The 1,153,433-nt window shown below is 37.6% G+C and overlaps 9 protein-coding genes, 1 non-coding gene and 2 pseudogenes across 23 annotated transcripts; 7 read left to right on the top strand and 5 right to left on the bottom strand.

Moving 5' to 3' along the window:
• Positions 1-155,367: 155,367 nt before the first annotated feature.
• Positions 155,368-191,208, top strand: COL1A2 (collagen type I alpha 2 chain). Its single transcript, XM_068550643.1, has 52 exons — positions 155,368-155,590; positions 158,118-158,128; positions 158,729-158,743; positions 159,390-159,425; positions 160,601-160,693; positions 162,012-162,065; positions 164,847-164,891; positions 164,980-165,033; positions 165,125-165,178; positions 165,495-165,548; positions 165,969-166,022; positions 166,556-166,609; positions 168,200-168,244; positions 168,539-168,592; positions 168,692-168,736; positions 169,110-169,163; positions 169,701-169,799; positions 169,925-169,969; positions 170,077-170,175; positions 170,601-170,654; positions 170,814-170,921; positions 171,291-171,344; positions 171,446-171,544; positions 172,465-172,518; positions 172,972-173,070; positions 173,452-173,505; positions 173,999-174,052; positions 174,225-174,278; positions 174,548-174,601; positions 175,584-175,628; positions 176,787-176,885; positions 178,081-178,188; positions 178,875-178,928; positions 179,874-179,927; positions 180,643-180,696; positions 180,795-180,848; positions 180,945-181,052; positions 181,429-181,482; positions 182,355-182,408; positions 183,403-183,564; positions 184,304-184,411; positions 185,083-185,190; positions 185,542-185,595; positions 185,684-185,791; positions 185,937-185,990; positions 186,367-186,474; positions 186,942-186,995; positions 187,117-187,224; positions 187,553-187,811; positions 188,229-188,413; positions 189,153-189,395; positions 190,223-191,208. Exons 1-52 carry the CDS (start codon positions 155,521-155,523, stop codon positions 190,367-190,369), a joined length of 4,101 nt encoding a protein of 1,366 aa, XP_068406744.1. The 5' UTR covers positions 155,368-155,520; the 3' UTR covers positions 190,370-191,208.
• Positions 191,209-236,222: 45,014 nt separating this feature from the next.
• Positions 236,223-236,584, bottom strand: LOC137768682 (large ribosomal subunit protein mL51 pseudogene; annotated as a pseudogene).
• Positions 236,585-275,330: 38,746 nt separating this feature from the next.
• On the top strand, positions 275,331-343,355 carry CASD1 (CAS1 domain containing 1). Of its 7 annotated transcripts, none has more exons than XM_068550636.1 (18): positions 275,331-275,620; positions 282,717-282,813; positions 283,369-283,489; positions 299,451-299,495; positions 300,522-300,584; positions 304,762-304,806; positions 305,244-305,367; positions 306,589-306,803; positions 308,422-308,844; positions 309,877-309,966; positions 315,630-315,749; positions 316,761-316,917; positions 318,295-318,374; positions 320,696-320,797; positions 323,490-323,630; positions 324,151-324,228; positions 326,116-326,208; positions 341,934-343,355. In XM_068550636.1, the coding sequence occupies exons 1-18, from the start codon at positions 275,488-275,490 to the stop codon at positions 342,198-342,200; spliced, it is 2,394 nt and encodes a 797-aa protein (XP_068406737.1). In that variant the 5' UTR covers positions 275,331-275,487; the 3' UTR covers positions 342,201-343,355. The 7 variants fall into 7 exon arrangements, with proteins under 7 accessions (XP_068406737.1, XP_068406743.1, XP_068406738.1 ...); XM_068550637.1 differs by lacking the exons at positions 275,331-275,620; positions 282,717-282,813 and adding exons at positions 286,482-286,766; positions 300,325-300,417 and having other exon boundaries at positions 283,426-283,489; XM_068550640.1 differs by lacking the exons at positions 275,331-275,620; positions 282,717-282,813 and adding an exon at positions 286,482-286,766 and having other exon boundaries at positions 283,426-283,489.
• Positions 343,356-385,084: 41,729 nt separating this feature from the next.
• SGCE (sarcoglycan epsilon) lies at positions 385,085-452,680 on the bottom strand. Of its 3 annotated transcripts, XM_068549983.1 has the most exons (12): positions 452,518-452,680; positions 435,910-436,017; positions 426,447-426,569; positions 424,653-424,810; positions 418,221-418,293; positions 413,676-413,874; positions 402,617-402,779; positions 400,012-400,223; positions 399,040-399,066; positions 398,112-398,300; positions 388,114-388,157; positions 385,085-385,305 (listed from the first exon to the last, which is right to left on the bottom strand). In XM_068549983.1, exons 1-12 carry the CDS (start codon positions 452,624-452,626, stop codon positions 385,289-385,291), a joined length of 1,422 nt encoding a protein of 473 aa, XP_068406084.1. In that variant the 5' UTR covers positions 452,627-452,680; the 3' UTR covers positions 385,085-385,288. The 3 variants fall into 3 exon arrangements, with proteins under 3 accessions (XP_068406084.1, XP_068406086.1, XP_068406085.1); XM_068549985.1 differs by lacking the exon at positions 435,910-436,017 and having other exon boundaries at positions 426,447-426,515; XM_068549984.1 differs by lacking the exon at positions 435,910-436,017 and having other exon boundaries at positions 385,087-385,305.
• A 230-nt stretch (positions 452,681-452,910) lies between these two features.
• PEG10 (paternally expressed 10) lies at positions 452,911-465,681 on the top strand. Its single transcript, XM_068550635.1, is given in 3 exon segments — positions 452,911-453,139; positions 459,398-460,572; positions 460,575-465,681. Coding segments are annotated over 3 exon segments (2,355 nt in total). The 5' UTR covers positions 452,911-453,134; the 3' UTR covers positions 461,750-465,681.
• A 29,618-nt stretch (positions 465,682-495,299) lies between these two features.
• LOC137768983 (U6 spliceosomal RNA) lies at positions 495,300-495,406 on the top strand. The gene has a single exon (XR_011074901.1). It is a non-coding gene; the product is annotated as a U6 spliceosomal RNA (small nuclear RNA).
• Positions 495,407-598,133: 102,727 nt separating this feature from the next.
• On the top strand, positions 598,134-885,085 carry PPP1R9A (protein phosphatase 1 regulatory subunit 9A). Of its 5 annotated transcripts, XM_068550628.1 has the most exons (19): positions 598,134-599,528; positions 747,997-748,129; positions 754,569-754,689; positions 773,330-773,434; positions 788,337-788,472; positions 793,440-793,505; positions 811,606-811,761; positions 825,906-825,959; positions 828,632-828,861; positions 830,362-830,458; positions 831,163-831,334; positions 851,515-851,672; positions 852,184-852,481; positions 861,958-862,045; positions 862,145-862,228; positions 878,958-879,270; positions 881,110-881,229; positions 883,316-883,498; positions 884,876-885,085. In XM_068550628.1, exons 1-19 carry the CDS (start codon positions 598,134-598,136, stop codon positions 885,083-885,085), a joined length of 4,119 nt encoding a protein of 1,372 aa, XP_068406729.1. The 5 variants fall into 5 exon arrangements, with proteins under 5 accessions (XP_068406729.1, XP_068406730.1, XP_068406731.1 ...); XM_068550629.1 differs by lacking the exon at positions 793,440-793,505 and having other exon boundaries at positions 852,238-852,481; positions 878,958-879,156; XM_068550630.1 differs by lacking the exons at positions 793,440-793,505; positions 883,316-883,498 and having other exon boundaries at positions 878,958-879,156.
• A 6,203-nt stretch (positions 885,086-891,288) lies between these two features.
• LOC137768903 (serum paraoxonase/arylesterase 1-like) lies at positions 891,289-920,592 on the bottom strand. Its single transcript, XM_068550633.1, is given in 12 exon segments — positions 891,289-892,432; positions 895,086-895,216; positions 896,666-896,728; positions 898,941-899,022; positions 900,243-900,270; positions 900,273-900,442; positions 903,229-903,355; positions 906,411-906,525; positions 906,528-906,599; positions 907,843-907,904; positions 909,630-909,699; positions 920,429-920,592. Coding segments are annotated over 12 exon segments (1,149 nt in total). The 5' UTR covers positions 920,501-920,592; the 3' UTR covers positions 891,289-892,275.
• A 17,510-nt stretch (positions 920,593-938,102) lies between these two features.
• Positions 938,103-969,275, bottom strand: PON3 (paraoxonase 3). Its single transcript, XM_068550627.1, has 9 exons — positions 969,152-969,275; positions 968,427-968,497; positions 955,834-955,889; positions 952,025-952,190; positions 947,231-947,357; positions 942,194-942,394; positions 941,124-941,205; positions 940,751-940,879; positions 938,103-938,317 (listed from the first exon to the last, which is right to left on the bottom strand). Exons 1-9 carry the CDS (start codon positions 969,223-969,225, stop codon positions 938,159-938,161), a joined length of 1,065 nt encoding a protein of 354 aa, XP_068406728.1. The 5' UTR covers positions 969,226-969,275; the 3' UTR covers positions 938,103-938,158.
• Positions 969,276-981,443: 12,168 nt separating this feature from the next.
• Positions 981,444-1,007,044, bottom strand: PON2 (paraoxonase 2). Of its 2 annotated transcripts, none has more exons than XM_068550624.1 (9): positions 1,006,907-1,007,044; positions 998,807-998,877; positions 992,085-992,140; positions 988,460-988,625; positions 987,797-987,923; positions 986,146-986,346; positions 983,487-983,568; positions 982,637-982,765; positions 981,444-982,063 (listed from the first exon to the last, which is right to left on the bottom strand). In XM_068550624.1, exons 1-9 carry the CDS (start codon positions 1,006,978-1,006,980, stop codon positions 981,905-981,907), a joined length of 1,065 nt encoding a protein of 354 aa, XP_068406725.1. In that variant the 5' UTR covers positions 1,006,981-1,007,044; the 3' UTR covers positions 981,444-981,904. The 2 variants fall into 2 exon arrangements, with proteins under 2 accessions (XP_068406725.1, XP_068406727.1); XM_068550626.1 differs by having other exon boundaries at positions 987,797-987,887.
• Positions 1,007,045-1,007,070: 26 nt separating this feature from the next.
• On the top strand, positions 1,007,071-1,124,117 carry ASB4 (ankyrin repeat and SOCS box containing 4). Its single transcript, XM_068550623.1, has 9 exons — positions 1,007,071-1,007,345; positions 1,011,416-1,011,560; positions 1,012,242-1,012,381; positions 1,043,872-1,043,915; positions 1,045,172-1,045,314; positions 1,072,818-1,073,117; positions 1,106,611-1,107,101; positions 1,122,640-1,122,753; positions 1,123,707-1,124,117. The coding sequence occupies exons 3-9, from the start codon at positions 1,012,331-1,012,333 to the stop codon at positions 1,123,893-1,123,895; spliced, it is 1,332 nt and encodes a 443-aa protein (XP_068406724.1). The 5' UTR covers positions 1,007,071-1,007,345; positions 1,011,416-1,011,560; positions 1,012,242-1,012,330; the 3' UTR covers positions 1,123,896-1,124,117.
• Positions 1,110,114-1,114,136, top strand: LOC137768708 (leucine-rich repeat-containing protein 27 pseudogene; annotated as a pseudogene).
• Positions 1,124,118-1,153,433: the final 29,316 nt, after the last annotated feature.

Raw genomic sequence — 1,153,433 nt, 5'->3', positions numbered from 1 at the left:
TAATGACCCACACTGTCCCGAAATATTTTCAGTACATAATCTTATTAAGGCTTTAAAACAATTTTGTTGATGATTCTGCTGCATAATCACCATATCAGATGAGAAAGTTGAGTCTCAAGTGAGTAATTACTCTAAGAACACAGAATGCCAAGAATAAACATTTATCAAGGCTGGTACTTTGGAGATAAAATAGAATTTATGCGTCGTAGGACTCTGACCCAAAGAATCTTTCAATGTAATGTGATATTCTTATTAAATCAATATTTTGTTCAGATGAGAAAACTTTATTCCAATTAATAATTAATAATATCCTTTTTGATCTTTTTTTTTTCATTTTTATACTTGAAACCTTTAAAAATTATTTAAAAGTTTTCTAACTTACTATTTAAATGCCTCAAAAGTTACAAAATTTGACCAAATGCATCAATAGGCACTAGGATTTAGTGACAGTTTACCTTTTAAAATTATTTTTTGCTATAACTTCATGGAGACTGAGATAACAAAAATGCTGACATTTTTTTCCTCCGAATAAGCCAGTGCTCCAGAGTAAATGATTTTGAAGCCAAAGAGAGATTGCAATTTCTATATGGAGCCTTAACCATAACTTCTCTGGGGAATTTTCCAAGTCTGCAAAATAATACTTCAAAATAAATACTTGCAAATCCATAGCACTATTCATGTGAGCCTAAGCATCATTAAGCCTTAGATGACATATTCCATCTTGCAGACAAGTGATACAGAAACACAGAAGCATTAAGTGACTTTGGCAATGCCACAGAAGGTCAACCAAAGCTTACTCACTAGCAGTATATCTCAGAAGTATCTAAAAGGAGAATCGGTTTCAGGGGATTCTCAGGCTTAACAGACTGAAATATCTTAGGAGGGTGGTTCGCAACATCACCTGGGAACTTTGATAGAAATGCAAATTCTCTGAACCTAATCTCAGACCTACTAAATCAGAAACTCAGGGTAGAGCCAAGCAATCTGTGTTTTCACAAGACCTTCAGGTTATTCTAGTACCTCCTAAAGTTTGAGAGCTACTACTTTAGACAAAAGTACAGACAAAAGACATGATCTTCCTCTTCCCACCTCCCCTAGACCAGTGGCAAGCTGCAAAATCTTTTAGAAAGGAGATGAGAAGCAGAGATCACAGATTGCAAGGTCCAATGATGACCCCAATATGATTCTCTATAGAGATTCTTTGAAGGACTGATCCTCAACCTTGATGTCAGGTTAGACTAGCCTGCCATTATTTGTGAAGTAAGACATGTGTTACTAATATAAAATAATGAATTTTATAAATTATTAATTTTATGTAAATAGAATTGAGTTTAAAGATATCCTTACAATAATGTCCTACTCAACTATGCATATTCTAATCTATTTCCCTAAATTCAAGAGAAATATGTGGACTTACAGCTAGAGTGCTACCAACTTGTCCAACTTGTCTTAACTATGCTACAGCAGATAGTGAGAAACCATTAATAAATCATGCGCTAATGTTTTGGAGACTCGAGATTTGTTAGAGTACCGTACTTCTCAAAAACTCTGTATACATTGATAGAATCATTTTCTATAATACAATTACATATGTTAACCTAAACCTACCTCCCTACCCCCCACACAATTTTCTAATTTGAAGTAATCTGAGTGACCAGTACAAAGCAATAAGGGATACAGAAGGAAACAAGCAAGTCATGATCTGGAAGAAACCAAGTAACATTCTATTTAGCATGGGGGAATAGGGAGCATAGACAGAGGAGAGGAAGGCCATGTCTTGTATACTTTTGCCTATAGCAATAGCTCTCAAACTTTAGGGTGCACAAGCATGACCTGAAGAGCTTGTTTTCCTTTCCTCTATCCCAGACACACAGACTGCCCCAGAAAAAGCATGTGACATAACAAGTTTAACTGCATTTCAGAAATTGGACAGTATCATGTTAGGTGGTCCAACCTTATAGGCAAGTATGGCCAAGGAAGAGAGTTGACAATGACAAAGACTCTGGGAGAGTAAGTCAGAGATCAGGAGTGCAGGAGACCACACAGGAGCGTAGAATCACCAGGGCAACATTACGGAGGATTGAAGGGTGGTTTAAGCTTAACTGTGCAAGAAAATTTGGGGTAACCAGGTCAGAGATTAAGTGCCAAAATAATAAAAATCTAAGATGTCAATGTAAGTACCAGAAAATTAGTCCAAACCAAGATATGGGAAATAAGATTCTAATGCAGTTATTGTAGAAGAGCAGAGAGATCAGCAGAGAACCCAACTGAATACGATGAAGAAGACAGTATTTTATATAGAGGAAAGGAAAGAAAAGATGGTGACCACAAATGAAAATAATTAATTTTTTTCTATACTCTCTCATCTGATGTTCTACTTCTCCTCATTCCCAACTACAAAGATGTTTCCTGCCACGCTTAACTTTTCCCATATTGTGCATTTGCTGCATGTAGACTACACAGCCAAAAGCTAAGGCCAGCCTCCTGACTCCCAAAGTTTGCATAGTAAAGCAATAACATCCAAATGTAACAGAGAGAGATCTGCTTTGGGCTGTGACTGAGCAACTGGTTACGGTCTTACCCTCCCACCATACACAACTATAAAACTTTTCACGCATCAGATTAGTCAGTGAATGAGGGGAGTTCCATGTTAGCTTGGGCTTTTCGTCTTGGGGCAATTTCCTGGCCTCAGCACAGAAGACTGAAGCTCAACTGGAGAGCAGTGGTCTTGCTGAGCTGAGGAGACAGAAATAGGAGCTCGGGGCTGCTGAGTTGGCTTGAATTTGCCTGACAAGATATAAGAGAAGAGGAAGATTCACAGACAGCAAAAACAGCAAAAGTCTGCATGGGGTTTCTGCTTAGGTTGCCCGCTGACGAATGGGATGTCATGCACAGTGAGAACTACCAAGAGGCCAACCGGAAAATGACTGCAATCAGACTGAAAGCTGAGCGGAGATTTTGGAGGTCATGCAGTTCCAGGAGATGTTGGAGTTCTGGCCCAGCAAGAGTAAATAAATCTCACTGAGCACCTCAGCCTTTCACTTGGGACCTTGGAAAGGCCATACCTTAATGAAGTAGTCATATCCTAGGACACCAAAGACAGAATAGAAATAGATCTACCCTCACACAGCATTAAAAAACCAAGCATGAGTGTATGAAGAAGATATATCAGTAATATGACTATCTACCGCAACAAAATTAAACAACTTCTAAAGGAAAACACCATAATACAGATTCCCTACAGTGTCCAGCATACACTAAAAATTACCAGTCATGTGAAGAAGCAGAAAACCTGACCCATAATCAAGAGGAAAAGGCAGTCAATAGAAAGAGACCTCAAGATGATCTGGATGTTATAAGTAGTAGACAAAGACTTTAAAAGAGCTATTATAAATATGTTTAAGGACTTAAAGGAAAGATTAATGTAATGAGAATGCAGATAGAGAATCTCAGGGGGAAAATGGAAAAGCGGGAAATTCTGGAGTTGAAATGCACGTTATATGAAATAAAAAACTTACTGGGTATGCTCGATAGCCAAATGGACACAGCAATAAAAAGGGTCAATGACCATGAAGATAGGATCAATAAAAATTATCTAAACTGTAGAACACAGGAAGAAAAAGATTAAAAGAATTAAGAGATCATCTGTGACCTGTGGAACATATGAAGTATCTTAATAGTCTTGATACTTGATATTTGATAGTCTCCGAAGGAAAGGATAGAAAGAATGATATAGAAAAAAAATTTCCCAAGTTTGGGAAATATGTTTGTTTCAGGAAGCAATCATGCAAAAATTTTCTCAAGTTGGAAAAATGTATCAGCTTCGGGAAGCTCAGTAATCTCCAAACAGTATAAATACAAAGAAAATCATTCCTAAGCATATCATAGTCAAACTGTTGAAAAACTAAGTGAATTTAACAGAGAGATAAAGAATGAAAAGGAAGAGTATCCTAGAAAAAGCAAATGTGAGATTGACCGGTACTGAACTGAAAGGATGCTTGCAATATTTAGTACATGCATCAGAATTCTAGGAACTGTCAATGAGCTGAATACACATTTTATATCCTTGCTTAGGGAAAATTTACAAAATTCTCAGTGGTGAATTGGTTTACAGGCTGAGGTCCCCATTATTGCTTCTTGTCTTTAGGCAATTGGATACCAATTTTTACACCCTTGAAACTGGGGTCTATATATCTCAGCCTGAAGAGCAAGTAATGCTCTACAGCAATATTCTCAAATCACATCACACAAGATTAATAACTCTAATCTCTATCACCATGCCATGATATATCCAGGAACTCTCTAGGACAGAAACTCTTCTTTAAAGTGTCATCCTTAGAGTTTCCCTCCTTGCTACTGGAGGTATACATCAGATAAGATCCCTTGGGCTTGAAGGGTATCCCCAAACAATACAAAAATAGGAAGCCAGAAATTTGATGTGGTGTTAATAGGAAACCCACTATAACTATTAGTGATGGAACATATCTTTGCCAGTCTGGTCTTAAGGTGTGGGATGATCCTCCTATAGTTAATGATGTTTACATTGATGCAGATTCTTACCAGGACACAGGAGTTATTCAAGGTGTTATCTCATTCATTCAGGGGTATCTCACTTCACGGAGCTGGGCTCCAATGTTTCTGCCTTGTAATTTGCCTTCACAAATTAAGGCCACCTTAACACCATACAAAGCCTTATTGTAACCTGAGGAAAATGTGTGCCTTTACACACACTTATCAATATATCTTTCCATATTTTGAACCAAGTGGAAATAAATAAATAAATAAATAAATAAATAAATAAATAAATAATGAAATGTCTGCAATCAAAGCACACGATGACAAAAAAAAAAAAAAAACCCTGCACTCCCCACTCCCTTCACACACTATTGTAAACCCTCAGCTTCGGGCTACTTGGAAGTGACAGTTCTCTTTGCATAATAGTAACAGACCACAAAGCAAACGAACAAAAACAACCTACCTTCAGTTAAAATTTTGATACTTTTTTCATCATGGATTTTCTGCATTTATTTTTGTCAACCAAACACTGAGCACTGAATCAATCTCAAAAGGGCAGAAGACAGTGCACAGTTTACCAGTCCCAGAGGAGGACTCCAAACACTTTAGCCCATGGCATCTTGGTACTGGGGTTGCCAAGGGAAACACACAACAGTTAAGCACTGGACGGAACAATGCTTTACTCACACAGAGAAGAGACAGAGCAAGATCCACTCCAATAGTGGGCATCGGTCCTTCATGGCTGGCAGCCCTTCCAGGGCAAATGGCCAGTGTATATCCCTCTCATACCACTGTAGAAAACCCCAACCCCTCTGCCATGGAGTCTGACATACTGAAAGCTGGAGGATTCCTGATAGCCATTGACATACATGCTTAAGCAGAGAAAAGGAGCATACATTGAATCTGAAACAGGGAAAGATATTCCCACACAAGGCAATAACCCCAGCAAAGGCTGTATGGGCTCTTTCTTTATCTTTTGGTAAGCAAGTGTTCAAGACCTGAGGCCCATTCTTATGCATCCGAATGAGGGTCAAAAGACTGCAGGCATGAAACTGCCTTCCTCAACCATTTTGATTTTTTTTTTAATTGCTTTAAAATATTATTTATTTTGATTACTGAGTTTTGGCATCCACCTAGATTTTGCACTTGAAGAGAATACCCATTCTGGAGATTATTGTTTTAGAGACTAAGAGCTTCCATCCCAGCCTAACAGCCCACTGCAGCCCATGATTCTATTGGTAGATGGAATAATGGCCCCTAAAGATGTCCACACCCTAATCCCCAGGACCTATGAATATGTTACTTTATGTGCAAAGAGGACTTTGCTGATTAAGATCAAAGACCTCAAGATGGGGAGAGTATATTGGATTATCCAGGTGGGCCCAATCGAATCACACAAGTCCTCCAAAGCAGAGAGCTCTTTCTAGCTACAGAGAGCTCTTTCTAGCTGCAGAGAACCAGAGACGGCAGCGTGACAAGGACTCAATTTGCCATTACAGGCTTTGAAGATGGAGGAAGGGGACCATGGGCCAAGGAATGTAGGAGGCCTTGAGAATCTGTAAAAGGCATATAAATCTCCACAAAGTAATATAGCCCTCCACCATGATAGTAGCCCAATAAGAGCCACGTGGGACTTCTGACTCACAAAATTGTAAGATAATGAATTTGTTGTTTTTAAACCATTAAGTTTGTGGTAATTTATCATAGCAAAATAGAAAAGTAATGCAACCCTTCTCTCTCTGCTAATTGCACATCTCTGCACTGGGACTCGGGACCACCTGGATTCACTCCATAACAGGTTTCCGTAACTCAAAATCCCCAATCCCTAAAAGAAATTGATGTCTTGGTACATTTTAATCCCCAAAATATTTCTCTTCCAAATTTTCCATGACCCTCCTCCAGAAACTTTCTAATTCCTCAAATCAATAGCTTCTCTCCAAGGAAAACAATAGTACAAAATTATTCAAGTTCTAGAGATCCTGCTATATAGTATATCCTGTTTGAGAAATGCTTAAGATTTCTTGAAATGGAATAATTTGTCCCCCCCCCAATTGCATTCTTTAAATTAACTACCTACATGGTTTTATGAAATATTAACTGAACTGTGGTGCTATAGAACGCTTTCAGTAGTTAAGGAATGAGGGTCATTGGGCATAGGATTCAGGTGTGGCTCTGTCCAGGTCACATTAATTCCCTGGGATAAGGTTTGTCTTTATGACTGACTCCTCATGTGAACACCCTGGTCCTTTCTTTTGGAATTAAAATATAACCTTTCTTACAGACCCAGTTCAAACCCTAACACTTTATCTCTCAGGCCAAGATCAACTTAGAGACCAATTTAGAAACAGTGGACTGGATATAGAATAGAAATGGGAGAGCAGACGAAGGAATTAAGAGGGGTTGGCCCAGCAGGAGATTGAGTTGAGGGCAGGAGGCAGGTGATAGCATTAACCACTTAGAATATCACTTGTACAATTCAGCCCCTCACAGGGCCTAAAACATCTAGATAAAAAATGGGCTCAATAAAAGTCTAGCCACTCATATAAGCAGTGTTTTAACTTAAGGCAAAAAGAAACTTTTAAAGCCCCAAAAATGATAAATTGCAATCTCTAATATTAAGCTTATTCATGAGTAGTTCGATTCACTCAATTTTTACTAAGCTTTAAAATATGAAATGCATCCACAAAATCAATTTCCCATCTGTATTTTTAGGTGAGAAATGGAAAGAATAGAAATAGTTTTAACTGGAGGTCCTTTGTTTTAAAAAACGTTTAATAAACTTGGCTATAGAACAGAATCTGCAAATTATAAGGGACTATTCTACATAATAGAAAATTGTGTAATCTTGGCCCAATGCAAGACATTAGCAGACTGGTTCAAATTTGCCATCTGCACCTCCTAGTTTTAGAAGTGATTCTCAAACGTATACTTTCACATCCACATGCAAATAAATGTGAAGTGTCATCAACAGCTTTTCTGTTGTAATCTAAAGTATTCTTTCTTTAGCTTAAGAATAGAGCCTGAAGATTTACCAAAATAATGAAAATTAAATACCATGTCAATATCCCAGGGTTCTCTTCCACTCAAGTGACAATCTTTTTATTTCAATTCAATACCTGGAAGCCAAAAGAATATTATTATGGAAACCCCAGGAATGTTGTATTGAAAAAAAAGAAAAAGAAGAAGAAGCAGAAGGAGAAGGCGGCTCTCAGGTTAAAAACAAATTGGTGGAGTTAGATTCTTCTTCACATTTCCGGGAAAGGGAGGCCAGGAACAGGGATCCCTTTGGAATTTTTAGAGAACATAGTTTCCTCCCACTGCTGGCTACAGAGAGCACTTGTGATTCCCAAGGCAATTCAGCACTGCCAAGAAAAATCTTGGTTTCCCCCCACAAACAAATGAGCCTCCACTGACAACTCAATAGCAAGCGTGTACTTTTGTATTTCCTGGGAGAAAACAATGGTTCAGGTGGAATTAAATATCAGAAAAAAAAGGCTGTAAGTCTTCATTGTTCCTAAATTATCTAACAACTGAGCTTCCTTTCCAACATAGTTAACAGGAAAACTATTTTAATAAGGTATGAGATGAAAATTTTAAAAGCTTGGCAACATCTTAAAAAAAGTCTTAGTGTGGAATCTAAAAACTAATACAAATGAATCTATATACAAACCAGAAATAGCCTCACAGACATAGAAAACAAATTTATGGTTACCTAAGGGAAAAGGGAGGAGGAAGGGATAAATTAGGAGTGTGTGATTAACGGATACAAACTACTATACACAAAAGAGATAAGCGACAAGGATTTACTATATAACACAGGGAACAATATTCAATATTTTGTAATAACGTAAGATGAAGTATAATTTGAAAATAGATGAAAAATAATTTGAAAATATCTATCCATCTATATATATATATAAAATCTCTCTCTCTTTATATATATAAACGGAATCACTCTGCTGTACACCTAATCTAACACAATACTGTAAATCAACTATATTTCAATTAAAAATTTTAAAAAAGATAGTCTTAGAAAACACATATTCCTACCAACAGGCATTTTTCACACTTGATGTAATATTATTCCCCCATGTTTATTTGAAAAAACTATGGGGCAAAGGAGCATTTGATTTTTTCTTTTGATGAAGTAATAATATCAATATAACCCTACAGTTATATTTTATGTGCATATGTTGCATATAAAATGTTCATGTATATTTTATTGATTTTTTTCTTTTTTAAAAAAATTTTATTTCATTCTGTTTCTGTTCAATACTTTCTACTAACAAGACACCTGGATCTAGGGCTCCATGAATTGGGCAGCAGCTATGCACCCTCATATATTTGCACGTATATGCGGCAAAATTCCCCACCTTTAAAGTCACAGCAGTGTGCATTTTCCAACCTAGGAACCATTTCCCAGAACTTAAAAAAAGTGGCTTTTTTTCTTATATTAGAAAAGTGTTCTAATATGTCTTCAGAATTTTTGAAAACTTACAATTTTCTTTTTTTTAAAAAAATTTATTTATTTATTTATTTTAATTTTGGATGCATTGGGTCTTCATTGCTGCACATGGGCTTTCTCTAGTTGCCCCAAATGGGGCTACTCTCCATTGCGGTGCGTGGGCTTCTCATTGCAGTGGCTTCTCTTGTTGCGGAGCGGGGCTCTAGGCGTGCAGGCTTCAGTAGTTGTGGCACATGGGCTCAGTAGTTGTGGCTCGTGGGCTCTAGAGCGCAGGTTCAGTAGTTGTGGCCCACGGGCTTAGTTGCTCCGCGGCATGTGGGATCTTCCGGGACCAGGGCTCGAACCCGTGTCCCCTGCACTGGCAGGTGGATTCTTAAACATTGCGCCACCAGGGAAGCCCCAAAAACTTACAATTTTCGTATATCGATGGCCGAATCATATATGGAGACTCCATTAATCCTTTCTCTGGTTTAAGAGAGATTCCTATTCAGAAGACTGGTACTAAGAGAGCTAGTCTTCAACTTCAAAAGCTCTACACTTTGGAGATTCAGATAGGATGGTATATATACATATATACATACATTCATTATTTTTTCTGAAATGTATGGTTGTGTATTTATACAAACAGTTACATCTCTCTGGTGTTAGGTAATGTCAAGCAAAAATTCCACTGGATAAAGTTAAACAGGCCAGGAAGACTGTATTCAAGTTATTGCAATGGGGGAGAGAGATTGAACTCAGTTCTTGCAGAAAGAAAAGTTAGGAGCGTTTTTAAAAGCTGGGGTGAGCTAGTGGAAAATACGAGAGTACGGTAGTAGAAGTTTGATCAAGGTTATGTATGGAGAACACTGAGTTATTCCTGAGTTTACAACTGTTTTTCTCTGTGATTAGCCATCTGGATCTGCTGGTCGGTGCTGCCCGAGTTAGGCTCCTCCCCTCCCACAGAGACAGGGAGACTGGGTATTATCTCTTTATGCTTACATGCCGAAGACATGGTTCCCTGATCCTTAAGAAAGATATTTCTTGGAGAAATGTTCATACCATTTCATCGGTGGGAGAAGGTTTATATCATTCCAAAGAGGCAGAGAAAGAATTTACAAGTTTTCTGAAGTAAATGTTTTAAGAAAAGGGAGGTCAGGAGCATAGAGTCAGGAAGACTCTAAGTCAAGCAAGGGGCAAGAGTGAGGCCATCTTGGTCAGTAACAAGAGAAGGGAAAATCTAACACTGAAAAAGTTGCTTTCGAACAGTATTTTAAAAGAAGAAAGGCCGCATCAGAAGGAAGGGGAAGTGGTCCAAGGCTGAGGTGGAGCTCTGCCAAAGGCAAGCCGACAAGTGTCATCTCAGGACTGGTAAACAGAGCCTCAGGGGCCGGAGCGAAAAGCCTGAGCTGGGCTGAGGGTACCCATTAGTTACAGGAAACCAGAGGGTGAAGTGCCTTGACACCTGTGATTAAGAGTGCTAATTTGGCTTGAGAGGTAATTGGGCACTGGCACAGGACTCTGAGAGGGAGAGTAATGCAATCAGAGAGAAGGCCGAATAAGAGGATTGTGACAGCTGTGAGGGATTTGAGGGTGCAGAGGCTGACACGGGAGGACCAATAAGGAGGTCATTATCACGCAGCCCGGACTGCTCCATCTCCCCACTCGCTCTCACTCTGTCCCTTTTCCTTCTGTGAAGCACTTTTCCTGTCTCTCTCCTTAATTATCTTTTCACACTCCAGTCCCTATGACCACCTTTTTAAAAATCCAACTGCCCTTCTTGTTTCTTTGCGATCCCTGCACAAGGCATACTTCAGCCATGAGATTTAAGATGTAATTAAATTATCAGATCCTTCAGGCGGAAGACGCAAAGCAATAATTATGATAGTTTCCTAAGTTTGCCTGATCATAAAACTCAGCCTGGGATGGTTTTTTAATACAATATGTTTAATATATTTGAGGGCTTCTTAAAATACATATTCCTCAGCCCCACTCCAAACCCACCGAAACAGTGTTATCCAGGGGAGGGGTATAGCAATGTGTTTTTCAAAGAGCGTGCCCTAAATGACAGTTATGTTCTGGCAGTTTGGGAAATATGTTAAGGAATAGCCTGTAGCTGGTAATGTCATGAGAGAGGCTTCATAGAAGAAGTGAGTTTTTAAAGAATGCGTTTTAAAACTCTTTTCCTCTCTGTTTTGGTCCCTGATGGCAACAGTACGTTAGGCTAATGGTGGATACCTAATAAATGGGGTTACCTGGAAAACTGGTAAAACCCACTGGAAGTACGTTTCTGCCAAACATTGGCCTTAGGGAATGAGGGTAATAAGAGAAGAGGAATCTGCAGATGTGTGAGGAAGACTCTACAGGCAAAGCCACCGGATTGGGGGTGAGCCGGAAGCTGAACTCTCATGAATGAGGCCCTGAACACACTGCCACCGAAGTACCATATTTAAGCTGAACTTCTGTGTCTCTTTAGCCCTATCCCAGCATAGAAAAACAGTAGTAGATAAACATCTGGACAAAGAAATGAATATGCCACCATACTGATGCTGCCAGGTCTATACAGTTGTGCACCAAATGAATCAACACTGAAAATGCTCCTTTAAAACTCTGAACAAATATGAAACAACATTTTATTCTTGAAGGAATAAAATTTAGCCTGCAGGATTATTTGAATCAGCCCCGTTTTCCCCACCAGGAAGAGCCATGAGACTATCTATCTGGGGCCTTCATGAAAACAAGTGGAAGGAATCTGAAGGGAAAACTGAAAGAAGCACTTGGAGTCACGTGTAAAACAAAGGGAGGCTCTAGTGTCATTTGCACTTTTCCATTAACCAGCTGACCACCCACCCAGCTTCCCCTGGCCTACGGTGTACCACTGGTAGCTGAGCAGAGAGCTGGACAGAAGAGGGCATCCCTTTGGGATTTGGGATTTGAAGTTTGGACAAGAGTAGAACAAGATGATAACCCTCACCAACATCTATCACTTTCTGGCAAGCCCTGGCAGGCCCCAGTGCTCATCTGATTGTTCATAGATCCTATTTGTCAAGACTACCATTCTGCCTCTCCAGCTGATCCAGATGTCCTGCTGAAATTGAGTGATTTTCTCTTTTCAAAGTGCTGTCTTCTTTTGGTCAGGACCCTTACCAAATTTTCAAACAGAAACAAAATAATAAGCCGTCTCTGCGGAGCCTTCCGTGTCAAAAGATCTTATACTCTAAGCACGTGGGGGAATTATGTGTGCAAGGTTCATGTACAGAGTGACATGCACTATGCTAACAACAGCCCCATCCTGTCCTCTGATGGAGAGCCCTCGGGATATTTAATTTGATTTTCAAATGCAATGGAAAAATGGAAGGGTTTTTATTCCCCTTGCACTTTCTTCTTTCAATGAAACTATTGGTCTGAAAAGACAAAAAAGAAAACCGATAGGTAGAAAACACAAACAGTACAGAAGAAATGAAATGACAGAGAAGGCAGGGTATTGAAGCTCTAGTACTGCAATCTAATATAGACACATTCTGGAAAAGATTTTTTCCAGCTTTATTGAAATTACTTGGCATATAACACTGTGTAAGTTTAAGGCGTATGTGTTGATTTGATACACTTACATATTGCAAAATGATGGCCACAGTAGCGCCAGTTAGCACCTCCATCACTTCAAGTACTTACACTTTCTGTTTTGTGGTGAGAACATTTAAGATCTACTCTCTTAGCAACTGTCAAGTATATAGCATAATAGAGGACTGTTAACTATAATCACCATGGTATACATTAGATTCCCTGAAGTTATTCATCTTTTTTGCTATCAGCTTTATTAAGTTATAATTGGCATATAAAATTGTGATATATTTTAAGTGTACATCATGGTGATTTGATAGACATACACATTTGTGAAAAAAATTCCCCACATTTAGTTAATTAATACATCCATCACCTCACATATTGATCTCAGTTTTTCCTTTTTCCTTTTCTTTTCCTGGTGAGAATATTTAAGTTCTTGTCTCTTAGCAAATTTCAATTATATAATACAGTGTTATCAACTATAGTCACCATGTTTTATATTAAATCCCCACAGATCTCATTCGTTTTATAGCTGAAAGTGTGTACTATTTTACCAACCTCTCCTATTTTCTCCATCCCCTAACCCCTGGTAATCACCATTCTAGTCCCCGTTTCTATGAGTTTGCCTTTTTTTGGTTTTTTTTAGACACCACACATTAGTGATACCAGGCAGTATTTGCCTTTCTCTCTCTGGCTTATTTCACTTAGTATAAGGCCCTCAAGGTACATCCATGTTGGCATAAATAGCAGGATTTCCTTTTTTTAAGGCTGAATAATATTCCAATGTATATGCATTGTACTATGCCTGTCCCCTTATTACTGTGATTAATAAATATTAAGTTAAATTTATTTTAAGCTATTAAATAAATGATTAAAGCAAATATAACATTAAAGCAAATTAATATTTGCCTTATTAAAGCAAATGTAAGGTTTGGTTTGATATTTATGAATAAGCCACTATATAGTTTGATTTTAAAACTTACTTATGAAAAAAGTCATAAGCAAATTTAAATCGCAAATGACAAACATGGAGGAATATTCACAAAAATTAAAATGAATATATCATTATTATAGAAAGAGCTGATACAAATCACTAAGAAATGTTATTAACATTGAAATATAGGCATAGGCAGATCATACTCAGAAGAAAACTACCTATGAATGAGTTCAATGGCCTATTCAATTTTATAATAATTTGCAAATTAAAAAATACAATTATTTAATGAGAATATTGAAGACTGGTGAAGGTGCGGTGACATAGGCAATCTATTTCACATCTAGTAAAAGTATAGATGGGTCTAACTTTTGTGAAAAATTGTTTGGTAATATGCCTGGAGGTTTAGAGCTGTCGATTCACTAGTTAAACAACTAGAATGTTATCATAGGCAATAAGTGATGTGAAATAATACATTTATGATCCTAATTGTATATTTTAAAATATATTTACCCACAAGGTCTGCTACTTTGGGAGTATTTACTTCACAGTCCCCCAATTTTTTCATACTACAATAGCATATGATTTCTCCCCAAATTCAGTTTTTACAGTGCCTAGAACCTATTACTCTGGTGTCTGCATAATGTAGGGTTTTTTTGTTTTAGACCCATTCTATTACAGAGTCAAGTCACTGCCAGATTCCCTAATCCATTTTTAACTGGTCTAAAATTTTCTCATACTTTTCGCTCTCCTTTCATGTCCCTGGCACTAGATGCTGGTTTTTCTTTCAGGATGATTTTTACCAACAAACAGATTTTTCTTACTTTATAAGAGTAAGAGATTTGGAAAGAAAAAAATTCCTTCATAAGAAGCAAATGTTAGGGCTTCCCTGGTGGCGCAATGGTTGAGAATCTGCCTGCTAATGCAGGGGACACAGGTTCGAGCCCTGGTCTGGGAAGATCCCACATGCCACGGAGCAACTAGGCCCGTGAGCCACAACTACTGAGCCTGCGCGTCTGGAGCCTGTGCTCTGCAACAGGAGAGGCCGCGATAGTGAGAGGCCCGCGCACCGCGATGAAAAGTGGCCCCCGCTTGCCGCAACTAGAGAAAGCCCTCGCACAGAAACAAAGACCCAACACAGCCATAAATAAATAAATAAATAAAAAACTTGCTTTTCAGTGTAGTTTAAAAAAAAAAAAAAAGAAGAAGCAAATGTTATTCTAGAAAAGTTCTAGAAAAAGTTGGATATTAAATCTCAGATGCAGAGGGGGTACTAAAGTATATTTACCCAAAGGGGCTGGAAGGAGGAAATTACGCTGTGGTTATCCAGGTCGAAGGAGACCAAAGATTTCATTAGTTATTTATTTATATATACTTCTTTATGTTCCACAATTAACATGTTTTATTTATAATTATAATATTTTGTATAATTATGTTGATATATGTGATTTGTATATTATAATATAATTATGTTATAATTATAAACAAATAATGCTTATAAACAAATTATAAATTTGTTTCTGACTGTAAGAGGCAGTATTGCTGTATGGGTATAGGCACTAGTTCTGGAGCCCTGCTGCCTGTTCATATCCTGGATCCATTATGACTATTTGAGTAATCTTACGTAAGTTATTTATCCTCTCTGTGCTTCAGTTTCCTCACCTGTAAAATGGGGATAATCACAGTACCCCACATCATCAGGTTCTTGTGATGATTAAATGCACAAAGTATGTGAAAGGCACAGATCAGTGACAGCCAAATAGTAAGTGCTGTATTAAAGCTCAACCTTGATTATTTTATTCTAAATAAATGTGTTCTAGAATGTTCTGAAAACTAAATGACCTAAAATTTAAAAATTAGAACCAAGTTTGGAAAACAGATAGAGGTTCCCAAGTACTGGTTAAAAAGTACAGTAATACCACTGCTAATTAGTTATCATTTACTTGTTTTTTACTTTGTGCTAGAGACTATCCTAATCATTTTACATATATTTACTCATTTAATTATCACAGAAAAAGTTGTGAGTTATGGTATTATTATCACCATTTTATGGACAAGAAAACTGAAAAAACACAGGTTTAGAAATTTACCTAAGGTCATAGAAGAAGGACGTGAGACACCAGAATTCAAACCCAAGTCTTCCCGACCCCAAGACTAGAGTTCTTAATCATTATGGGGCAATTAATTTTTCTGGCAAGTTACAGCAAATTAGTGATAGCTATAACTGAAACTTATAATATTCTTTAAAATTTTGTCTGACTATTATTAATTAGTTGATATTAATGATATTGATATTAATGCTTGTTATTTATTTAAAGAGTAAGAGTCATTTATTATAAATAATAATTGAATCTTAGCCATGCCTATTAAAAATCTAATTGTTTGTACAATACAGTATAACCGTATCACCATTATTTCTGTGGTGGCTTTTACCAAAAGACAGTGCTAGGGGAAAATAAACATCGCCTGATTACTTACTCTCATAAGCTCAAACCTATACAGTCATGAGAAGATATAAAAATTCCAATGACATGGTTACTGGCATGAGCACTAGTTTGTTTTGTTATGGCTGTTCCTTATATACTAATGCACCATTTAAAAATAATAATAAAGTTGGCACAGTACCTTGAATATTCAAATAGTTGACCCCAGTGGAGTGAATGTCTACTGAGGGACCTTCTTAGAAGTATTATAATATGGAATATTTGAGGCCCTGCTTCTTATTCTGGGAGTGGGTATCAAGGTCCACTCCTCATTCCCAAATATGTGTGGATGCGTGGGGCTGCAAAATGAAAGAGCAGAGAAGGAAAAGTCCCAGGTACTGCTCTAGACAGTTAACGAGCCATCAAGGCAGAGATGCTCATCTTAGGACATCAGCAGCACCTCTCAAGACTATGCCGTGTATTCTAATGAAGACATTCTTGGAAAACTCTTCATTACTAACAAAAGAACTAGCAAAGGATTGACAAAGTCTTAAAATTATCTTGTCCCTAATATAAATTGTAAGCTCTTCATTAAATGCATCAGAATACGGTCTAATGAGGAGTTTGCAGCTTAGGGTGGCTGTTCTGCCACTCTCTGTGTTGAGACCATTCCAGGGAGAGTAGATTCTATGATTAAAGTGATTAAGGTAATCAGCCAGGCTGATTCAGACACTCAATCCAGCTGCTGCCAGGGGACCTGCTGGTAATCACCAGAAGAGTGCACTTTGGAGGAGAATTTCTCTCTACAAGTACCCTTGTGTTTGTTCAAGTCGAAACTAAGCTGGAGAATGAACTGTGCTTGAAAGTTTTCTGGCTGCACAAACTACAACTTGCAGTACACTGTGTCCCTGACCACTGGGCCCTGCTCATATACTAAGCAGTACACGCTTTTGGCGTCTGTATCCCTTTCGAATAAACTGCTTTGCACACAGTGAGCCCTGGATAAATTGTTGTGACTGAAAAAAACTCCAACTTGAATTAATCAAGGTCACTTAAATTTTATGTTTGTATCATTAAGGCCACCATCTTGGTGATGTGCCTTGATGACAGCTACCAACCTTGAGAATTTTTTTTTCGTACCAAGTACTGCGCTCTTTACTAGCCGTATTGACAAAGTCCCTACCGCACAAAAGTTTTAGTCCCAATACCCTTCTCTTCTTCTATCGATGCTATCTAGGTATTCCTACTTGTGGAGACCCTATAGCTTCCACTTTTTAATTTTAAAGCTGGAAGAAACCTGAGAGATAATTTAGTGCAACCACCTTACAATATAGGTCTGCTTTTTCCAATGTGGCAGCCATTAGCCACATGTGGCATGAGGGGAAGGAGCCAGAAAGGCCATGTCTGGGCACATCAGGCACTTGCTGGGGAAAGGAGAGAGTACAACTTTCCAGTTTGGGGAAAATCAATAGCCTCATGAAATCATCCCTCACAGTTATTTACAGAGTTTTGAGTTTTGATGTGTGTAGTGAATTTCCGATGTGAACAAATTTCCAAAACTCTCAAAACTGTAATCTTCCTCACTACTTTCACTGGCTACAGTACAAATTTTATTCGAGAAGACTTGAGTGAAAAGGTAAGAGCTGTCACAATAAAAGATTGTTTAATCTCCTAAGTAAATTTTCTAATTTACTGATCCTTGAGCTAATCCGATAATACCTTCCAATCTTGCCAAGTCACATTTTAGGGAGCTACAGGTGTTGGTGGCGCTACTCCAGTGATCTATCAAGCAACCCCAAGTGTTCATTACATGGTCAACAAGGCGACAGGAGAGGCTATAATGCACACATTTGATTTTACTTCCCAAATCTAATGTCCCTGGGGAATATTTAGTACTTTGAGCTAGACTTGAGAAGTCCTAAAGACCTAGGATCAGACTGACAGTGTATATGTAGAGGGTAGAAGAGGGCAGCATCTTCACAGCAAGCATGAGCAAAAGCAGCTGAAGGGAGGTGTCTTCCTTGAGGAGCTGACAAATGCCATCAGCAAGACGTCCTCCCAGAAGAAGTTGGCACAGCTGTTGTGAGCACATGAGAGGTTGCCTGGGAGTTCCAGAAATACTTGGATGGATTTCTGGAGGGTATGAAGCAAGGTCTGAAGTACCATGGTTTTGAAGATGGAGGTAACAGGCCAGCAAAATCTGGTTATAAATGCTAATGCAACCTTGTCATCACAGAAGCACACATTCTGGAGTAGCTTGAATTGCACTTGGCAAACATGTCCCACCTTAATCTCACACACACCCTGTATTATCCCCGTCAGCTAACACTGCCACTTCACAATGGAAGGTCCTGAGGTTCAGCGGAAGTGTGTTTCTTAACTTGGTTCAGGATCCATTTCCCCCAACATTCCCAGATCCTAGATTTCTTTTGAGGAATCACCTTCGCCCGTTCCTTGTGGGCAGACTTTACAGAACAGTAGATCTAAGTGCCTGCCCTCCCACTATGGAAACCCGGGACTCCTCCTGCCAAAATTTCCTCCCATCGCCACACCAACATCCTGTGCTGCTGAGGAATGGGCATGTGACCCACGCTTGGCCAATAGCACTTCCTCTTCTAGAATCTTGAATCTTGAGTTTGAATTGCTCAAGGATGGAAGAAACGGAGTCCATCTTCCCAGCTGCAGGGCCTGGGATAGACTCTTGAGCAGTCCCAATCACTTAGACCTTGCAAAACTGCCTTACACCTTTGCAATGAATTCCATTTTTCACTTATGTAAAAGTTTCTGTTATTTGTAACTATTATGGGTTCAATTATGTCCCTCCAAAATTCATGTGTTGAAATCCTAATCCCCAAGACCTCAGGATGTGCCCTTATTTGGAACTACAGTCATTGCAGACGTCTTTAGGTAAGATGAGGCCAGACTGGAGTAGAATAAGCCTCTAATCCAATATGACTGGTATCGTTACAGAGAAATTTGGACACACACATACAGAGAACACCATGTGAAGATGAAGACAGAGATCAGGGTGATGCTTCTACAGGCCAAAGAACATCAAAGATTGCCTGCAAAGCACTGGAATTTAGACAAGAGGCATGGAACAGATTTTTCCTCACAGCCCCAGAAGGAACCAAATCTGCTGACACCTTGATCTCAGACTTCCGACCTCCAGAACTGAGAGACAGTAAATTTCTGTGGCTTAAGCCATTCAGTTTGTGTTACTTTGTTACAACAGGTTTAGCAAACTAATGCAATAACCAAAAAACCCAACCTGACTTTTTAAAAAAAGGATGAATATTCCTGGGGAGTTTAAGTTATTGGTTAGGAAAGACTTGAGCAGCCTGAGGAGAGGAGTTACTATACTGGGAAATCTATATAGAAAGTTAATAGGCTGGCCCCTAAATATAGATAAAATGCCTATGTGTTCCCTGAATTCACAGGAAAAAAAAATTGATGAGACCAAGCAGATTATTTTGCAGTTAGCAGATAAAGGCTGGAGATAAACAATAACACAATTTGAGCATTTTGAGTCTGAGAAAATGTGTATGATGCACAATTCTCAGGATAAGTTTCTCTGTTATAAGCACTAAGTTTTTTGCTTCTGCTTGGTGTCTAAAAATGATGGATTATATTCACTATTCTCCAGTTGATTCCTTGATATAATGTTAGCATCTGCTCTGAGTCAGAAGTTAATACGGCATGGGCAGAAAGCCCGGTTTTGATCTGATTACGGTAACTAACTTTACCTTTTTAGTGCCCAAGGATTAAATGGTCCCTAATTAACTCTTATTCTTTCATCAAATAGCTATTGACTATGTACTTGGGGACAGGATAGGATGGTGGATAAGACAGGAAGGTTTTCAACCCCACAGGGAGCAGTAAATCATACAGGAATTAATAGTCAAGTGTATTGTGGGGAAGAAGCATTTCACCTGCTAAGTGCCAGTCAAGTGAGAATTAGCAGTCCAAAGCACGGTACAATGTTCGGGGGGAAAAGTGTTCCTGGCAGAGTAGAAGGTACTATGAAAACCTAGAAATGAAAGGGAGAACTTTGGCAAGGTAGAGACACTGAGAGAAGTTCATCATGGACCAGAGATGAGGCTGGAGAGACCAGGAACGCTAAATGAAGGAGTCTGAATTATCCTAATGGGGAACCATCAAAGAGTTTTAATTTGGGAAGTGACATGATTAGATGTCACTTCCTTAAGATGCCTTCCTTAAGATTATTCTAGTAGCTGTCTGGAGTCTAGATGTACAGAAACCAATTAGAAATCTGCTGGCATGGTGAGAGAGAGAGAGAGATTGAACTAGATATGATAAGGGCCATGGAAAAGGAGAGAGCATTAAGTATGGGAGAGGAAAATGCCATGCCCCCTGACTGGGGAGGTTGCATTTCATACCAGTCTGGCAAACACTACCATTCTTGCTTGTTGCCATGGGTTCCATGAGGCCACCTGGTAGCTCCAACATGACCCACTGCTGAAGATCAGTGAACCCCCAGATAGATTTCCCTAAGCAGCGACCATTTCCCATGAGATTTGCATGGGAACTCTGTGACTTCTGGCAGATGCCCAACAGACTGGCCATAATCCAGTACCTCTCACCCCTGGTGGCACAGCAGATCTGGCAAGCCTATAGCCCCCATCTCATCTGCTTTTTTCCAAACAACACTTAGAACCAGGAAATGTTGGATTGTGGACAGCTAGGACGAGTGTCTCAGCCCCAGCCCTCCCCTTACGTAGAAGTTCTGTCAACTCTCTACTGAATTGCCTTTTTCTTCTTTCCAACAGTTACAAGGGGAAGGCAGCAAGTCTGCTGGCTAAGCAAATATCCAACTGGGAAACAAAATTTAAGTGGGGTGCAGCCATCTTCAGGAACACTGAGTTTCCCAAAGGGGAACTCTTTCTCTCTCTCTAGAAGTCCTCTTCTATTGACTGGGGGTTGCTTGTATTTGTAAGGCTTATTTTCTGCAGAAAGTTGTTTAGTCCCAGAAACTGTTGGTTCCCTGAGTTCAGAATTCTAGGTATCTAGTGCCTTTTCTAACACAGACTTGGGACTAGCTACAACTCAGAGCACAAGTTAAAGTCCTGCTCAACTTCTTACCATAGTAACTCAAACGTTTGATTCTAAAATTCTTTGGGGCACCTAAATATGGGAACATAAAATTTTAGTAGGACGTTTTTTAAATGGCAGGATGGGTTAGCTGTCTACATTCTTAAAGCATTTGATTGAGCTATACATTCTTAAGCAATGAAATGCCTAATACTTTCAGGTACACAACCTACTCACTTGGTAGGGAGTTACTATTGTAACTATTGCTTACACTTTGCCAATATATGTAGCTTCCTTGGTGAGACTGACAAAGAAGCAGCATAACTAATTGAAAGAATGGCATTTAGGTATGATAAGGAAGAAAAAAATTGACGAGTGGACGTCTAAGCCCCAAATCACCAATCTCATTTTTTTTTTTTTTTATTAAGAGTTGATTAATAGACCAGGTCAGCCTGTCAGGAAATAAAATGTAAAGTGATCTTTGAATCCACTGAACTTTAAATTCCAAAACTTTCCACCAGTCGAAGGTGGTATTGCACTCAAGCGGACACTGAGTTCTCGATATAATTAAGGCTGGTGCTTCTGGCTGTCTTTCTGAGGTCACCATCCTTACGTGGCTGATTAGATTCCACTCCTGAGAACACATACTAAACACATTTCCAATGACAGCAATTGCTCTAAACTCCTTAAAGCCTTCAAAATAGAGAATGTTTCATTTAGAGCTCTTAGTTAAAATAATTAGCAATTAAGACTTCAGGAAATTACATTTAAATCACTCCTGTAGAATCCTTGAAAACTTCTAAACCAATTCAGAAGTTCCTATATGATAAAAGAGTAGATTGCTCATTGTGAAAGTTTTTGAACCACCTTTTCCTCTACCTTTTTAATTGAAATCTAATGTAGCCTTAATGTAACTCTAACAGAGCACTTGGCTCAGTTCCAGGATCGCTGAACCGGTGAAAGGGCACCCTTGCTGGGGCATTTTCTTTGGCAATTTAACCAATGGCTCCTCTTCAACTTCATCCTAAGATAGGAATATCACCCCGTCACAGACCCAAAGATTTCAAAACACCCTTCCTGATTACAAAAAAAGTCTAAACTCCTTCTGCCTCCAAGAAGCAGTTCCTCATTAACTGGAATTTGAGACATGATTCTGGGGGCTGCCCTCATGAACTGGGGCAATGCTTGTCTTTGGTTCTGCCCTATCCTCCTCTCTCCACCCTTCCCCCTCCCCAAGTCAGGATCCACTGTTCCCAAGCCCACAGTGCCTTACGCATCCTTCGAAATGGCAAGGATCTCCTCCTAGCTCACCTTTTGATCAAAACTTACCAGCCCTATGTCCCAGAATCTATCAGGGAGCCAACAATTTGACATGCTTATCTTAAAAGGCAGTTCTATGAAGGCATTAATGAACAACAATGGCATAACTTCCTCAGAAAAATATTTGTTTTCGAATTTCAGCCTTCAGTACCTTCATCCGAAATAGTGGCACTCTGGCAAAGACAGAGAAAGAGGTATTGTGAGACAAAGGAGCCTCCTCAATTCATATATTCCAGTCAGCACTTAGTTTTATGATTGATTTCACTCACATATTTCATAAAATTACGAAACCAAGAGCTGGAAAGGATTTACAGATAAGTCCACACTTCCACTTTAATGATAACCAACACCCCACCACCAAAAAAAAAAAAACCACAAAAGCAGCACAGAAAAGTTAAGAAAACCATCCCACTGTTACTGAACAGAGAGAGAAGCCAGGACTCCTGGCTCCAGTTCTGACACTTGTTCCCTTATCTCGCAGACTTTCTGTTAATGAGCTTTCCAGAAAATATGCGTGCGCTACTAATTCTTTTTATCTGTCATTCACAATTGGGCAAGGTGAGATGGGGTTGGAGAGAACGTCTATAGCATCTCCAAAAGGCACGTTAAGATTAAAAAAGCATAATTAATATTAGAATATACTTCCAAATTGGGAAAATGAAAATGCTATTGCTTCGATAACAAAAACTACAGGTAATAAATTGTAACAAAATACTGGCAGGGAACAATTTCATCCTGTGCATATCAATGATTCTCAAAGACTAGAGGCATATCAAAACCTCTACAGGAAGAATAAGGCTCTTAGCTTTATCTGAAATATATAAAATATTTTGACTATCTTTTTAAAATTTTGGTTCTGATTATGAAATATTTCAAAAAAAATAGAAAAATATAGAAAAAGTATACTCATCACATATTCACTCCCCATATTGAAAACATTAATTGTTTGATCATATTTGCTCAATATGCCTCTTTGTTGTTTAAATTTTTTAAATACATAAAACATACAGGCACAGACAAACTCCATCAGCAATGTGCCTTCCTGCCCCTCTCTTTGAGCGACAAGCACCCTAATAAGTATGCAAATATCTTTGCCTTTTAATTTATTCTATTTTACCACATATATATATATGAATAAATAATGCATGTTATTGTTTGATGTATTTTTAAAGTTTATATAAAGGATACTACTATTGCATTTATCCTTTTACAGCTTTCTTTTTTCATTAAACATGCTACTCATGAGATCTTTTTCATACTGATGAATGAGATCTAGTTAATTCATTTTAACTGCTGTACAACATTTATTGTGTAAATAAACCCAGCTTATCTCTCCAGTGTTCTACTAAGGTACAGTTATATTGTTTTCATTTTTGCAAACAGTGCTGCAATGAAATTTTAGTGTATGACCCCTTGTGCACACGTGTAAAAGTTTTTCTAAGCAACATAACTGGAAATGGAATTTCAGAATTCAAGGATACATGCATTTCCATGAATACTAATAATGAAATACTGTTTTCCAAAGTGTTTGTGCCAATTTATCCTCCTGCTAGCATTACATGAATCCTGTTTCCCCACAGCCATACCAACATTTGGTGATATCAGATGTGTCTTTCTTATCTCTTGGGGATGAAATAATATCTCATATTGTTTTAACTTGTATTCCCTATGTATCACTGAAGTTGAGTATATTTTCATATAGGTATGAAATACCTCGTTTCCCCTTATGTGAACTGCTTTTTCATATCCTTTTTCCATTTTCTAATGTGTCATTTTCTTTTTCTTATTGATTTATAGGAGTCTTTACGTATTCTGAATACCATTCCTTTGTCACTTATATAGACAGAAAATATCTTTTCTCAGTGTGGGTTGCTTTTTTGCTCTGTTCATGGTGTATTTTATCATGCACAGGTTTTTAATTTAATGAAGCAAATTTATCACTATTTTGTTTTGCTATTTTTATTTGTTGTTTAAGAAATATCTCTTACCTGACATCATAAAATATTATTCTATATTATTTTTTGAGTTTTAAAGGTTTGCTTTTTATGCTTAGATTTTAGTCCATCTGCAGTTTATTTTTGTATATGGTATTAAGTAGGAGTCTAACATCCTTTTCTCTAAGGATAGTCCATTGTCACAGCACCATATCTGACGAGCCCAGCTTTCCCCCATGGGTTTTTAAGGTCACTCTATGCTACAGATCTACAATAGAGATGGGTCTGTTTCTAGGACTCTAGTCTCTTCCATTGATCTATTTGTCTCGCCCCATGTCAATAACACTGCTTCATTTAATATGATTATATAGTAAATTTTACTCCTGGTGGGATCTCTTCTTTTTATTCTCCTTCTCTTTCTACACCTTATTCTCCATCTCTTCCTATAAAATTATTTTAGGCTACTCTTGGGGATTTTACTTTTATATGACATTTAGGGTCATCTTATAAAGTTCTGTGAAGTTAAATTTACTTTATAAATCAATTAAGAGAAATGTTATCCTCCTAATATTAAGCCTTCTTGTCCATCCATATGTCTTCTATGTATTTAACTCTTCTTTTGGGTCTTTCCATAGAATTTTGTAATCGTCTTCATAAAAATATTGCACTTCTTTCGTTAGACTCAATTTTAGGTATATTTACTACATTTTATGGAAGGTATGAAAGGACACTACTGATTTTATACATTGATCTTGCATCCACGAATCTAGATGAACTGTCATTGGCACTAGTGGTTTGTAGATTTTCTTATATTTTTCCATGTAGACAATCATATCATTAGCAATAATAACTACTTTTCTTTTTCTCCCTGATTTTTTCACATTAAAAATTGTTTAATTATTTAAATTGTCCTACCACACTGGCTAAAATCTCCAGTACAACATTAAAATGAAGTGGTGATAGTAAGCCTCATTTACAAGGGGCTTAAATGGTGTTTCTAATGTTTCCCCATTAAGAATGATATTTGCTGTAAATTTTTGGTTGATATTCTATATCAGATTAAGGAAATTTCCTCCTATTCTAATTTTGGTATGAATGTATGAATTGCATTGTTTTTTTACCCTGAATAGGTACTTAATTTTATCAAATAATTTTTCTGAATCTGTTGGGATAATTACATTTTTCAGCTTCAATTTGTTTATATGATTTGTTTAATTTAAACCATGTTGGTATTTTTCATACGAACCCCACTTGGTCATGTTATATATTTTAGTACATTTTTGGATTTTTTATTAATAGTTTATTGATGATTTTGCATCATTTTCAGAAATTAAATTAGCCAGCAGTTTCCTTTGTGGTACTATAGTTCTGACAAGTTTGGGTTTCAAACGTTTACAGTCCTTATGGAATGAATGGTAGAGCATTTCCTTTTTTCTACTCTCTGAAAGAGTTTGTACAAAAAAGTAATTATATCTTTCTTAAATGTGTAGGACTTGCCTGTAAAACTCTCTGTGTCTGATAAACTTTATCTGGATTTTCTTTTTTTTAACTACTGATCCAATTTCTTTATTAATTATAAAACACTACATCTTTTGTGCAGTCATTTTGGTAAATTTGGAATTTTTTTAGAATTTTATTCTTTTGACTAAAGCTTTCAAATTTATTACCATATAGTTCCCAAATACACATGCACACACACACACATACACACACACACACACACACAGACTCAATCTGCAATTTTTTTTTATTCCTAATATGATTTAACTATGCCTACCCTCTTGGTTTCTTTATTAGTTTTACTCAAAATCTTACTATTTTGTCTTTTCAAAGAACCAATGTTTGGTTTTGTTGACACTCATTATTGCGTTGTTTTTTTTTTTCTGTTTCATTAATTTCATTATTTCACTAAATTTCACTCATATTCTTTGGACAGATTGCATATAAATGTCTAGATTTGGGGTTTCCAAAACAAAGTAAGAATTGTAAAATCAAATCTAAACTCCAGGGAGGCAAAGGCAAGGGCTCCTGACTTCCAGGGGACACGTCTTCATTTCTGCTCAGCTTCTACATGTCCTTGTTATCTCCCCATGCTGCCTGGGTGGGGTTTTTTTAAGGTCACCTTTTCATTTAGACTGAAAACACTTCAAAGGGCTTGTCTCTAGGTGACAGTTTCCATTTTATCTTCCTTTCCTTGCCTGGACCCAAGGCCCCCTCTCCTGACTCCACCTAAGTGTTAAATCCAAAGCATCTGGATTCCCAGGGACCCATATGCTCATCCCCAAGGCAAAATGAGCCTTCCTCAGTTGCCATTCAGGTTTCCAGTCTTTCTTCAGTTATTGCACATGGGGAGAATTCCATTTCTTCCTTGGGAGCTCAGATATCCAATAATTTTGTCATTTTGTTGTTATTCTTACACATTTTCCTGTCTTCTAGGTGTTTGTAGCAAGAGGGTGTCTCTGTTATCCTAGCTGACCATATTGTTGGAATGGCAAGTTTTCAATATAGATTTTAAGACACATAGATTCAATATTTAGATAATTCATGCTTCTGTTAGATGATATTAATAAATTGCTACCATTTATAGCAATGCAACATAGGCGCAAGGTGCTTCATATATATTGTCATATTTAGTTTTTACAACAACTATTTTACAGATGAAGAAGCTGAGGATTGGGGTTTTTAAATAATTTTGCCCAAGATCTCACATTTATTCAACAGCAGAGCCAGGATGCAACTCACATCTGTCTGACCCCAAAACAGATGTGGCTGATTCCCAAGCCCTTGGGGTTTTTTTGGTTGTTGTTGTTTGTTTGTTTTGGTGTCTCTGTGTTGTGTTTTTTGTTTGTTTGGTCGATTGGGGGTTTTTTGGCTCTTCTGCTGTTCAACATCATCCTTTCCTTATACAAACCTACTAGTTCCAGAGATTTCAGTAAAAACCTGAAAGGCAACTGTTTGCAAGGCAGAAACAGAGACACAGACATAGAGAACAAACGTCTGGACATCGGGGGGTGGGGTGGGATGAATTGGGAGATTGGGATTGACATATATACACTACTATGTATAAAATAGATAACTAATGAGAACCTGCTGTATAGCACAGGGAACTCAGTGCTCTGTGGTGACCTAAATGGGAAGGAAATCCAAAAAAGAGGGGAGATATATATATATATATATATAGATATAGATATAGATATATATATATAGATATATAGATATATAGATATATATATCTGATTCACTTTGCTGTAAAACAGACACTAACACAACACTGTAAAGCAACTATACCCCAATTTAAAAAAAAAAAATGAATCTATATAAAACAGACAAAACTCGAAAAAAAAAAAAGAAAAACTTTCCGTGGACTTTCACCTTAAAGTGCCTCTAGACTCTCTACTTACCCACTGAAAATTAATAACTATGTTTTGAATAAAGATTTATAATCATAAATGTTACAACTTAAGGAGAGAATTAAGAAAGGAGAAACGGATTTCCACAACATCCACTGGATCATTTTTGGAGGTGAATTCCAAGCATGTGAATGTACTGCAAACCTTCCCTGAGGACTGAGTGCAAAGCAGTGGCTGGTACTTCTAAGCTTCTCACAGTTCGGCACAGTGGCTCCTAATACTGGCAGAGCCCCTGTGTCACCAGGATCTGCAGAGCGTGGCAAGCCAGATGAAAGAGGAAGTTTGCAATTAATTAAAAATAAATGAAAACAAAAATCTTCCCCCAGTGGTTTGCTTCTCATCTTGGTTGTAATCCACAGTCAACATGTGGAGGCCACGTGGGGCATTTACCAAATGGAAAAGGTATAAGACTGTATCAAAGAGACCACAGACTGTGGCTCTGGACCACACTAATAATTCTTTTAAATCCTCTCATTCCACCTGATCAGGAGACACAGCAGCATTTTAAATCTGACTGACCCATATAAATCACCTTTCTACTCATCCGGCTGTGAAATTAACAGTGGAGGAAGACAGGTCTTGTCAAGCTTGCTGTGCTGAGCTGCTGAAGGGTTCAGAATAAATGGGGGCGGGGACAGGAGACATGGGAGGAAATGAGGAGCCTGAGCTGTGATGTGCACAGCAGCCTCTGGTACAGGTGCCTGCTGTTGTGGATCCAGTACCAGCACCAGAAGGGGGTTTACCAAGAAGGCACAAGTGGTCTGGCATCATCTGTTCCACTGAAGTGCTGAGGGCAGTGAGACTAGGGGCCCATAGCAAAGGCGGCTGGAACAGACGTCACACCCTCCCACAGGTTAAACCATTGGAATTCAAAAAATAAACCCAGAGGTACTTTCCATTCTTAGTGGCACCTAAACTCACTAGTGTCCTGGAATAGGGTATTTAAACTTTCTTGATCTTGTTTTCCTAAATTTTTAAGTAATACTCTTACTAGATGTTAAGAAGAAAAGAAAAAGAAGCTAATTCACAGTGAAGTTACATCAATAAAACACTAAATCGTGCTATAATTTTGTGTTGTTTGAAGACGTGGTTTAGAAGAGGTAGAACCAACCTCTTACCCCTAAACTCCCATAATTTCTTCCACAAACTCACCAATCTCCGCCATGACACTGTCGATGAGACACTGTCTTTCCTCTATCCTCATATTATATCTGGATAGCTAGGCTGACTTTAAGAAGAACTGGGGTTTATATTTTGTTCTACAGCAGACAAAGACCAGTCTTATCATCAAATTCTTATATACTAGAAAATTAAAGAGAGTGAAAAATCACCTTGCCAGCTCTCCACCACGTGCCTGTGCACACATGTGCACAGATGAAAACAGAAATCTAGATGAATGTAAATGTAGCAGCACCTATGAGGCTTTGGGCTGCACTCTGTGTGATTTGCCCTGATGCCAGCATAGAAGGGCCTAGGCGAGAATAGCTATGATTGCATTGCATGCCAGTAGACCAGAGAAGCACAAGCAAGACTATTAGTTAGCAATTGCTGTCAACCATTTTATTAATATCATGGGTATGAAGGATTATGCTGATGGCCTTACATTTATTATCCCCAGGTTTTCCTCAAAAGATGTGGGACAGGATTTATTATCCCTTTTTCAGAGATGAGACACTGGCTCAGAGATGTCATGTAATATCAAAGATCACAATTTATAAGACAGAAATTGGAATTTGAAGCAAAGTCTGATGCTAAAATGTCACAAAGACTTTCAACTCCACTCTATAGTCCGTTGAAACTCAGAAAGAAGAGATAAGACTAACACTGAAATCATCATCATCATCATCATCATCATCATCATCATCATCATCATCATCATCATCGAGCATTATAGTTCCTCCCCTCTTCTCTTCTCAAAGCTCCTACTTCTGAAAGAGAAAACAAAAACAAGAACATCCTAAAATGTCTTGTTTGGTTCAGGCTATTAAAACTGAAAAACCTTGGAGATCATTACCCACACTCTTCTTTCACACAGGGGAAACCTGAGGCTCAAAGAGCTACTTGCAAATGGTCTCAGTCTTTAATGGCAGAGTTAGGACTAGAAATAGGCAACATAAACTCCCAGACCAGTGCTCTTAAGTTCATACCAAAAAAAAAAGCGAAAGCATTTTCAAGATCAGGAAATTGCTTTCCTCATCTTTCACCTTTCTCAATAGTCCCCAATCCAGAAAGTCCTAGAAAAAAATTGGAGAATGGCAAAATTTTCTTTCTTTGCATACCCAAATCATGAATTTACAACTGGTGCTCTGCTCCAATATGCAGGAGAAAATAAATCAAGGCTGTTACGTGAAAAAAATGTTGTCACTTTTCTTTAAAGAGAGAAGGCTGTATTTCAACATCAACATATGTTTTTTTCATCCTTAGCACTCTAACAAGGAAAGTTTTGAATGAGGTCAGTGGTGTTAATTCTACTTCAATTTTAACTTCCCAAGTGAGTTAGTCTATAGTGTTTCTATTTTGGTAATTTGAGTTTTAGTAGTTAAGTTGTATTCATATTCTGTACTCCATGAAATTAGACACCAGAGAGAATACATTTGAGACATGAAGAAGTCTCCAAAGAAGAAATTCATAACCTTCAAGCTAGAGGAAATTTGATTTACAGGAAAGTTAAACAACAAAAAACAAAAAACCCAAGCAAAATAAATAGGAATGACTGTAGCAACTCTTCCTATGCGCTGCATATGAATAAATAGGCAAACATTCACGTTAGGAATTTAATCCTTCTTTGAAAATATAATTGAAATTGATCCACCTGTATTTGAGTTTCTAACTAAAGTTAAGAAAAATGAGTTTTTGAAAGTAATTTTCTGGGCCATTTTCTCTCAGTTCTAAATCCATCCTTCTTTACTCTGTTTTGGGAAACTGGGGCTGGAAGTCTGCAAAATATATTTCTCCTTTGCCAGTTGGCTTCTTGTTAGGTTCTGCAGATAGGAGGTGCTGTTGGGGCCAGCCTCTGGTTTCCTTAGGTACTCCCAGAACCAGGGTCATCACCTTCTGCCCATGGATAAGACCACTAGGCAGGCAGCTCCCCAAACTCAAGTGCTGAGCCTCCTCCAAGCTGCCGAGGTGCCAGCACCCGCGTGCACCATCCTCTTCCCAGTTGTCTGATTACTAGCATCACAAGGCTTCTTCCTGAACGAATGAGGTGTAGCAGCAGCCTTCAGAAGTCTGAGGGCCAGCTGCACAAAGCTCCTCTTGAGGCTCCTGAGAAATCAGAGCAGTCCAGACAGCACCCCCTCCCCAATCTCAGCTCTGTGTGACCCCCTCCGCCAAACAACAGACTTTCTTGTGTGTCCCCAGCCCTAGAGTGAGAACTGTATCCTGTAGTCATTACCTCTGTGTATTTGCTTTTTGCTTTTTTCAATCCCCCAACTCATATTCAACCAATTCCCTATATTAAATTATCTTGTGAAATACCATAGAGTGTTTTCGGTTTTCTTGACTGTACCCTGACATGGAAGTAACAGTAAGAGAATTCATGAAGAAACAGGTGAGTTGGTGGCCCAAAGGAGTTGGACTGAGGAACACTCAAGCAGAAAGCTCATGACTATTATTTTGAATCTGATGAGAAAACGAGGGAAGGAATCTATCATTTACTTTAAATGCAACCAAATGTTTTTGGTTTTCAAAGGGCTGCCATGTGGTGGAGAACTTATAGTACTACAAGGTACCAAGAAGGTAGAACAAAGAAGCCCGAACATGGCAGCATGGCAAAATAGAACTTCATTTTCTATGAGAAAGAACTTTCTAACAGTCATCCAAATCCTTGGCTGGGATGGTCAGTGGATAAGAATATTGTAGAGAAGATTCAATTTAAGATTCTCAAAACCCTAAGATTCAATGCTTCTAGAAATGGTTGGAAATAAATAGAAAGGTAAAGGAGGGCTGTGTTTTAGGGCATCCTGTATGCTAGGTTTAATCTTACAGTCCGGAAGCAAGCAGAGACCAATCTGATTGCCTGTAGGGTCATATTGATTACCCAGAAATTGATCTTTAAAGTGCCTGGAAAAAAGGTGCAAGTGATAATTGACTAATGTAGTGGCCTCCTGTCAGATATACCAAAGGCAATGTGAAAAGTGAGGTGTTATTTTTAAGAATTAAATAATGCACCAATTGTTTTCTCCTCAGCCACTCCATCATAGTTGAGTTCCATCCGGGGGGGGGGGGGGGGTAAACTAGCTAATGTGCAAGATAAAAAACTCTGGAAACTCGAAGCACAACTCATTTTTAAAAAATTCTTCTGATATTCTAATCTAACACTGCTCTGAGGACTCCTTGCTCAATACTGCATTTAGGTAAACTTGCAGTCAAGAACAGCCAAGGATGACCAAGGGAGACTTAATCTCTGATCAAGTTTATTATAGAAGAGAGAAGTGAAAATGAAAACACAGAGCCCTTAGAATCAGCAGGGTTTCTGTATGCTGCCCTTTTTTTCCTCTCATTCCAATATAAGTTTTCTTCCCCAATCCATGTATTTGCACTATATTCCAGTGTTCTGAACCTGAATTTTCAAGTTCTATGGTACAAGTTTGGTTGCCCTTTTCCTCTTAGAAAAGAAGATTCTTAGAAAAATAAAGGAGAAGAAAAGAAGCTTCTCAGCGTATTCAAGCCATAAGAAATTCCCAAGTAAAAATAACTGTCTGCAGCAAAAATAATTAGTGATAAAAGGCCCAATAACATGTATGTTTAGCATTTTAAAGGCCATCTGGATTTCAAATGTTTGTCTCTCAGTAAGCTTTCTGAATGTAGGTAATCAACACGGAAGGAAAAAAAATACATCTCACCTTTTCATTTCCTCTTTCTCTCACTCCCTTAAAGTCCTCTCTAAATCCTGTAATTCCCTAAAAGCAGTTCAGAGTATACGCCCATGATGGGACTTTCATTTGATTTTGAGAAACATTTCTGCTTCCTAAAAAACTCTTGGGAAGTATCAGTTTCCACAGTCAGAAACGGTTGGAAGAAAAGGGAATCAAAAGCAACACAAAAGAACTAAAATTTAACTCAAACTCCAGAGCCTAAGGATAAAGCTCTATGATATTTTATCCATATTCTCCATCTAATAAATATTTACAAATGCAAATATAACAAGACCCATCCCAAGAAATAGCATTATAATGCTACATCTGAACAGCTGTTTCTTAACATACTGTGTGTTACTAAGAGGTCTCACAGCTTGTTTGCATCCTTTAGAAAACAGATTCTTCTACATCTCTGTAACTACGATTACATGTGATGGCTCTTTAAAGTTTAGTTTAGTTTTGTTTTAACAGATATTAACACCATGGGCTGCAGGTTTGACTTTCGCTTAAGCTTGCTCAGAGAGCACCGAATTCTGGTTTTGGAGACCTGGAGTCAGGAAGTCAGGTCTGCATGCCTAAACAGGAGCATAACTAAATGCAAAATGAGGTAATTTAATCGGTACCTCCACACAGTTGTTAAGAATATGGGTGGCTAGTTACATCTCTTCATTTAAACAAAAATGGAATCTGTGTGATTACCCTGTGAATTCAAACACAACATAAAATTGACCCTCTAGAGGGCAATGATTGCTTTCTCTAAAAGTTCTTGCTGGGGCTTCCCTGGTGGCGCAGTGGTTGAGAGTCTGCCTGCCAATGCAGGGGACACGGGTTCGAGCCCTGGTCTGGGGGGACCCCACATGCCGCGGAGCGTCTGGGCCCGTGAGCCACAACTACTGAGCCGGCGCGTCTGGAGCCACAATTACTGAGCTTGCGCGTCTGGAGCCTGTGCTCCGCGGCGGGAGGGGCCGCAATAGTGAGAGGCCCGCGCACCGCGGTGAAGAGTGGCCCCCGCTTGCCACAACTGGGGAAAGCCCTCGCACGGAGACGAGGACCCAGCACAGCCATAAATAAATAAATAAAAGTTCTTGCTAACACCTTAGGCCACCATGGCCACTCTGGAGACCATGTCCGTGAATCTAGAGCTGATAACACACAAGGATGCAAAAGCAATCATTGGAGTTCTTAATTTCACAGGGATGTGGCAAAAATAATTATGTAGATAAGGTTATTATCACTAATGAATTGAAATCAACAAAATTACTCTATCCTCATAATGATGCTGAACTAAGTTTCAGAAAGATTAAGTAATCTTCCAAATATTCCACATCTCGCAAGTGGCAAGGTTGACATGGACTCAAATTTGACTCCCAACGTGAGGTTCTTTCTAGGATTCTACCACATATAAAGACAATGGTACAGCATCCTTCGCTTTGATTCTGCAGAATAGAATTAACTTTTTTATCTTCACCTTTCTCTCATTCTTTAAGACTCAGCTCAAGTCCTACCTCCCACAATAAACCTTCTTAATTATACTCCGTCAGTATTCTTTCCATCCTCTGAAATCTATAACATATGTTACTTACCTGAGGTGGCAGTTATCTTGTCACAGGCATACTGTCACCTCCCTAACCAGGTATAACATTTCTTTATAGCTTCTAAAATACCTAGTGTAGTGATAAAGACAGTAAAAACTCAAAAACACTTGCTGATTGGATAATCGATTAGTTTAAGGTTTTTATCCAAAACTATTTTAAATATTCCCTCCAACCTTCAGTCCTTTTTTTAGTGGGGGGAGTATCTGGATTATTTTACCACTTTGGCATTCCAATTTACCAGTTAGTTGCCCAAGATTCTACCTTGGTTTGCACATGTAGACTTAGCCCAGGGATGATATTCAAAATATTTAAAACCATTCTGCTTGAGTACTGACCAAGCAGAATGGCGCAGGGTACCTGAGGCCACCTATTGTGTCAGGCATAGGCCCAGGGAGGTAAGGGGATGGCCAGAATGGCAGGAAGATACTAACAGGGTTAGGGGGCTTAGGGCAAGGTCTCTCTACCAACAGGAAGTGGAAACTTCAATAGTTTTCAATAGTTTAACAACTGGTATGGCCAGAGTGGCCCAAATTATTCATTACCCACCTCGGCCTGGCCCCAGCATCTTCAAAAGGAGCAACTGCCAAAAGGGAAAGTAAGCAGCAGTCAGGCAAGGTCTAAAGAGAATTGAGTCCTTGCATTTTTACGTGGAGGTTTTTAAAAAAAAAACAAATAGAAGAATTCCCCATCTCTTCTCCCAGGCTTCTGTAGCAGGAAGTTACATATACTTCAGAATTAATCGAACAAGAAACAAGCAGGACTTCATGTTTCTAAACTATAGCTTGAAGTAATTTATTTTAGGATTACCTAATGGCACTTAGTTTTTGAATATTAATATTTGTTATTTCTTATGCTTTCACTGACCCTGCAAACATTATTATGAATAATTATTATCTATATATACTTCACCTTGTTCCAAGAAAAATATTTAAGGAAATTTTTAAAAGATACAATGCATCAAGATAAAACATATTTGTTATAAGTGGGATGAATTAAATAAAGTAAAAGTAAAGGAACAAAAGAAAAAATTAGGAGTGATGTTTGTATTCAAAGTACTTGCTATAGAGTCTGATACATTTGCAAAAAGTGAGCTATGAATTTGGCTCTAATCTTTCTAGTAGATACAATGCAGAGGGAAACGTCAGTTATAAAACACACAGAATCCACTGAGATAAAAACAAACCAATTGCTCAGAGAAAGACACTGCTATCAATAATGAAGTTATCTGCTTGAAATGGAATTATTTTACACAGCTGTTTTCTTTAATTGAAAACTTGATGTAAAAAGCTAATAAACAAACAAAAACTTAACTTTCACAGGTTTTTATTTAAACTGAACTTTGTTTATTCAAGCCTCTCTTCTCCCAACAAAGTTCCAAGAATGATCCAAACTTTGAAAGGTAAATAAGCCAGTCTTACAATTTTGAATATTGGACTAAGTAGTTCTGAGCAAGACAATCATATTAGAAGTGTTTGTTTCCCCTAAACTGTCAAAACCTAAATGAAATAGACACAGATTTATATAACATGTTTTTGGCCCTCGGATCTCCTAAAAGATAACCATAGTCAAAATGTCAGGGACAAGCTCAGACCTTGTAAACATGCTACAGTATTGCCAACCTCAGACCCAGCATCCCATTCTGAGCAATTACTAGTAGGCCTGTTTAATTTGAAATTCAATTTATGTAGCTCTTAATTCTAAGCAACCCCAGTATGAGAGACAGGCTTTTATAGTATACATTTGGGATATGTCCCTTTGTGTTTCTGGAGAAGAGACGTGTTTTAGAACTTTTTATGATATATTGATGTAATTGGCTTTAGTGATTCAGAAGCAGCATTCATTTCTGAGGCATTTATGTAAAATACATATTAATAAGCAAAGACTCATTCTCTCTCCCCCCATATCCCAAGAGGTTTCTCAGAGGAAATTGGAAGGTGTGATTTCTTTCAGTCATTCCATCACTCTCTCTTTTCTTGTCTGATATATACTAAATCAGGTAACCACAAAAAGCAAGGATTGGGGCAGGGTTGGAAAAGACATGGGCTTATGCATCACCATGATCACAACCTTCTTGAGAACTCAGTGCCCAGGAACTAAAAGTCCAGTGACTGGCACTGCAGTGCCTGGGAGGCATGCAATTAATATTGCGTGGGCCAAAAGTTTCGTTCAGTTTTTTCCATAAGATGGCTCTAGTAGCACTTAATTGTCTTTAACTTCATTCAAAACAATTTTGTTAGATTGTATGTGACAGCTGTCATATCAGTGTGCATTTAAAAAAAGACATCAAAATTGATGAATTTTTGTGTAGCCATTTTAATATTGAAGACAGCAGAAAAAAAGCAACATGTTCTGCATATTATGCTTTATTATTTCAAGAAAGGTAAAAATGCAACTGAAACGCACAAAAAGATTTGTGCAGTGTATGGAGAAGGCGCTGTGACTGATCGAACATGTCAAAAGTGGTTTGCGAAGTTTCGTGCTGCAGACTTCTCGCTGGACGATGCTTTGCAGTAGGGTAGACCAGTTGAAGTTGATAGCGGTCAAATCAAAACAATAATCGAGAGCAATCAATGTTATACCACGCGGTAGATAGCTGACATACTCAAAATATCCAAATCAAGCGTTGAAAATCACTTGCCCCAGCTTGGTTATATGAATCACTTTGATGTTTGGGTTCCACATAAGTTACGCAAAAAAACCCTTCTTGACCATATTTCCACATGCAATTTCTCTACTGAAATGTAACGAAAACGTTCCTTTTTTAAAACAAATTGTGACAGGCGATTAAAAGTGGATACTCTACAACAATGTGGAACAGAAGAGATTGTGGGGCAAGCGAAATGAACCACCACCATCCTCAGCAAAGGCCGGTCTTCATCCAAAGAAGGTGATGTTGTGTGTATGGTGGGATTGGAAGGGAGTCCTCTATGATGAGCTCCTTCCCAAAAACTAAACGATTAATTCCAATGAGTACTGTTCCAAATTAGACCAACCGGAAGCGGCACTTGAGAAAAAGCATCCAGAATTAGTCAACAGAAAAACGTATAATCTTCCATCAGGATAACGCAAGACCATATGTTTCTTTGATGACCAGGCAAAAACTGTCACAGCTTGGCTGGGAAGTTCTGATTTATCTGCCGTATTAACCAAATATTGCACCTTCGGATTTCCATTTATTTCGGTCTTTACAAAACTCTCTTAATGGAAAAAATTTCAGTTCCCTGCAAGACTGTAAAAGACACCTGAAACAGTTCTTTGCTCAAAAAGATAAAAAGTTTTGGGAAGATGGAATTATGAAGTTGCCTGGAAAATGGCAGAAGGTAGTGGAAAAAAAGGGTGAATATGTTGTTCAGTAAAGTTCTTGGTGAAAATGAAAAATGTGTCTTTTATTTTTACTTAAAAAACTGAAGGCACTTTTTGGCCCACCCAATATGACACAAGGGTGGTGAGGGTAAGAGTGCAAGAGCAAGAGTGCATGTCACATTGATGATTTTGCTGTTGACCTCTATGGCTTGGTCGATTTTTATGGTAACTTTCACAACACATGATAAGGCTGAATGAGGTATATTTGCAACTTTTTCTAAAATTCATAATGTATGATTAGTAATAATTTGCTTATTTTAATTGTTCTGAGTCTATAGAGGACTCGAGGAAATATAAAAAATTAGTTGGTTTAATGAACTCAGTTTTCAACTTATCTCAGTCACTAATCTTATTTCCCTTAATAAGGGCATGAACAAAACTCCCCTGGCTCATTAATCCTGAAATCAGAAGTCGACTCCAAAGGGAAAATTACTTAGCATACTTAAAGTGTTGAACACTTTTACAGCCCTTTCTCATACAAAATCTTATTTAAATCTATCTTGTGAGAAAGGATTTTTTTAGCTTGAGTTTTTCCCTTAGCACAGGTGTCCTCAATGGGCATATAATAGACCATTAATAAATAATTAACGGAAGGAAGGAAGGAAGGGAGGGAGGGAGGGAGGAAGGGAGGGTGGGAGGGAAAAATGGAGAAAAAGGTTCATTTTGTATATGAGAAAATTCAGGAGTTAGTGATTTGTCCAGGTATATTGGAGGTGGAATTGAAACCCTAAATCTTCAAATCCATCATTCTTCATTACTAAAAACAGCTTTTGCTCTGCCTAGAAAATCAAATAAGATATTGCAATTTATAGAAAATCACAATATCATATCTCCAAATATTTGTTCACTGCTAACATTTGATTCCAATTCTTCACCAGTCTCTCATTATTTTTATTAATATTCCACTCACTGTAATAATATCTTAAATCTAGCTGCAAACATACTCTCAAATTAGACCAGCATAGCCAAATGTTACTAGCAGCTGTAAGGCATGACTTCGGTATTTAACTTTTTATGTTAATTCTTAATTTGGTTCCAAGGCTTTGGGCAGAAATTTCTCATTTGCAGCTCATACCAGAGGGACATGCTTCCTTACTTTTTTATTGTTGCCAATTTCTCCATGTCACTCATTATAACTCCTAAGCAAATAACTGAATTTTTCATTTAAACCTTTCAGAGACATCGTAGTAAAAATAAAAATACATAAAGAGGCAAGACAAACATGGAGGATAATATGGTTTCCTCAGGCTTAAACAGAACAATAAATGTATGATCATATTATTTGTTTCATACCATTGTTGACTGCACAGTCCCACTGCTGTGGACTGAATTATATCCCCTCAAAATTCATATGTTGGAGCTCTAATCCCAATGTGATAGTATTTGGAGGTGAAGCCTTTGGGAGGCAATTAGGGTTAGATGAGGTCATGAGGACAGGGCCCTAATGATGGAATTAGTGGCTTTATATGAAGAGGAAGAGAGAGATTGCACTCTCCCTACCATATGAAGACACTGCAAGAAGGCTGCCGTCTGTAAGTCAGGAATAGAGCTCTCAACCGGAACCAAACTGGCCCGGACCTTGATCCTGGACTTTCCAGCCTCCAGAACTGTGAGAAAACAAATTTCTCATGTTCGAGCAAGCCACACAGTCTATGGTATTTTGTTATAGTAGCCCAAGGAGATTAACACACACATCAACAATTTTACTTTAAAATCTGAATTGTATTTAATCTGTAATTAATAAGATGATTACGATGGTATTAGGGCTTCTAACATTTAGCAAATGTTTCCTGGTAATTTTCATTATTAATCTTTACCAACATCACAAGTGACATGTCAATATTCTCACCTCCTTTTAATGAAGAACCTTGATGCAGGCAGGGCTACTAAAATAGCATGATAGTTTGCCCGATCAGCCATTGAGCCAACCACAGAAACCAGACTTCAACTTGGGGGGTCAAAGCTTGTTTCTTTAGGCCTACTCAAACTCAACTTTGAGTCACATGTTTCTGGAAAGGGCATTCAATGCTAAGGAATCAGTGGTATAAATTAAATTGCTCCCCCTCCTTGACCTTGTATGTTCTTCTACCAAAGTTCTTATAACATAATACCATAGTTCTACATATCAAACTCTCTCTCCTGGGCCCGGATCATGTCTTATTTGCTGTTGTTTTTCTTCTTAGCAGCTGGCATGGAGCCTGGCGCAAAATAAACTTTCATAGTTGTTTGGTGAGTGAATAAAAAATTGAATGAGAAAGCTGAACTAACATACGAAAATACCATGATAAAGTGATTAAGAGTGTGGGCTTTGGAGTCGGGCAACATAGATTTGAATCCCAGTTACGTAATGTCCTAGAGGGGTAACTGCAACCTCACTAAAATTCCTTTCCTCATCTGTAAAATGGGACTAGTAACAGTATCTCACTCAAGTGAGGATTAAACAAGGTAATACATATAAAGGACTTAATGCAGTATCTGGCATGATCTCTCACGAGCTGTCCCACCTCTGTAAATACCCTATGTTGTTTCAGGACACTTTTTATCTCTCTTAGTGCTAGTTCCTAATGGGAAAAAAAAGGGGGGATCGTGAGGTTTAGCTTAGAGGGTTGTGAAGAAAATTCAGTCAGAAAAGATAGTGAGTTTGAAAATGTAATAAAAATGCTAGGCTTGATTATTATTATTTCACTGTCCAGAAAAGTAATCTCTCTGGAAAGCAGTTGTGATAAAGTAGAACAAGCATCAAACTAGGATTTCAGAACCAGGTTCTAATGCTGGTTCTACCCTCATAAACCGAGACAAGGCACTTAACTTCCCTGGGCCTCAATTATCCTCTTTCTATAAAATAAGGTGGCCTATATAATTTCTCAAATCCATTCTACCTCTAAAATTGTATAAACCTAAATCACTATCATTTAAAGGTCTGAATTTTTACGACTTGCCTGCTAATACAGCTATGAAACATCACCATGATGAGTAGTCAACAGATATTCTAGAGACGGGCAAACTGAAATGCTGTCTGACCAGTCCCCAGTCCAGCCAAGGTCACTGGTAGAGGGGAAGATTCAAAAAAGAGATGCTTACGCCCAGTTCAGGAAAATGCTTTTTCCACTGAGTTTCAACTGATTCTATATCTAAAACTCTCTTAGTTAAACAAGTTGTAGTACCTGTGTAGGATTATGATACCCATTAAAGTGAATTTTTAATAAGGTAAAAAGATATTGATGAAAAATTAAGTTACAAAATGAACATTATATATTCAGTATGTACACACACACACACGTCATTAGAAATATTGACAGTCTCTGAGGATAAGAAGACATGAAGAATCATCTGGGGGATATGATAAAGAATTGAAAGTATATTAAAAGTCCTGAGGATCAGGCCAAAGGGTTGAGTTAAGTGTCTCTGTACAAGTGCATGATTCCCCAATACTTCAGATTTTGTGTCTTGTTTGGAATCTATAAATGTGGATGCTATTGCTTGCTCACCAGTTTTTTCAGAAAATTAAATGAGAAAAAGTATATTAAAGCCTCCAGCCCAGTGCCTGTCCGCACAAGGTGTTGGAGAAATGTTAGTTCTCTTCCACTCCCTGTGCGAGGCTCTGCTTAGTAAGGGCAAGAAAAATGTAATCCTGTATTTTTTCTCCGTAATTTAATCCCATTTCTCAAAATGGGATTCTTAAAGAATACTTCCTAAATAAATGCATTTCTCCCTTGATTTTACAGTGAGTGTCCGCCTGCTTTTTTAGGTTGAGAAACAATAGGTTTTCACTTCATTGCTGTATTTCTTCATTTTGATTTAACTCTAAATACTTACTGTCTGGACATATTTTGATAGAAAGGTTGTATTAGGTGCAAAAGAAAAGCACTAGTTTTTGCTGTGCCTACAACAGAGTCGCATAATATATAGATTTTATAACCCACTCTTTCATCAATGTCTCTTTATGACATTAAGCATTTTTCTGAGTCTACTGATATTCACTCTTTATTGCTGAAATTTCTTCATTTCCGACACTTTCCGCTGCCCATACACACACATATTCCTTAGTCCTTCCATGCTTTTTTTTTCTAACTAATCACTTATTAACAAAAAAGAAGGGGATGTTCCAGAGATAGAGTAAATTAGAGATGCACAAACTGAAATTGACTTAATGAGTTACAATATACTGTTGTACATAAAAAATATGAGAAGTCTTTTGTTAATTTCACTGACTTAATTATTTTATTTAACTAAGGTATTATGCTCCTGTTTCTCTCCTAGGAAACTACTATTCCTTCTCTCAAGGTACAGCCAATCGTTTCTGATGACCTCACAACTACACTATCCATTTTATTTTCCAGCGTTAGCTTATGTGGGTATAATAATAATAAAATGCCTGAAACAGCTAAATCGGATGCAACTGCAATTTGTGTATTCCCTAAAATATTAAGATTTGGACTTCTCTAATATCCAGCTCTCCTAAATACTATGTATCAAACCACACCCAACAATTTAGCTTAAAAGAGATAATCACCCCCGCTATCTTAGTTCGGGGAAGTACAGAGGAATGTGGGGAGGAGGACCAAGGATTTGAGAGAGCTGTTTACTACCCTGAAATCCTGCCAGTTCCCTTCAATACCTACAGGTCTGGGATATTATGCTAAGCCCTACTCTCAGTTAAAGAAATACAAATTAAGATAATTATAAGGCAGTAGTTCTGAAGCTTTAGAGTGCTTAAGAATTGCCTGGAAAGCTTGTTCAACATGGGGATTTTCAGATCCTGTCTCAAGAGATGCTTTGAGGAGATCTGCAAGAAAGCTAGGTTTCTGAAATTTTTAACAAGCATCCCAAGTGATTCTGATGCAGAAGTTTCATGTCCCACTCTTTGAGAAAAATTGCTTGGTAGTCCAAAAACATGCCTGATAAGTTAGCAAAATAAGCAAATATTATAAAATCCAAAATTGGCGGGACTGTGAACAAGGACATTACTAATTGCACTATGGATTTGCTACAGTTTAGAGAACAAGGCACAGCAGAAGCTATTAAAACAAACAGAGTCTGTATCTTTCTTTTAGGGGAATTATAACCCAAGGAAATATCCCAGAATATTTATTTTAAAGTTAATATCCAAAGACAGTCAATGAAGTACTATTTATAATACAAAAATATTAAACAAAAATTATCAACACTAATGCAGTTTATGTATTTAATACGTGTTTATTTAGCACTTACTATGAAAGATAAAGTACTAAGCCCTCTACAAATATTACCATTTAATCTCAGTTTAAGAAAACATTATTATGGCTAAGCAAATAAGATTTATTAACATGAACATATATTATGTGGATTTTAAAATCACACGTGTGGGTCATAATGATTCACAGAGATATGTAAACTAATATAAGGTGAAAATGGCAGAATACAAAATAGTAATAACCTAATTACAACTTTTTAATAAGGACATAGGGATTATCAAAGATTATCAAAGGGATTAGTGATATAAGAGAAGAGCAGTTTACGAGTATCAGGTATTTTTTCTATTAAATTATTTGCTTTATAATTTTTTTAAACACACAATTCTTGATATTCACAAGCTAAGACAAATGCTGAAAATTTACTGTATGTCAACAATATGAAGATTGGAGAATGGAAATTGTAAAAACAACCAATACCTACAAATGAATGGTGGTATTACAGATAGAATAATGAGTTTTTTATATGGTCTGATTAAGATCTGAAGTTCTAAGTTAATTCTAAAAGATTTTTTGAAACTTAGAAATGTTTTTCAAAAGGTTTAGAGTAAACTTTAAAAGTCAAATAAGCACTGGATTTTACCACTTCCCCCTAGTTTTTTTCATCAGCATTGGCGAGCAAATGCTGGTCAAGTTTTTCTTGCCATCATCAAGTCCACCTGGATTCCATCTCCTAGACTCCCTTCTTTCAGTAATAAATCATGATTTCAGTTATTCCCATATATACTGTCAAAGAAAAGCTACAAAGGCAGCTGCAAAGATAACCCCTATAATGGCTCAGATCCAAAATGACAGTTTATGTGTAGCTCAATCTTTCACTGAGATATTTTTAAGTCCTTTTACACTGGTACATTGCCAGAGAGGCGTTGATATTCTTGATAATTTGTTTTAGCCATATATAAATATATATATATGTGTGTATATATATATATTATACATATCACACACACACACACACACACACACAAACACAAACACGCATGAATTTGCACTGATATCAAAATCCGTAGGAAGTTATTTCAAGTTTATTGACATTGAGCCACTTGGAGGAAAACTGGCAGATTCATTCCAAAATAATTAATTTTTGCTGAACACACTCAGAGGTCTGTTTTCCCAAAGCAGCCCCGTGAGCCATGTGCTGAGCTGGAAAGGGCATACTTCATTGGACACCATCACTGCTTTCCCATCTGGCAACAGGTGGCCATTAATATGAAACATTAAACTAACACTGAAATGAAATCCTTGCATAATCAGTGATTTTGGAGAGGGCATAAGTGTTTGAAAGTCTGAAAACTGCTCATTTCTCTGAACAACCAAGCTTTCACTCCCAACTCTTCAAAAAGAGAAAATGAGCCACTGCAATCAGCTGTAAGGAAGTGGTTACTTTTTGCATTTGCAGAAATTAAATCACCTGGAAAAGTGAAGCGTAGAACCAGAATCCTTCTGGTTAAACACAGAGTGAGCACAGTGATAGCCTACCACAACCATGACGGCACGGTGGGTCATGGTACTCCAGGGGGCCCATTTTAGCAATCATTGTTCTGAAGAAACCTTTTGGACCCTAAATGGACTCTTAGGCTTCTAAGTGTGGTGGCAGGAAAATCAGGCAGAGAGTAGCTCATACCCTTGACTCACCGTGAGGGAGAAGCTTTGATAATCTGTGGCTTCAGCCCTTACACACATCAGTTCACGTATCTGGGACGCTCAGCCAGCCATGATCCAAACTCAAAATGGGTGGGAGCACATATCAAAACCAAGGGTTATTCTGAAGAACCTAGAGCCATGCCTTTGTTGAATTCTGGAATTATGTCTTTGCTTTTATCAACGATTGCTATCCAAAATACAAAGAACTCTTATAACTCAACAGTAAGAAAACAAACAACCTACTTTAAAAACGGGCCAAAGACCCGAACAGAAACCTCACCAAATAAGATATACAGATGGCAAATAAACATATAAAAAGATGTCCCACATCATATATCGTCAGGTAAATGCAAATTTAAACAACAAGATACTACTAAATAGCTATTAGAATGGTCAAAATCCAGAACACTGACAACACCAAATGCTGGCGAGGATGTGGAACAACAGGAACTCATTCATTGCTGGTGGGAATGCAAAATGTCATAGCCACTTTGGAAGACAGTTTGGCAGTTTCTTAGAAAACTAAACATACTCTTATCATAAGATCCAGCAATTTCACTCCTTGGTATTTATCCAAGGGAAATGAAAACTGATGTCCACACAAAAACCTACACATAGATATTTATAACAGCTTTATTCATAATTGCCAAAACTTGGAAGCAATCAAGGTGTACTTCAGTAGGTGAATGGATAAACTGTGGTATATTCAGACAACGAAATATTATTTAGCCCTAAAAAGAAATGAGTTATCACGCCATGAAAAGACATAGAGGGAACTTAAGTGCATATTATTAAGTGAAAAAAGCCAATCTAAAAGACTACATACTATGTGATCCCAACTATATGACATTCTGGAAAAGGCAAAACTATGGAGACAATAAAAAGATGAGTGGTTGCCAGGGTTTACAGAGTGGGGAAGGATGAATAGGCTGAGGACAGAGGGGCTTTAGAGCAGTGAACGTACTCTGTATGATATCATAATGGTAGAAACATGACATTATACATTTGTCCAAACCTATAGAATGTACAGCACCAAGAGTGATCCATAATGTAAACTATGGGCTTTGGGTGATTATAATGTATCAATGTAGGTTCATCAATTGTAGCAAATGTATTACTCTGGTGGGGGTGTTTATAATGGGGGAGGCCATGCATGCAGGGGAGCAAGGGGTATATGGGAAATCTCTGAAACTTCCTCTCAGTTTTGCTGTGAACCTAAAAGTGCTCTATAAAATAAAGTTATAGTAAAAGAAATATTCCAAGCAAGGCAGACTCATTGGACTACGTGTCAATCCTCTACATGTAATGTTCATTTGGATAGCTAATGCAAATGCGTCTAAGAAGTCTCAGTGCCTCAGAGGTACATCCTATAAAGAACATGAGTTCAGAAACAGAAGACCTAGATTTTTGACATTCCTAAATGGTCAGTTGTGTGCATGCGCACGTGTGGTTGAGCACGCACCCGTATGCCATGCTCACGCCACTGCAGCATATCACAAACCTGGATATTCTTTGAGTTTATAGGACAGTATATTCAGTGAACCCTAATGTGAAAAATATTCTGCCCTAACCCTTAGAGAATGTGTTGTGAAAAGTTAGGTTTGTTAAAATTGTGTTCTTCTGTTTCAACGCGTCCCTTTGATGCAAATTAGCCTGACTATGCGCTGCAGCCTGTTGTCTCTTCTCACCAGGATGCCTACTGCTTATTTCTATTCTGTTTGTCTCAAGTTTGAAGTCTGCCAAGATCACAAGCTGCTAGAAAAAGCTTTCTCTTTTTAATTTTCTTCTTTCCCAACTAAATCCTTAATTGTCAAAAATATTAAAATGGATATAATCTCTCACTGGAGCATTTGTGAAAATTACAGAGTCCTCGGTGACTTCCGGTGTGACTGGGACCAGTTGCTAATACTAACTCAGATGACAATGCATTTCAAACAACTAATCTAGTGAGGCTTTCTAAAAATATTAATAATAAAGTCCAAGTGATTTAATTTCTCTAGATGAGTATAACGCAAACTCACTGGCTCTGTGTGTCATCGGGCTCTGGTTGCTAGGAAATCCATGAATAGAACTTAATATGCATTCAGCAACAGGCTGCAGACGCAATTTATCTCCATGGATGCTCCCTCAATTGCCTTTGAAATGACATTAAGATAACTTTGAAGCATTCGAGACAAGCCAGATTCGGTGAACACAAAGGAAACAAGCCATTTTTGGACAACCATCTGGACTTCCGGCATAGCCCTGTGAAGTTCACACTCCTCGGGCTGTGCATATCTAAATCGATATTCTATGTAGGTAGGATCTGTGAGTCAGGAAACTAAGGCCATATTTTGAGGAGCAGATAAGGGGCAAAGAATGATGCAGAAGTGTGAGCTTTGGAGGCAGATGCATCTAAAATCAAATCCCAGGTCAGTGACTTACTAGCTCAGGTATATAAATTTTTCTGAGCTTCAGTTTCCTCTCCTAAGGTGTAACAATACTCACCTTACAGAATGATTGTAAGCATTAGACGTATGTACCTAAAGCCCGTGACATACAACAGCAGTGAAACTAATGATATTACACAAAATATGAACATAAATATTAGCAAAAATAGGAGTAGTGGAAATAGCAGTAGTAGGATTAGTAGAATCACAGCAGCAGAAGTAGAAGGTAGTTATTGTTATCAATACCACCACCACTATGATAACTGCTGCTAGTACTAGTACTACTATTACTACTACTACTACTACTATGGAAATAACTATGTAAAAAGAGAAGAATCCGTTAGCTTTAAAACTCTGCACCATCATTGTGACCTAAAAGCAAACTAAAATGATATGTACTTCTGGCAGACTAGTGTGTAAAGAGCCCCAAAACTGTCGGTTTCAGCAAATTACACTACATTTTTTATTATTATCACTATTGCCTGTGGAACAAAGGATGTGGATGAGGGTGCCACCCCTTGGTAGGACAATTAGTTGGTGGCAGTACTTTGATTTTTTTGTTGCCCAAGGCCCCTAATTAACGTTATGAAGAATTCCTCGTTTTTTACATCTTAGTCCTCATGACAGAGATGAGAAAGACTTAAAAAAATTGGTCCAGGGCTTCCCTGGTGGCGCAGTGGTTGAGAATCTGCCTGCCAATGCAGGGGACACGGGTTCGAGCCCTGGTCTGGGAAGATCCCACATGCTGCGGAGCAACTGGGCCCGTGAGCCACAACTACTGAGCCCGCGCGTCTGGAGCCTGTGCTCCGCAACAAGAGAGGCCGCGACGGTGAGAGGCCCGCGCACCGCGATGAAGAGTGGTCCCCGCTCGCCACAACTGGAGAAAGCCCTCACACAGAAACGAAGACCCAACACAGCCCTAAATAAATAAATAAATAAATAAATAAATAAATAAATTTATTAAAAAAAAAAAAAATTGGTCCAGAAAACATTTTAAAGAACTTGACTGTTAATCTATTCGAAGGGACTGTGCGAGATCAAATCACAGTAACCTTCCATATAATGAGTATCGTCTACAGCAGCCAATAGGAAGAAAAGTTAAACAGTTCTTATGATTTAGAAGAGAAGACTCCTCCACTATTTTCCCAGTGTGACTGGAAACTCCATGCATCCATTTCTTTGCTCATTCCTAGGAAAGTTCTAGTTCTGTCTCCTTTCTAGGTTCTCAACCAACATAAGATTCTCCAAACCCTAAATAAAGACTCATCTGATTCTAAATCACGGAAACAAATGCCTCTTTTCTTAAAGGATCCCAGCAAATGATGCTGCATCAGGATTGTCTTACATATGTGATTAGAAGGATTGTCCCCAATTCTTCCGCTTCTCTGCCTGGAAATTCCTTCTTACCACTGTACTTGGCAAAGTAGCAGCATTAACTATTTTGGCCATGCAGTGCTCCACCAAAGAGGAATCCTTCTCAAGGAGAGAGAGATTAGGAAGTTCACAGGGATGACTCTAGAAGAACTTGTGAGGCATCTAGAGCTTGCCTCCTTTCTTTCCATTTTCAGGCCTTTGCCAAGAGCTTCTTGCCAGCAAGCTGTGCTTTTCCGGGGACAAAGTGTCCAAGGTCACTTGAGGACAGAGATTCCCACCTGGAGGTAAGGAAAGGCGGAACTAGAGGGTATCAAGAGGCAGTCCGTCAGCCCGTCAGTTACAACGGGGATTGTTCTGATTATCATGACATTTCTGCAATTTCTGGTTATTCTACACAAAAATCATTTAACAGTCATCTCAGTATTGAAGGCACGAAACTTTCTGCTATCTCGGTCAAAACTTTCCCTACGTGGATATCCGTTGATGGGGATGATTGAGGTCACAGGTCAGCTGAGTCTGTGCTCAGACCCACGGAACAGGAGCACAGTCTCCAAGCCCTGGCTCAGGTTGGTTTCTAATGCTACCCCTGAAAATGAGGATTTTTGAAAAATATCCCATCTTTCTTTTAGTAAGTGTGAAAAGTTAGGGAGTTTCGTTTGCCTGTTTGTATTTTCTACTCTCTGAAGAGAGGAGGGCATGAAGCATATCAAGGAAGTAGGAAGGGTATCCAAGAAGATCTGACTTACTCAGTGTGTATAGTTCAAGGGTGGCAACCTCTTGCATACGGGTTAAATGCATTTGGAAGTACTCACACATTACATGGATCCAGGAAATTAAAAAATCACAAGTGACATCTAGACAGCTGGTTTTTAAAAAGCAGTTTGGCTTGAAGTTGTTCAATTTGAGCAGGAAATTACAGAGCAGTGGAGCAAAAGGGCTGAGAGGGGACTGGGCCTGGCCCTGGGTCTGGCCTCCGCTGGCAGGGTAGCTGTCTGGTGGGCATGGAGCCTTGCTAACCTTCAATTCCTCATCTGAGAAATGAGAAAATCAAACCTGCCCTCACAACCTTCTGAAAGAGTTGATGTCTGTTAGAGACAAGAAAACTCACTCTCAGAAAGTCCCAAGAACGGCCAAGTTCACAAAGCTGGTCAGAAAAGAGCCAAAATTCAAAACTCAGGCCAGCTCGCTCCAAGGATGACATGCAACCTGTGCTCTGTGGTCACCTGCCAGGTGAGGAGGGAAGTAAGCGGCAAATAAGCAGGGATCCAGAACCTTCCACTCTTAATTTCAGCAAGAGCAGCTCTACAAAGATCATTTGTATATATTGAGTTTCCATACACAGTTTTGTTCAAGAAATTATTCCCTAGCTAAAAGAATACATTGAAAACCTCTCCTGTACCATGCTGCCTTCCAACACAGGACTTCAGTTTCTCGAGCAGTGCTTTTCCAATAGGGTTTTCAGTGATGATGGAAATATTCCGTATCTGCCTTGTTCAATACAGTAACCAGTAGCCATCTGTGTCTACTGAGCACTTGTATTGTGGGTAGTGTTACCAGCAAATGAATTCTTAATTGTATGAAGTTTTAATTAATTTAAATTTAAATACTGTAGCCACATGTGGCTCCTGGCTACCATATGAGACAGTGCAGTAATCTACAGCAATAGCTGAGGAGGGAAGGCCCTAGAGTTAACCAATATTGAGCTAAAATTTCTTTTTAAGGTTAAACACCTTTCTTCAGAGTCATGAGAAACTGAAGTGCTTTCCCTTCAAAAAATGAAGTAAGCAGATAGTGTGGCTTCCATTACTGTTTGTTGTTGTTTTCTCCCCAGAGCTGATTAAATGGCTGCCCTCATCTCTGTAACAGGCAGGTGAGAGTTAAAGGGAGGGTACCTGTGTTCTCTGCATAGCAGCTTGCCTACACTGAGGCAGAAGCTCTATGTGTCTCTGTAAGTTATTATATATCCAACTTGCCATTTACAAAACAGGTGATTGTCTAATGTAGCAATATTTTTTCTGTCAATAGGATAATTGAAAGACTAATCTCAATTTGCTTGCTGTTGAACTGTTTTAAAGCAGACCCCCTTCCCCCTTCTCCTGGGCTGTGTTCCTCTCCTACCTCCCCTGGTGAAAGCCCAGGCACCTAGGTTTTATTCTCTGCTGATCAAACGACCCTACCCCAAAGGGAGAAGGGCCTGAGTCAGGGGGGCAGGCCAGGGAGAAGTCCCCACTTCAAGTCACTGCTCACAGAAGTGAGAAAGTCTTCAAGTCAAATGTCTGTCTCTAATGGATTATTGTTACAGCTAACTTCTTCAGTGACTGAATAAACACAAAATCAGATTTCTTTTTTTCACCTGATTCCAAAGAAACCAGTGCATTCATAGCTCAATTCTCTCCCCAAAGGTGTACCCTTCCCCACCCCCCTCCATATCTCAGTGAATCAAGAATCGGGCCACCTGACAGCAGAGGCTGGAGCAATCATTTCTCATATTGTCATCTGATGAATGCCTGAACAATGCTTCGTTTAAACACAATCTGAGTCCCGCAGTTTCAAAATGCCAGTACCTTTCCCCCAACCAATTCCACACTGAGTCTGCATTAATTCATTCAGACACACTGGAGTTAGACATTAAAATTAAAATAGTCTGAACCAGATTATTCCTCTCCATTGAAATGAAGAGGGGTCAATGGACCAAAGCTGGAAGATATAATGTAGCACCCAGACAGAAATAAGACTTGTTAACGTAGGAGTCTTTAAGGAGACTGCTTACCCAGTTTTACCCACCAGAATCTTGACTGCAATCATTATGCAGGGCCCACCAAACTCCTCTGTGGCAGGCATTCTCATGGGGTCGTCAGGGTACACTAATGACAAGACAAGTCTCTGCTCTCACAGAGCTAAGATTTAATAAAAAATCAAATAAGTACGAGAATTCACAATTTTGTGAACATTACGAACTATGAAGGCAACAAACAGGATGATGTTGAGAGGGGATGCAGCTCCTTTCAACTGCATGGTCCTGGGAGGGATTTCTGAGAAGGTGATGTTGACATTGACACCTGAAGCAGGAGCAAGTCATGGAGCTGGCTTGGTGATGAGGGTCCAAATGGAGCCTCAGAAAGCAAGAGGCCAAGTCAGAGAAGAGACTGCCATGATAGAGGAGATGTGACCACTGAGGACGAGCACCCAGAGTGGGTGACCAGTGGCAGGAGATGAACTTTGGCGGCAGCAGGAACCACATTCTCCAGGGTGCTGAGGGTCACGGGGAGGAGTGAGATTTGCTCGCAGGTGCCCTGAAGCAGGCGGTACCAGGCTTACAAGCAGGAGGGCAGTCATAACTGCAGGACTTCATGAAAATGACAATGAGGATTTTTGAGAATGACCCAGCCAGAACTCTGTAGGAGGTCAGGTTCTCTCTGTGAGGCAGGAGGAAACTCTTAGCACAAGGTTAAGGAAAGAGTTCTGGGCCCAATTGTCTTTTGCTTCTGTCAGTCCCACTTTTCAGACTTCCTACACCAGCCACGCCAGCCCCCTGCAGAACCTGGTCCTTTGCACCTGCTCATTGTACAGTCCTGAAGTTCTGAGCCTCATCAAGTCCCTTGCTTTTCCCTCTACCTGGAATGAGCTTCTCCATATACCCACATGCTCCACACTTCCTGGCTTTCTCAAGGTCTCTGCTCAAATTTCACACTACCAGAGGGGATTTCTCTGACCACCCAATCCAAGAAAACACCCCTTGTCCTTCTCTCTCTCTCTCTCTCTCTCTCTCTCTCTCAATCCCCCTTACTCTGCTTTATGCATCTTTATTTTTCTTCATAGCAATAATCACTACATGGCATGATATATATTTATCTGTTTATTGTGTGTCTCCTGCAGATACAGTATAAATTTCTAGAGGGGAAACCTGTGTCATTCACTTGTTCCTCCTCCGTGTTTACATTAGTGTCTGGCAGTAGTAGGTAACTGATAGATATGTGCTAAATGAAGTACTGCAGTCATACTTGTCCTTTTATACCTGAGAGCCCAGAATTTGGTGTAGGCAAACCTGCCACCAGTCAGCATCTTCTGCAGAGGGAGGAGGGGGTGACGCCCGTTCCAGCGGGAAAATCACCTCTTGCTCAGACACTAACTCAAAACGGATGCCCCCAGCGCATACCCACAGATGCCCCAGGCAACCCTCAACTTTCCCCACTGAGCAGCAGCTCAGGAGCCATACTGTTTAAATTCTTCATGTCAGTATCTTCTATGGGTCTACCTTGAAAGACATTTTTCCTTGAGGAGAGGAAAAGATTAATATATGGATCAGCAAGAAGATGTGTAGGTCTATTCAAAACCAAGAAGAAGGCATACGAACCAACCTCTTGTCCATTATACTGTGATTTTTCTCCATGGCAGACACCATAATTGTTCACCAGGGCACCCCCAGCACCAAGGAACCTAGTAGGTTCTCACTATGTTTTGTTGAGTAACAAACACTGTAGTTGAGGAGACATGATTCACACACATAGAAATCAACTGGAGAGCAAGCTCAGCACAATAGGACTTGAAAGCCAGGGAGTCCCTGCTTTTCCTAAGCCCTCCAAGCATGAGTCACCCTCAGAGAAATGAGTTCTCCAATGTACAAGGCTTGCCTCCTCCAGGAAGCCCTCCCTGACTGATCTAGTCCAAGCTAGCAGCTTCATAGCTGCTGCCACACCTTCTATCACTTAGCAGTTTTCCAACACTTGAAAACAAGGACTGCTTGCCTCAAAGGCTAATATCTCTGAGATTCAAATGTCAAATATTCATATACATGCCAGCCCAGTGCCCAAAACCATGTGGGGAATGTAAGTAGTAGAGAGTGTATTTTCTAGGGGTGTGCTGGTTAATTAACAAGCAATCTTTTTTCCATTATCATTTCCCTAAACCGTAAGCAACTTAACTGTGTTTTTCCTCTTATTTGCATATCTGCTTACAATGTCATCGTGTTTTACATATATATGTTCAGTTTGTTTACACCAAATGAAGCTATTTTTCTGCAATTACTGGAATACTGTTAACATCCAGAGCCTAGAGTTTCCCATCTGGTTGCAAATCCCACAACAAAGAGCCTTTTGGAAGCTTGGTTAAATCCTTAAAAGAGATGTATTTCACAACTCAACTTTTATCTGATGTCAACAGAAACATATTTTTGCAGAATGTGGCTTGGATGCAAGTATGTTGAATTCCTAGTTTAAAATGCAGAAAGACGGAAGGGGTTGCAGGTAAACTTAAAAATTTAAATTAAAAAAATATTTAGAGAGTAGTCTAATTAGTAAAAGCCTCTGGGAGGCCTTGAGCCATGACTCCCCTGGCCCAGGCTACAAAGAGAAGAGCTTCCAATTAATTAATGTGGCCAACATTTTTCAAACCCCTTCTCTGGGGAAGACACCCTGCTGGCAGTTTGGTGGGGAGAGTTCGACTGGAAAAGATAGGTAAAAATCAATAGAAGAATACAAGCAAGATGAATTCTTTCTTTTTTCCTAGTTCGCTATTTCACTTTCTGTGCTCCCCTCAAATCTCTAAGCCTCTTCTCTGCCTCTCAATCTCAACTGAATTGGCTTCTCATTTCACTCAGGGGGCGGGGGGGAGGAGGGGAAAAGCAGTGAGAATTGAATTTCCACAAGCACCACTGTCACCACCATCTTGACCACCACATCTAACAAGGTGCCAGCATCTGGGCCCATCTACTCTGACTTTGCTCCCGTTGCAATGGATAAATGGTCAGTGCTCCTAAGGCCAAGTCCTCTCTCACCTGTTAAAGGACACAGCTGCTGCAGCTGTTCTCTCTCTCACATGTGTCATCAAGTTTTCTGTCTCTACTGGATCAGTGCATCATCATGCAAAAAAGTGTAGGACCCCCCACTCACATCCCCTCTAGCCACTTCCTGAGTTCTCTGCCTTGCTTTACACTACAGCTCTAGAATCAATTGTCTGTATTTGCTGCCTCCACTCTACTCTTCTCATTCAACTCACTCATGGGGTCAGGCTTTTGACCCCATTAAATCCACCAGTAATGGAGTCCCCAGTGAGCAGATCACTGCTGACCCAAAAGCAAATTCCTAGTTAGCGACATTGACGCAATTAGGCATTACCTTCCTCCCTGAAATGCCTTCTTCACTTACCACTGGCTCTTAGGTCTCCTTCCGTCTTACCGGTTGCTTCTGTGGGTCTCTTGTGCTAGTTTTTCCTCCTCTTTCCAGAATTCAAGTCTCCCTGGGGTTCAGTTTTGAGACCCCTTCTTTTTTCTGTTCTCATTCAATCTAATGACTTTAAAGTGCCTTCTAGACACTGGTGATTCCCAAATATATACATTTTCCTCTGTATATTACACTTGTATGTCCATCTACCCACTTCATGTCTCCATGTGTATATCCAATAGCATTTCACACTCAAGAAGTCCAAAATTGGACATGTGATTTTACCCTCAAACTTGCTCCTCTCACTGTCTTTGTCAAGGAAATGGCAAATCAATTATTCTAGTTTCTCAGTCCAAAGTATAATAATATAAAGTCCTTGGGGGGCAGGGTCTTTGTACAGTTTGTCTCCCTCATCTATAACAGTGTCTGGCGCATAGTAGATAACTGACAAATACATGCTAAATGAGGTACTACGATGGAGGTCTAAGTAAAGGACATAGGAAAGGGCCACTAATCCTAAACTTAAGGCAAGAGGAGAGGGAGCAGTCAGGAAATGCTTCATGTAAAAAAAAATTCTAATTCGGTCTGGAAGGATTAGCAAGAATTTGACAGGAAAATAAAGAGAAACATTCCTGGCAGAGAGAACAGCATGAGCCAACACAAAAAGATGTGAAAATGTGTGTTATGTTTAGAGAACCAGAACCATGTCACTGAGGAATAGGGTAAATGACAAAGCCCACTGGGAGATAATTCTGGCAGAGTACTTTAAGCCTGGATCTTGGAGAGTCTTGTTAAGAAACGCGGAATTTATTTTATAGGCTAAAGAAAGCCATAAAGATTTTTAAGCAGAGGAATAATACCTTATAGTACAGTGTTGGAGACATAGTAGATGATTAATAAATGTGTCTAGGGAAACAAAATCAGGAGCATTTTGTTTGGTTGTTGGTATGTGAGTAATAGACTGGGGACGTCAAGGGGAGAGAATGAAAGTATGGGAATCTAAGGCAATAGTTACAGCAGAAGATGGAGACGCATGCACTAAACTGTGATGATAAGAATGGCCAGGAGAGGGCAGCTATAGGAGAGGCTGTGGAAACAGAACTGTTGCCGGTCCCTTAAGGGTGAAGGAGGTTAAATAGAGGCACAAAAGGTTACTAGTCTCCAGACTTCTTCCCTGACTCCCCAAAATCTTTTAGAACAACAGGACGAAGTGCATCTCAAAGTCCTGGCACTCTCAGATGCTGAGAGCCAGATGAAGGACAGACCACCTATAGGCAAGGACTGGCTCCAGGCACTGGGGTTGAAGTCTGTTCCCAAGGTTTATAGTCATTTCCTCTGCTCAGTGATCCAATGGGGAAGTCAAGTAGCCGTTTCTCCACCATTCTGGCATTACTTTTCGGTGGGATTCCACCGCAGAGGACTAAGCCAAAGTTAGGATAAGTGGCATGCCAAAGATTGGAGGTGAGAGAAAATTTCACTATTACTAAATTTTGCCAGTAATCAGCGTGGCTTCCAAGAAAGAAAAGAAAATTCTTTCTCTGTTTCCCCCCTGCATCATATGGCTCAATTCCACCCTGAGCCCCCAATTCTTGCTTGTTCTATTAGTTTCATGTTAAGCTGTATTATGGTTTAAAGAGATTTGGAGGCAGAAACTAATTGGAAAACTCAATGTCATTCATAAAGCTATTACTATTAGGAAGAACGTGTTGAGTTTCTAACTACAAATTTATAAGTAAACTTTTGGTACTTCGTCCATTAACACAGGAAATAGGATTTCATGTTCTGTTCTTTGTGATTCGTATTTCCACTTCTCCATCAATTATTCAGTATTACACAGCTTCTAAGAGGGCACAAAGTTAATAATAACAATTATATTAATGATAGAGTGAGTTACTAAAATTTAGTTTAATAGCCACTATATTTGTGATGATAATTACAGTTATGACTATGATTATAGCAGCCATTGTAATCATAATAAGCTCAAAGATGGTTTAATGCTAATTACTCCATCATAAAGAAATTAGAATATAGAACTGTTAAGTGGATATGCTTATGATTGTAATGCAAAAGAATATATGTGGTTATGAGTTACTAGATGTTAGCCTTCTCTATGAAACTAGAGCAAAGAAAATTTTGGTAAAACCAGAATTGGTTCAGATCTGCTTTAGGCCTCCTGAGAAAAAAATGGGTATCATTCTTGAAACTAAATGCCTTACATTGAAACTAATTTGAGATTTAGGGAATGTACTGATAAGATATTGGGACCTTATTTAATTTCAAGTGGGCTAGAGATAGAAAGCAACACCATGGACTACAGCCTTTGAAGCACACTAATGAAAGAAACTGCCCAACCATCAAGATCCTATGAAAATATCTAGAAATGGGGCATTTCTATTGAAAAGACTCCTGGAGCTCTCTCCTCTTTTCATGTCTCTTCATACAGTATAGGACCACTCTGGGGACTGACAATTGTAGAGATGGATGGGTGAGATTTTGCAATTCATAAATCTTATAAAAATTGGCATCCTTGCCCATTGATTATCTGTCCTTAATTCTATCTAACCTTACTTTTTCTCCTGTCCCAGAAAGATGCCACTTTTAAAAATTTCAAGAATAGCATGAGAAAGCCATTAATTTGGAGTGAGTGAGTTTACCTTTAGGCATCCAAGGTAGAGGAAGACAAACTGAGCCAACATGATCCTTATTAGATAGAAGAAAATGTCAAGTACCATGCTTTTAAAATAAATACAAGATACACTCATTTTCACACATATTTGCTACAGATGGAAATTTCATTTAATGATGGAAATTTCATTTAATTGTGGACCCTGGCCAAGGGCTTGTAAATACCAAGAAGACATCATTACATGAGATAGCTTCACTAATAAAGCAGTCAAATAGAGACCCCAAGAACACCACCAAAGCTGGTTTCTGATGAAATATTTGATGATCACAATGATATCAAGTTGTTCCATTTGAACCAATATACATTGTTATGGAATCATAATAAAAATTTGCATAATGAGAATTTTCAAGGGAGTTGAGAATAATTCTTAACAATTCAGAAAGTCCTGATGGAGAAGGGAAGGAAGGGATGATTTATTTATGATTTTCAAGGGTATGAACTTAAATAAGCTTCAGTTACGTCATGGGTGATGAGCATAAGAAATCTTGAATTGACTCCCAATCTGTAGTGAATACACCAGCCAAGAATTTTCCAAAGTTTTGTTGGCTATCCAAACTCAGAAGGCTTCTCAAGCCTCAGAGGCCCTCTCACCAGTAGAGGATGCTATTCTTCCATGCATCGTAAGCCCCCACCAACCCCAACTCCATCCAGAAAATAGTCCATACAGGGAAAGGATTCCTACCGGGCCATTTTGTGTGTGTGTGGTTTTGCACTTCAAACAAAAGAAAGAAATCTTTCATTCAGCCAAAGTTAAATATTTTGGTGGTGATTTCTAAATCTATCATTTTTCAAGGAAGTGAATATATTGGGGTGGAGTGGGAATGAACTACATGCTGCTGCCTAAAACACAAATATCAGATATCAGACACTGTTTTCTCTTCTGTGAATTTCTAGCTCCTATTAGTGAACCTGAAAACAATGCCTTTCAATGAAAGGAGAGTGCTTCTTGAATTGATCAGAATTTCCCTCCTGTGAATAAAGGAAAGTAAACAAAATAAAGGCTGCGGCTGGAGAACAAATGAAAAAAAGATAGTCATTCAAATTAATAATAATACATATATTTTTAAAGCTGAAGGGGGAAAATCTGTCTCCAGGGGAAATTTTTTTAAAAAATGGAGATGGGATTGGCCAGGAGGGAAGGAGAGAGAAAACATAAAGCTCAAGAAAATGAGTATTACAAAAAGGAAAATCGGAAAAGGACACATTCCTCTGGGTAAAAAAAAAAAAAAAAAAAAAGCTTATAAAAATACAAGCAGGATAAAATTAGACAGGGACCCTTTCTCTCCCAGTAAGTAGCCTTTCATTCATTTGACGAGCATTTCTTGAGTGTCTCACCTTTGCAGAGAACACTAGAAATGCAGGTACAAAGCTGAATGGCACCCAGGTCCTATTTCTGGGCATCGTAGAATCTAAGAGCAGAGATAAACCATATAGAAATTGTAGTGTAAAGAAGAAAGTAATAAATGTTGTGAGAGAAATAGGTAGGAAGTATTATTATGACAAGTAGAGGGGGAGTTGTCCTTGTATTGATGGATGAGTCAAAGAAGACCTCATAAAAGGAACATGTTTTCAGTTTGACCATTAAAGAATGAGTAGGATTTCGATAAGAGGATTTGGACATTCCTTATAGAAAGAAGAAATGACATGATTAAAGGTTCAGTGATGGGAAAATAATTTGTTTTTAACCTGTGAGTGTTTGAGGAGAGAAGTAGTAGGATGCAAGACTGGTGAGAGGCTCTTAGAAACCAAATCATGAGGGCCTTGGAAAGTCAGGCTAACAAGTGTAGACTTTTTTCTTCATGTAAAAGGTTCTTAATCTGGGTTTGTGCATAATTTTCAAGGGGCCCATAAACCCCTTATATGTTTTTGTGATTGAACATTTTCTCCTGGGAAGAGATCCATCAGTTTTCATCAGATTCTCAAGTGAGTTCATAACTCAAAACAGTTTAGAACATAGGGAAGACACCTCTGATAAAGTACCTGTCCAGCTCACAAAGATTCCTCTATTTTTTGGGTATTGACCTTGACAGACAAGGATGTGGCCTCTAGCAGCCAGAGCTGTACTGTCTGACCACGTCACAATAGTCACAGTTGAACGAGGCTCGGGAAACAACTGACTCGGAGCTGGCCCAACCAGATCCCCAGGGTATGCAGATGTGACCTGGAAAACCCTGAGACTGGAGGTGTGGGAATTAGAATTCTAGAGAAAGTATTCATGAATTAATTATTTTCAGGTATTTCTCACTACTTTGATTTCTGCCCTTTATAGTGCTAGATTGTCAAATATTTCTTGAATTCTGTGAGACAATCCAGTATCCTTTTAATATCTTTTTTGTGTGTGTGTTGGGGGGTGCGGTTTGCTGGGAGGGGAACTGGTTTCCTTCACTTGTAACCAAAAGAACTTTAATTAATACAGAAACTGTATTTCAAACACTGAAATGAAGCAGTCAGAAAGTACTGAAATGTTTGCACAGAAGCATGACATTATCTAAAAATTATTTCAGAAACGTCAGAGTTATCTTTAAATTTTTTCTCTACCCCCAATCCTCAACATCAAATCAACGCTAACTTTTACCCATTTTGCTTGCACACAATGTCTAGTATCCATTCCCACTGTAGCTCTCCTGGTTCAGGTCCTAGTCATTTTTCTCCTAGACCATTGAAATGAGCTTTTAAGTGGTCCCACTAACTCCAGGCTCCAATACATTCCCCACACTGCTGGCAAGTGTCTTTTGCAACTCATAAAATCATATGCATCAAAATCAACTCAAAAATCTTAGCCCACCCACTTCTAGTGAAAAAGTCTAAACTCTTCAGTCCACTATTCAAAGCTCTTCAGAATCTGGCCACAACCCACCTTTTCAACATTACCAACCACAGGTAATAACTCTCACAGTCATCAGATTCCATTTCGGATCAGATTATGGGCTCCAGATCTCTACACATACTGTCCCCTATGTTTGAAATGACATTTTTCTTCTTTCTACTCTGGTCATTCAACGTAAGTGTCACCTACGTTGTCCTTCCCTGCTCCATCCAGTTGAAATTATTCTCTCCATCTTCTGTATTCTTGTAGCAGGGGATTCTATTACAGTTCAAGTTAATACAGCTACTTGCTCACCTCTGCCTCCTCTCCTATCCTATAAGCTGCTCCAGAGCCTGTCTTATTTATCTTTATATTTAGGACCTAAAGCAACGCCTTCCAGAAGTGGGTATTAGATAAATATTTAATGGACATGCAGAAGGAGTTGGGAGATGTAAGAATTAATGAAGGTAATAAAGAAGACATCTGTGGAGAAGTATAGCAAGGACCTGGTATGGAGCATGGCTAATCTCAAAACAGTTCCAGAAGGTGGGATTAGCCAACGGTGTCCAAGTCTGGAGAGCAGTGAAGGAAAGGATCAAGGGTAGGCGAGGCTCCTGAATTCAAGGACGGGAGACCACTGTTATGATCTATTCATAATGTGGAGAAGACTGGCTGGAGAAGCTAGAATGCCAGTGTGTGAGGAGGTGGGAAGAAAGCAGAAGAAAGAGAAGCAGTTTACTTCTTTGGGAAGTAGGAAAATAAAATGAGAGGGACAAGTCCAGGCCAGTGAGGCAAGGAGGAAAATGAGAAGGGTCCTAGAGAAGAAGGCAGAAGTTGGAGGAGTTGGCGTTGTCAAGAGACAGAAGAGCCTCCTCTTTGAAACAGAAAATAAGTCTGGATACAACAATTACTTTGGAAGAAAAATGAGATATCTTAAATCTAAGAAAGGGATAAATAGAAAGGACTGCAGTCCTCAGTGTTACCAGTTTTCACTCAGCAATACAGAGTATTTATTTCCGTTGCCTCTATCAAGAACTCTCCCCTGCAAGCAAAGTTCATCCAATATAGAGTCAAGACAAAGGCAGAATAACTATAATTTTGTAAATGGGAGACATTAAGGACATAAAGACAGCAAAGATCACTTGAATTGTATCCGTATCACGTCAAGGGCACCCTTATAATCACATTTAGTTACACATGGATGGGCTGTGGAAACAGCTGGGTGGACCTTAATTTAATTTAACTAATTGATTTATTGGTTTCATTAATTGCTGTCAAAGGATACAAATACTGTCCCCAAGGGCCACAGTTTAGTTGGTCATCACTACAGCTTCTAGAAAAGTAATTGGATTTCTTAGTTTAGCCCTCGAGGTGAGCTATCAAAGGGCTAGCAGAATTTAACAATATAGTGTCATGGAAAATAAAGACAGAGAACAACCTATTGATGTAAACAGTGCCTCCTTCCTTCTCATTTTCCTCTGACAAGGTCTTTTTCCATTAGTCTTTTTTAATTCCTTTTTAGCAGAGTAAATTACTTTCATTTCTTCCCAAGCACTCTCTCTACTATCCTTTTCTTTGGATTTCATCTTCATTTTTAACCTTGGCTTTTCTCTAATTATCTTAGATGCCATCAAATCTTCTTCATACATAAATGGAATATGAATCAATAAATAATTGATAAAACTGTTAACTCAGAATCTTAAACTGGCTGTTTGGTTTCCCCTGTTAAATTGCAGTCTCTGGACATAATGCTAAAGCCCAGAACCTTGAATTAGAGATATTTCTCTTTCCTTTTTTTGAGTAAAATTAAAATATTTACCCAATTACTTTTAATAAAAATATAAAGTTTTGAGAAGAAAATAAAAATAATTCAGAATCTCAGATTTATTACCTTTTGATCTTTTTCCTATGTATGCCTGAATCTCAAGGAAAAAGAGCTATAAGTAAAACCTTCAAATGCTGCTTTACTCTGTAACACACCAAGGCGTAAGTAGCACTTTTAATCATGAAACAAAATCAGGGAGAAAAATGTTCTCTTCCCTTCTTCCATCTTCCCTGCCTCCTTCCCTCCCTTCCTTCCCTATGCAGATTTGGCATCTCTAGGATGCTAAAGAACCTGTGTTAGGGCCCAGTAAAAATTAGCAGTGCCAGACACGGTAGCTAACATCCCTGGGAAAGCATAAGCATCACTAGGTGGGGAACTATAATGCTGGGCAAAGCAGAGGGAGGTGATGTACAAACGTGTAGCAACAGTTCAAGAGAAGCTGCTTATATCTGCACACATAGGCGAAATCCCCTGGAGATACTTTTCAAAACATTTGGTAGAAGGATGGGCACTTTGAAGCTGCTTGAGTCCAACCTCAGTCATGTAAATCAAATGAACCAATGAAATTTGAGTCATGGCCATTGCTATGACCTCATTCATCTGCCAAGGCCGGTAAAGCCCAGGGAAATTCAGGTATTAAGATATTTTTAGACTTCAAGGACATAATAAATTTGTGCCCCATTTCACAATATGTCTTCTCCACTCTCCATACGCCTTCTATAATTAATGGATATGCCCCATTGCAAAATGCAGATTTCCTTTTAAATATTTAAATTTTGATTCCCAAATTAATTTAGGATTCCATTTCTTCTGAGAGCATGGATAAAAGTTATCTTACGCTGGCAGGATGAATGCAACCATGTGTATTGTGATTAATGCAGGAATAAGAAGGCTGAAGCACAGGGATAATTTCAATATACCAATGTCAGCTCACAGTCTAGAGGAAAGGTTTTGCAAGAGAAACTCTCTGATGTCCAAAGGACTGCTAGAAATAAACATGGCTAGTTTAAATCTACAGTTCTCAACTCTCCTATTTAGTTTGTGGTTCAACACTGCCTCTCATGGCATTTTATACTTGAGTAATTTTGTTATATATGTAAACTCTGGTGTCTTTGTATTAACCCATATTGTTGTTATGTTATTAAGGAGCTATTGAAATACTAGAGTTCAGTCCTTACAAAATAATAATAATATGATTTTAACTGCCTGTAAAATAGTTTGCTTACTACAGTGACATTCATACTGAATTACAACACAATTGTGCCTTCTATAATTTAAGACCCTTGATATGCTTTTAGCTTTTATGATTATGATTTGTTTTTAACTGTACATGTAAAACATAAATATAGTAATATTTGATGTAATGAATCAAATGATCTCAACGTGCTAAACTATAGCCCAAGAGAGTCAGAAGCCTTTGAAAACTACCTCAATGTTTTCCAGCCAATGAACTTCCTTATCAGCATCACTGCTAATATCATCTTGTCATCCGGGAGGCCTTCTGACAGAAGAACTTGTTAGGCAGCGTTGGGTGGAAATATCACAGCAGTAGGGTCTCAAGTGGCTGTGCAGTTACCTAGACTCTCTCTGGGCAATCAGCCCTTTGGATAATAATTCTGAAAATTGATTCATGGGCTCTTCCAACTAGAAAGTCTCTTAGAGATCATCTAACGTAGCTAGACTCCCTCAATTGGTGTCTGCTTCTAGCCACATGATGGATCTTGTTCTACTCTCATTATTTCTCTAGTTTTGCTTGTACAGTACCTCTTCCTGCTCAGAATTCAGAGCTATAGCAGGAGTCTGAATACTTATCTCTATAATGCTTCCCAATTCTACTTCATGCCCATTAACTGAAAGCTGGCATTCCTACAGTGTAGCTCTTTTTATCTAATGTGAAGAATGGGAGCCACCAGAAGAGAAACTGGATGAAGCCAGAGGCAGTTGGCACAAGAAACTAAGGCTGCACAGCTCCAAGGACTAGCTGCCCACCTCGCTGGAGCTTTCCCCAGCAACTGCTAGTGAGCTGGGGATTAGTCAAAGACGACAAACCGACAAGCCGTGAATTGTCTCTGATGTGAAGACTCTAAATCCTGCTCATTCTTCAAAACCCAGTTTAAATATCTCATCCTCCTTATGAACTAATATTAATAATTAATATCATTTCCCCCGAGTCCCAAGCACTTTGTATACAGCTGTACTGTAGTTGTTTAAGAGTCTATCTTCCAGTGAGATAATGCAGTTTGTTGAAGAAAGTGACTCTATCTTATCACTTTCGTATCTTCAGTGCCTGGAATAGAATAGCTGTTTAATAAATGTCTGAATGTAGAAGAAAATGTCAAAGAAAAACATGAAGGAGATAGCATACTCTTTTTACTGAACATCAGGGAGCACTGGAAAAAGAATGTAAAAATATATGAAATCTCTTCTCCTCTTTGTATGACCAGAAGAAGCCTACAAATATAGTCAGACAATCCTGAACAGTGTAGTAAAATCACTTCTGAAAATGAGGCATATTTACATTGCCTCTGCACCTCTGATAACTCTGGCCAGTGTTATTTAAATTGTTTGTTATTTGTTCAGATAATTCTCAATGCCACACATGCTTCAATAATGTTAACCAATTGCACACTTGAAATACATAGATGGATTGTAGAAAAGTGCCAACATTTTCTTTTGTAAATACATAGCACATAGCATTGTCATTGAAAGTCATTTTATTAATGTCATCTGAAAAAGAGATTGACTTCAGGAGCTATTGTCTGTGGTATTTTGCTGCTGTTTTTCTCTGTTCAGTGTTCTGTACTGTAGTCTTCACAAAAGAACGCTAGAGGGATCAGCTTCATAGTTTTCAGAGGCCTTTGTGTTAACAAGCCAAGTACAATTATGGCTCTTCCCAGAAGAAGGGAAGAATAACGTTGGCAATAGGGTGTTACCACCCAGAATCACACAGAAAAGCTGCAAATGTAACCAGAATGGCTTTCTCAGCCTTTATAAACCCAGAAACCTACGTGGCACTTTCTACAGCCAGAGGCAGCACTTTGGGAAATTACCTTTAGAAAACTGGGTAGAGGTCTATCGGAGCTTTGAAAAGAGCCTGCAACCCAGGGAGGGATTGAAGGAATAAATAAGCAGACATGTTGTTTAATAAGGCTGCCAATTTTTTTTTTTTTTTTCACTTCCAAGGGACAAAATCAAGTAAATGTCAAATTTTTCCCAGCTGGCAAGCACATTCAGATTTCAGACTAAAATCCTCCAAAAGGAGTAGGGCTGATAATGAGAAAGTAAGAAAAACATGAATTGTTTCTTTTCAAAATAGAATAAAGAAACAATTCAGTCATCTTTAGTCTGGACCATTTTTATTTTCACTTTGTCTAAACCGTGGTCATGAATAAACACATAAATGGATGAAACAGTATATTTTTGGCGTTTATGGACACAAACGAGGAGAACTAATCAAGCTGGTGATCCAAGTCTGTCAGAAAAATTATAGGAAAAAAAAAACCACAACCCTTGTCTGTAGGGTCACACGGTAGCTTTAATGTGTCAATTTCAGAAAGACCTTGTCAGCTCCTAAACTGGTTTGGTTAGTGAATTATCTCATTTGCTGATCCTCTCATCCCCCTGGTCTCTGTGGTTTGTCTTAATTAAAATAAAAACCATACTGCTTTAATAATTTGATGGCATCATGGCTCTTCTCAAAACTTTGCAGTAGCTCTTAATTGCACTGAAACCTGGAATCCGATATAAAATCGATACTGGGGCTCTAAGTCCATGTCTCAAATGTTCTCGTGTCTCCGACCCAAGTGCTGGCCTCCCAGCTCTATGCAGCCAGGGATGTCACTCCAGGCAGTCAATCTGCTTGACTCCAATAATAGCCTGACATGATTCCCCTTTTCTTGATTGTACCTTTCTCTCCTCCAATAAATAAACACTCAGAGTGCAGCTGCAACGGCCTACTTTGTTGGTCACGCCGGGTTGTCGTTGAAAGGATTTGATGTGCAATGTATCTTGTCTTGTTTCTTCTGAAATCATAAACTGCTTTTTGACTCCTCAATAAGTCCACAGCACTAACACAGCACCCGGGGCTCCATAAAAGTGGTCGATTCTTTCATTGGAAGAGCTCTGAAGGGAAGCTCAAATCTTTGTCTTTATAAGCCAAGAGTTATAATGTAGATTCAAAACTTTCTGGAAAAGCAATGTGATTCCCTTCAGCCATGCCCCTTCATCCCTCACTGTTGATTTGGTCCCTCCCTGTAAAAAATGGGAAAAGAATCCTGGCTTTCCTGTATGATAGAACTTTCCAACAATGCCCTTCCATAAAAGGGATGGGTCTTGTTTCAGAGCCAAGGGATCTGTCTCCAACAGCTTGGGCTGGGTGGTGGTGGTGCGTTTTGTTTTTTTTTTTTATACTTTTAGACAACGTGGAAGTGTCTGGAATGGTGCCTTCAGCCTCAGCCATCTTAGGAATTACTCAGTGTTTCAGGGCCCTGAGCCAGTAACTGCCTCCCAACCACTGCCCAACCACTTCTGCCACGTTAGCTCTGACAGGGATGTGGGTGAGCTGTGGATTCTGGAAGGCCCGAGTGCTGGGGTCTCCCAGGCTGAGAAACACTCTACAGGATCTACATCAATTCTCAAAGGCAAAAAGCACCCACCCTCTTGCCCTACTCCACCCCCGATAGCGAGTGATTTGTTCAGACCTCATTCCCATCCAAAGGTCCCCAAAGTCTAAGGCACCAAGACCCTGAGAAGCAGGCCCACCCACCCAAGCATGCTGGCCCAGAGCTGCACTCATCCAGATGGAGTTCCTTTTCCTAATCTGTCAACTGAAAGGGGAGACTTTGGGAAGGATGCCTTTTACAAGTTTCCTCCAGTGGTGCATATACCTTATCGTAATAACTCCACCTAGAAAAGCCACTTCTCCTTAATTCCCTCCAAGAAGCCCTATAAAGTGGCAAGTGACCTGGCCTTTAAGTGTGAAGTGGGCCTTCACACACTGAAAGGATTAACTTGTTTTTCTGGGGGGCTGGGGGTAGGTAGCACGCTGGTCCCCAGCTACGGTATCTGCATCACCTCCTCTGCAGCTATCAAGTTGGTGGATGCTCCTTAACATCACAGGATCCCCAACCTAGAGCTGGCAAACTTGAACCAGATACACACCAGTGAGTTTGAATTTTTAATGAAATTAAGCACGAATAGAAAGGTGAGGCTTGTTGGGCCATGTGGGTTCTGCCAGAAAGATGGATCTCTTTGGTTCCAGGCAATCTGGCTAGGTATCTTGCTCCAACCAGCTTTACTGACCCATGTAAAGAGCTACTCCCTAACCAGCAGGTCATAATGTGTTCTTAAACACACACACACACACTCGTTCTACACACTGTGAAGGGTGGGTTTGAATCTCGCTTGCCTCTAACACTTATACCCTGGACATCTTATTTTCCATGAATATCAGTAAGTTCATCTATAAAATGGGGTAGAACTGATATCAAGCCCACTGCCCCTGCCTCATGGTTTATCCCCACTTTCCCAATATTTTAACATGGGTTTTCCACAGTCTCCCTTGGTAATCTAGTCTAATGTCAAATCACTGTTCTGGTCGTGATGTAATCTTCCTATGGGCAGGGACCTCATCTGTTGTGTTGCTCTGTATTTTTAATACCTAAAAAAGTGCTAGGTACAACAAACATTGATTGAATTAATGAATGTCAGGAAAACCTACTGTCTTCAGTTTCACCTCTGCTACAAACAAGCTATAAGTAACCTCAAGCAAGTCATCTGAGCTGTCTTGGCTACCATTTCTTTATCTATAAAACAAAGTGCTTGCAGTACAAAGATTTTGGTTCTCTAAGACACTCTTTCTCAGTTAGGAGATTATTTTGACCTCCAGTTCTTTTCTCTGCTGAACTTTTATCATTTCAGGCACGTCTCACATCAAAAAGACATCTCATCGTGTTATAGACTTCCAAGCCAGACTATTTGGGTTTGTATCCCAGCCCTCCCTCTAACTAGCTCTGGAATTTGGGGCAAGCTCTTCCCCCTTACTGAGCCTGTTTCCTTATCTATAAAATGGAAATAATAATAATACTACCTCAAAGAGCTGTTAGGATGAGGGACTAAATTCATGTAAAGAATCACAAAAGTGTATGATAAACAGTGAGCACGCAATAAAAGTTCACTATAATTACATGACCATCTTTCGAATATTCCCATATTTTGAATTTAGATAACTAATAGTGGCTGGCATTTGGGACTTTCCAACAGCATTCCAGGTTTTATTTCAAACTTCTCTCTTTTTGATCAATGGTAGTCTAAATTCTACCTACTGAGTATCAAGAATAAGGATAATAAAAAAATCCTGGATGCAATATCCATCTTATTTATCAGGAATATGACTCATAGCATCTTCTAAAAATCACAGTGAATGTGTGCTTATGCTGATCCAAAGCCACACAATGCAGGACTTCAATCGGGGTCAGCCCATCTTGACCTCCACATCTTTACTCTCATGAGGAAGATCTTCATTTCCTTACATTTAAGATCGGTTTTATTATTTTCTTCATTAAAATATTAGGAGTGAAGGGAGACGCAAGAGGGAGGGGATATGGGGATATATGTACACGTATAGCTGATTCACTTTGTTATACAGCAGAAACTAACACAACATTGTAAAGCAATTATTCTCCAGTAAAGATGTTTTTTTAAAAAATTGACAAAATTACATTGTTTGTTCTTAAAGTTTTTATTGTTACTATTATTAATCTTGCTCCAGCCATAGAACCGGAACATAATTTTCCCTTTGGTGGAACTTGGTCATTTTGCTACTTTGAGCAGAGTTTGTGAAGACTGAAGTTGAAAGAGCTGTGAACTACGGATAACCCATATATTCCTTAATGGTTGTTACATTATTATTTTTCTCACAATTATCCGGAAAAAAAAAACCCCACAGATTTATTTGGAAAGACTCAGAACAATGAAATAAATACAGTACTGATTTCAAATGCAAATGTCATGTCATTTCTAAATGAGTCAACCTTCAAAAGACAATGATAAATCAACCAGATAATTTCTGCGTGTCAAAGAGTTTTAAAGGTGATAGCTAGTAAATTGAAGTACACATCATAGTTTCTCAAATAAAAATGTTAAATATAAGTTACTTCGTCATACATATCTAAAACCTGTCAAGTTCAGGGGAAAATAATCTGTCCCACCCCCACCCATTAACTGAACAGATCACAGACATAACTGGCATCTTTCCACCTCCCAGGAAGTGGCCTCAAGGTAGAGTGGCAGCTTCATGGTTCCAGCTGCGTGGGAGTGTTGCTGAGTCCTAGCCCCTCCAGCACCAATCATGGCAGGGCGGCAGCCCTTGGATTGCCAAATCCAAGTGGCAATGTCCAGGATGCAGTCAGAATGCCAGATTCAAAAGGCATTTCTGGATCTGTCAAGGCTCTAGGCTGTTGGGTTCTAGCATATTGGTCATCTCAGCCAGAAAGGACAAGGAATGATTTATGAATATATTCACACACCCCACAGAAATGCACTTGGAGTTGGATTCTCTAGAACACTGAACTTCCTGCACTCAAGCAGGCAGGGTCTTGGACTTTAAGGTGTGGGTGTTCAAGTTAATGACAATACCTATTTTCACCAGCTCATGAAGCCTGAGCCCCCCCAGGTTACATGTGTCTTACATATTTTGCAGAGAGATTGATGCTACCTGTTGTTAATTTATGAAGTGAGTGGGCTGAGAATCAACGAGGCGGAAAAATCGTGTGATGTGCAAATGATTTTTCCTCCCCCTATGGATCAGAATCTTATTCGTACAATAAATATTCTTATTCTCCATGTGGATGATGCAGGTGATCTCAATTTCACAAGGGCATATAAAATTCAGTCTGCCTTTATCCATTCCCAAGTGAACGGGATCTTGAGTCAACTATTGCCTTTTCACTGGAATTTATGTTTAGCAACAATGCAGCTGGAAATTAGAGAGCAGCAGCCCAATTACTTGTTAGCACCCATCTCCTGTCTTAAGCCGAATCCATGTGCTGTGCCTTTAATGCAGGGGGGCTAGCTGGCAACTTAGGGCTGAACTCTGCCCTCCCTGGGCAGTGAGTCAGACTCTGCAGGCTCAGACAAACGGAATCTCCCCCCTGAGAGTCCACAGCCTTCCACAGAGAAAAGACATCAGAGTGCCTGAGGGGAACGTCCCCCCTGCCAACTGACCTCCCAGCACAGAGGCCACAAGCATTCTTCACTGAGAGGACCAAGACATCCTAAAAGCCTCCGAAAATGTAAAAATGTAATTCACGATGCAAGCAAAACTTTTCCCTGCCTCCATCACCTAGGACCACATAGGAAAATACAGACGTGGACTAATGCCAGGTTCAGGCAGAGGGGGACCGCAGCCAACTCTTTTTTTAGTCTTTCCACAGTACTTACACCACACACACACACACACACACACACACACACACACACACACACACACATATCCATACTATAAATTATTGTCTAGGGTTTGGTGAAAACAAAGTTTCAACACATGCGAGAGAGGAGAAATTATGCGAGAGACTACAACTCTCACCCCAAAATGTGTGTGTGTGTGACTGTGTGTATCTGTGTGTAAGAGAGACTGTTACATCTAAAAGCTGTAACTTTTAACAACTTCTTAGATTGTTTTTTTTTGTAGCAGCATAACTTTCTTTAATCTTACTAACCTAACAGCAGACTTACCCACTAATCAAACACATTAGATAATATATGAAAAGAGAGAGAGAGGAAGGAAGGGAGGGAGGGAGGGAAGAAGGGGAGGGGAAGAAAAGGGAAGGGAAGAAGGAGAAGGGAGGAGGAGGGAGGGAGAAAGGAAGGGGGAAGAGAAACAGGGACTAGGCGGGAGAGGGGAGAGAGGGATGCGGAGAGTGAGGTGATAAACTGAAAGAACAATCAAAACAAAGTCCCTTCTCCCTTCCTCCCACACTGCTAGATTTGTAAGCAACTTCCAACCCTGCTTACATTCCCAAGGGCAAGCTTTAAAGAAATGCTCAAGAGGCCCATAAAACTCAGTGCTTGGACACACTGGAAACTTTCTGAGATAATGGTCTGGATGGCAGCTCTTAAACTGAGCCTTCTAGGAGGTCCGTGACCCGGAATGCCGCTCTTAAAAAGAATTCTGTAGCACAGAGGAGCTGATCCCTCTGCCTCCTAAACCTCCAGGATAGGTAGTGGGGTAAGTTAGGCGACTTTCTCCCAAGGCCTCGAGCTCAGGCATTTCCGTGGAATTCCTCTCCCCACCCCTGCACTGGCTGGGGAGAACATCACATACTTTTGTTTATCAATGTTTCTGTCCTGTTTGTTCAAATGTGGGCAATAGTATCAGCAAGAAACCAAAAGGAATAGCTCCTTTAAATACAAAGAAACAGTTGATGTGAATACAGATCAAGTGAAACAGGACTTTACTTTGCATCCCAAATTGAGAAAATGGGATAGATTTTTTTTACATAAAGTCTTCCTAAAAGCAGAAATTAAAGTTTACTTCAGCTTTGCTTCATAACAGTTTAGTGGAGTACTAGCTTGTAATCTAGTGTTTATAGTTACTTGGTTCACGTTCTGTAATGGTATTTTGATTTAAGTTTGAAACACTAAGATGGAAGTTAAAGATTGGCTAATAATTCATTCTTAATCAAAGGATGCAATTCAAGAAGTTGTAACTATCAGCTTTTTAGATTTTTTGTAACAGTGTAACCTTCTTTAGTTAATCTTATTAATCTAGCAATACATTTATTCACTGATTAAACATATTAGATAATAATGTGAAAAAATTCAGAAACTATTGCAATGTACTATTGATTTTATTTCCCTCCTGAAGAGATTTCCATGGGTTTCCTTTCTCCAACCAATTCTTTGCCCTTGAATTCAAAGCCTGATGTTCTGATTACAACCCTTTTTTTTTCTTTCTTTCTTTTCTTTTTTTTTTGTTCTCCTACTAATGTCCTTATGAATTTGGAGGCAGCTGAATCCATCTATTTATCTCTCCATAGCGTCCCTCATGTTATTTCCCTTTTCTGGAATGACTCCCCCCACTCCACCCTGCCCATTTTAATCCTACTCATCCTCCAAAGTCTAACAAATACTGCCATCTATTTAAATTCTTCCAACTGGGTTTTCAGGTATATATGGTTCATGAATGCCCTCCTTTGTGGCTGCCTATATTTCTTATGCCCCTCAGTACATGACATTTCCTGTGTTCTATTCATTATCATATCCACCCCCCACATACACACCTAGCATAACCCTCCTCTGTGTTTTAAAAACAAAACAAAATAAACAAATGAACAAAAAACCCTTAATTCCTTAATCCTCCCCTCTTGTAAATGAGCAAAACAGAAAACACCAGAGCAACAATTAAAAAATTTTTTTTCCATTATCTGCTCACATCAGCAGATGTAGTTTCCTTTAGTGTATCCAGGTATCATCTGTACGTAATACAAACAAAGCGAAAAGCTAGGTCTCAACTACACAGAGCTGCCAAGCAAAACGAGCAACTTGAATAATCATATCAAGCCAGATTCCCAGAAATTCTCCTCACCCTGGGTCTCCATATCACCACCACGTCGTGCAACTGTGGAGTTGTGCCTCAGAAAATTGAATTGACCAAATGTGTCCATTTGTCTGATTTGGTTTGCTTAATCAATACAAAACAGGTTTACTGCAAGGACCAAAAATGCTCTTGTCCATTCCTCTAGAAATCCTAGATCTTAATCTGCTTTCATAGAATCAGCTACTGGAGGTCTTCTTTATTTTCCAGAGTCTTCCATTTAACTTATGAAGCGCTCCACCAAGTTGCCTAAAGGTAGATATTAATTTACTCACAAGAACTGAACTGTTTTCCCCTTAATTAAACACTGCCTTCTCAACCCCATTATATGCTTTTCAAAAGAAAAAGACAAAACAATACACATATATATACATATATATATATATATATATATATATTTGCTGAAAGGGTTGAGGACTTTTATGAAGCATTTCAACAGATTTGTCAGAAAGCAATATGCAGTACAGCTGCTCTCTACCCCGAAAGCTGGCCTCTCAGATTTCTTCCAGAGCCTTTCTTCCAACCTCTCTCCCGCCTGCCTTCAGGCATACTTTCCGTCTCTGTTATTGCTCTTTCTTGCTTTCTCTCTGCCTGCACCCTTTCTCTCCCAGCCCCTCACTGGTGTGTCCCAGAGATAGAAGGCAGGGGTGTGAGTGGAGAGCACAGTCATTTCGGTGCACGCCCATATCCTTAATGAACATGACAAGAATTCACTAATCACTCAAGTGCAACCAAAGCAATAAACACAGAAGAGATATAGAAACACATTTTCCAAACAACTCAAAATGACGCACAAATTATCCTGCCCTTTACAAGGTTAAAAAAAAAAAAGTACACTGCTCAGGGAAAATAATATATACCTCAGAAACTCCTATCAGATATAAATCAATGCATTTCAGAAGTCTAGATTTTCCTGCATAAAATTCAGAACTTGGAGTTCGATTTCCATATTCCTAACCAAACAGACACCAAGTCCAAGAGAATTTTACTTAAACTAAGAGCATTTCACGGATTAAGATATTCTTCTTCATCAGCATTAACTGTTTTATGTGTTTCTCAGCAGTAAATTAAGAAAATAAGTCAGGGACTTCCCTGGTGATCCAGCGGTTAGGACTTGGAGCTTTCACAGCGATGGGCCCGGGTTAGATCCCTGGTCGTGGAACTGAGATCCCACAAGCCACATGGCATGGCCAAAATAAATAAATAAATAAATAAAATAAAAACGTTAAAGAAAGAAAATAAATCAAACACAATCCTTGACCCTTCAAAAATAAAATTCAAATGCTTGAACTACAAGTATAAGTGATGCGTTTGGTCCAAGGTAGAAAGGTAGGGGGTCAGAATGAAGTGACAGAGGTCTCCCCTGAGAGTTTATAGGTTTTACTGGTCCTCACAAGTGTCAAGGGTATCACAGAGTTGTACCCAAATCTAAATAACAGTCAGGTGACGAGTATGGTGTCTTCCACATAAAATGTAATCTATTTATCTATCTATCCTCCATGCTTTTACATATTTATTCAACTCAATATTTTTGCAGTGCTTATAATATTCTAGGCACTGTTTGGGTTTTGCAGACATGACAAAGAACAAAACAAAGTCTCTGCCCTCCTGAACGTTACCTTCCAGACAGACAAGGGAGAAATAAACAGATAGATAAATGGTATAGCAGATGGTGATAAATGTTAAGACAGTGGGAGCAGTTGCTGCTTTACATAGGTTAGTTTAAAAAGCCCTAACAGAGAAAATGACATTTGAGCAGAGACCTGAAGGGAGTGAATGAGTAAGTCATGTGGATAACTGTGGGAAGACTACCAGGCAGAAGGAACAGCAAGTGCAAAGGCCCTGAGGTAGGAGCATGGCTAGTACATTTCAGGAACAGCAAGAGGCTGGAGGCTGGAGCAGAGTGAGAGGAAGAGAAGTCTGAGGTAAGAAAGGTCAAAGGGAAGAGAGTACACATCCTGCAGAGCTCTATCAGCAAAAAACAAAAAAAAGGACTTTGGAATTTATTCTGGATGAGATGGGAAGAGTTTGGATGACTTTGAGCAATGGAGGGACATGATCTTAAATATATAAAAGGAGCATCTGCCTGCTATGTGTAGAAGAGACTACAATAGTGGTGGCAAATAGCAGTAATAAGTAACGATGTACCTAGAAAATAGAGCTGCCAGGATTCAATTGGTGCAGTGGATGGAAAAGGGTAGGGGCAGTGAAAGAAAGAAAAGAAAATTCCAAGCTTCTTAGCCTGAGCAACTGGAGAGATAGATTTGCCATCTACTATAATGTAGGATACACTGGAGCCAGGAAAGGGGTTCCTTCCCTCTTTCCCCCTCCTTCCCCCCTCCTTCCTCCCACCTTCCACACTACTTTCTCCCTCTTTCCTCCTTCCTCCCCTCCTCCCTCCTTCCCTCCTCCCTCCCTCCTTCCTTCCTCCCTCCTTCCTTCCTCCCTCCCTCCATCTTTCCTTCCTCCTTCCTCCCTCCTCTCTCCCTCCCTCCCTCCCTCCTTCTTTCCTCCTCCATCCTCCCTCCTTCCCTCCTTCCTTCCTCCCTCCTCCTTCCTTCCTCCTTCCCTCCTTCCTCCCTCCCTCCTCCTTCCTCCCTCCCTCCTCTCTCCCTCCCTCCCTCCTTCTTTCCTCCTCCATCCTCCCTCCTTCCCTCCTTCCTTCCTCCCTCCTCCTTCCTTCCTCCTTCCCTCCTTCCTCCCTCCCTCCTCCTTCCTTTCTCCTTCCCTCCTTCCTCCCTGCCTCCCTCCCTTCCTTCCTTCTCTCCTTTCTTTCTTTTCTTATTTTTTAAATGACAGAAATTGCAGCATGGTTGTATTCTGATGGAAATGATCCAACAGATAAAGAAAGAAATGATGATGCTAGAGAATAAGGAAACAGTTATAGAGTGATGTCCTTGAGGAGGGGAGAAGAGATGAGAGTGGCTTTGGTTAAGAAGCATGGCAAGTTAGTCCATGTAACAGGAGTGAAGACAGAGCTGCAGGTGGGTTAGGAGAGGTGGTGGTGGGAGGATAAACAAATTTTCTTCCATTTGGTTCTATTTTCTCAGGTCTTCAGTGAAGAGTGGGGGTAGGGCATGTTTCCCATTATCCTTCCTACTTTGGCCCTGACCAAGCTGCCACCTCTATACCACCACCCAAACCCGCCACTGTGCCCTCTGGAATTGCTTATCCATAGCCAGCAGGCCCTCCCCCTGCCAGTTATTCAATGTTTTCTCTCAGCCCACACCTCCCCATCTACACTTGGATCGACATTGCTGGGGCTGGGAGAGTGCAAACATATTTTTGCAGGCCCCCTGCCGGCTGGCTTCCTTCTGCCAATAGAAGATAGTGGAGAACAAAGGTGGGAGGGAGGGAGCAGCTTCTTGCTTCTGGCTCTGATGGTGTGATAGCTGTTGGCAATTGTGATGCGGCAATAGGAATCAGGGGCTGCAGCCCAGTTTCTCCAGTAGCAGAGCAGAAAAGCCTGGTTTACGGTCATTAGCAGCTTCTGAGCTCTGGGAATCTGTTCCCGCCTTTAGACTCCTTCAACCATCTCGCCTCTCTCCTTTTGTTCCTCCAGTCCTGCCGAGAGCTTTGTAACCAACTCCATGAATTAAATTCCCACAGTACGAAAGACATGGAGTAGTTCCATTTCCTTGACAATGGGTCCCTGTCTGATACACAGTCAATACTTCAGCCCCCTTTTCAAGGGTTTCCTCCATCTTCCTGCTTTATTTAAAATGTATCTGTGCCTCAATGACACTGTTTCTCTGCAACACACTCATAGATCACTGTTTATTATCTCATGTCCCAGCTATTCTAGAGCCAGGAGGTAGTGGGGCCAGGTAAGGAGAAGGCCGTGTCTCCCCATTGCTGCATTCAGACAATTATTCTCCTGTCTGTCTTCTCAAATCCTTCTCAGTAGGACCAATTCCATTTGACTTTACTAATATTTAACAATCCCATTTTTACCCAAGCCACCACCCTGTTATTCCCTTTCTTTAATCAAAGGTTTTGGCATCCAACCCCACACTTGGTCTTTATCCAAGCCCTGTTGAAAGCCTGAATGATCTCAGCGTCTACATGGATGACCAACTGACCCATTCAACATACTGAGCTTTCAGCATCTTGGCCTCATCCAGGTTCTTCTCCATTCCATTCAGTCCCTCTTTCATGTCATCACCTCTATTTTACCTGTTTCATAACCAAAATCATTAAGTCCCATATTAACTTTTTACTCTCAAACTCTCCTATATTTGACATACTTGATTGGGTACCCCCTGGTCTTTATTCAACGTCATCAGCACTGCCAGTGTATCGATCCCTCTATTTTCTGCTATTCAATCAACACTTTCTTTCCTTTCCTCATTTCCCGCCTGAGATAACTTCATTTCATGACTCATTGTTTCAGCAGCACTCTTGTCAACATCTTAACTCTCTTGCTATACTATCTTTTCATCATATAAGTCCAGCAAAACCCCAATATGAGTTGTCCAACTCTTTCTCCATGTCTGTACCTGAGTATCTAAATATAGCTAGGAAAAAAATCATATAACATGGCAGATTGTTCACTTTCTTTACAACTTCAAAAGCCCGATCTCAAACAGGCTGAACCTAACCAGCTCTAACTATCTTAATATTTACCTCTGGTCTACACTCTCCCACTTTCTCTAATAACTTTTTCAAAAACAATTTTTTAAATTCTCCTTAGGTCTTTAACCCAACCTTCAGCCCCTTTGCTCTCAGCACATGGTGATCTCATGTCAATTCATGGAGAAAAAAGATGCCATAATAGGTAGGGTCTCTCCTCAACTTCTTGATAACCAATGCACAAACCCATCTACACCTGTCCATCATTCTTACTTCCTTCCTGTTACAATATAAAGGAGCCATCCCACAAACTTGTTTAGGCAAGTCTCTCCACTTTTGCTTTAATTCTCTCTCTGCACAAATTCTCAGAAACCTACCACTCCATATTAAAGCTCCCCCCTGCTTTTTATCTGGAGTCTTCCCAATAACTTCTCTTTTCTTTTTTTTTAAATTGAAGTAAAATTCACGTAACATAAAATTAACTATTTTAAACTGTACAATTGAGTCACATTTAGCACATTCACAATGTTGGACAGCCATTACCTCTACCTGGTTCCAAATATTTCATCACCCCAAAAGGAAACCCCTTATCCATTAAGCAATCATTCCTCATTTTCCTTTCCTACAGCCCCTGGAAACCACTAATCTGTTTTATATCTCTATGAATTTTTCTATTCTACATATGCCATATATATGAAATTATACAATATGTGACCTTTTGTGTCTGGTTTCTTTCACTTAGCATAATATTTTCAAAGTCCACTTACATTGTAGTAAATATCAATACTTAATTCCTTTTTATGGCTGAATAAAATTCTTTGTTCGGATATGGCACATTTTATTTACCCATTCATCAACTGATGGACATTTGGTTTGTTTCCACATTTTGGCAACTGTAAACAGTGCTTCTATGAACACTTGTGTACAAGTTTTTGTTTGAACACCTGTTTTCAATTTTTTTGCATGTATACCTAGGAATGGAATTACTGGGTCATGTGGTAATTCAATGTTCAACTTTTTGAAGACTGGCAGACCATTTTCCACAGCGGCTTCTCATCAACTTTTTAAAATGCTCACGTCTATCCAATTAAAAAAAAAAACTGAATCCCATGTCCTTCAGCTACTGATCTTTCTCTCACCTCCTCTCAGAGAACTTCTTGGAAAAAGTTGTTTAAAGGCTCATACTTCTTTCCCCAGTTATAAAATGTTGGCCTCCTCTAGACCCAGTCCTATGCCTTTTTCTTTCCTTTTTTCTATAGTTTTCCCCATTGATTCTGGCACCCTGCCAGTCTGTTCTCCTAACTACAGCCAGTGTGGCCTTTTCAAATGCAAATCTGATCATGCCACCCTTTTTCAAACAATTAAGAGATTTCTATTGCTCTTAGATAAGACAAAAATCCCTAACCCACCTGAGCCTGCATGGCCTCACTCCACTTACCCTCTGGCTATTCCTGTCACCAGGTGCTCTGTCACACTAGGAACACAGCCATATGCCTTCTTGTCTACCATAGGCCTTTGTTCTCACCATGTTCTCCTCCTGGATTATACTTTCTCGATCCCCATATCTTCACTTGTTAATTTCTATTCTTCACATCTCTGTTCATTTCTACAGAGCCATCCTTGACCTCCATGATTTGGTAAAATCCTATCATTTCTTACAGCACTCTTGACTTAGTTCATGCTGCTGTAACAAAAATACTGTCGACTGGTGCCTTAAACAACAAACATTATTTCTCACAGTTCTGGAAGCTGGGAAGTCCAAGATCAAGGCACTGGCAGAGTGGTGAGATCCTGCTTCCTGGCTTGTATCAGCCACCTTCTCCCTATTTTCCTCACGTGGCTGAGAGCAGAGACGAAGCAAGCCCCCACTTATGAGGGCTCCAAACCCATGACCAAATTACCTCCCAAAGCTCCACCTCCAGATACTATCACATTGGAAGTTAGGCTTCAACATATATATTTTGAGGGGACACAAATATCCAGTCCATAACGACTGTTACTAGGCTGGACTGCCACCCTCCAAAATTCATATGTTGATATCTTTTAACCCCCCAATAACTTAGAATGTGACCGTATTTGGATATAGGGCCTTTAAAGAGGAAGTTAAAGTAAAATGAGATCATTTGAGTGGGCCTTAATTCAATATGACTGGTGTCCTTATAAGAAGAGGAGATCAGGCCACAGACAACACACCAGCTGAGGGGCAGCACTGTGAGTACCCAGTGAGAAGCCTGCCATCTCCAAGCAAAGGAGAGAGGCCTCAGAAGAAGCCACATCTGCTGGCACATTGACCTGGGACTTCTACCCTCCAGAACTGTGAGAAAATTAATTTCTGTTCTTAAACCACCCATCTGTGGTATTTTGTCATGGCAGCCCTGGCAAACTAATACAATCACCCAGGTTCTTTCTATTTTGACCCTCAAGGTCACCTCATTGTCCAAGATGGCAGCTGGAAGAAAGAAGAAAGGCAAAAAGATTTTTTTTTTAATGACTGTTCCCAAAGAAATCATTTTCCTGTAAGCAGCTCTCCTAGAAGTCACACACAACACTGCCACTTCGCTGGCCAGATGTTGGTCTCATGGCCACCCCTAGATGCAAAAAGGCTGGGAAACATAATTTATAATATCTGGCCTGCTGCTGCCCTGAATAAAATCAAGATCCCGTTACTAAGAAAGAATGAGAGACTGGAAACTGTATGGCAGCTGGCAATCTCTGCTACAATGGGTAAGTGTCATATAACCCTAGAGAATTTAGGCATAAATATATAAATGATGAAGTAAAGTAAACCCACAGTATTAATTTGGGAGTTACATATGTGTATACTTGTTATTTGTATATTTTTAACGCATAAGAGAATTTGGCATATTGGAGTATCCAATGGGTTAGTTCTGTGATTCCCATTTAAATTGTATAATTAGATAATTTATTAATCGTTTTGTTTTAATTTCAAAGGCATAAGAGAATTTTAGCATCAAGGCATTTAAAAAGAACCTAAATTTCATCATTTCTGAAAGTTTATTAATTGGATTTCTTAAGATTTACTTAAGTACTTAGAAAGATTTTACTTGTTAATCAGATAATTTAGGATTTTTTTTAAAAATCAAGTATTTTAAATTTATAAATTTAGTTTAAAATGTTTATACAATTTTAATTAAGTGGGTTTAAAAATCCCCTTGAAAGTGGTTGTTGAAATATGCTACATTTTTAGTAGGATAATAAGATTTCTAAGTTGAATGTAAAAGATTGAGGAAAAATTAATTTGGATTTGTAATATGTCAAATATTAATATAAAAATCCAAAAGAATCACAAATAGTCTTTTCTGTGCATAGAAGCTGCCCTCAAGGACACTAGAAAACTTCATATTGACAGACACATGCTTACAAAAAACTTAATGACTTCCAAGTATTGGGGGCTTTTTTCTCTAAATAATGTGAGTTCATTGGAATTCTTGAAGCAAAAGAATGTCATGATCACGTTTGGGTTTCATGAGATAATTTGGATGACGGTGAAATGTCCCTTCCTACTTTTCTGCCCAGTGAATTCTACTCAATTCTTCAAGCACCAACTCCAGGGTCACTTCCTCCATGAAATCCAAACAGATACACAACCACAGGCAGCACTGTTTCTTCCCCTACGCTGTTGTATTTATTCATCCTGTACTATGAGCATTTCATTTTATTGAAGTTATTTGTGTCTGTCTCCCCTAGTAAACCATGAGGCAATACTTTCTTATTCATTTTTAGATTTTTTTGTGCCTAACATGGAGCCAGATACACTGCAGTCATACGATATGTATTTCAATTGGATAGAATGCAATTGAAATGCGAAGTTTAGGACCTGATTCTGAATTCAATACAAACCCACCAAAGTATAGCGGTGATCTCTCCTTTCCTCCCACTTTCAAATTTTTACTGCAATTATAATTAAATAAATAGCAAGTCATAATGATTAATTATTTGTGTCGAAGATACATCTAGCACCACAGAAAAAGAACTGGCTCTTCCAGCATTTCCTATCAACAGGTTTTGGGCCGTGTACTCACTTGCAAATGATTACACATTCACAGGAAAGAAATGTGTTTTGGTTGGGAAAAGTCCCAGCAGGCCCATTGGGTGGGCATTTGATTCCTTGATAAAAAGCCAAGTCCTGCTGTCTGGAAAAGAGGAAATTAGAAAAGGGGCAAAGGACCATTTGCTTCAGGGCCTGAAATAACACCAATTTCAGCAAGAACCATGAGCAGCAAGATAGCTGAATTAAACAGCGGAGAAAAACTGCTGTCTAAGGCTTCTTTAGCTAGAAAGGAGCTTAGAAAACAACTTCAAAATAATTTCCCAGCTCACAACAATATTTTGACCAAGAATATATTGAGAGGAGATTTAGCAAGATGTTTTAGAAGACTTTAACATAGTAAAAGATATAATCTTTTTAGATCCAGGAAAGATAAACAAATATCAATCCAACAACAAAAACCCTTTAACGTACCTTTTGATCCTGAGATTATATTTTGTGTATGTGAGTTATTTCCTTTGTGTATATGAGTATGTGTCTCTTCTCTCCCTTTCTCTCTCTCCCCGTCCCCCTTTTTCTGTCTCTCTCTCTCTCTCCCTCTCTGCCTCTCCTTCTTTCTCTCTCTGTCTATCTCTGTCTCTGTCTCTCTCTCTGTAATTATACTGTAAAAATCAAACCAGCAGGAACTGCTTCTTAACATTTAGTCATTATCTACCCTGGCTGTTGTAAATTTTTTTCTTATCTTATTATGGAGAAATTTTTCTCTCTATTGCCTATACTTCTCTCCAGCACATTAATTATCTTTCCAATGACAGGCCCCTAATCCGTTTTTTTTCCTGTGAAATCTGTAGCACTTAATGAAGATTATTCTCACTTTGTAAAGGCTTTAGAAGGGACTTTTCAGGTCCTGTCTAAATGAGGGCCTCTTAAGTCATATGATGAGCTGAGATTGGAGGCCTGTTCTCTCAGATTTGATTAGCAGGTCCCGATGGCTTGCTACTACTTTTCTCAGCTCTGTGATTTTAGCAAGAAAAAAAGCAAAAAGGAAAACAAGAGTAGCTATCTGGATAATAGCAGGAACAAGTCAGAGAGGGGAACATTCACCTGCCATACGCACTATAACTGAATACAGTCATTAGCTACAGATGCCCCGTAATTTGGAATGGGGGCCTTTCTGCCTCTTATCTGAGGTAGTCTCAGAGTTGAGACCAGTATGTATAAATAAGAGCCTATTCATATTCCACTGGGGCTTAGAATTAGGGATCCTAGCATGTGGTTTTCCCTTCCTGTATCTTCATGACCTCTCTGCCTTTTAAACAATCAGGACTTCCTGATTATGGTCTGCTCAGGTCTGCTTTCACTATTCTCCCTCAAGAAGAAAAAATATATAATGCATTAAGTCCCAATTCTGAGAAAACAGGGTCCAGATCTAAAAAGCAGATGTCATTGTGATTGTCACTAAGAGCTCTGATGACATGCTTCCCATCTTCTCTCACTCTTGGGGGGAAAGCCATATTCCAGCCTTATGCTGTCAAAAACACACACACCTTACCAGGTGCTAATTATATTTGGAGTTTCCAATATTCAAATATTCCCCCAAATTAGTTATAAACACACACCCAGGGGTTTTAAATCAGAGCTATACATCTGGCAACCTATGGACCACCTGCCGCTGGAATGGTAAAATCAAAGTCTGGGAACAAGATATCACGATTCTGAAATAAATCTAAAGAATAGAGAATAGGAAATGATGGCTTCTTTTCAGTAATGATAATTAAACTGGCTTCTCCTATCCCTTGGAATCCGATGAGACAGGAATAATAATAACAAAAACATCAGACATTACATGAAATTTCTAAAAATCTTATATGTTCTGGTATAATGTTATAAGTAATAATCCTAGTTATTACTTTAAAATGTATATCTCAGAAATAACTAATTTTCTTGTCAACTGCATTATTATGAACTTTCATCAAATCTTTAACCGTGGTCATTTTTAAGTCTTTTGTCATTTACAGACAGTTCTGGGTGTACTCTGATGATTTTGCAAATATGTTCCTATAAAAGGGTTTCATCTTCAAGAAATTCATGGAAAAGACTCTGACAAGTACAGGTTTCTGGTAACTGACTGTACTGCTGAACTGAATGAATAAGCATTTTCAGAACTCTAATGAAAAACTGATGAACTCATAAAAGTGCTAACAAAAGATCAAGATGAAAAAAAAAAAAATTAATTACATGGGACTGAGTGAACTGATGAGGATGAGTATAATTTTTGTGACTTTCTGTCTGAATTTAAAAAAAAAAAAAATCCCACAAGGACTCAGAGGCAAAGAATATACAAATCAATTTTCACTGCAAAGTAAAGGAGCTGTTACAGTGGAGGATTACTGGACTGAATGTCAATATTATGACATAGTATGAGTGTGTTTCATGTTTGGTAATTGCAATCATTGTTGCTTTTGTTGTGGTCATCCATGTACAATGCTTGGTGTCAGTCTATTTATCCCTTGTAAAAATAAAATACAGTGTGTGTGTGTGAAAAAAAAAATAATAATAATAATAACAAAAACAACAATAACTAACATTCTAACATTTACCAAATGTACTAAGGTGCTTCTTTCACTAATTCTTTGAATCATCATAACAAACCTATGAGGAACATATTTTTTATTATGGTTTCCATGTTAAATGTATGTGGGAAATAAGTTGTAAATTTGTGTTAACTTGCCCAAAGTCATAGGTTTTGGAAATACAAAAATTGAGTTTCTAGGCTAGGGTTTTATGTTAGAGCTTATACTCTTAATCACTACTTCTTCTCCATTAGGGTCCTGTCATCCTGGGGCCCTAAGTTTACCAGAGCCCCCAGGTAGAGCTTTGCCCACATGCCTAATTCCAAGTCATATAGGAACCCAGGCCCACACCACTGGTGGAATCCCACCAGCCAACCAGCATGAAAAACAGTACAACTGGATTGCAAAATTTTTGTGATGTTGATAAGCATGACCCTAAAAACAAACATAGGAATACTATCTCCCATAAAAAGTCCTTCCATAACCTGATGCCTAAGGTAATCAAAATCCTAGAATGTAGCCTGAAACCTTTTACCTTCCCGCCTTCACAATACTGTTCCTCAGCCTAGAAAATTCTCTTTTTTTTCCCTCACTCCCTGCTCCACCCCAACCTCGATTGGAAACTCTTATTTTTTGCTTCCAACTCAACTTAAAACTTACTTCCTCTAACAAGCCTTCTCCAACCCCCTAGTCCAGGTGAGAAATACCCATTAAGGGTTTCTGTCATCCCTATACTTTGCTTATCATAATATTCATCATCATTTATCATATTTCGTTGTATTGCCCTTCTTCCTTACTAGGTTATAAATTCCCTGAAAGTTGTAGAATCACATTTGCCTCATTGCCTAATACATAGTTGGCCCTATATACAAAATTGTTGAATTAATGAGTAAGTGAATGAATGAAGAAGCAACACATCTTTTGACAATACCAAGTATTAAATTCTGAAATACCTCTTATAGAGAAAAGATAGAAATGTTCTTCATCTGAAAACCCTAAAAAGCATGATCCACGGTTATTTATCTAAGATTAGTTAACTGTCCTTTCTAGGTCCCTTCTAGTTTTATAAATCTTTTTATTTTTTTTAACAAAACTGCCAACGCAATCTTTAGATTAATAACAGCAGTGTTGTCATTATTTCACCACTTGAGTAGATGAGTGCCTGCCTGACACAGAGGTGAGTAAGAAGACTGGCCTCCATCTAATCAAGTGCTCAACAGCACTCGTCTCGAGGTGTGATGGCAACCCTTCCACTTCTCAGCATTATTGCCATTTGATGAAAGAGGCAATAAAGACATTTTCTTTAAGTAGAAGTCTTTAGTCTGTGTAATTTTACCCTCACCGCTGATTAATTTATTAATCTTACCTCCTTTGCTCCAGGGTATACAGATTGAAAAAAAAAAAAGTTGAAGACCCATATTAGCTGTGTGAATTCCCACACAAGTATTTTAATATGTTCATTGAACAAAGACAAGTAATTTATGACGTGCTATTTTTAACAATTACCTCTGCCAATACAACTGATTAATCTGCAATTTGTTTCAGAAATTGGACTGACCAGTTTAATGGATAATTTTTAACATAAAATATTCAACAAACCTTTCTACATTGGTTAGGGGCCATTGAGTATGGAAAGTTATATTATTAATTTCCTGCATCACCCCAATGTAAAACTTGACAGTTTACCGTTGAGTTTGTAAACTAGAATATTCAACAAAATCTAAAAATGAGGGGGAAAAGATCATCATTCGTTAACATAAAATACTCCTTGTAAATTCCCATATTCCCTGAAGGAGCCACCTGAACCCATTTAATCGATGTTAGTTGAGAAAACTGAGGCACTGAGAAGTCTAAGTCATAATAAATTTTAGTAATCTGACAAGAATTTTAATGTTTGTTCTTGACTATCTTGATACAGTGATACTAATTTGGAAGAGAAAACATAAAGGACCTAGAAAGTAAACTGAATTATGAAGTTTTTTAGATACATAGATCTAAGGAAAGGCATTGGACCATGAGGTCTTTGAAAACAAACTATTGTCTTCTGCCCCATACTTCCAGCCCAAAGTCTGAGGTATATTTAGTGCTTTATACAAGTCAAATAAGTGAATGAATAAATACTGGTAATATGTCCATTTCTCTTTCATAGCTGTTTAAAATTCTTAACAGGGTTTATGAGGCTCCTCAAGACCTGTTCTTCACTTATATCTCCAGAGTCCTCTCTCAACAGCCCTCCCTTGCTGACTACCCTCAGACAGAACTTCTTGCACTTTTTCAAATGTGTTTTGCATTCTTTTGCAAACTTGAAAACTTCAAACATGAGGTTCCCTCTACCTGCACTAGCTTAAATGACACTTCCTCTGGGAAGTCCTCCCTGGAGGTTCAGCTTTCTTGTCTATGCATTCCCAACACCTGCATTTCCCAGTCTCAGCACCTATCCCACCACTTTGGCTTTGCCCTCCTACCTCTGGGTCTCCAGTAGACTTTCCTTGAGGGCAGAGACTGTGTCTGTTTAATATTAGATCTCTTTATGTGCAAATGAGAATAAAAGCTACTGAAACTCATCTAAGTTAAAAAGGGATTTAATAGCTATATATTCAGGCATTCCAGATCCTTGTTTGAAGGTATCAAATCTCTCTCTTCTCCATCTGTTTCTCATCTGTGCTTTGCTCTATATGCCAGTCTTCTATCTCTGTCTCCCTTCATCTTCCATGTTCTATCTCTATTATCCCTTCATCTCTCTTTCATTTTTGTTTCTCTCTATGATAGTCTTCTTCTTTCTCACTGCAGGGAACTTCCTCCATGTGTCTGAGAGAAGGTTGTGCGTGGTTTGGCTATAAACAGCTCCAGGTTATATCATCCCCATTTAATGATCATGAAAAAAAGGGTCTCTCTCTCCTGGCATTCAAGTATAAAATCTGAGGGTGAAGTCCTGGATTCGGACCAATGCTCTGGGATTGGACTAATGCTTGGACCAATCACTGTAGCCAAGGGAAAGAACAACTAAAATCAGTCCCACAGCATATTCCCAGCCTTACATCCTGGGCCAGTGGGGTCATGTGACAGGCAGCCCTACCAGAATTGGAACTGGGGAGGGACAGTTTCCTCAAATGAAAAGAGGTAGTGTTACGAAGAGAGAGGAGGAAGTAATGTTGTGTGAACAAAACAATACAATTCTACCCACACTTGATTAACATTGTATTCCCCGACCCTATCATTAAATCTGGCATATGACTGTTGAGTAACAAATAGGTAGTGAATAAATGAATAAATTAACTTAGGAAAGGATTTGGAAAACAATATACTTGATGTATTAATATCTGGAGTAGTGTAACTCATAAGTGAGGATGAAAAGAAACACACGATATTTCTTGCTACAACAAGAAAAAGAGAGCAGCAAATTGCGATGACTAGAAAGCAAATACTATGCTTGGTAAAAGATTTGCAAAAGCAGTATACCTAAAGTCACATCACAGAAATGTTTGGTGGAAGGTTAATATATTTTGGTGATTCCTCAGTCCTGCCTGGAACCCATTCCTAGACCCAGGTAAGCCTGATTAGCAGTTGTGCCTACAAAACTCTTCGCCTTTAAGCTCAGGTCTTTTTACTGGGCCACTAAGTATTCTAAGCAGTGGGTATATATACATCTCAATTTTTATGGTCCTCTATCTCAGAACTGAGGCATTCTTGTGACTTCAATGCCTTGGGCCTAGATACCTACCTTTTGTCTCATCTGAGCTTCTGTACACCTGTACCCTGACCCCAATCATCCTAGCCTTGCCTGTGTCTTCTTTCATATTTGAATCTAAGTGGTAGTATCCCTCTTCGGTTTCCTACAAATTCCTTTGATCATTGGACTTTGGATAAGTTCATGTTTACTAGATTTCCTTTCATTGTCTGTTCCATTCCTAGCTGGATTGAAATGGTAGACCTAGAAATCTGAACTGACTCACCTCACTGTACTCTATTCAGCTGGGTCCTTTCCCCTAAAGTGATTTTCTCATCCTGGATCCTTTTTACATGCTCATTGCTCACAGATGAATAGCTCCTGGACATAAACCTTGTTTTGACCTGTAAGTAGGATGGGCCCTTTCCATTATGATCTATTTTCTGGCTACTCACTCCAATTGAGATAAATAATAATTTTCCAGAAAACTTTGTTTTCTGAGATTCTAGAATTAGTAAATAGAGATACATTAAAAAATGACTTCCATTATGTAATCTAACATTAGAAATGTACCACGCAAAAAGAGTAGAATATTTAGCATCATTTAACACACCTATTAGCTTTCCTAGTAGGATGACACATTGTGCTATTTGACTCTGAAAGATCCTTATAAAAAATTGTAGTTGAGTCAAATGCTTCCTTGCTCCAGCAAAGAAATGCCTAAATGATTTACTACCCAGTGTTTTATCAAATATTAATTTCTTGAGTCTCATGAGGATACAGCACTAGCTTTCAATTATATCCTTAATATAATTTCCAGAATATGCTCATTTCAAGATATATTTAAATGTCTGTCTGGCTTTTTGTGTTTATACCATTAAACATACCATCCCTAGGGGTATCTTTCTAAAATCACATAAACTTAATAGTTCCATAACCTGAATGTTGATCGAGTTCTATATTTCTCTGGTCTACATATATGTGACAGAAAAACCAAAAAGTAACCACTAACTTAGTCATTTGGAGTGGGGAACTGCTTCTCCCTTACCTGTCAAAGTAATGATAATTTCAGTCACATGTCAATTTGAATTTCCAAGAGGAAGAATAAACCACCTCATTTTTCAGACATCTGAGAACTAGTGGGCAAAGTATGTCTCATACATTCATTCGATTTTATATTCTCTATCATGACAATTGGTATTCATCCATTAAACAAATATTGGATGCCCAATATACATCAGGACAATACTAAACACTGCTTATAATATTTAAATAGTAGATTTGAGCCCTTAAAGTCAATATTGTATCTCACCACTAAAAAAGAAATGCCAAGAGAAATTTTCTTCCCCCATTGTTTGGTGACAGAGCTATAACTCCTTACCTTTAGTTTTAAGAAACTCAATTCATATTATCTTTATCATGACTCAGATTCACACCTTAAGTCTCACACATGAAAAAGCCGAGACATACAGATTTTTAAAAATTAATCCATTAAAAATTAGGCGTTGGAGAGCCAAAATAAAATTTCAGATCAATTTGTCAGCATTCTCAACATTTACTATTCCTAACTCCTTAACAAGGCATTTTACATTTGATTGAAGAACCCTCAGTTAATTTTATGTAAAATACTCATGGATGACTGAGGAATATAGTAGAGGAATAAACTTCATCTTGTCTCCTTGGAACTATTGAAATGAAATGCAGTCATTTGGGACATTACCCTCCTCTGATACAGCCAGTAAGAGGTCCCCCAGATGTAGGTACAGAGCTTTTCCAAGGATTACTCTCTGGATTCACCAGGGGTGGATATCACACAGAACCTGACCTCTTTTGCTTTCTCTCCTTTTGGTTCAACTGCTGTACATCTGTTAATTTTGGGGTTTGATTCAGGTAAAAAGGTTTAGTAGGGAGAGGCTAAAAGTAAGAACTATAATAAGAATTGAGATTATCTATGAATATAAGTTTCACTTTTGATGTGACCACAAATAATAAAGAAGATATTTTAAAGGTTAATAATTAAAGGCAACTCCACCCCCTTTCTCTTTGGCAAACAGGGAAAGCAGGCACTAAGATGGTGCAGTCTGCAATACTGTGGTTCTAAGGAATGACTGCTAACGTGGTCTCCTCCCTCTTGGAACGAAACCTATATCATTTGGAAAACCTTTATTCACTACGCAGAACCTGAGAGACACACAATATTCCAGCTGGTTTCAGAGACTAATGTTACCAACAGCCACGTCACCTTCTCTCCCTTTCTCTTTCCCTTGTTCCTTTTATTTTTTTTCTTTCTTCCCTTGCTTAACTCCTTCCTGGATTCCTTCCTTCACTTCTTCCGTCCTTTATTCATTCCTTTCTTCCTTCCAAATGAGTGAGTTTCCAATTTTCCCTGTTATTCTTCATTTCCATAGCTTGTGCTTGGAAAACTTTTTTTTTTTTACATGATGGCAAACAAATCTTACTGGAGACATTCAAGGGTTGGGCTTTTTTTTCTCCCCTATAAATTTGCCTTGGTGCAGTTAAAATGAATGTTACTAAATCCTTTTAAAAGGGCTGTTTCCACTGCTCTAGAGCGTTTGCCCTTTGCAGCAAGAACCAGGGGACATGAGGTAGAGGCAGCATGCAGCCGCCGGGGAAAGGGAACTACCAAGAACAAGGCAGCTTGCTCTGGCCAACCAAGATCTAATACCTAGTTTCTGGGTGGGACCCCATCCTTGACTGGAGGAGGAGAATGAGAATATAACAAGGAATGATTGATCAGAAATGAGAAGAAACTCCATAAATTCAAGACTATGTGTTTGTGTGTATTGAAGGGAAATTACTTTTAAAAGGAGAAAGGAATTTAAATTAAATTAAATTCTGGTTACAAGGAAAACATACAAAATCCCAGGAATTTATAACTAAAAGTGTTTCTCAGACTCTACAACTACTCATGAGCTTTTAATCTTCTTAAAAACCTCTCTAGTAATAAAAACATTATAAGTGTTGAGTTTCTATAGTACAGCTTATACTGGTCTGCCTGCCTGAAAACACCAAGAGTAGTGACATATGATTTCAATTAGGTTCACAGTTCCACAAAATATCTTCTCTACGAAATAGAAAAAGAGCTAGAAGTTACCAGTGTTGCTAAAGACCTCTTGGCTTATCCTTGGGCATTTTAGTACATTGTTCCTGATAGATTTTCAGTAACAAGACAATGACATTCCAAAGCCTCAACAAAGCCTAACTTGGAACAGTATATAACTGATAGATGAAGGAAGGAAGGAAACAAGCAATGCCATTAGTCACATAACTCAATAGGAAATCAGAGGTTGAATGGTTGAGTTCTGGAGAATCTTTGCTTCCATCTTCTAGGCTCTGCTCTGTGAAGAATGGTTATCTCAATCTTATTTGTTTTTTATTCTCAAAGGAACTTTGTGAGAATTTGTTGGGTAGTACCTCAAAAATATTTTGAAAGCCATACGAATGTAAATTTCAAAGCACCATGCCCTCAAGTACCAAAATTGCATCAGTTGTAGCTCTTATACCTCTCAGCTACAATTCTTCTCTTCTTTGTCTCTAGTTCCATGGGGGGTGGGGGGGGGGGGAAGCAGAAAATATCTTTTTTGTACAATCCTTCTGGTTAGTCACATAATCATACCCCAGAAGCTATAAGTATTCACACACCTAGAAGATACTGCTTACAAAAATCATTTGCCTTAATTCCATACAGAAATAGTCTTTACTGATGAAGGTTATAGTTTAATAACTATGTTTAAGTAGTGTTCACAAAGAAAAAATGACTCATTAACTTGATAATTTAAATTGGTTATTATTCACTAGTATCCTTTGTAAAGGAAAACATAAAACTGATCTTTCTCAGAGTTGAAAGCATTGAGCACATTAGACCAGAAAGGAACCTTCCCTCCAAACACACTGTGAATATTTACATTCAAATATTCATATACCTACAATCTTCTGATCATTATGGTCAGACATAACAAAACTCAATAACAAGAAGTTTTCAGACACTCGGAGACAAAAAAGCTGTTGTGTTTATGCATTCTACTTTGGTTTTTTTGCATAATTATCTAACACTGAAAATAAATGTACAGGTATGTACCCTGGAGCCACACTCACTCTAATCTAAACTCTGAAGCCTCTGTAGGATGGCTAGGCACATGAAGAGAACTAGAAAAAGAAATCCCTACAATTACATTCAACGGGAATGGCACCACACTACACAAAGCCAAAGGAGTTATATCTCCAGTCACCAACTTGCCTATGAATATTTTATACAACTAGATGATGAGTCGTGACTAAGGGGAAAAGTGTGTGATTTCCTCCCATAAAGGGAGAATTCTAAACCTGGAAGAGAACTTGGAGATCATCTAGCACAATAGCCTCATTCTACAGATGAGAAAACCAAGGCCCAGAGAATTCAATTTCCTTTTTCAAGGCCTCCCGATGATTTAGTGAGCCAAAGTGAACTGGGACCAGCAAAAACAAAAGGGATTTTAATAAGACTTATTTCGGAAGTGTAACAGTTACCTTACAAAGCATCCCATGTCACATTTTAATATTTTAATAGCTTAATATTTCCTGTAGGAGCTGAGCTTCCAGGAAAATGGAGTCTGTATCTTTCACTGATGATAGATTTTCAAGCCCAAGTATAACTAGTTTATCAGTGTCAAATTGGTCATAGAATTTTAAAAATTTTAGAGCCCAAAGAGCTTTATGGGACATTTTGCCTAAACCCCTAAATTTATAGTGGGAAGCTGAGACCTAAAGAGAATAAACCCATTGTCCAGAACATGAAGAGAACCCGTGGATATGAATGCAAGATGTGCTCTTTCCACTCTAGAAGTGCAGGATGGTCATTTTCAAAAGGCATTAGGGAAGACCTCGTTAAGAAGATGCCATTTGAAGAAAGACTTGAAGGAGGAGAGGAAATGAGCCATGTGGGTATCTGGGAAAGAATTTTTCAGGCAGAGGCCTTTTCCAGGAACAGCAAAGAGGCCAGTGTGGCTGACGCTTTGTGAACAAGATAGAGGGTAGTTGGAGACAAGTTCAGGGAGGTTATGAAAGGGCAGATCTTGTAGAGCTTCAGCAGCCATTTTAAGAACCTTCGCATTTACTCTGATTGAAATGGAGAGCTCCTTGAGTTTTTTAGCAGAGGAGTGGTGTATCTTTATTTTTAAAGGATCGGTCTGGCTGCTGTGTTCAGAACAGACTGCAGGGGGGCCAAGATTAAAGCAGAGAGACTACTCAAAGGCTCTTCCCATAAATCCAGGCAAGAAATGTTAGAGGCCCAGACCCGAGTGGTAAAATGAGGTGGTAAGAAATGGTCAGATTCCGTGTGCATTCTGAAACCTGACGAATTGAGTGTGAGGGAAAGGGAAAGAGCAAGGATAACTCCCAAGTTTCTGGCCTGAGCAACTGGAATGATGATGTTGTCATTAACTAAGATGAAAAAGACTGTGAGGGGAACAGGGGTGGGGGTGGGATAGATCAGGAGTTCCAACTGAGACATGTGAAGTTGGAGATGTCTATTATACGTAACGTGGATTTGTCAAGTGCACTGTGGATGTACAAGTCTGGAGTACAGGAGAACATCCAGGCCTGACATGAAATTTGGGAGTTGTCAGAATATATTTGGCACAGGTGGTACTTGAAACCCTTTTCTTAAGCTAAACAAATACAAAAACGACATGTAATACATGAATTGCCCTTGAGTGTACTTCATTATCCACTTTAAAAAGCTAACAAAAATGCAATGAAAGAATGAATCAAACCTTATGAAATTTCAGGCTCCCTTTGCAATTGTGTTTCTGTGCTGATCCTAAATATCAGGAAACATTGATTTACTAGATGAAAACATAATCAGTCAACAAGATACCATAGGGCTGCCTTCTTATGATTTAACTAATTTCCTTGCACATATACATTAGATTGATTTTATTATTATAATTATTGTATCAAAGATGACCTCATCCTGAGTTCCTACATAAAATGATGCTTTAGCTTGACATCTAATTACAGTTTTCTTCACTTTTCATGATCTGAGGAAATTGAGACCTAGCCTGATCTACTCTAACATCTTGCCTTTTCACTAAGAGAGCAATTCAGAAAATACACAAAAGATGGGTTTCATGAGTATGTACCACCCATTAGCAAACAATATGAGGATCAATTAATTAATCATTAAATTTTCCCTATTAAGTATTTTGGCTTATATCTCTATGGTAAAGTCACTAATGAAAGTCACATATGCTGAAGTTTCATTTCCCTTGAGAGAGTACATATTAAAGTGTTTAAATTAGCCTTATTTAAATATATATAAATCACTCTCATCTAGAATATTTTAAATAAAACTTCCCACCTAGATTTAGGGAGCTTCTCTTTTAAAAAAAAATTAGATGAGTCTAATTAATATCTATTCCCAGGAGGAAAATCTCCCTACCGGTTTTATTTTAAACTGAGAAAATAATGAATAATTAGAATGGTGTTGAAGAAGATACTTAACATGCGACGAATCTTTGTGAAAAAATGGAGGTACGTGAGTTCCACTGCTAGTCTTTTAAGAGTAAATTTTTGTGCTGAGACAAGATTGATAGACTTGTCTGCTTTCTCTGCAGATTCTTGCCTCCCCCAGAAAAAAAACGTACTTAGGATGTATTTAAAGGAGATGAGAGATCAGAAAACAATACTAAAGGAAACTCAAGTAGAGGCAGCTGTTGGATTTATTTTGTTTTGGCAGTGCAGAAAGGTAACTGAAAACAGAAAGGCATATGGAAGGGGAAAAAATACAAAATTTACAAAAGGCATAAGCCATCCAAATACCCAAAATACACACTAAAAAATCAAAACACTTTACACACAGACCATCATCAGTGAATAAACAATCTGTACATGACATGTGTTCCCCTTTTCTACTCTTATTGTGAGAGTCTCAACTGTCATGCATCAGTCATTCAGTCAACAAATATTTATAAGCATTTCCTCTATCCCTGCACTCTGCTAGGCACTGAGGATACAGCAAGGAATGATCTCATGGAGTTTCCATTCTAGCAGGAAAGATACATATTAGAGCAGGCAATAGAAAGAGGGTGAGTATTTCTAAAGGGAAACCTCAGTCTCCCCTTCTCTCCACCACTCTCTTACTACCATCACCTGTCACAAGCGATTCTCTCACTGCTGTCTTCCATTCCCCCTCTGTCCAGTAATTTCCACCTGATCATCCAAAGGAGTTCAGAATGCTACTGCCCAGGCAGGGGAAGTAAGCTCTTCATCTCCTGCATTGTAATTGGCATAAAATACTTATACAGATATTTCAATTCATCTCATATACACCTAGTCCCTTCTATGTACAAGTCACAGTAAGGCCCAGAAAAAATAAACCATGTTCTCTGCTCTTATGAAGTTGACCCTCCTAAGCATAGACAGATATGAACATGAGTAATTCTAACGCAAGTCACCATATGATAAAGCATCCAAAGTCATGTATAAATGACGTTGTTTGGAGGGGTCTAGGTTAAGGAGGGGAACACTCCATTCAAATCAAGAAGGACTACCCAAATAAAGAACGATATCTGAGGTGCACCGTAAACAGTGCTTAGGATTTCAATAGACAGAGAAGATAAAGGACAGTCCAATCTAAAGAAAAAAAGATAGCAAAATCACAGAAATGGAAGAATAGGGTGAGATGAAGGGACAGCAACTGTCTGGAAGGGCTGGGCATGGAAAGAACACTTGGCTTAGTCTGTGTTTGTGTTTGTTCCCTTGTGTATTTGTGGGGGAGTACTTGTTGTATATTTCTTGCATTTTGATGCCCCCATTACATTCTCAAAAGTATGAAAATGGGACTTCCCTGGTAGCACAGTGGTTAAGAATCTGCCCGCCAATGCAGGGGACATGGGTTCGAGCGCTGGCCAGGGAAGATCCCACATGCTGCGGAGCAACTAAGCCCGTGCACCACAACTGCTGAGCCTGCACTCTAGAGCCCGCAAGCTGCAACAACTGAGCCTGCGTGCCACAACTACTGAAGCCTGCACGCCTAGAGCCCATGCTCCGCAACTACTGAAGCCCATGCGCCTAGAGCCCGTGCTCCGCAACAAGAGAAGCCACCGCAATGAGAAGCCTGTGCACCGCAACAAAGAGTAGCCCCCGCTCGCCACAACTAGAGAAAGCCTGCGCACAGCAACAAAGACCCAACACAGCCAAAAAAAAAAAAAGTATGAAAGTGACAAAGTACTGACCTTGGACTCAGGAAACCTCGAATCCAATTCCAGTGACTGTGTGACCGTGGGTAAGTCAAGTTATCTTTCTGATGTCAGGTTTCCTCTTCTGTGAAATGGAGAAGATAACCATATCTGAAAAAAAAAGTCCAGGGCTGCAATAGATAATATACCTTTGAAAACATCCCACACTATAAAGACCGTGAAAATGCTTAAGATCTTTCCTAATAGGTGCTCATAAAGGGTTTTGTTGTTTCATAAGTCAGTACAACCAGCCACAAGTCTTTATTTAATTTTAAGTTATCTGTTTCACTTGACAGTTTCACCGGAGATCACTCTGTCACAGCAAAATTGAACCCACCATTACTCTTCTAAAATATTTTTTCTTCACAAAGTAATGATACAGATATCAACATCATCTGTAATACTTAACTGTATTTAATTTTGGGTTTGAGATTTCTGTTAGGGAGAGATGGTATATCACTTTTATTAAAAAAAAATCACAGCATCTAACATGGTTGTTATCACTTTCTGCACGAATATTACAGTTTATGAAAGTTCAGCATAGCACTATAAATTCTTAAAATTAAGGAAGAGAAAAAGAAAGTGCAGAGGGGATAAAGGAATAGTTAAGAGGTGATGCTATTTCATTTCCTCTCCATGTCTGGAAGACATCTTGGGGAAAATACACATGAAGTTCAGGAACTGAGATAAGAAGCTTTATTGTTTTAAACTCATATGTAAATCTAGATTTAATAAAGACTCTCTTCCTTAAATCTCCAATTAAAAAGTTTGAGTTTTTTCCCTAGAGTGGCATTTTGGTATATGAAACTTAGAAACTCACAACTGCTTAAGAAAGTGTTCCATATTAGATTGTCTCTGTGAATTTCTATCATTATGAAATGCAAAACAGTTTTCTTTTGAAACTCATATTCAAATATCATTTCAATTTCATATAATTCTAATGCTTCCTTGTGTCCACTGTGGCAAGCAGATATTACTAAAATGAATTTTAGTAATATTTCTTTTTTGAGTAGTCCATTGAAAGAGGAGGCCTACATCTCAATGAAATAAATGGTATTTAGTATGTATCATGCTTTAAAAAAACTGTACAAATACCATTTGGTACAAGCAAATAAAAGAGTCACCTCCAAAACTGACGTGGCTACTCATATATGATATAAGGACAACCCTTGTCACTGGCCTTGCAGTGACATCTAATGTGATGGATAAAAAAAAAATCTAGGTAGAGTCTACTGTGTTTGCACATTAGGTAGAAGACAGCAGGACTTCCTGGAAAGAGCAGTGGTTTGGAAGCTGGAGAACATGAGCGAGTCATTGAACTTCTCAGGACCTTGTTTCCTCCTTGACAAAAACGAGAGGCTAGCCCTAGACAGACTTTCTAAAAGCAAAACAAGCAAGTGAACAAACAAACAAACAAAAAAAAACCCGCATGATTCCAATCATCATTTATTTTCCAGTTACACACAGGAACTCCATAGCAAATTGTCTCAGAAAATGACCAGAAACAAAATCAGAAAAAAGTCACACTGTTAAGAACTACAAGTCCTAATATCCTCATATCCTCATCTTTTCTCTCCTTTGCTCCCACCCTAGCGGGGGAGGTGGGGTGGAATGGAAGAGAATTGTTGGAGCAGACTACGAGAGAATGCTGAAAAATCCTGGGAAAGAAATAAAGCTATTTAGTTTGTCATGTTTGGTTCCAAATGGATCTCTGGTAGTCATCCTTTAATGCGTCTCACTTGGCAGCCGCTGAGTCAGATGGGAACCTGTCTCTCTCTTAGATCAGACACAGCTCCTAAATTGTCTCCACAGTGAGTTCTTCCACCTCCATAACTCTCGGAGCACTTAACATATACTGACATGTTATTGCAGGCTATTTTTAAAGTATAAAACTTTCTTCTTAGATAGAACAAAGCACACTGCATACTGTTTGCATTTGGGATCCTTCTGAAACCACAGTCCATAGAGCGAGGCTTTCCATACAGTTGTCTTTAATAAATATTTGCTTGTGAATTAATAAATTAATGTGGTAGGGAGATTCTGTAACAGCTCCCAATAATCCCCACCTCCTAATATTCATGCCCTGGTGTTACCCTTTCCCCTTGATTGTGGGCCAGACTTAGTGATTCTAATGAATAGAGTACAGGAAAAGTGACGGGATATCACCTGCCAAGATTAGGTTACAGAAAGAATGTGACTTCCATCTTGCTTGCCACCTCTCACTCTTTCTCGGAGTGCTTGATCTAGGGCCATATTGTGGTCATATTGTGAACGGCCCTGTAGAGAAACCCATATGGCAGGGAACTGATATCTCCAGCCAGCAGCCATCATGACCATGCCAATAACCATGTGAGTGAGCTTGGAAATTGATTATCCCCAAGTCAAGCCTTGGAATGACTTAAGAGCCCCAGCCAACACCTCGATTGTAGCATTGCGAGAATTTGTGGCTCACAGAAACTATGAGACTATAAATGTTTGTTGTTTTAAGCCTCTAAGTTTTGGGGGCAAGTTGTTACACAGCAATAGATAACTAATGCAACTAGCAAAGCAATGAAAATCTCCAAAGAAAACATTCAGGAGTGAAACATTCAGGGATGTCTAAGCTTCTTATATTGATTTGCTTTGAAACCATATTAGGAAAAAAATCCCATCGCCAATATTCCTCACCACCCCTCCATACACACATACACACATGAACCTTCAGGTAAAATGAACCAAGAACCTGTTTCTATACTTGTTATAATTTTGTGTTGGTCTATAACCAATTGCATGCCATTAGAAAGAGCAATCTTAAAAGTAAGAATCAAATCGAGAATGGGGAGGTTTATGTATAATCTTGACTATGAAATAATTAAAGATATGGTTCATCCACAAGCACAGTCCATTGTAACCCAGGTGAAGAGGCTAAATGGCTGCTGCTTCCTCTGTCCTCAAAACCAGTCAACGATTGAGTGCTTCTGCCTGGAACTCTCCCCTTGGTGCTGGGTAGAGGAGGCAGATGGGGATAATGTGAACAGTATCCTACTCCAACTCAACAATTCAGTCTTAACATATAGAAATATGAAGCTTTATACCAATTCCTCTACTTTGAGTTAAGCCTGCATGTCCAGAGAGAGGAAAACATTAGGGCTGGTAGCTGTAAGCTCATGGAAAAAGAAGAGCATATTTGGAAGGCACCATGAACACTCAAAACCTTTAAATATATTCTGGGAAAAGGGGGAAAAAAAGAGCATCTGGGTTTCTCATTAAGGCTAACATACTCAGAAGACTGGCGATTTTCTGCCAAGTTCTGTTGCCATATGCCAAAGGGTTTTGTTTTTTTTTGTTTGTTTTGTATTTTAAAGCTTTCTCCGCTCACTGCCTTATACCTCACCCATCTGGGGCACTTTCCGGTGCATATGTGCAATACTGTGGAAACACTAAGTCCAGGTTTCACCACCTTGAGAAAAAAACAGCTATACCCCAAAGCATAGCAACCATGACTTCCTGCTTTCCTAAACAAGCAAGAAGTTCTTCTTTCTCCAGGGTTCTACTAACCTTTGTATGTATAACATCCTAGAAGTAAAAGTTGGTTGCCCTTGGTGCTGGCTCCTGGAAATGCGCCCCAGAAGCTGTATGTGCTAGAAGCTAGAGGAGCTGAAGATTAGCACGTCAGGACTGGGCTCTTAGGCAGAGACCCACTGATCATGGCTCAAAGAGCAGAGAAGACATTCATTCTTGGATGCTCAGTTAAAAATGAGTAGAAATGTCATCTAAGAGGCACCCCCCAAAAGGTCACAGTCCTACAGGGATACCTCTTTTACTCTCACCATGTATCTTGATTCTTCTTTTTCCTCACACCCCTTATCCAATCCTGTTGGTCCCACTTTTAGAGTTTATCCTAAATCCAGCCACTTTTCACCATCTCCACAGCTACCAACATGAGTGGCTCTCTTTTCTGGACTACTGCAAGCTTCCTACCCCTGCCACCCTCAATTACAGTGCCAGCGATTGTCTAGAAACATGAATCTCAAAACCTGCCAATGGTTTCCATATCTGCACAGTATTTCAGGATCCGTTGTCTTCACCAGAATGACCTCCCACTACCTTCCCCCTTGTTCTCTCAGCCCTCAGGCTCTCACGATGCTCCTCAATATGGCAAACTAGCTCCCTCCCCCTGTCTCATGCCGCTTTTTCTGTGGAGTGCGCTCTTACCCACATGGCCAAGTGGTTCACACTCTCACTCCATTTCATGTTCTGCTCAATGTCCCTCCCTCAGAAAGGTGTTCCCTGAACATCCTGTCTCAGACAAGCCCCCACAATACTCACACTCTTAATCACACCCCAATTCCTCATTTTTACCTGAAATGATACTGTATATGCATTTATTTCTAGGAAATGAGCTTCATGTTGGCAAACATTTTCCCTGCCTTTTTACTTTTATATCCTAAACACTTAGAGACGTACCCAGCATATAGTAGATCCTCAATTAATATTCTTGACTAAATAAAGGATTGAACAGCTATCCAGGTGAGCTGAATGACCCGGTGGTCCCACAGGGACACATTTCTGATGAGGCATTTGCCCCTGCTGCCCCTGGTGTCTCAGTTGTTACCACCATTAACCTGGAGGCTTACTGATAAAAACTGAAAAATCCCCAGGTGGACCACACCCACTCCTGTACCCAAACCCCATGGCCTGCTCACTGCCCTCACCAGAGGGGCGGGGCTCTGTCTGTTAGACCCAGCCATGGCATTCACCTAAGTGTGAAGGTAATAGAGTGTCCCTTTGATTTTATGCCCAGTTAAGGGCACTTCATGCCAAGACTGGCTTGGATGCTTGTGACACAGCTCTTCAGTTTTACTCACATTACCACTTTTCTTGGATCTAAGGCTGCTACCAAGAGAGTGAGGTCAGGATGGATTCTGGTAGCAACTACCAGGAAGAAACCTGAAGGAGGTTTTTCAACACTTGACCCTCAGCAAAGAAGACACTCAACATGCACCCTTCTCCCCCAAACTTTGTTCATTCGATCCTCAAAAAAAAACTCGATCCTCTAAAGAAGATGTTGTATGTATATACAATGGAATATTAATCATCAGCCATCAAAAAGAATGAAATAATGCCATTTACAGCAACATGGATACAACTAGAGTTTACCATACAAAGTGAAGTAAGTCAGAAAGAGAAAGACAAATATCATATAATATCACTTATACGTGGAATCTAAACTATGGCACAAATGAACCTATCTATGAAACAAAAACAAACTCACAGATATAGAGAACAGATTTGTGGTTGCCAAGAGGGAGAGGGAATCAGGAGGGAAGGGTTGGGAGTTTGGGATTAGCAGAGGCAAACTATTATATGTAGGATGGATAAACAACAAGGCCTTACTGTATAGCACAGGGAACTATATTCAACATCCTGTGACAAACCATATTGGAAAAGAATATGAAAAAGAATATATAAATATAAATATATATATCAATATATATATATATATATATATATATATATATATATATATATATATATAACTTTGCTGTACAAAAGAAATTAACACATTTTAAATCAACTATACTTCAATAAGATTTTTTTAAAAACTCAATCCTCAAAGCAGATTTGGAGTGCTGATCAAAGCAGATTTGAAGTGCTCCTCCTGTAAGTCACACCTGATTTTTATATCAATTTGTAAAATCAAACAGACATGACCCTGTTGAGCAGCTTCCTAACTCCATATATCAATGGATATATTAAAGTAAGGTGATATACACGTAGATAGCCCCAAGCCCAAGGCTTGAACGAACCAAATGTTCTATTACCCATGGGAAAAATAGGGTACTTCTCCAAAGTATGACATTAGCAAATGCTCCAGATTGAGCATCTACTTTATAATAGGTCCTCTGCTAAACACAGGGGGATATAAAGATAAATAAATATCACCTCTGCCCTTCAGGAGTTGATCTTCTAGTAGGAGAGAGAGATACAGTGATATGAGTGATAAACCCAAGTTTATGCTAGATAAAAATTGTATCACTGGGCAAGACCAGGAAACACTTTACAGAGAAGATGATGGTTAAGCTGAGTCTCAGAGTGAGTAGGAGGCTGCCAGGTCATTTCAAGCAGAGGGAACAGCATCAGCAATGGCCTAACAGAGACTGACTGTTAAAGAAATTTACCTCTCCAGCCTCATCTTCCAACACAGCTCCCTGGGCCACTTCTGCTCTAGCCACAATGATCTACTTTTTGTTCTGTGAATAGGAATAATCTGCTCTTTCTCACCTTTGCAAATGATGCTCTCTCTGCCTAAAGCAGTTTCTCCTTGCCCTCAACTCCCAAACCTTGAATCTGAATAACACCTTCTCAGCCTTTAGGTCTTAACTTGGATATAACAGACTTCTATGACCTCCCTAAGTCTGAGTTAGATGTCACTCCCATGTTCCCTGACTGCATGCCATAACTTCCCTACTGTAAAGCTTAACATACTCTAGAGTAACCTCCTGCAGACTTTTCTATATTCCCTGTAGATTGCACGTTCCAAGAGGACAAGACCATCTCTCTCCTGATCACCATTGTATCCCCAGCATCTAGCAGAGTGTCTGCCACATAGCTGGCAATGCATGCAGAATGAATCAATTGTTCAAAATTTCCAAGCAGAGGATGGGGTTGGGGAAAGGTAGGTTATAAGATTGAATTTATAGATTAAGAATTAAAGCCTGAATGACCATGGGTGCCCTGCTGCGTATATATGTTATCCACTGTTCAACAGGAAGTCACAGAAGAGTTATAAACAAGAGGAGAACAGCAAGGTAGCAATAAGAGGGCCTGAAATAGTGGCAGGGGGCTGGAGACAAGAAGACCAACTGCAAGAGATGCTGCCTTTAAAAAGTCATATCTCTAGGACCTGATGATTTATTACATGTTTAGGTAAGGGAGTAGGAGAGCAAGGATGACTAACAAAATTGGTGAGATGGAAGATCTATGGGGAATATCTTTATTTTTCTCTTACATGAGAGAGATGAGTAATATAAACAGTAGGATGGCCCTGGGTATTCAAGACTAAAAATGTGTCTGTTGTTCATTACTATGTGCCTTGATATTGGCAGCTCTAGAAGCTACGGAGACATCTGTACACCCATGGGTGGAGAATGCAAAACTTCAAAAGACTACTTTATAATTGAAATAGGAGAGCAATAGATAGGATGCCTTTTTAAAATAACACAGAATAAATCATCTTTAAGCTCTTTAAGAAATGCATAGTAAGTGGAGGTTGAATCACTAAATCTTGACTTAGGAAAATGACAAATTATCAGCCTAGTTTTTATATTACTCTTTGCCTTCAGATTATGAACAATTTTACCAAAGATGAAAAAAAACAGGCAAACAACGTCTCTCAGGAGATGTTTATCCAAGTGGAAATGCTGAGGAAACAACATTATAATAGAGATAGGGGAAAGACACGCTTGATAAGTGAGAGAAAACTTCAGTGTCAAGAGAGGAAATGGTTTTCAGAAAACATTTTGAAGACATGAAAGAGGACACCAGGCAATAACAAAATGCTTTCATATGGGTGCGAGATGGAGTTTCTGAAGGAACCAGAAAATCAAGAGGGCTTGAGTACAGAGAGAGAATAACTTTTAAGAAAGATGAGAAAAATAGGAGGGAGAAATGGAAGCAGGCTTGTGGTTGGAGAAAACAATTATAAAGTAGCCCCCCAAATCTCACCCTGAGCTGGAAAGAACAAGGAGATTGCAAACAGGCTTAGAACACCATCAGAATTCCTTAATTTGGTAATCTAAGCCTTGGTTTTCTCATCTATAAAAAGGAGATACCAATAAGATTTGTATTAGTCATCTCAGGCTGCCATAAAAAAATACCATAGACTGGGTGGCTTAAACAACAGAAACTGATTTTTTCACAGTTCCAGAGGCTCGATGTCCAAGATCCCAAGGTCTGGCAGAGGTTGTTTCTGGTGAGGGCTCCCTTCCTGGTTTGCAGACTGCACCTCTTCACGAGGTAGACAGAGAGAGAGTTGTGATGTCTCTTCTTCTAAAGGCACTAATCCTATCATACCAGGGCTCTACGCTTATGACCCTATTTAACCTTAATTACTTCTGTAAAGGTCCCATCTCCGAATCCAGTCACATAGGGGCTTAGGGCTTCAACATATGAACTTTAGGGGGACACATTTTGGACCACAGTAAGGTTGTTATAAGAAATGTGTGAAATGATGCAAAATACATTGTGTCTGGCACATAGTAAGTGCTAAATAAATGCTGGTTGATTTTAGCCATAAAATCATCATAGTTAAAGGCATCAGCTCTAAAGTAACCTATGCTTTTTCTTTTATATTTTCTAAGGAGCGGAAAAGACACCTGTTTCCTACTGCTCCTGAAAATTGACCAGCTGCCTAGCATACTAACAAGTCCTCAGGCCTGTTTTAGAAACATCACCCAATGTAGAAGTAGACACAAAAGAAGTAGAGATATGGTGAGACGGTGGAGGAGGAGGAGGAGAAGGTGGGGAAGGAGGAAAGGACGAGGAAGGACTGAGATCCAGCAGATTCGATCTTCATCCCACACACTACAGTGTGCAGCTAAGTTACCTGATGAAAGAAGGGACATTAGAACTACCACCACCAGGGGTGTTCACTGCAAATTTCTACTGAGGAGGAGATAAAAATGCCACTTTTAAGACACTTAAGCGCTAGTCTTATGTCATTCCATTCAGAGAGACCATGGTCAATAGATCAGGCTAACATCTCAGGTGGGCACAAACTTAACTGGAAGGTTGTTTTCACTTATAACAACCTTTTACTCAAAGGGAAATGTATAGAACAGGATAAAAGGCTAAGACCAGCTATGAATTTAAAGGGTCCATGGAAGTATAAGAAACACTTTTAAAAGGGCTATGAATTTTCCATTCCCTATTGTAGATTTTTAAGTAAAAATACAGCTAGAAAGCCACTATATTGAAAATCCAGGAAAATGTAATCTGTTTGAGTCACTTAAATTATCACAAACCCACCCTGATATATTCTAAAACTACCTTCTGAAAGGGGTAAGATGTTCTAGGTTGAAATAATGCCCCGCTTGGCTCTACTATAAATAGAATGGCCATCATTTTTTAGTGCCTAGAATGGCAGGCACTTTACAAATACTGTCTCATTCATTTATTCCTAAAAACCCTGTTAAGGTTGCTATTATTTTTACCATTTTACAAATAAGTAAACCAAAGAGCTTGCTCAAGGTTATACAACTAATAAATGAAGGTTAGAATTCAAACCATATCTGACTCCAGATACATCTTCTCTCCTTTACACCAGACTCATCATCCTTAGGGTGTTGGAACGTGTGAGCATGACTAGAAAAATGGGCCAGGCTGGTTTAAAAGAAAAAGTTAGCATTGATTCTTAAATCTACGTATTTATTTTTCAGTATCATTCTTAAGAGTATTTACTTACTCAAATTTGTCAAAATCACCTGAAAAATGCCTCAGGACTGAAAACTTGCTCTACCATTCTAGTCACTTGATCATATAATGGGCTTTTTAGTTTCGATGCTAGAGCGGAAGGTCTGGGTTGCAGTTCAGTGTTGCTACTTCATAAGTATGTGATTTCGGGCAAATTGCTCATCTCCTCTTAGGATGCATTCTCGAGGGAGCATTATCAGCTATGTCACAGGGAAATTTTAAGAATTACATAAAGTGAAGTCTGAAAAGCATAGTCAACTGCCACATCAGTGTTTATATTTTAAAAGCTGATGAAAACATTGCCAACATCTCTATTTCTGAATAAGGGCAAACAGGAGAGACTGCAAGGATTTTTACAAAGAACCCTAATGCCTGAGATTTAGGACTCATTACCATGTAAACTCCAGACACAATCAAAGTTGTTTTCAAACTTCATTGTTCCAATCTAGTTTGTCTCTTTTCTCCCCCAGTTATTCTGATGGGTTTTCACAAACCATGCAGACTTCAAAAACTCACTCTCTAATAATATACCCTGGATAATTGTTAGCTTCATGAAATGCAATTGCCTATACTTTAAGTTATAACTAAAGGCATTACTTAAACCCTCAAGTGGCCTTTGGAAATCTGAAAATGGAAGTTGAATTCATAAATACTAGGGAAGAATAGGAAATCCCAGAACCCTAAAGCAACTGACTCAAATGCATGTGAACTCAACTGAAAGAGAAGCCACCTCTTGCTTTGGTTATCACCACAAGACTTATACGGACATTAACACCAGTGCTACAATTACTAAATGAGAAAACTGGACTCTTTAAAGTTCAGTACATTTACTGATGGAAAAACATTGTCATTCAGTTGAACAAAGGAAATGCAGTTTTAAAAAGATCCGTTGAGTAAGGGGCAATTCTAATCACGAAGAAAGTCCAAATGTGCCTCTGTGGCATCTGATTGAATGAGAATGGTAAGGTTTGTAAATCAGGCGTTCTATGATGTGGTCAACCTAGGACCATGTACCTCTTTTCTCATGATATTATTCACTGTTGTCAGAGAATGACCTGATGAGCCATATAGAAAGACCTGTAGGTTATTGCCATCATTGACAGCTTGAGCATTCTATTTTTTAAAGAAATCAATTATTTGTCCACATTTTAATAACCTTGTCAGAAGAATTTTATTTTACTCACTATTCCAAAATGAAGTTAAGGTCATCTCACCCTAAATTCCTGGTCCAAGTTCTATCTTTTTTTTCCATTACTGCTTAAGCCTTAATTCTCTAATATCTACATATACCACAATAAACTAAATTCCACCCTTCCTACCTACCCAGACCATTAAAAGTAAAATATATGTCTCTAAATATAGAACTAAACTCCCCTCTCAATAGTGAACAATTGCTTTGATTCTCCTGTTAAGCTCTAGCTAATACACATTATTTTTTTACTCTTATGGCCCAAGTGTTGTCACTAAGATGAATAAGCCATGAACACTTCCCTCAGAGAAAGGTTTTTCACAGAAAAGTAAAACTTACATGACACCTCTATTATAAAATGTAGATGGCGTACAGTTCATACGGATCTCATCTTTCTTTCAAGACCTAGAGTCCGATTTTCTCTTAGATTATCTCTTGCTATATCACTCCACTAACATTATTGTCTGGACCACTTTTTTTTCCTAATTAGAATCAGATTAATAGAGCAGAAAATGGCCTGACGTCATTGAATCCAACCTCCCACTTTACAGATGAAGAAAATGAGGTCTACTACAATAACACGTGTGATTGAGGAAACAAAACCATTCCCGTTAACCATGTAGAAATGTATGATAAAATGGAACAAAAGAAGAAATTGTTCAATACATAGCCTGCCTCAAGAGAAAGAAAGAGGGATCCCCAGAGCCAATAAGAGAATGGAAATCCATTCTAGTAGGAACAGTAAGTGCCAAGTAACACTGCCATAGTTAGAGGTTTTGGACCTTACAACTGGTCAGATCTCTAGTGCCTCAGTTTCTCAGGCAGTGTGGACCGACGTGATAAATGTTTGTAGTGGCCATTGAGGTACATGCCGTAGATCTCCTTCTAGAGAACTATGCAGGCCACTTAGTTGACTGAGAGCCCCAGCTGTGTCCCTTGGGATTCATATTTTCCCTGGCTGCCCCCAGTCCCCCAGGCCTGAGTATAGCATGGGGTACGAGAGCCATCATGTTCCTACCTGACACTGGGCTCCTCCAACCAGCAACCTTTAGTTGAGGAGTCTCCACTAGGTTGGTCTATGTTTTCTGAGAACTGTGCTGTGGCTGAGATGCTTCCAATCCAACCCTCCCTTTGCTCTCTTCTTTCACAGGTGTCAAACCTAAAGGCTCTCCCAACCTTATCCTACTCCTTCCCCCTTTATCTTTCACAAGCACTTTCCAAAATATATCTCTTGCACATCTAATCCCATCTTGCTATCTGCTTCTCCAAGGACCTGAACCGACACAGAGTCTAAGCACATTTTTAATGTGGTATGATACATCAATTGGGAACTTGGGAAGCTCTGCATTAGAGAAACTTTCAGACATGTGCATAAGGAGACATTATGCAATGATGTTCATTACCGCATGGTTTAAAGAGTAGAAAATTGGAAACAACCTAAATGTCTAAACATAGGGAAAGGGATATTTGGGGGTATATTTATTTAATGGTACAGCATATAAAGAGAATAAATAGAGCTACTGGTATCAACATGGAAGAATCCTACCAATATGATGTTAAGTGAACAGAAGTTGCGAAAATAGACACAAACACTATGGCACAATTTATTTAAATCTAAAAATACATAAACAGTATTATGTAGTTTTTGAAAATTACAATAATTTGGGTAGCAAGAACACATATCAAGTTGATAATCTCTGGCATAAAAAGGAGAGAAAATAGGATAGGGTAGATTTCAATTCTTTCTGTAATATTTTATTCCTTTTCTTCAAGGATAGCAACTGTTAAATTTTATTGGTGAATACGTAGGTGTTTGTTATAATACTCCCTGTACATTTCTCTCTCTATATATATATATTTCTGAAATATTTCAGATTTGTCAAATGAAATAAAAATTTGTTGAAAGAAAAGAAACTGAGGCTCAAAGAAAGTAAGTGACATGACTAAGTTTACATATTTAGTTAATGACTGGCTCCCAGTCCTCTTGGCACCTGGACTGGCTCTCTGGCCACCACATGCTGCCTCTACTGTTATGTGTCCATCTAATGAGGAAGACTATGGTCAATGTGTCTTTCGTATCCTTCACAATACTTGGTACTATCCTGGGTGTAAGAAAGTACTTAAAATCTACTAGATCAAACTGAAAAATAAGCATTAAACCTCTAATGCAAAATAATTTTATCCCTGGAATTATACTCCAAGAGAAGAAATCTCATGCTACATTTCTGATTGCTAAGTGTTCAGAAATGTGTAGGTCATGCACTCAGCAGGTCTGGTGGGCCTAAGTGCTAGCCCAGATTTTGTCCAGAGGCACCAAAAAAATTGGAAGGGAGTTCTTTGTCTAAAAAATCAGACATTAAACTAAAAATCTGAAGGCACTTAAAGTCTACCCATAACATATAGGTGATTTTGGAGAGCTTACAGTCCTCCTCTGAAGATTTACATTTACAAGAGCCCTACCACCCGCTGTACTCAGGAACTCCTTTGTTCAGAAACTGGGAAATTCAAGGGCTCCACTCTCTGCCTTTCAATGATGAGGCAGACTCCTTCTTCCCTGAACAGAAAGCGGCGGATTTACTGACCCTGGATCCTGTGGTCCTACAGAATGCAGCTGAAGATATATAGTGTCCATTCTCAAGAGCTCTCCAATCTACAACACATGTAAGGCCAACAGCAGCCCAAACAAAACATACTCGGCTATTTTAAACCTAAAAATAAATGGGCTAATAACCACACACAGAAAAGAACAATTAGGTTGTACATTTATTAGAATCCTTTTTTGTACTCCTATTGTGAAAGGTAATTTTTTTTAATGTTAGTACAACCTAATGCCTTTATACTAATTTTGATTACATGAAAATTTGAGGTGAGTATGTCCTTGAGGGTAAGCTTTGTCTGTTTCATCAGTATATTTTTAAAAGCTGGCCAAGTGCTTGGCACATTATTAATGTTTGTTGACTGAATGAAAGGATGAATAAATGAATATAAGTGAAATTAAGACATATTTCTTACTGACAGACACTAATGACTAAAAAAGGGTTCCAACAAATGAGCAGTTGACAATTAAAGTGTAAATAGGAACCTAATGAATGTTCTAATTGATCTTCCCTGCTTTAAAATGTAGCCAGGATTTTTTTAACCTTGAGATACAATGCTCAGCAAATTAGTAGACTGTCCTTGTGCAAAAATCTCTTTCATCAATCTAATAGTTTGTCTACCCAACTATAGGCTTTAAGACCTCTGCCAAATTAGCGTTTTGTTTTGTTACTCTTAATAAGAATTACCTCTTAGTAATAGATTCATATACAGACGTTTAGTTTAGCACTTTGGACTTCTGTGACAATAGTGAGAATATGTTAATTTTTTTTTTTAAGTCTTCAAAGTTACTAAACCTGAGAGGGTAAAGAAAACTTTCATTCTTTCTGGATAATTCTGCCACCAGGAAAACAATATACCTCTAGTGTCTGAATAAGGTTTTAACAACATGTTTTTAAAAATTGATTCTTTCTCTTTTGTTTTACAGAAGCCTCAAGATAATGGGTGCTAAACATTCTTAAACCCATTGAGAAGTTTGATACCATCTATACAAGGCTTGCTAAAAGGTGGTAAAAAAATTATTTTCTGGGGCTTCCCTGGTGGCGCAGTGGTTGAGAGTCTGCCTGCCAATGCAGGGGACACGGGTTCGAGCCCTGGTCTGGGAGGATCCCACATGCCGTGGAGCAACTAGGCCCGTGAGCCACAATTACTGAGCCTGTGCGTCTGGAGCCTGTGCTCCCCAACAAGAGAGGCCGCGACAGTGAAAGGCCCGCGCACCGCGATGAAGAGTGGTCCCCACTTGCCGCAACTAGAGAAAGCCCTCGCACAGAAACGAAGACCTAACACAGCCATAAATAAAAATAAATAAATAAATGAATAAATAATTTTTAAAAAAATTTATTTTCTTTTTTTTTATTAAATTTTAACCCTGACTGCAGGAATTGGAATTTTAAAATAAGATTTTGTATAAGAGCTGTTGGTGAGTATTGAATCCCACTCAGTCCCCAGGCAGGAAGGGTTAGGGATGCTTTCCCTCAGCTCAAACCCCAGGAATGTGGCTTCACTGGAACCACTTAAAGAGCTGAAGCTTCTGCCCCAGCTACTGACAGAGGACAATGGAATATGGAAAAACTCTATTCTGATGGAAGACAAAGAAAGACTGCCGGGCTTCCCTGGTGGCACAGTGGTTGAGAATCTGTCTGCCAATGCAGGGGACACGGGTTCGAGCCTTGGTCTGGGAAGATCCCACGTGCCGCGGAGCAGCTGGGCCCGTGAGCCACAACTACTGAGCCTGCGCGTCTGGAGCCGGTGCTCCGCAACAAGAGAGGCTGCCATAGTGAGGGGCCCGCGCACCGCGATGAAGAGTGGCCCCCACTTGCCACAACTAGAGAAAGCCCTCGCACAGAAACGAAGACCCAACACAGCCATAAATAAATAAATAAACAAATATTTTAAAAGAAAAGAAAGACTGCCACCAAGAAAGATAGCAAAAGAGTTTCTTGGTGCAACGTATGTGTGAGAGTTTACTGTGAATGCAAGAGCAAAGAGCTAGGCTTGGGGTTCTCTAAATACTGCCCAAGATGACCACCTCAAGGAACACAGTAACCTTAACAAAGGAGTGTGCCACTAGAGTCCCATGGACCGAGGGAGAGCATCACATAAGCATGCAGCCACAATGATGAATTTCCTAGTATATCAAAAGAACTGCAGGTTAGATACCCCAGTGATTTGGGGTTGGAGGGTGGGCAGTTTTCAAATAATGCACTAAAGTTTGCCAAGAAAAAGTGTCAGCTTTTTAAAAAAGAAAACAACCTGCCATGTGCAGAGAACACAGACATCAGCTCATTTCAGCCCTGATCAAATAATGCCTTTTCTTTCCTCTGACCTCCTCCCTCTCCCTCAGCCCCCTCCTCCACCAAAGGGGTCAGAAACTGCAGTTAGCAAGCTGAAGGAGGAGAGGGCACAGAAGCAGGAAGTAGAGAATCAGAAACAGAGCTCACCAGGTCTGCCTTCCCCACTTCAGGCCTTCTTTCGGACAGACCTAAGCTGGAAGAGATGAGCTGCCTCAACTTCAAATAATAATCAAGGTTATTACTACGTGGAAGTGGGGATTTTAATGACCAACATAAAACCTCTTGGGTGGCTAGAAGAGCACAAAAGGTTTCCCTTCCTGGAATTCATGCAGGGCCAGAAAAGAATCTGTCCCACTGAACAGGTTGGAACAGGAAGTGGGGAAAAGATTAAAGCTGTCTTATGATTCTCTAGAAGACTTGCTCGTTCACTATAGCAAGATTATTTGCCACATCAGAATTCCAATAAGTTCTGTCTTCTGGTCTTCATGATAGGTATTCCAAGAAACAATGAGGAAAAGAGCACACAATTTTTTGATATCGACATGGTTCAGTGGGAAGAAGAGTTAGGGACAAGTCATGAAAGATTCCTCAGTTTCTCTAGCCAAGTCCCTCACCAACTCAGACTCAGGCAGGCAAACAATAGTGTGAATTCACTTTGCTGCCCAGAGTTCAGTATCAGCTGAGGCTGAGTTTGCTTTCTCCCTCCTTTAACCCCTTCCCCCCCATGATTTCTCCTAATGGCCCAAACTGAACAGTTTCTTTTTTGACTGTGTAATGGTAATCTGCTTTCCCAGAGAGATCTGGACCTGGACCCTCTGTCCCACATGCCCTGACACTAGCCAGGGTCACTTTCCCAATAGACAAATCTCCTAGGCTCTGCCTGCCTGACAGCACATTCTATCCACCATCTGTGTTTCCTCTTCCCTGCCCCACTGACCAGATTCCACCTCTTTATAGCAACACCCGCCCACAATCCCACCACACCCATGGGGAAGAGCCTGCAGCCATGAAGACTTTCTCAGCTCTGACTTCAGCCTCTACCCACCAGCCTTTGCTCCTAAGATCCCAGTATGCCTTGCATCTGAACCCATAGAAAGTTGGAGCAAAAAAAGAACTTGGAATGACTCATTTGCAACTATTTGTCATTAAAAGTGGCACAACCCTTAAAGAAGAAAGGTGGGAGGTAAAAATTGGGACCTCTGTTATCACATAAGACTAGGAAAGTAGCCACAAAGTGTTCATAATGTTCCTCAGTGGTTATCATTTCAAATCAGACTCAGACCAGGAAGATGCAAGGATAATCATGAAATATGAGGCGCATTGCTGCCGAGCACCTGTTAGTTCCAAATATGTTCATTTATTCATTTGCAGTAACAGCCTCTGAAATCAGTGAAGTGGTCTCTAGGAAGCAGAGGAATAAAATAATTTTTCAACTCTCATAGTCAGAGGGCTAATTCAAGTTTCAAAAGCAACACTAACTTGCTTAAAGTACCATAAAAAGGGAGAGAGTGGAAATTCCAACCTGCTTGAATCACTGTCCGCTGCAAGTTCCCTTAATGATTTCCAGCTGCCTCCATTTAAGTTGTTGCTTCCACAGAACTTTCATACAAACTTGGAACATTTTAAAGTAAAAAAAAAAAAAAAAAAACCCTTACTTTTCCCTCAACTGCATTCTAACCAAAAGCAGATTTCTCTTGGATTATATAAGAATATGATGAGCTGGAAGGGAGCAGGGGAGGGGAAAGGAGTAAGGCGTCGGCCTCTGCTTTTTTGCAGTCTCCACAAACCATTCCACAGGAGGCACAAAGGAAAATGTGGAAACCCAGGGAGAAGCCCACACCCTTGTGGAAAGTCAAAAAATGCTTTTACTTCAACATACCACTGCATTCCTAAGTGAAGAAAAACTATGCAGAATTAAGGCACCATGAAATAATTACCTCCAAAGTCGTATAAGTTAAAATTTTAAGTGTGTGTGTGTGTGTGTGTGTGGTGTGTGTGTGTGGTGTGAGTGTGTGATGTGTGTGTGGTGTGTGTGTGTGATGTGTGTGTGGTGTGTGTGTGATGTGTGTGTGTGTGGTGTGTGTGTGTGATGTGTGTGGTGTGTGTGTGTGATGTGTGTGTGCTGTGTGTGTGATGTGTGTGTGGTATGTGTGTGTGGTGTGTGTGTGCGATGTGTGTGTGTGATGTGTGTGATGTATGTGTGATGTGTGTGTGATGTGTGTGTGTGATTTGTGTGTGTGATCCGTGTGTGTGCGTGTGGGGGGGGGTTTGTGTGATGTGTGTGATGTGTGTGTGTACGTGAGTGTGGTGTGTGTGTGTGATTTGTGTGTGTGATCCGTGTGTGTGCGTGTGTGGGGGGGGTTTGTGTGATGTGTATGATGTGTGTGTGTACGTGAGTGTGATGTGTGTGTGTGTGTGTGTGTGTGTGGTGAGTAAATGGAAGTATTTACAGACAAAATTGTACTGGCCAAATAGCCTGTAACCCCAAATAATTCATTCTTTGCATGTGGGAGGGAGTGGAGAACAATGGAAACGTGGATACACAATATAATAAAAGGTTAGATATTAACTATTGAATAAGGTATTTTGTTACAAATCATGAGCTTGAGGTTTCATGCCCCTTTAAGGTCGTAGTTTTCTTTCCAACATGGTCGTATGCCCTTAAAAAGTAAAGAGCAACCATTTCTTAGTAATCTTTGTCTTCCACCACAGCCCCTAGCACTAGCATCTCAATGAAAACATGTTAAAGTAGACAAAGGAAAATTTTCAGAGACTGCTGTTAGTTAAGCAATAGGATATGTGGATGGAGAAAATACAGATGGCTTGAGAATAGATGAAATAATAGATTCTTTCATTCTTATGATTCCATGAATCTATAATTTTTTCACATATCATTAAGTTTTCCATGTAGATATGGTCCTACACTGTAGGGCAGAAAGGAAACTTAATAGGTCCTCAAATTTTCCTCTAAAAACTATCCCAGACTACTGAAAATCTACTTTCCTTTAAAAAAAAGAGTTCTATAAATTAACCTGTTAATATTTTTTTCTGTAAGGAAAAACTCTATCTACCCCAAATCCTTTATTTTGCACATTGAATCAAGAAACTTACATCTTTGATGGTGGGGGGAGGGATTCTTAACAATATTAACAAATTCATAATAATGTTCTATTTAAAATCCAAAACAGGTACAAAGGATGTACAAGAAAGAATAGCTAAGTCAGTCTTTGAGTCACTTCTCATCCTCATCTTCATTCATTTTGACAATTATTTTTGAGTACTTAGGGTGAAGCAGATGTTGAAAATCCCATAGATGTTCCTCATAAATCTCATTTCTATCATTTAGGAGCAACTGGAGACTCTAGAATTTCTACCTATAAGGGCCCTGGGGGTAATAATCTGGTTGGCTGGCAAGGATGTCAACTTCTGAAGCTGCAGTGAATATTGAGGGCACTGTTTTACTTGCATTGCATCTTTATTTGAGGGCTTGAAGGGTTAAATTCCCCCCTCCTCAAGCCACTTGGTACTGTCCCTGTTGAGGATCTCGTTTTAATAAATTTTTGAAATTTTATTCTGAATCTTTCCAAGCTCTCCATATTATTCTCAAGTTCTAGTGCCAAAAATTGTACAGAAGACTCTAATGTGGGTAAGCACATTAGATGAAGACAAATTCATCAGTTTATAATTGCTGGGTTTTGCTTATTTGTAAGCCTCAGTAATTACACTTTTCAAACAAATTCACTGTTCTTTTGATTCCTTATGACTAGATAATTTTAGCTGACTATCACTGCAAACAATCATTTATTTTCAAAAAAGTGTTCTGCATATGAAAGCTGTCAATAATATAGAATGTGAGTATATTATATCTGTACTGATCCTTTCTTTTGCCTACTCTTTCTATACATACCTACCCCTTCCGTTTCTTCTCTTATTTTTCTTTCTGTTAAATATATTAATACATAAAATACTATTAATAAATATTCCTGTGCCACATTTTTTTCTTTCATGGTCTATGTGTTTTACCTTCTTTACTAGATGTGAGTTTCTTAATTATAAAGACATTGCCTAGTTCATCTTTGCATCTCACTGGCCAGCATCTGGCACATAGAAAATATTAAGAATGGTTTGTTGAGTGAATGAATGAAAATACCAAAACCTGAACCCTGGAAGAAAGATATAAAATAAATCTTTAAAACTTTAATAAATGGATTCAAAACGTGTTTCAGATAAACTATTAGCAAGTCCTCAAGTGTAACACTTCTAGGAGGCCCACTAGGGAGGGTCAACATAACCCCATAAGGGCATAAACACAGCTCTTGTTCTCTCCAGGATATGATTAGTTTTGATTTATTGCACACATCCACCTGCAAGGCTTCTCAAGCACACAGAGTCATAATCTCCAAAGTCACCTGGTGACAAGTGAGCCCCTCAGCTCCATTGCTCACCTGGATCAACAGCTCTCATTTATCTGTCAGGCAGCTCGGAACTGCTCGCAGCCTCAAGGCCCACAAACTTAGGCTTTGTCAAATCAAATGGGTAGTAATTTACAATTTAAGTATCTTTTACAGAATAGTGAGTTATTTCTCTTCTTCATCTTTTTTCCTCACAAAATAAAACCTTGGAATTATGGACCACAAATAGATATATAGTTAGTGCTTTTCTCTTTGAGAAGATAGGTGCCTTATCCTGTCATTGGTCACAAGGAAGATGAGGCAGGGAACTTAAAGGATCCAAGTAAACATATCAACACTTCCCCCAGAAGGGTTCAAAGTGCATGGGTTGGTTGCATATGGCAAGCCACAGAATGTACCAGAAGAAAGGAGGGAAATCAGGTAAAACTCAGTTTTGAAACTGAGATAGAAATGTACAATAGGAATGAAAGACAGAATGTCCACAAGGAAAGCTATGCTCCCTAAGGAGTTAAATCCTGAATCCTGAGATAGTGAATTCTAATCAGGCTTTAAATCAGATCAAGTTACCTCATGTACATATAACTTACCTCTTCTGTGAAGTTTGTTCTTACTTCCAACTAAAATAATGCACGGACAATAAATACTTGACCACGTGCAAAGAATACCACAAATGAAGAGCAGACCCAAAAAATATGATTCCCCAACGGAAAAAGGAAACTATCCTTGTAGTTATCCTACATTATAAACACCACTTAACACAGGATCCCTGAGTAAAGTATGCCTTGCAATTAATAGTCTCATCCATATACAAAGTCTGGCCCCTTTCATCTTTTCTTAGCAGTCTCTGCAAAGAGAAGGGAGCATTTCAAAAATTTATTTACCCACTGATAGAACACTGAATTAGGAATTAAAATTCATGTTCGAATCCTGGTTCACTCTCGTAGCACTGTGTGATTTTTTAGTAAATTACTTAAGATCTCTTGAATTTTTTTTAATGATAAAATGGGGAGGTTAATGACACTTGCCCTAATAACCTCCCATATGGTTGAGATAATCAAATGAGATGTTATATTTAAATGTGCTTTGCGAGCTCTAAACTGTCATGCAAATATAAGATATTAATTGAATACATTTGATAACATAAATGGCTTTCATAGAAATTTTTCTACCATTCTATAAGACAGAAAACTGCTGTGAATCTTTCCTATAACAAAAGAGCATAAAAATAAATAGCTCTAATGATACTTAAACAGCTTTGCCCTATCTACAAACCATCTGTCCCTACTAAAAACAGCTACTAAAATTACAGAGGTAAGCAAATTCTTCCAGGTAGTTCCTTTCTCTTGTTTCACTGAGCTTTGGGGAAATATTTTTTAAGTTCTAGTCTATTCCTCCTAACGGGTTTCTGATGTACATATGAAGGATAACTCTCCAGACGCTCACTCTTTCCAGAAAGTATTTACTTAGAGAAAATTAGAATTTAATTTATACTGGATGATCAATACAGACCTTTATGCATGCAATACATCTAATACACTGCAGCCAGATTAATTTCCCTAGTCAGTGATTAATTGCCTTCTCTGTCCCAGGCACTGGAGAAGGTGTCTGGAATACAGCGGAGAGCACAGTGGGCAGGGTCTCTGCCCTTCTAAATGTCAAATCCGTAGTTTTGTTTCAGAGCTCATCTTTCTCCACCTCCGTGACATTTGATTTTGCCGTCAATTCACCTTCTTGAAACTTTCTTCTCTCTCAACTTTGAAGACATTATTTTTCCTTAATGTAGCAGATACCACTGGCCAAATGCCCCAACCTGAATTTCCAACCTCTTCTCCTTCATCACCCTCCATCTAGGGCTAGAGATGTGATGCAGTTCTGATTAATTAGATGTAAGATGAAGTCTATGCCGATGTTCCTGCAGTACATAGGAAGCACTCCTTCCTCTTACTGATTCCTTCTGCTAAAATGTAGATTACTAAATAGAGTTATAGTCACCAACATGCAACCATGGGGAAAAGTCATGGCAGTTACAGTCTAGGAGTTAATTACACTCGGCTAAGTCAAATTCACTGTCAGTCACAGCTTACATCTCCTCAAAGAGACCTCCCCAAACCTCCCAATCTAAATTAGCACCTCCTACTAGATATTTTCAGAGCACTTTGTGATCTTCCTTAATATAACCTATATATTTTTAGTTCTATATTTCACCGTGTTAGTATTTATTTTACATCTTTCTCCTCCACTGGAAAGCAAAGGAATAATTAAGTCTTTCTATAGCCATTCCACATTCAGTGCCTCACAGATTATCTTGCACATGTTATGTGCTTAGCAAATACGTATTGAAATTTGATGACTTCTCTAGACTTATGTTTCAAATTACCTTCTGGGTATCTCTACTTGAATATTTTGCAGCGCTTTCAAAACAAAGACCCAAAGTAGATTTTATTTTTACTGAATTTCTATTCCCAGTTAATGGCATCACCTGAGACCAAAGCCAGAAACCTCCAAATCCTCCTTACCTTTGACTCCTCCACTCCCCCTTGCAACCAGCTTGTATCTAAGCCCTCCCAGTTTTGTCAATTTAATATTTCTTCACCCTCCTCTTCATCCCCTTGGTACTGTGCATCCTTCCTTACTTCAAGCCCTCATTATACCTGCATTACTACAGTATTACTATTGCGGTAGGCTGCTCATCCATCTTCCTGTGTATTTGAATTCCATTCTTATTAATGATCTTCAACTAAGTATCATGCCCATTTTACAGATCAGAAAGACTAAGGCTCCAAGAGTTCAAGAAACTTACCTCAGGTCACCCAACTAGTAAGTAGCCGAGCTGGAATTTATACTGGTCTATATCCCTAAATCAGGAGACTTGGGAGAGATCTTCTAGACCTCAGCATGACCAAAAGCCCCAATCTAGGCAACCTGAATTATAAGACTATGTTTATACATGGATGACCCCCAGAAGTCTGTGCATTTCTTGGGAACGGAGGAAAGATTTTCATTTCGTCCCTCTCCATCATCCATCACCGCCCCTTCCCCAGGACACTGCATAGTATTTGCTCCATTGTAGATTAGATTATCAAAGGATGTTTGAGACAGAAAGGAGAAAAAAAAAGGAAAGAGAAATAAGGAAGGATTCTTCCAAGGGAGAGAGAGGGAGAGGGGTCCAAAGCAATAAGACATAAGCGAGAAAGAGAAAGGAACAGGAAACATAACTGACTTAATTTAGATTCTTGTTCAGAAGTTATGTTTTTTCAAAGAATGTTAGTTTGAATTTTGGCTGATGTTTTACTTAGTTCAGCACAGGGAAAATTCCAACTTGGCCTTTTCCCTCAGGAACATTTATGAAGAGTTAAGAGTTAAATGATGATGTGAAGTAAAGAAAGTCAATTCACATATACCCTTCCTCAAAGTAAAAGTTAGCAGCTAAGTGCCACCAAGTAAATCACCTCTCCTCTAAAAGCTCTACCCTCTCCCCTTCAAAACAATTATAGTCTAAAAAGCCAGATTGATTTGTCACATTTTTATGTTTTTACCATTTTGTGCTTTAAAAGTAATTTGGGACTGTATTTAGGGCTGCAATTTCTCCTCTATAGCAACTAAATACCTTAAACCTTTCAGTCTGATAATTAACCTACCAAACTATTTCACCCAAATAATCTTCTGGAAATTTAACAATGTACCCCCCAAATCTTTTGTAGGCTGGTTTTGCCTCAGCACCACTAACTCATTCAGTATCATGTTTCTCATAGGCGGCAGCTGAAATGAAATATGCATACTATGTAATTGGAAAAAGATTCTGTCTCATTTGCCTCAGCTGTTCTTCCTTGCTGGAAATGCAGAGGGAAAGAAGGCAGTAAGAAAACCTTCCTGCTGACAGTTTAGAAGAAAAGCCGTCATCACAGGGCCACATCAGCAGGGGTGGGCCTGAGTTCTCTGCAGGCTTCTCACAAGGCCCTTAGACCCCAAGACACTCATCATGGCCCCTTGACACTAAATGAGAAAAGTTTCAATAAAACAATATGGTGTGCAATTACAAAACACATCTTAAGTGCCCCCTACTCATTGGGTCTGTTCCATTTCCAAAATGCTCTTGTTCTGCTTTTCAAAAAAAAAAAAAGAAAAAAAAATTACCTCTAGCCAAAGTGCCACATGTGCAGAGAAATAACACATTCTGTTTTTATTTTTTTATGTGTTTCCATAATCCTGGTAATAAAACATATTAAAATGAGAATCTCCCTCATTAGACTGGGGTTTATATGGGAGACAATTTAAAATTTTATAAATTTGCTATCACTTATAGTTTCAGTTCTCTATTATTTAGAATTTAATTGTTCAATTCATGAAATAGTTATAGCTAGCGCTTATTATACTTTCCACGTGCCAGGCACTGTTCTAAGTAACTCATGTATATTAATTGTGTCCTCAAAAGATCCTATGAGGTAGGTGCTATTATTATCACTCCTATCTTTACAGATAACTGAAGCACAGCGAGGTTAAAAAACTTGCCCACATCACCAGCTAGTAAGTGGTGCCAACACCATAGTGCCTCTTACTTAGATAGGCTATCATTTATGTGTCCACTACTTCTTTTTTTCCTCCTTTCTGTGTTCCCTTTGGGGCCATTTTATTCATGTGTCCTTTTAGCAAATACTTACCATTAGAGAATGTCATCAGTATATGGAGGAGATACGAGGCACACCCCCAAAGTCACGAGAGAGGGAAATAAAGTGGGCTCAGAGAATCCTTCAGAAATGTGGCAGAAGCAGTCAGTGCTCCCTGAATATCCATGGGTTCCTTACTTTTCCAGCTTTCCTTGAAGTTGGAGGGAGCCATGTGACTAGCTCTGGCCAATGAGCAGAAGTAAAGTGAAGTGAGAAAGTGTACAGGAAGACAGAGCATTCAACTATGTCAAATGCCACTGGTAGGTCAAATATGGTGGGAACTGAGAATTGATTGCGATATTTAGCCATGTGGAGGCTATTATTGAGCATGATAAAAATAGTTTCTCTATAGAAAGTCATTAGCAGCATTATTGAGCCAACAATATAGAGTACAAGAAACTACTTCACCAGTGGATACAGAAGACGGGTATACAGAAGTTAATCAATAATTGGTATTGAGTTATAGAACCTAGATCCTTCTCCTCAAACGTATGTGGTTCTCTTACCTAAGCCACTCAGAATCCTCTTTTGCTTTCCTTGTTCTATTACACATCCCCACATTCACACACATATATCAAGTTGTCGTAAATTGAATTATTGGTCCAAAGTCTTTTGCTCTCCTATAGTAGTGCTATCCACCTGTAGTTTTGCCATGGTCTTATGGTAAATAGAGTATACTTCTAAGCCCCTTAACTTTGGACTTGATCATATAATTTGCTTTGGCCAGTGGGACAGAACAAAGACAACCTCAGCCTAAAAATCAAAATTTGCAAAAAACAAAACAAAAATGAAAATGAGCAAACCAAGCCAAACAAAAACACATAGATACAGAGAACAAATTAGTGGTTACCAGAGGGGAAGGGGAATGAGGGGAGGGCAAAATGGGTAAAGGGGGTTAATTGTATGGTGACAGATGAAAACTAAACTTTTGGTGGTGAGCGTGCTGTAGTGTATAAAGTGGAAATATAATGTTGTACACATGAAACTTATATAATGTTATAAACAATGATACTTCAATTTCTAAATTAAATAAATAAAATTTGAAGACAGAAAAAGAAATTGAAATTTACCTGAGCAATTGGACTTGCCCTCTTGCAGGTCTACATAGCCCTGAGATGGTCCACACACCCAGGATATTCCACTGGTCCCATATAGACACCCCAAACTAACCTGCAACCTGGAATCCAGTCCAGCCGACATCAGCCAAACTTCAGGTGACCTGCAAAGGCATGAGTGAGAAATAAATGAATTTTTTGCTAGAAGCTGGCAAACTCTGCAGTGCTTGTTATACAGCATTACTGTGAATATAGCTGACTGAAACAAAATTAAAGTTATAAATCTCTCAAATGTCCTGAAAAAAATAAGGCACAAAGTTTTGCCTGGACTGTTCTCTAATTATAAGCCTCAGATTGACTCCTAAGTGCCTAAAGCCACTCCACCCAATACCCACACCACACAGTAAAATTGTTTCGTTCTCCTCTTAAAAAATCAAAGACTTTAAGAACTATAAGGGGCCTGAGTCGTCACATCCAACCACTTCTTTTTTTACATCTGAGAATACCCAGGAGGTGAAATGACATGTCAAATGTCACACTACTAATCAGACAGAATAGCTATTAGAACCCAGATTCTTGATGGTTATTTCAGTACTATTTCCACTGTGTCACACCACCTGTCTGAATTCCAAACTGAGAACACTCAGGTTCAAGCTATATTCAGAAACAAGAAATCTAGGACTCAATACTATAAACACTCATCCTCTTGTCACCCACAGTATCCTCTTTCCTTTTTTATAAACTCCTTTCTGTCAGTGTCTGAACCACTCCAACACACACACACACACACACACACACACACACAAAGAGTTGAATTCGGTCTTTAGACTTGGTTTTGAATATGATTCTATATCCTCTGAAAATCTTGGTTCTATCAACAATTAACATACATGTTTCAAATTTTTCACTGGACGATAGTAAAAAAAAAAAGTGGTGTGCCTAGTAGAATTATAAAATTATTGGACTAACAACTCGTTTTACAGGCAAGGAAATTGAGCCCTAAAAAAAGTAAGATGATTTGCCCAAAGCCATACAACTGGATGGCAGAAAAGAAGAGACTGGATCTCAGGATTCTTGACTCCTCTGTAGCATACCTCCCAATCCCTACCATTTGTAACAGTGTACATATATCTGTGCCTTTATGGCTATTAACTTCATTACTTCAGGAGAAACTAATTTTGGATTACTTTTTCAATATAGCAGTTCTTTTTTTTCTAGAATGGAGATAGAGGTTTTTGTTTTAGAATGTAATCCAAGTATTCTTGAGGGATTTCAAAAGTTACTACGACTTTTACTCTTCCTAAAAGACCATCAATCTCTCAAGAGGATAGTGACTTGCCTTTGCACTGCTGTGCTTTGAAACAAAAGGATAATTTGTATATTTAAAAGGCACCTTTCATCTTCTCATCTGCAGAGCTCAGCACTTACAAAACAACTAATTAATTGTTTCTTCACCTTTCGTCTCCTTAGAAAAGAGGAGAAATTCAAACACTCAAAAACTAAGTCATTTGCACAAGGTTGGACAAGATGTCACTAATTTAGCACATTGCTTCTAAAAAGCTCTGGTACGAACTTTTGCATATTAGTATTACTAATAATAACTCCTACAAAACTAGCATTCATTGAAGTTATACTGTGTTCTAGATACCATGATATAACTTTCATATGCATTACCTTATTTATTCCAAGATTATTGTATCTTAGTATGTAATATTATTATCCTCATTTTACAGCTGAGGAAGATGAATCTTAGAGGTGTTAAACAACTTCTCCACGGGGACACAGGGGAAAGAACATGCCCAATTTCTGGCAAAGATGTCATGTGTTTCTTAAAAACTATTAACCAATTCAGGACAGGGAAAGGATCTTGATTCTAGCACTGAAAGAATAAACAGAATGGTTTCTGGGGTTTTATGGTATATTGCTACAGATACACATAGCTACTTGTTTGAGGCACTGTGAACCTATGGATTTGAGCTACTTCATTGAGGTAAATTAAAAATTAGTCTTTGATGTTAGCAGTTAGGATGCGGTTTCCTTTGAAGGGGAAGGAGTGCTCCCGACTTGGAGGGAAGCCCACGGGGTCTTCTGCAGCATGAGTGATGTTCTATACTGTGTTGTGGGTGGTTGTTAGGTAGGTGGGTTTACTTTGTGAAAATTCATTGGGAAGGATACTTATGATTTATGTAGTTTTCTGTATGTTATATGTCATTAAAGTTCACATTAAAGTTAACCTTTGAAAATGCCTAAAAACATATTCAGCATAGAACCACTGTCTACCTCTGAGGAAATGTTACATTTACCAGCAGTGAAGCACGTGAGGCAGCATAACAGAGGTTATGCATATGGACGTTGACGATGACAGGTCTTGTTCAGTTCCATCCCAATTAAGGATTTCTAAGCTTCAACATTCTTGCTTATGAAAATGAAAGGACTGAGTTCAATGCGATCTATTACAGTCTTAGCTATATTCTTTGTTACTTCATCTTCCAAAGGTTTTTGTTTACCTTGTTAGTCCAAAAAACAGACACTAAGATGGAATTAAATGTGCAATAGATTTATTGGGGAAAACGTCGGAGGAGGCTGAGAAAGATGTCAGACTGCAATGCAAGTCTGAACTTTATGAAGGTGAGAGGGCAGGGGTCATTGCAACAGATAACGCTTGAAAAGAACCAGGTTTGGGGAGAGGGAGAAATAATGAATTCAGTTTTGGCATATTGAGCTCGAGGTGATCTTTAGACATCAATCCTAAGATGTCAAAGGGAAATATGGGTCTGGAGTGGGCTGCAGTTGCACCTTTGTGCATATAGGTGGTAATAGAAGCCAGAGGCATAATGAGAGAGCCTAGGGACATAGTACCAATTGGAAAGAAAAAAGGACTCAAGCACTGAAAAATTCAGATAATTTAAAGTCAGGAGAGAGAAGGATGAACCTGCAAAGATAACAAGTCAACAAGGAGGCAGGAAGAAAGCAGAAAAGGATTGTGTCCAGACAGTGAAGGAAAGTAAGAAATGCTCAGCAGTGACAAATGCCACAGGGAGGTCAAGTTAAAAGCAGCCTGAAACTGTCTATTGGATTTAGAGACCTGGGGGCCCTTGTTGATCTGAACAAGAACTATCATAGTTTAGTGATGGGGACAGGCCACTCTCCCTATTGAGTGGTGGTGGATATGGGTAGGGAGACAGAGGTGGAGACAGTGTACAAATCTAAAGGGCAAGTGAGCAGATGGGCTTTCAAAAGGATGCAAACAGTTCCTCTGTTAGACAGCAGGAAAGGAGAATAGATTAGATACAGGTGTAGGCAGAGATACATTTGGAAATGGGAACATGAGAGATCACAATCTTATCTAACAGTTTCCATTTTCTCTGTGAAAATACTATCTTTGGAGAGCAATGGAAAGGATAGAAATGTTGAGGATTATGGAGAACAGAGAATTTGGAAGTCTTTTCAGACAATGTGGGTGGGAATCGACCAAAAGTCATGCAGCAAGTTAAATGCCCATTTGCAGTTGTTGACTCTACATTTATAGAATATCCAGTGAGGCCTGCTGTGCTACCTTCTACAGTCAGGTTGGGCTGTTAGCTGCAAACACAGGGAGGGCAGATCTTTGGGTTAATCTGGGGCTGACTTTATGCCTGATGGGTGCAATGAAGAGCCAAAGGTGAATGCGTTTAGTGGTACTGGCCATCGTGTTACTGAAATCATAATGCATGGATCGTGGTTGAGAAGGAAAGTGACAAAAGGAAAGGAACAATGGATTGACAGAAGTCAAGCAGTCATGGAGAGAACCCCAGCGCCTGAAAATCCTTGCCCTCTAGCTTGAAACAACTCTTCTAAGACCCATCAGTTTGGTTCCCAGGAAAAATCATGTTATAAATCTTATGTTTGAGAAATCAACTATATTTATGTCAGAAAACACAATGATAAAATCCTTGCCTTCATGAAGTTTTGTATTCTAGGAAGTCAGAATAACAATATTTATTCTGGAGAAATACTATCCAACAGAAATATCATGGGAACCATATAAGTAATTTTAAATATTCTAGTAGTCATATTAAAAGAAGTGAAGAAAACAGGTAGACTTGCCAGATAAAAAACAGGAATATGCTTGTACTAAAAAAATCATTCCTTGTTTATTTGAAATTCAAATTTAACTGGGCATGTTGTTCTTTTATTTGGTAAATCTGTCCATCTAAACAGGTGAAATAAATCTTAAGATTCTGTATCTTTTTATCATTTCCACATGTAATAAATGTTTTAAAAACTGAGATATTTTACATTTTAATTAATTTAAAGGAAATAAAATTTAAAATTCACTTTCTTATTCATACTTGCCGCACTTCAGGTGTTCAGTAGCTGCATGTGGCCAGTGGCTACTGTACTGGTCTGCTGAGTTCTAGACTATAAACTCCTGATGTCATGGACGATGCTCACCTTTGTAATCTCCCCCACTGACTAGCATAAGAGCAAGTCTCCATAATTACCACCAACAGAAGGAGTTACATTTGAATAGAAAAGATATCTAATAATGGGCAGAGAAGAGAAGTAGTATACGTGTTGAACCAAACAGCCTTCTACAAACCCAAGAAATTATACCCTTTGGACAGAAACATATATGAAAAAGATGGTCCTTAGAGAAACAGTTTCATAACCAACTGGAATCTAATTTTAAAAGAAAAACTTTTAAAAGTGTACTTCAGCAATATATACAGAGAAAAGGAAAAGGTGTTTTTAAGAAAGTTTCTATCCCATTCATGCACCAGACATTTCTTTCTCTGTGTTTTGCATGGAGCTTAATCCCTAACATGAATATATGCTCCACAGAAACAGCATAAGAAACTCCATCTCTGTAAACACTACAAGGACAAAATCTCCCTAAGAATTCCACAGAGCAAAGAGTCATGAAGTTGGGTATCTCTGATGAGCATGGCTATTTTCTTTAAATCCTCTCAGGGTGTTTTCTGTTTTCCAAAATGAAAGCAACCTGGAAATTATTTACTTCTCTGTGGAGACCCAGAAGAGTAATGGCAGACTGAAAGCTCACAAAAGAGGAGGCTGAAGCTGTCCTTTTCCTCAGGGAAAAATAGTCTGAGTCTGATGCAACGTCGTCTTTTTTTCCTTGCCATTCTTTTTATCTGCCAAAGCTGTGCTCTCTTAGAGCATTCATCAGGCCACTCTTTCTTGGTTAGCAGAGAGAACCCTGTATGAATTCTAACCCCACAATATGATCCATCTTGGAGAAAGGAAATACAGTGAAAGAGGAGGGGGAGATAATTCTCGTATCGATATCTACATTTCCCAGAACATATAAAACTACCATTTGAAATTAATTGCTCGCAGACCAGGCTCCCACTGAGAAAACGTTGTTTGTTCAGAGAGAAAACTGACCTGGAGCCTCTTTGAATCAGAGACACTGTTTTAATTATTCTTTTCTCTTCACTCGTCAAATGAGCCCCCATAATGGCTCGGTTTCTTAAAAGTTCCCCCTCTTTTGTATTTTTAGTCGGCTGAAGTTTAGAATTCATTATATCATTTTTAACTAGTTAAAAGGTTAACTTTATAAACCTCTGAAATGACAAAACAATAATTGGTTTCCCCAATCTATAAATGGATTTTTTTCAGTGACAGTTATAGGACCAATTTTTGAAGTTAGAATCTACCTGTAGTGCTCAGATTAAAGTCCCAGTTTGTGGGAGAGGATGGTATACAAATTTTAATGATTTTACAGTGGCTGGGTAACGACTGAACATTGGAAAGATGACACCTAAGTATTGGGTTGGCCAAAAAGTTCCTTCGGTTTTAAAGTAAAAATAAAAGACACATTTTTCATTTTCACCAAGAACTTTATTGAACAATGTATTCACCCTTTTGTTCCACTACATTCTGCCATTTTTCAGGCAACTTCATAATTCCATCTTCCCAAAACTTTTCATCTTTCCGAGCAAAGAACTGTTCCAGGTGCCTTTTACAGTCTTCCACGGAATTGACATTTTTTCCATTAAGAGAATTTTGTAAAGATCAAAATAAATGGAAATCCAAAGGTGCAATGTCTGGTGAATACGGCAGATGAATCAGAACTTCCCAGCCAAGCTGTAACCGTTTCTGCCTGGTCATCAAAGAAACATGCGGTCTTGTGTTATCCTGATGGAAAATTATGCGTTTTCTGTTGACTAATTCTGGACGCTTTTCGTCGAGTGCTGCTTTCAGTTGATCTAATTGAGAGCAGTACTCGTTGGAATTCATTGTTTGGTTTTCCGGAAGGAGCTCATCATAGAGGACTCCCTTCCAATCCCACCATATACACAACATCACCTTCTTTGGATGAAGACCGGCCTTTGCTGAGGTTGGTGGTGGTTCATTTCGCTTGCCCCACAATCTCTTCTGTTCCACATTGTTGTACTGTATCCACTTTTCATTGCCTGTCACAATTTGTTTTAAAAACAGACCGTTTTTGTTACATTTCAGTGGAGAATGGCATGTGGAATACAGTCAAGAAGGTTTTTTTCACTTAACTTACGTAGAACCCAAACATCAAAGCAATAAACCTAACCAAGCCGGTGCAAATGATTTTCAACGCTTGATTTGGATATTTTGAGTAAGTTGGCTATCTGCCATGTGGTGTAACATTGACTGTTCTCAGTTAATATCTCCATTTGATCGCTATCAACTTCAACTGGTCTACCTGACCGTGGAGTATCATCCAGCTAGAAATCTCCAGCACAAAACTTCACAAACCACTTTTGACACGTTTGATCAGTCACAGCACCTTCTCCATACACTGCACAAATCTTTTTTTGTGTTTCTGTTGCGTTTTTACCTTTCTTGAAATAGTAAAGCATAATGTGCCAAAAATGTTGCTTTTTTCTTCCATCTTCTATATTAAAATGGCTAAACAAAAATTCACCAATTTTGATTTCTCTTTAATGCATGCTAATATGACAGCTGTCATAATACGATCTAACAAAATTTTTTCAAATGGCGTTAAAGACAACTAAGCGCTACTAGAGCCATTTTATGGAAAAAAACAAACAAACTTTTTGGCAAACCCGATGTACTACGCACTGGTAGCTTTTTGAGGCATGAACTCAGGAGCAATAACCTGAAAAGAAAGGTCACCATTTTGTGAAGAATCATTTACTTCCACTACTTAGCATTTACTAAGAACGGACAAATTATGAGTCTGTCAGTACATTGAACACTCAAGAACAACCCTTTTCATCTTTGTCTTCTCTTAATCTTCCAAATCAGTATAATAACCCTACAAAAAGAAAACATGGCCTAAGATGGAATTAGAGTCCTGGATGAAAATAATTCAACTCTCCTTCATCCTAAAAATAATGTATTACCAGCTCTGTTATACATGCATGAAATTGTTGGGAGACAATTCTTTACGGGTCTCACGTTCCTGCACATTTTGCAAGAGAAGCACTGATTGCTCTTTTATTCTGGACTGTATTTTCAAGGATGTTTGTACCATGAACAACCTTGGAAGAAAAACATGTTTATCATCCAGTAAAATAGACAGCAAACACAGGAAAGCTTACTGCTTGTTGTAAAAGATTCGGGTTCCCTAAATTCAGGGTTCTCTCCTATAATGCAACCTACTGCATGTGCAGATGTCATCTGGTTTTTTTAAATCACCCTGTGGGACTCAGAGAATTGGAGGGGGGGGAAACTTATATTCTGACCATTGTTATTACTGCGAGTAATAAACAGTCCTTTGTCTCTCACCCAGCAGTCTTTTGTCTTCTACCAGTATCCATGAAACTGTGGCAGTCTTACTTGTTAGTTTGCAAGCAAGGCAAAATCTCAAAGCTTTAACAGTTCTTAACAAGAATCAGCTAGGAAAAGATGCACAGAAGACAGGCTTTACCACTCAAATGCTCCTGATATATTCCTTCAAGCTGAGGCTGGAGAGGGCCAGAAAGTGAGGGATTTCTGGAGCACAGGTTCTCAACACTGATGGACAACTTTTCATCACTGTACAGTTTGGGCTCAATATGTGAAATGTATTTTTGCTGCAACTAAGGACGTGAACCCTTATGGTGTGGCCCATCTGATAGGATACTGAAGTCACCTGACCATGCAGTATACTATAGAATATATTTGCTGAGAGTAAGAAAAGAGAGGTTAAACTCGATCTAGCATGAAAGAGTAACTGAGCATTCACTGCAACGTGTGAGGATCTTCCTTCAAAAATGCAAAAGTATTGTCAGAGCATTCAAAAAACTTGATTCAAATAGGGATTCAAGCTGAAGGCCCTAAGTGTGACCAGTTGAAGAGTGTGGTTACTTCAGTACTTTTTTTTTTTTTAGTTTTCCAAAACTTTCCCTTTTAAAAATAAAAACTGTTTTCACCTGTTCATCTTTTCAAGTGTGCTGATTTGAGAATCTAGAATTCAAAAGCGTGCCACAAAGACATAAATGATGTGAACCACAGATCTAGAATGTCCACAGCTATGGGGTGGGTTGGCATTGCCAAGCCCAGTATCCCCAAAGAAACCCACCCCCCAATTCACCCTCACCTCCATGAGGTTGATTCTCACAGGAAGTTATGAGTCACACCAGGGTCTAAATACAGAGCTGAGCAAGCAAACGGTACTTATTCAGGACCATTTTCCTTGGTGTCCTTTAAGAAGCTATGGGAAATGCCTTCTCCTCATCCTTCTAAGTCCCCCTCTAATTCTCAACACGAACTCACTGTAGGTGCTGTATGAACAGATTTAGAGATATAAGCCCCAGACCTCATATATAAAGCTTTCCCGTCATACCCAAGGGATAAGATAAGAGAGATACAGTCCACTATCCATGCCAGAGGGAGGCCTCCAGGAGAAGGTCTTGGGCCTCTGGAGAGAAATGCCAAGATACGGGAGGGATTCCACAATACCACAGACAGTAAGTGACATGATGCAGGAAGGAGGAAAGACCAATCAGTTTAGCTGAGCGCATCCCTGCCCTGCCCTGTGAAGAATGTGGCAGACACGTGGGAGAGCTCCCCACCTCCAGTCAGAACACACTGCTGCCCTCAGATATTTTGGGTCCTCCAAAATGATAAAGTAAAAAGAATAGCCTCTGTGCCTATGAAGTCCTGGAGGCTGAGCCACAGGAAGTGACCTCCTCTGACACTACCTGAAGAACAAAGAAAAGTGATTTCTCTTAGGAAGAACTTCACTCTTCACCTTTGATTAAAAGTAGGACAATAAATAAATAAACAGATAAATATTTTAGGTGAATGTGCTAATTGACCACCTGCTATGTTTACAATTTGACTTCATAGAGGAAAACCCTGCTGTCTTTCTATTAAGAAGCCTTAAGCGATAAAGCCCTTTTCAGGGAAGTCCAATTTGAGGATGGCTATGTTTTAATGAAGACTTTTGACCCCTGGGAAATATAAGAAGGAACATCCAGAAATCATGATAATAGATTTTCTGTCTTTTAGTCCTGATGGGAAAGCTTATTTTGAAGAATTTTAATTCTAAATGAAGATACAACAGATGACAGAACTGATTAACACCTAAGAGTTCGATTCTTCTCCAGCAATCTATTCAGGTTTTGATTCCCTATTAAAACTCAACACTTAGGTCCACCAGTGAGAGAAGGAAAAAAAATAATGTCTCTTGCTTCGAAGTCATAATGGCCTCCAGCTCTGCTTTGCCCACTTTAAGTAGATTGCTTGGTTTGGCCACTTACACTGTTTTTTCTGGAAACCACTCATACTTCTTCTGGGTTGCACTCCTAAACCACTGGAAGTCGTCTGGCTAGGAAGGAATTAGAGTCCAAGTACTTTTTTATGACTTTATTTTACCTGCTCCTTTTGAGCACCCTGCCCTTTAACAAACAGAAAACAAACTTATTGACAACTTCTTTACAACAATGTCCTTACAGGAAGATTTTGTTGTTAATCATTCTTTCTTCCCAAGTTTTACTGCAAAAGAAGCAACCCTGCGGAATCCAGCTGGTGACTCCCATGGAAAAGTTTACCACAGAAACATTTGCAATCAGTTAAGACTTTGTACCCATAATGCTTAGCAAAGGAAGCTGAAGACAATTCGGAATGGAAATCGAATTCTATACGCCAAACCTTGGAGCTAAGCTCTGAAGAATCACCCACAGGAGATGTGTATTTTTTTCATTGTTTTTTGCCTGGTGAATGCAGATGACCATGTCTTTAAGATTTTTATTCACTGTATTTGTGTCTGCATCTGTATAGAACATTATCTTCCACTTGGCAGGTCACCTAGACTTGCCCACATCTGTTTCTGCTTTCATTTCTGTTACCCTATTCATTTCTGGCCAGCAGTCAAAAAGAACTGCAAGTTTATAAGTGCCACGGAGGCATATGGTTAAAGGGAATAGTCTCCCTTTCACCAAGCCTCTATTTCTGTTCTGATTTTTTTTTTTCTCTATTTTTCACTTAATTCAGAGTAATTACAATTGAGTAGAGGGTTTTATTAATTTTCTGGAAAATGACGTTTTAAAGAGGCATTTCAGAGGGATCTAAATGCTTAGAAACTTTGTTTTCAGTACTGAACTGCAGACCTCGCTGTGCAGCAGCTCTTTATTGAAAGGTCATGGGCCTCGGAGCTAGGCAGAGTTCATTCTGATCCAACTTTTACCATTTACTGGCTGACTAGAATCCTGGGTTTTCCCATCTGCATTTATGTGATTTTAAAAAGTCTACATCTTCAGGCTGTTGTGAAGAATAACTATAAATGCATGCTAAATGCCTGGTAAAAGGGAAGTACTATTAATAAAGAATAGCTCTTAATAATATTTTGTAGCAGAAAAATGCAACAGTCTGATCACACTCAGCAATTTAAAAAAAAACCCCGCTGGTTATCATCTCTATGAAATCTAATATTATGTAGTGGTTTTCCATTAGGCCCAGTAGAATGTCTTTGCTATTAATAAAGGATGCAAAGACTCAATGAGGCATATAAGTTTCATTTGCTTAATGTAAGAGAATGAGCCAAAGGACAATACATTTATGGTTTGGGAAAGAGAAACAAATTGCACTAAAAGCAATAGCAGGCCGAACATGTCAGAGAAAAATACAACTCTGATAAACATGAAAATAAGTCCTGGTACCAGGAATAAAGTAAAACTGTGATTATCTACTGAAAATCCAGAGAGTAGACCTAAATAAAACAAACAAGATTAGCTGAAGGAAACCATTCTCCAGTCTCTCTCTATTCTCTTGATTGTAATCAGCTCTGGCTCTTAACTGAAGGGAAAGAATGGTTCCAGCTAGGTAGGGCCAATGTCAATCAGAGTTAACCATTTGAGACGACTAAGCGGAGTTGCCTCAGAATGTCAATTTCAGTTTTTTGCCTATAAGCAGTGAAATTAAGCACAGAGACTTATCTACACTAAGTGCATTCATAAACATAAAAGAGACTGAAGTTTAGAATAAAGAATTTGAACAATATTTTAAAAGATGACATTTTAGGTGTTTATTTCACTTCTGGAGTTGAGCAAAGTTGAGTAAGGTATATTGTACTATTTTGATAGAATTGACTTAATCAGCTGGATTTAAACATTGCTTCTTCTGTGTGGGTGATGGTGTTTGCTGGATTAGGGGAGATATTTATGATTCTTATCTTTAAAGCAGTGATTATTTCCTATACTTTCTAATAATTTCTCAGGCGCATCAAAGATAGCCATGTTCATCTGCCTATATTATCTACAAATATATTTTGTGTCTTCTCTCTCTCTCTCAGGTGAGGTTGACTTCCATAAAGAAAGACAGGGATTCTGGTAAACATTGGAGTTTTTGTTTAATCAGTTTTCTTGTCTCCTATTTGGTATCACTTACTTCCCTCTGGGTCATTCAGTGAAATTAGACTTCACTATGCCATACTAAATAAAGGGGGAAAAGGAGTGTGAATTAATGAAGTTTGGATAATATAATTCTTTTAATGAAATTCAGGTTTATTGCTTTAAAGAATCTATGGTAATTAAAAGTAGACTGAGAACTGCTTCATCGAGATTCAAATTTAATAAATAACGAAGCAAGATTTGCAATTAGATTATCATATCCAGGCACCAGTCCAAGTATTGCCAACATCTGCTTATAAGTATACTACTTTATTCATTCTTTCTTTCCATACAAATTTATTGAGCACATATTATTTGCCAAGAACTATGGTAGATGCTAGGGATAGAATGGTTAACAAGAGAGATTACTTCTTCACCTGCTTGCTCCTTGTACACTTGAAAACACTTTTCCTCTAATTAATCTTTTCCCTTATGATCTTATTAATATTATTCTATGTATTGATATAATCACAAACTCACAACTAAGTCTAAATTAATGAGGCTTTTTCCTACTTTTTTCCAAGGGCAGAAACTGATCAGCAACTCTTTCTTTTTATGCAGCTGTGTGTCTTGAAAGACAAAAAGCTGTCTGAATCCATTTTCTTTTTCTCTGACAATTTGCAGGAAATGGGTGACTTCTGACTGGAAACAACTTATCAGTTCAGTCTTTTCTTTTTTTCCTGCTGTACCAATTATTACAAGAGTTCTAGCAAACAACAAGTTAAGGGAAATATTATGAAGTCAAGCAAATATTGTACAGTAAAAATGTGGGGGAAATACGTTTTGATGGAAAGAAGCGGAACCCTACAATGGTTCATAGTAATGCAGTTGTCTCAGGTGGCAGGACAACTTTGAAAAATTAAGCACACAAGTGCTATGTAGTGTGTAGTATTCAGAAGTAAATCTGACCCCCTCAGCAAGACCCACTAGCCATAAGGGGCACAGAATCCTGGAAGGAGAATCGAGTCTGGGGTCCCAGCTCTGCCGTGACCTTGGGCCAGTCACCTCACTGCTTAGGCATGCAGCAACTCAAAAGCACAGAAGTTGAAATCAGAAGCATGATGAGATTTGTGACTGTGGGTAAAGAAAGCTCTTTCCAACAGTGGGCTCTTCTGTCTAAATTTGATGTCAGACCAGAAGTTCTCTAAATGAAACTCCAGTGTTAGCATTCTTCATTTCTAGAAGTAGTTAACACCAGAGTTGTTTTCCAAGTGGAAAAAAAATTTTTTAATTGTTCTGAATGGCAACAATTGAGTTCTGTCCCACTCACCACTCTCCCTCACAGTACTCCGTTTGGGATCATTGAGCTGGACCATCCAAGCGCAAAGGAGAAGGTAGCAACCCCCCAAATGTGTATGTTGAATCCGAAACCCCAGGACCTCAGAATGTGACCTTATTTGAAGACAGGGGTTTTTAAGAGATAATCAAGTTAAAGGAGGTCATTAAGCTGAGGGTTTTTTAAGAGATAATCAAGTTAAAGGAGGTCATTAAGGTGGGCTCTAATCTAATATGACTGGTGTCTTTATAAAAAGGGGAGATTTGGACAGAGATACACATAGAGGGAAGGTGATGTGAAGACACAGGGAGAAGGAGATAGCCATCTACAAGCCAAGGAGAAAAGCGTGGAATGGATCCTTCCCCCCACAGTTCTCAGAAGGAATCAAGCCTGCTAACACCTTGAACTCAGACTTCCAGCCTCCAGAACAGGGAGACAATAAATTTCTGTAGTTTAAGCCACCCCGTCTGGGGTACTTTGTTACGGCAGCACCGGCAAACGAATATACCCCATGAGCTAGTACCAAGAAAATTAAAAAGGGGTCTGACCATCCCAACTAACAAAAAGCAGTAGGCTTGGATCTGAGATTTCTTGCGTCTTCTAAACACACACCCTGGTTTGCTTGTTTCCCTTTTCCTGGCATCTCCCTCTTCTCCCGTATCTCCCCGTCCCCAAAGCTGCTTTCAGGCACACTTTAACCAGATATAAGATGCTGATTCAACGTCCAGGATTTATCACCTGACTTGCCCAGGCATCCCCACTCTACCTCTCTGCCCCAGAATAGTCTCCTTTGTAAAACTAGTTGGTTGGATTTGATAATGAGGACCCCTTTTAGCTACAATATCTGTACAAACATATGTAGTAGGTAATAGGATCCCCTGAGACATTTTGAGAGAAAGAAAGATATGATTAAAACGGCACTTTAGGAAGATAATTAGTGACAATGCAAAGGAGGGATTAGAAAGAGAGAGAAGTAGAGGCTGAGAGACAACAACCATTGTAATTTTTCAAACAATTGATGTGACCAAATTGTCAGCAGGATTAGACTAGAGCTGTAGTTCTCAAACCTGAGTGTGGGCCAGAATCACCCAGAGGCTTGTTAAAACACAGATTGCTGGGTCCCACCTCGCGAGATTCTGTTTCAGTAGGTCTGAGGAAGAGGCCCAGAATTTCTGACAGATTTCCCAGGTGATTCTGATTCTACCAGTTTAGGAACCACACTGTCGGAATCACTGGGCTAGACTGCCACAGCCATAGTGCTCTAGAGAATTTGGGCTACAAGTCCCATTTTTTTCATCTTTTTTTTTTTTTTTTAAGTTTGGCTTTTGGCAAAAACAGGGTTTATTTTTGCTTTTGATCTTGTTTTGGCCTGAATTATCCAAGCTGTTAAAGACACAAGAGTGCCAACTCAATGATAATTGATCATGCAAAATTCTGTCTTATTTGGGGCCATATTAACCAGGAATTAGAAGCTTCAGACCCTAAAACTGAGGGGAAAGATTATGAATTGGTGTCCTCAAGTCTGGCTGCAGTCTTCTTCAAGTTAAAAACCTAGGTGACTACCACTCCTCTTCCTCCAACTTCCCCACCCTGATTGAGCATCACTGATTTATAATATAAAGCCTTCCCCTTTGATTTTCCACAGCAATTGGTGAATTCACAAGTAATGGTTCTGTTCATCATTCTATGTATGTAGGCGAAAAATATTACCCCCAATTTACAGATAAAAGAAATGAGGCTGAAAGAGGATGTTATCCCATCTCATTTCTGTTCTTGCCAGGATTTTAATAATTTGCCAAACAAGATTAATGTTCCAGCTCCAGAAGTTTCCCTTAACATATATGATTAGGAACAATATTAGACTTATTAAATTCACACAACCAGTTTAAAGTAAATCGCCACAGAATTAGAGTCCATTAAAAAAGAGCCAATCAGCCCTATCAGACATCGCCACCGGTAAATTATGGGTTTTGCTTGAATATTCATTGTATAAGATTGATCAAATTTCTGTTTCTTTTCTCTGTGTTCTTAGAGCTAATTTTATATAAAGGAGCTTCAAGCTACCGATTCAGCAAATAGTCCCTTGTTAAATGAGGAGAAAATAAGCTTCTCTTTTCTGATTTCCTTCAAGTTCATGAAGAGAAAAATTCCAAGAACTGTACTTTCTATCAAATTGAGAAGAGAGATGTGTAATGAGGAAAGAATTTTGTTCAACAATAGCAGCAGTGCCACATAGCTGACCAGCTGGAGCCCAGCCCAGCTGTGGTCCCGCAGCCCTCCCTTCCAGCAAGAAGCCAGCGTGGCTCAACAGAGGCGCCCTCACAGAGGGCACCTGCCCTCAGCCTCCATCCCAGGAACCAACCGTCCCCTTCCATAGCAGAGTGTATGCATTTATAAAACTTTTGTGCCCTGTCTCTCTGTCTCTGTCTTCCTTTCTCTTTCTCTCTTCCCAACTCCTATCTTTTAAATCAGTCCTATGGCTTTCACGTGAGCATTTTAGTGTGTTGGATCCACCCAGCTGTCCTTGGATTTAAATGAAAAATGAGCTCCTTTTATTTCCTTGGGGACTTAATTTTACTCAAAAGATGAGGGTTACACACTGACACTTTATCTTCATGAGAAAGAGCAAGAGAGAGACAGAGAGACACAGAGAGAGAGGCCATTCCGAGACCAACGTTTCGACCTCTCCTTCCTGATTGCTATTTAAAGCACTTACTCTGACTCGGAGAAAATGTAATATGTAGTTCCTTAATGTGTTTAGTTAAGGACCTCATGAATCATGTGGATTTCTCTACAACCTAAGTGGTTATTATGCTGACCCAAGGGTGTGCCATTTTGTGGACACTTCATCTTTGTGTCCCTGTTTATTTGTATCGAGCAAGCTCAGTTCTGTAAGACACTGATTAGAGGCACAATGGAAGTTGTTATCTACTGTAAGTTGCATACAGCAAAAAGCTGCCAAGTAGTGTTCATGTAATTGAAGATGCCCAGCTTTCAGACTTGATTGTGATTTTAGTTTGGGGCTTCCAATTCTAGCTCAGGCTCTCAGTAAGGCCAAGACTATTCCTTATCCTGAATTATTCCTTTTCAGGAACAACACTCCAACCATGAAATCTTGGAGACTGCATACCAGTTGTTGCATTTAAAACCTCCTTTTTAACTACAACAATCTCACCCTTAGTCCTCCCCAAAGTAATGAACCAAAGCTGCTTCCTTTGTTTACCACCGGATTTCAACTTTTGCAAGGAATTTTACTAAGTGAAGCAAGGCAGTGGGGGATGGTGATGGCCCTGAGTTACTTATATGACTGAGCTGAGCTTGAGGGAGAGGCTGTGCTTTCTTACCAGCTGTTAAACATCAAGAAGGGACAGGCTTCTGTAACCCTTTCCTGGCATGCTAGTTCAAAACAAAAGCCAAACACTCCGTTTTGATAAAGATTTTCCTATGAAAACATACAAACAACATAACACTATGAGTCAAATTCATATCTAAATAAGATTAATAAAATGTGACACTGTGTGTGTCTGTGTTTTGGATTGTCATAAGAAAGTGTGAAAGGAGTTCAACAGTGTCGGCCTCACTGACATCCCCAAATGGTACTGCTATTTGCTTCTTTTTCAAGGAAAGCCACTCTTTTCCCCTGAGGTATAGGTTAGGAAAACACCAATCTGAAATACAGAAAGAAAATGGCTAGGGTTGGACCTACTCTTCGTCAAATCCCAGAAGTATGTGTATTCAAATGTGGTTCCCTTAAGGGTTAAGCGTAGGGTTCCTCCCAGGAAATGACAAATGGTTCCACAGACAAAGTTTTCCTCACTCCCCTGCCCCCAAGATCCAGACTTGCAGACTTCAAAAAGTGCAGACTAGAAAAAGTGCTTGGTCTGAAATAATTTCTGAGCTTTAACTGGCCTCACAAACCACATTCTTTTTACTCTCCTCCCCCAGCCCAGTTTAAAAAAAAAAGAAAGAGGAAAAGGAAAATGGCTTGGAATTCTGATGATAGACTTTCATAAAACTGTCCGTGTTGCTTGCTGAAGCAAAAAAAAGTCTACCTGAAGTATATGACTTCTTCTGTTGTTACTAAAATGTTTGTCTTCAATATAGAGATATTTGTCTTCTATGTTTACTTTTTTACATCTTGAATTCTTACTGTAGTTTTAATTTTCCATTTTAAAAACTTAATTCCATTTTAGCCCTACCCCCTATGAAGACATCAACTGTTTTGTGAAGCTCCAGGTCCCTGGATATACCTAAACCCTTAAGTCAGTGTCTATAAGATTTTTTTTTTTAACCTGCAGATGCCTGGGACCCACCTCTAAAAATTCTCAGTCAGTAAGTCTGGTTTGGGGCCTTAAAGAGTATCATTGGTCCTCCGGTGATTTTAATACAGAACCTGGCTGGTAAAATACTGCTACATAATATACACCTCCCCCAGCCAACACACACATACACACACACACACACACATGCACACACGACTCCCACATAATGACCAGCATCACAGAAGAATGGCCATCATTAAGAGTTCTATTTGTAATTCTATTACAGAGGATATCCTATTTTTTCTTTAGTGTTAAACTTCTTGAAAAAGTGGCCAGTCTGTCCTCACTACTCTCCTGCTTCCTAACCCTACCACCCACTTATACTAAGTCCAGTCTAGCTTTCCTCCTAGTGATTCCTAGATCAGTGGCCAGTGACCTCTTCACGATAAAGTTCGCTGGTCTTCTTTATTCCCTGCTTCTTAAACACATTTTCAGCCTTAATACTTGACCATCTTTGCCTTCCTCATTTGGATTAAGGAGCTTTGCACTCTCTCAGGTCTCCTCCTGTCTCTTTGTTCTTTCTCTGGATCCTCATATTCTTTCTGCTGCAAAAATTCCCCTCAGATCTGCCCTTGGCTGTTTTGGTTTCCATCTCCACAACTTCTCCTCTGGCAAGCTTATGCAACCCCATGGCTTCAACCAGCACCTCCTTACCAGGCGGATCCCAGATCTCTCTCTCTAATTCTGACCTCTCTCCCAATCTCCACTCCTTTCCCTTTACTGTTTGCAAGACTCCTTCATCTGGCTCTTCCACTACACCTCCAAAGTAACATGTTCAAAAGGGAATTAATCTTTTCCCCCAAACCACTGCTCATCTGGTATTTCGTGATTCTGTAAGTTGTAGCTCAATCCTCTCACCTATCGAGGTTCGATTCTACAACATCTCTGACTGATTCCTGTCACTAGCCCACAACATTCAAACGGGTATCTAGCCCTGTTGATTCTTCCCCCCAAATATCTCCAACTCAGTCTCCTCCTTTCTAGTCCTACTGCCAGACCATAAATACTATTGTATTTTAAATATAGAGAAGATTTTTTGAGAACAAGAGTATTCAGAGAAAGATTCAAAATGCTCAAGATGAGACTTGAACAATCCTTGAAAGACTGGTAGGATTTAGGTGAGCCAAAGGAGAGGTGGGATGGAATCTATGGGAAGATCAACATGGGTAAAGGTCCAGATGCAGGAATAACTATGGCGTGTGCACAAGCAATGAGAAGCTGACTAAAGCTAAATGTGTTTATTAGTCTCCAAAGCTTACTCCCTAATAAACCACACATCCAGGTAATCATACCCTTGTGTAATCCCATCCTACTGAATCTCAGTTGGCACTGAGGGTCTCTTTATGATTACAGAATGAGGTAGAAGTGACACTGTGTAATTTCCGTGGCTAAGACGGAAAAAGTCTTGCAGCTTCTGCTTTAGTCCTTTAGAACGCTCTCTGTGGGAGCCAAATAAGAAAACTGACTGCTGTGCTAGAGGTGCCTCATGTAGGCATTTCTGTCAACAGTCCCAGCTGAGCCAGGCTTTCAGGCATCTCTGTTAAGGCAAGAGATACATGAACAAAGCCATCTTGGACTCTTTGGACCAGACCAGCTGCCAGCTGAACCTTGAGTGACCTCACTCAATAAAAAGTAGAACACGATAATCACCCAGCTAAACCCTACTTGAATTCCCAGTCCATAAATAAAGAACTTGTTTTAAGCCACTACGTTTTGGGCTAGTTTATTAGGCACCAACTGATAACCGAAGTGCAAAGGTAATTTTCTTGAGAAGTAGAACATCAGATTAAATATGTAGGCTGGTTCCAAATTATGGAGAGCTTTGAAAACGTCAAGCAGAGAGGCTTTTCTTGCTAATGTACGATAATAGGGAGCTAATAAAATTTGTTGAGCAAAAGGATGATAATCATAGCTTTGTATACAAGATAGTTCGACAGAAATACACAAAATGCATAGACAAATGGCAAGCATTTGGCAATCTGATACAGAAGATCTAGGGCCTAAACTTTGTTAATACTGAGAAAATTACTAATTTCAGCTTGCTACCACCTCAAGGGGTTGTTGTGATGGGTAAATGGGTCATATACATGACAGTACTTTGAAAGCTCATTCTAAATACCACATAAAATAAATTTTTGTCAGTCACATGAGTGAGAGACTAGAGGCATCAAAAGCAGCTCGAAAGCTGGGATAGCAATCTGGGTGTAGGGTGATGCATTCCTTACTTAGGATGATTGATCTGGTCAGTCTTGAGCTTTATTTCCAGCCACTTTCTGCTGCATAATTTGTATTCTAGCCATACTAACTATGGAGGGTAGCTTCAACATGCCATACCTTTCCTAAGCTTCAACTCTCTTGTTCATGCTCTGCCCTCTACTGCTACATCTTTCTCTGCTTCTCTACCATGCCATTCCTATTCGTTTTCAAGACTCAGCTAGGGTTTTTCTTCTCTTGTAAATTTTTCCCTGATTTTCATAGTTTGAATTATTAGGACCTCCACTATACATTGCACTCAGCAATGATTCCGCATCATATTAAATGGTATTTGTAGGTTTACGTATTTGCCTCTCCAGTGGTACTACACTCTGAGCACCTTTGATTACCTGGCACACAGTAGGGTCTTGATAAGTGTTTTTCTTTTCTTTTTATCAACTAGAACGTTGGGGATAACAATATAAGAAAGATTGAAACAAGTAGCATAAAGGAAAAAAACAGGAATTTATGATTGATTGAATTTGGAGAATGACGACTGTGGAAGAACCAGGGATGATCCTGAAGTTTCAGATGTGTATGACTGGGAGAACATTAACGCACAAAGAGATTCAGGAAAAATGATATGGATTCTGGACATAATAAAAGAATTTTGGAAAGTTTTGATGTGAGTATGTTGAATTGAGAAAATGACAAAACATCCAAATAGAAACATCTAGAACTAGTTGTATATATAAGGCTAATGTTGAGTTCATAGAACAAGAATCAACCTTTAGTGGTAGTGCTTACATTAGAGTGGTGATATTTGGTTGTCTCCTTGATAAAAGGTCTTCTCAGAGAAATAGTGTACAGAGAGAAGAGGTGGCTCAACTTTATGGACCAAGAGAAGGAAAGGACTTACAGAGGGAAACTGAAATAAGCCAGCATTAATAAGGTTACCAGTAGTGATGTCACAGAAACTAGCAGCTGTTGCCTGCTATTCAGCAGCAGATGGACATCCTGCACCATCTCAAAGATACCACGTGCAAATCTAAGTTCAAATTCACAACTCTGCCTTTCCCCCTACTTTCGCCATCTCTGTTAATGACATCATCATCCACTCAGTGTTCCAAAGGACATTTAGGAATCATTCACAACTCTTTTCTTAATCCTGACATTCCCACAACAAATTCTATGAATGTGTCCTTGAAATATGATTCTCCTCTTCTTTTTCCCGTCCAGCCTACCACCACCGTGTCATGTGATACAGCAGCTTTTTAACCACCTGCCTGCAGTATCAGCACCCTATGATGTATTCTTCTGTTGCCAGAATAATTGTTCTAAAACACAAAAGTGCCCTACTGAAAATCCCTCAGTGATTCTCCATACCTTACAAGATATACCTTTGTCCTCCATGACATGGATACTGCCTACTTCTCCGCTTCTCCTGTGATTCTTTACCGCAAGCAGCCCACATGTTCCGGCCATGGGAAATTATATTCAGATATTTCAAACACAACATGCCTGAAAAAGAATTTATAATTTTCACAACTTATAACCTTTCACAAGAGATCCACTCTTCTGTCTCAGAAATGTTACCACAACAAGGCAGAAACCTGGTAGGTATACCCGTTTCTGATTCTCACATCCCAAATCCACCTAATTCTCTTCTCACCCGATGTTATCACCCCAGACCCCACTACCATTCATCTCTTATCTGGAAGAGTCTCTTAAAGGGTCATGTTCCAGTTTCCTCTCTCAAATCCATTCTCTAGACCACAGACAGAGTTATCCTTCTAAACAAAATCTGATCAGGGTTAGCATTAGAGTGAGAGTTAGGGTTAATGTTTGGACTAAGGTTTAACAATCTTCAGTGGATTCTCACTGCTGCTAAGACAAATTCCTTAAGATGCCTTTCAAGGCTCTCCCTGATTGTCCTCTGGATAACCTGGAATATCCCTCTATGAACTCAACCCCTACCTCACCCATCTCCCTTCCTTTGGCTATGTGGCACCCATTGTTTACGGACTGAATGTTTGTGTTTCCTGCCCCCCACCCCCCGCCCCGCAAAAAAAATTCAAACGTTGAAACCCTAATCCCCAGTGTGATGGTATTTGGAGGTGACACTTTGTGGTGGTAATTCGGTTTAGATGAGGTCATGAGGGTGAGGCTTTCATGAGGGGATTAGTGTCCTTTTAAGAAGAGGAAGAGAGACCAGAGCTCGCTCTTTCTTTCTCTTCCATGTGAGGACACAGCAAGAAGGCAGCCATCTGTGAGCCAGAAGAGGGTTCTCATCAGGAACCAAATCTGCAGGCACCTTGACTTTGGACTTCCTAGCCTCCTGAACTGTAAGAAATAAATGTCTTTTTTTTAAGTCCCCAGTCATGGTATTTTGTTATGGCAGCCCAAGCTGACCAAGACACCATTCTAGTTCTGAGTCTGTCATTTCCTCAGAGTTCTTCCCTGTGTCCCATGGCCAGGTCAGGGCCCCTGTCATGTACTCCCATAGCACCCCACATATTTCCTGTCAGAGGATTCATTAGTTTATTATGCAGACATGCTTAATGCCTGTCTTTTCTGTTGGTCTATAAGATTATGAAGCAGGAACTCTCTCACCTTAGATTATCAATGCCTGTCACAGTGCCTGAGACAGAGTAGGCATAAAATTAGTATTTAATAAATGAATGAATAACTCGATTGAACCATGGTGCTATATTTTATATATTCCTGTTTATTTCATGCAGTGCCAACCTAACAAACTCTAACCCATCAGGATTCATCACCTCCTCTTGGGGATTCACCTTAATATTCTCAGGCAAGGTTAGATACCTCATTTCTGTTTTCCCACAAAAAGATCTCTATCACATTGTTTTGTTTCTCTCTCACACATCTCCGCTAAATTATGAGCAACTTGAAGGCAATTTTCATCTTAAGCATCCTTCTCTTCTCAGTGCCTCTGATTCAATACATGTTTGCTGAATGAATGGACAAATGATTCCCTTGAGAAGGAGGTAGGTCAAGTAATATTTCTTCCAATGTTGAGGATGGAGCTATCCTAACAATTAAGTGATTCCAGTTCTTCATTACCATATTTGGAAGGTATTGTAAACATGTACAAAACAACATTCTATCTTTTAAAAGGTGTGTAGAAAATAAGGGGGTAAATATGGTAATTTTACATTAGGAAAACACCTTCAGTTACTTGTGACACCACTCTGCCAATTCCTTATTGGTCACTACAGTGCATCTTTTGGACCACTCTTTACTTCGAAAAACAACTTAAGTAGTGGAGATTCCTTAATGTTCTTTGGGAAATTTGTCTAAAACATTAAAGGCCATTCGATTTTAAGTTGTGTCATGAGTTTCCACTATTCTTTCTCAATTATTTTTCTATTTGTAATCCTTCAATTTATCACCATCATTCTCTGACTTTACTTTCTACAAATATTTTGGAGATGAAGTCGACAGAAGGAAAAGATTAAAGTTCCAAGAATTGATGAACTGTACTATTTCAGACCTTTGCCACTGACTGGTCACAAGACATTGATGGAACCACTTTAGGTCTCTGGAATAACTCCATTACGCCTTACATGAAGTGCAGCAATTAGGACTATAAAAATAGAGCAAATGGTCTCTTCAATCCCTTCTTTCTCCCTGCTCCTGCCATGGGCTTTCATAGCCACTGAGGCTTTTTCTGGACAGTTTCTTCAGCTTGAAGAACATTTTGTATTATTTGAGACAATTATAGATGGCTCACATTGATTTGCCATATTTTTTACTAGTCTATCTTTCTCATGACTGTGAGCTTCCTTTTAAAAAAAATTATTGAGGTGAAATTCACATAACATAAAATTAACCATCTTAAAGTATAAAATACAGTTAGTACATCCACAGTGTCATGCAATTATAACTACTATATAGTTCCAGAACATTTTCATCAGCATCAAAGGAAACCCCATACCCATTAAGAAGTCATTCTCCATAGCCACCACTAGTATGTTTTCTGTCTCTATAGATTTACCTATTCTGGATATCTCAAATAAATGTGATCATACATTATACAACCTTTGATGTCTGGCTTCCTTCACTTAGCATAATATTTTTGATGCTCATCTGTGTTAAAGCATGTATCATTACTTCGTTCTTTCTATGGCTGAACAAAATTCCATTGTATGGATACACCACATTTTGTTAATCCACTCATCTGTCGATGGACATTTGGTTGTTCCCACCTTTTGGCTATTGTGAACAGTGCTGCTATGAACATGTTAGCTTCTTAAAAACTGGAATTATTTACCTTGATACCCTTAGTGCCTGGGAAATTGGTTAATCAAAAGTCTGTTGAGTGTACTGATATAAGCTAATGTTTTAATGGGTATACAGAGACAAGCTCACACACACACACACACAAATTCTGCTTCTCCTCCTATCTTCCTCATCTCAAGTAATGATACCAACATCCACTTAGCAGCCCAAGGCAGAAACTTCTCCCCCACTTTCTATATTTAATTAATCACCAAGTCCTAAGAATTCTAAGTCTTAAATATCTCTCAAATCTGCTCTCTTCTCTCTAACTATCTTCACTGCTTCAGCCTTAGGTTAGGTCCTCATCATTCCAGCACTATTACAATGCCTTTCTAAGTGACTGCCCAGCCTCCAGGCTCTTTCCTCACTGCTTGGTCATCCTACTAAAACATAAATCAGATGGCATCAGTCTCCTGCTTAAAACCCTCCATGGAGCAGTTCTCCATGGACTATACATTAAAAGAAGACTCCTTAAGATAGCACAAGATGCCCTTCCTAATTTCTCTTTACTTTATCGATAGCCTTATTATTTTCCCACTGCTCTTTAACTATACCCTAACTTCTAATTCTGAATATGTATTTTCCCTCCCCAAACATTTTCCCTCTTCTTTCATGCCTCCATTCACTCAGCAAATGTTAAGTGAGTACCAACTCTGCCTCAAACTATGCTAGGTTCTGTTGACACAGGGGTGAATAAGACAGGCTAGGTTCCAGGTCTCATGGGACCTACCTTATAGAGCAGAGGCAATGTTGACATTTGAGGTGGATGATCACGTGTTATGGAATCTGTCCTGTGTACTGTAGGATATTTAGCAGCGTCCCTGGCCTCTATCCACTAGACACCAGTAGCACACGACACACCTTGTTGATAATAATTGTTATAACATTAATTATTTTTGAGTACAAATTATGATTAAATGTCACCTGCCTCTACACATGTGGTAACATCTCCCTAGAAAGGGTTTTCTTTTCTTTTCTGCCTGATGAATCTCCTCCAAGAGTCAATTTCAACATTCCCTTTCCCTGCTCAACCTCCCCAAGTAGAATCCGTTACTTCTTGCTCTTTGATCCTCCTCATGGACTCCCTTAAACCTTGTTAATACATTGTACACTGAATAAGCGCAAAATATCTTTGTTCTAATGAGATAATGCCTTATTTTCTCCAGTTAGGTAAAGTAATCCTTCCCCATTAGTGAACTGCCCCTACTTCAAATTTTAGTAAACAAGGGATTTCAGTATATGCAGATTTAGTTTTATGTACTTTTTTTAGTTCCAGTATATAAGAATTATGAGTCACTCCTGTTGGGGATAATTAGAAAAAGAAGAAATTGGGTGTTGGGAATAAAAAAGTAAAGTAAAGCAGATGGCATGGCAGTAACAGAGGTTTTTGCCTTGAGGCTTTAGGAAATGAGGGAATCTGAGGAGACATAAACCAAGACCTTAAAATGGTACTCCTGCAGCTGCAAGGAAGGAGGAAAGTGATATTTGTGTGAGAGGGGCCTGATGGCATGTGCTTTAGAGAGTTATCTCTGGGACTGAGGATGCAGGAGTCAACAATTCGAATCACGATATCTGAAAGGCACTGAACATTTGGATGGAGAAAGAGATACAGGGGGAAAAATCCTTTCACATGCATATTATCTTTAGCAAAGCAAAGCAAATTTATGGGCATTTCATTGAAATGGCAGGGGAGAAAGACCCTGAGAAATTTCTACTGAGCAAGATATGGTAAATGGAAAGCAATTGTACCATAACCATTATTAGTAATTTAAGACATGAAAAATGTCACTGATACTCTCTTCATTTAGCATGCTGTCTTGATGCTCTAGAGATGATACAAAGATTTATAAGGGCCTGCCTTTAGTCCCTCTATAACCTTATTTTCTCCCTAAAATCTTAAGTACCTCAAACTGAAATATCTCCATCCCCTCACAACTGGGGAGGATCTACTGCATTTGTGATGTCTCCTGAGATGGTAATCTATATCTTATCCCTCTATGCCAGCATCTGCACCTGGCACAATTGGAACTCCATCACTGATTGTTGAGGATGCAATCCAAAACAAGATGTGGCTAGAGGAACTAGTAAAACCCATCGTCTTGCAGATGGACATTCTGAGAGAAAAGTGAAGATTGGGAACAGGTGCAACAGCAATGGAATCAGCTGCAGACAATAGCTGGAAGTCAGAAGCAGGGAAAGCACAGAGATAACTAGTATGTGCTGGGCCAAGCCAGGAGTGCCATCAGTGAGGTCCTGCAAGAAGGAATGCAGGTGTCGCAACAGGTGCTGGAATACAGATCCCTGAGGAAGCAGATACAGGCAGGTAGGTCTGCAACAGTAGCAGACATGAATGTGGAGACATGGTGCTGAAGTCTAGGGGCAGGACTCCAGTCGCCAGGGTGTCAGAAAAGGTTGGGTTGCCAAGATTGTATCTCAGGTCCAGTTTCCAACATTGTATCCTGCATAGACATTAGGTTTGCTGAGTGAATGAATGCATGAATGAGTGAATAGAGTGAATAAAGCCAATTAGAGAGGAAACAAGCACATTATCAAAAGAGGAACTCAGGTGCAAGAAGACAAGATAAAGACATATGTTGTAAGAATGGGCTTAACATGTAGACTGGGCTTCGGATATATGAAGCCCAGATAAAAGAAGAGTGCCACAGAGTCAAATCCAATGAATGGTAGTTAGAAAATGCTAGAACTGGAGCTTCTTCAATTCATCATGTACAAGGACAGGGCCTATTTCCAGGCAGGACTGGGTTTGCAGTTGTGCCTAAGTGGCTACAGTTGTAACATAAGGAGCCTGTCAGAAAACCCAGTAGGGACTCACAGGCAAAAACAATGACTTCCGTGATTGTTTTAGACCAGCATATTGCACATTCTGAAGTTCTGAACAGGAAGATCTATCCTCTTACTTACTCTCTTGGGTGCTTCAGAAGGAAAATCCATTTTTTAAGGCTGTGGAGTGCCATATTAATTCAAGTATCAAAACGTGATATGGGAACTAGAACTACAGGAAATAGGAGCATATATGTCTGTGATGTCAATATAGAAATAAAATGTTTCAAAACATCACCTGGACTTTTGGGAGCATTTTCTAGAATGAGTAATGGATTTGCAGTAAACCATGAATCTTTTCTGCCTCACCTGAACTATTTAATTACCCAGGGAATTACACCCCAGGTCCACAGAGCGATGAATTCCAAGCTACTGAAACAGGGAGAAGTTAATTGGTCCAGAGGGGAACTGATGCTACAAACCAGACTTCATTAGCACCAAGTTCTAACCATTAGGCCAATCACACTCAGCTTTCTTGAAGAGTTAAGGTATATCCTTCAACACACATTTTTCCACTGTAAATGTTATGTTACCCTAATAGCCTTAAAGTCTGAATCAGCAAAAAAAAAAAAAAAAAAAAAGGATAAAAACAGTCTTCCTTCGATGTTAAAAAATACTGTGAGTAAAGAACAATTAATAGCCTTTCAGAATGTTCAGCTACCCATACTCGAACCAAGGAGAATCAAGAAAAGACATATTAAGTCAACAGATGTATTAGAGAGCAAAAATGCATGTGGAGGAGGCTCTTTGGAGTGAAGGAGAATAAAGGAATTAACATTTTCTTAACTGGACTTTCCCACTTTTCTATCCTGTTATGCTCACAGCTATTCTCCATGATACTAGATTTAGATCTATCTAATTCAAGTTTAACCTAACAGTCACCATACTCAATACTAAATCACCTGGAGGGTTATTAAAACACAGATTGCTGCTAACCCACAGCCAGAGTTTCTGATTTAGTAGGTCTGAGATGGGGCATGCAATTTTTCTCTCTAACAAGTTCTAAGGTGATGCTAGTATTATTGGTCCAGGGACTACACTTTGAGAACTACTGATCTGGAGAATAACTTTAACTTTGTTGAGCCTCAATTTATCCTCTGTAAAATCATAACTAGTCTTCAGATTGTTGTAAAAGTTAATATTGCAAAATATTCCAGACAAATGCTAGATATTATTTTAATTTAAAGAAAAGAGCAGGAGACTGGGAATCAGGTGACCCCTGGTTACGGGTCTACCATAAGCTACCAGTCACATAACCTCTCTAGGCATGTCTTCTCATTTATAAAATGTATTATTTCATGCAACTAAAACTTATTGAACACCTGATGTGTAACTGACATCTGCCAGACATTAGAAATATGGTAGGAAAACAAATCCTGATTCCACACACTATAATTACGATTATGATTTGGATGATATCTAAATTATCTTCCAACTCTAAAACTGTGTGGCTTTATCATTAATAAAATTAGCTTTTTCCTATTCTTCAATCACTTCGTCCTTCAAAAATTTGACTTAATAAAATAAAATCTTTATGAGATATCAAGGAATAATTAGGTGTTATTATCAGGTGAGTTGGCTAAAATATATTCACGTATTATTCAAGTAAATTTCATATGTTGATTGCCACTCTTACCTATTAACAAAAATAAATTTTTAAGGGTGTGGGTTAAATGGTAAACCATCAGTGAAGAAAACAACCAGAATTTACATTTAGTTCCATATTCTCCAGTTATGTCATGCAAATCAGTCTTCATTTGTTGAGTAAATATTTGTTGAGCATCTCTCATTCAGCAGGCACTGTACTAGGATCTAGAGTTGGAAGTATGAATAAAATAGGCATTGTCTCTGTCACTAAAGACCTCACATTTAAATGAAGCCAGTCAATGAACAACTAGCTCCTTTAATTAATTAATCAGTTATCATGGTGATAGATACTAGATATTAGAAGTACAAGGCATTTGAAAATGTACAATAGGCAACAGATCCATGCCCAAGAATGGGCTTGACCCATTCTAGCATATCTGGGAAGCCTCAGACAAGTTACTTCATCTCTCTAAGCCTCAGTTCTTTTACTTGTAAACTTGGGAATAATAAAACATACCCCACCAAGATTTAGATAATGATTTTTGGAGGTTTGAGATAATTTATGTAAAATTCCTAGCACAGTACTTAACAAACTATATAGTAGGTAGTTATGATGTCACATTAACTAACTGGAAGATTATCTATGCAAGTAGAGAATTCTAAAGGTCAAAATCAAATTTAAACTCTAAAGAGTTTGTCAGTAATACCATTAACTTAATTTGCTAGTTATTTTTAAAAGACGAAATATAAATTATATAAATTCTAAATATGGTATCATGTATAATTACATCTTTATAATTCTTTTTCTATATGTAATATATCTCAATTCAACTTAATGGGTGAATCAATCAATTACCAACACCCAGAATCTTCAGTTGCAACTGAAGCAGAAGTCTCCTTATTTCTTTCAGCCACTTGAAAAGAATTGAAAAATATAAGTCTGGAAACCAAGCCAACCAAAGTCCTAAGAACCCAGAGTGGACTTTTGGAATGCATTAGCATTCTGGTGCTCTTCAGTTTAAGGATGGATTTGGAACTAGCTGAAGAAATGTAATCAGCATCTTCTCAAAGAAAAAGGTGGACTTAAAAGCGGAAATTTGTGTGCCCTAATATAACCCTCTGAATTACAGGGCTTGGAATAGTCAGTAACAAGATATCACAAAACACCTATATCCATACAATCTGTACACTCTAGAATACTCAGAGTTGTGCTTAAGTAAAGAAGTGATTGTCTATTTCATATTTCTAGACATGAAAAATGGGGCACTGAATCCCAGAGGAATCTCCCAGATTAACTGGGATTCAAAAACCATGAAATAAATTGACTCTGTCTACACATTTTAAAGGGATCTCCCGAAAAAAAATTGATCATTCACTACCAAGTTTAAAAAAAAATATCTGCAAGCACTTAAATGCTCCTTGCTTCAGTAATAAAAAGCAAATGAGGAGAAATATAATGTAGGAAACCTAAAGAAGGAGAAGAACATTTCAATGGAAGGCTTTAAAATGGGGTTTGTATCAAGATTAAACATCTGCTTTGGATGGTCTCATTCTAACACACACAATTCTCTTCCATATTAATCCTAACATCACCCTTAAGCTATATCCCAGCTCTCTCCCGACTCCTGTTACACTCCTGATGTAACTTAAATTCTACTCTAGATGTGTTTATTTCCTCACTCTTCCACTTTCTCTCAGTAGGATTTCATTCCATTGAAACCACCCTCACCAAGGTCACCAGTGATCTCCAATTTGCTAATTTATGTCATCTTTTTAGCCTTACTTGACCTCTCTTGCTCGCCTCCCCCAAACAACCTGTTTCCTTGCCTTCTGTGATGGGAACACTATGGTTTTCCTCCATCCCACGTGGCTGTTCCTTCTCAGTCACCTTTATGGATTCTCCTCTTCTACTGTCCACTGCTTACATGCCGGAGCTCTTCAGGCTTTTGTCCTAGGTTTTATTATTGTCAACTTCTTCCATTTACATGTACGACGTGGGGGATTTCATCCACTCCCATGACATCAGTAATCTGCTGACTCCCTTGTTGATAAATCTAGGCCCAGTACACGTTTTGGACTTTAGGCCTAAATATCTAATCATCTATGAGACCTACCCACTTGGATGGTCCACAATCACCTAAAACTGAACATGCCCAGATCTGACGTCTTTATCCTCCCCTCCCTCACCCCAAGTCTTCCCCTCCTCAACTGTTTCCCTGCTTGATGGACGATACCTCCAGGCAGCCAGGTGCTCAGCCAAGAAACCTGCTGATGCTCCCTGAGTCCTTCTCCCTCACTCCCCACAACCAAACATCTGTCTTTTTCTTCTACTCCCAAAATATTTACAAAGTCTGCCAACTTCTCTCCAACTCTACCAGCACTACCCTAGGCCACCATCGTTTTCCTTCAGAAGTACTGCTGCAGCCTCCTAACTGGTTTCTTTGTCTCCACTGTGTTCTCCTTCTAATCATTTCCCTACACTGCAGTCACAGTCATCTTTTTTGAAAGCACTCTCTCATTACACAAGTTTTCTGCTTAAAATCATCCAAACACTCCCCATAACATAGTCAAGAAAACACAAACACCAGAATACAGCTGAAAGGGTGCTTTTTGATCTGGTTCCTGCTAAATCCACCAATCTCATCTCCAGCTCCTTCCTCTGCTCTCCCCACTTCCCTCCACAAACCCACCATGCTGAAACGCTTCCATTCCTCAGAACTTCCAAGTTTTCTAATGCCTCTGCGCCTGGATCTCTCCCTCATCTCTTCTAATCCTATTCATATTTAAGGCTTGAGCTTCTTGCATCTTCCAGGAAGCCCTCTTTGATTCCACCCACCTAAATCTAGATTAGGTGTCCATCTAATCGTCCCACAAACACATAAGCACCCTGTGCTCCCCCATCGCAGTACTCCCCACACTCTTAATCTCCAACAGACTATACGGCCCCCGAGGGCAATAACCATGCTATATACCCACCAATTAGCACAATGCCTGGTACAACACTAAATAGTACTTGAGTGAATATTCATCTGGTCTTATTTAAATAATCAGCGAGAACCGAATGACCCAAAAGATGTGATGTAGGGCAGGAATCTCCATGTCTTCCAAACAAATATCACAGACAGAAGTCAGCCTTCAAACCTTCTCAGCTACCACCTTAATTATCAGCTAATACCTTCTTAGCAAAAAAGCAACTCTACTAGAACTAGAATAAGATAGTGTAGTATTCGTGCTTTCCACAGACTGGATCCTCAAAAACGTTTGAAAGGAGATGTCAGTTTGATGCTTGATCAAAGAAAAGAAAGGAATAAAAGCATAAGACAGCATAGTCTTATCAGGCTGCCCTGCATTTTTTTAATCAGTGGGACTCTCGACCCTCCTCTTGCCAAACTTTAGGGTGTGGCCCAGTTTGTAATCTGTGGGTTATAGGGAGCTAAAGTGATCATCTTTCTTTTCAGCAGAGAATGATTTAGGAATAGGAACCCAGGTGTTAACTGTGTAACAGCACAATGTAGAGGTCTTTGATGTCTACCTCCCTTCTTCCTTCTCTCCACTCCTCCACTATCAGCCTCTACCCCACTTCACTCCCTTACTCTGCTTTCCTCCTGCTCAGTCTCCAATTGCCCCCTACCCAGTCACCTAGGCTTCCCCTAAACTCACATACATCATCACAGCCATTGCCAAGACACTCAGTTTAAGCTCTGAGTCAGTCCTCTTCCCAGCCCCACCCCTATCCACTCACAAAGCTTCTCGCTTTGTTTGGAGGCACAAAATATTTAACAGAGACCTAAATGTAAGCATTAAAGAACTCCTCCAATAACACAAACACTTAATTAACTACCCTCCCCAATAAGTGATGAGTAAGAGAAAGAGAAGGGCAAAATAATGTGTAAAAACTGCTGGAACAAAAATTTGTCTCCCGCTTAAAAAAGAAAAACTCCCCTTCAGTTTTTTCCATTTTCATTGTTTCCTGTAGATCCAGGGCCTCCCACCAAATGCTCACGACTGCCTGCTTCAAACCCTGCCACATCAGCAGGGAGGGAGCCCGGCAGCGTTTGGTATTTGCATCAGTTTCCAGGAATGTTTTTCCAGTTACCAGTTTACTCTGCAGAGATATGTTTCCTTTAGTTTATAAATGTGTGATTGAATTTCTCGAATTCTCAAAACCTTGCTGAGCATTTTGTTATGCTAAAAGGGAAATTATAATCACATTTCCAAAAAATGTACTACAATTTCAAAAAGTCTTCTCAACTTATCTCCCAAGTCAGTGCTCTTAATTACAATAAAAGAAGAGCTTTTTTTTTTTTTAATAGTTTCTGGTTGTTCTCTTTTATTTCCATTAACTTTGTTGTTTGTTTGTTTGTTTATAAGCTTAGAGGAAGCAACCAGTTTAAGAATATTCAATCCCTTTGGTTTATAGCAGCTGCTGATAGAGTTAGGCAGAAATTCTTCCTTAAAGTACGGGGTCGGGGGGGTGGGAAGGAGGAGCGGAGAGATGGGGGAAAGAAAGGAAAAAAGATTAGCAAGGAACTACAGCTCACTCATTTGTTTGGTGGAGACAGAACTGACCTAAAGATGCCCCTTTTGCGCTGACTTCTGGGAGAGAACGGCTGCCTCACTGGGGGTGCTGAGCAAGCAGAGGCACAGCCCGGACCAATGGCCTTTCCTCTGGACCTGGAATGCCATCTCAGAAGGGTTGGGGAAAGGGCCGTCCACTAAAGCTGACTGCACTCAGTATTCTAGATTCTCAAGAGTTCTGGCCTCTCATTTCCAATGCTTCAGGGTCCTCTCCTCTCCCTGGTGGGGAGCAGAGGGTGGGAAGGGTCCTCAAGGGGAGAAGGAGCTCTCTCCCTAACGTGGGTGTTGGGGAGAGAGCTAACACCCACGTTGGTGGGAGCTCCGCTTGAGGTGTTACCAGAGAAGACAGCCTGTATCCCAAACTCAAATTAGAAGTTCCTCTAGATGGCCTAGGCGTTTTCTCCAAGGTGTGGAGATTAGCTGGGAGGTGCTTGGGCGTTTCCCGCAAGTGTGGGGTCGGTGAATGGGCAGAGAGGACAAAAGGGATGGCGGGCGGCGCCTCACTGGGGGCTTATCTGAGTCTAGGCTCAGGCTGTAGCTGGTAAATCCAGACAAGGAGTCTGTGGAGAAGAGGAGGGGGAGACTGGAAACCCGAGGGGGAGGGGGTGGACTTTTCCACCGCAACCTCAGAAAGAGACTGCGAAGTAAGAAAGGAGTCCGTGTTGGTCAGTTGCAGTCACTTCGCAGGGCCAGACGATCCCCAAAGCCTCGGTTTAGAATCAACCTCAACAGAGGGAAGCGAGGAGGTCGTATGATTTCTCCCGTGGCTCGGTCTAGTCTGGTGTGCGCAAAGCACGTCCTCCCTGGTGCTGGATGCCACGCTGACCCTAGCCCGCTTCCCTCCCCACCCTCCCAACGGTGGGCGTCCTCGGACTCCAAGTAAACCCTCCACCGACTGAACCCCCCTCTCACCCTTTCCCGGAGCCAGAAGAGAGAAAGCGCGTTACTGCTGAAAAAGTGGGCGCACAGACGCCCCAAAGAGGGAGAAAAGCTGGGCGGGGGTGGGGGCGGGGTGGAGGGGGCGGAGGGAGGGCGGCCTCGGGCTGCGCCACGCAGTCGGATCCTGCTCGCTGGTCCCCTGCCCCCTCCGCGCCCGCCGGCCCTCCACCCTGCCGGTGGCCCGCGGGGCACCAGGTAGGCAGAGCTGGACAGCTCCTGCTTTGATCTCTGGGCTCCAGTCCCTTCTACAGCTGCCCGGCTGCCCGGAGATCTGCGAACTCTGCCCACGTCGGTGTCAGCAGAGCTCTCCGACGTGTACAGAAGTGTTTCCAAACTTGGAAAGGGCGGGGGAGGGCCGGGGGAGATGGGGAGGGCGGAGGTATGCAGACAGCGAGTCAGAGTTTCCCCTTGAAAGCCTCAAAAGTGTCCACGTCCTCAAAAAGGATGGAACCAATTTAAGAAGCCAGCCCCGTGGCCACGTCCCTCCCCCCCTCCGCTCCCTCCTCTGCGCCCCCGCAGTCTCCTCCCAGCTGTGGCTGCCCGGGCCCCCAGCCCCAGCCCTCCCATTGGTGGAAGCGCTTTTGGAAGCACCCTCGGGCCAGAGAAACTTTGGCCGTATAAATAGGGCAGATCCGGGCTTTATTATTTTAGCACCAAGGCGGCAGGAGGTTTCGGCGAAGTTGGAGGTACTCGCCACGACTGTATGCCTGCGCCCGCCAGGTGATACCTCCGCCGGTGACCCAGGGGCTCTGCGACACAAGGAGTCTGCATGTCTAGGTGGTAGACATGCTCAGCTTTGTGGATACGCGGACTCTGTTGCTGCTTGCAGTAACTTCGTGCCTAGCAACATGCCAATGTAAGTGCCTTCAGCTTGTTTTGGGCAGTCGGGGAAAGAGGTTAGATGGGTGGGCACCTGGTCTGAAAAGAAAAACCTAACAAAGTTCTAGGTACAGCTTGGAGGGAAGGCTCTCTGGCATGTGGGAAAACGCTGGCATTTATGAGAAACATGGAAAATACTTTAGAAATGAAAACAAAAAAGGCTCGACTCTCGCCAGAAGTTAGGGAACTTTTCTCTCAACTCAGAGTGAACCTGTTAACTTGATCTGGATCCTGCAGTTAGTGAAGCTCAAAGGGAGCAGAAATCCTTTTCCTTAAAGATGAGATATTAACTGACATGATGAAGGAAGGCAAAGGCCTCCGCCTAAAAGGCCCCAAAACTGCACTGATGCCCACCTTGTGAAACTTGAGGCCTGGTTTAGAAAGCCCTTAATTTGGTAATAAAAAAACTCACCCCCTAAAGGCTTTTCTCTTCTGGGTGTTTTAAGACTGGTCCGGATGATGATGATTATGATGATGATGATGATGATGATGATGATGATGGCCATCAGGCGCCCCCTGGAGGGAGGACAATGAGAGCACAGGGGTCCAGGGCTTAAGGTTCCACAGGTTTATACAGAGAATGATCTGCATTTCTCATTGAAGCCAATCCCAATAGCTAGTCAGTGTATCCTGGGGAGAAAAATGGATACATTCTGAAAAGTAAAATTAGCTTCTCATTTCATTACCTGGTCATGGAAATGGTAACATTATTTAGCTAAAATCTGCCCTGCCTTTTGTTGAGCCAGAGTTATCTCTTTAATATGTTCCCAAAGACAGGCATTCTGAAAATAGCAAGTTGGGAAATATCAACACTGATCTGAGATTCAGGAGACCCGGCTTTTCCCATGACTCTGCCAATAATTTATCATGTGACCTTGGGCAAGTCAAACCGAGCCTTTTCTAAAATGCAGGATAGAAATTGGATGGACTCCAAGGCTGCTTTCCAGCTGTAGGTTTTATGACCAGATTTCCATGTCAAGATAGAATGAAGAAAATCAGTCCGGTTTTGCCTTGAAAATGGCTGACTAATTACCAAAGATACTGACTTGATGGGGTAAGAGGGGGATCTGGCCACACCCAACACTCTAAAAGTTTGCTCCACCCACATGCCACGGTGTCTACCACTGCATTATTACTGATGCATTTGTGTGTGTATGTGTGTTTTCTCCCTTCATCCACTTTTAGTATACACACTGTGAATGCTAAGGAATAGTTGCATTGAACAAATTCACATTACCAAGTTCATTTTTTTTTATGAGATCTGAGAGTGGCAGGGGGAAAGAGTTGTCTCCTAGAGAAAAGATGAAATTAGACCTAGGGAAGTTTGGAGGTACAAAGGGCAATTCACCTTCTGATCAACATCCAACTACAGTCTGAATAAAAGTTACCAAACACACATTCTTCAAAGTGGCTCAGTCTGAATAATTAAAAGGCAAATTTCCAAACTCATAAGAACTTCCGTTAATCAAGTCCAGGCATAATTATTCTTCCTACTGATGAACACAATGAAGTAAACATATCATTTTCCTAATTTAAAAGTAATTCTCATAAATTGCCCTTAAATGTCAGTGCTGGATGTGGTCCACCCTCCTGAACTGTGACTGTTGCAGCAGCTGTTCCCACTCCAAATGACACACTTCTTGGCCACCTAATTAAAGCAATTTTTAGGGGTGATTCATTTTGTTGCCAGCTTGGCCTTATATCCTGTGTTAACCTATAATTTTTATACCGTAGGAGAGGAATTCAGTCTTTAAGGACTTATAGCAATTATGGCAAAGGGGGAGGATATTCCTTTAGTGTATTTTTCCCATTATTTTTCTAGATCTTTAATGCACAGTTTTTCCATTTATACAGAGCAGTTCTTCCTCAGGGACAAAAGTGATACACATTGGTAAAATGACCTTACCTAACTTAAGTGAACCTATTTAAAGCAAAATTTCAGATGTCCAAATGAATCCATTTTCATGGTGACTTACTTGCAAATTAGACCTTTTGAAAAAGGACATTAAGAATGGTACAAACTCTGTAACGTTAATGTTTTAGAAAAAAACTTTAGGTAACGTACTTTCCTAAATTTCCCCCTTTAAAAATTTTTAAGTATCAAAAATTGTCTAAACTAATACAAATTATTTCCTCATCAATATACTGGTTTTGCTCATATTCAGTGATTCACCTGTGCAATATAGCATCTTAATTACTAAACATTAGAAGTATCCTTTAGACACATTAATATTTCACAGCATTTATAAAGTAGTAAATAATTAACAATTTAATTCAAAATATATTTACATATTAATATTGAAAACAAATCATCCTGCTGATCCCTGCCATAATTTTGACGTGCATAATTTCTAAGTCATTAGAATATTCTTAATAAAAAATACAATTTGTCTTTTAATTAGGTAAGTCAATTTTATAGACTAATATACCCATTTGTTAATCACTGCTAGTGATCAATGAAATAATACTAATAATTATTTCTTTCTTTCCCCTTTCCTCTATAGCTTTACAAGAGGTGAGTAAAATTATTTTTAGAATTTGTTATTTTAGACTTTGATTGCCTTGGCCACAGTAATGTCTTCTCTGGGGAAGGAAAAGGAGGCTGTATTGATATTGACCAACCCGAATTTCCAAAATAATCATCAGGAGTTATGGTAGTCAAACCTTTCTGGCTGCCTTAGAAAGTACCCACCCCAATCTCCGAAATGGGCGGGGCTACTGAATAAGACCACCCTAAAACGAACACCCATAAGAAAAGAGAGTAAATTATCCAGTGGAAGTTTGGGTTTTAGCATCAGCTGCTACGAACTAGAAGACTTCACCAAGCTAGAGAATTTTATCACTCCCTTGGAATCATTTGCAAGATTATTATGAACAAATTCTTAGTTCATGAACTGAATTTGAGGCATAATTACAGATAAGTATATATCTGGCTTCTATACATATTTTATTTTATTTATTGGTAAAATTTTAAATTGTGCTTTGAAATATTAAGATAATAGTAATGCATAATATGTATAATCTGTAGGTATGTTTGTACACTACATGGAAATGGGAGCCATTTTAAAATTTATATAATCTTCCTCATAATAATCCTTTACTTATTCTTTTCTAGGCAACTGCAAAAAAGGTAAGAATCCAATACTTCTCCATAGTACCTGAAATGATCAGAGATAACTTACAATTTAACTAAATTTATGGTACACTACAGAAGGAAAATACTTTGTCAAGATTTTGCCCACATGAATATGCATTAGCTAAACCATAAAATAAAATAGCTTTGATGTGTAAGATAACAAAGCTTTATTATCTTCCAGAGTCATCTCTAATTATACTTATATTATACAACTGGTGATTTACATACTAAAGGAAAAGAAAAGACTTGTTTTTGTTCTGGAGATGGAATGAATATTATGTTAATTATAGGTGATAAACAAAAGTTTATTTTAAAGGGCTTTGACTATATAAATATGCTGTTATCGATGTTACAAAATGATAATTTTATCCACAGAAATCATCTTTCTAAAAATAGTGGTCATAATATTGGCCTAATGCTGGAGACTATAGCCTCCAATCTCCCAGTTTAAAAAAATTACATGTAATTATAATAAAAACAAAATACTTTTGTCTATTGTATTGTGCCATTTTTATAGCTACTATCTAATAACGTTATGGTTAGATCAGCCTTACCGACTAATTATTATCAAGAATGTTTTGCTCATTCACTGGAAATTACCTAGACATTTATTATTGTGCTGTTTCTACCTTCCTCGTAGGGCCCAACTGGAGATAGAGGACCACGTGGAGAAAGGGTGTGTAATTTTTGAACTATTAAAGGGCTTTGGCCCATATTTTAATAACTACATATTAGAAACTACAGGAGACTGACAATTTATAAGGATATTATGTATCCAGATAATTGCCTACCTTTTAAGCAAATAATGCCTTACAGAAAGTGAATAAGCATTATTATATATAATCAGTATTCTTTTTAGGTCAAGATTATCCTTTAAGAAAGTAGAACTATTACAGACAGCCATATTCTTTGCATGGTCTATCTTTCTTTGTTTTTAGTTGACCTGTCCAACACATACATAATGGAAATATATCTACCTACCACCACATGGCCCTTCTCTTTTTAACATGTTTTGTTTGCTTTTCAAGTAAGATCTCTTATTTAGGCTGGGAATAATAGTTAAACAACAGCCAACAACATGTTTCTGTCTAAATTAACAAATGTACAAGTTAGGCTTGCATTTTATTCATCGTATTCTTAGATCTCCTTGCTATGCTTATGTGGCATGTATAACCACATGGTTTCATTATATGACACTTTCATCAATATATAAATACCTATACCTTGTATCCATCGAGAAGTACAGACTTAAATGTATTCCACTCAAGCAATCTATTAGAGGTAGGGTTATGTCAGTAAATTACTTTAACAACATAAATAGTGTTAATGGTAGGAAATCTGCAGGATTTTCTACCCTGTGATAAAATAACTATTAATTATTATATCAATTAATCTGCTTTTCACACATAACATACCAAAACAATTGAGTAAGTTCATCAGTCAGAAACTGACAATCAATATACGCAGTACATCACTGTGCACTGTTAACCATATGAATTTATAGCTATAAATTTTAGCTATAATTTTTATTTTTATAGTTTTTATAATTATATTTTATAATTTTTATTTTTATTTTCATTTGAATACTGGAGCTCCATTATGAATTAATATCCAATGGCTGACATAGTCCTCTTCCAAGAGGAACTATCCTGTCTTGTGTCTTCTTCAGACACCAGCTACTAAACCTCCTTCTAAAATAGACCGATGTCAACAGTGGCAAATATGGCATTTTAAATTTCCACACCACTTGTACATTCTGACCAACTGATCTTACCACATGTAATCTGAGGTCTCCTTTAGGTTTCTGCGGAGTCTGTCTAACCCTGACTTAATTCTCTTTTTACATAACAGGGTCCGCCAGGCCCACCAGGCAGAGACGGTGATGATGGTATCCCAGGCCCTCCTGGTCCACCTGGTCCTCCTGGTCCCCCTGGTCTTGGTGGGGTAAGGTGTCTTAAGTATCGTTAACTTTTAGCTAACTTCAGTTTCTTACACCTGTACTGGAAGAAGATTCATTGTGGAATTTATTTTTAGTAGTTTTAAGGGAGAGTCTGCTATTTGGATATTAGTATAGTATTTTATTTCATTTCTTTGGTTTCTTCATTCAAGATTCTGCTTTGCCCGATCTCTTTGTGAGCCCTTGTCAATTACAGGACAGGTCTTTGTGTTCGCTGAAGGTAGCTGCAGCCCTCGTGACCATTATTTAATTTGGGAATTTAATATCTTTTATCAGTAGGGCACAAATAAGAGGTGTTGCATTATTAAAAAGTTTGATTAGATTGAATTATAAATGAAATCCCTGATCTTAAGCAATTTCACAAACATCCTACTCTTTTTATTCTCCTTGGCTTGAAGTCTACTGAACCAACATTCAAAGCAGTTTTTGGTTTAATTTGCTTGAAACTAATTTGAGAAAAGTACATTTCTCTTTTTCATTAATATCTTCTTTTAGCTTTATGCTTTAACAATGGTATGAGCGCCAAATGGCCTCACTGCAGGAAGGAAAACATATTTGCTTAATTGGTTAGCACTATGAATCAGAAGCCTGATTCTAATACTCAACTGTACAACAGTAAAATAAGACCTTTCTCCCCCAAAGATCTTATTGTGATTGCTTATCTACTGAGTGCATTAAAAAGCACCTTTCTTAATAGGTCTACCACTGTAAGAGAGATCATTAACAGTAAAGCTATTACTGTGAACTATTTTTTAAAAGTTTAATCTTCCAAGGGGCATTTTAATTTAATTTTCCTCTAAACTTTAAAACTCTTTATATCCTTTTTGAAACTACAGCAAGAAAAAGGTCTCTTAGTCATTTTGTGTAGTCATGGAGGAGCAGGGCAACAGGTAGAAATATAAAGTTGTTCTCTTGGTTTCTGCTTAATTTATCAGGGGCCCTCACTGACTTTTAAAGTTTAGAAAGCTGTCTTCCTCAGTGTACAGGTAGTGGGTGGGGATTTGAGTGAGAGGGATAACAGGGCAGGAAAAGGTTCAAAAATAAGGTAGGGAAGCTCCCTATTTCAAACTAGGTGTGGACTAAATTTTAAACTTGTATCTCTCCTGAATTTTTAGGAATTTAGCTCAGTATGGAAGTTTAAACTAATAATTATGTCAGAAATACTGCTTCCTTTTAAACAACAACAGAAAAATCTTTAGATGTAGAATGAGAAAATGAACTACATGGTCAACAGTTATTTATATATATATATATATATATATATATATATATATATATATATTTTTTTTTTTTTTCCCCATCTAGAACTTTGCTGCTCAGTATGATGGAAAAGGAGTCGGACTTGGCCCTGGACCAATGGTATGCTTATCTCTTTTTATCTAGCCAAAAAATTACTGAATAGAGAATTTACTTTATGTTAAATTTCATATTGCCATTTATTTAGCTACCTAGTTTAATACTCAATACTCAGATCAGATAAAAGCAGCAGCTCTCTTTGTATTCAAATCTATAAAAATCTAAGCCTAGGTTAGGGGGTTCGATTTTTTCTACAAACATGCCTCCTTAGGATAGATCAGATACTTATATCCAAGAAATAATCTCTGGACGTAGTAATCATAATTTAGGTAAACCAACTTAATTCAGAAAAGTAATCACTCTGATTAATTTTTTTATGCCCTTTAACATTGCCTAGAATTTGAAGCAACCCACAGAGATGCAGAACTATTAAGTTCTATGAACTTGCTGGAAAGGATCAGCAAGTTCTAGTGTAGCCCGTTCATTTTCTAGGTAGAGAGTTTAAGCCCTTTCCCAAGGTCATATATGTGGTTAATGATAGAATGCCAGGCAAGATGTCTGATAGTCAACATCATGGCTCATGTATCCAGTACTTGAATAAAACATTACTTTATTTAACAAGTATTTACCAAGTTGGTCTTCGATAAGACCCAAACTATATTATGCATTTGGGATATAGCAGTGAATATGACAGATTCCCACCCTCCCTCAAGGAATTAACAACATAGGAAATGTTTCTTTTTATCCGTCTTGATAAAAAATTCTTTTTTAAAGTCTAATTATAAATCAGTATAGGAGAGAATATGACTATGATGATGATGGTCTATCTTTAACAAGTAAACCTTCTAACAAGCATTAGTGAGATATGTTAGGGGAAAAAAAAACTGATATGAGCATGCAAAATATATACTAGTATGTAAAAAATAGAGGGGAAAATTGCTGGAAATAAAAATGTTAAGTTGATTAAACACTGCAGTTTAGTACATACCCACACATAATTTAGTGATTTTTAATTAATTGTTTGCAAACAAAGGTATTTATCTGCCCAAGTTAAGATAGTCTTTAAAATATAAATTTTACCTGGACAATGCATTCAGTGCTCTGTCTTCAAAAGACGTTCTGCTGGAGCTAATGGTCCGCAATAAGCTAATACACTGTAAGGGCGAGACAATATTTTCTGTAAATTAAAACTCTCACTTGAGAAGTAATATGCCATTAATTGATGATTTCCAATTTCCTGATTTTGCATGGTAATTTAAAACATTCATATCTGAAATGAAGAAGTAGAGATTTTCTTTTGGCTTTGTTTATATTGGATATTTGAAATTAGCCATTTCAGCTAATGCTGGACATTAGTCAGTTTTAAAGCAGTACCTATAACTCAAGAAGAAGCTAAAAAGAAAAAAAAGTAAAGCATTAATTAAAAAAAAAAAGCCTACATAAGCCTGGAAAATTAATATGGATTTCAGATTCCCCTGACTTTGGAACATCTCTCTGGGGGGCATAAAGCAGAGTGTTCTACTTTTAAAATATACTTTAAGCTTGCACATTCACACACATTCACAGACATATGTAATCAACAGATATGTTTCACAAATAGGAGAGATAGGCAGCAATAAAGCATTAAAATAAACTTCCATGTTGGAAAATCAATAACTATAAAACCCCACAGGGTTCTTCTCTGAATTAATGAATAATCATCGTCCATCTCACAGCCTCCACAAAATAAACTACCTTTTATGTAAATGAAATTGTTGCACATACATGGAAAAATGAATAAATATAATTAAAAATTCATGGTGTCAAGGAAAATTATTTTTAATGTACACCTAAAAATATTATTTTGATTGAAAAGTGACAGTTTCTTTTAACTCTGAAACCAAATAAATAACTCATAATTAAGATGATGAGCTTTTTAATAAAATCCATATTATTTCACTCTAGGCATTAATACAGTGGGGCAGACTTGACTGCAGAGTCCCCATGCTTGATGTGTCATGAACAAACTACTTGAGACTTGTCTGTGCAATATATTCAGCATTAGAGGAATGGCCCCTACAGAAGAGTTTGCACAGGCCTTGCAAAGGGAGTCACAATGTGTATTTAGCTCCCAAACTAGTAACACTCTGTTTTACTCTGTGTGCTACAGAATGAAGAACAAAGGCGAAAACAATCTGCTGTCATTTGGGCCATATTTTCAATAATAGTAGCATATAATAGATTCTTCCAGTAGGATGTTTCAATAATATTTTATTTTTCCTTCACCCCTTACTATTTCCACTTTTGTTTGACATTTTCATCAGTCACCAATAGCCCTTAAAGGAGCTATAAGGTTATAACAAACCTCCCTCTAATCATTAAGAAAGACTTTTGATCCTTTTCAATTTATGCCCTTTGTGGCAATAAAAATATCAATTTCTTAGCTGAGTATGATATGAGGAGATGACATACGATAAGGAAATCCAAATGGAAATGCTTCGTCAGCTGCATGAACGGCAGTTGTATATTCTGTACTGTGCAAAGACTGAGTCACTTCATTGCATTAGAGCAATCTCAATATGCCCAATTGTGCACAACTTTAAGGAACCTGTGGCCACCTCATCTAACTGAGTTCTGATTTGGATTAGGAGGGGCAAAGGTGAAAGCAAAGGCAGAGACACAGTGGAGGAAACTTGGGTCCTTAAATGCTTCCTTGGGAGGAACAAAAACTGTGAAATGAGACCAGGACAATTCTGTTCATTTGTCCATCACAAAACGTCTATGGCACTACTAAGCTAGTCCTGTCTAACCCAACCCTAGGCCATGACGACTTGTCAGTGCTAACTATATCTGTCCTCTTTACAGGGTTTGATGGGACCTAGAGGCCCTCCTGGTGCATCTGGAGCCCCTGTAAGTACCGAAAGCTTGTAATCTCTCTTATGTAAAAAGACAGAGAATTAAATAAAGGCTTGGAATGTGACATACTGATTTTTCTTAGGGCCCTCAAGGTTTCCAAGGACTTCCTGGTGAGCCTGGTGAGCCTGGTCAAACTGTGAGTACTTTTCCCCCTTTGTGATAAGTATTTTTTTCAAGAAGTTTCTTAATATAGCATTAACAAAACAATGGGTCTCCCATTTTCCTAGGGTCCTGCAGGTTCTCGTGGTCCACCTGGCCCTCCTGGCAAGGCTGGTGAGGATGTAAGTATTTACTCTTAAGCATTTCCAAATGCCATTTAAATACTCCTGCCTCAACAGAATTTCTAGATTCAAATTAAGTATTCTGCCAAAAGCTGAATATGCCTGACATAATTTCCCCCATATGGATAATAACATTTTAATGAAATAATGATTAAGTTTCTTGTATTTAAGGAAATATAATTGTTAATTAAATATATATTTGGATCCACATTTTTATATGATGCCTTTTTTCCCTGTTGTAAAAACCAAGATGCCCCGACTTTCATCTGATAGTTTACCAAGAGAGGGTTTACCCTATGATGCTTTCATGTTTTAGGGTCACCCTGGAAAACCTGGACGACCTGGTGAGAGAGGAGTTGTTGGGCCACAGGTGAGATTTTTTTACAACAGTATATAGTCCAAACATCAGAGGTATCTCATATATAAGATAGTTGCTAAAACGAGAATCAGACTAAGTGGCAACATAGATGTCATACTTATAACACTCACTGAAGGCATGTGACAAATAAAGGAGCCTAGTTAAGAATGCATACAGGTTTTATTAATGCAAATAATGTAATATTAATGATGGTGAGCATCCTTTAAACAACTAAATTGTGTGTTCCACAAGTACCATAGTATTAGTTACTCAAATTAGAGCAATTTATTTGCTGCTCTGTGCTTACACATATACTAGTCTTTGATTCCAAGCTTGGACTTTGATGAGAAGAAACACTTTGGAGGGAAGAAATCATCGTCTTTTTATTTAGGACAAAAACGTCATTCGTCATCTTCTGTGTTTCTTTTTAAGGGTGCTCGTGGTTTCCCTGGAACTCCTGGACTCCCTGGCTTCAAGGGCATTAGGGTGAGCACATTCTTTACCCACAGAAGAGAAAATGTTGATTAATTTTAGTAAAAACCTCAACTATATTTAAACTCCTGGATGACACATATTTGCTTCCAAATTCCTGGAGTTTGCCGGAGTGGAGAGAGAGTTAAAGGGTAAGGTGGCCAGAAAGTAAAGTGGGGTGTAGTTTTTTGTGTTTTTTTGTCTGTTCATAGCTTCCAAGAAAGGAGGATCCCTACAGGGAAAATGGTATAAAATGGGTATAACTTAAGAGGTATTTAAAACCCTTTGAAGATCATAAAATTATTAATGATGGAAAGTACATGAGAGAGCATCTAGTTCTTTATCCTTCCCTTTCAAGTGTAGGGAGGTTTAGTGACTTACCTAGGGCAACAGAGGGAGTTTGTTGGGAGCTGGGGCAATGGGACTCCATTCTACGGAAGCAGTCACAAGATTCATGCAGGAGATATTAACTGCAAAGATACAAGATGTTTGAGTTGACCAAACACTGTAATGGAATAGCATTTTAATAATAAGGATTTGCCTTTCAGGGTCACAACGGTCTGGACGGATTGAAGGGACAGCCTGGTACTCCAGGTGTGAAGGTAAATACTAAATCAGAAGCACTGTTTTTAAGACAATTGATTGTAATTTCCCATCGCCATCAGAAAGTATATTTTTACTGAAGGCTGATCATATTCTGAAGCATATCTTATTTCCTCTTCAATACTTTAAATCCCTCAGTGGTGAGGACTATGGGATTCTGTAACAAAAGGCTAATTATTAATAATATTTATTTAATTCAATATCTATTAAGCAATTGAGATTTTAAAATGTCAATAGTTTCTTCCTCCATTTCCTTTCCTCCTATAATTTTAGTCGATCTCTGCAGCCAAAATAAAAGTAAATAAACATATAATCAGATATTAGAACACTATGTTATTTTAAATAGTAAATTCTCCTTTGCCATGCACTAATTAGATGGGTACATTCATGTCACAATATACTTTTCAACCTCTTTCCTGTGATTTATCTGTGCACACTCAAAAAAATTTTAATTAGGTAATTAAAGTCTCATAAGTGTGTTATCTCTTGGCTGGGCTCTTCTCTGACAGCGTTTTCAACTATAAAATGTTCTCTCTCCTATTAAGGAGATAATGTGATATTAAAGTGAATACCAACGTAATCACAAATTAATGAGTAAGGAATACTAGTGGGACCAGAAATGAACATGAATATGGAGAATCCATTCTAACTTTCCAGCTGCCACACCAATGGATAAGGTCAAACTCATTCTCCCTGGAGCCTAATATAAGAGCTCAGACTACTGATCACAGCATCATAAAATGTTAGGGCTGCAAGGAGCTTTGGAGACCCTCTCATTTTGCAGATGAGGGAAACTGAGGCTTAGAGAGAGTGAGTGACTTGCCCAAAGTCACACATCTAGAAGTTAGAAGGGCACAGGCTAGAATTCCTGACTCCCACTCTAGTGCTTACTCACAAAGAATACACTTCAGATAGAATCCTAGAAATGAAGGGTCCTTAAATGGTCTCGAAAACCAGGTTTCTTCTATATCTAAATTAGATTATCTTGAAGGAAAGTTCCTTTTCATGTGACATTGTATTAAATTACCACCAGCACCAGCATCACTACCACCACTACCCCCACCAACATGGTTTTTACTCAAGATAAGAATGTAGATTGGAAAAAAAAAAAAAAAAGAATGTAGATGGGAAGTAAATAAGACAGTTTTATAAAATATTATGAAGCTTTAATTTTTCATGCATATTTTATAAAAATAAAAATATTGAGTGTTCAAAATAACTTTAAAGAGGGTAAATATGGTTATGTTGAAAGCCATTTATCCTATCATCTCTTTTTATGTTATCATTGCTAATATATAAGCCTAGTCTAAATGATATCCAAAATCTAAGGGGAAAATTGGGGAAAGGGTAAATAACACTCGACCACATCTCCCTGATTCTGTGATATTTGGTATTATCTAAATAAAAACCCATATTTTATAAATTTTTTAAATGTATGTGATTGGCATAACTGAGAAACAATCTATGTAAGAAATGTTACAAAATATATGAATGGTTGAAATTGAAGTAATACTGTAAAAATTACCAAATCAGAAGAAAATAATTGATATATATAATGAACAAAAACTCAATCCTTCTTTTCCATGTAGGGTGAACCTGGTGCCCCTGGTGAAAATGGAATTCCAGGTCAAATGGTAAGTATTGATTACTTCATTGTAAATCAAAAATGTGTACACTCTTTGCAAGCTGGAACTTCTTTAATGTTTTTGCTAATTACCATTTCCCTTGGTATTGTATTCTTTGATATTTTTCTATTAGCCTTCTGCATAGTTAATTGAAATCCATTACCTTTTAGCTGGAATTAGAACAAGACCTATTTATTTCTAGTGGATTCTTGCGCATGTTGGAAATTGGAAAAAGGAAATGATGCCTGTAACTTTTTCTTAAATTAGCATTCTGGATTTCAATGGAAATATTTCTGCTTCTAGGGAGCTCGTGGGCTTCCTGGTGAGAGAGGACGTGTCGGTGCCCCTGGCCCAGCTGTGAGTGCTTCCACGTTTGTTCATTTTATTCTTTTTTAAAATCTTCTAATAGGTGCCATTTAACTTTCCACTTGACTTTTTTCTTTATTTTCTTCATAGGGTGCCCGTGGAAGTGATGGAAGTGTGGGTCCTGTGGGTCCTGCTGTAAGTGGTGACACTGAGGAATTTGGAAGGGACTGAGAGTGTGGGATGGGAGCTACCTTCTTTATTAATTCCCTATGAAATAACACCACTTTAGACACCTTACCAAATGTTCTAAGAGGTCATTTAAAGTTTCTATTTATAAGAACTACTATCCCTGAGGTTTGTAATTGATATATAAAGTAAAATCTACCTCACCTGGGATACCTGGAATGTCTTCGCTTCGATAACATACCAATGACAACAGATTAGCTGTCAGTTTTCTCTTTGCCAACATTAAGTAAGATCAAGCCACTCTAAGCCACTTCAATCTTCTGTTGTTGTTTTGTTAATTTACTGAGAGGAAACTTCTTACCACCTTCCCCTTTGATTTCAGGGTCCTCTTGGCTCTGCTGGCCCTCCAGGCTTCCCAGGTGCTCCTGGCCCCAAGGTAAAAATGCTGGTGACCATTGTCATTACCTTGATAAACATTTTATTGTGATGTGAAAGATAGGGACTGTGTTTGCATATAGATAATTACAGAACAGGGAGCTTAATTAGTCCCTCCTTCAAAATTCAGATACAGAATGACCAGTTTTCTCAGATACAGAATGACCAGTTTTCTCACTCTAAACTTGAAATAGATGATCTCTCTGTACCCGAGCACCATGAGCATAGATAGAGATAGCAACATGGAAACTGATGCCCTGGGGTTCCTCTGGGATACTCCCAAACTAGTTGGGACTGACTGGCTGAGAACCAGAGTCTCTACCAAGAGAGACAGAGGTAGGTGAAGATAGCAATGGTAGCCAAGATGGCAGAACCAGGCCAGGAAGATAGGAACACAAACCCCAATCTGTGGGACCAGATCAGATAAGGGAAATTATTGCAGTTCTGAAGAAATTTCATAAAACTTGGTGACCTAAAAACAGAGATATGCTATTTCATTATTTGCTGACTAATGCCTCAACATCATTCCTGTTTTTAGGGTGAACTTGGACCTGTCGGTAACCCTGGTCCTCCTGGTCCTGCGGGTTCCCGTGGTGAAGTGGGTCTTGCAGGTGTTTCTGGCCCTGTTGGACCTCCTGTAAGTAGCCACTGTCATTAACTTCATTGAGTAGAAGGAAGAAAACAAAAAGAATGAAGGTGGGGTCAAAGAAGAACAGAAATACTCCTATGAACCATATCTTTCTCCCTTCCTTTTCGTCACAGGGCAACCCTGGAGCCAATGGCCTTCCTGGTGCTAAGGGTGCTGCTGTGAGTATATGGCTAAAACGTGCTGCTGTGGTTTTAAAGGTATTTTAATGGATGCTGTGTCTCCTGCCAGTTGTCTCATGAGGGACCATGCTGCGTTTCTTTCCCAGGGCCTTCCCGGTGTTGCTGGGGCTCCTGGCCTCCCTGGACCCCGGGGTATTCCTGGCCCTGTTGGTGCTGCTGGTGCTACTGGTGCCAGAGGACTTGTTGTAAGTGGTCATGGCTGATGCTTTCATCATTCTGAAATACCAGCTCTACCATCATTTCATCCCCATCTAGACTTCGTCTTGTCATCTTATCATCCTTATTTCTTCCTTAGCGTTTTCAGTGTGTATTTCTTCTGTAAGTTCATGCACACGTATGTATACTCTCTCCCTCACACACACACACAGACACACCCCTCCTGCTATCCTAGAACATTACCCAAAGGTCAGTGAGGCACAATTCTATTATATCAGTCTTGTCCTTTCAACCAAGACCATTCCCCTGTAGGTTGTTTAAATATGAACCAAGCATATTTCTTAGAGAACTAAAGCTCTCTTTACTTTGATTCGTAAATAGCCCCTGATGTTTGTCTTCCAGAGAGTTGTGACAAATGTTTGTCATTTGACCACTGTTTTGTATTGGACCCTAGGGTGAGCCTGGTCCAGCTGGTTCCAAAGGAGAGAGCGGCAACAAGGGCGAGCCCGTAAGTAGTTCTATAATCACAATATTATGGAGTTACTACTTTTTCAATCCAAAAAGTAATACTTTCACTTTTTTTAAGTTATTACTTTTTTTTCTAGCTAGATATGAACACAAATTTTACTTTTCCTGTGTCCCCTTCTTTTGTTTTTTCATTAAATAGGGTGCTGCTGGGCCCACAGGTCCTCCTGGTCCCAGTGGCGAAGAAGGAAAGAGAGGCACCACTGGTGAAATTGGATCCGCTGGCCCCCCAGGACCTCCTGGGCTGAGGGTAGGTTCCAAATGCTCTTGACACCCAGACACACCAGAGGCACCCATTCATTGGGAATTGGTCAGAATTACTGAGTGCATTTTCTAGATGAAGGAAACATCTGCTTTCCATCTGCTTTATTAAATCACTGACGCTCAATTTGATATGTTATAAAATTGGTCTGGAAACAATGTTGACCTACTTTTGCAGAATGTTTCCTCCACACAGTCCTTTGGGGTTTGGATGAAGTTTTTTGGCTTGGTTTGTAATTGTATCTCCCCCTTAAGGTCATCAAGATTTCTTGCATGCATGCCATGTTTCAATAAATTCTGCCCTACCTGATACAAGGATTCTCTCCAATTCTTTTCTATTTCATGTACTTTGTTACAGGGAAATCCTGGTTCTCGTGGTCTTCCTGGAGCTGATGGCAGAGCTGGTGTCATGGTAAATTGTCTACTACTCACATCCTGGGAAGGAACTTGATGCTTCTGGCCGTGGGTATGTCACTGGAGTTAACAACCTCCCCTCCCTTTTCTTTTTAATAGGGCCCTCCTGGTAGTCGTGGTGGAACTGGCCCTGCTGGTATGCGAGGTCCCAGTGGAGATTCTGGTCGCCCTGGAGAGCCTGGCCTCATGGGACCCCGAGTAAGTTTCAGATTGATTTTGAGCAAGTCACACCTAGCACTGTTTCCTTTTCTAAAGGGATGATTAATATTTGAAGACAACAATAAAAAAAATCAAAAGTTAATTTGTTAGTAGACTTGCTGATGGTTCCCTTTTTAATTTAACTTTATCAAAGCCCAGTAGATATTTTGATGAATTTAGTTAGTTCATACATTTCCTATTTATTACTTGATACAATGGCTGTGAGGTTTTTGGAAGAATAGATTTATTTTAATATATCCAAATTGGGTTGGTTCTCCTATCAGCATGAATCTTTTATCTCAATTTGTGAGTTTTATATAAGGTGTTCATGAAATATATTAGGACTATACATTATCAGTTTATTAGATTCATAAGTGAATCATTTTTCCAGCGATCACAAAGTGCTGTAATGTATTCAGCATCACACTAGCTATGGAGAAATGACCTTTAGATCTGTAGACACTCTAATCCATAGCAATAGAGTAATTTTTTGCCTCCGTTATCTCTTACGGATGAGTATCAACTGTCATTGTACCATAAACAAGTAATAAAGACACCAAATATAGCAATTTAAAAAATCCACTTTGAAAATTACTTACTAAAAGTATTTGTTTTTCTATTCTAAGGTAAAAAACATATACATTTTGCACATAGAGTATGTTGCTCAACAGTTTCTTGAGATATCTTTAAATGGATCAGTTGCACTAAAATTCAGTAAAAGGAAAGGCATTAGAAATAGAAAGAAGAAAGTTTTCAGAGCTCTTTCATACCTCCCAGCTAGTGGCTAATACCCCTAATGTTTTGCCCTAGTCAACAAACAAAAAGTGGGGGGAAAGTGCTTTTGTGAGATTTCAATTAATTGGAGCCTTGAGTATATGTGTTAAAGTGCCAATAGGAAAGCATCCTCATTTATTTTATAGGGTTTTCCTGGTTCCCCTGGAAATGTTGGCCCAGCTGGTAAAGAAGGTCCGATGGTAAGTATTGCTTATATTTTCAAGGACACTTATTGCACCCTTATCAAGTGTTTCCTGTAGCTTATTTATATGTGAACACATTGAAAATAAATATTAGCCACATACATATCTGAGAATGAAAAGTAATAGATTGTAATTACAGAGTCCAAATGAACACAGGAGCAAAAGGAGAGAAGGAAAAAGGAAAACATGGCAGGGAATATTGAAGAGGGTGACAAGGGTATGAAAAGAGAGGAGAAAGAGGGAATTTTGTACATATGAGATTGACTTGGATGTGCATGTACCGACATCCTATTTAGAAAAGGAAAGTGGATTCATAATTTATTGACACTTTATACAGGAAGCTCTATACAATCAGAAAATGATTCTGTTTCATCCTGTGGCAACATCACAAGCTTGAGGTTGTGAGGCCCTTTTGATGCTGAGTAAACTTTAAATAAACTCTGGTTTCAGGGCCTCCCCGGTATTGATGGCAGGCCTGGAGCAATTGGCCCGGCTGGAGCAAGAGGAGAGCCTGGCAACATCGGATTCCCTGGACCCAAAGGCCCCACTGTAAGAATCACCACGACCTCTTCTCCCTTGGCACTTTTTTGCCACATTTCACCAAAACTCTTATTTCTCTCCTGCCTCAGTCCACTCTACCTCAAGGGGGTTCCTTTCAACACGAGAAAACTGCAAGCCACTTACCACAACAAAAGTTGACCTCCAGTGTATCATTGTGCTCCTGCTGAAAATCCACATCTTGAGTCATATGCTCCTGCAGACATAAGTGTACTTTATTGTATCTGGAGCTGCATGATGATGGATCATGCCTTAAATAACAGAATTCAAGGACTAGGAATCTAAAAAAAGAAAAAAGGCAAGAAATTCACATTTCAAAATTGTCATGGTTAATTTGACATTAAATGTATTTTTTTTTAATGTTCATTATAGGGTGATCCTGGCAAAAATGGTGAAAAAGGTCATGCGGGTCTTGCCGGTCCTCGGGTAGGTACTAACTTCTATGCGGCTCTATCCACATAGTATTCACGTAGGATACACATCTTTTGAGGCCATCTGATATCATTCCATCACTTTCTTTCTAAGATGGCATCCCCAAGCTTCCTTTTACCATCACAAAATGTCTTTTCTCTTTAACCACACTTATAAGGCAGTGAGCTATGACGAATCAGAATGTATATTAAGTCAAAAATATTTATGGATGCATTTGGTTTTTATTTAATTCATTTTGTGATTAAAAGGCTATGAATATGCTAGTAGCATTCTCTGACTTTCATAAATTGCCCTTCATCCATGGACTTCCTATGAGCCGTATCACAAGTTAGTAGGTAGTACTTGGGCCTTGGCCACAATGTGTTTAATTCATGCTGAAATAACAAGGTTTGTTGTGAGGAAGTAATACATGAGGGAGGCTTTGGGGTATCTTAAATTGTCTGACTCACAGGCAACTAACTCTGAGCCTTTCTGTTGAACATTTTAGGGTGCTCCAGGTCCTGAAGGAAACAATGGTGCTCAGGGACCTCCTGGACTACAGGTGAGTATTTCTCTCACTCTTGCTCTATTTTGCACTAAAATGAATCTAGTCCCACAAAAATGGCCATCTCTTTTTTTCCAGTCTAAAAGTTATGTAGCTAGATAGCAATGTAATTATGTATGTAATGTATGTATGTAATCTTTCATTATGTAATCTTTCCTATCACTTTCAGGGTGTCTCAGGTGGAAAAGGTGAACAGGGTCCCGCTGGTCCTCCAGGTTTCCAGGTAAGTCAGCTGAAACATACAGACTCCTGCTTTTGGTCAGACTCTCCAGCTGTAAATCACTATAACATTCTCCCCGCCACACAGAACATGGTTTCAGAACTGAAGCAAAGAAGCATACATTTTTTTCAATGCAAACTTTTCTGTAATCCTTTAATAACACATAATAGTTAGTGATCATGTTGATATTAGATAGTTCCCCAAAAAACCAATTATTAGAAAATCCCCCAAATATAGCCATAAAGATTGAGGTTTGTCTTTTTTTCATCTAGGGTCTGCCTGGCCCTTCAGGTACAGCTGGTGAAGCTGGCAAAGCAGGAGAAAGGGTGAGTAAAACAAGTGATAGTAAATTCGCCTAAACTTGGGACTTTCCCTCTGTTTAATACCCTACTGCAGTGCAATTATAATATGCAAAAGGAAACTTCATATTTCATATGTTAATGATAGTGTTCTACATATGTTGGTACTGATGGAGAGAATGAGCCAAGTTACTCATTTTCATTCAAATTACTTTGTTTTAAGGATTGAATGAAACATCACATTATGGAAGTACAATATCATGAACATTCCATTTAATAGCCTTACTTTTTGTATTGTTCTTGGTAATGTTAAAATACAAATTATTTCCCTCTCCATAGTAAAAAAAAATAAATGCACTGATTTTCCATCAAACTAGACCCTGAAAAATTGCTTTTAATGTTTTTCTTGGCATTCAGACATGACACTGCTATTCACAATCAGGGCATGAGTTCTGAGTCATTTTATCTGTAATTGTGATGAATGTGCCTCAATTCAGTTACATTCTGTGGCCTGCTCTCCTTTGTCAACAGTGGGGCACATTAAGGAGACAGCTGGTCAGTAATAAAGGAGATACACTTGGGTATACAATTAACTAGGTAATATGCAGAATATGATCATTTCTATTAAGAAAGCAGTCTGTTATATAACTAAAAATAGGCAATGTCTGATATTGTTCATCATCATTATTTATTATATTATCAAAGGAGATAGTCTTTTGTCACTTTTTAAAAAGCAATAAACCAAATAATGAGAGACTAAAATTTTCTGATACCAGGTTCTAGGATAGATATATATTTAATATCAGTGGAATTCTCACTTTTTTAAAATCTTTCCGTACACCACTGAAAGCTCTCTGGTTCCTAATAGCCTGTTTACTTATACACTCACGTAGGTAGAGCCTATCTGGCTTTATTTCACTCTCAAAACTTTTCTAAATATCATAAACATAAGTGGATTTAGAGAACATACATAAGTTTCACACTTTATTTATTCTCATGTTTTGCCTAGGGTATCCCTGGTGAATTTGGTCTCCCTGGTCCTGCTGGTCCAAGAGTAAGTGTTACTTAACTTTCATAAACTTCTCGCAATGTTTTTAAAACAAATAGTGCCTTCTCCTAAAAACTACTGATGACCTTTGTTAACAGCAAATTCCTGACACTCTTCTGTAGTCAAACATAATCTGCAGAGAACATTCAATTTCTAAATTGATAGTAGACTTTTTATGTAACTGCTCATATTTCTTATTCAAAAACCACAGGATTATAAGAAACATAAATGAACTAATATATGTATTATATTCAGTGATTTATACAAACAAGTATGATATATTTATGACAGTGGCTCGACCTGAGCTAAGGAAAAGTAATATCTTACTAAGATTTAAAATCAAATTTTGTAACGTGTGTTGGTGTTCAAAGTCTAAAAGCTGAAATCATGAGCCTACTTTTATTTTAAATATTAAATAAATTGATGTCGTTTGTCTCTGGTCATTAGAATAACTGGAAAGATTAGTTGGCCCCTAAAGTATCTTGTTTTGTGGCTAGTTACCATATAACTAGGATGCCCAAACAAATTTACTGTCATAGAACCATAGTATCATAGAACCAGATTATAACAAGGGCCTTTGAAACAGTTGCAATGTGAACTTACATGTTAAATATTCTGGACCATAGAACACTATGTTGTAGTGATATTTACATGCAAATTGGGAAATATTTAGATAGATAGAAAGACAGACACACATACACACATTTTCATACGTATATTCTCTGTTAACTATATTATAGCTGTTACATCACTATTGCATGCAATTGTATAAAGAGAGCATAGATATGAAATATCTAATCTTATTTACATCTGGCATTGCTATTCACTTAAAATGACGCTACTGTGCATAACTGGCATCTGTTTTTACCTACGGACCTATCACAAAAAAAGGAAATGAATTCCAAAAGTTGAATATTATACTCCAAAAGCAACAAATTTTGGAGTTGTAGCCATAGAACATTAGAGCTGAATGAGACCTTAGAGATTATCTCATCCCATCCCTTCATTTTACTAGTAGAGAAATTAAGGGAAAAATCATTATAATTTGCTAGTAAATGGCAGAACTAGGATTCAAAAGCTAAACAAGTGTGAACTCTAATGTGTAAAATGGTATCTCTGAAAATGATGAACAGTGTAACACTTCTTCTAATCCCCTTTTCACAGGGGGAGCGTGGTCCCCCAGGTGAAAGTGGTGCTGCTGGGCCTGCTGGGCCTATTGGAAACCGAGGTCCTTCTGGACCTGCAGGGCCTGATGGAAACAAGGTAAAACTTTGTTACATATTGCTGGTTTGGCCTAGTGTGCTCTAGAATAAGTAAATCCTTTACAGTAGTAAATGAATCGTTTCTCAGATTTTTTTTTAATTTATTTCCAGTTCTGTGATGATTTCCACCTCAGTAAATAATAATCTGATTCCAACAGACCTGAATTATTCCAAAAGAGTCAAAACCCCAGTGTTCTACACACAAAAATGAATTAGTATGGGTTTTCACTCTTTTCTCATCACACTATTTATACTTTTGTCTTAATCTAGAAACATCGTATACATTTGGACACTATTTTTAGAGAATGAACTTTTACCTTCCCAACATCCTACTTCATAAAGTAAAATTTCAAAAAGTAATCTAAATTTTAATAATAAGAGAATTTTATGATGATAAAAATTAACTGGACAGTACATTCATCCCAAAAACATAAGCCTGAAAACTTGTGTTTCAAAATAGAATCTGTGGTTTAGATCTTAAAATAGATGGAATTACACATTTCTGAAAAACAGATTACTTCAACCACAATAAAGAGAAGGTAACTTATATTACTTCTGATTCTTACCTTTAAGGGGTAAAGATTTGCTATAAAAGGCTGTTTTGGTATATGGAAGGATATTGGAAAAAATAAAAATAAGGTAAGTGGGAGAGAGGAAGTAAGAAAGGAAATATTGGTTCTGTGAGAAAGTACTTTCAAAGGGTTTTATCTCAGGAGCGAGTCAACAGGTTTTAAGTATGTGGAATTGTAAGGTTTTATAGAAAAATGGAAGCTATAGTCCACACTCTTTAAGAAGATTAGAATGTAAACATCTCCCCAGTTGATGAGGTCTGTTTCCACATTTCCTGTCTGAGCTAAGAGACTAACCTTGAAAAACGTTTGTGGGCATTTTTCACTGTCTGCCTTCCATTGTCGTACCCTCTTCTCTCCCATGCCTGACTTCCTTAAGAGGACCGGGAGCAGGTCATAGAAAAATCACAGGCACCCATCCTACTACCCTCTTCTCTTTAGTCACCGTGTCATTAACAGCGTCTTCCTCGGTTATATTCTCCCTCCTTTCAGTAGGCCTCCTTTGTGTCTCTAAGCAGGCGAGCATGCTATCCATGAAATGTTTAAATTGGAATGCTTCAAGAGTTTGGCTCTTCATTTTCTTCTTGTACCACAGAAATAACTGATTTCACGTGTGTTTGATTCAAGGGCGAACCTGGTGTGGTTGGTGCCCCAGGCACTGCTGGTCCATCTGGTCCTAGTGGACTCCCGGGAGAAAGGGGTGCTGCTGGCATACCTGGAGGCAAGGGAGAAAAGGTAGCCTCTCAGTGTTTGACCTCAATACATATTGTTGATGAACTCTCACAAAGAAGGCTGTGCAAGGTCAACCTTTTTTTTTTTTTTTTTTTTTTTACAGTTCTTGGCAGGTGGTCTGGTAGCATTTTGATATCTATCTATATACATGTCCCTCTGCCACCTAGCACCTACGCATTTCTAAACTCACTAATCTGGCAAAATTCCTTGCTACCATGGAATTTCACGCAAACAGATGGTGTTGAGTAATACATGAGGCTCATTTTAATGCCACTAACAATAATGCCTCAGCCTGCCCTAATTAATGGGAAGAAGCTATATTGAACAGCTGTCAACCGTGCTGCTGCATTAGTTATGCCATAAGAGTGATCAGGCACTGAAGCCCATTGTGATGTTGCCTTATAATTCTGTCCACATGAATTTGTACCTTGCTTGATTACGCTTCAGGAGGGTGTATGGAAATTAGAAAAGAATATTTAACACTAATCTGGAAAGGGCCTTGAATTATTTTTTCCTTATTTTTTTCCTCATTCAATATTTTATAGAATGGTAGGGAATCAAAACATTACTAAAGATCTTAAATGAATAAAAGTATTATAGCATCTTCTGTAAAAAAAAAAACTGCGGATGAATTTTGATTCAAAAATTTGGCCGGAAGACAAAAAGTTGCTCTTGCTTTTTACTTTCAGGGTGAAACTGGTCTCAGAGGTGATGCTGGTAGCCACGGCAGAGATGGTGCTCGTGTGAGTAGAATTCTGTTGGTGCTCAGATTGTTTTGTTCTGTTTTGTTTTGTTTTACATTTCACTCAATTTGAGTTGAGAAGCTTTCCAAAACTGAACTGACAAAAGAGGGCTTCAAGTTTTGTAAAAGAGTATTCCATTCCTTCCTGGATCTATGACTAATAATATCACTTTACATGTTCCAAAAGAAAAATTCAAATGAGGACTTATCCCCTTGAAAATCATAGCCTGAATTTTCTACCTTCCTTAGTGTTAACTATACCAAGTACAAACTACAATCCAAAATCTCTAGGTTTAATAGAACATTAAATGATTGTTTAAGTTATCATAGGGCTTTAGAAAAAACAATAATTCTTACATTTTAGGAAGCCAGAACCTCTAATAAGGTCCTATTTATTCAAATGTATACCCTAAGAATTTATCACTCAAAGAGCAGCCCCAAAGATTAACTGTTAATGCCTTGGAGATGCCAATGATAATCCCATAAAGGTATAATAATTCTACCTAGAGTGTTGATATCATGGCTCTTCCAGGCCATAAGCCACTTGGGCTCTTCTCACCTCTCCCTCAGGGCTGATAACTCCCTGTGGCACATTCATCATATCCTTTCTCTGACTCACACAGTCCTCACAGTTCTTAGCAAGGCTAGTCATTTGCTACTGTCCAGGGAATTTTACAAGAGCAGAGACTTCAGATCTCCCCAGTTCCTAACCTGCCCGTGACTTAGTTCCATAACCTTCACCACTAGGGTACTCTCCTCCTGAGAGTGCCTTCTAATAGTCTTGATAATTAGAACTGAAATGCTTCAAAGGCTTTCTTGATGTCCACCCAGAGTGTCCAGTAAAAGTGTTCAGTCACTGTATAAGCACAGCAAGGGGAAACAGCAAGGGTCACTTTTGACGGTATGGGGGTGTTATTAACAAGACTTGTTTTCTTTTTGGTACTAGGGTGCTCCTGGTGCTGTAGGTGCCCCTGGTCCTGCTGGAGCCAATGGGGACCGGGTAAGCATGCATTTTCACTGAGTTGCAGCTCTCTGAGCCAATGGCGGTATCTAAAATTCCCTGCCACCCTGGCCCCAAAGGGCCCTGGCAATTCATTTGTATGGCTTGGTATAAAGCCCATTTATTTAAAACCTTATCCATTAGTATGGGGCAGCAAAAAACAAACGCTGTGTATTTAAAGTTCTCTTTCCCTTCCTATACACGTGCCAAGTATCTGATCTATACTTCAATCCCTATCATTTGTTTTAAAGTCTTTCGGGGTTGCCCATTAACAATATCCTAATGCACTGAGCCTTCTTGAAGCCTTCATTGTAAAAAAAAAAAAAATCAATAAAATACATAGTGTGCCTATTTCACATCGAACAGTCCACTTAAAATAGACCTTATTTATTGTATTGCACAAATTGCAGCAAACAGATCAGCCCTGTGTCCATCTAAAAATTAAAATGTCCTCCTCCTGGTATTGTGGGCACTGATTTATAGTGTTTTGGCAAGTGTATAACCAATACCACTTCACCCTCCAAAATTAATACAATATTATGCAGAGTAAGAATCCATTTCACTTTTCTCTGTGAGATGTGAATTAGTTATCTCTTTGGATGCAATTGCAAACTCTGACAAGAGCCCACTGTCTACGCCTGTTCCCTCTCCCTCCTAACCTCGTGGAGCATTTGTGTGAGGAACACTGACACACTCATGTTTGGCCCCCTTATAGGGTGAAGCTGGCCCTGCCGGTTCTGCTGGTCCTGCTGGTCCTCGTGGTATGCCTGTAAGTAAACACCTGGGTCGTTTTAGACACTCATAACTTCTAGACACTGATGAATCGAAGATTGCTAAGACATTTTTAAAATCCCTTTTCCCACCTAGGGTGAGCGTGGTGAGGTTGGTCCCGCTGGCCCCAATGGATTTGCTGGTCCTGCTGTGAGTATCATGTAACGAAGGTTAATCTGAAAACATTCCAAGTTAGCAAGTAGAGTAAGTTGGAACACCTAAACTGTAACTGTTCCTTTCCAACAGGGTGCTGCTGGTCAACCTGGTGCTAAAGGAGAGAGAGGAACCAAAGGACCCAAGGGTGAAAATGGCCCTGCTGGTCCCACAGGCCCCGTTGGAGCTGCTGGCCCAGCTGTAAGTTGAATTCACTGATGGTTAACACAGCCTGTGCAGTCACCCATGAAATCTTATAACTCAACATAAATCAATCAAGTGCCTGCTATACATCAGGGCACATATCAGATAGAAGACAATTTTAAAATAAGAGTTAACATTTGCATACCACTTTACACATTATAATAGTTTCATAAATATTGTTTTATCTCACTTCTTTGATCACCCATAAAGGTGGTAATACTGAAGTAAGGACATTTATTTTATATAACACAGATAATCGTTTTACATTTCTAGATTTGATTCTAATAGACATGGGAATGATCCATTTGAAGAAAAGAGTAACATTTATAAAGATTGTTTTCTGATTTGACCATCTTTTTTTGTTTCCATTTAGGGTCCAAATGGTCCCCCTGGTCCTGCTGGAAGTCGTGGTGATGGAGGCCCCCCTGTGAGTATTTACAGTGTATTCTGATAATTTTTCTTTCTTCAGAATCTATTAGGGACAACTTGAAAGTTTGGAAATTTTTGGTAATTTGGACTATAATGAGAGTCTTGAGAGTCAAGCTAACTATTTAAAGAAATTCTGATAATGAAGTTAAGATCAGATTCATGGAACGTTAACTTAATCCCAGCTGGAACTCAATGCACTGTATGTTGCTACCACTTCACTTGAGGTAGTGATAACCAAAGTTAACCCCAAGTAGTTTAATTGTGAAGTGGGTAAAATATTTCTTTGGTACCTTTTATCCTTTTGTTGATGCCCCCCTTCTTCTGCCTGGTTAGGTCCCTTCCCTTGGTGTCCAGTGCTATCCCACTGACTTCCTAGAGACCCAAAGCTCCCCAGGAATCAACTCCACTGACTTCTTCCTCCTCTCATTGGACAGCAATTAATACCCTTGGTCTTTTATTATACCTTCTTCTGTAAACAAAATTACTTACTCAGTGTCCATTCCCTTAGCACCCAGCCAGGTGGTTAAGAGTTATTAATATATACAGATCATATATAGTAATAGTATAGTGTCTTGTCTTCTTGCTTTTACAACCATCAGGCAATATGTTAGCATTTCAGAAAAGAACTATCAGAGCCTTAATGCAAAATATAGGCATTGCAACTGGGGGCATGCTGGTCAGGAAGATGTGTAGAGATGGAGGGTCTTCGGGGTCCTGGTTAAATAATACCCTACCTGAGGCTGTCACTGCCTACTCTTTGGTCCATCCTTGGTCACATGTACTGAGGATTTTCCAAGGGAGAAATTTCCATCTTACCCAAATTCCTGGAGTTGGTGCTGACTGTGGAATTTTAATGTGCTTGGTTCTTAGGGTGTTACTGGTTTCCCTGGTGCTGCTGGACGGACTGGTCCTCCTGGACCCTCTGTAAGTAAATCACTTCAAAATGTGTCTTCATTTATTTACTCTAGCCAAAATCCCTAGCCTCTAGTAGGAAACTGGTAAGAAACTCCCTATGAAAAACATGCTACTAATATTTTGCTATTACTTTCCTAATCTGAAATCAGTTTTTCTGAATCATTAAGGCAAAATCATCAGAAATTATATTAGAAATATCAGTTTAAGAGGCTTTTATTCATGTGAACATAAGTCCCCTTGTCCCCTTTTAGGGGCATGGTCTCTTTGTTAAAAATAAAAAACAGAACAGTTTTAGTCACATATCAGATATTTCTATATCTAATTACCCTTTATGGCCAACATTCTGCCTCCGTTGTTAAAGTATAATTGTTCCTGAATTTAAAGGTGGTTTGGCCTCTAATTTAATTCTGATTCAGACTCTCCTGTCAGGACTCAAGAGAATTTAATTAATTACAAAGGATTAAGTCTTCTGGTTAAGGTTTCAGGGGAAAAAAATAGCGAAGATGTTGATTTCTTGGAATCCTTTCACAGGTTCGTAACAGAAAAATCTTCATTCCCTGTAGGCATTTAATTAAACCTAGTTGAGAGCATATGTGATTCCTCAATTATGAGCAAAATGCCTGTATTGGCTTTCTTCAAAAAGAAACAAGCAGAGTCCTCCAAAACCCAAATTCCCATTCATTTACAGCTAGCTCTTATAACTCGACATAGTGCTGATTCCAGTACGCCAGGTGGCTGGTGGCACAGCACTGCTTTTCCTCACAGACACTTGCCATAGCTTCTGCCTCGGTTGTTCACTTTATTACAGCCCCAGGAGAGGAAGAGGAAAGTTGCTTCTTTCTACAAGAAAGATTGTTAAAACTTCTAAACATTTCTCCAAAATGACCAGGATATTATTTTGTTGCTTCAAGTTGTTTGCATCTTAATATTTAGAAGCTCAGCTTCTCTCTCCCATTCCGTGATGATTAACAGAAAGTAAATGACCTCATGTATTTGCTCACAGGGTATCACTGGCCCCCCTGGTCCCACTGGTCCTGCTGGTAAAGAAGGACTTCGTGGGCCTCGTGGTGACCAAGGTCCAGTTGGTCGAACTGGAGAAACAGGTGCTTCTGGCCCTCCTGGCTTTGCTGGTGAGAAGGGTCCCTCTGGAGAGCCTGGTACTGCTGTAAGTTATTTCAAACTCCTCTTTCTTAATACCTTGTGTTGAATTAATATAAATCCCTTATACAAATCTTCAGGTGGCATATATTTGTTGATGAGTATTGCGGGCTCTCAAGTAGAGCTCAGGTGAACCAGGAAATCTATCCAACAGATATTGAGGTGTCATGGCTTCAGCAGATGCTCAGAAGGCACTAGATGGAGATGACAATAAGTGAGGGAACTCACTGTTTTATCAATACAGCCCTTTAAGCTGTTGTGAGGGTACCTCACTGGTACTGGAATTAGAACAGCATCCCATTGCTGTGGTCACTCTACTGTAAATTAATCAATATAAGTAAGCTACCAATTTTTTAAACATGCAATGTGCAGTATTATTGCTACTCTGAAATGTGACTTTACTAGACCTGGTGCAGTTAGAGGCCAAGGTCAAAATTTGCTTCCCAGCATAAATTCTATAAGAACTCTATTCCCTCACTCCAAGATGGCTTCATTAATCCCAACCACATATTTTTAAATGTTGTTCCATTGGTCTCAAGGAGGAACCAGGTACAAAGAAATAAACATGCCAAGATGTAAACTCATTGTCTTCACTAGAGAAAAGATAGCCAAAGATATGTTCTACTAATAGGAGGTCATTAGCCTTTTTCTAAACTGAGGATAAACTCATTCTCAGAAGCCTCAAGCCAACCTGTGTTATCTCCTAGGGTCTTACAGTAATACTCAGTATTTTTACTGTTGTTTAGGGATCTCCTGGCACCCCAGGTCCTCAAGGTCTTCTTGGTGCTCCTGGTTTTCTGGGTCTCCCAGGCTCTAGAGGTGAACGTGGTCTACCAGGTGTTGCTGGATCTGTGGTGAGTGTTTGACACCATTCTTATTCTCATTAACATAAGAAAAGATTTAAAAGCTGCCACTTCAACTGTGACAGATTGATCACTGAATAACTCCACTTAAGATTTTTTTATTCATGGCATTTTCTTTATACAGATCACATGTCACTTATCTAAGAAGCTTTAATACCACCTTACTTAGACACATGCTATAAAGACACAGCTTAACATTATGCAGAACAATTTTTGTTCTTTTTACATGCTTAAAAACGATATAAGCTCTAATTGCATTTACTCCTCTGCAGTATGAAATGCTAGCATCATTTATCCTGTAGGAAGAATGAAACTCTAGAAGTTCTGAATCATTCCATTAAACCTAATACATGACAGCAACTAGGAACCATCTAATCTCCATAAACTCTCTCAACTTTATGAATTCATTTTATTTGGAAAATCAGATGAAACTAGACTCACCTTGTACAGAGCAACATTCCAAAAGTACATAAAGCTGACCATCTAAATGTGTAGGAGGAGGGCAAAGATGACACTAATGACACTTCTTACCATTATGTGGCCCACTCACTTTCAATCTGCCTTCTCGCTTAAAACTGGAATCCCCTGGCTAACATTGTTTTGGGAGAATGAGAGTGGCACTCAATCCAATGAGAGGAATGTTGTCTTCTCTGCCTCTTTAGGGTGAACCTGGCCCTCTCGGCATTTCAGGCCCAACTGGGGCCCGTGGTCCCCCTGGTGCTGTGGGTAATCCTGGCGTCAATGGTGCTCCTGGTGAAGCTGGTCGTGATGTGAGTCCAACATTTGGTTTGTAAAATATAACCTAGCAGTACTTCCTTGTGTGTAACTTTGTATCCTGAGCTGAGGTCTACATGTACTCACCACTCCCACCATTGACAATCCTAAAAATAACTTGGGCTGGGGAATGAGTCTTTAAGTAGCATACTTCAAGTCGGCCAAAATATTAAAAAAACCCAATTCTATAAAAATCTAGGTTGGCAAGTTCTTGTTCCTATTTTTAACAGCCTGAAAGGGGGTTCTCCATGGGGCACTGGGAGTAATGAAGGCAGACAGCTGAACTGTAGGGGCCAGTGGGCTACAGAGCCTCCCTAAGCACCTTAATTGGCATGGTGTCTTCACAGGGCAACCCTGGGAGTGATGGTCCCCCAGGCCGCGATGGTCAAGCTGGACACAAGGTCAGTACACCTCATCGTTGTTCTCTAACTTAAAAGGGACTAAACTACAGGCCAGATTGATGCTAAGCTTCATTTCTGCCTTTGGCAGGGAGATCGTGGCTACCCTGGTAACGCTGGTCCCACTGGTACTGCGGGTGCACCTGGTCCTCAAGGCCCTGTGGGTCCCACTGGCAAACATGGAAACCGCGGTGAATCTGTAAGTTTAGAAACACCAGTCCCTTAATGCTGTCATCCTCAGCAGGCTTTACCTCTGACCTCCCCACACTTGGGAACTGTGGTGGCCTAGGGAGAAGGATCTTGTGCTTGGCTGATAAATTGTGTTTTTCTTTTCTAATTCACAGGGTCCTTCTGGTCCCACTGGTCTGGCCGGTGCTGTTGGTCCAAGAGGTCCCAGTGTACGTACATGGTGAAAATTTCTGTACAGCAGTTAGGGAGCATCAGTCCACACTGTCCATTAAGAAGATAAATAACACATAGACTGGATTTTATATATATTTTTAAATTTAGTCCATGTGGAGAGTTGCTACAAATACCTTTCAATCTCTTATACTTCAAATCTATTCTTATTTGTATTAAATTATCACAACGCTTAGCCACTTTACAGACAGCTCAACTATAAAGCAGGTTAAGAGTTGGGAGTAGCACCCACATGGCTTTTAGACCTTTGCATGTCTTGAATTATCTTTGTAAACAGATTGAACAATATGTGTGGAGAAGTGAGTGTCATCTTTTAAAGGTAAATGTCCTATCTGTCCTTCTTTTTCTTTATAGGGCCCACAAGGTATTCGAGGTGATAAGGGAGAGCCTGGTGATAAGGGGCCCAGAGGTCTTCCTGGCTTAAAGGGACACAATGGATTGCAGGGTCTTCCTGGTTTTGCTGTAAGTACAATGTGGACATCCAGCATGTACACAGATCTTAAAGTCCTTCAACTCAGAATGAACTTCCTCACAATTTCACTGGTATTGTTCTAAAATGTCCTACATCATATTCACTTCCCGTTCTCTAACTCCGTAGCTCAGAGGTAATGCTATTTCATCCCAACATGAAAAGGTGAGGGTTAGGGGAGATAGAAATATACATATATTAAAATCTCCTGGCAACAATGTCCTTCATCCCCACTTAAAATAAATATAATTAGAGGAATGACTAATATTGCACTTCTGAAATGGCTTGTAGAAAAAAATAATTGAATATAATAGACATAATGAAAGAAAAGAGCCCCATTTTACATTTTCAATTTTCTCAATCCAGAGTCCATTGAAACTAAAGTTTTCCATTCAGTTTTTTGAAATCTGTGTATCGACACATGTTCTGAAAGTGTGATTTTCCTATTCTCTCTTTAAAGGGTCATCATGGCGAACAAGGTGCTCCTGGCACTGTGGGTCCTGCTGGTCCTAGGGTAGGTCAACTAAGAGACATTTATCTCTGAAAGGAGCCTATGGCAGGCAGTGAGCCCCAGACCTCTTCTCCCTTGTGGGGTTTTCGCTGGCTCACACAGACTTGGTGTCCTTCTTCCCTAGGGTCCTGCTGGTCCTTCTGGCCCTTCTGGCAAGGATGGTCGCACTGGACATCCTGGTGCAGTCGGACCTGCTGGCATTCGTGGCTCTCAGGGTAGCCAAGGTCCTGCTGTAAGTATGATTTAGGGAAATAATAAAGGGCATCACTGACCTAAGGGAATATCTTCTTTAGACTAAACCAAGACAATTATAACAACACATTAAAGTAATCCCCCACTTCTGTATGTTTTCTAAAATATATAAAAATTGTCTGTATGTAATGAGCTCTATAAGCCCATCCCTGCAAGTATGCCTGGGAGCAAGTTGTTATTTACATGAACTTGATTCTTTTTTACTTATTAGAACATGCCTTTGTGTGAATCTCGACGGAAAACCTGCTCTCATTCTCTCTCACTGTAACCAAATACAAAGCCTCCTCTTTCTTATTTTCACTTTGCAGGGCCCTCCTGGTCCTCCTGGCCCTCCTGGCCCTCCTGGCCAAAGTGGTGGTGGTTATGACTTCGGTTTTGATGGAGACTTCTACAGGGCTGACCAGCCTCGCTCTCCACCGTCTCTCAGACCCAAGGATTATGAAGTTGATGCTACTCTGAAATCTCTCAACAACCAGATTGAGACTCTTCTTACTCCAGAAGGCTCTAAGAAGAACCCAGCTCGCACATGCCGTGACTTGAGACTCAGCCACCCAGAATGGAGCAGTGGTAGGTTGAGATGTCCAACCAGAATGACCCTTCTCAAAAGTTAGGCTTTTCAAAATCAGTCCCCACTGATATTTAGAGTAAAAAGGTATTTGGGTAAAAACTGCATTATGTGAAATCATACCCACTTAGTAAAACATTTTCTTCTCCCAACCAGCACCCATTTTCAAGATTGTCTTGATATCTGTTTTTGCCCTTTTCATGGTAATATGTACCCTGATTTGATTTTCATGGAGAGGAGAGGAGGAACTGTCTAATTTAGAAAATAGCCACCCTCTTCCTGTTAAGGTGGAGTAGACAATATAACAGTACAATCAAAAATGTTACTTATGGGAATCAGAATCTTTGACTAGTAATTGTTAGAACCTATGTGCCACTCAATGAGAGGTTTTATGATCTGGGTCTTGTTTTTTTTAAAAGGTTACTACTGGATTGACCCTAACCAAGGATGTACTATGGATGCTATCAAAGTATACTGTGATTTCTCTACTGGCGAAACCTGCATCCGGGCTCAGCCTGAAAACATCCCAGTCAAGAACTGGTACAGAAGTTCCAAGGCCAAGAAGCACGTCTGGGTAGGAGAAACTATCAATGGTGGTACCCAGGTAAGGAATCCTACAAACATTCCTTCTCCTACTAAATAATATCTTGTTAGGATTATTTGTTTTTTAATTATCTACATTTTAGCCCTTTACCAAAATGGTCTTTTTAAAAGAACCTGCTGTGTTCTTGGGTTTGGTTATATCCTAGATTGCACGTTAAAGATGGATTGATTAGACATATCCATACAATTCAAAAGTAATTATTCAAATGTGACTTAATTGATAATCACTGGAGAAACTGACTAATGTCATTTAGTGTGAAGGAGTACTGGCCAGCATGTAGTCCAGTACTCATGCCACATGTATTTTCAAGATATGAGCTTTTCTGAATTTCTAATTAAAAGTTTTCATCAACTTTATTGGTGGGAATTACAGAAAACTAAAGGGGTCTGAATCTCTATATCCTTGCTCTCTTATTTTAAAAAAGAAACACATATATGTGTGTGTGTGTGTGTGTGTGTGTGTGTGTGTGTGTGTGTGTGTGTGTGTATTTGTATATATATATATCTGGGCTTTATCTGAAACAGGTCCCTTTTTGAGATGACTTGCCTCAGCCTGGTAGTTCTTATGTTCCTTCTAGGTAGCTTATATTTCAAAGACAAGTGAATTGAGTTTCCTTTAAAAGTACAAGTTCAGATCTGAGTCCATTTTTCCTCTCTATACCAGACTGTTTTTTTAAATTTGACTCTTAGTATCTGAGTCCTTCTTCATTTAACTGGAATGCCCATCTTATTCTCTGTAGTTTGAATATAATGTTGAAGGAGTAACCACCAAGGAAATGGCTACCCAACTTGCCTTCATGCGCCTGCTGGCCAACCATGCCTCTCAAAACATCACCTACCATTGCAAGAACAGCATTGCATACATGGATGAGGAGACTGGCAACCTGAAAAAGGCTGTCATTCTGCAAGGATCCAATGATGTTGAACTTGTTGCCGAGGGCAACAGCAGATTCACTTACACTGTTCTTGTAGATGGCTGCTCTGTAAGTAATAGTGAAATATGGGAATAACATTTATTTGGGAAGTGGGATAGTGGAGCATAGACCATTAAATGAACAGATGAATGAGAGACCTAACTTATTTGATTTTTCTTTCATAAATGTATTTGTTTAAATTCAGATGGTAAATTCAGAATATTCTTATCAGATCTTGCCTTCTGAACTTTTCTGAAATACTGAAATATATACTCTGTTCCACGTATTAGTTATTTGTCTTTTAACATGAGTTTCTTAAATGATGATGTATACCCATAACTTAAAATTACTTGAGGTTAAAAGGGCCCAAACTGTAATTTATAGTTATATGTATTTTATTTTACTTATTAGTATGGCCTACATTTAATTTTTCTTTATGCTTTCTCTATAATATACTATAAATTGAAGAAAATTTAAATTCACTAATAGTAGTACTGCATAGCCACCCTACCACACACATCCTGAAAAGATAATGTAGAAATAAACCACTTGGAATATGCATTGGAATTTTTTTTTATAAAATTAGACTGGTAGGAAACCTCTCCCTGTAAAGACAGCCCTGATGCTACCGTTTTCAAAGATAAACTTGTTGATCTGAGACACACATCTTCAGAAGGACATGAGCCAAAAAGTGGTTATTATGATATCTAGTATATAATATAACATACAATTATATATAAATATTATCTAATATATAATTATATATAAATATATGTTCTATATAATTATATATTATATAATACAATTGTATGCAATATATAATTATATAATATACAAGATGATTAGGTTCCGTAATAGTGCTGCTTTATGTATATTTTTCTTCTCTTTTTAAACAGAAAAAGATAAATGAATGGAGAAAGACAATCATTGAATATAAAACAAATAAGCCATCTCGCCTGCCCATCCTTGATATTGCACCTTTGGACATCGGTGGCGCTGACCAAGAAATCAGATTGAACATTGGCCCAGTCTGTTTCAAATAAATGAACTCAACCTAAATTAAAGAAAAAGGAAATCTGAAAAATTTCTCTCTTGGCCATTTCTTTTTCTTCTTTCTTAACTGAAAGCTGAATCCTTCCATTTCTTCTGCACATCTACTTGCTTAAATTGTGGGCAAAAGAGAAGAAGAAGGATTGATCAGAGCATTGTGCAATACAATTTAATTAATTCCCTTTCCCTTTCCCCCTCTCCAAAAGATTTGGAATTTTTTTTTCAACACTCTTAAACTTGTTGTGGAAAATGTCAACCTTTGTAAGAAAACCAAAATAAAAATTGAAAAATAAAAACCATGAACATTTGCACCACTTGTGGCTTTTGAATATCTTCCACAGAGGGAAGTTTAAAACCCAAACTTCCAAAGGTGTAAACTACCTCAAAACACTTTCCTGTGAGTGTGATCCACACCATTAGGTGCTGACCTAGACAGAGTTGAGCTGAGGTATCTGTTTTTTGTTCAGAATACAAAGGTGCTAACTAATAGTATTTCAGATACTTGAAGAATGTTGATGGTGCTAGGAGAATTTGAGAAGAAATACTCCTGTGTTGAGTTGTATTGTGTATTTTTTTTCATTTGATTTAACATCAGTACTTTACATCTTATTCCCGAATAAAAGTAAGTGGATCGTTTGCCCAACATTGTCCTCTTCTTTAAATTCAGCATTTGTTCTTTGCCAGTCTCATTTTCATCCTCTCCCGTGGTTCCAAAGAAGCCTTGTTTCTCGGACAAGCAGAAAAATTAAATTGTACCTATTTTGTATATGTGAGATGTTTAAATAAATTGTGCAAAAAATGAAATAAAGCATGTTTGGTTTTCCAAAGAAAATATTGAGTAGAATTCCTTGCTTCAATGCTCTTTGCAGTATAAATATGGATTATAGCATCTCTAACCAGCCATTAGACCGAGTATTTCTCATTAGATAGGAACTATGCAAAAAGGGCAGTTTGGTATGGTAGAAAGAGCAGAGAACAAGGACCCTGGAGATCTGAGCTCCAATTCTGGCTCAGCTCCTTCTGGCTAAATGACCTTGAGCGCTTTACCTTTCTGAGTTTCAGTTTATCTATAACACGGGGAAGATTCCTTCTCTGAACTGTTAAACATTTGCCCTACTCAAAATACATAATACCTAAGCAACGTGGCAATTGTTGATCTAAGTTTATTCTAAGTAGAGACCCATAGAACTTTTTGGTTCATTATCCATTAAGCACTTTGAAACAGTGGCTGAAAGTTGGTCTATGCACAATTAATACTATTAACTAAAACAGTTTCAAATATTCAGTAAAAATGCCATACACTTAAATCTGATGCAACTGAGTACAATGCCTGTTAAGAGGTAATGTGTGTGCTGTCAATCAGCACAGACAGTTGTGGATAATAGTACCATGAACACGTACCTGCCAAATCAAGTTCATTTTCCTCCCCTGCACCTTTCAATGACATCTTTAATACACTTAAACATAGTAATGTGTCAAGTAAAATGTTAAGATTCATTTAGAGCTTATTTCCTGTTGCAGAACATAATTGTGATTGTAATATTTGCCTCCTGTTATAAGTCATCTCGAGATTCAATTAGTTTTTAAAGCAAAAGACTGAACATGATAAAAATCTAAAATTAACTCTAAAAAGTTAGCAAGGTCTGCTAACCAAATGGTAACTTCAAATTATGCTCCTTCCACCACCTAAATCAGAACACTAGAATGCTTATTAAAATGCAGACTCCCAATCCTCATCCACCAAACTAAGATTTAGTAAGGAATCAGTATTCTTTTAAGCACCTCGAAAAATTCTGACATGCACCAATTGGGAAACCACTGGATAAGGTGATTTCAACAATCCTTTGTAGTTTTAACATTTTATGTCTGGCAAGAACGAATCAATATACCTAACCAAGCAACATAAAGAAAACTGAACCTCTGGGATCAGAGTACTAGTACTCCCCACAAATTACTAATTGAAACAGCCAAGACAAACTTACATAATAACCAGTTAGAAATCTCTGGATAAAGCATACGCTACGCCCTCAGGCTCGCAGTACAAGAACAAACCATAAAGTTGATAAAGTTGGTATAAGGAAGGGAGAAAGAGAAGAAGCAAGAAAACCAACATTTACTGAGTACCAACTACGAGCCAAAACTATGCTACATGTTAGTAATGACTTTTGTCAAACTGTACCCAAGTAGGCAGATTTCCTAAGCAAGCAGTCACTTAATAATCATTTAATCATCCTTATGAGACTAGTATAGGAAAATAGTTAAATAATGGTATATCTGATAGATAACAATAAGGAAATAAATGATAGAATATCTAATAAATACTAATGAGGAAAAAATAATGATATATCTAAGAGATAATAATAGGAAAATAGTGAAATAAATTTTTGTATCTCAATAACATTTATGAGGATGATTAAACAAAAGAAAAAATGTAATAGAATGTTACAATCTTTAAAATATAATATTCAAGCACACTGTCATTAAAAATATTTTAAATGCATGTAAAAATACTAAGAGTAGGTACATTTATGTAGTAATGATAGAAATGATTTTTATGTCTAAATTATCCAAATCTGCTATAATGTAGTTATATTACTTTTATCATTTACAACAAATTTACTCTTAAAATATCATGAAAAGAAATAAGCAGTCACAAGTGAAAACAATCCTGGTTGAGGAGTGACCAACTCCAGGGGAAGGGTGGTCACCCTCCCGCCCACCCACTTTCTGAAAGAGAAGGAAAATCCTAACCTAAGAGTCATCGTTCACCATGTCCCAGCCACTCTGGGGGACACTGGGGAGGGGTGCACAAAGCCATACCAGGCAGCAGCATCCTCAGGGATCTCGCAGTTCAATTGCAGAGAGAGAATAAAATAATGTGTGAACACAATTTTAAATGAAGTGTCCTCTGAGGATAGCAGAGGACACTATTAATTAATGAGATGGAATCCCAGGAAATTGACCTTAGCCTCATGCAGTAACAGTGATATTTGGATTGAGCTGGCCAGCTCTTGCCAGAGATCTCATACCACCTTCTAGCCTTCTGTCTGGCTAAATGTTTCTTTTCCAGAAGCCACATGTTAGAACAGTCTGGTACTTACCAAGACAGGAGGTCCACTGTTAGTGTTTCCAGGGCCTGGGCAATGTACTGAAGGCTTGACCTTTGAACAGCAGGTCCCCTCTTCAGAGGCTAATCACCAGACTCAAGGGAACCTCCTCACGACATCTCCCGACCCTTGGTCATGTGAAGGTCAGCCGCCTCTAACTTGTGTTAGTGTGAGAGGGAAGAAGATTGCACATGAGAGAGTTGAAGGAGCTAGGTAGCCAAGATGAGGGGAAGAGATATTAATGAAGTCTGGTAAAAAAATGAAGTCTGGTCATTTAAAATTCTAAAGTCAATACAGCTAACGCACTGGCAAAGAGCAAAGACACCTGAGCAATGCTGAACACATTTATTATCTTTAATGCCAAAAGACTTTTTTATGCTATTCCACTTAATATCACTGAAAAGGAAGTTCAGAAATTGGATTATATATAAGAAAAGCTGGAAATGTGATTTTGGGTCGGAACAACAATCCATCTAGATAAGTACTTTGCCTTTGACAGTGGCACCAGGGGAAACTTGGGAGAAACAGTGGTTGGCACTTCCCGTGAAGCCAGCCTCAAAACTCCCATTTAATAACCCATTGTAAATCTTTTTTGTACATAGATGTATCTAAACCCTTCCAGAACCCTCTATCTGTTTTGAAATATGTTGGTGTTACAGTACCAACAGGAGAGAGCTAATGCTGAATTGTTAGCTCAGCTTCCTGGCCCTCTGATCAAGTAGCTAAGTATGTTTTCTATCCCTGCGCCTGGATCAGCCAGGGATTCAACAACTCAGTGGCCTGGGGGAGCACCAGTAACTGCAACAAGGGAGCCATAGACAGCCCATAATGATTGACTTATCCCTGCAGTTCAGTGAAATGAGCATATAATTTGTGGTCGGCAGCCAAGGTTATGCGCACCAGCTCCACCACCGACTAGCCATGGGCCCTTGGGAAAGTCTTAAGTTTTCTGAGAATTTGGTTAACATAACCTGCTCTCAGAGATTTCCATCAGCATACCTACTGTGCCTATCTCACAGAACCACTGGGAGGATTAAGTGGGGCATATGTGAAAGTGCTTAATGAAGTGTAGGCAAATGTTACCTGTCATCATTAGGTCCAAAACTTCCAGTCACTTGTAATCTCCTCTTGATTTAAGTTCCTATCCCTGGCCCTCCAGTTTAGGGAGAGGAGAGACTAGAATTTAAATTTAATTAGCACCATTCTTGAATTGGTAGTCTATCAATTTTGAGTTGTGCCTCCCTATCAGTAAAAATGTGAGCTCTTACAACTAATTTTGTTAATCTATTTATGTATAAATGTTATATGTGTACAGTTGTACTAATATATTATGTGCAATATAAAACCTACATGGAAAAAAATGTTAAAAGACAGAAAATAAATACAAATAGAAAATTCCACACTCCATTGGATCATTTGGCACACACCTTGGCATGTATCACCTACCCACCCTCATTTCAGAGACTACTGCTCTAAACAAGGACTCATGGTGGGCTCCAGGGGAGAACAGAACATCAGTGAACTCCTGAAATAGAGTGTTAAATTGTGTGTGTGTGTGCATATTTATTGGAAAAGGGTCCACAACTTTCTTCAGCTAAGCCAAGGGGTACATGGCCAAAAAAGATGTTATAAACCAATAACCAAAAGAAGTACTACTCACTTCATTAAACCTGAACTTTTCTGAACTAGACTTTCATATCTCATCTTGGGTCTCATACTCAACATGCTGCTTCTCCTATCCTAAGACCCAAAAGAATGAACCAACAATGGTCCAAATTAAAATAGAGGTTTGTCATTCATTCTTTCACTTTCCTGCTATAGACCTCTATCCTATGCTTTAACAAGTCTTCGCGCATGCTTTATGACCCAGCCTTATACTCTGCAACATCAAAATGCACCTGTCCACGGAACCTCTTCAAATGAGAACAAAGTCAATAATGGAGATCAATTAATGAGTTATTCCTTTTAGGTAAAATATGTATATGTAAGTTATATATTTTTTTTTTGAAAAAAAGAAGTTTTAACCTAAAAGGGATTAAAAATCTGGGCACTATTAGAGGTTGTAAGGACAGTAATAGGAACATGTTTTTCAGGGACCCTCAAATCACCTCTTAGAACCAAAATGTCTCCTCTTCATCTGGCTGCTCCCAAGCAGAGCTATTATTCTGAGTCCAAGGTGTAAGAGTAATCTTGGCCAGAATTAGCAATCCTAACGGATTCTAGAAAGGTATCTTTAAAACTACAATTCACTACATATTTAAAGATGTACTTTATTACTAATCATAACACTAAATGTACTTTTCTGCTAAAGTAAATATTTTTCTGCTGCAGCATTGCTGTTGGTGTCCACTGAACAATTAACCATAAACAGCATGGAAAAAAAACAGAAACAATTTTGTTTTTTTCATGGAATCTATTAATGCCAGGCAGGATAAGAACACTTACTCACAAACCACTGTGTTGAGTGGATGGCCCTTCTCTCCCTACTGGATGTCACTTCAAGTTCACTGCTCCCCCTGCTGACTGGATAATAGAACACCCCAGTCTTTTAACACTGCCACATGCACAACATCAGAGAATGAAAACTCGGATTTAGGAGGAGAAAATAGAACAGTTTCCTGTGCTTATTTCCTGTCTGCCCCAGACACACAGCCTTCTCTCCAGATGGTGGAGAGATAGTGTCCATAGCGGTCTACCTTATGTCCTCAATGTTCCCTTTTTTTTACTTACCCTCTCTAATCTATCCTTAATATCTCTCCCATAGAGCTAATAAATGGAAGTCCCAAGGAGAAAAACATAAAGCTCAAAAGGCGAATGGCCTTTTGGGTGAGCAGTGCTGTCCAATGCTGCAAATGTTGCCCCCAAATACCATGATAATCCTTCAGGATTTAAGCAAGAGGTTTTAAGGATTATATGGAACAGAGAGACGAGGATGTGACAGAAAGAACAGGAGCTTAGTAAGACAAGCTATCTGGATTTAAATCCTGTCTCCACCATTCCATCATCCATAAAATGGTGATAACAATGGCACTACCCATTGGACTGTTAGGATCGGAAACAGGAATGCATAGCAGCTTGTGAGGTTGGTGTAGAGAAAGTACCCAGCACCACTGCTACCATTATGCCTACAAGGCTGGATCTTCGTGAAAGCCCTTTTTTTTTCTTTTTTTTGAATTTTTGAATTTTATTTTATTTATTTTTTTATACAGCAGGTTCTTATTAGTTATCCATTTTATACATATTAGTGTATACATGTCAATCCCAATCTCCCAATTCATCACACCACCACCAGCCCCCACCACTTTCTCTCCTTGGTGTCCATACGTTTGTTCTCTACATCTGTGTCTCAATTTCTGCCCTGCAAACTGGTTCATCTGTACCATTTTCCTAGGTTCCACATATATGCGTTAATATATGATATTTGTTTTTCTCTTTCTGACTTACTTCATTCTTTATGACAGTCTCTAAATCCATCCACGTCTCTACAAATGACCCAATTTCGCTCCTTTTTAAGGCTGAGTAATTTTCCATTGTATATGTGTACCACATCTTCTTTATCCATTCATCTGTCGATGGGCATTTAGGTTGCTTCCATATTCTGGCTATTGTAAATAGTGCTGCAATGAACATTGGGGTGCATGTGTCTTTCTGAATTATGGTTTTCTCAGGGTATATGTCCAGTAGTGGGATTGCTGGGTCATATGGTAATTCTATTTTTAGTTTTTTAAGGAACCTCCATACTGTTCTCCATAGTGGCTGTATCAATTTACGTTCCCACCAACAGCACAAGAGGGTTCCCTTTTCTCCACACCCTCTCCAGCATTTGTTGTTTGTAGATTTTCTGATGATGCCCATTCTAACTGATGTGAGGTGACACCTCATTGTAGTTTTGATTTCCATTTCTCTAATAATTAGTGATGTTGAGCAGCTTTTCATGTGCTTCTTGGCCATCTGCATGTCTTCTTTAGAGAAATGTCTATTTAGGTCTTCTGCCCATTTTTGGATTGGGTTGCTTGTTTCTTTAATATTGAGCTGCATGAGCTGCTTATATATTTTGGAGATTAATCCTTTGTCCATTGATTCATTTGCAAATATTTTCTCCCTTTCTGAGGGTTGTCTTTTCGTCTTGTTTGTAGTTTCCTTTGCTGTGCAAAAGCTTTTCAGTTTAAATAGGTCCCATTTGTTTATTTTTGTTTTTATTTCCATTACTCTAGGAGGTGGATCAAAAAAGATCTTGCTGTGATTTATGTCATAGAGTGTTCTGCCTATGTTTTCCTCTAAGAGTTTTGTAGTGTCCGGCCTTACATTTAGGTCTCTAATCCATTTTGAGTTTATTTTTGTGTATGGTGTTAGAGAGTGTTCTAATTTCACTCTTTTACATGTAGCTGTCCAGTTTTCCCAGCACCACTTATTGAAGAGACTGTCTTTTCTCCATTGTATATCCTTGCCTCCTTGGTCACAGATTAGTTGACCACAGGTGCGTGGGTTTATCTCTGGGCTTTCTATCCTGTTCCATTGATCTATATTTCTATTTTTGTGCCAGTACCATATTGCCTTGATTACTGTAGCTTTGTAGTATAGTCTGAAGTCAGGGAGTCTGATTCCTCCAGCTCCGTTTTTTTCCCTCAAGACCACTTGGGTTATTCAGGGTCTTTTGCGTCTCCATACAAATTTTAAGATTTTTTGTTCTAATTCTGTAAAAAATGCCATTGGTAATTTGATAGGGATTGCATCGAATCTGTAGATTGCTTTGGGTAGTATAGTCATTTTCACAATATTGATTCTTCCAATGCAAGAACATGGTATATCTCTCCATCTGTTTGTATCATCTTTAATTTCTTTCATCAGTGTCTTATAGTTTTCTGAGTACAGGTCTTTTGTCTCCCTAGGTAGGTTTATTCCTAGGTATTTTATTCTTTTTGTTGCAATGGTAAATGGGAGTGTTTCCTTAATTTCTCTTTCAGATTTTTCATCATTAGTGTATAGGAATGCAAGAGATTTCTGTGCATTAATTTTGTATCCTGCAACTTTACCGAATTCATTGATTAGCTCTAGTAGTTCTCTGGTGGCATCTTTAGGATTCTCTATGTATAGTATCATGTCATCTGCAAACAGTGACACTTTTACTTCTTCTTTTCCAATTTGTATTCCTTTTATTTCTTTTTCTTCTCTGACTGCCATGGCTAGGACTTCCAAAACTATGTTGAATAATAGTGGTGAGAGTGGACATCCTTGTCTTGTTCCCGATCTTAGAGGAAATGCTTTCAGTTTTGCACCATTGAGAATGATGTTTGCTGTTGGTCTTTCGTATATGGCCTCTATTATGTTGAGGTAGGTTCCCTCTATGCCCACTTTCTAGAGCGTTTTTACCATAAATGGGTGTTGAATTTTGTCAAAAGCTTTTTCTGCGTCTATTGAGATGATCACATGGTTTTTATTCTTCAATTTGTTAATATGGTGTATCACATTCATTGATTTGCACATATTGAAGAATCCTTGAATCCCTGGGATAACTCCCACTTGATCATGGTGTATGATCCTTTTAATGTGTTGTTGGATTCTGTTTGCTAGCATTTTGTTGAGGATTTTTGCATCTATATTCATCAGTGATATTGGTCTGTAATTTTCTTTTTTTGTAGTTTCTTTGTCTGGTTTTGGTATCAGGGTGATGGTGGCCTCATAAAATGAGTTTGGGAGTGTTCCTTCCTCTGCAATTTTTTGGAAGATTTTGAGAAGGATGGGTGTTTTCTGCAGTGTCTGTTGTAACTTCTCCTTTTTTATTTCTAATTTTATTGATTTGAGTCCTCTCCCTCTTTTTCTTGATGAGTCTGGCTAATGGTTTATCAATTTTGCTTATCTTCTCAAAGAACAAGCTTTTAGTTTTATTGATCTTTGTTATTGTTGTCTTTGTTTCTGTTTCATTTATTTCTGCTCTGATCTTTATGATTCCTTTCCTTCTACTAACTTTGGGTTTTGTTTGTTCTTCTTTCTCTAGTTACTTTAGGTGTAAGGTTAGATTGTTTATTTGAGCTGTTTGTTGTTTCTTGAGGTAGGATTGTATTGCTATAAACTTCCCTCTTAGAACTGCTTTTGCTGCATCCCATAGGTTTTGGATCGTCGTGTTTTCATTTTCATTTGTCTCTAGGTATTTTCTGATTTCCTCTTTGATTTCTTCAGTGATCTCTTGGTTATTTAGTAACATATTGTTTTGCCTCCATGTGTTTGTGTTTTTTATGTTTTTTTCCCTGCAATTGATTTCTAATCTCATAGCACTGTGGTCAGAAAAGATGTTTGATATGATTTCAATTTTCTTAAATTTACTGAGGCTTGATTTGTGACCCAAGATGTGATCTATCTTGGAGAATGTTCCATGCGCACTTGAGAAGAAAGTGTAATCTGCTGTTTCTGGATGGAATGACCTATAAATATCAATTAAATCTACCTGGTCTATTGTGTCATTTAAAGCTTCTGTTTCCTTATTAACTTTTTGTTTGGATGATCTGTCCATTGGTGTAAGTGAGGTGTTAAAGTCCCCCACTATTATTGTGTTACTGTCGATGTCCTCTTTTAGAGCTGTTAGCAGTTGCCTTATGTTTTGAGGTCCTCCTATGTTGGCTGCACATATATTTATAATTTTTGTATCTTCTTCCTGGATTGATCTCTTGATCATTATGTATTGTCCTTCCTTATCTCTTGTAACATTCTTTATTTTAAAGTCTATTTTATCTGATATGAGTATTGCTACTCCAGCTTTCTTTTGATTTCCATTTTCATGGAATATCTTTTTCCATTCCCTCACTTTCAGTCTGTATGTGCCCCTAGGTCTGAAGTGGGTCTCTTGTAGACAGCATATAGATGGGTCTTGTTTTTGTATCCATTCAGCAAGCCTGTGTCTTCTGGTTGGAGCATTTAATCCATTCACGTTTAAGGTAATTATCGATATGTATGTTCCTATGACCATTTTCTTAATTGTTCTGGGTTTGTTTTTGTAGATCCTTTTCTTCTCTTGTGTTTCCCACTTAGAGAAGTTCCTTTAGCATTTGCTGTAGAGCTAGTTTGGTGGTGCTGAATTCTCTTAGCTTTTGCTTGTCTGTAAAGCTTTGGATTTCTCCATCGGATCTGAATGAGATCCTTGCCGGGTAGAGTAATCTTGGTTGCAGGTTCTTCCCTTTCATCACTTTAAATATGTCATGCCACTCTCTTCTGGCTTGTAGAGTTTCTGCTGAGAAATCAGTTGTTAACCTTATGGGAGTTTCCTTGTATGTTATTTGTCATTTTTCCCTTGCTGCTTTCAATAATTTTTCTTTGTCTTTAATTTTTGCCAATTTGATTACTATGTGTCTCGGCGTGTTTCTCCTTGGGTTTATCACGTATGGGACTCTGCGCTTCCTGGGCTTGGGTGGCTATTTCCTTTCCCATATTAGGGAAGTTTTCGACTATAATCTCTTCAAATATTTTCTCGGATCCTTTCTCTCTCTCTTCTCCTTCTGGGACCCCCTATAATGCGAATGTTGTTGCGTTTAATGTTGTCCCAGAGGGCTCTTAGGCTGTCTTCATTTCTTTTCATTCTTCTTTCTTTATTCTGTTCCGCAGCAGTGAATTCCACCATTCTGTCTTCCAGGTCACTTATCCGTTCTTCTGCCTCAATTATTCTGCTATTGATTCCTTCTAGTGTCGTTTTCATTTCAGTTATTGTATTGTTCATCTCTGTTTGTTTGTTCTTTAATTCTTCTAGGTCTTTGTTAAACATTTCTTGCATCTTCTCGATCTTTGCCTCCATTCTTTTTCCGAGGTCCTAGATCATCTTCACTATCATTATTCTGAATTCTTTTTCTGGAAGGTTGCCTATCTCCACTTCATTTAGTCGTTTTTCTGGGGTTTTATCTTGTTCCCTCATCTGGTACATAGTCCTCTGCTTTTTCATCTTGTCCATCTTTCTGTGAACGTGGTTTTTGTTCCACAGGCTGCAGGATTGTAGTTCTTCTTGCTTCTGCTGTCTGCCCTCTGGTGGATGAGGCTATCTAAGAGGCTTGTGCAAGTTTCCTGATGGGAGGGCCTGGTGGTGGGTAGAGCTGGCTGTTGCTCTGGTGGGCAGAGCTCAGTAAAACTTTAATCCCCTTCTTTGCTGATGGGTGGGGTTGGGTTCCCTCCCTGTTGGTTGTTTGGCCTGAGGCCACCCAACACTGGAACCTACCTGGGCTCTTTGGTGGGGCTAATGGTGAACTCCGGGAGGGCTCACGCCAAGGAGTACTTCCCAGAACTTCTGCTGCCAGTGTCCTTGTCCTCACAGTGAGACACAGCCAGCCCCCACCTCTGCAGGAGACTCTCCAACACTAGCAGGTAGGTCTGGTTCAGTCTCCTATGGGGTCATTGCTCCTTCCCCTGGGTCCTGAGGCACACACTACTTTGTGTGTGCCCTCCAAGAGTGAAGTCTCTGTTTCCCCCAGTCCTGTCGAAGTCCTGTAGTCAAATCCCACTAGCCTTCAACGTCTGATTCTCTAGGAATTCCTCCCCCTGTTGCCAGACCCCCAGGTTGGGAAGCCTGACGTGGGGCTCAGAACCTTCACTCCAGTGGGGGGACTTCTGTGGTATAAGTGTTCTCCAGTTTGTGAGTCACCCACCCAGCATTTATGGGATTTGATTTGATTGTGATTGCACCCCTCCTACCATCTCACTGTGGCTTCTCCTTTGTCTTTGGATGTGGGGTATCTTTTTTGGTGAGTTCCAGTGTCTTCCTGTTGATGATTGTTCAGCAGTTCATTGTGATTCTGGTGCTCTCGCAAGAGGGAGTGAATGCACCTCCTTCTACTCCACCATCTTGAACCAAATCCTTCCCTGAAAACCTTTAACTACATTGCTAAGAAAAGTAATCACCTTTCTACAGGTACTATCTTCTCTGACAGCAGTGGCCTAAAACGGCAACACATCTACAATTCAACTACTACACTTCTATTTTTTCCACCACAAATAGATTCCAGCAAACTTCCAAACCCTCACAATTTTTGGTGACTACTTCTCCACAATCCAATTTTTTAAAGTACTTTTATTAAAAGCTTGAAAATCTTTTCAATTTTTTACAACAACAACAACAAAAAACAATAATAATTTCACCCTGACAGCTAAAAAAAGAAAAAAAGTAAAATTTCTGACAAATAGAACAAATTTGCATTTAACTGGTCTCTGCCCTATGCCATTAGGTTCTTCCAATTTTTGAGAGAAAGTTTCTGAGCATAGAAATGGCCCTTTTGTTCACTCGGAAGCCAGCTTTTCTACACAAATCAGCTATAACTCATACACGTTGAATTATCCAAACTTCTGACACTTAATTTTCACAATTCGATTTTCTAAAACTTTGTCTCTGGCAGTGGAAATCCTAACTCAAGAGTTATCAGCACAAGAGATGATCATAATTATTAAATTCATGTCCTCAGGGAAATTTCTTGGCCTATATAAATTTACTCAAGGGTTTTAAACATCATTAAATCACCTATTATTGCCAGTGCTTTGAATGTCTATATGAGTAGTATTATAAGTGGATCCACTTCAAAGAAACATAGAAGAAGCTTTGATTATAGTTATTTCCAACATGGTTTTTCTATCACTGATTATAGGCCTCCTTTCCTTTATAATACAGAAGTCTAAAATAATTTCAAAAACTTTATCGATGTAACTAAAGTTTCCATCTACTACTTTGCTCATCATGATATGTTCCTAATCAAAAAAAGGTAAAAAGACCTTCTTCAGATAACATCTAGAAAATTGTCCATTTAACCATTTTTCTGGATTATTCACAACAGATATTTACTTTTAGTTATTGCTGGGCGTGCTATTAAAATATAGTGAACTTATGGTCAATCTGAAGTGCCATATGTTTTCTTAGATTTTCTTCAACTAAAATATTACAATAAACACTCACCTTGCCATCATAAATTATAAAAAAGAGCCGTGCTTTTCTTCTCTCAAGCTTGGGAAGGCTATCTATCAAACAGAGTACAAAGTCCACTAAATCCTTTGAACCTTTGAAGAGAAAAAGACAAATCAATGCCAAAAATGATGTGCCTTCTCACCAATACACAAATTAGACTGTGTATTTTGTAAGATTTATAGGGTAACTGAGCTCTTTTTATTATCATTTCTGCTAGGTATCTGTCAAGTGAGTCTAATTCAGTAAAATAAATTGATACGTTGGGGAAAATCTCTAGTCTCCATTCTAGGTTGGGGAAAAAAACATGCAGACAGTTTAGTCACCCTTTACCACTTGTATTATGATTTAATTGGTCTGAAATATTGTTTTGAAACTCCCTTGGTGATTGTAATATGCATCCAGTCATGAGAAAAATTGTACTAGACTAAAGCCACAGTAAAATCACTGGTAAAGTTGGAAGTATGTGAATATGTGCCTTTTTCTAGGAAGGAAGTGTGCAATACTTCTCAAAGTTTTTCCAAACCACACATAATATCTACCTAATCAGAATTGCTGGGGGTGGAGCCAAGGCATCTGGTATTTTCAATGAGTAGTGAGGTGATTCTCATGTACTCTCAAAGTTTGGGCACCATTGGTTTATTGCTGTCATCATATTATTGACATATTCTTGGATGATTCTGTGCCCCTCTCCCCAAAATTATTAGGACCACAGCTCTAAAATCATGGGCTCTCTAAGCTGCTTTAAATGAGAACATGTAATGGCTCATTGAACACATGAGCAGTTAATTTGGGAACAGTTGCAGCATTATAAATGTGCTTACTTATTGCAAACCCAATTAATCCAGTCAGGAGGAATGTTAATTATAAAGGAGTTTGGAAATTAGCATGAGTACCTGACTAAATGCCTATGTTTTGACCTATTATATTGTCTGTCTGGTAATTTATTTTAAAAATAATTCCATAGGAGGTCTCATGTATATATGTGCATATATCCCACATTCCAGGACTGATTTTGTAATCCTGGAAATACCCTAATTATGAAAATCCACAGCTTTAGAGGTGTTGACTCTGGTATTTCAAATAGCATTATTGAAATCTACACCAGAGGATATGTTAATTAGCATAAAGGATGTTAAAAATAAATTTTCATTGTTGACAAAATGGTCTTGAAGATATTTTGACTAGCTAATAAATATTTAATATTAACAAAATTTGGGCTAAGCCTTACTCTGCTTATAACATAACACCTAATAGCAAGATTGTCAAGAAAAGACAAACAGTCCAATCTATTTTCAACCACCAGAGGCTACCTATATTTACCCCAAACTCTTGAATCACTAAACTGGCTTAGATCAGTTCACATAATGACTCCCCCCCAAAACTGAGAAATGGCAGAAGATGGCCAAGAAAATGACACATAAAGCAAAACTGTATTTAATTGATTAAAAAAATAGAATAATGCACAAAACAATAACTGTATTTCTCTAGGAGCAGTGGAATATCAATCAAAACAAATCCAGATATAGCAGAAAGCAATTGGAAGGCTTCCAAAGCTGCCAAGAAACTCTCTCCTAATTTGGGAACAGCCAAGATTTACTAGGTCTGTGTGCTTTTATGGCCCCTCCCCCTTGGACATAATTTAAAAGATAGAGGCAGAGCCTTAGCCAAGGTGGGCCATTCCACTCCTCTCCTCTGAGAATTTAAAACTTGGAGTGGAGAATGACAGAGACTGACAGCCACTGAAGTTGAGGCATGCTAATGACAATACTCTAGAGACAACTATGAACTTCTGCTGATGAGGTCCCAGAACTGTACTAGTTTGGGGTTGTTCTTTGAATTATGAAATAATCCAGTATCCTTCCACAAACTTTCTTTTTTGCTTAAGTTAGAGAAAATTGGTTTCTGTTATGTAAAACAAACAAACAAAAAAACCAGTTTTGATTAATACACCTAGTAAAAAGAATACGGTAAAAATGGGGGAATATGGGACAATCTTACTTATTCTAAGTAGATACTTAGAGTTAATAGAAATAAGAATCAAACATTTGAATGGTTTTAGAAAGTATCCAGAGAAAGAACATTGTTGGAATACAATTCTCTAAGGGTTTATGATGTTTCTGCAAAAATGTCTTGCAAGCAAAAGCACTGACTATCTTTGTTTTGGACTATCTTTTCAAGGACGTTTATATAGTGATAGTGAACAGCCTTGGAAGACAGAGGTAGTGTCTCCCTCCAGAGTGGAGGGCAAGTTACTATCCAGTATAATAAAGATGTTTCCCTACAGGCCAAATGTCAGGCAGGTTTGCTTAAAAGATTTGGGTTCCCTATGCTTGGTGTTCCTCAGTTGTGACACATTCATCGAGTTGCCCTGCATGCCCCCGTGGGACTTGGGGGCAAGAGGACCAGAAGTAAACATAAAAATCATGTTGCTTGCCTTGCCATGAGTAATAAAGTCCTTTGTCTCTGACCCAGAAGTCACACGTCTTCTGCCAGCATCTATTAAACCGTGGCAGGCTCACATCGTAGGCTTAAAGGAGAGAAAATTTCAGACCCTTCACAATTCTTGACAAACATTTCAAAGAAGAATTCATATCATAATGAAGGTGCATCAGTTCTGTATTCCCGTATTTCAAGTTGCCTAGCAACTAGTTGGTCACTATTGATCTGACAATCTGCAGTAATGAAAGACCATGCTATGTAGAAAAGTGTGATTGAACTATATGCTTCTAGATGACAGAGATTGTCTGATTCATCTCTGTATCTCCTTTACCACCTAGCCCAATACCTAATATAGACTGCATGCTCAATGATTTTATGTTGAACAAATTGTTAAATGAAAGAATTATTGACTATTAAAAAAACTCTGCTGGGATATGTATAGAGTTGTAGTAAATAAGATAGTTTTAAATCTGTATCATAGGTACTTTTCCTCAGAATCATTCTGTTTCTTCAGGTTCACTTAAATGTAAATAATAGAGGTCCACTCAAGGAAGTTTAAGAGACAGGGTGATGCATAGAGGAATAAGAGCAGGAAAGGTAAACAGCTCTGCTGAAACTGGAGCTGGAATGTGGCTGTTTAAGGTAGCTTTACAGATCTCAGGAGCAGGAATTTGTGACTCTTTTCTCTACAGCTCCACCACTAATCTGGCTCATTCATATTCTGCATGTTTGTCCTTTCAGATCTGCTATTAATTGGCAATCTTTTTTTTTTAACTTGCTATTCTAATTCCCTAGGGAGACATTCCAGTGCAGTTCATATATCCCTTGGCAGCCTATTAACTCGTGACCTTTGAGTAGACATCCCATCAACTATGATCGTTAAAGTCATGTGGTATAACAGGTGACCGCCTAGGCACCAGAAGCCATGGGTGGGGCAATTTTTAAAGGGGGTGAGCGCATGAAAGGCCATTCTACTTGAATGTATGTTGCCTATCTATCCTTCTCACCCTCCTCCTATCACTTCTTTCTCTTGAAAAATATGTATCTTATTTCATGTGGTTTGAGTATTATTTTTAATACAAAGTGTTCTTACACATTAGTTTTTATTTAAAAATGCTTGCACCAAAAACCTTGTGGGAGAGGGGACAAAGAATGTGAGTTAAAAAATAAAAGACTAAAGGTCATTAAACATGCAAAAAGACTGTTCAATTCCTCTAGCAATTAAAGAGATACAAAGTAAAACCTCACCTGGTCTATGGCTAGGCTTCTTTTGAAAATAATAATGTTTTAGCCAAAAGATCAGCCTCATATATAGTTGACATGATATATACAGTGATATATATAGTGACATGATATGACTATGACATATATAGTCTCATATATAAATTGGTACAAAATTTCTGGAGAGCAGTTTATCAGTATGTATCGAAAGCCTTAAAAATGTTTACACTTTTGACAAGTCATTATTCTACATCTAGGAATGTATCCTAGGAAATGAATCCTTGATTTTTCTAAAGATTTTTGGACAAGGAGAGTCTACAGGAAGAGTTTCTCATAAAGCTGTGAGACCCTGGTTTTCTTTCTACTGTCCAAGTCAGAGCAACGCACAGCTATCCTTCAATGCAGCTGTTCAGAGCAACCTAAGCTTTGAAGGACAGCTATGCCAGTCTGAAGGACAAGCACATGAATCACAGAAGTCTTTGAGAAATGCCATGTCATTCTTCATCTGCAGAATGAAGCCAACAGAAAGAACTGGAACACTGCAGCTCTCAAAAAAGCCACAGCAAATACACTCTTTGAACTGGCTCACGTGACAAAGCGCTAATCCAACCCTCTGAACAGGAGGTGTCATGGCAAGAAGTCTCCAAAAAATACCAAAGATTGTATTTAAAATGTATGTTTTATTGCCCCCTCTTCCATTGGAGGCAATCTCCAATTGGCTATTGTAAAGTCACATTCCCCTAGCTTCTATATCTCACCAGCATGAAAGTGTTAAAAATGCCTGAAGGAAAGACACTACAACAGCAGTAGGTACATGTGCAAAAATAATGACTGACCATCACATCATATCTTGGGTGCAACAGTCATCATAGCCTTATTTACAGCAAAACACTGGAAAGTAATCAAATATCTAAAAAGTAGTGGATTGGTTAAAGTAGATATGGCACATCCATATAATGGATTGCATTGCAGTTATTTTAAATGTTCTCAAAGAATACTTAATGATATGAGAAAAAATTAATAACCATATACTAAAACAAGTATATTACAGTGAAGTTGCATCTCATACAGGAGATAGGTTTTAAATCAGCACATGATAAAAAAATCTCACGTGGTTAAGACTACCCTTGAAAATCTCCAGTTTGGACACCAAATACTATAACTTCAACACAGTTTTTCTTTTTAGTATCAGAATAGACGATTGTTTCTGTGATTGAGCATCAAAGCAGTTGGCTTAAGTTTTGACCACATTGTAGGAAAATATATATTTTTACCATTAGAATCATAGTCAGTGTAGCAAGATGCACATACTATAAGAGACAGAGAAATTGAGAATGATTGAGGAAATAGCAAATTCCTATCCCCTATCTCATGCTTATTCCAGGGCATACACTCATGAACAAAATGAACAGGAAATTTTAAAAATCTATTTAAATTGTTCTCTCTCTCACACACGCAGACTAAAATTCACATAAGTTAAAAGTAGTGGGACTTCCCTGGTGGCACAGTGGTTAAGACTCCGCGCTCTCAATGTAGGGGGAGCCGGGTTCGATCCCTGGTCAGGGAACTAGACCCCACATGCATGTTGCAACTAAGAGTTCACATGCCACAACTAAGGAGCCCGCAAGCTGCAACTAAGGAGCTGGCGAGCTGCAACTAAGGAGCCCGCCTGCCGCAACTAAGACCTGGTGCAACCAAATAAATAAACAAATATTTTTTTAAAAAGTAGTGACTATCTACATAAATCATTATATAAGTCCAAGTTTGTTTAAAATTTTTCATTTTATAAAGACATGCATAAAAAATCCAGAAAGGATATATGTAAACATCTTAATAGCCATCACCCTTAATGAGACATGAGTATTGTCAGGTTTCTTTCCTTTCTCTTTCTGAATTTTTCAAAAAAATGTAAATGAACATTTAATATTTCCATTATCAGAAGAAAACTGATTATTTTTAAATGATACTCAAAAAACATAGATGATATCTTTAAAACTAAGCCTTATTTTATTACAAATGCTTAACAATATGTAGTTTTTGGTGTGCAATTTCTGTATCCAAAGAACAAGGATTTGGTTAAACAAACTACTGCTAAACATGACAGAAACACAAGAACACATTTATAATTCAGGAATTTCAATCAACAGAATTCTATTAGTTCACCTCAGTAAAGCAGTGCTATTAGGGACTATTGAACAGAACTATACAACAGCCTCCTTATGTTGAACTGGACATTCAAACGTACCTGTCAAAAGAAAAGAAAGGTTCTATCTAGACATGGATTATATAAATATACATAGTCTACAGTAAACTACCTTAGGAGGTGCCTTCTGAGCTTCCATAAATTCCTACCCTTTAGGCGCTTCCCTAAAATATCATTAGAATACCTATTACAGCAATACTTTCTCTCCTTCATTCATAAAAGATGCATAGATGCACTCATGTAATAAAGGAAATTTCTCACTGAAACACATATATCACTCTAGTAAGGCTGTTTCGGTGACTGAAAAAAATAAATGTCTCATATGAGAAGGATTTAAAAGACAGGTCAATTAAAATAGTTCTTTGATTACATAAAATTACTGGTGGTTGATCCATCTGGTGTCAGATGTGAAATGAGATCAAACTGTAAGAGTAAGTTTTAAATTCTCAACATTAAATTGAATTAATAAATTGAGCAAAGACATGGTTCAAGTAGGATTGAAAGGTTCTGCTAAAACCAGACTGTTTAGATACATTAGCAACACAGCTACAAAGACCGAATATCTTATCAGAAAGCAGTATAGGCTGTGGAAAATTAATAGAGAGTGCTAGACCCCATCTTGGTGTAAAATTACATGGAAGGGATTAGGAAGTGAGGGGAAGGTAATTAAGTAGAAAGAACAGCCGGAAAGAATTGAAAAGCGAAAGATCAGATGGTCTGAGTTTGAGCCCCTCACCATCTGTTGGCAATCATCAAAATTTATTTGATCTTATTGTGTATTTACTTTGTAAAAGGGAAAAAAATAAAACTTCATTCTAATGAATGAATAGGTGAGATGCAAGGCGAATGCCTATTATAACAGAGCTCATTATTATGGCAAGCAAAATCATTACCATTGCAACATAACAAATACAATTAATGCAATTTAATTGTTCCATCTTTGTCCACATCCGTGACATCAGCATCATAAAAAGGTTCTTATGTTTTCCTGGCTTTCTGTGATTTAGTCAGAGGGCTTTGTCTGTAATTTTACTGTCATTGTTTATTGTATGTCTGTCCATACAATTTGCTCTTGTAAAATTTCTGAGTGACTGCATGTATCCATTAGGAAAGTAGCTCAACCAGCCACTTAGTTTCCCCATCTAATCGACATCAGCACCTGTCATTTCAATATCAGTTAAGAATGTTACTATCTACCCAGTTATATAAAGAAGAAAACTCAGTTCTTTCCTCTGCTTTACCTCTGGCCCCCATATTCGCTCAACAACCAAATCCTTCTAAATGTTTTTCCTACATGCTTTACCTTTTAAATATTTTGGTGCTTCCTCCGCTCTTCTTCACCTGTGCTGCAACCTTTCACTTCAGGCTTTCATGGTCTTTCACCTTAACTACTACCTGCCTTTTTTCCTGTCCCCCTGCAATCCATCTTCCATCACACAGAGAAAATACAAATCTGACCTTTCAATTCCCTGTTAAAAGATTTCTGTTTCCACAGTACTTACAGGATAAAGTCAAAAGGCATCTGTGTGGTCTCTGAAACCCTTAACCACGGTGTCCCCTGACAATTTTATTTCTCTAGCTCTTCTCTCCCATCTCACAGTTTATACCCTTCAGCAAAACCAGAGTGAGTAATTTATAAAGCAACTGCTAATAAATAATTAAGCAATTTTTATTATAATCAACTCATGACATGCCTCAGGGACGAGTATGTTCATTCATTCTTTAGGCCTGTGCCATGCATTACTATTTTAAAATTAGCTGCTAGGGTTTTAGAGTGAGAGCCTTGAAGGTAAGGCAGAACAGACTACACAGCCAGCTGTCACACAGGAGCATCTGTGCAAAAGGTCTCCGTACAGCTCAGCGAGACTAGCAGATACATCATCGTACCTCTGGACATATATTGGTATTGCCTTCCAGTCAGGTAGTGTGCAGCTACACAGGAGAGCTGTATATTTTCCTTTATTAAAAAATGATTGAGACAGTGTTTTCCTTTGTCTGTATCATCTTTCATGTACCTAGGAACACACTTTTAGGATGCCGGATATTTGAAAGCTTTATCAGAAAAGGATGGCTGCATCAAATCAAGGGTTTAATTTAGTTCTGAAGTTGCTTGAGGAAAATAAATTGATGTGACGTTTTTAATTTTAAAGGTACGTTTGCATTGCAGATGGACTATTTAACAGTTCACATAATCAATAAAATTACTGCTGAAGCCAAGCTTGTGTTAATAAGATATTCTAATATCTGGGTAAGTGGTTTCCCTCTGAAAAGTCATATCGTGTTTGCTTGTTTGTTTAAGTTTGTTAATCATAAGAAGCTACCTTCTTTTGATGAAATAATAGTTGAATGTTTCCACAAAGTAGTCAGCTCCTTGCACATGATGTTAATTTCCTTTTAGGGACTAACATATCTTGGTAAGTGGAAATATTCTACCCACCTCCCCACACACTCCCACCTTAGAAAAGAATGTGCAGATCCAAATTTGTGCAAACTGGTTTAAAAAGCTGATTCATTACCATGCCAAATGCCAGTGAAGAGATATTTTTAAATGTCTTGGGTATTCTATACACCTATAAATGGATGGAATAAACATTGAGCTAGTAAAATGTGAACACTCTGAATTTTTTAAATATTAAATTTTCTTTTTAGAAAGAAAAGATAAGAGTTGTATGTATTTTTTTATTGTACAGCACAGTTTTTTACTATATATTTTTAACAGCTCTACTGAGGTAAAATCAATACAAAATAAACTGCACATACTTAAAGAAAACAAATCAATGTACATATTTGATATGTATGTATGTATAATACTTTACTGTTTCTAGTTAAAAAATTAGAAATGAATGAAGAAGGAAACTATCAGCTATATCCATTGTACTATAGATAATCACGATTAAAACTTTAGGACATGCCCTTCCAAGTTTTCAAAAATCTATTCATATACATGTATGAATAAAATAGATATAGGCTTCTACTTCGATCAATTTGGGAACAAACTACTTATACTGCACATAGTTTTTCATCTTTTTAACTAAAGTTTTCATGAATATTTTTCCACACCAATAAATATCTTCCTAAAGATTACATATATATGTGCATATATATATATGAAATGTACATTTTTGTTTATCAGTAGTAAAATTATTACAAAATGAATGATGAAGACAATAATCACCTTTAACTAGGAAATATAATCATAGCAATAACCATACAAATAATTGTATGGTTACACTCTCAAATAATTTTAATCTACATGTATGAATTATGAATATACATATGTACATATAACATATTTTTATCTTTAATAAAATAGTAATAAAACTACATGTATTATTTTGTACCCTAATTTTAAAGGAATTTTAATATTTTATACATTTGCAATTTTTTTGTTTTAAAAAAATTTAAAAATACAGAAGTGAATGAAGAAGGAAATTATCACCAATAATTCTGGAGGTATAGATAATCACTATTAAAACTTTGGAATAACATCCTTCTGGAGAGATAGATATAGATAAAATTGTGTTATTACTTAAACCCTATTTGTAATCTAAATTCTATATGAGCATTTTTCCGTGTTATTAAATATCCTTTTAAGGAATAATTTTAAATAGCAGAATAGTTTTATAATATGGAGTACTTTTGTCTGTATCATCTTTCATGTACCTAGCAACACACTTTTAACATGCCAGATATTTGAAAGCTTTATCAGAAAGGGAAACATTTATCAGAAAATACTGAGTACTACAACATTTTTTAAATCTTGGCCATTTTATAGCTAAATTTTTCAGTTTTAAAAACATGTATAGTTCTTTGATTAGTAATGAGGTTAATTTTCTTTTCAAATGCGCATAGGCCTTTTTTTTAAAATCTTATTTATTTTGTCAGTTCTATACGCTATAAATATTTTTCCCAGTTTATCATTTGCTTTTCTGTATTTATACACAGAAGTTTCCAATATTTTCCTTTATAATTTTTTCTTTTGCTTTTTTGCTTAGCCTAAATATTAATTTATATGTTTTTAATTTAAAAATTTATTTCATTGTATATTTTTAATTTTTCACATCTGGAATGTATTTGGTAAATGATGTAAGGTAACCAAGCATCCTTGCACATGAATTTGAAATGGCATCTTCATCTCATAATAAATTCTTATGTATGCATTTGAATTTAAAATGTGTGCTAGTGGAGTGATGAAAGCTGCAGTTCAATCTCCAGGCTTTTGTTCCTTTTGTATCTTTTTAGTTAAATGTGGCATTGATTTAGGGTAGTACTTTTTTTTTTAACACTCTATAAAGTGCTGTTATAAGACTTACATTTCGATTTATATACACACATAGAGTTATTTTTCCTCTTCAGATTTATATTTTCTTTTAAAGCAATACAAGCTTTCTGTAGGAAAAAAAAATGTTACTAAATAAAAGTGTAAAGAAGCAACAAAAATTATTTTAATCCCTCTTAATCTTAGTACTCAACAGCAACCACTGATAACACTTAGGCATATTTAATTCTGAGATTTTTGTTTTCTCTTCTCCCCTTTGTAGGGGCTATGAGAGATGTAAATAAAGATATTTAAATGGTTTCAAAATGATGATTTTTAAAAATTTTTCCAGTAGAGCTTTAAAGTGTTCCATAATAATAAAATTCTTTATTCTTCTAGTAAAGTTTAAAATATATTTTTTTAAACCTAAAAATATAAATTCATACTCTAGAAAGAGAAAACAAATAAGTTTTCCTAAATTACTCATTAAAATGGAAATTCTCTACTTCACCAGCGGGTGGCAATCTCAACATATACACAGTTTAGTATTTTCAACAGAACTGTTTGATGCAAAGGGAAAAACTACCTAAAATGTCTGACAACCGTAACTCCAGCAGCTGTTTCTTGCCCTTTAGTTGTTGTGATTAAAAAAAGAAAATGAGAAACCTGCAGGAATAATCACAAGTGAGAACATTACACAACATGGAACAAAATTACCTTGGCTTAATGTCAGCTCAGTGAAAATAAAAGCTATGTGTTAAAATATTATTCCCCATGTGCTCCCAAAGAACACAGTGTTTTAAATGTTTCCAGATAGGACTAAGAGTTTATATCAAACAAATGTCCTACAATTACATGAATTGCAGCTATTGCTAAAAAACAAAACAGAATGAAAAGTAATGGAGAATATCACTGTGATGGGAAAACAGCAAGTTTGAATTGTTAGCAAAACATCCAAAACACACAGCTGAGCCACCATTATAGTAAAAGGCAGTCAGGATAGTAGAAAGCTTGCAAGGGCAGGAAAATCCACATGGGGAAATACTTGCAAATAACAGTCTGAAATTGCACTTATCTCCAATTTTAGAAACAAAAATGAACATAAAATCAAAGTAATTGGTTTCTAAGTGCAAAATTCAGTAATCCCAAGCATCGGATCATGAGAAAAAGCAGTTTTTGGTGCTTTCACTGATAGTTTTGATCCACATATTTATACACTCAGTCTCCAAACCAAATATAGGATAAATATGGCAAATCTTTTATTTTACAGAAAACACCATGGTCTTTTGCACTGGTAATTTAAAATAAATTGAATAGCAAAGTCACTTGAGAGAGAGACAGAGAGCGAATCCTCAAAGTATAGGGCAGTCTAAAATTGAGGGTAGGGATAGCAGCACAGTTGTAGAGTTGATCTTCAAACCAAGTACATGCTCTGAGGCAGAGCTCTGAATCCACTCTGTCCAACCCAGTTCCCTCTGAACCCCCCTCGGCTATCTACAGTTTGTTAGTTCCCATTTTCTACCTGTTTCTATTCCACTGCTCTAGAGCCTACTAACACTAGGGGACAAGGCATAGTGAGAGTTTGACTCAGGATTCAACAATGCTGAAGCCCTCTGGCAAACTGGTAGGCACTCCCTCAAGAAGCTCATAAAGACTTAGGAACCTCTAGGGAGAACTATTTGGGAAAAAATAAATGGCAAGGACAATAGAACTGACTTAGAAACAAAGCCATAGTCGCTTCAAGAGTAAGGGCTTCTAAAATGGGTGACTCTTGATGGTAACTACCCCCAATTCAACCTCAGGAACTCATATTAAAACTTGACTATAAATGAAAATCTAAAAACGGCAAACCTCTCCAATAGCACCTAACATCAAGAAAAGAGACATTCTCATCCACTGCACCATCCATTCCTTTCAACCATTCCTCATATAATGTAAGGTTTCTAGACTCTTCCCTACTTGCTTCTTGTTATCAGTGTCATTCTCAGGGTGTAGATTCCCATAATTAAACCCAATATTCTAGCAATGAGGAATAAAGCAGGCTTCTCTAAGCTAGGTACTTTTTCTCCATTAATAGGGTACCACATTCCTTTAGCTTTTTTAGTATTGACCTAGAACTCTGAGTAAATATTTATCAGAGATCAGTTTAATGTGAACAGCACTAAAATAGGCAATCTGCTATCTTAAACACTGTGAGCCATATTCAGCAATCTAAGGGGGATTAAAGTCACTCAGTAGATGGTGATAGATGAATTAATGCATGATCAAGTGCCAAAATGGGCATTGCAGATTCCAAGAGCTTTAGTAGTTCAGAGTCAAGGAGTAGTTGTGGCAGACAGGACTTAACAGCTCACATTCATTGAGTATTTATTTGGTGCCAGGCTCTGTTCCATGTCCTCTTAGTAGTATGATTTCATTTAATCCTCACATCAACCCTATGAGTTAGATACTATTATTATCTCCATTTTACAAGTAAGGAAACTAAGGCTTAGAGATGTTAAGTAATTTATCCAAAAGTACACGTTAGTAATTGGGAAGATCTGGTTCTTAAACCTAGATAACATGACTCCATTCTGCTATGCATTCTCCCTACACAGCTGCTGCACCTTTGGTTTCTCAGTCATGCCCAAAAAAATCAAAGGTGTGTCTCATTTAGCTTAGTTCATGGTGGCTGCTTTCTGATCTTCAGGGACTTACACTTCTAGGCTCCCTTTTTTATGTGAAACCAGGCAAACTGGCTGTAATGAAACAGCCTGAATCTTTGTCACATCTGAGTCCGCTGCATTCATGAGGATCCAGCCCACACTGACAGGTTAGGGCTCCGTGAAAATGAGCAGCATAAACATCAAAATAACCCATAACAGAAGATTTATGAAAAGTGTTGATATTATGATCCACTTCTGATTTGGGGATAGTAACACAGATAATTCAAACTATTTACATCTTTTTCACTCAAATAACAAGGAAGACAGAATGCAAATTGTGTGCAACGCGCTGCAATAGACATTATGGGTATTCACTGCAGGGTTTGGAAAATGTCTGTGGATCTTTAGAAGCAGGTATACTTCTTAACATTTTTTTTATTATGACTTAAGTTTTTTAGTCCAAGCACACAAGTCTAGTGGGAGAGGTGAGTGTGGAAATTACTACATACCACCAAAGGGAAATACCCCAAAAGGAAAAAACCCTCCCCACAAAATTAGTTGAGAATATTTATATTAAATGAAAGCCAATAACTCTAGACCTATTATGATCATATTCACAGCCTCAGGAGGACAATGCTATGAATAATGATAAAGTAGAAAGCATTCTTTCTACAGTAATAAAATATTAGTCTTTTTAATACTGTTCTTGGGGGAGGGGGAACAAAACGAAATTTGTCAGCAAACATGAATAATCTCTATTAGACTAATGAAAAGTGAAAAAAAGCTACCAAGAAAAAGTGATTTTTATGTCCTTTGTTAAATAACTTAAACATTTATCTAGACAAGTATCATATTTAAGGAGCCAAAGTCAGCCTCAAAGGGAACCAGCTGGCCATGAAATATAATCTCTTTAGCTGGATGGAGGATAAACAGTTTAGTCCTTCGCGCAGAACACGCAATGAAGATAGAAAGCACATTGCCCTGGGATTTGTCCGGAGCAGGTGTCAGCAGCCTCTGTGAGATGGCTGCCAAGTCTTTATTTATTCACTCTCTCATGAACTGGAAGAGGGAAGGGCTCTAGTATCTTTAGGTCACTCACACACACATGCCCAGAAGTGGATGCACTTGCAGACAGCTAGGTTAAATCTATAACCAGAAATACTATGAAAAACAACTGGTTTATGTTTGCTGCTCCACCAAAAATGTGGGGACAGGGCATTCCCCCCAAAAGAACCTCTCTTCCCACAATTCCAGTTACTGATCCTAGGGCTTCTTTACAGTCCTCAAGAATTTCCTTTCATAATGCAAATACCCTTAAGACAGACCACAACTTACATTTATTATTGCAAAAGCCTTAGTAACGCTGAAAGACAGATAACATTCAAGCATAGTTATGATGTTATGACCCAGAGGGAGAACAATTCAGCTCTATGTGTTTATCTGGTTCCATCAGTGTGGGTGTAGGAGGCAGAGTGAAAGGGAAAGGCAAAGAGTGTTGTTGGTTATGAAAGGCAGTAGCTGCTTATTTTCTTGCTGTTCTATTTTTATCTGTGTTAAGCTCTCAGAGGAAGGTGTAATAAATCAGTTTTGAGGCTAGAATACCATACTGCAATCATATTTTACATATATTTATACTACTGGGTAGGTCAGTAAACAAGAATAATTGAGTTCTGACCAGAAGCAGAGCACAGTATCCAGGATTTATGGGAACAGCAAACAATATAGTTTGGTTTACCTCTAGTTTGCTAGCAAACAGAATTTTTTACTACTATTTACCTACACACCAGAGCCAAGTGGAGCAATGCAATTAAAGTTTTCCAGGTCATCATAATAAATAGAGTCTTAAGTGTACTTGGATCAATTAATGAAACATTTACTTTTTCTAGTTGACCCCTATATATTTATATTTCCTTTCTTTCTTTTTTTAGTTGGATCCTAAATAAATTATCTTTAGTCTATACATAAGAAGAGAAATAATATGTAAGACTGATGACAGAATACTAGAGACCTTTAAAAATTTTTATAATTTGATAAATTCTGTAATCAAATAGAAACTCACAGCCACCTTTACTTGCTACAAGTGGGAGTTTTTAGCCTATTCTCCTATTTTCTCTGTCTTCGATATCCAACCATATCTGTAAGACATTTTGTTGTTGTTCTTAACTACCCAATATCCATCTCATGCTGCTTTAAGTTAAATTGCACAGTTTTCCTTGGCAACTATTTATCTACCCTCCAAGTCTCAGTCTGTGCATTTTGGGTGGCATGCCATTCTGATCCCTAGTCAATCAGAGCAAAAGATCCCCCAGGAGATTAGGTCAGGGACCATATGATCCAAATTAGTCCCATGACCGTGGCTCCCAGGATTTATGTGGAAATTGCCAGAGAAGACAATTTCTCCCATTTCCTCTGGACTTGAACATTGGAGGAGTTAGGCTTAGAGCCAGCCTGAGAATGAAGAAAACACAGGGGATAGCAGAATGAAGAGATACAGTATGGCAAAACCAGGTCATGATATTATTTAAGTCCTGTATCAAACCCCTAGATTTTCTATTACATGAGTCAATATATTCTTTTCCTTAAGCTATTTGGAATTAACTTTCCTCTTCCATGTCATCAGAGGAGACCTATCTGACATAGAGACAAATTTGGTTGCTTCCTCTTACCCTATGACTATTATATCATATTTGTTTCTATTCTCTAATTCAGTATATTAGATATTTAACAAAAATACCGTATTTTTTTGATTAAAGCATACCTTTTTCATACTTTGTGTACCAAGAAACTTTGATGAATAAGTTGTGATGCTATTGTCCGTACATAGACAAACATCCAAGTAAAGGAGTTTGTCATTGAGTTGTGATTCTGTTTCTTGCAATGATGTCACACACTACACTGTTACACATAGACTTAAATTCAGATTTCAAATACTCACTTAACTTGCTTTCAAAATGATTACATTATGAAACACCACTGAAATGAAACAGTATTGTGATAGAAGAAGGTAAAGATACCTGGCAGAAGTCAAGTAATGCAGTTAAAGGTGTTGGAAATTGCCAAATCTTTTCAATAGATCATCAAATTTTCAAAGCTAGGAGAGATTGGTGCAAACAATACATCCTTAGAAAGAACCACAGTCAGGCCCCCAAATAGCTATCTGTCAAAAATCTTTGACTGGCTTTCAAGAGAAGCTATTTAACTTCCAGAAAAACTTAAGTCAATTAAAGATAAAAAGAAAATACGAGTTTAATCAAACAGGAAATACAGACAAAATCCCAGTGCTCTTCCATGTTATAGTATCAGTGTATCAATCCTAAGTATACTAAAGAAGTTACTATCCTAGGAAGTGTCTTTTCCATATGGTGCTACATATGAGTGACCATTGATGAGAATGATTCAGAAAAGCCTTTAGACTCTGAATACGAAGAAGTGTTATACTCAGACTTTATGAAGCAAAAGACATAAAATGTCACTGTTTACATACATTCATTAACATAAAGGTACTAAACTTCATTTATAGATTCTGGTCTAAGATGCAGACTAACAAACAAAACCAGAGAATAAGAGAAAGAAAGAGAGAGAGAGAAGAAGAAGAAGGAGAAGGAGAGAAGAAGGAGATGAAGGAGGAGGAGAAGAAGTGGGGAGGGAGAAGGGAGGCAGAAAGGGAGGGAGGAAGAAAGGTAAAAAGGAAAGAAGAGGAAAGGAAGGAAGGAAGAGAGAAAAGAAAGAAATAGATTCTTATTAAGAAAGGGAACTCTTGGTGGGCATGAAACTGTGAGGTGTCACTGAACGAAAGACTGGCAGCCATAGCAGTGAGCCAAAATCACAGGCATAAGTTTAAGAGGCATCCATTGTGTGGGAAGCCATCGCAATTGGAAGTCATTATAGGCAGGAAATCTTTGGGGCCTTTATATCTGGAGCATGTCACAGCTGCTGAGCTAAGAAGTCAAGACAGCCATCCTGAAAGAAAATACTGCCCTTGCTATAGCCATGTCATGCAGTATCAGGAGACTTACACATCATCCCCACTGGAAGTCAATTTGGACACCACATAGGAGACTGCCACTGCTTGGCATATATGCAGAAGAATTCTGTCACAGAAGATAAATGTCCAAATAAGATTTATTAATCCCATGGCAACACCATGAAAGATTGTCAACAAGCTCAGTCTTTAAACTCACAAGAAAGAACTTTGACCTAAGGAGATGAGTTAACAGAAAGGATTTCAAAGAATACTTAATACTATAGGAGAAATAAAACAGAAAATTCAATAAAATACATAAAAACAAGTGGTTATGAAACAAGAATAAATAGTAATAAAATAATCAGTTAAAGGTTTTTAAAATGAAAAATACACTCATTAATATATACAACTTAATAAATAGACTAAATAACATATTGGATCTACTGCAGAGTAAATTGGTGAGCTGGAATATATTGCTGAGGAATTCTTCCAGAACGTAATACAGAGGTAATGAGATGTAAACTCTGGAGAAAATTTTAAGAGACAAGGAAAATAGATTCAGAAATTCTAATATCTGATAAAAAATTTCCCTAAGAGGAGAAGAAAGACAAAAAGGAAGAACTATGGTTGGAGAAATAGAGGCAAAGAATTTCTAAGAACTAAGTGACAGGGTTCTTTTGTCAAAAGAGTTCATCAAATGCTACCAGAAAAACAATTCAATAAGAAAAAATCCAGGTCTAGAAACATCAGAGTAAAATTTCAGACCATGAAGGATAAGAAGAAAATTCTCTATTTCTCCTCTTCTTCCTCTACCTAATTGGCTTCCTTTCTTCCACTTCTCTTTCTTTGGTGATGGTAGCATGGCAGAAGGCACAGGAGGCAGTAGTGGGCCTGGAGCTGAAGAGGTGGTTGGGCCATGCAGCAAGCAACAGATTCAAGGAGGTGGCAGTGGGAGACAAGGGCCAAGTAGGCATGATGGGGGAGGATGGAAAGGGGAGTGAGGAAGAGCTGATGATGGAGCTAAAGGCCAAACATATGGCTCCTGTGGTCAGGAGATCAGTTATATACAGAAGGACTGAGAAAAGAAGTAACTATATTAAAGACAATGGGAGTTAGATTTTTCAGTGTTGGAGAAGTGAGTTACAAATATGAAAAGGAGGAAGGCTAGAAAGAGGCCTGAGCTGTTAAATTGGAATTGGAGATATCAATGTGAACTCATGTTTGTTTTATATATTTCTATGGATAGATATATAAATAGACATAGATATGTATATATCGTTATATGTGTGTACATGTAGACATAGATATGTATATATCGTAATATGTGTGTACATGTTTATACACACGTGTATATTTTGTACCTTCTATTGAGAGAGTCTAGAAGCAGTGACACTCTAGTAACTAACAATGAGCATAAGTGAGTGCCCAGATTTTAGTTTCAAGATTCCATCTTCTTCTAAAGGAACTCAAGGTCCTTGGGGAAAAAACTGATTCCAGGATGGGGGCAAGAAAAGTACAAGATGACTCTGGAATATCTTGGTGGGCCAGAATATAAGAAGGTACTTAAAGAATAACTGGGCAGGGTGTGGGCCAGTTGCACAATGGATAACGTGTCTGGTTACAGATCAGAAGAATAACTGGGCATGTCAAAAGTCCTAAGTGCCAGCTTTGAAGAAGCTCATACTGGCCAAATCTTAAACAATTTGAGCATTAAAATAACGATAGGAATTGATTGAAAACCAGTGAATAAAACAGAAATCTCTGAGCTGATACATATACACATACATAAAAGGGGCGATAAGAGGAAAACTCTTTCTTAGGAGGATTCTTGTTAACAGATGCTGAAAAACAGACAGAAATAGAAAATTACCATATGGCAACAATCATAGTGGTAATTGATTCAGGTGGGGGTAGTCAATGGATACTAAGGCTCCTGGGTTTGATGAAGAACAGGATATTGGTATAATCTAGTATCTTCCTCCAAACTACCTAACAATTACAAAGTGGAAAATGAAGACTTTATAATGGAGAAATACTGTGGAAACCAACATGATCAGGGTCAACATCAAAAAGTTAAAAACAGGGCTGTCCTGGTGGTGCAGTGGTTAAGAATCCGCCTGCCAATGCAGGGGACACGGGTTCGAGCCCTGGTCTGGGAAGATCCCACATGCAACTAAGCCCGTGTGCCACAACTACTGAAGCCTGCTCGCCTAGAGCCCATGCTCCACAACAAGAGAAGCCACAGCAATGAGAAGCCCGCGCACCACAACAAAGAGTAGCCCCCGCTCTCAGCAACTAGAGAAAACCCGCGTGCAACAGCGAAGACCCAATGCAGCCAAAAATTTAAAAAATGAATAAATTTATTTTAAAAAAGTTAAAAACATGACTTTCATAGAAATAGAGAAAGAACACACATCCAAGATTTATAAACTGTTTATTTGTACGTAATCAAAAAATGTTAGAAAAAATTTTTACTTTAGGCAATATTAAGAAAAATTATTGGGCTTCCCTGGTGGTGCAGTGGTTGAGAATCCGCCTGCCAATGCAGGGGACACGGGTTCGAGCCCTGGTCTGGGAAGATCCCACATGCCGCGGAGCAACTGGGCCCGTGAGCCACAACTACTGAGCCTGCGCGTCTGGAGCCTGTGCTCCGCAACAAGAGAGGCCGCCATAGTGAGAGGCCCGCGCACCGCGATGAAGAGTGGCCCCCGCTCGCCGCAACTAGAGAAAGCCTTCACACAGAAACGAAGACCCAACACAGCCAAAAATAAATAAATAAATAAATAAATTTAAAAAAAAAAAAAAAAGAAAAATTATTCAGAACTTGGAAATAAGGCAGCACATCTTTCAATGTTATTAAAGAGCAAAGATCTACCCAAGGATTATTTAAGACAGAGTTCTGCAATTTTTTTCTGTAAGGTACTGAAGAGTATATATTCCTGATCTTGCAAGCCACAGGGTGTCTGTCACAACTACTCAACCGTTTTGTTGTCACGCTAAAGCAGCCACAGATACCGCCCCCCCAATACATAAACTAATGGCTGAATTTGGCTCATAGTGAGCTGGATTTGCCTGGCAGGCTGTAGTTTATCAAGCCCTAATCTAGAGAAATATACTTTGTTTGACTCACTATTATTGAGTAAAGGTTCCAGATCAGTGAATTTACATATTAACCCATTTTTTTTTTCCCCCAAGTGGAAAGGTAAATAATTTCTTTTGTTAGAAAACATAAGCTCAAAGGTATGGTTTGTTGCACTGTAGAACATTAACCAGTTTTATATATAACCCAGAAATTTTATTCTAACAACGTTTTATTAAAAAGGTATAAATACACATCTCCTTAAATGTTTTTTGAACTTGTTTTGATATCTTCTTGGGTCCCTCATTAATAAATAAGTTGAATAAAATCTTTGACGTGTAACCATTTTTATGTGAGTCATAATTTTACCTTTTTGAAAAGTAAAGTTTAGCAATACAAAGTGTCCTACAGGACAAAAAAAAATGGGTAGAGTTATCATTTCTAATGGAAGGATATCTACAAATTAACAAGTCTTCAAAGTGTCCAGACTCTAATCAAATAGTAAAGAGCAAAGTTAAGCACTAGTACACTCCTCTATATTATTAAATAATCTATGGATGGTCCTTGGTATCCCCTAGTATGGCATGAAAGGATAAGCTTCATTCCCTTCTGCCTTATTTCTCAGTTTGGGGAAGAAAATGTAACAGGAAGAAAAAAATGGGAAACCCCTTATTTAATGTAACATAAGAAGAAATAGGGGGGGAAAAGAAACAAGAATCATAATAAATTGAAAATTCAATATACGAGAGCAGAAATAATTCTAAACATATCAGTAATTATAATAAATATGAATGGATTAAATTATCAAAAATAGATTTAAACTAATCAAGTTCTATAAACAGCAACAAAAAAATACCAGGCTAGTTATAATAAAAAGAAATCTGATAGTGCCTGATTAAAAAAAAAAAAGAATTGAAGGCAAAAGTCATTAAGAAATGAGGGAATGACGTCATTCATACAAAAGCCATAAAATATATAACCTCAATCAACATAACATGTATCAGAATGAAGAAAACATATTCAGAACTTGAAAGAGAAACTAACAGATTTATAAGAATAGTAGGAATTTTTAAGATGCCTGTTTCAGATAGCAATAGATCAAGCAGATTCAAAATAAGTATGGACAATGTCTGAATAATGTAACTTAACATTTGCTAATAAATATAAATATATACATGTGTATCTACTTATACACTTATATACATACACATACATATATAGACATCAGTGTATGTGTATATATGTATACATCTATATGAATACATATACACACACATTCAGAGAATAAACATTCTTTTCTAATATAAATAAGAAATTTATGATAAATAACCACAAGCTACCCACAAAGGAAGTTTCAACAAACACACACACACAAAACCAAAAAACTAATATTATGCACACCATGTTCACTACCCACAATACAATAAAATTAGGGATATATAACTAAGATAGCAAAAAAGAAAAGTAAAAACACATGAAATAATAGTAAATAGAGCATTTATTTTTTGGCTTTCAAAACTATCATTAAATGGATAGTGCATTTTAAATTGATGGCACCTTAAAATTGAAGAAATACAAGCCAAAATCTTTTATTCAAAATTGCAAAATCCAGAAAGCTCTCATAAATCTGAAGTAATTTTTTAATTTGTTTGGCATCAAAACATAATCTGATCTGAAATTTTTTAGTAGGAGAAGCTGTTCTGAATTGACAGGAGACCATTTAAAGACTATATTCTACAGAGTGTGAATATTCATATGTTGGTGGCAAAAAAAAAAAATTTCTGAGTAATCAGTGCTGCCCCAGGCCCCTCTGGAAGAAGTTACATAATAAATTCATATGAGTTTATGTTACCACTCTAAAATCTAAAAAATTTTCAACTCCAAAACAGACATCAAATCTCAAGTGGTTTCTAAAGGGATTGTAGACTGGTACAGTATTTCTTCTGTATTCTGAACCTAAGAAAAAGCATAATGAAGGGAGCTTGTCAGCTCTAATATCTATTTTCCACCTCCTAAATGCATCCCAATCAAATATTTTTCTGTGGCAAGACTCCAATTTTATGACTATTATAATATACAAACAAACTATTTAATTTTTCTTTCTTTCCTTTCATGCAGAGAATAATGGAATGCAAATATTTTCCCTTGCCTAGAGGCAGGGTTTGAATATTAAGAAAGAGAACTAATATTTTGATTGTTAATGATTCAGCCTCTAAGGGTAATGAGCCATCAAAATTTATTGAGAAAAAAAAAAACAGGAGAACTAAATTTGAGGAAAGAAAAAGTGCCTGTGAAGGAAGTCTGAATAGAGAGGAATAGATTTCCATCCACCTTCCCCCTATCCCTGGCAAAAAGGAAGTTGGAAAGAGGTGAGTAAATGAAAAGGGGTACCAGAAGGACCCTGGGAGCTTTGGAGCCCAAGAAGAGAGCTTGCTACCTGGGAAGAAACAAGTAGGTAGGCCTAATTAAGGACCACTGCCAAGAGCACTATTCAAGTGCTCAGATGGTGAATGGAAGCTGAGAAAGCAGGAGCTTTCACAAGTGAGAATGTCACACTACTCCAGTTGATCCTCTCTTTAGCAACAAGAAAGGACTTTAGAACCCAGTGGTTCACCTACTGATTTTGAGCAGTGATGATGCCTTCTGGGGTGTAGGATTTTACTGTTTGAATTACCCATGGAGGAAATCCTCCTGGTTATAATATTTTAGGCCCTCTCGAACCCAAGATAGGAGAGATGAAATCCTGGACAACTAGTGTAGTAGTAATGATGGGGAAATCACTCCTTGCGTTTCCGTTGCCGGTGAAGGGGTAGAGAAATGAACAAGATTTTATTTTGTAAGTGGCGTAAGAGACTGTCCTACATCTGAATGATTTGTAAATATATAATAATTCATGTTCCTCTTTATTGGTAGTTATTATTAGAAGTGTGGGCAGTTTTAGTTACTGAACCAATCTTTGAAGTAAAGAAGTAAACCAGACTTAGAAATAAAGAGTACAACCAAAAATCGTATTAAAAATAATTGCAGTGTATGTAACAGATCTGATGCAAAAATAGATTTTGTATAGGCACTACTAAAGTAAACAAACTACAACAATAACAAAACCCTCAGAAATCTCTGTAACCTTAAAGACCGATTTCCTATGTTGAGTGGGTTTATATCTCAAGCCTGGAGAAAGAAGTAAGCTCTTGTCTTTCACACTTTCATTGACCATCATTACGCCCATTCAAATCTGCCTAAATTCCATCCACACATGAATTCATCTCTCCCTTAAGAGGTTCCATAAATGACAAGCCCAAGGGAGCATTAGGGTAGATGATAATTTTCAAAAGAAGATAAAATGTCTCTCATATAAATATAAAATTAACCCATGTCAAAGATGTTATTTAACTCATTAATTAAATGAGGGACCCATTTCAATGGGTTCAAAAGGGGACCTCAAAGAAGACATACTTTTGAGTCTGTAATACTGAGATGAATTTGCAAAACTGGCTTTCCCACAGGAGGAAAAATGTTTTCCTTCCATTAGACAGAATTTTTTTTGCATGTCTACAGACAAGAATTATTTGCATTGTTATACATTTTCTACAACTTAACTTCACTCTGTACAGAGCTGTAAAATAGCTTAGTTAGAGACAAAGTTGCATATCCCTAAAGGTTCGGATAATCCCCAAAGGCTCTAACATTGCATTGAATATATAGACAGTAATCTCCTTTGCTTATCCTGAAGTCATAAATTTCCCCATTACAAATATTACTTGAATACAATTTTTTAAATGTCACAGCTATTTCCGCAATTCTCCAAGTCAAGCTGAAGATTCTGTTTTAAAGGAAATGTTCATCATTCATGTGGATTATAATAAAATGTCAAGATTTTTGATAATTGTCAAAGTATCAATGACAGTGAGTAGGCAGAAATGATTAGTTCCTATTCTGATACTTAGTAGATATACTTAACAGTTTGCAAAAACTTAGGCAAGGATAAAGAGAGAGAAAAATATTTTGTCAATCATTACTTTAAAAATAATATTCAGCAGAAGAAACATCTTGATAGTCATCAAAAGCAATATCAATAAATATGTTTATATGTACTGTAATATTTCTGGGTAGAACTCAGATCAATAGAAGGATTCTGTTAATTCTCAAAAAAAGGTTTTTGGGAGAAAATATAGCAAGTAGCTCAAATTTTATTAGAGACATTTTAAAGAGACTTGGGCCACTCAAATTGTCATTCTTGAAATATGTTTTACACTCTAAGACAAACAAAAATACAGTGAATTAAATGCTAAGGATAATTGAAATATTAACTATGGATCAAAATATTGGTATAAAAAGGTTTTCTTTAACATATTACACATCACATATGTTGAGGTCTCTTATATATAACACAAAGAACCCCAGCCTGCTTTTATAAATTTTGAATTATCATATCTCTGTGTAAATGTTGTAGCATTGATATATAATTTTAGGGCACTCTCCTTAGGATTTATTTAATGCCAAGGCTTTCGATCACAAATAAAATCCTGAATTATAACACCAGGAAAGTATCTGATTTTTTAAAGACTATTACTTGCTGATATGACAGAACTATATTACAGTAAAAAGTAGGAATTTTCCGTGTATATTTTTCCAAAGAAAGCTGGGAAAACTCTGCTTCCAGCTATTATAGAAAAGTATATATCAGAATAATTCTCTTGCCAAAATTAATCATACAATGCATGAAACAACAGTTTGACACATTAGAAAATACTGATGGCAGGCAGAACTTGAGAAGCAGCAGTCCTGGAGAGAAGGCAAGCACACTGAGGTGAGCCTCTGCACTATGTTTTTCCTCAAGACACCTGCAGATTGGCAGCAGAGAAACAGGGGCTAAACACAAAGACAAACCTTGCTTGTAACACTCTCACTGGGCTGAAGAGACAGAATTCAGAGTTGAGGGTAGCCAATGCGGTTAAGACTTGAGGAAAATGAGAAAGCACATAAAAAGTGTACCTGAAATTCTGCATGCAACTTCCCTGTAAAGAGTTTTCCAGCTCTGAAACCGCACATACACAAAGCAAGACTCCCAGAAACCTAGCCAAAATTAGTAGTATGCCAGATAGCTAAGCAAAGATCTTGGCAGTATGGTAGTACTGAGGACATGTAGAACATAATTCAGGGCTCAAAAAGTAGAGGGGATGTAGGAAACACCCTCATGATTGCACTTGAGACCATAGAAAAGGTATACCCTAGAAATAAGGACTGTGTCCTGAGAATGAAGACAAATTAGGACAAAACCAATCCAGTCAGAGTAGAGAATCCACCTTCAACTAGATCAAGATGATCTGCCATATCTCTCTCTTCCTGTCAAAATGAAATTAAATTATCTTGGGGAAAGACATCATCACCTAGGACCCCTGTAATTTTTCATTCAGGATATCAATATTCCATCAAATATTACTAGAGAAAACAAGAAATTGGAACATATAACAAAAAATAGGAAAAATTTGAGAATAGAACTAAAGATGATGCAGATATTGAAGTTATCATTAGATAATGTATTCTTTAAAACAGAGAAAAGGATGGAAAATTTTCAAGAAAACAGTTATCTACTAAATAATATCAAGCAGCAATTGTATAAATGAAAGAGATAATAATTGAAATTAATAATCCAATACATGAGTTTAATAGCAGATAAGGCAAAGTAAAGATTAGTAAACTGAAAGAGAATAACTAGGAAACATCCACATGAAAAGTCAGAAAGAAAATTCAATGGGCACAATTCAATGGGAAAAGAACAATCTTTTTAAAAGTGGCACTGGGACAACCTCAAATGCACGTGCAAAAGAATAAAGTTGAACCATATACAAAATTAACTCAAAAGGGATTGTAGCCCTAAAAGTAAAGCTAAAGTCATAAAACTTTTAGAAGAAAACATGAATCTTCAAGACCTAGATTTAGCAATGGTTTCTTAGGCATGCCACCAAAAGCACAAGTGACAAAAAAGTTACAAAAAGAAAAAAAATACATAAATTGGATTTCATCAAATTAAAACATCTGCACTTCAAAAGACACCACCAAGAAAATGAAAAAAAAACACCTCAAAGAATGGAAGAAAATAGCAACAAATCATGTATTTGATATATATAAAGAATATATAAAGAACTCTCACAACTCAGCAATAAAAAGACAAATACCTCAATTTTAAAACTGGCAAAGGATTTCAAAAGGTATTTCTCCAAAAGAAACATACAAATACCCAATAAGCACCCAATGTTCAAAATCATTAGTCAAATACAAAACTACAATGAGAAACCAGCTCCAAGCCATTAAAATTGCTAAAATAAAAAGACAATAATAAGTGTTGGTGAGTTTGTGGAGAAATTGGAACCCTCATACATTTCTGATGGGATTATAAAATCTTCCAGCCACTTTAGGGAAAATGTTTGACAGTTCTTCAAAAAGTCAAACATAGTATTAATACATGACCCGGCAATTCCACTCCTAGGTATGTACCCAAGAGAATTGAAAACATATGTCCGTAGCAAAATGTGTATATGAATGTTCAGAGCAGCATTATTTATAATAGCCAAAAAGCAGAAACAACCCAAATGTCCATCAAGTGATGAATCGGTATTAAATGTGGGACCTATATGGGAAAAGAATCTAAAAAAGAGTAGATATATGTATATGTATAACTTGATTCACTTTGCTGTACACCTGAAACTAACATAACATTGTAAATAAACTATACTCCAATAAAAATTATTAAAAAAATATTAAATGTGGTATATCCATACAATAGACTAGCATTTGGCCATAAGAAAGAATGAAGTACTTATACATGCTCATATAGATAAACCTTGAAAATATTATGCAAAGTGAAAGAAGCCACACAAAGGTGATATTTTTGTGATTCTATTTATATGAAATGTCCAAAATAGGCAAACTTATAGAGACAGAAAGTAGATTATCAGCTGCCAAGGGCTAGGGAGAAAATGGAATATGGACTGATAATGGGTACAGGGCTTCTTCAGGAGTGATGAAAATATTCTAAAATTAGACAATATTTACAACTCTGTAAATATAAAATTAGACAGTATATTTACAACTCTATAAATATAATTTAAAAAACACTGAATTGCCATACTTTAAAAGGATGCATTTTATGGTATGTAAATTACATATCAATAAAGCTGTTACAAATTAAGTTAAAATTCGAAAACAAAAACAAAACTGAGAGAATTCAATGTAAATATATGTGTAAAATATATGCTAAAAGACATACTAGCAAGAGTTCTTCAGTTAGAAGGAAAATGATCCAGCTGGAAATGTTGTGATATAGGAATTAAGGAAAAGCACCAAAAGTTCAAAATGTAAGTAAACTTAAATTAATATTAGTTGATTTTTTTAAAGTAACTTGTGTGATTTAAAATATATGGAAACTAAGGCATAAAACAACAACAGCATAAAACGTGAGAGTTAATGGAGTGAGAATGTTTATGAGATCCTTACTTTGTCCAGAAAGGAGCAAAAACATTAATTCAAGGTAGATTCTAATTTAATGTAGATAGTAATAATTCAAGAATAAATCATGTAATCTCTATATTAACCACAAAGGAATATTTTAGATGCATTACTATCAGGCATAGAAGTAGAAAGAGAATAATAAAATATACTTACTAATTCAAAGTAAGTTAGGAAAAAAGAAAAAGAAACAAACACAAGGAGAAATAAAATAAAATCAAGCCGAATATAGTAAATTTAAACACAAATACAATAGTAATTATATCAAATATCTGACTATATCCTTCAATTGAAGGACAAAATTATTCAAATAGGTTTTTTTTTTTAATCTATATACTGCTTACAAGACCTTAAATGTTAGAAAAAAGTTGAAAGAAATGTATGGAAAAAGAGATTATATGCAAACACTAACCAAAAGAGAGGGTTTGTAACTATAGATAGATAATATAAAGAAAACTTTAAGGCAAAAATTAATAACTAGAAATAAAGAGAGATGTGAAATATGATTTTAAAAAACAGTCAATTCAAAGTGTTTTATAATAATCTATATTTGTATGCACCTAGTAACAGAACGTCAAAATATGTAAAGCAATACATATTGCTTTACATATGTACTGCTTTAAGAGCTAAACTGGACAGAGCTAAATGGCTAAATAGTTAATACACAATTATGGTTGGAGATATTAACAAAATTTTGGTAACGATCAATGCAGACAAAGATATCGGTAAGGATATACAGAAGAATTGAACAGCACAGTTACCACAATTGACCTGATTGAACTACATAGAAAACACCATCCAACACAATAGAATTCACATTCTTTTCAGGTGTGTATGAGTCGTTTATCAAAATAAAGCATATTATCTCAAATAAATTTGAAAGGATTGAGTCAAAGAGAATAAATTCTTTAATAAGTATGTAATTAAGCTAGAAATTACAAAGAAAGATAACTAGAAAACCCTCCAATTCTTCAGAAATTAAACAATATAACTCTAAGTAACTCATAAGTTAAAAAATAATGATTGACAATAGAAAATATTTTAATTGAATGATAATAAAAATATATCAAAACTTGTGGGGAAAGTTAAAGGCTTAAGTGTATATATTAGAAAAGAGGAAAAGTTAAAAACCAGTTATCTATGTTTCTACCTCAAAAGTAGGATGTTAAAGAAAGAAAATAATAAAGATGAGAACAGAATCAATAAAAATAGAAACAAACATACAGAGAAATTTTTAAAAAGTGATAAAATGGATTAACTTCTAGGAAGACAAAACAGAAAAAAATATAAGAAAAGAAAATACAAATTACCATTATGAGAAATTTAAGAAGTGGACATTGCTAAAGATTTTACAGTCATTCAAAATATAATAGGAGGATATTATAAACAATGTATGTCACAGAATTTGAGAACTGAGATGAAATGAAAAAACTGTTGAAAAACACACCTTCTCTTAACTTATATTTGAATATATATATGTAAAATTAGAATAGTTGCATATCTGTTAAAGAAACTGAATCTGTAATGAAAAACTTTCCCATAAAGAAAAATCCAAGTCCAGATGGATCCGCTGGTGAACTACTGCAAATACTAAAAAATAATAATAACAATAATTTTTCTGAAGAAAAGAAAAAGAGGGAACACTTCCATGTTCTTCTATGTGGCCAATGTAACCTGACACCAAAATCTGTCAAGGATATTACAAGGAAGGAAAATTATAAGCCAATATATCTTATGAACATAGGTGCAAAAACCCTAAATAAAACAGTAATAAATTGAATCCAGCAAAATATGAAATCAGAAAGACACCCACACAGAAAAAAAATCACAAAGTATTAGCAAACTTGACCTAATTGACCTATAAAGAACAGTACTTCCAACACAACAGAATACATATTCTTTTCAAGGACATATGAAACATTTCACAAAATAGATATTATAATGGTCAACAAACCAAGTGGGATATATTCAAGGTATGCAAAGTTCATTTAATACATAAAATTCAATCAATGAGAGATCTACTTTCAGTCTGGTGAGTAAACTCCAACCAGATCAATCCACCCAGAGATAAAAATTGCCAATACAGGACAAAACACCATAACTAACTATAGGCATTGGAGAACAAACAAAAGTAAACCAATTCTGGAGGCAATTTAAACTTGGAAGAGGGATAGCAATGGGGTGAATTTCCCATTTTTATAATTTGTAGAGTAAGAGGATACATTCATGCCATATGTAGGTTAGCTAAAACTCCAAGAGAAAACTGTAGGATTTTTAGGCTATAGAACCAGAGGAGAGTTCAAAATGATCATAGCTGTTGGTAAGTGCTAGGGGATCTCAGGAAGAAGAAGAGCACGAAGCTCTAAATTTTCTGTGTAAACTCTGCTCAAATCTCTAGTTGAATTTGACAAAATCCAACACACATTCATGATAAAAACTCTAAAAACTATCAATAGATAAGAACTTCCACCTCATAATAACTGGCATCTATAAAAAACCTACAGTTAACATCATACTTAATGGTGACAGTCTGAAAGCTTTCCTCCTAATATCAACAACATTACAAGGATGTCCTGTCCTCTCTTATTACTCCTACTCAACATTGAACTAGCTATGACCTCCAACATAGCAAGGCAAGAAAAAGAAACTATTAGCACACAGGTCAAAAAGTAAGAAGTAAGTCTTTATTTGCAGACAATAAAATCTTTTGTGTAGAAAACCCTAAGGAATATGTTTTAGAAATTACTGGAACTAATAAACAAGTTTACCAAGGTCACAAGATACAAACTCAATTGTATTTCTCTATACTAGCAAAACAATCCAAAAATAAAATTAAGAAAACAATTTCAATCACAATAACATTAAAAATAATAGGATACTTACAAATAAATTTAATAATAAATTGAGCTACAAATTCAAGTTTGAGCTAATATTCTCTTCTACCGGTACCGGTACAGAACCAACAAAATAAAGATCAAAATCCCAGTAGTTTTATTTTGTCAAAGTTAACAAGTGGGGACTTCCCTGGTGGCGCAGTGGTTAAGAATCCACCTGCCAATACAGGGGACACGGGTTTGATCCCTGGTCCAGGAAGATCCCACATGCTGCAGAGCAACTAAGCCTGTGCACCACAACTACTGAGCCCGCGTGCTGGAACTACTGAAGCCCGTGCACCTAGAGCCCATGCTCTGCAACAAGAGAAGCCACCACAATGAGAAGCACGCGCATGAAGAGTAGACCCCACCTGCCGCAACTAGAGAAAGCCCACGTGCAGCAACAAAGACCCAACGCAGCCCCCCCCAAAAAAGTTAACAAGTGATTCTAAAATTTATATAGAGATGCAAATATCTAGAGTAGCTAAAACAATTTCAAACAAGAAGAAAAAAGCTAGAGAAGTTACACTACCTGATTTCAAATCATACTATAAAGCTACAATAATCTGGACAATGAGATTTTGGCATAAGGACAGACATACAGATCAATAGAACAGAACAGGCAGTCCAGAAATGAACTCACATTTACGGCCAACTGATTTTTGACAAAGACACCAAGATAATTTGATGGGAAAGAAATAATGTTTTCAAAAAAACAGAAAAAATATCCACGTTAAAAATAAACGTGAAAGATGCAGACATAGAGAATGGACTTGAGGACATGGGGTGTGGGGAAGGGTAAGCTGGGACGAAGTGAGAGAGTGGCATGGACATATATACACTACCAAATGTAAAATAGATAGCTAGTGGGAAGCAGCCACATAGCACAGGGAGATCAGCTCAGTGTTTTGTTACCACCTAGAAGGGTGGGATAGGGAGGGTGGGAGGGAGACGCAAGAGGGAGGGGATATGGGGATATATGTATACATATAGCTGATTCACTTTGTTATACAGCAGAAACTAACACAACATTGTAAAGCAATTATACTCCAATAAAGATGTTAAAAAATAAAATAAACTTAGACACATCTTACATCACATACAAAGATTAACTCAAAATAGATCATAATACTAAATATAAGATATAAAACTTTTAGAGAACATGTAGAAGAAGATCTTTGTGACCTTGGGTTAGGTAAAGATTTTTTAGATACAATACCAAAGCACAATCAATAAGAAAAAAATGATAAATTGAATTTTATCAGTATCTTTTAAACTTTATTCTTCAAAAGACACTGTTTAAAGAAATAAAAAGACAAAGCACAGGCTGGGAGAAAATATTTACAAAACATATATCTGATAAAGGACTCATACCCCAAAAATATAAAGAACAATTAAAACTCTAGAATAAGAAGATATACAACTCAATTTTTTAAATGAGTAAAAGATTTGATGGCACATGAAAAGATGTTCAACATTATTAGTCATTAGGGAAAGGCAAATTAAACTACAATGAGCTACCACTACATCTGCTAGAATGACTGAAATCAGAAAGACTTAACAATAGCAAGTATCACTGAAGATGTGGAGACACTAAAATACTTTTATGCTGCTGGAGAGAGTGTGAAAAGACAAAAACAGTTTGGCAGTTTCTTGGATGTGTAAACTTATCATATGTCCCAGAAATTCCACCCCATGTATCTATCCATAAGTAATAAAAAACATATGTTCACACAAAGACTTGTACATGAATGTTCATAGCAGCAATAGTCAAAAGAGCCAAAAACTGTAAACAATACAAATGTCCATTAACTGGTGAATGGATGCACACAATATGGTATATCCATGCGATGAAATATTATTCAGCAATAAAAAAGAACAAACTACTGAAACTTGCAACAACACAAATGACCTCATAAATATTATGCTAAGTGAAACAGACACAAATGTTTACATAATGTATGATTCTATTTATATGAAATTTCTAGAGAAGGCAAAGCTATAGAGATAGAAAGCAGATCAGTGATTGCCTAGGGCTAAAGGTAAGAATGGAGACTGACTACAAATGGGCAGGAATAAACTTTTGGGAGTGATGGAAATGTTCTAAAGTGGAATTGTGATGATGTTGCACAAATGCTTAGGTTTACTAAAATTTATCAAACTGTACACTTATGCTATACAAAATTGTAAATTACATCTCAATATATACTTTTAATCTTTAGCTGGCTCCCAAATCATACGTGTGTCAGAAAAATTCAGATAAAGATGATAGAACTTAACTGTGATTTTAGTTTCCACACAAGAGACAGAGTTTGAAGTTTGAGTCCAACTAAGTTTATTACCTACCAAAATGAACAAAAAAATCAGAATTTTTGGAAGACTATAACAGAATCCACAACATAACACTGACAATGTCCACGATATAATCTAAGTTTTCTAAATATATATATATATATATATATTTTTTTTTTTTTTTTTTTTTACGAAGAAGTCCCATTTTATTCTTGAGAGCATACAAATCCCTTTCCTCATAAGGAAAAGTACTTTCCCCTTCTCTTGGGTGAGAGATATGACTCTTCCACAGTTCCCAGCTTTCTCTTCTACCAGTACTTGTACATGCCGGTTAAAGCGTTTTTAGAGATAGATGATGCATTTGTTCAGGTTGTGCAGGTCATCAATGAACATCCGATTTCCAACCATTCTCTTCTTTCGGATACAACGCTGCAATTCATTCCCCTTCCAGCCTCGAAGACATATGGGGCCCTTGATCAGTTCTTTGGGGTGCTTTTCAAAGTTTCCCAGGATCCCGATGTTGTCATATACCCCAAATATGGCCCTCTTCTCATTCCAACGATCAACCACTTTGTGGGGTGGGAGGGTGACCCTTACATGGAACAATCTAGGAACACCCAGAGAGAAGCTTCTGCAGGCCAGTGGCACCTGGCCCCATAGGCTCCTGCCTGCCACCCAAGTGAGGCTCCCTGCCATTGCTCTCGTCTCCCCCGCTACAACAGCTCACATCATAAGCACAGGAGGGAGGCCAGACGTGGGCTTCAAGGAGATAACAAGAACCATCCCCGCTGGGTTCACAAGGGTACTACGTGCATGCAGCCATCTTGGGCTCTACCCCCTAAACATATATTTTTTTAAAAAAACAGGAAAATTTTACCCATTCTCAAGAGAAAAGACAATATAAATATCAACCCTGGATGATCCAGAAATTGAAATTACTAGATGTCAAAAATCTAGAAATAAGAAAATTAAAACCACCAAACCAAAATATAGTACTTATTAAGAGTTTATTGTGCATATAAGAACAGTTTGTGAACTGGGAGCTTTCAGATTTAAAACTAATATGAAGCTCAGGCGGATGACATTACAGGACAGTTTATAAAGTGGAAATGGTTGATTATTATAATGAGGGTTTCCAGATTGCAGGGGATTGGTTAAAAGGGATTACCTGATACCATTTTTAGGAAGACAACTTAAGTTTCTTTTATGATTATCAGAAGCATTTACAAGAAGCAGTCCAAGTTAAGTTTCACTTGTTTTGCAAAATAAGCTAAATTAAGTTACACTTACGTGGTTTAAGTGGTTTTGTCTGCTCAGGGAGTTTTCAAGTCTGGGCTCCATTTTGTATTTAATTTTAACACAGTCAAGGATTTTTAGAGCAGCTATTATAACTATACTCAGTGTGGTAAAGAAAAATACTCTGGTAATGAATGGAAAGTTAGGGAAGCTCAGTAAAGACATAGAAATTATGCAAAAGAAACTAATGAATTCTAAAACTGAAAAATGAAATCTCTGAAATTAAAAAAAAAAATCCTTGGATAGGCTTGAAAACAAAATAGAGGTGACAGAGAAAACAGTCAGTGAGCTTGAGAATACAATAGAAAATATCCAATCTGAAAAATAAACCAAAAAAATTAGAAGAAAATTAATAGAGCCTCAGAGAACTCAATGTCAAAAGATCTAACACGTGTAATTGGAGGCCCGGGATGAAAAGAATTATGGCAGAATAAGTATTTGAAGAAATAGCCAAAATTTTCCCAAATTTGGTGAAACACATAGACATAGAAGCTTGGTGAACCCAGAACATGATAAATATAAAGGAGCTATGTGTAGACACATCATCATCTAACTGCTGAAAATCAAAGAAAAAGATAAAATCTTGCAAGCAGTCAGAAAAAAATGACACAATTACACAGGAGAAAATGGTTCAAATGATCACAGTCTTTTCAACTGAAACTATGGAGGCCAGAAATTCATGAAACAATATCTTCAGGGTGTTGAAAGAAAAAACTGTGTCAATCCAGGATTTCATATGCAGCAAATACATCTTGCAAAAATGAAGGTGAAATAATGTTTTCAAATAAAAGAAAACTAAGGGGCTTCCCTGGTGGCGCAGTGGTTGAGAATCTGCCTGCCAATGCAGGGGACACAGGTTTGAGCCCTGGTCTGGGAGGATCCCACATGCCGTGGAGCAACTAGGCCCGTGAGCCACAATTGCTAGGCCTGCGCGTCTGGAGCCTGTGCTCTGCAACAAGAGAGGCCGCGATAATGAGAGGCCCACGCACCGCGATGAGGAGTGGCCCCCGCTTGCCGCAACTAGAGAAAGCCCTCGCACAGAAATGAAGGCCCAACACAGCCATAAATAAATAAATAAATAAATAAATAAAAATTAAACTCACAAAAAAAAAAGAAAACTAAGAAAATTTGTCACCTAACAGACCTGCTGAAATGCTAAATAAAATTCTTCAGGCTAAAGGAAAATGAAAACTCAGATCTTCAAGAAGGAATAAAAATACTTGGATGTAAATGTAAATACATGAGCTAATGTAAAATATTATTTCCCTACTTAATCGTTTTAAAATTATATATATTAAAATATAGCTAGGTGTTTAGGTCAAAAATTATAAAATTTTTGTGTGGGATTTATAATACATATAGATGTAACACATATGAAAATTATTGCATAAAGATTGTTTGGGGAATAATAGACCTTTATGGTTGTAAGTCTTCTATATTTTATGTGAACTAGCTCATTATTAACTCTAAATTGAAATAAAAAGTTAAGTATATCTATTAACTTTCAGAGCAACCACTTAACCTGGGATTATAATCTCTTAAAAAGCAAGACCTGTGTTTTATTCATCTTTTATCCTGAATGATAAACCACTGAGTAATGAATCATATGACTGAATAAATATAGTGAAACAGTGTGTTGAGATGTTTTGAATCGACCCTTTTAACTGACACTTGTTCACAGCTGAGTTATGATTCTACTTTTAGCACAACTGGATATAGTAAAGGCATAATAAATGCTATTATTATTATTATTAGTGTTCCTAACGATGCCTTTGGAACACAATAATGTCATGGGTCACAAATTTTGAATCATCAAAGAATAATCAATTCATAGATAAGGGCACAGAGTGCCAAGACTTAGGTTAGAGTCTCACTAACCACCTAGGTGACCTCTTAATTTATGTCTAAAGTGAGATGGTGATCAAACTTGCTTTATAGGGCTGTTGAGAAGATTAAATAAAAATTCATGTAAATTGTTTAGCACAGTATTTGGGACAAAGAAAGTACTCAATAAATATAGGCTGCACTTATTGAAGGAAGTTTTTGGGTTGACAATACCTAATACAAACTCTTTAAAAATTTGTAATCCATGTATATCACGTATATATACATATATATATATATGTCAACTCTGTACTAATCAGAACATCTGATTAACCAGAACATCCATTCTCCAATCTTGGCGGATCACTGTGTTATGTAACTCTATCTTGTTATGAAAACTTCCACATTTTCAATCTAAAATACGACATAAATGAACTTACCTATGAAACAGAAACAGATTCAGACATAGAGGACAGACTTGTGGTTGCCAAGGGGGAGGGGGGGTGGGGGAGAGATGGATTGAGAGTTTGGGGTTAGCAGATGCAAACTATTATATATAGAATGGATAAACAACAAGGTCCTACTGTATAGCACAGGGAACTATATTCAATATCCTGTGATAAACCATAATGCAAAAGAATATGAAAAAGAATGTATATGTATGTGTAACTGAATCACCTTGCTGTACAGCAGATATTAACACAACATTGTAAATCAACTATACTTCAATAAAATAAAATTTTTTAAAAAAGAAAGCTTCCACATTTTCAAATCATTTGTTTTGTTTCCAACAAATAAAAAACAAGATTGGATCTACTATCCTATCACTTGAAATAGTAGCAACACAGATCCACTATCCCGCTGCAAAACCCTTGGGACGTGATGTCTTTTGGAATTCAGAATGTCTTGGATTTTAGAAAGTCATGACTATCTTATGTAACAACCTTAGGGGAGGCTGGCAGTTGCTTTTAATCAAACATATTAATAATTCCTCAGTCATTAATACATAGGCCCTCCATATCCACGGGTTCTGCATCTGGGGATTCAACCAACCACGGACTAAAAATACTCGTAAAAAAAGAAAATTCCAGAAAGTTCCAAAAAATAAACTTGAATTTGCCACAGGCTGGTAACTATTTACATAGCATTTACATTGTGTTAGGTACTATGAGTAATCTAGAGACGATTTTAAGTATATGGGAGGATATGTGTAGGTTATATGCCAGTACTACACCATTTTATATTAGAGACTTAAGCATCTAGGAATTTTGGTATCTGCAGGGGGGCCTGAAACCAATACCCTGCAGATACCAAGTGACAACTGTATTTACACAAAGTGGGGTAAAGTGAGCCTATAAATTGCCACAGATAATTTTCAGTCAGATCTTAACCACTTAATGAGTTCGCTACGATATGCGCCAATTTTTTTCAGGTTTTCAATTTTAGAATTGCAAATAAGGGATTGTGGACCTGTGATAGCAAACACTTACAAACTGTATTTATCATGATCCAAGCATGTTCTAAATGCTTTATATATCAATATATTTGATCCACAACAAGCCTACCTGGTAGATATTAGGATTAGCTTCATTATACAAATGAAGAAACTAAGGCACAAAGAAGTTAAGTAGTTTACCCGGAGTTACATAACTAATAAGATGTAGAATCAAGATTCTGTTCCAGAGCTTATTCCTTTACCACCTCACTTTGCTGGCTTTCTGAAATCTAATTTAAGTTCTAATTACCTGTAAAGCAACACATTTAAAGGTCATTCTAAACAACAATTTCAAAATTCACCTGGATATCAGTCATTTTCTGGCCAGAGACCATTAGGACTGTAGAAGAACGCCCTTGCTCTGTATGCACTCTTGCATTGTAAATGGAAATAGAAAATCTTACTCAAGTTCCAATATGTACAATACCCACCAGTGTGTACCAATAACCACATTTTCTTTTTCTCTGCCATGCTGGCAGTGAAAGAAATAGCAAGGAATGAGAAATTAGTGGGAGAGGCAAGCAGAAGGGAAAATAACATGTGAAAATCAATAGACTCCCAAGCGGGTAGCCTTTTGTCATTCCCATGTGTTCAGCCCGTCTCTTAAGAGAACAAGGTGGCAAGTTGTCTGGGCTTGACTAGAAGTTACAATGCCTTCGGTCTCCTAGATCTCCTCTTGAGAAATTATATAAAAGTCACATTCGAATGTTGGTTATTGATTTAGAACATTTCTCACCTCTGATTCACTCAATGTATTAAAAACAACTTGAAAAACTTTACCAGAATTTTCTACAACTTAAATTCAACTACAAACATATATTCTTTGAGGTCTCCTTAGTAACTGTAGAAAATCAAGTAATCAGCATTTTCCAAATTAGATTTCTTTATAGGTACCTAGTAACCATATTCTGTCCAAATATCTTCTGTTTAGGTGATTGGATTTGCAGTCTAGGACATCACTGTTGAAAATGTACTTTTTTAATGAAATGTTTTCATTGTTCGTCAAAGAAACAAGGCATTCGTTGTGTCCCTTGCCAACCCGGATATAGTCAAATCTAGGCTGTGTCTGCAAGTTGAAAACCATTTTAATTATATGTCTATATTCCTGTTGGAAAACAATCTGCCTTATTTTATACTCTTGTTTTCCTATTCTCATTTCATGCCCCGGGCCCACAGGTAATCATAGTGTTGGCTCTCACATTTGAATAACAATTTTAGTGAGATTAGATTTGGTTCTCCTTGGTGAAAATGTTGATTCACTATAATATCGCATTTATGGTGTTTAGAGTACACACAGAAGGTGAAGAAGTCTAAGAACCAAAGGGTCCACAAGTTGCTTAATTCTAAAAAAAAATGAAAAAGCTACGATAACTGGACCCATCTTGAAAGATCCAAAAAACAAATGAGAATATAACAGTATATGAAATGAACCACCTCCAGACCCCAGCCTTGGATGTCATCAAGTATTAAAAAGAAAGAAAAAAAGAAGCTTTAGATCAAATGGGCAAAAGTGGAAAAGGACAAAACTATATAGATGAAACTTTCAAACAACTCAGTAGCCCCTATTATCTCTCTCCCCAAGGGCAGAAGGGTCATTACTGCCACTGAGGGACAGTGAAATATCCTCCTCATTGCCAAATTGAACCAATCTCCTCTCTTATGGGTGATCATAGCGAGGGTAAGTAAACTAAACGAATCAGGGAAAGAGATTGCCGGCAGGGATGTCTGCAGACAAGGCGTGAAAGAGCTCTTCTCTAGGTTTTACCAGGGCAATCACATTAAGGGAAGAGAAACTTTCAATCAACTAGAATGAAAAGGTTATTATCCCAGAAGTCCTCTTTTTTTACGTGGTTACAATTAAACATCATGGGTTAAGAAGAAGAAGGAAACTAGCATTTGAACACCACAGTGGTCTAGGCACTTTGTTCATGTGATCTCGTTTGATGTCATAATAAATTCTGTAACCTAGATGTCTTCTTCCCTCATTATACTGATGAGACTAAAGCAGAAAAGCTGGGTAACTTGTCCACCATTACTCTATTGGTAAGGGATAAGACGGGATTCAAACGTAAGGCTGTGTGACTTCAAAATATGTGCCCTTCCCGCTGCTATTGGAAAACTTTCCTTCCCAACAAGCAGGTTCCCTCCTTCTTGCTTCTCTTCGCAGAAATATAAGCTCATTCCCTCCTCCTTACCTGAGGCAAGAATTCTCCTTCCAACTGGACCATCGTTGCCTCCCCTCAGAGTCTCCTCTTTAATCAACCGTTTTACCTTGAACATCTTTAGGAAATCCCATTTACAAAAACACAGTGGTCTGGGAACCAGCAAAGTCAGGACAAAAGGACAAAATCCTTTCAAAATGTGCTTTTTGAAATGGAAGGAATGGACATTGTTTTTGTTTGTAATACAAATAAGCAATTGGGTTCAGGTCTATTCTAGATCACCCCTCAAAATGATACTTGTGTACCCAAGTGCTAGTGATGGCCTAGACTACAGGCCTCTTCAGGGGATTCTGTCCCACAAGGATCTCTGAATCCGGGGATGGGAAATGTGGAAATGGACATTGAGCAATCCTCGAGTTCTTTCCTTTACTTTCCTTGTCTTCATACCAGACCTTACTGAACAGGTAAGGGAAAATTAAGGTGAGTGTGGGATAAAAGGTTTGAAACTGCATATTAAACATGACTTTCCTAACAGTTTTGAGGCCAAAATAATGTATATGGCAGGACAGGGGGGTGGGGAGGTAGACTCCAAGGAGAGTTACATGGACGGTGTAATGGCTATTTTGTCCAGGTCATAAAAAGGCATGACAAGGTATTCTCACCACAGAACACTTCCTTAGAAACCAGAATTTTTTCTGCCCTTCAGATCTGCTGTTTCTCCTCTAGTCTGCAATTGGACAAATCCCTTCCTAGCTTTCTTTAACAGTGGATAACAGTCAACTCATTTTCTCAGAAGTTCAGTATTACTCAACTTTGTTAAACTCTCAGGTATTCTGAGAATACTTGTGATTTCTATTTGCTGTCCATATACACATTTTTAAAACTGCACTTGCAATCTTAATTTATACTTTATAAATGATAACCAGTTACAGTAAAAGTTTAAAGTAAAATTCCCCTGAAGTCAGTACATGAAGGATTAGTTTTTCCCTGAGACTGGGAAATGAGGGAATATGAACCTTAAATGGTTAAGCTTAGGACACAATGACTGATAACAAGAGGTATAAAAGAGAGAAGAAAAGCTCTCAGGTCAGTTAAGTTGACTGTGTCCTGAATGCATTAACAGCTAAGAAATGTTTATCGAACCAATTCCCTTAGTTCTGATTTCACATTCATCAAGTAAGTTTCAGGTTATAATTTTACATCTCATGTTCAATTATCTACAGAAAGAGAATGAACCGATCACAGACTATGGTTTTCTGACTATTGTGACAACTGTACTTCTCATTAAAAATTAATAAATTGGCACTAAATTTTGGGTATCAACCTTGTAAATGTGGTTTACATGAAACCATCACTGAGAAATGCATCCATTTCATGAGCTGACTAAAGCTTCAGGGCTTCAAGCCTAGACAAGTCAGGGCCAAATCACTTACTGTGATAAATTCACCAAAATAAAGCCCCCTCACAGGGTTCTGTGAGGTGTCTACAAAGCCAGCTGCTGGCTTGGCCCTGACAACACACCTCTCACAGACTGGGTCTGTCTTCACATTTCTGTTCCTTCTGTGCACCAGTGTTAACCATAGCAGCCCACTAACTACTGGCATCCTAGCCAGCCTTATGGGCAGAAATTTACCACAAACAGCACATATTCTTCACATCTGATTGGGGGAAAATGCACTTTCGTTGTTTTCTCATCCACTTGTGTCAACTGTCAATTATCACTTTCAGCAAGAAAAACGAAATTAAACAAGGAGAAGTCAATAATCACTGCTCTCCTTTTGCCACCAAGAACAACAAGCTAATACATAAAAGATATTTTTTTTTAAATATTCCAGACTTACAGACTTTTTCCAATTTACATGGTTGCTTGTTTACTTTCACCAGTTTTGATAAGGAAATTACAAGGGGTTTTTTTTCCTCTTTCTTGAACATCTAAGAGCAGACAGATTTGCACATCCATCATCAAGGTAGGATACTGTGAATATATTTTATTCACGTTTACCCACGTTATCTAGAGAGTTATTTGCTTTTCTGACTATTTCTGGGGAAAAGTGAGAGCTCTGCTTTAAGGGACTATCACAAACAACCGTAATGTAATTTCATGACAGCCAACAGGAAGAAGCACTTCTCTATCAGTTTCCAGGTGTAATTTGAATTAAATCAACTGATACTTATTGAGTCCCTAATTGCGTGCTCAGCACAGAGGAATCCCCAAGTTTATAGCCATGAAAATGTTATATTTGAAATAGGTTTTAGGAGACAGAGACAAGCGGGGTCTTCACTTGTTCTCATGTTGCTACCATAAAAAATTTCATTTTTCTCTGTGAAAAATGAAATAAGATCTAACCATATTACGATCAAAGGAGAGTTAAAATTTAACTTAAACACCTTAGCCACAGAAGTCTTAGGTGTAGTCCTATTGGTCATTAATAGTCTTTGAGACTGGTTAATCAAGGGATGGCTGCTGCCATGCACAACGATGGAGTCTTGTGGAAAGAGTATGTATGCTTCTGTCACCAGAAACGACAAGCAATATTATGATATAAACCACCCTATTCCAATTAATCAACAAAGTCTTCGTAAAAAGGGAGAAGAAAATGTTACACAATAATAAATGATAACCACAACAAATGTGTATGATTTCTTACCTCTTGTATTAGCTCTTTTTAAATATACTTTTGTGCTTATTGTTTTAATAATGTAGGGGATGACATATCCTCTGAATGGATGAGGAGACTGAGGAACCATAAATTCCTCAGTGCCCTGGGGAATTTAACTATGCATTTTTAGGATAGCTTTGGAAAATGAGTGAGAGTGATCTCTGATGTGAAGATACAGTTTTGCTAGGTTTAGAGAATAGACTATGCAAACAGTTACACTGTTCTGTTTCCCATGAGTGACCAACCATAAAGCCCCTCTGAGAACTAAAAGATGCAATGTAGTTGACTAGAAACAATACTGAAAGTCTCACAGACTGAATTTTGGTGGCTTTCATACGTTTTTCTTTGTTTTGTTTGTTTGTTGCTTTCTTTGGTGAAGAATTTTTAATCTCCCTTCATGGCCTTCATCTCAACTTCTATTTATCCAGCCTTTTTCACAAAGTCTCTCAATCATACCAGTGTAAACTGAACTAGTTTCTCTAGCCTCTGCAATTTAATACATAGGGGACATTTGTCATTAGCCATTCTACTTCTTAATAGCACTCTAACATCCTTTTAGGAAATGATTTCCCTTCTTTGTGTAATATCACAGTTGGAGAATAACTGTTGGGGCCTGTCAGGCTCCCATCTCTAAATACCGCCTGCGGGTGGGCACATCAGCCCATTGAATGCTTTCATCCTACACTATGAACAAGTGAGGCAAGAATAAAACAAATGGTTGATAATCATATACAGGGTGTCAACATAACAGCAGCATCCTGACAAGACTGTACTTCCTGCTTCTTTGCTCTTCAGAGCTACCTGAAATCCTCCCCATTCCCAAGCCTGGTCTCCTACCTAGCCTCCAACTGATTGTGAGAGTTCCTGAAAGCTTTTGAAACAACTTCAGTTTTTGCTTAGTCAGTGGACTTCTGTTGCTTGCAACCAATATCCCTTATTAACATACATGTCAGTAATTGATTATTTATTTTCCATAATTTCTGTACTTCAATTTTGTCTCCCCAACAGGATTTTTAGTTACAGAGTTAATATTTACTAAATGCTGAAAAATCTTACAATAATAGAAAACATAAACTAAAGAAGACTTTTTAAATAAGTTATAGATAAAGAAACAGACGCTATAGCTAAAGTAACTTGCCACAGGTCATATACTTAGCAGTGGAATCACCAACCAGAACGAGGATTACCTGCTCTGCTGTTTATTACTCTTTCCACCAGAACAAGCTTCCTTCTTGTTCATTAAGTGGTTTTTTTGGGAAAACATTAATACTAAACTATGAATCATATTCTCAGATAATCGTCAAATATAGAATATAATACGCCCTAAGAGCAGTTATGCATTCTAACAAAACAACAGAACTGCATCCGTCATTTTAGGACATCGTCCCACGGAGCTAACGGAACACAGGAAATAATTCCCAAGAATGTGCCAAAGAAAGTCATTTCCCATAAGAACCCAAGGAAATATACTGCTATAATGATGACTGCAGTAACTGATATACTATTCACAAGTCTTCATTTGTCATGAGCTTTACAGAGTTATTTCCATACTGAACAGAAATTTTTCTCTCAGTTTCTTCCATGAAACAGCTGCAATACTTAATGTTCCAGGATTAACTAAAAGGTATCATGTTGGATTCAGAGTGACTATTTGCATAAGTGTAGGAGATAGAAGTTTAAGGATTATACTGAGAGATGGTGTAATTCATATTAAAGAAGAAGTCAGGAACATTGCTGCTACAGGGCTGAGCACACGTCCCTTGCAGTCTATGCATTCTTTAACGTGGTTATGGAAGAACTGGCTCTAATGAGAGACAACACGCACTGCTCCGGCCAGAGATTTCCATCTCTGGAGTTTATAGCTAAGTCCAAGAGGAAAGGTTTACTCTTCTGGGAGTTAAATCATAAATATCAAAGAGCAGAACTTTTAGCTGCCATGCTTTCATAATTTTCCACACATTTTCTATTTGCTAGTAAATTAATAGTTTGTTCTTCTTTCTTTGGGCATGATTAATATGAATTATTTACAACAACACTTGGACCCATCATTTCAGTCTTAGAGCAAACAGATATATCATCTAGAATCTAGACATCCATTATAACTACTTAAGTATGTGCACCCCCGTGACGGGCAAGAATTTAATCCTCAGGAATGTAGAGTTGCGTGAGATGAAAAATCAAATAGCATAAATGAATTTTGTATAACTAGCTTGATATAGGAGTAGCATTGTGGTCATAAGAGAACAAATGTAAGATATCTTAATAGTTTCTTACCTCTGAGACCAGAAGTATTTAGAATTATATAATATGTGTGACCCATTAAATAAAATTATATTAACAAATTTAGAGTCTTCTACAAAGAGGGTAGGGCCAAGAAACTGTTTGAAAATTTTTTGAGGAAAGCAAAATTGCTATCAAAATATTTTACCATGGCCTACAAGGCCTTCTGTTACTTGGCTTTCTGCCCGTTTTACCAGAAGTATCTTCTATCACTGCCTGCCTAACTAACTAAACTCCAGCCATACCAACCATTTTTCTTGATCTTACCTTGGGTCATTTTACACTTTTGCCCCAGAGTTTGGAATGAGTGGCTCTCTCTCATCATGGAAATTCTCAACCCAAAGAGGCTTCCTAGACCACCACAGCTAAAGTAGCCTCCTATCCACTCCCATCTTCATAATTACTTTCTACTTATTACTCTATTCTCTTCACAGCACTAATACCAAATAAAATTATCCCACTTATTTGTAATCAGTTTATTTATAGTTCGAAATCTATGGAGGAATGAGCATGAAACAGTTTTATTTTTTTCCAATCACTGGTTTCAACCTTGCACAGTTCAATTTTCCTCTCCTGCCTCTTAACAATAACTCAGGCAGCTCTCAAAGATGTTCAGTCACTTTCAGTTATTAAAAATTAGTCTAGTTCATTTTTAAACCTCAGTCTCATTCTCTTTCTCAGCATGTTCCTTCTCAATTCCTCTCCATTCCTACCAATATTAGGGCTTCTGGAATTGGGGATGAAAAGGGAAAAAATAGGAAAAATAGCCAAGATCTTATATAACCAGGTGCCTGTCAGTGGTTCTCTCTTGGTCACTGAGCCTTCTGTGGGTAAGACCCCCACGGCCTTTCATGTTCCTCTTGCAGCAAGCCTCCAACTGCTGATTCTTCAGAAAACCCAGAGAGATCCTTCACTTAGACAGTCTCACCCTGCCTCATGTCTTCCAACCTTCCCACAGCAGCTGCCCTAGTGGTACACCACAAAGCTCTTAGTGTCAAAACCTACTCACCAGGTGAGGTAAGAGAAGGTCAGCTCGAGTCCATCTACAGTTTACAGTGTCTACTTGAACTGCAGAACTCTCATATCCTTGCCATGCAAAGTTTCAAGGATAGGCCACTTCCTCTCTCTGTTCTGTCATTTGTTTCCAGGTTTTCTTTCCTCTATGTTAAAATGGCATAGAGGCTGATCAGCAAGTACATGCATAAGCTGATGATCCAATAGAAAATAAGATGCAGTCTCACTTTCTTGCAGATACCCCCAACCTCTATGGGTGGCTTTCTTGCAGCTTCTCTCACTTAGCTTTTGGAGTTAACAAACACTCACTTGACTTTTAGGAGACACCTCCTCAACTCCACCAAGTAGAAGAGGAGAAAATGCCAAGCACTCTCACTTTAGAGAGCTGCTTCTCTCTTTCTCTCTCCAACCCTCTCTACTCCCCTCTAAGAGAGACTGAATGGAAATGAAGAAAGGGGAGCTGGCCAAGCCTCGATGGGATGTTTGTCCCCAGTTCTTTGCTGTTGTCTTTAGAATCTGAAGCACTCAACACATTTTTTAACCTCAGATTTAGCTCCTAAGTCATCAATATACGAGTAACAAAAAAGGTCTCTTTTACTTAGCATCCTGTATTAAACTTTATTTTACTTATGTGTGTTTATTTTTTAGTATCTCCCATGAGAGCAAAACTCTAAACAGGGCAAGGATGCCGTAATTCACTACCATATCCCCAGCCTCCAGTATATGACTTGGTACGTATGAGGCACTGAATAATATTGATTGATTGATGGTATAAATGCAAAAATAATGAAGTTTAAGGAAAGTTGTGGTTGGGGGGTTTTACTACTTCCCAGTGCTCAAAACAAGAAAAGGAGATCCTAGATCTACAATAGTGACCAGACTAACTCTACTGTAACAAGCTAGTGATCAAACTGCAATGAGAATCAGGGTTCCCCCCAACTTTTCCTTTTTTTCTCTCTCTCTCTTTCTTCCCTTCTTCCTCCATTACTGTCCTTGCTCCCTCCCTCCCTTCCTTCCTTCCTTAAACACGGAACAAAAATATGTAGTACCTCATATTCATACATAGGGTAAACAGAAAAGATAAATTAATATATCTTTTAAGGTGAAATTTTGAAATGTTGGGAAACCAGAACAGCAAGTTGACTAGTTTAGAGCAGATCTTGGATATAAAACTGAGTTTCAAAGGACCTTAAGCTAAGCAAACAGTAATATAACTATAAACAAAGAACCTAGTGTTCTTCATGTTTTAAATATGGAAAAGATTCCTGGTCATATAATTGCCTTTTCCCACAAACTTTTAGAAGAAAGGGTAATATTTCTTCAGTTCCTCCTCCCACTTTTTTTTCCTTAGTCAGAATATTCTCTTATCAAATTCACGCTGGGGAAAAAGAAAAGTACTGAGCAATGTCTCCCATGGTTCCCTTTAGGACTTTCCTAAATTCCCTCTTGAAGCTTTTCTGTAGGTCCACAAATGATTCCTGATCAAGTGCACCAAAAAAGGCAATATACTCTAATCCCAAAAGAGGAAACCAAAGGACTTAGCCAGGAGCTTCCACGCAGAGTAAGCACACCATTTTCACTTAGGTTGCATGATTATTTGATGTGACCTTAAAAGGGGGGTCTAGTGATAATGCAGTGTATGGCAACCCTCCCCCTCACCACCAAAAGACCCCTTTACCATCACAAAGCTTGGGTTTCTAAAATGATCCCTTCTTAAAATATTTCCTCACTTTTCCCTTCATTGCCCCCAACACCCTGCAGGTTATTATCCTGGCCCACATGAAGCAACCACTAAACACTATGGCAAACGCCACACGGGTGATCAATGACCTTTGACCTCTCCTTCCCACTCACGACATCTGAACAACTAACAGTTGCACAGTTTTTAAGCCTAAAGCAGTTCGCAAATCTGCCCTGCCTCTTTCCCACTATTAAGCCAGTCAAGTGCACTATAGGGAAAAAATTATGCTTCAATGTAAAAGAATATGTATTATTTAGATCACACCTTTCCAAATATCTGATTCTACTCTTTCATTATTCTTGAGTTACTTTACAGTTCTGTAAGTTGTAACTGATAACAATGCACACTAATTATTGTTTATAAATGTGTAAGTTCTGCTTGGTAGAGAGTCAATTAACTTTTCTTCCTTCCCACCCGCCACCCCTGAGCCCAGTATTACTTCGATTTGCACATTTATTTCAATATTCCTGATTTGCAAATTTCTTTTTTTTTTTAATTTTCCCTTAAACTTGTAATACCTCACCAATTTCCTCATTAATGAGTTAAATTAAATCTTTAACATCTATTCATTTTTATATTCGTATGAAGTTGTAATGTTACCTTTTTAAAAAGGAGTATAGTGGGCTTCCCTGGTGGTGCAGTGGTTAAGAATCCGCCTGCCAATGCAGGCGACACAGGTTCAAGCCCTGGTCCGGGAAGATCCCACATGCCATGGAGCAACTAAGCCCATGTACCACAACTACTGAAGCCCGTGCGCCTAGAGCCTGTGCTCTGCAACAAGAGAAGCCACCGCAATGAGAATCCTGTGTACCGCAACAAAGAGTAGCCCGCGCTCGCCCCAAAGAGAGAAAGCTTGCACGCAGCAAGGAAGACCCAATGCAGCCAAAAATAAATAAAATAAATAAAAATTTTTTAACATCTTTATTGGAGTATAATTGCTTTACAATGGTGTTAGTTTCTGCTTTATAACAAAGTGAATCAGCTATGCATATACATATATCCCCATATCCCCTCCCTCTTGCATCTCCCTCCCACCCTCCCTATCCCACCCCTCTAGGTGGTCACAAAGCACCGAGCCGATCTCCCTGTGCTATGCAGCTGCTTCCCACTAGCTATCTATTTTACATGTGGTAGTATATAAAAGTCCATACCACTCTCTCACTTCGCCCCAGCTTACCCTTCCCCCTCCCCGTATCCTCAAGTCCATTCTCTACATCTGCGTCTTTATTCCTGTCCTGCCCTTAGGTTCTTCAGAACCAATTTTTTCTTTTTTTTTTTTTTTAGATTCCATATATATGTGTTAGCATACGGTATTTATTTTTCTCTTTTTGACTTACTTCACTCTGTATGACAGTCTCTATGTCCATCCATCTCACTACAAATAACTCAATCTCGTTTCTTTTTATGGCTGAGTAATATGCCATTGTATATATGTGCCACATCTTCTTTATCCATTCATCTGTCAATGGACACTTAGGTTGCTTCCATGACCTGGCTATTGTAAACAGTGCTGCAATGATCACAGTGGTACGTGACTCTTTTTGAATTATGGTTTTCTAAGAGTAAACGCCCAGGAGTGGGATTGCTGCATCATATGGTAGTTCAATTTTTAGTTTTTTAAGGAACCTCCATACTGTTCTCCATAGTGGCTGTATCAATTTACATTCCCACCAACAGTGCAAGAGGGTTCCCTTTTCTCCACACCCTCTCCAGCATTTACTGTGTGTAGATTTTTTGATCATGGCCATTCTGACTGGTGTGAGGTGATACTTCATTGTGCTTTTGATTTGCATTTCTCTAATGATTAGTGATGTTGAGCATCCTTTCATGTGTTTGTTGGCAATCTGTATATCTTCATTGGAGAAATATCTATTTAGGTCTTCTGCCCATTTTTCAATTGGGTTGTTTGTTTTTTTGATATTGAGCTGCATGAGCTGCTTGTATATTTTGGAGATTAATCCTTTGTCAGTTGCTTTGTTACCAAATATTTTCTCCCATTATGAGGGCTGTCTTTTCATCTTGTTTATGGTTTCTTTGCTGTGCAAAAGCTTTGAAGTTTCATTAGGTCTCATTTGTTTATTTTTGTTTTTATTTCCATTTCTCTAGGAGGTGGGTCAAAAAGGACCTTGCTGTGATTTATGTCATAGAGTGTTCTGCCTATGTTTTCCTCTAAGAGTTTTACAGTGCCTGGCCTTACATTTAGGTCTTTAATCTATTTTGAGTTTATTTTTGTGTATGGTGTTAGAGAGTGTTCTAATTTCATTCTTTTACATGTAGCTGTCCAATTTTCCCAGCACCAAAAGAAGAAGAGGAAAAAAAGAGGCTGTCTTTTCTCCATTGTATAGTCTTGCCTCCTTTATCGAAGATAAGGTGACCATACGTCCGTGGGTTTATCTCTGGGCTTTCTATCCTGTTCCACTGAGCTATATTTCTGTTTCTGTGCCAGTACCATACTGTCTTGATTACTGTAGTTTTATTGTATAGCCTGAGGTCAGGGAGCCTGATTCCTCCAGCTCTGTTTTTCTTTCTCAAGATTGTTTTGGCTATTCGGGGTCTTTTGTGTTTCCATAAAAATTGTGGCATTTTTTGTTTCAGTTATGTGAAAAATGCCATTGGTAATTTGATAGAGATGGCATTGAATCTGTAGGTTGCTTTGGGTAGTAGAGTCATTTTCACAATATTGATTCTTCAATTCCAAGAACATGGTATATCTCTCCATCTGTTTGTATCATCTTTAATTTCTTTCCTCAGTGTCTTATAGTTTTCTGCATACAGGTCTTTTTTCTCCTTAGATAGGTTTATTCCTAGGTATTTTATTCTTTTTGTTGCAATGGTAAATGGGAATGTTTCCTTAATTTCTCTTTCAGAATTTTCATCATTAGTGTATAGGAATGCAAGAGATTTCTGTACATTAATTTTGTATCCTGCTACTTTACCAAGTTCATTGATTAGCTCTAGTAGTTTTCTGGTAGCATCTTTAGGATTCTCTACGTATAGTATCGTGTCATCTGCAAACAGTGACAGTTTTACTTCTTCTTTTCCAATTTTGATTCCTTATATTTCTTTTTCTTCTCTGATTGCTGTGGCTAAAACTTCCAAAACTATGTTGAATGATAGTGGTGAGTGTGGGTAAACTTGTCTTGTTCCTGATCTTACTGGAAATGGTTTCAGGTTTTCACCATTGAGAATGATGTTGGCTGTGGGTTTGTCATATATGGCCTTTATTATGTTCAGGTAAGTTCCCTCTATGCCTACTTTCTGGAGGGTTTTTATCATAAATGGGTGTTGAATTTTGTCAAAAGCTTTTTCGGCACCTATTGAGATTATCATGTTTTTTATTCTTCAATTTGTTAATATGGTGTATCACATTGATTGCTTTGCATATAGTGAAGAATCCTTGCATTGCTGGTATAAACCCCACTTGATCATGGTGTATGATCCTTTTAATGTGCTGTTGGATTCTGTTTGCTAGATTTTGTTGAGGATTTTTGCATCTATGTTCATCAGTGATATTGGCCTGTATTTTTCCGTTTTTGTGACATCTTTGGTTTTGGTATCAGGGTGATGGTGGCCTCATAGAATGAGTTTGGGAGTGTTCCTCCCTCTGCTATATTTTGGAAGACTTTGCGAAGGATAGGTGTTAGCTCTTCTCTAAATGTTTGACAGATTTCATCTGTGAAGCCATCTGGTCCTGGACTTTTGTTTGTTGGAAGATTTTTAATCACAGTCTCAATTTCAGTGCTTGTGATTGGTCTGTTTATATTTTCTATTTCTTCCAGGTTCAGTCTCAGAAGGTTGTGCTTTTCTAAGAATTTGTCCATTCTCCAGGTTGTCCACTTTATTGGCATATAGTTGCTTGTAGGAATCTCTCAAGATCCTTTGTATTTCTGCAGGGTCAGTTGTTACTTCTCCTTTTTCCATGTCTAATTCTGTTGATTTAAGTCCTTTCCCTTTTTTCCTTGATGAGTCTGGCTAATGGCTTATCAATTTTGTTTATCTTCTCAAAGAACCAGCTTTTAGTTTTATTGATCTCTGCTACTGTTTCCTTCATTTCTTTTTCATTTATTTCTGCTCTGATCTTTATGATTTCTTTCCTTCTGCTAACTTTGGGTTTTTTTGGTTCTTCTTTCTCTAATTGCTTTAGGTGTAAGGTTAGGTTGTTTAATTGAGATTTTTCTTGTTTCTTGAGGTAGGATTGTATTGCTATAAACTTCCCTCTTAGAACTGCTTTTGCTGCTTCCCAAAGGTTTTGGATCGTCGTGTTTTCATTGTCATTTGTTTCTAGGTATTTTTTGATTTCCTCTTTGATTTGTTCAGTGATATCTTGGTCATTTAGTAGTGTATTGTGTAGCTTCCATGTGTTTGTATTTTTTACAGATCTTTTCCTGTAATTGATATCTAGTCTCATAGCGTTGTGGTCGGAAAAGATACTTGATACGATTTCAATTTTCTTAAATTTACCAAGGCTTGATTTGTGACCCAAGATATGATCTATCGTGGAGAGTGTTCCATGAGCACTTGAGAAGAAAGTGCATTCTGTTGTTTTTGGATGGAATGTCCTATAAATATCAATTAAGTCCATCTTGTTTAATGTATCATTTAAAGCTAGTGTTTCCTTGTTTATTTCATTTTGAATGATCTGTCCATTGGTGAAAGTGGGGTGTTAAAGTCCCCTACTATTTTTTTAATAATTTGTTATTTATTTATTTATGGCTGTGTTGCGTCTTCATTGCTGCACACGGGCTTTCTCTAGTTGTGGTGAGTGGGGGCTACTCTTCGTTGAAGTGTGCAGGCTTCTCATTGCTGTGGCGTCTCTTGTTGTGGAGCATGGGCTCTAGGTGCATGGCCTTCACTAGTTGTGGCACACAGGTTCAGTAGTTGTGGCTCTTGGGCTCTAGAGCGCAGGATCAGTAGTTGTGGTGCACGGGCTTAGTTGCTCCGCGGCGTGTGGGATCTTCCCAGACCAGGGCTTGAACCCATGTCCCCTGCTTGGCAGGTGGATTCTTAACCACTGCGCCACCAGAGAAGCCCCCTCTACTATTACTGTGTTACTGTCAATTTCCCCTTTTATGACTGTTAGCATTTGCCTTATGTATTGAGGTGCTCCTATGTTGGGTACATAAATATTTACAATTGTTATATCTTCTTCTTGGATTGATCCCTTGATCATTATGTAGTGTCCTTCTTTGTCCCTTGTAATAGTCTTTATTTTAAAGTCTATTTTGTGTGATATGAGAATTGCTACTCCAGCTTTCTTTTGATTTCCATTTGCATGGAATATCTTTTTCCATCCCCTCACTTTCAGCCTGTATGTGTCCCTAGGTCTGAAGTGGGTCTCTTGTAGACAGCATATATACAGGTCTTGTTTTTGTATCCATTCAGCCAGTCTATGTCTTTTGGTGGGAGCATTTAATCCATTTACAGTTAAGGTAATTATCGATATGTATGGTCTTATTACCATTTTCTTAATTGTTTTTGGTTTGTTATTGTAGGTCTTTTCCTTCTCTTGTGTTTCCTGCCTAGAGAAGTTCCTATAGCATTTGTTGTAAAGCTGGTTTGGTGGTCCTGAATTCTCTTAGCTTTTGCTTGTGTGTAAAGGTTTTAATTTCTCCGTCGAATCTGAATGAGATCCTTGCTGGGTAGAGTAATCTTGTTGCAGGTTATTCCCTTTCATCACTTTAAATATGTTCTGCCACTTCCTTCTGGCTTGCAGAGTTTCTGCTGAAAGATCAGCTGTTAACCTTATGGGGATTCCCTTGTATGTTATTTGTTCCTTTTCTCTTTCTGCTTTTAATATTTTTTCTTTGTATTTAATTTTTGGTAGTTTGAGTAATATGTGTATTGGCGTGTTTCTCCTTGGATTTATACTGTACGGTACTCTTTGCGCTTCCTGGACTTGATTGACTATTTCCTTTCCCATATTAGGGAAGTTTTCAACCATAATCTCTTCAAACATTTTCTCAGTCCCTTTCTTTTTCTCTTCTTCTTCTGGGACCCCTGTAATTCAAATGTTGGTGTGTTTAATGTTGTCCCAGAGGTCTCTGAGACTGTCCTCAATTCTTTTCATTCTTTTTTCTTTATTCTGCTCTGTGGTAGTTATTTCCACTATTTTATCTTCCAGGTCACTTATCCATTCTTCTGCCTCAGTTATTCTGCTAGTGATTCCTTCTAGGGAATTTTAATTTTCATTTATTGTGCTGTTCATCATTGTTTGTTTGCTCTTTAGTTCTTCTAGGTCCTTGTTAAATGCTTCTTGTATTTTCTCCATCCTATTTCCAAGGTTTTGGATCATCTTTACTATCATTACTTTGAATTCTTTTTCAGGTAGACTGCCTATTTCCTCTTCATTTGTTTGGTCTGGTGGGTTTTTACTTTGCTCCTTCATCTGCTGCGTATTTCTCTGTCTTCTCATTTTGCTTAACTTACTGTGTTTGAGGTCTTCTTTTCACAGGCGGCAGGTTCATAGTTCCTTTTGTTTTCGGTGTCTGCCCCCAGTGGGTAAGGTTGGTTCAGTGGGTTGTGTAGGCTTCCTGGTGGAGGGGACTAGTGCCTGTGTTCTGGTGGATGAGGCTGGATCTTGTCTTTCTGGTGGGCAGTACCATGTCTGGTGGTGTGTTTTGGGGTGTCTGTGAACTTATTATGATTTTAGGTAGCCTCTCCGCTCATGGGTGGGTTGTGTTCCTGTCTTGCTAGTTGTTTGGCATGGGGTGTCCAGCACTGGAGCTTGCTGGTTGTTGAGTGGAGCTGGGTCTTAGCATTGAGACGGAGATCTCTGGGAGATCTCTTGCTGATTGATATTAGGTGGGGCCGGGAGGTCTCTGGTGGTCCATTGTCCTTAACTTGGCTCTCCTACCTCAGAGGCTCAGGCCTGACACCCGGCCGGAGCACCAACACTCTCTCAGCTACATGGCTCAGAAGAAAAGGGAGAAAAAAAGAAAGCAAGAATAAAATAAAATAAAATAAAGTTATTAAAATAAAAAAATATATATATTATAAAAATTAAAAAAAAATTATTGTTATTAAAAAAAGGAGAGCAACCAAACCAATAAACAAATCCACCAATGATAACAAGTGCTAAAAACTATACTAAGATAAACATAAAAATCAGAAACTAGTCAGTCGCATACAGCAAACCCCATGTCTACAGTTGCTCCCAGAGTCCACCTCCTCAATTTTGGGATGATTCATTGTCTATTCAGGTATTCCACAGATGCAGGTACATCAAGTTGACTGTGGGGATTTAATCCACTGCTCCTGAGGCTGCATGGAGCAATTTCCCTTTCTCTTCTTTGTTTGCACAGCTCCTGGGGTTCAGCTTTGGATTTGGCCCTGCCTCTGCATGTAGGTCGCCCTCTGGTGTCTGTTCTTTGCCCAGACAAGATGGGGTTAAAGGAGCAGCTGATTGGGGGCTGTAGCTCACTCAGACCAGGGGTAGGGAGGGGTACAGAATGTGGGGCAAGCCCACAGCAGCAGAGGCCAGCAGGACATTGCAACAGCCTGAAGCATTCCGTGTGTTCTCCCGGGGAACTTGTCCCTGGATCACTGGACCCTGGCAGTGACAGGCTGCACAGGCTCCTGGGAGGGGAGGTGTGGATAGTGACCTGTGCTTGCACACAGGATTCTTGGTGGCTGCAGCAGCAGCCTTAGTGTTTCATGCCCATCTCTGGTGCCCACGCTGACAGTCGCGGCTCGTGCCCATCTCTGAAGCTCATTTAGGCGGTGTTCTAAATCTCCTCCCCTTGCACACCCCGAAACAATGGTCTCTTGACTCTTAAGCAGTTCCAAGCTTTATCCCAGACTCCCTCCCGGTTAGCTGTGGCACACTGGCCCCCTTCAGGCTGTGTTCACACAGCCAACCCCAGTCCTCTCCCTGGGATCTGACCTCCGAAACCCAAGCCTCAGCTCCCAGCCCCCAGCCACCCTGGCAGGTGAGCAGACAAGCCTCTTGGGCTGGTGAGTGCTGGTCGGCACCGATCCTCTGTGAGGGAATCTCTCTGCTTTGCCCTCTGCACCCGTTGCTGCACTCTCCTCGTTGCTGCACTCTCCTCCGTGGCTCTGAAGCTTCCCCCCTGCCCACCTCCTGTTTCCACCAGTGAAGGGGCTTCCTAGTGTGTGGAAACTTTTCCTCCTTCACAGCTAGCTCCCAGAGGTGCAGGTCCCATCCCTATTCTTTTGTCTCTGTTTTTTCTTTTTTCTTTTGCCCTACCCAGGTACGTGGGCAGTTTTTTGCCTTTTGGGAAGTGTGAGGTCTTCTGCCAGCGTTCAGGAGGTGTTCTGTAGGAGCTGTTCCACATGTAGATGTATTTTTGATGTATTTGTGCGGAGGAAGGTGATCTCCACGTCTTACTCCTCCCCCATCTTGAAGGTCCTCCCCACAATGGCACTTTTTAACATTCAAGGTCATCAGTTAATATGGCCCCTTTGGCCATCCTACTCCCCACTCTTTGATACCAAAACAGCCTAAATCATTGTTCTCTGAGTAAACCATAGAAGCTTTTGTTTCTTTTTTCTGGTTCTTCACCAAGTCTATTCATCTATTCATGTCTTGTCTAACTCCACAGCTGGACCCATGGACCACTGGATACACTGGACCACTAGGACAGTCTTGATTTCATAGTCAGGAAGGCATCTTGTGTATATTTATGCACAATCAACAATTTTTTCCTCATTGGTGACAGGACTATTTGGGAATCTGGTTTTATGATCTAATCATTAGGTGATCTCTGTCAGAATATAATGGGGATCAGTTAGGTGAGAGATGATAGAGAATCTGGTTTGTTAGCCTTTGTTTGTTTGACTATATGTAAACACAACTCAGTCAAGAAAACACCTTATGCTCACTGAAAGTAGAACATCCCCTGAGATCTGCTTCAGTGAGTGTTTATGGCTCTGCATTTAATGTTAATCTATGATTGAGGTTGTAAAACTAAAGCCACAAGCTCTTAGCAAGTCTGTGTATCTGTAATTGAGAAAAATATTTACCTCATTGTGTTTGATGTTTTCCTATCTCTAGAATATATAAATTAATTAAATTATAAAGTCTCTCAAATCCGGGACTTCCCTGGTGGTCCAGTGGCAAAGAATCTGCCTTCCAATGCAGGGGACGTGGGTTTGATCCCTGTTCTGGGAACTAAGATCCCACATGCTACGGGGCAACTAAGCTCACGCACCACAACTAAGGAGCTCATAGGCCTCAACAAGAGAGCCCGCGTGCTGCAAACTACAGAGCCCTTGCACTCTGGAGCCCACGTGCCACAACTAGGGAGGGAAAACCCACACACCACAACTAGAGAGAAGCCCCTGCGCCACAATGAAGAGCCCATGCACCACAACAAAAGATCCCGCATGCCTCAATGAAGATCTCACGTGCTGCAGCTAAGACCTGACGCAGCCAAAATAAATAAATAAATAAAATAAATAAAATAGTTTCTCAAATCCAAATAGCTCCATTCTAATTGATTCATAAAGAAAAATAAGCACTTATATAACTCTAATATTCCCAAATTTCTCAGGAAATAAAGAAATTGAACATAAGCTCAGGATCAGAAGCAGGTCAGTATGAAAACATAAGTTCATGTAATAAAGTTTAATCTTTTACAAACTAGGCTGGCTTAATAACTTTTGGTCTGAAGACAGCAATGATTGTTCCCTGGTTTTATCAATGTGGTCCTATTAGTTTACTATTGCTGCATAACAATATTTGCACAAATTTCTCAGCTTAAAGCAATACACATTTATTAACTCAGAGTTTCTGTTGATCAATCAAAGCTACTTTTATTAGGCCTGCTGCAGTTAAGGGAGAACACTACCTTGAGAGATTCTAGTAATGTCTCAGGTGGGGAGATTGGGGAAGGGTTTGGGGATCTGGGCTTAAGTGGTTGAAGGTAGGTTTGTCAAGATAAGAAAACTAATTGTGATGGGGGACAGTCTTTGACATAATAGTTGAGGATTGAGGGACAAAGCAAAGTCAGCTTCTTGACACGAGTCTTGATAAGTAAATTTTTTAATAAGCTACCTATTTGGTCAAGTGAACAATCTATTATCTTGACAGGAGATAGAGCTGTCTGGCCAGAAGGACAAACTATATGGATAAATTGCTTTTCAGGAATTTCCTGAAGCAAATAGTGAAATTGTTGATTGGCTACAGCTTTATATTCCTAGGCAAGAATTTTCTGGAACAAATATTAAGTCAAATTCATGCAAGGGATCTCAGTTCTCAGTCCCAATAATTAAGCTATGTGAATACAAATGGTCTAAATAAATTCTTAAATTATAATTCTGATAAATGATTTTCTAAGTTGTTATATATCAACTTAACCAAGATCCTTATTTAACTTTAAAACCTTGGACTATTCTCTTTTTTTTAATTAATGTTTTTTGGAGTATAGTTGCTTTACAATGTTGTGTTAGTTTCTGCTGTACAGCAAAGTGAATCAGCTATACGTATACATATATCCCCTCTTTTTTAGATTTCCTTCCCATAAGGGTCACCACAGAGCATTGAGTAGAGTTCCCTATGCTATACAGTAGTTTCTCATTAGTTATCTATTTTATACATAGAAGTGTATATATGTCAATCCCAATCTCCCAAGTATTCCCACCCACCCCTTCCCCCTTGGTATCCATACATTTGTTCTCTATGTCTGTGTCTCTATTTCTGCTTTGTAAATAAGTTCATCTGTATGATTTTTTAGATTCCACATATAAGCAATGTTATATTTGTTTTTCTCTTTTATTAAATTAATTTTTATTGGAGTATAGTTGCTTTACAATGTTGTGTTAGCTTCTACTGCACAGCAAAATGAATCAGCCATACATATACATATATCCCCTCCCTTTTGATTTCCCTCCCATTTAGGTCACCACAGTGCATTAAGTAGCGTTCCCTGTGCTATACAGTATGTTCCCATCAGTTGTCTATTTTATACATAGTATCAATAGTGTATATGTGTCAATCCCAATCTGCCAATTCCTCCCATTCCACCCCTTTCCCGCTTGGTATCCATACATTTGTTCTCTACATCTGTGTCTCTATTTCTGCTTTGCAAATAAGGTCATCTATACCATTTTTCTAGATTCCATGTGTATGTGTTAATATATGATATTTTTCTCTTTCTGACTTACTTCACTGTGTATGATAGTCTCTAGGCCCATCCACATCTCTACAAATGACCCAATTTCATTCCTTTTTATGGCTGAGTAATATTCCATTGTGTATATATATATACCACATCTTCTTTATCCATTCCTCTGTTGATGGACATTTAGGTTGCTTCCATGACCTGGCTATTGTAAATAGTGCTGCTATGAACATTGGGCTGCATGTGTCTTTTTGAATTATGGTTTTCTCAGGGTATATGTCCAGTAATGGGATTGCTGGGTCATATGGTAGTTCTATTTTTAGTTTTTTAAAGAACCTCCATACTGTTTTCCATAGTGGCTGTATCAATTTACATTCCCACCAACAGTGCAAGAGGGTTCCCTTTTCTCCACACCCTCTCCAGCATTTATTGTTTGTAGATTTTTTGATAATAGCCATTCTGACTGGTGTGAGGTGATACCTCACTGTAGTTTTGATTTGCATTTCTCTAATAATTAGTGATGTTGAGTATCTTTTCATGTGTTTGTTGGCCATCTGTATATCTTCTTTGGAGAAATGTCTATTTAGTTCTTCGACCCATTTTTTGATTGGGTTGTTTGTTTTTTTGATATTGAGCTGCATGAGCTGTTTGTATATTTTGAAGATTAATCTCTTGTCCGTTGCTTCATTTGCAAATATTTTCTCCCATTCTGAGGGTTGTCTCTTCATCTTGTTTATGGTTTCCTTTGCTGTGCAAAAGCTTTTAAGTTTCATTAGGTCCCATTTGTTGATTTTGCTTTTATTTCCATTTCTCTAGGAGGTGGGTCAAAAAACATCTTGCTGCGATTTATGTCAAAGAGTGTCCTGCCTATGTTTTCCTGTAAGAGTTTTACAGTGCCTGGTTTTACATTTAGGTCTTTAATCCATTTTGAGTTTATTTTTGTGTACGGTGTTAGGAAGTGTTCTAATTTCATTCTTTTATATGTAGCTGTCCAGTTTTCCCAGCACCACTTATTGAAGAGGCTGTCTTTTCTCCATTGTACATTTTTGCCTCCTTTATCAAAGATAAGGTGACCATATGTGAGTGGGTTTATCTCTGGGCTTTCTATCCTGTCCCATTGATCTATATTTCTGTTTTTGTGCCAGTACCATACTGTCTTGATGACTGTAGCTTTGTAGTATAGTCTGAGGTCAGGGACCCTGATTCCTCCAGCTCTATTTTTCTTTCTCAGGATTGCTTTGGGTAATCAGGGTCTTTTGTGTTTCCATACAAATTGTAAAATGTTTTGTTCTAATTCTGTGAAAAATGCCATTGGTAATTTGATAGGGATTGCACTGGATCTGTAGATTGCTTTGGGTAGTGTAGTTATTTTCTCAATGTTGATTCTTCCAATCCAAGAACATGGTATATCTCTCCATCTGTTTGTGTCGTCTTTGATTTCTTTCCCCAGGATCTGACAGTTTTCTGAGTACAGGTCTTTTGCTTCCTTAGGTAGGTTTATTCCTAGGTATTTTATTCTTTTTGTTGCAATGGTAAATGGGATTGTTTCCTTAATTTCTCTTTCTGATTTTTTGTTGTTAGTGTATAGGAATGGAAGAGATTTCTGTGTATGAATTTTGTATCTGGCAACTTTACCAAATTCATTGGTTAGCTCTAGTGGTAAAACCTTGGACTATTCTTAAATCAAGTTATTTAATGCAGAACCTTGGACACCTAGATGATTTCTAAGTGAAATATAAATCTGAAATGTGGTCACCTAACATATTTTATATATGTGTGTATGTGTATGTGTGTGTGTGTGTGTGTGTGTGTGTGTTTCTTATCGTGGATATAATTATTGGTCATGATAATGATTGTATTCATTTTGCTAACTTAAAAAGGTGAAAAATGGATGTATGTGACCATAGAGGGTTTTATGTGTGTATTTATGAGTTTTGTTAATTTTCTGTGTATGACAGATTCTTCTACACTCTTGTCTAGTTTTCTCTATGAAATAGAAGTTAATTAATTTGACTGAAAGTTATTAATCACACCAGTAATCAAAGACTGCTAAAGCAATAGTAGCAGAAAAGTACAACGGTGAATGCAAGATAATAGAATGTGTTTTTGTTTTCAAGGAAAGGAGAGTAGTCTTTTCTTAACGATTCTGGTTTTTCCTGAATGTGAAAAAGGATTGTATAAGACAAATCTTGAATAAATATAGAAAATTATAGATTGGCAGGAAAAATTGTATTTGCCTCAAACTATAAATAATAAGCCTGAAAAGAGGCAATGAGATGGATTCAAATTTTGACAAAGTTCACTCAGTTTTGATGGGTTTATTTATAAGATAATTTTAAAAGTAGGGCAGGGACCTCATGAATCCTTTACTGCTAAATGTGATATTAATGCAAATCTAGAATTTGGTTTTCTATATATTAAAATGACAGTTTATCTTGAACTCTTTTGTCTTCTCTTAACGAGGGATAGTAAATAGTTATTCTTTTACATTCTGTGTGATCTGTCTGCATGTTGGAAATTCCATAGCCTAACAAAACTGTTTTCTGTGTTTTGTGACAACTTTGTCAAGCACTTTATTATTAAGCAACAAAAACATAAAGTTCCTCATTTCTGAAAAAGCTAAAATTCCTTTCAATTGTTACCTTCTTCTTATTTAGAATACTGTATTGTCACTTTGATTAACAGGTAGCCAATTTACTGTTTCTCAGGCACACCTTATCCTGTCTTAATAAATGATCTAAAGTACTCTCTTTTGATTTTGCTTTTCCACAATCACATCTTACATTCAGAAAAATAAAATTTTCAGGATTTTCTTTACACATAAAACTTCTTTGAAATTCCCCTAAGGCCCCTGGAAATTCATGAAGATTTGTTCTTTTGCCTTATAAAAGAGGTGATGCCCCAAATAACTGTTTTCTTGACATGTTTTATATTTCTAGATTAGCTCAACTCTAGTGTAAGCACTGATCAAAAGAGTGGTCAAATTAAAGGGTAAATTTTATAGATAAAATATTATGCACATATACGTTTTGGAGATTGTACACATTAAAAAATGAATTGGAAGGCCCTGGAGATTTGTCAGTGCTCTCATTGTCCATAATATCTCCTTACTCCCAGGAAAAACATTGATCAAATTCTTACAAAAAATTATGTACTGCATTCAATAGAGAATTTTACTGTCTTCAGCTTTGACATTGTTAGTTACCACAATATATTAACGGTAATCATTTAGTCTCACTGACAGATGATTCCTGTTACCTTCTAATGCTTGTCAAAAGGCTCACAGGTTAAAATTTTCATCTTCTACAAAGGAAAATCTCAGAATTTCATAGAAAGGACCATACCATGTATTCTTAATTGTTGATAGTTCAATGAAGAGGCTCATGAGTAACAACGTCGGAGCATAAAGATGACATTGCTTGCACAATTGTCAGATATATTTGGGAATGACTTGGGATTTTCAGGACTCTTCTTAGTTCAGAAGGAGATGACTTTGTGAAAGAAGGCTGATGACCCAAGATGCAGTAGAACAAGAAATAAATACATAAAGCTGAATGGGGACTTCCCTGGTGGTGCAGTGGTTAAGAATCCGCCTGCCAATGCAGGGGACACGGGTTTGAGCCCTGGTCCAGGAAGATCCCGCATGCAGCTAAGCCCGTGCTCCACAACTACTGAGCCTGTGCTCCAGAGCCAGCAAGCCACAACTGCTGAAGCCTGAGTGCCTAGAGCCCATGCTCTGCAACAAGAGAAGCCACCGCAATGAGAAGCCCGTTGCGCACCGCAACGAAGAGTAGCCCCCACTCGCCGCAACTAGAGAAAGCCTGTGCGCAGCCAAAAATAAATAAACAAATAAATAAATAACTGAATAAATTGATAAGGAAAATTTAATTATAGTTATTTGGTTTGGAATACTGATGGCATTTATTTGTGAACTGTCTATTTTCTGATGCTTGATGAAGAAGTCCTCTACTTGGTAATTTATCTCTAACTCTCAACATCAAATGTAACTCTCAACAACAAATGAAACATTTTAAAAAATGGCTCCTAACTCTTAGTGTCTCCTTCAGAATTTAGAACCAAATTTAAGGTTCTTTAAGGTTCTTTAATTTAAGGTTCCAAATTATCTTTAAGGAGTCTCCAAAGTTACTTGCATAGGGTTAAAAAGAAGCTGTCTTCCTTTCACCAGGTATCAAATTCTTATTTAAAAAATTATGTATTGCACCCCAACAGAGAAGATTTTGACATCGTCATAAAAGGTTACACCTGGGAGTCATATTTGAAAATAAATGACATTTAATCAGATAAGGAAATCCCATCATTAACAAGCAAGTGTTGTATTTTATATGTGAAATGCCTACAAATCCCACCTAAAAAAACTAGCCTGGTACCTGTTTTATGGTTAAAGCCTCACAGGTCAAAAGCAACATCACTTACTGGCTGGCCAGGAACCTCAGCATATTGGGGACTTGAAGTGAAAAGGAGTTCACCAGAATCTATAAGAAATGAGATGAAATACTGGTGGATAGATTTTCTTGGGCTTGGTTTCCTAATCTTGGGATAGAAAAAAATAATAGATCCTTTTAAATTATTGAATCTTATACTTCTTAATGACAATACTCAGCAGAATTTAATTCTTTGGGCTCTACAGTTGCTCAGTACTGAATGCTCAAGGAGGCATCCCCAGACGGTTAATAACTTTTGCTGAACTGTGTAAACAATCACTCCAAAGCATAATGAAACCAGCCTTTTGTGTGTGTGATCAAAAATAAATCTCTAGAGGGGCTTCCCTGGTGGCGCAGTGGTTAAGAATCCACCTGCCAATGCAGGAGACACGGGTTCGAGCCCTGGTCCAGGAAGATCCCACATGCTGTGGAGCAACTAAGCCCGTGCGCCACAACTACTGAGCCTGCGCTCTAGAGCCTTCGAGCCACAACTACTGAAGGCTGAGTGCCTAGAGCCGTGCTCCGCAACAAGAGAAGCCACCGCAATGAGAAGCCCACGCACCGCAATGAAGACCCAACACAGCCAAAAATTTTTTTAATTTAAACAAACAAACAAATAAATAAATAAATCTCTAGAGATTATTTACCATCAAAGAATGGACTGTTAAGCAAAATTATTTAAAACTTGTAAATAAGGCAAAAGGTGGATGACAGGACATTTCAATATCATACCAGAGTATTGTTTAACAGACTAAACCAAGGATTATTTAATTATCTAAAGGAATGTATCTATGTTTGACTTGGCTATTTTCTATTAATTAAACACCCAGTCTCCATGACACACATGTTAACCAGTAGAGAGGAAATTTAAGAAAACTTCTGGTGAATTTACCAGTGACCGTGAACTCCGAAGGAAAAAAGAATCTTTTATTAAGCATCACCTAAGTGTCAAAAACTATACATTACTCATTTAGTCATAAAAACAACCTTGAGTGACAGATCTTATTATCCTCATTTTACAAGTAAGAAAGCTGAAGTTCAACAGGTGAAACGATTTGCCACATTATTTAGCTAGTAAATGGTGGATCCAGGTGTCAAACCCCGAATGTTCTTTCAAAGCCTACGCTTTTTTTTACTACATATTCTACCCCCGTAGTAAAAACTTTTTACTAATGACCACAAAGTTATACCTGCCACTTCTGCAAACCGAAAATGATATCTAAATGTCACCCCACAAAAATATGCTAGTTAGAAAGGCAGAATTTCATAATGGGAAATGTAAGTGTATGTTCTGCGTGCATAGAGTAAAAGATCTGTGAGTCATCTCCTGCAACCCACTAAGTGTTCAGTTGAAGATTGCTCTTTATCATCTAGCTAGATGGCAATTAGAAGCGTGTGAGACAAAGTATCCCTCAGGAAAAACTGGCTAAAGAATAAATCATTTAAAGTGCTTTACAGACATTACCTAATACATTTTCACACATCCCTGTGAGCTACACAGTGTTATACAAAAAGCAATCCTAATTTGTTTACGATCGTTCAAAGGTGACAGAGTATAAAGTGGAAGGCCAAGATGCTGCTAACAGCATTAGACTTACCTGAGGCCTTGGGCAGTTTTGGCCATTTCAGCTGAAACACCACTAAGTCAATTAACCTCTATTGTTTTCCTTAACCTGTTTAACGAAAATGTCAGTACCATTTGGGCCAGAGGGCTGTGTGAAACCAGACAGGTCATTTAGAATTTTTTTCTCCCCTTCAAGTTGCCCCACTCTGATCTGATCAATGGTTAACATCCTTCACCTTAGAAACAATGGGAGATATTCATATTTGCCTTCCCTAAGGGATTCTTTTAAAAGCTGTGAACTATGAATTTCCAGCTAATTTAAAACAACTATTCTACAGAAAGGAGAATTTGTTTCACCCGTTGAGGAAGACCCAGGGCAAAATAATTGCTACACTATTATCCCTTTCCCCCCTTTATTTGTTAACTGTTGACAGGAAATGTTGATTTCACCTGAAAAAAACCTGTGTAATTTGGGAATAAAGTGGAAGATGCATTTTTCTGTCCTGGAGAAAGGGTACTGAGGGTGGCAGGGTGGGGCAGAATTTCACATGTGAAAATTTAATATGTATTAGATTGTCTGGGCTTTAATTTTTAAACATATTTTGATGTAAACAAGAAGAAACTGAAGAACTGTTAGGATAATCTTTCCCAAGCTTACCCCCACTCCAGTCTTTCCCATGTCAGTAAGCAGTCCCTGAAGCCACCAGTTGCTCAAGCCAGAAACAGAAGTCACCCTTGATTCTTCTTCTCCCTTATCTTCCCACATGCAACTCCATCAGCATATTCTGCCCATTTTATTACTAAAACCTGTCTCTAATCTGTCCACTTTTCTTTCCATCTCTTCTGCTTTCACCTTTGTCCAAACAGTAAAGTGAATGAGGGTAGGGAGTGAAGAGCCTTCTCAAAAGTACAGATACTTGGGAAAAACTACAACTGGTAGCAGAAGGAAAGGAGATAGAAGAGAAGCTGAAAAGGTGGGAGAAGCAGAATACAATTGGGATAAGCAGAGAATTTAGACAGAAAGGACGGGAGACCTAAGGTTGACTCCCAAATGTTTCCCAATCTGAAGACAAGGACAGGTGTGAACAGACTGTGAATTCAGGATGTGTTTCTTATACTGAAGACTATAATATCATGTATAAACTTTTACTTTATACAACTTCCAAATGATTACTGAGATTTCTGTATCATGTTTTAAAGTGAAATCTTCCAGATTAAAAAAAAAAAAACTAAACTAAAAACTAAAAGCATATAATAAAATAACTGAGTAATACTTTATAATTTCTTACTCTTTTGTATCAGTTTTTTTGACATTTGAGTACATACAAATCAGATATTTGGCTTTTGTTTTGTTTTGTTTTGGGTATACTTGATCAAAAAATCCAAAGGCCAATATTCAAATTCATGGTGATAAAAACAAGATTTTTCAGTCTTGTAGAGGAAATTGTTCACTTGTTCAAACAAGCCAAATTCACTTTGGAAAATATTTCTCTATCCCACAATCTTAAAAATTCTAGGAAGAAAAGTGTCTCAATTTTCTCCGTGTTTTTCATTAAATGATCTTTAATCTGAACTTAAGAAATATTAATATTTATTCATTTCAAGGCATATTCATGTATTAAAAGATAATTTTTAGAAGAGGATATAGCATGACTTTCATACAGATATAAAATGAACATGTGTCAAAGCTTTTATTTAATTCATTAATTAATGAGGGAACCAGAAAGATATTACAACTGGTTCAAAGGAGAATTCAAAGAATCACATATATATGGGCATTGGGACTGGTGAAATAAATTTGCTTAACAAATGTAAAACTTCAAAACTGCTCAGTATCCATAGAGCAATAATCAACTGAATCCCAATGAGATACAATTTGCATTTCTACGGACAAGAATCATTTGCATTACTATAAGTATTATATAACTTACAGCAATGTAAAATAACTCAGACAATAAAAGATTCAGAGACCCAATAGAATCGGATAATCTGGACAATGCCCAGTTTCCCACTGAAGACAACCATAATATCTTGGTCTATTTGTAAGACTTTCACAAGTGTTCCCTACAAATAATATAAAAAGTATTAATTCCCTGTGCCCCAATGCATAAAATCTGGAGGGAGAGGAATGAAGAAGAGGAAGATAAACATAATAACTGAGTAGATTACAAGGCACAGTGGGCTATGTCCCAAAAGAACTGATAGTTTCCCAATACACACAATATGTACAAGGAAGGAAGATATCTGTTCTGATTGGGTGCTGCGCCTTGTGCTGAAGGCATACTTAGCATAGACAGAAACAAAGTACTGTGACAAATCAGAGGAGGGAAAGAGTTACATTCCCACAAGGAGCCATGGGGCTTAGTTCATGGAAGAGGCAAAATGTAGCAGGTCTTTAAAGGAGAAAGTTTTTCTGATGGTGGTAACCATTTCACAAAGTATAGGTATATGTGAAAAATCATCACGTTGTACACTATAAACAATTTATTTGTCAATTATACCTTATTAAGGCTGGAGGGGGAAAAAAAAGAAGAAAGATTTTAAATAAGCAGCATATGAGGTACAGGGGGGAAAGTATTCAAGCTAAGGGAATAGTAAGAAAAAAGCAACAGATATATAATGTTCCTGGCTTGTACTCTAGCATGGTTGGATAAAATGAGAACTAAAGAGAAGAAATGGAGATTTAGGCCAAATCACAGACAACCTTACACGTATTAAGAGGCTGGGAATTCATTTTGTTGCAATAGAGAACCACCAAAGTTTTCAAGCAGGGAAATGACAAGATCAAATATAAGCCTTAGACAAATAATTCTAGAGGCAATTGGTTAAAAAGGGATTGAAAAAGTGAGAAATTAAAGGTAAGGAGGCCTGTAGAAAGTGTTGCAATGATCAGGTTGGAGCCTAAACCAGAGCATTCTGGGCAGAAGGAAAGAGTTTTGAGGAAAGAGTTAACGAACAGAATACAGTTATTCACTAAGTGATTCTAGGCTTTTGACTGTGCACTCATACCAGTTAAAAATTAGAGCATATTTATTTAGTTATAAAATATGCACTGCTCTACCAATGAACTAATCCATGTAATCTGAAACAGTCATACATATTCACAAATTTTTTTTCTCTCAAAGAGAGAGAGGTTTAATTCATGTTCAGATGCTTAATTTATAAATGGCTCGTTAATTTTGATGGCTTCATATCTGTCGTAACTCTCATCTCAAAGCACCATACACTTACAAGCAAGATCCGTGGTTTATGAGTGGATGTAAATTCTTATTTCAAATAATCTTGATAATTTCATAATTTTTCCTGATTTATTACAGATTTAAGTTGTTCATATATGTATATGTCAGGTGTGATATTTATATGTTATATACTCTGTATATAATCTGTGTCAGGTATATATTATGATATACACACATATTTCTTTTTTTTAACCATGTAATGCAGCTGATGAAGAGTTTATATTAGGAGAAGATTCCATGCTGTATATTCTTCTTGTTTGGTAGTGCTTATATGGTTAGAATCATCTTCAATTCACATTCCCATGGGGATTTTTAAAGCCACTTTCCATTTTGTGAGTTGAAGTAAGAGTAGATAATACAATCTGTGAATCCATTTGATAGGCTCATAGGCACAGTATGCTGAGAGTCAACAAATAAGGGAGCTCTTGTCCATCTCTCTCCCCCATGTGTGAATTCCCACTCTCCCCTCAGAATTCCTCTTCAAGTGCACTTGACATGACTCTACATATAGACCAACTCAGAGTACCAGGGGAAGTCCTTATATTAAATATTAATGAAGCCTTATTTTATTGTATCTAGGAATGCTGAAATAACTTGCTGGGCTCACGATGGATCTGCTCCTACTTAGCCATGCCATATCAGCAAACCAAAACTTAGAAAACTTTCATATCTCTATAAATGTTCTGCTTGAGCAGAAATGCAGTATATCCAGTCAGCCAACCCCCAAACAGCAAGCCAACTCTACACTCTATCCTTATTTCCTTGTTTCTTCTCATCCCAAACAAGGTTGACTATGTGGCCCCAGCCAACCAGATATTTTCTATTTTTCTCTTCCTTGTTCTTTATTCTTTACCCTATAAAAGCTTCCACCCCATTTTACTGTTCTCTGAAAGGAGACTATCCACTTGATGAAGTGTTAACTAAAGTTTGTATCACCTAAAATGTCTTCTTTAATCATTTTTTAACAGGAATTAACTATAAATAGAAGCTTTGGTAATTTGTTCTCACTATTCACTGGCTTACCTTATGAACACAGCTCCCCACTGAAACCCATACTTTAGATATGGCAGAGGAGAAAGAAGATGAGTCAGAGTAGCAGAAATGACTTGAAGGATAGTGGTGGCAAGGAATGAAATGGTAAACATAACAAGATGAATGGTTTTGGAAGGAAAATAAAACTGGTTTCCAACACACTGAGTGTGAGGTACCATGAGACACTCAATGAAGCAGTTTCTGAGGTACGTGAAAGAGGTCTGGAGCACATAAGAAGAATCCAGGTTACATGCATGGATGCAGTGTGATAGCTGTAGTGTAGGTTTCCCAAGAAGAAAAGCAGGCAAACACTTTCATATAAGGGTTTGAAAAAGCAAGAGGACTCTTCTTGGAGATGCATGGGAAAGAAAAACAGAGAGCCAGAGGGTGTGGTGGTATGGAAGTCAAAAGAGAAGATTTTAAGAAAGCAAATATTTCAACAATGCTGCATAGTCAAGAAGGATAAAGCTAAGATAAAGACATTGGATATGGTAATTTAGGATGTGGCTGACATTTGAAACAGTGGTTTAGGTAACGGAATAGGAGCATAAGTCAGTTTTCAAGTATTTAAAGAACCAATAAGTAATCAAAAAAACAAAAAAAATCGGAACAGTAACCATAGACTGTTCCTCCAAGAAGTCTGATAGTTAAAGGAGAAGACAAATCGTGTGGTGAATTAAGGAAGGTGCTTTAAATAGGAAGCATTTGAGCTCACGTGTTGGGCAAACAGTGAAGAGGGAGAAAATGAAGGTAGAAATAAAGAAGGGAAACTTATGATACCAGGTTCTCAAATGAAATTTTATTGACACAATCAAGGACACAGATGAAAGAGACAGCTTTGGGAAAGAAGAGGAAGAATTTTTCAAGTCAGAAAGGAACTATAGTTAATTATACCGTATTGCTTATTCAAAAGCTGCTAAGAGAGTAGATTTTTAAAGTTCTCATCATAAGAAAAAAAATTCTGTAACTAGGTATGTATGCATGGTGACCAATGTTAACTAGTTACTGTGATGATCGTTTTGCAATATATACAAATATCAAATCACATTGTACACCTGAAATTAATGTAATATTATATGTCAATTATACCCAAATTTTAAAATCCCATCAGTATAAACAGTAATGAAATGGACACAGTGGAGCAGGAACAGTTTATACCAAAAGATTCTCACCTCAAAACTGTGCTCCTCCTATTGTGCTGGCTGGTCCTTTTCAGTCCTTTTTCCTGTCTTCTTTATCCCCATGACCTCCTGTGGTAAAATAGGAAATAGATGTTTGGTTAAAAAAGAAAAAGAAGGGAAGGAATAAAGTGTAGTCAGGTTTTTTTGTTTGTTTGTTTTGTTTTAAGTAATGCATGGTTGAAAGAGTTCCTATCAAATGGTTTCTCTTTTTATCAGATTATTAGGGTTGACGTAACCTGCTGAGCATTAGTTAACATTCTGGACGCTTTAGGGATAGACAAATAAACATGGAGCCACTAACTAGTTTTTAGCATCATCATATTTGAGTTTAAGAAAGTTCCGTCTGGTTAGAGAATGGCAGGGAGCTGTAAGACTGAATTTTTGAGCCAAACATAAGGAAGATGAGTTTAAGGGATAAAAAATTCAGGCAAGAAATCATGCCTTCACCAAGGCAACAACAAGGGAATGGAGAGGAGGCAACATATTTGAGGGTTATTTAGAAGGGAGAATGGAAGTGGAGCAAGTGAAGGCTGAAAAGACAACACTATTCTTTCTAGAACTTGTCAGAGAAGGAAAGAGATGGAGAGGTAAACACACAGAAACACAGTCCATGGACGAGCTTCACTAACAAGATAAAATTATTGGTGGAAGGGAAACATCCAAGAGAAAGGGAAAGTTTAAAGAAGACACAGAGAGAGGATGATTGACATAGGGATAACTGATGGAGTCATCAACACCCCCAAGAAAGGGGGACAGAAAGAGATTCAGAGCAGAGGAGAGGGATTAGCTTTAAACTAGTGGGAAGGAAGGAGGTCCACAAGCTATTTACAACATTTCAGAAAGCCTTCTGGAAATTGCAATTAAATAAAATGTCAAGTTTCTTTACTTTTGGCAGGCATTAAATCAACCCTGCAGGCTAACATTGGTTATCGTATACTGATCAGAAATTCTAATTTGCTGTTGATGACATCATAGAAATTTCTAGGATGTGATTGGTAAACCATATACTGTTAGCAGAGTTATTTATCTGTTTTTTACAACATCAGATTTAATTCTTCCAGCATGTGGAACCTTGGATCAGAAGAATGACAGCCAAAATTAAGCGACCATTTCCAGGGAACAGTGCCTAGTGTTTGTACACCTATTTAGCTTTATTGCTTATTACCATTACATCCATGACAGTGATGTATGTGATTTCATTTAAGTGACAAAATCTTTCAAGATATGGGGTCCATGGATAAAAACATAATAAAAAGAGTCCTTGGATGAAAAGAATTGGGATGACAAGATCTGTACAGTCCCTTCATATCTAACATTCTATCATTTTAAGAGGGGCCTATAAACACAAGTTCAGGAATGGCTAAATGGGAAAGTTGCAAAGAACACCTGAAAACACCCTAACTAATCGATAACTCACTCTACACAAGGCAAGTAGAAAGGGAAGCAATGTAAATAACCATTCCCACCTGCAAGGCAGCGAAGGCGAAACCAAAAGGAGAAAACAAAACATGGGGGAATAACAAGCTCTTAACCAAGGCAAAGGAGTGCTCCCTCTTTTGATAACCACGCAACATTAACCAACTTCGGGAACAGGAATGACTATCCTGAGACGCTTTTTCATGTTTGGCCCATCCTAGCCAACCCTTGTGTAAATAAAAATTAAGAGTGGGGCTCTTTTCTCACCAACACCTACACTAAGCTAAGCTTCTACTCTGTACTCTTTGTACCTTCTACTCTATACTTTGGTAGAGTTTCACCCACTGGAACCGGGCAAACCGAGGACTTTTTTCAAGTTGCAAGAGAAATGGGCTTCAAAGCAACGAGTTAAGAGCTAAGACTGGTCTTACCCGTGGGTTGGGTGCTAAGGCTACCAGCAGTCTCTACACCTGGCAAGCATCGGGGGGCAGCCAGACTGACCAGATAGCCTGACGATAAGCTCCGGTGACACTGGGGTGGCCTTCGCATCCTGCTGGGCAGGTTCGGGGAGTAGAAAGCTCACGAAAAGGTGTGTTGCGGAAGGAGGGAGTGGAGTGAAGTGTACTTTTCTTCCGGAACAGTACTTCTATTGCTCCCACCTGGGCTCAGATAGCGGCCAGTAAGCTAATTGAAGCCCCAGGCTCGCGCTCGGGTCGGGGTGGAACCCTGCTCTCCTCTCCTCACATCCCCATGTCTCTGCCGCCACCGCCGCCGCCCGTGACCCGGTGACCCGGGAGGGCCGTCTGGGGCCCCTGACCCCGGAGCACCGGGCATCCGGACCCCCCTCGCAGGCGCAGCCGCTATTAAGACAGGAGGCTAAAGGGGAGGAGGAGGAAGGGGAGGAGACAGGCGTCCAGGGCGCCTGGGGAAACGGCACGGCGGAGCAGCGGCGGCGGGGCTGGGGGGAGGCCGCTGAGGCGGTCGCGGCCGAGGAGGGGCAGGCAGAGGCCGGGGGCACCGCGGGGTCAGGCTCCCCGGCGGGCGGCGCGGGTGGCGGCCGCGGGGGCTGGCGGCGGCTCCTTGCCTGGCTGCGGCGGCGGCAGCTCCAGTGCTGCCCCTGTGCGGCGCCCCTTCCCCGCTCCGCCGCGCGCTGTTGTCATGGAGGAACCAAGATGGCGGCTCTGGCCTACAACCTGGGCAAGCGGGAGATCAACCACTACTTCAGCGTGAGGAGCGCCAAGGTGCTGGCGCTGGTGGCCGTGCTGCTGCTCGCACTGTGCCACCTCGCCTCCCGCCGCTACCGAGGTGAGCGGGCCCTCCCCCTGCCCGGGCCGGCTGGGGGAGGAGGCGACGCGGAGGCTGAAGGCAGCCCCCCTCGCCCGACACACGCCCACGCTCACGCGGCCGCCCGCCGGCGCGCCCAGCCCGCGGGGGAGGAGGTGCCCCCAGTTGGCCCGGGCGGCGGGCCAGGCGCCCCCGACCGACCGAGCGGACCCCAGTACAGGCGGCCACGGGTCGAGAGCCCATGGTCCTGCGCCCCCCGAGCAGCCTGCGCTGGGGTCGGGGACGCTTACCCGGGCTTGGCCCAGGGGCTGCCGGGGTCCCGGCTCCTGCGCGGGCTGCGCCGGGGGAGACGCGCCAGGCCCGGGGCTCGCGTGCAGGAGGCGTGCAGGCGGCTCTCAGGGGCCAGCCCCGGGCGCGTGAAGGCCAAGGCCGCCCTGCAAGGGGCACCTCCGCCCCAAGTAGGGTCGCCCATTCTGCGCCCTAGGGGTTCAGCTCTTTAGCTTTTGTTTTATCCGGCCTCTGCCTTGGAACAGCGGGGCCAAGCTGTTTGACAGCGGCATGGGCCGCCCCATTTTCCCTTACCGCCGGGGTGACAGCTGGCAAAAGATGCTCTTGGCCAAGTGGAGGAGGTGTCACCCAGGCTTTGTGATTCAGAAACGTTTAAAGCGTTCTGGCTGCACACTTTTTACAAAGTAAAGCCACTGGGGCAGATATTTGAAAAGAAGTTACAGGTTGACAGGAGTTGAGTTGGGCAATGAAAACAAGTTGGAAGCAGTTTGAGAGGAGGTCTTCGCTGTGGATTTTGAGATTGGTGTAAAGACGAAAAGAAATATGACCTCCTTGTTTCAGAAAGAATTATTCTTCAGTCATCAAGGGGCATTTACTTGTCCTTGTTTGATTTTTTTCTTCATTTTCTCTGTAAAAATGCTACTAGGTTAGAGGTTGACAGGCTGAGGGAAATTAATAACGATAGGATCTTTTATTTGTGGCTCTTAGTGTTATCGAAGCCATCCATTATCTGGACAGCTCTTGGTGATTGTGAGATTAATTGGTCAAGATGTAATGTGTAATGGGTGCGCATTTAACGCATTTCCCGTTTAACTTCACACCTACTTTGACAAAATAATCCAGTAAAGGGGGCGCTGGAATCTGAACTGTCTTCTCATTTTAGGGAATCTTTCAAAGTGAAGGACATTTTGATCAATTCTGCTGTTTTGTTTCTGCAATGCTTGAGAATTAAAATTCTTATACTCTAGTACTGGATGAATAGCCCTTTATAGAAATACACTAAATCGATTGAAAAAGATAAATTATTTATACCCTTTTGGCCTTTCTCCTCCAGCCTCCTATAGATCACCGCCACATGACCTGGCAAGACTTTGTTTCATCTTCAGTTGCTGTAACAGAAGTCCAACACTTCCATATACAAAATAAAGCTAGCAATTTGATGCATTAATTTGTGGTAATTTTAAAGAAAATTTTCTGACTGCTATCATTTTATGCTATTTTGGTATAAGACGACAGTAATCTAACTCAATTTTATGTATGTGATAGTGGAGATAAATTTTATAACTGTGATGCTATGGTCCTAAATGTAAACATCTAGTGCCCCTCAGCTCCCTTTTTAAAACTGTGCTTTTATCTTTTGATAAGCTTGGACCCTAATTATTGTATTTATATATTTCATCCTTTCAAGTTCTCTCATCAGCAGGGAAAATAGAATGTCAGATGGAACCTTATGAGTCAGTGTAGCAATCTGGGATTGTTTATAAAGCCTCCTCCAGAAGCTAGTCATCAGCTTTCGTAGGTGCTTTAGTGTCTTGAGTGTGAAGCAGTACACCTGGTGTGTGTACATGCCCATACTGAATGTCAAGAACTTGAGCCAGAGACTGTTTGGGAAAAATAACGATCTTACCAGGAACTTTTTAGCCAACCTCATGCTTTGGCAGTGTGAAACTGAGTCAGATGCAGTGCCTTTCACACAAGGATAACCATATGCTTGAATCACAGTATCATAAATCTTTAGAATAAGAAAGGACCTTATATTAGATATAGAGGTTTAGGCTATATATTAAAATCTTCAATGCATGCTTATGAGTTTGCCTCAGGCAAGGTAGAGTGAATGCAGTTGGAATATACATATTCAGTATCTCTTGCTTTACAAACTACAGAAAGTAAAACATTACACACTACAGGAAGTAAGGCTTGGCAAAACTACATGCTATCATTGAGCACTTATTATATGCCAGGTTCTCTTCTACTAAAGGTTTTACATCTTTTAACTCATTTTGTCTTTACAACCAGTCTATGAGGTAGATACAATTACCAGATTTCATCCTCCCCTCTGCTTTCCCCCACCATTTTTAATATCTCTGTAATCAAGATGAGTTTTTAAAACTTTGATTGCATGTCAAAGTTTAATTGATAACATTTTTTCCTACTGTTCTATAAAATAATGGTGTATTTTATAATCAGTGGTCTTAGATTAAGCGAATTACAGTATTATTTACATTTTAAAAATGAGGCGTGAGAGGTTAAGTTGCCTAAAGATACACAGTTAGTCTAACTGAGCTAGGATTTAAAACCCAGTTAGTCTGCGTCATGCCATTATGTTATATTCTGCCTTTCTCAGAGCCTCTTAGACAGTGGTGATGTATAAAAGGTGGAGTGAGAAAGCATTTTCCAGTGGGACATGGGTTAAACCATTTAAAAATACCAATTCAGCCTTAGAGTGCCAGCCAAGAGTTTTCTTATTCTTTTTCCAGTAAATGGTGATTTTCTAAAAGTTGCGTGTGTAAAGCTTACTTTTTATTACCTATGTTTATCTTTCTTCCTTCTTCCTAAACTCCAGGCTCACAGTCCAAATATGCTTTGCCCTTTTGCATATCTCACAGATATCTGATTTTCTCTGCCTGCAATGACCTGTCGCTCTCCTTGAAAGAAAGTACAGATTTTTCTTTCAAGTCCTGGTTCGGATGTCACCAGCACAGAAGTAGGAATTAGGAATTCAGTGTTTCTACAGTAACTAGTACATACTTATCATTTTGTATTACAATAATTTGTATCTGACAGCCCCACACAAACTTTGAGCTTCCAAGGGTATTTTATTCATCTTTTAAATCATCAGAGCTTAACACACAGCAGGAACTCCATAAACAATTATTGAATAAATAGATTTTCAAAGTCCTTATTTCCTTCTCTTTTCCTCCTTGCATTTCATTCTTTTGGTTTTAATTTAATTTCGTGTTCTAATAGCATGTTCTGATCTCAACTTTAGAAGGTAGAGTTTTGTGGGGGGTTTTTGCATTCTTAATATTATTTTCACAAAATACAATAGAATGACCTTTTAAAAATAGTCTTTTAATTTTATTTTTTCTAAATTTTAACATTACTGAATCACAAAATGTCCATTAATACTGTGATTACAGACTAAAAACATCATTTCTGTGACAAGAAGCCAGTATCTGTGCCTTAAGGGTAGTTCCAACCTGGATAAATTAAAATTTTTTAATTGATAAAGTTAACTTGCTTCAAACGTCTTAATTTTGTTGAAATCTAATTCCTTTCTATCACTAGGCATATTAAATGCAAATGTTAAATATTATTGCATGTTTTGGAGAAAAATAAGTTCAAAACTTCAGAAGTTAAAGCAGGAAAGAAGCAGCTCTAGGTCTCTCAGCCTTTTCTTTCTTTGACTGCTAGAAAGATCCTGATCTACATGACACCACTTGTAATGAGGCACTCCTAGCTTATGTAAAGAAAAATGTAAATTGTGATTGTTCAGCACAGACGAAAGTATAACTTGCTGAATTTTGGGCAAATAAAATATTCTGCAGATCATATTGTAAACTCTATGATCTGGTATTTTCATGGTGGATAGTAAGAAACACACAGCCTTGGCAGGATGATTAAGTCTAAACTTTCAATGTGCCAGAGGTATTCTATTCAAAGGAAAATAAAAGCTACGGTTTATTTAGCACATCAGATGTTTTCTTTAGTTGTTCTATTTTGTTTTTCAGGTTTTTTTAAACTTGTTTGTCTTTTTACTTATTTTGTTTGCTCTTAGTATTTTTCTATTATAGAAAAATCATGCATGAAAACCTGAGACTTTAGATTGACAAACCAGAATGCTTATGCTTAAGATAACAGAATGAAGAGGAGACAGCTATTCATCTAGATAATCTTTGTATTGGAGATAGCTGAAGTAGATAATTCTATCCCTTTAGTTGCTTGTTTTTTTTTTTTTAATTGTGTTCCTAGCTTGATTTATCTGAGCACTTGGCAACTTTCATTTCACGCTGGTTGTATTAAAGTAGCTATCAAAATTATATGAAGCAACTGAAAATAATGACTGTGGTTTTTTTGTTTTCTTTTGTTTGGGGTTCTTCTGGGTAAATTTTGAAAGGAAGATAATGTGCCAGCAGATGTTTACATGTAGTTAGTATACATAAAAAAAATGTGGCACATTAACTTATTTTAACATGTAGATTTACATTTAGTGATTTGATTTTAAAACTATTTCCTTCCCAAGAAAAGAGAACTAGTTTTAGAGTATAGAATTTTATGGAGTTTTCTTTTTTAGATCCGGTTAATTTTTTAAAATCAGATTACAATAGTATTTATTATTAATACTACTTTCATTATTTTGCTGACAAATATATAAAAGCCAGTCTCCTCTTGCCTTGTCAGTTATCTAATTAGCAATTCTTTTACTTTCCTAACAATTCGTCATATTAACATTCTCTCTATTAAAATAGCTGGTGTAGTTTCTGTCTTTTGAATTGACCTTAACTGATGTGATACAGAGACTATTAATTTCAGATACAAGGATTATTTTTTTTTTAATTTGCATCATAAAATATATTATGAAGAGTCACCATTAACTAGCATTCATTACCAGGTTAAGAATTTCTTCCCTGGAAAGACCAGTAGTCTCTACAATACTGTGTTTATAGTGTCTTTTGGTTAGTGACAACTTCAAATCTGTTTTGCTATGAGGTTTTTCTAATGTGGGTTCTTGAGATTAGAGTTCTTTTGTTTTCTACTAGCTGAACTACTGAAAAATAATGTCTGAGTAGTAATATTGAAGAGAGGAGGAAGAGTTTGGCATTTTAAAACACATTTTCTGGTGGAGAAAATTGGTTATTTTAAGACGTTGGTATGGTACTTCAGTCTCCACAAAATCATATTGATAACCCATAGACGTGGTTAACAAAGAGCATAGTCCCACACACTGAAGACCGATCAAGGTGTGTTCCTGTTTAGCCTTCTATTAAAAAACAAAAATCAAGTAACAACAACAACAACAACAACAAAAAGGAAGGGATAAAGAAGAAAGAAAAGGAAGAAAAACTTCACAGAATTAATACCAGTTATTTACAACTTCTTATAACTTTTTTAGAAAATAGGTGGGTTACTAACTTTTCACTTGGTTTAATAGATGTATTTAAAGAGGTAGAAGTGCCATAAATATGGAATTTTCATCCTAATTTTAAACATTTACTAGATTTTTAATAGGATTTTACTATATGGCCATTATAAAAGAATGCAGCAGGAGTGCTGTTTTTAGGAAATAATCGTGTGTTCCTTTAGTCCTTTTTTTTTTACTCCTTGATTGTTTATATAGCGTAATTTTTTAGAACTAGAATTAGTTTTAAATAATTGGAAAGAATTAAGAACTGATTATTTATAGTTTCCTTAGATGTTATTAAAAAATCTTTCACATACAGAAAAAACTGCTCAGGCTACATATGTAACTGCAAAAATGTAATAATTGGTATTCTACTTTCCTTATCCAGTTTTTCACCAACAGAATAATGCAGTATTTTCACTTTTCCTTCCTGTTCTGTTTTAGAATTTATGACACTGTGGTATCAACGCTTTCATTATTTATGCATACATGTCTTGTATTTGTATCACCGTTATCTGTATGTTGACCAGATAAATGGATAACTGGATTGAGAAAAGAGATGTGTTCTTCTACTTTAAAAATCTTTGGGTCTTCCCTATCCCCACCATTTTGTTCTGTAGTATTCTTTTTACCAGATGCCCTATCCTGACCTTAACTATTTGTAAAACAAATAGAGATCGCTGTTGACTGTTAATAAAGAACTAGAGATGAAATTTAAAAACACATGTATTTTATCATAACCCCACAGTTAATGTACACATTTCGTTTTTCCCTCATCCATTTGACATATTTGAACTTTTTTAATGTCTCCAATCCCCTTTTTAACCACGTACATTGACCATGTACATTAAGCTAATGTACGGTAAAATGGCCAAAGGAAGCAGGGTAACCATCTGTCCCAGTTTACACAGGACTGAGGGGTTTTGCAGATGTGGAATTTTCTGTTTAAAACTGTGGCAGTCCCAACGACACTGGGAGGAGTTGGCTGGTCATCCTAACGGAGGCAAGAGACAATCGAGAGAAGTGGAGGGGCTAAATATTAACAACAGCATTCATTACTGATAGTGATCATGTGTATCTTCAGCCACCATTTGACTAACATAGTTTTAAGTCTTATCTTTGTGAGATTGCAAAAGGATGAAATTTTATTAAGCTTTTTCAGAAGTTCTTGCATAAGTCTTCCTTTGCACATTTACAGAATAGGGATACCCCACTTCCAGGGAAGCTGTGAAAATTAGGGAGTAGATTTATAAAATACTTCAGTATTTACTAGGTTTCCAGGTATGCTGATGCACTGAGTACTATAATAGTCGAATGGGAAGTCATTTCCAAAGTCTTCTCTTTTATCCCTTAAACTTTTCTTTCCCAACTAGAAGTAGGAGTGATAAACAGATATAAAGGCTAGTTTGAGGCAAGGTGATGTCCTTGGAAGGAAAACCTGAAGCAGAAGGAACTACCAAAGCAGTGAATGTAGCATTGGGGATGAAGTATTTTCTAGGTAAAGTATCTGTCATTAGTGGCTCTTATCCTCTTGAATATTAATATATTAATATTTGCTTCTCATGGATGAGTGATATGTACCTAGAAGGTATAGTGAAGTATAGAAAACTCTGTACCCCCTCATCTCAAAGGCTTAAATGGGATCAAATAACCAACATACAAGAATTTAACTATTGTTTACAACATTATTGTGTTTAATTACTATAGGAAATGATTCATGTGAATACCTTCTCTCAAGTGGCAGATTTCTTGGAGAGAAAGTTTGGCAACCTCACAGCTGTATGATGCATAAGTACAAAATCAGGTAGTTTCTTCATTTTGTTGTTTGTTTTCTTTTCTAAGATGGGTCTTAATATCTGGTAGAAAAGTGTTGGTGAATCAGGGAAAGTGATAGATGGTACTTCTCTATGTGATGGTAGAGAATTGCTGACAGGGTAGGAGTTGGGAGTGAGTCCAAAGGAATATTCTCGCTCTAAAGCATTAGGGAAAGCTTTGGACCAATCTGCTTTATCTCAGGTGAGCGATAACCAGGCCCAGGGCAATAGCCCGTGAATGAAGGACTCTTGCTTTGGGACTTGGATAGCTACCTACCTCATGGAGTTATTCTGAGACAACGGATATAAAGCACTTACTATGGTTAGAGCACATCTGAAACACTTATTAGGATGAGGGCTGTTATTATTGAGAGTTAGTCGATCATACACGGACTGGTAGGTTGAACAAACCTGGCCACCTATTTCTAAAGCAACATAACTGTGTATGTAATAATGCTGTACTACTTTCTTCACAAATGATGTGCTTTGAAAAGTGCCAGTATGCCGATATTCCTTATTCTAATTGATGTCTTTGTTGATTTCAGTGAAGCGAAGAACTGCCTTGTAGATAAACATATTGCATTTATTGGAGATTCCAGAATTCGTCAATTGTTTTATTCTTTTGTAAAAATAATTAATCCCCAATTTAAAGAAGAAGGAAATAAGGTAAATTTTGTCTATTCATTTCATTAGCGTATTGTTTTAGAAGTTAGCCAACTGAATAGTTAATAGGAGGAATGTGCCCTTTCACATTAACAAAAGGAACTATAAAATTTTACTTTGGTTTTGGGAAAGGTGGAGGGGGAAAACAGGGACAATTTGCCATAATGCGAACATAAGAAAAAGAAGTGGTGGGTAAGGTATTGGCAAGCTTTTTATTGACTTAAACTTTTCGTTTTCAGAAATATTAAAATTCTTTCCATGGAAAACATTTTTAAAAATTTTAGAAAGAACAAAGAAGAAATATGCCTTATCCTCCTTTTAATATTTTGACATATTTCTTTTCAGACTCTTTTTTGAAAACAAAATTGTAATAGTTTAGCATGTACAATTTTATATCTTGCTTCTATCCCCACCACTTATCACAATTTACCATATTATACAATCAATGTACGCATCTTCATAATGGCAACATTATTGAATGGATATAATGTGATTTTATATAATCTTCCCTTTTCTTGACTTTTTGTAGTTTTCTAATGTTTTTTATTTTACAATTTAAAAAAGGACATTTTTATTACATTTTTGTGTGAAAACTTTGCTTTTTAAATTATTTCCTTAGGGTGGAATCTTTACAATGCAAATACTAGGTTGAAGAATATAAATACTTTTAAAATTATTGATTATATTGTTAAACTGTTTCAATCTATACTGTAAGTAGCAATGTACATTGGGACCTAATTTTCTGTAACCTTTCTGGCACTGGCACTAGGCATTCATGCTATATAGTTAAAATGACAGTGTAACAAATTTCTGCTCTTTTTAATTTCTCATTTTAAAAATATGTCTTTTTTTAAAAGCTAACAAGGATGAACATCTTTCTGTTAATTAATCAAGTTGTTAATTAGTTAATTTGGGGGGAATTATCTCATCATATCTTTCTGTTTGTACATTTTTAAGTGATCTAAGGTTCGAGTCCCTGCATTCAGTTGCATGTGGTTGGGAGTGGGTAATGGCAAGAAGAAAAAAGTAAAGTACAAAAAGTTCAGAATTGTAGGGGTAATAGCTCATGAATTTATGATGAAAATCTCCCTGTACACATCAACTTGCCCAGCGGCAAGGAGTTGAAAAATCAGGGACTTAACAGCTTAAGTAGCTAGTTTCACAGTGATGATGGTAATGGATACTAAGTCTTTAGGAACTACTCCTTGTGAGAAGAGGCCATAGGCTGTTAGAGATTTTGTCTACCAGGAAAAGCTAGTATAGATTTTAAAGCTGAATAATAGAAAATAACAAAGTCAACCTTTCATTTTATTTGGTATCTATAAATGTATTTTCCATTTATATTTATACATTCAAAATTATACAGAAGAGTTCAAAGTATTTAATGACCTGAGAGTCTTACAGTTTAAAGTAAAAAACTTAGTAAACATTTAAAAAACAGATGTCTGATTAAAAAAACATTTTTAGTATTTCTAGGCCTAGAATAGTGTGACTCTTGAAAATTGGAATAATGTATTTGGCAACAGTTAGTTGAAAAAAATCTGTAATGGTTTAGTCTATAGCCAAAAGTAGGTACAATATGGTACATTGTTTCTGAGCTCTAGGTTTCCAATTTTTATTTTCTAGAGGTTCCTAGTTATCCCACAATTATCAGACAAGATACATTTTATTTTATATGCATTTTAAAAAGAAACAAAGACAGTTTGTCACAGTCTTAAAGAGACAGTTATTGTGAAACTATTTAGATTAAACTGCTAGTGGAACATTTGCCAAATTGTATTTTACTTATTCTCTTGTCTCTGAACACCTTGAGGACAGAGATTGTGTATCATCATTATTTTTGAATAGGTTTCTTGTGCCTGGCATGTTGTGAAGTTGATTAATTTTTTTTTTTTTTTTTTTTTTTTTTTTAGCCTTGGTAATGGGATTCTTTCGGTGGAATTAGGAGAAGATAATATTTTATTTGAAGATAATATTTTACTTGAAGATAATATTTTTTTGAATTTATTTCTTTTCTGTATTGGGGCAAATTTTTTAAAAAGGAAGCTTTAGAGCAGGATTCTTTTTTTTCAAATTATATTTTGTGGAAGACTAGTTCTGTACGAAGCTCTGGTCAAATAAGTTTGGGCAGAGCCAGATATCATATCCCCCTCTTAGATGGTTTTAATTTAGGCTAGGATATTAAAAACTTGAGAAGTCTTGCTGTAAAGAAACCTGTTTGTGTTACTTCCAGCCAGAGGGCAAGGTAGATACTCTGGGGGCCTCTTCCACTTCAAACCAACTAGATCCTAGATTAAAAAAATACTTGTTGATGTATTTCTAAACTTTGAAATGGGAGACACACCCCCAAAAAGGAACAAACTGTGAGGCAAAACCAGAGATGGGAACAATAACAGTAGGCGTGCAATAGAGATTCAGGTTGCCCTAAAGACAGATGCCAGTGGCTGCAATACCCTATATGTAGAAAACTAAGCTTTGAGCCAGCATATTTCTCAATAGTAATATTGGGAGCCAGAGGACAGTAGACTAATAACTTTAAAGTTCTGATAGAAAGTAAGTTTCAACCTAGAATTGTATCCCTAGCATACAGATTCCTCTGTTCTTGAAATATAGGACATTTTTCAGATAAACAAAAACTATGAGGGTTTACTGCCACACTAAACTTATATTAAAGGGTTTTCTAAAGAATAAACTTCAAGAAGGAGAGAAATAATTCAGAAAAAAAAATGATCTGAAACAATGGTTAAAGAAAATAGTAAACTTGTATATAAATCTAAACAGTGTCTGTAAAATAATAATGTCTTTTTACACTTTACAAAAAGACAGTACAATAGCATATAAATGAGAGAGAGATGACCACAATTAGTGTTCTAATGTCCTCTTTACTCTTTAAGGTATTATCTTTTTTTTTTTAATTCATCAACAAACTACACAATACACTTTAATGTTTATTTATTTTTATTTATTTATTTATTTTTATTTTTGGCTGCATCAGGTCTTCGTTGTGGCGTGCGGGATCTTCATTGCGGCATGCGGGATCTTTTTTTGTTGTGCACGGGCTCTTCCTTGCAACACATGGGCTTCTCTCTAGTTGTGGCGTGCGGGCTTCTCTCTAGTTGTGGCGCACGGGCTCCAGAGCGCATGGGCTCAGTAGTTGTGGCACGCAGGCTTAGTTGCCCTGTGGCATGTGGGATCTTAGTTCCCTGACCAGGGATCCAACCCGCATCCCCTGCACTGGAAGGCGGATTCTTTACCACTGGACCACCAGGGAAGTCCCCAGGTATTATCTTACTTTAGAACTTAAGTTAATGATGCCCTTTAGTCCAAGGGCAAGGACTAAAATGATAGAATTAAAATGGGTAATTCCAAACCAGAAGAAGAAAAAAATTAAAACCAAACTCATCTAATACCAAATATAATGCACACATGTACATACACATGCACACGTGCATATATATACTCCGATACACACACACATATACATATATCTATATATATATGAACATTTATATGTACATGTAAAAATCAGTGTTTACATTTCATATGTATATAAAATATGTGTATGTGTTAGGGAGCTAGAAATCAAAAAGTAAGATAATAGAAACATTTATAATCAAAATAAATGTAAGTAGTCTAAACTTGTCAGCTAAACACAGATTTTCAGATTGATTTTAAAAAGAATTTTCTGCTGCTTAGAAAGATACCTAAAACAAAAGGACATAGGAAGGATTTAATTTAAAATGAGAAGAGATTTATCAGACAAATATTTATTAAAAAAGATAAGTTGTATTAATATAAGACAAAATAGATTAAGAGGCAAAAAGCATTATTGGGGATACTTTTTAGTGACAAAAGATTCAAATCACTAGGAAGATTTTGAATGGTAGGCATTTAATAAATTAGCCCTAAAATATATAAAGCAAAAGTTAACATGATTACAGTGAGAAGTTGACAGATTCTCTGCCACAGTGGGAGAATTACTCACTGCTCATGCAATTAATAATAGTGCAAGCAAATAAGTAAACATAGAGTAGACTGTTAACATGCTGATTTTACGAACTTATAGTTCAGTACTTAAAGCATACACTAAGATATCAGAGAATATATTTTTTCAAAGCACACATGAAATCTTTTTTTGATCACATATTGGGCCATTAACCAAGTCCTGACAATATCAGAGAATTGGTATCATTCTCTCTCTGTTAGGTAAGTGCCTTTGTATTCTAACTTATTCTGATAAAAATTCAAGAATCCTACAGTAAATGTTCCAATGGTAAAATGCTAGACACATTTCCATTAAACTCAGGAAGAAAACAAGGAAGTCCATTATTGCTGCTTCTATTCAATATTGTATTAGAGATCCTTAGCCAAAGAAAGATAATTTAAAGATACAAGGATTGGAAAGAAATAAACTTGATATTTTATAATACAGTTATCTACACAGAAAATCCCGAAGAATCTATAGAAAATTTACTAGATGTAATAAAAATTTTAATAATATAGCTGATTATAAGGTAAATATATGAAAATTAATTGTAATTCAATAAAGCTGTTAAAAATTAATTGCATATCTACTTGTCAGGAATATAGAGTTCAAAAATGTTACTTAAAATATACTGTGTGCAATAATAACAAAAAGCACATAGTACATAGGAATAAACATAGTAACTAAGGAAGGTGTATATGCAGAAAACTCATGAAATTTTATTAAAAGGCAATTTAAATATAATTAAATGGAAGGTATGTACTGTATTCTGGAATGGGAAGACTCAATATTGTAAACATGTTAGTTATTCTCAAATTAATCTATAGGTTCAAACAATTCTAACAGGATTTGTCGTAGAACTTTACCAGTTCATTCCAAATTTTATATGGAGGGCAGTGGACCAAAAATAACTGCAAGAGATCTAAAGAACAAGGTAGAAAGGACTTCTCCAATATCAAGACCTATTTTAACTAGACATCTTTTAATTAAGAAAATGTGGTATTGGGAGAGCTATGTGGTATTGGGAGAGCTAGACAAAGAAACCAATGGAGCAGAATATACAACTCTAAAATAGACACAATCATATACAAAAAAAACCTAACAGATATGCCGTTGAAGATCCGTAGGGATAGGAAAGTCTTTCAATTAATGATGCTGTCAATTGGTTATATAACGGAAAAAAGTGAAATTGGACCCTTACCTCACACCATCAAGTATAATCATTTCTAGATGAATTTAGACTTAAATGTGAAAGTCAAAACTTTGAAACCTTTAGAAAAAAATATAGAATATCTTTGGTACCTCAGGTAGGGATAAGTTTCGTACATAGGAAACAAAAAATGCTAACCATAAAATAAAAGATGAATAAATTCACATTCTTTAGGATTAAGATTACGTGTTCATCAAAAGATACCTTAAAGAAAAAAGACAATTATAAACTGGGAGATGATATTTGTTGCATATATCCAAGAGATAAAAGGAACCAATTAATAAAAAAGACAACTCAGTAGAATAAAAAGAGGAAAGGCATGATCAGGCATCTCACAGATGAGGAAACATAAATCCCAGTGTAAATCTAAAAGATGTTTAACCTCATTAGTAATTAGGGAAATGCAAATTAAGACCATAGTGAGATAGCATTTTGTACCTACTTTAGTGCCAAAATTAAGTTTGACAATGGCAAAAAATATGAACTCTAACAATGTATTAGAGAGGCTGTGTCTCAAACCACTGGTGAGGGTACATTGTTACAAACACTTCAAAAAATAATTTGCATTATTATGTGAGGGTGAACATTTGTATAGTCTATGAACATTTAGAACTATTACAGAAAGTGACTCATGTAAAGAGATGTTCAAGAAGGTAACTATCGGTGCTGTTTATAATCTAGATTTGGTGCATTGTATCAATTAACCTAGATTCTAAAAAAATAATGAATATAATATTTGATGTGTATTGATAAAATAAATTGATATATAAAACGAAACTAGAGACCTGACAACTAAATGCAATACCTGTTGTTTTTTCTTTTTTTTATTGAAGTATAGTTGATTTACAATGTTGTGTAAGTTTCAGGTGTATAGCAAAGTGAGTATATATATATATTCTTTTTCAGAATTCTTTTCCATTACAGGTTATTAAAAAATACTGAGTATAGTTCTCTGTGCTATACAGTAGGTTCTTGTTGGTTATCTATTTTATATATAATACTGTGTATATGTTAATCCCAAACTCCTAATTTATCCCTCCCCCCACTTTTCCTTTGGTAACATTGTCTGTTTTCTATGCCTGTGGGTCTATTTCTGTTTTGTATATAAGTTCATTTGTATCACTTTTTTAATTCCACATATAAGTGATATCATATGATATTTGTCTTTGTCTGGTTCACATCACTTAGAATACTAATCTCAAGGTCCATCCGTGTTGCTGCAAATGGCATTATTTCATTCTTTTTTATGGCTGAGTAATATTCCATTGAATATATGTACCACATCTTCTTTATCTACTGCTTTGTCAGTGGACATTTAGGTTGCTTCCATGTCTTGGCTATTGTAAATAGTGCTACAATGAACACTGGGTGCATGTATCTTTACAAATTATGGTTTTCTCAGGATATATGCCCAGGAGTGGGATTGCTGGATCATATGGTAGCTCTATTTTTAGTTTGTTAAGGAACCTGCATAGTGGCTATACCAAATTACATTCCCACCAACAGTATAAGAGGGTTCCGTTTTCTCCACACGTTCTCCAGCATTTATTGTTTGTAAACTTTTTGATGATGGCCATTCTGACTGGTGTGAGGTGATACCTCATTGTAGTTTTGATTTGCACTTCTCTAACAATTAGCAATGTTGAGCATCTTTTCATGTGCTTTTTGGCCATCCGTATATCTTTGGAGAAATGTCTGTTTAGATCTTCTGCCCATTTTTTGATTGGTTTTTTTTTTTTTATATTGAGGTGCATGAGCTGTTTGTATATTTTGGAGGTTAATTCCTTGTCCGTTGCATCATTTGCAAATATTTTCTCCCATTCTGTGTGTTGTCTTTTTATTTTGTTTATGGCTTCCTTTGCAGTGCAAAAGCTTTTAAGTTTAATTAGGTCCCATTTGTTTATTTTTGTTTTCATTACTCTAGGAGGTGAATCCAAAAGATATTGCTGCATTTTATGTCAAAGAGTGTTCTGCCTATGTTTTCCTCTAAGAGCTATTAGTATTCGGTCTTACATTTAGTTATTTAATCCATTTTAAGTTTACTTTTGTGTTTGGTGTTAGAGAACGTTCTAATTTCATTCTTTAACATGTGGCTGTCCAATTTTCCCAGCAGCACTTACTGAAGAGACTGTCTTTTTTCCATCGTATATCCTTGCCTCCTTTGTCGTAGATTATTAATTGACCATGGATGCTGCATTTATTTCTGGGCTTTCCAGCCTGTTCCATTGATCTGTATTTCTGTTTTGTGGCAGTACCATGCTGTTTTGATAACTGTAGTTTTGTTGTATAGTCTGAAGTCAGGGAGCCTGATTCCTCCCGCTCCATTTTTCTTTCTCAAGATTGCTTTGGCTATTCGGGGTCTTTTGTGTTTCCATTCAAATTTTAAGATTTTTTTGTTCTAGATCTGCAAAAAATGCCATTGGTAATTTCATAGGGGTTGCATTGAATCTGTAGATTACCTTGGGTATTATAGTCATTTTGAAGATGTTGATTCTTCCTATCCAAGAACATGGTACAATATAGCTTTCCATCTGTTTGTGTCATCTTCGACTTCTTTCATCAGTGTCTTACAGTTTTCGAAGTACAGATCTTTTGCCTCCTTAGGTAGGTTTATTCTTTCTGATGTGATGGTAAATGGGATTGTTTCCATAATTTCTCTTTCAGATCTTTTGTTGTTAGTGCATAGGAATGCAAGAGATTTCTGTGTATTAATTTTGTATCCTGCAACTTTACCAAATTCATGGATGAGCTCTAGTAGTTTTCTGGTAACATCTTTAGGATTTTCTATGTGTAGTATCACGTCATTTGCAAACAGTGTCAGTTTTACTGCTTTTTTTAAAAATTTGGATCCCTTTTATTTCTTTTTCTTCTCCGATTGCCATGGCTAGGACTTCCAGAACTATATTGAATAAAAGTGGCAAGAGTGGACATCCTTGTCTTGTTTGCTGATCTTAGAGGAAATGCTTTCAGCTTTTCACCATTGAGTATGATATTAGCTGTGCGTTTGTCATATAAGGCCTTTATTATGTTGAGGTAGGTTCTGTCTGTGCCTACTTTCGGGAGAGTTTTTATCATAAATGGGTGTTGAATTTTATCAAAAGCTTTTTCTGCATCTATTGAGATGATCATATGGTTTTTATTCCTAAATTTGTTGATGTGGTATATCACACTGATTGATTTGTGGATATTGGACAGTCCTTGCATCCCTGGGATAAATAAATATCACTTTATCATGGTGTATGATCCTTTTAATGTATTGTTGGATTCAGTTCGCTAGCATTTTGTTAAGTATTTTTGCGTCTATGTTCATCAGTGATATTGGCCTGTAATTTTCTTTTTTTGTGGTATCTTTGTCTGGTTTTGGTGTCAGGGTGATCGTGGTCTCATAGAATGATTTTGGGAGTGTTCCTTCCTCTGCAATTTTTGGAAGAGGTGCAGAAGAATAGGTGTTAACTCCTCTCTAAATGTTTGATAGAATTCACCTGTGAAGCCATCTGGTCCTAGATTTTGTTGGGAGTTTTTAGTCATAGTTTCAGTGCTTGTGATTGGTCTGTTCATATTTTCCATTTCTTCGTGGTTCAGCTTTGGGAAATTGTACCTTTCTAAGAATTTGTCCATTTCTTCTAGGTTGTCCATTTTATTGGCGTATAGTTGCTTTCAGTAGTCTTTTATGATCCTTTGTATTTCTGTGGTGTCCGTTGTTAAGTTATCCTTTTTCATTTCTAATTTTATTGATTTGAGCCCTCTCCCTTTTTTTCTTAATGAGCCTGGCTAAAGATTTCTCAATTTTGTTTATCTTTTCAAAGAACCAGCTTTTAGTTTCATTGATCTTTTCTATTGTTTTCTTCATCTCTATTTCATTTATTTCTGATCTGATCTTTATGATTTCTTTCCTTCTGCTAACTTTGTGTTTTGTTTATGCTTCTTTCTCTAGTTGCTTTAGGTATAAGGTTAGGTTGTTCATTTGAGATCTTTCTTGTTTCCTGAGGTAAGCTTGTATTGCTATAAACTTCCCTCTTAGAACAGCTTTTGCTGCATCCCATAGGTTTTGGATCATCATGATTTCATTTTCACTTGTCTCTAGGTATTTTTTGATTTCCGCTTTGTTTTCTTCATTGATCCATTGGTTGTTTCATAGCATATTGTTTAGCCTCCACGTGTTTGTGTTTTTTATACTTTTTTCTTGTTAGTTGATTTCTAATCTCATAGCATTGTGGTTGGAAAAGATGCTTGTTATGATTTCAGTTTTCTTACATTTACCCAGGCTTGCTTTGTGGCCCAGCATGTGATCTGTCCTGGAGAATGTTCCATGTTCACTTGAAAAGAATGTGCATTCTTCTGCTTTCAGATGGAATGCTCTATAAATATCAATTAAATCCAATGGTCTATGTGTCATTTAAGGCCTGTGTTTCCTTATTAATTTTCTGTCTGGATGGTTTTTCCATTGATGTACGTGGGGTGTTAAAGTCCCCCCATTACTGTGTTACTGTCAGTTTCTCCTTTTATGTCTGTTAATATTTGCCTTATATATTGAGGTGCTCCTATGTTGGGTGCATATATATTTACAATTGTTATCTTCTCTTCTTGGATTGATCCCTTGATCATTCTGTAGTGTTCTTCTTTGTCTCTTGTAACATTCTTTATTTTAAAGTCTATTTTGTCTGATATGAGTCTTGCTACTCCAGCTTTCTTTTAATTTCCATTTGTTTGGAATACCTTTTTCCATCCCCTCACTTTCATTCTGTATGTGTCTCTAGATCTGAAGTGGGTCTCTTTTAGACAGCCTATATACGGGTCTTGTTTTTGTATCCATTCAACCAGTCTGTGTCTTTTGGTTGGAGCAATTACTCTGTTTACATTTAAGGTAATTATCGATATGTATGTTCTTATTGCCATTGTTTTGGATTTGTGTTTATAGGTCTATTTTCTTCCTTCCCTCTTTTGTTCTCTTCTTTTCTGATTTGATGACTATCCTTAGTGTTGTGTTTGGATTCCTTTTTCTTTTTTGGATGTATATCTATTATAGTTTTTTGGTTTGTGGTTATCATGAGGTTTTGATAGCAGTCTATATATATACATGATTGTTTTAAGTTGCTGATATCTTAATTTCAAATGCATTTCAAATATCCTGCATTTGTACTTTCCTTCTCTCACAGTTACTGGTTTTGGTATTATATTTGCATGTGGATGTTTTGCTACCTTTATTCTATGTTTGCCTTAACTGGTGAGTTTTCCCATTTCATAATTTTATTGTTTCTAATTGTTGCCTTTCTTTCCATCTAAAGAAATTCCTTTAGCATTTGTTGTAAAGCTGGTTGGGTGGTACTGAATTCTTTTAGTTTTTGCTTGTCTGTAAAGTTTTTGATTTCTCTGTCAAATCTGAATGAGAGCTATGCTGGGTAGAGTATTCTTCATTGCAGGTGTTTCCCTTTCATCACTTTAAATATATCATGCCATTCCCTTCTGGCCTGTACAGTTTCTGCTGAAAAATCAGCCAATAGTCTTATGGGGATTCCCTTGTATGCTATTTGTTGCTTTTCCCTTGTTGCTTTTAATATTTTCTCTTTGTTTTTAATTTCTATCAGTTTGATTACTGTGTTTCTGGGCATGTTCCTCCTTGGGTTAATCTTATATGGGACTCTCTGTGCTTCCTGGACTTGGGTGACTGTTTCCTTTCCCATGTTAGGGAAATTTTCAGCTATTATCTCTTCAAATATTTTCTCAGGACCTTTCTCTCTCTCTTCTCCTTCTGGGACCCCTATCATGTGACTGTTGGTGCATTAGACATTGTCCCAGAGGTCTCTTAAACTGTCCTTGTTTTTTTTCATTCTTTTTTCTTTATTCTTTTCCACAGCAGTGATTTCCAGCACTCTGTCTTCCAGCTCACTTACCTAATTATCCATTCTTCTGCCTCATTTATTCTGTTGTTGATTCTTTCTAGTGTATTTTTCATTTCAATTACTGTATTCCTCATCTCTGTTTGGTTGCTCTTTATATTTTCTGACTCGTTGCTATAAACTTCTTGTACCTTCTTGCTCTGTGCATCCATGCTTTTCCTGATTTCTTGGATGATCTTTACAATCATTACTCTTAACTCTTTCTCAGGTAGATTGCCTGTCTCCACATCGCTTAGTTCTTCTGGGTTTTTTTCTTTTTCCTTTATCTGGAACATATTCCTCTGCCATCACATTTTGTCTGAATTTCTATTTGTATTTTTATGTATGTGGAAGTTTAGTTATGTTTCTCGACCTTGGAGAAGTGGCCCCCTATAGGGGATGTCCTTTGTGTCCCAGCAGTACACTTTCCCTCTCATTACCCAAGGTCCAGTGACCAGCTGGTCCCAGGGTAGGTTCTGACCTGCGTTTGCGGACTTGGTTCCACAGGCTGCCAGATCGTAGTTTTCTTGCTTCTGGTGTCTGCCTTACGGTGGGTTAATCTGGTCTAGAAGCTTGTGCAGACTTCTGGTGGGAGAGGCTGGTGCTTGCCCACTGGTAAATGGAGCTGGGTCTTGGCCCTCTGGTGGGCAGGGCTATGTCAAGGGGCATATCTAGAGGTGGCTATGGGCTTAGGAAGTCTTTAGGCAGCCTGTCTGCTGATGAGTGGGGCTGTGTTCCCAGCCTGTTGATTGTTTGGCCTGAGGTGTTCCAGTCTTGGAGCCTACAGGCTGTTAGGTGGGACCTGGTCTTGATACTAATTACCCAAGAAAGATGTCTGTCTCCAGCAAGAGTTCAAGTAGAGGAACACTCCCCAATATTACACCACCAGCTTTTATGACCCCAGAGAGAGCCACAGCTGCCCAAGCCTCCCAGGAGACCCTCCAAGACCAGCAGGTAGGTCCAGTCCAGTCTCTTATGAAGTCACTGTTTTTGCCCTGGGTCCTGGTGCTCACAAGACCTTATGTGTGCCCTCTATTTCCCCCATTCCTGTGGAGCTACTGCAGTCAAGCCCCACTGGCCTTCAAAGCTAAATGCTCTGGGGGTTCCTCCTCTCGATGCCGGACCCCCAGGCTGGGGGCCTGACATGGAGCTCAGAACTCTCACTCCTGTGGGAGAACTTCTGTGATATAATTATTCTCCATGTGGGTCACCCACCCAGGATATGGAATTTGATTATATCATGACTGTGCCTCTCCTACTGTCTTGTTGGGTTTCTTCTTTATGTTTTTGGATGTAGAATATCTTTTCTGGTAGGTTCCAGTCTTTTTTTAATCCATGGTTGTTCAGCAGTTAGTTGTGATTTTGATGTTCTCGTGAGAGGAGGTGACTCAAGGTCCTTTTTCTCCACCATCTTGTCTCCAGTCGGGTACACAATACCTGGTTTTAATTGAATTCTAGATTACAATATAAGAACTATAGAGAAGACATTATTGGGAAATTAGGGAAAGTTGAACATGCACTGTATATTAAATTAGATAATATTTTATCAATGTCAGATTCTTAGGTGGGACTGTAGTATTGCAGTTATGTAAGAGAATGTACATATTCTTTGGAGATGTGTACTTAAGTATTTAAGGGTGAAATTGTTATTATGTCTGCAGTTTACTTTCATATGGTTCAGCAAAGGAGAAGAGCTATGTATAGAGTGGGCCAAAAACTGCCTTCGGTTTTTTAAGTACAAATAAAAGACACATTTTTCATTTTCACCAAGAATGTTATTGAACAATGTGTTCACCCTTTTGTTCCACTACCTTCTGCGATTTTTCAGGCAACTTCATAATTCCATCTTCCCAAAACTTTTTATCTTTTTGAGCAAAGAACTGTTCCAGGTGCCTTTTACAGGCTTCTCGGGAATTGAATTTTTTTCCATTAAGAGAATTTGTAAAGACCTAAATAAATGGAAATCCAAAGGTGCAATGTCTGGTGAATACAGTGGATGAATCAGAACTTCCTAGCCAAGCTGTAACAGTTTTTGCCAGGTCATCAAAGAAACGTGATCTTGTGTTAGCCTGATGGAAGATAATCCATTTTTCTGTTTACTAATTCGGGACGCTTTTCGTCAAGTGCCACTTTCAATTGGTCTAATTGGGAGCAGTACTTGTTGGAATTAATCATTTGGTTTTCCCAAAGGAGCTCATCATAGAGAACTCCCTTCCAATCCCACCATATACACAACATCACCTTCTTTGGATGAAGACCAGCCTTTGGTGTGGTTGGTGGTGGTTCATTTCGCTTGCCCCACGATCTCATCCATTCCACATTGTTGTACAGTATCCACTTTTCATCGCCTGTCACAGTTTGTTTTAAAAACAACATTTTCATTACATTTCAGTAGAGAATCGCATGTGGAGATATGGTAAAGAAGGTCTTTTTCTCTTCACTTACATAGAACCTAAACATCAAAGTGATTCACATAACCAGGCTGGTGCAAATGATTTTCAAAGCTTGATTTGGATATTTTGAGTATGTCAGCTATCTCCTGTGTGGTATAACACTGATTGTTCTCAATTACTGTTTTGATTTGATTGCTGTCAACTTCAACTCGTTTACCTGACCGTGGAGCATCGTCCAGCAAGAAATCTCCAGCATGAAACTTCACAAACCACTTTTGACATGTTTGATCAGTCACAACACCTTCTCCATACGCTGCACAAATCTTTTTTTGCATTTCACTTGCTTTTTGAAATAATGAAGCATAATATGCCAAAAACGTCGCTTTTTTCTTCCATCTTCAATATTAAAATGGCTACACAAAAATTCACCAATTTTGATGTCTTTTTTTAAATGCACGCTGATATGATAGGTGTCACATACAATCTAACAAAATTGTTTTGAATGAAGTTAAAGACAACTAAGTGCTACTAGAGCCACCTAACGGAAAAAACAGAAGTAACCTTTTGGCCCACCCAATACATGTGGTGCGTAGAGACACGTGAAGCTAGTGTAGAAAATATTAACCATTGGTAAAGGGTATTAACTTTGCTATAATAAGTCTGAAATTTTTCAAAATTAAAAGTTGGAGTGAAAGCCAACAAAACGGAACAGTATATCATTTGAGGATGAATATACATGTGACAAAACTGTATAATAAAAAGGAAAGCAAAATAAAATTCAAGATGGTTGTTCTTTTTGGGCAAAGCAAGGAATTTGAGAGGGAGAGGGCCACATAGGTCATTCCATGTGTTGGTAATATTCTGATTTGTGCCATGGATTCACAAGTGCTTATTTTTACTATGCCTTGTGACTTACATATATGTGATATATTATTTTGTATATAGCAAATGTTATATTAAAATAATGAAACAAAGATTGAATTGATTGAATTAACTGTGCTATGCAAAAAGGAAAAAGAAATTTCATGACACACGATTTCTCTGAGTAAGAATTTGTTAAAGGTTAGGATGGAGTAGGAGGAGAACACCTATATAATTTTCTCTGTCCCAGTATTTCCCAGACTTATTTGACCAAGAAAACTCTTTTCATATATCATACCTTGAAGTTCTGTTGAATTAATGGCCTCAAGAGTCCTTTTGGGGAAAAAGGGTACAAATGAACTTATTTACAAAACAGAAGTAGAGTCACGGATATAGAAAACAAACTTATGGTTACCAGGGGATAGGGTGGGGAGGGATAAATTGGGAGATTGGGATTGACATATACACACTACTATATATAAAATAGATAACTAATAAGAACCTGCTGTATAGCACAGGGAACTCTACTCAATACTCTGTAATGGCCTATATGGGAAAAGAATGGATATATGTATATGTGTAACTGATTAACTTTGCTGTACACCTGAAACTAACACAACATTGTAAATCAACTATACTCCAATAAAAATTTTTTTTAAAAAAAGTCATTTTGGGAAAAGATGCTTAAGCAGGACTAATAAGAATTTTAAAATTTAACTTGTTGATAAAAGCAAACTTTATTTCATTATAAAAACAAATACTGTCTGGGTAAATTAATGAAAACATTTCAACCTTGGTTTTAGGAAGAGAATTAGCTTCTTATTAACCACCCCTGTTCCATCCTGTATATTTAACTATGAAAGGATTTTTATTCTTTTTATGGAACACTTAGTTACAAGAAGTTGTAGTCTCTGGATTTTATTTTTTTTTTACAACTGGACTATTTATTCACTGCCTTCTAAGTGAAATCTACAATAACCTAGAGTCATATATGTCCATTCCTGTTTAGACAGGGCCTGTACTAGTATATTGGTGAGAAGAGACTAGATGTTGCTGCAACAACAAACCATGCTACAATCTTAATACTTAGCACTGCTTGTCCTAAGTGGTTTGGCAAGGGGCTTTGCTCCATGCAGTCATTCAGGGATTTTTGCTATTGGAATTTTTACTGTTTTCTAGTTGTGCCATTTGGGACATTCAACCTCGTCAGTCTCTGTATCAGGTTAAGGCAGAGACTAGAATTGCCCTGGGAACTTCAGCCTGGAAATGACCCATATTACATCTAGCCATATTATATTGGCAGCAATCGGTCTCTACCATAGATAATAATACTAGGACTAAATTTGAATCATGGGAAGCTTGGCAAAAAGCTAATTTATATAGGCGTGTTCACATACCTGCTTATTCATAGTGGGAGTTTTATCTTTATATCTTAGATGTTGAAGATCACATATAAACAGTTTAATATCACTTATTTTTTGGTAGTCTATGCAGGTCTTTTCCCCTTCAGGTTGAATGTAGTTAATTGGGATATGGTGTACAAATGAGTCAACAAAAGCAGCTAAAGGAGGAATTATTTACATACAGTTAATCTACACATTAATATTTCTCTGTTGTCTCTCCCCCTTTTTTATGGCAGCATGAAAACATTCCTTTTGAAGACAAGACTGCATCAGTTAAAGTGGTAAGTTCATATAACAGTAAGCTAAATGTTATAATGTTGAAACTATTCATTGGTTAATTTATTTGCAGATCAGCTAATGCTTTGAACATGCTAAATGTATTTCAGTGTATTGAGAGCAGATAAGTAGAGTAAGATAATTTAATAAATGTGTACACTATTTTGTGTAATAACATAGAAAATTTGGTCTCTCAGATTTTTATCCAGGAAAAAAATAATCTTGTACGTTAATTTGAAACCAGTATGTATTTAGGATCAAAGTTCATAAAAGAACATATATTAATTTCTTGAATTCCCAGTCACAGGTGACTTCTAGATACTGAGAATCCAGATGGGGATCAAGACAACAATGTCCTAGATCTAATGGAGTTGATGAGTCATTATAGTTTTCTATGTGCAATTAAACATGGGATAAGGATGGCAAAAAGGAAAAAGTGGGGCAATAGAAATGTACAGAACAAGGAATTATTAAAAGTAGTTTTCCTCCTTGAGGAAATAATGTTTTAACTGAGGCCTCAAGCTAGTTAGGCTTAGGGGGAGAATTTATGAACATTGTAGGCAGAAGGAACTGGAACAAAGCCCTGGAGAAAAAGGAGCGCATAGAGCATTGCAGGAGCTGAATGAGAACCAACAGGACACTTAGCACGGGGGAAATGGCAGGAGAAAAGACAGAATGTCTAGGCAGAGGGCAGATCCTGCAGCTTCTTAGGAATTTTAAGGACTTTGGAATTTATTCTCAGGGCAACTGATTGAACGTCCTTGAATACTTAAGCAGGGATGTGGCAAGATCAGATTTAAAATTTTAAAACATTACTCTGACTAAAATGTGGAGAATATTTTAGAGAAAAGCAACAAGTGGACGTGAGGAGAACTATTGTGAGATTCTTACCAAAATGAGATGAGAGATGAAGATATTGTAGATAAGGTAGTGTTTTACTTTTAAGTACTCTATAAGAGATATGTTAAAGTTTATTTTGAATGGTGGATACAATATTTTCTTTGACTTCTTTTCTTACATTTCTCTTTTAGGATTTTCTGTGGCATCCAGAGGTTAATGGTTCTATGAAACAGTGTATCAAAGTGTGGACTGAGGTCTGTATTTGAAAGTATAGGCCTTGCTGGTTTTGAGCAATCAGATTTTGAAAGCTCATTCTCCCATACTCACCTGTCCCATTCTCCTGTACTTTATACCAACCTTTTTGATTTCGACCATGCTGGGTTGATTATCACTTTACTGAGAGAACAAAGTTTTGATCCAATACCTCTGTTATCACCATTCTAACCCTATGGTGATTATGCTTATACCACACTTTACTGATTTAAAACTTTCTGTTACTGTTGTAGCTCAGTTAATTCAAACTCAGATAATCTTTCTAGCACTATATACATTCTCTTGAGCATTTGTCCACTTTGTTCTTCAAACTCATGTCCTGATACTTCAGGAAACTTTTTTTTTTTAATATCCTGTTTTTCTCCCTTTTATCATTATATTTGTGACCTAAAAGTCGAGCCTAATGTGTTTTGGCTCGTAATGTTTGGAGATAAATTAGATATAAGGCAAGTATGCTGTTAACCTCAGAAAACCCCTAACTTCTCACAAGTCCACTTTAGAACTTCCATAGTCTCTCCATATAGCTCCTTGTCAGTCCTTTAATTAAACCTGTATTCTTTTCCAGAGGTATTTGCATTTGGGATTGGTAAAACAATATTCAATTTTGTTGACCTTGTTTTGCTTAATTACTTGTGTTGCAGTGATATTTTTCTTTGCTTCTTTTCACAATAAGTGTTTAGTACGGCAACCAAATAGACTTTGGTAGGATCCAGTGAGAACCTAGTCAACATTTTTAACTTTGTTTCTTTAGGAAAATGTTTAAGTTTTCAAAAAACAAACATGCAGACAACTTCTAGAATTCAACTTTCTGGAAAACTGGGATCTCACATAATTTTGTTTTGTTTTTATTGATGTGTTTTTAAATGTCCAGAAGTATAATGTTATGAGTATATTTCAGATGATTTAAACATGTGTTTTACCTTGTGCTGGACCTGAAAGTATATCCATTAAAGTAGTAGAAATTCACAGTTAAACAAACATCAGTGTAACATAATTTATAAGTCAGGCAAGATCACAAAAAACCTTTGTTATTTACTAACCTGGAGATATATTGCATATTCAGATCTTCTGTTCTTATAATTTGCTAACACTAGTTTTTGGAGCTTTAGATTCTGTTGTAAAACTCCTTATGATTATTGGGGGAGAGGAAAGATTCAACTTATTTGGATAGATGGCCGTGTAATTACCTGAGATTGATTAGTTCATTGGTTTCAATCAAAGAGTATGTATGTATGCATGTATTTATGTATTTATTTTTTAATATTTCCATAATAAGCTGCTAGATCCTGAGAATACAAAGTTCTGTATTTTTATTATGTATGTACTATTACTAGCTTTGTTCTAGGTACTAGGAATGTGACTGGGAATTAGCCCCAGTCTCAGGCCTTGAGGAATGTGCAATCTAGTAGATAGTGACTTTCTTATGAATAAAGGTATGATAATATGAAGGGTAACAGTAGAATTGAGCGCAAAGAACTATGAAAGCACCATGGAGAGAGGCACTTAGAATGAGGGTTGTTTAGAGTAGTGAGGATCTAAGAAAGCTTTACAGAGGAGATAATATTTCTAGAAGAACAGTGGATTAGAAAGATATACTTATGAACTGAAACAGCCTTACAGATACTTACAGGCATAAAAGCAAAGTTGAATTTAAACAACTCTACTGTTATCCAACAGATATTTATAAATCAGCTGCCATATTTTAGGCAACAGGCTAAACACTGTTGATACCCTGGTTAACATAACAGAGTTCCTCTCCTCAAAGAGCTTCTAGGTGAGTGACAGATATAAGTAATTAAGGAAACCAGCAACTTAGATTTAATTCTGTCGGTGAATGGTAGTCATTAAGTCTGAGCTACTTAGATGGATTTGGGGAGTCTTGGTATGGAGTGAGTTGATATTTGAGGTGACTTGAATAGAAATAATTGAATAGGCAGCAAGTATGGATTAAATAAGAGAGTGTGGAATGGAACTATAAAAAAGATTATGAGAGGAGGTAGTAAAAGGGGTAAGAGGAAAAGCAGAAGAAGAATAACTGTAATATCACACACAGGGAAGGAAAGAGTTTTAAAAAGTGGATAGTAGTGTCACTTTAGGAACTATATAAGGTAGAATGAAACTACAGGACTTGGCAATTCAGAGTTCATTAATGGGCTCTGAGGGCAGTTTTAATGGATGGTTAATTCAAAATCAAAACATGATAAGTTGAGGCATAAATGAGAGATATAGAAATTAGCATAGTGGAAGCGGAATGCTCTTCCAAGTAATCTGTTGGTCAAGAGTGTGAACGGGAAGAATTTGAGAGTGAGACAGGATTGAAGGAGCATTTTTTGAGGATAAAGATGATTTAACATTTTGTGGATTGAGGGAAGAAAGAAGAGTAGAGAAGGATGAAATGGATAATTCAGGAGTCTGAGGAGATAACTTATGGATATAGCTCCAGAAGTAAAAAGGGAGGAGATATAAACGCAGAGCAATGGGCTAGCCATTAAGCAGAATAGGAACATATTTTGTTTACTCTCCTGTCAGAGGAAGGTAGACTGGGTGAGCATATGGACAAAGTTGTAAGAATGGAGGAAGGAAGGCAAGAGCACACAAGCCAGATGAATTCTGTTTTCTCTGTGAAGTTTGAGAATTAGGCTTTATGCCGAAAGTGAGGAGGAGGACAGGAGGGACCTGTGTAAGGGAAAAATGATTTGGGATAACCACTGTGAAGAGTGAGAAAGGGAGCCACCTACGGATGAGGAAAAAGTTTCACTGAAGTAGCAATGTAAGATGGAGCATGCTAGACTGGAAACTGGAATATCTCTGACGAGAAATAGATTAATTTTGTTATTACTTTTCTCTGCTTTCATAGTTTTCTCCACTGAGCATGTTTTACCTTCATAATGAGACGTGACTGTCATTTCTATTTTTATATATGGGTTGGACTTCTTCTGATTTCTTGTTTTTAATTGTTTCTTGTGCACATGATTGTATTATCAGATCTTCTATGTTGTGGAAGATGCATTGAACCCAGTAGTCGGAAGACTTAAGTTCTGGCTTTGTCCCTGCCAGGCCTCAGCAATAGCTATAAACCTTTCTGAGTCTATAGCCTTTGTTTTTTTTTTATTTTATTTTATTTTATTTATTTATTTATTTATTTATTTAGGCTGTGTTGGGTCTTCGTTGCTGCGCGCAGGCTTTCTCTAGTTGCGGCAAGCTGGGGCTACCCTTACTTGCGGTGCTCAGGCTTCTCATTGTGGTGGCTTCTCTTGTTGCGGAGCACGGGCTCTAGGTGCCTAGGCTTCAGTAGTTGTGGCACATGGGCTCAGTAGTTGTGGCTCGAGGGCTCTAGAGCGCATGCTCAGTAGCTGTGGCACACAGGCTTAGTTGCTCCGCAGCATGTGGGATCTTCCCAGACCAGGGCTCAAACCCATGGTCCCTTGCATTGGCAGGCGGATTCTTAACCAGTGCGCCACCAGGGAAGTCCCTATAGCCTTTTTTTATAAGATATGTATAATATCTTCCTGCCTATCTAACAACTGGCGAGAATCTACATTAAAATGAGCTAATTTAAGAGAAATACTTAGTAAATTACTAAGTACTATATAACTGGTAGTATTATTAATAGTATAATTTGCACTAGGTGAGGATCTCTACCAAATTACTCAGTTTTTTTCCACATTATGGTCTATAATAATTATCAGTTTACTTTGTTAAATACATACTAGATTGGCTTTCCCAAAAGATCATGTTTCTTTAGAGCACTGCATTTTATTTAACACTTAAACTGTATACCCTGTAGGCTTCCAAGAATACTTTTTAATTGGCTGACATAATATACTAGAGCTTTACACAGTTTACTCAGAATTCAGAATAATATTAGGCTGTGTTAGATTTCAGTAGTGTTTTTTTGTCTTTGTTTTTGTTTTAAAGAACACCAAAGAATTAGCCATACAAGCCTCATGCCATCCTGTATAGTCATATAACCATGTAAGGTTTTAGGCATGGGGTGTCCATCTTATTGTAACAAGAATCTGATAAGGAACCCTAGAAAATTCAAATGCATTTAAATAGAAGAAGAACTTAAATTTAAGGGAAAAAATTAAGGGATATTACTTGCGTTAATTTCCTGAACTGAATATAACACTATTATAAAGATTTTTCTTTCTTCAGGATTCTGTTGCAAAGCCCCATGTGGTTGTAGCAGGAGCTGCCACAGTAAGTTATTATCTGTATTCTTACATAATGATTTTTGTTTCATACTTAAGAACATGCTAAGAAAAAATTAACTGATGTTATATAGAATTCTTGATTATACTTATATTTTAATTCCTATTTCTATTAATTAGTTAGACGGATAATTTTTTAAAAAGATCTGAATGAACTTAGGAAATTTGATGGTAAATGTCAATATTATTTTATATCTAAAATTACGTTCTTCTTGAACGTTATACATTGAAAGTCTAATTTTATATCAGCTTTTTATAACTGCCTTCATACATTTCATGAAATAATTTGACCATACTTTATTCTAATATTGAATAAGAATGGGAATTATCTTAAAATAATAACCTTTGTTACAATAGAGGAAATTATATACTTTAATTTTTCTGTGACAAATACTGAATTAATGCTTAATTTTTACTTCCTCTTAGTGGTCTATTAAAATTCACAATGGCAGCAACGAAGCACTTTCCCAATATAAAATGAACATTACCTCCATAGCACCACTTTTAGAAAAATTGGCAAAGACTAGTGATGTTTATTGGGTCTTACAAGGTAAGGGATAAGTAATGAAAAAAATGTCATTTTGTATATATTTTGAGACATAGGTTTCCATTATCTTCTATTTCAAGAAGCAGAATTACTACCTTATGAGAATAAATTTTGAAATAAGGTTTGAAAAATTAGAATAAATTTGAGCTATTTGCTTTCCTGTTTTGAACTTAAGGAATAGACAGACTAATAAATATAATAAGTAAAAAAAAAAATTAATATTAAATAAAGAGGTTCTCCAAGGAACCTTAGCAGGTAGAACAGCTGCAGAATATAACAAAGAGAATAAGTCCTAAAGGCAAATAAGATGTTTGCCTCTGATTTTTTAATTTCTTACCAAGTATTTTTATTGTGATTGGGAAATAGAGAAAAAATTGTCTGGTTCATAATATTATGTTCATTGGAAGTAAATATTCTTTGGAATCGACAATATATTTAAATTCAAACCAGCTAGTTTATACTTGGTAATGAAATTCTTTAAGAGAAAGTTGACATTAGATCAACTCATTTCAGGAGTTTATTGAATGTCCATTATTTAATGCCTAGCACAATATGAAATGCCTTGGGTATTTTAGCAATTCAAGTTGTTTGTCAGAAACTCTTATGATTGTTTCCAAGTTTAATGTCAAGCTGAGAGAAACAACACGGTGGTGATAATCTCTTCCAAAATCCCTATTTCATTTACAGACTCATTGTTAACCTTTCTATTACTAAAGTGAGGAAAAAGTTAAATTTAAATGATTTATGGTAAGTGATAAAAGACCTCGATCCTTAATAATATTACCTCCTAATTGTGTGAACAAAGTTTGCAAAATGAATCAGCAACAGGAGGAAAAAAAGATTGGCTGCTATTCTTAATTAGGCCATCTTCCATAATCCAGTTTTAAACTCCGGTTACCTGCTATAACCCAGCATCCAAAATTTTTAAACTCTTAAGACATGCTAGAACATAAAAGTGTTTCCTGAAAGCTGTGTACCTAAGAGAGAAGAGGTATAAAAGTTCTTTAACTTTAAGAGGGTTATGGATTGATTCAAAAATTGAATACAGGATAGGAAATCTATTGTAAACCTTGGCCAACTTTATTTTAAAAAGAATTATTAAGTGCTTGGAATTCTCTGAACTTTAACAACAAAATATGAAATGCAGTTAACTAACTTGCATGATTATAATTTCTACCAGTAGGGATTTTTAAGTGTATTTTTTAAAATATGTTTCATGTGCAGATCCTGTTTATGAAGATCTATTAAGTGAAAATAGGAAAATGATCACTAATGAGAAGATAGATGCCTACAATGAAGCTGCAATCAGTATTTTGAATAGCAGCACCAGAAATTCTAAATCGAATGTTAAGATGTTCAGTGTTTCCAAATTAATTGCTCAAGAAACCATCATGGAATCTTTGGATGGCTTACATCTTCCTGAATCAAGCAGAGAAACTGTAAGAATTCTTGTATCTCTCAGTACAGACCGTAATATCTAATGGGTTATGGCTATATGTCACTATAACGTGGTAATAATTTAATTGCAGTCTTAATTACTTGCAGTTATTCTATCTAAACATAGATCTAGAAATAATTGTGCTTTCCATCACCTAGCTGAATATATAAGTGAGAGTTTTAGTATACTCTAAGGGAGAAAGTTATGGAAGGGAGGAAATGCGACTTCATTTAGGAGTGCTAGTTACTCTTAATATCCCTTGTTTCCTATAAAGCTTATAAGTTCTCAGCACACTCATGTTTGAAAACTACTGCTTTATATTCTCTTTGCCTTGAACCTTAAATTTACAAGATTAAACTTCTGTGAAGAGCACATTTTTTTAATATATAGAATGATTTTTATTATTTCCTTCTAGTTCTGATACCCTAAGCATGATTCAATGTACAAAGTAGATACTGAACAAATCCAGATTGATGGGTGGAAAAGGATTTTAGGTTAAGTACAAAAGAGAATTGCATAATTATAAATTTTCACACATAGTACAATAGATATTATTTAGAGTTATTGTTTTCTTATAAAGCAGTGGTTCTTAAACTTTTTGAGGATCACATAACCCTGTATCTGATAAAAAGTAATGGTTCTATTCCTCTCCTGAAGAAAAATACATGTCTGCATACACACACACACGGTTCTCCATATTTTTTCAGGGGCTTTGTGGACTCCCTGGAACTGGTTAAGAACCTTGGGATGGAGTTTGTAGGCTAGTATCTGCAAGAGTTCCAGGCTCAGAGTCTCCTGAAGTCTCAGAGCTAAGAGAATGAGATTTTCTAAATAACTGAGTACTTTGAATGTTTTAGGCTTAAATAATATAATCATCTTAAGAGTTCTAGGGGTACCTAAACTCTAAAGTTTTCATAAACTAGATTTGACTGAACCTTCAACTAGAAATACTTAACAGCTTGCCTAGAATATTTTTATTATAATGAAACCATGTTGAAGATTCTACACTTTATTTAAAATTAGAAATCTTAAAACTGTTGAATCCTAAGTGATCCATAAACTGTAAACCAAATGAAGGGCATATTATAAATATTGTTAGCTAAGAATTAATTATTTTTGGTGGCAGTTATTTTATATTCTTTTTTCACATCTAAAGACTGGGACTCTATCTTAAGTATCTTGGTATCTTTTGTATTGAAAATCTGCTAATTAAATTTCTTTGGTCCTTGACATCTGTCAGTATTTTTGTAACCAAAGGTCACAGCCCATTAACAGCCATGAAATCAGCATTTTTTTCTTTTTTTAAAGAATGGAATGGAAAAAAGTCAGATGCATTCCAAGTAGTAAGGATAGGTATTGTTTCCCATATACGTGTTCTGAGTCACATTCTAAAATGAATTTTTCATTATGGTTAATAACCCAAGAAGTTGGAAAAACCCTGAACTAGTTATTTACAGATTGAAGGAATACCATTATTTACATGAATGTTTGGGAAATCGTAGCAAAAAGTACAAAAGCATTTTGGTTTCAGTGCTGAAACGGTAGTATTCACAGGAGAAAATCTAATGGGAAATACATTACTGACAAGATAATAATGAAATAACTTGATTTGTTCACAGAGTGCAATGATTCTTATGAACGTGTATTGCAATAAGATTTTGAAGCCTGTAGATGGTTCCTGTTGTCAACCCCGGCCTCCTCTTACTCTCCTACAGAAGCTAGCTGCTTGTTTTTTCACTTTATCTATTATTGGATATTTAATTTTTTATATAATTCATCGTAATGCTCATCGGAAGAATAAGCCTTGTACTGATTTGGAAAGTGGAGAAGAAAAGAAAAATATTATCAATCCCCCAGTGTCTCCATTAGGAATACTTTTACAGTCTTTCTGCAAACTTGGCCTGATCATGGCTTATTTCTATATATGTGACCGTGCAAATCTATTTATGAAGGAAAACAAATTTTATACACATTCAACTTTCTTTATTCCAATTATCTACATCTTGGTTTTGGGAGTATTTTACAATGAAAATACTAAGGAGGTAAGAGTCATTTTCTTTTTAGTTCATGTTATCCTTTTCATCTCATTACAAAGTGTAGATTAAAGAAATAATATCATTTATCATGCCATAATATACAAACATTTACATATATAGAAGAGGATGAAGGAATATTGCAGCTGTACTTCACTTAGTGGACTCTTAACTGTTGCTTTTTTGAAACAGTTTAGAGAAAGTTCAGAGTTTCATAAAGATTGTTGAAAAGTTGGAAAATAATGACCTGTGAAAAAGATATCATGATTTGGTGTCATTTTGCCTGCTTGAGGTGCTCCCAATTTTGTAATGGTCTTCAAACATGAGATACTATTATCTTTTATAAGTTAAAAACATATAATTATACTAATAAACACTTGTTATATTTATATGTGTATATAGTCAGACATGTACACACAAATTAGAACTTACATAATAATGTGGGCACTGTTCACAGTCTTCTGAATTCCTATTTTAGTATTGCTGTAATTGCTCAGAATATTAATGTAACTCCTTTATAAGTCATGATTTATTTGAATTAATAAATTCTATTGTAAGACATAACTTTCATATGAGGATGATTAATCAGTTCTTCATTTCCAGTGGGAATATTCTAGAGAAAATAAAGTATAATAAAGGAGCTTTTTTTTTTCACAATAAAGTATAAAAGAACTGTAAGATCTTTTCTAACTGAAATTCTAAGATTTTCTTAAAGAAAATTATAAAATGACATTTTTTTAGATTTACAAACACATCTGTCATAGTTTAAAAGTAATCTTAATATAAAACCATAAGTATCAACTTAAATATTTAAAGTCTCTTTTATATTCATTTTCAAATTCATATTATACTTTAAATAGTTTTATTATCTCTTTTATCAAGAAATAAAATGACAATCTTTAACTGTTTTTCCCCCAAGGTTCTTTTGAAAGAAGCATTAGCTTTATATCCTATGAGAAAAATGTTAACATATTTAATGTATACTGTCCAAATAATAGCTTCATGATGAATTTTAAAACAGATTTTGATTCTTTTACACAGACTAAAGTGTTAAATAGAGAACAAACAGATGAATGGAAAGGCTGGATGCAACTTGTGATTTTGATTTATCATATCTCTGGAGCAAGTACAGTAAGTATTTTGAATTTAAGTTCTGAAAATATAGGAAATAATGTCACTTTAATGTTTCCTTAAGGGCACCAATTCTTTTGTGTTTTATATTCTCTACCATTTGGAGACCCTTCTTATTTCCCACCCAATTTTTCTGTCTTCCCATTTTTCTCCTACCATCTGACTCTTTGAGAATGTATAGTCTTAAAAGCAAAATAATTATTTTTTAAAAGATAAAGCAATAATTTGTATTTACTTTGCCTTAATTTTAATGTAGTAGGAACAGCTAATAATCTAAGGGTATTGTTTCATGTCCTGCTGAACAGCTAAAGTTATCAAGAAACTTTCTAGATGATACTTAATTGCAAAGGATTTAGAATAGGCAAGTTACTATTAAAAGAAATCAAATTAGATGATTATATTTTATATTCTATCCTTCACTGTATGTTAGGAAGTTTGACCAATCATTTTTATATTTTTAAAGTTTAAAAACTTAGAACTCTCTTGCCCCAGTATTCAGAGTACTCAGATACCGATGGTCTGCTGTTGTTGACCATGTATTATGTGCCATACTTCATAAGTGTTACCACTTCCATGAGATGGAAGACCCTTCCTTTGCTCACCTAGTGCCCTCTGTACCTGGACAAAATCATTTTTCCCTTATTCGTAGGTGTCTTTTTATATCTTTTAGACTTAGGATTCTCATGATATGGGGACATCTTGGATTTGGTAGGGGTAGAAAAAATGTGTTCAGAATTGTAACATTACAGTTACATACATTTAAAACAAGCTTTTAAGAGTAAACCTAGGTATCTAATAACCACTTTCACACAAGTTTTTATAAGGAAGGTACAAACTGATTTCTATAAAATATGTTTTAAAAATTTAACAAATTCTTTCATAATTTGGGAACTACTGAACTGGTTTTTATTGCTTTATTTGCTTATATAAAGCACACGTCTGTAAACAGTAACTTAACATAGAATCAGTGATTCCATTTAACACTGAGTCAATGTTAAGTTGAGATAATAGGGGAGTGTTGCCCAGAAAGGAGTATTTTGAAATTTCCATTGCAGCATTTAAGAAGATAAATAATACTAGGGTTTTTCAGATATCTCTAACAATTAGAAATACTAATGTTATTCTTCATTAAGTCTCTTTATTATTTTCAAAAATTACTGGTGATTTTATGGATGGCTTGTTTGAAGGGCAAAAGGCAGAGGAAGAAGTATCATTTTTACTGAAATTGTATGGCTATGATATGTATATTTGTGACAGCAGTAAAACTCCTGTGACACTGCAGCTGAAGGGGACCTAGTGAATTCAAGTAACTGTGGAAGAACCAAGACAATAAAAGAGATCCAAAGCAAGGAGAGATGAAGATAGTAAGAATTAGTTCATAAGCCCAGTTCAGAATTTGTAGGATAAATTTAGCAAATTTTCTAAAAAGTAACGATGAATATTGAATCATAGAAATATCTCTGACATATGAAGAAAGATTAGTTTAATTTGAGTGGGGTGGGGAGAGGGTTTTGTTTTAAGAAAATGCCACTTAAGACATAATTAATTGCTGACATATAAAGGGTAATAGTACTGTGTAAAAATATATATATATATCAGATAGAAAGAATTAATGGCAGATTCAGTTCTTCAATTCATTGATTCCAGAAAGGATTTGGATCAGCAAAGGATGAAAGCAATTTGGCATTCTATTATAATTATTTGCCAAGCTAGCATTCTAATACATCTTAGACTATATCCCAATACATTCTAAGTTACAATTTAAAAACATCTATATTCTGGAAGGACATACTTTTCATTAACAGATCAGTTGTTATGATTAATTAACATATCCCTGTTCATTTATATAGAATTTTGTGGTTAAAAATTACTTGTGTCTACACTGGCAAAGCATTATTAGCATGGGTTATAATGTATCTGGGGACTTGATTCTTGGATATTTGTGGGATTACCCTCATTAAAAACTTTTTAATGGTCATGATTATTTTAATTGCCTAACCTTAATGCTTTTTATTTTGAGTAAAATGTGTCAGACTTTAGTTGTGCCATGTTTTTATGGTAAAATAGAAACTATGTCAAAATTTACAGAGAATTATTAAAATAATCCAGATGGTCTGGCAGATTGCAACTGTTGGTGTAAACATTCTTTTAAACATAACTTATATCTGATATGGATAAAATATTGTGAATGAAATACAGAGAGTGCAGCAAGTTAGGTATATACAGTAGATGATTTTGTGTTCCATTGTGGCTTTTTCTCCTTTGAGAGTTTGTAAATAACTTCCAAACTCAGGGACCTGAATAAAAGGTCTTAAGGGAAAATTTGTGGGGCTAGAAAAAGAAGAGAACCAGCAGTCAGCCTATTAATTCTAATGAAATAGGATTCTCAATACACTTTTAATACTAAAATTTTGTTGTAAGTAATACTTGACTCCTGAAAGACAAAAAGGAAAACAGTTCGAATTAAAGGGGACTAAAGAGGAATGAAAACTAAATGCAATGTGTGATTCTTGGTTCAAGGTTCCTAAATCAAAAAAAATTTTTTTTAATCATAATGGATATCACTGGGACAATCAAGGAAACTCATATATGGATTGTACGGTAGATACTATTATATTTATATTAAATTTCATGGGTATTATAATGATAATATAAGAAACTATGTAAGAAACTTTTCTTACAAGAAACTATTCTTAGTATTCTTAGGCGATACTTGCTAAAATATTTAGGGATGATGTCACATGGTCTGCAAATACTTTTGAATAGTTCAGCATGGTAAATAGTTGTTCATTGTACTATTCTTGCAACTTTTCTGTTGGTTTAAAATATCTTAAAAAGTTGGGAGAAGTATTACATGAAATTTGTAATAATCCAACATTGGTAGAAACTTGGCAAATTGTTGTGATAGTGTTTAATTCAATTTAAATGGTTGTATTTACTGTTTAAATATAACCAAGTCTAAACATTGTAGGCCCAGACCCAGTCTTGAGGGGATTCGAAAGCATGTGTTATGGAGAATGGTTGAAGTAATTGGGAATGGTTAGCCTCGGTTTGACGTCTGTTTTCAAATACTCATAGAACTATCAGATGTAAAAGTGATTAAGTGCGTGCATATGGCTCTAGAGTTAGACTGTCCATTTTGGTGGCCACTAGCCACACGTGGCCATTGAGCACTTGAAATGTAGCTAGTCGGAATTGAGATGTGCTGTAAATGTGAAATATATATCAGATTAAGTATGATTAATTATGATAAATGCATACAAAGTTCAAAAGCTTAGTATGAAAAAATATGAAATATCACGGTATATGTTGGAATGATAATATTTTGGATATATTGAATTAAATAAAATGTTTATTAAAATTAATTTCACTTATTTCTTTTAACTGTTTAAGTGTCTGGCAGCCACATTAAAAATTTACCATGTGGCTCACATTTTATTTTCATCGCACAGCACTGCCCTAGAGAGCTTAATTTGGTAGCTTTTACATAGAGTTTGATTTCAACTTTTCATGGAAAGGAACTTTATAGCAATTAATGACCATCTGAAAATGGAATGGATTGCCTTGGGAATTTGTGTGTTTTCTGCTATTAAAAAGTGCTCAAATACTTGAAGGGAATATTTTAGAGTGCATTCAAGAATGAGGTAAAGATACAGGTTTAGGTTAGATAAGTTTTGAGGCTATTTCAATACTGTATTCCCACCTTCATCCCAGTGATTCTAATATGTTACACCTTCATTGAAAATTCCTGATCTAATGATACGACATTTAAAAAGAACTAATGATGAAAAGCAATAAATATAAACTCTAATATATAGATTGTTGGTGCTAAAGGAACTCAAAAGAAGGAGAAATGACTTTCATTTGAGAGTAAAAGATTGGAAAATTTGACCAGGGCTCTAAAGAAAAATAGGATTTGTATAAACAAAATGTGGTTAGGAGAACATTCCAGGGTAGAAAGAACAGGTAAACAAAGGAGAGGTGACAGGAAAGTACAAGAAAGACCAGTTTAGGAGACAGAGAATCTAACAGTTTGGCTAGAGTGGAGACTATGTTGAAGAATTTATGACATTATAATTCAGGGGGGTTTTCCTTCCAGAAAAAAATGTTATCCCTCAGAAAAGAAAAAGATGTGTTCAAGGATGCATTCAAGGATATATACAAAAGATGCATATGTTCGAGGCCTTATAAAATCTGTTTAAGGCGTCTGCTCAATTATCTTATTTTATCCTACAAAGTATCACTTGGGGAAGACATGTTAAACTAAAATGGCCCTAACCAGTGTTAATGCTGGATAATTACAGAGGTGATCAGATGAGTCTATAAAATAGAAGCCAAAAAAATGTTTACACAGATTTAGTAATTATTCCTAAAAGAATGGCCTTATAATTACAAAGGTTAGATGTCACTAAACAAGCCTTTTAAAGATCATTTTAAAAAACAGTACACTACCTGTGTTTTAGAGATCGTGACTATACACCTAAAGGACTAATAGGTGGTGGGGAGAACACCTGACAGTGTTCTAAGGTTAAGAGAGTAAGGACTTGTAAATGAAATAATATTTCCAGTGACTCCCATAAAATAGAGATTAGAAATATGTTATATTTCTTTCAGCTTAGACAGAAGTGAAGATGTGATGCTCTGAAAACTCATGGTAAAGATGAAACATTGATACAGGAGTGTAAAATAAAATTGTTTTATAAAATAAGATTAGAAGGGAAATAATATTTCTGAATTATGTTTGCATATGTTTTTTAAATGTAATTTTTGCTAAATAATCAAATATTTTAAGTAGTGATGTGACAATTTTATTTACAAGTCTAAATTGTGTATATTTAGGGGGGCCAAAAATGTAGGATTTTGGGGGGTTTTTTGGGGTTTTTTTTTTGGCTGCATTGGGTCTTTGTTGCTGCGCGTGGGCTTTCTCTAGTTGTGGCGAGCGGGGGCTACTCTTCGTTGTGGTGTGCGGGCTTTTCATTGCGGTGGCTTCTCTTGTTGCGGAGCACGGGCTCTAGGCATGCGGACTTCAGTAGCTGTGGCTCGTGGGCCCAGTAGTTGTGGCTTGCAGGCTCTAGAGCGCAGGCTCAGTAGTTGTGGCGCACAGGTTTAGTTGCTCCGGGGCATGTGGGATCTTCCCCGACCAGGGCTTGAACCCACGTCCCCTGCATTGGCAGGCAGATTCTTAACAACTGTGCCACCAGGGAAGCCCTTTGTTTTGTTTTTTATCTTATTGAGAAAATGTGAACTCCAGAGTGACCTTGTATTCAGCATATATATGGTGATTAATAATTATGGATATCATATATTTAATTCAAATTGGATGAAATGTACAAAGTGCCTCGCATTTATTAACTCATTCATTCCTCACAAGACCCTTTGAGGAAGGAGAAGATAGTCTCATTTTGCAGTTTAGAAACTCAAATTTAAGTTTAAAGTCACATAGCTAATAAGTGGCAGAACCAGAATTTGAATCTAGGTCTCTGATTCCAAAGTCTACTTTTTTTAACCCCTGGTACAAGCCTTAATTTTTGAGAATAAATCTTTTCATTGAGCTAATGCTGAATGATAATGATGCTCCACTATCTTGGTTAAATTTACTGGTTATGATAATTTAGGTATAGTTAGTGTCAGCATGTATTTCACCTGTTTATTTTTGTCAACAGTTTTTGCCTGTGTACATGCACATTCGGGTTCTGGTTGCTGCGTATCTATTTCAGACAGGGTATGGGCATTTCTCATACTTTTGGATCAAAGGAGACTTTGGAATCCATAGAGTATGTCAGGTAGGAATGCACTGTTATTTGTTTTCTTTCATTTCAACATGCTTTTGTGCCTAACTGTTGAGAAACTATAAATATGTCTATTTTAAGGCCATGGATAATTTGAATTTATGAAATAGCACTTTAAAGTTTTGTTATTTCCATGTTCTATGGTTAATAATCAAGATAAATAATTTATTACTGAGGGATGGATGAAAAAATAGAATTTAGATGAATGTATAATAAAAGCAAAAGGGAGAACATTGCTGATTCACTTTAGTTTTGTAGAAATGTACAGTTACATGGGATTGTTATAACATGCTATGTTTTCTCTCTCTAAGAAGAGGATTAATATTTTTTGTTTCTACCTTGTGCTAGGAAGTTTGTAAACATTATTTTATTTACCCTTCATTACAACCCTGAGTTGTGATCTTTATGTTTACAGACAAGGACACTGAGGCTCAGAAAGGTTAAATAATTTGCCTAAGGTCACACTGTAAGTGATAAAGCTCTAATATTAATCTGCTCAAATTCTGTGTTCTTTGACATCACACTGTCTGAAATGACTGTTACAAAAGTCCCAAAGATACTTTTGATTTTCAAAGACAGTTTTTAATTTGAGTAATATTATTTTGTATCTATTAAAATGTTCAATTTAATACCAAATGAGGTAAATCAGCATCAAACAGAGATGAAATGGACACCCTTTTGTTGAGGTAATCTAATCTCTGTTTATGACCTGTAGCTCTAGGAAGGAGGTTTATAATTCTTTTGCTGCATTTGACAAGATGGCAGTTGTAGCCAGAGGACAGCTCAGGTTGGTGCTTTGCTGGGATTCAGTTAATATAATGATGCGTAAATATTTTATATTCAACTCTTTACAATGATTTTAAAATAAATGTGATTTTAGGGATTAGTAAAACATACTTGTACAGTTATTATTTTAGTCTTAAATAAACATTTATACTCTGTCAGAATCTGCCTGCTTTTCTTGCATACCTGGAATGAAAACCATTTTCTCCTCCTTTTTAATAGGTCTTATTTCGTCTCAATTTCCTGGTGGTGGTGTTATGTATAGTAATGGATCGGCCTTATCAATTCTATTACTTTGTCCCCTTGGTCACTGTATGGTTCATGGTCATATATGTTACTTTAGCACTGTGGCCACAGATAATCCAAAAAAAAGCAAACGGTAAATATACTCTCTTACTAATGTTAATGAATATATTCTTTCAATGTAAGTTCCTTTTCAGTTGCTAAAGGCTATTATTTTTATTGAGACATGTTGACAGTTTAAATTTATGTGTAGCATTGACATTTTGAAATTTCGTTCTTAAATTATGTTTTTAAAATTTTACAGTTAAGTAGTTCAAGTAGTATAACAGTGCAGAACAACAGTTTGCATTTATATTGTATGTGTTTTCTCTTTTTTTAAAGTTAAATTTTCAAAGCCATTTTACATATCTACTAGTGCAACCGTTTTCAAACTATCTTGTATGGAGTCAGAATGGAGAGAGCCAGAAGAGAGGAAAGCCAAACAGGGCTCCAGGGCCATACATCCTGCTTCAATCTTGGCAGTTCTGCTTTATTTGATTTCTTATATATATTGAGATTTTGAGTAAACATTATGTCAAACAAGCTTAAAAATCACTAATATAGTTTATATTCTGGACAACCCTTTAAGCAGTTATTATAAACCTGTTTTTCGTTTAAGGAAACCTAAGTGCCCTAAGAAGGTGTCATCTTCAAATTTCACATAGCCAGGTCTGATAATGTTCGAAGTGAGGTCACAGTCGTTTATCTTAATGCTTTTTCCCCTCAAGATCATGTCATTAAAATAAAAGCCTCCCTCTTTTGGAAAAAGAAAATTTTTTATCTTTAATAATGTATTTAACTTAACTCTTTCAACCAAATATTGTATATCAAAAAATATTTTCTGTTGACTTCTATTATAATATCAAATAATTCTTCAGGAAAGGGTTCAATAATGTCCATTTGTGTCTTTGGACAGGCTCTGTAGTTTCATTCCTCAACACAAACCCAGCATATTAATAAAATGATAATCAGTATGTATAAACTGTGAACACATAATTTAAAATATGCATATGTTAAAATACATCTTATGGTTAAAGTAGTCCACTAGGGAGTTCTTAAGCTCTCTCCTTAGAACTGTAATGTTTGAGCAGTATTACCTAAGTTATATTAAACGTGAGTGTTTGTTAGAGTTACATTGAACCTATTGTTCCAAATTTTGTTGTAACTTTCAATAATGAATAGTATAATTGAATCTGGGAGGTATTTTCAAATATATTTATAGTGGATAAATAGCAGGTACATGGGGTATCAGATTAATGTTGTAGCCTCATTCCTAGTAAGGACCCTCCACCTTTTCTTCCTTTGTGTCCTACTTGTGATTTATACTACTTAGATATATTTTTTGTATCCTGTAGGCAGCCTTAAATTATTTTTAAGAGCTATGCAGGGTATTAATATGTTAAATAGAGAGTATTTAATGTGTTTTCTAATGTAAGTTTACATTTCTTAGTAAATTAAACATTTTCTCTCTTAGGAAATTGTTTCTGGCATTTTGGCTTACTGTTGAAACTAGCCTTCTTGCTGTTATGTATATGTTTTTTGGCATATTCTCAGGTTTGTATAGTCTTTTTGGTTTATATTTTGTTCTATTTTATTGTAAAGTTCAAATCTATTAAAGTATGAGAGAAGAGTCAGCCTCATTTTAAGCCTCATTTTTTAATGACTGTAATAAAAGTGTCACTCTGTAGCTGACTACTCAGTGTGGTTCTTTTGAGACCTATCTACTTTTGTTACCACTGTTTTTGTTGTAAGAGCAATTTAAAGCTCTTCCTCTGGCAATTGTTCAAAATCCATTTTAGTTGACTTTGATCAATCAAACTTTTATTGAATGCCTCTTATAAGACACTACTCTAAGTGAAGATCAAAATTCTCTTGACAGAATTTGCAACTTGGTTTGTGCATTATTCATGGCACCGAAATGTAGCTTGATTTTTCCATAATGGCATAGAGTAAAATTTTGGCTGTTAATAAAACCAGCTTCAGAGCAAAGGGGTTTGTATATATGTAGTACGTTTAACTTAATAAAACTTTTGGTCATTTTCTTATCTCTACCCTTTTATCCCCCTATTATGATGGTTGAGATTTTCTCAGCTATTTTAGCAGGATGGCAAATTGCTACCTGCTGGTCAGTCCATCAGACAGACATATTATTTGGTCAGCATGATATTTATAACAAAATATTTTAATTTGAATGCCTATAGTTGTGACATACTCTGTAGTTTACTCCCATCTCCAACACTCTCTGTCTTGTATCTGGCTGTGCCAGGTAAAAATGCCATATAAGCATTGTGTGTGTGTGTGTGTTTGTGTGTGTGTGTGTGTGTGTGTGTGTGTGTAGTCCTATAAAGCTGGGGTTTTTTTGTTTGTTTTATAGGCTTTCCTACTTATTTTTATACTTAGAAGTAAAGCATATTTATTTCTGCCTGACTTCCAAGGTTTTTTGCAGGAAATATATAAAATAATAAGGAAGCAATAGGCAAATGTATAAAGAAATAGCCAGGTAACTGCCACATTACTTGATAATTATTCATTAAAATTCCCAACACTCCCTGGTTCATCTGAGGGAGAGAAAGGAGCACGGACCAGCAGTTCAATAGAAAGAATTAAGAAGATTTCCCCAGCTTTGGAACAGTATTGACCACTGGACAAGAAAAAAAAGTACACAGCCCAGTGTCTTTCACAAAATGGGTGCTCATTAAATACTTGCTTATTAATCATACAAAAAATAAATTTTTAATGAGAAATAAATTTTTAAATTATAAATACATTATATATGTGATATATGATCTACAGGGCCATGTATCTAATATATATAGATAAAATATAGAAATATGATATAATAGGTATATACCTTACATTGCAAGTCTTGGTAATAATCATCTTTAATTTTCTGAGGCAAAGGCTTTGATAGAACCTATTTTTATAAGCTATTAGCATTTTAAATTCTGCAGTTAAATGGAGAATATTGCATTTTGTTAAAATAATAAAGTTCTTCTGACCTAAAGATTTGGTATTACCTAAAATATAATACTATTTTCATATTTTGCTTTGATTTTTATTAGCCTTTTTAAAAATTGTGATGTTACACATTTTTTTATCCTGTGGCATTATGTCTAATAATGGAGTTTCCTTAATAGAGTTTGTCTTCATTCTTTAGTCTGGAAATTGAGGTTTTTGTTCTCTTTTTTGAAAGACTTCATTAATGTGCAGGAATGTACCCAAGACTTCTGCCCCTTCATTCCCAGATTTTCCAGGCTGTCAGATTAATAAGGGGGTACATTCACTAACTCGACCAGAGTAAAATTGTAAACTTTGTTTCAAAGGCTAGTAATGGAATTTGGGTATGGTTGATTGAGTAAGGTGACTAATTCAGAGGATTTTTTTAACTCAAATGGTTCATTATAGATTATTAAGGACATTTAGATAAAGAAAAACTATAACTTTAACCATCATCCTTTAGGTTATTCATACTGTGTTGGCTGAAGTATTTTGTATTTTTATGTTTTGATCAGTAAATATTAGCTCTTTTGTATACTAGATTAAAAACCTTAAATGGAATAATTTTCCAATTACCAGCTTGGTTTTTTGTTTGTTTGTTTGTTTTATTTTGCAGTCTCAGTAGCCTTTCATATGCAGTGAAAGTAAGTTAACAAAAATGTTTTAAATCATCTTTATTAGCCTTTAGTAGAATATATTTATTTTCAAATGAATTTCAAATGAAATGACATTTTCAAATGAAATATTTAAGTAGAATTTTAAAATTGTGTATGACCCTTATATAATCTTAAGTTTAGAAAATGACAGTTTATAATAGAATTGCAAGGCAAGTATTCACTTGTACCATCTTAATTTATTTTCTGGATTCCTCTTCTCAGGGTGCATTTGAGAAGATCTTTTCTCTTTGGCCATTGTCCAAGTGTTTCGAACTGAAAGGCAATGTATATGAATGGTGGTTCAGATGGAGGTTAGACCGTTACGTATGTATTTACCTTGTGATCTTTTGCTATTTCAAATTATACTTTTAAATATTATTTGGAAAATTTTAATCTATTTTTATTTAGTTTTGGCATGAGGAAACATGTTGATTTGGTAAATCAAAGCAATCCAGCCCTCCCCTGTTTTTCTAGTGGAGAAAGGGTATGCATGTGTACATATATCAGTAGGAAAATACTATAAAAATGTTATCTATAAAGTGACCTTTATTTGAGTCATAATATTGATTTAGAGATGATCTCTCATATATATGCTTCAGCCATTCAACACAATACTTATTAAGCTCCAATATATGCTCTAGATGTTGTTGTTATGAGGGATATATTTTAGAGAAAGAAGACATACCACCAGGCTTCTAAACCTTATAATCTAGTTTAAAACTCTGGATTACAAAAAAAAAAAAAAAAACTCTGGATTACTACTTATAATTAGTGCTAAACTCTGCAGTATGGATTTTGTAATAGAAGTGTGCAAAGAAGAGAGAGCAGTGTCATGGATTATTCCATGAATTTTATCTTGAAGGCTGGTTAGGATTTAATTGGCCAAGAAAACGTAAAACATCTAGCACAGTATTTGGAAGATAATAGACACTGAATAAATATTAATTACCCCTCTTCACTCTTTCCCTTTAACTTCCATTTTTTAGTCTTCCCTTTTTTCATTCAACAGATATTTTCTTAGTGCCTTTTCTGTGCCATTCCTGGTTTCTAATACCTATGCACTTTCCAATTATTCTTAATAAATAAAATATTTACTTTTAAAATTCTTTTTCTCTTTATTTTTCTAATTGAACATTGCATTTCAAAACCATATGTGAATAAAAAGTTTTGTTAAAGCCTTGCCATAAAATAATTTTAAATTCTCAACTTTCTCATTAGAGCAGTCTACTATGATAGCTCATGTTAAGTGTTTATTTAAAAAAGAAAGCTGGGACTTCCCTGGTAGTGCAGTGGTTAAGAATCCGCCTACCAGTGCAGGGGACATGGGTTCGGTCCCTGGTCTGGGAAGATCCCACATGCCACGGAGCAACTAGGCCTGTGTGCCACAACTACTGAAGCCCGTGTGCCTGGAGCCCGCGCTCTGCAACGAGAAGCCACCACAATGAGAAGCCCGCGCACTGCAATGAAGAGTAGCCCCCACTCGCCGCAACTAGAGAAAGCCTGCGCGTTGCAATGAAGACCCAATGTGGCCAAAAATAAATTAATTAATTAATTTAAAAAAAGAAAAGAAAAGAAAGCTATTGTGCTTTCTAATCCACCTTTTTTTTTTCATTCTTATGTGCATATACTGCTTTTTAAAAGTATGCTCTTGGTAATGTTACTGTTTTATTTGCTTGGAAGTACCAATATAAAATATATTTTATCTTGGTTGAGTACATTTAAATTTTATCATGTGTCTTCAGAATAGTTTTTATCATTATTTTTATTTTTTAATTAATTTTTATTGAAGTATAGTTGGTTTACAATGTTGTGTTAGTTTCTGCTGTACAGCAAAGTGAATCAGTTATACATATACATATATCCACTCTTTTTTAGATTCTTTTCCCATATAGGTCATTACAGAGTACTGAGTAGAGTTCCCTGTGCTATACAGTAGGTTCTTATTAGTTACCAATTTTATTTTATTATTTTTTTAAATTTATTTTATTTTTGGCTGCGTTGGGTCTTCATTGCTGCATGCAGGCTTTCTCTAGTTGCGGCGAGTGGGGGCTACTCTTTGTTGCGGTGTGCAGGCTTCTCATTGCGGTGGCTTCTCTTGCTACGGAGCACGGGCTCTAGGCACGTGGGCTTCAGTAGTTGTGGCGTGTGGGCTCAGTAGTTGTGGCTCGCGGGCTCTAGAGCACAAGCTCAGTAGTTGTGGCGCACGGGCTTAGTTGCCCCATGGCATGTGGGATCTTCCCGGACCAGGGCTCGAACCCGTGTCCCCTGCATTGGCAGGTGGATTCTTAACCACTGCACCACCAGGGAAGTACCAGTTATCTAATTTATATATAGTAGTGTATATATGTCAATCCCAATCTCCCAATTTATCCCTCCCCCCCCTTCCCCCATGGTAACCATAAATTTGTTTTCTATATCTGTGACTCTATTTCTGTTTTGTAAATAAGTTCATTTGTACCATTTTTTTAGATTCCATGTATAAGTGATATCATATGATATTTGTCTTTCTCTGTCTGACTTAGTTCACTCAGTGTGACAATCTCTAGGTCCATCTATGTTGCTGCAAATGGCATTATTTTGTTCTTTTTTTATGGCTGAGTAATATTCCACAGTATATATGTACCACATCTTTGTTATCCATTCACCCATTGATGGTTGCTTCCATGTCCTGGCTATTGTAAATAATGCTGCAATGAACGTTGGGGTGCATGTATCTTTTCGAGTTATGGTTTTCTCCAGATATATAAATTGTCTTTATTTCTTCACTTGCTGCTGAGACTGCTTGGAGTAAACCAGCTTATCTTGTGTCATTGCAAGAGATGTTTGCTTGTCTATTGCAAATTGTTTCCAACAGTCGTTGACTTCATTTCTTGAAGTTTAAGCTCTTCATAGAAACTTTGGACCTTTAAGCTTTTTACCTACATACTTTTATACATATTGTTCTCCTTTACCAATTACATTTGCTATTTGTTGAAAAGTAGCTGTTTAAAACAGGTTTTCTCTCCTTATTTTTTAGGTAGTCTTTCATGGAATGTTGTTTGCTTTCATTTATCTGGCTTTACAGAAGCGCCAAGTACTTTCTGAAGGAAAGGGTGAACCTCTTTTTTCAAACAAAGTTTCAAATTTTCTATTATTTATTTCAGTAGTTTCTTTCTTGGTAAGTTTCAAAATGTAATTTTCTAAATTTCCAAAATCCATGGTACAGGAAATTAACTTCTAAGAGATAGGAGTTTAATCATTTGTTTTTAATAAACAAAATCTTTACTTTTGAAATTCATTTTCTCCTTATTTTTTAATTGAACATAAATTCTAAAGAGAATATAAATATATATATATGTTAAATATGAAGAATAACTGAGATCTCAGTGAAATAGGAATTTTAAAAGTTGTAATAAGTTTGGGAAAAAATATAAGGTGTTTGACAGGAAGAGCCATCACTGCCTTATGATCACTATTTCCAGAAAATCACAGACTTATGCTCCCCTCTCTCTACTTTCTGATATTTGAGCACACCAAAAAGAGTGATGAGCAAACCTGTGGACAGTTTTTACTGAAGCTTTTTTAATAGCATAATGAAGTATAATGTTATAAATAAAGAAAACTATTTTTAAAGTTGAGTGCTGCCTCTTTAAGGCATATATATTTTTGTGAACTGATGCATATATTTTTTATTTTAGACCTATTCCATCTGGGCTAGCAGTTGTAAAAACAAAGCAGAGTGCAATGAACTCCACCCATCTGTTTCTGTGGTACAGGTAATTATCTTTATTTAGAGAAATTTTTCTTCTTAATTTTTGATAAGAACAGTCTTTAGAGGCAGCGAGATTTGAGATTAAACTCTATTAAATGTAGTATATTACTTAATCTTTCTAAGGCCTACCTTCCTCTACTATAACAGAGATATTAAAATCTCTTTTAAAGGGTGGTTATTAAATGTATGGAAATGATCAGTGTCTGTCGCTTAATAAGCACTTAGAAAATGTTAATTCTTTTCTCCTGTTTGCTTTTTCATCATTTATTTATTCAAATTTCTTCATTTACTTTTTTACTTAGAGGATCATTAAAAACTATGACTATGTGTTAAGAACCATGCTACATGTAAAAAGTACATGTAGCTTCTGCCCTCACAGAACTTGCAGTCTAATAGAGATATGGATCGGTAAACATTCATTCATTCATTTAACAATTTTTAAAATTCATTTAACAAATATTTGATACTTACTATGTGCTAGATATTATGCTGGGGGATATAGTGGTGACCAAATCAGACATGGTCCCTACCCTCACAGAGCCTATATTCTTCTGTTAGAGATAGTAATCATATAATCACCATGTAATTATAAATAGAAGTACATGATGCTACAAGGGAAAATAATTATGATTTCCCTCATAAAATTAAGCTGAGAATGGAGGAATGAAGGCAGGCAGCGAGAACTTAGGCCCTGTGGTAGAAAAGAGCATATTCACATTCAAGGAACTCAATGAAGGCCATTGGGGCTAGAGCTCAGAGACCCAGGGTCAAGAGAAGTATGTCGCAGTGCCTGGGAGGTGGGCGGAGGCTAGGGGCAACCCAAATCAGATTTACCTTTTACAGAGATACCTCTGGTTGCAGGTAATCATAGGGTATTGTGATTAGTGTAGTGATGGTCAAGTACAGGGTACTTGGGAAACACATGGGATTTCTTCCTAACCCATCTTGATACCAGAGCAGGGTTCTTGGAGAAAGTACATCTAAGCCGAGGCCTAAAAAATGAGTAGTTCAACAAAGAGAAACAGGGAGGATTTCTGGAGGATCTTCTTTTAGGTTTTAAGTTCTCTTCAATGAAGAAACTCTTTTATCCCTCTTAAACCTCTATATAGTCAGTAGAACCAAGCATATGGCAGACTCTCCAAACACAATTGATAATGACATTTTAAACATTGTACTGTATTCGTATAACATTTTCATGACTTCTGCAGACAACCAGATATAACACTTTGTATATCATATCTGATGTCATTTTTGTAATGACATGAAAGGAAGGGGGTTGTTCCACTAACAGTGCACTAATACTGAACAATAATAAGGGGAGCTAAGGAAGGGAGTGGCTGCACATAGAGTAACACTAACACAAGCACTCCTGAGCCTTCACCACCTTTTCTCCTAGTCACTCCACTTCACATGCTCATCTTTCCTTAGTTATTCTTTTCCCACGTTTACGTTGCTGCCAGTAGAAGGAGACTTTTGAAGAGAGCAAAAAGATGGGGGTGGGCGGCTCCCAGAAAAGCAAATACTTTATGGAAGAAGCAAAATTGTATCATGGAATTTTATTAAATTTTGCTACATAAATATATCATTTCTTTCTACACAAAGGGCCTTAAGATGAGTTTACATTTTTTCTAATATACATAAAATAAAACTGTTCAGCCATGTACTATGTATAACCTGCACTCGTTTGCAGTATACAGACCACATGCTGAGAAATCCAATTTGAGTAGACTCTGGATCAAAAATAACTTGAAAAAAACCATTTATCTGTTGAAGAAAACCATTGTGTCGATGTATCAAGTTCAATAACAAAGAATAAAGTTATTATTTGAAAGAAAGCAAAATTCTTTTAATAAGCAGATTATTAATATTTGCCTCTGTGTTTTTTCTTTAGATTTTAGCCTTCATCCTAATAAGGAATATCCCTGGATATGCCCGTTCAGTTTACAGTTCATTTTTTGCTTGGTTTGGAAAAATTTCATTAGAGGTTGGTACATTAATATTTTGGTCTGTCTTACACAACCAAGTGTTATATGCAGGTGTGTATGTGAATGAGTATATAGGTGTGTAAGTCTGACATTTTTTTTTCAACCAAAGCTATGTTATTTATGAAATTATAGGGAAGAAATTTAGAACTTCAACAGCAGTATTATAGAATGTAATGGCTAGACATTACATTATTTAAAGCCTTATTTAAATGGCTAGACATAGATGACTTTCAAATATTCTTTACATTGTCTTAAGCTTTCAAGTACAACAAGATGCTGAGATCAGAAGAGAAAAAAATGAAATAGATATGAAATTTGTAAATAGACATAAATGAAATCAAGTTGAGAGGATTTTGATTTGTTCATTCATAATTAAATATTATATTACTGGAATTTAGTTTATTGATGCTTATAAAAAAATTCACTCTTATGATTGGAAGTTTGGGGAAAATTTTTAAACTCATTATTTTGTGTGCAATACCTAATATGAAATTATCTACAGAATCAGTTTAAAGTAGGTTATGAAATACATTCTGAGTATTCTGAGTTTTATTATTTGAAATAGAACATTTTAAAACAGTAGAATTCATACTAGAATCATAAAAGATACATTTTAGAGTTATAATATTTATTAAGTTGTCTTTAAAATGGGGAAAATTTCTCTGCGATTGTTATACACACACACAGACACACACATATTCTTTTTCAGATTCTCTTCCCTTATAGGTTATTACAAAATATTTAGTATAGCTTCTTGTGCTATTTAGTAGGTCCTTGTTGGTTATCTATTTTATATATAGTAGTGTGTTAATCCCAACCTCCTAATTTATCACTCCACCCCCTTTCCCTTTTGGTAACCATAAGTTTGTTTTCTATATCTGTGAGTCTCTTTCTGTTTTAGAAATAAGTTCTTTTTTTTTTAAGATTCCACATATAAGTGATATATGATACTTGTCTTTGTGTGGCTTACTTCACTTAGTATAATAATCTCTAGGTCCATCCATGTTGCTGCATATGGCATTATTTCATCCTTTTTTATGACTAATATTCCACTATACACACACACACACACACACACACACACACACACACACACACACCACCCCCCCCCCCCCCCGCATCTTCTTATCCATTCACCTGTCGATGGACATTTAGGTTGCTTCCATGTCTTAGCTATTGTAAACAGTGCTGCAATGAACTTTGGGGTGGATGTATCTTCTCTGGTTTTCTGCAGATATAGGCTGAGGAGTGGGATTGCAGGATCATATGAGCACTCAAAAAGAATGTGTAGTCTGCTTGTTTGGGATGTAATGTCCTGAAAATATCAATTAAGTCTAACTGTTCTATCGTATCATTTAGGATCTCTGTTGCCTTATTGATTTTTTGTCTCAAAGATCTGTCCGTTGATATGCGTGGGGTGTTAAAGTCTCCTACTATTATTGTATTCCCTTCGATTTCTCCCTTTATGTCTGTTAGTATTTGTTTTATGTATTTGAGTGCTCCTATATTGAGTGCATATATGTTGACAAGTGTGATATCCTCTCCTTGTATTGATCCTTTTATCATTATATGGTGTCCTTCTTTATCTTTCTTTATGTCCTTTGTTTTAAAGCCTATTTTGTCTCATATGAGTATTGCGACCCCTGCTCTCTTCTCATTTCTGTTTGCGTGAAATATCTTTTTCCATCCCCTCACTTTCAATCTATGAGTGTCCTTTGCCCTAGAGTGGGTCTCTTGTAGACAGCATATTGTAGGCTCTTCTTTTTTTATCCAATCTGCCACTCTGTGTCTTGATTAGAGCATTTAGTCCATTAACATTTAAGGTAATTATTGATAGATACATATTTATTGCCATTTTAAACTTTGTTTTCTTGTTGGTTTTATGTTTCTTCTTTGTCCCTTTCTTTTTCTTTTTGTTTTTCCTTTTGTGGTTTGATGGTTTTCTTTTGTATTATACTAATGTTCTCTTCTTTTTGTTTTTTGTGAATCTGTTGTATCTTTTTGATTTGCTATTGTCCTGTTTCTCAAGTATGTTAACCCCTTCCTGTATCTACCTGCTTTAGACAGGTAGTCATATAGGCTCAAACACATTATAAAAACAAAGTCTACATTTTCTTACTGTCCTCCACCATATGTTATGATTCTGATGTCCTCTTTTACATCTTCATGTTCATCCTTTTGCTGCTCATTGTGGTTATCATTGCTTTCTCAGAAATTTTTTAATTTCTTTTTTTAATCTGTGTCCAGGCTTATTTAAGAGATTTACTTTCCAATTGTGATTATCTCTTTCCTACAGATTCTTACTTCTTTTCTATTTAGAGAAGACCTTTCAATATTTCCTTTAGGATAGGTATAGTATTGCTGTATTCTTTTAGTCTTTGCTTGTCTGAGAAATTCTTTATCTCCCCTTTTATTCTAAATGATGATCTTGCTGGGCAGAGTATCCTAGGTTGCAGATTTTTCCCTTTCAGGACTTTGAATATACCTTGCCACTCCCTTCTGGCCTGCAACATTTCTGCAGAGAAATCAGCTGACAGCCTTTTGGGTGTTCCCTTGTAATTAAATCTTTGTTTTTCTCTTACTGCCTTTAGAATCCTCTCTTTATCTTTAACTTTTGCCATTTTAATTATATGTCTTGGTGTAAGTCTGTTTGGGTTTATCTTGTTTGGGACTCTTTGTGCTTCCTGTACCTGGATATCTGCTTCCTTCTTTACGTTTGGGAAATTTTCAGCCATAGTTTCTGAAATTTTTCAGAATACATTCAATACAAATACGTTTTCAATCCCCTTTTCTCTTTCTTCTCCTTCTGGGATCCCTATTATGTGTGGATTGGCATGCTTTATATTATCCCATAGGTCTCTTACGTTGCTTTCATTTTTTTTCATTTGGCTTTCTGTCTGTTGTTCTAATTGGGTGATTTCCATTATTCTGTCTTCCAGATCCTTTATTCATTCTTCTGCATTATTCATTCTGCTCTTCATTGCCTTTAGTTCAGCTTTTGTCTCTGCAAATGAATTTTCTAATTTTTCTTGGCTCCTCCTTTTAGTTTCTAATTCCTTTTTACAGTAATCTGCATTTCTGTTGAGAGCCTTTCTTAATTCTTTCAGTATTTTCATTATCTCCTTTTTGAACTCAGTGTCTGTTTAACTGAAGAGGTCTATTTTATTGCTCGTTCTTTCAGGGGAATTCTCTTGATCTTTTAATTGGGAGTGGTTCCTCTGCTTCTTCATTTTACTTATATTTCTCTTGCTCTATGAGTTTAGGAGAAACAATTATCTGCTCTGGTCTTGGAGGGCTATTTTTATGTGGGAACATCCCTGTGTAGCCTGCATGGGTTTAATATTTTTTGGTACAAGGGCTCTTTTCAGTATGGATGCCTGCTGTCTCTTTCCTCATTGTATGCTGGCCATTATCCCTTTGATAGGAGGTGTGACTGATGTTGTGGTGACCAGAGCCTGCACTGGATATTGAGTGGGCCTCCTCTTTGCTCTGTGGTTGCTACAGCCCTGTTTGGGACAAGGTCTACTCCCTAGTTGTTGGGAGTAGAAGCCCCCAGATCCTTTTCTGACCTGCATTTCTGAGCTACAGTGCAAGATAGTCAGTATTGGAGCACTCCCACTGGGAGAGGAGCCACTGAGTTTTCCTCTGCGGCCGCTGGAGCTGTTCACCAGTGAATGTGCTCTGTTGTGTCACCTTTCACCTACTGTGCGGGCTCACAGAGTAAACTGTTGTTGGTGCTGCCCTTGGCCCCTCCTCAATGCTGGGAATACCATCAATCAGCCCTGGTGTCCCACAGGTGTTGTTTTCACAAGGCCACCAGTGCAGATTGAGCGAAGTCAGGTCCCAGGACCACAGTACTCGCACATCTGAATCCACTGTGGGAGCTATGGAGGCAGTTCACACCCTGGCCCGGCCAAACCCTCACACACACACACACACACACACACAGAAAGCCCACAGCTGCTAAGGCCAGATACCTCCCAGCCACAGGGCACCTGTTATCTGTTCAGATGTCCCGCAGGCACTGAATTTACAAAGCCGGTGGCAGAGGTGTAAATCCATGGCTCACACAGCCATGGGGAGAGATTTCAGCCCTGCTTCCTAAGTTGCATGGCCCCTGGGGCTCAGCTGTGGTTTCAGCCCCACCTCTGCATGTGGGCAACACAGTGACATCTCCTCCCAGGGCCTGCCAAGGTGGCGGTTGGTGTGGGAGCCTGCCAAGGCAGCGGCGGCTGAGACACGCTCTCCTGGAGGCCAATGAGGTGAGGCAGGGGCCAGCACATGAGCTGCTATGGTGGCCCCATCCTTCACACACCACTTAACAATAGCCCTTTGTTTCTATGGCAGGCCCAAGCATCTTCCTCACACACCCACTACTGCAGCCGTACCACACTCCAGCCCCTTCCGGCTGTCTCCGTGCAGCCAACCCCAGTCCTCTCCCCAGGTCTACCTCATTGTAGTTTTGATTTGCATTTCTCTAATTGTGATGTTAAGCATCTTTTCATGTGCTTTTTGGCCATCTGTAAGTCTTCTTTGGAGAAACATCTATTTAGATCTTCTTCCCATTTTTTCATTGGGTCGTTTATGGGTGTGTTTTTTATTTTTATTGGAGTATATTTGACTTACAGTGTTGTGTTAGTTTCAGGGGTACAGCAAAGTGAATCAGTTATACATATACATATATCCACTCTTTTTTAGATTCTTTTTCCATATAGGCCATTACAGAGTATTGAGTAGAGTTCCCTGTGCTATACAGTAGGTCCTTATCAGCTATCTATTTTATACATAGTAGTGTGTGTATGTCAACACCAATCTTGCAATTTATCCCTACGCCTCCCTTGCCCCTGGTAACTATAAGTTTGTTTTCTACATCTGTAACTCTATTTCTGTTTTGTAGATTAAGTTCATTTGTACCCTTTTTTTAAGATTCCACATATAAGCGATATCATATGATATTTGTCTTTCTCTTTCTGACTTACTTCACTCTGTATGACAGTCTCTAGGTCCATCCATGTTGCAGCAAGTGGCATTATTTCATTCTTTTTCATGGCTGAGTAATATTCCATTGTATATATGTACCACATCTTCTTTATCCATTCCTCTGTTGATGGACATTTAGGTTGCTTCCATGTCCTGCCTGTTCTAAATACTGCTGCAGTGAACCTTGGGGTGCATGTATCTTTTTGAATTACGGTTTTCTGCAGATATATGCCCAGGAGTGGGATTGCTGGATCATATGGTAGCCCTACTTTTAGTTTTTTAAGGAACCTTCATACCGTTCTCCATAGTGGCTGTACCAGTTTACATTCCCACCAACAGTGTAGGAGGGTTCCCTTTTCTCTACACCCTTTCCAAGCATTTATTGTTTATAGATTTTTTTGATGATGGTCATTCTGACCATTGTGAGGTGATACCTCATTGTAGTTTTGATTTCCATTTCTTTAATAATGAGTGATGTTGAGCATCTTTTCATGCGCTTTTTAGCCATCTGTATGTATTTTTTGGAGAAATGTGTATTTAGATCTTCTGCCCATTTTTTGATTGGATTGTTCGTTTTTTTGATATTGAGCTCCATGAGCTGTTTGTATATTTTGGAGATTAATCCCTTGTTGGTTGCTTCATTTACAAATATTTTCTCCCATTCTGTCGGTTGTCTTTTTATTTTGTTTATGGTTTCCTTTGCTGTGCAAAAGCATTTAAGTTTCATTAGGTCCCATTTGTTTATTTTTGTTTTTATTTTCATTACTCTAGGAGGTGGGTCAAAAAAGATCTTTGCTGCAATTATGTCAAAGAGTGTTCTCCCCTAAGAGTTTTATAGTATCTGGTCTTACATTTAGGTCTTTAATCTGTTTTGAGTTTATTTTTGTGTATGGTGTTAGGGAGTGTTCTAATTTCATTCTTTTACATGTAGCCATTCCGTTTTCCCAGCACCACTTATTGAAGAGGCTCTCTTTTCTCCATTGTATATTCTTGCCTCCTTTGTCATAGATTAGGTGACCGTAGGTACGTGGGTTTATCTCTGGACTGTCGATCCTGTTCCGTTGATCTATTTTTCTGTTTTTGTGCCACTATCATACTGGTTTTTTTTTTGGCTGCAATGTGTCTTTGTTGCTGCACATGGGCTTTCTCTAGTTGTGGCGAGCGGGGGCCACTCTTTGTTGCGGTGCATCAGCGTCTTGTTGCGGTGTCTTCTCTTGTTGCCGAGCACAGGCTCTAGGCACACGTGCTTCAATAGTTGTGGCACGCAGGCTCAGTAGTTGTGGCGCACGGGCTTAGTTGCTCTGCAGCATGTGGGATCTTCCTGGACCAGGGCTCAAACCCATGTCCCCTGCATTGGCAGGCGGATTCTTAACCACTGCGCCACCAGGGAAGCCCTATCATACCGTTTTGATTACTGTAGCTTTGTAGTATAGTCTGAAGTCACAGAGCCTGATTCCTCCAGTTCCATTTTTCTTTTTCAAGATTGCTTTGGCTATTTGGGTTCTTTTGTGTTTCCATACAAATTGTAAAATTTGTTCTAATTCTGTGAAAAATGCCATTGGTAATTTGATAGGGATTGCATTGAATCTGTAGATTGCTTTGGGTAGTATAGTCATTTTCACAATATCTGTTCTTCCAATCCAAGAATATGGTATATCTCTCCATCTGTTTGTGTCATCTTTGATTTCTTTCATCAGTATCTTAGAGTTTTCGAAGTACAGATCTTTTACCTCCTTGGGTAGGTTTATTTCTAGATATTTTATTCTTTTTGATGCAATGGTAAATGGGATTGTTTCCTTGATTTCTCTTTATGATCCTTCATTGTTAGTGTATAGGAATGCAAGAGATTTCTGTGTATTAATTTTGCATCCTGCAACTTTACCAGATTTATTGATGAGCTCTAATAGTTTTCTGGTAGCATCTTTAGGTTTTTCTATGTATAGTATCATGTCATCTGCAGACAGTGACAGTTTTACTTCTTTTCCAATTTGGATTCCTTTTATTTCTTTTTCTTCTCTGATTGCCATAGCTAGGACTTCCAAAACTATGTTGCGTAATAGTGGTGAGCATGGACATCCTTGTCTTATTCCTGATCTTAGAGGAAATTCTTTCAGTTTTTCACCATTGAGAATGATGTTGGCTATGGGTTTGTCATATATGGCCTTTATTATGTTGAGGTAGGTTCCCTCTATGCTGACTTTCTCTAGAGTTTTTATCATAAATCAGTGTTAAATTTTGTCAGAAGCTTTTTCTGCATCTATTGAGATGATCATATGGTTTTTATTCCTAAGTTTGTTGATGTGGTGTATCACTGATTTGCAGATATTGAAAAGTCTTTGCATCCCTGGGATAAATCCCACTTGATCATGGTGTATGATCCTTTTAACGTGTTGTTGCATTCTGTTTGCTAGTATCTTGTTGAGGATTTTTGTGTCTACGTTCATCAGTGATACTGGCCTGTAATTTTCTCTTTTTGTGATATCTTTTTCTGGTTTTGGTATCAGGGTGATGGTGGCCTCACAGAGTGAGCTTGGGAGTGTACCTTCCTCTGTGATTTTTTGGAAGAGTTTTAGAAGGATAGATATTCAGTCTTCTCTAAATGTTTGCTAGAATTCTGTGAAGCCATCTGGTCCTGGACTTCTGTTTGTTGGAAGATTTTTAATCACAGTTACATTTTCAGTGCTTGTGATTGGTCTGTTCATATTTTCTATTTCTTCCTGGTTCAGTCTTGGAAGGTTGTACCTTTCTAATAATTTTTCCATCTCTTCTAGGTTGTCCATTTTATTGATGTATAGTTGCTTTTAGTAGTCTCTTATGATCCTTTGTATTTCTGTGGTGTCTGTTGTCATTTCTCCTTTTTCATTTCCAATTTTATTGATTTGAGTACTCTCCCGTTTTTTCTTGATGAGTCTGGCTAAAAGTTTATCAATTTTGTTTATCTTCTCAAAGAACCAGCTTTTACTTCCATTGATTTTTGCTATTGTTTTCTTTGTCTCTATTTCATTTATTTCTGCTCTGATCTTTATGATTTCTTTCCTGCTACTAACTTTGGGTTTTGTTTGTTCTTCTTTCTCTGATTGCTTTAGGTGTAAGGTTAAGTTGTTTGAGATTTTTCTTGATTCTTGAGGTAAGACTGTATTGCTGTAAACGTCCCTCTTAGAACTGCTGCATCCCATAGGTTTTGGATCATCTTGTTTCCATTCTCATTTGTCTTTAGGTATTTTTTGATTTCCTCTTTGGTTTCTTCAGTGATCCATTGGTTATTTAGTAACATTCTTTAGCCTCCATGTGTTCGTGTTTTTTACAGTTTTTTTCCTATAACTGATTTCTAATTTCATAGCGGTGTGGTCAGAAAAGGTGCTTGATATGACTTCAGTTTTCTTAAATTTATCAAGGCTTGATTTGTGACCCAGCATATGATCTATCCTGGAGAATGTTCCATGAGCACTTGAGAAGGACGTGTATTCTGCTGCTTTCAGATGGAATGTTCTATAAATATCAATTACATTTATCTGGTCTAACATGTCATTTAAGGTTCGTGTTTCCTTATTAATTTTCTGTTTGGATAATCTGTCCATTGGTGTGAGTGGGGTGTTAAAGTCCCCCACTATTATTGTGTTACTGTCGTTTTCCCTGTTTATGGCTGATAGCATTTGCCTTACATATTGAGGGGTCCTATATTGGGTACATATATATTTAGAATTGTTCTATCTTCTTCTTGGCTTGATCCCTTGATCATTATGTAGTGTCCTTCCTTGTCTCTTGTAACTGTCTTTAAAGTCTACTTTGATATGAGTATTGCTACTCCAGCTTTCTTTTCATTTCCATTTGCATATCTTTTTCCATCCCCGTACTTTCAGTCTATATGTGTCCTTAGGTCTGAAGTGGGTCTCTTGTAGATAGCATATATATGGGTCTTGTTTTTGTAAGCATTCCACCACTCTACGTCTTTTGGTTGGATCATTTAATCCATTTACATTTAAGGTAATTATTGATTTAATCCATTTACATTTAAGGTACTTATTGATATGTACATTCCTATTTCCATTTTCTTAATTGTTTTGGGTTTGTTTTTATTGGTCTTTTTTCTTCCCTTTCTCATTTTTTCTCTTCTCTTATGTTTCCTGCCTTGAGAAGCTCCTTTAGCATTTGTTGTAAAGCTGGTCTGGTGACGCTGAATTCTCTTAGCTTTTGCTTGTCTGTAAAGCTTTCGATTTCTCTGTCAAATCTGAATGAGGGCCTTGCTAGGTAGAGTATTCTTGGTTGTTGGTTTTTCCCTTTCATCATGTTAAATATATCATGCCACTCCCTTCTGGCCTGCAGGGTTTCTGCCGAAAAATCAGCTGATAACCTTATAGGGATGCCCTTGTATATTATTTATTGCTTTTCCTTTGTTGCTTTTAATATTTGTTACTTTGATTAATATTTGTCTTGGAGTGTTCCCCCTTGGGTTTATCCTGTATGGAACTCTGCGCTTCCTGGACTTGGGTGACTGTTTCCTTTCCCATGTTAGGGAAGTCATTCTTTGTTTTTTGATATTGAGCTGTATGAGCTGGCTGTATATTTTGGAGATTAATCCCTTGTCAGTCACACTGTTTGCAAATATTTTCTCCAATTCTACAGGTTGTCTTTTCGTTTGGTGTATGGTTTCCTTTGCTGTGCAAAAGCATTTATTTAATTCAGTAATTACTTCCATTACTCTAGGAGACAGATCCAAAAAGATCTTGCTGTGATATATGTCAAACAGTGTCCTGCCTATATTTTCCACTAAGAATTTTATAGTATCCGGTCTTACATTTAGGTCTTTAATCCATTTTGGGTTTGTTTTTGTATATGATGTTAGAGAACGTTTTAATTTCATTCTTTTACATGTAGCTGTCCAGTTTTCCCAGCACCACTTATTGAAGAGACTGTCTTTTCTCCATTGTATATTCTTGCCTCCTTTGTTGTAGATTAATTTGCCATAGGTGTGTGGGTTTATTTCTGGGATTTTTATCCTGTTCCATTGATCTATATTTCTGTTTTTGTGCCAGTACCATACTGTCTTGATGACTGTAGCTTTCTAGTATAGTCTGAAGTCAGGGATCCTGATTCCTCCAGCTCCATTTTCTTTCTCAAGATTGCTTTGGCTATTCGGGGTCCTTTGTGTTTCCATACAAATTTTAACATTTTTTTGTTCTAGATTTGCAAAAAATGCCATTGGTAACTTGATAGGTATTGCATCGAATCTAGATTACCTTGGGTAGTATAGGCATTTTAACAATATTCTTCTAATCCAAGAACACAGTATATCTTTCTATCTGTGTGTGTCATCTTCGATTTCTTTCATCAGCATCTTATAGTTTTCAAAATACAGATGTTTTGCCTCCCTAGGTTGGTTTATTCCTAGGTATTTTATTCTTTTTGTTGCAGTAGTAAATGGGATAGTTTCCTTAATTTCTCTTTCTGATCTTTTGTTGTTAGAGCATAGGAATGCAAGAGATTTCTGTGTATTAATTTTGTATCCTGCAACTTTACTGAATTCATGGATGAGCTCTAGTAGTTGTCTGGTAGCATCTTTAGCATTTTCTATGTATACTATCATGTCCTCTCCAAACAGGGACAGCTTTACTTCTTTACCAATTTGGATCCCTTTATTTCTTTTTCCTCTCATTGCCATGGCTAGAATGTCCAAAACTATGTTGCATAAAAGTGCTGATAGTGGACATCCTTTTCTTGTTTCTGATCTTACAGGAAATGCTTTCAACTTTTCACCTTTGCGAATGATGTTAGCTGTGGGTTTGCCATATATGGCCTTTATTATGTTGAGGTAGATTCCCTCTATGCCCCCTTTCTGGAGAGTTTTTAATCATAAATGGATGGTGAATTTTATCAAAAGCTGTTTCTGCACTTATTGAGATGATCATATGGTTTTTATTTTTCAATTTGTTAATGTGGTGTATCACACTGATTGATTTACGGATATCAAAGACTCCTCGCCTCCCTGAGCTAAATCCCAACCTGATCATGATTCTGTGATCCTTTTAATGTATTGTTGGATTTGATTTGGTAGTATTTTGTTGAGTATTTTTTTGTCTTTGTTCATCACTTGTGTTGGCCTGTAATTTTCTTTTTCGTGGTATCTTTGTCTGGTTTTGGTATCAGGGTGATGGTAGCCTCACAGAATGAGTTTGGAAGTGTTCCTTCCTCTGCAATTTTTTGGAATAGTTTCAGAAGGATAGGTGTTAACTCTTTTCTAAATGTTTGCTAGAATTCTGTGAAGCCACCTGGTCCTGGACTTTTGTTTGTTGAGAGTTTTTAAATCACAGTTTCAATTTCAGTGCTTGTGATTGGTCTGTTCATATTTTCCATTTCTTCCTGGTTCAGTTTTAGGAAATTGTACCTTGCTAAGAATTTGTCCATTTCTTCTAGGTCGTCCATTTTATTGGCATATAGTTATTTGTAGTAGTCTCTTCTGATCTTTTGTATTTCTGTGATGTCTGTTGTAACTTCTCCTTTCTCATTTCTAATTTTATGGATTTGAGCCCTCTCCCTTTTTTCTTGATGAGTCTAGCTAAAGGTTTATCAATTTTGTTTATCTTTTTAAAGAACCAGCTTTTAGTTTCATTGATTTTTTCTATTGTTTTCTTCATCTCTATTTCATTTATTTCTGCTCTGATCTTTATGATTTCTTTCTTTCTTCTAACTTTGGGTTTTGTTTTGTTCTTTCTCTAGTTGCTTCAAGTGTAAAGTTAGGTTGTTTGAGATTTTTCTTGTTTCCTGAGGTAAGATTGTATTCCTATAAACTTCCCTCTTAGAACTGCTTTTTCTGCCTCCCATAGGTTTTGGATTGTTGTGTTTCATTTTTCATTTGCCTCTAGGTATTTATTTCCTCTTTGATTTCTTCAGTGATCCATTGGTTGTTTAGTACCATATTGTTTAGCCTCCACATGTTTGTGTTTTTTACAGCTTTTTTCCTGTAATTGATTTCTAATATCATAGTGTTGTGGTCAGAAAAGATGCTTGATATGATTTCAATTTTCGTAAATTTACCCAGGCTTGCTTGTGGTCCAGCATGTGATCTATGCTGGAGAATGCTCCATGTGCACTTGAAAAGAATGTATATTCTACTGCTCTTTCAATTGGAACACTCTATAAATAGCATTTAAGTCCTTCTGGGCTAATGTGTCATTTAAGGCCTGTGTTTCCTTATTGATTTTCTGTCTGGATGATCTGTCCATTGATGTAAGTGGGGTGTTAAAGTCTCCCACTATTATTGTGTTACTGTCAATTTCTCCTTTTATGTCTGTTAACATTTGCCTTGTATATTGAGGTGCTCCTGTGTTGGGTGCATACGTATTTACAGTTGTTCTATCTTCTTCTTGGATTGATCCCTTGATCATTCTGTAGTGTCCTTCGTTGTCTCTTGTAACAGTCTTTATTTTAAAGTCTGTTTTGTCTGATATGAGTATTGCTACTTCATCTTTCTTTTGATTCCCATTTGTATGGAATACCTTTTTCCATACCCTCACTTTCAGTTGTATGTGTCTCTAGGTCTGACATGGGTCTCTTGTAGACAGCATATATACTGGTCTTGTGTTTGTATCCATTCAGCCAATCTATGTCTTTGTTTGGAGCAATTACTCTGCTTACATTTAAGGTAATTATCAGTATGTATGTCCTTATTGCCATTATGTTTATTGTTTTGGATTTGTTTTTGTAGGTCTTTTTTCTTCCTTTCCTCATTTGTTCTCTTGTGATTTGATGACTATTTTTATAGTGTTATGTTTGGATTTCTTTTTCTTATTTGTGTGTATATCTATTATGGCTTTTTGGTTTGTGGTTACCATGAGGTTTTGATATACCTGTCTATACATGTCTATACATGATTGTTTTAAGTTTCTGATATCTTAATATCAAATGCATTTCAAATATCCTGCATTACTTTCCTGTAGTTTCCTCCTCTCGCAGTTACTGGTTTAGATATCATGTTCGTGTGTAGATGATTTCCTATGTTTCCTGTATGTTTGCCTTTACTGCTGAGCTTTCCCATTTCATAATGTTCTTGTTTTAGTTGTGGCCTTTTCTGCCTAGAGAAGTTCCTTTAGCATTTGTTGTAAAGCTGGTTTGGTGGTGCTGAATTCTTTTAGTTTTGCTTGTCTGTAGAGCTTTTGATTTCTCCATCTAATCTGAATGAGGGCCTTGCTTGGTAGAGTATTTTTCATTGTAGGTTTTTCCCTTTCATCACTTTATATTGTGCCACTCCCCCACTCCCTTCTGGCCTACAGAGTTTCTGCTGAAAAATCAGCTGATACTCCTGCGGGGATTCCCTTGTATGTTATTTGTTGCTTTTTCCTTTTTTTTTTTTTTAATATTTTTTCATTATCTTTAATTTTTGTCAATTTGATTACTATTGTCTCAGCATGTTCCTCCTTGGGTTAATCCTCTATGGGTCTGTGAATTTCCTGGACTTGGGTGACTGTTTCCTTTCCCATGTTTGGGAAGTTTTCAGCTATTATCTCTTCAAGTATTATCTCAGGTCCTTTCTCTCCCTCTTCTCCTTCTGGGACCCCTCTAATGCAAATGTTGGTGTGTTTGACATTGTCCCAGAGGTTTCTTAAACTGTACTCATTTTATTCTTTCTTATTTTGTTCCATGGCAATGATTTCCACCACTCTGTCTTCCAGCTCACTGATTCGTTCCTCTGCCCCATTTATTCTACTATTGATTCCTTCTAGTGTATTTTTCATTGCAGTTATTGTATTCTTTGATTCTGTTTGGTTGTTCTTTATACTTTCTAACTCTTTGCTAAAAACTTCTTGTAACTTCTCACTCTGTACATCATTCTTTTCCCAAGTTCTTGGATCGTCTTTACCATTATTACTCTGAACTCTTTCTTGGGTAGATTGGTTATTGCTACTTCACTTAGTTGTTGTTCTGGGATTTTTATCTTGTTCCTTCATCTGGAACATATTCCTTTGCCATCTCATTTTAATTTTCTATTTGTGTTTTTATATATGTTGTAGTTTAGTTATGTTTCTTGACCTTGGAGAAGTGGCCCTCTATAGGGGATGTCCTGTATGTCCCAGCAGTACACTCCCCTCTCGTCACCCAAGGGCCAGGGACCAGCTTGTCCCAGGGTAGTTCTGACCTGTTTTCAGACTCAGTTCCACAGGCTGCTGGATCATAGTTTTCTTGCTTCTGGTGTCTCCCCTCTGGTGTGTTAGTCCAGTCTAGATGCTTGTGCAGGCTTCCTGGGGGGGGGCGGGGCCAGTGCCTTCCCTTGGTGGGTGGAGCCGGGTCTTGGCCCTCTTGTGGGCAGGGCCATGTCAAGGGGCATGTCTAGAGGTGGCTGTGGGCTCAAGAAGTCTTTAGGCAGCCTGGCTGCTGGTGGCTGGGTCTGTGTTCCTGCCCTTTTGGTTTTTGGCTTGAGGTGTCTCAGCCCTGGAGCTTATAGGCAGTTGGCTGTGACCAGGTCTCAGTCAAAGGACCCAAGATGTCTGCCTCTAGCCAAAGTTCACGTAGGTCCCCACTATGCCTGCCACCAGCTTTTATGACCCCAGAGAGAGCCTCCATGGCCCCCTGCCCACAGGAGACCTTCCAAGACCAGCAGGTAATTCTGGCCCAGGCTCCTGTGGAGTCTCTGCTTTTGCCCTGCGTCCTGGTGTGCGCCCTCCAAGAGTGAAGTCTCTGTTTCCCCCAATCCTGTGGAGCTCCTGCAGTCGAGCCCCACTGGCCTTCAAAGTCAATTGCTGTGGGTACTCCTCCTCCTGATGCTGAATCCCTAGGCATGGTGTGGAGCTCAGAGCTCTCACTCCTGTGGGAAAACTTCTGTGATATAATTATTCTCCAGTTTGTGGTTCTCCCACCCAGGTGGTATGGGACTTGATTATATCATGAGAGCGCCCCTCCTACTATCTCATGGTTTCTTCTTTATGTCTTTGGATACAGAATATCTTTTTTTGGAAGATTCCAGTCTTTTTTTTAATTGATAGTTGTTCAGCAGTTTGTTGTGATTTTGATGTTTTCCTGAGAGCAAGGTCCTTCTGCTCTGCCATCTTGTCTCTGAATGTCCTATTTTTTAAGTCTCCTTTAACAGAGAGATTGTATAGAATTTAGCATTCTTCATCATGTTGGTATTTGTTGAAGTAGCTTAAGCATTTTCCTAATCTTTGATATTTTGAAGCAATGTGATGGTAGAACCACATTTGTAATCACAATCAAAAGTAGTAATTGTGTCCTCTAATATGTATACTCACATAGAAGTTGAAATACACTATTGAAACATTCAAATGCAATTCAAGACATTTGTCTGGTGCAGAACAAACACGAGGACATCTTAAAAAACATGCCATTTCCCACTCATATATACATATACATAAGTATATTCACAGATATACATATGCAGTACAGACGTGTATACACACACACACACACACACACACACAGTAATTCTTTATTTGGAGTCTGAATACAAAAGTCCATATATCATTGCATGATATAGAAGACAGCTGACAAAGAAATGTTTTTAAAGTTAGAAGGTTCCTGTGGTTCATTTCTTGGGGACTTTGAAGCAGTGCTTCAGCAATTAGGAGTTCTGGACACTAGACTGCAATAGACTGTAAGACCAACAGTGAAACATAATTAAATGGTTTTGGAAAAGCCTTCTGACATAATTATGCTATCATATGTTTAAATTAGGAAAATCTGTAATATATTTATGGACCCTCTGAACATATCTAACTTGACATATTTTTCCTTTCAGCTATTTATTTGCCAGTATCACATATGGCTGGCAGCAGACACAAGGGGTATCTTGGTACTCATACCTGGAAACCCTATGCTCAACATCATTGTCAGCACTTTCATATTTGTTTGTGTGGCACATGAAATTTCTCAGATCACTAATGATCTTGCACAGATTATTATTCCTAAAGATAACTCATCTCTGTTGAAAAGATTGGCATGTATAGCTGCATTTTTTTGTGGACTCCTCATCTTATCATCTGTTCAAGATAAATCAAGACATTAGGATACTAAAACCTTAAACTCTTCAGATTAACTTTGTGTCTACCTGGAGGAGAACAGCATCTATCTGAAGATACAAATGTATATGTAAATAAAAATTTGTGTGACAAGAAGATAGCTCAGTGACATCTGTTGAACATGTGTGGTTGTATATTTTGGAAATGTACATATACGATGTGAAATACTGAAGAAAATTGATGAAGCAGAGTGCATTGTATAGGACTGCATGTGAAAAGTCTTTTCTACTGGATCTGTATTTCCTTTTATAAGTGGTTTTAAGTTAACATATGAAGGCAGGGAAATAATTACCTTTCCAGTAAAAAAAATACAGATAATTAGCTTAGTGACACCACTGAGTGTTTTGATATTTACTAAATTTGTGGTAATAAAATTGTATGCACCTATATTCATCATGGAACTTCCTATTTCGTTGAAAACTTTCTTACTCAAGAAAGACTGCAGTATTGTTTTCTTATATGTGCAATGATGTGGAATGACAAACAGTATGTCTTCTGTGTTCATGTTCTGATTGTTATGTTTCCTGACATGAGTTTTCTTCCTAACTATGGTTTTCAGGTATATAAGCCTAAAATCTTTGTACACTTTGTCTCAAAGTTGTTCTAGGCTCCATGACAGGGTTTTGTCATTGATACTGTTGTAGCTTTTTATAAAAAGGCCAAATTTTCTTTCTAGTCCAAACATTCCCCTGTTTCCTTTCTTTAAGCTATACCAGTGTAATACCAGTTACCCTGTGGATCCATTGAATATGCTTTCCCCCATCTAATTAATTTTGTATATTATTTCCAATGTTTGGAAGCTCTTTATAACCATTTTGGTATTTCCTATTACTCCCTCCTATTTTTAAAAAAATATTTATCAATCTAAACTTGTGCAGTGTAGTAAAGATTCCAGTTATGTTTGAGATGTATAACCATAAGTAGAATTTTAAGTAAACCGGTGACCTTGGGCAGTGTATGTTTTTGGTTTTGTTACAAGCTAATTGTTAGAGGTATAAATTTATCTGTTGTACAGATTTGATTATAAATTTTAATGTTTGAAAGATTGCACTTGTTTGCTGTTACTGTGTATGGGGTAAAATATTTTTTGTTCATGGTATATGAAAATATGGAGTAATTTAAACAGTAAATAAACATTCTGTGGATGCTTATTTTTGTATTGTAAAGTATCAATTAAACTATGTTTTTTTTAAAGCTGGATCCATTAATGATTGGTTCAAATGTCTAATTCATTTCCTCAGCTTAAATTTACTTTTTCAATCTCTTAGCATATATGGGTAAGTCACTGTGATAGTTAAAGAATAATTTAGTTATCAGTGCTTCAGAGGATTATCTGCCTTTCTGCCCATGAGTGAGTTAAAACATTGTCTTATTAGTAATGTTACTTAAAGATTTTCTAAGTTTATTTCTTTAGCACTGGATTTATGTGCTAGTGATATATTTCCATTAATTGAGGAATATTTCTCAAACAGATGTGTGGTCTTTCTTTTTCCTCTCTTCTTCTGCCCTTACTTAATCTTTTGACATTTCCCAGATAGACAATTGTAATGATTCATTGCTCTGCCTCCTAGACTGCAGGCTTATGAGTAGAGAATAGTATAGTTATAAATCAAAAACTTCCAAGTACTGTGATCACATTATTCTTGCTGGTGTGGCTTGCCAATGAGTAGAGTGCATTTTAATTTAGCTTGTAAGTTTTATCATCTGAGAAAGATTCCTCCTGATGAAACAATTGAAAAAGAAAGATGACCATTATTTGTGTTATAGAAGTACTTATGTCTTCTAATAGTGATAGCCAAGTGAAAAGTTTTTTCCTGGAACTGGTAAGCCCTATTTCTTTATCACGTGCTCTCATTTAATTTATATGTATAAAATAAAACAGTGGCACATAAAAATTAAAATTAAAATATGCATTTGTCATTAAAATACGTTCTATTTATATTTGATTTTCTTAATGAGTCTTTATGGATAAGAGGTTATTGTGGTATAAGTTACCACAATGATAGCATCTATGGTATGTTTTAATATTTTTTCTGCATTGACTCACATAGTGATTATTTGCATTACTGAATCATACCATACTTCAGAAAAAAGATGTTTAACAGAATATTTAGATATGCTAAAATTTAGATAAAACCACAGGTTCTCTAAAACTCAAATTTTCTATAATATAAATCATGTTGAAAAATCTGTCATCTGGCCCCAAAAGGTACTTGCTTGACTCAGTCTACCCCAGTCCTTCCCCGTTTCCCTTGTCAAACCATCCCATTTTTATGGATAGCCAACATAGCATTAAAAATTCAGAGCCTTCACCTAAAACCATTTTCTGTACCTATGAACTGGATCCTATTATTTGCTTTAGGTGCTGGTATAAGATAACATTTATATCCTACCATTCCATTGTAAGATAAGTTGACCAGTTAAAATTTTAAAGATGGGTGAATATTATTTCAAATGTTAGTAAGCATAGGAAGCTTTTAAGCTTGGTAAAATTAACTTTAATGATAAGCATGTCTGTGTTTGATTATGTATATTTTTTTACTAGCTTGTAAAAATATGTATATCAACTATTAAGCCTAAACAAATAAACCATAGGACCTAGGGCAGAACCTTCATAAAACAGACTCAATAAAAACAGTTTGTCAAAGAACATGCAATTTCTACGAGAATGCCTCTCCCCCTTTAGATTGATAAGAGGGGGAGGGACAATCTAGTAAACTTGAGAGCCAAGTTGGAATTTTTATGTTGAACTGTATTAAATCGCTAATATGCTATCAAGTTGACCTACAGAAATGGCAGTTTCATAGGGCTCAACCTAACAGCTTCCCTTGATTAAAACATCAACAACAACTTGGGTAGTTTCCTGCAGAATTGATCTTGACAACTTCAAAAATCCTAAATATTAAGATACTCATGCTTGAAAAGCACGTTTAAATCCGTATTGGTCTTTTAATGAAATCCCTCCTAGCATCTTGTATTATATGAATTAGAATTATAAAATTTCCATAAAAGATCCATAAGGTAGTATAAATGAGACTATTTTCCAAAAGTAGAGTTGAATATATTATGAGCTATAATACATCTAATAGATTAAGAAATAGACTTAAATTTCTGTGATTAAAAAACTTCCAACAAACAAAAGTCCAGGACCAGATGGCTTCACAGGCGAATTCTAGCAAACATTTAGAGAAGAGTTAACACCTATCCTTCTGAAACTTCCCGGAAATTACAGGGGAAGGAACACTCCCAAGCTCATTCTACGAGGCCACCATCACCCTGATACCAAAACCAGACAAACACACCACAAAAAAAAAAAAAAAATTACAGGCCAGTATCACTGATGAACATAGAAACAAAAATCCTCAACAAAATACTAGCAAACCGAATCCAAGAACATAGTAAAGGGATCATAAACCAGGATCAAGTGGGATTTACCCCAGGCATGCAAGGATTCTTCAGTATATGCAAATCAATGTGATACACCACATTAACAAATTGAAGAATAAAAGCCATATGATCATGTCAATAGATGCAGAAAAAGCTTTTGAGAAAATTCAACACCCATTCATGATTAAAAACTCTCCAGAAAGTGGGCATGAAGGGAACCTACCTCAACATAATAAAGGCCATATATGACAAACCCACAGCTAACATCATACTCAGTGGTGAAAAGCTGAAAGCATTCCCTCTAAGATCAGGAACAAAACAAGGATGTTCACTCTTGTCACTTTTATTCAACATAGTTCTGGAAGTTCTAGCCACAGCAATCAGAGAAGAAGAAACAAAAGGGATCCAAATTAAAAAAGAAGTAAAACTGTCACTGTTTGCAGTTGACATGATACTGTACACAATTATTTACAAAATACTTTTTAAAATACCATTCCAAAGCATAAAAAGGGGGTAGATCAACATTTTAAAAGGAAATTTATGCTTACCTAGAAGTGTTTGTCATGTGCAGGCAAAATCTTCATCCTTAAAAGTAACTATTATGATATCTTTAAATTCAGCTGATTGTATTAGCATTTACTTCACTAATACCTAGTGGTCCTATTATATAGAAGACATTTGAGAGAATTTTTTAATAATGAAAATCACTTAAAAGGATCATAAAACTTAAAATTTTTTTAATTCTATAGCTACCACAGATGGATTATTTAATTCTTTTAATCTCCACTTCCAAAATAATAAACTAGAATTTAGCGGATGGTAAAAGTTCTCCATGTTTATGTCTTTTTAATATGAATTCCAGCCAGACCAATCTTACTGTTCCCCAAATACACTATTCCTTTGTTCCCACTCTTCATCTACCTAGATCCAACTTCTTTAACATAGAATTTAAACTCCACCTTTTCTGTGACACCAATACTTTACCTTCTTTTAAACTATTCTAGCATTAGTTACCTGGTGCCATTATGTTGTCATTTCTTCCATTCCTTCAGTAAGACTGTAACTCCTGAGTCAAGATGGATATAGTAACGTGCTATACACAAAGTAGGTATAGAGAGGCTTGACCATCAGCTAACAGATTCTGGCTTTATTTTCTCCCGTCTTAGAAACAAAATTCCTCTATCTCTAGCATTCCCAAAGCTACTGCTTCGTTTATCGTCTCCTCCAGACCTGAACTGCTCTTGTCAAGATCAGCAAGAGCTTCCATATTGCTAAATCCATTGATCAGTTCTGAGTTTTCACCCTACTTGACCTATGGGCAGTATTTGACACAGTTGATTTAATGCCTCCCTTTTCAACCATCTCCTTCACTATGCTTCCAAGACATCACCATTTCCTGTTTTCTCCCTACCTCAGTAGCCATTCCTTCACAGTCCTGGATACTGGATCCTCTTCACACCCTCAGTCTCTAAACTGCAATTTCCCAGAGGTCAGTTCTCAGAACTTTAGGTGATATTACTTAAGGAGTGAGTATGAATAGTCACGTGGCTTTAAACATAATCTACATTTTGATGTCTACCAAATTTTTGTCTTTAGTCTGAACTTCTTTCCAAAAATTCAAATCCAGATACCTACCTGCGTACTTTAACATCTCCATTTGAATATCTAGAAGACATCTCAAACTTAACAAGTCTAAAACAAAACTAAGCTTCCCCACTACTGGCCACAAACAAAAACACCCACAGTCTTTTTCTCAGTAAATGGCAACTACATTCTTCAGGTGCTCAAATAAAAAATTTTTAACTCATACTTTTTGTCTTATATTTTAGTAAAACTTGTCAGCTTTATCTTCAAACTATATCCATAATTCAATAATTCAACCACTTTTCATCATCCCCTATGTGATCACCTTGTTCCAGAAGTCTACCAGCTCTTTCCTGGATTATGGTACTAGTCAGCTTCATTTTTCTCTGTAGTTCCAACATACTTACACTTTTTACTTTCCTATTTTTTTATTCTTCCATCTCCCCCAATTAGAATGTAGTCTTTCTGAGGACAGGGATTTTTCTGTTTTACTCTCTATGGTATCCGCAGCTCCTAGAACAATACCTCTCAATTATTTGCTGAATGAACTAATTAATAAATGCTACAGAAACTGTGTCAAGTACTAACCCCATACAAGGCAGGTGGGCAGCCCTGCAAATGATGAAAAGGAAAATTATTTTCCCAACTGCCTTCTTAGTGATTTGGACAGGAGGCTAAAGATATATTTTATTTGGCTTTTAGGATGTTGATTTGAATAATGTTATAAAAAATTTAACCCACTTATGCGGCCAGATAAAGAGTGAGTTTAAATAGTCACATGGCACATAACCTGTGACTCTGCAGCAGGGTAAGAGTTTTTCTGTTCTGGATGCAAACTACTTGTAGACCTGAGTGCTTGCCATACCAGGTAGAACATAAGCTTTTACTCGCTGTGAGTCCTACCATTCTTCATTTTTTTGCTTTATGCTGGGGGGAAATGTCAACTGCAATTTGTCATTGTACTTATACTATTATATTTGTTATAGTAGAGAGAATTATTTCTTTGGAATCCTATCTCTATCAAAAGTGGAAAATGAAAAGATAAACTAAGAAAGCCATGTATTTTTTAAAAAGATTGTGCTTTTTGTGGAAGTCAAAAATATTCTCCTGTGTTCAGACAAAATGTGACTATGTCATAAAATACTACTTAAAAATACGACTTAAACCGTTATGAAATAAACTGTATTAAAAACTATTGCCAGTACCTAGAAATGTATATATGAGTGCCAGTATAAGTAAAATCAGATTAATTAAATGAAAACCTGAAATTTCAACAGGACTTTAATGAAAATTTTTTAAATAATAATGCTGTGAAATTCAGATATATATTAAGTGAAACAGTTGCACCAGAACATTTAACAGATGGTAAGTTTTAAAAGCATATCCATTGAATATAGCAGAAATTACATGCCAAAAAAATAAGCTTTTGAAAACAGAAGGCTAACTAGGAAAACTTATCTCCCTTGGTATATCAAGATATGGCTGAGAACTTATAGAGGAAGTTTATGAAAAGTGTAATTTGTGACATTTTCTACTGCAGTTGAGAGCCCAGATATCAGCAAACCACCTAGTTAATTATATTTTGCTTACACTGAGAATTCTAATGTAACGGACTCAGAAACATACCTATGTCATGTTCATTATAAGAAAATGATTTACTGATTTGATTGAGGAGATCTTAAAGTTTGATATAGGCTAATATTAATAAAGTTAATTAGTATGATAACAGAAAGTGCTATTGTGATGATCCGTGGACTTACAAAATGAGACTGAAATTAATGATGTTTTGCAAGGGCATGGAACTTAAGTCCACTCACTTCATTCCCTGGGAATGGCTTTATGCTAAATTTTTAAAATAGAATACATTCTGGATACAGCCATTGATATCATAAACTGGAAGTGTTTTGTGGGTTATCTTATAGACAGGTCAGTGTTTTGTTTGATAGATTGGATGTACCATATGGGAACCTGCTATATGACAGGAGGTTAGATGGCATTGTACTTAGAGATCTTTAGAACTATTGAAAGAGATTAAATTTTTTACATAATTCAAGAGAAAATGACCATTAGCCTAATTTCAAAGACTGAAATAAAGATGGTCAATTTTGACTGGCAGTTCAATCTGTCTTACCAGTTTGAACATTTTTCTGCAAAGACATTCAAAACTGATTGAATATATGACTCAATTTGTTCATTCTCAGGATAATTGTGATTTGGGGAAATGTATTCGGCAACGTTTATTCTGGTTCATTTTCTTATGCTAAAAATGGTTTCCAGAGAAGCAACGATTGGCAACTACATTCCCAAAATTATAGGGTTGACGACTAAATTCTAGAAAACTTTTTCTGGTTTTAAATCTTATAAAATGTAAAAGTGCTATATGTTTTACCTTTTCATGTTAATAGCAATATTAAAAATGAGATATGAGAAAAAAGTGGAATTTATTTGGCTGCCATTCAATAGGGTACCAGAATCTAAATATGACAAAATTTTGGAATACCTGAATTCTATGTAACACTAGGAATAGTTGTTCTAAAATATAAAAGCTATTATACAGGTATTTTATCCATTATGAAGAATTTTGGGGACTATGCAACAGGATAAAATGAAATACTTTGTCTTTAAAGGATTCAAAGATAAAATTTTACTGAGCATCATAATGGAAATATCTGACACTTTACATCTTAGTAAAGAACAGTACCCAAGATTCTTTTTCCAAATTCAAGGTAAACCAAGAAAGAAAAAATTTTCCATTTTCTAATTTAAATTATCTCCGATATTATAAATGTTTATGTTATATTAAAAGCTTACGCCCTCATACATTAAAAATAAAAAGGTTTGATTCCCTATCTGGCACTTGTGTTTTTGGGGGGTTTTTTTTGTTTGTTTTTTTTTTTATTCTTAAACTTCTTTATTCTACTTTCTATCTAGTCAAAGTTCTTGACTTTTGACCATACTTTTTTCATAACTAGGTCAGTATGTTTTGTTTTGTTTTGCCTGATAAGTCATAGGGTCAAGGTCCTGCTAATAAAAGGATTAGACTCTCCTCTATGAGACTAGATTAGATATTAATGTTTGGAGTGGCAAGATTAGTTTTAATTAAGTAATTCAGGAGAAAAATAGTGACAGCCATCTCTGGTATAGAAAGAGTAAACTAGAACTAAGAACCCACATTTTCCTTACCTCACCTCCTTCCATCTCACCCCCACCTAGGAACACTATCACTAAGAGAGAAAAAAATTATGGAAAAACATTTAGTTGAAGGCCAAGGGGTCCAGCACTTTCAAAACACATTCGCACACAAGGGACACAGAGCTGGAGCACTTAGAGACTACAAAATTTTAAATGGAAACTATAGAGAAGTAATACATGGGCATGGCTATCCAAAAAAGAATTTAAATAGAGTAATGAAAGGGGTAGGACTTGTACAATTGGATGTATAGACACATTAAGCTACAGTTATCAGTGTGGGATAGATGCAAGAATATATAGATTGACCGAATATGAAACAAAAACATTTTAATTCCAACAATTAGAGTAAGGTAATATTTGATTTCACATTACTAAGGAAAGATAGACATAGTCTTTAAATGGTCCTCAGACAATTGCTTAATTATGGGAGTGAGGGCAGTAAATTCCCTTTCTTACTCCATATACTAAAAGATATTTAAGATGGTTAAAGGGTTTAAGGACATTCAAAATAAGAACTAGAAATAAGAACTTGTGTATTACCAAGTCCAAGCTCATACTACTCACTGCACAACAGGGCGACTCAGGGCAAGGAATAGCGAGTTTATTCAGAGAGACTGAGAAGACTAAGATGATGAACTAGTGTCCCAAAGAACCACCTTCTCTGAGTTAGAATTCAGGCTTCTTTTATATCAGTACTAAAAGGGGTGGGGGGGGGGGGCGGTAAAATCCTGGTTCTGGCCAGACTCTGGAAGGGATGTGTTAACTTCCTTCCTTCCTGCAGCTGTTCGCAGGTGGGCCTAGTCAGGATGTTTCCTGTAAGCTAAACAAAGGTATATTAGTTTAATGCTCATTACCTGGGAGGCAGGGTTCCCAGAGATAGGCCATTATGCGTAATTTAAGCTTATAGGCAACATCCCTCTAGTGATTAACTTGTAATAGAATACAAAGGTTCTTCCCTATTACAATTTCCCACTGTCAATGATCCATTCCCCAATCCTGGGGGAAAAGGGACGAAGACCTCTCTAATTGCTGTTGAACAGGGGTGACGAAGAGGTGATTACAAAATGGAATTGATGAACCTTGGATGGGAAATATTCCTTAGAGTCTTTTAGTCAGTAGTACAATCCTCCTTCCTTTTTTATCTACAATTATTTGAAACCGATTAAACCCCTTAGCACTTTATTGTCTAATTTAATTGAACTTGGGGTTTTGGTTCCTGTTCCCAATATGTATAAATTCCTGTGCTATTTATTTGGACAAAATTACATGGGCTGACCCTTCCCTAGCAACAGTGAAATTATAATCAATACTTCTCTTTTTTTAAAGAGCAACCTTAAGTCTTCTAAGAGCTCACAAACCCATTGCTCTCCAGGCCTCTCAGAAGTTGGGTCATTTTCGGATGATAGTGGTGCTGCTTTTATCTGAGTGTGATGAATCCATGGTTTTACTCCAGCTAACTTGACAGATGAATGTGTGGTAAGTAATACCACGTGTGGTCCTGTCCACCTTGCAGCCAGCTGATGTTCAGGCCATTGTTCTCTCCAGGTTTTAAGGAGGACTCAGTCTCCAGGTTGGAAAGGATGTAAGGCTACTTCAGTTGGATAGGCAGACCGGTTGGAGGCAAATTCATGAACAGGGGTTAGTATAGTGCCCAAAGTTTTAACATAATAGACAACTGCTAGGTCTTTAGAGCATTTATGGATTCTCCCACCCAGCAGACACCTGGAATGGTCTACCATACAATATTTCAAAGGGGCTTAATTTAAGCCTGCTTCTGGGAGCCACTCTGATCCATATCAGGGCAACTGTCAAGGCCTTATCCCAAGTTAAATTAGTCTCTTGACATCTTAGCAATGCTCCTTTTTAACGGATGATTCAATTTCTCGGTTTTTCCTATTGATTGTGGCCTCCAGGATGAACATAGTTTCCAATTAATTTGCAGTGCTTTAGATATCTGTTTGATTATACTGGAGACAAAAGCAGTCCTATTGTCACTTTGAAGGGTGTTAGGGAATCTAAATCTGGCAATAATTTCCATAAGGAGGACTTTATAACCACTTCGGAGGCTTTTTCTGTCTGGGTGGGATATGCCTCCACCCATCCTGAAAAAGTATCCAAACACTAGCAGGTATCTGAAATTTCCTGCAGCTCAAGGCACTTGAGTAAAGTCTATCTGCCAATCCTCGGTGAGGCAGGTTCCTTTGTGTTGAGTCCCCATCCGGGGAGGTCTGACAGCAGTCTTCGGGTTATTTTTAAGCACAAATCATACAACTTTGAGTGACTTGCTGGATGATCTTTTGTAGGTTAGACCCCATTATATACTTTTTAGTCCATTGTAAGGTGGCATCTCTCTCATAATGGGTACTATTATGAATGTGCTGCAGCCCAGTGTCCAAGAGTGTCTCAGGGATCAAAACAATTCCTCGTGCACTACATTTCCAGCCAAGCAAGGTGTGATCAAGAGTGAAACCCCATTCTTTGGCCCTCTCTTTGTCCTTTTCTACAAAGGAGATCTTGGCCCAAAAGAGGGATTGGAAACTCTGACATATATAAGAATTTTTGTTTCGGGGTGAGGTCCCCTAGTTGGCATTCTAGAGGTTGTAAGAATGAATGCTTTCGTACTCCTCCAGATACTCCCGTGACCAGGACGGATTGAGATGTTTTCTGTGCCACTTTTATGTCTACCACAGAGTATGTTGCACCCGTATCTATCAGAAAGTCAATCAGCTCATTCCCCAGGACTCCTATCGGGAAATTGGAATTAGGTGCCTCAAGTCCAAGGGAGCCCCTGGGCCTCTTCATTGATCAGAGTGTCCCTCTCTTTCTACCATACGAGAGGCTCCCGTCTTTTATTGTTCTTATGTTTTAGCCTATGGCAATCCAACGTCCTTCCTCCTTACAGTAAGCGCATTGTTCCTTCCCCAGTGGTGGCTTACCTCTCTTCAGGTTACTCGCCTCCCAGGAATCCAATGCCACTACCAGAAGAGTGGCATTTCTGTTAATATTTGTTTTACGTATTTAGGTGCTCCTATGTTGGGTGCATATGTTAATGAATGTAATATCCTCTTCTTGTATTGATCCTTTTATCACTATATAGTGTCCTTCTTTATCTTTCTTTATGGGCTTTGTTTTAAAGTCTATTTTGTCTGATATGAGTGTCGCTACCCCTGCTTTCTTGTCATTTGTTAGCCTGAAGTATCTTTTTCTACCCCCTCACTTTCAATCTATGTGTCCTTTGCCCTAAAGTGGGTCTCTTGTAAGCAGCATATTGTAGGCTCCTGTTTTATTTTTTTTAGTCAAATCTGCCATTCTTGATTGGAGCATTTAGTCCATTGACATTTAAAGTAATTATTGATAGATTTAAAATGGCAATAAATACATATCTTGTTTTCCAGTTGATTTTGTATTTCTTCTTTGTTCCTTTCTTTGTTTTCCCTTTTGTGGTTTGATGATAGTTTTATTTTGTATTATGCTTGTGTTTTCTTTTTGGTTTTTGTGAATCTATTGTATGTTTTTGATTTGTGGTAACCCTGCTTTTCAAGTATGTTAACCCATTACTATATCTATTTGCTTTAGACTGGTAGTCCTATAGGCTCAAACACATTCTAAAAAACAAAAGTACATTTTCTTACTCACCTCCCCCACATTTTATGATTTTGCTGTCCTCTTTTACATTTTCATGTTTTCCTTTTGCTCTTCATTGTAGTTATCATTGCTTCCAAAAAAACTTTTTTGATTTTCTTTTTAAATCTGTATACTGGCTTATTTAAGTGATTTACTTTCCAATTGTTATTTTCTCTTTCCTATAGTTTCTTGCTTCTTTTCTATTTAGAGAAGACCTTTCAATATTTCCTTTAGGATATGTTTAGTATTGCTGTATTCTTTTAGTTCTTGCTTGTCTGAGAAATTCTCACTTTCTATTCTAAGTGATAATATTTATTAATACTCTACTCAGCAAGATTAACAAACATAAAGGGAGAAGTTGACAGGAATACAATAATATAGGAGACTTTAACACCCTACTCACATCAATGGACAGATCTTCCAGACAGAAAACCCATAAGGCAACAAAGATATTAAATTACACAATAGAATAGTTAGACTTAAAAATATCAATTAAGACATTTCAGATTTTTTTTGGATATATACACATTCTTTTCAAATGCATATGAAACATTCTCTAGGATTGACCACATACTAGGACACAAAACAAGCCTCAACAAATTTAAGGATAGAAATTATTTCAAGCATCTTTTCTGAACACAATGGCATGAAACTAGAAATCAACCACAGAAGGAGAAATGAGGAAAAAAATAATTACATGGAAACCAAACAACGTGCTACTAAAAAAACCAATGGCTCAATGATGAAATCAAAGAGGAAATTTAAAAATACCTTTAGACAAATTACAATGAAAACACAACAATACAAAATCTATGGGATGTAGCAAAAGCAGTCCTAAGAGGGAAGTTAATAGCAATGCAGGCATTCTTCAAAAAACAAGAAAAATCTCAAATAAACAACCTAACCTACCACCTAAAGGAATTAGGTTTTGCCACTCTTTTTCTAAAGTAAACAAAAGGAAGGAAATAAAGATCAGAGAGGAAATAAAATAGAGATTTAAAAACAGAAAAAAAAAATCCATAAAATCAAGAGCTAGTTCCTTGAAAGGGTAAACAAAAATCAACAAACCTCTGGCCAGACTCACCAAGAAGAAAAGAGGACCCAAATAAACAAAGTAAGAAATGAAAGAGGAGAAATAACCGATACCACAGAAATACAAAAAAAAAAAAAATAATAATAACAATACTATGAAAAATTTTGAACAATTATATGCCAAGAAGTTGGACAGTCTAGGAGAAATGGATAAGTTTCTAGAAACACACAGCTCATCAAAAGTGAATCAAAAAGAAATAGATAATTTGAACAGATCAATCACTAGAAGTGAAATACAATCTGTAATTAAAAAAAAAAAAAAAAAAAAACTCCCTGTAAACAAAAGTCCAGGACCAGATGGCTTCACTGGGGAATTCTACTAAACATACAAAGAACTTATTCTGAGCCTTCTCGAACTCTTCCTAAAGATTGAAGAGGGAACACTCCCAAAGTCATTCTATGAAGCCACCATCACCCTGATACAAAAAACAGACAGACAATACCAAAAAAGAAAATTACAAGCCAATACCTTTGATGAATATAGATGCAAAAATTCTCAACAAAATATTAGCAGACCAAATCCAACAACACATAAAAATCATACACTACAATCAAGTTGGATTCATCCCAGTGCCACAAGGATGGTTCAACACAAATCAATGTGCTACCCCACATCAACAAAAGAAAAGACAAAAAAACCACATGATTATCTCAATAGATGCAGAAAAAGCATTTGATAAAATTCAACATCGATTTATGGTTAAAAAAAAAAAAAAGCTCTTCCCTCCTTATAGAGGGAACATATCTCAACATAATAAAGGCCATTTATAACAAACCCACAGCCAACATAATACTCAGTGGTGGAAAGCTGAAAGCCTTCTTGCTAAAATCTGGAACAAGACAAGGGATGCCCACTCTCATCACTTCTATTCAACATAGTATTGGAAGTCCTAGTCACAGCAAACAGACAAGAAATAAAAACATATCCAAACTGGAAGAGAAGAGGTAAAATTGTCATTATATGCAGATGACATGATATTATATATAGAAAACCTTAAAGACTCCACGCAAAAACTACTAGAACTGATAAACAAATTCAGCAAGGTAGCAGGATACAAGATTAACATACAGAAATCGGTTGCATTTCTTTACACTAACAATGAAATATCAGAAAGGGAAAGTAAAACAAACAAACAAACAAAAAAAATTCCTTTTAAAATCACGTCAAAAAAATAAAATACTTAGGAATAAACCTGACAAAGGAGGGGAAAGATTTATATATTGAGAACTGTAAAACAGTAAGGAAACTGAAGATGATTCCAAGAAATGGAAAGATATCCCATGCTCTTGGATTGGAAGAAATAATATTGTTAAATTGGCCATACTACCCAAAGCAATCTACAGATTTAATGTGAGCTCTAGCAAATTACCCATGACGTTTTTCACGGAACTAGGTTACTAAAATTTACATGGAACCGTAAAAGACCCAGAACTACCAAAGCAATCCTGAGGAAAAAGAACAAAGCAGGAGGCATAACCCTCCCAGACTTCAGACAATAGCACAAAGCTACAGTAATCAAAACCGCATTGTACTGGACAAAAACAGACATATGGATCAATGGAACAGAATAGAGAGCCCAGAAATAAACCAACACACCTACAATCAACTAATCTTCAACAAAGGTGGCAAGAATAGACAATGGAGAAAAAAGGGTCTCTTCAGCAAGTGTTGGAAAAGCTAGACAGCCACATGTAAATCAATGAAGTTAGAACACACCCTCACACCATATACAAAAATAAACTCAAAATGGCTTAAAGACTTAAATATAAGACATGACACCATAAAACTCCTAGAAGAGAACATAGGCAAAACATTATGACATAAATCATACCAATGTTTTCTTAGGTCAGTCAGTCTCCAAAGACAATAAAAATAAAAGTAAGAATAAACAAATGGGACCTAATCAAGCTTATAAGCTTTTGCACAGCAAAGGAAACTACAAACAAAACTAAAAGACAACCTGTGGACTGGGAGAAAATATTTGCAAATGATATATTTCCAAAATACACAAGCAGCTCATACAACTAAACAAGAAAACCCAATCAAAAAAGGTCAACTAATCTATGACAAATGAGGCAAAGATATACAATGCAGAAAAGACAGTCTCTTCAATACGTGGTGCTGGGAAAACTGGACAGCTACATGTAAAAGAATGAAATCAGAACACTCCCTAACACCATACACAAAAATAAACTCAAAATGGATTCGAGCCCTAAATGCAAGACCGGACACTATAAATTAGAGGAAAACATAGGAAGGACACTCTTTGACATAAATCACAGCAAGATCTTTTTTGATCCACCTCCTAGAGTAATGGAAATAAAAACAAAAATAAACAAATGGGACCTAATGAAACTTCAAAGCTTTGCACAGCAAAGGAAACCATAAACAAGACGAAAAGACAACCCTCAGAATGGGAGAAAATATTTGCAAATGAATCAACGGACAAAGGATTAATCTCTAAAATATATAAACAGCTCATTCAGCTCAATATTAAAGAAACAAACACCCCAATCCAAAAATGGGCAGAAGACCTAAATAGACATTTCTCCAAAGAAGACATACAGATGGCCAAGAAGCACATGAAAAGATGCTCAACATCACTAATCATTAGAGAAATGCAAATCAAAACTACAATGAGGTATCACCTCACACCCATTAGAATGGGCATGATCAGAAAATCTACAGACAACAAATGCTGGAGAGGGTGTGGAGAAAAGGGAACCCTCTTGCACTGTTGGTGGGAATGTAAATTGATACAGCCACTATGGAGAACAGTATGGAGGTTCCTTAAAAAACTAAATATAGATTTACCATATGATCCAGCAATCCCACTACTGGGCATATACCCAGAGAAAACGATAATTCAAAAAGACACATGCACCCCAATGTTCATTGCAGCACTATTTACAATAGCCAGGTCATGGAAGCAGCCTAAATGCCCAGCAACAGACGAATGGATAAAGAAGTTGTGGTACATATACACAATGGAATATTACTCAGCCATAAAAAGGAACGAAATTGAGTCATTTGTTGAGACGTGGATGGATCTAGAGACTGTCATACAGAGTGAAGTAAGTCAGAAAGAGAAAAACAAATATCGTATGTTAATGCATGTATGTGGAACCTAGAAAAATGGTACAGATGAGCCGGTTTGCAGGGCAGAAGTTGAGACACAGATGTAGAGAACAGACATATGGACACCAAGGGGGGAAAAGTGCGGTGGGGTGGGGATGGTGGTGTGCTGAATTGGGCGATTGGGATTGACATGTATACACTGATGTGTATAAAATTGATGACTAATAAGAACCTGCAGTATAAAAAAACAAACAAACAAAACAACTAATACTAAACTTTCATTGGGTTATTTGTATGGAAATATGTTAATATAAATGTTTCAGACATTACATGAAATTTCTAAAAACCTTATATGTTCTGGTATAATGTTATAAGTCATAATTCTAGTTATTACTTTAAAATGTATATCTCAGAAATAACTAAATTTCTTTGTCAATTGCAAAAAAAAATGGGCAGAAGACCTAAAAAGACATTTTGCCAAAGAAGATATACAGATGGCCAAGAGGCACATGAAAAGATGCTCAAATTCGCTAAGTCTTAGAGAAATGCAAATCAGAACTATAATGAGGCATCACCTCACACTGGTCAGAATGGCCATCATTGAAAAGTCTACAAATAATAAATGCTGGAGAGGGTGTGGAGAAAAAAAGAACCCTCCTACAACTGTTGGTGGGAATGCAAATTGGTATAGCCACTGTAGAGAACAGTATGGAGGTTCCTTAAAAAACTAAAAATAGAACTACCATATGATTCTGCAATCCCACTCCTGGGCATATATCCTGAGAAAACTATAATTCGAAAAGATACATGCACCCCAGTGTTCACTGCAGCACTATTTACAATAGCCAGGACATGGAAGCAACCTAAATGCCCATTGACAGATGAATGAATAAAGTAGTTGTGATATATATACACAATGGACTGTTACTCAGCCATAAAAAAACAATGAAATAATGCCATTTGCGGCAACATGGAAGGACCTAGAGATTATCATACTACGTGATGTAAAACAGAGAAAGACAAATATCATATGATATCACTTATATGTAGAATCTGAAAAAAAAAGATGCAAATGAACTTATATACAACACAGAAATAGACCCACAGACATAGAAAACAAACTTATGGTTACCAAAGGGAAAGGGGAGGGGGAGGGATAAATTAGGAGGATGCAATTAACATATACACACTACTATATATAACAGATAACCAACAAGGACCTACTGTATAGCACAGGGAACTATACTTAATATTTTGTAATAACCTACAAGGGAAAAGAATCTGAAAAAGAATAGATATATAGAAGTATAACTGAATCACTGCTGTACACCTGAAAACATCTACAACACTGTAAACCAAGTATACTTCAATTTTAAAAAGTAACAGGAAAAAAGAAAAAGAAAAGTGGCATTTCACTTTGCGATTTCCTTTTACTGTCATTGTTCCCTGTTGTTGAACACTTTAAAAGCAACATCTACCAATTGAGAAGTGTTCACTCCAAATGCACCATTTAATTTTTGCAAATTTCTCCTGATATCTGAGGCACTTAGCCCAAAAAAAGATCAAATTTACCATTCTCATATTTTCAGGGGCCTTGGGATCTGCATCAGTATAGCGTCCGTAGGCCTGATAAATCCTTTCCAGAAATTCAGAGAGGCAGACCAGTGGAACCGCTGCCATCTCACTCGGTCCACACAGCCCGTGGCGCTGGCCACCTGCCAAGTGTCTGCCGCCCCACTGCCATGGGAGTGCAGGTGGAGACCATCTCCCCCAGGGTCCGGCGCACCTTCCTGAAGCGCAGCCAGACCTGCATGGTGCATGACACAGGGATGCTTGAAGATGGAAAGAAATTCGATTCCTCCCGGGACAGAAACAAGCCCTTTAAGTTTGTGCTGGGCAAGCAGGAGGTGGTCTGAGGCTGGGAAGAAGGGGTTGCCCAGGTGAGTGTGGGTCACAGAGCCAAGCTATCTCCCCAGACTATGCCTACGGTGCCAGTGGAGCCTCTAAAACTGGAATGACAGGAATGGCTCCCCATCCTTGGATGTGCCATGGAAGGATCTGGTGCCTCCAGATGCACACAGTGAGTCTGCAGGGAGCTTTTCCTGATGTTCCACTACACTCTTTGTATAAACATCTTCCCTGACTGAATGTGTTCTGTCACCAGCTTTGCTCTTCCCTTTTCTCCTCGCATGTACGTTAACCTGAACTATATGCCATAAACCTCAAGTTACTCATTTTAGTTTGTTTTTGTTTTGGGGTGAAGATTGAGTTTCAGTCGTTTGGATCTAGGTTTCCACTTAAGTATTAGTCAAGTATTAACAGCACAAGTTATGGATTAACTTTAGAACAGGAATTGGTGCATGGGGTGGGGGTGGGGTGTGTGCAAGAAGCTATTTTTATTTTTTTGGATGAAAGTTTTATCTATTAAACCTTCTTGCTGCTGCTGCGCTGCAAAGCCATGCCAGATTTGAGGTGCTTTTAAGGGCCGAATTATTCTCCAAGTTGAGAGATGTCCTTGGGTTGAATTAGAAGCCCTACCCAAAACTAAAATGGGATGCCCAATGCCTCCACTGCCCCACCCCTGCCCTCCCCTTAAACCCTCTGCCTTTTGACAGCAGATCATTTTCACTGAGATGGTGGACACTACAGGTATCTGTCCCCAGGCCATCAGGGACCTCTGAAACCTTCTTCATGGCCTGGTTTTTTTTTTTTTCCCCATCCTGTGATTTTTCTAATGGATATTCAGGACTCTTGTAATCTCACAGCTATACAAGGTCCACTTCCTAAATTTTAAAAACTGTAATTGAAAGTTAAATTGAGGGTGCTGTTTGTAGACACTTAACACCCATGAAAGCCCAGCCATCATGACAAATCCCATCGTCTTAAGAAAGTGATGTTGGCCATCACAGCTTCAGCATCTCCTGGTTTTTAATGCTCAGCTCCCCCTGCTGATCTCAGAGTTTCCTGGCTTCTCCTTCCCCCCTCTCACCTTTGCTGCCCTGTGCAGTGATTTGGTGAGAGAAATTGATGCCTATTCCCCCACCCCTATCCCCCACCCCCTGCACTACATATGTTTCAAGTTTTATTATTGCAATACAAGTGCTTTTATGCTGGCTTTTCTCAAAAAAAAAAAAAAAAAAAAAGAGGAGTCTTCATTTGGTTTTTGCTGAATTTCTTGAGTTTTGTTCAAACTCTTGCTTTGGTACCCCTTTTCAAAGCCCTGCCAAGATGCACTTACGGTAGAGCTCATATAAGAGCATTCCTCACTCACTGGGGTCCCAATTTGGCTCAGCTGTGGGTTGCCAAGTGGGCTTCAGGTGTACCATTTGAGTCTATTAGGTGGAGATGGTACTCTTCTTCCCTGGCCTTATCAATGACCATTCTTCTTTCATCTCCTGTAAGCATATCCTCCCTCTAAGGAGGGTTGCGATCTTTCCAGTTAAACAAGTCTGAGGTGGAGAAAGGACTATGGATCCATGGAAACCCAGCTGGTTGCCATCTGCATTAAGACCTCCTACAGGATATCGGCACAAGGGAAATTGCCCTGCTCCAGAAGTGGCTCCTGGTTCAAACTGAGTGCCTTGTGGAGGTCTTAGATGGGAATACCAGACTAGGTCCCTGTGCCCAAGGAACTAACACAGGATTTTCTAGTTGCCCCTGTAAGGAGGTGGAGCCAGTCTGACCACTTCCTGATCCCCAGCATCGGGAACTGGGGCTGGGTCAGAACAGGAGGCGGTGGAAGGGGTGGATATATTAGTATAACGGCTGGAGCAGCTGGGACAGTCAACTCCGCCAGAGGTTGGGGCAACATATCCTCAGCCTCATTCCCTTTCTTTTCGTCCTGTATGACAGATTTTCCCTTGGTTTCTTTTACCATAAAGGTGACAACTGTCTGCCTTTTCCTCACCCTGATGTAACAGCACAAATGCTGCACACAGGGGATCATCATTCTTCCCCGCTCCCTCACAGAACAGCTATAGAGCCATTCAAAGCCCACCGTAAAACCATAAATAGCAACTGATCACCTCTAACCGTTAAAAGAATGCCCTTTTCCCTTGACATTAGCCAACCAGGCTGAATTTTGGAATGGTGATTTTGGTGATTTTAGGAACCCAGTGGAAACTTTTTCTCCCTGAGAATATCCCGCTTTCAGACAAGAACAGACAGGTTTTTTGTTGTTGTTGTTCCTTTCCTCCATTGACATCAGTCTGTAAATAGAGAAACGGTACCAAGACAAAATGAAATGAAAAACCAGAAGAACAAACAGAAAACCCTAAACAAACCCTCAAGTTTGGTCTCGGGGTTTTACATATCACAAGAAACATCAACTTAATCCCAAGGCAATGTGACTCCTTGGAGAGCTGTTGGATCCAGACCAACAACACAGGAGACCACAAACGACGTACTTGACACAACAAGGGTGACAGTACATGGTGCACAGTGTCCCAAGGTAACCCAGCCTAAACCCCTTGTAGAGATCCTAACAGGTACTGTGGCCACACATCATTACAATAAAAAATCTTCCTCTCAGTCATGGGTTCAGAGCTGTAATCACATCACTTATCCAAAACGTGCTTCAGAGAACTTGCTTTAGGAATAGTTGAAACATTCCCCATTTTTTAAAGACAGAAATACAAGACAAACAAAACACAAACGGTGCACACAGATGCTAGCATTCAAAGAAACAAACAAACTTGTTCACAAATCGGGTAAAAGTCCAAGAACTATTTTCTCTCTCCAACAGGGTACTTCACTCAAATACAAAACAAATTGGCTCATTCCAGAGGAAAAAGCCCCAAATAGAGGAAAATGAGTTCCCGGCTGTACAAACCAGAGTGACTTACCCTACTGTACTGAGCCCCTCAGCTTCCAGATGTCGATTCCTTGCTCCAACTGCCAAGCCCTGGGTCAGCCAGTTCCATTTCGGGGAATTTTGAAGGGAAGACCCTCAGGACAAGTGGTCCTGGCAGCTGCTAGGGCCTTACCTGAAAATTCCCCAACTGGGGATTGCTGCCCACCAGCAGCAAGGCTCCTGGCTAGCTTTGTCAAAATTTGTTAACTAAGTCCAAGCTTGTGCTGCTCACCGCACGACAGGCCAATAAGTCAAGAGATGAGCTCTTGGGGCAAGGAATAGCGAAATTTTTGGAACGCCAGCAGACAGAGAACATGGTGGGCTAGTGTCCCAAAGAACCATCTTCCCCAAGTCAGAATTCAGGCTTCTTTTATACTGAAAGGGGAGGGGTTAAAGTCCTGGTTCCAGCCAGAACCCAGAGGGCAGGTGTTAATTTATTCCTTCCTGCAGCTGTTCACAGGTGGGCCTGGTCAGGATGCTTCCTTTGAGCTAAACAAAGCTATTTTAGCTAAATGCGTATTACCTGGGAGGCAGGGTTCCCAGATATGGGCCATTATGTATAATTTAAGCTTATAGGCAACATCCCTTTAGCGATTCACTTGTAATAGAATACAAAGGTTCTTCCCTATTACAAGTAAATATTTCAAGATGAGAAAAGATCTACTAAGAACGAAGCAAAAGATAAAATAGAATTGTTACATCCCATTACATAAAAATTTAAAACCAATATGCCAAAAGATATTAATAGAAAAAATACAAGCCAGAAAATTTTAGAACATGAGTATTTGACAAAAATTTAATGTCCTGTGTATATAGAGAGCTCTTAAAGTTTTGAAAAACGAAGATATTTTCCAAATTTCAGTTGGTTCCTGAATAATTCTAGACAGAAGGTCACTTCATTCGGATACCTTGATGTACATTACACAAATAATTTAACTTGGAAGAACATCAGGAAATCACAGTACTCAAAGCTAGGCTTTCTATGGATGTTTTTTGGGAGTTGAGGGAGGGCAGGATTAATTTTAATGGCCACTATATTTAGTTTGCCTTTCTTACACATTTTCCAGACTAATATTAATTAAGACTAGGTTATATTGAGCAGAAATTTGGAACCTAAATGGCCCATCTGTCTGAGAGTACATATTCCATTCTTTTTTTCTAAAGAGAATCTTGGCCAAGCTTTAGAGTACTCCCTCAGAAACTCCTGATTATTAGACTCTTAAATTATCCCAAAAGGTGTCGCTCCTACACTTACTCGATATCCTATTGTGCTACTACTTTTTCCCTAGATCTCTGGAATAGTAGAACTCCAGGTGTAGGATATCCAGTTTTGAACTTTCAGCTATCTAATATCTATCAGCTATGGGTTTGGCTTGGGCCAAATGTGTAAAGGAATATTAAAGATTTGGTTTTTACCACTTCCTCAGATCCTTTAAAATGTACCTCAGAATTAAGTCAGGCAAGCACCCAGCAAAGACCACCGGTACAGTATCCTCCTTCTGTACCCCCAGGATTTGTCTTTGGTTTGAAGCCCTTGGTCAGCATTGCAGGACACTCTACAAAACCATTACATGAAATTTATCATCATGTCACTGTAAGAATGTTGTTGATTATGTTAGACAATGGCCCCTTTATATGGACTCTCAAGAGTTATTTCATTCTGGCCTCAGCAGTGGATGTTTGTGCTTCTCCTGAACAGTTAGTTCATTTGCTACTATCTTATGGACACTGTGAGTTGGCTTTTCAAATATGCTGATAAAAAACTAGAGCTAAATTTGTGCTCCATCCCAGAATACAGGGCACTTTGGTCTCCGTTATCTATATTAGCCTCATTCTTGGCCCCTTTTTCCCTCTCATCTACTTCAAATGATGTTATCTGACTATACTTTGCCCAGCCCTGTAAGCCATCCTATGTCCTTTCTTCGAACAAGGCAGTGTGGTGGTCATAACTGTCTTCAGACCATACCACCCAGGATAGCAATAGAGGCATACCCAGTGTAGCTCATAAAATGTTCCACAAAACGTTCACAGCTCTCCGTCTAACTCTTCACAAAAACAAGGCTGAGAGTTCTCCTCCTGTTCCCTCTACATTATTTCTTCCTCCTCAGCCAATACTCTTTCTTTTTTTTTTAATTACCAAAAATTCTAGTGGTATCTGTGCTGGTTCCTTTCCTAACTCCCAGTTCTGTTTCCCTTCTGGAGGTTACTGCTCTGAGGACCAGATGCCAGGCCACAGCCTCAAGATGTTGGTACACATTCGCCCTCAGGAAAGGGCAGTGACCTCTTCTGTGGGTACTTGCTTGACCTCTTCTGTGGATACTTGCTTCTCACTGTAACATCGTTATGCTACTGCTCTGACGGCATCTGGCCCTGGCCAGGTGTAAACCATAAATCAGATGCTGTCTCCCCACTAGAATGTAGCCTCAACTGCCCCCTTTTTCCTGTATCCCAGAGGATGCTGGAGGATTCAGGAAGATTCCTCTGTTTCTTGTGGCTTTAGTTTTCCTGGCCCTTCAGAAAAATTTAAGACCCCCTAATGACCTGATATGATGTTGATTGAAAGGAGAGTAAGGTCTGCCCCAAGCTCAACCCCCACCCTACACACAGGGGCCTTGAGAGAAATAGCAATATTATCTTTAGAGGAACTCCAACCCATGAATTCCCCATCTGTAGTCTGTGTCAAAGTGAGGAGTGACCCTTGGCAGAGAAGAGAGGAGTAAGAAGAACCTGGCCCTTGGAGGAGGTGTTGAGTAGACCACTCAAGATAGGAGGTTACACTACTTCCCTCCTTATTCCCTTTTCCATATTTTTTAAAAGGAGTCAGTGTTAAAGAGGCCTCTTCCATACAAAGGTCAGAAAAGGCCTCTCTGAGAAGATCATATTTAAGCTCTGGTAAACTCATATATAGCTCAAGAATTCTTTGAGGGAAGGTGTTTTTGTTGGGTGTTTTTTTTTTTTGTTTGTTTTTTGATGGTTGGGCCGATAAGAGAATCAAGTCATAATTATTTATTTTCAGTTTTCAATTTTTTTCTTAATAAAGTGCTTATTCTTTTCCTTTAACCATATAGAACTAAAAGCTTGCCTTTCTCTCGGTAATCTGTAAGCATTCATTGTATAATAGGATGACAACCCTTTGTCTAGTTTTGCAAATACTTTCCCTGGTTGCCATTTGTCTTCTATTTTGACTGATTATAATTTTTTACATAAAAATGTTCAAGCTCAAAATTTATGTCATTTTTATTAATCTCTTTCCCTCAAACCATGATGCATTTGTGATACCTGTGAAAGGAAAGGGGAAAGGATAGAAATTTGGGTAAGTGGAGCTGCGGAGTGCATGAAACCCTGAGAAGTCTCAGGCAGGCTGTTGAGGAGACCAGGAGCAAGGACCACCCATTCAGAGGAGTCCTGTGTCAGAGGGGAATCGCTCGGCTAATGGACACCCACCATGCTTGTTGTTGGCTGGGGGCAGCCCAGGGAGATGGAGACCTCAGCCTGAACAATGAGGCAGGTGCAAAGGTGCCGCATCTGCAGACTGTCCACTATGGCCTTCTTCACCTCGGGCTCTCTTGAAGGGAGATGTGAACAGGGCACCTCCACAGCCATCACAGTTCACCCCTGGTGTTGGACATGAATCCATATCCACACATTTCCAGGAAATTTGTCCTACATGATTTCCACAGGCCACTTTTTCTAAAGATAAATTTTCAAAAGAGAGGTGAATAGGACAAAATACAGTCCTTGCGTCTGCAGTTAGCCTTCGGGCCACAACTGGTGCTCACACCTCGCTCCTCCGCTGCCAATTCTAAATCCCTTTTGCCCCCAGCCATGCAGCTCTCCGTGGCTTACCTGGAGTTGTGATCCAAACTCTCCTTCTGGAAGGGTCTGCGTTCTTGGTAATCATACTCTTATTAGGCTGGGTTGCACACACATTCTTTCCATCCGCCATTGTGTAAAAGCAGCCCCACCTCCTATTGCTGATTCGGATCCTTTGTCCCTTCCAAAATGGTGACTCCTCTTCTTACATGCTGGTTCATGTGTTTTGAGGGGAGATCTGAGCGGCACACCTCCGTGGCCACCACAAAGAATAATGAGGGAAGTAGTTGTACTCAACAGTAATAAAGAAACCCAGAAAATTACAACTAAATTCACGGGCTACATCAAAGGAGCAGAAGAAAAAGTTGGGAGTAGAGTCTTATATACAGGACAATTCATAATATAGTGAACACAGAATTTTAAATCAGCAAGGAAAGGAGGGGAAAAAATACAACTTAATTTTAATCTAATCTCTGATACAGAAAAAATAGCTTAAACATATACCCAAAAGAAGAAAACAAAATGCATAGGGTTGGGATACTCATTTATAAAAAAGAAGTATTTCTCTTGGTCAAAAGAAATGCCATAAATAAATTAAAAGGCAAATTGAAAAAAATATTTTAAAAATGAGTAGACCTGTTTTTAATATTCTTATATAAAAAACTTTTACAATTTTATTTTTTTAAAGCAAGGTTTTCTCCAACTGATGGCTGGTTTGTAGTTTATGATTTCATGTGGCACATCACTACATTCCGTTACTTTGGCTACATTACATAAATAGTTTAACTTGGAGGGTACATCAGGAAGCAACAGTGCTCAAAGCAGGTCATTCTATGGGAGCTTTATTGAGTTTTTCCTTTTTGTATTTTTTCCAACGTGCCACAGTGGGCTTTTGGTTACGCCTTCCTTAAACATTCTACAGAATAAAATTATTGAGTCTGTGCTATATGGAGCAGAAACTTGGGTCCTCAATGGCCCATCTGTTTGTGATTAAGAGCAAATTCCAAGTTTGTTCCTGAGGAGCACCTTGGCCGGGCTCTACCCCTCACACACCACTCATCCTGGTGCGGCACGACGATGGTTCTTCTGGTTTTCAAGATGCAGAGAGAATGTTTCCCTTAACCCACTGTCCCCTGCCAGTTACTATTTAAATTTGCACTCTGAATTAACCAGACAGAATAGCTGTACGCCAGATATTGCCAGAGGGGTTTTACACTTTCCTATTTATTCTGCTAACTGTAAGTTTAGTCTTACTACTTTTATCCTGTTTTATATTATTCTATTAATCTTTATTGTTGTGATTGATTTTTCTTTTCTAATATATTGCAGTCGTCCAATTTTTTTTCTTTTCTACAGATTTAAACCTTTGATATCCTGCTTTTACCAGACCCGTGGTTATCTTTCTTTCCTCAGAGTTCTAATTTTATCTGAGTGGGGACATGTAAAAGGAACAGGCATATTATTGGAACAAAAATTAAAATTGCCCATCACTTCCCGCATGAAGCATGTGTACACTTCATTTTTGGCAAGGTGCTAGCTTTGAAAATACCAATGGAGTTATAAGGAGAGATCAGAAAGAAGACACCAGAGGATTGGTAAGCCTCTCTCTCAGCATTCTGCTCGTCTTTAAAATACCAGGGGAGATATGTGGAGATAACAGAAATAGGAATGTATACTGGTGCCAGCCGTGTCCTCTAGCATCTTCTCTCAAGGTCAACTTCGTTCATTATTTATTTTCATGTATTTATTTTTGAATAGGGAACATATTTAGATGGTTCAAAAATCAAAAAATATTAAAAGTTTTATTTTTCCTCCACAGTCTGTCATCTGCCTAATTCTCATGACTGCTACTCCCCCAGTACATGTAGCCACTTTCACTAGCTTTTCATGTATTCTTACAAAGTCCCTTTATACAGCACAAAGAAATATATATTCCCATTTCTTTAACATAAAATATACTACCCTATCCAGGTTTCTGTACTTTTTTTTTCACTTAGCAAGATTCCTTGGAGATCTTTCCCTATCAGTGTATAGTTTCCCCACTGCTTATTACCCCTGCATAGGGTTATATGGCAACAGCAATCTACCATTCCTTTATTGATTCCCATATTGATCCACCATTCTCTTATTAATTTGTTCCAACCAATTGCTATTACAAATAATACTACAGTGAATAGACTTATTTATAAGGTCATTTTCCACCAGTATGAATCTATATATAAGTTCCCAGATGTGGGATTACTGGGTCATAGGGTATAGGCATTTTTAATTTTCATATTTACAGCAAGATTGCTTTCCTTAGGGATCCTAGCAATTTATACTTCCAACCAACAATGCATCAGTGCTTGTCTCCTACAGCCCACACCCCCGATGGAGTGTGTTATCAGATTGCATCCTGTCATATATTTAAAAGCAGTTACTAATTCCATTTCTGTGAATACTTTGCCTATACTGTTTGCTCATTTATCTATTGTTGGTCCTTTTCTTACCGACTTCAAGGAATTATTTACACGTTTGGGAGAGTAGCCCTTTTCTATAAGATACAGATACTTTTTCTGAGTCTGTCTCTTGCTTTCCTTATGGTGTTTTTGCTTTGTAGATGTTTTATATACATATAACATTTTGTCAGTCTTTTCCTTTATGACTTCTGGACTTTTTTTTTAACATCTTTATTGGAGTATAATTGCTTTATAATGTTGTGTTCGTTTCTGCTGTATAACAAAGTGAATCAGCTATACGTATACTTATATCCCCATATCCCCTCCCTCTTGTGTCTCCCTCCCACCCTCCCTATCCCACCCTTCTAGGTGGTCACAAAGTACCGAGCTGATCTCCCTGTGCTATGCAGCTGCTTCCCACTAGCTATCTATTTTACATTTGGTAATGTATATATGTCAATGCTACTCTCTCGCTTCGTCCCAGCTTACCCTTCCCCCTCCCCACGTCCTCAAGTCCATTCTCTACATCTGCGTCTTTATTCCTGTCCTGCCCCTAGGTTCATCAGACCCTTTTTTTTTTTTAACATTACATATATATGTGTTACTATACGATATTTGTTTTTCTCTTTCTGACTTCCTTCACTCAGTATGACAGACTCTAGGTTTATCCACGTCACTACAAATAACTCAATTTCGTTTCTTTTTATGGCTCAGTAATATTCCATTGTATATATGTGCCACATCTTCTTTATTCATTCATCTGTCGATGGACACCTAGGTTGCTTCCAAGTCCTGGATATTGTAAATAGAACTGCAATGAACATTGTGGTGCATGTCTCTTTTTGAATTATGGTTTTCTCAGGGTATATGCCCAGTAGTGGGATTGCTGGGTAGCATGGTAGTTCTATTTTTAGTTTTTTAAGGAACCTCCATACTGTTCTCCATAGTGGCTGTATCAATTTACATTCCCACCAACAGTTCCCTTTTCTCCATACCCTCTCCAGCATTTATCATTTGTAGATTTTTTGCTGATGGCCATTCTGACTGGTGTGAGGTGATACCACATTGTAGTTTTGATTTGCATTTCTCTAATGATTAGTGATGTTGAGCATCCTTTCATGTGTTTGTTGGCAATCTGTATATCTTCTTTGGAGAAACGTCTATTTAGATCTTCTGACTTTTTGGATTGGGTTGTTTGTGTTTTTGATATAGAGCTGTTTGAGCTGCTTGTATATTTTGGACATTAATCCTTTGGCAGTTGCTTCGTTTGCAAATATTTTCTCCCATTCTGAGGGTTGTCTTTTCATCTTGTTTATGGTTTCCTTTGCTGTGCAAAAGCTTTTAAGTTTCATTAGGTCCCATTTGTTTATTTTTGTTTTTATTTCCATTTCTCTAGGAGGTGGGTCAAAAAGGATCTTGCAGTGATTTATGTCAAAGAGTGTTCTGCCTATGTTTTCCTGTAAGAGTTTTATAGTGTCTGGCCTTACATTTAGGTCTTTAATCCATTTTGAGTTTATTTTTGTGTATGGTGTTAGGAAGTGTTCTAATTTCATTCTTTTACATGTAGCTGTCCATTTTTCCCAGCACCACTTATTGAAGAGGCTGTCTTTTCTCCATTGTATAATTCTTGCCTCCTTTATCAAAGATAAGGTGACCATATGTGTGTGGGTTTATCTCTGGGCTTTCTATCCTGTTCCATTGATCTATACTTCTGTTTTTGTGCTAGTACCATACTGTCTTGATCACTGTAGTCTGTAGGATAGTCTGAAGTCAGGGAGCCTGATTCCTCCAGCTCTGTTTTTCTTTCTCAAGATTGCTTTGGCTATTCAGGGTCTTTTGTGTTTCCATACAAATTGTGAGATTTTTTGTTCTAGTTCTGTGAAAAATGCCATTGGTAGTTTGATAGGGATTGCATTGAATCTGTAGATTGCTTTGGGTAGTATAGTCATTTTCACAATGTTGATTCTTCCAATCCAAGAACATGGTATATCTCTCCATCTATTTGTATCATCTTTAATTTCTTTCCTCAGTGTCTTATGGTTTTCTGCATACAGGTCTTTTGTCTCCTTAGGTAGGTTTATTCCTAGGTATTTTATTCTTTTTGTTGCAGTGGTAAATGGGAATGTTTCCTTAATTTCTCTTTCAGATTTTTCATCGTTAGTGTATAGGAATGCAAGAGATTTCTGTGCATTAATTTTGTATCCTGCTACTTCACCAAATTCATTGATTAGCTCTAGTAGTTTTCTGGTAGCATCTTTAGGATTCTGTATGTATAGTATCATGTCATCTGCAAACAGTGACAGCTTTACTTCTGCTTTTCTGATTTGGATTCCGTTTATTTCTTTTTCTTCTCTAATTGCTGTGGCTAAAACTTCCAAAACTATGTTGAATAACAGTGGTGAGAGTGGGCATCCTTGTCTTGTTACTGATTGTAGAGGAAATTGTTTCAGTTTTTCACCATTGAGAACAATGTTGGCTGTGGGTTTGTCATAAACGGCCTTTATTATGTTGAGGTAAGTTCCCTCTATGCCTACTTTCTGGAGAGTTTTTATCATAAATTGGTGTTGAATTTTGTCGAAAGCTTTCTCTGCATCTATTGAGATGATCATATGGTTTTTCTCCTTCAGTTTGGTAATATGGTGTATCACATTGATTGATTTGATTTGCATATATTGAAGAATCCTTGTATTCCTGGGATAAACCCCACTTGATCATGGTGTATGATCCTTTTAATGTGCTGTTGGATTCTGTTTGCTAGTATTTTGTTGAGGATTTTTGCATCTATGTTCATCAGTGATATTGGCCTGCAGTTTTCTTTTTTTGTGACATCTTTGTCTGGTTTTGGTATCAGGGTGATGGTGGCCTCGTAGAATGAGTTTGGGAGTGTTCCTCCGTCTGCTATATTTTGGAAGAGTTTGAGAAGGATAGGTGTTAGATCTTCTCTAAATGTTTGATAGATTTTGCCTGTGAAGCCATCTGGTCCTGGGCTTTTGTTTGTTGGAATTTGTCCCTTCAGGTAAGAAAACTGAGGTCACATGGCTAATAGGTGGCTGAGCTGGGATATGAACTCAGGGAACCAGGTTCCAGTGTCTATACTCTTAACCACTACATGAAATCATCCTCCCTCCTCACCCTAGAGGATGCTCATCCTGCCCCTTTTACAGCTGAGGACACAGAGACCCACAGCCTATTTCACAGAAGCTCACACAGCTAGTGACGGGGTGGGCCAAAAACAAAAAGAGTTAAACTCATGTGTCTACTTCCAAGTCTTGTGCTCTCCTACACAGTACACCGCCTCCCTTTGCTATCCTAAAATAAATAAATAAATAATTAAAATTTTTTAAATTTAATTTATTCAGTCACATGAATGACCACGGCAAGAGATTAAGGGTGTGCCTCCCAGATCTTCCCAATCAAACCAGAGGGCCTCTAAGAAACATAAAGGTGCTGTCCCTCTGCCATCTCAGCAGGAGGCAAAGATAGAGAAGGAATTATCTCCAAAAAATCTAGGGATGTGGCTTTTGTCTACTGAAGTTGATCTCAGTGAGATCCATGGAAAGCCCATTAAGTTCTTGAGAAAATCATTCCAGTGGAAACTCTGCCAGCTGGGACTGAAATTGATGGCAAACGTACAAATTAAAGGAAGTTGTTTAATACCTCTCACCCACCCCCAAAATCTACTGGCAGGAAGCAGGATGATAATACATGCTACCTTTCATGAAAAAGAAAGAATGACTCAGAGGATGGAACCAAGAGTCACGTAAGATTATTCCCAAGCCTTGAAACCTAATCTAGGAAAAAAACAGTTGCCCAACTGGATTTCAGAGCTGTTATGGATCAATGTTTCCTTTTTATCTACCATTTTCTCCCCCTTTTGAACCAGAATGTTTATAACTATTATCCTATACTGCTCTCACCATTGTAGCCAAGGTATATTGGGGGGAAAAACTTGTTCTTTAGTATCACAGGTTCACAGGTTAAGAGAAATCAGACTTCATGAACTTCACTTAACAGATGACATCCAGGAGCCTATCTGCATCTGATTTAAGTAATGTTTGACAATGAGGTTTTGGACTTTGAGCCGATAATATCATGAAATTCAAACTTAGATGATGAGATTTTTTTACTTTGAGCAGATGCCATAATAGGATGATACTCCTGGGAACATTGCCCCTAGGAAAGGGGCAAATGTTTGGAAAGGACGTGAATCTTTGGGAATCAGAGGAAGGACTGTGATAGGCAGAATTCTGAGATAGCTTCCGCTATTCAAACTTTTGGTATAATTATACCCTGTATAACGCCCTCTCATTGAGTATAGAAGGGACTAAGAAAAGGGTGTGATTAGGTTATTAATCAGTTGACTTCAAGTTCATTAAAAAGAGATTGTCCCCAAGTCTGGCCTAATTAAGTAAACCCTTAAAAGAGTGACTGAGCCATTCCTAAAGGGAGAGATTCAAAATGAGAGAGATTCTCCTGCTGACCTTGAAAAAGGAGATACCATGCTGTGAACTATGCAAGAGGCTACACGGCAAGGAACTGAGAGCAATGTCTAGGAAGTGAGAATTGTCTCCAGCCTATAGCCACCAAGAGAGCAGGGACTTCAGTACTATAACCACAAGGAATTGAATTCTTCCAACAACCAGTGAGCTTGGAATAGCACTCTGAGTCTCAAATGAGATCATAGCTCAGGCCAACAGCTTGACTTCAGCCTGGTGAGACCCTACACAGAGGACTCACTTAATCCATACCCAGACACTTGACCCATGGAAACTGTGAGATAACACATTTGTGTTGTTCTAAGCTGTTAAGTTTGTGATAATTTCTATATAGCAACTGAAAACAAATCAGTGACTGTTATACATCTCCAATGCTTCCCTCTTTTAAAAAGTATCTATTTATTTAACAAGTACCTATCTCATCATTCTATGTGGAATTGTGGGAATGAGGCAAATTACTCATAGTTTAGTATAAGTCTCCATGTCAAGAGAGACCATACACAAAGAGAAGCATCTGAACCTGATGTAGATCATAAAATCTTGTACTTTAAGTCTGTTGCTGTGTTTGGATGAGAATTTGGAGTCTTGAAAGGGGTTTAGTGTATTTTGCATGTGGAAGGAACATAAACAATCAGGGCCAGTGTGCAGACTATGGTAGATTGATTGAATTAATGGCCCCAGTTAATAGCTGCCCCATATTTAGTATGCCTGTAATCTTATATTCTTCTCCTACTCTGATTTAGGGCTCAGTCAGTTTACTTGTTTTGATCAATGACATATTAGCAACGGTGTCACAAAGAGTGTCTTGAAAGAAGATGCACATTTTCTGATAACCCTTTTGTGTTTCTGCCATGCTATGAGAACATGCCCATGCCAGCCCAATTAAATGAAATAAACCTGGAGGAAACCACGTTTTCCTACCATACCAGTTGAGGCCACCCTAGATCAGTAGTTAGTCAACTCCACAACACATGAGGAAATTTAACTGAGACTGAAAGAAACTTCTAATAAAACCCAGCTTAAATGGTTGACCCAAAGTGAGCTAAAAAATGCTTATTATTTTGGGGGTAATTTGTTACACAGCAGAACTGTAGTAGATAAATGACACATCAAGACATAAGCTGCTTAGCATAATCTAGTTGAAGGATACATCTTCCATCCAATTTAAAAATTTTTAGGCACTTGGCATTTCTCACAAAACAGAATATTTCTCACCAAGTAGGCTTGTGAGTCACTCTGATGCAGAATTTGTCAACAAAAGAGATCCAAGCTATTTTAAGAAAGACCTCACATGTCTAATCCATGATTATCAACTATAAAGATGTAGCACCAATGACACTGTTATGTCTCACTAGAAATTCCATGTGCAGTCAATAAAGAATTCTTCTATCTCAATGACCCTGACTATTTGGCTTGGCCTGGGAGTTCACAGTCTCAACATTCAGATCTCTGAACACAGGAGGAAGCAATTTTAATTATTCATTTCAATTTTTCAATAATTTTCAGAGATGAGGAATCACCACAGATAAGTTAGGCCATAACTGTATTTTGAAATGTGTTTGTTCTCCTTTAGGTTTGTCTAAGATAGCCCTGTGTTACACATTCACCTGAAACAAGAACCCTGGACTTCATTATCTGTATCCATGACAGAACCTTTGAACACTCTGCACTGATATAGACATTACCACGCATTAGTATACATGTCCAGTTAACGTTTTACTAATACTGTCTGTTGGAGCCAATAAAATTTGTTTCAGAGGCTTACCACAAACTTATATACACGAAAATTTGGCAAATGGCATAGAAAATTCCTCAGATTGCACGTCTACCTTGCTCTTTGCCCTAGTAAGAGTTGGCCTTTGTAACTAGGAAAAAAAAAGTTCAGAACTAAACTCTTGGTTTTATCCTTGATATATATTCTTTGCTCAGCCTTCTCAAACTCAGTAAATAGATCAAAAATATACCCAGGAACTAAGCCCATAACTCTGGAAATTATTTTCATTCCTCCTTTCCCCACATTTCCAAGCCATCAACAAATCCTATCAATTTTATGTACAAAATATTTCTCAAAGACAAATAGTTCTATCCGTGTTTTCTTCCTCATCCTATTTCTCAAAAGTTGCTCTTCTTTCCTCTGCATTAACTCCTTGCCCTTTTATCCATTCTTAATATTTTTGTTAGAGTGCTATGTTTAAGAATTTTTATTTTGAGATAATTTCAGACTCACAAAACGTTTTAAATATAGTACAACTAGTACCATATACTTAAAGTTATCAAATGTTAATATTTTATCACACTTGATTTTTTATTTCTATGTATATATCTCTCTCTCTGTGTACACAATTTATTTCTAAAAGAGCTGAGAATTCCAGCTCAAGATCACACATTGCATTTGGTTGTAATGTCTCTAGTTTCTTTTCATCTGTAGTTCCTCAGTCTATAGCTCCATGAGCTTGATGTTTTTGAAAAATAAGGCCAGTTATTTTGTAGAATGTCTCTCAGTTTGGTATTATCAAATGTTTCTTCTTGTTTGATTTAGGATATGCATTTTTGGCAGAAATATCACAGAAATGGTGGTTCGTTTGATGCATTATAACAGGAGGCATGTAGCATCAACTTGTCCCATTACTGATGGTACCTTTGATTGCTTGGTTAAAGTAGTGTTTTCCAGGTTTCTTTACAGTAAAGTTACTGTTTTTCGCCAAGGTAATTGTTAAGATATGTTGATCAAAGCAGGATGTTGAAGAGATATTTACACACCCATGTTCACTGCTTCATTATTTACAATAGCCAAGCGGTAGAAGCAAACCAAATGTCTATCAACAGAAGAATGGATAAAGGAATGTGATATAGATACACAATGAAATATTACGCCACCTTAAAAAAAGGAAATCCTGTCATATGCTACCACATGGATGAACTTCAAGGACATTATGCTAATTGAAATAAGCCAGTTATAAAAGGACAGATCCTATATGATTCCACTCACATGAAGTAGCTGAAGTAGTCAAAAATCATAGAAACAGAAAGTAGAAAGGTAGATGCCAAGGACTGAGACAAGGGGGAGGAGAAATTAGTGTTTAACAAGTATACAGTTTCAATTTTGCAAGATGACAAAGTTCTAGAGATCTGTTGCACAACAACGTGAATACAGTTAACATTACTGAACTGTACACTTAAATATGGTTAAGATGGTAAATTTGACGTTATGTGTGGTTTTTGTTACCGCAGTAAGAAGAAAAAACAGGATGCCCACAACACTATGTAAAAAATGTTCATCTTTAGTGATAATCAAAGAAGTATTAAATAGAACCACCAGTACCAGCGATGAATATTATTACTTTCGTCATCTTTGACAACCTGTCTTTGCATAGGTTAGGGTGTAAATTGAAAACATTACCTTCTTTGAAAGTATTTTGGCAATATAAATACATTAAACACGGGGAAATAAAAGGATATGTTGAAGTCCTAACTCCCAGTACCTCAGAAGTTAATTTATTTGGAAATAAGGTTGTTGTAATAGTTAAGAAGTCACACTGAAATAGAGTCAGCCCTTAATCCAATTTGGTTGGTGTCCTTCTGAGAAGAATAGAAGAGATACAGAGACACAGACACACAGGGAGAGAAGGCCATGTGATGACAGAGATAGAAGGGCTGCCACTGCAAGCGAAGGAATGCCAAGATGTCCAGCAAACCCCCAGAAACTAGGAAAAGACAAGGAAGGATTCTCCTCTAAGGTTGTAGAGAAAGCAGGGCCCTGCTGACATGTTGATTTCAGACTGCTAGCTTCCAGAACTGTGAGACAGTAAATTCTGTTGTTTTAAGCCACCCAGATTATGATATCTTATTACAGCAGCTTTAGGAAACTAAAACAGTAATTAATCATTACACTGTACAGAGATATTTTGAGTCTATGTAAATATCCTATATTACTGTAGAGATAGAAGATGTGTGTGTGTACATATATACATCTATATATTTTCTAGCTCTGTTCATTGGGAGGACTTAGAAGCAATGACACTCTAGAATATCTAGTACCCAGATCTTAGTTTCTACTTAATTATCTATTTGTGATTCTTGTGTTAAACAGTTTTCTCCATGGTGGTTGCAAAATGATGATTTGCTAATTCCATCATATCTTCTACATTAGTTGATATTCTACTGTAAGGAAGCATTTATTCATTCATGCATGCATGCATTCATTCATTTATATCAGTATAGATTCAGGGACTCTTATCTACAGTTTATAATACATTACTATACTTATTTTGTTACCCAAATTGTCTTATATTTGGCCAGTGTGAGCCCCTTCTAGCTGGCTCCTGAATTCTTTTGGTAAACCTCCATTATTCTTTGGACATTTAAAAATTTTCTGGCACAAGAAGGTGTTTTGGGTCCACGCTCATGCTATTCCATCTGACAAAATTGCTAAGGGTGACTGACATGTGATCATCTTTCCAATTTTATCTTAAGTGTTTTCTCTTAAGATAGACCTATTCTGATCATTTAATCTAAGCAGCTCCCTTCTCCAGTCCCTATTACAACACTCCTTTAACCTTCACAGCCTTTACTTATTGACATTAGATTAATTCCTTCAACAAATATTTATTTAGCGCCAACTAGTGCCAGACATTGTACTAGACTTTGTTTATTGTCTTTCATAACACATTATGTCTGTTTTATTTACCAAACGTAATTCAGTGCCTAGAACATAACAGGTTCTAAATAAATATTCACTGCATGAATGAATAAAATGACCTGATACTAAATCCAATAAGAAATTTTGAGATGGTTTGGGGAAAAAAAAGGAACCGGGATATATTATTCTGTTAGACCAATTTATCTCAATCTTACCTCATTGTTTCAGCACTTAATTTGCTTTAGGCACACACATGGATGCCCAAATTTAGGTAAACAAAAAGAAGCTTGTCATATAAAAGTCATTAAATATATTATTTATAAAATTACTAACATAAGTCCACAATACATTACTGAAAACTCTTGAGAACAGGTATATTTTAATACTCAATTGTTTTAAGATTCTGTAAGTGCAATTAATGTAAGGTATGTTCCTTATATTATATAACGTATTCAGTAAGGTAAGGGCAATACCCTGTAATAAATGTTAAACTTTCTATAGCAAAAAGTCATACCAAGTAGGATTAAGAAAGATAATATAAGTATCCTCATTTTTGTTCAGGTCAAGTTCTATCATTAAATGGATTTTCTATGAAGCTGTGAAAAAATTCGAGAGCTTTGGATTTGGAAATAGCAGACAAGGGACTGTAACCTTAAAATCATATATTTTTCTGCAAGAATTCAATGCAGCATTTCTCCAAAATGTGTTTATTTAGCTCGATTATTATATCTAGGCACTTTCTTTTTTGTTTTTAATTCCACTGAATTAAAAATTCTATCTGACAACTTAGGTCACTGAGGATGACAGAACTACTTATCTGCATAATTATGTCCTTCATTTTCACATACAGCTATTAGTCCACAAGCACCAATCACATGTTTTGTCCAGTCCACATCTGTGGGACAATGCTTGTGTTCACCACTTTTTCTTCCTGAGTACACAGGAAGACTACATTTCCTAGCGTCCATGGCAATTATGTCTGGGTAATAAGACATTACCAACCACCAGAGCGTAGGTAAGAGTGAGAGATGCCATTTCCAAGCCCATCTCTTAAAAACAACCAACATGGGCTTCCCTGGTGGTGCAGTGGTTGAGAAACCGCCTGCCAATGCAGGGGACATGGGTTCGAGCCCTTGTCTGGGAAGATCTCACATGCCACGGAGCAACTAAGCCCATGCGCCACAGCTGCTGAGCCTGCACTCCAGAGCCCACAAGCCACAACTACTGAAGCCCGCACGCCTAGAGACTGTGCTCCGCAACAAGAGAAGCCACTGCAATGAGAAGCCCGTGCACTGCAACGAAGAGTAGCCCCTGCTCGCAGCAACTAGAGGACACAACTAGAGAAAGCCCACACGCAGCAACAAAGACCCAACACAGCCAAGAATAAATAAATAAATAAATTAAAAAAAAAAAAAAACAACCAACATGACCTTTCAGCTTTAATTTCCTTTTCCATAGAAATCCTGGATATCATGTATTCCAAATCATATAGCATACAAGATGGAGGAAGGCTGACATAGTTGCACTGTACTGTGATATGAGTGAGCAGTAAACTTTCATTGTGTTAAGCCAGTGTGATTTCAGGGATATATTTTTCGCATCAACACAGCTCACAACATAATTTTTCCCTAAATGAAAATCAGTCCTCTCACGGCATGAGACTCCAATGATGGAGCAAAAAAGTCATCAAGCCATTCTTCCTTATATATGAATCTCATGTATATCACAAGTCGACTTGTATGCTGTACGTCAATGATTTCATCTCACTGCAGACTGAAATGTCAGCTAATAAATACAAGTGATAGTAATTGCCTTTAAACATTGTATGTCAATAATACTATACAAAATCCAGCACTGCTCCTTGATCAAGATATTTTGCTAATAGCTTATTCAGCTTTCTTTCTTTTTCTTTCTTTCTTTCTCATCTCAAGTGTCCATATCATCTCTGAGCTTCTCTGCCCCTGGTTTTTCTCCAGAGCACCAAGATCTCACCCAGCCTACTCACAGCCAGAGCCCACAAGTATGTGAGTCAGTGAATGAAAGACTAAACCTTCTGTCACATGGAGGGAAAATTCTGAGGTTTATGCTACATAGTTCATTACAGAATCCTCAGTAGGACCAAGTTCTGCTTTCCAGAATAATAGCCAGATCCATGACATAACATTCACTGTCTTTCCTTCTGACCTCCTCACTCTTTCTGCTTCTACACTCTGGCTTCCTGGGGTTACCTCCCAAATGAACGAGCTATTCTGGCGGGACCCAAACTAATTCAATACTTCTGTGGTACTGCTACCTGTCATGAATTTATCTATAAAAGCAATCAATTTCATTCCCAATTGTTTTATTAAAAAGGAATTACATATTGTTTGAAAATGATGCAAAAACAGACAGCAAACTAGTTACTGAGGTACTAGGGAACAGATTTCTGATCCAATAAAATCTACTTTTTTAAGATGAGCACTTTTCTGTTTGGGCTTCTTTTATGTAAAATCCTCACTCAAAATCATGTATTCTCATGCATAGAGACATATATTCTATATTTGCAGTCGGAGCCCTAATCATTCCTTATGTTCATGGCATTATTTTGAATTATAGTACATGTACCTATTGGTATAGTGTGCTTATTGTTGTCAGTTTTCTTCTTCAGTGAACCATTTTTGAACCATTGATCCACATTTGTGATTGGGAATGTAAAGCAATACTATAGCGATCCATTGGAGCCTCTGGAAAGTAGATGCTGAAATGGAATTGCAAGTGCAAAGGTTTATTGGGGCCAAAGCTGTGAAAGATAGGAGGGGAAGGAAGCAGAATTGAGCAAGGAAAATCTTCAACCCATGATGGCGATCTGACACCTCTGAAAGGAAAGGGGGTGGAGGGGAAGCTGGACTGAGCAAAGATGTCATCGGACCACAGTGCACATCTGACAAAGTCACAGCCAACCCAATAGAAAGGTCCAGAGAAAAGATTTCCCATCAGAGGAGTCCCAGACCCTAGGACTCAGACCATGCTCAGTCATGGCTGAAGGGTGCCTGCCCAGGAAGTTTCTCTGTTCAGAGGTCAAAGGCAGATCCTGAAGGTGCTAAGACTGGAAGCTGTCAGTTAACTGCTCTCCTTGCAGCTGAATGGCAAATTCTTTCCTGAAGGAAGATCTAAGCAGCACGCTGCTATGGCTGTCACAGTTTAAAAAAATATAAACACCAATATGAAAACTACATGATAAATTACCTAAGATGAACTGCAGCCTCTTAATGGAATGTAAAGTGAGATGATCTAACCACAGAAACCCTTGCAGCCCATGAACAACCTTGTAAAACTTCAGATTTATTAATAACATAGTAAGGTTTCAATAAAAACGTAAGTAATATTACATTTTAATTTTGTGAAATGTGAATAAAATACCATCCCTGCCTTTCTCTGTCCATTAGATTCTGGCAAACACTCAACTTTACGTACCCTACTCTTTTGCTAGCCATTGGAGGAATAACTGTAGCACAAAATGTAGCTGATTCACGAGTGTTCAGGTGACATACCAAGGACCAGATTTCTCATCAACTTTCAAGGCATCAATGACTATGTATACCCAGATGACTTACCAATCATATCACCAGCCCAGACCTCTACTCTGAGCTTCAAATTCATGTATCCAACAGCCTATGTCTCTCGGTTTGCTCAAGGGCACTTCAAATTCACCTTATGTACAACTGAACTCATACTGTTTTCCTCAATCCTGGTTCTTATCCAGTATCTCTTATAACAATGGGCAGCACTACCATTTGATACCCTCCCATCAGAATTAGCCCCTTTCTTTTCCTTAACACCATTTCCAAAGTATCCAATGTACCAACAACTGCTGTTTTTCACCTCCTAAATAGCTCTTTTGTATGTTTGTTTTTATTTCCATTTCTCTAGGAGGTGGGTCAAAAAGGATCTTGCTGTGATTTATGTCATGGAGTGTTCTGCCTATGTTTCTGAATAGCTCTTGAATCTCTCCATTTCTCTCCATTTCTTCTACCACCAAAGTTATTTCTCCAGTTATATCTACAATAGCCTCCTAGCTGGTCTATCCACTCACACTCTGCCCACCTCCTCTATCTCTTCTCTATATTACAGCTGGATTGATTGTACAAAAATGCAAAGTATGACCACATCACCATCCTTCGTTCTTAAAATGCTTTTGCCTTTAAAGTCATGCATGGTTTGGTCCTACCCGTTACCTTGGGTCTCACTTTCCCAACACCTCCTCCCTATACTCCATACTCTGGCTGCACTGAACTTTCCGGTAAACTCCTACACTCAACAGGAACTCTTCTCCCAAAAGGACTTAGCAATGCTCTTCTCTCTGCCTCAAATACTCTTTTTTACTCCACTTCATCTTATCAATTTCTACTCATCCTTTTGCTAGCAGAGCAAACTTCCTTAGGAAATCTTTTGTGACCCTGATGCTTTTATAGCACCAATGACTTTCCCTCATAGTATTTATCACAGTTGCAATTTGACATTTATTTGTATGACAACTCGATGAATGTCTGTCTTTCCTACTAGAATGTAAACTGCATGAAGGCAGAGCCTGTGTTTCGCTTGGTCCACCACAATGTCCTCAGAACATGACGACTCATACTAACATATTGGGTGTACAATAGATAAGCAGCTAGAAGAGTGTTCCATAAGAAATGCCAAAATGCAAATTTGTGAGGCTGCTTCATCTTAGAATGGTTTGCTTGAAAGTTTTGATCCATCCTCTCAATTGGGTATAGTCAGGACATGGGAAGCAAGAGCTCAAATCTTGGACCACTGATCCCAGAGGTCACACACCCCACCTACATGCTATATCTGTACTCGGAGGCTCCAGCCTTGATGTTGTTTTCTACTTAATTATTCTCTAAGTACTCTCTTAGCCTCAAATTTAGCCTTAACATTTTAACCTAATGCTCTCTTCTATCATTGGTGTAGACCTACAGATGTGAACTTCCCCAAAGAGAGGTCATCATTTATTGAGGGGCCATGGAAAAAAGAAAAGTCACAAACTTTTAGGGGATATTTGGAATCTAGAGCTGAGTTTTCATGAGTTCCTGAAAGTGCAGACAACCATTGCAACTGGTTTTTTAGGGCAACAGCTTACTGAAAAAAGGTGTTCTAATTTAAGTTCACCATTGGGACCCCAAACTCACCATGTACTCATTTGCCCTCTATGAGGGTGCTTAGTTGGGAAAGAAATCCTCATCATGGGGCAGAATCCCCACATTTTTTTACCCATAAAGTAAGGGCTATTAAGGTAGCAACAACCACTGGGCAAGCTATTTGGACCCTCTTCCCTATCGAAATATTACGTCAGAGGCAAAATCACTTGTTTAGAGGGAACTGCAGAGATTAAGGCAATTATCAAAGATTTGTGAGATGCTGGCCAATGATTCTTATCCCCATTCAATTTCTCAATATGGTCAGTGTGAAAACCGATGCGAACTCCAACTGCATTTTCCAATCCCCACAGTAGACTCTTTCCTAGAACAGATGAATAACGTTCCTGACTCCTGATCTGCAGTTCCTGATTTGTGGATCCTGTATTACTGTGTTCCTGCTCATTTGGACTACCAGGAATAGTTTGATTTCACCTGGCAGGAGCAACAGTTTGTTAACTCTCCGCCCTGTGCCACAGTCTAGTCGCCGGGAGTTGTGGCAACATTTCCTTTCTCCTAGCACATGGCCCTGACCCAATACTTTTACAACCTCAAGCTGATCAATCCAGGAGAACAGCAAGTGGCAATACCCTAGCTGTCTTGGAAAAGAATATGAGGTAAATCTTTAAAATATCGAAGATCCCACATCCTCTGTTAAGTCCCAGGAAGGTGTGGCTGGGAGGGGGAGCTTCAATGTCAAGGACATGGTAGACTATTTCCCCGAAGTGGAAGACAAGTTGTACACAACACTAACAGGGAACCTTCTTGGATTCTGGAATCAGATCTGGATAGCATTTGTGTATCCTCTGACCAATTAATAGGTAACACAGATATCTGCCCAGAGCAGATTAAGAGAAGGTTTTCTAGTCTGCAACAAAAGCGGCCTGCTACTTGGCCTGATGACCACATTGATCCAGTAGCGTCCAAGACGCATGAAGCATGTATACCAACATGGTATAAGGAAACTCTGCTAAGCCTTGAAAGTAGTGTTACCACAGGGAAGCCTGGGGTTTTGGAGCTAATTCATGTCACCATCAGCAGGTAACTATTCCCTTTTTGAGTAACAACTCCTGGCGTGCTTCTAAAACCAAATATCTGATTATAGAGTCAGGTTAAGTATGCAGTCTGGGCTGCCCTTCATGAACTGGGGATCATCAGATCCACAATCCAAAGGGCCACGTTTACTCTAAAACACTCCAACAAGTGGTATATAAAAGAACAAGCTTTACAGGCCACAAGGATAAAAGTATCAAGTAAATGGGTAGCTCACTTGGAACACAGAAGCATAGACATTTTATACATTACAGGAAGTGCCTAATAAAAATCTCATTAAATAAAGAATGAACACGCGAACCTGTTCCTAGCAATGAAAGATTCCTACTACACAGGAGGCAACCAAATACTCTCTGAAGTAAATTTTGCCAGACTTCAGGCTTCATTAATAATATTTATTTTAAAGATCACTTTTTATTGTAACAAATATAAAGTCATCAATGTTTTACAAATTGTCAAAAATGCCTTAAGTACCAAAAAAAATACATTAGTAAAATGAATGTTATATTGTATTATTTGGTATATACTTGACACTGTCAACATGCATACCATATGTCAGAAAAGCTCATGCATTATTGGAAGAGAGAAAAAATAAGATATAAGTGCTATATTGTCTGATTACAAATTCATTGCTTCGGTTAGTTTTCTTTCTTCAGGGATACCATTTACCTGCAATGTGTAAGAATGAATATGGGCATGAGTTAAGCATGGACACTTTTAGATTTGGAGCAAAACGAATTACTGCAAGGCGTAATTTTCTATCTTCTTAACATAATTTAAAAATAATTATGTTGCATTATTTCTCTGCATTTGGTTTTCAAAAAAAAAGGAAATTCTAAGTTAGTCCTCTCCTTCTTGGGTCAAAGCTACAATGTTTTGTATTTCTCAAAAGGCACGGCCTGAAAATTCCTCCCACAATAAACAAAAAGAATGAGTTTGACTGCAGGACGTATGACTGTACCTTTTAATCGTGGCTCTTTAGAAAATATCATGTGGTTTGGAAGGGCAGAGAAAATGAGAAAACCTGAAGGGGCATCAAAACTAACGGCTTGGGCCTGGTCCAAACGGTAGTGCTATTGTCAGCTCTTAACTGCTCTATTATCTCAGCTAGTGCTTAAGTCCAGGATTACAAGCCCAGCAGCTAGTTCATTTCTTAAACTTCTGATCATCTTTTAAAAGAAAACAACTAACTAAAGAAAACAAACTTCAAAATATACCCTCCCTTGACAAATTCCATATATCAAGCTGCAAACAAAATGACTTGATATCCATGGGACAAACCCTGTGCTTAAATTACCTTCATAAAGAAAACTGTGACATTAGCATAGTGCTTCGAGGTACTTGGAAAAAACAAATTATGAAAATCCTGCACAAATGTTGTTGCCTCTTTGCGATACTAGGATAACCAGGATAGAAGGACAGCAAAGCTGTTGTGCCCATGAAAATACATACATAGCACTGAATCCATGCATGTGCAGACAGAATGGAATAACTTATACATTGAGAAACAAACTTCATTTTTTCATTCACATGAACAGAATGGGAATAAGGAATGTAACCTGCCCATTTAGCTCTTCTCTTCAGGAGGTACGACTATTTGGTGTTACATTTATCAGAGGCAGAAACACAAAAATCTAATATCATAATTATAAAAGATGCCAGGCTGGTCTCTCTCCCTTTAGCACTTAGGTACTTTGGGGACTCATCGAAAACAAGAACAAGAAGAAAACAACCAAGAAGATACGGTGTACTTTAGTCAATAATACAGAAAATTACAGAAAAATATAAGAAAACAAGAAGGTAATAGGCTATAAGTGTTAACTAAAAAGGAGATGAAAGCTTTCCTGACTCAAGCAAAATGCTTGTTCCCCAAAACCTGTCTTAGAAAAATAACTTAGAAAATTATGTTGAACAACCTAAAATCCCCCTAGGGAAATTCTTTGGCTCGTATAACATTTGCTCAGGCAGAAATTGTCTTTGTATTTGGAAACGGTGCCTATTATAAACTGTAGCAAGCTAACAAGTCTACTTGCTAAAAATTTATACAACTATTAGGTAAATCTCCCTAACATCATCTACTTAGGTTTCCTTATTTCTCCCAATGGGAGGGGGGAGAAGTAAAATCTAGATTTTTTAAGTATTCGAAAGAACTATTTACTATTTTTCTAGATATTGTCTTCCTTCACTCCTTGTCTGAAATAATTAAGAATCAGAGGTAAGACATCTTAGGAGAGATGGAAGTCTATGAGGTTAATGAGGAAGAAGTTCTAGCATTTCCATTGAAGAAATATTCTTTTAAAATTTTACCTCTTTAAAAAAAGTCATGAAATTAGTGGTAGTAGGGATTCATTTATTTCTTTGCTCTTTAGACAACACATATTTACAGCAGTTTGTTCCTTCATTAATCTCCTGAATGCTCACAGTAGCACCACTGCATTAATATACTGAACAGTCTTGTTGAAACATGTTAGCATTTAATTAAAACAAGCAATCAAAATTGTGGGGGAAATTCTTGTAAACGTTTTTTCATAATTAAAATCTGATGAACAACTTCATTATACTTGCCTCAAATCTTTGAAAAGTTGTCAAACGAAAATCTCCTTAAATTCCCGAAAGCAGTAATAGAGAAGATAATTTTTTGAATGAAAACATGCAGTAATTTTCTATATGTGCCTAAAGTTTTTATGAGACTTACTTAATAGCTTCCCTACCACAATACCACTATTCATACTCAGAATTCCACATCCAACTTACATTTTTAAAACTTCTCTGGCTTTTCCAAAAGAGCTACAAAGGCACTACTGGTTGCTCGGCAATTAGAACTAGGAATCAACCACTAATTAGAAAACAATCATGAATAAGTTATCTACTTGGTACAGAGATGAATGAAATAATTGGCTGTGGAAATTTTTTAGGGACACTTGAAAGAAATAAACTTAAAGAAAGCAAGTCTTAGGGAAACAGAATAGTCCAGGGAGAATTGCCCGCCATCTTGTTGTCAGCGGTCATGTTATAAGAGCTTTTTAAACGGCATTAAAACCAGACCAGCCATTTCTCATTTATCCCCCTGAAGCCTCAGTGATTAGTCACAATGGTTTCCTTTTGTAAGAGTCAGTTTCAAGCTGCTCACTTACTGAGACAAATCCTGGAAGCATCCAAGCTAAGAATCTTTCATACCAAGGGGAAGAATAGGGAGCTTCACTGAAGGAAGGGGATTTTATTCAGTCTTCCTTAATTAGACAGGACCTCCATGGATGCTTTTGCTGTAAGATCATTTACCCTGTGTTTATCACTCTTATGCCAATCTACACAATGATCTAAGCTATTATTCTGAGGTTCTAACTCTGATTAAGGAATGACACAACTGTTTTGCCTTACTTGGTGAAGCTAAAGCTTCCTAAATTATCTAGTAGTATAATTATCTTTTGATCTATTAGCTCCGTTCATAAACATGAACTTATTACTTTTTGTACTCACCTGTAGTCTGCTGTTGGGGAATCTGAGTCTGATGTGGCAAGTTCCTAGAAATGATTAACATCCTTTAGTAAAACTGTATTTGTCCACACACATGTTAACAGAGAGCAGACACATTAGAATGAAAAACTTTATAGCTGGAAAGACCCCAGAAATCATCTAATCCAGCACAAACACAGCCCCCCACCTCTCATAAGTTCATGGATGAGGAAACTGAGGTCTGAGGAAGATGAATAATAACAATATTTGATAATATTCATGGAGTTTCTACTACATGTTATACTCTACCTCACAACAACATAGGAGGTAGGTATTATTTTTCTCAATTGACAGATGAGGAAATAGGCTTGGAAGTCCAAGGCTACGTAGCCAGGAAGTGGTGGATAAAGATGAGAACATAGGACTCCAGGGCTTGTGTCTGTAACCTGTACACTTTCAGATCCAGGTCTAGAACACATATACACACTCATAGAACAACATATATTACCATCTTCATTCACTGTGCCAAACCTGTGCTCCTCCATCCAAATCCCAGGGAATGACACTGGCTATCCACCCAACTGCACCAGTCAAAATATGGAAGTCATCATTGACTCTTCCCTCTAGTTCAGTTTCTGCAAGGAATCACTTGGGAATCCTTCATGATTCTCCTCAATCTCCTTTGAATCTGTTGCGTCTTCCCCATCTCCACTGCTACCTTGGTTGAAGCCATCATCATTTCTCATTTGGATCTCTGCAACTGATCTGAATTATTTCCTCATTCCCATTCTTGCTCCCTTATAATCCACTGTGCACATTGCTGTCAGATGATCTTCTGAGACACAAATCTGATTATGTCATTCAAATGAACACATTTCATTATTTCCTTATACCTACTGCAAATTAAGTTTCAAGTTTCTTAGTGTGATCTGGAAGGCCATCAATGTATCTGGTTCCTATGTGGAGCCCTCCCTGAACTTCTTGAAACAGAATCACCACCACCATGGCCACTATCATCTCTTGCCCCCAACCAGCTCCCAGTTATCCTTGCAAACTCAACCCAAAATTTGTTACAGTGGACTCATATTACTCCTATAATTTAAAAATATCCCACAAGGAACGTTAATTAAAATATTTAACTTATTATTTTTAATTAAAAGAGTAACATCTCAAGTACCACCTCTTCTATGCCTCCTCACTCTCTAAGCACCTCTTCCCCAATTAGGTTACCACTGAGCAGGCTTTCATACACAAGCTGACTGTCATTGTATTTCTCCTCACATAATGTTTAATTGCCCCAAAGGGCCTTAACAGTAAGAACCTTCCTATTTTGTTTAGTATCCCTAGCAGTAAGCAAGCAATAAATTATGTTTGGATGAATACATGCAAAAATGAAGATACTTACAAAGATTCACATAATACACATGTTTATTAACACTCATATTCACCCATTCATTTTCAGATTTTGATATGAAAATTAGTTTACAAAAATATACAATTTAGATTCTGTGTGGAAGAAATTCTAGGAGTCAGCCCCTTGCAACAGAGTAGGGCTTGATCCAAGCCAGGGATTTTCAAGGTTTTTTGTTTCTCTTCAGCAGTGGAATTCCTTTTAATTGAAATCCTAAGCAGAACTCTTGATGTACAAAAGAGATAAATGTGAGGTTGCCCGGGTTGAAACAAGGGAGCCAGGAATCCCGCCTGCTTTGTTTCCTTTGCCTCACATGCTGGCCCCTAAGGCATTGGTAAGAAACCTCCAAGAAACAAAGTTTGAAAACCGTTGATCTGAATCGTTTCAGCCAGACAAATATTATGCTCCAAATACAATGATCTAAACTGGAAAACAGTACATACTAAATACTGTTCAAACTCTTAAACTAATCCATAGGAATGTTAATGACTTCAAGTGATTTTTTTTTTAAGTTTGAGTTCCTTTTAAAATATATGGTTAAGGAAATAAAATCAATTCTAATTCAATTTGAGGAAGTTACTTAATAATTCATCTCAATAATTACATTCTTTTTTTGCTATTCCCTATCAGCCCTACTTATCCTTGTGTGGTCTCCGAGAGTATTTTCCTTGGTTTGTTTATTCTTTCAGTATTTCACACAATGTATTTATAGTGCTTTTGATCACGAAGTAAAAAGATTAATTTACAAACCACAGAAAGGAAATTAAGTTACAGATTTAAAGACGGGTGAACAAACATCTTTACTACCAAAGTCAAAATGCAATTTCATGGACATTTGGGAGGGAGATATGAGTTTTCTTTTAACTTCTCAGGCACAACTACGTTGGGTCTATTCTACATTAGAAACGAATACAGCACACCTTGCGTTTGCACGCATGCACGCACACACACACACACACGTCCTCATTTCCTATCATCTCTAGCTCTACCTGGCCTATTAATGGATTAAATCAATACATTTTGACAAAATAAAGATACCAAAGAGGACAAAGAGAGCCTTTCAAAAGCCCTAGATCAGGATAACCAAATTCAAAATCAATCTGTGAATGAAGTAGCTGGACCCCCCTCTCTCACTGGCCAGCCCACCCAACCCTTCTGTGGAACACAGTTTTAAAACCACGGATCAAAGTCAATCTACACCCTGTCATTTCTTCTCTAGCCTTCGTTGTTTTTTTCCCCTCTTTTGCTACAACTTTCTAAACAGCAATGGCCTTGGTTAGGTTTGAAGAGAAATGGTTAGTTGAGAAAGTGCCACACACAAATGAGCAAGAAATTTGGAGAAGTATGAGCAATTGTGTGTATTACACTGGTTTAGGGATTTACAAGTATCTGCAGTGAGTGTCCCAATTAAGTTTGTTAAGTTTGAACAATGTACATATGCTCCTCACATCTTCAACTGAAACTCAGATGAGTTACATACAAGTACAATGTGCGCAACAAGGTGCTCAGCAAAAAAGTATGTGGAGATTCAACATCCCCAGAGTCTCCAAGGTGCGCACACATGACTGATTTTGCGGTTGACCAAACTTGTGGCTACAAGTGAGCCTGTGAGTGTTAATGTACCTATGATGGGCATATTTGAAGCATGTATTCCATTTAAAGGTTGAAGGGAGGTACCTCATAAGAGCACTGCTTCAGGCATACTGGAAAAATGCCCACATTTGACTTTGCTATAGTTGAGCAGAGACTGCGGTAAGAAAATGGAAACCCTTCTATCTTTGGTGAAGGCAGGCTGCTAAAGGCAATTAGACAGGAGAGTCGGGGTTGACTTCAAACAGAAATCCTATAATCCTTCAAAGAAAGGACCTTTATAAAGTCATCAAACTATTTAGAATAATTAACTTATTAGTGGACTGGTGGAAAGATTATTATGCGTAAACTGAATTATGTAGAAAAAAGATTTACAAAAACTGTAATCCTCTAAATTATTAGCATTAATTTTTTTCTATTTTTACTACCATTAACTACAGGCATTTAAATAGAAAATTATGTAAATTAGCTATTGCACAAACTCTATCCTTTAAGAAAGCAAAGGTAATAACTTCCAAATTAATAAATAAGTGATTTGGGGGAGTACACAATTATTTATTATTTGTGCAACCATTTTAAAGTAATTTGACATTCTTGGATATCCTGTAGAGTAATTCTATGAGTAAGGTTGATGATTATCAACTCATTATATTCCTACTTGCTTGAAGACTCAAAAGCAAAGAAAGGTTAAGTGATTTGTATAAGGCCACAGAGTCCGTGCCAGAGTTGAAAACAAATGACATTAGTTTAGTTATGTGGAACACAAAACACTTCTTTTGAATTAGTATGGATTCATTTAACAATAAGAAATAGTAATATCTTTTTGGAACTTCTCAATTATCAGCAAAATTGACATTACCCAAACCTTGAATTTTCTACAAAATTTTTTCTACAAAAATGCTGATTTGGACCCTATGACTACTTTTACTAAGGAACCAGGCCATTATTTTGCTCAAAGAAGGAAGGAAGGACACAAAGAAACTGGAAACATCACCACAATTTTAAATTTCAAGATCTAATTTTAATTAAAATCAATGTAGAATATACATGGAATATAAAGAAGAAAGGAGAAATTAATTTATTTTAGGTTTTTTTCCCTACTTTTATAAAGCTGAAAGCAAGCCTACCACAGCTTTAAACTGAAGGAGTCCAAATCTCTAGAACCAAAATCCATCAGAGAGATACTGTATCTATCACTTTTAGTGTATACTCGCTGAATTTTTTTAAAAAGTCAATGGCTCTGAAATATCCTTGGCTGCTCCACCGACACTTCTCGTCAACAGGAAATCATTATCTTGATCTCCCAAAACAGTCTCTTCAACTGATACTAACTTCCATTGAAACCTAATTTTTTATTTATGGAATTTTACCATGAAGCTGGTTCTCACTATTACCCAAGGGAAGACAAATGGAAAAATACTTTAGATAAAAGCTAAAATGATTAGTTACTAAATATCTATAATTAGAAGACTTAACTCTACTTTTATACTTGTTAATTTGCAAAAGATTAAACACAACCTACTTCCTGTCTTCAGGGAGACCCAATCACCCTGGATTAAGTGTTATGTTTAGTATAATGAACAAGGAAAATTTTCGTATAGCCAATTAAAATCTTCCTAGAAAATGTTTGGGTACTTTCCCCTATTATTCCTTATATAAATTCCTCACTGAAGATGCCTCCCACTCGGGAAAAATCAATTGATACTGATGTTGGGATTAAAAAAAAAGAATAATGAAGAGGCAGGTCTACCCCCCTAAAAGACCACATAATACACTACAAATTAAAGAATAAATTATTTTTTAGAAAATTGAATATTTGGGATCCTCCAGTCAATGCTTCACATGAAATCGCAAAATGAGCACAGTTTCCAGGTGGTTTTTATCTTTTCAAGGTTTACCGTTTCTCTGTCCCATTCAGATATCATTTTCTAATCAGCACAAATCTCTCACTTCTCCACACCATCCTCCTCGGCAGTTTAAGGAAGTGTGAAAGTCTAGAGGCACAAAGCCCAACACCCTGCACTGTCCCCTTTCACGTTTTCTTTTGCACAGACCCCTCAGGGGGAATTAGGAGAAACTGTTCTCCCTTTAAAACTTCTCCCCCCCCCCTCCACAACAGAAATACTAGAAATACTGAATCCTAAAACGTAGGTTCTTTAAGTATTTAAAGCTGGGATTCCCAATGTTTTTTTCCTGCTCCACCATAATACATACGTCCACCAGCTTCCAAACTCCCAGAAGTAGGGCCCTGGGATCTGTACTGCAAAAGCCTCACAGGGGAGTGTAACGTGCAACTTGGTTTGGGAATAACCAGGCTAGACTACTATCTCTCAACATTCCTTTTAGGACCTAAACTTCTATGCCTTGAAATTTGACTTTCTTGATTTAAATCATTACAAAAGCTTATCTTTGAAGTACATCAGTCAAATCTGTATTATATTTTTGATGTTACATCTTTGGTCAAAAATGTAACCTCTAATCACAACAGTGATTCTTCAGGCAAAGCAAATTTACTTTTAAGAATTACTTTAGAATGTGATTTCTAGCAATGAATTGCAATAAGTCAGGGGACTGCCTATAGAGGCAAAAATTCTTCTTCCTATTAATGGTAACACGTATTCACTGAGCTACAAAGATAACAGATTAAGTACAGATGCAGACAGCCTGTCTATACTATGGGATGGGGGACACTCTACAGAAGACATGGCTAGTGTTCCTCAAGACTGTCAAGGTCATGGGAAGCAGGACGGTCTAAGAAACTGCCTAGAGCAGAAGAGACTAAAGAGATATGCCAATTATTGTGTCCTAGACAGAATCTTGGAGCAGAAGAAGGACATTGGGGGGAAAACTAGTGAAATCTGAAAAAAAAAAAAAAATCTGAAGTCTGGTTGATCGTAAAGCACCAATGTTGGTTTCTTAGTTGTGACAAACGTACTCCGGGACTGTACGATGTTAACGATGGGAGAAATGGGGTGGGGGAATCTCTGGGAACTCTGTATTATCTTTGTAACTTTTCTGTAGCTTGAAAATCATTCCAAAATTAAAAAGTTTATGAAACAATAAATACGTTAGCAAAGATCAAACTAAATTTGCTTTATATTTTTATATTATGTGATAATTTTAAAAGTCTGTCTATATTGTCTCTCTAATCTGAAAAGTAGAAGGAACACTGTACAAAATGAAATCCCCCCTTTCTAGCAGGTGTCCCGTCTCCTGGGCCTGCTCCAGTTTCCCTTTCCACTATCTGTTCAAGCAGGTGTCCCGTCTCCTGGGCCTGCTCCAGTTTCCCTTTCCACTATCTGTTCAATCACCTTGCCCATAACCTGAACCAGAAATCCTTCGAGGTCAATGACCACATTATCTATCCCTGACTTGATATCAAGATTGGTAAATAACCTAATCTCAGTTTTGACCTAATTTAGGTCTCTTATCCATATCTCGATTTTATCATCTGCAAATGATTAAACATTTTTTTACTGTCTAATTTAAGGTGCCAGTCTGGAGTCCTATGAAGCATTCTACCAAAAAGAAAAGATTACTGTGTAATTGATAAATAACTGTGGCAGCCTCCCATTACACAACTGTTACGAGTTCTCTAGACCTCGCTGTTACGAGGTTCACTATACCTCGTGGACTGACTTGTTTAAAAGACCCAAACAAATTTCTATGCAGCTTTGAAGGAAAGCTTTAAATGTTCTTGAGTCTTACTTAGAAGCCAACATAAACTTTCAGCCCTATTATGCCTGAATATTTCTGATGTCAAGTCTGAAGAATAAACACAAAATAATGTAGCAAGCCACATTATTTATGAATGATAAATTCAGTACAGTTAGTATGAATATGTGAAGATGCATGCCCTTTTAGAAAGGGTTATTTAATAAATAACAGGCAGCATTATCCAAGGATATACCTGGTTATCAAGTACTGTGATACCTCATCGAATATCTCATTTTAACATTGAGAATTCAGTTCGATCCAAATGACCAAAATATTTATGTATGTGTGTACTTGGGCTGAAATAAACCTTCAAAAACAGGGAAGGAGTAAAAGCTGAATTTGCATAAAGGACATTTGTGAATGAACCTGAAACAATAAATTCTCTATTATCTGGCATGGTTGGAAAATGAGGTTAATCACATATTCTGGCTTATAGGGAGTTACCATAGAGACCGTGCACATATTATCCATTTCCAAGAATAAAAGAAAGATAATATACACTCAACACTGAAACTACATTGAATGTAATTTAATTTTCCTCTGATGAGTCAGACGCACTTGATGATCTTGCAGTGCCTCAGAATAATCATTGTGAACATTGTCAATTATCTATGTACCCTATTTATATAGAAGTGCTAGTTAATGGACTTTTTCCATTAGCAGAAATCTGAATAATATAAAGGTTTTCTGGAATTAAAAATACATGTATGGTCAAAGTGTTGTAAGTTCAATAAAATAACCTATTGCATTTGCAAACAGAGAGATCTGATCAACATAAGGACAGTCTTGATGGGGTTATGGAAGGACCAGGAAGATGCATTTAGTTATAAACTAGATAGGAAATTTTATTTTGCTTGTATATTAGTAGCAAAACTGCAAAGTCCCAGTAACATAGAATCAAAATAAAATTTAAAGAGTTATCCTTATTCCCAACAAATATGGTTAGAAAGCATATCTAAAAAGTGACCCAGGCTTTTTTTCCTCCCTTAAAGTTTTATTGACTTAAAAATATATTCAAGTTCCCCTATTCATTATAATGAATATTCCTCTCCTCTAAAATTTGATAGCATTGTTATTTTGTCAATAGAAGATTTCCTAAACTGTGTTCTTTAAATAGAGTTACCTCTTCTAACCTTTTCCATGCTTTTCACAGAGCATATCAACACACTAAAGGCTCTGAGAACTCTTGTAGTTTAAACACAAAAACCAAAATATCCTGTTTCTCAAATGTATTTGACCATTTCATTTTTGAAAATATATATCAACCTTTGAAGAATAAATATCGACATTTCACTAGCATTCTTGGGTAAAGAATATAAGAAATGGAAGCCTTAAAGAATTCTTTAATTATTTTCATTTTGAAAATGAATGATAAGGCTGTTCATAATTTTCATCTAAAAAAAGACAGGAGAGATTGCTAAATCGTGAACTATTACAATATTCTTGAAATTTTCCTAATTTTTCTCATCAGTATCTAATAATCCTGGTAAAGTAGGTTTCATGATGACCCTCTAACCATCAGAGGACATAGAAATCCATCAGTTCCATTCAGTACAACTCAATTTTGTGAGACTTTAATATTTACATCCCTGATAGAATATTGTTTCGAAAACTCAAAATTTTAAATGTATGCAATTTTCCCTACTGCTAATGGAACTTGAATCAATTACACACAAACACACACACACATACATGCACACAAACACATACCTTGGTCTGTCCAACAGTAAGTACGTGTTGTTAGAGGACTTCAGGAAAATATTCATAATACTTTTAAGAGTCTCATGCTCTACCAAGCTAGCTGGGCGCGCCTTCACAATATTTTTAGATTGCCAAAGTATTTTGGACAAACTTATAGTCTGTCTATACTACTCATATTAATTACTGTTTAATCTTCAAATTACCACATGCACTTTACACAGTTGCAAAATAAGCATTTGCAATGGGAAAATGTACCCAATATGGCTCCCAAATAAATCTTTAATCAGGAAGAGGTTACTTTTATATCATATCCTAACGTGTGTGTGCGTGTGTGTGTGTGTGTGTGTGTGTGTGTGTGTGTTGGGGTGAGAGGGCCAGATTTTTTTGTATATCCATTGTATTTACAAAAGTAAACTGAAAAGGAGGAGGGTCTCAAAAGCAAACTGTGACTTCCTTGGGGAAACTGAATTTAACCCATTTTAACATATGGTTAAAAAAGAAAAGAACAGCCATGTTCTTAGAAATAAATGACACTTTTACCTACAGTTCCCTTATACCAAAACCGAGCTTCTAGACATACAACATGGGTTCTCAAGAGCAACTGGCCAATCTCCTCAACCAATCTCATCCACACCTACCCCTTACAAAGGCCTCTTCCAGGCTTTCTAACCATAGTCCTCCTAGCACTACAGAGAAGGTCTGTACTAATAAATTGTGTTTCTAGCCAAAATTGGAACTACTCATTTTGATATATAAGCAAATGACAAAAAACAAACAAACAAAAAAAACGCTGAAAACCCTGAGGCAAAAAATTTAGATTAAATACATCTGTGGTAATAACATTAAAAACAATAGGTTAACAGAACCAAACAATTCTAATAGTTCTAAAAAATAATCCATTTGTTATGCTTTAGGACATGCCTCTCTTTTCACAATTAACTCATCTTTGAGCAATCATATGTTAGTTTATTAGCAGTGCCAATTTCTTAAATATTAAGGTGAATGTCATCTTGTTTGGATTAGTGAAGGAAAAAAAGCGTTTCCTGAAAGTAATTCTATTTATTTGGATTAGCACCATGGGGTTGGGATCTACACTACCAGTATTTTGCTATTTTCTCCTCCAGTTATAAACAAATAAACAAATGCAACAACAATGAAGACGTCTGGTCTTGAAAGACATTAAGTAGATATAATCATGCATTAATAATTATGGTTCCAGGGGCTTCCCTGGTGGCGCAGTGGTCAAGAATCTGCCTGCCAATGCAGGGGACATGGGTTCGAGCCCTGGTCCAGGAAGATCCCACATGCCGTGGAGCAACTAAGCCCATGCGCCACAACTACTGAGCCTGTGCTCTAGAGTCCACGAGCCACAACTACTGAGCCCACGTGCCACAACTACTGAAGCCCGCATGCCTAGAGCCCATGCTCTGCAACAAGAGAAGCCACCGCAATAAGCCCGCACACCACAATGAAGAGCAGCCCCAGCTCGCCACAACTAGAGAAATGCCACACGCAGCAACGAAGACCCAACGCAGCCAAAAATAAATAAAAATTTTAAAAATAATAATGATAATAATAATTACGGTTCCAAGTGGATACTTACTGCTGTGTTTGCATCAACGGCATATTAGTGCTCTCATAACTGTCTGCGTGTAGAGGAGGTATGATTTCCCCAGTCACAGGGTGAAACACAGGAAGTGTTGACAGGGGCCATGCTATCTCTCTATTCTTGGACATGTCACGAAGTTCTTTGGTAGATTTCTGAATAGCACTATGATGGACCAGTTGGATGCTAGGTCAAAAAGAAATAAAACCACATATATTTAAGATCACATATTAGCCCCACAGGTCATCAGTTTGAAAAAGTTACGAAATCTTTTTTTCTTTTTAAAATAAGAAGACATTATTTAACTTTGGGCATTCTACAAGTTATTTCAGAAAAAGACACATTTCATATACTTTTAACATAACAAAACTGAAAATTAGAAACTAATTTTTAAATAAATGCATCTCTCATTAAACTAAGCTATAAAGCATTGTGTTACTATTACAGCCCTAGGCAGCAAACTACTATTCTATTTAATTTCTACGATTAAGATAAAACTACCATGGCTTTTATATTGTTGCTTCTGATGGGGCATTTATAAATACTCACATAAGTTTCATTTTATGGTAGGTTATTACTGTAGATTCAGGAAAACGTGTATGAAAGGTCTTTTCATCTGTTCTCTGGTTTATCGAAATGCAGATTGGGAAATCACATAATATAAATGGCAAGTTAATATTCTGAATCTGAAATATTTTAGTTTTAATTTTTATCTATAGAATCTTAGTTTCCACACGCTTTTTATTTTTAGTCTCACCCCTCCTAAATATCTCTATTTAGAAAGCAGCTTTCACGTTTATGAAATAAACTATGAAAGATGATGAACGGAAAAAAAAAAAGCATGACACACATGTATGGGGCATGACGAGCAACTGAGAAATGAAAAAGAAATGATAAAGAAAATAACAGGAAAGAAGACACTTACTCTGGTGTTTGCATGTTTCTCTTTTCCCTAGAAACAAAACAAAATTTACGAATTAAATAATAGCATTGATATTTGGAACATTAAGACTATATGCTCATGGATCTTGCATGAGGTGGAAATGCTGACACTGTTACTATTAAACGCAACCAGGCAGCATTTGCCACCAGGTTTATGACGTTACTTGGATGAGTACACATACAGAGATGGAATACTGGTGAGAAACGCACAGAAAAAAATGAAAAAAAAAAAATGGAGATTAAGAATCAAGCTCTTGGAAATAAGTTCTATGACACAATGAAATCAGGCTACATGTAAAAATGGAAGAATTTGTTACTTGCTGCTTTATTAATTTTTTATCCTTTGTTTTGTTACCCTGACTTCCAGATAATCTCGGGAGATTATTTTAATTGACATAGATGTCCAGAAAGTACTAACTATTCATGAAGTGAAGACTCATTACTCAAATTATCATCTTATTTTCATTAATTTACTCCTAAGTTTTTATATATCTATATATACCTTTAAACATTTAGGTGGTATCGCCCTGTTTGATAGCAGAACAATTTCAAGAAAAATTCTGACGATCATTTCTGATCAAACTGACTGAGACAATTTATTTATTTAAAGTGCAATTACCATGTCAATAGATTCCGCAGTCTCTGCTTACACAGGATGGCTTGTATAACCAAAATATCTAGCCTCAGTTATTCTTGGGACTGTTTTGCCTGCAAGAATTTACATCTAGCCTTAATAATTTTTGAATAAAGTAATTATAACCTCTAATTTAATTTACTAGACTCAAAACTATTTTACTTCATTTTAAAGGAATAAAGTACTGTAGTTTGACTTGAACACAATTTCAATTCATTTATAAAGTGTTTTATGCACTAAATGAAACTTGGCATTTAATGGAATCTTATATGTTATCTTAGTAGCTCTATAATTTTTTTATTAGTGCTTTAAAGTACTCACACTCCTTCCCGTCGGCAGCACATGATATAAGCAAGTATTAGAAAAAGGACCAATGCTACTGCCGAGGGCACAGCCAGTGTAATTAGGAAATCCGTGTAATAGTCTCTGCTTTTCAAAGAATCGGAAGGGGGTTTGTATTCTCCACCATCAGGTAAAATCCCTTCTCCACGAATCACTTCCTGATAGGTGGACACTTGCTTTGTTTTATCAACCTGACACAAAAGAAGACAATTACACATCAAATTAATAGTTGCAAACATTATGAGAGTTTAAGATCTAGACATATCAAGACAGTCTTTGACTAATTTCTAAAAAGCAACCTTTTCCAATTACTTTATCACCTTGAACTTGCAATTATTTATGGAAACTAGGAAGAAGTAATGCATAAAAGTAATAAATTAAAGGGTGTATATTGGCCTACTTTCTAGGTCCTTCCCACAACATATATACATACATAAATGTATACAAATATAACAAATATGTGTGCATGTGTAGGTGTGTGTGTGTACAGTTGTTCTTTTTCAGTTTACTTCCTCCAAAGCAGAAGTCCTTCACACCACTCTGTATACTCCTTGTTTCCTAGTGACAAACCTCTAGTGCAGATGTTACAAACTGTGAACTGGCTGACAACCAGTATGTGAGTATGGTTCCTAAGGTTAGTAAAAGAGAAAAAAAAAAAGAGAGAGAGAGACAATTTCTAAGTGACTACAACCTTGATCTTTCTGCCATCCAGCTGACAGAAGTAGTTTTTAGGAAAGATAGTTTAAGGAACAGGTAACCCATCCAATGCTACAGTTTCAATAAATTCTATTCCAGGCTCAAAAAATGTACAACACTTGGACTATATTAATTTACCTCCACAGTAATTGAACTGCTTTCACTATGTTGCATTTAATTATGCTAAGGTTTTTACTGAAGGCCACTACAAAAATAGCCATGTGAAACTTGTTACTACATTTGCTGGCCCCTTAAAAAAATGTTGGGGAGAATTATCTGTGGCATTTCTCAGTATCCTCTCCCATACACCTCCACTTGAAGAATTTTGTTAATGATACAGTGCTAGTAAAAACTCTATCTTCTGCCAAGGAATTGATGCTCTGCCTCCCTTAAGAATGAGAACCAAATAACAGATGAATTTCCTCATTTAATCCGGGACATTAGGAGGCTTATTGTCAAACTTGCCCTTAGGCTTATGTTTTGGTAAAGTTTAGGTCCTGATTTTCCAGTTCTTTTATATTTTATATAGTATGTTTATTGTCTGACCCTTTAATTTAAACCTCCTGAAATCTTCTGTGGTAAGATGTGACCTATAAATAAATACAAGTAAAAGAAAAAAACGAAAATTCCCAACTTTTCTCTTTATGGAGTCTTACCACAGAAATTAAAATCTTCAAAGCAGAAGTCATTTTTAAACCTTTAGAAATTAGATAATTTCCTAAACATGAACACTGTACAGCACAAGCACAAATAAAATGGTGTTGTCAGGGCCCGCTGTCTACTGGCTCTGGTGAGAGGCATCTATTTAAGTTATGATTGCAGCCACTCAGTCTTTTGCACCCTTGTATGGTTAGCATGATGACTGAAATATTGAGCTTTGTAAATTCAATATTCATCGATAGTACACATAAACCACAGCATCTGAATAATTTTACTTGATTTGAGAAGACAGGGAAAGAGCATTATTTCCCTAAGACACGAGCGACATGGAAACAGGAGCCTGGGGCCAAGGGCCACAGGTGCTAAGTGCCGCAGTGTAAGCGGTATGTTCTCCCGTCCTGGACCTGGGAAAAGTCCTGCCGCTGGTTCTCTAAGACATGAAGTGACAGTTGTGTTTATGTGTTGATATTTGTTCAAATGTCAACTTTAAACTTAGACCTAATTCACTCACCACCAATCATCAAGAGTTGACAGAAGTTAAATCTAAAGGTCGCTAAAGAAGTGAAACAACTTCCCTATCTTCCAGAAAGGAGGATGAAAAAAATTAATATAAATTATATATAAAATATCATATATACCTTTCATATATAGGAAATCTTACCCATATGTTCCTAAGTCTTTGAGCATGCTATTAAAAAAGTGATTTGAAAGAAATATTTAATATTTATGGGGCTGGGGGTAAGAGTCTAACTTTCCTCTGCTTTTCCTTTTATTCCTTGGTCTCTCCCTCCAATCTGCATTTCTAGGACATTGAATCATAGCACAATATTGCTTTATTTCAGATTTGTGATTGCACTCCGGTCTCCCCTTCCCAAGTGGGACAGTGGCAGCATATCTGAGGCTTCCTGCACATGTCACACTGACTCCAAAATCTATCTTGACTTAGCAGCCACCTGGATGTCCAGGGGGAACACTTGGACCACCAGCCAAGCTAATCTGGCCCCCACAACTAATCAAGAGTAGACTGAGTACAAAAGTGGAGGTACTATTTCTTAAATGGATGCACTTTCAACGGACTTGCCAAATCCTTAAAGTCAAGGGAAGTCAACGGCAGTTAACAAAGTAAACCCAGGATTTGTTCCTAAAAGCAATTCAGGTTTTAGTCAAATGCTATCTCTCCAGCCACATCACTTCTAATTACATTTGCAAAAACAAAATAAAAACTCACCAACGAAATTTTGCACCAGTCGATGTGAAATTGAGTACGAAATTTTTTATCACATGTTATTACAGGCTCCATTTCTTGACTGCATCTCAATTGGTTCTGCGGATTTTCAACTTCTCGTAAACAAGAAGAAAATGGGACATCGGCACCAACCATGACATAAACGCTGCAAAAATGTGAAACACTCAGGTTATCCTTTAAGAAAATTGGAAACACTGAAAAACAATCTACCCTGAAAGCAGGATTTATCCTTTTGAATTGAGGGATTATCTACAATCATCCCTAAGGTAGTGGCCTGGGCTTTAAAAGCAGTGATTCATGTAGGGGCTTCTTTTCATTCTTTCCTTTATTCAACCAATATTTACTGGGTGCTTTGGTATACGAGACACTCTCTTGATTCTCTGTTAATTTCTAAAAATTTTTTCACCCTATTTAATTCAAAATAATCATGTATCATATTTCGATTACAATATTTGGTAGACTACATTCAAAAATATTCTTAAAGTAAACTGTTTAGAAAATAACATTATCACTAAAATAATTATCAGTAATAAATCTTCATCTGATTTCATTTCAATAAGATTGTGATATTACATCCTGGAGGTGTGGAGCTGTAGGCAGACTTCTCTATTCTACCTAAGAGTTTTGTCCATCAGCTTTCCTACTGCAGAGACCCCTACTGTTAGGTTCCTCATTATAAGGTCCCTCAATCTTTAAGAAGCTAATATAAAAGAAAAACTATTGTTCGGTAAATACAAATTAGGCAAACAAAATGTATTTTCTTGATGTGTATCTTGGCAACTAGGGGAAAAGAACTCTATTCAATTTGCCAGTAAGAGTTTCATAATAAAAGCGAAGACAGTGATAATAGAATTGAAATAATCTTGGAGCAGCTTAAGAAGGTAGGAATTTCATAGGTTTTTTCAAAAGAAAAGGGAAAACCAGGAAATTACTCTAAATAAATATTATTTCTTTTCCTAATGACAATGCTATAACTACTTACAAAATGGAATAAACCCAGCAAAATTCCAGCTGTCTTCTTTGCAGAAATTGACAAACTGATTTTAAAATTCATATGGAAATTCAAGGGACCCACCCACACACAAAATTCTTGAAAAAGAAAAACAAAGTTGGAAGACTCACAATTACCAATTTCAAAACTTACTATAAAGCAATAGTAATGAAGACAGTGTGGTACTACCGTAAGGCTTGGCATGTAGATCAGTGGAATAGAATTCAGAGTCCAAAAATAAAATCTTTGGTAAATTGGTTTTGTCACAGGTGCCAAGACAATTCAATGGGGGAAAGAATAGTCTTTACAACAAATGGTACCAGAACAACTGGATATCCACAGGCAAAAAAAAGAAGGTGGACCCCCATCTCACACCATATAAAAATTTACTCAAAAAAAAATCAAAGACTTAAATGTAAGAGCTAAAACTATTAAACTCTGAGAAGAAAGCAGACACAAATTTTAATGACCTTGAATTAGGCAACAGTTTCTTAGATATGACACCAAAAGTTCCAGCAATAACAGGAAGAAATAGATACATTGGATTCTATCAAATTTTAAAATTTTGTGCTTCAAAGGACATCATCAAGAAAGTGAAAAGGCAACCCAAAGAACAAAAGAAAATCTTTACAAGTCATATGTCTAATAAGGGACTTATACCTATAACATATAAAAGACTCTAACAATTCCATAACAAAGAGACAAATAATCCAATTTCAGAATGACAAAGGATCTGAACTGATATTTCTCCAAAGAAGATATACAAATGTCCAACAAGTGCATGAAAAGATGCTCAACATCATTAGCCATCAGCAAAATAGAAATCAAAACCACAATGAGATACCACTTCACACCCATTAGAATGGCTACAGTGAAAAAGACAGACAATAGGAAGTGCTAGCGAGGATGGGGAGAAACTGGAACTCTCCTACTCTGCTGGTGGGAATGGAAAATGGTGCAACTGCTTGGAAGACAGCCTGGCAGTTCAAGAGGTTAAATACAGAGTTACCATATATCTCAGCAATTCCACTCCTAAGTATATACCCTAAGAGAAACTTAAATATATGCCTATCAAAAAGCTTATACATAAATGTTCACAGCAACATTCTTCTTAATAGTCAAAATTGGAAACAATCCAAATGCTCATCAACTAATGAATGGATAAAAAGTAAAATATCCATACTTTACTCAGCCATAAAATGGAATGAAGTACTGTACATGCTACAACATGGATGAACCTTGAAAACAATATGCTAAGTGACAGAAGTTGGTCACAAAAGACCACATATTGTATGACTCCATTGATATGAAATGTCCAGAATATGCAAATTTATAGATAGCAAGTAAATAAATTGTGGTTGCCTAGGGCTGGGGATTGTGGTGGTGGTGACTGTTAATGGGCGTGAGAGGGGAGTGTTGGGAGGATAAAAATGCTCTAAAATTGACTGTGGTAATGACTGTACAACTTTGTCAATAAACTAAATCCATTGAGTTATATATACTTTAAATAGGTGAATTGTATGGTATGTAAAGCATATCTCAATAAAGCTGTTTTTTTTTTAAAAATATGAAATGAAATAAAAGTATGGCACAAAAATTCAAAGGTATGTAAGTATGAAGTCACACCCTTAACTGACAACTGTGTCCCAGAGTACCATTACACAGATTAATTTGGTTGCTCTTTATGTCAATTTTATATTTGGACTTAATTTGAAAGATTTTTTAAAAATTATGGTGTCTTTGGGAGACAAATAGTATATAATGGATAGAAATTTAAAATCAAGTTAAACATTTATAAGTTCAGAAAAAGGAGATGTAAGAAACCACTGGTAAAGAATTTTGATGATTAGTGAATAGAAACACATTCCATTTACAGGAATATTACTCAGCCATAAAAAAGAACAAAACAATGCCATTTGCAGCAACATGGATGGACCTAGAGATTGTCATACTGAGTGAAGTAAGTCATACAGAGAAAGACAAATATCATATGATATCATTTATATGTGGAATCTAAAAAAATGGTACAAATGAATTTATTTACAAAACGGAAAAAGAGTCACAGATGTAGAAAACAGCTTATGGTTACCAAGGGGGAAAGGGGATGGGGTGGGGGGAAGGGATAAACTGGGAGATTGGGATTGACATATATACACTAGTATATAAAAAATAGATAACTAATAAGGGCCAACTGTATAGCACAGGGAACTCTTCTCAGTACTCTGTAATGACCTATGTGGGAAACGAATCTAAAAAAGAGTGGATATATGTATATGTATAACTGATTCACTTTGCTGTGCAGCAGAAACCAACACAACATTGTAAATCAACTACACTACAATAAAAATTTTAAAAAAAGAAATATATTCCATTTACAACAATTTGTTAACTTTTAAGCTTCATATAAAGCCAATTTCTATCCCCTTATTAACTGCTTAGCAAAGACCATATTTTTCCTTGATAACTGTGAAATATATTTGTAAATACAGAAATAAAATAAATATTTTAAAAACTGTTAGAAGTTCTCTTGCTTTTACATAACATTGATTTGCATTTATAATTAGTAAGATTTTAAATTAATTCACTTCAAGGTAACATAAATAGGCATAAGCATACGTTTTGGGTGCTTTGAAATGTTTTATTTTTTTCCTCAAATTATAAAAGCAATATAAAAACATTACATAAAACATGGGATATAAAAACAATTAATTTCTATTACCAAGATCACGATTTTCATTTTCCAATGTACCTTGCAGAATACTTTTCAAGTGCATATATTTTAGCCTAATTGCAATCAATCTCTAAAATATAATTTTGTATCCTGCTTTTTCACTTAATGCGTCATAAGCATTTACCATATTGTACAGTCTTTGCAATTATATTTTTATAGAAGTATAATTTTTAAGTGCACATGATTTATTCAGTAATTATTTCAGAGTTGGACACGTAAGTTGTTTCTCATTTTTTGATGTTATAAATAATATTGTAAAGACTATCTCTGTGCATATTCTTTAATGTTACTATCTTAAAAGAGATGCCTAGAAGTGGAAACATTTTTATGACAGTTGACACATACTGCCAAACTACTTTCTTCTCTACTTGGATGATCCAGAAGCTTCACAAACTTAATATGTTCCGAACTGAGCTCATCATCACCCCACCCCACCTCCACCTGTTGCTCCTTCCATCATCTTCTCTCTTGGTGATTGGCATGGCCAGATGCTCAAGCACCATCATCTTTGACTCCTGTCCTTTTCCCTACATATTCAATCTATCATCAGTCTCTGACATTTACCCTGAAAGAACTCTCATACACACCTGTCCACTTTGTTCCATCCCACTGCTACCACCCCAGCTCTAGTCACTGTCACTTTCCACAGGGAGTGAAGCAACAGCCCCTTGATTGTTCTCCTTGAACCCAGTCTCTCTCACTGTTCTCAGGGAGTCTATCTGCAGAATGAATGATACCAGTTTAAAAACAGAAGCAACTGTATGTTTGAAAGTTGCTAAGAGAGTAGTTCTTAAAAGTTCTCATCACAAGAAAAAAAAATTGTATCTATGTGGGGTGATGGATGTTAACTAAAGTTATTGTGGTGATCATTTTGCAGTATATACTTATATCAAATCTTGATGCTGTACACCTTAAACTTATCCAATGTTATATCGTCAATTATATCACAATAAAACTGGAAAAATAAATAAGTTAATAAATAAAATGCAAACACACTACTCAAGAGACGTAGATATTGGATTTGCCTTGTAAGTCAAAAAAACGTGTATTTATTGTTTCTTTTATAGAGCCAGTAAGTTTCAACATGTTGGCTTTTTAAAAAAACAATTTTGTACGAGGCCATGTATAACAATTATAATTCTATGCTATACATGCTAAAATACATTTTTCATAATCTGCTGTTTTCCCAGATCTTTGACATGCAGCTTTTTTTGATTTGCAGCTTTTTTGATAGGCTAGCTTTTTGATAGGCAGAAATTTAAAATTTTTATGAAGTGAAAGGAGGATGATCTTTACCTTTATGACCATAGCCACATGTTTTCAAACTTTCAAATATATGTAAACAGATGGGATGGGAGCATATTATCAAGTTCAAGGCTCTCAAGCAATGTTAACAAAACATGGTGACTCACAATCTTAGGCACTGGGTACTCTGAATAAAATTTGTTCCTTACGAAGAATTTTTTCTTCCAATTTGAACAACTCAATTTCTCTTGAGGTAAAACGCATTTACTGAGTCCTTTACACATACAAGGTGGAGAACCGCGTTACAGGTAAAAAATTTAAGTCAGGGGCTTCCCTGGTGGTGCAGTGGTTAAGCATCCGCCTGCCAATGCAGGAGACACGGGTTCGAGCCCTGGTCCGGGAAGATCCCACATGCCGCGGAGCAACTAAGCCCGTGCGTCACAACTACTGAGCCTGCGCTCTAGAGCCTGCGAGCCACAGCTGCTGAGCCTGTGTGCCACAACTACTGAAGCCCGCGTGCCTAGAGCCCGTGCTCCCAAGAGAAGCCACCACAATGAGAAGCCCGCGCACCGCAACGAAGAGTAGCCCCCCGCTTGCCGCAACTAGAGAAAGCCCGCGCACAGCAACGAAGACCCAACGCAGCCAAAAATAAAAATAAATAAAATAAATTTATAAAAAAAAAAAAATTTAAGTCAAAACTCTGGTTTTTTCCAGCAACAGCCAGATAAACAGATCCAATGATTGCATTTTTTTACCTAATTGTCCAAGTAATGAATGTATTTTATTCCTTATTTTATGTATATAGGAGACAAGGGACAGTTTAGAGAAGAAAGTGTCCACATATGCTACATGCTGCCTGGGAACTCTTGAGCTCTTAAAAGAAAATGCCTCATGATTCCTGCCTCTCTGTTCCACCCCGCTTCTTTGTTCTGTGCATATCAGTCCATCAAAAAATAAGATGAAAAATAAAGAAGAAATAAAACTAAAGAATCTAATTCAGAATAAGAAATAAAACAAAGAATAAGGTCACTTCTGGACTCTAGTTCTACTGCTTGTTACTCATCTTTACTGGAGAAGGGATGAATTATCTTAACAGAAGAGGGAACTGGCACACAAGGCTCAGACCTTTCTGGAGTTTTTTGTGGGAGGATTTTCCTGCTTGCAGAAAGGAGGCATTTAGGTTTGGTCTATTCTTTCAGCCATGTGGTAGGGCTTAGCAGGCCTACTTGCTAAAATGAAAATTTTAATATAAACCATTTCCTTCAAAGGTCCCTAGTGCTTCAAGATAAAAATCCAAACAATTCTTCCAGGTGTACAAGGCCTTACATGGTCTGGTCTTTGCCTCTTTGGTCATTATCATTTCTGGATCTCTGTCCCCCATTTCCACACAAAGTAGGTTTCCAAATTGACCAGGCTTCCTCCTACCTAATGGATTTTGCCCAAGCTGTTCCTCTGCCTAGACTCTCACTTTCTCATTTTTTGAGCTGGCTAATTTGTACTCGTATTTTAAACTCAGATCAGGCTTCATCTCCTCTATGAACGCTTTGACATGGACCAGAAGTGGGAGAGGAGCCATCTCCGTGAATACCTCAACTGTGATAGGTATAACACTGCTTTCTAACTATTTGATTACTTGCCTGGTCCCTAATAGATGTGAGCATAGACTGCATTCTTTAAAATCACTGTACCCTAGAGACTAATACATTATTCCCCCATAAAAAATACTTAATAAATGTTAAACTATGAAAGAAAAAAAATGAATCTATGCCTAGAACTTAGAAGAATAGATATTAAAGAAATATAGTTATAGACATATAGTTTAGACATAGAGTTGCATTGATTTTTAAAATTTATTTATTTTTATACTTATAAAAATGGACTAATATTGGCTTCCAATTTTTACTTTATTAAGGCCTTTTTTCCAAAAATTCCAATCTCATATCACCATCATTCCCTAAAAGAAAGAATAGCTGCATCAAAATATAGGAGGCACGTTATTTAGGAATTAAAGACTATCTTGTAAATCACCAAACATGGGGACAGATTCAGCAGAGCACTACGGACTGGCCTAGGACCATGACCTTGCATCAGAGCAGTCTTTGGCAGCCTTTGACTTACATTCTCTTCTTCGAGTGTAACTTCTCCCTGAGCCCTTTACAGGGCAAAAAGCAGACAATTAATTAGAGGGAGTACTTTGTGAGATTGTCTAGAGAATAAACTAGGATCCTCTGTTGTTGACTGAGGATAGATCCACAGGCTTTGGTAACCAGAGGAAACGGTGGTAGGTTTGACAATCTCTTATGAAAAGTGAGTATATTCTTTAATCCTCACACCCCATCATTCCCTTCATAACTACCATTTACACTGCATCACTCACCCTGAGCTGGCAGCTACGCCATGCCCAGAATGAAACATGAACCTGCCCCTCTTTCCACCAGCTTTATCCCAGGCTAAATGCATCCATGAGTCCTTAGCCTCTGGCTCAGTGTCAAGAGCAAAGCAGCCCTAAGACCACACCCAGAGAGAGCACAGTCGCCCTGAGGTTATGGGTCTGGAAAGTGAAAGGGAATCTTTTCAGGAGGTTTAGGGTTCCTTTGCAGGAGCTTACTCACTTTGAAGGAAATCTTTATAATTGTTTTCTGTTAGATTTAGAAGAAGTTTAAAGGCTGTCAGTGAGGTCGGCAGAGATGAAAAAAATGCACATCAAGAAGGATGAGGAAGGGCTTCCCTGGTGGCGCAGTGGTTGAGTCTGCCTGCCGATTCAGGGGACACGGGTTCGAGCCCTGGTCCGGGAAGATCCCACATGCCGCGGAGCAACTAAGCCCGTGCGCCACAACTACTGAGCCTGCGCGTCTGGAGCCTGTGCTCCACAACGAGAGGCCGCAACAGTGAGAGGCCCACGCACCGCGATGAAGAGCGGCCCCCACTCGCCGCAACTGGAGAAAGCCCTCACACAGAAACAAAGACCCAACTCAGCCAAAGATAAATAAATTAATTTTTTAAAAAAAAGTATTAAAAAAAGTCTTGCTTTTTTTTTAAAAAAAAAAAGAAGGATGAGGAGCTGGGAGGCTGTACAGGGGGTGCTTGACGACTGACATTTAATGGCACTTTGGGCCGTGGAAGGGCTGTTGGTTTACTCTGAGGGTCTACTACTGAGAGCTCCTCTTTGTCTTCTGCTGTCGGTTTGGGTAACACGGAAAAGTTTGCTGTTAGTAAATTGTGGCTGCCGTGCGTAACAGGAAATACTTTCAAGGAGTTTTTTTTTTTTTTAATCAGAGACTGAGACTGATGCAAAATATTAAGCAGAACACGGTTATTAGGTGTTTAATTAATACTTCTGAAGTGTATAAATATATTTTAAAATAAAATTTTAGAAAATAAAGGGATGCAATTCCTTTGCATCTCTGATCCCACCCTCAATCTTTTCAATACTTCATTTTTAAAGAGATTTATAGTCCATGTTATTTTCAAAAGAAAGTACAGAGGCAAAAAGTTTTGTAAGTGAATTAAGAATCATGATATACACCATTAAAAAGAAAGGAAGGCACAAGAGATGAATTAAGCACTGGATTTATTTCTAAATTTAAGGCAACAGGGTTAAAAAAAAACCCTATTTTTGTTACCTTGACATTATGTAACAACCAAAGAAAATATGCAAAATCATTCCCAGGGACAAATTTTTCTCCTGCAATCATACTCAAGTAGGATCTTATTTCATTGGTGCTCATATAGGGACACTGGAGTAACAGAGTTGGCACTGGGTACAATTTATAGAAATTCTATTTTAAAAGACTTATCATATGAATACTCTGTAAAGGTTGCGGCTTAACATTAAATTAAAACTCATGGAAAGCATTTCAAGTTGGGAAAGGATCTGAGACAACAGGGTCCAAATAAATGCCATGGGACTGACAGCACATGCCTCCTGCTAGCAGGTGTTGGGGGTCAATCAGCTAATGACTGAATTCTCCAACAAGTACTTGTAGGACAAAAAATTCTGTTCTTAATTTAGAGTCACATGCTCAGGCCCAGCCCTAGACTCAAAGATCCAGAATCTCTAGGGGGAATCAGAGGCCAGGAACCTAGGTATATTTTTCATAAAGCTCTACTGGCAATTCTCAGGCTACACATAGTTGTGCAGCACTGTTTTAGGTCAGAGTTTGGTTTAGAGAGTTGTTAGTTCAATTTAGTCTAGTTGTTTCTTAAAGTGCCTCTACAGGTGGGGTCTACACTACTGGTTAGAGAAGCGGTGAGCCCAGAAGAAAGCACAACTATGGGAAACTCTACCAATACCTGGTTTTCATGTTGTTTCCTCCAACATCTTTTGGTCATTGTTTTAACAATCACTGTGGAACACATTACCTTAAAAAACTGTTGAAAAGATTCCACATTTGGAGAATGTCTTCAGGGGAGATTACCCCTGTTCATCTCCTTCTATGGTCCTCCTTTAATTACTCATTGGGAAAGAGATCCATGTCGTACCTCTCAAGTAAAATTTTAAGCTCCAGAATTATGTTTTCATAGAGAAAGCCAACCAGCAGATAGGCAAGCGATAAAGCAACTATTTTCCTCCAAGCACTTCTATATGTGCTTGACTGACTTCAAAATCCATTACTGGGGTTTCCCTGGTGGCACAGTGGTTGAGAATCCGCCTGCCAATGCAGGGGACATGGTTCGATCCCTGGTCCGGGAAGATCCCACATGCCACGGAGCAACTAAGCCCGTGCGCCACAACTACTGAGCCTGTGCTCTAGAGCCCGTGAGCCACAACTACTGAGCCCACGTGCCGCAACTACTGAAGCCCACGTGCTGCAACTACTGAAGCCCACGTGCCTAGAGCCCGTGCTCCACAACGAGAGAAGCCACTGCAATGAGAAGCCCGCGCACTGCAACGAAGAGTAGCCCCTGCTCGCTGCAACTAGAGAAAGCCCGCGCGCACCAACGAAGACCCAACACAGCCAAAAATAAATAAATAAAAATAAATTTTAAAAAATCCATTATTGTACCATACAAGGTACAATTTAATTCTGAAATTTGTAACTTGGACTTTGTAGCTCACTGCTTATCCTTTATCCCCCTTCGGACTACTCGCTCATACCTCATCTATGTCTGTTTGTGATCTTTTCCCTTATCTCCAAAAAAGTTCTCCTTAAAGTTTCCCTTAAATTTGATTCTTATTAACCCAGATATTCCAGTTAATTCCAGATATCATCTGTATAAATGTTACCAAGAATATGGATAAAGGAAGAGTTGGAAAAGGACGTGCTACATAAAATGTGATTTATTCCATATCTCGCACTTTTATAGGATTGGTTTTTAAAAAAGGCAGATCTGCCTCAACTTACAGAACAGAAATTAAACAGCAAAATTTCATTTGACATTGACATTCGATCTGTCAATGTACCCAGGCATAAGGAGTGTTTCATAACCTCTACAAGAATGTAAGTCATACTCTGTATCTGTAAGGCTTGAGAATAGACAAGTCCCTTTCAAATGCATTGTCTCGTTTAATCATTACAACAACCCTGAGGGAGAGAGTATAGTTCCCATTGGAGCAGATGAGGAAGTTGAAGCCCAGAGGAGTGCAGCAGTTTGCCCAGTGTCACCCAGCTTGTGAGTGACAAGGCCAGGCTTTAGGAATGGGTTTCAAATCCACCCCAGCCATCAATCACCGCCACATGGTGGAAAGAATGTTAAAGGCGAAGAAATAGTTTCCTAGAATAAAGTTATAGCAGTCTGTGCGTCCTTCTGCAGCTGATAACTGGGGCATCAATTTCCTTTGAAATTCAGGACCCTAAATAAACAGCTTCTCTATGGAAGGTACAAAAGACTTAGTGCTGTAATTTATGATGTGGATCCTGATCTACAATTAGATTTCACAGGACCTGGAACATCAGATACAAAGAACCATTAATGCAATCTCTTTGTCAATACAGAAAATTGTTAGTTTTTTCATATCTTTACAATAACTATTTCTTATTAAAAAGAAAAATGCAATAGGCCATCTTCCATCTATAATAAGTTTGATAAGATCACCATATTTAAAAATCCATACTTAAGGCAAGTCTGCTTACCCCTCCTTCATGTCATTGATGGGAAGCGGAACCCTGCCGCCCCTGTCTAGAGCTGATGTGATGTTTATGGCGTTCAGACGCTCTGGCTGCCACACATTTTTCACCGCCCCAAGAAAGTCTCCGAGAACCTCGCTGGCCAACATTTCTTCTACGTTCATATTTTTAATGAAGAATTCGGCTTGATATGGTAACGGGAAGTCTAATTTTGGTGAAAAAGGGTATGCATATCTTTAATGAAGTAGTCTTTTGAAAGGGAAACAAAAGAACAATTTAAGATTTGTTGATTTCTGCCACAATCCTGGCTTTGGGGAACAATAGTACTACTGACTTTAAAGGCTTTCTATATAACAGAGGATATATCTAAAAACACGACGTACATTAGACCCAGAATTTTATCTACAATGCAATCAAATCTAAGGGACAGCAGGGCAATTCACAATTAGAGAAAAAAAACTAAAAAGGAAAAGAAAATAATGTCAAATCTCAAATCTGTTGCTAACTTGCCAGTGACCTGCCAGCCTCCTTGTCCTGTCAATGTACCCAGGTAGAAGGAGCATTTCCAGAACTTAGAAAAGTATTTTGTACTTGTAGTGTTTTAAAGCTGACAGATCTTCAAATACATTGTTTAATTTAATCATTACAATCCTAGGTAGTGCTATTTCCCATTTGAACAAAGGAGGAAGCTGAAGAACACAGCACCATCCTTTCTAAATAGAGAAGACACGGCAAAATATCTATACTTGCTTGTGGGTTGCTTATATATGATATGGAAAACCATATTTTTAATTTGCAGTATTACTGATCTTTTTGGAGCATGCTAAAATGTCACATTTTACTAAAATAAATATTGATTGTATTTTCAATAAGAACTCTGAAATCATAGCTATTTCATTCTTTGGATCACTCCATAATTAAATATTCTAGAGAAATAATATTTTAAATTTCTCATGAAATTCCATATCTCACATTGTTAGAGATTTAGTTAGCTTTTTCCCTCCCCAATGTCTCATCAGTAATTTCCCTCTAAAGATGCCAAAATGAATATTTTAAACCAACCCAATGTCCCATTCAGACTCTCAATATAAGAAACTTTAAATAAATATAATTTATTTCAGCTTCTCAAATGTTACTCTTCAATTACAAACTATCATTTCCTGTATTCTGGTTGTTCTGTTAAGACAGAGGATAGCTTTCTTTTTGTTTAGTAATACTTCTGTAAGAATAAAGGCTACTTTTTTTGAATACTTACTATGAGGCAGGCCAACCTAAGGGAAAGAGGTGAATTACCGTATTTAACACTCACAACCAGAAGGTAAGCAGGGACTTGTATTTTTCTCCATACTTTCAGAAAGGGAAGCTGATCTTTCGATCATTTGAATTTACCTCATATGATTTTTATCTAAGCTAAAAGAGACTGTATATATAAAGTGCTCAATGAAGCTCCCAATATAGAGTAAGAACTGAGAAAATGGTAAACTTTAGCAATTCTTACAATAATACGCACAATTACTTGGATTCTGTCCTTTACTTAAAAGGAAAAAAACTATGTCTGGACTATACACAGATTTAAAGTCCCCAACAATAATTATATTATGTATATCCTCTGACTTATTTCATTAAAACTCATGTACTATATGTTCTTATTTCTTATACTATTTTTATCTCATATACTATTCCATTCTTATTTAATAAACAAAAAACTAAAATTATACGATAAATAACTGAAACCTTGATGACTTCATTTATTATCAAGCCTCTTTAATATTAAAGGACATGTGATGCCAGAGATGAAGTCAAGGAGATATTCTGGCTTTCGAGTTTTCAGGAGAGTTTTCTGGAGTGTGGTGTCTCTCCCTAAAGACTAAGTTTTTCAAAGCCCTAATCACAGAAGGCTCTTTACTCATCCCCTACCCTGTAATTTATTCTGCTTATGATTTTGTTAGATTTGTTTGATGTATAGCCCATCTGCAATCTTCTAAAATATGCTATGTTTATTCTCTTTTATGTAGATAGGTTTCCTGTTTTATACTGATACATTTCCTGTTTTATACAGATAAACAGGAGCTTAATCATGCTACATTTTTTCCCCATACTGAGAAACAGTCATGCAGAAAAATGTCATGAAGAACAGTTTCTTGGCAATAAATAATATTTATAAATAATACCAAGTATAGTTTTTGGGTATGTTAGAAGTCTATCATCTATTAATTTCATTCAGTGAAATTTTTCTAAAAAAGCGTGCAAAACTTTTTCCTTATTATCAGTGCCACTCCTTGGAGAACTGTGACTTGGCTTTCCCTAATCCATGTGACCCTCCGTGGCTCCTTTCTGAGACTTGCGGCTGCCACGCCCTCCAAGGCTCCGGGCTGTGCAGCTGCCTGCCGTCTACCCGGCCAAGTGCTGCTGCCAGGCCTCCCAGAGATGAGTCACAGTAGCTTTCTAACTTTGGGGAAATCCCGTGCCTGCTATATTTGGATATCACAGAGGCCAAGGGAACAGTAGGCCAACAGATTGGTGGCAGGCCTCTGAGGCACTAAACCCAATTTAGAGAATCACTCTATGTACTCTCCTTGAGCTCCATGCTGTACGATTCTACATGACAAATTTCCCATTAGGTCTCCCAGAGAGGGAGACTGCTGGGCAGGGAGTTGCAGTGAGCACGGTTATCCAGATATTCAACCCTTGTTACTTCTTTCCTAACCTTATCTGGGAGAAATGGCATGTGTACAGGCCATGCTCAAAGATGTACGTCCTAGTGTCCACATGCATTCCATCGAGACAAGCAAGGAAACATGCCTGCCATTTGGTGCACTGATTTTCAGAGTTTGGGCCACTGACCCTGATGTAAAAGGAGGCTTTCAAAACCCACGTACTCGTGCTCCCTCAACCCTGATTTAAATAAATAGTCCCTAATGCCAACTTTCAATCCTTCAGTCATCTAACAGTCTTACATTAGTATCTGCTTGAACATGGGTCCCCACATGTGTACTACGTACTGAGTACACGTGTGTGGACCCATGTACTCTGTACTGACAGATGCCTGTGTACTCTGTATTGACAGGACTGAGACCAGACTTGAGAAGGAAGAGGTTCAAAACTGTAGACCAGGCTATCTTTCAGTTTGTAGGGGCTCCCATACCTGACAAAGGGTTTTGAGTCCATCTGAGAGCATAATAGTGAGGTTAGTGGTCCAAGCCCACTGCAATGGAAGTATATAACTAAACTGATGGATTCCCAAGGAGAAAGGGAACTTCGCAACCATTCTGCTCATTAAAGGTATTCCAAATTCTACAAGGACAGCTTGGACTGGATGCAAGTATCCAATTACAATTGGAGTCAAGAATAAAAATCTCCTTGATCCAAACATGAATACCTTCCAAAAGCCCTTGGGAAGTGGAAAAGTGGGTAGAGAGTCTTCTGTCCAGGCCAAAGGAACTGGTACTTGGACTTTCTTTTCATATATGAAGGGCATTTTAAATTTTCAACTAGCACATTCGTTGTCTGCAATTATTACAGCTAAAATGCCTGGGGAAAAAACTCATGTTAAGGGTTTCAAAACCTTCCAGCAATCTTCTCCCCAATTATGTACTGCATTATCAATTCTATCGAAATTGCTTTGTTTCATATAGTGTAAAGGTAATTTTTAACTCAGCCTTTACTGAATTATTACGAATTCCAAATTAGTAGGCTCTGATAAAATGTGTTGTTTGCTTATTTGTTTCCAATCGTACCAGTAAATAGAAGTAAGAATTTTCCTATCCAGGATGCACAACTGTTTTACTGTTTTGGGGGGAAAAATGCTATATCAGTTCTTCTCCTGTCACCCTCATAAATGATATCTGGTATAGTATCCCATGATTTATAAACTTTAACCACAAAGTGTTTAGTGGTATGTATTTTTCCCATTGAATGCCAAAACAGGATCAGAATATTTGAGAGTGTAATTCTTGGAATCTCTCCTGTGTCCCTAACCTTCTAAACCCTTAGGCATCACTTACAATTCAAGCATGTGTAATGATAAATTGTTGTTGGACTCCAGCAATTACAGATGCATGATTAGCTATTTAGAAAGGAGACTGTGACCCAAATTATGGTTTATTTCTGTCCATCAACAACTCTTTATCATCATATACAACTAGACTACCACCGATGATAGGTTTTAAAGTAAAATAATACCAATCATGCATTCTATGATCAGCCCTATGTCAAGCACATTTTGAGATTTAAATGATGGCATCCTTACCTCAGACTTATGAGAGAAATAGTATTCTTAGTCTCACTTTACAGATGATTTAACCAAGGCCTGGAGAAAATAAGTGGCCTCTATATTTGGCTCCCTATCCTCAGGTTTTCAGCACCAAAACACGTCATGATATTTTATAATGAGTTAAATATTGCTTAGTTTTCTACATTTTACTATTTCATTAGTTATAGTAGGTATGTGGTGCTTTAAAATCCTTAACTATGTTTTACATACATATAAAATATAATGAAATACTTCTTGCAAATAAGGAAACAATCAGCAACATATTTTTCCATACCTACCTTCTGCTGACATTATATTAATTATCAAATTATGCCTTGCAGTCTCAAAGGTACGCCTATTGTAGGCAGTTATCTATTAGAAAAAGAAAGTCATATTAAAGAAGTAAAATTCTATTTTTTGATATGAAATAACTATTAAACTCATCTTGTTACAAAAGAAAAAAAGAAGTAAAATGTTATTTGGAAAACGAAATTCATTAAGGACAAAATGAAAACAAATTGTCGTTCTTTCCATTTTCATTATTTGTTTATATACTTACAAAATATTCCTTCTCTGGACAAGAACTCAGAGCTTTTAGCAATATTGTGGGAAAATAGATAATTAGGTCTATTTAACATGCTAAAACAACAAGTTAAAATCAGAAAAACCCTTTTATAGAAGACTGTTAAGTGCCAGTAGCAACGCAGATGCATCATTAGTAAATGGATTAACCATTACGAATTACTTACCAGAGCTGTTCTAAAATTTCAAAAAAGCCAAAACAATATATTTGTGTACTTTTAAATGGAGCTTAAGGATCATACCAGAAAGTACACTTTAAAACAAGCACGTCTCTGTGTTGTTTGCATTCAGTACTAAACTGCACACCAACCAGTCAAGAAATGTCACGAACCCTTTGGAAATCATATCTCACAATGGGAGTACAGCAGTGAGGATCACAGTCTGAGAAGCTGATGGCAAATGCTCAAAAACACAAATCAATCCCTTCGCAGAGTCAAATATTAGTAAATGTTTGCAGAGCCAATGAACTTACATCAAAGTCAATTCAGAAACAGCCACTGCAAACAACAAACAAAGCAAAGGCCAACAACAGGATATGGCTTCAAAAATCAAGGAATAATTAACTTTATAACAGATATTAAATCACTCAGACAGGCCTGCAGTACCTCAAAAAAACCCCAAATGATTGTGTAAAAGTCTTAGCATCCCAGCACTAGCCTTCTGGCAGTAACTGCAGCTGTAGTTGACACTGAGACAAAAAAGACAAAACTGACGCAAACTGAAAAGAAATATCTTGCATATTTAAAAACAAGTATCAAAGATTTTAATAGCGTCACATATGAGCTTTAAATAAAATACATTACACTCATCAGAAATATTATTTGAGAGAACAGTGAAAATCAGAATTTTGGAATAAAAAATTCCAAACCTTTAACAATATTTCAAAGTACATATTCTGAAACGTGTATAATTCCACAAAGATAAAAGCACTTATCTCTCCACAATTTGTCAAATTTCTTTTGGATTTAATGACTTCTTTGCTGCTCTCTGTTGGGACACATGGTCAATTAGGTTCACAATGAACACTAAAATTAAGACTAGTCATTAAAATTAACGAGGCATTATTGTTCACAAGCAAATGAAGAAATGCAAAAACATTTGGGAATCCGCATGACTTTAAAAGTTTACCCTGCAAAAAATTTAGTAATATTCTCAGTGGAAAAAAAATACTAGATACTATTTGTTATAATATCTCAAAGCTAATGCTCAGAAAAAAAGGTTAAACATTTTCAAATTAATGGCAATATTTTTCTGGCTAGCCTTCCCATAATTATCATAAATTTCATTATTGTAAATTTCATAAATTCTAATAAGTTTTTTTAAATCAGAGGCTACACAAGAGAGTGAAGAACCTTTCATGAATCAGGAGGAAGAATTTTATTATCTGAATTCATATTTAATGCTTAATTTTAACAGCTATAACAGAATGCAATTCTTCTATGACTTCTAATGAGATATTTAAATACTGTAATATCCTCAATAGAATTCTACTTATCATGACGACGTGAAGCCCTTCATAGCAAAGAGGTATGCATGTTTGTGCACTTTCTGATCCCTTATTTCTAAAATAGTGGCTGATCTATTTTAGATGCTTAATAAGTAGCTACTGAATAAATTAATTAGTGGATATATATGATTAAATATTAGTTTAAGATATGCAAAATCTTTTGACTATATTATTAATAGAATATTTTTAAACACTGAAAATGTTATGTTATTATATATGGATGTAGAAATGAGTTATTTACAGATAAATCAATACTTGTGTTAGATGAAAGAGATGCTAAGTTTTCATAATCTTTTTTAAAATTTTAATTATTTATTTATTTATTTATTTATTTATTGGCTGCATTGGGTCTTTATTGCTGCACTTGGGCTTTCTCTAGTTGTGGCGAGGGGGCGCTACTCTTCGTTGCAGTGCGCGGGCTTCTCATTGTGGTGGCTTCTCTTGTTGTGGAGCACGGGCTCTAGGTGCACAGGCTTCAGTAGGTGTGGCACGTGGGCTCTAGAGCTCGGGCTCAGTAGTTGTGGTGCACGGGCTTAGTTGCTCCACGGCATGTGGGATCTTCCTGGACCAGGGCTTGAACCCGTGTCCCCTGCACTGGCAGGCAGATTCTCAACCACTGCGCCATCAGGGAAGCCCTCATCATCTTTTTAGATACTATCTGATACATATTCATAACATTGTACGTCGGTAGTAAGGTATAATGCACCCCTGTGAATCCTGGCTCAACACATGTGTTTCTCTCCTATCCTAGCCTCTTGCCTCTCTCCAACCAGAGTAACCATTTTGGATTTTGTGTTTATCATCCCATCCATTTTAAATATAGTTTTATTATCCATGCATATATGCTTAAAATATATTGTCCATTTTTCTGTTTTTTGAGCGCCTATAAAAATAGTAAACTGTATGCAGTCTTCTGGGGTTTGTTTGGTTTTTTTCAACATTACGTTAAAAACATTCATTCATGTTGCCAGGCAAGCTTAAGTTCATTGCTGCTATAAATGTTCACTGTGTGACTACTCCACAATTTATCTATTCTCTTGCTGCTGGACTTCTGGATCTCAATTGGTTTGTGGGTTTCCAGTGTTTTCCTATACAAACATTGCTCAATGAACATGATTGTGCATGCCTTTGGGTGGACATTTGCAAGTGTTTCTTTTTCTTTTTTTTTTTTTTTCTGTTGGCCACGCTGCGTGGCTTGCAGGATCCTAGTTCCCCGATCAGGGATTGAACCCGGGCCACAGCAGTGAAAGCACCAAGTCTTAAACCACTGGACCGTAAGGGAATTCCCTGCAATTGTTTAAGTGCATATCTGGAAGTGGGACTATTAGATCATAGGGTACGGTGATACTCAGCTATGTGAAATATTCCGTTTTCCAACCCACATCCACTGCAATGACCTTTACTGAGGATAAAATTCTCACTGTGGTTTTAATTTGAATATTCCTCCTTACTGATGAGAGTAATTTTCTTTACTTAAATGGCATTGATGTCTCCTCTTTGGTGAAATGTCTGTTCATGTCTTTTTCTTATTGAAATTGTAGAAGTCCTTTTTTATATTTTACATACTTATCATTAGTCAGCTATATATATTTAAAATATCATCTTCCAGCTTGTGGGTTGTCTTTTCTTTAATGGTTTCTTTTGATGAACAGAAGTTCACAAGTTTAATATGGTAAAATTTATCAATCTTTTCTCTTAAATAAAAAAATTTAGGTGTTAAGGTATCTTTCCCTCCCCAAAACTCAGAAAGATACTCCTCTACAGTTTTATATAATAGTTTAAATTTTTGCTAAATCCTTAATCTACCTAGACATGAGTTTTGTATTTCCTGTGAAGTAAGAATCTAATTTTATGTTTGCCATATGGCTGAGCACCAGTCAATAAATTGACCTCCTTTTCCCTAATCTGTGATCTCTGGCACCACCTCTTTAGACATGTATCATTGTTCTTTATGTAGATGGATCTGTCTCTGGGCTCCCTATTTTATTCATTGGTTAATTTGTCTATCCCTGTATCAATACAAACTTATGATTGATTACTACATATTTACAATAAATCTTGCTATCTGGAAAGGAATCTTTCCCCTTTTTATTCTTCTTTAAGCATGTCTTGATTTTGCTTTATTATCTTCTTTATAAATTTTAGAATTAGTTGCCAAGTTCCATGAAATAACCTACTGAGATTTTTTTATTGGAACTGCATTGAATCTATAGATCAATTAGGGGGAAAGTGATGCTTTCATGATTTTCAGTCCTCCTATCCCTGAATGAACTATCTTTTCATTTATATAGGCATTCTTTAATATCAACAAAGTTTTATAATTTTTCCCATACAGAACTTGCATACCTTCTGTTAGATTTATTCCAAGTACATTATAATTTTGTTGCTACTAAAAAAATGGTATCTTTTAAAATCATGTATTTTTCTCAGTACTTGTTATTTAATGAATAAATATAACTAAATCTTTTATATTGATCCCATAGCTTACTGCTAGGCTTTCTGAAGATTTTAATAGCCTATAGACTCTTTATATCATTGACTATTCCATTTCTTCCTTTAGAATAGTTATAAATTTCTTTTTCTTTCTTTACTGCACTGGATAGGACTTCTAATATATTCTGTAATAGATGTGATACAGGGGGTCATTCTTGTTTTGTTCCTGAATTTAAATGGAATTCCTCTAGTGTTTTCCCATTAAAAAATGATGTTTGCTATTATTTTTGATAAATAACCTATTAGGTTAAGGAAGTTCACTTATATTCCTAGTTTGCTAAGAGTTATTTTTTTCTTATCAAGAATAGGTGTTGGGGCTTCCCTGGTGGAGCAGTGGTTGAGAATCTGCCTGCCAATGCAGGGGACACGGGTTCAAGCCCTGGTCTGGGAAGATCCCACATGCCGCGGAGCAACTAGGCCACAATTACTGAGCCTGCGCATCTGGAGCCTGTGCTCCGCAACAAGAGAGGCCGCGATAGGGAAAGGCCCGTGCACCGCAATGAAGAGTGGCCCCCACTTGCCGCAACTAGAGAAAGCCCTCGCACAGAAACGAAGACCCAACACAGCCAAAAATAAATAAATAAATAAATAAAATTTAAAAAAGAAAAAAAGAATAAGGTGTTGAATTTTATTAAATGCTTTCTCTGAATCTTCAAGGTGATTGTGTTTTTCTTTTTTAATCTAGCAAGGTGGTGACTTACATTTATATATTTCTTTTATAACTTTACTGAATATTTTAAAAATTATTCTGACAATAACTTCAAATAACTTTCTTTCTTATATCTACATATATTTCTATCTTATATCAACATTGCCTTAAGAAAGCAGATTTATAGATAGAAATCACTGAAATGTCATGTTAATACAAACCTCAGTTCAAATGAAGAAACACCTTCTCTCAGCCAGCCTGGAAGCTCATATCCAGAGTCCACGGCTGACTAAAACTTTGGAGAAAAACTCAAAGCATGTAATCTCCTGAGAATCGGCAGAAATTCTGCAAATTTTTGGTGGTAGAACACATGCCACGCAGGACATATACAAACTCCTGGCAATTCCACTAGCAGTTCCTAGGCTGGTGCCCTGGTCACTACCAGTAAGCTTTTATGGAATTGAAGAGTTAAATTCCAATTTAAGATCCTAGAGGCATATAGGCATAAAACTACAGTAGGCCTCTCCTGCCATTAATTGCCATTATAATTCTGATTTTGTTAGGTATAGTAAAGAGTGAAACACTTTTAGCTTTTATGTCCATTCATTAAAAAAAAATTAATTCCCATTAAAGGTTCGATGTCATCATTGTTTTTGTTATTGTTTCAATTTCTAATATCTTCCAGGTATGATATTAGGTACTGGTAAAAATCTGATTAATTATAGCACCATCATCACTCCCAAAGTAAAGGTCAAACATATCCTCATGGCTTACAGAGCCCTCAAAGATCTGCTCCTACCAACATCAACACCTCCGTTCCCATCACTTGCCCTCTGGAGTGCATCCTGTCCTCTAGCCACACTTGCAGTTCTCTAAGACTATGTGGTTATGGTTATGCCTCCAAGATTTTGATGTGCTGCATCTTCTGCCTAAAATAGCCTTCCTTCTACTTAGTGAATTTCTATTTACCCTCTTGTAACTCTGCATCAAACAGCACCTTCTTATTATAACAGTTATGTCAGTGCTGGCTAAGTTTGAGTTTCCATTCCAGTGCTTCAACCCCTGAACTGTAAGACACGGCAGGGCACAGCTACTCCTCATCTTTCTACCACCGACACCTATCATAATGTTCAGCACATGGTAGGGGCTCAAAAGACGTCTCCTTAATGACTGAATGAACATGAAATCTGAAATTAAAATTTGGAGAAAATAAGTGTTTTAAGTTTTTGTTCATTTTCTTAAATAGAATTCACAGTAATTTATTTCTTTTAAATACCTTTTAATTTTTTTCACTAATTTAGATGGCGCTTTTTTTACATAAAAGCTGAAACAAAAAACTCTGTAGATGAACAGAAAGGAATGGTACATTTCCAAATGTTATCTAGTGTGTTTTCATGCATAAAATACTGAAAACCACTGCCATGTAATTTTAATTACAACATTTGAAACTCAAATTACAAAAAGCCAAGAATATAATTTTGCTCTTTCTAAGTAAATTACCTCAATGACTGTTGGTTTCCCCACATTTTCAGCCGTTGGAGACCCATATAGGACTCCATCACTATATGGTGTCCTTTGGATATATCGAAGCCATCCAGGCCGGTCTGGGTAACCCATTAAATTTGTGTTAAATGTTATGGGATCATTACTAATCTCGCCTAGGTAAGAAACACAGAAGTAAGATATAAGACAGTTATTTTCACATGTTGCTTTGACTGTTTCAATAAAAATGTGTCTGTCTAAAAATTTTTTTCTTAACATTTGTAGCAAATTAAATACACACCAAAAAAAAAAATCCATCTGGGAATTTGGATTAGGGCCTCATGTAAGAAAAAAATCCTTTTGGTTGTTTAGTTAGTCTAGAAATCTGATTCAACAAAGAAAGCATATTCATACAATTTGGGGGTAAATTTCCTTTTCTTTTTTGCGGGGAGGAGGTCACATAGCAGTGGAAAAGTTCTACCAATGAGACAACTATCTTTCAGGAAAATCCCCTAATCATGCTGATGTATTCATTCTTCTGAGAAACCTTCCTTTCATGAAACTCTGAGCACTATCAAACTCATCTTAAGGGATATCTCAAAATTATAAAAGCGTCATCAAAACAAAAATTATGTAATTTAAAAACAATGGAGGATGAGTTGAAAAAATCCAAATCCAAATCCAAAAGAACTGCAATAACATGACATTTATTAATAATAAACAATAATCATGGTGTCATTTTATTAGCATGTGCCTGGCCTCTACAGGCACTATTTCATCTGATTTTCAAACATACCAATGAAAGTAGTACTCTTATTAGCCCTAATTTTATTGATGAAATATGTAATTTTCCATGTTAATTCTTCATGGCCACACTAAGTGGTGAAACTAGAATTTAATCCTGGCTGACTCCAGAAACTATGCTCTTAACTACGTTTTCTTCTCCAATGTTGAAGCTGCTGCTCACAAGGGTTAGCTATATAGTTTTGCAAAAATCGAATGCCCCTCATGAGAAAACATTTTTTAAGTAATTGATGAAAAGACTGCCTTGTTTCTTGAATGCTGGTGAGAACATGCTTAACTATATTTTATGAGTGTTTTCAGGTATGCTATTCATCATATAATCCACAAAAATAATATTTATATTAATTCTAATGCTGTAATTTTCAGAAATTCATTTTTATTTGTTACTTAAGTAAGAGTCATAATAACAATGTATTTTCTCTTGCTATTTTTTCTGTATCTTCGTTCATTTGATGGCATTTGTGACAATCCAACATAACGTAATTTAAACCAATAGTAAATTAAATAGGACTTCGTAACTGGTACTACTTTGAAGAAAAATTAATCTCCATTATATGATTATGAAGTTATATAAAATTATCTCATATTGTAAAAGTTTTTTTGAGGACTCTTTCTTAATACCATATTTCATTCTCTTCTACAACATACGTATAGTTTTCCAAAAATCAATGTACTATGTAAGACTCTAAGTCTTAATGTGGGAAATTGTAATTGTACATCTATAATTATTTCTCTGAGAATAGAGGTAGATCATTTGTCAGAAGCACAAAACTCAAGACTAGGAAATCAGAAATACGCTTTCTTTAAATTTCAAAAATGAATTATTTCCTTCGGTAATTAAATTTCTAATCTTAATCTAGGAAATATTCTATAACAATCAATTTATCACATATCCAGACCATGTCAAATAATGTCAGTAATATCTGATCATGTATCATCTAGATTATGCACATCGAACAAAAAGAAAAATTTAGTAAATTAACCACTTTTTTTCCCACCAGAACATACCAGGTTTTGGGTAAGGTGGAAATTCCCCCTTAAAATACTCTCTTTCCAAAACATGAACAAAGAGGACACCTGCAGATGGGTAGACATTCCGATCAGAGTGCACCTTGGAGAAAATAGTGTACACTGAAAACAAAGAGGGAAGATAAGAGACAGAAAGACAAATAATGAGCTCTGCTTTTGAAAATTCACTTACACTGTAAAGAAGGGTTTCACTATGTAGAAATTTCTGAGAAAACTGAAGCAACATGCAAGATTGTTAAGAAGTTTGTTTTAAAGGGGAGTGGTTTTAGGACAAAACATGGAACAACTCTCAACTTGCTGTGTTTATAGACTTTTCAAATATTATGTAAGCAGAATTAGGCACATTTAATATTTTAAATTATTATTAAATAATAAAGACATCCATGAAATCTCTTTTGTAATTTTTATGGAGATTATTACCAACAAAATACATCATGAGAACTGACCAGCTATATAATTGCTACAGTATATTTTTTCTTTTTCCTTTTTTCAAAGCAAAGTATAAAGAGGCATTTTTAAATGGTAACAATCTCCACTGTATTAACTGTTTGCCAGACAGAGCATATCGGACTACATGATACCATTGATATATGTAAGGGGACTTTCATATATATTGATACTTATAAAAATGCATTGGATACTCTTTCTTTGAGTATTATTCCCCCCCTATCTTTCCTGGAAGTGATTTATTCCACTTTACCTGATCTCGACATTTAATAATTCACACATACAATCTAGTCTATTATGCTACCTCCTAAATAAGCAATAACAATTACATAATAAAATTCAGCGCAAATCATTTCTTTAAGTGAAATGGGGCAGATTTCATGATTTACTGGTTACTTACGATACATGATGTGAGTACATTAAAATGACCAAATTGGTTTGATTAGTTTCAACTTATCGTCTTTTCCTCTGATATCATCATCTCCACCAACACATTACTGCCATTACCCTTGTCACCTCTACAATCTCTTTTGGTTTTCTATCTTCCTGTTTGGCTACTGGCTGCAATTTTTAAACAGATAAACCCTATCAGGCAAGTTCTTTCTCTTAGTCACTGATGTATTTGTAAATGTAGTAATTAACCTTAAGAACCCAAGGCCGCTCACTCCCGGGCTCACAACTAAATAAAAGCCCTTGGATGGCAAAATCACTGACAGTGAATTTTTCAGCATCATAATAGGAACTCCCACAAAAATGTTTCTTTATCTGTGAAAACTTGCCCCTACAGTTCTGTGGATGGCTGCCAAAAATGGGGAACTGAACTAAAATATTTGGCTTGTAGCTTCATGTATCCATAGCTTTACTACTAAAAACACAACTTCAAAGGCTGTGGTAACAGAGGGAAGGAAGCAGCAAGTTAGGTTTAAACTAGGTACATAGGGAGACTCGTTCTTTCCTGACTTGTTTTGTACTAGCACTGGTAAGCATTCCCATGGCATTTAGAGTACCCATTCTCTACCCAAGAGGAATTTACTCACCTGTGAAAATGGTCCCGTTCCAAAACAACAAGAATATGTGAATCACAGAAAAATAGCGAGGATGAGAATTAGAGATTTTTCACCAGCTGGATTCCATGGCATCCGCTGAATGCTAGGTGCTGTGGAGAATGTGAAGATGAAGGAGACCCAGTCCCTGCCTTTCATGAGCTCACCATCTGGTTTGGGAGACCAACACCCCCCTAACTAGGTATGACCCCAGAGAGACAAACTGCTCTGGCAAGACCTGGAAAGATGGTGAAGAGCAATGGAAGCTGGAAAGACCTGGGAAAGGTTTATATAAGAAGTAGAATTCAATATGGCTTTTAAAGTACTAGCAAGATTCTGAAACTCAGAGATGGGCAATTTCAGTGGTGAAATGTGCAAGATACAAAAGTGGGATACTGCAGGGCCCTTTCAAGAAAGGGAATTAAGCCAGTAATGCTAGATCCTGGTAGGGGGGAGGAAAACTGGGAAGATGAGTCAAATTATGGAGAACTGTGAACTCCTGGTGAGTAGTTATTTCATTCTATACGGAAAGGTGTTTAAATTCTAGATCACAATCCTACCTCCAAGGCACAGGAATGTTTTGCATAATTCAAAGGAATCTCTTTGGAGCTTATCCAATTTATTCTTTCTAGAGATTAAAAACACCTTTAAGTCCAGCACTGAACTTTATTTACCTTTGTTATTTTCTCGGCACCTAGAAGGTGTCTGGCATATGTGAATAATTTTATAAATGGATGAATACATTCTAATACAAAGCACTGTAGAGGGAAACACAGTTCTTATGTTTGTGGACTAAATGTATATAATACTTACTTCATTTTCAGTTTTGTGACTTAAATTAATTCTCATACGTGTGTAGCAGTTTGTGGGTTACCATCCTCCATTTACATTATAAACTACTAACAGTCTCCCGTAGCTTTTGCTGCCATAAGGTGGTAAAAGCTAGCTTACAAATCAAAAAGAAAGGTTGTTCATATTAATAATATTGAAATGATTCTATTTGCTATATGGCCCATGGTAGGGCCTAAAATAGGACCATAAGAGGGTACTTGTGGGTACCTCACTTCAAGGACTAGCGTAGAACATATCACTTTCTGCTTTCATCAAAAAACAAACAAAACATTTCTACAATCTACAGAGCCAAACCACAATCTACCATGGCCCTCCTGGGTTTTAAGATGACATACACATTTCTTTTTTCATGTGTACAACTGCCTTTCTCCAATCTGCTGAACTGCATACTTGCTGGTCAGTTACCTTGGCAACTCTGCAGTAAAGCCTGCTTCACTGTAAGTATAGTATGCCATTCACTTTGAGAAAAACATGATACAGATGTATGACACAGTCATCATCTAGAAATGGAAAATGACTAAGCCACTAAGTTTTGTTTGTGAAAATAATACTTCCTTTCTGTAGCATCAGTTTAAATTATGGGGACCCATACAACATTTTAGAGAAGTGCCCTTTACCTTACCTTTCCCATTTGTTACTTGCAAAACAAATAGCTCTTCAACAGAGGCTATTTGGGCAGTATTTACACCTAGCTTCCTTTCAAAAGCAACAAGTGACACAGAGAATTCAGAGTCATGGGCTCTTGTTCTAAACATGAGCGATATAAACAATACTGATAGGGTTTGCACTAACCCCAAAAAAGGCTGTTAACAGTGGACACATGTTGCACTCACATATGTCTAGGTAGTACTCACAAACAGTAAGCTTGAAGCATATTGTTTTCCCTAAAAGAAAGTCTTGAAAACGAAATTGAAACACTTGAAGACTCTCTGAAATACACATCGCTAAAAAAAAATCTCTGAACATTTTCTGAAATATACAAGCAAACAGCGCCATGCTAATCAAGCTGAGGTCACAAGGTCTGGCTGCTCTGTGTATTGCATGGCCCTCCAGTCCTCTAGGGCTGCAAATCCATTACCTCTGCAAACACATGCCACCGGATACAAATGAAACTGGAAACTAGTCTGTGGCTAAATCCGTGCAAATCCATCACCATTAATGGGCAAAACAATTAAACCAAAAGTCCAACCCACAGGGGGTCAAAAACATCACCTTCAAACCTCAAGGGTAGCTAGATTTGCAAAGAGTAAAAACTGAAGACAGGTAGTCATAAATAACAGAATTTTTTAAAGGAAAAATTACGTATCTGAGTTGAGAAGAGCAAAAGGATATGTGGGCAAGTGGCCGGGGTTATATTTCACCCTCCCTAAATGCAGGTCCAATATTCCTTGTTAACATGCTACCAAAATCTTTCTATAAAACTGTTCCCTGTATGTTTTAGTCATAAGGCATAGAAACTACAAACCATTTTCGACAATGTATCTTATGGGACAGCAGAGAGCCAAGAACCAAGTAACAGAAGGTGATGGCGGTAGCAATAAAGTGGGGGACCTCATGCTAGCTAAATAGCATCCTGTCTTCCTTTATTAATAGTCCATTTGAAATTCTCTCCCTATGGGAGCAACACAGATGAAAATATGAGGGTGCACATTTGTGTGCTTATTTACAATTACTTAAAAACAAAAGCAAATCTGGATGTGTTTAGTAAACATCAAATTTTGAAAGGGTTGTGGTGGTGCACTGCTAACGAATCTAGAGCATAACACTCCACAATTATCACAATGATTTTTTTAACAGCATATGCATGTGCACAGGCACATACAAAGTCCACTCTCTACAAAAAAGTCCGGAGAACACCTCCCAGCCCTTTTTCTGCATCAAGAACAGGGACATGACTATAAAGATAAACTGGCTGCTGAGTGTGACACCCTACAAGTCTCAGCTAGATTTAAGTCTTAGAGTCTCCTCTCCTCTGAAGTCATAAAGGATTGTCAGTATTCACGTCAAGGTGATCTCTCTCTCTCTCTCATAGATGCTTTATCAACAAATTAATCACTTTAAAAGGTCCACTTACATCATCATTTTCTAATTTTTGCGGTTTGAGAGAATACAGTAAAATCTCAGTTTAGCAGGAACCCCAACGAAGGAAACATTTTAGAGAGCTGAGTTTTCTAAAGTACTCGGCGGTCGATCCTTCTTCACTATGGCATAAGATCATCATTTGGCGCATCAATTATTGCACTCCCCTCTATAATACAATCATGCCCTTATGGACTGTTTGGTTGCCTTGTCATCCCAGTACACTAGTGGGTCACCGTCTGCTAATGCTTTTTAAGGCTGTGTGTTTTATGGATTTTCTGTTTTCTCATATGTAGACATGTTGTCAGCTGTCACTTCTCATTGCTATCCATATGTTTCCTGTAACAGCTCCTCTATCCCTTCTAATTTGCTGCTATTAATCTGCTGCAGGTTTAGAAACCAGGCTACCAAGTGAGGTGGGATTGCGTATTAAAGTAAGAGCAAATTTGTACTGTTTTAATGCACGCAGGGCCCTGCTAGGTGTGAAAAACAGGAGCCTGCGTTTGCTGCATCTATTTTGGCTACCCAGAGACCCTTTTGTGGTGTATTTCCTGACTCTTAGTTGACACAGTATACTTCTGAAAAGATGATCTTACTATAATTGGGAGACAGCCATTACTTGAGGAGGTGGCAACATAAACTCTATGTATTAAATGTATTCAGAAATAAATAAGTGTACCACAGAAAGTCTTAATTCAACCCATATGTTACGTAAACAAACTGTCAAATCAAAAGGAGGGGATTTAATGTGCTGTATAAAATAATTTCTTACATATTCGATGTGTGGGAAATATACTGCATAATTTAAACAAAGAGATGTATTGATTAAGTGATCTATTACCCTTAGCAATAGCTAAATCAGCCTAAGAACATAACACACTAAAATAAGTAATTTATTAATAAGAAACTGAAGCCTATTTCCAAAAGCATTTCAATTTTGTTAATTTGCCTCTCGTGTTCAGTTTTAAGACGTAAGCTACTCATTGGGAAACATGACAAGGGTGCTTTAACTGAGTGCAAATTAGTTAAATAAGACAGTGCGTATCTTCCAACTGTTCATAGTATTGCCTTAATAGTAAGTATTATTTGAAAAATAATTTGGATAAGAATGATGAAGAAGACTTTTAAATATGTTTAAAATACAAAGATAATACTGAATAGCCACTTATCTGGTACAGCTTTTAAGATAAACTTTTGCCTAAGCAACTAGGTATCCCAATTCCTCAAAATCCTATTTACAGAAGAGACACCACGTCCCTGCTAAAGAACTGGAATATTATTAAAAAGAAAGTTACACAAAAAATACAATTGCTGAAAACTTATTTTACTATATGATCATCTCTGATAATTAGAAACTGTAAGTACAGACAGAAAAAAATAAGACTTGCCTTCTCTTTTATAGTTTTAATAGCTAAAAGCTCTTTATGAGGCTCAGAGCCCCTGTATACACAGCACTCCAAGAAGCTGCTACCAATTAATGGGAAGTGATTATAAGAGATGAATTCCATTTGATATCTCTGCACCAAGAGAACTCATTTCAGCGTTTTCAGAGCTTGATATATTTATGGTTTCCTTCCTAATTTATTTTTCAATGTGTTATTTCTATAGTCTAATTGAAATTTAATTACTAAACCAGATAATGTCTGTAGAAAAATAGTTTGAAAGGCATCAATATGCAGCCAGGTACACAACCTGTTTTGGTTTTGGTTTTTTTTTTTCCTCTTTAAATTTACCTTGTGTTTTATCAATCCAGCTTTATAAATCTTGGCTTAGAATCAAAAGCTTTTCTCGGCAGTCTGCCCTTCACCCCTTAAGTTTACTCAACATCAAAGTACTGAAGGCCATTCATTGGGCAGTGGTCAGCTATTGTTTTATTTCAGTCACAGATAGTCCACACCTGGGCTGTAGAGCTCATCATGGGGAAGGCATTAAATTGCCTTTTAAAACTTCACTCCTCTAAGAGATAGGACCACTTTTCTCTACATGAGGTAGAAAAGAAACCACTACTTGGATCTTTTTCTACAAGCAGCAGAAAGGTTACTTTGTGAGATTCCCCTCCCCCCAACCAAAGCCACTTACTAAAACCATTTTTCTATACTAGAGTTAAATATCTTGATTTTTCCATAGAATGATCATGTGTTTGTTTTGTTTTGTTGTTTTTTTCTTAAATGTCGGCTGGAAAGTGGTTGCAAACCATTTTTAATTGGTAATCAATAAACTTGGTCTCATAGAACACTGCAATTGAAAGGGGCTTTAGATGTCATCCTGTCAGGGCGTGCCAAATAACCTTCTCTACTAAGAGACAAATCATTGCATTACTTCCTGCTTGGATATGGCCTCAGCATTCTACTCAGTCCAGGATTCCTGACAGATAACATCAATCGGAGTTTGCATGCAAAGAACCAAGTTCAGTCCTTCATTTTATAGTTAACAAAATTGAACCCAGAGAGGCTGAATGACAGGTTCAAGCTTACAGGACTAGTAAGAGGAAGAGCCAGGACTTGAACCCAGGGTAGTTAACATATTTTGTTGATTTGCTAACATGAGGTAATACATTTGGTGGCTGTCCATTACATTATTACAACCCACTTAAGTAAGCTCATTACTCTCTGTGTAAGATATTTTAATAATGCAGAACTATAATGATAGGATTTAAATTAGAGGAGGAGACCAGGAAGGGAGAAGCTAAAGAATGAGTTCAAGAGAAACGGAGGAAATAAGAGAATGCGATAATCTGAACTGGTTACCTCAAGATGTATTGATCATTTCGATTTTGAGAACTACAGTTATGGCTCAGGTTCCAAGGAGAAAATCAGTTTGAGGTCCAGAGGGAGCATGAAGTTTGAAAAAGGAAGAGATGGAGATTCTAGAGAATGCTATGGTAAAGGCCTTGGAATAGTACATTTCACTAAGAAGAGCACCATAGTAAATGACTCAGCTGAGCTTGACAGCCGCTTAGAGAGTACCTTTATGTAAAATCAAATAGGAATGGAGGGACACGCTTAAAGAGGACAGAAATTCTAGGGATCAACGTTAAAAAGAAGAAACTGAAGAAAAGGGAAAGACTGCAATTTAGTGCAAAATAGTGTGCAGTCCAGAGGAAGGGTCTTTAGTGATCTCGTGTGAGGCAGCAGGAATCAGGGCAGGTCCCAAATCCCTGGGAGATGACAGAAGTAAATTGCAGATGGCAATACTGAGGGCCATCTGGGGCCATAACTGGTAAGATTAGAAAACAGGAAGGGGCTTCCCTGGTGGTGCCGTGGTTAAGAATCCGCCTGCCAATGCAGGGGACACGGGTTCGATCCCTGGTCCGGGAAGATACCACATGCCACGGAGCAACTAAGCCCATGCGCCGCAACTACTGAGCCTGCGCTCTAGAGCCCGCGAGCCACAACTACTGAGGCTGCGTGCCACAGCTACTGAAGCCCATGTGCCTAGAGCCGGGGCTCAGCAACAAGAGGAGCCACCGCAATGAGAAGCCTGCACACTGCAATGAAGAGTAGCCCCCGCTCGCCGCAACTAGAGAGAGCCCGTGCGCAGCAATGAAGACCCAACGCAGCCATAAATAAATAAAATAAAATAAAAAGAAAACAGGAATAGTGGATGTGCCGAAGAAGCCAAAGGCCCTCAGCCTGATTAAGGAGCAGCCCAGATAAGGTAGTCAGGGGTGATTCCCTTGAAGGAAACAGAGAAAATCCTTTGAGAATATCTAAGGAGGGTGTGGGGAAAGGACTGTGGGACGATGGGCTTAGATCCTAGAACAAGTGAGTCTAGTGCTTTTGAAAACAACTATTTGTTAACTTTTCATGAGAGTTTACTGTTATAAAACTCTGTTTTCTTTTAGATATTAGAGATGAAAATTCCTTAAAAATGCAAAGGTGTTTGTGGGTTTGTTTCAAAGACAGCAGAGAAGAAGAGATGCTGGGAGCCTTGGTCCTACTGTGAAACAGATCTGGGAGTAGAAGATTCTAGCTGAGGAATAATTTGATGCTAGCTGGAAAAAAGTCAGTGACCCGCAATTCAGAAATGTAAGAAGAAAATGAGGTAAGCCAGGAATCACTCCTACAAGATACCTAGAAAGTTTTATATGGCAGTAAGGCCATTTTATCACATAAAATTACTGCTCTTTTCAAAATATTTTAAAATTGTTGTTTTTTTTAATAGATACTCTGGTTACCCCAAAGTTATGGAAACTAGGCTACTGTTCTGCTAACGTTCTGTTCATGACCACATATAGCCAAAATTGTGTGTGGGGGGGGGGAGGGGTGAGGGTACAGTTAAGAGGGATTATAAAGACAAATAATCCAGAAATATTAAGTGAAAGCTCATATTGATAATTGATATTTTTAAAACAACTAATCTTTTGGTTATTAAGTAAGTCTTTTTCTCCCTGATGAAATGCATTATTTCAAAGGTCCTGACATATTGCTAATGAACACATTAAAGATAGGGAAGAAAAATTCAGAAGGACAATCAATCATTCAAGGGTCAGGCCATCTTTTCAATAGAAAACAAACGCCATCTAATTAGTTAATAGCAAACATACCAATTTGGTTTTGCAACAAAAATCGTTCAAAAAATCACCCACAACTAGCCAAAATATTTTATGACCATTTTTCTAAGGTTATGTAAATACTGTTTTTAAACGATTTACGTTAAATGTACTTCTTAATGTTTTTCAATGTTATAAATAAATTGTTATAATAACCACACTGGGACAATTTTCATAAGTGGCAAGCTAGTGACTGGATAAGGGGCAACGTTAGGTTAAAAACAAGAATTATTTTTGGTTAAAAAAAAGGGAAAACTACAGCAAAGGAAAAAAACTTGGAAAATAATGGATTACGAACACAGAGGATCAGAAGTTTTAGAAGATTAGGAAAACAAAATTTGATTTTTTTCAGATTGACTTTTCAAAAAAAAAAAAAAATCCACACATGACTAAAAAAGCAAAAGGACTATTGGAAGCGGACATTTAATTGACTCCCCAAAAGGGATTTAGATTTACAACCTAAACTCACCATCTTTCTTCCCAGCAGTCATTTTTCTGCTGATAATAAAACTGTTGGCCTGTTTGGTCTTCCAGTTAACTGTTCCATTTATGCCATCAGCACAGCTTAATAAAAAAGCTTTTCAGAATAAAACAAATGCACAAAAAATGAAATTAATGTCAAATTAAAATGACTATCACAAATCACCTACTACATATTAACTGGTATCAGATTCCTTCCAGCCCCAGCGAGCTGTTTAATTCCATTCAATAAATATTTGTTGCATGTCAATACAAGGAATATATGGGGATACAAAGTAAAGACACAGTTCCTGCCCTCCAAGGAGCTTACAATCTATAGGGATTGATAATTCATGTACCAAAATATACATGTAATATATAATATAGTGTATATGTATAGCAATTACACATACACACACAGTGGTAGAAAGCATAGCTGCTACAATAACACTGAGAGGGGAAGCAATTTTCCCTGGCTAGGAATGCTGTGATAAGTTTAAAACGTCTTTTAAAATTACAGTTGAGTTTTGGAAACATTACACTGGCAGCAATGACCAGAATCAGGGTTAGTGGATACTAAATAGGGGGATATCTCTGGAGTGTAGAGTAGCAGTCAGCCCATAATCAGGGGTTGAAGAAAGGAAGAGTAAAGGTGGGGCCAGTTACAAAACATCATGGGAGAGATACTGACAGTACTCCTCAAATTGCTGGTTGTGGGCTAAAAAAAGCCAATAATGGCTTTGAAGTTTTGATCGAGGATGACACAGAACAGTGATATATTAGGAATGCCAAAAAGGAGTCCATTTCAGGAGAAAGATGACAAATTTATTTGGGGATATGTTAAATGTGGGGTACCAGTTGGATATCCAGGTGAAACCACCTAAGAAGAAGATGGAAATAGAACTCTGGTTCACAGGAGAATCTAAGGCAAGGATGCAGATTTGAAGTTCATCACCAGAGAAATGACTGTTGAAGCCAAAGTCCCAGTGCAATTCCTTAAAGAGATCATGCTCTCAGGTAACATGCATTAGACTGTCAGGTACAAAACGATCTGGAGAAGATACACATTCACGTTCTTGACCTATTTGCCTATACTATTTCCAATCATCCAAACTACCAATCTTACTGCTTACTCTCCCATTTTTCATCCTTATCTTCCAGACTTGATATTTAGGTACCATTTTCCTAACTACAACATTGGGTCAACATCTCATTCTCCCTTCCTCTAGCCATCTCAGATATGTTCCCTTCGAGTTCAGCTCAGTTCCCAAATCCCCCAGGGTGTACCCCGTAGTTTTGTCCTAGCTTCTGGAGGTGAAATATATAGCAAGAAGGAATGCACAAAAAGTGGGAGGGACAACAAAGGCAGAAGAACATGTTAATAAATACATTTACATAGCAAAAAACAGAGGATAATTCAGCAAAGAAATAAGAGACAAGGCGGTCAGAGAGGTTGGACAACTGAGCCTGAAGTGTCATATACATATGTCAACGGAAGAGTTGTCAAAAAGGAGAGTGTGATCAACATCCTCACTTACTGCAAAAAGGTCAAAGAGGATGAGAGCTTAGAAAAGATTGCTAGATGTGAAAGGGGAGAAGTTATTGGTGACTCCTTGAAAGTGGAGTTCCAATAAAGTGGTAAGAGTAGAAGCCAGACAGCAAAAGGCCAAGACGTAGATGCAACAAACAGAGTTAATCTTTTAAGAACACTGGCCAGAATAGGGAAGCAAAGAGATAAAATGATATGGCAGACTGAGGAGCAGCAAGGTAGAGAAAAAGGTTGGTTATTTTAGTGTAGGGAAACAAATTTTGTTTATAAGCTGAGGAAAAGACAAAGGAGAGAGAGAGAGACTAGGTGTAACGAAAAGGAACATAAATGATGAGACACAATCCCAGAAAAACTAGAATGGGTGGGACCAAGCAGAAACATACAATATACATATACTTGTATATTGTACAGCATATACAAAGCATATATGCTTTATACAAGCATATAAAGAAAATACTTCATGAATCAGAGAGTAAGGACAAGTGAAGAGAGAAACATTTGTTGGGGTACAGGACACTTAATGTTGAAAGGGCTCCTCACCCTAGTAAATCAGAGACGAAATGGTTATTTCCTTATCAAACTGAATTTTGAGTAAAATTCTGAACTTAAACTAAATTATGAGAAATACCAAGTCCCCTTCCAAAATGAAAAAAAGAATACAATTCAAAACCCAAGTTATTAAAAATAAACAATCAAACAAAACCTCAGGTGATCATTTCAGTGATACCTGGGAGTAGAAATCAAAGGCCTTAGCACCCCAAGTGAATAAATGACTTGGTTGGTATTGAATTTTTAAATTATGTAAACCTAAGTATACTAATTTTATATCTATTAAAAGACCAATCTTATGGCTGATTCACCTAATAAATGGTTGATTCACCTAAGAACTGAAGTTATGTCCTTTTAAATCTAGATGAAGAATACAGTAGTCATTTCCTAAATAATTTAAGCTAAAATAGGATCAGAAATGTTCATGGCCTCTTGTGGAAAATATCCCACCTCCAAGGGTTTTCCTAATTGCTGGGTTCCAAAGGCAATATGCTAGTTACATAAGAATCACCTGGGCTTCCCTGGTGGCACAGGGGTTGAGAGTCTGCCTGCCAATGCAGGGGACACGGGTTCGAGCCCTGGTCTGGGAAGATCCCACATGCCGCAGAGCAACTGGGCCCATGAGCCACAACTACTGAGCCTGCGCGTCTGGAGCCTGTGCTCCGCAACAAGAGAGGCCGCGATAGTGAGAGGCCCGCGCACCGCGATGAAGAGTGGCCCCCACTTGCCACAACTAGAGAAAGCCGTCGCACAGAAACGAAGACCCAACACAGCCATAAATAAATAAATAAATAAAAATTAAAAAAAAAAAAAAAAAAAAGAATCACCTGGGCAGCTCTCTAAAAATACATATTCTCACACACCCCAAAAACTACAAAATAAAAAAATTTAAAACACATATTCATGACTCCACCATGGAGAATCTAGGTAGTTGGGTTACACAGTTTCATCAGGTGATTCTCACACACAAATACGAACTCTAGAAGACCAACAGAAGACCTACAGAACCCAAGGGTATATAGGATGTTCAACCAAGTCACATCAAATGTGACAAATGTAGGGCTAACCTTATAACTGAAAACTTTACTCTCTCTTATCCCTAACTGGCCCACAGATGCAGCCAATTTGCAAGAACATGAACATCACTGCTGGACAGTGGGAAATCTCAACCTAGAAAGACAGGAAGCAAGTGGCCAAATTCTTCTCTACAACTCTTCAAAAAACAATGTATATATGTGGACCTGACAAGCAACATTTACATTTAAATCCATCACATCACCTGGTCCTGAGCAAGGTGCTTTCATGTAGATTGTCTAGTTCAATCCATACAAAACCAAGAGAATCTGTTAACATGTCTGAAGGTTATAGAGGCTTGATCCTACAGCAGAATGGAGTAAACCCTGCAGGCAAGCAGGCACGCTTCAGAATTCTCCACTTTTCCATTGATTGGGGAGTTACCATAGAGAAAGAAGGGTTTGGGTGTCCAGACAGCACCCCTTTTGTTCCTTCCTTTATTCTAGCCCAGTGGTTCTCAGACCATGCTGTGCATAAGAATTATTGTTCAGTTATACACACAAAACTACACATAATGTACTTCATCGGTAATTTAAAGGATTTACTAGGGTAACTTAAGTCTATGGAATTTTTTTCCTTATACTCTGGCTTTTAGAACCTCACTAACCCATAAGATTTAATGTCACTGCACATCCTTGCCGGGTGAACCAACGTATCATTGCTCAAGCTTTCCAGGTCCTGTGTAAGTGCAGCCTACTTGGCTTTTACAGACAAGAATTTCAAAATTCAAAAGACAAATTTGATTGGTGCCTCAGTTGTTAAAAAATAGAGGCAGGGTAAAATAGTTTAAACACATCTCACAGATATAGCTCTATTTTAAGGCTGGCATTGTTTTGAGGATATTCATTTTTTTAAAGTTTATATTGATCCATCTAAAGTCCTACTTTGACCACAGAAGACCACAGTCCAATAAATCTAAATAAAAAGACAACTTTTTACTGCTCTACTCACCAGACAATGTCAATAAAGGCAAGACACAACACCACGGATAATGTGTCTGCTTAAACATTCAAGTCCCACACCTTGAGGGAGAAATCTCAGTAACACTGAAATATCTATTTTTCACTGTGTGTCCAAGATATGGATCCACTTAGCTAACTTCTTGTAATGAAAATTATTGTAATCTGTACATTGACAAATGCAGAATACTCATTGGGAAAAAAAAGGTAGTATTTTAATAAGTTTGATTTTCATTAGAAAAGGAGCACACCATTTTTTTTCTATGAGAATAAATTTCCTTAGGATGGGAAAACATGACTCAAATTTTGAAACTATTTATTCTATACATTACTTTTCAAGATTAAATCTAGTGTGTAAAGAAAAAAAGTCAGCCTGTATAGACTGATTCTTGGACTCCTTCCAAAGAGAATGGACCATCCTCAGAAATCCTGAAAGAACTCCACTGTGCTCATTGGGTTCATGATACCTATGCTACAGTTGTACCTGGATATGAGTTTTGCTCTAATTCATAAACACAAAAGCAAAGAATAATATGAATCTTGTGTTTACAGAGCCCAGACTAAGAAGACATTCACACAATTAGCTAGCATAGCATGGTATACAAGTTAACCAATTCCTCAAGGCTCCCTCTCAAAACTCATCAAAGCCTGAATTAATCCAGTGGTGACTGGCATGTCCTTAAAATCCCTAGAAACCATTCAATACTTAAAGTTTGTCTTAAGGTTCCATGATTCATCTGGAGTCTTGTAGCAGCATGACTGCATCTCATCTGGCCTGGGGCAAACACTCTCTGAAGAGACATGACTCTTTCCCAAACCTGAATAATTTGCTGACTTAGTGAGGAAGGGTTTGCTATTTAATAAAAGCAATTGAAGAGCTGTGAATAGTGACTGATTGCTGATGAGCTAATCAAAATGTCAAGGGATAGAAATAATAAATAATAATTTAGTCTGACATCACTGTCCAAGTAAATAGCAGAATCTGCCAGATGAAATATAATCTGATTAACACTCACCTTAGAACCAAACTGTCAAGTCTTTCTCTGTCCACTGTTTCATCTGTCTCTTTTCCTATTTCACTCAAAGGGGACACAGACTTTGTTTTCATAAATAGGATAGACAGCTCATGTCGCCTACATCTCTTCCCTTCTCTCATCATTCCCCGTGTCATTATGTCTCTCCCTTGCCCTCTACGTTTTCTCTTCCCCTTTTTAGGCAACTCTCCTTAATACTCTTAAAATTGTCTCTTATACTGAAATCTTGTTTTTATATTTTTCTCTCTAAAAAATGTTAGCTGCCATTATCATTAGCTACCAAGTTTTGAGTGGTAAGTACAAGGCACTAAAGGTTTTATACATAACTATTCCAATCCTTACATCATCGCTACGTGAAACAGGTATTATTACTTCCATTTTACAATGAGGATAAGAAGTCTTAGGAAATTATGTAGCTTATCCCAGGTCATTATGTTTAGTAAGTAGCAGAGTTGGATTTTGAACCCATTTCTTGATTGACTTCAAAGTCCCCGTTATCTACTCATCAACACGATCCCCAAATGGTTAAATGGGAAAGCACTCTGTGAACTATATATTTCTTAAGTAATTTGAGATATTATTATTATTACTAGTAGGTCCTCTTCAGCTTACTTTTCTTTCTAGAAAAAAATAAGTTTTCCCTGACTGCTGGATTAGAAACAGCTAGCAAGGAGGCAATACCCATGGGAATTAATCCTATGTGTTATGTACGTATGTACACACACACACACATACACACACACACACGCACACTTCATTAAAAGAGGAAAGCTAAAAGGTTAGTTGGAACCTATGGAGAAAAATATGGCTTTGCTGAGGAGAACTGTCCACCCCAACCTCAAAGGGAGTCAGAAAAAAATATTCCTAAGAGAAGTATAATAGCAAGACTTCAAACCGAAAATGCCAGAATGAGAAGCCTCTAAACTTTGTTAAAACAGAAGAGCCTGGCAGGGCAGAACGTAAGTAATTAATACAATTTAAAGTTATTAGAATTTTATAATTTTAGCACAAGCTAGGTAAGATTTTAGACTTTAGAGTGAAATAAAAATCGGGAGCACAGAAAGGTAGTGTTTAAATCAGCATCTCTGGAGACAGAGTGCCTGGGTTCAAAATCCCAGTTTTTGTCCACTGGGCGAGTTATTCAATGTCTCTGTACCTCAGTTTCCTCATCTGGTAGGGCCAGAACAGTGCCCACTTCATAGAGGCATTGTGAGTATTAAATGAGATAATACACTTAAAACCCTTAGAAGAGTGCTTAGCACACAATGATGTTCTCAAAAAATATAAGCTATTATTACATTTATTCTTCACTTAATATGAAGGAAATTTTAGATTTCTTTAAATGTGTTTTTTTAAAAAAATAGATGTTCAAATGAAAAAACTATTGTCACTACAGTTGGCATTATAGAATATAGCACTCTTTTTTTTTTTCTTCACGGTCATGAGACACATGAAAAAATGATATTTGTATGGCAGAGTGGAGTAAACGCTAGAGGCTGCTCACCAGAGGAAGGAGAAGCCCAGGGGCTCCAACCATCCCAAACTTCACAGGGCTAAGAAGACGGCATCATAGCACGTCTTCATTCCCAGTACCGGCCAAGGCAGACTGGTTGAGAGCTGCAAAAGCCAGGTGTGATAAGAAGCAAGTTATAATTGAGGATACGGGGAGGGGGAAGGGTAAGATGGGACAAAGTGAGAGAGTGGCATGGACATATATACACTACCAAACGTAAAATAGATAGCTAGTGGGAAGCAGCCGCATAGCACAGGGAGATCAGCTCGGTGCTCTGTGACCACCTAGAGGGGTGGGATAGGGAGGGTGGGAGGGAGGGAGAGGCAAGAGGGAAGAGATATGGGGATATATGTATAACTGATTCACTTTGTTATAAAGCAGAAACTAACACACCATTGTAAAGCAGGTATACTCCAATAGAGATGTTAAAAAAAAAATAAAAATAAAAATAAAATAAAATAAAAAGAAGCAAGTTATATTGATATCTGTACTCTCTGACTCTCACAAACTCTTACGTATTTATTCTGAGGAAATAACGCAACAAAAGCAAAAACTGCATGGGCACAAGATTCGACTTCGCATTACATATATCAAAACTGGATGAAAAATTAAATGTCTGATAAAAGAAGAAGTGTTGGTTTGATAGAATAGTTCATGGAGAAGGGAGGGTTATCGACTTCTCTTTGGAGTTTTACACCTTTGCTCAAATAGCCCAACCAAGGCACGTACTGGGTTTTCACTGCCCGGAAATGGTACTATCTATATTCTATCTCAGAAACACTAGATGCATAAGGAGCACCAGTGGGACCCTTGAAAATGGGATACATAATATATGCAGTAGTTACATGCACCACTACAATTTAATGTCCTCATCTGCAAAATGTTGGACTGTTTTGAAATTAATAAAATTAGCGAAAGGTAGAATACAAAATACTACGCAGACGGTGAAATCTAGCCTAATAGTGCAATCTAGTGGGAAAGGATTAAAAGGCAAAGCGGTTAAGAGCTACTGGGTTAGGGAAGCAAAACTGCAGGAAAAAATTCTGCTCAAAATAAAAAATATAACAATAATATACTAATGGGTGTTTACTTGAAACAGTCATTATTTTTCTTTATTATAGAAGCCATACATTTTCATCGTAATACATTCAAATAGTATAACCAGGAGGGTATAAAATATAAAAGTTCCCTCCAATGCCATCCTCCTAATGCCACTGCCGAGGGTACCCACTCTTAATAGTCCCTGCATCTTTCCATATTCTATGCATATGCAAACGTATGTTTATACACATACACATATAAACACACACATACACCATGCTTTTCTTTACATAATGTGATTACACTTTTTCCTTTAGCATATATCTTGAGCGTGTTTACATGATATCACATTTTAAGACTGCATAGCTTTATGCTGTGTGGCTCAATCATAATTTATTTATCATCACCTCAAACTCAGCCTGTCCAAACTAGGACTCCTGATTTTTCCCTTAAAGTTTGGTCCTCTTCCGGCATTCTTCATCAGGAGAATGGTATCACCATTCATTCCCATGAATACAACAGAAATCTAGAAATCATCCTTGATATTTCCTGTCACTCTCCACCCCAAATTCAATCCACAACCCACTCCGATTGCTGTTTACCCCTCAAGATGTCCCTCCTATCTTCATTTCCCCATCACCACCCTAGCCTGGGAGGTCATCATCTCTATTCTGGGTTACTAAACTAGCCTTCGAACTACCGCTTCTATCCTGACCCCTCCAATCCTTTCATCACAATGCCGCCAAAGTGCTCTTTTTGAAATGCAAATTTGATCAAGTCCTGCTTAAACCCCTCCAAAGACTTCCCGTTGGTTTTAGGATGAAGATTACACTCTTTAAGGTAGTCTAACAGACCCGGCAAAATTTGCTCCCTGACCCCCTATCTAGCCTCCTTTCATATTGTAGTTCCCCTTCCCTCCCGGCTCCAACATCACTGGACTTTTTCCAACACCTTCTATTTGCCAGGGCAACCTGCCCCAGGGCCTCTACAGAGCTCTTCCTTTGACCTCAAATATACCTTTCCTCTTCACCTCACGTAACGTTTACTCAACGTTCAGATCTGAGTACCTTCTCAGAGAAGCCTTCCTTAATCCCCATGTCTGGCCAAATCCCCTGCTTAGAAATTCTACTAGTGTTTGTAGCACTTATCATAGTTCTGAGGGCACATTTATATGTGATTAATTGATTAATCTTTGTCAACCCCGCTAATGTAAAACTTCCCTAACGGCTAGGAAAGTGTATTCCCCAGCACCTAACACAGTCTCAAAACCAGTCAATACTCAAAAAATAAATGAATAAAAAAAGTATTAGTAAGATGACCCAATTTTTTTTTCTAGTTTTTCATTATTACTATCGATCCTACAATAAACGTCCTTATATTTTTATTTTTCATCACTTAAAGGAGTACATTTGTAAACTAAACTAGAATTTAAACAGCTAGACAAAAAATAACATACATTTCAAATTTTGATAAACACATGTAGCAACCTGTTCTGTTTCCACTTCTGCAGTACTGGCCTTTGATTAGAATCAATTCTATAACTACAAAAAAAATGAAAGATGTTAAAGGTGCTACACTGATTAACTCTTTCATAGGACAGAAGAGCCACTGACATTTTACCGCACAGTGAGAAACACCAATTTGCTAAGGAGAAAAAAAAAAAAAAGAAAAACCATGGGGCTAATTTTTTCTTCTTCTGCATTCCAAGGTAAAAAAATCAACTTTACTTCTACGTCTATTGCTGAAGAAATCAGGAACTAAAATATTTCACTTTAACTGCTATAGGAAAATTAACTGTGATCTCTTCTTTCAAATTCACAGTGAACCCCAAATCTCCATAATAATCAAAGTGGTGACCAGATGAATGAGTGAAAATCTAAAGAATGGGAAAGAATTTACACTGGAGCTGCCTAACTCCTAAACATTTTTGAAATGAGCGGCTTCATTTGTCAGAAGAGAAAAAGTCTGCCTTCCGTGTCACAACAGATGCCGTGGCGATTCCCGTGGTACAGAATGCCAAAGAGCTAGTCTAAAAAATCTGATTAGTCCAAGGCAATTAAGTAGAAAATGAGATGTGCTAAAGATGAGCGCTTTTTAAGTGATAAGACACATTTAAACCGCGACTGCATAAATAGTGCATAGAAATTCTTAGATGAAGACACAAAAAATAAGAATTTTACCAAAGTGACCCAAGAAGAAAACAGCACTTCAGCGTTACTAATATGTTGATTTGTGCAAGAATATAACATTACTAAGCACAGCAACTCATGTTTCGAGGCTACCTATTTACTTCCTAAGATAACTTCTTGAAGTTTTAAATTTTAAACGTTGGAGGTCATTTGCTTCCCAAACCCAGGAGCAGGAGCAAGTATTGCATTCAAGGAATTGCAAGTAGCTGCCTGCAGATCAGGTGCGTGAGCGCTGACAAGCCAGACGCTCATCGTTGAGCATTTCTCTCTCGGAAATATGAGCTTAGCTCAGGAACGCCTGTGGCATCTTCAACACCTGGGAACCCAGCCATCACAAGCTGCCCGGTGTATTACTACTATCCCACAAAAGTGCACAACACTTTTATAAAAGAGAAAATAAGAAGAGGAGAAACTTGTTCAACATTAAAAATACACTTCACATAGTCAGCGTTAGCTTGATCATATATCTGACCTAACAATTTGAGTGGAGGAGAAAGTTCTGGGTGTGGGGAGAAGTGGCAGGAGTAAAAGAGGCAGGAAAAAGTTGGTTTAAAAAGATGACTGAAGAATGTTCTCTTCTTTCTTCACATTTCTCATCAGAGTCTTAGTTTTCAAGGGTCAGGGGCACAAAAATCGTTGCTATGGAGTCAGATGTGTTACAGGTTATCACTTCTTAGAAGTGGGGTCCTGTGTGCATACTCTACAAATTAATTTTGAGCAATCACATTTTCAAAGTTAGAGATGATAATCAAAATAAACAATCAATAGGCAGATGGAGAGGAAAGAAAAATCTGTCCCGAGACGTGTTTGAAACACTTAAGAGTGGCGGTCAGAAACGAGGCTAACTTGAAAGGAAGAGAAGTTAAAAGAGCACAGGAGCAGCCGCTATTTTTGATTGAAAGGTTTTATTTTCTGTTGAAAAGCTAAAAATTGTAACTGTTAAGTATTGCAAGGACATATAAAGGGGGGGTGGGGGTGGGGCGGGGACTGCAGAAGGGAGAATGGCTGCACATTTCCCCTGAGTAAGAGGCTAAAGCAGCTGAGGTCTCAGCTGCCCAGCAGCGGTCCACTCCCCCTTAACCCAGGGCGCCCCCCCAGGCATCTGCAGCCACTCTGCCAGAGAAGCCCGTTCTCAGCAAGCAAGAAACACCAGGAAAGGAACAACTCTAGGAAGCAAGTTAAAGCCAGGATAATTTGCAGGGGGGGATAAAACTTTACTTCTCAGATTTTCATGTTTGAAATGAAATGAGAAGGGAGGAAAGAATGTGTTAAAATGTCCTGTTGCAGCTATTTTCAAGTTGTTAGAAATCAACCTGCAACACATAGGACTATTCTTTTTAGATAGTTGATCAGAAAATATAAAATGTTTCCATCACAAGTATCTTTGCTATCCTACACTAAAATGTTATCACGGTCTTCAAATTAAATATTCATTACAAGAAAGGTAAATATTTCTGATACTTTAAAATAAGAGACCAAGTAAAGGTGTTAAGTTGATTCCCTTCCTGAGCTGCACTGTTAGAAAGGCCTCAAGTTGAAATCCATCTCTACCTTTCACCCACTGCAGCTAGATCTGTTTTCTGAAGCACAGAAGAGAGTTTGTCTACTTTTAGTCTTCAAGCTAAACATTTCCAGACCCTTGGAGGATACCTCCTATGACAGGATTGCCAGACCCCTCACCATCCCCACGGACTGTTCTGGAAGTTGTCTACTTTGTCAATGTCTCTCTTTAAACGTGACAGCCAGAAATGGACACAATACTACAGATGTGGTTAATTAGAGCAGGGTACTGTTAATTTTTGTGACATATGGACACTACACTATTATCGGAATCTAAATTTGATATTTTTGTACCCACGTTATGCCACCAGTTCATACTAACTGTCCTTTTCCTCAAAAACCGCCACCACGTAAAGTCACCTCCTTCTTTACACACCAATGAATTATGATGCATTTACTGCTATAAGATATATTTTTGAATAGCACTACAGCCTACTTAAACCCTGTTAACTCTAAATTCTGTTATCTATTTGTAACAGTTAACCTTTTTTCAAGTCAACCATGGATTTTAAAGCAAGCATCTTAGATCTTCATCACAGTTATCCATAAAAATGTTGAAAAAGAGAAGACCCAGGGCAAAGGCTTGTGATCCTTCACTAGGGACCACTCCCAGACCCAAACCCAGTAAACCCCACACCTGGTGGGTACTGGTTCAGCCTGCCTCATGCTCACAAAGCAATCCTGCTAGTCTAACACAGCATCTCACACACAAGAGCATCCTAAAGCCTTGACAAATGCTCAGCTGAAAGCAAGATTCCCTTATCTTTCAAAGCAAAGTATAAAACATCTACACGTATTAAAATTATAGTCATGTAAAAATATATATGCACATGGAACAAAGACTAGAACGGAAGGAACATCAATGGAAATGTTTCTTCTAGTGTCAGACGGTGGAGATTGTTTTTTATTCAATACTGTCTTTACTATAGTTACGTTGTTTAAAAAAACTGAATTTTGCTTAGACAGAATTTTGCTTGGAAGCAGTTCGGAAGCAGTTCATGTGGAACAACTTTAAGAGCACTGAGACTCTATCTGATTCTACCAACCTGAAAAATACTTGTTGATCTTTAGAAACACCAGCTTCTTTTTCTGAATTATGCACTGATGCTTTTGGCTTAATATTTTTAGAAATCAGGGAGATAGCAAACTGGAGAACTGGATCCTAAAGTTTAGAAAAAGCCTGGATGTCATGCATGTGTGTGTGCCCAAGTGTCTATCTGTCCATGTTTGTCCGTCTGTCTATCTGCCTACCCATGTCTATCTGTCTTTCTATCGTGCCTGTCTCTCTGTCTCTGATGGAGAGATTGGAAAGGATAGAAAGAAAAAAATCACAATGTTAATATTTCTGTGAAGCTCTGGACTTAAACAGAGCTCCAGACCAAGAATCTCTAACGGACACATAAACCCATGTCATCTATTCATTTAGAGTCCTTTTTTATACTAAGAGTAGGAAATAAGACCAACAACAGAATTTACACTTGGGTGTTTAGAACTGACGTAATGGTAAGTTCTAAGAAAAGGGATCAGATAGAGTAAGTGTGGACAGTTAGTAAAAAAGAAAAAGAAACAAAGTAGCTGGTTATTTTGGAGAAAATGTGATCCATAAATATTGCACTTATTACAATCCCAACCAATCTGAATATCTGATTGAGAATTTTTTAACATGTCAGGGTTTCTTCAATGCTTCAACACTTTGTTTGGAGCATGGTTTTTATCAGTGAAAACCAGTGCTAGAAACTGGATATGTGTTACTTTTCTCTCTCATCGGTTTTCTCACTGTCCCTTGCTAATTTTCAATGTCTGAGAGACAAGTGAAAATTCCGCTTTGCTTAGAAAAACAATTTGTCCACCATACTAGAATTTAAACTAAATATATGAGGTAAATCAACAGTTTTTGGATTTATGGCAAACTCTTATAATAAATGGATAAAATGATCAAGTACTAAGTCCGGGTAATATTTGACAGCTGAAAATTTTACTTTGCTTAGAAATAAATTTTTCCTAATATACTAAAAGGTAAGCCAAATGCATGTGGTAAATCAGCAGATTCATAGAGCCACAGCAAACTGTCATCTAAAATAGATAAAATGTCCGACTAGAAAGTCCAGTTATTATTTGACAAGTGAAAATTCAACTTTTTTTTCTTGGAATACCATTTTCCCACCACCCAAGAAATTCAGCTAAACATATAAGGCAAATCAACAGCTTCACAGATACATGGCAAATTGTCTTAAATAAGTAAAATGTCCAATTAGAAACTCTAGCTATTATTTGACAAGTGAAAATCCCACTTTGTTTTGAAATACAATTTTCCTACTACACTAGAAGTTAAAATACAGGTGGTAAATCAACAGCTTCATAGATCCACAGGAAATTCTCATAAAAATGGATTAAAATGTTCAGATACAACGCCCAGTTATTATTTGATAAAGTATATAATGCACATTAGCACCTCTTTTTGCTTTGCGTGTAATCTTGCGCAAAACGGGTAAGAAACAAACAACAATGGGAACAAATATCTGAGAAAATCCAAAATTCACTTATGATAACAAATGTCAAGAAAGTGCTTTAAATTCCTGTCTATTAAGTTGGGGGGGGGGGGTGTGGTTTTAAATGCAGTTTTGTTGTTTTAGGTAACATGTTATCTCAAGTATTTATCTATTAACACTGTATTTTTGTTTTAATGTTTAACATTGTTTTGTTGCTTTAGATTAAAAAGTTTTATCAAAACTACTTATTTACTGATGTTGTTTTCTCCTTAGAAAAATCTATTTCTGAGCAAAAATTATTTCATATGTAGAAGAATAAAAAACACAAGGAAATATACCAAATGATTACTATGTATATGTTAGAATAGTGAGATCAGAGAAAACTCTCTATTCTTTGGTTTTAAATATTTGCGTACTAATGTTGTTCATTTAAAATTTTAATTAGAAAAAGTAATTAATACTATTTCCTTTTAAAAAACTCTGCAAATTTAATGTTATTTAGATAGTTAAGGCTCCTTGAAGAGAAAAAATGGAGGAAATTAATTTGATCCCATTTTCAATTTTTAGAAAGTATACATGTGCAACTCTGTGAAAAATGTATATTATTTAGGCACATATATATGCATAGATAAAGTAGAGCCCATAATGTTTACTGGGGTTATCACAGGATGAAGAAATTACAGGTGATCTTGATTTTCTTCTTGATTTTTTTTTCCAGTTTTCTGGAGTTTTTCTTCCCTAAATTTTGTACAATGAATAGGAATTACTTTTATTATGATAAGGATAATACTAAAGCTGGGGTTTTTTTCACCCCCCCCCCCCCCGCCAAAAAATCCTGGCTAACATTTTGAAATAAAAATTCAAATAGGTTCAAACTTGTTCAAACTTTTAAAGTCTTGGGATAGATTTTTAAACCTGAATTTTCTCTATCACCTATACTATTTTTTAATTTCATTTTTTAGAAAAAAGAATGTCTATCAGTTAACAAACAAGTAGATGAAGTAACTTTCCTGGATTAAAAAATGCTAAGAATTTGACAATCCGGTGGTCACCAGAACAGTACTCTAGCATACATAAGAAATCCTGAAATTATTCTACATTGCAGAAAACAGTGAACATCCTAAACATTAAAAGGCACTAGGCACTTCTAAACAGTATAATTATGTTCACCCAACTTCCCAGAAAAATATCTTTCAGTGTTGGAAATCTGCACTTCATTCATTCACATATCTGATAGTCAACATTTTATTTCTGATTAAAAAGTAGAATCTCAATAAATGTGCTACAGTTTTGTTTACTCCTAGAAGGGCTCGCTTTAACTGAGATCTCTGCCATCGTATCATCTACAATGGGTCAAATTCTTATCTATCCTCCTACAATGGGTCAAATTCTTATCTATCCTCTATGTATAAATAATCTGTAGCAATGTTACTGAAATATGCTCAGTTTTAGCCTTTATATACAAATGTGTCTCATCTGTGTTTCAGGAACCTCACTCAGTTGTACGCAATTGGTTTTTCATTTTAAACTTCTTTTACTAAGATTATCAACAGATTGTCCCTTTTCTCAGTGCCTAACACTTTGAGGCACTTAAATGGAAACGCACGTTAAGGCTTTTTTTCCAGCATCCTTCCTCATCAGTATTTTAAAGTCTTGTAACTCATTGCAATTTTCTCTAACGTAAAATAAATGTTTATACGTATAAATATACACAAATATTTGCGGCCGAATCTCGGCAACACGCTTCAAAGGATTAAACGTGCGGTAACCGTGACTAAATGTATTCATTCACCCTACAAGATTTAGAAAAATGTAATGTTGCAGAGAGATCTAGGTCTCTGCGTAAACCTCGTAATCACCACCACAAGGCCGTAGCTGGGAGCCTCCGAAGCCCGCCAACTACACTGGAGGCATCCACAGCTGTTTCTAATTGTTTTTGCTTTCTCGAAATAGTGCACTTGGTGGGGCAAACCGTTCTGTTTGCAGCATCTCTGGCCCCCAGCCGAGGTTAACCCTGACCTCAACACCCTGTTTGGCTCCTAGCGTTTCATGATTCTGTTTCCCTGCTCCGCAGGGAAAAAACCTAAGAAAAACGAGATTTCCATCGCCGAGAAATTCGCTTAGAAAGAGGGGAGAATTAGGCGTTTCAAATGCACATTTCTGTGTTCTCTCCAGATCGGATTCAAGAAAAGGAAAAAAAGATGCGTTTGTGTAGAGGGGGGCGCAGCTTGACACCCATTTCCTACGGCTCGCCTCTGGGCTGCAGAGCCCCATTCGCGGGGTAAGCCACCACCCCCCCACAAGTGGTCAACGACCCCCAGCTCTTTGAGGCAGGGATCGGCAGAGGTTCACCACCAGGACTGCTGGGGGTGGGTGGGGAGCAACGGGAATTGAAATTGGAGATGGAATTTCGGCGCCTCTGGGCAGGGAGGGGCCCGCGGGGGGCGCGGAGAAAAAAGGCCAGGGGTCAAGCCTGGTAGGGGGCGCACAGGGCCCGGGAAGCGGGGTGCGGGGCGTCCTGGAGGAGGGGTGCACCGGGGATTCCGCAGCAAGAGGGGCTGATGCCCAGAAAATGCACCCGGGTACCCAAAACCCGGGCGGGGGATGGGGAGGCGGCGGCCTGTTGGCCCCAGGACCTCCCGTCGCGCGCGGGCCACTAACCTGTCAGCAAGAAGGTGCCAGTGGTCGCGGGGCTCATCCTGCGTGTCCCCCGACACTGTCCCGTCCAAGCACAAGGGTCTCCCAGCTCCCACCACCAGGGCAATTGCATTCTTGGCCTGCCTATGCCGGCCGTCCTCGATTCTCCCCTCCCCTCCCTTTCTTCTTTCCTCCCAGCTTGGCCAGTTCAGCATCAGCATCCTGCACCCCCTCCTTAATCCCGTGCTCCCTCTAGCGGCGGGCCAGTGTAGCATGGCCATCGCCCCCACCCCCCATCTCCCCCATCCCCCATCCCCTCCGCCCCCGCTCCCCCCTCCGCCCCCCTAACCCGCGGAGCACGCTGGGATTTGGCGCCCCCCTCCTCGGTTCAGCCTATATAAGGCTCCCAGTCGGCGCTCTCGATACACGCGCTTCAACTTCGGTTGGTGTGTGTCGAAGAAACCTGACTACGACCTGAGGAGACCAGCGAAGAGGGACCACCGAGCCTCGCGAAAGGTCCGCTGAGCGGGCTCGCGTCCGGAGCCACTCCGGGCTGCCGAGCACCCAGCGGAGCCCACGCCTGGCACAGGTGTGGGACCCCGTCCTTAGTGTCTTCGCAGAGGAGTCCTCGCGTGGTGAGTATGCGGTGAGGATGTTTCTTTTTTTTAAGATCACATTCATTCCCCCTTCTAATCGGGAGCTGCGGGAGATGGAGTAGCGCCCGGAATGTCTCCACGCACACCTTGTCACGCCTTCACTGGCTGTGCCCCAAAACTGCATGGAGAAACCTAGCCTTCAGGGCTTTGATTTCCAGAACCTAAGTCCAGATACGGACTATAGACACATATGAGCTGTGGACAAACATGAGCTGCAGACGGACATGAACCACAGACCAATTTGCGAATGCGCTGCAAAGTGATGTGCACTACAAACTAATTGGCGCTTCAAATGCGCTACAAACTGATGAGCGCTTCAAATGCGCTACGGACGGATGGGCGCTTCAATGCGCTACAGACTGATGGATGCTTCTTTGCGCTAAAACCAGTATGAACTGCAACGATATGTGAGCCGCAGACTGATGACTGGTTTGCGCTCTAAATGCGCTAGAAAATCTGAGCTGTAGAAAGGTCAGCGCTACAAAAATGATAACGATTAGCACAACAGCGCTTCATTGCGCTACAAGACACAGGAACCGCAGAGGTACATGAGCTGCGGAACAATTTACACCTAAAATGCGCTACAAAGTAATAATAGCTGCAGAGGTACACAAGCTGCACTGTTTTGTGCTACAAAGAAGCCAGCTGAAGCACACATGAACTGAAGAGTAAGATTCCTCTGTCTTCTTGGAGGAACCCCACCCTTTGTCTCTTACACACCTTTTGGAATGGCTCCCACTATGTTTTTCTACAGGACGGTTCTCTGCATGATGGTGCTGTTAGACAAAATGGAGCCCTGGGCAAAAATTAGTGTTTAACATTCTGCCCACACCATTCCTGCTATGGCAGTGGAGTGGAAGGGCGCTGACTTGAGCGTAAAAAATCTTTTTGGTGGTGGCAGAACGGGCTGCCTTGCCTAGTTGCGTTTGATTGAAGTGACGGTATAGTTGTAGTGGTGGCGCGAATTGGCGTCCAGCAACAGTTTGTGGAAACTGTTGGTTTGCTTAGTCTTGGAAGGCGCGGGGTGGTGGTGGGGGGATTGGATCTGGGGGTGACTGCTCTTGTTGCATGAAATGAATCTGCCTGTTGGAGGCTGGTGGGAGGGGCTTGGGGAGGGGGGAATCCTGGGAGAGGCATGCAGCCAGTCTCAGACCTGCCCCGCCCATCCTAGCGCGCCTTCTCTGCAGTATCTCCTCAGTACAGGCTTAGCACCTCCCAGCACCTACTCAGAGCGCGCCTCCTCTGCGGCGCGCCTTCCCGGAGCGCGCCTTCTAGACCTTGCCTCCCCAGACCCCGCGTCTCCCCGAGCCCGCCTCCTCTGAGGCGGTTCCCCTAGACCCCTCCTCCCTCTAAGCCCCCCCTTCTCTGGAGTGGCTCCTCCAGACCACACCTCTCAAAACTTGGCCCCGCCCTGAACCAGCCTCTTCTGGGCTGGCCTATGGCCCCACCTCTCCAGGGCCCACCTGCGCCTGCGCAGTGTGAGCCCCCCCCCCCCCCCCCCATCAGGTACCCCTCCTTTGCGCCTGCGTCTTCGCTGCCTGCGCCTGGCTGCACAGCCCAGCTCTCCTGCGGTTTCGCTGCTGCGGTTTCTCTTCTGCGCCCGTTTTGCTTTTTATCCACCAGTGTCTAATAAATATAAGAATAATAAGAACAATTAACAACAATAGTAATTATACATGGCATTAATAAGCACTTTGCATATGTTAAATAACATAATCCCACAATTAAACTCCTGATAGTGGCTTATGAAGGGTGCTTCCAAGCTGACGTGGCTGGCGCCTCTAAAGGCAATCTAGCTAAATGTTTTTGCTGCAAATGAAAAATAAAACATTTTAAATACTTTTAACATCATTAAATTTTAAGATTTTTTAAATCTTAAAAAATTAAAAGTTTAATTTTTTAAAACTAAAGAACTCAAGTTTTTTTTGACACACTAGTGGACCTTTTTGGTGGGACCTACTGGAATCAGATGCTTTGGTGGCTACAAAATAAAGAACAACTTGAACTTTGTTTCACAGGAGTTTTAAGTGACTTTGTTGGTGCTACTGGCTTGGCCTCTGAGCGAGGATGAGGTGTTTATCTGGATTTTTTTCTTGGAATTTTAGGGGATTAGCCCTGGCTAACTTGCCTACATAATTGTGCCTGACACATTGTAGGCACAATTTAATGAACACCTGTTCATTAAGTAAGTGTTAAATGACCAGAGTAAACTGGTTTATTCAGTGTCTTCCTTGGTTTGTCTGCAGTTGTTTTCTGGTTTTTTGCTCCTGGCTATTTCCTATGGTGTTTTGCTGTCCTGGGTTGTCCAAGACATTGCTTGCCTTATCTCTCTCTCATTTAACAGGATCTTGGGAAAAAAAAAAAAAAAAAAAAAAAGCATTTTTAAGCTCCAACAATATAAGCAGTAATTATAATTCAAAGCAGCTAAATTGATTCAAAGCACTCAAAATAATTAGCTTTTTTATAAACTAAAAAGCAAAAGCTAATTATTTAAATTTGGGGCAAGTGGATTATTTAATGGTACGTAATTGTCATTTAAAATTTGTGTAACGTAACAGAGTGGTTACATGAGAAAATATAGATTGAAGGTTTTAGCTGGCATTTAAAAATATCTATATAAAACAAATTTATAGCTAACTGCCAATCCGCTATTTATGTTTCTAACTAAATGAAGAAATTTTAAAACCTGGTTCCATATATTAGAAACCATAAGCCAGGACTGTTACAGGGGCATTTAGAAGCACTGGCTCCCAAAAACCTGTCACACCCCACCAATCACCCCTCCCCCCAGCCCCCAACAAGTACACAATCTATGGATAACATGTGCTAATCATAATTACACCTTTCAGTAAGTCCCCAGGCCCCTTTTACCCACCTTGCCACCCTGACCCCTCTTCTCTTTGGAATTTGTGTCTGCATTTTAAAGAGGTTCAAAAACAATGGTTTGAAAAATGTGCATATTATTAGAATTTGCATTTCACAAATAGTACTCATAGCTCTCAAAAAGAAATATGGACATTTGCAAATGTAAGACAATTAAGCACTGTTTAATGAAGTGTCATTTACTAGTGTGATGTTTAATGTATGGTGGGTTTTGTTGCACTTTGGTGTGTTTGTAGGGGGGTTGCGGGGGATAGAAAGTTTCAAAGTCATTGTGAAGAGTCAAAGATGAAGCAAATGTCTTTACTTCTTAAATAGAGTAATACTGAACTCTTTTTTCATGTGTAAAGGTGGCATCTGTCCCAGGGAGCTTAGCTTTATGCTGTGTGTCCTTCCAGCTTTTAGGCACTGGGCCCCTTGACCCACCTCCCCAGTCCAGCCCCTACTAAGGGGGTGTTTAAGGAGCCGTAGTCCTATATTCAAATCAAGTTACCGTTCTCCTGTTCCCATGTTAACTGGTGCTCCAATTGCTGTTTAAACATTTGTAAACTTTACTTACACTGTTGACTTGCCTGCCCACTGCCCTATCACTTTTAATGGTTAAACGACTCTGTTCTGGGCAGTTAACTCTTTTAGGACTTAGACTCCCACCCCAAAATTACAAACCCCGGGGGTGGAGGCCTTAGGCCTGATATTGGTAAAAGTTAAGGGCCTCAAACTGGTGATCTCGTAGGTCAAAAAAGGCCCTGAATTTCTTTGACCAGCACTGTATTTAAAAATTTTACAAGAATTAAAAGATTGTGGGGTGGCGGGGGGGGGGGGGGGGTGTGTGTGGTATGCATCCCCAAGTTAAATAGTTGCAGCCCCTTCCTGTTTTCCTATCTCCAGTCTCTTCTCACCTTTATATTACCTTCCTGTCACCAAAAGCATTTGAATTTTAAACTCTTATTGATCTTCTGTTTCCATAAACAATACAGTGATTGTTTGCTGATTTCCTAATGTATTGTTATTTCTCTCCTATTATTGTGTTTTGCAGATGTGAAAACCATCAGACCTGGGCCTCATTAAAGCCCACCCCAGTGACTGTGATTGACATATAGGTTGTTAACCTTCCTGACCTGGGTCACGCTGCTCCAGGCCATGCTGTGAATGCCTTTTCAGAAGTCTTGTCTCTAAGTTTTTAAAGTATTAGTGTCTTGATGACAGAAGTGACACCTGAGTCACCTGACCTGCGCTTATTAGTTGCTTTTTAATGGGACATTAAAACTCTTAAGTTTAATTAATAAAAATTGCATTATTTTGTGACCTCATATTCTGAGTGTCACCAATATAATTGTCTTTAAGCAGCTGGAAATGAAACAATGTCACAGGCTATGATGTGTTAATTACATCTTCTGATTTTTTTTCTAAACTTGAAGATTTTATCTTGCATGTCAACTATTAGTTGTTTCCATAGCCTAAGCTATTAAAGTAATTAAGTAGCATTTAAAACTATTAAAATGGCACAGTAATTCTGTCCCTTAAGGACTCTACTTGCTGTATAGCCACTCCTTCAAGAGGCCATACCAACAGCCCAGGGCATAAGGGAAAATGGCTGTGGATGGCAGGGCTGGGGCGGGGGAGGGGCCTAAAGAATGAGGAGGGGTCTTAGGAAGGAAGGAGGAAGGGGTATTTCTCTACAACCAGGCATCATGTTTGATTACCATCACCTTTTTTTTTTTCCCTTGTACACTATTGGTTGAAACATTAGCTATTTTTCACCTAACTTCTCTGAATAACACGTTTATCTTTGTGGCTTTATTTTACATAATTAATTTGGTGTCCATTTTTTGTTTTGATGGGTCAGAGAGGAGCAGGTGACCAGGACTGCCAAGTTAAAATGTAGTGAATAGGCAGTCTGCCTGCTTTACATATTATATTTTTAAACTTTTGAGCACTTTCCTAGAGTTTTCCAAATATGAGAATTTGATGCCCATTAAAAAAATCATCAAAGTGTTAACATAATTACTCTAAATGACTTTAACCCTACTTCCAGGAAGTACACAGGCCCTGTGTGCTGATTTATTATATGTGTGATTTATTGTCACCCTACCCATAATTAGGATATTTAACCCCCCCGTCCCCTCCCCCCCCCCCACACACAGTCACTCACCCCGCTAGGAGTGACCTATCCCACTCTAAATTACAAACTTTTGGGTGGGGCTGTACTGACAAACCTTGTTTAAAAACCTGGGATTGCACACTGGTGACCTGAAAGTCTAATGAGGCCCTGGATTTGTCTGACCAACGCAGTATATAAAAAAAAAAAAAAAAAATTAGTATCTTTAGTGGGATCTGCATACCCAGGTTGCCATAGTTGCAGCCCCTCCCTGTTTTAATCGCAGCCTCATCACACAGAAATTTAAAGTTTCTGTTCTTTATTAATAACTTTATTAATATCAGCTAACAGTTATTGAATACTCACTATGTGCCTTACCTGCATTATTTAAGTAAATCCTTATTATAAGTTTGAGGTATACTATTATTGGGCTTCTTTGAATGTCCCATTTTACAGCCCAGCTACTCCTAGGAGATGTCAATTGATATTTGTTGATTGACTTCATAATAAGGAGGGAAACTGATATACACAGGTTGCTACTCATTGTCATTTCTGTCCCAAAGGGAATTCTCTTTGGGAAATCAAATTACGGTCCGAAAAGTAATTTAGGCAATCCCACTGGTTTGGTGGCAGTTGTTGTTTGTTTTGATGACTAGTTACCTTCTCTGTAGAGGTGGATCAGGGTCGTGACAGTGGGCCAGAGTGGCCCTCTCCCCCAAGGTTGATGAATACAGGCATTGTGATTTTTAACTCACCTCCCCCCTTCTTTTTCTTGGTTTTCTATTGGCTGGAATAGTAGCAACTTTTCAGGTAACTTTTCTAATAATAAACAGTTATAATTTTGACTTTATTTTGTGTAACTTTTCCACTATCAATCTTTGCTTGAAAGTTTCTTGCTCTGCTCTCTCCTTATAAAACTTCTTGTTTGGAGTGTCTCCTCATTCTTTATTTGTCAGTAAAGGTAATAGTGCTGTTGATACAGTTGTGTATTGTTGAATCATGATGAACAGATGATTCTTGAGGAGGAAAAAGTCATTTGGACATCAAAAAGTAGGCTGCTTTTCATTATCTACTGTCCTATTGATTAATATCTTTTTTGCAGGGCTTTTGTCTGTTTATTAACTATTGATGTGAGCAAGTAGAACAAAGAGATGCTTAAATGCGCATGTGTTTAGAGTACTTTAGTAGATACTTTAAATGATAAAATCTTCTTCGTACTGTGGTGCTTTAAATGTATATGTTGAATTTATGCTTCTGTCTTCACTTACAGAAACAAAAAGCTTCTGAAAACCAAAAGGCGAAAGGGTGGAAGAGGAGGCCAGGACCCAGGCCTCCATCCCCACCGGAGTGAAGCTACACCTGGGAGGTCTCCTCCCACCCCACCTCTCACCCTGGGGCCCGACTGCCCACCTCCTCCTCCTCCTCCTCCCCCCAACGATCCTGCCTCCCCCTCCAGCTCCCCCTGCAGCGGCCAGAGGGGCCAGTACAACCCCAACCTGGCCGAACGAAGGCGGGAGGATCTCTCTGAAGAGATCAGCAACCTCAGAGAGAAGGTCATGAAGCAGTCTGAGGAGAACAACAACCTGCAGAACCAGGTACAGAAACTCACGGAGGAGAACACCTCCCTCCGCGAGCAGGTGGAGCCCGCCCCTGAGGAGGAGGAAGATGACATTGAGCTCTGCGGAGCTGCAGCCGCTGCTGCCCCAGCCACTCCGATCGAGGAGGAGAGCCCAGAAGACCTTCCCGAGAAGTTCGACGGCAACCCAGACATGCTGGTGCCTTTCATGGCCCAGTGCCAGCTCTTCATGGAAAAGAGCACCAGAGATTTCTCCGTTGATCGCGTGCGCGTCTGCTTCGTGACAAGCATGATGACCGGCCGTGCTGCCCGCTGGGCCTCCGCCAAGCTCGAGCGATCCCACTACCTGATGCACAACTACCCAGCCTTCATGACCGAAATGAAGCACGTCTTTGAAGACCCTCAGCGGCGCGAGGCTGCCAAACGCAAGATCAGACGTCTGCGCCAAGGCATGGGGTCAGTCATCGACTATTCCAACGCTTTCCAGATGATCGCACAGGACCTGGATTGGAATGAGCCTGCCCTGATTGACCAGTACCACGAGGGCCTCAGCGACCACATTCAGGCGGAGCTGTCGCGCCTCGAAGTCGCCAAGTCGCTGTCCGCACTGATCGGCCAGTGCATCCACATTGAGAGAAGGCTGGCCCGGGCAGCTGCCGCCCGCAAACCGCGCTCCCCGCCACGTGCGCTGGTGATGCCTCACGTCAACAGCCACCACCAGGTAGATCCGACCGAGCCCGTGGGAGGTGCCCGCATGCGTCTGACCCAGGAAGAAAAAGAAAGACGCCGAAAGCTGAACCTGTGCCTCTACTGTGGGAATGGAGGTCACTACGCCGACAACTGTCCTGCCAAGGCCTCCAAGGCTTCACCGGCGGGAAACTCCCCGGCCCCGCTGTAGAGGGACCTTCAGCGACCGGGCCGGAATTAATAAGGTCCCCACAAGATGATGCTGCCTCATCGCCACACTTGCAAGTGATGCTCCAGATTCATCTTCCGGGCAGACACAGCCTGTTTGTCCGAGCCATGATCGATTCTGGTGCTTCCGGCAACTTCATTGATCACGAATACGTTGCCCAGAATGGCATTCCTCTGAGAGTCAAGGACTGGCCAATACTTGTAGAAGCGATTGACGGACGTCCCATAGCATCGGGCCCAGTTGTCCACGAAACGCACGACCTGATCGTCGACTTGGGAGATCACCGTGAGGTGCTGTCATTCGATGTGACTCAGTCTCCGTTCTTCCCCATCGTCCTAGGGGTGCGCTGGCTGAGCACACACGACCCCAACATCACGTGGAGCACCCGATCGATCGTCTTCGATTCCGAATATTGCCGATACCATTGCCGGATGTACTCTCCGATACCACCCCCGCTCCCACCACCAGCACAACCATCATTCTATTACCCGGTGGAAGGATACAGAGTTTACCAACCCGTGAGGTATTACTACGTCCAGAATGTGTACACTCCAGTAGATGAAAACGTCTACCCAGACCACCGTCTGGTTGACCCCAGCATAGAAATGATCCCTGGAGCACACAGTATTCCCAGCGGACACGTGTACTCACTGTCGGAACCCGAAATGGCAGCTCTGCGAGATTTTGTGGCCCGAAACGTGAAAGATGGGCTCATTACTCCCACCGTCGCACCCAACGGAGCCCAAGTTCTCCAGGTGAAAAGGGGGTGGAAACTGCAAGTTTCTTACGACTGCCGAGCTCCCAACAATTTCACCATCCAGAATCAGTATCCTCGACTCTCTATTCCAAATTTAGAAGACCAAGCTCACCTGGCGACGTACACTGAATACGTACCTCAAATACCAGGATATCCGACCTACCCTGCATATGCCACGTACCCGACCTACCCGGTAGGATTTGCCTGGTACCCCGTGGGGCGAGACGGACAGGGGCGATCGCTCTATGTCCCTGTGATGATCACCTGGAATCCGCATTGGTACCGCCAGCCACCGGTGCCCCAGTACCCACCGCCACAGCCGCCGCCGCCACCCCCACCGCCGCCGCCACCGCCGTCTTACAGCACCATGTAAATATGCATCATGTCCTTCAGGATCTCTGCCCTCGAAATGAACTCCTGTTCAGCTTCTCAATCAGTTGACTGCGTGCTAAATTGGGCTATTGCACCTTCAGACCAACCTGAGGCACAGGTTTTCTCTGAAACGGCTACAGAAGGTCAGGGCCACCCTGGACTGGGGCACATCCTAAAGCACCAACAGACCTCCACTGTTTGGTGGGAGTGACAAAATATTTACCAACAAATTATCTCTGTTTTCCACCTTAACTGCCAATCTAATTAAAATTCGTAATAAGTTTACTTCCCAGCGAACCCTGGAAGCCTGGGTTTTACCTGCTGAAACCTCTGTCACCATATTAATTATTGGCTGCCAGGTTCCTCATTTAATAGTTACTGAGAAGCTGATGCAAACACAGGAAATGCTGTTTTCTTTATGGAGGGGGAGACAAGGAGGAGGAGGACATGACTTTTCTTGCAGTTTCGGTACTCTCTTTACATCTTTGGAGGACCGAGGCCTTATTAAGGAAGCCACAATTACTGGTGCAGTGTGAAACGGCTTCCATGATTCTTTTGCTGCACCCTTTGAAACTTCACCATCTTCAAACTCCACTTTCATGACGCAAGGAGCAGCAGCTCGACTGGTTCCCCCAGGAGCAGGCAAAACCCCTGCAACAGAAACACCTCAGGCCTCGGAAGGAAGTACGCTCAGATGGACGTTGGCATGTTTGAGTGTGCCTTCACATCCTGGTGCAAATCACATGTACCCAATAACTCTGGCTTTGTCACAACACCTTACCATCACCATGCCAGCAATGGCTTCCACAAAACCTTAAACCTGGTAACCAGAGACTACTGGTGGCTCCAGGTGTGTTAGATGTTTGTGAAATGTGATCACCTCTCAGTCACGTATGAGGGCTAACGAGTAGCAAATCAAAAGGACTCCTAAATCCCCGTACCCAGCTCTTAAAGGGGAGACTCAAAGTTAATGTTACCACCTTGACCTGGAACTTCAGAAAGAATTTTTAAGAGCGCTGTTAATTGGCTGGAAGAGCATCACCTGAAGTCTTGGGAGCATCTATCCATGTCTCTGCCTCCATATACATCTGGGCATTTCATCATCAGTCCCCTCACTAGACTGTAGCACTAGGATGCTTAGGGAGGGGGAATGATTTTAGCACCCTCTAGGGGATGGAGCCGATAAGCTGCCAAGGAATGAAAGGCCTCCAAAAGCAACTCAAAGCAACAGACAACACAAGAGTTGTCTTCAATCCAGTGACATCAGCTGGTGTCTCCTGGACGCTTTGTGCTAACCTGGGACTGCCTGACTTCCTTTAGCCTGGTCCCTTGCTACTACCTTGAACTGTTTGTCTAACCTCTCTCTTTCTGTTTACTACTGCCACTAACCCTGCTGCAGGATTTGTGTCATCCTTCCTGCCTGGCTGCCGAGACTCTTATTTTGCTGGCTTCTTGGCAGGCTTCTCGGAGCATGTGTTTCAACACACAGTCTCCAACAGTTTGAGCAGTAGAAAAACAACATGGTGTATATTTCAAATTGCCTGTCATGAAGAGGAGTCTAATGGTGAAGTTTCACTTTTCATCATCATCTTTCACATATTCATTATCACCCACCCTTATCCTTGCATGTTTAGATACTTAAAAGTTTTAGCTGTAGGTTGATAGTGTCCTTTTAACAGTGTTTTAAAGTGGTGACTCTGCTTTCAAAAGTTATTTCCATTGAATTACAAAGTACTATCCAAGTCTTATTGTTAAATTAATTAAAATTGATAAGTAAGGTAGTGTAAAATATTTCTTTACTGTGAACTCTTACAACACTGTGAATGAGAGGCTCCTCAGAACTGGAGTACCTGTATAATAGTTCATCATGTTCATCTTCAAACTTCTGTTTTAACATCATCCATAATTTCAATTATTTTTGATTGGGCCTTTAAAAACTCACACAAAATGATATACAAATTCAAGGAAGATACCTAATTGGCTATTTAATTCAAAACAACTTTTCCTTTTTTTTTTTTCCCAATGGAAGCAGAAAGCTTGTCAGTCACTCGTGTTTTAGAGTAATTACTTTTTAAATGGTGCATTTGTGCTTCTGGACTTTTTGAAGCGTCACTTCAGTTTACCTCAGATACCAATCCATCCTCCATACATTTGAATTTAAGTTGTTCTGTGTCAGATTTACAGTTGTCAATTGATCTTCAAACTGCAGAGGGCCTAGAAATGGGCTGTTGTCTGCAGCCCCGGCATGTGCACATGGACATTTGCCATCACTACAAGCAGAAGTCTGGAAATGTGGCAACAACAACTGTCAGGGAGAGCATGGTGGTGTGGGTGAACAACTCATGGACGAAGTCCCTGACACACTTTCGGCTGTTGCGTAAAGCTTGTGAAAACCTGTTTGGCAGTGTGTACTATGCTCTACAGCTATATATGCTATCTAGAAGTGTAGGTGTTAAGGATAAGTAATCTCAAATTTATTCTGTAGAATCAGAATTTTATTAAGTTTCCTTTCGCTCATGTGATTTATTTCATTGCTGTTGATCGACTTCAGTTGAATACAATTTTTTTGGCATTTCCCAACAAAATGCCTTATTCATCAGAAAGGGGAAAGCAAAGAATTAAATCTCTAAAGAAGGTGGAAAGGGAGCAAAATAGAAACAAAGGAGATAAGTAAATTAAAACATCAAAATTATTAAGCAAAGCCAACAGTCTACCTTTTGAAACAAATTGGCAAAATTGATTGACTTTTGGCCCAAATTTTCAGTGTTAATTAAAAAAAATCAAGGAAGAAGGTATAAGCTCCCATTGTTAGGCGGACATGGAGAGAACTAGCTAAGGTCACCATGCTAGGTTGTTTGAAACGGAGGAAGTTTACATACATTTCTGAAGGGTCAATTTAGTTTGAGCAATGAGGTATTTGTATTAGATACTGGAAAATGGAGAATTAGTTGGAATAAATCATGTGAGCTAGCACAGTGAACTTGCAGGTGCACAAAATAAGAGGGGCACATCTACATAGTGCAGTCTGGATTTCTGTTTAAGTTTGCAGGTACCTCTTGGACTCCTGAATTGATCCAGTCATCATCCACCACAGATGTCTAACATCAGATAGAATTCCAAGATTGGCAACAGAGAACACTCTGCTAGAAAGACCTGGGCAGAGATAAAGGACCACCTGCAGAGATGAAGAGCCTGATGGGAACCATGCTGCGTTTTCATCTTAAAGAAAGAATGCACATCTGTTGGGACTGAAAGTTCTTTGTTGTTTCAGATTGTAGAATGCTATCAAATTGGTCTGTGGAAAATTGCATTGTTTTTGTATCTTTGTGTAATCAGTATAAGTAATTGGGGATATATATAATCATAAGTATTTTAGAGTGGGAGGGACTATTAAGTAATCTTAAGTGGGTGGGATTAGTTAAAAAGCATGATATAACGTATTAGATATCTCTGTAAGTGGACATGTGTACTTACTTGTGATCCCTTACCCTATGATTGCTACCCCTAAAGATTTCAAGTAAATTCGGAGGGAACTGCAGGGAGATCAATCTTTTTAGGGCTATTGAACACGGATAAAAACCTAGTGGGAGAAAGTTCAAAGATGATTGGATAAATAATTTAATAGAGCTTCTCTGCCCTGGGTATTCACTCCAGGGATTGAGATTGTAAGCAAAGCATTTAGAGAGTTAGGATAGATAGATGCCCTTTGAGAAGTTGTTGCTGGAGTGAAATTGATAATGATGGATGGTAAAGATTCATGGAAGTTACAGGGAAGTGATGAATAAGAACCATTGCTTATGCCCCTGTCAGTAGCCCTCCTCCTTACCCCTGCCCCTTTTCCCTAACTCTACACCTCCTACCTATTCCTGCCCCACCTCCCTGCCCTTCCCCATTTTATTGCTGTTTTTTCTTTACTCTGTGTTTCTATTTACTAATATTGTATTGATGTTAGAGTAAAAATTCAATAAAGATTTAGTGGTTAAGTGCAAACTGTGTCTCGATCATTTCAGCATACACTGGCATAAAGTGAACAGGTGGGGGGGAGGACAGGAAAGGGGGAGAGGGGGAAAGAGGAAAGGAGGGAGGGGTGAGGAAGGGAGGAGAGGGGGAAGGAGGGGTGGAGAGGAGAAGGGAGGGTGAAGGAAGAAGGAGGAGTTAGGAGGGTAGGGGGTCTAGATGATGGGGTTGGGGATGGGAAGGGGGGGTGGGAATGGGGGGGAAGTGGGGAAGTGGTGGGGGTAGTATAATGAATACATCAATCAAGCAACCCAGTATCCATTATTTACCCAGAATACTCCAGGAAATCAATGAGATCATTCCTGCTGCAAACGTTAATGTATAAAATAAAGCCACACAATTAATAGTGACTCTATGGACATAATAAAAAAACTTTTTAAACTGCAAAACTTTAACATATAAATTAAAGCCACACAATTAAAAGAGATTCTACTGACATATGAAACTTTTTTATATAAATTTTACTTGGAATACTTGAGGTTTATTAATAGAAAATTATTAAAACTTTAGTGAGGACAAAAAATTACCAAATATAGTCAGGTATGACATGCAGAGAAATTAGGATACAGATGTTTTTAATGCCAAGTAACACTAAAACAATATCAGAGTGATGAAAGTTATCTAAGGAAAAGTGACAAATGAGGTTCATGAGGCACTCAACCCATCAAATTTCAAAACATAGTAACATTAGAGTTGTAGAATAATAGGCTGCATATAGAAAACCTGAACTAAATGTATAATGGTAATCATTTCACAATATATGTAAGTCAAACCATTATACTGCATACCTGAAACTTATGTATGTCAGTTACATCTCAATAAAACTGGAAGAAAAACACCAAGAGATTGCCAGCTTCCCCCCTCCTTAGAAAAAGAAAACCTGAAAAAGGGACTCTTAATGATGTGCCAGTTTTGAAGAGTTACTGGGTTTATGTGACATGGTGATGACATAAACACAGTCGTTTATTGGGAATTACAAATGGGAGACGATGACTAAATGGAATGATCTGGGGTAATGATGGACACACAACCTAAAAGCTCTCACCTTGGAAGCACACTATCCTGAATAGTTACACATCCAGCCCAGAGTTCACAAGGCCTCCAAGGTACGCTGGGTGGTGGGTGGAACTGGCACAATTGGTAGTGGGACACAAATGCTTGCTTTGGGGGGTGGGGGTTACTTATAACGTAGACAATATGGTGTTAGAGCTATTAACCAAACCACTTTGAAAGGAAACTGAAGTACCCTATACATCCCTGTTTTGTTACACCTAGACTCCTCTCCCTTCTGACCCCCACCTCTCTTCCTAAACCACATGATTAAACAAAACTTAAGGGAAAACACACAGATTATAAAAACAAATAAAAGCAATTAAATATTATGCAGAGAAAAACTGCTTTTGATCCATACCTCAAAAAATACACTAATGAATTCCAGATAAATCAAGAACTACAAAAAGGAAGAAGTTAATGGCAGAAGAGGGTAAACAAAATTATTCATGGAATCATAATGGCAATCAAAACTAAGACCAGTGGTTTTGAATTCATAAAGAACTGCACAACATAATGAAAAAATACATGGAACACGCCTATAAAATATGTGATAACTAACTTATTACCCAAGCATCTAATATTTTCCTGGAGAAATTAAATACCCAACCCCCACCCTTTACTCATTTTCTGGCTTTTTAAAAAATATATAAAGAATCTAGATAGATAAATAAATAAATAATAAATAAAGGTGTGTGTGTGTATGTTCTGGCTTCCTTGAATATATGTAGAGAACAATCTACATGGATAAATAATAAATAAATAAGTAAATAAATAAATACGTGTGTGTGTGTCCTGGCTTTCTTGAATATATATAGAGAAGAATCTAGATGGATAAATAGTAAATAATAAATAAGTGTGGAGAGGAGCTTCAAAATGGCGGAGGAGTAAGACGTGGAGATCACCTTCCTCCCCACAATACATCAGAAATACATCTACATGTGGAACAACTCCTACAGAACACCTACTGAACGCTGGCAGAAGACCTCAGACCTCCCAAAAGGCAAGAAACTCCCCACGTACCTGGGTAGGGTAAAAGAAAAAAGAAAAAACAGAGACAAAACAATAGGGATGGGACCTGCACCTGTGGGAGGGAGCCGTGAAGGAGGAAAGGTTTCCACACACTAGGAAGCCCCTTCGTGGGCAGAGACTGTGGGGGGCGGAGGGGGGAAGCTTTGGAGCCATGGGGGAGAGCGCAGCCACAGGGGTGCGGAGGGCAAAGGGGAGAGATTCCTGCACAGAGGATCGGCACCGAGCAGCACTCACCAGCCCGAGAGGCTTGTCTGCTCACCCGCCGGGGCGGGCGGTGGCTGGGAGCTGAGGCTCGGGCTTCGGAGGTCGGACCCCAGGGAGAGGACTGGGGTTGGCTGTGTGAACACAGCCTGAAGGGTGCTAGTGCGCCACGGCTAGCCGGGAGGGAGTCCGGGAAAAAGTCTGGAGCTGCCGAAGAGGCAAGAGACTTTTTTGTGCCTCTTTGTTTCTTGGTGCATGAGGAAAGGGGATTAAGAGCGCTGCTTAAAGGAGCTCCAGAGACGGGCACGAGCTGCGACTATCAGCGCGGACCCCAGAGACGGGCATGAGACGCTAAGGCTGCTGCTGCTGCCACCAAGAAGCCTGTGTGCAAGCACAGGTCACTATCCACACCGCCCCTCCCAGGAGCCTGTGCAGCCCGCCACTGCCAGGGTCCCGTGACCCAGGGACAACTTCCCCAGGAGAATACACAGCACGTCTCCGGCTGGTGCAACATCATGCCAGCCTCTGCCACCGCAGGCTCGCCCCACATCCGTACCCCTCCCTCCCCCCAGCCTCAGTGAGCCAGAGCCCTCTAATCAGCTGCTACTTTAACCCCCTCCTGTCTGGGCAGGAACAGAAGTCCTCAGACGACCTATATGCAGAGGCGGGGCCAAATCCAAAGCTGAAACCCAGGAGCTGTGCGAACAAAGAAGAGAAAGGGAAATCTCTCCCAGAAGCTTCAGGAGCAGCAGATTAAATCTCCACAATCAACTTGATGTACCCTGCATCTGTGGAATACCTGAATAGACAATGAATCATCCCAAATTAAGGAGGTGGACTTGGAAGCAATGACATATATATATATTTCCCTTTTTCTTTTTTTGTGAGTGTATATGTGTATGCTTCTGTGTGTGATTTTCTCTGTATAGCTTTGCTTTTACCATTTGTCCTAGGGTTCTCTCTGCCCGTTTTTTTGTTTGTTTGTTTTGTTTTTAAGTACAGTTTTCAGCACTTGTTATCACTGGTGGATTTGTTTTCTGGTTTGGTTGTTCTTTCTTTTTTTTTAATTACTTAAAAAAATTTTTTTAATAATTATTTCTTGTTTTTTATTTTAATAACTTTTATTTTATTTTATCTTTTTCTTTCTTTCTTTATTTTCTTCTCCCTTTTATTCTGAGCCATGTGGATGACAGGCTCTTGGTGCTCCAGCCAGGCATCAGGGCTGTGCCTCTGAGGTGGGAGAGCCAAGTTCAGGACACTGGTCCACCAGAGACCTCCCAGCTCCATGTACTATCAAACGGCAAAAATCTCCCAGAGCTCTCCATCTCCATGCCAAGACCCAGCTCCACTCAACGACCAGCAAGCTACAATGCTGGACACCCTATGCCAAACAACTAGCAAGACAGGAACACAACCCCACCCGTTAGCAGAGAGGCTACACAAAACCATAAGGTCACAGACACCCCAAAACACACCACCAGACGTGGACTTGCCCACCAGAAAGACAAGACCCAGCCTCATCCACCAAAACACAGGCACTAGTCCCCTCCACCAGCAAGCCTACACAACCCACTGAACCAACCTTAGCCACTGGGGACAGACACCAAAAACAACGGGAACTATGAACCTGCAGCCTGCGAAAAGCAGACCCCAAACACAGTAAGTTAAGCAAAATGAGAAGACAGAGGAACACACAGCAGATGACGGAGCAAGGCAAAAACCCACCAGACCTAACAAATGAAGGGGAAATAGGCAGTCTACCTGAAAAAGAATTCAGAATAATGATAGTAAAGATGATCCAAAATCTTGGAAATAGAATGGAGGAAATACAAGAAGGGTTTATCAAGGACCTAGAAGAACTAAAGAGCAAACAAACAATCATGAACAACACAATAAATGAAATTAAAAATTCTCTAGAAGGAATCAACAGCAGAATAACTGAGGCAGAAGAACGGATAAGTGACCTGGAAGATAAAATAGTGGAAGTAACTACTGCAGAGCAGAATAAAGAAAAAAGAATGAAAGGAATTCAGGACATTCTCAGACACCTCTGGGACAATATTCAATGCACCAACATTCGAATAATAGAGGTCCCAGAAGAAAAAGAGAAAAAGAAAGGGACTGATAAACTATTTGAAGAGATTATAGTTGAAAACTTCCCTAATATGGGAAAGGAAATAGTTAATCAAGTCCAGGAAGCACAGAGAGTCCCATACAAGATAAATCCAAGGAGAAACAGGCCAAGACACATATTAATCAAACTATCAAAAATTAAATACAAAGAAAAAATATTAAAAGCAGCAAGGGAAAAACAACAAATAGCATACAAGGGAATCCCCATAAGGTTAACAGCTGATCTTTCAGCAGAAACTCTGCAAGCCAGAGGGAGTGGCAGGACATATTTAAAGTGATGAAAGGGAAAAACCTACAACGACGATTACTCTACCCAGCAAGGATCTCATTCACATTCGACGGAGAAATTAAAACCTTTACAGACAAGCAAAAGCTAAGAGAATTCAGCACCGCCAAACCAACTATACAACAAATGCTAAAGGAACTTCTCTAGGCAGGAAACATAAGAGAAGGAAAACACCTACAATAACAAACCCAAAACAATTAAGAAAATGGGAATAGGAACATACATATCGATAATTACCTTAAATGTAAATGGATTAAAAGCTCCCACCAAAAGACGTAGACTGGCTGAATGGATACAAAAACAAGACCCGTATATATGCTGTCTACAAGAGACCCACTTCAGACCTAGAGACACATACAGACTGAAAGTGAGGGGATGGAAAAAGATATTCCATACAAATGGAAATCAAAAGAAAGCTGGAGTAGCAATTCTCATATCAGACAAAATAGACTTTAAAATAAAGACTGTTACAAGAGACAAAGAAGGACAGTACATAATGATCAAGGGATCAATCCAAGAAGAAGATATAACAATTGTAAATATTTATGCACCCAACATAGCAGCACCTCAATACATAAGGCAAATACTAACAGCCATAAAAGGGGAAACCGACAGTAACACAATCACAGTAGGGGACTTTAACACCCCAATTTCACCAATGGACAGATCATCCAAAATGAAAATAAATAAGGAAACAAAAGCTTTAAATGATACATTAAACAAGATGGACTTAATTGATATTTATAGGACATTCCATCCAAAAACAACAGAATGGACTTTCTTCTCAAGTGCTCATGGAACACTCTCCACGATAGATCATATCTTGGGTCACAAATCAAGCCTTGGTAAATTTAAGAAAATTGAAATCATATCAAGTATCTTTTCTGACCACAACGCTATGAGACTAGATATCAATTACAGGAAAAAATCTGTAAAAAATACAAACACATGGAAGCTAAACAACACACTACTTAATAACCAAGAGATCACTGAGGAAATCAGAGGAAATCAAAAAATACCTAGAAACAAATGACAATGAAAACGTGACGACCCAAAACCTATGGGATGCAGCAAAAGCAGTTCTAAGAGGGAAGTTTATAGCAATACAATCCTACCTTAAGAAAAAAGAAACACCTCAAATAAACAACCTAACCTTACACCTAAAGCAATTAGAGAAAGAAGAACAAAAAACCCCCAAAGTTAGCAGAAGGAAAGAAATCATAAAGATCAGATCAGAAATAAATGAAAAAGAAATGAAGGAAATGATAGCAAATATCAATAAAACTAAAAGCTGGTTCTTTGAGAAGATAAAGAAAATTGATAAACCACTGGCCAGAGTCATCAAGAAAAAAAGGGAGAAGACTCAAATCAATAGAATTAGAAATGAAAAAGGAGAAGTAACAAATAACACTACAGAAATACAAAGGATCATGAGAGATTACTACAAGCAACTATATGCCAATAAAATGGACAACCTGGAAGAAATCAACAAATTCTTAGAAATGCACAACCTTCCGAAACTGAACCAGGATTCAGACCAATCACAAGCACTGATATTGAAACTGTGATTAAAAATCTTCCAACAAACAAAAGCCCAGGACCAGATGGCTTCACAGGCGAATTCTATCAAACATTTAGAGAAGAGCTAACACCTATCCTTCTCAAAGTCTTCCAAAATATAGCAGAGGGAGGAACACTCCCAAACTCATTCTACGAGGCCACCATCACCCTGATACCAAAACCAGACAAAGATGTCACAAAGAAAGAAAACTACAGGCCAATATCACTGATGAACATAGATGCAAAAATCCTCAACAAAATACTAGCAAACGGAATCCAACAGCACATTAAAAGGATCATACACCATGATCAAGTGGGGATTATCCCAGGAATGCAAGGATTCTTCAACATATGCAAATCAATCAATGTGATACACCATATTAACAAATTACAGAATAAAAACCATATGATCATCTCAATAGTTGCAGAAAAAGCTTTTGACAAAATTCAACACCCATTTATGATAAAAGCCCTGCAGAAAGTAGGCATAGAGGGAACTTTCCTCAACATAGTAAAGGCCATATATGACAAACCCACAGCCAACATTGTCCTCAATGGTGAAAAACTGAAATCATTTCCACTAAGATCAGGAACAGGACAAGGTTGCCCACTCTCACCATTATTGTTCAACATAGTTTTGGAAGTGTTAGCCACAGCAATCAGAGAAGAAAAAGAAATAAAAGGAATCCAAATCGGAAAAGAAGAAGTAAAGCTGTCACTGTTTGCAGATGACATGATACTACACATAGAGAATCCTAAGGATGCGGCCAGAAAACTCCTGGAGCTAATCAATGAATTTGGTAAAGTAGCAGGATACAAAATTAATGCACAGAAATCTCTTGCATTCCTATACACTAATGATGAAAAATCTGAAAGTGAAATTAAGAAAACACTCCCGTTTACCATTGCAACAAAAAGAATAAAATACCTAGGAATAAACCTACCTAAGGAGACAAAAGACCTTTATGCAGAAAATTGTAAGACACTGATGAAAGAAATTAAAGATGATACAAATAGATGGAGAGATATACCATATTCTTGGATTGGAAGAATCAACAATTTGAAAATGACTATACTACCTAAAGCAATCTACAGATTCACTGCAATCCCTATCAAACTACCACTGGCGTTTTCACAGAACTAGAACAAAAAATTTCACAATTTGTATGGAAACACAAAAGACCCCGAATAGCCAAAGCAATCTTGAGAAAGAAAAATGGAGCTGGAGGAATCAGGCTCCCTGACTTCAGACTATACAACAAGGCTATAGTAATCAAGACAGTATGGTACTGGCACAAAAACAGAAATATCGATCAATGGAACAGGATAGAAAGCCCAGAGATAAACCCGCCCACATATGGTCACCTTATCTTTGATAAAGGAGGCAAGAATATACAATGGAGAAAAGACAGCCTCTTGGAGAAAAGACAGCCTCTTCAATAAGTGGTGCTGGGAAAACTGGACAGCTACATGTAAAAGAACGAAATTAGAACACTTCCTAACACCATACACAAAAATAAACTCAAAATGGATTAAACACCTAAATGTAAGGCCAGACACTATCAAACTCTTAGAGGAAAGCATAGGCAGAATACTCTATGACATAAATCACAGCAAGATCCTTTTTGGCCCAGCTCCTAGAGAAATGGAAATAAAAACGAAAATAAAGAAATGGGACCTAATGAAACTTACAAGCTTTTGCACAGCAAAGGAAACCATAAACAAGATGAAAAGACAACCCTCAGAATGGGAGAAAGTATTTGCAAATGAAGCAACTGACAAAGGATTAATCTCCAAAATTTACAAGCAGCTCATGCAGCTCAATATCAAAAAAACAAACAACCCAATCCAAAAATGGGCAGAAGACCTAAATAGACATTTCTCCAAAGAAGATATACAGATTGCCAACAAACACATGAAAGAATGCTCAACATCATTAACCATTAGAGAAATGCAAATCAAAACTACAATGTGATATCATCTCACACCAGTCAGAATGGCCATCATCAAAAAATCTACAAACAGTAAATGCTGGCGAGGGTGTGGAGAAAAGGGAACCCTTATACACTGTTGGTGGGAACATAAATTGATACAGCTACTATGGAGGACAGTATGGAGGTGCCTTAGAAAACTAAAAATAGAACTACCATATGACCCAGCAATCCCACTACTGGCCATATACCCTGAGAAAACCATAATTCAGAAAGAGTCATGTACCACAATGTTCACTGCAGCTCTATTTACAATAGCCAGGACATGGAAGCTACCTAAGTGTCCATCGACAGATGAATGGATAAGGAAGATATGGGACATATATACAATGGAATATTACTCAGCCATAAAAAGAAACGAAATGGAGTTATTTGTAGTGAGGTGGATGGACCTAGAGTCTGTCATACAGAGTGAAGTAAGTCAGAAAGAGAAAAACAAATACCGTATGCTAACACATATATATGGAATCTTAAAAAAAAAAAAAAAAGGTCATGAAGAACCTAGGGGCAAGACGGGAATAAAGACACAGACCTACTAGGGAATGGACTTGAGGACACGGGGAGGGGGAAGGGTAAGCTGGGACAAAGTGAGAGAGTGGTAGTGTATATATGGACATATATACACTACCAAATGTAAAATAGATAGCTAGTGGGAAGCAGTCGCATAACACAGGGAGATTAGCTTGGTGCTTTGTGACCAGCTAGAAGGGTGGGATAGGGAGGGTGGGAGGGAGGGAGACGCAAGAGGGAAGAGATATGGGGATATATGTATATGTATAACTGAGTCACTTTATTATAAAGCTGAAACTGACACACCATTGTAAAGCAATTATACTCCAATAAAAATGTTAAAAAAAAAAAAGTGTGTGTGTGTGTGTGTGTGTGTGTGCGTGTGTGTGTTTTGGCTTCTTTGAATATATATAGAGAAGAATCTAGGGGGATAAATAATAAATATTTAAATAAATAAATGTGTGTGTTCAATAATTATTGATTTCTTTTAATGTGCCAGACACTAGACTAGGTTTGGGGGACACAATGCACAGACCTTACACTGAGATACCAAATGGAATTAAAGGATGAGTACCCAAGGATTCTCCTGCCAGGGTACCCCAACTTTCTTAGGCACCATTGTTACCCAAGTTATTTGTGACCAGGCACAATTTAATCATCATTTAGTGCAGACAAAGAATCTTTCTTAATGTTTGGCATTTGATATTTTTTCTAGAATACACTAAATTTCTCAAGTGTTTGTTTTTATTAGTGTTTAAATGAGAATTAGAAAGGATCAACAAGAGAAAGGGAGGCTAGATGACCCTCTTCTCCCAAATTAACCTTCCAAGAAACCCTTTTAGGTCTTCCCTGGTGGCGCAGTGGTTAATAGTCCACCTGCCCATGCAGGGGACATGGGTTCGAGCCTTGGGCGGGGAAGATCTCACATGCCGCAGAGCAAATAAGCTCGTGTGCCACAACTATTGAGCCTGAGGTCTAGAGCCCGCGAGCCACAGCTACTGAAGCCCACATGCCGCAACTACTGAAGCCCTTGCGCCTAGAGCCCGTGCTCCAACAAGAGAAGCCAACACAATGAGAAGCCTGCGCACCACAATGAAGAGTAGCCCCCGCTCGCCGCAACTAAAGAAAGCCCACGTGCAGCAACAAAGACGTGCAGCAACAAAGACCTAACGCAGCCAAATAAATAAATAAATAAATAAATAAATAAATAAATAAATAAATAAATAAAAGAAACCCTTTTAGCGTACACTAAACCTCCCTAATTCTATTTCCAGATAATCACTAGAGATAGATGACACATGTACATCAGAAATCTTGCTTCCTGGAAACTCAGGTTAATTTACAGAATAACATTTTGATCCAGGGCAATAATGATTATTAATTACTCTGAAAGATCATTAATTACTGTTTTATATCTAGCCTTACAGTCCTAACATAAGAAAGTAGCTGAATTAAAATGATCAGTTATATAACTTTGTATCACTGGCTACTTCTTTTCAAGAAGTCTATGTCATAAACCAAGGAAGAAATAGGTGCAAGTTATAGCCAGAGACAGCCAGTCATGAAAATTCATTACAGATTAAATTCTTTTAAAAAATAACAAAAAACATTTTATCTATTCTAAGAGGTTTCAACATTATTGAAAGAACCTGATGTTAGAACAAGCCTAATAAAAAACACATCATCCTACCTTCTAAACCTAAATTGACTTCAAGACTATATACTGTTCATTTCTGTAACTTTGAAATGAACACCTGAGTACCACCTCAAGTTTCATTACTGCCTGCAATTCTTAAGATTAATCGCAAGTAAGGTAATGGCATTTTATTAGCTTTAGGGCCACAAAATCTGTATATCAAATTACCAATTTTGTGTCAGTACAACAGTGAAATAATGCCCAATTCTGAGAACTAGGTTTAAGCCATGTTACTAGGTGCTAAAACTCACCAAAATCAAAGCTAGGGTTGGGGAGAGTGTTCACTGATTACCACTCTCCTCTTTTGACCCTGCTTGAGAATGAACACAGGAAGTTAGATGTGGAGTAAAGTGTGTCTTTAAAAAATTTTTGGATTAATTTTTATGGCGATTTAATTGACACATTATACTAATTGCAGGTGTACAACATAATGATTCAATACATGTATAGACTGTGAAATGACCAGCACAATAAGTTCAGTTAACGTCCATTGCCACACATTTTTTTTCTTTCTTGTGGTGAGGAATTTTTTAAATTACTCCCTTAGCGACTTTCAAGTATGTAATGCACTATTATTAACGATAGACACCATGCTATCATTATATCCACAGGACTATTTTTTAATAACTGGAAGTTAGTACCTTTTGACAACCCTCACCCATTCACACATTCTCCATCCCCCACCTCTAGTAACCACCAATCTGTATCTATGATTTTCTTTAGATTCCACAAGTTAGCGAGATCATATGGTATTTGTCTTTCTCTGTCTGACTTATTTCGCTTAGCGTAATATCTTCAAGGTCCATCCGTGTTGTCATAAATGGCAAGATTTCATATTTTTATGACTGAATAATATTCCATTGTGTGTGTGTGTGTGTGTGTGTGTGTGTGTGTGTATATTACCCATTCATCTATCAATGGACACTAAGGGTGTTTCTTTCTTGGCTACTGTAAATAATGCTGCAATAAACCTGGGGGTGCAGATATCTTTTTGAGTTAATGCTGTCATTTACTTTGCATAAATGTTCAGAAGTAGATCATGTGGTAGTTCTGTTTTAACTTTCTGAAGAATCTCCATACTGTTTCCACAGTGGCTGCACCAATTTACATTCCTACCAACAGTGCACAAGGATTCCCTTTTACCCACCTTTCCAATTCTTGTTATTTCTTGCCCTTTTTTTTTTTAAACTGAGAGGCCATCTTTTTTTAAGAATAAATTTATTTATTTCATTTATTTATTTTTGGCTGTGTTGGGTCTTCGTTGCCGTGCGCAGGCTTTCTCTAGTTGCGGCGAGCAGGGGTCACTGTTCGTTGCAGTGTGTGGGCTTCTCATTGCGGTGGCTTCTCTTGTTGCACAGCACAGGCTCTAGGCACACAGGTTTCAGTAGTTGTGGCACACGGGCTCAGTAGTTGTGGCTCGTGGGCTCTGGAGCGCAGGCTCAGTAGTTGTGGCGCACGGGCTTAGTTGCTCCGTGGCGTGTGGGATCTTCCCGGACCAGGGATCGAACCCGTATCCCCTGCATTGGCAGGCGGACTCTTAACCACTGCGCTACCAGGGAAGCCCCTCTTGCCTTTTTGATGATAGCCATTTCAGTAGGTGTGAGGTGATACCTCATTGTGGTTTTGATTTGTATTTCCCTGATGATTACTGATTTTAAGCATCTTTTCTTGTACCTGATGGCTACCTGTATGTTTTCTGTGAAAAAATGTCTATTCAGATCCTCTGCATGTTTTTATATAAGATTGTTTTTCTGTTGTTGAGTTGTATGGGTTCTTTATATATTTTGTATATTAACCCCTTATCAGATATATGATTTGCAAATATTTTCTCACATTTGTGGGCCTATTCATTTTCTTCATGGTTTCCTTTGTTGTGCAGAAGTATTTTAGTTTGATTTAGTCCCACTTATTTATTTTTGCCTTTGTTGCCTTTGCTTTTGGTGTCAAATGCAAAAAATCATTGCCAAGACGGAGATCAAGGAGCTTGCCACATATTTTCTTCTAGGAGTTTTATGGTTTCAGGTCTGACGTTCAAGTCTTTAATCCATTTAAGTTGATTTTTGGGTACAGTGTAAGATAGTGGTCCTGTTTTCTCAGTACCATTTATTGAAGAAACCATCCTTTCCTCATTGTATATTCTTGGCTCCTTTGACATATATTAATTGACCATACATATGTGGGTTTATTTCTTTGCTCTGTATTCTGTTTCACTGATCTGTGTGTCTGTTTTCACATCAATACCATACTGTTTTGATTGCTATAGCTTAGTAATATAGTTTGAAATCAGGAAGCAAGATGCCTCTAGCTTTGTTCTTCTTTCTCAAGGTTGCTTTGGCTATTCATGATCTTTTGTGGTTCCATACAAATTTTGGATTGTTTATTCTATTTCTGTGAAAAGTGCCATTGGAATTTTGATAGAGATTGTATTGAATCTATAGATTGCTTTGGGCAGTATGGACATTTTAACAACAGTAATTCTTCCAATTCATGAGTATGGAATACCTTTCCATTTATTTATATGATCTATTACTTTCATCAGTATCTTAGCTTTCAGTTGACAGGTCTTTGGCCTCCTTGGCTAAAATACTCCTAGGTATATCATTCTTTTTGATGCAATTGTAAATGGGATTGTTTTCTTAATTTCTCTTTCTGATAGTTTGTTATTAGTGTATAGAAATGCAACTGATATCTGTTTATTGATTATGTACCCTGCAGCTTTGCTGAATTCATTTATTAGTATAACAGCTTTTGTGTGGAGTATTTAGGGTTTTCTATATATAATATCATGTCACCTTCAAATAAAGACAGATTTACTTCTTCCTTTGCTTTTTGGAGGACTTTTATTTCTTTTCCTTGCCTAACTGCTCAAGCTAAAACTTCCAATACTATGTTGAATAAAAGTGGTGAGAGTGGGCAGCCTTGTCTTGCTCCCAATTTTGGAGAAAAAGCTTTCAGCTGTGAGTATGATGTAAGCTGTGGGCTTGTCACATATGGCCTTTATTATGTTGAGGTACATTCCACAAATAACATATATTGGCAAGGATGTGGAGAAAAGGGAACCCTTGTACACTATTGTGCAAATGTAAATTGGTAAAGCCACTGTGGAAAACAGTACGGAGGTTTCTCAAAAAACTCAAAATAGAGCTGCCATAGACTCAGCAATTCCACTCCTGGGTATATATCTGAAAAAAACAAAAACACTTATTTGAAAAGATACATGCACCCCAATGTTCATAGGAGCATTATTTACAATTGCCAAGATATGGAAGTAGCCTAAGTGTCCATCAACAGATGAACGGATAAAGGAGATATGGCATATGCATATATATATATATACACACACACACACACACACACACACACACACACAATGGAATATTACTCAGCTATTAAATAGAATGAAATTTTGCCATTTGTAACAACACGGATGGACTTGCAGGGTATAATGCTAAGTGAAATAAGTCAGACAGAGAAAGTCAAATACTGTATAATGTCACTTATATGTGGAATCTAAAAAGTAAAACAAACTAGTGAATACAACAAAAAAGAAAAAAACCCACAGATATAAAGAACAAACTCGTGGTTACCAGTGGGGAGAGGGAAGGGGGAAGGGTCAAGATAGGAGTAGGGGATTAAGAGATACAAACTACTATGTATAAAATAAATAAGCTACAAGGATATATTGTACAATACAGGGAATACAGCCAATATTTTATAATAAATATAAATGGAATATAACCTTTAAAAGCATGAATCATTCTGTTGTACACCTGAAATTTATCTAATATAAATATAATTATATACTTTATATAATATCATACATCAAATATAATTACAATTAAAAAAACCACTCAGTCATGTAAACTACCATTAAGACAGATTTTTCCCTATTTTTTTCCTACAGATTTTTCCCTAAAACTCTGTAGAAAGTTTTTGTTTTAAATCAAATTGCAAGACTTTATATGTATACCTGTTAAATATCACTTTCTTAAGTTTAACCCATTGTTTACAGACTACTACCAAAATGTTAACACCTGAATTTCACTTACTTCAACAATATTTTTTACTGAGCACAGTAAACTGCATTGAAAGTGCAGAGTCTTAACCACTGGACCACCAGGGAAGTCCCTAGATTATTGATTTTAGATTTTCTTCATGTCTAATATGGACATTTAATGCTATAAATTTCCTACTAAGCACTGTTTTTCCTGCATTCCACACATTCTGATAAGTTGTATTTTCATTTTTATTTAATTCAAAATTTTTATAAGTTTTGAGGTTTCTTTGTTGACCGATGTGTTATTTAGATGTATGCTCTTTAACTTCCAAATACTTGGGAATTCTTTCAGATCTAGAATTTTATTGATCTAGTTTAATTCCATTGTGGTCTTAGAGCATACTTTGTATGATTTCTACTCTTTAAGATTTTTAAAGGTGTATTTTACGTCCCAGATTGTAATCTACTTTCATGAATGTTCCATGTAGGCTTGAGAAAAATGTGTATTCAGCTGTTACTGTATATTCTATAAATGTCAATTACATCAAGTTGACTGATAGTGCTATTTCCATCATTTATACTTATTGATTTTCTGCCTGTTTGATCTATGCATTACCTACAGAGGAGTGTTGAAGTATTTCTCCTTACAGTTTTATCTGTTTTGCCTCATGTACTTTGAAGGTCTGTTGTTAGGTATACATACATTGATTGTTGGGTATTCCTGGAGAACTGACACTTTTACCTTAATGTGATGCACGTCTTTATCCTTAATAATTTTTTCTTAAGTCTGATTTTTCTGAAATTAATATAGTTTTGCTTTCATTTTTTATTAATGTTGGCATAGTATATCTTTCTTCATCCCTTGACTTTTAATCTATCTGTGTCTTTATATTTAAAGTGGTTTTTTTGTAAACAACATATAGTTGGATTTGATTTTTTTTATTCACTTTGATGATCTCTGTCTTCTAATTAGCATATTTAGACTATTCATATTTAAAATGATTATCAATTAATTAATATCTTCCTGGTTTATAACTGTTTCTATTCATTATGCTTGGGTTTTTTCTTTTGTTCATTTTCCTTCCCCTTTTTCTGCTTTATGTGGTTCAGGTGAGCATTTTGTGGTTCCATCTGTCTCATTTTTTAGCAAATTATATTTCTTTCTAAAAAATTATTTAGTAGAGATTGTTCCGAACTTTGCAATATTTACTTTTAACTAATCAAATTTTACCTTCAACTAACAAGGGAGGCTGGGAAAGAAAGGGTCTGGCTTCTACCTTAGTGATGTTCATAGGTGGGAAATTCCTCAAATATTGGAAAGATGTTCTAAATTGCTGAGTAGATAGAATGACAAATGTCTACTACATATTTTCTTAACAATATTTTCTCATATATCCCACCTCTTTGCTTAGTGCCTAAAACAGTGAATTTCTTTCTATTTTATCTTCAAGTCATTAGGTCATCTACATATATTTTGTTGCTGTTTAGTCTTATAATTGAGTTCTTTTTCAAAAATATCATAGTATCATGTTTTTAATTCCCAAGAATTCTCTTATTCTAATAATTTCATGTTTTAGATGCAGTAATCATTCAAATCTATTTGAAGGTATGAATTGTAAGTTTTTAGAAGGTTAACTTTTTTCTCTATTTTTGTGTGTTCATTATGGGGTCTCTCTTTCTAGCTATTTGCTTTCCTCAAAATGCCTGGCAAATTATTTTTTTCATATCCATATTTATAAATGAAGGACTTGGTTCACCAGATTAGGTGTCATGCAGTTCCTTAGTCATTTTCAAGTTTTCTTTCCTATTGAGAACTTGCCCTCCCCCCACCCCCCAAAAAAAGAAGCAGTAACTTCCATAAATGTGATGAGGAAAAGCTTTAAAGCTTAAAAATGCTTCTTGTCAGGGACTAAAGGGCATCTTTTCTAAATGGCTCATAGGTAAAAGGTAGAGAGACAACCTACTAACCTTCCTGAAATGGTGAAATAAGGAAAGGATCACTATGGTTCAGTTAATTTCAACCTGAAGCTACATATCCTTCGCTGTTTTCTTCATGTCTATTCATGTCCATTTGAGGGTCAGATTTTACATTTTTATCTTACTCCAGCCCAGGAGCTCATGGTGGATTTTCATTTTCCATGAGTCAGAACTTTCACGTTATTTAACTCTTCTAACTGGATTTAGCCGTAAGCTAGAGAACTTTCAAGTTGGGACTGTCCCAACTATTGCACTAAATTACTGTTATACCATGCCCATAGCTACATAAAAAAGTAATTACATTTTTGAGCAGTAAATTTAAGTTATGGAAAATCTAAAAGCATAAACAGCTTTATATATTCTGACTGCATAGAGTTTTTTTGTGTACTATGAAGTTTAAAACTTCATGCATTATTTCTTCTCTACTTTTTCCTGCCAGCTGCTGACCTTCAAAACAACATATTATTGAAATGACTCATGAGAATCAGTGTGAAATAGAATGTGTTACTGTTGGAAGTTTTTTCCTCCTTAGACTTCTTAGTACTGTTTGGCAGTATTGTATAAAGGAATAACAAAGTTATAAAAACTGAGATTAGGAATTAATTCTGTCAGCACACCTTAAAAGAACTATAATTTTGTTAGGAATGTGTAACAAAAGAGTCAATGTTAACTATTCATTTAACAATAACATTTATTATGCAGAAGAAATAATGCTTACTAGCATTAGAAGATGAAATCTCTTCTAAGGTCTAACCTGGCAAATATAGAGCTTTGTAGGCTCCATTATAAGTTGGCTAACCCACATCTCTCAAATTTCTCTACAGATTACATGAAATTATATGCCCATAGATTATTTAAGTATTATAACTTTAGCATTTCTCTTTATTTAATATTTGGGACTCATCCTATACAAGTGCCAGAGGAGTAAGAGACAGAAGTTGGCTCTAAATGTGGAAGTGACCTTGGGAGGCATTTTCAAAATCTGGGAAAAATTAAGAGTATAAAGTGTTAACATTTTTATTTGTTATGAAAAAATAGGCAAAGGTTGAAAGTGAGGTGAAAAGTTGGGTACCATGTGCCATGGCATACTGTGCTGACAGTTACACAAGGATTATCTAGGGAACTGGTTCCCAAACTTCAGGGTGCATCAGAATCATCCAAAGGACTTATTAAATTACAGATTGTTGTGCCCCACCCAGAGTTTCTGATTCTCTAGATCTGGCATGGGGGCCTGAGAATTTTCATTTCTAATAAGTTCCCATGTGATGCAGATGCTCCTGATCCAGGGACTACAATTACAGAATTGCTAACATAGAAGAAGATGCCTACTTAGACCTGCTGTACACTATCAATTAAAGTTTTCAGTCATTAACTTATAGACTGTTAATTAAACAAGGAGACCATCAGACTGAGGTGGCTCTAATGCATTGATAGTCTGTGTAAGCAAACCAAACCTAAGCCTGTAAATGCTTTGTACTTACAAAATTGAATCCTAAGGACAACCAATCACGAACAGCCAACTAGGCTTTAAGATATAGTCAGTCAAATAATTTCCTTTCTTGGCTCCTGTCAGCTTAGCACTTCTAACCACTTCCTATTTCACACTGCCCAATTTGAATTGACCTTTGCTCAAATAAACTTAAAAAAATTTAATATGCCTCAGTTTATCTTTTAACAAGACTTTAGTTGACTAAAGATGGAAATAATTTCTATACAGTGAAAAAGATAACATGAAATATTATTGTAAAATTATATACATTAATAGATATGAATAAATGAATTTTGGTGCTCTTCTGGACTTTATTATATAATTTTAATCAAGTTTTGTACACAAACCATCAAGAAAACATCTTTTAAATTAAAAATTACATATTTTGTGAAATATTAAACTACTTTTTAATATCTTATGTTATTTCAGCAGACTTCCTTTTCTTGCCTCAGATTTATGTGCTTTTACATTTTCTTAAGCTTTATCAAGTTTTGCTACAACAGCTTTCTTTTGATTTCCCTTTGCATTGAATACCTTTTTCCATCCCCTCACTTTCAGTCTGTGTGTGTCTTTAGATCCGAAATGAGTCTCTTGTAGGCAGTATATATACTGGTCTTGTTTTTGTATCCATTCAGCCACTCTGTGTCTTTTGGTTGGAGCATTTAGTCCATTTAATTATCAATATGTATATTCTTATTGCCATTTTGTAAATTATTTTGGGTTTGTTTTTTTGTAGGTTCTTTTTATTCCTTTCTTCTTCTTTTGTTTTCTTGTGATTTGATGAGGACTATCTTTAGTGTTATGTTTGGATTCCTTTTTCTTTTTTGTGTGTATATCTATTATAGATTTTTGGTTTGTGGTTACCATGAGGTTTTTTTTTACAGCAGTCATATATATATATGATTGCTTTAAGTCGCTGATCTCTTAATTTCAAATGCATTTTTAAAATACTGCATTTGTAGTCTCCTCCCCTCATGATTACTGTTTTTGATATAATTAGTTTATGTCTAATTGTTTTGTGTATCCCTTAACTGTTTACTGACTTGTATTATATGATGATTATCATTAATCAGAAATAATTTCCTCCTCGTTATCACTTAAGTAGCTTGTAAAGAGTCCTTTTTATGTTAACATGGAAATATACAACATGGTTCTTCATAAAGATTTGGTGGCATCTATATTAGGTAATAGGGGCTTCCCTGGTGGCGCAGTGGTTAAGAATCCGCCTGCCAATGCAGGGGACTTGGGTTCGAGCCCTGGTCCGGGAAGATCCCACATGCTATGGAGCCACTAACTGAGTACACCACAACTGCTGAGCCTGTGCTCTGGAGCCCACGTGCCACAACTATTGAGCCCAAAGTGCTGCAACTACTGAAGCCTCGTTCCTAGAGCCCATGTTCCGCAACGGAGAGGCCACTACAATGAGAGGCCTGAGCACCGCAATGGAGAGCAGCCCCCACTCGCCACAACTAGAGAAAGCCCGCGCGCAGCAACGAGGACCCAGTGTGGCCAAAAATAAATAAATAAATATATTAGGTAATAAAAAATACATATTTTTGCACATAGAAATAGTAACAGAACATGGAAGCTAGGAGTTTAGGTGTGCTTCCAGGAATTAAGTAAATAGCTGGGGGATCCATAGCTACCAATTCAACTCCCAATTTATCACTAATTTCCTCTGAGAACTCCAAATTTGTCACTAATTTCCTGTGAGTCCTGGGAAATCCCTAACCTTTTTAGTTCTTTTGTATCACTGTAGGCAATACAATGCCAAGTATTGTAATATTTGCAGCTATATGATATATTAATTTAGAGAAGCTATAGGTAACATTTATAAATTGGATGGTCTAGTGCAAAAAAAAAGTAGTATCAAAAAATGTCTTCAAAACCACCATGAGATATTATTTCGCACTTGTTAAAATGACCAGCAAAAAAAAAAACAACAAAAAAAAACCAAAGCCAAAAAGAGAAAATAACAAGCGTTGGCAAGGATGTGCAGAAATTGGAAATCTGGTGCCCTGTTGGTGAAGTGCAAAATGGTATATATGCTATGGAAAACAGTACTTTAATCCTCAAAGTATTAAAAACACAATTAGCAAACCCACTTCTGGGTATATATATCCAAAAGAATTGAAAGCAGAATCTTGAAGAAATATTTGCACACCCATGTTTATAGTAGCCTTATTGACAGTAACCAAGAGTTGGAATCAGTCCAAAGTATGTGGTATATACATACTTTGGAATATGATTCAGCCTTAAAAAGGAAGGAAATCATGTCACATGCTACAACATAGATGAATCTTGAGGACATTATGCTAAGTGAAATAAGCCTGTCACAAAAAGTCAGACACTGTATTATAACACTTATATGAGTTAACTAAAGTAGCCAAATTTTTATTGAACAGTAGAATAGTTGTTGCCAGGGGCTGGGGTGGAGGGAGAAATAGAGAATTGTTATTTAATGGGTATAGAGTTCCAGTTTTGCAGCATGAAAAAGTTGTGAAGGTATGTTGAACAACAATATAAATATACACATTGTTGTGCAACTAAAAAAGAGTTAATATGGTAATTTTTATGTTATTTACCACAATTAAAAATAGAAAAAAATATATAAATCTTTCTGAATAGGACTAACTTTATGGCCTTATAAGAAGGCAGCTACAGGAGTGTAAAGCTCACTAAAGGATTCTCTTTTCTCTAACCTTTCTTTATGCTTTAAATGCCACCCTTAGAGCATAATTCCTTGTGGTTATGAGCATATTCCTTATCGTGAGTGAATATCTAACATAATGATCTATAATATATAACATAATGACCTTATTCGATAGAAGAAGGGAGGAAAAGGAAGGAGAAGGGGTCCTTGTCGAAGGGAGAGTCAAAGCCTGGCGAAGACTAATTGTTTACCAAAAAGTTCACCTATTTAACTCCACCGCAGACCTGTAGAAAAACTTTCCCTTCCTATTTCCTGTTGCCCTGGGGAAAGTTGCTGTTACCATAGTAAAGGGATTCTATGTGTGTAACCTATGCATTCCTTTCTAGGGGCAGACAAAAGAAACATTGTGAGGGAATTACTTTCACAGCTCTTCAGCTCTAGTCAATTAGCATGCTCAGTTTTAAGCAGTATTTTTCCTGTTTTTGAAATTAAATCCGATATTGATTGTTTCTTCTCATTTCCACATCTTCCTTTAGTTTGGTTGAAGAACAATACATTATGATCATTACAAAGGACCATAAGTGTCAATTCATTTTAAGTTCCATCAACACAGACCACTCACCTCTCAGCCTTGTGCTGTGGAACTTACTTCTGGAAGAAACTCTATTCTTCATTTTGTGATTTCTACACATATTAAACCCCCCCTAAAAAAAAATGGTTACCATGGAAACCGGGGAGTAAGTAACTTGGTAACTTTAACAGAAGTGCTTAGTTGCTATTGCCAAAGCTGGAATAACAAACATGCATTTACCAGGGGAATACAGAACTTTCTATCATAAAGTTGGCTACTTTTTTTGCCAGGTGCTCCATAACTCTTCTACAAGTGTATTCCCAATATAGGAACAATATGTTCTGTATTAATGACATAGGAAAATGTTTGTTATTTTGACATAGCAGTATGGTGGTTAGTGAAAAAAATTAAATTAAAACTTGATTTATATTACCTTCTGTGTCTACATCTTTCCCTTCTCTTCAGCCTAAAGCTTCAAAAGGGCATCCTGGAGGGTTTTGTAGGTTTCAGTTCCTTTTATTTTTAGTTAAGCACTGAACTGATTTATTACACAAAATTTGGAGAGTAAAGTAAAATGTTACAAAGGTGAAAAAAACCCATTAACTCGTTCTCCTGACTCAATTTTAAGTAAGTAATTGATTTATGTTCTTCCAGTATTTTTTCTTAAGTATTTTTTAACATAGCTGAGGTTACTGAAGGCTTTAATTGCAATATATTTTATCACCTAGAGCTTGTACTATTGGATATTCAAGTTGACAGTAATCCATTCAGCTGTTTCCTATTTTTTTAGCCTTGATAATAGAAAAGGATTTGACTGCTGGTCACAGGGGATGGAGAAGGGGCAATAATCAACCTGTAAAATTTCCTTTTCTATTCAGAATATTAAATGCTTTAAGCTCCTCTTCCTCTAAAAAATACTCCTCAAAAATATCCTTTGCCCAAAATCGTTCTGTTGTTGTTCTTGTTTTTCCCCAAGTATTGCTTCTGATTGCTGCCAACTTCAATGTCCATTCTTTCATATTCTTGTGGCAACATAAACAGCATAAACTGTAGCCCAGAATTCACACACGTAATCTGAATATACTAACTTAAGGCTGAAAAAATACTCTGTGTAAATCCTTGACCCTCAGGATGGCACCTCAAAACACGGTTGGGAATCTAGAAGTCACACGTAGGGGCAGGTAGATAAAGAGGTTTCCACAAATAAGTTCTGAAGCTGGAGGGATGCTCAACAATTACCTAAGATGATACTGAAAGTATCCTCAAACAACCCTGTTTCCTGTAGTTTCTTTACACACACAAAACGATAAAAATAATACTCTTTGAAAGGCTCAGAAGCCATCCCAGCACTTGCCTATGTGTCATGAAGAATAGGAGGCTTTAACATTCTTGAAAGTCCCAGGCATAGTGAATTTGCCATTAGCAAAATATTTGAACTTATGAGGACCAGAGGCTGGAGAAAAAAGGGGATTTATCCTTAAGTTGAAACTACAAAGGCTATATATATTTCTATTCTCAGTTACCAAACTCTTACTATGTAAACATTGCTAAGAAGCCCTATTTAATCTAGATGCCTTATAAAATGGATAAGATGTCAAAATACTCTTCTAAAACAAAGAATTCTAAAGTTCAGTAAAACTTAAAAATTCAGCAGTTTTGGTCTGCACCCTGCAGGCTAACAAGGCCTGTACTCGCCCAGCTTCAAGTCCAAAGAAAGAGCCCAGAGTCAGCGACAGAGACATCACTGGCTTAATGGACAGGGAGATCTTATATGTCTGCAGCAAGGTCCTGGAGTGACACCCCATGGTGTGTGGCCAATGGTGGGCAGAACATGGGGTAGAGGTAGGTTATTAGTTATAGGTTCATCAGTTATGAAAATGAGTACAGGGAAACAAGCAAAGGGGCACACCCTTTACCTCCCATTTGATAAGCATAGTGGAGAGCTCTGATCTAAAGCTAGATACCATGGGACTTCCCTGGCAGTCCAGTGGTTAAGACTCTGTGCTTCCACTACAGGGGACACGGGTTCGATCCCTGGTTGGGGAATCCTGCATGCTGCACGGTGAGGCCATAAATAAAATAAAATAAAATAAAGCTAGAGATCAGTAGCTGGGGCCCAGGGCAGGTATCTAGGTATGATATAGGTGAGGCAGGCACTGGTCAAGCAGGGGATCTACAGAGAGCAAGAAAACAGCCATCTTGAGTGGCCTGACCATACACTCCACCCCTACATACCCTGCCCAATCCTTATAATCTTGGTCTGCCGCTCTTCTATGACAACCCTGGGGTCAGGTATGTAGGGCGCACTGAAACAAGATACCACACATGTAATACAGACACCAGCAGCCAAAGTATCAAGAGTAAGATACCTAGTATGCTAAAACCAGTCATTCGCCAGGATGTGGGCAAATTTTGGAGCCAAGCGCATACTGGATCATTGGAGAGGGAGTTAACGGCAGCAGTGTTATAAGGAAGGTAAGGTCATCCCTGGTTTTCACAAACCCAGAGCCGATATAATACTCAACAGTGAAAAGCTGAAAGCCTTCCTGCTAAAATCTGGAATAAGACAAGGATGACCATTCTCACCGCTTCTATTCAACATAGTATTGGAAGTCCTAGCCACAGCAATCAGACAAAAAAGAAAAAAAAGAAAGAAAGAAAGAAAGAAAAGGTATCTAAATTGGAAGGGAATGGGTAAAATTGTCATTATATGCAGATAGCATTATATTATATATATAAAACCCTAAAGACTCCACACAAAAACTACTACAACTGATAAATGAATTCAGCAAGGTAGACGGATACAAGATTAACATACAGAAATTGGTTGCATTTTTCTACACTAACAATGAAATATCAGAAAGGGAATGTAAAAAAAAATTACCTTTTAAAATCACATCAAAAATAAAATAAAATATTTAGGAATAAACCTGACCAAGGAGGTGAAAGACATATGCTGAGAACTATAAGACTTTAATAAAGAAAATGAAGATGATTTAAAGAAATGGAAAGATATTCCATGTTTTTTTTGTTTTTGTTTTTTAAATTGAATTGAAAGGTGTTTTTTCTTTTTTATTTTTTAATTTATTTTCTTTTTAAAGGAATTCCTTTATTTTTATTTATTTATTTATTTATTTATTTTTGACTGTGTTGGGTCTTCGTTTCTGTGCGAGGGCTTTCTCTAGTTGCGGCGAGCAGGGGCCACTCTTCATCGCGGTGCGCGGGCCTTTCACTGTCGTGGCCTCTCTTGTTGCGGAGCACAGGCTCCAGACGCGCAGACTCAGTAGTTGTGGCTCACGGGCCTAGTTGCTCCGCGGCATGTGGGATCTTCCCGGACCAGGGCTCGAACCCGTGTCCCCTGCATTGGCAGGCAGACTCTCAACCACTGCGCCACCAGGGAAGCCCCCCCATGTTTTTTGATTGGAAGAATTAATATTGTTAAAATGGCCATACTACCCAAAGCAATCTACAGATTTAATGCTATTCCTTTAAACTACTCATGACATTTTTCACAGAACTGGAACAAATAATCCTAAAATTTATATGGAACCATAAAAGACCCAGATTTGCCAAAGAAATCTTGAGGAAAAAGAACAAAGCTGGAGGCATAACCCTCCCAGACTTCAGACAATAGCACAAAGCTACAGTAATCAAAACAGCATGGTATTGGCACAAAAACAGACATATGGATCAATGGAACAGCATAGAGAGCACAGAAATAAACCCACACACCGAAGGTCAATTAATCTTTGACAAAGCATGCAAGAATAAACAATGGGGAAAAGACAGTCTCTTCAGCAAGTGGTGTTGGGAAATTTGAACAGCCACATGTAAATCAATGAAGTTAGAACACACCCTCACATCATATAAAAAAATAAACTGAAAATAGCTTAAAGACTTAAAAACAAGACATGACACCATAAAACTCCTAGAAGAGAACATAGGCAAAACATCCTCTGACATAAATTGCACCAACGTCTTCTTAGGTCAGGTCAGTTTCCCAAGGCAACAGAAATAAAAGCAAAAATAAACAAATGGAACCTAATCAAACTTATAAGCTTTTGCACAGCAAAGGAAACCATAAACAAAATGAAAAGACAACCTATGTACTGGGAGAAAATATTTGCAAATAATGTGACTGACAAGGGATTAATTTCCAAAATATACAAACAGCTGATATAACTCAATAACAAAAAAACAAACAACCCAATCGAAAAATGGGCAGAATACCTAAATTCTTCTCCAAAGAAGACATACAGATGGCCAAAAGGCACATGAAAATAAGCTCAACATAGCTAATTATTAGAGAAATGCAAATCAAAACTACAATGAGGTAACACCTCATACTGGTCAGAATGGCCATCATTGAGAAGTCTACAAGTAACAAACAATGGAGAGGGTGTGGAGAAAAAGGAACCCCCCTACACTGTTGGTAGGAATGTAAATTGGTGCAGCCACTAAGGAGAACAGTATGGAGGTTCCTCACAAAACTAAAAGGAGTTGCCATATGAACCAGCAATCCCACTCCTGGGCACATATCCGGACAAAATTATAATTTGAAATGATACATGCACCCCTATGTTCATAGCAGCACTATTTACAATAGCCAGGACACAGAAACAACCTAAATGTCCATCGACAGATGAATGGATAAAGATGTGGTATATATATACAATGGAATACTACTCAGCCATAAAAAAGAATGAAATAATTCCATTTGCAGCAACACAGATGGACCTAGAGATTATCATACTAAGTGAAGTAAATCAGAAAGAGAAAGACAAATACTGTATGATATCACTTCTATGTGGAATCTAAAATATGACACAGATGAACCTGTCCATGAAACAGAAACAGACTCACGGATACAGAGAACAGACTTGTGGTTGCCAAAGGGGAGGGGATCCGGGGAGGGAAGGATTGGGAGTTTGGGATTAGCAGATGCAAACTGTTATAGCTAGAAGGGATAAACAACAAGGTCCTACTGTATAGCATAGTGAACTATATTCAATAGCCTGTAAAAAACTATAATGGAAAAGAATATGAAAAAGAATGTATATATGCATAACTGAATCACTTTGCTCTGCAGCAGAAATTAGCACAACATTGTAAATTAACTATACTTCAATAAAATAAAATTTTAAAAATATATAGCCACTAAAAGTTACAAACTTTCGGTTGTAAGACTAGTTAGTTCTGGGATCCAGTGTACAGCACAGTGATTATAGTTAATAATACCGTATTATATACCTGAAGTTGTGAAGAGAGTAGATCTTAAATGTACACACCACAAAAAGAAATTGGTAATTATGTGACAAGATGGGGGTGTTAGCTATAGTGGTAATCATTTTCAATATATAAATGTATCAAATAAACACGTTCACCTTAAATATATACAATACTATATATCAATTATTATCTCAGTAAAGCTGGAAAAACAACAGCAACAACAACTAAACCCTTAATCTCTGGCAAAAAGCAACAAGCAAGTAATTGTGAACTGTTTGTCATACCAGCAGGAAAACTTAGGCTTTAGTCTTCCTCTCCTAAGGCAAAAGTAGGTAAACTTAGACCCGCCCAGCAATTAATGTTCCAGTATTTTACCCTATTTGAAATGACTATCCAGATAATCAATGAATTCTCTTCATTTAACTTAGTTCAGTTGCAAGTTACCAAAATCTGGAGAGACTGTTTTACATAGACATTCCCAAAACATAATTGTTTCTAAACAGTTTTAAAAGGCCTCTTTTTTTTTCCTTCACTCTTAAAGATCACATATGGTTAAAGTTCCTGAGAGCCCAAGTAGATCATTTACATCTCAAAAGCACAAGAACAGAAATACCAATTCCTTCTAGAAAGCTAACTTCCTCTAATGGAGTATGCAAAAACCAGTTTTAGAATGTCAAAAGATTCCCATCTTGGCCAGTTTCAGGGATTTTTTTTCCAGTTTCTAAATAAGCCAATTCAGTTGAAAGAAATAACAGTAATAAACAATAATACATATCAATATCATTCACGCACATTCACATGCCTCACTTTCTGAGGAACAGGAATCACCTTTCAAGTTAACCTTCACCTCAATTGGTAGCTCAGCCTCTGCGGCCTTTCTTAATACAAAAAGCAACTGCCAGCCCACAGCTGTGGCCACCGCCTTATTGTCTCTAACTTCTTTTTTCCCCACCAGAATGGCAGCTAATTTCTCCGCAACAGCCTTGGGGGTGTCTGTGAGTTCTCAGTACTCTCCTGGCGGCCCCCATTCATCAAGGACAGTCACCAGAGGGCCCCACATACTAGTGGGCGGCCACCCCGGGATCACACCTGCAACTTTCGGGCACCACGTGCTAGTGGACGGCCCCTGAAACCTCCCATCCCCCATCCTTATTTCCGGACATCTCAGTGTTCACGGGGAGTTTCCTGGGTCACCTGGCGGCTCCGCCAATGGTTGGGCTGCACCGCGCAGGCCTACAACGCCTTGCCCAGCCTCAGGACCACAGAATAAGCCCAGAGCAGGGACAGAAACAGAGTAACAGAAACATCAATGACTTACCGGACAAGGGGATCTTACATGTCTGAAGCAAGGTCCTGGAGCAACACCCCACCGTGTGAGGCAGGAGAACATGCTGGCAGTCTTCGCTCCCAGAGGCAGGGGGAGGTTACCCATCACAGGGGAAATTGACATCAGGTGGGCTCACAGGTTACCAGGGAAACAAGCAGAGGGGTACACCCCTCACCTTCCCTCTGAGAAGCATAGTGGAGAGTTCTAATTAAAGCTAGAAATCAGTAGCTGGGGCAAGTTCGTAGGAAGGTCAGTCATGTGAGTAGGGTGTAGGTGAAGCAGGCACTTGGTCGAGAAGGGGATGTGCAGAGAGCAAGAGAACAGCCATCTTGGGAGTTCCCTGGAGGTCCAGTGTAATGGTTACACTGTGTGGCCCCGGGTTCAATCCCTGGTCTGGGAACTGAGATCCTGCAAGCCCTTGGGCGTGGCCAAAAAAACAAACAGCAGCCATCTTGAGTGGCTTCACTATACAAGCAGCTACAACATTTTTTAAATGGTACTTTCCACTGATATAAATCTTATGAATGCCTAGACACAATTAGGATTTATGTATATTATCGATTAGAAACATTTCCCTTTTCATTGAGTTTTTTTATAAAATTGTGGGTTAACTTTTTTCACTAACATAGATGTATTATTAGTTTTTATTACGAAAATTTTCTATAAAGTAGATAGCCTAACATTTTCTAATGTTTTACTTATGAACTCCCCAAGTTTTAAAAAAAGCATTTTATCCATTTTTGTATGGTATACAATAAAAAAGTAAATTTAATAATTTATATAAATATTTTATTTTGCACATCAACAAAGAACACAATACAATATTCATTTAAAGTAATAATTTTAATATTTTAAAATATTTAAAATTTTAATATTTGGTCATTTTTTAAATATATAAGCATAAATTTAGACTCTTTCCTATTGGAAAGAGTAAAAAACAAAGGTGCTTAATTTCCTTGAATTAATTATGTAAGACAAAGCCTACTATGCCAAAAATAATATTTAAAATGAAATAGGCTTTATTTGGGACTGAATATATGTTTTAAAATATATTAATGTATAACTAAATGTTATACATCAAAAAGAGCAAAAAATGACTTTGCAGTTTTAACATACTCTTCAAAAACTCAATTGATTTGTTAATTTTTTTTTTTTAATTGACAAAGCCAAAGCAGTGTTTTCAGGCTATTTCTGAAGATCTTTCCAAAATAGAATAATTGCCTTGGGGGTATAGTAGTTTATAGTAATTTTACAACACATGGCTTACACATTATGTTTTCTCATTTTAACATAAGTTTTTGAAGTCCTTCTCTTGAAGAACTATTTCAGTGCTAAAGCTCCTGGATTTGGTTAAGAATAGTTTTGTATTATAACCACTGAGGAAGCAGAACTGCCTGCTTCATAGTATAACTAAATTGATGAGATTGACTTATTACAGTGACTAACAGTATCAAAACTGAAAAGAGTAAACTTTTCCATTATGGTATAATAGATAAGAATTTTATTAATATATTTCCTTGGATTAGATTACATCATGGACAACGAAGGCATCAACAAATCTCTTGACCCTGTCAATTTATTGTGCACAATGTACAATCTCATAATATTTTATATGAATAACATTTAATCTGTACAAAATTATCTTTTCATTTGATAATTCTCATGAACTCCTTATATAGTAATGAGCTAGTTCAAGGGTATAAAGTATATCAAAGTAACCTAAAATATTTCTGGCATCTCTCTTTTTATAAGATAAATGTGTAAATCACTGTGATTTTTCCAGGGGCTCTTTGAGAAATCCCATATATAATTTTAATTTTGAAAGACATCTAATGCTCATTTTGGCAACACATAAACTAGAACTGGAATGATATAGAGAAGATTAGCATGGCCCCTGCACAAGTATGACATGGAAATTTGTAAAGTGTTCCATATTTTTTCAGCAAATGGTGCCAGGAAAACTGAATATTCACATGCAAAAGAATGAAGTTGAACTCTTACCTTACACCATATACAAAAGATTAACTTAAAGTGAATCAAAGACCTAAACATAAGAGCTAATACTGGACTTCCCTGGTGGCGCAGTGGTTGAGAATCCACCTGCCAGTGCAGGTGGGGACACAGGTTCATTCCCTGGTCCAGGAAGATCCCACATGCCACGGAGCAACTAAGCCCGTGCACCACAACTACGGAAGCTCACGCACAACTACTGAAGCCTGTGCACCTAGAGCCCATGCTCCACAACAAAAGAAGTCACCACAATGAGAAGCCCACACACCGCAATGAACAGTAGCCCCCGCTCGCCGCAACTAGAGAAAGCCCACGTGCAGCAATGAAGACCCTATGCAGCCAAAAAAAAAAAAAAAAATTTGGGAGAAAACATATGGGAAAACCTTGAGTTTGGATTTGGCAATGATTTCTTGGATATAACACCAAAAGCAAAGGCAAAAGAATAAAAAAATAGATAAATTGGACTACATCAAAATTTAAAACATTTGTGTATTCAAATAACACTATCAAGAGAGTGAAAGGGAAACCCATGGAATGGGAGAAAATACTTGCAAATCATGTATCTAATTAGGGGGTAACATCTAGAATATATAAAGAACTCCTACTATTTGATAACAAAAGAAATAAACAACTAGATTTGAACATGGACAAAGGAATTGAATAGACAATTCTCCAAAGAAGATATACGAATGGCCAATAAGCACATGAAAAAAATATTCAGATCACTAATCATTAGAGAAATGCAAATCAAAACCACAGTGACGTATCATTTCATAACCATTGGGATAGCTATTATCAAAAACCAGAAAATATGTGTTGACAAGCATGTGGAGAAACTAGAACCCTTGGCATTGCTGGCGTGAATATAAAATGGTGTGGCCACTATGGAAATTGGTATAACAGTTCCTAGAAAAAAATTAAACATAAAATTACCATTTAATCCAGCAATTCCATTTCTGGGTATATACCCCACAGACTTAAAAGCAGGATCTCGGAGAGATATTTGTACACCCATGTTCATAGCAGTATTATTCACAATAGCCAAAAGGTGAAAGCAATCCAAGTGTCCATTGAAGGATGAGTGAATAAACAAAATGTATTATATACATACATTGGAATATTATTGAGCCTTAAAAAGGAAGAAAATTCTGACACATGACACAACACAGTGAAACTTGAAGATATTCTAAGTGAGATAAACCAGTCACAGTAGGGCAACTACTATATGATTCCATTAACTACTTAGGGTAGTCAAATTCATAGAGACAGAAAGTAGAATGATGGTTGCCAGGGGCTGGAGGGAAGGAGGAATGGGGAGATATTGTTTAATGGGTATGGAGTTTCAGTTGGGAAAGATGAAAAAGTTCTGGCAATGGATGGTGGTGATGGGTGCACAATAATGTGAAGTAACTTTTTGTACTTGATGCTATAGAACTGTACAGTTAAAAATGGTTAAGATAGTAAACTTTATGTTACATATATTTTACCACAATAAAAAAAAAATGAAAAAGACATCCTAAAATTTTTATTTTTTTGAATTAGGACCTAATCTTGAGGAAGCAAAATAAAGAATTATCAAAAAAGATTTGGGGAATTCCCTGGCTATCCAATGGTTAGGACTCTGAGCTCTCACTGCCAAGGGCCCAGGTTCCATACCTGGTTGGGGAACTAAGATCCCACATGCAGCTCCATGTGGCCAAAAAAAAAAAAAACAGATTTGGTTATGTGATTAGCCAGGAGCACAATTACCTGTGAGCAGAGATGAGTAAGAGGCTAACTATACATAAATCAAAGTGAAAATTATATTTTACAATAAAAATAGAAGAAGGTAACAAAATTGTAAGGAACTTTAGCTGTTCTGAAGAGACGAACTTTTTTTTTTTTTTGATAATCAAGAACATAATAAAGTCAGCACAAATTACAAGAACTTATTCTAGCGGTATACAGAATTTCTGCTAAACTTGCAGATTAGGCAGAAGGTAAAGAATAATCTTATTTCCCTTGTTAAAAAAGCAGACTAGATATTTCAAGATCGATTTATATTTTCACAGGGAGAAAATAGAATTCCAGTACTGCATTAACTTAGTCTTTGGCAGTAAAGGATATTAACATACCTTTACAAACAAACTCATCAAAATTAAGCAAAACTTTGCCAAAATTTTAAAATATTTTGTCTATTTTCTTTCAGATTCAGATATTCTGAAGTATTGCAAATAAAATTCACTTACCTGAAATCTTCTACAACTTGCTATACACACTCAAGTTTTATCCTTCACTATGTTCTTTAATATTCTAGAACAAACAGAACTTTACTCTGAACAAATTTATTGTTTTTCCTTGAAAAAAAAATGCCAGGCTACCTCTCCTGATTGTCAAAGTTTGTATTTCTCTTATTTCATATGAGTCAATTTTTAAAAAATTGCCGAGATTTGTTATAGGACCCACAGTATGGTCTATTTGGAGAATGTTCCATGTTCATTTGAATGATCATCATAAATCTCTCTTTATCCTGGGTAATATTTCCTTGCTTTGATAGCTACATTATATGATATTAATATAGCCACTCCAAGTTTTTGATTATTTTTTATATGGTATATCTTTTAAATCATTTTAACCTACTATTGCAGAGAAAGTAATGAATTGCAAAGGAGCATGAAGACATTCAGGGGTTGATGGAAATATTCAGTCTCTGGACTGGCAGTGATATCTTAAGAGTTATATATCTGTTAAAACTTATCAAATTGTATACTTGAATTGAGTGCAGTTTTTGGTACAAAAATAACACCTGAACAAGGTTGATTAAAGACAGAATATAGTAACAAAAAATATCTAGAAACTCTCCAATTATTTGGAAATTAATATACTTCTAAATAAACCAGGGGTTGGGACTTCCCTGGTGGCCCAGTGGTTAAGCATCCACCTGCCAGGGCAGGGGACATGGGTTCTAGTCCTGGTCCGGGAAGATCCCACACGCCGCGGAGCAACTAAGCTGGTGAGCCACAACTACCGAGCCTGTGCTCTAGAGCCCGTGAGCCACAACTACTGAGCCCACATGCCACAACTCCTGAAGCCCGCACGCCTAGAGTCCATGCTCCGCAACAAGAGAAGCCAACGCAATGAGAAGCCCGCGCACCACAACGAAGAGTAGCCCCCGCTCACTGCAACTAGAGGAAGCCCGTGTGCAGCAACAAAGACCCAACACAGCCAAAAATAAATTAAAAATAAATTAATAAATAAATTTATAAATAAATAAATAAAATAATTTAACAGGGGTCAAAATAACAGGGGTCAAAGAAGAAATCACAATGAAAATCTAAAATATTTTGAGGTGAATAATAATGAAAGACTTCAAATCAAAATATGCAGAATGCAACTAGAGCAATGTTTAGAGAGGCATCTATAGTTCTAAATGCTTATATTAGACATGAAGAAATATTTAACAACTCTGATCTGCATTTCTACCTTAGGAACCTAAAAACGAAAGTTAAATCCAAAGTAAGTCAAAAGAAACAATAAAATCAGAGCAAAAATCAATGAAATTGAAAATGGCCAATAATGGAAAAAATTAACCATACAAAAAGTTTGTTCTTTGAAAATATTAATGCAATTGATAAATCCCTGGATAGGAGACACATTGTTTGTTTTCTTCTAGGACATGAGCAAATTGATCAAAGAAAATTGGTTATCTCAGTGTTCTAGATAATACCTTTTTCTTTACCCTGAATATTACCAAGAAAACTATGGTATTAGTCTTAGCAAACTTAGTGTTAGCAAAGAATTTAGGTAAGATTTTGAAGGATGCTGTTCACCATACGAACAGTGAAGGTAGGGTAAGTATGCACGCAAAGACATCAAATTATGAACAAATATATCATGTTCACAGTTCATGAAAAATCATCCAAAACTTAGAAATAAAGCCAAGAGAGTACAATATACATTTTCAATGTCATGCTGGATCATTATTTAATGAAAACATCTGAGGATTATTTTTCTTTAAGAAAATTAAACTGGCACATCTACCTATATTTTACCATTCTCTTTACTATTTGATTAGAGCCCAGACAATGTAAAATTCATGTTATCTTGTAGATTTCTGTGTGAAAGAAAAGTTAACTCCCAGAATTAAGTCGGGGTTTTTCTGTTTGTTTTTTTCCTGTGAAGTAACAAGTTTTGTATCATACCTTGCAATCTTATTCTAATATTACTTTATTCAAGTGCCTTTAAATAGTTCCTCAAAATATTGTTGAATTAGCTTTACCATCTTACTTGCTAATGTTAGGAGATAATTCTCCTTGGGTCTCTCACATTTCTGTGTGTCTTGTGAGCAGAAGTACTAACTGCCTTTGTTCTGAATTATCTTTTCAAGAATGTTTGTATAGCAACAGCCTTGGAAGATACAGTATTTGCTTCCAGAGGAAAGTGCAGGTTTGCTTAGAGCCTTGGAAGATAGAGATAGGTCTCCCTCCTGAGTGGGACGGGGGTCAGGCATGCTTAGTGTGTACTACCTAAGCTCAGAGTTTCTCTCCTAGAATGCAACCCACTGCATGTGCAGGTGTCACCTGGCCTTCTTCATAGCACTGTGTGGAAATTGTGGTTTGAAAAACTGGTACCAAATATGCTTGTGCTCATGCAGCTTGCTGTACCGTAATAAATTTCTTTCTGCCTCTTACCCAGGCATCTTGTGTCTTTGCTAGCAACCATGAATCCATGGCAGGCAACCTTTTAGCTCGCAACTAGGGTAAAATCTCAGACCCCTCATAGTTCTTGATAGGTTCATTATTTTAAAAATTGGGCAGAATATGAACCTGTGTTCATTCTATATTTGTGTGAGAGCTGTGTTTCAATTATTTGAAAAATATACATCAACATGTTGATAGGTCATCAACTGAGATACCGGAGTGGCCTTGCCTGCTGGATTCAGTAGAACAGCATTCTCCAAGAAGTGAACTTAATGTGCTGCTAAGCTGAGGCATGTTTTTCCTTGACCCCTGCAGTGATTTCCAATCAACTGTGGAAACTTACCTTTGCTGACTCACTATTTCTCCAGTTTTTTCCTTTCTTTCTTTTTCCCTCCTGACTTTTGTTTTCTTTCTTGATTCTTGGTTCTTGTTCAAGCTTGTTAGTTGGTCTATGTTTTGTCTCACTGGGTGTTTGGGCTAAGTTGCTTTTTACAGCCAAGTACAGGGACAAATGGTCTAGTAGGTCGTCTTGATTGCATAGTCAGTTGAGCATCTGATGTGTACATGAATTTGATTTGTGTATGGCTAATAAATGTTTCCTGATTGATTACTACAATTTCTGATAATCTCTTGGTACGGTCTTGACATTTAGTAATCTCTGTAAGGGTGATGGAGATCTGTTCTTTGTCAGGTAAGAGACAACAGCGAATCTAGTTTGTTTTCCTTTTTGACTATTTGTGAACTGATATCAACTAAGAAAATATTTTTGTGTCCACTGGAAAGGAAAAAGAATTGTGGAGTTTTTGTGCTCTGTGTTTACTTTTACCCGAGGCTGAGGCTGTAGAACTAAAACTGCAAACTCTCTCTGTGGTTTTTGTGATTGAGGAAAGTCTTTAGCTCCTTTAGGGTGATTTCAAATATTTTCCTACCTCCAAAGGGTATTAATAAATTAGATTGTAACATCTTACAAAAGAAAAAAGCTCTGTTCTGACTGTTTTATACAAGTTAATAAGTTATTACATAAATGTAATATTCCCAGAATTCTAGGAATTAAATAAACTAAATTTTAATATTTTATATGTTAGTCTTTTAAAAACCCTATTTCTAAAGAAACTTACTTCAGAAGTATTTTTATATAAGAATCCAAATCTACATTATCAAGGTGAAATCTTGGACAATTCAGACTGGATTCATAATTTTGGTTTAAAACAAGGTTTCTTCACTTTGGCGCTGTTGACATTTTAGGCCACGTAACAAGAATTTAAAAGATTAAACTCTTTGAAAAGACATCTCTCATTACATTTTCATTTAAACACACTTTATTATTTGTTTAATCCTAAAAAAACTTGTGGAAACAAAGATAATTTACTGGATCCATGGAAATGATGTAGGAAATCTTAAACATTTAAATCATGAAAAATTAAGCTCATACTAACTAAAATATTTTGCTAAACATTTTTACACGTTGATAAAATTAGTAAGACATTATGTTGATTTAAAAGCTACAGTTAAATTACTCTAATTTGTCCAAAGAATTGTCTATTTAAGAAGAATATCTTCCTGATTTTTCATATATAAATAAGTCTCCATAATAATATCAAGAATTTTACCGAGGAATGCAGGTTTACACCAAGGTCATATAGCCCATGGGTGGCAGAGCCAGAGTCTGAACTCAGGGATTCTGGAACCATAGTTTGTGCTCTTAACTATTATGCTATTTTGTTGTATTTGAAATAAAGATTTTTTTTTTTTTAATTCCGGGAAAAAAAAAAAAAGAATTTAAAGACTGTGAAATTTGGCCAAAAATTCTCAGTGTTGAGTTTTTCTTTCTAGCTGGGAGCCATATCCATTACTTAAAATCACAGCTAACAAAAAAAAAAAAAAAAAAAAAAAAAAAAAAAAAAAAAAAAATCACAGCTAACTTTTCTGCTGAGTTTCACTCTTGGCAAGGAAAAACATACAAAAGAAGCACAAACAATCTAATATTTCCTCTGTCCCTTTTTTTTATTTTGGAAAGTTTAAACTTTATATCTACACTAGATATTCTAGAATTTACACATCATTACAGAGCAATGTTCATGAACAAATTAACTTCCAAAATTCCAAAGAGAAGGGAAAAAGAAAGGGAAAGAAGAAATAAGAGGAAACCAGCTTACGATAGATATAAAATTATCAATAAAAGGCTAATTATCTAACCTCTGCAAGCAAGGGAAAGGGGTCAGATGAAAGAAACCCTACTTTTACAGATATACACACAAGAAAAAAAAGCATTATAGTTTATTTAAACAATAACTAGGACCTTTAACCATTCCATCAAAACTTATGATTAAAAAGCTGGTACTCATTAATCACCAAAGTAGGAAAACTTGAGGGGTGGATCTCTTAAGTTAAAAAGTAACCTCTTTCACATGTAGCTGTCCAGTTTTCCCCAAACCACTTAGAGACTGTCTTTTATCCATCGTATATTCTTGCCTCCTTTGTCATAGACGAATTGACCATATGTGTGTGGGTTTATTTCTGGAATCTCTATTCCATTTCATTGATCTATTTGTCTGTTTTTGTGCCAATACCATGCTGTTTTGATTAGTGTGGCTTTGTAGTGTATTCTGAAGTCAGGGAGATTGATACCTCTGGTTTTGTTCTTTTTCCTCAAGATTGCTTTGGTTATTTGAGGTCTTTTGTGGTTGCATTATTTGTTCTAATATTTGTTCTAGTATTTGTGGTAGTATTATTTGTTCTAGTTCTGTGAAAAATATCATGGGTATTGATATTTCACTTATATGTGGAATCTAAAAAATAAAACAAACAAATGAATATAATAAAACAGAAACAGACTCAAAGATACTGAGAACAAACTAGTGTTTCCCAGTGGGGAAAGGGGTTGGGGGGAGAGGCAAGATAGAGGAAGGAAATTAAGAGGTACAAACGACTAGGTATAAAATAAATAAGATACAAGGATGTACATGGGGGAATATAGCCAATATTTTATAACTTTAAATGGAGTATAAACTATAAAACTATCAAATCACTATGTTGTACATTTGAAACTAATATAATATTGTAAAACAATTATAATTCAATTTTTTAAAAAAGTAACCTCTTGTTTGGACACACAAGTCAGAGAATCTCCTCCCAAGATTTTCTTCCCACTTGCATCTTGTTCATGTCAGAAATTCCCTGAAATGGCCACAGTAATTCTAAAACCTCCTTGGTGAAATAGGCTGATGAGAGAAATATTCACATGAATGAAAGCGTGAAGGCAGCACATGTGTGCCCCAGAGTGTCAAAGAAGACCTCATGAGAACTGCAACACTTGGTGAGAATCTGGCCAATCAGCAAGTCTCACAGGCTTCAGACTTCCAGCTCCAAGCAAAAGAAACAAAATTAAGTGATTATCAAAGAAACACAGGCCAGACAAAGGAACAGTTTTATTAGGTTTGGATAGGTGGCCCAAGGCAAAATTGGTCCTATAAGGATGTGAGTCTGATGAGGCATTCTGAACTTGTCAGTACTCAGGGATGGATTGAGAAACAAACTATTGAACCTATGCTAATCCTTTCCCCTCTGAATTTTCTCTTAGAGCCTCACAACAAAAAGTGACAAGAACAGAAAAAGAACCCAAACATTGTGTTATGAATAACAAGCTACGTTTCCCTCCAAATATGAGTTTTCAAATCTGACCAGATAGACAAAGATTCCCAGGAGGAATCCTCTCATTCCCAGGACACAAAATAAACTCAGTTTTAGTGAGCTTCACATAAATCTATTGGGTCTGAACACCAATGCAGGACCTATTTGACCACTGCAGTGGGAGAGGTCCCTAAACATGAGGTTCAGGAAGCCTCAAGGGTCCATGTGGCTTCAGAGCTGAGGGCTTTGGGCTGTGTCAGCCAGAGGGTCTCAATCAGATCTTCTTGTGTCTTCAGGGTTGTCAGTGTCAATTCCAAAAAAGAACATCAGAGAAACCTACTGATCAAGCAAAGCTAAGTTTATTAGAGTTACTGTCACAAGGGGGAGCACCCCCATGATAGTCTTCGTAGTATATCAGAAGGGAGATTTCAGGAAGTAGTATTTGTCGGGTTTAAGGAGCTGGACTTACAAGGTTTAGAGCAAGTCTTTCATGGCAGTTTATTATTGTGATAGTTTTGACACAATAATTTGGGATTGGTGGAGACAGCAAGGTGTTTTGATGAGTAAACTGCTGAAGGATTAGGAAGCTGTTTGCCCAAGCCAGCTAGCAAGTATTGTCTCAATAGGAGAACTGTTTATCCAAATGAGCAAATTATTTACCTGGACAAAATTGGTTTGTAGAAATTCCCTGAACAAATAGTTAAATTTCCTGATTTATAGTCTTATCTCCTTGGGCCACAGTTCTCTAGAACAAACAGTTGTGTCATGATGGCACAGGTGGTCTGAGGTCTCAGAACCTTTCTGTTCTGTGACGTCTACTATGGCTAGCCCAGTGGTATACCTGAAAAGTATCATTACTTTCAGATGATTTCCCATGTAAAAATTAGTAAATATCTTTCAGAGGAATAATTTTCTTCTGTTTCCTCAGAATATACCCTTTCTTTAGAATGGTATTATCCTTTCTTTGGTCTGGAAATGTTTCTTTTTTCTTGCAAATGGGGTACTAGTTGTTAACAGATTAGAGTTAAAAGAGGTTTTGCCAGGGTTTGGATCTCAGATTCTTTCCAGCTTCCTGGATACACTGGTCTATCCTTCTTTAATCTGCTCCCATTCATAGATAGCAAAAACTCATGAAACTTCTAACGCTAGTAACAATTTCTTCTGACTTTAATATTTTACAGTTATTGTCATAAAAATCTAGGTTGAGAAAAATTAACAGTTTGATCTTATGACCCTTTTGTAAAGCAAACAAGTTGGACATTTTCATTCTAACATGACCGGTAAAATAAAAAATAAGATTACAGATGACAAAATCACTCTGGTCACTTTGTAATGTGACTGTTTCATTATTTGGATTAGAGCAAAAATGTTTTTGTCCATTTAACGAAGTGAAGCAGCTTGAATGGGAGCCTGAAATACATATTTACTGCTTTCATTTATTAAAACAAAGAATTAAAACCTAAATTGGACTTGCTAAATATTAGAAACATTTCTATAACCCATCCAAAAGAGCTTTTTAATTTGACAAGCCAGATTAAGAGGCAGACACCTACAGGCAATACAGATACATAAAGAACATGATCACATTGTGTGTCCAAGTGTCGAAAGATTTTAAAAGTCAAGAGTGCAAAAAAAACCACAAAGCTATGGGGATGTCTGGAATTTAATTAGATATCTTCTAATATGTATAATAATTAGAATCCTAGAAGATAGAAAGATGAAAAGAACACAAGGTATGGTCAAGTCCAAAGGTTTTTCAAGATAGGAAGCTGCTTAAGCATTTTAGGACACGAAGTGAAAAGCCAAATGAGATGATGAAGCAAGTGGCAACAATCTTAGTGGGGGCCACACAGTCCTTTTAGAAGATAAATGCAGGCATTTCCTGATTAATGTCAGTAAACTATTCCTGACAATCAGCAGTTATGCAGAAAATTGTTAACAGAAGCCTATGTCCAATTATTTTAAATAGGAACACTTTTAATAAGTTAACCATCAACTCAATGCCTCCAACCAATTTCTTAAAATACAGAAAACAATTGCATGTGAGTAACAGACTCTAACATTAGGATGTGAAATTACTGTAATTAAATATTGTATTGTGTGCAGTAGTGCTTCCATACTTCTCTTTACCCTATGGACATCAGAAGAGTCACAATAAAAAGAGTTTTTATTGACGTTATGGTATGCTTGTCAAGGCTTGTACACTGATTCTGTCATTCTGTCAATTGTATTTGGATCACAACTCAAAACTTTTCCCTCTCATCATTTTGATAAAAAAAAAAAAATTGCATTGAGCTTTGGGGATATAAATATACATTTGTTCCCATATAAGCCCCAGCCTAAAATATTGTTTTGAGAGATAAATGTTTTATGAAGTTAGGAGTATTAAGATCCAAGAGGCATCCTAGTGGGAAAACCATAACTGTGGAGAGAATCAGCAGTTTATGCCTATATTAGAAAAACTGTGACTTATTTGAGGCTTCAATTCGTGGACATGAACTAAGTGAAACTCTCCTCCATCCCCTTTTGAAAGGTATAGTGATTATAACTAAGACTTAGTTTGAGCTCCCTCACTGTTGTCATTAAGAATCATTCTAGAATTTTGCCTTAAATAGGAAGGAAACTCTGACACACTACAACAAGGATGAACCCTGAGAGCATTAGGCTAAGTGAGATAAGTCAGGCACAAAAAGACAAACACTGTATGATGTTCTTTATTTGAGGTAACTTGGGTGGCCAAATTCATGGAAAGAAAAAGTAGAAGGGTGGTTGCCAGGGTCTGTGGGGAAGGGAGAAATGGGGAGTTGTTTTTAAATGGATATAGAGTTTCAACTTTTTCCAGGTGAAAAAGTTCTGGAGATTGGTTGCCCAACAATGTTAATATACTCAACATTACTGAAATGTACACTTGTGGTACAAATGGTAAAGATGGTAACTTTTATGTTATGCATTTTTTACACCAGTAAAAAAGAAAAAAGGAGGGGGAAAAAAAGAATCATTCTAGAAGCTCACCTTATGCAGAAGGCACTTCTAAACATTTTTGGTATGACATAAATGTCTCTTTAGTGATTAAGCATCTTTTCGCCCAGGGAGAATTAGGAGTATGTATAAAAATCTTCAGATAATAAAATCCATAGTGTCAATATTTTTTTTTAAAGTTTTTTTGGCCGCACCCCACGGCATGTGGGATCTTAGTTCCCCGACCAGGGATCGAACCCACGCCTCCTGCATTGGAAGGCAAAGTCTCAACCACTGGACCACTGGGGAAGTCCCTTTAGTGTCAATATTTTGCATTAAGGAATCTTGCATATTTGCCACTATATTTTCTTATTTATTTGTCTTAATACCCTTGTAATTCCATTTTCTAAAGTGTACTTGTGTAATTGATTTAGGTGTGTGGTATTAAATTCAATTCTTACTAAATTTATGTACATTCTTTAAAAATTCAAGATAACTTGAGGTATTTATAAGTTTAATTTATGAGATTAAGAAGAGTTAAGTAGCCAGGAAGACTGTATTTAAGTTAGACAATGGTTTTGCTGAAAAGAATATTGAACATTTTAATGTAAAATGTTAAACGTAAAAGGAAATTTAATAAACTAAGACGTTTAAGGGAATTTAATAAGGTTCTGAAATCTCCCTTAAAAGCAATTGTAAAAATTTGCTACACTTTTAAAAAGAATTCAAAGACTATAAAGGTACATTAAAAGCTTAAGAAAGAATCAAGTAAATAAAATACTCATTTAAAAAGAAACCTAAGTAAACCTCTAAATGGTCTTTTCTACACATAAAAGCTGTCCTTGAGGGCATCAAAGAAAACCCCTCACTTTCACACAGGCAGTAATACCGAACGTAAAGAAGAGAATGCGAGCTGGGTTGCAGCAGCTACTGAGTAGTTGTAAACTGCCACCGACAGTGTGAGCAAGTCAGGTATTCTGTAGAACAGAAACAGAACTAAACTCAACGACTGCAGAGAACCACGGCTAAAAATGGAGATGCAGAGTATTCGTTTTCCTATTTAAATTATATCGAACCCTTCTTGATAATTTTTAACCTCAGAGCCTTTCCTCAGTTCTTTATTCATTAATTGCCTCACCAGCAGGCAGTTTGTGAGTTCCAGGGTCGGCCTGAACCTGTGGGGTGCCAAGACTACCAGGAGCCTTGATAATGAGCAGCTTAATTCTCTCTTCCTCTCTGGGACTGAGTAACTTACAATTCTGCTCAGGTGCAAAGGCAGTTTGTCTCAGGTTCTCAAAGATTTTTTCACAATCAAAAATAGATTTTCTTTTCTTTTTAAGTAGTCTGCAAAGCACCCTGCTCAGTAACATGTACATTTAATAATCTGGGGGGAAGGTAATAAGGATGACCTGGTGTGATACCATTTTAATGAGCCAGTTTCTCTCTAAGGAAGCTCTGGGCTTTGGTGAATCTGAGGCACATTTTTAAATGAGTCAGAATCACTTATTGATCACCCTCTGTGTGTAGATGACTGTGTTAGTATTATTGACAATTTAAAAGAATAACAAAAGAAAAAGCCTTGGACTTCAAAGAGTTTCTAACAGCCTTTTTGGAATATGGAACACTTCTGGGCAGGCAAGCCCAGGGCGACATGCTGCAGCCATATGTCGCTTCAGGGCTCTGAGTCACACAGCAGGATGAGAGGAAAGGAAATGAGGACAAGTAGGCTATAAAAATGAAATTGCCTCCAAAGAAATCCTCAGACCAGTGGTCTAATGGAACATGTCAAGCAGGGACTGGAGAAACCCATCCAAAATTATACCTCTTACTAACCACAGGACTTGGTCCAACTATCAGTTCAACAAAGACTTTCTAGATTAAAAACAAAAAACAAACCACTGACTTCATGGAGAGGCTGAAAATACAGACGGATAATGCCAGAACATGTATCACGTACAGCTTGGCCCCATGCCTCTGCAGCAATCAGCCCGAATGATCAGGACACGGTCAACGACTGCTAGCTTCCTCTCATTTTGGGCTCCAGCTTGTTGCTCAGGACCAACCAGAGAAAGCCGTATAAGATTCCCACATCAGTCGTGCAGGACGACCCACTTCTCATTAGCTCACTCTGGCTTCCCCATGCTGACAGCCTCCAATCAGAGCACACTGGAGGCCTATCCATTTTTTTTTTTTTCTTCACTATCAAGCTTCCTTGCCTGTCTTGGAGTCTCTGCTAAAAGCAAGTGATTGGGGCTGACTGCAATTCAGAGCTGTAGCAAGCTCTGAATACATCGCCTTCTAAAATTCTAATTTGGGTAGTCCTCATTTATTTCCAAAGTTCTGCTGGAGACCCAACATAGATACTGTCTGCTCTGCCTGTGGCCCCAGACCCCAGCCTTTGACCAGACGCAGGACCCCCGGAGGGAGGCCCAGGTGTCTTGCTACTTGTGGCCTGTGGAGGGCACGCTGGTGTGGTGAGTCAGCACCGGGTCTGAACTCTGCTATCTTTGCAGAATTCCTCTGCTATTTATCCTCAGTTTATTAGGCAGGCTTTGCTACTGGTTCCCATTTGTTTGGCATCCTTGGTGGAATCAGGTCATTCCTTTTCATCTCTTTTTGCAAGGTTGTGTGCTTTCTGTTTTGTGTTGTGCTGTCTAAAAGTGTTGTTTGTTATGAGAGAATTGCAGGTTAAAACACAGGTCTGGGCCCAAAAAGCCTGTTCCAGCTTACCTCACAGACCCGTGGATTTGCTCTTCTTACTCAGGCGTCCATTTGGACGAATTCTGCTGAGGGTCACCAAAAACCTGATGAGTTTTTCCTTCCATCTTGACTTTTTATCTTGAGAGCTTGGCGTTGATCCAGATAGACTGTTCACTCTGGTTTTCTGCCTGTGGGGTGAAGAGTTGGGGGTGGGGATGAAGATTACTGGGTCTGCATTTGGAGGTAGCCAGCCAGCCTTCACATTAGGGGCCCAAAACGTGAGGAACACAAGCCTCACATTACTACTGACCATTGCCAGCTCTCATGGCATCACTGAAGCCTAAATCCTCTCCTCAGGAAAGAATCTTTCCTCTGTGTACTCTCATTACAATCCTTATTCTTGAGCCTCTCCCTCTAAATGGCACAACTTCACCAGGGATGATCTGGGCCTTCAGTGGCACTCTGGGGAATAGTTAACTTGAATGAAATTGTTCACTTGAGAGGTGCCTTACAAAAGAAAAGGTATATGATTTCTCAGGCCTAATGGGCAGCAGTTTTTGACTGGCACGCAGAGACCTCTAAATGAAATCCTGAATCAAAAATTGCTTCACTAAGAGTCTTTGGCCAAAAACAATGAGAATTTAAAGAACTCAAACAAAAGCAAACTGGTCTCATTTCCCTAGTAGGTTCTCTAGTTGCCTCCTTATATCCCTTCCCAGCCCCCACCACCCATCCTCTGATCTCCCTCCTTCTTCTTCCCTGGTCCAGATCCTCTTCCTCCTAACAATGACTCTCCAAAGACCCTGAAATACCACTTGCTTCTAAAATCCATGCCTCCCATGAGCCAGGTATGCAGACAACTATACAATTTAAGCCTTTGAACAGAGGTGAATTAAAAGCTGTAATTAAGGATTTCCCTAAACCCAGACAAGACCAACAACTATTCATAGATGAATTTAGAATTCTTTTGGATGCATATGACCCAGGGCTACCTGGCCTCGATCAACTTGTACACATGGTGTTCAGAACTTCAGATGCTAAATCTTAGATGGCAAAAGTTGACTGAACCAACTCAGAAAGGAACCTACAGGATCTCTCTTCTGACAGTAAACCCAAGGGTCAGAAAGAAGCTCAAAAAGGGGACCAAGGTATCCTAAAAGCCATATCTGAAACACTTCCAATAAAAATTGTTTGGACCGTAATTGAATTATACAGTCAGAAAAAAGATGAAACTATAGGAACAGTTCCTCAATCAAGACTTAAAAGAGCTAAATTTCTCCTGTGATTCAGTTCTGACACAATACATAGATGATGTCATACTTTGTTCAGAGAACAAGGAAGCCTGTAAAAAAGATGCCATTTACAGTCAGAGCAGAAAAAAAGACATCAAGTTTCCAAAGATATTACAATTTTTCCAAAACACCACTCATTATTTAGGGCATGACCTAATAAAAAGAGAAAAACACTCTCTCTTAATTAGACTAAAGACATCCAAACTTATCCTACACTCCTTATAAAATGACAATTGAGAGAGTTCCTAATTTAATTGTGTATTGCAGATATTGGGTGCCAAATCTTTTTGAGTTTGTAACACTTGTTTATGAATTGAAGATCTTGCAGTACAGTTGACTATGGAGGTAACTGAACAATCCCCAATTGGTGAAGATCTGGATCTCCAGCCTTCCCTAAATCGGTCAACCTCTCACAAGTGACAGAATGACCAAAGTGTGGGGAGGAAGGGACTGAGAGACTAAATACACAAGTGGACAATGGCCAGATCATATATGCAATCCCACTCTGACCCACAATTTCTGCTGCCATCGGCCCAGAAGGATCAAAAATTGGCCAATGACTGCCAGCTTCCCTAATTTTTGCCCTAGCTTCCAACTCAGGAGGAAACAGAGGAAGCTAAGTAATCTCTACCAAACTAATTGCATAGGATGCTCCATTTCTAGTTAGCCCCTTGTTTCCTCTATAAACCTTTTGCATTCCCCTGTGTGCCTGAGTCCCTGCCAAATGCAAGGGATGGAGACTGACTGCCTTGCTGTAGCAAACTCTGAATAAATAACCTCTGTTTATTCTCACTTGGGTTGTCTTTGTTTATCTCTACATCTCGCACTAAGAATTTTCCCATTTGAAAAATTTTGGTTTCCAGCTATCAAAGTTCCTGAGTACCATCAATCACACCCAGAGCCAAGGTAAAGATGATGTTACTTGATCCCCAATCGCAGAGTCAACACATCTGAGTGAAAATGCCATTTTGTCTCACTCTACCAAAGACACAGTCAGTGAAATACCATCCAGCCCTGCAGGAAAGATAACATATTATCACCATCAATGTGATAGAAAAATTATCCAAAACCGAGAAATCGGCAAAAGCAACTATTGGGTATTCGTTCAGCACAGTGCTGTGCTTGCAGCTTTAACCTCCTACTGCCTGCACTATTTTATAACTCTGAAGGGACAGAGGTTAACGTGCAGAATTTTTGTTCAGTAGAGATATAGATAACTTCTATGCTGTATCATTGATTGTCCTGTAAGATACGAAACAGCTTAGTATATACCTCAGAAATCTAATAGTAATATTCTTTTGTTAGATTAAAATTTAGATTCCTGGCTCCTCAAATGCTCTTTGGACTAGTTTTAACATCTTATCAGTTCCCTCATTGATTGATAAGTTGAATAAAATCTTTGACATGTGTTCATTTGATATTTTCCTGCGAGACATGATTTTACTTTTTGAAAATTATACTTTAACCATTAAAAATTTGAGCTTTTAAGTATCATATAATTTTTTTTCCCTTAAATATTGTAATATGATAATATGCACTAATAGCTCTGCTAATATTGAATCAACCTTGCATTCCTGGGATGTAGTGTATATGATATTGTGGTGGCAAATTCTAATTGCATATATTTCTGTTGAGAATAATAGCATTTATAATTACTAACAAATAATTTAGAGCAAAGGGGGAAATTATTTATACAAATATAAAAGTAAACACATATTAAATAATTTATTTTATTCCTATCATATGAGGAAACCAAACAGATGTTATCACTAGTTCACAGGAAAAGTTAAAACAGAAAGTTATATGGAGTAAAGGAATGTTGAGAGGAATAGCAAAATGGGGGCAAAAATGTTTTTTCCAAAGAGGAGAGGAAAGCAAAATCATTACCAGACAAGGCATTATTTACATATTTATAAGCTACCCAAACATAAACAGAAATGCAAGATAGCTCAAAGACAATGAACAAGGCTAGAATCTGATAACCTGGAAGGGTATGATACAGATGATGCACAGTCTCCATGGAAACACAAAAATTTTTTTGACATAATCATGGATAAAATTGGTCTGTAAGTTACCATTTTTTCTGCAATTTTATTGCATTTTGATATTGTAAAGGGAAAAAAAAAGTTTCTCCAACCCTTCCATTAAAGAAGAATTTCAAGACACATGGACATCAGTGAAAATGGTGGACTAAGAACCTCCAGGTGCCTGGCTCTCCCAAGAAACATAAAAAAATCTGGCAAAAACTTTCAGAATTAGCCTTTTATGAAGACCGGAAGATAGAAAAAGATTTGCAGCAACCAGAGGAAAGGCCACAGAAAAAGGTAAGAGAATTTTGTGACAGTTAACTTAGCCTTGCATTGCCCCTCTCCGCAGTACAATAGCAGTCTTGAAGATAGTAACCTGTGTTCCTGATGTGGAAACATGGTTCCAGAGTGAGCCAAGCAGACTTTGTTCCTGGAAATGGTGTTATTTTTCTTTTGGCCTGTTCTTGGGTTCCCTGAGGACTGATGCTAGGGGCCTGCCTTTGTTTCACCTAACTTGGAACCCTCTCAAGGTGAGAAGCAGCTACATGAAGGATGTTTCTCTAAACATTGAAAGTCAGAAGAATGGGCTTCTGCCAGGTGGAGCAAAAAATATATTTATCAGTTGGGACAAAGGATAGACACACAGAAAGCCAGGAATAAAAATTTGGAGAGTGAGACTCTTTGGGGAATATGGGCTCTGAAAAGCTCTTGCCTGTAATGGGGAACCTAGAAAACCACATACGTGCCCAGAGCAGGATGCCTGCTCAGAAAAGACCTGAGACGACCATAACCTTTCACTTCTGGCTATTCTTTAGGTTCAGTGAAAGCCGGAAGTGAAGTCTAAGTGGGAGTTAAACAGACTGGCTAATTAATGAAGGAGTGCCTCAACATAGTGCTGGTCTTCAAAGACCTGGGGGGTATTGTCCCCTCCCCTCCCCTCCCTCCCTCCCTCCTTCCTTCCCTTCTTTCTTTCCTTCTCTTCCTTCCTTCCCTTCCTCCCTCCCCTCTTTTCTTTTCTTTTTTCTTTCTCTTCCTTCCTTCCTTCCTTTCTCTCCCCTCCCTTCCTCCCTCCCTCCTTCCTCCCTCCTTCCTTCCTTCCTTCCTTCTTTCCTTCCTTCCTTCCTTCCTTCCTTCCTCCCTCCCTCCCTCCCTCCCTTCCTTCCTTCTGCAGGAGTTTAAGAAAATCTTTAACTAAAACTTACTAAAACAACTAAACTAATGGAACAGAGACTTCAAAGACACATGTGACAAAGAATACAGTCTTTACAAAAATACTATAGACAAGTCACTAAAACAAACAACTACAACCCACAGCAAACAAAAACAAATCCTGGAGAGGGAAATTTTAATTTCCAAACTTACCACATCATTATATTCAGAATGTCTAGTTTTCAAAAACAACAAAAAAAAATTATGAGGTATACAAAGAAAGAAAAAAATATCCTTTCACAGAAAACAAAAAAAAAAGAAATGAACACAGACTGCCCCTGAGGAAACACAAACATTGTACTTAGGTAAGATGAAGGTCTTAATAAATGGGCTTACGTGTGCTCAAGGAGCTAAAGAAATCCATGGACAAAGAAATAAAGGAAATCAGGAAAATGATATTTCAATAATTAGACAATAACAGCAAGGAGATAAAAAAAATTATAAACAGGGACCAAATAGGATAGTTGGAGCTGAAAAATACAATAGCCAAAATGAAAAATTCACTGGAGGGACTCACTAGCAGATTTGAGGAGGCAAAAGAAAGAATCAGAGAATTTAAAGATAAGTCAAATGAAATTATGCAGTCTGAGGAATAGAAAGAAAAAGGATGAAGAAAAATAAACAGAGCTTAAGAGAATTGTGGGACACCATCAAGCATGTTAACAATTGCATAATGAAAACCCCAGAAGAGGAGAGAAAGGGGTAGAAGTATAGTTGAAGGTTACTCAATATATCAAGAAATAGTGGCTAAAAATTTCCCAATTTAAAAGACACGAATCTATACATTCAAGAAGCTCAACACACTCTGAGACTGAACAACTTTTTATAGTTTTAATAGTCACTTGTGTTTTCTGTTAACCGCCTGTTCATTTTTTCTCATTTTCTCATTTTTCTAATATGTTGTATATATTTCATCCATGTCTATGGCTTTCTTTATATTGTCTTATTGACAGATGATTTAATTTTTATATTAGCAGTTCTGTTCTTTTTGTTTCCTTATAGTCTGGGTTTCCTGCATTGCTTAATACTACTTCATCCACTTCAAGACTATATGATTATTCTGTTACACTTGCTTCTAATATTTCTATAGTTTAATTTTTAACATTTAAAAATTTCTTCCATCTGCAATTTACATATTATATGTGAGAGACTGGGGGACCTAAAACCTTTTCTTCCAAATGTTTAACCACTTGCACTGACACAATTATTGAATAATATATTCTTTTACCCGACTAACTTCTAATGCTGCATAACTCTATCCCTTACCCTTTAGGATTTAATATATACATGCGGGAGTCTATAGACTCTTTTAATCTGCCTGTTTCTATACCAATATCCTACCATTTTCATCAAGCAACTTCAAGAACATTTTCGTATCTAATAGCACGATACTACTCTTCAGTACTATTCAATACTATTCAATACCACTTCAATACTATTCTTTTTCACAAACTTCTTGGCAAGTTTCAGGTGCTTATTCTTTTACTTGAACTTGAGAATTATTTTACTGTATCAAGTTTAAATACCTTTGGAATTCTGATTGGAATTAGATTTATATATTACTCTGGGAAGGATGGATATGAATTCTTCTCATCCTGGAAAATGATGTCTTTCTATTTAATCAGATTTTGGTTTATAGTACTTAATAATTTTCTTTTTTTTCCTTTTTAACATCTTTATTGGAGTATAAATTCTTTGCAATGGTGTGTTAGTTTCTGCTTTATAACAAAGTGAATCAGCTATACATACACATATATCCCCATATCTCCTACCTCCTGTGTCTCCCTCCCACCCTCCCTATCTCACCCCTCTAGGTGGTCACAAAGCACTGAGCTCATCTCCCTGTGCTATGCGACTGCTTCCCACTAGCTATCTGTTTTACATTTGGTAGTGTATATTTGTGCATGCCACTCTCTCACTTCTACCCAGCTTACCCTTCCCCCTCCCCACGTCCTCAAGTCCATTCTCTACGTCTGCGTTTTACATTAGCTATCTGTTTTACATTTGGTAGTGTATATTTGTCCATGCCACTCTCTCACTTCGTCCCAGCTTACCCTGCCTCCTCCCCATGTCCTCAAGTCCATGCTCTATGTCTGCATCTTTATTCCTGTCCTGCCCCTAGGTTCTTCATAACCTTTTTTTTTTTTTAGATTCCATATATATGTGTTAGCATACAGTATTTGTTTTTCTCTTTCTGACTTACTTCACTCTGTACGACATACTGTAGGTCCATCCACCTCACTACAAAAAACTCAATTTCATTTCTTTTTATGGCTGAGTAATATTCCATTGTATACATGTGCCACATCTTCTTTATCCATTCATCTGTCGATGGACACTTAGGTTGCTTCCATGTCCTGGCTATTGTAAATAGAGCTTGTGGTACATGACTCTTTCTGAATTATGGTTTTCACAGGGTATATGACCAGTAGTGGGATTGCTGGGTCATATGGTAGTTCTATTTTTAGTTTTTTAAGGAACCTGCATACTGTTCTCAATAGTGGCTGTATCAATTTACGTTCCCACCAACAGAGCAAGAGGGTTCCCTTTTCTCCACACACTCTCCAGCATTTATTGTTTGTAGATTTTTTGATGATGGCCATTCTGACTGGTGTGAGGTGATACTTCCTTGTAATTTTTGTTTTTTTAACATCTTCATTGGAGTATAAATGCTTTACAATGGTGTGTTAGTTTCTGCTTTATAACAAAGTGAATCAGCTATACATATACATATATCCCCATATCTCCTCCCTCTTGTCTCTCCCTACCGCCCTCCCTATCCGACCCTTCTAGGTGGACATAAAGCACCGAGCTGATCTCCCTGTGCTATAAGGCTGCTTCCAACTAGCTATGTATTTTACATTTGGTAGTATATATAAGTCCATGCCACTCTCTCACTTCGTCCCAGCTTACCCTGCCTCCTCCCCATGTCCTCAAGTCCATTCTCTATGTCTGCATCTTTATTCATGTCCTGCCCCTAGGTTCTTCATAACCATTTTTTTTTTTTAGATTCCATATATATGTGTTAGCATACAGTATTTGTTTTTCTCTTTCTGACTTACTTCACTCTGCATGAAAGACTCTTCATTGTAGTTTTGATTTGCATTTCTCTAATGATTAGTGAAGTTGAGCATCCTTTCATGTGTTTGTTGGCAATCTGTATATCTTCTTTGGAGAAATGTCTATTTAGGTCTTCTGTCCATTTTTGGATTGGGTTGTTTGTGTTTTTGATATTGAGCTGCATGAGCTGCTTGTAAATTTTGGAGATTAATCCCTTGTCAGTTGCTTCATTTGCAAATATTTTCTCCCATTATGAGGGCTGTCTTTTCATCTTGTTTATGGTTTCTTTGCTGTGCAAAAGCTTTTAAGTTTCATTAGGTCCCATTTTTTAATTTTTGTTTTTATTTCCATTTCTCTAGGAGGTGGGTCAAAAAGGATCTTGCTGTGATGTATGTCACAGAGTGTTCTGCCTATGTTTTCCTCTAAGAGTTTTATAGTGTCTGGCCTTACATTTAGGTTTTTAATCCATTTGGAATTTATTTTTGTGTATGATGTTAGGGAGTGTTCTAATTTCATTCTTTTACATGTAGCTGTCCAGTTTTCCCAGCTCCACTTATTGAAGAGGCTGTTTTTTCTCCATTGTATATTCTTGTCTCCTTTATCAAGTATAAGGTGACCATATGTGCGTGGGTTTATCTCGGGGCTTTCTGTCCTGTTCCACTGATTTATATTTCTGTTTTTCTGACAGTACCATAGTGTCTTGATTACTGTAGCTTTGTACTATAGTCTGAAGTCAGGGAGTCTGATTCCTCCAGCTCCGTTTTTCTTTCTCAAGATTGCTTTGGCTATTTGGGGTCTTTTGTGTTTCCATACAAATTGTGAAATTTTTTGTTCTAGTTCTGTGAAAAATGCCATTGGTAGTTTGATAAGGATTGCACTGAATCTGTAGCTTGCTTTGGGTAATACAGTCATTTTCACAATGTTGATTCTTCCAATCCAAGAACATGGTATATCTCTTCATCTGTTTGTATCATCTTTAATTTCTTTCCTCAGTGTCTTATGGTTTTCTGCATACAGGTCTTTTGTCTCCTTAGATAGGTTTATTCTTAGGTATTTGATTCTTTATGTTGCAATGGTAAATGGGAGTGTTTCCTTAATTTCTCTTTCAAATTTTTCATCATTAGTGTATAGGAATGCAAGATATTTCTGTGCATTAATTTTGTATCCTGCTACTTTACCAAATTCAGTGATTAGCTCTAGTAGTTTTCTGGTAGCATCTTTAGGATTCTCTACGTATAGTATCATGTCATCTGCAAACAGTGATAGCTTTACTTCTTCTTTTCTGATTTGGATTCCTTTTATTTCTTTTTCTTCTCTGATTGCTGTGGCTAAAACTTCCAAAACTATGTTGAATAACAGTGGTGACAGTGGGCAACCTTGTCATGTTCCTGATCTTAGAGGAAATGGTTTCAGTTTTTCACCATTGAGAAAGATGTTGGCTGTGGGTTTGTCATATATGGTCTTTATTATGTTGAGGTAAGTTCCCTCTACGTCTACTTTCTCCAGGGTTTTTATCATAGATGGGTGTTGAATTTTGTGGAAAGGTTTTTCTGCATCTACTAAGATGACCATATGGTTTTTCTCCGTCAGTTTGTTAATATGGTGCATCACATTGACTGATTTGTGTACATTGAGGAATCCTTGCCTTCCTGGGATAAACCCCACTTGATCATGGTGTATGATCCTTTTAATGTGCTGTTGGATTCTGTTTGCTAGTATTTTGTTGAGGATTTTTGCATCTACGTTCATCAGTGATACTGGCCTGTAGTTTTCTTTCTTTGTGACATCTATGTCTGGTTTTGGTATCAGGGTGATCATGGCCTCCTAGAACGAGTTTGGGAGTATTCCTCCCTCTGCTATATTTTGGAAGAGTTTGAGAAGGATATGTGTTAGCTCTTCTCTAAATGTTTGATAGAATTCGCCTGTGAAGCCATCTGGTCCTGGGCTTTTGTTTGTTAGAAGATTTTTAACCACAGTTTCAATTTCAGTGCTTGTGACTGTTCTGGTATATTTTCTGCTTCTTCCTGGTTCAGTCTCGGAAGGTTGTGCTTTTCTAAGAATTTGTCCATTTCTTCCAGGTTGTCCATGTTTTTGGCATATACTTGCTTGTAGTAATCTCTCATGATCCTTTGTATTTCTGCAGTGTCAGTTGTTAGTTCTCCTTTTCCATTTCTAATTCTATTGATTTGAGGCTTCACCTTTTTTTCTTGATGAGTCTGGCTCATGGTTTATCAATTTTGTTTATCTTCTCAAAGGACTAGCTTTTAGTTTAATTGATCTTTGCTATTGTTTCCTTCATTTCTTTTTCGCTTATTTCTGATCTGATCTTTATGATTTCTTTCCTTCTGCTAACTTTGGGCTTTTTTCTTCTTCTTTCTCTAATTGCTTTAGGTGTAAAGTTAGGTTGTTTATTTGAGATGTTTCTTGCTTCTTGAGGTAGGATTATACCGCTATAAACTTCCCTGTTAGAACTGCTGTTGCTGCATCCCATAGGTTTTGAGTCGTCGCATTTTCATTGTCATTTGTTTCTAGGTATTTTTTGATTTCCTCTTTGATTTCTTCAGTGATCTCTTGCTTATTTAGTAGTGTACTGTTTAGCCTCCATGTGTTTGTATTTTTTACAATTTTTTCCCTGTAACTGATATCTAGTCTCATAGCATTGTGGTCAGAAAACATACTTGATACGATTTCAATTTTCGTAAATTTAGCGTGGCTTGATTTGTGACCCAAGATATGATCTATCCTGGAGAATGTTCCATGAGCACTTGAGAAGAGTGTATTCTGTTGTTTTTGGATGGAATGTCCTATAAATATCAATTAAGTCTATCTTGTTTAATGTATCATTTAAAGCTTGTGTTTCCTTGTTTATTTTCATTTTGGTTGATCTGTCCATTGGTGAAAGTGGGGTGTTAAAGTCCCCTACTATGATTGTGTTACTGTCGATTTCCCCTTTTATGGCTGTTAACATTTGCCTTATGTACTGAGGTGCTGCTATGTTGGGTGCATAAATATTTACAATTGTTATATCTTCTTCTTGGATTGATCCCTTGATCATTATGTAGTGTTCTTCTTTGTCTCTTGTAATAGTCTTTATTTTAAAGTCTATTTTATCTGATATGAGTATTGCTACTCCAGCTTTCTTTTGATTTCCATTTGCATGGAATATCTTTTTCCATCCCCTCACTTTCAGCCTGTATGTGTCCCTAGGTCTGAAGTGGGTCTCTTGTAGACAGCATATAGATGGGTCTTGTTTTTGTATCTATTCAGCCAGTCTATGTCTTTTGGTTGGAGCTTTTAATCCATTTATATTTAAGGTAATTATTGATATGTATGTTCCTATTACCATTTTCTTAATTGTTTTGGGTTTGTTATTGTAGGTCTTTCCCGTCTCTTGTGTTTCCTGCCTAGAGAAGTCCCTATAGCATTTGTTGTGAAGCTGGTTTGGTGGTGCTGAATTCTCTTAGCTTTTGCTTGTCTGTAAAGGTTTTAATTTCTCTGTCGAATCTGAATGAGGTCCTTGCTGGGTAGAATAATCGTCGTTGTAGGTTTTTCCCTTTCATCACTTTAAATATGTCCTGCCACTCCCTTCTGGCTTGCAGAGTTTCCGCTGAATGATCAGCTGTTAACCTTATGGGGATTCCCATGTCTGTTATTTGTTGCTTTTCCCTTGCTGCTTTTAATATTTTTAATTTGTGTTTAATTTTTGATTGTTTGATTAATATGTGTCTTGGCGTGTTTATCCTCAGATTTATCCTGTATGGGACTCTCTGTGCTTCCTGGACATGATTGACTATTTCCTTTCCCATATTAGGGAAGTTTTCAACTATAATCTCTTCAAATATTTTCTCAGTCCCTTTCTTTTTCTCTTCTTCTTCTGGGACCCCTATAATTCGAATGTTGGTGTGTTCAATGTTGTCCCAGAGGTCTCTGAGACTGTCCTCAATTCTTTTCATTCTTTTTTCTTTATTCTCCTCTGCAGTAGTTATTTCCACTATTTTATCTTCCAGGTCACTTATCCGTTCTTCTGCCTCAGTTATTCTGCTGTTGATTCCTTCTAGAGAATTTTTAATTTCATTTATTGTGTTGTTCATCATTGTTTGCTTACTGTTTAGTTCTTCTGGGTTCTTGTTAAACGTTTCTTGTATTTTCTCCATTCTATTTCCACAATTTGGGATCACCTTTACTATCATTACTCTGAATTCTTTTTCAGGTCGACTGCCTATTTCCTCTTCATTTGTTTGGCCTGGTGGGTTTTTACCTTGCTCTTTCATCTGCTGTGTATTTCCCTGTCTTCTCATTTTGCTTAACTTACTATGTTTGGGGTCTCCTTTTCTCCGGCTGCCGGTTCATAATTCCTGTTGTTTTTGGTGTCTGCCCCCAGTGGCTACAGTTGTTTCATTGGGTTGTGTAGGCTTGCTGGTGGAGGGGACTAGTGCCTGTTTCCTGGTAGATGAGGTTGGATCTTGTCTTTCTGGTGGGCAGGACCGCGTCCGGTGGTGTGTTTTGTGGTGTTTGTGACCTTATTATGATTTTAGGCAGCCTCTCTGCTAATGGGTGTGGTTGTGTTCCTGTCTTGCTAGTTGTTTGGCATAGGGTGTCCAGCACTGTAGCTTGCTGGTTGTTGAGTGGAGCTGGGTCTTAGTGTTGAGATGGAGATCTCTGGGAGAGTTTCCGCCGTTTGATATAATGTGGAGCTGGGAAGCCTCTGGTGGACCAGTGTCCTGAACTCGGCTCTCCCACCTCAGAGGCACAGGCCTGACACCCAGCCAGAGCACCAAGACCCTTTTGGGAAGTCTGAGGTCTTCTGCCAGCGTTGAGTAGGTGTTCTGTAGGAGTTGTTCCACATGTAGATGTATTTCTGATGTATTTTTGGGGAGGAAGTTGATCTCCAGGTCTTACTCCTCTGCCATCTTGAAGGTCTCCAGTACTTAATAATTTTCAAAAGTTCTTTTCACGAAATCTTATTTTTCTTGTTAAATTCATTCCTACATGTCATGTAATTTTTTCATTATTATGGATGCAGGAATTTTTCCATTTTGATTTCTATCTGGTGATTTCTAATATAAAAATTATTAATTTTTATACATTTATTATTAGCTGTTTATTAAATTTTGAACTAGCTGTCATAGTTTTCAAAGTTGAGCCTCTTGGATTTTCTTGGTATAGATTCATAATAACTATAAATAATAATTTTCTTTTTTCAATAATTGTACTTATTTCATGTACTTTTTGTATTAGCTAGAATCTTCAGAAAAAAATGAATAATACTGGTGATAGGCAATATTCCTATCTTTTTTTCTGGTTTTAATGTTAATGCCTTTAGTATTTTTTGTTTTTTTATTATTTTTGTTGTTGATGGTAGTTTCTAACAAAAGTTTTTTTCTGCCTTTAAGGAATTTCTGTTCCTTTTTGCTTAGAGTTTTAATCAGGAAAGGCTAATGAATTTTACCAAGCTTTAAAAAATTATCGATTTATGTCACATATTTTTCCTTTTCGTAATTGTAAATATTACCTTGACAGATCACCTAATTAGAATTGCCTTTCTATTGTAAATCCTATTGTTCTTTGAGTAAAATCCAGACTTCTTCCCATGCCCTGTAGGATCTGGTTCTTACCTATTTCCAAACCAATTTCACTCTTGGCCCTTGTTTTCTACTATTCCACCACACTAGCCTACCTTTTATTCCCAAAGATCACTAAGCCTTTCTTGCATATTGTTACCTTTGCCAGGAGTGCTTTCTCCCTAGTTCTTCACAGTTCAACCACGGTCTCACCCTATAGACCCCAGCATCCCCTCAGACTCACTTCCCCTGACTAATCTATATAAAACTTACTCTTCTGGGTATTCTCTAATTGATTTAATTTTCTTTACATCAGTTTTTAAAAACTATAATCATTTTGCTATTTTTCGGTGGTCTATTTCAGGATCAGGAAATTTTTTCCATAAAGGGATAGGTAGTGGACTTTGTGGTCCTTGAGGTCTCTGTCACAGCCACTCAGTTCTGCCAGTGTTGTATGTAAGCAGCCATAGGCAATACATGAAGAAACAGATGTGGCTATGCTCCAATAAAACTACAAAACAGGCAGCAAGCCAGATTTGGCCTATAGGTGGAGTTTGTTGACTCCTGGTTACTTTAGTTACTTTAGTTGTTTTTTCTCTGTTTACCAAATTGAGTTTCAAGACTTCTACTTGAAGCAGAGGTTTAGCTGCATTCTTTTAGGTTTTTATCCAAAATGCTATCTTTTCCATTACTCCCTTGGTGATTTTATATTTCATTTTAAAATCATATATTTTCTTGGGATCATATTAAAGGGTGTTTTCAATTATGAAGCAACTAAGTTTATATTTTTTGTTATTTAGTTTTTTCACATTTTAGTGAAAGAGTATTACTAACGTTCTACATTTAAAAATTTTCCAAGTTTTTTATCTGCCCAATTACAGATAATTTTTTACAATTGTTCTGTGAGTGTAATAAAATAACAGTACATATACTGATAGAGAGAGATACAAAGTATCATATACAGATATATGTGTGCTGGTGACTGTTCTGTTCAAAATCTCTATATTCTTAGTTGTTTGATAAATATCAGTGATTGTTGTATCAATTTTTATTGTATTTTTACCATTATAAATATCCCACTTTTGCTGAATAGTTTTTAATTCTATTACATCTGATATTAGTAATATCATCCTCTGATTTTTAAAATTTGTATTTGCCTAATATATCTTTCTCCATCCCTTTATTTTTTTATTATTTTGATTTTTTAAAAATTTATTTATTTATTTTTGGCTGAGTTGGGTCTTTGTTGCTGTGCACGGGCTTTCTCTAGTTGCGCTAAGCGGGCTTCTCATTGCGGTGGCTTCTCTTGTTGCGGAGCACGGGCTCTAGTCACGCCGGCTTCAGTACTTGTGGTATTTGGGCTCAGTAGTTGTGGCTCGCAGGCTCTAGAGCACAGGTTCAGTAGTTGTGGCACACGGGCTTAGTTGCTCCATGGCATGTGGGATCATCCCAGACAAGGGATCGAATCCGTGTCCCCTGCATTGGCAGGTGGATTCTTAACCACTGCGCCACCAGGGAAGTCCCCATCCCTTTATTTTTATCCTTTGTTCTTGCAGTCAGTATATGGCTAGATTTTATTAAATCAATCTGGAAGTCTATCTTTTCATGGGGGAATTTAACCAAATCAATTGTTCAATTTGATTTTGTTTTATCTATATATTTTGTTATAGCCTTGTTTCCATTCCTGTGTGCTTCTGGCATTGACCTTTTAAAAATTATGTTTCCCTTAGTAATTTATTCTATTACATAGCTCTATAGCTCTACTGTAATCAACCGTATTTAAACCTCTAATTCTCTCCAATGGTATGCCAAAATGAAAAAATTTTTGTACTGCTGTGCCCCAACTCTCTCTTCTATCATTCTCTGTTTTTTTCTGATGTTGGGGATTGCTGGTCTTTGACTGAGCCACACAGTAGAGCTGTGGAGGCAAAATATCCACTCAGATAATTCTCAAGGTCTCGCAGATATTCTAACTGAATGTAGAAAGAAAGAGCTAATGAGGAGGGGAGACTGGGGACAAGAATTTCCTCCCTCAGAAAGTATCTACAATGAGAAGGTGGTGTCCAGCCAATTTCCGGTTGTTGACCCTTTTCCTGTCAGAGGACTGCATCCATTCCCTACTGCATTGTTCTAGGGCAAAAGGTCAAGCATTCACTGGCTATGATTAGACTTGCTTAAACCTTAACATCTGCTTGTAATTAGTATAAATCTTTCCAAGTTTCTGATATATGATGAATTCTAATCCTTAGTTTTCAGAGCCTTTGCGCATGTTTTTCTAATGTGTGTTTTCATAGACATTTCATTAAAATTTTGTGTTTTCTTTTACAGCTATTGAAAAAGTAACACATAATGTTGTCTAACATTTGGAAAATACAGAAAAGTCCCCAGAAAGAAGATATACATAACCCATTTATATGGAGAGAATTTCTGTCATCAGATTGTTTTTTATTATTAGATTATTTATATAATTATAATATAATTATAATTTATATTATTATATATTATTCTAATTCTGATTTTATAACTATTTTTGTAATACTAGAGTCTATTTGCAAACTGTTCCATATTTAAAAATTTATATATCATGAACTTTTTTCATTCCATTTAGTATCTTCAACAGCATAATTTTTATTGCTACTTAGTATTCCATCTATAATTTCCAGAGAATTGTTTTCAAATTTATTGGTAGAGTTGTGCTAGTATTTTCTTTTTCCCTTTTAGTATCCTCTGGCCTGTGCAGATATCTGCTTTCTCATTCTTAAATTTGTTTATTTGTATTTACTTTCTATTATTTTTTATTAGATTATGTAGAGGCTATTTTAAAATCAACACTTTTTAAAACATCTTTGGTAAAATTTTATTTTAATATAATTTCAAACTTGCATAAAAGTTGAATAAGTAGGGTAGGAAATACCTAGATGCCCCTTACCCAAATTCACCAATTGTTTATATTTTCCCCATTTGCTATATTATTTATATGTGTATATTATATATAAAATGTATATCATATATGCATTGCTACCACTATTCTACGTTATACTATTTTTTTCTGAGCCGTTTGGGAGTAAGTTGAAGATATGCCTATTTTTCCCTAAATATTCAGTGTGTATTTCCTGAGAACAAGGATATTTTCTTACTTAACCACAGCATAGTTGTCAACATTAGGAAATCAGACATTGATACACTAACATTGAATCCATAGTCCATATTCAAATTTACCTATGCTTCAATAATGTCCTTTACAGTATAACATTGCTTTAGTTATCACATCTCTTTAGATTTTTTTAGTCTGGAAGAATTCTTTCTTGACCTTGAAGTTTTGAAGAGTTTGCAGTTATTTTGCAGAATGTCCCTCAATATGACTTTGATCTTTCCTCATAATAAGATTTAGGCTGTGTGTTTTGGTGGAAATATCACAGAAGTGATGTTGTGTCATTCTCGGTGTATGGTATAAGGAGAAATGTGATGTTAGTTTGATCACTTGGTTAAGGTGGTGTCTGCAGGTTTCTTCACTTTAGAGTAATTATTTATTCCTTTGTCATTAATAAGTAATTCGTGGAGAGATAATTTGAGACTATGAAAATGTTCTGATCTTTTTCATTCATTAATTTTAACATCTCTTGCTGATTTTTAACTCAACCATTCTTTCCATATTTATTGACACTTTACTATAAGGAAAGCTATTTATTCTTTCCTTTTTATTTTTTATCTCTGTCGTTCATGAATTCCTGTGTTATTAAATTGGTTATAATTTATTACTATATACATTTTGGTATACTACTAATCCCAAATTTACCCAGTGTGAGTCCTTTGAAGTTGTCTTCCTTATCCTTTTTTTCTTTACCTTCATACTATATTGCTTTTTCATTAGCTCTATTAACTGTTTCCTGTTTTTAAATTTATTTCCATGTATACTCAGGCATAAATCAAATTGTGATGTATAGGAGATGCCTCATGAAATTTCAACCTTTTACACAAAGGTCTCCAATCAGAATAACCTTGACTTGGTAAGAAAATAATCTGCAGGTAAAATAGAACATGCTATCAGATGTCAAACACACTACTCTTTTCTTGTTTGTTTTTCACCATTTTAGTTTTTAATGCAGTAGCTTTTGGAAAAGCGTCTGTTGTCTTTATCTTTAGGATAACTATCTTCTTGCTATGACATGGGAGGATGACCTCATTGGATTTGTTAATGTTCTAATAACACTACTTTAGTGTTTGGACCATGAATCTATATCATCCACCAAAACTTTTGACTTTCAGTAACCATTTTACCCTCATTCATTGTATGAGTTTGTAGATCTTTACTCTCTGTATACTCCATGCTTTCATTTTTTTTTTTTTTTACATTCTTTTTAAAAATTTTTATTCTTTTCCAATATGGTTTATCACAGAATAGTGAATATAATTCCCTGTACTATACAGTAGGATATTATTGTTTATCCAATGCTTTCATTTTTTAAATGCTGACAGGATTGCCCTTTGAGTTCATCAATGTGTTTGTCAATGAACAAAGATGATGTAATTTCCTCCAAGATTTTTGTCCCAGATATATAAGAAATAGAGAAGAGTGCAGACTTGCTTTTATAAATCTGTGAAGACAAATTCTGTGTGGCTTTATCATTGTTTGTCTTGAATTCTTGTAACCCTCTTTGCATGTATGCTGGGATTCTTTCTTCCTTGGTCTCTGGTTTTCACTTGTCATGGTGGAGTTTTTAATTGTTACTTAAATGTCATAATGAATGAGCCTGTTGAGGAAGCCAAAGAGCCAGTATTTGTTGGAGACTGTGCTCCCTATGGAGCTGCTCCCAACCAATGCCCCTGCCTGTCCTCCTTTCTACTCATCAGCGGGGCCAGGGATTGCAGTCCATGCTTCCACCAAGCTCCCTCTTTATTCTTTTGACATATCTGCATGATTATTTGAACACTTTCTTACTTTTATTTTTCTAAGGAAACCTGGTTGTTTTTAGTTAAGAATGGCATTAGACACTAAGATCTGCATGCTAGATATGATCATTGCTATTGATGTGTCATCGCCTCTAGTCCCATTCAGCAAAAAGAGCTAGGAAATAATCTTTATCTGCCTATTTATATCTGTACATTATATCTGTATTTATTTCTATATCTATGTTTCTATTTCTATATCTAACTTAATAACTATGAGTTTCATTTCCAATTCAATACCACAGGGCACCTATTGATTCTCCTCTTTCCATATTTTTATCCCTCTTTCACTGTTCCTGAACAGTGAAAAATCTGGATCCCATTATCCTCAATATTTTTATTTATTCACACAAGTCTAGAGTACACAAAAAGTTTCAGAATTGTTAACTCACACTACTGAGAAAAGTAAGCCTTCTAACAAGACCTTTGTTCACAGATTTGATTTTAGGCAGAACTTATAGTTAGCTGCACAAAACCTAAGTCTACAATTGATAAGTTTTGACAAGTGCATACATACATATAATCCACATCCTATCAAAATAATTTTCCAAATGAAAATGTAGAGTTTTTGCAAGCATGCAAAGTTAAGTTCAACCTAATTGGGAAAAGAATTTTAAAAACAATAGATACATGTATATGTATAACTGAATCACTTTGTTGTACACCCGAAACTAACACAACATTGTTAATCAACTGTACTCCAGTATAAAATAAAAAGTTTAAAAAAAAGCTAAATTGCTATTCACTTAAAATAGACTGTTATAAATGTAAGATGTTTTATGTAAGTCTCATGGTAACCATACAGCAAAACCTATAATAAACACACAAAAGATAAAGAGAAAGGAATCAAAGCATACCACTACAGAACATCATCAAATCACAAAGGAAGAGACCAAAGAGGAACAAAGGAATAAGGAATTAAAAAACAATCAGAAAAAAATCAATAAAATGGTAATTGTAAATCCACACCTCTCAATAATTAATTTTTTTAAAGGTTTTATTGAATTTGTTAGAATATTGCTTCTGTTTTATGTTTTGGTTTTTTGGCCACAAGGCATGTGGGATCTTAGCTCCCCGACCAAGGATCGAACCCACACCCCTTGCATTAAAAGGCAAAGTCTTAACTACTGGACCGCCAGGGAAGTCCCTCAATAATTATTTTAAATATAAAAGGAATAAATTCTCCAATCAAAAGACACAGAGTGTGGCTAAATGGATAAAAAAAAAACAAAATAAAAAAAACAAGATCCATCTATATATTGCCTACAAGAGACTCATTTCAGTTTTAAGAACGCACATAGACTGAAAGTGAAGGGGTGGAAAAAGATATTCCATGCAAATGGAAACCAAAAGAAAGTAGGAGTAGCTATACTTATATCAGGCAAAACTGATCTTAAGCCAAAGAGTGTAACAAAACACAAAGAAGGTCATTTTATAATGATGAAGGGGTAAATTCCTCAAGAAGATGTAACATTAGTAAATATTTATACACCCAAAACAGAAGTATCTAAATATATGAAGCAAATGCTAACAGAGCTGAATGGAGAAATAGACATTATAAAAACATTAGGGAACTTCAAAACTCCACTTGCAACAATGGGTAGATCATGAAGACAGAAAATCAATAAGGAAATATTGGATTTAAAATACACATTAGATCAGATACACCTAACAGACTCTTCTAAAACATTCCATACAGCAGCAGTAGAATACACATTCTTCTCAGTTGCTCATGGAACATTCTCTAGGATAGATCAAATGTTAAGCCACAAAACGTCTTAATAAATTCAAGAAGATTGGAATCATATCAAGCATCTTTTCTGACCACAATGATATGAAACTAGAAATCAATTATAAAAAGAAAACTGGAAAATTCACAAATAAGTGGAGATTTAACAACATGTTACTGAACAACCAATAGGTCAAAGAAGAAATCAAAAGAGAAATCAAAACATATCTTGAGATGAATGAAACTGGAAACACAACACACCAAAACTTACTGGATGCAGCAAAGCAATTCTAAAAAGGTAGTTTATAATGATAAACTCCTATATTAAGAAATAAGAAAGATCTCAAATAGCTTTTCTTTACAACTCACAACTAAAAAAAGAAGAACAAACGCAATCCAAAAATCAGTAGGGGGAAAGAAATAACAAAGATCAGAGTGGAAATAAATGAAATAGAGACTAAAAAGACAATAGAAAAAAAAAATCAATGAAACTAAGAGCTGGGTTTTTGAAAACATAAATAAAACACATAAAACATCAGCTAGACTTACCAAGAAAAAAAGTGAGAAAATTCAAATGAATAAAATTATAGAGAGGAGACATAATGGATATAAAGCAAATACAAAAGATCATAAAAGACTACTATGAATAATTATACAGCAACAAATTGGACAACCTAGAAGAAATGGATAAATTCCTAGAATTATAAAACCTACCAAGACTGAATCATAAATAGAAAATCTGAACAGACCAATTACTAGTAAGGAGATTAAAACAGTAATCAAAAACCTCCCAGCAAAGAAAAGTCCTGGAAGAGACAGCTCCACTGGTAAATTCTAACGTTTAAAGAAGAATTAACCCACAACTCTTCTGAAAAATAGAAGGGGAGGGAACACTTCCAAACTCATTTTATGAGGCCAGCATTACCCTGATACCAAAGCCAGACAAGGACACTACAAGAAAAGAAAATCACAGGCCAATATTCCTAATGAACGTAGATGCAAAAATGCTCTACAAAATATTAGCAAACTGAATTCAACAGTAAAATTAAAAGCAGCGTACACCATGATCAAGTGAGATTTGTTCCAGAGTTGCAAGAATGGTTCAATATAAACAAGACAATCAATGTGATACACCACGTTAACAAAATGATGGATAAAAGTCATATGATCATCTCAACAGATGCAGGAAAAGCACTTGACAAAATTCAACATCCATTCATGATAAAAACTCTCAAAGTGGGTGTACCTCAACATAATAAGGCCATATATGACAAACCCACACTTGACATTATATTCAATGGTGACAAGCTGAAAGCTTTTCCTCTGAGATCGAGAAAAAGACAAGAATGTCCACTCTTGTCACTTTTATTCAACATAGTATCAGACATCCTAGCCAGAGCAGTTAGGCAAAAAAAGAAATAAAAGGCATCAAAACAGAAAAGGAAGAAGTAAAGCTATCTGTATTTGCAGATGACATGATATTACATATAAAAACCCTAAAGACTTCACCAAAAAATCTTTAGAATTAATAAATGAATTCAACAAAGTTGCAGAATCCAAAATCACTATACAAAAAATTACCTGTGTTTCTGTACACTAACAACAAATTATCAGAAAGAGGAATTAAGAAAAAAACTACCATTTAAAATAGCATCAAAAAGAATAAAATGCTTAAGAATAAATTTAACCAAGAAAGTGAAAGATCTATACATTGAAAACTGTAACTTAACATTAATGAAAGAAATTGAAGAAGATACAAATAAATGGAAAGATATTCCATTATCATGGATTGGGATAATTAATATAATTAAAATGTTCATACTACCCAAAGTGATCCACAGATTCAATGCAATCCCCAGCTAAATTCCAATGACATATTTTATATAAACAGAAAAAAATCCAATAATTTATATAGAACCACAAAAGACATGAACAGCTAAAGCAAACTTGAGAAAAATGAACAAAGCTGGAAGCATCACACTTCCTGATTTCAAACTATAGTAAGATATAGATCTTTTTACATAATATATTTCTTTGGATTAGAATGGCCATATAAAGACCTACTATCACAAAATCACTGAATCTCTAAATTAAGCTCTTACCTAAGTCTAATGTCACTTTCCATCTGATACTTAAATCCCTTGAACAAAATCACTTGTTAGTGATCTTCAAAACTAGTAAAAATCCAGTGAAGGAAATATTGTTGATATAACCCATTCTAATTTTGCATACTTCTGATTTTTCCATTAACCCACTGACTATCTGGTTTGGTTTGTTTGTTTGCTGTGATTTTTCCCACATTCATTTTTCACTAACCAAAAAAATTTTTAATAAATGCCTTAATGAGAGAATGAACTTATTATCAGGCCAGGCTACCTCTTTGGAATTTCTCTTTCCCCTTAGTAATCAAACTAAAGGACACAACTCGATGATTATACCTAGATATTGCTAAGTAATAAAATTTTATACCTAGAAGAATAAAAGGAATTCAACTTGAATCAACCAAATAATATTAGACAGATATGTTTAAATGAGTTGATTTGAATAATTCCTTTAAAAAGTAAAACAGAGGGTAATAAAATCAAACTCAAAATTGTAACTTAGAGATGGTTTAAATTGAGTAACTCCATTACATGAAAAAGAAAATTCCTCTTCTTCACAAAAATTATTTGTTGTGGTAATGGATTAGAGTTTTCAGTACAAACTCATGTTTAGTTTAAAATAAATACAAATACAGTTTCTTCTCAAGTGCTCATGGAATATTCTCCAGGATAGATCATATCTTGGGTCACAAATCAAGCCTTGCTAAATTTACAAAAATTGAAATCATATCAAGTATCTTTTCTGACCACAATGCTATGAGACTAGATATCAATTACAGGAAAAAAACCTGTAAAAAATACAAACACATGGAGGCTAAACAATGCTCTACTTCATAACCAAGAGATCACTGAAGAAATCAAAGAGGAAACCAAAACATACCCAGAAACAAATGACAATGAAAACACAATGACCCAAAATCTATGGGAAGCAGCAGAAGCAGTTCTAAGAGGGACGTTTAGAGCAATACAATCCTACCTCAAGAAACAAGAAAAATCTCAAATAAACAACCTACCCTTACACCTAAAGCAATTAGAGAAAGGAGAACAAAAAAGCCCAAAGTTAGCAGAAGGAAAGAAATCATAAAGATCAGATCAGAAATAAATGAAAAAGAAATGAAGGAAACAAAAGCAAAGATCAATAAAACTAAAAGCTGGTTCTTTGAGAAGATAAAAAAATTGATAAGCCATTAGCCAAACTCATCAAGAAAAAAAGGGAGAAGACTCAAATCTATAGAATTAGAAATGAAAAAGGGGAAGTAACAACTGACACTGCAGATATACAAAGGATCATGAGAGATTACTACAAGCAACTGTATACCAGTAAAATGGACAACCTGGAAGATATACACAAATTCTTAGAAAAGCACAACCTTCCGACACTGAACCAGTAAGAAATAGAAAATATAAACAGACCAATCACAAGCACTGAAATTGAGACTGTGATTAAAAATCTTCCAGCAAACAAAAGCCCAGGACCAGATGGCTTCACAGGTGAATTCTATCAAACATTTAGAGAAGAGCTAACACCTATCCTTCTCAAACTCTTCCAAAATATAGCAGAGGGAGGAACACTCCCAAACTCATTCTACGAGGCCACCATCACCCTGATACCAAAACCAGACAAAGATGTCACAAAGAAAGAAAACTACAGGCCAATATCACTGATGAACATAGATGCAAAAATCCTCAACAAAATACTAGCAAACAGAATTGAACAGCACATTAAAAGGATCATACACCACAATCAAGTGGGGTTTATCCCAGGTATGCAAGGATTCTTCAATATACACAAATCAATCAATGTGATACACCATATTAACAAATTGAAGAATAAAAACCATATGATCATCTCAATAGATGCAGAAAAAGCTTTTGACAAAATTCAACACCGATTTATGATAAAAACCCTCCAGAACACGGCATAGAGGGAACTTACCTCAACATAATAAAGGCCATATACGACAAACCCACAGCCATCATCATTCTCAATGGTGAAAAACTGAAACCACTTCCTCTAAGATCAGGAACAAGACAAGGTTGTCCACTCTCACCACTGTTATTCAGCATAGTTTTGGAAGTTTTAGCCACAGCAATCAGAGAAGAAAAAGAAATAAAAGTAATCCAAACCAGAGAAGAAGAAGTAAAGTTGTCACTGGTTGCAGATGACATGATACTATACATAGAGAATCCTAAAGATGCTACCAGAAAACTACTAGAGCTAATCACTGAATTTGGTAAAGTAGCAGGATACAAAATTAATGCAAAGAAATCTCTTGCATTCCTATACACTAATGACGAAAAATCTGAAAGAGAAATTAAGGAAACATTCCCATTTACCACTGCAACAAAAAGAATAAAATACCTAGGAATAAACCTACCTAAGGAGACAAAAGACCTGTATGCAGAAAACTATAAGACACTGAGGAAAGAAATTAAAGATGATACAAACAGATGGAGAGATATACCATGTTCTTGGATTGGAAGAATCAACATTGTGAAAATGACTCTACTACCCAAAGCAATCTACAGATTCAATGCAATCCCTATCAAACTACCAATGGCATTTTTCACAGAACCAGAAAAAAAATTTCACAATTTGTATGGAAACACAAAAGACCTTGAATAGCCAAAGCAATCTTGAGAAAGAAAAACGGAGGTGGAGGAATCAGGCTCCCTGACTTCAGACTATACTACAAGGCTATAGTAATCAAGACAGTATGGTACTGGCATAAAAATAGAAATACAGATCAATGGAACAGGATAGAAAGCCCAGAGATAAACCCACACACATATGGTCACCTTATCTTTGATAAAGGAGGCAAGAATATACAATGGAGAAAAGACAGCCTCTTTAGTAAGTGGTGCTGGGAAAACTGGACAGCTACATGTAAAAGAATGAAATTAGAACATTCCCTAATACCATACACAAAAATAAACCCCAAATGGATTAAAAACCTAAATGTAAGGCCAGACACTATAAAACTCTTAGAGGAAAACATAGGCAGAACACTCTGTGACCTGACCCACCTCCTAGAGAAATGGAGATAAAAACAAAAATAAACAAATGGGACCTAATGAAACTTAAAAGCTTTTGCATAGCAAAGGAAACCATAAACAAGACGAAAAGACAACCCTCAGAATGGGAGAAAATATTTGCAAATGAAGCAACTGACAAAGGATTAATCTCCAAAATTTACAAGCAGCTCATGCAGCTCAATATCAAAAAAACAAACAACTCAATCCAAAAATGGGCAGAAGACCTAAATAGACATTTCTCCAAAGAAGATATACAGATTGCCAACAAACACATGAAAGAATGCTCAACATCACTAATCATTAGAGAAATGCAAATCAAAACTACAATGAGGTATCATCTCACACCAGTCAGAATTGCCACCATGAAAAAATCTAGAAACAATAAATGCTGGAGAGGGTGTGGAGAAAAGGGAACCCTCTTGCACTCTTGGTGGGAATGGAAATTGATACAGCCACTATGGAGAACAGTATGGAAGTTCCTTAAAAAACTAAAAATAGAACTACCATATGACCCAGCAATCCCACTACTGGGCATATACCCTGAGAAAACCATAATTCAGAAAGAGTCATGTACCACAATGTTCACTGCAGCTCTATTTACAATAGCTAGGACATGGAAGCAACCTAAGTGTCCATCGACAGATGAATAGATAAAGAAGATGTGGCACATATACACAATGGAATATTACTGAGCCATAAAAAGAAACGAAATTGAGTTATTTGTAGTGAGGTGGATGGACCTAGAGTCTGTCATACTGAGTGAAGTAGGTCAGAAAGAGAAAAACAAATACTGTATGCTAACACATATATATGGAATCTAAAAAAAAATGGTTATGAAGAACCTAGGGGCAGGACGGGAATAAAGACGCAGACCTACTAGAGAATGGACTTGAGGACACGGGGAGTGGGAAGGGTAAGCTGGGATGAAGTGAGAGAGTGGCACGGACGTATACACACTACCAAATGTAAAACCGATAGCTAGTGGGAAGCAGCCGCATAGCACAGGGAGATGACCTCAGTGCTATGTGACCACCTAGAGGGGTGAGATGGGGAGGGTGGGAGGGAGGGAGGGAGATGCAAGAGGGAAGAGATGTGAGGATATATGTATATGTATAGCTGATTCACTTTGTTATAAAGCAGAAACTAACACACCATTGTAAAGCAATTATACTCCAATAAAGATGTTAAAAAATGAAAATAAAAAAATAAAATAAAATAAATACAGATGGTTACATATACAGAAATATGTATATTTGTTTACTCAGTGGTTAGTAAACACATATATATTTCCTTGCTTGCTCTGTCAGCTGAGAGGGCTTGAAGCAGTGACATCCCAGTAGCAATGAGCATACCTAACACTTAGATCTTGGTTTCTAATACCATTCTCCAATAAGGAACCAGGGCTCCACAGGGAAATGGCTGATTGTAGTGCAGGGGCAGGAAATAAGATAATCCTGGAGCATCTTATAGTGCTTGAAGAGTGAAAGTGCAAAAACAAAAACAAAAACAAAAAAAACCCATATGACGGGGACATGTCAAACGGAGACGCAAGCAAACTGGAAGATTTCCCAGTGATCAAAGCTGCAACAGTTTGGGCAACTAGAAAAAAAAAAAAACAACTACAACAACAACAAAAAAGAAGTATTAAATTATAACACAAAGTATAAAATAAATATCTATCAGTCCATACTTATAGAGCAAAATGATTGAATAAATAAAAAACAGAAGAGACAAATTTCTTGTGCAGAGAGTTCCAAAGAATTTGTGTAGGTACTCTGCTGTCAAGAAATGGGGGCATAACCCCACTCCTTTAATGTGTACTGTGCACAGTAACTTGCTTCCAAAGTACACAATATGGAAAGAAGGGGGAAAAGTAAGTTTACAGTGGAGGAACCTGGCAAACACTACCTCAGCCAGTTGATCAAAGTTAGCATGAACAATAATAAGTCATGTTAATAGTATGTACCCTTGATGGAAAGTGATGGAAGTGGCAGTCTACCTCTGTCGTCTTCCTTCCAAACATCTGTAACCCGAGCCTAACAGTGAGAAAATTATCAGGCAAATCCCAATAGAAGAGACTTCTACAAAATACCTGACAACTACTCCCCAAAACTGTCAAGGCCATCAAAAATGAGGAAAGTCTGAGAAACTATCACAGGCAAGGGGAATGTAAGGAGACATGATAACTAAAAGTAACATGGTATCCTGGATGAAATCCTGCAGCAAGAGAAGGACATCAGGTTAAAACTAAGGAAATCTGAATAATATATAGACTTTAAATAATAATAATGTATCAATATTAGTTGGTTAATTGTGACAAATGTATCATACTGATATGTCAATAAGGGGAACTGAGTGTGAGGTGTAATGGAGCTCTGTATTATCACCTCACTTTTTCTGTAAACCTAAAACTGTTCTTAAAAAATAATGTTTAAAAAAAAAAAAAATAATGTTTATATTTTTTAAAGTATATGTTGAAGTATAAAAAGTCCACTTGGTTTGGGATCGTATATATAAATTCTTAGCAGCCTAAAGGTCAATTGCATTGAATTATTATTTATTATTCTTTCCTTGGTTTGCAATGTTAACCGTATTCTTTTGATAAAGTGATTCAAAGTTATTTACTTTCACTCCCTCAGGCAAAACTTCCTATATGCTCTTCAATATGCTATTATGTAACCTCTTATTGCAATATTCTTTTAATAAAAATTCCTTTCAGAAACAATACATTGTGGAGTTGGAGTTGGGTTTTCAATTTTATTGAGTGAAGGACATTTGTTCTTCCTCTTGTAGGTTCAAATAAATCTTGCATTTAAAATACAGATCTCACGCATATTACTTTTGCTCTGAAAAGGAAAATGTGCCTTGTGAGATAAACAAAATACAGTGCAATATGTGACAATTATGGATTTTGAGGGCTGAAAGTGACCCTGAAATGAGAAACTTCAAGTATAGGATTGTACAAATTATTCCAGCAATCACTAAATAATGGCAGCCAGGGCAAAAAGAACATAAATAAGCAAAACAAGATCTAAAAATACAAGTCAAAGCACATCATAAATTGAAAATATTTATAAATATTAGAAAGAACATTCAAATAATGAAGGTCTTCACTTTTTCCACGATGTCTCAATATACCATAGGAATATATGTGGGGGCCTATTTGTCATATTTATATAAATATAGAGTCAAGTCCTTTTCCTCTGTTTTGGAGAATATTTATTAAGACCAAAGACTCTTCCTTGATATTAAAATTCTGCACAACCCCAGAAAAATTCCAGAAAGAAAGTTGTTTTTCCCTTTGTGCAAGACTGCATATTCTGCGATACTAAGGGGGAGAATTCAGTTCAAACTAGGGGGGGTTTTACTAGAGCATGATGATGTTACAAGTACAGAAAAAACACCTTTAGATATTGGGGAAAGAAACTGGTACCGCTAAAGAAAATTATACCTATTCGAAATAGGACAAAAGTATGACTGTACGTCCTTTCAATATCCTACTGAACATTGTCTGATGGGACCACCCAAGGATTATCTATTTCTCTAGGGAATGAACCGTTGTTTGACTTACTAGTTACCTTTGATTAAGACCCAGATTCTGTGAATTATATGTCAATGGTATGGATTTTTTTTTTTTTCCAGTACAGGTGCAAATGATTTCTCTCTGGTAGAAAAGATAATACAAAAGGTTATAGTTTTATTGCCCTGTAGGATATTAATCAGTTTTATCTCTCACTGAGTAAACTTATTTCAGCAAGTCTTTTTTCCTGACTAACTTAATATAAATCAATCTTAATCTCTCTCTCTCTCTCTCCATATATATATACATACATATATATACACACATACATATATATATATATATACACATATATACATATACATATATACATACATATATATTTCAAATGTTCTTTGAACCAGCTTAACCATTCTACTGGCACCCTTATTAAGTCAAAGACATCTTTGACACATGTTTATTCTACATTTGTATGAGTCATGCTATAATAAAATGATTCAAATTATTTACTTTTACTTTTCCAGGTGAGAACGTCCACATACATTTTTCAACCCTCTAAAACAGGTCACTGAAAAAGAAAGATTTATGCATAAATTTGCTGGTTTAGGGCTACATTACTACCACTAGAGTTCACCTCTTCCCTACTGTTACATATGTCCTCATCTATTTATGACTGTGGCTCAAGGCAGAATTTGTGAGCTACTATCAGTGGTGACAGGACATAGATGGCTTAACTTTTGCCAAGTTGAACAGTTTGGCCTTGTGATAGATGAACTAGTTGAATGTACCATAAGTTTTCAGAGCTTTTAAGTAGATATCAGTTGCAGAACATGCTTTTGTTAAACACTTTACACTTATTTTAAAAAAAGCTACTTCATTAATGAAAATCAATATTCAATCATATTTAATCGTCTCTCATTAAATATTATCCTCAAGGGAATAAAATAGATTTCAATCTGTGGGTTATATGAGGGGAAACAATATAATCAATGAACATTATAATAACAATTTATTATCTTTTCTACCAGGGAGACATAATTTATTAAGTAGTCAATTTTATAAATTGTCTCTTTGTGATAGAGTCACCATAGGATCTAAATACATTATATAGATACTTGAAATACATAAAACAAGGGCGGAATAACTACTATGCTAAATTTCATTAACTAATCATGTAGACAAATTAATAAACAACAAATCATCTGGCTACTCAGTCAGCCTAGGAATAAAGCTCCACAAAATGACAGTTGTCCTTCCTAGAGATTATCATACTAAGTGAAGTAAATCAGAAAGAGAAAGAGAAATACCATATGATATCACTTACAAGTGGAATCTAAAATATGACGCAAATGAACTTATCTACAAAACAGAAACAGACTCATAAACATAGAGAACAGACTTGTGGTTGACAAGGGGGAGGTGGGGTGGGGGAGGGATGGATTGGGAGTTTGGGATTAGCAGAGGCAAACTATTATATATAGAATGGATAAACAACAAGGTCCTACTGTATACCACAGGGAACTATGTTCAATATCCTGTGATAAAACACAATGGAAAAGAATATGAAAAGGAATGTATATGTATATGTATAACTGAATCACTTTCCTGTACAGTAGGAATTAACACTACATTGTAAATCAACTATACTCCAAAAAATAAATTTTTAAAAAACTGACAGTCATCCTTGAAACTCCTGTATGTATCTTCTGGGACAAAATAAATATCAGCAAAGTATTCATGCTAGTGTAACCAGTACTGATGATGAGAAAGGCCCTAATTGTTAGACCTTTATATAATGCAGTCAGCATTTTACAAATAAATGGTCAGAGAAGTACAAAATCCTGTCTGAGTGAAAAGCCCTTGATTCTCCTGCTTATAGTCACTTGTCACGGTTCTTACTAAATCTGTAATTTACAAGAGCCAATAAGTGGCATGGTTGGAATTTGAATGCAAGACTTTTAACTCTACACCCATTGCTTTCACCAAAACATGATAGTATCCATATTTTGTACATTCTGACTTTACATTATTTCAAATCAGGGTTTATTAAAACCTTGTTCTGTATTTCAGCATGGGAAACAATATTTTCAAGGTTTCACTCCACAGGAACAGGATGTATGCATGTATAGTAAATTCTGATAACCCATGCCAATAAAGAGCATTAGCATGAAAAAATGAAAACATCGTAACTAGTGTACCACTTGAAATAGAGATCAGTTCCACCTGCAAAGAGGTCAATGTGTTTCCACATCCATTCACATTTATGTTTCATGACAAACACCATGTAGTCAACGTCTAATTGTTTCCCACATATTTTCTGTTCAAAATATTTAGTTAGGGCCACACACACTGGGGTTTCTGAAATACAAATATTCAGAAAACTTGAGGGTGTATTATTCTTTTACTGAAGTACTGTACTTCAAATTATACTTGTGACCAAAAAGCCAAGAAATCTAGTAAGCTTTTGGGTTTTTCAACTACTTTAATAGACATACATAGCACTACCATTTGGATAGTCTTCAAATACAAAGGTGACATAAATAAGTCAAGTGGAAAGGCTAACCACACTAGATTAGGGACTAAGAACCTCAGGTTCCAATAGTGTTCATATTGTGACATGATGTAATTAGGAAATCACCTGGGACATTTTTCCTCCAATGGAAAATCAGAGGGCTGGGCTGACTTCTAGAAAATGCCTAAGTTCTTTCTCTTCCGTTTCATAATTCATTGTCTTCTCTAAATTTTTCCATCATGAAAAATAAATTCCAAATAAAATTCTTGTGTTTATGAAAATATAAACAAGCATCTAAAATTTAAATAGATATTTCTACCACGGGGGGAAGAAAGAAAATAGTTTTTCTTTTACACTTGATCTAAAAGCTAAAATGTCCTTTATAATCCAACTATGAATTTTTGTTACCGGCAAAATGTTCAATTTATTGTAACAATACCTGTAACTGTGCCAAGTAAGACAAAACTGTAAATATCACTTAAACTTGGACATTCTGCAGTATTTTTGATATATTGATGAAAAATGTAACTACATTAAATGTTAAGGATTATGAAAAACTTTAAAAAAATATCTCACAGACTGTCAATTATCTGAGAACATATAAATACAGACCAGAATGAATTATTCTAGCATTCACTTTTGAGTATGACTGATGAAATCAACAGTAAAACCTAGATAACTGAAATGCCCGACTTTGAAAACTAAAAATTTGTTTGTCAGTCTAAATTCTATCAGCTTTTGTTTTCCAACTCTCTAATTCTTCTTTTCCTATCAAAAAAATTTTCCCACTTAAGTATTATCTTCAGAATCATTAATAGCCAAGTCAAGTCAATGTGGTCTGACTAAATACTTTGTCACTTCACATAAGGCAAAAAAATAAAAAATAAAAGCAAAGAATTAAAACATGGTTCTTTCTATTAGTGTTCATTTCAGCTCTGCCCAGAGACCCTCTCAAATTTAGCTAGAGATAGTTTCCATGGTATCTGAAGAATGTGCTCTGATTAAGTCTTGAAACAGACAAATAAGCATCTTTGCTTCCTACAAGTGGGCAACAGTATACTTCTCTGATGCTTAATGGGAGACATTGGAATCTATTTTGGTTTCAGACAAAAGCTGGAAAAAAGCCAGTTCTGTCAATTACACAAAGTTTAAAAGGTAGATGTCAGTAAAGTTGAGGTCAGTATAGGATACTGATATACATCCCAGCTCTTTTAGCCTTCCCGTGATATTTTTTCCAAAAAAATTAAGTATCTTATACTACCATGAAGAACTTTAAAAACTAATTTTCTTTCTTTTTTTTTTTAATATAAGACATATTGTTCAGAAAGCTTTACTATTTGTGCACACAATTAATTTGATCAGCTTATGTTACCCTTCAAGGTAAATTATTTATTTTAAAAAATTTTTTAACTTAATTTTATTTATTTTTTTATACAGCAGGTTATTAGTCATCAATTTTATACACATCAGTGTATCTTTTTTTTTTTTTAATTTTTATTTATTTATTTATTTATTTATTTATGGCTGTGTGGGGTCTTCGTTTCTGTGCGAGGGCTTTCTCCACTTGTGGCAAGTGGAGGCCACTCTTCATCGCGGTGCGCGGGCCTCTCATCATCGCGGCCTCTCTTGTTGTGGAGCACAGGCTCCAGACGCGCAGGCTCAGCAATTGTGGCTCACGGGCCTAGTTGCTCCGCGGCATGTGGGATCTTCCCAGACCAGGGCTCGAACCCGTGTCCCCTGCATTGGCAGGCAAATTCTCAACCACTGAGCCACCAGGGAAGCCCTATACACATCAGTGTATCTTTAAAAACTAATTTTCTTAATCCAAGCAAATATATCACTTTCCATTCTCGTTGATTTTTAATTAATTACTTCCTATGGCATATAAAATGCTAAGTTGTGACACTGCAAAAAATCAAAATTGGTCTTTAATTTTTTATGTTTTGGGGCTTTTCTTGGTAGAGTAAAATTTGGGATGGATTAATGGGAATGCACAAGTCAGTATGTGAAGGAATGAAACACTTGTAAACTACTGAGTTGAAAAACAGGTACAACCTTTCAAAGTCTAAAAAAATCCCCCTGAATGTAAAAAAGAAAATTGGTATTACTCAAAAACAAATCATGACCCTACTTGAAAGTATCTCTGTGTAAACTTGTATAGAAAAAGATAATAAAAGCAGATAAATCTATCCCAATCCCAAACCAAAATTAACAAAAAGGCAGTCAACTCCCTAGAGAGGAATCTGTGTTTCTCTTGGTTGTGACACTGGTTACCAAGGTAGTGATTATATTTGAGAGGCCCCTGGCTAAAAATGCATTCTCCTGAAGACCTTCAGTGGAATCTAAATAAAACAGACTCTCATAATGTACTAACTTGTGCTCCCAGTGTTCAGGCACCTGAACCTTAGCAAATGAAACCTCTCTTGTTGCAAAGCAAAGGCAAAAATCAAGGTAATTATTGAAAATTTTGGCTTCAAAATGCTTTTACCTCAACTCTTCAGAACAAAAAGTTAGAACATGTCCATCTGGTATCATTTAGAACCCTGCGATCCAGGCATAGGTATTGTAACTGGCAAGATAGCCAGTAGCCCACATGAATATTTGTGTGATTTAGAGGATATGAGTGCTGGTGTTGGGACTCACAGCATGTAAAGCACAAGCTTGATTTAAGGTCTCCCTCACGTCTTCATCCAGACACATTTGTGCAGTATATAAACTGCACAACTGTAAGAGGCAGCCCTTGCTTTGGATCTTGAGTATGCAGTGATGAGCAGAACAGGCCAATCAATACCAACAGAAAACAATAATTGGAATCTGATTACTAAAGGACTGTTACCATTAAAGGACAAATATCATATGATATTGCTTATATGCAGAATCTAAAAAAAAATGATACAAATGAACTTATTTATAAAAGAGAAACAGACTCACAGACTTAGAGAACAAACTGATAGTTACCAGGGGGGAAGGGTGGCGGGGGAGAGATTGGGAGTTTGGGATTGACATGTACACACTGCTATATTTAAAATGGATAAACAACAGGGACCTACTGTATAGCACAGGGAACTGCTCAATATTCTTTAATAACCTAAATGGGAAAAGAACTTGAAAAATAATAGATACATGTATTATATATGTATAACTGAATCACTTTGCAGACAACATTGTTAATCAACTATACTCCAATGTAAAATAAAAATATTTTAAAAATTTAAAAAATTTTAAAAACTACAATAATTTTGAGAGACTATTTTTTAGGGAAATAGGATTAGTTTTCAACACTATTCTTTGTGATCCATGCAATGTCACATAACCATAAGTTTCCTCAAAACTTAAATTTAAAATATTATGCATTTATCAAAATAAATATTAAAATTTAAAAGGACTACAAAAAAATAAAGGACTACTAGTATTTAAACTAATTTGTCCAACATTTTAAGAACCTACTATGTGCCATGAAGACTGTGTAAGGAATACAAAGATGGGAGATAAGAACTGCAAAAGAACTCTCAGCAGTAATGAATCCTTCAAACCCCTGCACTAAGAGACTTTACCAAACCAATCATGGCTTTTGGCAGCCTAAGGCTGCTTCCCTGGGACTACCCAGCCCTTCTTTTGAGTTCCTACCTAAAAAAGTTCAAGGCTATCAAAAGAATTCAATGTTTGTTCTAGCCAACACCCGACATTAGGCCCCGGCTACCTCCCCTTCTTAGAACATTTACTAAAAACAAAAAACAAAAAAAGAAAGCTTACAACCATAAAACCTTCATCCATCTCTTTGAGATATATGCGTGTATAGCTCCTATCACCACGGAGTGCCTTTCTCAAGGACTGAAAGCCATTCCTTCAAAATGTAAACTTTAGAAAGGATAGGACCTCTGTCTCCCAATCTCTGTGGGAGGATATAATCCTAACTTCAATCATTGCTAGCCAGGAGATACAGCTGGCCTAACTGCATGTATACTAACTGACCCTCTTACCCACTTTTCTTAATTTTCCACTCCCTTGACACTGCTTGAGCACTCCCCTTCCCTAATCCCTCATTATCCCTTTAAAATACTCAGTCACCTCTGCACAAATTGGAATGGAGCTCAGCTCTTTCCCTACTGTTAGTAGTTACTGAATAGACTCTGTTTTTACCACTTTAGCTAATGTTTGGCTTTATCTTTGATAGGTCTAAAGAAAATATTCTACCGTGAAAAATAAATATGTTCCAAAATGACGATATAATACAGAATAAATATGCTATGATAGTACTTTGATTAATTAAATTGAGAGTGTGTGATATAAAGCCTGCACATTGGTACAGATAATAATATAATATCTGAGAAGAAGGGAGATACCCATTGGGCAGAGGAGGAAAGCAATATGGAAGGAGAGGAAATTTATCTGGGCTTTATGAGTTTGGATTTGAACAAGGAAAATAAAGAGAATTTAATTTAGCACTGAAAAAGAAATTTAAAAAAATTTAACATTGACATAGCTTCATATTATTCCAGAAGACATAAGCATTATCATAACCATACCAATAAATTCCAAGATCCATAAAGGGAAAGATCTCATCTAATCCTTTTCATATCTGCATCATCAATGTATAAAATACAATGGTTTCAATAAAAATTCATTGACGTTACAAACAAATGAAGTATTTTAAAAAGAAACTAAATATGTGAACTAAAAGGAAGCTTATGCAAACTTAATCAGAAATGAAAGAAGAGACATTACAACTGATGCCACAGAAGGAAAAAGAATCATGAGATTAGTATGACCAATGATATACCAACAAATAGGACAACTTGGAAGAAATGGATACTTCCTAGAAATATACAACCTACCAAGATTGAATCATGAAAAAATAGTCAGTCTGAAGAGACTATAAGTACTGTGGAAATGGAATCAATAATTAAAAACCTCCCAACAGAGAAAAGTTTGGGACTAGATGGCTTCACTGGTGAATTCTACCAAATATGTAAAGAATTAACACCAATCCTTATCAAACTCTTCTGAAAAATTAAAGGAGAGGGAACACTTCCATACTCATTGTTTGAGGCTAGCATTACCTGGTGCCAAAGCCAGAAAAAGATACCGCAAGAAAAGAAAACTACAGGTTAAAACCCCTGAGGGATATAGATGCCAAAATCCTCAACAAAATACTAGCAAGCCGAATTTAACAGCACATTAAGAGCACCATACACTATGATCAAGTAGGCCTAGCCCCGGGATGCAAGGATGATTCAACATATGAAAATCAATTAACGTGATATGCTACATGAACAAAATAAAGTGTAAAATCACATGTCCATCTCAATAAATGCAATAAAAGCATTTGACAAAATCCTGTGCCCTTTCATGATAAAAACTCGCAACAAACTTGGGAAGTACATCAACAAAAGAAAGGCACATGTGAAAAACCCACAGCTGACATTTTAATCAATGGTGAAAAATTTAAAGCTTTTCTTCTAATATCAGGAAGAAGGCAAGTATGCCCACTCTTGCTACTTTTATTCAACATAGTACCAGAAGTCTTAGTCAGTGCAATTAGGAAGGAAGGAAGGAAGGAATAAAGGAAGAAAGGAAGGAAGGAAGGAAGAAAGAAGGAAAGAAGGAAGGAAAGAAAGAAGGAAAGAGAGAGAGAGAGAAAGAAAGAAGGAAAGAAAGAAAGAGAGAGAAAAAGAAAGAAAGAAAGAGAGGGAGGTAGGGAGGGAGGAAGGAAGGAGAAAGAAATAGAGAAAGAAAGAGAGAGAAAGAGAGAAAGAGAAAGAAAGAAAGAAAGAGAGGTAAGAAGGAAGGAAGGAGGGAAGGAAGGAAGGAAGGAAGGAAGGAAGGAAGGAAGAAAAGGTATCAAAATTGGAAAGGCAGAAATAAAATTGTCCTTGTTTGCAGACGACATGATCTTATATGTAGAAAATCCTAAAGACTTCATCAAAACACTGTTAGAACTAATAAATTCAATAATGTTGCAGAATACAAAAATCAACATTACATTATTTGAAAAGGAAATTAGGAAAACAATATCATTTACAATAGCACCAAAAAATAAAATACTTAGGAATAAACCTAAGGAGGTGAAAGATTTATATTCTGAAAACTAGAAAACATTGATGAAATAAACACGGGTCCAAAAAAATCACAATGGAAATCAGAAAATGTGAACTAAAGAAAATGAAAAGAGAATATAATAAAATTTGTGGGATGCAACTAAAGCAATTATTTAGAGGAAAATTTAGAGCTTTAAATCCTTACATGAGGAAAAAAAGAAAAGTCTAAAATCTATTATCCAGGATTCTCCATTAAGAAGCTATTAAAAAACAAAAAGGAGCAATATTAAACCTAATGTAGGTTAAAAATGATAATAGTAAGAGCAGAAATCAGTAAAATAAAAAACAAAAAACAGAGAAAATTAATAAAACAGAAAGATGTTCTCTGAAGGGTAATAAAATTGCTAAAACGCTACCTGAACTGAACAATAACTAAAGAAAGATAACTCAGATTACTGATATCAGTATGTCTGCTTGCCCGTAACTGTGAAGGATCTGACATTTTACCCAACTTGCAGACTAATGTTTTAGCCTGCCATAGTTTCATAGATGCTGTCACCCAAGACTCCTGGGTCAAAGCCTTATTACTCATGGCACAGCAAGTAGCATGACTATTAGCATATTTCCACCAATTTTCTTTGTCCTCAAATCTCACAGGGGTGAGGCAGATGGGCCCAGATGGATGTTTGAACATGCAGTTAGTTGCATTATAGAGGAGGGAACTCTAATCTTTTATGATGTGCAGTGTGCAATGGCTGCCCTTTGCTCCAGGAGGAGACATTATGTTTATTGTACTGGACAGTTGACATGCCTGCCTTTTGCTCTGGAAGGAGATATCATCTCTTCCTTCCAAAGCTACTTGCTGTACAAATATCCATTAAAGATAGTCCAGAAAAAAGTTCAGGTAGTAACTTGCTCACGATAAATGAAGAAACATGAGAAACCTATGAAGAACTGTCTCCCCAAGCTGTTCCTAAGTACATGAAAAAAGGAAAGGCACAGACAAGAAAATATTTACAACACATATACGTGACACAGAATATATAAATAACTTCTGCTAATTGGTAAAAATACAAATAACCCAATTTAAAAAATAAGCAAGAGATTTAAGTAGATATTTCACAAAAGATATCTGAACGGCCATTAAGTATATGAAAAGTTGTTCAACATCCTTAGACATGCAAATTAAATCCACAATTTGATACTACTACATATCCATTAGAAAGGCTAAAATTGAAAGCACTAATATTACTAAATGTTGACAAGTATGTGGAGCAACCAGAACACTCATATACTGCTGGTGGGGGTGTATAATAGTATACCCATTTTGTAAATGTGTTTGGCAATTTCTAGTAATATTAAGAATACACCTACCCCATGACCCAGCAGTTTTATTGTTAGGTATGTAGCTAAAAGAATACACATGTCCAAAAAAGACTTATATAAGAATAATACTTGTAAAAAATATATAAATAATTATAATACTAGCCCAAATCTGGAAACATCCCAAATGTCCACTGACTAGTGAATGAGTAAACTGTGATATAATCACACACTGGAATACTACTTGGCAGTTAAAAAAAATAATAATACCGGTTCTACCAACATATGCAACAACATGGATGAATTGCAGAAATATTATGTTGAACAAGAGAAACCTGATACCAAAGACCACATACTGTATGATTCCAATTTAACTAATTTCTAGAAGAGACAGAATTAATCTATAGTGACAAAAAGTAGATCAGTGGATACTTTGTGGTTCAGGATAGAGTTTGACTTCAAAGAGCTCAAAGGATCCTTTTAGAGTAATTGAAACATTCTGCATCTTGATTATAGGGGTGTTTACCCAGTTGCATACATTTGTCAAAACTCATTAAACTGTACACTTAAAATTTGTGTATTTTATTGCATATAAATTATGCCTACATAGAGTTTATTAAGAATATAGTACAGTTACATAAAAGATGACTTGAAATAACAAACTTACAGGTAAAGACACTGTGAGCGAAAAAATGTGGTGTTAGATTTGAATACAGTGAAACATACATTTATATATAATCATCTAGTATAGATGATTATACTAGATTCTATACAAAATAGAATGAAGTTTTTATCATCAATGTTGAAAAGGTATTAGTAATTATAAGACAATTCAGTAAGGTAGTTGGACACAAAATTAATATTTAAATCTTAATTGCCTTGCTATTTACAGTTTTAAAATGTAATGGTGGGGCTTCCCTGATGGCACAGTGGTTAAGAATCCACCTGCTGGGCTTCCCTGGTGGTGCAGTGGTTAAGAATCTGCCTGCCAATGCAGGGGACATGGGTTCAAGCCCTGGTCCAGGAAGATCCCACAAGCCGCAGAGCAACTAAGCCCGTGCGCCACAACTACTGAGCCTGCGCTCTAGAGCCCGCGAGCCACAACTACTGAAGCCCGTGCGCCTAGAGCCCATGCTCTGCAACAAGAGAAGCCACTGCAATGAGAAGCCCGTGCACCACAACGAAGAGTAGCCCCTGCTCGCAGCAACTAGAGAAAGCCTGCATGCAGCAATGAAGACCCAACGCAGCCAAAAATAAATAAATTTATAAAAAATAAATAAAATAAAACGTAATGGTGACTATTCCATACAAAGTAAGCACACATAAGCAAAAACACTCAGGACTACACTTGAAAGGAAATGTAAAGGACACATATAAAAATATTTTGTAATTCCGCTGTGGAACACAAGATATACTTGAATAGTATGGCTGTCTTGGTTGACTGGTGCTATATAACAAACCACTCCAAAACTAGGTGGCTTAAAATATTTACTTATTTATAGACTTGCTGGGGTTTAGCTGGCCTGGGAGGAGCTTGCCTGGGCAGCTCTTCTCCCTATAATTCTTCAGGCTGGCTAGGGTACTTTATGTTGTAGCAACTGGGATGGATCTGCTCTACATATCTCTATCCTCCTGTTTGGACCCTAACAGATGGATAATGTTCTCCTAATACTAGTGGTAAAGGCAGTTTCATGACTCGAGGATTTCAAATTCTGCTTATGTTACTTCTGCTAATGTACCTTTAGCCAAAGCAAGTCTTCATGTTCGTGGCCAAAGTCAATGGGCAGGAAAAAGTACTTCTCCTATGGAGGAGAAGAAGGGACTGCAAAGTCACTTGGAAAGGTTGTGTTATGGACTGGATGTGCCCACCACCCCCAAATTCCTATGTTGAAGCCCTAACTCCCAATGTAATGGCATGGGGATGAGGATGTAGGGATTAGGGAGGGAATTAGATTTAGATATGATCATGAGGGTGGAGATCCCATGATGGGATTTGTGCCCTTATAAGAAGAGGAAGAGACATCAAAGCTTCATCTCTCCACCACAGCAAAAAGGCAGCCTCCTTCCTGCCGGGAAGAGAGCCTTCACAAGAACTGAATCTGCTAGCACCTTGGACTTCCCAGCCTCCAGAATTGTGAGAAATAAATGTCTGTTGTTTAAACCACAGTCTTCACTATTTTGTTACAGCAGCCCAAGCTGAGACAGGTTGTCATTAAAGGGATAGGTGAAGAATTGGACAAATAATGCAATTTACCAAAATCATACCTCGATTTTGGATAGAGTCAGTAATTATGGTGATTTTTAAACATTTACACAAATTCTTTGACACAAACTAATTCTTTGACTTCTCCCATGAAGAAGAGGCTATGATTCCTCCACTTGACCCTGGGGAGCCTTTGTCCATGAATAGAATGTGCCAGGAAAGATGCTACATGACTTCTGAGGCTTTGTCAGCAAGGGCTGTGCTTTTAAAAAAATGCCTCAGTACTTCAGAATTATTGTGCTAAATAAATTTGTTAATTTGCATAATGTGTTAGTACACATGTTTTTATTAGCGTGACTAAAATGTATCCAATAATTAACACCTACAGTTGTGCTTACCTTTACATTTCAAAAACTGTTTTATATAAAATCCATAAACAAATTCAAAAATAGACAAATAGACTTTTAGATTTGCTTCCAGCACTCAGCTTTCAAACCATATGAATCACAATAACTAAGAATAAAAATAAAACAATTGTGTAAGACCAATTTCTCCTGATTATTCTATAAAGAAGTTGTGAAGTGCTGGCTGGTGGCTGCACTGTTGGTATAAGGCCAAGCTAGGAATAGATGAAGTTAGGAAGGCCCAGTCCAGCCCAGCTGAGTAATAAGTTACACAGAGACAAACTCATTACATCACAGAGTCCTAAAGGTAGAGTCAGTGCAGAACCATGGAGCTGAAGTGGTCTTCTCCTAGACTGAAGCCCACCCAAAGTCCTTCATCTTCATTGTCTTAAGAACTACATTGGGGGCTTCCCTGGTGGCGCAGTGGTTAAGAATCCATCTGCCAATGCAGGGGACACGGGTTCGAGCCCTGGTCTGGGAAGATCCCACATGCCGCGGAGCAACTAAGCCCGTGCGCCACAACTACTGAGCCTGCGCTCTAGAGCCCGCGAGCCACAACTACTGAGCCCACGTGCCACAACTACTGAGCCTGCGCTCTAGAGCCCGCAACTACTGAGCCCACGTGCCACAACTACTGAAGCCCACGTGCCACAACTACTGAGCCTGCGCTCTAGAGCCCGCAACTACTGAGCCCACGTGCCACAACTACTGAAGCCCGCGCGCCTAGAGCCTGTGCTCCGCAACAAGAGGAGCCACCGCAACGAGAAGCCTGCACACTGCAATGAAGAGTAGCCCCCGCTCGCCACAACTAGAGAAAGCCCGCGCACAGCAACGAAGACCCAACAGCAGCCAAAAATAAATAAATAAATAAAAATTTTAAAAAAGAAAAAAAAAAAAAAAGAACTACATTGGGGTCTTGAAATGCAGCCAGTCTGCTCACACTGAAAAGCTGAATTCACAGCACCAGGAGTCAGCTGGCCAGGACATGTGTGAGACCAAATGAGGGGAATATTACTAAATGGTGTTTGTATGTTGTACAGAATTAAGGCGGCTGCAAGCAGAGCATCCATAACTAAATTGATAGAGAAAACACATAAGCAAAGCTTGAAGTAAAACTGATTAGCAACAGAATCTGAGGTGGGTGGGTAGGAATTGACAACAGCAATTAAATTTGCAGGAATCACAGCAAACATATTGGATTTTTTTTTTTTTTTTTTAAACCAGGACCAAGACATGTTGTTCATGAAATGGAGAGCACTTATAAGTGTTGAATGCAGAGACTATAGCTTCCCAGGAGAACAGCATGACCTTTCTATGTCTGCTTGTTCCTCTAAATCAAAACATGAGACTATATCTACCTCCTATTTTCTCTCTCAGTCCAAGCTCTTCTTCCAATTTGAAGTAACTTCTTCACTCCTGCTGTCACTACAAGGACTTCCTCTACCTAGTTATCTGGTCCAAATCTTCTGGATTGAGCTCTGCTCAGTTTAATCAATCTCTCACTTGCTTTAACATTTTCCACCAATTAGCACCCATTTTCTTGTCGCTTTGTAAGTATGCCCAACAGTTATTAATGTGTGGGTTCTGTAACTTTGACTAGATTCTAAACTCCTAAAGATGAATATCCGATTTTTTTCCAGCTTTACTGAGGTATAATTGACATAATGTTGTGTAAGTTTAAGGTGTACAATGTGTTGATTTGATACATCTATATATGGCAATATGATTGCCACTGTAGCACTAGCCAGTGCCTCCATCACATAATTACCATTTCTCTTTTGTTGTGAGAACATTTAAGATCTAGTCTCTTAGGAACTTCGAGGAATAAAAATATTGTTGACTATAATCACAATTTTGTACAGTAGATCTCCAGAACTTATTCATCTTCTACCTGGAAGTTTGTACCCTTTGACCATTATCTCCCTAATTCCTCTGTCCCTGTTAACCACCATTCTACACAGATAAGTCATATAGTATGTCTTTCTCTGACTTAACTCACTTAGCACAATGCCCTCAAGGTCCATCCATCTTGACTCAAAAGGCAGGATTTCCTTCTTTCTCATGGCTGAATAATATTCCATATATATGTCTATATCCATTCATCCATTGACAGACAAGTTGTTTCCTTATCTTGACTGTTGTGACAAATGCTGCAATGAACATGGGAGTGCAGATATCTTTTCAATATCTCATTTTCATTTCCCTTCAATATATACCCAGAAGCATTGCTGAATCATGTGGTAATTCTACTCTTAATGTTTTTAAGGAATCTCCATTCTGTTTCCCATAGTGGCTGTACCAATTTACATTCCTATCAACACTGCGCAAGTATTCTCTTTTCTCCACGTCTTTGCCAACACTTGCTATCTCTTGCCTTTTTGATGATAGCCATTCTAACAAGTGTGAGGTAATATCTCATTGTGGTTTTGATTTGCATTTCCGTGATGATTAGTGATACTGAATATCATTTTATGTATCTGTTGGCCAGCTGTATGTCTTCTTTGAAAAAAAAAAAAATTAGCAAATTGAATTCAACAGCACATTAAAAGGATCATACATCATGATTAAGTGGGATTTATCCTTGGGATGAAAGGATGGCTTGACATACATAAACCACATTAAATGTGATATCCACATTAAAAGAAAGAAAGATAAAAATCACATGACCATCTCAACAGATGCAGAAAAAGCATTTGACAAAATGAGGCATCCTTTCATGATAAAACCCTCAACAAATTGAGTATGGAAGGAACATACCTCAACATAATAAAGGCCCTATGGGAAAAGCCACACACTTCATACTCAATGGTGAAATTTTGAAAGCTTTTCCTCTAAGATCAGGAATAAGACAAGGGTACCCACTCCCACCATCCTTATTCAACAAAGTACTGGAAGTCTTAGCTTGAGCAATCAGATAAGATAAAAGAATAAACATTATCCAAATCAGAAGAGAAAAAGTAAATTTTTCTTTATTTGCAGATGATAGGATTTCATACATAGAAAATCCTAAAGACAATCGAAAAACTGTTAGAACTAATTAATGAATTCAGTAAAGTTGTAGGATACAAAATCAACGTACAGAAATCAGTTGTGTTTCTACACACTAACAATGAAATATCTGAAAAATAAATTACCAAGTGAAAAAGGACTCAAATAGTTTATTATAAAGTAAATGAGGACCCAGATGGAAAAGAGAGGGAGAGGGAAAATGAGGCAGAAACAATATTGGAAGTGATATCCAGGAATTTTCATAAACTAATGAAATATACAAACACCAGATGCAAGAACCTCAGGAAACTCCAAGCAGGATAAAAAAAGAAAACCAGGGCTTCCCTGGTGGCGCAGTGGTTGAGAATCTGCCTGCCAATGCAGGGGACACGGGTTCGAGCCCTGGTCTGGGAAGATCCCACATGCCGCGGAGCAACTAGGCCCGTGAGCCACAATTACTGAGCCCGCGCGTCTGGAGCCTGTGCTCCCCAACAAGAGAGGCCGCGACAGTGAAAGGCCCACGCACCGCGATGAAGAGTGGTCCCTACTTGCCGCAACTAGAGAAAGCCCTTGCACAGAAACGAAGACCTAACACAGCCATAAATAAAATAAATAATTAAAAAAAAAAAAAAAAAAAGAAAACCACACATTATAGTGAAACTGCTGAAAACAAAAATGAGGAGAATCTCATAAAATCAGCCAGAGAAAAAGACCCACTGCATTGCAGTAATAGAAATAAAGCCGACAGATAACTTTGCAAAAGAAACATTGGAAGAAGATAACAGACAACTCTGAAGTGCTGAAAGAAAAAAATACTAATAATTTACAATTTTATATTCAGCAAAAATACCATTCAAAATGAAAGTGAAATAAAGGTGCTTATTGACAAACAGAAGCTGAAATACTTGTCAACACACCATAGTACAAGAAATGCTAAAATAAATTATTCAGGCTGAAATAAACTGATGTCAGATGGAAGCACAGAACTTCAGAAAGGAATGAAAAGTATCTGAAAAGGTAACTATGTGGGTGAATACAAAAGAATATTATCTGTTTAAATCATGAAGAACATCAATGTCTTCTAGAATTTATAACAAATATGAAGTGAAATATATGTTTGTAATCGCAGGAGGGCAGAAGATTGTTAAATATAGTTAAACTATTGAAAGGTTTCTGAATTATTCATAAAATGGTAAAATTACTAATATGACAGTCTGAAATAAGTTCAAGGATGACCTATAACGGGCAACATAACCACTTAAATATTAACACAAAGGGTATATCTAAAATGTTAGAAGAGATAAAATGGAATAATTTTTAAAATACTTGTTTAATACAACAAAAACAAAAAGAAGAAACAAATTAGAGCAAAAATAAATGGAAGAAAAATTGAAAACAAATAGCAAGATGACAGACTTAAATCCAGCTATACCAGTAATAATATTGAATGCAATAGTGGTGAAATACTAAAATTAAGAGAAGATAGTGAGGCAGATTTTTTAAATGGCTCAATATATTCTATTCACAATAGACACACTTAAAAATATGAAAATTGATAGAATGAAAGAAAAAGAATGAAAAAATATGTACCATGGAAATGTTAACCAGGAGAAAGCTGATGTGGCTATGTTATATAGGACAAAGTAAACTTTGATACAAGTAGTATTACTAGCATTAAAAGTGGACATCTGATGATAAAAGAGTCAATTCACTAAGCAAAAAAATACTCATTTTATTTCCATCTAATTATGGTAACAAGATATATAAAATAAAAATTGACAAAACCAAAATGGACAAATAGACGAATCCTTAATCAGAGTAGAAGACATTAACACAATTCTCTTAGCAATTATTAGAACAAGCAGACAAAAACATCATAAGGATATGAAAAATTTGAACAATACTATTAACCAATTTGACCTAAATGACATGTTTGGATTACTACATACTACAATTGCAGAATACATTCTTTTTAAGTGCATAAGAAACTTTACCAAAAATAGACCACATACTGGACCATAAAGTATGTCTCCAAAAATTGCAAAGGATTGAAATTGTGGAGTAATATATTTGAAATTGACAGCAGAAATAGAAACAGAAAAACCCCTAATGTATGTATTAACACCTTTCTAAACATCTCAATAGGTAAGAAGAAAATCACAATGAAAATTAGAAAATATTTTGAACTAAACATAATGACATATGAAAATATTTGAGGAATACAGTTAAGGGCATAGAGAGAAACTGCTTGCTTTAAATTCATATATTAGAAAAATGAAAAATGGAAAAATGAAGTTTGCATCTCAAGAAGGTAGAAAGAGAATAAATTAAACCAAAAAATATTAAAAGGTAATAAAAGAATATAAGAAAATTAAATAGAAAGCAGACATACAACAGGGATAATCAGTAGAACTTAAAGTTAGTTTTTTGAAAATATTTTTAAAATTGATAACCCCTTGGAAGACTGATCCTCAAATTATAAAAAATGAGAAAACACAAATTACACTATCAAGAATGGAAAGGGTGATATCACTACTGAAAGGGAGGGAGATATTTTATATGCATTTTTAAAAATCAGAGGCTATTGTAAATTTAACAGATTAGATAAAATGAAAAAAAATTCCTTTAAAATGTAACTCAAAAAAACTAATATAAAAGGAAATAGGGGACTTCCCTGGTGGTGCAGTGGTTAATAATCCGCCTGTCAATGCAGGGGACACAGGTTCGAGCCCTGGTCCAGAAATATCCCACATGCCACAGAGCAACTAACCCGTGCACCAGAACTACTGAGCCTGCGCTCTAGAGCCCACGAGCCACAGCTACTGAGCCCGTGTGCTGCAATACTCAAGCCCGCGTGCCTAGAGCCCTTGCTCCGCAACAAGAGAAGCCACCACAATGAGAAGCCCCTGCACTGCAACAAAGAGTAGCCCCCACTCGCCGCAACTAGAGAAAGCCCGCGCACAGCAACGAAGACCCAATGCAGACAAAAAAAGAAAGAAAAAGAAGAAGAAGGAAAAAAAAGGAAACAGAGGGGCTTCCCTGGTGGCTCAGTGGTTAAGAATCCGCCTGCCAATGCTGGGGACACGGGTTCGAGCCCTGGTCCAGGAAGATCCCACATGCCACAGAGCAACTAAGCCCGTGTACCGCAACTACTGAGCCTGAGCACCTAGGGCCCATGCTCCACGACAGGAGAGGCCACTGCAATGAGAAGCTCACGCACTGCAACAAAGAGCTGCCCCTGCTCGCTGCAACTAGAGAAAGCCCGCACACAGCAACGAAGACCCAACACAGCCAAAAATAAATAAATAAATTAAATAAATTAAAAAAAAAAAAGGAAATAGAAAATCTGAGTAATCATTTTTTTTCCTATTAATGTAACGGAAACCTTCCCACAGTGAAAACTCCAGGCCAAGATGATTTCAAAGGCAAATTATTTCAAAGGCAAATTATTCCAAACATTTAAGGAAAAAATACTATGAATCTTATGCACATTCTTTGACACAATGGAGAAAAATGAAAGACTTCACAATCTGTTCTATGAATCTAGCATAATTCTGATAGCAAATTACCAAATTCTTACAAGGGCATCACAAGAAAGTAATATTATAGGCAATATCTCTCATGAACATGAATTTTGAAATGCTGAGCAAAATATTACCAAATAAGTCTAGCAGTGAATACGTATGAATATATACGAATTATATATAACCACTATATATATATATATATATATACATATATACATATATAGTTGTTTTACATTACAATTGATTTTTATTTCAGGAATGCAACATTAGTTTAACATTTGAAAAGCAAATAATATAATTTGCCACATTACCGAAATAAATTTTAAAAATCACATCAGCATTTCAATAGATGGAAAAAACAACTTAAAAAAAAATTAAACTTCCATTCATGTCATAATTATTCCTCTCAGGAAGGAAGGAACAGAATAGAACTTCCTTAATCTGAAAAAGGGTATCTAGAAAAACCCATTTCTATCATTATACTAAATGGAGATACAGAGAATACTTTTTCCCTAAAATCCAGAATGAGACAAACTGAATATAAGCACAATTCTATTCAATATTGTGATGGAGGTCTTAGTCACTCCTGCAAGACCCGTTTCCCCCCCAAAAAAAGAGACGGGGGCAGGGGGAGAAAAAAGATTAAAACAAATACTCTACAAAGAAACTGTTAAATGAGTAAGTGAATTTAGCAAGGCTGATGGATACAATTAATATACAAAATATATACAAATCTACAAAAATCAACTGGATATCTATATGCTACTAACAAACTTTTGGATTTCTATATAATAGCAAGAAATTAGTGGAAAAAAGAAATTTGCAGATATCACTTATATTAGAATTTTTAAAACATCAATTACTCAGATATAACCTATGAAGATATGAAAAGCTTCTTCACTAAAAAGTATGAAATATTGACAAGTTTTTAGTATCTATATTTATTTGTATTGTCTGAAAATAGGCATGAGCTTTCTAGGGCAGGAATAGATTATATACCTATAGCACTAACCATATCAATTCCCATTTGCCCCAATTCTTTTCTCTTCTGGAAAAGAAACAGATTAGATGTCACCCTACCAGTACTGTGGTCTGTCCTGTAGGCTAAAGAACCATAAAAATACGAATCTGGAAGTTTAAATAGGAGAGGGATAGCTTTCCCTTCTGAGAGAGTAGAGAAGACATAGTTCCCTATTGTAAACAGTCCTTGAGAGGAGAAAGGGAATGATTCTGGGCTATTACCTTTTAGAATGTAAATAAAAGTCTTTAGGGGAAGATAAGACAAGCATCTTTGAGTTTATAATCAAGATTTTATCTCCCTGGCTCCAGGACGCATCCCCTTGAAATAAAAACATACCTCTGTGAAAGTAAATCTCTTAAGTTCTCACTATCTGTTTGGTTATCATTTCATTTCCAAGGCTTATGTTTTAGCCAGGTTTCAGTTTTCTTTGCCTCAGAAAGCCCTAACTATGCAAAAAAAAAAAAAAAAAAAAAAGAAAAAGAAAAAAGAAAAGAAAAGAAAAAGAAAAAGGAAAGGAAAAAAAAGAAAGAAAAAAAGTTCTCCATAGCTTTGTCAATACTACTCAAATAAAAATTTTTAGATATCTTAATAAATATCCATAGACAATATTTTTAAGACCTTAGTTATTAGCAAAATTATCTAAGTATTCAATTCAATTGAACTCAATTCAATGTAATTCCAATAAATATTTCAGAAGAAAACTTCCACAGGAAATTGAAAAGCTGATTTTAAAATGTATGGGAACCCATAAAGATCTAGAATACTCAAGAAAATTTTGAAAACAACAAAGATGCAAGGCATACAGTAATAGATTTTAAGACTTACTAGAAAATTGTAACAATTAAGAAATGTTATATTAGTGAAAGGGATAGACAAAGAATCAAATGGAATAGAAAAGTGTACGGAAACACACCATACATACACGAGCAACTGATTTAAGACAAATAGATTCATTTCATTTAAATTTCAAAAGTGAAAAGACTGTCTCTCCTGTAAATGGTGCTGGACCAATTGGATATCCATATTGGAAAGTCCCAAATTTAAAAGATAAAACAGTAATGCTTCCGGAATATAACATAGAATACTTTCATGACATTGGAATAAGCAATATTTCTTAAACAGAACACAAAACCCAATAAATTAATTAAACGAATAAATATAAAGTGACCAATATTATTATTAGTCTTCAGGGAAATGCAAATTAAAACCACAATGAGAGAATATCTCATACTCATTGTAATGGTTAAAATATTAAAAAAAAAAAATCTGTAGAGCAAATGTTGGTGAATGTGGAGTAACTGGAAGTCTCATACGTTGCTGATGGAAGGAAAACTATTTAACCATTTAAGAAAACTATTAATGTCTAGTAAAGCTAAACCTACATCTATCTTATGATGGAGGAACATACAACAGTTCCAGTCCTAGGTATCTATTTATGAAAAATATATGCACAAGGATGTTCAAAGCAATTTTGTTCATCATAGCCTCAAACTAGAAGTAACCCAAATGTCTATCAACTGGGGAATGGATACATATATTTTGATTAATTCATACAATGGAATACTACAGAGTAATACATAATGAATGCATTACTAATAAATACAACTGGTAACATAGACTTTACGTTGATAAAAAATATGCTGGACACAAAAGTGTACATACAGTGTGATTCCATTTACATGCAATTCAAAAAAACAGACGAAATAGATGGTAATAGATGTCAGAAGAATGCTTACCTCAGATTGGGGATACTAACTGAGAAGGGATATGAGGGAACTTTATTGGAGTGTTCTATATCTTGCTATAGTTGGTAGTTTCTCAAGTGTGTACATATATTAAAAAAATTATTTAACTCTGCCTTTAAAATTAGTGAACTTTTGAACATTTTTGAGTATATATTACAAGTGAGATGTAAAAAATGAGGAGTATTTTTATTTGTTGAGAAGTATATGAGCTTTTTTGAGCATGTTTTATGTGAGACACAAGGGGATTCTCAGAAGGAAATACAGTTGTTTCTCTTTATTCATGGTAATGTTCTAAAATATCCTCATGAACACTGCATTAGCAGACACTGAACCATTGCTCCTAGGAGAAATATAAGATTAGGTTCCTGCTAACATCTGGTCATATTTTTGTCAACTGATCAATATATAACTTTGTTTTATGCATATTGCTGCTTAAAGACACCTTATTTAATATATGTTATTGATTCATTAACATTGAACTTGCAGCCAACAACACTATAACTCATGCCTGAACAAAGCTTATCTAGAACATATACATTCTTCATAAGGCACATCACAGCCTTCTTCTGCTTAGGAACAGTAGACCACACTTCAGCACTATGCTTAGGGGCCATTTAGAACAGCAAAATCACCAAATCCCCTCCCCACCCCTACACACACACAAATGAGCATAAGATGTGGCATTAAATAGACTGCAAAAACAAGAGCTGAAACAAGAGGGCACAGCAACACTTTGTTTAACCTCATCTGGGAAAATTCATGTCAGACAACTCAAAATTTTCACCACTCTATGCATGTCCATGAATGACCACAGGAGTGATGCAAGTATTGATTTGGGGGTCACAAATAAATTTTAGTGAGTAGACAAATTTGCAAATATGGAATCCATGAATAATGAGGATTGAGTATAACTAGGAGGCTGTAAGACCCATAAATCTTTCATCAATTCTCAAATTTAGGAATAATGTCCCTTATTGGGAAATTGATTTGGAAGATATCTAGGTAGATATAGCAGGAAGTGTGTAGAAAATATCAAGGCAGAACTAAAAGTAAGAATAATAAAGCAAAACTGGACCTTTGGCCATTAGTTACACAGAGCAATAAGAACAGGAGATACCACTGAAAGAAATAATAAGGATGTAAAATGTATTGTGTAGTCTCCCAGAATCAACTAAAAACTTAAACTCATCTCTTTTGCTCCTTTCTACGTGTTTTCTTTTCTTTTTTTTTTCCCCTTTCCAATTGCTTTTATTTATTTTTAATTGAGGTATAGTTGATGTACAACATTATGCAAATTTCAGGTATACAACATAGTAATTCACAATTTTTAAAGGTTATGATCAATTTATAGTTATTATAAAATCTTGGCTATATTCCCTGTGTTGTACAATATATCCTTGTAGCTTATTTTATACCTAGTAGTTTGTACCTCTTAATCTCCTACCCCTATCTTGCCCCCACCTTCCCTCTCCGCACTGGTAACCACTAGTTTGTGGCACATATATACAATGGAATAGTACTCAGCCATAAAAAGAAACGAAGTTGAGTTATTTGTAGTGAGGTGGATGGACCTAGAGTCTATCATACAGAGTGAAGTAAGTCAGAAAGAGAAAAACAAATACTGTATGCTAACACATATATATGGAATCTAAAAAAAAAAAAAAAAGGTTCTGATGAACCTAGGGGCAGGACAGGAATAAAGACACAGACGTAGAGAACGGACTTGAGGACACGGGTAGGGGGAAGGGTAAGCTTGGATGAAGTGAGAGAGTAGCACTGACATATATACACTACCAAATGTAAAATAGATAGCTAGTGGGAAGCAGCCGCATAGCACAGGGAGATCAGCTTGGTGCTTCGCGACCAGATAGAGGGGTGGGATAGGGAGGGTGGGAGGGAGACACAAGAGGGAGGGAATATGGGGATATATGTATACATATAGTTGATTCACTTTGTTATAAAGCGGAAACACAACATTGTAAAGCAATTATACTCCAATAAAGACATTAAAAAAAACAAATAACCTGATGCACTGATTACATGGAGCTGCCTGCCTTGTCTTTCTGTTCTCAAGATACCTTTCTCAGTTCAGTGGGTACTTTTTGTTTCCTCTGTCCTCCAACAACTACTATCTCAAAAGTTGCTTCTGGAATGTAGCAGAGGGAACAAAATAGTTTTGGAGAGTTTCATATCAGCAATAAATGCTTCAACAGAGAAGTGAGATATATATATATATTCTCATAATCATTGGCCAAATCTAGTTAAATAACCTCATCCAACCAAAAGAGGGCTCAATATTTGTTAAGGACATTTGTGGCTATGTTTATGAAGGATACTGTTCCACAGTTTCCTTTTCTTGTAACAGCCTCATGAAATGAGTTGATGAAAGTTTCCTCCTCTATTTTCTGAGAGATGTATAGAATTAGGATTATTTTACTCTTAAATGTTTATTAAACTTACTGTTGATCCACTTTGAGCCTGGAGTTTTCTTTATACAGTTGACCCTTGAACAACACAGGATTGAACTGCATGGGTCCACTTATATGTGAATTCTTTCCAGTGAACATATTGGAATTTTTTTTTTTTAGATTTGTGACAATTTGAAAAAACTTGAGGAAGAATTGCATAGCCTAGAAATATCAAAAAAAAATTGAAAAAAAAAGGCATGTGGTGAATACGTAAAATATATGTACATACTCATCTATTTTATCATTTACTATAAAAAAATAAACAAATCTGTTATAAAAAGTTAAAATTTATCAAAACTTATACAAACACTCATAGACTTACATCAAGCCATTCACCACTGAGAAAAACAAAGAAATGTAAATATATAGTGTTAAATCATAACTTCATAAAATTAACTATAGTACATACTGCACTACTGTAATAATTTTGTAGCCACCTCCTGTTGCTATTGTGGTGAGCCAAGTGTTGTGAGTATCCACTTAAAACACAGTGTGTGGCTAATCATCTCCATGTGAGCAGTTCATCTCTCTAGTAAATTGTGTGTCACAGTAAAAAGTCCTCTCTTGTGATTTTCCTATATTTTTCATCGTGTTTGGTGCAATACCATAAACCTTGAATGACACCATGGGACCCATACGAAGTACCACAAATGATGCTGAAAGTACTCCCAAGAAGCAGAGAAAAATCATGACATTATAAGACAAAGTTGAATTGCTTGATATGTACCATAGATTGAGGTCTGCAGCTACAGTTGCCCACCATTTCAAGATAAATGAATCCAGTGTAAAGACCATTGAATAAAAAAAAAGAAAGAAAGAAAAAGAAAGGAAATTTGTGAAGCTGCTGCTGCAACTAGGCCAGCAGGTGTGAAAACCTTGCACTTTTTGCAAAATATCTTTTTTATCTCATATTGAAAATGCAGATTTATGTGGGTGCAGGATTGCTATAAGAAAGGCATACCTATAGACTCTAATGTGATTTGAGAAAAAGTGAAGTCATTATATGACAACTTAATGCAAAAGAAAGGTGAAGAATCTAAAGCTGGAGAATTAATGCCAGCAAAGGATAGTCTGGTAATTTTACAAAGAGGTTTGGCTTAAAAAAAAAAGTCAAAATAACAAGAGAAGCAACTTCTCCCCATCAAGAGGCAGCAGACAAGTTCCTAGATGCCATTAAGAAAATCACTGAGGAGAAAGGTTACCTGCCTAAATAGGTTTTTAATGCAGAAAAAGGTGTCCCATTCGTGGGAAAAAACAAAACAAAACAAAAAAGCCATGAAAGACATTTAATAGTAAAGCAGAGACGCAAGCACCAGGATTTAAGGCAGGAAAGGATAAGCTAACTCTACTCATTTGTGCAGATGCAGTCCGGTTTAAGATCAGGACTGCCCTTATCTATAAAGCTGTTAACCCCTGAGCCCTGAAGGGAGAAGATTAAACACCAACTGCCATTCTTTTGTTGTAGAGCAAGCAGCCCTGGACAACGAGAACCCTTTTTCTGGACTGGTTCTATGGCTGCTTTGTCCCTGAAGTCAAGAAATACCTTGCCAGGGGCTTCCCTGGTGGCGCAGTGGTTGAGAATCTGCCTGCCAATGCAGGGGACACGGGTTTGAGCCCTGGTCTGGGAAGATCCCACATGCCGCGGAGCAACTAGGCCCGTGAGCCACAACTACTGAGCCTGCGCGTCTGGAGCCTGTGCTCCGCAACAACAGAGGCCGCGATAGTGAGAGGCCCGCGCACCGCGATGAAGAGTGGCCCGCACTTGCCGCAACTAGAGAAAGCCCTTGCACAGAAATGAAGACCCAACACAGCCATAAATAAATAAATAAATAAATAAATAAATAAATAAATAAATAAATAAATAAAATTTATTAAAAAAAAAAAAAAAAAGAAAGGGACATTGTGGATTTAAAAAAAAAAAGAAATACCTTGCCAGTAAGGGACTGCCTTTTAAAGTTCTTTTCATATTGGACTATGCCCCTGGCCACCCAGAACCCCAAGAGTTCAACACCAAAGGCACTGAAGTAGTCTACTAGCATCCAAACACAGTGTCATTAACTGAACTTCTAAATCAGCGGGTCATAAGGACCTTTAAGGCTCATTATACACAGTACTCTGTAAAAAACTTTGTCAATGCTATGAAGAGAACCCTTTCATGATAGAGACAGTATCATGAAAGTCTGGAAGGATTACACCACTGAAGATCCCATCGTTGTTACAGAAAAAGCCATGAAAGCCATCAAGCCAAAAACAATAAATTTCTGCTGGATAAAACTGTGTCCAGATGTTGTGTGTGACTTCACAAGATTTACAAAAGAGCCAGTCAAGGAAATCATGAAAGGTATTGTGGTTATGGCGAAAAAGAGAGGGGCTGTGTGAAGGGTTTCAAGATACAGATTTTGGAGAAATTCAAGAACTAATATACACCACACCAGATGAATTAGCAGAAGACGACCTGATGGAGATGAGCGTTTTGAAACCAGTGCTCGGTGATGAGGAAGAAGATACAGAAGAAACAGTGCCAGAAAACAAATTGACATTAGACAATCTGGCAGAAGGGTTCCAATTATACAAGACTGCTTTTGACTTCTTTTACAACATGATATGGGTACTGAAGCTAAAGCAAACAGTGGAAGAAGCCTTGGTACCATATAAAAACACTTTTAGAGAAATGAAAAATCTGAAGCATTTTTAGAGAAATTACAATGTATTTTCATAAAGTTACCCTACGTGTGCCTGCCTCTCCTTCCACCTCCTCCACCTCTTCTGCCTCTGCCACCCGAGACAGCAAGACAACCCCTCTTCCTCGTCAGCCTACACAACGTAAAGATGACAGGATAAGGAACTTTATGATGATCCACTTCCACTTAATAGTAAATAATCCTCATGTCATACAGTTAATAAACTTATCTGTTGTGTACGTGTGTGAGTGTACTCATGTGAAAATTTAGTAACTGCATGGCAAGATCTGTTTTTGTGTCGTCATCATCAACGTCACAGTGAACAGTCTATCCTTGCATAGGCACAGGGCAAGTGATATTTAATATAAAGTTAATAATGTGTTACTTTTCTTACTGTTTTGTAAGTTTGCTTTTAAAGAATTACACTACTGTATAGTATGCCTCTTTCTTGTAATTGGAAAAACTACATATCAGCCTATCATCATAGGTAAGTCTTTTTTTAAAAAAATTTAATGATGTTTCCAATATTTTATTATGAATATAACTGTAATACTGTATACCATAAAAATTTTATAATGATACATTCATTAGCGTATAGGCTAGGTTACCATGAAGCATTCATATCGATTACACTAGGCTATCATAAAACAATCATATTGCTGCTTGTTAGCAATGCATGAATCATTATAGCTGCAAATAAATATGAATTTCTTTCACATTATCTTTTCATTTTTGATGTCTAATGTTAGTAATACATACAACATCTACATTGTTTTGTATCATATAAGGCAGTATTGATGTAGGTACTGACAGACAACTTATCTTGTAAGCAGACAAAAACTTAATGGTGTCAATAATTACAGTACAGTACTGTAAAAGTGTTTTCCTTAATAACATTTTCTTTTCTTTAGCTTACTTTATTGTGAGAATGGAGTATATAATACATATAACGTACAAAATATGTGTTAAACAACTATTAATGTTATCGGTAAGGTTTCTGGTCAACAGTAGGCTATTGATAGTTAAGTTTTGGGGGAGTCAAAATTTATACGTGAGTTTTCTAATGTGAGGGGTGTTAGGAACCCTAACCCCGACATTGTTCAAGGGACAACTATACTTAAAAGATAAAAGCAATCAGATTTTCTATTTTTTTCTCAAGTCAGATTTGGCATTTTATGTCTTTTGAGGAACCTGCCCTTTTAATATCAGCTGTTGAATGTATTGGTATAAAGTTGTTTATAAAATCCCCCTATTACTTTCTGTATCTACAGGATGTACAGATAGTTGGCAATTTTTATCTTCTTTTTCTTTTCAGATACTGTGAATAGAATTTTATAAATTTTATTGTTCTTTTCAAAAAAAGCTTTTGATTTTACTTTTTCTATTATTTATACATCATTCTAAGATTTAGAATGAGTAAGAGATAAGTGATGTTCAGAGTCATAGTGACCCCACTACAGTGACCTGTGTTTGCAGACTGGGTTGAGTTATAAAACAAGGGGTTAGTCTGAGGAGCAGCTCCCAGTAGATCTGGAACCCTGAGGCTGGCATTGCAGGGTAAGCTGGAATTGCTGAGAACATCAGCCAGATTAAAAACTCCTGGAAGTTTCTCTTGAAGATATCTAAGGTGGCTAGTGGCTAGCACCAATGCCTGCGAAAGACCAATGTTTCTTAAACATTTGTTAAATAAATCTCCAAGGACTGTGGATGACCTGGATGCCTAAGAGAAGGCATGACAAGAAAATGTTGGGCTGCACCAGCAGAGGACAGTAGAGCCAACAGGAACCCTACAATGACTGTCACCAGGGTGAGACAGTGGAGATGGGATATTGCCATGAAATCAAAGGGACCTGGGCAGCAGGTCATTGCAGCTGATTAAGCAGACATGCTCCGGAACACGCTGAAGATTTCTTATTCTGTGGCCAAAACACTGGAATAATAAAAACTTCACTTAAACTTTGTGGGCAATGGGCTTACAAAAGAGGTCATTGATAACAGAAGACTGGTATCAATGCAGATACTTATAACAGCAGGGAGATTTCTCTAGGGTTCCTGGTGGGATTCAAATCAAGTGATTAAATCAAGTGGTTTTTAATTTTTCCTGTTTTTATCTTATTTCCCTAACCAGAATCTAGAACACTACATTCATTTGTACCCTCTATGATGTAATACTGGTTCATCATGTTCTGGGCAAGTGTACTGTTAATATATATGAATACAAACACACATACACACACTATCATCCTCCTACCTTTCAGCCAAGTTCACAAATTCTCTCTTTCATTTCGCCATTTCCTCAGACATTTCCTCCGTATGGTCCTATAGGGCAAAATCAGAAAAGTTTTAAGGCTGGGTAAAGATGGATGCTATGTGTATGTTTAGGGGTTGACATGACAGTAAATGATACTCTTACTCACTCCTGGATCCTCTTTGTTCTAAGATACCAGTGTTATTTTTCTTTAGCATTAGTGTAGATAATGTGAATTGACTGCATTTGTGAAATAAAAGGAGAAACTAAGCAAAGGCTGCAGGGGAGATATTTAATCAATAAATTCACAAAAATCAACATTGTAATAAAACTGTATAAATATTTAGCTAAATTGGAAAACTGTTATGTGTGTTCCCAGCATGCAATTTGGCATTATAACAAATCACAAGAAAAACCATGTCTTTGTGAAATAAGCAAATGTGAAATGAGTAAAACTATACAAGGCTGTTTGCTAGCTCTAAAACAATTGTTTACTTGCATTTTTCATGAAGGCTGTTTAATTAACTATGCTTGATATCTTGGGTTGCATGTTATCTTCTATGTCTTAGTGCTGAGAATGCTTCATATGTGAGAGCTCTGTACTGCATATTCTGAAAATAAAGCTTGGAAGATAATTTTGACTGTTTTTGAGTGATTAATTTTATTGCCAGAACTATCTGACCATTTACCAAATGTTCTTCTGTCCAGTCACCTCTATCTTTCTAAAACATTTTAAAGGAAAAAAATGGGATCTCCACGAACTTTTTGGACTGATATTGCAAAAACTTGGTAATTTAACTATATATCTTGATTGTATAATACTTCTTACACTAATACAGGACTTAGAAGGACAGAGGAAAGAAAAAGGCTAAATAGACGGTTTATGTTCTAACAGCAATATAATGATATTGAAAGTCAAGAAGTCATTAGTTCTGCTGCCTTTTTCCCCTTATTTCTCTACATAGCCACAGCAAACCTAGGAAGTCTTTTACTCTGTGATCAGTTTTTAACTTGGAACCCTGGTTATATCTGTCAATATCTGTCATTCTGAGCCTGTTTTTCCAATCTTGATTGAAGTTCTCACTTTCTTTTCTTTGTTATTCTACTCAGCTTTGAATATGTGCTACATTGCTATAGGTGGAAGTTTTTGGTTTTGCTTTTTTTTTTTTTTTTTTTTGGTCCTTGAAATCTTAAATTATTCTTCAAACTAGTCTGGACATATAGACTTACAGATATATGAAACATGTAAATCTTACCATTTCTCTCTTTCAGTTTTCTAACAGCCAGTTCCAGTTCTATTTTGTTTGAACTGTCTAAACTTCCACTGTAAATACCAATTTGGACATATTGGCCTTGTGCACATGAATGTTACATATTTCCCTCTGGCCTGAGGGATGCAAACAAGAGGTATAGTCTAAAATCTGGTTAGGGTGAGAAATTGTACACAGAAAAAGTCACTGATCCATACTGAATATACGATGAGGGTCACAGACAATGCTATAAGGATACAAATGAGGGCTTCCCTGGTGGCGCAGTGGTTGGGAGTCTTCCTGCCAATGCAGGGGACACGGGTTCGAGCCCTGGTCTGGGAGGATCCCACGTGCCGCGGAGCAGCTAGGCCCGTGAGCCACAACTGCTGAGCCTGCGCGTCTGGAGCCTGTGCTCCGCAACAAGAGAGGCCGCGATGGTGAGAGGCCCCGCGCACCGCGATGAGGAGTGGCCCCCGCTTGCCGCAACTAGAGAGGACCCTCGCACAGAAACGAAGACCCTACGCAGACAAAAATAAAATAAATAAATAAATAATAAAAATAAAAGAATTCCTTTAAAAAAAAAAAAATACAAGTTTAAAAAAAAAAAAAAAGAATACAAATGATATTTAATTATTGGGTGCTGAACTAGAGAATACTTTATTTTTTAAATTCAGAGTAATAATGCCATGTTTAATTGTCATAATTATGGAATTCAATAAATTTCTGAATCATTTGCATAGTGTCAAAGTATAATTATCAAAAAGCAAAAGTGACTCTCATACAAATACAGAATAAATATTTGTCATAGATATGTTAAGCCATTAATGTTGGAGCCATTAAGATGGTAAAGCTTGTTCAAAGACCACTCTGAGAGTTTATCCTTCTGGTTGCTGTAAGTAAATCACGTAATTTCTTGGCCTCACTTTTCTTGTTGTCGGTTAAAAGGAATTCAAGATGTATTTTTCTCACAGGGGGGATAGATAACAAGCTAATGTGCAAAAAAGGTCTTTGAAAGGTAACATAGTTAACAGTTATTAATTATTAGTACTGTCCCACTCTTGAGTTTCTTTAAGAAATATTTACATGGGATTCTGGTTTATCTTTTTTCTGGCATGTTTTTAGAGCCTTAGGAACCTGTCTCTTTGCAATCTGACTCTCAAGTGTTCTTGCACATTCTAACTCATGGTAGATATTAAACAAACGTTTGCTGAAGGAAGACCTAGTTTTTGTGAACATTGCTCTTTGTTAAGAAGGAATACATGGTGCTCAAATCCACCTACTAATGAATTCTTTTTCCTTATGGCCATTAATGCAGCGGTTTTCCTCTGCAAGTAAGCATCATGTTCTTTATTCCAACAGATCCAGGTCTTCTTTGTAAAAACGTTAAGTATTTTCTATTTAGATGTCACACTTATCTTTGACAATGGAATGGGGGTGTTGTTTTTTATTAATAGCCTTTTGATATGTTTTATCAGCCAAAAAAAAAATAATAATTCATCCCCCATCTTTTTCATTAGCCTTTTATGGCAACTAAGGTGTCAACACTTTTCATGACTAAGCAGCAGATTATTAATCTACTTTCTCCTCATCTGTAAAATAAGGAGGCCATATTGTTTTTAAGAAACTTTCCGGTCTGTAATCCTCTACTGAAATGTTGAAACAAATCATTTTTATAATTTTTTTCACTTGAATTAAAAACAGCAACAACAGCTTAATGGACCTTCACAGTAGTAGTTGCCCTTAATTCAAATACCCTAACACTATCTTTATTTGGCATACATTATATAATAGATTCACAATTGTTAAAAATGGCATTATACAGGTGAAAAAGAAGTGCTGAACCAGAAATGAGTTTAAATTCTGTCTGTGCCCCTTGCCGGGTTTAAAAGATCACACACGATTAACTTTCATATGTATGAACTTCATAAAACTTAAAATCTCACAGGCACAGGACTTACAAATTCCAAATGCCTATATGGCATTATTCCAACATAATTCCAACATTCCAACATATGTCTTATTCCAACATAATTCTGACATTGTCCCACTGATAAGAAATAGGAATAGGTGCAACAAAAATTCATTTTATGATAATCATTTTATGGACGCCAGATATAAGAAGAAGGGCAAAAGTACGTCCTAGTTACAGAAAATCACACAGAAGGCAAGCTCAGCGTGAGGGTATTAGCTGGGGCTGCCCTAACAAAATACCGTAGACTGGGAGGCTTAAACAGACAACAGACATTTACTACTTACAGTTCTGGAACCTGGGAAGTCCGAGATCAAGGTACCAACAGATTCGGTTCTTGGTGAAGGCCCTCTTCCTGCCTTATAGATGGCCACCTTCTTGCTGTGTCCTCAGGTGATGACAGAAACAGGAAGCTCTGGTCTATCTTCCTCTTCTTATAACAGAAATCCCATCATGATAACTCCATCCTCATGACCTCACCTAAACCTAATTACCTCCCAAAGACCTTACTTCCTAGCACCATCACATTTCCTTAGGGCTTCAATACATGAATTCTGGGGGGACACCAGCATTCAGTCCTTAACAGTAGGTATTTTAACCAAGTCCTCTGAAATTGGGGAAAGGATGGGAGAAGGCAGGGCCTGGGTATTCCTCTGTAAGTCTCCCATGATATCTGTAAATAAAGAAAACATTGTATACACGCAAAGTTAGTAAGCTGCTATGACTCTTTTCTATGAGAGGTTTTGAGTTAGTATGTTTGGTGTGATTTCCGGGAATATGCATTTTTATTAATCGTTCTGACCAATCCTGACTCAGGTAGTCTCTAGACTACTCTACTACTAAACACTGGACTAGATGACCTGTGAGGTCATCTAAATATCTAAAATGCTGATTACAAAAGCCTAGGAATTCATTAGAATTCCAGCTGATTTTTCTGTGTGCTAGTATAGATTGCCAAAGAAAAAGAAATACTACATGTGAGTTATCATGATAATTACCTGAGGAAGATTAATACATCATCTTTGAGATTACTTTTTAAACTAAACTAAAATAAATAATTAAATTAAATAATAATTAAATATAATAATTAAGATCTCTTCTTGTCCTTTGCTTGGTACAATGAACTTATTTTGCCCTGGGTATTCAATGTTAACAGATCTTCCTTTTCATACTTTCTCCTCTTCTTTCTTTTTCTTATTCATTCATATTTTCTCTGGGACACTAAAAATGCAACTTTGCATAATTCTTCCTTTACCAGTATCACTGGTAAGTATTCATGTGCCCCTATACGTACAAGTCATTATTTTTTTATTCAATTTCATGAAGCAGTCTAGGCCACCGTGTACATTCCTTGGTTCAAATTGTTTCTAATTAGAGTATGAGTCTCATTTGCTTTTTTATAATGCCCTTGAGCTGTTTGGTTCCATTAGTGTTTTTAAAAAAGGGCTAGTACAGAGGAAGAAGTCAGAGCATCTGACTTCTATAGTCTTGTGCAGTCTGAAAAGCTACTTTACTTCTCAAATGAGGACATTTTTGTGTTGTTGTCTACTTTCATGGTAATATGTGTCCACCATTAAAATCTACAGGACACATAATCTGGACCAATAAAGCAATATTGGTGACAGTTTTCCCTTTTTCTCTGCTTCTTACTAGTACAAGAAATAAGCTTTCTCGGTGTAGTGGCCACTCTATTATCAAGAGCTCTCGGCCAATTTCCAGGTCAAGGCCTATTAAAAGCTTCTGAGAAGCCAAACAATTTAAATACCCTGTAGTTAAATTAAGGAGCTCTATTCAAGCAGACAACAGCAAAGGTGATAGTACTTCCACAATTCCATTAACAATTCATGAATTCTCAGCAAATGTTGGTGAGTTAATCCAATCACCACGGTTAAAACAAATGGAGCTTAGATTCTGCTAGTTTTTCTTCTTCATCCACAAAACTTTAATTTGCCTTTTTCTTTTTAATGGAAGATATTAGGGAGGAGAGAGGGTTTTGGAATTGTACTAGGCTGGTTCATACTCCAACCCTGGTCTTTATTAATAGCTTTAGGGAGATTATGCAATGTTTCTGAGTTTTAGAGGGTTGCCCCCTCCCAGGAGCATTCCTAATAGAGATATTGCAGGAATTGATATGAGTCAATGTAACAGGCTTAGTACAGTGCCTAGCATACACATTGCCTTTAATAAATAAAAGTTGTTACTATTTAGCAAGAGGCCAAATATTGATATAGGTGAATGTGCATGTCTTTCTGCCCTCACTCCCTCCTAAATCCTTTTTATTGTTTTCCTCCAAACTGGAACAGGTGCTTCCCTCTCTGCCCATTCTCCTACCCCAGTAACCTCCACACCCATCCCTTTCCCCAGCTGTCTGATGGAGTCCAAGTCCCTGGCCTTGCTCTTCCTGTTTGTGTGCTATTTTTTTTAGAACATCCTGACTCTATTGTTATCAAAATATATCTTTTATTTGGATTCCATTCCTTTATTTCCATATCCTATGTATTTTATAGGGAATACAAGAACTGACAGTGGTGAATAATAGTGACAATGCCTTACTTCCAAGTAACATACTGGCATTTTTTTCCCTGTTGGGAAAAAGACCCTGTATCTTAGCAGTAAGTCCGTTAAGCTGCACCTCACAGGCCTACAAGGCCTGTACTTGCCCAGCTGCAAAATCAAAGAGACTGGAGTCAGTGACAGAGACATGAATGGTTTAATGGATGGGGGAGCTTACACATCTGAAGCAAGGTCCTGGAGTGACACCCCACCATGTGCAGTGGATGGTGGGCAGAACATGGTGTCAGTCTTCTCTCCCCGGGGAAGGGGAGCTTACCAGTTATAGGAGGAACTGACATCAGGTTGGCTCACTGGTTACCAGGGGAAACCAGCAGAGGGGTGTGCCCCTCACTGCTCCTTTGATGAGCATAGTGGAAAGTTCTGATCTAAAGCTAAAACAGTCATTAGCTGGGGCCTGGGGCAAGTATGTAGGAAGGTCAGTCATGTGCATAGGGTGTAGGTGAAGCAGGCCCTGGTCGGGCAGGGGATGTACAGAGAGCAAGAGAACAGCCACCTTGAGTGGCTGGACCATACGCTCCATCCCTACATACCCTGCAGAACCCTTACAACCTTGGTCCACTGCTCTTCTACCATATCCCTGGGGTCAGGTATGTAGAGGGGCACTGCCACCAGATACCACACATGCAATACAGACACCAGCAGCCAAAGAATCAAGAGTAAAATAGCTAGGTATGCTAAAACCAGTCATTCGCCAGGATGTGGGCAAATCTTGGAGCCAAGCGCTTACCAGGTCAATGGAGAGGGAGTCAATGGTGGCCATGCCCTGTCCAGTTATAAGAAAGGTAAAGCCGTCCCTGGTTTTCACAAACCCAGAGAGTCCCATGGGGAGGGGAAGGCGCTGGCTTTAAAGGAAACATCCTACTGGCCTACCCAGGAGTCAGCAGTTACATTAAAAGTCTGATTGCATTGCCCTTTAGGTGTCCACCCCATGTTATGTTGGGTGCCATTAGGGGTAAACCTATTAGGTTTATCCAAAAAAAGACAGTTAATCCCACTAACTGGACTTGTATGTCCAGAAGCCAGCCTATTCCACTCCACACCATGTAGCCCAGGGGGGCTGACGGGCAGTCACCCTGGCAAAGTGTATAACATGTTATACAGTAACGTTTACCGACGGGGTCCTTCTGACATATTGATATGTGGGACAGGAAGATGGTAAGAGTTTTTTCCCCCCATTGTCAGTCATCCCCACGTGGTCACATTAGTTGGGTCAATTTATCATGGAAGTCCAGAGGAGGACGACAAGAGCATCTCGCTGTAGACCCAGCAATTAGACTTATTTTGCAGTGAGGCCATTGTTGCTGCTCAAACCTCAAATAGATTTCCTCCGCTCAAGCTAGGGAAGAAATGTAAGACATTTAACAGGCCCAACACAGGGAAGATCATGACCATTAAGCAAAATACCACACCTGCCTGTGGTTTCTGTCCTGGTCTGCAATACAGTTCAGAAAACTCAAGTTTTCAGTAATACAGGAACATGTCCAAACACATCTACGATGGTCACCTCATTTTACCTTGGATGTCTGAACTACAGCTACCCCATTTTGACTTTTAAATGCATTCCCCTCCACAACGGCCAAAGCAGATGCACAATGCATGTTCCACAGACCACAAAACAGGCCACTGAGGTCAGTAAACTTTAAGTTAAATGATGTATAAGCCAGAATGACTTCCACATGTGAAGATTTTTCTATCGTTTCCCCTTTTGATTGCAAATCTTTTGATAGACCAAAGTATTTGTCCTGGGACCAGATCATGTCCAGATCGTGTGCCTCAGTGCTAGGTCTTCTTCATATTTGCCTAGTTATCCACATAAGGGGAAAACTGATCACACAAGCTCAGAGGTATGTCAGTGGGGGAACATTTTAGAGGCTATACATTTTATCAATTATACCCAATTGTTACACTAACATTGTACATGCGCTTTTAGGAATAGACTTAAAGCAAATAGTGTTATATATCACCTCATGATATATCATCTCAGAGTAGTAATACTCTGACAACTTCACGAGAGAATTCTCTTTCCATCCTGAATCTCAGGGCCAAAGTATGGCTAACACAATAGCTTTCATAAATACAGACCTCAGCAAAACTAGAAGTTACTATCCACTGAAACATAACATTTTTTCTCTCTAAAATTACCCTCATCTCCACCAAACACAGCCAAATCAAGACTAATTTGTTCACAAAATAAGTCTAGTCAATTGACCACATAGGCTACTCCAAACTGGCTCTCATGGAACTCCTCAGATGGAGCCTCAGGCTGAATTCAAAAAAGGCCTCTCAAGGCCAGGAAAGCCATCAGACTCCACCTCAGTGGATTTCTCTCTTCTAGATGTTCTCAAAATATCGAGATTCCTGCACATGCCAGGAGACAGTTTTTCCCACTTGCCTAATAAGGCTGCTGGGCACCCAAGTCTCTTAATTTCTGGAGGGTCCAGGCAGAGAGAAAGAGAAATGTTTCAATTCTACCCACAGGTATAGTTTACTCAATTGTTGTAAGTCATAACTAACTTGAGAAAGGCTTCCCAGTATCTGTAAAACACAGATCAAAGCCAGTAATATTCCAGACAAAAACAATAAAAATCATAACCATATTCACCAGTTCACTCAGTAACCAATCCTTTTGTTAACTTTTTATGAAACCATCAGGTTTTCCATTAGGATTCTTTACTTTCTTACCCAGTTCAGCACTATCATCTGAAATTTATCAGAGACCTTTATTTGTCAAAAGTCCTACCTATCCCCAAAGACATTCTATGAAGCCACCATCACCCTGATACCAAAACCAGACAAAGATGTCACTAAAAAAGAAAATTACAGGCCAAGATATCAGATAAATATAGATGCAAAAATTCTCAACAAAATATTAGCAAACCAAACCCAACAACATATTAAAAAGATCATACACCATGACCAAGTTGGATTTATCCCAAGTTCACAAAGATGGTTCAACATACTCAAATCAATCAATGTGATACACCACATCAACAAAAGATGAAAACCACATGATCATCTCAATAGATGCGGAAAAAGCACTTTCATAAAATTCAACATCAATTCATGATAAAAACTCTTACCACAGTGAGTATAGAGGGAACATATCTCAACCTAATAAAAGCTATTTATGACAAACCCACAGCCAATATAATACTCAATGGCGAAAAGCTGAAAGGCTTCCTGCTAAAACTGACCTACGGTCAATTACTCTTTAACAAGAAGACAAGAGAGACAAGAATATACAACAGGAAAAAGACAGTCTCTTCAGCAAGTGGTGTTGGGAAATTTGGACAGCCACATGCAAATCAATGAAGTTAGAACACACCCTCACACCATACACACAAAAAAACCCTCAAAATGGCTTAAAGACTTAAATATGACATGACACCCTAAAACTCCTGGTAGAGAACATAGGCAAAAACATTCTCTGACATAAATCGTACTAATGCTTTCTTAGGTCAGTCTCCCAAAGCAATAGAAATAAAAGCAAAAATAAACAAATGGAACCTAATCACACTTATAAGCTTTTGCACAGCAAAGGAAACCATAAACAAAAAGAAAAGACAACCTATGGACTGGGAGAAAATATTTGCAAATAATGTGCCCAACAAGGGCTTCCAAAATACACAAACAGCTCACACAACTCAACAACAACAAAACAAACAACCCAAATGAAAAATGGGCAGAAGACCTAAATAGACATTTCTCCAAAGACATACAGATGGCCAAAAGGCACATGAAAAGGTGCTCAACATCTCTAATTATTAGAGATATGTAAATCAAAACTACAATGAGATACCATTTCACACCAGTCAGAATGGCCATCATTAAAAAGTCTACAAATAACAAATGCTGGAGAGGGTGTGCAGAAAAGGGAACCCTCTTACACTGTTGGTGGGAATGCAAATTGGTGCAGCCACTATAAAAAGCAGTATAGAGATTCCTCAGAAAACTAAAAATGGAGTTGCCATATGATCCAGCAATCCCACTCCTGGGCATATATCCAGAGAAAACTCTAATTCAAAAAGATAAATGCACCCCTGTGTTCATAGCAGCACTATCCACAATAGCCAAGACATGGAAACAATCTAAATGTCCAACAGATAAATGGATAAAGATGTGACTACTACTTGGAATACACACAATGGAATACTACTCAGTCATAAAGAAGAATGAAATAATGCCATTTTCAGCTACATGGATGGACCTAGAGATTACTATACTAAGTGAAGTCAGAAAGAAAAAGACAAACACCATATGATATCACTTATATGTGGATTCTAAAATATGACACAAACGAATTTATCTGCAAAACGGAAACAGACTCATAGAGAACAGACTTCTGGTTGCCAAGGATGAGGGGTGTGGAGGAGAGATGGAGTGGAGTTTGGGGTTAGCAGATGCAAACTACTATATATAGAATGGATAAACAACAAGGTCCTACTGTGTATCATAGGCAACTATATTCAATATCCTGTGATAAACCATAATGGAAAAGAATATAAAAAAGAATGCATATATATATGTACATATACACACATATATATGTATAACTGAATCACTTTGCTGCACAGCAGAAATTAACACAACATTGTAAATCAACCATACTTCAGTTTAAAAAAAGTCCTTCCTATGAATCTTCTTGAAGATGAAGCACTTTTGCAAAAGCATCAGAGTACAATATCTATCTATAAATGATAAAAGACTAAAATGCACAGTTAAACACCTGATTCTGATGTAATCGGTAAAGAAACTTGGTTACAATACCTAGAATTATGACTGATTATCATCTTAACCCTTAAAAATCTTAATCTGTAGCAAGAAGCAAGTGACTGTGAACTGTTTGTCATACCAGCAGGAAAACTTATGCTTGAGTCTTCCTCTCCTAAGAAGGCCAAGGTAGGTAAATTTAGACCCGCCCAGCAATTAATGCTCCAGTATTTTATCTTATTTGAAATGACTATCCAGATAGTCAACGAATTCTCTTCATTTAACTTAGTTTTACCAAAATACGGAGAGACTGTTTTACATAGACATTCCCAAAACATAATTATTCCTATACAGTTTTAAAAGGCCTTCTTTTTTTTCCTTCACTCTTAAAGATCACGTAGGATTAGATGAAAGATCCTGAGAGCCCAAGTAGATCATTTACATCTCAAAAGCCCAAAAACAGAAATAGCAATGCCTTCTAGAAAGCTAACTTCCTCTGATGGCATATGCAAAAGCCAGTTTTAGAATGTCAAAAGATTCCCGTCTTGGCCATTTTCAGGGATTTTTTTCCGTTTCTACATAGCTAATTCGGTTTAAAGAAATAACAGTAATAAACAATAATACATATAATTCGCTCACATTCACATGCCTCACTTTCAGAGGAACAGGAATCAGCATTCAAGTTAACCTTTACCTCAGCTGTTAGCTCAGCCTCTGTGGCCTTTCTTAAAATAAAAAGGCAACTGCCAGCCCACAGCTGTGGCCACCGCCTTATTGTCTCTAATCTTTTTTTCCCACCGGAATGACGGCCAGTATCTCCGCAACAGCCTTGGGGGTGTCTGTGAGTTCTCAGTACTCTCCTGGCGGCCCCCGTTAACCAAGAACAGTCACCAGAGGGCCCCACATACTAGTGGGCGGCCACCCCGGGATCACCCCCGCGACCTTCTGGATTACCCCTGCAGCACTTGGGCCGCCCAGGCTAGTGGGCGACGCCTGCAACCTTCCATTCACCCGTCCTTATTTCCTGACATCTCCGGGCTCAGGGGAGTTTTTTGAGTCTCCTGGCTGCTCTGCCAATTGTTGGGCTGCACCCCGCAGGCCTACAAGCCCTAGACCTGCCCAGCTTCAAGACCAAAGAAAGAGCCTGGAGTCAACGACGATGGTTTCATGGACAGGGGGAGCTTACATGTCTGAAGCAAGGTCCTAGAGCAACACCCCACCGTGTGAGGCAGGTGGCAGGCAGAACCAGGGAAGCAGTCTTCGCTCCCAGGGGGAGGGGCAGGTTAGCAGTTATAGGGGGAATTGAGGTCAGGTGGGCTCATTGGTTACCAGGGGAAATAGCAGAGGGCACGCCCCTCACCTCCCCTTTGATCAGCTATCAGGTGGAGACATTCCGATTTACAGTTAGAACAATCATTAGCTGGGGCCTGGGGCAAGTTTTTAGGAAGGGCAGCAGGTGAGTACGGTGTAGGTGAAGCAGACAGTCTTTGTGCAGGGGATGTAGAGAGAGTAAGAGAACAGCCATCTTGAGTGGCCCGACTATACAAGTCCAGAGTAGAAATTATAATCACCATAGCCAGTCCAGTAATGAGGTATTGGTGGATAGGGTAGCCCTACATGTGAACCTTGTCAGGGAGGAAAAACTTTTCCTCTATTCTCTTAGGTTCAGTACTAGGGGCCTGTGAATTAAAAAAATAAAAGATGGATTAACAGGAGGAAAGGTACACAATTCTTATTAATATTTACATGCATGGGAGTTTCCAGAAAAGAAGTGAAACTCAAAGAAGTGGTTATACCTGGGGGCTTATATACCATTTTAACAAAAGAAAGAGGATTTGGGCTTCCAGTGATGATAAATCCTAGGGAAGTGACTAGGAAATAAGTTAGGTAACTAATGGGAGATAAGGTGTATTTTAGTAAGGTTTGTTTATGAAAACTTATCTAGGTGGGTGTAGACTCTCCATCCCTGGTGATGAGTTGCTTCCTGGTAGGGAGTAGGGGAGGGGGTAATAGGAAGGGGGAGAAACACCTTCACAATGGGAAATTTATGCCAGATAAGAGGAGGCTGGAGAACTCTTCTGCATCTGTTGATTGTCAATTGCCTTCAGCTCAAAATAAACCTTATGTCAAAGTGACATATTTTGGGGTGGCATATCCTGATCTTCTTCAACCTCATACAACCATATAGACAGTTAGATGGCTACCCATGCGTGTACTTAGCCAGATCTACTTTCATGGTATGCTCACCATAATCTCATAAATGTATCACCTGTGGATCTTCTTAAAAATGCAGACTGATAAGTCCTCTTTCCAGCCTATCTCTGGAGATTTTGATCTGCATTGTCAACAAGCATTCCAGGTGACTGTTATGTGATTCAAAAATTGAGAACTCCACTAGTGTACCTTTGGCGTGTACATATAATGAAACAAGCAACAATGTTCTTACAAATAACATTTACCAGATTTTCAGTAAATCCTGAATAATGAGTCAGAAGTTACATCTCGAAAGTGAAACCAAGTGGGGCCTGGGCATGGAGGCCTCCTTTTGTCCACCACTTCTTATAGGCAAGACTCCAGCCTCCATGACCTTCCCTGAGTTCCAAAGGGCGGATTTGAACAGTTGCTAATCGACAGGAGGAGCAGCCAAGAAACCACCTGAGGCAAGATTAAAGGGACCAGAGAAGCTCATCAAGACCACCTGAGAAGAGATTCAGGGAGGGCAAGCCCTGCTCACACCCTAATCTTGTCAGAGACCTCACCCTGGAACCAGTATTATAAAACCCTTCATCAGGACTTCCCTGGTGGCGCAGTGGTTACGAATCCCCCTGCCAATGCAGGGGACACGGGTTCGAGCCCTGGTCCACATGCCACAGAGCAACTAAGCCCATGCGCCACAACTACTGAGCCCACATGCCACAACTACTGAAGCCCGCACACCTAGAGCCTGTGCTCCGCCACAAAAGAAGCCACCGCAATGAGAAGCCCGTGCACCACGTGGAAGAGTAGTTCCCGCGCTCTCCGCAACTAGAGAAAGCCCACACAGCAAAAAAAGAGCCAACACAGCCAAAAACAAAAAACAAAAAAAACAAAAAGAACCCTTCATCATATCCTCTGGGGTTCGAGGCAGAAGCCCTTTGCCTGGCAAAGCGATAAAGCTATCCTTTTCTACTTCACCCGAAACTCTGTCTCTGGGATTTGATTCGGCACCAGTGCACTGAGAGAGAGGCCGAGCTTTCAGTAACAAAAGAAAATAGAACCCTTTTCCCTAGTGTAAAAGAGATTGCTAGGCATCCTGCTAGTTTACTTTGACCAATCCTGGAAGTTGGTGTTATAAACAGAACCAAGTTGGGTTCTATTTTGAGACATGTTAGTATTCCCTGGAGAGCTCTTAAAAATCCTGATTCACAGGCCACACTCCAGAACAATGAAGTCAGGACCTTTTGGGGTGGGGCCCAAGCATTTTTCAAAAGCTCACCAAGGGATTACAGCATGTAGACACATTTAAGAATCAGTGTACTACCGGGGGGTGGGGGTGGTGGTGTGATGAATTGGGCGATTGGGATTGACATGTATACACTGATGTGTATAAAACTGATGAATAATAAGGACCTGCTGTATAAAAAAAATAAATTAAATAAAATTCAAAAAAAAAAAAAGAATCAGTGTACTAGAGTCATGATTCTCAACCCTGGCTGCATATTAGAATGACCTAGGGAGGGTTTCCAAAAGACGGCTACTTGGAGATCCATTCCCAGAGATTCTCATTTAATTGTCCTTGGAGTTACCCAGGTTGTACAATGGACGGCCCATGCTGAGAGCAAAGGCACTTACAGCCAGAATTCAAAGTGAGAATGAGGAAGGGTTGTAAGGAGGAAAACTTACTTTCAGATTTGAAACAGAGAAGAAGAGAGAAGGGGAAAGTGGAGGTTAGGGTTTAGAGTTTCAGAGCAGGAAAGAGGCTAGTTTATAGCAAATGATCCAGCATAGGCACTGTAATACAGAAGTGAGTTAACAGTTCAAATATCCTAGTCCTGAATGCACAGTCCTGAGGTAGGTTGTTTCTACTTGAAAGATTAAGCGATTCTATACTCTAGGCTTTAGAGAGGTGGCTATTCTTACTATTATCAACACCAGGTGTGTTTTAAAATAGCATAAGAAATGTCAGAAAATTTTCATTGCTCTTTAAGATATGTGGTTGGCTAGGAAGACTGTATAGGTCCTCCAGCCCCTGCATGAACAGGGCATTAGGATGTATCAAGATCAATGGTCTGTACCCTTGATATTCAAAGTGTGCTCTAGCCTAGCAGCACCAGTAACAGGAAGGAAGCATTTTGTTTCAAATGCAGGATCTCAGGCCCCATTCCAGCCTTACTAAATCAGATTTGCGTTTTTAACGAGATCTGTACTTGAACAAGATTTGTGTGTACACTAAAGTTTGAAGTGCAATAAATGGCACTCTAGACAATATTTTTCTGGCCCTATATTCAATTCTGTAACTTAAAATTTTGCCCTCTGACTCCTAAAAGAAGGTTAGCTGAATCCTGCTGCTATAATATTGTACAGTATCCCCAAATGAAACTTTCATACAAAGAGCTTGTTTGGGTGCCAAAAAGAACAGAACAAATAATTGGGACTTTTCTGAGTTTACAGAACAGCTTGTGTCTGCTTGCTAATGTGTGTGCATGTGTGATGGAATTTTGTCTAAGATTTCCTTCATTGTAAAACGTCCCACCTAATAGCCAGGTTGTGCTAAACTTTACCTCTAAATATTGGTGGCTACACATAGTTATCAAAAAGAACCTACTTAATTGTAAATGACAGAATCCATTGAAGTCAGTCACAAAGGTAGTCCAACCTCCACATTTGACAGACTGGAACAATGGGGTCCAGAGAGGCTAGCGATTCTACACAGATGAATCCAAGATACAGTTTGCCATCTGGGCTGGCCTTTTGCTGCTTTCCACCCCTTCTGCTGACCATCCTTAAACTTGAGAAGCTACTGCACTGACAGACCAAGAAAACCAAAGCTAAAATTGTGCACATACATATATGTATTTATATTTGTGTATTTGGTCACATGTGTTTATTATACTCATTTATGATATACTTTGCTTTATGCAATAAACATAAATCCCCAGAAAATAGAGCTAAATTAAAATTTGTATGTTAATATATATATCACAAAGATCAGAGGAAGAATATTAATTAATTGATTGATGAATAACTTGGTACAATTTATGGATAACAGTTCCCAGTGTTTCACACAATGCCCCCATATGGTAAACGTTCAGTAAATAATTGTTGATTGATGGGACATAAATGTGAGTACTCTAGGTCCTGATAAAATATTTTTGTTGTTAATGAAATAATTATTATCCCAAATTGTTCCTAGAAAGAATGGCTTAAGAGCAACCAGTATGAAATGTAAGTTATCATTTTAGGCAGGTATTTGCCAATATTTGATAAACTTATATCTAATGACCCTATATAAGAGATCAAGTCAATATCCCTAGGGATGTATTTTGTAACTAGTACATCTTGGAAGGTTACTAGAATATTACACTTTTAAAAATTAGATATTTTACGGGTGCTTTATCAAATTATTTTATACATCATCTCCTGTAAATACTCCCCAGGCAAAAATAATTATGGCAACGTACTGTTGCTCTATAAAGTAGGACACTGAGGTCTCCTTTATCCATTTATCTATATGCTAAGATACAGAGTTACTTTTGGAAGAAAATCTTGGCTTTGTCTAAAAATAGGCCCTTGGCTCATCTCTGTTGGAAGCAGTCTGGCTTTCTATCCAAACATGTGCCTCCTCAGCAGCCTTCATTTTTATAAGAAGGAATCTTCCTACTTAGACAATTAGTTGATTGTCAGAGCATATCAATCTGTCTTTATTTGGGAAAATAGCATATGTTAATTCCAAACTCCTACCAAAGAGTGTGTCCTAGATTGCTTATTGCTCAATTCTTATAACCCCTGTAGGGGAAAAATTATTAGAAGATTAATAGAAGTATTTTAAGTATATTTCTCCGTTTGTATTAATCAAGCTTTTTTATTTTCGGTCGTTTTGATGCTTTGACATCTGGGGCCTTGCTGATCCTGGAGGAACTGCCCCTCCCAAGGCTAGCTAATTCCTAGGCACCTGTGAGAGCGCCTTTCAAATGCAAACCCACCAATCCAGGGCCCATACCCTGAAACCTCCGTTTTACTGGGCTCTCACAGAGCTCTCACACTCAGGGTCACTGTTTCCTAGCCCTAAACATCCAAGCGCCATGTGCCAGACAGCTAGAAACAGCCCTTACACCCCAGAGGCTGCTGAAATTATTCAAACTAGGCAATCATAAACCCGCTTATCCTGCTTCACCTGTTTCTTCCAATAGAAAACTCAACAGAGGCTCTTAAATTTTTTTCTTCCATTCCCTCCGCCTCCTGACTGACTGTGGTACTTCCCTGCGTGGCCCTGCATGGTGTGGTGTGCCCCTCCTCCTGGGAACTGTGAGAAACAAGCTATCTTTGCAACAGAAATCATCTCCTGATGTCTTGGTTTCACCAAACCTGAATAATAATGAAACCTACAATTAGAAACACCTTTGGAGCAGACCAGCATTAAAAATTTAGCTAAGGCTCAAATCTAACTATTTGAATCTCTCAGTAACTTGCTTTTACTGGATAATCTTTTTCTCTTATGCCAGCCACCTGTGTTTTAGTATTTTAGAAGAAAAAAGTATAAATTATTTTTTAGATAAATGTGAAGTTGTTGCTAATGACATAACTCATTATTGTCAAAAAATGTGACTTTTATGAATTTATACACTAGAAATATAGTAGCAAACATACTTTTAATCTCATATTTTACTTTGAGCAATATATTGATCAAATTTTACTGAATATATACACATTTTTTTGCTCAAAAACTTACTATAAAACATTTTCTTAAAGAAAATCTATAATTATTTTATTGTAACTAATTACCTGTCAATGTATTCTTTTTAATAATATGTGGGTTTTCTTCAGTAGTGAGTTGGAGCTGGGTCTTATTGGCCTATGAGAATCGACTATTAAATTTTCAGGAATTGTATGTTGGTAGTTTGAAATTGGCCATGGTTGGAGTAATTATACCATGGAAATTGGCAAATACTGAAAATTAGGGCTTCCCTAATCCCTGTGGAGAGCCAGATGTTAAACATTTATCAGCACACCACTGGTTTTCTTACACTTGTTTTTATAAACTAGTATACAGCTAAATCAATAGGAAAGGTTTTAACATCTTTGGAATTTCAGCCTAATTTACAATAAATATGTTAAAATTTGTCAAACATTTAATGAAACCAAATATAAAGTTTCAGACCAATAACCAAGCTGCTTGATTTTTTATTAGACCAATAAAATGTACTGTTAATTTGCTTTTTAAATGAATAAAGAAATTCAACTTGATTTCTCAGGCTAAAGTGGAATAAGTGAAATGCAAATGTATCTGCTATTTATAGACGTTCAAGGCTAACTAGGTATACAGCTTCCACTTGGCTGGTGAGAATGATGAGAGAGAGAGAGAGAGAGAGAGAGAATTCAAAGTGGGGAAGGGTGAGGCCCAATGATATGGGAACTCCAGAGTTCAAAGAGCAATTGGAGTCTTCTCTGGCTCAAGTTCAGGGGATTAACTTCATAGCAGAAGGCCCAGAGAACTGACAGCACCCAATTAATCAGAATAAAGATGAATCTGAGTTAGGCTGGACCAGCTAAAATCATTCCTTATCAGATGGGAAGAATCAAAATGGCATCAGGATTCATAAGGAAACAGTTGTCTGACTTTTTGTCGTGCATCAGTAAAGAAGTCAGACCTGCCATTACAAATACAAAAGTCAGGTTTAAAAGAACTTAAGCATTTATTTACTTTCAAAGTATATGGCACTTAGATTTTATAACACAGTTAAGTAATAAACTGCCTGAAAAATAAGGAAGCAATTTTCATACCTTCCGAGGCATCTGTGAAGTCAAAAATGTGAAACCTGGGAAAGTACACTTGTGTATGAATTACCTTCTCCTGCCAATTCACCTTGATTTCGATGATTCTCCAGGGATTATTATACATGTAAAATTGATTTTCTGTGTTATGGGTTCACCTTGCAGCAATGAAAAACACTTTTTTCTATTGTGGTCAAAAACACATAACATAAAACTTGTTATTGACTTTTCAAAAGTGTACAGTAGTTAAGATAGTAGCATTAACTGTATACACATTGTGCAACAGATCTCTAGAACTTTTTCATCTTGCAAAACTGAAACTCTGTATCTATTGAACAACTTCTCTTTTTCCCCCTCCTCCCCCTGCCCCTGGCAATCACCATTCTATTTTCTGTTTCTAAGAATCTGACTATTTTAGATATCTCATATAAGTGGAATCATGATGTATTTGTCTTTTGGTGACTAGCTTATTCCACTTAGCACAAAGTCCTCAAGGTTCATCTATGTTGTAGCATATAACAGGATTTTCTTCATTTTTAAAGACTGAACAATATTCCACTGTACACATATACTACATTTTCTTTGTTCGTTCTTCTGTTGATGGACATTTAGGTTGCTTCCAAATCTTGGCTATTGTGAACAATGTTGCAGTGAACGTGGATGTGCAAATAACTCTTCAAGATCCGATTAGCAACTCTTTTGGGTAAATACCCAGAAGTGGGATTACTGGGTATAGTAATTCTATGTTTAAATGTGTGAGTAAACTCCATACTGTTTTCAATACCAGCTGTACCATTTTATATTCCCACCAACAGTGCACGAGAGTTTCAATTTCTCTACATTCTCACTAATAATTGTTATTTTCTTTTTTTTCTGGTTTTTTTGATAGTGTCCATTCTAATGGGTGTGAGGTAATATCTCATTGTGCGTTTCTCTGATGATTAGTGATATTGAGCATCTTTTCATATACTTGTTGGCCATTTGTGTATCTTCTTTGGAGGTATGTCTACTCAAGTTCTTAGCTCATTTTTAGATAGGACTTTTTTCTTTTTTTAGTTGTAGGAGTTCCTTATGTGTTCTGGATATTGACCTCTTATCAGATATATGGTTTGCAAGTATTTTCTCCCATACCGTAGGTTTTCTCACTCTATTGTTTCCTTTGCTCCACAGACATTTCAAGTTAATATAGCCCCATTTGTCTACTTTTGCTTTTGTTGCCTGTGCTTTTAGTGTCGTATTCAAGAAATCATTGCCAAATCCAAAATCATGAAGCTTTTCCTATGTGTTCTTCTAGGGGTTTTATAGATTTGGATCTTACTTTCATGTCTTTAACCCATTGTGAGTTAATTTTTATATATGGTGTAACATAAGGGTCCAACTTAATTCTTTTGCAGCTTTATATTCTGTTTTTCCAGCACCATTTGTTCAAGAGACTAGCCTTTCCACATTGTATATCTTTGGTACCTTTGTTGACGATCATTTGGCCATATATGTAAGGGTTTATTTCTGTGTTCTCTATTTTGTTCCATTGGTCTGTATATATAGGACCATTCAGTGACAGACCACAGGTTAATGAATAAAGTTAACTTGATTTAAAATATGAGAATCATACTTGACTAGGCAACCGGTTATGGGGCTGTGGACTTCTTTATAGATTAGTCAAAGTTTTGTTTTGTTTTTTTTTCTTTACAGCTTTATTGAGGTAATTCACATGTCATACAGCAGACCCCTTTAAAGTGTACAATTCAGTGTGTTTTGGTATATTCACAGGGTTGTGCAACCACTACCACCATATAACTCTAAAACATTTTCCTGTTCTTCAAAAAGATACTCCACACCCATCAGCTGTCACTCCCCAGCATCAACCCCCCCAGTCCCAGCTTTCTATCTCTATGGATTTGCCTATTCTGGACATTTTGTGTAAATGGAATCATACAATATGTGGCCTTTTGTGATTAACCTCTTTCATTTACTATGTTTTCAAGCTTTATCCATTTTGTAGCATGTATCAGTACTTCATTTCTTTTCATTGCCAAATACATTACACTGTATAGATACATTACACTTTATTTATTTATTCAGCATTTGATGGATATTTTTGTTGCTTTCCCATTTGAACTATTATTATTATTATTTTGTTGTTGTTGTTATTAGTCATCAATTTTATACAAATCAGTGTATACATGTCAATCCCAATCGCCCAATTCAGCACACCACCATGAACTATTATTAATAATGCTGGTATGAACATTCCTATTTATAGTCAAGGACTGTTAATGTAAGTGTTTGGAAATAAAGAAGAGAACCCTTGTGGAGGTCCTGATGTCTGGCATTGTGAGAAGGACATTATGCTTCAAAGGAAAACTGTGCACTGTTTAGATCACATTCTTCCAGCTATCTGATTCTAGTCTTTCTTCATCTTTGAACAGCTCCCTATGTGTAGACAGCTGACAGCAAAGCAAAATAATTCCTCTCTATAGACCAATAAATTCTGACAGGTGGAGGTTTACTAGCCTTCCCTCCCCAACTGAGGAAGAGGCCAGTTTTACTTTCATTTAGACATTAATTTCAATATTTCTGATCTATAAATATGTTTTTAAAAAAATAATCTCCCTTGAACTGGTTGTAATATCTTATTAGTTTTGTTATTAATGAATTAAATAAAATCATTAACACATTTTCATTTTTAAATCTGTATGGGAGTCATGATTTCGCTTTTTTTGAAAATGATCTTTTAACAACATGCTCGATATGTGGCTGCCTCCAAAACTTCTCCATTTTCTGGTGGAGTTAGAATTTCACTGGCTCTGAGAAGTATCCACCAGTTGGTTGAGAAATTTCTGAAATCTCAACAAAGGTAGCTAACATATCACTGTACTGTCAAATTTAAGTACATTCTAAGAGAGAGTTTTTTTCTGGATAGTCTTGAAGTTACAGGAAAGTTTTGAGCAGAAGAACTCAAGAAGACTTCTCAATTCGTGGATATGTGAGTACCACATTTATAAGTTTTTCTAGCCTACTTGGATCATTGTAGAGAGCTAATAAGGATAGCTACTATAAAGCAATGGCTGTCACTATCATCTTAACCAAAAAGCCAGGAGTAGACCTCCATAACCAAAAATGTAGCAGGGAAGATGGGGCTATCACGGTTTCTGATACTTCCTATTCATGGTCCCAGAAGCTTCCCCACATATATGACGACCCTACTATACAGGGTTCACCAAACGGTGATTCAGGAGTGAGAACTTCAGGTATATGCTAGACATTAGCAACTCACTGGATTCTAGTATCCATTACATCATCTAGTTAGTGTTTCCCAAATATCCATCCACTGTCCAGCTGTACAACAGAATCACCTTTGGAACATTTTGGAGTTTACTAGATTCCATCCCAGAGATTCCTATTCAGGAAGGCTGACATAGAACCCAGGAATTTGAATCTGATCGAACACTCTCTAGGTGACTCTCATTTTCACACAAGGTTTGAAGTCAGTGGATATGATACTAACAGAGAGAAATATTTTGTAATTTTGCAATATAATTCATGTGTTTTCTTATATTGCTTTCTAAGCATCTTCCACAATGACAAGAGTAGCTAACATTCACCTTTCATGCCTCACTATGCCAAGGAATTAAACCAAACTTTCCATGAGCAAGAAACATCACAGTCTTAACTTATTTAATAAAGATTCCATAGGCCACCATAATTGGTTTCTTTTGAACTTAACTAATATACAAGTTAGTTTCCTTTTTATAATGTCAAATTCTACTGATAACTATTTCAAAATCAATTGTGTATTTGATTTCTACATGGCAAACCTACAAGATAGTAATTTATTAGAAACATTTTATATTTTTATTAATTCCTCAGTTATGAATTGTTTGTTCCTTATATTTCTTAAGTTTTATATACCCAAACATATGGCTAGGATTTTGCAGAGAAGTCATATTTTCCATAGCTGGAGACAATTTCATTTAAAGCAAAATTAAAATCATTATAGTGTACATTGACCTTGTGATTTGAAAATCCCACAGAAGTGATCAAAACAGTTTTAATGAGGTGATGATGATGTACAGATATTTTGGAAAATGTGCCTATATGTAAATATGGAAGTTTCTGGGTTGGCACTCATGCGAGAGTATCTCAGTGTCAGTTTTATGCCTAGTGTTAGACTTTTGAAGGTGCATATGCTTTTCAGAAAGTAAAACTACATCACATAATAAATGACTATTTATGCATCTAAATGCTTCATTTGGCCTTGGTCCAACTCTCCTTTGAGTGAGCATGTGGTAGTCTATCATTCGGTTCTATGTTGCTGGCCTTGCTTAATTTCTGAGGCTCTTGAGGTGGGCTCAACTTATGAATTTGCAAAATATGTACACTTTGCATAAATAATATTATAGCACACTGTAATCAAATACATGTAATTTATTATAAGAGAGTTTTCAGGCTTCACAAAATAATGTCAGACTAAATTGTTAGCTTCTAGAACAAAGCAAAAGTTTAAAAAAATCCACAAAATTCAGTTTCCTTCCCTTTAAAGCTACGTCAGGTCAAATTTACATTTCTGGCAAAGATAATATCTTGTTTTTGTTTTTTGAAGCTATACTATTTAACCCCCTTCTAAAATTTTCATTAATAAAGCTCAATTTCATCTCTCATTAATGTGTTTGTTTCTATTCTCAGTATCATAAAATATGAATTCCATTTCCTTTGAGGACCCAGCTAGGTATTAAACTATTTTCAACTGTTCACTTTATTGTTACTGTATTCACAAAATAAATAAGAGGCTTAGATTATTGCTCAAGTTTGTCACACTTCAATAAGGAAATAAGTAGTATTCTGATTTTTTCCATAGACATGTACCATGTTGGTGCCCATGGCTTTCTTTTAAAAGTAATGTGATATAAAGGAACAAAACTTAGCTTGTAGGCCAGATAATTATTAATGTAGAATTTAACAGTGCTTTGCTCAATTAAACAAAAATCAAGAGCAGGATTCAGACACAAGATTTTCTAGACTAACTGGTCGCTTTATTTCAGCTTATATAAATACATTTTTAGAAAACTAACACCTTATAATTTTAGTTTTAAAGTTTTTTTCTTCTAAAAACAATACAAAAAATAAAAACTGAGAAAGTATGTGATCCATATATACATGTAGAATCTAATCAAAGATACTAGTTAAGTAAAGAATTTTGTAGTGGCTTAATCAAGAAGAAACTAGCTCTAAAGCCAGCAACATCTCCAAATACAATCACAGTGTTGGGAACTGTCCTAGGACAAGAACAAGAGGGTTGGTTGCTCAAGATCTGCCCGCTGATTAGGATAAGTTCTTGTTCATTATTCATCCAATTCAAAAGTTTAATAGTGTACAAACATTAAGTCATTCATCTATATTTTCAAACTTTATTTGAAACTATTGTGTTAATGGTAAGTGACAAGAATCTATGCTGGACATCAGGATTATGGCTAGGAACCTATAGAAAATGTACTAACAACTTCAGAGCAAATTTTTTATTATTTCTAAAAGCAAATGACCACATCTACAAATTAAATACTAGAGCTTTCTTAAAATGCAGTGTGTTATAATTTGAATTTTGGGTAAAGTGGGACTATAATGGACCTCCTCAAGGAGGTTTTATTACTAGAACTAGACTGGAAATGGAAATAAAATCACAGAAACCTCCTGTTTAATTGGAGACAAACAGGGATGTTTATTTACTTACTTTAATAATTAATTCAGCAAGGCTAATGCCATGGAATGGAGAAGGTACTGAGATACCTTTGTTATTCTTTGATTTTTTTTTCCCCCCATATTTTCACAATTGAGACTGTTTTGGACAACTATTACCCCCAACAGCTGTGTGCAAAAAAGAGCTACGCTATTATATAGCTCAATAACTAGGCTTAGCATCTCTAGGGTAAAAAAAGTACTGAATATGAATTTCAGTAAAAGGTTTTCGATTTGAATCTCATTTTGACATTTTGCTATCTGTTCTCTCAGTGAAGGATCGCTGTGTCTCTCTTATTTGTTTCAGTCTTGAAATAATAAATTATTCTGAAGCAGAGTAGACAACCTGCCAATCGCAAGGATGCCAGAGTTCAGGTGCACCTTGTGGGTAGAGGATTGGCAGGTTGTGTACCACTCCTAGAATCCTTCTGCCAGAGGGGCTAATCTGCTGAAAGTAAAATGGGTTTCTGTAGAGACAGATAAATACCTAACACTTGTTTTTCAACATGCAATTTGCACCACTATAAAACTGAAAACCAAAAAGAATTGGTATAGCAGCTATTGTTTCAACCTGAGAAGCAGTGACAGTAATGAAAACATCACACACGTCTGGTCCAATAAAACTCTTGGTTTTCTGTGTTTTGTGTGGGCAACCAAATAAAGTAAAAATAGAGAAAAGAGAGAAGATGTTTAACTTTGGCCTAAATGTGCTGTGTAAATCTACTGTAGTTTATTTGTAGAGCTAATATATTAATAATAACTTAAAAATGACTTTAAGAAATCCCAAGAAATTCTATAGTTTATTACTTGTAGCAACTAAAACTGAATACTCAAACCTATCATGAACATACTTTAGGCTGAAAAGCCAAGATACTGGCTGTATTGTAGAATGAGAAATGAACCAAAATGATGGTATAAATTTTCAATGGCACGCCCTAGCCGTGAATGTAGGTAGAAAGTCATGCTGAATCATTATCAATTTATTTAGGCAAAAATTATACCTTCTAGATTACAAAATCCATTTGTTGATTTAAGCTTAATTTTATAACTAGCATCACAAAATCAGACTGATCATAGATATCTCTGATGTATTCTGAATGTAAACCTGAGGACTCTATCACTATTTTAGAGAAGTATATTTTACCTCTACAATGAAGTGTGTGTGAAATATTATAAGACTAAAAAATACATACTTAATTTTTCACCCTTAAATAGGGATGGTTATTTTAAAAGATGGACCTTTAAGATGCCCGAATATCAACATTCACATCTAAAGATGACAAAGCACTCTGATACTTACAAACGTAAAATAAGCAGTTATAACTAAACTTTTGGTAAACAAGTGCCTCATTACTGTCAACTAATTTCTTATTAGTACTGGTACAGAAACAGTAGTATGAATAAAATATCCTTTTAAGCTAAAGTTATGGGTAAAACTACCTATAGGAATTGATCTTCCATTACTTCACCTATTCCATAAAGAAATTATTCTAGAGACCTCCAAGTTCGTTCTATTCTTTTCTCTCCCTTTATGAACTTGTTAACACGCAATCAACCAGGTGCCTTCATGCTATAAATCAAGGAGTGATAGGCAGTTTTCAGGTTCAGCTTAGTCAATTTTCTCTAGTCTTAAAATTTTATTTGGGTTTGATTTAGGCTTAATTTCACAACTGCACCCAACATTTCACTTTCACATATGAATAATTTAATTATTTGAATAGATACTCAGAATATCCGTTATGAAAACTGAAAAAATATATTGAGAAAACCCCTAAAACAATGTAGAATACATTTTGTACTTTTTATTGACTAATCTTATGGTCCATTCTTGGTTACAAAGGAAATAAGAGTAACAGCCCACAATATTCTACATGATTTATAAAATAAATCACATATGAAAATCAAAATCCCCCTCTTTCCCAAATATAATACATTGCGTTTTGGATGCCTTGCATGTCAGTACTAAACTTCACCTAACACTGCCCCAGTCCCTTTTCGATTAGAACAGGCAAAATTTATGACCTCTTATCCCCAGTACATTAATGATCTATTAAGCTAAGTTTTGATCCTTATAAAGTTAAAATACCTTTCCTAATTTATGGAAGTGCAAATGTTGTCTAAGACAGCACTGACCAATAGAAATTTCTGTGATGAAAATGTTCTGTATCTACACTGTTCAGTAGGTAGCTACTGAGTCTTTCGAATGTGGCTAGTGGGACTAAGGAACTTAATTTTAAATTGTATTTGAGTTAAAGTTAAATAACCACATGCACTGGGTTAATTACTATTGGTCTAGCAGTCCCTTCAAACACTCAGGTTAAGTGTTAGAAATGGAAGGTAGGTTATGGACAATCCAGGAATCTGAAATTATGAAAAATTATGTTTTAAAAACTCTATCATTGGACTTCCCTGGTGGCACAGTGGTTAAGAATCTGCCTGCCAATGCAGGGGACAAGGGTTCGAGCCCTGGGCCTGGAAGATCCCACATGCCACGGAGCAACTAAGCCCGTGTGCCACAACTACTGAAGCCCGCGTGCCTAGAGCCCATGCTCCGCCAACAAGAGAAGCCACCACAATGAGAAGCCCGCGCACCACAACCAAGAGTAGCCCCCGTTCACAGCAACTAGAGAAAGCCCGCGCGCAGCAATGAAGACCCAATGCAGCCAAAAATAAAATAAATAAAATAAATTTTAAAAAATAGTTAAAAAAAAACCTGTCATTCATCCCTTCAGTATGAATTTTTCCAGAAGGTTCACATTAATAAAAAAGTGAAACCCAAACCAACCAAATTCTTTAGGCTGCTTTTCTGTATGCATCATCTTTTTGTAAAGAGGTGTAAGACTGGTTTTGTTGCCAACTCTGCCCCCTCTTCTACAGATAGAACTGTAGTGATTAGGTTCCTGCATTTATTTAGGTTATTCTCCTAAAAACCATGGTTTCCATACTGCAAATAAATGACAGGAACTTTTCCACCTAATTACCCCAGACAACACAAATGTTCTTTCCAAAAGTGGAGACTGGAACCGCAAGCCCCCTCACATTGCCTGTTACATCTGTTTATGCTTATAGAAGTGACATCCACGTCGTAGACAGGGAATACCAATTTCTTGGGAAAGCACCCAGAATTTGGTGAGGCTTGAAGAAAAAATTCCACTGTTCAAAAGAAGAGATACATAGAATTGAGCAGCTACAAAGCTCTTTTGAAATTAAGCAAGAAAAGATTTTGCTTCCAGAGTATAAATTCTGTGTATAGACTTAACGGAGCTCATACGCAGCCATAATCATTTACCAGCGATAAAGCTGTAGGTAAGTTACAAAACCTAACCTCAGTTTTCCCATCTGTAAAATGCAGATAATAATAGCTCTGTTGGAAAAACTCCTGTAAGACTTGGAAATGGGCAAAAGATTATTGAGTGTCCTTGCAGTGGAATGCTGGATGTTATCTAAAGGACTCTGGAGTTTCATGGTTCTACAGTAGTTTGCACCTTTGCCTGCCTTTGACTTTTTACGACTCTATAAGCCCTAGAAACTTAACAATACTGTAAATGGTTCTTATCTATACATATGCAAAATTATTTTGTTCCTTAGAGATACAGTTGATCACTGCCCTGTATAGGAGATAATTCAAAATATTACATTTTAGCGCCTTATTAACCAGTTTTGCCTCTTTTCTGATTTTCCATAAAGCTTTGTTCTTCACATTCTCATTTGGATGGGTTGCAATATTTTGGTGTTCCCTCCCTAACTGATGAGTCAAATAACATTTTTGACACAGCTTCATTTTACATTTCTGTTAGAGTATATTTTTACCTTCTTGAAAAATTATCCTTAAAAGTTTCTACTCCATAGTTTTTTTGAGGGTTGGTTTAAAGGTCTATATTGACGGTTTTGATTGGTTTTATATTTTGCAGTAAGGCTGTAACACTTCCGAAATTTTTGATGGGGAAAGGAGGGGGTACTGAGCATTTATAAAAGGGGAGTCTGAAAAGCTCTTTCCTGATAAGGAAGTCAGAAGATTTCCTCACCTCTTTCCTTTCAGCAGCGGAAGGTCAAGGTGGGTGTTAGGCGAAGCACAGTGGCCTAAGCGTTGGAGTGAGGCCGCTCTGGATCTGGGCCTAGGTGCCGGCCTTCCCTGCCAGGAGCGTGGCCCAGGGTTTTGGATGCCCTGGGGTCACGGGGTTAACTGCAGACTTCGTGGGGCCCCAGCAGCAGACAGCCCAAGAACCCAGTTCTCGCGAAACCAGGACCCGAGCTGAAGGGCAGGATTTGCCCCAGGCCCGCGGGGCCCCTCGCCCACGGCCGAGGGGGTGGGGCGGCCTCGCCTCAGGCCGCTGCTTTTCGCCCTCCGTTGGCCGCCAGAGGCTCCCTCTCTCTCCCTCTCCTGGGATTTTGCTGCCGGGCTCCCTCTCTCTGCGGCCCTAGAGTTAATCCCATCAGCCGAGGTGAGGCACCTGTTACCCCGGGCCTTCCTCACCCCCGCGGCCTCTCCCCCGTTACACCCCCGCTCCGCCGCCAGCCACACGGCCCGGCGCGGGCGGCCGCACGTGGGCGAAGCCCCTGCCCGGGCTGGGACCCCCTCCCCAGGTCGGCCCGAGTGTGCGAGCGCGTCGGGGCCCGGGCCGCCGCCCGCCCGCAATGGCGTTAGGGAGCGCAGCGCGCCTCCCGGAGCCGCCCGCCGCGGGCCGGGCGCGCGTGGGGGGCCGCGGCGCGCGTGGAAGCGGCCGTCGCAGCCGCCCATCGCGCTGCGCCGGGAGGAGCGGGTGGAGGGGCAGCGAGCGGGCCGGCGCCGAGCCGAGCCGCGGCCACCGTGGGGCGGGGGGCGCCTCGGAGGAGGGGGTGGGAGCCGCGGCCGCCCGACCCTCCCCACCGGCGGCGGCTCCCGCTCGGGTAAGGGGGAGGACGTGCGCGGGGCGAGGAGCTGGGGAGGGTGGAGATGAGGAGGAAAAAATCGGGATGTACAAAGGCTGAGTTGCAGGCTGAGGGTGGGGGTGGGCTGCGGTTGGGGAGCGTTAGGTTGAGGATCGGAGGCAGTATCGGTGGGATCTATTGTTTCCTGGCACACTGGGAGGAAAAACAAAGGGATTTATCAGTATGACCCTGTAATTTTTTTTCTTCTTTTTTTAATGTGGACGGGGAGCTCGGCTCTCCCCATGCCACACTGGGATCCGCCTGGCAGCCGCCGGGAGCCGTAGCCAATGTGTTAGGACTTCAGGTGCTTCTTGGCACAAAGCTAGACTGCGACCTCCTACCATAGCGCTTGGCGTCACCTGCTCTCCCGGCCCTGCCCCTGCCCGGGGCCGAGGGATTGCGTCCCGAACCAGGCTCGGGAATCGGCTGCCTCTCAAGTTGGTGTTATTTATGTTTGTCTTTTGTGAGGGCAGGTTTTGAATACCCCGGCGGCCCCAGCGCCCGCGCCCCCCGCCCCTTCGGGTTCGAATTGGCGGGGGAGGGAGTGGGGGGCGGTGTGTTGGGGGGAGGGGAGGGTGTGTACGGCTTAAACAAATGTCAGGGTGGAAGGAGATTGTCGAAGCTTGACAAAAAAAACAGGCGCCACACTCTGAAGCCTTTCTTGTTTGTCTGCATGGGCCATGCATGCGTGCTGGGCCAGGAGCCGAGTCTGGAGACGGTTTAAGTGAAAGTGTGTGCTTCCTCATCTGATGGTGCGTGAGGGTGATAGGGCTCCGCCTAATACTAAAAAACAAAACAAAAACAAAATGAAAAATCTTTAGAACTACAACGTCTGCTCCTCAGCGGATCTTGAAGTATTTGCTTGCTGGCATATTGATGTGAAATCCAGCTGTGGGCTAGAGGAGACCAGCCAGCACGTATTGCGTTGTATTCTGAGCTTGTAGTAAGTTAGAGGCAAGTGTAATAAATAAATCAGGGCTATGAAAAAAGGTTTCATGGTCCTTTACTTTCTGATCGTCACGTTCTCATACATTTATTCCCATGATATCCTGTCTCCCACTCTATACTTAATGTTCACTCTTAGGAAACTTCCAAATATTTGATGTGGTTCTGAACTTAGAGTGGAACTTACTGCCATTTAAGAACTTTCTTCTGCTTGTTTTGGTCTGAAATTGCACTAGTGTTGTTTTGGGGATGCTGTAGATGAGAATATTGGACCAGAAAGAGTGAAATAAGCCTCTGTAGACACGTTTTGGAGTTTGTAAACATAGATTCTGAACTTCTAATTGTGCTTGTACAGAAAGAATAAGTTCTACCTGATGTGGAGAATCTCAAATGAATTTCATTTTTCTGGACAGTTTGATGATTTCTTAAAGATCTAGGAACTGCTGGTTTCTTTTAAGGTCATTCACAAAACCAACCAAAACTTGGGCTAAAGTATTGCTCTGAAGTGTACTTATGTGTCACTTGTATGTGTGTATGTGTGTGATTTTGGTAGGGGTCTCAAGTTATGTTTGCAACAGTTTTGTTACCAAAGACAAATCAGAGTTATAACTTTTAAATTCTTGGCTTTGAAATTCCCATTTCAATATGTAATTTCTTCTTATTTGACATGTGGCCAAGCCACTTTGAAAAAAAATGTATAATAGTTGACTAAACGTAAATTCAAATAAGTAAATGAATTCAGAAATTCGTTCTTTTCTGTTACAGATGAACCTCTAGTCTTGCTTTGAAAAAGCCATTTTGTGTAACTCTTGACTGAATAATTTCCTAATACACCTGTTGGGAGGATCACTGACACAGTATGCCATTTGAGAGGTACTTTTTCTTGACCAGATACTGGTGATTAGAGAAGAGAGGTGTTTTGTTTTTTTTTGGTTTTTTTGTTTTTCCTGATCATTATGAACATTGGCTTTTCACCCCTGAAGTAAAAATGTTGAAAACCGAGTCTTCAGGTGAACGTACCACTCTCAGAAGTGCCTCTCCTCACAGGAATGCATATAGAACTGAGTTCCAGGCACTGAAAAGTACCTTTGACAAACCCAAGTCAGATGGGGAACAAAAAACAAAAGAAGGTGAGGGCTCCCAGCAGAGCAGGGGAAGGAAATATGGCTCCAATGTCAACAGAATTAAAAATCTATTTATGCAGATGGGTATGGAACCCAGTGAGAATGCTGCAGTCATTGCCAAAACCAGGGGGAAAGGTGGACCTTCATCCCCTCAGAGGCGAATGAAGCCCAAAGAATTTCTGGAAAAAACAGATGGCTCAGTTGTTAAGTTGGAGTCCTCTGTTTCAGAACGAATTAGTAGATTTGACACAATGTACGATGGCCCTTCATATTCTAAGTTCACAGAAACTCGCAAGATGTTTGAGAGAAGTGTGCATGAGTCAGGACAGAACAACCGCTATTCCCCAAAGAAGGAGAAAACTGGAGGGAGTGAACCTCAGGATGAATGGGGTGGTTCTAAGTCCAACAGAGGCAGTACTGACTCCTTGGACAGCCTTAGCTCCCGGACAGAGGCTGTCTCCCCAACTGTGAGTCAACTGGGTGCAGTATTGGAGAACACCGATTCCCCCAGTGCCATCATTTCTGAGAAGGCTGAGAACAGTGAATACTCAGTGACTGGGCATTATCCCCTGAATTTACCATCTGTTACTGTTACAAATCTTGACACCTTCGGGCACCTGAAGGATTCTAATTCTTGGTCTCCTCCAAGCAAACACAGTGACGATGCAGAGGATGCTCAGAAGAGTCATACAACTCCGGTACTAGAAGTGGCTTCGAAAAGTACCTCTCTAGCTTCAGTGCCCACTGGAGAGGCACAGCAGAGCAAGGAAGCCGAGGACTCCACATCTAACCAAGAGACTGCTGACAGAACTGACAGAGACATTCCTGAAGAACCTTGTGCTGAAAACAAGGCAGTTACAGAGTCTGAAATCCCTTCACCACAAAACGAACCTTCAGAAGACGCAGAAGCTCATTTGGTTGGGAGTGAGGCAGCAATGCAACAGAAGAAAGAACTTGCAGGTGGTGATTTTACCTCTGCTGATGCTTCTGGATTCAGTTGTGGAAAGGAGGTATTCGAAGATTCAAATAATTTTGGGAGCTCCCATGTTTACATGCACAGTGACTATAATATATACAGGGTGAGATCCAGGTATAACTCAGACTGGGGAGAAACAGGCACCGAACAGGATGAGCAGGAAGATAGTGATGAGAACAGTTACTCTCAACCTGACATGGAATACTCAGAAATCGTTGGATTGCCAGAAGAAGAAGACATCCCGGCAAATAGGAAAATTAAGTTTAGTAGTGCTCCAATTAAGGTAAGTATGTTTTCTCAGTTTGTTTTTGAAGTTTTTTCTAAGTTTTTTGTTTGTTTGTTTGTTTGTTTTAGTATTTGGGCCTAACTGTATGTAGACTAGCTTTGACAGCTATAAAGGATTCAAGGTTGTTGATATACACATGTTGTCAGGTGATTTTTAAAAGTTTGGAGTTTGAGAGATATTATTTCCTGGTGTGCTTTATAGTTGTATAAACCAGTACTGAGTAATACTGAAGTTGAAGAAGTTTGGGGATTGTGAGAGACATTCCAATGGACGGGAGTATGAATAATATGAGCACTGAAAACCAGGAGTGTTAGTTTGAAATAGAATTACTTCTTTAACTAGTTCTACTTGAAATTACCCATGAATAATAAAATTATCTGAATCGAAACACTGTAGGATATGAGGTATAATGTACAAAGGGAGAGTTATGATAACCTTGAAATAATATTCTTTATTTATTTGCTTAAAAAATCTGAGTTATCCCTTACTTAAGTGTAAGTGGATTGTGAGGAATGTTGGAACTTTTTTTTCTGTACTGCTACTTGGTAGTGAATGTTGGATTCGTGGAACTATGTTAGCGGACTTAAATACTTTAATTGGAAAGCTATGACTCTTAAATAGCTTTGAGTTCAGAATTTGTTATATGGCTTTAAAATGAAATTGTGTGAACGGACGTTAAATTGATTTGCCATTCATGGGTTTATTTTTACCTCTTAAAATCTGGATAAATGCCAGTTGAATTCAGATGCTCTATTCTAATGACTTCACTTAGTTAACATTTGGAATAGAAGAATAGCACAAAGTACATCCGCAGCGGGTGGTGAAACATTATTAGCTGATAATGGCAGTGGGACAGGAGGTGTTTGGTTGAGTATCAGAATCTCCTGGAGTGCTTTTGCAAAGTGTACTTGTCCATCGGCTCAGCCCCAAGATGCTGGCATGTCCTCCTAGGGGAATCTGGGGGGTTGTGGTGGCAGAATATGTAGTTTGAAACCACTTTCTAGGGGCTTTTAGCTTACACAGTGTGTATATATGATAGATTTGGAATTAGATCTGGTATCTTCTTGAATTTTCTCCTCAAAATCTAAAGTCACTGTCTATTGTTATTTCCATCTTGTGAAACTTTCATATAAGGCTGTAAGATACATAATTTACATAGCAAAGATAAATATGACCTTTCTGTAATTATGAAATAAACTAATAATCTATGAAATTATTTACTGGTGTTAGCAGGCAAACTTTTCTTTCATTAGTGTAAAGCAAAAGTTCTGGGTCAGAATGGGCCATGTCAAGTTAAACTATGTTTGAAATAACTACTGGAGTTGGGAATCTAGTTTCTAAGTAAGCTAAGTTTCTTTGCTGCTCTTTCCCACCTTCCTTTGTCATTCTCTCCCCTACCCCCCAATGGTAGGTACTCTCTTTAGAGTTGCCTTTCCCTCAGGCCTATCCAGCCAGCTTCTAAATTTCATCTTTTACGTCCGCTTTGCAGGTGCTCCCCTTGGAACATCATCTTTTTACCCCTGAGGAAGAAAGCAGTAAGATTAAATTGTTACACATTGAGCAAGGCAGGAATAACTGAAATGAACTCTTCAAGGAGTTTGTTAAAACCAGTGGCTGACTCCCTAACAGGGGATAGCAGTTTATGAAAATTTGGCAACCAAATGGGGCACCAGCCTTGTATTTGGGTCCTATGCTGCACAAAGTGTAACTGCATAGTAATAGGTTTAATGGATTTTAAAGGATTTATCATTGCAATTTGGATGCTCTTTTGTGAACAAACCAGGTTTTGGGTGTGATACTTTGAAATTGAAGTGATTTTTTTTTTTCCTGCCATTTATAACAATAAGCATTTTGCCTCTGAATTTTCACATAATAGACTTGTATTTCACGTAACAAGGAATGAACTAGATTACATACATTTAAGTTCAACACATTTCATTAAGAATATGGATCAAGCATCAGATTTGTGAAAGATAATGTGCTGCGTTTTAGTGGACAGTTAACAGTACTAGCTGGAGTGGATTAAGTTTGCAAACAGAAGATTCATTCTTAGCCCTTTGTAATGAATAAGACAGTTACTCTTTCTTGTTCCCATCGTTTAACATGGAAGTGGATTCACTTGGAAATTTTGAGTGCTACTTTCCTACTGGTGGTGGTGATGATGGTAGTGTTTAGATTATTCTCCAGTTAAGATTTTTGCCTCAGAGAGTGGTAATAATTAAATTCAGTAAGTGTTTATTGAAGGCTTATCATATGTCTGTTCTCATGCTGTTAGCTGCAAAGGACACAAAAATCTATAAGGTTACCTCTTTCCTCTGTGAGCTTGTAGAGTCAGTTCTTAAACACATGGTATTTAAAACCCATGAAACACAGTGTAAAAACCTGTGCTGAAGTGTCTAATGTCCTATGAGTACTTTAACTGTTCTTGGCTATACTAAATGCATGGATTGGTAGATCATTTGGAAGGGAATACACTCAGCCATTTCCTATGTGTGTTTCCTTATTCTTTTTATAAATATTTATTTATGGAATGGAAGTTATGATTTCCAACGTAAATCTTTTCCTTTGAAACTTAAACACATTCCCTATTTCAGAAGTAATAGGGAGCATATTCCTTACAGAAATGATTTTTAGAACTTTTGCATTCTTTTCCCGATAGTCTCACCTTATTCTTCACTAGAGTAAACATTCTCAACACTTTTGGTCTTTTGTTTTAGATCTTGTGTGTGTGAGACGATGTCCTCAGTTTCTATTTCAGTTCTTCTATAGATGTTTTAAATAGATATTTCCCTAAGATGTCTTAAATCTGGACCTAGAAAAATATCAAAGTAATATCTGATCTTTCCTGTGTAGTATATCCCTTATGTATAATTGTTGGTGACTTTTAGAAATGGTCAGATCGTTTCTTAATGGATAGGTTAATGTGTTTCATAGTGTCGTGGAAAGTTAGAATGGAATTAATAATAGAAAATGTAAAATCCAACTTCGAGATATGGAATGAGGGAGTGTTAAGAAGATGCTAATTTGAGATGTGGAATTATACCTTCATTCTCAGGAATTTCTCAGAACCAAGGAATTGAATTAAATTTGTCTTAGATAAATCAAAGATAGAAAGGGTGACATTTAAAATTATTTTTTCTATTAATTCAGAACATTTATTGAGCCCTTACTATGTGTCAGGAACAATGCAAATGTAATAAATACGTAAAATGACTGGAGCTGATCAAGTCAGGAACCGGTGGTCGGTGGGAGGTGTACAGCCCATTAAGGTCACTTCTTAGGTCATTCTGCTCAAGTCTGTTCTTGGATGATCTTTCTAAGATCATCACTGCAATCTTGTTAAGGAAGTCATGACTCTTTTTCTGTTTTTGGTAACCTTATGTCCTTTGGATTGGTGTTCTTGAAACATAGCATATCTGAAAAAGGTTATTTTCCTAATTCCCAGCAAGATGAAATTGCTGGGTTAATGTTGGGATACATAATGCTATACTTTTCTGTGTGTTTTCTCAAGTTGCCTCAAGCTTTACAGAGCTGGAGTTCAAAGGAGAGTCACCAAGGGCAGCAATGCTTCTCTGAGACTTACATGATAGTTGTTGAAAATGGGTTTCTTAGCATTCTCTCCCTCTTTTGGGGCTCTGAGTTATTGTCAGGGGGTACACAAGGCCTTTTATTCAGGATGGTGTTCTGAGCATAGTTCTGAAATCCAAATTTCTGTCTTTGTGCAGCTTTCCCTTTCTCACAGTCCTGCTCAGTGCTTCTAAACTTGAATTTGCATATCAATCACCTGGGGACCTTTTAAAATGCATATTTCTTATACAGTAGTTGTTTTGTAGGAAATTACCTTGATGCAATGGTTAGCCTCCAAGTACACTACCAGCTATCCTGGAGGTATGGAATAGATAGGCTCAGCAACCACATTAAAGTGCTTGAATCACACGATTTATCAAATTAGTTTAAAACACACAGCCAGAAGCAAGAGGAAAGCAGTGGGGGGTAAGTTAACACACTTAAGGTGCAAAAGAGATTGGAAGGAAGGACCACACTACCTGAGTCCTGGGTACACAGAATTCATGTGTCCTGTCCCTCTCTCTTTCGTATCAGCCTTTCCCATTGATGGTGTGGTTGTGAGGACTAGAGTTGATATTTGAGCAAGAACTCCACAGACTCATGATGCCCTGGGCATCATACTTCCTGGGATACATACTTGCTGTATGGAAGAGAGTGGGGACAAGTACACTTAGATACAGCCGTAGCTTTGCCAGTTTGCCCGCTGATGAGCCATGGGTGTTATTTGCATTTCTTGGTTAGAGCACCTGTGGGTCCAGAATAGGATCATACTGGGTGGCTGATGTGGAGATGGCATAGCTGTCAGACCAGAGATGGTATGGTAATGACTTGGGCTTTCCACCCCTCTCTATCTACAAGTAAATCTCTTGTTTGTTCCACAATATTTTCTATTTTGGAATGTCTTACAGGTTACTAACTTACCTATTTTTAACATGTCTTGTAACTTTTGTCTTGGCCTTACAAGCTCTCATTATCTATACTTAACTGAGTCTCTGAGTATTAGCTTACTTACCATCAGTGATTCTCACTTCTTAGAGTTTCATCCATTCCATTTGTTTTCTTGACCTTTATAACAGAATTTAATATTCTCAGGCAATATAGCAAACTCTCAAACAGTAGATCTGGGGTGAGATTTTGCGTTTCTAACAAGCTCTCAAATTGGTGCTGATGCTGCTGGTCAACAGATCACTATTTGGAATATGATTTTGAAGTATAACCTTCTGGCTTCTGAAAGGGGCTTGTAATGAAATGTTGGGGAAGCTCACTTAACAGATTTGCTTTCCAGACGGGTCTGCTGTAGCTGGCTGTATGGGATAATGTTCTTTGAAGATGAAACAGGTGTAAATTTGTAAAGTGCATGAAGCACTCTGTTTCTGGATACCAAAGTGAATTATGAGCCCTAAATTCATAAGGAGTTTGGGTCATTAAAAAGTCATATCCTAGACTCGTTGTGTGGTCTAAGTTTTTAATTATAAAAGGACAGGAGGAGGAAGTTCTTGATAGACTCAGAAATTCCATTTCTCTCATTCTTTTGGAAGCCTAAATTTAAAAACTTCTAGAGAGAGTATAAGAAGCATCATCTTTTATATAGCTTGCTTTTATTTGGATAACATTTAAATTGAACTTCCTTTTAAAATTTGATGGTTTATAAATTATGTTTTATAACCAGGTAAATAAGTCAAATATTTTAATGTACTGTGTAAAATCAAATAATGAATAGTTATTGAATGACCCCTTTTCTAATACCGCATGGGTCTACCTCTTTTTCTTTTCACTGAACATTAGTCATTTAGTATTTAAAAGAGATTTTTTTGGACAGCAGACTATTATAGATGTTTGCTGGCATTTATTCGTAGTAGAAAGGTTTAAAGTTTCTTGCTTTTTGTATCATCAACAATATTTTTTCTTCCCCTCTAAATTTCCTCACAAAGAATCCTAGTGTTGGGGTAATGGACTTTAAAGACAAGAGGCTGAATTTGGGGGAAAATAACTTCTTCACCACTCAAAAAGAAAAAGGCTTCAGAATTTCTATAGAAAAATACAATTAGATACAGGATAAATTCTGTATAAACAAAACAAATATTGTTAAACTCTGAATATCATTTCTTGATTTTTGTGCTGTTATCTAATTTACTTAATATTTTTTCTTAATTTCCTATGCTCTTCCTTTTTGGATCTATTTCATTTTTGTTCTTTTGCTTCATCATATTCTGCTGTTTTCATTTTGAATAGAAAAATGCTTTTCGAGTAATGCTTCATATTTTTTCTTTCTGGTCACTTTAAAAAATTTCCCTGGTTCTAATCTCTTCCTCTTGGTTTGTGACATAGAAACTTAAAGATGAAAAATACTTAAGGGTAATCTAGTGTAATTTCTCCACTCACTTCAGTTAGCCCTTCAATAGCATGTTGCTGACAGATGATCATTCAGCTTCTGCTTGAATAATTCCACTTATGGGGAGTTTATTATTTCGCAAGGCAAAAGGAAAGTTAGAAGGAGGGACATGGTGTGTGTGTGCGTGTGCTCATATATTTGCTTATTTTCATTTGTTTTTAGTTTGCAATTTTCTATTAAGATAAAATTCAAATAACATAAAATTCACCATCTTCAAGTGTACAATTCAGTGGTTTTCAGTATATTCACTATTTTGTGCAACCAGCACTATTACCTAATTGTAGAATATTTCCATCACCCCAGAAAGAAACCCTGTGCCTGATAGCAGTCACTCCTAATTCCCCTTCTTCCCACATCTTCTGGCAAACACTAATCTAGTTTCTGTCTCTGTGGATTTGCCTTTTCTGGACATTTCATATAAATGGGATCCGGGGCATGCTTTTTAAAGGGAGTGTAGGAGAGGCAATGAGTTTGGCGTGAGATATGTTAAAATTTAAGATACCATGAGGGCAGCAGACCTTAGGAAGGTCTAGAGAGCAAGGATAAAGGAATTTTTGGATGGTGACATGGTCTTAAGATGAAGTGGCAATGTGGGGACAACAAATGCTGCCTGCCTGTTAATGCAGTTCATGGAGAGAAAGAAGACAGGAAGCTGAAGTAACAGCAGGATCCAGAAAGGGATGAGCATATTTCTTAACTGAGGAAGAATAGTGTACGGGGCAAAGAGGATGGTTAGAATCACTCCCTACCTTGGGACACTGCACTTTTCTTCACATAATCTGAAATTGCTGTTGATGAAGCTAAGTGATTGCTTCAGCATAGTGTATCTTTAAAGGCACAAAAGCGCTAATGCCAATTTTCATCTTTACATTGGTCTTTTCTAGCATGCGGAGACCCTTGCCCTTTTGTAATGACCTGATGCTTATTTCCATCCTACTGCTCTTATGTTCTTGCTTTCATTATTCTTTTATGTTGATTGGAATTGTTCATGGACAAACTTCACTCTTTATTTTAAAAGTTCTCCTCCTCCTTCAGTACTTCAATATAGATTTTATATGCCATACTTGCTATTATCTATAATATAACCATGTATGAGATAAGTCATTTTGGGCAGGCACTTATTTAATGTATTACACATTGTCAACTAAAGTATATTATATACATCACTGTTAAATATTATTAACTGATAATGAAAGTAACACCAAAAGTTTCTTGATATTCTGTAAACTTGGACAAATCTACATCTTGAGGCTTTGGTTTTCTTGTTCGTAATTGAGGCTCTCTTACTTGTAATTTATCACTAAGACCTCTTCTCAGCTTTAACCTCTTGTTATCTTGATTATCTCTTAAACATATTTGTACAGTACCATTATCATAAATATTTGTGCTGTTATTTCAAAGGGAAAAATTTGAACATCTTTTGTTGAAATATCAAAATGAAGAAGTTATATTAAATTGCTCTTGGGAATGTTATATATGCTATAGATTATAGTAGAAACTTTAAGATGATTAAAAGATTAAATCCAAGGGAGTACATTTTGATAGAGTGGCTTTTAGAGCAACTCGACTTTTGAAAGTGTGGCTTGAACTATATATTAAAACACCTTGCTGAGGAACCTAAGAATAAAGAAAGAAATGTTTTGTAATATAGTTGCTGACATATTAATTGCTTCACTCACTTTTGTTCTGGAAATAGCTTCACAGCACTGTTCAACACGATTGAGATATTGATAACCTTTTGCATGATTCCCAATTTTTTAGCCAAACTTGCTCTCTCTTTCTCAGGCCCCTATCCTTACAAAAAGGACAATGAAACAGGCAGAGTATAAAGATATTTGGAAATTTTATATTTTAGGAGGACCAAAGTCTTGTTGCTTATTTAATGTATTTCAGAGGGACCAAAAAAAATAGTTTGTACAGTCAAAACTATTCCATATATATTTATGTGTGAAGAAAAGTGGTTTTAAATGGACCAACTCACAGACATGTTATCCTCTTTCTCTCTTTTTTTTTAAGTCAGATAATGAATGAGTTTTGTTCTGGGGAAAGCTAATCTTCCACATTATTTTCTGTGCCAGATGAAATACATTGGGCTAGGTTGGGACACGTAGTGGTTGACAAGGGTCAGAAAGATAAACAGAATGGTGACCTGGGAGAGTCCAGGTGAGAGGCTTCCAGAGTAGGTATTTGGTGTTTCTCCCTTGATACTTTTAGACTGGTATGACCCTGAGAAACTGCATGGCTTTGTGCCTTGAGTCTATCACGGTCCAGTGAGGGGGACCTTTCTCTTTCTTCCACTTCAGATCTCTCCTCCAAAAGTTGCTTTTTACTTCTCTTCTTTCAGAACATATGTCAGGATAGAGCTTCGTGGAGGGTACATTCATACTGGAAAATTTGTCTAATCTTGATACAAGGATTTTAAATAGTACTCAAAATGAAAGGTGCCTATTCAGGCTTTTGAAGAGTTTTCCTTCACAGTAAGGGACCTCAATAGAGGAGGGAGAAAAACAGGTTTATTGGTTGGTTTTTAAGGTCTACTTGTGAGTCAGTGCTGTATTGATGGGTTCTTTTTACTAAGCACTTGTTTCAGATAAAATGGATGTGCAAAGTTGTTTTATAAGAAAGAAACAGACATAAATTCACACTTTTCATTATGAATCAACTGTTGTATTTTTTTTAAAAGAACCCATTGCTAGAGATACAAACTTATTTATGTATAAAATAAGTAAGGAAGGAAGTTATATTGTACAGCATAGAGAAATATAGCCATTATTTTGTAATAACTTGGAGCACAATGGAGCACAATCTATAAAAATATTGAATCACTACGTTGTACACGTGAAACTAATGTAATACTGTAAATGAACTATACTTCAATAAAAAAAATTAAACCATTCCTCAGAGGAAAGGCAAAACTTGCTATAGGGTGTTTGACTATCATCTTGTGCACCAATATGTAAAACGTAATTATTATTATGATGTTTTGGCCGGGCTGCACGGCTTGCGGGATCTTAGCTCCCCAACCAGGGATCAAATCCATGCCCCCTGCAGTGGAAGTGTGGAGTTCTAACCACTGGACCGCCGGGAAATTCCCAGAACGTAATTATTTTTAAAAGTTTATTCTGTAGGTAGAGTAATAAAATGCAGTAATTTAAGTTGTGCATCGGTTTTAACATATGAATGCCCAAAGCACACATTTCCTCTTAGAAATTTTAAGATTGAGCACTGAACATTAAAACAAACACACAAATCTTATGAAACATAAAAGCTGGACCAGAAATGAAAATCTATGATACAATAGGGAAAGCGGAATACAAGAATGATAATAATATAGATCAGGTCTTCATTGACTTTTGATACATGTGCATAACACGTTATGTTTTGTTTCAATGTTAAATTAACGTCGAAAGGGAATTAACCCTATATTTTTTGGTCAGCATCTAGAATTATCTATGATTATTTATTTAGGATAGATTCCTAAAATATTTTAAAGCCTTTGATACACACAGCCTGAATTATTATTCAGAAAGATTTTATTAGTTTATAATTAGCATTGCACTGGAATGGTTTTCTCACAATCCCTGTACTAGCAGCACTTGGTGTTATATATATGCTTTATAGTTTTCAGCTTATTAGGTTTCTCATAATTTCTATGTATTATGTTGATTTATTAGTGAGGTTGAATGTTTTCTTGTGTTTACAGGCAATTTTTGGATATGAATTCTGGGTGTTGTTTACTGCCTTTTTTTGTCAATGATTGTTAGTAAGGAGTATATCAAAGTGTTATTTGTCTTGGTAGAAAGTTAAAAGAACTCACATATTCAATAATAGGGGAATGGTTAAATTCATTATGATATATATATATATATATATATATATACACACACATACATATAGTGTAATAAGATAAAGCTGTTATAAATCATGTTTTCTAAAATTTTTAAAGATGAGAAATATTTTGCAATATACTATAGGATAAAAAGACTGGTTAGATATTTAATATGCATTTTTATCACAGTTTTAGTTTTAAAACTAAAAGACTGAGCAAAGACTGAAAGTGCATATAGCAAAATGTTAACTCTGGTAATTTCTGGATGCAGAGAATAAAGGTGATGTTTATAAAATTATTTTAATTTTTCTAGATTTACTAAATTTTCTACAATGATCATATATTACTTTAATTATAAAGAAAAAGAAACGGGACACATTTAGAAGGATCAGCAATAACAACTCTTTTTTTTTTGTTTGTTTATTTTATTTATTTTTAATTTTTTGGCCGTGCCACGTGGCATGCAGGATCTTAGTTCCTCTGACCAGGGATGAAACCCACGTCCCGTGCAGTGGAAGCACAGAGTCTTAACCACTGGACCGCCAGGGAAGTCCCTAACAACTCTAAAGTTGACAAAAACTTTAAAAAATACTGTCTGCGATTCTAATAATTAATTTTTAATGTAATTTTCTTTGGAGATCAGTAGGTCACAGAGAAAAATTTTGGGGTATAAATTTTTGGAATACTGAAGAAGGTGTTGGTTTAAGAAAATGAACTTTTGACAGTTGAATTCGTTAAGTGCGTACTTTCTAATCCTTGGTAAAATTGATCCCATATTTGTGGCTAAGCTTGTAAGTATTATGTGGGGCAGGACATTCTAATGAATTTTAAATTATGATGATAATACTTGCATAGGTGTTAGATACTTTCTTTGAGTTGCTGTTGTCTGTATGATATCCTAACGTGTTACTTAAAATGTGCTTTTAAAAACTGGACATATATTTTGGATCTGAAGTGAAAAATATTTTAATGCATAGTCTTACTCAAAATAATACATATTTGTTTAAAGAAAGCCTAAGAATTCTCCCTTGTGAGATCACGTCTTTCTTTTGGGTCTATTAAATTATTGAGCCTTAACAGGCTTTGTCTTTCAGAAGCTGAGAGTAGAGATGTCAAGTTCAGTATCTTGCCTGTATGTAATCCTATGAAGACACTTGCATGCACTCAGTTAAAAATGGGATTTTGTGTCCTAGGTCTCCACAGCACCCTTTTGAATATGTTTTCTAAAACACCAGCCAATATGTAGTTTCCTGTTGTTATTCTTAACAAAAGTTTTAGCTGAAAAGATTGATTTGATATATGATTAGAGTATATGGTAGTATATAATATTTTTAGTTAGCGTCAAAGGGTCAGTTACCCTCATGCACATAGGATAGTGTTGCACCTATGAAAAGTTTTGGTAGACAATGCTGAAGTATATAAATGATAAGAAAAATATTTTTTTGGGGGGGCAGAGTTTTCTGAAATCAGAATTTTAAAGTGTTGCTTTTGGCCTAATTAGATCAGCTGATAAATCTTACAGTTTTAAGCAATTCCAGCATTTTATAAGTTCTGGTGAAGTCCTTTAAACTGCCTTACATATAATCTGGTGCTGCATTATCATTTTTCATTAAGTATACTTAAGTCTTACTGTGATATGGCTAATAAATTCTATTTGTACTTTATTGAATACTGAATTTATAATAGTACTACTTAGATATGTACTACCTACATAATTGTATTATTTAAAGGAAAGAGGGCAACATTATTAGGTACTCAACCAAGTTTGAGAAGAGACTTGTGTTTTTCCATTGGGGACTGTGATGCTTGTGGAATTTTTATATTGCTGGTTCCTTCTCTGAATAATGAGTTCTGTGAGTAATATACTTAAGGAACTAGAGAGCTCTCAGTAGATTGCTCCACTTGTAGAAGTAGCAATTAGAAGTTTTAGTTTGAAGTTACTTGGGTTTGGCACTTACTGTTTTGTGAAATTCTTACCCTTAATCTAGAAATGAATCATTGACTGAGTAGTTGATCCCTCTCACTGGAGGATGGTGGAAATAAGCTGCAAATATTGATACAAAATACTTTTTTAGTTGTCTTTTTTCCATGTCATGTATTTAATGTTTAGGTAATATATTAGTCAGGGTTCTCCAGAGAAACAGAACAAATACGATGTGTGTATGTGTGTATATGTGTGTATAGATAGATATCGGGAGAGAGAGGGAGAAAGAGAAGGATAGAAATAGAGATGTTTAAGGATTTGGCTCACATGATTATGGAGGCTGGCAAGTCCAAGATCTGCAGGGTGGGCTGGTGGGCTGGAGACCCAGGGAAGAACTGATGTTGCAATTTAAGTCTAAAAGCTGTCAAAGTGGAGACCTAGGGAAGGACCCAGGCTAGAGACTCAGGGTGTAAGTTCAGAGGCTGTCTGCTGGAGAATTTCTTTCTGCTTAGGGGAAGTCAGTCTTGTTCTATTCAGGCCTTCAGCTGATTGGATGAGGCCCACCCACATTATGGAGGGCAAGCTGCTTTACTCAAAGTCAACCAGTTTAAATGTTAATCTCAATCAAAAATATCCTTGCAGGGACTTCCCTGGTGGCGCAGTGGTTTAGAATCTGCCTGCCAATGCAGGGGACACGGGTTCGAGCCCCGGTCCGGGAAGATCCCACATGCGGCAGAGCAACTAAGCCCGTGCGCCACAACTACTGAGCCTGCACTCTAGAGCCCGCAAGCCACAACTACTGAGCCTGCGTGCCACAACTGTTGAAGCTCGCGTGCCTAGAGCCCATGCTCCACAACAAGAGAAGCCACTGCATTGAGAAGCCCATGCACCTCAACGAAGAGTAGCCCCCGCTTGCTGCAACTAGAGAAAGCCCATGTGCACAGCAACGAAGACCCAATGCAGCCAAAAATAAATAAATAAATAAATAATTTAGAAAAAATATCCTTGCAGAAATATCCAGAATAATGTTTGACCAAGTATCTGGGCACCATGGCCCAGCCAAGTTGACATAAAATTAACTATCACAATCAGGTTTTCTTATTTGGTTGTACCCTCTGAAGCTGTTTCAGGGGAAAAAACCCCTCAATTTCCCCACACACCTTAGTGGAAGAGTTGTTCTGCCCCTGTCATTCTTAGAAAACCTGCCAAAGGGGTTCTTCCTTTTGGGACAGTATGTAGCTAGTAGTAGCAATAGTAGTAGAAAAAAGACCACATGGTTTGGAATCAGACCTGGATTCAGATCCTGCTGACATATGATCTTCTTAAGAAAGTTTGTTTAAACTTTAAAGGCAGGGACTTTGTTTTATGGTTGTGTCTCCAGGACTGTCACACTGCCTGGCACATAGTAGGCACATAATCAGTGTTAGTAATCTTTGATGTCCGTCACCCATGCTCCTTCCCCTTTCCTGTTCACTCTCCCCACATCTGAAGGTCCAAGTTGGGATGATGGGATAATATTTGTACATGTATAATGATTGTATAATTTATTTATAGGTAAAATCCTTCAAGTTAGCAGTTATAAATGAAAGCTGAGTGATTCCATTACAGATTGTCATCTTTCCTGGCCCCTGCTCTGGCTTACTGAAGCTGTTGTGCTCTCTTTCATTTGGAAAATCTCAGTCTATTGCCTGGTAAGATAATGACAGTTTATAAGTAACCAGAAGCAGTTATTAAAGTATGGTTGCATGAGATATGGCTGTGAAAGTTAAAGGGGGAGAGTATTCATTTTGCTTTAACTTTATTTCTGCTTTGAATGGTTGCCCAAGCTTGTAATTAGTTGCAAGATAATATAAAAATTGGGCTCCATATGAAAGTTGTAAAGCTACTTATTTAGAAACTGCAGTAATTTGCCACATCTTTGGTAACTTGAGTCTGTGAATATATCTATATTCTTTCATGAAAATTATTGAAAATTTAATTAAAGAAGGCAGTTGAATTATTTCTTACAGTTTAGTCTCTTCCCCACCTTTTATTGCCTGACCTGTTTATTAAAATGTGGTTTCTTTCGTTCTTTTCAGTGATTAGAGAGGAATTACCTTTTTGGATCACTTCTACCCCCACCCCCTTGACACTGATTTTAGAAATGTCCTTGGTTTTAATTCCAGACCTAAGTCATAATTTTATACTTATTTTGGTAGCCAGTTGTCTCATTCTCTGATCAAGCTCTTGCTGAGTATGACTTTTATTTATCCAGAAAAACAGTTTTCCATTTTTCTTGGTGCTTTTAAGTAATTAGTAATAAACTACATGGGAACAAATAAACCAAGGTCTTCAAATCATATTTTTTGCCTGTATGTTGCTTGTATGTTTTCTCCATGAATTATGTTATGTGGAAGATGTCTAACAGTTGTTATTAGGCTAAAATATGAAATGGCTTTGCTTGTTCTTGTAAATTTGTTTATGTACAAAATGTATATCATTTTTCCCAGGCAGAAGTAGCTTTTAATGGCACTCTAAGAAAGAGAATTGCTAAGCTGTTTTCTGCATTTTTCTTTTTAAATAAAAATACAATGACTACTTTTTAGGGTTTATGTGCATTTCTGGAGGCACAAAAAAGTGTTCTGTAAAAATTACCTTTTAATGCTAGTGATGTTGTTAAGAATATATGATAATATGAGAGTTCGTCATGTTATGTGAATGAATTGAGTCAGTATGTCAAATGCTATGTTATTACTGGTGGTGATATTCTTTGTTTTGAGATTAATATGATTATAACATTCTAGAACTACCGTATGGGCGTTAAGTCAAGGTTAATAAATCACTTAGTCAGCTGTTTATAAATAACGGGTTATGCTGCAGCTATTTAGAGAAGGATTGTATTCTGAATTGATTGGTAACAGTCAACAAACATTATTGAATATACTTAATATGTATTGAGCTTGGGCTCTGCTGTGTGGATATTGTGATAAATAAGCCCTTGCTCCTCAAGACATTTATAGTCTTGTGAAGGAGATAGAGAAGAAAACATTGAATGGTATTGTAATGTATATAGGTATATACAGAAGGCAACCATTTATCATTTATTGTCCAAATGTGACTCTTTTCAGGATAAAAACGGGGTGAATAATAATTACACATATTTGAGAAATGGGATAGTCTGAGTGTATGTGTTTTTTTTTTTTTTTAAATGAGAGCATAGACCATTGCTTAATCTTCTTTGTATTGTACAATGTCTAGGGTGCCCATTTAGTTTATTATCAGACTGGGACTCTTTTTAATAGTGAAATGAGTGCTGCCAATATTTATGCTGAGACAACAGGCATAACCTAGGACTGACCCAAGGCAGCCAGTTCACATTGTCACCTACATATAACAGGGTGCAGATGTGCTCCCGAGCAAGGGTGTCTACCTTCTTTAGGAGGAGGGGTATCATAAGGGAGAGATTTTTAGAGGAAGTGATTCATGAAACTTTAAAGATGACTAAGAATTAGCTAGAGAAGTGGGACATCCTAAGTCCAGGGAAAAGCATGTTTGAGATAACTGCAAATAAATCAGAACAACTGGAGGAACAGTAGGGTGTGTGTGTGTGTGTGTGTGTGTGTAGGGTAAGATTGTGGGCAGGTAGTATTTGTATACTAAGGCATTGGAAATTAAAGGCAAACTATGGGGAGTCATTGAAGAACTTTGAGGGATGGATGACCTCATCATTTTGCTGTAGTTCTTCCCTCCTATGAGTGGTTATGGAAGGTTGGAGGAAATTCATTGGTTCTCCATGCTTTCTCTTTCATTCCTTGTGTTATTTCAGTAAACATTTATCCAAGAAGCTTTCAGCCAACTTCTATTTAACCTACTTTCTGGGCTAGCTGATGTTTTCCAATTGCTGGACAAACTGTGCTGACTAATGCCCATCTGAGTGATTCTGGCTCAAAGACTGTTCTTTAGAATGCCTCCACCATCATCCTGCCATTTTGAGTTGTAGGCTAACTGTGAGTGGTTATGTACATTTCTTTTTTTTTTAAAGCTTGATGGTATTCACATTGCTTAATTTGTGTCATGCTTTATTTATTTATTTATTTATTTTATTTATTTATGGCTGTGTTGGGTCTTCGTTTCTGTGCGAGGGCTTTCTCTAGTTGTGGCAAGCGGGGGCCACTCTTCATGGCGGTGCGCGGGCCTCTCACTATCGCGGCCTCTCTTGTTACGGAGCACAGGCTCCAGATGCGCAGGCTGAGTAATTGTGGCTCATGGGCCCAGCTGCTCCACGGCATGTGGGATCTTCCCAGACCAGGGCTCGAACCCGTGTCCCCTGCATTGGCAGGCAGATTCTCAGCCACTGCGCCACCAGGGAAGCCCGGTTATGTACATTTCTAAACCTGTTTTTTTTGCCGACTTCTTGTCTTTCTAAATGTGTATTTAATTGAATATTATGTAAATTGATGAAATATGAGTGTGAAAGAAAGTTTTTTTAAAAATAAAAATGTAAATTGAATTCTTTGGAAAGATTTGATAAAGGGATCACTTAAAAATCTTGCTGTTGAATTAAATGAGGGTGATATGGATGAATAAAACTGAACAAATAATCTAAAAAGATTGACTACTTCAATTATTTTTCATGTGTTTTTAAGTTTTTGGTACACTTTAAGAAAGCCAAACTGGCCGTCATAGCCAGTGCATTATGCAGAAAGATAATGCTGATTGTTAATCTGCAGACCTAAACTCAAAGGGAAGGCCCTGGCCTGATATCCAGAGATTGGTGAATGATTGGTGAGCCACAATTACTGAGCCCACGTGCCTAGAGCACGTGTTCTGCAACAAGAGAAGCCACCTTAATGAGCAGCCCACACACCGCAACAAAGAGTAGCCCCGGTTCACCACAACTAGAGAAAGCCCACACGGAGCAACAAAGACCCAATGCAGCCAAAAATAAACAAATTCAATAAATTAAAAAAAAAAAAAGAGAATAAGGGGTTAGACCTGATGAGAGTGGTGGGTGGCAGCATGATGGGGCAGGCCCACATTTTGGAGGAGGAGAGTTTGAGAAATAGTGCTTTGGAGAAATCTCCAACAAGATTAGAAAGATTTTAAGAAGTGTAAAGGTTTAACAACCTTCCTGGTGGGTTGGTAGATGAAGTACCAAACTGAGTAATTCTGAGGAAAGCTGGTGGTATTTATGGATTGAGACTGGGGGAGAGCTCTTCTAATCAGGGAAGGTAAGAGAGGTACAGAAATGTAAAGATATTGACAAATATTTATTTCTGATAAAGTAGGTTAGTATTATTGTACCATTTAAAATATGTAGTAGTAAGTCACAGTTGTGTACAAGGTTGGTGGCAGATTTGGAATCAGATTTCAGGGCCTAAAAGAACCAGTGCCGTGCCTAGCTGTCAGTATGTTGCAAGTTAAGCCTAGGTTATTAATATATCTATCCAAGATAGTCAAGTATGCAGACTGCTCTTACCTTCTGTAGAATTACTTTGCATGGTCAGCTGGAAGTTTTTTTTCTTTTTTTCCTTTGCAGATTTTTCTAGCTGTAGTATTTTGCCCTCTGGTATATTGAATCTGTAATGATCCCAAACAAAGCCTCCAGAGTAATGTACATGAATATCATTCTAAGCAGTAGACCAAATTAGTATTTCTTTCAATCTTCATTTACATTGCAAAAATAAGTGCTCATCAGTAAGATGTTGTGTTTGTTTTCTTTTCTGAAGGCATGGTGAGGTTCAGGTGGTATTCTGGTGTAACTCCTAATATACTCCAGTACATTAGGAGTTGATTCTCCAGTTGATTCGAAGAATAATCTTTTGACAGGTCATTGTAAATTAAAATCTTTTTCCTATTGGTCTACTGTTTTAGGTGAGATTTTATTCCTGGAAACAGATGTCACCTTATAAAAATACTAAAATTAGTCATGAAAATGAATAGAGAGAACACACAATGTAAGTTTATGCAAATATTAGGTATATTAACCAACACCGTAATAATATAAATGTTCCTTTTAAGGGATTTTTCTGCATGAATTTGACTGACTGTGGGTTCTTAAAATACCACTTCTATGTGTACGAATGTTTGCCTGTTAAGGTATTTGGATAGGAGTGGCTGTTTCCATGACTGTTTCTTCTTCAGGGAGTTTTTGCTGTTGAACCTACACTGACCTGGCTCTTGGCATTTACTTCATTTGAGGTCGGTGTTGGGCTGGGCATAGCCAGTTTTAAGGACAAGTTTAGTTTTCTTTGCTGTTGTATAAAATAAGTTGGCAAATGCTTGTGCTTAAGCCTTTCTATCTCAGGAGTGGCTAGAGATAGCGCTACTTGCCGTTCTTTAGAAAGAATGGATTATGATTATGATTATTTTTAAACAAAGCAGTATTTACCAGCCTAAAGGCGCTTTGGATTTTGTATTGTTATATTTTGCCTTATGACTTTGTAAGTTATGTCAACAAGATCGGATTGGTACCAACTCCATACTTGAATTCTCTGAAATGAAGATGCTGGACTAGATGATCTTTATATCTAGAAGTCCCTTGTAGCTATAAAATTTCAAGCCTTTATTATATAATTCTAATTTGCTATGTAAATTGTCAGACCTTTTACTTTTGTAAATGTTGTTTTGAGATGTGAATTTAGTGTTTATTAAGTTTATTAGAACTGAGGCAAAGTTTTGTAGAGCTAATTCTAGAGGTTAAATTTAGTCCTATGTTAAAATTGAGAGAATATGTATTCATAGCATTTGACCTTGGAATTATAGGTAGGAGTGTTTGAGAGGAAGGGAAAGGGGAATGGTAGGACTCATCATGACAGTTCATGAATTAAATTAACCACCTACTCTACCAATGATAATTTTGATACATCTTTTTTTATGCTGCTATTCATTTACAAAGATGGAGACAGATTCCGATCTACCTGGGACATATGCTTTGTCAGGAAAGGTAATAGGGTTTTGATTCATATACATTTTACGATTTGATCTCCTCTGTGACTGGTGTCACATAACTGTGAAACAGACGGTCAGGAATGCAGTATATATCTATAGAATAGCACTAAGTGACGGAATATGTGACTATATGATTAATCATGAAAGAATTAACTTTGACTATAAAACACACACACACAAATTGTCTTTGGCTATATACATATATCCACATCTCTATGCATATGTATGTATATAGCATATATAGTGTCTTGTCATCATGTAGCAAAATTTCAGTGCTTTAATTATTAAGAATAGTTACATTATCAAACTTCAAAACTGAAAGAAATTCTCTGGGAACATAGTTTGCCATGATTACACTGTGGAAATGGGCAAATTTACAAGGAGATTAACAGAGAGAAGTTTATTATGGTTCAGGTTTTAACTGCAGGCTGCTCCAAGGTGAAGTTAAAATATTCTGAACCATTTGCAGAAATGCCACTGAAGCATGTAAAGTATCAAAGTGCTTAAGTCATCACTGAATTTAGGTAGACAGGCAGAGAGATCAGAATAGAACGTGAAGTGGGAGTCATTCTCCTCCCTTCTCTCAACTGTACTGTACACAGTGCCAGTGTGGCTCATGCTGTGTGCTTATATTTGAAAATCAGTGGGCTCAAGTCCTCTACCCTGAGGAACTCCGATGAGCTGAAGAGTAGCATCATAGGGCAAAGCAGTGAGGTATAGTGAGATTAGGGTGCTCGGAGCCCCCAGGTAAAGTCACCTGAGTAAAATTTAGTTTAATTACTTTGTCTCTATTCTGTAACCACCTAGGGATTTCTTCATAATTGAAAGAATATTCCTTACCACTTGAGGAAACATTTTTTATTCCTAGCCTCTGTAGGTTCTTGAGTATAAGTATGCTGTGCATTACCAGTGGATCAACAATCAAACAAGTGTTTGAGTGCTTGCTCAGCCTAACCCCTTAAATCTCTAGGATATTCATTTGTATTCCGTCTCACAACCTTCTTTTAAAGATCCTTTTGTTACTGTGCTTCAACCAAGTAATCTATGTGACTAGGAGCTCCTTAAGGGTGGGTAGCTCTGTGTCTTTGTAATTTTTTTGTCCCCACTGCCTATGGTACAAATTAGGTGTTCATTAATTAATTTTGAATGAGTGAAACTTCATAGCCATCTGCCCATAATTTAGTTCCAAGAACATATGTCATGATTTCCAGAGTCCTTAGGCATTAATTAGAATTACAAGTATATGGCGTTAGTGGTTTGGTTTCATAAAGAACTATATGCCTCTCATAGGAACTGCTTTTTATAGAAAATTAGATAAATAACAATATCTTCTTTTTCTTTTTATCTATCTGACTTTAAAAAAAAATTATTTGTTTGCACTGGGTCTTAGTTGCGGCGGGTGGGCTCCTTAGTTGTGGCATGCAAACTCTTAGTTGTGGCATGCATGTGGGATCTAGTTCCCTGACCAGGGATTGAAGCCACCCCCTGCATTGGGAGCGCAGGGTCTTATCCACTGCACCACCAGAGAAGTCCCATTTTCTATCTGACTTTTGAGGAGATGAAGATATTCAAGATATCTAATGGCCTGGTTCCTCAACCAGGCCATTGGGTAACGTGGCCCTGATGATGGATATTAGTCTTACCTGTAAATTGGTATAGCATTTTGGATAGGTTGCCAAGCCGTCTCATTTCTTTGTTTAATTTGCAGTAACTTTGAGAATTGGTTTTCTTTTATAGGTTGTAATATTGAATATACTTATTGTTGAGTGTTTGCTTTGGGCATGGTGATATTTTAGACATCTCTCCATATGCTCACGGAGGGATTTGTTCTTCCCTTGCCATTATCCCAGCAAAATGATGACAGTGCTTATGGGAGGGGAGCAGATATTTGAGGTGTTATTTGTTTAAACAGCATATGTAACTTGTTAGCCAGTGGAGGAGGTGCTTTGAATTTCAAGCATCTTCTTACTGTACCCTTGTAGAAGTCAGGGTGTGCACAGAAGTGGTGTTTAAATTTCTTATTCATCTGGATTATGCTTTTTATTTAAAGTATTTATTGTGAAATATATTGCTTAGATTTTATATCATCATAACTATTTTATGTGTAACTTTTATTTGTTTTTTCCCATTGCATTTATATTTTCAGCGTTTTCCTTTTATAAGGTGTAATTTTTCCCTTGTGAGAAAGTAATTGGAGCCCTTGAATCTGCTGTCTTTGTCTTTTGTTACGCATAAACATCGTATGGTTGGAGTTGATACAATCAACTAATTTTTTCTTTTAACAAAACTAAGTTTGTGATTCTGTTTCAGCAACAGAAATTTAAATCTGGTTTTATTTCAGATGTAATCTGGTTATAATTTTTGTGAGATTCAGACTCCCTAGTTGATATGTATCATTTTGTTATTAAATTGCCATTTAAGACTGCTTTCACCCATAAATCTCTTCATAGAATTCCCCACATTGCCATCACTTAATATTCAAATTTTTTCTCCTCAATTCTAGGGTTTTCCCTTTATACTCTTTTTCATTAGATCCCTATTCTAGTAACATTTTCTGCTGTTTTCCATTTCATTTTATTTTGCTTACATAAACACATTGGTTTCTTACTTGAAAAAGAAGTATTTTAGAATTTTTTTTTTTTTTTGGTAATTTTGTACATGATATTACGCAGAGGATTTCAAGTGATTTACAAGAAGACAAAAACCCGAATAAAAATAGAGAATCAGGAATAAAGCAAAGAGGAGCCCAAATGTGGAGATTGTAAATCAGCAGAATTGGTTGCTCTGCTTGTGCTTCACACGTGATCTTGAACATCCTATAAATCATAGTGGAAACGAGGTATACTCAGTTACATGTTTCTGATATTAAGGACTAGCAACATTTTTAACCTCAGAAGCAACAAAACTTTTGTTTTGTTTGTAAAGAAAAGGTTTTTACATGGGACACTATAATGACGATGATAATAAAAATACCTAACATTCACCACGCAAAGGCACTACTTATAGGGTTTTATCTGTGTTAATTCATTTAGTCCTTAGGATAGCCAGTCACTTTACAGCAGTGGAAGCCCAGAAACAGCACCCTTGAGCATGGAGCCTATGGTTTATGGGTGGACCCAGCAAGTGGTCAAGGTGGTCTTGCCCTGGAGACTATGCTCGTTACTAGTGAAGGGCCTTCATGATAAGCTGTCTTCTTTCTTTTTCTTTTTTTTAAGAATCAATTTTATTTATTTATTTATTTTTGATTGTGTTGGGTCTTCATTGCTCCGTGCGTGCTTTCTCTAGTTGTGTCGAGCAGGGGCTACTCTTTGTTGCGGTGTGCGGGCTTCTCATTGTGGTGGCTTCTCTTGTTGCAGAGCACGGGCTCTAGGCATGTGGGCTTCAGTAGCTGTGGCACTCAGGCTCAGTAGTTGTGGTGCACGGGCTCAGTAGTTGTGGCGCACGGGCTCTAGAGCACAGGCTCAGTGGTTATGGCACATGGGCTTAGTTGCTCCACAGCATGTGGGATCTTCCCAGACCAGGGCTTGAACCCATGTCCCCTGCATTGGCAGGAGGATTCTTAACCACTGCGCCACCAGAGAAGTCCCCTTCTTTCTATTTTTAAATCCTATTTGGAAAATAGTTTTTCTATTAATGCTTTTAACTGAGTTTAGAACTGACTGCCATTGCATAGCATAATCAAAGTAAATTCAGGTTCTCAATTTGAGACAAATAAAACTCTAACATTGTTAGTTTTTCTTTGTTAATGTTATTTTATTGACTAATCTTTGAAAAATTTCTGTGAAGAAGTTCATATTTAACAGATGGGGATCCAGAGGCAGAGTTAGGTCCATAAGATCAGGGTAAATTGAGAGATGACCCAGGAGTAATTTGGATGTAGAATTCTGTTTGAGCAACATTTTGGCCTTTTACTGGATGTACGTTTTATGTCCAGAGTAGAGCATCAGACCATCGATCATTCATGTGTCTTTCCTGTACCAGACTTACTGACAACTCTGTAAGTATAATTGAGTCACAGCAGCACACCCTTAACAATTTAGACATCAAACACTTGCTTTAAACTTATAGACCTTTGTTTAATCTCCTCTTATGTGACCTTTCAAGATCTCTAACAAGTGGTATAAATTTGAGAGCTTCTTAGCATTAACTGCTGAGATCTATCCTGATTTTTATCATCCAAATGTTACCTCTCATGTTTATAAATTATTACTATTTTTTTGGTCAAAAAAATCTGGCCGGTGAATTCAGAACAGATTCAGTGAAGGGTTAAGAAAATACTGCAAAATGAGTACAGTCAGCAGTTCACAGTACATTTGTATTCTGTTTAGCCTATTTTCTGAACCTTTGTCATTTGGGGGCCCCTTTTTTATTCTGTAGGTTATCTTTTTAAAATACGTTTATGTTTTGACAAACATCTATTAACAGCTTGTCAAACTAGCATTCCCCAGGATGCACATTGGTGAACCATGTCACAAATCTCAGCTCCATACCTGCAACCTAAAATATGTTTATGTTTTGGAGTAGGGAATATAATTTTTGGGTTAGCAACAATTCTAACAGAATATCATGTAATAAAGTGTGAGAATAATAAATGCAGTGGTTTGAGCTTTACGACATGTAGACTGCATGCTCATAAATAATGTACTTTGTGTTTTCATACATTATGGAAGGGTCATTTTCATTGCCTGAAATTAGTCATCTTCAGTTCTCTTCTCTCTGCCAAGGTATGAGAGGATGATAATGCTGAGCTACATTATTCCTTTACATAGCCCTTCTTAGAACACTAGTGAGCAAGGGCGCTGTACAGTCTAGAGGCCCATAACAAGATGTGGTGGCATATCCCAAAGATGTGTTTTACTGGATATTAATTCTTTAGGGAGCACTGCAAAAAAATGGTTTTGTGGTTAAATATGTTCAGAAAACTTTATATCGTAGCTCCTTCTTAGAGAATCACAAGACTATCCACCTGTTCAAGGCTTCAAGGAGACGGTCACATTTTTGAAAAGATTCTCTTCCTGTCTTATTCTTTTTCATTTAGCATTTCATGGTATCATTTAGCATTCCATGGCTATGGAACACACTTTGGGAAAAATTGTTGTACAGTTTTTATTTTATTTTATTTAAAAAAAAATTTATTTATTTTTGGCTGCATTGGGTCTTCCTTGCTGCACGCAGGCTCTCTCTAGTTGTGGTGAGCGGGCGCTGCTCTTCGTTGCGGTGCGTGGGCTTCTCTTTGCGGTGGCTTCTCTTGCTGCGGAGCACTGGCTCTAGGTGCGTGGGCTTCAGTAGTTGTGGCACGTGGGCTCAGTAGTTGTGGCTCGCGGGCTCTAGAGCACAGGCTCAGTAGTTGTGGCGCACGGGCTTAGTTGCTCCGTGGCATGTGGGACTTCCCGGACCATGGCTCAAACCCGTGTCCCCTGCATTGGCAGGAGGATTCTTAACCGCTGTGCCACCAGGGAAGTCCCTGTTGTACAGTTTTTAAAACAGAATTTTTCTTTTAAATTGCATTTCAAAGGTTCAGTTGCTCTTATTGCACTCCCCCAGTGATTATCCCAGAAATCTGAAATTTAATAATAATGGATGTTGGGTTATAATAAAGTGGTTTCAATTAATGAAAGTACTGCTATGATGAAGTAGTTTCAATTTTCAGTAAAGCTTGTTGCTATTTCATTTTAGAAACCAGGGATTTTGGATTTTAAATTTTCTTTTAATTACTGAATCAGTCTGGATTATAGCATGCTATATTTTCTGTCTCATGATAACTATATTGCCATAAAATATAAGAAAATTAAAAACATTCTGTTTTCTTATTGTTTAAATAGTTGAAAAGAGTGAAGTAAATACTTCAGGCTCTGTTTACATCTGGAAAAGGAGATTTGAGTAGTAATCTCTTCCCCTAGAGTTAGACCATTTAGATAATTAAGCCTAAATTAAAGTAGTTTTCTTCAGTAACTAGGTTTAAGTGTTGCTGTATGGGTACCAGAGAAGGCAATGGACTTAGAATGAGGATATGTTTACACTTTCCCAGCTATATTCTCCTATTGGTAATCATTAGCTATGAGTGATCTTTTTATTAAGAACCTCAGTTTCCTCTTCTGGAAATGAAAGTCTTATTAGATGATCTTTTTAAGACTCTTCCAGCTCCTAAACTCATTTTCCTTTAATTCAATATCTAAACAAAAATTTCAGTTCTTATTCCTTTTCCTGGAAAAGCTTTTAACACCAAATCAGGCTTAGACCAATAACATTTTTTGTTTTTAATAATACAGGAGGTCCAGGAAAAAGGGATTCTCTGTTTTCATCCTATTATTTTCTATCTTATTTCATGCATTATCTTCTTTATTCTATGGATTTGAATAGAACTATCTTATTTGTGTAGGACGTATTTATGAAGGCTTATAAACAGGGAAACCTGAGCAAAGATCCTATGAAAAAAATCTTTGAAAGTACTTTCGCCTGAAATAATATTAAAAATGTTTAATATTAATAAAATAATAAACTAAGTACAAAGAGAATGAAAAATATATATACATACACATGTATTTATTTATTTCAAAGGATAACCTAGCAACTCAAAATAATTAAGAATTCTAAAATTACTGAGGGGAAATATCACCAAACATTAATTCTGTAATATGTTCTGTTTAATGAATGACCAGCCCACAGTTGCTTCCTTGACTTTGGGAAAATCATTTCTCCAGTATTTTGTGCACACGTGAGCGTTGTTGTGGGATAGATTCCTAGAAGTAGTGTTACTCAAGAGTCCTTTCTTGTCCTCCAAACTGGGTTATGCCTATCTCTCCTAGGTGCCCCAGACTCCCTGTGTATCCCTCTAGCACAGTGCTGGACCGTATTTTATTGTAAGTATGAGGCTGTTCCCTTCACTAGATACTCTCAGGGGATAGAGATTGTGATTTATTTATTGTTGTGTCCCTAGCACTGGGCACACAGTATTTAAAAATAAATTTGAGCTTAACTTGAAACTCGAAATCAGTATCCAACTCCTTTATTTTAAAGTCTTGACCTGTCTCTTACAGACTTCTTTAACTCTCCAGTAATTTCTTTCCATTGCATTTGGGTCATGACAACATAGCTCTCCTGATATTTGTAGCCATCATCATAAAGAGAAGCTCCCCTGCTCTTTGCAACTTAAGTTTCAGAAGCTTGGCATGACCCAGTTACACAGGCATGGTTTCTTACAGAATGAAATGTTTTACAAGTCTCTTGAGATAATTCTCCTAATTAGAAATCAAGGCATGAGAAGCCTTATGTAATATGCATTGCGGTAGAGTGAATAGAATACAGGTTTGGGCATCAGATGTTTGCAAACATCTTCTCTGTGGCACACTATAGTCATTTACTTAGGGCAAGTTTATTGATCTCTGTGAGACCCTGTTTCCTCATCTGTAAAAGGAAGATAGTATTATGTATTAAGATAGGGTAACCTCTTCAACCTTTAAAAATGGATTCCTTTCTTAATCATCTAGACTTGTAGGTATGAATATAAACTATAAAATTGGAAAGACCTGAAGATGCTTGTACAAAAAGAAATAAACATTCCTTTTATTCAAAATATATTTAAAAAAAAAATAAGGTAGGGTGTTGGAAGGATTAAAGGAGGTCTTAAGTGTGAAATGCCTAACATGGGCCTTAGATATGATAGGCACTAGGGAAATGTTAGTTCCCTTCCCAGGCATCTTCAGAGTTTCCAGCCTTCAGGGGAACTGACCCGACAGCACATCCACCATAGTTTTAAATACCCTGGGATACTCTGGTAGAGTAGAAGATTGTTATAAGTGTGAGACATATCAGAGATTTTAGACAATTACTCTCCATTTTTTTTTTTTTTTTTTGCCATTCAGACATATACGGTACTTCCCCCAATTGTTTTTCTTGGTATGAATGTGTTGACTATAGTGTTGCTGTCGTCACCAGGCGTTTACTACCGTTATGTCTTTCTTCTCTGTCATCCTGCTTAATGAGGTTTATTTGAAAAATTTCATTGACTGGTCCTGTTTCCAAGTGAGTTAGATTACATTTGTCAAAAGATCAGAAATGGTCCTGGTTCTCATCATTCTTGATTAAACCCATTAAAAAAAATTTTTATTAGAGTATAGTTGATTTACAGTGTTGTGTTAGTTTCAGGTGTACAGCAAAGTGAGTGTTACACATTCAAACTCATTTTTAAACTAATCTGTAAGTTTCATCAGACCAATTTGTGAATAAACAGTAAAACTAGTTTCAAGAGCATAAATTAGCAGAGATAGAATTGGTTGATTCTTCTCTAAGTAAGTTCTTTTTGGGGTACAAAAGTGAAATATGCCATGCTGTATGTAGCTCTGGGGATTAAAAGAGTTCTGACAGTATTTTTTTGTATAACCTCAGACAAGTATCATGATGTGAATACACTACCACTTTTTTTTTTTTAAGGGAGAGATAAATGCTGATTTTCCCTGCAAACTGTGAAAAAAAGTATATGAATTTTATGAACAAATTAAAAAAATTTTTTTTAAATATTTTATTTATTTATTTATTTATTTTTGTCCGTGTTGGGTCTTCGTTGCTGCACGTGGGTTTTCTCTAGTTGTGGCGAGCGAGAGCTACTCTTTGTTGCAGTGCATGGGCTTCTCATTGCGGTGGCTTCTCTTGTTTTGGAGCATAGGCTGTAGGCGTGCGGGCTTCTGTAGTTGTGGCACGTGGGCTGAGTAGTTGTGGCTCATGGCCTCTAGAGCTCAGTAGTTGTGGCACACGGGCTTAGTTGCTCCGCAGCATGTGGGATCTTCCCGGACCAGGGCTCGAACCCATGTCCCCTGCATTGGCAGGCGGATTCTTAACCACTGCACCACCAGGAAAGCCCATATGAGCAAATGTTTTATTATTTTTTTGCTGGTATAGGGATGCTAAGCCAGAATTCATTGTGTGTGATGTAGATGAATCACTGAGAAAGCCTTGAGGTAAAGTAGCTAGGATGATGGATTTGGAGGGAGAAGATCAAGTTTGGGATTCAGCTCTGGAGCTTGCTAGTTGTGTAACTTTGTGTACATTTCTTCCCGGTCTCACTTTCTTCATCTAGAAAAGGGATAATACTTTTTCATAGTGTTGTTTTGGGAACTAAATAAGAGAATATGTGAAAGCACTTTCTAAACTTAAAAATTTTATCTACATTGATAAATTGAACTGTTACTATGCCAGCATCTACTGCAGTGCTGGTAGATAGTGGGCGTATATTAAATACTTGCTAAATAAATGAGCCAGGGGAAGATTAAGCTGGAACAGTTTCCTTCTTAACATAAACATTTAGGTTATCCATTTTTATTTTATTCCTTCTGTATGTTCCAAGTTAAGAAAAGAAATATTTACCTTCTAAAACACAGATATTTGGCAGAGATATGATTTTAATAATAATCATAATGAAGGACTACTCAATATTCCATTGGACTATACAGCATTTTAGTCAACAAAACAGATTGAGGATACAAATTACTTATGTTGTTAAACAGTTTACATAAGAAATAGCTATTTATTGAATATACACTATGTACTTAGTATTTAATCATTTAGGTAAACATTGATTGGAGCCTATTATGTGTTCAAACCCAGGGAATTATATAGTGTTGTAGCAGGGACAAGATGAGCTAACCCAACCCTACAGCCTGCTAGATATACTCTGTCTCTTTACTTCCTACCTTATGTGGTCCTTGACCTGTCCTGGTTGCTGACTGCAAGCTCCACAAGTGCAGGGGTGTGTGTCACTCACTCCTGTACCACAAGTACTTGATATGGTGCCTAGGACGTAACAGCTGCTCAGTAAGTATTGTCAAGTGATGACTAGATGAAGGTCCTGATTTAGCAGTGTTTGTACAGGAAAGAACTTGAGCCATAACAGTCACAGTGGCTCACCTTAATTAAACCCTACAATGTGTCTTGTAAATGCTGAGTGATTTACAGGCAGTAACTCATTTCATCCTCTCCTTATGCCTTGAGGAGACTACTGTTACTGTTCACATTTTATGTAGGGAGAATTGGCATCTTAGAGGGGTTAGATAATTTGCCTGATGTCTTGTAACTGTCTCCTATTTCTTCCTTTCTCCCACTCAGGATGATCAAGTATAGCATAAGCTTTACTCTTCCTTTTCTTCTCACTTCTGCTGAGTTAACTTGAGCTTAGCTTATTTCAGCCAGATGTGCAGTATCCTCCGTAATACTATTTCCATTCCCTTCTAACTCATTCCTACTTACTCTGAAGAGTCTCTCCCTCTCTTGGTCTGTGAGCCAAAGATGATGCTAATCATAGCTCATAAACATGAGATTGGGATTAATATTATCTTTGTAATAAAGGAAAAGGAAAGCTTCAAGTTTTAAAGTAAAATGAACCAGTTCTGTTAGCCTCTAGAGTTCTTGAAAATAATTAAAAGTCCAGTCTGAATCCCTCCAAATGTCTTCATCTACTTTATTGTCTTTCTCTACTGAAACCAGCTTCTTTTCATGACCAGAATGCAAGATCAAAAAATGAATTATCATATACAAGAATTTTGGTAGATTCATAGAATTTGAAGATTGGAAATGGGCTTATTTTATTTTTTAGTTTGGGAGAAATCTTTTAAGAAAACTTAAAAAAATAAGTTAGGAAACTGGAAGTTTTAGAGTATTAACTCTGCCCAGAGCACCTTGCCCAGCTCCCATCTTTCTGTAAGCCATAAAAAGTCTTTCCCAGTGAAGAACATACCTCTTCCAGCAGCAGTGAAATCTGAGAACTGAAAAATTGAAGATTCATTATGCACACTGTCACTGTGGTTCTTCATTTTGCCAGAAAGCAATAAAGATAAGTATCTTCTACTTGATTTGACGTTGTCTATGTGAAAGACCAACATTTTTTAAAAATTGAGAAATAACAGGACAGGCAGTAACATATAAGGACAAAAATAAAACGGAAGTAGAGAAAGTAAGAGGTTTTAAAAAAAGGCAGCAGCCTTTAGAAGCTATTGCAGAGATCAGAGGGGACAGACACTTAGAGGTAGTAACTAAGGGACGAAGCAGAGATGGGTTTTGCCATGAACAGGTGGCAGTGATGAGAGTGTGTGTGGGTAGTGAGACGGAGTGTGTGTGAGCCAGTGTAGGTCACCTAAACCTCAGAGAAGATGTGGACGTTGGAATTATCTTTATGTGGATTTTTAGCCCTTGAAACTAACGTCTGTACCCCCGCAATTGCGACAGTATGATTTATGGATAATTTGAACCTCGTCAGTGCGCTCTTTTTAAGAAGGCATGGAAGTGTGTAGGGTGGAGATAAAATATATTGAGTATGTTTTAGACTCAAAGGTAGGCCCTTGTCCATACTGACATTTTAAATGATAGGTCTATGAATTATCATCATTTCTATGCATGGTAGATAGTGACAACTTAAAAAAGAGGTTAGAGTCATGTGTTGAGAATTCAGATCTCTTGTAGTGGGATATGATTATGACAGAATCAGGGAAGGCCAAATTGTGACTTGCATTTTTGCAAAACTGGAATATTTGTTTCTTAAATGTTGTCAGTTTGCTTATTTCTGTGTTTGTTCCCTCTGTTTGTAAAATGCTTACCTCCATCCAATCATCTCTATGAGTGTCTGGCCTGTATTCCAAGTCTGTTTCCAACAACACTTCTTCATTAAACCAGTTCAGGCTTCCCTGCCCTCCCACCCAACACATATACCCTCTTTGATCACCTGCCCCTTTATATCTTTCTATGACATTTAAATGAAATAATGTTGGGTGTTATCAACATTGTGTCCTTTACACACTTACTAAACATTTAACATATAATTAGTGAAGTAGGTTGTGACTATAGTAGAAATGTGCTCCATTAAAAAAACAAAGATTATTACTACTGTTCCTTGGAGTTGATTTATGATTCTTTAGATCAGCTAATTTTTACTCAAGGGGAAAGAGGGCCCCCTATTTCCTCAACTTGCAGTTGTAGTTAAACTTTGACTAAAACCAGAGTGATGACCTTGTGATCAAAGACATTTTTTTTGATAGATTTGTTCATTTGTAGAAATCCCAATCCCTTTCCAGAGCAGTTTCTTTAGTCGCCACTTTTTGTATACTTTGTTGGGCTCTGATTCTTTTTCTCAAAACAGCAGATTGACTGGATTTTGTATTCTAGTTACATCTGAAGAGGATTTTGAGAGCAACTGTAGAATTTTAATTGAATTCTGTTATTTCAGGGCATTGGGGATAAGGCTTTTCAGATGTATGGCTAAGTAGATTCCAAGGAGTCAAAAAGTTGAAATTCTTAATCAAATTTTGGATTCTAAGTCTAGATTCTCCACCCAGTGAGTTTTAGAGGATGGTCTATGATGTCTTAACTTTCATAAGATACACATGTATGTTGAAAAATCAGAGTAGGATGATAGTAAAAGCGTTTAGGTCAGGTCCCCCAGCTCTTTGCAAGCTTAAGTAACCTGTTGTAAGTTACTTTAACCTCTTGTGCTTTTCTTTTCTCTTACAAAATGATGATGATTATACCTTCTGAAATGGAGATTGTGAGGCTTATTTTCATGACATATATAAAAAACTGGGATTCTTAAGGTCAAGTGAACATAGTGAGGGTAATCTGGATAATTTTAAGGGGGTGGAGGGACATATTTCAGGGAGGGTGTCTAAATTTAAATTGATTCATTGTACTTGTTCCAATTCACTGATAAATTGCCAATTTTTTATTTTGTTTTGTATGAAATTGGCATAAAACTGCCATTTTAGTCACTTCATATTTATGCCCAGTTCACAAACATCCTCTTGCTGTTTAGTCACAGTGAGAAGACGATTACATTCTATTCAAGTATATCAATTGAAATAGGCTAAAAAATTTATGAACATATGTTTTGAAATTTGGAAATGTTGGAGGAAAAGAATTAGCAAAGATGTAAATATGTTTTGTTAAAACAGTTTACATCTGTTAAATATTTTCTTAGTAATGTGCTTGACATGCACAAAGCAGTATAAATAGAAGTGAAAGAACTTGTTGACAAAGAGGTTTGCATGAATACAGAATTTAGTTTTTGGATTTTGTTTTGTTAGTCTGAATATTAATTTTAAATTATTTTACTAGATTGGTGGCTTCCATAGCATTAATTCTGGGAACTTGCAGTCATCAGAAATCTAATACGATGCTAAGAAGGTACAGAGATTCTTAAAAAAGTTTAAAGTTACACATGAAAAAGATGTATTGAGACTCTTCTCAAACTAAAGTGATACCTGCACTCTAGCAAAGTTCTGACAGCTTCTTTTCCTCTCTAGAACTAGCACTCTAAAGCTCTCCGGGAATATCCTGGGTAACTTACACCTTAATGATCCTTAGAAAACACTGGCCTTAAATCCTAAGGAAGAATAGTAAAAAAATGTTTTTTAAAAGAGAGAAACAAATTACAAGGTTTACCTATCTATTTCCAGTTTTGATTAGAGTGAGCAGATCCAACACAAAGGGATTGGGCCTGTTTGAGAGCTTTGCTCAATTTAGATGGGGCAAATTCAGGGGCTAGCATTTACCTTTGGTAGTTTGTGTCTAATTCTCCTGAAATTCTCAGTTGTTCTTTTGCTTCTACCCCTGCCACAAACTTTCACCATTCACCCACTGATACAAGAAGGACAGGGAGCAATAAAGGGTGAATCTCATGAGGCCCGTTTGGTTCAGTGGTTATATTAAGAAGGGTAGTATTCAGATTCTTGCTAGTTCTGGCTCTGGTTGGAAGTATGAAGCCGGGAATGGGACACCTTGCAGGTTAGCTCAAGGAAGGTCCTCAGAATAGGGGTGAATGCTGTGGCTCTCAAATAGAACAAGAATGGGATTTACCCAAAATAAAAGGTAACTATGACTTATTTTAGGGACTTTGAGGTCTCTGTTAGGCCAGTTAGTGGCTTAGACAGTGGTGGGAATTCATTGAAGTGTGCTGATGTCTATAATGACGGAAGTATAAAAGGAACACACAGCTCTGGAATGTTTCCTAATAGGGCAGGAGCCTCATCTGGGGACTGGTGGGGTGGTGATGGGGGAAACAAGTTTAGAGAGAGCCTTAGAGTAAGGTAAACCACAGGGTATCATTTTGGGGTCATTTGCTCCTCTCTCCACTGGGGTACTTCTCTACTAAGATTATTATGGTTCATGCTTCAAAATGACATGTGTTGCCTCTCCCCAGTCAAAATTCCTATTCTTTTAAGAGGTACTCCCCCCCCACCCCGCCTTTTTTTTAAAGCAGGAATTCTCAAACATTTTGGTGTCAAGACTCCTTTACACAAAAATTATTGAAAACCCCAAAACGTTTTTGTCTGGGTGGATCATATCTATTGTACAATGAATTAAGTTTCTATGGAAAGTATTTGTCTCTACTGTTTCGCCTTTGTTCACTTATCTCCAATCATTTATACCTTTTTAAAAAAATATCAGATCTGACTTAAGAAGATAGACTGAGTGAGGTTTCTATTGTCATTTTTGGAACATGAATAGTGGATATTGGAAGTTTTACAGTTTTACATTTCATATAGTTCAGTGTATTCAGAGAGCTGATGGCCAACCCAGGGATAATGGACTAGGCCAGCTTTCTGATATTCATTTCTATGTAAGTAGAGTTCTGTTTCTGGGGTCTCTTTTCTGATCTGATGATTGATTTGTCTTTATTTCTACATCAATCACAAACTTATTTTGTCACATTCTGTACGTTTTGATATCAGATATTCAAGTTCCCCTACCTTGTTGTTCATTAAGAGTGGCTTTGCTCTTCTTAGCCCTTTGCTATTCTGTATAATTTTAGAAGCAGCTTGTGAAATTCCTCAAAAATCTTTTTTCCATTTTGATTGAAATTTCATTGAATCTGTACATCAGGTTTGAGAGAATTTTTGTATTTTCTAGTCTGGCTATGGAGATTTTTGTATTTTCTGGTGTGGCTAGGGAAAGGTATATGGCTATACCTTTCTGTTTCTTTGGGTCTTCTTTAATATCTTTGTAGGTTTTGTAAGTTATTGTGTAACTTTCATTTAAGATTTTTTGTTGCTGTTGTAAATGGTATTTTTTTTTATCTATGAATTGAAAGGCAATTGATTTTTAGTATTGTTCTTAATGTCTGGTGACCTTCTGAATTATTATTAATTATAAAAATTTGCTTGTAGATTATTTGGGTTTTCTAAAAAGATGATCATATAATAGCTTAATAATGATAGTTTATTCTTTTCTAAGCCTATACCTTTGTCTTTTTTTTGTCTTACTTGGACCCGCTTCAAATATTGACCAGAGGTGGTGGTAGTGGACTTTTTTGTCTTGTTCCTGATTTTAATGGAAGTTATTTTAATATTTTATTATTACATATACTATTTATTATAATTTTTTGATATCATTTATCAGGTTAAGAAAGCTTTGTTCAATTGCCATTTTTTTGGCATTTTGCTTTTTAAATCTTGAATGGATATTGAATTTCATTGAATTCTTTTTTTCTGTATCTGTTTGCATGATCATATAAGGCATTATATTAATAGGTGTTTTTGGTGTTAAACCACTCTTGAATCTCTGGGATAAATTTGGGATTAATTTAACTTTGTTGTATTTTATATTTTTTATTCACTGATTAATTTTATTTGCTAATATTTTATTCAGGAGGTTTGCATCAGTGTTTGTGAGTGAGATAGGACTCATAATTTTCCTTCCTTCTACTGTCCTTGCTTGGTTTTGGTAATAAGAGTGTACCAGTCTCACACACGACTTGGGGAGTGGTTCCTCTGCTATTTTCTGAAATGGTTTGTGTAATGCTGGACTGACCTCTTCCTTCAGTGTTTGATTCAGTTTTCTGTAAGACCATATAGGCATATTCTTTTGTTTGTGAGAAGATTTAAAATTTTCATTCGGTATCTTTAAAGATTATAGCACTCTTATGTTTAATGCCATTTTTGAGTCAATTTTGGTAGGTTATATTTTTTAGGGAATTGCCCATTTTGTCCTAGTTTTCAAAATTATTACCATAAAGTTGTTTATAATATTCTCTCTCTCTCTTTTTTTTACATTTCTGCTTATCTATAGTTCCTAATATTGTTAACATATCTTATTAATTTATTACAGAAGTATGCCATTTTTAATCTTTTCAAAAGAACCAACTTTTGTTTCTGTTGATCTTCTCTGTTAAATTTTTGTTTTATTAATTTCTAGTTTTTTCCTTCCATTTTCCTTTTTTTGGCTGTTCTTCTTGTAAATTCTTAGTTTGATGTTTAGCTCATTAATTTTCAGCCTTTCTTTCTAATACAAGATTCTAAGACTAAATTTTACTTTGTGTACTGCTTTAGCTAAATCTAACAAATTTTTATATTCATATGTTTTCATTATTCATTTTAAAGTATTTTCTGATTTCTATAGTGATTACTCTTTTACCTATGATTTATTTAAAAGTGTGTTTTAAAATTTCCTAATGCATGCCTCCCATTTATGTTTTTATTATTTATTTTGAACTTAAGTTGCGTTATGATCATACAGTATGGTCTATATGATACAGATTTTTTTTTTTTTAATTAAGAGTGGCTTCAAGGCTTAGTTATGATCAGTTTTTGTAGCCATTTCCTGTGTGCTTGAAAGGCCTCCACATCATGACAACAGTTTTCTATATATGCACATTAACTCAAGTTTGATACTTATGTTGTTGAATTTTATATCTTTGCTAAGCGTTTTATTAGCTTTATGTATTAGTAGTGAGAGAATTGTGTTTTCTCACTGACAATTTTTTAGTTTACGTATTTTGAAGCTAGTTTTAAGTATGTACAAGTTCAGAATTGTTACACTTTATAATTTTTAAATCAGTCTTTATGTATCATTATATGTCATTTTTTTATTTCTGCTTAAGGTATTCTATCTCTGATATAAATATATAGCTATATCAGCTTTCTTTTGTAGACCTAGTAATCTTGTTTTATCTTTTTACTTGCAGACTTTTTTTGTCCTTATGCTTTTTAGGCATTTTTTATGAAAAACATAGCATTGGATTTTTAAAAAATCAGACTTTTCCTTTAAATAGGGGGCTTGGCCTACTTAGATTTATTATGATTACTAATAGATTTGTGTTTATTTTGAGCATTTTTAAATGTGCATTCACACTTTTACTGTTTGTCTCTTTTTTTCTCTTTTTTTGTGAGTTTTTGAGTTTTTCCTTTTGGCTTGTTTTGTACTCTCCACTAGTTTGGAAGATATAGAGTCTCCTTTTTAATTGGTTATTCTAGAACTATAGTTGACCCTTGAACAACAGCAGGTTTGAATTGCTCAGGTCCATGTATATGCAGATATTTTTTGATAGTAAATACTACAGTACTATAAGGTCCATGGTTGCTTGGATCCACAAATGCCAGGAACTCGGGATATGGAAGACTGACTATAAGTTATATGTGGATTAATCCCATGTTATTCAAAGGTCAACTGTATGTTTTTGTGTGTATATATATGTATGTATGTGTATATATATGTAATATCTTAGCAAAGTCTAAAGTTATTCAATATTTTTACTCTTTTCCTGAACTATAAAGTAACTTTTATTACCACTCTTCCTGTGTTTACAAAATTGTCCATATTTTAGGTCTTTTTAAAAACTTATTGAATTAGACAATTATTATTAACACAATTACTGTTTATTTAATATGATTTATATACCTGTTTTTCATTTTCTTTTTTCATTGTTTATTCATGTATTCCAGATTTTCCTCTGGATTAGTTTTCTTTTTCCTGAAGGGTACCTCCTTTAATAACAGATTATTGGTATTAGCTCTCTCATATTTTTTATCTGAAATTTTATGCTTATTTATAAGCAACCTTAGATAGCACACTATCTGATTCCTATTGTAGTAAAACAAATTTAGTGTAAAAATATTACTTCTTAAAATGTATATGAAAGTGTAATGATTTTTGTAACAGCTATTGCTTTGTATTATCCATACTCTTATACTCTTTCTGTGGCATGGATAATCAAGAATAACTTGTAGGAGATTCATAATCTTTTCTCCTATTACAAAATTGGCCCAAAAATAGTTCTCCTATTTCTTTTGATTCCCACTGGATAGTACTTTCTTTTTTGCTCTAATTGCTGGTCTATAAAAATATCTTAACTTGACTTGTGTTAATTTTCTTTACTTCCTTTAATTGTCTGGGCACTGAATTTCCTCATAAAAGGGGAGGGAATAGCTGTTATCAGTATGTTCTCATTTATTGCAAGTGTGTTGTTTCTTACGGTTTTAAAAATCAGTGCTTATTTGAGGGAGAAATTGGACTTAAAATTTTTTCATTTGTGTTTTTGTAGTTTGGACATTGTGATAAGCTGCATGACTAAGTGTCTCCAAATTCTACCAATCTCCCGTAAGCTTGCCCCACTTTCCTAACTTACTTAGGCTTTGGGGCCAGTATTGTTTCAAGGTGGGGAAGATGAGATTTTCTGTGCCCCTGTTATAGGATGGGAGCCCCTGTCTTGCTTCCTGTGTTTGGTTATCTGCCTTCATGGTACCTTGGCAACCTTAGCTAGGATCTCGCTATCTGCTGCCAGGCCTGCCGGCCTATCTGCCAGCCTATACCTGTCACAGCGTTGCTCACTCTATCCTGTTGCCTGATGCTGTGTTCTCCAGTTGCTGCTGGCCCACAGGTTGGTTGGATTCCTTCCATTAGTGAACACTGCTGGATAAACTTTGAAGCCCGTCATTTCAGTAGGCATGTCTAATTTCCCAGGACAGCCCATATTGTTGGTATCTGAACCCCTGTTCTAATGTAGCAGTTGGCATTTAAGAAAGGACAAAGTTGGTTTGTTCCACAAGCTTTCGGGAGAAAATTAGCTGCAAGTAAGAAACCTTTTTATTGAAAACATATTGAGTGTTAATATTAATATTCTTTGTCTGGTTTTAGTTTATTTTCAAACAAAAATATAACTGCCACCTGTGTGCCATAACAGTAGAATTTTAAATTGCTTCTTTTATATATAAAGATAGATTTCTTACTTTCATTCTTTCTTTATTTTTTAAAAAATTTATGTATATATTTATTTGGGTTTTTTGTTTGTTTGTTTTTTGTTTGTTTTGTTTCTGTTTTGTTTGTTTGTTGTTGGGTCTTCGTTGCTGTGTGCGGGCTTTCTCTAGTTGCGGTGAGCGGGGGCTACTCTTCATTGAGGTGCGCGGGGGCTACTCTTCATTGCGGTGCGCAGGCTTCTCATTGTCGTGGCTTCTCTTGTTGCAAAGCACGGGCTCTCGGCGCGCGGGCTTCAGTTGTTGTGGCATGTGGGCTCAGTAGTTGTGGCTTGCAGGCTTTAGAGCACAGGCTCAGTAGTTGTGGTGCATGGGCTTAGTCGCTCCGCAGCATGTGGGATCTTCACGGACCAGGGTTTGAACCTGTGTCCTTTGTATTGGCAGGCAGATTCTTAACCACTGCACCACCAGGGAAGACCCATTCTTTATTTTGCATTTCATATTATTTTGTCATATTTAACTTGACTAAACAAATGTATTATTTTTTACAGTACTGAAGTATTACCTGATTTCTTTCATTTTTAGTTGCTACCCAGTGATTAATTTTTGTAAGTTAGTGCAAGTTTCACTGTAGTAGGGCTGGTTAAAATTTAGCAGCGGAAATTTTATAAATTGATACAGCAGTGGTAAAACGTTTTTTCCAGAACATGCATTTTTGTCCCTGTGAGCTATACTTTGGAGTATATTATGGTAAATGAGAGTGGTAAATGCATTAGATTTCTTTTCTCAAACATCATCAACCTGGTATCTTTAAGTAATTTTTTTTTCTTCTGAATCCACATGCCTTTCGTTTATGTTTACTTTCTTGGTGAATATCCACTTTTTACTTAAGGTAAAAAAGTGTATATGGATATATAGATTGCCAGCCCTCTGAAAGCAAATCTTACCTTGCTTTATTTTACAGTCTTGGCTCATTGCTTGCCCACAGTGCATAGCAGGGCTTCAATCAGTGTTTGAATAGAAGTCAATCAGATGATCTAGCATTAAAGTTTAAATTCCGAATTTTGATTTGTCAGTATTTGCAAAGATGTAGATGATTGTAAGATAACCACTTTCCTGCAGTTCTTTATATCCAGATATCGGTATACATGATCACCTTTTCACAAGTAAGGTGTTAAATAAACATCAATGTGGTTTGTATCATGTTTAAATATATCTTTCAGAATTTAATTATCATTATACACTTTATTTCTTTTAGCATATATGAGACTTATGGAATCACAGAGTTCTTAAGTTTTATCTCTTATTTTGGAAAAAATAGAAAATTTGGTTTCTTATATTCTTTTTTGTTTTAAATCTATACTGCAGCAAATTTTATCTGTTAATAGTGGACTTATTCTTGGCACTGCATCATAGCTGAAGCATAAAATATAGTTGCTTTCAAAGAGGCCTGTAGTGATTAGCTTTGGAACAGTTAAAAATTGGCACCTGGGATATCATACTTAGCCTGCTTTGCTGAAACCCCTCATCACACCTCTGTTTGTAGAACAACAGTAATAGTAGGAGGTAAGCCATATTAAGTAAAGCAATTATAATTTTTTCTCTCTACGTTTAACCAAGTAGTTATGAAAAAGCACCTGTAGATTTGATAGGCCTGTTGTCATGATTTCTGGGTAGAAATTTTACAAGTAGGTAATATTCTCTTTTAGATTAGGCAGTAGCTCAGTGGGTGAGATGTTGCCGTTAGACCCTTATTCTTTATTAATCGTTAATCAGCGACAAGTGTGAATTATAAGTGCCCACCTGAAGAAAGGCATAATGTGTACTTTGTTTGCAAAAAGCCTACGATGTGGTTGCTGGTTTCAGTAGATTTAGCCCTTGCCAGAAACATAGTAGAAACTAGGTGAATTTTGTGAATGATGTGCCATAAGGAGTTTATGAATTTGGCTCCAGGTACTGTGGCTTTCATGCTTGCACTGGCTTCTGGCCTTGAACTAGGCATCTGTCTGGGCTGAATGTCCCTTCTTCCAGATATTAGCATGGCTGGTTCTTGATATCCAGGTCACTGTGCCTAAATGTCACCTCCTTGGAGGTCTTCCGTGTTCTCCAGTTTAAATTAGCCTCTTAGGCGCTATCATATCACACTTTTTGTTTCCACAATAGAACCTATCAATACCTGATGTTTTCTTCTTCAGTTATGTCTCTCCTTTTAGAATTTTTGTCCCAGGGCAAGCAGAGACATTGTCTTTCTCATTCACCTCTTCATCCCCAGGGCCTAGGTCAGTACCTGGTATAAGACAGGTGCTCAAAAATGTTCCCTAACTGAATGTGTACATTTTCTCATTCAAATTTTTTTTGATCATTGTTATTTGTTATGATGGCACTGTGTAAGTTATTATGGGAATAAATGATAGTGGAGCCCTAAAATATAATGAATGGTCATATCAAATTAGGGCTCTCAGGTCAATGTAGTTTCATTAAGTCATCAGCAATATTAAATTAAGCTTTGCTGTTGTATTTGCTTTCTTATTATATTGATTATACATTTATTTCCATTCATAAAAATTGCAACCTGGCTAAAATCCCAGATTATATAATCAATTTCCTTTTTCAATTGACTTGGTTATTTTCAAACAAAAGAGACATTTTCTGTATTGCTGCCCAAATTCCCTTTAGGGTTTTTACAAAAGTATGGCTTAAAATTCCAAGGATGAATATAGTTACATATTTTTACAGATTACAAAGTTGGGAAAATAGTTAATAAATGACTAGGACAAAGCTAATGAAAATAGTTAATGAACAACCACTAGAAAGTAGAATAAAAGTTTTCATTTATATCCAAGTCAAATCTAAAATGATAGTGAAAGGGCACTCTAGATTTAGTTTGGATATAAATCAAAAGGCACAAGAATAGTAAGTATTTAATTTTACTTTTGGAAAGAATTATTTACTTATGCCTTAGTATTTAGTAACCACCTATAGTTAAGGGAGTCTGTGAAATCACATTCTGTAGAAAAAGTAGCCACTTTTAGAGCCTTTCATTAAATTTACTTTATTCAATATGATGTTTTTGATACTCCTGAGCATAGTAGTTGTGTACAGAAAAAAATTATCCAGGGATTATATTGACTTTAAAAATTAATATTTAAAATTACAGATTCAAATTCCTAGTTTTACCTTTGGTTTATAAGTCTAGCATATAAATTATGTTATTCTTATTATATCAAATTGGTAAAAATTTTGAATGATATTGAAGGTTTTGAATGATATTTAGTCACATTTACGAACTTAAACACCTTAAACCATTTAAAACTATTCATATAAAATTTATTATATTTGATTTAAGTGCTTTTCAGAAAACCAACATAATTCTTATACATCTCACAAATTAAACTTATAAATATGGTGACTCTAAAAGTTCCCATAATATGTCAACACCATGTATCAAGCTAGTGAGGTTCCTACTTATAATCATTGGTCTAAATCAGTTACTCAATTTTGTATTTTAATTGGAATTACAAGGCTGACCTATCACTCTAATAGGTCAGGTTATCTTAAAAGTTACAAATACTTAAAATATAATTGAACTTATCATAAAATGGTAATGATATGTTTTTGATTCTTCTAAATATTTTTACATTTAATTTAAATCTCCTCAGGGTTATACCATCCCAAGCAATTTTCTCAACCATTTGACACTGCATGAGGAATTTGAGCTGGATGCTTATCAGATTCTTGTCGGTTCTTGTCACAGACACATTAAAATTTATTTATAGATGACAAGGACATATTAAGTTATTCCCTTCTTAACCATATGCCCATAACCCTATTCTAGTCATGTATAGAATGTTGTCTGTAGTACCTGATTGGACTTTGTATTTCTTTGGCTCGTTAAATAATTAAATGTTTTTTCACCAAACTTTAAAGACTTTTGAAGTTAGTGGAACTTTTTTGCAATGTTCTTCCTGGCTGGAGCACAAAAATCTTACTGATATTAAAAATATCTGATTGAATGCTGGCATTCTCTCAAGACTTTGTTCAATTACAACTTTCAAGGTCATTCCACTGATATTAAGTAAAACTGAACAGTGAACTTTGTTAGTCTCTTAACCCTTCTTCAAGGGTTTGTAGATGTCCTGTTACTAGGGGTGAAAAAAGGAAAGTACTCCTAAAAGGTACACTGATGCTAATCCTATGATATCTTTATATTATAAATGATAGCCTCTGTTCCTTTTAGTTTGGGTCAACATAAAATGAACAGAGAACTCTAAAATCCTTTTAGAAAGTAGGGGACAATAAAGGAAATAACACTAAGCCCTACACTGTGCCAGGTGTTTTACATATATTATCTGATATAAATTCATTTCATTCTTAACCATATAGCTGCCAGGCAGGTGTTATTATTTCCTCATAAAGTGTCTCTGTTTATAGATAAAGAGATAGTGGGTCAACAAGGTTAAAAACTTGCCAGAGTTCATAAAACTGTTAAGTGATGGAGCCAGAATTGAATCTAGATCTGTTCGTGTCCAGACCTTTCTGTCATGGCAGAAGATAAATGAAAATAAATTGGAGATGTGTTCATTAAAAAAATATATGTTTCTTCCTCACATTTGCTTATTTTCCCTGCTAATATATTTAGTAGAAAAGCTAAAGTTCAATGCATTTCCTAAATGACCACTATTGGAGTTGTAGACTCACTTGTTGGAAGTTCTAACAAGTTCTGTGGAGCTGGCATCCACTCATTTACTCTATGTAAGTGAGCTTGATTAGGTAAAGGGGAGAATTGAGTAATGATAATGATGCTCCTAGTCCGGAAGGGAAGCTCCCGAGTTCACTACCTTCCCGACTCTGGCTTGTTCTCTTCTCCTCCCTCTGCTTCATAGGAAGGAAACAAAGCTGGCCAATAAAGTGACACATTTGCCCTTGAACGGGATTAGGATAAGCTACCCCAAATATGCCATTTTGGCATAAGTATTATTTTGAGCTGAAGGAAATAGAGTCAACAAAGGTAGGAAGAGTTCTCTGCCCTCCTGTTATCTGCGTAAAAGCAGGGCATAAATTTCCCTTGTGAAGGTATCCCCTCTCCTATACCAGGAAGAGGAAAGCAACTGTTGCCACTGGATTTGGAGAGTCGGCACTGAGATGGGTGTGCATAAATTAATCTTATTAAAATAGCTGATCTTCCATTGGTTCCCCCATATATTTCCAAGTCACTTACCCATAGTTTATCGTCCCTTGAAGTCTAAACCTCCTTTCTTTTGTTAAAATGGTATATAAGCCCTTGAGTCTAACCACTTCTTTGAGTTTCACTTCTTTTCTGTGACCTCCCATGCACCTAAAATATTAATAAAAAATGTATGCCTTTTCTCCTGTTAACCTATCTTTTGTTAGTTTAATTTGCAAGCTCACCATTACTGAACCTAAGAGAGTAGAGGAAGAGTTTTTTTCCTTGACATCTAAAAGGGAAACTTGAACCTTACAAGGATAGTTCATTTTTTCCTGTAACTGGGGTATCTTTTGGCTATACCAAATATTTATGCTTTTCAAAATGGTATCAGTATATTATTCTAATAGCCACGTGGGTTGGATAGGACATGTATTATTCCTATTTCTTTAGTTAATAAATTAAAAAATGAATAACCTGAATCACTTACCTCAGGCTAACTCAGAGTAGAAAATCTATAATCTTTTTAAACAAAAGGGAAGACTATGAGGTTCCTTGTAAATATAAAATTAGGTAGATTTAGGAATTCTAGATGGTTATTTATAGGAAGTTGGAGCATCTAGGTTAAGGTTAATTTTAGAAATGACTGGTACCCCCTTTGTAAAAACTATTTGGAAATATCTGTACCCACTGTGGTAGCAGATAGTGCCAAATTTGGATGTAAAGGCCTCTTAGGCAGCAAATTACTATTTAAAGTTTGAGTTAAAGCATTTGGAAAATGTTTGCCTCTTGTCCTTTAACACACTCTTGTTTTACTTGTGATTTGAGCACATATCCTAGAACAGACGTTTATTGGTACAGCCAGTGTATCTGAGCACAGCCTGAGGGTCAGTATGTCAGGATGCTCATTTTGCCTTAATTTATGAATATTGTCAATTATTATAGAAATATCTGAATGGTCATTATATGACTTATCTGTATCTTGTGAAAGATATATTGAATTTACTTTTTGAATCTTCAGTGGGCTTTTGGATGGAAACTTACTTTAGATTCAAATGAATTTCCTGGGATTCACTGCAGATGGACTAATCCTCTAGTCCTAATTTAAATCTTATTAACTATCAGGAGTGTCAGATCTCATTCTCCTAGAATCAGTTAGTTTATTTTTTAATTTATTTAATTTTATTTTTTTTGGTGCAGTCCACCTGGGTATCCATCCTTTATATAGAATGGGTTTTAAAAAATATTAGTGAATGCCTAATTCACTCTCAAATTAGCTCATGCTATATTTCTGTGCAGTTTACTGTTCCTAAAATTTGTAAGCCATAAAAATGTGCTACTGCTCAGATATCAGTTATTAATTAATTTTTAAAGTATATACTGTCAACTCTAGTGGCTTAAGTGTTCTTAGAGTTTTAAAGAACTTCCTGATAAAGCAGGATTGTGAGATATTATCATATTGGTTGTCAGTTGAAACTAGTGGGTTTAAAAAAATTCTACCGAATATTTTTACAAATGCTCAAAAGAGTTTTTCCCCCCTATGTTGGGTTATGACATATGACCCTAAATTGGATTACTTTAACCTCTTCCCCATAAGAAAACCTTTTCTGTTTAAAGAAATGTAGAATTTATTCCTTGTAAGGAGAAAATCTAGAGTTCTATTTATAAGCAGATAGTATTCAAGTTAAAAAAAAAAAAACCTCATGTTGACAATTCAGATAACTAGCTAGCAAAATCACCTTGCATTAGAAAATACGTTGAAATGATGTGTGTGGAATCTAAAAAATAAATATAAGTGCAGTGAAACTCACCTTAATTTTAGGCTTGATCTTGGAAGTCCAAGTTACTACAGTGTCATTGACTTCAGCACAAAAGGACTAAGTATATTCCCACTGTAATCAAGCTAGTATTATTAACACAGGTCCCTTTGAATTTCTGTATCTGTGGGTTTCAGTGTAGGCAGAAGACTTGCTACAGAATAACAGGATAATAAGTAGTAGCTCTTAGAGAAATATATTTCCTTTCCTGGATTTGCTTCCTCTTCATATATGCTTAATCAGTGAAACAATTTACTTTTGAATACATGAAGTCACAGCATTTAACATTCCAAATAGGAATTATTTAAATACAGCAAAAATCTCTCTATATTAAGGTGTTTGAAGAATCAAGCATTCAGGTTTATGTAACCACATAACCTTTACATGGACAACCAATTCTCAAAATATTAAAATAAAATATATTTAATATCAAAACTTCTTTGAATATAAGTAGTGTTTTTTATGACTTAAACATGGCATTTTAGACATTTAAAATGAATTTTGGGTTACCAATTAAGCAGCGCTTAACCTGTATTAGTGAAGCATGGAATGAAAGTTTGTGAATGAGAATTTCTAAATTCTAATATGCCAGATAAATCAGTTTTCAACTATAGTTACTAGTTTTTATAATGGCTTTATTGAGTTATAATTCATATACCATAAATTATTTTCAGTATATCCACAGAGTTACTCAATCATCACCACAGCCAGTTTTAGAAATTTTCATCAGCCCTAAAAGGAACCCTGTACCAAGTCATTCCCTATACCTCTCTCACCCCAGCCCTAAGCAACTGCTAATTTATTTCTTCCTGTTCTGCACATTTTGTATAAACAGAATCATACAGTATATGGTCTTTGGTGTCTGGCTTCTTTCACTTAACAAAGTGTTTACAGGGTTCATCCATGTTGTACTATGCGTCAATACTTTATTCCTTTTTATGGCCAAATAATATTCCATTATATGGATATACCATATTTATTTAGCCATTCATCAGTTGATGGACATTTAGGATTCTTCCCCTTCTTGGCTATTATGAATATTCATATGTACGTTTTTGTAGGGACATAAGTTTTCGTATCTTTTGGATATATATCTAGAAGTGTATAGTTAGTAATTGAAAACATTAATTTTACATTGTTAAAAGTAAATAACGTTCTGTATAAATAAACTAACATAAGGCAACATCTTTGAGTAGTGAAAATGTGTATTTTTAATCCTGGCTCTAGTATTTAAACCTTTTGTACCTCTGATTCCTTATATGGTAAGTAAGAGTTGAATTGGAAGATCCATTTAAACTCTTAAGCTCTTTGTGTGTGTGTGTGTGTGTGTGTGTGTGTGTGTGTGTGTGTGTTTTCTCATTCACCAAACACCTGTTAAGTATCTACTCTGACAGATTCGTGCAAGGATTTGGGGAGAGTGAGTCTTCGGGGGAGCTTAGAGGCTAGTAGACAGGTGGGGAGAGGGACAGAAAAAGCAGAGCTCATAGTCAACAGTTAGAAGCCAGTGTTGTGCATGCCCAGAGGAGGGTGGAAATCACTGAATGCTGCTGGACCACTGAGGGGTGGTAACTCACCCACTGTGGGTGTGGGTGCAAGGAGGTCTGGGGAAATCTCTTCATGGAAATGATGCTTAAGCAACCGTCAGGAAGTCAGCCAAGTGGATGAATGGGTAAATGGCATTTTATAACAGAAGCTACTTGATGATTATTTCACACTTAAAATTTTGGGTGAATGAATTGTTGAAGTTGACCAAGCAAGAAAAAACAGCAACACTTCTTTTTTTTTTTTTTTTTTTTTACTATTCATTGCCAGACTTCATAGTTATTTTTCTCATTGCAAAAGAATGTAAAACAAGCTGATTAAGCTTAAAATAACTCTTAACTCTCACTTGAACTCTTACTTGAACTATTTTAGTCACCTTCAAAACTGTTGGTGATCATCATGGGAAAATTCAGTTTTCTTTTTCTTAAGAAGAAATTAAGCTTTGTTGAATAATCATTTAATTTTTTAGTTGTTACATATTTCCTCACAAGGAAATGTAGGAATGGCCTTGGCTGAGGGTCCCTAGTTGGGAAAGCCTCAGAATGGAGTTATTTGGGCTAGGAATGTAGATCTATGTATAAGCATGGCCAGCTTCAACCTGGGAATGGATGAAATGGTAATTGTGAGGCCTGAGTCTTGACTGCAACTCCCTTCAGAGACTGCAGTGCAGTGGCTAAGCACCACGTATGTGGAGGGTAATTTACTTCCATGAGAACTGACAGGTAAAGTCTTTTTTTTTGGAGGGGGGGTTACTTTTGAGGCTCTTGACCTCACCCACTTCTCCCTCCCTTCTTTTCTTTCTTCCTCCCTTCCTCCCTCTCTCTTTCCTTCTTTCCTTCCCTCCTTCCCTCCTTCCTTCCTCTCTCTCTCTCTCTCTCTCTTTCTTTTTTATTGAGGTATAATATAACATAGTAAAAGTTTAAGGTGCACAACATGTTGATTTGATACATTTATATATTACAATATGATTACCACTGTGGTGTTAGCTAACACCTTCATCGTGTCGCATAATTACCATTTCTTTCTTGTTGTGAGAACATTTAAGATCTTGTCTCTTAGCAATGCTGAGGAATATAATACAGTATTGTTAACTATAGTCACAATGCTGTGCAGTAGATCTCCAGATATATTCCAGTTATCCATCTTCTCACTGGAAGTTTGTACCTTTTGACCAATATATCCGTAATCTCTCACCTCTCTGCCCCTAGTAACCACCATCTACTCTCTTTTTTCTGTAAGTTTGACTTTTGTAGATTCCACTTATAAGTGATAGGATACATTACTTGTCTTTCTCTGTCTGACTTACCTCACTTAGCATAATGTCCTCAAGGTTTATTCATGTCACAAATGGCAACATTTCCTTCTTTCTCATGGCTGTATCATATTCTAGTGTGTGTGTGTGTGTGTGTGTGTACATACACACACACACACATATATGTATATCTTCTTTATCCATTCATCCATTGATGGACAGTTAGGTGGTTTCCACATGTTGGCTATTGTGAATAATGCTGCAAAAAACATGGCAGTGTGTATATCTCTTTGATATCCTGTTTTCAATTCCTTTGGGTATATATCCAAATGTGGAATTGCTAGATCATATGGTAGTTCTAGTTTTAATTTTTTGAGGAATCTCCATAATGTTTCCCATAGTAGCTGCATCAATTTACATTCCCACCTACAGTGCACGAGGCTTCCCTTTTCTCTACATCCTCACCAACACTTGTTATCTCTTGTCTTTTTGGTGAAAGCCATCCTAACAGGTATGAAGTGATGTCTCATTGTAGTTTTGATTTGCATTTCCCTGATGATTAGTTATGTTGAGCATCTTTTTGTGTACCCATTGTCCATTTGTATGTCTTCTTTGGAGAAATGTCTGTTCAGTTCCTCTGCCCATTTTCAAATTGGGTTGTTTGTTTTTTTGTTATTGAGTTGTACGAGTTCTTTGTATATTTGGATGTTAACACTTACTAGATAGATGGTTTGCAAGTGTTTTCTCCCATTCCATAGGATGCCTTTTCATTCTGTTGATTGTTTCTTTTGCTGTGCAGAAGCGTTTTAGTTCGATGTAGTCCTTGTTGATTTTTGCTTTTGTTGAGAGAATTCACAGTTTTCTATTCGTTTTGTAGCCAGCAGGTGAAGGGTATGTAACTTCGGAATCCTCTCTGTGTGGTAATCTGTAGTAATTGTGGTGGTGTTCCCATAGGAGTGTTTGTAAGTGATTGTGGGTCACTGGAGAAACAAACAAAACAACAACCAAAAAAGGTGTGCTGAGAGTTGTTCTAACTTGTAGAATCAAAAATCTAGTTGAAGTATTAAAAAAACTCTTTAGTGCTATTAAAACAAAAAATACAATTAACTTTGTTCATAAATTGAAATTTCCAGGATTTTTAAATCAAGATATAAGAATTCTTTCTTCCCCTCCCAAATTCTTCCCTGTCTTTTATAACCATCATTTCCTTTAAAACCTGATTTAAAGCTTCCTTTAAAGAAAACCTTCCATCATTAAAAACTCCCCTTATCTTATTTTCTTGAATACTGATATGTAATTTATTACCTAGTTTGTATTCTCCTAATGGATTGATTTAAAATAAAATTATGGAGATATTTCTGCCCTGGCCATGATGACCAAGGTACACACAAAAGGTGACTGCAGGACATGAATGATAACACTTAATTTTAATTCATGAATGCAGTTATCTGTTTTTTCATACATCTTTGGTTTTGTACTATACATATTATTTCAGGGTCTTGTTATTTTAATTAGGCAGTTTGTCTCTTCTGAGTTTTGGTTCCAGATCTGTAAGTGGGAAAGATTCATATTGACCTCAGCTTTCATGATTTATTACGCTGACGCAAATGAAACATAGAACAGAGAGAAGGGAAACAACCTTTCTTAGATGAAGCAATGCATTCTTAACTTATGCTGTTAAGACTTTTTTTCACTACAAATGTGACAGGCTGCTCATTCTCTGGCGGTGACCTCTACCTTGGCCCTGACTCAGCTGGTATGGTGGCTCTTTGTGCAAATATTTTCTCAACCTTCAATTTGTCACAAGAAGCTAAGCATTATCTTATGAATAATAGATTTATGATTTTTCTAGCATTAGCAGAGTGGCTAGGATACTAACTTGTTCCAGCTGTGTTTCCTGGATTTGGTTTTTCTTCTCAGGAACTGGCCTTTCTGAGCAAGAAGAAAATGAATGGTCAGTTAAATAGATTTGTAATGGGTGTGTACTGGCTTGGCCCTGAGGAAGATTAATCTGAAGACAGGTTGAGAGCACATAGAATACTTTAGGCTCTTGATGATCTAAATGTAAACTTTTGCCAAGTCATGGAGCCAGGTAGCTACCACATTACTGACTAAGAGACTGAATCTTAGAGAGACAGAGGCACTTGCCCAAAAGTTGTCCCATGCTGGATTTAATATACACCTTCTGACTCTAAATTCCATGCACTTTTCATTCCATTGTAGTATACAAAGACCAATGAAGTGAATAGATTTTTATTGGTGAGAAAATAACCATTTTCTGGACTGAATAATTAGAAAAAACCCCACAGAAGTAGGAATGACTTACTAGATTTCTTGAATGTTCCAGTTCTTTAGAATAATGCTGAGATTTTACTTCCTTCACTTTTTTGCTTTATGCTGTGAAACCAAGGGACCTCCACAAAATGTAAAGTAAAAAATACATCCACTGCATCATAAAAATAATATATCTTTGTGTATTTTGGTTATTATTGTTCACTATGGTATTTTCTACCTTAGATTATAAATTCCTGCAGTTAAAAGGACCAAAATGTTTATTTAATCAATTGATGCTGAGTCTTATACTCAGAAAGAAAGAAAAAATTTTGGATTGGTAGGGTGGAAGGAGAAGATCTTTCTAGATAAGAGTATAAATAAAATCAAGTTCTGGGGACAACTGGAGTTAGTAGATATAGTATAGTTAAATGGGGCCTTGTATGCTAGCCCTGGGATTTGGACATCATTGAAGGGGTAATAAAGACCAGTACTGGCTATTGTTGAGTAAGAGAGAGAGTTTTAAAAAGTGCTTTGGTAACATTGTTGTTTAAGAGATATGGAGCAAATGGAAGGCTAGATGATGTCTGAAAGCAGTCGTAATAATGTGATGTGTAAAGAGCCAAGAAGGGAGTTTGGGACTTAAGCTTTCCCCTGAGGGACTGATACATAGATAAGAGAGGAGTAGACATTATAGATTTGGGGGAGTTGAGTTGTCTGTGGTAGAGTGTGTCAGACTGAGTACAGTCAAAGTGAAGTAGGAATTTGAATGAGGATTTGTGACTGGACTAGAGTGTTCATGGGGGACAAGAGAGATAGCTTGGGATCAACTTGTAGAGAGTCTCAAAAATTAGCAAGATGAGTTTTTAAAATTATGGTATGTAAGTCAAGACAAGTTACAGAGCAGGAAAACAAAAATGGTGATTTTAGAAATTTTAATTTGAGGAATTGTTGACATCATTTAGGAGATTGATTGTGGTTTTAGGGTCTTGGACTCTGGTAGCAATAGGATTTGTGGGGGAAAGATGTGATATTAGATGAATTGAGTGAGTAAAGGATGAATCTAAGGTAGAAGTCCTTAAGCTTCTATGTGCATTAGAATCACCTGAAGAGCTGGTAAAGAGATTCCCAGATAACACCCTTTGAGGCTCTGATTTTGAAAGGATGGGGAAAGGACAGAAATCTACATTTTTAGAATGTACTCTAGGTAATTCTGATATAAGCAGTAAACAGAAGTTTCCAGCCAAACATACTGGGATAATCACAGATGAAGAAATGGAAATCAGGGGAGTAAATCTGTGAGGCAAATGGTGAGTTTGGTTTTGGACAAGCTGAGTGTGATCTTTATTTGCTACGGTGAGTTTGACGGCAGGACATCCAAGCGGAAAGAGCTGTCCTGTAAAAATAGGTCTTTGCATTGGATGGAGCGCATCTGTCTGGCTGTGAGAGTGGATAATGTATCAGGAAGAAGGCTGTTGGACAAAGAGCAAGAGTTTGACCTCTTTCTGATTAATTTACCTCAGAAACACCAGGCACTGATGGATCTCTTAAGTCATCTCAACACGGCTTTCTTCTTATTTTCCTTCTAAAAGAACACTGACATTTCTTGTTTTATTTTCTCAACTCTTGGGAAATGTACATAAATGTCTTTGGCGGAGTCAAGCTGGTCTTGACATAGCTTTTCAGCCACTGTAGACAGCTGTTTGAGCTATTCAGTCTAGGCACGTTAAAATAATTCATAAACAAAGCACTGTTAATAATTATAGCACTAATCTGTGACGATATGTCAATGACTTACCTCTTGCAATGTAGGCATTGGCATCATTATTATGTTAATAGTAACTGAGATAGCCCCATTTATAAGTGATTTTTTTTTTTAAGGAGATTTTTCTGAGTGAATCTGATTTAATCAGGTGAGACTTTATCTTTTTATTTATTTATTTATTTTTATATTTATTTTTGGTTGTGTTGGGTCTTCGTTTCTGTGCGAGGGCTTTCTCTAGTTGCGGCGAGCAGGGGCCACTCTTCATCGCGGTGTGCGGGCCTCTCACTATTGCGGCCTCCCTTGTTGCGGAGCCCAGGCTCCAGACGCGCAGGCTCAGTAATTGTGGCTCACGGGCCCAGTTGCTCCGCGGCACGTGGGATCTTCCCAGACCAGGGCTCGAACCCGTGTCCCCTGCATTGGCAGGCAGATTCTCAACCACTGCGCCACCAGGGAAGCCCTATAAGTGATTCTTAATTCATATTTTTCAGGATTCCCAGAAAGCTTTGCAGATAATTTTAGCTAGTATTTTGAAGTTCTCAAAAATTAATTCTAATTTCTCTTAATTTGGAAAACAAATACTGTGTTGCACTGTTTAGAAGAGTCTGGGTATATATAAATTGCTCTGGTCTCTAAATCAAATAAGTAGTGGCATTCTACTTCAACTCCCAAATTGATATGACTCATTGTGATAAAGGAAGTTTAGTCCATTCATGAAGGAAGAAAAGTAGCCTGGTAGCTTGAAGCCCTTCTTTTGGCTCTGCTGTATATTTTATAAAATGTTAAGCAAGCTTATTCACCTCTGGACAAGCTGGAGGTCTTTCTAACTGCACCATCTGAGTGGCAGAGACCTAATATAAAGTGACTTATTCTTAAACATATTCAGAAATGCCATGGGCCAAATTGAATCCCATGAAACCTAACCTGTATACAGATAGTTTCCAGCATAGCCAGTTGTGTTCCTAAAGTTTATGTGTAAGGCAGCTGTTTGGAACTCAGAACACATTTTTTTCCCTCTTACTGAAACAGTGTAAAAAATATTGGCTCTGTTCCCAGGCCAACTCACAAATCTTTTTTTAACCCAAAATGTACCCTAAATTTTAACTGTACAGTTTCACTTCATTAAGGGTGATATTTTTGTTTCTGTGGGAAAATATATCCCAAATCAGTTTGAAAGAAATGGGTTATCTTTGCTTAGCTGGGATAGGGGTCTTCTCAGAAGGTGTCACTGTCAAGCTGGGAACCAGTAATTTATTAACTTGTACATTTGTAAATAGCTATCTTCTCCCCATTATAAAGGAACATTTCTAGGTTATTCACTCCCCAGGCAATTCCTGTTTCAGAAAGATGGCCTCCATTTCTCACTCTTTTCTTTCTTTACTTTCTCTCCTTTCTCCTCTTCCCTCCCCAAATGTGGGCCATTATTAAGTGCATGTTCATAAATCAGGGGTTGCCTGTAACAACAGATTTGGCTATAAAATGTCTAGTGCTCCTGTACTTCATAACCAGCATTAATTAATAAGGTTAATCACTTTCTGTCTTAAATGAGACTGGTGAGGGCTTAGGATGTAAAGCTTATCTGGGAAATTATATGTTATCTGGCAAGGATGGTGATGATTGGTGTTGTCCAGGGCAAAATACTGAAATACTTACTAAATTATCAACAACATAAAATTATATGAAATATTATTATAACACTGCGTATTATATTGTATCTTAATGCTTTGAACTTTGGTGAGCCGTGCATAGTAAATTATCTCTATTATAATTAACATATTATGTTCTTAATCCATATTTCATTTTGACTGGTCATCGTTGGTGAACATATATTCATTAAATGAAAGGAGTGCTGTGAAAGAATGATTAAGGCTGTTTTAAGTTCAACCATAAGGAATGTTTTACCTTAATGAGATTTACTATTGTTTTGAGTGGAATTGAGGATCTGGAACCTCTCATTCATTCATTTAATTATTCATTCCACATATATTTATTGAATGTCTGTTATATGTCAGGCTCTAGTCTTAAGTATTGAGGATGCTACAGTGACCAAAACAGACATGGTCCCTTCCCATATGTAGCTTATATTCTTGTTGGGAGTACAGAGAATAACAATGACTGCGTAAGTAAGTATATAGTGTGTCTGGGTATACTGTGAAGGTAGATCCCACCTGGCTAACAGATTGGCTATAGTGTATGAGAGTCAAGGATATCAGTGGAGATTTTGGCGTAAGTAGTTAGAAGCATGTAACTTCCTTTTCTTAGTATGAGGAAGACTGCAGGAGATGGGGGCTTGGAGTCACTGGGGTGGGTCCAGAATATGGTTTTATGTATTAAATTTGAGGTACGTGTTAGGCATTTAAATTGAGATATTTAATAGGCAATTCAGGGAAGAAGTCTGGGTTGAAGATAGAAATTTGTCAATTGTTACTAGACAGTGGATATATAAAAAGGAGAGGTCCAAAGTATTAGCCCTGGAGCACTCCAAAATTGAGGGGTTGGGGAGATAACAAACAGGCAAAGGAGACAAAGAAGAGCAATGAACTTCTGGAAGAACCAAGATGGTTGGCGCCAAGTTAAAAAGTGTTTCGGGACTTCCCCGGTGGTCCATTGTTTAAGACTTTGCCTTCCAAGGCAGGGGGTGCAAGTTTGATCCCTGGTCAGGGAGCTAAGATCCCACATGCCTCGTGGCCAAAAAACCAAAACATAAAACAGAAGCAATATTGTAACAAATTAAATAAAGACTTTAAAAATAGTCCACATCAAAAAAATATTTTAAAAAAATACATATACATATATCCCCATATCTCCTCCCTCTTGCATCTCCCTCCCACCCTCACTATCCCACCCCTCTAGGTGGTCACAAAGAGGGTGGGAGGGAGACGCAAGAGGGAGGAGATATGGGGATATATGTATATGTATAGCTGATTCACTTTGTTATAAAGCAGAAACTAACACACCATTGTAAAGCAATTATACTCCAATAAAGATGTTAAAAAAAAGCGTTTCAAGAAAAAGGAAATGATAATTCCGTTAAATGTTGCTTGTAGTTCAGCTAATAGGAGAATTGACCATTGATTGAACAACATTGAGGACATTGCTGACTTCTGACAAGTCATTTTCTTGGGAGGTGGAAACAAAAGCCTCAATTTCAGGAGAGAATTTAAAGGAGAGAAATGAAAGCCAGGTATACAGTCAGTTGACAAGCAGGGAGTTCCAGAGGGCACAGTGGCAGCGTTTCAGGAGCTGAGGAAAGATGGGAGATAAGACCAAATCTGGATATAGAGTGTTATGGGGACTAGAGAGCAGGTGTTGAAGGGTATTTGGGCTCCTTGGGCATCTTGTGGTGATTGGCAGGAAGTGGGCTAAAGGACGTGATGTGTTTAGCCCTAATAGTCTTCAAAGTGGATTGTGGTGCAAAGCCGGTGAAAGTGGAGGGATAGGAAAGGGTGGGTGTCTGGCCAAGATCACCTAGAGCTCTAGGTCGCAGCCTTGATTTTTGGCCAATTATATAGTTTCTTACAGAACATTTTCCCAAGAAATAATCTAGGAAAGTAAGTTGCTGCAGTTTACCTGAGATCGAATTGTACAAGAAGCCAAACCATGGCTATCTAGTAAATATAGAGCTTATGTTTTTAATCGAGTTATTGTTACAAAATAGACTAAATTTTTATATGACATGTAAATGGCTATTGAAAGAATAAATGCTTGAAAAAAATGAGTAAATGTTACAGGTTCTCCTTTCAATAAATTTCTGAAGGCCTGATAAATAATTTTAGGTGTGAATAGTATTTTTCCTATACATTTACTTTTTTTCTTAGAGGTTGCCTAAAAATTCTACATTGCCATGTCATTCCTCACTATTTTTTCTGTCTTGGTCTTTTTTTCTGGGGTTGTACTCATTTTCATTTTCATTCAGCAGATTTTTGTCTTGTGCTTTTCTCTGAAATAAACACCAGTCTTATTTAGAATGAAATCATGACCCAGTGTAAGTATTCTGAATACTGTTTCAACTTTTCTGTGTTTCTAGAAATTTTTACTATTAGAATTTGATTGTTGGAACAAACTCCTACGGTTTTATGTCAGATCTGTCATGTATGTGTAATTCCTGATCAAATTTTTAGTTTTTCAGTCATAAATTGCATTAATTTCAGTTTAATAATGGCCAGGCGTATTCCACCTCTCCATCAGCGAGTCTTTGTAGGACGGTACAGCCATGAATCAGTGCTGTCTTATGTGAAATTGGTTGGAGATCTCTCAATGGGATGTGTGGTTTGTGTGTATTGCCCTTATATTTTTACGGAAAATAATAAGCACTAAATGTTAAATGCTGTTTAGCAAATGGATGCAAAGGATTGACAGTAATTTTAGGTTACTTCTAGAAAATGTGGACTTAAAAAATTTTTTTTAGAAAGCTGTTTTCAGTTGACTTGCATATACTTGTAATCTGTTATTATCAAAGTCACACCACAGAAGATCTCTGAATACTCATTGAACCATGTATAGTTATTACCTCTCAATTTTCCGCAGAGGAAATATCAAATTCTGCGGTGACTTGGGTGGAAGAAGGCTCATTCCTCAGTTTTTGTTCTGAATGGTAACTATGCAGCTATCTTCTATATCCTACGGCAGTTATTAAACGTAGTGGAAGCCAGTTTTAGCTAGGTGTTATGTAGACATAGCTCTCAATTGTCTAATAAGAGGAGGAAAAGAGTTGTATATAACTCATACTGCTTGACAGTGTAAAAATCATTATCTTTTGGCTTTGGAATACCTTTTAGAATTTACCTCTGCAGATTGCAATACTAGATCTGAAAATTCATATTTGTGAAGAACCATTGGTGTAATTGTCTAGATCAGTGTTTTTCCAAGAAATTTAACTCATAACTCATAGTAAGAATTCATTCTACACTCTAACCCAGTGTACAGTTTCACACATTTATGTGCATGTATTTGTATGTCCATGTATGTGTTAATAATTAGTTTTAATATGTAATATGTGATATATATGTAAAAGTTTCATGAAATAATACTTACCTTTACATCATATGGTACATTAGAATGTTTTTCTATTCTAATTAATTTAAAAAAATATTGTACATGAACTAAATTGATTTCATAACCCATTACTGGCTCATGACTGGCTATTTGCATGATCTTGGCCTAGCTGATCTCCAAGGTGCCCTGTAAGTATGGAATGTTTCACTACGACAGTGTACATAAAAATAACTTTTTGTGTTTTTGGTTCTTTTTTTTTTTGGCCACATGGCGTGGCATGTGGGATTTTAGTTCCCCAAACAGGAATCAAACCCACGCCCCCTGCATTGGAAGCACGGGAAAAAATGTAGTTTCAGTGAAACTATAAAAATAAGTGAAGATTTGGAAATTAAATCCTATTAAGAAAACAGTATCTTAGATATTGAAAAAGTTATACTCCTTTTGCATTAAGTATGACAGTAGGAGAAGAGGTAGTTTCTCCAGTAAAATCAATCAAGACATATTACATCCTTTGGGCTAGTAGGCCTACTTCTCATAGTGTATATTACATAAATAATCCAAAAGGAGGGAAATGTTCTTTGTAGCATTATTTATACTAGTGAACATATATGTCCTTACTCATATGTGTGTGTGTGTGTGTGTGTGTATCCTTATCTTAAAGTGTAAAATTTTAGGTATCTTCCTGGAATGCTATAGTACCCAATCTTTTACTAAAAGGGATATATATGGAATTATTATAGCAACAGGGGTCATGTAAAAATGTTTTACACAATTTAATTTGTACCACTTATGTATGAGCCATTTTTTTAATTCTCAAAAAATGCCCTTACCTTTTGACAACATGTTCAGGATAATTTTTTTTCCCTTCTGACTTATTTGGTAACTTACTTTTCTACCAATTGCTCCTTATCCGATTACATACATTTGTGTTGTTATTAAGATTTCTAGGTTTATTCTTGTAAAATATTGGTTGTCATTTGAAGTGCAGCTCTCTTGTATTCTAAATGATTTAATATCATAGCTCAAAAGTGAGAAAACACATGTTTCTGTGTATGAGTTTTGGTTTGTTGGATTTAAAAAATAGGTAACACAATGAATACTTGCTATTGGGTCAGAGGTTCATTACCCTGGACACTTGTGGGCAAAAAGCCTAGGAATTTGTCATCTGTGTTTCCAGATGGGAAACTCTTACCTTCTGATATTTGGTCTTCATTACAACTAAAATACTAGAAAATTTTGTTAGCAGCAGATGTTGGGAGTATGTAGACATAACCCAAATGCAACTCTGGAGGAAATAGTTCAGTTAAAACAAAAAAAAATCAAGTATATTAAAGCACCTTTATAATTTAATGATAGAACTTTCATAGCTTCTCATATTCTACTATTTATTTTAGACATTTGTAATTTAACTGTTTAAGAACAGACCTATCCAGTTTTAAAAAAATTTGCTGGATAAAAGGCCAGCACAGCAGTTTTGTAAGTTTTTTTTTTTCCTTAATGTTTCCAAATGGTAATACTGTGTATTTAAGTAATTAGTGAATTGGAAAGATGAGCCAATTTCCAGCAGATCTGATTAGATTAGAAAGCCAGGCTAAATAATTTCTACTGAATATAAAAAAAGGGCTTGATTATCTGAATTATGTAGGTAATTATTTCTGTTACATTTTCTTAACCTTTGTTGAAAACAGTGGAAAAGTAAAATGAGAAACTTCTACTACAGTACTTTATGAAAAATGAGGGGGAGAGGGGAGAGGTGAACAGGCAGAACACAGAGGCTTTTGAGGACAGTGAAAATACTCTGTATGATATTATATGGATATATGTGATTATAATTTGTCTTAATCCATAGAATGTACACCAAGAGTAAACCCTAAGGTAAACTGTGGACTTTGAGTGATCATTATGCGTCAATGTAGGTTCATCCTTGGTAAAACATGTACTGTTTCGGTGAAAGATGTTGATAATCGGGAAGTCTGTGCATGTGCGGGAGCAGGGAGTATATGGGAGATCTTTGTACCTTCCTCCCAATTTTGTTGTAAACTTGAAACTGCTCTTAGAAAAAAGCCTTTAAAAGTGAAAATAAGAAATTATGAATCAAAATATATGTTGAGGGGAGACCATTCTTTAGGTGTGAAGTAGAATACCTGTAACTCAAATCCATGTACTTTTCCTTATCCTAACATTTTGGAGTGATTGACCCCCTGCCTCTCCACCTCCACCCCCTTAGGTGGTGGTGGTGGTGTATTAATCTGTATTTCTTACATTGCAAAACTCCTGCTTTCTCCAGATGTTTTCAGTGCTTAGCTGTTCAGTACTTTTAAGTTCGCATTGCATCTTTTAGGTTATTTACTTCTTTATAAAACTAAGGGTTAAATATGGTGGTCCCTTTGACAAGGGGGGAGAAAAAAACAAGGAAAATGTAATTAGCCCCCAAACAATGGTTATCTCAATTTTAAGGAATCTTTTAGCCTAGAGTTTTTAAACTTTAGATTGCATCAGAATCACCTGGAAGGCTTGTTGGACAGGATTGCTGGCCCTTATCCCCACATTTTTTCATTTAGCAGGTCTGAATGTGGCCTGAGACTGTTTATTTCTGATAAGTTTGTAGGTGATGCTGATGCTACTCATATGGGTACCACACTGAAAAAAAAAACCCCTCCTTTAGCATGTGTACTATGCAACTCATTCTTAAAGTTTCAAAAAAAAGGTAAAATCATCACTCTCAGAGATATACAAGGAGCTTTATAAATACTGTACGCATGATGAATCATTATTTAAATCATTATTAGCAAGGGAACCAGCTATATGTTGTAACCAGTTCAAAGTAGAGTCAAAGAAATACAAATTTGTACAGTGTAGGAAATACTGAAATGAATTTATAAGTGGTCAGGAAATTGGCCTTTTCCATCTCAGGGACTCACAGAACCTCCACTGGTCGCATTGTCTATAGACGAGAATTACTTGCGTTGCTCTCGGTTATCTATGATAATCAGTTATTTACAGCTTACTTTGAGTGGTCAAAGATAAGACTAGGATCAGATAACAAGGAAGGGTGTGTACTACAAAGTCCACATTTTCGCACTGGAGCACACTGTCATCTTTTCTCTCATTCCCAGTTTCCTTACAGTTACTTACTGTAGAACTTGCTCTTAAAGGTAGTTATCTCCTTTTTAGCAAAGCATCCATGTGATTCTGATGCACTGTGAAGTTTGAGAAGCATTTTTGAATGTTAACAGGGTAAAAATTTATTGCATCTGTAACACGTTCTTATTAAATCACATGTTTTCTGCCATCATACAAATTATTGTGTATGTAGCCAATTTATTATTTGAAAAATCTAGGTCAGGTTGCTCCCATTAGTTGAAAAATTTAACCTATTTATTGACTGTAGAGGAATTTAATATGCATTTAGGTAATAAAATAGTTGTGAAGTTTTAAAACATAATTAGAAAAAGGCTCTGGTTTTTTGTTGTTTTTTAAAAATTTTATTTATTTATTTATTTATTTATTTATTTATTTACTTTTGGCTGTGTTGGGTCTTCGTTTCTGTGCGAGGGCTTTCTTTAGTTGTGGCGAGCGGGGGCCACTCTTTATCGCGGTGCGCGGGCCTCTCACTGTCGCGGCCTCTCTTGTTGCGGAGCACAGGCTCCAGACTCGCAGGCTCAGTAGTTGTGGCTCAAGGGCCTAGTTGCTCCGTGGCATGTGGGATCTTCCCAGACCAGGGCTCGAACCCGTGTCCCCTGCATTGGCAGGCAGATTCTCAACCACTGCGCCACCAGGGAAGCCCAAAGGCTCTGTTTTGATCCATTTAAAAATGTGCTTCATAAAGCATCGGATCAATCAAAATATTAAAAATTTTAATTGAAGATCTTTTATTAGGGTATATCTTAAATTAGTCTTTGTACACATGATAAAATGTTTCTCATAGTGTTTTTTTTGGGTTTTTTTGGCCTCGTTGTGTCTTTGTTGCTGCATGTGGGCTTTCTCTCTAGTTGCAGTGAGCAGGGGCTACTCTTTGTTGTGGTGTGTGAGCTTCTCATTGCGGTGGCTTCTCTTTTTGCAGAGCACGGGCTCTAGGTGCGCGGACTTCAAAAGTTGCAGCACGCGGGCTCGATAGTTGTGGCACGTGGTCCCTAGAGTGCATGGGCTTCAGTAGTTGCAGCATGAGGGCTCAGTAGTTGCGACGTGTGGGCTCAGTAGTTGTGGCTTGCAGGCTCTGGAGCTCAGGCTCAGTAGCTGTAGTGCACAGGCTTAGTTGCTCTGCAGCATGGGGGATCTTCCCGGACCAGGGATCGAACCCATGTTCCCTGTATTGGCAGACGGATTCTTAACCACTGCGCCACCAGGGAAGTCCTCTCATAGTTCTTAAAAGGACCCAGTATATTAAGAGGCCAACCAGTATAATGTAAAGAGCACTAATTTTGGGAGGTCAGGCATGGTTCATTTCCCTTTTGTAGCTAGTAAGTTATAGAATTTGTAATTCACAGTGGTGGTGGGAACATAAAGATAACTGCAGCAAGGCTCTTGTGATGACAGGCGCTTGCATTTGGACCTCTGTTTACTCATACAAAATTGGGATGATAGAGCCAAATGAGAGTCAAGGTCTTCTTAAGCACTAACAGCGTATAATACTTAGGCTATTGCACAGTGGAAATCTTTAAGTGTGTGCTAAATTGCTGTTGTTCACCATTTCTCTTTCTCGTTTCCCCCTTTGCTTTTCAAAGCCTGATTGGTTATGGTTTCTTCTTTTAAAATAGCTTTACTGAGATACAGTCACTGTCCAGTAAACTGCACATATTTAAAGTATACTGTTTGGTAAGTTTGGACATAGTGTATACACTTATGAGATTATCACAGCAATGAAGATAATGAACGTATCATCATATACAAAAGTTTCTTTGAGTCCCTCTGTAATCCCCCCTTCCACTCCAGACAACTACTGAGATACTTTCTGTCATTATTGCCTAGTTTGCATCTTCTAGAATTTTATATACATAGAATAATCCAGTATGTACTTTTTTTTTTGGTCTGGCTTTTTGTTCAGTATAATTATTCATGCTGTGCACATATCAATTCTTCATTTCTTTTTATTGCTGAGTAGGATTCTATTTTATGTTGTACCACAATTTGTTTATCCATTTACCTGATGATGGACATAGGGATTGTTTACATTTTAGATATTACAAATAGGGTTGCTGTGAAATGTATGTATACAAGTTTTTGTATAAACATACACTTTTCTTTTGGGTAAACACGTAGGGGTGGGTTGATTAGATCACATGGTAGGTGTACATTTAACTTTTTAAGAAACTGCCAAACTGTTTTCCAAAATGGTTGTACCACTTTACACTCCCACTAACAGTGTGTGAGAGTGCTAGTTCCTTTGCTTCCTCACCAACACTTGATGTGCTCAGTCTTTAATTTTAGTCATTCTAATAGGTTTGTAGGAGAATGTTGCTGTGGTTTCAATTTGAATTTCTCTAATGACCAGTGATATCAAGCATCTTTTATTGTGATATTTTTTTGCCATCCATATATGTTATTTTGTGAATTTCTGATGAAATATTTTCCCAGTTTTTAAAATTAAGTTGTTTATTTTCTTATTGTTGAGTTTTAAAAGTTTGTTATATATTCTAGATACAAGGCCTTTGTCAGATACATGCATTTGCAAATACTTTCTCCCAGTGTTTGGCTTGTCCCTTTATTCTCTTAACAGTGTCTTTTGGATAGAAGAATCTTTTAACTTTGAAGTCCAGTTTTGTAGTTTTTTGCTTCTATGAATCATCTTTTGGTATCATATCTAAGAAGTCTTTGGTTAATCCAAGGCCACAAAAATATTCTCCTATGTTTCCTTCTAGATTTTTATAGTTTTTGATTTTACTTTTTAGTGTATGATAACATTTTGAGTTAATTTTATATATGCTGTGAGATATGGATCAGTATTCTTTATTTTTTTCATATGGATATCTAGAGGTTCCTGTACCTTTTGTTGAAAAGACTGTCTTTTTCTACTGAATTTCCTTTGCTAAAAATCAGTTGTCCATATACGTGTGGGTCTATTTCTGGACACTGCCAATACCACATTGTGTTGATCACTGTAGCTTTATAATAAGTCTTAAGATCAGAATGAGTTAGCCTTCCAATTATGTTCTTCTTTTCCAAAGTTGTTTGGGTCTTCTAGGTACTTTGTATTTCCATATGAATTTTAGAATTAGCTTGTCAATTTCTACAAAAGAACCTGCTGGTATTTTGATTTGAATCTATATATCAGTTTGGGGAGAACTGACATCGCAACAATATTGAATTTTCATGAACAAGATGTAACTCTCCATTTATATAGGTCTTTTTTAATTGCTCTGAGCAGTTTTGTAGTTTTCAGTGTACATTCTTGCACATTTTTTTGCCAGATTTATCCCTAAATATTTCATATTTCTACTTAACTTTTTGACCATTCGGTACAGTTAAAGTGATGGTTTCATGTCCTTATCTACCATTTCTAAAATTTGTGTCAGTTCTAGGTTAGCTTCAATTGATTGATTTTTCTCCATGTCATGGTTCAAGTTTTCCTGCTTCTTTGAATTTCTTAGAATCTTTGATTGGATGCCAGACATTATTGGGTACTAAACATTTTTGTATTCCTACTAATATTTTTGAGCTTTTTTCCTAAGATGCAGTTAAGTTACTTGGAAACAATTTGATTCTTTTGGATCTTGCTTTTAAATATTTGTTAGGCAGGGCAAGAGCAGCATTTAGTCCCTGGCTCATTAGTCTTCACTAGTGAGGCAAGGCCCTTCTGAGTACTCTATGCAATGCCCCATAAATTATGGTGTGTTCCAGTCTGGCTGGAACAACTGGGTATATATTTGGGAAACAAATGTACCTTGAACTCTAGTTCATGATATATATAAACATTAATTTGTGATGGATCATAGGAGCTCATAGGAGAATATTTTCATGGCCTGAAGATAGGAAATGATTTATTATACAGGACATAGAAAGCACTAAACCTAAAAGAAAAATTGATAAATTGGACATGATAAAAACTGTAATCTTCTCATCAAAAGGCACTGTTAAAAAATGAGTAGGAATACTAGGACAAAGTATTTGCCCTACAATATCTGGTAAAAGACTCCTATGTAGACTATTTAAAGTACTCCTACACCTGCTTTAAGATTTTCTCTTTATCACCGATTTCCAGTAATGTGATTTAAATACTCTGGTGTGGTTTTCATTGTATATATCCTACCTGAGCTCCTACTATCTGTGAGTTTATTATTTTTATAAAAATCTGGATGATTATTGGCCATTATTTCCTCAAATGCTTCTTCTGACCTTTTTTTCTTTCCTTCTTGATTCTAGTTGTGCATATATCAGACTGTTTAATATTGTCCCACAGGTTACTTAGGATCTATTCATTTTTGCAGTCCTTTTAAAATTTCTCTCTTCCACTTTTGTTAGTTCCTGTGTTTTTAAATTTACTGAGCTTTTCATTTCGGGTATTTTGTTTTTCATCTCCCTAAGTTCCATTTTTATGCCTTCCATTTTCCTTTTTTTTTTTTTTAATAAATTTATCTCTTTATTTATTTTTGGCTGCATTGGGTCTTCATTGCTGAACACGGGCTTTCTCTAGTTGCGGTGAGCGGGGGCTATGCTTTGTTGCGGTGCATGGGCTTCTCATTGTGGTGGCTTCTCTTGCTGTGGAACACGGGCTGTAGGTGCACAGGCTTCAGTAGTTGTGGCTTGTGGGCTCTAGAGCGCAGACTCAGTAGTTGTGGCGCATGGGCTTAGTTGCTCCGCGGCATGTGGGATCTTCCCGGACCAGGGCTTGAACCCATGTCCCCTGCATTGGCAGGCGGATTCTTAACCACTGTGCTGCCAGGGAAGTCCCTCCATTTTCCTTTCTATCATATTTTGTTTTAAACACTTGAGCCTATTCATATAAGCTGCTTTAAAGTTTCCTCGTTTCTTATTTTTTGCATCTTGGGGTCTGTTTTGTTCTCTCTTTTTTCCCGCACCCATTTATGGATCTCACTTTTATCTTTTTACCGCTAACACCTAGAATTTTTTGATTGGGTGTTGGATAGTATGACTATTATGCTGTTAAGTGTTTAGATTTTATTGTGTTCCTTTAAATTTTTTGAAATTTGTTTCAGGTGGTGGCTAAGTTACTGTGCTTTAGCTTGATTTTTTTTGAGACTTTTTTCAAAGCTTTGTTGGGGTGGGTCTAGTGACACCTTTATGTAGGCTGGTTTAGCCCTACTAAGATATGACCCTTCTGCGCTCAGTGTCTGGGGTTGTCAGTTTCTCTACACTCATGTGCATCAGAACTCGGTCTCCCAGCCCAGTGAGACCACTGGGAATTATTTAGCTTACAGCTCCCAGATGGTTTGCCAAACCTCATGGAGTTTTCTCTATACATAAGCGTAGTTTAATAGTCAGCCATAGACTCAAAGGACCTCTGTGCAGGTTTTGGAACTTTTCTCTGCCAACCTCCCAACTCTGATATTCTGCTCCACAAACTCCAGCCTCTTTTGTCTCCCCTAAATCTTACTTCTGTCTCTTCAACTCAGTGAGACTTTCATGATCTCCTTTCAGGAGGTTCCCCTCCCTGCACTCTGTTGTGGAAAGTGCCTCTTGGAAGAAGAGTTTCACTGTCTGTTTTTCTTCACTCACGGGCATAAGTCCTGGGTTGCCTATTGTCTGTCTCAGTGTCCGAAAAAATATCTTTTTTCCAATTTTCTAGTTGTTTATGGAGAGAGGGCATTATGGCAAGAGTAGAACACTTTCTGTTTTCAATAGAAGCGTTTATTGCAATCATGATTTTAAATAAATGTGATCTGAGGTTATTTATTTTTGTTGTTTTCTGAGTAATTCTTTTCAGCAGCAGAACTCTCCCCCCTTTTTTTCCAAATGAAATTCTACACAGGACTCCAATATAGAAACTAGTTAAAACTTCATCTGCTCTCATTTAAGTGAGGTTTGGAGCTGGCTTGGTTTCCACCTAACCCTGAAGCAGTCTGGTACTCCTGAAAATAAAATTTGAAGACCAGTGAACTATTTACCCCTCTCATTTTACGTATGAGGAAACTAACTTCTAGAAGGGTCAAATGTTTTGTCCTAAAGTAATGAGTCTTAAACTATCTTGCTCATATGGGCTTCCTGGCATTTGAAATAAGACCTCTTATATCCAAACTCAGTGTCTTATTCTGCTTAGGTCAGCTTGATTGGGAAAAAAAAAGAAAAAGAAAAAGAAAAAAGGTCCCTTTGATTTTGAGCTGTTTCAGCATGAGATTCTTAGAGAACTCCATTTCCTATTAACCTTTGTGTAGTGCGTTGAGCTCACATGGACTATATTGTAACTTATAGCTGTTTAAACAGTCTTAGAATAGTTTGTTTTAAAACCAGTCCAGCACTTTGGTTTATTCTGCTTTCTCAGTGTTTCTGTGTGATAGATTTCTGCTTATCCATTTTATAAGAACTCTGTATGAAAATGGTTACATACCCTTATTTTATTCCTCCCTCCTCTTCTCTTATCGTGGCTATGTTATTTAATCTCCTGGAAACTACTTGGACTATATTCTAAATAATGCTGTAGTTTGAACTCTAAATAGTAGATGATTGGTTGTGACCTTGAGTTGTTGGGGAGGTTTTCATATTGAAGGAAACAGAGTGTCAACAGCTTGCACGGTATTTCTTGGCAAAAACCTGCTTTGTGTGTACCTGGGGCTGTCTGCAATCAGAATCTAAGAACCTACACTTCAGTTATTTCATCCTGAAAGCCATCCTGTGTTCACTCACTGCTTTATTAGTGTGGTCTATTGTGTAGAAATGGGACAGTCACCATAGATGGATGAGAGATGGACAGGCAGGACAGATGTGGCATTAGTTCACTCTTTTCAGTCTACCAGTTGTAGCTAGATTTCAATATTGAAGAATAATGTTGCCAATATTTTTTTTAAATTTTCTTCTTCTTACTGAAAAAGGAACTCAAAAGAAAACACCAAATAATTTAGTTGTGCATTATGTCCACGTTGTACAGTTGTAGAGTTAAGATTTCCTTTGAGACACATCTGTTGTAATTATTAGAGGCTCAGTGAATATTTGCTAATGAACAGATGAGCTAAACCCAACAAATACCCTATCCCAAAAGAAATTGTTGTTGAGCTGTACTATTATTTGAGCTGCACTACTATACAGAACAAGAAGAATTTGATGACTCTTCGGCAAAACCAGTCAAGTTACCTTATTTTTATGTTAAGGCTAGGCATGCCATGGTGATACAGCCTTTCCATGAGGAGTGCAGGAGAATTTCCTCTTACTCATCTTATTCTTGCTCAGCACCCATCATAGTGTTTTTCCCATGATAGGTGTTCAGGAAGTGTTTGTGGAATGAGACAAGAAGTTTGTTCTATCACATTTCATTGCACTCATGGACAGGCCTAGCAGGTCTTGAAAAAGCTATTTTTTCATGACTGTAATAATCTCATGTGGATTATTGCATATACACTTCAGATACACGTATTTTTACTCTCTACTTGTGATATCTCTTAGTAGCCCTTCCTTTCTAACATTGATAAGAAATTTTTATTTTTAAAGTCTTAAATTTTTAATGTAGTATTTGATACTTTTTCTGTGTACTCTTCTTATAGCCTAAATAACTTGAATTTATTTGATTTTTTTTTTCCTTTACCCAGGTGAAAACTTACCACCTATTGGAAATAAAACTTGTAGCTTTTGGACTGATTACTAACGTTTATAAAAGAGCAGTTTAGGAAAGGTTTTCATGCATGTTATCTTGTTTGCTGCCTCAACTTCACTGTAAGGTAGGTAGCCAGCTAAAGTAAGTGATGCAGATAGATTAATTGACTGTGTCAAAGTTGCACAGTTCAGTTACAGAGTTAGAACTCTGAGGCCAGTGTTCTTTTTGCTGATTCTAAACTGTCTCTGTATATCATGTTTTAAAAAGTGATACAATCTATTTGCTTTAATTAACTTTTATTAGGACTGACTTGCAATTTTGATTAAAGGAAATGATACTGTACTCAGTGGAGATAATATAATTTCAAAGGGTGATTTTGATATATACCTATATCATATATATATATATTTGTATGTTTAATCTTGTCATCATAATTCTCTTGTCTAGGGCCCTGTGTCTTAACATCCTCAGTTTGATAATTTGTTTCTGATATAAACAGATGGTGAGAAAACGATTCCCAGATCTGTTATTGTTGCTGTGGTAATTTGATGTTTTACAGATAAGAATTTTGACTGATGGGAGGCTAGTCTGGAATTCACATGTCTCAGGGGGCCCATATTGTTTAGATCTGGAAGTGTACTTGCAACATTTTTAATCAGTTGAAACACAAATTTTATTTTGATTTGTTAGCCTTATTTATTTAGAATTAATTATCTTTCATTTTCTGTATTCCTTATGTTTTGTTTTTTTTTAAATTAATTTATTATTTTTGGGGGGTTGAGTTGGGTCTTCATTGCGGTGTGTGGGCTTCTCATTGTGATTGGCTTCTCTTGTTGCAGAGCACGGGCTCTAGGCACACAGGCTTCAGTAGCTGCAGCACGCGGGCTCAGTAGTTGTGGCGCAAAGGCCCAGTCGCTCCGCGGCATGTGGGATCTTCCCAGACCAGGGATCGAACCCATGTCCCCTGCATTGGCAGGCTGATTCCCAACCACTGAGCCACCAGGGAAGTCCCTTCCTTATGTTTTTGATTAGTGTTTTTTGGTCATCAGTTCAAAAGGAGTTAATTTTTACTGCCTTCTGAAAGCTGAAGTCTACCTACGTGAGAAGTTTTCTAAATGTATTAAAGACAGACAAATTCATTAAAATCTGATATTATTCTCTCCCTTTCTAGAGGCACATTTGAAAAACAAACAAACAAAACTTTAGTGTTCTTTCTAAGTGGCATTATTCAAGTATGTCTACTCTAAAAGTTAATCATTGACAAAATTATTTGAAGTGTTCTAGTATTCGTGTGAACCTCACAAGCCATGCTTTTTAGAAAAGAGAACTTTTAAAGTGACTTCACTTATGGTAAATACTGATGTTGATCTATTACACAGGAAATAGCTAGCTCTTCAAAATACTTTGTGGAAGTGAAAATTGCTTTTCATACTGAAACCATTGGGGAATGGTTATGGGGAGGCTTCAAACTGTTCAAAAATATGTGTTTAAAAGTATATGAGTATGATATTTTAAGTATATGAATATTATTACAAAAATTACAATATTACAGAGTAAGATTTCTTTGTACACTAAGTCTAATATGTTGATGTGAATAATAATCCACTTAAGAAGGTTTTTGAAGCAGAAGTCAGGATTATGAGCCACCTGGGAGTCTATCCAAGTCCTGTAGGTTCCAGGAAGCAAAGGAAGGAAAGAAGAGCTGAGAGGTAGCTGGGGTGGGTGTCTAGGTAAGGCAAGTTAAGATGGGAGTAAGCTTAGCCTTAGGGAACCTGAGGAAGGTGCTAGGTGGCTAAAAACAAAGGAAAGTCTAGTTGGGGATGCCTGTTAGGAGAATGCAGGGATCTTCACTGAAAGAACACTCAGGTGAAGGCAAGGAGAATAGCTTAGACCTTAGAATGTATTTGTGGGCTTGAAACCCAGAGTTAAGAGAAAATATACAGAGTTGAAAGTTATTATGTGGCCTAGGATCAAAAGTAGAATGATCTAACAGGAAGGAAAAGTGAAAGAGGAAGTATCATCTCCTAGGAAAAAAGAGAACAGAAACAGAAAGAAATCAGGCATGTTTTCAACCTGAGATTCACTAACTGAATGGCATTACAGGTGTCTGTTACCTGTGTATAGTTTGTGCTCTTCTGATGTCCTTACACTGTAATGAAAGTGTTCATCTGAATTTACTCTTTATTTACATTCCATCAGTGATAGCGGTAATAGCTACGTCTAGAAAAGAGAAGGCCAGCCTCATAATTCCTTGAATAGCCACACTGTAGTACTATCCAGTGGATATGTGTATGGGAACCTGATCATGAGGCTTTCTGATTGGAGAATTGCTGGTGTCATTGTAGCTTATAAAAAAGCCCCACCAGATACACGTAAAGGACATGTGTTTAAAAAAGTATGTAAGAATAAATCTGCAGAAAATTGCCTTTTAAAGATGTTGAGTTATTATTTCATTTTTCTCCTTAGGATTCATTAATAATTGTATTAGTGAGGTGTTATTCTTAGTGACTAAAGATAACAATTGTTTTCTTCTGTTTTCAGTAGTCAGATTCAAGCCTGCTATGAAAAACTTATGAATAATTATTTTGTGTCTCAGTTAATATGAAGAATCATGCATAAAATGTAGGTGCATGCTTGTCTCTAAAATGAACAAGGAAATACAATTTCCTGGTTCTGTTAGTTGTTACAAAACATGGTTACTCAGCTATTCTCCTGTACTTTGCGGAAAGAATTCTTCAGTATTGATTCCAAGCAAAATCATTTAGAAATTAAAGTCTACCATGTGAATGTTAAACCATGACTTTTTTTTTAGTTACTTTATTTAAAAAAATTTTTTTAAAGTATATTTATTTATTTATTTATTTTGGCTGCGCTGGGTCTTAGTTGAGGCATGTGGACTTCTTTTTAGTTGCGGTGTGCATGTGGGATCTAGTTCCCTGACCAGGGATCGAACCCAGGGGAAGCACGGAGTCTCACCCACTGGACCACCAGGGAAGTCCCTAAACCATGATATTTTTAAAGGGTATATTTCTTCAATCTGAAAACTCTCTGATTAGGAAACAAAAATATAGCATGTGTTTCGTCCCTTGATACTCAAAACAAAAAGTTTCTTTTTTTCTTTCCCCCAGTGTCAGTTTTTTTTTTTTTTAACATCTTTATTGGAGTATAATTGCTTTACAGTGTGTTAGTTTCTGCTGTATAACAAAGTGAATCAGCTATACGTATACATATATCCCCATATCCCCTCCCTCTTGTGTCTCCCTCCCATCTTCCCTATTCCACCCCTCTAGCTGGTCACAAAGTACCGAGCTGATCTCCCTGTGCTATGCGGCTGCTTCCCACTGGCTATCTATTTTACATTTGGTAGTGTATATATGTCAGTGCCACTCTCTCACTTCATCCCAGCTTACCCTTCCCCCTCCCCGTGTCCTCAAGTCCATTCTCTACGTCTGTGTCTTTATTCCTGTCCTGCCCCTAGGTTCATCAGAACCATTTTTTTTTTTTTTAGGTTCTATATATATGTGTTAGCATACGGTATTTGTTTTTCTCTTTCTGACTTACTTGACACTCTGTATGATATAGCCACTATGGAGAACAGTATGGAGGTTCCTTAAAAAACTAAAAATAGAACTACCATATGACCCAGCAATCCCACTACTGGGCATATACCCTGAGAAAACCATAATTCAAAAAGAGTCATGTACCACAATGTTCATTGCAGCACTATTTACAATAGCCAGGAATGGAAGCAACCTAAGTGTCCATCAACAGATGAATGGATAAAGATGTGGCACATATGTACCATGGAATATTACTCAGCCATAAAGTTTCTCTTTTGATGAGAACCCTGACTGTAATCTATGTATAAATTTTTACAGAAATAATTTAAAGTAGGGAGAGGCAGCTCTCAGTCTCCTGATTTTTTTGACCTATAACATTGGTTTTCCACCCTGGCTGCTCTGTAGAATCACTTGGGGAGCTTTTTAAAATTACCAGTGTGGTCTCACCCCGAGAGATTTTGATTTATTATTGGTTTAGTGTGGGGCTCAGCAGTGGTTGAGTTCCATAGGTAATTCTTTTTTTGGTTTGTTTTTCTTCCAGTTTTATTGAGATATAATTGACATATTGCACTGTATAAGTTTAAGTGTACAACATAATGATTTGACTTATGTACATCATGAAATGATTATCGCAGTAAGTTTAGTCAACATCCATCATCTCATACAGATACAAAATTAAAGAAATAGAAAAAAAAATTTTCCCTTGTGATGAGAACTCTTAGAATTTACTCTCTTTCATATATAATGTACAGCAGTGTTAATTATATTTATATAATGTTGCACATTGCATCCCTAGTAGTTATTTATCTTATAACTGGAAATTTGTACCTTTTGACCACCTTCATCCAATTCCCTCTCCACCCCTGTCTCTGGTAACCACAAATCTGATCTCTTTTTTCTGTGAGTTTGTTTGTTTGTTGGTTTTTGAAGTATGATCGACCTACAGCACTATGTTAGTTTCTGTAACACAACATAGTGATTCTTTTTATATACATTTCAAAATGATCACCACAGCAAGTCTAGTTATAATATGTCACCATACATATTACATAATTATTGATTCAGTCATTTTGCAACTGGAAATTTGTACCTTTTAATCTCCCTCACCTATTTCTTTCCTACCCCCACCTCGCTTCCCTCTGGCAACTACCTATTTGTTCTCTGTATCTATAACTTGCTTCTGTTTTGTTATGTTTGTTCATTTATTTTGTTTTTTAGATTTCACATATAAGTGAAATCATATGGTATTGTCTTTCTCTGACTTATTTTACTTAGCATAATACCCTTGAGGTCCATCCATGTCGCAAGTGGCAAAATTTCATTCTTTTTATAGCTGAGGAATATTCCAGTGTGTGTGTGTGTGTGTGTGTGTGTGTGTGTGTGTGTATATAAACACATCTTCTTTATCCATCTGTTGATGGGAGCTTAGGTCGCTTCCATATCTTGGCTATTGTAAGTAATGCTGCAATAAATGTAGGGGTGCATATATATTTTCTAATTAGCGTTTTTGTTTGCTTTGTGAAATAGCCAGTAGTGGAATTGCTGGATCATATGGTAGTTCTATTTTTAATTTGTTTTAGGAATCTCCATGCTTTTTTCCATAGGTAATTCTAACATGTAGTCAGAGTTGAGAACCACTGCCTTGGAAACATTCGGTTAAACTTTCTTTTGTCTTCATGTAAAGTCAGAAGGCGAAAGAGGAAGAAGAAGATGACCTGTAGCATTAGCTAACCATCTGTGCTTATTTTAAGGGATCAAGGTAAGGGAGCAGCTGAAGGCCTGGATTTTGCATCCTGTGTAGCAGGGCACATGGGCTATTATGCAGTACTGGAAGTAATGTTCTTGAATGTTGCAGTGTGGTGGCGTTTCTTGCCAGGAGTGAAGGAATGATAGATTATTTTTGTTTCTCTGGTTTTGCTTGACTTTGAGTAAAAAGTTGACCATCTCCTGCTTTTTTAGCATTTTAGGAAAAAAATTACTGTGCCAAGAGTATCAGGCAATCTGTCAGAAAAATATATGAATGGAACAGATTTGTGTGTATCACTTCAAACCAATGAAGTTAAAAGCATTCCTTTTTGCTTTCTGGCTAAGCTTTGGCAGCGCAAGCACTGGTAATTTTGTACAGAAATTTATTTCAAAACAGGAAGAAGGCCAAAAAAAAAAAAGCTATTAGAGTGAGAGAGAAGGGAGAGAGAGGACACACACTTGGGTTACATTGTGCTTCTTTTAAAAAATCTGAGAAGGGTTGAAAATCTTTGAGGAAAGCTCACTTTGTCATTATCCCTTTTCTGTGCATTTTTTTTGGTATAAACTTTATTGTGCACTTGTAAATTAACTACTTTGTGAATACATATTTATTGAATGAGTTCCGTGTGTATGGAACCGTTTAAAGACTCTGAAAAGAAGAATAAGGATCTGTCATGTTAATAGCAATTCTGGACACTATATGCCTAAATTAACTTGTTTTCCCCCAATCCAGAGGAGTATGTATGTAGTCTAACTGGTATAACCATTAGAAATTGCAACCCTGTAGTCACTGGTTAAACACTCATTTCATCCAACATTTGCTGTTGCGTACTGCTGTGTTGAAGGGAAGAAGAACACATCAGAAATGATGATTCCTTCCCATTGATGACCGTATATACCCTAGCAAAGATCTGATGGGTGTTTCCTGGTGGAAAAGAAGAAGTCTATTTTTTTTGTCAATCAACTGGGTAAAGATTTTTGATTATCCTAGAACAGAGGTGATGGAAGTAATTTTTATGGAAACATGCACTCTTTTGTTAGTAAAGTATGCTAGAATATGCATTCTGTTGATAGGGTTCTAGGCCACTAGACTCTAAGCTGCATCTGGGTAGGGATTTGGTCTGTTTTGTTCACTATTGTATCATCAATAAAAATTAAATGTCTTAAATTTTGTCTTAAATAAATGAAGTCATTTATTTACTTCTTAACTTTTTCATTCTTCTTACGTGTTATTTCACTTTGTAATTATATGATGTAATCCGCTTATAGTTTTCTCCACAGAGCTAAATATGGTGATCTTTTACAATTTATTAAAGACACTTAGTAAAACTGATGGTTTGTGAATAATTTATGGATTAATTTTATAGAGAATAACAGTTAAAAAACTAATGACTTGAACATTAGTGTTGAGTCTTTTTCTTACAATAAGCCTTTATAAGAGTTTAAATAAGATTTTAAAACAATTCTAACACATGTAATCACAGGTATAAATATATTAAAGAATTCCATTCAGAATCATACTGGTTTATTCGCATTTCAAAACTCTTAATTGTGTAAAAATTTTTCTAAGGGATGGTTCTAAATTACTCAACTAGTGAGTTTAAACCTAATTTTATTTTCAAAAACTCAAATTTCAGATAATTTTAGGACCGTATGTATTGTAAAATGTGATATACACCAACACCTGGTTATGGTCAACATCTATCAGAAAAGTTAATACAGAATTTCTTTAAGATCTATGATTCAGAAAAATGTCCTGGCTGTATTTATAGCGGCCTGTATAAATAAGTGCAGTAAACTTACCAGCTCACAATATTTGTGAGTTCTTTTACCCACCTAAAACAGATGCTAATAGGAAAATTAATTAGCTTTTTTCTGTTATCTGGCATAAATTATGCCAGATAACAGAAAAAAGGTATACAAAAAATTGATGATGTGTAGAATCATACAGTTTTAGAAAAGGAGAGGGTCTTAGAAATAATCAAGACTTATTTTTAGCATCTTGATTATGGATTATAATTTTGTACAAAGCTTAGTGGTATTTTTATGGAGGAATTTTTTTTTTAAATTAATTAATTAATTTATTTATTTTTGGCTGTGTTGGGTCTTCGTTTCTGTGCGAGGGCTTTCTCCAGTTGCGGCGAGCGGGGGCCACTCTTCATCGCGGTGCGCGGGCCTCACTGTCGCGGCCTCTCTTGTTGCGGAGCACAGGCTGCAGACGCGCAGGCTCAGTAGTTGTGGCGCACGGGCCTGGTTGCTCCGCGGCATGTGGGACCTTCCCAGACCAGGGCTCGAACCCGTGTCCCCTGCATTGGCAGGCAGATTCTCAACCACTGAGCCACCAGGGAAGCCCTGTGGAGGAATTTTTAATTAAGCTTTCCGTGCCTTAATATTTTTGTACTAGCCTTATTTGTTAATTTTTGCCAAGAGTTCCACTGAGAGATCTGAGCCACTTGTTCCAATTTGCAATTTACATAGGGAAGAAAATAAATTGAGATCTTAAGAACATTTTTGATGCCTTTGATTTTTGAAAAGAAGGCCCTGAATAAGGTATACAGCTTGTTATAACTGATGTTTAAAAATATTTTTACCATGCAAGAAATTCACTATTCATTCAGTAGGATAATGCCTTCTAGTAACCTTTTGAGAAAAAAATAAAAGTGACTACATTTTGATTTTAAAGAGTAATTTTCTAGAACCCTTCCCCTTCTCAATTCTGATGTGGTCTGCCTGAGGTCTGACAGGGTTGGTTTGCTTCTCCAGCAATTTAGTTATCTTACCACTGCCTCCTTCTGCTGTCTTTTGAGATACACAGTTTCAAGGTCTAATACGTGTGTGTGTGCGCGTGTGTGTGTGTTTTAAATACATGGTCTACCCTTTCGTCTTTTTGGAGCAATCTTTTTTATTTGAATGGTCATCCTAAATTTTAGGTGCTTCATTGGAGCGTAGAGTTTTGCCCTACATTGTAAATTACTCTAGGGTAGGGTTTCTCAACCTATGTACTATGACATTTGAACCAGATAATTCTTTGTTCCAAGGGACTTTCTTGTGCACTGTAGGATGTTTAGCAGTGTTCCTGACTTCTATCCAGTCAATGCCAGTGGCATCTTCTCCCTCCATTTTTGACAACCAAAAATGTCTCCAGACATTGCCAAATGTCCTGTGGGGGGCAAAAGTATGGTTGAAACCACACACGTGTCCCTTCTAATTATATATAATATGTAAAAAAAAAAAAAGCCCGATAAATTTGACTGCATTGAAATAGTAACTTTATTTCAAGGCCCGATTATACTGTGTAGAAATGTTTATTTTATAGCTGGTGTATAACAACAAATACATAAAAACTTGGAGGGGAAATAGTGTATAATCCAAGTATATTATAAATAAAAGAGTTACCTTTGGGTGTCTCTTAGCTCAGTTTTAAAGTCCATGCTTAGTTTTCCATTTGTGGCTGTTACAAGGTTATGGAAACTACATTCCAATTTTTTCTCTCTGTAAAATGGGGATAATATCTATTTCACAGTTTTGTTGTGAGGGTCAAATTAAATGATTAATATAATAGGCTAAGCCCAGCTAAAAGTCAAATGTTTTTGGTGTGTGTAGTTTGATGGTACCCTTACCTCTATTTTACTATTTGCATTCTCTGATTTACATAAAGGATTTCTAAGGGGCAGAAGACCTACTTGAAATCTCCCCAGAGGTGGCATTTAGATATATATGAGCTTTTGGGCTTCCCTGGCGGCACAGTGGTTAAGAATCTGCCTGCCAATGCAGGGGACACGGGTTCGAGCCATGGTCTGGGAAGATCCTACATGCCGTGGAGCAACTAAGCCCGTGCGCCACAACTACTGAGCCTGCGCTCTAGAGCCCGCGAGCCACAACTACTGATCCCGTGTGCCAGAACTACTGAAGCCCGCGCGCCTAGAGCCCATGCTCCGCAACAAGAGAAGCCACCACAGTGAGAAGCCCGCGCACCACAACAAAGATTAGCCCCTGCTCGCCACAACTAGAGAAAGCCTGCGTGCAGCAACGAAGACCCAACGCAGCCAAAAATAAATAAATAAATAAATTTATATATTAAAAAAGTTATAAATGAGCTTTTAATATGCACTATAGAGACTCCTTATAGTTTTCTGTATATATTTCTTTTTTTTTTTAAAATAAATTTATTTATTTTATTTATTTTTGGCTGGGTTGGGTCTTCGTTGCTGCACGCAGGCTTTCTCTAGTTGTGGAGAGCAGGGGCTACTCCTCGTTGCGGTGCGCGGGCCTCTCATTGCTGTGGCTTCTCTTGTTGCGGAGCACGGGCCCTAGGCACGCAGGCTTCAGTAGTTGCAGCATGCGGGCTCAGTAGTTGTGGCTCACGGGCTCTAGAGCACAGGCTCAGTAGTTGTGGCGCACGGGCTTAGTTGCTCCGCGGCATGTGGGATCCTCCTGCACCAGGGCTCGAACCCAGGTGCCCTGCATTGGCAGGCAGATTCTCAACCACTGCGCCAGCAGGGAAGCCCTGTATATATTTCTTTGTAGAGTAGATTGCAAGAAAGGACAATGGTTGAGAGTGTATCATCCTTACTGTGGGATCCTTTTTCAGTTAGGGTAGTCTGCAGTAACAAACCCAAGTATTTAATGGCTGGTTCAGTAAAGTTTATTTCCTACTTACATAATAGTCCTGGTTGCTTCAAGTTGGCAGGCATTCATTCAGAAATTGAGTCTCCTTCCATTTAATGGAGTCACCATCCCCATTGTAAGCTTCATTGTTGTCCAGATGGTGGAGGAGATAAGAGTGTGGAAGAGTCATCTGTGCTCTCCTAAAAGCAATGATCTGGAAGTGGACAGATGAATTCTGCTCATATTCTATTGTTCTTCCTTTGGTGAGAACTTGGTGTAATGGCCATATTATGTACCCCTGTGGAGACTGAGGAAGAATGGATTTGGCTTCTGCTTAGACTCTTTTCCCAAAGCAAGAGGATGCTGCTTACTATCTTGACTAGAATTATAGCATTGTTCTCTAGCATTCAGGTATGCTGGAATTCTTACCTCTTGACAATAAGATGTGGTGGTTTTCCAGTGCTACCAGTGGCTAGGTAGTAGGGAATTTATGAGTGCTGCTTTGATTACCACCTCTCTAAAACCATCAGGGCTGGATCTGGATGACCTGTGACGGGAAGTAGAAATCAAGAGTAATCCATCCATGGACTCTTGCAAGTGCTCCTTTCGATTCCTGAGAAAACTGGAAAGTTGTGCCACCCTGTCAAATGGCGGGCTTCTGGCAGTCAAGTAGATGGAGCTTAGAGTTGTTGGCCAAGCAGCTAGGAGCTTAGAATCATCAAGAGGCAATTGAAATGGGATATATATATATATCTATATCTATATATATATATATATATCTATATATATATATATATATTCATAGACTGGTGAAGTTTGAAAAGTTCTGGTTACTTAAGTATAAAGAGGCTGGAATTGTGTACATGGCATATAGCTCCCTAGTGTATCCTGGCTTGGTAGAGAGGACAATAGAGGGCAGAATGACTTAGCAGGAAAGCAGTGCTCCTTGCCAGATAGGGCAAATGGCTCTTCAGATTTTATAGCCATGGTCAGGTGGGCAGAAAATTGTTTGATTATAAGAAAAACAGAAAACCTTTGTATTAAATCATTTGTTTAATGAATGATATATTTTATTAAGAAACTGTCCATGCCAGAGAGCTTATAAAAAACATATTTAGCATTTTTAGTACTGTATGTGCTATAACAGTTCCAAGAATGTTAATATCAAAGACTATTTACAGATATTAAATTTCATACCTTCCTCCAAGTGCCATCTAATTTCTGAGCTTCTCCCATTTTTTCTTTGCAAGTTTGATAACTATCTCTGCTTTTAAATGGAAGGGAATTTGTTCTTTTAATTTTACTCTGTCTTTTTTTGGTTTCTGTCATTGAATTCCACTCATACTGCATTTGTAGCAAGCAGCCGGGGGGTCAAGTTATATATAAATTAATATTTGTGTTTTTTAGTGTAGCTACTCAGTATTGACAGCGTATCCTGAGCAGCACAGATGAATATTTTCTGTAGTTAGTAAGTCTTGGAATAGTTTTTTTCTTGTCTTCTCCTTTGGTTTACCTTAAAATGTATAATCAAAATACATAATTTTCATATGCTGCTCTTTTAAAAGTTAAAACTATTTCATCCAGGAAGAAATTCATCAAATTGCAGAGTGATCATAGTATTTTATTTTAAATAACTCTCATTGATAAAAATTATATATATATGTATATATATTTCAGAGACTTTGGGGGAAATTTGAAGAAGTTCATTCTGAGCTTCTGCCTTCTGTTGCTATAACATAACACTTTCAAAATTTGAACATAAATAGGAGGATTTAATGGAACAATATTCTTGTATTGATATTTTGTGTTTAGTTGTATATGTTATTGTCCATAAAAATACGTAAGTTCCATTGATGTCAGTATTGCACATAGCTAGTATATTAAAAATGATGAATTGGATGATCTGCCTAACAGAAATGCAGTCTAAGAAGAGAATTTTCCTCTTTGAATAGAACTCTCTTTACACTTGGCCTAAATTTTTTTTAAGATAACAATATTGCCTTTCAGAATTCAGCATTTCTCTAAAGATATTTTTCATATCAGCATATTACATCCAAAATACTTCATGCTAAATATTATGTTAAATTTAAAATGAGAGTTATTAATATCCGAATTAAGCACATCAAATTAATTTTATACTTTTAGATGTGGAATTACAATATTCTTTTTCGAGGTTGATTTTTAGATTATCTTACAAGTAAAAGCATCTGAAAATTTTTGGCAAGCTTGGTCTTTTTCAAAGGAGCATTCTGGCAGATTGTGGTCTTGTTTTGTGAACTACTGATTGTAGGGGGAAGCAAAGATGCTATTTTATTTTTTTGTTTTTTTAAAAAACTGAGCAATGAGTTAAAACCTACAGTAATGTTTCAACAGTCATCACCTTGTATGTGTTATCCTTTTATCTCTATTTTCTCTGTAAATAATTCCTTAATTTTTAAAATTTTATTCAATTAAAATTTATTAATCACACAATTACTACTAGTCAGGAATTATCATGAGGACTGACATTTAAAAACTACTCTATTAGAGGGAGCAACTGTTCAGTTAAAGTAATTCACAGCAGAATGGCTAAAGATTCTAAAAGTGAATGGACTACATGAATCAGTGTCAGCTTGGAAAGAGAGCTCTTTCTTCTTTTTTTTTTTTTTATCAGAGTATAGTTGCTTTACAATGGTGTGTTAGTTTCTGCTGTACAACAAAGTGAATCAGCTATATGTATACATATATCCCCTCCCTCTTGGACCTCCTGCCTTCCCCCATCCCTCCCATCTAGGTCACTACAGAGCACCGAGCTGAGCTCCCTGTGCTATACTGCAGGTTTCCACTAGCTATCTATTTTACACATGGCAGTGTATATATGTCAATCCTGATCTCCCAATTCATCCTGCCTCCCCATTCCCTCCATGTCCACACATCCATTTTCTATGTCTGCGTCTCTATCCTGCCCTGCAAATTGGTTCATCTGTATCATTTTTCTAGATTCCACATATATGTTAATATATGAAATTTGTTTTTCTCTTTCTGACTGACTTCTCTCTGTATTGACAGACTCTAAGTCCATCCACATCTCTACAAATGACCGAATTTCATTCCTTTTTATGGCTGAGTAAAATTCCATTGTATATATGTACCATATCTTCTTTATCCATTCATCTGTTGTTGGACATTTAGGGGACCTCTTTCTTTAACTCTGTTCCACTTTTTATTTTGAATGAGTTAGATGACTCCCAAATCATGGAGTCTACGTCAGACTCTACTCTTAGCATTGAGTTCAACTTTGCGACTTTACACTGAAAAATACAAAATATTGCTGAAGAAACTAAGGAAGCCTAAATAAATGGAGAGATTAAACTATGCTCATGGGTTGAAAGACACGATATTGTTAAGATGGGAATTCTCTTCAAATTGCTCTATAGATTTAACATAATTCCAATCAAAATTCTAGCAGGCTTTTTTTTTTTGGATAGAAACCGACAAGCTGATTATAAAATTCATATGGAAGCTCAGAATCCCTAGAATAACCAAAGCAGTTTTAAAAGAAGAACAAAGTTGAATAACTTACCCTACCTAACTTGAAGCCTTACTATATAAAGCTACAGTCATCAATATAATTTGGTGTGGTGAAATTATACAGAACAGAGAATCCAGAAATAAACCCGCTCATAAATGATCAGTTGATTTTTTTATTGAGGTATAATTGACATACAGTATTATATTAATTTCAGGTTTACAGTCTAGTGATGTAACATTTGTATACGTTGTGAAATTATCACCACAATAAGTCTAGTTACCACCTGTCACCATGTGAAGTTAATGCAGTATTATTGAGGATATTCCTCATGTTTAATTAAATTAATTAATTAATTACGTAACTGGAAGTTTGTATCGCCTGATCCTATTCACCCATTTCATGTGGTTTAATCCCTCCATTCATTTAAGCTTCTTACTTTTTTTAGCAATATTTTGTATTTTTTCACTCTGTGAATCTGGGTGTTTTTTTTGTTTTCAGATTCTATTGAATACATGTAAATGAAATGATGTGGTATTTGTCTTTCTCTGTATGCCTTCTTGGACTTAGCATAATACCCTCAGAGCCCACCATGTTGTCACAAATGGCAAGATTTCATTTTTAATGACTGAGTAGTAGTTCATTTTGTGTGTGTGTGTGTGTGTGTGTGTGTGTGTGGTGTGTATACCACATCTTCTTTATCCATTCATCTATCAGTGGACACTTAGGTTGTTTCCATATCTTGGCTATTGTAAATAGTGCTGCATTGAACATGTAGGTCCATATAGCTTTTCAAATTAGTGTTTTTATTTTCTTTGGATAGATGCCCAGTAGCGGAACTGCTGGATCGTATGGTAGATCTATTTTTAATTTTTTAAGAAACCTCCATATTCTTTTCCATAGTGATTGTACCAATTTAAATTCCCACCAACAGTGCACAAGGGTTCCCTTTTCTCCACATCTTCACCAGTAAGTACATGTTATTTTTCGTCTTTTGGTAATAGGCATTCTGACATCTGTAAGGTAGTATCTCATTGTGGTTTTGATTTGCATTTCCCTGATGATTAGTGATGTTGAACAAATTTTCATGTGCCTGTTGGCCATCCTCATGTCTTCTTTGGAAAAATGTCTATTTAGATTCTCTGCCCATTTTTTAATCAGATTTTTGTTGTTGTTGTTGTAGAATTGTTTGAGTTCTTTATATATTTTGGATATTAACCCTTTATCAGATATATGATTGCAAATATCTTCTTCCATTCGGTACGTGGCCTTTTTGTCTTGTTGGTGGTTTCCTTCACTGTGAGAAGCTTTTTAGTCTGATGTAGTCCCATTTGTTTATTTTTGCTTTTGTTTCCCTCGCCTTTGGAGCCATATCCAAAGCAACATTGCTAAGACCAATGTCAAGGAGCTTACTGGCTATGTTTTCTTCTAGGAGTTTTATGGTTTCACAAAAGACTTAAATTTAAGTCTTTAATCCATTTTGAGTTAATTTTTGTGTATGGTGTAATACAGGGGTCCAGTTTTATTCTTTTGCATGTGGCTGTCCATTTTTCCCAGCACCATTTATTGAAGAGGCTGTGCTTTCCCCATTGTATGTCTCTTTTGTTGTGTATTAAATGACCATATATGAGTGGGTTTATTTCTGGGCTCTCTATTCTGTTCCATTTGATCAATTGATTTTTAATAGAGGCTCCTTTAGTGAGACAATTCCTTTGATTCTCTGAAATTTCTACACATCTTCTGAGCAAGAGGCATTGACATCTTTGTTCCAGACTATCTTTGCATAGATGTTTGTATAGCAAACAGCTTTGGGATATTGGGATAGTGCCTTTCTCTGGGGCAGAGGCTGGATCTGTTTTCTTCCAGAAAGACAAACATAATGTCTTCCACTCAGGCAAAGGCTGGGCAGGTTTGCTAGCAGCTCCTTTATATGAGTTGGTGTTTCCTAAGTGATAGTCCCTCAGCTGTGACCCAGACCCACTGTGTATGCAGCCTTCACCTGAATTTACCTCTGCATGTCCCCTGTGGGACTTGAGGGCAAGGAGAGCCAAAGTGAACATGAAGCTCATGCTGCCTAATATGCCAAGGGTAATAAAGTGCTTTATCTCTGACCCAGGAGTCTTGAGTCTTCTGCTAGTATCAAGGAAACTGTGGCACTCTACTTGTAGTTTGCAAGTAGGGTAAAATTCAGACCTTTCATAGTTCTTGATAGTACTGAGGGAATTAAAAAGGGGAAGGAAAGTCTTTTCAGCAAGTGGCACAGGAGCAACTGGATATACATTCAGAAAAAAGTGAACATCAACCCTTACCTCATGCTAGATGTAAAAATCAACTTAAAATGACTCATGGACCTACATGTAAAACTTGAAACTATACTACTGAAAAAAGAAAACATAGAACTTAAACTCTGCAACCTTGGCGTATGACACAGCAAGTCATATCATAAAAGAAAATATTGATTAATAGGACTTTATCAAAATAATAAACTTTTTCTCTTAAAAATCCATTAGGTAAAAAAAGGCAAGACTTTGAGAAAATATTTACAAAATATATATCAGACAAAAGACTTGTGTCCAGAATCTACAAAGTACTCCTTTAGTTTTAATAATAACAAACAAGTCAATTAAAAAAGAGTGGAAAAATGTTTGGACAGAGGCTTCACAAAAGAAAAATATATGAATGAAGGATAAGCACATAAAAAGATGATTAGCATAATTTGTCATCAGAGAAATGCAAAGGAAAAGCACAACTTCATCCTACTACACGCCCATTAGAATGGTGAGCATGTGGAGCGACTGGAGCTTTTTATACATTGCTGAACATGTGAACATAATGTAAAATGGTGTAACTGCTTTGGTAGACAGTTTGGCACTTTCTTATAAAGTTAAATGTACACGAACCCTATAAACCAGTCATTCTAATCCTAGTCTTTACGCAAGAGAAATGAAAACATATGCCCACACGAAGATTTGTACATGAATTTTTTATAGTGGTTTTATTTGTGATAGTCAAAACTGGAAACAACCCAAAAGTCAACAAGTGAATAGATAAACTATGTCATACCCATACAGTGGACTCAGTAAAAAAGGACCAAATTGCTGATACATGCAACGTTATGAATGAATCTCAAAATAATTACATTTAAAGAAGCCAGACAAAGAGTACATATTATATAATTCTACTTACATACAGTTCTGGAAAGCCCAAATGAATCTGTAATGACATAAAGCAGATCAGTATTAGCCTGGCAACAGTGGTAGAGTGAGGGATAGATTATGAAGGATTGAAAGGAAGTTCTTGAGGCTGGTAGAAATGTTTGTTATCTTGACTCTAGTAATAGTTTCATGGATATATATAGGTCAGAACTAATTGTACATTTTAAATATATATGGGTCATTGTATGTCGATTAAATCTCAATAAAATGGGAAAAGGAAGACAATTTCAAATTAAATATTTTATTATCATTTTTTAGAAGATTCAGTTTTCTAAATGCAGCTTTATTATACGAAAGAGATGCATTTTTATTTACTTCATGTATTTTTGATTGCGGTCTCATGAATCATCTGCCTGTATATTATTTAGGTCCATTTGGTCCCACATAGGTTTGGGGATAACATAAAAGCAATTTAATTTTTAACTGGCCTCACTTTCCTCAACTATAAATTTAGGGTTGTATCAGATAACCACCAAAGATTCTTCTATCACTGAAATTCTGTAATTGTAATTGTGGATAAATTGGTCTTTTGGGATTCAGAATCACCTCATAAGAGAACACTGTAATGAGATCAGGAACATTTAATCACAGAGTTCATGTTAATTCTTTCAGAGAACATTTTGAATAAATTTAGACCAATCTGGTAACGAAAAGTTGGACAACTAGAAAACAGCTATCCAAAGATGAAAAGCCAGTCTTTGTCTGGATTAGCTAGTACTATAATCAGGAGTATAAGTGAAATATAAGAAAAATGAATTTTTGTTATATAAAAATGAATTCATATTGCTTACTGTGTATTTGGAATGATTTAGAAGAACTATCTCATGCTTTGCTCGAGGAATCTTAAAATTAACACAACAAATTTTATTAATATATTGTTAATGCAATTGCACATGTCCACATGTAGTAATCTAAGTAAGTTTTTATTAGAAATCATGTAATGGGATGAGTATTAGGTAACCTTCTTAGGGATAGGAGAAAGAATGTGTGTCCACTTGGTTGAATAAAATGTGGAACACGGGTGTGGAGAGTCAAGAAAAAGTGTTTTTTTTAATGTTAAGAAAAAAATATCTTTTTGAAGTTTAATGCTCTTAGTATATGCTTTTAAGTTTTACTTTAATATACTTGTTACATAAAGAACATCCTGTTTAATAATACAAATTCCATAGACAGATGTTCCCTGGTGACAGAAATGAAACACCTACAGAAGTTGCTTGTACCAGGGCTGCATTGATAGAATAGTCTTCTTTGAGTGGAGCCTGAAGCAGGAAGATAGCTTTACTGACCAAACGTTGTGGTTTCACTCTTTAGGCCATGCTTGGACAAACAAAGAGGTCAGTGTGAACAGTCTGTTGGTGGGTTGGTCTCAGAAGTCATTCTCAGAAGTTATTTTTAAAAAGCCAAGGAAAATAGAGCCCCTGTTTTTGGTACATATGTCACAGCTGAACCTCTCTGTTTGAAGAGCCTCATTTAATATTTTTTGCCTTTTGGAGGGTAAGCTCTAGACTACATCCTAGACACTGTACCATTGATAAAATGTTAATATACAGAGGCTCTGTGTATTCTTTGCACCAAATACTTTCCTTTTTCACACTGCTCTGACACAAATCTTTTCCATAGGGTGAGGAAGTGTTACATGGCTGGCGAAGCCAGTTTTTAAAAGACGGTGTGAAAACATCACTTAAAATTTATTATTATTATATTTGTTTTTAGTGAGTCCTACATTAGTGGAACTTTCTCGTATTCTGGAGCTGCAAGCAGGTTTAGAGCCCATGGAAGCAGGCCAGATTTTGATTTAGAAAAAAAATTAAGAAAATTGTGATTGAGGTAATTAATATCAGGCAATAACTTATGATGTTAAAATTCTGAGCAACTTGATAGGATGCATATTGAAATGATAATTAACTGTTCAGTCATTGGTGATTGAAGGGAGCCCAAAAGACCTGTTTAGTCTTAAGAAATTATAGAAGAAGCCATCTATGTATATAAAGTGAAATAGTTATTTTTTTCCTTAGTAAGCTCATTAAAGAACTATTAGGTATAGCAGATTTATAACACTCTACTGCTAAAAATTATTATAATTAATTTTTAAATGAGAGTTTTATCTAACAAGTCTCAGGGAAGAAGATCCTGTTTTGAAGCATGTCTTTTCTATCTTATTCATTAGTTCTTTGCTTCTTGGAAAATTATTTGGACGTGTGTTTGATTTCTGATGCATACTTCACTAAATCAGAACTGACATATGTTACCATTTTAGTTGGTGTTTAGTGTATTACATGATGGGTGCTTGTCCTGTAGTTTTTGTGTTACAGTCTTAAAGTGACAGTAGGCCTGGCCTGAGCATCATGGCTGGTGGGAGCCATGCTCCCTCCATTGCTTCTCAGGAGCCTGAGTAAGTAGTAGGGTGAATATGGTAATGATGGTGCAAGAGAGAGGCCCCATAGACTCTTCTTTATGTTCTCTCTCTGAGCTTGTTCTTTAGTTAGAATTTTAAGTTTCTTTAGGGAACACTTTAGGCTTCTTTGTGATGTACATTGTGCCTAGTTCTTTGCTAGTGCTCTTTTTCCAAATGTCAGTGTTTCAGTATTCAAATCCAGCTCTCTTACTTACCAAATGAGTATTGGGCAGATGTCTCAGAGCATCAATTTCCTCATCTGTGAAGCAGAGATAATAGCATGTATCTCAAGATAAATGGTCAGCTCCAAATGAGATAATATTTAGAAAAAGCTTCTTTAAAATATTCAAATGGGGCTTCCCTGGTGGCGCAGTGGTTGAGAATCTGCCTGCCAATTCAGGGGACACGGGTTCGAGCCCTGGTCTGGGAAGATCCCACATGCCGCGGAGCAGCTGGGCCCGTGAGCCACAATTACTGAGCCTGCGCGTCTGGAGCCTGTGCTCCGCAACAAGAGAGGCCGCGATGGTGAGAGGCCCGCGCACCGCGATGAAGAGTGGCCCCCGCTTGCCGCAACTAGAGGAAGCCCTCGCACAGAAACGAAGACTCGACACAGTCATAAATAAATAAATAAATAAATAAATGAATGAATGAATGAATGAATGTGAATTTCTAAAAAAAAAAAAAAATATTCAAATGTTATCTTAACTCAGTAAATTGAATTGAATGATAGCCTTTTTGTATTTGGTGGTATTTTATATAGCCAGTAGGCACTATTCTATTAAGTTCCTCTGAAACTGTGGTTAGAAAAAATCTGTATGTTTTAATATGTTTCCTTGAAAGCCGTTTTTGTAATCATATGTGTATGTATATATTTTTTGCACAGGTTGAGATTAGAGAATGAAACTGACATATACTTTTAGCTGTCTGATTTCCTAGAGGCAAATACCTTGTACTTAGTCTAGCAGAGTTTTCTTGTCCAAGTTTTATTTCTGAACTTCTTGTTATTGTAATGACAACAAATATGAGAGATGTGGTAATCCAGAAAAGGATGAAGAGTGACTCTGGCTGTCTATCTACAAAAAGCTGCCAGTAATCAGTAATTTCAACCAATGAAATAGTAAAATTTGATAAGTCACACCCACTTAACCTCTTATTTTTCCTTTAGAATGCAAAATAAACATTTTACTTACTTCCAGTTTACCCAAGAGTGCCAAATATTTCACAACCAGTATGGTCTAGGCACCAGGGAGTTGGGACTAGAACAGTGTACTGGGGACATCCTGTTCTACTAGGGCTTAGATCTTTAGTTGTGGAATTGTGGGGAGGTTAGGGCAGGTGGCCATGCAAGGGTTCTGGCTGAGGGGACTGGACAGCTTGTGTGGGAAAGTGGAACTCGGGTCCTCTGTTAAACAGCAGCTCAACTCTTGGCCAAGTAGTACAGAAACCTGTATGTAACTATTGAATATAACCTCGAGCTTACCTAAAGGTGTATATCTAAAACTGGATTCATTATACCTGGTTTTCAATTTTGTTTTACAGAAGCTCATTCATCCTTTGTATTTTCTTTAATCAACTGTAGGTGATAGTTGTAGGTATAACTTAATATAACATTAATTGTGTCTTTAGGAAGGTATATGTAAAGTGTTAGCTTTAATAAATGGAAATCTATGCTCTGGGAAAGCTATTTAAAGAAATCTTATTTTAAGTTCTTTCAGAAAGTGATGATTTTAATTTATCTTAGTTATCATATTGAATTTTTGTTTATTAAGTTTGTTATAAAAGCAGTATTAATAGAGAATAGAACCCTGGATAGTATATAGTTTTGGAAGGGCTAATTTACATATAATCATAGAGTTGGGAAAAAAACCTTAAATGATTTTAACCAGTTTGTTCCAACTCATCTATGGTCAGTCACCCTGACCATTTATTTACCACCCAACTCAGCTAGTAAATAAATGCCTAATGCCTGAGCCAGAACGTCTATTCTGTCTCCTGTTATTTCTACTGTATCCTATTTGTGTTAAGAAGCAATGGTTCTCTTTTGTTTGTCTTCTTCAGATCACTTTAGCAACAATTAAGATATATGACCTTCAAGATATGTAACATGGAAGTTATTGTGTCTGTTTGAAACTTGGGGTAACTGAGGCCCAGAATTTTTCTTGGTTCCTGATCTATCTAATTTCATTATTCACACTGGTTGGGTAAAAAATGCAGCTTGTAACTTTTCCTGCATAGCCAGCCAAAGGTACCCTCTGTAGTCTGGTTGCTTAAGATCACAGTGAGAGTTAATAGATGGGCACATCTATGGACTTCTTGTCAAACATGCATATTTTGAAAGCATATCACCAGGGGGCGAAAACTTGATACTTGAATTTTTATTACGGCATAATCCTTTTTTTTTTTTTTTTTAATTTAATGAGAAAACTGAAATCCAGGGAAGCAAACTCACTCAGGAGGATTTACTCATCAACAAACTGACAGTAGGATTGGTACAACTAATTGAATCCCTTCTTCAGTCTACCCATGTCTAATTCCTATCCCTTAAGACCCAGACCATATGATACCTCTTCCATGTAGCCTTCTCTGGAGAAAGTAAAATATGACCTACAATGGTCAGTCTGACTCTAGAAAAACAAAATGGGGAAAATATGAATCTAGAAATTATATTTTTAAGGAGAATCTTTATTTTTGGTATATAGCCTGGGTTATCTGGAAAATTGTCACTGTCTGGTCTAAACTGAGTTCTTTTCAGCACACTTAAGAAAATATGCTTTTATTACAAAATATATACACAAAAGTATATAAAACAATTGTACAGTATGTATAATTATGAATAATTATAACATAAATACCCGTGTAACTACCTCCCACATGAAGAAATAGAATATTGTCATTAACTCAGAAGTCATTCTAATTTTTGGAGGTAACAACTATCCCTGACTTTCATGGTAAGCACTTTGTTTCTTTTTGAATAAAATTATTTTAAAATTCTTATATGTATTCCTAAGTGGTCCACTTTGCTCTTCACTTTTGCCTACATGTTGAAGTTCTTTGTTCATTTTTTCATTCTATGGTGCTGTCTTATCAATTTGCAGAATTTCTGCTTAGAGTTTGACTGGAAACCATTTGTTGCTTGTATGGGTGACAGTATCTTGTTTTACTCTATACCATTTGTTTTCACTCTTTATTATGTTTTTTGCTGAACAACAGTTATTATTTTTAATTTAGTCAAGTTTATCAATTATTTCCTTTATGGTTAATGCTTTTAGTATGCTGTTTAAGAAATTTTTCCCTCCCCCAAGATCATGAAGATATTCTTCTCTATTCTAAAAGCTTTATAGTTTTGTCTTTCACATTAAGGCCTGAAAATTCACCTTAAGTTTTTGTTCTTGTTGTTGTTGTTTTTTTCTGGGTAGTGTGAGGAGAAGATTCAATTAAAATTCTTTTCTATATGGATATCTAATTGTACCAACATTATTTATTAAAAAGACGCTCATATTTCTACTTCCATCAAGTGCTATTTTTATCCTAAATCAACTCTAATATATATATTATATATATATTATGGGTCTGTTTCTGGGTTCTCTGTTCTGTCCCAGTTATACTTGTTTTTGTGTTGCTGTACCAATACTGTGCTGTACTGTTATTATAAATAAATAGAAATTAATTTATATATGTAAAATTATATATAAATATATTTTATATGTATTAGAGATATATATAAATAAATCACTATAATAACTCTTCATAACTGATAGAGTTCTCACACTTTGTTCTTCTTCAAGATTGCCTTGTTTATTCTTGCCCTTTTTCATTTCAAAATAAATTTTAGAATCAGCTGGTCAATTTCCACACAGACTCTTTTGTAATTTTAGATTGTGATTACGTTGTATCCATGGAACAATCTAGTATAAATTGATCCTTTAAGCCATATAAATACTATATCTCATTTATCTAGGTTTTGTTAAATGTCTCAAAAAATTTTACAAAGTTATTTTTCGATGTTTGTAAATATTCCTATTTAGCAAGGTTTCTGGTATACAAAATTAAAATAAAAATTAGTTGTATGTCTATATAGCAGCAACAAACTAAATAAGATTTAAAAAGATACAATGTGCAAAAACATTTATTCTAAATATATTTCAACATAAGGTTTAAATTTACCACCTTATTTTTGTGCTTTCCACTCTAAAAGTTTATGCTATTTGATTCTACAAAGAAAGTAGTGCCCCGAGTACCCAGCAGTTGCTTGTACAGTTGTATCAATTATTCAGAATTAGGAAATATTCTAATTTGAGAAGTAACAAATGTTTCCTTTTATATTGTTAATGGCATTAATATATTCTCTTACATATGCTTATTTAGTCCTTCTAGCAACCGTATGAATATAGCATTATGCCCTGTTTATAGCAGACGAAACTTAAATGTAGTGATGTTAATTAGTTTGCCCATTTACACAGGGCTAGAAAGTTGTGAGTACCTTGATCTAAACCAGTTTGTGTCTAACACCAACATCCTATGTTTTCACTTTTAACATTTTGTCATGTATCAGTAGCTCCTGAGGGCAGCACAGTATTTCAGAATGGGATGGTAATTGATTATGATAATGAGAAACCTGATTATGATAATGAGAAACCATCAAAAGACTAATTAATATTCATTTTATTTTGTTTCACTAAGCAAGAAAGAAGATAATACATTTTGGAAGATTTCCATTCAAAACATTAAAATCAAAGTTTAAGCCTGCTGAGCTTTATGATTGAAATTAATTCAAATCACTCTTTCCTATAGAAGGGGAAAATATAATGCATAAATATAATACTCATTAATGCTAGCTATCTGTTAAAAATATTTTATAGTTAAGAACTCTACTTTTCACATAGAGCTCAATTTTTTTTTGAATTTTTGAATTTTATTTTTTTTTATACAGCAGGTTTTTTATTAGTTATCTGTTTTATACATATTAGTGTATACATGTCAATCCCAGTCTCCCAATTCATCACACACACCGCCCCCCTGGCACTTTCCCCCCTTGGTGTCCATACGTTTGTTCTCTACATCTGTGTCTCTATTTCTGCCCTGCAAACCAGTTCATCGGTGCTTTTTTTCTAGGTTCCACATATATGCGTTAATATACGATATTTGGTTTTTGCTTTCTGACTTACTTCAATCTGTATGACAGTCTCCAGGTCCATCCACGTCTCTGCAAATGGCACAATTTCTTTTCTTTTTATGGCTGAGTAATATTCCATTGTATATATGTACCACATCTTCTTTATCCATTCCTCTGCCGATGGACATTTAGGATGCTTCCATGTCCTGGCTATTGTAAATAGTGCTGCAGTGAACATTGGGGTGCATGTATCTTTTGGAATTATGGTTTTCTCCGGGTATATGCCTAGTAGTGGGATTGCTGGGTCATATGGTAATTCTATTTTTAGTTTTTTAAGGAACCTCCGTACTGTTCTCCATAGTGACTGTATCAATTTGCATTCCCACCAACAGTGCAAGAGGGTTCCCTTTTCTCCACACCCTCTGCAACATTTGTTGTTTGTAGATTTTCTGATGATGCCCATTCTAACTGGTGTGAGGTGATACCTCATTGTAGTTTTGGTTTGCATTTCTCTAATAATTAACTATGTTGAGCAGCTTTTCATGTGCTTCTTGGCCATCTGTATGTCTTCTTTGGAGGAATGTCTATTTAGGTCTTCTGCCCATTTTTGGATTGGGTTGTTTGTTTTTTTAATACTGAAAGCTCAATTTTTTAGGATGGAAAAATGTGGAACTTTGCTTATATTTATATATCTTTTCTCCTTCTGTCAGTGACTGCCACCTTGCCAAATCTGTGGGAGTTTTATGATCTGTAATCCTTTGAGATCTGTGAATTCATTGAACATTTTACTGTGATTTTACTGGTTTTGGAATCAAGAACTAAAAACTGAATATAGTTCACTATTCATATAACAAGATTTAAGGATGCTTAGTTTTTAAAAGTTCCTTTGGTGCTCATTAGATTTATTTCTGTTTGAAATAAATGAGTAGATGGAGGAAAAAAATTCAAACATTGCATATGGTTTCTGGAGGTATGTTTTAATAACAAAATCAAGTGTGGTTAATGGTTAATGAAAGCTTTCAGAAAATGATTTTATGAAAAACTTCTATTCTTTTAAATCAAGAGCAGTTTTTCCTCAATCTTAAATGTCAGTCATACTACTTTTTTCTTATTCTGTTTTCCACTTTTGTCTGTTTCTTTAAAATACTTCTTAGCTATGTGGAGATTTGCCTGAGAGCTATCAACTACTTAGGTAAAGGTCAATAAAATGATAGCTGGAAAAACTCCATATTGTCTACCTTGAAGGCTAGGATGAAATAAAAGAAAAAAAAGTAAATGCTGTTGTGATTTTTCTACAATATACTTGTAGCTCTTTTAATTAGACTGTGGTGTAAGCAATGTGTTTTACACTGAGGCTTGCAACCTGTTGGTGGGTCATGAAATAGATTTGAAGCATTGTAATCAGCATTTTATTTAATGAATAGTGTAGAATAGTATGGAAATTTAAATTTAAAAGTGAATATAGATTTAAGGGAATTTAAAATGGGACAAGTAGAATAGAAAAATTAGTATATCAATAAAGTTAAGTATTAATTCATGAAAATTTAGTGTCAGTTCCACAGACTTACAGATCTATCAAACAGTGTATGTCAGGATTTAGTCCAGGAAATAGAAACAACATGTGTTTTAAACAGGAAGATATTTAATGCAAGGGATTTAGGTGCTTATAAAAGGTTGTTCCTACCGGAATGACTTGCAGAGAGTATAGAACTGATCCACCTAAGAGCTGCTTATATGTGAGGCTGTTGCTGGAGCTATGAGTTTAAGAACATACCCCCATAGCTGCAATCCAGTAATTAGGAAACCAGAATTAAACTGCTGCTGCTGTGGCCTCAGTTGCCTCTTGTCACCAGAAAATTGGAAAGTGCCACTACAAGCCCTGCTTATATATAGTAGAAAACCTCACATTTCCTTGTCTTTGTTTGCAGTTGAAACAGCCGAAAGGAAAATGGGCTCTGCTGCACTTTTGTTTTCATCATCTTAAATGAGTTGCTTGTATTTGTAGAACTAATTCTCATCCAGAATTCTTTTTTTTTTTTTTAAACATCTTTATTGGAGTATAATTGCTTTACAATGGTGTGGTAGTTTCTGCTTTATAACAAAGTGAATCAGCTATACATATACATATATCCCCATATCTCCTCCCTCTTGCATCTCCCTCCCACCCTCACTATCCCACCCCTCTAGGTTGTCACAAAGCACCGAGCTGTCACAAAGCTCCCTGTGCTATGCGGCTGCTTCCCACTAGCTATCTATTTTACATTTGGCAGTGTATATATGTCCATGCCACTCTCTCACTTCGTCCCAGCTTACCCTTCCCCCTGCCTGTGTCCTCAAGTCCATTCTCTATGTCTGCATCTTTATTCCTGTCCTGCCCCTAGGTTCTTCAGAACCATTTTTTTATTTTTTTAGATTCCATATATATGTGTTAGCATACGGTATTTGTTTTTCTCTCATCCAGAATTCTGAGTACAAGAGAAATGTTCTTAGCTTATCGACCTGTCCAGCTATCAAGATGGAGGGTAGAAGGGCAGATGAGAGAATCAGTGAAAAATATCCAACTTGGTTTACCCCTTTGATATCTCAAAACTCACATATGCTCGTCTACTCATGCGTAGGTTTCCAAACAACACCACTAGTAGCAAAAATGTGCAGCTGTCACTCCTACAAAGAATCGAGCTCACTTCTTCCTAAAAAGGGTTAGGATAAAGCCACTGTGCCCAGTGAATGGATGCTGTTGTCCAGTAGATATGCATACTGAAGTATTTGTATGTTATCTGGGATTTGCTTTAAAATATTCTGGAAAAAAAAGTGGGAGGGAGAGACGAGGCAGGATTGGCAAAAATGTTGATGATCATTGAGACTGCATTATGGGTGCATAATGGTCCATTATTTCTCTCAATTTTGAACATGTTTGAAAATTCCATAACTAGAAATTTAAAAAAATACAAATGTAAATCTTTGCTCATAATTAACTTAAAAAATTGGTTCTTACGCTTGTGAAGAGTAACAGAAGCAATGAAACAAAGAAACTGAATCACAGTGATAAAGACCTGTGCAAAGAAGAATATTGATTTTCCTCACTTTATGAAGTTTTTTCAGTAGTGATTGCATTCATAAATATAAAGCATTGTCACTCTCATCTTCTTATTTTAAAATGAAAATTCTACCTGGAGTTATGATAATAATTAACACCCACATATGTTATGACCAAAAAGTGATTTCATATCTATCTGGTTGAATTAATATTAGAAGAGTTAAAGGTAGATGTGATGTATTACATCTGAAAAGTATTAAGTCCAGAGCTTCTGACTCTAAAATATCAGGTTTGCACCATATAGTGTACTTAAGCTGTTATCAGTTATTAGCATCTTTGCATATGCTCTGTACATGCATTTTCTTCCCTTACCTCTTGTTGAGAATAGGGATCTGAAAAAATGTGTGTGTGTGTGTGTGTGTGTGTGTGTGTGTGTATTTTAACACTGGATTAATGTGAAAAGTAGATGTTGAGACTTCCAATTTCAACTCTGACATTTAAAGATCTTGGAGGTTGTCACTGTCATCCTTACAGCAAGAAAAAGCTGGACAAATTAAAAAATCCATGTCTCCCATCATAGAACTGAGGATACAGGGCAGACTACCACCCTGAAATCTGGAGAGATGGGTGCATCCAGAGGGTGTTAGCCAAGATCTGCTTACCCAGAGCAGAAGCTGCTGAAGCAGTGACACTTAAATGGTAATTTTGATAAATTGCCATAGGCTGAGTATGCACTAGTGAGGGTTAGAAACTCCTGGGGGCTGCAGTTTTAGTCCACATGTTCATGGGCCTTTCCTATAGGAACCCCATCAAGTTCTCACAGAAGATCTGAGACAGATCCCTTCATGGCTCTGACAGGAGGAGTGGACAAGTAATCATCACAAAAATACACCCAGAGCCTTCTGCATAGAAAGCCTACTCTCTAGGGTGAAAGTCTTTATCAGAGCCTTGTCCTAGAGCCATGGGAGTAGGGCATTCCTCTCTAGCCTCCCATTGCCTTCCTGTCTCATCTAAGGAAGTAGGGGAAAAGCTATTCAAGAAGAAACACTTGTAAAAGTCACAGGTCAGAGACAGGCCTGCTAAAAGCTGAAATTTAATCAGAAGACTATAGAATGCTACCTCTCACCCACATTTTACCAGTACACCAACAGGTGTCCAGTATAATAACAGTGAATTACAGCTGAAAGAACTGCAAGACACAGACTCCCTCTGAGGAGGAGTCTGTAGGGAAGCCCAAAGTCAAGATGGAAGACAAACACAAGGACATGAGAGGAATTTGATGCTGTTGGCATCTATGCTACAGAAAACACTAAACACAACCCCACGATGCCAGATGAACATAAATCCTCACACTGAAGGTCTGTTTACTTCAGTTTCTTTTTTCTAGTACAACGTGCCTGCTTTCAACAAAAAATTACAAGGCATGCCAAAAGTCAAGACAAAACAGTCTGAGGAGACAAAGCAATTATCAGAACCAGACTCAGGTATGACACAGTTGTGAAGATTATCAGACAGGCAATTTAAAACAACTATGATTAATATGTAAAGGGCTATAATCGAAGAAGTAGACAACATGCAAGAATGGATGAGTTATATAAGAATGGAGATGGAAACTCTTAAGAAAGAGTCAAAAGAAAACGCTAGGAATCAGAAACACTGTAACAGAAATGAAGAATGCCTTTAATGGGTTCACCAGTAGACTTGACATGGCTAAGGAAAGAATCAGTGAGTTTGAAGGTAAGTCAATAGAAGTTTCCCAAATTGAAATGCAAAGACAAAAGAAAAGAAAAAAGAGAACATTCAAGAGCTGTGGGACAGTTTTTAAAGGTGTTACAGATCCACGGTTGGAATGCCAGAGGAGGATAAAGAGCGAAAACAGCAGAAAAAAGTGAATTGGTAATGGCCAAGACTTGCCAAAATTTATGACAGAAAACCACAGACACAGGAAGCTTAGAAAATACCAGGTAGCATCAACACCAAAACAGTCAAGCAAACAAACAAATGAAAAACAAAGACCAACAACCCACACCTAGGCACATCGTATTCAAATGGCTGAAAACCAAAGGCAAAAAGAAAATCTTGAAATAAGCCAGAGGGGGAAAATACCTTACCTATGGAGGAACCAAGGATAAGAAAGGTGGATGTTGAGCAAGGTTACACTTATTAAAGGCACATGTATTTATACTTTCAATTTAACAAGGGTGTTTTAAATGCCTGCTAAGTGTCATGTTTTATGAAAGGTGATGAGGCTAAATAAGACCTAATAACCCACTCTTCCCCAAGAGGTACCAAAAAAAAGGGAATAGGGGACTCAGGGGAAGGAAAGATAGCCCTGACTGGGCGGGTCAGGAGCAGCTCTATGAATGATGGTGTTAAGCAGTTATTTTACTTCTTTTCCTTTTGTTCGCAGTAGTTGACCCAAAACTTGACCTTCATCATTTTCTTCATGTCTCTTTCAGTTTTCATCTGTCCCTCACTCAGGTTATCTTGCCTTCTATTTCATTGAGAAAATAGTAACAGTGGAGAACGTAGGCCATGTTCATTTCCACCCTTTTCCTCAGGCCACATCCAGTTTTCACAAGACACTCTGCATTCTCTGCAGAAATTGTTTCATGTGCTCTCTCCTCTCTATTTCTACAGTTTCTGCCTCAGTCCTTGCCTATCTTGCATGATTATTGTGATGATCCCTTCATTCTTCTCCAAAATAGCATCTTTCCAGCATCCTATACATTTTCCATGAACCAGATTAATCATATCTCTCCCATGCTTAAACTCTTTTATACTTCTCACTTTGCCTACAGAATAAAATCTACCTCTTAGGCCTGTCTTTCAAGGACCTTCATATTCTGCCCCAAACTATATTTTGTGATTTGTGGGGGGAGATACCCCATGAAATATTTTCCAAACTTATTTGGCAGAAACATCTATTTGATGTCTCCTGGGTCTCTTATGTTTTGCAGAGTACAGTTTGGGAAATGCTAGGACTGAATGAAGAATGTGAACTTTGGGGAATGGGAACAGGAGAGAAAAGCATGACTGAAGTCATCTTGGTAGTAATGCACATGGAGGCCAGCTGCATGTGATGTCATGACACATGTTAGTACATGATTCTCAAAATGCTGATTTCTTCTCCAAGAGTTTTAGGAGTGATCCTCTGTGTCTGTTTATAATCTGCAAAGACTGTCATGCAGAAAAATAGGAGGAAAAATCTTTCTGCTCTTAATCTCAGGAGAAAAAAGATTTTAACCATGTTTCTGGAAACTTGCATTGGCAGAATTTAGTCTTGCAGACAGCTCAGTTTTATTTTATTTGTAGTTATATTTCACTTTAACAATGTGAGTGTAGGCTTATTTGGCAAATTTGAGAAGAATAATGCATTTTCATTTCTTACGAATTTTTGTGCTGCTTTTTTATAGCCTGCCTAAAATGTTATTTACATTTACATTGTCATCCTAAAATCTGAATGTATACCTGATAATGTTCCTATCACAAAACCTGTGGTTAATTATGTTTTTATTTGCAATGTCTTGTGACTGAAAATCTCCTGCTTTATTGGAATAGGGATAATTATTTATTGTCATGTCATTAAGGAGTACTTAATCACTCTGAAGCGACTTATGACATCAAAAATATTAATTATAGTTTGTTATTATATTATATATTATGTTTTAGTTATTATGACAATTTAAAAATTCACTATTTCTTTAAACTATTTTCAGTGAGACTTCCAGCACCTGGACTGGGGAGCCCTGACTGAGAGACTGACCACTCACACAGGGTGTTGCAAATGGGACCTTTAACGCTTTACATAGTACCTTTTTATAGTGGTTAGAGGGCAAAATGCATGGCAAGTCATGTAGTTCATCCGTAGGAACAGAAGAGTATTTCTAGGCCTCACTCACAGGTGGGAGAGGGTCCTCATACCCATCTGGTTCCAGGTCTGGGTGTGGGAGAGTCTATAGGTAACTGTGGGTGTGGTTGTTAGGGAGGGCAGGTGGCCAGGTGCCCTCTTACTGCCTGGGGAGTTCCCAGTCTAGTTGTGCATGAAATATGCCTATGCCTAAGCATCTGACTTCAGGATTATATCATAAGTAGTTTTTTAAATTAATTTTTATTGGAGTATAGTTGCTTTACAATGTTGTGTTAGTTTCTGCTGTACAGCAAAGTGAATCAGCTATATGTATACATATATCCCCTCTTTTTTGGATTTCCTTCCCATTTAGGTCACCACAGAGCACTGAGTAGAGCTCCCTGTGCTATACAATAGGTTCTCATTAGTTATCTATTTCATACGTAGTAGTATATATATGTCAGTCCCAATCTCCTATTCATCCCACCCCCCCTTCCACCCATGGTATCCATACGTTTGTTCTCTACATCTGTGTCTCTATTTCTGCCCTGCAGATAAGTTCATCTGTATCATTTTTCTAGATTCCACATATAAGCGATATTATACAATACTTGTTTTTCTCTTTCTGACTTACTTCACTCTGTATGACAGTCTCTACGTCCATCCACGTCTCTGCAAATGGCACAATTTCATTCCTTTTTATGGCTGAGTAATATTCCATTGTGTATATGTGCCACATCTTCTTTATACATTTCTCTGTCAATGAACATTTAGGTTGCTTCCATGTCCTGACTATTGTAAATAGTGCTGCAATGAACATTGGGGTGCATGTATCTTTTGGAATTATGGTTTTCTCTGGGTGTATGCCCAGGAGTGGAATTGCTGGATCATATGGTAGTTCTATTTTTAGTTTTTTAAGGAACCTCCATACTGTTCTCCATAGTGGTTGTACCAATTTACATTCCCACCAACAGTGTAAGAGGGTTCCCTTTTCTCCACACCCTCTCCAGCATTTATTGTTTTTAGATTTTTTGATGATGGCCATTCTGACCGGTGTGAGGTGATACCTCATTGTAGTTTTGATTTGCATTTCTCTAATAATTAGTGATGTTGAGTGTCTTTTCATGTGTTTATTGGCCATCTGTATGTCTTCTTTGGAGAAATATCTATTTAGTTCTTCTGCCCATTTTTTGATTGGGTTGTTTGTTTTTTTGATATTGAGCTGCATGAGCTGTTTGTACCTTTGGAGATTAATCCCTTGGCAGTTGCTTCATTTGCAAATATTTTCTCCCATTCTGAGGGTTGTCTTTTCGTCTTGTTTATATGGTTTCCTTTGCTGTACAAAAGCTTTTAAATTTAATTAGGCCCCATTTGTTTATCTTTGTTTTTATTTTCATTACTCTAGGAGGTGGGTCAAAAAAGATCTTGCTGCGATTTGTGTCAGAGTGTTCTGCCTATGTTTTCCTCTAAGAGTTTTATAGTGTCCGGCCTTACATTTAGGTCTGTTTATTTATTTATTTATTTATTTTGGCTGCATTGGGTCTTTGTTGCGGTGCGCGGGTTTCTCATTTGCGGTGGCTTCTTTTGTTGTGGAGCACGGGCTCTAGGTGTGTGGGCTTCAGTAGTTGTGGCGTGTGGGCTCAGTAATTGTGGCTCGTGGGCTCTAGAGCACAGGCTCAGTAGTTGTGGTGCATGGGCTTCGTTGCTCCGCGGCATGTGGGATCTTCCCGGGCCAGGGCTCGAACCCATATCCCCTGCATTGGCAGGCAGATTCTTAACCACTGTGCCACCAGCGAAGTCCTACATTTAGGTCTTTAATCCATTTTGAGTTTATTTTTTTGTATGGTGCTAGGGAGTGTTTTAATTTCATTCTTTTACATGTAGCTGTCCAATTTTCCCAGCACTGCTTATTGAAGATACTGTCTTTTCTCCATTGTATATTCTTGCCTCCTTTGTCATAAATTAGGTGACCATAGATGTGTGGGTTTATCTCTGGGCTTTGTAGGATTTATACCATAAGTATTGACTTTTCAGAAGGTGTAAAATTAGGAGTGCAGAAGGAAGAAAAAGTGCTTAGGAAATCCATGTTACAGATGCATCATGGCAGTGAAATGGGTTTCTTTCTAAAATTTTGGCTTAAAATGCTGAAATCCCTATTTGTGCTACTACTTTTTTTTTTTTTGTGCTACTACTTTTTGAAACTGATAAATGCTCTATTAGAAGACGTGCAGAGGGCATGTCTCTTTAGATAGAAAACTTTTTACATCAAATGGATTTAAGAATGCTATTTTATGATCCTGTTTTTTGTGTTAAGGTATCTATACCATTTTTAGTTTCACCAAATAAAAATACCAAATTTTGGTAAAACCTGTTTCATTTATGAATCCTTGAAAAATGAACCATACACTGTGATTAATTTAAGTTTTAGATCATTTGCAGTATGTCAGTTTTCTTTATTATGTAATCTCTAAATATCTCTGCCTGTACAGCGTACCTGTTCCTAAGAAGTATATTATGGGAACCTCATGATGTCTTGATCTAAAGAAACTTCTTATTGATGTTGAATTTAGTCAATAGATTGTCTAATGTTATTTTCGTGACCCAGGCAAAGAGAAGATCAAGCTAGCAAAATACAATGCTTTTAGCATCATCCACATGTTGAAATAAATTCCAAATAGTCCTAGACTTTTAGCTGATAACTCTCATTTTGGAATTATTATATTTCTGATACATATAAAATAAATTTTTGCTGGAACAGTGTTCCATTAAGACAGATTTTAGGTATTCCATTTGCTGTACAATTTCTCTAACTTAGAACCATATTTTTAAAATGTTTTCCCTTCATAGCTAGAGACATGGAAATTTTGCTACTGTGAAGTCACAGTAACATGTATAAAAAAATGAGACTGTTAAATTAAGTCTTTTCTTCTTTACTTTCTTTAAAACTATATTCTTGTATTCCTTTGTGATATTTTCATCATTTAAGGGAACGAGGTTTCAAATTAAATTCTAGAGAGACTTAAATTCCCCTTGGGTTCTCTTTTATTGGAGGTATGTGTGTACTTTGAGGTATTTAGTGGTGCCTCATTAGGATAATACAGGCAGAGTGGTAAGACTTACTTCTGCCTTGAATAATTGTGCTGAGAAAAAACAGACCCACACCATTAAATAAATACCCTTGCTTGTACTTTCTATAAAATTAAAATACTTTGGACATTAATACATAAATACAGCACAAATGAATGGAAAACTTGTGAGTGATGTACTCCTCTAATAATAAACTGTTATAACATCATTTCCAAACTTGAACTTAACTTTCTACCTCCCACAGGCTGCCTCAACCCATTTGTTTGCTACTCCTTATTCTACTTTTTGCTTTAAGAATTCTGCCTAGTTCTGGCCTTAGATACCTAAGCCTCTTATTCACGAATTTTCTTAGCTTTTGAAGCAATTCAGAGGTAAGATTTAGTGGCTTACTCTTTAGCTTGGCCAAGATTTAAATTCCACTCATCTCAGAAGAAAAATAACACATCGGAGGTTCCGTGTTTCAAAAGTTGACTGAAAAGGAGAAACACCAAGCAAAGCCTTAGGCTAAGTGAGGAGGAAATGAGGCAGTTACTGTTTGTTGTTGTTGTTGTTTGTAGTTAATATCCGGTCCCTGTCTCCCAGGGGCTGTTCTAAACTGCTTCCTCCCTTCTCAAGTCTTGAAAGCCACACTTTATCCATCATTCTCACCTCCTGTTCACTGACAAGACTGAGGCCACCTGAAGTGGATTCCCTCTCCTTCCACCTTAACAGTTGCTCTTCCTCATCACTTGTACTCTTTTTTTCTTTTTTTTCTTTCTACTGTATGAAATTCAGAGGAAAATAAATATCAAAATGGCTTGAAAACTGTAAAGGGCTGTACAATAAATAAGTTGTTATTAAGTATCTTTTTCCATTGTTTGTGCTTGGTATAATTTGATCCAATTTTTGTTAGAGGAATAGATTTGGTTTAAAAGGACGCGGTAAAATTTGAGTGGATTCAGTAAAGAGCAAGAATGAAAAGAACAGAAAATAAGTCCTAAGAGTAAAATTGAAAAGGCTTGGGACTTTATTTGTCCTTATAAAATCAGGTAAGATGACTAACTCTTTCTAACTCCTTCAAGCATATGAAGTATTATTATATTAACATATACTATACTTGATATCTCTCCAAAAATCAAATGGAGAAAATGGCCTTAAATTGTGGCAACAGAGAATAGTTAAATTCCTGAATTAAGGTGTTATTAGACACAGAAACAAGCTACTAAAGGAAAGTTTTAGATATTTTTCCTAAAAGCAGATGACCTGATGACCTCTTGTATTCACTATAACCCTTTGGACTCTTACTATTTTATACCATTGGATTTCGGAGCATCATATGATGTACTTCATTTTCCCTTCTGTTATATTTAAATTTTTCCTTAATATGCACATTTTCTAAGAGGATACTTTAAAAAAAATAAGAGGATACTTTTTTAAAGAGAAAAGATGGCGGCCTACATGGGTAATAGTTGGATTGAGTCCTGAGGATTCTTTGCCATGGATTCCAGATGCGGGGATATCAGCTGCTGTTTTATTTGCTGCTGACTTCTCACCTCCTTCTTTTTCATACCAGTATGAAATTGCTTGTCTCTAAATAATCCATCATGTTTGATTAAATTAGACCAGAAATAAAGGACCACGGATCCTCAAAAAAAAAAAGCAAACATTCAGGTCTTCTTGACCCTGCAATTCCAAAATTATTTCTGAATGTTTATAACCAACTTGGTTGATCAAGTCTTTTTTCCTTGTTCCTTCTCAGAGAAACAATGACCTGCAGCCGTCTGTGACCGCCAAGCTGAATGTATTGTGACATTTGTAATCGAAAGCTTTTTGTATGTCTTGGTTTTGGTGCGGGCCCCTCTCCTGGATTTCTTGATTTCAACAATGGAGTAATTCAGGAGAGCAGAGAGGGGCCAGGGAGAGCCCTCCAGGTGCTGTGTAACACACACCATTGTTGGCAGCAGCTGAGAGCTATTTCACATTTACTTCCACTGGAGTTATAGTTGTTCCAGCCACAAGATTAAAGTCAACATGTCATGTTTTTGCATTATTTTTAAGGGCTTTTTTACTTCTGTAGTATAGATGAATAACTTGTATCAGTAGTGACTATTAAGTAAGTTTTTCAGAACAAATGTTTTATAGTACATTTTTTAGTTGTTGCGTACCATGTCAATTATAGAGGGCCATCAGTATATTGATAGTTTGTCTTCAATGACATAATCTCTAACTATCTTTTTCCAACTAACTGTAAACCTTTCTTTTTAAAATTTCGCTTCTTGAGCCACAGTCACTTCAGTTCTCCAGGATCTTTTTGTGCCTGTTTTGAATGACCTCATTGTTTATTCACAGTAAAGAATGTTTCTGATACTGCTTTGTTGTAAATATAGTTGAGTGCCCTTGTTGACATTCTTGTTGAGCCTGAAAAGTCTATTCTGAGTACACTTTCTCTCAGGCTCTACCTTTGCTGAAACTGAAGAAGGAGATTTTGAAGAATTTTCCCAATCTCTCTAGGCTATTTTAGCTGCCTTCAGTTTTCCTTTTGAATTTGCAGTAACTTTTGCGAGCATACTGATTCAGTGGGGACCACTTAAACTTTTTGCATTGTGGTATGTGTAGATTTAAAAGGGACATATTGTTTAGGCCTTGGCAGTTGGAAGTAATCCATATAGAAGTTGTTTGACGATTTCTTAAAAAATGTATGCTGTATGCTAAATGTATACTTATACAAAATATAAGTATAAAGCCATGCTGGTTAATAAATATTTTCTGTTTTTTCTTAGATTACAGTTTTATTTGTAAGATTAAATTAAAATAAGACTACAGTTTTCCAGATTGAATATTTATTTTAAAAAGGAACTGCTGTAAATAGAGTAAGAAAGAAGACTTTATTATGTTTTTAATTTCTCATCTAATTTTACATAAAACAAAATGTATATTAAATGGTAGTACAAAAAGGTCTAATGTAAAACATAATGTACAAATATTGGTGTTTATTTTTCATTAACTAAAATGGTAAAAATTCAGGAGCATTTTCCTACTTAATAGCATCCGTTAAATCTATTTTATGTCTTCTTGTATTATAACCCATTCACTAACTTATCATTTTAAGTGTTTATTCAAAAAATTTTGTGACTTGGTAGGGTTTTAAGATAAATAGGATAGTTTTTTCCTCAGAGCTAACTTGAGAAACTTGGATGTGAAAGATAAACAAATATTATGCAGGTACAATAATAGAAATATTAGTATAGTAACCTATTTTACATTAACTCTGCTTTTTAACAAAACCTCTGGGATAAGCTTTTCCAGGGATTTCCAACTTGTGTGTGTATGATGGGTGATTTTAAGAGTTCTGCAAATCCCAGTATCGACTGTAGGTTGAATTCATAATATATGACTCACGTATGTATTGCTGTTTTCCAAATGGATGTAGAAGCAATCCTATTCAATGAATGTGAATTTATTTATACAGTTATCAAATTCATGGTAGCTTTTTGGTCATTATATGTCCTTTCAGTCAGCTGATGTTACAAGTGTATCCACTATCACATGATGGGTCTGTGCTCTGCTCTCTAGAAGTATAGATAGTTCAACTCATTTAGGTATATTGAAGATAGGAAAGATTTGGAGCGTAATCACAAAACTATATTTCGCCTAAAAAGATGTCTGATGGAGGAGAATGTTAAAAACAGCTACAATAAGCCTATATAAATAACTTAGGTTAGTACAGAAGCATGACATTTTTTTTTTTTTAATTTTATTTATTTATTTATTTATGGCTGTGTTGGGTCTTCGTTTCTGTGCGAGGGCTTTCTCCAGTTGCGGCAAGTGGGGGCCACTCTTCATCGCGGTGCGCGGGCCTCTCACTGTCACGGCCTCTCCCGTTGCGGAGCACAGGCTCCAGACGCGCGGGCTCAGTAGTTGTGGCTCACGGGCCTAGTCACCCCGCGGCATGTGGGATCTTTCCAGACCAGGGCTCGAACCCGTGTCCCCTGCATTGGCAGGCAGATTCTCAACCACTGCGCCACCAGGGAAGCCCAGCATGACATTTTAAAATGGGTACATTGGTCATTTTGGATTAATCCACTATGGCTTCCTCCAGTGGCTTCCCATTGTATTTGGGATTTAATTCTAAGTCTTTACCATGCATTGCCTGGAACTACGGTGACCATTTATAATCATTGAAGTCAGAACTCTTGAGAGTGAGAGAAGTGCTGTTACTAATTGCACCTGAAGAACAGGAATACCTAGCTCTGTCTTAGGCAAACTAGGATGTATGGTTACCTGAACACTAAGGCTCTATGGGTCCTGGCTCCCTGGTCCCTGCTTGTCCTTCCCACCTCATCTACCACTTTTCCTCATCTTCCACACTGGCCTTTCTTCTCTTCCTTGACTAGTCTAGGTTTGTACTTGCCTTAGAGCCTTTATACTTTCTCTTCCTCTGCCTGAAACGCTTTGCCATATCTCACATGGCTAGTTTCTTGTTATTCAGGTCTTAGCACAAATATCATTTCATTGCTGAGGACTTCCCTATCCATCCATCTATGTCCATCCATCTAAATGAGCCCTTCTGTTTCCTAGCTCACCAACCTTTGTTTTTCATGGCATTTTACACCATCTGAAATGTTGTGTTTGTGTATTTAGTTACTTATTTGTCTGTCTTTCTCTGTAAAATAAAGAGCAGGGATGGTGTTTTTCTTGTTCATTACCATACTTCCAGTGCTTAGAACAGTGCCTGGTATATAAGGTTCAAAAATATTTGTTGAATGAATAAAAGCAAGTTAATGATTACAGCTTAAGTGATCCATTCTGATGAATTATATCTATCATGGTGGTAAACAGAATTTATTTGGGGGAAAAGAACTTTGGTATAGGAGGCAGAAGGGACTATTTTCTTGGATTACCTTAGGCCTTCATTGACTGTTCTTCCCTCCCTGTTCCACAGATCTGGTAAGTGGAGGTAACATCTGCATTGCCCTTGTCACCATTATAAGATACATGTTTGGGAAAGCAATAAATGTTAGTGGGCTTTTATAATTAGAAGGCATTACTATACATTTTCGACTTCTCCCCCACTTAAAATATTGCTGTTTTCCAACTTCCCAGTTTCTTTTGAGACCTCCAGGCTGGAAACCTTAGAAATAGTCTTAGCTCTACCCACTCTTTTGTTCTTGACATGGAGTTACGTCCCTCAGCTCTATTACTTCTTCCTTTGAAACATCTCCACTTTCAGTTTTTATTGCCACTACTTAACACCTGACTCTAGTGCTGCCTCATCACTTTTTCCTAGATTACTATGATAATATTTAACATGTTCTTTTTCCTTTTCCCATCTGGCTCACCAAAGGCAGGTTAATCTTCCTTATAAGATGTTTTCCAATAACCTTCAGTGATCCCTGTAGCCTATTTAAAAACATCCACATTTCTAAGTCTTGCCTTTGGGATTTTCTACAGTCAGCTGGAGTTGATTTCTGTCTCATGTCCATCTCCTTGGATTCTTATTAATACACTTATTTCTGTGTTTTTTCCCCACTTGAGTGCCCTTCTCCTCAAGTACCTTATCCTCCAGGAAGTCTTTCCTGACAATACAACCCACATTTAATCTCAGCATACTTAAAAAACTTCTTGCACTTGTTTTCTGTTATGAAACATTGTACCTATTCTTGCTTCCATTTATTGAGTACCTACCATATGCCAGGAATAATATTCCAAATGTTTTACTTAATAATTACAAAAATCAATACAAAGCAACCCAAAAAGGTATTAATGCAGTTATTTGCTAACTTGTGTTATTTAACTGTTGTATATAAATGTGTTTTCATACTAAAAAATTGAAATGCTTTCAGAAAGCAATACCCATGTCTCATACTTCTTCACTTGCACATATTATTAGAGATATTAAGTTCTCACTTGTTAAAATTGCATATATGTTTTATATTTCCTAAAGGCTGACTTTTCTTATCGTAGAGCACACTTGATACTTACGAATTTGTGTGCTGAAGAACTTTAATGGTCCAAGAAGTTCTTATCTAAACAATTAAACTGGAATGACAGAAGTTCAGTGAATTTGCTAATTCCCTTGTAATCATTCATTATCCAGGAACAAGTTTATAACCATGGATTTATGTGGTATTCACCCTCCGCAACCCCCCAGATCAACACACTGGGTTATAGTCATGCAAAGATAATTTCAGTACAACAGTGGAATACTTAGAGCAGCAGAGTGGGGTTTTTTTCTTTCTTTTAATAATGGTTACTTCAAACCCTGGAGCTCACAGTAGTCTGAGGTTAATGAAGTGTTGCATTCTTATTAATCATAGTGAGCTTATGATGTTACAAAATACCAGGTTTTTCTTGCCGTATGATTTTTTCCCCTGCCATATGATTTTGCTGCATTTTTCAGTTTGTGAATACTGCATGCATTGTATTACCATATTCCCAGAAGTTGCTTAATGATAGCCAAGTTAGCCTGAAGTAATACTAATGGCATTTACAGCTGTATATAATATCATTCACCTCATGAAACTTATTACTGGTCTGTTTAAAGCAGATATTTTAACTAGTATATTTTTGCAGGTATTTGCTTCAACAGCAGCTCTTAAGAAAAATTGAATTTTTACACTCTTGAATCTTGAAAAGGCCAAAATCTAAGATATTTATGTGTGGCTGTTTGCTATGTAATTCAGCCAGGGCAGTTCTAAAAATAATCAGACGCACCATTGCTAGAATTTGTGAGGCAACTTCAGATTACATATAAAGTTGATTAAATTATCAATATGATTTATTGCTTAAAAAATTGTTGAATTTCGTTCTCTCTCTTTGTGACACATTATTTGTTTGGAGACTTCACTTAGAGAAGAAAAGGAGGAATTTATGACTTCATCAAAAGCCTCATTAGGAAATGTGTTTGGCCTTCATGCTGAGCTTTTTCTTTTTTTCTACTGTCGTCTGTTCCCAAGAAATTCAGTCTTTGCACTCACATAATTTAGGGGATTTCAAATACTACATCATTCAGCCACAGCTGTTTTAGATATGCCACAAATTGTAGTTGTATGAAATTGATCTTTTTCTGAATATGGTGAAAAGCAAAGAATACTGAAAAGAAAACAAAACAGGGAAAATTTAAACTGTCTCCATAGTAATGAAATAATTCATTCAGCCAAAATGCTATAGATTAGCAAGTAACTACCTTGCTTTTAATGTAGCATCAAATACTGGTGGTTTGTTTCTCATTTAGTGCAGATGTGGAATATTCTACATCTCTAGGGTGGTTTATAAGAAGTTATAGTTACGATAGAGAGGTTTAATATGGGTTCCCTGCATGAACTTGAGGCATTTTCCCAACAAGGAGCTGGAAGGTGAATTTTAGGTACATTAAAGAAATAAATACAGATAGCTTGTACAACCTCTAAAACTTGGAAAACCTGTGTTTTATTTTTTTTCTAATCCTTTCTGAGCTCATTTGTTAATAACCCTCTTTTTTACTTACTCATTTTTATCCCTTCCACTTACCCAATTTACTACTTGGAATAATTTTCTGTGTAACAGAATCCGTTTGATTCCTTCTTCCTGTACCCTATCAGTATAGTATTGAAGAGAAATTAATTATATTGAACAATTGTTCTTAAATTTATTTCATTTACCTCCTCTCTAATCATCTACTTTTCTTCTCATTTAGAACTTTAGTTATGGGAAGTAGGTCAGGATTTGGAAAGGCCTTTGTTCTGAATAATTGGGGTGGCCATATTTGCCAATTAGGGAGATATATAGAGTAATGGTTATAAACCTGTCTGAATACTAGAGATTCATGGAGAACATTGGAAACATGTATTTTCAAGTTTGACCTAGAGATTCTGACTTAGTAAGCCCTAAGTGGCCCTGTGAATAAGTGCTAGAAATAATCGACAACAGTGTTGTTCTTTAATGATACTTAAGAATGTTCTTAAATGATACTTCAAGAATTGGTTTTAAAAGAAAAAAAAAAACATTTTTTCCTGTGTAGATTTACCTCCAGAAAGTTTTTTTTTTTTTTTTGGCTGCATTGGGTCTTCATTGCTCCATGTGGGCTTTCTCTGGCTGTGGCGAGCGGGGGCTACACTTCGTTGCAGTGTGCGGTCTTCTCATTGCGGTGGCTTCTCTTGTTGCGGAGCATGGGCTCTAGGCGTGCAGTCTTCAGTGGTTGAAGCACGTGGGCTCAGTAGTTGTGGCGTGTGGGCTTCAGTAGCTGCGGCTCGCAGGCTCGGTAGTTGTGGCACACGGGCTTGGTTGCCCCGCAGCATGTGGGATCTTCCCGGACCAGGGATCGAACCCGTGTCCCTTGCATTGGCAGGCGGATTCTTAACCACTGCGCCACCAGGGAAGTCCCCAGAAAATATTATCTTTAGCTGGACTGTTGACCTTTAAGTAAAGAAGAATGGGTTAGGCTAAATTAAAATAATTAACTGGACTATTAATGGATTCATTACTAGGTGTTAGGTGTTATGCTGGGTAGGGTAGAAAATACAAAAAATTATAAGATGTTTTTCCTAGAAAAAGAAAAAATATATATAGCAGAAGATATATATACTTGGGCTGGAGATGGAAACAGTCTAGTAGAGAAGACTTCTTAGGGGAGAATGTAAACTGAGAAGAAAAGAGGGCCTGCGTGGAGTCCTCAGGAATATTGTCTTTAGCCTTTGGTTAAAGGGGAAAGGGTCTGAAAGAGAGACTGTGAAGCAGCTGCTAGAAAAGTGGGAGGAAGACAGGGATGGTGTATCATGGCAGCAAGGAGGGAATAGTCAAATGTGTTGAAGCTGCCATAAAAGGTCAAGTAAAATGAGGACTAGAAAATTGGCTTTACCAAAGGAAAAAAGGATGGGGGGCAGTGAGGGGTGGGGTGGAAGGTTCTCGTATCAAGGAGGTATTTTTCCAGCTTTAATTATTCATGTATCATCTCTGTGTTTTTTTTAATTTCTAAGCACCATCCTAATTACTTTTCATTCTTTTTCTTCTTTACTTTTATAGGTGATATTGCATGGTTAAAAATAATCAAAATTTTATAAAAAGGTATATTTAAGACTCACTTTCACAATCATCCCAGGCTTCTTCTACCCCTAACCCTCACTCCTTTTAAACAACCATCCTGATTAGTTTCTTGTTTATCCTTTCGTGTTTCTTTTTACGAAGTCCCAGAGAAATCTATCACAATAGCTTTTTAGCCTTTATTAAAATCCCACTCTCTCCAATGTACAAGAGAATAACAGAGTAATAAGGGGCTCTAGATTCTCAGCTCAGAATTCGGAGAGCTGTGAGGCAGTCTGCTATGTGACCATATGATTAAACTGCCCAAGCGTAATCCCAAACAGACTATGACCTGAGCACTAAAGGTAGTCCTAAATATATTATTACTTCATCTTTCTATATCTGTTAATTCTAGAACGTAAGCAGTTGGCATTTTGTGTGAGGTTGAGCATGACAGAACTTTATGTACATTAAGTGTGGGCTTTAAGGACCAAAAACTTCTGTGATGTATTAACCCCACAAAATAAGTTTGCAGCTCAGTAACTCCACCACTCAGCCTTGAATTTGGATTTTATTTCGTTTCCTTCGTTCTGAGTGTGTACTGGGTCCTTTTGAGATTGAGATCCAGACCTTGGATCCTGATCCAGACTGCCTTCTAGCCCTTTTGCTTTTGTCCTGAAAGAGTGAGAGGGGATATAGGAACATCAAGGAGTTTCTGAAAAACGTGTGACAGATGTTTTGCCTCTGATGTTGGGAGAGGTTAAGGTGCGGGAGAATTTACAGTCTGAGGAGGGTCTAGCAGACATTTTGGAAACGGTCCTGGAGATGGAAAAAATCCAGGATATAGACTGATGATCCTCTAAAATCTACCATCCTCGAATCTCCGACACAGTACAGGGCACAAGTCTGAGTCTAAAACATTAGCTTTGTAAGTGCTTTAGTGCCTTCAGGCCTACCTAATTGGGTTAAAGCTCAGCTTCTATATGTCCAGGCTTACTTAAGAAACTGCAGTCCAAGGATCTGAGTTCTTGCTGTGCAAGGAAGTGTCTGGGTAGGCTGAATATCCCACACTGGGAACCTCTGATAGTGGGAGTTCCAGGCAGCCATGCAGTTTGGCAAGGAGGTGGGGCAGAGTTGGGGATTTATATAAATTGGCTTTATTATGGAGGAGGGATTAAGGTATACGTTAGGAATTGAACTTGGACACTAACTAATAAAGACCAGATATATAAAAGAAAGATGAAGTGGCCATGACCCATGGTCACCCAAGCCATGCCCCCATCACCAGTGCCCAATGAGAGGGTCCTTCATAAGTAGTACTGAAAACTAAGAGCAGGGGTTTATAGAAATTAGGTACTGGAATCACTCAGTTCTGTACCACAGTTAAAGAGATAAGGTCAGGAGCTCCCAAACTGTCACCACAAGTTATAGTTAGATTTAGATGCTGGCATCATCTAAGAATGGCTTTGCAACTTCAGAAAGGCAGCTCTTTTACCCCATCCAAACTTCATTGGGTCAGATTATTCCAATTTAGATACAACTTTAACATAATAAACTTGTACCATGTGGCAGCAAGCTCATACATACATCACCTAACTGTACGTTCTCCAGATGAGGCCTCTTAGTGAATATAAATACTCCATTAATCCCAGTGGAATTCAGACTATGAATGTACAGTGGTTAGGCCAGAGATAGTCCTAGTTTATGGGGCAGATGACCCAGGAAAGTTGGGAGCCAATAGTAGTGGCCGGGGTATGGAGTGGTGATGGGGAGCACAGACAGAAACTTTACCTTCAGCTTTAAATATATTATGTATAGCAAGATATAAATTTATTGCAACAGAATCCTATTATAACATGCAGTTTAGAAAAATCATTTGCATTGTAAAGGGAGTCCTACATTCCGACAATGAAAACACCTGGACAAACAAAACACCTGGAATTTTCTGGCCTTCTTGTCTTCCTGGGCTTGTGCTAGGCCCAGTGCAGTGCCACCAATGGGAAGTCCTCTGTGGAAATCTGTAGGAAGCTTTAAACATGTGTGAGCTAACATCTATAAAAATCTATAAAACATGTGTGAGCTAACATCTATAAAAAATTAAGTAGTTGGGCAAAAATTCCTTCAGTGATATTGTAATAACTGAAGTTTGGAATGTTATCATTTATGTGATAAAGTAATTTAAATAATTACCACAGGCCTTTAAAAATGAGTTGTCATCATTCTTTGAATGGCATTAATAAGCTGTGGCTTTGTCTCTATTAGCAACATGATACAGGGTAATGTCACTGTTACCCAAAATACAACAAAGCTTTATTAATACAGAACACTGTACCTGAAAATGGCTTGTAAATTAGTGTTCTTAAAATAAAAACAGTGATATACTAGGCTAGTGAATATAGAATTTGCTTAAAATACTTTAGTGATTTGAACAAACCTGGATTACCATGAGAAGATGCTATACTAGGGGCCCAAATTCTTTTTAAATTAAACCATCAAGGCAGTTTAATTGAAGAGAGTCTCATTAACTTGTATCCTCTGGGAATTGTTTTGGTTCTCATTTTTCTTTGACAAGAGCAATTGTGTATATCTTGAAGATAGAAGAGATCCTCCTTTGCACAGCTGACAGGTGCCTGGAGTCAGGGGAATGAATTAGGTGACCTTTCAGGGTGAGTGGAGCAATCCGCCTCACACTTTGTTATTGTACAGATTCAGAAACCAGTGTCTTCAGACTCAAACTCTCACCCTTGTTTTTATGAAAAGCACATGACAATTAACATTTGAGAGGGCATAAGAAGGGAATTGCAAACCCCAGCTTCCCCAGGCCCCTAAGTGTTGGTGTGAAAGAGAACCGAAAATGTTCTTTGCACGTCCTTCTTGCTCCTACAGATGGAAGCAGCTCAGCTCATAGATGAGTGGTTTTTCTCCCGTTCAGCTATGATTGTCATAGTACGATTATAAAACTATATCTTTACCCTTCTTTTTACTTCTAGCAGAGCCACTAAATGTTTTAAAGAAAAATATCCAGAACAGGCTTTGCTGTCAGAGAGCACTTATATCTGTGTTTCTCCTTTATGAAAGGGGGAGTGTTGCTTGGTAGCGGTAGTGGCTGTGGGTGTTTGATGGCAGATGGGGGATGGCAGGGCTGCAGCTGCAGTCTTGCAAATATTGTTAAAATAAACTTCCATTGCAAATTGACTGGTCAAATAGAGTGTCGTTGTGATGAAGCAGAGTTGAAAGTCTAATCTGAAAAAGAGCAAAAGCATTTATCTGAGCCATGGAAACTTCTATGCTGAGCAGTGTGGATGTGGTTTCTTGGCAGAGAATTGGTGGGCTGTGACCCTAAGACGCCTCTAGGGGATGATTGGAAAAACTGTCACTGATAGAGTATTTTGATGAAAGAGAAAGCAATTCAATTATTTATTTTAAGAAGTTTTCATTCCACAAACTAATCTTGTACAACTCTGTAATATGTGTCTTACTCAGTTAAAAGTACATTTACCTGTATCAAAGATTCTCACGTGTGCATAAGACAGACTTTGTATGAGGTGAGTTTGCATATTAGATGTTACTTTGGCCTGCACTGTACCCTACAATCACAGTTTTCTTAAAACTGCAGGAGAGCCAAATGAATAAATGGATGGTGATTATCAAGAGTTGTGGAAATTTATGGAGATTTGTCTTTTAGTTTAGTTGAGTCTGAGTTATAATTATAATGACATACATATTAGTTTATCATATTATTATTATTCTTATTTTCCTTCATATTTTAATTAGGTCATAATACTTATTATTTTGTCATTATGTGTGGGGTAGTTTTTATCATGTGAGTTCATTTCAAGCTAGTAAAGAGGGCATTACAAAATTTATTATAAAAAGGAGGACTTTGAGATCTACTTATCTTGGTAATAGTCGACTTGGACCTTAAATTGTTTAACTGTATACATTCAGCAGAACATTTTTCCTTTTATCTTTTAAAATACAGTCTGTTACTATTATTTGCAGTAGTTATGTTCTGTAAAGTTGCTGCAAACACTGTATTAGTGAATATTGAATCTTTGCTCCTAGGGAAAATATAGTGTTAGATTCCTGTGAGCCTCTGGTCACAACATTTTCCATCAACCAATCAGTGTATAACCCGCTCGCTGCAACTAGAGAAAGCCCACGCGCAGCAACGAAGACCCAACACAACAACAACAACAACAACAACAACAACAACAACAAATATATATATAGGTGGCTTCCCTGGTGGCGCAGTGGTTGGGAATCTGCCTGCCAGTGCAGGGGACACGGGTTCGATCCCTGGTCCGGGAGGATCCCACATGCCGCGGAGCAGCTGAGCCCGTGTGCCACAGCTGCTGAGCCTGCGTTCTGGAGCCCGCGAGCCACAGCTACTGAAGCCTGCGTGCCTGGAGCCCGGGCTTTGCAGCAGGAGAAGCCATCGCAATGAGAAGCCTGCGCACAGCAACAAAGACCCAACGCAGCCATAAATAAATAAATTTATATATTAAAAAAAAAAAAAGTTACTTAAAGCAAAAGTTACAGAACTAATATCACCATTTCAAAAGAGCAGATTTAGGGACCCCCCCCCAAAAATACATATATATATATAAAACTTGTTTTATATTGTGTGTTTCTGTTTAAAGACACTTTATTTAATATTGTTGATTCATTAACATTAACTCATGACCAATGCCAGAAATATTTTTAAAAGTACAGTAACAGAGGTGAAGAATGCCTTCAATGGGCTAATTTGGAGACTTGACTCAGTTGAGGAAAGAATCGGTGAACTTGAGGGAGATCAATAAAAATTACCCAAACCAAAAAATAAAGAGAAAAAGAGAGTGGGGAAAATAGAGAGTAAAGTTTCAAAGACTTCTTAAACAATACTAAATAGTCTAATGTTTGTGTGATGGGAATGTAGAAGAAGAGAGAGTATGTAGTAGAAAAAATATTTGAAGAGATAATAGCCAGGTTTTCCAAAGTTAACAAAATACATTAAATTATGGTTTAGAGGAATTCAGAGATTCTCAAGTAGGATAAGTATTAAGAAAAGTCACCTAGGCACATTAATATTAAAATTGTCCAAAATGAAAGAGTAAATGAAAATCTTGAAGACAGGAAAAAAAGATAAATGACAGACATAGCAATGAAGATAAGGGTTTTCGCTGAACTCTTTTCAGAAACTTTTCAAAATATAAGACAGGGGAGTGAATTTTTTTTAAGTACTGGGAAAAATGGAGCCTGTCAACCCAAAATTCTATACTCAGTAAAAATATCTTTCAAAAATAAAGGTGAAAAAACCCACTTGTTTTAGAAAGCTAAAAAATGGAGAGAATTCATTAGCAGCAGACCTGTGCTGCGAGAAATGTTAAAGGAAGTTCTTCAAACACAAGGAATATGATACCAGACAGAAACTTGGACCCACATAAAGAAATGAAGAACCATTGAGAATATCAAAAGTTGACACTCCAGGTACCTCTAAAAATTGGAATGTGCAATGGGAAGAAGATCAGGAGATCTGTTTGAAGGTTTGAGTGATAGATCTTCTCCCTAACAGTGCAACCAAGCACTTTGTAATCTTCCTTTTCACCGCTAGGAGAAGATAAGAGTCTTAACTACCTAAGGAATTTGAGCAAAATCAGTTATCTTCATACTGAATAGTAAGATCGCCAGTCTACTTCCCTAATGTTGTTCCCAGCAGGAGGAAGATTCTTCCCTGAGAAAGACTTTTAAGCCAAGAGGAAAAATTTGGCAGATATTTGGAATCACCGAATTAGATAGCTGGGTTATCACTTTATCAACCCACATTGAGATTCACCAGTTAATAAGCTCTGTGCAAGGGCACAACACTCCAGTCAGCTTTACAGAAATACACCATTATGGGCTGAATTGTGTACCCTCCCCCCAGATTCATATGTTGAAGCCCTAAACCCCAGTACCTCAGAATGTGACTGTATTTGGAGATAGGGCCTTTTAAGAGGTGATTAAGTTAAATGAGACTATTAAGGTGGGCACTAATCCAGTCTGACTGGTATCCTTATAATAAGAGGAAAGTGGACACACAAAGGGGTACCAAGGCGTGCACACACAGAGAGAAAAGACCAAGTGAGGACGTAGCCAGAAGGTGGCCACCTGCAAGTCAAGGAGAGAGGCCTTGGAAGAAACCAAACTTGCCAACACCTTGGATTTCCAGCCTCCAGAACTTTGAGAAAATGTATTTCTGTTGTTTAAGCCAGCTAGTCTGTAACGCTTTGTTATGGCAGCCTTAACAAACTAATACATGTGCTCTTAATTAAGTACACAGAACCCAATATCAAGGATGGACAAACAAACAAAAAATGGGAGTTAAAGAGAGTGGAGATAATGCAGGAAGAAGAAAGCAATTTAGTTTAAAATACTGTAAGTAACGTAAGAGAAGATAGTAAGTACATCTATGAAACAAGTATTGGGTGTCCTAAAAAGTTGATGTTCAGAAGACAGAAAGGAGCTTTGGGACAGTAAAAATGAGAGCGGACATTTAAAAATTAACATGGTTTTGAAGATAGGGATGAGGAAACCTCCCAAAGAGGTAGAAGAGGTAGATATGGAAGATAGGAGAGAAAAATTAGATAGTAGAAGATAATCAACCCAAGAGGTCCAACGTTCAACTAACAGGAATCCAGAAAACTAGAGAACAGAGGAAAAGGGAAGGAGAAATTACCAAATAAATCATATAAGGAGATTTTCCTAGAATTAAAACATGTATCTATTGAGATAGAAAGGTTTATTAAATGTTCAGTAAAGAAAAAGACTTCACTATCAATTGTGAAATTCTAAAGCACCAGAGATAAAATGAAGAAAACCTGCAGGGGAGAAAAACAGGTTACATCAATGGTTTGGAAATCCGGATGGCACAAAATTTCTCAGTTATAACAAAGAAAACTGGAAACATAATAGAGAGTATCTTAAATATTTTGAGGGAAAATAATTTCCATCATAGTATTCTACACCAAGATTGTCAATCATATATGTGAATAGAATAAAAGCAGTGTTTTAAAAACATTTTTCCTTTACCCTTTCTCAGGAAGCTACTGGAGTTGTATACCATACAACTTAAGGGAATTAATGGAGAAAGGAATATATGGGAGTGGGGTCCAGCAGAGAGAAATAAAGGGAATTCCCAGAGTGATAGTGAGGTTTTAGGAAAATAGTTGGTTAAATGCCTAGAGAGGATACAGTCCAGATTAGAAGACCCCAGGAGGATGTGAAAGGCAAACAAATAGGCATGAAACTGATATATTATCTGAGGTGTTGCACTGGAGTAAGGGAAGTTTTGTTTTCCTTTTGGAATGTCTTGAACTGAATTAGTAAAAATACACAAAACAGTTATCCAAAAAACAAAGGCAATTATAAACCTTAGAGTTAACAAAAAGTTTTGCAAAAAAAAAGAAAAGGTAAGTATATACACAGAGTGGCTTATGTGTAAACAACTTTTAAATAATAATGAAAATACTGAATATTGACTTTTCCTAACATATGAGGAGAGTGATGTGTGTGACTGCCCAAAAGGAGGTGGGAGGGGGCAGGAATCAGGAGTGTGCAGAAGTGGGGGAGAGGATTACTCTTTGTTATAAACCAAACCTAATAGTACTATTTGACTTTAAAGTTTTTATACTTATATCCTTTTAGCAAAAATATTAATGTTAGTAAAGGAAGTAGAGCTACATTTTAGATTTAAGAGAATACATTCATAAGGGGGGGGCAGTTAAAATGGAAAGAAAGTGAAGGAGGAAGTTCATCCACTGCAGGATGGGGTTTTTAAGTACAGTCATCCCTTGAGCAATGCGGGTTTGAACTGCATGGATCCATTCATGTGTATTATTACAGTACTGCATGACCCACAGTTGGTTGAATCTGTGGATGCAGGACCATGGAGAGGGAGGGTGACTGTAAAGTTACACGTGGATTTTTGAGTGTGTAGGGCTTGGGTGCCCCTAACCCCCTCATTGTTCAAGGGTCAACTGTACAGTTGTTCCTTGGTATCTGCAAGGGAGTGGTTACAGGGCCCCCCTTGGATACCAAAATCTGAGGATGCTCTAGTCCCTTACAGTTAGCCCTCTGGGCCTCTGGCCCTCTGTATCCATGGATTCTGCGTACATAAGGGCGACTGTAGTTTGGCAGGGGAGAGAGAGAGAGGGAAAAGGAAAAATCAGGGCACCTTGGAGACTCTCCATCAGGTGGCTCAATTTTATTATATAGGTTATGTATATAAAGGTTATGTATATAAAAAGTAATATGCCCCAGCCTTTTTATTGTTCCATAATTATATGCTCAACAGTCAGCCTGCTTTCTTTTCAGAGTTGACATACGTAGATAGTAGCAGCCAGGATTCTCCACTTAAAAGCTATACTTGTTAGGTGCCTGCTGTGCCTTTGAAACCCCTTGGTTTGTATGGGTTTTTTTGTGGGGTTTTTTTGCCCCCGGGAATCCTCTTGTCAGAGACAGAGTGAACAGACAGACAAGAGACAGCCAAAAGAGAAGAGAGTAAAATTAACCATTACTTTTTACCTTAGGCACTGGGGTCCTTCAGCTTCCTACAGGCAGTGCAGAAAATCTCATTACATGCTGTTGTTAACACACAATAAAATGGTCTCTTCTTACCCTCTGAGTCTAGAACCATATAATTCCTTTCCATTTCCTATTGTCCTCAGGTACCTTTTTTTTTTATATATATGATGACTGCTATTTGTGGGTGCAAGTATTACGTTATTGCAAAAGGAAACTTTTTCCAGCCCATCTTACACTAGGGTTTCTTGAGCTATTGGCTTACTTGGACTTCTTTGTTAACCTTGATGTAACATTCCAGTGGCACCTGATATTTTCTAGAAATCATTCCACAGTGTGTAAAACCATAGATGTCAACCTCACATCCTTGCAAACCTTATTTCTTTCATTATATGTCATGGAAGGATGTCGTTGCTGGACTTTTTATGTCAACTAGAAATGATTTGGGTTTAATTATATTTGAAAATAATATTGTTGAATGGAGGTAAGCTCAAGAAAGAGATATTGAAGCATTTACTTGAGTAAACAGAGACCACCATGACCTTGTAACAGTTTACCGTGAAACCATTCAGTGAAAGCAAATTTAGGGAATTGCTGCAAACCAGTGGTCAAAGAGAGGAAATGAACTGTAACAGTTTTCTATTTCATAGAACCAGAAAAATTACCACACTTGGCTGATGCTAAAGTTTAAATTTCAATCATTTTTATTTCTGGTAGATAAGTATAAGATGCTGTTTTTGCTTATGAAATAAGACTCTTTTGTCAGAGTTCATGTACTTATGAAATTATAAGTTCGGTATCGTGACGAATAATACTTTCTGTGATTCCTTGGAGTATTTCGTCAGGTCATGCTTCCCCTACCCACCACCGCTCTTCTTACAGTCATTACCTATTTCTACTTAGAGGTATTTAACATCTTTGTGCTTTTCAGAATATTATAAAATCATTATTTGAATTCTACCCATATGAAAAGAGAGAATATTAGCGAACAGTGGCTTCTACTTTAAAACTTTTAATTGGAGGAGGTCTTCAGATGATCAGGATAATGATAATTGGCAAAAAAAAAAAAAAAAAAAACTTTTTTGAGAAAACTTTTTTTAGAATGTCAAGAGAAAAAAAGTAGCTTTTCATTAGTGTACTAGGAACATTTATTTATGATTCATTTCAAACTGGAATCTGACCTTCAATTGTAACTATAAATTAAGCTTTTCCCTTGATTCACTTATATCCAGCGCTCATACAACTAAGTGATCATACTTAGAGATGATTTGACACTATCTCAGTATCTGGTAGGATTAGCAGGCAATATCTCATTATAGCAAATTCCAAGTATATCAGTGATTCAAACAAATTATAAAATGATGAGATTTTAGGATTTAGAGAATAACTACCTGAGCCCATCCTCTTTGTTGTGAATTAGCAATGGCACAGAAGGATTTGTAATATAGTGGGAGAAACTAGCAAACGAGGAAGAGGGTGAGACTGAGGACATATTATACAGATAAATCTATTATCAGGGTTCCTTGCAAAGGTAAACAGTATCAGATCCTTGTTTGAGAATTTTTGAGTTTTTAAATTTTATTTTTCCTGGGTACAACATCTAGTTGAACGTCTTTCGTGTGGCAGTTCATAGAGTGTGGCGAAACCAGAATTGTGAATAGCTTGGCTCAACTCACCTTCTACTTTTGTTAATTTTAAGTGAGCACAAAGTAGAGCATACAAAAATGTTCACTATCTAGGACCATTATTTTCAATAGCCAAGATTTTCAAATAGCTGAGGATCAGTATTTTTAAAATTAAAAGAAAATAGTTTATTATAAAAACTATTATTTGTAAAAAATACAGAAATAATATAAGCCAGAAGGAAATACATTTTTTTTGTAGCTCTGTTACCCAGTGTTAATTACTATTACAGTTTGAAAGTAGATTTTCAGGCTATTTTACTATGAATACAAATACTTTTATTTTTTTAAGGGATCATATTTTATGTACCTTCTTAACATCTTTTCCCTACCTTAATATATTTTAAATAGTAGTCCATTTCATTAAATATTATTCTGCAGTATAATTTTAATTGCTGCAAACTATTACATTATGTGGGTGAACCATATGTTAATGTTCAATTTAAGAAAATTAATTTTATTAACTAAGTTTATTATAAAAGAAATACGAATATTCATGTTAAAACCATGTCATATTAACTAACTCTTTCATCATTTAGGTTTTTTTTTTTTAGGGGAAACTGATTTTTTATTTACATTTTACAGTAAAAATACTTGTGTAATACACACAACTTTTGCCTTATTAAAAAGAAAAGAGTTATAGAGTTAATCGTTTTGATGTTTCAGTGTTTATATTATGAATTAATATTGTTTTAGTTATAGCTGCATATAAAGATAGAGGCACATATAAAATATAACACAGGATTAAATTTGGATTTGACTTTCTTTAAACATTTCTAGTGTGTGTGTTTCAATGGCAGGTTTACTTCAAAACTTGAGGTATTTTTCCAATAAGAAGAGGACAGAATTCTTCAAAATTAACATAAGCCATTTTCTATGTTTGAACAGTATCTCATGCACAAGAAACATTTGAAATTTCATTTAAAAATGATTACAAGATAAAAAGGTCTTTAAAGTGTAGTCTAATGTTATATGTTCCCATAAAATTTTTCCTCAACTTGAGTGTCAGAATATGAACAATACCCTATTCAGTAGGGTGAATTAAAGCAGTAACTTGGAGGGTAAAGGCTAAAGAGACTAAAAATATTCTTAAATTCTACCATGACTTTGGTAATAACCATGGAAAGTATAGATCAACAGACTATCATCACCATCTTTATGAAAGCTTCTGAAATGGTCTTCTGCCAAAAATATTCAACACAAAATCATGCTCCCCAATAATTTCTTCCTTCTTCAGAGTCCATTCTCTGTATAAAGTAATAAAATAGAAACTACCGTGAAAAATTTTAAGGATATCATAATTTAAATTGTTTAAATATTTTTTTCTAAAATTTAATACACTTCTTGTTGGAGGGTCTTTAACATGAAAGCATATATCAATCATATCAGTCAATCCATCTGCTGCTTAAACCAGTTTTGAGGGCTGAATGGGTTAAGGAAGCACGTTTGAGGATCTGCTGTGCTTATTTTGTTGTTCCTTCCCACAGTTCCCAGAGTCTCATAATGGTAGTGATGGGGAGAGGGCGATTGTATACATAGGCCAGGCAGGAGGATGTGAAAATACTTACCTAGGTGATTTTGATATCTCTACTCAAGTAAAAAAAAACTAAAAACCTAAACCCAGGGTTATCAGGATTTTCAGTCCCCAGTCAGGTTAGAAATTTATAAACATCACTAAAACCACATTTGGTCACAGTTGTAAACTATTCCTAAAAATACACTGGAATCAGAAACTCTTTGAAAATGCAGTTTAGTTCTGATGCCTCTTCTCAAGCTTCATACAGTGATTTTTTAAAAAAAATCTATGAAATTTTGTCTTCTTAGGTAAAATTATGTCATTTCTGGATGCCTACACAAGTCATCATGTGAAATTACTTTTGCAAATCACATGATAGGCAACTTAATTGGGTGCATCATCTTTTGGTGGCACAAATTTCACAAGGGAAATTTATGCCCTGTTTTTAGCTGTATAAGGGGAGGGGAGGGCAGAGAACTTTTCTTGCCTCCGTTGATTCTCAGTTGCCTTCAGCTCAAAATAATTCTCATTCCAAAGTGGCATAGTCTGGACTGGTGTATCCTTCAACCTACTGTCTCATAGTGCATGCTATAATTTTCTTATACAGAAATCTTTTAATCAACTATAGTGAATTCTTAATTGAAGGTTAACATGATGTATGCAAATTGTTTTGTGTACTAAACACTAATTACATACTAGGTCTGCTTGCGTAAATAAATCTCAAATTCAGTAACAGTTTATTTCTAAGGATCCTAATAAATCTCAGATTAAATAAAATAGATGATGTAAGTGGAAGCATGTATCTCTGTACTTTGTGTATAATACTGCTTCATTTGTTGTTGTGCTTTCCTCTTCACTGATAAATCAGTCATGTATAGGATTTTTAGATATTCAGTTTTCCTCTAGTTCTGGAATATAAATATTAAAAATTGTCTGAGAAGACTAGTGGATAAGGTAGATAAAATGTGGATTTTTAAAAAAAAATTCACATTTGCCAAACCTTCAAATAGTAAAGAAACATAGAAAGCAAGAAATAAATGTTTTGTCAAGTCTCATTTTCCAGAAGAACTACTAATAAATTTCCTTTGTATCCTTCCAGAAATAGTATATGAATTTGTAAATACATATATATATATATGCTTCTTTATAGTAAAAATATTATTTACACAAACATGTGCACACCCACACACAATATTTGGCAACCTGTACTTTAAGATATATTGCAAGAATAGTCATTGTGGTTAAAAGTAAGCACATATCAACTATACTTCAATTAAAAAAAAAAACACACTGGGCTTCCCTGGTGGCGCAGTGGTTGAGAATCTGCCTGCCAGTGCAGGGCACACCGGTTCGAGCCCTGGTCTGGGAAGATCCCACATGCCACGGAGCAACTAGGCCCGTGAGCCACAACTACTGAGCCTGCGCGTCTGGAGCCTGTGCTCCGCAACAAGAGAGGCCGGGACAGTGAGAGGCCCGCGCACCGTGATGAAGAGTGGCCCCCACTTGCCGCAACTAGAGAAAGCCCTCGCACAGAAACGAAGGCCCAACACAGCCAAAAATTTAAAAAAACAAAAACAAACAAACAAAAAACCCACTGATTAAAATGGAATGTATCATTCAAAACTAAAATTAAGCTCAGTATCTTGAGCTCTACTGCCTGGGATTGAACCCCAATTTCAGTGTTTACTATCTGTGATGCCTTGGGCAAGTTATTTAACATCCTAAGGTCTCACTTTCCCCGTGTTTAAAATGGTGGACAATATTAGTATCTATCTCATAGAGTTGATGTGAGCATTTGATATTAACTATGAAAAAGTACTTAGAATAGTTCCTGGCAATACAAAGCCCTAGTATGTTAGCTGTTATCTTTCCATTTATCAGGGTATAAAAATTTATTTTATTCTTTCTAATATTTTCAGATTATCCTATATTAATGTTACCATAATTTATTGGTCTGTCCCCCATTATGGGGCTTGAGCTGTTTCCCCACTTTATGTTAGTTATTGAAACAATGTTGCAAAGGCTGTATTTGTTCTTACGATTTTACACACTTGTAATGTAAATATATAAAGCCCTGGGAGTGTAATTCCTGTGTCAAAGACTACATATTTTAAATTTCCTTGGATATATTGCTAAATTGTCTTTCAAATTATGTGACTGCTTTTTTCCTCCTATCTTCTTCAATACTAGACATTACTGATTTTTCAATTTTTGCTAATGTGATTGGTGACTGGTGATGCTAATTTATTTTAATTTATATTTAATTACAAGTAGACTTGAATACCTATTTATATTTTGGGGCTGTTTGTGATTTTTTTCCATGAAGAACATATCCATGTAATTGGCTCATTTTTCTATTGGTTTATCAATGTTTTCCATATTGCTTTGTAGGGACACTTTGTCTTAAGATTGAGTAAATATTTGTCAGCCCATTTGTGCTATAAATAATTTTCTCAGTTTATTATTGACTTTTGACTAATATATTTATGTTTATGGCTTCTTTTTTGTCCATGATTATTCTAATTTTTATGTATTCAGGTTTACATATTTTTATTGTTACTGCTTCTGAGTATTATGTTACTCTTCAAAAGGTCTTTCCTAGCAGAGGATCGCATTTAAGATTTACTTATCTATTTCTTTAGTGCTTTTATAATTTTATTTTTACCTTTAAATCTTTGATCCATTGCAAACTTACCTTGGTATAAGACATGAAGTAAGGATCTAGCTTTATATTTTTTCTTAGATAGTTAGAATATTTTACAAATACAATTTATTGAATATTCCATCTTCCCTTCACTATTTTGAAATATTGTACTTCTCATAAACTTAAGTTGCATTTATATACATATATGTGTGTATATATATATATATATATATATATACGTATCTGAGTTGGAGCTTTCTGTACTCTATTTTGTTTCATCAATCTGTCAGTGTACTATTTTATCAATACTAGTAATAAGCAATCTTTATTATTGTATATTTGTAATATTTTAAAATTTCTAGCTACCCTTCCCCAACACTATCTTTATCTGGAAATTTCTATCTCATTCTTCAGTGTGTATTTTTTTCTGGCGAACTAAAACTTCTTTGTCATATTTCAAAATAAAAGTCCCATAAAATTTGTAGGTTAAGTGAGACTCCATTGAGTTTATAAGTTCAGTGGAATTTAATATCTTAATATTCAGTGGGACAATTTCTAAGGTAATCATAAAGATATTTTCTTTCATTAGATTTTCTGTCATTATTGTATATATATGAGAAAGCTTTCAGTTTATACATGTTAGTTTTATAACCTGACTCCTTACTTAATTATCAATATAATGTTTCTAATATTTTCCAGTTGATTTTTGTTTTAGTTATATTGCTTGCAAATTATAGTTATGTCTTTTTCCTTCCAATATTTATGCCATTATTCCAGTTTTTATACTTTTTATTTCTTTTTCTTGTCTCATGTCACTGGATGATTCTTTCCAAAGTGCCATTTTACTTTCAACTTGTTTGAGTGAGTTTATTCTAAATGAGCCTTTTGTGTAAATATACAGTTGGCTTTTAGTTTTTAATCCAGTCTCAAATTTCTTCTTCATTTAAATAGCTGACTGCTCAGTAAACAATTATTGTTATGACAAAAATGTTTGATCTTAATTTTACCCACTTACTTTGTTATAGTTTTTGTTTCCAGTGCTTCCTTTGTTTTCTGGTTTTTGCTTTATGGTTCATATTTTTGTTATTACCGTTAGTAGTGATCTTTAAAAATTCCAGTTATATAATTTATTCTTTTTAATCAAGTAGAGACAATTACCAACTTGTTATTGAATATGAGGATTATTAGTATACTTTAAAGGGGATCAGAATATGCTGACCCCAAATATGCCATTTTGGCATAAGTTACTTTGAACTGAAGGCAAGTGAGAAACAGCAGATATCAAAGGACCTCTTTGCCTGCCTCCTTTCTGCCTAAAAATAGGGCATAAATTTTCCTTTGTAAAGGTGAAATAAATATCCATTTGTAAACATGCCCCCTTCCCACCTCCCTTCCTGTACCAAGAAGAGGGCAATGATTCTTACCACTGGCGATGACTTGAGTCTGTACAACAAACCTTTCTAAACAGCTTAAACCTTACATTTCTTAGTTACCTTTCTGCTATTTACCACCTCTAGGAATCCAAAGTCCTTTTTTCTTTGTTTAGTCACTTCTCACAAATTATTGCCCTTTGGTAAAATGGTCGATAAGCCCCCAGGTGTAATTACTTCTTTGGGTTTTCACTTCTTTTCTGTGAAGCCCCTAGGATTTTAAAGACAACAGTAAAATTTGTATGCCTCTTCTCCTGTTAATATGTCTTTTGTCAGTTTAATTTGTTGTCCCCATTTACAGAACCTAAGAGGGTAGAGAAAAAATTTTTCCTCTCCTACAACCTCCATTTCCTTTATTTGACTTGTTTCTCATCTTTTTGATTTCCTGTGTAAAGGATAATTTTCAGAAAAAATGTAAAATCGTGTCTTTTATACAGATTTAATAATGCACATACATTAAAGAATTTAATTTACTCATATGATATGGGGGAACCAAGTAGATGTTATAACAGGTTCAGAAAAAGAACAGCATAGATTGATATGAGGTAGAGAAATGTTGAGATGGCTTACAAAGAGAGTTTGTCTACAGAGAGTAGGAAGCCAAAACACTGTCAGGCAGGTCAGAATTTACATATCTATCAGTGAACTATAATTTACAAAAGTTGAAAAATAGCTCAAAGACAACAATAGAACTAGATTTCCTTAACCCAGAAGGTTATGCTATGTAAGATGCATAGTTTTTGTTGGAACACAAGCAATTTTGTTGACCTTACTTTTACATAGGAAATGTTTATGATATTTATTTTATATATTTATGTAATTTCCAGAGTTGCTTAGCCTTCATTCTCTGTATTAAGGGTTAGGAAAATTTTTCTTTAAAGGGACAGAGAGCAAATATTTTAGGTCTTGTGGAACACATATGGTTTCTTTCATATAATTTTTGTTTTATTATTTTTATTTTCTTTCTACAACCCTTTACAAATGTACAAACCATTATTATCTTGTGGACTGTAAAATAACAGACTGTGAGCTGTATTTTGTTGACCTCTGCTCTATACAAATTATTTGAAGTTCAGCACCAGGCTTTTCATACTATCAATTTCCAATTCTTGAGATCTTCATTTTGATAAATCTCTTGGCTGACTGGTATTTATTATCAAATACGCACAAACACATTTTTCCTGAGAAAGCTCGTTAGTGCAATGTAGTTATTTTTCATTAGTCTATGCATGCTTCTCAGTGCTTTTATGTGCATCGGTGGCACACCAAGGGCAGGGCAGTGGGAGTGATGTGCTTTAAGTACAGGCTATACATAGGGTTCATTATTTGCAGAAAATTTTAAAATAATAATAAAGTTGAATAAAAGTCAGTCTATGCAAGTTCATTTCAAGAGTAAATTCAACTTCTGCTTCCATTCAGGATGTACTAACAAGGATTGGATTTACCCTCCTCCTTGAAACAACAAAAAAATGGACAAACTGAATGTAATAATTACAGTGAAGACATTGGCTATCAGGCAGTGCAAGACAGTGATCCCTGAGAGATGGGAAAAAAGGTGATCCTGCAATTGCTCAGATTCACCAGAAGGAAGTTGCCAGACCATTGGGCAGTAAGGAGAACCCAGACAGAGATTATCATAGCAATCACTGAGATGTAGTGACAGAGCTGGGAGTCTGAGGAAGCCAAGACAGCTAGAGTCCATGGGCAGATTAGTGATGAGAGCTGCACAGAGGGAACACTCTAGACATCTCCAGAGGTCCCCTCTTAAAGACTGAGATGAGTACTGATCCGTGCATGCATGTGAAAAAAGTACGCATGGTCAGGGAATGAAACACCAGAAAGGATTAGAGCGAACAGTGCCCATATGTCATATCTGGTGTTAAAGAGGGCTTATTCCCAGCAGCTAGAGTAGAAAACCTCATAATTCTATAGGTATTGATTAGAGTGTCAAAGAAGGGTCTCACCTCCTTAGTGGTGAAAAAATTAAATCTAGGCTAAATGCGGCTTCATTCCTTCCTAGCAAAGCTTAAAATCAAGACCTGAATGGATGAGACAGTTTCCAAGTAACTTAACCATATCCCAGAAAAAAAGCTCAAGAATATTTGTAGAAACACAAAAATATCCATGATCCAAGAAGGTAAGATTCACAGTATCGGGCATTCAATTAGGATTTTCCAAGATACAAAGAAGCAGGGGGGAAAAAGCATAATGAGGAGAAAAAGCAATCTTTTGATGCTGAGATGACACAAATGGAGGAATTAGTACACAAGTATATCACAGTAGTTTTTTAGACTGTTCCGTGTGTTTGAGATGCTAGAGGAAAGATTGAATAGTGTGAGACAGAGACATAGAAGTTATTAAAGATCCAAATTAAACTTCTACAGATGAAAAAATGCACTGGTTGGATTTAACTGCACATTAGACAGTCAAGAAGTAAAGATTAGTGAAAGTGAAGACATAACAATAGAAGTTCTCCAAAATGAAACAAGACAAAAAGAAAGACTGGGGGAAAAAAACCACTGAAAGGTACGTCAGTAAACTGTGAGATAACTTAAGTGGTCACATATACATTAGAGTGTTACCAAACTCAGGTTCAGTTGCTCAACGCTCAAAAGCCAATAATCAAGAGGCAAATGTCAATAGAAAGGAAAGGTGCTTTAATCTCAAAAGCCGGCAGTCTGGGGAGAAGGTAGATTCATGTCCCAAGACCAACTCCAAAGATTCTGCTAAGCCATGACAGTTTTTAAAGGGCAAAAGGCAGGGTAGGAGCCAGGGAAGAATCTCAGTGAATCATCCAGGCAGGAGGTTGGGTTCTGCATGGTTCTCCATTGCGTGCAGGCTGGCAGACTCTCTTTTCAGATGTTATCTTGTCTGAGTGATGTGCCTGCAGGATTGCTTAGGGGGGCTTTTGGGTAGAGAGCTAGTCATTCTTTAACTACTTAATTCTTCATTCTTACTTCTTTTTACCTAGGAAAACAATCAACAACTTAATTGGGTTCTTTTGAGGTTAGAGGGGAACAAAAGTGGACAAACAGGAAGGGGGCAAAAGAGCTGCTTTCAATTCCTCACTGTCAAACATTGTTCCATTTCTATGGGATTAGGGGCGAAGGTCCATCTTCTGTAACTTAGGAGACTCAAAAAAGGATATAGAATACATTTGAACTTCAGCTCAAGAGGTGTAAAAATAATATCAAGGAAAATAGCGAACATAACTTATAAAGTAGTTGATACTTTAGACAAGAAGTCATTGAAATTCATGAAAATGCTATTTCACTTCAGAAAAAGAGTTTAGAATACGAGAGGGACAAAAGCATAAAGCTGATCAAATTATTGTCATTCCATTCTGTAAAGCCGCCTAACACACTTATTGTAGTTGTGCTGAGAATGGGAGTCTGCCTTCTCATTTCCTCACCCTTTAAGGCATAGAAGTAAACACAATTCAGATGTGAATGTGTAGCACCAGGTGTTTACTTTTATCATATTGAGAAATTGGTGATGTATTTTGGATTTCTTTTTCTAATCAGATATGGTCGCAATAGTTTATTTAAAGATAAATACTTTTTGAAATGTAACATTAATTGTAGCTCCTTAGAAATTTGTCTCCTCACTCTAGTTTTATTTGAAACTACAAATAAAATAAATTTCCTTTATTCACAGTACTATTGAATCCCTAATATGTGCAGTCTCTTTACTAGATCATGGTCTATAATGCTTGAAGGACTCACAGTTTCATGGGAAAAGTGAAACATGATGAAATATATATAGTAAAGGGGTAGATGATCTAATATATTTGTGTTTCCCGTGCAACAGTATTCTTTAGGATGGTTACAAGTGTGCTGCAAAAAAATGATCAAATAAGTTTGGCAAATCCTGGGCTTTGTCGTTTTTTTGTTGTTATCGTCATTGTTATTTCGTAATCCCAGGTCTTCTCTGTGGCTATAATCTGATAATACTCATCGTGAATGTAGCGTTTGATTTTCTCCCAGGTGTATGTAGCCAGGAAATCCTTTTTAAGGCAACACCTATGAATATCTCCTGGAACTGAACCAAGGTCACCAGTTTGTAATAGAGGAGAGTATAGAACTTGAGTGGAAGAAGCTCCTAACTCCAGCTTTGTTAGTCAAGAAAGGTAATGAAGTAATGTCTACATAGAATCTTAAAGGTTAAGTTGTTTGTAAGATGGGTAGCAGGACCATGAAAGGGAATTCTGGTTATTTTATGTAGTTTGAGATGTTGAGATTGTTGGAGATACTGATAAGAGTGTACTGGGGGAGGATGAGAAGTGAGAATATTTTAAAATCTTGTAAGATCTGTTATATTGTTGGAACTTTGAAAAAAAAAATTTTTTTTTTTTGTCTCTCAAAGCAGAGCAGAGTCCTAATGAAATTCAAGTTTTTAGAAGAGTACTCTAGTGACAATATGCGGTTATTAGAGTGGTACCTGAGTAGTAGCTGAGAATTGATGTATAATAATCAATGTAATTTATCAATGAGAAGAGCTTCTGTCACTGTGGAAGAGAGAAAGAAACTCAGACTATTTAAGGAGGTGGAGTATATTGGACTCATTCCTCTGATTTTTACTTTAAGAGACTTGGATGGTGGTGCCCTTACAAGAGTCTCTTTCTTTCTTTTTTTTCTTTTAAAGAGCATGGCATTCTGTATTACATGGAAGTTTTACTGAAGTTTGTAAGTACTCAGAAAACACTGTGCAGTTGGAGAACCTTAAAGATTAAAGAGGATGAACTACACCCATAATGGTCTGTGTTCCTGAACAAACTTTCCTTTTTTGAGGTTTAGAGTTTGAGGATCCCAGTGGACAGTATTCCTCTTCTCCAGTAAAACTGCACCACATGTGAGATAACTTGGTAAAGTTACAGCTATAGATATCAAAGTTCCCCTGTTAAAGAGTGGGTATGAAGGTGTACCTTAGGTTTGTAGGAACATCAGTCTTCCTAAATTCTGAACTCCAAAATTAGACTTACCACTCAGTTCCTGCTGGCACTGGAAAATAACAGGTCTCTCCAGCCAAGAGAAAGCCCTAAAAATTAAAACATTGAGGAGCAGACCAGAATATGAGTACCTGCTTCCAAAAGAGAAGAGCAGAGTCACACAGGCCTAGTTTCTTATCCCTAAAGGCCCAGACAGATAAGTAGATCATTTCTACCTGAGTCTGGAGGCACACACTAGTTGATGTTCCTTCCCATGAAAAATAAAGCCAGAGGAAAAGTAGTTCCATTTCTCCCAATCAGTGGTACTGCTAAGACTGGAAACCATTAATGATAATATTCTACTTTCAAATAGCAGATTATTGTAGGTACAGTTTTGGAATTTCAGAGATGAAAGTGATCTTGGAGACCATTTACTTCACTCCTCTCATTTTTACAGAGGAGGAAAATGTGGACCCAAAAAGGTCAACTTTCTTAAGATAACAGAAGTGGAAGAGCAGATCTTCTGAGTCACCCTGTAGACATCTATTTATAAGCAGGAATGCTAATGTATTGCTTTTTCAACCGAAAATTAAGTGAATTTCTTCATTTCCATTTTTGTGCAGAAAACAAAAAATATGAAAATAACAAAAACAATAAAGCAAATGCATAATTCAGCTACCTTAAAACAACTACTATCCTTTCTTTTACATATTTTCTTTTCAAAAGCTTTTTAATGCTTAAAACTTATGTGGAGTATAACTGCGACATCCAAATTGGAATCGTTTTGTGAGGAGGGCTCATTTTGGTTCATATGAAAGGACTTATTCTGCTACTTGTCTTTTTATAGAGAACCATTCTGAAGGAATACAAGGTAGTATCAAGAATACTCTATAACATCTTGAAATTACTGTTATAACATCAGGTTTGATTAACTGGGTGATCTTGGATGGCTTCCCCTGAAACTAAAATAAGAGATTAGACCAAATATGGCAAATTGTTTCTTTTGTCCTTCCCCCGACTTGATCAATTAATTAACAGTGACTACATTGAAGATGCTAGGAGATGGCTCAGTTTAGCTAGCATTATTCACCTGGTTAATCCACCACAGAATGAGGGGGAGTATCACGTGTGGTGGTGTTTATTTGTATCCCCATTTGGGCATTGCCAGGATCCCATCTGGTTGTAAAATTCTGTGGCTGTATCCATTAGAAGCTAACTTTTTTTTTTTTTTAAACTTTGGATTTATTTATTTATTTATTTATTTATTTATTTATTTATTTATTTATTTATTTATGGCTGTGTTGGGTCTTCGTTTCGGTGCGAGGGCTTTCTCTAGTTGCGGCAAGCGGGGGCCACTCTTCATCGCAGTGCGCGGGCCTCTTACTATCGCGGCTTCTCTTGTTGCGGAGCACAGGCTCCAGACGCACAGGCTCAGTAGTTGTGGCTCACAGGCCCAGTTGCTCCGCGGCATGTGGGATCTTCCCAGACCAGGGCGCGAACCAGTGTCCCCCGCATTAGCGGGCAGATTCTCAACCACTGTGCCACCAGGGAAGCCCTAGAAGCTAATTTTTTTTCTGAATTAAATCGATTTATAATTTCACTGAGCTTTATTTTATTTTTTTATATTTTATTGGACTATAGTTGATTTACCTGAGTTTTAAATAAAGTTATGACAGATCAGTTTGCCATACTTATCTATAGATATAACTCAGGGGACCAGTTCTTCTGTTTTCACGTGATGAAAAAAATCATTCCACATAAACACACAAACAGCCCAGAAAACTTCAACCAAAGCATAGTATTAGTTTCTTGCTCAGCATGAGTAGTGATTTTCCACTGAGCAGACCCTCAGCCAGATGTCTGAAAGAAGAAAATGTACAGCTGACTTTCCTATAGCATATGCTTAGAATTAAAACCGGAGTGTTCCAGTAACTAAGCTCTCTTGCATAGGAAGTGGGATCTAGATCTTCTTTGTTATTGAGGATCAAGGCTTTTGTAGTGTCTTAGTATTTAAGGTCAAAACTCTCAGATATTTTTTTATTTTGGTGAATAGTACCTTAACTCTAAAGCATAGTTTCTAACTGCTTGGCACATAAATGCTTATTATATTAAAAAAACCCAAACGTGATTTTATTTTGCATTGAAGATTTTTGTTCCTTAGATTCATCATTTGCAAACATCAGTTATCACTATATAAATTAATGCTGGATGTGCTATTAAAGTATATTTTAAATTAATATAAAGCCAGATAAACTTGCTTTTACAGTATGTGGAAAGACTTATGCTTGTTGATCATTAAAGATTTGGTAATGAGTATTTTAAAAATAACATTTTTATTTTTCATTTATTTACCAACACTATTTTTTTTAAAGCCAGAAAAGTATAAAGAAAATAAAGTTATTTATAATTTTAGTACCCCAGATTATCATGTCTATATGTATATGCATAATTGGGATCATTCATATTCTATGTGTGTGTACACACACGTGGTTTTATTATCTTTTCACATACCTATATTTTAACATTTTTTGTGTTATTAAATAATCTTACAAAGCATGATGATTATGGTACATCTGTAAGAATCAGTGTGTTCCATCTTATGGATATACCATTATTTATTCATCCTTCCTTTTTTGACATTTAGCTAACTTTGAATTTTTCTCCTTTTGTAAATAATACTGTGGTTAATGTCAGTGTACATATATTTCTGGGTAAATATAATCTATGATTTCACTAGATTAAATCCTTAGAATCTGTTAGGTCAATTGATACTAAAGTTTTCAAGATGTTTAACATATTGCTCTCTAGAAACTTATACCAGTTTACTTTATCCATAGTGTATTAGAGTGATAGTTTGTCCCTTTGCCTGTTTTTAAATCTTTGTAAATAAAAAATGACTTAATGTAATTTGCATTTCTTTAGTTTCTAGTGAGTTGGAATTTTCCCCCCTTATTTATTGGTCCTTTGCAGTTGTAGGGTGAGTGTGTGTGTGTGTGTTTGTGTGTCTGTGTGCGTGCGTGTGTATGTGTGTGTGTTGTTTATTCTACATGGGGTGCTTATTTTAAATTTTGGTGTTTTTAATCATGCTTCCTTTACCAAAGCTGTATGGCATGGGGGAAAGGGCATGAACTTTTAATCCAGCCAGACCTGGGGTTAGATTTCAGTTGTCACATGTATTTTCCATGTGTCTTTGGGGGGCAAACTACCTGTCATCTCTGAGCCTGACGTTCACTGATCTGTGAAATAGGACCATTATGGGACACTTATCTCAGAAGAGTCACTCAATGATAGCCACAATTATCTTCCTCTTCCTCATCTCCTCATCATCACCTACCTGTCATTTCTCTGTTTAGATATTCTTGAACAAAATTGAAGGAAAATTCTATCCAAGTTTACTGTTTGCTTGTAAACAGAGTGGGTGTGTTCTCCTCATCGTCCACCAAATGGTCACTATTGAAATCATCTTTTCAATTCTTATGATAGGGCTGATTGGCAAATATTTACATTATATATATTGAGGAAAAAGTGGAAAGAGTGGAACAGGCCTAACTACGAGAGGACCAGCTTTTTCTGTCCCATTTCTGATACTACTTTTTTGTTAAGAGCTGACTCCCTGTGTTGCATTTTTATGCTGCCCTTAGCTGCTGCCAGAATCTCAGTGCCCTAAATGCCAGAGCTTGTAGTGGAAGCTAGCCGGGTAGATCAGACAGGAAGGTTTCCTTTGCTCATGTTGACAACTTATCTGGAAAACTTGAATAACTATTTGAATGAATGGAGAACCTATTCAAGAGAGTTTAGTTACAGAATTTCCAAAAGAAATGAATTTATCCGACAGCCTCCCTTATAAGGCACTTCTGTCAACAGACATCTGTTGAGTAGGCACCTTGTGTCAAGCACGATGCCAAGTGTTGGAGATGCAATGGGGAATAAGACTTTAATCTTGTGTTGAAGATGCCAGATAACAATAAGATTTAAACACATAAAATATTATTAACAAATAAAAGGCGGGATATAAGCACTAAGTGATTGACAGAGTACTTAAGGAGTTCAGGAAAAGAAGGAAGTGATCGAATGTTGGAGGATATTATCATAATGAGGCTTCAAAATATTTAAGGAATTGAGTCCTATATTTCCAAACAGTGTCTTTTGCTTCTTCCAGTGTGAAAGGGTGAGGTACATTCTCGTTTGTATTAAACTTTTCTTCTAAACCTTCTATGTCAGGTTGATTAGCGAAAGGCAGATGGGTATTTGAGTACATCAAATTTAGGCACATGACAAACACATTTACCCTCCCGATGTCAGTATGGTAGGTGGAGACGACATGGGAACAGGTTTTGGTAGACTTAGCTCTTACACACTGGATTGTTTGTAATTTTTGGCTTGAGAGAGGATAGGTACCAGCAGATGGAGTTTCTCATGGGTGGACCACCGTGACCAGAACACAAAACTGTAAGAGTGACTGCTGGATTTAATCAGCAAATCTGCCACAGTTGTGAGACATTAGGACCTTAACTGACCCCCTCTCACTTAGGGTGTGATGCTGCACTCAAGGCTACAAAAGGAGCCAACCACTTTTATATATTTATATATTTAAATCCACTGTCTAAACACAAGGGAAATACTTTAAAATTTCCCCTGCCAGTGTCTCATTTCAAGCAGAGAACCCGATATTAGATATTCTTATAGCTCTTCAAATGTTACACTTTCAGAGAGCTAATTACCCTTGACTGCCCTATTCCTACCAATATACTTTTATATTAGCATTCCAAAATACATTTAAAAAACAATCAGTTCTACCAAATTGACTTCTCTTGTCAGTCACACTAATCTGATCAAAAGGGGGGAACATTATAAAATTTCTTACCAGGAGCTAACTGGCCTTTAAAAAAGGGGGGCAGTGGTCCTTTTTTGGTATTATCTACAATAGGATTTAAAATTAATTTTAATAATAAATATCCATTCTTTGGTACTACTTGATCTCTGACATAAATAATCATTAAGACTAGGTTATTAAGTCATCTCTTCTAGAGTACAGCCTTGCAAATGTTTATGCTAACTGGGTTTTATCACAGGTTTATTTGACTAATGGATGACCACTAAAGATCATCCCAAACTGTGCATATGTGAAGACGTCTTTGTTTTGAAGTTATAAGTTTTATTTTGAAGCATTTTAGGATTGAGGCTCCCTTTTGCCTTGGGAAGGTCACTTTTCATTTGTTCAGAAGCAGTTCTGACTTAAGATACCATCCATATATAGATCACTGACAATGATAAAAGACCCGTTGCTTTTAAGACATTTTACTGTTAACAGTAGGTGATGTTGATTGTGGTAAATATTTCACAAGGTATACTTACATCAAAACATCATGTTGTTAAAAAGATATAATTTCTGTTTGTTAATCATACCTCAATAAAGATGGAAAACAAAAAACAAAAACAAAACCAGCAGGTAGTAGAAAGATGAATAAGACTACTCCAGCCCCAGGGAGCTGACATTTTATTTGAATAGAAAATGTGATCACAGATAAATACAATATATAGCGTGGGGTAAATTCTGTAGGGGAGACCCCAAGAGAGGTGAAAGAAGTTTTGCAGACATATAACAAAGTAGTAACAATTTTTGCACCATAGGGTGAGTGAAAGGAAGTAGTGCTAGGTAAAGGCTGGCAAGGTAGGCTGAAGTCAGATCTTGGAGAATTTTGATGTCCTTCTAAATATGTCAACTTTATTCCTGTGGGAGAGGAGGACCTTAGGAGGCTTTTTAGAATGTCTTTCCCACTCCACCCCCGTAAGAAAGTAATACTTGGTCATTATACAGAATTGGAAAGCACAGAAAAGGTGTGCAGAAGAAATGTAAAATCACTCACAGATCACTCTCTCTCCTTCTGTTCCCCACCCCAATGCCGCCTCCCAAGTTTGTTGTAGAGGATGGGAGACACTACAGTTTTGCCTTGGTCCCCTTTAAGTTTGAGGTGTCATGAAGGCATTGAACTGGCCCAGAAGTGTGGACTATGCATAAATCAGGGACCCAGGTAGCAGTGGTTGTTGCACCCTCTTCTCTGTTTGCAGAGCAGTCACCTATTTTTAACAAATTACCACTTAGCTTTGTCGGCATCTTTTTTTGTATGGACAGTTTCTGAGGTTGTGGAGACAATTGATTTAAGAAGCATAGTGGTTAACACAGTATTTACAAAGTCATCATTTCTATTACAAGATATATGAGGTCAAAGTTACTGTGATTCAAGGGTCAGTGATCCCCAGCTTTGACCATTAATCCTATGGTAATGGAAGTGATGGCAGCTTTCACCTCAAACACACCAAGAATTAATGTGACAGCACTGTCCGCCACATGTTTTGACAAAGACTGCCCATTGTCTTGTTTCCCGTAAAGCACGGCTGCCCTTTAGGTTTTGCCAATATATAAGGGAAGAAGGAGACAGATACCATTTGTAGATTTAGCGTTATGTTGACATTTTCAACGATGATCCCGAATCAGTCAATTACATTTGACTATAGTTCTTGGAGAAGTCTAAATGGAAGGGACAGTTTGTTTATACGAAAGCAGTCTTTCCTGCTTTGTAGGGTAACATAACTAGTTTTAACATTGGATCGCAGCTGTGCCGAATGTAGTAAAGTTCCTGTTGCATCTAGGCTTAGTTTACAAGTTCAGCCTTCAGTGTCCTCTTGTATATATGCATTCCCTAACAATTGGTTATTTGTGCTTCGGTCTTGTTTTTCAGTTTTTTCCACCATGTGATGTCTGGCCTCAGCTTGCAGAATTTAAAAATTAAGCGTATTTTACTCATGACCTTTACAAAAATTAAAATTTTCAGTTTGCTCTGTAGGTCTCAGTTGGTGGTAGAAATGCTTGCTAAAACAGTTTTTTTGGTTTGTTTTTGGTTTTGTTTTTTAGCTCTATCAACATTTGAACCTGTTGGAGATTTTGGAAAATTGTGCAGCCTTTGCTTTTATTATTTGACCTCTGGTAAAATAATGTGAAACCTCAAGTATAGATTCTGGTAAAAGGTGTTAAACCTCAAGTATAGATGCTCTTTTCTAGAGACCAGCACACTCCTGAAGCGCAGGATTTTAGATAGGCCTTTATCTTGCATGATTTCTACATAATTTCACCCTAACAATTCATCAAAGATAGTCTTTTGTGGCTGTTGTCACTCACGTGCCTCTGTTGTTTTAGCTGAGCTTGGAGAGGAGCTTCAGCTCCCAGTACCTGGGTTTACTCGTGGTCCTTCTGAGACTGATGATGCCTCTGCTCTTTTTGCTTCTCAGTCCCTGTGCAAGGGCAACGCGCCCATGTCCCTGACTGCCCCTTGTTGTCATGTGAACAACTGGCCGCGCCACCAGGGGCACTTTGGGGAAAGTCTCTTAGTACCTTGAGGACTTAGGCTCCCACTTAGTCCCCCCAAAGGGGTGAAGATATAGGATTCCTAGAGCTTCTAGCTCATCTCCCCTTCCAATTCTGGTCCCCTCTAACCCTCTTCATAAACTCCTATTATCTTTCGAGGTTAGAGCATATGAATTTTATTCACACAACAAACCATGTGTCACAAAGCTCTCCCTACATACTTTTTCCCATCTCTTACCATTCATTCACCACTCCAGCTTTGGCCAGATCGAATTATTTCTTGGTCCATAATTCTGTTCTTCTCTCTCATTCCTACCTTGCACATATTATTCGTTCTCCCAGAATGCCTTCCACATGCCTTCCCTTCCCCGCTTATTATTTGCTGATGGTAAGCATAGCTGGCTAAAGTCTGTGCTTTTAAGATCTCTCATCCTTTCTTGCTTACTCCTCTCCTCCCCTCTCTCTCAGGTAGGCTTGGATGCCTCCACCGTGTGCTCCCATAGTGCACGTGTCCTCCTCTCTTTTACAGCTCTCATGCTGGTTACAGTCACAGGTCTGAGATGATTAGCTGCTCCCAGTACTGACCACAGCGCCAACCACTGAGCTGGTGCTCAATAAAAAATTGAAGTAAGAATCAGTGGCTCAGGAAGGAGAAGAAATGTAAAGCGTAATTTTTTCTGCACCTCCTGTCATCATTCATAGGCTCAGTAGTTTGAGAAGCTTGTATTGCCTATTTTGACTTTTAGAATAGAATGTAAATTAAATGGGAATTCTCTGTGGATTAGAGCTTTTAAAAAATTATTGCTTAAGCATACTGTTTTTTTAGCGCCTACATCATAACCATTTTACATCAAGACGTGGTGCATGCATGTGTGTATGTGTGTGTTTAAATCAAACTGAAAGTTTTAAAGTATAATACATACTCTTACTAATTGTAATGAACACTGATGTTTTCTATTCTTCTCTATTTAACTTTTCTCAGTGCTATTCATGACCTGCTAGATTGATTTTACAACCCCTATAGGTCACAGTCAACACCTTGGAAACCACTGCTCCAAATAACTGTACTTTGTCCTATACTTGGAGTGTTGGTGTATCACTCAGAGTTCAACCAGAGAATATGAACCAGTAGAAGACACATATTAAGAGATTTATTGCAAGCAGTTGGCTTACACAAATGTAGGGGCTGGGTATGTAAGGCTGAAATCTGTAGGGCAGGCCATCAGGATGAGAGGGAGGGTGGGACTCTGCAACAGACTGAAGCTGCTGTCCAAAGGCAGAATTTCTACTTCCTCTGGGAAGCCTCAACTCTGCTCTTAAGGCCCTTCAACTGATTGAATGAGGTTCACCCAGATTTTCTAGGGTAATCTCCCTTACTTAAAGTCAACTGATTTTGGACTTTAATCACATCTACAAAATACCTTACAGTGACACCTAGATTAGTGTTTGATTAAATAACTGGGGGCTGTAGCCTAGTCAAGTTGGCATATCAAAAGACCATCACAGGAGGTGTAAGGAGCCTGGTCTTCAGCCCATTTTATTATCTAAAGATAGGAGTCAATTTTAGTTCACCCACCACTAGGATGCTTTACATCACGTTCCTTTCTTCTGCTGTACTAAAGTTAACCTTCTTGAGATCCTTACCCACTTGTTTGCTGGTATTTAGTCCCATCCATGTTTTCACATTTTCTCCCATTACCCTGGGTAAGTGCACAATTTTTGAGAGTTTTACAGAATTCCTTATGTTAGGAGTCCTTCTGCTTTTAACCTGCACTGTTACTTCTGATGATATTCTTGAACAGATGGTCAAGTTCCCTTCAGGGCTCTTTTACTCTGTTTCCAGGCAAAATTTTGGGCCTGGGGTTCCTAAAACCCAAGGTTCCTAAAACCTCAGAGTTTACTGTTTAGTCCTCATGATACCCCTTAGCCCTCCCATCAGAGGTGCAGTCACTGTTGGGAGCTTTGCATGGGGGGAGTGTAAACTTCTATACCTGAGCAACTTCTATACCCTAGGGAAGTCTTTCTCTTCTCAGCCTCTTTGGTTTGGTCATTGGCCCCCTTTCTCCTCTTTAACCTCACTACCCACACATGCTATAGTACTCCTCCCCATCTGTTTTCCTATTTAGACAATTCAGAATAATCTCCCTCCATGGGCTTTTAGAAACACAGTGCTGGCTCTGGTAGTAAAAGAAGAAGTGAATACCAACTGCTAAAACAAATGCTAGAACAGACCCTGACTTCATAACTCATCCTGTTGTATATGTACAAGAGTATTAACTTCTGTGAATGGGAAGTCAGGTATTCCTCTAAGGAGATTACCCTGTCCCCCCAAAAAAGGTGCCAATTAGTTCATTTTTTCTGTGATGGAGACACTTGTCCAGTGGGAACAGGACCAAGGCCACCAATTTATTTCATGCTGGCCACCAGTTGTCAGTTTTGTAAAGCATATGTCTCTGATTTAAACTAAAAGTTTGGCTGAGCTGAAAGAGAACATTGCTAATTTCTCATGGATATGTTTAATTGTTTATTATAATTTGAAAAATACAGTGAAAAACATGAACACCAGTGGAATTGCCCAGTTTTCTGTTTAACTGTCTACTGGAAAAACTCACTAATTTGGACAATTTGTCCAAGTTTAGAATGAGCTAAGTTTATATCTATTTATGATGGAATTTCTTCCTGATTACATTAAAGGCATAAACTGATTTTGTAAGGAGATATTAAACTTAAGATTTTTCAAGTACTTAAACTATATATATTTGCGGATAAATGTGCTAATTATAATTGAATTCTATTTTGTCAAAATGAAGAGATATAGGACCTTCTAATCTTTTTATTTCATAGATAATTTCTGTATATGTTACCTTGATAAAACTGTACTCATTTTAAAATGTTCTTTCATAAAAAGTTTCCTTGCATTTATCTTTCTACAGAGTCAACCACAGCTATTCTAAATTTGAAGAGTTTACATCCTTCATATTTGGTTGTTGATAATCTACAAGTATGAAGTGATTGGTGCCATTGATAATACAAAAATGTATGTTTGATTTTATCATGGGTTTTGTGTACATTCTGTGAGTATCTGGGGATAAAAAAATTTACAACACTCCAATGATATAAGAGAGACACTATCTAGATATGATTATCTTCATCAGATGTCAAAAGACTAGTTTTTGGAGCCGGAGAATATTCTATTTTAAGGCCTTTGTGATGGTTAATTTTGTGTGTCAACTTGGCTAGGCCATGGTGGCCAGATATTTGGTCACACAGTATCTTAGATGTTTTTGTGAGGGTGTTTTTGAGTGAGATTAACATTGAAATTGGTAGACTTTGAGTATAAAGCAAATTGCCCTCTGTAATGTGGGTGGGACTCATCCAACCAGTTGAAGGCCTTAATAGTAAAAGACTGACCTCTCCTGAGGCAGAGAGAATCCTTTGGACTTGAACTCCAACAGCAACTTTTCCCTGGGTCTCCAGCCTGCTACTCTGCAGATTTTGGACTTGTCAGCCTCTATGATCACGTGAGCCAATTGCTTAAAATAAACCTAGTTTAATATAAATACAAATATAGTATGTATTAAATATTTTATACACACACATCCTGTTGGTTGTGTTTCTCTGGAGAACACTGACAAATAAAGGCCACTTTGTGTTGCCTTTTGACTAGCCTGCTGTCAACCTCCCATTATGTAGAGTATATTTGTTTTTTCACTTCCTGTTCTTTAGTTATTCATGAAAACACTAGGCTCACAATTAGTAAAATATACCTTTTGTCCTTATAGACTTTGTCTTTATTGGCTATCCTCATATATACCATGTATATTGTTCTCTGAGCTTCAAATCTTCCCTCTTTTCTGCCTTACTTACTGGATCAGTTGGTACAAGAGTTAAAGATTACTTGTGTAATGTTTTATATTGTCTGTAATTTACTTCCAGTTATTTCAGCACACATATCACCATATTTATGGTAATAACTTTGTTTTAGGAGCCTTTATTAGCATTCTAGGTATAACAATCATGAATCTTCACTCTAGGATTAGTATTTGAAAGTCCCTAATTAGAAGTCTACATTCCAGAGATGCATACTTTAAATAGGAAGGCTTATTAATGTTGGGGATGTTACAAATAATTGGTGAAATGCGTAATGTTGGAAATATGTGGATTGGTTTTAGAAATATTTTATGTAAATGGACTTTGAGTCAAGCAAGCTAAGCTTTTAGAGTAGCACCTAACTCTAGTTCTCATTTGGTCCTGTTTTCTGAAATGTAGGATTCCGTTGAGGGATCCAGTTAGAAAATTAGACACATCCTACTGTAGAATATTGTCACAGTTGCTTTAAGTATACCTCCATGCAGGTTACTTGTCAGAGTAACTAAAGGACAGAAATCTGAGACTTTACTGAGCTTGCAAGATAGAGCTGTGGGTCTTCTTTTTCCATCCTCCTGCTCATCAATGTGTCTATATGCAGCAGAAAGCTCTCACTTATTTAGAATCTTTGGAGACTGCCAACGTTTACCCCCAAAAGCCTGATAATTGTGAACTTCAGCTTGGCTTATGTCAATTTGCAACAAGAACCTAACATACTCCCTGGCACACAGTAGGCAATCAAGAAACTATAATTCTTATATCATAAATCAGTGAGGGAAGAAAAGAAAACTGAAGTTTTATACATTGTTCTAAGGCTGTCAGGATCCTCCTTTCTGAGGATGGTTTATCGCCAGATTTGTTTTTAAAACTTTAAGATATGGACTGTCTTCTCCATGTTTTCTCTTAGTTTCAGTTGAGAGTCTCATGTGAAGGTGAGTTAGAGTTCTGCCAAGGAGGCTTGTGATAAGTGCGGCCTGTTCGTGGAAGCATGTGAACGCGTGGCTAATCTCCAGGAGCATGCTGTGCTAAGCCATCATCTGAAACACAGCTTGCAAGAACCTGCAGCATTTTCTATCTTTGACGCGTCAGGAGGTGCAGCAGAACCCAGACGACAGGCGGAACTGAGACCTTGTGGAAGCTTGTGGGAGATTCCTTCCAGTCAATATTTACAGAAAATCCTGAATTCATTTTGACCTGCATTGATGAAAGAAAATGTGTCATAAGGAAGTAAAGGAAATAAGGGTTTTTCTTCCTTATTGTTGAAAAAAATGTTGCTGTTGTTTTGAAAAAGTGTTGGAGCTCAGAACTACCAGAAATGTGAAAAAGAATGATTCTAGTTGAAATCTTATAAGCTAATTTTAACTTTATTCGTTTTTCATAGCCTTGGGTTGCTGGGTCAGAAATGTCATTGCTAACTGTATTTGTAAACTTGTTATCCCTAAAAGCCTGCCTCTGCTGCAAAGCAAGGGATATGGTCTTGTTTTGGTTCCTTTGATCAAGGAATAGACTATCACTCGTTGGCTCTGAAACAAGAAGTCTTAAACTTAAACATCCTTTTGCTTGCTTTTCTCAGTGAAATAAAGCAGGAACAATGTGAAGGTGACTGAACTAAATATATGTGTTTATATCTTGAATGGTGTTGAATATTAGGACCCAGGATGCTGTTGGCCTTTAATTTTTGCGTTTTTGCATTGCAGTGATATCATGATGGAGCTCTGATTATTATTTGTGTAATTAGCTATTCGTATATATTTGTAGAGCAGTTATGGTAATATAAATAAAAATGATAGAACTATTATAAGAATACTGAAAGAGTCATGACCATATTGATGAAAGGGGGAGTCTTTACCTAGGTCAATTTTCCTTTCATCTCTGAGGTTCTACCTGGTCAAGGCAAAACAAAGCCTGGCAGATGATGAGCCATTGTGTAATGATAGTGTATTGCTCTGGACACAGGTAGGGATTTTGGCAGGCCAGTCTACATTATAATACCAAATTAGTCTTGCAGATTCTTGTTCCAAGGGCATTAAGCATCATAGTGGATGAAATAGTCAAAACTTATTTATAAATGAGAGTATGAGGTGAGTGTAGGTATCTGGGGCAATATTGTTATCTCTCATATTACCCTGGGAAAGCTTTCCCTCCTCTGACATTGAACCCAGCATGATTATTTGGACTATCTCATTTCATTCTTACAGCAACTTTATGTGGTAGGTATTATTATTATAATAGCCATTTTGTGAATAATGAAACTGAGGCTTAGAGTGGTTTTACAATTTGGCAAGAGCTACATAGCTAGAGAATCTAGGAGGTCTTTAATTTAAAGTTAGGATCATACCAATTGAGAACATATTTATACCTATATATGTATATATAGAAATAGATAAATAGATACAAAAGGATATATCAGTAGATGTAGGTATATCTGCCATGTGCTTTTTTGGTTAAATAATATATGTATTTCAGAGCCTTTCATGTCAGCAGAGATAGATCTTTTAAATCATTGCATGAAATTACATATTTGTATATATTATAATTTAGTAAGACATTTTCTCTATCATTGAACATTTAGGTAATTTTCCATCTTAGGCTATTACAAATAGTTCTGTAATGAACTTCCTTGCACAGGTATCTGTGCACACTTACAAGTATCTCTATAAATACTTAGGCATAGCGTTATTGGATCAAAGGCATTTACATTTAAAATCTTGATAGCTATTCTCAAATTGTGGCCTTTTCCCTGCTTTTCCAAGTGTATTCTTTTTCCTATATCCTCATAAACACTGGATGTTGCAGTCATTTTTTTAAAAAATCGTACTATGGGTGAATATATAGTATTTCCTTCTTAAATTTGCTTAATTTTTAATGAAGTTGAGCATCTTTACATCATTTAATAAACATTAGTATGTCTTTGTTGAATTCTCAGTTTCCTTTCCCCTACTTACAGATGTAGTTAAGTTGATAAAACCCTTTTTATATTATGAATATTCATATTTCATTTTGATATTTGGCAATATATTCTTCTAATATTTGACTTGTTTTGTAATTTTATTATGGTATATTTTGTTACCTAGAAGTTTTTAGCATTAATTTTTAATCAAATAGTTTATTCATTTTCTTTAGGATTTCTAGGATCTACAGCTTTTTGGGAATGTCCTCTCTAGCCTGTTAAACATTGTCCCATATTTTCTTTTAGCAGTTTAATAGTTTATAATTTTTGTTCTTAACCAATGTAAGTTTTACTTTTTGTTAATCATATGAAATAGGAATCTTTTTTCAGATGGATATCTCATTCTTTCCCTACTATTTATTGAATAGACCACCCAAACTAATTTGAATAGAAAAGTAGAGGAGTGAAACAGAATAGAGTACAAAAATAGATCTATCTTGGGGCAAACTGCACTGCCTTAATAAACGAAGTTTTATTGTATGTTTTGGTATCTGATAGAGTCTATTTCCATCCTTATTCCTTGTTTGCAAGCAGCTTGTTAGTTTCCATGAAACATGTTAGTGGGATTTTAATTTTGATTGCCCTGAATTCATAAATTAAATTGGGGCAAAGAGACATTTACAGTAATTTAGGATCATAGAGGTTTTTACAATATTAAGGATTTTAATCCAATAACATAGTATGGCATTACACTTATTCAAGGCTTTTTGAATTTTTCGGTTAAGTTTTATAGATAAAGGATATCCTTGCACATTTATAATCAGCAATTCTTGAGTATTTTATAATTTCTGATCTTGTCTGTTATATTTTCTAAAGCTATTATGGGCTTTTTTGGTAGTTTTGAAATTCTGTTTTCACTGAACTCTTGTTCGTTCTAACAGTTTTTCTGTTTAACCTCTTGGATTCTCCAGGTAAACAAAAGCTTAACTTGCAAATAATGAATTCTGGCTTTTCTGTGTCATGTATTTATAGGTTTTACCTATGTGCCCACATAATATACCAGACTGTGAACAAGCTGAAGATGAAAAGTATATTACATTATTTCTTCTCTACAGAATTAAATGGTGATATGGTCATCTGATTGCTACATGCCTCAAACATTATTTAAAGTACTGTTTTCCAATATGTAGTCATATAGTTAGTTTTCTGTTTGTTTTATTTAATTTCTGGATATCCCCAAATGGACTTTATAAACCAGACTGATTGGGGAAGGACATTTGATAGCAGATGTGTGTGTATACACACAAACACACATATACACGTATATACATGTGTATGTATACACACATTTTTTTATTCACACATTAAGTTGGTAGCAAAATTGAGTTATGTTCCAGTATGAATATCCTTTGAATCCTTGTTTAGCAATCATATACTTGAACCTATTAGCAGAAGTAGACAAGTGGCAAACATCAATGGAATAATTTCCAGTCATCTCTGCCAATAGTTTCCAGGACATGTACGTTCCAGATCCAACTAACTTTTTTTGTGTGTTGTTAAAGTTTGTTCCCCTAGGCATGCTGCACTGTGGTCTACTCAACTGTCGATGTTTTCCAAAAGATACAGATATAGATTTTTTTCTAGTGTCTTATATTTGAAATATACATTCCACCTCTTCTACATTTGAATATGTGAATCCTTGTTTATTCTTTAGGATTCAACTCAAATATTTTCCCCTCCATGAAATTCATGACAACAAAAAAATTACTTGGTATATTCCTTTGTTACCTCAGTTATCACATATATTTTAGTTGTTTATTTTGATTTCTATGTCCCTACTGAGCTGTGAGCTACTTGAAACTGTGCCTTCTTCAGTGTCTAGCACAATGTCTGGCATAGAGTTGATTCTTTGTAAATTTTTGATGAATGAATAAATAAGTGATTACCAAAACATATAAGGGAAGTGAAAGATCAAAAAGGCTGTCTAAGAGAAAGTCATAAACCTGACAATTTAAGAAAAATATTGGAAGGTTCTATGGAAGGGGCATAGGAAGCATATTTTATGAAAAGATTAATTTAAAAGGTACAAACCCCATAGTTTAGAAGTGTTCATTTTGATGCAGAAATGTTTATTATGGTGGAGAAATGTGGTAGAGACCAAGTGAATGGTACAAGGCTATGAAAACATGTTGAAAGTCAGGAAGAAAAACAGTTATGCATTCTGGTACAAAACCTGTTAAATGACACGATTTTGAGAAGTATGTAGAATTAGGAACCACACTACATCTGTTTCTTTGTACGCAGTATGTATTTCTGGTTTATAGGTTACCATATACAGCGTGTAAGAGTTGCCAGTTTTCCAATAATATGAATGTAAAGCACATCTGGACTAGCAGGGCCAGCTTTATAGGCAATAGACTTAATTTCTTTCATCTCTGACCTTCTGTCCTGCTTTCTATTGATGTTTTTATTTTCACTTTTTAATGTATATTTTTTAAAAAACTACTCACTCCTAGATTTTAAGATTTTGGAGGACATGACAAAGTTTTGTCAGGCACAGTCTAGATACTTCATAATTGTTGAGTTTAATTGAAAATGTCAGTTTTTATCATGCAAATTAATTAGGCTTGATGAATTATACATTTCTTTTTTAAAAATATTCTTCAGTGTATTAAGTGAGGGATCGTATACCGAATTCCAGTTACTTTTCAAATAAAACAAATATTTCAGCAGAAAGAAGGACAATAATTTTCTTACAGCTACATCTGAAGACCACATTTAGTAGTCTTTTGAATGATTTAGGTCAGAAAGAAAGAGCTACCAATATCCTGTTTGTTCTGCAGCTCTTGAGCAATATTTTGATAGTCATTTCATTAAAAGGTTCAATGAAGATTTAATTTATAGCTGCATGAGAGATGACAAATGAGAGCTTAACACAGCCCAGTACAGAATAGAATAGAAGTCAGTTTCAATGATTCTGTGTTTGAAATATAATTCTAGTACCAGCACACTGCAACATCAGGGCTTGTATAGGTCATAGCATGAAATGGGTTCAGTGTGGGTATTTGCTTCGGTAGCCTCAAGATGCTTTACCTTAATTTTATTGCAGCTAATATGGTATACTCTGATTCTATAAAAAGTGATAAATATTGCTAACCATATAATGTATTCTGTGGCTAATGTTGTCTCTCAAATTATTAAAAGTGGTACATTTTTTAAATTAGTAAGTTATTTTTATTCTGATTCAGTTTTCCTTTTCTTAACATCTCAGTTGATTTTATGACAAAACAGTTGTTTAGAAGAAATTCTTCGTGCAAAATTTTTAACTTACGTAGTTTTGGATATGTAGCAGATTTTTTTTTAAATCAAGAAAACTGTCTTTTCTGGATTTTCATCTTTTTGTTGATATCTTACTACAGGTCTTCAGCACATACTCCAATGAAGACTATGACAGGAGAAATGATGAAGTTGACCCTGTGGCTGCTTCAGCCGAGTATGAACTTGAAAAGCGTGTAGAAAAGCTGGAACTTTTCCCAGTGGAACTAGAGAAAGGTATATGAGCTCTACAGTGTTAATAACATTATATTGCTATGTTAATAATGTAGAAATGGCTTTATTTTCCCTAAGTATAGCCTTTTTCCCCCCTAAGGATTGGATAAAGCTTTATTTCTCATGGAGGGTTTTATTTATTAAATTTCAAAAATAGTTTATATGAATTCTGTATAGATGGTGGATTGAAAGACTCCTCCCTTACCCACCCCACTGAAACCCATCTACTTTAGTTGGCTGGGTTGGCGACTAGGAGTAGGGAGGTGTGAGTGAGGTCTGATGTTTTTTTGGTACTCCTGCAAAGCGCTGGTGCAGGTGAGGAGTCCAGAGAGAGCTGCCATAAGTGAGAGTTTGGGGCAGGTGGTTGTTTTGGGGTTTTTTGGTGGAGGGAGAGTGGTCATGGTTAGATTCTGAATGTAGTAGATAGGGGGAGTGCTGGGCCTTTAGAAAATGGTGGATTTTTGGAATGAAGGCAGTGGAATCCTCTTCTTCTCTGAGGGGAGAAAGCTAAAGGAAAGCAGGGAGGACAGGAGCAGAGGGGCTTGCTCCTGATTTCTCCCTGGAATCACAGACTGCCTGCTACAGTAACTGGGGACCTACGGGACCAGAGCCTGCTGTGTTTACCATCATAAATCATCACCTGGGAACTGAACTAGGACCTAATGAACAGAAAAATAGCACATCTCAGAGAGCTGTGGAAAAAAGCAGAACAAACAGATGACAACTTGAATAACAAAAAAACCCCAAAGAAACCAAATAAAGATGTTCAAGTGTGGCTTTAAAAAGACATTATTAGGGCTTTCCTGGTGGTGCAGTGGTTGCGAATCCGCCTGCCAACGCAGGGGATACGGGTTCGAGCCCTGGTCCGGGAAGATCCCACATGCCGCGGAGCAGCTAAGCCCGTGCGCCACAACTACTGAGCCTGCGCTCTAGAGCCGGCGAGCCACAACTACTGAGCCTGCTTGCCACAACTACTTAAGCCCACGCGCCTAGAGCCCATGCTCCGCAACAAGAGAAGCCACCGCAATGAGAAGCCCGCGCACCACAACAAAGAGTGGCCCCCACTCGCTGCAACTAGAGAAAAGCCCGCACGCAGCAGCGAAGACCCAACACAGCCAAAAATAAATAAATTTATATATTAAAAAAAAGACATTCTTAAGCAAATTAACAACAACAAAAATATTTATTTTAAGATTAAAAATTTCAGTAGAGGAATTTAAGAGAAAAGGATAGTTATTGTTGAGACTCACATTGGTGATCTAGAAGGTCAAGCATAAGAAATGTTCCAAAGTAATTTTCAAATTTTCAAACAGAGCAAAAAATCCAAGAAAAATCATGAAGGAGACCCAATATATAAGTTGTAACAGAAGGGGAAAAGACAGTACAGGACAAGAGACATATTAGACAAAATAGAAGAAATTTTCCTGAGCTCAAAAAATACCTGAACCTCATAATTTAAAGGTCCTAGCCAATTTGTTGCAAGTGAGAGGACTTTAAAAAAAATTCTCATACTCAGGCATAGCCTGAGAAAATCCTAATCTTCAAACATAAAGTGAAAATCTTATAAAATACCAGGCCAAAATCAAAGCAAACAAAGAAGCAAAGGTACTTAAGTTATTAGACTAGCATCAGACTTCTTATTTGTAACACTGGGAGTGGGGAGGCATATGTATGATTTCACACACCACTGAGAAGAAAAAGGATAATGATCCAAGAACCCTATATCCATCCCAGAATATTTACCTATCCTGATGAAAGAAAGAAATTTGCTTATATGTAAGGACTTAAAGAACACATCTCCTTCATACTTCTCAATTAGCAAGGAGGAAAAGAAACAAAGAACAGCTTGTTCGAAACAGCAAATGTTAGGGAAAGAGAGTTGAAAACTATGTAAGTATTAAGCATAAAATTGCTTGGATGAAAAATATATGAAGAATACCAATTATTACACTAAACATCATTGGCCAATAATTGTTCCTATAAAAGACACTTTCATTTGAGGTTAAAGAGAATGTAAGAGTGAAGCTTACACTTTTCATCCATTTAAAAATGTAAAAACCATTCTTAGCTTATGGCCCATACAAAGACAGCTGGATTTGGCTGTGGGCCATTGTATTGCTTACAATAGCAAAAATGAGAGCAATCTGAGTAATCATCAATGATAGGAAAAGGTATATAAATTGTAGCATATCTATTCCATAAAATATTACTCAGCAGTAAAAATGAAGGAGCCACAGTTCCATGTAGCAGTGTGTTATGATTCTTACAAACATGAAGTTGAGGCGGGGTGGGAAGCAAATCACAGAAGAAGCCATTCAGTACAATTCCATTTATTTAAATTTAAAAGCCAGGAAAAATTAAACAGCATATTGCTTAGAAATATACAAATAAGTAGCTTTAAAAAGTAGTATTAAGAAAAGGAAGGAATGGTTAGCACCATGTTTAGGATAATGGTTACCAAAGGAAGAGTTATGATTTCAGGGAGGCTTACATAGTGGGCTTTTGGGGTATTTGTAATGTTTTCTGTCTTTGTTAGTACATGAATGTTTGCTTTATTTTTGTTTTACACAATGTTTTGTAGGTAAATGTTCTTATAAACTCTTTTGTTTGTATGCTACATTTCATAGTAAAAGTTAAACTAGAAAAATTAAACTAGAAGAGAACTAAATGAAGTAGCTATTTTTAATTTTTTGAGGAATCTCCATACTGTTTTACATAGTGTCTCCAGCAATTTACATTCCCACCAAGAGTGCACAAGAGTTCTCTTTCCTCCGCATCCTTCCCAACACTTGTTATCTCTTATCTTTTTGATGATAGTCATTGTAACAGGTGTTAGGTGATATATCATTGTCGTTTTGTAGCTATTAAAGCTGTAAAAGTTGTATTATAGCCATTAAAGATACAAGATCTGAGCAAATAGATATTCTGTATTCTTGGATGAGAAGACTCAGTATAGGAAAGTCTCTCCTATTCTGTCTTCTATACCTATAAATTTATAAATAAATTTAATGCGGTTCAAGTAGAACTGCCATCAGAGTTTCATTGTTAGAGGGGATTGCATAATACAATACTAAATTTTATATGGAAAAATACAGACCTAAGGGAAGTATGGAAAAGAATGTGAAAGGATTTAACTTCCCAAATATCTGAATGTAATGTAAAGCCTCTATAATCAGAACAAATTGTATACATATAGCAGTTGATCAGTGGAACAAAATACAAGGTCCAGGGAAAGATGTTAGTGTGCATGAGAATTTAATAACATGACACATAAGATACTCTAATTTAGAAGTAACAGGGTGCTTTACAAATTGTTCTGGCATAAAGCATCTATCTGAAAGAGTATTAAGTTGGAAAACTTCATTTTCATTATATCATATATAAAAACTCTACATGAATTAAATAATAAAATATTAAAAATGACAAAGATATTTGATGAAAATTTATGTCTACATTTATCATCTGGGCTTGTGGGAGGAGGGGCTTAACCAAAATGGAAAATCAGAAATTATAAAAGAAAAGATGGACAAATTCACTCATCCAAAATTTTAAACTCTTAAAGGCAATATTGTCAAACAAAGCCAAGAGATAAGCGATACATTTGAAGGGGGAAATATTCATTATAGATGACATGGAGTTAATAGCTATAATATTCTAAGAGTCTTCGGAAATGATGAGAAAAAAAGAGTCAGGCAAAACTCATTAGAAAAATTGGCACTTTACTTCAGAGGAAATCTAATGGCCCAAGTTCATATGAATACAAGCTCAAATCTCACTAGCAATGAGGGGAATGCTGAACTTAACATGAGATTTTTTTTTTTCCTGGTAGAGAAAATAAGCTCTGAGCTCCAGAGGGTGGTGATAACATCTTCCTAACACAACCTTATAGTCTTTTCCATCTTGTCCTGGCTGCTTTGCATACTTAGTGCTCTGCCTGTTCCTAGGAGAGTATATACAGAGGAAGACAGGATGGCTACTGGGTTCTTGATGGTGCAACCACAAGAATCAGGGCCTTGAAGTTGTGGCTTGGACTTCACCCATGCTTGACATCTCAGAGAAGCTGTACAGAGATGAGATTAGTCACCTGGTCTCTGTGGGTTGATCATACTCTTTCTTTAATTTTCCTTCGGTTATCACCATGTCTTTCACATGGTCTGCAATGGAATTGAGGATGGCTCAAGCTAATATAATAGTTTTGCCCACAGTTGGGTTTTCAGCTTTGCAAATCTGAGTAATTTTCCAGTTAGAGCATCAAGAGGAGCTATGGAAGGAAGGAAGATAATTTTACTAAAGCCTGAGTCCAGGCAGGGAAAATGGATTTAAAAACTCAGATATAATTTTCATGCAGGTTATTTGCAGGAAGTAACTATTATATTTAATGGCATGATAGTACAGAGAATCAACATTTGAGGGGAGCCCTTTCAATATACTGAGTATGAGAACTCAACATTGGCTTGACACGTGATAATTCATAATGAAGAAAAAGTCCTATAAATACAATGAATATGAATAAGAATTCAGCTAATACTTAATATACATCAGAGATTTCATACAGGAGAGAAACCCTATGACATTTTTCAGTGTGGAAAAGTCTACAGAGATCATCTCTTAAACTACACAAGAGCAAACACACTGGAGGAAGAAAAATAAACTTCTTTGAATGTAAACACTGGGAAGGCTTTTGGTCATCATTCATCCCTTTTATCAACATGAACAAATTCACACTCTAGAGAAACCCTATGAATATGATGAATATGTGCAATAATTCAGCAATACAGCTAACCTTTATAAACATAAGAGAATTCATGTGGGAGAGAAGAAACTTTATACACGTAACCAATGAGGAAGAGCCTTCGCACAGATCTAACCTTCATGTGCGTAAGAAAACTCATTCTGGGGAGAAACTCTAAAACTGTAATGAATGTAGGAAAGTTTTTAGCAGGAGAATGCCTCTTGATGAACATGAATATCTATACTGGGGAAACGATTAGAATGTAATAAATATGGGAAATGACGTGTGCAAATATTCTAAATGTAAGGAAGGAAGGAAAGTCTCCAGTGATCACTCATTTAGTCAGCAGTTCTCATAGTAGATACCTGTGCCTAGAATCAATGAGGACGTGCCTTCAGCTGGGGATCACATCAAACGTTTCCTCCAGGGAGAGCACTCTACATAGCTTTCTTTAGCACACAGCTGAGCAAACACATCACTTTTGCCAAATGACATATTTTTAAACATATGTAGAATAAAGATGTAGGATTATGAGTTGTACTTAGAAATACTTAAAGCAGAAGCTGTCAGTAACTAATAATCAATGAGATGAACCTTACTCAAAAAACTACTAGTTGAGAATACTTAGCAAATTAAAGGTTATTGCTAAAAAGGCTTTTAAAAGCATCAAGTATTCTATTGAGCACATGAGCCCGTTTTCCTAACAATCCACCACTGCTGACTAGCTAATACCATCTATTTTTTATGCAGCTAATACACCATTATTATAAAGACTTTGAGGCTATCAGAAAATAACTTTGAATGTTAACCAAAAAATGTGGAATGCAAATAGTGTATCTTTTATTTCATTAATGTTAAAATATATGCGTTCACAGAGAGGAGAATTGGAAGTATGGATTTGTAAGTGAATTAAAAAATGTGTTTGTCAGTATTGTTCAAAGGTCCAATAAAATGGAAATGAAAGTGAATGCCTGTTAGTAGAGAAATGGTTGGATAAGTTACGACAGCTTCTCACCATGAAATATTATGCATTATAAGTGATCTAAGGCTATGTAAGTTGATATCCATGAGGTATCATTGGATTAGAAAAGTAAGCTACAGAGAGAAGTAGGTATAATATGATCTTGTTTGTGTAAAGAAAATAAGAAGGAAAATTAAGCCATATATAATATGTATATTTAATTATATGCATATAATGTATATATCGTATCTGATGATACGTTTATATGCTTGTATAGTAGGACAGAGGAAAGTACTGAGAGACACATACCATCTTATTAACATGAATGGGAATATGGACCAAGTAAAAAAGAAAAGAAGACTGTATAAATAAAGGGGAAATTCCAGATATATTATGATCACATTTATTTAAATAATATATATATATGTTTGAGTATGTATGGTCTGTGCTTAAAAATATTATATTATTTAGTCAGGCAGATTGATTGCTCAATAACCAAATTATTACCTTTTTGAGGGATCACAATGGAAGAGCCACCGGCAGTAGTAAAATGAGACTAAACTAATGAGCCTTTTGAGGGGTCTAATTTGACATCTTTGCTCCCCAGCATAGAATAAAATTTCTGTCAAAGGAAGCATATCAACATAGTTCACAAAGAACAAAATTAAAAGCAGCAAATAGATCTCAGCAGCTAATTGTGGATGAGTGTAAAACTTAGGTTGTTTCATTTTTTTTTTCCCTTTTCATAGATGAGGATGGACTTGGTATAAGTATTATTGGAATGGGTGTTGGAGCAGATGCTGGACTTGAAAAGCTGGGAATATTTGTCAAGACAGTGACGGAAGGTGGTGCTGCTCAGCGAGATGGCAGGTAAGCCAACTACTGTTGTTAATAACTCAAATCTCCTAGGAAATGTTTCTGGGAATTTCTTTCAATGGTAGCTTTCTTTTGACTTTTTAGAACAGAATTTCAGAGTGTGTCTCAGATGTGGAAAATGTTAAAACACTTGAATTAATTTCTGATTTGCAGGCAGAATACATTTCTTTAATGTGTATTAGATAAATAGGTGGATGGATCTGTTATCTATATCTGTCTACCTTTGTATCTATCCATTCATCTCTCTAGCCAGTGAAGGTGAGCAGAATTATGGATGTGTATCATTTAAGAATATGTACTGTGGAGATCAGCATATAGTTTTCACTTCAGAGATATCAAAACAAATAATAATAGTTCTGGCACTTCTGAAAATGACAGAGGTAGGAGGGAAAATAGGAACTAATTCTGCAATGATGGTAATTCTGGAGATCAGTGTCTCTCAAAATGTGTTCTGTCTAAAAACACAGGTTCTTGAGTGCCACCTAAATCTGGAAATAAAATCTCTAGGAAAGGGTTAAACATCCACCTTGGGTAATTTGAATGCACACCAGAGCATCAGATGGTCATTGTTTTATGTCTTAGCTTTCATCATCTCAAGCTACAACTGTCTTTAAAGATTTGATTAATCCTGACCCTAGGCTCCTGATGCATCAAGTTGGGGCTGAAACAGAAATAGAAATAAAAGTAGACTCAAAAATATGAGTGCCAAATTCAAAGAAATGTCATCTTATTTTTTTTAGGAACATTGAATAACTGGCTTTGATTTTTTTCAAGGTTTAAGTATGTATCACTCAACCAGCTTATCCAGAAATAATAAACCATGTTGAAAATCATTTGTGAATCTCCAATGAGACCAATAGTAGTATTATTTGTTTCATAATTTTAAAAACATATTTATATACGCAGATGTTTCCCAAGAGGAACTAAATTGACTTATTTAAATAGAAAGCCACACCTTCAGTAACATCTCTTTCTATGTGGTTAGGGACCACATCTTAGCCAGTAGCCTTATTTGTATTCCCATAACACTTGAACAGAGAGGGTCTGAAATGAATGTTTTGAGTGAATGTTCAGCTGACTGAATGTTCAGCTGACTGAATGTTTATCACACTTAAAGAAAGTGGGATATTAATATTTTGTGTTTAAAACTAACTTATTAAGTCTTCCTCCTTTTCAAAGTAGTTAAGGAAATAACCTCTTTGCCCCTTCAATGAATTATATAATGGTAGTAGTAAATATTTCCTATTATTAATTTAGAACCTTTCTTCCAAGTGAGCTAAAATTTGTTTGTAAAATCTGTATCTTTTCTCTTCATGCTTTATGAAAAACTTAAGTCATTCTAAAGTGATAGGAAATAATTCTTACTGTTAATATTCAAACATATTAAATTATTATAAATCACCTTTCTTAAGTAAATGAGCCACAAAGCCAAACCAAACTACAAATTGATTAAAAAACAAAAAAGTAGAGAATTTTGTATTCATTAGTTAGTCAATTCCCGTTGTTCTAAACTCAGAACTATTTGTTTTTCTGTCACTCATTTTTTAAATTAGGTTTGTTTTCTATTAACCTATTTACTGATTTGTTCTCCTGTGTAGTTATAATATTTACACTGATATGAGAACTTTGCTTTATCAGTCCCAGTGTGCATTTCCTCAATCCTTCTAAATGAATGTTTACCTAGTACAATAATCCTGCTGTTGTTATAATAGATGCTTGATAAATGCCTCAGTGAATATGTTAAAAAAGACAACTTGATGTAATGAAATGAGCAGAATCTTTGGGATCATGTGACCAGGAGTCTTAATTTCATACCCTCTACTTACCAGCTAAGGGATATTGAACAAATTACTTAATTTTCAGTTTTCTACATTGCAGGATTGTTGTATGTGTTAAATAAGCATATCTAAATAAAAAACCTTCCACAGTGCTGTTTGTGTATGAAGCTGTTCTTGACTGAAGTAGGCATAAGCTTGAAATTTATTAAAAATAGTTATTATGGGAAGTCTTATGAAAAACTATAGAAAGATGTATGAAATAGGTACAGAATCATAAGATTTTGGTGGTCAGAGGGACTTTAGAGATCTTTTCCATACCTTTCATTTTATATGAAAATTGACTGTGTGTTTGTGTGTGTATTTGAAAATAAATGGTCACATTATTGCACCTATGGCAGTGTTCACATCTTTTATTGGGTTGGCCAAAAAGTTCATTCGGGTTTTCCGTAAGATATTATGGAAAAACCTGAATGAACTTTTGGGCCAACTCAATAAATTATTACACTATTATTATGACCATTATGGGTATGCTCATTTGCACAGTATTTTAGTGTTTGCTATTTAAAAGGTATCAGTATTAAAAAACTACAAAAGGAACACTTGGTTGCTGCCTGCAGTCAATAATTTTTTAAAGTTTTGTTATGTATACTTACTGATATAGAAAGATATTGTATTAAGGATTTACAAAACAGTATGATTAGTATAATGCCATTCTTGTCTGGATATGTTTTCTATTCTTTTCATCACTCCCCCCACCTCGCCCCCATCTCTCTCTGTCTCTCTCTTTTTTCTCTTTCTCTCTCTCAGAAAACCTGGATTTAATATACACCAAAGTGTTGAATGACTCTAGTCTGTGTGTTTTTTAAAAAATTTCATCTAATATGGAATATTTAATTTTGTATAGGGAATATGTAATATTTTATATATTTTAAACTGCAACTAAAATTAATAAAATTATCACCATGTGGCCTTGGGAAAGTTACTCTTCAGACCTTAGTTGTGGACAGAATTAAAGTTCTGGGTTAGATGTTCCTTTTAGCTTTAAAAGATTGAGTCTGTGTTATAGCTTTCTAGCTTGCTTCTAGCTTCTTAATAACTCTTCTTTACTTAAGGAAATGATTTCAATTTAATCTCAGATTTGGGCAAACTTCCTTCAAGGTATGTCAAATAAACAGGTATATAGAGAAATTCTTTTCTCCCTCCTCTGCCCGTCCCACCCACAATACAAGAAGCCATTTTTGTTGTGTTGCTTTTACCCCTTCCAAATGTCTCATAAACTCATCACATTTTGAGTACTTCTAAAAATTTGCCATGGATATTTATCTCCGGAGTCATCTAGTATAGTTAAAAAGTTTTGAGTCTTCCTTATTATTTGATATGATGTCTTAACATTCTAAATGTCTCTTCATATCTGTCTGTATCTTTTCATATGACACCTGAAACGTAGGGGGTGCTCAGTAAATATTTGTTGAATGAGAGAATACCTGTGCTTTAATCTCTTTCAAGACATTTAGTACTGGGACCTAACATTTTTCTTTTTCTGCTCTTTTCTTCTCCTCCTTTTTTTTTTGGCTACTTTGCCTCTTATAGTTTATCTTGTAATTTAGCTGAGTGGCATGATAGCCATTTACACTTTCTGTGTTAGTTCTAAATTTTTATTAAAATAATACTAAATATATTAACCATTAGTTTTTGCTGCCATAATTTTATGAATGTACACAGGATACTTTAACACACTAATTATTTCTCCAGTCCTCTTTAATGAATCTATAAAGCAAAATGAATTTTATAATAGCACAATTGAAAATGCTGATAGTAGAATAAATCATGTGGATGGTAGCTGACAAAAGATATTAATAATGCTGGGCTAAACAGGCAAATTGAAAATGCATTTAAAATCTGCTTTGTTTCTGGGTCCTTATGTTTTTTTCTCAAGCTTTTGCTTGAGAACACTGTCATTTTAGAACACTGTCCTGTTTATTTTTCAGTTTTTTGGAAAAGCTAATCAAATTTGAACTTAAGGTGCAATGTAGTTTATCCTCATTCACGTGTTGGTTTAAACGATTTTAATCATTTTGGACAATCTTTCTGGTAACACTAACATATAAAACAGATGGAGAGTCCTATTCTTCTGCTTACCCTGCAGCAAACTCTCCCTCCTTGCAGGACCTGTGTGTCCCTATGAGGTATCCTCAAGCCTGGGACAGCCCTGAATGGGAACTTCTGTTTTCATTGTGTCCATATATCCTAATTCCTTAGTCAGTGGTTTCCTCTCTGCACACACACACTCTTTTGTCACTCTTCTAATTAAGCGTCTTCACCCCTTAGAGAGTTTTGGGATATTACTGCTATGATATGTATTTTCATACGCATTTAACACTTTGCTGTCTAGCATTTTGGGGAAAACTCTCTGTTGTCCAGCGTTAATGTTGCTCCAGCTTGTTTCCTTTTCATTCATCCTTGGTTGCTTTGCTGACATAAGCCCCGTGAGGTAGGATTTTTGTTTTTGTTTCCCCATCCCAGATACATCATGTCAATAAATAACTACCCAATAACATTAAACAAACTCCAGAGTACTCCAACTTAGATATTTTTACTAGCCTTACCCCCACTGATTCTGGTTTTTAGATTCAGAATTGAGGGATTTCAGAAACATCGGACTGAGGTGGAAGAGCAGTCATATCGCACACGTGTGTTTATGAGCGCATGGAAACGTTGAAGAAATGGCCAGGACTAGATGCCTTTTACAAACTAGCCAGCTACCTTCCTGTAAATTCCATTCCAGTAGACAGTGTTCCCAGGGAAAAACAGGCTATTTCCTCTGCTATTCTGGAAAAATTTTGGAAAGTCTGTTATCTGTATTCTTTCTACTCTGGGGTGGTCTAATGCAGAGAGCCGTCCATTTAATTTTTACCACCAGGACTCATCCCTTGTCTTTTCTGTGCTTCTGATTATGAACCAAGATTTGAGAGGTATTATCAACTACTACTAGTGAGGTTGCATCTAAAAGTTACCTTCTCTCAGGGTAAGAGATTCAAGCAAAGTGGGTATCAGATGCCAAAAAACTTTTCCCTACCGTAATAACCACTTATGTAGTAAGTAGCCTGCTGGTTCGTGACCTTGTGGTTTGTAGGGTCAGTCCATGGTAGCAGTAACCCTGAACAGGTGCCCTTTTTTGTAACCAATATTATTTATTCCTGTCATCCCTGTCCAATCGTTTCTACGTCTCCTCCTTCTTATGCTCATTTTTACAGTTTCTTGAGTTTGTCTCCACATTAATCACCACGCAACTTACCTCTAAAAAGTAAATTGAAATGCCCTTCAAATAAAATAGCAAACTCTGTAGAACTTCCCTCCCTCCCTCCCTGCCTCCCTCTTTTCTAATTTAAAGGTGGCTTTTATTTCCTTGTTTTAATTTTGTATCAGATTTTCAAATCCTTTCTGTAATGAATTTATCACTTTGAAATGAGAAAAAAAGTTTTAAAAATTAATACCCTTTTAATGAAAATAATAATCAAATAATATTGAGCTCTCTTCATCCCCTTAATGCTTGCTGTATTAAAGCAGGCAGGAAGAATTATGTAGGATCAGAAACCTGCAATTTAGTTGTGGGATGCTCCTTTCTTACACTGGGCTCTGAATGCAGAGAGCAAATTCAGTCAAATGTCTGTTGCCACTCTTCCTGTTGCATGGAATGCTTTAAAGCTCGACTATCTTCTGTCTTCTCAGTGACCAGTACCAGTGTGCTTTTTTTTTTTTTTGGCTGCATTGGTTCTTTGTTGCCGCGTGCAGGCTTTCTCTAGTTGAGGTGATGAGGCTACTCTTCATGGTGGTGTGCGGGCTTCTCATTGCGGTGGCTTCTCTTGTTGCAGAGCACGGGCTCTAGGCATGCAGGCTTCAGTAGTTGCGGCATGCAGGCTCAGTAGTTGTGGCTTGCGGGCTCTAGAGCGCAGGCTCATTAGTTGTGGCGCATGGGCTTAGTTGCTCCGCAGCGTGTGGGATCTTCCAGTACCAGGACTCGAAGCTGTGTCCCCTGCATTGGCAGGCAGATTCTTAGCCGCTGCGCCACCAGGGAAGCCCAGTACCAGTGTTCTTCATTCCTTTGTGGAATCCGTATTTCCACCTAGCATCACTTTTCTTCTCCCTAAGGGACGTCCTTTATATCACCAGGTCTGCTCGTGATGAATTCTTTCAGCTTTGTTTATCTGAACAAGTCTTTGTTTCACCTTTGAGTTTTTAAAATATATTTTCTCTGTGTATAGGATTCTAGGTTGACAGGTTTTTTTTTTTCCATTTAGAACTTTTTCCAGATTTTTTTTCTAATTTTAGACTCATGGATGTGCATGAACATAAGGACATTGACACAGATGAATTAAGAAAATTAGGAAGTGCTATAATATAAATATCAATATTGTTTATTTTCTGCTTAAGTTAATTGTATATGATAAACATTGTAAAATTTCTATTGAAAAACAGAAGCTCAAAACCATTTGTATGAGTTCTCCCATCTGTTACCTTTTTGAGAAAATGTCTTTTTGGCTTTGGGTTAGAGATTATAGATCTTTGAGTCCAGAACCTTTAGTCTAGTTATTTTATGGTTATTCACATATGCATCTTTAATAAAGAACAAGGGACTATAATGCTTCAGTCTAGAGGAAAACTTTTTAGACAATTTCCACAGTCACTGTAAAATGCCATCATCAGTTGTCAAATAAGCATGTGCTAATTTTAGAGAACATTTTAGAGTTATAAATGTAATACATGTTCATGGTTGAAAATTTGGAAAATGTAGAAGAATGTAAAGAAGAAAATAAAAATCTCATGTAATCCCACCATGTAGAGTTGACCACTCTTGAAATCCTGCTGGTGAATTTTCTTCCAGAGTTTTTTCTGTGCATATGCCTTTGTTTACTTACTTAACGAGATTAAAATCAGTGAATATATAGCTTTATGGGTTTTTGTACATTTTATTCATCAAGATAATATTTGTTGAGCGCTTACTATATGTCAGGCAATATGCTGTGTTCTTTATATTTTGTATCTTATTTAATCCCTCTAATAACCCTGATTAAATATATAAAATTATTGTTATTTCTGTTTTAGATATAAGGAACAATGGCTCCTCTTATATAGTCACAGCAAATAAGTGGCAGAGCCTGGCTATGAACTTAGGATATCTTATTCCAGAGCCTATGCTCAAATAATATGTTATACTATATAACATTACTAAATACTTTTCTAACAATAGAATATATCTAAGGATATATTATGCTGTAGTATTATATATATGAACCATTTATTGTTCATATTGTTATACTAGTATGTTGTTTCAAGGTATTGATCAGGTTAGCATTTTTATATAAAAATCATTGTGAATATCTCTGATTATTTCTTTGAAAGTACTTCCTTGGAGCGGAATTACTATGTCAAAGTGCATTACATTTTAAATGCTTTAGAAACACATTGCTAAACTGCCCTTCAGAAAGGTTGTTCAATTTGTATTCCCCAGGAGTGTGTTGAAGAGTAATCTACTGCACCCTTAAGATTAAGATTGAATATTGTGTTATAAAGTCTTGAATAATTTGAAAATTTCTTGTTTTTGCATCTTTTAAGATGTTTACTGGATGCTTGTATTTCTTTCTTTTTTTATAAATTATTTTCAGTGTGCTTTTTTCCTGTTGCCTTTTTTACAACTGTGTTATCATTTGTTCTTTTAGTGCTAATCTTTACAAATAAGTGGTCCATACCAACTGGCTTTACTTCTTAACTGTAAGGAACTTTCTCCTCTACTCCCCCACTCTTATAACAAAAATGATCAAGTCCAATAAACAGATTTAAAGTGCAACTTTAAACTTAACACAGTAAAATTCTGTATTTAGTTTCGAGCCTTAATGTTCTGTCAAATTTATTGCTTTAAAAATTATTTACCTACTTTTTGAGACATCCAAGTAACCTTTTCTTAGACCTCATCTTAAACTTCTCAGTGTCATTATAGTCATTTATTTCTAATGAGATCCATGTCCCTTTCCTTGATTTTTTTGTTTCTTTGTTTTTGTTGGTGTATGTGTGTGTGTGTGTGTCTCTGTGTGTGTGTGTGTGTGTGTGTGTGTGAGAGAGAGAGAAAGAGAGGCTTTCCAGGTTCTCCTTCTATATAGATCCTCCTGTTTTTCACCCTGCATTGTAAGAATGATTCTCTTCCAAGCTGAGCTTCTTGACCTCATTTTTGTATTCAGCCAATGAACTGATTTTTATAAATGACTATATAAATTACTCCCTTTGTATCCCAGTCTCAGTGCATGTAGACCTATTCATTTATTTCACGTATATGTTATTTTAATCTCAAATTCATCATAAAAGAAATTTAATTCCTCTTTTCCTTATTCTTTTTTCTTTCCCTTGATATGAACAACCTGTGTTTTCTGTGTTGTTTTTCATCACTTCAGATGTAAACTTTCTAGTCATCTTTTATTCTTTCATTCATTTTACCCATTAATATTTTATTGTATTGTATATTTTTTTTCTTTGGAATGTCCCTCAGATTCTTCTTTTGTGTTCATTCTCTGGGCCACATCTCTGGGCCAGGTCTTTCTCTTATTCCTTGTGTCTGTGGGCTTCTTTCAGCTGATCTTTCCCAGTTTATCCTTATCCTGGTCCCAAGATTATTCTTCTGCGACTGTCACTTTGTTTGTGCAGCCCTTCTGAATAACAGCATATAGTTGCTCTCCCATTTTTTGCCAGTCATAACCCAGGATCTTGTTGACATTGGATACCAGTGTTATTTCTTAAGTACATACTCTCTACTTTACTCAGGAAAAGTACATTATTGTCTCTGTTAGTTTCCTTCCCCAGCCTCCTTGCACATCTGAGTCAAAATAATAACTACTAAAACTGCAGTATATTAAGGCTGTATGATATGTCAGTTACTGCACTAATCCTTTTACATACGATTTTTGCTGATCTTTACAACCAGCATACATGGTAGTTATAGTAGACCTTTTCTATCTAAACTAAGGATTAATTGTTTCAGGAATTCATAGTTGAAGAAACTTAAGGTTTTATAGAAAACAGGATTAAGAAAACTGTGGTGTGAAGTAAATGAGTGAAAGCATATAAATAAACTTTTGCTGAAATAAAACAATCAAAATGCATTGTAAAGAAAGAGACTATCAATTACACATTTTAAAATTTTGCTGTAATAGGTATAGTATCATTAATTTACATTTAATATTTTGCATGCTACATACATTTAAATAGGTTATCCCTTTCTAACCCCCATCCAGTATCAGGAAAATGGTTGTAAGTTTGTTCTACCTTATTGGTAATGGTGTGCATTTTAAGTGGCATTTTTTTCCCCAATCCATCATCTTTTCTTCAAATACTCATTGCTTTTCTGGTTTTGTAAATTTGGAGTTGTTTACAACCAAGGTCTGGGACGCTATAGCTCAAGCCATCCATCTCCCTTATTCATTCTTAACGTTCACTATGCTTGCAAGATAGGAGGCTAGGTCTGGGTTTACTTTACCTCAGATTTCTTTCTCTGTTTCCAAGGCTCCTTTGCAGAAACTTTCACTCCCAGTCTGCCATCTACTTTCTCCTTCTTTTCTTTTTCTATCTTTCAGTAATTCCCTTCTGTGTTTCTCTACATCACACAAATTTAACAATATTAACAACATAGAGATGAGGAAACAGCAGTTGGGACTTCTTTTAGATTATCAGTAAGTGAAAGCTTTGGGATTGAAATTTAGATCTGAGCGTTCCAAGGTTCAGGTTTTTTTCTTACTGCCACATTTCCTTTCATCCTCTTCACCCTACCCAGAATCATATTTTTCTCAACATTTTATTACCTTCTACTTCAAGGCTACGCTTAGTGTCCAGTTCCTCAATGAAACCATTTAACTGCCATTAGTTGATCCCAGCTGAACTCTTGGCCTCTGTACTCTTAAATGTAATAGACTGTAGCACATGCATTTGTGTTTAATTGTTTGTCATCATGTTATGTGTATGGTGTATCCCTGGATTCATTGTTAAATCTATCTATCTACCTATCTATCTATCTATCTATCTATCTATCTATCTATCTATCTATCTACATATATAACTGAATCACTTGGCTATACACCTGGAACTAACACAAAATTGTAAATCAACTAGAGTTCAATTTAAAAATCTAAAAAAATTAAAAAAGGAGTATCAAACAATATCTGGTAGCATGCAACATTAGGTGGAGGTATAAAATATAAGATCTAGAAGAGGTTCAAGAATGAAAAAAATCATTAGGCTTGGATAAGCAGATAATTCCTCAAAGAGAAGAGCTGGGCCTTTAGGAGAAGGCTTTTGAGAGGGTAGAGAAGGGATTTTTGGCAAATATTTTGTAAAAGGTACAAAAGCACAAATGTGAACAGTCTTTTCAGGGTATGGCTTATCTTAGAGCTTTTAGTTATGTGAGGATGTTGTTGGATAAAAATGAAAAGTGTTGAGATGATATTAGGGATTGATGGTAATGTGATATTTGGTTAGATACATAAATGGAGACTTAACAGTGTTTATAGAATAGAAGGCTTAACATTGTTAAGAAGTCAGATGTCCCCATATTTATCTGTAGGTTCAAAGAAATACAATAAAAATCTCAGGAGACTTTTTTTTTTTTTTTTTGGTAGAAATTGACTAGCTGGTTCCAAAATGCATATGGAAATGCGAAGGACCTAGAATAACAATTCTGAAAAAGAATAAAGTTAGAGGACTAACCTTACCTTTCTCAAGACTTACTACAAAACTTCTGTAACCAAGGCCATGTGATATTGGTATAAAAATAGAAACAGAGATCAGTGAAGTAGAATAGAAAGTAAGGAAAGGATTGAGACAGATATAGTCAGGTGACTTTCAATAAAAGTGCCATGATAATTCAGTGGTAAAATGTACAATCAACAAATAGTCCTATTAGAATTAGATATCCAATATTCTGTAATAACCTAAATGGGAAAAGAATTTGAAAAAGAATAGATACAGATTCAGTGTATAACTGAATCACTTCACTGTACACCTGAAACTAACACAACATTGTTAATCAGCTATACTCCAATATAAAATAAAAATTAAAAAAAGAATTAGATATCCATATGGAAAAACAAAAAAACTGAACCACAAACCTTACCTCACCCCATATACAAATTAACTCAAAATTAATCATAGGTCTAGACATAAGAGTTCAAACCATGAAATCTCTAAGAGAATACGTAGGTGAAAATCTTTGTGTCCTACCATTAAGTAAAGATTTTTGAGACAGGACTCAAAGCATGGACCATCAAAGAAAAAACTGATAAACTGAATGTTATTAAAATCAAAACTTTTGTTCTTTGAGAGGCACAGTTATGAAATGATAAAGGGAAGCTATGTAGACAAGAAGAAAATATTTGTTAAACATTCATGTGAGGACTTGTGTCAAGAATATGAAGAACACTTACAACTCGATAACAAAAAGAACCACAACTCAATTTTAAAAATACAGATGAAAGATTTGAACGGTTATTTTGAAGAGAAAAATATATGAATGGTCAATAGCATATGAAAAAATGGTCAACATCATTAGTCATTAGAGAATACAGATTAAAACTGCAGTGAGATACCACATCTACTAGAATGGCTAAAGATAAGAATGCTGACAATATAAAATGTTAGCAAGGATGTGGAGAAATGGAACACTCCTACATAGCTTGTGGGAACATACAATTGTACAGCCACTTAGGAAAACAGTTTGGCAGTTCTTTTAAAGTTTAACGTATACTTAACCTTTCAAGCCAGCAATTCTACTTGTTGGTATTTTCTGAGAAATGAAAATGTATGTCTACATAAAGACTTATATGTGAATGGCAACTTTATTCATTAATAGACAAAATTGAAAAACAAATGTCTATCCTGTGCTTTACTCCGTACCTTCTGAATGAGAATTTTGGAGGAGGTGCAACTTGAGGAATCTTTAATTTTCAAAATTGCTCCATTATTCCATTGCAGTTAGGCAGTTTGGGAACTAGTGCCCTAGACTATCCTATCCAGCATGGTGTGGCCACTGCTAGCTCATATTGTACTTTTGTGCAAATTTGAAAAATATATCTCTCCCCTCCTCCCTCCTAGGCACTAATCTACTTTCTGTCTGTAGAGAGTTGCTTCTTCTGGACATTTAATATAAATGTAATCATATAACATGTGATCTTTTGTGATGACTTTTTTCACTAGTATAATATTTTCAATCATATAACGTGATCTTTTGTGATGACTTTTTTCACTAGTATAATATTTTCAAGGTTCATTCATGTTGTAGCACCTATCAAATTTCATTTCATTTTATTGCCAAATAATATTCCATTGAATGCGTATGCCACATTTTGTTTATTCTGGCACCAGTTGATGGATATTTGGATTGTTTTTACTTTTTGGCTATCTTGAATAATGTTGCTTTGAACATTCATGTACAAATTTTGTGTGGCCATGATTTCATTTCTCTTGAGTATGTAGTTAGGAGTGGAATTTCTGAGTCATATGGTAACGCTATGTTTAACCTTTTGGAGAACTGCTGGATGGTTTTCCAAAGCAACTGCATCATGTTATATTGCTACCAGTAATTTATGTGGGTTACAGTTTCTCCACATCTCATGAAAACTTGTAATCTGTCTTTTTTTTTTAATTGAAATATAGTTGATTTACAATATTATAGTAGTTTCAGGTGTACAACATAGTGAATCAATATTTTTATAGGTTATGCTCCATTTAAAGTTACGATCTGTCTTTTTTAAAAAATTTTATTTTATACTGGAGTATAGTTGATTAACAACTTTGTGTTAGTTTCAGGTACTACCTGTCTTTTGATCATAACCATCTTAGTAGGTGTGAAGAGGGGTCTTATTTTAGCTTTGATTTATATTCCCCTGATGGCTAATGATGTTGAGCACCTTCTTCATATGCTTATTTGCCTTTTGTGAAACTTCTTTGGAGAAATGCCTATTCAGATCCTTTGCTCACTTTTTGAAATTGAGGTATAATTGACATATAACATTATATTAGTTTCAGGTGTACAACTTAATGATTTGATATTTGTATACACTGTGAAATGATCACCACAATAAGTCTAGTTAACATTCCATCACCAGATGTAGTTATAAAATTTTCTTTCTTTTTTTTCTTGTGATGAGGACTTTTAAGATCTACTCTCTTGGCAACTTTCAAATAGGCACTACAATATTATTAACTATAGTCACAATCCTGTACATTACATCCCCATGACGTATTTATTTTATAGCTGGAAGTTTGTATCGTTTAACCCCCATCACCCAGTCTTCCCATCCCCCATCTCCTACTCTCTGGCAACCACCGATCTGTTCTCTGTATCTGTGAGCTGGTGGGTTTTCTTGTTTTGTTTGTTTGTTTTGTTTTTTAGATTCCACATATAAGTGAGATCATATGGTTTTGAATATTTTTCTTTGACTTATTTTTAAGTTGGGTTGTTTGTCTTTTTATTATTGGGTTGTAACTATTCTTTATAATATTCTAGATACCAGCCCCATATAAGATATATGATATTTAGAATTCTTCTTCCAATCTATGAGTTACTGCAATTTAAAACCATGATAAATACCACTAGATACCTATTAGAATGGCCAAAATCTAAAACGCTATCAACATGAACGCTGATGAGAATGTGAAGTAAAAGGAGCTCTCATTCATAATTTTGTGCTGTTATCATTTCAAACTGTACAAATGGCAAATGGCTTCTTAACTGTCTCATGATTTCAGTCTCTCTCTTCACTGTCCTTCTCTTCCTTTACCCCTAATGGAGGAACATAATAGCAGTTCTCAAATATATGAAGGGCTATCATGGAGAAAGGAATTGACTCGTTCTGTGTAACTCTGGTAGTAGAAGAACTACACTCTTTTCTTCTAAATTATATTTTGAATAAGTCCTTCAAAACTGAGTAAGTTTTGTCAAAATGCAGCACATTTTATAGCATCTTTCTGGCCCCACATGCTGTAAACCAAGGCAAATGAAAATCACTTCTTTAAACCTTCCTCAACTTGCTCCACACACTCAAGTTTTGATCTTCATTATGTTCTTTCATATTCTAAAACAGGCTGATACTTTTGGGCTAAACTGCTATTCATTTTCTTGAAAAACAGAAATTCATTCTGTTTACCTTACCTACTCATTTTTTTTTTCTATCGCTATTGCTGTTAGCATAGTCTTAATTACTCATTTTAAATTTAGCTCATAGTCTATCTAACCACCTTCTAGAAACAACCTTCACTCATAGATAGGAAGTTGATAATAATCACCTATCATACACAAGCAATTTATCAGACTAACAAATACAATTTTCTACAGCCACGTGTACTATTTTTACATATTCTTAAAGTGCAAGGATAAACACGTTCATTAACATGATGCAAAGTTATAGTAACTTTGTAACATTTTAACATAAGGAGAGTTGTATATATTAAAAGCTTTATGACCAAGGTTTTGGAAATAACTAAGAATCTTGGAAATCATGTTTTAAGCTGACACTCTATAAAACATAATTACCATTGATATAAAAGTTTGTTAGTATTATGATTCAGTTTAGTTGAACACAATTTTATATTTTCTATGCTTTTTAAACTTTATGTAGGGGTACTTAATTTATCTGATCAGTATTTGTATCAGAATTTTAGGAAGTTCAGATTTTATTATTATTATTATTATTTTATTATTATTATTTTTTTTATTACATGAACTTGGTCTCGTATATGAAAATACTTCTGAGCTTCTAGCAGAATCTCCAAGAAGGATTTTTTTTCTTAAACATCTAGCACATTTAAACTCTCATTAGATACGAAAATATAAGATTTATGAAAGTGCTTATTATTCTCTATGAAGCAATTAGGTTATTGCTCCTTTAATTTAAGAGGCTTTATAATTTAGTTTATTAATACCCTTCTAAGTTAGGAACATACTTCATATGCAAGCAGTGAGATCATGGCTTCTCTCAATTACAGCAGCACAGAGATTTGTAGCCTCAGTTCTGCAACTTCAGAAACAGGTTAAGTAATCCAAGAAACAAAAAACTCACTGGTCAAGATTCAAAGGGCTTTTTGCTTTCTAGTGTTCATGAATTTTTTTAATGAAATAGTTTGAGCTCACAAATAGACAAAGAAATTAAAGGATAGCAACTCAAATCCTTTACCTTCTCTCACATGGGAGATAACAGATTCCCATAATCCCATTAGAAGTCTCAAATGGTCAGATTATGAAATTACACTCCCAATCATTTCTTCTACCAGTGGGGAATTATTTATTGTTGTTGTTGTTGATGATGTCGCTGTTATCTAGTGCAAACTAGGTCAAAACCAACATGGCCAAAAGCCAAGAAAAAAAAAAGTCAAAAGTAGTGAATTAGAAAAAAACATGGTAGCAAAGATAAAGTTCTATTGCTGCTTTAGACTAACTCTGGGGACCAAACAAAAGTTCATGAATGCATTTCTGTGGTAACACAGTTGAATTAGTTTTGTGAATCCACTCTGGCCTCTTATGGAAACTCCAAAGCTATTACAGGCTAATATTCAGAGTTTAACAGATGACTTTCATAAATATAAAGCGTACATGTATCAGACTTTATTCAACTCACTAATTAATGAGAGGACCAGTGAGATGGTAAGTGTGGTTCAAAGAACATTTTAGGAGTAGGTATTTACATGCAAGTTAATAAAGTAATGTTAGAATAACATTGCTAAGATAGATACAAAACCAGTTAATATTCTACAGGGAAATAAACCATGACCTATGGGATTATCTTTATAAATTTATTTGTTTTTTATTTTTGGTTGTGTTGGGTCTTCGTTTCTGTGCGAGGGCTTTCTCTAGTTGCGGCGAGCGGGGGCCACTCTTCATCACGGTGCGCGGGCCTCTCACTATCGCGACCTCTCTTATTGCGGAGCACAGGCTCCAGACGCGCAGGGGCTCCAGACGCGCAGGGGCTCCAGACGCGCAGGGGCTCCAGACGCGCAGGCTCAGTAGTTGTGGCTCACGGGCCCAGTTGCTCCGTGGCATGTGGGATCTTCCCAGACCAGGGCTCGAACCCGTGCCCCCTGCATTGGCAGGCGGACTCTAAACCACTGCACCACCAGGGAAGCCCAGGATTATCTTTAATAACAGAAGAAAAGTATCTGATTTTATTTAGGACAAAAGTCTACAAATTAACGTTCTACTTTAGTATGTCTAAGACTTTTAATCAATTTTAAAAACAGTGGATCAATTAAAATACATTCCCCCAAATTATCCTTGGTTGGGCCTGTTTAATAATGTATGTACATGACATTGAAACAACATATTGCCTCTCCTTTGATTTTTATTTCCAAGCTTTAAATAACTTTTCTTAATACATAGCAACAACATGTGATATATACAACATCTGCTCAAGATAATTATAGTAGCACTTAATTTTTATTGATGGGAAGAATCAATATGATAAAGATTCAGTTTTTCCCAAACTAATCTTAAAATCAGTATAATTTTATTAAAACTCCAACAAATGTTTTTAGAGAACTTGGCAAGTAAATCCAAAACAAACTATGAAGAGAAAAAGCCCAAGAAGAGCTCAGAAAATTTTGAAGACAATGAACTAGGTAAAGGGAATTACCCTATGAAATGTCAAAACGAATTATGAAACAATGTAAGTGTGCAAAAATAGACAGTCAAGTAGAAACCACATTGATGCACATTTGAAACCTGACAGGGGCAGCACTACAACTCAGTGGATAAAAAGTGGACTATTAAATGTTGTTAACCCAATTGTTTATATACTTGGAAAAAATGAAAAGATTGTTAACACATATCATAATAAAAAATTATTTCCAGGTAGATAACTAAAAATGCAGAAAAGCAAAATTTAAGACCTTTAGAAGAAAATATAGAATGTTTTTATAACCTTGATGCAGAAAGGGATTCCTTAAACAAAACATAAAAACTACCTAATATAAAGCCAAAATTAAAAATATGATTATATTTTTAAAAACTGTTCTTAAAACCACCATTTCCCTCAAAAATGTGAAAAGATGAGCTACAGATTGGGCCAAAGATATTTACAACATATTTAATTAAGAAAGTGTTAGTATACAGGATAAAGACATCTTATATAAATCTATGAGAAAAAGCACTCAACAAAGATTGGTAAAAGACAGGTTCTAACAGTTTTCAGAAGGGGACATTATGACTCATAAACTTATGGAAAAACATTGAACCGCACTATAATCAGGGAAATGCAATTAAAATCACATTATACCTTTTTACAATTATAAGATTGGTGGTATTTAAAGGGTCTGAATATACCAAGTATTGGTGAGGGTGTGGAGAGACTCAGAACCTCTCTACAGTGCTCTCGGGAATTTGCACTGGTATAAGCATTTTGAACTGAAATGTGTCAGTTTGCTAAAGTTGAAAATACCTGTGTTCTTTGACTCAGAAATTCTGTTTCTAGCTATATATCCTGGAGAAACTCACACATGTACGTAAGGAGACATATGAAACTAGTTATTACATCAGTATTCATAATAGCTAAAATTCAAAACAATACAGTGCCCATCTGCAAAATAATGGATGAATATATTTTAGAATATTCATGAAAGATAATACTATGTGCTTGTTAAAATGAACTAGCTAGGTTATCACTTACCAACTTATGAATTAAGTTGGCTTCCTATTTAGACCTACCAGAAAAGAGAATAAAAATACTGCCAATCCAAAAAATAAATTAATAAATTAAATTAAGTAAAATAAAATGAACTCGCTAGAATTGTATTTATAACCATGGATAAATCTCATATATAATGTTGAGTGAAGAAAACTAAATTGTAGAAAGAGAGGTATATTTCATAATGTTTGAAAACTGAAGATGTACACATATTGTGCCTATTCAAGTGTATGTATTATTTCAAAGCATCAGTAGAAAGGCTAAGCATCAAAATTAATGATAGTTACTTCTGTAGAAGCAGAGAAGGGAATAGAATTGAAGACAAATAATAAAGGGGCTTTGGCTTTTTTGTAATATTTTTTTTAGAAAAACATCTGACTCAAATATTGCAGTGCCGGGATTTGATAAAGTTGGGTGTTGGGTACATGAGTGTTTATTATCTAATTTCTTCTGCATTTCTCCATGATTGAAATACTTCATTTTGAGGAATAAAAAATGGTATATATAAAACATGTATATAAATTTAAAGGCATTATATGATAAACTACAATAATACTATATATACCTCCTAGACATAAATAAATATACACGCACACGCACATACACTCATGTATGTGCGTGTGTGTGTATATGTGCATTTATATACATGTGTATATCTATCTACCTATATAGATACACTTATGCGCATTACACATACACTTAACGAGCATTACATAATTCAAGTGTACAACTTGAATAGGAAGGATTCCCTGCAATTCCTGGTGATATTTTTCCTTGGGGAGGAGAGGTGGGATGAGGGTTAGGTATGAGGCCCAAAGGGTATTTCAGTTGGATCTGTTATGTTTTATGTGATTTATTAAGGGCTAAAAAATGGTTTAAATATGTCATCCATTAGCAGTTATCAATTCTTTGTGATAGGAGTATGGATGTTGGATAAACGGAATTTCTCCACTTATCATTGCTTATTTCTGTTTTTCAAAATAATTTTTAAAAAACATTAAGCTTTTGACTAAGATCTGGAGCTTGGAGACAAATTTTGAAGCAATAAGAGTATCTTGAAAATCAATTTTGTCAACTCATTTATTGGGAATGATAATATATTATCAGAAAAACTAATTGTGGGTAATTTTTTCGCTCTTCCCAAAGAATACAAGTCAATGACCAGATTGTGGAAGTGGATGGAATCAGCTTGGTGGGTGTCACACAGAATTTTGCTGCAACAGTTCTCAGAAATACCAAGGGCAACGTCAGGTATGTGGCTTGAGACATACAATTTGGTTACTTGATATTTTGTTGAATTTTAGTTTTCTCTCTAACTGTACCTATAATTACAGGAAGAATTTTATCTAAGTACTATAAAAACTTGCCTTTAGTTTAAGATTTTTCCTTCTTTATTGTAATTAGTTCATAAATGTAATTTAAAACTGAAAATTATAGTATTCTAGAAAGACACAAAGATATGAAGTGTACAGTGTGAATCAATATGGTTAATTACCAAGCTGTGTTAGTGTGTCTTATTGCTAACATAGCAGTAATTTCTAGGAAGATAGAATTTCTCAATAAATATGAATTTAGACTCCGAATCGTTTCAATAAAACCAGTTAAACAGTAAATTGAATTTGAAATGATGATACATATATCCAATGATACATGTTACTAGACAAGCAGGCTGAATGATTTAAGGTTAATAAATGCATTTTTAAATCTCTTTATTGTTTTAAAGAATCAGGAAGGACAAATCTTTGGTAAACTATAACTTTTCCAACTTAATAGGACAGAGGGTACATTATTTTGGACCTTAAATTTATATCCAACCCTGGGGTCCTGAAATTTGTAGCTTGGAAAACAAATAAAGTAGTCCTGAGCCAACTAAGGTCAAGGTTTGAAATCCATTTTATTTGGTCACAGGATACTTATTTTTTAATATAGTATTGCTTATGCCTTATACTTTTCCATAAATCCTATAAAGGAACACATAAGAGGACATTATTTACTGTGTGTAATTATGGAAGTGTTTTAGTGTTATCATCATCAAAATTAAACTGCCAAATATTCTGAAAATATCGATTAGTTAATATTGCTATAAAGAGAGTAACATTAGGATTTTATTGCAGCATATTTTATGTTGCACAAGCATGGGTTTAGGTTTTATAATTTACACTTTTTCAATTGGAAAACATCCTTTAACAATGAAAGGAATGTTTAAAGAATACAACCTAAATGACTTCTATGGGCGCTATTTTAATGCTTCAAGAATACCCATCATCCTAAGAAAAGTATGTAAAATAATTGGAAAGAGTGCAGGGAAAACTGTCTGATGTACTCTCAGAGCTGCACGGGTGAGCCCCTCAGTAAATGTGATTGTCTCTGCAGAATTGCTGTCTGTTCTTGAGACAGCACTTTTCTGTGTCAGTGAAGAACTTGGTTTTGAAGCTGCTCATTACACTCTGCAGTGAATTTTAAAGTGAAATAAAGTAAGAAATATGTTCAACTTATAAGCACATTTCTCAATTGGAAAAAAGTTTGTAGTTACATGAACTCATAGCCATCCCTTTCTTTCTCTTCATAATTTTGTGCTCATTTCAAGCCTTGTACGGATGGCGAATGGCTTAACTGTTTCATGATTTCAGTCTCTCCCTTCTTTAATCTGTCCTTCTCATCCTTATCCCTAATGGAAGAACATAATAGCAGTTTTTAGGGCTATCATGGAAAAAGGAATTGACTCATTCTACATAACTCTAGTAGTAGAACTAAGACCTGTGGGTGGAAATAATAATTCTGCATTCGTTATGTCCCTCTCTTCTTTAGAAACCTTCAATGGCCCTCCATTCTGTGCAGAATCTAAGTTCTCTCCATTCTGTGCAGAATCTAAGTTCTTATCGTGGTATTAAAAGTCTTTCATCCCCAGTCTTATCTCTTACCTCTCCCTATATTCATGCTCTAGTACAGTCTTACTAGTGTAGTCGTCATGCTTCAAACATGACTTGTGAATTATTGTTTTTGTGCCTTTCTATCATTCTTTCTGTTTAAAATACTGTCTTCTGGTTACAACCTACTTATCTTGAGGAACATATTTTAGCTCCTTTGCCCTTCAAGAAATCCTCCTTGATCTCCCTATCCCCTAGTGATTTCTTCATCCTGGTAACATTCATCATTCATACCACTTTTTTGACCTTGAGGTTACAGAACATTCCACTTTAATTTTTTAAAGGCATACATTTAATTTCCTCATTCACTTTGCAAAAATGATATCACTTGATATCAAAATGGGGTCTTAGCTTCCTTTGTTCCCCCAAATTATTTAACCATAGGTTTTAATTGATTGAAATTGTATAACTCAGGGTCTTAATTGGTTGGGTCTTTTCTTTCCTAATTAATTGGGTCTTTTTAAAAAAATTTATTTATTTATTTATTTATTTTTGGCTGCATTGGGTGTTCGCTGCTGTGCGTGGGCTTTCTTTAGTTGCAGCGAACAGGGGCTACTCTTTGTTGCGGTGCGTGGTCTTCTCATTGCGGTGGCTTCTCTTGTTGTGGAGCATGGCTCTAGGTACGCGGGCTTCAGTAGTTGTGGCATGTGGGCTCAGCTCTAGAGCGCAGGCTCAGTAGTTGTGGCGCTTGGACTTAGTTGCTCCGCGGCATGTGGGATCTTCCCGGACCAGAGCTCGAACCTGTGTCCCCTGCCTTGGCAGGCAGATTCTTAACCACTGTGCCACCAAGGAAGTCTTTTCTCAATTTTAACTTATTAGAAATAATATTTGAATCCTCTGAATATATTTTAGGTGGTAGTTCTTCATAAGATATTAATACAGAAACAAGATCCAAAAACTAGACCTGTATTTTTAATGAATCATTTTAAACTGAGGGTTTAAAACATATATGGTTCTATATTTCTTATTTATTGTTGAGCTAGCTATCACATTTAGTGGTTACTAAAATTTATTTTTTAAAAGGGATATCTGAAAAATCACTAAATTTAGTTTGAATTTTTCTAACTACTAAGCACAGATCTGGAGGGAATGTATGAAACTCATGGCTTTAAAGAGCCAGGAAGGGGAAAGATAAGAAACTAATAGTGTTAAGGAAGTTGAAGCTGAGATTTGGATATGATTATATTTTAAGTATTGGAGATAGATTTTTAAATTTATTTCCTGGAAATGCATATGAAATTGGTGCCAGCATTTAGATATAAATCAAAATCATACAGAAGTTCTTTTGACTTACCCACACTTATAGAGAATCACTTTTTATCTGACCATAGTCTGCTTTATTTTATTAAACTTTGAATTGTTACACCTGAATTTGTGAACTAATAGTACTAATGAAAACCTCCTTGGTGTGCCATTTTTGACACACCAGAGAAATTATAAGACAAGTATTTTAATATGATAACTTCCAAGGGCATATGTGTTTTTCAACCCTACATCTTTTATATGAGTTAAAGCATATTAGGCCACTGTGAGGAAGTGGTTCAGCTCAAACCAGGCTATATTCCTGGGGCATTAGAAGCCCAGGCCTGGCTGAAAGCATTGGAAAACCATTATTATTTCCTCAATTTTATTGATATCATTTAAAACTAAGTAATCATAGTGAGATCATGGTGAGTACTATGCTAACCATGTTAATTCCTTTAAGTAATTGATTAGGGAAAGGACTTACGGAACTCAAATAGTTTATACTCAGAAATGATATATCACAACAACAGCAGGAGAAAGATAAACATTGAAGGACTGGGCATGGAGGAATCAGACAGTCTTCATTATCATCCCTCCACTGGGTTTCACAAGACTTGTTGATCTCCAGATTTTAAACCACCATGGGCATGGGCATGGTACCAAGAAGCCCAAGTCTTTGTGTGGTACAGGACTCTCATAGTGTTGAGATTTCAGTTTCCCCCAAATCTGCAGATTAAAGCACAATCACAATGAAAATCTCAGCAAACTTTTTTGGAGAAATTAACATTTTTTACAAAGAACAAAGTTGAAGGACTTCCACTGTCTGAAAACTACACTAGTTACAGCAGTCTGGTTTAAGCATAAGGATAAAAATATAGATTAATGGAACAGAATAGACAGTTCCAATATAGTCCTGCACAGACATAAACAACTGATTTTTGTCCAATGCACCAAGGTAATTCTATGGGGGGAATTGTAGTCTTTTCAACAAATGGTGCTGGAACAATTGGAAAACCACATTAAAAAAAAAAACTTGACCTTCATCCTACAGTGTGTACAAAAATTAACTCAAGATTGATCATAGACCTTAGTGCAACAGCTGAAACCATAAAATTTCTAGAAAACAGGCAAAAATTTTATGATCTTGGGTTAATCAAAGATCTTTTGAACACAAAAGCAAGAAATTTAAGAAAAAGAAATGGTAAATTAAACCATCAAAATTTAAAACATTTGTTTGAAAAATACCCTTAAAATAAAAAAGCAAGCTACTGACTAATATTTGCAAAACAATTATCTGATAAAGCACTGTTATTTAGAAGGTATGAAGAACTCTTTATAATTCAATAAGAAGATATATAACCCTGTGGAAAACCTGCAAATCAATTAACAAGACACTTCACTGAGGAAGATATACAGTTAAGCACATGAAATGCTGCTCAACACCATTAATCATTGGAGAAATGCAAATTAAATCCACAGTGAGGTACAACTACACACCCACTAGAATGGCTGAAATTTAAAAGACTGATACTACCGTGCATTGACAAGGATGTAGAGCAACTTTAATATAACATCCATTCATTTCTGGTGGGAATGCAAAATAACACAGCCACTTTGCAGAACAGTTTGACAGGTTCTTATGTAGTTAAACATACACTTATCATACCAGCCAGCAGTTCTACTCTTAGCTATTTATGCAAGAGCAATAAAAACATGTATCTACCCAAAGGCTCATACTTGCACGTTCATAGGAGCTTTATTCAGAAAAGCTCCAAACTGGAAACAACTCAAATGTCCTTTAACTGATAAATGCATCTACAAATTGTATTATATTCCATACAATGAAATATTTCTTAGCAATACAAAGGAATGAACTGCCAACATATTTAGCACCATGTATGACTCTCAAAACTATTATATTGAGTAAGAAGCCAGACGCAAAAGGCTTTACACTGCTTGAATCCATTTAAACTGCAGAGAAGAAAGAGGGAACATTTTTGGGGTGACAAAATGTTCTATATTGTGGTTATTGTGTTTGTTATACAACTGTATATATATTTGTCACAACATATTATACAATTTAAATTTGGTAAATTTTGTTGTATATAAATTTGACTTCAGTAAAACTGATTCTTAAAATGTGTGATAATAGTTAAAATTAACTTAAAAAGTGCTATGCTAACTAATTATATTGAGGTGATGGTGATTTGGGAAGGAGGATCATGTTTCTTTAAGAAAGGCAGATGTAGTCAAACAATTTCATTAACAATATGTAGATTTTATTGTGCTGTATACTTTTATTTTAAAAATATTTTGTTATTGAGTTTTTACCAGAAAAAATATATCTATATAAAATTCTTTATTACGTATGGACCCTTTTCCTTATTCAAACATAGACTTGCAACGTAACTTTTAAGAACTCATGTTTTTGGGTCTGTAGCTTTAAGTGGGACCTTGCCTATCTTATTTACTACTATGTGCCTGGCATAATTGGTGTACCTATTGTTGCATAACATATTACTCCCAAATTTAACGACTTGAAACAGCATACTTTTTTTATCTCACAGTTTCTGTGATCCACTTCCCAGCTTTCTTATGAGAGCCTCTCTACAGGGATGCCTCATAACATGGAAACTAGATTCCCCAGAGGGAGTGATCCAAGGGAGTAGCCAAGACGCAATCTGCCATCTTTTCATAGAGCCGAAGTGACATTCCATCAGTTCTGTATTTTATTTGATAAAAGTGAGTCAACAAGTCCATCCCACACTCAACGGGAGAGAATTACACAAGACATGGATATAAGAATACAGAGATTACTTGAATCCATCTTAGAGGCTGCCTATTATGTAGTGATCAGTAACTAGTTGGATGGATGCACAGACAGATGGATAGACAGGCAGACAGATTAATGTTATACCATAATATAATTTATGTTTAATGTTGCATACCTTATCTTAAGAACCCTGAAAACCTTGAGACTATTTAAGAAAGACTGACCTTTGGATGGTGAGAGATCTAAACGTTTTTCCTTCTATACATAAAAGAGTCTACAAACTTTTGCCTAAAATATAGAAAAAATTTAAAAGACATGGTAACAATTGTAAAGCATTTGAAAGAGTGAACTCTGGAACAAGGATGAGTTGTTGTTTTTAACTCCAGACGGCCTTCCTAGTACTGAAAGGCAGCTGTTCTAGGAAAGTGATGCTATAGAAGAGATTGTGCTTCAGTATGAGAAATTTCTAATAAATTTTGTTTGCTCTTCAGTGCCGTTCACATTAAGCTTTAAATGCTTTCTGAAAAGTACCTGCTACTTGTGCTCAATCACTAAGCACTCATCATGCTTTTATCCCCAGTGAATGTATTTAACAACTTTCTGACATCAAGTCATATAACACTTCTGGAGGTCAGGATTTTATAGGAACTATAGTTACACACAATAGAAAATAAATTAATCTGAGGGTCTTAAATATTCCTCTGTCCTTTTTGGAAGAGGTTATAATATTCAAAAGAAAATATAAGTGAATGATAAGTGACTTTTTTATAGCTATGCTCATGTTTATTTTGGATTCACCCCTGGGCATGTAATTTCTAAGTATGGAAGCTTTAAAATATTCTTTTTTATATAATGTCATTGGTGTATTTGAGATCTCCATCGAAGTGCATTGAATATTGAAATGTTTTCACTTCATTCACATCATTTTAATAAGAATTTTTGTCACCATTACACACAAGGGGAAATTGAGAGTTTCGCTTTTTAACAGAGCCTTGGTTTTGTGGTTGGGTGTAATGGAGTGTCATACATAATGAAGGGCAGTGAGGGTATTATCATGTTCATGGAAATCATGAATCATTGTGGATTTTGTACTTACATTACTCCTAAGACTATCCCCTTTCCCTCAGATTAGAGGAGCAGCCACTCTAAAGTTGGGACCATGGATAATAAAATTTTACTCTCATATATATGAGAATAGTCAGCAACAACTGGTGATAGGAAGAAGATTAAAGACAGTGGGGATTTCAGAAAACTACTTAAAGGGGACTTCGGCTTAATGAGATGTTTTCTGGTGTCACTATGTACAGATTAAGATTCTCAAAAAATGCTTTTTAGTATTTGTGTGTGTAAACGTTTAAACCTGAGACATCAGAGCTAACTATTAAATAGAGAAATGTCATTTCTTGAAAGGATGTAGCATTTTAGAAAATATATAGTCCTTGACGTAGCATGAGTTAGGCAATGTTTTTTAAATAATTCAACTACTTTTTTTTTTACATTGAACTATAGTGTAGAAAAAAGTTCTTTATAATCAGAGTTGGATTAGATACAAAATTCATTTCCAGGAACTAAGGCTTACAATTAGGTTTAAATATTTCAGATCTGTCTTTTAAAAGCAAACATTTTTAGATGAATTTTTAAAAATTTAAATGCTAAATATATAGTATATTAATCTAGATCCCAATATGGAAAGGAAAAATATGTAAGAGTCTTCAAGTATAAGAAAGAGGGAAAAGCCTGGTTGTGCAGAACTTCAGCCTCTGAACACAATCAGCAAATTTTAGTGAAGGGGGATGGATATACTTTTGCCACCATTGCTCAGTAAAATTAAGTTAAATATTTAAACAGCTATCAAGTTCACACTGTAAGATGTCATCAAATATAGAAAAAAAAGAGTTTTTACCAAAATGTTTAAAAGCACCATGTGATCTTGTGACCCAAGGCTGAAGTCAAATGATAATAGGTCTTGTTCATCTAGTTTTCTTTTTATTATTAAGGTTTTTTGTGTGCATATGATAAATATTTGTTTATAGAACATTTGAATGAAAGAATTGATTTTATAAGAACTAATAACTATATCCTGATTTAGATTTTCCTTTTTTAGATTAATTCCACATTTATAATTAAAAATTTTTGATGTCATAATAAGTGCTATTTTTGACTAACGTATCACTTTTATTGGAATAGCTTATATCGGAAAAACAGACACTCATAAATCATCATTTTTCAACATAACCTCTCACATCATTCTTTATGACTACAATTCAGCAAATTGTAAATGGAATTTTATAGTTGTTTGTTTTTGTTTGACAGCTCACCAGAGAATTCAATAAACTAATCAAATGAATTCCGTATAATCTCGTCATCTAAACTCCAAAGGACAGTACATGGACATTGCTTTGTCTTATAATAGATGAAAAGAAAAGGAAAAACTGATTTATCTGCCTTTGCCTATTTTATCTCAGCCTGAGGGTGAGAGGGGACAGTTTTTTGTAAAATAATTCATGTTGAAGCAGCATGATTGTTTTAAACACTAGAAACACGCCACGCTGTAAAAACACGCCATGCTGTAAAAACATAAACCCTAGTTATAGATTTTGTTTTTAATATTGCCATTATTTGTAAATTGTAAGCTTAGAAAATACCTAAGTTTAATTTAAATGTACATTACGTGTTTTTTTTTTTTTTTTTTACTTCATTCTTTATAGCTAAAATATAAAAGATCACACTGTTCCTTACTGAAGCAAGGAAAAAAAATAGAAAGTAACAAGAAAAGTATTTTTCTCTTAAAGGAATTTTAAGTTTATAAACAAGATGATTTGACTACATGTGTTGTCATTTCAGCTGGGGATAATGTCTAAAATATAAATAATAATTGTGCATAAATGTCAGTTAATTTGGTCACATATATTTAGAGGGTCTGATTGTTGCTGGCTTTAATTGTTATATTTTTGATGATCTTTAAAATTCAATGTGGAGTGATTATATAATCCATACTTTCCTATTTCAAATGCAACTGAAATTAAGGTTTTTTAGAGCACATTTCAGTGCAAGTATTTTATCTTTTTCCTGTGGTTGACTCACAAAAACCTTTTCTCTTTCAAAACTAGTGAGAACAAATAAGTAATTTGGACAGTGTGTACATATAGTACTTTGAAATGCACTCAACCCTGTGTAGATATTAATATATTATCTAGATAAAGGCAACAGTAAACATGTACTAATACTCTCTAGGCACCAGGTACTTAGTTAAGCTTTTTATATGGATTATATGTTTGTTTGTTATTGTTATTATATTTATTTTACAAATTTGGAAACTAAGAATTAGAAATTTTAATACACTCAGGGTCACAGAGCCAATAAGTCATGTTTATGTTTCAGTGGATTTGTTCTGTCAAAGCCATTTTTCTCTTTTACATACACTTTTAACTCCTAAATTATACTATCACAGTATGTCCATATTCTGAGTCCATACTTGAAATAATAACCTTACTTTAAATTTTATATTTTCCACTCATTTCTATGTATGCTAGATTATACACATACAGTAGGACACACTTATAATGACAGCTTAAAAATGGACCAAACATTTAGAATATATAGACAGGTAATTTGAATGTTACACATTTTCCAAATGGGAGATTTTATTAGTCTTAATAATAGTGCCTTAAAGTCCTTTCATGTCTGTACCACATTTTATTCTTCTGTCACTCCTTTAGACATATGGGGTAGGTACTAATTTTCACATGAGGAAAATACGGCATAGAGAATAGTTCAGTTCCACTTCTGTGTGCTTTCCCTTTGGACCACACTTACCATGATGACATTCTTTTATTGCAAATCTGTACTGTAAATTATACCAGATTACAAGGCTTTAAAGTGTGTCTAACTGGAAGCTATAACGCTACCCAAATTTGCTGCCTGAATGAAGAGACATGTGTAGTTCAACATAAAACTTTTAAATAAATGCAGAGAGATCAATGAACTGGAAGACAGAGTAGTGTAAATCACCCAAGCTGAGCAGAAAAAAGAATTTTAAAAATGAGGTTAGCTTAAGAGACCTCTGGGACAACATCAAGCATACTAATGTTCGCATTCTAGGGACCCCAGAAGGAGAAGAGAGAGAGAAAGGGGCAGAGAATTTATTTGAAGAAATAATAGCTGAAAATATCCATAACCTGAGAAAGGAAACAGACATCCAGATCCAGGAAGTACAGAGAGTCCCAAACAAGATGAACCAAAAGAGGTTCACACCAAGTCACATTATAATTAGAAGGGCACAAATTAAAGACATAGAATCTTAAAAGCAGCAAGAGAAAACCAACTAGTTACTTACAAGGGAATTCCCATAAAACTGTTAGCCGACTTTTCAGCAAAAACTTTGCAGGCCAGAAGCTAGTGGCACCATATATTCAAAGTGATGAAAGGAAAAAAACCCTACAACTAAGAATACTCTACTCAGCAAGGCTATCATTTAGATTTGAAGGAGAGATAAAGAGTTTTATAGATAAGTAAAAGCTAAAAGATTTCAAACCACTAAATTGGCTTTACAAGAAGAGTTAAAAGAACTTCTCTAAGCAGAAGAAAGAAGACCGCAACTAGAGACATTTAAATTACAAAAGAAAAAGGTCTCGTTGGTAAAGGCAAAGGAAATGCTTCCAAACTTGTTCTGAGGTCAGCATCACCCTGATACCAAAACCAGACAAAATTACCACACATAAAAAGAAAATCACAGGCCAATGTCACTGATGAACCTAGATGCAAATATTCTCATCAAAATGTTAGCAAACTGAATTCAACAATACATTAAAAGGATTATATAATAACATGATCAAATAGGATATATCCCAGTGATGCAAGGATGGTTCAATATCCACAAATCAATGTGATAGCCACAGTAACAAATTGAAAAATAAAAATTATATTATCTCAATAGATGTAGAAAAAGCTTTTAACAAAATTCAACATGCACTTATGATAAAAACTCTCAACAACATGGGTATAGAGGGAACATACCTCAACATAATAAAGGCCATATATGACAAACCCACAGCCAACATCATACTCAATGGTGAAAAGTTGAAAGCATTTCCTCTAAGATCAGGATCAAGACAAGGATGCCCATTTTTGCCACTTTTATTCAATACGGTATTGTAAGTTCTAGCCACAGCAATCAGACAAGAAAAAGAAATAGAAGGAATCCAAATTGGAAAAGAAGAATTAAAACTGTCACTTTGCAGATGACCTGATACTATATATATAGAAAATCCTAAAGACACCACCAAAAAACTTAGAACTAATAAATGAATCCAGTAAAGTAGCAGATTACAAAATTAATATACAGAAATCTCCTGTAATTCTGTACAGACAACAAAATATCAGAAAGAGAAATTAAGAAAACAACCCAATTTACAATTGTATCATAAAGAGTAAAATAGCTAGAAATAAACCTAACTAAGGAGGTAAAAGACTTTTACTCAGAAAACTATTAGACATGGATGGAAGGAACTGAAGATGAAATAAACAAATGGAAATATATTCTGTGCTTATGGATTGGAAGAGTTAATATTGTTAAAGTGCTCCTCAGGCAGTCTACAGATTCAGTGCAACCCCTATCAAAATACCAAAAGCATTTTTCACACAACTAGAGCAAATAATTCTAAAATTTGTATGGAATCACAGACGACCCCAAATAGCCAAAATAGCCTTGAGAAAGAACAAAGCTGGGAGTATCATGCTTCTGATTTCAAACTATACTACCAAGTTACAGTATTCAAAATAGTATGGTACTGGCACAAAAACAGACACATAAATCAATGGAACAGAATAGAGATCTCAGAAATAAAATGACACTTAAATAGTCAGTCAAAGAAGGCAAGAATACAAAATGGGGAAAAGACAGTCTCTTCAATAAATGGTGCTGGGATAACTGGACAGCTACATGCAAAATAACCAAACTGGACTACTTTCTCACACTATATACAAAAATAAACTCAAAATAGATTAAAGACTTTAATGTAAGACCTGAAACCATAAAACTCCTAGAAAAAAACATAGGCTGTATGCTCTTTGACGTCAGTCCTAGCAATACATTTTTTTGGGATACATCTCCTTAGGCAAGGGAAACAAAAGCAAAAATAAACAAAAAACAAATGGGACTACATTAAACTGAAAAGCTCTGCACAGTGAAGGAAGCTGTCAACAAAATGAAAAGGCAGCCAACTGAATGGGAGAAGGTATTTGCAAAATGATAAGGGATTTATATCCAAAATATACAAAGAACTCATATAACTCAACATCAGAATAGCAAAGAACCCTATTTAAAAATGGCCAGGGGACCCGAATAGACATTTTCCCAAAGAAGACATGTGGCCACAGACACATGAAAAGATGCTCAATATCACTAATCATCAGGGAAATGCAAATCAAAATCACAATGAGATATCACCTCACACCTGTCAGAATGGCTATTATCAAAAAGACAACAAATAAGCGTTGGTGAGGATGTGGAGAAAAGGGAACCCTTGTGTGTTGTTGTTGGAATTGTAAATCAGTGCAACCACTATGGAAAGCAGTATGGAAGTTCTTCAAAAAATTAAAAACAGAACTGCAATATAATTTAGTAATTTTACTTCTGGGTATTTATTTGAAGAAAACAAAAACCCTTATTTGAAAAAATATATGCACTCAAATGTCCATTGCTGCATTATTTACAATAGCCAAGATACAGAAGCAACCTAAGTGTCCAACATTAGGCAAAAGGATAAAGACAAAGTGATATATTTATACAATGGAATATTAGCCATAAAAAATGAAATCTTGCCATTTGCGACAACATAGATGTATCTACAGGATGTTATACTAAGTGAAATATGTCAGAAAGGAAAGACAAATAATGAAGGATCTCACTTAAATTTGGAAGCTGAAAAGCAAAACAAAAACTTAAATTAAAACTGACTCAGATATAGACAGCAAATGGGTTGTTGCCTGGAGGGAGGGGTGTGTGTGGAGAGTGAGCCAAATAGGTGAAGGTTTTAAGAGATACAAATCTCTAGCTGTATGATAAGTAAGTCAAGGTGTTGTAATATTACAGCATAAGGAATATGGTCAGTAATACTGTAATAATTAATATGGGGACAGATGGTTACTAGACTTATTGTGGTGATCATTTCATAATGTGTACAAGTGTCAAATCATTATGAATACACCTGTAACTAACATAATATTGTATGCCAACTATATTTCAATAGAAATAATTAAAGAAAAATAAATGCAGAGATATACCATGTTCATGGATCAGACAATTCCATATTATTAAGATGTCAGTTCTCCACAATCTATAGATTCAAACCAATACCAAATGAAACATCAATGGGCTTTTTAAATGAAATTGGCAAGCTGGTTGTAAAAGTTATATAGCAATTTAGATAACTTAGAATAGTCAAAATAATTTTGAAAAAGATATACATAGTTGGATAACTCATAGCACCTAGTTTCAAGATTTACTATATAGTAATCAAGGCAGTGTGGTATTGGTACAAGGATAAATACATCAATGGAACAGATTGGAAAGTCCAAAAATCAGCACACAAGTACATGGTCAATTGATTTTCAACAAATGTCCCTGAGTAATTCAGTGGTGGTAATGAATAGTCTTTTTAAGAAATGGTATGGAAACAACTGGTTACTCATTTGGAAAATAATGGAACTCCCCCCTTACCAAGCATCATGCATGAAAATTAGTTTGAAAGATTTCTCATACCTAATAAAAAATCAAAACATTAACACTTTAACAAGAAAAATAGGAGAAAAATCTTAGCAATATTAATTCAGGCAAAGATTTCTTAGGAAACACAAGGCACAATCTTTTAAAAAGCGATAAATTGGACTTCCTTGAAAGACACAGTTAAGATGAAAAGGCAAGCCATAGATTGAGAGAAGGTAATAAATCAAACATATGCATATATGATTTGTGTGCATGTATGTATCTGTGTAAGTGTATGTATCTATAACATTTATAGATAAGGATATATATCCAGAATATATAAACAATTATTACAACTCAATAATTAATAATTAATAACTTCCCAAAGGAAAATAACTCAGATGATAAATGAATACCCAAGCATAATTTCAACAGTCCTGTTTGAAACTACATAAAAATATTTCTAAAAGACATTTAATTACTAACATCCAAGTATAAAAATTTTGACCTTTAGTGAATTTGTACAGAGAATGGTAAAGTATTTCATTTAAAATTGTAACAGAAAATAGCAACGTATTATAATCAGAGGAAATCATCAATTAAGCATAGAAGCAAGATTAAACAAAGAGTTACATCCAAAATAATGAAGTTAAATAATATATGGAAACTATATCATGGAGACATATTATTTGTATTTTTAGAAAAATAGAACCATATATTAGTGTGAAAAGATGTTAAAAAGTGAATATTAATTTGTTGAGGAAGAACCATAGTATCAATGAGGGTGTATCATAAGTGACTAGCTGGCAATAAGTAAATGTCTTCCCTGTTTTTTTCTTTATACTTATAGGAATTAGTATCAACAGATATTTCCCCTTGACTCTTTATTTCTTGAGGCCACATCCTTCCTCATAGCATCTTTCTCCAAAAGAAATGAACTAATTTGCCACCTCTCCTTATTTTAGTTTTTCATTTTAAAAACAAAACCAAAAACTACATTTGTTTCCCCTTCTTTTTCTTATCTCCACAGTTACAGTTGCTTAGCAAAAAGTCAGTGCCTCTCTATTTATTTACTCACATAGGGTATGCCATACCTCAAAATATTTTTGAAGTGGTTTTTGCATTATAAAGAGGACATAATTATGAAAATGATTCTGAAGTTCAGTGGTACAGTAAATTATGAGCTTGCTTTCATTTTGCAGGGCATCAAAAATGTGTAAAGTACTGTAGAATGGATTACATCTGTTTTGTCTTCTCCTAAAGTAATAATTTTTTATGGTCCTTTACTTTTCCCGTTTCTTTTCCTTTGGGCTGTGGCTGCAAAAATCACTTTAATTGCTCAGCTAACCTCTTCTTCTACCCAGGCATACCTTTCAAAAAATATAGGTAGTAGTTTTTTGAGGTCTGATGTACCCTGATGAAATATGAAGCTTGGTTACTTTTCTTAGCATTCCTTTTTGCTGGAGAGTCTAACTATATCAGTTTTCTTTAACCTTTGTATAGATTTGTTATTGGGCGAGAAAAACCAGGACAAGTGAGTGAGGTTGCCCAGTTGATAAGCCAGACGCTGGAACAAGAAAGGCGCCAGAGAGAGCTGCTTGAACAGCACTATGCCCAGTATGATGCCGATGATGATGAGGTAAGTTGCATTTGCAAACGTTCTTTTTCCTTCATTTCTTCTTTCTACATCCCTACTTGATAAAACTCTCTTTACAGTATAACAGTATGACAGGTCTTTGCAGTTTCTCAAGGAGAATGTGTTGACATTCAACTCACAGAAAGGAAATATTACTTGTGTTTGTTATTAGCTTATCAATCAAGTAATGGTATCATATTTACAGTATGAAGACTTCTGGATCAAATAAGTCCTCTTTTACCACAGTATTAAGATAAATTCACTGAAACAAAAAAGGGTAAAAATACCAAAATGTGAATAGTAGCTATTTTTTTGTTGGAATTAGGTGATTTTCTCTCTCTGCTTTATATTTTTTCAATTTTTTCTAAATTTTCTACAATAAGTATGTAACGCTTTTTCAAAAAAATCAGTAAACATTTTGAGTGAAAAGGCACATACACATACACAAACATACACAGAAAAGTACTGAAAATTGCTGAGTGTTTTCAGGTTTCTTTCCCCCCCCAGGAAGAGAAAGTTCTTTGGATCTGCTCACTATGATTTGTGCTAACATAATGCAGAACAAAGCTTTTCCACCAGCACATACTCCATAGAGTAGATACATACTGGAATAATTTTGCATCCTGCTCTCTGTAGAAGATCAAGCAAATGAATAGAAGCTAACCCCCAAGTGAAAACTTTTCTACGGAACCCTTGTGTGTTGTAATATAATACAGATGCTGGTCTATTTCTAATGTAAATGCCAAATGTACATTGATAAAATGGGACAACATACTTTATTATAAACATGTTTAAACATGCATATGTTTCACATTGGCATGTCAAAGGATCCATCAACAATTTAGTTGCAGTATTTCATACCTCATAAACATAGTAAATATTCAGGTATAACAAATACTCTTCTTCATACCAGCTGATATAAATAAGGATAGTGTAACTTCATATGTTCAACCTCTACTCATCTGAATATATTCTTTTTCCAGAACTTTTTTTGGTTTCTAGCCAGGACCTAGTGAAGATCAATGAAGAGACATTCAAATATTTTTCATGTATTTTTAGTCTGGAGTGTTCTAACCCAAATGTATCTTAATTTTTCATCTGTTTGTAGTATAATGAGGATGTATTCTCTCTTTATTGTAGTAGAAAATTTTAAAATGGTGATTCAGTTAACTGTTGATCTAAGAGTAAACATTAGAAATTCTTCACTTGAGTGAATTAGTTTCTTAGAATTCTATTTAGTTGATTTAGTTTTTCACTTTCAGAATTCACTTTAAATGGCAAGTTTGGTTTTTCTTTTTTTTACTATACTACGATATTATATATGAAAATGTTATCTTGGATTTCGAAACTAAAAAAGTGATTTCCTCAAATATTTGAACTTTCATCTTCCCTAGTTTTCAGTTTTGTGTTTTATCAGAGACACTGATTTGCTTTGGCTTCAAGCCTGAATTAGGATTGTAGAGTCATTCTTGGCAGGTTTGGCTTTTACCTGCTCACTCTGTTAGAAAGAATTTGGATCTGAGGTTCAGGGGAGTACGGGTGACATCAAGTGGTGGAAGGTGAGGAAGCCAAATTTTTCAGTCTCTGTGGACCTCAGTGTCTTTGCTTTAAAGTACGGGTAGGTATTGGACTAAATCTCTAAATTCCTTCCAGTTTCTAATATTCCATGAGCCTGTGAAATAAAGCATCAGGTCTAACAAGGAAAGAGGGGAAATAAGATAGTTCTTTAATTGAGGCTTCCCAACTGAAATTTTTAGATCATTTACTACATACTTCCTCCAGTTATTTTGAGGAATTGATCACATTCATCCCCCAAAGTTTTCAACTTAAGCAGCTAAAGCTTTTTTTTAATATAAGATTTTCTCTAATTTAAAAATTTGACTAAATGCAAAAGGAATATTTATCATTCAACATTTATACTTAGGAGTACATCATATGGATTTTGTTTGTTTGCCTGTTTTTATAAGGAAAGCAGAGTTAGTTGATTGTCACCTGAGCAGATATTCTCAGGGGCAAGGAGGGTAAATAAATATTCAGTGCCAGGCACTTGGCCAGGTGCCTTTCCTACATGATTTCATGTAATCTTTACAGCAAGCAGAAGAATCTTTTTTTTTTTTTTTTTTTTCTAAAAACGTAGTAATTGAGGCTTTTTCTAGTGGTATAGCTAGTGGTTGCCAGATTTAGGATGGGAACAAGGTCTTCCTGACTCCAAGGCCTGGACTCTTTGCAACACACTGCTGATTTTGAATGGAGTAGACTGATGGGTCTGTCTGTTTTTAGGCACACACAGAGTAACTGGGGAACAAGAGATGCTGGAAGGAAGATTCCTGTTTTGGCTTATGGAGTTTCTTGTAATACTTAGGCTCTGTAATTCTTTGTTCTATATTTCTAATAATAGGGGGATTGAAAACTTGCAGAATTATTTTACTATAGGTAAATACTTAATTCAGAAGTAGCCTATGAAGATAGGGCTTAAAGGGAAGAATAGCTAAGTATACAACTATTTTACAAAAAAACAGAGTTTAGCTTTAGGTTAAACTTTTTCTTCTGTCTGTAAGTTGTAGAAATAGAAAGCAGGTGCTTGCTATTATGCTACTCCAAGTAACCTTCACTTTATTGAAAAGGTCAAGGAACCCTTTCCCATTGTTTCTTTCTCTCTCGTGTTCCTCTCGGACGTACCTTTTTCCCTTTCTTGTGTGTTACACACTGCCTCACTAAAGCATGCCCAACTAAAACCTACCATTAATTTTCTGTGCATCGGAGAGATGAAAACCCTGCAAATAGTAAAAATCTACTTTTGTGTACACATGTTAATTTATTTACTTGATTAAATTCACTTCTTACTAATTTTTTACTATCTGGTTACAATTTAACCAGATATTGTTAAATTGATTGATCTGAGTGTTATGTCCTTATTTTTTATTTATTCTCTCTCTGTGTTAATGAAAAGTAAAAGACATACTGGAAATGAGAAGAACCAGTATTTGTTATCCAGTGAGTAAATGGTCCTTGAATAATTGATTTAATTTTATATGTAATTGAACAATTTATTGATTTACATATCTTTGCTAACCCTGAGTTGTGTAATCAATCGCTTGGTTTCTTGTTTTTCTTATCATTTATAGAATCATCCTATGATTCCAAAGTTAGAATCGTTTTTATTTGATAATATCCCCTGTGACAGTCCCTGGGCCAGCCAGGAAAACCTCTAATTAAATGCAGAGCAACCATGTTCATCCAACTAATTTCCAGAGCCAGCACTTAGATCAGCTTTGTCTACTGAAGAATAGATAGCTCTGGTTTTGGTCAAATAATCCAAGGTTGATTCTAACTTGGAACCTGTCGCATTGACAGAGGGGAGTTGCTTGCTTGAATTGCCTACAGGGAAAACATTGCAGTGTGAGAAATATATCCTGAAATTGTAAAAGTTCAGTGGGCGTCTTATCAGAACCATATTTAGGATTAAGAATACCTTACTATGTATTGTGTGTGCTTATAGACATCTGTTTTAATGCTTTAAGAAATTATAAATCATACTCCAGTAGAATTTAAAATATATAGATAATACCCAAACTTCATTTAAACGTCTGAATTTTCTGTTTTTTTTCCTTCAAATATTTAAACTAGAATAGAGTTTAAAATAAGCAAACACCCAGTTCAGTTTGAATTGCATTCCTGTTTCTGTTCATTCTCTGTTAAACATTATGATTTTTTTAAGAAAGTTAAAATGGCTCTGCCTAAAGGCTGAAAAATAAAAGGGGGGATCCTGTAAAGAAGAGGGAGGTATAAATCTGAACCACTGAAAAATTTTAAACGTAGATCTGAATATATCTGTGATTGGGTGATTGTACTTCTGGATTTATAGAATTATTGTTCATTTCTCTTTCTTTCCTTCTTTTTTTTTTTTTTAAAAACAATCTGAAAGGTAACCATGGAGGATTTCAGTAAACCCCTCAGACAGCACTATCCCACGAAATTCTGGGGGTATGGTAAATTTTTCAACTAGATTTTATTTTCAATAACAAGTTTAATTTCCATTCATACGCCACAGTTATCAATGTTTACCTTTTAATGGTGAGATGATGTAATTCTGGTATATGTTTTGTGTAGCGTAGGTCATGTATGTATATTTTGGGTATCTGTTTCTATCAAAGAGCAATATGCAGTGTGAAACCCTGTGGGCTCAGACTGGAAATGAAGTGTGAACTGGTACTGTACCACTTTTTTTAATTAGAAAGTATATAATGGTCATTCACATTAAAATGAATTATTTTACATACACTTTTAAAATTATATGATTATTTTGGTCTTGCTTCTTTAAATATAATATTTATTACACTTTAAAGTCTTAGAGTATAGATGGCATTTCAAAGCCGCTTTGTGTAGTAGTTCATAGCAAGATTAATCATCACTCCAGAAACCGAGGCTCCTTCTCTTAAAATATAATTTAATCTTTCTTTCATAATTTGTTTTTATTACTAGAAATTATTATTAACAACTGTATCATGACAACATTTTTTATTAGAATCTTTTAAAGTACTGAATACCATTTAGAGCAACTGCCTACATGGATATGCATTTTTATTGCTTGTGTTAATATGTAATAATTAGAGACAGAAATACAATGGAAGCTATGGTTTGCATGTGTTAAAGGTTTACAACAATGTAATTTTTATGTGAAAAGCTTTAAAGGGATAACATTAAACTTGACTCATGCTGTTTGCTGTCCCTGTCTGGAAGCAGCTGGTGTCGTGTGAACAAGAGACTGCAGTTATTATGGATGGCCTTTTAGTAATGTGAACTGGCTTTATGCTGTGTGTATAGGGCTAAGAAACTAAGCGTTAGGGGTATTAGTTCTTGAAAGTTCGTGTTACAGCAAGCACTGGAACTTCAGTGTTTTTTCTCTCATTAGGCTGCTCTCTCTAGTGGGGGGAAAAGCCTTTTTTAATTTTTGTTGTCAACCATTTTAGAACACTGTGGCTGAATTGCAAGGAGTGTCTGGCAACTGCAATAACAATAACAACTATTTCCTTAAGGTTTGTTTTTTGGTGGAAAATAATGCTTATCTGTACCTTCCTGCTTTCATGTGTGAAGTTAAATATTCTATTTGTCTTATTAACTAGCTCTGTGCTTGGAAGAACTTCTCTAGAGCCATGTGTTTTGTATGTTGAATAATAGTTTGAAGATAACCAATTGAAAAATAATTAACTCTGAAACATAGCACATATTTTAGGCACAGTTTCTGCAATTTGGACTCACTTCCTAATATTTAACCATGGATGTTTTAAACCCCTAACATTTTAAATATTTTGTGATTTATATTCAAGGGAAGAAAAAGATATCCAACAACAGAGTTGTATGATGTTTATAAAATATAACGTACACGGTGACGTATATTGTCTTTAAATCCAGTGATTATCTTTTTAGAAAAGGATCGTTTGATACAAAGTTCTTAATTTTTCAAAAAACTAAACGTGTATATATTTAACTTATAGTAGTACTTGTTTGCACAATTTATATGGTAGGCATACTAAAATGTGTAAAAAGATTTTACACTTTAAATCATAAACTAATTCTCACTATCTTTAGCTGCCAGTAACAGCGATAGAATAACTTAGAAATGGAAAGTCAGGTATATTAAAAAGGGAGATTGCTTTATGGTGATTAGAGGAGCCAGAAGAATAGAAGTACAATACAAGAAAAACAGCTTGTTTACAGACTCCAGTGTGACTGGACCTTTAAAATTATTTAATTTAATTATGTCCTTTGGTTTGTGATCCCCAAATCTATAGTAGTGGTCATTGTCATTGAAACCCAGAATCATAAGGTGCTTGGAAGACATTCAGTTAAAGACTGTATCCATTCTTGGTCTTACCTAAGCAGTGTACACATGCGTGCGTGCACACGCACATATACACACACATAAATGCACTATCCCCAGGAGGTGGACATCTTCCTCTACTTGAAAGGTCCTCTCTAGAAATATTCTTTGTGTATAGAAACATTATTATTTATAACATGGAGCAGAGACAGGAAGATGTGCAATGTAAAGGGAAATTAGTAGAATAGAAACCTTTGCCTAAATAATGCCATCTTTTTGTAGCTCATTTTTTTAGTTTTATTTTGTTTATCATAATTCAAGTGATTTGAATATGTTTTCTTATTTTCTTTCCAACTACCACATTGTCATATTAATTCATGAGCCAAATATGAAATATCAGATACACTTCATCAAGTACTTCTAAGCCATTAAATTCCTCTGAGATTATAGACTTTTTACTTTCTAGAAACCATGCTAGAACAATTTAGTGATGAACTGCAGAGTTTGCAGTGTTACAGAAATGTCACAGAAACAAACACAAATGACAGCATTTTTCCAACTTTAAAAACATTTATAAATTGAATATAATTTTTTACCAAAAAGCTCTAAAATGCTAAAATGCATAGTGAGAGATGGGCCTTATTAGCCTGGGAAACTGACTAACTTTCTAGTGGGCCATAAGGATCCTGTGGTTTCCCATGCCTTTGCTCCTCCTGTTTTCTCTACCTTGAATGTCATTCCATACACTCTTTGTTGCTCTTTTGTGCCCACTAATCCTGTTCACCTTTCAGGGCTCTGTTTAGATTTCATCTGTCTCCTCCAAAAAGCTTTCCTGGGCTCTCTCAGCTGGGCTGAGGGCCCTTTCTTAATTGAGTCAGTAGCACCTTGTGTATCGCTCTCTATCATTGTTTACCCATAAGCTTGTAATGTCTTCAATGACAGGTCTCGATAGCTGGTTGATTTTTAATACATACAGGGATGAGCACAGCACTGGGCAGATTAGAGGAAGCCAAGAAATTGAACTGACTTGAATCACTCAAAGGATATTAAGATGAAAAGTGGAGAGTAGAGTTAAATGAGGAGAATGAAATTTAGTTAGGAACATAATCTGAAATAGTGAAGGAAGAATGGCATAGAATACAGGGGTAAAAGAAATGTGAAACCTAGTTAGACTAGAGATTGAAGATAGGGAAAGGGCTGAAGGAATAAGCTGTACTTGTCTTTGGCACTTTGGGGTTTAGCACCGTTCTGTGGGCTTTTGCTACCACATTTTAATTGTTTTGAGAGACCGTGAATTTACAAGAAGACCCTACCTGTATCACACTGCACCAAAATCTTCTGCATGTAAAACCAAAAAAATAAATATGCATATTTCCTTCCTTGAAAACCTTTACGACCTTAGAAATGGCAACCTGGTGACTCACATTGACATGACTTTTTAGTCATAACTGAATAAACATGTAGTAGAAACAGAATAGTTGAAATGGCCTAAATGATGCCAAGATCAATACTGCATAGATAACCATCTTCTCCTGCCCATTGTATTAACTTAGAAATAGCCTTCAATCATAGAAATACGTTTTCATCAGCAGGAAAAACTAAATGGTGACCTGACCAAGGACTGACATCCTAAAGATGCCTTACTGTGGAGGTTTGCCTGGTCTGATAAGGGCTCCATTTATTTTAAACTGATATTGATGCTAGTAAGGGTGGTGGTAAAAACTCTGAATTGATTTTTGGAATTCTGGATTTTAAAGGGGTTTTTGAAAATTATTTTATTGACATAGAACAAAATGTGCAGATCTTAAGTGTGTAATTTGATAATTTTTATTACTATATATCCATATTTCACATATTAAAATCAACATTAATGAAGAATAATTTATATACAATAAAGTGCACCAATTTCAAATGTGTTTAGGTTAACAGTGTGATGACTAACCACCACCACAATAAAGATACAGAACATTTTCATTACCTCAAATAGTTCCCTTATAGAACTTTGCAGTCACTCTCAGCCCCAAAAAAGCATTCAGTCTGCTTTCTGACACTATAATTTTGTCAATCCTAGAATGTCATTTGAATGGAATCATAAAGTACATACTTTTTAATGTCTGGCTTCTTTCATATCTCTATCATAATGTCATACTTATCCTAAGTGTTCTCTATATTATGATTATACTGTAACTGGTGTTGCTTTGGGTTACAATAGAAAAAGCCCATGGCCCACCCAAAGTGGAATTCTAATTGAAGAACTCCATCTTAAAGCTAGAGCCCCATGGGCTACATTCCAGATAGATTAACTATTCAAATGTGAAAAGCAAAACTATAAAATTTAGAAGACGGTGTACAAGAATATCTTTATGACTTCAGTGTAAGAAATGGTTCATTATGTTAAGGAAATCCATAAAGGAAACAATTGAGAAAATTGACATTAAGATTAAGAACTTCTATTCATCAAAAGAATGCCTTTGTGAAAGCAAAAAGACATACCAGAAGCTGGAAGAAAATATTTGAAAACTAAATAACTGAAAGAGAATTATCTAAAGAGTCCTCCATGAGCCAGTGGGAAAGACTGCTTATGGGCTATTGGCTTGAATAGTCATATCGTAGCAGAAGAAATCTCAGTGGCCAACGAACACATGAAAAGATGCCCAAACATATTAGGAAGCAAAATGTAAAAGTTAAAAACCAAAATGAAATACTGTTTCCTACCTACTAAATTGATTTAAATTGGATATTTTAAGTTTTGGTGGGGATATGGAGTAAAAGGAACTCTTATTCTCTGCAGTAGGAGTATAAATAGTCCCATTCACTTTGAAAAACAATTTGGCATTCTCTAGTAAAGTTGACTCAACAATTATATTTCTTCCTAAACACCTTAGTAAAATTCTTAAATTCATGAGGTGTAAAACATGTATAATATCATTCTTGTAATAGAAAAGAATTGGATACAACTGACATCTCTATCAAGAAGAGAATGGGTAAATATATTGTAGTATATTCATTCAGTGGAATGATACACAGAAGTTGTTTCTGCAGTTCACAACAGTTAGAGGAATTTCAGGAGCATACCATTAAAAGGAGAAAGGCACAGAAGAATACATGATTCCATTTATATGAAGTTTAAAATCATGTAAAAATTAATGATACATTGTTTAGTCATTAAAAAAATATAGTAAAACTAAAGAACAACAAGAATAATAAAATTCAGCAGAATTATTCCGAAGGGCAGGCGACTAAAATAGAATCAGGGAGGCACACAGAGAGGATTATAATTGAAATGTAGTGGTACTGCTCCTTTTCTTAAGTTGTTAGTTAACCGGTGGTGGTTACATCATTATTCATTATACTTTTTGTATATTTCGTAAATACTCTTTGTGTCAACTCAATATTTAATGAAGAAAACTAAAATCTGCCATGTCCAATTGCTTATGTTTAATAGTTATGTGGATATAAAGTGAATATGACATGATTCCTGCTCTCCAAGGACCTATAAAATGACTTGAGACTCTGTGTCTCAAAGTGGGACTCTCATAGTACTTCTTTAAGATTACAGATTTCTCCACTCAGCCTCACACCTGCTGGAACAGAATATGCATTGTAAATAGCCTAGGGTAATGGGAGTTTGTGGGAAAGGTTAGATGCAATCAGAGCTGGAGTTGTCCAGTTTAAAGATGCCAGGAAAACTGACGTAAAGACTTTTGAGTCCTGGTATTACAGACACTTCTCAAGAAGAAATTTCTTCCACAAACCACCAGATAGCCATAATGAGGAAAGGAGTAAAATTATTCTCCCTCAAAGGGAATTATAAGTTTGAGATTATATTTATTATTAATCTGTAGATAATCCATAGAAATACCATCAATAATATTTTTGTTGGTTTTACTTTTTTGTTTACTATAAATTCTGTAGCTGTAACTTCTGGTTCTATGTGATAATCAGCATTTTTGCAATCATATGAGTCAATTTTTATATATGAATACACCATATTTTCCAAGATTCAATTCGTTGTATGATTAAAGAATTATTAAGATAATAATAACGTGTGCCACTTGGTCAGTGTAGTTGTTCTCTTCTGCAGATTAAAGATTTAGGGAAATACAAATCTCTTAGTCTCTTCCCACAGTCCTGCTGGCATCAGAATAAGTGCTTCATTGTTTCCTTGGCAAATAAAATGAAACTCAAGGAAGGCTGCCAATTTGAAATTGCAATGTGACATTTGAATACAGAGGTCTACTTTGGTCTGTTGACTGTTTAGTTCTGGATCTCAGTGGGAAAAATAGGGATCACTGGTTCCCTCCTCATATAGAATATATTTATCAGAGATTTAAAGACAATGGCATTTATGTCTTAGTAAGTAGCTATCATTTATTAAGAGGAATTGAATTAGAAATATTGAGTCATAGAAAAATATAGTTTATACTCCCAAGAAGGTTGCTATTTTGCTGTGGAAACAATAAATATATATGGTAAAGAATTTAAATCATTTTCCAGGCAATCTGTCAAAAGGCCAGATAACCATAGTATAAAAGAATCATCACAACAAAGGACATACAAAAGTAAAAGCATGAATTTGAGATTTATGGTTTCAATTTTTATCTGCAAGAAGTTGTTTGTTGTTATTGTTTGTTTTCTGTAACTAAGAAGCTGGGCCAATATTAGGTGTGCTCAAGAAATAAAAAGACCAGTTTACCTGCAGAGCTGAGTATATAGAAAGGAATAATGGTTGGAAAGTCTTTGAAAAGGTAAACTGAATAATATTGTAGGGACTTTAAAAATCAGCTGACTTTCTAGACATTTTTTCCATTAAATAATCATCGGGGTAAAGGGAAATAAGGTTTCTGTGCTTCATTTGAGTGGGTAAAATGTCAACACCAGAAGACTTTGATAAGTAAAAAATAAATAAATAAATAAATTGGGAAACAGTTCTCTCCAAGGCTCTAACATTTCTGAGGCACTGACTGCCCTTTGTTCTAGACTATCTGTTCAAGTGTTTGTATAGATAACAGTCTTGGAAGATACAGGTAGACTTTCCCTCTCGAGCAAGGACAGTAATACTTACTGCCTGTTATGAAAGATGCAGGTTACCAGGCATGCCTGGGTGTCTCTACTGACATGCCTGCATGTGCAGGAATCCTCTGGCTCTCTTATCACTCTTTGGAAATTGTGGCTTGAGATACCAACACAAAAATCGTGATACAAAAATCAACTAGTATGAAGACCCATTCTGGGTTAGAAGAAGGTCTTGACCTTGTTCAGACAGCAGTTACAGGGATACATACTGACACTGAGCATGAAAGGAAGGAATTTGTCATTGTCATAGTCAAAAGCCTGGTAAATCCTTAAAACTTTGGCTGGTTCACTGGGGAGATTATGGGACAAGGAACATAATGCTAGTTAAGGAGAAATAGCAACAGTTGAGCTGCCTTTTGACTCAACCCCTCCTGCAGTTTATCATGCCAACTTTAGATTCACTCAGACAGTAAAATGTCGTGAAGCTTTTTGCAGCGGGTCTTGACTGCTATAAGGGAAGATTAGCCCTGTCAGGGAGATTTCTTTCAGATTGACAGACTCCTGTGGGAAACCATGGATGAGTATTTGGGTCCTAACTGGTCTATAATGCTGATAGAAGTAACTCACCAGAGAATGAGACACTATTTTGTTCAAAACAATCTGGATAAATTCTTGCAGTCAGCATTACCACTTGAAAAATGTCCCCATCCCTTATGTTCACACTACACTTATGACTGGACTCCAGATTGAGATGGACTCCATAACAGAGTCCCTGTTGTAGGAGTCAAGGATAAGGCTTCTGAGTCAAAAACTCCCTGAAGCTAAATTGGTTCTATCAGTAATGATGACTCACCCTGCATAGTGCTTTAGGTGGACCACAGACATTGGAAGTTTGGTTAAAACATGTTAGCCACTGCACTGCTCAAAACTGAAAATGCACTATTACTTATTACATGAAATTGAATGGTTGAATCAATTGAATAATTGAAAATGAATTATTACGGCACCTTATTACAGGCACAGAGCTTCTCTCTGCCTCCGTACCCCTTGATGTCCCCTCTTACTACCCTAACCTCAGCTGCTTTTAGGAGAAAGATGATGAGGGGTCAGGCTAAGATAGATCTCTTTGTCCTCCAGAGAGATCAAATGCTATACGAACCCCTTGAATATACTGGGAAACTTTGGGAGGGGAGGCACTCAAACTTTATGGTTCTGTGGATACTGGCTCACCAGTCAGCATCTCACCTGATCCCATAGTGAGAAAGAATATCCAGATTCAACTGATGTGGTTTGGGCAGAGTCCAAAGCAAGAAGGAAAGCTGAAGAGGCCTTTAAAGGGTGGATGGGACCCTTTTGGCAGATGCAATGTAAAGCTGTTATGCGTCCACTGCTAAATCTGCAATGGAATTGATTTCTTATATGCCTGTAGTTTTTTGTGCCATTAGGTGACAGTGGAGATTCTCCCACTCAAGGATTGCCACATATAGAGAAGTGATAGTAGGATATGTAGATGACTCTCCCAGTTTTATTCCAGGTGGTGATAGTAGGATATGTAGATGACTCTCCCTGTTTTATTCCAGGTGGCCCAGCAGAAACAATACAGAATAGCAGGAAGAGAAGGGTAAATCGCAGTTTATTTAAACACTTAATGGCTGCCAGAACACTCAGGCCATTTCTCAACACAACACTGCATGCCTGATGCAGCAACCAAAAAAAGAGGAGATGGGGTAGCTATTAACCTCCTACTAAGCTCTTATGGAAACTGAAACTGAATGCTTGACCCATGGAGGCCTTGTCACTCTCTGGCCTAATATTCTCAGTTTGATGTGGGTCAACTTGACCTCACTGATCAATAAGGTTGGAAGGGCCCAACAGACTTTGCTTGGAAGTGATAGATTCAAGAAAGCTGTTAGCCTGGCCCAGCAGCATCTTAGATTTACATGAACGAGTAGCAGCTTTTTATTTGGGGGGAACTATCTGCTACTATCCTCCTGAAACAAGGCCTCTAGCTCAATGAGGCCTTTGGTTCATAGAGGTTTCCTTAAATGCCTGGGCTTGTTTCACCAATGGTTCAGCCAAGCTGTCCAATTCCATCTGCTAGGCTTTCCAACCTCAGCACTAGCTATGCAGACCCAAAAATGAACATGGTCACTTTGCTCATTGGGCAGAATTCAAGGTCATACTTATAACTCTGGCCAGTACTCCCCTTGATGAACCTTGTGATATTTTTACTGACTTTTGAGCTGCTGTCAACAGCCTGTTGGTCTGTCACTTGGAAAATTACAGATTAAAGTTTAGGATGGCAAACTATAGAAACAAATTGTGGCAATTGATCAAACTCTTGAGACTTTTCATGAAGCTTAGGGGTATCATAAGAGACCTTCATATATTAAAAGAAACACTGTAATTATCAGATCATGTAGCCCTCAGATGACATTAGAGATCCCTCCGAAGTGAGGCTGTTCTTAGTTAATCGGGGTTGCTTTCCTGGGGGATAGCTGACTTTTTATTTATATGCAATTATTCTTAGGTTTGGAGTCATTTAATTAGATAAGGTGGTCCAAAATTTGTTCCAAACTTTAGGTGATGTTATCAATGACACCACCTGTATCCTGGAAGGCATTCAGGTTGACCTCAACTCACTGGCCAGGGTTGATATGGGTGATAGAATCGCCCTGAACCCTAGATTTCCTCCTGTGGTCCAATGCCTAGTCTGTGCAATCACTGATACTTCCTGCTATACCTGGATTAATACCTTAGACCAAGTGGAAAACTCAATGAAGAAGCTTAAGGAGAAAGCCACCTAGATTTCTAAGGTAGACCCTGATGGTTTATGGGATTTGTTTAGCCAGTAGAGTCTGGAAGCCTGGGGAGTATGGTTGATCTCAGTACTGCAAGTTGGGCTCATTCTGCTGTTTGGAGTTCTTTTAATAGTAGTTTTAATTATATGCTGTGAGACAGACTGAACAGTTTTGGTCCTAGCCAGTCTTGGTCACACTTATCAGTGTAGTCAAGGGAATGTCATACTCATGGAAAAATTCACCAGTTGCCAAGATAATGTAGAAATGAGGGTGGATATTGTTGGGAGACAATTCCCCCATGGCTCTCTCACTTCTCTGCATGTCTTGTGAGCAGAGGCATGATGGCCTTTGTTTCAGATTATTTTTTCAATGATATTTGTATAGTGAACAACCTTGGAAAATAGAGATAGTATCTCTCTTCAGGGTAGGTGACAGACTTGCTTACCACCTATTATAAAAAATTTGAGTTTCCTAAGCTCAAAATTCTTAACAAAAGAGTTTAATGGTCACAGCTGCTGCTTCATTTTTAGACCATGACAGTATCCTAGATTTGAACTTTGTTTGGAAACCATTTCTTAATTTTAGAATCAAGACTTTCAGAACCATCAAGTCTTGGTTCCTTTCTGTTCAACAGTCCTCTCAATTGATCTCTGTCATATTTTAGTAGCAGCAGCAGGAAGAAATCAGGCAGCGCCTTCAGCACTTTGTTTGGAAATCTACTTCCCTGGCTCACTCAGTTCAGTAGGGATATTTCCTACATTTTCCTTACAGAAGGTGATAATGTGGCAAAGCTTTCTGCCACTACACAACAAGGATCCCCCTTCCAGATCTCCACTTACAGTCTTTTCAAGGCAATTTAGGCTGCTTTAACATACTCTTCAAAATTCTTCCAGCCTTCATTCACTGCCTGTTTCCAGACTTCCCTGTTTTTCTATATTTGTTATGGCAGTACCCCCTTTCTATTGCTCTATAACAAATTACCACCAAAACTCAGCAACTTAAAATAAGAAGTATTCACACATTACAGTATCTGTGGGTCAGTTTACCTGGATACCTCTGACTCAAGATCTCTTGCAAGGCCAAAAATAAGGTTTCAGCCAGAACTGCAGTCATATACATGCTCAACTGGAGGAAGATCTGCTTCCAAGCTCACTCACAGTTGTTGGCAGAATGCAGGAGATCTACTTCCAAGCTCCCTCATGTGCCTTTTGGCAAGCCTCAGGTCCTTGCTGGCTGTTGGCCAGAAACATCAGTTCCTTGTGATGTGCGCCTCTCCATGGGGCCACATACAACATGGTGGCTTGTTTTTCAAGAGCAGGAAGACAAAAGAGATGCCAGTCACAGTTTTTTGTAAACTAATCTTAGAAGTGACACCCCATCACTTTTGTTGTATTGTGCTTGTTAGAAGTGAGTCTGTAGGGACTTCCCTGGTGGCGCAGTGGTTAAGAATCTGCCTGCCAATGCAGGGGACACGGGTTCAAGCCCTGGTCTGGGAAGATTCCACATGCCGTGGAGCAACCAAGCCCATGTGCCACAACTACTGAGCCTGCGCTCTACAGCCCACGAGCCACAACTGTTGAGCCCGTGTGCCACAACTACTGAAGCCCATGTGCCACAACTACTGAAGCCCGTGCGCCTAGAGCCCGTGCTCCGCAACAAGAGAAGCCACCACAATGAGAAGACTGTGCACCGCAACGAAGAGTAGTCCCAGCTTGCCGCAACTAGAGAAAGCCCGCACACAGCATCGAAGACCCAACACAGCCAAAAATAAAAAATAAATAAATTTTTTTAAAAAAAGAAGTGAGTCTGTAGATCCAGTCCACATTCAAGGGAAAGGATTATACAAGAGCATGATTGTCCAGGAAGAAGGGATCATTAGGGGTCATTTTAGAGCCTACCTACCAGAGTGGTAAAGAGAGTCCCTGCTTTTGAGGAGTATACTTTTGAAAAGGAAGGGAGAAAAAAACTAAAAAAAAACTTTAAAACTCTGTAATATCTAATTCTGATTTTTGAATGGTCTACCACAATTGCTGTAACAATTTTAAGAAGGGAAAAATGAGTTTGAATTGTTACAGAAGATTTTATAGGCAAATCTTATATCTATCTGGTCAGAATTTTAGGAAGAATAATTTGCTAGCAGTATTATCAGTGACCTGAGGAGCTGAGCATCTGAAGGCAGGGAACACAAGAGGCCTTATGAGTAATCAAGATAGAGATTTTAGATGTTTCTTGATTTGGCGACTAGACAGTAAGAATGGAGTGAAATGTCAGAAAACATTCTGAGAACAAAGACTGACAAGAAAATTTTGAATGACTTGATAAACGAGAGAAATGAATATATATCTTGGGCCATCATGTTGGATGTTTTACATATTTTATTTCTTTGAATCCTCTCAATACCTATGAGATTGGTATCTTTTGAACCATTTTATAGAAGAGATCACGGAAGATACAAGCTAAATGACTTGCCCACTATCATACAGCTGTGACATTGTTTTTTCTCTTTTGGGGCCCTGGTCTCTCCGGCCCCCAAGCCATGCTCTTTTTTTGTTGTACTGTTCTGTGGCATTGTCCTGGAGAAACGAGGCACAGTGAAAATAATCGTAGTCATAAAGTCATCTTGTCATTTAGCATATTCTAGGCACTGTGATCAATACTTTGAATATATCACTACTAGAAATTCTCCCAACCACCTTATGAAGAAGGTGCTGTTATTCCCAGTGATGGGAAAAGAGACTAAGTAGCGCAACACTACAAAATCAGGACACACAGAAGTCAACTGACAGAAAATGGAAAGAGAGATGCCTTTGCAGGGAAGGGGATGCTTTTGCTGAAAGCCATCTGGATGGTTGGCACAGACTTAGGAATTTTAAACAATAAAGTGTTAGTTTGAGGTCTTTCTCCTCCAGAGAAAAAGCAACTCTCTTCTATTCTCCCACAGAACTGAATCTGAAAATATATATAACCAAATTCAATTCCAGTAAACAAATTCCAACAAAAACTGCGTAATTAAGGCTATTTTTATGACTAGCACCATTTAGTTTCCCTGAATTTACCAGAACAAACATTGCTGCAGCAAAAATTACTGCTAATGGTTGGACCTAACAGCAAGAGAAAATCCCCAACAGGGTCATTTAGGCCCCAGCTGCAGCTGTGCTTCACTGTATTTCTTACTTGAAAGCTGAGCATTAACAGGAAAATCAGGCTCTGCTGTGCTGTGCAGATGTGGCTAAAACTGTATTAATTCACTCAGCAAACATTTGTTCAGCGCCTACTGTATGCCAAGCAGTGTGCCAGCCACACTGGGATCACAGGGATAGATTATGCCTGGCATTCTCAGGGAACCTGCAGTTGAAAGAAGTAGTTGGGAGGAGGCAGATATAAAAACAGCCGAGCTTCCTGAGTGACAGAAGGCATGCCATGGAAACATAAAGGAGTGGGTTAGAAGAGTCTTATGCCAGCAGCTTCACGGGATGTGCTAAGTAGATGGATATTCATCTTGGACCGCTGGGGCAGGAGGGGAGTCGATCAGTGAGGAGAACAGAGGCCTGGAAGTTTGCTTGGCCTTGGGTAGAAGCTGGTACCTACTCCAAAACTGGGAATCCAAGAAGAGGAGCAGGTTTAGGGAAAGGAAGAGTTTTACTTCAGAAATGACCAGTTTGCTTTTAAAAGATTCATGTGGCAAGGTCTTCTAGGACATTATATTTATGAGACCAAAAGTTAGCAGATGTCTGGTTACAAGATCTGATGAAGCCTTTAGCCTGTTGCTATTGTAGTATAAGTACTGCAGCAGCAGTGATCACTTATTGTGAGCATTGCCATGTGCCTGACCTTGTGTTGAACACTCTACAGGTACCACCTAACTTAATGTCATGACAAGCTTGTTATACTAAGGAACTATTTTTATCCTCACTTCATAGATGAGGAAATTGAAACTTAGATCTGAAAACTAACTTTACCAATATCAAGAGCCGGGATTTGAACCCAGGCCTAAGTGACTTCAAAACCAAGATTCTTTAATTGGTCACCACTTAACTCACCACTATAACAGATACTGTCTGTTCCTTCTGTAAAACCTACACTGAGATCTACAGCCCTCCTGAGTATTCAAGGCTCTAATATGTCTACATGCTTCTGGTCCCACCAGAGCCACCAGAAGAGGCAGAACCTGTCAGTTGTACTTAACATTGTAATTATGTATTTTAATAAAATATTAAATCCTCCAATAGCATATGAGTATAAAGGAAGTTGCGTCTATGAAAGCAGATTAAATGCTTTGCAAAGATTCAGTGAAGACTGGTAGCTCAAGAAAATTAGATGTGAGAAGGAAATGTAAAAGAGAAAAACCATAAAAATCTAGAGGACCTTAGCACTCATTTTGCCCTGCAAGAATCTTTTTCATCCATTTTAAGACACTGCATTAATTCTATAGATTATATGCTCTGGTTCTGGTTTATATAAGAAAGCGTGCATGAAACATCAGTCAGCATGCCCATGAGCCAAACCTTTTGAAGGGGACTTCTATGCACTTGCCCAGGGTGAGCATATTATGAGAGAAAAGAAGAGGACAGGAACTTTGGAGCTCATTGCAGGCAGGTGCAAGTCTTCAAAGTGAACTGAATGATCATGTTCAAAGATGTGGAGGGTGAATTTCAACACAATAGGATTATGCACCTGGGTTTTTGGTTGGAGAAAAATGAAAGGAATCTATTTCCATCTTTTTTTCTACAAAGCTTTAGTTCTGTAGACTGTAAGCAGGATAGCATAGAAGAAAGAGCATGGGCTTTGGAATAAGTAAGATGTGTAGCTTCAGCAACATAACTAATTGACCCTGGGTAAAGTCTCTGAACCTCAGTTTCCTCAAGTTAACATGGTATAGTAATACCTATATCAGTTAGTTTTTTAAGGAACGTACAGTGGTGGGCACATAGTAAGTTACAAAACAATCACTATTCTTTTTTTTGACCCTTTTTGGGAAGCCATTAAAAAGTATAAGATATTAATCAAGAAGGTAGACAAGAAGATGAAAAGGCAAGAACTATTCTTGCCTCATTTAAAGTGGATTTGCAGGTTGGGACGAAGAACTTTCAGGAGTCTCTGTTTACTTGAAAGATGCTGAATCTTTTCAGAATAAAGAGATAAAGAGAAGGACCTGGATACCACTGGAAACACTTTGTTGTAGCAACTTTTGGGGGGTGCAACATTGTCCATCTTCCTCTGTAAATGTCAGATTCAGTCCAATTTAATTTTGAGGTTTATGAAATTCTGCTAACCTATCATTCCATGTAATTTATTTTATTTGCAGACTACCATAAAAATAATGTCCATTTTCCACAAAGATAAAAGAATCAGAAGAACACATATTCTAAGTCTACCAAATGTAACTTTTTACCTTCCAGGTGTTTATGAGGTTCTGTAGTAAATGCACCCTTTATTCTAAAGCCTATTTAGGATGGGAGTGGTAAATGATCTGCGAGAGAGAATGGCAATGTAATGTTTTTAAACACCCTATCCAGAGTCTCTAGTAAGTAATAAGTAGAATCAAGACAGTAAAATATACATCTTGTCCTCAGGATGCTTATGAGACTAATTAGAAACAGAAAACATTAGTAAATGGAAGGATGAAATGAAAGATAAAAAATTTTAGCAGAATTGCAGGTGATTTGGGTTTTGAGGAGAGAGACCGGTAGAGTAAAAAAAAAAGTAAAAGAATCAAAAGAATTATTAATAACTTACATTTATGGAGATAATTTTGATGACTCAAATGGGTAACAAAGCCAGAATTATACTTAGAGGTTAGAATTGTATATATTGTACAAACCCTTATCCTGTTATTCACTAAAAGGAGCATTAAAAAAATAAATGTGATAGAATGCTGCCTTCTCATCAAATGACTTTGCAGTGCATTTTCTTGATATTATTGAAAACTTCCTTATAGCAGGTTATAGATATTACCAAGTAAATGCAATTGGCGTTCTTGGATTTATTCTTTTAAAAATGTTTGTTAAGATCCTGTTATAGGTTAGGCCCCCTCCTAGGCACATGCTTATGTTCATTCCCTTAGATATGGTGAAGAAGTATCTATTTTCAAGCTGGCAAAGGGAAATCAAATTGTTCAGTTCAACTCTTATGTCTAAAATGTGCTGCCTTGTCATCGGACTTTAAATTTAACTTAAGATTTTATTGAGTCATTCATGATAGTCATCAAATTGATTTGATATAGAAGTGAATTTTATGTACCTGGCTTAGGCCTTCATAATAAACACCCGGCTTTGCTGCTAGTTGTAACTATAGGGTCAAAAATAAGCACAGAGTTTTATATCTCTAAATCAAAACTTTCATCAGGTTATCTTGAGATTGTGCACTTTGCCAGCCTTGCTACATTTCTATTAACATCACTGGGATTCATAAAGTATCTATTAGTTCTAAAAATATGTATAAATAGGAGATGAATTAATTTACAGAATATCACACAAAAAAAATACCAAGTCTGGAATTAGAGTCCTTTTAAGGTTTATAGGAACTAATCATACCACGAATGGAAGCAGTCTGGAACCAACCAGCCCCACTGTTCAGCTACCTTGCCCTGCCAGTGCCAAAGACACTTAGAATGGTATTTACAGTTTAGACATTTTCAGACTGGTTTCTTTCTTTCTTTCTTTATTATTTTATTTTTTATTAACATCTTTATTGGAGTATAATTGCTTTACAATGGTGTGTTAGTTTCTGCTTTATAACAAAGTGAATCAGCTATACATGTACATATATCCCCATATCTCTTCCCTCTTGCGTCTCCGTCCCTCCCACCCTCCCTATCCCACCCCTCCAGGTGGTCACAAGGCACGGAGCTGATCTCCCTGTGCTATGCGGCTACTTCCCACTAGCTATCTATTTTACATTTGGTAGTATATATAAGTCCATGCCACTCTCTCACTTCGTCCCAGTTTACCCTTCCCCCTCCCCGTGTCCTCAAGTCCATTCTGTAGTAGGTCTGCGTCTTTATTCCCGTCCTGCCCCTCCTACTGAACGCTGGCAGAAGACCTCAGACCTTTCTTTCTTTCTTTTTTTAAAAATTGTATTTATTTTTGGCTGCATTGGGTCTAGTTGCAGCACGTGGGCTCAGTAGTTGCAGCACGTGGGCCCTAGAGCGCGTGGGCTTCAGTAGTTGCGGCACATGGGCTCAGTAGTTGTGGCTCAGAGTCTCTAGAGCGCAGGCTCAGTAGTTGGGGCACACTGGCTTAGTTGCTCCGCGGCATGTGGGATCTTCCTGGACCAGGGATCCAACCTGTGTCCCCTGCATTGGCAGGTGGATTCTTAACCACTGCACCACCAGGGAATTCCCTTCAGATTGGTTTCTAAAGACCCCTAGGTTTCCAGGTGCTGATGAGCTATATAGTATAAAGATGGAGGCCAGGACTTACCTGGTGGCGTAGTGGTTGAGAATCTGCCTGCCAATGCAGGGGACGCGGGTTCGAGCCCTGGTACGGGAAGATCCCACATGCTGTGGAGCAGCTAAGCCCGTGTGCCACAACTAGTGAGCCTGCGCTCTAGAGCCTCTGAGCCACAACTACTGAGCCCATGTGCCACAACTACTGAAGCCCGCAAGCCTAGAGCCCGTGCTCCGCAACAAGAGAAGCCGCCGCAATGAGAAGCCTGCGCACCGCAACAAGGAGTAGTCCCCACTCACCACAACTAGAGAAAGCCCGCACGCAGCAACAAAGACCCAACACAGCCAAAAATAAAAAAAATTAAAAAAAAAAAAGATGGAGGCCATCCACCTCTTTCCCTTCCAGTCAAAGCATTGCTGATTATATTTGGGCTGTGCGGGGGAAGGGGGGTTCTAACTAACATGTAAAATCACTGCACTATATGAAATATCCTGACCTTACTTCTATACACAAATGCCACCAAAGTCAAAGTCTTCATGATAATAGTCTCTGCGTGTGGAAAAAGAGTCTGAGGATGCTGAGGCATCCTTTGTTTTGTTCATCGTGGTCAGTGCCCGCCAGATTCCTTAATAGAAATTGTATCTACTTCTGGACACCACAATTTAAGAGAAATACCAAGAGCTTGGAGAGAAGTCAGAGTACAGGCGCAAAGACAATTACAGAGAATGAGACCTACGAGGAAACTAGAATTATTTTACTTTGAAAGAGAGAAGTCAGACGGCAATTCATTAATGGTCTTCCAGAAATTAGGAATTATTACGTTGAGGTTAAGGATTGGATTTCCTTCATTTGCAAACATAGTCAAGTAAATACCGTTTCAGGTTTAGCAAGAAGAATATAGTGTAGAACCAAAAGAAAAAAATAACAGTCAGATGCTAAGCCTCTTTAATCAAAGGAATAGATCACTCAGTACACTATGAAATATTTTTTTAAAGGCAATATGAATCCCTAGCTGTTTTATGTATTAAATGTAATACTACCTGAAGGAACAGGGGTGAATTAAATGAACTTTGTTTTTCAACACTGTGACTCAGTGATTTATCTTTAAATTATATCAGAAGGTATAGATTTCAAACAATTATTTTGAATTAGAGTCTCATAGCCTGATGCTGCCAGGAGAGGAGCTGCTTTCTAATAATGTTAAGGAACTTAGTGGTGAGGAGGAATATTTATTCCAAGGGTCATGAACTCATATACCTACAGGGGCCCGTAGGTATCATGAAGGAGTGATGCTAACAGCTTAGAATAATGAATTATGGAAGTTAGGGTGTATTAGAAAGTGTACCTGTGTAAAGGGACAACGACTGCTGACTCTGGCCAGTGGTTGTCATGTCGTAATGTGCCTATATTGCCAGATCTTTGGCTTTCTCAAGGAAAACTGGAAATCTAGAATCTTAGGTGAAAGTTTTTAACATTGCCAAAATGCTGAGATTTATTAAAGTAGTACTGTATAGGCAAAGCAATACACCTGTGTGGGCTGTAAGTTAGAAACCTTTGGTTAATCCTTTAGGTCACTAGTTAACCACCACATTAGTTAAACAAAGAAATGAAACAGAGCTGATTGAACTCTAAAACTTAGGAGAATCAATCTAGTAAACCTTTGTAAGGCTTAATTAAGGTCCTTTCCAACTCGATGAATCTTTTGGTCTCCCCTTCCTTCTTCCCTGCTGTCAATATTGGGTGACTTATTCATTACAGGTGGTGGGAATCTAAAGGAATTACTTATTTCCCTTAGCAACATAATTTTATTTAGTAAAAAACATCAAACACTTTGAATTAAAATAAAGATTTTGTTGCTTTACTAAAGATACTGCTGATGCTATTAGATTTTTAGAAATGCACTTATAAATGGCATAGACATGTCACTTTGGATCTTTGAACTAACATTTGTTTGTAACATTGGCTGAATGAGGCATGCTTGACTCAAAAGCCTGCTTAACACTTTTACCATTTGGTGACATATTTTATTTCTCTTTTGTAAAATAGTTTAAAATAACCCACCTCCACATGGGTAAGGACAGCTGGATTTCTGAAATCCCCTTCCTTTCAGACAGGAGAATATGCCACAGATGAAGAGGAGGATGAGGTAGGACCTGTTCTTCCTGGCAGTGACATCGCCATTGAAGTCTTCGAGCTGCCTGAGAATGAGGACATGTTTTCCCCATCAGACCTGGACACAAGCAAGCTCAGTCACAAGTTCAAAGAGGTAAGTTGCTGATCTGCAAAATATTTTTCTATAGCTGTCCATTTCATTATTAAGTATATATATTTGTTTGAAAAGTGTATTAAGAATAATCAGTTTTCTAAAGAAAGCCTTTCAGTAACAGATTGTCCTGAATCTCATTGAATTTCAAGGCAAAAGTTAAGTAGATCTCATTCCACAATCATTAATTTAAATGCTTGTTATTTGTCATAGTGACAGTTTTTAACTTGTCTGTTCCATAGTTTCAAGCTATAGCTTAAATTTGCAGTTTTCGTGTCAAGGTTATATTTGTAAAGCTTTATGAAAGTTTTGGGACCTGGCTTTCCTCGAAGGCAGTGATTTCTAAAAAGGCTTTTTTTTTTCTTTTCCTAAAATAGACAAGGTTCCAGCAGGGATCAGATGATATTCCCAAGTGGTTTAATTGAAGAAAGTTTAGCGAATGAACTTTGAGTAGAGTTAACAGAACTACCAAGGGATGGTGCAGTGCAGAGGGACCGGCCACAGGGGAAGTTGTTACCATCTTTTGGCTCAATGGGTAAAGAGGGAAAGAGATTACCTTTTTTTGAAGGAGGGCCATTCAACATCTGCAGCTTTGTAAGATGCAACCACTGCTAAAAACTACATCCTGGGGTTAAGGTATATACCAAGACCCTTCTGTCCGCTTGTTGATGCCTTCCATCAGCCTAACCCAGGCAGGGGAGCCTGGGAGATTCAGTCTTGAAATCTGAAGAGATTAGCCTCCTGAGGCAGGAGCTGTCAGAAAAGGGCCAGGAATGGATCCTGAGGGGGCGAATGCAGATAACCACAAAAACTCTTCTTCCAAATTAACTTCTCAGAACCCTAACTTGTAAAACAGAAACAGTGATGAAAGGGTCCACAAGCATTTTATTCTTCATTGCTTTGTGGAACATCCTCCGTTGCTGGAGACAAGTATGTCATTATTTACAGCCTCCCCACAATAACCCTGAAGCACTGAGACTTGTAAACCATTGTTTTGTGGTTGCGAGTCTCTTAGGGACTTGACCACTTGGAAAATATATTCTCCTATTCATGAAAGACAAGGAATATAATTGTAGATTTATAATTTATAAATTTATTATAATTTCTAATTTTGATGTATTATAAACAGGTCAATTTTATATGTTCTCATGTTTTACCTCATACACCTAGTACATTGACTTACCTTTTTAATTCCCTGTGACAAATTTATAGTTGTGAGACCAGTGTCAAAGTGAATGTACTTTTCAAATGTAAATTTTTATTAAATAAAACAACTTATGTTCATTATAGAGTTTTAGAAAATACAGATTTGTATAAATGCCAAAAACTCATTCCTAATCCCAGTATTGTGGTATTTGGGATTGCAGGATGTATACCGTGTTAAATTCCTGCTCTTGATACTTAAAAGTGTACTATTAGGGTTTTCCCATGTCATCAAATATTTTTCCATAAATGATGCTTATTTACTGTTTCATCTTATGGATCTTATATAATTTACTTAATTCTTTGTTTTGGAACATATCCTTTGTTTCCAGGTCTTCTTAAATTATTAAAAGTAATGTTGCAATAAATATTGCAATAAATTATCCTTAGGATAATTTCTTACAGTGGAATTATTAGATCAAAGAATATGACTATTTTGGGGACTTGTACTTAATGCCAAGTTGCCACCAGAATGGCTTTTCTTGGTAATACAGAAATTTATTTATGTCACCCAGTGGTTTCGAGTGCCCATTTCTCTTCCACATATTGTTATTAGTCAGGTTGAACCATTTCCATTTATATAGTTCACAGAGTCCTTGAGGCAAAATACATAGGTTTTTCAGATGATTTATGACTATTCCTAGTTCTAAATCAGATACCAACGTCTCAGTGACAATGAAGTACACTATTATATAATGATTAGAATTCTCTTATAGTAGAAGTAGCAATGCCTATCTTAGGACCATTTCTTATAAAGTCTTTCTAGATTAACTGATATCTTCAAACCAAAGAAAAATGCAGAAAAAGAAAGTTCTTCTGCAGGAAGTGACTGAGTGGGAGGAAGTGGTATAATCTGTTTCTCTTCGGCTCTGATTTGGCCCAATAATACATACTATCTGAAGAGTAGATGAACTGTTTGTTCTTTAAGAAATCTTCCTTGAGAAAAGACAGTCTCTTCAATAAGTGTTGCTGGGAAAACTGGACAGCTACATGTAAAAGAATGAAATTACAACACTCCCTAATACCATACACAAAAATAAACTCAAAATGGATTGAAGACCTAAATGTAAGACCAAACACTATAAAACTCTTAGATGAAAACATAGGAAGAACACTCTTTGACATAAATCACAGCAAGATCCTTTTTGACCCACCTCCTAGAGTAGTGGAAATAAAAACAAAAATAAACAAATGGGACCTAATGAAACTTAAAAGCTTTTGCACAGCAAAGGAAACTATAAACAAGAAGAAAAGACAACCCTCAGAATGGGAGAAAATATTTGCAAATGAATCAACGGGCAAAGGATTAATCTCCAAAATATATAAACAGCTTATACAGCTCAATAACAAGAAAACAAACAACCCAATCAAAAAATGGGCAGAAGACCTAAATAGACATTTCTCCAAGGAAGACATACAGATGGCCAAGAAGCACATGAAAAGCTGCTCAACATCACTAACTATTAGAGAAATGCAAATCAAAACTACAGTGAGGTATCACCTCACGCCAGTTAGAATGGACATCATCAGAAAATCTACAAACAACAAATGCTGGAGAGGGTGTGGAGAAAAGGGAACCCTCTTGCACTGTTGGTGGGAATGTATATTGATACAGCCACTAAGAAGAACAGTATGGAGGTTCCTTAAAAAACTAAAAATAGAATTACCATATGACCCAGCAATCCCACTGCTGGGCATATACCCAGAGAAAACCATAATTTAAAAAGACACATGCACCCCAGTGTTCATCGCAGCACTATTTACAATAGCCAGGTCATGGAAGCAACCTAAATGCCCATCGACAGACAAATGGATAAAGAAGATGTGGTACATATGTACAATGGAATGTTACTCAGCCATAAAAAGGAATGGAATTGGGTCGTTTGTAGAGACGTGGATGGACCTAGAGACTGTCATACAGAGTGAAGTAAGTCAGAAAAAGAAAAACAAATATCGTATATTAATGTATATATGTGGAATCTAGAAAAATGGTACAGATGAATCAGTTTTCAAGGCAGAAATAGAGACACAGATGTAGAGAACAAATGTATGGACACCAAGGGGGAAAAGGGGGGGTGGTGGTGGGATGAACTGGGAGATTGGGATTGACATATATACACTAATATGTATAAAATAGGTAACTAATAAGAACCTGCTGTATAAAAAAAAAAAAAAAAAAAAGACCCTAGGACCTTCTATGAAATCTAAGAGGACTCAGTCATATTCAGTAGATGCCCCTGCCTTGCTTATATTCCTGATTTTACTGATTGTAGCTTGTATTGTTTTCCTCATCTCATTCTTGCTACACTTTGGGAAATCCTCACATATTTTGCGCTAATTAATATAACACTCTCAATTTAGTCTGTCTCTTTGTTATTGTCCACTCACCTTCCCATCTTCTGACATACATCTAATGAAAGAAATAGAGGAATAAAAAGCTGTGATCATTCACAAATGTCCTTGATAGCTGCCCATGGAATTCCAAGGGTCTTCTGAAGTATTATATTTTTGTTTGTTTGTTTTGTGTTTGTGGTTGCAGTTGTGGTCGATGCTGCTGTGATTTTGGTGAGCCTCTGATAAATCTGTTCAAATAAATTCTTGTTCCAATCAAAAAAAAAAAAAGAGAAAAGAATAATACCATGTGGTTTCACTTATATGTGGAATCTAAAAAAAAAAAAATCTTCCTTGAATGTTGTAACTCTCAATCCAACTTTGAGGCAGTGAGGACAAGGTTGTGTACCCTGGCAAAAGCCTATTATATAGCTCTTCCATGTTGCCAGGTAAGTACGACCCCTACTCTTTGTTAGATAATTGAGCTGGAAATAGGGTACACATTTTTTTAATGGAAGCTAAAGAGCCTAAAAAGCAGAAATAGTATATGGAAGGTTATAGCCTCCATTTTCTGAATTGAGCCAAGGACTCAGTGCTCCATAAATATTGTTTGAAGTTGACTCCATAGTGCAGACAGCTGCGTGATCTGGACCAGGGGTTGGCAAACTATGGCCTATTGGCCAAATTGGGCCTGCTGCCTTTTTTTGTAAATAAAGCTTTATTCAAACACAGCCATGGATATGCATTTATTTATTGTTTGTGGTTGCTTTTATTCTACAACAGTAAAGCTGAGTAGTTGTACAGAGACCGTATGGCCTCCAAATCCTAAATTCTTTGCTGTTTGGACTTTTACAGAAAATGGCTGCTGACGTTGGTGTAGGCTGCTCCATGATCTGGACCCATTCTATATAGCATGGCTGATTTAGTTTTAGCCAGAGTAACCAAATCTGTAGTTTTAATTTTGGCTTTTAAGAATTGGAGGTTTGTCACCACCTCTAGAACAGACAAATACTACATCATTTCACTTCTAATCCTTTTATTCTCTTTTGTTTTATATTTAACATATGAATATATTTATTTCTTCAGGAGATTGCTACTCAGTATCAACTGTGTGGCCCTCTGTCACAGGATTTGTATCTTGTACACTGCCACTACCACAGTTTGAAATTTCTTTATGTGATTAACATACACGCCCAAATACTGTACAGTGTTAGATATTTTTCGCAAGATTATACACAAAACCTGGGGTGGAGGTGGAGAGTCATTTTGTGTTGGAATCTGTAGAAAGTCTCATATTACAGAGAGTTCTCTTAATTACATTATTTCAAGCAAAAGTGTATGTTACACTGTTTGGGCAAAGCAAATTAGACTAACATTCTCTCAGTCATTCCTACTTTTTGCCCATTATGTATCTTGCTACTAGACTCTAAGCTCCTCTGTTTTTGCTGAATACTGTACCCACAGTCTTTGCACGGTTCTTGGCATACAGTTAGTGGTTAAATATTTGGTGAATGAATGGTATCAAGCATATACTAGAATTTGTTATGTAAACAAGACAGCTCCCTAATTTAATTTTCCCAAATAGCTGACAAGGGGGCTAGCACTTTTATTAAACGCTCATTTACCCATTTCCTTCTGGTTGGAGGCCCAGCGTTATTATCTACAGTATTTGTGCCTTTACACTCTGGACTGCTTTTGGTCTTCATATTGTGTTCCACTTTCTCATTAATTTTTGGTGCCATACTGTTAGAATATATGTAAAACATTGATGGAATAGATCAGATCCATCTAACTCTTTTCTTCAGAAATTCCGTTACTTTTCAACTTATTCAAGAAAACACTTGAGTCACTTTAACTCCCTTGAAAAAACTTCCTCGCATTTTCTTACTGTAATTACATTAAGATAGTAAATCAACTTGCAGAAAACTGGCATTTTTATCACATTGACTCTTTTAATCCAAGTTTATGGAATGTATCTGTTTAATTCAAGCCTTTTTTTCTGACCCTCTCTCAAATTTTATAGTCCCCTCTATTATATAAACGTCACCTAAGAAAATCTTAACTAGAGTGGATTAATCAAAAGCTGCCACAAAGGTTATATTAGCTCCAATATAAGTTAAGAAGTCTCTGTTTTTCTATTTTCTGAAATGACTTTTATAGGAGACACTTAATGACTTGCATAAGATCTCAATTTCTGTTCCCTGAAAGTTTGTTATTACTCAGCTGTAAAACCATCTGTGCCTTTGTGGAGGAAGATTTGAAATACTTTTTTATAATAGCTATTAGTCTTCTCAAGTTTTCAAGTTTTTCTTGGGCCAATTTTGGTATTTTGTATTTCTCAAGAAATTCATATATTTCCTCTAGGCATTCATATTTATTAACTTATATTTTTATAATATAGCTTTAAAATACTGAAATCTTTAGTATCTATAACTAGTTACTTTTTTTATTCTTTTCTTTATTTGAGTACTTTCAATTTTTTCTCAGTGTTTTTTTCTAGAATATGTCTGTCATGTTAGCTTTACATTTCTTTTTAAATTAAAAAATACTTATTATCTCCTACCAATATCTTTATTTTTCCTCCTTTTTTATTTTTTGGCATTAATCAGTTGTACTTAGTACATTTACTTTTGATAACCCTTACAGTCTGATAAGTGTATTTAAAGCTATAATTTTTTTCTGAATATTGCTTTAGCTACATGTCACAATTTTTTTTTACATTTAGAATGCCACTGCCATTTAGATGTAATTTCTTTTGCAATTTCCTCTTTAACACGAGAATTATGTAGTGGCATATTTTACTCTCCACACATATCAACTTTATTTTGCTATCCTTTTGTTATTGGGTTCTAATTTTATCACACTATTCAGAAAACATATTCCATATGGTAGCTATTTAGAATTTTCAAGACATCTTTTGTAACTTAATTCATAAATAGTTGTATTTAAATATTCCTCATGTATGCAAAAAGCACACATATTCTGTGCTTGGGTATGAAATTTATATAAGTTAAATTTATATGGATAAGATTAATAATACAAACACACACGTCTTCTCTGCAGTGTGGCTTAGATTTTGTTGGCTTGATGTACTAATTCTGAAAAGCATATGTTAAAATTACCAGCTACAGTTGTTTCTTTCTTCCTATAATTCTAGCAATTGTAATTTTATACATTTTAAATCTTTGTTGTTAGCTGCCTATATGTTCAGGATTACTACAGCTTTTCGATTTATTGTAACATCTCCCTTGTTTCTAATGATGCATTTTACTCCAAATTCTATTTTGTCTGATAGTAAAAATTCAACACTGGCTTTCTTTTGCTTCATATCTGCTTCATAGTATCTATTTCTTCCATCCCTTTGTTTTCAGCCATTCTGTATCCTTTCACACAATTGTGTTTCCTTCAGTAAGCCTATTCCTAAATCTTACTTTTATACTACTCTAGGAGTCTTTGTCAGTTAATTGGTGAGTTTACCCCATTTATATGTACTTTAATCATTTTAATATTAGAACTTACATCTACCACTTTATTTCATATATTACAGTTTCCATGCTTCTTGTTTTGTTTTGATCTTTTTACCTACTTGCCATTAGATACATCAATTTTTCATCTGCTTAAAAGTTATACATTTTTATTCTATTCTTCTAGAGATTACCCTTGAGTAACTTTGACTCAGTCTTAGGATATTTTCTCCCAGCAATATAGAAAGCGGATCAGCAGCTATGTCTTTACCATTTAACAAAATGATAGCCATAGCATATGCTTATCTACCTCTCCTCTCCTCTCATTCTAATTATCGTGACACAGGAATGATAATTAACTGGGTATAATACTTTGATTCACAACTTTTTCCCCTGAAAATGTTGTAGGGCGAGCTTCATTGTTTTGAACTAGCATTGCATACTGTAAAGGAAAAGTCTAATGACAACAGATATTTGGATGCTTGTATTACTTTAACCTTGTACTTTAACTTTTTTATCACAATTTCTTTTTTTTTTTTAAACAACTTTATTGGAGTATAATTGCTTTACAATGTTCTGTTTCTGCTGTATAACAAAGTGAGTCAGTTATATGTATATGTATATCCCCATATCCCCTCCCTCTTGTGTCTCCCTCCCACCCTCCCTATCCCACCCCTCTAGGTGGTCACAGAGCACCGAGCTGATCTCCCTGTGCTATGCGGCTGCTTCCCACTAGCTATCTATTTTACATTTGGTAGTGTATGTATGTCCATGCCACTCTCTCACTTCGTCCCACCTTACCCTTCCTGCTCCCCGTGTCCTCAGTCTGTTCTCTACATCTGCATCTGTATTCCTGTCCTGCCCCTAGGTTCTTCAGAGCCTTTTTTTTTTTCTTTTAGATTCCATATATATGCGTTAGCATATGGTATTTGTTTTTCTCTTTCTGACTTACTTCACTCTGTATGACAGACTCTAGGTCCATCCATGTCACTACAAATAACTCAATTTTGTTTCTTTTTATGGCTGAGTAATATTCCACTGTATATATGTGCCACATCTTCTTTACAGTTTCTTGAAGTAGGCCTCCTTTCATTCATTTTTTCTTCCAATCTGCTTTCCTTGTTTTATGTTTGTGTTTATGTTTTCATTTTAGTCTATGAATATTTTCTTCATTTTTAAATTTTTTTTCAGTTTCTGTTTCTTTTCTAGAAACCCTGTCTTCAGTATTATCTTTTTTATGTTTCTTTTCTGTTTTTTTCTATTTCTGAGATTGTTCTCAAATGTGTCCTCTCATGTCAATGATTCAGTTTTCAGTAGCATTAAATATGCTTTTAACTTCAAGTTCAGGTATGCTCTTTAGCACCTCTAAAATGACTTAATTCTCTTAATTACATTTTTAGTTTCCTTACTCTCCACTCATTCCTCATGCTTCTTCACTTTCTCTTCGTCCTGGTGTTCCATAGTTACTTTAAAATGTCTTTTTATTTATGGGATACATAATTTTCACAGGTTTACTTATTTGAATTTTCAAGTTGATACTCTCTTTTCCTTGATCTGAAGTAATAGGCTCAGTTTTGCCTTTTTCTCATTTATTTATCTTGAAATTAGGCAAAAACCTTTTTTTGTATTCAAGCAGCAATTATCCACTTTTAAAAATTACAAATCCCATTTCTAGACCTACATCAGGAGGACATATCTATGTGCCTAGTTTCCAGCCTGGTTGCTATTTTCTGGCAACCTATCATCTAAAGCAGTTCTCTGTACTAAGACGGGATATCCAAATCTCGCCACTCAGTTCTTGAAGTTAAAGGGAAAAAAAAGTTATTCCTTGCTATCAAAGCACTGTGACTGCCCGTGTCTGTATTGCTGCACTTTGGGGTCTGCAGGTGAAAGTAGGCAATGTGCCACTATCAGCCACCCTTCCCGCATTCTTTTCCTCATCTAGCAGTTGCATTCTGAATGAATATGGAAGGTGGAGAGTTAGAGAACCTGGTTTGAGGACAGCTCCTGGGAAGGACTGTAGAGGTTGCCCATCTTCCTCACTGGATAGACTTGGTATCTCAAGCAATCAGTGAGAGAGACACAAAGCATCTCCCTGTCTTTGGAGTGAAGCTTGGATAGATTTTTCTTAATTCAACTTCATGACTCCTTCATATTCTAGTAACAGCTGTTTCTAGTTTCAGTGTCAATTTGGTTGTGAGTTTTTCTTTTGTAATGTGATTTCACTGGAAATTTAGTGGGAAGTAGGTAGAGGCTGAATAGGAAACTGCTGGCCAGGTGCCGTTTCAGTGGACTGTGCAGTGCTTCCCCTCCACCATTCCTTCTCGGGAGCCATAGATATTAGCTCCCAGTAAAAACAGTTCTGCATTTGTCTTGAGGAAAAAATATGGAGCGTAAAAATTGTGTTATTTTGCTTACTTACGTCATAGAGAATCTATGAAAAGTAATCTAGAAGAAGTTATTAATGCATTAGATAGTAATCTCTATGGAACTTTCCATTAATACGTAGAGAAGGTAAAAAATGTTACATACTTAACAAGAAACAGATACTGATTTAAAGAGTAGTTGTAATTACAGGCTGTCACCTACATCCAGCACCTTCACCATCAATAACCGGTTTATGAGCACCTCCTTAGAGAGTGACCCTGTGCTGCATATACTGCAGTTAGTGTTGCCATTCACATTAGGTTACGATATCATTCAGTCAGCTGATTTCAGCTAGTTTTGCATAATCTGTTTCCTGAGAAAAACACTTTTGTTAATATAAAGATAGGTACCATATATAAACCTTTGAGCGGAAATTATAAAGCAATATGGCATAGCTTCATTTTAACAGCACCAAAGTATAGGCAAAAACAGCACTTATTTCTTCTTTTGTGGAACTTACACCGTCATGGGTAAGACAGACTGCAATCAAATTATCACAGAGATCATTGTAAAAATTCTGATTCCAATGCTGAAACCACTTCATAAAGTTGTATGCAAATATCAGTTATTATTTTGCCCTTGTAAAGTAAAAACAGAGAATCTCGCTCTTATCTGTAAAATCTCTAGTACTAAAGCGCTCTTAAAATCTTTCCTGCAAAGATAACATTTTTCCTTTTTAAAGAAAAATGTTTTTCATGCTTGCACAGGGTAAGTAAAGAGTGCAGAAGTTCAGTTTTACAATGTTTATGGGTAAGGATGTTTCTATTTCTAGTGCAGTTATATTTGGATTATATTGATTCAGTGATGTGAGTACATGTTCTGTATTCATATTTTTGAAAGAAATAAACAGAAAATAAGTACAGCGGGTACACCTGCAGAATGTTATATGAGAGCTACTGTTCTCTATAGGAGTGTGTGTGTTTATTTGTGCTGTAATCCTGGGGTGTATATTGATGCCATTCATGTTCAAGACGACAGAAGAGATGAAAGAGATTGGTCTTATAAGTTGAGAGACACTGACCTGCAGTCCTTCACCTTTTCTTTTTATTTGTATCCTCCCTTCCCAAGTCTTTTCACCAAACCTAGATTCTCTGAAGCCCAAAAGGTCCAACAGGTATTTCAGGCTCTGTTTCTATTAACCAGTCCTGTAGACCCTGCTCCCTGCAGCCAGCCTGACCAGTCTCGGGGGTTGTCTGCTAACCCTTACATCTGTACTTCGGAAAGGCTATTAAACGTGGAAGGAGAACTGCTCTAGAATAAGAAAACTCAACTTTGTACGCACTGTGCTTCTTTTGTCAAGTCACTTCACCTCCTTCAACAGCAATTTCCTCTTGTTCATAAAATGGAGGTATCCCAGGCCCATCATGCCCATTTGCCTGGGAGGCAGGGTCCATAGTTGGAGATATGACACGTAGGCCAAAGCCGCAGGTCACCTGAAGTTTCTCTCCAAGTTTTTTCTGAGGCATCTGGGAACTTCTCTCAGGAGGTGGTATATATTAATTTCCCTGTAGTAAGTGTTTCGAAGGTAGGTTCTATGTCACTTTCGTGTATCCTCAACGACTAGCACAGCACCTGGCACGTAGTCTCATTCAGTAAATGCTGGTTGAATAATGAGGGAGAGATTTCTTTCGAAGTTCCGTGACTAATAACAGCAGCTGACTGAGCACATGTTGTATGTAGTGTCAGAATACTCAGCCTACCAGAAGTGATCCATGGTTTCCAGGTGGAGTCCTACTTTCTCATCTGGGAGGTCACAGTGATCACATATGCCTCAGGGTTTCTGTGATGATCAAATAAAAACTGTATTCCAAAGCTGGTTCAGATGAGTGGCATAAGGAAGGGAGGAACAGAGGTGGGTGGAGTCAGACCTGGGATAATTCCCACTCCACCACCTGCTCCTGCTGGGAACTTGAAGAAGCTGTGTAACTTCTCTGAGCCTCTTTCCCTGTCCGAACAGCGAGGTTAACAGTGCCTGTCCTGCCTCCCTTACAGATTCATTTGCAGTGAGGAAGGAGATGATGAAAGAGGGAAAGGGTCCTACAAATGTAAGAAACTTAGTATTAGAGGAGAGGACTGTGGACTGGAATTTGTAAAACCTGGCTTTTGGCACTTACTAGCTCTGCAACTTAAACTACTGAAACACAGTTTCTTCCTATGTAAAATGAAAGCGTTAGATTAGTTTATTTTTAATGCTTTTCCTGTTAATAGTGATGGATTTCTAGAAATTCTCTTAATGTGCATGCAGGATTAAAATAATCACATATCTATAATTTTCAGCCTTATGAGTACTGGGGGAAACCTCACACTAAAACTTTTGTCCATCTTCTGAATAGTGTCTGAATTTACAGACCTCATTCTGCTTTCCTGTAGCTAAAGGATTGGGCTATACTGAGTAACACTTCAAGCTTTTATCAGTGTTCTCACCTCACCGCTTATGAGTTCAGCTCTCTTCTGTTATCTGTTTCGCTGAGATGGGAGGGGTAGGATAACTGGAAATCAACTTGGCTGCTTCGCAGTTTCACCTCGGTTTGTCCCACACATCAGTGGATTAGTCTAGTGTATGCATTCATAGGAATGAAAATGCTGGCTTGGGACGAGAATTCCTAGACTCTGCAACCTTGACAACCATCTCCAGGCCCTTCATTTCGTAAATGTCACACCTGGAGTACTTGCAGGGGCCTTGGGGTTCTTCCCACCTAGCCCTCTCATTTTTCGTATGGGAAACCGGGGCCCAGAGAAGTAGCTTGCTAGAGAACATGGCGATTTGAACAAAGAAAATCCAAAGTCCCAACAAGTTGTATTGCAATATATTATCCTACAGGGAGTTAACCACTGAGAAAATAGGATATGGCACTTCCTCATAGTTGCAGTGTTCATCAAAAAGTCTGCCTTTTTGATTTCTTGCTACTCTTCAGCTTAGAACCAGAGGGCTTTTGTTTCAGGTGCAACGTTTTACAGCATTTAGCACCTTTAACTGAGAAGTAGAGTTAGGGTAATCATATTCGAGTTCTTCAAATCATTCTTTCTTAGTCTTGGCTAACTTTATAGGGGACTTATTCTATGCTAGACACTGCTAACAAAGAGTACTTCCTCTCTATAGAGACTGTTAGAGCACAGAAGCCCCTGGGAACAGTGAGGGTGAAAGGAGCAAGAGCCGAAGAGGCAAGAGTGACCAGGTCTGAAAGCAGGAGAGTAACATCAGTGAGCGGGGCAGAATCAAATTTGAAAGTTTCAAGATCGCCCGTCAGGAGCAGGAGCGGGACCAGAGCTGTAGCTGCACAGCCCGCAGAGCTTTAAGCCTAACAGGAAACCTGAAAGCATCACGGAGGGGGCACTTTGCAGGCAGCGTGGGGCCTCTCAGTTTCTGGGCTTTTATTCATCAGCATCTAAGGGTGTTGAACGAACCCTGTCCTTGATTCTAACTTCTTTCCCTCGTCATCCTTCCCATACGCCCCTGCTGGCCAGGTGAAAACCAAGGAAGTACAGATTACAAACCAGAGAGAGAGCTGAGGTTTATGAGGTGGTGTGATCTCCAAAGGTTCACATTTCTGTCTTTTCATTAGCCGTCTTTCTGATAAGAAAACCTTAGACTTATTTGATTACAGTAATATGGGAAGTGTACAGTCCCTCTGTACAATCCTAAATTCAAAATGCTCTGAGACAGTTTTTTAAAATAATTTTGTGGCACACTCACTTGGGTGGTAAATCTGACCAAAACTGACAGGATGCTACAGTCTTACAGTCTTTAGGTACCTCCCTTAGTGAGAATATTCACATGTTTTGTGGCAAACATATTCATGTGTTTGATTACAGAGTGCCTCCACAGCCCCTGCTGTGGGCAATAAGCAATTTATGGAAAAATGCATTTTACTACGTTTCTGAAATTGAAAGAACTCAGAATTCCAAAAACGCCCCAAGGATTTTAGAAAAGTGATTTTCAACCCATAAATAGTTTTCCGTAAATTTTGGTGTATTTATTTATCCCTTAAGGAATGAACGTTTCCTTCGTTTTTCTTCCCTATGAAGAAAAAGTGGGGGGGGCGGGGAGGGGAGGGGAGAAGCAAAACAAATCTAAATGGTGGCTCTCAGGAGAATAAACTGTAGCTGAAGCTTTTTCGGGGGGGGGTGTCTAGGTCCTCAATAGGAGTAGATCTTTTAAAGGACAGAAATCTAGATCTGTACTTTTCCTACAATTAAAAAAAAAAATTACAGATTTCGCCGCGGAACTGCATCATCCTCTTCTCCAGCTTTGCAGCAGCCTGAGCTGTAAAAGAGCTGCTAAGCCTAAAATGCGTGTGACTCACGGAACCAGAGCGCCATCTTTCTTCCAGATTTGGAATTGAAGCTTCCCGCGGCCACTGGCCGACTCGCCTGCCGAGGCTTGTTCAATCCACAAGACTGCAAGGGAACAATTCCTTGACACTCAGATCATAAAGGAAGAGCTGCAAAGAGGGCAAGAAAATGTGTTTCCTTCTCTTTGGTCCCTGAGCAATTAAATTCGTAACCTAATCTGATGTTAGGGAGTGTGGGCCATAAACCCCATGTTTAATTAGTTCGCACCTAGAGAGTCATTTTACACACTAGACATTTTAATTTACAACCTGCTGCATTGCAGCACTTTTCTAGGCCTTCAGCTATATAGTAAGGTATTCTGCTAGCTGCTGAAGGTTTAAAAATATAGATACACTTAGTTCAGATTTTTTCTTTCTTTTCCATTCTCAGTTGCAAATCAAACATGCAGTTACAGAAGCAGAGATTCAAAAATTGAAGACCAAGGTAAGCACCAATACATGATGTTTGAATTGTACTTTTTAAACTTCAGATGCTATGAATAAATTCAACCCGAGGACTAAAGGAATTTGTTTCTGTGCATTTGAAAGAATACAAATGTGAGAGATTCATTTCTACTATTAGCGGAAAAACTTGGCAGTGCATACTCTTAGGGGGTCAGCACTGCCATACCCCTCAGTGAAAATAGCACAGTATTTTTAAATTACATATTTACATATTTGCACATATGTGGCCCGTTTCCTCTGAGCTTTCCTCAGAAAGTAAATGTTTATGTGGTGGTGTGATGAGTTGGGAGATTGGGATTGACATATATACACTAATATGTATAAAATGGATAACTAGTAAGAACCTGCTGTTTAAAAAAATAAATTAATTAAATTTAAAAAAAAAAGTAAATGTTTATAATAGTTCAAGCAGCCAAATTACATTTTGACCACTAATTCCTTAAGCACAAGCCGTTATACTATATCTCTTTATCTTATCTTAAATGTTTATTTATTTTTAACTTATTCATCAAAAATAATGTATTTTAACATAGCACATTATTACTTATCTTTCATAGAGAAAACTTCCAATTTCTAGTAATTAAATATTATGAAATTTAATTAATATGTGAATAATTTATTTTAGGTGCCAGGTGCTACCAGAAATCTTTAGACAAGTTTAGTTCATGTTATTTAAATTTGTGGGGAAATACAGGTCTTGATAAAAGGAGTATGTATTTTTAGTTTATATATGAAATAATACATAATTTAAAGGGGCATTTTTAATTGGTAAATTATAAGGTACTTGTAAGTTTCTTGAACAGTGTTTAGTTTTATCATGTACATAATTTCCAAGATTTAAAAATAGCTTTTGAGTTACTTTAAAAACACAATAATCTTTATTTTTTATGGTCTTTTAAAAATTAAGACATAATTGCTCTCACCCTACTAACAATCCGTTTCCCTGTAAACATTAGATACACTTGTTTTGGTTTTTCCATGTGTTTTAAATGGAGATGAATTAGCAAGGCTATTTTGGTTAAATGGTATTTTTAGCTAATAACTCTGCAGGTCTTTAGTCAAAACATGTCTATATATCATTCATGGTTTCAACCAAGCTCTGTGAATAATAAGTTTTAAATTAGTAGCGGTTGGTAAATAAACAACTCGAACACGAAACATTGCTTAATAAAAGATGCAGCAAATACCCAGTCCTGTTTTAAATTGCCATGTTTCTTGTCATAGAATGGAAGAATAGAAGATTTTTTTTTAGTTGTTAGGTACAATCAGGGAAAAACATTCACCTGGGATTGCAAGTGCTTTAACAAAGCTTATGTGTTAGATATTTAATCTAGGAAATTCTATAAATTAGTATTTTATATTTTTCTCAATATTATATTGGCATATGATAGCCATAGATTAGCTTGTTTTACTGTGACTCTTTATATCCAAGTTGATAATAGAATTCCTAATTTTGAAATGTTTTTGACTTTTTACTTTGTAACCTGTTTTGCCAATGTGTTTAGTTTAAAATATACATAAAAACATATATTTCCACTTTCCGAATGATTTTGGAATGTTTTAGATTTTGAAAATTGTTAGTTTGTAATGACTGCATACTTTTGAACTTTAACAGAGGCATGTGAAGTAGATGAAGCACTCGTTTAAAGGTTAGCTGGTTACCTAACCAGCTAACCTTACCTGAGAGATCAGTCTTGAATTTCTGCAGAAATTCGTGATTTGGACCAGTGTGTTATCTGTTCCTAAGCTTCCCTGAAAGCAGAAACCACAAGAACCTGCCTTTCTGTCCCATCAGAGAGATTTAAATTAATTCAGCAATCATTAATATTTTTACTCACACTGTCTTTTATACTTTTATTCAAATCGGGATTTATTAGGCTCTAGAAACTGAGAACAATGTCAGCAAAATAATGAGCTACAAACTATGTTCATGTCAGTTGAAATAAAGGATGTGATAATATCATCAAAAGGGATAGAAACAAAGTAAAAATCACTTTTATCAGATTATTATGCCCAAGGAGCTGTTCCAAGCGTGCTGATGTGTTATATCACAGTTCCGATTAAAGATAACATAATTTAGTCTTAGAGGACTTCAGTTACTTGTCCAAGCTTTAAAGGCCAATAATGTCAGAGCCTGGAATTCAAATCTAAACTGCATGACTCCACGGTCCCCCTCTTACCCATTAGGCCATACTGTGTGCTTCTGCCCCTCTCTCCTTCCCAGCTTGCCTCTCCCTACTCCCTTTTTAGTTAACTTTTTATTTATAATTATATGTTAAAAAAAAAAAAAAAGAAAAACTCTAAAAGAAAGTGTGTTGAAGTTCATTGGATAGAATCAAACTCTAAAACACTTTTTCCTGCTCAGAGAATTTCATACACCACATAGTGTGATGGAAAGATCATGGGAGTTGGAATCAGATCCATGTTTTGTCATTTATCAGATGTGTGACCTTGGACAAACATTTTCACTTTTCAAGGCTTCCATTTTATAATCTATGTAATAATGAAAATAATACTTGCTCTTCTCATCTCAGTGTGTTTGATGATTTGAGTATATGTAACAATGGAATTTAAAATACACTATAAAAATGTGAGGGATTTTTGCTACAGAAGGACCCAGATAATGCTTGCTTTGACATTTGCTTTTTCCAGCTGCAAGCAGCAGAAAATGAGAAAGTGAGGTGGGAACTAGAAAAAACCCAACTCCAGCAGAATATAGAAGAGAATAAAGAAAGAATGTTGAAGTTGGAGAGCTACTGGATTGAGGCTCAAACGTTATGCCACACGGTGAACGAGCACCTCAAAGAGACTCAAAGCCAGTATCAGGCCTTGGAAAAGAAGTACAATAAGGCAAAGAAACTGATCAAGGATTTTCAACAAAAGTAAGCAGCTTCTACTGACTAAAGAATAGTTGTGTGCATCTAAAGAAGGTTTATATCCAGTAATTTCATAATATCTAGTAGAAAACAAAAGGTGACCTCAGAGTCATGCCCCTAAGGAGCATAGTTAATGCATAAATAGACATTAAGTTTTAGAAATCTCTTGCATCATTTTTCATATGCGATTATATTTTTTCTTCTATAACTTTTTGGCAACCTCCTGTTTTGTTGTTGTTGTTAATCATTAATAGTAACTGTTAAACCATTTGAACCTCTATCCTTTTGAAACATCTGTGATTTAGAAGCAAGAAGCCCAGCTGAAGTCATGCAGAATGACTATTGGATAAAGTACGTACAAAGCAGCACTGGGGCCTTGATGAGGCTCCTTCTATGTCTAAGAATCAGTTAACTTCAGAATTTTCCCACTACAGATAGTGTAAATATTGACTAGCAAGACCTCCTGCCCTGCCAGTTTCCTTCTTTTAGCTGTTGAGAGAATCACAAGGGCCTTGGTTCACTGCAGTAAGAGACCATCACCACACTCTGCTTTTAAATTTCAACCGCTATTTCTGAGCTAATGCTGCTTTGCTTCCATCTGTTGAATCTTGGTGTAATTTCAGGGAGACTGACCAGGGAGATTTTTACGGATTTTTTTCAACAGTTACTTCTGGCTAGCTAGAATAATAGAAAGTAGCACCAGTATCTCTTCTGGTCTTCTATGTCAAGCCTTAAAAGCTAAGCATATATGTAAGAGTCACCATAACTGTTATTTCCTATCATGGAAATAATGTTTTTAATGTTTAAAAGATATTGCTATAAAAAGTGTATTGAAAAGGGGGGAATTGTTCTTATGACCATGAATTCAGTACATCACTATTTTAACTCTTTTCGCCAAAAATATACCTAACTCTATTTCATGTAATAATTTTATAATAAATTCTACCAAATTTGCATATTGCATTCCAGACTCTCAAAATGGAGGTATTTCTCCTTCTCCCCATATTATCCTCAGGTATGTAGTGACAGCTCCCCCTCAGTGTTTCTGACCCAACAACCCCTCTACTGTCATTTATAGGAAGCAATCTTATTATAATTATCTTTTTAAAACTCTTACCATCCAGTTCCATCAGTTTACTAGGTAAATGACTTTATAAGTGTGGAATTATATCTACTCGACATGTAATTATCTCCACTAAATTATCCAATGTGGGTCATTAGTTCAGTAACTTCTATCTAAATATGAACGGGTGCTCTAGAGTCAGGAGCTACAGATGAAAATCTTAGTAAGCAGAATCAAAGCATTTTTCTTTACTTTGTAATCCATTAAAACATTTTATTTACTTTCGTTACTAGATACCTTTTCTCTGTGATTGAGTTTTGTTTATTTAAACAACTGTCTAGTTATTTATTTCACCGTGCAGTTCATTGCTTCTGATAAGAATTTTTACGTTTCCTCATTTATTGAGTGTTTGATGCAATGAGATCTATTATTTTCTTCTTAAGAGAACTTGATTTCATCAAAAGACAGGAAGCAGAAAGAAAGAAAATAGAAGATTTGGAAAAAGCTCATCTTGTGGAAGTTCAAGGCCTGCAAGTACGGGTGAGTTACATGCTCAAAGCCACTGAGTAATAGGGTAGCCAGACAAAACTATAATTTGAAAAGATACATGCACCCCCATGTTCATAGCAGCACTATTTACAATAGCCAAGACATGGAAACAACCTAAATGTCCATTGACAGATGAATGGATAAAGAAGATGTGGTACATGTATACAATGGACTATTACTCAGCCATTAAAAAGAATGAAATAATAGAGATTATCACACTAAGTGAAGTAAGTCAGAAAGAGAAAGACAAATACCATATGATATCACTTACATGTGGAAGCTAAAATACAACACAAATGAACATATCTATGAAACAAAAACAGACTTACAGACATAGAGAACAGACTTATGGTTGCCAAAGGGGCAGGAGGGTTGAGGAGGGAAGGACTGGGGGTTTGGGGTTAGCAGAAGCAAACTATTACATATAGGTTGGATGAACAGCAAGGTCTTACCATATAGCACAGGGAACTATGTTCAATATCCTGTGATAAACCATAATGGAAAAGAATTTGAAAAGAATATATATATGTATAACTGAGTCACTTTGCTATACAGCAGAAATTAAACACAACATTGTAAATCAACTACATTTTAATAAAATTTAAAAAAAAAGAATAATAGGGTAGTTTTGCCTAGTGCTTGGAGAGAAGTGCTGATTTAGGGTTTCATGAATGGATATTTTTTTTCTCTCTTAGATTAGAGATTTGGAAGCTGAGGTGTTCAGGCTACTGAAGCAAAATGGGACTCAAGTTAACAATAACAACAACATCTTTGAGAGAAGAACATCTCTTAGTGAGGTCTCTAAAGGAGATACCTTGGAGAACTTGGATGTCAAGCAGACATCTTGTCAAGATGGCCTAAGTCAAGGTTTGTTTAACCTAACCATAAAAAATGTTTTTAATGACTGTAAAATTTGGCCTTACATTCTTATTTTTTTAACTCAGAGATTTAAAAGTTGAAAAAGCCTTCCTGCTGTGGGAAAGAAGAAAGGGCTTATCAAAATAGGAACTTATAATTTTTCTCTCGTCTTATCAAAAATAAATCTTTGATGTAAAGAAATAACAAAATTCCAACTCGGACAAGTCAGGTATTATTTTTAAACCACCATAAAATTTGATAAGCTTAATAAACTGCCTTAAATTGATAGCTCGTCCCATATAGGGTGAGTTACACTACTTAAGTATTAATGAGTAAGGCTTAAAATGAGTGATTTTTAAGTCCCTACAAAGAAGATCTTTTTCATAACATCAGAAGGCTGACTTTTAGCACTTGGAATTCACTGAGTTAAGAAGTTCTGTGTAGTTTTCTGCTTTTACCGCGATGTCCTGAGTATACGCCTCATTCTTTCCTGTCAGAGATCAAATCAGACCAGAACACGGGAAGCATTTTGTATTGTGAATGGCTGTCTTCTTTCATACACCAACCATAAATAAATCACTTATTTGCTTCCCTCACACATGCCCGTGCATAGACTGTGTGTATAAGAATGTGTATGAATGTTTTAATACATATAGTGTATTTATAAATTAGAGAATGTATAAGAATTTATAACGATAAATGCACAGGCGGACATAAAACTTTATTTCATCTTTTAAAATAGGTACCTAGTAGACCTTAGAAAAAGTGAAAATAAAAGAATGTCATGTGGCAGCATTGTCGTGAAGGGACTGACAACTCACAGGCAGTGGTTTGACACGCAGTAAAACTGTGATCACTAATGAGCTGTTTAATTCTTTGATGCTCTTTCGCACATATTAAAATGTCTCCAGTGAGATTTTCCTGATAAACAAGTGTTTATATCATATCATTAACTTCCAGAGCTGAACTCTTAGCCGTTGAAAGTGAAAAGTATTGGAAATTTTCATTTAAAATTAAAGTGGTATTTAGAGATTTGCATCTGTTCACTAAGTTTATATCCTTTTGCTGTGTTTTCCCTTACTAAGACATAATCTGTAAATAATGCCTCCCAGGCAGTTAAAGAAGAGTATTTAGCACCAACATTACCACTAACTGAAGAGATGTGTGACTTTAGGAAGGTCATTCAACTTCTCTGGCTTGGTTTTTTACTATGTATAATATCAAAATGGCAGCACTTCTTTCCTCTCCACCCTAAAGGGTGTTTGAGGTGAAAAAAAGAAATTTTATTAGAGCTTTTATGGAGTTACAATTTTTATATCTGGAACTCGATAAGATTGTTTTCTTTAAAAAGTCAGAAATCAAATCAATGTGGTTTTTTCACCTTTTTGAATATTTTAATTCTTCAAATTCATCATAGTTTATAATAAATATATATTCCTGCTATGCCATACACAAAGTATGATCAGTAACCAGTAGCTTTCCAGAGTCTAATTTATTTCTGTTCATTTCTTTTAGTTCAGAAATCTGTATCTCGTCAAACATATAATTAATGGTATTTATTAAATTATATGACTATAGAAGATCAACAAACTATACTATAAACATGCTGATTTGGATCAAAACCTTACATTTCTTCTGAACCCTTTTTCTTCTATTCTACACCCTCCATTTTGCCACATAATTATCAGTTTCCCTAGCAACACTGTCGGTTCACGGTGAGATGCAGAGACTACTAATTCTTCCTGAAACCAACCCATGCTTGTGCAGTAGAGGTAGAATCAGTCATCTCAGACATTAGTAGCATACATATCAAGTGGTGCTCTTCCAGTTTTGCTGCCGAGGACAGTCAGTGATAAATCTCCTTGAATTTCAATTGCTTGATCACATAAACTAAAATGGCTTGGTCAGTAGCTAGATAGGAATGCTCTGGAAAGCACTTTTCTAAATTGATCCTTTGCTTCTGTTGCTAGGGAACGCTGAAGTCCTAGAGGTTCAGAAAAGGAAGTAAAGCAGTGGACCAAACACAGGCCATTTGGTATTTAATGATCACCCTCCCCCACAACACACACCTTTTTGCAACAGGATGGGTACAGCGGTTGAAGTCAGTTCTGCTAGTCTGCGCCCTTGAGGTGCAGTGCTTTACCTCCCCACCTCCTGTGGACTGTCCAGTTCTGATTTGTTTTCCAAGCACTAGAGTGTTTTATTGATAGGATGAGTGGTTTAGCATCTTTTTGGGTCTGAGGCAGCTCAGTAAAGCAAAAAAAAAGATTATCAATTATAGGTCAGTGAAAAGCTATGTTAGAATGAAATGTGAAAGAAAAGGAAGGAGAGAGTGAAGGAGGCAGAAAGGTAAGAGGAGGAAAGGAAGAGCATGTAAGCAGCTGCTTCTTCACAAGAACCATGTTCTTCTAGGAACGAGAGTCCCAATTGGGGATGGATTAATTATGTGACTCTCGATATTAAATTATTGTACATTTTTAGAGTGATTCAAACCATGCAAAAATTTGCCACAGTTAAATTTATATCCAAACATCATATGTATGGTTCTTTCTATAAACTAAGCCTACTCAAGTATCTCATTAAAATGTTGACAGATTGGGAATTCCTTGGAGGTCCAGTGGTTAGGACTCTACGCTCTCACTGCTGAGGGCCCCGGGTTCAATCCCGGGTCGGGAAACTAAGATCCCACAAGCCACGCTGCACGCCAAAAAAAAAAAAAAAAAAATGTTGGCAGATTATATATACAAATATATTATTTAACACATTCTGATACTTTTTTCTTAAAATCCATAAAGCAAATATAACAATTTTTTTTCACCAAGAGATGAAACAAACTCTAAATCCCTTCTAGTTTACACCAGTATGCTGGTCAGATATTAGTTTACATGTGTTCCAGGATGTGAAAAATGACAGTTTTGTCCCACTGCCGTGTTTCATATTTATAATTTCTTAGTGTCTGAGTAATGCTGGTCTGTATAAGAGTTCTCTACCTCGTATCCAAAGGCCCCGAGGTGACTAGAAATGTCTGTGGCCACTTAGATATTCAAGTCAGCATTAGAAACAGAGCAGAAAACAGGCATGTTAGAGAGATCTTGGTAGGAAAAAGGGTTGTAGTCGTAGTTTGATTAACTTCTCTAAAAAACTGATTTAAATACCATGCTCTTCCTGAGGCAGGTGAAGGGTTTGGTATGGAACAAATAGATGATATAAACACTTTAAGAGATGAGAGGGAGTTTGAAGAAGAGAAAAAAGTGAATAAAATTAGAATAATTTTTTTCCTGATTCATAGACCTTAAGTTAAAAGTGGGACCTTAGGTTAAAAGTGTGTCTGTCATAAGGTATTCTTGGAGTAAAAGTAGTCTTTGGATGCCAGAAGAAGAGCTTATACTTAATTCTGTAAGCATTGTGACCCATTAACAGTTTGTTTTTTCTCAGAAATTAAAAACTCTTTTAATGGAAAAAGATAATATTTTCAAAGTCAGCAATAGGGATAACAAACAATACTTTAACACAATATTGTAAATCAACCATACTTCACTTAAAAAAATTATTCCTGGGAACTGATGTAGTGTTTCTACGGGCCAGGCAGTGTTTTAAGTTACAGCAATTCATTTAATCCTCACAACAACCCGAAGAAGTAGTATTGCTGTCATCCCATTTTACAGATCAGGAAACTGCAGATGGAGAAATTAAACCATCTGTCCAAGGTCACTCAATGAGCAAGAGGCAGAACCAGGAGCTGGACTCATCCAGCTCCACAGCCCATTTTCTTAACTACTCAGCTGAACCCTACTGGTTTTCTGGAGTCTGCTGCTTCTCCTAGACAACTGATAGGAACTCTTTGCCCCCGGAAAAGGCTGAAATCATAAGAAGTCAGGAAATCCAAAGCAATACCATTGATAGTTTTGAGGCATAACAGGAACTGGGTCACTGCTAGGTTTGTAAGTGTAATTCAAGGATCCCTTTGAAGTTTGGGCATTACTACCAAATGCTTCTTTTATTTCACACCCATCTACTCAGCCAGTGGGGCACTGATTAGATAACACTGCAAGTTATCTTCTCCAAAGTATGAACATGGAAGATTATATATAAAGCATTTTATCCTTAGTTCCTTTAGTTACTTACTATTTCTTAACTCTAATGAGAACTGTGCAAGAAGAAAAAGACTTAAACTGCAAGATAGAGGATTATAGGAAAGTCTAGACTTTCATAATAAATTGTGGCTGGAATTAGTCAATCCTGATATCATTTTTTTTTTTTTAAGAGTTGTTTATTATTTATTTATTTATTTATTTTTGGCTGCATCGGGTCTTAGTTACGGCATGCAGGATCTTTCGTTGTGGCTCGCGGGCTTCTCTCTAGTTGCAGTGTGCGGGTTTTCTTTTCTCTAGTTGTGGTGCGCAGGCTCCAGGGTGCTTGGGTTCTGTAGTTTGCGGCATGCAGGCTCTCTAGTTGAGACACGCAAGCTCAGTAGCTGTGGTGCACGGGCTTAGTTGCCCCACAGCATGTGGGATCTTAGTTCCCTGACCAGGGATTGAACCCGCGTCCCCTGCATTAGAAGGTGGATTCTTTACCACAGGACCACCAGGAAAGTCCCAATCCCGATATCTTTAAAAATAAAAATATTTCGTAGCTACTTTTTAGGTAATTTAAGAATATCCTAGAGAAGGGAGCATAATGATAATGAAAATAATATCTTATTGCTGTTTCTCCTTTCCCTTACTCTTTTTCCACAAAATGGTTCAGCTGTTGCAATAAGACCCCAGGTTTCTTTTTTTTCTTTTTTTTTTTTAATTTTTGTTTATTTATTTATTTTGGCTGCGTTGGGTCTTCGTTGCTGCACACGGGCTTTCTCTAGTTGCGGTGAGCGGGGGCTACTCTTCGTTGTGGTGCGCGGGCTTCTCATTGCGGTGGCTTCTCTTATTGCGGAGCACGGGCTCTAGGCGCAAGGTCTTCAGTAGTTGTGGCACACGGCTCAGTAGTTGTGGCTCGCGGGCTCTAGAGCGCAGGCTTGGTAGTTGTGGCACATGGGCCTAGTTGCTCCGCAGCATGTGGGATCTTCCCGGACCAGGGCTCGAACCTGTGTCCCCTGCATTGGCAGGCAGATTCTTAACCACTGCACCACCAGGGAAGTCCCAGGCCCCAGATTTCTTAAAAGTAGATCTCTAAGATAGTAGTCCACATTTGAATCCTGAACCCAGTAAGCGTGGTCCCAAACCTGGGATTTGTGGACATATCAGTAGAACTCTGAGCCTGCTTAGATATTCAGGCCAGCCAATTCTTTGGTCAGTAGGCCCTATCGTATGGTAGTTGCTTATTGTGACCCAGTTGTTAGCTTATTGGTTTGCACTGAATCTGATTTTTCTGAATTGAATCGTTTTTTTTGTAATTTACTCATATTTAAATAAAGTCTTTATCAGGAAGAGCAAGGGGAAGTAAACAACTGCCATTAAGGGTATCTGCCTTTTTCACGACCTGTGTGTTTTTAAATTCTTATATTTCATTCATTCATGCACTGTCTAGAAATAACTTGGAGCAACACCTTTATATGACAGGATAGAGTGAATTGAAACTGGCAAGATAAAGGAGAACAATGAGGATGAGGACAGAGTTGAACCAGATATGATGCTACAAGTGTATATACCATATTTATATTATTTCTGAAGCTAAGTCTTTAATTTGGCTGTAAACTTTCTAGTCATCAGAAGGAGATGGAAACCCTGGTCCATTACATTCTTCACAGTGTTCATAAGATTAAAACAAACCATCTACTCAAGAGAAGTATAACTATTGGTACAAATAATGCATGATTTGGAGCAGTGATATTAATATTGATAACATCCTCACAGTAGATCCACTGATGATTGTATTAGGGCATTTTCACACAGTGAACCTCAGTGTGGACTAATGGTATCACATAAATATACAATGTAGTGTTCAGTAAAAGCAATTTAAACTACTGAGAGGAGAGGATGTATAAGAAATGAGGGTACTTAGCTCTCTGTTGACCTAGGTTGGTGCTCAGATGCTCTGTCATGTATGTCAGGTCAAATTTGTTAACCATATTCAAAACTTCTAGAATGTGTTACTGAGGGAGATGCGTCAAAAAATAACACTACAATTGTAGGTTTATCTGTTTCTTCTTTTGGTTATGTAGGTTTTTGCTTTATGTGTTTGAGGTGATGTTAATGGATACATACAATTTAGAATTGTTATATCTTCTGGTAGATTGACCGCTGATCATTAGGAAATGTCCCTCTTTATTTCTAGTAATTAACCTTGTTATCGATTTTGTTTGAGATTTGAAGAGCTGTATCAGCTTTCTTTTAGTAAGTGTTTGTGTGGTATCTTTTTCCATTCTTTTACTGCAAATTTTCCATGTCTTTTATAAGCAACGGTTAGTTGTTTATTTCTATTACAGTCTCAATCTTGCTTTTAAAAAATTTTCTCAATCTTTAAGATGTATTTAGAAAGTTGCTATTTAATTTATTTACTGATATATTGAGTTTAAATCTAACATCTTACTATTTGTTTATAATTAACAAAAAATCTTTCTTTGTTCTTTTTATCTGCTTTCTTGCCTTGTTTTGGATTAATCAAGTGGGGATTTCTTTTCTTATTTATTGTTTCCTATATTAACTTTATTCTTTGTGTGGATACCTACAGATAAAATTTAGAATATTTGCTGGAGAGGCTGGATTGACTATTCATTAAGGTGTCCCCATTCAACTGTTGTGGGGGGTTTGTTTGTTTGTAAACAAGTTTATTAGCATGATTAAAAACATATTTTGAATAATGACAAAGAATTTCTAAACATGAAAGAATATCAGTGGCTATACCTTATAACCAATATTTGAAATTGAATGGGCAAGCTTTATTGCCAGTCTTCCTTTTATTAAAAAAAAATCCATTTATTGGTGCCATGTGAAGTCACGACTTGTTTTGTTTGGGAATGAGTCCTTACTGCAGCTAAGCATAAAAAAAAATCTTCCATAATTGGAGCATGACCTGCATTACCGAGTAAAGAGTTGGTAAAAATCCTCAAAGCACTGGGGATTTGTTTTTTCTGAAAAACAAAAAAACAAGAAAACATTCTTTGTATACAAGTGTTGTAGTTCTTTGTGAGCTTTTAATAAATACAAATTGTCAATAAGTTAGAGGTTATACTCCCTGGCAAATGCCTTGAGTATGGTTTTCTGTGTAGCTAATGTAGTATAGATCTGTATATTTAACAGTTAGGTTGGATATGGGGTTAATACAGGTTTCTGAGGTTTAAACTAACATGATTGTGTTCTGGAATAGAGTTCCTCCTCTACTCTCAGATGAGCAGAGTGAACGCCCACTGGCTGACCAGAATTCTCTTTATTTAAAAAAAAAAACTACTTGTTTACAAAGGTAAATGTTGAATCCAGAAATGTATTTTAAAGTCTACATATATATTATCATGACCAACTGTGTCTATGTAAGAAACACAAAGTTGGTTCAACATTTTAAAACTCATATAATTCACACATTAACTAGAGGAAAAATGTATATAATCATTTTATTAGATGAAGACAAACACTAAATAAAGTTGAACAGTTATTCATGGTAAAAAGTTTATTAAGCTAGAAATACATAGGAACTTTCTTGTTATGTGAGGCTAACAAAAGTCTCTATCAATCATCATATTTAGTGGTCAAATGTTAAAATCAAGAATTTCCTTTAAAATTAAGAATATTTTTAATGTTTCACCACCAAATGTTTTTTTTTTAATAAATTTATTTATTTATTCTTGGCTGCATTGGGTCTTCGTTGCTGCGCGCGGGCTTTCTCTAGTTGCGGTGAGCAGGGGCTACTGTTTGTTGTGGTGCCCGGGCTTCTCATTGTGGTGGCTCCTCTTGTTGTGGAGCACGGGCTCTAGGCGCGCAGGCTTCAGTAGTTGTGGCACATGGGCTCAGTAGTTGTGGCTTGCGGCCTCTAGAGTGCAGGCTCAGTAGGTGTGGCTCACGGGCCTAGTTGTTCCGCGGCATGTAGGATGTTCCCGTACCAGGGCTCGAACCCGTGTCCCCTGCATTGGCAGGCGGATTCTTAACCACTGCGCCACCAGGGAAGCCCCAAAAAACGTAATTTTTTACAAGCTACCATTTATGATAGCAACAAAAAATATAAGGTAGCTAGTATGAATTTAACAGAAGAAGCTCAAGACCCATGAAAAGACATTCAAGAAGACCCATATAAATCAAAAGAGATAGGAAGCCTCAATATTGTAAAAATGACATTATGCCAAATTAATCTATGTATTCCATACAGTTTCCATCAGAATTTGAACAGGATTTTTTTTTTTTTTTTTTTGGAACACGACAAGTTGTTTCTAAAATGTAGGTGGAAGAACAACTTGGCCCAGAATAGTCAAGATACTCCTGAAGAAAACCAAGGTGAGGGAACGTGTTCTTTCAGATGCTGAGATTCATTGTAAAGCAATAGTATTAAGACAGTGTGGTGTAATCTCAGCAATTGACAAGTAGACCAGTGCAACAGAATAGAGTCCAGAAACAGACTGATCCATTCATGTTAGTTTGAGAATGATACAAAACTGACACTGCAGATTAGTGGGGCAAGGATGGACTAACAAATGGCTGGGAAAATTGACGATTCAAATGGAAAAAAATGAAATTGGATCTGACCTCATACCATTCATGAAATAGATTTCAAATGGATTGTAGTCTCAAATATGAAAGGCAACATTTATAACTTTTAGAAGAAAATGTAAGAGAATGCTTATGTGATTTCTTATTTAACACAAAAAAATCCAAATCATAAGAAAAGTTTGATAAATTTGACCACAGTAATATTAAGAAAATCTGATCATGAAAAGATACTATAAAAACATAGGAAGAGAAGCCAAAAATTGAGAGAAGATATTTACAGCCCATGTAACTAAGAAAAAAGATTGTTATCGTTATCCAGAATATACTTAAAACTTACCCCAATCATAAGAAAATACAACTAACATAATAGAAAAGTGGACAAAACACATAAGCAATCTGTTCACAAAAGAGGAAACCCAAAGATTGGTGAACATAAATAAACATTCAACCTCATTAATAAAAATAAAATGATTGGCAAAGATAAAGTTTCACAGTAATATGTGATAGCCAGTATGCAGGGGAAAAAAAGAAAACTCATACAACTATTTTGTTAAAACAATTTGATATTATCTAGTAAAATGGAAGATGTACAAATTCTATGGCCCAATAAGTTCACTTCTGCGTATATATATGCTCTCCAGGAATTCTTGCTGTGTACCAGGAGACGTGTTCAAAAATGCACAGCAACATCATTCATAATAGCTACAGTAAAAAGTTAATTAATTCTAGTCAAACCTTTCAACATAATGTTGAGCAAACAAAAAAAAATGATTTGAAGAATATTATGTACAGTTGACTACCGTGTATATAAAGTTTAAAAGCAAGCAAAATTAATCAGTATTTTCTTTAGAGATACTTTTGTGGAATAACTAGGAGAAAAAAACAGGGGTTACAACTAGGAACGGGACACAGAGAGGGCTTCAAAAGTACTAATTTTGTTTCTTAGGCTTGACAGTAGGTACATGGGTGTCTTTTTTTTCCCCCTTCTATTTCTATATGACTTACATATATGGTATACTTTTTTGCATAAATAAAATATTTTAAAATAAAAAAAATTAAGTAGCATAATTAAAAGATGAGAATGAGAAAAACCACAAAAGATTTTTAGGCTTAAAATATTAGTTTAAGATTTGTAAGAAAAAAAAAAGCCAGCACCAGCCAGACATTTACATCGATAAGGAAGTTCCTGAGGTCTTTGGACTCCTCCAAGAAATTATTTTCTGCTGAGGCTGTAACTGTGTGTTGTCTTTGTGTTTCCCTGAGCCCTCAATGTTAGTGGCTCTTTTCTGCTACCTGTGGATGTGAGGCCAGGCCGGACTCCTACCACCGCATCTGATTTATTTCCTGATAGAGTCTGAGAGTACATTAAACATTCACTTTTAGCACTGGAACCAGAATTTTAAAAGAAGGTTAAAGACATGATTAAAGTCAGAATTCATGAAATGGAAAGTTATTAAAAGGAAAGTGAATGCTTACACTACATCATCAGGAGTGTCTTATACAAGAGCATGAGATACAGAGCAGTGAAGTAATTATTCCATGCTGTCATGTTGTTTAGTTGTAAATTGGGGCAGGGGAGAATTCTTGACTAGATTCAAACTTTCTTTATCATGCCTATAGATATAATTTTTGGGTAAACTTTCACAATTTTTATTTTCAGTAATTTTTAAAAAATTTTATTTATTTATTTTTAGCTGCGTTGGGTTTTCATTGTTGCGGCGAGCGGGGGCTACTCTTTGTTGCGGTGCGCGGGCTTCTCACTGCGGTGGCTTCTCTTGTTGCAGAGCACAGGCTCTAGGTGTGTGGGCTTTAGCAGTTGCAGCGCGTGGACTCAGTAGCGGTGCGCGGGCTCTAGAGCGAAGGCTCAGTAGTTGTGGTGCACGGACTTAGTTGCTCGGCGGCATGTGGGATCTTCCCGGACCAGGGCTCAAACCCGTGCCCCCTGCATTGGCAGGCAGATTCTTAACCACTGCACCACCAGGGAAGTCCCTTCAGTAACTCTTGATCCCCAATAAGTAATTTTGACCATGAAATATTATTGAATTGCACTACTTAAAGGTTGAACATTCCCAGTAAATCACTGTGGAAAATTTTAATGAACAAGCCAAATGAATGAGAAATCAATACTTATTGATTGTTTTCTGGCATATCATTAAAGCCAAAATCTGTTCTCTTACTCAAAAAGCAAAACACCTAAATTGCCTGTCTAGTTTTGTGCAAGTTTTGCATCTGTCTATGTGTAAGCCATTAAGACTTTTGTTGACAAATCAATGAGGCATTCAAAAGGAGGTATTTAGTTGCAAAACGGCAACTCTCCTTGGTTCATATTTCTCACTGCATCTTCATAAGTTCACAGAAGTCACCAGACCCTTCAGTCATACTGAGAATATGTATTGGTGCTAGAAGAGATCCAAGGTTGTTTTGATGGAAAGCAAGTTATTTTTTCAGAAGCTAAGTAATTTTCTGTTCATTTTAGGAAAAGTGAGCTACTTCATATTTTATTTTGGCTTTTGAGTATTTTGGCTTTTGAATAAAATTAAATAAAAATAAAATTTTATTCAAAAGCCAATTGAACCGTAAAGGTAGATTATGGGGCTTCCCTGGTGGCGCAGTGGTTGAGAATCTGCCTGCCAATGCAGGGGACACGGGTTCGAGCCCTGGTCTGGGAAGATCCCACATGCCACGGAGCAACTGGGCCCGTGAGCCACAATTACTGAGCCTGCGCGTCTGGAGCCTGTGCTCCGCAACAAGAGAGGCCGCGATGGTGAGAGGCCCGCGCACCGCGATGAAGAGTGGTCCCCACTTGCCGCAACTAGAGAAAGCCCTCGCACAGAAACGAAGACTCAACACAGTCATAAATAGATAAATAAATAAATAAAAGAACGTGAATTTCTTTAAAAAAAAAAAAAAAAAAAGGTAGATTATGATCTTCTGGAAGTCAAGACAATTTTAACCCAAATGTGGAATATAGCTCCTTTTCAAGGAAACGTCACAATATAGCGGTGTTTTGAAGTGTTTCTTATATTTTATAAATATGCTCTGGTTCACCGTGGAATCCTAACTTTATAGATTGGAAGACAGCATATGATTATGCTAAGGTAAGCTGACTAAACGAATAGGCTGGGAAATCAGGGTGGAGGGATATAAAAGTAGGAAGGAGAAGATGCTGCACGGAGTGGTTTGTATATGAAGTATGTGCTGGGGGTTCCTGTAGATTATTTAAGATTTCACTTAAGATGTCTACCAGCCAAGAGGGAAACACAGTCAATCATGGGGTCACAGCATCTATAGAGTTAAAACTCGAACGATGAACAGCTATTTCTGGAATTAGGACCAGAAAATTCTCTTGTGTGCGTGGTTCTGAACAGTCTGCCAACCATATTGTTCCAGTAGTTATAGTACTGAGATCCTTAAGGTTTCTTCTGTTAATGTGGGGCACAGACATCAGGTTATAACTGAATTCTCTTAGGTGGACATGAAGTAATGTTCTACTTCAATACTGTGCCCTGATTATTTCTGAGACCTATAGGAAATTCCACTTATGAGGAAAGTTAGGAAAAATTAGAACGTATTTGAAAATTTGAAACTGAAAACTCTGTTGCTTGTGAGTTTTCTGATGAAACAGAAGGGTTTGGGGCACCAAAAAGTCATTCTGATTTTTATTTTGATTTTAACGTTTGATTTATTCAAGTTACATTATCAAAAACCTAGTTCTTTACATTTTAAAACTTGATTTGCAAATCACTGCTAAGTGATCTTTGAATAATATTTAGTTCCTATTTACAGATGTAGCTAATTGAACATCTACAAACATTTAAAATTGCATTTATAAATTTGTTATATTTGGTTTCCTTTTTAAGTACTATTGTTAGCAACTGACAGTCTTTGCAAGTACTTAAGAAGTTCTTATACATCTGTTCTATTAAACTTAGAAGTATTGTGATCTTTAAGTTTTCTTAAATCTTCTAATGCTGTATTATGCAACTCAGTCTTCCTCTAGTCAAAAGATACTTTCCCATTTAGGAAGCCAACAACTATCACCTCAAGTAACTTAGGTTATTTTCTACCAAAGACATAAAATCTGAGTTCTTCCCATACTAATCAAGGAAGATGTTATGTCACAGTATGTAATTTGGGGACTTGCCTAACTAGCATGCTTGGAATTACTAATATCCAGAGATTATTGACAGAAAAACTGATTAGATTCCTATAAGCAACCCTGAGTGAGAATACAGAAGCTTGTTTATTGTTGTCATGTCAAAGACACTATAGTGTTAAGAAAAGAATATTCACATAAACCACCTGCCTAGACCCAAGCTCTGACATGACTTCATAGTCCTACTCACAGAAGTCTGCAGTTCCCAGCCGGTTTGCCCATTTGATTTGATTTTACATTTCTTCAGATTTTGGGTAGTGCAGATCTTTTCTATCAGAGTCTAAAGATAGCTTACAATGAAGGAGTCGGAAGATATTTAAATGCCCTGTTGTCTAAATCTCAATTCTGTATCCCTTTATATTCTCAGAATCAAGCAACTCTTACAAGTATTTCAAATGATATATGATGGAATTTAGTTCTTTATATAGTTTTTTTCTGACTTGTAGTCACTTCTTCCATGGGTAGTCTAGCCTAGTGGCATTACTAAAGAGTCATTCCTGAGATCTGAACTGTAGAAATGATCCCTGAAAGTATAGTCTTAAGAGATATAGACAGCAAAATTTGGACCTCTCTCCCCTTTGAGAATAGGAGTGTAGGTTGACCGTAAGCTGAAGAAGGCTAAGTTAAATATCAGACTGCACTGGAGAAGCACTACATTAAAACAAATTACCAAATTATGTTTCAAAACCATACAGATAGTTTTGAGATTGCATTTATTCATAAATAGGTAGACCTGATTTAAAAATTAAGAAAAAGCCATAATCTTCTGCTTGTTCTAAAATGGTAAGAAATCAAATCAGCCTCCTAAAATTTCATAAATACTACTTGGGATACAAAATTTATCAGGTTTTGGGTGGTTCTAAAGAAATCGACTATTAATAGAGTTGAGAGTGAGAGTTGCCCATGGATGGGTTCCTAACCAAAGTGCTATCATAAGATGAGCTGAAGTTGTATAACTTGGTCTCAAATTACCGTGTCTGATTCAGTATACCCTCCCCATACAATACTGAGACAAAGTAGTAAATGGAAGGAAGCTGAACTATTGGGCCCTTATTTAGTCCCAATCACCTGGCAGTAAAATGGCAAGGCAGGCAAACAGTCTCCATAGATGTGATGAAAGAACAGCCATCTCACATGGGGCAGGCTGACAGTCACAGGGATTTTGACAGAGTATCCCGGGCTGATACCAGCATCTGATAATCCTGAGTCCTAGAACACTAGCGCTATCAGATTAGAATGGAATTAAGATGTCTGTAAAAGTAAATTTACTGAATATGTGTTTTTTTCTTTCTTATTAATTTTAACTACATAAGTAATATATAGTTTTTTTAAAATACCTAATACCAAAAAAAAAACCAAAACAAATTTAACATTACAAATAAGACTAAAGTACCTGTTGACCAACATCTCCAAATCTAATATCTTCTTTGGAGGTAACCACCATTATCAGTATGAAGTATATCTTTCCAGCTTGCTTGCTATGCAATTATATGCATATATTTACTGTTGGAAAAATGTATTTTATGTTGCTGGGTTTTTTTAATATTTAAAATGAATATGCACGTTGTTCTGCACCTTGCTTTAGTCACTTAATATCTTGCTAATCTTTTTATGTCAGTAAATAAAGACATTTGTTGAGTGCTTATAATGTACTCTTTCAAGCATTTGTATATCTATTTAATGCATTTAGTCTTCATGACAATGCAGTTATTATTATGTTGTTATTATCATGCCCATTTTAGCAGCTGAGGATTCTGAGGGAAAGAGAGATTAGAGAAATTGCCCAATTTAGTGACAGAGCCACCGTTTTGGGTTCTGTTCAAGGAAGACTAACTCCAGGTCTCCTCTCACGGCCACTATTTTACACCGCCTCTCTGAGGTACATTAGCCTACCTCTGAATGCGGTGTGTATCAACCCAAAGCCCCATGGGTCCATCTTTTGTGAACTTGCAGTGACTGAATGATATGCAGATACTGTTCAAGTTTAAAGATGCCACCGAGTGCCTCATTTTGCTCGGCATTTCGGTTGATAATAGCACAAGCCAGGCAGTGTGATGGTATAAGGTGTGTGTGACTGTCTTTGAGGAGAATAATGCACGTAAGAATGCGGAGCAGACCCCATTGTTATGCTGCACCATTCCCCTACTTCCCTCGAAGCCTATGTCTGATCTGTGAGCAGCATTCCATTTACGTCAAAAATAACGTCAATCTAGTGAAAGAAGTGAATGACTCAGAGCATTACTGTAGAGAACTGGTCTCTGTGTAATATGATCTATAACATCCTAATTTCACAGAACATTTTTCATAACAGCTGCTAAAATTGTGATCGAATCCATTAACTTCTTTTAAAGGATCCAATGTGAAGCAATATTGAAGCTAGACTTAAAATGCAGGTGTACTGAGGTGGAGTCCCACCCACTCAAACCTGCATTATCGTTAGCTACTTCATACCTTTTCTGCATTTGTCTGTCTATATTTATTGATCCACTTGTGTCTGCTCTTCTTTTGTATTTCTAGCTGCATTTGAGTCAGAGATAGGCTATTGCAGAGTCTGGAGGGTCTGAAAGAAAGAACAGAGAAGAAAGGAGAGAGGAAAAGGAAGTTTTCCTCTAATTCTAATGGACAGCAGAACAAGATACACTGGAGACAAGGGGTAGAGGAAGAACCCAGGGCCTTGCGTTTATGAAAGTAGTGTTATGCTATGCTATTGATTAAGATCTCTGTAGAGAATGAATGACAGTGAGAGAACATGGCCACCAAAGCCCTTACATTGAGCAGCTCATAACTTAGAAATGTTGACCCAGTTGGATTTCTCCTGCCACATCGTCATCCACAAAAGTGACAGCTAATTTTTCTATGTAAGAATTTTATTCCTTGGATAAATACAAAGTCAAATAAAATCCCTCCATTTTATTTTTTCTTCTGATGCTATATCCTTCTGGGAATTTGTAAAGTTAGCCCTTGACATGTATTTTTGTTTGGAACGTAGAGTAAGACTAAAAAGTTTCGAAGAAGGTGGAAGGTGACTTGTGAAATTTACTTTCAGACTTGAGAGTGTCCTTCTAGAAAGAGGATAGGCTTCTGAGGACTGAGCTTTATCCAGTCTTCCACAGATTAACTGATAAAGTCAGTACACAAGTTAGTGACCTGTGAGCCTTGGTTTTCCTACCTGAGAAAAAAGACTGGGCCAGAATCCCTAAGGTTCGTTTGAATTATAATATTCTGATTCTTATATGACATGATTGAAAAATACAGCTTCTAGTGGTCATTAGATCACCCTTCTCGTTACCCAGCAGCATAATCCTGTACACATTTTCCTTCTCTCTCACACTAATACTCCTGAGGGGGTTGTTACTTGCGGTGTCTTTAGTAGTTGCTTCCTCTGGACAGCCATTTCTTCCAACTTCCTTCTGGTGTAAGAGTTGTTGAAGTGAAAGTCCTCAGCTCCATTCCAGTTTTATAGATCTTAAAAAAATTTTTTTTCCTCAGGATGGGAATACAGATTACTGATTTATAATCCATTAATCACTGCTGTAAAGAGGTCCTGAGATCTTTGTTTTCAGGCCCTCAAAAATTGTTAATTGGATGTGATGTGTTGTTGGCCACTTGGATAATGGATTTAAAGCACTGCTTCTCAGACTCCAGCTAACTTCATGTTTAATAGGTATCACTACATTTGTGCAGTCCAGCGGTTTGCACCCAGTCAGTGCTAGCTGATGCTAAAGCAAGCATACAAGATTGCCATTTGGGGGGTGTGCAACACCAGGACCAGGCGAATTACTGAATAGTAATGGGGCAGAAGCCCCAGAATAATTTTCTATACTCTCAACCCTGCTGATAAGCAGTTCTCACGTTCCCTCGCTTTATTTGTTCAGCACCTAGTGATGAGGTAGCTACTGCAATCCTGGATGTTATATACTATGCTGAGTCCTCCAGAGTTAGGTCTCTATTGCAAAAGGAACCATGTTTACAAAAGTAGAATGAGCTTCCTGTTTGGTTCTTTTTGTCACCAGGTAACCAAAGTTGTTACTAAACCAACCAAAGAAGAAATCATCTGAGAAATAATTTTTCTGTAGTTTTCAACGTCTTCCTTTTTTATGCTCTTCCACATTTGTGGAAGATTAATAACATTTCATAATAACATATTGGAGAAGTGAATTTTCTAGACTAGTCACATCATTTGTGAATTGACAGCTGAACACACTGAACTCTAATTGCATTAAAATCTTATTCTAATAATTTGTTCAACACTAGCTAAATTGGAGTGTACAGACTAGTGGCCTAGGAGTCAAAAAACTAGAATACGTAGTCACGGCAGCTCATAAACTAGCTATGTGGATGAGGACAAGACAGTCAAGTTCTCTGAGCTTCAGGAGAGGAAAAAATATACTTGACTGCTCTGTCTCTTGGGGCTGTTGTGAGGAACAAATGAGATGATGTATGTGACAGTGCTTGGTGTTATAAAATGTGCAGTCTAAGTATGAGATAGATAAGTTGTAAGATGTGTGTGTATGGCAGTATATCTAATTATATTATTGCATTCCTCCATGTGGTATTTCCACTTTTTATATGTAAACAAGAGCTGGTGAAGTTGATTCTCTCCCGGTTATCACAACTCCTAATGGGCAGCTACAAGTTCAGATTTTATTGAAAAGAGGAAATTAAAGTGATCAAGGAGATTATTTTTTCTTCATTGACATGTAAAAAATAAAGGGACTACTGATAGAAAATATTTAGCTGTCTTTAAATATACTTGAATGGTCTGACTTTTCTGAATATCCACTTTTCTTTCAAGAAAGCAAAGGCAAATGAAGTGAAAAGGCAAACCTTCTGTACATATTGTTATTCAGTGGCCGTATCTCTCGGGGAAAAATATATTTAATTTTCTTTGTTAGAACCATATACCAAGTGCTAAGTTCCATAGATAAGAAAGGTACAACCTGAGGTGCTTCCTTGTTTTGCTTTTATAAGATAATATGTTTAGAACATAATAATACTTCATAATATTTAATACTGTGGAAAGAATTTCCTGGGGTGATGCTACTGTGAGAAATTGTTTTACTCTATTAATATCAGTACATATTACTATTTTCTACAACTCAGTTATTTGCTTTATCCTTAATAATTTAAATCCAAGAAGCACTTGATTATTAAGTTCTTGAACATTATGCCTTCATTTGATGACTGCCGCTCTGAAAAGGTAAAATAGGATTAATGACCAAACTTCATTATTTCTAAGGAGTGGCTACATATGCAAATGTAAGGAGCAGTAGCATTCCACATAAATTCAACTAGGGGAACACTTTTACTCAGCCAGTGCCTATTCAGCCAGTGTTCATGGGTAACCTACCCTCTTCCCTTTTAGAATGGCAGCTTTTGAGTCCTGATTTAGACTCTGGGCAGCAAGATGAAGGGTGGGGAGAGGCAGACTAAAGAGAACCACAGTGGTTTCTCCCTCTAGCCTCTACCAGGTCATTTTGTATGTGTTCCACTTCACTCTTTTTTTCTTTGAGTCTTTTTATTTAAAGACTTAAACACTTTCCTTTGAAAAATCTGTGTAGTTTCTGGTGGGGAGAGAAGATATCCAGGAAAAAAAAAAATGAGACAAAGACGCATACACATAACTTGGAATATAAACTTAAAAGTTAATAAAAGGAAATTGGGGGGCAGTATTTCTTTTAACTTTTCAGTTCTTTTACTTTATCTATCTTACAGTTTTGTTGAGATATAATTGACACAGCACTGTATACGTTTAAGGCATACAGCATAATAATTTGACTTACATAAATCATGAAATGATTATCACAGTAAGTTTAGTGAATGTCCATCATCTCACATAGATACAAAGTAAAAGAAAAAGAGAAAAAAATATTTTCTCCTTGTGATGAGAACTCTTAGGATTTACTCTCTTAACTGTCACATATAACATACAGCAGTGTAATTATATCTATCATGTTGCACATTACACCCCTAGTACTTATTTATCTTATAGCTGAAGTTTGTACCTTTAAATACCTTCATCTAATTCCCCCTTCTCCCACCCCCACCTCTGGTAACCACAAATCTGATCCCTTTTTTCTGTGAGTTTGTTTGTTTGGTTGGTTGGGGTTTTTTTTTTTTGAAGCATAATTGACCTACAACACTATGTTAGTTCCTGTTGCACAACATAGCAATTTGATATTTTTATACATTACAAAGTGATCACCACAGTAAGTCTGTTTACCATCTGTTACTATACAAAGATATTATGCTATTGTTGACTGTATTCCCCACTCTGTACATTTTATCCCCATGATTCATTTATTTTGTAACTGGAAGCTTGTACTGCTTAATCTCCCTCACCTATTTCACTCATTTCCATATCCCTTCCTCTCTGGCCACCACCTGTTTGTTCTCTGTATCTAAGACTCTGTTTCTGTTTTGTTATGTTTGTTCATTTGTTTTGTTTTTTAGATTCCACACATAAGTGAAATCATACAGTATTTGTTTTTCTCTGTCTGACTTATTTCACTCAGCATAATACCCTCTAGATCCATCCATGTTGTTACAAATGGCAAGATTTCATTCTTTTTTTATGGTTAATAGTCTGTTGTGTATACACACACACACACACGCACGCACGCACACGCACACACCACATCTTCTTTATCCATCCATCTATCAATGGTCAGTTTATTATACTTCATCCATAATACTAGTAAATTAAGTACTTGTGGTGGTTTACCTGTTTTTTGTTTTTGTTTTGCTTGGATAGCCCGACCTTGTTTTATTTCCCCAGCTATCTTAAATTTGCTGTTGAGGTAAGTTCTTTGCTGGTCTTTCTAGAGAGTTCAAAGAAGAACAAGCTGAATTTTCAGAATCTCTGTTTTGGGTGGAAAAAAATATATTAAGACCAAAATGGTACAGTCCTTACTTACAGTTACAGTCTTGGTAACTTTTGCTGTAGAAAATTTATGCTGATGGTCACCTTTTGTTATCTGCTCTTGACCTGGCACCTGACTTTTTTAGGTTTTTTTCTTGATTTCTAAGATCTCCCAACTTTGACACACCTTCTCGTATCTTTGTTCATCCAACACTCCAGCATGCATTCATGTAAATAAATAAATACAAGTGCTTGCTTTTTTATAGTTATGTTGTAGAAAGGTTTTAATGGTCTTTGGATGTTAGATTTTTGTTGTTGACTTGGTCATCTTTAGTGTTCATTTCTTCCCTTAGGCTTTGTACATTTCTCCTAAATCTCACTGATTTCTTTGTTACCTCTGTTACCAGACAGGCCGCCATGGTTGTCACCTGTTTCCTGCCTGGTATTACTGATAACCTTGAGATTTTGTTATCAGTGTCTATGGTCTCCGTCAGTCCTCTCCAAAGTTTTCACAGATTATTTTGCAATATTCTTTTCTTAGACTTTAATGAAGCAGTCCCAGAGACAGAACGCCTGGATTCAAAAGCGCTGAAAACCCGGGCCCAGCTTTCCATGAAGAACAGACGCCAGAGGCCCTCTAGGACAAGACTCTATGATAGTGTCAGTTCAACAGATGGAGAAGACAGTCTGGAGCGAAAGGTGAGTGCCCCTGACCGCTTTCTGACTTGGGAGTTTGGGCTGTATCCTTGTCCCTACAGCTTATTGAAGATAATGATTTTCCTGCAGCCATATTCTGTATTCTAGTTGGAAACAGCTGGAATAGTTCACTTCTTTGTCTCCTAAATTCTTATTCACCTCGATATATCGTTGTAATTCAAATTCTTTCTGTACTCATTCGATGAACTAATAACCAAGAGCATTATCCATATTGTCATATTTCATGATGGTGCTTTTGATATTCAGCTGTTGGTTTTATCTGATGGTAAATAATGAGTGTACAAGTCATTGTTTCTACATGTCTTAGGTATCTGTGGTAGCTACAAAGGTAATATGGTGAATTGTTGTGAACTATGTAGTCTTATCTGTAAACCAACAAAAATGGGTTTTCATAGGGATTTACTAAAAAAAGGTCCGTCTGATTTCAAAGTAAGTATCACATGGGACTGATGCTCAGTGGCATAACCTCCTTTATAATCTCTTATACCAACAGCCTTCAAACAGTTTCTATAACCACATGCACATTACCAAATCACTTCTGCCCAAGGGTTTGAGAACTTCTCCAGAATCAGATTCTGGTGCTTCATCCCTCACTCCAGTGGCTGGCAGTGTGCCCTTCTCGTCTGACCACATAGCTGAATTTCAAGAGGGACCCCTGCACCCAGAAAGGGAGCCTTCCTCCTCTACTGGGGGAGACACGTCATTCTCCTCTCCTTCAAAATCTGATCATGATATGGAAGAATCTCCTTGCCACCATCAAGCCACCACCAAGAAAATACTACAAGAAAAAGGTACTGTTAATTTTGTTGTTGTTTAGCTTTTGTTTTGTCTGACTTCACTAACACCTCAATTTGTGCCATGTAAAAATGGCTCTTTTCAAAAAAAAAAAAACAACAAAAACAAAGGCCTGTGTCTTTTCATAGCTAATAATTAATACTGCATTCCTTTTATATTATGGGACAAGAGAACACCCTTCTCTCATTTTTACTTTATTTTTTTTGATCTTTTCCTACCTGATTAGTATTTCACTTCTTCAGCTTTCTACAAGTTTACTGTTGAAGGAAATTCTTCAGGAGGCCTTCGAGAGATTTTGTGTAATAGTAGCCCATAGTTTCAATAACTACTAACATAATCGTTTAGAAAAAAATATGTATATATGAAAGTGAAAACAATATAGGTCTTAACCCATTAATTGGTTTTTATTTAGAAGAAATTTTCACAGTAATTTATATTGCAAAGAATGTTATAGAAAAGCTATGATAAAGATAATGCAGGGAGATTAGTCAATAAATTTGAAAATATGCTCCTAGAATTAGCATCAGAATTTCATAGCAGTGTCAATAGACTGTTGTCCTTTTAATTGTATGCTTTAATTTATAGAAGTAATAAATTGCTGTTTAAACAAGTGAAATGATGCAGAGATATATAAAGAACAGGTTCATTCTCTTCCTGCCACATCTGATGTGTTCCTTTAAAGTAACCAAGAAGATTTGGTTATATTATTTTCACATCTGAAATGCACATAGATATATATGGTGTGATTGTGTGTCCGTATATATATATATATACACATATATTTAAAACAAATGTATATATATATATAAACAAAAATAATTTCTGGTGTGTGTTTTGTTTTATATACTTTTTTTTTATAAAAGTGAATTCTACAAATGACATTATTCTGCAGTTTTGTTATACACATGATAATATTTTATGGACATCCCTCTGGGGCACTATACACAAATTTAAATGACAAGATAATCTTCTATAGTGAGCCGATAATATAACTGAGGCAACCCTTGTAGTATTGATGGACATTTAGGTTGTATCCCGGGTGGGGGTAGGTTGTTGTTGTTTATTTGCTTGTTTGCTTACCACTGTGAAAAAGATATAAGCATTCTGATGCTTTACATTCTTGTATGCTGATGCTTTCATTTCTGTAGAATAAATTTCCAAAAGTTGAATCGGTAGTCAGAGTATATTGTACTCAAAGGAGAATGTATGGCTTTAAATGCTTTTATTGTAAAAAAATAAATACTGAAAATAAATAAAATAAATATTCAAAATAAAGGGAAAGAACAACCAAAAAACAGAAAATAGAAAGGAGGGGATAATGAAGATAAAAGCTGAGTTTAATGAATTTTTATTATCATGGAAAGCCTACTCTTAACACCTCCACAAAAAAAACGCAGCAAAGCTGTGTAAAAGTGAATAGCCCCCTGGAAGGACAGGTTAAGAAAAAAAAATAGAGAAACCAAAACACCCACAGCATTTGAAATGAGAAAGGAGATACAGAGGTTAAAAAAAATTTTAAGATAGCATGCAAACTCTGTGGCAGATTTGAAAATCTAGAGGAAATAGGTAGGATTTCCTACCAAAATATAAAGTACTCAAAATGGTCTAAGAAAAAGAAAACCTGAATAAGCCAATAAGTACAGAAATATAATATATTTTTATAGCTTCCATTTAGAAAGGTACTGGGCCCAGGTGGTGTTATAACTGAATTCTGACTCACCTATAAAAAAAATAGATAGGAAAAGATAAAATAGAGCATCTATTTTATGTTAGTTATTCCAGGAGGATGTTTTTCATTTATTTTATGTAGCTAGAGTCTTAAAAACTAGTAAAGATCATGTGGAAGAAGAAAATCTTATTATACCTTAAGAAATATATCTTATTTCTTATTCTTATTATATAAGAAAATCTTATATAAAATCTAAATGTAGATTCATTTTAAATATGATGCTCGTAAATTAAATCCAGGAGTGAAAATTGCTTATATTCCATAATCATGTAGGGTTGATTATGGAAATGTAAGGATGGTTTAACATTAGAAAATCTAACTGTATGAATCATCATATGAACAAAGGAAACGCGAAGTGTTATAATATTAATAGACATTGAAAGGAATTTGATATAATTTTTCAGACATTTCCTATAAAAACTTGTTAAGTAAAGAAGGGATTAGGAAAAAATCATCCAAATAAGATTAGTTATTTACCAGAGAGCAATGACAAAACATCACACTGAATAGTGAATCTTAAGCCACACAAAACTAGCAGATTATTTAGAGACACAAACAAAATGTTGAGGTTACAAATGGAACGACAAAGTTAATTACTTGGGAGGAGTGTCAGGGAACGAAAATGGAAGAGAATGTACTGGGGACTTCCTAGGTATAAACCTCATGGGAGTGGGGTGAGCAATGAAATGGGTGTTTATTTTATTGTTTTTCCTTTAAACTCTAAAATTATTTTATAAAATACTCTTGATTTCAGTAGACAATAATATATATACAAAGTTAACTGATAGACTTTATATGTCTAACATACAAGTAGCTTCAAAGAATTTTTTAAGTCAAGCATAGGCTAAGGTAATAAATCGTCAATTTATTGAAGAGAAAATTCATGTTACTTATAAAATATGAAAAGGTGATCAACCTCATTAATGATCAGAGAAATAGTCATTTGAGTTAGACACGCATCAGATTACTTCCACCAACCAGTGCTGGCAAAGATGTGGGACACACTCATTCATTACAGGTATCATTGTGCATCACTACACGGAAAAGTCCATGCTCACTTATCTCTACCAGAGCAACAGTTGTAATCTTTCTACAAATACATCCTGAACATAGAAATACAGTTGATTGTGGAGGCTCACCTTGTTTTGTAACTCTTAGTAAGTGTCATAGCTTTATCCCTGATATTTTCCCTGGTTTCCTTCCCTGAGCCTATTGATTTGCCGGAATTATCTTCCACAGACTGGTCCTAAGCACAAGTCTTCCAGAAGACGTTTTAAGGTAAATAAGTACTTAGGGAGTACAAGATACTAGCGGAGGCAAGAGAAAATATGTCAAGCCTGCTAATTCATCAGAAGCAGTTGTAAAGTTGGTGAAGGACTTACACTGTGATTTTGGCCTACTTTCAAAAGAATGAAGGCTTCAGAAACTCTCATTAACTAACCTAAATTGTGGATTGTAATGGCACTTTTACAGAAATATACTTGTGTGAAGCCCTCTGTCATCTCCTCAAGAAAAAAAAAAAATGCGTATAGACCTTACTTGGTTCATAAGAAGGCAAAAGAGCAGAAGCATATATTTTGGAAATATAGGTTAATACTTTGTAGTCCACTGTTTGAGTTTATAAGGCATAACTTAGCTATCTGAAAGAAAGTACTTTATAGTCGGAGAGTGGATCCCTCACACATGAAATCTGACTAAAATTTTTTAAAAGTGGCTACATCTTGTCTAGATTATTTCTCTTTTCCTTTTACTTCTAAAAGCAGATGTTTCATCTCAAATTGGAGAAGTATTACATGGATGTGAGTTGTGCTTCACAATCCATTAGCAGTAATATACAGCAAAATGTGGTTAGCAGTGATTAGCATTAAAATGTGAGAATTCCGTCTTTTCTCCAATACCTCCTTTGCTTGCTACTGCCTCTTCTTTGGGATTAAGCTTCTAGCTGTAGTAAGCAGGACCAAGAAACAAGGGGTGGGTAGTTTCTTCTCCAGAGACAAACTCTTAAGCTTTCCCATTTTTTTATTTTCCTGGATTGATCATGCTTCTGGGTAACTAGAAAGGAGCAATTAATTGAGCTTTTATAAAGTATTAACTTTATAAATAGTCAGTTACTAGTATGATAACCATTATTAGACATTAACTATGACCAGATGAAAGCAGTGCCTCACATTCTTTCCTTCCCTGGATAAAAGTTTCCAGCCTTGAAGAGCTTCCTGTGCCTTCCATGTTCACTAATATTAATCCATTCATTCATGTATTTATTCAACAAATAGTTATTGAGCACCTGCTCTGCATCCGGCATTGTGCTAAAGGCTGAATATACAATGATAACATTCCATCCTTTCCTGCAGGGAGTTTGCAGACTAGAGTCCGTTTGTCTGTCTCTCTGTCTCTGTTTCTCTCTCTCTCTTTGATTTATTGCTTGCTTGTTTGTTTGGTGACAGACCCTGTCTCTCTGACACCGCACAACCACCACCATCAATAACCAGGAAGCCCCTGTACTTTCTGCCTTCCACTCTCAGGCTCTGTTGCACCTTGAAAGATAGCAAAGAAACCTATCAGTCAAGACTCTTTACATTCTGTGAAATCCTTGAGTTCTTTGCCATTCAGAGCAGGACTCAACAGAGGTTAAGTGTGGTTAGCCTGATTTACCTGTGTGTATGTGTTTATATGTGTGTGGTTCTTACAACTCACTGGCTCCTTAATAAAGGAACTAGAATGGGATTTGTACTCATAAGTACAAACTTCATACGTAACATGCCACTCCAGGAAATTCTGGTCCTTCTTCAAAGCTCAGCTTAAATCTCACCTCCTTTAGTGGACCCTTGGCACACCCTCCCCATTCCCAGACAAAGTGAATTATTCTCTCTGATCCCACAGAAATTTTCACACTGTTACTTCTGCTTCTGTCACTTTGTGTGTGATAATAAGTGATCAGGTTGTCAAGTGTGAGCCAGAGTTTTCTCACTCGTCTGATTCATCTTTGTATTCACGGCCCCTAGTAAAGTATATGCATATAATTGATATTAATAAGGTTCTTGGACGAATTAATAAGTATGTCTCTCTAGATAATCAGTACAAGTCTTCTAGAACAGAGGTCGTCAAACCAAATTTGGCCTCCACCCGTTTTTTTTTTTTAACGATTTATTTATTTATTTATTTATTTATTTTATTTAGTTTTTGGCTGCATTGGGTCTTAGTTGCGGCACACGGGATCTTCACTGAGGCACGTGGGATTTTTTGTTGCGGTGCGCGGGCTCTTCGTTGTGGTGCATGGGCTTCTCTCTAGTTATGGCATGTGGGTTTTCTCTTCTCTGGTTGTGGCGCGCAGGCTCCAGGGCGCCTGGGCTGTGTAGTTTGCAGCACGCGGGCTCTAGTTGAGGCGCATGAGCTCAGTAGTTGTGGCGCACGGGATTAGTTGCCCCGCAGCATGTGGAGTCTTAGTTCCCTGACCAGGAATCGAACCCACGTCCCCTGCGTTGTTAGGATTGTAAGGTGGATTCTTTACCACTGGACCACCAGAGAAGTCCCGCCACCCCTTTTTTTTTTTTCTGATGAGATAAATGCTTTTATTTAATTAATTAATTAATTTATTTATTTATTTTTGACTGCGTTGGGTCTTCGTTGCTTCACGTGGGCTTTCTCTAGTTGCGGCGAGCGGGGGCTACTCTTTGTTGCGGTGCGCAGGCTTCTCATCGTGGTGGCTTCTCTTGTTGCAGAGCGTGGGCTCTAGGCACATGGGCTTCAGTAGTTGTGGCATGTGGGATCAGTAGTTATGGCTCACGGGTTTAGTTGCTCCGCGACATGTGGGATCTTCCCGGACCAGGGCTCGAACCTGTGTCCCCTGCATTGGCAGGCGGATTCTTAACAACTGTGCCACCAGGGAAGCCCCTGCCAGCCGTTTTTATAAGTAAAGTTTTATTGGAGCACAACCACACTCATACAGTTACATACTGTTTTCATACTACAGTAGCAGAGTTGAGTAGCTGTGACAGAGTCAGTAGCCCACAACCTAAAATGTTTACTCTCTGGCCTTTTACAGAAAGTTTGCTGACTCCTGGTCTAGACATACATTTTCTTCCACTCAACATTGCTGGATAAACTCTGAAAATGTCTTAGTCATTGGTTGCCGTTTATCAAGATTTTTTAAAAGTGATATACCATTACTTTTGATCTAGCAAGGTACCACAAAGGTAATAATTAAGTTACAGCTGTAGTTGATTGCATTCCTGGGGCAAATTCTCCATTCTTCAGTTGAACACCTAATTGAAGTTGGGTGTTTTCTAAATTGCACCGGTACCACATTCACAAGTCATCATTTTGTTGTCATATTTGTGAGACCTCAGTGGAAACTAGGATAGAAAGAATCCCATTATAACTGGCTAAATGATAAACATCTAACCCCATTTCAGTTAAAATTAGAGAAAGTAAAAGATTATTCCTAGAGGTTTGTTAAGCAAGTTATATGGCAATAAAGAGCATGAAAATATTTTCCCCCTGTCTATTCTTTGAGTAGCCTAATACTAAAGTTTTAGTCTCTGGACTTACATAGCAATGGGCCTTTGTTCAGACAAGGTTGAGTAAGTGAACTACTATCAGTTTTCTACTTGTGATTTGTTCATTATTCTAAGTGTATATGTGGCCGTTAGGGCATTGCCTAACACAGAACGTATCTTCAGAAATATTTGTTGAATTAATGTCCTTGCAAGTAGAAATCTTTACAGGATTCATTTATTATTATGTTGCATTAGGCCTTTATACATATAGAAATAGTAAATTTTATCATTGCTCAGAGGACGGCATGGTTAACCCTAGCTGAGATTAGTAAATGAGACATGACAAAGAAAATACGATTAGAGTAACTACTGAAGGACTGAAAAAACAAAAAAGATAGGTAAGGAAGGCATATAAGGCAGGGAGATGGCATTGACAGAGACAGGCACACATAAGATGAAATGACAGGAGTGGGGCTGTCCCAGCCTGCTGGACGCAGTCTGTTTATTCAGGTTAGAGTGATTGCTCGTAAAATCGAACAGGTAGGTTAGGTCTATAGCTCTAGAATTTAAATACCTTAGATACCTTATCATATTACTAGAAAACCACAAGATGCTTGAGCAGAGGAATAAAAAGGAAAAGACACTAGGTGTGAGGAAGTTGAGTTAAGAGACCCTGAAAGGTGGAGGAGCAATAGACAATGACAGGAAAGAATGATATGAGAACTGTTGACATGTATGTAAGTTGACAAGATCAAGAGGAAGAGAGTGAGGTCAAAACTGATCACAGGGTTTCTAGCCTCAGAAAACAGTCTTGTCGTTAATAGAAAATAGGAAATCAGAAGCATTATGAGGGAAAGGTGATTAAATCATTTTTAGTAGAGGAGGTCTTGAGCTCAAGAGAGAAGCCAGGGCTGGGAGGTAGATTTCAGAGTCCCCAGAATAAAAGAAGAGGTAGTCAAGGGTCTTGTTGCAGTGAGACTAAGAAGAATGCAGTCCCAGAAAAGGCCTTAGTATTTAGCTCAGGAGATCAATTATTACCTTTGAAAATGAAGACCAGGTTGCCGAAGATTAAAGCTGGGTCACCCAACGTGAGGACTTGGACTTCTAATTGCTCGTCAAGGTAGTATTGGAGAGATTTCAAAAAGCCTAATGGAAATTCCACATACAGCTAAATAACAAACAAAAATGTCACAGTTCTTTTTCTTTTCCTGAAATCATACCAATCCAATGTTGGTTTTTTATGCGGACTAGAAGTTCTGAGGTACATTAACGATGGATTTGATTGATTTAAAGCGGGAAAGTGCATTATTACTTAATCTTGCCTCTTCAGCCTTTTGAAAGAATTCATTTAAGTGTTCCTTGGAACACACTTTGGCAAATGTATGCGATAATGATGTGAGGTTGCCTAGCAGCAGGCTCTCTGATGGGCAGAATCAGGCTTTTAGTCCCAAGATGTCCACATAACTGCCACACTAATAGGTTACAGAGTGTTGCCATGTACATTGTTTCATCTGGTCTTCGCACCACTCGTTAAAATATCTCCCGGCCACCTTTATTTCCGAAAATAATAAGGCAGTCTCCTTTTAACTTTGCACATTCCTAGCTGTTGAGAGTTGCTCTAGAATTTATTTGGAAGAATCTGGTACTTTCTTTCCTTCAGGTTCTGTTAAGAAAATTGAAATCCTGCTTTTTTTTTTTAATGTCCATTAGCAAAATCACCTTAGAACGAGTTTGTGCTGTGTGTATATTTTTTTATGTGCATGTGTCACATCTGTGGCTATTTAATTCAGTTACCCAAAGAGTAATGATGCAAAGAGCCATAATAAATATTTGAGGTTAGAAGTGGATTTTGACATGGACATATTTCTTACTCTTCTATTTGATTATGTACATTTCAAGGAATTGATTATTATAATCTGTGTATCATTAACTAAAACTATGAAAAGCTCATTGCTAAAAATCCTTAGTGTATTTTTCAACATCCTGTGCTTCTTCAGAGCTTCGAAAATAGACTCTTAAATGAGAACTGTGGGCACATCATGGTTTGTAAGTTATGTGTGTTTAGAAATTTCTCCTGAAATAGACAAAAAGCATAAGCAAAATTAACCTGCAAGGTTAATTGAACACTCTCTTAGGAGAACGACACTCCATGCCAGAAGGTTGCTGGATTTTCTTTTTAATTTTAAAAAGAGACAGACACCAACAGACAATTGGGAAAGAGCAGTTTCATACACAGATATGCATCAAAGACACCCCTTGTTAATGATCTCAGATGAGTGGATATGCTGAAATATAATGCCAAACAGCATTCTTTGCTAAATAGCTCCAAGTAGAGCCTTAGGAGTTTCTACCTTGTCCAAGGTAGAATAAGTGCCACCAGTGGAATCTAGTTCCTACAACTGACATTGAATTCCATTGGGAAAGCGTCTCCTCCGATTGGTTTTTGGCATCATCTCAAGTGTCCCCATCCCCCAGCAGCTGCTGTGCTTTAGAGTGCCAGCGTAACTCGGAGAGAGGCAAAGATCATTCAGCTGCAAGCAATGGGGAGGTTTTGGCATCTTCCACATCATGGGAAGCCAGCCAAGTTGTGCTTAAAGCCAACTTCTAAAAAAAGACCTTTCAAAAATATAAATGTTTTATAGCTGAGCTCCTGCTTGAGAAGTCTCCCCCATGTTCTGTCTCCTGTATCCCAAGACTGGCCACAAGCCATTAGCAAGGGGCAGATGAGAAGGGAAAGCTTTGACTCTCACTTTCTCCCTAATCTCCCAGACTCTCATGGGTGATGTTCTTTACTGGACTTGGGACACATATGGGGGAAGTGAGCTGGGGTCCTGTCAGAAGGTGCTAAAACCCAAAGGCAAGAAAGGCATGGAGGACAGAGCCCAGACATTTGAAGCAAAGAGTTGGAGCCAGAGAAGGAACAGAAGGAAAGTCATTTGGTCCCTGCTTTGAATGTAAAGGATGATTTGATAGTGTTTATTCTTGCTTATTTTTTTTCATTCCAGTTTATTTGAAGCTAAAATTCTTTGTGATAAGTATCGGGCTTCTGTCTAACAGGACCTCTCCTGGTTTGACTGAATGTTCCTCAACATAGCTATGTTTCCTGTATGTTAATAAAGGCATCCAGTATTTTCTTTTACTGTTAGGAATTGATGCAAACCCCGTAGATTCAGAGATGCAATGACTTTTGACAGTAGCTTTTTAAAAATGATAATAATTGCTTTTTTCACATATGTGTATATCCTAGATGGTGCCAAAGGTCCCAGATCACTGAGGGCATCAAGTTTGTTGGTGGTGCGAGGAGGAAAATTTAAGCGGAAGTTTGTGGATCTGGGGTAAGCACTTCATGAAGTTAAAAAGCAAGCCCTCTGTGAGAGAAGGATTAAATGAGAAAATGTCAAATTCCCCTTTCTGACTGTGTGCTGTCATTATAGGGCGCCTTTGCGAAGGAATTCCAACAAGGGAAAGAAATGGAAAGAAAAAGAGAAAGAAGCCAGTAGGTTTTCTCCAGGTAGCAGGTACGGGTGGGTGATTAAGAACAGATGTATCTCTGCATCTAAACTTTCTGGCCCCCTTCCACTGTTAACCAGAATTAGTGGTCAGTATCTCTGTGCTGAAGTGATACAGCTAGAGGTGAGATGAAAACAAATTGCGGTTTGTATTTGTCTTACTCCGATTGAAGCCTACACCTGGCCTCGGGTAGATCCATTGGCTTAATTGCAGAATTATGGTCACATGAACAGTTTTAATAAATGTTTATCTAAATACAGCATAAATGTATCTATGTGATGTGTCAGTTAGACACATTTCAGCTTTTTTGCCTGGCTACCCACAATTCTTGTGTCTTCTGGTTATAAGTCTGAAAGGGTAATTTTGCATTTAAGTATCTTGTTGGCTTTCAAGACTGTTCTGTCCACATGCGGGTAAGCAAGACCAGTGTCTCACTGAACTCAGCTGTTACGTTGATTTTTGCTGGCGCCATCAACCATGCTTACTCTTCAATAAAGACTTTCCTATAGAGAAGTGAGCTTTGTATAGCACATTGTCAAGCTTTCCCAACTTTATTCTGAGATTACAAAATTGTAAACTTAGGTTTATATAGGGAGACAGTAAAGCACAGAGCTCTCTCTGAAGTCCAACTGCCTGGGTTTGAATCAGCGCTCTCCCAGTTACTACCTTTAAAACCTTCGACAAGTTATTTAGCCTCTGTGCCTTTGTTTTCTCATATATGAAATGAGGATAATAAGAGTAGCTACCTGTTAGTGTAAGGATTAAATGAGTTTTCATGTAAAGCATTTAAAATGGTACCTGGCACATAGGAGGCATTCAAAAATAATAATAATGATAGCAATCTGCTGTCATTCTCATTATTATTTGCAGGTTACAAAGAAGTTTTATATTTATCATTTCATTTGATCCTTACAATAAGAGTGGGAGGGCAGATAATAATACCATACTTTATTGATGAAGAACTTCACCTTCATAGAATTTAATTGATTAGCCCATGATTATGCAACAAGCAATTAATGTCAGTTAGCTGGGGCTTGGCCTCCTGTCCAGATGTCTTTCCAACACTGCATGTCACCTCCTAGTTACTTAAGCATCTAATGATGTTTACATTTATTTATGAATTTTGGGAATCATCCCAATAGTATAGACTAAGGGAGAAACAGGCAAAATGCTAAGAATAAAAGAATGTAAAATTATTTGGGGACCACCTATCCATTTTATAGGTTGTCCCCAGCTGTTTCCTTTTTTCTCTTTTCTGGCATACACCTTGGTGAGAAATTGTACCTTCTCCCTGGGATTACAGGAGAATGGGGGAGAGGGTGAGGGATGAGAAGAGAGAATTCCAAAATTAATTATTTTTGTTAGTCTGGGTTTCCTTTACGCTGTACAATGGAGAAAGGCAAGAAAGCTCTGTTTATATTGAGGACAGGGATCTCAGGAAAAATAAGGCCATAATGCAACTCAAGAGCGCTTTTAACTTTGTGTGATTTTAGAGTGAGAAATATAAAATAGTCTACTTTGTGCCTTAGAACTAAGAATAGAAAACTATCAGATATGCTCAGGGGAAAAAACAACAACAGACAGTGAAACCGTTTAAGGGAGAGAGAGAGATGCCCAAATGCACAGTGGGAGAGAAACTTGAACACTTCTGAAGTGACACTGTGCTCCCTTCGGTCCCTGGGCTCCTGAGGCAGCCACTACCTCTCACCTTTGGGGCCCCACCCTCGATGGGACATAAGCGCAGGCATCCAACAGAGGGGAGGGGAGGGGAGAAGGTTTGACTGAATTTCGTCGTAGGAGCCAGAGAGTTCTCACGCCCTTGTATAAATTGCAGGTGAAAGTCAAGCAGGTCTTGACTCTGTTGGCAAATAACTCACCTTACTCCAGGCAAAACCACCATAGTCCAGGGTGGGCGGTCATCATCGCGCTGCTTAACCACAGCTGATACCAGCTTTTGAGCCAGCAGCCAGCTAGGCTGCCTAGTCAGCTACATTTTAAAACATTAACTCTGCAGTCTCTCTGCATCAGTAGTCACAAACAATTCATGTGTACAACGTTACAAAGGAGTTTTCAGTTAGAATCATAGTTTCATAATTATTTGTAATTACAGTAGAAGGTTGACAGGACTGAAAGGAATTCATGTAATTGAAACAGTAGGGCAGGGAAGAAGAAGGACTTTTTCAGTTTCAAAAAAATAAATTTTTGAGCTATCACAGTGATTGGTTAACAGTAATCAAATCTAATGACAGCCTCCATTCTCCTATGTAGATGAATAATGGGCCAGAACCTTATTCAGAACATATTCCAGGAAGTACAGTTACTGCCCAGTAGGAGCATAATGCAGTTGAGTTGGTTTCACAGGGCGCCCCCCTGAAGGTAGGTGGGTGGCAAGCACCATCAGCTGCAGGGTCCCACTGCAGTTGTGGAGAAGAACTGGGAGTAAACTCATCACTCCTGTGAGGTTTTCTCAGAAAAAGGAGGGACTGATTCACAAATTGAGTTAGTAATCTTATCTTTTAGGCTTTTCATCCAGTTCTTATAAGATTGTAAAAATCTGATGAGGTCATTCAATCAGTGATAACTGAAGTCTACCGGACTTGAAAGAGGCCAGACATTCGCTAAATGTGGTCTTGGTTTTAGTTTTTCCCTTCCCAAAGAGTAAAGAATTTACTGTATTCCTTGTGGAGACAAAGTGATTCAAATACATGACCAACATGAAACAAACAGATGAGGTTAAAATAAGAAGAAGTAAACCCTACAGAGATATATGGTTTGGTTCTGTCCTTTTCAAATACGTGCTCAGTGAACTTTCTGATTTAACCAGATAACATAGCAGATAACAAAAGCAGGAAACACCTAATCATCAGAGCTTGTTCATCCCTTAAAGTACATACCGAAGAGTAAGATAAAATTCTCTCCTTAGAATAAGGAGCCACTGGTGTCAGCGGAGTGTCTGTTTTTGGAGCTCTGTAGGAGAAGCTCCCAGTTTAGTCACTGAATGGAAAGCCCTGTGAGCAGATATGTGTATCTCAAAGCAAGGCTAGAAGGTGGCGCGTGGGAAAATTATGGGGAAGGGAGATGGCGCTCCTCTGTGGAAGCAGATCTGCTTTCACCTTAGAAGTGTGAACAGTGGAGAAAACACTGAGCTGGAATCCAGTATTCGTCCTGACTTTGCCATAGGTAAGTCTGAATTCCTTGGACCTTGGTTTCCTACCAAAAAATAAGTGTGGTCAACTAAAACTACATGGTCTGTAACTCCCTATGCATCTCTGCCTGCACTATCCAGCATGGTCGTCTCCAGTCAGATGTGGCCGTTGAGCACTTGAAATGTAGCTTGTCTGTATCGAGATGTGTTGTAGGAGAAAAAGCATGCTCGATTGCAAAGACTTCGCATGGAAAAAAATAGAATGTGACATATCTTAGTATCTTAATAATTTTATAATACTGATTACATGTTGAAATAATATTTTGAATATTTTGGGTGAGATAAAATATGTCATAAAAATTAATTTTACCTCTTTTTTTCCATGTGGCCACTAGAAAGTTTTAGTTTACCTATGTGGTTCATATTATATTTCTTTTGGACAGTGTTGATCTATATGATTCTATGAAAAACATACTCTTTTGATTTCTGACTCTTTTGTTGGTCTGTAAATTAGCATGTATTCATTTGTTTGTTCATTCTTTTTTTATCTATATGTACTCCTCTTTGTTCCAAATATTATTTGTGTATATACAAAAATACATATGGTACAACAGTATAATTTGTTTTAAAAGTAAATCGGATAGGGAAAAACAAGATAAAGCAAAAAGTAAGGTTGGTACTTAAAACAGAACATCTTCAGCAGTACTTTCATAGTAAATGTAACAGTGGCCTCCAGTAAAAGCCAAGAGCATAATGTCAAGGCGATTAAGAGCCTGAGTTCAAACCGCAGCTCTGCCCCTTGTCCTCTTGAGCAAGTTACTTCACCTCTCTGTACCTCAGTTTTCTCATCAATAAGATGGAAACATGTATTTACCTCTTCAGGTCATTAAGGGGATTGAAATCACATTTAAGCACATTTTAAGTCCTTAGTAAATATAAATGGCTATCATCACTATTAATGCTTAAAGTAATTCTTACTGCAGGGATATAAAACAAAATATTCTCTGGACATATTTTGCTGGCAGTCTCATTCATGCAGGGGTGACTTTGGTACTATCTTGACGAATAAATGGACCATGTGGATTATAGTTCAGGCAGTTTCTCTCAAAGAAACTTTAGATAAATCATGGTACTGCAGTGGGTTTGAGATTATACTGCATGACAAGTACCTGGAGGGCAGTTCTGCCCTGTTGCTGAGCAAGGGCCAAGCCTCTGCTCCTGAGCTGGAGTTGAAACACACCCTTTCAGAAGAGCTGAGGAGTGGGATAAACACATGCACACAGAGAGAGAAACCCCTTTCTCTGCCTACACCCGGTCCACAGAGGCACCCCAGAGAGGAGCCAGCTTTTTCCTTCAAAAAAAAAAAAAAAAAAAAAACATTTTAAAAAACGAGAAACAAAAATGTAGTTATAAATGCCAGTGGAGAATGGCCATTAGAAAATGGCAGAATAATTTGAGCCTGAAAAGTTTTAGAGTGCACATTACCAAGCCACTAGTGGCCATGAACAGTGATGGCAAAAACTCACCACTGGAGAACTTAACCTTGGCCATGTAGCTCACGTGGGCTCTCCCCTTCACTTGATATTTTTAATGCCCAAAGGTAGTAGCTTTGTTCTTAAAAAGAGGATTATTTGGGTTATAAATTAAGAGTAATTTGTTAAAGTCTCCAATTTTAAAACCTAGCTTTTTTTGAGTTTGGCTCAACTTACAAATCCCGTCATTTTGTTTTACACATCAAGTAAAATTTTATATGAAATAAAAAAGGTTTCACTTTCATGAAAACCTTTGAACAATATTAGCTTAGCCTCAGGAGAGCAGAACCTGTTCGCTCATAATTGTCTGTCCTGTTTTTAGCTGCATTTATAAATTTAATCTATTTAGTTTTCCTTTTAAGTAATTTCCAGTGCCTAAAACCTGACAAACTTACATTCCTAACAAATCAACACTTTTCATACTTTAAAAAACTCTTGAAAATCTACTAAATTAAAATAACTATAGTGACTCTAAACATCCCAACACTCTTTATCAGTGTGGTAGTTTTACACCTTAATTAGCTAAATCTGAAATCAGTTAAATATATTAAGGTAGACTCAATAGACAAGTTTCTTTCTCAGTTTCTAATAATACAAATTTTCTTTAAAACTAACCAGTATATTTATTATTCCTAAACTAATATTTTTGTTTTGATAATATGGATTTTATTTACATGATCATCTTGCTGTTTCATTTTATATCTTCCCAATATGGGGAAGACTCATTGAGGGAACAGTTTCTCCATCTCAAGTGAGTGTACGGGAAGAAAAAAATATATTTTTCCCTCTACACTCCTAGGCTCTTCAACTGAAGCCCTGTAAATTAGACTGACAGAAGACAGATTAACAAGGGAAAAGCATACAAATGTATTTAATGTAAGTTTTATGAGACACAGGAGCCTTCATTAGGAAATAAAGACCCAAAGAAGGAGTTAAGCCTGGAGAATTTTTATCCTAGGTTTGATGAAGTGTGGAAAGTTGTGGGGAAGTGTGATAGGACAGAAAGGTATGAGGCTAAGGGTAGTAAACTGAGGAAACTTAACCAGGCCTGTTCATTCATTTGCTCAGGTTCCTCCTGGCGTCTGTCCATCTATGGAGTTAAGGATGCTCCTCTCCTCTGGGTATAGGGAGGGTACCTCTCTCACATGAGGGTCTTATGACCTGGTTCAGGGGAGATGGGGAAGGTCAGAGAGCCCTTCCTGCACCTGCCTTTTCTCAAATTCCTTCAGCTTAAAATATTCACTTTGCCAAGGTGTGCCCTATTTGGGGGTAGCATGTCCTGAACCCCATCATAAGTTAAGGTTAAGCACTCTATGTTGACCATCTCAAATGAGCTGTTGGTTATTGATCAGATGTTTAGACCATAACTCAGGATCTAGAAGCAGGATATTTCCAGGTTGTTGGCCTGGCTGCAGATGGACACCTGCTTGTAATAGCTGTTACCTGTTCAGGTCTCTCAGTCCCCTTCAGAAGGGGCTGGCTTTACAACCTCCGTGTCCTTAATGGATGTTAGAACCTTGCAGAATTACTTCATCTGATTTGAGTAAATGGAGGTCTGCAATCCTTCCTCTGGTTGCACCTAACTTTCTTCAATTAACCTCCTTTACTACCTGCTTGAATTCTATATTCTGTTTATACTTTTTCTATTCTGGAAGTTCCTGAACTCCTAATTATATCTTGATGACATCCAATTAGACTCTGAATACTTAATTGTATTCAAAATTAAAACAAACCAAAAAAAAAAAAAAAAAACACCATGGAATGTTTACCTGAGCAGCTTAATTTTGGGGTGCTAGCACCAGGGTAAACTGGTTTGAAGATATATAAATGAGTTAATTGTTTCATAGAGTTGTTAACTATAAACTATTTAAATGCCAGGAGGCAGTTACTCTCCCCACCTCACACCCCCAGCAAATGGCATTTTCGGATTATAGAGACTTAATTTGAAGACATGCTTTCTCCCAGTTCCTAACAATAAAACAATCAGGGATATAGCAGTGATTTGTGAATCTATTTTTTCCAAAAATGATAGTGAGTCTTTAGTGTATAAGCTAAAAAAGAAAATGAAGCAAGTATAGAACACATACCTGTTTTGATCCTCTAGAAATTATTTTTAGATCTATTAAGTATTCATTTCTACCAATCTTGATTTTTCAAGGGAATTATTAAGGATCTGTATGGAGTTTATGCCCCTTGGCCCATAACCTGCCCTCTGAGTCAAAAAAGTTAAGAAGGGAGGGAGGGAAGGAGGGAAGGAAGAATTTTATGTTATTCTTAACAGATTTCTCCACAAAGTGAAACAGACTATAAGAGTGGTCAATAGTAGAATAACTGTTACCAAATCCTTTCTGCTCCTTTTGTAGGCCCGAGAGTTGTATATCCAAAAGGAAATTGGCATTTATTTTAGAAAGCTGGTGAGCTGATAGGTCTATAATTTTAAAGTAGTGAAGAGTTTGCTTTTTTAAATGAATATTCTATACTCTAGGTCCAAGCAAATGGAAGCGTACCACTGTTCAGTTTTTTGAAGGATACTAGGAACCACACAGAGGTTCCATCAGCTCAGGGAGTTTTAGAGTCAAGGATACACAAAGAAATGAGGGGGACAGGATACAGCCCCAGCAGGGACACAGCCAGACCTGGAAAATAGTCTTCAAAATACCCCAGGATCTGATGGTTTGCAGCAGTGAGGACAGTGGTTGTCTCCTTAGAAGTGGGCTTTCTTTGCTTTCTATGTGACTATTCCTTTGTTCCTCCGTTATCGTGGTGTGGAAAGCTAGAGCAGAAAGCCTCTGGATATTATCCAAGGCTGAGCTTCTATGATCACATTCATCACATGGGCCTTCGGACCCGTCTTTAGTGCTGGATGTACAACTCCACATGGAATTTTTACTCTTGAGTATTTTCCTGGCAGTGAGAATTTTATGAAAGGGTTTAATGAGACGTGGTCTACAGGTTTTCTTTGAAATGTTAACCTGGCCAGGATTTGAACTACCAAAAGTCCTTCTCAAATAGGGCATTAGAATGACAACAATTTGGCAACAATATTCTTATTTCCTACCTATTAAAAGTGGTAGAGAACAGTGAACTCTATGCTGGAAATGAAGTGATACATTACTCTCTTTTTCCTAGTTCCAAGGAGGATTAAGAAAAGGATATATAAGATCAAGATCCATTCCATATGGGAACAGAGTCAAGGATGGACACTCGAATTAAGTAAATAAATCAAGCTTAAAGTTTGGCCGTGTGGCTGACAGGGTCTTGGTGCTCCAGCTGGCTGTCGGGCCTGAGCCTCTGAGGTGGGAGAGCCGAGTTCAGACACGGAACCACCACAGACCTCCCGGCCCCGCGTAATATCAATCAGTGAGAGCTCTCCCAGAGATCTCTGTGTCAATGCTAAGACCCAGCTCCACTCAATGACCAGCAAGCTCCAGTGCTGGACACCCCATGCCAAACAACTAGCAAGACGGGAACACAACCCCACCCAATAGCAGAGAAGCTGCCTAAAATCATACTAAGTTCATAGATACCCCAAAACACACCACTGGATGTGGTCCTGCCCATCAGAAAGACAAGCTCCAGCCTCATCCACCAGAACAAAGGCAGCAGTCCCCTCCGCCAGGAAGCCTACACAATCCACTGAACCAACCTTACCCAATGGGGGAAGACACCCAAAACAGTGGGAACTACGAACCTGCAGCCGGTGAAGAGGAGACCCCAAACACAGTAAGTTAAGCAAAACGAGAAGACAGAGAAATACGCAGCAGATGAAGGAGCAAGGTAAAAACCCACCAGACCAAACAAATGAAGAGGAAATAAGCAGTCTACCTGAAAAACAATTCAGAGTAATGATAGTAAAGATGATCCAAAATCTTGGAAAGAGAATGGAAAATATACAAGAAACGTTCAACAAGGAGCTAGAAGAACTAAAGAGCAAGCAAACAATGATAAACAACACTATAAATGAAATTTAAAATTCTTTAGAAGGAATCAATAGAGTAACTGATGCAGAAGAACAGTTAAGTGACCTGGAAGATAAAATAGTGGAAATAACTACTGCAGAGCAGAATAAAGAAAAAAGAATGGAAAGAATTGAGGACAGTCTCAGAGACCTCTGGGACAACATTAAACGAACCAATATTCGAATTATAGGGGTCCCAGAAGACGAAGAGAAAAAGAAAGGGACTGAGAAAATATTTGAAGAGATTATAGTTGAAAACTTCCCTGATATGGGAAAGGAAATAGTCAATCATGTCCAGGAAGCACAGAGAGTCCCATACAGGATAAATCTGAGGAGAAACACGCCAAGACACATATAATCAAACTATCAAAAATTAAATACAAAGAAAAAATACTAAAAGCAGCAAGGGAAAAGCAACAAATAACATACAAGGGAATCCCCACAAGGTTAAAAGCTGATCTTTCAGCAGAAACTCTGCAAGCCAGAAGGGAGTGGCAGGACATATTTAAAGTGATGAAAGGGAAAAACCTAAAACCAAGATTACTCTACCCAGCAAGGATCTCTTTCAGATTTGATGGAGAAATTAAAACCTTTACATACACGCAAAAGCTAAGAGAATTCAGCACCACCAAACCAGCTTGACAACAAATGCTAAAGGAACTTCTCTAGGCAGGAAACACAAGAGAAGGAAAAGACCTACAGTAACAAACCCAGAACAATTAAGAAAATGGTAATAGAAACATACATATCTATAATTACCTTAAATGTAAAGGGATTAAAAGCTCCAACCAGAAGACACAGACTGGCTGAATGGATACAAAAACAAGATGCGTATATATGCTGTCTACAAGAGACCCACCTCAGACCTAGGGGCACATACAGAGTGAAAGTGAGGAGGTGGAAAAAGATATTCCATGCAAATGGAAATCAAAAGAAAGCTGGAGTAGCAATTCTCATATCAGACAAAGTAGACTTTAAAATAAAGATTATTACAAGAGACAAAGAAGGACACTACATAATGATCAAGGGATCAATCCAAGAAGAAGATATAACAATTGTAAATATTTACGCACCCAACATAGGAGCACCTCAATACATAAGGCAAATGCTAACAGCCATAAAAGGGGAAATCGACAGTAACACAGTAAGAGTAGGGGACTTTAACACCCCACTTTCACCAATGGACAGATCAACCAAAATGAAAATAAATAAGGAAACACAAGCTTTAAAGGATACATTAAACAAGATGGACTTAATTCATATTTATAGGACATTCCATCCAAAAACAACAGAATACACTTTCTTCTCAAGTGCTCGTGGAACATTCTCCAGGATAGATGGTATCTTGGGTCACAAATCAAGCCCTGGTAAATTTAAGAAAATTGAAATCATATCAAGTATCTTTTCCCACCACAATGCTATAAGACTAGATATCAATTACAGGAAAAAAAAAAACTGTAAAAAATACAAACACATGGAGGCTAAACAATACGCTACTAAATAACCAAGAGATCACTGAAGAAATCAAAGAGTATATCAAAAAATACCTAGAGACAAATGACAATGAAAGCACAATGGCCCAAAACCTATGGGATGCAGCAAAAGCAGTTCTAAGAGGGAAGTTTATAGCAATACAGTCCTACCTCAAGAAACAAGAAAAATCTCAAATAAACAACCTAACCTTACACCTAAAGCAAATAGAGAAAGAAGAACAAAAAACCCCCAAAGTTAGCAGAAGGAAAGAAATCATAAAGATCAGATCAGAAGTAAATGAAAAAGAAATGAAGAAAACGATAGCAGAGATCAATAAAACTAAAAGCTGGTTCTTTGAGAAGATAAACAAAATGATAAACTCATCAAGAAAAAAAGGGAAAAGACTCAAATCAACAGAATTAGAAATGAAAAAGGAGAAGTAACAGCTGACACTGCAGAAATACAAAGGATCATGAGAGATTACTACAAGCAACTCTATCCCAAAAAATGGACAACCTGGAAGAAATGGACAAATTCTTAGAAAAGCACGACCTTCCAAGACTGAACCAGGAAGAAATAGAAGATATAAACAGACCAATCACAAGCACTGAAATTGAAACTGTGATTAAAAATCTTCCAACAAACAAAAGCCCAGGACCAGATGGATTCACAGGTGAATTCTATCAAACATTTAGAGAAGAGCTGACACCTATCCTTCTAAAACTCTTCCAAAATATAACAGAGGGAGGAACACTCCCAAACTCATTCTACGAGGCCACCATCACCCTGATACCAAAACCAGACAACGATGTTGCAAAAAAAGAAAGCTACTACAGGACAGTATCACTGATGAACATCGGTGCAAAAATCCTCAACAAAATACTAGCAAACTGAATCCAGCAGCACATTCAAAGGATCATACACCATGAGCAAGTGAGGTTTATCCCAGAAATGCAAGGATTGTTCAATATACTCAAATCGATCAATGTGATACACCATCTTAACAAAGTGAAGGATAAAAACCATATGATAATCTCAATAAATGCAGAAAAAGCTTTCAACAAAATTCAACACCCATTTATGATTAAAAACCCTCCAGAAAGTAGGCATAGAGGGAACTTATCTCAACATAATAAAGGCCATATATGACAAACCCACAGCCTACATCATTCTCAGTGGTGAAAAACTGAAACCATGTCCACTAAGATCAGGAACAAGACAAGGTTGCCCACTCTCACCACTATTATTCAACATAGTTTTGGAAGTTATAGCCACAGCAGTCAGAGATGAAAAAGAAATAAAAGGAATCCAAACCGGAAAAGAAGAAGTAAAACTGTCACCGTTTGCAGATGACGTGATACTATACATAGAGAATCCTAAAGATGCTACCAGAAAACTACTGGAGCAAATCAATGAATTTGGTAAAGTAGCAGGATACAAAATTAATTCACAGAAATCTCTGGCATTCCTATACACTAATGATGAAAAATCTGAAAGAGAAATTAAGGAAACACTCCCATTCACCACTGCAACAAAAAGAATAAAATACCTAGGAATAAACCTACCAAAGGAGACAAAAGACCTGTACACAGAAAACTATAAGACCCTGAGGAAAGAAATTAAAGATGATACAAACAGATGGAGAAATATACCATGTTCTTGGATTGGAAGAATCAACATCATGAAAATGACTATACTACCCAAAGCAATCTACAGACTTAATGCAATCCCTATCAAACTACCAATGGCATTTTTCACAGAACTAGAACAAAAAATTTCACAATTTGTATGGAAACACAGAAGACCCTGAATAGCCAAAGCAATCTTGAGAAAGAAAAACGGAGCTGGAGGAATCAGACTCCCTGACTTCAGGCTATACTACAAAGGTACAGTAATCAAGACAGTATGGTACTGGCACGAAAACAGAAATATAGATCAATGGAACAGGATAGAAAGCCCAGAGATAAATCCACGCACATATGGTCACCTTATCTTTGATAAAGGAGGCAAGAATATACAATGGGGAAAAGACAGCCTCTTCAATAAGTGGTGCTGGGAAAACTGGACAGCTACATGCAAATGAATGAAATTAGAACACTCCCTAACACCGTACACAAAAATAAACTCCAAATGGATTAAAGACCTTAATGTAAGGCCAGACACTATAAAACTCTTAGAGGAAAACATAGGCAGAACACTCTATGACATAAATCACAGCAAGATCCTTTTTGACCCACCTCCTAGAGGAATGGAAATAAAAACAAAAGTAAACAACTGGGACCTAATGAAACTTAAAAGCTTTTGCACAGCAAAGGAAACCATAAACAAGATGAAAAAACAACCCTCAGAATGGGAGAAAATATTTGCAAACAAAGCTACTGACAAAGGATTAATCTCCAAGATATACAAGCAGCTTATGCAGTTCAATATCAAAAACACAAACAAACCAATCCAAAAATGGGCAGAAGACCTAAATAGACATTTCTCCAAAGAAGATACACAGATTGCCAATAAACACATCAAAGGATGCTCAACATCACTAATCATTAGAGAAATGCAAATCAAAACTACACTGAGGTATCACCTCACACTGGTCAGAATGGCCATCACCAAAAAATCTACAAACAATAAATGCTGGAGAGGGTGTGGAGAAAAGGGAACCCTCTTGCACTTTTGGTGGGAATGTAAATTGATACAGCCACTATGGAGAACGGCGTGGAGGTTCCTTAAAAAACTAAAAATAGAACTACCATACGACCCAGCATTCCCACTACTGGGCATATACCCTGAGAAAACCATAATTCAAAAAGAGTCATGAACCACAATGTTCATTGCAGCACTATTTACAATAGCCAGGAAATGGAAGCAACCTAAGTGTCCATCGACAGATGAATGGATAAAGAAGATGTGGCACATATATACAATGGAATTTTATTCAGCCATAAAAAGAAGCGAAATTGAGTTATTTGTAGTGAGGTGGATGGACCTAGAGTCTGTCATACAGAGTAAAGTAAGTCAGAAAGAGAAAAACAAATACCGTATGCTAACACATATATATGGAATCTAAAAAAAAATTTTAAATGTTTCTGAAGAACCTAGGGGCAGGACAGGAGTAAAGACGCAGATGTAGAGAATGGACTTGAGGACACAGGGAGGGGGGAAGGGTAAGCTGGGATGAAGTGAGAGAGTGGCATGGACATATATACACTACCAAACGTAAAATAGATAGCTAGTGGGAAGCAGCCGCATAGCATAGGGAGATCAGCTCAGTGCTTTGTGACCACCTAGAGGGGTGGGATAGGGAGGGTGGAAGGGAGACGCAAGAGGGAGGAGGTATGGGGATATATGTATACTTGTAGCTGATTCACTTTGTTATACAGCAACAACTAACACAACAATGTTTAAAAGCAATTATACTCCAATAAAGATGTTAAAAAAAATTTTTTTTTAATGTGGTAGGGGTGGTGGTTTTAAAAGCATTGCTACAAAGGCAGTTCACTTGGGAGTAGGACAGGATACTCATGCTGTCATTCATTATGGCGTGTTTATAAACTTTAAAACAGTTTCCATATATTTAAGCACTACCATACCTTATTTGAATTATGGATGGAACTCTTTAAAAACTTCCCATGTTACTTTGATTAATTGATTCAGAAATTTACAACCAAAGAGGAGGAAAATAATCATCAGGTCCAATTAATCTCAAATATCCCCAGTTATAAGAGGGAAACTACAGGGAAAATATTTTTATGTTTCTGCACAGTCAGAGCTTTGTGAGCATTTTTACTGGAATGTGGGACCTGAGCTAAACGATAAGCCTGAGAAGTTAAATTATGACTAGATAGATAGATTTACCTGCAGAGAGATTTACCTCCCCAGAGGTATGTGATTACATTTTCCAGAAGTGGGGATGGGGAGAGGGGGCTGAGACCCCACTCTATGGAGACGTTCCCGGGGCTGTAAAGCTGGAGACACTAGTCTGACATATATTACTTACATATATTACTCTGACATATACTACTTTCCAAAGCATAAGAACCCAAGATCCTTCTCAAGTTGAATTGTTTACATTAAGGAGATAGGATGTCTCTCCCTCTCTCAGAGGAAAGAAGGGAGACAGCTGTCCCTCTCCTATATAATCATCCAGATTCATATTTTTTAGATTCCTCACCTATAATGTAGACCAAGTATAGGATGACAACTTGTTCCCATTGTGTCAGCCTGGAAAGAGGAAATTAGGGCATGGGAAACCAGTGCAATAACTTTTGTAAGTAAATAATAACCTGTTTCTGCTCCAGAAACCTCACATTTGTATTCAGGATAATATTAATAAATATAGTTATTAAAAACTTTAAGAGTGAGCTCAGACATGTATTATTAAAAAATATATATTCCAGGTCAACTCCTCCCTCTCCCCCAAATTCTAACTTGGTAAGTCCAGGTACCCAAGAATTTGTATTTGAACAGCTGCTTCAGATGATCCTTATCAGACTTATTTGGGGACCACTGCACTGGTCCAAGACCCAGGAATAAAAAGTGCTTCTTACAGAAGACCAATCTGCCTCTGCTAGCATGCTTTCTTAAGTTCAGTTATTGTAAACCCACATCCCCCCATTTTTTGATAGTAAGTGGATTTAAGGATACAAATTTTTTTTTAGTGTAAACTTCAGGATAAAATTGAAGGTTGACACATCTCTGGTTGTTCTTTATTATCCTTGCAGACCCCTTTGGGTTTGTTTTTTTTTTTTTAAATAAATACACCATTAAAATCATCAGATCTTCTGGAATCTTTAGTGTGACAAACACTTTTACTGACCCAACCTGTGGTTTCAGTATGCTACCAAAACTTCGCGGACTTTTGCATTCTCTTCAGTTATCGTTCTCATAATCCCCTTACACATATATTGCTTTACAGTTTACAAGATGCTTTTACATTAATTGTCCCATTTGATTCTCACTAATCTTTGGAAATGAACAGGAATTGTTAGGAGTTGTATTACCTATATAAATTTGAAATATATACTATTTCAAAATAATGAGAAATGAGATGTGAGACGGTTGAAATTCAGTATACATCTGGGACAAAAGTTGTCCGTAAGCCATGCTGTTGAGGCACTTTTAATTGAAAGGGAATCTCTTTGTTGTCGTGACATCAGCAGCTAACAAATAACAGGCATTATATCAGAGATCACTTGGACGTATTGAGGGTGACTTCTTCCAAGTGCATAGAAACTACTGCCCATTCCTGCCTCAGCTCCTGATAATTTTTTTTAACCAAAAGGTAAATATAAATATACAGGTAACTGCATTAAGAAAAAAAAGTCTGGTTTCTTTCTTTCTTTTCTTTTAATTAATTAATTTATTTTTTGGCTGCGTTGGGTCTTCATTTCTGCGCACGGGCTTTCTCTAGTTGCGGCGAGTGGGGCTACTCTTCCTTGTGGTGCGCAGGCTTCTCATTGCGGTGGCTTCTCTTCTTGTGGAGCATGGGCTCTAGGCGCACAGGCTTCAGTAATTGTGGCACTCGGGCTCAGTAGTTGTGGCTTGCAGACTCCGTAGTTGTGGCTCACGGGCTTAGTTGCTCTGCGGTGCATGGGATCTTCCCGGACCAGGGCTCAAACCCGTGTCCCCGGCATTGGCAGGTAGATTCTTAACCACTGCACCACCAGGGAAGTACCAAAAGTCTGTTTTCAAACTGTGTTTTTCAAATGCCTTTGAGTCCTTTAAATATTAAATAAGCATAGACCTTTATACCTTTACATTTTTCAAAGCACTTTCACACTTACCTAATTTAATTCTTAACAACCACATATGATATATATAAAATAACCACCTTTTATGGATGAGGAAATAGACTCTGAGAGAAGGCCCAAGGCCACGTACACAGGAAGTGTGTACGATTTTAGGACCTCGGGTCTGATGTTCCTCCTGTGATAAGGCACTAAGATTATGATGAAAAACCAATAAGGTGTGTGTTCTGCTTAAAGTATCATGAGCCCAGAAATTTCCAAGTATTTAAATATATCATTTTCTAAAGTCTCAGGCTCTTGAGAACCTGTGCTCAGAGGAGGCCAGGGTAGAATGCTGGTTATGAGCTCATGTCACTAGTGTGAGGCACTGTTATGTGACCCAAATAAAGGGAATGCTGTGATGATTAACTTAATAGCAATTCCTAAAAGACCATGCCCCTCGCTGATACTAATTTATCCACATACATTTATTAGGCACATTTCATAAAATTCATCGTGGCAATAATGATAACAAAATATTGATCATTGTTATAGAATCCATTTAGATGCAAAAAAGATAACTATTGGACTTCCCTAGTGGTCTAGTGGCTAAGATTCTGCGCTTCCACTGCAGGTGGCGCAGGTTCGATCCCTGGTCAGGGAAGTTCCGCATGCTGCGTGGTGTGGCCCAAAAGAAAAGAAAAATTAAAATTAACCAAAAAAAGATAACTGTTAAGATTAACGTTCTAGTCAAAAGGGCAAAATTTTTACTCTATCCGTTGTGTAGAATAATTTCTCAAACTATGACTTCAAACTATATTCAGAGTCCCTTCAGAATTCATTTCAATAAGCTTTACATCTGCCTTTTCTTTGTCTAACATACCCGTTCTTTTCATAACCCAGGATCTTCAGCGGCAGGCTGGAACACTGGAAACCGAAGCTGTCCTCCACTGCTCAGGCCTCCACGCCGTCAGCGGGCCTGCCTTTCTCGTGGTTTAACGAAAGCCGGAAAGGATCCTATTCCTTCAGGAACCTGCCTGCATCTGCAAGTCCCCTTCAGCCTTCTCCTGAAACTCTAATTTCAGATAAAAAGGGGTCTAAGGTAGAAAACACATGGATTAAAAAAGCAAACAAGAAAACCCCCAATCCTTCCTCCTCTTCGATCTTTGGAAAGCATTCTCAACTCGTGTGTATACTCTGGGTCCGAGAAACCAATGTGATAACACTGCAGTAAACAATGCATGGTATTTCTTGTGTGGGGGAGGAAGAAAGCCTCATTTAACCATCACCTTCTTTAATACCGTTCCATTCTAGATTGTACGTTAATCTTTGATTTGCCTGTCTTTTCACATACTGCTGCTTAATCTCAGTTTGACAGTCAAGCCATGCTGGGAAAGATGCATTTGAATCATGGAACAGTATGATAGATCTGTTTACCAAGTATTCCACTTTAAATTACATTACAAAACTATTTTTGCTGTGCTCTTCAAGATTTACTGGAAAACAAATAAATTTGGGACTGAATATGTGTTCAGTATATCTAAATGAAATTCTTTCAAACAAACCAATGCTGACATAGCACCCTTACTTATTTCTTCTTTTAAATCAAACTTCCATGTTGATAAACTGTTACAATTCTATCACCAAAGTTTTTTAACTTTAGCGGAATGAGGAATTATATGCTTATTTGTTTTTAAATGCACGATGGTTATTTCCAGCATGACGCTGCAAACCTTACCTAACATTTTATTGAAACACATACGGTGGCTAACTTTCACATGTTGTTTGGTCTCCTTTTATCAATGTTCACTTTTCTTTCTCAAACAGAAACCTGTGATTAATGTTAACTTGAATTTAATTCTTTTCTTGAGGTCAACAGCTCATAAGGTTTCGACAGAATTTGGGGTCATATCTCCAATGACAATGTCAAATGGTAATGTGCTGTGTTAAATGCTCACCTGCTTAAATGTTTTACTAGCCTAGCTCCTTGTGCTCTGATTTCGTCTCCTTTTCTGAAGTTTTAGCAAACTTGGCGTTTGTTTGGTACTGAATTCTCTAGCCTCTGGCATGGTATTTATTCTTGACAACCAGCTAAACCCAGTGCAAGTGAACCTAATGGAAAACTAACAGTCCGGTTCCTGAGGAAGGGGAATAGGAAACAAGATGGTGTTGGTCAGGTGCTTAGAGCTCCAGGAAAGCCAGTCCTTCTAGAATTATTAGCAAAAGAAGTTCTGGAAGCAGAAGGCCACTTCGGTCTTGAAACATTTTCAGTCTTGGATCTGAGAAATCTAAATGTTGTTTGAATAGATTCTACCATTATCTTGCACTGGATGTGAATTCATTTGACTTTAATATCCACTGAACATTTTAATGAAATTCTGGGGAAGTTTTACGTACACACCCTCAACCTCCCCAACCCCCAGGTGATTATTTGGAAATGTGTTTCTGTCCGTGCTGCAGCCTCTTTGGTACTCCGTTGGTGCTGTGCAAGAGTTGTATTTTAAGCATGTGACTACTAGTGTAATGGCAGACTGTGACCTACCCCAGAACTCATCATCTTGAAGGTTACATCCAGGAGAGGATCTGCCATCTCTCACAGTATTTATCACGGCCAACAGCAAGCGATCCTTCCCAGGGGGTGCTCAAGCTACCTTTCTAATATGGATTGCCATCTGTTGCTAATAACTCAGGCTCACCACCCCATCTTGTATTTTTACTTTGTTACTTATCACGATTAGGGTCAAAGAAGATAAGCTTATTAATATTACCCCTCTGAGCAGTTGCAGAGGATAATGAATGCTGTACCCTTGAAGAGAGGTTGAAGAATCATTTCTCTAAGACATCTATCCTTTCATGTGATGGAGAAAGCACCCAGAATTCCCTATCCAGCGCAGAAGGCACAGTGTTCTCAACCACTGCCGGGTGAAGGTCACCAAACCAAATATGAATCTCTTCTAAGATTACTTAAAAAGAACCTTTCCAGAACTTGCAAACATACCTACCTCTGGTCCACTCACTATTCTCATTTAACAGTGAGCTTTATTTGTTTTTTCAGAATTTTACCTTCAATGATGACTTCAGTCCCAGCAGTACCAGTTCAGCAGACCTGAGCGGCCTGGGAGCAGAACCCAAAACACCTGGGCTCTCTCAGTCCTTGGTGCTCTCATCAGATGAGGTACATGCACGGCACTGACGACAGAGCTGCTTTCTCAGATCATACATTTTACCGATGAACTATCACCAGGGAAAATGTTTTTAGGCAGATTTTGCATATCAATCCTCATGATTTCGCTCCCTCTCTGTCTCAACATGGAAGCAAAGTACTATTTCTGAGCCCCTTTAAGCTGTCTAGGGACCTCCTCAGCCTTTCTTTGATATAAATGGGATGACTATCAACAGAGGGCTGGGGATGGGAGGCTGGGCACTGGAGAGCAGCAATAGGGAACGGCCCAGAAATCCCAAGGGAGGGAATTCCCTGGAGGCCCAGTGGTTAGGACTCCGTGCTTCCACTGCAGGGGGGCCCGGGTTTGATCCCTGCCTGGGGAACTAAGATCCTGCAAGCTGCGAGGTGCGGCAAAAAAAAAAAAAAAAAAAAAAAGAAATCTCGAGGGAGTTTACAGACGATCCATCCCCCTCCTCCCTCACCTTTTTCACCATCCCTGATGTTCCCTCTGAGTGGGGAGTGGCCCCTGATTGAGAATCACCGAAGTGGAGAGGGAGAGGTGCAGTTGTGATAAGGAAGGAAAACAAGGGGAGAACCACTTACTTAGAAGCCAGGGTCAAGTGTGCATTACAATGGATTCTCAGGAGATATAATGTGTACAGGAGGGCAGAAGAGTACACTGGTGATTGACTTAGTGCTCCAAGAGATAAGTAGAAGAAAGAAATACCAGTACTGGGAGCGGGGGTGGGGCTGGGGAGAAGCGCTGTAAGTAGAGATATATTCACCCTAAATATTTGTTCTTAGTTATTTCTAACGTGATTTTTGCTTTGTAAAACGTTTTTTCCCCTTAAATTCTTCTGCCCATATTCTTTAGGCTTGGCGTGATTTTAATTGTATTAAAACTTTGTACTGTACATGTGTGTCTCCTGTTCCTGTAACACTTTTCTTTTTGGTTCCTTTGTTGCTCTCTCACTCAGAGCCTGGATATGATAGATGATGAGGTGAGCTCTCAGTGGGCTGTGTGTGGTGGCTGACATGGTATTGTCTGACATTTCTTTTCTTTCTTTGCAAATGATTTAAAATCAAACAAGACAAGAAACTTTCCTCTGTAGTGGAGGGTTTCCTCGTGTTAAATAGTTACACTCTCTGCGCTTGTCTACGTCTTAGTTGAAAAGACATTCAAGAGGATCTCCAGATTCCACCTCCAGAGTCCCTTGCTGTGTCTCCCATCACCATTACCCTGACGCAGCCCATTGTGTTTCACCTCCTTTGCCTTCATCTCAGCTTCCCCATCCCCTCCTCTGTGTTCCCTGCACGGTCACTGAGGTGACTCCTGTCTCTCCTCCCAGATTTATCATTGCCTTCATCTCCTCTCAGCTTAGTGGTTCTAGGAACCAAGCTGCCCTTTGCACTATTCATAGCAATGTCCTGCCTTGGACAGAGCCTGGGATTTGGAATAAACCAGTAAATGCTGAGCTCCACCACTTACTAGCTGCGTGATACTGGACAGATCTGTAGACTTTCTGGGCCTCACTTGCCTCGTTTATTAAAAGTAATTATGGAAATTACCTGTCCTACCTTCCTCACAGGTTTGCTTGCTGCTCAAGTGAAATATAATGGCTGTGAAATTTCCCCTAAGAATGCTTGAGGACTTAATGCTCTCCCCTTCTAAGTAAAAGATATACCTCAGTATTTTTAAATGTATCTTTACATATCTCTGATGTCTTAGCAGAGGATCAGTGCAGAGTGATGCATTACATATAGAGATTAATGATGTATTCGTTTTCTGCATCTGATAATCTTTCCATAGTGTTTTAATGTAAAACCTTGCAACACTGGAGTGTATTTTTCAGTTTTAAACTTCCTACATTAAAATGCTTTGTTTGGGGGAATTTTTAAATTTCCAGATACCTAAACAAAATGTAGAGTTAATAACTTTGTGTGTGTTATACATACAGCTAGAACCATTCGTTTACTTTATGGTTTAAAAACAAGTGTGGCTCCAGTAGGCAAGAAATGGCTTTTGATAGCATCACATGCCATACTGAGCTACAGCTTCTCGGTCCTTTAACAACCCTGCGTAACATTCCTACCTCAGATTCTTGATGACGGACAGTCTCCCAAACACAGTCAGTGTCTGAATCGGGCCGTTCGTGAATGGAGCGTGCAGCAGGTTTCTCACTGGCTAATGAGCCTAAATCTGGAGCAGTATGTCTCTGAATTCAGTGCCCAAAACATCACTGGAGAGCAACTCCTGCAGTTGGATGGAAATAAACTTAAGGTAAAGAATTATATGTTTGTGTTAGGTTACCAAGTATAATTTGTATTACACATAGCGCCTAAAACGTTTCCATTAGGTGAGAGCATCCTGCATATCTGAGAGGTAGTTCTCCCCCACAGTTAGCAGAAAGGACCTTAAATGATTTCTGAGTGGTAAAGGAAGTTTCGGAAAGTCATCGGGTTCTGAATCAAACAGTAGTAGGCTGTTGAGCAGGAGAGCTAGAGGCTCACTCCATTGCTTCCGCCAAGCAACACATGGTCCATGTATTAACTCTACTTACTTCCTGTGTAGTATGAGTTTTAATAATGGCCGATGTGGACTCTCCCATGACATTAGAGTTAAAACCCAGGTCCATGAATCTTCCCTTTTTTTAACTCATTGCTCCCCCCACCCTCACTCTTCCCTGCATACCACTCAAAAACCGGGACTGCGTTCTCCCCAGAACTTTCTTCCCCCACCAAGTGCAGGCCGTGCCCTCCCTCCCCTGTCCTGGCGCTCTCATTTTCACCTGTCCAGTCCATCTCCTTTAGAGCCTGAGGTGGCACCTACCCCTGTGGAAAAAGGGCAAAAGGAGCTCACAGCCAGCCTGCCACCCCCAACCTCGGCCCCCTGCTGGGCTGACGGGCAGATGAGTAGCTCTTGACAGTCTTGAAAAGGTTAGAGATCAATCAATAGCCTGTGAATATGAAGGCCCATTGACAAGGCTGTCCCTGTTGGGGAGATGGATGCATCCCGCTGTTGATTCTGAAGGTCATGAAACGTGTAAAGTACGCAACCAACTCCCCTTATTCTGAATCCCAAGCTCATCGAGCAGCCTCCTCGTTATGACCAGACTTCCTTTATAGGTCTGCCGCCTACAGGGAGAGCACGGCTAATCATGCCGACATGAGCATTCTGGTCCCAAAGACATTTTTGGTCTTCATTGTAAATGAATACATTGGCAGAAAGGAAGCCACTTCGATTCCTCCTGCCCTTCTTGGAACCCTCCGTGGCAGCAGGTGCCCACTCCTATCTTTTGAAAATATCAATGGGTTTAGCAATACTTTTGGCTGTAAATGTCTACAGCCCAAAGGTTGGAGAAGCAGAATTGTGCCCTTTTTCCATTCACTGACCCATTAATTACCAGTTCAGAAAGCATTTACTTGCTGAGGTTTAGGAGGTACTGTGCTAGGGACTTCAAAGTATAAAAGAACAAATAAAGCTCAGCCCCACAGTATGTAGATTTTTGGCAAATGTAATCATCTCTTCCTCAGTTTCTACCTCTTTGATTATGTTTGCATTAGTTCTTGAGTTTGAACATCTTGTGCTGTCAGCCTCATCATAAGCAGAGAGGTCATTGGTTTTCAAATTCAGTTTGTTTATGTGTTTCCTTCTTAGGCTCTTGGCATGACATCATCCCAGGACCGAGCAGTGGTCAAAAAAAGACTCAAAGAAATGAAAATGTCTCTAGAGAAGGCTCGGAAGGCCCAAGAGAAAATAGAAAAACAAAGAGAAAAGCTGAGGAGGAGGGAACAAGAGCAAATGCAGAGGAAGTCTAAAAAGACGGAGAAGATGGCAGCTGCCACAGAGGGTGCTGGTGAGCAGTGACACACACAGAGAAGTTTCCACCTCTTCCTGCCCTGCTCTCCTCCGGAGGATGAAGAAGAAACTGATGACAGGGGTAATGTGCTCTAGGCAGACTGGGGAACTGTGTGTTTAATAACTGCATTTTCTGCATTAATAGAGTACACTCACTCTTAACCTACTGAAATAATCCCAAGCCACCCTTGGTTTAGTAACAAACCAAGGATCTCATTTGTGAGAGGTGCAAAGTAGCAGTGTTTCTCTCTTCTTTGTGTTGGGTGGGTGGTGTCACTTGAAGGACCAGTGTGATCCTGCTCAACAAGAGCATGACACACCGTGGCATTGTCCATGGAACGCCATGCATTTTCAATATGGGATCCTGAAACTGAGCAATGGCACGTATCTGCATGGCCGAGAACACCGCTCTGCCATGAGATCTGGGCTGCAGAATCTACTCCGGTGTGTGGCAAAGGTTCCCCCTCGTTTCTGTGTCTGGACGCTGAGACAACCCCGCTGTGGAAATGTGGGTGCTCTTTGCCTACTGTGGCAAAAAGCAAGCAAACTGTGCTGCCTGCTGGGCATTGGGAAGAGAGAAAAGAATTACACTTATTTGTTAACCCCAGAAGGAAGCAAAAGCCTTAAGAATGTGGATGTAGGCATTACCTTGGGGTTCTGAGGGTAACATTTATCCTCCAGATTTAGCCAAACAAAGAAAAATTCAGACGTTAGTGCGGCCATGGGATATTGGGATCTGTTGTTTACTTTGCTACTGCTGCGTGTTCAGTATTTCAGCAGCACCGACACACACAACACAGTTCCTTTTCTCCCCAACAAATTGAACAGAAAATTGATTTTTAAGGAAACCAACATTTTCGGGTTTCCTCTCCTGGGGAACATTCTGGCTGGTCTTCAGCCTGACTATGACACAATCAGGAACTCATCACGTATTTTCTACTCAAGATTTCCCAAGTGGTCTCAGTTAGACTTTTAACAAATGTACTTTTAAGAAAAATAGAAATACCAGTTAGAGAAAAGTTAGATTTGAATAACATTCGACCAGAGAAGCAATTTTATTGAGCACACAGCATGTTCCCATAAAGGAGAGCTGTCAGTTATATTTTAGAGATGTTTTGAATGGTTTTTCTGAGCCGTTCTCTTTCATTCTTTGGAGATCTCCACTTCACAGTTAAAGTTTGTTTAAGACGGTACACATGATGCAGGCTGGCAGTGCAGGCGGTTATACTTATTTTAAAGCCAGTATTAAGGATTTCAGTGTTTCATCCAACTAATTCAAGTGCAGGAGAGTGGGGCAGAAGGAGGAGAAAATAAACTCATCTTGAGAAATTTCAAATGATGGATTTTTTGTTGTCATTGTTGTTGTTGTTTTGCTTTTTATGCTCATGCATCTGGTTCTCTTTGCTGCATTGGCTGCAAAAATGAGGTCATCCACTTTCCAGAGGACGAGTTTCAAAATAAGAGTTGAGGCCAGACCAATCCTTGGACAAGTATTTTACTTCCTTTCCTTCGGTTTTTTGGGGCAGGGGGGTGGTCTCTGTCCTTGTCTTCCACTGGAAATGTTCTATACGCAGAGCTTAGGGGAAGGCTTTTGAAGGTTACAAGTAACAGATAACATAAAGGGGCTTCTTCCCATATAGCTCCATCTCCTATTTTGAAGCATTGTGATGTTTTTTTTTTTTTTTTTTTTGCTTGTCTGAATATCCAAAATCTGAAATTGTCTAAACTAGAAATTTATAATCTTGTTCTTCCCTAAGGCTTGTTTCCTTTTCAGTGACAGAGTGTTGTCTGTTACGCTTCAGTTCCTTTCTCACTAGGTATATAGATCATTCATTTGTTCCTCAGAAACATCGGTATAAAGTAACATTGTGTTTTACAATTATCAAAGCCACTACCTATTTTTTTCTATCGTCATTTGGGGTATGATAATGAAACTCCATACTGGAATCTCTATTAATATTTTGAGATAGGTGGTGCTTTGCTATTTATTAATATCATGGGAAACCAGGAACCACTATCAATGAACTACAGAATTCAGCAAATCTTTTCAATACTAAAAGACTAACTTAGTCAAAATCTGGTAATGCTAGTGCTTGCTATTGTAAATTTTTGCCATTTTTACTTATCTTTGGGGAAAAAAAGTGATCTGGATCACACTGGAAGTTTCACTGTATTCATTTTAAGAGTGGAAATAGAAGGATGATTTATGTTGTTATGTTTACACTTTGGTAATATTTGAAAACGGAAGTATATACTGGAAATGTGTATAAGTCTGTCTCTGCACATAATTTATGATCTATTATATTGCATTTTTAGATGTCTTAGAAGTATTGTTCTTTATTTTAACTTTATTTATACACTTCCAATGTTTAGATCAACAACCGACAATATTATAAATCAAATTCTTATTCCTCAAATCATTTAGTTTGTAGTATAACAGTTTTGATTTTTTAAGTTAAATTATAGTAATTTTAGGTCTTAATGAGTTATTTTAACATTACTAATTAAAACTGCTGAAATTGATTTGATTGTCCAACAAAGGATAAAGCGTAAACAGATTGATAAAAGGATATGAAAACAAAGTGAAGGACCTCAGATCTTGTGAACATTTTGTTTTCCTGTTATTTCCTTTATTGACTCTGGTGCATGATGCCTAATTGAGGTTCCAGTGTCTTACACAATCCTAACTTTAACGCTAGTGGTTGGTTTTCAGTATCCTTACAATTTAGCCCAGAATTTTTGCTTCATGAACGTTACAGACTTTGTAGTTTTTTTATTTATCAGAAAATGAATGAAAAGGGAATATCTGGTTACTATGAACTATATTCCTTAAACGACAGCTCAGTATGACTCTAACAAAAGCCAAAAGCGTTTTGGGGGTACAGGTAATGCTTTGGGGGACAGGAGATTGTGGTGAAGCCAAGCGGTAGACAGAGAGCATTGTATGAGCTGGGTGTCTGGGGCAGGGTGTTCCACTAAAGGACTTAGATTACTTTATTTAAAGACTATCTATCTCCCTTAAAGTAACTCACAGGTTATGTAGTAGTTTTCTCCTTCTTTCTTTGCCTGAGTCAGAAGTTTACTGCAGAGTGATAAGTTAGTTAGGGTAGAAATCTAATTTTGCCCATTCTAACACACTGATGAAGTCCAGCATTAATTTCATGACAATAAAGCTACTCTATACTATCCTCCTTTAGCTGGGGTTGACATGGATTTCCCACCCTCAACATCACGTAAGCATTTTAACCAACAACAGTTCATGACTGCAATGTGACAGGTGCCTCCGCTTCTAAACGGGGCGTGAAATGGGAAAACTACCTTGTGCTGCTTTGTTGTCGTTGGAAACAGAGGGGCAAGAAGCCAAGAGAGGAACCAAATGAACCCTTGTTTTATCCTGTAGTCATCGCTACCCTGAAATCTTGAGATATCCCAGGCCCAAGCTACAGGCCCAAGCCAGGTTGTTTGATCTAGCACTTTAATTAGCCTTTATGGTTTCTGCTGAAGACAAAGAATTCTCGGCTAGGTTCTTTCTTTGTGTAATAGGATTAATGTGTGCTTTAAAATTATATTTTAAAAGGTAAATGAAAACTCACATTTATATGGCTATTCTAACTCATTTGTAAGTGTTAAAGTTTATACAGACCAAGCTGCAAGAGAGGAGAACCAGTGTTTGGCCATACTATTCAAGAAGTTTCAAAAGGAGGTATCCCAGCAATTCTAAATGGAATGTCTATGCTTGGGATGTGATGTAGCCCCTTCATTACATGGAGATGTTTCAGAATTACCAGCTTCCATTTGAGTAACTAAATTTAGTGTCCCAATAGAGCTGCAGATGAGGGGCATTTCAACTTGGTGGACGGCAGTCAGTAGGGTTCAAGTCACCTGCTCAATGCCAAGTCCTTAGTGCTTTCTGAATGAAACGGTAAAATGAAAAAGAAAAGCCCAGTTTTTAAAATATCTTTTTCCAATTTACCTTGAATCAAGGAGGTCTACCTGTACACTGTTATGAAGCTAAGCATTTAAGGATGAAGTCCAGAAATAAAATGTCCATATTTTCTACTAGAATTGCTTTCGTTATGATGATAGGGGTGGGAAGTAAGTTCTCAAAAAGAAGCAGCGCTGTAAGAAATACGAATGTGCTTCAGAAATTCACTCCTGAAGAACAGCCTGTGTGTGCAGGCAGATCTTGTTTATATTTGTCTTAGGCATTTAAAGTCTCAGGAAACTTAGTCTTGGTCCAAAACACTGGGGAAAAAAATAACACCAGACAGTACAGCAGTAGTATTTAAAGTAGCAGCATAGAATAGACCCGACCTAGAAATCAAAGGGCAAAGAAAAAGCCTACAGAAGCAATTTCCCCTGGAAAATGAAAACATCAGGCTCTACCTTATGCTAAACAGAGGGTCCTGACGTGCTTGTGTGCGTGTGTCTGTGTGGATGTGCTGAGGGAATGGTGGTTACTGGAAGGCTCACACGTGTGAGTGTGTGGACCAAGCATGGCGCGTGACCTGCTTCCAGACCTGCAGAGTGGGAAAAGAAAGAAACATGATGATTTCCAATCCTTGCCCCTCCTCCCAGCCCCCCACCCCCAAATCGCTAGGGACGGGAGAATGAATGAGGTAAAGAATAAGAGAACAAGAGGCAACGTCTCAAGAATGTGCATGCCATTTGTGTAGACGTACAGAACTACATACGTGTGACTATATCTCCCACCGTACATACATGCACATACTGCAATCACATGGCATCAAAAATATATATTGTATATGGAACTTGGTAATGTCAGATAGGACCCTGAGCAGTATCATAGCCTTATTGCCACTTTTTTTGTGTGTGTACATTGAATGGCTCATGAGATTTTCAGAGATTTTTTTAACGTATTTCTATTAAATGCACTTATCCTTCTACATGTTTATATATTTTGGTAAAATTGGTTTATTAGATACTTGGTATTTTAGCTAGATGAAATTTCCTCACACGTTTGGTTAATGCTTTGATGTCAAGATTGCACATTGCTGAGTTGAAGCTCAGAAGTTTATACAGCTTTGGGGATTTTCAGCTGCAGACTGCAGTTTCCTTGGCTAAAAATTGCACTGTGTGTTCTTGTGCATTCGCTCACGCTCTAAAATTACACATTGGGTCGCTGTGCTGCCTAAGTCACTAACTGCTGGCTCTCCGGTGGCAGCATTGCTCTCACGGGACCATTTATTTACTTCTTTTGTGGAGTGATGACACAGCTCATCACCAGATATAACACAAGTGGACAGGAGCATGAGTGCTGTTGGAAGGCGTACACTTCTGTTTCCTTCAGCTGTCTTATTCACACGCCCAGCTTTCCCGTTAAGAATTTAATCTTTCACCCATGAAAGAACAATTGGCCAAAATAATTAAATCCCCTTAAAAAGTGGAAATTAGGAGGCACTCCAGCTAGATAACACCTCCAACAACATCAGAGTTAGTTAGTGCTTAGTGAAAACCCTTAAATATGTATGTATATGTTTTCCTTAATATTATTTATGATCATCACTGCTGCTTTTATACCTTTTAATGGTGTTGCAGTTAAACCACTAGTACACCTGCTACATATCACTAACAAAACTGGCCGGCTGAAAACAAAAAAAGAGAGAGAATGAATTCTATTCCGTTGTAGAGGAGTTGATTTATTTTCATCTTTCTTTATGTATCACTAAAGGAAAACAGTTGTTTGGAAATCATTTTAAGTTCAGTAAGTATGGATAGCATGTTATCTGAAAATTTTAATTTGTACCTTTTGGTGTCTGATCATTTGCATGGAAGAGACAATAGTGCCACGTCTGGGTTGTTCTCTTGTGCTTGGTTAATATGTACTTCTCTAGATTGTTCTGTTTCAAACGCCATTTCTTACTCTTTGGTTTTCAGAGGCATTCAAAGCAAAATATCACAGTGGTCCTTTGTTTTCTAACCAATCTAAAAATTCCTTGATTAAATTTAATTTGTTAGTGTAAATAAATTTCTTGCCAATGAGTATTATTGTTGTTAGACAGCGAATGCAATAAAAAGAGAAATACCAAGATCTGTCAAAGTAATTTTTTTTTCCTCCTCTTCCATTTTCACTTTCAACTAAAACAAGCCTTGACTGGGTAAACCTGTATTAACTGTCAAAATACATCTATCAATCAAGAGCAAAGTGCACATTTTCCATGGAAATGACACTAAAAATAAGTTTTAGCCCTGGTAAAGTGTAAATTGGCAGCTAGAATTACATTTGAAAGCACAATTATGGAACTGGACATAAAGTTAAAAGATCAAAGCTCCCACTAGATGCTCCCTCGCCCACCTTTCTGTCCCCATCATGGCTTCACCATCACAGCTTCTGATACCTATTAGCCAGGAGCAGGTCTGTGACAAATCCATTAAGCAGTTGGCCTCACGCAGCATAGGGCAAGCTTAGAGTCAGCCCACCCCAGAGTATGGGGGTCCTTTCAACAGTTTTATTCCTGAAGCCTTAAATGTTCAGAAGACTGAATGTAACAAATGGGGGGTATTAATTTCTCTCTCTCACACACACAAACAGTAATTTATCTGTGACTAAACCTTTGGCAATGCAAAAATGAGCAAGAGTAAAAGGAGAGTTGGGGTAATTTAGGTTTCTATTTACTGGGAAAGCCATATTTAGAAGGGAAATGGGAATGGGTCTGAGTGTGCCAGGATGTCTAATGGCTTTGAGGTAGGCCTGGAGCTGAGGACAACTTCTTAGTGCATGTCTGGTTGTCCAGCACGTGAACTGGAGGCTCTGAGTGCTGGGGCTCTGATGACATGTGCGTTCTTCCTGCTCTTTGAACGAGACAAGGCAAGGCAGCGATAAGCTCATGTGCTCTCAGGGAAAACGTGTTTTAGGGAAAGGACTTTCTGGGTCACATATAGTTAAGTTACTTAAGACCTGACAACTGACGTAATGATTTTAGCAATTCCATTTAAAGGATTTTTACTGGTAAATGAAGTTGTCAAATATCCCAAGACTGATTTGATATTGTACTCTCAAAGAAGCCTTATGCATCACATCTGTTGCCAGCTAAACACACTTTCATCTCTTGTGATGTCCAAATTTAGGGTCAGCAATTCATTGTTCAGATGAGATCACTGTGGCCCCTTAGATGTGGCAAGCAGTTGAAATGAGGAGCTCCCAGTTGTCAGGGCATGGGTGCAAATTGGCCTGTTTGTTAGAGCTCACAATAAAGAGCTTTGTGGAACACAGTACCAATCAGCAGTTTCCCTTTGTACACAGAGGCAACCGTACTTCCTCGTAACACTGTACCATTTTCTGCCTAAACCACTGTAACTTTGGGTTCTTCTAAAATCTTCTGGATTTGGAGCACCCATCCAAAAACAACATTAGATTAATATTTTTAAAAGTCACTCAAAAAAAAAAAAAAAAAAGTCACTCAAGACATAACTTTAAATATGGGGTCATTTCTCCATAAGAAGAAACCTTTAGGTAAACCATATTTTGTTCCAAAATTACTCTCTATATGATACCTGTTTCCTCCTTGGCAAAATGACAGATTCTAATCAGATGATCTTTAACAGAGATAGAGACTCAAAGACCTATAGAGGCAAGAACTATAAATCAGTAGTACAGCCTGGGTGTGAGACATAAAGGAGCAGTAGGGACTGTGGTAAATTGTGGGAAGGAGGGGGTATTACTCAGTAATAGTCAAATTATTGCCATGCTGGAATTCAGGCCAGTTTTTGTGTATTACGCTAGGAATTTGGATGTTTACACTTAATTCCTGGTTTTTAAATGTGGCAATGAAAACAAAAACCAACACAAAAAAGAGCATTGCCCAAAAAAGAACATACCTCTCCACCACATTCATCATTCCTCTGAACTTAGGGTCCCAACTCTAAATGTGTAAGATTTCATGAGTTTGGTTTCCTTCATTTCGTTGAGCAGAAATATGATTGTATCATTAGCAGCAGTATAGTATTGATAGTATCTAAGACGGCTATACATGATAGCCGACGTTTGACCATTTTGGCCCATAAAATGGTAATTTCATATGATTCACCTACTATACTGAGAACACTGTAAGGCAGGAGCCCAGGGTTGTATTTTGGATCTTCAACTTAACTATTTGTTTCTCATTTGTAGAATGAGATGAGTGGGACTATATTAACTCTAAATTCGCTTTCAACTTTAAGTTCATGTTCTTCTGAAGGCTTTAGGATAAAGTACAGTGACTTGAAGAACAGATACCAATATACAAAAACACCAAATATGGCAGAATAGGAAGGCTAGTGCTTGTTTATTAAAGGGTCAACGTGAGCATTTAAAAGGACCTCTCCAAAACAGCTGGCACCGAAGACAGATGTCTTAGGAAATTGCTATAGCATTCACATGTAGTAGTTAGTTACTGGGAAATAGTTGATGGTGCACCTTGGCTTTAGGAAACCACTTTCTAATAAAACTAAATCACTCTTCTGTGGGGCAGTGCATTAGACAATGGATCGTTATTACTTTTTGCTATACCGTACCAGATGCATCATTAGAAAGGAAGTATTTTTTTTCCAGAATAGCAAACTAAGTCCATGCTATAGCAAATGGCCCAAGTTCACCAAATAAGCTAACAAGCAAGAACAAATTAGAATCTAACATTCTGCCCAGTTCTGAACAGTGAACACGCCACAGCATACATTTCTTCAATTCTATTCAGCATACCATATAGCAGTCCTAATAGCTAAGAACTAGCAAAAGGCACAAAGGATTGCCATTCACCATAATCACAACTGTCCTGTAAACCCAAAGATAAAGGGCATGAAGGGCCAACAGGCAAATGGAAATACGTATTTGGTTTTTGTTTCTTATCCAAGAGACGTAGGCTTTTAAAAAATCTTTTTTTTCTCTTTCAGGGGTGGAGGGTGGGATGAGACTGACTCTTAAAACTGAGCTTTAAAAAGAATACATAGCAGTAAATCATGTCAAAAAGTATACCGTGTATCTGATGTAAATAACAAGTATAATTAGTACCTGCTGAAAACTCCGAGTCAAAAACCCCAGGTAAGTCATAGTAAACGTTCAGATGCCCATGGCAAAGTGAGTTTCAAATTCTTGTTTGCACTGCCAAAACAATCCTCTGAAAAAAAAGAACATGGACACCAATAGGGTCTTTGGGTACTAAAACTAAGATGGAAGAGAAGTTCTTTTAAGCCCAGATCATTCCAGCAAGTGATTTAGGTTTCCATTCTGCCAGGAAGGTTTAGAGAGGATGGCCATCCCTGCTTTAGGACTGGTCCATAAAATGAACTTGTGCATGTACTGACACACAGGAAAAGGGGGTTGAACAGGAAGGCAGGTAACACACAAATGATTAGACCATAGCAATGTGGTATAGTATATTTTTTAAACTCTTGTGAATTGCCAAGTTGGAGAAACTATTGAAATAAAGATATGGACCCCAGTCCAGTGCTGGCTATCCTAACCCAGCCCTCCAGGCCCACTCTCCACTCTGCTCAGCCTGTACAAAGCCTATTCAGGGCTCCCTTGCCCTCCACCCTCCAGTAGAGGTTGACCAAGGAGCAGCTGCAGCAGCGGTGGGGAGTGGGAGGGCTGACAGGGAGGTGGGGTACTGACCCCAGCCCCCCAGCCCCGTGAGGCCCTTGCTGGTTGGCTACATCCCTCAACCAGAGGTCAGGTTCCCCTCCCAGCGCCTTCTCCACACACAGCTCCCTTCTCCTCTGGCTTCTGGTAACCATCCCTGCCTTCCTTGTTAGCCTTGGGGTACTGCGTTATCCCTGTTCACTGCCTGTGCCTACACCTCTGTACGTAGTGCCCTCATGAAGTCCCCTCAAATCGCCCAGTTTACACGTACCATCTGTCTCCCGCCTGCACTCTGACTCAAGTGCCTCCCAGAGTCCCATTCCCTCTTATATCTGATCTCTGGGGTCATCTATCCATGTCCCCCTTTTATTTGCACATATAATTGAGATTTATATTTTCAACCACTGACATGATTCATTTTGCAAACTAACCTCTGATCCAGTAGGATTCTCTGGGTCATAGAAGAAGATTTTCATGCCATTGGGGTGGCGACCAACCCAAAGGTCCCCTGTCACAGGATCCTGGGATACATTATCCATAAGTGTGTTAAAGTCCAGAGGCTTCTAGATTAAAACCAAGGAGAGAAGGAAGGAGAGAAAGTGAAAAAAATTTGAGAGGTGATGGAGCAATACATCAGGGAAAACTATCATCCTGTCCTTGGTCACCACACTCCTGGCTCCGGGGACATGACAATTCTGCCCCATTTCACTAGCACTCAAGGGAATTCCTCTAGCTTTCCATCTATGCTAGTATTTTGCCGGTTTCCAGGACACACGAGGGAGGGGGAAGATCAGAAAACCAAGGAAGACTGTTAAAAGTTAGATGAAGGCATTTGGACTAACATCTGTGCATGAAATTAAAACTGAAAGAAAAAAGTTTTAAGTGCAGCCTAAAACAGTTCCTTCTAAAACGGCATGTGCAAATGATATTTTTATAAGCATTCAGAAAACAACCAGGAAATGTAGATTCATTTCTGATGAGAACATCAATGAAATGTAGGCTCTTCTTTAACGGCTAATCATAGGCTCTGCAGCCAGAGGAGAAATGATCACCCGGGGTCTAATTTGTGCCTTGGCGTTGAGGAAAAGTTTCTTCCTTGGCTTCCTGATGTTATGCAACTCCCTGTTCTTCTGCTGTATATTTTCTAAATATAAGTTGCAAGCATGTGATGACTGCACAGATTGCTGTCGCGGCTTTGTACCGGGATCATAAATAATACCAACGATTCTTAATTCCATCATTCATCATCCTGGCTGCCTTCTACCAGGGAGAAATCGCATCTATTTGTTTACCTCTAACTCTTAGTTGGAGAAACAATATCTACCGTGTACCTCAAACAGAGGCCAGCCTACCTCAGCACCCAGAGAACCTGTCATAATTGGCGGTGACTCATTGCACAGGCCAGAGCATGGGCAGACAGACAGCTGTGGTGAGCCCATGCTGCCCTGTGCTTCCTACTCAAAATGAGAGCTCTCTCCACATGGCCGTGAAGGGACGAGAGGGCTCAAGCATTGAGGCAGAGCCTCCTTTTGACCTTCATGCAGCGCCATCACTCATTCCTACCCTGGAAACCAGCAAGTTTGGCCAAAGGAGGCGGCTGAGCAAACATCCTCCGGCCAAAATCAGCTCCAAGTCTCCTCCATCCCCAAACCCCATCTATCCCAGTGTCAGACATTCTAGGCTGATACGTTAAGTTCTTTACGTGAGGAAAATGTTTGTCGCGGGGTTCTGCTATTATCTTTGGAAGGGGTCATGGCCAACTGGTGAATTCCATGGCAGATGAAAGCCTGCAAAGATGAGGGTGGGGAGTGAGAGTGGGAGAAGGATACAGAAACCTGGGGTCCTGTTCATTCATTGCATGATTAATGAGCTCCTGCCTTGCACGCCTGCTGAGCAAGGGGCAGGCCTGGGTCCTGCTGAGGAAGAGCTGACAGTCCAGCAGGGAGTCCATCCTGGGCTCAGCAATGAACTCTTCCCTTGCAAATCTGTAATTCCTAGCAATACTAACTCACCACGATGCACACTGAGACCACGGTTTCATGCTTCCACGAAGTCCAGTGGAAATGTTTACATTCCTTGGTAAGGGAAACAATAAATTATTCTCTTTGGGAAAAACTGGAACCTCTGTTAACAAATATCCCAATTTTTAGAGAGTTGGAACTCACTGAAGTGAGACTATTCGTTGGCTGTGTCTTGGAATTTTTTTTTTTTTTTTTTTTTTTTTGAGGAGGGGATCGTTTTTATTGCGGTAAAATATGTAAAACATGAAATTTGTCATTTTAACCATTTTTCAGTGTACAATTCAATGGCATCAAGTACACTCGAAATGTTGTGAATCCATCACCACGATCCATTTCCAGAACCTTTCCTCATCCCAAACAGAAACTGTACCCAGTACCTCCCCATTCCTCCCTTCCCCATCCCCTGGTAACCTCTATTCTGCTTTCTGTTTATGAATTTGCCTCTTCTAGGTACCTGGAATCATACACTATTTGTCTTTTTGTGTCTAGCTTATTTCACTTAGCATAATGTCTTCAAGTTCATAGGTGTTATAGCATGGTTTAGTACTTCATTCCTTTTTAAGGCTGAATAATATTTCATTGTATGTATATACCACACTTTGACAGGACATAAACCCATCTGCATCTCATCCCAGATTCTAAGAACAATCCCAGCTAGTTTATCAAATTTCTTGGCACTCCAAGCATCAATTAACTGGTCTTAATTAATATGATCCTTCAAAAGAAAGAATAACATTACAGTTGAAGGGGGGGAGTCTCAACTAAATTGTTATGTCAGGAGACAGGCATGATTTGCTGCCAGAAGTGGGAGCCAAACCTGAAATAAGCTTCGCCCTCAATCTTGCCTCGGCAAGAGCAGTGCATTTATGATTCTGTGTTGAATGTATATTGGATTGGGTTTTATTCTTACAAAATCCTTTAACTTTCAATTTGCAGAAGTGCCTATTGTTATAACCACAATTTGTTTTTTTTCCCCCAGCCAATATGAGTGTGTGTCATTCCATTTTACTTCAGCTAATACCAAACTAGCCCTGCCAGTGATTTTAATGTCAAACATGATGTTACATTTGATGTTGCTGCAAGGTAATTTTCTCAGAGTGAAGCCCCTCAGGACAGTCGCTGAGATGCGCCGACGGGCACCGTCACACGGGGCCTGGGGACAGCGCTTCATATGCCGTGGGCAGTTCTGACCAGGGAGCCTATCTTCGTGTTTTTCCGAAGCATTACTTTCATAACGCTCCACTTTGCTCTTACTTCTTCTTTCTTCTCCTTTGTGTTTTTACCCCTTTTGCTCCAAACCTTCAGACCGGATCAGAATTGGTTCGGGTGAAGATAAAGCTCTGAAGAATGCCCCGCCCCAGCATGTCAAATTAACAATTAATTTGCTGAGTGCCTACTACGTGTGGGAATTCTTCCAGGAACACATAGAGAAAATATCTGTCCTGTGGCGCTTATACCCTAGTAGGAGAGGCAGACAGACAATAGAGAAGAGAAGTAAAATACAAAATATGTTAGCAAAGGATGCTGAAAATAAAGCCATAAAGGAGATAGGAAATGTGTGTGTGTGTCTGTGTGTGTGTGTGTGTGTGTGTGTTTAGCAAGGAGCAGAGTTGCAAGTTTAGATTAGGTGCCCAGGGAAGGCCTCGCTGAAGTGACATTTTAGTGAAATCTGGAAAGGTATGAAGGAGAGAGCCATGGAGATCTGGAGGAAGAGCACCTGAGGAGACAGACAAGTGCCCCATCCTGAGGAAGGGCCTCGCCGGGGGAGCCCCAGAAATACTCAAGCAGGAGTATCTCAGCAGCGGGCCAAGGGCTGGAGACAAAGGCAGCAAAGGGATGGGCTGCCAGGGCACCTGGCGGCCATTGTGAGTACTTGGGCTTTATAAATATTGTGCTGTCGTATACAAGTTGAGGCTATTGTCTGTTCCATCAACATGGAGGGGAAAAAAAGGGGGGGGCGGGGAGGGAGGGAAGGAGGAAGGAAGGAAGGAAAGAGAGAACTGAAGAACACAATGCCAAGCTTAAAATTCACTAGAGCAGAAAGAATCAAAGTTTCACAGGTGATGTGTGTGGTTTGCTGCTTCCCACTCTGCAGCTAAGCAAAAGTGAACAACAAACCCATATGATGCTGAGGACTCAATAAAGGAGTGAAAAATTAGTTCTCACCCACTCCAATTAGACAATCCTTTTTTCCTCACTTTTAATTTCACAAATCAATTAGAATCTAATTATCACTCTGCAAACTTATAGTATTAATACATCTTACCTTCAATGGAGTTAAAGTCCAATTAGCGTGCTTTTCATACACATGAATCTTATGAGCCAGCACTTCAGATATATAGACATACCTTCAAAGAAGAAAGAGCTACATCAAAGCTCGTGAAGTAATGTGATTCAGAAGGTTACCATGAAGTTGTAATAACTCTTCCTAGGGAAGGACTTTGCTTAGAGACTGGAAAATGGAACCTGTCTCAAAGCACACCAAATTCTGAAGGAACTCAATGAGTTGACAGTGCCCAGAGGAGTTTTAACCTCTGAAAAGTTATTTCTAAAGGTGGGAAGCTAATTGGCACTGACTAGTAGGGAAGGAACTTAACTCTAATACAAATATCGGGGAGCAAAAGCATGACAGTGCTTTTCTTGGTTTGTCAACATAATGGCAAGCCCCAGGTTCTGCATTTTAGCCCCTCGTTTTAGGCCAGAGAAAGCACAAGAGAAGACAAGTGCTTGGCCTGTATCTGAGAGGAGACTTCCTCCCCTCTACCCTGAGTGCAATGTCACATTCATCATAAAGATCTGTGGCCAGTCTAAGCACAGTGCACCCCAGGACAAAGAGATAAATGACTGCGTGATTATCTGCTATGTGTGAAGACCAGGAGATGATATGAATAATTGAAAACTGTCTGTGTTGCTTTCTCTAAATATGTTACTACCCTCTAAATATGTTACTAACCTTCTAAGTATGTTACAAATCCTTCATGATACAAGACGAGGAGGATTTTATATGCACACCAATGCTACCCAAAGTGTGGTCCCCAAACCATTGCTGGTCTGTGAATTGTTTCACGGTCACCACCAGAAAATAATGTAAATCAACTACATCACTAAGCACACTACTTAGTGAGGCTGATTTTTTTCCCCATGGTAACACTTTCTTTATGAAGGAAGTGGTGCCTTGATTTATATTTTGGTACAAGCTTTTTGTCGTGTCACAAACCAGCACTACTGATATATACATACCTACAAATTGTTAATCTCATTATACACTCAAAAATCTTCCCTCAAAGCAAAGCTGTCTAGTAATACTAAATGTTTATTGCAGTACCCCCTCTTGAAATGCACTTTTTTCCCCAAAAAAGAAATTTAAAAAGAGTATGCCTTCACAAAACAGAAAATTCTAATTTGATATATGTTACCCCCTGAAAAATTAAGATATTTTACATTTTCCCTAATCCTCTTACTGGGATAACATGTTAAAATGCATCCCATCATTTAGAAAATGAATATGCTCTAAAGATGTCTAAGGAGAATCTGGGGACATGCATGGCATTTTAAAGAGTTCACATACTTGCCATCAGGTGAGATGTTGATTCCACAGCAAAATCAAATCCGCTGGCCACCACTCGAACTTCATTTGGACTGTAGTAAACAACAAATGACCACGCTAGACCCAAATACAACTCCCAGGATCTCAGGTAGGGGTCAACAAAATAGTGATCATTGATGGCATAGAAGTGTTCAGGTCCCACACCGACAATGCCATTCAAACTGCAATTCAAATGCACACACATGACACATGCAGGTGAAGGCATGGTACGTTACAGGATTATGCACTGGCATTCATTAATGTCTACTTGTAAAATCAAAAAGTGGAATGGAGGCTTCACAATAGCTGTTACGGCCCAGAATTATGTGAAATCAGTCCAACCTATACAATCCTCAAAGACAATAATTACCCTAAGAAACCCTAAAAGGTTATTAATTAATAGCAATGGAACATAAAAATCCTATAAACTGTGTCTTTAAAAAAGTGTATGTGAAAAAAAAAAAAAAGTGTGTGTGTGTGTGTTTAGACAGACTAAACTCCACAGACATTAAATGAGGCCAGGAATCATTATCAGGGCCACACATTTCTTTATGCTCATACAGAACAGTCCAAGGCAGCATCAGGCAGTGGAAAAAACCCTGGCAATCTTGAGACTTTCATTTTAGTTAAAGCTCTGCTACTATTAGCTGTGTGATCTAGGGAAAATTAATCATTCCACATGCCAGGGCCTCAGTTTCCTTATCTATAAAAAAGGAGTAGATGGGCTGGTCTATCTTTCAGCCTTACAGGATCACATGCAGCCGTAAAGTTTCATAATTCTAAATGGAGTGAAATGTCTGTGAGCAAGAATGCTCAGAAATAGTATGCTGTGGCTTTTTTGTTGCTGTTGTTCTGATTTTGATTCTCCCTGTGTTACTGAAAACCTAAGATATATGAGTCTATTTTTCTGCTTTAATAGGTACAACAGCGAACACATAAGTGAGTCATTCTGTGCTGATTGAGGTGACAGAAGTTCCCGGGGGCCATTATCTGGGAGAGAATTATCTCCGCTCCATTGCGGAGGGCGTCACGGCCAGCACATCAGCTCTGACGCAGCTCTGGGCTCCTGGGCGACTTTGATAAGCATGCAGAGCCTCAGTTTTCTCATCTGTAAAGAGAGGTTAAATGATTTTCCCAAAGTCATACAGCTCATTAGTGTAAGACTAAGGGTCAGAATCTCCATTTGTGGCGTTGCAGTGGGAATTACAACGAGATGATGCCTGCTGTCTGCTTTGTGGGGAGCCTGCCAATGACAAAGCCTCCATCAGTGGTAGCCACAGTTACTACATGAGAAAAAGGGTCTAGGAATTTAGGATTAGTCTGTACAGGCTTCAGGCATAAGCCTGCAAGCTGGGGGTTTTTCCTCTCTTTTTTAAAGGTAGATTTCTGAAATTAGTTTGCTTTATAATCCTTTGCTACTTTTCATAAAAAGGAGCAGAGCAGAAGGGTTTAGAGTAATCGCTTTGAAATCTGATGAACTCCATTTGAATTCTGGAGTTGCTTGCTCTCATCCATGGGGCCACAGCAGGTCACTAAACTCTGAGCCTCTCCATACCTTGAAAGGCTGGGGTAAGAATAAAATGAAATAATGAATCAAAGACCCTGGCACCATGCCTGGCATATAGTAAATGACCAATAATGACCATGGTGTTGTTATTATTATTAATAACATGCTCAAATTATAATAGATTAGTCATTGGAATATTAATGTTGTAGACAACCATATAAACAACCATCAAATACAAAGCAGAAAATATACATGGCTAATCCTTGGGTTGAGAGAGCAGAATTTTAGTTAATTGTGGCACTAACTATAGTTTGCTTCTATATTGCCAAAGACCAATATATTTGCAATTGCCCAGAAAAAAAATACTCTAACTCTGGGAAATTGGACAAAATTAAGATTTCCAAGAGTAAATGGTAAAACAAATAAAATAAGCTTTCACTATTTCATAGTGACTCAGAGCACAAGCTCCAGACTCCAGATACCAGGGTTAAAGTTCCAGTTGTACCATTTATTGACAGTGTCACCTGAGGCAAGTTAAATACTCCAGGCCTCATTTTCTTTAATCCAAACTGGTATAGAAATAAAACCTAATTAAGAAAATATTTGTGGGACTTCCCTGGTGGCGCAGTGGTTAAGAATCCGCCTGCCGATGCAGGGGACCCGGGTTCAAGCCCTGGTCCAGGAAGATCCCACATTCTGCAGAACAACTAAGCCCGTGCTCTGTGCACAACTACTGAGCCTGAGCTCTAGAGCCCGTGCTCTGCAACAAGAGAAGCCACCACAATGAGAAGCCCGTGCACCACAACAAAGAGTAGCCCCTGCTCGCTGCAACTAGAGAAAGCCCACGCGCAGCAACGATGACCCAACACAGCCAAAAATAAAAATTAAAAAAAAGAAAATATTTGTAAAAAGTTAATAAAATAATCTGTTCAATTGGTAGGCCAGGAGCCATAAAGCAGCATCCAGCCAACCTGGGAAATGAGAGAGGAAGAGGATGGGTCTTCTCTGAGGGGCTTGAGTCCTCAAAAGTTTCTGCAGAGGACTTTCCTGGTGGCGCAGTGGTTAAGAATCCGCCTGCCAATGCAGGGAACACGGGTTCGATCCCTGGTCCGGGAAGATCCCACATGCCGCGGAGCAACTAAGCCCGTGCGCCACAACTACTGAGCCTGCGCTGTAGAGCCCGCGAGTCACAACTACTGAGCCCGCGAGCCACAACTAGAGAAAGCCTGCATGCAGCAACGAAGACCCAACACAACCAAAAATAAATAAATAAAATAAATAAATTTATATAAAAAAAAAGTTTCTGCAGAAGAACACTTGGAGGAGTTTGTGATCATTAGAAAGGGGAGTTGCCATTATCCTCCCACCCCGTCCCCCACTCCCTGCCAAAAGGAAACACTAAAAATGGATTAACCATCCACTGGTGTTAAAGGAAAATAGAAATATGACATATCTCAGTACTTAGGCAGAAGTTTGTGTTTGATGGTTTTCAGATGCAAAAGTGACTTTTCTTCTTCTTGAAATTTAAACAACTCAACCGTGGACTTAAAATCTGGATGGTTCACCACCAGCAGGTACATGGTATTATCTGAGAAGAGATTAAAAACAAAAATGGAAACATTAACCGAGCTGTCAGCTGTCAGCCCTGTCTCCAGAAAGCAATTTCAACCCACCTCCAACCAGTACTTAGGGTATCAGGCAGATGGAATATTTTCATCTCTTTGTAGAGAAGCATTTGTGATTGCTCCAAAGAAAAATGGCTAAAGGAAGACCCAGTGACAGTCTCTAAAAACTCCAGACTCCACAAGGGGAAAAAAAATCCTCAACTTAAGAATGAGCAGCCCTTGACACTAAAACTCCAAAGAGCTTATTAAGCTTTCTACTGCAAATGGTCTCAGCAAGATGCAGCACTGAGATAAAAGAGATAAAAGATGTGAAGAATATCAATAAGAGAAGGTGTGCTCAGGTGTAATTTACACAGTGTGAGATGATCAATTCCATAAAAAGACCATGTGAGAGATAATATCAAAGGGAAGCAGATTCTGGGAGTCAGTGCAACTCTGAGACATGAAAGAGACCAGTTTAAGTGGTCAAGAAGGTATGATCAGAACCGGCAAGTGAAGTTAGGCCATAGTCTTTGCCTTTGGAAGCAGTGAGTCTTCAGAAAGCTTTGACGTGACTGAACTGGTGTTTAAAGGAAAATAGTGTAAAGTTTAGGAGGTTGAATTGAAGAAATTTGAACAGAAAAGCCAGCTATGAAGCTTCCCATTAGTCCATTTGACAAGCAAATGTTTATTTTAATTGGTGCTAAGTGCTACAAAGGGAAAACAAAACCAGATAAAGGGATGGAGAGTAATGAGATGTCTTCTTCAGAGGAGTCAGGGAAGTTCTGAGAAGATGATGTCAAACCAGATATCTAATGAAATGAGAGACTGAACTATGTGAATATCTGGGGAAAGAGTGCTCCAGGCTGAAGGAAGAGAGCGTGCAAAGGGCCTGAGGCACGCGTTTCCTTGGAACACTTAATGGTGAGGTTGTGGTTGGAGGAGTGAAAGAGTGGGAATACTGAAGCCACAGAAACAGGAGCCAAGGCCAGTCTTCAGGGCTTAGGATAGGGATCCAGGGCTTACTTATAGGGGGCTTTCAACCAAGGAGTAACATGACCTGTGGGTATGGCAGTAATCCAGGCACGTGGAGAGAAGGGACTGGACCAGGAAGATGGCACTGACAGGAAAAGACAGGAAAGGACAAGAGAGGCATTTGACAGGAAGCATCAAAAGTCCCTGATGATGGCTGAGGAATGAGGGAGTCGGAAATCAAACGTAAGTGAGGATTAAAACCCAGATTCACGTTTTGCACAGCAGATTCCACCTCTAGGAATTTATCCTAAGGAAGTATTCACAGAAGCTATATGTACAAGAATGTTTATTTTGGCATTGTTTTCAATGAGCATAAAGGTGGGAACAGGTTGAATATCCATCAACAGATGAACTACGTTATGGTACTCCCACACAACAGAATTCTAAAGAGCCATTGTAAAGTAGCTCTAAATGCACTGTCAGAGAAAGGAATCCACGATGTAGTGTTTAATGCAAAAGCAATTTATACGAGCACTTGTGTAATATTTATGTGGTTACTTTTCCCATTTTAATTTAAAAGAGCATGCACACACACAACACCCTATTCCTTTGCACTTAAAATATTTTGAAAATAAAATATAGTGTTGATAAATGGGTGAAGAGGTCATTGAAAGGGAAATATATACGGATATATGTATATTTCATATATACATATATGGAAGAAGAGAAGTCATATGGGGTAAACCTGAAGAATGGAAGATAAGAGGATAAAGAATTACTTTTCGACATTTTGAGTTTAATGTGGCTATAGGAGAGGAACCCAAATAGAAGTATCTAATAAGCTGAAGGGAGGGAACTGAAGAGCTGATTAAAATCATCATCATCATCATCATCCACTTTGGGGGTGTTCTCCTAGAGAGCCAGCACAGTTACAGTTGTGACATGGCTGAACTTTCTGAAATAGAGAAAATAAAGAGGAGGCAAAATATTGGTCCTTTGGGGAATGCTCAGAGAATTCGAAATGAGTGACAAAATAATAAAGAGGGGAGACAACCTGCAGCAGAATCAGAATAAGAACAGATAAGTGTACTGGAGTATCAGGGAGGGGCGATTGAATTGAAGGAGAAAGGGGTCAACAGTATAAAATGAGATGGAGGAAGGAAGCGGGGAGGGAGGGAGGAGAGGAGGGGAGGGCAAGGAGGAAGGAGAGGCAGAGGGGGAGAGTTGGAAGAGAGAGAGAGACATTGCTGATAACTTTCAAGGCAGCAATTTTAGCCCACCAAAATGGGAAAAGTCTGCAGGGACCGAAGAAGGGACTGTCTGATAAGGAGATGGACGACAGGGTTGATTCTCAACCCTGGTCTCACATTTTTATCTCCTGGAGAGCTTGTAACAAGCACTACCGCCCAAGCCTCCCTCAGACCAACTGAATCAGAATATTTGGGGCTGGGACCTGGACATCAGGCTTTTTAAAACTCTCCAGGTGCTTGTGTGTGCAACCGGGATTGAGAGTTAATGTAGAGACCAAGGAAATGGCTGCAAAAAGAAGGGAAGAAGTGGGATGAAGGCATAAGGGGTGGGGCAACATGTTAAAATGTGGAGAAGTAGTTTGAAGACAACCAGAGGCACCAGTGGGCAGGGAGACATTGAAAGTGACCATCTGTCAGTGGATCTGTAGGTTGCAGGTGTCTTACATTAGAAAAATCTATTCCTGTAAATGCCTGGATCTGTAAAATTCTTTAAGTTGGAAAAAACCATAATGATTAGAGCTGAATATCATTACTATAGTAATTACAGAGATAATGTGAAGGTTGGTATTTTTAAAAATTAGGTGTTTTGCAAATCTCAAATATTTCAGCATCCTCAAGCCTTTACGTGGTTGTAACGTTATATTTAATTAACATGAGGGTAAGTTTAAAACCCAGAGTAAGAACATTGTTCATGATTATACTTTAGTTGGATGAAAAGAAATATTCTTTCACTAACATTTTTCTGTTTTTTTAAATTTGGCTTTATTTTTAACAAACATTAAACATTAAATAAACATTAAATAAATATTGTTACCTTCATTTGTGCATGTGCTAATCCCATGAGGGTTAAATGAAGACAAATCAAAGTTACTTCCACTGATCCTCAGTTCCAACACTGTCGTATCCTCTTCAACAGTGGACATGATCCACTGTTCATGTCCATCAGAAGTATTTTTCCAGGCTTATCGGGTTCAAAGCTCTTTATTCCAGGATATTTTAATCCCTTAGAGAATAATGGAGGAGAAAACACAGACACTTTATAAATACTTCAAATGCTGATGGAGGTGGCAGATGGCACATGGGTTCACACTGTCTGGTTCCGGCCACAGGGCCCCACGGGAAGCCTCTTAGTTGGCTCGTGCAATAGGCCCACGGGGTCTCCGGGAGCCACATGCTCCACCAGGTGACCCCACACAACAGGCACAGACCCTTCCATGTGTGTCGAATATCACAGCTATCAAGCTACCAACCCATGACAAAGATTAAAAAAAAGAAGAGCAGACCAAAGAAACATTTACGAATGGGCTTCAATAATATAAGCAAGGAACACGGACAGAACATTGGTTATGGTTTTTAAACCATCCCCTAGCAGGTTCATTGGAAGCATCTCAGAGACGAGGTTTAGGGGAAGTCTAGTAAAGCCCAGGGAGCAACTCCTTTCTTAGCCTGAAGGTAGAACAACGACACATATCTATTTGTTTTACGTATCTGGGTCCCATATAAGAGTTTGCTGGAAATATATATTCTGTTCCTTTAAAAAAGAGTTTGTAAGACACTTCTGCAGAGGATGACTAGTCTTCCATCTTCACAGGAGAAAACTGGATTGAATGAACTACAACAGGAAGCAAAGGGTTCTCAATGGCTGGATGACTTGTATACTGTATGCTATCAACTCTGTTTTCCTAGACTAGGTTGTTGACTTCTTTTGTTTTGAGCTATATCACCTACCGCAATGATCTATACGCAGGAGAGGTTCAACAACATGGTGGCTTTTCTCTTCAAAGTTTGGAAATTGTGGAATAAAGTATCAACGATTTTAAATTAAAAGGCTTATTCTGAAAAGTATAAAAAAAGATAAAAATCTAAAGGATGTGTGAGGGGATATATTTACACACACGTACACACATATATACACTCAATTCAGCAAATATTTGAATATACCACTTAAGTGCTTCAAGGAATAGACAGATGAATGGGAAGCCATTCTTGAACTCACTGGACTCACAAATTGCCACAATGGAAGACAGGGGAATATAAGAGTTCACTGTACACACAGGAATACAAATATGCATAGAACATATACTATCAAAATCATAACATCAGTATGAATGCATATACGGTTTGTTTTTTGAACCATATCACTGCTCATTTTATTTGAAGATGGGCATTGGTATAAAAAAGGCTGAAACAAAAGACAAGCGGCCAGTCCTAGAAAACGGTTCAGAGCACAGTAAGTGAAAGGAAACACTTATGGAGCTGATGAAAGCCAGTCCATTACGAAGTATCTCCAAGTCTTCAGAGCCAGTTTCTGTGAGAAAAGAGAATAGAGAGCACAGATTGTTTCATACTGTTGCAGGAAGCTAAGGGTCCTTTTCTTTATCACTCCTAACTTGAAAATAGGGCTACATATTTAGCTCTTCTTTGATAGGTTCATTTATTTATTGCAGTTGACTAATGTGATTATTTAAAAATTAAAAGCGATTCATATATTGAAATAAAGTATATTTAAAATGTACACTTAATATATTTGTTTTAAATTGATGGACTAGAACTTTTTCCTTAGAGCCCAAAACCTCTTAAAGTACATGGAAATTCACTAAATGTACAAAAGGTACAGTAATTTGAAAATAGCCTGCTGTTTTTTAAAGACATAAACTCCCAATATATGTTGATACTTAATAATTCCAAACCAAATAAACTCTTTGAAAACCCTATTGGAAATATAAACAAATTCCAAATGCTTTGGTTAAAATGGGGATACATTTCATATGCCAAATATGCATTTACTATTAATATAAACATCGATAAAATATCACCAAATTAGTTATGCTTTAAGTACCTGTAAATTTTTTGGATTTCATTCAATCTCGAGACATATGGGATTTCTGATTTGGTATTAATAATTTTAGTGGAGGTGTTTGTTTTTCAAATATCCAGTGATATTTAATATCAATATCATGTTTGTTTTCTAGAAAAAAAGATTACACTGTAAGATATCTGACCAAGCTTACTGATGTTAACTGCATTAAGTCATGTGGTCTAGCCTTTCCAACCTCAGTCAACTGAGATAGATAATTCTAAAAAACCCCTCAAAACATAACAAAAGCAGATTGGGACTGACATATACACACTACTATATATAAAATAGATAACAAATAAGAATCTGCTGTATAGCACAGGGAACTCTACTCAATACTCTGTAATGACTTATATGGGAAAAGAATCTAAAAAAAAAAAAAAAAGAGTGGATATATGTATATGTATAACTGATTCACTTTGCTGTACACCTGAAACTAACACAACATTGTAAATCGACTATACTCCAATAAAAATTAAAAAAAAAAAAAAAAAAAAAGCATGAATGTCAAACAAGTTGTTCTCAAATAACAAAGCTGGTTGGTTGAAGCCAGATGGGGACTTGAGTCCTCTGACACTCCTGTTGGTTGCCTACCAGCTGCTATTCCCTGGCCCTTTTATCTTTGCTGAAGGGTCAGTCTTCCACAAAGGAGGCCCATAATTACTTTCCCAGCTTCCTTTGCAGCTAGGGCACCAGTCTGTTGTCTAGCTCTGATTAATGAGATCTAAGGGAAAATCTGCTGAGAGCTTCTGGGAAAAATTTTCCTCCCAGATACTAAAAGAGAGATGCATGAGGAGAAGCCCTGTGGTAACTGCAAAGGTGTGTGAGGTCTTTTAAAAATTTTACCCTTTACTCATTGCTTTTTATTCCTCTTTTGTCCCTCCTCTGCCATCTGCTCAGGTTATATTACCATAAAATCAAACACTGTCTGACTATTGTTTTTGCTAAACGGACCAAACAAAAACAAATGATCAAAAAACAGTTAAAAACGTTGACAGTAGGTTGGTAAAGTCAAAAGTCAAGTAATTTGGTATTCATAACTAACTACGGACTTAATAATACTCTCCTGGTTCATAGTTTTATTTTTGAACAAAATTTAACAAGTATATTAGTCAAATAACTCGGACGATAATACTTCAAGTTCAAGCGAGATACTTCCTCCTCTCAAATACTTACCTATTCCTTTTCCTAATTTACAGTTAGGAAGTTCTACCAATTTTACTCTTGGGAAGCATTCTTTCTTGTTCTGGGAGAGATAAAAAGGAATCAACTATGCATAAAACTGTCCAGAAATTATAATTAAGTTGCAAAGGTAAGTAGCCAATAAAGTTCTCCTTAACTGTACTTTTTGCCTGGGTTTCAACCCCAGGGTTAGTGGTCCCTGAAACCTGAGCAATTCTACCAGACCAGACCTGAGCAAGACACATGGGTCCCTGGACACAACATTCAGTATTTATTTAGCAGAGGTGGGTAGATACACAAAGGAGATACATAGTGTCCTCTTGAGGACTCTGTGCCCTTTGGCAGAACAGGAACTATTTCATCAGCTGTGTCAGGAGTCCTAAGTGGAAATTTGGGTTAAATAGCAACAGGGTTCCAATTTATTCCATTGATGTTTTAGGGCTGCTGACAGATGGGCCTCCTGCCCATCTGCCCAGTGTGGCCCCAAAGCCTGGACTGGACATCTGCTTTCGGGTGTGTTACTTGAAAAATGCAGGTGTGCTTAAAGGATTCATAACTTCAGAAAATCATACCCAAGGCCAACATATAAAAAGGCATTGCACATACACACACCCAAAAGTGACTTACTAAATCTGAGTGCATAAACATTGTGGGGAACATCTGAGTGAAGGACAAAGGAAAAAAGAACAGATGTGAGAAGGAAGTACCAGCAGGCTGCCTGCGCAGCACAGAGCTATTGACGCAGCATTTGAAAGAAATGGACCACAACATTAGCACAGCCAAGAGATCTAAACAATAAACATCTTTTGAGAACTAATGATACAATATAGTCAGAGTGAGCAGCAACAATTATCCAACAATCCCTAGAAATCTTATTTGACTAAAGATAGACAGGCAGAGAAAGTTTTCACTTTGTCTTACTGATAATTTAGTCTCATAGAAGGAGGAAGATGGGCTAAGGGTGACTGGACATTTTGCATAAAATTCCTAACAATATGGTATAAAATAATAGGAATTTGGAGGTGACTGATTATTGCATCTTTTCATTCAGATAAAAATGTAGCATGCTCCTACTATCATGCCATTGGCTATCAATTCTACCCTCTACGAGGGTCTGAGCTAAGAGGCTAGCAGTGGGGTCTAGTAATCAGCTTTGTTAAAGCACCACAGTTCACCTTGAGGCACATAGTAGAGAACCTGGGTGCTAGAGATCCAGAGGTGAATGGATAGATGAGGAAGGCCTGGCCTGCAAGGAGAGGGTGGGTCCCTGAATGATGGACACAAACTTAGAAAGCAGACTTCAAAGGAAACTTGGGATCTGCCCCCATGACCTGAGAAACAAAAAAATATTTCAACAATGGAAATCTGACGTTATAATCAAAAAAGTTTGCAATAAAGAAATAAAAGGGAACGTTTAGAGCAGCCTTACCAACTTTTCAGACTAAGACCCACGTTAGGAAAAGCATTTTGCATGGTAGAAACACACACCACACACACACACACACACACACACACACACACACACACCCCTGAAACAAAGTTCACAAAGTGATACTCACCCTAATACATTTAATAAATTAACTTTTCTATTCAATTCTATTTCATTTATTTAAAGATGCTGGTCATACAAATAACAAATATTGGTGAGGATGTGTGTATATTTATATATATATATATATGTATATATATACACACACACACACACACACACATACACACACACACACACAATGGAATATTACTCAGCCATAAAAAATAATGAAATTTGCCATTTTCAACAACATGGATGGACCTGGAAGGTATTATGCTTAGTGAAATAAGTCAGGCATAGAAAGACAAATACTGTATGTTATCACTTATATGTGGGATCTAAGAAATAAACAAATGAATGAAAATAACAAAAGAGAAACAGACTCACAGATATAGAGAACTAGTGGTTACCAATGGGAAGAGGGAAGTGGGGAGGGGCAATATAAGGGTAGGAGATTAAGAAGTACAAACTACTATGCATAAGATAAATAAGCTACAAGGATATATTGTACAGCACAGAGAACATAGCCAATATTTTATAATAATTATAAATGGAGTATAATCTATAAAAATACTGAATCACTATGTTGTACACCTGAAACTAATATAATATTGTAAGTCAACTATACTTCAATTTTAAAAATAATAAAATAAAAATAAATAAATAAATAAATAGGTAAGTGTTGATCATAATTTACTAAATTGATTTTGTGATCCACCATTTTGAAAAACACTGGTCTACAGAAACCTCCGTGAATATACACGGAGTGCCCCAAGGAACTCAAAGGACAGGTACAAGATGTTAAGACTGGAGGTCATAATCAAGGACATTACAAAGAGTGACACAGAAGAAGTCAGTGACGTGCAATCAGTGAGTGGGTCAAGACTTGGGAAAAATGCCAAGGATAGCCAAATTAGCTTTTTTAGAGTCAAAATCACACAGGAAGAAGAGGTATGCAGCCTGGCTTGCAAGGTTCATTAAATGTGATGTGTTCACAGAGGGCAGAGAAAAGCAGAACTGATTGGCCCGTATCCTAACTTAGGCTTCTCTCTCATGGAAGTTGATCTCTAACCTGGAAAAGGCAGAATAATCACAGTTAAAGGGAGCCCACAGTAGGTAAGGAGGCATTAAGTGAGCACTCGGTTGCTTTGGGTTCAAATCTGTGGCCAAAAGAAGTCAAATCTCAACAGACTAATCATTACTAGTACAATTCAGGTACTGTAATTACTCTGCTTTAATCCTCTGATCTCTCCCTGAGGTATTGTTTTCCCTATTTTACAGATGACTAAGATTAAGTGGCTTTTCAAGGCTACAAAATTATGAAGTGGCTGAGCTGGGATTAGAACTGAAGCATGAATGCAAAGATCACATTCGGTCCTCTGCCCAGCAAAATTTACCGGTATCACCACTTCCAAAAAGCTGAAGGAAGTGCCAGAAGACAATTCAGCTTGCATTACTATAATCCAGCTCATATTTTTCTATTTTATTTTCAATTATCAGGAAATATCTTGTCAAGGGCTTGATTAAGTCCAAATGTTCCAGGTCTAAAGGATAAAGTTCAATGTTTGAGATGTGTTGCAGATTTATAAGCTGCTGAACTCTGGCCAGAAATCACATACTCCCTGCTATGAATTATTCTTTGCAAATACATGCCAGCTCCATACAAAAGAAAGCAAGGATCTTTAGCTATGCATTAAGAAATCCATTCTGGAACTTTCCTTGGGGCCATATGCATCCTCGCCTGGTCTACCTTCTGCCACTGCACACTCCTCATTATTCAATATTCCTTATTGGGTCCTACTATCCTTAAAAGGATGGAATTGGGATTTGAAATCAGGTGCCATGAAACCAAGGACCCTTTACTCTACATCACTTTCTCATGCAAGTTTTCCCTCCACCTATTCCTTCCTGCTAACCCACCTGGAAGATTCCTACTCATGACGGTCTGCAGCTCCTACTGACCCTCTGTGACAGGATTAGTAACTCCTTCATTTATCCTCATGAACCTTCACGTATACATCTACAGAGTCTCTTACCATATTGTTTTACAGTAATCAGTTTGTGGTCTCATTGCTCACAGTAAACTCTGAAATCTGTGAGTGAATACTGCATCCTATTCATCCCTGTGACTTCCCACATGAATACAGCACTCAAGGAAAAAAGAAGGTACTTGGTAGATGTCTGCTGAATTGTTTTGTGGAATTAGTAGGCTAGTGCATCAGATGGAGAAGATGATGTTGGTTGCATTGACAGAGGAGGGCCAGTGAGTTATTCGTCCTTAGCCTATGGTCTCAGTGAGGTATCATCACAATATACATTCAAGTACCACTCATTAAGTGGATCATTCATAGGTAGATTTTTTTTTAATAGATCTTTATTGGAGTGTAATTGCTTCATGATACTGTGTTACTTTCTGTTGCACAACAAAGCGAATCAGCCATATGCATACACATGTCCCCATATCCCCTCCCTCTTAAGCCTCCCTCCCATCCTCCCTATCCCACTCCTCTATGTCATCGCAAAGCACGGAGCTGATCTCCCTGTGCTATGCCGCTGCTTCCCACCAGCCAACTATTTTACATTTGGTAGTGTATATATGTCGATGCTACTCTCACTTTGCCCCAGCTTCCCCCTCCCACCCTATGTCCTCAAGTCCATTCTCTATGTCTACCTCTTTATTCCTGCCCTGCAACTAGGCTCATCAGTACCATTTTTTTTTTTTTTTTTTTTTAGATTCCATATATATGCGTTAGCATACGGTATTTGTTTTTCTCTTTCTGGCTTACTTCACTCTGTATGACAGACTCTAGGTCCATCAACCTCACTACAAATAACTCAATTTTGTTTCTTTTTACGGCTGAGTAATATTCCATTGTATATATGTGCCACATCTTCTTCATCCATTCGTCTGTCGATGGGAATTTAGGTTGCTTCCATGACCTGGCTATTGTAAATAGTGCTGCAATGAACATTGGGGTGCATGTGTCTTTTTGACTTATGATTTTCTCTGGGTATATGCCCAGTAATGGGATTGCTGGATCATATGGTAATTCTATTTTGAGGTTTATAAGGAATCTCCATACCGTTTTCCATAGTGGCTGTATCAATTTACATTCCCACCAACAGTGCAAGAGAGTTCCCTTTTCTCCACACCCTTTCCAGCATTTATTGTTTCTAGATTTTTTGATAATGGCCATTCTAACCAGCATGAGGTATCCCTCATTGTAGTTTTGATTTGCATTTCTCTAATAATTAGTGATGTTGAGCATCTTTTCATGTGCCTCTTGGCCATCTGTATGTCTTCCTTGGTAAAATGTCTCTTTAGGTCTTCCACCCATTTTTTAACTGGATTGTTTTGTTTTTTTTGATATTGAGCTCCATGAGCTGTTTGTATATTTTGGAGATTAATCCTTTGTCTGTTGTTTCATTTGCAAATATTTTCTCCCATTCTGAGGGTTGTCTTTTTGTCTGGTTTATGGTTTCCTTTGCTGTGCAAAAGCTTTTAAGCTTAATTAAGTTCCATTTGCTTATTTTTGTTTTTATTTCCGTTACTCTAGGAGGTGGGTCAAAAAAAGATCTTGCTGTGGTTTATGTCAAAAAGTGTTTTTCCTATGTTTTCCTCTAAGAGTTTTATAGTGTCTGGCCTTACATTTAAGTCTTTAATCCATTTGAAGTTTATTTTTGTGTATGGTGTTAGGTAGTGTTCTAATTTCATTCTTTTACAAGTAGCTGCCCAGTTTTCCCAGCACCACTTATTGAAGAGGCTGTCTTTTCTCCATTGCATGTTCTTGCCTCCTTTGTCATAAATTAGGTACCCATATGTGTGTGGGTTTATCTCTGGGCATTCTATCCTGTACCATTGATCTATTTTTCTGTTTTTGTGCCAGTACCATACTGTCTTGATTACTTAGCTTGATGGTATGGTTTGAAGTCAGGGAGCCTGATTCCTCCAACTCCATTTTTCTTTATCAAGATTGCTTTGGCTCTTTGGGGTCTTTTGTGTTTCCATATGAAATGTAAAAATTTTTGTTCTAATTCTGTGAAGAATGCCATTAGTAGTTTGATAGGGATTACACTGAATCTGTAGATTGCTTTGGGTAGTATAGTCATTCTCACAATATTGATTGTTCCAATCCAAGAACAAGGTCTATTTCTCCATCTGTTTATGTCATCCTTGATTTCTTTCATCAGTGTTTTATAGTTTTCTGAGTACCAGTCTTTCGCCTCCTTAGGCAGGTTTATTCCTAGGTATTTTATTCTTTTTGTTGCAATGGTAAATGGGAGTGTTTCCTTAATTTCTCTTTCTGATTTTTTGTTGTTGGTGTATAGGAATGCCAGAGATTTCTGTGCATTAATTTTGTATCCTGCAACCTTCATAGGTAGATTTTTGAGATAGTGTATGGCAATAATAAAAGCTAACATTTACAGAGTATCTTTCATGTGCCAGATTTTATATATATCCTACTGTGATATGTATTATGAGCCCATAATATTTAGGTGGAGAAACAGGCTCAGAATGGTAAAGTTGAGACAGGCTGGGACCTGGGACCCGGGACCCTTTTCTACAATGCTTACACTTGGACAAACATCTGCTCAAGCAACAGAATACAAACTATAAGGGACTAAAAGTAACTGCGTGCATGTGCAGTTGGGACAAATTATGGACAATATGATACAAAAAGACCAAAGACCCAACTGCCATTCATGAGGTGTCTGGAACAAAAGCAGGGTAGTGCACATGATCCCTGCACACAGCTCCACCAAGGTGGTGCGCAGGCCACCTAAGCCACCCCTCTGGCCCAGCTGCTGCATGTGCCCCTACCCACACCTCATTTAAAGGACCAGATCGCCCTCCCTCAGGGAGCGAGCAAGGGAACCCGTTGTTTTCGCTCCCTGTGCTGCAGCACAGGTCCCCAAAAAGCCTTGCCTAAATTTCTCTTCTGACCTGTTATCAATTTCTGTTGATTAAAAAGTCCAAGAATCTGGGTCAGTGACAAAGTGACTTGAAAGTGGCAGAACTGAGATGCAACCCAGGTCTGTTGGAATTCCCCCTGCCCTCTTCCCACTAGAGCGTGCTGCCTGGAGTGGGCATGGGGGTGGCAGAAATATTAATGCTAGCTTTGCTGTTTCCTTCTAATGAACGATCTCATGCATTACAGTGGGCAATTTAGGAATGAGGAAGTTGTCCCAGAGACGCGGGGCTGAAACATTCCACACTGCAGGGGGCGCTGTTTATATCGCAGTCCTCGGCATTTCCTGGACTTGCGCAGTGCACACCCCGCGAGGCCACGGCAGCCAACTACAAAGAAGGGCAGGGAAGACTACTGATCCAGGCGAGCTCCCTTCTTTCTTTGCTCTGTGCTGCTATCACCTCAGAAGCATCCCGGAACCCCTCAAGACACATCTAGTATTCTTCCACAAGTTCCTTCCAGCCCCAGGACTATATAACTTCTTGTGAACCTGCCCCACTCGCATACACCGCGTCTCTGAGGAAAAAAAGATGTATCGCCTCTGCGGATTCACCTCGGTTCTCAGACGCGTGACGCAGGATTTGAAGGTCCTTTTGAAACCGCGCACCTCAGATAGGACTCGAATCCAGTCACACCTCATGTGGGACTCGAACACAGACGAGCCTCGTGTGGGGCTGGAATCCACAATCTCTGGCTTAAGAGGGGACTCGAACCCACAGTCTTCTGATTGCAACCGCACACCTAGTCTCAGGACTTCACGAAGCTCAGGTTCTTTATGTCTCGGCGCAGAAGGACTTCAGCGAGAGGCAAAGTGACAGGTAAGAAGTAGATTTATTAACAGACTTTGTAAAGAGGTTGCAGGAAAATGGGGCATGAGAGGAGGCTCATGACCCAGGTCTCGGGCCGCCAAGTGAGGGTCCTTAGCTCTGGGCAGGAAAGAATTCAAGAGCGAGCCAGAGTAAAGGGAAAGCAGAGATACACATTCCAGAGACAGAACTTGGGCGTCTCAGAAGGAGAGCAGCTCTGGGAGAAATACACTCCACAGACAGAGTGCCAGCCGGCTCAGAAGGCAAGAGGCCCGGGGTGCAGGAGTGGTTAGTTTTTATGGGCTGGGTAATTTCATAGGCTAACAAGTGGGAGGATTATTCCAGCTATTTCGAGAAAGGGGAGAGGATTTCCAGGAATTGGGTCACCGCCCACTTTTTGGCCTTCTGTGGCCGGCTGGGAACTGTCATGGCGCCTGTGGGTGTGTCGTTTGGCATATGGTAATGTATTACAATGAGCGCATAACGAGGCTCAAGTTCTACTGCAAGTGGAATCTTCTGCCATCTCGGGCCTAATCTGTTCTAAGCAGTTTTTGTTGTGTCCTCAACAGCTATGTCATTCTTTCAAGGGTTATGCCCGCCCCCTTCCCTCCTGTCTCACTTTAGAGACATGCATACACATCCCCTGAGGAGCTTGTGAAATAATGCTGATTCTGATTCAGTAGTGTGGGGTGGGGCCCGAGATTCTGCAAGTCCTGGGAACTCCAGCTGCTGCTCATGCATCTGGTCCACAGTGCTTTTCAGTAGTGAGGCTTTACAGCTTTTCGAACAGTAAGTGCAATTTCCCTTCCTCCTCTATCTGGGCTGCTCGAAGGCTCTGCAACCATCCTCCATCTTCATAACCACCCATCCTCCCAGCTGCACATCGCTCCTACTCCTGTTTCTACTTCTGCCGTGGCTCTTCTAGCCTTTTTTATTCAAAAACCAGAGGTCCACCCCACTTCCACTTTCCTTTTCCCTTCTCAGTCATCTGACTACAGCCAGAAGTTCAAGGACTGAGGCTCCCTCCCCACTTGCTGCGTCCAGGTGCTGAAAGTAAAACAGTAAGTTCTTACTTCAAACTAGACCAGGTCATCCCACTGCAGCAACCCCACGGCAAAGCAGCTCCAGCAGGCACCCCATCCACAAAAAGAAACCACAGGCAAGGCCAACAACGAGACTCACAGAGACTGATATTATGTTCAGCTATGACCATAGTGTGCGTTGGTCCCTTCAGACAAATCAGAATCAGGCTTGGGGCCCAGAAACCAAGGCCAAGGTCCGTCTGCTGCCCAAGGCCAGGCCTCAACTTTTTCAGTTGAAATTTAAGCCTTGGTGCAAATCAATGGTGTAGAATAGTCTGTCTCAAACTGTATCCCAGGGAGTTATACAGGATGTTTATAGATGGTACCAAAAAAGGGAGTGAAGGATGTGGGCAAATAAGTCTGTGAAATGACAAAGCAAAATCATTTTGTTTGTTTGTTTTGTTACTGAAGGACTTTTCAAAGCTTTCAACATGCCAGAATACATTGTCAATCTCTAGGAAAAGGCTACGGTAGACAACATTTCGCAAAATTATTTATCCAAGGAACGTATTTTTTATGGAGCATATCTTGTGACTTGTGTTCCAAGGAACAAACTTGGTGAAATATTAATGTTAGATCAAATAAGCGAAGACTTCACGTTGATAGAGAAACTTTTTAGGATGGTAGTGGTAAAGCTATACTTTTACACAAAAGCATATACAAAATGCCTACAGTCTCCACCCTTAGAGTAAATTAAGGAAGGGAAACCAGAAAGATAGACCCTCACTCCTTCCTGGCAGATCTGTAATCCTTTAGAAGATTACAGATCTGCCAGGAAGGAGTGAGGGTCTATCTTCAAATTGTGTGGGGCAATTTGAAGAGTGTGGGCAGAACAAACCCAGGGATAGATGTAAATGGAGAATCAAAAGGAGAAAGCCTAGAAGGGGTGTCAGATATTTACATCTCATTTATTTTCATAATGGGTAATACCAGGGTAATACCGCACAAATATATATATATATATAAAATGTATTTATATACATATAAATGTAATACATAATATATATTTTCTCCTTTGGCAACAAATAGTACCATGATTAATGAAAATCCACATGATTAAAAACCCCAAATCACTGTTTCTTACTTTTTTCTAACAGTTTGTGATTCCAAAAATAACCAACAATTAGAAGAAAAGAAAACCCCAATAGTTACAAAAACCTATTCTGAATGTATGTTTCTAATCAGTCCATAGGGTCATACGATTTTTTTCTAAAAATCCAAAATGTTCAATTTGATTTTTAGTGATGTTGTACTTCAAAGTAAATAATGAGGTTTTATTGATTAAGCCTTAGGGATTAGGATGATCTTTAGACTCTGAACCCCTATTAAAAAAGTTACTGGTCTTCCCTGGTGGCACAGTGGTTGAGAATCCGCCTGCCAATGCAGGAGACATGGGTTCAAGCCCTGGTCCCGAAAGATCCCACATGCCGCGGAGCAACTAAGCCCGTGCACCACAACTACTGAGCCTGTGCCCTAGAGCCTTCGAGCCACAGCTACTGAAGCCCGAGCGCCTAGAGCCCGTGCTCCGCAACAACAGAAGCCACCGCAATGAGAAGCCCGCACACAGCAACGAAGACCCAACGCAGCCATAAATAAATTAAAAAAAAAAAAGTTACTAACAAAACTACTGATACATTCTTAGAAACCTTTTCCCCCTTGTATAGTACTTAAAGCTTTATAAAATACTTTAAGGGAAGCAGGGCACTAACATTTATTGAATACTTAACTATATCCCAGGCACCTTGTTAAGTGCTTCCCATATGAGGCTTACTGAAGCAGCTAATGTTAGCAATGTAAAGTGATTTGCCCAAGATTCCACAATGGAAGGGACACAGCAAGAGCTCAGGACATCAAATGCCAGTGCCAGGGTCTCTCCCCTGACGCCCCACGCATCCCCCACTGGAGCGGGTGGGCCATCACGGCGCCCATTCCTTCCCACCTGCTCCGCTCCACACGCGAGTTTTCTGTCTCTTCCAAGCTGGGAAGGTTTGTGCCACGGCCGGGCAGCCAAGGCGGGAGCTCCCTCCCTAAATTTACACAATATCAGGGCCTCCCTCCAATCTGGTTATCTATTTTGAAGCAAAGTTGAGAAGTGAATCTGTACCCAAGATACACCGCTTTCATGAAAAATTAATTAGTGTGTGCCAACAGCTGGGCCACTCACACCGAAGACAACTGTCTCCTTAACCTCTCTCCCAGGCCATGAACAAGGGTACGTTTTCAGGTGGCCGGGGAAAGTTGGATATTGATGCAGTCGCTGTGGGATGTTCGTCCAGCGCTCGCCTGCAGATTTTCTAAGAGCCCGGAACCTGCTTGGGAGTGGCGGGAGCCTCCAGGGCCTGGCTAGGGGGTGGGACGGACAAGAAGGCGAGTGGGCCGCAGCCCTCGGCACAACTCAACTTACAGATAAGAAGAGCGGTGATCCCTGAAGAGTGCCAGCCCCAATCCCGAGGGTGAGCACCGTCAGCTTTGCCATGGCCTGGGACGGACGATGGAAGGATGCACGGACGCGAGACGGGCGGGAGACCCCCGCCAGCCCGCAGCCTCGGGCCGCCCAGGGATTGGCCCCACCCCTCCCCGCGGCGCAGCTCACGCGGCCCGCCCCGTACGCCGACGGCCTGAGCTGGGCCCGGCGCCTGCGGCCTGGAGCTGCACGCTCCCGGCGCCTTAAAGGGAGGAGACCCGGAACTAGCTGCCTAGACCGGGCAAAAAGGGGAGAGCTAGCAGGCCGGGGGAAATGGAGAGCTGTGGGAAGGGAGAGCCAGGCTTTGAGGAGCGCTCACTTTGTGTTAATAAGCTCCTCATCCTTGTGGCTCAGGTTCAGTAATTTGATCACCCACCGTGACTCGGCCAGAAAAGGTACAGAAGGAAGGGAGGGCTGTGATTGGAACCCCTAAGATATAATTTTCTTCTCACCTGTCTACCACCGTGTGTCACCTTCAGATATCTGGGTATCAAGCATCTCGTTCCGCACCACTCCTCACTTTACAGCTCATCAAGTACATCTCTCCAGTGTTCATTCATTCCAGGCACTTGGCTGACATTTATTGAGTCCCTGCTATGTGCCAGAAATCAGTAAAGTATATCACTCTTGCATATGCAGTGCTATGGATAATGCGAATATGCACTATGGATATGCACATATTCTATGGGGAAGAATAAAGCAGGGGAGGGTATAGGGCATACTGGAGGTACCATTTAAGAAAGGGGAGTCAGGGGAGGCGTCACTGATAAGGAGACTTCTGAGCAAAGCAGGGTAGAAGGTGCCTCTGTACACCCGTCCCTGCCTTCTCTCCTGTTACCATGAATGAAGTGTTTCCTGTTCACGAAAGGCCGGCTCTTCTCTTTGCTCTGGGTCCCTTTTTTTCTTTCCTTCTCAAGGATTTTGGTCCCAGTTACAACTTCTCTCTACTACAACATCCACCTCTTCTTTTCTTTCTGGAATATTGCCATTAGATACCAGCATGCTTTAGGGTCACTCATAGTTTTCTGGGGAAAATAGTCTTTGATCCCACATTCTAACTACCTGCTGCTCTCTTTCTCTGCTCCTTCTGTAAAAAAATTAAATCTCTTTGAAAGACATGTCAACAGTTGCTGCTTCCATTTCACCACCTCTTGTAACAGATTAATGATGGAAACAAATTCTTTGACACTCTTGCTATTGAAAAGTGGGGCACAAGATCCCTCCCCTGAAGTTGGTGCTGTCTCTATGAATGCCTGCTGAGCCCTTCCCAAATTCTTTTCTCATTTATAAGCATAAGAAAATGATTGTTTGGTTCAGTAACTAATTTTAGGGAATATCTTTCATCTCTCATTCTCCACTTCACCATTCTAATATAGCTTGTGTTCCTTTGACTCAACTGCAGAATTGGCTCTTATGAAACCACTCATAACATCCATGTTACCCAATCCAGTGATTACTTCTCTGCCATAATCATACTTAACTTGTAACCACGTTGGGCGCAGATCACCACTTCCTTCTTTTTAAATACTTTCTTGGATTCATGATTCCACCCCCTCCCAGTCTTTCTCCTACTTTCTTGGTCTTCTTTGCAGGGTCCTCCTGTCACTGACCTCAAAATGATGAAACCCTAGGACTAGTTCTGAGGTATCTTCTCTTTCTACATTCTCCCTCAAGGTGATCCCACCAATTCCAGTGGATTTACATACCATCAGTATGCTGATGTTCCCAAAATGCACACACCTAGCTCAAGCGGCTTACTGTGACTCTAACAGATCATCTTCGCTCTGTCTAGCTAAAAGTAGCACATGCCACCTCCAGCAACCTTTTGATATTATCACATTTTTTTTTCATCACTTACTGTTTCTAAAGTCAACTTGTTAATTTATTTATACTCTGTTGTTGCCTAATGGGACGGAAGCTCCTTGAGGTCAGGGTTTTTGTCTTTTCCCCACTGTGACCCCAGGGCATAGAAAAGAGACTGGCAAAAAGTGGTCCCTTATTAGACATTTAATGACTGGTTGGCTGGTGAGCACTTCCTTTGTGCTCACTAACTGGCTGCCTGGTTGACTCTCCCACTGCGGTGTCTAGTAGTCTCTTCAAAATGTCTCCAAAGCAGAATTATTGATTCCCTCACACCAACATGTTATATCCTCCAAGCCCTCCACACTTCCATAAATGGCACCACTACTATGCAGTTGCTCAAACCCCAAACCTAAACATTTCTGTTCATCCGTCCCTTTCTCTCACACCTTGCACCAAACTTATCAGTCATAGGCTCTACTTCTATATTAATTGTCTACTGTTACACAACAAAGTACCTAAAAATCTAGCAGTCAAAAATGAGAGACATTTATTATCTCATAGTTTCTATGGGTCAGGAATCTGCATGACATAGCTGACTTTGGCTCGAGGTCTCTCATGAACTGACAGCCAGAGATGCTGTGACGATAAATTTCATGTGTCAACTTCACTGGGCTAAGGGATGCCCAGATAGCTGGTGAAACATTATTCTTGGGTGTGTCTGTGACAGTGACTCCAGAAGAGATTAGCATTTGAATCAGTAGATGAGATCAACCCTCATCAATGTGGGCGGGCATCATCCAGTCTGTTGAGGGCCTGAACAGAACAGACAAGGTAGAGAAAGGATGACTTCTCTCTCTCTTTACTTGAGCTGGGACATCCATCTTCTCCCATCCTTGGATATCGGAGCTTCTAGTTCTCAGGCCTTCAGACTCTGGGACTTATACCAGTGGCCCCTCATTTCTCAGGCCTTCAGACTAGACTGAATTATTCCACTGGCTTTCCTGGTTCTCCAGCTTGCAGGCAGCATATCATGGCATATATCAACCTCTATAATCCTGTCAGCCAATTCACGTAAGAAATCTCCTCTTATATCTATCTATCTATCTATCTATCTATCTATCTATCTATCTATCTATCTACTATCAGTTCTGTTTCTCTGGAGAACCCTGGCTAATACAACTATAGTCTCATCTGAAGGCTCTACTGGGTTGGGATGGAGGAGGTGAGATCATCTTCCAAGCTCACTCACATAGTTCTTGGCAGGCTGCAGTCCCTTGCTTCATGGACCTCTCCACAGAGCTGCAGCATAATAAGGTAGCTGGCCTCCCCCAGGATAAGCAATCTAACAGAGCAAGAGAGTATGCCTCCCAGATGGAAGCTACAATCTGTTAATAACCCAACTACAGAAGTGACATCCCTTAATGTCAGACCTATTCTCTTTGTTAGAAGCCAACAACTAATCCAGCCCACATTTAGGGGAGAGGAATTAAGCTCCACCTCTTGAGGGGAGGCATATCAAAGAATATGTGGACATATCTTTAAAACCACCACAACTTCCAAATCAACCTTGAATCAGCCCACTTCTCCCCATTTCCACTGCCATCACTCTGACGCAGGCTACCATTGTCTGTAGGCTCAAACAACCTCTTCCCTCATCTCACTCTAACCCTCTAATCCATTCTCCTCACTGCAGGTAATTTTTTTTAAATGTAAATCAGATCATATCATTTCCCTGCCTCAAGTCCTCCCTATCACGGCTTCTCATTTTACTTTCTCATCATAGCCTAAAAGGCCCCACAAGATCTGGCCTTGTGCCTATCATCTGACCTGATTTCTTATCATTCACTCATGAATGTTCCAGCAACATTAGCCTTCTTATCAATCTGTAAACATGTCAAATTTATTGCACCTCGTCATTCTTGCCTTTGCTTCCTTTGGCTAGAATACCTCCCCCCTCCACTCCCTTACCTGCTCCCTGACTGCTCCTTGAGATTCTCTTTCTTGTCATTCAGGTCTTAGCTGAAATGTCACTTCTCCTGAGAGGGCTTTTCCAATGCTACCGTCTATAGTAGGCCCCCCCTTGCATCCTCTGCCCACCACCAGTCACGAAGGCCCCAGAGCTGATATGAAATGGTCGGCACCAGTACAGTTACTGGTTGTTAGAATAGTGATATCTTTCTGTACTGGTTGGTAAATTCTTCTTCAAACCCCCCCAAGGGATCCCCCACAATGCTGACCGTTTCCCTTCTTTGGGAAACCACCTCCCCCTGTCACACACACACACACACACACACACACACACACTTCACCATGATCCAGCCACTAAGGGGTTACTGCTTGGCACAGTAGAGTCTCCAGGACTCTTCTCCCACAGAGTGCCCTGCTGAATTTGAGGGACTGAGAATGTGTGATACCAGGTGTTCAGGACTTTGGCTATCACCCCTCCCTTCACCGTAAGAAACCATCTTGTTTATCTGTTTGCTTACTTGTATGCAGCCTGCTTCCCTTCGTTAGCACTTAAACTTGAGGAGGGCCCAGGTCTTGACTAATTTCTCCTCTATTTTCTCTTCAACTCCTAAAACAATTTCTGGCACATAGTAAGTACTCAAAAATTTGGAGAAGGAATGAAAGAAGGAATGGATGGCAAGGGATAGGGATAAAGGAGGCAGGAAGAGCACAGACTGAAGGGTGGGTTAGAGACTAGACAAGGGATGCCACTTCCTCCTCTTCTGACCCAGTTGATTTATTAACTTACTAATTCATTCATTGTGTCAATTATACAGTATATGAATATCCTTTCCAATTTGTTTGTTCTACTCTCTGAGACTGTAGAGCAGTGATTCTTAACTTTTTTTGAAGGGACTCAACCAACTTTGAAACTGATGAAGGCAGTAAAGCCTCTCCTTGGATTCACACATCCACAAAACACACTTGATTTCAGTAGTTTCACAGGTCCACCCCTGAAGCCCATGATGACCAGGGCCAGACATTAAGAATGCTTGTCTAAAGGAAAAGCTAAAACTCTTAAGGAATTAATGATATCCAATGGGCTATCAATTACTTTGAAATGACCTACTCTCTGTGGAACTCTTGCTCTGGGCCTCTGCACCTACTCTTTTGTCTGAAACACTTTTTCCCATAGCCTCTCTATTCCTCATTGTTGATATGACCACATCCTACTTGCTCTTTCAGGCATCAGTTTGGAACTTACTTCAGCTAGTCTTTCTTGACCCCTAAATGTTAAATACCCTTCTCATACACACCATGCTTCTTCTTTATTGTTCTTACCACTCTGTATTATTAGTACCTTATTACTTTTCTGCTTTTTTCACTAGACTATAAACCTGTATAACAATGCCTTCGTTGCTATAGCTAGATGCCTAGTACAGCACTGAACACAGGTTAGATGCTCAATATACATTGTTGAATAAATGAATGAATGAATGTTTGACAACCATTACCGGAGCCTCTGGAACACTTTAATATGCCATAATTTATTGACTTTAAAATGATATAATTATTTTATATTTATTAATTTATTACTTTATTATTTTATGTACCCCCTAGAAAAGAAGAAAAACTATCAACTAATGCGGGACACAATTCTTAAAAGCTATCAATTATACAATAATTTCCTATTTTGGAGTTGTTAAAACATGTAAAAAAGATTATAATTGAGTCCATGAAATATGAAAATTTAAAATGAAGGGGAAGCTTTGGAGGCTTTTAACCTAGAATTTCTTTTTATCACCAGCAATTTATAATCTAAGATTTTAAAAAGTCCTATAATAAACTCAGATATCACCCTGACTTTTATAATTCATTTCCTTTCCTCTTTCATGCTAAGTATTTGCACACGTTAAAATCTTAGTTCTTAAATATATTTGGTAAAAAGCACATCTACTAATTCTTTTATCTTCTCACACAAACCTGAATTCACTGAATATTCAGTAAAAACTGTCAATGCATTGGCAGAGAGCTGGAGCCAAATCTGCAATGTTTAATTCTGTGCGGGCACAAAGGGTTGATTTGGTGGCTGCACTTGGTATTCTTCCTCTAGAGGTTGCTGAACCTTGTTGGCAGTAACTGCAATGTTCTCAAGTGTCTACAAGTATGAAATTCCAATGTCCTAAGAACTCCAATAACACCATTCTGCCTGAGGCAGCTCTAGTAAAAATAGAAAAAAACAAAACAAAACAAAGCCTAAAAACCAACCCCCAAAAAACACCAGACTTGAATACTGGATTCATGGTCGCTGTCTGAAATTCTATAGTAGCAGAAATAACATCTGTAAAATGAAGATAATTCCTGTGGGTTTACTGTATGAAATAAATGGAGAAAATCTGTGAAATAGCTGTGCAGATGTAAAACAATTGCAGTGCAAACAATAAAGTTCTATCCAAGTGTAGAAAAAAAGTTTAAAAAGTGCTTTCACCTACATAACATCCTGGTAAGAGAGATAGGGCCAATGTTATTACCCCTATTTTATGCAAAGTCATATGGTTAAGAAGTGTAGGAGCCCCAAATATGTATGTCCAGCTTTGGTGATCCTAAAGTTATGTGCACCTAAAACAGAACCTCAAAGTATATAAAGCAAAAGCTAACACTACTATACCACTTCACGTCAGTTGTCTAAGCATGCATTTCAAAAACTGAAAAACCTGAAGTCAAAGGATAGAAACAATAAAGATAAGACCAGCAATCAGGGAAACAGAAAACAAAGAGAGAATATCCATTGTGTAGAATGTTATTCAGTCATAATAATGAATGAAGTCCTGATATATGCTACAACATGGTTGCACCTTGAAAATATTATGCTAAGTGAAAGAAGCCCCACACAAAAGGCTGCACATTGTGATTCCATTTATATGATATAGCCAGAATAGGCAAATGCACAGAGATAGAAAGCAGCTTAGAAGTTACTAGGAGCTGGCGGAAGAGGGTAATGGGGAGTAACAGCTTAATGGACATGGGTTTCCTTTTGGGGTAATGAAAATATTCTGGCACTAAATAGTAGTGATGGTTGCACAATATTGTGAATGTATTAAATGTCACTGGACTGTATACCTCTAAATGTTTAAAATGGTGAAATTTATGTTACGTGAATTTTACCACACAAAAAAGTTAGAGAAGACAAAATATTCAAAAAATGATTGTTGAAAATACATACTACTAAAATTTATAAATCTTCAGAAGAGAATATTACCACAGATCCTAAAGATATTTTTAAAAAATAAAAGTGTACTCTGAACTACTTTATTCCACTAAATTTGAAAATTTAGATGAAAAGGATGAAATCCTAAACTTATAAAAAATACACAAGAAGAAACAGAAAATCTCAATATTTGTATATTTATTAAAGAAATTGAATCCATTATTTAAAATCTTCAGTCCTAGATAGCTTCATGAGTGAATTCTTCCAAACGTTTAAGAAAGAAAAGATACTAATTTTTAAACAAACTCTTCCAGAGAGTAGAAAAACTTTCTCAACTCTTTACAAAACCAACACAACCATGACACCAAAACCTGACAAGTTAATTACAAGAAAGGAAAATCAAAATTACAGCCCAATATTTATTATGAACATGGACATTAATATCTTAAAGTATTAACCAATTGAATTCACAATATATAAAGAGATATTATGACAAAGTGGGGTATATACCCAGCATGCAAGTTTGGCTTAAAGCTTTAAATCAATCATATAATTAACAAAATAAAGGATAAAAAAAGATCATCTTAATAGATGCAGGAAATATTTTTAAAAATTCATACTCATTTATGATTTGAAAAAAAAACCTTAGTAAATCAGAAGTAGAATGAAAATTTCTTAATCAGATAAAGAATAGCTACTAAAGAGGAAAAGCTACAGCAAACATCATACTTGATAAGAACTTGAAAGCTTTCCCTGGTGATTAAGAAAGAGATAAGGATACTCACTATTATCAGTCATACTCAATATTAAACTACAGGTAAGAAAAAGAAATAAAAGATAACAAGATTTAAAAGAAAATCCAGAACATTATTCACAGACAACATGATTAGCATGGATAATCTAAAAGACTTTACAAATAAACAATTAAAATTAATAGGTGAATTTATGAAGGGTCAGATACAGGGTCAGTATACAGAATCATTTCTTTTTGTATAGTAACAAATCATTAGGAAATGAAAATTTAAAAAGATACTATCTACAATAGCATCAAAATTGCCAAATTCTTAGGATCTAATAAAAGATGTACAAAATCTCTACATAGAAAACTATAAAATTTTCCTGACAGCAATTAAAGATCTAAATGGATTCATATGTCAACTTCAGTTGCTGAGAGACTCAAAATTTAATGGTGCCCATTATCCCCAAAAATGTGGAGTAAAATTAGCCATAAAAATTTTTGAGGAAGAACAAATTTGGAGGATCTTATTGCCAAAAATCAAGATTTATTATAAATCTTTTGTAATTAAAACAATGTAATATTGTTTCATCAATTGACAAATAATCTAGTGGAACAGAATATAGTCTGGATATAAACTCACACATATATGGTCACCTTATTTATAACAAAGTGCCACTGCAATGCTGTGGAAAGGATTTTCTTTTTCAATAAATGATGTTGTATCAACTGGATATGCATATGGCCACAAATGAATCTTGATCCTTACTCACAGGATACCCCAAAATACATTCCAGGTGGATGACAAATTGAAATATGGAAAATAAAACAATAAATCTTTTATAAGAAAACAAAGAAGCATATTTCATAACCTTAGGGTATGTAAGATATTTTAAACAAGATATACATAGCCACATCCATAAAAGAAAATACTGATAAACTGGATTTCATTAAAACTGAAAATTTTTGTTCATCAGAAGACACAATTGAGAAAGCGAAAAGTTCACCAAAAAGTGGAAGAATATGTTTTTAATACAAGTATCCACAACGTACTCATACCTACAAGTCAATAAGAAAAATAATGTCAGCCCAAATTTTTAAACGGGCAAAAATTTGAATATTCGCTGCACAAAAGAAAACTCCAAATGACCAAGAAGCATATGAGGATTGCAAATAAAAATCACAATGAGATGTTCCTACACACTCATCAGAATAATTAAAACTAAAAAGAAAAAGAAAAACTGACACTATTAACTCTTGGAAAGAAAGTGGAGCAACAAGAACTCTCCAGCATTATTAGTGGGAGGGTATGTTGGTATGGTCACTTTGCAAAACTGCACATATGTTTGTGTGGAACTAAACGTATGTGCTGGACATGCGTGTATCCTACTACTCAGTAATTCTGATTCTGCATATATACACAACAAAAATGTTTACATATGTGCATTAAAATACATTGTATAAGAAGGTTCACTGCAGCTTAGTTTATAATTTTTTAAAAATCTGAATGCAACATAAGTGTTCATCAATAGTAGAATGGATAAATAAATTGTGGGATAGTCATACAATGAAATACTATACACAACAAGTGAAAAAGAATTAACTACTGCAACGCGCTACAGCAGAGGCTTACCACAATGGTTTATTTATTGCTTATGCTACATGTGCATTGCAAGCTGTCTGCAGCTCTGCTTCTTATCATCACCAGTCCAGGGTCAAGTCTAGCAGAGCAGACAGTATCTAAGACATTACCAGTTTGGGGGCAAAGAGAAAAGAGACACATACTAGCTCTTAATATTTCTACCTGGAAGAAGTGACATATGTTACTTTACCAATGTTTCATTGACCAAAATAAGTGGCCATATGGCCACTCTTAAGTTCAATAGCACAGAGATGTATCACCAGCCCACTGAGAGTAGCATACAAAGAAAAGAACAAGGATATTTCGGCCAACAGTTATCCAACCTACCATAGAGGTTGAGAAAGTGAGTATCTAGCTTTCCTCTTGGGCTAATGGGAATCATGGTGAAGGTCAGTGCCTGGTTCCCTAGAAGCAGAGGATTTCAGAAGCACATGATTTACTGAGAGAGTGCTCATCAGGAAAAATTTTGGAAAGGAGTGAGGGTAGCAAGATAAAGAAAAGGAAAGGATCAGAATAAATCTATTAATGGTAGGGCACATCTGACCTTATTGTTTCCATTAATTATATATGGGATGTGTGTGTATGGGTGTGTGTGAATGTGTGTGTTTGTGTGACTTTTAGCACATGATGTGATCATTTTGAACCAGTGGGCTTCTCTAGAATCCACTCATAATCTATTTTCCAAAGATCTTGAACTTACATTCTACCCACAGACAGCCTTCAGATTCACTACAGAAGCCACTATTTTTCCTGTAGTGAAAATTGCTAACAGTCCACAGAATGCTCCATCAGTACTTCATTTAGTTTTTACTTCTTAATGGAATCAGTGACATTTTACAGGTTTATGTGATATACCAGTTAGCTGTTAGAAACCACAGGGCTCCTCTAGTGGGCAAAGTCTGGAGCTTTGAACACAATGAACACAATTTTGTGGCGAGTATTCATTTCACCATTTCCCAAAGTCATCCCTGATGGACCAAGCTTTTTCTGCTCTGTCTGTTGTAGAGAGTATCAAATTGTGTGTTAAACGTTTCCATTACATTCTCTGTTCCTACTTAAGCATGTTCCTCTTGGATTTTTTCAATTGAATGACTTGCCCTGTACTGTGCTAATTATGGTCTTTACATCTCCAGTAAATTGCTTTCTGAACAACCTCATTGCCTGGGAAAAATGAGTTTTGGCAAAAAGTAAGTGATTTGTTTTCTTTCTGTAGACAATTTACTGCGGTATTGTGACAAACAATATGAACACAAATACATCAATAATACTGTGTGTGCATTTAGGTCTTCTGTGATGGGGTGGTGGAGACACTAACTCAGCGCCATCCGCCACTTTTCCAACACCCTTTGGGTGCAGTGTTTTAAAATCCTGGCTACATAATAGATCATGTAGGGAGATTTTATAGAATACCAGTTCCTGAACTTCACCTGGGGCGCGGGTGGGTTTGTGGGGGGGTCAGATACCACTCTTCTAACACACCTTCCTACCCTGAAGAGGTGGAAAATAGAACCTAAACTTCCACAACTCTTGAAGCCACAGTACAGGAGGTGATTTTGTGTCTCAAATCAGAAGTGCTTGAGCAAGAGTAAATTTGAAACCTTGAAAAAAGAGGCAGTATAGCAAGCATCTGCTCTGCTAGTTTGGCTGCAGGCATGGCTCTGGATCCTACAGTTCTTATGATTCCTTGAGCTTTGGGTCTTATTTATTGTGGCCAAAGTTACCTACACTCCTACCTATGATGCACGAGTTTCCCTGTATTCTTAACTTCCCATCCACACTTGACAATATTGAGCCTTTTAATTTTGCTAGCCTAATAGGTATAAAGTAATTTAAGAGTGCTGTTTTAATTGGCACTTCTCTGATAACTAAAGATTCTGAGCTTTTCATGTGCTTTATTTTTTTCCCTTCTTCTGCAAATTGCCTCTTCACACTATTTGCCTGTTATTCCTTGGGGTTACTATCTCCACTTTGTTATTCTCAAGAGTTCGTAATATATTCTACTTATTAATATTTTGTCAGTTTAACATTGCAAATAATTCTCATTCTGATATTCATCTATTATCTTTGTCAGTGGTGTCCTGCACTGAATGGAAATCCTTAATTTCGATGATTCATTCAATCAACTTTCTTGTTTTAGGGTTTATATTTTTGAAACTTTGTTTCAGAAGTCCTTCCCTATCCTTAGGTCATGAAGGTACACTCCTATGTTGTCTCCTATTAACTCTAAAGGTTATAGAGTTGCTCCTTGGTTGGTAGTTACCTAGTGATGGCAGGTAGGACATAATTTTATGTCCTTCCATAGTGTGAGTCGGTTCTCCCACTTCCATTTCCTAAACAAACATCCTTACCCTATTAATTGGTGCTGCTAATTTTATCTTATTTGAATTCCCCAGACAGAAATATGTTTCTGAGATCTCTGTTCTATTCCATTGGTCTATTTGGTTTTTTCTTGCACAAATACTAAACTGTTTTTATTATTAGATCTATCCCTGCCCTTCACTTTTATTTTCTGAAGTTGTTCTTAGCTTTTCCATATGCATGAAAAATCTATTGTGAGATACATTGTATATACCTGAGTGTATAAAAAATATATACACAGTTGTAGAATAATTATAAAGAAATATCAATGCAAACCACCATCCAAGTCAGGAAACATAACAGTGCTAGTACTCCAGAAGTTTCCCCATGTATCTTACCCTGACCACAAACAACCCCCTCCTTCCCTAGAGGAAACCACTACCCTAACTTTTGTGATAACCATCATCTTCCTCTTCTCTCTAATGTAACCACCTAAGCATGCATCCCCCAACAACATTGTTTAATTTTGCCCCTTTTGGAATTCCACCCAAATAAAATCACCCCACATGTATTAATTTTGATTTTCTTTAGCTCAACATCATTTGTGAAATTCATCCATGTTGTTGCAAATAGCTCTAGTTGTGGTATACATTGCTGTATACTATTTCATTGTATGAATTTACTACAATGTGTTTATCCATTTCAACTTTATTAACACTTGATTATCTCTAGTATTTAGTTTCTTTCAGTGTGAAAATTCTTTATTACAAACTCAATTTCTTTAACGGTAATAGAATTATAATGATTTACAAACTCTTCTTCAGTCAGTTTAAGGAACTATGATAGAGGACACTGGCTACCTACCCAAATCCTTCCTCTCTGGGCATAAGGCTCCCCAGCTAAACTAAATTTCCCAGCTTCCCTTCCAATTAGGTGTCACCATACGACTATGCTGTTATTAATAGAATGTCAGTAGGAGTGCCGTTTCCAGGTTGGGTCTGAAGATGTTTGGCCTGTCTCCTCACACTCTCTTTCCCTTTTCTATGGGATGGAATCCAATATAATGGAATCCAGTATGATGATTGATCATGAAGATGTTAATGCTCTGCAGAATACATGCTCCTTTGTGAAAACTCCTAGACCCATGGAGTACCACAAGGATCAGAGTTTTCATATTTATCTGTCTCAGGAACAGTCATCTGAGATCTCTGACGTGAAAGAGATTATAAATACTTTTTAAAATTAGGAAGCGTGTATATAACACTGGCGTATAACAAGTACTGTTCTAAATTTTACGTATCCTAACTCTTTTAATCCTCTTACTGACCCTAAGTGCTACTTACTCTTACTACCTCAATTTTGGAGAAGAGAAAACTGAGACTCAGAGAAGGCCAGAGTTGCACGGTTAGTAAGTAACTGAACTGGGATTCAAATCCAGAAAACTGGGCTCCCCAATCTGTGCTCTCACCCACTATGATGTACTATCTTTTAGTAATTCTATATTCTTTAAGCCGCTAAATAAGAGGTCACTTTGTTACAACAGCTTAGCGTGACCTTAAAAATATAGGAATTTGAACCTAGAAGTGGTTCTAAAAGTAACCTTAAATATGTGGTTAGAGTCGAAGAAACATCACAGGCTACAAAGCTGGAGATCCTTGTAATGTTCCTCGCAAAAATATTTAATAAAACCATTTCCTGCAGTAACTTGAAAGGCCGGCCATTTCCCCAGAGAGCAACCAGAATGTTCATATGTAAAGGTTGGTTGTTCCTTAATGTTTTCAGTAGAGGACAGTAATAAAATTATGTGCTCAGGTAAGAACTAGCAGGCCTAAAGCAGAGGCTATAGAGAAGGTCTGGAAATTTGGTTCTGTGCCCCAACACCAGGAAGTAAAATTGCTACAGCTCATAGCATTTCCTAAATGCCTCCCAGTCAGGAAAGCCAAGGGAGCCAGCCCTGTGGGAGATTATATTGCCTCCTTTTACCTATTCCTTCAGATGGCCTCAAAAGAGACAGCATTTGAATGAGGGAGAGAGAAGTAGGTAGACATGGAAACCGGGAAGTAAAGTAGGCTAAAAAACTATGCTCCAAAAAGAAATCTGAATGTTGTTGCTGGCACATGGCAATTACCGGAAACAAATAGATGCAGAAGCTTATCAGATTTCTAAGATACTTACATTTCAAAAGCAACCAAAACTCTGGCCTGGAAATGTCCTCAGATTCTCGAACCTACACCTATAAGAAGGAGGCTATTAAAATTACACAGTCTTTCCAAGACTCACTTTAGATGTGGCCTTATAGTGTAATGTACCAGAAAGAACTCTGAAAGGGCAAAATTTGGATTCAAAGAGGACATGGGAAAATACACCGCTGCCAAGACAAGTAACCACCTCATTTCCTCCCTGGTGGAATAATATCATTGTATGGACCAGCAACTACTGAGTATATTCTATTCTTCTTCTTTTTCTTTTTTTTTTTTTAACTAGGAGTGTTTATTATAGTTATTCTGCTCATACTCAACCATTGTAATTGGATGTATTGTGGGGACAATCATTTTATTTTCTAGGCTGCCTCATGCAGCCAAATCTGGACCTAATGCAGAGGTCCAAACGTCACCCAGAGATCCTGTGCTTTGAGCTGGATGCAGAAATTGCATGGAATTTGGGGTTATATTTCTTGGTGAGGGAACTAATGTGTAAGAGAAGGGTGCAGATGGATATTTGTTGGCCAAAAGGTGGACTGTGGCACAGACCACTAATTGTTCACTAAAATTTATTCTTTTTTTCCTCCTTGAACATATGTCTCTCCAGTCATATTACATCATCCATTTTTCTTTGCAGTTAGTTAGGTACAGCCATGTGATTAGCTTTTACCATTGGTAAGGGAGTAGAAATAATGACTACCATTCCTGGTTCTAGGCCTTAAGACATGGGGTATTTCTCCCCGACATCCTCCAACCTGTTTCTCCTTCCAGTTTGATGAAATACAGACATGGGGTGACCTACCTTCCACCATGCAGATAACTATAGTAACCTAGGCAATGGTGCAGCAATAAGATGAAGCTATTGCTGCTCAAGATACACTCTCTATGCAACTCCCCATTGCTTTGTGTCCTGGAGGCTTTCTGGGCTCCATTAATAGCTCCCTGCCTTCTGGATTCTAGTTGGGAGGGTGGAAGGGGAGTTCAGTCAAGATATTTATTCCCTCTGCTGTCTCTGCTGAGTTGTCATAGGTTAGCTGCCTCTTTCTGCCAATGACCAGAGCATCTATTGGGAGAGTCTCCACTTTATCTACTCTCTTCTGGTTCTAGTAACTGCTTCTACCCCTTGTTCCTTCAAACCTAGGGTTGGAAAGAGTCCCTGGACTCCCCCCCCCCCGCCCCCCCGCCCCGCACAATCTCTCTCACTCCATTGCTAACAATGGAGTGCTGTACTTTTTCTTGTTAGTTTCTTTTTTACATTCCCACCATTGTGTCAATAGTCCCCTGAAAGAACTTCTCTCAACAGCCCTGTTTGAGTGTGCTTTCTCTTTCCTGCAAAATTCTGATCAGTGATCTCTCTGGATGACCCCATCAAGGGAAGCTGCCTCATCAATCACTCTCCTGAAAACTGCAAAATAAAAGAGAAATAGATCATCCTTTTTTTTTAAGGCATTGTACGTTTTGTTTTGTATGTTACAGTAGGTCAGCCTTACCCCAATTAATAGAGTGTTATATTTTTTTCTAGGAGTTTGTTCTTTTCATAAAAATTTCACATTTGTTGGCACAAAGTGGTTCATTAACCCCTCTTTTTATCTTTCTATTATCTATAGCATCTACATGTCTTATTTTCATTTCTGACATTGGATAATTGAGTCATTCTTTTTTCTTCGCAAGTCTCACCAGATGTGTATTAGTTTTTATTAATCTTTTTAAAGAATGAACTTTTGGCTTTTGTTTAATCTCTGCATTATATGTGGTTTTCTGTTTCATTTTTGACTATCATTACAAATTACTCCAGAACTTAGCATCTTAAAACAATCAGAAACTTTTATCACGATGCACAGTTTTTTGTAAGCAAAATAGAAATGGAAGTGTTTTTGTATAACCTAGCCTTGACACTCACACATCACATCTAGAATATCCTACTGATTACACAGATCAGCCATATTTGATGTAGAAGGGAACTGTGCAAGAGAATGAATACCAGAAATTAAGGATCATTGGGGGCCATCTTGGAGCTGTCTACCACATTGGTTTTTGCACTTATCTTTACTATTTTCTTTCCTGAACTCAACCACCTCCTCTTCATCACCCTAGTATCCCTACCTGCATCTCTGACAATTTAAACAGAAAGACTGGGGAAGAAAAGACAAGGAATCATCAAAATGCAGCATCTATTGTGAGGGGCAATCCCTCTCCCTCCCAAGCCAAGTGAGGGAAGAGGCTCAAGATAATCACATAAAGATTGGAAGTGCCTACAAGAAGGGAAGCTCCAGAGCTTTGTAACTTTCCAGGCCCTCACTGTGAAAGGACATATTGGTCCCTGGCAATGAGATCCCCCAAATCTCTCTGGGAGTTTTATCATGAAGCCTTTCCTAAATTGGCCTGGGAAGAAGCCAGGGCAAATTCTTAGGAACACACCAGCCTCTAAATACTCTTATTCTTCTCATCTCTGAATCTCCATGTCCCGCCTAGTCTGGTAAACTTTATCTAATTTGTAGTTGTAAGGGTTAAGGACAGAAAATAAGACATATTTTCCAAAACCGGCTGTATACACGCTCTTAGTTATTTTTCTCTGTGTCCCCCTAATGGTTAGTCTTCTCAAAATTAAAATCTGAGAACTGACTATAACATTTTGCTGAGTCATTCATCCCCTAAAGCAATGGAAACTGCAATCCTACTGTCTAAATCAGAAAGGGTTACATGGGCTAAAAAGTAGAATTTTACCCAGCTACAAAACTTTTCAACAAAACTTACATCTAACTGAGCAAAATGACTTAGGAAATAAAAAGGTCACCCCAACACCCCATCCCCAGGGAGAAAAAAAAAAAATCAACCAACCACTCCCAAGCAAAAGTCACAAAAAAGGAAGGGGGTGGAGTGCTTGTGTATACTAAGTCCCGTTAATGATTTCCTAAAGGTTGTCCTGGTTTTTGACCAAGAAAGGGACACTTTTATTCATTCTCATCAAACTAAGGTTGACTTTGTCCTTAAGACAAGATTTCAATACAATACTGTTATTTATTTCAGATTCTTTAGGGCCAGGTCTATGGAATGTTGCTTAATAAGTGTTTATTGAATCAACCAGAAGAGCACGTTTAAAGCAGATGAGGATAACAGTCCTGAGGCCCCATCTCCTGGTTCAGAGCCAAGCTGATTACAACGCTTCAGATACAGATATCACTACAAATAAAGACCTGTTACAAAGATCAGATTAGCTCTGCCCTGCCTTAAAGTAGGCAGTGTGGCCTGTCTTTGTCAGATTTTCCAGAATCTGATTTCCTGTGTCTACATTGGGAGAATGCAAGTTCAAGGAGGACTTTGGGCAGTCATATGATGCCAATTCTTGCTTTTATCCATGGGCTGGGCACTTGATTGGCAGTTTGTGCCTTGTGCAATTGAGGGAAGAGAGGGGGAATTGTAAATATTTGAACATTAGCTTTTCTCCTGGTCTGGACTGCAGGAGGCTCAGAACATCACAGGTGCAGGAGGTTAATTTTGCCACACAGTTGCCAAGGAGCCCTAGGTGAGCTGGACACCTCACTTACCACAGCTCACTCATCTTATTGTAGAAAGAATATTGGGGGTGGTAGATAAAAAGAATTAAGAGGTTTAATTTCTTGTTGGACTGTCACTATCTTGACTTGCATTTAGGTGGATATTACGTAATCTCTCTGCTTCTTCTATCCATGAGAAAAGCCGGACACAATTTTATTGGTGTGTCCAATAAAAATTTATTATTTAGTTATTTTTATTGTCATTTACTTACAGTTCTAGTTATCATATAATTAAGGGTTTACTTTTACCAAACATGTAGACTTTTTGGAATATCTGGACTCTAGAGTACACAGTACAGAGCTTTGTGAAATACGGTGCCTATGAGAAGCTTCCCCTGGTACACAGAAGCCACAGAGCTGCCCTGAAGCATCGAGCCATTGTTGGCATACTCAGTGCTTATCCTGGGCTTCTCAGACAAAGCATTCTGGATGCGAAGTACCTGTCAAGAAAGATCATTCATTAGTAGACTATGAACAAACAGCCATCAGAGATGTTTTCCTTCCCAAATACTCCAGGAGTAATATGTTTCTCAGAAATCAGTAAGCTAAAATCCGTACATCTTCAATCTTTTCTTTTTCTTCTTCTGATGAAAGTATCAGTGTCCTAATGATATCTAGTCAGTCAGGTGGACTAGTGATCTCACATTAGCCAAATTCCTCAACAGATGGTTCACACAATTTTGATAGTTCGGACTTTATAGAGAGAGGTAAGAACCGTGAATGCTCTTATCTAATCTTGTTGCTCCCTCTGTGGAAAGGTTCTTGCCTTTGACTGGGCATACAGGATGAGGAGGGAAACATGGGACAAGATAATGAAGGGACAACCAGTTAGCCAGCCAACACAACCCAGAACCAGTAGATGGTAGTTTTCACAGCTGGACCCCTCCCTCAAGGAAGCATAAAGAATGCATACTTTGGAATTCGATCTGACACATCACTGCCTAGTACTGTTATTGATCCTCAGGATTTACACAGTTTAGTTTGCTCATCAGTAAATACGTAAGTGCTCAGGTTTCCAAATAGCCTGGATGAAGTTCACTCAAATAGGACATGATGTGAATTAAATTAGGATTTAATTTAGGATTAGGATTTCATGAGTCATGAGTCTATATCAACATCTCTTATTAAAATAGAATTTAGTTTTTTTTGTTTTTGTTTTTGTTTTATCTTGAGGAAGATCCTACAACTTTAACTCAGGTTTGTTACATGGAAATACTCAAGCTGGAACTCATGTAGAAAACATTAGCCCCCACCAAAAATAAAGGGTGTCAGTGATTGTGAAGAAAGAAGTCTTATCTAAAATAAACAAATCATTAAACTTGAAAATGGAGACATGAAAAAGAGTCTAAACAATTTTCATATCATTCTATGGGTCGTATTTTCATTCTCTTAAAGCAGACATTGTTGTTGGGCATTTGTAGAAAAGGTATATGTATCACTTTGGGGGGCATATATCTGAGGCCAGGGTAGCTTAGGGTAACAATTCTTCAGGTTCTAGTCTCAGGCTGGACTTTTGTTTCTTTTTATATTTTTTTGATGTTTTGGGGTGTTTTGTTTTGTTTTTTTTTTTTGGTTGTTGTTGTTTTTTGTCAAGAAATTGTTGACTAGGGAATTCTCTGGCAGTCCAGTGGTTAGGACTCCGTGCTTTCACTGGCGAGGACATGGGTTCAATCCCTGGTCAGGGAACTAAGATCCCACAAGCCATACAGCAGAGCCAAAAACAAAACAAAGAAAGTTGTGACTAATATGTTAATAAAAGAAACAAATCTTTTTTTTTTTTTTAAACTAAAGAATAGCAATATTGGAAGCAGAATAACTGTACATTCTACTTTACCCACTGGGCCAATTACCAGGGTGGGATTTGAGTCTCAATTTCCCAACTCCCCAAACCTAGATTCAAACATTCTCTTTGTTCAAACCTTACCTTCTCAATGAGGCATAGCCTAGTCTCCATATTTACTAAGACCTGCCATTCCTCTGTTTACAGTAATCCTGATCCCTTTTACTGTTATGCTTTTTCTTCCCATAGAATTTACCATTTTCAAACTTACTAATTTACTTATTTCTTATGCTTATTGTTGTCTTTCTCCCTCCCTAACAGCAGGGATCTTTGTATGTTTTGTTTTCTGATTATTTTCTAAGCATTAGAACAAAGTCTAGTACATTATAAGTGCTCAATAAATTTTTGTGAATAAATCTCTCATAGTATGTGTGCCAAGAATTTATATCTGTATTTAAATTCACTAGAGATTTTTTTATTCTTAAGCTCAATGCTATAGAAATTGCAATGCTTTATGCTATTGTTTCTAATGCCATATAAAATTCAATGGCATATGATATTATTTTAGAAGATATTTAAAATAACATCTTTAAAATGAGACATTCTTCAACACTATCATATATAATAGAACCTGCAGGCAAAATCTAATTTTTTTTATGAGACTACAGTCGTTTAAACCCTTTCATGTGAGCTTCCTGTTGGGCAGTATGAAAGATGTTTCCATATATGACTTTCCCTTTGCCTAACTTTAGGGCCTGCTCAGAGCCTACATCCTGATTGGAACTATGATATGGGAATCTGGGTCAATATGAATAATCAAGCTCATATTTTCCCATGATTCCCAATAGCAAGTACAGCCTTTGCAAGGATGGGATATGCTGTTTAGCACTGATGTTAAACTGTCACCAGGTGACTTGAAGGGGTTAATGGGCTGTATCTCCCCATCCTGCCCCAAATCTTTACTCTTTCCATATGCAGAATTTGTTCAATTCTGGAACATCACATATGACCTGCTAAATTCTCCCAAGTCACCTCAACAAATTGTTTGTTCTTGCCGCTTTTCCCATGAGCTTAGAGAAGTATAAGAACTTACTTCTGACCCTGGAGGATCCTCAGTATTATACATCAGCAGCTTGATGGCATTAGGATGGCATCCTGCCAAAATATCTCCCGTGTCAGGATCAACAGTTAAGTTATCCACTAAGGTGCCCAACTGGATTACCTTCCAACAAAGAGGAAGTAGTGAAGACATTGTTTTGACTTTCTTCCCTACCTCCTCCCTCCCACCAGCTCCTTCTGGATCCTGAAATTAGATTTTTGCTACTGAATTTTAGAAGTGCAAGCATAATCTCACCAACGTTCTTCTAAAATAGTCTCATTTCCTTCATTCAGGGAGCACATTCCGAGGTCAAGCTTGGGAGCTAATGTAATAGAACACGTTGTGTGGGAAGACAGGGCACTTTTACCTTGAGTTGAGTTAAATCCCAGTTGTCATGTTTTTTCATTACATGAATGTTCTTATCCAATACATCAGCTACATAGATATACCTTTGAAGTAAGTAACATTTACATTTAAGCAAGTAGTAATGAGAGATGATACTAACTTTTATTTTGGAGAAGAAGTATACAAATTCACAATAGCTCAAAGTGCCACTACAATGCCTTTCTAAACCACAGTAAAAGATAATGGACTGGTATTTTTAATACCCTTGAAGTGCTTTAAGTAAGCGTTGAATATGAGATATGACCATAAGGTAATGGAATTGGTGTTTCTAGATGACATATAGGCTCAGTCTCATCAGTTAGGAGTCACACTTTATTCTTTAAATTGAATGGAGGTAAGTGGACCTCTCATAAGTCCAATAGAGCCTATACTTCCAGAAACTCGTGCTTGAAAAGAAGTAGCAGATGATCATGAAACTCAATCACAATTATTTTTAAAAAGAGGAAGAATACTTAGCGCTGTTTTCCACAGGGATCATCTCTATTTATTATCTCACCTTTACATTTAATATTCATGGTACCCTTCTTCTTAAATAACCTTCCATTTTAAAAACACTTTAAAAGAGTGTTTCTCATAAAATTTTATGCTGCATAAAATAATGTCTTCTTATAGAAAATTCTGTTGTAGTTTAACAGTAAGTCTGAAACTTATACAATCCCAATGCCCAATCTAAGTTGGGTCTCCCTCTCCAATAAGAACTTTTGGGTAACTGAACTTAGTATAAGTGATTAAAGACCTTCTAGCCTCATAAGGGGCAGAGGAATCATGCATTTATACTCTTTTTTAGTCACATAAGAATTTGGAACAAGGACCTCATATCCTTGAGTCAAAATCCCTCATTTTGTTGGGGGACCCTAAAGTGCAAGAGAGCAATGGTTGGCTTAAGATCACACATTTATTGTGAACCCTGGCCACGCTGGATCCCTCCACACATGTATTGACTACTTAAGCCTCAGGAAGTAAGCACTTCTTCAGGGAAAGAATCCATGAAAATGTCAAGGGTAAAGGGTTGGCATTTTTAAAAGAGCTTACTTCTTGTCTGGTGAGATGGTGATCCCATTGGCAGAACTAAATCCTTTGGCGACCACTTTAACCTCTCTTGGACTGTAGAAAAGAATGTAAGTCCAGCGAAGATCCATGACCATCTCTAATAGTGCCAAGAAGAAGTTGGTAAAATAGTGGTCTCTTGTGGCATAGAACTGTTCCGCTCCGAGAACCACAATGTCATTCACACTAAAATGAAGAAGAAAAAAGAAAAGGAAAGAGACGAGAGAGGAAAAGGAAAAACCCCATGGGCTATTTAAAATCACTAAATCTCAAAGACTAATAAATTCATCAGTTTGAAAAAGTATACATGAACTAGTATGGATGAAAGGATTCCACAGAAAGTACATGACTTTTCATTGCCCTGATGGATTTTCTTTTAGCCATTTATTATTTTCTCACTCCTCCCTTCCACAGAAATCAGCAAAAACAGACAAGTATACAAATAAACCTCAAATCTAAATCTGTTGACTTGCGACTGTTTTGTTTTTTTTTTACAGGTGAAAGAGGGATTCTATAATTCCCAACATACTCTGAACCTGATAGAACAAATCTAGGTTTTTAAAAATTATTATTATTTTTCTTTAAACAATTGCCAAGACTGGAATCAAAGATAAATAGAAGGCACAACAGTTTTGCTCTGGTTTTGTGTTACTCAGATTTAAAAAAATTTTTTTTTCTTTTTTTACAAATACAAATTAAACATGAAAAAACTCTACTTCAAAAAAAAATCTAACAGTTCAGGAAAAGCTTATCAGTTGCATTCTAGACATTTAAAACCTATCTCACAATTTAAATTTCAGTGGTAAAAACAGTAGGTTTTGGAACTGTTTGGTGATCGCGTATCCAAAGAAAAACTCCACTAACACCTTTTATTCAGTTTTTAACCATACCAAAGAGAATCTAAATTGTCAATTTTTCCAACGGCAATTTTTCCGCACCAGAAGGTAGTCCTGACTCTCAAAGAAGAGACAATTTGGGTTTTTCCTGCCTTCAAAATGTTTATCAAATCCTGTAATTCTCCCAGGATTTTGAAACATGTAGAAAATAAGTAAGAAATATTCCAATGAACGAAACATACCAAATGGCAGTAATAAGCAAGAAACATTCCTTTGGGGAAACTGTTAAAAAAAAATCCAGTCTGTATATGCAAGTAAAGCAGGGAAATGCAGTCTTTTTTTTTTCTTCTTTAAAAATCCATTTTTCCTAAAATATCATTCCACAAAATTGGAAGTGAAGGACTAAAATGGGGGGAGGGGGCGGGTAAGGAGCACACACCATTAACACAAAAAGTAAAATTGTACAAACTTAAGCAGTTTATGATAGACTAGGACCAGATTCCAAGATACCAAAGGTTGGCTGAAGAAATTCACCGTTCTGTGCGAGGGTTTGTACTGCTGCCTGAAGATCGGTGAAGAGCAATTCACTGCCTTGGAGCACTGCCCCTTCCCACTGCAAATCCTGGTTTCTGCACCATGCCTCTGCAGGGTGGGCCTCTCATCCCACCACCCAGCCCACCTCGAGGGCCTCCAGGTCCCTGCAGGTGGTTATCTCGGCAGTCCCCTTCCTGGGCAGCTCGAGTCTTCTTTTCTTCCACATTCAGATGGACCTCACCTCTGAACATGATGGGCCTGTGGCTAAGCACCTTCTGAACAGGCTCAGAATCATCAAACACAACGAACCCAAAATTGGGTAATTTCCCACTGTTGTTAATATGCAGCTCCACCATATTCCCCTAATTTTGAAAAAAAAATCTTTAAGCTCTGATCTGTCCACCTCATGAGCAGGTTGCCGATAAAGAGCTGGTCAGGGAGATCAGCTCGGTGCTTTGTGTCCTCCTAGAGGGGTGGGAGGCAGGCGCAAGAGGGAGGAGATATGGGGATATGTGTGTATGTATAGCTGATTCACTTTGTTATAAAGCAGAAACTAACACACAACTGTAAGGCAATTATACCCCAATAAAGATGTTAAAAAAAAAAAAAGAGTTAAAAAAAAAAAAACTGAAGTAATGTATGTAGCTTCCGAGATGGGAGACTTTAAGAGGCAGTTCAAGATCCACCATGCTTCCCTCACTCTTCCACAGTAACCAGCAACTTTTCTGATAAATGAGAGTGTGGTCCTCTCTTAGGGTTCTAAATGAGGACACCATAAAACTGACTCCCTGAATCACCTACATTGGATATGTAGCATGAGTATGAAAACAAAACAAAGCTTTGTGGGTTTGAGCCATTAAAGATGCTAGGGTTTTTCTTTTCTATTATTGTAGCAAGATCCAGTTCATCCTGACCTTTATATTTTCTCTGCATAGGTGGGATTATGAGTGTTATTCTTTCTTATTTATGTTCTTCAATACCATTGAAATTTTTAAATGAACCAAGTCTCACTCTTACAACAATTAAAACAATCATTTCTATTTTGGAAAAGAAAAAAAGAGATGATGACTAGAAAAAAATGTAAAAAAAAAAAGATTGAACCTGTGTGTGTGTGTGTGTGTGTGAAGCTTCTTTACTCAGCAATTTTGTAAAATACACAATATTGTCAATAAAGTTAATGTGCCACCCTTTCTAGTGGCATTTATGATTTAAAAAAATTTTTATTTTATATTGGAGTATAGTTGATTAACAATGATGTGTTAGTTACAGGTGTACAGCAAAGTGATTCAGTTATATCCATACAAGTTTACATTAAATTTAGGAAAGAAAAATTTGGATGAATCAGGAAATACTTTGAGGTTTTGTTGTACAATGACTTTCCCAATGTTATTGGGCTACTTGTCTTTTAGGTCTCAGCTTACGCAGTCCTTCTTCCAAAAAGTATTAACACCATAGATTAAGTTAAATTCCTTCATAATTTGTTCCATAGCACCTTGTTCTACCCTTTGAAATGCTTGGGTATGCGTTTATCAGGGTACCTCTCAAGGTCCTCTTTAGATCCTCAAAGCCGCACCTGCCCTAGTCCAGCTGGCACTATTTCAACCAGCTCTGCATAGGATCTGACAGACTTTCCACAGTGTACCCTTATAGCGCCTTACCTCATGTCTGTTATAGGCCTCTTACTCCCATTTCCAGGCTTCCGTGTCAAATTCAAAGCACAGGATATCACCAGACTTGCCTTGCACATGGGTAAAAAGGTATGTGCAGGAATTAACACCCCTTGAGGCAAACCTCTGACTACTGAGAGATGGTGGGGGGCTGGATAAACTCCTCTTCCTTTCTTATCTTGGCCAGATTGTCTTGAAATGAGGTTTATGTTGCTTACTGGAGGGCAATCCCATGATTTCAAGCAGTCAGTTGCACTTAGCAGTAGCTGGCTTAACAATGCATTTGCTATAGACTCTCCCATATGAGTTTCCTGGTGCTGCTGTAACAAAGTACCACAAACTGGGTGGCTTAAGACAACACAAATTTACTGTCTCATAGTTCTGGAGGCCAGAAGTCTGAAATCAAATTGTTGACAGAGCCATGCTCCCTCTGAAGGTTCTACTGGTGGATCCTTCCTTGCCTCTTCTAGCTTCTGGTAGCCTCAGGCATTCCTTGGCTTGTAGATCCATCACTCCAATCTCACTTTCCATCTTCACATGCATTCTCCCTGTGTGTCCATCTGTCTTCTTATAAGGACATCAATCATATTGGATTAAGGGCACACTCAGCTCTAATACAGCCTCATCTTAACTAATTACATCTGTAAGGATCCTATTTCCACATAAGGTCACGTTCTGGGGTATCAGGGGTTAAAATTTCAACTTATCTTTTTGAGGAGACACAATTCAACCCATAACACTCCACTTTCCCTGCCTCAGGCTGGTGTCTGACTTCTGCATCCTGGGCTGGTACTCCCTAACCAAGGAGTTGTGTCTTGAGTTTTCCCTCAGGCTATGCTTTCTGAGGCACTCTTCCCACAAGATGATGTTATTGCATTTGACCCTCACAATCACCTGGTAGGTAAGTCAGGCCTATGAGGGAATCCCCATTTTGCTGAGGAAAACTGAAGCACAGGTTAAGTGACTTGTCCACAGTTTCTCAGTCACCCAGCAGTGGCAGTCCTGGTCCCCACTGTGCCTCAGAACCCAGCACAGTGCATCATGGGAAAAGTCAACAACTTCAAGTTCTCTTACTTCTTCTGCCTCTCCTTTTGTTGCCCCCCAAATTCTATGGGGAGAAATCCAAATGTGTTGCTGAGAAAGAGAGCAAAGGAGAGAAGATGAACTTCCTTCCTTTTCTTTCCCTACTCTTCTACCTCATGGAAAGATTAACCTCTACGGTTTTAGAACCAGTCTTTCAGCGTTGAATCCATTTTATAAAAGATTCTTCATTGTTCGTTACAGGCTTGAAACAGGCAACGGAGCCAGTAAAAAAACTTACAATTTTTCTCAAAGATGTTCACCACAGTGATTAAGAGCCCAGCTTTGAATTCAGATGGGTCAAGGTTTACACCCTAGTTCTACCACTTACAAATTATGTAATTTGGGTAAGTAACTTACCCCAAACTGCTCTAAGTCTCTGTTTACTCATGCCTATTACTAAAGGCAGTTGTGAGAGTGAAAGGGAATTAGGGATTTTGGCACAGTGCCTGGCACATAGTCAATACTTAATAAATGTGAATTTTTATATATGCCTACAGGCCTTTTTTCAAATGTTACTTTAAAACTTTGATTGAACAAAGGAATGGTCCTTCTGGAGGCTGGTTATAACACCCAATGGGTATGGCTTTCAGAATACAACCTACCAGGACAACTAAAGGGTGTGGGTGTTTAAAGAGCCCAATAGCAGGTTCTGTGCTGTTGTGTTATGGAGGATGGAATTAGAGCAACTTTATAGGATTAAAATGCTTTCAAAAAGTTGGAGAATATAAAGATATTCAATACCGAATACAGCAATTTCTAGTGAGGTGCTGGGCAGTGTCACCATGAGAACCTTTAGAAAGCTTTAGAAGAAAAAGCTTCAAAACAAAAGTTTAACAAAGGCTGTGAACTAAAGAAAACAAAGCACACAGCAGAGGCGCAAATTGAATACTTTAATTCCGTACCTTTTGAGAAGTTCGTGTTTTATAGTTTTCAGGTGTACCAAAGAACGTTGCTGTTCCTCAAATTTAAATATCTCCACAGTGGACTCCATGTGGGGATGATTCACAACATAAAGATAAACAATTTGGTCTAAAGTGGAAAAAAGACATAATTTCCAAGAAGTTTGCTTCTGTTGCAACTATTATTACACCTAGTGTAGAACTTGGTCATGTCCAAGGATTTTTCTTATACATCTTGCATTTGATCCTCGCAACCCATCTGATAGGTAAGTCAAACAAATGCCAGAATCTTCATTTTATTGAAGAAACTGACACTCAGAAGGTTAATGACTTGTCAGCAATTTCATCACCACCCAGTGGCAAAGCCAAGCCCAGATGTTTCTGCAGTGCTCCCTTCAGCCTCACCTGCACACCCTCTCTAACAGGAAGATGCAGAATTACAGTGGTGCATAAACACGGATGCGGTTTCCCAAGGTGGCCCATCAACAAGAGAAGTGGGTACAAGCAAGCAAAGCTTTGCCGAGAATTCTTTTCTGTGAGAACTGCCTGCATTGCAACACACGTTCAAGAAGAGTCAGGCCTGTCTAAATATTTTAAAATAAACATTTCCCAGAGAGAGAATGAACTCCTGACACAAGTCACCTACCTGAGGTCGCAGTAACGATACTTAGTTATTCATGAACCCAGTAGACGTGGAATGTAAATACGAATGTAGAAGAAAATAGATTAGCCAATTTTAGGTATAACCAACCTCAGGAATGTTCACCTATCTGTTCTCATACCGTAATGTGAACTGCTGTGAACAGGATTGGGGGCAGTACTCTAGCTTCTCAGAGTACTGTTTTCTGACTTATCAGGAGTTCTAAGTCAGATGAACTCTCGAGTTTGAAAGAGCCTGGGCCCATGCTCCCATTCAGGATTTGATCTGCGTTCATCTCCCCAGTTCCTTTCTTGATGGGGTTTCCAGTCATGCAGCGGAGCAAGCCAGAGCCCTGAGATGTGGGGCTTATACTCAGGGCCCCTGAACCACATGGGCACCTTTACCTGAATTAAGGAAAAGTGCTCCCTCACAGATGAATCTTTCTTTTTGTCTGACCCAACTCTGTTCCAGGCCATGGCAACTCTGTTCCAGGGACTTGGCAAGCAGAACCTGAGTAGCATTTAGCCCTCACATGGCCCTTCGACAAGACACTCTTGCTGGACACAGCATGAAAAATACATTGCTGCCCTGGCTTTACCCCCTTCTTAAGGCCTCTTTTCATATAAGAGATGCTTGGTGAGAAGACTTTTGTTTTCTGTCTTCTCATTCATGCCAATTTATGTGTAATGTTTTGGCCTTATGAATTAAATACATAATTAAGGGAGGTCACTAACAAATAAAATAAGTTGTCAATCATAACATACTTAACTTCTGAATGCCTGATTATATGCCTGAGGATTAATCTGTAAACTGGTCCCATCTTAAAAAAAAAAAAAAAAAGCAAAAACAAACCAAAACCAACCCTTACCTCCCCTCCTCCCTTAAAAAAAAAAACAACCCACCTCTCACAATATCCCATGGAATAAAATAGCTCCAGGTTAATCTGATGACTCATTACACCTTCTCCAATGAAGCATCATATGTCTAGTTGGGTGTCAGGCAAAAAAGTGACGACTCTCAAATTATTTAAATAGAGCCAGGAGCCCAAATTTCACCTGAATTAAGGACATAGGATTAGAAGTAAGACCATCTGGGTTCTACTTCTGGAATTGCCATTTACTAATGACAGAAGTGAAGTCACACTTTACTGCATGTCTCTAAACTCCATTTCTCCATCTATAAAACTATGAATATGTGCCCTGCCTGACTCATAGGGTTCATTCATTTATTCATTTAACACATGTTCACAGAGCACCTAACATGCTGCAGACACTGTTCTAGACTCTGGGAATCCGGCAATGAACAAGTCACATATGCTTTTATGATGGTTACATTCTAGAGAAGAAAACAGGGAGGAAATAATTAGTAAATAAAAGAATATGGGAGTGGGGAGATATGCCTCCTTCATACAGTTGCACCCACTTGAAAAGTGACAGTTAAGCTTGGATCTAGAGATGAGAAGGAGCCCACTATAGAGCAACAGTGGGAGAGGGAGAGAAGGTTGTTATCTTTTAACATTAATAAGAAGCATTAATTACCATTTTGATGAGTGCTAAAAGAAGAAGTTCATTGAGAAGAAATATAGCAAGGTTCACAGCCTGAAATAAGATGATGGGAAGGCTTCCCTGAGAAGGTGACATTTAAGCTGAGGCCTGAATGATGAAGAAGAAGAAGCCAGAAATAAGTGGAAAGACATTCCAGGCAGAGGGAATTACAGATGCAAAGGCCCTGAGGCATGCAGCATTCTGCAGGACTAAAGGAAATCCAGTGTGACTAGTCCAGAGAGTCAGGGAGCCAGTGGTGTCCACTGAGGCTGGAGAGAGCACCCAGATGCCAGAATATGTAGGGGCAGCACCTAGAAAACCATTCTGGAGATTTGGGGTTTATCTTCAGAGTGACAGGAACAATATGGTGAATTTTCAGAAGGGAGTGACACGATCAGATTTGTATAAAAAATAATGCTTGCTTATAAAAGCGGCTTGAGTTGGTATAAGAGGGAAAGTGCAATCAGGGGCCACTGCAGAATCTAGGATAGACATGCTGGGGACTTGGACTGGGATGGTGCAGTGAGGATGGGGAGAGGTCAGCAGTTTGCAGAGATATGTGAGGGTTAAATTGGACAGAACTTTGTAACTAGTTGACTGAATGCGTCAGGGAGAGGGGAAGAGTCAAGGTTGGGCCCAGGGTCTTATTTTGAGGAATAAAATATATATAAAGTGCTTTATAAACTGTAAAGCAATGTAAAATTGTTAGGTACAATTATCTTTTAAAGAAGGGCTTGCTAGGCAAGTAAACATCACATATTAGATTTCAGGGGAATATTTAACCTACTTAGTAAAATAGTATTCAAGCATTTTAAAAGGCACCCATTTGTTTAAAAATGAACAAGTCTGTTGGTGCAGATGAAAGAATGAAACATTGATCGGTTGGATAAGTGGATTGAGATAATTATTAGTCATTTTTTATTCATTTAAATCACTCTAGCAAATTTAACTTCACAATTAACAATGCATTGTAACTTCAGTATGTATTTGGAAGAATTAAAACACCATTTATTTAAAAATTTTGATTTGCAACACTTCCATTTGGCCTTCCCTTCACATATTAATAGTTACTACTAGTGAGGTTTCATTCTTCTTATCTTCTACATGATATTAAATATTTAAATATTTAAATATTTGTGGACCCACAAATATTTAAAAATTAAGTTAGTCTGGAATTATAAACTATAAAGTAAAAAATAATATTGGAAATTATTGTTTTAAAGCATATACAATGTATTCATAACTATGCTTTGTTTTCTACAATAGCTTTTTTGAGATATAATTCACTTGCCATTAAACTCACACTTTCAAAATGTATAGTTTAGTGGTTTTTAGTGTATTCACAGAGTTGTGCAACCATAACCACTATCTAGTTCCAGAATATTTTCATCACCCCAAAAAGAAACCCCATATCCATTGGATGTCACTCCCCATTCCCCGCCCCCCCCAGTCCCTGCCAACCACTAATCTACTTTTTGTCTCCATAAATTTGCCTATTCTGCACATTTAATATAAATGGAATCATACAATATGTGGCATTTAGTGATTGAATTCTTTCACTTAGGATAATGTTTACAAGGTTCATCCATGTTGTAGCATTCATCAATACTTCATTTCTTTTTATTGCCGAATAATATTCCATTGTATAAACATACCACCTTTTGGTTATGCAGTCAACATTTCATGGGAATTTGGATTATTTTCACCTTTTGAGTATTAGGAGTCATGTTGCTATGAATATATGTGTGTGAGTTTTTGTATAGACCTATGTTTTCAGTTCTCTTAGGTATGTGCCAAGGAGTAGAGTTTCTGCATCATATGGTAGATCTACCTTTAACATTTTGGGGAACTGTCAAACTGCATTCAAGTGACTGCACTCAATCCCACCAGCAAAGTGTGAGGATGCCAGTTTCCCTACATCCTTGCCAATGTTTGTTACTGTCTGTCTTTTTTAAATTATAGCCACCCTATTGGTGTGAAGTGGTATCTCATTATGGTTTTGATTTGCATTTCCCTAATGACTAAGGATACTGAGTATCTTTTCATGTGTTTATTGGCCATTTGTGTATCTCTTTGGAAAGATATACTGAGATCCTTTGTCCATTTTTTAACTGGGTATTTGTCTTTTTGTTGTTGAGATGTAAAAATTATATATTCTGGATATAAGCCTCATCAGATATCTGATTTGCGAATCTTTTTCTCTTATGCTTTAGGTTGTTTTTTCACTTCCTTGACGGTGCCTTTTGAAGTTTTTAATTTTAACAATGTCTAATTCATCCATTGTTTCCTTTTATGTTGCTTTATAAATGTCATGAGATTATTTTCAAAGGGCCTTTAGTTTATATGTTAGATTTCTGAGAACAATATCCCAACTGGTTTTGATGGTCAGATGAGAAGAAAAGGGGTAGGAGAAAGAGGGTGTGACCACAGTCTAGTCTCCCCCTCTTTAACATGATGTTAAAAAATGTTTTGATACATATTTATTATCTTATAAATATACATCTTCATGGTAAAATAGCATCTTCCCTCCTTTCACATACATGTTGAATAGTTGAGGATGAGTGGTTTGTATTTCCCTCATTTTCCCCTTATTCTTAAGCATTCAAGCTTTACCTTTGTCGATGAAAGTACTGATCCCATGTGGATTAAATGATGCTTTGTCAAAACCATCACTGATGTTTAGTGCCTGGACCCTTGGGTTTTGCTCATTTAAATCCATCAAGAAGATTTGTCCTGGCTCATCTGGTGCAAAGTTTGGCATGCCTGGATATTTTAATCCCTTTAAAATATAGAGAATGAGTATGCACATATACACATATCAAAGCAACATTTTCACATGGAAGCTAAAATCTCAAGGCCTAACAAAAATGTTCAAAGCTCTAAATTTCTTTTAGATTTCTGGGATTTTTCACACTGTCAGGTATTGCCATTATCTGATCTGAGGGATTACCAATGTCATCTAAGCCATTGCAAATGGGAATATGGGAAGAACCTATGTTCAATTTTTAATATATAGAGAAGGAGTTAGACCAAAAAGCATAATGCAAGAGACTAAGCTGTATTACTTTGTTTGAGTCCCTTGACCTGCCTGTACTACAGGTTTCTCATTTATAATATGAGGAAATTAAAATGTTTAATTGCGAAGGTTCTTTCTAGTCCTATTCTATATATAATGAACGCTCCTCAAAGCAGAGAGAAGGGGTGTATGGGTTTATTGCACTGCTCCCATCCTACATCCATTATATTATGTAATGACAAAGAGAATAATCAGCCAAGAATTAACATAGGGGAACCAGTTTCATACAGTTTACTATTTCTGACCTATTTTGTTCCTACAGATATGTCCAAAGATTTGGATGTGAATCCTTTCCTCCAAATATTGTAAAAAGTTCATTCCAGTAACTTGGACAGTGGCTCTTTCTCCTGGAAGAACCAGGTGTTTATCAACCAATAATAGGCATCCTGAATGTATTGGGCCTTTGCTGCATCCCAGGTCATTGTGTCAAAACTTGGGGTTGGTTTATTCTATACCAATTACAAAACTCAGCCCACTTCCTCCCTGTATCCTTCCCCCATCACTCTGATGTATATCAACATCAACAACATTGTATCTTTTCTTGTACCCTCACTTCCACTTATAATCAGTTTAAATTCTTTCCTTCTCTCTCTCTCTCCCTCCTTCTTCCTTCTTCCTACTCTACCTTCTCCCTTGCTCTCCCTCTCCCCTTCCTTTCTTACACACACACACAACACACACACACACACACACACACACACACACACACACTCTCTTACTTACAATTATACTATTCTTGGCCCTTCCACTGTCCCTCCCTTCCCCCCCCAACCCCTGGGGTAGTCAATCTTCAGTTTCAAACAACCCCACCTATATCTTCAAGCTTTTCTTAGAACAGTTCTTCTATGCTTAAATCTTATGGGAAATCTAGCTTTCCGCAGACAATACTGGCCACTGAAGCCCATCAGTGGAAGGTCTATTCCCTCTATCATTCCTTCTCCTTAAGTCACCACACCTAGAGGAGAGATTGGCATGTCCCTAGCCACAAACTTCTGCTTCCAGAGCTCGAATCTGCCATCATCAGTCAAGAGCCCGTCTTCCAAGGAAGCCTCACTCTTTGCTTACTGCTTCCTTATCAAATTCTTTGCCAAGTCCCTTTGCCCTGTTCTAGCTCTTATACTGTATAGGGCTAGTCTAAAATCAGGTTGAAAAACACTACGTCCCAACTTCAACCAGACATTGAATACTATTTATCAATATTTGTGTTCATTCTAGTAGGTAATCTATTGCATATTCCAAGTATCAATTCGAAATTTATTTCATTATCTTCAGGAGTCCACACCATCTTCTCCTATACTCAATGGATAACTTTATCTCCTATTTCTCTGAAAAAAATCCTTGCCATTCAACATGAATTTCCTCTGATTCCCTCCTTTCTGTCTCAGTAATTCTTCAGTTTTACCAATTCTCGTCCTTTCTCCCTTTTCTTAAGGAAAGAGTATCTTTCTTCTGTTCTTAAGTTTACTCCAACACCTGTTTATTTCGTTCCCTGTTCCCTAGGGCCTGTCTTTAGAAATCACATCTTCTCTCTCTTGTTTCACCACTCATTCTTCACCAATGCCCCCTTCTTTTGCCTGAAAAATTGCTCATTTCTCCTTCCTTGAAACAAATGTTTTCCAACTTTATTACTTCAAACAGGCATTTTTCTCACCTTCCCTTCACTGTCAAATTTCTCGGAAACATCACTTGACCTTGTTGCCTTGATTTGAATTGCTCCAACTCTTAGTTCCCTGGAATCAGTTTTCTACCAGTATGTAGAAACGCCTCTATAAAGGTCATATCAATGATCTCCAAAATGTCTTATTTGATAACCCTTCTACATTTGCTTATCTGTATCTCTGTGGCATTTAACACTATGGTAGAACCTTTATTTCTTATCAAAAAGTCAAAAGTAGAATTTCCAGTTAGAATTCCTGCTTCTCTTCTATCGCACAGAATTACTCTCTAAATCAGCATCTTCCAAACATGTTCTAGGATGGCAAGAAAGGGCAGTAGGAGGTAACCAAGAACAAGGACTCGAATTTATTGCAGTACAGAAAGATTAAAAATAAGCAAAGAACATTATCCTTATCCTATAAGAATGAGTTGTTTGTTATTTTTCAAAAAGAGCTAACATTTCTCATGGAATTATTTGTGATGAAAATCTCTACTTTCTGAATAGCAAGAATTTAGTACACTTAGTTCTAGTGAAAATAGAAAAGAAACATACAGTAGGAACTACAAATATTATTTCCTAATAGCAAAGAAATCTCCTAGCTGTAAAGTAATTATTTTTAAAGGTCTATTTGACATAACATTGAAAATCTAAATTGACAATAGGTAATTTAAGTCAACAAAGAAAAAGCTTTTCTAGACAGCTTTGTTTTATTTTTGGTTTGGGAGGAAAACTAAAGAAATAAAGTCCCTCCCACCCGCCCTCCCACCCTCACATGTACCACCAGCAGCAGCAATTTAAAATCCAAATGAGACCCTGACTATACTTAAGAATTTAGAAATTGGGGCCATTAAGGAATATTTTATGTGCCCTGTTTCTGGCCAAAAAGATATAGATTTTAAAAATTTATGTTATTTGGTAGTATTTTATTGGCTAAAATGGAATATTAGAGCATGCAATTCCAGCAATCAGAATTCACATTGGAAAGGTAGTCAATCTACTTTTTTCAAAATCCTAGGTCCCGTTCCAAATGCAACTGATTTAATAAGTACATGATAATTTTCAACATCTTCACAACATATACATTTTAATTTATTGAAATTCAGTCCTTCACATAGCTTCCTCATCATCCCAAACCTGTGAAGGTGGTATTGAGAATAAAATGCAGGTTTTTCCCTACTCCGCTTTGAAAGAGCTTCTCTTTGAAAGGCAAGGTACCCAAGATGGAAAATGCTCAGGGTTTTGAATTGAGTAACATGGTTAACATTCAATCCACAAACATTTACTGAGCTCCAAACATAGGAAGGCATAACGAGAGGAATACTAATTAGTGAGAAGATGATTTCCAGAAGCTGAGGCCCAGCCAATAGGGTGATGATGAGGATGAACAACAGCTGAGCAAATCTGGAGCCTCGTCTAGGAATCGAATGGAATTCAATATACATTTATTGAGACACTACTGGGTATATAACTGCCCACAGGGAGCTGCCCACCAAGCGTTAGGCAAGACTGGCATTTCTGTGGTATCTTAATTAGCCTTCTGGAATCCCATTTTGGCTTTTTTAGTTCACTACTTTACCCATGGGCGGGATGAATGTGTAGGGATCCATCTGGCAGCTGTAGTCGGCAACATTAATGTACTGTCCATGCAGCTATTGACATGAGCATCTGAGGGGCATGGAAAATACTCACACTGGAGATAAAAGCCAGCCCAGTAGGAAGTATATCAATATCTTCAGAGCCATTTTCTGCAAAAGAAGCAGAGGATCAGAAAGATGCATGTACAAAGGCTTAAAAAGTAAATCTCGCACATAGTCAAGACTTTGAACTTCTTTTGGAAACTACCTTAACTTGTTTAACTATTTACTTGGGAAACTATATTAACTTTCAGGACTCCCACAGGCATGATACACTCCACTAAAACCTGAGCCAGACTCTTGAAATACTAAATTCTTTTTTTTTTTTAGAAGTCCATTTTCAGGAGAAAAAAAGCAAATAACTATAAAATAAACTCATATCCTAGATTTATTCTTTAAATAAAAACTCTCAGGGTATGTCCTAAGAGATTCAGCTTTATTCCCCACAGAAGACTTATCTACAGACCAAGTGATAACATTTGGAAAGGCCTCACTGGGAAGCTCTCTTAAAGGCCTTTCTGCCAAGTATTTCTCCTCTCCAACTTGTTGAGGCCTGAAAAACCTATCCTTCTCCTATCATATTGGGAAATTACTGAGTAACTGTTCTCTGTTATAAAACCAATAGATCTTAGGATGAACTATTGGAAATAATTGAATTTGAAAGATTTTAGTCAGATCTTTTTCTCACTGAGAGCTGGTCATGAGCATTTTTCTATGGAAAGAGGCATATGATAAGTAAGATATGACTAAGAACAGGATGAAAAAGGGGCTCACGTAGCTTCTAGTAGAGAGATAGACCCACATATAATGTGATCCCAAGCAGGCAGCATTGAGGGTGAAATGAAGGCAATGGTTATTGAGTGTGGTAAACTGTAATTTACAAATATGGTAGAAACAGGATGTATCAAAGCCACGTGCTCTTTTTTTTTTTATTTGAATTTTATTTATTTATTTTTATACAGCAGGTTCTTATTAGTTATCTATTTTATACATATTAGTGTATATATGTCAATCCTAATCTCCCAATTCATCCCACCACCACCCCCCCGCCACCCCACTTTCCCCCCTTGGTGTCCAAACGTTTGTTCTCTACATCTGTGTCTCTATTTCTGCCTTGCAAACCTGTTCATCTGTACCATTTTTCTAGATTCCACATATATGCATTAATATACAATATTTGTTTTTCTCTTTCTGACTTACTTCACTCTGTATGACAGTCTCTAGGTCCATCCACGTCTCTACAAATGACCCAATTTCATTCCTTTTTATGGCTGAGTAATATTCCTTTGTTCATATGTACCATATCTTCCTTATCCATTTGTCTGTCGATGGGCATTTAGGTTGCTTCCATGACCTGGCTAGTGTAAACAGTGCTGCAATGAACATTGGGGTGCACGTGTCTTTTTGAATTATGGTTTTCTCTGGGTATATGCCCAATAGTGGGATTGCTGGGTCATAAGGTAATTCTATTTTTAGTTTTTTAAGGAAACGCCATACTGTTCTCCATAGTGGCTGTATCAATTTACATTCTCACCAATAGTGCTAGAGGGTTCCCTTTTCTCCATACCCTCTTCAGCATTTGTTGTTTGTAGATTTTCTGATGATGCCCATTCTAAACAATGTGAGGTGATACCTCATTGTAGTTTTGATTTGCATTTCTCTAATAATTAGTGATGTTGAGCAGCTTTTCATGTGCCTCTTGGCCATCTGTATGTCTTCTTTGCAGAAATGTCTATTTAGGTCTTCTGCACATTTTTAGATTGGGTTGCTTGTTTTTTTAATATTGAGTTGCATGAGCTGTTTATATATTTTGGAGATTAATCCTTTGTCCATTGATTCGTTTGCAAATATTTTCTCCCATTCTGAGGGTTGGTTTTTTGTCTTGTTTATAGTTTCCTTTGCTGTGCAAAAGCTTTTATGTTTCATTAGGTCCCATTTGTTTATTGATGTTTTTATTTCCATTACTCTAGGAGGTGGGTCAAAAAAGATCTTGCTGTGATTTATGTCAGAGTGTTCTTCCTATGTTTTCCTCTAAGAGTTTTATAGTATCTGGTCTTATATTTAGGTCTCTAATCCATTTTGAGTTTATTTTTGTGTATGGTGTTAGGGAGTGTTCTAATTTCATTCTTTTACATGTAGCTGTCCAGTTTTCCCAGCACTGCTTATTGAAGAGACTGTCTTTTCTCCATTGTATAACCTTGCCTCCTTTGTCATAGATTAGTTGACCATAGGTGTGTGGGTTTATCTCTGGGCTTCTATCCTGTTCCATTGATCTATATTTCTGTATTTGTGCCAGTACCATATTGTCTAGATTACTTTAGCTTTGTAGTATAGTCTGAAGTCAGGGAGTCTGATTCCTCCAGCTCCATTTTTTTCCCTCAAGATTGCTTTGGCTATTAGGGGTCTTTTGTGTGTCCATACAAATTTTAAGATTTTTTGTTCTAGCTCTGTAAAAAATGCCATTGGTAATTTGATAGGGATTGCATTGAATCTGTAGATTACTTTGGGTAGTATAGTCATTTTCATAATATTGATTCTTCTAATCCAAGAACATGGTATATCTCCCCATCTGTTTGTGTCATCTTTTCCAGTTTGTATTCTTTTATTTCTTTTTCTTCTCTGCTTGCTGTGGCTAGGACTTCCAAAACTATGTTGAATAATAGTGGTGAGAGTGGACATTCTTGTCTTGTTCCTGATCTTAGAGGAAATGTTTTCAGTTTTTCACCATTGAGAATGATGTTTGCTGTGGGTTTGTCATATATGGCCTTGATTATGTTAAGGTAGGTTCCCTCTATGTGCACGTTCTGGAGAGTTTTTTATCATAAACTGGTGTTGAATTTTTTCAAAAGCTTTTTCTGCATCTATTGAGATGATCATATGGTTTTTATTCTTTAATTTGTTAATATGGTGTATCACACTGGTTGATTTGAGTACATTGAAGAATCCTTGCATCCCTGGGATAAATCCCACTTAATCATGGTGTATGATCATTTTAATGTGTTGTTCGATTTTGTTTGCTAGTATTTTGTTGAGGATTTTTGCATCTATATTCATCAGTGATATTGGTCTGTAATTTTCTTTTTTTGTAGTATCTTTGTCTGATTTTGGTATCAGGCTGATGGTGGCCTCATACAATGAGTTTGGGAGTGTTTCTTCCTCTGCAATTTTCTGGAAGAGTTTGAGAAGGATGGGTGTTAGCTATTCTCTACATGTTTGACAGAATTCACCTGTGAAGCCATCTGGTCCTGGAGTTTTGTTTGTTGGAAGATTTTTAATCACAGTTTCAATTTCACTACTTGTGACTGGTCTGTTCATATTTTCTATTTCTTCCTGGTTCAGTCTTGTGAGGTTATACCTTTTTAAGAATTTGTCCATTTCTTCCAGGTTGTCCATTTTATTGGCATAGTGTTGCTTGTAGTAGTCTCTTATGATGCTTTGTATTTCTGCGGTGTCCATTGTAACTTCTTTTTCATTTCTAATTTTATTGATTTGAGTCCTCTCCCTCTTTTTCTTGATGAGTCTGGCTAAAGGTTTATCAATTTTATCTTCTCAAAGAACCAGCTTTTAGTTTTATTGATCTTTGCTATTGTTTTGTTTCTATTTCATTTATTCCTGCTCTGATCTTTATGATTTCTTTCCTTCTACTAACTTTGGGTTTTGTTTGTTCTTCTTTCTCTAGTTCCTTTAGGTGTAGGGTTAGATTGTTTGAGATTTTTCTTGTTTCTTGAGGTAGGATTGTATTCCTGTAAACTTCCCTCTTAGAACTGCTTTTGCTGCATCCCATAGGGTTTGGATTGTCGTGTTTTCATTGTCATTTGTCTCTAGGTATTTTTTGATTTCCTCTTTGATTTCTTCAGTGATCTCTTGGTTATTTAGTAATGTAGTTTTTAGCCTCCATGTGTTTGTGTTTTTTACATTTTTTTCCCTGTAATTGATTTCTAATCTTTTAAGCGTTGTGGTTGGAAAAGATGCTTGATATGATTTAAATTTTCTTAAATTTACCGAGTCTTGATTTGTGACCCAAGATGTGATCTATCCTGGAGAATGTTCCATGTGCACTTGAGAAGAAAGTGTAATCTGCTGTTTTCAGATGGAATGTCCTATAAATATCAGTCAAATATATCTGGTCTATTGTGTCATTTAAAGCTTGTGTTTCCTTAATTTTGTGTCTGGATGATCTGTCCAGTAGTGTAAGTGAGGTGTTAAAGTCCCCCACTATTATTGTGTTACTGTCGATTTCCTCTTTTATAGCTGTTAGCAGTTGCCTTATGTATTGTGGTGCTCCTATGTTGGGTGCTTATATATTTACAATTGTTATATCTTCTTCTTGGATTGATCCCTTAATCATTATGTAGTGTCCTTCTTTGTCTCTTGTAGTAGTCTTTACTTTAAAGTCTATTTTTTCTGATATGAGAATTGCTACTCCAGCTTTCTTTTGATTTCCATTTGCATGGAATATCTTTTTCCATCCCCTCACTTTCAGTCTGTATGTGTCCCTAGGTCTGAAGTGGGTCTCTTGTAGACAGCATATATATGGGTCTTGTTTTTTTACCCATTCAGCAAGCCTGTGCCTTTTGGTTGGAGCATTTAATCCATTCACATTTAAGGTAATGATTGATATGTATGTTCCTATTACCATTTTTTTATTGTTTTGGGTTTGTTTTTGTAGGTCCTTTTCTTCTCTTGTGTTTCCCACTTAGAGAAGTTCCTTTAGCATTTGTTGTAGAGCTGGTTTGGTGGTGCTGAATTCTCTTAGCTTTTGCTCGTCTGTAAAGCTTTTGATTTCTCCATCGAGTCTGAATGAGATCCTTGCCAGGTAGAGTAATCTTGGTTGCAGGTTCTTCCCTTTCATCACTTTAAATATATCATGCCACTCCCTTCTGGTTTGTAGAGTTTCTGCTGAGAAATCAGCTGTTAACGTTATGGGAGTTCTGTTGTATGTTATTTGTCATTTTTCCCTTGCTGCTTTTAATAATTTTCCTTGTCTTTAATTTTTGTCAATTTGATTACTACGTGTCTCGGTGTGTTTCTTCTTGGGTTTATCCTGCCTGGGACTCTCTGCACTTCCTGGACTTGGGTGGCTATTTCCTTTCCCATGTTAGGGACACTTTGGACTATAATCTCTTCAAATATTTTCTGGGGTCCTTTCTCTCTCTCTTCTCCTTTGGGACCCCTATAATGTGAATGTTGGTGCGTTTAATGCTGTCCCAGAGGTCTCTTAGGCTGTCTTCATTTCTTTTCATTCTTTTTTCTTTATTTTGTTTCGTGTCAGTGATTTCCACCATTCTGTCTTCCAGGTCACTTATCCGTTCTTCTGCCTCAGTTATTCTGTTATTGATTCCCTCTAGTGTATTTTTCATTTCAGTTACTGTATTGCTCATCTCTGTTTGTTTGTTCTTTAATTCTTCCAGGTCTTTGTTAAACATTTCTTGCATCTTCTCGATCTTTGCCTCCATTCTTTTTCCAAGGTCCTGGATCAGCTTCAGTATCATTATTCTGAATTCTTTTTCTGGAAGTTTGCCTATCTCCACTTCATTTAGTTGTTTTTCTGGGGTTTTATCTTGTTCCTTCATCTGGTACATAGTCCTCTCCTTTTCATTTTTTCTACCTTTCTGTGAATGTGGTTTTTGTTCCACAGGCTGCAGGATTGTAGTTCTTGCTTCTGCTGTCTGCCCTCTGGTGGATTAGGCTATCTAAGAGGCTTGTGGAAGTTTCCTGATGGGAGGGACTGGTGGTGGGTAGAGCTGGATGTTGCTCAGGTGGGCAGAGCTCAGTAAAACTTTAATCCACTTGTCTGCTGATGGGTGGGGCTGAGTTCCCTCCCTGTTGGTTGTTTGGCCTCAGGCAACCCAGCAGTGGAGCCTACAGGCTCTTTGGTGGGGCTAATGGTGGACTCTGGGAGGCCTCACACCAAGGAGTACTTCCCAGAACTTCTGCTGCCAGTGTCCTTGTCCCCGTGGTGAGCCACAGCCACCCCAACCTCTGTAGGAGACCCTCCAACACTAGCAGGTAGGTCTGGTTCAGTCTCCTATGGGGTCACCGTTCCTTTCCCCTGGGTTCTGATGCACACACTACTTTGTGTGTGCCTTCCAAGAGTGGAGTCTCTGTTTCCCTCAGTCCTGTCAAAGTCCTGCAATCAAATCCTGCTAGCCTTCAAAGTCTGATTCTCTGGGAATTCCTCCTCCCATTGCCGGACCCCCAGGTTGGGAAGCCTGACGTGGGGCTTAGAACCTTCACTCCAGTGGGTGGATTTCTGTGGTATAGTTGTTCTCCAGTTTGTGAGTCACCCACCCAGCAGTTATGGGATTTGAATTTACTGTGATTGCGCCCCTCCAACCATCTCACTGCAGCTTCTCCTTTGTGTTTGGATGTGGGGTATCTTTTTTGGTGAGTTCCAGTGTCTTCCTGTGGATGATTGCTCAGCAGTTAGTTGTGATTCCAGTGCTCTCGCAGGAGGGAGTGAGCACACGTCCTTCTACTCTGCCATCTTGAACCAATCCCCACATGCTCTTCTTAAAATGTGATGTTCATACTCTTCCATTAAGAGGCTACGTTTGTATCCTCTCTGCTTGAACCTGGGTGGACCTTTCTAACTGCTTTGACAAATAGAATGAAGAGGAAGTGATGCCACCTGACATACAAGGTAAAGTCATAACCAAACCTGCCACTGCTCTCTCTCTCTCTCAAGGCATGTACTTTGGGACCTCTGAACCTAAAAATAAGAAGTCTGGTACTTTAAAGCTACAAAAGAGAGACTGTGGAGAGACCACGCAGTGCAGAGAGAGGTCTGGAGGAGTCTCAGATGACTTCAGTTCCCAGCCTTTCAGTCACCCTAGCTGATGCAAATGGAACAGAGATGAGCTGTCTCCACTAAGCCCTGCCCAGACTGCAAACTCATAAGCAAAATAACTATTGTCTTTTTATTTTTTAAAAAAAACAGGGTATTTATTTATTTATTTATTTTGGCTGCATTGGGTCTTGTCGCTGTGCGTGGGCTTTCTCTAGTTGCAGCTAGCGGGGGCTACTCTTCATTGTGGTGCATGGGCTTCTCATTGCGGTGGCTTCTCTTGTTGCGCAGCACAGGCTCTAGGTGCGAGGGCTTCAGTACTTGCAGCACGTGGGCTCAGTAGTTGTGGCACGCTGGCTCTAGAGAGCAGGCTCAGTAGTTGTGGCGCACAGGCTTAGCTGCTCTGCAGCATGTGGGATCTTCCCGGACCAGGGATCGAACCCATGTCCCCTGCATTGGCAAGCAGATTCTTAACCACTGTGCCACCAGGGAAGTCCTATTGTCCTTTTAAGTCACTAAGTTTTGGGGTAGTTTGTTGCACAGCTATAGTAAATGGAATACATGGGAAAATGGTTACCTAAGGTAATGGGTTATTAGTGTGTCAAAAGGCAATTGAGAGAGGATAGGGGAGAACAGGGGAAAGAAAAGTGGAACAAAGCCAAAGAAAATGCAAATTTGAATCAACAGAATAATAAACAATAGGCACTGAAAATTGGAGGACAGAGATTTAATCATATTGATTATGCTGAAGGTTGAAACTAATCCCCAACCAGTAACCTGATAATTACATTAATCAGAGCTTTCCATTTTCTAAGCAATACAGTTAATCAAGATTTACCTATACATGGTATTTTGATGGCCTGAAAGATTTAGTGCTTTTTCTACATGGAGTAAAATAGACTTTGGGAGAATCCAGCAAAATGAATAAAGCAATTTTAAAAATCATGTTGAATATGGGTGGGTTAGTTTTTGAACAAACTTTTTTCTCTCACTTTTTTTTCTCTAAACAATCACTTCTTGGTTTCCTTTTGCCCGATCTCCTTCCCACCTCCATCCTGGATGTGGCTACTCCCCAGGCTCTACCTGCCCTTGGCTATTTCTAGGGACAGAGTACCCATCCTACCTGCATCATTGACTCTAGCCCCATGGCTTCAGCTTCCACTCACATGCTCTTGATTCTCCAATCTCTAAATCAAGCCCAATTTCCAGGCCTCTGTATTCACCTGTATATTGGACATTTCTACCTGGCCTTTTCATTTCTCATACTCAGCATGTCTCAAACTGACCTGGAAATTTCCCTCTTGAATCTGCTCCATTTTCTATATTTCAGTTTCCGTGGATGACACTTCTATCCCCCAAGTACACAAAGTAGGAACCTTGGAGTTATCTTTGATGCTTTCCTTTTCCTTACTCCCCAAATCTAAATAATCACAAGTCTTTCAAGCTCTAAAGCTCCCTCCTGGATTTCTATAATAGCTTCCTAATGGGTCAGCTTTGCTCCCCTACAACCATTCTCTGCACTGTTGACAGTCATCTTTTTAAATTGCAAAGTTGACCTTGTTATGCCCCTGCTTAAAACCCTCCAATGGTCCACTAGGGCTGGTAGTATAAATCCCAAATTCTCCACAGAATTGAGGCTCCAGTCTCAATTCTTGTGGCTCCCACTCTTCACTCTCCATTCCAGGTGTGCTGCAGTACTTCTGTCAGCAGTTCCTAAAATGTGCCAGACTCATTCAGCTACATGCCTGAGCACATGCTGCTTCGTGCTTCTTGGCAACCCACACCTTTCCCACACCACCCTCACCTCCACTTGGCTGAGTGTCACGGGCTCTTAAACATGAGTTGTATGCTACCCTCTCGGCCTTTTCAACCTCTCTTGGCTCCAGCATCCATTTTATGTACTGATACGGTCACCTGTGACTGCATCCACCATGACATTTTCCACACTTGGGCTGCAACCTCCTGCATTTGTTAATGTCCTAGTAGAAAGTAAGCTTCCTGGAAACAAGGACCAGGTTTTATTCAGTACAGTATACTTGCACCCAATATAATACCTGCCTTTTTCACTATAAAAGCTTTCAGTAAAAGCTGGTGGGCTGACTAAAAAAGATAAACTGCTTTAGTTTCTTGAACTTTGTCTGGTCTTGAGGTTAAATTATTGATGTGTGTGTTAATTTCTGAGTAGAAGATGTCCTGAGTTGTATACTCTCTGGTTTGGTCTTTTTATCTTCCAAACACCATGTCGCATATCTCCCATGATAGCATTAACCTACTTCAGTAATTCACCTGCAAGAGGAGTGGGCATTTTCCAAAGGACTACGCTTGTCTTTACTTGCTCTACCCAGAGGATAGGGAAGCTAGTGCTTTGCACTCAGATGTGGAAAAGAATTAGTAGCTGACTGTACTTTATTCCTGACCCTCCTTTGCCCTCCTCCCCCACCTACGCTGCACCTGCATGATGGCCCAGTGCATCTCAGAAACAGTGGCACCTGTGGGAGTAAGAATCCCCAGGAACCCACCCCTGAGTCCCCTCCACACACTCGTTAACCTGTGCACAACTAACCTTAAAACCCCACTGCCAAGTCTAAAACAAGGCTTACAAATAGGTATCTACTGCCTTTTAATCTGTCAACCCTATTAGTTGGCATAACTTCATTTCTTTGGCCTCCAATAGTTCTCTACAGACATCCTGAAAGAATGTCACACCAAATTACTATCAATTAATATTATCCTCATTTCACATCTTGGAGAGAAGGTTCTGACAGCCAGCTAAGAAAACAAATGGAACCTACCATGGAGTAGAAACATATCTTGGAGAAGCGGGAAGCTATAGGAGGGAAAAGGGATGGAGGGGAAGATAGGAAGACACCACATACAATGGCTGTCTGTCTACTTGATAATCCTGCCAAGGGCAAGCTGATAGAGCTATTCATATTTCAAGTGCAGCTTTGATTAACCAAACAACTTCCTAGTTAAGACAATCCTTGAGCCTCAAAGCCTTGGAAAAAGGATGAACTTAACACAAAAAGATCTTTGAGGTATGGTTTTTGGAGGTTAGAATTATTTCACCATTCAACCTTTCTTCCCAGAAAGAATACTGGGGAAGGAAAACAAAAAGAGGAAGTGTTTGTTCGCCAATAAAATTAACCACAAAACTCTAGGTCTTGAAGAAAACACAAATCAGAATTTTTCCCCAGCTCTATTACTGCCTACCTACCACACCCTGCCTTCAATCCTTTAGTGTTTTCCATTGTTTCATAAAGCTTTTCACTCTGGAATAGTTGGGTCTTTCAAGTATTATCTTATTAGTGAGCTTTATTTCAATATCTAGCCTGCTTTGTCTTGGACAACTCTATTTATTAATATTTCACCTTTTTGCATCTCAGATTTTCTGTTTTCTGCTGCTATCATACTTCCCTGAAGCTTCATAATAAAAATGTGCTGTCAGTAGATAAGAAAGGCAGTGTTACACAACAGAGAGTACAAAGGCATGGAAGAAAACTGCCCTGGCTCATAATCTAGGCCTGTCACCCTCTAGTTCTGGACCACTGGGCAAGTAACTTCATTCTTCTGGGTGTCAGTTTCCTAATCTACAAGGACAGATGGCAGCACCCACCTTATAGGGTGGTTGTGAGGATGATGTAAACGTTTCCAAAGGACTCAGCAGAAAGCTCATAGACACTAGGCCTTTGATAAGGCAGTATTATTATTTTTAGATATATAGCAATATTGTCCTACTGACAAATGACCCATGATCATTCTCACTTGTTTAGTTCTGCAAATATAAAATGTACACATGCCAACAGACATGAGAAGTGACATGGCATTTTTTTCTTCTGCTCTAGTTTTAACTTCTCAAGTCTGTTTGAATCATACAATCTGAGAGTTGGACTAGATATTAGAAATGATCTAGTCTAATTACCCCTCTAAATTACTTGGCAGGCTCTTACCTTTTGAGAGATATATGTGTAGTCAATGTGACTATTACTCCACAAGACAGTGAACAAATGATTAAATGTTATATTTCCTTATTTTTTAAATCAAATTAAATCTGACCCTGAGCCCACGTTCCACTAAACTGGAGAGAAATTCAACCTGAGTCTCTCTGCCAGAGTTGTGCAAATACCATAGGTGGTGAATTTTAAAACGAAGCTGAATATTTGGGAAAGTCCATCTGGCCTTTATTCTATGCTAGCCACCACTGAATTACTCACTGCCAAGCCCATGTGGTCCCTTTAACTTAGACAATTTTGCCACTTCCACGTCCTGCATGTGTGCGCATACAACCTTTGCTCGGGCTGTGACGCACGGTATAAAGGATCCAGCCTCCCTAAGGATACTTTCTAACCATTCCTTCCTAGGTCTTGATCTTCCCCCAGAATGGGGCAAAGGTCCCTGTTATTCAAAAAACCCACATATTCTTCTCCCATCTCCATCAGAATCCCTTGAAGGAGCTCAGGTTTTTAAAAACCAAACTCAGGAAGTAGTTTGTCGTCAGTTCATTCTGCTTTCTAGCTGGCAGCACAGACCTCATCTAAGACTAGAGAGCGCAAGGACCAGGCTACTTCTCTTCTTTTTTTAGAAGTTGAGAGGGAAAAAAGACAGAAAACTAAAATCAAAGGGGCTCTTATTTTTTCTGATATATATGTATATCAGAAAAATATATATATACATATATATTAGTAACATATCTTGGAGAGCTATATAATATAAATATATATATAATATATATATATATATCTTATGTCACAACAAACTATGCTTTCATCCTGTCACGTACTGAAATAAATCACAGTCCCTGACCCTAGGAGGTTTACAGTCTGATTGTGAGAGAAAGAAAGAACACTGCTGGCTCTAAAATAAAGCATGTAGTAGGTGTCACAAGTGAATCAGAGTTTCAGAGTGCTGTGAGAGTTCAGAGGTAGGAGAGGAGTTTCCAGCTGATTTCAGCCAGCAGAGATGAAGAAATCATTGGGAGTAATTTCATGGGCAAAGGTGAGAAAATGAAAGAACACATTCCCAGAACAGTGAACAGAATCTAGCTAGAATTTTGTTTTTCTAGTAGTATTGTCAGGGAGAGTGAAAGACTTGGAGCCAGAATAAGCAGTTGAGGCAGTAAGGAGTAAATGAGATCAGCTCTGTGTGGCGGCCCAGGAGAGGCCAACATATCTCACGTGAAACAGTGAGGGATGAGGGGACAACAGATGGTTCCTAAATTTTGAACTGAGTCTCTTTGACGACGCGGGTACCACGCTTAGAAGTCTAGAAGAAGAGCTGGTTATAGGTGGGGGTATGAGGGAGGAAATGACAGCAAGGTAAAGTAGATTTCAGACAGGAAAAGAAGGCCTGCAGTTTGAGTGATTAGGGATCCAGCTATGGATTTTCAATTAATTAAAAAAAAAAAATTTCAGTCGGTTGTGAGGTTCTTGAGAATAAGGGCTAAGTCATATTCCTGTTAGTACTTGCAGATAAATTTTGAAGGAAGTGACACCTGAAGTTAGGAATATCATCAAGGAGAGGGGAGAAGAAAAAAAAGAAGTAAGATAGGCAACAGAAGAAGACAGAGAAGGGAGTGAAATGTCACAGAAGGGACAGGAGCAGAGTTCAGCGAGGGACCAACCAAAGAGTAGTCAATAACATTTTTCAAATGATTGAGAGATGTCAGTAAGAAAGAGGACTGAGAAAAAGCCACAGATTTTGCCATTTAGGAGACCTCTTGGAGATGTGGGATGAGGTAGCTTGGGTAAAGCTGATGAGGCTGAAGCCTCAGTAGGAGGGTTTAAGGAGTAGCAGCAAATTAAATTAGCTGGCAGCCTCTGTCAGGTGGATGGTACCAAGAAATTGTACTGTCACATACATACCAAGTCCCTCAATAAGGTGGCAGTTCTGGGGTTCTACTGGCTCCACTTCTCGATATGCATTAATTCTTTCTCTGTAGAAGATAAAAACACTGGAGGTCAATGCACAACATCCAAAATCAATGTCTAAACACGGTCTTTAATCACCTTCATATTCATTAACTCTCTTATCATTTATGGATGATATCACACAGCAGTAGACATCTTTTATTTATTTATATAATGTGGACATTATCTGGGTAATGTGCCTATATTATTTATTTAATAGTAAATAAATATTATTAATTTAAACGCACAAAATAGTATTACTTAATGTGCTAAAGTATTGTCTATTATAAATCTGCACTTTGGTTCCCTTAACCCCCTATAGTTTTGCCTTTTGATCCCTGTCCCCTACTGCTTTCCCAAAATCCAACAGGCTCCCTACCCCAAGTTCAGCGCTTCCAAAAGAGTTAGTTTGTTCAGGAGCCGAATGCTAAGGGCGACCTGGGAAAGGGGCGGGCCGGGGGGGGGGGCATTTCTGCCCCACCATCTTAGGAAAGGCAAGAAGTCAGCTCACTTTCCCTATGTGCGCTTCTCAAGGGACAGTTTGCTAGGTGGGATTGAGGAATGGGGTCCCAAACTGCTCATTCTTACCCGCTATAGGAAGGCGGCACCAGGCAGCCCTTAACCTAACTTGGAAGAAGAGAATAAGAGCCGAGGACGCTCCCATCAAGATGCCAACTCACCTGAGCGTCATTAACGTCTCCCCGATTAGGGCCAGGCCGGCGCCCAGCAAGGTAAGCGCCACCAGCTTCCCCATGGTCTTGGGGCGAGACGCGCGAGCGCAGGCGCTGGGGAGGCGCTGCGGGCTGGCGCCTGCCCCGCCCCTGGTGTTGCCCGCCCCGCCCCGCCCCGCCCCGCCCCTGGTGTTGCCCGCCCCGCCCGTCGCTTCCTCCCGGGCTGGTGCGCTGCCCGGGCGCTGGGCCAAGGTCACGTTGTCCCGCCCCGCCCCGTCCCGCTGCGCAGCTCCTGGTTCAAGGCCGCCTTTATCCGCGTGAATCAAAGCTACCTTTATGCTCGAGGTTCAAGGAAACCTTTACTCGCGAGATTCTTTTATTCTTCAAGGCTCAAAGTACAGAGACGGGAGCCGTAGCCCTGGGTTAAGGTCTGGTGTTCTCTTGGCAGCTTTGGCAAGATCCCACCGGTTGCTGGGACGATAGGGGAGGCGGTTTGCTGCCCAAAGCTGCGGAATTCTACCTCATCTCCTCGTGTGGCCTGAAGTGGAAACTGGAGGGGCGGGGGAGCGCGGGGAGCTAGAGTTCAGAGCCCGAAACTTTGCGTTTGTGGAAGGCAAGGAGTTATATGAGACGGCGAATTGATCCCTCGACCCAGGGAGCAGTGATAAACGGAAGATAATCGAAGCGAAGAGCTTTACGTCACTCTTCTCCAAGATTTGGAGCACAGGACCTTATCTCCTGGCTTCATGGCCTGCCTCTGAATGCTGAACGTGGTGGGTACCCAGTTCAGTTTGTTGACTGGGTGGATTTGTTAATATCAGCATCCGTCCCCCAACGTTTGGGATAAAGAGAAGTCGGGAGGAAGTGAAGGAAAAGAAATAAATAGAATAGGTAGCAAGAAGATGAGCAGAATGGGGGGAAGGGAAACATAGTTTGTTTGGCAGGTTAGACTTTCAAAAGACTCCTAGATCCTTCTTTCTTTTGGGTCTTCAGATCCTGCCAGGCAAAGAATGCACTTCCCCTGCTCATGATGACGGCCAGGTTGGAGGGAGAGGGGCGGAAGGTGAGGAAGACTTGAGTTTGGGCAGAGCAAAGTAGCATCTTCAAGCATGATCTGTTTTTATTTACCAACAGAAAGAAATAGTACTAGTTCTGTTGAGTTTAACTGAGTAAATATGTTTGAGAGAATACAGAACTGGAGATATTAAGGAAAGAAAAGGAGGTTTCTGACCTGTGGGATACATGAATATAGTCTGAATACATAATTACTGTAGGATAATAAAGCCTTCCACTTATGCAGCACCTACTATGTACCTTGGATTGTGCTTAGAACTTTGCCTACTTTTGATTCTCGGTACTTCTCTGAGGTAGGTAACATCCCAATTTTATAGGTGAGAAAACCAAGGCACAGGGTAGCTGTGTAACTTGCCCTAGGTCACACAGCTGGAGAGTGGCAGAGTCAGGCAGTCCGGCTCCAGACCCTGTGCCCTTCCTTAACTGTGCTGCTTTTATTAAAGCTGTGGAAGAAGGGCTACTAGAGGAACACTGTAACATCTGGAATTGTACTGATAAGATAATTATTTCCAAGATTAATTTTAAAAGAGTTCAAGCAGAGGAGGAATTGAATGCTGTTTTCATGAGGACATAGGAGGAGAGATATGAAGAAGAGAGGAGTACTCCCAAAGCTGAGGGGCCAGTAAGCATGGTGCAGGCGTGCGTCCAGAGTTTAAGGCTCAGGCTACCTGGGTTATATCCAGCTTGGATAAGGTGCTCAACTTTCCTACCCAGCAGATTCCTGTTTTGTAAAAGAATGTCTGCCTCATACGTGGCTTAAAATAAAATGTTATGATGAGAGCAAAGTGCTCACCACTGTGCTTGGTACATTGTAAGAAGCCAATAAGCATTAACCACCATTTAAATCTGAACCTCCTCCACCTGAGAGTGTAGGTTAATTGTAGGGAGAGACCCCCATCCCATTGATCACTGGGTCTTCCAGTGCCAGCCACAGAACTTTGCAATTAATAGTTAGTCTCTAAAAATTGATTAGATGGGTGGATGCAAGGTATGGACTTGGGAGAAGTAAATATTGGGAGAATAAAAAGAAAGGATGATGAAATAGTAATAATTGTTCCTATGTACTAAGCATTTTGCATGCTTTATCATATCACTTCTTATTATCCTCATTTTTAAAAATTAATTAGTTTATTTATTTTTGGCTGTGTTGGGTCTCCGTTTCTGTGCGAGGGCTTTCTCTAGTTGCGGCAAGCGGGGACCACTCTTCATCGCGGTGTGCGGGCCTCTCACTGTCGCGGCCTCTCTTGTTGCAGAGCACAGGCTCCAGACGCGCAGGCTCAGTAATTGTGGCTCACGGGCTCAGTTGCTCCGCGGCATGTGGGATCCTCCCAGACCAGGGCTCGAACCCGTGTCCCCTGCATTGGCAGGCAGATTCTCAACCACTGCGCCAGCAGGGAAGCCCCACTTCTTATTATCCTCATTTTACAGATAAGGAAAGTGAGGCTTAGAGAGGTTACATGATAACTTACATAAGGTTACATAACTAAGAAGTGTCAGAAATTCCATTTGGATTGAGATCTACTACCCTAGAGTACTTATTTCTATTTCGCTGTGTTTGCTTCCTCCCAGCATAGCATGAAGAAGAGGGTAAGAAAAGAGATATATTCTTGGGCAATTGATTGCAGGTGCTATGTCATCTATAATTTGTTTTAAATTTCTTCACGTTAGGCAGAGGAGTGTGTGTGTGTGTGTGTGTGTGTGTGTGTGTGTGTGTATTGACTTTAAACTTTAGAGGTGGATAGTTATCATCTGAACACCATAATCAGTGATTCAAACCCCTAGCCTGGTTAGTTAGCATTAAAGAAGTCCAAACTTTGGACCATATCACGTGTCACCATCAAAATCTGCACCTGGAGAGTTCACTCATTAGCTCGAGATATTAGAGATAATTATTCAAGGTAAAGCTAGTTTTGTCCAAAATACGTGGATTAGCAAGACATTGCCTCAATCTAAGCAGCTCCAGCTCTGCCTAGAGTAAGAACAAGAACAGAGAAGCCAGCATTCTCAAACCAGTGGAGTGAGTTCTTGGCTGTCTTAGTCCATTCAGGCTGCTATAACAAAAAAACTATAAACTGAGTGGTTTAGAAACAACAAACATTTATTTCTCACATTCTGGAGGCTGGGCAGTCCAAGATCAAGTTGCCGGCAGATTCAGTGTCAAGTGAGAAACTGCTTCCTAGACTGCTGTCTTTTTGCTGTGTCTTAACATAGTGGAAGAAACAAGGGAGCTCTGTAGGGTCTCTTAAAAGGGCACTAGTGCCACTCATGAGCGCTCCACCCTCATAAGCTAATCACCTCCCGAAGGTCCCACCTCCTAATACCATCACCTTGGAGGTTAGGATTTCAACATATGAATCTGGGGTGGGACAAAATGTTCAGACCGTAGCACCAGCTCTAGAACACTGTTGTATGCTGTGTCCACACTATTGACCAAGGAAGATTCTGCTTTCTGATCTGAAGTGAGCTGAATCCTCCCTTCAGAACTTTGTCTCAGACTGAAACTTTTTCTCATGTGCTTGTTGAAGTACACAGGACAGAGCTGGGACTTCACTGACTTTACAGAACAACGGATCACAGGATGATTTTCATGCCTCCTTGGTAATAAACATTTGTGTGTGACAGATTTGATTTTGAGCTTTGTGTTTATTGAAACATACTGCCTGGCAGTGAGATTGTGGGGAAAGGGACCCATAGCCCCTCATCCATATCTAATCTTTGAAGGCCAATCTTTGAGTGTAATGGTCACTCAAACCCTGTCAAGAGGCCAAATTGGCTTGGTGCAGAGACCACTGAGTACATCAGTGTCATAAAAAGGGACTTACTGTCATTGAAAGAGCAGGACAAATGAATTCAAAAGTCCTGAGGTCAAGTCCCAGTTCTGTGTGGAAATGACTCTTTAGTCTTTAGAAATCACCTATTCCCTCTGGGCCTTTCTTACGTATAGAGTGGGGCTCCTCAAAGAGCTAATAGGACCGAATGGAAGCATGTATGTCTAAACAGTAATTGCAGTACATAGATCTAGTTAATCCAACACCATGGGTAATGCAAGTGCCATTCAGGGGGATGCAGAATGTACATACATATCATCCTATGGTGGAAAAATTAGAGGAATTCTATGTTTTGCATGTGTATGATATACATAGAAACAGTCTATGACACAAACTGAAGAGTCAATACATGAGATTGGGGTCATGGAGACCAGGGAGGTCAGTGACCATGGAAGGAGACTTTGCTTTTGTTTTGTATGGCCTATGATGTCTGAACATTTTAAACCATGTATTTTCATCGTGTTTATTATCATACAATTTTTAATTTAAAAAGATCATTCATATTAGTGAATCTTGACCAGGAGTGATAGAGGGAGAGAGCAACAAATCACAAAAGAGAATGTGGTTATATCTCAATAAAGCTGTTTCAAAAAAAAGAGAATATGGATTTTAGAACATTTGAAAAAAAGAAATGTGCAGAATGGTGTATAGTCTGCTACCTTTTGTGAAGTAAAGGGGAAAAATAAGAATATGTATTTGTATCTGCCTGTATTTATATAAAAATATTTGAAAGATACACAAGAAACTAATCAATTGGTTTCCCATAAATGGGGCAGAGGGGATGGCAAGGAGACTTTTCAACATACCATTTTATATCATTTTGACCTTTGAAAAGTGAAAAGAGACTCCTATGAAAACAATGACGCATATTTCAGAAGAAAATGCGTAAACACGCACACGCGCACGCACACACACGCGCACACACCATGGGAGGTTCTGTGGCTGCTATTGCTCCACATTTCTTCATTTACTCAACACACTGCACGTTTGTTTCAAAAAATGACAGACCCCACGGATCACTGTGTGGTGATGACCCTCCAGATATGTTCATGCCCAATGAGTTTAAATTGTTCTCTAGAATGGCACGTGAGCGAGTCCATGGGAGATTGGGAAGGAAGGGAAGGAACATTGCTTGTCATTCACACTTAGCACTATTTGGTGAGCACTTACAACTACTTGCTCCACACTGAAGACATCGTGTGAACAAGATGCCCTTGTGTTCAAGGAGCTTACGCTCTAGAGGGGAAATATATTTCAAGAAAGGAAGGAAGGGAGGGAGTGAGGAAAGAAAGAAGGAAAGAAGCAGGAGGGAAGGAGAAGCAAAAAAAAAGAGACAAAGTAAAAAAGTAAATTGTTTCGTATTCTTTTATGAAATAATCAGTCATGTGTAGCTATAAGAGGAGACAGGCTCAGGAAAAAATAGTTTATTATACTCACAAGACCTAGAGACAGGAGGCACAGCACATGGTGCAGGGCCACATGGGAAAGACACCTGGGTGATCAGGAGGCAGAGGACAGGAGGGGAGGGTTTAGGCTGCTGCCTTTATTGGGGTTTCTGCAGTAAAGCCAAGGCAGGGCAGGGTGAACTATTTAGATTGGCTAGTTTGAATAATTTTGGCAAGTTTTGGGCTATAGAAGTGGTCACTAGTCCCCTGGCACCTGGCCCTGGGATGATTATGGCAGAGGAATATTTTCTCTTGGGGTGTAAGGGCCAGATAGAGCGGATATGGCTCTGGACCCGTTAGTTTGGGAATCAAAGACATGCTCCCGGTGGAGCCCTTTGCTGTCCTCAGAATTGGAAAAGCCTCTCTCAAGAGGTGACATTAAAGCTGAGACCTGGGACTTCCCTGGTGGCACAGTGGTTAAGAATCCTCCTGCCAATGCAGGGGACACGGGTTTGAGCCCTGGTCTGGGAAGATCCCACATGCCACAGAGCAACTAAGCCTGTGCGCCACAACTAACCTGCGCTCTAGAGCCCGTGAGCCACAACTACTGAGCCCACGTGCCACAACTACTGAGCCAGCGTGCCACAACTACTGAAGCCCACACGCCCTAGAGCCCGTGCTCCGCAACAAAGAGTAGCCCCCGCTCGCCGCAGCTAGAGAAAGCCCGTGCTCCGCAACAAAGACCCAACGCAGCCAAAAATAAATAAAATATATAAACAAGTTTGTTAAAAAAATAAAAATAAAAAAGAAATTAAAAGAAAAACCAAAACCCTGAAGCCTGAAGTAAGAGAAGAAACTAAATCTGCAGAGAGTGGGAGGAGGGGCATTTCAGTCGAGGGAAAGATCTTGGTGTTTGCCAGGACCTGCAACAACAGTGTGGCTCAAGCCCTTGCAGGGAGGGGAGTGGCGCCAGATGAAGCTGGCGAGGGACGCGGAGCCCAGATCACATCACACAGCACCTTGCAGGCCTTGATGGAGAGATTGGTAACACAGAAAGGTCTTGGCAGGACATGATGTGATCTGAGTACTTTGCTACCGAGTAGGAAATAGATTGGAGAGGGGAAATACTGGTAGAGAGAAGCCCACCTGGAAAACTCTTTTGGATAAAAGGTAATAGAAGGCTCAACCACAGAGATGGCAGTGGAGATAGGAGACCAGATCTGAGATATCACTTGGAGGTAGAATCAGGTAGAGTTTCTGATGGTTAAGGACAAAGATGAAATTAAGGATGACTGCAAGGTTCGAGCTGGCAATGTTCATTTTGGAGTAATCCGAATTACTTGACATACAGGCGGTATGTAAACCCATTGGAATGAATGGGAGAGAGGAAAGAGGAAAGAGCACCCAATTTTGGCCCTCAAGAACCATTACATTTCTATTTGGATGAGGTACAGGAACCAGCAAAGGAGACAAAAAAGGGATAATGAGGGAAGAAAGAGGAGAATAGTATTGCAAAAGCCAAGGCAGAAGCGTGTTTCAAGAAAGAAGGAAGAGGAGAGCATGCCAAATGCTGCTAAGAAGTCAAGTGAGATGAGAGTGGAGAGAGATGTAATTGGATTTGGCAACACGAAGATCTCTGATGATCTTGATGAGAGCAGTTTCTGTGTGGCAAGAACAGAAGCCAGACTGTAGTTGGTTGAGAAGTGAATGGGTGATGAGTAAGAGGAGACAGTGTGTATCTCGAATAATTTACTTATCATGGGTGTATTAATTATGTGTTATGATGCACTAAACTATCCCCAAACAAGGTAGCTTAAAATACATTATCTCAGCATTGTTGTAGGTCAGAAATTGGAAGCAGCTTAGTGAAGTGCTTCTGGCTGATGGTCACTCATGAGGCTGCAATCATCTGAAGGCATTTCCAACATGACTCACTTGCATGGCTGTTGGCAGGAGGATTTAGTTCCTTGCCACGCGGACCTTGCCACAGGGCTGCCTGAGAAATGTCCTCAGGTAAGGCAGCTGGCTTTCCCCAGTGAGTGAGTGACCTGAGTGAGGGAGCAAGGAGGAAGCCTCTGACTTTTATGACCGAGTCACATGTTGTCACTTCTGCCTTATTCTGTTTATTAGAAGTCGGCCACTAAATCCAACCTACGCTTAAGGAGCAGTGCATAGGCTCCCCTTTTGGAGAGGAATGTCAAATTTGTGGACATATTTTCAGCCACAACAGTGGAGTTCAGAGAAATGATGTGGTGGTTAGAAATGTAGGGTCAAGGGAGTGTTGTTTTTAAAGTGGGAGATGCAATTAGTATGTCTTTGTGCTGATGAAATCAGTAGGGTAAGATGAAGATGAATCAGTAGGGAAAGAGTTTGATGAAGCAGAAGAGAGAAGGGGTAATAGAAAAAGTGAAATCCTAAGGACAGCTGGAGGACACCTTCTCCACTTTAACAGTAGAGATAGGAGGAGATGGATGTAGCTATAGTGAGAGGTGTAGACTTGGTGGGGAAATGTGAGGGGCCTCATGTCTGGTTGCTTCCGTTTTCTCAGTGAATTATAAGGCAAGGCCTTCAAGTGCAAGTGTGAGTAGATGAGGGATGGTGGGAAGTTTGAGGAAAAGGAGGAGGTATAAAATTATTAACTTAAGAAGTAGAAAAGCTAATCTGCTAAAGAAATTGAGGATTGCTTGACATTTTGAGTACCGAATATGAGCTTTTTTTTAAAAATAAATTTATTTATTTATTTTTGGCTGTATTGGGTCTTCGTTGCTGCGCGTGGGCTTTCTCTAGTTGCGGTGAGCGGGGGCTACTCTTCGTTGCAGTGCGTGGGTTTCTCATTGCAGTGGCTTCTCTTGTTGCGGAGCATGGGCTCTAGGTGCATGGGCTTCAGTAGTTGCGGCACGCAGGCTCAGTAGTTGTGACTCACGGGCTCTAGAGCACAGGCTCAGTAGTTGTGGTGCACGGGCTTAGTTGCTCCGTGGCATGTGGGATCTTCCCGGACCAGGGCTCAAACCCGTGTCCCCTGCATTGGCAGGCGGATTCTCAACCACTGCGCCACCAGGGAAGCCCCGAATGTGAGCTTTGACATTCATTCAAGAGAAAGCATTCAGCTGTTTTGTGATTTTCCCAAATAACATATAGCTGCTCAGGTGCATGTGTGAAGTAAAGAAATGGTTTGAGTTTTGCCCCACAAGACATTAGGAGAGAAGTACAAAGGGGTTGAAAGTATATTCAAGGAAGTGATTAAAGGGTGGGAGCTAGATTGGACAAGGAGAGATGTTATGTAGAGTGGGGACAGTTAGAAGAGGAGAAAGTTCTGAGGCAGGCGTTGTCAATGGATTTCAGGTTGGAACAATTTCAAAAATTTTAGAACAATAGCACTACCAGAGCAAATGACTTGGAAGTGCAGGAGGTGGTTGTTGGAGAGTCTGAGACTTGAAATAAAGGTTTTACAGTGAGAAAGTTTCTGATACAGAACATGGCCATGGGAGTGGATGGCTGAGGTAGTGGAAGAAAAGGGTATTGGGAGTGAAGAATCACGGCACTAAGAAGGTATGAGTTGGAGGATTTATCTATGTAGAGTTTTAAATCACTGGGAAAGAAAATGGGATAGAGACTTTCTGTTTTTTTAGATCATTGTACTAATTTCCTACAAAATAAATATTATCCTGATTTTGGAGATAAGGTAGAAATCTGTAAAAAGGTAAGGAATGGCTCTCTATAAACTGATAGAAAATAATTTCCAGAAAAAAAAGAGAGAGAATGTAGAAGAGGGAGAAGGGGAGTTCAGTAACAGAGAATTTTTTAAGAAATAGAATACTGCCTATTGATATTAATGCTAGAAATAGTAGAAGTAAAATCACCATTTGCAACTCCAATATAATAATAATTGGGCAAGAATCATTAATGGGTGCTAAAACCAAACAGATGAAAAGTTTTAGGGAGCAGAATATTCACTTGGATCTATAAAAGGAAAGGAAAAATTAACCCTGTTGATCTGATGGTCACCAGCTTAATCAGTTACTTAGATTTAGCATCACAGAGTGGAACAACCTGTGTTTATATTCTGATGCAATGCAATGTGAAGTACATGTCACTTACTAGTATTCTTGTCAAAATTGTTTAACCTGAATCTAATCAAGCCTCAAGTAACTTCTAATTTATAGGAAATATGAGTGCTCTACTGAATTAAGGACTCCAGGAAGAAATAAATTCAGAATGTAGGTTATTCCAGAAGATATCTTGCTTGCACTGAAAAAAAGTGTCATGAAAAACAAAAAACAAGGACAGAAAGGCTGTTTTACATTAAAAAGGATTTTTTTATAAGACGTGAGTAAATGTGAATTATGATTCTTGATTGGATCTTGGATTGGGATTGGGTGGGAGATGGGAGGGTTAGCAACTGTTAAAGGCATTTGGAGACCACTGAGAACATTTGAATCTAGATCAGGTATTAGATGGCACCACTGATGCTGGTGGGTGTTATAATAACATTGTGGTTATGTAGAAGAATGCTCTCATATTTAGAAGATGCAAGCTGAAGTATGCAGAGGTGAAGTTTTATGATATCTCCAACTTACTTTCAAATGGTGCAAAAAAATAAAAGCATCTTTGCTTGGAAAGGTAAAGCAGAAGTGGCAAAATGGTAACTGGTGATAGGCGAATGCAAGTGAAGGGTATATAGGCAGTCACTGAACTACCCTTTCAATTTTTCTCTAGGTTTAAACATGTCAAAAATGGTGCGGGTGGGGAAATTAGGTTTCTCTAAATTATTCTCTAATCATATTTCTATGTTTAGTTCCTTCTAATCACCCTATATATCTATCTGTCCATCTATCTATCGTCTATCATCTATTTTCTCATTTGTTGAATCCCTCCTAGAATATAGGCATTGTATCTGGTTCATTGTTGTATATTAATACCAAGCTTGGGGCTGGTTACAGAAAAGTCATTCAGTATATTAAAAACTTTTTACAGTGAACTGAAAGTTATTCTTTGCAATTATAAAAATTAGAGTAGGCTCTTTTTCCTTCTTCTCTGCCTTCTGCTTTATGGAATAAAAATCTCGAAAACCAGAAGCAGAAAGCTAAGAGAGTGCTACTGGGATTCTTCTAGCCCTCCTCTCACACCCAGAAATGCTTTGTAGAAAGCCGAGGGAGTAAGGAAAACTACAGGTGGCCAGAGAAAGGCGGATGTGGGTGGTGTGATGGTAGGTGCTGTTAATTCTTCATTGTTTTGCCAAGTAAATATTCGTCAGCCTAGATAAGCTGTGTCTCTGAGAGGATTCAAACTGAGCAAATCCGGTCCAGAGAAAGGATCAGCCTTAGATTAGTTGTCAATAATAATTAATCCATACACAAAATGAGAAAAAGAAATAGTATAGCTTATATTTAATTTTCCTTGCTCCCCGTATTAGGTATCCATGTTCACATTCAGCTGTTGTAAAAGAGCTGAGGTTTTGTAAAAAAAAAGAAAAAAAAAAGAAAAAAAAGGTACTGTCACTGAACCGGATCTCAGATTTAAAAGAATTAAAACATACACACACACACCCCCACCTGAGACATAAATCCACCTAGTGGTGGCCTATCCCAATTGCAGTTTCAGGCCTTTTGAATGATTTGACCTCTTAATAACCAAACAAATTGTTAAACTCAGTGTATGATCCCAGTAAGATCACCATAAATAGGTGCACAATATACTTATGAATCCCTCATGGCCCATAGAGGCCAAAAACCAGAGTTTATTTTTTAAAAACTTTTTTTTAATTCTAAGATAAATAATACATGTGCCTATTAACTTTTATTTACTTTTGTCCAAATAAAATTTCTAATAAATACAAGGGAAAAAAGTCTATCTTATGCCTACTGTATTCTGGTACTTTTTGTGAATGTAGCTTTTTAGATAGGCATTGCTCATAGTCTAAAATCTAAAACATATGCTTCTTGGTTTTGGATCCCTAATGAATAATATTTAATATTGCTTTATTCACCTGTGACTTAATGTTTTCTCCATGAATAATGCAAACAGAGAAAATGATGATTATTTTGGCATGAAATACATCCAATATACATTAGTAACAGACTATTCAAAAATGTAAATAAGAATATAGGCCAAATGGACAGAGGCCAAGATTAAGAATACTTATGCAATTTACATTTAAGTCTTTAAATGATCCATCTAAAAGCAGAACTCAAGTTGATAACTATAAAAACAGAAGAAATTATATATGAGGAAGAAGAGTAAATAACGAGATCGTCATTAGTTCCACGGCAGAAGCATCATGCAGTGGATAATGGTACAGCCTCTGACATCAGAAATAGATTGAGAGCCACCCCTTCCCAGGTGCGACCTGGAACATCTGTGAAATGTTAAGTGATATAATAGCAATACGTACTCCCTCAGGGCTGTAATTAGGATTAAATGAGATAATGAATGTACCATTTTTAATGCATTGTCTTTCACTTTATAAGTAACTGACAAATATTTTGATGATAATGATGCTAAAGATGGGGGAGAGTATGAGAAGTGAAGTGCTTTGATAAGTTACAATGGAAAGAGACACGTGAAAGTCTCTCTTCAGGGTTTAAGATGAATTTACAGGAGGTACAGTAAGTGGAAAGAACGCTTCTCTATGAGGCAGACCCTGATCCTGACATTGCTGGGATTAACCATGTGGGCCTGGATAGCTGACTTCATCTCACCTGATGAAGTTCACGGCTGTGTTCAATAAGGAGGTGGCATGATTGACCTTCCAGCTCCAACCTGTTATCTCCTCTTTGTATGCAAGTTGGGCTCCCATTAAGAAATAGAGCTGATGGAATAATCCATATTAATTGAGAATTCCAGTTGCCATATTTAGTTAATTCTTTGTTTCATTTTATTCAAATAGTTTATTTTTTCAGCTGAGAAAAATTAGTATTGCCATGCCTGCGCATCCCAAGGAAACCCCACAAAGAAGTGGCCACTTTCTCATTCCCCCGCTGAGGATATGCCTTGAGAATTAAGCACAGACAAAACTTGGATTTTAGTTAGTCTTTAATATAACTCCAACTCTTTAATAGTAAACAAAGATGTAAGTACAAAACATCAAAACGTGTTACCTGTCAGTAGTTCTGAGTCACAGTGGTCACACTGGTGGAGCTGAGGTCACTTACATTTTAAGGAAATATAATCTACCCTGTTTCAGTGGAATTCATGCTCTGGCAGTTGGAAAGCAGGCTTATTTTATGCAAAGTGTATTCACTTTACCGAAAGCAGCTTTCTTCTCTCACCTTTACTTGGCAATTTTAAAAACTGTTCACTTTCCTTTTACGTTAAAAGTGCTATGTGAACTGAAGGGGGGCTTTCATTACTGAAATAAATTTACTATACATGTCATACATTTCTGGGTCAACGTTGCTGGTTAAAGTCCCCCAGAATTAGCAATTCATAGAAAATTGTTAAGAGAAGCTAGCATGCCTGCATAGCAAAAGGACCATTTAGAGCTGACAATACAGGGCTCTGTGGTATAAAGTGCCTATAAGCAGCTTCCTATCATATACCGAGGCCACAGAACTTCCCTGGAGAACAGACCCGTTGTTGGCATAAACTGTAGTCACTGTAGGCTTCTCAGATAGAATATTCTGGATGCGGAGAACCTATTCAGGAGATACAAAGGATTAATATAGAACCACCATCCACGCATGTCACTCAGTCACCAATAATCTTCCACAAAGACACAATGATTAAGAGGACATGCTGTTGAAAATAGCAGTTACCAATTTTTTTAATGTTTAAATTACTTTGTTAAACCTTCAAAGAAAGTACTTTCTTAAGCCATCTAGTTATTGCATGCCAACACAGGATTGAGTGTTATTATAGTAATTGAGCATTAATAGAAATACTTCCACACTAATGTGCCTACTTTCTCACTACTTCAGCACGAACAAAAGTAGTGACATGTGGAGAGCTGACAATAAGCCAGGTATTTAAAAAATTGCCAGTATACCGCACAAGGAGGGCACATGTCTTTATAAAAAGGTCTTTTGACTAGTTTCCACCGTAATTTAATACATCAAAAGATTACCTTTCTAAAAGTATTTGAACAATGTGAAATTCTGCCAATTATTGGCTTAAAGCAATTACAAAATCAAGCACCACATAAGTTTATTGTATTATTAGTTTAAAAGGACTTGAATAATTAAGGTTGAAAAACTAAAAAATATAAAAACCTCTGATGAGGGAGGATTGTTCGGGTCATAAATGAAGAGCTTCTGGCCATTAGGATGACAGCCTACCAAGATGTCCCCCGAGGAAGGATCAATAGATAAATTATCCACCAGTGTATCCAACTTGAGTACCTTCCAAATGAAAAAATGTCAATATCTAAATGCCATGAGAAACTTGATTAAATAATTTAGGGCTAAACTTTCTTGCCCCTATGCATATGGGGAAATTTCACCCATCTCCTGCTTCCACCCTTTAACACCAATATTGCTTAAAATAAATTTAATACACTGGTTTAGAGTCACTTTTCATTTTTCCTAAAATTAAGAAAGTTGGGGCAATAATCAATCTCTCTAAAAAATGAATTCCTTTCCCCTTAAAAGATGCAAAGTGATCAGTTAGCTCAAGGAATTCATTCAAAGCAAAATAGGAAATTCTTAATCAATCTAAAATATGTGTTGTCAAGCAGGAAGAAAATAATAATGGTGTGGAACCCAATTTCTACCTTCATTTATTATTGAAAGAACTGACAACTTGCATAAATCTTCATTTCAGAATTCATCTATTAGTCTTTTCAATTGTGAAAATTCTTATTGGAATTCATCAGGTGCCATCAGTACTTCATGGAATGGGCTCTAAATCTGATGCAAATATCCCTCCCAACACACTGCTGCATGTAATCAGTCAGTTCTTGTGATTGTGGGAAACAAGAGACTTGGCCAGTTACAGAGAGGAAGCAGTGAAAAACCCAGAATAGCAACACTGGCTATTCTGTTCTAAGTGAGGAATTGTTATAGTATAACTATGTAATTTCAAGATTAATGTCTACTTTAGATATAGAAAGAAATATTTTACCTTCAATTGAGTTAAATTCATATTAGGGTGTTTTTCCAAAACATGAATTTCATGAGCCAAGATATCAGCAACATAGATGTACCTTTGCAGGAAGGACATACTGGTTAGAGCCCCAGGCTAATATAAAGCTTCATTAACACAGTATGACGAATAAGTCTTAATAACCTGCCAAGAAGTTAATCAATGATGGGCCCTCAAGGAATGCTTGATAAAGGTCAGTTTTTATTTAAAAAGTAAGCTTTCAAAATCAATTCAGTGTTACTACAACAATCATGGAATTGTTAAATTATTTTTCAAAAAGTTTGTAAGGAAAAATAATATAGGACATCATTTAAAATATAAAGTCTGTGATATTTTGCCACTGAAAGGACAGTAAAACAAATATTTGGTTTCAAACAAAAAGCTTTTACATTCTACAATATAATTTGATATTTCAAGGGATCATTTACATGTAGAAACATATGGTATAAAACAGAACACATTTTATTAGAATATTAATACTTATTAATATTGAATAAATATTTATTAACATATCGAGAAATGTAAGAGTTAGAAATAAGTATCTATTCAGAACAATCTGTCTATATCTAAGGAGGGTGAATTAATGGACTACTTCACGGTAATTTTTCTCATTGAATTGCCTGTTCCATGGCAACTGTTCTATTGAGCAATTATAGTGTGTAAAGCCATGAACTCAGTATTGTGACAGATATAAACATGAAGAAGACACAGCCTTTTCTCCTGAAAAGTCTGTAGTGTGTTGGGGTGATCAGATGGCTTACACACATTAAACAAATAATACAGCATGATTGGTACCATAAGACATATTTCAGGTCTAGAGACTGAAGAAATCTCTAACTCCTAAAAAAACAGAAGGGCTTACAAAGGAAGGGGCATCTGCAGTGGACATGGAAAGAGAGACTGGATTTGAGGATATGAGGACAAAGCATCTTTTAGGCAAAAGAAAACATGTGAACAAAGGCACAGGGGCAAGAATGAGAGAGGCAGTTTTGCAAAATAATGAGTTCTCGTCTAAAGCATAGTAAGTGTGGAAACAGTAGAAGAGGGAGGTTGGAACTAGCTTATTAAAGAAAGTCCAACCCATTAGCCTGCCTTGATTTGATAAGCAACTGGGGTCCACTGAATTTCTGGAATAACAGAGTGGCATGATAACAAATGGTCAGTTCTGTTCAACAATTACTAAGCATGTGCTTTGTGACTGGCTGTGCTCAGTATGAGGATTCAAAGATGAAGCAGACTGAGGTCCCTCTTTTGGAGATCTTGAAAGGGCAGTGGAATATAAAAGACAAAGTTGGCAACAGTGCGAAAAATGGAAGTGGACTGAAAACAAGTGGGAAGAAAGTGTAATACTCCAGCCGGAGAGGGTGAGAACCTGAACCAAGCAGATGTCAATGGGAAGGAAGAGGGGGTGAGGGTCAGGGACAGATAGAACCAGTGTGACTTGCTCAATGGCTGAATAGGAATGGTGAGAGAGATGGAGTTAAAGCTGGATGCCCTATTGTTATTATTTTTAGCTTGGGTGACTGGAAAGTTTGACTCTCATAACTGAAAGATGAGAGTGGAGGAGAAAAACAGATTTGGTGGGAGAGGTTGGATTGGGTCAGTTATAGACAATTTAAATTAAATGATTCTACATTCATTTTCTGTAATCAACAAGAAAGAAGAACTTGTCATGAAAATAAAGACATTTAGTTGTCACAGAATGCCAGATTTATTTCATGTTATATTTGTAGTAGTTTAAATTGTTCAGTGTGCTAAGGTAGTAAAAGGGAAAGTTAATAAAGACTTTAATATCTTTCCTATAGGTTACAGTTGGACATACAAAAATAGTGAGATAATTTGGGGGGGGCAATTTGGCACTATCTATTAAAGTTAACATTTAAAAGGAGCACCCTTTAAGTGAGTAGTTCTGTTTTGAGGGGTTTGTTCTACAGAAACACTTGCACAAATGTGCAAAGAGGAGGCGCTCATAGCCCCACATTTAGCCAGTACCCAGTGGGCATCTGAACCTATGTCTGTATGACTCCAAAATCTGAAGATTTAACCATTTTGCTGTATGTAATTCTCCCTTGGGGGGTTTTTCCTTAAAAATATTTGGATAAGTTTCAGTGGTAAATGAGAAATAAAAAATGGTTTTTATACAGAAAAAAAAACCCCTACATATCCATTTATAGAGAATTGGTTAAATTAGTTTACAATCATCCTGAAAATGGAATAATATGCACCCAATAAAACAATGATTATTTAAAAGGAAAACACCTACCTAATACTTTAATATGTATATATAAATATGAATCCATTTTATAAAAATTTACATTTATAAAATTAAATTCTACAATGATATATACCAAATTTATATACTGTATATAAATATATATTTATATATTACATGTAAATATATGGTACATATATGTATATATTTTATATAAAACATCTATTTAATAATATATTACATATAATATATGTATTCTATATTATAGTATTATAGTAATATTTGTAAATATTATATATAGTATATTTATCATAGACCAAAAATATCAAGTAAGCTATTTCTACATTAAAAAAAAAAGCAAAGTAAAGAATTTGGCCCAGCACCATGACTGAGAAGAAATGAAAATACTTCTATAAGAGACCATACTTTTTATCAGGTGAAATATTGATCCCATTTGCTGAATCAAATCCTTCCGCTACCACTTTAACTTCATTTGGACTGTAGTAAACGACATTTGTCCAGTGTAAGTTCAAATATGTTTCCAAATACTTTAAGAAAGGATCAGAGAAATAGTGGTCATTGGTAGCATAGAAATGTGCTGGTCCAACAGCTATGATATCATTCACACTGGAAGAGAAAAATAACATGTGAGAGAAAATAAAAAGCCAGTTGGTCTCAATATTAAAGATTAAGTATCCAGAAGGTTTACGTAATATGTGCTTTAAATTTTTGGTGAGAGGGTTCCCAGGAAAAGCTCAGCTAAAATCACATGGCTATAGTCATATGCAATCTACTATAATATCATTTGCTGGAGAACAATTTTTTATGGTACCGGGTAATTTGAAGACAGGTCATTTAGCAATTATGGCAGGTTATTATAAAAGAAAAAAGAACTTGGTGCCAACAGAGTGTGTTTTTTGACAGCAAGAAACGTAGGGTTTAACAACAATACGAAAAGACACAGCTATCCAGGGTAGAGAGCTCGATGGAGCCTCATTGGCTGGTGAGCTGGTTGGGCTGTCAATAACATTTACCTAGCTTCCATTTTCTCAGTTGCTGGATTTTCCTGAGATCCTTTGCTTAGTTATTAGTCAAACTAAGGTTGACTGTTCAATTTCTACCTGACTCACAAAGCCGACCTGCCGAGAATGAACAGGCGCTCAATAAACACTTGCGGAGAGATGAATGATGAAATTGCCATAGTGAAATGCTTCAGGTGAGAGATTTATATGCTAAAAACAATTACATTTTTAAAACCAGTTAGGTAAGGGTGTTATTAAATTTAAATTCCAATTACCCTATGCAAAAATTTCTGAAAGAGCGGCTTTCTCCTTTGTTAAAGGAAAAACAGAGCTACAGGGAAGGTGGGACCCCTCTCTGAAACAACGCCCTAATGCAAAGGCTGCCTGGATGGTACTTATGCTCCTGTTTATTATGAAGTGAATTTTTGGAAGAATGGTTGGCAGTTACACACTTAAGTCCGAGATAGGGAAGTAACAGAAATTAAAAATATTCATCAAGCTCAAACTTAAAAGATGCAGCTGAGCCGGGGAGGGGCACATAATTCTTTTTTAGTCACATTATCAACCAGCTCTGTGTTCTTGAAATAGCAGTGACCCACTTCCAATTCTGCAGGGCCATTAGCCCACAGCTACCTTGTGAAAACACTTCTTGTTAGTCCCATACTAAGCATACAAACTCCATATAAAGCAGACTACTCTTCCTTGGCAGGACAGGTATTATTACTATTTGGATGATGAGTCATCTGAAATGGGAGGTGACAGAAGGAAAAATGGTGAGGTTTGTCTTCTGCTCTCAAGATGTCCCTGAAGAGCAAATCCCCGGTAGTCCAGCATTTCCTTATTTCTCGAGGGAGCCCACATAGAAAGAACACTGATATCGACTTTCCCTGCTCTGCAAGGAAACTATATATACACACATACACATATAAGTACATGTATTTGTTTATGTGTATATATATGTGTATTTCAGCTCTTACAAAAGGTGAAAGGACCATCATAGGGAATATCTGAAAATGCTACAGATAAATCAGAGAATGAACAAAAGGACTAATTACCTTGGAAGAAGCTCATGTTTGATTGTTTTTAGATGCAAAAGAGAATTTTCTTCCTCTTCAAATTTAAAAATTTCTACTGTATTCTTGAATTCTGGGTGGTTTACAACAAAGAGATAAACTGTGTTATCTAAAGAATTGAAAGAACAGAGTTAATTTACAAGACATAACCATAGGACCTCTGGGCAGACACTGACATTTAAATACCACGAGCAAGGAAAGGTTGAATGTATAAACTGTTAGCCGACCTAACAGATCATTCTTCTTCCCCGTCTTTCCCATCACTGTCTGTCTGGTGTTATTTCTGATCATTGGTCCCCTGACCTTTAAGAAAGAGTGTTTCCCACTCCATATACAGAATTCATGAATAATCTGTTAATAGTTTAATTCAGAAATATAGCTCTTTTTCAATGTAATGATAATAGATATTTGAAAAGGTTATGAAATCTAAACATTCCTTCAGGTGTTAACCGTTAGAAATTTCTAAATGTAGTATAACTTACTGCCAGCTGAAGAGGCAAATGATGGACTTATTTGTATGAAGAATACAGAAGTAATTCACGAGTTAATTGTTCTCTTACTACAGATATGATCCAAATCTATTTTCCACAGTCATTTGCAAACCATTGTAAGTTTTTTTAATGTTGGTAGCTCATCAGCTCTTACCACTGTCTATGAAAGTGCTGATACCATGTGGATTAAATGAAGCCAAATTAAATCCACGGCTGATTCTTAATTCCAGTGCCCTTGGGTTTTCTTCTTTTAGATCCATCATTAGTATTCCTCCAGGCTTATCTGGTGCAAAACTGTGGAGGCCTGGACATTTTAGACCCTTTTTAAAACAGAGGAAAAAGTTAAATATAAAGGCTTAAGTATTTTTATGGACTAAAGTGGCAACTATAAATAAATGATTGAGACTTTGGCTAAAGGTGGTGGCATAAACCTGCAAACACAAAGAGAGCAGAGAGGAAACAATATAAAAAAAATAATAATTGGAAGCTGGGAGGCTGAAAGCTGAACAATAACTGATATTTCTGAGTTGAGGCAGAAGACTAAGGGTTTAGTCTCTTCAGAGGGTAACCAGAAGGTTGGGGGACTGGGAGATAACACAGATTTGAGGGCGGGGATAAGCCACTATCTGACGCACGTTCATTCTCTCCCCATTGTAACATGAGGTGGGACTTTGTCTCATTTGTTCACTGTTAGACCCCAAGGCCTGGATCAGTGCTTGGCATGTAGTCAGTCTGTCCTTTTCCTACTGATTCCAAATGTTGCTTTTATCATGTACTAGATCCCTGTTTACCTTTGGTCTGTTTGGACTCATGCCTAAATCCTGTGCTAATATGCCACTTTTTAACTACTATAGCTTTATTTATAAGATACAATATGTATATATATATGGCAAGTCCTCACATCCCACACCACATTGCTTTACCTTTCCAAAATAGTCTTAAATATTTCTGCTCATTTATTTTTCTGTTTAAATTTCAGAAATTAAGTTGCTGGTCAAATGGAACCTTATTATTACTGGTAGTAGTAGTAGTATTACATTTTCTATTTGTTTTTTCCTAGTGCATGGGAAAGCCATTGAGTTTTATATGTTCATTTTGAATACAACCATATCACTCAACTCTCCTACTAGGTCTAAGAGTCTGTTAGCTGAATCTCTTGGACTGTTTAAAAAACAGGTAATCACACTATCTGAAAATAATGTCAGTTTTGTCTTTTTTTCTACCTCATATTTCTTTTTTTTGTTTTCTTGGGTTATTAAGAACTCTAGTAGATTACTGATGGTTACAGTATTTTAGGGCATTTTCTTCCTTTTCTAAACATTAATGAGAAGGCAGTTAATGTTGCACCACTAAGAATGGTATTTGCTGTAGGTTTCTGGAAGGTTTCCTTCTACTTCTAGTTTTTTTGGAGCTTTTAATCAGGACTGAGAGTTGAATTTTATGTAATGCTTTTTCAGCACTCACTAAAATAATCGAGGTCTTTTCTCTTTTAAATCTGTCAAGTCATACTTTATGCAAATTTGAAAGAGTGCCAAGAAAACTCACTTTATGCACAAATTGTATTTAATAGAAATTTTCTCCAATTAAAAAAAATCTATCAAAATTCCACAACTTCAAGGCCCAACAAGTAGAATAAACTGCAATTATGCTATTGCTACATGGCAGTGCCAATTCAGTGGTTAATAATCTCTATTCTTTATTAATGTCCCATAAATGATAGGGTTTCAATGCTCAGGAAGCTCTACCAGGGATGTAATAACTCTCCATAGTTATTTTAATACTCCCTATCTTTTAATACTCCCTATCATTTTAACCTGTTTTTTCTCTTTTTCAAATTTTATTTTATTTCCACCTGTGGTAAAATATACATAACAGAGAATTTACCATTTTCACTATTTTTAAGTGTACAGTTCAGTAGTGTTAAGTACATTCACACTGTCATTTAAATCTTTTTTCTATTCTATGTCATCTAATTCCTCATTAAGTGTGATGTTAGTTTTGAGATGCCCCTCAAGCCTGTAACTGTGGAATAGGATGGGCTAATTGGCTACAATGCTTGGAAGAATAAACAAATGCCATGATGCAGGAGTTATTCATTTAGAAAGGAGTGCATTCTGGGAAATATTAGAGACAATGCTGGGTAAATTAAAAAACATCAGTAAAATGAGATTGTTTCTAAATTTGAAAAAAAGAAAAGAAAAGAAAAGTCATATAACCAAGGAAGGATAAGAGAAAAACAAGCAGAAGAAATTCTGTTGATTTGGCTACAAGATCATTGTGACTATGTTAAGCCTCTCAGCTAAAATGGCTGTAGATTTATTGTGCTTGGAGACCTCACCCCTCCTAATTCAGATTTATTCCTGTTGGGAGAAAATCTTGAAATAGGTGACTTCTGCATTATGCAAATCTCTGAAAACAGCTTCTTTGCAAAAAAAAAAAAGCAACTGCCTTCTACTCTACTCTGGATATTTGCATTTTAGTTATGAATAATGTTGACTAGGAGTTTCAGTGTTTTTTCCTAAGAAAATAAGATATACGTGCAAGCATGTGCTTCTACACAAACCCAGAGTCCTCCTAGAAATATCATTTTACTCATTGTGTGTAGGTAATTAACTAAAACTTTTAAAGCCATAGTTTTAAAATTTAATATTGGGCTGGCCGTACGACGCGATGAAAAACCCGAACAAACTTTTTGGCCAACCCATATAAATATCAATGTTTCTGCCAAAGTCTACAGTATTTCTTTTCTCCCTCTGTGGTAAACAACCAGCCACTCACAGCCTTTCATATAAAAACCATCAGGAACCTGAAGAGTGTTCTAACCCTCATTCTCATCTCAGCTGAGTTCTCTCACCTTTCTCATAAGTCTGACAACTATTTTATTAGTGTTGTGACTCTCTTCTGAAGCATCTCCAAGTTTTTCACATCTTTCCTGAGTCTCAGTGCCTGAAAATAATGGCTGCTGAGAGGGAACAGAATAACTACAGGCTGCCTTCAAAGTTGGATACTTCTTTCTCAAGAAAAACTGAATCCATGAAGATGCCAAGGTCCCTCACCGTGGCCCATGCCACGGAGGAGAGAGAGGTGGTCAGGACTTCCTCCTTGGCCCACATATACAATTTTCTAATTAGAATGCATACTGGTGTAGCCTAGCATCACTCAGGCCAATCAATTTTAAAGTCTTTGTAATGTATGCCTGAAAAGGTTGTTATTTTTCAGCTTATAAAAATTAAGGCAAAAGTGAAGGGTATAAATAAGCTCAGTCAATGACATTCCACTTACGTTAGGCTATTTGGGGAAAAAGAAAGAAAGCAAAAGCACTGGCCTTTGTCTAGGAAAGTTGGTATATTGTTTGAAAATAAATAATAACAGCAAGAATACTAGTTTCAAATTGAATATCTAATGGAAAGGTAGACGCTGTATTTAAAATAGCATAATGTAGTATCAAACATCCACAATAATGCCCCAAATATCCTTTGTAATAACAAACTTTTAGAACACAGATTGCATTGGAATATTTTAGTGCAAGGCAGTGGGAACATAAAGAGTAATAAATCAATTGGCAAAGACTTTTTCATCCCTACACTCAGAGAAGCTGGAGGAAAATTTCCAAGAGCCTGTTTGACCTGTCTTTTTTTTCAGAAAATCTCCAAGATCCTGTTTGACCTGTCTTTTTTTTTTTTGAAAGTGAGGAACTTTAAAAACAAGTTACTGCTCTGAAGGCCTCATCAAACTCCCTTGTACCTCCTCCACTGAGACTGGGGAAGGAAGATACTCACCACACTAAAGAAAGCCAGACCATTGGGAAGTATGTCAATATCTTCAGAGCCGGCTTCTGTTAAGTTCAAGAAATAGATAAATGTCATGTTCGAATTCTGTGACTTGTTAGGTAGAGCTTTGTTTACTTTATCAGTATCTGTATCTTTCGGAATGGTTCCGATTTTTTCTTCCAAGGAACCACTCTCTATAATAAACGTCAGTCTAAATCCTTTCCTGCAGTGAACTTCTGACTTTAAATGTTAGAGATTTTATGTCTACTCAAATCAAAGTCAAGTAATCACCACATTTCCAGCTATAATACCGAAAAAGTTGACATCTGTACACTCTTACGATAAACATCCAGATGTCTGTACAAAAGTAATTGACATCAGGGGAATATTACTTTCAGAATGAAGGGCTCATCTTCATTTAACCATGCAAATATTCTTGTCCCTTTCTCGGCTCACTCAATCGGAAGCAAACACAGACATTTCTCTCATTAACAGAGATAAAACACCTGGGATTATATAGTCCCTCTTTAAAAAACAATGCCTGCTTGTTCTCATAAGCAAAGAAAGCTTTCTGTTTAATCTTTAAATTTAGGCTTTAAATTACAGAAAAAAAACTAGCAAAAGAAGATTAATGAAAAATACCATGCACCTAAGCCAGGTGAAACTTCTAACAGTGTCTCTGAAACAGGCTACAATGACTATTGATTGTTTATCGATTGTCTGCAGTACACTTCACACAGCACAGAAAATAATTAGACATAAGACCTTGCCAGTGGTCTCACTGTGTAAATTCCACAGACAGATAATAGACCTAAACACAAGAAAAGAGGAATAAAAATGGCTTAGATTAAGCCAAATCATGACACATTCTTTGAGTCCACAAAATCCAACCTTCCACTTTAAGCCCTCTCCAAAGGATTCCTCCACGATTATTTCTAGGTTGTCAAAAACAAACAGCATCTATCCAGCTATATGGATTTTGATTCCTGAGTTTGCATTTGGCTGGCCGCCTCCAGTGTTGCTGGCTCCACCATAGTGGAGAAAAGCAAAAAAAAAAAAAAAAAAGCCAAAAACTTCACTTCATAAAGATGACCCAGATGCCTGCTTCTCAGAAAGAAGAGAGATATAAGTTTAAGCACTGTATGCTTGAGTTCTTAACCTGCGGTCTGTGGACCCCTAAGTAACCACATATGGGTTTCAAAGAGTTTATGAACCCTCTGAAATTCTATGCAATGCAAAATGTCTTGTGTATGTACAGATAAGACATTTTCTGTGAAAAAGGTTCTTGGCTTTCAGAAGATTCAAAAAAAGGGTCTGTGATACCTCCCAAAAGTTAAAAACCTCTAGATTCTAGTCCCATGGTGTTTCTCAACTGATAAAGAGCAAGGACCAAGGAACACTTCACCATGTATACATACACAAACACACAAACACACACACACACCTGCACACAGAATTCTAGTCCAAGTTCTGCTTTCTAGATCCATTGAGTAGGAGCTCAGTTAATTAAAATTTGTTGTTCCTGAAAAATTATTTAAGACAATTTAATTTCAACGTGCGCATGCTTACACACATAGACAAAGAAAAGATATGTAGAAAAAAACTAAATGTTTTTTTGGGTGGTGGGATTATGAGTGATTTTCATTTTCTTCTTTATACTTTTCTTTGTTTTAAAAATTTCTACAAATAATCATATTCTTTTAATAAACAAGAAAAGAACAATGTTTTTTAAAAGATATATTCACGTCAACCACATTGCTGCTTCTTTCTGTTTAATCCCGTTGCCTAATTCCAAGGAAAAAAAGTCATATCTGTAGCTTTCTTTAGAATATTTTCCAGATCTACTCCCCGATCTTTATTTCTATAGCCGTTATGACAGTAGGCTTTTATCATCTCATAACACCTAATTTTTTCTCCTCTAATTCAATAATAGAAATAGTAGTAGTGTGAGTAGTAACAGTAATAACTACTAACACATATTAAGTGTTTACCAAGTACCAGGCTCCTTATAAGTACTTTACATATGTTAATTCATATAATTTTTGTAACTCTAAGAAGCAATATTATTATCTCCTATTTTAGAGTAGAGAATATGGAGCCGTTGAAAGGTTAAGTAAATTGTTCAAGGTCACAAACTGGGAAGCTGGGATTCAAGTCTTTTGTTCTGACTTAAAAGTGCATAGAAAAAATACAACCTAGCATTTAATGAAATTTCTCTGTCAGAACCATCCGCTTGTTCCTCTCTGAAGACACTTTACTTTGTAAATCCAACTGTGGTCAATTACATATGTTGGCTTTTCCCCCAAAATGTTTGCTTCCGTGCCTTTCACCAGGATCTTCATCAATTCATATCCTGTATTTTTCTTTCGAACACTCTTTCTCTGGAAAGTCTTCTAACTTAGCATATCTGATTTTGATCCCTTCTTATTCCTTTAGCAATTATCTATCTGTGTCAGAGATGGCCAACTGCTCCCCAGTATCCATACTCCCCTTCTTTCTTTTCAGCTACAGGTACACGGCAACATAGCTACAGATACAGGTACAGCTACAGGTACACGGCAACATAGCTACAGACATTTTCTACCCCTTCTTGCTGATAGAGGTGGCCATTTATCTGAGTTCAGGTTAATGGGACATGAGAGTACAAGGTAAACTACTTGCAACTACTGGGTAAAATAAAGTAAAAAGATCCATGTAAATTTTCTTTCTACCCCTTCCTGCTGGGAGATGGCAACAACTGGAGTTCTAGTCTTGTGCCAAGATGGAAGTAATATGTTGAAGATAGCTGTGTTGCTTCAACAGCCTTTGTCCCAGAATGACCACATGGAGTGGAGTCATCTAATCACCCTAGGTCATTTGCTTATCTTTGGACTGTCACATAAAAGAGAATCAATTTCTCTCTTCTCTAAGTTACTTACTGTAACTTTACAACAGCAAATCAGCCGTTGCCATACCCAACAGAGTATCCAAAATGTAATGTAGCCTATTATTTTCCACTTTTTTGGTTCATTAATCAGATGTGTGTATTAATCACTCTGGGAGAAAATACTATATTGGGAAAAAAAATTGCAAAAGTTATTTAACCTCTCTGAGCCTTAGGTCCTTATCTGCTATAAAAAGAAAAATATGTCTATATCTCACATAGTGGGTTTTTCTGTTTTCCTTTTCATAGGTAGATTGTAAAGTACTTGATGACAAGGGCTACAAACTTTAATGCTTTTTTAAAAAAAATCTCTCAAGCAGCAGTTATTATAAAGATCTTGACTGCCAAGTGTAGAAAATCATCTATTAACTCAAGAGAAATAATCCATTCAAAATTTTGTTTTAGTCCAGGACTCTGAATGCCAGCATTTTCAAAGACATTTTAAAATGTTTTAAACTTTTAAGCCTCAAATAGAGTTAAATAGCTCTTTAATTATAATTTTTATTATTTAGATGTCGATATTATACCAAATGTTAGCTTCTGTCTGTTAGATACACTGGAAAGGAATACAAAAAAATAGAATAAATAGTGAGCTTACTTTCTGACCCCCTGAAGGCACACATCCTGTATGATATGTGGTAGTGATTATTACTTATTAAAACAGAAAGACATGAGATGATATGATATGTATAAAGCACCTAAGAATTGCAAAGAGTTCATTTCTAGTCATGGTGAATGTAGCCTTATTTTATATGTGTGTGTGTGTGTGTGTGTGTGTGTGTGTGTGTGTGTGTGTGTGTGTGTTTGTCTTGATGGGGACTGGGGGGACAGGGGATGTAGTCTTACCTCTTGGAGGGATTAGTTGGCCTCAAATTCACGGCTGCTACTGTTTCCAAAGTGGAAACTAAAAAAGAGAACCCCTCTACTCCTGCTGCCTACCAAGAGACATTGCTTTTGCCTGTGGGAAAGTATGCCCTGTTATTCCTTTGTAGTCAAAGACCACTGAATAAGCAACTGTTGTTAAAAACGTATAACCACAAGCTATTATTAACCATTATGTATCACTGACATAGCATTCAACAAATGTTCATATAGTGTATGCTAACCACAGAGCAAAAGCAAAGAAGGAGGGGGAGAAAAAGCACAGTTCTAATTAGATCTAAAAATGTATCCCAAATGTGCTTCTAATCACTCATCGTCTTCGCTCTGTTGCCTTTTGAAGTGCCTCAGAGGCATTAAACACTTCACAAGAGGGGCCATAGGTGACATATTTCCTCATTCTTCCCAATTCCAGACAGCAGCTCACACACATCACAACATAAAGGTCACAAACACAGACAGATGCCTGTTTAGAATACAAATGTTGTTGGACTTGTTTTTCTCTGAGGAGCCCTCCATTCCAGTGAGTTGTAGCAGCAATACACTTGGCAGTTTGTCCAGTAATGTGTCTGGCTGTGCCCTGTTGTCTACTCTGAGACTTGAATTTGCAGAAGGTGGGCTTCACAGGGCCAAGGGCTGTTTAATAATTTGACATTTATTAACTCCGTAGCAAAAGTAACCTCCGAGATCACTGACTCAACCTCCCAACCTGTACAACGTCCCTCCCAGACGCCATCTGGCTTTTGCTTAGTGACCAGTTCCAAGGGGGCTCTTCGTGATTGCGGCCAGAAGGCAGGATGCAGTTGCTGGGTTTTTTGGGACTCCAGACAACCTTAATTCTAGGACAGTCTGCATTATCCAGCACAGACCTTTTCAATCTGGACAATCTGGTATTCGACACTGAGTTTGTATCCTCCTGCTAAGTGTTTGGGCAATAAACAAAGAGGGGAAACCCCAGGAGAAAGAAGTCAAGGAGTCCTGTGAAGGGAGATAGGACCGGGAAAAAGTACAAAAGTAGCAATGGGAAAAGGGGACAAGAGCACAGAGGAAACAGATGTGTACAGGAGGAGCAGGGAGCAGAAAGAAGCTCTGAAGTAGAAAAGGCGTCTCTGAAAACAAATAGTTTCCATGAAATGGAAGCCTTCTTTGTGTGATCCAGAAAAGGCTCACTACTTTGTTTTTGATAAAAGAGCATTATGAATCCTGTCTGGAGTGAATGTGGTTATAAACATGGGGTACTGTGTTTATTAGTGTTGCCAACTCGAGAGCAATTTAGCAAAGACTATCAAAACTTTAAACATATGTGCTAACTGAACAATAATCCCGCTATTAAACATTTATCCTTCAGATAAACAAATGCAAGAGCTATATGTACAATGAAGTTCACTGACTTGCTTGTAGTTGCAAAAAACTATAACCACTCAAATGTGCATTAAGGAACTGGGTAAATAATCATGGTACATGCAAATATTAAAAAGAATGAGGTAGATGTACATGTGCTGATGTGGAAATCTGTTCACACTGTGTTCAGAATAAAGCAAGTTACAGAATATAATCTTATACTAAGATGCCATTTGTGAAAACAATAGGTATAAATGTATATGCATATATTTGTTTGCATTTGCACTGGAAATACCAGAAAGGATAAAACAGAAACTCTATCTCTGAGGTTATTTTTGTGGGAGGTGGAGATTTTTATTTATTTATTTATTTATATTTTATTGAAGTATAGTTGATTTACAATGTTGTGTTAGTTTCAGGTGTACAGCATAGTGATTCAGTTATATATATGTTCTTTTCCAGATTCTTTTCCATTATACGTTATTACAAAATATTGACTATAGTTCCCTGTGCTATACAGTAGGACCTTGTTGTTTATTTTTTAAAAATTTAATTTAATTAATTTATTTATTTTTGGCTGTATTGGGTCTTCATTGCTGCGCACGGGCTTTCTCTAGTTGTGGCGAGCAGGGGCTACTCTTCATTGCAGTGCGCAGGCTTCTCATTGTCGTGGCTTCTCTTATTGCGGAGCATGGGCTCTAGATGTGCAGGCTTCAGTAGTTGTGGCTCGCAGGCTCTAGAGCGCAGGCTCAATTGTTGTGACGCATGGGCTTAGTTGTTCCGTGGCATGTGGGATCTTCCTGGACCAGGGCTGTAACCTGTGTCCCCTGCATTGGCAGGTGTATTCTTAACCACTGCACCACCAGGGAAGTCCCTATCTATTTTATATATAGTAGTGTGTATATGTTAATCCCCAACTCCTAATTTATCCCTCCCCGCCTTTCCCCTTTGGTAACCATAAGTTTGTTTTCTATATCTGTGGGTCTATTTGTTTTGTACATAAGTTCACTTGTATAACTTTTTTAGATTCCACATATAAGTGATATCATATTATATTTGTCTTTCTCTGTCTGGCTTACTTCACTTAGTATGATAATCTCTAGGTCCATCCATGTTGCTGTAAATGGCATTATTTCATTCTTTTTCATGGCTCAGTAATATTTGTGGGGGGGTGGAGATTTTGTTGGGAGATTTTTATTTTCTACTTTATAACTTCTCTTCCTTCTGACTTACCTTCACCAGCTGACTCCTGGGCTAATGGTACACAGAATTCAGTGGCCACACATAATCCAGACTTGACAAAACTACAGACTTGACAAAATGAGTTCAGCAAAGTCACTAAACAAGCAAGAAGTCTAAAACAAACATAGGATTGTACAAATAATTAATAAATCACAGTGAGAGTAAGAGAGAAGAAGAAATACAGGGTGCATTAGATCAAAAGAGATTGACTGAAAAGGTTTTTGCTGATCTAATGTGACTTTTCCTCTGATAAACAGTAATTATGTGCCAAAATACTGTTAATGAGTTTTCTAGTGTTGTGGGCCAAGGAATGTAAGCTGTGTAACAAGCATTTTCTCAGACTTACCGATTCCTTTAATCAGGTGGCAGTTTGGAAGGTCTACGGATTCTACTTCTCGGGAGGCTTTAAGTCGATTCCTGTTAAAAAAAAAATCTATCTGTTTACGTATTCCCTGCTTTGTAGCAGAAAGGGTTTAAAGAGGCTTACAGCAATACATAAAACACAGCATAAATCTAAAGCAGATAAAAGAGAAGATAGAAAACAAGGGTAGGAACATAAAATAGCACCAGAAATGAAGTTAAAATAAAAATGCATATCACAAAGTTCTATATGTGAACATGGGTCGTAAAAGGAAGCCAATAATTCAACAAATGCAACTTGGACTGCAAGTTCCTATGCAAATGTAAACACGGCACCAGGTCCCATTTCTCACAGCTCTTGTGTTGTGGGAAGAGCTTCAGATGTAGAACCAGAAGCCCTGTCTTCCTTCTGAGGACCCAGAGGGGCTATAAAATGCCCAGGCCCTCTGCAAAATGACACAGTGACTGAAAGCAGGCCAAGAGAAAATGGCATTGTTCAGAGCCTGGCTCACAGAAGACACCTCATAAATAGTTATTAAGAAACAAGTGGAGAAAGTCCCATCCCCATGACAGTTTATTGGAGTGAGAAGGTTGGAGAGCACCAACTACTCTAGCCAAACTACTTGCTGTTGTAATTTCATAAAAACGGAAGTGAAGAAATAATGAGAAAATGTTGAATTCTAATAAAGCATCTTCCCTCCTCCTTCCCACCCTGGAGTACAGGTCCACCAAGCAGGGTGGGCAAATACATCTGGGCTCTATTGTTTGAAGGCTTTCCCTCCTCTCACTGTCTCACCTTCTCTTTCTGTTCTCCACATCCACAAAGAATGACAAGCGTGCCTGCAGAGTAGTTTATTACATGTTTCAAAGTGGTTCACACGTACCACACGTTTAAGAGACAACATGACAATTTGCCAGTTGTCTCTCTCCTATTCATATCCTTGCCACCTTTGGACTTCTAGACACCGAATATGGGGAAGGCTGCTGGTTTCTTGGCGAGATGGAAGAAGCCGAGGCCTGGACAACCCAGAATTACCAACAGGTGGTGGCAACTATATATTTTGTCAATTCATATATATATATATCCATATATATATGAAAGTTTCCAATTAAACTGTTAATCAGTATGTATTCAGAATCATATAACTCAAATACTGTTAAACTTCTTGAAACAACATAGCAATAAAGCAATAAAATAAAAATAAATGAATAAAATAAAGATATAAAATATATTAATGTAATAGAAAAAATAAAGAAAATAACATATAAAGAATTTAAATAAAGCAGTAAAAAAAAAAATACAAAAAAATCTCAAGTCTACGAGTCCCAGCAGTGATTTAAAGGGGAAAACAAGTACATTTAGCCTAACATAAGTAGTAGCAGTAATACTAGTGAGGAGGAGGATGCTGCTGATATTCATGGGTGGTAAAAGGAAATCAATAATAAGAAAGGCCAACATGGGGCTTCCCTGGTGGCGCAGTGGTTGAGAATCTGCCTGCTAATGCAGGGGACATGGGTTCGAGCCCTGGTCTGGGAAGATCCCACATGCCACGGAGCAACTAGGCCCGTGAGCCACAACTACTGAGCCTACGCGTCTGGAGCCTGTGCTCCGCAACAAGAGAGGCCACGATAGTGAGAGGTCCGCGCACCATGATGAAGAGTGGCCCCCGCTCGCCACAACTGGAGAAAGCCCTCGCATAGAAACGAAGACCCAACACACCCCAAAATAAATAAATAAATAAATAAATTAAAAAAAAAAAAAAAGGGCCAACATGTATTGAGCCTACCACTGTTCTATGTGATTTCCCTGAATGAATTCATTTAATTCTTAAAACAACCCAAAGAAGTAGGTACCATTATCCCTATTTTAGAGATGAGGAAAATGACTTCCTTGAAGTTCAGCACCCAGACAGGAAGTTCCACCCAGAAGCTCTAATCTGCTGTTGTATTTTTCTCAGAAAGGGGTGAAGAGACCACGTTTCTGTCATAACAGCAAGACTGCATGACCTTCGGCAGGTCAATTCATCTCTGCAGGCCTTAGTCTTCTTTATGTATAAAAATAAGGATGAGACTAAACGACCTCCAAGGTTTATTGACATTGTGTGATTCCAGAAACAGATGTAAATTTAAGTCAGTAGGTCACAGCTGAAGTTTCATCAAGTTTCTGTATCATGTGTTGGTTTGGGTGTCAATTTTATACAACCTACTTTTATGCCCATTTGACTAAACAAAGATAGGGGTAATGTTGATTACCATCTACCTTTCTCAAAAAATTCTATGGATAAAATAAAATTCATATGTGTTTGGACACTTTGGTGTGGGGTATTTTTCAGAGTCAACTTAGGTTTGCATCAATGACTGATGATTACACTTTGTTAACAGGGCGATCTTCATCAGCTAGTTTAGTTGTACAATATCATCTCTAGATATGCAGACTGCCCGCTATTAAAACTGAAGAGTAACACAAGGACTGTTACTAGTTAATCAAGTCATTTTTTCTTGTGTTTCCTTTATGATTAAAGAGAGAGGATTTTGCTTCCATCCTTTGTGGCCCATCAAGACTTTCAGTAGAAAACTGCTAGGCTTTTTGCCTGGCAGAACTATCAGTTCCCTACTCATTAGTGGACTTCTGTACTCCAGAGTGGCAGACCCTATCAGCTAACAAACCTAAAGCCATTCACACCCCTTTCTTCCTTGCTCTTTTCCACTGCAGAAGCGGGCAAGCCAAATATTTGCTTCCAGCCTCCTTTGTACTTAGAGGTAATCATATGACCCAGGCTTTTGGGAAAGATAAATTTATTACTGGTAGAAAAGGCAGACACAAGAAGAGAGCTAACTGGCAACACTCCTCCCTTCTTCATGATTTGACCATATATGTGGTACTTGGGACTACAGCAATCATTCAGCATCCTTAACACAAGTATGAGGACACAGAGCCAACAGTGGAGGATCAAAGAAGAAAAATATCAGAACCTAGTTCCTTGATGTGATCACTGACTCAATGGACAAGCTCTAGGATGAATGACTCACAGAGTTTGTATCATGTGAGAAAAGCAAGCTTCAATATGTATAAGCTACCATTAATTTGATGTATGCTACTTGCAGCTGAAAGCACTCCTAAATGATAACAGATTTAAGAAGTTTGGAGAATATACAAGAGAAAGCTAGACAAACTCTTTGGACTAGCAGATCAACAAGCCTACATATATTAATGCCAAAAACAGATAAATAAATAAGTGGTACAAACACAAATAAGTCATATTTTTGCAGCAGCCTATTTGTTCCCTAACACTTTATGTCCACAGCATGCTTATGAACGTACTAGATCAGAGATGGTGTGGCAGTTGCCACTCTGTTGTCAAGCAGACATTGCTAATCAATTACAGCACTCTTTCTCTTTAACTCAGAGCCAGCTTAGACACAATGTTCCAGGCCACCACTACTAGTCTATTAAAATGGACACTCTAGATGAAAGCTATTTGCTTTCTTTGTTCTAGGTTCCTTTTGTTTTTCTCACTTTCCTTTTCCTTTTCATTAGAATTTGGTTATTTTCTTTTTAGTTACGAGTATATGATAGGTATAATACAGGAAAGAATGCATACTGCCTTCCTTCATCTGAGCCAGAAATCATTCCTCCAATGACCCCCATCAGAAACATGTACATCATGATTCTTAATCTGGGGTCCAGTGACCCTCACAGAGTCCATGGGTAAAATTCAGGGGTTTCTGAATTCTGATGGGGGGAAAAAACACATCTTTAGTTAAACCTCTGACTGAAACTGAGTATTTCTTTTGATGATGAGTGTAGGCAACAAACCACTGAGCTTTGTACTAGCAGTACCTGTGACTCTGTCACTAACAGAAATTACAGACATTGTTTCATCACATTTTAGTTGTTGTAGAGATCTCAAAATACCATTTATATTCATCTCTGCTTCACACTATCTACTGTTAGGTATTCAACTACTTCTAGATCTATTTAAGGCTTTAATAAAGAAGGCCATGTTACTATATCCTACATTAGATCTTTTAAATAGTTTGGCAATAGAATTTAAATATTTAAATTAGTATTAACTTAGATAGTATTTCAGTTTGGTTTGTAATCCTATGTATTTTATGTTATGCATTTAGAAACATGATGCTGAGAAGGAGTCAAGGCTTCACCAGACTACCAAAGGGATCTACGGCACAAAAAAATCTAAGAACCCCTGCTCCAATGTCATTGTCATCATAGGTAACTTTATTGAGCACTTACTACATGTCTGACATTGTTCTAGCACTTTACAAGAATGAACTCATTTATGTTTTACAGCCCCTATGTAGAGCATATAGTACTATTATCCCCATCCTACAGATGAGGACACTGAGGCACAGAAAGGTGAAATAAAAGCCAAGGTCTCATGTAAATAGTGGAGAATTCAGGCGACCTGGCTACAAAGCATGAACCCTTAACCAACAGTCATTACCATGAAATGAATCTCTATTTCCTTCACTCAGGAAAAGGCATTACCCATCCAAAGTGGAATGGGTCACGGGCGGTTACAGATTATCTTGCCTCATCGTGTAGTAACAGTAAGGATGCACCAGTTTGGTGTGCCAATGTGCTTTGAGCAAAATGGGAACACAGTGTTGCTACCAGGTTTGTTCCATATCTCACTGCCTTTGAATTTACAAACCACTGATGGGGCTTTATCTTTTACATACAGACTTAAATTCAGACAAACAGGGGCTTTATCTTTCACAAACAGACTTGTAAAACCCCTTGGAATTCACCCATTGGTCCCCTGTAATGCTCTTACTTAATTAAGAATTTGTGCTTAGACTTGTAAAGCTGGGGAAAGTTTGCTCCAATGGCAGAGAAGAGAGGAGGCTGTGGTGGAGCTGGGACAAACTGCATTTGGAATCAGAAGACCTGGCTTAGAGCACAGGTTTGGCACTAACTTCTGAACTAACTAGTCAGCCTCTCCAAGCCTCAGTTAATATTATGTATAATATAGGAAGGAAGACATATATGAAGACTGGAAGAAGGCAGGAAGGTAAAAGGGCTTTCTTTCCAAATGTCAGTAAATGTATGTTTTAGTTTAATATAATGAACTGCTGACACTTTCAACACAAAGACCAGCACACAGTAGTCACACAGTAAATAAGGAGGATGGTGGTTGAAAAAAAGTCTGCCCTTCAGAAGTGTTCAAAAGCTGACTGGATAGCTTCTTGGTGGAGCTGTCATAAAAGGTGTCAAGCAACAAGCAAAAAGTTCAGATGCTTGTATTTGGAGTTCCTGCTCAGGCATAGGTCTCTGATGTACTCAAGTCTCATGATTCATTCAAGGGTGTGTGCTTTGCAACAGGGAGCACTGGCCTGGGGATATGTGTGTATTTCTACTTTTTCCTTTATTGCTCCACGAGGGAGGAGTGGGAAAGTTGGGTATGACATGCCAGCCTCCCCTGGGAACCTTAGCCAGTTATAGTTCAGAAGGAAAGAGACAACCTTGATGCCATTTATCCATGCAGGACATACTTATACTAAAAAAATCATTCACTGTTTATCTGAAATCCAAGTTGAAATTTAAGTGGGCACCATGGGGGGAGAGAAATAACCTGAGTGCCAAAGTGCCATCTCTAAAAATAGAATAATGAAATAGAAGGCAGCAGATGAGAGAAAAAAACAAACCAAAAACCTGTTTTTGAAGAGCCTTTCTTTATGTGGAGGTGGGAACATGCTGCTTTTCAAAATACTATAAGGGTCTGAAAGGAGAAATATTATGCATTTAAGCACTCCACCAAACTCTGTAAATAGCAGGCACTTGATATTCTGCACTCATAGGGTTGCCAGATAAAATGCAAGATGCCCAGTTAAATTTGAATTTCAGATAAATAATGAATACTATTTTAGTCTAATTACATCCCAAATATTGCATGGGATATGCATATACTAAAAAATGATTTGTTGTTTATCTGACATACAAATTTAACTGGGTGTCCTACATTTTCATTTGCTAGATCTAGCCACCCATCATTCATCCCAACGTTCTCACATCAGCCAGTGTAAGGCTTCAACTGTCCAATGAGGTTACAACCCTATGAAGTCACTGCTTAATAAAGTTTATTATAGTCAAGTCTTTATAAAGAAAAGATGCATTCAAATTTAAATGATCTATCAGGTGAGTTCTATGTAAATAAGCTTTATTTACTTTTTCTTAGATTCACATCTACATTTATCATTTAAAGGGACTTAAATTTAAAACCTTAAGATTAGTAAGAAGAAAAAAATTGACTGCTAATTGAGAAAACTTCAACGTGTGGAAACACTGGTGGTTTGAACTTTAGGGATAATTTAATGAGCTTGAGAACTTTAGTGGTCCTGCCTTTCAAACCAAGAGCTGGACAGATCATACAAAATCACCCAACTCAATAACGTTCTGCAGAGCAGGATGGTCATTAATATAACATGAAAATTAAGCTCAACATGTCCATTTCTTACCAGTAAATGTTCCTTCTCCAACTCTGATGCTTCCTGTTGCATAAACACTGTTCCTCCTCCTGGCATCCCTTTATGAGCAGATGAAGCTGCAGCTAAGACAGCAGAGCTGGAAACTCTAGTATCACCTCAGCCTTACCCCTCATCTCTGGGGTTCCAGAGTTTGGGCCAAACTACTGCAAGACTTTAACTAGTTTCCCCAGGTCTATTTGCTCTCTATATTCTGGTACTTGTCAACTCTAACTGCATGTTAGAATTATCAGGAGAATTTTTTAAAATAAAAAATACTCATGCCTGGGCCCCACCCAGAGCAACAGAATTGGAACTGCTGGGGGTGCAGCCCAGACAGCAGGCCTCCGGGAGATCCTAAGGCTCAGCCAGGACTGAGAACCACTGCTCTACTCCAATCCAGCCCCCCAGGTCATCTCTACACAGCCCAACTGGTTATGTTTTAGATGGTTTAAACAGGTTCCTGTTTAAAAAAATAAAACACATACAACAAACATTGATAGTTCCCCTTTGCCTACCTATGCAGGCCCCAATTTTTCAACGTAGGTTTAACCATATCAAAACCCTACTCCTACTGTTCTCATCCCTTAACTTTATGCTCCGCTCAAATCTAAACTTCCCCCGCCATTCCCTTTCTTCACGCTGCACTCTCCATCTGGGACTGCCTCCTTCATCCCCACTTGTGTTTCACCCATCCCTCAAGGCTAGTGTCAGATGTCTCTTCCTCCCGAACTCCACCTTCAGGAGTTGTAACTTCTCCTCCTTAAGCCAACAGGGGTTGGTTTGTACCTGTCCTGAACATCCTAATTTATCTATTTGTTTTATTGCTCTCCTTCCCTTTAATAGGGTAAACTTTTTAAAGGTAAGGACGGTGCCTTACTCTATTACAGGAGGCTAAGAGTGCACAGCGTACAGAGAAGGTGCTCAGCATTTCTGGAATTCTTTGGCGTGAGGCTTACATAATTTCAGTTGATAATTTAGAGACTATGACGTCTGATTACCCACGTTTTTTCCTTATAACTAAAACATGAGATGGACTAGGCGTGTCCTGTTTGGCATTCTGGCTTCAGTGTTCCCAGACGAAGAGATAAATAAGGAAGTGATGTAAGAACAGTAGCTCAATATCTCAAGTATCTTTGATCAACCGTGCCAAGATTAGAGAGCAGAGGAAGAGCTTCTCAAACTCTGCAGGGGAGAGATGGAGAACAACTTTATTAAAGACGGAGGCTGGTTTGGGCAACAAAGAGAAGCAGCACCAATGACCTGAAATAAATCTTTATAATTAAAGTTTCAGTGCATGAGTAATAGTTTTGTTTTCAAGTTAAAGTTCGCCCCTGGGTAAACCGCAAAGCACTCGCTTGTCAACTTAGGTAAGAGAGAACTGGCTGCGCAGCAAAGGCTTACAAACTCGCTATGAAGTCTCGCGATTCGGCCCAAACTGTGCCGGGTTTTGCTGGCGGCTGGGGGTTGGGGTGGAGGAGCTCCGCCGGCCGAGGAGCAGAGTGATGCAAAGTTCCTCCGCGGCCGCCGGCTCCAGGGTCCCCGCTCGCCCGCATCCCCGGCCACCCCGAGCCTGGGGACCCGAGAGGCCCCCACCTACCTGAGCGCCAGGAGCCTCTCGCCCAGGAGCGCCAGCGCTATCCCCAGCAAGCTCAGAGCCAGCAGCCGTCCCATGGCGCGGAAGCCGCGCCGCCTCGCTCGGCCGGGCCCGGGAGCACTGTGGGCGGCGCCCGCGGTCCGGCTCCTGCGCGCGGGCCGCGCTCCGCCCCGAGGCCGGCGAGCCGGGTTCCTGCTCACAGGCCGCGGCGGCTCCGCCCTCGGCGCGGCCCTTGGCCTTTGTCACCGCAAACCTGCCACTTGAGACACCTTCCCGGCAGTGGGAACCGTCCTTTCCCGCCCCTGGTTAGGCCAAGGGCGGGACACTTTCAATTCCTTCACCTCCTTTCACTAACAGACAACCCCACGGGAATCTCAAGCAGGCTGCAGGCCTTTCTCAGTTCTCGATTAATCTTCAAAGACATTCCTTCCGTCCTAGTCCGGTAAGAAACTTCTGGAGGACAGTTTTAAAGATTTTTTTTTTTTTTAATTACAGGAAAAGATACTGGGCCATGTCTTGTAAATACGTCATGTTGGAATCACTACTTTTTATAATAGGATGTAGATGGGAGGAAGGAAACATTCTATTTCTAAGTAATGCTTCATCTAGACTAGAGACCTCAAAACCTGGACACTATTTTATTTATTATATTTTATTATTATTTTTTTGTCAGTGCCCTGCGGCACGCGGAATCCCGACCGGGGATTGAACCCATCCCCCCTGCATTGGGAGCACCAGGGAAGTTCACCTGGACACTATTTTTGCTCTAAACTCCGTTTATGGGAATAAGACAAAAAAAAAAAAAAAACCAAAAAACCCCCATTTTAAAATTTAACAATCATAACGTGAATAAAGAAAGAAAAGAGTATAAAAGAGAACCTTCCCCGTTAAGATTGAGACAGTTACAATAAGTGAGTATGGCTGAAACAAGCTTCTGATGGTTGCCAGTACTTAATTGCCACCCTGTAGTATGTAGGCAGAAATGGTCACAATTGCCAATTTTAAACAAACACCGGTTTTATTAACAACCAGTAAATAAAAGCAGATGCCAGTTTCTCACCTGTTCTGCACCCAGAAAAAAAGAGACCCTTCAATTTCTGTATGTCTCTGATTCGGTCCTAAGGGATATTAGGTTATATTGCATGGTAGATAGCAACATAGTTGTCCTTTGAAAGTCCGGGAGGCTTACCTTTTTTTATGTCACTACTGTCCCCTCTGGCAGTAGTGAAATTATAGATACCTTCGCAGAATAACGTAAATGCATACAATAAAAGGCGTGGGGCTTCCCTACTGGCGCAGGGGTTAAGAATCCGCCTGCCAGTGCAGGGGACGTGGGTTTGAGCCCTAGTCCAGGAAGATCCCACATGCCGCGGAGCAACTAAGCCCCTGTGCCACAATTACTGAGCCTGCACTCTAGAGCCCGCGAGCCGCAGCTACTAAAGCCCACGCGCCCTAGAGCCCGCGCTCTGCAACAAGAGAAGCCACCGCAATGAGAAGCCCACGCACCACAACAAAGAGTAGCCCCCGCTTGCCGCAACTAGAGAAAGCCCACACGCAGCAACGAAGACCCAATGCAGCCAAAAATAAATAATTTTAAAAATTATTTAAAAAAGGTGCAGATTGCAAAGGAGACCAATTACATTCAAATGCAATTATCAAGGTAGTCTTTTACAAGTTTGTGCTATAGTAATATAATAGTGTAATGTGTGCTACAGTATTAACACATTAAATAACAAGAGCTAGCAACATTGTTTCAAATAGCGATGAGCATAAATGTTATTTCAAGATGTCTGCAGCACTATAATGAAACAATGAACATAACTCTTATTTACATTAGTAACAAAGTCACAAGTATTGCTAATGCTTCTGAGATTTGATTTGTTTTCTACTTTCATAGTTGAAGGAAATGTTAATTTCCTTTAGAAATCAAGATTTTTTTCCCTTCATTCAAGGTCATGAACCCCCCAGATTCTATCCATGGGCCATTTTGGTTAAGAATTTCACCATAGTTACCCTATGACTGGATAGGTGTGGGTGGGATCTCTTCTCTAGGGAGTTTTTTTTTTTTTTTAAACTTTGAGTAGGGCACTTTTATTTATTTATTTATTTATGGTTGTGTTGGGTCTTCGTTTCTGTGCGAGGGCTTTCTCTAGTTGCGGCAAGTGGGGGCCACTCTTCATCGCGGTGCACTGGCCTCTCATTATCGCGGCCTCTCTTGTTGTGGAGCACAGGCTCCAGACGCGCAGGCTCAGTAATTGTGGCTCACGGGCCCAGTTGCTCCGCGGCATGTGGGATCTTCCCAGACCAGGGCTCGAACCTGTGTCCCCTGCATTGGCAGGCAGATTCTCAACCACTGCGCCACCAGGGAAGCCCTCTAGGGACGTTTTTAATGTCAATCTTTGGGGACAGAGAAGAATCTCATATATGAAATCAGAATTTAGAATGAGGACCTGAAGAAGAAGGCCTGGGACTGTGGCCAGGGCTTCTGTATTAGTTCTGAGAGTCTTGTTCCAAGGTTTCTGGATAGTGACTAGTATATAAAACTATTCCTCTTGGACTCTAGGTCAAGAGCTAGGCTCCTATGTCTTTCAAATGTATCACAAAATGAGGAAACCATAAATTGTAAATAAGATCACCTTGTTGTGTGCTGTTCCCCTTTTGCTATTCCCAGGCATTTAAAAAAGTCATGTGCTTAATAATTCATCCTGGTTTCAGCTGAAACTAAAGGGCCAAAGGTCTCTTTCAGGATATACTCAGGGTAGCGAAATACAGCTTTTGTGCTTACTTCCCCTTCTTGCCCGTGGCAGACATCACTAATTGATTCTACCAATGTTTCTCACTAAGCCTAGACTTGTCCTCACATCTTTTCAAACAACAACAGAAGAAAAATAAAAATCTCTGAGGTAGCCGCTAACAGATTTCAATTCAGGATGAAGGCTACTCACCATCTTGGGCCACCACAATGCCCTGGGGTTTAGGATGGAGGCATTTGTGGTAAAGAACCAGGCTTTCAAGTCCAGCAAAACCTACCAAACTTCAGTCTCAGAGAATCTTGGAGAATCCTCAGTTTAATTTTATTAACTCGACCAGTGAGGTCCCTCAAACTTGATCTCCTAATTCCCCCATTCTCTCTGTGAAGAGTACTGTAGCTCCATTACTCTTCTTCTTTCTGAGTTGCTCTTGAAGCAACTTCTGCAAAAGCAACCCCATCCTTATCCCTATCCCTGTCACCCTGCCAGAGCTAAGAATCACCTTTTCTCATGGGTGGGTGGGGAAGAGAGATGTTTTCTGATTTGGAAATCAGCAGCCTAATTTCTTCATCTTAAGAGGATGGAGAAGCCTGGTCATTAAATTTTATAGTCTATACGGGTGATTACATTTTATTGTATAGCTTACCCATCTTTTGAGATAACTGGGATTTATAGGCTACACCAAGAACCTAACCCTCGGCTAATGTTATTTCATGGGAAAAATGGTGTCTGACTCCCAAATAACCATGTTACCCAATACAAAACAAACTTGTTTTGGAACTTGTTTGTATGCTGGCAACTCCTTACACTTGGTTTGAAAGAGTATTTCTCAAATAATGACATATAACTAGTTTATAATTAGAAATTAATGGTTGTTAAGCAAAATTTCAGAAATAATAATAGCTTTTATCGATGCTTCTCAGACTATGTGTGGTGAAGGACAAGGTTTCTTTGCCTTTGTAAAGTAAAATGAAAGTGAATTACTAGAAAATGAAGTAAAAATTCAGACATACAAAATACAAGCCCAAATCTTTTATTATTTGATTCAACAGATGTAAAATTACTTTGTCAAATTTGTATAACAGTTTCTAAATGCTTACTCTCAAATTTTCATACTTATGTCACCATGGACCAGAAACAAAGCATTCACAGACCAAAAATGGTCCTTCGAACACATAAGTGGACTGTCTTTCATGATTGTACTTTTAACTCGTTAAAGTTCTCTGCAGTATATTATCACGTGTAATATTCCCAGTAATTTGTGAAATAGGTTTCTTGTGATTATTGTCATTTTATATAATATATGATGGGGCGTTGGTCCCTCCACATCCTTTTTATTTCCTTCCTCTCCTTACCTCTTTTTTTTTTTTTTAAAGGAGTCAGATCTTTAGATCTTTTAACACAAAAATACATGGAAAAGGTGTTATAAAAGATAATTATTATCAGTAAAAGAAAGATTTACCTTGTAGAGGCTTCACACTAGGGCTTCTTGGAGGGTAAAGGAGACTTCCCCACCACCAAGTCATTTTCTGAGAATTCCAATATACTAAAAAGTGAAGAAATGCCATAACAGAAACAGAAAATTGTTGTATATATTTTAAAATATTTATAGTCAACAAATTAACATTCTTCAAATACTAGGTTGAACAATATGAACTTGCTGTTTGTAGAGCTCAAAAACACACAAACATAAAATAAAATTTTATGTGCTAGTCACAAAATAATTATGCATTTTGTAAAAAATATTCCTGGTTTATTACAGGAGGAGTGGCCCAGTAAAATGAATGAGTTTTTAAAATTCTGGATAAGAACAAGAAAGAGGAAGTGGAACCTGTGTTAAATCATCCTAATGTTCTTGTATGTGTGGGAAGAGAGCAGAGATACTGGATAACTTTAAACTTTCTAAGGTAAGATGCTAAAAGGAAAAGAGCAGTGTGTAAGTTCAAAAGCAAAAAAAAAAAAAGAATGAGTTTTTTCAGTTGTGTCAATGTATCTCTAGAACAGATGAATAAACAATTTTGAGTTAAAGTTGAAAGTTAACCAGATGGTCCACTAGACCCAAGCCTCTTTCTACAGAGGACTGTCAGATTTGCTGCCTCTCTTCCAGGAGCAGTTGGACCCCAGATGGAGAGGTCAGAGGGTAGAAAATGTTGGGAGAGAGAAAAGTTGGGGAGACCAGAAACAAAAACTCTCAATCTCCTTCAGAGGCTGGCTCAGTATGGCCTGAACTCTATGGAAAAAGTTAAGATATGTTCTGTTCATTCTAGGAAATACAGGCATGTTTCCCATTGTCTAATAGCAATAATGTTTCTAGTTATCTATAAATAAACCATATGTGCAACCTCGTTCAGAGTAACTACCACAGCTGTTACTTATTGAACATTTCCCATTCCAACAGGCTTTTCATACAGGACCTCACTTAATTCCTATAACAACCATTTGGATTAGTTACTGTTATTATCTCCAATTTGTGAGTTATGAAACTGAGGCCAGGGGTTAAGTATCTTGCCCAAGGTTACACACTTAGAAAATGGTGGAACCAGAATCCAATATAAGAAAATACATATTAAAAATTCCTTCTTTCTCAGGGGACATCAGTCTTTGTTTTATTACGGGCTTCCAACTAATAGGATGAGGCCCACCCACATTATGGAGAGTAATCTTCTTCACAGAAATAATGCCATTTGCAGTGACATGGATGGACCCAGAGATTGTCATACTGAGTGAAGTAAGTCAGAGAAAGAGAAATATTGTTTGATATCGCTTATATGTGGAATCTAAAAAGAAATGATACAAATGAACATACTTACAAAACAGAAACGGACTCACAGACTTAGAAAATGAACTTATGGTTACCGGTGGGGAAGGGTGGAGGGAAGGGATACTTAGGGAGCTTGGGATTGACATGTACACGCTGCTATATTTAAAAAGGATAACCACCTGTGGCGTTGCGGGTTTGAGGAGGTGGCTCGCGGGGGTGAGGCATTTAGGTGCGTGGCCTCCCCACTCTCGTTGGGTGACGTAACACAGACCTTGGAGCCAGATTTGCTGGGTTTGTACCCCCACCCCAACATTTACGTGCTCTGTGGCTTTGCGCAACTCAGGTAGCATGAATCTCATCAACACAGAGAGAAAGCTTCACTGAAAACTCACTATAGGGTGGGTGGCGGGGGAAGCAGGACTCCACGACAGCAGCAGCGGGGCTCGTGGCAAGAATCACGGCTTGCAGGCCGCCCTGGGCGGTCTCGTCTTCCTGCAGCTTGTAGACCCTCAGGCTTAGGAGCTGTTTCAAGCACACAACATTGAGAGAGTAAGGTCTTCTTCAGAGACCATCTGTACTGAATCCATGACTGAACCCAGTGAAGACCTCTATATAAACGTTTAAAATTCTGGCAGCACATGAGGAGACCTACTCTTTCAGACACCAGCTGCTGGAGACAGCCTCATAGACAAATTGCTCCCAAGTCAGCCTGTTCTACCTGAACAGCTATTGTAGACCCTCATAATCTGACTTCATAATGGAGACTGCCACATTCACTGCCGTGGGGCTGAAATGGTCTTGGTGCTCCAGCCGGGTGTCAGGCCTGAGCCTCGTAGGTGGGCGAGCCAAGTTCAGGACATTGGTCCACCAGAGACTTCCCAGCCCCACGTAATATCAATTGGCGAGAGCTCTCCCAGAGATCTCCATCTCAACACTAAGACCCAGCTCCACTCAACGACCAGCAAGCTCCAGGGCTGGACGTCCTATGCCAAACAACTAGCAAGACAGGAACACAACCCCACCCATTAGCAGAGAGGCTGCCTAAAATCATACTAAGTTCACAGACACCCTAAAACACACCACCGGATGCGGTCCTGCCCACCAGAAAGACAAGATCCAGCCTCATCCACCAGAACACAGGCACCAGTCCCCTCTGCCAGGAAGCCTACACAACCTATAGAAACAACCTTACCCACTGGAGGCAGACACCAAAAACAACAGGAACTACGAACCTGCAGCCTGCAAAAAGGAGACCCCAAACACAATAACTTAAGCAAAATGAGAAGACAAAGAAATACACAGCAGATGAAGGAACAAGGTAAAAACCCACCAGACCAAACAGATGAAGAGGAAATAGGCAGTCTACCTGAAAAACAATTCAGAGTAATGATAGTAAAGATGATCCCAAATCGTGGAAATAGAATGGAGAAAATACAAGAAACGTTTAACAAGGACCCAGAAGAACTAAAGAGCAAGCAAACAATGATGAACAACACAATAAATGAAATTAAAAATTCTCTAGAAGGAATCAATAGCAGAATAACTGAAGCAGAAGAACGGATAAGTGACCTGGAAGATAAAATAGTGGAAATAACTACTGCAGAGCAGAATAAAGAAAAAAGAATGAAAAGAATTGAGGACAGTCTCAGAGACCTCTGGGACAACATTAAATGCACCAACATTCGAACTATAGGGGTCCCAGAAGAAGAAGAGAAAAAGAAAGGGCCTAGGAAATATTTGAAGAGATTATAGTTGAAAACTTCTCTAATATGGGAAAGGAAATAGTCAATCAAGTCCAGGAAGTGCAGAGAGTCTCATACAGGATAAATCCAGGGAGAAACACACCAAGACACATATTAATCAAACTATCAAAAATTAAATACAAAGAAAAAATACTAAAAGCAGCAAAGGAAAAGCAACAAATAACATGCAAGGGAATCCCCATAAGGTTAACAGCAGATCTTTCAGCAGAAACTCTACAAGCCAGAAGGGAGTGGCAGGACATATTTAAAATGATGAAAGGGAAAAACCTACAACAAAGCAAGGATCTCATTCAGATTCAATGGAGAAATTGAAACCTTTACAGACAAGCAAAAGCTAAAAGAATTCAGCACCACCAAACCAGCTTTACAACAAATGCTAAAGGAACTTCTCTAGGCAGGAAACACAAGAGAAGGAAAAGACCTACAGTAACAAACCCAGAACAATTAAGAAAATGGTAATAGGAACACACATATCGATAATTACCTTAAATGTAAATGGATTAAATGCTCCAACCAAAAGACATAGACTGGCTGAATGGATACTAAAACAAGACCCATATATATCCTGTCCACAAGAGACCCACTTCAGACCTAGGGACACATACAGACTGAAAGTGAGGGGATAGAAAAAGATATTCCATGCAAATGGAAATCAAAAGAAAGCTTGAGTAGCAATTCTCATATCAGAAAAAATAGACTTTAAAATAAAGACTATTACAAGAGACGAAGAAGGACACTACATAATGATCAAGGGATCAATCCAAGAAGAAGATATAACAATTGTAAATATTTATGCACCCAACATAACAGCACCTCAGTACATAAGGCAAATGCTAACAGCCATAAAAGGGGAAATCAACACTAATACAATCATAGCAGGGGACGTTAACACCCCACTTTCACCAATGGACAGATCATCCAAAATGAAAATAAATAAGGAAACACAAGCTTTAAATGATACATTAAACAAGATGGACTTAATTGATATTTATAGGACATTCCATCCAAAAACAACAGAATACATTTTCTTCTCAAGTGCTCATGGAACATTCTCCAGGATAGATCATATCTTGGGTCACAAATCAAGCCTTGGTAAATTTAAGAAAATTGAAATAGTATCAAGTATCTTTTCCAACCACAACGCTATGAGACTATATATCAATTACAGGAAAAAATCTGTAAAAAATACGAACACATGGAGGCTAAACAATACACTACTTAATAACCAAGAGATCACTGAAGAAATCAAAGAGGAAATCGAAAAATACCTAGAAACAAATGACAATGAAAACATGACGACCCAAAACCTATGGGATGCAGCAAAAGCAGTTCTAAGAAGGAAGTTTATAGCAATACAATCCTACCTCAAGAAACAAGAAACATCTCAAATAAACAACCTAACCTTACACCTAAAGCAAATAGAAAAAGAAGAACAAAAAACCCCCAAAGTTAGCAGAAGGAAAGAAAGAAATCATAAAGATCAGATTAGAAATAAATGAAAAAGAAATGAAGGAAACAATAGCAAAGATCAATAAAACTAAAAGCTGGTTCTTTGAGAAGATAAACAAAATTGATAAACCATTAGCCAGACTCATTAAGAAAAAAAGGGAGAAGACTCAAATCTATAGAATTAGAAATGAAAAAGGAGAAATCACAACTGACACTGCAGAAATACAAAGGATCATGAGAGATGACTACAAGCAACTATATACCAATAAAATGGACAACCTGGAAGAAATGGACAAATTCTTAGAAAAGCACAACCTTCTGAGACTGAACCAGGAAGAAATAGAAAATATAAACAGACCAATCACAGCACTGAAATTGAAACTGTGATTAAAAATCTTCCAACAAACAATAACCCAGGACCAGATGGATTCTCAGGCAAATTCTATCAAACATTTAGAGAAGAGCTAACACCTATCCTTCTCAAAGTCTTCCAAAATATAGCAGAGGGAGGAACACTCTCAAACTCATTCTACAAGGCCACCATCACCCTGATACCAAAACCAGGCAAAGATGTCACAAAAAAGGAAAACTACAGACCAATATCACTGATGAACATAGATGCAAAAATCCTCAGCAAAATACTAGCAAACAGAATCCAGCAGCACATTAAAAGGATCATACACCATGATCAAGTGGGGTTTATCCCAGGAATGCAACGATTCTTCAACATATGCAAATCAATCAATGTGATACACCATATTAACAAACTGAAGGATAAAAACCACATGATAATCTCAATAGATGCAGAAAAAGCTTTTGACAAAATTCCGCACCCATTTATGATAAAAACTCTCCAGAAAGTAGGCATAGAGGGAACCTACCTCAACATAATAAAGGCTGTATATGACAAAGCCACAGTCAACATCATTCTCAATGGTGAAAAACTGAAAGCATTTCCTCTAAGATCAGGAACAGGACAAGGTTGCCCACTCTTACCACTGTTATTCAACATAGTTTTGGACGTTTTAGCCACAGCAGCCAGAGAAGAAAAAGAAATAAAAGGAATCCAAATCAGAAAAGAAGAAGTAAAACTGTCATTGTCACTGTTTGAAGATGACATGATACTATACATAGAGAATCCTAAAGATACTACCAGAAAACTACTGGAGCTAATAAATGAATTTGGTAAAGTAGCAGGATACAAAGTTAATGCACAAAATCTCTTGCATTCCTATACGCTAATGATGGAAAATCTGAAAGAGGAATTAAGGAAACACTCCCATTTACCATTGCAAAAAAGAATAAAATACCTAGGGATAAACTTACCTAAGGAGACAAAAGATCTGTATGCAGAAAACTATAAGACCCTGAGGAAGAAATTAAAGATGATACAAACAGATGGAGAGATATACCATGTTCTTGGATTGGAAGAATCAACACTGTGAAAATGACTGTATTCCCCAAAGCAATCTACAGATTCAATGCATTCCCTATCAAATTACCAATGGCATTTTTCATGGAACTAGAACAAAAAATTTCACAATTTGTATGGAAACACAAAAGACCCCAAATAGCCAAAGGAATATTGAGAGACAAAAATGGAGCTGGAGAAATCAGGCTCCCTGACTTCAGACTATACTACAAAGCTACAGTAATCAAGACAGTATAGTACTGGCACAAAAACAGAAATATAGATAAATGGAACAGGATAGAAAGCCCAGAGGTCATGCACATATGGTCACCTTATCTTTGATAAAGGAGGCAAGAATATACAATGGAGAAAAGACAACCTCTTTAATAAGTGGTGCTGGGAAAACTGGACAGCTACATGCAAATGAATGAAATTAGAACACTCCCTAACACCATACACAAAAATAAACTCCAAATGGATTAAAGACCTTACTGTAAGACCAGACACTATAAAACTCTTAGAGGAAAACATAGGCAGACACTCTATGACATAAATCACAGCAAGATCCTTTTTGACCCACCTCCTAGAGAAATGGAAATAAAAACAAAAGTAAACAAATGGGACCTAATGAAACTTAAAAGCTTTTGCACAGCAAAGGAAACCATAAACAAGATGAAAAAACAACCCTCAGAATGGGAGAAAATATTTGCAAACGAAGCTACTGGCAAAGGATTAATCTCCAAAATATACAAGCAGCTTATGCAGTTCAATATCAAAAACACAAACACCCCAATCCAAAAATGGGCAGAAGACCTACATAGATGTTTCTCCAAAGAAGATATACAGATTGCCAACAAACACATGAAAGGATGTTCAACATCACTAATTATTAGAGAAATGCAAATCAAAACTACAATGAGGTATCACCTCATACCGGTCAGAATAGCCACCATCAAAAAATCTACAAACAATAAATGCTGGAGAGGGTGTGGAGAAAAGGGAACCCTCTTGCACTGTTGGTGGGAATGTAAATTGATACAGCCACTATGGAGAACGGCGTGGAGGTTCCTTAAAAAACTAAAAATAGAACTACCATACGACCCAGCATTCCCACTACTGGGCATATACCCTGAGAAAACCATAATTCAAAAAGAGTCATGAACCACAATGTTCATTGCAGCACTATTTACAATAGCCAGGACATGGAAACAACCTACATGTCCATCGACAGATGAATGGATAAAGAAGATGTGGCACATATATACAATGGAATATTACTCAACCATAAAAAGAAGTGAAACTGAGTTATTTGTGGTGAGGTGGATGGACCTAGAGTCTGTCATACAGAGTGAAGTAAGTCAGAAAGAGAAAAACAAATACAGTATGCTAACACATATATATGTAATCTAAGGGGAAAAAAAAGAAATGGTCATGAAGAACCTAGTGGTAAGACGGGAATAAAGACACAGACCTACTAGAGAATGGACTTGAGGACATGGGGAGGGGGAAGGGTAAGCTGGGATGAAGTGAGAGAGTGGCATTGACATATAAACACTACCAAATGTCAAACAGATAGCTAGTGGGAAGCAGCCGCATAGCACAGGGAGATCAGCTCGGTTCTTTGTGACCACCTAGAGGGGTGGGAGAGGGAGGGTGGGAGGGAGATGCAAGAGGGAGGGGGTATGGGGATATATGTATACGTATAGCTGATTCACTTTTTTATACAGCAGCAACTAACACAACAATGTAAAGCAATTATACTCCAATAAAGATGTTAAAAAAAATAAAAACAATAATAAAAATAAAAAGTATAACCAACAGGGACCTGCTGTATAGCACAGGGAACTCTGCTCAATGTTATGCAGCAGGCTAGATGGGAGGGGCGTCTGCGGGAGAATGGATACATGTATATGTATGGCTGAGTCGCTTTGCTGTGCATCTGAAACTGTCACAACATTGTTAACTGGCTATATTCCAATATAAAATAAAAAGTTAAACAAACAAAAACAAATGAACAAAAAACATCTCATTTCCAAAACACAAAACAAAAAAAACCCCCTCATTTCCACCCTGATATATTTTTTGTTAATTGTCAAATTAAAAGATTTTTATTCCTTTGCTATTTATGGTAAGAGCAGAGATGAATTAGCTATAGCAAGAGTTATAGAAAATGCGCTCGTGTCAACTCTCATGAAAGAGCATCTTTAAAATTGGGTTACTTTTTATACTTTTCCTCTGCCTGCTTGCACTACTTCACTTCACATTTATTGAGTATGTTCTGCATCTCCAAGCAGTTACTGGGAACTCAAAATAAAGGAGGCATACCTTCCTGCCTTGGTGGAGATCATAATCTAGTGGGAGAGTAGGCACCTGAACAAACATGTACAATGTTATCTGGCAAGGGCTAGGAACTTTGATTTTTATCCTGTATGTGCTACAAAGCCACTAAAGCTGTCGTGGTTGGAGCGCAGGTTGGAAAAGAATTTCCAGACACAAGGCAGAATGTAAGGAAAATAGAGTTTATTAAAGAGAAGGGTCGCTGCAAGAATAGCGGGCCGACTTCCTGGTAGCCAGGGAAAGTCGACAATGAGCATGGGTTGCTTGTCTGTTTTTATAGCCAGGGAATGTGCAAGTCGTCTGCTGACTGGGCAGAGTATGTATACATTCAGTGTGCTGAGAGGGAGAAAAACGGGGCAAATGTTTTTCCTTATATGGAATGGGAAAGGGACCGGGCATGCTGCTTGCGAGGGCTCTGGGACACTGCAGTGGTCACATTGTGACAGAGTGATAGGAGTCCTGTAACTCTTTGTTCCGGCAATATTGGCCCTTTGAGTTTATCTTCTTTGTCTTTGGAGCACCCTACAAAAGCCTTTTAAGGGAAGGAGAAACAGTGTTTCACAAAGGTCACTCTGATGGCTGTTGGAGGGTGAGTTGGGTAGAGTCTACTTCCTAAGTTTCCTTGAGAGAAGATGTGAACAAGGCTGAGGCAGTGGGGACGGAGGACAAGGAGCAGATTTAAGGAATTTCAGAGATTGAATGGATGGAAATAGGTGACTGATAAGACGTGGGGGAGAAGGAGGAATTGAAGATGACTTGGGTTGTTCAAATGTGTAAATGGGGATACACTAACTGGGATGGGAGAGGAACAGATTGGGGTGGCATGGACAGGGGAAGATTGATGAGCACCTTTGATGTGCTCCAAGCCCAGGAGAAGATTGCAGACAAGTTTTTAGTGCTTAGGAATGAGGTCTTGTCTGGACATGGAAACGTGGGGTTCGTTATTAGAGAGCACAGCAAGTTGTGTAGAGGATCTTCAGGAAGGGTTGAGGTTGTAGCCTGAAGCAAAGTGACATATGTAAAAGTCCTAAGTGGCTAGGAGGCAGGTTGAAAAGTAGGAAGTAGGATGGAGAATTAGACATTGAACTGAGCTTTAGGGATCACCTTAAACTAGGGAAAGCAGATACTGGCATAGAGGTGATCATTTTCCTTTTCTCCTGAATCTGAATGTGGCCTTGAAGTTCTTTATAGCGCAGCGCTCCAGGCAGTGATTCCTTGACCATAGAGGATGCAACCTATTTGCTATCTATCCCTTTATACAGACTGGGAACAATGTGGACGGTGGAGGTGATAGAGGATTGGAAAGAAATCTCCAGAGTTATCTGTGCTTGGCCTAATACGGCCCCTCTCCTGGCCTCTGTACCTCCATGGACAAGAGTGACAAGAGAGCCCTGGAACAACTCACCTCCTCACCTCCAATATCTGTTTCATCTCATTAGGCCCTTTATCCCTATGTGATGTGGTCACGTGCAGAAGCCCAGGCTTCCTAGTCAGCCTTCATCCTGCAGACTCTTCCCATATGGCAGGGTACTTTCTCCCATCTCCCTATCCTCCCCCACCCCCAACTTCCAAAACACTTTTGTTGTGTCCTCTGAAACCCATAGTCATTAACAAAATCCCCTATGTTCTGAAACATCGTCTCTAAATACTCTTTTCAACTTTCTGTGTTATCTACTGACCCCCCAATCCCAGAATACTTCCCCATCTGTCCTAGATGGTTCTGCTCCCACCCACAATCACTCCCTTTTATTCTATCCTTCCAAAATGCTCGGTGATTTTAACATCCTTTTGTGTAACCTTTCCAGACTTACATTTTCAGTTCCACAATTGCCTTTCCTCCAGTGACCTTGTCTCTACCCTACTTCACTGCCTACTTCTATGGTTGTACTTTAAGATTTTGCTATTACCACTAATCACAACAATTCTAAAATCTTACTTTTAAGGTCTCATTTTCCAACTGCCATCTTTTATCTTTTAGCTCATTCCTTCTGGTACTCCACTTTTTGAAAAATTCTTTGACCTTGTTTGATATCTGACTGTTTTTTAAAATGGTTGCCTTTCACCCAAACACTCCACTTTGCATAGTGCTGATTCTTTATAGTGTGCTTTTTCACTGAAATAGCTATATATAAATCCAGTGTAGTAGACTGTAAGTATATATGTTTTTCCTAAGTTCTGAGGGCTACCATATACTTGTATCTAGTAAGAACTACTGAAAAACAGTTTTGATAATTTCGTCAAGTTGGTAAGTTTTCTGAAAAATGCATGATTTCTTCCTTTGAGTACCTTTTCCTGCCATTTATTCTTTGTTCTGGTGAACAGCTTTGCCATGCAGGCTGACCAAAAGGGGTGCAAGTGATAGAACTGGGCCTGCCACAGGAAGCAGGAAGAGTATCACAGTTTTAGGCGAGAGGCTCAAAGCCCATTCAAGGAGACATCTGAGGAACAGAAGTAAAGATTAGCAGCTAATCAGATTCTGGGGCCAGCCCTTGACATTGTAGGGGACATCATGAACCTAACTGCAGCTTGGGAAGACAGGCCAGCATTTTAACAAGTGGAAGTTGAAAGCACCCATTTCTAGGGTCAGAGAAGGGACAGTGATGGGTGGTGGGGGAGGTCAAGAACTTTCTCCCTAGAGGCAACGTTATAAAGACCAAGGCACTGCTCACTCGGTTGATGCTTCTGTTTCCAGGGACCCCATCCCCTTTGCTAATGGACTGTGTGTGTACAGCACAGGCAAGCAGGAGGAATTTAGATTTTATTTGATATGTTTTATTTTAGGAGAATTGACATAAGAGTCTTAAGGAATTACTTTTGGACACATTTCATTTTCTGCCTTTCATTTATTTTTCCTGCAAGCAGTGTTTTATTATTATTATCATTATTTTTTTTAAGCCTGTGCATTTTCTTTTCATTATTTTATATTTCACAGAAGCTCTGGAGCTTGAATTTGCCTGGCTGCCTTGGGGGAAGATGAGCTCACTTTTGGTGTGGGAATTAGGGACGGGGCTCTTTCTTATTTCAGACACAGATAGTGGTTATCATCCATGTTTACTTAATATTTTATGACTTGAAAACATAATGACTGTTTACATGAAATATGATTAAATTGCAGAGATGGAGGGGGGATGCTAAATTAAGTCCTCAGTATTCTTTGTAACCTTATATTTCATTTCAACTAACCTCTCCTACATTACAAAATTTAGAAAGTAAGTCGTGTGACTATTCTAAGTGAGAAGAAATTGAAGTTACTTGAATATCTTAAAAGTGGAAAATGAAGCCAATTCTAGCAACATGAGGCACTGCATAGAGGCCCATAAGTCATGAGAAATCACAGAAATTTGTCCAGGCCACTGGAATAATGGAAAATTCCTGGTGGAGGAAATTGGACAGAATTGAACAGTGAAGAGCACACAGGAAGAAGGGATGAAAGAGGACAGTGGGCTTGTGGGTCAGCAGCTACTGCTGGACTCCAGACTGGTGATCATCCATGAGTGCTGACAGCTGAACTCCTCCTAGTCCAAGGGCGGCTGTGGAGCTGACCTGGGACCGGAAGTTGACCCCATCACCCCCACCCCCAGGGGGCTACAGAAAAACTCACTTAGGCCATCTCCTAAAGCTTTAGTAAGCAACCTCTTGCCACCAAAGAGGGAAATAGCAAGAAAAAGCACTTTTTTCTTTGTGTTTTTCTTTGTGTTTTGTTGGTTTTAGGTTGTGGCCACAGACTGCATTAGTGCTTGCTAATTCTACCCCTGTTATTAACTAGAAAAGAAATTCCCTTCAGTACTGAAGAAACCATTCAAAGCTTAAAGGAAATAGAGAGTGATATTGAGGAAAACTGGGAGTGAACAACTTGATAGATAAAATCAGTGACAGATAGATGGGTGGATAGATGCACGGACAAAGAAGTAGATAATGAATCTCAGAGTCCACTGGAATACATAGAACCAGTGTTTGACCTCTTCATTTCTCCCTGTCTGGTGTCAGTGATGTGTGATACATGTGATAGCCTCCTGGGTGGTCCTCACACCTCCAAACTTTGGAGTTATCTTTCTCTTTAATAGGTTTTTTAACTTGCTCAAACCCCATCTTATGTAATCTGTTGCTCTAAGTCTCCCTAAAGATTCCTTGGCATGAATTTCAGGGGCTTGGATCACCCTTCTTTCTTGCTTACTTGAAATTCTCCACCTTTGCTGTGTGTCTTATTTCCTGTGTCTCTTCTCTTCCCTCCACCCTGCAGTATGCAACTACCTTCCCTTTCCTTTAATGATCTACAAAGAACCGTTAAGACAATTAATACATTTGGCACTGAAGATTCAGGTAGCTGGGGGATGGAGGAGAGTCACTTCACAGTACAGCCAAATAAACAGTATAAAAGTAATTATTAAGTAGCCTTATTCTACCTCTCCTTGTTCTAACTCCCAGTCACCTTCATCACTGGACATTTCTTTCTTGTCCTCATTTTTCCTTCCACCCAGCTGTCTCACCATTTTGCTGGGCCATCAGTCCATTTCTCCAGCATCTCTCTCCCTCTCAGGTTTCCAAGGGTAAAGCCAAAATTCTCCTTGTGTTCTTATTGTTCCAGGAGAGCACCGAAGGATGTTTCTCTGTAATAATCCCAACTGGTCTTTTGATGATTAACATCCTGACTATGTGGGAACAGAAATGATCTTCATTGCCACCATTCCTAGACACTGTCCTCCAGCAGGATGGCAGAGGAGAGCCACTGCTTACCTAGGGGTCCTGCAGAGTTCAGAGTTCAGTTCTGCCCAGGAGTTGTGCAGCTCACCTGGATAGCTGGGGACTTTCCCTCTTCTAAGGCTTAACATGTAGGAGCAAAGGAAGGTTGGATCAGATCATTCAGCTCCTGGCTCTGGTTTCTAGGTCAGGGTGGAACTATCTCCTGTGCTGAGCAAATTTTTACACATAATTTCAGCAAGGAGTTTTATGGTCATGTCAGATATTACTAGAGCTTTAGCCAGGAAAGACAATATGCATTACTGACCTATTTCTTAAGAAAAATAATAATAAATAAAATTTAAAACCCTATCATTTTGCAACCTAATAAACTTTTCTAAGCACAAGTTTTTAATGGATAGCAGCAATTTTAATTAAATATCTCATCTTTCAAAAACCTTTGTATACAAGCTCCAGTAATGCCACTTTATTTTGCCTATTTGTTCTTCAAGACAGGATCATACATGGTAATTTTAAAAGGACTCTGACCCAAGGACACTCTACTTCAATATTAGGGCCCTCCCAGTTTTGCTCTAGAATGAAATCTTTATGCCAAGGATTTTCACTTTCCCTCTGTTCTGCCTTCTCTTCCAGACCATGTCTCAAAGCCTGTCATTTCACATCCAGCCTGGCTGCAGGTTCTTTTCTAGCAAACAAACAAGAGTCTTAGCACCTCAAGAGGAATTCTACCTTTAGTTCTTTGAAAATAACAAGTTTCTTCTCCAGGCTACACTTGGAAAATATGGTCTTGTATGTCAGGAGCTCCCCACCCCAGAGCCTTTTTACAAGCATGCCCTCCTACTTTTGTTGATATTCCCTAAACTATTATGTTTCACCTCTTGCCATGGTGATACTGACAAATCCAACAAAACTCTCAACATTAGTACCAAAATTACATTTGGTGTCTTATTTGTATTTTTTAGTTTTACCCATTGTATAAAGCCCCTCAAATAGGAAGGTGGTTGGAAATGGTAGTGTTTGGAGAATGGCTTTGTGTTAGTATGAAAGGAGCAAGGTTAACTCCTGACACAGACTTGTTTTGAGACAACATAGAGAGTCAGAAGTATATCGACCCCTGATTATTGAACCCGGAATGGATACACATGACCTAACAAAGGATTTTCTTTAATTTATTTTTTCTTACACAAACAGCACATGTATGCCTTCACACTGCAAAATATTCAAATGTTACTGATAAAATTAAAATCTCCCTGCCCTTTGTCCATGGGAAAATACTTTTCTTAGTTTCATATGTATTCTTTTCTTTGTCTATTATTTTCTTATATATGTACCAATAGAAACATATGGTATTATTGTGTGTGTGTTCATGAAGCAATATTGTCAACTAGTTTTTCTGGTGCCTTGAGGATGACTTTTTTAGCACAGAAAACACTCTTCAGAGGTGATCTTTGTTTTTAAAAATTGATAATTTATTAATTATAGATTATGAAACCTATATCTTATGCTTGAAGAAGAGATTACAAATCTTATTATTCTATTCATAGCAAATTTCAACGATCCCTTTAAGAGGTCTTTGATTAATATTAAGACCAATTTATAGAGTTAGGTATTTAAACTTCTTTATCCAAACTGTATTCATGAAACTAATATTCTGTTTCCTTTTAAAGTTCTACATTGTCTGATTTAACAAACAAAATTTTCCCGAGTAGTTAAATAGCTCATATATGAAATAAATTATACTTATAAATAGATGATTCTTAAATTCTCTTAATGTTCCATTAATATTTATGAAGCACAGACATTAAATTAAAATCATAAGCCTAAATAAATTATATAGTACATTTTAAATTAGAATCACAAGATTGTTGTTCTAATAAGCTATTATTCTATCAGACTAAATTTTGAATATTACAGGTATATGGAATATAAAATTATGCAAAATTCTGAACACTAAATTATTGAAAACACAGATTTGTTTATCTTGACATTTATATATTTACCTTCAAATTTTCTTAGGGTTGAAAGATGCTTACCTACTAAAGAAAAATTATGTTATTTCACATGATTTTGGGGGTTACTTTATTATATAATTTTGGTGTTGTTTTCTTTACTTGATAGAGTTTTGCAACAAACAGAGGTTATAGACTTGCATAATTGGATCACTGTGGCAATGATGATATGCACTGGTCCTTACTTATATGAAAAATTGCAAAGCCAATGACTCCAAAACTTCAAGAGTAAGCTGGCCACAGACATAGCTTACATGCCTGGATTTGAGTCCTGTCATTACTGGATTAGTCAGGGTTCTCCAGAGAAACAGAGCCAATAGGCTATGCATAGTTACATAGAGAGAGATTTATTTTAAGGAAATGGCCCATGTGATTGTGGAGGCTTGGTAAGTCCAAAAATCTGCAGAGTGGGCCAGCAGGGTGGAGACCCAGGAAAGAGGGGCAGTTTGAGTCCAAAGGCAGTCTGCAGACAGAATTCCTTCTTGCTCAGGGGATGTCAGTCTTTGTTTTATTAAGGCCTCAAGCTAATAGGATGAGGCCCACCTACATTATGGAGAGTAATCTTCTTTACTCAAAGTCCGCCACGTTAGTTTCATTTCAAAAACACCTTCACAGAAATAATGCCATTTGCAGTGACATGGTTGGACCTAGAGATTGTCATACTGAGTGAAGTAAGTCAGACAGAGAAAGACAAATATCTTATGATATCGCTTATACGTGGAATCTAAAAAATTAGTACAAATGAACCTATTTACAAAACAGAAATAGAGTCACAGATGTAGAAAACAAACTTATGGTTACCAAGGGGGAAAGGTGGAGAGGGATAAATTGAGAAATTGGGATTGACATATACATACTACTATATATAAAATAGATAACTAATAAGAACCTGCTGTATAGCACAGGGAACTCTACTCAATACTCCATAATGACCTATATGGGAACAGAATCTAAAAAAGAGTGGATATATGTATATGTTTAACTGATTCACTTTGCTGTACAGCAGAAACTAACGCATTGTAAATCAACTATACTCCAATAAAAATTAACTAAAAAAAAGAAAAAACCCCACAAAAGCACCTTCACAGAAACATCCAGAATAATGTTTGACCAAATATCTGGGCACTGTGGGCCAGCCAAATTGACACAAAATTAACCTTTTAATTACTCATCATTTAAATCAGATTAGACTGTGAAATCCTACACAGGGGGCAACATCACTTGATTAAAGCTTGCATTCCTAAGGCTAAAATAAGTAAACGCAGTTCCATTTAACTCTAAAGATCTTTGAGCTTGCATGAATTCTACCTGAATTCTTTTCATATGCTGTCTATCAATATTGCTTATCATTAAGCCCCATAAAACTCTTATAAATATTTAAATTATATCTCTGAACTTGAGGTCACCTACGTATATTTTCCATGTTACTAGTTCTCACAGGAGTACTTTATTCTTTGATGCATAATATTCCTCTGCACGAATGTGCTTTAGTTTATTTAACTGATTCTAATTGATAGATATTCAGATTTTTTGCTATCACAAATAATTATGCAATAAATAATCTTGCATGTGATTTCTTGTGCATAAGTATAAATGTTTCTATAGGGTAAATGCCTAGAAATAGATTTGCTGAGTCTTAGAGTATGCATATATTCAGTTTTAATCGATTACTACACTGCCTAATTGTCCTCCAGAGTGGCTATACTAAGTTAACACAACAGCAGTATGAAAATACCTTTTCCTCTAATCCTTACCAATCAATTGATGTTATTGGACATTTTATTTTTTGCCTGACTGTTGCATAAAAAAAGGTATTTCATTTTCCTTTTTATTTGTATGCTTCTGAATCTTTGTGAGACCAAGTATCTTTTTGGATATTCATTTATCTTTGTAATTCTTCTGCAATTTGACTTTCTTATGTATTCATGGGTCTGTTTCTAGAATTTTTATTCTTTAAGAAATTGATCTATTTTTCTTATTGTGCCAATAATGCTATTTAAATCACTATAGGGGCTTCCCTGGTGGCGCAGTGGTTAAGAATCCGCCTGCCAATGCAGGGGACACGGGTTCGAGCCCTGGTCCGGGAAGATCCCACATGCTGCGGAGCAACTAAGCCCGTGAACCACAACTACTGAGCCTGCGCTCTAGAGCCCACAAGCCACAACTACTGAGCCCATGTGCCACAACTACTGAAGCCTGCGCGCCTAGAGCCTGTGCTCTGCAACAGGAGAAGCCACCACAATGAGAAGCCCACGCACCGCAACAAAGAGTAGCCCCTGCTCGCCACAACTAGAGAAAGCCCGCGTACAGCAGCAAAGACCCAATGCAGCCAAAAATAAATTAACTAATTTTTAAAAAATTTAATAAATCACTATAGATTTATAATACAATTGCATATTAGATTGAACAAATTATATTGCCTCAGCCCAGTTACCTTTTTAAAGCAAAAATATCTTGATTGTTCTTAAAATCTTACACCTCCAGATAAATTTTATAATTAGCATGTAAAAGTTTATGAAAAATCCTATTGACCTTAGATATGGGATATACTGAATTTATAGATTCATTTTTGGAGAACTGACATCTTTAAAATGGCAAATCTTACCATCTGTGAACTTAGTATTTATCCACTAATTTAGGTATACTGAGTAAAAGGAACAGTTGTAAGTAGGCCTTTAGTGGTGTGGTGGTGAGGTGTGGGAAGAAAGGAAGTGTTCTATAGTCCTATGATTAGGTCTCAGTCTTTTGGTGAGCCTCTGCCCCTGCACTGTGAACCTCACCAGTGCTTCCAAGTTTTTCCCGCACCCCCCCCACCCCCCTCTCTTAGCTGGGAGAGGACGGCTACAGGAGTCTGGAGTTGAGTGTTTCCCTTCCCCCAGGTAGGTTGGGCTCTGATAAAATTCCACCAGGTTACTCTCTGGTAAAATAGTTTATCCTGAGGGCAGCCTTTGTTAAGAAGAATAGAATGCAGTGACACATTTCAAAAAGGTTACTTTTCCCCTCTCCCTGCTAGAAGCACAAGGGGATTTTTCTCTGATATTCACTGTGAGGACCTGTTGGAGCTCCTAGTGATAAAATTCACAAGTGTGGGACTGCCCCCCATGAGTGGGTCCCCCTGGAGTTTTTATTTAGATTTCTTGCTTGTCCATACTAATCCTCTAGCAAGTCTTTAATGATTACAGTTCAAGTTTTCCTACCATGGCACTGGTTCCCAGAGAGGCTGCAAGGCATACTAAAAGGCAAAAACACAGTTTGAAGAGACTGAACAAGCATCAGAACCAGAGTCAGATATGGCAGGAATATTGGAATTATCAGACCAGAAATTTAAAACAACTATAACTAATATATTAAAGAATCTAATGGAACAACTAGACAACATGCAAGAACAGACAGATAATGTAAGCAGAGGGATGGCAATCCTAAGAAAGAATCAAAAAGAATTGCTAGTGATCAAAATCACCATAACAGAAATGAAGAATGGCTTTGATGGGCTCCTTAGTAGACTAGACACAGCTGAGGGAAGACTCTCTGAACTTGATATCTTAATGGAAACTTCCAAAACTGAGAAGCAAAGCAAAAAAAAAAAAAGACTGAAGAAAACAGAACAGAATAACCAGAAACTGTGAGACATCTACAAGAGATCTAACATGCATAATGGGAATACCAGAAGGAGAAGAAAGAGAGAAAGGAACAAAAGCAATATTTGAAGCAATAATGACTGAAGATTTACCCCAGATTAATGTCAGACACCAAACCACAGTTGCAGGAAGTGCAGAGAATACCAAGCCCTCTTCCCCTGCTTCAAGGAAGGACATGGTCTAAGGAGTAATTTATGCTCCGGAGCTCCCCTTGGAATCAGGCTGGGACTTCACATGAAATCACATCCTTTTTTGGCTTCTTCCCTTTCCCTGTCCTTCTCCCATTTGCTTAATGTCTCTAGGAAGCCTTTCTTTAATAAATCTCTTGTAGCTGAAAAAATAAAAATTAAAGTTTAAATGAATGTTGAAATCTACCTAAAGTTTTACTTATGTCATTTGACATAATCATATTGCTTTAACTTTTAATGTGTTAACATAATAAATTACATATAGAGTTTTTTAAAAAACAGTGAACTCTACTTCATCATTTTTTTAAAATACACTGCCAGATTTGATTTGCTAATATTTATTTAGGACTCTATGTTCTGAAGTGAAATTGACCTCTAATTTTATTCTTGGGCAGGATTTGCCTTGTTTACATTTAGAGATTGTAATAGTCTTATAAAATAACTGTCTATCTTCTTCTTTTGTTGTGTAGTATATGGTCATATTTTGTAATGATCCATGGATTTTTGATAAATATTTATGTCTTTACTAGGTGCAGAATTTGCTCTGTTTCATATAAATTGAAACTTCTTAATGGTATTATTTAAGCATATATTTATACTTGTATTGCTCTGAACATTGTCTCTTCTCCATTTTTCCTAAAAGGACTTTTCTTTTTTTTTTTTTTAAATTTTTTTAAGTACATTTTTTAAAAATTTATTTATTTATTTATTTATTTTTGGCTGTGTTGGGTCTTCGCTTCTGTGCGAGGGCTTTCTCTAGTTGTGGCAAGTGGGGGCCACTCTTCATCGCGGTGCGCGGGCCTCTCACTATCGCGGCCTCTCTTGTTGCAGAGCACAGGCTCCAGACGCGCAGGCTCAGTAGTTGTGGCTCACGGGCCCCGTCGCTCCGCGGCATGTGGGATCTTCCCAGACCAGGGCTCGAACCCGTGTCCCCTGCATTGGCAGGCGGATTCTCAACCACTGCGCCACCAGGGAAGCCCCCTAAAAGGACTTTTCTAATAGTATCTTCCAAAACTTCTATTAGATAAAATTTGGATCTTCTGGATGGATTGTTTGAGATTCTGTCTTCCTCTTCTTACTTTATATCTTTTTATTGTGTGTGTGTCCTGTATTCTGGAAAAAAAATATTTGGGTTTTTCCTCCAGCTCACTAATTTGCTCTTTTTGTGTGTCCCATCTGCTCTTCTACTCATCTATTGAATGATTCATTTCAAAGATGAAGCCTTTAATTTACACGATTGCTGGCTGATTCTTTTTAAAGAATTGCTGGTTAAAATACTCTTGGAGTATACTGTATCAATTAAGCTTAGAATAAAATTACAAGTCCTTAAACTGGCCTAGATTGTCCTAGATGATCAGGCTCCTGTGGATTCTCTAAACTTTCCCCCCTTTTGCCCATTCTGCTCCAAACACTTTGGTTTCCCTGCTATTGTCAAAATTTCAAACCCTCCACACACAGATACCTGTTCCCCTCCCCTGCTTGCCCTATTTCCACCCCCCTGGACGCTATAAGACTTGCTCCCACCACTATTCAGATCTCCACTCAAAGGTTACCTCCCCATCAGAGAGATAATCCCTGACTACCTTATCCAAAGCAGCACTTAATACCCTCAAAGACATATTCTCTCTCTCCCCCCTACTCCTTTCTTACTCTGCTTTATTTTTTTTTAATTAATTAATTTATTTATTTTTGGCTGCGTTGGGTCTTCGTTGATGCGTGCAGGCTTTCTCTATTTGCAGTGAGTGGGGGCTACTCGTCGTGCGGTGCACAGGCTTCTCATTGCAGTGGCTTCTCTTGTTGCAGAGCACGGGCTCTAGGCGCGTGGGCTTCAGTAGTTGTGGCACACGGGCTCAGTAGTTGTGGTACGCGGGCTCTAGAGCGCAGGCTCAGTAGTTGTGGTGCACGGGCTTAGTTGCTCTGCGGCATGCGGGATCTTCCCGGACCAGGGCTTGAACCCGTGTCCCCTGCATTGGCGGGCGGGTTCTTAACAACTGCGCCACCAGGGAAGGTCCACTCTGCTTTATTTTTGTCCAAAACACGTTTTGTGCTCTGATATTTTCCTTTGCTTATATTTTTGTTGTCTGTCTCGACCAGTAAAAATTGAAATGTCCATGATGGTAGCAACCTTGCCTGTTGTGTTTACTGTGGTATCTCCAGAAGTTAAAGTACCTGGTACATAACAGGCAAGCTCAGGAAATATGTGTTAAATAAAGTAGTGATGGTGTCTAAAGTCCAGTGCTGCCAGCTCTATTAACTATTCTTCACGTGTGCATTCTTTCATGCATGGTACCTCTTTCTCATGATGCTGGCTAATCTCAACTGTTAAGTGGTCGTGTGTGTATCTTTGTATTTGTGTTGCCCTGTTTGGCCATCCTGGGAAAGCTCCATCAATTTACTCCAGCCTGCATATGGGGGAGATTCATGAAACGATGCTGGGAGCGGACTGGCAGACTGCTTGCAGTCACTTGTGGGAGAGGCAGAAGAGACTATAGATTGGGGTGTACCTATAGCTACAGGAGGGATGGACACTCTTCATTCCTCCTGTTTGTGACCATTATTCCAAGATCCTAGTCCTTCCTTTCCAGTGGAGGCCTCTACATGTGTTGTTGCTGCCTGAAGGTGGGCACCACTCTTGCTTGTTTCTTTACACAGGGAGAACCATGGAGTGGTTGACATACTTGACTGCTCCCGCTGTAGTAACCCTGTCATCTTTCTGTCCATTGCCCCAGGGCTCCCTCCTACTTCAAAGGTCTTTCAACCAAGTGCATGAAGCAGCACACTTTCCTTAAAAATAATTTTTTAATTTTGAAATAATTTATGACTCACAAGAAGTTGCCAAATAGTACAGAGGATTCCCATGTACCCTTCACTCAGTACAATGTATGTAATACGTTGTCAAAGCCAAGAAACTCATTTTGGCACAATACCATTAGCTCAGGTGCAGGCCTCATTCAGATTTCATCAGTTTTGACATGCACTCCTTTTTTTTAAAAAACAGCTTTACTGAAATTATGATTCATGTACCATATGCCATACAATTCATATACCACAAATTCACCCATTTAAAGTGTACAATTCACTGATTTGTCGTAAATTCAGAGTTGTACAACCATCAACATAATCTATTTTAGAACATTTTCATTACATCCAAAAAGAAAACCCGTACCCATTAGCAGTCACTCTTGATTCTCTATCCTCCAGTCCTAGGCAATCACTAATTTACCTTCTGTCTCTGTGTATTTGCCTAATGTTTTCATCCATTTTGTAGCATGTATCAGTACTTTATTCTTTTTTATTGCCAAAAACCATTTCATTATATTGATGTACCACATTTTGTGTATCCATTCATCAGTTGTTGGACATTTGGGTTGTTTCCACTTCTTGGCTATTATGAATGATGCTGTTGTATACTGTGTTTTTTTTTGGGGGGGGTAGTTCTATAAAATTGTATGACATAGATTCAGACAACTATCATCGCAACCAGGATACAGCAATGTTCCATCATTGCAGATAAAGTTCTTCATTTTATCTCTTAATAGTCGCACACTTTCCCCATCCCTAACCCCTGGCTACCACTCACCTGTTCTCCATCACTATAGTTTGTCACTTTGAGAATGTTATGCAAATGGAATCATACAGTATTCAACTCCTTGAGACTGACTTTTTTTTTCCACTCACATAATGCTCTTGAGATCCATCCAAGTTGTTGCATGTGTCTGTAGTTTGTTTCTATTTATTGCTGAGAATTATTTCATAGTATGGGTATATCACTGTTTGTTTATTGATTCATCCATTGAAGGACGTTTGGATTGTTTCCTGTTTTGGGCTATTACAAATAAAGCTTCTATGAACATTACTTTATAGGTTTTTGTGTAAACATTAGTTTTCATTTCTCTAGGATAAATGTCCAGGAGTACAGTTTCTGGCTCATGTGATAGTTGCATGTTTAGGTTTTAAGGAAAATTCCAAACTGCTTCCCAGAGTAGCTGTATCATTTTACATTCCCACTAACAATTTATGAGGATTCAGTTTCTCCACATCCTCTCCAGTGTTTGCTACTGTCAGTAATTTTTATTTTAGCTATTTTAATGGGCATGTATTGTTATCTCATCATGGTTTTAATTTGCATTTCTGTAATGACTGATTATATTAGTTTTCTATTGCTGCCCTAACAACTTACCACCACTTTAGCAGCTTAAAACAGCACAAGTTTATTGTTTTATAGTTCTGTAGGTCAGAAGCCTGACACAGGTCCCATGAGGCTAAAATCGTGGTGTAGGCAGGGCTTCATTCCTTTTTGGAAGATTTATTTCCTTGACTTTTCTAGCTTCTAGAGGCCACCAGAGGCTCCTGGCCCTCCTTCCATCTTCAAAGCCAGCAATATCACATATCTTTGACCCTTCTGTTGTTGTGTATCTCTGACCATAGCCAGAAAAGATTGTCACCTTTTAAGGACTCATGTGATAAAACGGGGCCTACCTGGATAACCCAGGATAATCTCCCTATCTCAAGGTCCTTAACTTTTTTTTGTTTAGATTTTTTTTTTTTTTGACATGGACCATTTTTAAAGTCTTTATTGAGTTTGTTACAATGTTGCTTCTGTTTTATGCTTTGGTTTTTTTGGCCCCGAGGCATGTGGGATCTTACCTCCCCGACCAGGGATTGGACCCGAACCCTGTTCACTGGAGGGCAAAGTCTTAACCACTGGACTGCCAGGGCAGTCCCAAGGTCCTTATCTTTAATCACCTCCGCAAAGTCCCTTCCACCAAGTAAGATTATATATTCACAGGTTCCAGAAATTAGAAGGTGGACACCATTTGGAGGCCATTATTCTGCCTACTACATTAATGGTATTGAAAATTTTTAAGTGTACATATTTTCTATTCCCTTTGGTAAAGTGTATGTTCAAATCTTTTACCCATTTCTAATTAGATTGTTTGCTTTACTGTTGAGGTTAAAATACTCTTTACATGTTCTGGATATGAATGTTTCATTGAATACATGATTTGCAAATATTTTCTCCCAGTTTTTGTTTTGTGTTTTTATCTTCTTAATAGGGTATTTTGCAGAGCAAGCATTTCAAATTTTGATGAGCTCCAATTATTTCTTTTATGAATCATGCCTTTGGAGTCATATCTAAGAACTCTTTACCCAACTCTAGGTCACAAAGATTTTCTTCATGTTTTCTCCTAAAAGTTTTATAGTATTACATTTTACATTTAAATCTGTGATATATTTGTCCAGAAGCAGCTAATATTTTCATCTTTCTGCATAATCAGGACTTTCTGAGCAAAAATTACTAGCAACACAGGCTAAAGTTTAAGCATTTTATTCCCATAAATTTCCCTGTATCACTGCTTGAGCTACATATCACAGATATTTTTAATTGAAATTTTTATTGAGATAATTGTAGACTCACATGCAGTGGTAAGAGATAATACAGAGAGATCCCTCATACACTTTGCCCAGTTTCCCTCAATGGTAATATTTTGAAAAATTATAGTATAATATCACAACCAGGATATTGACATTGATGAAACCCATTGATTTTATTCAGGTTTCCCCAGTTTTACTTGTACTCATTTGTATGTGTGTGTGTATTAAGTACTATACAGTTTTATCACCTTTGTAGCTTCATGTATCCTCTACCACTGAGCAGTTCCATTACCACCACCACAAGGGTCCCTTATGTTGCCCTTTTACAGCCATACCTCTCTCCTTCTCATCCTTCCTTTCCCCACCTCCTCACAACCACTAGTCTGTCTTCATTTTCTAAAATTTTGCAATTTCAAAAATGTCACATAAGTGGAATCATACAGTATGCAATTTCGGGGGATTGGCTTTTTAGCATAATTCCCTGGAGATTCATCCAAATTGTTGTATATATCAATAGTTCATTTTAAATTAATTGCTGAGTAGTTTTCCATGGTCAATGTAACTGTAACAGTGTAAAAGTTTGTTAAACCATTCACCTGTTGAAGAACAACTGGATTGATTCCAGTTTTTGATTATAACAAAAAAGCTTCCATGAACACTCATCTATAGGTCTTTGTGTGAGCATAAGTTTTCATTTCTCTAAGATAAATGCCCAGGAATGCAATTGCTGGGTCATGAGATAGTTGCATGTTTAGTTTTTTGAGAAACTGCCAAACTGCTTCTTGAAGTAGCTGTACTATTTTACATCCCTACCAGAAATGTATGAAAAAGTACAGTTTCTCCAGATCCTCGCCAGAATATGGTGTTGTCATTATTATTATTATTTTTTATTTTAGCCATTCTGGTAAATATGTAGTGATAGATATCTCATTGTGGTTTTCTACAGTTCTGATGTGCTGTATTTTCATTTTAATTCAGTTGATTTAAAAAGTTTTTCCTTGGGACTATTTATTTGACACATGGATTATTTAGAAGTAGATTGTTTGATTTCTAAGTGTTTAGTGATATTTTTCTTTTCTTTCTGTTATTGAATTCTAGTTTGACTCCATTATGATCAGAGAACATACTTTATATGACCTCAATTCTTTTAATTTCTTAAGGTTCATTTTATGATCTAAGAAATAGTCTTTTTTGAATGTCCCAAGCACACTTAGAAAGAATGTGTATTCTGCTGCTGTTGGGTAGAATGTTCTTATAATTATCAATTAGATTTCTTTGGCTGGGTATTGTTTAATTCTCTTAAATCCTTCCTAACATTTTTTTCTGCTATTTCTACTAACTTTTAACAAAGGGGTATTGAAGTCCCCAACTGTGATTATGGATTTCTCTCTTTCTCCTTTCATTGCTGTAAGTTTTTGCTTCATGTACTTTGCAGCTCCCTTTTTCATGTGTTTTCGGCCATTTATACTTAAGGTAATTATTGATATTTCAGAATTCATGTCTGCCATTTATTATGTGCTTTGTTTATTCTCCTTATTTTTCATTCTTCTGATTTTTCCTTTCTTGTCTTTCTCTGTGTTGCTTGAGCATTTTTTTTTTTTTCGTGTTCCATTTTGATTTATCTACAGTATTATCTCTTGAGTCTGTCTCTTCATTCAGTTTTTTTAAGTGGTTGTTCTAGGTATTACAATAAGTATATGCAGCTTATTGTAGTCTATTATTAGCAGTATTTTACCACTTCAAGTGTAATGTGGATGCATCACCATCATTTAGGTCACTTTATTCTCCCTCTTTATAATATAGTTGTCTTAAAATATTACTTCTACATACACTGAGAACCATATCAGACACTGTTATAACTGTTAAACATGATTTTTTTAAATTGCAAGGAAAAATAATCTATTGGACTTGCCCATATGTTTTATCCTTTAAGTTGTTCTTTCTTCATTTTTGATGTTCTTTGTTTCCTTCTGTTATCATTTTCTTTCAGTATGAAGAATTTCCTTTAGCTATTCTTTCATTCTGCTGGGGATAATTTCTCTTAATTTTTTTTTTTATCCTCAAATTCTTCTTATTGCTGAAGCATATTTTTACTGGATATATAATTCTGGGTTGACAATTCTTTTCTTTCAGCACTTGAAAAATTTTGTATCACTTCTTCTGACCTTCATGATTTTTAATGAGTAACCAGCTGTTATTTGAATCATTGTTCCTCTGTAGGTAATGTGTTGATTTTTACCTAACTGCTTTCAAAAGTTTTTCTCTTGTCTGTGACTGTGATGTATTTAGGTATAGATTTTGGAGAGTTTATTCTGTTTGTGGTTTGCTCAGCTTCCTGAATCTGTAGGTTTATATCTTTCATCAAATTTGTGAAGTTTTTAGCCATTATTTCTTTGAATTGTTTTCAATACTGCATTTTTTTTTCTTTCTTTCTGGGACTTTGATAACATGAATCTAAGATCTCTTGTTATTATCCTATAGGTCCCTAGGGCTCAGTTTATTCCAAAAGCATTTTCTCTATGTATTTTTGATTAATTAATTTCTGTTAAACTATCTTAAAGTTCACTGATTCTTACCTTGTATCTCCATTCTGTTATTGAGCCTGTCCAGCGAGGTTTTTATTTAGATTATTGTATTTTTCAGTTCTAGAATTTCCATTTAATTTTTCTTCACATCTTCTATTTCTTTGCAATATTTTCTATTTTTTAAAATTTGTTTCAAAATTGTTCACAGTTGCTTGTTAAAGCATTTTAGACAGCTTTTTGCAAATCCTGCTCAGACAATTCCAACATCTGTGTTATGTAGATGTTGTCATCTATTGATTGTCTTTTCTCATTTGGTTTAGACTTTCCTGGTTCTTGGTATGACAATTGTGTACTGTACCCTGGACATTTTGAGTATTGTGTTATGAGACTTTGGTTCCTATTAAGTCATCTTCTTTAGCAACCTGTTTAGGTTCAGAATGCATATCTTGTTACTCTTTTGGTGTACTATAGTTCAAATATCAGTTTAGTTTATCAAGACTCTGCCATGCTATTCTGATCTGCTCTACTTCAGTTACCCAGATGACTGTACTGCATCCCACAATCTCTCAGCACTGTCTGGGTATATGGAAGGGTACCACCTCTTTGTTTCATGGCAAGTTTGGAAGACAAGGTTTCACCCTCTGACTCATGTGGCGAGGGTCATCTCCTTGTTACTACAGTGGGAAGAGTGGAAAACAGAGCTCTGCCCCCTTGGTCTACCACTGCAGTGCCCAGTGTGGTAGGGGAGAGGAGTGGTGCTTTTCCTAATGTTCACCCCCCCAGAACAGGCAGGTATGGTTAAGGAGTTTGTGTCTTGTTGGATCACCTTTTCCTGGTCCTCTGGCTAGAGAAAGCAGACTTTTCTTGGGGCTGTTTTCTGTCTGTGACTGTTGATGTTTCTAGGTTCTGTAGCATTCAGGCTGAGGTATTTATGAGGCAAGAAAAAACTCAGGGAATTTACTGCCAGGTTGTTCCTCAAGTTCCAAGGTCCCTAGCCATTCCACTTTATTTTCTCCTCCCTTTAGAGTCTTCTATAAGTGTCTTACATTTTTTTGTCCAAGATTTTTGTTGTTGTTGTTGCTGTGATTAGTGGGAGAAATAAAATGGAATGTGTTTACACCATTTTGTCTGGAACCAGCAGTCTCCAGAGCAGCACCCTTTGGTTTTTTTCCTCATATTTAATTCCATTTTTAAAATTTTTCTAGGATTCCCCCAAAGTTACCCGTTCATGTTTTCCTCTGTGGTAATGGATTTTAAAATCACACATCTTTTCTGTTATTTCTAGTTAATCACTATGGAAGGGAGAGCTTCCACATGGGATCAGTTTGTCCTCTAGAACCAGAGTATAAAGAACATTTGTTTCTGTGAATTTATTTTATGTAAAGGGCTTATAAAATATAAAATTTAAATTATTTAAAACTCTCTTAACAAATCCTGCTTATTGAGAATAACAAAATTACATGCAAAGAAATACTAATTTCAGCAAAAATATATGCATCAATTAATAAAGCATTTGAATGATTAAAACTGGGATTTTTTTCTAGCTTTATATATATAAAGAAATACCACAGAGACAAAGTGAGCTATTGGATTGAGCTGCTTTTGAGAAATCAGACAGCTATTGATTGGGGAATCGTTGCTATGGTTGACTCCATGGCAACAGTTGAGATGAAAGGTGAATACGAAGGGGCAAGAGAAAGAACTTAGGTGAGAATCCCAAGTAAAACCCAGAGAAAAGGAAAGAAGAAGGGTCTCAGGGGGACTTCTAAAAAGATTTGTCAGAAGTTTAAGAGGAAGACTGGAGGATCGGTGAGCTCTATATAACTACTGAGATAGAAAAAAAAAAAAATAGTACCATTTTGAAAAGAACCATGGATTGATATTTGTCTTCAACTTAATCATCCATTATAATAATTACTATTACTTACAATTTTACCACAGAAATTAACATGGACTATTTGAGAAACAAAGGTAAGGTAAACTATGACTGTTGTGGGCATGTAAGGATATTAATTAAAGTGGAAAGATGCCCTATTGCATTAAAGAGCTTATACAAATTATTTTATCTGATTAGTGTGAGTTTAAGACAGATGGATAAAAATTTTGTAGCTTAGTTAAAAAAAAAAAAAATTGACAGGTTTCAACATACTTGTAAGAATGTTTTATTTATTTACTTCTCCATAGCAGTTCAGTCCTTCACTATATAGTTGAGAGTATTAATTTAGAGGTTGTCTATTAAATCTTTTTTAGTAAATTAAAAGCTAACATGTAACCTATACCAGAAAATGAAGTTTAATTACTTTAAAAATTCTGAATTATATTATTGGAACATAAATGCATGTATATAACTTTTAAGTAATTACAATAACATTAGTAATGAATAGTAAAACATTACCAAAGATTCTGTTGGATCTAAGTTAATAAATGAATTAAAATTATAATTAGTAGCTTGTGAGCAAATGGTGCTTGAAAACAACAAATGCAAATAGTGCTTGAAAACAATGCCTTAAATATCTCCCATATTTTGTAATTATTAATTAGCAAACTACTCTTTTACAGATTGGATCAAGGAAAGCTTCAATGCAGCTAATGAAATTATCATAAATTTGAAATTAGTCTGGCCTGAATTATATTCTATTCTAAAGCTAAAAACTTGATTTACATTTTAAATTTTAAATGCTTTTCATTTTCCTTCTTCAAAACCTTTCCTCAAGTCTGACTATTTTGTTAATAGTCAACCTTTCTCTCCATGAGACACATCAGTAGTAAATTGAATGAAATCAGGATTCTTTTCAACTCTTTGAGAACTCATTTAAATGACTGGTACAGGAGTTCTGTGCACCAGCTTTGAAGACATTTTATGCTACCAATCTTGACTTAAAATGATCTCAATTTACAAAAACTAGGGAAAGGTAAGAAGTCGTATATTTATTGTCAATGATAAGTTATTTTTTCCAATATTAAATTCTAACTTAAATCCTATAAAGAACATCTAACAAAATCTTTAGTTCACTTGAAGGCTGGATGTGTGTTACCTTTAAAATATTACTATATTCTATGTTTTCTGTTACAGTAAAAAAATTAAATAGTCCCTGAGAAGAATAAGAAAAATAGTAATATGTATGTGTCAATTATATATCAATAAAGCTGGGGAAAAATGCTAATGGTAAAATATGTGAAACTATAGTACTTAATTCTTTTCTGTTCCATTTCAAATATTATTTCATACCTAGTATTCCTACATACAAAATCATTATTATTATAGACATATTTTATTCTGGCCATACCCAGGTCACAGCCAGGCACAACTGGGGTGGACTCCTGGAGTCCCTGGCCTAAGTGCTTGATCCTGTGCTAGATACTGAGATGTCAACAATCAATATGATGCTATCAGTCCAGTTATGGAAAACAGATATGTGAAAACATAATTTTTATGGAATCCAAAAAGCAACAATGAAGTATGTTCAAAATACTATGGTAGTGCAAAGGAAGAATTTATAAGCCTGAAGGAGTCACAGAAGACCTTCCAGATCCCCGGCCTTGTCTGCCTTCAAAGAAGTATCAACTGAGGGCAATTCTTCATGATTAGAATAATGCAGTTTAATTATAACAGTGAGCTGCCGTTTATTGAACTCTTATGTACTAGGCCCTATCCTATGCCAAGTAATTAATGTGCCCTGCTTTTGATATAATTCACACAACAATCTCATGTCATAGGTATTTTTATCATCCCCATTTCATTGATAAGGAATCTGGCGTTTGGAGAGGTGAAATAGCCAGTCAAGGCCACAGAGTTCTTCTAAGATGTGGGGATGGCATGGTGGGGACCTGAGTCCAACAGGTAATGGCACATAGCAGGGGCCTCATTTAATATGTCAGAGTGTGAATGGTGACTGATCTCTGTATGGGGATTTGTTACATTATGACCAGGTTCAGGGGCGTGGATTACTAAAGGGTGTCTTTAGGAAACTAAGGAAGATAAAAGAAATAAAATTCAGTCCTGAGGATAGCATCGTAGAGCAATGGCTTTTGTGCAACAGTATAGCTTACTGCTACCCCATGTGTGTCTGGATTCAAATCCTGCCTCCATCAATATGGCTTGTGTGACCTTAAGAAATTTATTTAACCTCTTAACCCTTACTCCTCTTCATTAAAAATACATGAATTATTCTGTGTTAAAACTCAATAGTAACCGCTTAATAAACGTTAAAATTCTTATTATTGACCTCAGAGAGTGGGGTAGGATGAATTGGGGGATGGAGGTCACAAACCCTCAGAAATACTGTGTAAAATTATGTGTGGGTACATAGAATTATAGAGAGGATGGGAACCTATATCTACACACAAGTGTGCAAAAACATCACATTATGCAATAAACTTTAAATCAAGTTAAACTTGACCTCAGGCCCCCATTCTGCCTTGGATGGCAGGAAATCCGAGCTTGGTCATTACTGATACTCTCCCAGCCCCATCCTTGGGCAATACAAAGCTTCCCGAACTTTCCAGGAGGCCTCCCATGAATGGATTGGCAGGTTGTGCTCTGTACAACCTCAGGGGGACAATTCACATCTCAAGAGGCTTGACCACATTCCTGAAACAGGAGGGAGGAAAAAACAGAGCATGAAACAACCCACCAATTAACATTTCAATAAATTATCCAGCCACATGCTTTTTTTTTTTTTTTTTTTTGAGGGAAGAAGAAAGTCCATACCTTTCATTAGATTCTCAAAGCAAAGAGGGAGTCTGATTTGATCCAGTAAAAGAGATGGGTGTCAAACCTCTGTGCTCCACAAAGCAGGAAAACATCACATTTGCATTGATTATAGACCCTTTTCATAGTGCTGACACATCTATGAGCTTTGAGTGGCCTCATTATTTTTTTATTAAATTGGGTCAGGGTGGGGGCCCCCCATTCAACCTAAATGCAGATGGGGTCATTGTGACTGAACCGCAATATACACAATAGGTAATAAATTCTGGGAAATGAAATCTGTCATCAGACCACTCTTTCACACAACAGAAAACAAGATGGGGTATAACATTGGGACTTGAGGCAAAAAAGTCTCCAAGATAAAGAGCCAGAACTGCATTCATTGAGTTATAAAGCATTTGGGGAGGCCTCTTCTTTGGACAGAACAGGAAAGGGCCAGTATTGATTCAGTAAAAAGTATGTAAAACTACTGAACAGAAGACCATGTACGTAATGGAGGGAGCTTGTGGAATACACAATGATTTTGCAAATAAATGTGGACACCTGAATAGCCGCTTCATTATCAGCCTCATCTTCAAATACAGGGGGAGAGAAAGTGCTTTCTGAGGAGTAGTAGAAAAAACACTCAGGTTAATGAAGAAAGCCTATACTAAAAGTCATATCTGTCATTTTAAGTGCTCATTACAATGGTTATTTTTACCAGCATTTAATTTTTATAAAATTCAATTCATCAGACCTAGATCCATGACTAATCACCTAAGTATGACTAGACAAAAATGGGTACTAATAAACAGTAAGAGAATGTCTAAGTCCCATTTTTAGCATTGTTTTTGCACTAAGTAGTGTCCCCTTCTTACATCCCATTGCCTTTGGAAGAACCTGCAAGTCCCTATTTCATGACAGTTCAGTTTAGTCTTTTGTCACATTGATTTCAGAGTTCTTTAATAAGTAAAAAAATCAATGCTTTCAGAGTTCTGACATGTCATACAATCGTACTTTACATTTTTTTATCATCACAAAGAAATCATTCATCCATACAGATAGCTGAAGATTCTTCACTAATGTGCATGGTGTAATACAAAGTACATGAAATTTGAGTTAGATTCAAATTATATACCCTGTTTCTTCATTTGTTAAGTGGGATTACAGTACCTACCTTATAGTACCACAGGTAATATAAGTAAAAAAGTCAAACACAGTGTCAAGATATGGTCAGTATTGAATAAATAGTTTTCTTACTTCAAAGTAAAAGTACTAGACAACTGATAATGAAGACTATTTTATCTTGTGAGTTCTAGAACTGCGGAATTTTTGATCTGGATAGGCCCCAAATACGAACTTTTATTTTACAGATGAGGAAACTGAAGACCCGAGGAGGTGAAAAGACTTGTTTAAGGTGAAATATCTAGCTTTCTCATTAAGTAACTGTTTGCTGAATGAAGGAATAACATTACATCATCATCAGAAACCAATTTCCTGTGTGTCAAGTAATGATCTATCTCTTACAAGCGTGGCCTATGACCATGTGTGACAATGTGAAATGTAAAATATGAAAAAGATTGATAAGATTTGTATGTATCTTCTTCTTAAATATATTTTTCATTGAAATTATTGAAATCTATGTATTAATTGCACTTCACACTTAACTAATTTAACTTGTCTATTTAGGTTAAAAATGGCATTGATTTATTGTTCTAATCAATTATCTACTTATACTTTTATAATTATTATATATTACATATTTTTTTAAAAAACTAAGTCGCACGTGGCATATTATGACAAACAGTAGGCCATTTAATTGCTGGTTCATTGTCCAGTCATAAAAAAATAGAATTGTTGGAAATAAATTTATTAGTATAAAATACAGTTAATTTGGCATATTTCTGATGTTCAGAAGTTAGTAAATTTTATTTTCTCCTCTATCAGTCTTATCAGATTTATATACAAAAAATACAAAATGGTAGATTTCCATATAAAAGAAGAAGGCATTATGATGTATGAATTTTAAAATAGTTGTTTCCTAGAAATTGCACTGAGGCAGTCCTGCCTTCCTGGGGTTATTCAGCAGCACTTCAGCTTATATAATTACCACACTAGCCTGTCTTACAGAGCCCACAAGGCACCCAGGTTGGTCACCATGGCAACAGATTCTGAATCAGAGTAGCCCATCCTAATACAGTGCACAGAGCTTCTTCTTGGAAAAAGTTTTTGGTTTTTGTTTTTAATTTTAAACACATTCCCCCAAATTACAGGTATACAATTTCTGAATTTTTGTTCTAGTTTCGTTATAAGTGTAATCTGACCATAAAATGTCTGGGCACACAGTTTCTTGAAAAGCAAAAGAAATATAATGCAAGTATTTAAATACAGATTGCTTTTTCATTCTGGGCACCATTTTGAAAAGAAGAAGATAACATTTCAGAATAAAAAACACCTGAAGAAATAGCTATGGGAGGAAATCGACTCTCTTTGATCTTTATGTTGCAGTAAAAGCTCTTTTATGCTTATTTTTAAGACTCTTAAAATGCGTAGATCTAAGCAAATAAAATACTGTTTTTCCATTAAAATTTTTAAAAAATGAACAAACACATGTAGCAAGGGCCACATTTATAAACCTTGTGCAATGAAATTCTCTTTTTATCTACCAAGCAGAGAGTACACAGATTTGCTCAAGATTCCCTGTCTACCCCTGCGCCGCCAGGAGGACAGTAAAGCCTTGCAGAGGCTGCATCGGCAGCTGCTTTCTCATTTCTTGTTTGCTGTGTGGACAGGCATTGCAGCTGTGGTGACTGACGGTAAGAAGAAAGGCTGATGATAATTTTCGCACTTCCCCATCCATTAATTCACTTGAAACTAAAGGTAGGGTTTTCTTCCCTCTCCACCCCCCCAATTAGGAAAGATATTTATGTTTTATTTAAAATTCCTTTCTAATCTATCACCAAACAAGAGAAAGAAATTCACACATAACTCATAGTATATGACCCTGTTTACAAAGTAAGCTCAACCTTTTGTTTGTTTTCTTCTAGAGCTTTAAAGTCAACTCCTATTTTATGCCATATTTCCATTTTCAGCCATCATTGATACCAGAGTGACTTGGTTCTTGATGACCTCTTTGAAATGTCTCCTTTTTTCCTTTCCCCGTTGGCTCCATTCTTACTGTGTTTTCTGAAGTATCTATCCTGCCCGAATGCCAGCAGCCCTGTGACTTAGGGAAGAAGGTACATTTAATCCATTCTACAGAAAAACAGATGCTCCCTTCAATGAACATGGCTGGCCTCACAGAAAACAGGGCTGGAGTTTGAGTCTTTTTTTTTTTTAATATAAATTTATTTATTTATTTATTTATGGCTGTGTTGGGTCTTTGTTTCTGTGCGAGGGCTTTCTCCAGTTGCGGCGAGCGGGGGCCACTCTTCATCGCGGTGCGCGGGCCTCTCACTGTCGTGGCCTCTCCCGTTGTGGAGCACAGGCTCCAGACGTGCAGGCTCAGTAGTTGTGGCTCACGGGCTTAGTTGCTCCGCAGCATGCGGGATCCTCCCAAACCAGGGCTCGAACCCGTGTCCCCTGCACTGGCAGGCAGATTCTCAACCACTGTGCCACCAGGGAAACCCTTGAGTCAGTTTTGATCCCCAGAGCTCCTGCTTCAGGGACCATGTTATTTTTCCCTTCTCTTTCCTGTGGGCTTCCTCATTTGCAAAACAATGTGGATTCCAGTTCCTGCCTTTCTAACTACTGGAAAGAGGAGGAAGGTCAGGAGTGGCCGTGTCAAGGACCCTTGATACGCTGAGGAGGCCCCCTCTATTTCCACAGCCTCCAGTATACTTAAAAATGAGGACATGCCAAAGTAGGGTTGTACTGAACTTAAAATATTTACACTTAGCAATTACTTTTGTAGGAGGAACAGAGGCCCTCCAATGTTGTTAGTGTATCTCTGTGAACATATGTATCTAACCTCATTTGGAAATATAAACAAATGTCTGAATTTTTGGCCTGTAATGAATTTGAAGTCCTGGCCCAGTACCCTCTTGCCTCAGTGGAGGAATGCCCCAACCCCCAACATGAACTTCAGGAGTCCAGAGGGCAGTGATGGTAGCAACAGAAGATTTCAGTTGGGACAAGGGTGGCAGGTTAGTAACAGCTAATACCGTAGAACATTTACTGTGTACCCAGGACAATTCTAAGTATTTTATGTGTGCTAACATATTTTGCTTTCTTAGACAGCTACTACTGTTATCCACGTTTTTATACATGAAGAAACTGAGGCACAGAAAGATTAAATAACTTGCCCAAGGTTTCACAACTAGCAATGGTACGGAGTCTGTACTTTCAAGCACTGTGCTACTCGATCTCTTACTGAATGCAAAGCAGAAACCACAAGGACCAGAGGGGGAGTGTGAGTGTCCTCAGACTCACAGCAAAGGGTGGTGTGTGGTGTGTGGTGGTGGGAGCATGACACAATATCACTAGTAAAACTAGGCGGGGCTCAGCAATGCGGTCCGTTTTGATTTTACCCCCATCTGATGGGGTGGTTGTCCCCAGGGCTGCAGGAGGTGGGGAAACAAGGTTGACCCCTGCACTCATATTCTCTCCCCATAGGCCATATGATGTGTTTAAACCATAAGTGCCATTTTTCAATGACACCTGGAATCAGATCTAGCTTCATAGGCATGTGACTTGGGCAGTTGCCCAGGGCCCTGTGCTCTGAAAGATCCAGCACTTGTATTAATCCTCTATTGTCACCATCTTGAAAGTCGTAGTAATTTCTAAACAGGAGATCCCATATTTTCACTTTGCACTGGGCCTTGCAAATTATGTAGCCATTCCTGTGTGGAGTCCTGAGCAATCTGGAGAAGTTTGTAGCTCCGATTTTCCAGGAGAGACAAGGTTCTATTTCCTGTGATTCCTCTGGAACTGCAGTGCTATAAATCTGCAGTTGCCTGTTAGTGGATTTGCATTTTACTGCCATGTAGTGCTTGTCTTCACAGGGGAAAGCAGTCAGCTCTCACTAATAGGGGCTTTAAGGATGTTCTGCCTAGGTCCATGTGCATAGCCTTGAGCAAATAAGGCTCAGGACAGACTCCAGATTGAATAGCGGGGCTAACTACAGGAGAGCCTCTTTGCAGAATGATAAAACATTAGCACCTCAGCGAGATTTGCAGCCAGCCCCAAGCAGTGCTCCTGCAGCCTCACACAGGTCCAACTCTACAATTTCAGCTCAGGTCCTTCTGGGAATCTCTATTTCCCACCTCACAGTGTTTGTAGAATTTAGCCATGCTATAGTTAAGTCAAGATTTGCCAAAACTTGTAGAGAAAATTCAAACTGCCTCAGTACAGGGAAGCTAATCTGATAAATCCTCCATTTCCTCTCTCAATCCTCCCGCAGTCTGGCACTAGAATAAATGATTGCTCACCAGTGGCGAGTTTCCATGGAATCAGTCGCTCCTGAGGCCTTTTCTGAAGTGAAGGGCAGTGAGCTGATTCTCTGCACCAGGGCAGTAATGATACCAGTGAGCAGAAACTATGTGGGGGGGGGAAAGCCAACTTCTCAGAGAAGACAAAAAGGGAATTTTGTGCCTGTATCTTTCAGAGGAGCCAGAACCCTCATATTCAAGGAGATATTGGGGAGGGGCTGAATTAATAGTGATGGCCAACATCTTCTAGCATTTACTATGCCCCAGATACCCTTGTAAGAGCTTTACATATGTCAACCCAGTTAATCCTCCCAACAAGCCAACGAGGTAGGTATTATGATGATCTCCATTTTAAAGGTGAAGGACCCGAGGTACAGAGAGGGTAAGCAGTTAAGTCAGGAGAGCAGCTGCGCGGCCTCGGCCGTAGGAGCTACAGGTTCATGCAGGACAATAACAGGCAGTGAGGAGTTCCTGGTGGGGCCGGCTGTGTGTGCAGCTGCTGAGTCTGCGTCCTGTTTGTCCTCACAATAAACCCCCATTAATGAGGGAAACACGATTGGTCTCCATTGCTCTTGCAACCTGAAAGAGCCTATAGAATACAGATCCTATTGTGAATGCTTTTGTAATTTGGAGGTTTCTTCTTTTTTAATAAATGGAATAATCATCCCCTTAATGTATCCATAGGGAATTCAGGAGAGGGATGAAGAAGCGGCTCCTGTTTTTGAGGCATTTGCAATCATTGTTGGAGAGACAGAGCCAACAGATGGGGAACAATAGTGAGAGATTCAAGGGCTGGTGGAAGAGAAGGGTGCGGGAAATCAGAGAAGGGAAGGTGTTTACTCACTGACTATCAGGTTAGATGGGATGCGGGATAGAAAGAAGAAACTGGGTGGCTTTGGACACATTTCCGCTTTATACTTCACCTTCAGCAACTGTAAAATAAAGCCATAAATTATCTCAAAGACTCCTTCCAGGATTTTTCAATGAATCCTGACCTTTTCTGCAAAGCTGGCTTTTTATGTGTGGCATTTGCTAAAAGCAGAGGCACACCTATAACAGATAGGGCCCAGACTGTACATCACATGATCAGGTTGATACCATTTCCTGACCTCACGTTAGCCCCCAAGAGCATACGTGTCCTGAACTGTATAGCCCATTAGCTTTTCTTGGCTATTCAATTGAATGATTACCCCAGCCGTTTATATATATAAACGGCCGTTTGTATTTTTCTCTGTTTTTTTGGCCAAAATATAAAAATAGGATATACATAGACTATAGCACTTAATAATATCTTATATGTTTTGATTTTTTTTTTTTTACAAAATGTTTATTATAGCATTATTTATGCTAGTGAAAAACTAGAAAAAAACTGGAAACAATAATAATCGTTTAAGAGGTAATGTTTTGATATTTTAAAGAAATAAAATTTATCAAATGGGATAGTCATCTCACTCATTATCATTTAAATTTCTTTTCTTGGGTCTTTGTTTTTGTATATTTCTTTCAACATTCTAAGTTACTGTAGCCCCCAATAGCTGGTTGTGATCACTTAACATACAGTTTCAAGTCAGTGAGGTCTGTGATGGAAATAAAACAAATTCTAAAAACTCATTTTTATATTATATGCATACCATGTTTTCAACAGCAATTTTTTTTTTAAATTCAGAACAGGCATGTGGTTAAGATAAAAATTATCTGATGTTCCCAATCGCTGAAATATAGAAACCATAATCAGGGAAGGGCTTAGGAGGTATTTTTGTGGTATGATCCTTAGGACGAGGTAGCTTTTTCTAACCTGGCAAATATTCTATAGAGCCCATAAACTAATTGTTCTTTAAGTGTGGTCCCCAGACCAGCAGCATTGGCACTGAACAAATTCTCAGGTCTCACCTAAACTTAATCAGAACTTTGAGAGTTGGGGCCCAGCAGTCTGCAATGTAACAAGCTTTCCAGATGATTCTGGAGTACCTTAAAGTTTGAGAACCCTTATCATAATTCAGGCTGCCAATAGAATAGAATAAGTCATCAGTTATATTTAATGACTATCTTTTCTTACATAGTTCTCCCTATGCCCAGCTGGATACAGAATCTGGACGTAAAATTACAACCCAGAGTATTGGCATTCCTCAGTGATTCCCATTATTGGTGGGGTTTAACATGAACTGCTCTATTTGCATTCAAGGCCTCCTATAGTTATAGACCCAAATCAGCTGTCCAGTGTTATCTTCTATTTCTCCGGTTGAGATTCTTTTTATCTTAGTAAAATTGGATTACCATTCTCTCCCTATGCCCTCACTCCCTGCCATGAGGGATAGTTGACATAGGTTAAGACTGGGAAGGGCCTTCAGTGAGTGGAGATTTTAGGGGAGAGCGCATTCCTAGGTGGTGCCACAGTGTAACCAAACACCTGATGTTTTTCGGTTTCTATCAAAATCCTATGTCAAATATCACTTCTTCCTCTATGAAATCTTTCTTGAGCCTTCAATCAGAAGGTGTGAGCTCTTCCTTCCATAATACTCTCACAGTATATTCTATTCTGCCCTGTTGTGTAGTCTGTATTTCTCATTTCTTTGATTCTACTATAAGTTCTTGAGATGGGGGGCTGCATCCTCCTACTCATCCTGCTGCCACTCCTACCAGAGTGTCAGACACATAAATAATAACTCTGTCAATAGTTGTTGAATTGTGGTATGCGGTGGCAGGACTGCCAGGCAAGCCCAGAGAGTCATCTGACAGCTTCCGGCCAAGTCTGTTAGCTGTATGAGTTAGGTGTATATTGCATGCCTGTCTCCAGATATTCCCTTGCAGGTAACTGACGTTCATTCTTGTAAGATTTATAGAAAGTTCACAACCCGTGTTTCAAATACAAAGTCCACCTAGGAAGGATCAAGAAATAGAAGAAAGATCTAGAGGACAAGCCTAGCTCTTTTACCCCCTGGCGCTATCAAGGGGCAGCCTAAGAGACACTAGAAAGGACCGGGGCTGGGAAACGGGAACAAATCTTTGATTTCACAGTCTTGCCTGGGGCCTTGACTGACAGTAGCTGCTGCTTTCACCTCCATCTGTGGCTTCACGCCTTTTTAGAAGAGACTCAGGAAATCTCCTTCTCGTCTTAGAGGGAATATTTTCAGCCTAAGAGGAAAATTCTGAGCATGAGAAGCAAGCTTGCCTTGCTTTCCCACACCCAAAGACAGAGACTCATAAGACAATAACCGTCTGGAAAGAATCTAAAGACACACGGTACAAAACATATTTAGTTTATTATTTTAAGTGCTCTTCTTAATACCATCACAGTGAAAACAAACAGTAGACCGACAACCGCCCTCCCCCTCCAAACAACGTTTAACTTATATTTATGTATTTGCTAGCCACTCACATCTTGAAATTCATTCTATAACATCATAGACCCATGGCAAATTCTGAACAGAGAAATTCATTGTAGGAAAATATGATCATAAAAGATATGGTTTAAGTGGATAAACCCCCCAAATTTTTAACCCATATTTGTGATTTAATCTGGATCAAGTTTTATCTGCATTGGCGTATATATATTTTTTTCCCAGGGGATACTGCAGTTGTTTTTCCAGGTTCTTTTACCGAGTAACACTGCCATCATGTGGCCTGGTGTGTTAAAGACAGCACATAAATGACAACTCACAGCATGCCTTTAATTCTCTCTCCAGAAAAATGTTTGCAGCTTTTAAACGTGCTTTGTTGTTAGAAGCTATATTTGTGGATTTCTTTCTAAGAGAGCATTCTTAAATATCTGCCAAAGGATGAACTGTGTGTCAGCTTTTGAATCCCCTGAATACGTAGCGACCACAACAGAACATCACCTATATAGAATAATAATTGAACACTGCTTGTTTTACAAATTTGTAAAGTTTTCATAAATTTATCAAGAGAGTAGGATAACTTTCTCGTGTGCACTAAAGTGGCTGCCTAGTTTTTCTTCACACTGCTAAGTCCATTCGGGGAGAGGAGGTATAAAACGAGAGCTGTAGGGAGGCAGCATCAAAAGCTAAAGTATGAAGCTTGACCCTGAGTCTCCACTTTGCCACTGACTAACTGTGGAATCTTGAGTAAGTCACACAAGCTATCTGGTCTCAGTACTTTTTTCCCTTAAGTAAGTAGGTTTGATACACTTAAGTCAAAACTGTTTTCTAGTTTAAAATTCTGTGATTCTACTTGACAAGTAAATAAGTTCTTGAAAAAAGCAAGAATGCTGTTTTTCTTTAGGTAGATTATTTTCCTATGGTTTTCCTGTAACTGAAGCTTTGTCTGCATGGCTCATCATGCAAAATTCTCTCTGTAAGAACCCAGAGATTATGTGTTATGTTCAGCAGCGCTCCAGCACCAACAGCTTTCATGCATTTTGTGGGCATTCACAGCTTAGTATCTCCACAAACATAAAATAAAGTTGAGGAATCTTTGCAATTGGTAAACAGCTTCCTGGCTTCTGAGAGCTGTAGGTCTTCACGGACATTCCAGAATGTTAGAAAAGACAAGTCAGAACAGTCTGATGTCTTTAACACCTGAAAGGGAAGGGCAGTTTCCTTCCCTCTTCCTTTGTAAATTTGTCAAAATTAAAAAGAGGATGCAAATGCTGCATATGTTCTGATGAGACAAAATTGTGGTAAATGATTCCCTAGAGCTGATTTTGTGAAGTGTGTAACAGGGTGAGGGATGGAAATACAAGCTGCGCTGGGCGTTTGAACCATGCTGGAAGGGCATGTAAATGCAGGCCAGTTGCTAGGAGACCTGGAGCACAGAGTCAGTGCCCCCCTGTGTGCGCAGGGATGTTTTATCTCAAGAAACCTTGTCTTTCACAGTCAACGATGACATTAAAAGTAGTCTGTCAAAATTCAGGTGGACCAGAGCTTGGTTATTGCCTGTGTCAATCCAGCCATTCTGTCACCCACCACTCATTAAGGGAGCAAATGAAAGAGAACAATGTAACATGGTGCCAGCGACCAGGAAGCTCTAGAAAAGCTCAGAGTGATGCACTACAAATTCAGTCTAAGTACTCTCCCATGGAAGACAGCTGGTTTGTTCGCTGATATTAATTCCAAGTGTGTAGTAGTGGCTAAAGAATGGCTTCAGCATTCCAAAGAGAAGGATGCCAGGCCACAAATAGAGTTCTAAGCGAAGATGTGCTTGAGAAGGATTTTGAGCCCTATTGCTTACAAAGCAATCATTTCAGTGATTTGTGGGATTTTTAAAAACAGATTTTATGCTAAACACACGTTTCCAGTTTGTAATTCCACCAAGAACTTTAGAATTGAGACGGTTTTAAGAGTTCTTCCAGCGCCCCCAACTGGTTGAAGACAGAAACTGACCCTCTCTGCGGGCAAGGGCAATGGGCAGTCCATTCAGAGAATGGGGCACGGACTTCTGCCCTTGTAAAACACTGTCAAGCTTTGCCAATATCCAGGAGACCCCGAATTCAATGAGAGGAAAAAAAACCGAAAGGCTGAGGAGTGGGTCTAGTAGGTCTCATTTTGATTTAGAGGAAACTGAGTCGTTGAGAGGTATTTTGAATTATTTGAAACACACAGCTAATTATCACCAGAGCTGGGAGCACAACCGGGTTTCCCAGTCCAGTGCTCTTTTACAGTAACCCCAGGAGCTACTCAGGAGGGTTTTCTTTCTCAGGAGAGTTGTGATGTTCTGTTAGCTCTCACTGACATGAACGGCAGCAACAGTAATCCTGTAATGCTTCTGGAATGCTTTACAATGTACAAATCACATTTTTATACATTGTTTGGTTTGATTCTTTCAACCATGGAAATTGTTCTTCTGAAATAGTATGCTTAGCACACAGACTTGATCTGCATTGTTACAGAAGTATAGCTGTAATGGTACTAGTTTGCGAGGTCTCTGTTATAAATCGTCTGCCATGCCCCAACATGAAGGGTGATATAGGGACCTTGGAGAACAGAGAATTGAAACCCTAATATAGTTTGAAAATTTTTTGGGTTTGCTCCACTTCAATACTGAATATCCACAAATAAAATGAAGTGTGTATTTTTCTGTTTATTTATGGAAAATATAAAACCATCATCAATGATAAGCCATTTTTGAGAATTTACTACCAGGCCAGACACACAGCAAATACAAAAATGCTGTTCTAGGCTTAACTTAGAGAATTGGACTTGGGTTCAAGAAGTATAAGAAATGAAATAAATGACATACATCAGTTCCACTGTTAAGCTTTATAGAGCTTCAAAAATACCTGAAAAGAGGTAGAGGTATCTGAATGAGGATGGCCTTTTAGGGTCACCTCCTTTTCCTTATCTCAGGGCACTAGCATCTCCTGCTCCCGTGACCTAGAAAGCTCTTCCCCTAGATATCAGCATGCCTTGCTCTCACACTTCTTTCAAGTTTTTGCTCAGGGAAAGTGAGGACTTCTCTGATCATATATTTGAAATTGCCGTGCTTTCCAAGGCCATAACACCTTCCCAGGACTAGCCTGGAAGTGGAGGATGCTTTTTTTCACTTATTGGCCCAAAGGAACATACATTTTTCTGATCTGTACATGGGTGACTTATGGGCTGGCTGGGATCCTAGACTTTCCCTAGTTTATTTTTCTCTATGGCATGTATTACCACCTGACAAACTATGTTTTTTACTGTTTTTTTAATTGTCTGATTCCCCTGTGATCCCTTCACTAGTACACAAGCTCCATAAATGTAGGGATTTTCTTCATGTGTTTACGGTACTTAAGAAGAGCCCCAGCAGTGGCTAAGATGAACCCCCAATGACTCTCATTTCCTGGTATTCATGCCTTTCTTTTTCTTTTTCTTTTCCTTTTTTTTGGCCACACTGTGTGGCTTGTGGGATCTTCCCTGACGAGGGATATAACCCGGGCCCCTGAAGTGAAAGCCCGAATCCTAACCACTAGGCCACCAGGGAAGTCCCCCATGCCTTTCTTTTATCTTCATCTCACATCAAATCAGGGCAGCTCAGTGTGGCCAAAAGAATATGGTGGAAGTGGTGGTGTATGACTTCCTAAGTCAGGTAATAAAAGGCATTGCAGCTTCCAACTTCCTCTCATGGGTTCTTCATTCTGGGGGAAGCCAGCTGCCATGTCATGAGGACGTTCAAGCAGCCCCGTGGAGTACATGGACGGGAACCAAACTGCCTGCACCAACTTGTTAGCTAAGTGACCAAACCGTTTTGAAAGGGGATCTTTTAACACCTAGCCTTTGAGTCTTTCAGCAGAGGACTCAAATATCATGTAGCAGAGACAAGCCTTTCCCTTTCCCATAGTGTCCTGTCTGAATTCCTGACCCACAGAAACCGTGAGAGATAATAAGTGATTATTATTGCTTTAAGGTCATGCATTTTGGGGTTACTTGTTATGTAGCAAAAGAGGACTAATATAGTGCCTGGCCCATAGTAAGTTCCTAATCAATGTTTATTGAATGAAGAGGTAAATTAAGCAGATTTTTTCCTAGGTTACTCAGTGATCATAATACAGTGCCTCACAAAACTCTATAAAAAGCCTTTGCTCCAATAGCAACATTGGCTTGGAGTCTCAAGGAGTAGGCTTGAATCTTGGGTCTGTCACTTATTTGTCATTTAACCTTGTATAATTCACTTACAGTCTTTGCGTTCTTAGTTTTCCTAATCTGTAAACTAGAAATAATGATGACAATTATAATTATACCACTAACAGTACCAGCAACCTGAAAGTGCCCTGATGACTTTATAAATCCCTGGATCAGAGCTCTCCTGAAACCCATGCTTTAATTGGAATTGTCCATTCTGTAAACTGATAAATCTTTTTTATTATTTGTCAGTTTCAGTTGTTGGTGTTACCTATAACCAAAAGCAATCTTTATATAAAACATTAACACTAACATATATGACACAATAACAAAACAAGATGACATGTAATCAGTAAGATGCTACATGGTAGACTTAAGTATAGCAGCTAAGAAGAAAAAGATTTCAGACCACCTTAGCAATGATTTCTGTGGGCTGATGGCAAGGACATCCTAATTCATCTGCCTACGAAAGTCAGGGAGGCCCAAGGGGTTCTGTTTTCACAGAAGTTTTGGTTTCTGTAGGTATATCTTAGAAGCCTTGGCTTCTGATTTCTTCTCTGTCGTTGCCTTTGATAGGTAGTTGCTGGCTTAGTAGCATCAAATTCATGTTTAAATGCCTTCAGGGACCAAGGAGCTATTTGTGTTTCAGAGAAGATACTCCAAGTGGTCAGATTATGTTGTACACAGACATCAAGAAAACAAGCAGCCGGGCTTCTGTGCCTGCTGCCTCCCCTATAGGTCCTCAGAGAGTACAAGAGGGTCTTCCAGGCCCCTTGCACAATATCATCACCTTGTTAGCAGGTTCTTCACTTTGCTCCGAGAGGAGAGGACACTGTCCTGAGCATGTTGTGAAACACTAATAAAAAAACTCTTCTTATGGGATGGGGAGTTTTTATTTTTAAGATCAGAGGAGACAGGAATTTCTGACGGGCCTGAATAGACAGAGTGAAATATAGTCTCTGTGTAATTTTGCCTCCTGAGGCCTAGAGAGATGGTGGCTCGAAGCAGTGGTCTGGATAGTGCGGAAAGCTCTCAAATGTGTTTTATTAGCATTGGTCACATTACTTCCTATATATTAGAATGACCTTGAGGGGCATTTTAATTAAGCTGCTATTTGTTTTGTAAGTGCAAATAATAATCTCTTAGTTTTATCCTCTGCCGCTCAGATAAATTGGTCAATAATTGATTTTTTAGCACAATAATCCAGATGACTTTCTCAATTTTCTACATTTCTTCATGGAAATTTGCTTTGTTTTCTCAAAATATTCTGCAGAATTTACATTTATTTATTTTTATAGTTATGAGATGGGACCGAAATAGCTTCTGTGGGAAAACTTAAAGTCCTTTCTTTAGGTCAAAATTAGAAATTTGTTTCCAAACATTAAATCAGTGCTTTTAATTTTCATTTTTAAATCGTGTACTTTGTAGCCTTCAGCCTTCAGGGCCAAGTCTTGATGTTTATCAACCCAAGGAAAGAAAGTATGAGAACACCCTAGGATATATTGGCCTTTGATAAGGTTTAAATCTCAGTGCTGACTTTTAGAAATGCAATAGTTGTGAAAATCAGGCTTTAAGAAAATGAGGATTTTTTTCTAAATCATTGTATCTCCTTCTTTAGTATACCAAGAACCATGCTCAAAGGATTCAGGATCCAAAGTTTCTTCCACAATGTAAAGATAACAGCTCTTCCACCTATGGAGGGAGGTCAACAAGCTTGCTGACCTAGGGAGACAAAGAAAAAGTTAAAGAGGAAGTAAGAAGTCTAAAACTGGACCCTTTTAGTCAGGAAGGCTGGAAGTCTTGAGGGATTATGAGAAGAGATATGGGTTGATTGAGGGGTTAGATGCCACGTTCTCATCCCTAGTCACACACTTGTTTCAGAGTTGAACGTTGGTGGAGCCATGGAGAGGGGAGGGGACTTGGTAACAAGATATGCCTGAGGAGGTCTGAAGATGCTGAGATCAGTGGCTCAGCATCAGGGAGAATGTAGACCCCCTGGAGAACCCCAGCCCTCAGCTTAGGTCCATGTCCATTCTGGCCCCAAAAAGATGGCAAGAAGGTGGCTATAGAAAGCTGCTGGTTCTTCATGGTCTCTGTATGAAGTGTGAGAGAGTGGCAGTGTGCCTGGCGAGAGGACACAGAGTTTCAGAGCATACATTGGACTAACATAGCCAGAGGCTGTGGTATTTGAGGACATCAAGATTGGAGGCAAATGACCAGGATCACGTTCTCCAGTGGTGGACGCCAGAAACCTGAATACACCCAGACAAGACCAATTTAGAGGAGCCACTCTGCTATGAAGATCAGGGAGGGTCTAGAGGACAATGAGTTCATCTTAGGACTGCCTCTCCTCTCATGAGGTCATATAAGCTGCATTCCTACCCCTGCCTGATCTTCACCTGGTGTACACTGGTCTAGCCATACTGGTTATTTATGGCTAAATTCTCTTCTAATTGATTCTGGATGCTAAGTATTAGTATATTGAACTAGTATTTTGAATTAGTATTGCCCCTATACATATCCCATATTTTCGGAGGGAAATCCATATTAGAAATGACCATATTAGAGGGAAATTCAAAATTCTCAAAGATAGAGACTTTTATCCAAAGAGACTGAGGATTTACCTAAAGAGACTGCTAAATATTTGGATCAGACTAAGCATATCCGGTTGGACTAAAATTAAGTTGTCCTTCCCTTTGCCACTAAGTTATGTAGAAAACCCATAAGGGGGGCCAGATCAATTAATTGCATATAAACTATATTATTTCTGTATGAAATTCAGTGAATTACAACTTTGTGACAGTTTCTAGTGTACAGGAGATTGGAAAGATCTGGGGACTTCATTACTACTTAAATCCATTAGCTTAATTCCGCATGGGCAGGGATTTTTGTTGTTGTCCACTGCAGTGCTCTGAATAAGTGTCTGGCATATTGAAGGTTCTGAGTAGGTATTTGTTGAAGGAATTACAACTGTAACACGAGGCAAGCTTGCAAAGTGCCCTCTAAGAATCCCAATACAATTTCAACAAAAATAGAGTGTCCCTGGTGTCATCCATCAGAATCCTTTGTTTTCAGCTCCCTCTAGGAATATTATGTTCCATGTTAGGCACCAAAATTTAAGAGGGGCATTTATCAATCAACTAAAGAGGATCCGGAAGAGAACAGGCAGGACAAGAGAATTCTGAAAATCACCCCAAATGAGGAACAGTTGACGCTACCTGAGGAAAAAAAGTGATTAATGAGAGAGAATGCTATTTTCAAATGTTAGAAAGAGTATAATTGTAAATGTATAATTGCATGTTCATAATTAGACTTAACGGGAAGAAATTATGAATAGGCAGATTTTGACTCAATATAACAAGGAAGCTCTGACTTTAACTTTCCAATAATGGAATGAATTGCTTTGTGAACCACAATGTGAGATTTAATTATGTATTATCTGATATTTTCTTTTCAATATTCATTGGTATTTGCCTCCCTCCCTCTCAACTTATTGTTTATCCTTGAAAGCAGAAAATGTAAAATTTGGAATGGTAAGGTTAGATTAAAAACTTTATTACTGTTAAGAATTATGGAGCCTATTAACTGATCACCCATTATCTTAGTCCCTCAGGTCACAAGGTGGCAAACTCAAATATGAGAACATACCCTTGACTGTTGGGTCTATATCTCACTTGGGTTTTCTGATGTCCATCACAAAGTGAAATTGCAAATTTTGTAAATCAGCTAAGATTTCATGAGATTGATGAAAACGTTGGAGAACTGCCCAAATCACATACAAAACCATTTACTAATGGCAATTTGTCAGTGTTATTTCTGTTAATAATTGAATAAGAAAAGTTTGAGAGCATGAGGATTTGATTGGTGTTTTAGAGGGAACTCCAGCCATTGAGTTTGTATGTTATTGGAATATCAAAGGATGAAGAAAGGCCCTTGGCAAATCTGTTGAAGCTCTTGAGTACGTTTGTAAATATGATTCTTTTTATATATTAGTTTGACAGAAACCATTCAAAAGGTAAAGTACATTGCTTCATGTTATTATGAAATTGAATCAGAAGAATTAAATATCTTTCTCCGAAAATAGTAAACATTGTATTTTGTGGTTCTATGAATTATACAAGTAACTGTCAACCTACAAGTTAAATATTAGATGAAAATATGTTCCCTAGAATTTTTGCTTTTCTTTCTCAAGATGAATTAAGAGAAGCCCACCCCCACCCCCCAACTGTGAAATTCAGTCTTAATTTTAGGTAGTGTGAATTTTGGTTATCTTTTCCAGGACTAATTATCCTCCAATGAAGTAAAACTCCTCTTTGTCTCTGTTTCCTCTACCGGGAATGCTCTTCTTTGTCTTAGGTTTGTCAAAAATGGACAAAACGTATTAATCAATAATTGCTATATTTGAGTCACACATGTGGACATAAAAGGAACAGTATCTTATTCTCAACCAAGCATAGTGCTAAGGACGTAAATAATCAATGAATAATTCTTTATTCATTCATTATTCATTTATTCGTTCATACTGGGCACTGAGGGCAGGAGAATGATTTAGTTCCTTACTTTATGGAATCTACAACTCTGTGCTCATGCTGCGTTACCAAGTTATCGTTATTAATACGTTCAGTGCAGAAATACATTTTTATCACAAATGTAAGTTGTGCTCATTGTAGATGACTTCAGAAAATAACAAAGAGATAAAGAAGAAATCAGATGTAATCTTAGCACTCGGAGATAAAAGCTGATGATATTTGGGAATTGATGCATGCGTACAGAATTTTCTTCCTACGTGTGCATTTAGTACACATATTTATACATTATATAGATAGATACAAATTATGTAAATATATACATATATATTTGTCCATTATATAAGTATAGATATTTTTAAAGAATATTTATACTACATATACTATTTTATAAATTACTTATCTCATAGATATTTTACAATCAGTATATATCTACCTAGTCATAGTGACTGAAGGGTGTTTCATTAGATGGATATGACATCATTTGTTTATCAAATTTTTTACTGTCAGTCACTTAGATTGCTTCCATGTTTTTTACTATTGTTAACAATATAATCATCCATATGTACATTTGTATTCATTTATCCATCTGTTATTTCAGTACAAATACGTTACACTATGTTAAGCTTGAAATTTTATCTTCTTGAAGATTTAAAATTAAGAATATTAACAAAAATCTTAAACATTAAAAAACAAAGTTAATCTACAGTATTAGAAGTCAAGATAATCGTTGTCATTGGGGGTCAGGTGAGTGTTTGGATTGGAAAGTGACATAAAGGGGGTTTCAAGTGTACCTGAACTACTCTGTGGTTCGACCTGGGGGTTGGTTACAGGGGTGTGTTCACTTTGTAAAAATTGGACAAGCCGTATACTTATGACTTGTCACTTTCTACTTTCTTGTATTTGTGTTACACATCAATGAAATAAGTTAAAATACTATGTTACGATTTGCATCCATGTCTATATGCTTATGTAAATTCTAAGAATTGAATACTATTATCATTTTTAGTTTTTTAAAATTCATGTTGCTAATTATTCTGCAGAAAGTTTGCACCAGTTTTGACTCCCACAGGCAATATATAAAGTGTAATTTCTTTATGTTCAAATTAACATTTACTATCACAATTTTTCTAATTTGTAATGATTTATACATTTAAAAATTGAGTATTTTCCTCTCTTGGAAAATTACAAACTTACAGAAAAGCTGAAAAAATAATATCATGGTCATCTGTAAATCCCTCATTAGATTTGCCAACTTTTAATTTTTTGCCTCATTTGCTTTCTCTCTCTGTCTCTGTTTACACACACACACACTCACTCACATATCTATACACGTATATATATATACATATATATACACATTTATTTTTGTATTTCTGAATTATTTGAAAAGAAGCTTTAGGCATCATGACAATTTACCCCTTAAGAATAAGAATATTATTCTACATAACCACAATACTTTTACCACACCTTAAAAAATTAACAATAACTCTATATTATCAAGTAATATCTAGTCCATATTCATATTTCCACAACTGTACCAATATAGTCTTTTCTAACTGATTTTTTAAAATACAAGATTAAATAAAGTTTACTCAGTCATTGCATTTAGCTGTTTTGTCTCTTTAGTCTCTTTTTACCTAAAATAGTCCCCTACCACCATCACCCTACCCTGCTTTCTTTCATGGTGTTGACATTTTTCAAGCCTAAGTCACTTGATAACCTTCTGTTTGTTTTCAAATGTGTATGACCATGCTTGATTTTGCAGGCTCTTATTACAGAATTATTATAGGTTTTCAGAAGCACATGTATTAGCAACTGTAGCAAATTTTCATTTGTGGCTATTGGTTAATCAGAGCAAGACATTGGATCTCCAGTTGGGCACCAGATCACCAGATGTTTTTACTGAGGGAAAAAAAAAAAAAAGTTAAGAGCTTTTAAATCTTACATTATTACTTTGATTGTATAAGAAATAATAGTGACATTTCATTCTCTGAAATGTATTGTGAGGGTTTTCCTTCATATTGATACACTATGTTATTCAATGAATTAGTTAGTATAGAACCAGTTTAAAAGACCTGAGAGTGCAGTGACAGCCAAGAAGGATGTTTTGAAGTTTGAAATGATCCCTATATAAATAGAACGGCTCAGCATAACTTTGGGATAAAATTAGCTGACAGTTTGTGGGCTCTCTAGCATGTGCCTGTTAGCTTGGTGCCGCTCTCCTGATAAATCACAACAAAGCTTCCAGAGGGAGAGGAAGGATGGACGGCACAGCTGCCCCTATCACTAAATCTGCAGCTGCCAAGTTAGTTAAGAGAAATTTCCTTGAGGCTCTCAAGTCAAATGACTTCGGAAAATTGAAGGCCATTTTAATCCAAAGGGAAATAGATGTGGACACAGTTTTTGAAGTCGAAGATGAGAATTTGGTTTTGGCATCTTATAAACAAGGTAAAAATTATAGGTGTAATTGTAAAATCGATAGAAAATGGATTTGTTTTTTTAATGCACAGCATTAGTCACCCAATCTAAACTGGTAGCTCTTATTATTTCTTTAAATATATACCTAAAAAATATTTCTAATGTAATCTTTTCCTTCTTTTTAAACTAGACAAAATCATGAGCTGGTATATGTATATATAAATATATTTTTTCTTCTCTTTACTTTCCTTCTCTTTTCTTTCTGTATCCCTGTGCCTAGAATTTGAAATCCTGGATAATCATATTCAGTAATGCAATTTTCTTCTATTTCTAACTTTATTTCTTCTTATAAGTACATAGAATAAAGAAACCATCTCTAGATTATGGCTAAACAGGTTGCTGAGATCTAATCCAGACAGTATGACTGGCTTGGGAACAGGCTGCCAGCCCTCTGTTAACAGGGCTACTTAAAGATATATCATCTCTACATCCACCTGGAGGAAAAAGAGGATTTTTGCCCCTATTTGAAGGGTTAATAAATGGGTAAGGCTGTACCGTGATACACCTTTATGATCCTTGTCATTTTAATGAGTTTTCAGTTCAGGCAGAAAAGGTGAAACCAGAAAAGACAAAAAGTTAACTTTTTTCCGTGACTACAGTGATAGATCAAAATTGTAGATCTACCTAACACGAAGTATCTGCCTTATGAAGAACTAAGGATAGCAAAAATTAGAACTGAATTTTTTTTTTATCATGGGATTTTCTGGAACCCATGCTTAATAAGTCAGAAATAAATTAGAAGTGCGCAGATTCTGATTTCCCAAATCAGCTAGTTAATGGGAAATTTGAGTAACGAGGCCATCTGGTAAGCGGACTGCAAACAAACACCATGTTCAACATCACTTCTGTTTAAACAAAATAGATGATAAGGTCTTGTGTACAGCACTGAGAAAGATCATTTTTTTTTTATGTTTAAAATACTTTCCATTTGTATATAAATCATCAGCACCATCAATTTTCAGAAATGAATACTAATGGTATATATTTCTACATTAATTTACTATCAGTTCTGAAGGAAGGATGGAATAGTTGAGGCCAGTTACTGTGCTTATGATTTTTACTTGAGGGTTTTATTATAAATTGGCATTGATATCTTGATTGGAAAACAAAGAAGAGGTCTGTTTTTTAAAAAGTGGTTGATGGAGATTCTGTTAAGAAAGAATGTATACTATATGATCAGATTACTTTCATCTTATGGATTTGTTCAGTGAAAGACTGCCTGAATGCTAAATACATTTTTAAGGTATTTTTTAAAACTTATATTCGTGCCTAGCTTAAAATAACTTATGTCCAAGTCAGCAGGTAATTTATTTGACCCTGAGTTGTGAAGACTGCCTTTTCTCATCTGAGCATGCCAAATTGCATAGATCATGCGAAGGTTCGGAGGTTGTGAGAAAGGAAGTTTTAGTGGCAGTTTCTGGAGAAGAAGGGTGCCGTTTCTTTGCTTCCAATGGTGTTATCATCCCTGAACGAGAAAAAAATGCATTTTAAAATCTTTCTGTCAATATGAGCTGACTCCCTATGGTCTTCATAGAGCTAAATTTTCATTCATGCAAATGAGTGTTTTCATAGGACTGTGGGATGGGACTTTCAATTAGGGAGAAAGCAAATTACACTCTCTGGATTTGGGGGAAAAAAAAAAGAGAACAGTAACATTCTTATGCATGCCAGGTGGATGAATGCAAGAAATGATAGGATTTGTGGCCATATCTTCAGGGTTTATGCAGGAAATCGTGTGTGTGTGCATGTGTGTGTGTGCACGTACACGTGTGTGTATAGAAAGAAATACACTTACTCTCTGTTTAATATGAATATGGGTATAAGAATCTGTCTCTTTAATCTTAATCCCAGATTGAAGCCTCATTTTCTTCAGTTTCTTCAGATATTTTCACACGGCTTCCAGCCTAATTATCAAACTTTTTATTTTAGTCAGGAATGGAAGTGATGCATAGAATCCTAGTTGCTAGCCAAGCAAAGTAGACCTAAGTGGTTATATCAATTTCTAAGTCACAGAGGAATTCCCGGGGACTAGTGTAGAGCTGAGCAGGCTCCATTGGTCATTTGTTCGTTAGTTAGTCAGAATTAGTTAGTTCCTTTCTGAATAATTCTAAGGAATGAGACTCTTTGTGGCCTTGAAGGGTATGTGACTAGATTAAACTTTGTGAGACCTTATTAAATCACAGCAGACTTTTTGGATGTTGAATGCTGTTGAATTGCTATGCATTAGTTTTTGATTTTTTTAAGCTCTTTTAAAAAGCTCTACAACAGAAAAGTGCACAAATCGTTAAGTGTGAAGCTTGATTAATTTTCACAAAATAAACAAACATATGCAACCAGCATCCAGAAGAAGAAATAGAACATTACCTATTTACTTTTTTTTTTTTTTTAATTTTTTATTCATTTTATTTATTTATTTATGGCTGTGTTGGGTCTTTCATTTCTGTGCGAGGGCTTTCTCCAGTTGCGGCAAGCGGGGGCCACTCTTCATCGCAGTGCATGGGCCTCTCACTATCGCGGCCTCTCTTGTTGCGGACCACAGGCTCCAGATGGCGCAGGCTCAGTAATTGTGGCTCACGGGCCTAGTTGCTCCGCGGCATGTGGGATCTTTCCAGACCAGGGCTCGAACCCGTGTCCCCTGCATTGGCAGGCAGACTCTCAACCACTGCGCCACCAGGGAAGCCCACCTATTTACTTTTAAAGTGTGGGAATCTTCAGGTTTTAGTAATTTTTGGCTTACTAAGCAAGACATTGTGTAAAATCTAGAACATACTATGCTACCTTTAAATTTGCTTGTGTAATTAGTAATGTAATCTGTATTCAACATTTGATTGTCCTGTGGAAGATCAACAGTGGTACGTTTAATCCCAAATAATTTTTGTTTCTTTTAGGACATAGGATTTTTAAAAGTGACCACATTTTCTCCCCTAATTATGGTATGTTTAAGCCAGTATGAATGCAAGTTTATACTTTTTGTAAAGGCAGCTCAGAAGTCTGTTGGTGAAGAAATCAACTTGGAATCTAAACATTGCAACCCCCAATCCACAATCTAAATGGTACACTAATAATCAAAAGTTGACCTCCAAAGCAAATATAAAATATGGACTTTGTGAGGAAGGTAGAACAAAGTGTCTGGAAATTCACTTCTGCTTCCCCATCTCATTGAGTAACTTCTCTCACCTGTGAGACAAAGAACAGATTTAGAAGCCAGCATCCAGGTTCAGATGGCAGGCCCTGCCTAGCCCCAGCACCTAATAATGATTCTTAAAGTTTGAGACATGTCATTCTATTTTTTCAAGTTATTTTAAACTTCATAATCAAATCTTCAGATAAAATTATGTTTTATCAATTAAAAATATTTCTCTCACACTTTGTAAAGCAAACATTAAAAACATTCTGGTTGGGACTTCCCTGGTGGTCCAGTGGTTAAGAATCCACCTTCCAATGCAGGGGACGCAGGTTTGATCCCTGGTGGGGGAACTAAGATCCCACATGCCGTGGGGAATGAAACCCGCGCACTATAGAGCCCTCGAGCCACAACTAGAGAGAAGCCCACGTGCTGCAACTAAGACCCGACGCAGCCAAATAATAATAAAATAAAATTTTTAAAAAAAGAAAGCCATTCTTTAAAACAAAGAAACATTCCGGTTGGCATTTGCATTATCTCCTAGAGAATGGCAGATACATGGGTCTGAAAAGTATAAACAAGTAAGCAAAATTACATCTACCAGCTGACCACTTTAAAATGGGAATGAAGTGAAGAAAAGTTAAATACACGAACAACTTTTAACTGCCAAATGCAATTAGCAGTTGAATAGTCAAGGGATGTCAATGATATAAAGTTTGTTATGAGCCAAGTGCACAGTATTTATAGTGAAAGTGGGTCTCTAAGAAAACGCAAAGCTATTCATATTGGTTCTCACTAGGCGATCTCCATACGGGAAACGTGAATATCCATAAAGCTGTTTCCAAAGGTTTTTCAACCACACATTTGATTCTCCTTCAGATGCATGAGCCTTGGCTCATTAATGTTACAGGCAGAATATCATACTTATCTCTTTGGTATGGAATTCCCTAGTCAGCAAGGTTAATCAGAGTCCTTTTATTAATCAGCATAATGCACTGTAAGTACTTCGTTTATGGCCCACAGCCGCAGGTTCTTTGGTTGATAGTCATATTTTTAATTAAAATAACCAATGAATGATTTCACTGGAAAACTTTCTGGCAGGTACTCTATCTACTTTACTAAGTAGCAACTGCCTTCCAAATATGTTGAAAGCTCTTATTTTCACTCTCTTAATGAGTCATCTTCTTATCACCTAATTTTCCTCTTTGCCAGAAATTCACTCTCCTACTTTCCTATTGCCATCCCAGGGTTCTTTTCCTTTCTTAGGTGTTCAAATTTTTTTCTTTTAAATTTTACATTTCAAGCTTATTTCTTTTTCTCTCCTGGGGAAACTCTGAGATTTATCCTGAAAATATTAACTATTAAAAAATAGACAAGAATTGTGCTCCAGCCTGTAATCCTTCAGGACTGTGTAAATACGTGGACACAGCAGAGCAAATGTCTGCTTATCCAGCCATGAGCAGTGTGTGTAACCTTTGTCTGTAATAACAGAGGCTTCTTGTGTGTGGGGTTCTTTGGACTCAGATAACATTACAGCAGATAACTGTGGCAGAGCCTAGCTTAGCTGAAGGTTTACCAGAGATGTGTATATCCCCCCAAACACTGGAGCAGAATCAACCCTTCTTCCAAAAGATGGCCCAAACACTTCGCTCCTTACTGTATTTCCTGAGCCGGGGGTTTTCTACTCTGACTCAGGCATATCTCTGGATTCAGATTTAAATTAAACACACACACACACACAGACACACACACACACATGCACAAAGGATTGGTCTGTGTATTTGTGTAGGGGCATAACTCCTAAATTCCTTTAGAACTTTGCTGAGAATTGATACTGGTTTGGAGGTGGACTGCATGTAGCTTTCAGATCATTGATGGCTATTTAGAGATTTGGGGGAGACTAGGTATACAAACATGGGCACTTCCTGCTACTTAATCTCTACAGGATATTTATCCTCATTTGTAAAGTGGAGGCTTTGTCAAGACCCCCTCTAGATCTCCTGCATGCTGATAATCTTCAATGTTTTGAAGGGGAACTTATATAAACAGATTAAGTGTCATGGTCTGGGGAAGGTAAAAAGTAATGGTAGATGCTATAAATCCACATGGGTGTGGCCTATATTTGAGAGTTCTCTCTGGGATTTTTTCCTAGGAGAAAGAATCTGTATTTTCTTCTCAGTTAAGCTCATTGCTCAAGCAGAGCTCAAGCAGAAGGCATCACTGCCCACAGACTGCAGACCTGGGGTGAGAACCAAGTAGTTTACATTAGGGGAAGCAGTGCCTTCCTCACCTCTGGCCCCATCAAGGGCTTTGTTCCTGGGTTTTACTCCCTCCCCACAGTCCTTTGTGCAATCTGAGCACACAGTCAAAGGGCATGCTGGACTCTGCAGAAGTGAGCAGAGGGGGGCCCTTTGAAAGACAAATGCTAAGAATAAATCACATTTTGAGTTCTGAAGCCCTGGGACAATATTGCTGTGGAAAGAAGGGAGAGTGTACAAAATGAATCTGCCTGATTAGTTAACTGTATTTCTGTCATGCTGTGACCATTGGGGGTTACATTTTGCAGGACACATTTTGATCTCTTGACACACTAGCATCGACACAAGTGTGTTAATGGGTGCTGCATCACTGTGGTTTCTGGCGATGGCATTACCTCAGGTTTGGTCATCAGTGAGGGTAGGTGTGGTGGAAAGGACACTCCTGCTTGTTTCCACACTTGGTACACAGTGACCTGTGGCCGTATCGTCATTTAAAGGTGGTGATTGTATGTGTGTGGCCTGTTTGCTGTGGACTGCTTCTGTCTCTGCAGTGGGCTTTCCTGCTTTGCAAGGGCTTGAATTATCCAGAAACTCCTCCCCACTACCCCCCACCAAAGTTCTGCAATGCAGCTTCAAGATACATTGCGACAGACCCTGATCTGTATCCGACTATCTATTCTCTTCCTGTCTCTCCACTCAGCTCCCTAGGGGCACCAGCTAAGGGGTCTTGTTGCCACCCACCCATCTACATTCCTACCACCCACATTTCTCTCTAGGAGAGGTGAGTTGTAGGCACAGTTCCATTTATGAGGTTGGCTGAATTCCAACACCTGGCCCTCTCTGAGCCCAATTTACTGGTTAATGATTATGATTATAGGACACGCAGATGAAACTGATTGAGAGGTCAAGGATGACTGATTCATGTAGTAAACAGGCAAGATAGATTCTCTAGGTGCTACTGGGAATTTAGGAGGAAGAAAATAAAATCAACCAGCAAATGTATCTCCATATCAGAGATGTGACATATAGATGAATTCGGGATCTTCTTTCTTTCCTTGTGATTTGTGAAGGAGGCTTGGCGCTAAACCTATTCTACTTCCACAAAGACAAAGACAGATGGAAACCCTGCATTGCAGATATTCTGAGTCCATTAGCTTGGACTGAGGCAGACGACTTATGGCTCTAGCAGGCTGAAAACGTGGCAGTTTTCTCATCTGGAAAATGAAAGGCTTGGACTGGATAATCTTCCCTCCAGCGCTAACATTCTGTGTTTCTTTGATTTTACATCAAAATGGTGTTTTCTTAATCAGCTCTCTGCTGCTTCCTTTCTGAGATCATTTTTCTTACCACTGCAGAAGCAGACTTGAGTTTCCAATCAGTTGCTGTATAGAGCTGCCTAATCTTTGCTGTTAATTGGCAAGCAAAACACACTCCAGTTTTCAGATCTGGAACCAGCTTCTTTGCAAGAGAGTTAGAAGAGGCTGTCTTTGCAAATAGCTTGTAGAGGAAATTTGAGTATTAAGATGACTAAGTATTGGTATTAAGTGATTCATTCCTTATCAAAAGCAGGTTGCATACCATATAGCTTAAAAACTATGCTTGGAACACAGATTCAATGTGCACAGCTAAATGGAAATGTATATATGGATATATACAAATGTGTGTGCATATCTATTTACACACACACACACACTCACACACACACACACACGCACACACACACAGGCACAGGGTTGATCCTCCCCAGTCCAGACTGTCTGTGAAACTATTTGTCTCTACCAGGGAAAATCCATATCACCAAATACCTTCCCTTTTCAGTGTCTGAAATCTGGAATTAGTATCTTAGAACTTAATTCTATTGTATGAATACAGATTCCTACATAAATTCAGATAATCCTAAGAGGGTCACACTTTAAACAATCCTCAGTCTATTAGACCTTAGTGTAAATTAACTTTGGATTTCTTTTTAAAGAACAACTTTGGATAAGGGGAGAGTTGGGAGGACAAGAAAGCAAAATGGCCCTAGAATTCTGAGTGAGATGAAAAGAGATTAAAGTGTGTGTGAGTGTGTGTGTGTGTGTGTGTGTGTATGTCTGTCTGTCTTTCTGTCTGTCTAGGTTGGAGGGTGGGCCATAGAAAAACAAACTTCTGGTTGGGAGCATTCATTCCCTCAGGATTAATCAGCATTGTGCATAACCCTATAAATAACCTCTTTTTTAAAAAAATATAAATTTATTTATTTTTGGCTGCATTGGGTCTTCGTTGGTGTGCATGGGCTTTCTCTAATTGTGGCGAGTGGGGGCTACTTTTCGTTGGCAGTGCACGGGTTTCTCATTACAGTGGCTTCTCTTGTTGCGGAGCACAGCTCTAGATGTGCGGGCTTCAGTAGTTGTGGCTTGTGGGCTCTAGAGTGCAGGCTCAGTAGTTGTGACGCACGGGCTTAGTTGCTCCGCAGCATGTGGCGTCTTCCCAGACCAGGGCTCGAACCCGTGTCCCCTGCGCTGGCAGACAGATTTTCAACCACTGCACCACCAGGGAAGCCCTAAATGACCTCTTTAAACTAAATTATTTTTCCCCCTGGACAGGAGCACAACAGTTTATTTTAATTTTATTTATTTTTATAAATAGTAATACATGCACAACGTACTAAATTTAAAAGCTCAAGGGGAGCATTGAAGGATAAGTAAATCTATATTCTTGTCCCCCAGTCCCCACCAGTGCAACCAGTTTCTTGTGTTAGGTGTTTATAAATATTTTCTTACATGTTAGCCTTTATGCACACTCTTCGGCTCCCTGCTTCTCTCACTCAATAATATATCTTGAGATTTTTTCCATACCAGTATACACAGAACCACCCCCTTCTTTGTAATGGCTGTATAGTGTTCCACTGTATGGATGTACATACTTTATTTAAACAGTCTCCTATTGATGAAGATTGAGGTTGTTTCCAATCACTAACCATTAAGAACAATGCTGTAGTGCAGTGCATGTTGTTGTCCTGGGCCAGGTTACCAGGATTTATAACTCCCGGGAACTTCATACTCTTCATAAAGAGTTCAATGCAAGTAGTGTTCCTGGGAGTTGTGTAACACAGTGGCCCTTATATGGCATTTCACACATGAGTGAATGTACTTGTAGGATAAATACCCGGGAGTGGTGCATAGGTAGTTCTTTTCACTTAAATGAGAGACTTTTAATACCTGATCACCAGGCCCACCTTTAACGTGGTCATCATCCTCTGAGTGCCCTCCAGATGCTCATTTTTGTTGCCAGAAGTATTCACAATATTTTAGATTTTTCTGACCTCATCTAATCAGTGAAGAATACAACTTTTACTTCTCTTGTTCTGGGCGCTATACCCTATTAATGTAGCTAAAGATTGTATCAGCATTTAGGCAGCTTCATCTTACTGTTGGCTCATTTCTAGATTATTGTCAACTCAGATACTTAGGTTTTTCCTCAAATAAATTACCATTAAATCATAATCTGCTGGGACTTCCCCGGTGGTTCAGTGTTTATGTTTAAGACTCCACACTTCCAATGCAGGGGACGTGTGTTCGATCCCTGGCTAGGGAAAGAAGATCCCATATCCCACGTGGTGCGGCCAAAATATTAAATAAATAAATAAATAAATAAAGACGATCTTTCCAAAAAAAAAACTCATAATCTGCTTACCTTGTACTCGCATAGTGGAAGTTTTACAACCTATTGTAAAAACAAACTTCTGATTTATCCATGTTAAAATTTATTTTGTTGTTTCCACCTAGAGTCTCTTCTAAGCTGTTGAGCTATGTCTACATCTTCATCTTGCCATTAAATATTTCATCTTTCTGTACCTATTTTCCATTCTCCACTCATAGTGAGCTTAATGCCATGGATCTGGGTATTGACATTGAAAAAAAGATTTATAAAGTTATCTTTGTTATAGGTTGTCAAAATGGCAATCATTGGACACTTGGGAAAAAAGGACTAGTTCAGTGTTTAGAAGTCAGAGGTAGGAGGGAAAAAGGAAAGAGAAAGAGAGAGGGTGAGAGGGAGGGAGGGTGGGGGAGAGAGAGAGAGAGAGAGAGATTTCCAACAACTAATGGGAAAATTTTATATAAGATCTCAGTTCTAGGAACAACTCTGCTTCTCCTGACCAATTAATTTGTGTATAGCTTGTGGGCATAGTTAATTGTGCAACACATCATGTTTTCCTGTTCATTTTGGCTGCTGGGAAGTTCAAAGGCAAATTTACAGTGTGGTTCTAGCATATATAGAACACAGTTTATATTTTGGGTACCTATCTGACCCTGGACCTCTTTTTATTTTCCTTCCTTATTTTTTCCTTTGCCCTTATTTTCTATATCATTAAAAAAATCTTGTGTAAAATTTGTAAGCTGCTATAAATTCTTCTTAATTCTTCTTCGGAAAGAGGTGTTGTATAAACTGATAGGCAAATAAAATCTTGGTGTGACAAATTTTCTAAAGACATCAAATACATTCATACCTTAGCTTGACAATAGCAACAACTAGAGGGAAAAAGAACTGTGATGGAATGAAAATTATAAGCTTGTAAGTAACAGCTTTGGAATCATTCAAGGCAATGATTGGGAGTTAAAAAAAATTCTTTAATAAGAATGTCATATAAATCATCACGTAAAATAAAATGCAGTCACATAAATGAAGGTCTCAAACACAAATGCCTTGGACAGCCAGGAAGGTAAAGTAAATGAAGGACCAAGATAATAGGGAATAGTAGAGAGCCCCTGTCCCATTTAAGTAATCCAAATACACTACTAAACTAAACATTTGCAGGTCCATCAGCGACTAGTTTACAACTTCCAAATCATCCCCCCAATTTTATGAATGTGACGAAAGTAAAATACTTTGTAAAAATCCTCACTAATTCTCACAGGGAGAAATCCTAGGCCAAGAAGTTAAACTTTCTCTCCCTTTCTTTTTTCAGGTTATTGGTTGCCTAGTTACAAATTAAAGTCTTCCTGGGCCACCGGCCTGCATCTTTCTGTCTTGTTTGGTCACGTGGAATGTCTTCTGGTGCTACTGGACCACAATGCTACAATCAACTGTAGACCTAATGGGAAAACCCCTCTTCATGTGGCTTGTGAAATGGCCAACTTGGATTGTGTTAAGATTCTCTGTGACCGTGGAGCAAAGCTCAATTGCTACTCCTTAAGTGGACACACGGCTTTACACTTCTGTACAACTCCAAGCTCCATCCTCTGTGCCAAGCAATTGGTTTGGAGAGGTAAGCCTTTCTGGGTGGCTGACATTGTCATCTACTTGCCCAGTCATGGTTTTGAAAATTGGTGACCCTTACTTACCTCCGGCAATGTAGTACGTATCTCTATTCATTAAGCCTAATTCAGGGGGCCCTAAAAATATGTAGAGAGATAGTTATGTTGGCCCCGGTCATTCAGTGATGATCACATTGAATTCTTATTACTGTTTTAATTGTAGGAGTCTCGTTAATTTACACATTTATTTAACAAATAGTTATTAGCTTCTATGATGTCAGGTAATGTGCTAAGAAAGTAAAAAGAGAAAATAGTTTCTGCCCTCTAGGAGCTTATATTCTAGTAAGGGAGATGAATATTGATGAAATAAATTATAAATACATAACTGTAAATTGGGAAAGGAGAAAAATAAGGTGCTATGAAAGAGAATGTCAGGAGTAAACTATTATAAAATGTATAAAACTTCTCTAAAGATACGATATTTAAGCTGAAACTTTATAATGAGAAGTAGCTGGCCATTAAAAACAAGAGCAAAGAAGAAAAGTCTAGGGCTAGGGAATAGCATGTGCAAAGTTGCTAGGGGAGCAAAAAACTTGGAATATCCAACACATGGAAGAAGGCCAGTATGGCCAGAGTATCATGGGGGGGGGTGGTGGTGGGAGGGACAAGAGGGTAGAGGGGAGTGCCGCCAAATGACATTGGATGTGTCAGATCATATATGGCCTGATGGGGGCCGAGTATGGGGTTTAGAAATGGAGCCACTGAAAAGTTTAAAGCAAGGCAATGACACGGTTTAACTTTCACTTAAAATCATCAATATGGGGTCATTCATAAGCTGGGTTGGAGAAGGCCAAAAATGGAAGCAGGGAGACCAGCAGGGAAACTCTTGCAATAGTGTAGGTGAGGGGGATGATGATTTGCACTAAGGGGAAAGCTAGGATAGGAAAATTAGAAAATGGGTTTGCAATATGTTTTAGAAGCAGAATTGGTGGGACTTGGAGATGGATTTGATATAGGTGGGGGTGGGGCTGGGTGACAGAAAAGGAAGTTTCAAGAATCATTGCCAGGTGTGTGTGTGTGGGGAAAAAAAAAAAGAATCATTGCCAGGTTTCTGGCTTTAGAAAATGGCTGGAGAGTGATGCCGTTTTTTAAGATGGGAAAACTTGGGGAAGAAGCATGTATGTGGGGAGATCGTTATACCATTTTTTTTAAGTTGGGTTTACAGAGGTATAATTTATATACCGTAAATTCACTGTTTTTGAGTAATAGATAGTCGTGAAACCATTCACCACAATTATCTCAAAAAATCCCCCAATGCCCTTGGTAGTTAATTTCCTCACTCTCCCCCGACCCCTGGCAACTACTGATCTGTTTTCTGTCCCTTTAGTTTCATCTTTTCAGAATGTCATATTAATTAAATTATACAATATGTAATCTTTTGAGGCTGGTTTCTCCAGTTTAGCATAATGCATTTGAGATTCATCAGTGTGACTGCACTCACCAGTAAATCATACCTTTTTATTGCTGAGTAGTATTCCGTGTATAGATGTAACACAGTTTATTCACTCCCTAGTAGAAGGGCATTTAGATTGCTTCTAGTTTTTGACAATTTTGAAAAAAGCTGCTATAAACATTTGCATACACGTTCTTGTATGGACATGTTTCATTTCACTTGGGTCAATGCCTAAGAGTGGGAAGATGGGTTGTATGGTAAGTTTATAAGAAACTGCCACACTGTTTTCCAAAGTGCTTGTACCCTTTTGCATTTCCGCCAGCAGTGTATAAGAGCTCCTGTTATCCTCCATCCTTGTCAGAACTTCGTAATGTCAGATTTTAAAAACTGTTTTAGCCATCCTAATAAGTATTAATAGCATCTCATTATGATTTTAATTTGAATTCCTCTAATGACCAAAGACATTGAGTATGTTTTCATGTATTTATCTGCCAGCTGTGTGTTCACTTTGGTGAAATATCTGTTCACTTCTTTTGCTTCTTTTTTGTTTTTTTTTTTAATGGCTGTTTGTTTTCTTGTTATTGATCTGTGAGAGTTCTTAATATATTTTGGATACTAGCCCTTTGTCAAATATGTGTTTTGCAAATATTTTAATTCATTCTTTGGATTTTCATTTTTCTGATGGTGTTTTTAAAAGAGCAGAAGTATTTAATTTTGATAAATTCAGTTTATCAATTTTTACCTCTTATGGTTTGTGCTTTCTGTGTTCTAGCTAAGAAATGTTGGATTAACCCAAGTAACAAAGGTTTTCTCCTTTGTTTTTCTTCTAGAAGTTTTATAATTTCAGGCTTTACTTTTATGTCTTTGATTTATTTTGAGTTATTTTTTGCATATGGTGTGAGGTATGGGTTGAAGTTCATCTTTTTTCGTGTATGGATGGCCAATTGTTTCAACATCATTTGTTGAAAAGATTATTCTTTCACCATTGAATTGTTTTGATATTTTTCTCAAAAGTCAATTGGCCGGGACTTCCCTGGTGGTCCAGTGGTTGAGACATCGCCTTCCAGGGGTGCAGGTTCGATCCCTGGTCGGGGAGCTAACATCCCACATGCCTCACAGCCAAATAACCAAAACATAAAACAGAAGCAATATTGTAACAAATTCAATAAATACTTTAAAAATGGTCCACATAAGAAAAATCTTAAAAAAAAAGTCAATTGGCCAAATATGTATGGGTCCGTTGATCTATATATCTATTTTTTGCTAATCCTCCACTGACTTGGTTGCTTTATATCAAGTCTCAAAAGCACATAGAGTGAGTCCTTCTAGGTTAGTTTTAAACATGAGAGGTTTCAGACCTCTTTGAGACATCAAAGTGAATAAGTCAAGGATACACTTGATATAAAAGTATATATTTCAGAAAAGAGCTCTGAACTAAAGCAGTAAGTTTAGGAGCCATTGGCCTATAGATTGTATTTGAAGCCAAGGAAATCAATGAACTCACCTGGATAAACAGTGTAGAGAGATAAAAGAGAACTTAGGACCAAGCTCTGACAAATTCTTTTTTTTTTTTTTTTTTTTTTAAAGAGTAACACTTTTTTTTTTTTAATTTATTTTTAGCTGTGTTGGGTCTTCGTTTCTGTTCAAGGGCTTTCTCTAGTTGCGGCGAGTGGGGGCCACTCTTCATCGCTGTGCGCGGGCCTCTCACTGTCGCGGCCTCTCTCTGACAAATTCTTATGTTTAGATGTTAGCAGGATGGAGAGGAGGCAATAAAAGAGAGTGAAATTATTCTAGGGTTTTGATTTCCTTGTGATAACCACTTTCCTCTATAATTCTTTATTTCTAAGAATGTGTTAAAATATATTCCACACTAAAAAAAAAAAAGAGTGAAATGGATTGATAAATGAAGTTGGAGAAAATCCAAGAGCATTTTTGACATCAGAGAAACTAAGAAAAAGGCAGGTTCAAGAATGGGGGAGTGGTCAGCTGTATTGATAGCTACTGAGAGGTTTAATCAGATGTTCATTAGATTAAGTGACAGAGTTATCACTGACAAAAATAGTTTTGGTGAAATGGTAGGTGCAGAAGCCAGATCAGAAGATGTGAATGGGAGGTTAGAAACTAGAGGTGGCATATGCTGACAACTGTTAAAAGAAATTTGGCTGCAAATGTGAGCATACGAGTAGCACTATTGCTGAAGGGGGTTGGGCGGGGGGGGTGTTTGTCACAGGAGACTATTATCTACAGTTGAAGATAAAAGGAAATGTTTGTACGCTGAAGGAAATGATTTATAGAAAGCAAACAGTTGAAGGTGCATGAGACAGGATAACTGAAAGGTCCAAATCTTAGAGAAGTTGAGATGGGATGAAATCCAGAGACCTTGAGACACATCCTCCTTTTCAGCAGGTGAGCCAAAGTAAAAGATGGTTTTAATGCCAAAGCACTTGTAGATTTGGTTGTGGTAAGATGAGGGAGTCCCTATCTGGTACAAAGTCATCAGCCAAAATGAGAGCAGAAAGACTGGAAATTGGATGAGAGAGGGGAAGATATGGAAAGGTCATGGGGAAAGAATGGGAGGACATGCTTGAAGATGCTATGGTCTTCTCAACCTGTGAGAACTAAAGGGAAAAAAAAATCAACCCGGCTTATTCTCCTTCTTGCCTGCCCTGGGAGGAAGGGCCTAGTGCAGAGATGCTTGGAGAAGGACAGGCATCCATTGGAGCTTATCCACTTTACCTTCCCGCATGGGGCCATCACCACCTTTCACATTTACTTATACATTTATTTTTAGATTTAGTTTCTTTAATCTACATTTTAACTAATTAATTTAAACTTTTAAGCTGTTTATCTTCAAAATTTTTGGAAAGTTAAGAAATTATATATTTGTTTAGTTATTGATCTTTTATATCGCTGGCTTTTCATCAACCACGGACTAACAGTGAGCTCCCGACCTCGTCTTTCCTCAGAGATGTTACCACACAGCTTTCCCAGAGGACACAGTTATTCCCCATGTGCTTTATCCCTGTCGACAGAGGGAGACCTACCTAGAGAGGGAGGAGTAAAGAGGTAGGAGGAGACTGAGCAACGCCCCCTGTAGGCTGACACAAGGAATTGGACTGATAACCCGAGACGAGAGGAGGAGTAGAAGGAAGTCTGTTAAAAATAACTGACCCTTTAGCACCACGTCATCAAAGGCTGAAGCCATAACAAGAAAGATAAATTAGAGAACACAAAAATGTTTGTTTCAACATCTGTGTGGCAAACAGATTATAAAATTAAAAAGCAGTCATAAAACTGGGAAAAATATTTGGGACTATACGACAAAGGGCTCATATCCTTACTATGTAAAGAAGCTTTAAAAATTAAAGTTAAGAGGGTAACAACTAAGAGGAAAAAAAAAAAAGCACAAAGGGACCAAGAACAGGAATAGGTATTTCAGGAAAAAAACAGACGAGCATATAAACGACAAATTAAGGTAACATAATGATCACTTGTAATCAGTAAAATGTCAATTAAAAATAAGAAATAGATGTTTTGTTGTGTTTATTACATTAACAAAGATATCAAAGATGATAATACATATGTTGACAAACACGTGGGGCAGTGCTCTCACACAGGCTTAATGGAGTGAAAATGCATACGATTGAGGGGAGTATCAAAAGCTTAAAACCTTTTTAAACTCAGAAATTCTGCCTCTAGGGTTAGGGACTAATTCAGCACCTTTTGACTCAGGGTTCTCATTGATGTAGGGCCTCAGATTCAGACTTTGGATATATCTCTAAACAAGGTTATACACTGAGTCAGAGATAACTGATGAGAAAGAAAGACATTTATCGTGTAACAGAATTGTGCTTGGTCACGTGATCTGTAGTACACTAGAAATTGAGACTTCTCCTAATTCTATGAGAATCTTCAAAATAGTGTAGTTATAGTGTGTTTTATATTTTTGCAATAAAAGTTTTGATTGGTTAAGGAATACATTTAAAATATACCACAATTTTAAAAGATATATATTGGCATTTTAAATTTTTAATGTACTTAGAGTCTCAAAAAAGTTGCCTGATTTCTTTTTGCCCTCAGAGAGTCATTTATATTACTGAAATACTTAAAAATATTTTTATATATAATAGAAAAATTTAAGCTGTTATCTCCGTACCATACAGACGTTAAAAATGATATTGTAAAAGAATGTTTATTGACATAGAAAGATTTTTTAAAAATAAGTTCATAGAAGTGTATTAACTGCATAAACTTAATTTTCTAAAAATTATATATGATTATGCATATCAGAAAATAATATCTGAATTATGAGTCAAACTTGATAGCATAAGTAATATTTAGCTGTAGCTAAGTAACTTCAAAAAAGCAAATTTGTTATGTCAGATCCTTACTCTTAGAATAAGTGTTTTTTTTAAGTGTGGTGCCTGGAAAATATTACAAAACAAAATAAAACTGTAAATCAGGTAATTGGGTAAAATTTCACCCATTTTATGAATGGAGAAAAAGAGAAAAGGAGAAGAGAAGTGCTTGGAGGTAATCTTCTAGTCTGGAAATTCTAGAAGACTGTCAGCATCTTGCAGCCTTTCTTTTGCATTTTTATGTCTTCAGTTTCTTGGACAGTGCTTGGCACATAGGAAGTACTCAATAAATGGTCTCTGACTGATCTGGGAATGGCTCCAGGAGCACTGAGTGCATGGAAGGGGACTACTGCCATCTAGTAAATGGAAACTGTTATGTTCACAGTTAATTAAATGCTGCTGTTGGTCAGTTTTACTCTCTCAGTCTCTAGGGAGATAGCTGAAGGATGAATTTTCTCTCTCCAGGATTATGTGGTAGGCACTTTGAGAAGTCACATACATCACTTTGTAGCTGGACAGAGGGAATTGAGACAGCACACAGACAAGGAAAATAAGTAAGGCTAACATGAAACTCAGGACCAGAGAAGTCCATTAGAGGAAAACCAATGCCATGGCAACTGAAAACCGATGTAATTTCATTTGCTATTTAATGGGCTCTTTGTGGAAAAGTGCTCTTTGTGGAAAAGGCTAATTGAGGCCAAAAAATCGCATGCAATTTTCTCTTAAAGGATTTTCCCCTATTTTTTCAATGTTGCAGAGCCTGCTTTGTCCCCAGGCTGGATTTTGTCTGCTATTTTTTTGTTTGCCTTTCTACTTAATGCCCCCCATCTTCTGGCCTTTGTTTCCTTTGGTATTAGTATAATAGTGTTCATCAGTTGAGAAGGCTTATTTACCTCAGTGAAAATGTCCTTTCTGTGAATCCTGCATTTCCCTACAAATAAAGAGAGTCACGTCAGGTTTAGCTGGCTGAAAAGCAGCATATTATTTCTACCTATTCCCTTTCGTAAGAAGAAAATGAAAGCTGCTTGCTTTTCTCTGCATGAAGCAAATCCTGACAGTTGGAGGAAAATTTGTTACTGCAGGAAAGCCATAAAAATTCAAATGTTTCCTAGCAGAATGTAGCATGAGGGCAATGTAAAGGAGACCGTGCCTTTTAAAAGACTGTCCCCTGCTACTTGGTGTGACAGTGGCATGAGTTACCTGCACATTAGGAAATTCCCTATTCAATTATGTGAACACAGTAAGGCAAGATGTCATTGGACTTCACTTTAGCCAAGAAGTAGCTATGCCTGCTTGACAGACACCTCTCTCACCAGTCCATCACCTTCTGTCGTTCCATCTCTTAGGTTATATATTATAATAGCACAAATCTGACCCTCCTAGTCACTTGCAAATAACCTTGGGGATTTTTGTCCCATATGCTGTATGGGACATACACCTGTACAATAAGAATTTAATATTTTCTTTAAATTGACATTACTTATTAAATTTAATTTTAAAGGAACTTTTATATCACTATAAAAATTGATTCGTCACTATAAAAAGTATGCCAAAATCCCTTGCTGTACATAGAAGGTAATAGTAACAGTAAATAATGGGCAATCAAATTCTTGACCTCTGTCAACCCAGAGACCTTCTTTTCTCAAATGGCAGAGAATGACTTTAAAAATCCTCGTCTTTTGGTTGCTATTTTTTCTAGAAGCATTATCTTCAATTCCTCTGCTCTGAATGAATGAACTTGAAATGTGTTTGCAGGTCATCTCTCACATCCAGTCAAGCAGCAGGTGCTCCAGCCCAGTAAAGAATGTCCCATGTAAAATCATAGCACACTTGGGAAGGCATTGCCTTAAGCAGGGCTTTGTAAAGTTGATGGTCTATTTAGTAGTGACTTTTAGAAGCCTCCCCTTGAGAATCAGGAGTGGAATAAGTTTGCTGCTCTCACATCTCACACCTTTGTCCTGGAGGTCCTAGCTGACACAAAGAGAAAAGAAAAATAAATAAGATGTAAGAAGATTAGAAAGCAGGAAGCAAAACATCCATTATTTCACACTGTATGTTTGTCTAGATTAAAAAAAAACAAGAAAATCTAAGGTCAAATGGTTAGAATTCATAACTGAATTCAGAAGAGGTACTGCATTTGAGATCAATATACAAAAATCAATTGTATTTCTATATACCAGAAACAAGTAGTGAGAAATTATAATAAGAAAAGATGTATTCTTTGTTATAAAGCAGAAACTAACACACCATTGTAAAGCAATTATACTCCAATAAAGATGTTAAAAAAAAAAAAGAAAAGATGTATTTACAAAACCACAAGAAATTTAAGGGACTTAGAAAATATATTCAACAAAAGGTGGAAGAAATATAAAAATTGATTAAAAGACATTAAGAGGATACCACATTCAAGGTTTATTACAAAAAATGTATTTCTTGATTACTTGCTCCTCAGAGGCAACCACTTTCATTTCTTTTAGCTGATTAGTTCGATATTTATCTCCATATTGCTAAATAAATACCATTTATTTATGCATAAACTTGAAAAGAATAAGTAGCAACATAAACAGTTTTCTGATAATCTATTGATTTATCATAATGGAAGATGAGGATCTGGCTCCTTTTCCTCCCTGCCCTCCCCATACAAGTATCTTTCCTATCCTCCATCCTCACAATATAATGACATTATAACTATGAGGCTTGTACTAAACTAGGATAACCATTCCTTCTTTGTACAACATTTTGTTTTCCCTGGAGCTAATTGTCTTATTTTATTCATTTACTTATTTTTTTAATGAATCACCACTATTTTAACCCCAAAACTTTTGCCAATAGTTTTAATCTTTTCTGAAAATAATTCAATTCAACAGGTATCTAATCAGTTTTATTTTCTTGAAAAAAGTCCCTTCTGGAGACTTCAGATCTATTCCAACCACTGTCATCCTGAAATCTCCATTCTCTCATCATCCTGGAGAGTCCCTTTGCCTCTCCCTATGTTAGATTTCCTGTTCCTGGATTCTGGGTCTTTCTAGATCTTGGTTTGTTGCCTGTTTGGGCCTCCGTTAGTTGATTTCTGAGAAAGGGCGCAAGAAACTGCTCATGCATTTATTCTACCCTGACTTGGCACAGAATTCTAGATTGATAATCATTTTCCTTTAGAATGATGAAGGCATTTCTCCACGGCCATTTTATTTCCTCATGGTTTCTTTGTGACTTATTATCTTCCTCTCTGAGAGGTTTAGGATTTTCTTTTTGTTTTTTGATGTTCTGAAATTCCATGATGATGTGCCTTGATGGGTTGATTTTCACTTGTTGTACTGGGTTCTTTCAACCCCCAAATGTGCATGTCTCTCAGTTTTGAGAAATCTTCCATAATTATTTCTTACCTGAATTCTTTTCTTCTGTCTCCTGTATGCTCTCTTCCTTGAATTGCTATTATTTGGATATTGTACCTTCTGGACTGTTCTTCTAATTGTCTTATATTGTCTCTCCTGTTTTACATTGCTTTATCTTAATGCTCTACTTTCTAGGAGATTTACTCCCGATTATTTTTCTTAGTTTCTTATTGTCTCTACCATCTTAAAGGCTTTCCTTAGATGTTTTATAATCTTTGGCTGTCTGCTGATATTTAAAATTGAGTGACTAAACACTGATTTGGAATCTACGTGTATGAGTGGGGTTAGTTGACTGTTGACTTCACTCTAGGGGACCTAATGGGACCTGTAATTTGAGGACTTGTGACATAGTATCTTTAGATCTTTTTTCTTAGGCTGGTCAGATTCTCCAAAGAAATCTCTACCTGGCTTCTTTCTGGAAGGCCAAGGCCTGATTGCCAGTATTCTAGGCTCCCAGGTGGGGAAGAGGACTTGGAATGCAAATGTGGTATACATGCATTCTAGAATGCTCTGCCTGGCTGAGCTAACTTCTACTCCTACTTAAGGCTTTAGTTCAGACATCAGTTCCAAAGATCATTCTTCCTGAATTCCCTTAAACTAAGTTAGGTCCCTATGTTATTCTGTATTCTCACAGCACATTGTAATTTTCCTTTGTGGCACCTATATTTTATTTGCTTAATCCTTTTATTAGTGTTACACCCCTCACTAAACTCTGTTTCATAAGAACAGAGTTTTGCTCAGCATAGCCCATGCATAATACATATTGGTTGTCGATTGTTGAATGTTTATTGAATGCTCAATAAAGAACAAGTACTAGAACTAGGGAGGACAAGTGTGCTTGAACCAGAGCAATTCCATGACTGTTACTGTCAAAATAACTCTGGGTTATTCTTTTCCCATATGAAGAGAGCAAGCTGGGATGGAGGGAGAAGTCAGAAGTGTCAAATACTACTGAGAAATCTAGTACATTGAGAGTTAAAAATTTTCCATTGGATTCAGTGACGTGGAAGGAGACTGTAGCAATCAACTGAGTGAAGGTGCAGAAATCAGAACAGAGGGGATTGATAATGAAAAAGAGATAGTCTGAGTGTGAACAAGACTTTTAAAGAGTTTGTGAAGAGGAGGCAAGAAGGCAGATGAAGAGGGAAATGGTGCTGAGAAATTTTTTCTTCTAGATAACAGAAACCTGAGCATTTAAGAAACTGATGACAGAATTCACTAGTGAGGCAGACATTGAGGACAGAGTGTAGAGGAGAGATAGTTTATGGTATGAGGATTCTGAGAAGTTTGGGAAATGAGATCTAGAACGAGGCAGAGGGATTGACTCTAGAGAGAAGAACACCTGTTCTATTGTAGCTGGAGGCAAAAAAAGAGAGAGGATGGGAGTTGACACTGGGTAGTCAGACTTTAAGGAGGTTTCCCTCTGAAAGGTATTTTCTATGTAAAGTAGAGGTGAGGAGATCTGAGAGTGAAAAGAGAGGGAAAAGGGTTAAAAGACTGAGGAAGTTAAAAAGGTTTTAAGTAATTATTATGGAGAGTGGGGAAATAAGTTGAGTAGAGAAACATTGGCTTGGTGAGCAGTCTCAAGGACCCAGTGGAGTTTTTATGTTTGACTTTATGGTGGTACCGGTCTTGTACAGGTGGGACTGCATCTGTAGTGTGATTTTTGCCATATAGCTCTCAGCTGCTTGGGTGCAGGTGTTGAGACAGTAGATAATTGGGTTCACTCAGGATTAAGTTCATTCATAGCACTAGGCAGGCGCTATGAAGAGTTGGAGGTAGTTTAAAGTTTTGGCAAAAGAGTGATTGAAATGATGGAGAATGGAACTCAGCTGGATAGGAAGGGGAGGGGAGGAGTTTAAGGACCGTCTAATGGACAAAGAGGTCACAGAGAGGGGTTCTAATGACACCAAGGTACAAAGATAGGCAGTTTTGGTCGGAGAATTGGATTTGGGAATTCGTGATTTCTGGAGACTGATCAGTTTCAAGGTAATGACTCAGTCCAGGTATGTCTATATGTGGGAGTCACCAGATCAGAAAGGAGGAGAAAGTCACAGGAGAGAATGAGATAGAGAAACTGAGAGACAGGGCATTAAGTGGTCATCCGAGTGTTTATTAAAGCCACCCAGAATCTGTGCGGAGAGGGATCATGTGAGTCAGGTGCCGAAGTCTTCAGAAGCTGATGGGGAGATAAATGTATTCAGGAAGGAAGGTAGGTGGTATCGATGAAAAAGCAGAGCCCCAAAGAAGCAGTGATATTCTTTGTCTTTTTTCTTTTTTTCAAGAGAATTAGGGAAAAATTGGAAGCATCAATGGGGAGTCAGAGGTATAAAAAAGAACACCCAGCTATATACTGCAGGCCAGAGTTAAGCATCCCGCATCACTTCTTTCGGCTTGGAATAGGGCAAAGCTAGTTTGGTGGCCATGGTGACCAACGCCCTGTCTCTGGGCTCATTAATCCTGTGTTCCAAACTAAGCACTTAGCAATAGCTTCTGAATAAACGCAACAAAGCTCTGCATACTGAAAAGGGCACATTCATGTTAAGCAGGGGGAAAAGGTTTTAAATTTCATTCATTAAACTTGAGTAAATAATTTAATATCTTTGTGCATCAGTCCTCCTAGCTAATGAATAAGGATAAATGCTTAATGGAAAATCTAGCCTAATAAAGTTAACAGCATTGGCTTTACATATAAAGGAAATTGATGTTGCTGGTATATATGCATATGAAGGGGAAAATGGAAAGGAAAGAAACATATAAGTGTCTGTGATGTGGAATGTCAGGTACTTTAAAATAAAATGTCTCATTTAATCCTCACAGGCACCATGTGAGATTGTTCTTATTATTCATATTATTCTCTTCATTTTATAGATGAGGAATTGGAAACTCAGAGTAGTTAAATAAGGCCCAAGCTAACACAATTGGTAGAATTTAACCAGGCCCCGTTCTAACCGATTTGACTCCAGGGTGGTCCTACAATGCCTTGCTGAAAATTGCATACTGCTTATTCTTCTGGGACTTTTGGCTAATTGAAAAATTCGGAGAAAAATTTGTGCTAAGGTGATACAACCTATATAAAAGAGCAGTTTAAATGCTGTATTAGAATTCCATTAGCTTAAAAAAATTTCACCATCATAAGATGATTTTAAAGGCTCTTCTTGGAAAAAAAAACCTGAGAAGATAGCTGGGTATATTAAACGTGTGTTTAATTAAAAGATGTGAAGAAGAAAACTCGCTATTTGCCAATATATACAAGGTACATGTACATATACATGTTTACATATATGCTAAAAAATAAATTAAAAAAAAGAAGGTTTAGAGTTGCAAAGCAGATCCTTAACACAGAAGCTGATATTTTTTTCTAAGTATAATGCCTTTATTTGGGTTTTCTGGCTTTGCTCCAACACAGGTGTAGATAAGTGATAGAAAAAGATATATTAAAAATCCATTAATTCATTTTCCTTAAAATTAAACTCTTTAATTAAAAAGATAAATTTCCAATTCCTGCTTCTAATACAGCAATTTGATCGATTTCTAATTTGATCAATTTCTAATTCCTGCTTCTAATATAGCAAGGTTTAAAATATATGGAAACAACTGGGTACAAGTTAAATATCCCTGTCACTAAACTTAGCTGTTAGCAATTTCTTTTAATTCAAATACTAATTGTTTTGGTCTCAACTATATGACTATCCTAAGTCTATTTTCTTAAATTTGGGTTGCTTACTACTGCCCCAGACAATTCCCAAGTGTTTCTTCAGCAGGAAAGTGTTAATTCCAGCCCTCTCTCCCATTAGTATTATAGGTTTCCTTCTCCGACTGGCTCTCTCTACTTTAAATTCTCCTATCAAAGGCCATATGTGACCTGAGTTGTAAGTTTTCAGTCTGGATATTTTATCTTTGTTTTATAACTAGCAGCATCTGAAACCAGAAATTGAAGGATGACATTTCCTTGGGCTTGCACTGCTTTATTTTTTTCTGTCATCACTTCTCTAATTTGTTCTTACTTAGAGGAGGCTGGATCTTATTATCTTCTGAACAGTTTAAACACCATTTAGCAAAAGATATCAGCTTTGTAAACAGAAATGTAAGTGTTTTCTTTGTAATCTCCATAAGTAATAATTTATGGAAGATAATCTAAACAATTTTAATAGGAGATTCCCAGGGCCGATTTGGAGGTAAAATGGTTAAATCAAACAAGAGCCTGGGGCTTCCATCTCAGTTTTCTATTAAATTAACGAAGAAAACACCCAAATAGAGGAAGTGGCAAAAGCATCAGAACTGGAGGCTAAGATTCTAGCATACGCCAGCTTCCTGAAAAAGTTTCTACTAATTAGAAAGCTAATGGGAAGAGAATAAAGTGGACCCCCTCTTTTCTGAGATAAAACATCTCCCTGGCAGTCAGAAGAGGTATTAGCCAACCCCCACTGAGAGCCACTGAGGGCTGAATACTTGTGGGGAGGCCCCTAGAGCATCCTTTGCCTTGGTTCCTCGTGCCTTAGAAGTACCAGCAGCCCTCTGAAACTCTCTTCAGTTAAGAGGGCCATGCCAAGCAAAGAACCAAGTGGTAAAGGCAGGAAGTAAATCCACTTCTTGCAAGCAGAGTTGAATTAACCTGGGTTGGGGCAGGAGGAAAAGACTGAATATGAGCCCTGGGGAAAGGTCCACTTGAGCTTAATAATAATAGTAACAACAACTGGATATGGCATTTCTGTTGCATGCCTGGCATTTTATCATATTCTTATTTAATCCTCACAACTACCCTATGAGAGCAATACTATTATTTCCATTTGCAGGTTAAAGCACTGAGCTTTAGGCGAGTTGCTTAATGGTAAGACCAGGTTTTGAATGCAGGTTGACCTCAATGCAGAGCACCTGCTTTTTCCACTAGGTGGGGCTGCCTCTCCTTTGCTACTCAGAATCCTGCCAATAATGTAACTTAATCTTGAGACTGCCCAGTTGCCCTGTTCTGTGAATCTGTCTCCACTGTAGGCTGGACATGTCAGTCAATAAACCAGCTGCTTCCTCAGCTCCTTCTAGAACTGCCTTGTTCACAGCCCCTGATGAAGGGAAGGCTTAAGTTGTTAAGTTCTGTAGCACTGGATCCTTCCCCACCACAGCCCATTAGACCAGAGGTGGTATTCAAGCCAAGGAGCTCAAATATGACTTGATATGAAAATATGAACTCAAGTATAGTCTTAAGAGTGTAGGTTCTTGCGTAAGATCGCCTGGGTTCAAATTCTGACCCCCTTCCCCATTCACTACCTACGTGAGGGAGGGCAAGATTTAACCTCTTTGAATCTCAGCCCTCATTTACCAAATGGGGCTATTGATAATAATCCAAGCTGATTCTAGGTCAAATAAGTTTGGGAAAATGCATGTTAAATTAGACAGATTTCCTCACCATAGGACTTTTCAGATCCTTCATATGCTAATGTGAATTGTGACTACACCAAGGGACACAAATTTTACAAATTTATTTAACTACAGAGCTTTTTTTTAAAATGAATATTACAGTACTAATATGCCACAGCACAGGCTTTGGGAAATAATGGCTTAGAAGAATGAGATTGGGGTTTATAGCTAGAAGGGGAACTCGCATTTGGTTCATCAGACATTGCACTTAACCTTGTGTACATCAGGCTTCCCTCTAGTTTCCCATCTGAGGGCAAATTCTATTTCACTACAGTAGGCAGAATAATGACCCTCCAAAGAGGTCCACATGCTAATCCCTTGAATCTATGAATATGTTACCTTATATGGCAAAAGGGATTTTGAAGATGTGATTAAATTAAAAACCTTGAGATGGGGAGATGGTATTGGACTGTCTGAGTCGGCCCATCTCCTTAAAACTGGAGAATCCTATTTTGGCTGTGGTCCGAGGAAATGTGACTATGGTAGGAAGGTCAGAAAGATTTCATGTGAAAAAGATTACACCCACCATTGCTGGCTTTGAAGATGGAGGAAGAGGCATGAGCCAAGGAATGTGGGTGGGCTCTAGAAGCTGGAAAACCCAAGAAAACAGATTCCCCTAAAGAGAATCACGATGACTCCTGATCTTTGCACACTCGTATTAGTTTTCAAAAAAACTGAACCAACAGAGAGAGAGAGGGAGAGGAGAGATTTGTTTTAAGGAATTGGCTCATGAGATTGCAGAGGTACAGGAAAGTTGCAGTTTGAGACAAAGGCAGTCTGGAGCAGAAGTCCTTCTTCTTTAGGGATTGCAGTCCTTTCTCTTAAGCCTGCTGCTGATTGGATGAGGCCCACCCACATTGTGGAGAGTAACCTGCTTTACTCAAAGTCTACTGATTTACATGTTAATCTCACCCAAAAAACACCTTCACAGAAACATCCAGAATAATGTTTGATCAAATATCTGAGCACTGTGGCCCAACCAAGTTGTCACGTAAAATTAACCATCAAACCCACGAAGACCTATGTTAGATTTCTGACCTACAGAGCCATAGATAATAAATCTGTGTTGTTTTAGGCCACTAAATTTGTGGTAATTTGTTACTGTAGCAATCAGGAACTAATACATTCACCTTCTACCCATTATAAGGATTGCCATCAACTGTAATGCTAGTCATTTCCTATTGAGAACTTGGTCATCTGTCCCGCAGTTTTGGTGCATTTCCCTAGTTCCATCATCAGGGATGGATTCCAATTCTGACCTAGATTACCAATCCAAACTCAGCCGCAGCTCCTGGACCTCCTCAACGCTAACAACCTTCATCTCATTCTGGTTCAGCCATCCACTCACATTATCGCATCCTGGCTCTTGACATTGCTCCATTATTTTCACTTCCTATCTTTTCAGCCGTCACCCCCTCAGTTACACCTTACCAGATCTTCAGTGACATAGTGACTCCAGGTCCTTGCACCTCTCTCAATCCAGATGTCCCAACCCCTCCTCACTTCATTTTTTTCCCACCTCACCCTGGGCGTCCTGGTTGATGACTGGTACTACTGTATCACCAGCGTTATTACTTCTTTGACACAGCAGGGTTCTTCTGAGCTAACACAGACCTGAGCTAATACACCTAATCCCTGCTTACTGGTAACTATCTACAAAAATATAGAGTTAAAAAAAAAAAAACAGAGAGTGGCATGGACATATATACACTACCAAATGTAAAATAGATAGCGAGTGGGAAGCAGCCGCATAGCACAGGGAGATCAGCTCGGTTCTTTGTGACCACCTAGAGAGGTGGGATAGGGAGGGTGGGAGGGAGACACAAGAGGGAGGAGATATGGGGGTATGTGTATATGTATAGCTGATTCACTTTGTTATAAAGCAGAAACTAACACACCATTGTAAAGCAATTATACTCCAATAAAGATGTTAAAAAAAAAAAAGTTTACCAGTTACATCATTTTTTTTTAAAGATTTCTTTTTGATGTGGACCATTTTTAAAGTCTCTACTGAATTTGTTACAATATTCCTTCTGTTTTTTTCTTTTTTAATGTCTTGATTTTTTGGCCACGAGGCATGTGGGAATCTTAGCTCCCCGACCAGGGATCAAACCCATACCCCCTGCATTGGAAGGTGAAGTCTTAACCACTGGACCACCAGAGAAGTCCCCACCAGTTACATCTTGATTTTTAACTACAATAGTTTATTGTTATATTATCCTTAATTTTGAGACAATGCTGCTTGCTTTACTTGTTTGCTTTGAGAAATTTTATTTCCTCATTGTTTGTTACAGGAAGTTCAATTTGAATTAACTCATCAAACTGTAACTGATCTTATTGTGATTAATTCAACAAGTATAAAGGACTCTCCAGATTCTCTTGGAGTTAGGAAAAATACATCTATTGTCTTCCTTTCATGGGCTATGACTGTAAAATAAATCGTGATTTTTATCAGAAAAACAAACAAACAAACAAAAAATCATTTAGCCACAGCTATGTAAATTAAATATATCAGCAAACTATAAACCAAAGAATGAATGAAATTTCTACTAATTACATCATCAGAGGGACTGGATTGGGATATACATTTTTGTGGAGGTGCTACATACTATACCTTCTTAAACAAAATAGGATAGGTGGCCCCCCAAGAGTTAGGGAAAGAAGTTGACTCTAACGTTCAGTATCTGGCTTCACAAACTCCTCCCCCCTTAACTTCTTCATCAGTCTATATCCATTGAGAATACAACTCACAGCATGTAACATGTCAGCAATTAGAGAAGATCTTGTATTCTCAGATGATTAGTCACTACCTGTCTTAACAGAGCTCTCAAGTGTGAAGATGGTAACAAGAAGTCCAACTGGGGGTGTACGAAAAATACACTGCCCCACAGGGAAGGAGCGTTACCCTGACAACTCAGGAAAAGATAATTCTGCAACTGCTTTCCTGCAAGAAACAGAAAGATTGAAGCCCTCTGCTTAATTCCATCCAAAGTCTGAAGGGGACATGGCCTCTAAGAAACCTAAGCAGAGATAAAGGCAGAAATGCAAAGGGAGCTGGGGGCAATAATTTCCCCCATCCATCAACCCCAGGGGCTGTTCCAAACCTTTATGTAGTCATACCTCCAGTTTCACCAGCTTGGATACAGACAATATCACACATACGTACTCCAGGGTAAAACAACTCTAATCCATTACAGACTGTATTAGCAGGAAGTCTCTCCCTTGAATAACCTCTCCTGATACGACTCCCCAGCAGTGACTTACCTCTGTTCAAGCAATTGTTCTTTCTGTAAGCCACTGGATGTAGAAAGGTGTTCCCTCTGGACTAAAGGAATCCTCACTCATGGTCCAGTATGCTGGCTGCTCCAGAAAGGGCTTCATCGCCATTGCTTTGTTGCCCTGCAGCCACTGAAAAGGGAAGGCCCATTGTTCTTGACTAATTCTTTCTCATGCAGTTGGTTTCTGCTAACCAAGCCCACCACTTGCTGCCCCCCAACCTTATTCTGCCTCGGGAGTGGGGGTACCACTCCCATCAATACATCACCATCTCCCTTTCTCATTCCAGTCCTGCCTCCATGTAGCCAGGGCCATTCACCTCCACCCCTGAGGCTGATCCAGGCCTCCCCTTGTTCTGAGGCCAGAGCAAACAGAATTTTGTCCTTGGACAGAGGAAGAAGTCATTGTTCACTTTCTCCTTAAAAAAAAAAAAAAACCCCAAAACCTCAGTAGTCTTCCCCAAGATTAACCTCTTTGTCAGTTGAATGACAATAGCAGCATTCATTTCCTTCGGTGAAAACACTATCCCAATCATAAGATATGGTCTGATTTCATGAGCACAACAAGATTAGAGCAAAATAATATGATAATAGTATGTTTTCCAAAGTTTGAGTTATTCAGTCTTATCTATGGTTACTTTGCTAAATTTTAATCAATGTTTTTCTTGGAATCAAAAAGATAAAAAACAAAATAAAAATAAGGTGACTGAGCTCAGTGCCTGCATGTGGATTGTTCATGTCTAGAAAGGTGTCTTTTCCTTAAGGCTGAGTAAATTAAAAATAAACAGAAGAATAAATAAACATGGGCTCTATGAAAAGAAGTCTGCATCCCAAGGGATGAGAAGCAATAATCGGAGGAGTTGGCTGATAAGCTTTGATATGAAAAAGATTCGCTTCGGGAGACAGAGGGAAATAGTTTGTGATATTTGCTTCCTGTTTTCAGTATGTTTTTAAAAAAATACAGGTAGCTGTTAAAGAAGAAGAAACTGGTTATGAGAACAGACTGTGTGATAAATAGCTTGGTTTAATGACCATTTATAAAGTCAGGCTGTTTTTCTACTCCTTCATTGCCCTTTCTTCAGTCTTGTTTCCTGGATTTGTTTCTCCTTTCCACGTTGAAAGAGCTGGGGGGCACCAGGGCTCAGTCAGACACACTTTTCCCATCTAAACTCACCTTGGTGATATCATCTAGTCTCACAACTTCAAATATCATCAAATGGTGCTCACTCCCAGGTTTGTATCTCCCAGCCTGACCCGCTCCTCTGAACGTCAGCTCACCTATGTGACTATATATAATCCATCTCCGCTGGATATTGAATAAGCATCTCAAGCTGACCATGTCCAGACTGTAACTGTGTTTCCAGTGCACCTTAATGCTCTCTGTCTTAATAAATGGCAACTCTGTTCTATCAGTTGCTCAAGCCAATAGCCTAGAAGGGATCTGTGTTGCCTCACTTTCCCTCACACCTCACACCCCAGAAGACCTGTTGGTGCCATCAAAATATATCTCTGGTCTAACCACTGAAGTGGTATCTCCACTTCAAACCACCCAAGATGGGACCACCTTAACCCAAGCCACATTATTTCTTCTTGGCTACAATAGCAGACTTCCTAAAATTTTCCTGCTTTTACATTTTCCTTGTTTATAGTCTACCCTCCGCACAGCCTGCTTGAGTAATCTTTACAAAAGGTGAATCAGATCATTTCACTCCCCAGTGCTTCCTCCCACATTTAGAATGTAAGTTAAAGTCTTTCCTGTGACCTTCTGTGCCTGCTTGCCTCACCAATGCTAGTTCCTACTGCTCCCTCTGTTACCTCTTTTGATGCTTGTCTTTGCATTTTCTGAACAAATCAAGGTTGTTCTTACCTACCTCAGAGCCTTTTCCCTTTGCCAGGAAAGCTTTTCTTCATGATCTTCAGGTGGCTTACTTCTTTGCTGCACAAAAGTCAGAACCTTTACGTGAAAAGCTTCACCTTCTTCCCTCATCATTCTCCATCACTTTACCCAGCTTTATTTTTCTTCACAACATATCACTACCTATAATTTTACCATATATATATATACATACATATATGAGTTAACTTTTTTGTCTATCTTCTTCACTGGCATGTAAAGTACATGAAGTTAGGGACACTGTCTTATTTACTATGGTCTTCCCAGAGCCTCTAACAGAAGCTGGTACATAGTAGTGTCTCAACAAATATTTGCTGAATGAATGAATGTACCAAGCTCTAGGAACACAAAGACAAATAAAAATTGCATCAGTTCTCAAAGATCTTAAATCGAGGAACAAGACACCCAAACTTGTTGTTCCTTAGCACTCTAGATAAAATTTTTTACAGAGGAGGGACAAGTAGCACAACCCGGGGGTAAGGGAAGGTTTTCTAGAAGACATGGCACAGGACCTTGAAGGAGGAGTAAAGTTAATTAGTCAAAGAAGAAATTCAAGTCATTTCAGGTCAAGGAAACAACATAAGCAAAGGCACGTAGGTGTTTGCACAGAACTACAGGATGCTCAGTAATTAAAGCAAAGTGTGAGACAAAGGACAGCAGGATGGAAGCCTGGAGAGGTAGGAGCTGGATTTTGAATGGCTATATCTCTTATGGCGAAAAGCTTAGACTGTATCATATAGAAAATAGAAAGCCATTACAGGATTTTAAGAGATAGAGCAATATGGTCAGGTATGCATTTTAAATACATTACTGTCAGAATTATGGAAGATGAATCTGAGCACGTGGTAGCCTACGGGGGAAATGCAAATGTACAAACTAGGCAGTAGTAATAGGATAGGAATTTATAGTGTCAACACTTGGTGACTGATGAAAAGGGGCAGGGGAATGAGAAAGGAGGAATGGAAGGTGAATTTCTGACTTTCAGTTTGATTTGCTGGAGCCATAGCATTGCTATTTATTGAAATATAGCTTATATGAGTAACAGGAATAAGAAGGAAAAGAGTTTAGTTTAAGACATGGTAAGTTTTAGCGCTCAATGGACCTCCAACTGAATTTGTTCAGAATGCAGTTGTAGATATAGATCTGAAACTCAGGGGTCAGCCCAAGACTGGTCATATATTTTTTAGCAGCTTTATTGTGGTATAATTTGCTTACGTAAAATTTATCCATTTTAAAGTGTGCAATTCAGTGGCTTTTAGTATTTTCACAGAATTATGCAACCACCACCACAATTTTAGAACATTTCATCACCCAACAAGAAAACTGTACCTTAGCAATCACCCTCCATTTTCCTTTAACTCCCATTCCCCACCACCTCAGTCCTAGGCAACCACTAATTTACTTTCTGTTTCTATGAACTTGCCTATTCTAGACTTTTCATATAAATGGAATCATGCAATATGTGGTCTTCTATATCTGGCTTCTTTCACTTAGCATAGTGTTTTCAATGATTTTTGAAGTGATGAAATGAAACAATGTATTAGTACTTTGTTTCTTTTTATTGCTGAATGACATTACATTGTATTTATATACCACATTTTGTTCATCCATTTACCAGTTGCTGGACGTGTGGATAGTTTCCATGTTTTTGTTATTATGAATAATGCTGCTATGAACAGTTACATACAAATGTTTGTGTGGGCATATGTTTTCATTTCCTTTGAGTAAATACCCAGGAATGCAATTGCAGTGTCATGTGGTAACTCTGTGTTTAACTTTTTGAGGAACTGCCATACTGTTTTCCAAAGTGGCTGTACCATTTTACATTCCTACCATCAGTGTATGAGAATTCCCATTTCTCCACATCCTGACGAACACTTGGTACTATCTTTTTTGCTTGTTTCATTGACGTATAGTTGATATACAATATTATATGTTACAGGTGTATAATATAGTGAGTCACAGTTTATTAAAGTTATACTTCTTTTATAGCTATTATAAAATATTGGCTATATTCCCTATACTGTACAATATATCCTTGTAGCTTATTTTACACCTAATAGTTTGTACCTCTTACTCCCCTACTCTTATATTGCCCCTCCCCCTTATACTATCTGTTTTTTTGATCATAGCCTTCCTGGTGGGCATAAGGTGGTATCAAACTATGGTTTTGATTTGCATTTCCCTGATGGCTAATGACACTGAGCATCTTTTCATGTGGTTATTGACCATTTATATATCTTCTTTGTAGAGATGACTATTTATATACTTTGCCCATTTTTAAATTGGGTTATTTCTCTTTTTATTATTGAGATGTAAGTCCATTATATATATGATTGTTGATATATGATTGTTCATATAATTTTGAGAGTCATCTGTTCATAAATAAAGTGAAAAGAGTAGTTGTGACTGCTCAAGGAAGTTACATACAGTAAGAAGTGCAGAAACTGAATGATACCCAGGTGAAACAACACAATTTAGGAACTGAGAAGAAGAGAAATCATAGAAATATAATGAAGGAATAGCCAGAGAGGGAGGAGAAAGCACCCCAGGGAAGTTGAAAAAATAGAATTTAAGAAGTGAGTTGTCAACACCATTGGATGCAGCAAAGGAGTGTAGTAAGATGAAGATTGAAAACTGTAGATAGGAATGATCAGTTGGAAGCCACTGGTGACCTTTGTCAGAGCAGTTCCAGTGTAGTGGTGGGGACAGAAGGCAGGTTGTGATGGACCGAGGGGATCATAGGTAGTAAGGAAGTGGGTGCAGGAAGCAGAGACCACACTTTCAAGAAGTCTGGCTAAAAAGAGATGAACAGAAATTGGAGGGTAGTTAAAAAGGAGAAAAGGATTGGGAGAAACTTAAGTATGCTTATAAGAGGAGGACAAAAAGTTGATGGAGAGGGAGCTGTTTGATATAGAGTAAAGAGATACTATTTGTGGAGCAACATTTGACTGTTGGGAAGATGATCAGTCGCAAAGATGGAGTTATTTGTCTTGAATTGGAGGAGAGACCCCTCTTCCCTAACGTGAAAGGGAGAAGGTAAACGTAGCTGTTGAATCAGTCAGAACTGTTGTTTGTTTGTCTTACTGTTACTCACGGAAACTCAAGTCAGCAACGGTAGAAATAACTAGTGCTCATCAATATCTAGTTTTCTTCCCCTCCGGGCTCATGGAAGACTTTCTAGTCTAGTCCGCTTGCAGTTCAGCAGGATCATATATCCTTTCTGCCTAATGTAGTGTGAACAGAAGAAATGAGCCACTTCCAGGTTTAGGCAATGTAAAGCCCACATAGGATATTTAAAATCTGTTTCTCCCCATGATGTTGTGATACTGGAGGAAACCTCAGGTAGAGCTGGTGAAGCCAGAAGATCAAGGTAGCTTGGATTCTGAGAGGTCAAATAGAGGACATTGGTTCTGGAACAACGGTAGACAGTGTGAGAGTGAGAAATAAACTTTTATTGCATTCAGCCACTGAGATCTGAGTGTTGTTACAACACCATAATTTAGTCTATCCTGATTAAATCCTAGCCTAAGGAAAATTTAGAATATATTGGCAATCAAGAAAGAGTTGAAAAACTTCACTAAGGGAAGGATAGAGATGCAACTGGGCAACAAGAACCAGTATTTCAAACTGAGTTCAACAGGGTAGAGGTGTATGAACCTTCAACAGGGAAGCCACTGCAAGAAGGACCAATAAGATATTTGGTAACGGTAATGCAATCTGCCCCAGAAGATTTAGGAATTGTGAATGCAAATGTGTTGGATGCATCATCTGCAAAGGTATTGCAGGGTGATGTCAGGACAGAGATAAAATAAAGACTGAGCCAGATACCTATGTCTTTGGTGAAAATGGAAGAGTGACTGGGAATTTGTGAGATTGCAGGTGAAAAGGGATAAAGAGTAACTTCACTGGGTGACATAAACCTTAACCGATGAGGAGTTGTACACAAGACTGAGAGAGTAATGGTTCAGAAGCGCCACTGTTGATCTAGAAGAAAGTAGTCCTCAACTCCAGACCTTGGAGAATGTGGGTATATAGGAATGGGGCCTTAGGGGAAATGGTGTTTCATTTAAGATTTCATTTAAGATAAGACTATGAAAGATACAGGAAAATATATTTGCCAAAGACAGTAGATTGAAAGGGCAAAATTGAAACTAGAACAAAGCAGGCTACTTTGGTGACAGTTAATAACAAACTTGACACTGCACAAAATTGCGTCCTTGACAAAGAAGCAGACTTGAGAAACAATCGCAGAACTTGCAGGAAAAAAAAGTCCTGAATATGAAAAAAGAAGTCTAATCTTTGAATAACAGATGTTTCTAAAGAATGCTTACTGTTGATCATAAGTGAGACAATATATGTAAAACTCCTAGTGAGTGCTTGAAAAATAGCAGGCATTATTCATATTTTCATAAAAGAACACTGAACAACTGTGATTTTACTGCACAAAAGCCTGTGCAAACCTTAGCATGATTTTGAACTGAGGCAGGTGAAGTTCAAGCTGATGGAGATGACGGAATTTCAGACAAAACAAGTAGCTACTGAGGATTCTAAATTTCTACCTAAAGTTAATAAACTGAAGAAAATTCCTTCTCAAATCCTTACTATTATAACCCATGATAATGTTTTCTCCATGTTTCCTTCTGTTCTCATGCATATTGCAGGCCACTATAATCAGTGAGACTAACTACTGTTCACCCTGTTTTAGCACTTTTTCTAAGAAAAGTGTAATTTTTAAAGGCAACGTTAAAAAGAATGCCATGAGTAATTTACCACTTTTTCACTCATGCATTTGAGGATTGGGGTTTAAAAAATTGTGAGGGGGGCTTTCTTATCAATGACTGTAACTTGATAGTTAGTGGGTGATGAAAATTTTAAGCAAAAAAATATTTTATAGCTTTCAATATATAAAGAAATGTTTCCTTTTTGAATATGACCAAAACTTAAAGACAGGATAAAGAAAAAATTTCCTGTATAAAAAACAGATAATTATGTGGAGATGAAATGGGTAGGTTTGGTTCCTAGTAAAATCAATTAAAAAAAAAACAGCCTAGATATATCTTTAATAAGACATCAACTTTCAACAATAAAAATAGTAAAAGTATACAAATAGGTGAATAAATAAAAAGTAGGTTTCTTGTTTTACTAAGCATAATACCCTCCAGGTCCATTCATGTTTTCACAAATGGCAAGATTTCATTATTTTTTATGGCAGACTAGTATTCTATTGCGTGTCTGTGTGTGTGTGTGTGAGAGAGAGAGAAAGAGAGAGAGAGAGAGAGATGCTTAGTGAAATAAGTCAGACAGAGAAAGACAAATACTGTATGCTTTCACTTACGTGTGGAATCTAAAAAACAAAACAAACAAATATAACAAAATAGAAACAGACTCACAGATACAGAGAACAAGCTTGTGGTTACCACAGGGGAGGGAGGGGAGAAGGGGTGAAATAGGTGAAGGGGATTAAGAGGTGCAAGCTAGCAGTTATAAAATAAATAAGTCACAGAGATGTAATGTTTACCAAAGGGAATATAGTCAATATTTTATAATAACTTTGTATGGTGTGTAATCTATGGAAATATCGAATCACTGTTGTACACCTGAAACTAATATAATATAGTAAGTCAATTATACCTCAATAAATGAAGGAAGGAAGGAAGGAAGGAAACTTAACACTATCACTAACAAAACAAACAAAAAGTAGATTGCTTATAAAGGAACAAAAAACTTGGTGGGCTCCCATTTCTCCATGATGTTCAATATTAGAAAAAGGGTAGAATGAACTTATGGAACATTTTGGAGAAAATTACCCAAGAATATTATTTTTAATGTGTGATGACAATTAAAAATAGTATCCAATATTTGAGTTCTTAGAAAATATGCTAAAAGGTGCCCTGTCTAAAAAATTTACTAGACACATGACTATCAACTGGATCATGGGATGTATTCATAAAACAATGTTATTTTTGTTTTCCAGTGTCTTTTTAAATTATTCCGAGGGTCTAGTTTCTCCCCTACTGTGGGAGGAAAACTCAGGCGGGTCTGTGTCTTCTCTGGTAACCCTTAGGTACAAAAAAGTTACATAGTCACTTTAAGTCTCACAAGTCAGTCTCAATTCAAAAGTTGAACATTCAGGGCTAATAATTCAAACTTTTTTTTTTTATTGGAGTATAATTGCTTTAAAATGTTGTGTTAGTTTCTGCTGTACAGTGAAGTCAATCAGCTGCCTGTATACCTGTATCCCCTCCCTCTTGGACCTCCCTCCCCTGCCCCATCCCACCCATCTAGGTCATCACAGAGCACCAACCTAAGCTTCCTGTGCTTTATAGCAGGTTCCCACTAGCTATCTATTTTACACATGGTAGTGTATATATGTCAATCCTAATCTCCCAACTCATCCCACCCTCACTTTCCCCCTCCCTGTGTCCATATGTCCATTCTCTACGTCTACGTCTCTATTCCTGCCCTGCAAATAGGTTCATCTGTACCATTTTTCTAGATTCCACATATATGCATTAATATACGATATTTGTTTTTCTCTTTCTGGCTTACTTCACTCTGTATGACAGATGTAGGTCTATCCACATCTCTACAAATGACCCAATTTCGTTCCTTTTTTTGGCTGAGTAATATTCCATTGTATATATGTACCACATCGTCTTTATCCATTCATCTGTCATTGGACATTTAGGTTGTTTCCATGTCCTGGCTATTGTAAATAGTGCTGCTATGAATATTGGAGCACATGTATCTTTTCAAATTAGTGTTTTCATTTTCTTTGGATATATACCCAGGAGTGGAATTACTGGATCATATGGTAGTTCTATTTTTACTTTTTTGAGGAACCTCCATACTGTTTTCCATAAAGTCTGAACCAATTTACATTCCCACCAATGGAGTTAATTATAGTTTCCTTGGATATCAGGTAAGATAAGTACACCTTCTTCATCATTCTTCTTTCCTTCTCATTCTTTTACTTTTTTTTTTACAAACTTGATTTGTTCTTTACTCTTTGAAAATTATGTAAAAAATGTTTGAATTTATAGGTTAATTCAGGAAGAATTGCCATCCTTATACTATTGAATCTTTCTATCCACAAACATAGCAGAACTTTCCATTTAAGTCCTTTGCCTTCAGTAAAGTTTTTATCATTTTCTGCACAAAGATCTTGTTTATATCCTAAAAAATAAATAAGGAAAACACAAACAATTCAATGAAAAATGGGCAGAGGCTATGAATAGGCAATTCATACAAGTGGAAATCTTGTTGCCCCTATAGACATATGAGAAAACACTACTGATAACCAGGGGAATGCAGATTAAATCAAAATACCATTTTATACCATCTAATTGGCAAACATTAAACAGTGCGACAATACAAAGTGTTGGAAATGATGCTGAACCTTTAAACTATACCGATGGACATTTGAATTAACACAAGCACTGATGAGTATAATTTAATATAATTGAAAATGTTTGTATACTACTACCCACTAATTCGGTTTCTCTCTCTAAAGAAACTCCTGCATGATTTGAAAGGTATTTGTTATTATGAAAAAGCTAAAACAACTTAACTGTCTTTAGGAGAGGAATGGCTAAACTGTAGTTTAATTATGCAATGTAATTCTGTTCAGCAGTTGAAATGAAAAAATCAGCTCTCTGCTCAAAAACATAATGTGGCTGGTAAAAACAGGTTGCAAAAGTGAGTACAACTTGCATGGTTTTTAAGAACACAAAATAATGATATATACGTTGCTTATGGATACATATGTGAGTAATAAAAGAACAAAAATTTAAAGGGAATGACAAAGTCAACTTTAGAATAATGATTATCTCTGAGGAGAAAGAAAGGGAGGGAAGAAAAGAGAAATGGGCTGGTTTTTTTCTGTAAAATTTTATCTTGGAAAACCAAAGAGAATATGTCAAAGATTAATATCTGTCAAATATGGGTACTCATATATAGATGTCTGTTATATTTTCTGAGATTTTCTATATTTTTAAATTCTTTCATAATTTGTAAAAAATCTTAGATTTAGTGCTGATATAATAACAGATATTTAGATGTAGTAACACAGTAGATTTCTAACCTAACTGCATTTTACATATAAACGCAAAATACTTTTGAATTGTAAATAAATATGGAAATTTCCAGAAATGCAACTATGCTACAAATCAAGGCAATACCAGACCAAGATTTATTTCCTCATTTTGGAATACCATTCATTACGGCAATGACATCTGTGGTATTTGAATTACAATACAAAACACCTGTGTCAGTTCAGTGACGTAGCTGCTAGGAATCTACATATGGGTTCAAGCAAATAAGCATTTCATTGTGTCATCTAGTATAGTCAATAACACATTAAAATTTACACTATATCATTGCAATTTATTTATATTATTTGTGGCAATCATAACTATGTAGTTAAAATTATTGGAAACTACTTTCATTCTGCGTTTACGTGTTAGCTAGGCATTGGGTTTATTTTTAAAAGATTATGTATGAAGGTAGATGATATTATTTCTCGACTTCATCGCGGAATAGGAAAGGCATGCCTGGAAGGGTTGAGAGCACTGGTCTGGCCTCGTCCTCCATCTCCCCACTGATCTCCCCACTTACACACAGGCTCTGTGAGAAATCAAGTTCATAGGACAGGGAGGGAGGCAGGGCGGGCTTAGGGATGAAGTAAAGATGTGGATTCCTTGAGTCTGGGAAGATGGAGAGGTGACGGTTTCTACAGAGACCTGCCCCCACCCTCACGTAGCTTTTGAGGTGACAGAACTGTGAGGGAATGTGGATACTTTGGAGAGGACGCCTCTGAGGGCCAACTCTTAGAATGTAGGGAGTAGCAAAGCCCAGCAGGGGGAGCCACATGATGCCTGATCTCGGATGATCAGCCAAGCCAACAAATGGGCACTGGGAAGCAGTTTAATTTTATTTGGGAAAAAAAGTAAGGAAATGTGAGGTCTCATAACTAGGATTCATGAAATTGATTCTATCTGTTGGAGGGTGATGAATGGATACTATCATACAGTATGGAAGAACAGAAAAAATTTAATGTTGACTGGCACTGTGTCCCTCCTGTGGCACTGTGTCCCTCCTGTGGCACTGTGTCCCTATATTCCTGGCTTCAGGAGTATCACAGTACCATTTCTGTGGCCAGCATCCACTCTTTCTGTGCAATTCTTATCCTATGTCCCCTTTTCATCATATTCTCAGTGCAACCAAATCTCTGTCTCCTTTGCCCACAGATTAAATCTGAAAAGTTCTTGTTCTTTATCAGGCAATGAAAATGAAAATTTTTCTCCATCTCATTTGCAACCATTTCAGACTAGTTCTGGAGTCCATCTTGCATAAATTAGAAGGTTCGTGAAGGGCCTTCTCTCACTAAAATTTACTTTACCCCAGAAATAATTTACCCGTCTTCCCTAAAATGAAAATTGCTACAAATTTTGTGGGGGCATAGTTTACAGAAATGTAAAGAAAACTTTTTAGAGAAACAGACCATGTTCCTACATGAAAAGACTCTATGCTATAGGAATATCAATTCTTCCTAAATCGGTAAGTACACCACAATAAGTTCCACATGAATTAAATGTTAAACATTTTAAAAAATCTATTAAAAATCCAATTATAATTAATCTGGATAGTTATGAAACCTCTGAGAGGAGTAGGACATTCTAATACCAAAAACAAAAGCAAAAACAAAAAAACAAAGGGAGAATTTGACCATATAAAGTTAACATTATTGTATTAAAGAAAAATCAAAATAAACTGGTTAAAAAATGTATACCAATTATGAGAGCATAGGCTTAAATATTATTTTAATGAATGACTCATATAAATGTAAACAAAGCAGAAAGGCTTCAAAGTATAAAAGGACAAAAATTTGGACAATAACTAAAGAAGAAATGCCACTAGTTAATAATTACAGACAAAGTGTTCAAATTCTAATAAACAAATCAATTCAAATAAAAAGAAAAAGAGAGACCATTTTTTACTTCCAAATAGCAAAAATATTTTTTAAATTGTGTAACTACATACTGGTGAGTAAAATAGTACTCCTGCATCAATGAGAGATGTATATAAATATAGAGAGATATAGATAAATATAACTTTCCTCAATTATTCATAAAGACCCTTAAAAGAGCTCAGATATTTCAGCTTAATGACTCTATTTTGGGGGAATTTATGCTAAGGAAATAATCCAAAGATTTACACACAAATGTATCAATTGTAGCATTAGTCATAAGATCAAAACTTTGGGAAAAAATCTTCACATCCACCAGGAGGGTAAACTCACTCTATGGAATATTATGTCGTTATTTTTAAATGATATTTAAAATGATAATATAACAATATGGAAACGCTTTATAATAGTAAATAAAAAGCAATATTTGTTTAATAAAAATATTAAAATATGTCTCACCTAATTGTTAATTAGGGAAATAAATATTCAAACAATGAGATATCACTATGCACCCATCTGACTGACTAAAATTAAATAGAATGAAAATACCAAATGTTGATAAGAACCCTCACACATGGCCTATGGGAGTGTAGACTGGTACAACACCTATTTGATACCATCTAATGACGCTGAAGATAAGCACACCCGATGCCCCAGCAATTCCACTCATAGGTATAGAACCCCATGAACCCTGCCCATGAGCACCAGGGTACAAGAATGTACAAGAATACTCATGGCAGCAGTGTTTGGAATAGCCTGAAACTGTAAATGTCTCTCACTAGTAGGATTACTTGTACTGTGAGATAGAACACAATAAAATGAACAAACTAGAGCTAAACATCGCAACATAGATCATTTTCACATACATAGTGTTGAGTGAAAGAAGCAAGTCATGAAAGAATATGTGTTGATTATTCCATTTATATAAAGTTCGAAAATAAGTGAAACTAAACTATCTTGTTTAGAGGTATATACGAGGGTGGTAAAACTATAAAGAAATTCAAGGACATGATTATCATAAAAGTCAGAATAATATTACCTCCAGCAGGATGGTGGAGTTGTGAGGTGGAAGGATACATAGGACAGTAGAGGGCTTTTCCGGGTCAGGGAGTGTTTGATTTCTTGACCTGGGATGTGATTACATCGCTGATGGCTTTACAATATTTTTTAAACTGCACATATATATTTTTATATATTATGTAATGCATGTTATATATTATGGGTTGAATTGTATCCCCTCCCTTCCCCCCAAAAGAAGATATGTTGAAGTCCTAATCCCCTGCAACTCAGCATGTGACCTTGTTTGGATATAGGGTTGTTGCAGATGTAATTAGTTAAGATAAGTAGAGCAGGATGGGCCCCTAATGCAGTATGATTGGTGTCATAAGAAGGCAGCCATGTGAAGACACAGAGACACAGAGAGAACCATGTGAAGATAGAGGCAGTCCTTGGAGTGATACATCTACAAGCCAAGGAACACCAAGGATTGATAGACATCACCAGAAGCTAGGAGGCAGGCATGAGACAGATTCTCCTTTAAAACCCTCAGAAGTAGCCACTCTCATCAACACTGTAACTTCACTTCCAATCTCTAGAACCGTGAACAAATTTCTGTTGTTTGCGGTACTACTTTGCAGTACTTTGTTACGGCAGCTCTAGGAAACTAATACATTGCATTTTCACATTAAAAAAATATATTTTTTTAAGTTCCCAAGAACTTATGTTTATGGTCTCTAATTTCTTGAATGAATCACAAAATCTAAAATAGAAAAGTAGTCAAATCATCCTACTTTATGTAGTCCCTGGAAAAGTTACACTCAAAGACACAATTCAAATATAAAAATAAGGCTCTCCTATTCAGAAAAGGAAACTGCGCAGTATATCTAGTTGTAGCAAGAGGTCAGGGATCCATTGTAAATATCCAAGTACATTAAAAAATAAAGGACGTGCTTACTTCCAAGTTGGCCTATGAAATTTTCATCCTGACCCTTTGATTCCCTTTCTTACTGGAAATTCTCCAGCATCTGAAGTGACCCTGCATTAGCTTCTGGGAAGACATTCTCATTCATTCCATTTCACTCCAGAGCAAAGAAGGGCTGACCTGAAGGGAGATCTGACCCAGAACTTCTCCAGGGCGGAATACTGATGAACACAGATGGCAGATTGTTGTGAGGGACGATTTTTACTTATAATTCTGCTTCCTGAAAGTTAGGAGCAGAGATAGTCTCTGAGTTTACAGAGCAATGTGCTTTCAGAAACGTCACTGAGGGGTGGCTTTTTTATGACACCAAGTAAGCTTGTAGGAGTATTGCCTTTCTTAAATGTGTTCCATATGATCAGAGGATGCCATAAAAAAGGGCGTAAAGGAGCAACACACAGAGAACAGATTTTTAAAATTAACAAAATGCAACATGATTTCTCTGTTACTTTCAAGTTTTCAAATAACCAAAGGGAGCAAAGTACAGAAAAAAATTTTTTAGAAAAATAATGACGTAGAATAGCACAGTGGTGAGAGATTTTGAAGCCAGGCTGTCTGCTTTCAAACCTCTGTTCTATTGCTTCTTAGCTTGGTATAGTTATTAGTCTAAAAACAAATTTCTTCATCTGTAAAATTAGGATAAAAATGCACCTCCTGCAAAGGGTTGCTAGGGAGATTCCATGAGGCAATATGTGAAAAGCATTTAGCTCAGAATGTTGTACATGGCAAGTGCTTAATAAATATTAGTTGCTGGCATAATAATAATAATGATAGTAATAAAAGTATTTCCAGATTTATACTTGAAGTAACTATAAAAATTTCCAGTAAAATTGACTACAGAATAGGCCTCCTGGGGTCACTTAGCTCACCCCAATTAAACTAGGCTGAGAAGGAAAATTTCAGCTTCTCAAGTTGACCATTCTAGTACTTAACTTCCCTATCAAAAAATAAAATTCACTCAGTTTCCTGGTCTGTTAGATAATAATCTAACAGACTAATAATCTTTACTTCTAAACAGCATTTGTCAACCATAATTCGGACATGTTACGTACAGTCTTTAATTGTCTTTCTTTTAATGAGTATTTTATTTTACTAGCTTCTATCCCTTTCCTTTCAAAATATAACCCTTAGTCTAGTTTGGTGGTCAAAGTGTTTTGTGTTTTTTGTTTTTGCCCCAGTTGTATTCCAAGGGAACCTCACAGACTTCGGCGGCTTAATATTGTCAGTGTTCAGTCAGAGGGCTGAGCAATTTCCATACCACTGAAGTTCCCTTGGACCAAACGTTTAGGTTTAGTTCCCTTGACAGAAGAGAAAAAGATGATTTTGAAGAAATCTCATCAAGAAACTGAAGACTTTTAAAGCCACATGTATGAGCCTCAAAGATTGTGATATAACCTTCATTTTTAAGGATATTTGCTATTCTATTGATAAAAGCGATTTGGTTATCGGAATCACTTTGTATTTCCAAATCCACCTAGGGGTAGGAACTATATCACTCAGCTGACAGCGCTCCAGCCTCCCAGCCGAAATCCTTTGCTCTCAGGCCCACTCTCCCATCACCTCAGTACGTTTGCTGGTTGTCCAGGAGGTGGCACTGTTGTTTCAAAGCAGTGGCTTCCATGGGGTCTAGAAATGGAACTTGGAAAAATGGGTGGTATACAGCGGGAGAGGTTGAAAGGGAAGCAGCGAGAAAAGGCCTGTTTAATGAACCTTGTGGGAAAATGACAAAATATGTTTAAATAATTGTCTTCCTCATTCTCCCTTTCTAGGGGCGAACGTGAACATGAAGACCAACAACCAGGATGAGGAGACGCCCTTGCACACGGCTGCCCACTTCGGCCTCCCGGAGCTGGTGGCCTTCTACGTGGAGCACGGGGCCCTAGTGGACAGTGTGAACGCCCACATGGAGACCCCCCTGGCCGTCGCAACCTACTGGGCCCTCCGCTTTAAAGAGCAGGAGTACAGCAGGGAGCACCACCTCATCTGCCGCATGCTGCTGGACTACGAGGCCGAGGTCAACGCCCGCGATGACGACTTTAAAACTCCGCTCCACAAGGCAGCCTGGAACTGTGACCACGTGCTCATGCACATGATGCTGGAAGCTGGCGCAGAAGCCAATCTCATGGATATCGGTGGCTGTGCCGCCATCCAGTATGTGCTGAAGGTCACCTCCGTGCGACCTGCTGCCCAGCCTGAGATCTGCTACCAGCTGCTGCTGAACCATGGGGCGGCTCGAATATACCCTCCACAATTCCATAAGGTGAGGCTGTGTCCCAGGGAGCCAAGTGGAGAACTGGGTCATCAGCGGGGTGATGGGGACTCGAAGGGTGGCTTGGTCTGAAATCTCCAAGTAACTCAAGCTTGTTTGAGGCTTGAGTCTTTGGGCTGCCTCTGATATCCTCAATCTGACATTCCATTTACACGTATAACCCTAGCTATCTCGTCCCAGTCCAAGTCTGTTTGAAATCTGGGGCTGAGAGCAAAGAAGGAGAGCAAGAGTAGTAGATAATTTTCCATGTCTTGTGTGAACACCAGTGAACTGGTAGTGGCTTCCTGGGGGACTGAGTGAAAAAGATCAGAAGGCCACGTTACGTCTGCAGGAGAGGTGAATGGTGTGGACACAGGCACCCTCTTGCCGTCTCTTAAGGAGAATGTCTGCTCTAAAGATGATTGAGCCTGCTTTGGAATTAGTTTGTAGACATGAAAGGGCCACTCAGTTTTCTAGTTTAATGAAAGCTAATGTTTATTAAGAACTAATAATCATATTTATTATTATAATGAATTCTATTTATTAAGCACACTGTTATAAGCATTTTGCACTTCTTAATTTAATTTATTTAATTCTATAACAATCTGATAAGGTAAATAATATCACCATCCCTATTCTATAGAGGAGGAAACTGAGGCACAGAGTAGTTAAGTAATTTGTCTGATCTCACACAGAGGCAGTGCCAGTATTCAACCTTGGTTCATTTGGTGCTAGTGTTTAGCTTTATAGTATGACACTGCACAGCCTTTATTTTAAACAATATTTAATGATACTCTCTAATGGGCTAGCAGGGACCAGATATTACCAATACTGGCATGACTAAGACATGGTAACTATCCTCAGTTAGCTTAGGATCTAGTGAGAGAGACAAACACATAAAGAGATAACTTTAATATTCCGTGGTAAATGACAAGGTAGAGGAATAAAGTGTTCTCTAGGCACATGGAAGAGAGAGAGTTTTGCATTAGGTTGATGACAGTCATTAATTTGGAACCAAAATGCATTTCACCTTAAATAAAGAAATCAAATGATAATTTACCTAGGATCTCACTCATTTAAAAAAATTAATTAACACACAGTAGAGGAGTTTTATGTATAAACCAGCTAACTAATGTAGGGTCACAGAAAACTAGTTGATAGAAGTTTTACTAAATTCACAGCCAAGTTCTACCTCCTACCTTGGTAAAATGTCAGAGACTTGTCTGAAGTCCTGCAGCGTGAAGTTTAGTTGAAAGAAAAGTTCCACTAAAGAAGTTAAGGGGAGTGCACTCAGAAAATTCCAGATAGACAACCCACAGAAAGTTCCAATGTAGACATGATGAGTTCAATGATTTATGTGATCTCAGTAAGGAATTTTCTCTTGGTTGTCAGGGTTTTAATGGAAGATTAAGTAATTTTTTTCCTTAAAATTTTATGTAATACTCATAATGTCCTGGAACTTTAATCTTATAGAAAATTTCAAAAGATTATGTTGATTAGGAATAGGATAATAAATAATAATGTTACAATAAGGTCCTTTGTTGAGCTCTAAATAGGCTTTATACATATTATTTAATTTAATTTTATAATAACCTCTGAGGTAGGCGCTGGCATTATCCACATTTAAAAGGTGATAGAATTCAGATATTTTCCTAAAGTCACACAGAGTAAGTGGTCAAGTTCATTCATTCATTTATTGAACAAGTATTCACTGAGCACGACTTTGTGCCAGGAACTGTTGTAGGAGTTGGAGATAGAGCAATGAAGCAAACAAAGGCCTTCATGGAAGATACTTTCTAGTGGGAGACAGGAAAAAAAACAAAACAACGGACTAATAAATATACTCTGATATGTTAGGCACTATGGAGACAAGTAAAGCAAGGTAAAGATAATAATAGAATGTGGGCTTTCTTTGGTGTTTATGTTATGTGCTGTTTTACAAAGGCTGATTAGAGAAAATGAGGATGTGAAGGAGCAAGTCATGTGAATAGCTGGGGATGGGCAGGGGTGGTGGTGGGGGGAGCATTCTAGATATAAGGAAAACCAGGTACAAAGATCCTGAGGTAGGAGAGGACTAAACATGTCTGAGGAAGCCAGAGTGCCTGAAGTGGGGTGAGAAAGGAGGAGGAGAAGTCAGAGAAGCATAAAAGGGTGATTTGCAGACCATATATATGACCCTGTAGACTGTGCTGATATTCTTGGTTTTTTATTGTGAATGAGAGAGTAAGTCACTGAAGGATTTTGAGTGAGGGAAAAAAAGTCTGATTTATGTTCCAGGAAGTTCCTTTTGACCGCCTTTTGGAGAATAACTCTAGGGGGGAGAGGGGCAAAGGTAGTACAGTTATCTAGATAAGAGATAAGGGTGGCTTAGACCCACAGTGGAAGTGGGGAAAGTAGTGAGAAGTGGTGAGATTTGGGGCAAGCTCTGAAAAGAGAGTCCATAGGTTTCCTGATGGATTATTTGTGACCTGTGAGAAGAAGAGAGGAATCAAGGATAACTTCGAGGATTTCTGCCCAGGGAATAGAAAGAATAAAGGAGCCATTTCTTGAGAAAGTAACTGTGCAGGTGGAGCTGCTTTTGAAGAGAAGATCAGGGGTTCTGCTGTGCTTCAGATGCCTATGAGTCATCCAGGTGGAGATGTCAAGTAGGCAGTTTGATATATAACCCTGGTGTTCAGGGAGAGGTCCTGGCCAGAGATACAAATTTAGGAGTCTTCATCGTGAATATGATGTATAAACCCATGAGGACAGATGAGGTCAACCAGAGCATGGGGGTAGAGAGAGAGAGGAGAAGTGGCCAGAGGACTGGGCTATGGGGCACTCCAACTAGAGTTTGGGTAGATGAAAAGGAATCAGTGAAGGAAACTGTAGAAAGTCCTTGAGCTAGGAGGAGAATCAAGATGGACTGTTTTCCTGGAATCCAAGATAGAACATGAGAAAGGAAGATATGGAATCAGCTGGGTTGAATATAGGTGGCATTTCAAATAAGATGAGGGCTAAGAAGTTGCCATTGGACTAGACAACATGGATTTTGTTGGGGACCTCAACAAGAGTTATTTTGGTGGATCACTGGTGAGAAAAGGTTAATTAAAGTGGATTCAATGGAAAAAGGGATAAAAGGGAGTGAAAACAGTGAGGGGTTTGAGGCATTTTCTTGTAATGCAAGAGGAGCTAAAAGGGAATGATGGCTGATATGTTTGTTGGCTGATGGGAGTGTTCTAGGAAGGGGAGAAAATTTGCTGCAGGTAATTATTGGAGCGCCATCTTGAAGATGGGATCTAGTGCACAAATGGAGGTGTTGGTCTTAGTAACACAGACAGTTCATCCATCATAGCAGGAGGGAAGGCAGCGCCTGTGTGCCCAGATGCAGGGATGTTGGTAGATATGTTAATAAGAGTTTATATAAGTACTCTTACGATTGCTTCTATTTTCTCAGTACAGAATGAGAAGTGGTTGGAGAAGAGGTTTGAAGACTTAAGGGCAAAGGTGAAGGTGTGAGATGTTTACCTTGGGGAGCAAATGGACTTGGGAAATGTAATAGGATTGCTGGGTGGCTCAAGCCCATTAAAAGTTAATAGTCATACGTTTGATTCAGAATGTGGTCTGTCTGACTCCTGAACCTAAGCCCTTAGATTTAGCAGTTTCTGCTGTGTTTTATGATATTGCCCAGGAAATGTATTTAAACCTAAAGGATCACAACACAAGAAAAGACCGAAAGAGGTCATTTTGTTTAATTCTCAAGGCTTTAGGCAGAAATAGTGCTCTTGTTGTATTTGCAAATCTCCATGAAGGCAGATTCTACAGCACTCCCTTCCTTGGGTGTCTCTTTGATTTTGGAACACCGCCCCCTCCCACCCCTGAGTCCCTCCTGAGTCCCTCCCACTTTTTTTTCTTTTTGGTAAATATTCGAAACTAATCCTCTACTTCTTATTCCTGACCTGGAATAACTCATATGCATCCTATTAAATCCTTACATCTTTGTATCAGTTTGTACCTAAGGCTTCTCTTTTTTCCCAAACCGAATTTTATATTTCTCCCAAGTTTTTAGCTGTTACTTGTTTTTGCCTCTGGATCTTGGTCAAGGTATGTCTGAAAAGGTCGAGAATTAGGACAACGCTTAACCCTTATATTTCCTCTCTAGATTTTGAGGAAAGACTGCTACCTAAATGGCCTGAAAAAATATTCATGAAATCTATTGTTGAAGGTAGTTGTTTGACCTCAGTTGTTAATTCTCACCTTCCTTGCAATTTTCTCATTGATCAGTAGGCTTTGGAATTTTAAAATACTTTTTCATGCTAAGGTTGGATCCAAGGAATATTTTCTTACTTGAACTGTTATACATATTTCAGCCTTAGAAATAAAATCAAATGGTTATATTCTATGAAAAATCCAGCAACTTTTATTTAAAGTACAGTGATCGGGGCTTCCCTGGTGGCGCAGTGGTTGAGAGTCTGCCTGCCAATGCAGGGGACACGGGTTCGAGCCCTGGTCTGGGAAGATCCCACTTGCCGCGGAGCGACTAAGCCCGTGAGCCACAATTGCTGAGCCTGCGCGTCTGGAGCCTGTGCTCCGCAACGGGCGAGGCCACGATAGTGAGAGGCCCGCGCACCGCGATGAAGAGTGGCCCCCGCTTGCCGCAACTAGAGAAAGCCCTCGCACAGAAACGAAGATCCAACACAGCCATAAATAAATAAATAAATAAATAAAATTTAAAAAAATAAAATAAAAAATAAAAATAAAGTACAGTGATCCATAGCTTTTAGCTGTGAATATCTACTGCTTAGTTTGCATCCATTTTCTGGATCATACATACTAGTATCTAGATTTGGCTAAAACAATAGATATTAACAATCTCTAGAGTGAGTATACAACCCAGCATTTTAAATTACATATGAAATGGTTCCTATTTAAAAATTTTACCTCTGCTTTATCACTCATAACTCATTCATTCTAGACTTGCCATGCTACACATGTCAAGAATAAAGAAGCATGGAATTTGGAGGGGGGGTGTCAAACAAATTTGGTTCCTGCCACTCACCTAAGAGTGTGATTTTGAATAAATTGCTTGCTTCTTGAGCCTAAATTTCCTTCCCTGTGAAATGGATATACTCTTACGCCTTGGCAGTAATATGCAGACAAAGTCCTTCACTAGAAAGAAATTAATCTTACTCATAGAACACCACAAATATACTCAGAGCCCAGAGGATGGTGCCAAACATTTTCTTACTCTTTCTGGAGTCATTGTCAGTCCTCACAAAGTCTCTCCCCCAATTCCTCACCCCAGCCTTCATCTTGCATCTATAAATATCTCTTCCTTGGACTACCTCCCCCTTTTTTCTCTACCCACATCTCACTAGAGTGGTCATTCTTCATAGTGGGACTTCTAGAAGACAAACAATCGATCTCTTTCTAATACAGCTCACTTCATAATGCATAATTTTGTGTATATTTATGCTGTAAGGCTACCTTCCTTCCAGGGACGAGGATAGAGAGGGACAGAGGGCATGGATAATAATATCCTTCTCCTAAGGTTGTTTTGAGAATGGAACAAGATAATATTTAAGAAGTGTTGGGGCTTCCCTGGTGGCGCAGTGGTTGAGAATCCGCCTGCCAATGCAGGGGACACGGGTTCGAGCCCTGGTCTGGGAAGATCCCACGTGCTGCGGAGCGGCTAGGCCTGTGCGCCACAACTGCTGAGCCTGTGCGTCTGGAGCTCGCGAGCCACAGCTACTGAGGCCTGTGCACCTGGAGCCTGTGCTCCGCAATGAGAGAGGCCACCGCAATGAGAAACCCAGGCACCACAACGGAGAGTAGCCCCCGCTCGCCACAACTGGAGGGGGCCCGCGCGCAGCGGCGAGGACACAACGCAGCCAAAAATAAAATAAATATATTAAAAAAAAAAAAAAAAAGTGTTTACCATGACTTCCCTGGCTGTCCAGTGGTTAAGACTTCACTTTCCAATGCAGGGGGTGCGGATTCAGTCCCTGGTCGGGGAGCTAAGATCCCACATGCCTCACGGCCAAAAAACCAAAACATAAAACAGAAGCAATATTGTAACAAATTCAATAAAGATTTTAAAAATGGTCCACATCAAAAAAATCTTAAAAAAAAAAGGAAGTGTTTATCGTTTCTGGTCATGGCAACCTTTAAACAAAAGATGACTATAACTGTTATCATTACATATCTGTTGAGCAGTAGAATCCGTGCTCCTGGGCCTGGTTTACCCACAGGGGCCTTTCCAACCAGGAGAGACAATGTGTGAGAATGCCCAGAGATTAAATGTTGAGTTTTACTCTGAAACCCCCTGGTGGTTGACTGTGGATGAAACAGGTCTCTGCAAAAGTAAGTAAAAGACCCTCTCCCCATTCCCCTGTAAGAGCCACTTTAGGGTTTGGGCTGCTGCTGTCCTCCCCAGGAGCGTGGTGCTGGCGGGGTGGAGCCACAGGTGACTCCGGACTGTGGAGGGTGAGCCTGGGCCCGGAGGATTGCTTCCTCCTGGCTCACAGGTGAAGGGAAGTGGCTCCTACAAGGTTCCGCATGGGGCTGCTGATCTGGAGAGCAGCAGTGGTCAAGCTAGGAGCACACCTGCCTCCCCTTCTGAAGACGTTCCCAAGGGTGTTCATCGTTTCTTCCTCATCAATTTTAGAGTCAAAGTGGTCTTCACCAGTCAGGAAGGATCTTTAAAGTTCCCAGCCTCAAACAATTGCTTCTTCAAAGACATGCCCTCTGCCTGATTCCTAAAGATTTCTTTCACTTACTGCCAAACTTACTTGGCTAGACCTGTGGTATAATAGAATGAAAGCACTTCCTTCTGGGATTGGAGAGCACAAGCATTTGAAAACTTTACTTTTAGAAAGAAATCCTATCAAAATGTTATCTGTGGAGCTGGGGAATGTAACTACACTAAAAGCACTGAACTAGAGACATTGCCTTCTGGAACCCCTGCAGCTTATTGTGCAGAAAGGATTGGTAGCTATTCTGGCCTCCCTGTGGCTCTGGGCAGCAGAACATCCCTCCCCTGGAGATGCAACTTCTAGAGGTTTGTAGGACAATTATGATGAAAAACTGCATTGAAACTGAAGTTAGTGCTTTTTAAAGAAGTGCCAGACTAGGGGCAATAGGCCTTTAAATGGATTTTCTGTGTTCCTGCAAGAAGTCTTGCAAATGTGAGGAAGGTCACAGGTCCTGTTCACAAAGGCAGTTCTCTGAGAGATAACAGTGAGGAGGGGTAGGAACAGGGGCTTAGTAACCATGGATATGAATTCTAGCTTGGCCATTTACTTGCTGTGTGATTTTGAAGTCCCTTAATCTCTCAGATCCAAGAGGAAATGAAGAGAAAAATATCAACTTTTCAGGATTGTCTGAGGAGTGAATAAGACATGTAAATCATTGAGACTAGCAGGTGCTCAACAAAATCATTTCCTTTCCTCCTCCTCCCAAAATGTACTCTTGGTCCATTGTAGGAGTCTTTCCTACCAGCCTTACTTTGGTGGCTCAACTCGCCTGTAGAATAGTATACAATTATGTGTTCCAGGGAACTCTCTCTCCACGGTTACCATCTTCTTATTCAGTTCTGTTTTGCTCTTCTGAGTTCCTCTAAGTTGGCTGTATGCTAAAGAGATTTAGGATTCAGTTGGCTACTGGTGGATGGTTGGTACTTTAAACATTTTTGTTGCTACCCAACTATATAACAGAACTGGCCCCCTTCCAAAGGAAAACTAAAGAAAAACTATTCAATTTACTATGCAGATGCTATAAAGTGATTTAGAACAACTACTTCACAACCCGACTTTCCAAAGAGAAAGTCATCTTTACGCAAGTAAATGACTGACTCATTTATCCAGAAGATAAAGTGATTTGTTCTCTTGTGGATGGGGAATTCAGTTCCCTTATTTACAAGGAACAAGGTCAGAGCTGAAGATGCTGTCTTCCAAATACAAAGCAAATTTGTAGAGGGTGTATTTCACTGAAAGCTGATGTATAAATTACATAAGGGAAAAAAAAGAATTATAGGGTCTGCAATTGCTTTCCAAGGTACAAAAGGACATTTGATTTTTTTTCTCTCAGCATAATTCAGAAGGAAGTGACACCCCAGGGAGCCAAGATTGGGTTTTCTTGTAGGGCAAGAAAGACATTTTTCTAGGGGAGGTAAAGATGATTTCTGCCGTTGAACAGTTCTGTATATGAAGCCCAGGGTATAAGCAGTCTCTTTGATCATTAAGTACCTTTCTGCACACAAATATATCAATATAAAAGGGCAGAGGTAGCTTTAGATTTTCTCTGGTGAAGTGGCTTACAGGTGGCGCTTGTACTGGAAGGGTGGCAGGGAGACTTATCTTGAATCTGTTTTCTAATTTATGCTTTTAGGGGTCAGATGATGAGGGGAAGGGTCTTAAGGTCTCTCCAGTTGCCACCACTACCTTTTGTCCAATTGTTCTTCTAAGAAGGGAGAATAGAGACCCCAGAGACGCACAGAAGGTGAAGGTCATTGAGCATTTTCTGTTTCCCAGGTTTACAAAGAAGAAGCAGAAGCTTCTGCCTTCTGGGTCCACCAGTCCTTCCTCATTTGATGGTCAAGCTTCCTGGGAGTCATCATAGAGTGATTATTTAGAGTTTGCTCTCTCTTAAGGGTCTCTTTTTGTTGTCGCCTGGTGAAATAATTACTGAGGCCTGAAGAAGGCGTGATCAGCTGTCTTCGTTCTGGAAGCTAGGCTTGGCAGTTAAGAGAGCTGGGAGTGTCAGGCTAAAAGGAGCCTTTCCTGCTGTGAGAACCGTCTTCTGTCAGCAGAAAATTTGCTAGTCAGTGTCAGCAAAACCTAATGTGGCAGTGGGAGCTTTGGACTTTGTGCATCTAAAGACTGAAGGTTAAGAACTACTCAAATTTTTTTTTATCCTAATGAAAGGTTATCTCCAGGTGATATATGGGAGTGTGCCAGGTGCAAATTGAAGCACCAAATGTGTGAAGTTGGGCTCCTGAACTATGAATGAATTATATTCCTGTATACATAACTTAGTTTGAACTGTTTCTGAATAGGGGCTGGGAATAGGGTTGCCAAACAAAATACAGGATGCTCTATTAAATTTGAAATTCATCACTAATAAGTAACTTTTAGTATAAATATGTCCCATGCAATATTGGGGCCATACTTATACTAAAAATTATTTGTTGTCTGTCTGAAATTCGAATTTACCTGGTAACCTACATTATTATTACTTGCTAAACCTGGAAACCATGGTTGAGGAGTAAGTAATGTGTTACAGGAGGAGAGTAACTTTTAGCAACATCTCTGTGTACAAGGTTTTGGCAGGAAGGGGGAGGTAAGGAATACCTAGGGACAGATTACCTGTATTGGGTAGGTGGGCAATGTGTCTTTAAACATAATCAGTGTGGTTTGCATGAAGAGTGAGTGTAGCCCGGGAATTAATGCAGAGCAGAGGTCAGTTTTCTGAGTGGACACTTAAACCATGTGCAGAGCCTCATTACAAGCTTCTGACTTCCCCACGCTCTCTGTTTTCAAAATTCCAGTACAAGTATATTCTTGATTCAGGCCTTGGATTAATTTCAGCTGTCATCTCTGTCCTGGTAACTCTTAAATTTAAATCTTCATTTTGGATTACTCATCTGATTACCAGCATACTTTTCAACATGGCTCATCCTTCTAGAAAGAATGTATCTGGAGGTCTTTAGAGAAGGATGTGTATAGAGGTCTGATGGATGCTATTTTCATATTATTAACAACATTTTTGCATTAAAAAGGGAATTATTTCGAACTTTCAACAAAATCCAGCCTATAATTACTATAATGATTATAGTGAAGAGTGTTTCTTGTTCTAAGTATCTGTACAATAGGATCTGTGTCTTTAAACCGTTCACTTCACTGGTCCTTACTTAAGGATTAAAATAAGATCATCAGAATATATTTGAAAGAGCACTAAACTCAGATGAAGACCTAAAACAATGCTTTCTCTTACTGTGTGCCTCTCTGGGTTTCAATTTCCTCATCTCCAAGTTAGGGGGATTAGATAATCCCTAGGGTCCTTTGCAACCCTAACAGTCTATGATGCTATTATGGTAGTTTATAAACTAGCGTTCAAAGCAATTAGTCAGCCTCAGGTTTTGTCTGTCTCTTTTGCATAGAGCTACATATCTGCCATCCTCATCCCAACTGCAGAGAAAAGAGCAGCCCCATTTGCCTCAATTTCCCAAGACCAAGGTCCTGGAAAAATTACCTGCCCACCTTGACAATCTTGTACCCATGGGGAAATCCTTCTAGTTATACTTGCCATATACTCAGAAATGCTGACTCTTCAGAGGTCCCACAGCAATGGATGTCTAACTCCAGCCCACCTGCTTATCCCCTTAGGGATTACTCTTTATTTAAGTAGACCTGGCTGAAAAAGCCACTATCAGCAGGTCAGCCCTGTGCACTGTACCCAGACTATGTATGTGAACGGATCGTCTCATTAAACAAGTATTTATGTTGTGCCCATTTGGACCTAGCCACTGGGCAGGATGGTTCTGATGCCTTCACTGGTTTGGAGCTTCAACATACACATTTAGTCTGCAATGGCTTATGACTGCACTTTTTAAATTTGGGGACAATTAAAAGGAGTTGTGTGCTAGAATTTGGCTCACAGTAGCTCACGAGAGCTGATTGTTAAATTATCAGGAATTTTGTGAGCTGGTTGTTAAATGCAATGATTTTTAAAAATTAAGTCATATAAACCTACAACTAATAAAGTATACTAAAAACAAAGGTAATAAATATTCAAAACACACTACCTCCCAATTATTTTACTCTACGTATCTATGCTCCTGATATTATTTGCATATATTGGATCTATATGGTGGAAACACTATATAATGATGTTACTATACATCTCTTCCCCACCATACGTTCAGGGACCTCAAATAGGCCATGATGCAAGTGTTTACACCACAGAAATCAGCAAATGCTACCAATCAGACCTTAACTTATTGCTTTGTTGATGTCTAGACTTCAGAAATTGATGGAGAGAATGTTACTGACGTAGATTAAACTTAAAAATTTGTAGTGTGTGGTGTCTGTAGCTCTTACATTGTGAATAGTGCAAAACATTGAGAAATATGCTTCCAATATTCAAAAAACTATTAAGCGCTTCCACATAAAAGTCACTTATGTCATTGATGAGTGAGTGAATTTCCAATATATGTCTTCATTGTTTCACATTTGTGAAACAATTACTCCTTAATGTAATAAAAATATCAACCAACGTAAACATAGGAACTACATGCACTCTTCAATTGCAGACACAGGTTGGCTATGAATACAACTCATATCTATACAAAATTGATATAAAAATCAGTGATAGCATTCTGAGAGTACCAACTGGCTATACGGAATAGGAAATAAATTATATTGGGTATTTTATTATTTGTAAATTATGGGCTTCACATTCTTTATATTAGCAAAACTTATAATGAACTTAAAAACATATATACATACAGTCTTTTTTTTTTTTTTTTTTTTTACAAAATGCCTGTTGTTGAACATTTTCTAGTACACCATTGACTCAAACCTCTATTCGGTAGAGCCCCTTCTGGTTGCTCTATTTGTTGGGGCTGACACAGTCCTCAGGTGAGGCCATGCCTCCTGAGGCCAGGCCATATGATCATCTCAATAGATGCAGGAAAAGCTTTTGATAAAATTCAACATCCATTTATGGTAAAAACTCTCCAGAAATAGGGCATAGTGGGAACATACCACAACATAATAAAGGCCATATACGGCAAACCCACAGCTAACATCATACTCAACAGTGAAAAGCTGAAAGCATTTCCTGTAAGATCAGGAACAAGAGAAGGATGCCCACTCTCACCAGTTTTTAAAAAAATTTTATTTATTTATTTATTTATTTTTGGCTGTGTTGGGTCTTGGTTGCTGTGAGCAGGCTTTCTCTAGCTGTGGCGAGCGGGGGCTACTCTTTGTTGCGGTGCGCGGGCTTCTCATTGCAGTGGCTTCTCTTGTTGCGGAGCATGGGCTCTAGGCACACGGGCTTCAGTAGTTGTGGCTGGTGGGCTCTAGAGCGCAGGCTCAGTAGTTGTAGCACATGGGCTTAGTTGCTCCGCGGCATGTGGGATCTTCCCGGACTAGGGCTCGAACCCGTGTCCCCTGCATTGGCAAGTGGCTTCTTAACCACTGCGCCACCAGGGAAGCCCCTCACCATTTTTATTCAACATATTTTTGACTTTTGGAGTCACACAGACCTGAGTTTGAATCCTATCTCTGTCATTTACTAGCTAAATACCCTTGAATTTAAATTCTCTCACCCTTTGATTTTAAATCTGTAAAGCGGAGATAATTATAGGACTAACCTCATAGGTTGTCTGAAGATTTAGCAAGCTAAACATGCAAAGATTTAACATAGGCCCTGGCACATGATAAGTCCTCAAAATATGGTAGCTGTAATTTTTTTCCTTCATCCTCTCTCCTGCCTATTAGGATGCATCAAGCTTCAGACCATGGTTCTCTACCTTTTCCGTTTATATCCATTTAGAGTATGATTGACCCTAACCAGCACATTCCTTGATGATGCATAAATCTCCCTCTCCATCTTGACCTTCTCATTAGAGCATCTATCATGCACATTTTTAACTGACATTAGGACATAACATAGGAAATATCCTCCCGCTCATTATCTGACCATCCTCAAATTAGTATGCCCTCCCTATTTCCTCACTTCCATCGGTGGTACCCCTATTTGTACTTGATCTTAGGCTTCAAAGTTGCAGTCTTCACTCCCTATATCTGATTAGTCATTAAACCCTACTTATTCTTTCTCGCAGCTTCAGTTCTCGTGACTGATGGTGAAGCTAGCTGAGAAGCCGTTTGGTGCACTCCCATTCAGCCTCCTCAGGCCTCTCTGCCCTTGATATCCTTATTTTTCCCTTTGTGCTTTTGCTCATGGTGCTCAAGGGACACTGATGATCTTTAAGTCAGCCTCTTATTATTTACTGAATTATGTTGCTCTCGAACTCTGAAATACCTCTGTCTTTTTTCTTCAACTAGGTTGTAAATTCCTTGAAGACAAAAGCAGGGCATAAACTCAGAATTACTGTCACAGTGCTAAACACAGTGCTCAATAAAGGTTTCCCAATGGAATGAATTGATTGAATATAACCCTTTCTTATTAAGAATACATAATAGCTTTCTATTGCCTATTAAGTCAATCCCAAGCTCTTCAGACTGGCCTTCCAGGTGTACTGTCAGCTGACTCCATCTTACCTGCTCTTAACTTTAGTTCTTTCCTGACATGGGCCCTTCTTTCAGGTGACCTTGGTACACACACACACACACACACACACACACACACACACACACAACTGGGCATTAAAATACTCATCCTTCTGTCTCAGTTTTGCCTGAAGTCCCAAGACATTGGGTACTTACCACCTCACATTGAAAAATGCAATGCTAGACCACCTATGAAGGACTTGTAAAGGAGGTGGGGAAAACCAGTTTTGTGACTTTTTGCCCAATACCAACAGGTGGAGGTTGGAGGTTGAGAAGGACCAGGAAATTAGGAAGAAAATTTCTTTGGAAAAAGTTGTGTAAGTGTGGAGGCATGCCTCCTTTCTAGTGGTAGGCATACTGGTTTATTATCACGGATAAAACTCAGGAATAGACAATTAAAAGAGATGCATAGGGCAAGGCATGGGGGGGTGCACAGAGCTTCCATGCCCTTTCGGAGCATGTCACCCTCCTAGTACTTTGATGAGCTCACCCACCTAGAGGCTGCCCAAACCCCATCTTTTAGGGACTTTCATTATGTAGATATGACTAATGAAATCATTGGCCATTGGTGTTTGAACTCAAACTCCAACCCTGGATGTTGGAGTTTGAGTTCAATCAAACTCTTTCCCTGGAGGTAGGAGGCAAGGTGTGTAAAAGTTCCAATCCTCTAATGAAGGATTGGTCTTTCCAGTAACCAGTCCACCTCTTGAAGCGCTCTAGGAGCCCCACTAAGACTCACTTCATTAGCATAATTGAAATGGTGGAAAGGAGCTCTTTGTCCAGAACCAGAGGCAAAGACCAAACATGTATTTCCTATTATACCACACCCACAAATACCTCCTTTCCAACTGCAGCTTGAAACAAGCCTAGGCTATGGGAGAGGAGAAACTTTTAAATAAAATTTGGAGTTTCAATTATTCAACTAAAATGGACATTTTTATTACTGAAATGACATTTTTCTCCTATCTAGAGTGACCAGAGTACTTTTTATTATTAAAAATTAAGTAGAAACAGGTGTGAGTCCTGCCTGAGGTATCATGCCAGGAGCGGAGAAGCGTTCCAGGCAATGGGTTTGTGTGAGCAGAAGAAAGCAATAATGAAGCTGTGTTTTTGTTTTACCCTTTGAAGTACCTCTCTTTCAACACAACTGTTACATTTGCTGATGCTGCACATGTAGACAGGCCTATAAGTGTATGCAGGCAGGCACACAACACACACACACACACACACGCACCTTTCTACCATTTAGGATCTACAGTTGAACTCATCTCCTCCAAGAAATCATTCCTGGTTAGCGCCACTCACAGAGCTCTCCCTCTTGCAATTTCTATAATTCCTCTTTTTCAAACCCTATAATCTAACACTTACGTATGTGAACCAACCATACATCTCCATTGATCTTCTCTTGTTTCATTTACGTGTTTTTGCTTCTCATTCTTATAGTAAGCCTCTCACCAGAAACCAGTGTGTTTTACTTTGGGGTATGTCTCATATATTCCTCCATTGTCACTTAATAAAGGCTGCATGATTGATTAATCAGATACGTCCAAATTTCATGGTAACATCAAAGGTTGGCTAAATATCCAGTTTAGTCTAAAACCTAAAGCTAAATCTTTCTGCCTCCTGATGGAAATTCTGGCCACCTCGACTCGGCTTTCCAGTTTTTTTTTGGCTGGTCAATGAACTGTTGAACAGAGTGTGCTAATGAAATAACTAATCTTCATGTGATCTTTTATTCCTGATGAAGGTTAAAATACCAGTGAGGGTGATTTGGTACGTGACGTTAGTCCTCTTCAGGCACTGCACTGGGAAGACAGCTTTGGTTAACTTTCATGTTACTTTATAGTTTGTTTTATCTCATAGTCACCAGTAGGCTTGAGTTCTTGGATTACTAACATTCAGCTTTTTGCTAATAAAATTTTCTGTAGAACTAGGAGAATTTCCCAGACAGCTGGAAGTGTATTTTGAGACCAGCCTCTCTCAAAATTGCTTTTACGAGCAGGGGATGCATTTCATCAGGCCCCCACCCTCTTTGTTAGCACCTCTTTTTCACTTGCTCCTGGATGATGAAGGAAATAGTCTTATGTTATTAATCCTCCCATCCACCATGGGGGCTGACAGTGTGTTTGAATACTCAAAGGCATGAGACTTCTCAAAAGCATGTCAGGGCTCCAAAGAGGCTTATCGGTCCATGAAGTCTTGACGTCTCTGTGAGTGGAAAAGATGAATCATATATGTGCAGTGAACAAATGAAACTCTATGGTGTCTCTCTGCAGGTGATACAGGCTTGCCATTCTTATCCCAAAGCAATCGAAGTTGTCGTCAATGCCTATGAACATATCAGGTGGAACGTAAAGTGGAAAAGAGCTATCCCTGATGATGACTTAGAGGTAAAGCATCAATTCACTTCCTGTGGGTTTTGCTCTAAAGTACTTCCATACTGCAATGGAAGTGCAGGAAATTCTAATTCAAAAAATGGGTTTTGAGAATGCTTTTAAGAATTTGAGGATGCCACTCAAATACAACAAGACAAAGGGTTATAAAACGCAGGTGTGAGAATAAATAAATAAATAAATAAATAAATAAATAAATAAATAAATAGGTTGTGCTTAGGAGCGTCTTGGGAGTTTCTCCATCTAAGGGCAAGTTGAACAGTTATATAAAGGTGACAGTTTTACTTTCTTCCCATCAATTTAGATGAATTTAATAATAAGAAGAAGAAGAATATTTGGGATTGCTCCTGTAGCATTTTTATCAGAAGATTAAATTGTTTTGTGTAGATTATGTCACTCACTTTAAAAAATTGCCTTATTATTATTTATAGAGATTAATTAATATTAATAATTATATAGATTAATTAATTATATAGATTATTTCATTCACTTTTAAATAACCTGAAGTCTGTAATAGGCAGGTAACAGAGTAGTAACAACTTTGTGATGAGTCATGCAGAAAGCCACTGGCAAAGCTGAGTCCTCAGGCTACGTATGGACTTTGCTGCCTTTGTGAACCAGCGCTTCCACCTAGCCTCATGTCCTTGGTTTTAGCCGTCGCAGGCTGTCCCCAGCACGGGAGAGATGTTGGGCACAGAGTACAGAGCTCACGGCCTAGAGGCTAATGGCTTAGGTGCAATCTTATTCTGCTACTTATTAGCTATCTTAGCTTTAAAAAGTTACTTAGCCTGCCTTAGTTTCATTATTCATGTTTAATTTTGCCTCCCCATCAGAGACCGTGGAAAGCTGCCATCATGTATAAAGTAGGGATTAAACACATCACTATTGATTTCTATTGATGTAAACTTTGAGGCTTTTCTGACTTTAACATGTCTTGCCTTCCTTTTCAGAGATACTGGGATTTTTACCACTCTCTCTTCACTGTGTGCAGTAACTCTCCAAGGACTCTCATGCATTTATCAAGATGTGCCATTCGAAGAACGTTACACAGCAGGTGTCACAGAGTAATTCCTTTGCTTTCCCTCCCATTGTCATTGAAAAAGTACTTGCTTTTAGAGCCAGAGGGAATCATTTATTAAGCCTTATGAGACAGAAGATCCCAATCCTAGATGTTTAAGTGGACTCGCTGAGTAGACACAGTTTGCATAAATAAAATGGTACTTGGGTTGATTATAACACTTCAGGGATTTAAAAACACTTTACAAACACTATGTCATTAATCCTAGAGTATCACGGTGAGGGGAAATAAACAAGAGGTAAAGTTAAGGTAGTCTCAAAAACAAGAGCGCATCCAGAAGGTCCTGACATAACAATAATAATTAATATGTACAGTGCTCTTACTTGGTGCCTGCTATAATTTTGTAAGACTTTTCATATGTTATCTCATTTGAAATGGGACCCAGGTTTCCTTACAACCAATTTCATTCTCTCCCTTATCAGTAATAAGTTTACGGTACCGTTCAGTTGGCAAAATGCTAGGCTTTAGGATGGGCCTCTTAATCTTGGTGTCCTCCACCCACTCCCACTTAGCAGAAATTACTATGGCTAGTTTTGCAAACTCCTTTCCATATACTAAGCTCCTCAACTTACTTTTAGTGAAGAAAGCACGAGCATAGTCAAAACAAAGAAATCTTTGAGTCAAATTAGAAATGAAAAACAAAGATCAGTCCACTTGAAAGTCAAAATGGACATTTTAACACACTCTCATTGAACCAAAGACTGGAGATGCAAAGATGAGTCCGAAGGGAGGACTCCTGCCCTCCAGGATCTCACCGTTTAGCAGAGGATCCGGACACATAAGCAGGGAACTGCAGTGTCAAATGTCAGGGGCAAGAGTAGAGGTGCAGATTCATTCTTAGTGCTTGCCTTTCAAAGTCATGTTTCTGACGTGAAGTGTGGTTTTCTTTGAAGCATGATGATAAAGACTGAAGGGATTGTGTGTAGTAGAGAGATCTCCGGCTGCTATGAGTGTAAATGTAAATGGATTCACTTTAAGTTTCCAGGCACATGTACTTATTTTTATTTTAGAATGATTTCGTGCGTAGTGCTTTCCCAGACTCCCTGGGGAAAATATTGCACACTCAGTGGCTCCCATGTGTGTGTGACAAGGAAGTTTAGGAAAATGTGTGCAAGGAAACGTGCGAAGGGAAAGACTTAGGTTGATTACTTTGGTCTTTTTATGTAACAGACTGACATTTCAGAGCATTTTAGCTAGAAGATAAGGGGCACTTTGCTGGCGACGGCCAGCTGCGGAAAGCACATGGAAAGACTTTTTGAAAATGGTAAAAGTTTGAGAAACTTGGAAAGACTAGTGTGTTAATCAGGTTTGTTAGCAGTTTGCAGAAAGAGAAACGTAGATGATTAACCTTTGGACCTCATGGTCTATGAGGCCAACTTCGCTTCACTTTTTGTTCTGGCTAATCACTTTTAGATAAGCTCATTGACTCTTAGCATTGCCTTTTAGAGGTTACAGCAGAAGTAATTAAGCACAAACAAATCTATTTGCCAGTTATGAGCAGGGTTTTTTTTTTCTTGTTGTTGTTGTTGTTTTGTGGTGTGTGTGTGGTTCTCCATCTTGTTTAACCTTAGATGCTTGAGTTTGGAGTAGAGATGATGTCAAATATTCCACTAGCCTGACACCTAGACTCTGCTTCGCATACTGGGATTTACATATTCCTGGTGCTGTGTAGGAAAAATCATAAGTGGATACAATAATCTTTCTGAAGTATCAGTTCTACTCAGATATTTTGGGAGAAATATTTTGTACTAAAATAAGATCTGTATTATGGAATAGAATACTGTATTTGTATGAACTATTCATAGAAAATATGATCCTTCAAAAAACAGTTTGCTTGCAGCAAGTGGTGTTAGAACACATTTTAGAATGCCAGGCAGAGGTGCTGCCCTCCAGCTTCAGGAATATTCTGGCAGAAATATTTGTGATGCTGTGACTTAGGCAATAAAGTTGATGCTGAGGACAGAGCGAGAGGATGTTCCTTGCATGGGGAAGTAACGTATCTCAGTTGGCCTGCTGTGCTTAAACATTCTGTGTTAATCTAGCATATGATACAGGACTACTTGCTTTGAATGGTTTATTTGTGGATTTAAAGTTATTTCTCCTCATCTTTGAACTTTCATTTAGAGGACTTAAATAAAGCTCTTCTCTTTCCTTTCATCTTTGTGAGTTATTTGCCGATAAGACTTTTTCCTAGCTGACTTTACAGCAGTTAGACTGAAGAACTCTACATGATTCATTGTTTTATTCAACATTGGGAAAGAAAAAGAGAATGAGGAAATGTGCCTGTAAATAAATAATACTTTCAAAAGAAAGTAAAGGGTAAACACAAATAAAACACAGGCTATTGCTATAGGAACAAGAGTGTTTTAATAATAATAAATTGTACTGAATCATACTCTTCCATCTGTCACCATCTCTGTCCTCCTGGGTTTCTAATTTCTTTTCATTCTCACCATTCAAGCAACCATGGGCAGGAGAAACAGAGGAAATTATATCCTCATGATACCATTGTTACTTTTTGTAAATAGTCACTTAATGACTGTAGGTTACATGGGAAGAAGAATCTTTGATATGAGGGAAAAACCACCCATCCAGTTTTCTCCCTTCTCAGGAGCTAGACACACTTGAGTTCTATTTTTTAATCACCTAGTGTTACATTGTCACTTTGTCCTTCCATCCTGAACCCAGCGGCTTCTAATAAAAAACACAGCAGTAAAAAGCTGATGGTAAGGATGAGAAAAGTAACAAACCATTTGCAGTGGCTTATCAATGTTGGAAAAAACAGCTGAGCCTTATATTTTTGTTACTCATCTGATTGTTTATGAAGAACTCTTGAAGTTTTAAACGGCACACTTTCAAAACTTTTTTGAAAAATCCAATTACTCATTTATTTTCTTTGAAACACAGACACCATAGCTAATATATGGAAGGAATTCATTGTCACTTCCTTTGGAGTATAAACAGATTCTTTACCGTTAGATGTTAAGAATTTTGGCTCTGGTGCCCATCTATCCGGGTTTATATCCTGACTCTCATCCTTATTTGACCCATTATCTAGAGAAAATGACATGCTTGCTCCATGCCTCAATTTCCTCATTTTGGGAATGATAATGGTACCTACTTCATAAAACTTTTATATGATTGTTTTGAGGTGCAGGGGAGGAAAAAGTTTTACTTGACTCTTTTAGGGTCCTTGGCTGGGTCAAAGACATTAACAGGAGGAAAGCATACAAATTTACTGAATATAAGTTTCACATGACATGGGAGCCTTCATAAGGAAATGAAGACCCTGAAGAAACAGACTTGAGTATGTTTATGCTAGGTTTGATGATGAGTGGACAGTTGTGTAGCAATATGATAGGTTAAGGAGTATGAGGTCAGTGTAGTAAACTGGGGGAAACTGGGACCTATTCGTTAGGATTCTTCTTGGTGTCCCTTTGTCTTAGAAGATAAGGATGCTCCTTTCCTCCAGATTTAGGGAGGGCACCTCCCACAGGAGGGTTTTATGATTTGTTTCAGGGAAGAAGGGGCGGGGATGGTCAGAGTGATCTTCCTGCTTCTGCTGTTTTCTTAAACTCCTTCAGCTTAAATTAGTCACTATGCCAAGGTGCTATCTATGGGAATAGTGTGTCTGGAGCCCCATCAGAGTGTTAAATTGTTAGTACATTAAAGCACACAGAACAGAGCATGACATTCAGTAAGCGTTTTTTTTGTTTGTTTTTTTGTTTTTTTTTGGTTGTGTTGGGTCTCCGTTTCTGTGCGAGGGCTTTCTCTAGTTGTGGCAAGCGGGGGCCACTCTTCATCGCGGTGCGCGAGACTTTCACTGTCGCGGCCCCTCTTGTTGCGGGGCGCAGGCTCAGTAGTTGTGGCTCACGGGCCTAGTTGCTCCGCGGCATGTGGGATCTTCCCAGACCAGGGCTCGAACCCGTGTCCCCTGCATTGGCAGGCAGATTCTCAACCACTGCGCCACCAGGGAAGCCCCCCCAGTAAGCGTTTTAATATTATTATTGCCTTTGTTATTGTCATAATCATTATTATTTAGGGAGAGCTTTCTATCAGTGAGTAATATTTTCTTAGAGTGAAGCTACAGCTGAAGGTGATGTGTGGTAGATTTCTGTTCCCTTTGGGAAATACTTTTTGAGCTTTTTCTATGTGCCAGGCACTTTGCTGGCTGCTGGGAATCAAAGGGGGAACAAGGCAAACCAGGTCCCTGACCTTCCTGGGCTTTTTTGAGGTGGAGGATGGAGACGGAAATAACATTGATGTGGAGGATTAGCAAAGAGGCAAACTGATTAATTTGTGAAACTTTGCCCTTTTGTAAATGGGTTTATCAAGGATGCAATCACTCCTTTTACTATTTAATGAAGGCTGTGGAGTCACTTGAAAATGTATCCTGTGGATAAAGAGGGTTGATCAGCTGTTTCCATCTTCTTGGAGGGAAGAGTAGGTGAAGGTTAACTTTGTAGCAGGAGGAGTATGGATTGGCAATGAGATTCCCAGCATTGAGGGTTACTGCATATCAAAATGAATGAACAGGGAGGATTGGAGGATTTCATTTAATTATTCTTTCACTTTCAAGAATTTATTCAGTACTAATATGTGTGTGGTTCTGTGCAAAATGTGGAAGGAAGAGCGGAGTGTTGGTACCAATTCACTGCAAGATTCACTTTCAGTAGCTCAAAGTTTTTGTTTGTTTGTTTTTTACTATGTAGTAAGAATAAAAGGTATACAGTGGAAAACACAGGAAGAAGACTCTTTGCCATAAATCACAGCAAGATCCTTTTTGACCCACCTCCTAGAGAAATGGAAATAAAAACAAAAATAAACAAATGGGACCTAATGAAGCTTAAAAGCTTTTGCACAGCAAAGGAAGCCATAAACAAGACGAAAAGACAACCTTCAGAATGGGAGAAAATATTTGCAAATGAAGCAACTGACAAAGGATTAATCTCCAAAATTTACAAGCAGCTCATGCAGCTCAATATCAAAAACACAAACAACCCAACCCAAAAATGGGCAGAAGAGCTAAATAGACATTTCTCCAAAGAAGATATACATACTGCCAACAAACACATGAAAGGATGTTCAACATCACTAATCATTAGAGAAATGCAAATCAGAACTACAATGAGGTATCACCTCACACCAGTCAGAATGGCCATCAACAAAAAATCTACAAACAATAAATGCTGGAGAGGGTGTGGAGAGAAGGGAACCCTCCTGCACTGTTGGTGGGAATGTAAATTGATACAGCCACTATGGAGAACAGTATGGAGGTTCCTTAAAAAACTAAACATAGAACTACCATATGACCCAGCAATCCCACTACTGGGCATGTACCCTGAGAAAACCATAATTCAAAAAGAGTCATGTACCACAGTGTTCATTGCAGCGCTATTTACAATAGCCGGGACATGGAAGCTACCTAAGTGTCCATCGACAGATGAATGGATAAAGAAGATGTGGCACATATATACAATGGAATATTACTCAGCCATAAAAAGAAGCGAAACTGAGTTATTTGTAGTGAGGTGGATGGACCTAGAGTCTGTCATACAGAGTGAAGTAAGTCAGAAAGAGAAAAACAAATACTGTATGCTAACATATATATGGAATCTAAAAAAAAAAAAAAAAAAGGTTCTGATGAACCTAGGGGTAGACAGGAATAAAGACGCAGATGTAGAAAATGGACTTGAGGACACAGGGAGGAGGAAGGGTAAGCTGGGATGAAGTGAGAGAGTAGCACTGACATATATACACTACCAAATGTAAAATAGATAGCTAGTGGGAAGCAGCCACATAGCAGAGGGAGATCAGCTCGGTGCTTTGTGACCACCTAGAGGGGTGGGATAGGGAGGGTGGGAGGGAAACACAAGAGGGAGGGGATATGGGGATATATGTATACGTATAGCTGATTCACTTTGTTATACAGCAGAAACTAACACAACATTGTAAAGCAATCATACTCCAATAAAGATGTTTAAAAAAAAAAGGTGTACAGTGGGTTTTTTAAATTAGATGCTATCTAACTGAGCTATTTTTCTGTCAGCCTGCCATAAAATGGTTGATTAGAAATGATTTTCAAAATTTATATTTCAGTGATAAATTGCCTTCTTCCTATGTTTGGTCACACTTGTCACTGATGAGAATCAATGCATGAAATATGCAAAAATATCCTTCAAGAGGCAGTTGATTATTTTCTTTCTTTTCTTATTTTTTCCGTTTTCTTTCTTTTTTTTAAATTGTAGTGACACTAAGTAGATTAGGTGTGCTGAAATTTCTTCTTTAGTAATTGGTTTTCTCAGTTAGAGGTATGCCTCAATGATATTGTATAACAACTATGCAAATATATGCTAATCCAGCCAAGGAAATATAATAATGATGCCACCTTGTACTTTTTAAATTAAAGACACCAGTGGATTCATTCTTAGTGCTTAATCAAGCACATTAGAATTGACAAAACAGAACTATCATCATGGGACGTTTAAGGTGATTTTGAAGTAGAAGTTAGGTACCAGGGGTCTTCCTAAGGTCCAGGAGCCCAGACATTGCCCAGAGTCAACAAGGGAAGACGTTTATTCACTGCCCCATATCAGATTTCAGGGAACCTGAACCTGTTTAATTGAGAAGAGGTGGGAACCAATGGAGATTATAATCAATTTAATTCAGGAAGAAAGACAAAAAAACATAGCTGCCTTTCAAAACACAAACTCTCTCTCTCCCCTGTTCAGGGTCCTGGCAGGATGACTTTCATGGGCTGCATCAGCCGAACTCCTTTCCCCTGGCTTCTTGGTGGGTTCAGTGGGAAGACCAGCAGGAGACGGAAGAGCAGGAGGAGACAGAGATGGGGACACTTCCAGGCTCCTTCCCTGCTGAGCCTTCTCTTGGTGAGAAGAGAATTGGTGGCTCTTCTCCAATGGTGGCTGAATTCCTTCCTCAAGGCCACAGCTCCCGTTATGAGCCCTTCTCCTAAGCTACTGTTCTCCACTTTTTTCCTTCAGACCTAGGGTAGTCAAGGCTTCCTCTTGTTGCCTCTGTCCCAGGTGCTTCATCATTCCTTGCTACCTACGTTTCTATAAATATTCCTTGATGAAATTCTCTTCAATCACCCCTATTGAGTACGCAGTTTATTTCCTATAGGGATCTTGACAAATGCACAAACACACATAAGACTGTGATAAGTCAGTGAGAGCTCAGTTGGTGGTCATAGTAAGTGCTGTCAGTGTTGAGGGAAGAGAGGGGTCACTGTGGACCAGTGATCAGGCAGGTGGACTTGAGCTGTGAACTGAAGAAGGGTGGGGTTGGGTAATAATTTGAGTAAAAGTAGGACAGCGGAAGGGGTGGAGTTTAAGGTGCGTAGCCTCAGTGAAGGGTTAACTCTATAACATACAATGAGCATTCACCGTCACCGATTAGACAAGTTTGACACAAGTAGAAGATGAACATTTGTTGTAGAGAGTAGAGAATAAGGTTGGCAGGGCTGGGTGGGATCAAATTATGAAACATCTTGAACCATGGGGAAGCAGCATGGGAAACCAATGGAATATTATTATTACCATAATTATTCTTTTGCAACCCTATAACTTTTATAGTAATAATAATTATGATACAACTACATAACATTTATATGATATGACTTTCAGAGCATCTTATGAGGCTTAATGCAGATAACTGCCTTTACCCTTAACCTCAACTCTCCTTCCATGCCAAAAAAATATATATACAATTCTGAAGATTTAGATGTGAAAAAAATCTAAACAAAAGATTAAGAATCCCTTTTCTTCCCATGTAACACACTCCAATCAGATGGAATAATTTACTTGAGCAAAAAGGAATGATAGCCTTGCATTTTTTAATATCAAAAAGCTAAAGAATTTTTTTAATTGCATGAAAGAAAAAAAAGGAAACCTTTCTTCCAGGGCAAAAGAGGATGAAGGGACAGAGGCAACGTTTGGAGTTCGAGCGCTGTTTATAATTCTCGCCACAGCAGTGTTCAAGTGATAAATTGTTTACAGAAGCATTGACATAATTACAGTCCTTCAGGAGCCCCAGAACTCCCAGTATTGCTGAAGTCAGAGGGACAATGAAAGGCCTCTTCTTAGGATGATCCACCAGAGAAAAGCTTAGGCAACAGCGTTGTTTCTAAGTAACTTTGGCTGGTTCTACGATAAAGATACATACAAAGAAACTGCAAAGCTTTGCTCCCGTGCATTAGCAATACAGTGTGACACAGGGGGTAAAAATCTGAATTTTGGAATTCAGTAGTTGGGTTTTAATCTTGATTGTGCCACTTAATAACTGTGTGAACTTGGGCCAGTTTCTTAACCCATGTGTCAATTTCTTTATTTGGATAGTAGTGATTAACTACCTGATTTGGGAACTAAATGAAATGATGCAAGTAAAGCATCTAAAGTGTCTTGTGTATAGTTGAACCTTAATAAATGCTCAGATGGTACATGCGTCTGCTGGGTGGGAGACATTGTGTGGAATACGTCTGAGGACATACAGAGTTTCTAAGACATGCATGGCATGGACCACGGGCTTTTTATTGCATTTTAACTGCAATGATTTTTTTCCTGTGGTACAAACTCTCTGAGGCAAACTGTTCCAGGCTGACTTCGTTAATGGTTCTCTGCTCTTGGCAGTTTGGCCTGAAGGAGGCAGTGTAGGAGAATTTTCTCCCTGCCATGAATCAGAGCAGTGGAACTACCAGCAGCTCTCAATTCTAAAAATAAATTCAAAATGACTTGAAGACTTAAATACAAGACATGACACCATAAAACTCCTAGGAGAGAACATAGGCAAAATATTCTCTGACGTAAATTGTAGCAATGTGTTCTTAGGTCAGTCTCACAAAACGAAAGAAATAAAAGCAAAAATAAACAAATGGGACCTAATCAAACTATAAACTTTTGTACAGCGAAGGAAACCATAAACGAAACAAAAAGACAACCTACAGACTGGGAGAAAATATTTATAAATGATGCAACCAACAAGGGATTAGTTTCCAAAATATACAGACAGCTCGATATCAAAAAAAAAAAAAAAACCCAATCAAAAAATGGACAGAAGACCTAAATAGACATTTCTCCAAAGAAGACATACAGATGGCCAGCAGACACATGAAAAGATGCTCAATGTCGCTAATTATTAGAGAAATGCAAATCAAAACTATGATGAGGTATCACTTCACACCAGTCAGAATGGCCATCATCAAAAAGACTACAAATAATAAATGCTGGAGAGGGTGTGGAGAAAAGGGAACCCTCCTACACTGTTGGTGGGAATGTAAATTGGTGCACCCACTATGGAGAACAGTGTGGAGGTTCCTTAAAAAACTAAAAATAGAGTTACCATACTATCCAGCAATCCCACTCCTGGGCATATATCCAGAGAAAACTCTATTTTGAAAAGATACATGCACACCAACGTTCAGAGCAGCACTATTTACAATAGCCAAGATATGGAAACAACCTAGGTGTCCATCGACAGACGAATGGATAAAGAAGATGTGGTATACACACACACACACACACACACACACACACACAATGGAATACTACTCAGCCATGAAAAAGAATGAAATAATGCCATTTGCAGCAACATGGATGGACCTAGAGATTACCATACTAAGTGAAGTAAATCAAACAGAAAAAGACAAATACATGATATCACTTATATGTGGAATCTTAAAAAATGCTACAAATGAACATATTTACAAAACAGAAATAGACTCACAGACATAGAAAGCGAACTTATGGTTACCAAAGTGGAAAGGTAAGGAGGGATAAATTAGGAGTTTGAAATTAGCAGATACACTCTACTATATATAAAATATATAAACAACAAGTTCCTACTGTATAGCACAGGGAACTATATTCAATGTCTTGCAATAAACTATAATGTAAAAGAATCTGAAAAAGAATATATTTATATGAATAACTGAATCACTTTCCTCTATACCAGAAACTAACACAACATTATAAATCAACTGTATACTTCATTTTAAAAAAGTAAAATTAAAAAAAATGCAGCTCTGAAGAAAACTAAACCGGAAAGCTCAAGGAAGACAAAAAGGTCTGTGGCAACTTTCATTAATCTCCTGGTTACAGTTTCAAACAAACCTGCTCTGCCCTTCATAGGAGAGAGATCTGGCAATCAGGAAGAGGTCTTAGAACCACAGTTTCTATCCTGTGTTTACATAATCTGGAAGAAAAATAAAATTGCAGTTAGTTTCTCTCTGTGTAGCAAAGAAATGGGCAGTTTCATTAGTAATTCCATTCATTTGATTTCGTTTCTTTCTGTCCTACTTCCCTTTCTCTCTTTCTCCCTTCCTCTCTTCTTCTCCCTTTTCTTCTTATCTCTCTTCCTCATTTTTTAGTGTATTTTTTGCCTCTGCTTGGCCAGGATCTCAGTGTGAGCCATGCAGAGGCCATGCTGGTGTATTCCTAGGGACTGTCAACCACTGATGAGACCAGTGTCTTCTGTAACTTTGCTTTGGATGCATGAAAGTGACACATAAGTCATCCAGAAACGGACAATTTGTACTTCTTTCTCATGCTCTAATTCTTTGATTTTTTGTGCCCAGTCTGAAAGCCACAATTATGGAAGAATTTGTTTTCTTTTTAACAATAGATTACAGGTTAGAGATCAGGGTCAAGCTAGAAGCAAAAACTACCAGAGAGGTAAGGAGAAAATTTCTAAAACGAGACCTGCACAATTCTGGTCCGTCTGCCCTGGCAATGCCAGAGAGGGGACCTGATCACCCAGTCTGGGTTCCTAGCATCCCACGTATTGCTGCGCTATCAGACAACTGTACCAGTGAGGTCTCAAGGTACTCTCTTTTGGAAAAGCACAAGAGTTGCTTCTGGAGATCATGTAGCCGAATTGCTGGGCACACAGACTAACAAACCAAGTCATCCACACTGGATTAGAATTCCTCTCTGCCACCCACTCCCTCTGAGACAATTTCTCTCTTTGCAACTAGGGGCAGTAATTACCTCATTGTAGAGTTGATGGGAAAGTAAATAAAATGAGCATGTTTAGTACAATGCCAGGCACATGGTTAACTTTTTTTAAAAATTTATTTATTTATTTTTATTTTTGGCTGTGTTCATTGCTGCACGCAGGCTTTCTCTAGTTGCAGTGAGTGGGGGCTACTCTTCGTTGCAGTGCGCAGGCTTCTCATTGCGGTGGCTTCTCTTGTTGCGCAGCACGGGCTCTAGGCGCGTGAGTTTCAGTAGTTGCAGCATGCAGGCTCAGTAGTTGTGGCTCGCGGGCTCTAGAGCGCAGGCTCAGTAGTTGTTGCTCCGTGGCATGTGGGATCTTCCCGCACCAGGGCTCAAACCTGTGTCCCCTGCATCGGCAGGCGGATTCTCAACCACTGCGCCACCAGGGAAGCCCTCATGGGGCACTTTAAGAAATACTTGTGCTCACTCCCCACTGACTCTTTTGAAAACCTTAGTAAGCTAATTAGGTTAAGTGCCTCATTCATCATACCATGCTGTATCATCAGTCTGCCTACTGTCTCCCCAACTAGGCTATAACCTTCTTAAAGGAAAGAACTGTAATCTCTTCAGTTTTTCAAAAGATTAAGGTAAAATTTACATATAGCAAAATGCACAGTCTTTAAATATATAATTGGATGAATTTTTATAAACATATCTACCTGTGTAATCAATACTCTAATCAAGATAAAGAGCACATGTATTACCCCAGAATGTTCCTTTCTGCTTCTTTTCAGTAAATCCTCACCTCCCAAAAGCAACACTGTGCTATTTCTACCACCAGAGGTTAGATTTACGTGCTCTTGAACTTCACAGAAATAGAATTATATAGTATATGCTCTTTGTTGTCTGGCTTCTTTCTCTCAACGTAATATTTTGGAGATTCATCCATGTTTTTCCATGTATCAGTAGTTTGTACCTCTTTATTAGTACAAAAGTACTTTATTGCTTAGTAATAATTCCATTGTATGAACGTACCACAATATGTTTATCCATTCTCCTGTTGACAGACATTTGGGTTATTTCCAGTTTGGGGTAATGATGGATGATGGTTAATTATATGCATCAACTTGGTTAGACTATGGTACCCAGATATTTGGTCAAACACCAATCTAGATGGTGCTGTGAAGGTGTTTTTTAGAAGTGATTAACATTTAAATCAGATTTTGAGTGTACGCAAACTCATTTCACTCCATATTATGGAGGCAGATTACCCTCCATAACATGTGTGGGCCTCATCCAGTCAGTTGAAGGCCTACAAGAAAAAGACTGAGGTCCTCAGAGGAAGAAGGGATCCTGCTTCCAGACTGCCTTCAGATTCAGGACTGAAACATTAACTCTTCTCTGGGTCTCCAGCCTGCCCTGCAGATTTCAGACTCGAGAGTCCCTATAATCACATGAGCCAATTCCTTAAAATAAATCTTTCTCTCTCTGTATATATACACACAGCCTAGTGGTTCTGTGTCTCTGGGGAACCTTGACTAACGCAATGGACAAACTTACTATAAACATTCTTGCTCAAGTCTTTTTGTGGACATGTTTCCATTTCCCTTGGGTAAATATCTAGGAGTGGAATCGAAAGGTCAGTCAGTGGGCATATATTTAACTTTATAAAAAAGTGCCACACAGTTTTCCAAAGTGATGGACATTTTTTCACTCCCATCAGCAATATATGAGAGTTCTAGTTGGTGCACATTCTTATCAACGTTTAGTGGTGTCAGCCTTTTTAATTTTAGCTATTTCAATGGGTGTGCAGTGATATGTATTTGCAGTTTTAATTTGCATTTCTCTGAGAGTTAATCATGTTAAACAGCTTCTCACATGCTTACTGGCTGTTTGTTTATCTTCTTTGGTGGACTGCCTGTTCAAATATTTTGCAATTTGTTCCTTTTGCATCTCAACTCCTAGCATTTAGTAGGAGTTAACATAACTATTGAATGAATGAAGAGAAGAATGTTACATTCTCTATCATCAGTGATTATTCTGAAATGATTATTAAATCTTTGTCTGGTTATTTATAATGCTTCAAAAGTGCTTCAGTAATGCCTAACACATAGTCAGCAGCCAGCATTTGTCAGCTGCTAGTACCATCCCTATTTTATATGTGTGGAATTAGGGGTCAGAAAAGTTATGTGACTTAACCAAGGTTACCTGGTTACTAACTGTCAAAATCGCTGCTCCACTCTGGGCTTCTCAAATTCTGTAATTTCACTTTTTGACTTTTTTTGTTATTAATAGCTTGAGCATTTAAATATTGGATTCACCATTGAATGTGTTACTTCATTGATTCTTTTAACTATTACTTATGGCAAATCTAATATGGCAAAGATAATGGTGCTAATTATTTTACATGTTTTAACTCATTTAATTCTCACTACAACCCTGTGACGAAAGTACTGCTGTGTTTATTTTAGACAACTAAACTGCAGTACAGAGAGGTTATGCAATTACCTAAGATCACATAGGCAGGATTCGAGCTCAGCTGGTCCCATACCAATACCTATGTGATTTGTTTTGCTTCCTAACCACTATACTATACTGTTTCTTATGACAAGAATAATTTTGGACAAGTTGAATTTGAGAGGCTAATGAAACAGCGGGATGGAGAAGTCCAATAGAGTCATGACACTTAGAAGAGAGTACCTGGTGGAGGTGGGGGGGCAGGGGAAGGGGGAGAGGGGAGTGTGGTAAGACTGGGCGTTCAGTAAACTACAGTGCAAGACCGTACTAGGAATGATGTGTTAGGAGTAGTTAAAGAAAGTGCTGGCTATATTCAAAGATGAAGAAATTCCAACAGTTGATTTCAGAAAGTTCTATGGTGGCCCCCATTTTTTTATAGACCTACCTTGTCTACAAGAATAGGTCTATAATGACGATGTCTTTTGATCTGCAATAGTTTGTCCCTAAGATATTCCACAATGTTTTGGCTGCTGTTTGCTGTTCGAGTCCAAGACAAGTGGACCTGTGTTGCCTGCCCACAGGGCCCAGGAGCCCAAAGTCATTCTGATAACCCCTTTTCTGTTTACTGGAAACCCCAAACACCCCCTCAGGAGTCCCTTAGGTCAGGTTGACTAATCCCTTCTTCTGCTCAGATTTCACTCTCCTGAAAAGGCCGTGTGAGGAGCAGGGAGTGAGTCAGTCCCTTCAGGCTGGCAGTACCCAGGGCTGGAGCTAATCTGCATTATCTTAGCTCCCACAGGGTGAGTAATCATGCCAAGCTGGAAGATCTAACCCTGGAAAACAGGTGCAAGTATCCAAAGGAGGCCTTTGTGACCATAATAGGAGGTCAGCTGAAACTCAGTCTATATTTACTTCTTGCAAAAGAATATTTATTGGACCATGGTCTACAGGAACATTCAGGTTCCCTAAAAATTGATCTCTGCACCGATTATTTGGGCATCTCAGAAACACCAGGACTTGCACAGCAGGTCTGAGCCCAAGTCTTCCTCCTGACAGTCCAGAGAGGCAGTAGTTGGCAAAGAGTGACTAAGCCAGGCCCTGCCTACTGGGCTGCACACACAAACATGTTTTTGAAGCCCTGTATACACTCAGCAGGGAACACGCTGTTCTCTGTGCGAGGTTGCCAGAAACTTATGAGAGAGTCAGATCAATGCCAAGAATAGACACCAAGGCTTCTCTCTTGTCTCAGAAGGGGACCTGTGTGGTGCTGGGTGGCCACCACCCCGCCCTGATCCTCTAGCCTTCCAAACCAAGCCTACAAACTGTTTCCCTGCACTTCTCAACACCTTGGTTAGTTTTTAAAATTTTTTTTAATATCTTTTTTGGAGTATAATTTCTTTACAATGTTGTGTTAGTTTCTGCTGTTTTTTAAATGATTGTTAGAGACCACTACATATCTTTGGGCCGCCGTAATCATGCTATTCAAAGCCAAATGCAAATACATTCCTTGTACTTTCATTCATTTTGCATCTCATAGCCTCGGGCCCTGGACCTTAGAAGCAGTGCCTGAGGAGAATAACCACCAACTTGTCCCATTTCATACAGGTACAGGCAGGGTTTGAGTTGCTGCCCTCCCAAGCTAGCCCTCTGCTGTAGCTTTGGCAAGGAACACAAAGGTTACTTGAAATTCAACCAGTGCTGGTAAAGTGATAAGAAAACGTTTATCTTCTCTCAGAGGTGCTCTTCCCGAATCCTCAGTGTCTCCATTTGGCTCAGCTCTATAACCAAATATTTTAAAATATTTTTTCCACTATAATTGGCAAGTGTCAATTTTTAAGTAAGTATTTTAAAGTGAGTTTTTTATATATTTCCTATATTTGTATAGGGTATAGCTTCTTGTTGGAGAGCTGTTTGCATAGTTCTCTAAGTTTCTAAGATTCAGCTGCTTTTTGGTTTACGGAATGCTGATTAATCAAGATACATTTACATGGTGTCAACTACCTGAAATGTAAGCATTCACCCAATTCATCCATCCATCCACCCATGCACTCATTCACCCACCCAATACGTTTTGAGTTTAAAGTCCCTATAAGTAACTCACCAGCCTTATAAAGACACTGAAGTTGAGAACCTACAGTAATTAAGAGATGATAAATGTCACACAGATCCTTATTGCTTATTAAGCAACTGAAAACAGAAAAGCTCAGGGGAGAATGATCTGTGTGAAAGTTAAAGATTCTGCCATGCAGTGATTTCACCAACCATATGCAACTGCAAAATATAGAAAGCCAAGCTCAGGCAGGATAAGCTCATTCTGTTCTTAGGACCTGCTAATTGGTTTCACATGTATGTAGATGGAACCCTTCTGGGGCTAGAATCCAGTATGGGGAGAGAAATGAGATAATTTCTCTGAAACATACATCTGAGTCAGACAGGAGATGTTATAACACTGGGCTGTGGTTATAATCAGTGTTGGTGTGAGGATGACACTTTATTTAGGGAGATGTTGATAGTCAAAAAGAACTGAGTTTGAATGTCATTTCTCCACTTCCTAAGCATGACCTTGGCTATTCAGTCATGTTATTTATTTATTCAATAAGTATTTATTGAGCCCTAGTGCCAAGCATGGTATGAGATGATGGAAATTCTCTTCCCCTCACAGCATAACACTGATTATTTTTTGAGCTTCACTCTAAGTCATAATAATACCTATCATTCAGAATTGTGTGGAGTTCATATACATTGCATTTGTGATAAGATACTGGGTGGGACTTTTCTTATTGTCTCAGAACTGGCAACTTGGCTCCAAACTTGGGGAAAATAGATGATAATTAGAGGACAAAGAGATGATTGAGATTTATTAAGAGGCAAATTCATTCTGCTGCCTCAGTTATCACTCTCTACTCACTAATCTAATCTTGAGGGAACTACTGAATTGTAATCTTCAGCTTCAGAAAGAGTTCCATGTCTTTTCCTTCCACTCTTGGAGGGTGCTCCTTCTAAAATAAACCAACGGGGTTCCCCAAGAGAATGATTTGTAGAGATTGGGGACAGGGGTGCTGGTAAGAAGTTGAGCCTGGAATCTCATTTTTCAGTTGGATACCTACTTATGCAATGAATGGATTTGCTAAACTGCACTTTGTGCCTATGTAAGCAATGGGAAAGAGAATTAGGGAAAAAACTCAGGGTAGAGAAAATGAGCAGTAGGGGAATAGGGCACATTTCCATTATCTGGCAGGAAAAAGATGCATGAGACTTCTCTAAGTCAAGTGGATACCATGGAAATCTTGAATTATTGGAACCCCACCGTAACGTGTGACTAAGAAGAGACCGCAGCAGCAAAAGCTTGTAGAATGGATTATATAGGGATGGGAGCTGGGGGAGATTGGAAAAGGTCCACTGGAGCTAATTTCCCATGAGAGGTGGCAACTCAGTGAAGAGGCTGCAGAAGAGCCTTCCAGAGAATCATCAGGTGTCTCCCAAGAGGTACAGATTTGGATGGTTGCCCTGGGAGAGGGCAGAGATCATGGTGGCAATCGGTAAGTAAAAACATTTCCGCTCCCTTTGAGAATTCTGTCTCCCTGTCTTCAGCACAGCAAAGGGCTCAGAAGATGTGTGGGGTGGGGAAGGGGGGAAATCATCAAGAGATGCCCCCTCTCCTTGGAAGTGGATGGCACTGGAGTATATCTTTTACAACCTGAAAAGTTCAGAAAACTGGCGTCTGCTGGAGACGCCATAAAGTCTTGGGAAGGGGAGATTCAACGGAGCATGTTTTAAAGCAGTGATTGAAGAAAAAATAAAACCCTATGGAGTTTGAACCCTGCTGAGTTCGCAATGTTCAATAAACTGCTGACAAATTTGAAGTGCTTAGCAAACAGTCAGTGCTTCACAAATGGAAGACATCATTAATCCTAATCACCTAAAGAGAATAAATATTCAGAAAATCTCTACATGTTTCAATATCGAAGAGCAAGTAAGATGCTCAATTTGTATTTTTGCTTTAGGAGAAAGCATAATATGTTCATTATGTCTTCAAGTTTCTGTTTTCCTCATGAAGGGCTCCTCAGGATGTTTTCTGGGTTGTTTCACCACATTCCTTTTGCTATTTTAGGCATTTGCCTTCTTTGTCATTTCTAGACCCCCTCAGGGAATGAGAAGATCATAAAGGTCGTCTATTCCCACCTCCAACTTAGTTGAAGATAAAATACTATTTAATTATTGAAAAAATACTTCAAGTTTTTAAAAACAAAGTATCTTGTGTAGGTGTGCAATAAAGCAATTTCTGCAGACTTAGTACACAAAAAGGAGACCGAGAGTCCTGATGCAGTGAAGCAGAAGGAAGAGGACACTGGGCTCAGCACAGAGGAGCCAGACAACTTCTCAGAAATGTGACAGCTCATGTGCTATTCAACACCACTTAGCGTCCATTTCCTCAGCTATAAAATGGAGATTTTGACAAGGACCACACTGAATAATTGTGATGATTAAATGAGATGATTATGGAAGGCATGGAACACAGTGCTTAGGCACAGAGTTGATGCTCAGGAAATAGCTGTTTTCCCCTTTCCGAGTTTGCAGGGTCAGAAGACACCCCTAGGAAGAAGAAATAACGAGCTGTTCAGAGGAGAGAGAGGCACTGGGGAGGGGAGTATCAGAAAAAATACACTGAACATTCACTTGCACATTCAGCCGACTAGAACTGGCATTTAAGTGGCATTATTAAGAAGAGCCACAGAAAATCATGATGACACTATTGGAGCAGAATGACATAGTGATATTTTCATATTTATTTCATAATGTATTTTTTTAAAGATTTTTTTTGATGTGGACAATTTTTAAAGTTTTTATTGAACTTGTTGCGATATTGCTTCTGTTTTATGTTTTGGTGTGTTTTTTTTGTTTTTTTTTTGGGCTCGAGGCATGTGGGATCTTATCTCCCTGACCAGGGATCAAACCCGCAGCCCCTGCATTGGCAGGCAAAGTCTTAACCACTGTACCACCAAGGAAGTCTCTTTCATAATGTATTGATAACCGGGTATTAATACCTGTTGTTTATTTAAAAACTGTTCAGAATTCAGAAAAATTTTTAAAAATCATTAAAACGAAATATTTGGCAGATGTCACCTATAAAATGTATAAACATATAACATTAAATGAAACTTAAATTTCAAAAATATAAATATTAAACATACATTACCATTCTAATTTGAATTAATAGCAGGGGAAATGCAATAAAAAAAATACTTATACCAAATAAACTAACATTACAAAAAGCGAAAAAAATAAATCCTGAAAATGAATTAAATTATTTGATTTTTTTTACAGGTCTGATCTTAAGAACCATGTGTATCAATGGTGACATCTTTGATGGTGAGCCTAGTTTGGGGGCAAATTTTTCTAGCCACTAGGAATGATTTTTCATATTTTATACTAGCTGGAGGAATAGTTAAGAGATTAAATATAAACTAAATCCAAATTTCTTTCTCTCATCTTTTACCTACAAGTAATCTTATCTTTATGTGCTAATATAATATTTTAGAAATTTTTATTTTTTATTAAAGACGTCAATATTTTTATTGACAGTGAGCTGTAGTTTTTGTTACTAAGGCCCAGCGGTCCATTTGCAAGATGCCTGGTTCTTAATTTCTGCTATGAAACAGCCTTTGTTCAAACAAACAAAACAAATCAATCAAACAGATAAGGAGTTTCCACCACTGAACACTGATTGTTTTTGCTATCAACCTGACCCCATTGGAAGTGCAGATATTTTGAGGGTAAGACTGAGTCTTTGTTCTTTATAATTCTCTTTTAGGGAGACTCTCCTTCTTTATATATTCAGGTTAATGCTAAAAATAATTTTTAAAAATACTTCTTTCAAGAAGTAGAACTAGAAAGAATTTGATCTGGGAAAATCTGTGTTAAGACTTCCAATCTTTTTCACTCACTAGCCCAGACACCTTGAGAAATCGTAAAGCCTCCCTTTCAATGCTGGGTTTAACTCTCTTAGGTACTTCTCAAGACATAATTCCGATTTCAGATTTTTTAAATACTAAAATAATGGTATCACACCAACAAAAGAGTGGTTCTTAACAATCAATAGCATGATATACTGGAGTTCTAGAATATTGCAATTCAACACTGCAATCACTAATTTAAATCATCTTGCTCAGAAAATTTTCCTTCATTAAGCTACTTTAGTGTCTAAATTTCATTTTTAGAGTAAGTCCACATCGATTTAAGGCAGCTGTTTACAGGATATCCTTAAAGACATGGATTCACCTCAGGTGTCCTCCCTTTAGTCATTAATGACTTGGCATAAATTGTTTATCAGCCGAGTAGTCAAGAACGGGACCCAGACCAGGTCTGTTGTTTTTCAAGGCTGAGCAGTGGACAGAGAACTGCATGCAGGAGGAAGATAATTCCTATTGGAGGGTCGGACCCGGGGGGAGGTGCAGCAGATTGGCCCTGGAAAGACTGGGGCTGCCTCAGGAAGACAAAGTGGGCTTAGAAGAAATGCTGATGCAGGCAGGGAAGCACCAGAGGGTGGAGTTCTCTCTAAACCTCTAAACCTCAAACCACGTTTACACTGGGCACACTTTGTGGCAGAGCCCTTGTATTAAGCGTTACTGAGAAAAATGTATCTTAAAAAAGTGACAGTTCATGCTCTTAACAGCTTGAGGAAAGGAGAAAATCAGACCTAATATTGTTATTGACCCTCCCAAGTCCGCCTCCAACAGGCGTCCTCCTGCTCTGTGTCATTGGGGCCAACAGAACGAGACCCGATTTGGATCAGGAGCAAAGAAAAGCTTTTTACTCTTTGATCAAAGAAAGAAGAGGTGCCAGCTTGCCTCTAGAACGCATGCCCCCTGGGACAGGCCACGGCGGGTGGGTCTGCTTTACAGGGATCTTGTCAGCGGGGGAGGGGGCGGAGTTCTCAGAGGTGGGCGCAGCTGTGCTCGCTGGTCGAGATCACAAGTGCGGGGCGCAGCTTCTCTGCACGGGGCCTGCCGCCGCCATCTTGAATTGCAGTTCGCTGCACAGCGCTTCCGCACATGACCCAGGAGCTGAGGTGTCCACTGGCCATTTCTCGTGAGAAACTCAGGTATGAAGCGCCGAGTTTGAGGCCTCTGTACGTGAAACTAGACGAAGCGCGAAAGAGGAGGTTAGACCTTACCACCGAGATTCCGTCTTATTTTTTCCTGGGACCCCAGTGGGCTTTGCCGGTGACAGTATGCACAAAAGAAGTGAAGAAATGCACAAATTAATGTAATCATAGGAAACATTCAGGAAAAAATTAAGAGTAAATGAGGTTGGATAAGAAGTAATGAAATGATTAGTGAAGTATGGGTTTCTCTAGAGGGGAATATTTTGAGCCAGATTTTAAGAAGTCGGATGTGGTTAGCAAAAAGAAAATGTCTTTCTCTACTGAGAGACTGCTATATGCAAAGGTGTTATCTTAGCCTGGGTTCCTGAGAAAAGAGTCTGAGGGTTAATCTCATGAGCACATGCTTTCTTGTGGAGTGCAGTCCTGGGGGAGCAAGAATGAGGCAAAAAGGGAGGCTAGAAATAAATTTTAAAAATCATGTTAGGGAGATCTAGTTATAGGACATTGAAATGGTTGCTCAGTTATGCAGAACACCTCCAGAGAGACCTCATGAGTTCCCAGCATCTCAGAACAGGCCTCCATGGAAAGAAGGGTGAACAGACTATCTACGGACTTCTTTCTGTATCCTGTTTCTCACCTCTGGTTTGCCAGCGTTAACTCCCCCATCTTCCCTCCAGACAGCTGGTGGGATTGGACCACCAGCTATTGGAGCGGCTGTGGTTTCTGCCATGATAAAAGTGATGGAGGCCATATCAGAGCCTGGCCTTTTCTTCCCAGAATTTGCAGTGGAGGCTGAGATAACCAGTGTTAAATGGTGAGTCTTCAAGGTTTTATAACCACTGGAATGGGATGAGCCAGTCAACCATTGCTGGCCTGCTCTTAATCAGGAATCAGGGCACGCAGGCCTCAGGTAGGGAACAGATGAGGCCACGAGGATGTGAGGAGACTTAGGAGGTAGGTCTGGTACAGGGATGAAAACGGATGGTGAAAAACCAAGCCTGTTTAGAGGGAATGGGTCCTAGGCAAATGGGTAATTTAGTGTGTCATTAGGGTGACATTCCCTGAAGGGCCAAAAGCTGGAATTTCATAAGTTGATTTAAGTGAGTTTGAAACTTTTGCCCATTTTGTTTTGCTTATTATGGCTGATACTATGGTTTTAACTATTTAATAATCTTTTCAACCTCCTTCCTAAACTGCAGAGGCTGGAAAGCTAAAAGTAACACTTTTCAGACTCCAAAGCAGCTAGAGTTCTGGCTATGATTCAGGTTGTGCCAAAAAGATGCACTTGTGAAAAACTTGAATTCAGGACTGAAGGAAATGGGGCGAGAGGTGTAAGACGCAGTTGTAGCAGGGGCTGGGTATGTAGTCAGCAGCCATAATCGGACTTCCTGTCGTGGCCCTGCTCCTAGATGGCCCAATTGTGTGGTGTGGCTTTGGAAAGTTCTCAACCTCAAGACTGTTTCTCAATTAATCTGTAAGCCTTTTACTGTTCTATTAAAACAAAACAAAACAAAAACCTCTTTTGCTTAAACCAGCTAGAGGGGATACTATTCTGAGGGAACGACCATTGCCACACTCATAATATTTTTTTAAAGCTTTGCCAGAGAAGTCTTTCCTCTCTTTATAAGGCCCATCATGAAGACTCTACCCTCATGACCTCATCTAACTCTAATTACCTCTCAAAGGCCCCATCTCCAAATACCATCACATTGATGGTTAGAGCGTCACCATAGGTATTTGGGAGCGGGGACACAAATATTCCATCCATTACACACAGACAGAAAACGAGGGAGATCAATTCTGGCTCTTAGATACAATGCCGTTCAGGGTCCACAGTCATTAAATCTGATAGTCACTTTTAGCACATATTCTTATAGCTAATGCCCATGAAGAAACACAGAACCCTGAATGTACCTAAATGAATTTGACTTCTTGGGCATCATCAAACATTAAGAGAACCTTAACAAAATGTGTACCATGTTAAGGAATTTATTGTTCAAAGATAAGGAAAGATGCAGTGTCTGTAGAGTTGTAATGCAAGGAGGAATTCCTGTCTTCCCTGCACACTCGGGAGGGGAAAACGTTAGGTCACTGCCTCAGCCTGTGTGCTCTGCATAGCCTCTGATGTCCTTCTAGTAGACCTCGATCCCTTACTGTGTCTTTTTCTTTTTTTTTTTAATTAATTAATTAATTTATTTATTTTTGGCTGTGTTGGGTCTTCGTTTCTGTGCGAGGGCTTTCTCCAGTTGCAGGCTCAGTAGTTGTGGCTCACGGGCTTAGTTGCTCCGCGGCATGTAGGATCTTCCCAGACCAGGGCTCGAACCCGTGTCCCCTGCATTGGCAGGCAGATTCTTAACCACTGCGCCACCAGGGAAGCCCCCTTACTGTGTCTTATTGTGACCTCCTCTCCCCAACCCTGGTCCTGCCTAGCCGGGGACTGAAAGGTCATTTTCAAGCAACTGCACACAAATGAGTAAAAAACTTGCCCCTAATTTCATACTTTATCTAGAAGGTGTGCTGAAGGTAATAAGCCCAGAAGCATTAAATAATTGGTCTACATTTAAAGGGCTTCTGGCTAAAACCTCAAAGCCAGGCCTATCAAAATGCTCACAGAACAAAGGGGGTTTCTGAGTCCATTTCTAAGGATTCTCTATCCTTAGAAGGCATTTGGGTTTATAATAAAAATGGTTTGGGGACTTCCCTGGCGGTCCAGTGGTTAAAACTCTGCGCGTCTACTGCAGGGGGCACAGGTTCGATCCCTGGTCGGGGAACTAAGATCGCACATGCCACGTGGCGTGACCAAAAAAAAAAAGTTTTTTTTTTCCAATAATATTAAGAGGAAAAATCACTTGTGACTAGTACTTGATTGAGAGTGAAGCTATGTGAAAGAAGCAAAAGTGATGTTTGTAGTAACTAATTATTCAAAATGGTTTTTATTAGCATTCCAGGGAATGTTTTCCTCACAAAAACATTCTCACCCAAAGCAAGAATGATTTTTTGCAAAAATCTCAACCAAAGGTAAACTTCATATCATGCTGAAGCAATTTAAAAGATACGAATTGTTTTCTAGATCCTTGCTAATCAAAGTATTGCCCATTAGCACCATCTGGGAAATTGTTAGAAATTCAGTCTCTGGCCCTACCCAGACCTACTGAATTAGAATCTACATTTTAACAAGATTCCCATGTGATTTGTAAGCACATTAGAGATTTCAAAGCCCCATTCTTTTTTTTTTTTTTTTAATTTATTATTTATTTTATTATTTTTATTTTGGGCTGTGTTGGGTCTTCGTTTCTGTGCGAGGGCTCTCTCCAGTTGCGGCAAGCAGGGGCCACTCTTCATCGCGGTGCGCGGGCCTCTCACTATCGTGGCCTCTCCTGTTGCGGAGCACAGGCTCCAGACGCGCAGGCTCAGTAGTTGTGGCTCATGGGCCTAGTTGCTCCGCGGCATGTGGGATCTTCCCAGACCAGGGCTCGAACCCATGTCCCCTGCATTGGCAGGCAGATTCTCAACCACTGCGCCACCAGGGAAGCCCCAAAGCCCCATTCTTGATATTGTAAAATTTTTCATAAGGCCACTTGTTGAAATGATTCCATTTAGCATTTAAATATGTTATGGCAGATGTCCATTAAGGATCAGCAAATACTTATTTGTGTCCCTATCAATGCTGTTGTTATGTGGATTATTAAGTTAGTCAATTTTTGTTGTTAGCATAAGGAACTCTGCTTTTATCCAATGGTATTTCTTGAGCTTCCCAAAGTGAGAAATAGTCCCTATTTTTTCTTATTTGTTCTTGTAGCTAATTGTTTTAATCATCTTTTTTGTTGTTCCTTCAGGCTCCAGTGATGGGTTATCATTTAAAGATTCTCAAAAGCCTTCTGAAATACCCCCAAAGTTGTTTTGGCATACCCAGAGGCATTTTCTCTGTTCTTCCTTGCTTACAGAACCATGATTTGGTTCAGTGTCATGATGTTTTTAGCCTTAGTCTAAGCAAATCATGATGATCTTATGTCCCTTTACCATGTACTGAATTTCCCATCCTCATTTTAACTAAGGGTGACTGAGATCTGACCAAAAAGGGATGAGTTGGAGGTTTATGGGAAAGTCTTTATTCCCTAAAAAAACAACAGAAATGAAAATGTAGCTCACTGGTCCCTGGTGTTGCTCCTTTTAACCTAAAAGACAGGATGCCTGGTGCTGTGAGAGTCATTTGAAACCATGAAGTGATAAAAATAAGGACAAACAGTCAATTTGCTGAGGATGGTAGAAAGGAAGAGTAGAAAGAGCCCAACTCCTAAGGACAAGATTGGATCAACACTCATGTCCTGGACTCTATTTCAGAGTGTGGGTTATGGAGAAACAAAACAAAGCAAAAAGCAAAACAAAAACCACTCCTGCCTCCAAACCCTATCTACTTAAGATTTTGTTAGTCTACTGTGTTGCTATTTGCTACTGAAAGTATTCCTAACTGGTACAAATGAGGGCTTACTATAGTCAGGGAATTACTCTGTAAGTGCAAAAGGTTTTGGAATATATGGCTCATGGCACTATGTAGTGAGGCAACACAGAGGATTAGAAGAGCTGGATTCTGATATTGGCCTCTACACCTCTTAGCTGTGAGAAACTGCAACCTTGCCTTACAGAAACTTTGGCTCTGCTGTTTACAAGGTCAGTGTCAACTCCCAGTGCTTTCCTTTTCTGGCAAAAAAGAAAAAAAGAGAAAAGAAAAGGAAAGAAAAAGAAAATGGGTTGGGTTCTGTAGATTTTTCTTTATGTAAGTATATGAGTTTTCATAAAACTTTCCAGAGAGTCAGATGTTTTCCTTGTTGTTGGTTGTTTCCTATAAATTAGGCTTAATCACAGGATCTTCCCAGTAGCATATTTTTGATGAATATAGGGATTTTCTTTCTCTTTGGGGGATGAAAGAGAAAAGTAGAGCTTTAAAAAGATTTTCTTTTAAAGTAACAGCCTTCTTTTCCAAGGTAAACAAAATTTTATGGTGAATCATGACCAATTTCCTCATATCATATTTTAAATAAAGGATTTTAAAAAGTCACATCTAGGTCTTGCGAGGAAAACAGGAACATTAAAAGTATTGAATTAGCGTTCCACGTATTTTATGTCTGGTAGACTTTAGGTAAAATTTGCTGCTGACTTTTCAAACTGATAGGCTTTGATAGTCCCTAGATATCCACCAAATGGTTTTAATCCACCTAATGTTTTCAAAAATTTGTATTTGTTGCCAGCAATTCCTCTGTTTCTGTTCTACCTTACACTTCTCCCACACTTGCATTTGCTCCCCCTCAGAAGTACTAGCACTCTCTTGGTGCCAAAGCTGCATTAGGGTGAGTGGTGAGGTCAATGATGGTGGGTGTTATGGATTGAATTGTGTCTCCACAAAAGACATTGATGTCCTAACCCCCATGATCTGTGAACGCCCCCTTATTTGGAAATAAGGTCTTTGTCAATGATCAATTTAATATAAGGTAATTAGGGTGGGTCTTGATCCAATATAATTGTGTCCTTATACAAAGGGGAAATGTGAACATAGAGACAGAGGGAAGATAATGTGAAGATACAGAGATCATGCAATGTACAAGCCAAGGAACTCCCAAGGCTACCAGAAGCTAGGATTGAGGCATGGAAGAAATTTCCCCTCGCATCCCTCAGAAAGAACCAACTTTTCTGACACCTTGATTTTTGACTTCTAGCTTTCAGGTCTGTGAGACAATCACTTTTTATTGCTTAAGCCACCCAGATTGTTGTACTTTCTTATAGCCGTCCCTGGAAACTCATACAGTGGGGGAGGACTTTCACCATTCTGATAGAGGAGTTCCAGAGCAGTGCAGCGTGGAACCCAATGCTTAAAAAAGTTAAAGTCAAAGCATTTGTAGTATTTTTTAACATTTATCTTTTAAAAATATATTTGGTGGGAACTGAGCTAGAAAACAAATATGAGTGACGGAAAACATCCTATACTCAAAATTTCAAAATTGTATCTTTCTTTTACTGAGTTTCCTTACTCCTTAACTGGTTTATTACCATATCACCCTGCAGAATATGTTTTTATGATATCCACCTCATTAGACCACCAGTCATTCCCTGAAATTGGAGTCTCTTTTAAAGGTAAAAGTCAAAGGGTATTTATTTTAATATTTCTTTAACCCTAATTTCCCTAGACCTCTGCCCCTTCTGCCTTTAACACGTTTGAGTCTTGCCTAAAATCAAATTGGACCTCCACAACCTTAGCAAAACTCTTCTAGGAAAATCTATAACATTCCTTACTATCTGCTCCAGTGTATAACTTACTGTAAGAAAATTCTTTCTGGGCTCTCCTTGAAAACATATTTCAAAACAAGTGTGTTTGTTCTTGCATTATCTTTAGTAAGAGATTAAAAACTATGTAATAAGATAAATCTATGTCCACTGGGGGGAAAAGTTTTAAGTTATTCCCTAGTCTTCACTAAATAACCATAGTTCCTCTAACCCTAAAGGTTTTAGCTTTCAACCTTTAGTCATTTGAATTTTTAGGCAGGGAGCCCTCATCAATTTCTCCATGTTAACATAAAAATCACCAAACTGGAAATGAATTATTAAGGCATCAAGTAAAAATAAGTAGTGTGCATGTTGAGAGGAAAGCTTCCCACAGTAAAATTTCTAGATAGAAGTTAAAGTCCCTGTACATGGAGCTCCTCAGGTTAAAAGAGTATAGCAATTCTTTAATATTCCTTTTAGAAAGAAAGTACAAAGACACGGTGAAACTATTTAGCTTGCTACGTCAGCATTCCTTTGAGAAGAAAGAAAGAAAATATTATGTTTTGGGGAGTTCTTCAATTTAGTTCTACAAAGACTTAAAAATGTTTTGACTTTCAAAGGCACTTTTTCAGAACTATAAAACTGCCTGTCTCCTCTCCAGACTATCCTGTACACAAATACAGTGCTAATTTTTATAAAATGTTACTTTGATCATACAGCTCCTTGGTCAAATTGATTATGGCTTCCTACTGTTTTTCAGATCATGTGTACACTTTTCAAGATCCCTGATAATCTGTACCCAACTTATCTATCCCAAATTTTATTTCACATTACCCCATCATAAAATTTATTTCCCTTGTTTTATTGCCTTTCTCTCCCTCTGTCAATTGTAACACATATGGGTTTACGCACAAAATACACACACACACACACACACACACACACACACTCTCCGTATATATTCTGGCCTGGGACTTTTACTTACACTTTTCCTCTTTTCTGCTGTCTGCTTATATCTTTTCCTCCTAGCTAGATCCTAAACTTCTTGAAAAGCTCCATTTCCTTCTAGGAAGCTCCTCTGATGAACTTTACCTACATTGTCCATCCATTTTCTTATTCCTGCTGCTTATTTAAATTTATGCTCTCTGGTGCTTGATTAAATACCACTTCATAGTGCTTTCTAATTTTTGTTATGAACATACAGGCTACTATAATTTTTTAAGCTTCCTTTGCATCTCTCACAGTCCTGGACACATGATGGAGCATAATAAACAAACATCAATTTCAACAGCTCCCTTTCCATCTCTGTGTAGAGAGCTGCAGCAGTGACTCAATGCAAATCACCCATATATGAGGAATCTTACCTGGCAAAATGCCCACCAACTCCCTTCTCCTGGGTAGACGAAGGCAATCCGGCCCACTGGCAGCCACTGTAGCCATCACCATCCCTGTGGATCAAGAAGAGAAGAAATGGCCCTCCCCAGCTTTGTATCTACTTCTGCTATCTCCAAGTCTGAATTCTGTGAGACTCGTTCTCATGCAGTGATCAAAACTAAAATAGCAGTTCTTCAAATCCCTATTGTTCTTTGTTATCCTTTGAGGCAAGACCCTCCATTTATCATCTTCTGTGTTCTGACCTTTATAGTATTCACCTCCTTTGACAATATCATTTCTTTTCCAAACTCTTTTGTTGTGTCTTCTGGAACTCAGCCCTACACACTGGCTAACTGAACATTTCTTTACTTTGTTACGTTCATACAAACTTGACTTCTTACAAATCACTTCTCCTGAAGGTCTCCTAACACAGATACGAGGGGGATAGAATGCAGGGGTACATGGTTCATGCCTTTCTTATGTCCCCTTGGCACAGCTCCCCCAAGCTTCCATGAAAAAGCCCTAAAACTTTGCAACTTATATACCACTGTCCCCCTATTTTCCTCTCTTCCATCAGTCTCTGGGAAACCTCCCTCTGTCCCTGTCATACTGGAACATGCTCCTTATATTCCTCTCCACCATAAATCTAACATCATGCTATCCAAAACAAGACTCATAATCTTCATTCCCATTCCTAGAACTTCCAGTGGTTCTATTCTGTTCCTTCTTATCTCAGAAATAGCGCCATCATTCAGTTGGGTGTATAAGCCAGAAGCCTGGGAATCATTCTCGATACTTTCTCTTCTCCAAGCATATTCAATTTATTGGCCTGGCCAAAAAGTTCGTTCGGGCCTTTCCGTTAATATTATCGTCTTAAAAAATTTTTGGAGGAGAACATATACTTTTAAAAAATTGAGATATAATAAGTTGTACATATTTAGAGTGTACAATTTGATCTGTAAAATATACATATATACTGTCACTACAATCAAGATATTGAATATTACCATCATCCTCAACTATCCCTCATACTCTTCTGTCATCTCCTCCCTTCTGCCCCTTCTCCCACATCATCCCATCAATCACTGATCTGCTTTCTCTCACTAAAGATTAGTTTGCATTTTCTAGAGTTTTATATTAATGGCATCATAAAATATATACTTTCTTTCTCTTTTTTTGGGGGGGGAACTATCTTCTTCACTCAGAATAATTATTTTGCGATTTATTCTCATTGTGTGTATCATTTCTTCATTTCTCTCTGTTGTTGAGTAAGCATTCCATTGTATGGATGTACCAAAGTTTGTTCCATCCGCTAGTTGACTGGCATTTCTGTTTGGATAGGACTGCTGTTTGGGGAGATTATGGGAGAAAAACTTGCTGTAAATATTCACATACAATCTTTACATAAATTCATTGCTTTTTTTCTCTTGGATAGATAGGAGTGGGAAGGCTGGAACAT

The sequence above is a fragment of the Eschrichtius robustus genome, chromosome 8 (genome assembly GCF_028021215.1).
Source record: "Eschrichtius robustus isolate mEscRob2 chromosome 8, mEscRob2.pri, whole genome shotgun sequence".
In the NCBI taxonomy this organism is placed as follows: Eukaryota; Metazoa; Chordata; class Mammalia; order Artiodactyla; family Eschrichtiidae; genus Eschrichtius; species Eschrichtius robustus.
This window is presented reverse-complemented; position numbering and strand designations above follow the sequence as displayed.

What these genes read in the sequence shown, in the direction of transcription:
- COL1A2 (XM_068550643.1), top strand. Translation starts at nt 155,521, where the DNA reads ATGCTCAGCTTTGTGGATACGCGGACTCTGTTGCTGCTTGCAGTAACT. An exon ending in ACGGCAGAGATGGTGCTCGT is followed by an intron (nt 178,929 to 179,873) that starts GTGAGTAGAATT and finishes TTTTGGTACTAG; the next exon opens with GGTGCTCCTGGTGCTGTAGG. An exon ending in CTGGTCCTCCTGGACCCTCT is followed by an intron (nt 182,409 to 183,402) that starts GTAAGTAAATCA and finishes ATTTGCTCACAG; the next exon opens with GGTATCACTGGCCCCCCTGG.
- CASD1 (XM_068550636.1), top strand. Translation starts at nt 275,488, where the DNA reads ATGGCGGCTCTGGCCTACAACCTGGGCAAGCGGGAGATCAACCACTAC. An exon ending in GTATCAAAGTGTGGACTGAG is followed by an intron (nt 300,585 to 304,761) that starts GTCTGTATTTGA and finishes TTCTTTCTTCAG; the next exon opens with GATTCTGTTGCAAAGCCCCA. An exon ending in CTGAATCAAGCAGAGAAACT is followed by an intron (nt 306,804 to 308,421) that starts GTAAGAATTCTT and finishes ATTTGTTCACAG; the next exon opens with AGTGCAATGATTCTTATGAA.
- SGCE (XM_068549983.1), bottom strand. Translation starts at nt 452,626, where the DNA reads ATGCAATTGCCCTGGTGGTGGGAGCTGGGAGACCCTTGTGCTTGGACG. An exon ending in GACTGCTGGGAAGAAAGATG is followed by an intron (nt 426,570 to 435,909) that starts GTGAGTTTAGGT and finishes CTTTGTTTTCAG; the next exon opens with TGTACACTATTTTCTCCAAG. An exon ending in CCGTTGATGCAAACACAGCA is followed by an intron (nt 388,158 to 398,111) that starts GTAAGTATCCAC and finishes AATCATTTCTAG; the next exon opens with GAACTTGCCACATCAGACTC.
- PPP1R9A (XM_068550628.1), top strand. Translation starts at nt 598,134, where the DNA reads ATGTTGAAAACCGAGTCTTCAGGTGAACGTACCACTCTCAGAAGTGCC. An exon ending in CCCAGTGGAACTAGAGAAAG is followed by an intron (nt 748,130 to 754,568) that starts GTATATGAGCTC and finishes CCCTTTTCATAG; the next exon opens with ATGAGGATGGACTTGGTATA. An exon ending in TGGATGGAAATAAACTTAAG is followed by an intron (nt 883,499 to 884,875) that starts GTAAAGAATTAT and finishes TTTCCTTCTTAG; the next exon opens with GCTCTTGGCATGACATCATC.
- PON3 (XM_068550627.1), bottom strand. Translation starts at nt 969,225, where the DNA reads ATGGGGAAGCTGGTGGCGCTTACCTTGCTGGGCGCCGGCCTGGCCCTA. An exon ending in CCACCTTATTGAGGGACTTG is followed by an intron (nt 955,890 to 968,426) that starts GTATGTATGTGA and finishes CTTCTTTTGCAG; the next exon opens with AAAATGGCTCTGAAGATATT. An exon ending in ACCATCTCACCAGACAAGAA is followed by an intron (nt 941,206 to 942,193) that starts GTAAGCTCTTTT and finishes CTTACTTCAAAG; the next exon opens with GTATATCTATGTAGCTGATG.
- PON2 (XM_068550624.1), bottom strand. Translation starts at nt 1,006,980, where the DNA reads ATGGGACGGCTGCTGGCTCTGAGCTTGCTGGGGATAGCGCTGGCGCTC. An exon ending in GAGAGGCTCCTGGCGCTCAG is followed by an intron (nt 998,878 to 1,006,906) that starts GTAGGTGGGGGC and finishes TTTTTTTAACAG; the next exon opens with GAATCGACTTAAAGCCTCCC. An exon ending in GTCTGGCTTTCTTTAGTGTG is followed by an intron (nt 988,626 to 992,084) that starts GTGAGTATCTTC and finishes TGTTTTAAAAAG; the next exon opens with GGTCTAAAATGTCCAGGCCT.
- ASB4 (XM_068550623.1), top strand. Translation starts at nt 1,012,331, where the DNA reads ATGCCATTTGCAGTGACATGGATGGACCCAGAGATTGTCATACTGAGT. An exon ending in CAAGCAATTGGTTTGGAGAG is followed by an intron (nt 1,073,118 to 1,106,610) that starts GTAAGCCTTTCT and finishes CTCCCTTTCTAG; the next exon opens with GGGCGAACGTGAACATGAAG. An exon ending in ACCCTCCACAATTCCATAAG is followed by an intron (nt 1,107,102 to 1,122,639) that starts GTGAGGCTGTGT and finishes GTCTCTCTGCAG; the next exon opens with GTGATACAGGCTTGCCATTC.